The sequence below is a fragment of the Heteronotia binoei genome, chromosome 13 (assembly GCF_032191835.1).
Source record: "Heteronotia binoei isolate CCM8104 ecotype False Entrance Well chromosome 13, APGP_CSIRO_Hbin_v1, whole genome shotgun sequence".
Lineage (NCBI taxonomy): Eukaryota > Metazoa > Chordata > Lepidosauria > Squamata > Gekkonidae > Heteronotia > Heteronotia binoei.
In genome coordinates, this window is record NC_083235.1 from 62,029,366 (window position 1) to 62,987,714 (window position 958,349).

The window sequence follows — 958,349 nt, forward strand, 5'->3', positions numbered from 1 at the left end:
TTGTGGTTTCATTCCCTCACCCATACACATAAACACCCGCACCCCACTCCAGTTCTGCATTCTTTGTTGATTCCAGGGTAAGAGGAGAGCTCAGGACAGCCGTGTCAGTGCCACACACTACCCCTTCCCAAAGATGGGCACCATCTAAAGAGCATCCCCAGCAGACTGACTGGATGAAGAGTGTTTTGGTCTTTCCCTCCTCCTGAAACACGCAAAGCAGCTGCTTCTGTAAAAGGAGATCCATCAGTCACCTGCTTCCCCTGGGCACCTCTGCAGCCCCTAGACAGTAAACAGGGCACCAGAGAATTGGAATAAGACTCGCTACCTGTCTTTGCATTATTCTGGATTTTACAAGACAAAGGTACTCTCCACTTCTGTGCTCTGCATCAGAGAATTAAAGTGTCTTTCCAGACCAACTGCACTTTGTAATACAAGCTCAGATCAGAAGAGGCACATTACAAGGCCACAGACTAGCATTCAGCCAGAGTGGATAGGACATCTGCTGGCATCCACCGCACACTGTCTGCTTGTGGGCCTCATTTAATAACCAAGGCAACTGGGGGGTCCCTACTATGGTGACATGAGAGACGGTTTCTTCTCACAGATCAAGAGGAGATAAGAGGAACCCCAAGCCAGGGAGGAGGAAAAGGGTGCTGTTGCCACCAGCTGAGATGTTTTATTCAATCCAGATGGTCTCAGCACCACTTGTTTACTTTGTCAGGAGTGTGGAAGTACAAGTGAGTCTGATTCACAGAAAGGGCAGCAAGCTAACTACCCTAGGACAGAAAGCTAACCCCTTGCTTATTTACTGTAGTAGCTGGGTTGAGAGGTCTTTGGGGGTGGGGGTTGCTGAGCTTAGAGGGAAAAGTAACATTTCAAGTACAAGCAGAGAAATTAATTTGGGTGCAAAACCCAAGAATAAAAGGAAAGAGGACTGCTGAAATAAATCCAGCTTTATTGAGCCAACAGGGACCCAAACAAAAACCCACAAATGAGACAGCGATATGGCCTATATGGCCTAGGACCTGCTACCTTAGGGATCGTCTCTTCCCATATGCTCCCCAGAGAGTGCTGCGATCCGGCTCTCGAAATCTGCTTGTAATCCCCGGGCCAAAGGAGGCCTGCCTGAAATCCACCAGGGACAGGGCCTTCTCAATCACAGCCCCTTGCTGGTGGAACCAGCTACCAGAAGAGGTCAGGGCCCTGCGGGACTTTGGACAGTTCCACAGGGCCTGTAAGACAGTCCTCTTCCGGTTGGCTTATAACTGACCAGCATTGAAATATTCTGAAGGAAGACAATAAGATAGCAACTGACATTGACTGATACAATTGATATACTGGTTGTTTTAATTATGTAAATTATTATTGTATTTTAATTTTTTAAACCCTATTGTTAGAATTATGCTGTGAGCCGCCCTGAGCCTGCCTTGGTGGGATATAAATCAAATAAAATGAAATGATATGAAAACAAGGGTTTGGATCCTGCTGAACATTTCCAAGAGAAGGACCTTCTAACCTCCCACTTCCCCTACAGCACAAAATGTTGCTCCTGGAAGATAGGGTACCTCCAGGAAGGTGGAAGTCTGCCACAGAAGGGAGAATCTGCAAAACCATACCATGATCCTTCCATTCACAGAAATCCTTTGTAGAATCCCAAACCTGAAGTATCAGATAATTAGATACACTCCCTAGCCATTCCAAGGTAAGGTATTTGAGGCAGCATGTCCTAGGTCCAATCCTCCATGCTCTGCCACTGACGGTCAGGAACAGAACATAGGCATCTATTACAGGGAAGGGGATCTCCTTTTATAGTTCTAAAATTTAGCATTCAGAAATGCCATGGGCTGAAGTCCAGCAAGAAAACTGGGGCTCATCCACTCACCTAGGTCAGCTGCTCCAATCCAAAGGTCATCCTGCTAAATGGACTGGGCTTTTTCTATCTCGCTGTCAGACTCCGGGGAAAGTGTGGCTGCAGAGGATAAGCCAGTATGGTCAGCATTCAGAAATGAAGGGAAATCTTTGCCCTTACTCAGCTCCACTACCTCTGCACAGTCCTCCTAAGGCTTTCCTTGCAGAAAGCCAAGTCTTCTGAATACCACATTTAAGTCAATTGGCAGCTTCAGTAGTAGAAAGGTATTGGCTGCAGTCAATTTGCTAAGTTTTGTTGAGTCCCAACCTGCTTAACCCCTAATTAAACAGAGCAAGATAAGCCCCCTGAGTTTTTCCCCACCAACAGTGAACACGTAACAGCTTGTTTTCCCTTTGCTGCAAGTGCTGCCACTCAGTCGGGGAAAAGAGGTAGCGCCGTTCACTCCCATCATGTGACACCGAATAGCAAAATTGCTTCCAGAAATATTTTTCAGCTTGAATGGCCAACAAGTCTGACATCTGGCAGATCACATGAAACTGACAGGTAATAGCAGCTCAGTGCATATCCCTCTGATTACTATTTCTTTGAATTAGGAGGCATTTAAAGCTTCGTTGACCTTTAGGATCTGCTCGCTTCCGATTGTCCCAAATCTACCTTGTGGTTCTGCTCCTCTGCCAGTACCAGTTATTACTGCTAACAAAGCAAGAAAAAAAAAATCTGGAGTAGATACAAACTCTTAAAATAAGCCCCACCTGGCAATTTTACTTATGTTTTCATTTTGTCACTCTGATCCATTTAACATACTATTTCTTTACCCTATGTAGTGAACGAAATCAGCTGTTTTTTTAATTTAGATTATAGAATTTTCAGTTCAGAGAGCCAAAGAAAGATTAAAGTAGAAAGCACCAAAGCAAAATTACCTGAAGATGACAAAAGTAATGACTGTTGGGGAACTATATAACTGTAAGGCTGATGAAGACACTGAAACCGTTCAAGGTTTTTTATATCTTGGCTCAGTCATCAAAACAGAGACCGCAAGAAACCAAAGGGAAGGATAGCCATGAAAGGAGCTAAAAAAAATCTATTAATTGTAAGATTATGTTGGCAACCAAGATTAAAGTAATTCATAACATAATATTCTCCATTAATACGTATGGAGTGAAATTTGGACAATGAAGAAAGCTGACATGAAAAAAGTTGATTTATTGGAAATGTAGTGTTGGAGGAGTTTTACTGGTATTGTGGAGAGCCAAAAAGACAAATGAAGTGGGTTCCAGATCAAATCAAACCGGACCTCTCCCTAGAAGCTAAAATAACCAAACTGAGGCTATAATACTTGGTCACATTATGAGAAGACAATAATGGTAGAGAAAGTTGAAGGAAAAGAAAAGACCCAACATGAAGTGGGTTCACTCAATATAGGACACCACAGCCCTTAGGATTTGCAAGACCTGAGCAAGGCTGTTACTGATAGGACGTTTCAGAAGTTGTTAATTCATGGAATCACCATCAGTCAAAAATACCCGATGGCACTTAACACAAGAAAGAAACCAACATTTATAATTAACACAGGGAACCAATAAAAGGCAGCTGAAAATCCTATCCAGATATCAAGTATGCACATTCTTAAATGTCTCTATGCCAAGAGATTAATCTCTATCGCGTACGGAGTGAACTCACACTATAAAGCAGCCACTTCTACATAAAACTATAACCTTTCCCCAAGAGGCCCATTTAGGTGGGCAAACATTTCAAGTCCTTTATTAGTGTAAACAAGGAAACCGTTTGGGCCGCTCACTAGAACTGTCCCAATTCTCCCATGATTTGTCAGGCTTGAGCGACCCATGTGCAAAAATGGGAACGACAGTGCTATAGCTCCCAGGGTAGTATGGGTAAATGAACTGTGCTGGTACTTAACAGTTTTTCAACTGATGCCAATTGATAAACGTTGCAAAAGACTGCAAGGTCACCTGTCAAGGACAGGGCTACGAAATCTACTGCTTCAGGAGTAACTAAAGGCTCTTTGCAGCACAATCTATCTTTCCAGTTGCTGAACTGCAATCTAATTCAAAACCTGCCACTTTTGCAATTGTGGGGGTGTGCCTCCAGACTGGACAAAAGCATGCTACGATTCCGCTTGAGCTGTTATCTGGCATAGATTCCAGCTTCCTGAGAAGTTTAGCTAATTTATTTTAAAGCGCAAGTTCCTAGTGCATATGGTAGCGAGGATATATTTGAAGGTGCTTAGGGAATGCCTGGTGAAACCTCAGAAGCCAGAGGGATTGCTGAGTAAGATCTCAAGCAGACAGGGGCAGGGATCAGTGGCTCCCCGTGCCGCCTCCTCGCCCCTCCCCATAAATGACTAAAAGCAAAACTATGCAAACTAAGAAATCATGCAAGTTTATTTGACTCACGTGGTTTTAAAAGGCTGCAGAGTTTAGCTGATGCAAATGCAGCTCAGCTTACAATGAGAGTAGCCAACAGGAGAGGCATATTACAGTAGTGCTCTAAAGCCACCCTACCCCCAAGCACAACTCAAAGCACTGGTCGTGACCTATAAAGCCCTAAATAGCTTAGGCTTTACATACCTTACAGATCATCTTCTCCCTTGAAAATCAAGTACTTCCTTTTTATGCCACCCCATCAGTTACAGAACACAGTTCTTAGCAGCTGACCCACCGTTTATGGGACCCCTTATTCCTGAAGCTTACCTGAGGGTGCTTCAGAAATTACTTTGAAAAAAGCTCTGATCTAGATAGCCCAGGCAAGCTCAGTTTAATTAGATCCTGAAAGCTAAGATCAGACGCCAAGATAGACAAGGAGATTGACAATAGACTGGCAAAGGCAAACCGTGCATTTGGCTGACTGCATAAAAGAGTGTGGAGCAACAAGCATCTGAAAAAAGGCACAAAGATCAATGTTTACAAAGCGGTTGTGATAACAAGCCTCATCTACGGCTCCGAATCGTGGGTTCTATACCGTCATCACCTGCGACTCCTTGAGCGTTTTCATCAGCGCTGCCTTCGCACCATCCTCAACATCTACTGGAGTGACTTTGTGACCAACACTGAAGTCCTCAAGCAGGCGGAGGTTACAAGCATCGAGGCATTGCTGTTGAAGATGCAGCTGAGCTGGGCAGGGCATATCTCCAGGATGGAAAACCACCGCCTTCCCAAGATTGCCCTGTATGGCAAACTTTCCACCGGCCATCGAAATAGAGGGGCACCAAAGAAGAGGTTCAAGGACTCCTTGAAGAAATCCCTTGGTACCTGTCGCATTAACCATCACCAGTGGTCTGACCTAGCCTCAGATCGCAAAGCATGGAGGCACACCATCCACCAGGCTGTCTCTTCCTTTAAGAAAGCATGCATAGCTGGTCTTGAGGACAAAAGGAGATTGAGGAAAAATCGTACTGCTACAGCACCAACCCCAAATCAGATTTTTCCCTGCAGCCATTGTGGCCGGACCTGCCTGTCCCGCATTGGTCTTGTCAGCCACCAGCGAGCCTGCAGCAGACGTGGACCACTGCACCTTTCTTAAATCTTCGTTCGCGAAGTCAAGCCGAGAGAGAGAAAGCTAAGCAGGGCCAACTCTGGCAAGTACTTGGATGGGAAACATCCTTGCAATACCAGAGCCTGTAGGCAGAGGCAGGCTTTTTCAGCCACTTCTGAATATTCTCCATGCCCCCAGTAGGGGTCAGTAACCAGAGGTCGCCATGACTTCCACATACAAAAATACCAGAGAGATTACTTTGAAAGCTCAGTTTGGATAAAACTTTTAGCAGGGATAGGGATACCTTAAATCTCACATTAAATAAGTGTAAGACTGACAGTGTTCAAATATAAATGCAGACCAGTAATCCTACTTGATTTACTGTTTTGGGAAATTGTGGAGTTCTCAGTAACATGTACTTACAAAGCAAAGGGGAGGCTAAACCAACATCTAGCTACACCTGTAGTTGAATGACATGGAGATAAGGTGGGTATAGTGCCTTATATAGAGTCTTCAAACTGTGGGCCCAAACAGCACAGAAAGACTTGCATAGAAGCCATCATATCAAACAGTGTAGATCAAATCCTAAGGAGCTGCAGTCGATGTTCGGCAGAGAAAAGTAAGCATACATCAAGCCTGCAAATGCTAATGGTCTAGAAGGAGATCCTTTAGCATCCCATTCTTGTAGCCCCTAGCCCTGTTAGTTCCCTTTTCCTTTATACATTCCATTCTTAGTCCCATATGCCCTCCTCACTGGGCCGACATTAAAACAGTTTATTACAAACTGTGCTATTTCATTCAAACATGCTTATCTATATAAACCTAAGTTCAATCTGTACTCACAACATATAAAACCTGATAGTATTTTAGAAGGGAACAAGCCACAGCTGAGAGCAAGCTTAAATTCCAAACAGAAGTCCTCAAGTCCGTTGCAATTTTTCAGCATCCCATGTCTGGCGCTGGAAGGTCATCCTTCAACCAGTCAGGATTCAAATAAATATAGGCAAGATACAGAACTAGTATTAAAATCAAATTTATTTGGCCAATGAGTTCCATTCATTTTAGCATCATAGATGCTCAACTAAATTCCAATTCTGCCAACACACATCCCTCAGCTCATAGCATTCCTTGGTTCTGAAGACCCCCTTCCCAAAATCCCAGTAATCGAGTGTCCTTTTTTGTTGCATTCTGGCAGGTTCCTTTCCAAGTAAACACTTGGGAAACCCATTCACAAAGCAATTCTTAGAAAGCAAGTTTTGCGTGCTGTTCAGGGGCAACTAAAGTTAGATTTTTGCTTCAGGACAGTGAACAGCCCTCTTTCCTCAGCTGTTAAGTCTCCTGATCTTTGGAAGAGAAATACATCTTATTCAGCATAAATGGGAAGAGAGACCATACAGTGAGTTAAGAGGACTATGTGCCCCACTTACTCCACCTTCCACTGGCCTGACTATGGTCAGCCAAGTGGTTTCCTCTGAACTGAGACAGCCCAAATAATAAGGACAACTGAAACCATAACCAAGATCCTGCTGGGCAGACAGCAGCTTATGACATTTAGACAAAGTGTGACTAAGCTTTAAGGAGGCATTACTGGTGAGGCTCCAAAATGAGTTAGGCAATGGGATATTTTCAATCTGCTTCTACCCAGATCATAGAACACTTTAGGAGAAAGAAAATGTACATCACAGTGTGTGTTTAAAAAAAAACAACCCAAAAAAACAGACCCAGCAGGGCTGGCTGTCAAGTCAGATCCCTCTTCAAAAGCAAAAAAGTAAACTAGATCAGTTGACAGGTTAGGATGAAGGGTTACTTTAGACCATCTCCTGAACTCTCCAGCCAGCATTTGCCTTCTGGTTCAAGTTGTTGTCTGTACTTGCTTGACTGCATTAGAAGGCAGGCACAGTGCAGTGTCTGGGGGTATGCAGATTGGATTCCTTTTTACAGTTCATCTCTTTGAGCTGCAGCGTCTTCTTCTTCCCCTTCCACCTCTGGCTCCTCAATATCTTCTAGATCTTCCAGATCCTGAAGAAAGAAAAGCCAAATGTTTTGTCACCAGTAGTTTCTGCCACCTCAGTGCTAGAGCAAAGCAGGCCGTTTCCTTCCATTTCGATCCTGCCACAGCAACAGTTGTCACCATTATCTACACACCTGCCTCTTTGAGAACTGTTAGCCTGGCAGATTGAAACCCCCACTCCACAGGCCAGAAAAAAAGATTCCATGCTTTCTCAGAAGCCACTCAAAATGAAGAATGGAAACCAAAACCACACAGCACGCAAACATTTCCACATAACAGATCTTAAGCTTATTAGGCCAGCCAGCTTTCTATTTATCCTTCAGGACTCCAAGCACTTGAATTAAAATGGCAGGTGCAATACTGGTAGATACACATGAATGTATGTAGCACACACTCCAGGTGCATTTAAAATGTGTTATACGCATTTTAGTGAAACTTCGGGTTGTTTCTGCAAACAAGTGGGCCTGTGAGACATCTCAAGAGGTGTAACACTCCCTAGACGTTAACACCATCAGACGTGGCAACCTTAAATCAGATATCAAGAGGGGGAACTTCATTCATCAGTTACACAAGGCAGAAAGAAAGACCTCTCTTCTTGTGCCTGAGTCCCATATCTCTCACAGTTCCATATATTTTTATACCCTTACCTTCATCAGATTAATAAGAGTAGCTCCTAATGAACAGAATGGGCATCGTACGTTCATGGGACAGGTCACACTACTTGATTCTGCAGCAACCACAATTGTGTAAATCTCAAGCGAAACCCTGTCTATATCAAGAACTGCACTAATCCAGTCATGAGGTGATAAATGCAAGCTGAAGTGAGCGGAGATTCTTAGTGTCATCTGAGATTAAAGACTGTATTTTATATTGCAGATCTAACCGGCTGTTCACAGCAAATCTGTACTCAGATGCTAGCCAAGCTTTGTCTCCTTCAGCAGTGTTAGTCTTCAAGCAAGGTAGCCTAAGCAGCCAGCAAGATTCTCACGGCTCTAACCAGCACAGCTTCAGCTAATTATCTCCTGCCCATTGTTCACACCTTCTCAATTAGCTCTGAAAGTACCAAGTGAATGACCTAACCACCAGCATATGAAGAGAAACATGCATCCTCCCAGTGATTTCAACAACTGCTTATCTTGAAGCAATGACAGAACAGACCTTGAGCTTACAGAACAGTGTTATATCCCATCCTCAGCACTAACATATTTTGATCTGCAGGCATAATCATATCAAATGAGAGACACTGCAAACTGGCTACTACCTCCCTATTTGATTATTTCTCACAAGAGGGCATATAGCCATTCGAAAGAAACACAGGATCCTTTCATCTGTTCAGCAGACGATATTAAAAGCAAACATTCATTGTCTCCCAAACTGAAAACAGGCACTGGGGATGTGTGTCACACTAGCAAAAGCAAGGTATAGCTCTATTACCTCCTCTCCCTTGTTAGTGCAACTCACATCTCCTTCATCCAGTATCTGCTTCCATGAAATCCTGAGCCAAAGGTTTCCCAGATAGTATTCACTATCTGACTTCATTCCCCCTATTTCCTCCCAGTTATAATGCTAAGCATTCTACACAGGGGTTATGCCTTTTATCAAGATTTTTAAAATCATAGGTTCACCTAGTTCAGTATTGTCATCTCTACTAGGGCTATGTGTTTGGTATACACTGAATCAAATAAATACCTGAAAAATACTTTCAGTAATACTTTCAGTATTTTTCAAGTATTTATTCAGCCAAATACAGTTGATAATACCAGCTTTTATTTGGGCTCTGCTTGGAGAAGCCGAGTCATGCACTAGCATGGGCCAGACCTCTTTAAATCCCTTCTCCAAGCTGGCCCTTGCCATCACGTAACTCAACAAGTGAACGCATGCATTTAAAGGGACAGCATTCCTCTACATGCCTCTCCCCCTTCTTTGGAAACAGTGGAGGATGGCAGCACCCATGGTCCAATCTTTTCAAAACTTGAGGGGGGGCAGGATTGAGGAGAGTCACCAACAGCTATGCTGCAAATCTGGTGCATCTACCTCAAAAAACAGCCCCCCCCCCGAACCCCAAATACTCCCAGATCAATTCTCCACTATGGGGAATTGTCTCCATAGGCTATAATGGAGCCTAGAGTGTAATGGAATGATTTCTCAGCAAGGCATTTAAAGTTCAAATTCATTTAACGTCTAAATGCCCTTTAAAGTTCACTCACCCACCTCAATGCCTTTCGAGAAAACTCCAAAGGTATTTCTTTGTATACCCCTAATCTCTACCTAGAGGCAACTGCACAGTTGAATGAAACTGACCTTCCCTAAAGATCAGTTTAATTGGAGATGTCAGGAACTAAACCTAGGACACTCTGTATGCAAATCAGGTGTCCCATCACTTAATTATAGATGCTCCTAAATGACTGTCATGAGCAAGAACAAGTACAATTGGCTACCAACAGAGCCTAGAACACCCAGGAGCCCAGGACATCCAAAACAGTTCATGTTTAACTATAAGGGCTCATCAGACTAAAAATATGGGACAGGAAATCAAAGAGCTGAGTTTCTATATATCCCGAGAGACTAGGATCAGATAACTTGGGTCAGGAGGTCACAGTATCAACCAGCTGGCAGCAACTGTAACTGCTAGGTGGACAACCTACATATCTTCAACTCCAATGAGATACATTATTTAGCTGCTTCAAGTTGCTATATACAACCCAGCATCGACGCTGCAAGAAAATGCAAAAGTGCAACGGGATAGGTCACCAGCTACCAATGGAGCCCATAACCAATGGGAACTCACAGGCCTAACCCATTCCATGTTTAGCTGTCACTCCCGTCAGGGAATAATATCCTGAAACATAAACTGGAGGGCTCACCAGCAGAACCAATTCTACTAGGAACAGAAGCTAACAGCAACAGAACAGTGACACAGGCCAGAAGCAGCAGCCGCTACTCGAGTCAGGGAAAAAGGACATGCGCACCTGGTGATGGGCCCCGGAGGGTGAGCCAGCCCAGTGAAGGATCCCTCGAGAACTACAGATAGCTGGTCAAGGCTGAGGGGAATGCAAACAATCATGTTTCTCGAATGTTAGTCGCTATCTGACGACGGTGGGGCTCTGTAGTCCATTCAGAAGGCCTGGTTAGTCCACATGGAATCGCAGGCATTCAGCAACACCCCACCGTCACCACCCCTTGGATGCTATCAGCTGTGCTTTATTTACAAGTTGCTATGGAACCAGGACCACACAACATTCTCTGCTGTCACATAAGTAGCTCTGCAGGATGGAATTCTCCCTTCTTCACATCTGAACACTGCCCCAGAACCCATATACATGCTTAAGTCCCAAACAATCAAAGCCCAGTCTTGGATACTCACGTCTTCATCTACACCACCATCTTTCCCACCACTTTCCAGGAATTTCTTGAAACCTTCCAGCGTCCTCTCACCATTGTAATCTATGACCTATAAAAATGCAAAGGAGGAGACATTTACCACTCGAGGGAAAGCCGGGGGCTGGAGGAAGAATTCTCTTTCTGAACAGCCAAGCAAAAGGGATTGGAAAATTCACCTACACCCACAGGAGCTGAAGAAGAGTAGCCAGCCACTAGACTCCCATGATCGCTGCAAGGAGAGAATAGCCCACACATGAGTGCTGTCCTCTACTGAGCAACCTTCCTACATCAGCTGCACTGGCAAAACACCTAAGGCCTCTCTGCTCAAACTCAGCCCAACTCACACCCCTGAAAAAGTCCTTTGAAAGCACACTCAATTTCTTATCTTCCCTTCCAATGCAGGAGTGTAGGTCAACGTCAAGCCCACACTGCTTACCGTTCTTTCAGGACTCGCAGGGAAAAACTTGAGGGTTGGGAAGCTGTGGACTTTGACTGTCTCAACTTCATTTGCTGTAGAGTCCATCTTGGCTATGACAATATTCTCATGGTCCTTGTATGTCTCTCCCAGTTTATCCCATATGGGAGCCAGCTGCTTGCAGTGGCCACACCAGGGAGCATCTGCAAAACAGTTCAAAAACCCAGTTTAATGTTAATTCGGTAGAAAGGCTCCAACCCAAGTTCCATTTGCTGTCAAAATGAACATATGAAACAAGATATGCTCTCTAGACAACCAGATAGTGCATATGCCAAGTATGTATTGGGGACTGTGTACCTGGGGGAAAAAAAGGAAAAATAATATTTTTGGATTCAGGTTTCAGGAAAGGAATATTAGTATTCAGGTTTTTGCATTCAGGTTCCCCAATACCACTTGAGGATTTTCTGGAATTATTTAGGCACCATTCTTCCCCAGGGAGGTGTTTCTAGAAGAGCTGTTTTCCAATCAAATGACACCAACATTGCAGGGAACCTAGTGCTGCCTGTCTACATTAAGTTTCAAGAAAACTGGACCAGGAAGTCCTTCTTTGGGTCCATGAACAAGGTGCCCCCAGCCATCCTAGTGTGGCCTGGGAGGAAAACACAGCTCCAGAAAAGGGCCCCATCTCCACAAAGGAAAAAGGGAGCAAGAGCCACCTCCCCCAGGCCAGATGTCTGCCTCCTTCTTCCCTCCATCCCATTGGCCTGGAAATCTGTTAAGAGGGGGAAAAACAGGCCTGGGATCTAACTATCTGCAGAAGAAGAAGAAGAAGAAATCGGATTTATATCCCGCCCTCCACTCCGAAGAGTCTCATAGCGGCTCACAATCTCCTTTACCTTCCTCCCCCACAACAGACACCCTGTGAGGTGGGTGGGGCTGAGAGGGCTCTCACAGCAGCTGCCCTTTCAAGGACAGAGTCTCAGAGCGGCTCACAATCTCCTTTACCTTCCTCCCCCACAACAGACACCCTGTGAGGTGGGTGGGGCTGAGAGGGCTCTCACAGCAGCTGCCCTTTCAAGGACAGAGTCTCAGAGCGGCTCACAATCTCCTTTACCTTCCTCCCCCACAACAGACACCCTGTGAGGTGGGTGGGGCTGAGAGGGCTCTCACAGCAGCTGCCCTTTCAAGGACAGAGTCTCAGAGCGGCTCACAATCTCCTTTACCTTCCTCCCCCACAACAGACACCCTGTGAGGTGGGTAGGGCTGAGAGGGCTCTCACAGCAGCTGCTCTTTCAAGGACAGAGTCTCAGAGCGGCTCACAATCTCCTTTCCCTTCCTCCCCCACAACAGACACCCTGTGAGGTGGGTGGGGCTGGAGAGGGCTCTCACAGCAGCTGCCCTTTCAAGGACAACCTCTGCCAGAGCTATGGCTGACCCAAGGCCATGCCAGCAGGTGCAAGTGGAGGAGTGGGGAATCAAACCCGGTTCCCCCAGATAAGAGTCCGCACACTTAACCACTACACCAAACCGGCTCCCACTATACAAGATTCAGATTCAGATACTGGTACTCCAAAGAATTCCAAATACTGATCCAGATAACCAGAATAAGATACCCAGAATAAGGTCTTTTTCCTGTATATATTCAGACAGGTTAAATGAAAAACACATTCCTATGTACACCAACCCCTTTGCCTATCACCCAAGTACTTACAGAATTCAACAAAGACATTCTTGGTCTCATCAAATGCCACTTCCTCAAAATTCTTTCCAACCAGAACTTTGACAGGTTGTTTGTCCCAGTCCTCAGAAACCTCTTGGCTCATCAGGTGGGGCTAAAAAACACAGAACCATGAGAACCAACATGAAAGCAATAGCATGAACATATGAAGCTGCCTTATACTGAATCAGACCCTGGGTCCATCAAAGTCAGTATTGTCTTCTCAGACTGGCAGCGGCTCTCCAGGGTCTCAAGCTGAGGTTTTTCACGCCTATTTGCCTGGACCCTTTTTTGGAGATGCCGGGGATTGAACCTGGGACCTCCTGCTTACCAAGCAGATGCTCTGCCACTGAGCCACTGTCCCTTCCATGGAATGTGCCAACAAAAAAGCCCCCTCCACTACTGTCCAAAGACAGCCCAGAACAACTGACAAGCCACAGACTATAAAAAGGAAGACCAATATAGATTTCCTCCTTCAAGGTCAACCCCCCACCCCACTCAGTAACTTGGATGTGTCTGAACTGCTGTACAAAGGAAGCAGGTTTGGTATCTGTAAAGCTGCCAGCTTTACAGCTTCACGCTGTTAAGAGAATTCATAAGTTGTACAGGGAGCCAAAGAGATGGCCGCAAGTGACAGATCAGTTTTTTTCTGTTAATTGCATTGGTGAGATAAATGCTTTCAAGCATTTAAATGTTGCATCATCAGAATGGTGCTCCAAAATGCTCATTTGTTCTGAAGCTTTCTAGAAAACCATCATTCCAGGTAATGGCATTCCACAAGGTAGTCCTACTCAGGTATTCCTTAGGTATTCCTGTATCTGTTTGTTTCAACAGAAAACACGCAATCTTAACTTCTAACAGACAGAAGGAAGTTTTTAAAGCATTTTCAAATGTAGCTTGCTTATCCACAAGGAAGGCCTGCTTTTTCCCCACATCGGCCTTTCATAAAAAGATGGGATCATCTTACGTTCATGTGCAAATTAAGCCTCTTTCCCACTCTATCAGACTAGTGAGGTTTTGTATCAGCAAGGGCGACCTAAGCATTACTTGCACACATAGTATTGTCTGAAATGGCATTGCTCAAGTGAAGACTGGAATGCAAATTCCCACTTCTCCAAACCAATGAAGAACTAGCATATCACAAATGTTCTTGTCTACCCTTCTCCTGATGTCCTAATTCTCTGCATGCAGAGAATCTAAACATTCCCCGTGTTAAACATGTAAAAACCACCTCCCACAAAGTGACATGGTCTGACTGTACAAGGCTTACAGGCCATATGTATCTTCTAATGCCTAAAGCAGCTCAGAGCGATGCTGACCGAGAATATTATCACTTAAATATGTCTTTATTACAAACAAATTAAAAGTTGCATTTGTTTATTCACATGTGTTCGCATCTTTTATTAATAACGGACTCTTAACATCTATTCAGCAACGCTCATTTTAAATAGTTGGGAGTTTTGCTTTTTCTTCCCTATGTTCTTATCTGTCTCCCCATTCAGAAAGGTCATAATAAAAACCTCTGCATTGCATGGTGATTTTGTCAATGTACACCATCCAAGCAAGTAAAGCGAAGGCTGTGTCTGGTCTATCAAGGGGGACAGGAATGACAGAACAGTAAGGCAGAGCTCAGAAATCTCCCATTAAGGTTTGGGTGATTAGACATAGAAGCTGGCTCTGCACGGCAGCTTCCATTGCAAGATTAAAATGGAAGGTCCCCATGCACTTGTGCAAGGAAGGTGTCTCCTCCACTGTGCCAGTAAGACAAAAGTAGTTATTGGGCGTGCACGGATAGCTCTATTTATTGAGCTTACTTTATCAGCATATTAGGGCTATTTACATACTTGGCTATGTGCCCTGCAGGCTTTGCCCTTTGGGTTTCTCAGCATAAAGCTCTAAATGCTCTGTTGCAGGATGTGCTGCAAAGCCAACTTGAAAGGCTCCAAAGTCATGTGACAGCTCTCAAGTTCCATGCTAGACTTGCTGCTGGGATCACCTCGCACGGGTGCCAGCCCCAAAGCCATGTTCAACACCATTACCTTCACTTTGCCCTCCAGGAACTTGTTGCAGAAGTCCCTGATATTCGCTGGCGTCAGTTCATCTGATTCTGGCTTGTACTTGGTCATTTCTTCCTCCAGGGTAATGAGCCGTATAGCGGGGCATTCTTCCTTCTTGAGGCCAAAAAACTCCAGGATCCTCTGGTTGTCACTGTGGTCACTGTCTATGAAGATGAACAGGATCTTTGGAGAGGAAAGCCAAAGTAGGCAATTAAACCAATGCACACTGGCAGTAAAAAACTCCACTGAATCGCCCTCACAAATTGTACCTCCCCCCCCCCCCCCGCTTTCCTTGGTTTTTACACTGGTCAACAAGTTTACTGTTGCAAGCTCGTTACTTATGTAATTTCTAGAACTTTATGTGCATGTGTGCACACATGTGCGTTAAGGGCCGTCAAGTCACTTCCAATTTACAGCTGATTGAATTAATGACCTCTAAAATGTTCTGTTGCTCTGGTCCTGCAAACTGAGGGCTGCGGTTTCTTTTATTGAGTCAAACCATCTCATCTTGGGTCTTCCTCTTTCCTGCTGCCTTCAACTTTCCCTAGCATTATTTTCTTTTCTAGTGAGTCTTTGTCTTCTCATAATGCGACTAAAAGTACAATAGCCTCAGTTTAGTCATTTTAGCTTCCAGGAAAAGTTTAGGCTTAATCTGATCCAGAATACACTTGTCTTTTTTGGCCATCCACGGTGTGCATAAAACTCTCCTCCAGCACCATATTTCAAATGAATCAACTTTCTTCCTGTCAGCTTTCTTCATCGCCCAACTTTTACACTTAATGCACCTCATTTTTAAGACGGTGGACTCCAATAATAAAGTTATTTGCTCACTAAAGTAGCCCGTGCTATTTGAGAAACATCTAATTTATGCTAAAAACAGAAATGATAGCCATATGATTCTTACCCATGCTGCCCCTGACAATGTGCAAACAGATGGAGTGACAGAATTTCATAACACAAAGGCAGTGTTCACCATTTGGGTTGTTTCTCACCTTCCCTTTGAAGCTTTCAGCTGCTGTCTTGAAGTTGTCCAATTTCCCCTGGTAGTCTGTAACACTCTTGGGCAGGAACAAAAGGATGTGGGTCTTGATCTCTCCTCCAAAAATTTTTGGTGCAGTCTGGAAGAAATTCATAACTGTTAGGCACAAGGGCATTAACAAGGAAACTAAGGCTCTGCTTTTCTGCACAACCCTTCCACTTTGTCATTTCACTATATATACACTGCAAGTTGGCACCTAGCATTCGCCATTCCCAGGGAATTCCCAGCAGTTCCCAATACTGCGTCGCCATCCCAATCCCACCCTAATCATGCATGGTCTGCCTGTGGAGCTACCTCCATACCTGCTCAGTGAATTCAATAACCAAAGGCAGTTGGTTTGATTTGATGAAGTTCAGCAGGTTCTCTTTTGTTATCTCTCCATCAAAGTTGTTACGGCCTTCATCAAACTGATGGGAGGGAGACAAAGAAAGGCCATTTAAAGTGGGATGAAGTTAACATCCATAGATGTACAGTTCAGTCTCTGCCTATTTAATATGGTTAGTCCTAAGAAACAGTTTGGCACATGCTGCAATCCTGCAGCACTTGGCACAGGCTTCAGCCTGCCAAGAATATGAATGTATTTAGGTTTATAGTCCATATAGCCAGAAAGAGGAAAGTGTATGAGCAACATCTGCTAATGTCTCAAAAGTTTAGAAGTCTGCATAGTTTTTTTTAATATAGAAAGATGCAATTAAATGAAGTGGCCTAATTTGATTAAGCTATACAAAATTCATTTATTCTTGATGTAGAATTTTAAGAGGTTTATGGGACAAAATACACAGGGTTACAGAGATCCCAGCCCTTATACACATCAAAGACGCCCAATTCAAGATGACATTGCAGGCAAGGCTCAGAATTCTAAAGTTAAAATCCAGGGCAAATTCTAGAGCAAAGCTCTCATCTTACAAGCAAGTGAGATCCAAGGTTCCATGGGAGTAAACAGCAGCAACTAGAAGGCAGCTTGGCACGAACTACTAAGGCTACCCACACTTTCTCTCCCACTATATTCTGGAATAGCCTATAGCAACTTAATGGGCAGCTGCTGCCAAATCCCAAAGTCATACCTAGAGGGTAACTAGTTACACAAGTCCTTCCGGAAACATACAACTTACTTGATCAATGAAGCTATTAAAAAGGAGGCTCCGTCTAAGGTATCGATACACATCATGAAACCACTCAATAGCAGTTTCCTCAAAGGGCAACACTTCCCTGCAGGACTATTGTTAGTGACACAAGAACAGATGCTTGAGGGCATGTTGTGACACCAACGCCAGGAATAAGTTTCTAGAACAGCAACACTATTTCTGCCTGGGATTTTAGAGCCTTTCCTGGCACCTGACATTTTGAGGGTCGGGGGGGGGGGGGGAGAGGACAGGAGCATCAAGGTTAACCAGCATGAGAAACAAGCAAATGACCCTTCTGATCCTTAGCAACATGCTGTATAGATGGCAACTGTCCAGTCAAGTCAAATGTTGACCTACCTCTAGACAATCTGAAACTATTTGTACACCAAACCAAGAAACAAAAAAAGTATGCTATGCTGTTGCAATACAATGACTACGCAGTGTCAGCCGGAAGACCTTGGTTCAGATCTCTTGCCTGAACTCAACAGGTGGTCTTATGCAAGCCGCAGCTTTTAGAAGTAATCCCACATCAGTAACACAAGCTATGGAACTACCAAGAATAGTGTATATGAAAAACTATGAACAAGCCTGCCTTTGAGGTATTTACTAGATTGAACACTTAAGATTGAAACATGGAAGACAATTCAAAACTGTACAAGTTTCCAAGAATCTCTCTAGGTTAACTTTTATGCTTAATTTTATAAAATCTAAGAATGTTAGCTTTTATATGTTGTAAGCCGCCCTGAGCCACCTGGTGGGAAGGGCGGGATATAAATTACAAATAAACTAAACTAGGTCTTGTGTAACCTTATCCAGGACTGAATGCTTTCAACTCAGATGTTCAAAGATTTTGCTTTTCTTTACAATGTACCACTGATTTACACGCATTCTCTAGGTGTTCAAGATAACGTTGGTCTACAAAACGTATTCAAGTTGAACCTGCCCACTCTGGAGTCTGGCTTTAAGCGGAAACAGACACTTGCATATTGGTGTTACAGCCATGCATATTTTTAGTCCTATTATCACCTAGCCAACCCCTCCACAACAATCAGGAACTCAACAAAGTCCTCCAACTTAAATAACCTTAGATTAGCATATCATATTAGCACTAAATTATATGCCAACGTCCTACTTGGGTGGAGTAGAAAGCACACATAACTTATTGAATCCTTAGCATTTTGCTCCCAACCAGAACAAGAACAAAGTGGCAGTATCCAGAACAGAGTGCATCAAGGACACTGAAAACAAACCTTAAAAATCCCATATATGGGTTTTGCGATAGGATTCCTGCTTCTCAGGAAAAGTCTATTTTAGGCAACTAAGAGGAATATGTTAGTCTTTATCCTGCCTGGCAGCCTGTTAATTCGAGGACTCCAACAAGCCAGAACATGAGATTATAAGATTACTGGATGAGAATTTCTCTCAGTCATGAAAGAAAACTGAATTATTTTACACACCCAAGGTAATGACTGCCCTGAACGCAATTATAAAAATGTAGATGCCATATTTTTAAAAGAACAGTCTTTAGTTATCATGCTTTATTTGTTCACTTTCAGACAGGTCAAGTGATATTTATAGGACTATTGTGGCACTGATATGGAATTTAAGCAATAGAATGTAAGGCAGGTGAAGGACATCCAACAAGCTTCTTTATGACCAAAGTTCAACCTATTTTGGAGGCCCTTTGTAATAGCCCAAGTATGTAAAAAACTCATGGATCAGAAAACTTTGCAGCTCTTATCACACCAAAACAGACAAGAAAAAAATCCTGGGAAAATGCATGCACCTAAAACAGATGCTGACTTGCTTGTTTCTGAGTCTGTCAACCCAGCCAAACTTTATCTCTAAGATGGGGCTACAACTCTTGTTGAAAGAAGGTGAAAATCTTGTTAACAACTGATAGCGAGATTGGAAATAGATACTTCCAAAGTTACCTGTGGGAGTCTGCCACTCCCTGAAGAAAGTCCTCACAAGAATAGTTAGCTGGAGAAGTGTTCCGTTAAGGTTTTTAGGGTACAAATGATAAACTGACATTTACCACAGCAGGTTACTACCAATAGCCAAGATCTTTCCAATCCCCGTTCACTGTGTTACGGCCTTGGAGAGGTGAGGCAAGTGACAAGCAGCAGAGCTCTCTCACTGATGGTACTTCAAACTTTGGAATACCATCTCCCTTGTTGTTCATCTCATGTCTACTTTGCTTTCCTTCACAGGCCAGACCAGAACATTTTTTAACCCAGATATTTAACTATTCCATTTTTAAAGCTCTTTTGATGCTGCACTTTTAGTCCAAAGTTTGTTTTATGCCTCACTTTTATTAATAAACTATTATTTTTATTTGGTTAGTTTCCCTGAGCAAGTCTCTGACAGAGGGGGTTGTACACATTTGCTTAACAATTTACTGAATTACTGAGCCAACAGCCGGAACCACCTTTAAGACAAATCCACAAACTTCAAAAGAAGCATTGCCTCTTAAAGGCCATCTGCTCCAACCACAGAACAAGAGCTCCTCTACTCTTCTAGGAAAAGACTTCCAAGTATCTCCAACCATTTTAACAGCTTCCTTTCCATCCCTTAAAATCCAGGGCCCACACTTGTACCTTCAAACCAGAATGCTATAGAAGTAGTGAGAAACCAAACATGGGCAAAATTCTTGAGCCTGACTTTATCTCCTTCACAAGAAGTTATTGACATTCTTCAGACTTCAAAAAATGTTTTGCTTTATTTAGCATATAAGCCTTGCTAATAAAAGGCTAATCTATTCCACTTCCTCCATTCTGGTTCTGCCTCTTGAACAGGCCAGTCAACTATAACAACTTGCTGACTAGGTTACCAGGCAGCTTCTTCCAATTCTGCTTTCACAAGCCCTCTAGTCTAGTGCTTTGGTTTTCACCACTAAGCTTGGAAAGGGGAAACTTATTAAATGGTCATAATGTCAAAGGAGAGCAAAATGACAAAGACAGGCTCTGTCACCTAATCATCAGTGCTGTCAATATGGTACAGAAAGCACAAGGTATAGTAGGCATCCTCTCTAAATGGCTCAGTAACCATACTGGAAGCACTACTTTGCCAAGAAAGCTTACTGGAAGCAGCAAGTATGGCAACTACAGGCTGAAAATCTGTATGTTCGCAGAATACAGGAAAAAAAATATGCAAAAGATAGACTGGTGCCCAGACAATTTATCTTGGTCTACTGCATACAGAACTAGTCCAAACATCTTAAGTTCTATTTCTATGCAACAAATACCATGTTCTTTTTATAGCAATACTAATGTGTAAAGCTTTGACACAACGCCCCAAAATGCAGGGACAAAATACACAGGTAAACAGCAGTGTTAGTTTTTATAGACTGCTGCCAAAGACTTAAGAGACAATGTGAATTTTTCAGTCACTCACCTTCTTAAAAAGGGCAACTCCATCTTTGCTGCACTCGTATTTAGCAAAGACCTCACTGCTGGAAGAGATCCCAAAAGGAATGTCATCAATGGACTCTGCTGCCAACAAGAACTGTTTGGCAGCATCAGACTCTGCATCCTAATGAAGAAAAAGGAGTTTTTCAGTGCCACATAATACACTGTGCCTTAATTTGATGCATCTTCCATACTTAAAGACTGGAAAATAAAAGGCCAAGATAGAATAAGGAAAGAATACAGCAGATTCTAGCCAGAGCAGGTAGTGATCAAAAAGACAGGGTGAGCTCAGGCTCCCCAAAAACAAACAGGGCCTAAAGGGAAACAAACTCTACCTTGAAGAATCCAATCACGGCAACTTCACTGCCATCCACAAGCCCCTCAGCAGCAGCTACATCGGTCAGGGTGGTGGCAGCAGGGCCTGTGCGTTTCTTCAACCAGTTCACAATGTCATCTGCTTCCCTGCCAGCTGCACAAGAGGAAGAGAAAACGATGGCATTATGGCCTCTCCTCACTTTGATAAAATGTTTGAGCACAAGGGAACTGTGTCAGCACTGACAGTGAACTTGTCAGCACTGACAAGGGAACAAGTATACTGTTCACATTTTATAACCACCATTTTACCCCTTAAGACTCCCGAAATGTTTAGCAGCCACCAGAAGGCACTGTTGAGCACAAACCCATCCCTTCAAGACAGCAGTGTTTCCCAGGGGGAAATATGTTTAGACTTTGGTTATGTTATTAGCAATGTAGCCCTTCTGCCAAACAGTGGCATTCTGACACAAAACAATTCTACTGCCTGGGTGAAGGAAAAAGGAAGGAAGACTCACTCAGGCTCCCTTGCCCGAGCATTTGGATTTAAAAATAATAAAAGCACTTAAACATTATGCCTGTGTCTTTAATTCTCAATGTTCTCCTCTCTTATTCAATAGCTCTGAAGAAACACAGATGTCCTCAAAACCCATTTATTCCGTATAATCAGTACAAAAAATACTTAATCAGTAACTAAGCCGATGCCTGTTTTCAGGGACCCAAACTGTATGTTCCAGCAAGGAGGAGGAAGGGACACAATCATTAACCATGCGGAAACAGTATCTTTGCATCTAGGGAAACTTTCACATAGACAACTGAGCACAATTTTCTTCTTTACTGCCTGATACACAAGTGCAAGGAATGGAGAATAAACAAATCTGCCATGTACCCATCTTTGTCTTCCTTTTCTGCTCAGTTAAGGTAACTTGGTCTCCCAAGTTGAGAAAAATCATGGCCCAAAGAGACTAGAGACAGCCTTAACATTTAGCAGTTACCATTCCAATAACAAGGTGCTCATGATGCTATAATAAGTTTGTTACAGTTTGCACTCTTTGACATCATCCACAGTTTTCTATTGTTTTATGAAAGCCAGTTTGGTGTAGTGGTTAAGTGCATGGACTCTTATCTGGGAGAACCGGGTTTGATTCCCCACTCCTCCACTTGCACCTGCTGGAATGGCCTCGGGTTAATCATAGCTATAGCAGAGGTTGTCGCTGAAAGGGCAGCTGCTGTGAGAGCCTTCTCAGCTCCACCCACCTCACAGGGTGTTTGTTGTGGAGGGAGAAGATAAAGGAGATTGTAAGCCTCTCTGAGTCTCTGATTCAGAGAGAAGGGTGGGGTATAAATCTGCAATTCTTCTTATCATGTTTTTATCAGCATGTTTTTATTAGCAGCATGGTACCTTTTCAGTAGCAAGACCCTGCACTACCCTCCCCGCAATTAGGCACTTTCTGGGTCTCCATATGCAGGTCATTATGCCAGGTTTTAGCAACTGAATACAGCACCATTCCCACTGCTCACTTGCCCAAGTCAGCATCCTTTCACATTATCCAAGGTTCCCAATTGCAACTTAACCCAAAGATAGCTTCCAGCATAAGCACATAGCTTCTTCAGACAGCAGACTGGAAGAAGAGGGGCAACATTCCTTAAATCTAATCTCAAAAGTATCTAAACATTAGCTTTACTTCAGAGAAATGGTGGTGGTGATTTGGCCTTTCACTTCAAGTACCAAACCTTAGGGGCAGCAGTGGCTGGACTTTCCACAATTACACACTTGTGGTTCGCCATCCAGGCAAATCTGACACACTCTGCAAGCTGAAAATAGAGAAATTTATTTTCACAACCACACTGGATTTGTAGCAATGCAATCCTAAGAAGAGTTACACCCTTTAAAATCCACTCAAGTCAATTAACTTAGGAGGGTGTACCTAGGATTGCACTGTACACCATCAGCCACAGTAAAATTCATGAATATGTGAATTGGAAGCCTATCCTTTCTTCAAAAGCTAATCTCTACAATCTTTTATTTAGCCCCACCAGTAATAAGGTCATACAACATATTTGGTCATATAAAGCTATTACAGTTCTCATGTTATTAAAAGCTTTTCACAGGTTTAACATTATCCAAGTCTTTTTATTTATTATTTCAATTTATATTCTGCCTTCCCAGGGCCAGCTCACCCACTAGGCAAACTAGTGCTGAATTCGGTTCCCTCCTGGTGCCCAAGACAGTGGCTTAATTTGCCTCCCTCCCCTCCAACCCCGCCGCCAGCCGTGCTCCCGCCCGCCACCCCAGAAGCTCACCCTACCGCTGGCGCAGTCAGCTCTCCCTCCCGCCCCCCGAAGTTCGTCCTGCTGCCACCCACCCCGTCCCTGGAGATCGTCCTGCTGCTGCAGCCAGCTCCTGCCCGGCCTAGAGAAGTTCACCACGAGGATGTCCAGCATACCGGCTCCGAGGTCTGTGTGTACTTTGAAGAGACCTCTGGAGGAAATTTCTCCCCCCTCCAGAGGTCTCTTCAAAACATGTGCAGACCTCAGACCGGTATGGCTAGGCCTCCTCACCGCGAGGGGGAGGGGGGACCTGAGTAGCCCTGCGCCTGCCACCTACTCAAGGCAGATCACAATGAGGTTTAAAACATCAAATAAATACAACTAATTAAAAACATAGTTGTTGGTTTCCAGCTTTCACCACTGGGCCCATAACAATCTGGACCTAAGATGATCTTCCACTGAATGCCTTCATTGCCAATAAGCTTTATGGAGCTGCTGTTCTCTGCTTGCAAGAGAAAGCATGTTTAATGTACATGCAGTTCCTGCAGCTCTATTTAGATTCTGAAGACTGCACATTACAGACACGAAAATACACATTGTGAACTCATTATCCAACCATTTTCCAGTGAAGCATGGCTTCAGGATTTTTTTAATGCATAATTTTGTAGATGCACGCATTTATATTTCACAAGCCTTCTCATTTAGTCTTTATGCCACCATGCAAATATCCCATTTTGTCTTTATACCACCACACAAAATTTGATATTCCCATGGCGCAGACTCAACACATATTCAAGCTAAGTTCAATGCCATAAAGATCCAACCAATCACTACTCCAATTTTAGAAAGCAGAAATTAAATTTTCAATGTTCAATAGTGCCGCAGTCTAAGACTGCAATCCTTGTACACATTTACTTGAGATCAAGCCCCAGTAGACTTGCAGACCTGAACTGATGCAGAAACTCAATATAGTACTATATTGGTAAGATAACTGAGGAGGAAGAACGAGGTTTAAGTATAAACTACACTGAATATATAGTATGGGTTTTGCAAGAACCCCTTATACTACGCATATCCCAAGACAAGTGACAGTTTGCCCAACTGCTTATGGCGAAGCAGTTGAAAACACGAAAATTCCTTTTGTCATGTTCCAACTTCAAAGTTTTTCCTTTGCCTCTTCAGTGGGGACAATATCTAACTTTCCAAGCACCTGCTAAATACATAGCTATTACTTATACATATACATATATGTAAACAAGGGATGCACAATGATTAAGGTCAGGAACTTTTCCCAGTTAATCATTTTATATATTGTACTTTGCAGGCAAGGAGAGAGTGCCAATCTCAAATAGTAATGCCTCCATAAGTTTGCTAAAGCTATTAGACCACTACGACTCAATACAAATAGCAGACATCAATACAATCAGCAAACCAACCTGTGTAGCTCAAGGAAGCAGCTGCAACATGCAAACCAATATTGGTGATCAGTTTTCTCCGCATCACAGGAGACCCTGAGGTGAACATGTTTTCTATGCCACGTTACAATTTGTATTATGCATCTCTCAAGAAGAGATCAGGAATTAAGTATTGGAAAACCTTATAGGTAAGAAACCTAAAGTTCTCTATAGAAAGAAATGACCGCTCAGACTTGAAAGGGGCAACATTTGAGGCTTTCTGAACAGGATTAAGGAGCTAAAGTAAAAGTTATGAAAGACCTAAACACCAATACTTGACCAATACTTTTGTGGTTTCAACATTGAGGAATTTCATTTTGCACCGGAAGATACAGAGTGCATGGCTTGATAGCATACCTTTGACCTTCACATCTGTTCACAGGCTTTAGTCTTCCATTACCCGTGCTCTTTTATCTATCAACTCACCTGTGTACTCTTTGGGGGAAGATTTATCTCCATTCTTGAAAAATTTGATTGTAGGGTAGCCTCGAACCCCAAATTGCTGGGCAAGATCCGACTCTTCTGTAGCATCCACCTTTGCCAGTCTGATTTCAGAGCCCTCAGATTTCAGTTTTGCTGCTGCCTTTACATACTCTGGTGCCAGAGCTTTACAATGACCACACCAGGGTGCATCTGAAAAACGAGAGTATCGTCACTTTTCAGTCTACCACATTTTCAATCCACAAAGATGCAGCATCAAGTTCAAATACCTCAATGTAGAATGTTCAAGCAGAATGAAAACTACGGTTTTTACAGTCAAAGAAAATACCACCTTCTACCACACTACAGTGCAACACCCAAGCACATGCACATCGCTGAACATATTAACTCAGCCCTTCACTGGCACTCTAAGGAAGATGCACACCTGTACAGTAAAGAGCAAAGACAGTCAGTAGTGCCAGAAATCAGGCCTAGGAAAACATGGTTACTTGGCCAAATTTGTGTCCTTTTAGCATCAAAGAATCTGGAGAAGCACGATAAATACAGAGTTTAGCACACATGACTTATGAGATATCTGAGAACACTGCAAGATACTCTACAGCAGAAAGAATATTGGAATAAAAAACAGGTTACCTACTCTACTCCACCATATAAAAGAAACAGAAGCGTAGAACTTCGCAACAGCTTTTAGTTTTTGTTAAACTACGAAACAAGCATACTTTCCTAGCCACTATAAGTCAACTTTGCTCTGGATACATCCTGAAAACATATAAGGTCATTTTGATCTAATAAATATATATTTCACCTATCTTCCGCCATAGAACTCAAGCTGATTTCTATAGGGTCCCAAGGAGATTTTCCATGCTGACCAGTTCCATAAATACTTCACTTCAGCACAGTTGCTACAGTATGTGCCCTCTAACAATATCCAAAGCATACCATGCTTTGAACATACTCTGTCTACTGCAATACCCTACCAGTGGAGTGAATAAAGTCTTTCATCCACTACTGCTTTGACAACTTATTTGGCACCTGATATTGGTTCACATAGACCTGTATCAAGGAACGCCTCCTTTATACAGCTGCTCCCACATTTCAGTGGCACACCCTTTCCAGCAAAAGGTCCTGCATTTTTACAACACAAGCTGTATAGCACGTTACACCTGAAACGCTTTACTGTATCTTACACAGACAAGTTCATCTGACTCATATCGTCAGCAGCTTACTATGCCTACTTACACCCAACCCTACTGTTCATGCACAACAACCACCGGTGAAAATAAGAGAGTGAGATATAATACTAATTGCTTTGAACGCGCAAAAACAGCTTCTAGAATAATTATCGTAGAACCATTACATATATTTCACATTGCACCAAATGCAAAAAAAAAAAGCTGTGCAAGCCCCATTCCGAACAAATGCAAAGGGTAACAATCCCCATAAGCAATAGCTAACACGAGTGGCCCGCCCACGTGAACAACACAACTTCTGAAATGGCTACTTAAGGTGAGGGGAAATCTCAGGGACCCGGACAAGAGAGCCGAGTCGCCAGCCCCGCGGCCTCCCTCCTCGCCAACCCACTTCGAGCCCCCCTTCATCCACTCACAGAACTCCACCAGGATATGCGGGAACTGCTCCAGCGCCCGGTCGAAGTTGGCCCCCTTCAGCACCAGCACGCCCTCCTCGTCCTCAATCTCCTCATCGGCGCGGACTCGGCCCAGCAGCAGCAGCAAACAGAACAGCGGAGACCAGAGCACGACGGGCTTCATGGCGGCACAGAGAACAACAGCGGGATCGCAGGCGATGGGACCGGGCAAAGGGAAAGCACGGCGAAAGAGAACCCTATACGCCCGCCCCCGGTTTATAAACCCGCCTTCTCCCGCTCCGGCTTCCGCTTATTGGTTACGCCCGGCCCCCTTGCCCTCCTGTTCTTACTGTCCTGGCGCGGCCCTAAAGCTTTCATTGGTCAGCCGAAAGGTCACGTCATCTTTCCTGCCGTTTCCGAACAGGCCTGCGAAGTCTCTCACGTTCCGCCGCCTTCGATTGGCTAATCTAATCGTATCGCCGTCTTTGATTGGGTGAACGTCTCAAGTCTCAACCTCTGCGCGAGTGCTTCTGATTGGTAAAGCTTCTACGAAGGCCCCCCAGCCTCCCCTCCCTCGTCCGCTTCACCTCTCTCCTTTGGAACGTGGCATTTGCGAGACACGCCCGTCCTAGAGTGGCTCCTTGCGCGTGCGCGTTTGGAGGCCTTGCTCGTGTTTGATTCTGAGTGGGCAGCGGGGAAGGAATGATCCGGAAAAGCAAAGTGGTAAATTAGTAAGCACTTCCGAGCTTGTGGGGAAGAAAAAAGTTTTGTGCGTTGGGGATGCTTGAGAAATAGTATGTGGAAGGATACGTGCAAGTCGTTTGAGCGTGGGCGGAGAAGTAAACGCTCCTTGGATGTGTAGGTTTAAGCAGAGGAGGACTATTTGGGAGGAATCTTTTTTTTTTTTTACTCTGTTGCAATTACCGCAACTCCTTTTTAATATAGGTCTGCTGCATGGACCCTCCGCATACTGTTGTGAAAAAAAGACACGGTTAGCTTGCTAGGTAGCTCATATAAATCTCTGATTTAGTTTTCTAATATAGTACTTTTTGTTGCGTGGAAAGATCTCTGTTTTAAGGAAGAATTTTAAAAGTCTTACAGCACCTTAATGATTGTCAAGTTTGTACTGCCATCCTGATTTCAGTTGACTCATGCTGGAATAACTGTGCATAGGAATGTATTGGTAGTTTGGGAAAAGAGAACAAAATGCCTCTTCAGCAGAGCAATTCTAAGGGGGAAGGGGGGCTGAGAGCACTCAGGGAGCCAGCTGATCTTTCGTTCGGCATATGTCTGAGATGCACCAGCCTAAGGACAAGTTATGACGGTGGAGGTCTCCAGCACCACTCCATCACTCTGGGGCAGTGGTGGCTGCCTGTTGACACAGTGGAGGAGGTAGACCCCTGTCTCTCTCTCTCGGCTTGGCTTCGCGAACGAAGATTTAAGAAGGGTGCAGTAGTCCACGTCTGCTGCAGGCTCGCTGGTGGCTGACAAGACCAATGCGGGACAGGCAGGTCCGGCCACAGCGGCTGCAGGGAAAAGTCTGATTTAGGGTTGGTGCTGTAGCAGTGCGATTCTTCCTCAATCTCCTTTTGTCCTCAAGACCAGCTATGCGTGCGTTCTCAAAGGAAGAGACAGCCTGGTGGATGGTGTGCCTCCATGCTTTGCGATCTGAGGCTAGGTCAGACCACTGGTGATGGTTGATGTGACAGGTGCTAAGGGATTTCTTCAAGGAGTCCTTGTACCTCTTCTTTGGTGCCCCTCTATTTCGATGGCCGGTGGAGAGTTCGCCATACAGGGCAATCTTGGGAAGGCGGTGGTTTTCCATCCTAGAAATATGCCCTGCCCAGCGCAGCTGCGTCTTCAACAGCAGTGCCTCGATGCTTGTAACCTCCGCCCGCTTGAGGACTTCAGTGTTGGTCACAAAGTCACTCCAGTGGATGTTGAGGATGGTGCGAAGGCAGCGCTGATGAAAGCGCTCAACCCCTGTACTAGTGTGGTTATGGGTACTTTTGGGGACAAAGCCAACTATGACTCCCTGAGCCCTTTCAACATGGGAATGCCTCCTGCAGAGACTGAAAGTTATGCCAACAAACACCATGGTCTGGCTCATAGGCACCAATTGAACTGAAAACTCAATTCATCCCCCTGCCGCTACTGCCTTGCCACTTAGGCTCGGAGGAGCTCAGGATGCCAACTATAGGCTCAGCCAATCACCTCCTCTCCGTGGCAGCCTCAAGCAGCAGCTGCTGGTCTTGCTGTGGATGGATTGCCAGCAATTTATGAGCAACACAGGTCATGTGAGTGTAATATGGATGGTACCATCTTGTGCATCAATGGTGGTTTGTGATGAGGCTCCCACATGGGGCTGCATTTGCAGACCCATCAGGACAGTACACCCATGGCTAAGCCCAGCATGGCATATGTGGCTGGATATATCATAGCCATCTGCCAAACATAGCAAGGGCCTAGTGACACTCCCAGTGCTGACCTAACAACAGGTTCTCTTCCTCACCTCATAGGCTTCTGGGGGAAGGGGTCAGAGGGGGGTCTGGGTGAATGAGCCAGCTTGGTGTGGTGGTTAGAGAGAGACTAGGTCTGGAAGACTTCCATTCCTCAGTTTTTGTGGCCAAATGCACATCCTCAGCCTAGCCAACCTCACAGGGTTGTTGGGAGTTTGAAGCAAAGGAGAGGGGAATGATGTAAGCCACTGGGGGGGGGGGAAGGTTGGGAATGAATTGAGAGAATGATCGAGGTTCATAACCGTGTGTCTGCTTTAGGAAGGGGGTGGTCTCTGCCACCAGGGAGAAGACATCTGTGAAGATAACACTGAGGGGATGGGATCATGCCGCCTCCATACAATGCCTCCACTGAGCACCATGCCATGGTTCCTAAAGATCATGTCAGTGTTCAAGACCTGAACCCTGTGGGTCCTCAGGACAGTTGAACGCAAGCAGCCAGACTGTTATTTATTACAAAGGCATTTGTAAAGTTTATTATAAATTCAATCAATTAGGAGAGTTTCCTAAACAGTCAATACATTGCTCTGAAGTCATTCAGCCAGAAAGGCTAGCTCAACTGTCTGACACTTCTTAATACTTGCATTAGACAGCACAAACCTTAAGTTCCAAAATCACGGGCCAAAGTTCAATAATTCTTGCTAGCGATTGCAATTCAAACAGGTCATAGTTTAGGCCTTCAGTCCATCAGGATCTCAACTAGTTTTTCTTTCCTTAGCTGAATTATAGTTTTTGGCCCAGCAACAACCAATCAGAACATGTTCTCTGAAGAAGCTGCTAGAAGATTACCTCATCATCCCTGGCTCTCTTCCCCCATCCTATGGTCCGCAGGTTCTCATGAGAAGCTAGTCATGCCACCTTCATCTCTGGCCTTGAAGATGATAAAAACTGTACAGGCTGAGAGACCAGTTAGTAATACCTGCAGCATGAAGTAGGTCTGTTACTATCCACATTAATCCTTGAGAGGAGGCCAGGGATACCCGGTTCTGAGCAGAAAACACTGCAAATCCACTGACATCGTCTGTCAGAAGCTGCATAACTTATGCCCTTAGGAACTAGACTAGCACCACCATAGTCATGGTGGCTGGCTGCTACCGTGCAGGCATGGCACGGGATATGCCTAGGCTTCCCAACTCCCCCGCTCTGGCGGGGGACCCCCGGGTTTGCCGCTTCCTCCCCCGCTCTCAGAAAATCCCACAGCGGGGGGGGGGGGGGCGACGGCGCCAATTTTGGTGCCCCGCCGCTGCCGCAGAAACACCGGCGGCGCCGGCCCAGGCGCAGCTGCTGCCCGCCGCCGCCACGGCAGCAATACCGGCGCCGCCAGCCCAGGCGCAGCTGCCGCTCGCCGCCGCTGCAACACCGGCGCCGCCGGCGCAGCTGCCGCCCGCCGCCGCCTGCGGCCCGCTGCCGCCCGCTGCCGCAGCAACACCAGCGCCGCTGGCCCAGGCGCAGCTGCTGCCCGCCGCCGCCGCCGCAGCCTGAGCTACAGGCTGCCTGAGGAGAGCGGCGGCAGGTCTCCTCTCCCTCCGTCCCACCAGGCCCCGCCCCAGCGAAGGAACGTGCGGCGGCAGCAGCAGCAGCAGCGCGGAGCCTCGTTTCCCCCACACACACACACACACTAGGAAGCCCACTACCAAGCGGCCAGGCGGGAGGAGGCAGCGGCCGCTATTTCTGTCTTGGATGGATTCAACTTCAAAAAGTCATCATGTTGCTTGCTGCCTCAGGGAGTCTAGTCAGACTGTTTTCAAATACCGGTATGTACCAGGTCTCAGTAACAGCTGATAGGCATGAGCTGCATTTGTACCAGCTCTGCAAGCCTGCCCCTGCCAGTTCACAGAAATAGACGCTTGTATTTATTGCCTCTTTTTATAAACAACTTAAAGCAGTACAGATCAAGGGTGCTAGGGTCTTGAAAAACAAAAAGGCATCCCTGTCTATGTTCTGCTCTTCTCTGCCTCTAAAGCCGAGGCCCACCAACCCCAAGCTGCGGAGACGGCAGCAGCAGCAGCGCGGAGCCTCGTCTCTCTCTCCCCCCCTCCCCCACTTGGAAGCCCACTACCGAGCGGCCAGGCTGGAGGAGGCAGCAGCCGCTATTTCTAAAACAAAGCCCGTTGTCTTTCTGCAGGTTTAGGCAAATCCTGCATTTAGCTCTAAGGCTTTAGTGATTCCTGGCAGCAATGTAAGTGTTGGAAGAACAAGGTAAACATATCTCATTGCACAAACTTCCAGTATTGATTGCATTGTGGGCTCTAGAGAACTGTTAAATGTAGCGAAAAACAAAGGCTTCTGAAGGCTTCTCTACAAAGTGAATGAGATTAAAGAGACACCTGCTATAATTTATGTATGGGAATATTCAGAAAAGATTGTATGTTAAAACTGAAAATTTAATCTAATTTACTGCCATTCCTCATTAGAGTCAATTAGAAAAACTATCACACAGAACTCTTCATAGCATACTACTCTACCAAATATTCAATCATGTTGTATTCTTAACATTTACTGGTGAAAACTGAGCTGAAAAGAATGTCAAAGAACTGACAATAATATGGTTACCAGATGCCCTGCTTTTTCAGAGAACATGTCCTCGTTTTTTGTGTGTCTGTCTTTTGGAGGCTGTTTTTTTAAAAAAACTGGTGAAAATGTCCTCTTTGGGGGGTTGGAAGATTTGGAATATTTCTAGTTAGTAGCAGTTATCACAGTTTAAATAGTAGGGGTATTTAAAATAAGATTTGTTATAATGATCATTTGTTTAAAGTAAACAGATACAGAAATAGGTCCTCTTCTTTGGTTTTTGAAATATGGTAACCCTAGACAACAGGCAATCTGATACTCTGTTCTTTTCTGAAGACCCTATATCAGCATGAAAAGACTGAGGAAAAGCAAAGTGCTTGTTTTGCCCTAAGGAAGTGATACTTAACATATGGCCTTAGCTCTACTGAAATCAGTGTGATTTACTTCCAAGTGAATGCATATATGGATGTACATTTTGGAAGCAATGCAGTTGATTTGGAAGTACCCTCACACTATATATAGTCAGCTGTGAATAGTGCTAATTGGCTGGTAGCCCTGTGTCAAAAACTTTTTTTCCATCTATTTTGTGATTTTAAAAAATACAACAAATAAAAATTGAAATGAAAAAAGTATATATGGCACTTGTTTGTTTGGGGGGGGGGTGCAGAAAGGTAATATGCATGTGCTGGTGTTTGTTTTGTTAATATACACATCTGTTGTTGAAATTGTGAAACTGAGAAAAAGTCTGGCTTGAATCAAGGTTGAGAGGTCTTTTGCTAGCCTTCTTATATGTCAAGCTTCTGTGTAAATTTGTAAATAATTCAAGAGGCTGTAGTGTTGCAAACAACTGCTTTAAAAATAAGAGAAGCCATGTTGGATTAGGCTGATGGCCCATCCAGTCCAATACTAAGGTTGCCAGGTCTGAGTTGGGAAATACCTGGAGATTTTGGGGGTGGATCTGGGAGAGATTGGGGTTTGGGGAGGGAAGGGGCCTCACTCAGCATGGTACAATGCCACAGATTCCACCTTCCAAAGCAGACATTTTCCCAAGGGGAGCTGATCTCTGTCAGCTGGAGATCAGTTGCAAAAGCAAGAGATCTCCAGGCCCCACCTGAAGGCTGGCAACCTTAATTCTTTGTCACACAGTGGCCCAAATCCAGATTTGCTGGACTTGGCCAGGAAGGTTGGAGTCAGAGCAAAATTTAGTAGGTCAGGGACAGAGCTTGGAGGAATTTGCTGGGCCACCAAGCAGAATCTAGAACTCACTAACTTTTCAGATGATTGCAGAACAGGTTGTTTAGGAAAAGCCAAGGTTGCTGAGCCAATTCATAATTTATTAGTTGGCCACTGACAATGCAGCTGGGAACTATTTGAGGCAAACTGAATTAGGGTTGCTAATCCCCAGGTGGGGGCAGGGGATCCTCGGTTTGGAGGCCCTCCCCCCGCTTCAGGGTCGTCAGAAAGCAGGGGGAGGGGAGGAAAATGTCTTCTGGGAACTCTTATTATTCCCTATGGAGATTTATTCCCATAGAAATTCATGGAGAATTGATCTGCGGGTATCTGGGGCTCTGGGGGGAGGCCTGTTTTTTGGGGTAGAGGCACCAGATTTTCAGTACAGCATCTAGTGCCTCTCCTCAAAATACCCCCCAAGTTTCAAAAAGATTGGAGTAGGGGGTCCAATTCTATGAGCCCCCAAAGAAGGTGCCCCTATCCTTCATTATTTCCTATGGAAGGAAGGAATTGAAAAAGTGTGCCGTCCCTTTAAATGTGATGGCCAGAATTCCCTTTGGAGTTCAATTATGCTTGTCACAGCCTTGATCTTGGCTCCACCCCCAAAGTCTCCTGGCTCCACCCCCAAAGTCCCCAGATATTTTTTGAATTGGACTTGGCAACCCTAGATATGCCAGATATACATGTAACGGGCACAGAGAAGAGATAATAAGTGTAAACAATTATGCCAAACAGAAATGCAAGAAATACAGATTTTTGATGTTTCAGTGTAAAGCTCTAATGTATGTAAGAAGCACCCCTTAATTACAGAAGTAATTGATGAGCAAGTGAATTCGCTTGAGATTGGGTAGTTGGAAGTAAATGTAATTGTCAATAAGGCAAGTTGAAAAACAATTTGAGTGTATAGCTGAAAACCTTAATTCAAGGTACGTTTATTTAAATGCACCAGGAATAGGAAGCTAGCGAGAGAGTTCCATGGACCGTTCAGTGTAATAGAATTACTTAACAGGATAAAAAGATTGCTGAACTCTTGGTATTACTGCAGAAGACATTCAACAGATAACTGCACACGAACCACTTTTTTCAGGGAGAATGTTTGAAAATCGTCGCATAGTCAAAGAAAACGTAAAATAGAGGTCTAACTGACAAATTAAAAATTGACAGGCCCAGCAGGTCTGGATGGTATATATTCAAGAATTTTTAAATAACACAGACATGAAATCAATGGTCTTTTAATATAGATATTCTGTTTGTCACTAAAATTGGCCTTCATAGCAGAGAACATCATAATACCAATTTCTAATTTTATAAATCTGGAGAAAGCTAAGAAATACTAGACTCCTTAGAGTCCATCCTCCAAAACAGCCATTTTCTCCAGAGAAACTGATCTTTGTCATCTGGAGATCAGTTGTAATTCCAGATGATCTCCAGCCCTCACCTGGAGGTTTCCCTGGAGGAAACAGCTGTTTTGGAGGGTAGAGTATATGGCATTATACCTGTCTGAGGCCCCCCCCTCCTCAGGCTTCACCCCTCAGTTCTCCAGGAATTTGTTACCCCGGAAACAAATGGTTGCTTTGGAGGGTGAACTATGTGGCATTATACTACACTGAGGCCTCTTCCCTCGTCACACACTACACTCTTCAGATTTCAACACAAAATCTTCAGACGTTTCGCAACCTGAAGCAGGCAACCTGGCCCCAGTGAATTCTCTCTCAAAGGCCAAAATAGGTCTGGAAAGGGCCCTCCCCCTGACTTTTACTCACAGAAACTGAAGCCTGAAATGTTGTGGTTGCCTAGTAATGGCCTGAAATGTTGTGGTTGCCTAGTAATTTTAAAGCTACAGGCACTCCTTTTATCATTTTGGGGGGGTTAACTCTCACCACAATTGGGGTGTGGCTTAAAATGCAAATGAGTTCCTGCTGGGCTTTTCCCTATATATTCGCATTTAAGAATCCAAAGATTTGACCAACTTTGCTGTTAGTGTATAGAGATGGAGAATGTGGATAGAGAGAACTATTGTCCTATAATAAAAGTTCATCCTATGTAGAGTTACTCGTGTGCAAGTCTGCTGAAAACAGACTGTAGTGACTTCATAGAATTGCACTGGAGATCACATTGGTAGAAGTTTATTTTCATCTGTTGCTCCACAACAGCTTTTGCTTACATTCTACAGCCAGAATAAAGACAACTCAACAATCACATGTGTGACATGAATCAATAGTGTTGTGTGCTATTTTTCAGGTTCTTAAGCAATAAATATTATTCTGTAAGCAGCTAAACTCTTAATTTGCTTTTTTAAAAAACTGATGACATCCTTTGTATTTATAGACGCTAGATGACATCACTAATTCCGAACAGGGCTTTTTTGCAGAAAAAGCTCAGCAGGAACTCATTTGCATATTAGGTCACACCCCCTGATGTCACAACGGTTTTGTACATGGCTTTTCTTAGGGAAAAACCCAAAAGGAACTCATTTGCATATTAGACCACACCCCTTGACACCAAGCCAGCCAGAACTTTGTTTCTGTGCGATCCTGCTCAAAAAAAGCCCTGGTTCTAAATATGTCACAATCATGGATCCTATGCCTCTGTTGTTATCTGCACAGAGCCGGCTTGCCCACTAGGCAAACTAGGTGGTTCCTAGGGCGCCGGGAGGGTGGGGCACCAAATTGGGCTCCCCAACCCCCTCCCGGTGCCCCAGGCAAGCACCTAGTTTGCCTGTCTCCTCCGTCCCCCACCACCGCTCGTCCTTCGCTTCGCCTTCCCCGCCCCCCGTGGCTCCGTGCCCCCACGCCTTCTCCCTCTCCCCAGCACACCTCCTCTTCCTCCCTCCCTTTGGACCCTTCCCCACCCCGGTGTGTCAATTTCAACCCTGGAACTGACTCTAGCACTGTGTTCCGGCTCTCTAAAGCACCCCCTCCCCGGCAAACACTCAAATCGTGGATAAAACCGTGCCGGGGGGCAGGGCGTGCTCACCTTCTCTCAGAAACAGTGTCCTGAAAGGGCAACCCCCGCTGCCACTGACTCCTCTCCCAGGAAGTGGGAAAGGGAGGAGTCAGTGGCAGCAGGGGTTGTCCTTTCAGGACGCTGCTCCTGAGAGACTGTGAGTGTGCGCCGGCCCCACGGCGTGGTTTTATCTACGATTTGAGTGCGGCCGGGGAGGGGGGGCTTTAGAGACCCGGAATGTGGCGCTAGGGCCGGTTCTGGCGCTGAAATTGACACGCCGGGGTGGGGAAGGGTCTGAAGAGGGGGAGGGGGGCACGGAGCTGTGACGGGGAGGGGTGAGGCGCTTGGGGGGGCGCCAGGCAGCAAGTCTGCCTAGGATGTCATGGGGCATTGGGCCGCCCCTGTATCTGCAGTGGGAGGAGGAACTGTCAAAAATCCTCTCTCATGCACTTTTTTGCTGACAGAAGTATGCTTTCTCCTGTAGAAAACATGGTTAGGATCCAGATCAACCGCAGATCTTTTATTTTTGCACTGCGCATCTGCTGATAACAAACATATGTGTAGTTGGAAAAAAAAATCTGTATCTTCATAGTAAAAAAGAACACAGATGTTCGTCTGTGGGAATAGATTACAGTAATAAAGAGCCACAGTTTCACATAGACAGGGAAAAACAGCAGACTGTGTAGCACTGTAATAGCAGTTATATTTTAACAACAACAAAGCCCTTAAAGGGAAATGTTCATATCCAATTAGAAATACATTTCGTCTTGCTACGTAAAGAGTCTTATTACAAAGGTCGTCTTCTTCCATCACGCTGTAAATAAGCCCAATGGAAGAATCAAGTCAATTCAAGGGACCGGTTTTGGTTTCAAAAACCTTAATCAGCCAAGGCTTTAGCTTTACAGTTTAGTACATCATGGCTTCAAGCCACATAAAGAAAAGATAACTTGCTATTTGAAGCACCAGTCCTTCCGGTTTAGGACAAAAGTTCCATTATTTTCTGGCTGGTAATTGCTTCTTCTCAGAAAATAACGGATACGGGCTATGAGATTGCTGTCAACTCTGCAGCAGTGCCTTGCGGAATACTGACAACCATTCTGGAGTATGATGGAAGCAAATGTTTTGATTTCTAGAATATCTCAGCTGGATATGATAGATGCACTACAAGCTGTGTGTTTACCCTAATTTTCTAGTCTTGATTTTAGTGCTGTATTTAGAAATTGTATTGCTAAAATAGTCCGGTCTAGAAAGTTCAAGTCTAAATGAATGATCAAAAGTATTCTCACTGTAATTATGTAGGAAAATCTAGCATTGCTTTAGTATCAGGAAACCAGGTCCACATAGTCCCAACACTAGGAAAACCATGTTGCACTTACAAATAACTGCTGTTCATCAAGTAGTCACTGTGCAGGCGCACGTGGGAACTGTGCAGGTGCACAGGCCAGCCACTGGAAGATTTTCTAGCTAGCCTAGTAAAGAGCAGGAGTCCCTCCCAACTGGAGCCATTGGAGCCATTTTCCTGCCCAACAGTCATGTGCTTCAGAGAGGGGCTCCACACTCTCCCTCAGTTCTTTTGAGCTGTCCCTATGAGCCAGGGATAAAAAAAAAATATTACAATAGAAGAATAGCTCACAGTGGGGTAGGAATGGGATGTATGCTTGCACAATGACAACTTGATGAACAAGTCATTGTCCTGTGCAGTCCCACATGGGAAACTAGCAAGTGGACTTACCAGGTGATGGGGTGAGTGAGTCACTGGAAAACAGAATGCAAGACTGCTGTCCCCACTGATCTCTCCCTTATATTAATTGTATTGTATTGTCTACAGAATAGTGCTTAATGAAGGTGTTTGCAGATGGCCTTGCACTCCTCAAGTCAACAGAATGGGCGTTTTCCCACATAGCTTACCTCGGAGCGACGTCCCTCTTCACCGCGCAGCGTCTGCGCGGATTTCGCACCAACTGCTCCGCATAACCAGGAAGAGCCGCGGCTTTTGCATCGCAGATGTAAACTGGTTTTAGCGGTTTACATCTGCGACACAAAAGCTGCGGCTCTTCCTGGTTATGCGGAGCAGTTGGTGCGAAATCCACGCAGACACTGCGCGGTGAAGAGGGACATCGCTCCGAGGTAAGCTATGTGGGAAAACGCTCAATGCCTCATCAAAAAGCGGCAGACACTGATTGAGACCTTATCGAGTGTCCTTGTATGTGTATGGACACTGGATGGATGTCTGCTTGTAGGTTCTCTTGACAGTAGAGACGATTCACCTTGATATCATCAGGGTTGACACAGTCTTTCCCTTAGAAGGTCCAGCAAAACAGACGAATAATTGCGGGGTCTTCCTAAACTCATTTGGACTTTTTAAATGTATGTCCAAATCTCCATCTTCAGCCTCCCCTGCTGTCAGCTCAGCCTAGTGGTCAGTTACCTCAACATCCCATGATACTAACCAAAAAGCTTCTATTGGTGTGTTAGCATAGTGGTAATTTCCATTCTGGTTCTGTAAGAATCTGATTTTAAATTGTGTGATTTTAAAACCCTATTACTGCTTGAGAGTCCCTTGGACTGCAAGAAGATCAAATCAGTCAGTCCTAAGGGAAATCAACCCAGACTGTTCCCTGAAAGGTCAGATGCTGAAGCTCAAATACTTTGGCCACCAAATGAGAAGGGAGCACTCACTGGAGAAGATCCTGATGCTGGGAAAGACAGAAGGCAAAAGAAGAAGGGGACAGCAAAAGATGAGATGGCTGGACAGTGTTACTGATGTAACAAACACAACTTTTACCAGACTTTGGAGGATGGTGGAAGACAGGAGGGCCTGGTGTGACCTCGTCCATGGGGTCGCAAAGGATCGGACTCGACTGTGCAACTGAATAACAACAAATTATTGGTTTAACCTAATATTGGTTTCTGTCGCAGTACTATGTGACTTATAAGCTGCCCTGAGCCTGCTTTGTGGGGAGGGTGGGATATAAATAAAAGAAAATAAATAACTAAAACAGCAAGGAATGTTTCACATCTAATGTGTGTAGCTTCTTTTCTGCCTCAGAAGCTGTGTATGGGGAAAAGGTGGGAAGTGAGATATCCTAAGGTGAAATCTATAAACTACCTTATTTGGGAGGGGGGAGAATGTGGGGTCTTAGCACTACCCTATGGTCTTGAAATTTATAAATGGGTAATCAGCTCTAAGTGCTGTAATTTCCCCTACCCACCTTGCATATGTAATGGCTACTAGGAAGGAAACTTTGAAAAAGAGATGCTTCAGAGAGCAAGTGGCCAAAGGTTCAAATGGAGGTTCTCAACATTAATGACAAAGACCACTGCAGCACAATGTACGGGTAACTGAGACCCCTCAGATCCAAAATAGGGCATAAACCAACATCTTTTTTATTAACCAGGAAAAATCTGCAATAATAACCAAACACTGAAGCAAAGGGGCTTAAACTTTGTACTGCACCTTTTGCCGACAAAACTTTTAACTTGGTAATCAACTCTGGAAAAACATTAACTGCTTGAGTGGCTGCTACTGCTGGAGGTAACTGGGTGAACTCTTAAGTGGAGAGCTAGTTTGGTGTAGTGGTTAAGTGTGCGGACTCTATCTGGGAGAACCGGGTTTGATTCCCCACTCCTCCACTTGCACCTGCTAGCATGGCCTTGGGTCAGCCATAGCTCTGGCAGAGGTTGTCCTTGAAAGGGCAGCTGCTGTGAGGGCCCTCTCCAGCCCCACCCACCTCACAGGGTGTCTGTTGTGGGGGAGGAAGGGAAAGGAGATTGTGAGCCGCTCTGAGACTCTTCGGAGTGAAGGGCGGGATATAAATCCAATATCTTCTTCTTCTTCTAAGTGATAGCTGTTTTCAACAACGGACAATGCCTAGGAATTGGTGTAATGTTGTGCAAGTCTGGTAAGAACCTGGAAGAACCATCCTGCAAAGAGGGGTGAAGTGGATTGTCACCTGGTATTAGTTAGAAGGAAGGCTTGGAGGCCTGCATGTGGTCCTTCGAAGTCTGATGTTGAAAAGGACCAGACTTAGACCTTGAGTTAGACATTTGCTGGTTTTGTTAAGAAGGCTGAGAGCAGGACATTTTGAGGATACTGGTAGGTCTGCTGAGCCTGAGGGTGCCATTGGAAGCTCTGGTAGGATGGCTTTCTTATGATATTTAGGCCTGTACAGAGGGGTCTGGGGTTGAATTATTCCAAAGGAGCAAGATTTTTGTCAGTTTTTCTCAATTTGTTACAGAAACTTGTCAGTCTTAGACTAGAAGAGCCCTCAAAAGGTAAGTCCTCCACCTGAGTGTGCATTTCAGGGGGGAGAGCTGTTGATCTTTGCTAAACATGTATTCTCAGGATTATAGCTGAGACCATTGTGCACGCTGAAGCATCGGCTTCATGCTTGCCTGCGTTCAACTGTTGCTTGGACAGTCTAAGCACTTCTGTTTGGATGACTTTGGCTAAAGACTTCTTATAATCAGGAAGCAGGTCTAGATAAGGAGTGATTTTCTCCCACAGGAAAGGTTGGTATGCTGACATAATAGCTTGGTATTAGCTATTCTAAGGTTTAACTATAACTGTGCATAGATTTCGTGACTTAAGGCATCAATTTTTCTACCCTCTATCGGCTGGAGTGGAATGGGAACCAGCTCTCTGCTTGGCCTGCATCTCCTCTGCTATTAGAGGACAAAGCAGGATGAGTAAAAAGGGACAGGCCTCCTGCTAAACCCTATACATATTTCCTACTTTTCATGACATGGCAGGGATGGATGATGATATTTTCCTAAATAGCTTTTTGCCATTTCAAGAATTCCTTCCAGGAATGGAAAATCTACAGTCCCTGGAGAATCAAGGCAGAGCCAGCCCAGGATCTTGTCTCAGGGTTTATCAGCCAAAGACATGATCTGGATATCTAATTATGGTGCCCTCTGATGCAAAGGACATAAGTCCTCACTTGGTGACACCAGATCATGGTCCCAACAGTGTCATCAGGGGACAGTTCTGAAACCACCCCAGAACTGGCTGTAGACCTGCATTGTTCCTCATCTTCGGAACCATAAGTGATTGGTCCTGAATGGACCAATCCCTGGCATCTCCAAAAAAGGGTCCAGGCAAATAGGTATGAAAAACCTCAGCTTGAGACCCTGGAGAGCCACTGCCAGTCTGAGAAGACAATACTGACTTTGATGGACCAAAGGTCTGATTCAGTATAAGGCAGCTTCATATGTTCATGTTCAATGGGGGGTCTAGTTGTTCCATCATCTGATCCATCAATTCCATGTGCAGTTCTGACAGTTCTGACCATCCTGAATGGCACTGAGGAGGATGGCAGTAAAGATATTGTTTCCATGGTCCCAAATGAGCCCACTGAGAAGCTGGGGTGGGAGGTCTTGGGATGTGATCTGCCGGTGCCAGTTCAAACACCAAGAGGGACCATACTGGTGACAAGCAAAGGGAGATGGAGTGCACAGGGTAATTAGTCTGCTAACTTCAATAACGGTCTTTGGAACCAGTTCCTTCGGTTTCTTCAAATCTAATTTCTTCAGTTCCAGATGCTTGGCTGGTTCTGTGAAATCTGACTTAGGAGATTTATTTTTCAACTTTGACCTGTGTTTCTTCAGCGAGAGTTCCAAAGATTGCCTGGTTAGGGTATTCTCGGGTGTCCTGGGACACCTACAGTTTGGGTATGACCTTGGAACTGAGTGGGCCAAGAGCATTGACAGAAGGCAAGAAACATGGTCAGAAAATGGATTGGGAGCTGAGAAAACAGGCAGCTGTGCTTTTGCTGCCAATGCAGAGAGTTTTTTTCCCCATAAAGCAGCTTTTAGTCAGGAGGCATGGTTTGGCTTTGGGAGTATATGCTGGCAGATTTTAGATACCAATACTTTATGGTCTCAAACACAACAAATGGAGTGCTCAGCTGTTCTTGTCATCTTCATTGAACAAGAGGAACTTTTCTTGAATTACATCTTTTTTTGAGAGAGAGAGAGAAACAAGGAGCTGAGAAGCTAGCTTTTTTTTTCTTTTTCCCCATTTTTGTACACCCCACACTTCAGCAGTCTTCCTCCCTCACCCCCCACCCCACCCCAGTAGTTTGATAGTTCAGAAGAACTAAATTAGTGGGATGCCACAATGGGTTTTAGAGGGGGGGGTGTTTTTGGTTTTTGCTTAATTTAACTGTTTGAAATGTTTTACTTGGAATTTTGTTTGCGTATTGTTTTATCTGTTGTACATCACCCAAAGCCTGGCCTTGGCCAGGGTGGGCAATCAAGCAAGTCCAAATAGTGGTGGTGGCGGCGGTGGTACTTCTGCTCCTCCTCCTCCAGCGGCTGCAGAGAGAGAACTGAGTGTGGAGCACATGACCGTTGGTGGGAAAACAGTTGGGAAGGTCTCCTCCTGCTTTATTACTAGGCTAGCTAGGTATAATATAGTGGGTTCTATGCATCAATGAGGCAAGGTTGTAGTGATAACAAGCTCAATAGAGTACAGCATGGTAGGTGGCTGCACTAACAAGACTGGAGAACCAGCCAACGGGGCCAAAACTATATACAACTCTGGGTTCCCGGGCAAGCACGTTGTTGGATCATTCAAACCAGCCAGGGACCTGTGATTGGTTCAGAGCAGCAGGTATTTGGATCCTGCTGCCCATTGTTCCCAGTTCCCCAAGCTCCGTTCGTATGGCTCCAATGAGCCAGGCAGGAAACCCACTTAAGTTCTCATACATCCATAAGTCGACATACATAACACTAGGAAAATCTTCCAGTGGTTGGCCTGCACAGGTCCTTTGCGAGACTGCACAAATGACAACGAACTCCTTGGTTCAGCTTGCTGGGATAAAAGTACATGGTGAGAGCCCTCTCAGCCCCACCCACCTCACAGAGTGTCTGTTGTGGGGGAAGAAGATATAGGAGATTGTAAGCTGCTCTGAGTCTCTGATTCAGAACGAAGGGCGGGGTATAAATCTGCAATTCTTCAAATGGTTAGAGCACCCCTTTTATGATTCTGGTTCCCTCCCAGTTTTATGTGGAACTGCTACTTGATAGTCCTCAAGCGGGCGGAGGTTACAAGCATCGAGGCACTGCTATTGAAGACGCAGCTGCGCTGGGCAGGGCATATCTCCAGGATGGAAAACCACCGCCTTCCCAAGATTGCCCTGTATGGCGAACTTTCCACCGGCCATTGAAATAGAGGGGCACCAAAGAAGAGGTACAAGGACTCCTTGAAGAAATCCCTTGGCACCTGTCGCATCAACCATCACCAGTGGTCTGACCTAGCCTCAGATCGCAAAGCATGGAGGCAGACCATCCACCAGGCTGTCTCTTCCTTTGAGAATGCACGCATAGCTGGTCTTGAGGACAAAAGGAGATTGAGGAAGAATCGTACTGCTACAGCCCCAACCCCAAATCAGACTTTCCCCTGCAGCCACTGTGGCTGGACCTGCCTGTCCCGCATTGGTCTTGTCAGCCACCAGCGAGCCTGCAACAGACGTGGACTACTGCACCTTTCTTAAATCTTCGTTTGCGAAGTCAAGCCGAGAGAGAGACTTGATAGTACAGTTCTAACTAGTAGTGCATTACAACAGCACTGGCACGCCCAGAGGATCTTTTAACAGGCGTTGCAGACTACCTCTGCCTTCCTGAGTATGCATGTTTTAAGATGTAGCAAATCAAATGCCTACAACTAGATGATGGAAGGTCTTGATTATGTCATCAGATTTTAAGCAGCTTCCTCCATGTCATAACTCAGAGAAGTAAACTTAAATAGAGGAATACAGGCTACGTTAAGGTTGATTGTTGTGTCGCAAACAAGCACAAGAGAAACCAAAGAACCCAATTGTTTGAAAGAGTGGGTGTCGTTCAGACTGATTTTTGAAATGAAAATCTTTTTAAATGGAGTGGCCTAATTACACTTCAATTATTCCTGTTTGACTCTAAAGGGCAAGGAGCTAAATGAATTCTGTAGGAGGAAGGCCTGTTGGAAAGGCAGTTGAACTCTTCTGATACTCAGCTGTGTGATATCTCCCTTACGCTGCTGTCAACCCCCTCATAGATGTGGGTGTGTTTCCTGCAGACAAGCTGTTTCAGTTGTGCAAACAGCTCACTCTCTTTCTTCACCAGGGTGGGGGGGGGGGCTGCAAGAGGAGCCTGTTAGACTTGGTACTGCTGGGACACGTCATCACCAGGCATTCCATTTGCCAGGTGCCCTCATTTTCAGTGCCAGCCAAAGGCAATTCAGCTCAAAGTCCTACCTGCCTGTTGTCCGGGGAACAATGGGGCAACCTGCTGCCTTAATAGTGCTGCTGGCTCTGTTGTGTGTGGGGTGGTTTTTTTTTTTTCCCCTTTTGTGTGTGTGACAGGTCCAGCGAAAATGTGGACCAGCCCACGGTAATACAAATTATGTTAAGCCAGTGCCACAATACCAAAGAGGCTAACTTCTGAATAAAAGCAAGAGTGAGCAAGCAAACAACTTGGGAGCCGCCAGGAACTCCTAGATCTATACTAACTGATTCATTTTGGCTTCATCTGTTTTCCACCCTGGTTTAGCTATGTTTACTCTGAAGCGGGGGTCGTTTTGTAGAAAAATAGGTGTTGGAGCTCATCCAGGGATTGTTATGCAGCTGCACCTACTGTTCAATGGACAAGATGGGGAGGAGGGGGAACCATCAGAAAGGTTCAGGAGCTGTGCTCCTGCTGACTTCAAGGCCTGCTCTGAAGTAAGCCACACAAGCTTTAGTGAGACTTCCAAGTAAGTATGATTAGAATTACCAATTTTAGAGAATACACTGTACAGAGAGCCAGTTTGGTGTAGTGATTAAGTGTGCGGACTCTTATCGGGGAGAACCGGGTTTGATTCCCCACTCCTCTTGCTGGAATGGCCCTGGGTTAGCCATAGCTCTGGCAGAGGTTGTCCTTGAATGGGCAGCTGCTGTGAGAGTCCTCTCAGCCCCACCCACCTCACAGGGCATCTGTTGTGGGGGAGGAAGATAAAGGAGATTGTGAGCCGCTCTGAGATTCGGAGTGGAGGGCAGGATATAAATCCAATATCATCATCTTCTACAGTTCCAGAGCCTTCTTATATCGAACCCCTTTTTCCCTAGTGATAACGGTCCACCTAAGAATTAAGCTCAAGGCAAGTTGCTTTGTCACAGTGAGGTTGCTAATCATGGATCCTCTTCTTAGCCAGCTGAGCAAAGATGTTCAGGAAAAAGTACATTTCCTTCCCAGGATGGCAAACATCATCTTTTTCCTCCTCCTGCTTCTCAGTGCTTGTTTTCCTGATTGTGAAAATCCATACTACTTAACCAGACGGTGGCTTCCTTCTTTTTGGGTGGACGTGGCCCAACCTGTTAGGTTAGAGTCCAGAGCTGGGGAAAGCAGTCACTTGTCAAAAGGCCTGAGCTGGCTAGATGTCATTGGTTGAACTGCCTTGCCCCTTTGACCAGCCTGTGCTGCAGTGCAAGAGAGCAGGAGAAAGAGTTTTAATCCTGCAGTGCTCTTCTTCCACCTGGGAGCAAAGTAGTTTTCAGAAAGCAAACCTGAAACTGATAAGGTTTGCTTATCAGTATGTTATCAACAGTTTCTCAAATACCCCATCCCCCAACATTCAGCAGATGCAAGGAATAACCATTCCTTGGCTGGATGTATTATTATTTCCTCATGCAGATAACTGCAAGCCTTTTGATTTTAAATACTGTTAATGCAGCTTGGCTGTTGAATAGACTTCAAAGTGAGTAATACAAATCAATATATTTCTTAGCGGTTGCATTGGGCACGACACCACCTGCAAATGAAAACATTATGAATTCTATGTCTCATTAAGTATTTCCTCTTAGTACTATCCCAGCAGCAAAGTCAGCAAGAAGAGAACTTTGTTAAACCAGACAGCAGGGTGGAGGTGTTAGAGGGCTGGACTAGGACCCGAGAGACCTAGGTTCAAATCATAGACAGGAAGCTTGCTGGGAGACCCTGGGCCAGTCACTCAAGTTCAGCTTCAGCTACTTCACAGGGGTGTTGTGTAGATAACATGCAGGAGAAGAGAATGGTGTAAACTCCCCTATGTTCCTGAGAGGGAGGGTGGAGTAAAAGTATACTAAATAAATCCATTTCATTCTCAGACACTAGAGATCAAATGACCTCCAACAGCATTAGGGGGATGCAAAAAAATTGCAGCAAGCAGGATGAAACATAACATGTCAAGACATCAGCTGAGTAGTATGCAAAGCACATAATTGCAGAAGACTAAAAACAAAGACTATCCTTCCCCCCTCCCCTCACCAGGTCAGTTTGACCACTTTTTGATCCAGCTGGCTTGGGTTGTTTTATGGGCTTCCAATGCAGTTTGCTGCTGGCCTTGTCACTTTTTTTCTTGACAAGACTTGCAGTGTCTTTAAGAACACTTGTGTGATAGACCAAAATCCAACATGACCATGGGGGAGACAGGTAAACCAGTTGAACATCAGGCAGCTGTTTAGGGTACTGACCTCTTCTAAACAGATGATGTTCTTGCAAGCCAGTGAAATTTCAAACACAGAATGTTTTACAAAACTGGGCTGGGACTAGCGGTGGGCATGAAGAGAGGTCAATGTGCTTGGTTGCCAGTGAGGCCAGTGTGATAGGTTGCAAAGGCTTACATTCCAAGACTCAGCACTTCTAAGGTTTGGGATAAATTAACAAATCTGATACTGCTGCCTTTCTAGTTACTACTTCCCCAAAGCAGTCTTGCCAGGAGTAGAAACCAGCTTCTGTTTGGAGCACAATATCTGAAGAAGAAGAAGATATTGGATTTATATCCCGCCCTCCACTCCGAAGAGTCTCGGAGTGGCTCACAATCTCCTTTACCTTCCTCCCCCACAACAGACACCCTTGAGGTGGGTGGGGCTGGAGAGGGCTCTCACAGCAGCTGCCCTTTCAAGGACAACCTCTGCCAGAGCTATGGCTGACCCAAGGCCATGCTAGCAGATGCAAGTGGAGGAGTGGGGAATCAAACCCGGTTCTCCCAGATAAGAGTCCGCACACTTAACCACTACACCAAACTGGCAAGACTGCTTTGGGGAAGTAGTAACTAGAATAGTCTTAAAACCAGACAGGGTCACTAGATTATTTTTTTAGCATACTTTGTGTGCCTTTATGCACTTTTATTTGGGATTACAAAAGACACAGACTTAGTCTCTCCACATTACCATTGCCAATGGAAGATGGGGGTTTAGTTCTCCCAGTTTTAGGGTGATATGATGATGCCATAATTTTGGGGAATATCATTAAACAATACTGAGGTGCTTATCAGGCAGAGTGGAAGCTATCCGAGGATTCTGCTGTTCTATTTTCATTTAATGTGGCTTTATGGAAAAGCCCATACACTGCCCTGCAAAAGATCAAGCACCCATTTTTACAAGCCATTTTTAAGGTCTGGTTTTGTTACAGGAAATATCTTTCTCCTGGCACTTCTCTACTTACTACATTTCTGAGTCAGACGTGGTTTCAACCTGGTCTCCACAATAAAGTCTTCTCAAATTGAAGGGACAGCAAGCTATCTAGATTGATTGATGTCTGCTCTGAGGGTCATTTAAGGGAAAAGTTACTGAAAAAGGAGCACATGGTACATCTTCCATGTTTTGAATACTTGCAGCTGCAGTGTTGGCTATCAAAGTTCCCTGCCCATGCGGCTCTTACCTCTTTTGAAAAGTTGCTTCTCTGTGATGCCCAATCTGTAAAAGGAATGATTTCTAAAATATATATACTAATTAGTTTACTTAGCCCACAGAAAGAGCTATCCTACCAAAAAGCATGCCAGAGAGATCTTGGAATTTCCCTCTCCCATGAAATCTGGAGGAAAATCTGGTCTTCTCTCTTTTTAACTAATTCTTTAAACATCAGGTCACAGGCATTTAAAGTTTTGTCTTGCTGGTACCTAACACCTGCCCAGTTATCACATACACCTAAAGGCATTTTTACTTCATGTTGGAAGGGATGTGGAGAAAGAGGGGTTTATTTTCATATGTGGTGGACATGCCCGAAAATCTCCCTTTTTTGGTCTCATCACTGAAATTTATTTTATTACAGGTATCTGGATCCCACAGTCCCCTAAAATTTTCCTTCTCAATCTCTGGGAGGACTTTAGGATATCTGAGCAGAAAGAAGAGTTGATATCCTTGCCGCTAACTGTGGCAAAGTTTGCAAGAGCAACACATTGGAGGTTATATTCACCTCCTTCGTTGAGTAAGTGCTGGAAATATTTTATTTTGGATAAAATTTCTGACCATTTACCCTTCTTTTTAAGCGGTCCGCTTTTCTAGATTATTTTGCTTGTGGTATTTTTGGATAGGGTGCGTCTCATTCTAGTTTTATTGGTTTTTCATTAATAGGAACTGATTATTTTTTTATCTTATATTAACACGTAACTATCTGTTTGTAAACTGTCAATTTTGGCTTTGTATATTTGTTACCTTGTATATGATTTCTGAAATAAAATTATTCTTTGGGGGGTGGGGGCAGCAGCCTGATATGCAGAAAGAAAGCAGGTGAACTTTCCCTGTATGGAGCCTGATGTGAAAATCCCAGGAACTGCACTAACATCAGACTCACTGGTGTGAATGCAAGTAAATTGGCCATGGCAGACAGGGCTGGTGCATGGGAGTAGGCCAACTAGGCAGCTGCCTAGGACGCCACAGACCTAGGGGCGCCTGGCGTCCGGTGCCGCTAACTTCCCAACCTTGCAGAGGTTTGCAAAGCCTCCGCAAGGTTGGGAAGAAAGCAGGCGTGTTCAGAGCCCCGCCCCCATCGCCGAAGCTCCCCACCTCCCCCCAAAGCTTCAAAGCGGGAGAGGGTCGAGAATAGGGGGGCCCACACGCACCTTGCACGGCCTGATGTCATCGTGATGCGCAGAAATTTGTTGAAAGAAAGAAAAGAGGGGGGGGGCAGATTTTGGTCTGGGGTGCTGGAAAACTCAGCGCCGAGCCTGATGGCAGAGCACTGTTGGATTTTTACCCTGAGACAGCTGACCGTATGAACCATAGTGTTCTTCCACTCAGAAAACTCTTAGGCAATCTTCACAGAGACCTAAACGACACCACACTACTTGCCTGCCTGTTCTGCCATCTCTTGGAGAGCTCAGGAAATGCATTGGAATTAATCTCACACTGCTTATGTTAGTGGGATTAAAAAAATAACCACCATCCTAGCAAAAGCCAAATCTCCACTGAAGGACTGTATCCATCCTTTCTTCCCAAAACATCAGGGTTGCAAACTAGTCCCTTCCAGTACATTTTCCCTCACAATTCTGTGAAGTAGTTTGCGGTTGGCCTAAGGTAACCCTGTGTGGTCATGGCAGACTGTGGAATTTGAACTTTAGATATGTGCTAATTACAACGCAATTCTAAGCATGGTGACTCCAAAGTAAATCTTAATTCAATGGGTTTTATTTTCTAATAAGTGTGCTTTGAATTACATCCCTTGATCCCCTTTGTTCACAGAGCATTTCTATTGCATCGTCTTGTCCACTTCATGCTTCAGCATCTAATACAAATATTTTCTCCCTGCTATACGTAAGTCACAGCTGCCAGGGCATACTTTGGAATGATTGGACAAGACTTTTTACTGACATCCCTTTAGATCTACCTTGAATGCTTATTTCACCTCTTACAATGTCCTGCAGCATTTTCGCATGCAATCCAGGAACAATGGGCGTGGGACAAAGCAAAAAGGTTAGAAGCAGACAATGACATAGTTGGCCCTGCCAAGATGCAATATACAGAAATAGTCAACTTGCCAGATTTCTGCATTCCAAGTTAATGTAGAGAAATTTGCCTCTTCAGACCAATATACTTTCAGAATCAAAACTCAATGCCTACCAACCTGCCAAACTAATTACAGAAGTTTCTAGTCTAGATGATGCTGGTCAGATAAGCACTAAAGATGATACAAATTGGCACTTAGAAGTAAGCAACTGGTACCAGAAAAACACAGAAATGTAGGGTTGCCACCTTTCACTTCCAAGGGATTCCACTGTTTTTTTCTCTTGTATGTTGGTATGTGTTATATCAGCCTCCTTTTTTCTTTTTGGAAATATTTTAGTAATGCCTTTTAAAAATTGTGTTAGTCACCATTCTTCCAATTTCAGCTCTCATCCCCAGGTTTCCAGAAATTAAATCAAGCATCCGGTCCAAGGCACAAACATTTCATTGCATACACATGAACAAAAATTGCTGGTGCATTTCTTCTCGCCTTCCTTAGGTGACCCATCCAGATAGCGCATGCTGCTGAATGTCATTGAGTGGCAGTTGCTCTATCATAAGTAAAAACAGATCTAACATGAGTTTAGACATCTGGTTAAAAACTTCTTTACAGAATAAAACTAATATGTTACAATCAGCTTGCGAACACACCTTTCTTTAGAATCCAGAGCAAGACAGATTACTGCAGAAGAAATTAACAATGGGTGGTATCTTACCATAAACTGGATGCAGTTCCTCCAGCCAAAGGAATCCTCCTTCAGCTTAAATTGGAGGAAGGTTCATAGGCTGTCCTCTTCACGTTTGGTCTTGGATCCTCATACAGTGTCCTGCGTAACAGTCACATGTAACTTGCAGGTTTTCTTCAATTCCCATGCGTGCCGTGCCAAATTCAGGTTGTGACTGTGGCACATGTAAAGAAGGAACTCCAGCATCTCCTTCCCCATTTCCCTGACCTGAAGGGATCGGTGCGTGTGCTATTTGGCCTTTTGAGAAAATCCACATGGGTTTCCCCAATGGTCACCCAGCACATCCATCAGGACCACTGCATATTGGGAGAACAGCATTAGGAACAGTCCAAAACCATTTTCCCCCACATACAACACAGCTGCAATCCAAATGAGGCACCATATGCACAAGAACTGAGGATAACCTGCAAGTAACATATGACTGTTACACAGTGTAAGGATCCTGGGCCCAAGTCACTGCTCAGTGGACTGGTAGGATACAAACTGGGAAGGCAGCTTGGGACAGCTCAATCTCTTGGAAGCTAAGCACGGCCAGTACTTGGAAGGGAGAATATGCAGAGGAAGGCAATGGCCAACTACCTCTGTTTCTCACTTGCCTTGAAAGCCCTTTGCTGAGGGGGGGGAGGTCACCATTAAATCAGCTACAACTTGACAGCACTTTACACATATAGAGGATACAAGCCAGTGAATAAATGATCTCTTGTGATGGGCATGGAAGAGTTTGCCTCCACCCCACTGGTGGGTGGGAGGGAGGGAAGAATGGGATGCTAGGGGTGAAACAGTCGAACTGATGACCAATTGGGGAGATGGCTGAAGAGTGTGTTTTTGGGCCAGAGGGGTTAGGCAGTATCATGATTAGGCAAGGAATCCAGCAGGGACATAGATAAGTTAGTAGACGGGCAGGGTTTGTTCCTGTTCCCTGCTCAAAAACAAAAGAAAATGGGTATCTGCTCAGAGATTTCAAAATGGAAATCTGTACACGTTTCAAACCCAGCTCAATTATTTTGTTACACTAGCCATAACACATTCTCTTTCTCTCTGGTAAATAATAATAATCAGTCAAATAAGCTGCAGAAATGTCCTGGTCAATGACAAATCTGTCTTGAAAAGATTTGTCTGTGCAAAGATTATTTGCAATACAGAAAGAACATGGTTAACAATGTATCAAAAATAAAACTGTAGCACTATGCAAAATTAATTATAATGTAACATATCAATATATAACATCAATTATAATATCAGTTATAAAGATACATTTCCAGCAGTATAAAGCAGTCTCTCAATATAAAATGTCCATCAAGTGCTTAAATAAGCAAATGAGTCTTCAGAGTTTCTGTTAGCGATTTCAAAATATTTCCATACGTTCCAAACTTGGTAAACTTGAAGCCGAAGAGTTTAAAGCCAAAGGGACCAGTTTTGGTACTTCCAGGAATTGGCATTTGTTGGCATGTGGAAAAGTAAGAGCATTAGAAATATGTTGATTAGAGCAGAAGCTAGAATACCACTGTCGCGTTGGAATGAGAATTTAAAGGGACATTTCGCCTGCTGAGCTTGCTCTATATGTGAATTAGCGTGGCAAACTGATGAAATAATTTTGCCACATTTCAAGAAAAAATTAATGCCATGGACTACCTGCACAAGTAAAATAATTGTCTATTTAATATGTGAATGTTCCAAGCTGTATGTTGGTTCTTCAGTTAGGGCAGTCCGAACTAAAATTTGTGAGCACTGGTCTCGTCTTAGGACCCAAAAATTTGGTGCTCTACTCTGCCAGCGCTTTATCGAGGTTAGGCATTCGCATAAAGATTTTACTTTCCTGGTCTTGGAAAAATTTGACTCCCACCATCCGTTTATATGTTTAGATATACAAAGACACCTTTCGAGACATGAATGTTATTGGATACGCACCTTAAAGACAATAGTGCCGTTTGGTTTGAATCAGAATTTGGACCTGTTTTCTTGTAGTATACCTTTAAATTGGACTGGAGTATCTTATAGCTTTAACTCATCAACGCAGTATTATTTGTAGAATGAATTCATATGCTAGTTAGGACGAAGGAAACCAGCCAGAAAATTGTGACTTGTTCACCATGAACAACGTTGGACTGGTGCCCTGATCTATAAGCACTCTTTGATTAATGTGGGTGAGTGTATGACGTATGTCTTGGTGTAAGTGGGGGGCATTAATGCATATATTGGTTATTTCTTAGTCTTTTTTTTAACAGCAAACGGAACCATAATGCAATAAAGTGTGAAGGAACGCCTTTGGCTGAGGAAGGTAGTACCAAAACCGGTCCCTTTGGCTTTAAACTCTTCGGCTTCAAGTCCGCTGATTTTTTGGCTTCAAGTTTACCAAGTTTGGAATGTATGGAAATATTCTGAAATTGCTAACAGCAACTCTGAAAATGATGAAGAAAGAAGAAAAAGAAAGAAGAATAATTGCAGATTTATACCCCGCCTTTCTCCCTGAATCAGAGACTAAGAGCGGCTTACAATCGCCTATGTCTTCTCCTCCCACAACAGACACCATGTGAGGTGGGTGGGGCTGAGAGGGCTCTCACAGCAGCTGCCCTTTCAGGGACAAGTCCTGCGATAGTTATGGTTAATCCAAGGCCATTCCAACAGCTGCAAGTACAGGAGTGGGGAATCAAACCTGGTTCTCCCAGATAAGAGTCCGCACACTTAACCACTGCACCAAACTGGCTCTTAAGCACCTGATGGACATTTTATAGAGAGACTGCTTTATACTGTTGGAAACACTGTATCTTTATAATTGATGTATCTATATTGATTTGTTGCATTATAATTAATTTTGCATAGTGCTACACAGTTTTATTTTTGCGCAAAGATTATGCTGTCAGCTCGTAGCTGAATACCCTGGCACGGATGCCTGAACAGGTGTGGACGGTGAAGTGTAACACCTCAGTTCAGCCAGAGGGACTTCATTATACAAAAAGAAAAATGTTATAATAGAAAGGGGTGTTATGGCACTTCTAACCATATAGTAGTGTATGGTATTCAAGCTGTCATGAGTGTAGGATTATTACAAATGCACAAGAGAGTCCTGACTTGGATGTGGGAAATAACAGGGTTAGGTTAATACATTCAGAAGATACTGCTTTCTCTTTTCAACGAGCCCATGAGGTGGGCCATACACAGAGAGTAACATTTGGCAACAGACCCTCTACCTGCTTGGTTGGGCAAGCCATTGACACAAGGGGTGGGGTACAGAGGTAATGTCCTTGTTTTCCTTGGCAAAGCACACCATCAAATTCTGCAGCCACCATCAAATGATCCAAAATAGCAAACCGCTACATCCAGAATAAAATCAGGAAGAAAGATGGGAATTATGTTAGTAAGAACAAAATAAAGCAAAGCCAGACGTTATGACTCATAAAAGTTGTGCTGAAATAAATTGTTAGTCTTTAAATTGCCACTGGATTATGGTCTTAATCTGTGTATTTATAAATGCCATACAATTATAACTAAGCTGCAGTTGGCAGGACAGGAGGTATGGATTTTTTTTTTAAACCACGAGGGAAAATATTTGTCTCTAACATTTGCAACAGTTACATTACCCCAAAGTTTTCCACCTTTAAAATAACACGTTTTGGAAGATGCGAGGCCTGCTTCCACCCTGAAAAACATTCAGAGCTGTGGAATCTGAGCTCAAGCAAGAATAGTATTTCTGATCAGTGTTAGGCAGAAGGATGGTGCAACGAAGTACTGGCCTTATTCTTCTTCCAGGAGAGAGTGTAGCTGTTAACTCTTCAGCTTGAACAATAATGGATATATATGCACTTTGGATATGCATGCACTTTGGGTGATGCACTTTGGTGATGGATATATACGCACTTTGGGTGATGCACTTTGGTGATGGATATATACGCACTTTAGATATGAATGCACTTTGGGTAATGCACAACCCCCAACCCCCACCACATGCTGCCCTAAAACACCATTCCTAAGGAGAAAATACTGAGATCCACAATTAAGTCTTATCAGCCACACGGACAGATGGCTATTTAGACTGCAAATCCCCTTTCCTTAGTTTTCCATTTACATACCAGGTCTGCTCCCCCAAGCACACACTTGTGGCAGATCCCAAGTGGTAACAGCAATCAATAGCTGTAAAGCATTCAGATTCAAGAATCGGTTTGGACTGATTCATTAGAGGCAGCTTGCCAGCTGTCTCCAGCAGGATGCACTCACTAAGCTTTGTATGGCTAATTTTGTCCCCCCCCCCCTCCAAACTTCCCACAAAAATAGCTTTGTTCTTGCTGTTTGAAACCTGGGATTTCAAGGACCTTCAGCTCCCATGCTGGGTGGCACAGATCTGAAGGCTACAGACTCTGAATTGCCTGAGTTTAATGCAAACCAGAACTAAGCCAATTTGATTTACACAGGGCTTTTTTTGTGATAGTACTCCTCAATGCTGAATGCAGCACCTTTTTTCAGGGCTCTCCCAAATCCCGTTGGGATAACTAGTGCAAATCGGTGCGGCCTTATCTGTGAAAACTGGCACCTTTCTTAAAATACAAAAAAAAAAAAGCGCTGGAATTACAGATATCTTTTCTTATTGCATCTGCCTTGACACAGTTTGGGAGTATCTGTGTAAAGAAATGTTCTTCCATGTGGCTATCCCTAACTAGATGAGAAACCCCACATGAAGATTGACATTAGGCATGTGGCTTCTTTTTCATACATTTCTCAGAGATCTGTACACATGATGACCCTAGTCAGAAAACTGGAGATAACTCATTATCTCTCTAAATAGACATAAGAACATAAGAGAAGCCATGTTAGATCAGGCCAATGGCCCATCCAGTCCAACATTCTGTGTTACACAGCGGCCAAATATATATATATATATATACACACACACACACACACACACACACACATACATATACACACACACACTGTGGCTAATAGCCACTGATGGACCTCTGCTCCATATTTTTATCTAACCCCCTCTTGAAGGTGGCCATGCTTGTGGCCGCCACCACCTCCTGTGGCAGTGAATTCCACATGTTAATCACCCTTTGGGTGAAGAAGTACTTCCTTTTATCCGTTTTAACCTGTCTGCTCAGCAATTTCATCAAATGCCCACGAGTTCTTGTATTGTGAGAAAGGGAGAAAAGTACTTCTTTCTCTACTTTCTCCATCCCATGCATTATCTTGTAAACCTCTATCATGTCACCCCTCAGTCGGCGTTTCTCCAAGCTAAAGAGCCCTAAGCGTTTCAACCTTTCTTCATAGGGAAGGTGTTCCAGCCCTTTAATCATTCTAGTTGCCCTTTTCTGAACTTTCTCCAATGCTATAATATCCTTTTTGAGGTGCGGCGACCAGAACTGCACACAGTACTCCAAATGAGACCGCACCATCGATTTATACAGAGGCATTATGATACTGGCTGATTTGTTTTCAATTCTCTTCCTAATAATTCCCAGCATGGCGTTGGCCTTTTTTATTGCAAACGCACACTGTCTTGACATTTTCAGTGAATTATCTACCACGACCCCAAGATCTCTCTCATGGTCAGACTCTGCCAGTTCACACCCCATCAACTTGTATTTGTAGCTGGGATTCTTGGCCCCAATGTGCATTACTTTGCACATGGCCACATTGAACCGCATCTGCCACGTTGACGCCCACTCACCCAGCCTCAACAGATCCCTTTGGAGTTCCTCACAATCCTCTCTGGTTCTCACCACCCTGAACAATTTAGTGTCATCTGCAAATTTGGCCACTTCACTGCTCACTCCCAACTCTAAATCATTTATGAACAAGTTAAAGAGCACGGGACCCAGTACCGAGCCCTGCGGCACCCCACTGCTTACCGTCCTCCACTGCGAAGACTGCCCATTTATACTCACTCTCTGCTTCCTATTACTCAGCCAGTTTTTGATCCACAAGATCAAAATGAGCAGTTGCCTGGATTATACAATACAGAGAGAGCTGGATTAGAATCAAACACAATTGTGTGTTTATTTCATATTACGGGAGTACTTATAAGGTGGAAAGGTATACAGTTCTGAGGTAACATACATTTCTGAGAAGCATACAAATTACTAAAAACAAGAATACTCCACTTTATATAGTACTAGCTGACAATCACAATCTAACCTATAAGATATAGTTTTTGACAAGCCTGCTGAAGTTTGGAGATGGTATGATTCTGTTCTTCCTGCAAAGGATTTCTGAAGGCATCACATAACTAATGGGAGGTTAAGATTTGAACCACTGAATAGAAAAGAGAAACAGGCCAGCCAAGAAGACAATTTTTATAAATATTTGCATGATCAAAATTAGATCCCAAAGGACAATATAGGAGAAAAGGCTTGAACAAGGAATGTGTGGCTTTTAGATTTCAAATTAGTAATGATTCTGACATTATACGGAGTACAAATCTTTTTTAAAAGTCACTAAAATAGGCAGTATAAAATTTGGCAGAAAACAGTAAAGACCTGAAATGACCACTGATGAAGGTTAAGAGCAGAATGTGCCAAAGCAGGATTACAGCTGAACACCAAGAAGACAAAAGTAATAACTGTGGAATTACACAACTTTAAGGTTGACAATGAAGTTGAAATTGTTCAAGATTTTCTATTCTCTGGCTCCACCAAAAGAAGCCAAAAGGGAGACTGTAACAAAAAAATAAATAAATCAGAAGATTGAGACTGGAAAGGACACCATGAAGGAGCTAGAAAAAATTATTACGTGTAAGGATGTGCCGCTGGCAACCAAGGTACTTCATACCATAGTATTGGGTGTGAAAGTTGGACAGTGAAGAAAGCTGACATGAAGAAAGCTGATTCATCTGAAGTGTGGTGTTGGAGAAAAGTTTTACAGATACCGTCAAAAAAGAGAAATAAGTGGATTCTGGATCAAATAAAGTCTGAGCTCTCCGTAGAAGCTGAAATTAAACTGAGGCTAGCATACTTTGGTCACATTATGATTAGACAACCGTCCCTGGGAAAGACCATAATGCTAGGAAAAGCTGAAGGCAGCAGGACAAGAGGAAAACGTGAGATAAATTGCCGGAATAGATGAAGCCACAGCCCTCAGACCATTTCCAAAGCAATGAAACTCCCTGTAATGAAGTTTTAAAAACTGTGCATTATGTGAAATTTTTCACAGTATTTTTTCTCACAAGGCGAAAACCTGAAGTTTATTCCTGCTCACGCTGCATTTCTCCTTTTCCTCGCCCTGCATTTTCAGAATCCCCAGTTTTAGTGAGTTCCAAAAATGTGAGGTAAGAAGGAAAAAACTCTGGGTTTGTACCTGTTGAGGAAAAATCAACTGCAGGAAATTTCACATATTGTGCCGCTTTTAAAATGTCAATGAGGGGGATTTCACTACTGCAGAAATGGTCAGTTGGCAAGACTTGAGCAAGGCTGATAACAGCACAACACACACACACACACAAATAATAGTATATAAACAAAGAAATGACTGAGAGACCAGAGAAACTACCATCCATGGTTAGATCAACTTTTGATAAGACTTTCCAAGTGCAAGAGACTTGGAAAAGAACATCCAGGAATTACTGTGGGTCCCCAGAGATCAAAAATCACTATTTCTCCTGCAAGGATACTTGACTATCTAACAGAAAATGTTCAGAGGCCAAGATACACAATCCCTGTTTTGTGCCAAGGGCAGGCTTGAGAGAACAAGTCCAAACCTAGCTCATGTTGTTTCCAAGCCAGATTTCTACATACATGCCCACCAATTGCTATTGGACATTTCGCCTTTAAACCAGAAGGGCTAGCAGTCTATTACTTTAGAAACCATTTCACTGTAACTCACCATCTCATACCTCACATTTCTCTGTATTTTTCATACAGAGACTTGCAGATTCCCACTTCACCACCCTGTCTAGCCCCTTGTTTTTAGCACTGCAACTGTAACTAGTTTCTTGTACAGTTTATCAACTCTCCCAAGAAATGCCAGCTCTGCAACTCAATACCCATTTCCAGTGTGATGCAAATAGCCCTGTCACCCTGAAAAGGAGACCAAAGGTATCTCACAAAGGAGTCCATAAACCAGATTGTGCATTAATACTACCAAAGCAGCAGCTGCTTTCAGAAGCATCATTTCCCTCTGCCAAGGAGAAAAGCTACACACATTACTTTGACAGTCCCTAGTGACCATATAGGAGACAGCAAGGTGCTCATAGAATAGCTGGCATCAGTCACTATCTTCATTTCAGGAAAGATTCTAAAGCTGGCAAAGTGAGAGGCATTTCCTTAATGTGTACATTTACCACAGGTCTCCAAGAATGACAACGGTGCATGCTCTTATCAGTTTTTTCTGCTCTTAAAACTCATAACAGGGCTTGAGTATCAAAACAGGGTACTTCCACAGCTATTTAAACTTACACATAATACAAGGCACTTTAGCTACAGAAAACGTTCATCTGAAGGGGGGGGGGGTCGTGGCGACTGAGTTTCTGGTTGGTTGCATCCCTCCTACGCTCCTGCTATCCCTGAGGAAGATTAACTACTATTCCCAGATAACACAGCCAAGTATGGAAAGAACATCAAGTATGGGAAGGACCACAGCAAAAAAAGGTACTAAAAGCCCTCCCTATAGACCTCCTAGAAAGGGTAAAACTGAGTTAGAAGAATCTGATCATTCTGACTTGGAGACTTCTCTGTTAGAGGAAATGGCGGCGAGAGGGAATAACCCTCCTCAAAGCGAACAGACTGAGATACTGCACGCCCTAACGAAGATAAAGAATGAAATTAAGAATGATATAAGGTCTCTTAGGGGAGAGGTTGGAGAATTAACAAGGGAACTTGGACTTCTCAAACAGTCAGTCGAACCAATTAATAAGAAATTGGATGAATACACTGCAGCATTGAAAACAACTGATAAGAAAGCTGAAGCTGCATATCAGACGGCAGAAAAAACAGCCGAGGATTTGAAAAACTTTAAAGATTTTGAGTCTTGGGCCAAAAACAAGATCATACTTCAGGAGTTAAAACTGAGAAAAAGAAAGGCCAAGCTTCATGGAATATCTGTAAATTTTGGGAAGACGGAAAACCTTACTATAGCTTTAAATAGATGGCCAAGTCAGATTCTTCTCACAGAAGGAGAAGCGGAGTCTCCCCAAGAGACTGTTACTTCTGCTTTCCGATTAAACATTTCCAAAAAGGCTCCTGACGACATTTCCCCGGATATTGTTGTTGAATTTAAACAACTGCAGATGAATAAACTTTTTTTAAATTGCCAGAGAAAAACAGGGACTGTGCCTTGAAGACAAGTTTTTTTTATTTCCGGATATCCCAACTGAAGTCATTAACGCAAGGAAGAGACTGAGAGACATAAAGATTCTACGTGATAAAGGAATTCAGTATAGATGGTTACTTAGTGGTCAGTCAATATGGAAAATCAAACTTTTACGGCATCTGGCAAGGAACTAATTGACAGTGTAATGAAATAAAAGTCGGGAAGAGTTTGAACCGAGAAATTATATTTTCTTGAGGAGAGCAATTAATAGGAGTTGATGTATATAGTTAGTAGATATGATAAATGGGAATGGAAAATGGAATTGAATTGTTAAAGCCAATGGATTAGCAAGGAGGTGGTGAGTGTGCCCCCCCCCCAAGACCTCCAACTGTAGAGATTTTCTGCAGCACCCAGTTCTGGAGGTAACCCTATCCAGCTTTCCTTTGTAGGTATGAGAGAAGATAGCTAAAGTTTTAAAAATTAAGTGTGATAAGATGGAAGTTTGTGAAGAAGCAAAGAAGTGTTGGAAACAAAAGAATATAGTTATGAATAGAATAAGAATTAGGAAAAGTGGTACGGGGATCGGGTGAAATCGGGTAAAGAAAGGAAATAAGATAAAGAGGCAGAAGTTTATTTATTGTTAGTATTCAGTTTAATTTGTAGAAGACAACAAGCAAAAAACAAAAAGTATTTATATGAGATGCATAAATGTATAAACCTGTTGATATATGTACACTTAATAAAATATTAATTTATAATGATAAAAAAAAATGAGTGGAACTGGTCTACATTAAGTGAAATAGCTGGCTGGATTCAATCCAGGGCTTATTTATGAATTTGCATCAGAATGTTTTGCTATGTGACAAAGTGAAATTGTCAACAGCAAAAAGTTCATTTGAAGATACTGTAGGCCCCTCGTAAGCCACATAGTGTAACTACAGCCCATTCACTTGACTGTTTTGCTACCAGCACCTGTAGCTGCACGTGCTGTCCAGCAGTTGTTATTGCAGCACTTCCAGCCGCACACACTGTACAGCACAGTTCAAGAAAGCACGCACAGATCATGGTTCGTGAGAAGGCTTGCAAGTGGGTGGGAAGGTAAGCATGAACAGGGTCTGGTGGGCAGAGGGGGGAGACGACCCCCAAAGCTCAGAACCAGCCCTGCATTATACATACCTGCAAACGCAAGTTCCATAACTATCTCCTGAAGGTTCAAGCTCCAGATACAGCAAGCTGAGCTTCCACCAACTGCACTGTTTGCTTTCCCTCTGTGTGTATATATGCACTCTTTCTGTACATGTGATTTTTATTTCTCTCAGACATCTCTTTGGAAAAGAAAAGGAAAGTTTAACAGGAGTGTAACTAATTATGTAAACATAATATACACAGTATTCATAACCTCACTTTTTGGCATAGAAACTGTTTCCTTCCTAACCCTGATTACATTTTTTCCAAAGCCATCTCCAACAAGAGCTCAGGCTTCTGCACTAGAGATAGTGCTTTCCCTTTCCTCTACAGCAGGGGTGTCCAACGGCAGCTCTCCGGATGTTTTTTTGCCTACAACTCCCATCAGCCCCAGCCATTGGCCATAGTGGCTGGGGCTGATGGGAGTTGTAGGCAAAAGAACTGGAGAGCTACCATTGGCCACCCCCGCTCTACAGAGAAAATACAAACCCTGACTTGCCTGCTGTTCCACCCCACCCCCCATTCCATTAGCGCTCTCTCATCCTGCTTTAGGTTTTAAACTTACCCTTACTGTTCAGTTTAACCACCAGGCAGCATGGAAAGTTCATCTCCACCCTTTTATAAGGAACTGTAGATAACTTCTTGTGCTTACCACCTATCCCTTATGAGTCACTGGAAACAATACAGAACTGTTCATAAGTAAAGAGTCTGGAGAGGCAACTGTGCAAATGCATGACATAGCAGTCACCTCACAAGGAGTGTGTAATCTGCAGGCTACTCTCCTTGGCATTTTTTGGCAGGTCAGTCATGTTCTGACCACCATTTCTAACGCATCAGATGTCCTGCTTGTGAATATCCAAGACGATGGCTACATCACTCCTTCTGTACATCTTTTGTGTTTGGCAGTAATGGAGATCTGTTGTTGGTGAAGTCTCCGTGTCCAAATGGAGAACCTTGGACCCAAAGGTATAAGGATTTTTTCCAGAGGGTGCAAGAATTGTTTCTAGAGCACAAGGATTCTTGCCTATGCAGCACAGTTTCTGCCCTCCCCCCAGTAGACTGAAATGCCCCCGCCCCATCCTGTCCCTTGGGAGTCCCCTGCAGAGACAGCAGTCATGGTCCATCCCAGAGACTCTCAATACTCAGTACGGGTATACAAACAGACGTAAGACGGTTGGCAGTCACTGTTGCAAACAGGATGCTGAAAACTCCAGCAAGACTTTATTTCATTTGCAAGGCTGCCAGACTCACTTTGCTCAGAGTACTCAAGAAGCAGACACTCTTGGGTTTGCATGTCTCACCCACCAAATCCAGGAACTGGAACTTCTACTTGAACGTTTTTGGAGCAGCGACAAGAGCGAGGCCAGTGCACTGACATAGGATTTGTGAGACCCAGGTTCGAAGTCATGTCTACTGGATGACTTCAGGCCAATCATACCCATTCAACATACAGGCAACCCCAGAGGGCTGCTGTGAGTTCAAGACGGAGGGGAGAGCCATTTGTCACCTGAGCAATTTGGAAAAACGCCCAATAAAAACATTATAACTAGAGGAGCTTAAGTTGTTCCTTTCTATGCCATAATCCAATGTTTCTAGAAGCTTCACATACGGCGACTACTTCAATGAAGAACTACTTCTGTCAAGCACATGATAGCTGAAACATGCACAGGAAACATCCCTGGCAGAAGACAGAGTATGATAGAGCAACAAGGGGGGGGGGGGAGGGTGTTATCCAGTAGAGATTTTCTGTGAATCGGGAGAGGAAGTCATTGTTCCATGTATTGAAGCGTCCACTGGAATGTGCCAAACAGCCAAGACCAGGAGAAAAGAGCTTTTGCTAAATAAAGAAGGGGTGAGGGAACCCAGCGGAGGTAGCACTAGAAGACAGCAAGTGTAGAATGAAATCTGCAGTGTCCCCAATGCATCTTCTGTTTCACAGCGTATCTGTGTGCTAGCTCTGTCTTTACCAATAGTCATTTCACAAGGAGATCAAGCCCACGATCATTTTCAATATTTTATTTTGTCAGAAGGGGAAGCTGATGACTCCAAATCTGTTAAACCGTATCTAAGATTTACAAAATGCACCAAATCAAACAAAAATCTCCTCTAAGGAAAGGAGCAGGGAGGAGGATGAAAGGGCAGAGATATAGCTATGAAAGAACCACACACTTGGTCCCAGTTCTAGCACAACATTGGGACTCAAAGCAGCCCACTGAGCAAGACTGCCAAGCTGGAACACGCCTGCCCGGCAAGCAGAGATCTCAGACTCCGCACACCTCCTGCTTTTTCCACTGCCAGGTCACTGGAGTTTTGCTGGGGCTACTCAGGTATCATCAGAGAAAGGAATCTAATCAAGGCAATAATAAATACTGACAGGCCAGGCACACAATTTCAAAGGCAGAATACATAAGGCATTCACTGCTCTTGACCATTTGCTCATTGCAAGCTCTTTGTTCAGATCAGATGAGGAACAGCTGAGCTAGGCCAATCCATCTGCCACTCCTGAAATCCAAAGGCTGCCCTGGGGACTTCAGTGCTTTGCAACCAATTGGGGTGTGATAGAACTGACAAGGAGATGACGGTGGCACTACTACGAAGCCTATCTGCCCCGCTGGAAGCAAATGCTTCCCTGGCTTTGGGGAGCCTGTTAAGTGTAGCAGCCTGAACCCTGCTTAAGACCTTGGGAGAATTCAGCATCAGCAGGATTATGGTCTGGCAAGGAGATGCCAAACAGAAGGGAGGGGAATGTGTGTATGGACGGGATAGGAGCACATATAAAAAGTGTAACAAGGTCTGGGGGGGCCCCTCCCTGGGGGATGTATGTTACACACATTAAGGCATCATGGTTACATAAACCATCACAAATGGGAAGCCAGCCTATCCTCCCCGCCAAGGGAAGGGGGAAGGCAGGCCATGGACATGATTGAGCCTGGAAACAAATTGGGACAGCAGGCAGTTGCTGGCCTGCATGGAATCATGATTCCTCAGTACTTCACCTCTTGCCCAGAGACAGGATTGCCTCCGAATCCTCTCCCCCCAACAAGCAGGAACATTGCTTTCCTTTTAGAACCTGCCTGAAATATATTCCAATGGGTTAGAAGCAGCAGTGAAATAAGCCGAGGAGGCGGCCATGAAGCACGCCTGCCTCTGTGCTCAGGGACAGACAGGGTAGGTTTGGTCAATTTCTTTCAGTGATTCTCAAGGGGGGAAACGGGAGTTGACCCAAGAAGTCTTCCTGGTGAGCTAAAAGGGGAAGGGGATGGGTATCCAATGCCAGCACTTTGGTACAGGGTGGGGGTTTCTACTGTAGCCACTGTCTGAGCAATTCTTGGGATTTGGCATTAGAAGGACTAATCCTTCCACTCCTTCTTGATGGTCAGGTTCCACTCCCAGGACAGATGGTCCGTCTTGTCATCATCTGTAAATTTCGACTTGATGTTGTAGCTGCCCCGGGCCAACATACCCTTGGGGGCTTCCTCCATAGGGGTTAAGAACTCATACTCTTCAGCACGTGGCCCGTAACTCCCAACCATGTAATCAGTCTTGTCAACTGGAAGAAGACAAAAGCAGTGACAACTTGTGAACCGCCAAGAACAAAGACTATTGAAACAAATGAATACATCTCCTTCAAGAGAAACATTTGAGCCTCCTTAAACAGTCAGCCCTATCTATTTACTGTTCTGCCTTCTCTGCAGCTCGTATTCAAACACAAATTATGCTCTCACCACATTAGGTAGCCCCATCTGTGAAATCTGGCTTCAGTCTAAGGAGATAAACGCTCCTTTGCAAAGAGACTTTGCCACAGGGATGGCATTTCTTTGCCTGAAAGCAGCACAGGAGATAAGGGATGTACAATATAGGGCAGCTTCCTCCCTTTGCAAGCACTCACTTTTTACTCCTTTCCTGAATGTGTGCTGAATGTACTTTAATCCTGAAACGATCTCCTTGTTCACCTAAAAGAGACAAAAGAGATCAGCCAATATGAAACTGACAAGCAATGTTCCCTCTAAGACGCAGAGTCTTGTGAGAAAAAATTCTACTTTGTGAGCTACTGGCATTGAAGTTGTGAGCTACTGCATAAATTAGTGTGCTCCGGGGTCATCCTTCCTGAAGTAAGACAAAAATGTGTGAGCTAGAGGCTAAAAATTGGTGAGCTGCCTCACACTAACTCAACTTAGAGGGAACATTACTGACAAGCACCCTTCCCACAGCCAGAACAAGGTAAGGATCCCATCTCCCTGTATGTTTGCTTAACTACCACTGCATAAGTCTTACCTGAAAGGAGATTTTTATCCGATACTCCATACCCTCCTTTAGCACAAATGACTGCTTCTTGAAACTCTCCAAGTCACCTGGACAGCATGAAGGCAGGAATGAGTGAAACTGTCCCCAGTGAGCAAGACAGTCCCTTTAATATCAGCTTGATCTCTATTAATCAAACATTACTTTTCTACTTCCTATAGTAGTCTGAATGCTTGTCTAACATTACACCAAGGCCACAGAAAACATGAAAAGGGAGTTTAAAATTCTAGTCTCAGCACCACAGCTGACACAAGGGATCTTTCTAGCCCACAACAACCAAGAGCAACACTATGATGGCAGCACCATCTGATTATTTTCAACATGGAAGCCTACTAGAGGGGCTCAAATTGAAATGGATAGATAGGAGCAGTGAAATAACTGTCATATGGAAGAATCCTGGCCCTATAAATGGCTTATACACAAGCTTGCTCCATATGAAAAAAGATGAGCCTTAAATTATATCAATAGGAACTTTGCTGGGGTGGAATCTCTTCAGAAGCTTAGCTCTGAAGAATGCCCCTCCCATCTCATAATCCAACAAAGGGGTAGAACAGCTATATCTTAGCTGTTCTAAGGCAAGCATGGGTGCAAAATACTGAGGGCAGAGACTTCTCTGTTGAAGCAGCCTACTCTGCCTTCACAGGACAGATCTCCATTCTGAAGCAACCCACTCACCTTTGAGATCCAATTCCAATGGGCCAGGGGCACTGGCACAAACCAGAGTCAATTTTGTTACCACCACATTTGGAGTACTGGGATCTAGAACAGAAGAGAGAAAAGAACTAGATCAGGGGTGTCAAACATACAGCCCACGGGCTCATCCATCCATCCCACAAGCAACTTCCTTCTCCTACTTCCTTTTCCAGGGCTTCTGCAGCAGTTGTACCATAGATTGCTTCTCCCCCCAGCTCCCTCAGTGGCTCTTTGCCTCTTGCCTCCCTCCCCTCTGTCTCTCTTCCTCACACAGTTCCCTCAGTGGGGAGAGATACAAAGACAAGCCTCTCTCTCACACATGCTCACATTCAGCTTCTGCTTCCTTCTCTGAGACTGCTCCTCCTCTTTTAGGAAGGAGAGGGTAAGAGGGACAGAGAGGAATAGAAGTCTCATGACAGTTTTACGATTTAAGCCATGATTCATTTGAGATATGAGCTTTTGTGCACAAGCACACTTCTTCAGAGGGAGGATGGGTGGATTCTTCTGACAAAGAAAATTTACATTGAGGAAATGATTTTGGCCTAGTCTTTAAAAAAAAGAGAGAGACTGGATTTCTCTGTTCCTCTCTAGATTTTATTTTCTTTCAAAAAGACCTGATTAGAAATTAGAACATTTGGATTGGTCCGTTTATCTTGGAGACTGGAGTGATTTCAGATACCAAATGATAATAGCACACATTAGTAATGAGACAGGAAAACTAGCTCTCAGCTCGGTCCAGCAGGATTGCATTGTCTTGAGCTTAATTATCAACGGCAATTCAGCAGTCTCATTCTTATCTCTTTGACATTATTTTGTAAGTGCACTGCTGCTCTTAGGTCAACAACTTAATATTGTGGTTTCTAAGGTCAGATGTCCATTTATTCTTTGCATCCTCCTGGATGGAACGGACACCTACGTGCCCTGTCTCCTTACTAACGCTGGCATCTTCATGCCTACTACACCTCCACATATCACACCTAATCCAATCAAGCCTGCTATTATCATTCACCTGCTATTGCCATTCGACATATGAAATCATCTTTATAAAGTTTATATCTCCAGTACCTTGTGCTATGTTTTATAGAATGGCCTGGCCCAACAAAATGACATTTATGTCAGATCCACCCCTCATAACAAATGAGTCTGACACCTCAACACTAGATGGTATGCAGACCAGTCCTCTGTGCGCTCAACTGATCACTGCAGATACAAGCAGCTTCTTTAATTACTACAAGGCCTCTTTGTGATATACCAGGGGTGGCCAAACTTGCTTACCTTAAGAGTCACATGTCTGAGAGCTGCAAGATATGACCATCAGATGTTTTGAGAGCCGCAAGACAGGGAGGGAGGAAAGCAAATAGGAGAGAGGGAGGAGAGGTGGAAAGAAAGCAACTTTAACTTTAAATGCATTCTCCAAGCTGCCAGCTAGCTTGGCTTGGATAAGTGATTTAAAGAGAAAAAATGTCTTTTTCAAGCTAGCCAACAGAGCAATGAGGGCTTCAAGAGCCACATAATGTGTGTGAAAGAGTCACATGTGGCTCCTGAGCCACAGTTTGGCCACCCCTGTGATATACTATACCTGAAACGCTAGGAATCCTCTACTTTCATTTTAAAGATTTCAACCTTCTAGAAACAGATTTTGGAGAAACATGAAATTATCTCAAATTTAACTACCACTCTGTCTTACTGACCAGTGACAGTCCTGCCATTTCAGGTTCTTCCACAAAGACAAACCTCAAACTAAGATTCCTTTTGCTTTAACTCTAATTGCAAGCCTATTTGATATGTGCCACTTATTCAAACACACATAAGTGTATTGCTGTGCATTAGATATACTAAACTGCTAATCTCTCTCAGATGGTCCTTTTTAGGCTGGATCCACCCACATATCTTCAAGATCCTAATGCCCAACTCTGGCTAGCTACAGGGCCGGCATGTCCAACAGGCAGCCTTAGGCGCCAGCCCAGGGGGAGAGCACCGGTTTCTGCCCTCCCTCTCACCCTCACTTCCATGGCAAGAGAAATATGCAAGCCCAGTGGCATGGTGCACCTCCTGCGCCTCAGAGCACGCTGCCGCCGGGCTTGCATATTGATGCATATTGCCATCATTCCATCTCCTGGCTTCCGGAAGTCAGGAGGTGGAGCAACAGCAGCCCAGCAGCAGGCACGCATACTCTGAGACACAGAAGATGCACCACATTGCCAGGCTTGCAGTGGAGGGAAGGTGCGGGCCACAGGGCGGAGCCTTGCCTGGGGTGCCAGCCTTGCGCTGGCACTCACACATGGGCGCTGGCCAGCTAGATTGCTCACCTGTACCCAGATGGGAAAGAAGACCTGCCTCAAAGAGACACTGGGTAATCTGAAGGGAGGGGGTAATCTAAACAGCCCTGTTCTTTTACAGACAGATACACCCTGCAGGAACTCACCAGCAGCAATGGTTACATTTCCAAGGAGGGCCTCTTTGTACTTGCGCAAACTCTCATCATCTTTGTCTAGTTCTTGGATCTCCTGGATGCTCTTCTGGGCAGGGGGTTTGTAATTGACGGAGTGCTCATCCTCTTCATTTTCAGCTGCAATCTGGGCCAGCTGCTCAGGGGTAGGTTCTTGTTCAGCCATCTTTGCAAGTACAACGTATATCTAGAATGAAACACAAGGACATGAATTATCACCTGCAAGCGCTAGCAGGAGAAGCTTCCTTATTCAAATGTGAAGAGAGGTCTCAAGATACTGTTCTTCAGTGTTAAGAGATCAGCTTGGAAAAGGGTTCTTCCATGGGAAGACTGCAAATATTCCAAGCCTAATCATTCCCATGCTCATGAGCAACTGCCAGCACTTTGCCAGCTGTTGCTGAAACAAAGTTTTCTTTTGTGGACTGTCACCTAGCCCCCACTATCAAGTGCTAAAGAAATCCAACAGAGCGATATACCTGCTCCTCGCAGTTCTGCTCTCTATTACATGCTAACTTATACCACAACTTGTGCTCCACAATTCACAATGCAGGCAGGTCAGAGTTAGCAGCTGCCTAAGAGGGGTACGGGCACTTGGTACAGTGGATTGCCCTCTTGAACACCCAAGGCTAAACGAGACCAGCTAATACAGCTGCTATTATCAACTTTGCATACCCCCAACACGTCCACATGCTGCAAAGGACATATGAAGTCACTGTATTCAAGGAAATTCTCTGGGAAGCCTGGAAGAAATCTGAGGTTGTGTTCTCCAACAGCAGGCTTTCAAAGGCTTTAGAACTTCCTTGCTGTGGTGGTGGCAGAAGGGAAGCCCAGCGGTCTTGAGCTTTTTACAAGGATGCTGCGCAGAGAGATTGCTGCTCTCCCAAACTGCCTCCTCCCTTCATCGCTGCTACTTCTAAGAAGATCAGAATGAGGGCTAAATTGCTGCCAACACTAACAGATGCCAAAGAGACCTGAAGTATGGAATGCTTGAATTCTAGAAATCATACCCATAGAACAGGGGTCGTCAACCTACGGCCCGCGGGCCAGATGCGGCCCGCTGGGTTATGGCAAAATCAGACCAGAAGTGATGTTCGACCTAAATTTGCGTTAGCAACGCACACTTCCGGCACTGGGCTGAGGCGGCGGAGACAGAGTGTGAGGTGATACCGAGGTGAGGTGAGTTCCCAGGCCAGGGTGTGTGGTGTGGGGAAGGGAGAGAGATGCAGAAGACGGAGAACTGACAGCCTGCGGCCTTGTACAGTAACGGCAGTCCGGCCCTCCAACAGTCTGAGGGACAGTGAACTGGCCCCCTATTTAAAAAGTTTGAGGACCCCTGCCATAGAACATCAGCCAACTTACCAACTCCTGGATAAAGTACTAAGTCTTCCATTTATATAATGCAAGAGGAAACTAGATTAGAGGCATGCAATATTTTTTTAACCAGTTTTTTGTTTGGGTCTATTGGACCTGAAAATTTTTGGGGAATTCGAAAAAGTCCAGATCCCGATACTGGTGCAGTATTTGGATCCAGGATTTATTTTTTTAAAAAAAAATCCTGAATGTCTTCAGGTCCAATAGACACGAGAAGAAAAATACTAATTTCCAAAAAAAGCCAGCACAAAGCTGAGCCATCAGGGAACAATCTGCTCCCTGTGGGCACAGCCAATCCTGGCTGGGCTTGTTTCTTCTGCAGTCTGGTTTAAACTAGGCTGCAGGATAAGTTAAGTCCCAGAAGCTGCTGCGCTGCACAAAGCATATTGCACTGTGCAGCACAGAATATCCCGACTGGGCTCACTTCTCCTGCAGCCCGATACAACTTGGGTTTCAGGAGAAGCCAGTGCAAAGCCCAGCCTGCAGGAGCAATCTGTTTCCAGTGGCAGAGCAGATCCTGCAGCTGGCTTCTTCAGAGACCTGATTTAAACTGAGCTGCATGAGAAACCACCCCCAAGCCAAACCAGCAGGAAAAGTCTGCTCACCACCAACCCAGGCTGATCCTCAGGCTGTCTGCTGCCAGGGCTAGCTCACCCACTAGGCAAACTAGGAATTTGCCTAGGGCGCCAGGAGGAGGGCACCAAATTGGGCTCTCCCCTGTCCAGCATCCAAGACAAATGCCTAGTTTGTCCTTCCCCCCACCATGCCACCATCACCATGCTGCCGCATCCAGCCTCCCCCTGCAGCGCCGTGCTACACTCCTTCGCCCCGGTGCATTCAGAGCAGCACCGCTAGAATTGCCCCTACCCTTTTAGATGTGGCCTGGGCATCTCTGCGCTCCCTCTTGAGAGAACGCTCAACGAGGCTTTGCTCTCCCCTCACCACCGGAAGTGGCTTTGCTCCCCCCCTCATCACTCAAGAGAGAGCACGGAGATGCCCCGGCCACATCTAAACGGGTAGGGGTGATTCTAGCAGCGCTTCTCAGAACACGCCAGGGGGGTAGGCAGGCATCAGAGCATGGTGCCACATAAGGGAACGGAGGGGGCGGCCTAGCCTGGGGTGTGCACACGCCTAGGGCCCCCAAGGGCAGGGGGCGGCAGACAGTGAGTCTGTCAGGGGCGCCACATGCCCTTGGGCCGTCCCTGTCTGCTGCAGTTAAAGTGCAGTAGAAGCCTGACAAACAGAGGCTACAGCAATCTGCTCCAGACTCTCTGCTGTTTTTCAGATCTGCCTGTTAATTCCAGAATATATCCAGAGGCTTTTTTTTCCAGGAGTTTCCTGATGTATTCCTGAGACCCAGACACATTTGGGATGCTGAAATCTACCTGAAAACTAACAGTAAGGTATTTTGGGGTAGATTTCTGGCTCAGGTAGACCTGAATGCACACCCCTAAACTAGATCAAACAGGGAGAAACGCATATGACTAAAACTAAAGTAAAACCAGTTCCTTAGTATCAAAACATCACGGGATGGAAAGTAGCTAATTCCAGATTAATCCCAGTAAATATATTTGACCTCAGCAATTTGAAGTCTTGGAGACTTGTCTTATCACTTCACATTACACTGAGATTCCAGCACAGGCCTTTTCTACCACTTAGCGTTTTACGTCTTGTGCAGCCAACAGTCCTCTTGGGTCTAAAGCATGAGTACTTTTGTGCACCTCCCAACTCTAGACCCCTTTTCTGACACCATTACTGCATGGACCTGAAGACTACCAACCGTGTATATTGAGAGAGAGCACACCATCCGCCACAATCACCGTACTGCATGAACGGGAGCAAGGTGTGAATTTACAGTGGGTCCTGAGGTGCAACAAGCATGAACCAACAGGTTGTGTTCACATGTACATACATGGGATATATGCATGCTGCCCCTGTTCCCAATATGTTTGATTGGCAAGCTCCTGGTAACGTCTGTAAAGGATTTAGGAGTACTAGAAAACCAGAAGTTACTAATCCACAGAACTATATTTCTCAGGATGATCCAGACTCACCACACAGAACGTTATGGCTTTCCAAGTCAATGTGTTACACTGTGGTTGGGCTAGGATCTCAGAGATCCAAGTTTGAACATCCACTCCGCTGGGGAAGCTTGTTGATTAACAGCTTAGCCTTTATCACAGACTGGTTTGTCAAGATAAAATGGGAGCAGCGAATGATGTAAACCAATGTGGGTCCACATCTGAGAGAAAGGCAAGGTATAAATGATGTAAATAAACGGTCTGGGAAAGGAAAGGCCCCCTGTGCAAGCACCAGTCGTTTCCGACTCTGGGGTGACGTTGCTGTCACGTTTTCACAGCAGACTTTTTACGGGGTGGTTTGCCATTGCCTTCCCCAGTCATCTACATTTTCTCCCAGCAAACTGGGTACTCATTTTACCGACCTCAGAAGGATGGAATGGGTTATTTTTGTCTGACATAAATAAATGGTTCTACTGGTCAGCCTCCAAGGAAGCTTACAATAAAGAAAATAAAAATCCACATGTCAGCTCAGAAGTAACTTAAGCATCTGAACCTTACACTTTCCAGCAGTTTTAAACTGAGCAGAAGCTCATCGAGTAATCAAGTCCATTCATTTAAGAAAAAAAAATCTGTCTTTGTTGTCGTTCCCCCTGCTGGCTGAACCAGGCAGCAGACATAGGGTAACTTACAGTGCAACTGAAACAAACATCAAATATTGGGGAAACACCACAAGGATGTTTTAAAGAAAAGAATGCAGAGAATGTAACATGAGAGATTGGAAAGACTGGAATTTTATAACTTCAAATATTTATCAAGGCAGCTAAGGAGAAAGTAGGAGGAGGCAGAGAAACTGAACTCACAGACCAAAAGGAACTCTGCGACAGACTGCTGTTCAACTAGCGTAGCCAGCAGCAATTAATGATTAGACTCTTGTTTTTAATGATTAGACTCTTGTTTTTATTACCTATAGTGGTTGTGTTACGCCTGTTTCAAATCATGAAGAAAAACTGCTACGCATACATTAGACCGGGGATGGCCAAACTTGCTTAATGTAAGAGTCACATAGAACAGGGGTGGCCAACGGTAGCTCTCCAGATGTTTTTTGCCTACAACTCCCATCAGCCCCAGCCAGCATGGCCAATGGCTGGGGCTGATGGGAGTTTGTAGGCAAAAAAACATCTGGAGAGCTACCGTTGGCCACCCCTGACATAGAATAAACATCAGGTGCTGGAGGAAGGAAGGGAGATGGGGAGAGGCAGGAGGGAGAAAGTGGTGGAAAGAAAGCAACTTTAAATACATTCTCCAAGCCATTGACTGGCTTGAAGTGATTCAAAGAGGAACGCCTTCTCCGAGCTGACCGGTGGGGGCTTCAAGAGCCACAAAATATGTGTGGAAATATGTGGCTCCAGAGTCACAGTTTGACCACCCCTGCATTAGACTGAAGGAATGCAACACCACTCTTCTCACAGGTCCTTTAAGAATAAGATTAAACCATGTGGCTTTAACTTTAATTCCTGCATAACAAACAAACAAACAAAAAAAACCCCTACACATAGCTAAGAAATATGATCCTTTGACAAGAAGGAAAGCAGAAGCAACATAAGACGAAAAGCTGGCTTCCCTGGCAAATTGAAGCCTATGTATCTCCCAAATGAGGTAGCAGCAAGTGCCAGAAAATGAACACTATCACCCTTCGGAGGTGACAGTGGTCCTGAGTGTGTGCTTAATCTAGGAAGACCACACTCGCCTGCTTCCCCACATTTCAAACACTTGTTTTCGTAACCTGAGGAGGATAGAAGCAGTCACTCGATATAAGCAGAGCTCAGCATAAAAAGAAACTCTTTTCCAGGATGGATTTGATTTAAATCGAATCAAATCACTAGTCAGTAACACTTGATACATAAAGGCTAAGTCTTGCTGGCCTTAATTATTTACAACCCAGAGGGAGGTTTCATTTTAGTAAATAACTTTAGAGGTTAGTTTTCGTTATATAGGTAATTATGAAATCACTGCAAAGCGAAACTATCTTCGGTTTAACAGGTTAATCATTCATATTTGGACAACTTTTCCACTGTACTTTATTGGAAAGAAAAATAATCATTAACGATAACCATTTAAATTGTTTTATTTAACTAAGACAACAACATATAGGGTCTGCTTACACTTCCATGAGGATACATTCAAAGCTCAAGACTTCTGGAGTATTTTGCTCAAAAAGTTTCACTTCCATTTGTACTGCTTGCCCCTGCCGCACATTTAGCTCTTAACATCTCCTCATCCAGACCTATTCCACCCAAACAACCTTATAGTCACTGAACTTCTTGCAAATTAGCACTTAAGAGATAAGGGGTTGATTCTATGTGCACAGATTTGCAGGGGACCAATAGGACTGAGATTTCCTAACTCGATGTTTATTTTATAACATTTTTGCTGTGAAGAGACATGTTATCTCTGCAGGCACAAATTCAGTTTCGAGAACGGCAAAACCAAGCATCTGAGATAATATCTTTTAGACAGAAAAACTGCCCAACAATCTTACAGAAGCCTCTGGGAAAGCATGATATTGTGAATGGATTAGTGGGATTCATTTACCATTAAAAAAATTAAATATTGCATGATATATAACTAAAAACAAATCCTTATCTCATGATGAATAACCTTTGGACTGTATATCTTAAATAGAAAACTATCTTCAGGTAGATTTTTCCTCAAAAATCATTCTATTTTAAAAAATCCATTGATTTTTATCCACCCTGCTCTTTTCTAACCTCTTTAAAATCAAACTTTCTTAAAGGGACTGTTGCCATGGTTAATTTAGTTTTGTTGCATTTACACACAAGGCAAATCAAACTTATTTAGGGAGGGGTTCACTATGACAAAATAGGATAATTCATCCAGGCTTTTCATGAACCTAGGGGAGTATGCAAAAAAAAAAAAAATGAGTATTTTTCAGGTTCAGGAAACTAAACCTAAAAATATTGATATATACCAATATGCCCACATCCTAATAACAGTAGGATACTGTGACTTGGGAAATGTGGCATTGCTGAATTTATTCAGCTCCATACCTCCCCAAGTCGTGCAGCAAAACTGGCATGTATCAAGGAGAGAAAGGAAGGTAGTCTCTTTAAATACCTTCCCTTCACTCCATGATGCATGCTGCGGCTGCAGGGAGGAAAGGGAGGTATTTAAAGTTTAAATACCCTCCCTGAGTCACTGCAGCAGCAGGGAATGAAGGGAAGATAGGTTTAAAGCAAAGGTGTCAAATATATGGCCCACAGGATGAACAGGCCCATCCATTGCCCCTATCTGGCCCATACGCAACCTTCTTCCTGCTGGTGCTCTGCTCCCCAGCCTCAGCTCCTCTTTATTCTTCCCAGTCTGGTCACACCTCTCCTCTCCCCTGTCACTGCCTTTTCAGCTCAGCTTCCAACCCAAAGCATGGACAGCTGATTTGGCAAAGGTTAGGTGGGGAGGGGCCCAAGGGTAGGGAGGCAGGGGATAGCCCAGCCAATCCCCACTAGGAGGAGCACGCTGCTGAGGTCGAAAGGAAGGGACTGCATGCCAGGATCTTCACTCTTCTTTGCTCTCAAGGAAGCTCTTTGGACACCGAGAGCCCCCACTTTGAGGGCACCTGTCAGTCTCCACATGGGAAGCCAACTCATATCGCAGATGGCTGCTAGTTCAGGGTTGCTGCTGTATGCTCACTAGCTCCCACCCCCTTTGGAGCTTTCCACTCCAGCCTATTTGGGCAAGCTTTCTCACTTTGCTCTCTTGTCATTCGGCTTCAGGCTGAAAGTAGGAGTTGGCAACTACACCAGCCACTTTGGGGGTTCCCTTTTTGGGCTTTGCATCTTAGCTCATTCCCCTTCTCCACAAATTCCCACCCAGTTCAGACAAGCATGGTCGTGGGGAGCAGTCTCTCGTGCAGCATCTCAAGTTGGACCACATCCCAAGGGGTGGGGGGGGGGGGAGGAGAAGTGCCATCTCACTGAACAGCCTGAAGGATGCTGCCAAGCACCCAGTCAAGCGCAATATGAAGAGTTACTGCCACCTTCTTCCAAAGAGGCTGGGCTGAGGCTTTTTGCTTTGAGCCACCTGCCTTGCATTTGGAGGGGACAGATCTTGGGGAAGGGGAAAGTCCAAGAGGGAGAGCTAGAAGGGGGTGGGGGTGAACATTCCTTCAAAGACAAGGATCTCATAATGACAGTCTCTCTCCCCCCCCACACACACACACACCCCATCCTGACTCATTTCCTCCTTCTCCACATTTCCAAGGCCAGAAGTGCAGATTTTGGGGGGGGGGGAGGGGAGTCTAATGTATGGTAGCCAATCTCCAAAGTAGCCATTTCTTCCATGGTGATGCTCTGTATTCTTGAGGCTTGGTGGGCAACAGTGGGAGGGCTTCTGAAGTTCTGCAGCTGCTGGCGAACTTCCTAATGGCACCTGCGTTTTGGTTCCTGTGCGACACAGAGCGTTGGGCTGGATGAGCCGTTGGCCTGACCCAACATGATTTCTCTTATGTTCTAACCCAGTGTGCTGCAACAATGAGAAAAGGCAAACTCTTAAGTGAGGGATGATTAGGAAAGGGATTGAAAATGAACAACAGGTATTACAATGTCTCATCTGGAATACTGTGTAGACTCAGAGGAACTGATAGGCAACTGTGTAAGATAGAATGCTGGACTAGATGGACCACTGCTCTAATCCAGCAGGTCTCTATTTACAGTCTTTATGTTTAAAGCATGTTTGTGTTTAGAGTTAAAAAATAATATCGCTAATTGGGTTTGCCCGTGTCTGGCCTGACAATGTGACATTTATGTCATATCCAGCCCTTGTGAGTTTGACACCCCAGGGAAACCAATCAACTGACAGGAGGACCTGCAGGGCTGACTTGTTTCCCTGGAAAGAAGCCATTTCTGTGCTCCATTTAGCTTCCCCCCCACTCTGTAATGGGAGAGAAAAGGAGCCCTGAAATGGCTGCTAGGCATTTAAACGGTATGGCTGACAGGCAGCTCCACTTCTCAGGTGTTAGGTCTAAATGGCTGACTTAGCAGCTTGGTTTCAGTATAGCTGAAAGCACCTGAATAAAAGCCAAATGATATCAACATTTTTCAGTTCAGCTATATTGGTAGCCAAATATAGACCTCTGATCTATAACCCAAAACCCAATATATAACCCAAAAATACCAACAAGGTGTCTTCCAGGGATTTATTCAGCTTGGTTTCTGCCAAATACATACTCCTATGAACAAGTACTCCTACTCACTGCATCTGCAGCTGAGACATTAGTCACGCTAAGAAGCAGTAAGAAATTTACATGGTTTTTGCAGTAGCGTAAGTATTTCCCATTACAATGTAATGTGGACTAAAGAACATTGTAAAATACACACATACCCTTCACTGTCAGACTGGGTGAGCATGGAGGAGACGCAGCTTCCTCTACAGTACATGATGTCAGCTGCTTCTGAAACAGACTGGCTGTAAAGATGTGGTCAGGCAACACCTCAGCCCACCTCTAAGGCAAGACAACAAGAGAGCTTTGGCAGTAAGATGCCAAATGTTTCCCAGGGATGGGAAGGCCCTGGCAAACTGGTACACTTCCCAGTACATACCAGGCACATTATAAAAAGCACCAGCCCATTAACCCACAGCAACTTACCACTGGTCCTTCTTTACACCTTGCAGAAATTCTTCGTAGTATTGACTGAGTTGCCACCAGCTTAAAAATTATCAGAACAATATAATGGGAAAGGGGCATATAGTCCTCAGCTCTGCACAGAACAAGCAACAATTTGTCCTTAATTCAGAAGTATTTTCTAGTCTGTAAAATGGCACCCAGTCTTCAGGGCCCATGAAGGGGGAACTTTCAGCAAACAGTATTCTCCTCCTACCAAAGGGAGTACCCTGTTCTTGCAACTGGAAGGATTAACAAGATGCAGCCTAGCCCCACTCCATTAGAAAGCAGTGAAAGTCTCCTCAATCAAACAGGAAGTTGGCTCATTCTCCAAGGGTGTGGCCACATGCCTTGGACATTACACTTAAAAGCAACTGGCACAGCTCCACTGCTTTCTCCTCTGGATTAAGCTGCCTACCGGAATCCTGCCTGTTTCTTATTTCCTACTTCCTAAGGCTGGAGAAGAATCTTGAAAGTCCCTTGGACTGCAAGAAGATCAAATCAGTCAGTCCTAAGGGAAATCAACCCTGACTGTTCCCTAGAAGGTCAGATGCTAAAGTCGAAGCTCAAATACTCTGGCCACCAAATGAGAAGGGAGCACTCACTGGAGAAGATCCTGGTGCTGGTAAAGACAGAAGGCAAAAGAAGAAGGATCAGCAAAAGATGAGATGGGTGGACAGCGTTACTGATGTAACAAATACGAATTTGAGCAGACTTTGGAGGATGGTGGAAGACAGGAGGGCCTGGCGTGACTTGTCCATGGGGTCGCAAAGAGTCGGACTTGACGGTGCAACTGAACAACAAAAAAGGCAGCATTCTATTCTGGTGATTTAGGAAACATAGCTATTACACCACCATCTTGTGGCTCCAAACTGTATTGCTAGGCTCAGTGCTGCCTCACTTCCTCACCCTGCCCCCCTCCCAAGGAGCAAAATAGTACTCAGATCATCAGATGCATTGCCAGGAATGACTTCTGTGAAAAAACAGTTTTTTCTTTAGAGGTTTGTAATGAGCACATCCTTCACTCTGAGTTCTAAAATATTTTTATTCTCTTTGGGAAGAGAAGGGGCTGCGGTGCGGGGGGGTCATTAGATCAATTGCGGGGGCATGGCGTCGGAGCCTTCTAAGACGGACACCTAGAGTACTTGCTCTGATTCCCCCTTTTACCTCAGCTCATCTAACTCACACAAACCAGTATATCACCTCTAATAAACATGAGTAAAACATCAAGGACTTCTTTACAATAAAAACTCCAGAGACAACTCAGAACATGGACTTGAGGAGCGAAGACAAAATGGCGGCTGAGGGAACAACTGCTTTCTTGCCCACACCTGTTCCTAATGAGACGACCCTAGAAATGATGTTTAGCAATTTTGAAAAGAAAATAACAGATAACGTATCAGCAATAATCAAACCTCTGACAGATCAGTTTGCCTCATTTCAGATCGCATTCGAAAATGTAAGTAAAGCTACGGGTAGTGCAAGGGAAATCGGGCTGGCTTTACAGGAAGATGTAAAAACACTGAAGAATGAAAATATTACTCTTAAAGAGAAAGTACTCTCACTAGAATCCTCTTCACGCCATTCCAATTTGAAATTTAGGGGTTTTAAAGAGGACTTAAATAATAATCAAGGAAGCAACCTAAATCACATTGCTAACTCTGACCTTGATCGAACCTTATTCCGAACTTTATTCCGCATCAGTGCACACTCTGCTACAATGCCTCCTATTTTGAAAATTATTTATCTGAATGTCCGAGGCCTTAACAATGTTGTTAAGAGGAAACACATCTTATCAAACCTAAAAAAAACTTCAGACATAGCTCTATTACAAGAAACCCACCTACACTCTCCTGCACAACCAACTCTCAAATCTCTCTGAATTCAACATCAGTATCACGCAAATGGAGATTCCAAGTCATGAGGGCTCTCAATATTAATATCTAAAAACATCAGATTCCAACATCATTCATCAAAAATTGACCCCAAAGGCTGTTATATCTTCATTAAAGGCCTACTTGATGAAGAGCTAGTTACAATTGGTTCTATATACTCACCCAATGAAAATCAACTGTCATTTCTGGAGGAGACACTACACACTTTGAGAAACTTCCAAGAAGGCAACTGCTCAGCAATTTCATTGAATGCCCACGAGTTTTTGTATTGAGAGAAAGGAGAAAAGTGCCTCTTTCTCTACCTTCTGAATCCCATGCATAATCTTGTAAACCTCTATCATGTCACCCCGCAGTCAAATTGTACCGAAGATGTTTCAGCTTCAAATGTTTGGGACGCTCTCAAAGCAGTCCTTCGTGGACAAATCATATCTCAGACAACACAACTCAAACGTAAAAAAGAAGCCTTTTGCCTAGAGTTGAAGAAGAGAATTTCCTCTCTTGAAAAATCACACAAAGACACTGGATACCCGCTCAAGTACAAAGAACTCATTTCTGAACGGAAGCTACTAGAAACTATTGAAAGTTCTCATATTAAAAAGAATCTCCTTTTTGTCAAACAGAAATATTGGGTAAAGTCTCCAAAAATGTTAAGACTTCTCTCCTGGAAAGTAAATGAAAGGAAATTTTCAAGAGATGTGAAACTGCTCGAGAAACGGGAACTCTTCATCACAACTCCAGAAAAATCAATGACATTTTTACTCAATACTATCATAACCTCTATTCCTCTAAAAATCCTTCGACAGATGACATCACTGATTATCTGAACTCACACATTGACATCAAGAAAATTGAGGAGCAACACTGCTCAATTGTGGAACAACCAATTGAACCTCAAGAAGTCATTGCTATTAAAAATCTAAAAAACAACAAATCTGCTGGATCAGATGGTTTTCCATCAGTTTTATAAAAAATTTGCACATCTACTAGCTCTACCACCAAAGCTTGCAACGAAATACTCTTTGATGGCAAACTACCACCATCCTGGAACTCAACCTCGATAACTGTTCCACCTAAACAAGGCATAGATTTAGTAACTCATCCTCCTACAGACCTATCTCCCTTTTAAATCAAGACTACAAGATTTTCACGGCAGTAATTATCAAGAGGCTAAATTCTTTTGTAACACAATATATTCATCCTGACCAAGCAAGTTTTATGCCCGGAAGAGACTTAACAACCAATATACATAAAACCATAAATACTATTTCTAATACTAATTGCAAACGTTTGGAGGCACTTCTGCTGTCCTTAGATGTAGAGAAGGCCTTTGATTCTCCTGAAACGTCGTACCTTTTGAAGCTTCTCCATCACATGAATTTTAGTAAGAATTTCTAGAGAATTATCAAAACTATTTATTCCGCACCTTCAGCGCAAATCCACATAAATGGCCTAACATCAGAAAAATTTAAGCTGCATCGGGGAACCAGACAAGGCTGCCCACTATCTCCAGTCCTTTTCACTCTGGCCTTGGAACCGCTGGCATTGGCAATACTTAATGACTCTGAGATTCATGGAGTAGAACTTGGCTCCCGCACATCCAAAATTAGTTTATTTGCAGACGATATGCTGTTATATTTAACAAATCCTAAAACATCACTGAAGAATCTGGAAACTACTCTCAAACGTTTTAGCAATATCTCGCGCTTATGTATTAATCCAAATCTTCTATTCTACCTCTACAACTTACCTCAGATACTGAACTATATATTCGTCAACACTATAGATACCAATGGTCTTCAAAATCACTTACTTATCTAGGAGTTCAGATTCCTTGTAATCTCAACAATATTCTAAAATTCAACCACCTACACATCTCTCAAGAAATCCAACAAACCACAAACAAATGGAACAAACTTAATACATCTTTTCATGACAGACTGCAGCTTGTTAAATAATTCCTCTTTCCTAAATGGCTGTTCTTATTTCGTACACTTCCAGTACATTTACCTGCTAATCTACTTAAATCATGGCAAAAAAAACTAAATGAATTTTTATGGCAATGCAAAAAACCAAGAACTAGTTTTAAAATTCTTAAAAGGCAAACTTCTCGAGGAGGCTTAAACTTTCCAGACTTGGCTACAAACTACAAAGCTACAATAATAGCAATGATAATTAAACTTCTTCAGAAATCACAACAGGAAGATTGGACTACCTTGTTCTCAATGTATACAGCTCCAGCATCTATTAAAGAAATCATTTGGTCAACAGCAAAATCACGTCCTCCCTCTGTAAGGAATACCACATTCCTAAAACCTTTACTTGGAATATGGGACATTCTCAGGAAAAAATTACTTCCGACTATTTCCAGATTCTCATCATTTTTATTCCAAAACTGGTTTCCTCCAGGCAATGAAACAAAGGTTGCAGAAATCTGGAGACAAACTGGACTAACAAGACTAGTAGATACAGCTAATAATTCTGGATTATTACCTAAAAATATATTTGAAAGAAAACTGCAACGACAGATTCCTTGGTACTTTTATCTGCAGCTTCAACATACCTCTTCTACTCTCAACTTGAAAAAAGTAATGTCATCTCCTCATTCTGATTTTGAACTACTTCTTAAGCAATCGGACTATAATCACAAAGGCATAATTTCTAAAACTTATGCTATATTGATTTCTCTGGATAGTGTTCAACGTTTACCATGCCAGTCAAAATGGCAACATAACTGTGGATGTGGAATACCTCTCAGCGATGACCAATGGGACAAGATCTGGTCCTCTGATTTGTTCCGCACCAAACTAATCAGTTCAAATTTAATTATAACACAGTGGTACCTTATACCTAAAAGACTATCCTTAATATCATCTAACCACTCTCCATTATGCTGGAAAAACTGTGAAGTCGGTGATTTTGCCCACTGCTGGTGGAAGTGTCCTCATATTACTTCATTCTGGCATGAGATTTTACAAAAAAATCAAAATTATAACGGGATACGAAATTCCATTACTTCCTCAACTGATCTTCCTGGACATCTGGCAAGATCCAACAGTACCTTAATTTAGGTGAACACTAATAACTAACATGCTGATAGCAGCAAAACCCTAATTGCTTCAAAATGGAAATCACCTCAGGTTCCATCAATTTCCAGCTGGTTATCCAAGGTTTAGGACATATTAGAAAAAATTACAGATCATATCCAACATTCAAACTCAGACAATAACTCAAAATTCACAGAGAAATGGTTTCCTTGTATTCATTACAGCAAATGACATTCAACCACACAAACCAGAATATCTTGATCTTCTCTACTTATAAATTATTAATATTTTCCTTCAGTTGTGTTTTTTTTGTTTCTTTTCTATTCACTAACACTTTTTTATTTCTCTTTTTTTCTACCTTCCTTTTCTTTTACTGTGCTAGTCGTGGATTGCACCTAATTATAATTACCAGATAGTAAATTTTGGAAATGTAATAGTTCGCATAGAGAATATTTAGGCAGTTAAGAATTCATAGCAATGCATAATTAATAGTTTAATGATAATATGGGTTCAATTAGATTAACTGTATTTTGATACAGGAATTACTGTCTTAATCTTAATTTTGTTTTCATTTTGACCTCTCTCCTTGGATAGAAAATGGTCTACATTTCTAGATAACAGCTTTATAACTTAAAATCCTTACTCGATATTTTATTGTATGCATGTAAGTATTTATGCTTGTTTACAACCTGATTCCATAAATGTAATTGTATATGAATATTGATATTGATATTAACTTGTATATTTTTTAAAAAATTCAATAAAATATATAAAGAGGAAAGAGCAATTGCTTTCCAGACTTACCTCAGCCCACCTTCGTACAAATGCTAATAGGTCTAGAGTCTAGACAATGAGATAGTCAACCCGCCCTCCCTTAAAGCAAGGAACAGAGGCTTGGGGGTGTTAAATACTAGAGAGACTTTAGGACAGGGGTGTAAAGTGTGCAGCCCGAGGGCCAAATCAGGCCCCTGAAGAACTGGCTGTCACCTGCTTCATTCTGCCTCTCTCTTGCTTCCTTCTCCATCACACCTTGCTTTGCCAGGCTTGCTCAATTGCACAGGAGCTAGAGCAAAACCTCTATTTTCTCCATTGGCTGAGGCTCCTCTCTTGGAGAGGAAGGGGGAGGGAGAGCAGCTGAGTCAAATCTCTCTCCCTTCTATTGGTTGAGGCTCCTCTCCCTCCTGGTCCCTTAGAGAAGGAAGGAAAGAGTCAGAGCTTCCTTTGCCCAATTCCCTAGATCCCATGGGAGAAATACAAAGAAAGCATTTTTAAAACAAATGCATGCTAATGTTTTAAGGGTTTTTTTTTAAAACTTAGTCTGTGTTCTTTAAAAGTTTATACCTCTGCTACCTAACTTTAAATAGGTACATACATGGCCCAGCCTGACAAGGTCTCATTTATGTCAGATCTGGCCCTCATAACAAATGAGTTCCAACACCCCTGCTTTAGAATTTCCAGAAGAATCTCCAGGAAAAGCTCCTCTGACCTGGTTGGTGGGTGGGGAAAAGAGGATAAATTTCTAGAAGTCAGGATACAGGCTGAGACCAAGTCACACCGACAGACAGAGGTGAAGCAACAGGCAGAGAAACAAGGGCTGCATTGCTACACAATGCGTAAGACAACAGCAATCACAACCAATTGCTTCTCAAGATGTGCCATGGAACTCCAGCAGTACAATTGCAAGGGATCAGGATCCATAACTCCCAAGTCCGAGGCTAAGAGACTAAACTTCTAACTAACTAAAGACTGCTGGTGATAGATGCCAGAAAACTTGTGTTGACTGCTAAGATTTCCAAGACAGGCCAGTAGGGCAGAGGTCCATCAGTGGATATTAGCCACAGGGTATAGACAGAACTCTCTGTCTGGGGCAGTGATGCTCTGTATTCTTGGTGCTTGGGGGAGTAGGGGCCAACAGTGGAAGGGTCTCAAGTGTCCTAGCCCCACTAGTAGACCTCCTGATGGCACTTGGGTTTTTGGCCACTGTGTGACAGAGAGCTGGACTGGATGGGCCACTGGCCTGATTCAACATGGCTTCTCTAATGTTCAGTACCATAGCCTGGCCCCTCGGCATATGAGGAAGGGCTCAATCCTAGAAAGCAGAGCTACAGCTGCTTTGGTCTTTGCAATATATGCAGATCTACAGTGGCCATTCTGTAAGTAGAGAGCCCATTAGAAAGCTTTAACACAATGAATCAGCCTTTTGGAGGTGAAGCAAGCCATTGCGATCTTTGAAAAGAAGTAGGGAGCACCCTTCTGTTACACCCAAGCTGCATTTTCAGGAGTAGCTTTAAATCCAAAGGAAGCTTGTGTTCCAGCTGAAAGCTTACTCCAACCTCCTAAGCCTATTCGAAAGGTCTAGTTTATTAAGGGCCATCAGTATAAAGACCATCTGGAGAGAACAAAGGCCCTTTACCCCTCCCTCCTTTCCCAGGTGGCAGACATCAGTCACTCTTTCAGGCTCTGCTCACAATACCTGCAATGGAAGAAGAGAAACTGTGTGCCCTACCACAAATCACTTACAGGCAGGGGTGGCCAACGGTAGCTCTCCAGATGATTTTTGCCTAAAACTCCCATCAGCCCCAGCCAGCATGGCCAATGTCTGGGGCTGATGGGAGTTGTAGGCGAAAAACATCTGGAGAGCTACCGTTGGCCACCCCTGACAGGGAACCCCATAGTATGATAGCCTCTCTTCAAGAAACTAGCATTCTTGCAAGACAGAGGCCCCTGTATTTTAAGCATTCCAAAGCAACATAACAGATTAAGGGAAGAAGAGACTACCAAAATAATTACATGGCACTGTTCAGCACTTCCAGAAGTTTTGCAGCCAAAGTTAATTGATGTGCTTAGCCAGAGAAAGTAGTTATGGTAGAAAACAGCAACATTCTAGTATATGGCCAAGCAAAATTCATATCTAGAACAAGCCAAAGCTTATACAATCCGAGCAAATCTGAACCTATTAGATATGTCCCACTCAAGCATGAGCTTTGGCATCCTATAAATCACAGCTCACAACAAATATTTCAACCTACCTATAAGGAACACTTTGAAAGTTTGTAGGAAAGCAAGATTTCATGTGGATGTATAGTTTTTATAACCCACACCTAGATGGCCCAGGCAAGTCCAATCTTGTCAGTTTTCATAACTAAGCAGGGTCAGCCTTGCTTAGTGTCTGAATGGGAGACCACCAGGAGAGTCTAAGGTTGCTATACAAATGCAGGGAATGGCAAACCACTCGTGAATGTCTCTTGCCTTCAAAACCCCATGAAGGGTCACCATATCATATCGGTTGAGTCTTAATGGCACTTTACATCATCACATAAGCTCTTATGTCTAGTATTCCCTCTCACTACACAGTCCAACCTGCTTTGGCTCCTATGACCTGTACTATCCCACTGATTAATAATTCCAACTCTTCATCTTGAAGGCTAGGCAACAGTGCTGTATTTTTTGATTTGAGGCATGTTTCCTTGGCTCAGATTTGAAAGAAAACAATAACCATGCAAAATGTGACCATCAAGCAGGCTTGCTGCTCACTTCCATTAGTAATATTAGGGTGCATCTTCTGTAGTGGACTCCGCAGAGCCTATTAGTTTTATCTAGTATGCAAATGTTCCTCCCCAAAACCAGTCAGTTCTTCCTTAAAGTACATTAATCCCTCATCATCTAGAACAGAGGTGGCCAACGGTAGCTCTCCAGATGTTTTTTGCCCACAACTCCCATCAGCCCCAGTCAGCATGGCCAATGGCTGGAGCTGATGGGAGTTGCAAGCAAAAAACATCTAGAGAGCTACCGTTGGCCACCCCTGATCTAGAAGAAACACAATGATAGAGACATGCACAGTGAATTATGTAGCTCTACGTTTCTGTTTTGGTTGAACTGGAAAGCCTGCAAAGTCACCTAGCATTGTTTAGTACACTGTGGGGGGCGGGAGGGGGGGAGGTTCAGGAAGAGGAGATTATCTAGCGCTGCAGCTCCCAGGAATATTTTAGTACTAATTTCGAACTGGCATACAAATTCTCAAGGAACAGAAGTATACTTGGCCTAAATATAACACTAAAGGAAATCCTGTGAATGCTCCTTTACACATCCAGTCTAAGATCAGCTACTGAATATGGCTAACCCACTTTTGAATCTGAAGCTTCAAGCCAGCAACCATAGTACTCTAGGAAAAACGCCAATTAATAATGTACATGAACAGTATGCTTGCCCCTAAATGATTAACATACTTTCTACATCCTGTTCAATTCCCACTCGGCCTTGCAGTTAATAGTTCTAAATGCCATACAGCACAAAACCATAACTTTAGTCACCGAGTCAAAGAGATACAGGCCAGGCCATATAATATTTAATTTATTTAAATATCATCTTTCTCCCCATGGGGACCCAAAGCAGCTTACATCGTTTTCCTTTTCTCCGTTTTATCCTCACACCAACCCCATGAGGTAGATTAGGCTGAGTGTGACTGGCTCAAGGTCACCCAATCAAGCTTCCATGGCAGCGTAGGGATTTAAACTTGGGTCTCCCAGGTCATTTTAACCACTACACCACAATGGCTAACATTTGTGTGCCTTATCAGCATAAATCCAGCTCCTGAACGCATTATCATTCAAGGAGCTTGGCTAATTTTTCCATCCGCAGAACAAAACTCCTGCATCCCCCATGTCTTTTATGTCCACAAAACCTTGCTCCTGGGACATGCGGAACCTTGGGAGTGGGGGTCTGCAACAGGAAGGGAATCTGTGGAAGTTTAAAATTTTAGTCTGGGCTCAACTCATAGAAATTTACTGTATAGCACAGTTATAAAATCTTGTCCAAATATTTTTGCTGCTACATGGATCAAGCAGCTGATAAGCTGTACGTGCCCATTCTGTGTACACATAAAGATATATACCATGTAACACTCCAACACAGGACACTACTCTAGAAGAAACCTTAACATGTCAAACAGTCTTTCATTTAACATGATGAAAATTAAGGGCCTGCATTTTTCATGTAAGCAAGGACTGCTTTCTGCTGCATTGAGGAACCTTTCTTCCATTCTCTATTTTCAGACCCTTCCTGTTCTCCCAGGCAGTAAGTATGAAGGTATTCTGAGAAAGCAGCCCAACCCCCCCCCCAAAAGGGACAACATAAGGCTCTGCCACCAGGGACATTTGCAACTGAAGAAAGGCAAGAACAGCAGCCTCTCTCACATGAATGGTCCCCAAGGCTAAACCCACTAATTCACTTTGCCAGAAGGTTCCATCAGAACAAACTGGAGATCCCATTAGCCTCAGACATAATGCAGTGCGTCACATCCAGGGAAAACAGGATCAGTGAGGAGTTTGGACGTATCCCTGGAATATGTATCACTTTTAAAGCTTTCTGTCATATACACTGTCTTGTCCTACATGGTAGCAAATATTTTGCTGAGAATTACCAGTCTTCAGAATTAAAGCTCAGAGCTCCATAAGACGATCCGCAAAATAAAACAGCCTGGTATAGAATCCTTTCACATACTTTCCTGGCTAACATTCTTCAACTTCTGTCTACTGGCTATCTTTGCAATAATGCTACTGGTGGGAAGCCAGTAGCATCCAGATCCTTAAACTGACACAGAAAGTGACAGATTTTGATGTTTGGCCTGCATTTACCTGCAAGAACCAGCTGATGTAGTGGTTACGTGCACGGACTCTTATCTGGGAGAACTGGGTTTGATCCCCCACTCCTCCACATGTACCTGCTGTGACCTTGAGTCAATCACAAGTTCTCGCAGAGCTGTTCCTCTCAAGAGCAGTTTCTGGCAGAGCTCTCTCAGCTCCACCTACCTCACAAGGTGTCTGTTGAGGGGGGGGGGGGGGAGAAGGGAAAGGAGATTGTAAGCTACTCTGAGACTCCTTTGGGTATTGAAGGGCAGGGTATAAATACAATCTCCTCCTCTTCTGAATAATCGTCACTGTTATTGTGTGAATAGATAGTACAAACTAAGCTGCAGAGTATACAAACTCTCGCTATGGAAACAAATGTTGTCAAGGATAAATAAAGGAAGGCACTCCAGGAGCTTTAGCTTTTTCTAGAAATACTACAATGCCTATCTAGACCGCAATACACAGAGCAACTACGCCAGGAAACCACGGGAGTTGAAGGTTACTATTGGGACTGGCAGAGCTTTGATGGGTGAAGGAGATAGGAATGAGCTTGCAGGAGCATGGATGAACCAGACAGAGCTACAAGGCTAATAATGAGAACAATCAGTTTCCAGGTCAGTAAATTAACAGTTTGTGGCATAGCAGTAGCCAGGCTACTATAGCTAAGATCTACCATCCTGTGCGGGACTTATCTTTTAAGTACAGTTACTTTAATTCTCCCAGAGCTTCCAAGCAATACTTTTCTCCAAAGCATACGACACTCCCAGTCCCTAACCAGAGATGTTTTTTCAATGCAGCACCGCTACACCAAGGATCAAGCTTCTACCATGCAATTATTCTGTGTTGAGAAATTCACCCACTATCAAGACTTTTCAAGATGTCCATGGGTCCAAAGTGACAGCACTTTATTAACCAGAATATGCCGCAATGTTTCAGCTAATCAAGGATATTCATTGTGCCTTTTGATTCTAGGCACAATCCAAGTGTGAGTTTTGACCTTTAAAATCCTAAATGCTCTGAGAGCAGGATATCTGAAGAATCACTTTCTCCCATATGAAGCTGCCTGCTGAGCTAATAGTCACTGGAGGTGACCTCTCAGAGCACACCATTTTTGGCTTTTTCTATGGCTGTGCTCTCTAAGGAAGTCCTTCCATTTGTCACTATTTGTATTATCATTCCGTTACCAAATTTTATTCTGTTTTTCAAAGCTCTGGGTAATTAGCTTGATTCATATTGTGCTTTAAGTTTAAGGAGAGCCAGTTTGGTGTAGTGGTTAAGTGTGCGGACTCTTATCTGGGAGAACCGGGTTTGATTCCCCACTCCTCCACTTGCACCTGCTGGCATGGCCTTGGGTCAGCCATAGCTCTGGCAGAGGTTGTCCTTGAAAGGGCAGCTGCTGTGAGAGCCCTCTCCAGCCCCACCCACCTCACAGGGTGTCTGTTGTGGGGGAGGAAGGTAAAGGAGATTGTGAGCCGCTGAGACTCTTTGGAGTGGAGGGCAGGATATAAATCCAATATCTTCTTCTTCAATATCTTCTTAAGTTAACACAGTGTACTGGCTTAAGTTGCTGTTATCTCCTGAACTACCTTTTCTCCTGCCTGATAACAGTTTTTCAGTTTTTGTAAATCCATCCTGAAGGACAAGGCTGATACAAAGTTAAGACTTCCCAACCAAACCTTTGCTAGGCAATTAAGACCACAGGCAGTGACACACTAAACATGTAGATTGTTAAGGACGCATAAGGTTATCAGTACACCTAGAGCAAGAATCCAGACAGGATACTTAATTCATTTACGCTGTTTTCCGTTATTAGACAAAGAATGACAATTAAGGAACATTGTTTTAGAGCCCTTTGTTTGTGTAATGCGGGGGTCCCCAACCCGTGGGCCACGGACCAGTCTGTGGTCTGTTCGCAACTGGGCCATGAGGCAGAGGAGCCACACCGCCCCTTTTGCCTGCCCCGGACCCAGGTAGATGAAAGAGGCACCGCAGCCTTGAGGGGAGGCAGCCTTGGAGGCAGAGAAGCCCCGCTGCCCCTTCCACCTGTCTGGGACCCAGGCGGAGGAAAGAGGCAGCCTCAGAGCAAGGCCACACCACCACTTTCAGCCGCCTGGGTCCTGGGCAGGCAGAAAGGGCAGCGCTGCTGCAACCTTCATCTACCACTCATTTATAGACCCCTGTCCATCAACTAATCAGCAGGGGGGTTTAAATGGGAGGGGGAAGCAAATTGGCCACTTCTATGAGGCAGCAGAAGCAGCCCCAGTCCCCCCCCCCCATTTAAAGACCCCCATGGGGGGCCAGGGATGGGGCACAGGTAGGGGGGGACAGCCTGGTGTGGCAAGAGCTCCAGTGCCGCCCCCCCCCCCCAACTGGTCTGTGGAAAAATTGTCTTCCACAAAACCAGTCCCTGGTGCCAAAAGGTTTTGGAGCTACTGGTGTAATGCATAGGGGTTCCCCCTGTCACATACAAGTGTTAATTTCTGACCTATTTATATAGTTGCAGAAGCTGTATTTTTCTTACCTCCAGTTCTCCTTCTACTGAACACTAACTCTACCTTACAACCAATGTTCCCTCTAAGCTGCAGAGTCTTGTGAGCAAAAATTTTACTTTGTGAGCTACTGGCATTAAAGTTGTGAGCTGCTGCATAAATTAATGTGCTCTGGGGCCATCCTTCCTGAGCTAAGACAAAAATGTGTGAACTGGAGAATAAAAATCTGTGAACTAGCTCATGCTAACTCAACTTAGAGGGAACACTGCTTACAACCCTTTTAATTTAGGTAGAGAGCTGCAAACTTTTTCTACATAATTACTCATAGGACAAACCACATTTGCCCCCAGTCATCTTCCATGATGCCCCCAGTTTTTCCTGTTATTAATCTGATGACCAAAGAAAGTCTGAACATAGCAAAATCCTCACACAAAAAAGAAATATTCTCCCAACCTCTTGCATTCAGTGGCCTTCAACCATAAATATGGCCAAAATGTCAATATTCCAGGAAAGCAACATATATCTATAACATGCTGCACATCATACTTGCTAATTCCTTAATTTACATACAGTTTCTCTCTCTAATCAGCATCCAGGCAGTTTATACTGTAGGCCCATGCTATTCATGCTGCTCACTTCCCACCCTATAGCCCAACTCTATTATAGCTTTCTACACCTTCCGCTAGAACTATGGCCAACATACACCACAAAGAATACCATGACAGCCAGCTTGTAAGCAGCTGCCTAGATGCTCATAACAACACAGGTTAAAGACCCACAAGGAGGCTAAACAAGAGAGCAACACATTCTGAACATGCTCAGAGACTCTCTTAACCACAGAGAAAATACATGGCATTGAAATGCTGGAATCCCCAACCAACGACAAGAAATCAAGATACTCAAAACGATGGCTATACGAAGATTTCAGGTTTTCACGGCTGGTTACATCATTAGGGTTTGTAGAATCTTTCGGGCTCAAGTGCCGTGTTCTACTGGAGGAAGTTTTTCTTCCAGACGTTTCGTTCTCGGCTGCGGAGAACATCCTCAGTGGAGTTGCAGCCGGAGCAGGCACTCAGACCTTCTCGGCTGCTGTGCATTGAGTGAGACCAGCAGCTCTCCAGCAGCCCTGGCCTCACTCAATGCACAGCAGCCAAGAAGGTCAGAGCGCCTGCTCTGGCTGCAACTCCACTGAGGATGTTCTCCACAGCCGAGAACGAAACGTCTGGAAGAAAAACTTTCTCCAGTAGAAGAAAAAGAAGATATTGGATTTCTATCCCGCCCTCCACTCCGAAGAGTCTCAGAGCGGCTCACAATCTCCTTTACCTTCCTCCCCCACAACAGACACCCTGTGAGGTGGGTGGGGCTGGAGAGGGCTCTCACAGCAGCTGCCCTTTCAAGGACAACCTCTGCCAGAGCTATGGCTGACCCAAGGCCATGCTAGCAGGTGCAAGTGGAGGAGTGGGGAATCAAACCCGGTTCTCCCAGATAAGAGTCCGCACACTTAACCACTACACCAAACTGGCTCTCCCAGTTTAGAACATGGCACTTGAGCCCGAAAGATTCTGCAAACCCTAATGATGGCTATACAATTACTAGGAGTCAGTAACAGCACGTAATAAGACACAATCCTTAACGCCAGGCGTTAGGAGGTACAGGAGTGCAGCAGCGAGGGGGGGGGGGGGGGACGTTAGCGTCCATCATAGCGGAGACGGTAAGAGATAAAACTAAATAACGGTGGAGTAAGGAAGCAGCAGTATTGCCACCAGAACGTTAAGCGAGTAAGGTACACAGCTTCTCCGAACGGAAGGCCAGAAAGCAAGAAGATACTCCAGACAACGGAGGAAATAGAACCGAGGACGAATGCAGAGAAGGAAACGACACGGGGGGGAAGTGATATGGAAGACAAGGAGCCTTAAGGCACACCCGAGAGAGGGCGGCGGCCACTGAAGAACAAGGAAAGAGTAAGAGGAAAACCGATATATATAGAGAGAGAGAGAGAAAGGGCGCGCGCACACCCCGGAACCGCGGCCAGCCCCTGCCCAGAGAGGACCAAAGGAGCCCCTACCCAGCACCGGCTTCCGCCTCGCCTCACCGTTAGTACTGCTGCCGCCAACGGTGACAAACGCTGCTCGCCGCCGCCCAGATCCACCCCGCGCGCGCCCCCGCACTTCCGCGACACCCAGCTGCCGTCACTTCCCTCACGACTGCAGGGCATGGATGGATATAGATTTCCCCGCCTGTACGTCACTTCCGCTGAGCGGGCCGTTTTATTTCCAGTGCCTTGAGGTTTCCTTGCGAAGGGGGCGGAGGAAGATGGAAGCGAAAGAAGCGGGAATCGATCGCAAGCAGCGCTTTCCACGGCTGGAGTATCTCTGGTCGCTGAGTTAGCATGCGTCTTCTTTTTTACAGGACATGTCCTCGTTTTTCTGTGTCCATCCTCATTGGGGTTTTTTTTTTTTAAACAACTGATGAAAACGCACTCTTTTTGGGTTGGGCAGTTAGAAACATGCCTAGTGAATAGCAGTGAGTTATCCCAACTTAAACTGTAGGAATATTTAAAATGAGATGTGTCATAGTAATCACTTGTTTGAAGAAGATATTGGATTTATATCCTGCCCTCCACTCCGAAGAGTCTCAGAGCGGCTCACAATCTCCTTTACCTTCCTCCCCCACAACAGACACCCTGGGAGGTAGATGAAGATATTGGATTTATATCCCGCCCTCCACTCCGAAGAGTCTCAGAGCGGCTCACAATCTCCTTTTCCTTCCTCCCCCACAACAGACACCCTGGGAGGTAGATGAAGATATTGGAGTTATATCCCGCCCTCCACTCCGAAGAGTCTCAGAGCGGCTCACAATCTCCTTTCCCTTCCTTCCCCACAGCAGACACCCTGTGAGGTAGATGAAGATATTGGATTTATATCCCGCCCTCCACTCCGAAGAGTCTCAGAGCGGCTCACAATCTCCTTTCCCTTCCTTCCCCACAGCAGACACCCTGTGAGGTAGATGAAGATATTGGATTTATATCCCGCCCTCCACTCCGAAGAGTCTCAGAGCGGCTCACTATCTCCTTTCCCTTCCTCCCCCACAACAGACACCCTGGGAGGTAGATGAAGATATTGGATTTATATCCCGCCCTCCACTCCGAAGAGTCTCCGAGCGGCTCACAATCTCCTCTACCTTCCTCCCCCACAACAGACACCCTGTGAGGTGGGTGGGGCTGAGAGGGCTCTCATAGCAGCTGTCCTTTCAAGGACAGAGTCTCAGAGCGGCTCACAATCTCCTTTACCTTCCTCCCCCACAACAGACACCCTGTGAGGTGGGTGGGGCTGGAGAGGGCTCTCCCAGCAGCTGCCCTTTCAAGGACAACCTCTGCCAGAGCTATGGCTGACCCAAGGCCATACTAGCAGGTGCAAGTGGAGGAGTGGGGAATCAAACCAGGTTCTCCCAGATAAGAGTCCGCACACTTAACCACTACACCAAACTGGCTCTGGAAGTAGTTGGGAAACGTGCCTTTTCTTTTCTTTTCAAAATATGGTAATCCTGGAACGGGAATAGGGAAGTTTTCTTTCCTGCTCTTATAGGGTGGCTCAAGATCTCCGCTTCTTGAGCTGTTAAGGAATGTTATGCAAGCCTCTCCCTGCCATTCTTGTCAGTATTTGTGAAAACAGATTCGAATCATTGTTCAGCCCCTAAATTGGGTAGGGTTGCCAACCTCCAAATAGCACCTGTAAATCTATTACAGATCTCCAGGTGACAAAGATCATTTTCCTTGAAAATGGCCACTTTGGAAGGTGAGCTCAACATCGTCATACCCTGCTGAGGTCCCTCCCCTCCACAAACTCTGCCCTCCCCAGGTATTTCCCAACCCAGAGCTGGCAACTCTATAAATCATGCCTGTTGTAATACATGATTTTAGCTCATTTAAGGGATAACTATGCAGGATAGCAAATTAAAGCTTGGTTCAATACAGCCATTTCTATTTTTATCACTTTCTTTCACATTTTTATCACAGGTGGCCTGCTCAGAGTCCCTTTCTCCCATGTAATCCACATAGCAATTCTGTAATGTTGAAACCAACAGGACACATTAAGGACTAATACAGTTTTATCCCTGTTTAACCTTTTTTTGGAGATGTCAGATGGTATGATATAGCCCAATCTGAGAAGCTAAGCGGGGTTAGCACTTGGATGGGAAACTACTAAGGAAGACTTTGTAAAAGAAAGCAGCTGCAAAATACCTCTGCTTACTCACTTGCCTTGAAAACTCCATGGGGCTGTCATAAGTTTGGCTGCAACTTTACAGCATTTTACAAACACATGATTTGTGAAGTCCATTTTTTATGTAGGCATTTTATGCAAGGGCGGAAGGGTCAGAAGGCTATGAAATAGTGTGACATATAATTATGTGAATTTCAATTTATGTGAGCATTGTGCTTTCCAGGGAGATGTGATGGGACTCTTTGAACTCTCCCCAGACTGTGACTGAGTGGACTGAAAATCTAGATATTAGTATTTAGGGGAATTGCCCAATCAGTCTGCATACCCATTTATCAACTTGGTTACATATTTTATACTTCCTGTTATTGGGCCATATGATAAAACACATAAATGTCTCACTATATATGGTGTGGGGGGTGCTGGTATTTTTGTATGTGTGTGTGTCTGCACCTGGAAGTCATGGTGACTGACCCTTACTAGGAGCCTGGAAGATATTCAAAGAGGTGGCTGAATAAAGCCTGCCCGCCCTCCCGACTGCTAGTATTTTAAGGTCTCCTATTCAAGTTCTTGCCAGGGTTGACCCTGCTTACCTTCCATGATCTGATAAGATCGGGCTTGCCTGGGCTATCCAGGTCAGGGCAAATGTCCAACTATATGTAAAAGCAAAGCTGATCTCTTGGCTTATTGTAGGATCTGGTCTGTAAGTTTGTCTCCACTATGTGGCCCATTGTTGGTAAGAAGCTCTTATGTTAAGGGGTTGTTTTAAAGCAAAGAAAAGCTGGCCAACTAAGAAGTTCAAGAAATATCTGGAATGAGTAAATCACTGGTGCCTTGCATCAGTTTGAGCTTATAAACAGCCACCAGTGATAGTCTCCTTTCGGAGCCTCTCCTGTAAATTTTTGGAGTACAAACTCTGGCTCTGTCAAACCATTTCTTAGGCTGGGTTGAGTGACTGACCCAAGGTCAACCAGTGATTTGGCATCCCAGAATTTGAACCTGGGGATACTTAATCAAAATCAAATGACTGCACACTAGGATTCAGATCAATAAACATCCAGTATACTTCCCTGCACTATTCTGTGGTATTCAGTGGTATACTTCCTTGCACTATTCAGTATGTATATTTAGGTTTGCAGTCTTAAGCAAAAGTAGTTTTATCAGCATATAACCATGGCAAATAGAAAAAGACTGGGCTCAGTAAGACAATGAACAACATAAGAATCAAGTGGTCTATTGAACAGCAAGGAGTTCTTATAGGGAAGAAGCTCCACTCATCTCTGAATCAGCACACAACAACATTCCATAGTTCCTTCTTGAGGCCACTGAACACAGGCACAGAATTCAGTATTTAGATTGTGATCTGATTATTATACTAGGAGCTATACTATACAAACTAGGTAATAGCAACAGCCAATCATTTGCATTCTAGGATGTATGAACCTTCAATTAATTTACTATTTGTTAACCAAATCAATTATTTCCTCTCCTTATGCTTGATGCATTGTTACTTGATCAGTTTGCAGTTTCTACATTTTACATATTTTGTTAAGTTTCCGTTGTTCAACCATTGTTCCATTGTGTCTATTTTCAGTGAAAACTTTAAAGAGAAGAGAGAGCAGTTCAAGATATTCATACATCCATATATATAAAAAGGTGGGTACAGATATGTTCCATATTATCTGTTCCTTATTGGGGGGCAGGTTATAGTTTGGTGCCTTTTTCTTTCTCAGAAAACATAGTCCGGAACCGAGGGGAAACAATACATAGCACCCAGCAGGAACTAATGCTAATTCTCAAACACCCTGACAACTGTCCAAAACAAATGTTCCCCTATTGAAAGATTATCTTAAAAGCTAAATTACTACACATAAATTTCTGCACAATGAATATTTTTTTCCTTAAGACCTTAAGTATTTCCTTAAGCATTATCAGTGTAAGTGAAGATTCCAATCTTCTCAAACATTCCTTTCAGAGAGACTTTTAGTAAAGTTTTTATTTTGCTGGGTATGATATTTTTCTTCTCAATTTTTTAAATCTGGGCTGTTGATAAGCTTGATATTTTGATTTGATTTATTATGCTTTGACAGTACTTTCCTTATTAACCACACAAACTATGGCAGAAGAGACATTTTAAAAATATATTTAACAGACTCAGCTGCAGCAAACATAACAAATGGACATTTGTGTGATAATTGTGAAGAGCATTAATTTTAGAAATACTTATTTATGAAACTCTGGGTTACTAGTGATAAAGTACCTATTTATATCACTTGGTTACTAGTGATATAAAGTACCAAATAAATATATCTGGGAACTATACCTTACAGTGTCATATCTTCCACATAAGATCATAATTACAGGCCTTCAGTGGAATACTGCAAAGTTCTCACACAAATTTATCCATAGATATTTACAGTAGTTATTAATGTTTATAAAGAGTGATATGAAAGCAAACAGTCCATATCAAGTGACTGACATTCAGCAAGTATCTTATGTTTGTTCCACTGCTATATAAAGTTTATTACCAGAGACATTCTTCTACATAGGTCATTATACACAAGAAACTTTGGTATTTCACCACACCCACATTTTTGATGTACTGAAGCTTTCCTGTTCTCTCTGCCTTGACCGCTATTAAAAAGATAAGAGTGCCAAACACAACGGTTTACATCTCTAAAATGGAAAGTTTCTTCCTGTGTTAGAATTCATATAAGAGGGCTGGAGTCTTAGAATATGGGATATGCCCTTGGATGGGATTGGCACCATGTTTTTAACAACTCTGGATTTATCCCAACACAAGATTAAAAACTATTGCCAGATTCCTATGATGTACACATTTCCATCCTGATTTCACAAAAACCTGAACACAGTTTTACCCCCAATGTATTGGAAGTTGTGAGAACGGAGTGCACTGTAAAAAATGCCATCAAACATTTTTTTTTTTAAAAAAGAATTCAATATGGAATTGCGAGTTGAAAGACTAAATCTTTACTTGGCATGTTGGAGTCACTGAATTCACAGCAACTATTTTACAGTAAAAATACTGAGGTGGGACCAGCACTGAACTTTGGAATCAAGTGTTAAATACAAAAATGACTTTAACAAGAAATTCACTCCCTCTCCATAACAGAGGGTGGAGCTATTTTACTGCAGAACCCCACCACCACTTCCCTGCAAAAAGCAGTCACACTGGTTGGCTTTAGCACAGACAAAAAAAGAGAAGAGTAAGCACACAGGAGATGGGGAGATGTACAAGTTTACGAGCCCCTACTGGGACATAGTGGAGGAGAGAGACCTGAGAAAGCAGAATCCCTCCCCATGGGAAGGGCAACTCAGCACCAACTCTGTCACTAGGGGCCTGCAGGCAGATACCTGCTCCCCAACACATCTTGGCTCCTGCAGCCCCAAGGCTAGGCTCCAGCTGCAACAGGAAGCAGACATTTACAGCTCTAGACACATTTCTAATTTATTACTGCCAAGGTGAAAAAGCCACCAAGGCCCAACAGGCAACCAGTAAAATTTTTCCCAAAAATAACTCAGTACAAAACAGATCTGTTTCAGAATTTTTAAAAAAAGAAAGAAACCTTTACATGAGTTTAAAACCTATTCCAAAACATAAAAGTAAAACAAATTCCATCCTTGATATTAGTAGCCGCCATACATCCTTCCCCTCCCCCTGGGGAGCATGGAATGAGATGTCCGCAGTCCTTTCCATGCACAAGATGCACCAACTGGTTTAACTGGTATCCATCTAGAAGAAAATAAAAAGGCAGTTACTTGGCTGCCATTAGCTGCACAGCCCAACCAAAACCCTACCGTCACCATAGTTTTAAAAAAACTGATTTACAAAGTTGTTCAGTTTTGAACAGGAAGTTGTTCTTTAACCCAAGATAATATCCTTGCTATCGTTTCAAGGATCAGCATTTGATAGTAGTGACAGATTACTGGAATTCTCTGTTAGTTACAAATCATGCTATTAAAAAAAAATAGATCTCCTGGAGACCAACTCTTGTTTTGCCAGGAGTTTCATCACATTGATCAGCAGGATCTTATTCTTACATCTGATGGGTTATAACAATAATTCTCTATACATCCTCATTAAAAGCAGGTTTTATTTATTTATTTACATTAGACTTTTATCCCGCCCTCTCTGCAAGCGGACTCGGGACGGCTTACAACAGTCTTATAAAAACATGGCATTTACAAAAGTTTCCATTCAACACTACTTGACATTCTGTAGTAAGTTAGGGAACGGAAATTGAATATATGTATCAATGCTGTCTTTTTAATTCACGAAACAGGTTCTAATGCAGAGTCAGCAACTTGGTACTCGTTTTTAGGAAGCTGTTTTAGGCTTCAGTTCTAAACACTTTTGGGTGAGCAGGCTCAGGACTGCACCATTAAAGGTCACTGCAAAAAAATGTAGTTATACAGTTTTTCCACAATATCCCTAATCATTGTAGCAAGCAAGAATTTATTTCTGCCTTATAACAGACTAGGAAGGGTCACCCACTGTTACTTACCCTGGCATTATAAGCATCCAACTGTGCATCCAACTCTTCTGCAGAGAGTTGCTGCTTGGAACTCCTGCCAGCACCTCTGCCTCTCCCTCTGCTGCCACGGCTGCCTCGTCTGTTACCACCACCAAAACCACCTGAGCCACCACGGTTTCTGGTCATGCCTCCTCTGTTTACACTAAAATCAAAAGGAAAAATTCAATAAGCTATAGTATCAGTAACCCTGAAATCACTCTACAAGGAACTCACAATGATCACTGAGGTTCAAGGTCCCATACATCTTTTTACCTGGCAAGAACACAGCATTAGGAAGAGACACTGTCCCTCTACAGACACTAGAGAAGCATGGGAACTCTGCTGAGGTGTGAAGACTGTCAGAAAGCACCAATACTTTTACCCAAATCATTGACAAGAATAACAGTTGTTTTGTCACATGCCATATTCTGAGCTCTGCATGTCACCAGACAAAATCCAGCACTTTTGGGGCACAGGAGAACAGTCTAAACACATCAGTGGCAGCCATAAATTTTTATTCACCAGTCAAAATATATAGAAAAAAACCTGTTGAAATTTAAAAAAATGTTTTTAAAACCCACACGGATGTCAGATCAAGGGATTCTCACCTAGCTTTCAGCACTCTCTGAATCAGAGGTGGAAATATTATCACTCTTAACAAGGAAAGCTAAAGTTGGCCTTTGCTATACAACTGCAAACACCAAAAGTAAGTCTCCTACCTCTGTACTGGTCTCCTCTGTGTATCAATTTGTGACGTAACCAGCTGGATGTTCATAGGACGTCCTGAGAAAAACAAAAATTCATGTTTATAATCATGACTGAGTTTGACCACCTCTCAATCACAAATACCTTGATGAACAGCATGTACATACCATCCAGTGGGACTCCATTGTACTGCTTCATAGCTTTCAGAGCATCTGCCTTTCTCTCAAAATGTACATCTGCTGTACCTAGACTACGACCAGATCGGTCATAGTGCACTGCTGCCTTCTTCAACGTCCCGAACTCTGCAAAAAGCTCCTGCAACATTAAGAGAGATACATCATATAGCCTGAATGGTGTAAGAAGCACCATACAAACAGGTAAGTGGTTCTTTACACTGCAGCATCAAACCCAATGTGCCAATCTCATATGTTGCCTATAGCCCATTCTTCTACATAAACATACAAAACCCATATTTCAGCATTTACCAGGTACCGTCACTCAGAAAAAGAAACCTGTTTGTTAGGGGGCCAGATGATAAGAGATGGCTGAAAACTCTTCTACTTTGCCATGATCTATTGCTTTTTATTGTAGTTATGAAGTCAGCTCTCAAATCAGTATTCCTTCCTTTTCTGCTTACTTTGCCACCCAGGGTAAAAGTGGAATAAACTCTCTAAAACAACTGTCACTGCCTACCAGCATATACTTTCCTAAACTACCAGCCCTGCATGACACAGATGCAATGAAACTAAGGATAGCAGTGAAGTGAAAATGTGTAGCTACAGGCCTCAGTCCACAAATTTTACACACAGGCATTTATGCTACCATTCTACACACAGGCATTTATGCTACCATTCTACACACGGGCATTTATGCTACCATTCTACACACGGGCATTTATGCTACCATTCTACACACAGGCATTTATGCTACCATTCTACACACAGGCATTTATGCTACCATTCTACTGAGCAAAGTTTGAAGCGTTCCCTGATCTAAGAAGGCTTCCATCAACTTAAGTGACTCTTCCTCCAAAGGAGAAATTTCTTCCTGCCTAAGGAAGGACAAACAACAGAGCTGTTTTTTTAATTAAACATCCTCTCCATCGAAATTTTTTCTAAGGCAAAGTAGAAGTGGATGTTCTAGCTTTCTTCAAGTAGAATTGTCACCGCACCTAATTCACACACTGAGGAAGTGCCTTTAATTCTATACTGCTTTTAAAGGGATACATCTCCAGCAAAAGACCCAAGACACCATGAACTCAAAACAACTGCAAGACTCACTGAGAAGACCACGCTACTATATTCTCAGGAAAAACAAGATCCTCCTTAATGACAGGGTAATGTTTCCCTTTTAAGAAAATACTATGCTAATATAAGCATGACATAAAATCTAGATAAATACTACTGCATTTCTTTCTTCAAAGTTGCTGTAAGGCAGATATTTTGCAACTATCACGTAAGAGAAAGACTTTGGAGTAAAAACAATGCCGAAGAAGACAGCATCAGTAACTACGGCATCACAAAAGGTGTTTTACAGCAAATGTATCAAACAAGAACTTATCATGGGGGGAAAACAGAAGCATCCTCATATTTCAAAACCAATAATAAATGAATGGAACATTTATTTTGAATATTACTATACTCAGACATAATAGCCATACAAAGCCCCAGTTTCATCAATGTTCATATATCAGGTTACTTAAGAAATTTTTTTTTGGGGGGGAGGGGGAACCCAAAACACTAGTTTGCATAAAACAATCCCAAACTCAAAAGTAACCAGAAGAATAGGTGAATTATCCCGTACATTTTCTTTTAAATAAAACGATCAAGAACCAGCTCCTGCTTTATGTTTGAGATTTACAAGAACACTTTTATTCACAACGAAGAAAGCCTCTGTAGCTTACTACAGTAGTTAAAAACTGTTCTGCACCACAGCCCCCTCAATTATAAGCAAACGTTATCACTTACCTGTATGTCTGCATCTGACACACCAAAATCCAGATTAGAGACAAGGAGCTTCCCACCTGTCTCCACACCAGCGCCAGCACCAAATCCACTTTCAAACAGATCATGTTGCCATTTCTCGGGGAGCTGCTTCGGCTGTAAGCAAAACTAAAATCTCAGTACGCAGATTCCCAACGTCCCAAGTGAATCTTCACCATCGCTTCGCTGCCCTTCCTTTTGTTTTTCCTCGGCCGCCCACCCACATACATACTCCAAAGTACTTCGATGCAAAACAAGCTCTCTGAACCTCCTCCGACTCACAGTCGTACGTCCATGGAATACCATTCAAGGAGGGAAGGCCTGGCATCCTAAAAGCACAAGCCCGCATTCTTTCCCCAAAAGCTATATTTAAAAGTGAAGTCGCGGGAGCAAGTTCTTCCCCTACACAAAGAGTATAACTCGCCTCCCACGATAAACGCGCTCCACCCTGGCCCAGGAACTCACCCGACTGTAGGGTGCAGGCCTGTTCCTGCCGCCTCCCCGGGCGAGGGCGGCCCTGTTCCGCAGGGGGCCACCTCCTACCCGCCCGGCGCCACCTCGCCCGGCGCCACCGCGGCCAGAAGTCCCTCTTCCCCGGCCTCGACCGCCGCCAGCCCGGCCACCTCCACCACGCTGGCTTCGGTTCAGCTTGATAATATCGTCCAAAGACATATCCATTTTGTCGCCCATGATGGCGGCTCCCTCCGGCTCCAGGGGCCTACGCTTCCGGCCGCGCTGCACCGGGACCGGAAGCGGATAGGGAGGCTATAAAAAGAGCGCTCACGTGCAAAGATCGATTTTTTTTTTTTATAAAATAAAGGAGCGGTCGTCGCTGACGCGCAAGGCTTTACGGGGCTTGAGCGCGCGAGGCAGCCTGGGAAGACGGGGGTGGGGGGCGGGACTTCCTGTACGGAGGCGATGACGGGCAGAGGGAAAGAGGAAAAGACGGTTGAGTTTGGGCGCCAAGGTTGGAGCGGTTGAGAGGCCTGTAAGGGAGGGGACTAGGAGGTAGGGACGGGGAGGAGCCCGGTCCTTTTGTGGGGAGCGGTGTAAGTTCTACCGAGGCCGTATTCCTGGCTTCTTCCTTAGGAAGAGGCTTTTTAATACATGTAGTCGTATATATGCTTAAAACCTCTCCTTTTTTTCCATCGCCGTTTCTTATTGGTTCGCCCCTGCGTCGCATCTCGTCTTAGACATAGTTCGTGTATGCAGGAGAATGGAGTTACAAGAGCGGACGGAGCATTGTTCCAAAATGTGAACCTTCGCTTGCAGCATTTTTTGAACAATGTTGTGTTTAAAACTCCCTGCATAGAATAAGTGCACTAAGAGGAGTTAACATATACATTGTTTTCTCTGCTATACTAGTTTCCTAGTTGCATGGAATGTGTTTTTTGCTTTCACACGCTTTAACATTCAGGTTGTTATTTGCAATGTAAAGTGAGCTGCCTGGAGCAGGTCTCTAGAGGCGCAGCTATAAATTTTCTGTATAACAGAAAATTCCAGTCTGCAATAGCATTCTGTTTTATCTTAACCTCAGGTGTTAGTAAACCAGTCCTTAGCTTGTCAAGGCTTGGGTTGCATTTGCCTGGGTTTTTCTCATGCTCCTCTTCTGCTTTCCCTTTCTCTTGATTTTTCCTGCTGCCATTTAAACTTCAATTTGTCGTGTTTACATATGTTACTGCGAAGTGGTGCCCCTGCATAAATAACGGTGATCTAAATGTATGCAGCAACTATGTGTTAGAGATTGCAAGATGTGCTGTTGTGAGAGCCTTCTGCAGGGTAACCTTTTATCCTCCACTAGTTTGGGGCTTTATTGTAGGGTGATTGCTAGTAGCATTCTTGGAGCTCTATGTTTTATGGCCAAAGAAATTCCCATTCCTTTGATGGCTAGAAATGTTTATTAGGATTTGCGGGGGGGGGGGGGGGGGGGTTGGCAGTCCACTCAATGAATATGGTAGAAATGTTCATCTTGAGCTGAATTTGCTGCTTCTGTAAGTATTTTCTTTCTTCCCTACTTCTCCTTCCTTGTGAGAATACTGGAATTTAAGATACAGTGATAGCAATACTCCCTCTAAACTGAGAAGTCTTGTGAGCAAAAATTCTACTTTGTGAGTTACTGGCATTAAAGTTGTGAGCTACTGTATAATTTAGTTTGCTCTGGGGCCATTTTTCTGGAGTTGAGACAAAAATGAGTGAGCTGAAGGCTAAAAAACTGTAAGCTAGCTCACACTACCTTAGGTTAGAGGGAACACTGAGTGATAGCACATGTGACAATTTTCCTGAGTGAACTCCAAGCCTTCCCTCACTATTTACTTATCTATAAATGCAGACTCCTGCTTTTAGTATGTATCACATCATTCAGTAGCAAAGAAAATTGCTGTAAGTGGTAAGAAACCACAGTCAGCATTGGAAAATAATGTGGAGAACATGCAACTCAATTTCAAGTTTGAAGGATCCATTCACCTAAGTCCCATCTAGGTTTTTTCTTATTCCCTCAGATTCCATTTTGAGTTTAGTATGTAGTCTGGCTACAATGAAAGTGGAAATCAAGTGCTGGCATGGAGTCGCCTCTTGGCTCTGGGTTGCCAATGATGAGAATTGTGGAATTTGCCGGATGGCCTTCAACGGCTGCTGCCCAGACTGTGAGTAGTAGGTCTGTGTGCTCCCTGACATTCTTCTTTACATGTGCATGTGGTCTTCTCCCAACATTCCCTTAATTAAGCTTCTGTTTTGCAGGTAAGGTGCCTGGAGATGACTGCCCTCTGGTATGGGGCCAGTGTTCACACTGTTTTCATATGCATTGCATTCTGAAGTGGCTCAACTCCCAGCAAGTTCAGCAGCATTGCCCAATGTGCCGGCAGGAGTGGAAGTTCAAAGAGTGACCATGGCAGCATTTATTTTTTTTTCTCTTTTTTGGATTTCATTGATTGCTCACTTGTTGGGGACAGAGTTTCTGCCCAAATTTGGAACACGTACCATATTGAAGATGCCTTCTACCTTCTCAGTGTTATTGAAAGGAAAACTGAAGGAAGGTAGAAGAAATAGAACCACTGCTAAACGATTGACAACTAATGCTTTCCCCCTTGTGTAATTAGCACTTCCATCCTCTGTGGTTCTCTATGACCTTCTGCAATATTGCACCCTCTGATTTCCAGATTTGCACTGTGTATGATAGTTTGTGGGAAAAGCTATAGAAGGGGATAGATAATAGTATTTTTCAAAACCTAGACATCCCCAGCAATGCCTGAAATGTCCTAGGCATGGTTCCTCAAAGGAGTGTGCCTCAGTTGCACTAAAAGTTAAGAATCATTTGAAAGGTATATTCTCATTCAGTCCCCCAACCATTTGTGTTCTGGGTGATTGAGGCTAAACCTTCCCCTTCCATTTCCTGTATAATATGTGAGTGGTATTCTTGTTATCTCAATGCTTTGGTATGAACCTTTATTCTTAGAGTCCTGTTGCTGTGTTCTGCTCAGCCAGCATACAGCCTGTAGGCAACAATCCTGAAACCCAATTTGTTGATTTTAGTGAAATTTGGGTGTTACATGGTTTAGCACAGCAACCTTTCAGTGTAAATGTATTAGAGAAATAGCAGGGGGAAGAGGTTGAGGGAGGAGAGAACAACTGCAGGCTTGTGTCTGCATCTTGTTGCACACTTGGCTAGTTATACAATAATATGTTTGTTTCACAAAAGCAGTAATGCCAGATCGCTCATATTGCCAAGCAGTTGCCCACAGTGTAAATTAGCACATGGGGAGCTTCCAATAAATGAAATGATGTGATTAATTGTTTGTATTACCCCTACCTTTTTCATCCTCACTAGACTTCTATAAAAGTTACAGCCAGGAGCAAAATGTTCATAACAGTGACCCACATGCTCTTTAAATCCACAGTGAAATGGAAAGGTGTGACCTGTGAGGAAATGACCATTTTCCAATCCTATCTGTAAATTTTCTCCCTCCACCGAAAAGCAAAAGGGTTCCTGCCATAGTTTTGCTGTGCAGCCACCCAGCCCACAGACCAGCTGTTTTTGATGCCTCATCCTGGCTGTTGGGTGCCCAGTCCTTTCTGCTTCCCCCGCCTGCTATGTGTAATTGGAAGCCCTTCACAGCACCCAAATTAGAGGATGTTCTTAGTAACATTATAGTATGTGACCTTTCTGACACAGGATGGCAATGCTAACAAAGTTGAGCCTTTAAAAGGGGAAGTAGTACAGGTGAGCCAAGAAAGGCCAGAGTATTCTTAAAGCGCTCTTCAGCTTTGACATACAAGCACAATATTAACTGTTAAATCATGCCATAATCCTTGATTTCTTGTTTCCCAAATTTGATAGTAGGAGCATAAATGTGGCAAGGCTTCACTTTTACACTGAAAGAAATTTACTTTTAGGATATGAAGGAGTAAGACTTACATACCCTTGGGATAGCCTACTCCATGTGTTTGTGCATTAGTCATTGTTCTGGATAGGCATAACTGGAAGGAGACAAGTCCAGAGAAGTGAGTCAGGCAGAGATACAGTGAGTAACATCTCCAACATCCAACACTGAATTTCCATCCAATTGAAAGATGCTGCAGAATTACCGTATTTTTCGGACCATAAGACGCACTTCCCCCCCCCCCCAAAAAAAAGTGGGGGGGAAGTGTGTGCGTCTTATGGTCCGAAGGTACGTACCTTCGGGGGGCGAGGGGGCGATCTGCTGCCTCTTCCTCCAATCCAGCGCTTCCCCCGTGCCTGCTTGCCGGGCTCCATCTTCTTCAGGCAAGCGTGGGATCGCTCCACGTGGCCCCAGCGCTTCGCAAGCGCCGGCTGCAGAGGGGGCAGCGTGCTTCCTACTTCCCTGTGTGCCTGCCTTCAGCTGTGATGTTTAAAGCAAGCGCTGGGATCGCTCCCTCCCCCCTCCGATCCCAGCGCTTGCTTTAAACATCACAGCTGAAAGCAGGCACACAGGGAAGTAGGAAGCACGCTGCCCCCTCTGCAGCCGGCGCTTGCGAAGCGCTGGGGCCACGTGGAGCGATCCCACGCTTGCCTGAAGAAGATGGAGCCGGGCAAGCAGGCGCGGGGGAAGCACCGGATCGGAGGAAGAGGCAGCGGATCGCCCCCTAGGAGGAAGGTGCGTCTTATCCTCCGGTGCGTCTAATCGTCCGAAAAATGTGGCACTTTTCCCCATCGGGCTGGAAAGAGGCTAGAAGAGATGTGATGGGTGGTATCTTTGGATCACATAATCCTTTATTTATTCTCCTGGCTCTGGCTCACAGTTTGGGAATTACTGCTCTACCTACTTACAGGTCATAGTGGGGTAAATATATTAATCTGTTTTAGAAAAACAAAAGTCTTATTTCAAATGGGTAGCTGTGTTGGTTCAAATGGGTAGCTGCAGTGGAAGAGCAAAATTGAAGTCCATAAGCACCTTAACAAGATTTACAGAATATAAGCTTTTGAGAGTTAAAGCTCTCGTTGCCAGATACAATGAAAGGGACTTTTGACTCCTGAAAGTGGCCAATGTGTTTGTCTTTAAGATGATACAAAATCATGAGGCACATTAAAGAATAATAAATTTATTGAAGCTTAACCTTATACCAGCTACAGGCTACTTCATCACATTAAGTGAAGCCTCAGCTGAATTTTCTGTATATCACAAGAGTCCAAGAGAAGGTGAGATGTGAACAAGTCTTAAAATTGCAGGAGGTACAGTGTGTGAGCACTAGTTGCCACTTTTTATTGATCTATTAAAATTGGTCTTGGAGGATATGCTAAGCACAGCACCAAAAGTGTCAATCAGGGTTCTACCATCTGATACAAACATACTGATACATTCTAATTCAGTTTCTCCCTCGGAAGTTTCTTTGCTGAAGAACAATGACTCAGATCAGCACCAGCGTACTCTAAACACTCAGGGATCGGGCACTGCAAAAAAGCAAGTCTTCCTCACACAATTTAGTAATATCAGCCATTAATGCTGTTATCTGAAGCTCATCAAACTGCTCTATCTCTAATGTGATACTATCAAAATAATATATATGCCATCAAAATGCCTATTTGCTAAGTAGATAGGACAAACAGAACAATCTCTACAAAAAAAAGTCACATTCAACATCAAAAATGGCAGTATTTGGAAGTGTACAGCATATTTTGCTCTTCCAAAGCACTGTGGCTGATCTGAATTTTTTTTAAAACAATAATATAATAATAAATTTTATTTGTATCCCGCCCTCCCCGCCGAGGCGGCTCAGGGCGGCTAACAACATCTATACATGTACAACAAGGTAATAGATAAAACTTAGTTAACAGTAAAAACATCTAAACATTATAAAAACCCGTTAATAATTAAAAAAATTTAAAATTCACAGTTTGAGTTAAATTAATCTGGCAGCATAATAATATTCTGACGCTGGTGCCTGCCAGTTTAAGTATCTATATTGACGAGAATCTTGAGACACGGTTACTCTAGGTCCTAATTCAGCAGCCGGCATACGCTTGTTTAAAGAGAACCGTTTTGCAGGCCCTGCGAAATTGGTCGAGATTCCGCAGGGCCCGCACCTCCTCTGGGAGCTGATTCCATAAGACCGGGGCCGCAGCTGAAAAGGCCCGCACTCTGGTGTTTTGCAGTTTGACTTCTCTCGGTCCAGGGATAATCATTTTGTTTTTCCCAACTGATCTCAGTGCCCTCTGGGGTTCATATGGGGAGAGACGGTCCCTCAGGTAGGCTGGTCCTCGGCCATATAAGGCTTTAAAGTAATAACCAACACTTTGTACTGGACTCGGTATACAATATAAAAGCTATGAATGGCTATGTTGGGCCATGAAAAATCTAGAAACAAAAACTATGTAATACTGTTGAGACTGTTGAATTAAAATGTCCCATTATGTTTGACTGTATTACCAGGAACTTTATGAATCTGACACATCTTTTAGCCTGTACAAGTTTTGAATGGCTTGACATAAATAGTATTGGGTACCGTTACTGTTGTAAAGAGGCACCATGCTTTTCTTGTACATTTTTGTGTAGATATCACAAGATATACCTTCCCCGTGTTGACCTTTTAATCATTGTTTGCAAACTACTCTGCTGTCTGTGAAACTGCTGATTTAGGCTTCATTCTGTGTGTCTAATGAGGTAATAACAGTAGCTCACTAAAATAAGTTGCCACAAGACTCCTTTCCAGTTGTACTCTTTAGTGGATTTTCATGATGATTACGGAAGTGAGTTTTGCAGCATGTTTTGTATACCATTTTTTCCCCCTTTTCATCCACCTTCAAGGGTTCTGAGATACTCAAATGGCACAAGAGATTCAGAAAAACTTAATGTGATGTGTAATCTAATCAGCACTGCCTGTTATAGCCTCTCTTCCATTTGCGCTGAACAGCAACATAAATATCAATGGGAAAGTTCCATGATCCCAACAGAAGAGGTGTTTCCCATTCAGAGCAGGGAAAAGGGGCAGATTTGGAGGGTGGGATGGGGGGGAGAAAGGCACTTTTCTCACAGGGCTAGTAATGGGGATTGGCAGTAAAGGCTATTTTAATAAGATTAACAATCCCCTTGGCTGCTTTGAAGCAAAGAAGAAAACAGTTCAGTGACTAACAGATACACCTTTCTAAATTGATCACTTCTGCTTTGATCCTAAGCAAGTTCTTTCTTTGTGAGCACATAGTCTTGAAGAAGGATTGAACCTGAACATTAGTTTCCATTATTTTAATTGATCTACTAAAAGGTTTCAACTATGCTTCTTGGAGGGCATGCTAAGCACAGCACCAAAGGCTCAGTGCATTATGCGGTCTCCCATTTCACTGCAGATGTTGCTGGAGTGTGTTAATGTCTCATTCAGAACTGCAATATAAAGCTGACTACTTAATCAGTAAATTGGTTTCTCTGCTTCTGAACCAGAGTGGTCGCAACATTCATTCCATAGAGACAAGGACCTGGGATGCAGTACCCTGTGCAAAAATGTATATCAAATGTTAGCAGTTTTACTGTTTCTCCAAAAGTTTGGGTCTCTGCTCTGTAGAAATGGGCATAATTTCCTACTGAAGCCTGATGTTTTGTCTTGAGTCACCTGCCTGATGCTTGCTCCAAAAGCCCTGAAATCTAGTATATTAAGTTCTAGAACTTTTTTAAAAAGGTCCCCTGTGCAAGCATCAATTGTTTCCCACTCCCCAGTCATCTACACTTTCCCCGCAGCAAGCTGGGTACTTGTTTTACCAACCTCGGAAAGACAGAAGGCCGAGTCAATCTTGTGCTGGCTACCTGAACCCAGCTTCTTCTGAGATCGAACTCCGGTTGTGAGCAGAGCTTAGGACTGCAGTACTGCTGCTTTACCACTTAGCACCATGGGGCTAGAGCTATAGATACACATAATTAATTTGTGTATGATCATAAATAGGTTCAGCATTAAAACTTTAGGTTACAGTTCCAATTACACATGAAAATTAACAAGAATTCTGTACATGCAGGTCTTTGTGCAATAGCTTCACGTAGCACTATTTCAGGCCACATGCTACCTACCACATTGTGAAATATTCAGAAGCCTTTCTGCAGATGATCTGTCCTCCTATTCATAGATAAGAAGCCTGCACAAATGGAAAGAAGAAGAAGATATTGGATTTATATCCTGCCCTCCACTCCAAAGAGTCTCAGAGCAGCTCACAATCTCTTTTTACCTTCCTCCCCCACAACAGACACCCTGTGAGGTGGGTGGGGCTGAGAGGGCTCTCACAGCAGCTGCCCTTTCAAGGACAACCTCTGCCAGAGCTATGGCTGACCCAAGGCCATGCCAGCAGCTGCAAGTGGAGGAGCGGGGAATCAAACCCGGTTCTCCCAGATAAGAGTCCACACACTTAACCACTACACCAAACTGGCTCTCCAAGCAGCAAGAGATGGCAGGAAAAAATGCACGAGAATTTGAGAAGTAATCCATAGACTTTATTTGCTGCTGTGAGGACTGTATGTGCATAACTCTACCTCGTTAATTGCAAACAAGAATACAATGCTCTGTCCTTGACTGCCTGTTTCTTCAGCAAGAGACAGTTTTCTAGACTGGGAAACAGACAGGACAGGACCATAAGAGTTGCATGATCCTGAAAAGCTAAGAAACTAATAAAATCCAAGAAAAACAGCTTGAGGATTGCTTACCATCATTTTTTTTTTAAATTGAAGATAGATCTTTAATTTTTAGAATGCTATGGAGTCTTGCTGGGCAACCAGAATAGCCAATCTCAGCCTAACCTACTCCACAGGATTGCTGCTGTGAGCATAAAATGGGGTAGAGATGATGGTGTCAGGGCTGGATTAACAATTAGGCCAAGTAGGCACTGGCCTTTGGGCCCCCACACCTTTAGGGGCTCCGAGCATGCTCTTCCTGCTGGTTTTTCTTTTCCCCTGCTTGCAGCCCTCCCAGCCTGCACATAGCATAGCTTTAAGTGGGGATTGGATAAGCATATGGAGCAGAGGTCCATCAGTAGCCACAGCTTATTGTTGGAACTCTGGGGCAGTAATGCTCTGTATTCTTGGTGCTTGGGGGGGGGGGGGTACAGTGGGAGGGCTTCTAGTGTCCTGGCCCCACTGGTGGACCTCCTGATGGCACCCGGGTTTTTTTGGCCACTGTGATTTCAACTGCCTAGGGACCTCCATAGGGTTAATCTGGCACTGGATGGTGTAAACTATGAGCCCCATGCAGGGGGCGGGGAGGGAGAAGTAGGGTTAAAATGTCTTCATAAAGTTTCCTGGGTTAATTAACTTGTACAAGTTTCTATAGTTATGCATGTATGGTGGCAAGATTTGGGGATTCTTTTAACTTTGCTAGTTGTTACCAGGGTCCTCCTTAGATGTGGGCTTCTCTACCCCAACTCCTATCTTGGCTAAATTTGCTTTGGGCACCATTTTAGGATCTAACATTGCTGTGCTTTGCAGAAGGTGAGGTGAATGCCCTCCTCAGAATGTGCTAAGGAGCAGCCAAAACTTGGGTGGCAGACTGATTTACTGATGGGATTTGTACATACCTTTACCTTTTTACCCATTAACAAGTCAGGCACCCACATATCAATGTAATTCCATCCATGAGGGCAAGTCTTACTGAATGCAAAATCTAATTACTTTCAAACAACAAGGTGGGTTTGATTGCTTTTACTGACCTTGCCTTAATGTCTCCTCCCAACCTGCCTCAGGCATAGGTAAAGCCTCCACCCTCCCAGCCCTTTTGTCACCTTTCCAGTATGTCTCTCCTCCCCTCATTCAATCAGAGCCAGGAAATCTACATACTGTCACTCTGAATTCCTGGTCTTAACAATTATTTCTTTGATATTCTTTTGTGCCAGCTCCTAAATTGCTGTTCTGCCAGCCAAAACTGCAGTCTCGCCCCTCTGTTGGTTTAGAGTCTGCAAGGCCCACTCTTTTCTGGAACCAGCAAATCTATTTCCATGGGGCCTTTTGGAGGCTCTGGAAGCCCTACACTGAATCTGTGGATCATCAAACCAAAAGTGCTGAACTCATTTGTTATGAGAGTCAGATCTGACATAGATGAGACCTTGTTGGGCTGGGCCATGTGTGTCATAAAATGTAGTGCCAAGTAGCAAAGATGTAAACTTTATAAAGGACAAAGATTTTTTTAAAAACTTAAAACATGCTTAAGGCATTAGCACTCTTGCAGTATTTTGTTTATTTAACAATCTCTGATAACTGATACCTCCTGCTCTGAATTATTGCATCAAAATCCGGAAACAATGTCTGTTGTAGCAACCTTGAGTATGCTGTTCAGGTGTGAATCTCTTAAGTTGCAAACCTGCTTTTGATTTATTGACATTCATTACAGAAATCTCATGGTCAATACTCTGAGCCTAAGACCTAGGGGAAAACATGAAGTGGCTGGGCATTGTGAGCTTTTGTTCATAAAGTGCTTTGTATGCCAGTCAAGAACATGTGAAGCCACCATGGCACAGACTAAGGGCTATGTGTCTACAAAACTACAGTATTTCCCAGAGAAATAACGACAACTACTAGGCAGTGCAGTACTAGAGAGCCAGCCATGTATAGTGGTCAGTATCTGCCAACTATTTGGGAAATCTTAAGTTCAAACTCCTCAGTCAATCAAAGGAAATGTGCTTAGTGAACTTGGCCTGGACACACACACTCAGCCTAATCCACCTCACTGGTTTATTGTTATTCCTCATATAAATAGTTCACATACTTTCCTACTGAGAAACACTGGCTTATGAAGGTATGAATACAGTAATAAAGGGAAGGCAAAACTCAGTTGCATCCAGGAAAGTCCTGGAATAACAAGCCCAACAAAACACACACAAATGCTGTCTCTAGCAAGGCAAAAAGCTCATACCCTGAATAAAACTTTGTTGGTCCTAAAGATGCTTTCTATTTCTCCCTATGATGAAGGGAGCTGGGCAAAGTAAAGGGAGGAGCCTCAGCCAATGGAAGGAAGAGAGGTTTGGCTCTGCTGTGCAACTAAGAGCCTGGCAAAGCAAGCTCTCTTGCTCTATATCTCCTGTGCAATTGAAAGAGCCTGGCAAGGCAAGCTGAGATGAAGAAGAAAGCAAGAGAGGGAGAAGGAAGCAAATTGACAGTGAGTTGCTTGCAGACCTAATACGAACTCTGTGGGGGACAGATATGGCACGTCGGTTGCATATTTTACACCTCTGATCTAAAAAGACCATATACTCTATCCAGCTCAGCAGACTGAGAAGTAAAATCTTTCTCTGTTCACTCTTTTTCTTTTAAAATTTCTCCTTTCCCCTTCTTTAAATCCCTTTGTCTCCCACTTCTCTGACCATTCCCTGGCATAAACTCTGGCTTGGCTCTTTCACTTTCTCTCCTCTCATGTAACTCTTTGTACACAGGTCCTTCTGAACACAACAATTTCATTGTTCTTATGCTTAAGTATTTCCCTCAATACATTTTAAACCTTGCTTCGGGAAAAAAAAATGGTTATTTCATGGTTACAGGTAGCCTATTAGAAGCACATGGAACTTGCTTGCACACTGTCCAGGTAAAGACCAGTGGCACCTTTAAGCCCAATAATGAGCTTTTGTGTGCAAGCACCTTGAATAAAAATGTATTGGTCTTGAAGGTTGCACTGGAATAACTTTGTTATATTACTTCAGACCAACACAGCTGCCACCTTGCACTGTCCAGGTTGTTGTTCAGTCGCACAGTCGAGTCCGACTCTTTGCGGCACCATGGACAAGGTCACACCAGGCCCTCCTGTCTTTCACCATCCTCCAAAGTCTGCTCAAATTCATGTTAGTTATATTGGTAATGCTGTCCAGCCATCTCATCTTTTGCTGTCCCCTTCTTCTTTTGCCTTCTGTCTTTCCCAGCATCAGGATCTTCTCCAGTGAGTGCTCCCTTCTCATTTGGTGGCCAAAGTATTTGAGCTTCAGCTTCAGCATCTTACCTTCCAGGGAACAGTCTGGGTTGATTTCCCTTAGGACTGACTGATTGGATCTTCTTGCAGTCCAAGGGACTCTCAAGATTCTTCTCCAGGCACTGTCCAGGTAAAGATCCCTAAATCACATATTCTACTCCCCCTAATTGGCAAGTGTCTCAGTTTTCCAAGCTAGCCAGGCTGTGGAAGTGGAAAGACGTTTCCCTTTGGCAGTGACTGAACTTAACTCCTGAAGGGAAGTTAGAGAAATTACACCTGTATAAGCAGGGGTGGCCAAACTTGCTTAATATAAGAGCCACAAAGAATTAAGGTCAGATGTTTTAGAGCCACAAGGCATGAGCATCAGATGTTTGAGAGCCGCGAGGGAGGGAGGAAGGGAAGGCAAAAAGATGGGAGAGGGGGCAAGAAAGCAACTTAAATACCTTCTCCAAGCTGGCCAATGGGATGGGGGTGGGGCTTAGAGAGCCACAAAAATGTGTGAAAGAGCCACATGTGGCTCCCGAGCCATGGTTTGGCCACCCCTGCGTAGAAGAATATAGGTGAAAAGGAGCGCATGTGGTAACAGTTATTTAGAATGTTAAAGAAAAACTAATCCATATAAAGCAATGTTGCAAGAGTGGGCATCTCAACGAACAAACCCGAAATTGCCTATGAATAGGAGGGATAACAGGCTGGTAAAAGTTCTGCTTTAAACTACAGCAGGCCAGAATACAGACTCAGAGGAATAAAAGGGCAGTGGACTAATAAGGCCATTTCTCTCTTCAATGCCAAGTGATTGCCACGCAAGTGAGTTTCTGCTTATAGGGGCCACAAGAAACCGGGAGGAATTCGGACTCTACGGGTTCAACAGTTTTCGTGCCGTGAAGTTTCGCCGCAGCTGTTCTCCCTAGTTCTGGGACACCAAGCCTGGCATCTCCCCCGATTTGAAAACTGGGGGATAGGACGGCCCCAGAAACTGGGACAGGATGCGTCCCCAAACTACCGGCAGCTGCTGCGTCCGCCAAAGGGGACCCTGAGTGGCGTCTAGGAAGCGCCTCCGGTCGCCCCGCCCGGGGGACGTGCAGCGTCTGGGCTTCAAGCGGAGCCGTCTGTCGTCGTCGCTGCTGCTGCGCCTCCGCCGCCGGCTCCCGGGGGCTCCGAGAGGAGGCTGAGCCACCCCGCCCACGCGCTCGCCTCCCCGATATAAGGCGCCGCCGACGGCAGGTGCCCAGCTCGAAAGCGCGCTGCCGCCAGACCCACCATGCGGGGACCCCCCACCCTGGCGCTCGCCTGCCTGGCCCTGGCCGCGCTGCTCTGCCCGCCCGCCCACGCGTGGTACAAGCAAGCCGCCGGCCCCAGCTACTACTCGGTCGGCAGAGCCTCGGGGCTGCTGTCCGGCGTCCGCCGCTCGCCCTACATGCGCCGCTCCGACGACGCCGACAGCAGCGCCGACGGCGCGCTCGCCTCCTTGCTGATGGCAGAGCCGCGCCAGAGCCCCGGCGGGAGCCTGCGCAACATGGTGAGTGGCAGCGCCCCCTGGGAGGGCGGAGGGCTCCGGCCACCGAGGGGAGGGGAGGGGAGGGGAGGGAAAGGGGCGGGCGCTGCGAAGGAGAGCAGCCTCGAGGCTCCCTGCAGCCGGCCCCAGCGAGGGGAGGGGAGGGGAGGGGCGTCAGTGGCTGCGACGGTGCAAACGATCTCCGCAAGGCAATAGCCAGCTAGGTGCGGAGCCCGCTGCTGCCGCCACGTGCTCGATTGGGCCGGAGAGCTGATCTACCTTCTCCGTTCAAATGTGTCCAAACCGAGAAGGAAGACTGACTTTGTAAAAAAAAAAAACACTCTCAAGTGCGGGCGAGGGCAGCAGCAGCAGCAGCAGCCCCCTGCGGGTTGCGTAAAGGAGGTAAAGGAAGGTAAAGGAGATTGTGAGCCCGTCTGAGACTCTTTGGAGTGGAGAGCGGGATATAAATCCAATATCTTCTTCATCTTAGTAGTTAAGTGTGCGGACTTTTATCTGGGAGAACCGGGTTTGATTCCCCACTCCTCCACTTGCACCTGCTGGAATGGCCTTGGGTCAGCCATAGCTCTGGCAGAGGTTGTCCTTGAAAGGGCAGCTGCTGTGAGAGCCCTCTCCAGCCCCACCCACCTCACAGGGTGTCTGTTGTGGGGGAGGAAGGTAAAGGAGATTGTGAGCCGCTCTGAGACTCTTCGGAGTGGAGGGCGGGATATAAATCCAATTTCTTCTTCTTCTTCTTCTTCTTCTTCTTCTTCTTCTTCTTCTTCTTCTTCTTCTTCTTCTTCTTCTTCTTCTTCTTCTTCTTCTTCTTCTTCTTCTTCTTCTTCTTCTTCTTCCTCCTCCTCCTCCTCCTCCTCCTCCTCCTCCTCCTCCTCCTCCTCCTCCTCCGTGTCATACCCCCTTGACCTGCCTCTTTGGGAGACGCCTTGGTTTTCCTGAGCGTGCCAGGCTATTGTTGCAGGCTATCGTTGCAAAGGGCTGCTCTGGGCGCCAAGGTGGCGCAATAGCCGAGGAGACGACCTCCAGGGCGATCCTCAAGCGCCTTGCCGGAGAAGGGGCTTTCGGCGGGAGGGAGGGACTGACTTCGACGGTCTCGTAAGTGACTGGGGGGGGCGCTGCTGCCCTCCCGGCGCTCTCACTCGCGCTCTTCCTCCCCTCTCGCAGGCGGTGTGCGTGAAAGAAGTGGCCCCGGAGCTGCAGAGCTGCCAGCTTCTGCCCGGCGTCCCCAGCATCATCCAGTGCAAGGCCGATGTCACCGTCTCGCTGGACCCCGCGGACTGCAGCACCACCTGAGCAGGCGGCCCACATCGGGGCGCCAGGACTGGGCGAGGGAAGGGCGGCGGGCGGGCGGTGCGATGAATCTTTCTCCTGGCCTGGGGGCTGCTGGCGGGGCAAGGGACTCTTCCCGCTTTTCCCCCCTCTCCTTCTGCATCCAATAATAAATGCGCCTTAAACCGCTCTTGCTTCCCTCGGTCTCTTTATCAAACGCAGATAGATCCAAGCGGGCAGCCGGGTTGGTCTGAAGCAATAGAACAAAGCAGGAGGCAAGGGGCACCTTTAAGACCAACTAAGTCTTATTCAGAATGTAAGCTTTCGTATGCTCTTAAGCACACTTCCTCAGACAAAATGATGAAGTCTGCTTAAGAGCATACAAAGCTTACGTTCTGAATAAAACTTAGTTGGTCTTAAAGGTGCCCCTTGTCTCCTGCTTTGTGCTTTATCAAATGGTTTTGGGTGGGTTCCGTGGCATGAGAGGGGGAAACCCCGTCCAGCATTTAAAGAAAAAAAAATGCTTGGCGGTTGTGGAACCGTGGAAGAAAGGTAGGTCTCCTACAATACAAAACTCCAAAGAAAGCTGGTAGAACATTTTAAAAGGCAAGTGCAGGTTGGATGCCAACAACGCCTCAACTACACAGAAGTCCAGTAGCATCCTTAAAGCCCAGAACATCTATTCCGGAATAAATTTATGTGAATAACTTTTGTTACTCTTTGAGGTGTCCCTGGACTCCCTTTTTCTTTTGCAGCTGCAAACTAAGGCGTCTCCCTACAGGGAACCTCCAGCATAAGGTTTCGTGAGTCAGAGCTTACATCATCAGAGAGGGGGAAATTACAATTGCAAAAAAGAAGAAAAGATGGGTAGCCTGCCCCGTTAGTCCGTCTGTAGCAGCAGAAAAGGAGTAGGAGACCAGCAGCATCTCAAAAGCTAACAAAATTTGCAGCCAGGGATGAGCTTTCCTGCGTCACTGCTCACTTCTTCAGAGAGGACAGTTTGAGGCAAGGATTTCTCAAGAGCAGGTGAGAAGAACCACACCCAGCGGTTGATAGCTAAGTCGGGAGGGGGTTTCAGGTGGGTTCCACGATGTGAGAACCCACCTGAAACCCCATCACTCCCATCTAGCCCAGAAGGCAGCTGGATGAAACAGGATGGGCAGGTCCAATTAGAAAAGGGGGTTGGTCAGGGGAGCTGATTCTCGGAATGAATCCCTGATCAGCCTGGCAGGTCAATAACGGTGAAGTTCCCTGCGTCAGCAACAGAATGTCCTGGAAAATGAGCTCCGAATGCTGCTGTTTCCAATGCCAGATATGCCTCCAGTTTTTTGTGGTGCCGCTCCTTAAAGACTTCACTCCCTTGTGCCATAAACGGTGTCTCCGCACACTCCCTCAGCAATAAACCCACTGAACTCAGTGACACTTTCCTTCTGAGTCGCTGCGCTGCCCGAGGACTCTGGTATTTTGAAGCGGGCAGTTCCCCTCCTCCTCTCCTCTCAAAATCAACAGCTCTGTTCCCGTTAGCTGTGGGGGATGGACTCCCTTCTCCGAGGCCCGAATCAGTTGACCTTCCTTTCGCTCTCTAGAATTTGCAGAGCATCCGGATGCCTGGTGGGATTTGCATGATGCACACACACATCTCTCCTTACAGTGACCACCCATTTCAAATGCAGGGAAACCATAAAGCAGCACAGGACAGGTCAACTCTGCGCAGTAGTGTAAGGAGGCACAGGCCATTGGAGCTAGAGTTGCAGCCTTGCAGGTCTCCTTTCCATTTCTAAAACAATTCTTCCTGCCTGAGCATCTTCACTGAAGAGAAAGGAGTGCTTTTTGGTCTCTCTGCTCAGGGGCCAGACCAAGTGGGCATGGGAAGCTCACCTTCTTAGCAGCACTTAGCACCCTTATGGGCTTCTGTGCAAAAGCTGCTCCTACCCTGTTCTCAGCTGCTTCCTAAAGGCCAGAGGAGGTTCCTGCTGCTAAGAATGATACTAGCAGGAGAGCCAGTTTGGTGTAGTGGTGAAGTGTGCGGACTCTTATCTGGGAGAACCGGGTTTGATTCCCCACTCCTCCACTTGCACCTGCTAGCATGGCCTTGGGTCAGCCATAGCTCTGGCAGAGGTTGTCCTTGAAAGGGCAGCTGCTGTGAGAGCCCTCTCCAGCCCCACCCACCTCACAGGGTGTCTGTTGTGAGGGAGGAAGGTAAAGGAGATTGTGAGCCACTCTGAGACTCTTCGGAGTGGCGGGCGGGATATAAATCCAATATCTTCATCTACCTCACAGGGTGTCTGTTGTGGGGGAGGAAGGGAAAGGAGATTGTGAGCCGCTCTGAGACTCTTCGGAGTGGAGGGCAGGATATAAATCCAATATCTTCATCTACCTCACAGGGTGTCTGTTGTGGGGGAGGAAGGGAAAGGAGATTGTGAGCCGCTCTGAGACTCTTCGGAGTGGAGGGCGGGATATACGGTAAATCCAATATCTTCATCTACCTCACAGGGCGTCTGTTGTGGGGGAGGAAGGGAAAGGAGATTGTGAGCCGCTCTGAGACTCTTCGGAGTGGAGGGCGGGATATAAATCCAATATCTTCATCTACCTCACAGGGTGTCTGTTGTGGGGGAAGAAGGGAAAGGAGATTGTGAGCCGCTCTGAGACTCTTCGGAGTGGAGGGCGGGATATAAATCCAATATCATCTTCAGGAGTCAAGTGCACCTTTAAGACCAAGTTTTATTTAGAATGTAAGCTTTCGTGTGCTCTCTAAGCACACTTCATCAGACGAGGGGATCAGGTATTGAGGCTGGAATACATGCAGTTTGTTGATTAAGAGGGCAAACTAACTGATCACTTGGTCACATAAAACAGTGTGGCTTGGCCATTTGGTCTGGATAGCCATAAAAGGTAATAAAGTTCCTTGCCAAATGGTGCTTCTGCAAATCTAGGTAAATCACAAAAGGACATGTATTTCCTAGTTGTAGTCCACCCAATCTACAACTGTGATATACATGTCCTTTTGTGATTTACCTAGATTTGCAGAAGCACCATTTGGCAAGGAACTTTATTACCTTTTATGGCTATCCAGACCAAATGGCCAAGCCACACTGTTTTATGTGACCACGTGATCAGTTAGTTTGCCCTCTTAATCAACAAACTGCATGTATTCCAGCCACAATACTTGATCCCCTCATCTGATGAAGTGTGCTTAGAGAGCACATGAAAGCTTACATTCTAAATAAAGCTTGGTTGGCCTTAAAGGTGCCACTTGACTCCTGCTTTGTTCAACTGCTTCAGACCAACACAGCTGCCCACTTGGATCTAAGAATGATACTGCTTAGCTTCAGAGGAGCATGGCTGCCAACTGACGAGCGGGGAATGGGGGAGCCAGCCCAACCAGTTCCTATCCCTTTAACAGGGGCCTCCTCTGCAGCAATCAGCTGGTAAAGATTTTCAGGGGTCAGAGAGAAGTATCTTCTGCAAAAGCGTCTGGTTCAAAAGATGGCAACTCTACACATTGGGGAGGTCTACACTGGAGCCCTCTTATCTATCATATTTTTAATCTCACCAAGAAACTCTCTGCCTTCCCTACTTTGCCCTCACGACCAAGCATTTTTTTCTTTTAAATGCTGGACTTATATCATCCACGGGGTTTCCCCCTCTCACTCCATGGAACCCACCTTAAACTATTTGATGAAGAACAACCTCACAACCAACAACCAATGAGGCAGGCTGCAGCCAAGGCTGAGAGACAGTAACTGGCCCAAGGTCAGGTTGCCTTGCTCTTTCCCTTTCCCAGGCTAACCACTATGCAAGACCATCAGTTCCCTTAAAAGCCTTCCCAAACCATTCTCCACTCTCACAACAAACATTCCCCTGCTGTTTAGCTTGAGGGAGCTGATGCCAGGAGTCACTTTCATCCATGACAGATTTCTCTTTGCTCCGTTAAAATAGTGTTATGCTAATGGCCCTTCCCTGACCCCAACATCTGTTGGAAATGAAGGCATCCATCTTATACACTCTTACACAAAAATAAAATTATACAGCAGTCCAGTGTCACCTCTAACCAAACTTATTCCAGTATCTGCTTTTGTGAATCAGAGTTCACTTCGACAGATGCCCTGGGATGGACACCTCCATTTTGTGCTGAAATAAATGTTGCCAGAGATGCTTCTAGACTCCTGTATCTTTTTTGCTACAACAGACTAACACTGGATATTGGGTTTCCTACTAACCTTTCCATGAGGTGCTGTCCACCAGCTCTTCACCTATAAATATATCAGGGAAGGGATACAAGCTTTTAAATAAAAGACATCCCCTTTCTTTTCCATGCCAGAATCCATTCCATGGGAAAATGTTATTCCCACTGAACTAGACTCCCTGTCTTCTTCCAGATGCACTACTCCCTAAAGTTCAAGGTAGAGTGGAAGATGAATAGCCAGCTCTCCAGTTATTGTGTGTCCCTAGCTTTGGTTGACCATATTTCCCACCAGACATGTTGTTTAAAGTACAACTTTCAAAGTTCACCAATCCTCCACCCAGTAGATCTGAGTTTGGATCAAACGGTGGAAATGTATTTCATTAAAAACAAAACAAAAAACTACTTAAAATTGGGTGAGCAATAACAAAAGAGCGCTACAAAAAGAAATTAAATCAAAATGCAAAATACTCCCTGTTGGAACGCTAAGTAACTCCTCGATGAGCAGTACAAAACTCAAACCGCCACCCCACTGGCAGTTCTAGAGACAGTCACTGAAATATGACTATCTGAATTACTGAAAAAATAAATCAAGCTTGGCAAGAGAAGCACAAAAGTATTCCAAAAGTATGCACAGAACATATTCTGATATTAAACTATGCAAAATGAAGGTTAGCTCTCACTGGGCACAGAATCAGTGGCCATAAGCTAGCAAAAACTGGGGGAGACAAAAGAAAAAAAACTGGTCCTAGAAAGGTGTGGTGTATCTGCTGCCAGCAAGATAGCGGAGAGTTCCTCCCAAATATTTGCTTTTTTTCTCCAATGTTCTAAACTGGATAGTAGAGTATAAAAACATAGATGCCTCTGGTTATTCAACAAGGTCATTTCCAAAGGCAAGATCAAAGGAAAACCCAAGGTTACAGCTGATGATAGAGCTATTAAGGCACATACAATTAAATTAAATGGATATGGAATCTGCTTTAAATGTATCCTCCATTGGTTGATAGGAAGCTTGGGTCTTCTCGCCTGTCTGAATAACATTAGAATTTCTCATCCAAGATTTTTATTCTTGCAGGACACTACAGCATCACATCACCATGGGGCATGGGTTTTGTTTTACACATTATGCACACAGTCCAGTTATTCAGCAGTTCTCTGCAAGCACTGATTATTGTGTTTACACGACAGCTCCACACTGACTATGTGTATGTAGCAGCCATTTCCTGAATATTCTTATTAGAAATCGAAGATAATAAGCTGGAAAGATCAGATCTTGAATAGTCCATTTACCACCGTATAAAGTTCCAGTTCAGATCAGGGCAAAATGGAAGGAGAGATAGGGTTTCAATCTTTCAAAATCATTCTCCGGTGACTTGGTACATCAAAACTGGGGGCTCTGCATTATTATACTCCTTTGGAGAAAAAAATGGGCAAATGAGCATAATAATTTTAAATTGTGAAGGGGCTGTGGTATTTAAAATCCTTCTCTCTTTCCCATGCAGCCCCAATGTCAGGATTATACAATGTTGTAATCTGACTTTATAAGTCTAAGATAGTGATCTCTATAATGTCTAGTCTGACCTGCTTGATCCATTCCAGCTCCTCCTTCAGTCATGCCACCCACACTTCACATTAGTAAGTGTCCAGGGAAACATCTGTGTACACTTATAAGTAGATGTATGAAATGTGTTTTAAAAGCTGAGATTCAGCTCCTCCTTCAACCATTCAACCAGCTCCACCTGTTCAAAGGATGCCTAAGGTTAGATTAGAATCCTTGCAATGAAAGGAGAATGGCTTGATGATGTCCTGCTTCAGGGTTCTACTGCAACTTGTGGTAAGGTCTCTTCCCCCCTCCCTCACACACTCAGACAATCACACAATCGTATACAAAATGATGGCACCTCAAGAATTACAAGCACATATGGCAGATGTCCTCATTTAATCATCTCATCTGTGGAAATAAACAAACTAATTAGTGAGAGAGATAATTCCATCACCAAGCCCTAACTAATACTGTCAAGCAGAAACTCACTTTTCCTCAGAGACAGCGGCAACTGTAGCTTAATCATAAGTGACAGTGTCACTCAGTGGCGGACTGGCCAGGGTGTCTGCTTGCCCGATGGCGAGTGGGCCCTGTGGGCCTCTAATGAAGTGGGCCCTCTTAAACATTAGACAATATGTTTAAAATGTTAATGACCTTTTAGTAGCTTGAAAATATAACAGAAGTTCCAATATAAGAGAAGTTCTTTATCTCCTGGCAACCAATATTTTTAGACCCAGACCACCACTGGTGTTACTCCCAGAAGGGGCAACACCAGGAGTGGAATCCCTACAGCAAGACAGAAGTAATGAATTTAAAGTAATAAATACATTTAAAGTAATAATAAATAATAATAAATAGAAGGGCCAAAGAGCATTTTTCGGCCATCAGACAGAAAAGAGCCCCCCCCCCCCCTTTCCAGGTCCTTGGCCTAGTGCGGGAAAATATATTGAGGTTCTGTAGCACTCCTTACTGGGAAAACACAGAAGGTCATGGAAAGTGACTAATACAAGGATAGAAGTTATGGGATGTATCCTATAGACATTCTGCTTGTGGAAGCACATAATTCTCCTGCTTTCTCCTTTCCCCAGCAGTTCCTGGAAGAATACATTGCTAGAGGTTTGGGACTCTTGTAGACAAAAAGCCTCATGGGCAGTGTTCCCTCTAAGCTGAGTTAGCATGAGCTAGCTCACAGATTTTGAGCCTCCAGCTCACACATTTTGATCTTAGCTCAGGAAGGATGACCCCAGAGCACACTAATTTATGCAGTAGCTCACAACTTTAATACCAGGAACTCACAGCTTTAATGCCAGTAGCTCACAAAGTAGAATTTTTGCCCACAAGACTTTGCAGCTTAGAGGGAACATTGCTCAAGGGTTGGGGAGGTGGCTGCAGTGAAGAGAATGTTGCAAGATGGATCCTCCTCTCTCTTCCAACTGCAGAATGACTGTAGGATACAAACAGGGAAAGCAACAAAGACTAGTGAAATATAAAGCATGCCACACTTCTTTCAAAGGTATAATCTTCAACTTTATCTCAGTTCCTATTTTTAGCATCAATGTGTAATATGGAAACATTTTTTTTAAAAAAGCACTCACATGCCCTGTTTCCCTCATTCTCTCTGCATTTATCTCTTCTTTTTCTCCTCTCGCCTTCCCCCATTTCCTTACTTCTCTCCTTTCAATCAATCTCCTTTTCTTTAGTCCTTCTTTAAAATAAAAGTATTCTAACAAAAAATGGGAGTTGCAAAGCCTTGAGCTAGGCAGGCCTCATATTATTTTGAATTAGACAATAAGTTGATTGTTATACTAAAGAAAGTTGTGCTAGTTATTACTGCTGGCAAATATTTGTTTATTGCTGCACAAAACGGAAGGGACATGGAACATGCCTCAAGGGTTTGCAAGCCACAATGGATAGACAAGATTGGGCCGGTGCAGGATTGGAGCTGTTAGGGACTAATAACAAGTAGTTGTGGGTATAGCAGAACAGCCTCAGAAAAAGTATAAATGTTCAGTCTGTTTCACACTTCTTATATACATTTACTAATACAATGACTAAAAACAGGAAGTAAGATTTTCTAGCTAACAAACAAAATGAAAAAGAACAGAAATTTTTAAAACAGCAATACAAAAAGAGACTAGCAGAGCATTTTCTGTTAGTGGATCGCAATAAATCAGCAGAGAGCCTTTCTATGCTCACAACATGTGTTCTCCACATGGAAAACACATTATAATTGTTGCAGAACATTTGTTTTAAAGTTGTATATACAATATGGCCACATTTAGAAGTAATGTGCAGAAACACAGCTGGTTTGGCATACTTGCACATTTCCTCCTCCCCACACATGCAGAGCATGATTCATTATACCCAACTTCTAAGTTATCTATACCAGGCAAGAGCAAAATGCTCTTAGCGAAAAAAAGTTTGAGTCTTGTGTGGCACCTTTAATATCAACAAGATTTACTCTGGGTAACTTTGATGGTCTTAAAGATGCCACACAAGACTCAGTTTATAAACTTATACCCAAAATGAAATTTCATTGGTCTTAATGGTGCCACACAGGAGTCAAACTTTGTTCTGCTGCTTCAGATTAACACAGCTACCCATCTGAAAAGAATGCCATCCTCCCATCTGCTAGGTAACATTAACTCACAGGTAAATACACAAGAGCTCCGTGGTGCAGAGTGGTAAAGCAGTCGGAGCCCTCTGCTCATGGCCTGAGTTCGATCCCAGCGGAAGCTGCTCCAGGTTGACTCAGCCTTCCATCCTTCCGAGGTCGGTAAAATGAGTACCCAGCTTGCTGGGGGGAAAGTGTAGATGACTGGGGAAGGCAATGGCAAACCACCCCGTCAAAAGTCTGCTGTGAAAACGTTGTGAAAGCAACGTCACCCCAGAGTTGAAAACAACTGGTGCTTTCACAGGGGACTTCCTTTGCCTTTTTAAGTACAGAAACAAAAATAGGGAGCATAAAACATAGATTCTGATGTCTCTACACTCATGTGCAGAGAATGGGGAACAAGCAGGAGGAACTGAAAGTCCTAATACAGGAAGGGGACTATGACCTAATAGGCATTACTGAAACTTGATACTCACAATTGGAATACTAGGACTGAGGGGTACAACTTATTTTAAAGGGACAGGCAAACAAGGAAGGGTGAGGGATTTCCATTATATGCAAAGGAGGTATATAGTGAGAAAATATGTGAATGTGAGCATGGAAGTTCAGTTGAGAGTCTCTGGTAAAAATAAAAGGAGTAAGAAATAATAGTAATATTTTGGTGGGGGTCTGCTATAGACCACCAACCCAGGCAGACAACTTGGATGAAATACTCCTATAACAGATTACAGAGTCCTCAAAGAGATGGGACATGGTGGTCATGGGAGATGTCTATTACCTAGATATCTTTTGGAAGTCCAACTCTGCTAAAAATTAAAGGTCAAATAAATTCTTGACTTGACTCGCTGGCAACTTCCTTTTTGCAGAAAGTGGAGGGGAAACAAGGGGATCTGCTATCTTGGACGTGATTCTCGCCAACAGGGAAAAACCAGTTCCTGAGGCGAAGGTAGTGGGCACCCTGGGTAGTAGTGACCGTGTAATTTTGGAGTTTACAGCTTTGGGGAAGGGAAAAGCTCTACATAGTCAGACATATAGGCTGGACTTCAGGAAAGCAAATTTTGACAAAATTAAAACTATGCTGAGTAGAATCCCATGGCCAGAAATACTTGAGAAGGGTGTTCAAGAGGGGTTGGAGTTTCTTAAAAGTGAAATGAGGAAGGCACAATTACAAATAATTCATATGAAAGGGAAAATGGGAGGAGCCTAAAGAAGCCAAGGTGGCTCCATAAACAGCTGTCTAAAGACTTGAGAAATAAAAAAGACTAATTTAGGAAATGGAGGGAGAGTCTTATAACCAAGGATAAATATATACTGTTTTCGCACACAGCTTACCTCGCAGTCACAATCCTGTTCCCTCTGCAGCGTCCGGTCGGATTTCCCACCATCTGCGCCAGAGTTACAGGAAGTGCTGCAGCTTCTGCGTAGCAAACGTAAACTGGGTTTTAGTGGTTTACGTTTGCTACGCAAAAGCTGCGGCACTTCCTGTAACTCCGGCGCAGAGGGTGGGAAATCTGACCGGACGCTGCGGAGGGAACAGGATCGTGACTGCGAGGTAAGCTCTGTGCGAAAACGGTAATAAATAAATAAACAGTGCTTGTAGAGTGAGAGTTAAGAAAGCTAAAGCTCAGTATGAGCTTAGGTTAGCAAGAGATGCTAAAAACAACAAAAAGGGGTTCTTCTCTTATGTTCACAGTAAGGAAAAGAGCAGGTACATGGTAGGCCCCTTGCAGGGAGGGACAGGAAAGTGAAATTGTAACAGATGATGAAGAGAGGGCAGAGAGGCTCAGTACCTACTTTTATTCAGTCTTCTCTTGAGAGGGGAAAAGGTGTTCAACGTAGAAAAAAAATAACACATGAGCAGCCTAGGATCAGCATAGGGGTCATACATAAACACCTAGTTTCTTTAAATGAAACGAAGTCCTCAGGGCCAGATGAACTGAATCCAAAGGTACTAAAAGAACCTGTAGGTCTAATTTCTGAGCCTCTGACCATTATTTTTTTAGAATTCTTGGAGATCAGGTGAGATGTCATAAGACTGGAGGCAGGTAAATGTTGTCCCCATCTCCAAGAAGAGAGGAAAGGAGGATCCAGGTAACTACCAACCCATCAGCTTGACGTCTATACCTGGAAAAGTTTTAGAACAAATAATCAGTCAGTCCCTGAACATTTAGAAAAGATGGCTGTGATTACTAAGATTACTAAGGGCTATGATTACTAAGAGTTTCTCAAGAACAAGTCATGTCAGACTAACCATCCTTTTTTTGGAGAAAGTTACTACCTTGCTGGATCAGGGGATAGCTGTAGACATAGTTTATCTTGATTTCAGTAAGGCTTTTGATAACGTACCACATAATATTGTTAGTCAAATTGCCTTTTTGCATAAATTTGGGGAATTTTAGTTAGGTGGGCAAAATGGCAAAAATAGCAAGGGATCAATAACCTGTGTCTACCAGAGTCTGTATTTTCCAGGAGCCCCCTTAGTCAAGGATGAGAGATATATTTCCCTCCCTTGAGGGAAATTGTCAACCGGTCCCTATCTGAAGGGACCTTCCCACAGCCTCTTAGGCAGCAGTCCACCCCTTTCTAAAGAAACCATCACTGGACCTGCCCATATTGGCAAACTATCATTCAAACTTGCCTTTTTGGGGCAAGATCATTGAGAGGGCAGTTGCGGTGCAGTTACAGAGCTTTCTGGATGATGTTTCCGTGCTAAACCCTTTTCTTTCCTTTCCTTTTCTTTTTTAACAAGTTATATTAAGTTTTACAGGGAAAATTGGGGGGAGGATCAGGGATAGGGTACAGAAAATAAAAGAGTAGATTACAGTTGTTACTATATAAAAAAGAGACAAAGGAAAAAGTATAGTTCATTATACCTGCAAGTATTCAAGATCACTACATACGTAAATATTACCTTTAAATTCTATAAACATTTTATGACCTTTTGATATTATTATAAAATTTACAAACTATTTAATGGCAAATTCCAGATTTTTATCTATCATGTCTATGATCATACAAAACCAAATATCTTTGGTTTGATCATAGAAAACAAAAATATGTGTATCTTTAATCTACATAAAACAATCAAAGAGAGAAGGAAAAGAAGCAAAAGAAAAGTTCAGATTTTGGTCTTCAATACAAGCTTATTAACCAAGAAGTTTCAGTTTAGAGCAACAGCAACTGCATTTCTGTATCTATGTTACTGAGGAATCTCAAGGCTAATGAAAATAAAACAAGCTTCTTGTTAAACATAAAAGGATTCTAAGTTAGCTGGGTAGAGTTATAATGCACATGTCTTATTAGCAAATGTAGATAACTTTAGGCACCTACTTGAAAGGTTAGCTCTCTTTAATGAGCAAATAGGGTGTGTTTCCTAAAAAGAAAAAAAAGTGAGAAAATGAGAGAGAGAGGGGAAAAAAACATGGAATGCTGTTTTTACAGCACTTTAATGTCGAGCAGTTCTGTTACCGATAGCTATAGCTGATGCTGCACAAAATGGCAATCGCAACGGTCAGGCTTCAGGATAAACAAGGAGTCCCAGGGCTCCGTTGCTGCTGAAAGCCCTGAGTTTTGTCACATCCCATGCTTAGGGACTCCTCTTCTGGAGTCCCTTCAGGTATCCGGGTGTCTGGACCCTCTCAACCTGTGCGATTAGAGGGGGATCGCAGGCGCTGCAATTCCCCCTCAATGTTGCAGCTCTGAAGCTGGACCATGCTAAACCCTTTTCAATATGGCTTTCGCCAGGTCATGGGACGGAGACAGTTTTAGTGGCTCTCACTGATGACCTCCAGAGGCATCTGGATAGAGGTGGCTTGGCAGTACTGATGCTTTTATATCTATCGGCCGCATTTGACACGGTCAATCATCAGTTGCTGACCTGCCGCCTCACTGACGCTGGGATACAGGGGTTGGCCTTACAGTGGCTTTCCTCCATTTTTCAGGGTCAGGGACAAAGGGTGGCAATAGGGGAGGAACTGTCTTGCTGGCACCCACTTGTGTGTGGTGTGCCACCAGGGGCAGTTCTCTCCCCGATGTTATTTAACATCTATATGCGCCCCCTTGCCCAGATTGCCCAGAGGTTTGAGCTGGGATGTCATCAATATGCAGATGACACCCAGTTCTATCTGTTGATGGGTGGCCACTCCAACTCCTCCCTAGAAGACCTGACCATGGCGCTTTAAGCTGTAGCAGGGTGGCTCAGACTGAGTCGACTGAAATTGAATCTGACAAAGACAGAGGTCCTGTACCTAAGTCATGGAAGTCTAGGGACTGAGGTCTTATTACTGACCTTTGATGGGGTACCACATATACCAGCACCCAAAGTGAAAAGCCTAGGGGTGTTCCTGGATCCCTCCTTAAAAATCAAGGCCCAGGTGACAGCCACTGCCAGATCAGCCTTTTATCATCTTTGGTTGATAAGACAGCTGGTCCCCTACCTCGATAGTGATCCACGCTACAGTCACCTCAAGATTGGATAACTGCAATGCCCCCTATATGGGGCTGCCCTTGTCTCAAACCCGGAAACTTTAACTAGTACAGAATGCTGCAGCCAGGTTGCTATTGGGTCTTTGTTTACGGGAGCACATTCAACCTGGGCTGAAAGCACGGCACTGGTTGCCTGTTGCTTGCCGGGTTCATTTCAAGGTGCTGGTTCTCACCTTTAAGGCTCTATATGACCAGGGACCTGCATACCTTAGGGACCGCCTTTCCCCACATGTTCCCCGGAGAGCACTTTGGTCTGGATCACAAAATCTGCTCTCAATCCCCGGCCCTAAGGAGGCCAGACTCATGACAACTAGAGCCAGGGCCTTCTCTGTAGTGGCCCCACCCTGATGGAATGAGTTGCTGGAAGAAGTCAGGGCCCTGTAAGAGCTCATACAGTTCCGCAGGGGCTGTAAGATGGCACTCTTCCACCAGGCATTCGCAAACTAGATTGTGAGCCACTACAGTTCTCAGGAAAGAGCTGGATCACCTCTTGCAAGCTGCCCTATAGCAGCAACAGAAAGGACCTTTAAGATCTGCCTACAAAGAATACAAACTTTGAAATTAAGATCATAATACCAATGTTAACTTTTTCTTTGTTTTCAAACTGTTTTTATGGTTTTATGTTCATTATATGTTTTATACCCATGCACATGCATGACCATGTAAGCTGCCCTGAGCCCGCTTCGGCAGGGAGGGTGGGATATAAATGGAATAAAATAAATAAATAAAATAGTATTTATTTATTACAGAATTTCACACATGCAAGCATATCTCAAACACTCCACACCACACAAGCAATATAAAACTAGAAAATATAATGGGGAAAAGATAGAGATGGTTACATTAGCAGGAGTATTGCTGGTGGGTCACACATACCAATCCAAATGGGATACAGAGATTCAGCAGCGAGAGGGATGTGGTGGGGGGGAAATCCATGAGACACACAAATATATCCAGTGGGGTTTAACAAAGCAAGTTGAGTCAATGAAGTATAGTTGTTAGAATATTGGGACTAAAATGGAGACATCTGAAACATATTTTCGGTGATGGAGCTCACTGGAAGGGTTAGGGCTAGTTACACTTTTCCTTTTACATCTCACAGGTTTTTGCAAGGTTAGAAAAATGACAAACGCCATCCATGTACTTCTTGGAGGAAGGGCAGGATGTAAATGTGAGAAATTAATGGCAATTCTGGTCACCGCACCTCAAAAAGGATATCATAGCATTGGAAAAAGTGCAGAAAAGGGCAACTAGAATGATTAAAGGGCTGGAACACTTTCCCTATGAAGAAAGGTTAAAACGCTGGGGGCTCTTTAGCTTGGAGAAACGTCGACAACGTAAACACAAGCAAGAATAAGCAGCTGACATAAAATAAGAAAGTCTAGTGTTGTGTATGTAATTGGAATTGCATCTAGTATATGGAGTTCTTGCCTGGCTCATTGGAACCTGAAGGACTGAGCTTGGGGACATAGGAACAAAAGGCAGGAGTATCCAAATTCCTGCTGCCCTGCTCCAATCATGAGCCCTCTGCTGGTTTGAATGGTCCAATAGCATGTTAGCATGGGAACTTTGTGTGTATATATAGTTGGACCTGTTGGCTCAGTCTTTAGAGGCAGCACTGTACTATGTTGTATTCAATAAAAGTGCTATGTTCACTACCACCTCACCTCATCATTGCATAGAACCCACTGTATTATAGTGATGACGAAGGTAGGATACTGGTAAGTGAGGCCAGCAGCTACTGGCACCACACTGCGCACTGCTGCATCTACATCCAGCTCCGCGCACCACCCACCAACGCTGATGATGGCTACTATGGCAGGAACGATTCCAGAGTTTGACATGGCCAGTCCCAAGAGCTGGGAGACATGGCTGGAACAACTGGAGAACTACATCCACTACCATGGGGGTCAAGGGGGCCAAGAAGAAATCGCTGTTACTCAGCTCTTATGGTATGAACACCCTAGAGCTGGCGCAGGGTTTGATGGCACCCACCACCCTCAAGGACACCACCTTTGAGAACATCACCTCCACCCTGACAGCCCATTTCACACTGCATCCGATGGTCCTGGCCAGCCGCTTCAACTTTTCCAAGCGCCGCCAGTGTCCCAAGGAGTCCATGGAGGACTTCACTGTGGCCTTATGCTGAATGTTGCTCCATTGTGATTTCCCCTGGTTGGAGGAAGCCCTGAGAGACCGGTTTATCTTCAGGCTGCGGGATGAGAAGCTTTGGCGGAAACTACTCAGAAAGGACGACATGGATCTCTCCAAGGCGATTAAAGAGGCCACTGCCTACAAGAAGTCACGGAAGGAGCACATGACGACCGTGGCCCATCGAGTCGCCTCTTCATCTTTGGAATTGGATGATTCGGGACGCTCTCAAACTCCATCACACCACAGCGAAGTGCCAGCCGTCACATGCAACCAATCCAATCCAATCCAATCCAATCACACCTTTATTGGCATAACAAAAAAAGATATACAGAGACTTGTCAACCAAACAACAATCAGATATGTCTGTTCAAAGCATAAAAGGCTAAACTAAGATTAAGATCACAATACAACCTATTTAGAATAATTTTTAACAATTTCAGCCAAGAATTTGGCAACAGCTTTTGTGATATCGATTATGTTGTCATTTAATAGGAAACAGCAACCAATCCTATTTTCTTGAATGTAGGACAGTAAGGAAAGACTATCTAACAGAACCTTCCGGAGATTAGTATACAGTTGGCAGTTCAATAAAATATGGATGGAATCCGGCGAGCTTGACCCCCATAGACAATGTCTCTCGCTAAAGGGGACTTGAAGAAATTTCCCACAGAGAGCATTGAACACTGCGTCTGCCTAGGAGTGTGCCAGTTGTGGGGAACATCATGAGCACTGCTCCTGCCGTTTCCGGGGCTCCATCTGCCACCACTGCGGGAAGATTGGTCACCTCACTCGAGTCTGCTGCTCAAAATCAACTCCAACCCGAGAGAGTGCCACCTGAAGGAGGAGCGGAAAGAATGGCCGCCGCCACGAAGTCACCATTGTGGAAGATATCAATGCCATCACTGTTGGACAGGTATGCGACATCACTATACATCCCCTGATAAACACAAAACAACGGTGTTCATTGAGGGTGCTCCATGTAGAATGGAGATTGACTCTGGGGCCACCCACACCATTTTATCGGCCCAGACTCTTAGGAAACTGTGCCCGGGCGGGGGAGGGGGACCCAAGCTGTGCTAGTTCCCCGTAGTCATCCGGGACTTTCAGAAAAGGGCGATAGGCATCCTAGGGGCCGGAGTAGTCAAAGAATAATACAGGAAATTCTCGGGAAACCTTCCCTTGCTGGTAGCTGAAGAGAACCTGAGCAGCCTATTAGACTGGGCTTGGTTCGCACCCCTGGGGATCTGGGTAGAAGGAATCCACCACGCCCCCGCAAGTATGGATTTCCAGGACATATGTGGGGAGTTTCTGTCCATTTTCAATGACACTCTGGGAACATACATGGATCCCCCCATGTCACTACAGATCAACCCCAATGTGCAGCCCATACGGTTGAAGACCCGGCGGGTACCCTTTGCCTTAAACCCCAAAATCGAGGAGGAACTAGAGTGCCTCATGGCACAAGGGGTCCTCAAACCGGTTGCCTAGAACTCACTATATTATATCTAGCTTCCTTCATACACATATATAAGCAACAAAGCAACAGACTGGAGATGCAAAGAGATGGTTTTTCATCCCCGATGGTGATATCAGGCTAGGGTCCTCCTGATAGTTGGTTTCACTGGATCCCTGTGTGATATTTGTTCCTCCCGAATGCTACTTAAATTCTTAGGCCTCTTAATGCTCAATGCCCATAAAAAGGGAAATGCCACACATGAAAAGGGAAATTGCCTATCATTCTAATGGCTCTCCATGGCACTAAAGCAGTGCATGGCTTTGCCCTTCACCTAATAATGACCAGATGCTTCCTCCCAGAACCTTTTTGGCTAGACACTAGCCTCTCCTCAGATCTCAAGCAATCATTTTAACTAATCCAGCCACCACCAAGCACAATTTAATCCTTATCAATAGGCAAAAGACCTCATGGATGTTAACTAGGTGGGGCCTTTTAAGCCAGGGTCCTCCTGATTGGATAGTTGACTGGATTCCTGAATGAAAGGAATCCTGTGCCCCAGTGAGCGAGGCTAGGAAGCCTGGATTAAATTGTGGCAAAGTGCAGATTACTCCACAAGAGTGAAATGCGATCTACAGGACTGGCTAGCCCCTGTCAGAGCTGGAGTCTCTCTTGTAGACACAGCGAAGATTTAAATACTTCCCAATACGTTATCCTACACAACTGCAGATATATCTAAATTGGGTGACCCCATCACTTAGTTCCTCAATTTGGTGTTAGACATACAACATTCAATCAGTTCCCTTCTCATCACATGGGAGCAGCTTATTAAAAGAGATTTTTCCATGATTACCCAAGAGACCCAATCATTGCAGCATGTCTCCATTGCATTAGCCTGCACACAGGCACAAAACCTCAATTTGACTACGGCCATAGCACTCATAGGCCATTCCATGAATGGTCATATTGCCATGGAGATCAAACAACCAATGAAATCAAATTCAACTAAAGGAAAATTGGAATTAGAGGCTTGGTAGAAGCTTGTAAATGCATTGTATGACCTCAGTCAACATCAGCTACTTCTTTTCATTGTTACTGTTAATGCTAAAGAATAATTTCTCATTTAACCTGTCATTCCCCTTTGTCTGCAAATGAGCACTGGGGATGTTCTGTATTCCAGAGACTGGGCTAGAGCTACTTCATCCAATTGGCAACCTATTAACATAGAAGGCTGCAGGGGCAAAGAACAATTAGGGTTTCTCTGTGACAACAATGCTTTAGAAGAGCATCACTCTTGCCTAGTCCCCAGGGAAAAAAAGTTAGGTCAATGCACATATGATGTAGTTCAGGAATAAAAATCAGTACACATACAATGTGTCAGAACCAATTACAGCCCAGTGCTCCTCAGTTCAAAATGCATCCAGCCTGTGATTCCCATAATCAACAAATGCTTTTGCAATTTAACAACCATCAGCAGCTGCAACTTCCAGTTCACGGTCCTGGTTTGGACACGGTGAGAAATGTTTCTATCCCCCATACTCTACCACTCTGTGTCACCCGTATTCCTAGACATAGGTGTGGAATTAATCCATGACCTTTCACAAGCATAGGTGTGGAATTAATCCTCACCTCCTCAGACATCATCCTTCAGAGGGAACTTCAGTGAGTCAAGGAGGCTGGAGACCAAGCTGTCCTTACAGTCTCCCACAACAGAGCCCAAATTGCCAGCCTCTCTTCCGATACTGAGTCAGCAGACCACCACTCATGGTGGGAAACTGCTTGGGCGGTCCAAGCATGCCACTGAAATCCTCAATATCACACTTCAACCCACTGTAATAATCACTGCCTTCCAGATTCTGTTAGTTTTGCTTTTGCTGGCCTTTACCTGCTGGGTAAGGCATCAGATAAGGCAATTAGAAATCCTGACTGATCTGGCAAGATACAGTAATCCTGAACCCATTTAGGTTGCTTTGTTCACTTATTTCACAGTTTCTCTTTGAGATTTCCATTATTTAACGTTCTTGCAGGGGCAGGCCTTTTGTGTTTTCTTTTCAGTACTAGAAGGAAGGGCATAGCCCAGTTTAAAAAGGCAGAGGCAAAGCCACTGGTCAATGACCCGCCTCCACCAGGACCCCATGGACCCGAGGTAAAAAGCATCACAAGGGCTTGGTGTGTCATCCCTTCTGGTTCTGAGGAATCAACCTGCCCCTTGAAGGGACCAGCATCTCCCACAAGGTCCCCCATATTTTCTACTATCCTACAAGGCACAGTGACCAGCAGTAACGTGCCATTTATGCATCACTTGAAATACAAAACCCACCAGGACCATCTCTCTTTCTTTTAAGAAAATTTCATTTTTGGCCATTTTATATCATTTGGTTCATGTTCTGGACATGCCATGCCACCCTAATTTGCCTGTTGGCTGCCTGGCTGGAGGGCAAAGGATTGCTCTTGGGTTAGTATGGTGAGCATGGCTGGGCTAGCATACAGCAGACTGCACCTCCCCAACACTTCATTTCCTCCAGGTGACTGAGGGTATCCCCTGCTGCCATATTTGCTAATGCTGTCATTCATCTCCCAGATTGCTTTGTCCACGCTGGAAAATTCAGTTGTGAATAATGGCTATAGTGCAATTATACTGCAATAGCCAATGATATGTAGAAGTCCCCTGAGGAATGTTGCTAAGAGCTTTGTACTAACATGTAGTTTGGCTCTTTCCTCACAAGGGACCCTTAAAAGACTGACTACAGCATTAGTAACAGCAGGTATTCCCAGTTGGCACTGAATTCATCCCCAATGCTGGATGAGGTGTAGGCAATCAGAAGAAGCAGAAAGAAACAGAAATTCAACTTATGTGGGATTGACAAGGACTTCCCAAGTGTAATCACACCAGAGAGGAAGTGTCAGTTGCAGTAAAAATAGATTGGAGTTTTATGTCACCATAAAGACCAACCCTTTAACACACCTTGTTGGTCTTTAAGGTTCCACAAGATGTCTGTTTATCCTAACTGTTAATTTCTCCTTGAAAGAATGGACATGCGTGCTGGAAAGTTGAAAGACAGGAAGTTTCTGTTTCCGTCATATCAAAAGCCACCGATGGGTGACCCAAGAGGCAAGTGATACTTCTGTGTGCTGTTATATAGGAAGAAATAATCAAAAGGTCATAAATATGGCCTTTTCCTTTTGTTCTTATGCTACATCTACTAAAGAGTACTGTCAGATCATTTATATTAGTGGCATGTGAACATTAAACTACTTGAACTAGGTAATACTTACCAGTCCCGACTCCCAACTTAAAAACTGAACAGTAGAAGTGGTTAGAGTAGAAGGCCCCAACCATTTCACTTGTGGGATAGTGCATGAGGAAATGTCATTAAGGAACTCAGTGCTTAGGAAACATCAGCTAGTCATCTGCTACGAGAAGGGGCCCACGGAGTATACATTCATCTTCCTGTTGGTCCCTGAAGTATTGAAAAGCAGAATCCCACGCACAGCCAATTAACAGGGGACGAGCAGATTGGAGCAGAAAGAGAGTATTAACTTGTATAAGATATAGAATTATGTGTTCTGTTTGCTTGGAGCAAAATGACAGCCATGTTTGCACGGCACAGATTGAATGTAAAAGGTGACAAATCCTATAACAAGCCTTCCTCAGGATACGTGAATTCTGTCGCCCTCAGCGTATGCGGTCCTTTGAGATTTCTTCTTCCTTCAGACTTCCTGCATTTTGTCAAGTTCTATTTTATGTTTAAGCCTGCTTTTCAGCCGAAAGCGGTCTCCCAGAGGGGCTCGCAGCAATTAACATTTAATACAAACAATTAAAATGCAATATGCAAGCCTGCTGAAGGGTGCAGTATTTCAGTCAAAAAGTAAAACATGGGTCTTTCAGGTTATGCTACAACAGACAAGAGAGACACAAAGGAAACAGGAGTGATGGGGAAGGGTAGAGGAGGGAGTGGGAGATCTGTTAGGCAGCACCAGACCAAAGAGTTGAATTGTTAACAGGAACAATAAAATTATTCTTGGAAAAGAAAACGTTAGTCACCTTTCTGGATGGCTCTGTTTGGCCACACTACCAGCCTACTACCTCTGATTTGTGGCTGCTAGAAGCCTCAGTCCTTGGCCATTTTTAGCCTGTCACAATGCACTATTCTAAACCTATTGACTTCAATTAACGTAGGAGGATGTACATATGAACATATGAAGCTGCCTTCTACTGAATCAGACCCTTGGTCCATCAAAGTCAGTATTGTCTTCTCAGACTGGCAGCGGCTCTCCAGGGTCTCAAGCTGAGGATTTTCACGCCTCTTTGCCTGGACCCTTTTTGGAGATGCCAGGGATTGAACCTGGGACCTTCTGCTTACCAAGCAGATGCTCTACCACTGAGCCACCGTCCCTCCACTCTCTTTAGGATTGCACTGTGAAAGGCCTGGGGCTGGGGGTGCTAAAATGTACGTTTGAAGGCTCTCCCTTACTTTTTACCATCCTGTATGCAGCTTGCTGGGGGGAAAGTGTAGAGGACTGGGGAAGGCAATGGCAAACCACCCCGTAAAAAGTCTGCCGTGAAAACGTCGTGAGGCGATGTCACCCGAGTCAGAAACATCTGGTGCTTGCACAGGGAATACCTTTTTATCAATGTCATCCTTTTCTCACATTTGGCGGTGGGGGGGGGGGTTAGGGAAGACAGATAATGTACATCATCCTTTCAGAAACCAGCTGTGTTTGACCTCAGAATTTAATACAGCACTATGTCGAGATAATGTCCCCAACAATGAGAACAAAATAAAGCACTACTGTTGAACACACAAAGTATAACGCTCTTGCAGACCGGATCTCCCTATTGTTTGGTGCTTTGTAGACATTGTTAGTGGGAGTCTGGAAAAATATGTTGACAACCCTACCTTTCATTAACTCAAATTGAGTCAGTATTCCTCTCTGCTATTGACTTGCCACCTTTTAATCAACTCAGTGTGTAAAATGACTAAAACTTTTTCAAGCTCAGGTTGATATTATTTGAAGTCTGATCTTCATTTATTTGTAATATTTCAATATTTGCTACTGTGTACACCATAAATAAAATGTATTTTGATAATATTTATTTTTAAGGTAGCTTGACTCTTTGACTCTTAGCTTCCTCGTGGCTATATGTTGTTCTTCAGGGCAGTGACCCACCAGAAATTTCACTATAAAGTTAAAAGGCCAGTATGTTCTGGTACAAACTCCCTCATACTTGCATGTCCCCATAAAACCAATCTTGATGCACACTAAGAGAGAAATAAATTCTAATCATTGCTCACCTGCCACCAAACTACCCTAAGGAAGGTGACCATTAGGCTTCCCAATCCCCAGGTCCCAGCGGGGATTCCCCAGTTTTACAGGCTTCCCCACCCCCCGCCCCCAGCCAGCTGGCTCCTCCCCCACAGCCACCCTGTACCTCTAGATCTTGAGCAGGACCTGCAAACAGGTCCAGTTTTAAAATGTGTGTGTGCCTTTAAACTGGAGCAGGAAGTACTTCATGGGGAAGGGTTAGCAACAGCAGACCTGGTGAGAGTGCAGCCCCTCTGTTTTGCTTTCCTTTCAGACAAGTGAGTGTGTGTGTAAAAGAGCAGCGTAGCCCCTGTACTTTCTAGACCCCGTTGTGGAGGCACCAGAGACTCCTGCTTTATTCTACTGCTTCAGACCAACACGGCAGCTCACTTGCACCAGAGACAAGCATGTGTATGAGTGTGAGAGACTGTGAGAGAGAAAACGTGTGTATGAGTGTGAGAGAGAAAACGTGTGTATGAGTGTGTGAGAGAAAACGGGGGGAGGGAACTCTATTATTCCCTATGGAGACTTATTCTCATAGGAAATAATGGAAAATTGATCCGTGGGTATTTGGGGCTCGGGGGGGGGGTCTGTTTTTTTAGGCTGAGGCACCAGATTTGCAGCATAGCATCCAGTACCTCTCCCCAAAATACCCCCCAAGTTTCAAAAAGATTGGACCAGGCAGTCCAATTCTATGAGCCCCAAAAGAAGGTGCCCCTATCCTTCATTATTTCCTGTGGAGGGAAGGGATTTAAAAGATGTGTGGTCCCTTTAAATGTGATGACCAGAACTCCCTTGAAGTTCAATTATGCTTGTCACACCCTTGCTTCTGGCTCCGCCCCCAATGTCTCCCGGTTCCACCCCCAGAGTCTCCTGGCTCCACCCCCAAAGTCCCCAGATAATTCTTGAATTGGACTTGGCAACCCTAGTGACCGTACATCATTACTTAAATCCTGCTTGATCTTGTCCCTTTTATTGAAGATTGCTCGATGTTGCACAGCTGAGAACATGAGCCTGTCCAGCTACTGTTGTGTTGCTGAGGAACTTCAAACCTTCCTGAAACAGAAGATCAATTTCTTTGCAACTAGCAAAACTCTCAATATCCTAGAGAGACCAAATAGTTCATAAAGAAAAACATTTTTTTTTTTTTGGTTTTAGAGACCAGAGTAATGCACTGAAAGACCTTTTTCCCAGAAAAGGAAGAACAATTTGGCATTAACAGAACATATGTCAGCAAGTCACTTCTAATGCTTTACAACTCCATCATCCATTTGTGTTCAGCCCATCTCTGTGATACTGTCTGGCAAGCGTCCTACACCCTCCCACCCATCACTATTTTCTTTCGACTCAGCTGTATATAACCAGTCACATAATTCTATCATACCCTAAAGCAGTTACACTCAACCTTTTAGTCTTGGAATTAGTACATTCCAAATTAAAATTTTAAACAAATTGGTGGTTTATCCTAGGAGCCATTTATATGGCCATCAGTTGATTCAACCAAAAACATTTAATGCTGCTTTTCTGCTTTTCAGATGTGCACACTAGTAGCAGGAAGGAGACAGCATGCTGTAGCCTGATCGCATCAGATTATGGAAGCTATACTGGGACAGGAGATCACCAAAGAAAACTTGGGGGGGGGCAGCAATGGCAAACCACCTCTACTTCTCACTTGACTTGAAAGCCCATTTGTGAGACCATCATAAGTCAATTGTACACTACTTATGTACACTAATAATGAGAGTGAGGCTCAAAAATGCTTGTGTTTTGTTAGTGCAATATTGAAGCAGAGTTACACTCTTCTAAGATTGTTGAATTTCAAGGACTTAAAAGGGTGTAACTCTGCTTAGAATTACACTATGAATTGTCAATGTTGTTGCAAATGCTGTTCTCTCACCATTAAGTTTCTAGTCCTTATTAGCCCTGTTAATGCAGATCAGGTTTATCATGTTACTTCAGCTGTTGTGGCATCTTAATGGGGTTCAATCAGATTCTCTTTTCAAGATCTCTAGACCTCCCCGACGACCTACCTCTCACAAAACTGCAATTTTTATGGTTCCTGGGAAGCATGCCCATAGCTAGGTTTTTTAAAGTTGGGAACATTTAAATTTAAGATGGGGCACTGGCTAATCAAATTAAGAGTAAAATCTTCAAACATCATAGGGTAACTTTAATCCTTATTTGTTCTTCATCTCATCCTGCAATCTAATTAAAGGTGATTTAAGTTACCTGCCCCTGCCAGGCTCGACTCCCCTGTCCCTCCCTCTTTCCCTATGAAGAGTGCCCTTGCCCCCGTGCCTGTCCCCCCCACAACGAGGCTCTACTTTGAGGGTGACCAATATGCCACTGAGGGCCACCAGCTGGGAAGGCAGCACACAGACAGTGCAGCTACTGAGAGGCCAGCCAGTGGGTGAAGCAGCACACAGATGGAGTGGGGTGCTTTGGGGGTAGCCAGTGGGGCAGTGCATGGACACATAGATGCTGAGGGCAGGCTGATGAGGTGGCACATGGACATGTGGCTGCTTAGGAGCCAGCTGGCAGGCAAGGCAGCACAAGGTTAGAGTCCAGTAGAACCCTTAAGACTATCAAAGTTTTATTTAAGGTATGAGTTTTCATGTGCATGTAGAAGTGTGCCTGCAAATGAAAATTCATACCTTGAACAAAACTTGGTTGGTCCTAAAGGTGTAACCAGACTCCAACTTTGTACCTTTCCAAGGAAGTAATGGTGCTGTTTTGGCAGCAACCAGCAGCAATTACTAGGCTGATTCCCAGCCATGTACAACTTTATAAAGAACTGGAAATATTAACTTTTCCAGAAATGAAATAATGCTAAAATTGTTTTTAATTTTTTGATTGCTTTACATATACATAAAAAGAGGGAGGATTAAAAAAACAGGAGAACCAAGACACTACATGCAGAATATAAACATATGCTATGTAATCAAACATTGTTCAGTTTCTTGGGAGATGCAATGTGGAAAATATCCAAACAACATAGAGTAACTTTAATCTTTATTTGTTCTTCATCTCAGTCCCACCACTCTAAATTCAAACAATTGATTTTAAATAAATTTCAACAGAATCTCGGTGAAACAAAAAACTTTCCTCAAAGAAAATTCAGCTGTTCATCTGAACACCATTTCAGTGCAAAATTTTGAAATTTTTATGGAATAAGGCTGAGAAAATTAAATCAATGGAAAGGGGGGGGGCGGAGCATCGCTTAACATGGTGGACACATAATTGAAGAGCTCCAGTCTGGATCACCCCTAAGGCTGAAACTGCCCCAAAACAACTCGAAATCACAAAACAAATGCCGGGAAGGCAGAACGGAGGGAAAAGGAAAGCATCCCAGAAAGCTAAACATCCAGCATCTTCCTTTTTTCACCAGAAAAACGCAGCAAAGACTTCCGAAAAAGGTATGATCGAGGGACCCAAAATGGCGCCCAGGGAGAAGGGGAATCAAATGATGATCTAATAAACTCTTCCCCAATATGCCAAAAAGATCTGCAAGACTTTAAACAGGACTTTTATTCATATTTAAAAGCTACAACGGATGAGGCAATTCAGCCTGTTAAAACAAAGCTGAGCAACATTTCTAACGTCCTCCAAGATATCTCTGGTGATGTCCCAGAAAATCTGGACCAGGCGCTGCAAGCCATAGCAGGATGGCTCAGGCTGAGTGGGTTGAAGCTGAATCCAACGAAGACAGAGGTCCTGTGCCTGGGCTGTGGCGGTCTAGGAAGGGAAATTTCACTACCGGTCTTTGATGGTGCGCCACTGAAAACAGTGCACAGGGTCAAGAGCCTGAGGGTGCTACTGGAGCCTTTCTTGTCAATGGAGGCCCAGATAGCGGCCACTGCTAAATCCGCATTTTTTCATCTGAGATAGGTGAGGCAGTTGGCTCCCTTCCTGGAGCGCGGAGACCTGGCAACAATGATCCATGCAATGGTCACCTCGAGATTAGACTACTGTAATGCCTTCTACATGGGGCTGCCCCTGTGCCAAACCCAGAAACTGCAGCTAGTGCAGAATGCAGCGGCCAGACTGTTAATGGGACTCCCTAAGTGGGAGCACATACAGCCTGGGCTGCGGGAACTGCACTGGCTTCCAGTTGTGTACCGGATTCGTTACAAGGTGCTGGTTACTACCTTTAAAGCCCTATATGGCCGAGGACCTGTCTACCTTAGGGACTGTCTCTCCCCATATGTTCCCCAGAGAGTGCTTCAATCTAGCTCGCAAAACCTGCTGACAATCCCTGGGCCGAAGGAGATCAAATTGAAAACAACAGGAGAGAGGACCTTCTCGGTTACAGCACCCCGCTGGTGGAACCAGCTACCAGAAGAGGTACGGGCCTTGCGGGACCTAAACCAGTTCCGCCAGGCCTGTAAGACCGTCCTCTTCCAGCTGGCTTTTTAATGTGGAAGTATTATATCATCACTATGCAAGCTATGTGGTATTGGTAGCACCAAATTAATCTGTGTTTGAAATTGTTTTACTGATGTTTTAATGCTTAACTAATGTAATGATTTAAATCGGGGTATTTTGTTTGTTATTGTAATGCTGTATTTATGTTATATTATGTGAGCCACCCTGAGCCTGCTTCAGTGGGGAGGGCGGGATATAAATTAAAAATTATTATTATTATTATTATTATTATTATTATTATTATTATTATTATTATTATTATTATTATTATTATTATTATTATTATTATTATAAAATGGCGGAGCAGGCAGCTGATCTAGGAAAAATGGCTATGACTCAAATAAAATAGCTCCAAAAATCCTAGAGAAACATGCTTGATAGAATCAATGCATTAGAAAATGAATGGAGAGCTAATAATTTGAAGATAAGAGGGATTGAAGAGTCAATTGATTTGCAGGGTGACTTAGCAACCTACCTTTCAGTATAGCTGGCTAAAGCATTAGAAATGGAAGGTGGGGTGGCCACTGCCATTTTGAGGGCTACTAGAATCGGAGCCTTGACCACAGCACGACCAGGATGCCCAAGAGACATTCTGGTGCAATTTCTATATCCACACTCAAGAGACAAAATACTGCGAGAAGCACAGAGGAGAGGCTCATTGCAGCACAAAGGCAAGAGAATACAAATCTTCCTAGATCTACCACCCGAATTCCTGCAGAAACGAAGAGCATTGAATTTTTTTGCATCAAAATTATTCAAGGCCAATATTAGATTCCGATGGAGTGCATCATCACACATACATATTTTTAGAAATGGCGCGCTGTTGGAAGCTTCAGATACCACGTCGGGGCGAGCGCTGCTTACTGAATTGGGCATCAAACTGACTCTAGAGGAAGACGAAATACTGGCAACTAAAACACCTTAGAAAATGAAGGATTGCATCTACAATAATTGAGGCTGTACTGAATCTACATACCGAAGCATGCCACTAGGACAAAGCTCTGTCTTACCCTATAGAAATGGATCTCCCTCATGATTGGTAATAATAGCCAGCAAACATGATTGCACAACCATCTGAACTATAAGCAAAATGTCTCCTTCTTATTCTAATACGCTGCAGAAGTGGTTGATTATGATACAGAAGGTGTAAACGGGGGAGTGAAAGGTGAAGTATGAAAGGAAAGATTTGTAAAGGCTTATAAATAACGAGTGATAGTAAGGAAGCAAGAAAAAAGTTAAAATGAAGGAGTTGAAAGAATGGAAAGGTGGGGGAAAGCAAGTGGGTAGAAAAGACAAGGTATTAAGGAGTGTGTATATGGAAATGTTTGCATGAGAATAACATTGATAAAAGAAAGAATTGGGACTAACAGTATGGTGGTGATAAAAGTATGACGTGGAGAAAAGAGTGAGTAGAAATATATGTTGAGATAATATGGATAACAGGTATAGAAGTGTGAATGTGAGTGTGAGAATAATAAACTAACAGTAGAGCCTTCATAACAGATGTTTATATGGAGAAAGGAAGACCAAAGAAGCTATAAATTGAAATTTTGATTTGCCATGGGTAAAGCTCATAAGGTGACCACTTCTCTCATATTAGTGATAGAGGCTTTGAGTGAAGCAACTCTAATAAGCCTGATATGGAAATTTATATTTTTGATAACTCTGATATGGAAATTTATATTCGTTTTATAATTTAATAAGGCTTACTTTTTGATTTAAAACATAATAAACCATCCTCTCTGAGGGAACTTAGAGGTTCTGCTTAAACAAAACTGGTCTTTTTCTTTTCCCCATTTTTTCTTTAAATTCAGTTCATTAGTGATTTCAACATGGCCTTATCAGACTATAGACATACTACTATAATACTAATATATATAAATTGATACAGCAAATAATAAGTTACATAGTTAATGTTATAGTTCTAATAACAAAATGATAGTTGATAATTTTAAAGGAAATGGTTGTGGGAGTGAAGGAATTGATTTTGTCTGGTTCTTAAGTAATAGTTACCTTAAGCTCCTATAAAATTATTAAGATATTATAATTTAATAACAAAAGCTAAGTGGTCTGGCAAGTAGCTTCCATACTAGAAGATAAAGCAATACTTTAACTTACAATATTGAAAATTTAATATTTAACTGGAATACAGACAAAATAGAGAGCAGGAGAGAACTTTTTTTTTTTTAACATTTAAACATTTTATTGAGGCATAAAAGTAGCTTACAATCCATAACGCAAGAAGTAAGGAAATGGGGCGGTAAGATTTAACATTTAATGGGTCTTTGTCTTTTTTGGGAATCATAACTATTTTCGCCTGGGACCAGGAGGGAGGCATACAGCCGGAGTCCAGGTGAGGTACCAGGGAAAGATTGAATTTTTTATAAAATTCTGAAGGTAGTCCATCTCTACCTGGGGTTTTATTGATTTTGGAGGCCTTAATGGCGTCAACGACTTCAAGAGAAGAAATCGGAGAATCTAAAAAGGCTTGGTGTTCGTGGGAGAGTTGGGTAAGGATCTTCTGGTTTTGAAAAAAGTGGTCAATTAGGTGAGAAGGAGGATTGGACGAGGTATATAGCTGTTGGAAAAACTGATGGAAGGTGTCCAAGATTTTTTTGTTTGATGAGTGTATTTTGCCAGAGTTGTCTCTAAGACATTTAATCTGTCTCTCACCTAGTTCTTTCCTGAGTTTCCATGAAAGTAGTTTCAACGAACGGGGGTGGTTATACCAGTATTTTTGTTTCACGAATAGTAGATTTTTTCGAATATTAGATGTTTCCAATAAGTCTAGTTTCTGTCTTTCGAGAACAAGTTTTTGGTAAACCTTATTAGAGCAGGTTTGCTTGTGTTTTTGTTCCAAGTGTTTAATATTGTCTAAAATGAGTTGTTTCAGTTCTAATTTTCTTTTTTTGTAGGCCGAATGCAGGGAGATACACTTGCCTCGCAGAACAGCTTTCATTGCGTCCTACACAATTTCTTTGGAAACCCCACAATCCAGATTGTTTTTGAAATAAAGATTGATCTCTTGCTCTAATTGTGTACAAAATTCTTGGTTCAGAAGGAGTGATTTATTTAATGTCCAATTAAATGAAGGCCTGTCCTGAGAACCAACATGCAGTGTGCACTCCAACCAAGCGTGGTCGGAAAGTGTCCTAAGGCCAATATTGGTGTGAGAAACTTGGTTCAATAAGGAGGGAGAAATAAGAAAATAATCAATCATTGTAAAGGTATTGTGTAATGCCGAAAAGTAGGTGTAGTCCTTAACCCCCGGGTTATGCAATCTCCAAACGTCACATAGGTTAAAATTATGAAGGACAGATTGCATAGGTGCTGGGGGAGAAGTCGGGGGAGAGTGTGGCTTAAATTATCTGTCCCACTTGGGGTCTATGATTTGGTTGAAGTCCCCCCCTATAATGACTGCCCCTTCTTGGAAAAGGGCAAGTTTAGAAAGCGTGTCTTTTATAAAGGTAATTTGTGAGGAATTGGGAGCATATAGAGAAACCAGAGTGAAAGGAGAGTCATTAAGTGTACCTTTTATAAAGATATAACGTCCTTGGGGATCGACTTCTTGAGCTGACAAAACAAACCGGGTATTTTTTGAAAGTAGGATGGCGACTCCGCGTGATTTAGAAGAACCAGGAGCTACATACTGTATATGGAACCACTTAGATCGAAGTATGGTGGAGCTTGCCGACTTAATGTGGGTTTCTTGTAGGAAAAGAAGATCAGGTTGTAATTTGGTCAAAGCAGAAGAAAGGCTTTAATAATGTTGTTAAGGCCTCTGCAGTTGAGAGAGATTAACTTTAAGTCAGACATAATTTAGATACATTAAAGTAGAAAAAAAACATTGTTAAGATCCATATAACGCCTGTAGAACCCGGACTGGGGCTCTGTATAACAATGATGAGAAGAAGTAGAAGAAACAGGTAACAATGACCAGATTTCCCTTGTTCTCACAACACAGAATAAACAAAGAGAGAACATTGGGGTGGGAGTACCAGGGTTGGTGACCTGACTGCAAAAGTCTAGGTTCACAACAACAACCATATTTGTCTGAACCAAATTGAACAAACACAAACCACTTTTCAGTATAAATGTAAAAATTTCCAAAAACCCAAACACCGCTAAAGGGATCCACTGAGTTCGAGGGTCATGGCCAGAGTATACCAGAACATACCAGTGCTGGTCAAAAAGCACCGTCTGAAAAGGGCTATAAATAAACACCAGTAAAAGGTACCTTTTCCCCTTGAAAAAACAAATCAACAATATTAACAACATAAATCTTACTAAACTGTTCATTGTTTCCAACCAGGAAACAATGCAACTTTACTCAGTATATAAGAAATATACAATCTAATATGGAGGGAGCAAAAAGAAGGAACATCCCGGCTGTTCCCTTAACAATGTGACATAATAAGAGGAAAGAAAAACCCCGCTCCCTTAAACCAGAACAAGATGGCATGGGTAGTGCAAATACAACTGTTCAGTAGCAGGAGATGGAAGTAACAGGAGGTGAACTGAACGTCCATGAAGAAGTCAGCGTCGTCTTCTTGGCTTGAAAGAAAACGGTGGGTTGGTTGAACGAGATGAAGTAGCCCCACTTGAGTCAGAAGATGAAGGAGAGTCAATGTTTAGTTGTTTAAGAAGATCACAGCCGGAGGTGAAATCAGAAGCTGTTAGCCGAAGGCCCTGGTGAACAACCAGTATCTGAATAGGAGAAGCCCAGCGGAAGCGTATTTTGTGTTCAAATAGTGAATTTAGAATCGGCTTCATTTCTTTCCTATGCTGCAGGGTTTCTGGTGAAAGATCAGCTAGAACCAGGATCTTTTTGCCCTTGTAGAGTAGACCCTCTTCAGATCGGGCTCTCTGCAAAATCAGGGTTCTGGTCCTGGAGTCTGGAACCGTGGCAAGTATGTCTCTTGAAAAGTATTTTGACTTGGGCTGTAATGCCCCCAGACGGTAGGCAGAATCAATGAGAGGGGCGACTCCATCTTGGAGGTGGAGGGCTGAAGCAAGCCATGAGGCAATGAAGATTTTTACCTCCTGGTTCTCTTCCGCCTGTTCTGGCAGGCCTCTAAATTTCAGGTTAGCAGCCCTTAATCTGTTATCCAGGTAAAGCACCTTCTCATGGAGCCATAGGTCTGAGCTTTGCAGGGCTTGTACAGCCTCGTGGGCCACCGTAGTCATTTCCAGCGCTGAGTCTGCAGTTTGAGTGACTGCTGAAAGCGTTTCATTAATTTTTTTTAGTTCTAATTGCAAGGGGGTAATAGCTTTGCTGATCTTCTCCCCTATTGTGACCCCTATTGAGTCCTCCAAGCGTGAAATCGCCGCTTGAAATGTTTGGGTCGTTAATAAAGAGCCCTCTTCCTGAGCGGGGCCGGGGGAAGGGCTGGACGCTATTTCAGAGAGAGGTAAGGGCCCGGGGCTCGTTGGAAGAAAGTTTAGTACCTGCTGCGTCGGTGCGGCTTTCGTGGGAGTTTTCTTGGCTGCCTTGGTGTTCCCTGCAGTTCGTTTGCCCATGCCAGGTGAAAGAAATGGTTGGGAACGGGAGCGGGAGAAGCGGGAAGGGACTGTGAGCCGGGAGCCGCCGCTTCAAGCGTCCGCCATCTTCCGCGTCGCCGCGCGCCCCCCGAGAGAACTTTTTAAAAGTTGAATAAACTGTTAAAAGGGGGTAAGAGGAATGTTTTGTTTTATAAAGAGAAACCCCCTCAGGTAATAAACTCCAGGTTAAGGAGCAAGCCCAAGGTATTCTTGTTCTCACCCTGGGAAGGGTAAAAGCCTGGAAAAAAACCCTTAGTGGGTATAGTAGTTGTTATCGTTATAGTTGAATTGCTTTTTTTTTACTGTAATTGTTGGTATCGGTTACTTTATAAGTAGTGGCACTTCATACTGATGCAACATGACTCATGTGTACAATATATATAGTTGGAATTGTAGAGGATTGGGAAATCTGATAAAACGTAGAAGGGTCTTAGACACTATGGTTAAAGAGAAGGTAAACATCTTATGCTTGCAAGAAACACACCAAAAGAAAAATGGAAAGGACATATTCAAATCTTCGTGGTTTACACAATGTTACCAAGTCACAGGTTCATCAAAATCCAGAAGTGTGGCGATTTTAGTCCCATTTAAGTCACAACAGATCAAAGTAGATCCAAAAGGAAGATTTATTTTTGTGCAAGGGGACTTGGATGGAACCCCGGTCACCATAGCTTTGGTATATGCTCTGAATGCGGAACAACAGAACTTTATTGCACATACTTTACAACAACTAGAAGACTTTCATAAAGGATAAATTATTATGGGTGATGACTTAAACTATATTAGTGACCCAAAACTAGATAAAATCCACAAAACAGGATGTAGGAGCTCATCCAAGAATACTGAACTTGCATCTCTCTTAGCACAACATAATTTGATGGATGCTTGGCGATTTATTAATCCAGGTACTAGACAATATTCTTATTATTCTGCCAGGCACGACATCCACCTTGCTGACGGATTAAATATGTTCATCCAAACATCCACATCTGGCAATCGAGCGTCATCCAGGGTCATCCCGGCATGTCCCGGATCAATGCCACACTAATTTGATAGCGCAGAAAGTCTGGCGCTTTTTCACAGAAGCGGCATGCATTCAGGTTTTTCCTGTTTGGACAGCTCATACATGATACTGCCCCTTGGAATGTTTAGCGCCAGCCATCCGCCCCTCCCACTTTTTTTCCCAAAAGCCCCAGCAGACATGCGCATGGCCAGATCATCCGGGAATCTGAGGTGACGCTTCTGCTTCTCCCAGCAACACAAGATCAGAGAGGGGGGGATATTATCCCACTATTCAGAAGGGGGGGAAATTTTTTTTCAATGTGGAAGATTTCCAAATATCATTGTCACTGCCAATTTCCAGGAAAGCTGTTCCTGGCAGTCCCCTGGTTTGAATCAGCAACATTAATTTACGGAACTCCCCACCCACCCACCCCGTCTCTCTGAAGCAACGTTTGATTTCCCACCTCCCAATGGTTGGGTGCATGTTCAGTGAAACAACACCCCCCCCCCCCCAGGAATCACCATCTGATCGTGCAGGCTTCAAGAAAAGAGCGTGATAGCATTGGACGTCTGATCACTCAACAGGATGAGTCGCATTCTTGGATGCTCGTCTGATCGGCCCCACATCGAATCAATATTCAGCGGCTCAAATTTGAGCGCTACATGCCCGCTTTTAATGTGACGTCTGACCGCACCCCATGACAAATATTCGAATGAGCAGGCTATGAGACCTACAGTAAATCTGATACAAAGTGATAGGCACAAATCACACAATGGCTGTTGCAGGAAGCAGAGCCAATCACAAAATGTCAGGGAGTGAAGTTATGTGTAACTTTGATTGTAGCCCTTCAGCATTTCAGGCAGAAGCTCTGTTTGTGCTTTTTAAAATGAACAGATTGTTTAATATTTTCTTGCATACCCACAGGGCTTTTTTGTAGAAAAAGTCCAACAGGAACATATTTGCATATTAGGTCACACCCTTTGAAGCCAAGCCAGCTGGAACTGTGTTTCTGTGCGTTCCTGGCTCAAAAAAAGCCCTGTATACACACGTTACCCAATCCAGAGAAGGGGAAATTAGCTTTAAAAGGGTTCCAAAAAGGAATAACACAAGACTTTGAAAGTCTGTTATACCAGAGTGAATCTTGCTGGAGATACTCCACAATTATGAAGAAAGAGAGTGAGAATGAATGTAAACACCAATTAATAACTTTTATTGTATACAAAATAACATAAAAAGGAATAAAAATGTAAAGAACCTGCACTAAGCACCTGAGAACTGATTCCCTAAGCAATCACATTCCACACGTATCAACAAGAGTGTGCACTTACAAAAAAGGAGAAGGGAAGAAACTGAGAAGTTTTAGGGAAGGCATATACAACATTAAATCCAGGGTTTGAAGTCTGGAGAAGTCTAGGGGCAGAGATAGCAGGGGTATAAGGAGCAGCAAAACATCAAGGCAGTGTCAGCTATGTGCCTTGAAGTTTACTTTATTATTTGAAATGTTTATTTTCCCCTAACTAACCCTGCAATCCCTTGCCCTACTAACAACAGCAATACCGAAGAAATGTGAAGTGAGGACAGGACGGGTGATTAAGGTGCCAAAGGTCTTTGAAGTGCAAAACATCTAACTAGTTCTCAGGCGCCTGCCAGAGCCGGCAAGGCCACAGCAGGGGAGGAGAGACAGGCTGTGAATGTGGGGAGATAACAGATATGGGAACTGGTTACTTTCAACAGATGGGCCCCACTTTATTATGAGAAGTGATTTAAAACCCCTATGCTTTGATGTATATCCATAAATGCCTATGCATGTGCCTGCTTCGTTATTAGTATCCATGAACCTGCGTAGTGAATAGTATTGCTGTACTCAATAAATGGAAACTTAGTTTTAAAACAAAGACAAGTCTATTCCTTCTTGAAACTTCAATGCCCCTTCGCTGACAGGCAGGGGGGAAGGAACCTGTGAAGCAGTTGCAGGGATGGGCAGGTAGGGGGGAAACCTGGCCAACTTTTCACTAATCTCGTAGGCTTGCCAGTCCCCAAGTCTGGGCAGGGGGTCCCCCAGTTTCACAGGCTCCCCCCCATCAGAAGCCAGCCCCAACAGCTATGATGTACCTTTAAATCTCCACAGGTTTAGAAGCAGCTTGCAAACTGTGTCTTGTCAGGACACAAAAGCAGCATGGAGGTGGGGGTGAGCAGGCGGATCCACAGCTCTTCCCTAGGGTTGCCAGGGCCAACTCAAGAAATATCTGGGAACTTTGGGAGTGGAGCCAGGAGACTTCGGGAGTAGAGCCACAAGCAAGGATGACAAGCACAATTGAACTCCAAAAAGAGTTCTGGCTATCACATTTAAAAGGACCATGTGCCTTTTAAATGCCTTCTCTCCATTTGGAAATAATGAAGGATAGGGGCACCTTCTTTTGGGAATCATAGAATTGGATCCCCTGGTCCAATCTTTTTGAAACTTTCTTTGAGGAGAGGCACTGGATGCTACACTGAAAATTTGGTGCTGATACCTCAAAAAACAGCTCCCCTGAGTGCCAGATACCTATGGACCAATTCTCCATGATACCCTATGGGAACCGGTCTCCATAGGGTATAATGAAGTGCCCAGTAGGCACTTCCTCCCCCTCCCCCTTTCTGATAACCGTGAAGTGGGGGAGGGCCTCCAAACTGGGGGATCCCCTGCCCCCAGCTGGTGATTGGCAACCCTACTTTTGCCAGTGAAGCTGTGAGAAAGGAAGAAAAAGGGAAAGCCTGTAGTTACAGTTGGCCCCCAGGGTCCTGGTCCGCTACTTACCATATCCGACTTCCAAATCCTTGCTGCAGTTGAGATAGAGAAAGAAAGGGAGAAGGACAGGGGAGGCACTGCTCCTTCCTCTGCCTGCCCAGCTGCTGCTGCTGTGCTGTGGCTCAGCTTCCCTCCCTCCCTGCCTCCAGTCATGGCCAACTGGGCCATGGAGGAGGATGTGGGCTGAGCATCATTGGGGCTGCAGGCAGGCACTGCCCTGCTGCTCCTCTACTTCGCTCCCTGCAAAATTGTAAGCCAAACACTTCCTGCAGTGCCTCGGATGTGCAGTGTTAATTTTAGACATGTGAACTGAAGTGCTTGGAGAAACCCAGAGTCTAAATGTGCGCAAAGGAGGCATGAAGCCAGCTGCCATGCCACTCCTCCTTCTGCTCGCCCATCTGACTGCTGTGCTGTGGCTCAGCTTCCCTCCCTCCCTGCCACCATGACAGTCTTGCCACCTATGGGCAACCAGGCTGGCAACCTGGACAATAAGGGCTCTAAGCCCCCAAAGTCCTGTTGAAACCAATGCTTTACTTCCAAGTAGGTCAGGAGGAGAATAGCCTTGCCCTCCCTGTCCCCCCCCTTAGGGTTGCCAAGTCCAATTCAAGAAATATCTGGGGACTTTGGGGGTGGAGCCAGGAGACTTTGGGGGTGGAGCCAAGATCAAGGCTGTGACAAGCATAATTAAACTCTAAGGGAGTTCTGGCCATCCCATTTAAAGGGACGGCACACCTTTTCAATTCCTTCCTTCCATAGGAAATAATGAAGGATAGGGGCACCTTCTTTTGGGGCTCATAGAATTGGACCCCCTGGTCCAATCTTTTTGAAACTTGGGGGGTATTTTGGGGAGAGGCACTAGATGCTATACTGAAAATTTGGTGCCTCTACCCCAAAAAAACAGCCCCCCCAGAGCCCCAGATACCTGAGGATTAATTCTCCATGATTTTCTATGGGAATAAATCTCCATAGGGAATAATAGAGTTCCCAGCAGACATTTCCCTCCCCTCTCCCCGCTTTCTAACGACCCTGAAGCGGGGGGAGGGTCTCCAAACCGGGGGATCCTCTACCCCCCCCTTCTTTTTTTTGCACAGGAAAAGCATCTATGTGGGCTGAGCGCTCTGAAAGGTGCCCTTGACTCCCACCGACATCCCAGTTAAACTAGGGTTCTCTTGGCTGCCAGGAAGAAGGGAGGAAGCCAGCACCTTAAGCCCCAATGCTTCCTCATGGCCCCCTTAAATGAAAAAATCCTGGCTATGGCCTTGGGACAGTGTCCTCACACACAACTTTAGCCAGTGGGCTAGCTCAGGAATGCTCATTTGGTAGTACCTGTCAGATCTCAAGTGGCCAATCAGAAGCTCTGTTGGCCTCACTCCATAGGCATTACATTGGGGACCCCTAGGTTAAATCACTAGAAACTGTCTGAAGATGGAAAAAAAAAAGATATTAATCTAGTACAGTAATTTAACACCATCCTCAAGGGCAGGAGGATATAAGGCTAAGAAGTGGACTTGATCTGATGGAGCCGTGGTCGTTCTCTAAAAGCAAGCTATGACTGCCAGGCTTGAAACAGGAAGCAGCTTCAATTTGAAATTTATGAACATTCCCCCTAATTTAACTCCAGATTCATTACCCCTCTCTCTCATTCCCCAAGGGAGAAACAACCTGTCAGCAAACACCAGCACAGAAGGGAAGGGACCCAAAGGCAATTGGAAAGCAGAAAAATTTTGAAATGCAAAAGGGATTGGGATGAAAAACAGCAATAAGGATATATGAGTAACTTGCTCTGCCAGGCTCTGCTCATTGCATCTAATTGAGTAGAGCTGAAGTTCTGGATCCAGGCTGCGAAGCGGCAGGGAGGGCAGAAATTAAATAAGTCTGACATTTTTAATAACAAGTGCAAGCAGCTGGAAGCCAGCAGCAACATTTTCCTATGGAAATGCACAGCCTGCAGTATATTTGCCACTTTAGACTGAGCTGTTTGCTTTTGATGACAAGCCCTTTCCAAATCTCTCGCTTTGCAGAAGCAGCACAGCCCCAAGGAGTCTCAAATCGCAGAGAAATGAATTAAAAAAATTGTAACAAGACTAAGATTAAAAACAAAGAAAGCCCAGAAGGACTGAAGTTTCAGGGCACGTGCCATTTTGTCAACTTAAAGCAAGAGGCATAGAACCTGGCTGACAGCCAGTGAAAGAAGATAGCACCTTACTAGGCCTATAAGCACCTTACTAGGCCTGGAGAGCCAGTTTGGCGTAGTGGTTAAGTGTGCGGACTCTTATCTGGGAGAACCGGGTTTGATTCCCCACTCCTCCACTTGCCCCTGCTGGAATGGCCTTGGGTCAGCCACAGCTCTGGCAGAGGTTGTCCTTGAAAGGGCAACTGCTGTGAGAGCCCTCTCCAGCCCCACCCACCTCACAGGGTGTCTGTTGTGGGGGAGGAAGGTAAAGGAGATTGTGAGCCGCTCTGAGACTCTTCGGAGTGGAGGGCGGGATAGAAATCCAATATCATCATCATAAACTGGACTAGCAGGATTCTGTCCCATGCTGAGGAAATTTCTGCCCATGCCACTCAGATATGGTAGAGACAATCAAGTATGTTTTATTATACTGTTGATTTCATTAGAATATTCAAAATATTTATATTACTTCAATTTTATCCAATTTCCTAGGTAGAACCAATCATATTTCTCTCCTTCTTAGAACATAAGAGAAGTCATGTTGGATCAGGCCAATGGCCCATCCAGTCCAACACTCTGTGTCACACAGTGGCGAAAAAACCCCAAGTGCCATCAGTGGGGCCAGGACACTAGAAGCCCTCCCACTGTGCCCCCCCCCCCCCCACAAGCACCAAGAATACAGAGCATCACTGCCCCAGACAGAGAGTTCCAACGATAAGCTGTGACTAATAGCCACTGATGGACCTCTGCTCCATATGCTTATCCAATCCCCTCTTGAAGCTGTCTATGCTTGTAGTTGCCACCACCTCTTGTGGCAGTGAATTTCATGTGTTAATCACTCTTTGGGTGAAGAAGTACTTCCTTTTATCATTTCTAACCTGACTGCTCAGCAATTTAATTGAATGTCCAGGAGTTCTCTTATTGTGAGAAAGGGAGAAAAGTACTTGTTTCTCTACCTTCTCTATCCCATGCATAATTTTGTAAACCTCTATCAGTCGACGTATCTCCAAGCTAAAGAGCTCCAAGCATTTTAACCTTTCTTCATAGGGAAAGTGTTCCAACCTTTTATAATCATTCTAGCTGCCCTTTTCTCCACTTTTCTGCAATGCTATAATATCTTTTTTGAGGTGCGGTGACCAAAATTGTACGCAGTATTCCAAATGAGGCCACACCATCAATTTATACGGGGGCATTATGATACTAGCTGATTTGTTTTCAATTCCTTTCCTAATAATTCCCAGCATGGCGTTGGCCTTTTTTATTGCGATAGCACACTGTCTTCACATTTTCAGTGAGTTATCTACCATGACCCCAAGATCTCTCTCTTGGTCAGTCTCTGCCAGTTCATACCCCATCAACTTATATTTATAGTTAGGATTTTTGGCCCCAATGTGCATCACTTTGCACTTGGCCATGTTGAACCTCATTTGCCACATTGATGCCCACTCACCCAGCCTTGACAGATACTTTTGGAGTGCCTCATAATCCTCTCTGATTCTCACCACCCTGAACAATTTAGTGTCATCCGCAAACTTAGTCACTTCACTGCTTACTCCCATCTCCAAATTCTTAATGAACAAGTTAAAAAGCATCAGACCCAGTCCTGAGCCCTGTGGCACCCCACTGCTTACCATCCTCCACTGAGAAAATTGCCTATTTATACTAGGCTTCCCAACCCTCCCGCCCTGGCGGGGGACCCCAGGAATTCCAGCCTCTTCCCCCGCTCCCCAAAACAACGGAAGCGGGGGGAGGGGGGAAACGGCACCAAGGAGCGTGGCCCGGTGAGTGGCAGGGGCCACGCTCCAGCGGCGTTTGTCCTGGGCTGACCGCCCTCTGGCCGCTTTTGGCCTTGCTCCCTCGGTGAAGGAGAACCAGTTGTCTCCTTCGGGTCCTCTTCCGGCTTGGCTTCCGGTCCGCGGTGACCTCTTCCGGCTTGCCTTCAGGTCCGCGGCCTGGGGATGTCGCAGCGGGCCTTGAGGCGGTTGCGGGGGGAGCTACGCAGGCAGGCGCTGCCGGAGACCGAGGAGGAGGAAGAAGAGGAGGAGGAGGAGGAGCAGCAGCTCCCGGCGCGGTCTGGGCAGGCGCGGTCTGGAGCGAGCGGCAGGCGGAGGAAGCCCCAGCAAGAGGTGGCAGGGCGCGTCGCCAACCTCTTTGAGCTGGTGAGAGGCCCGGGAAGGCTCGGCATCGCTTGCGCTGCTTCCTTCCCTTCGGCGGCTCCCGCGGGGAGGAGGGGGCGTCTGGGCCAGGCTGGGCTCCGAGCTAGGGTTGCCAAGTCCAATTCAAATATCTGGGGACTTTGGGGGTGGAGCCAGGAGTTCAGTTATGCTTGTCACACCCTTGCTCCTGGCTCCGCCCCTAATGTCTCCTGGCTCCACCCCCAAAGTCCCCAGATATTTCTTGAATTGGACTTGGCAACCCTAATTTATACTCACTCTCTGTTTCCTATTAATTAGCCAGTTTTTGATCCACAAGAGGACTTGTCCTTTTACCCCATGACTCCTGAGCTTACTAAGGAGCCTTGGATGAGGAACTTTATCAAAAGCTTTCTGGAAGTCAAGGTAAACAATTTCTATTGAGTCCCCTTTGTCCACATGTTTGTTCACCCACTCAAAGAACTCTAACGGGTTAGTGAGACAAGATCTTCCCTTACAGAACCCATGCTGAGTCTTCCTCAAAAACTTTTGCTCATCAGTGTGCCTACTAATTCTCTCTTTGATAATGATTTCCACCAACCTTCCCAGTATTGAAGTCAGACTGACTGGCCTGTAATTTCCCAGATCTCCTCTGGAACCCTTTTTATAGATGGGGGTGACATTTGCTACCTTCCAGTCCTCAGGAATGGAGGCAGATTTCAATGAAAGATTACATATTTTTGTCAGGAGATCCACAATTTCACTTTTGAATTCTTTCAGAACTCTTGGATGTATGCCATCTGGACCTTGTGACTTATCAGTTTTTAATTTGTCTATTATGTATTGTTTTTGTAAATTGTTTGTTATATACATCCAATGATCTAAATTGGATTCTTGTATATTAGATTTATATCTTTGTTATTTATTTTCCCTTTGTTCCCCTTGTATTGGATTAGATTTAATAAAGTAATCTATTTGTGGGGGGGAAATTGTCTATCAGTTGTAGGACCTCCTCTCTCATCACCTCAATCTGACTCAGGTCTTTCAACACCCCTCTCAAAATTAGCAGTTCTGGAGTGGGCAAACAGTTCCACAGTGGAGGCAAAAAATCCATCCAGCTTCTCAGCCATTTCCCTATCCTCCTTCAGTAATCCCACTGCCTCCTTGGCTGGTTTCCTGCTTCTAATGTATTTGAAGAAATGTTTATTGTTGGTCTTTATGGTTTTTTGCAATATGCTCCTGTCATGATCTGTGCTGTGCTGTGAGAGAGAGGCCTAGTGGGCCTAGGGAGGCTGTGAGGCCTGTGTCTCAGTAGGAAGAGACAGCCTACAATCCCTAGAATGCTTGGCGCTGGTTTCAGACAATCAGTGTCCAAGTAGTCTTTGAGGAGAACAGTTTAAAAGCATTATCTGGAGACAAACTAGGCTTCCCAACCCTCCCGCCCTGGCGGGGGACCCCCGAATTTTCAGCCTCCGCCCCTGCTCTTAAAAAATCTGGGGGCAGGGGGAGAGAGAACATACCTGTAGGCATCATGTTGTTTTACAGCTTGGGATCCGTTTTTAAAATGTGTCCCTTTAGGGCTGCACAGGAAACAGGAACGGCCCTTCCCTTTCTTTTCCTGTGCAGCTTGCTTTCGTTTTCACAGCGAGCAAATTCTACTGGAAGAAGACCAAGTATGGTAAGTATTTGTGTGTGTGTGTGAGAGAGAGAGGGAGGGGGCAGGGAGGGGGATTCCCTGGTATGGAGCCCCCCCCCTTTAGAAAGTGTGGGGGGGAGGGAAATGTCTACTAGGCACTCTATTATTCCCTATGGAGAACGATTCCCATAGAGAATAATAGGGAATTGATCCATGGGTATTGGGGGCTCTGGGGGGGCTATTTTTTGAGGTAGAGGCACCAGATTTTTAGTATAGCAGCTAGTGCCAAAATACCCCCCAAGTTTCAAAAATATTGGACCAGAGGGTCCAATTCTATGAGCCCCAAAAGATGGTGCCCCTATTCTTAATTATTTCCTATGGAAGAAAGGCATTTAAAAAGACGTGCTGTCCCTTTAAATGTGATGGCCAGAACTCCCTTGGAGTTCAATTATGCTTGTCACATCCTTGTTCCTGGCTCCACCCCAATGTCTCCTGGCTCCACCCCCAAAGTCTCCTGGCTCCGTCCCCAAAGTCCCCAGATTTTTCTTTAATTGGACTAATTGAACAGACAAACACTGTTCTTTTCCTCCTGAGAGGTCAAGCAGGAAGGAAGGCTGCTGTTCAGGAGGAGGACCCTCACTCTGAGGGAGAGAGTGAGCAGGCCGAGGCCTGGGACCTAACAGACTAGGACAGTTAAGTTTAGTCGTGTTAGGGGCTTTATGTTTATTTTCCTTCAGCCACATTAAAAAGGTAAAGGTAGTCCCCTGTGCAAGCACCAGTTGTTTTCGACTCTGGGGTAGGGTTGCCAAGTCCAATTCAAGAAATATCTGGGGACTTTGGGGGTGGAGCCAGGAGATTTTGGGGGTGGAGCCGGGAATAAGAATGTGATAAGCATAATTGAACTCCAAGGGAGTTCTGGCCATCACATTTAAAGTGACAGCACACCTTTTCAAATGCCTTCCTTCCATAGGAAATAATGAAGGATAGGGGCACCTTCTTTTGGGGCTCATAGAATTGGACCCTCTGGTCCAATCGTTTTGAAACTTGGGGGGTACTTTGGGGAGAGGCACTAGATACTATACTGAAAATTTGGTGCCTCTACCTCAAACAACAGCTCCCCCAGAGCTCCCGAAACCTCCAGATTAATTCCCCATTATACTCTATGAGAATCGATCTCCACATAGGGAATAATGAAGTGCTCAGCAGACGTTTCCCTCCCTCTCCCCCACCCTCCCCCCATTTCTGGCAACTGAAGTGAGGGATTGGCCTCTCTACTCACAAGTTGTTGCCAACTTCTTCAAAGTAACACAGACACCCCATCCCAAGAGGAAGCCTTTCAATCGGAGACTGAAGCCTCCAGAGCTGGAAACGCACATGGCTCTCTGGGGGCGGGGCTTCCCCCCCGCCGGCCAGCTGATTGGGGGCAGGAAGTAGCCTGGGAAAGCGGAAGAACCCCCGCTGGGACCTGGGGATGGGCAAGCCTATTCTGGGGTGATGTTGTTTTCACAACATTTTCATGGTAGACTTTTTAGGGGGTGGTTTGCCGTTGGCTCCCCCAGTTATTTACACTTCCCCCCCCCCCCAGCAAGCTGGGTTCTCATTTTACCGACCTCGGAAGGATGGAAGGCTGTCAACCTGGAAATGGCCACCTGAACCAGCTTCCGCTGGGATCGAACTCAGGTCATGAGCAGAGGGCTCCGACTGCAGTACTGCAGCTTTACCACTTTAGTTCAAAGCAGCTTATCTGTTCACCCACCCTTTATTGATTTCCTGTTTTAAATAAACCATTTTGTTGTTGTTTGTTACTCTGCCGGGTCTACCTGAACCAGCTTCTGCTGGGATCAAACCCAGGTCGTGAGCAGAGGGCTCCGACTGCAGTATTGCAGTTTTACCACTATAGTTTAAAGCACCTTATCTGTTCACCTACCCTTTATTGATTTTCTGTTTTAAATAAACCATTTTGTTGTTGTTTGTTACTCTGCCTGGTTTACACAGCTATTTTCTTGGCCATAGGAAGGGATCGGGAAAGGACTCTGGGCCTTCCCAAGGGACCCTAATTCCAGAGTGGTGGCAGTGTCAGGTGGCACCCCCATCTGGGTCATGACAGCTCCTCATAGTCCCTTTTTGCCTGCCTGATCGCACTCTTGCATTTGATTTGCCACAGCCTGTGTTCCCTTGTATTAACTACACTTGGACTAGCTTTCCACTGCTTAAAGGAATCCTTTTTACCTTTCACAGCTTCCATTATTTTGTTTGTTAACCATGCAGGCTTTTTAAAATACCTGTTTGTGCCTTTCCTGACTTGTGATATATATATATTTATCTGAGCTTCTAGGATTGTAGTTTTAAATAGCCTCCAAGCTTCCCCAAGGATTTTTACCCTATTTACCTTTCCTTTCAGTTTTCTCTTCACATGCCTCCTCATCTCAGAGAATTTACCCCTTTTAAAGTTAAAAGTGGTTGTGTTGGTCTTTTGGAGCAACTACCTATTTATTCAAATGGTGAAATCAATAACATTATGGTCACTGCTTCCAAGCAGTGCAATCACTTTTACATCTCTCACCAGGTCTTGGGCATTAGCACCAAATTCAGGATCGCCCCTCTCGTGGTAGGTTCTGTGACCATCTGCTTCATAGCACAGTCATTGAGAGTATCTAGAAACTCAATCTCGTCCTCCCGACCAGAAATATGGGAATATCTTGAGTTATTGCAGGCCCTGGTCCCAGAGTCCATGTCCATATTGAAAGTGCAATATTGTGGGTGAGAAGTTCTTTAAGGTTAGGAGGCTGTCTATGAGCAAGAAAAGGTTTGCCTCCCGATGTCTGTGAGAGAGGAGTATCATTGTCCAATATAGGCTGAAGGTTATAATGATGCATAGATGCAGTTTGAGCTAAGAGCTGTATGACCACCAGTGATGTTCTATTGCTGTTTCATTTGGGCCTATCTTGCAGCACAACCCCTATTGGTTGAGTAATTAACACAGCAACAGTGCTGAATTTGATTAAAGAGTAAAGTTTTATTTAGGAACTAACATATTTGATAGGAAAGAGGAGAGACAGAGATAGGTTTCAAACTACATCTTTAGCGTGGGGGGAGTAGGGCTGCCGAGCCCCTGGTCTGGGCAGGGAATCCCCTGCCCTGGAGGTTCCCAACCCAGAGGCCCACATTGGGCTGGCGGGGGGAACCTCCCCCTGCATCGCCGGCATGATGATGTCACCCAAACGTGATGTCATCAAAATGGTGGTGCACACACACAGGGGCCGCTCTAGGCATTTCTGGGAAAACTCTATGGTTTTCCAGGACGCTCTAGCCATTTCAGAGGTAAATCTCTATGGTACAATAGGTACCATAGAGTTTTAACCTCCCAAATGTCTAGAGCATCTGGGGAAAACCATAGAGTTTTCCCAGTAACACCTAGAGCGCCCCCGTGAGTGTGCTGCCATTTTGATGACATCACTTCCGGGTGACGTCATTTCGTCACACACGCACAAATGTCTTCTGCCGGGGCTTGAAGAAGACTTGACAACCATAGGGGGGAGGGAGAGGGAGAGACTATAAGAAGGGGGAAATTGCCCTAAGAGTAGCAATCTGGAGACAGACAAGGAAGGACACTTAACAAGAGAGAGAAGGTGCTATCCTCACTATCTTATCTAATTGTATTCTTGCTACCCCCTTCAGGGTCTTCCAGTCTTCTTTGTACACCAGACATTGCCTTTTCCAACACTGTATGGTTGACTTTGCTTCCTGTGACAGCCATTATGTTGCTGTGCCCAACATGCTGTGTCAGAATTCCAAATGCGCTGGCAGGCTTAAAAAGGCTGGAGACTCCTGGTACAGAGTCTGAGAATGGAGAGCTTTATCCAGACACCCCTACAGTAAAGATGCCTACACCTGAGAAAAAAGGGTGTTCTGGGTTACCACCAGGTGTGTGTATTTTGGGCAGAAGATAGAAAGTGCCTGGTCAAGGTTCTTGTTGTGTGTCCAGATAGATCTGTTTCTGTATGTGTGTTGATAATCATCAGTTATAAGTAAAAGCTCAAGTGTGGTGGCAATTCTGAGGATTTTCATTTGTTGGATGTAGCCTGCACAGGATTGGCTCACACTGTCTCTGCTGTGCCATTGGCTAATTCTGCTGTCCCCGCCCACCGCTGGCCCATTCAGGAAAGAACCCCAGCAGAAGGCCACTGACCCTTGAGGGAGACAATTCTCTGCTGACAGGGAGCTTACTGATCAGTTCTGCTTCTCCTCAGGGCCTGTTGTAGGAAGTTCAGGTGGTAGGCTTCCCAATCCCCAGGTCCCAGCAGGGGATCCCTCAGTTTTACAGGCTTCCCCCCTCCCCCAACCAGCTGGCCAGCAGGGGGAAGCCACGCCCCCACAGCCACCAGTACCTCTAGATCTCCTGCAGGTTAAGAAATCTGCAAACAGGTCCCGCTTTAAAATGCCTCTTTGTGTGTGTGTGCCCCTTTAAAGTTGAGCAGGAAGCAGGAAGTACTTCATGGGGAAGGGTCAGAAGCAGAGCCTCCATTTGTTTTGCTTTCGTTTCACAGCAAGTAAGAGTGTGTGCGTGTGTGAGAGAGAGCGGCGTAGCCCCTGTAATTGTCAGATGTTGTTGTGGAGGAACCAGACCCAGTGAGAGAGAGAGAGAGTACTTTTCAGAAGTCTTTGTAGGGGAGGCAGTAATAGTTTGTGTCTGTCTCTGTGCTTGTTTTGCATTGTTTTCAGAGTCTTTGTATAGGAGCCTGTTTATGGGATAGAGGAAAACTCCACCTCTCTCTCTTTTGTTTGCCTGTGTTAGGCTGAAGAACAGCAGTTACTGTGAGTAAAGCCCCAGTGAGATCACAAAAATGTGAGCTTGCAAAGTTTCTCCTTTTCGTGTGTTTACACTTTCATTTACTAGAATTGCAGCTATTGGGGGATGAGGAAATTATGACTATTTAGGCAAACTGCACTGCTGTATTTTTATGCATTTATTTTGGAAATGGGAAAGTCTGGCTCCGCCCCAAAGTCTCCTGGTTCCACCCCCAAAGTCTCCTGGATCCACTCCCAAAGTCCCCAGATATTTTCTGAATTAGACTTGGCAGCGCTACCAGAGGGGGCTGGGGAAGAGTGAATGCCTTCACTTGGGTGGGTGGGATGACAGCAAGCCTGGGGGGCACTCACCCAGAGGCCTTTAGTCATATCTTTCCAGCTTGGTCAGAAATTCTTAAGGAGTCACTTTCCTCCTGGGGAACCACTGCTGCTAATCTCCAGGTGAGTAGCAAGAAAATAAAGCACAAAGCTTCCGTGATTACCAGCCTCAGACACTAAAGAAACAATAACAAAATTATCAAAAGCTTAGTGTATTCTATGTAACATAAAGCACAGACGCAACTTAAAAATTGGACACAGCTTTAAAAATTGGACTTGATTTCTGATGGCTACTTTGGGATGCTCTGTTTCCTAAATTATTGAGTTGTGTCTTTGCTTTATGTTACATAGAATACACTAAGCTTTAGATAATATTATTATTGTTTCTTTTGTGTCTGAGGCTGGTAATCACGGAAGCTTTGTGCTTTATTTTCTTGCTATCTACCACCGTAGTTCTCTTGTTGTGTTACCTGATTTCCAGGTGAGGGCTGTGGAAGCTGACTGGGTGATTTCAAACCAGCCTAACCTGCCTCACTGGGTTGTTGTTCACGCCAAAGGGGGAGAGGAGAGGAGAATGCTGTAAGCTGATGTAATGGCTGATGACTCCATCCTATTAAACGGTCAGTCAGAGATAGACTGTTGGTCTGAAAGATCTCACTACAGGCCTCTGAAGCAGAACTCATTGGGGCCACTCCTGCCTACGGCTGCCAGAATTTCCAGGGTGGTGGGAAATTGCTGGAAATTCTGTGGTGGAGTTTGAGGAGGACATAGGAGTCAGGGCTTGAGTAGGGTCTGCCGGACTCAGGTCCTTGCTGTGGAACCTGACTTATTGATTTTGGACCAGTCACCTCACAGGGTTGTGAGAGGAGAATGATGCAAGCTGCTTTGGTCCCACCCACCCCCCCTCCCCATGGAGAAAGACAGCCTATGTAGAGTCTGCAGGGAGGGGGAAGGAGATGGAAAGCTGAAGTCAGAGGGGCAGATAAAGGGAAGGAGGTAGGGTTGTCAACTCCAGGTTAGGAAATTCATGGATATTTCAGAGGTGGGGCCTGTGGAGTGTGAGACCTCAGACAGGTAAAATGCGATTTCCTCTTAGGGAACCACTGCAGATCACTCAGATTTACAAGTGCTGTCTAAATAGCAGAGATAAGCTCCCCTTGAGGTGGAGGGAAGTTAATGCCTTCACTTGGGTGGGAAGACAAGGGTGGTGAGCACTTGCCCAGAGCTTCCTTCTCTCTAGAGCCCGTTGTATTTTTTCTTCACAATGGGCCGTACTCCTAGTTCCTTCATAATTCTATATTGGAGGGTATTTCGGGGGGGGGGAGTTATATTTCTGAGTGGGTTCTTCTGAGGCTAGTCGTTTGTAGAAAGTGGAACTGGAGAGTTGTCTTTCAGTTTCCTGATACAATTTGATTTGTCCTTGATGACAACTGCTCCCCATTTGTTAGCTTCTTTAATAATGATCTCTGGATTGTTTCTGTTTATTGCATTTCTGTAGGCATGGATAAGGTTGCACTGTGAGAGATAATGTTCCTTGACCATGTCAGTTTGAACTTGGCAGCAAAAACATTCTATGTAGAGATCTAGTGTGGAAATCTCCCAAGTCCCACCTGGAAGTTGGCAACCTCGTTGCACCGTTAGGTTTACTATAGTTGATTTTCAATCAATTCTACGTAGGCCTTCTTTAACACAAGCTAACAGATACCACTTTTCATTAGATATCACTAGAGTTGAAGCTTTAAACATGCACCCAAACTAGCTGCGCATGAACCAGACAGCATTACGTGTGTGTTGTTGAAATAGGCTTATGTGCATCTGTCTCTGATACAGGAGGGCTCACTTCTACACACCAAGTTTACACTGCAACAGAATCAGGTGTCAGAACAGACTTTACTGCTTGAGACTCTGGGCAAAGGACTGCATTTGGCAAAGATCCCTACATTAATAACCCCTTACAATACAAAGGTTGGGTTAGAGCCACTCCTCCTCATGTACTCATTTTTATTTACATGGAGGTTTTTTTTTTCATAGAGAACATTAAAAATATGCCTGTAATCTAAAACTGCACATGAATTGTATCACATATGTAGCCCAAGCCAAAGAAGTAGGAGGATGTATTGTCTGATAATATACTGGTAATATAAATGTATACAATTCAAGTATTATGCTTCAGGTACAGGCGTGCTTCCTGACAATCCACGTAACTTTGGTGGGGTAGGGCGGGATATAAATCAAATAAAATGAAAACGAAATAACTTCTTAGATATACTTTAAGTGCCATCAAAGGGAGGACAATCTCAGTCCCACACAGTGAACACTTACTGTATTCTAATGGTGCATTCTCACTGTTTCAAACTTGCTGAAAATAACATTCAAAGCAAAACACCTGAGCCATTTATGGGACTCTCTAAACTAGGGTTGCCAGGTTGGTGTTGGAAAATAACTGGAGACTTTGGGAGAGGGCAGGGTTTGGGGAGGGGAGGGGCCTCAGCAGAGTATTCATGCCATAGAGCCCACCCTTCAAAGCAGCCATTTTCTCCAGGGGAGCTGATCTCTGCCAGCTGGAGATTAGTTGTAAAAGTGGATTCTCTCCAGGCCCTATCTGGAGGCTGGCAACCCTACAAGCATATAATACTTTCACATTAAATTTCTACCCAGCTTCTTCCAAATATTTGCCTTTTGAAAGAGTAACACTTTCTGAATATGTACAACTGGATACACTCCCCAAAGTCCTTCCCCCCTTAGCCACTAGGTCAAGCTAAGTCATTTTCCAAAAATGATTTAGGTAGTAAGATGGGGTTCATGGGGCTCCTGCTGGCAATTCACTCCTTTCTAAAGAAAGCAAGAAGAACCCAATCTGGGTCAATCTACATAAGATGCAGATGGCTACTCAATCCCCTTACCTTTTTCTTTCCCTCACTGAAGCAGGGCAGCAGGGGAGGGAACTTTGAATTTGGTACAAGCGGTGGTAAGGGTGAACCCTTTCCCTGCAACATTGTTTTTGAAAAACAAAACTGCCCCTCTTTTACCCCCCCCCCTTCCCGGAATGTAACAGTGGAAAAACAGCCAGTGAAGAAAGGGGTAATACAACTCTCTGCTGACCGATACTACTGCATATTCTTGTAGGAGATGTTACATGACTAGAGGGATTAGTGCAGAGATCCACCTCACAGATGTGGCAAAGAAATGCCACCAGATTTACCCCCCTCCCCACAAAAAAGGATGCAGAGGGACTAGCCTCCAGTTGGTGTATAATAAATACACACAGCTCTGTTTCCTAGGAACCTTCATCTTTATCAGCTGGTTAGACCAAAAGTCATTGTGGTCTCTTCTTAAACCTTCTCTGGTTAATAATAGTTACTGAGACACAAGTTATCAACATTTTATTAATTTTCACTGCTTAAAAGATATAAGATTGATAGAAAAAAAGCTTGCCAGAGAACAGAACAACTTGATCTTTACACTTAACCCCAATGTGCTCCCTACAACGTATGAGAAAAGGGGCTTCAGTCAAGTGACATCCAGCTTGGTAGTTAACAAAGCATTTCCATATTGCGGAAGAGTGTCAGGCACCCGCTGTATCAAGGCTGTAGTGAGATCTCCAGAACATTTATACCATACTTATTAACGCTGTGGCAATATATAGCATTATAGCCCCATCCTTCTGTTGCTTTGTTGACAACCTGATCAATAAACATGGCCTGAGTGCAGCAGAGGCAGGATGCAGTCTGTCAGTGGGGAAGCCCAGGGCTGTCTAAGCACCATCCATGGTAACAGACTGGAAACATACCAAATGCAAGGCAGTGGAAACAGCAGCGGACTGGCTTTAAACTGCTTTTTTCTCTTTGTGCCCAGTAAATGCCCAAGGGCATCTGGCCCAACTCAGTGCTTTAAGCAATGAGCCAGGCTGGGAAGGACAACTTCAAAGGTTACCAAATTATCTCTGACAGACAGAAATTTTAGGGATGCCTTAAAAGGTAAAGAGTAAAAAAGGTGAGCAGAGATGACCCCACTCCCCAGCTCTGATATGTCAGAAGGTAAAACCACACAGTGTTATGTTAATTGAATTTAAAAACTGTTATTGGGAAGACAATGTTAAAAATCTTCCCACAGGAAGTTGGTCTGGGCTAACTAGCAGCAGCACCCTGGATAGCCAAATGCAGTTGGTGCAATGGAAGCCAGGAGAATAGTGACCTCAGGCCTTATTGTGGCTGGCAGCAGTATCCTATCCTCCAGGAAAAATTTGCAGCTCCAGGAAGGGAGGATTCTGCTGCACTCCTCCCCATGCTAGCTCTCATGGTCTTCTTGGCTGGGTAGAGGTGTCTTCTGCTTGGCCTTCTCTCTTCTTTGCATGGCTTCCAGCACAGCCAGTTCCTTTGCTTCTTTCTTCTGGTTTCGGGCTTCAAATTCCAACCTGCAAAAACAAGAAGATCCATCAGACTCTATCATCTCCAGGAGTGAGGTTTTTTAAAAAATAAAATAAAATCTAACCCCAAGTTAGATTTAATTTCCTTGACATCTCTGAAATAGCTGAAATTAGTAAGAACCTAAGCTACTTCAACCCAAAGAAAGGGAAATGGTGCAAGACCAAGTGCAAGAAGGATCAGCCTCAACAAGTTTCCTCCTCCTCCTCCTCATTATTATTATTATTAGTAGCAGCAGCAGTATCTGCCCTCAGGGTGCTGTACATCATAATTAAACATAGGCACTTAAATACAAAAATTAGAAAATTACATGATTAAAACAGGTAAAGCAGTATAAATCCTCCAAATGATCAATGGTATACATATAACTTCGCTCCCTCCATAGGATGGATTGCTCCATAGGATGAGGATTGATAAAAGCCAGGTGGAGAACTGTTGCTGTCCTCAACCATAGGCCTGGTGGAACATCTCCATTTTACACACGCTGCAGTACTGAGCAAGGTGCCACAGGGACATATATTAGGTAGAGAGTTCCAACAGGCCCATCTTTTGGGCCGGGTATCATTAGTAAGTTTTGGCCTCCTGGGCATAAAGCTCTTTGAAGGCATACCAGGAACAGCAGTCCTGCAGGTGCATTGGTCCCAGACCATTAAGAGCTCTAAAGGTCAGAACCAAAACCTTGAAGTGGATCTGGTACTCATGAAGCCAGTGTAGCTGGTGAAGCACGGGTTTAATATATGCAATCATTGGGGTACCCGAGCCATAAGTATCCACGCTTCTGTGTTCTGGACAAATTGTAATGTCAAGATCAGCCTCAAGGGTAGCCCTACAAAGAGCGAGTTACAGTAATCCAGTACTGAGGTGACAGTTGCATGGATCACTGTAGCAAGGTCAGGGCTAGAGAGGTAAGGGGCCAGTTGCTTGACCTGGCGAAGCTGGAAGAATGCCAGCCTGGCAGCATGTGATACTTGAACCTCCGTTGATAAAGAGGAGCATGCCCAAGCTCTTGACAGTTGGAATCGGCATTAGCAGCATACCATTGAGCACTGGGAGTTGACATCCCAGCCTTGGGTCGCTCCCTCCCAGCCACAGGACCTCCATCTTTGATGGATTTAGTCTCAGCCAGCTCTGTCTTAACCATACAGCCACAGCCTCCAATCCCTCAGCCAAATTAGATGGGGCAGCAGCCAGCCATCAACAAGTACAGCTGGGTGTCATCAGCATACTGGTGACAACCCAGCCCCAAACTCCATACTGGCTGGGCAAGAGGGCACATACAGATGTTAATGAAGGAAAGAGGATTGCCTCCTAGGGGAATTCACACACCAGAGGGCGGTGGGGTTACACCCTCTCTCCTAACACCACTCTTTGTCTGTGACCCTGGAAAATTAAGTAAGCTGCTGGAAAGCTATGCCACAAACTCCTATGTCAGCAAGGTGGTGAGCCAACAGGTCATAGTCAACCATGTCGAATTCCGCCATCAGATCTAGCAACAACAGCAGCGCCAACCTGCCTCGACCCAGGTGTCTGTGGAGATCATCCATGAGGGTGACCAGCACTATCTCCATCCCATGGCCGGGGCAGAAGCTGGACTAAAATGGGTCTAGGGCCACCTCCAGGAAGCTCTGAAGCTGCTCAGCCACCACTCTCTCAGTTAACTTGCCCAAAAATGATTGATTCGAAACTGGGCTGTAATTAGCCAGATCCAAAGATGGCTCTTTCATGAGTGGTATTACCATGGCCTCTTTTAAGCCCCTTGGACAGACCCCAGAAGGGACAGGTTGATAATATCCATCAGGGGGCCCCATATACCATCACTGTCTGCCTTTACCAGACACATTGGACAAGGATTCAATAGGCATGTGGTTGGCCCAACAGCACTCAGGGTCCTTTCAACATCAGCCTGAGAGAGCTGGCTGAAGTTGTAGAACACTGAATCCAACGATGGGCAAAGGGCCTCAATGTATCAACAGTGACAGGTCACAGCAGAGTGACAAGACTTTATCCACAAAAAAACTCACAAATGTCTCACAGCTAAGGGCTAAATTTCTTATATTTTGGACTCTCCAAGAAAGGGAGAATAAGGACCGAATTTCCCTAAATTGCAGTTACTGCAAGTCCAGCCAACATGCCCAACTACTGAAAAGCAATTGCATAAACTCTTTTGTGCCCTTTACCGGTAAACCACATTCATTCCACCCAGGTTAACACAGAGGAAAAATGGTGGCTACTAGGATATAGCTCCAGTTTCCGCAATAAAAGCCCAAATTCAGTGCTGGTGAACATCTATCATTTATTCATACCTGCTTTATTTATTCTGGTTGCACTACTAGGGTATCTGTTGCTTTCACAGAATTCTGAATATGCTGGCACTCTCAGGAGTGGCAGAGGGCAAGGAAGCAGAAGTATTGTTGTGTTGGGCATAAATGCAAAAATCACTGGAGGGGGAGCTGTGCAGTACAGAATCCTAGTTCCGATACCTGTTTTTTGTAATTTATATGCTACTGTTGAGATATGTTCAGTTTTTTTCCTAATTATAGTTCCTTCCTTTTACCCTTGGTGAATAGTGCTTTATTGGTAATATAACCTGCTTAGTATGGAACACAAAAAAAGACAGGAAGGCAATTTGGGGAGTTTACGGCACATTAGGATGGAGATCCATACTAGTGTGTCAAAGGCAGCCAACCTGTTCTTAATTATTCGTTCCACTATCAGATCTGTGGTGAGGTCGTTGCCGCTGTCCACCAGCTGGAAGATACCGCGTCTCTTTGGTTCCTACAGAGAAGAGAATGAGCCTTATGAGGAATGCAGAAAAGGGTATTCTCAAGCAGTTAGCAAAAGGCATTTGCCAAAATGCATTGGAAAAGCCTGAAGACTGTATGTGCCATAGCTGCATAAAAAGATGGCAATGCAACCAGGGCCAGTGTGCCCATTAGGTGACCTTAGGCCATTACATAGGGTGCTGCCCTGGGGAGGATGGTGCTGAATTGGGTGCCCCCCATGTGGTCCGCAGTGGCTGCCACTGTGCTGAGGCAAAAGCTGGGGGGGGGGGCTGCAGGAGGGCACCCAGGAGCAGCTGCTGCCCTTCCCATGCCAGTGAAAAGGCCCATCGATCAGCAGGGCCTTTATATTGCATGCAGAAGAAGATGAAGAAGAAGATATTGGATTTATATCCCGCCCTCCACTCCGAAGAGTCTCAGAGCGGCTCACAATCTCCTTTACCTTCCTCCCCCACAACAGACACCCTGTGAGGTGGGTGGGGCTGGAGAGGGCTCTCGCAGCAGCTGCCCTTTCAAGGACAACTTCTGCCAGAGCTATGGCTGACCCAAGGCCATGCTAGCAGGTGCAAGTGGAGGAGTGGGGAATCAAACCCGGTTCTTCCAGATAAGAGTCCGCACACTTAACCACTACACCAAACAGAAAGGGCAGGGGCTGTTTCCTAAGCATTCCCCCTTCCTTGCTTGCTCTCCCTCTGCTGCCACCATGATGGCCTCTGACTCCTCTTTCTAAGTGGCCTGGGTGAAAGCTGGGAGGCCACCCCTCCCCCCCAGGCAGCAGGGAGTGGGGGGAGATAGTGAGTGAGGAAGGGGAAGAGCCCAGGAGAAGCTGCTGCCCTTCCCATGTGTGATATAAAGGCCCTGCTGATCGGCAGGCCCTATCACTGGAGCAGGAAGGGCAGCAGCTGCTCCTGGATGCCCTCCGGAGTGATTTAAATTGCCTGGGAGGGAGGGGGCAGTCCCCATCCTCCAAGCTTTTGCCCTGGCCCCTCAGAAGGAGGAGGCAGGGGCCGTTGTGGTGGCAAGGGGAGGAGCAAGTAAGGGGGTGAGGAAGGGTGGCAGGACAGGAAGTCAAAGGCGGGGTGGGGCTGTCAGTCTAGGGCTTGCACCGGCCCTGAATGCAACTATGGTTACAGTTCCTTTTCACAGCCATCACAACAAAAGCTCAGCATTTGGTCACAGAGGCAGAAGGTCAATGCTCAAAGTATAAAAAAGAAGATGCAGCCATGTATCTATATCATCTTTCTGCACACACATCCCTTCCAGAAGAAACCTGACTGGCTGTTCTGCACTGTGCTTTGGTCCAAGAATATCAATAGCTCAAAGAAAGAGTCCTAGCCTCTTACCTCATATGGGTCTGACCCATCCCTGTCTGGTACCACCTCAGTCATCCCGTGGCATACAAGATCAACCTGCAAAGGAAGCAAACATCGCCATCAAATTATAACTTGGCCATCAGACATAGGAAACGTAAGTGTAGTGCGGACCCATTATAAGTAAAGAGAAACATCTGCCAAACAGCCTTGAAAATATAACCAAAGCTACCATGGCAGAAACGGAAGATGTCAGAAGCCTCTCATTACTTTGCTAAAGCAAAAGCTTTCCCTTTGTTTAACAGGGATCTATATGTGGGCCATGGAGAGATCAAAGCATTTCTGTGTTAGAGGGAATACTGCAGAGCAATCACTGCCTGCAGTACACCATTCATTTTTTCTAGTTCCCATGCCACCCGGTAAAACTAATTTTACAGATTTTTCCAATGCACCAAGTAGTATTTGGAAAAAATCAAGGCCAGCACCTAGAATTGCTGTTAACATATGGAAACAGTTTTAAATCATTCCTTTTTACTTCAAGTTTGTGAAGATCTACTTAAGTGCACAGGTTCCCCCTCTTTATCCCAAAGAAAGAAACTGGTTACACCAAAAGGTTACCCATCTGCATGGCTCTCAAGCTATCAGTCCCCAATTAAGACTAGTGTTTAAAATGAAAGAAAGGAGAATATCACCTCCATTGTTCAATGCAATAACACTGCATCTTGCCTTATATCAAGCACAATCTAGTTTCCAATGTTTATACGTAAACATTTTTCTGTTGACAGGAGCTTTTTGAACACACACATAGCTATATAAATGGACACAGATTTTTCTGGAAAAAAATCACATCACAGACACATGCACTCAAAAGGAGACTCACCTTAAAATGATCCAGCAGATCAGCAGAGACTGCATAAGGTGCTCCAATCACCACCTCCGAAACATACTGGAGAAAGAGAAACAGAGGAGAGCTAACCATGACAGTAATATCCAATTACTGCATTTTGAATATAAGGGTATGGAAAAAATATCTGCAGCACTGGGAAGTTTCACTAGGTCACAGCAGCTACAGCAGCCTACCCCTTGACTGACACAGACCTTAGGACCATGCCAATAAGACTGCCATTTCAAAAAGGCAGATATTTGGAAATTCGTGTGACATCACTGTGATGTGGGCGTGTACAAGTCTCTTGTGCACCACACCAAGGAAAACACCCCTTGGAAAGCACCGGGCTGTAAAAATGCCCAGCCATGAATAGCTTATCCATTACATCCAAAGTAAGAACCGAATAGCTTATCCATTATACCCAAAGAAAGCACCTAGCCTCGAGGGCTATGACTGTAAATAGATTATTTTCTTTCTTCCGTATATATTAACTATGCATGAAGAACAAGGTCAAGAGATATCCGTATAAGGGTAAAATAAACAACGTCAGGGATAGGCAGATTGTGCGCCTTCTGCGTTGACTATGATTGGTTGGAGGGACAGATAGGGGGCGTAGCGTCGGGAGTCTTAAATTGAGCTGGACTGCAATCCAGACTTCAGAGACCGCACCCTGGGTGCCTTCTCTCCATGCCTGCAGACACGTATTCCAAATAAAACCCGCTTGTTGCTGACCACCTTGTCTTGGTGTTTTTGTGGTGAGACAAAAACAATCCATAACAATTGCAACCAACATCAATTATGGAACAGGGAAAAAAATCAAATAGTTTCTTGGAGATATTAGAGAATATCAGATTTGTTCAAAAATCAGTGGGGATCTCTAGCTATCATGGCTGGAGAGAAAAGTATGGATATACTTGGTCAATTTTTGATCTGTGTGGCATAAGGGGAGTTGCATTTAGCACAGCTCCTTCTACAGGAACTCCAGTCTACGTTTCTCTGCCCCAACACAAATTACCTATTAAGCCCCTGTGCATATAGTCTGTATTCTCCTTTGATTATTTTAATTTTTTAAATCCTTATTTTGATGCAGCAACAGGACAAAGAATATTGTTTAGAAGTTCAGTTTTGCAATATTTATTCCAGTACTACATTGTAATACATGGCTTTTTGTTTAGTGAAAAACTCTTATGTCGTCATGCATAAATTACTCAGCATAGCATCTGTAACATGTTGCACTAGGATTGCTTTAACCACCTCTGGCTGAGAGTGCCCAAAAACTAGACATGCAGAATGAGTAGAAAATATTATTCCTGGCACTCTTCTCCCTACCGTCAACTCGCAAACTGCAAAATTATTGAGTAACCCTGACAAATGCCCTCATCCAACTTCAACAAAGAAAACAATTCATGTGCAGAATTAGAAATGCATTATATTTTTTTCCTTCCCAGTCAGAATGCTGAGCATTTTGCTTGGTTTATGTTCTTAGGTCCCAGGACAAAATAAAGTCAATGCACCATAACGATGAACAATCATTAGGAGAAAATGGGGGTGGAAGAATTAGCCATAGTAGCCTTCTGCTTTTGACACCTTAACGACTTATGAATTTATTGTTGCATAAAATTTTCTGTAAGCCAGTGGATTCATCAGAAACATGAAGGCTATATTTAATGCCCATCAGAGCATTAAAGTGATGATTTCTTCCAACTGAAAGACTGTTTTTTCTCTGTGCGTGAAGCATTTAAATGCTAGAATAGATCTATTAGATCAGTTGGCCTCCTCTACTGTAGTATCCTACTGCGCTGATTTGCTGCACTATCCTGCTACACCATCTTACATTGTTCTGCCGGACTATTCGGTTGCATTGAATGTTGTAATTGGCTTTTTTATTATTATGCTGCTGTGATTTTATTGTGATTTTATTATTTATGTTGTGCTCCACCCTGAACCCCTACGGAAGAATGGGCGGAATATAAATAAATACATACATACATACATAATATAAAAGAATAAGTTGAGATAAGTGGATAGACAGTTGTGAGCTAGCTGAGGCACTCTGGCTGCAGGATCTTTCTCTTTCTGATGCAAGTAGCAAATCTGCTGTCCTGCAGGAGTGCCTCTTTGCCTCGCCAGCAGTCTGCTTGTGGATTTGGAAATGAAGCAAATAGTATGAGACATACTACCATAAGTCCCCAGTGCTTCCTCCTCTAGAGGGAAGCAGCCCAGGAAGTGCTGCCCTTGGAACACTAGCCAGGAAAGTAGGGAACATGAAACAGTATATTTTCATCACAACAGTCTGGGCCTTCACACAAGGACCTCTGGTGCTGAGCTGGAGAATTAATTCAGCAGGCAATCCTGCTATTGTACAGTTCACATCCTTCAGCACTTGCCATGTCCTTGTAGAGTCACCCACTAACATTCCAGTCAAGTCAAACCTAGCCGAGGCTGCATGCTCTATAACAGGGGTGGGGAACCTTTTTTTCTGCCAAGGGTCATTTGGATATTTAGAACATCATTCACAGGCCATACAAAATTATCAGCTTAAAAAACAGTGCTCTGTCGAGGGAGAACAATTCAGGCCAGCAAAATTAATGCAAATAATTGTTTTTCTATTTGAAGTCATGTGAGGACAGCCTAATTTGGCACACACACACACACACACACACACACACTGAACCACTGCCTTAGGCAAATGCCTAGTCCAAGGCTTTTTATGGTAGAAAAAGCCCAGCAGGAACTTATTAGCATATTAGATGCATCCCTTAATATTAGCATATTAGGTCACACACTCATTAGCATATTAAGTCATACCATCTGGGATAATCAAGTGCAAATTGAACTGGTGGTAACCGGGTAATAAAGAAAGTAAATAAAGAAAGGAGAAGAAAGGGAAATAAAGGGGAGAAGAAAGGGAAATAAAGAAATGTGGGGAAGAAAGGGAAAGAAAGAAATGGGGGGGGGGATAAAATAGGAATAAAGAGAACTAAAGAAAGGTGGGGACGAAATGGAAATAAAGAAATGGAGGGAAGAAAGAGTAATAAAGGAAAATAAAGAAGGGGGAAGAAAAAGTAATAAAGGGAAATAAAGAAATGGGGGAAAGAAAGGTAAATAAAGAAAGGGGAATTAAATAAATGAGGGGGAAACTTACCTGAACTGTGACAATGACTCTTCCAGACCCCGCAATAATCCTGGCCAGCCAACCAGCCCCCAGGGAGGCCGCTGCGCAGCTGGGCTGCATGCTCCCTGCCGCCAGCTGTCCCCCGGGGAGGCCGCTGCACAGTGCGGCTGCGCCTCACAATTCTCACCAGCCAGCCGGGCCCCAGGGAGGCTGCCATGTAGCTTGGCTTGGCCCAGAAATCTCCAAGGGACAGACCAAGTGGTCTCTAGGGCCGTAAACAGCCCTTGGGATGGACGTTCCCCACCCCTGCTCTATAAAGTAATGAGAACAAGTTCTCAAGAGGCAAATCAGGGCCACATACTCACCCTGCAAGCCAGAACACTGAGAGTTCGTTCATGCACGTTCATGATGGGATAATTCTTGCCTTTGTACAGATTCACCTCCTGTGGGTTAATGAACAGAAATCACCACCAGCACAAATAAGACATGACATTCCTAACAGGGCTCAGCTGGACAATACATGCAATTCGAGGTAGGTTGGAAATCCCCCAAACTGACTTGCAGTCACAGATAACATCATGGAACTATAATTCCCAAGCGCTCCAGGACCAAATGCAGCTTGGGGGCATGGGGAGGGGGTGAAAGGCAGTTCAGCCTTCCCTCCTGCACCAATTTTCCAAACCAAAACTACTGTAGGGGTCCTATTTGTCCATCCTCCTCTTGTACCGCATTCCTGAACAGAATCAGGTCCCAGAATGCTCGGGAACTTTAGTTCCTGGTTATTATGCAGGATTAGATAGCATGTATCACTAGTTTGGTCCTGCTGGTCTTAGAGGAGAAGGATGAGAAGTCAACTCCTGCCTTACCTGGGTCCTGTCACTATGGCACTGAGACATACCTGGTCAAAATGCAGCCCCACAATGATATACGGTCGCTCTGCCAACTTGTGCACTTTCTCCAGAAAATCCACATGACCAATGTCTTGAGGACACACGGGTTAAGGGAAAAAAATCCTGTGGCACAGTCAGAGGGATGAAAAGCAACACCAAACAGGAGAGCCGGTTTGGTGTAGTGGTTAAGTGTGCGGACTCTTATCTGGGAGAACCAGGTTTGATTCCCCACTCCTCCACTTGCACCTGCTGGGATGGCCTTGGGTCAGCCATAGCTCTGGCAGAGGTTGTCCTTGAAAGGGCAGCTGCTGTGAGAGCCCTCTCCAGCCCCACCCACCTCACAGGGTGTCTGTTGTGGGGGAGGAAGGTAAAGGAGATTGTGAGCCGCTCTGAGACTCTTCGGAGTGGAGGGCAAGATATAAATCCAATATCTTCATCTACCTCACAGGGTGTCTGTTGTGGGGGAGGGAGGTAAAGGAGATTGTGAGCCGCTCTGAGACTCTTCAGAGTGGAGGGCGGGATATAAATCCAATATCTTCATCTCCCTCACAGGGTGTCTGTTGTGGGGGAGGGAGGTAAAGGAGATTGTGAGCCGCTCTGAGACTCTTCGGAGTGGAGGGCGGGATATAAATCCAATATCATCATCATCATCACCATCATCATCATCATCATCATCATCTTTTGCTTGTCACACGCCACATGCTTTTCTTCTTGTGACTGTCTTAGCAACTGCTGTGATAATCTAACACACCTGAATATGAGTGTACATAAGTGTATGCTATGGGAGCAGTCAGATGGTTATGAAGCACACTCACTGAGCTGTTTACAGAGGTACAATTCCTTGCCCAGCAGAGAGCTCAAGGGAAGTAAGTACTGTCAGTGGGCAACAGAAGCCAGCTGGGCACAGCACTGATTGGATGCTGCCTGCAGCATCACAAACCAATATATAGTATTGGTCCACAACAGTTTTGCAGCTTTTCCCCCTGAAAAATAAACGAAGCTATGAATATGTGACTGAATATTTGTGCTGCGCTACATAAAGCCTGTGGGGAGAAGCAAGGCAGAAAACTGATATCAGCTTCTGAATCATTTATAAGTGTGCTTGTTAAATTCCTCATGGCCGAAGGGGAGAACAAGTTAGGCTAATAGACACGGCAATCTCTTGATTAAAAATACAGCTATATGTATCCTTTATCGCACATAGGTTCCCCTCAATAGTTTTTGTGGCACCAGTCCCAGTCTAATCAGAGGGAGTCATCCTAGCTGAAGACATCATATGGACTGACTAGGGCTAGGCAAAGTTAATTTCCCTGAGGTAGTTTAATTAGCAGGACAATGGGGAGTCTGGCATTTGCATCAGAACGTCATAAATCACTGGTTTTCATCTGACTTCCCTAGGCTAAACTATCCTAGTACAAAGTTCTTACCATATAAGGCCTTGAAGGAAAAATGAAATGGGGTATACTATGGGGCAGAAGAGCCCCGTGGCGCAGAGTGGTAAAGCTGCAGTACTGCAGTCGGAGCCCTCTGCTCACAACCTGAGTTCGATTCCAGCGGAAGCTAGTTCAGGTAGCCGGCTCCAGGTTGACTCAGCCTTCCATCCTTCCAAGGTCGGTAAAATGAGTACCCAGCTTGCTGGGGGGGGAAGCGTAGATGACTGGGGAAGGCAATGGCAAACGACCCCGTAAAAAGTCTGCCGTGAAAACGTGAAAGCAATGTCACCCCAGAGTCGAAAACGACTGGTGCTTGTGCAGGGGACTACCTTTGCCTTTATACTATGGGGCTCAGAATACGTTCTCTACTGCAGGGGAAATTCTCAGGAACAGGCCAAGGAACTGTATGAGATTAGTATTTCTAGAGAGAGCAACTAAAATTTACTTGTGTTTTCTCCACAAACAGAAGGCTCCTTGAGGTTCAGGATTCACGGACCTAATGTGCCTCAAATATGACCCCCCCCCCCCAGTTCAGTCCACCCCCAAGAAAGTAACAGATTCAGGATACGAAAGAGGTCAAAGGCACCAGCCACATAGATGATGGTGTCCCCTGGTTGTGGCTCCTTGCCTGATGCAAACTGGATGATCTTCTGGGATGTCTGCAGAAACTGAGAAACTCCAGTCCAGGGGCTGTGACCTTTAGGACCCTGGTGAATGAAGTACAAGTTAAATATTATTCAACTCAGGCCAAAAATATACATCTTGGATTCACTCCAACACTTGTTACTTCTCTTTTCCATCACTGATATTGGCATATTTATCAGCATTATTGATCCTGACTTTAAAACATCAAATATTGTTTCTAATCTACAGCACTGTCAATAGCTAACAGAATAATATTGAACATATGGAAAGCAAAATAAATATGCCATTTTATGAAGATAACTAGGTAAGACAGAGTATGAAGGAGATCATTATTAGCAAAGACCGCAACCATGTAGAGAGATTAATAGGAAACCTTCTGGAAGCTTCATTTGAGAACTATATAAATTTACATTTGTAGATCTGAGAAAAATATGGAACAATTTGACAAAAAGAATGGGCAAGAACTTGAGAAACACAATGGGAAAATACTGACTTACACAAATTCTTAGAATCGTAGAGTTGCAAGGGAGATCCAGGGTCATCTAGTCCAACATCCTGAACAATGCAGGAAATTGCTCTACATACTATGTTTTTCTTTGTGGTTCTCATTATAGTATATTAAATTGGTCAGTTATTTCTTTAATAAATTAATCCCATTTCAAAAATATGGACCAAGCACCTAATGAAAGTGTAGTTTTCTCTTCCAATGCCTCATTTGTTTAATTAATGTACTTACCATTTGGTATATTAACTACAGATTAATTCTATCATGTGATTAATTCCTTGTAAGACAATCATATTAAAGTTACTGAAGTTATTAAAAGACTATGTAAAGTATCTGAGAATGACTAGCACCAAAGAGGAAGTATGTGCCATATGATGCTACGCCCAGCAAGCTGACTGCCTCACTGACTGCTACATAAGAAGAGCCTTCCCCCAGGAAGGAGAGGCAGAGGGGACTGGTTGTCAGGTGCACCAGTAGAAAGGGGTCAGCCAACCCACCCTTTACCTTCCGTTAGGGGTTCTTCCTATGCTGCAGGAGGGTGCAAAGGGTACCACTGAAGACACCATCCTTAGTCCTGCCCTTGGAGCCAGCTGGAAGCCAGCCCACCCATTTCCTTTTCATCATTATGACCACTTGAGGAACCATCAAAATTGTACTCTTTCTCATATGAAGTTCAGCTTATTTGAAATAAGGTATTAAACTAAGTTCATCTCAATTGAGTAAATTAACTTTATGGAAAATGATAAATAATGAATTTTGGAGCCCTTAATATTATTCTGAGCTTAAGTGTGAAAAGAGTATTAATAACGAGAAACCTTGATTTTTGGGGGACGGAAATTATAATTTTATTACTCTTTACTTGAACTGTTACTGATACAGATTTAGACGGTTTGGTTTAAAAACTAATAATGTAGATATGTCAATATTTTGGAATTAATTATTATTACATGGTAATTATATATACTGATTGAACAGATGAGCATTTAAAACATTTGTTCGTGATATTAATTTAAAAGGAAAGGGTGTTAATGAACCAGAAGGGCAAGAGATCAGGATATTTAAAAGCTTGGCTAGGAAGAAGCATAATAAGAATACCTGATCTTGTTGGAGCTCAAGAACTTGGAAGGTAGTCAATGGAAAGAGAACAGAAGTTAGAGGAAAAAGTAACAGAAAGAAATAAAAGGATGGGGAAAAACAGAGAACAAATTACAGGATCTTATGGAGAAAATAACCCTACTGGATACTTAAGTAAATGAACAATAGAAAAGAACTGAGGAATTAAAGGGTGAGAATAAGCTACTATAAGGTAAATTAGATCAGCAAGTCAAATATCAGCAAGAAGTAAAATCAAATTATAAAAATAATATGTTCAGTTTAGAAGTTCAGAATGGATTTAGGAGACATAATCTGAAGTTTAATGTATTCATAGAACATGCGGAGAAATATGCTCTAGATGGTTACTTACAGATAATATTGTTGGACTATCATGGTTTGCCCAAGTAGGCACCTATTGGAATAGATGGGGCAGTTAGGATTGAGTGTAAAACAGCAAAGAAGTTTTAAAAGCCCAGGGATGTCTTGGTAGTTTTCTTTCATCATGTGAAAAATAAATAAATAAATAAAGGTTTACGTATACAAGGGAAACACAATGTTAGTTTTAATAATCTTCATCTTGGTACCTTGTCTAGAAGTCACAGTTTAACATGTTTGACTGAGCTGCTCCAATAGAAAGATACTAGGTAAATGGGGCACCCCATTTAGGCTTAACTTTTTTAAAAAATAAGGAGCAGATTATACGGGAAGTTCATAAATTTGTAAAGATGCTGAAGTATTCAAAGGAAGAAGAAAAAACAGGCTTTCACCAGAAGGTGATAGTATCTTGCAAAACTTTGGTTGTTGTTTTTTTACTATAGATTGGAGAGGGTCTCTTTAAGGTTCTTTTGGTAAATGTGTAGGAGCTTAATTACCTGAGCAAGAGAAGGAAGTATTCCATGCTGCATAAGAAAGAGGAGGTAGGTGTTTTATTCCTACAGGAAGCCCAATTTAAGAAAGATCATGAACACTATCTGAATCATATTGGGAAGCGGAGAGATTTTTAAAAATCTGTGCTGAGGATATATTGAAAGACAAATTAGGAAAGTATGTAATAATTAATTGTTTTAATAAATCATATACTGAACAAGTAAAATTGTATAAACCTCCATTTGGAGAAAGAGTTAAGTTTGTGAAGGGACATATTTTTATGATATGAGATTTTAATGGAGTGATAAAAGGCACGGATGCATTAACAGATAACATAAGACCTTTAGCCAAATCTGTCCTGAAAAGGTCAAGATCATGCTTTTTATTTAGTACCTAATAATTTCTACTCTAGAGTAGATTTTTCTTGGTTCTCCCCCCCCCCCCCCAATTATGATAAAAATTCAGAAGGTTAAGATTCAGTCTGAAACATATACAGACCATGGCCTAGTTATGCTATTTTGAAAGCAGGTAAACCTCCAAAGCTATAGATACTTGTATACTGGTTTTGACAAAAGGAAGAGACTAGACAAGGGATGTAGGATAGCTGGAATAAATGTTTTATTTTAGTTTTACCTTAGAGGTCAGCTGGACCATGGTAGGACATGCCACTGATTTAAAATATTAAAGAGTTCAAAAATACTGGCAACAGGAAACATATGTGAATTCTCACATTCATAAAGTAAAACTGGAGAGAAAGGCAACAAGGAACTCTCAAATGTTAGAGAACAGAATTTTTAAAACTGCAATTAGAAGTGAAAAGAGATACACAAGATCTAGAGATAACTGAACTACACAAGATGAACATTTTGAATCTGGAAATGGACCTTCCGAGGTGTTATCAAAGATTTTTGCTAGAGAAAATAAAAACAAAATGATTAAAATACCATATGAATCAATTTTGCTTATCCTAGTAAAATCATATTTCTCTTACTGAGAACATTTGTTGGATTTTGCACATGAGGGTTTTTTTTAATACTTATGATTCTTAAATTAATTCCATAACTAGTGAGAGATCCAGACACGACACAACCACCAAAGTGTGCATATATAAATAACAAGCAGACCCCATATATTTCCACACAAACACACTGCCTCAGCAAGTCTGTTCCATTGCTGCACGCAGAGGAGCAGAATGGAATGTTAGCTCCCTCATGTGACAGGACTGGGCATAGTTTATAAACTAGTTCAACCAACATCTCTTTGGTATGAGATTACAACCAAAGTGCCAAAAAAAGCCTTCCTCAAGGCCAGGGGAAGAACTACAGTACTGATAATGCAAGCAGCCCAGGCACAGTAATCTTCTCACATAATTCTCTCTATTAGATAGGATTGGCAGGTCCAATTCAAGAAATATCTGGGAACTTTGGGGGTGAAGTCAGGAGCAAGGGTATGACAAGCATGACTGAGCTCCAAAGTGAGTTCTGGCCATCCCATTTAAAGGGGCTACACACCTTTTAAATGCCTGCCCTCCATTTGGAAATGATGAAGGGTAGGAGAACCTTTTTGGGGGGTTCATAGATTTGTACCCCTGGTCCAATCTTTTTGAAACTTGCAGGGGGGGGGGTTTCTTTTGAAGAGAGGCACCCCCGTAAAAAAGTCTGCCGTGAAAATGTCGTGATTCGACATTACCCCCCAAGTCAGAAACAACTGGTGCTTGCACAGGGGACCGACCTTTACCTTTTAACTAAAAAACAGCCCCACCCCCACAAGCCCAAGATATCCACAGATCATTTTCCCCTTAAACCCTATGGGAATTGGTCTCCATAAGGTATAATGGAGTGCCCAGCAGACATTTCCCTCCCCTCCCACACCGCTTTCTGATAACCCTGACGCAGAGGGAGGGCCTCCAAACCAGGGGATCCCCTGCCCCAAACTGGGTATTGGTAACCCTACCATTATATTAAAAAAAAAAAAAGCCAGATATTGAAGGAACTCAAAGTACCTCTAGACTGCCTAAGCAACGTTCTAACCAAAGCCTGTAGTGAGACTAAAAACCAGCTGCAGTGAACCCCAAAGAAACTCCTTGGTCACTAAGCTGATTTTTGCCCATTTATAAGTGCTTCTCAATATGTAGCCAAAACTACAAAGACTCAGGAAACAAAGATGCAGCAGCAAACAAGCACTCCCCGTGCAAGTTAGCAAACAGTGCCAGATGAATCTGTGCCTGCTAAATTTAACAGGCTGAAGTCTAGAGCTTCCCTCTGTGCCTTTTTATTTGCTGCTGGATCAGGAGTCAATAAGGGTTCCGGGTCCTCCCTGGTCATTGGTGGGGTGTGGGTAGGGTTCCCAGCTCCAGACTGGGAAACTCCTGGCGATTTGGGGATGGAGCCTGGGGAGGATAGGGACCTCAGTGCAGTACAATACCATACAGTCCTCTCTCCAAAGCATTCATTTTCTTCAGGGGAACTAACCTCTGTAATCTGAAAATAAGCAGTAATTCTGGGAGATTCCCAGGTCCCACCTGCAGCCTGGCATCCCTAGCAAGCCAGTTTAACTTATCCTGCCTCTTCCCTTTCCAGATCTTTCATCTTCCCTGTTCACCTCCTCCAGGTCTGGCTGCACTGTAATTAAAGTCCTGCTCAAGACATCAGTTGGGGATGGGGAAACTAGGTGCTTCATCTCCAAGTTTACAGGCACGTAGGGGGGTGTCTCTATATTGCTAAGTGGTATGTCCACAAACCACCATGCTACAATGTCTTATATCTAGAAATTTTGTCTTTACTTCTCCCAAGAGAGCCAGTTTGGTGTAGTGGTTAAGTGTGCGGACTCTTATCTGGGAGAACCGGGTTTGATTCCCCACTCCTCCACTTGCACCTGCTGAGATGGCCTTGGGTCAGCCATAGCTCTGGCAGAGGTTGTCCTTGAAGGGGCAGCTGCTGTGAGAGTCCTCTCGGCCCCACCCATCTCACAGGGTGTCTGTTGTGGGGGGGAGAAGATATAGGAGATTGTAAGCCGCTCTGAGTCTCTCATTCAGAGAGAAGGGCAGGGTATAAATCTGCAATCCTTCTTCTTTCACAATAATTAGAGGCTATTTTGTGGTCACTCTGAAATTGCTGGTTAGGATTCTTATATTGTTATAAACAGACTGCAGAGCATATGGTATTACTCATTTATGAGCAGGTCATTTCCCCCTATCATTTTCAAAGGTAAGCTTAGTCTGGGTATCCCCAGGCAGAAAGAAGCAACCTGCATTGCAGGGACACTGTCTCAACTAGGCCTCAATTGTGACCATGGGCACTGTCCCTTACCTTCCCAAAGTTGTCTTTGTGTTTCCGATAATCCATATCTTCATCCTGTGAATTATAAAATGTGTTCATCAATGATGAATAATTCTTTCTGGATTCTTCTGGTTCAGGAAAGAAATATGATGAGCACTGCATCAGATCAGACACAGCTGCCATCACTCAAATTTATGCACAATGACATAAGCTCTCAACTGGAACTTGCACAGATGTTATGTAGGATATTGTTGGGGTTCATCTCCAAACACCAACAAGGTACAAACTTCCAAACCAGATGCTTTTGGTCCTCTCTCAAAGTATAGTCTTGGGGGATTAATCACACTGCCCATCTGAGAAACTGTTGCAACCTTGTACTGCTACACACATGCTATGGCAGTGCCATAGCTAGAATTTGGAAGGTCGGGGGGCATCTATATTTTTTTTTTGGGGGGGGGCTGATGCCCCGCCCAGTGCCCCAAACGACCTTCCCTCTAGTGGCTGCCTGCCTCACTCTCTTGCCACCGCCCTCCCCTCCCCCCAACCAACTTGCTTCTGGGCTGGGGGCAGAAGCAGCCCCCAGCCCCCGGGCAAGTTAAAGGGCCCGTGGATCAGCTGTTTCATGGACCCTTTAACTTGCCCGAGGGCTGGACACTGCTTCTGCTGCTGGCCCATGCGCTGTTTTAATGGCAGGGAATGGAGGGCTGCGGGGAATTCACCACCGCCCTCTCTTCCCCACCAGTAAAATAACGTGCGGGCCGGCAGCAAAAGCAGGACTCCACAGTTAAGGGCCCGAAAAAAAGAGTTGATCCACAGGCCCTTTAAGTAACGGGGGGGGGGGGGGCTAGGGGCTGCTTCTGCTGCCAGGAGTGGCTCTAGGGCAAATAGGCCCTAGGCAGGTGACCCCCCCGGCGTCCCCCGTCGCCATGCTCCGCTCGCCCCCACCCACCGCAACACTCCACTCGCTTGCCTCCCACTGCCCGCCACCGCGCCCTGCTTCTCCGCTTGCCGCTCCTCCTCCCCCCGCTCGCTGCAACTGCTGCTGGCCGCATGCCGTTTTAGTGGCAGGGAAGGGAGGGCTGTGGTGAGCTCATCCCTGCCCTCTCTTCCCCACTAACGCGTGGGCCGGCAGCAGAAGCAGCCCCCAGCCCCCGCACCAGTTAAAGGGCCCACGGCTCAGTTGATTGACAGGCCCTTTAACTCAGGCTGGAGGCTGCGACTGCTTATGCCCCCCGCCCCAGAAGCGACCTCTCCACTGTCCTGGAGCCATGGCAGAGGTCCCAGGGGCTGGTTGGGGCCCCAGAGTCAGGGGGCCTCTTCCAGAAGTCAGAGGGCTATGCCCCCACAGGCCCCCTCGTAGCTACGGGCCTGTGCTATGGCAGCCATCTCTCCTCTCTGTGGGACCCACTTAAACTCCTTTTCTAGTCTCCCAACATTGCCATCTGGTTATCCACACAAACAAGATTTCCCCTCTCTTTCTTACTCACCACTTCACCCACACAGTACACAGGGTCTAAACACTACTAGTAGTAGTCTGAATTAATTTCAAAGGCCACTTCATCGAACATATGCTTCGTTTTGTTTTTGGCATCAGCTACCTAGAAGGCTTCTGCCAAGCAGCACTAGTCCTGGCGCATATCCCAGAGATCAGCAGATTCCAGTCTCCTGGCTTTCCCCCTGACAGCTGGTGAAATTCAGAAACATCACTGCAACCTGCCAAGGAAGCAACCCTATACTAGAAGACCTGAATACCATAAGAAATTGACGGAGAAAAGAAGTCTCCGTCCCCCCTGTTCATGCCCCTCTTTTTGACTCACAATATTACTGTGGTGGGCCTTGGTCATGAGCAGCATACGGCCAACCAGATCTGTGGTGGACACTCCCTGAGTGCGTTTACATTCCCTGCAATAAGACAAGGTCAGAGTGAGACAGGAGCTCTGGGAACAGCCACTAAGAGTATCTACAGTGTCCTCAACTTTGGATCTCCTTACTGTAGGAGAGCCAGTTTGGTGTAGTGGTTAAGTGTGCGGACTCTTATCTGGGAGAACCGGGTTTGATTCCCCACTCCTCCACTTGCACCTGCTGGAATGGCCTTGGGTCAGCCATAGCTCTGGCAGAGGTCTTTGAAAGGGCAGCTGCTGTGAGAGCCCTCTCCAGCCCCACCCACCTCACAGGGTGTCTGTTGTGGGGGAGGGAGGTAAAGGAGATTGTGAGCCGCTCTGAGACTCTGTCCTTGAAAGGGCAGCTGCTGTGAGAGTCCTCTCAGCCCCACCCACCTCACAGGTGTCTGTTGTGGGGGAGGAAGATAAAGGAGATTGTGAGCCGCTCTGAGGCTCTGTCCTTGAAAGGGCAGCTGCTGTGAGAGCCCTCTCCAGCCCCACCCACCTCACAGGGTGTCTGTTGTGGGGGAGGAAGGGAAAGGAGATTGTGAGCCGCTCTGAGACTCTTCGGAGTGGAGGGCGGGATATAAATCCAATATCTTCATCTACCTCACAGGGTGTCTGTTGTGGGGGAGGAAGGTAAAGGAGATTGTGAGCCGCTCTGAGACTCTTCGGAGTGTAGGGCGGGATATAAATCCAATATCTTCTTCTTCTTCTTGTATTGGGAATATTCCTGAGACACATTATGGTTAATCAGAAGACAAGGACTTTGGAATAGTCATTTAAAAATCTGATGGTCATTCCATCACTGTAGCTCAGTGGGCTTGGTCCTGGTCAGCATTTGTACATCAGGATCATTCGGGAGCCACTGATTCATTCTCAATTGCCACAAATAAAATGTATAGTGCTCCAGTAACCCCTCACTATTCCAGTGACAAACCAAAGGGTGGGGGGGGCGGAATGCGGTCTGCCCCAAATACAGCTTAAGGAAGGCCTCTGAAGGGGTTAAGAACATAAGAACATAAGAGAAGCCATGTTGGATCAGGCCAACGGCCCATCCAGTCCAACACTCTGTGTCACACAGTGGCAAAAAATTTTATACATACACACACACTGTGGCTAATAGCCACTGATGGACCTCTCTGCTCCATATTTTTATCTAAACCCCTCTTGAAGGTGGCTATGCTTGTGGCCGCCGCCACCTCCTGTGGCAGTGAATTCCACATGTTAATCACCCTTTGGGTGAAGAAGTACTTCCTTTTATCCATTTTAACCTGGCTGCTCAGCAATTTCATCGAATGCCCACGAGTTCTTGTATTGTGAGAAAGGGAGAAAAGTACTTCTTTCTCTACCTCAAAGGGTTCCTCAAAGACAGCCTTCAGCTGAATGTCTTCCCCCGTATTTGTACTCTTAGATCTTTTCTAAATATTTCAATTCTGTATTTTAGAAAATGTGGAACTTTTGAAAGGAGCAAGTGACTTGTTACCAGTCTCAGTAAAGGAAACAAATGCTGTGAGTTAAAAGATTTTCTTCCTCTCTGCTTCTATCATAAAAAACAATGTTTATTGTTTTCTACTTTCTGTTAGCAGCAGACTGTACTACATAAAAGTGCCTCAGCCACCAGGGGCGCATGGAAGCCTGAGCATAGCAAAAAGCTCTAAAACAAAGTAAGAGTCAAGTTCACCTTTAAGAACAACAAAGTTTTATTCAGAACATAAGCTTGGACCACACGAAAGCTTACATTCCGAATAAAACTTTGTTGGCCTTAAAGGTGAACTTGACTCCTACTTCGTTCTACTGCTTCAGACCAACACAGCTGCTCCCAAAAAGCCGCCCTGAGCCATTTGTGGAAAGGGCGGGATATAAATCCCAAATAAATAAAAAATAAATAAAAATTAAGATTGACTAAGCTTCCCTGTCTTTCTCCAAGACTCAAGCAGACTTCCTTAGGGTTGCCGGGTTTTTGTTGGAAAATATCTGGAGACTTTGGGGGGTGAATCTGGGAGAGGGAGGGCAGGGTTTAGGGAGGGGAGGAGCCTCAGCATGGTACAATGCCATAAACACTTCAAAGCAGCCATCTTCTCCAGGGGAGCTGATCTCTGCCAGCTGGAGAGCAGTTGTAAAAGCAAGAGATCCCCAGGCCCCACCTGGAGGCTGGCAACCCTAACAAATTGCACTGATAGTTGCTACTGTAATTGCCACAGTGAGAACCAGGTGGCACCTGTAAGACTAATGAAGATGTAAGGTTTCTGTGCAGGGCCAGCCCTAGGGCCCACAGTGCTCCAGGCAGCCTTGCTACCTGCCACCCTCCCCCTGCCGCTGCCCACCCCATCCCCACTCTCCCTGCTGCCCCTTCACAGCTCAATGGCAGGGATTAGCGGCGGCAAAGGGGAAAACAGCAATGATCGGGGTGGGGAAGGAGGCAGGGAGAAGCGGCAGCAACGGGGAAAGAAGCAGCGATCGGGGAGGGGAGGGAGGCGGGGAGAAGCAGCGATCAGAGTGGGGAGGGAGGGGAGGGAGGCGGGGAGAAGTGGCAGCAAGGCAAAGGGGAAAGACAGCAGCAATTCGAGGAGGGACCAGGACCAGCGCCTTAGGCAAGTGTCTAGTTTGCCTAGTGGAAAAGCTGGCCCTGTTTCTGTGCATGTCTATTTCTTCAGAGAGGGAGGGAGGATTCTTCTGACAAGCTCAATTTACATTGAGATTGCCCTGTTCTGTTGTTGACTTTGAGACCTCCCCCTGATCTGGTACAGAGGCAAGTGATGGCAAACCACCTCAGAACGTCTCCTGCTCGATGAGGGTGTTAAAAAAATTATCTGCCCCAGGCAACAAATAGACTAGGTATGCCACTGCACTATTCTGACAAGGGCAGCATCAATTAACAAGGAGAGATTTACCGGTATCTCCCAGCATTCTTCACTTCTTCATAAGTGTCCTTGCCATCCACAGTGAGCGTGATGTCATCTAGGAAGATAAAGAACATTATATCCCTGCTAGCAAACTGAAAGGTTCTGGAAACTTCCATTGAGCCTGACCAGTGTTAGTATGTACAAATCACTGACTACAAAAAGCTCACGTACTTACTTCCATGAACACAGAAGTCACAGTTATATTTATCCAGAATTTCTAGCGTTGTAACATAGGGAGCTCCCGGCACAATCTCGTCTACCCACTTGATGGCTTTCACCATTTTGTATCTCTCTTCTTGTGTGAAGACAGGAGGACCTTTATGCTTGGAGATTTCCTCTGATGTTAAAAAGAGCAATATTTGTTAATATCAAGCCGGATGCCAAGACAAGCAAGAAGGGGTGGCTACCTTAATCCAATCTAGCTCCCAAATATTCAAGTGACATCTAGCCAGTAGCCAGACATTGTTGGAGACAGAGTGCTGACCAGACAGAACTTTTGATCTCATAAAGCAAGATAAAGGTGCTTCTGAAATAGGCCAAAGGGAAACCAGTTCCTTACCATCTGTATGGACTCCCACAATAAGATAATCCCCCATCGCCCGAGCTTGGCGCAGCTGGTTGGAGTGCCCATAATGCACCATATCATAGCTATAAAAATACAAAGGGGTTTGGTGTTAAGAGTTTGGCCTGGCACTGCTATCACAAGACTCTCTTTCTGCACCCTGCATAGAATGCTACAGTCCCATCTGGATTAGCTACCCACCCAGTACACCCTTGATATTGATCACTAAGGTGGTGTTCTCACAAGTAGTGAAGAATGGCTTTATTTCTAGAAAAACAAAAGTCCAATGGCACCCTAAAGACTACCAGTATATATGCTCACATGAGCTTTCATGAATCAGAACTCACTTTCTCAGATGGTTTCTAGTTACTACTATTTCTCTACTGAAAAACAGATCCGCTCTCTCTTCATCTCAAGTTTTATCCACTGCCACATTCTCTACACTATTTTGGGATGCTTGGTCTCCAAGACCAGAGCTTTTTTTGAGCAGGAATGCACAGGAACGCAGCTCTGTCTGGCTTGGTTCCAGGGGTGTGGTCTAATATGCAAATGAGTTCCTGCTGGGCTTTCTCTGGAAAAAAGCCTGGTGTGAAGCAATGGTGACATGAAGGGGTGTGGCCTAATATGCAAATGAATTCCTGCTGGGCTTTTCCTACAAAAATAGCCCTGTCCAAGACTAATAAAGAATTATAGCACAATGTAAAGTCACAAATGTTTACAGAAACTTCACTAAGGAAGGTAAAAATGAGAGCAGGGGTTAGTAAACTAAGTTTCAAATGAAAAGTGGTCCAGTTTGTAAGGACTAAGCATCCCCCCACCCCTGCTTATTCTTTGAAAATAATTCCCTCCCAGGGTTACAGTGCAGCAAAGAAGCAGCCATCAGACCATTACTTGATGTCATTTTGCTTTAGCTTGTCCCTGAAAAGCACATAAATCAAGAATTGTTGAAAAAGGGCACCGTTATATAATAATTTCATACCCATCATTTTGTAATATCAGAGTCCTTGAGCATGTTTTCTAAGTCCAAATGTCTCCCCACAACAATTTTCAGGGACAAAGACAAGCAGAATTCTCCCTTTGGCACTGAAAAAAATGTATGTGGTGAGGTGGGGAGGGGGGGGAAGAATGGCTCAAAAGTAGTACTGAGCTCAACCCCTCCCCTCCGGTTAGTGATCTGTTACCCCTCTGTTCCCATGCAGGGGAATAAAGCTTTTTGCCTCCATTCCTTCTTTCCTAGCCTTTTGTGGCTTCCCATGTGTGGTACTTTATTCTGAAAAGTTGACTGTAATATGATATACAGTGTGTGTGTGTACAGAACATTTACTACAATATTTTTTATTCATCTGCTGAAAAGCTTTTCGAGCTCAAAGCACACTGGCACTGCCTTCTTGGGACTGCATACAGAATAAAGCACTCATGTATTGTGGCTTCTGCTGCTATGTTTGCATTACAGTTGGTTGCAGCTTTCCTCCTGCTGATAAAGAATTAGGAGAGCAGAGAAAGAGATGTTAAATATTCTCCAGAAGAGGAAAGCACGCCACAAGATGCTATCTGCCAACGAAGGCAATTGAGATTATTAATGAAAACTTGCCTTGCCTGTTCTGTTCCACACCAGACTATGTGGATTACATACTTCTTCACTGCAAGACATTCCAGCCCCACTTCTTCTCATTAACCAAACTGCTAGGAGTGCCATGCAAGGCATGCAAGAAGTTTGCATCTGACAGAATTGCATATACGAACCGCATCTAAACGAAGCTGTAAGCGCAGGAGCCAAATGTTCCTAAGGCATTTGTGCTACCAAGCACTAATAAAACATTTATTAGATGCTGTCAACATTAGTTTAGCTTAATTACCAACTGAATGCGGGAGGGCACAGAGAACAGCATAAGAACAACCTAGTGTGGGGCTGCCTTGAGGGGGCTGAATTGCATCAAGACAATTTGGGATTGAAATCGCCACTCAGCCATGAGGCTTTCTGGGCAATTTCAGTACCACAACAGACTTGTTTTACAGAGAAATTTATTGAGAAACCAGGCTAACTTCTGAGTTTTTGGGAAGAAGAGCAGAATACACATTTGACAGACTAAAGAATGATTGTGTCACTGTTGTTTACAACATACCAGTTCCACCCCTCAGACATGTTGTTTACAACATACCAGTTCCACCCCTCTGGTGGCACGCTCCCTTAGGAATATCCAGTTGGAAACATTTAGGACACGAGTTGTCTCTGGCCTGTATATGCTGCTTTCACTTACTGAATTCAGAAAGTATATCAAATGGTTTTATTCTGGAGAGTATGTGGTGGAGCTGGCTGTGTTTTAACCATCTATAGCATTTTTCACTTTGTGGTTTTATGTACTGTTTTTAAATCGTTGCTAGACACTTATGACGTCTTTGTGTCCTTGCAGCTTTTGTTGATTTGTGAACTTGAGTCTGAGGAAGTTAGGCAGGGTATAAATATTTTAAATAAATAAATTACACCCAAGCAAAAGCATGCACCAACTATATCAAGGCAATAAATGACAGAACATATAGTACACATCTTATATTCTAACAACAAAGTTGGCCAATCCAATGACTGTGACTAGGCAAAACAGAAAGACCCAGGTGGGCTGCCGTGTTGGTCTGAAGCAGTAGAACAAAGTAGGAATCAAGTATCACCTTTAAGACCAACAAAGTTTTATTCAGAATGTAAGCTTTGGTATGTGTGCATACTTCTTCAGACAAGGGAATGGGGTACAGTGAGCAGAACTTACATATAGCTGGTGGGTAGTGGTTAAGAATATAAAGTGATAAAGTTAGGATCCAATGGCAAAATAGTGTAATAAACAAATTAAAAGACCATTTGGTATGGATAGTATTTGCAAGGGAAACAAATCTTTGTTTCTTTCTACAAACCTGAAAAGGGCCCCAGGTTTGCAAACAAATATGAAATCTGACCACCACCACCCCAATGTTGGGGGGGGGGGGATTTTAAAAAGGCAAGAAAGGAGAGCCTATAGCTTTAAGCAATGGAGTCCCTTAGTAGCTGTTGCTAGGCAACCACAGTATTCCAGGGTGGGCTGTGGTGAGGAAAGAGGAGGAGGAAGGGCCTTTTCCTGGCCTATTTTGGCCTTGAGGGAGAACTCAGCAAGGCTAGGCCTGCCCAGGGTACCAGCTCCAAGTTGAGAAATTTCTAAAGATTTTGTGGTGGAGTCTGAGGAGGGCCAGGTTTGGGGAGGGGAGAGGCCTCAGCTAGATATTATGCCATAGAGTCTACCCTCCAAAGGGAAAAGATCTCTGTGCCTAGAGTTGAACTGTAATTCTGGAAGATCTCTAGGTCTCACCTGGAGGTAGGAAACAACCTCTGGGTGACTTGATACCAACTGACTTGCATGACCCAACTAGGACTGGCTGCCTGCTACTGTTCAACAGCAATTTCCCTATGAAACCAGTATGGTGTAGCTGTTAGAGCTTCAGAGTAGGGTCTGGGAGACCCAGGTTCAGATCCCCATCTTGTTAACCTTGTGTGGATTGTTGTTGTGTGAATAAAAAGGAGGAGAAAAGAATAGTGTAAACTGCTTTGTGGGAAAAGGTGGAGTATAAATGAAGAAAATAAATAATATAGCTAGGGTTGCCAAGTCCCCTTGCCCATCTAGCAGGGGGATTTGGGGGGTGTTCTGGGGGTGGACAGGGACATTGCAGGATGTCCCCAATGTAATGGTATCACTCAGAAGTGACATCATGTCAGGGACATCGCACAGGAGACACTCTGGTTTTTGCAAAATCTCTGGTTAAATTGGTCTTAAACCATGGAGTTTGCTCAAAAACCAGAGTGGCTGTGCAATGTCATTGCATTGGAGACATTGCGCAGTGATGTCTCTGTTTAGGAGAGGGATTTTCCCAGTTGGCCAGAGGGTCCATGGCAGAAGGGAGCCTCTCAAAATTGGGGGATCCTTCACTGGGAGCTGGCAATCCTAAAAATAGCTGAAGATGGGACACAGATAAAAGGTAGGTTAGTGAGTGGCTGAGAAAAAGAGAATGAGGCAAGGGAAGGGAAGAGAAGAGAAGAGAAGAGAAGAGGATATGGGAGTTGCTTATGGGAGGGAAAGAGGAAATAATATGAGGTCAGGGATACAGAGGACAGTGAGGTGCCACCCCACAAGATTTTGAGGGTTCCTACCATGCAAGTAGGCCTGGCCTCATGGCCTGCACCACACAACTGGGCCACAGTTTTTCTAGGTAGAGGCTGCTGGGGCCAGAGGAAGATTAAAACAGAAGGACAGATAAAGGCTGTTGGGTGGGAATGAGATAGGGCTGCCAACTCCAGGTTAGGAAATCTCTAGAGATTTGGGGGACAGAGCCTGGGGAGGGTGCAGTTTGGGGAGGGAAGAGACCTCAGAGGGGTATAATGCCATAGGCTCTACCCTCAACACGGCCACTTCCTCCATGGGATTTAGAGTTGCCAAGCTCCAAGTGGGGGCTGGAGATTACCTGGAATTACAACTGCTTTCTAGATGACATCAGTTCCCCTGGAGAAAATGGCTGCTTTGGAGGGTGGACTGTATGGCATTATACTCTGCTGAGGTTGCTTCCCTCTCCAAACATCACCCTCCTGAGGTTCCACCCCTAAATCTCCAGGAATTTCCCAATCTACAGCTGGCAGCCCTAATGGTAGAACTGATCTCTGTAGTTGGGAAACCTGTTGTGATTTCATGACATCTCCAGGCCCTACCTGAAGGTTTAGCAATAAACAGAAATCACAGTGTCTAGGTTGAGCAAAATGGAAAAAACACTGTGCAATATACACTGAAAAATTATGCTTACATACAACAATTTAAGCCAATATGTTCAGAACTGTATATATTGATAATTCTATTGGCAATTATTCTCATATATATGTCTTCCATTACACACAACAATTGACCCAAATACACATTCATAAAGCTCAGTTCTCTGTCAGTGTAATTGTATGCAGTTCTTAAAGAGCCAGTCCTCCAATTTAGCTGATGCAAAGTATCACTCCGGCCAACACCCGTGTAACTCTCAATATTGATGGCTGATAAGCTGTCTTCTTTAGAAAGAAGCAGGCGATGAGCCAGAAATATCCAAAATTCTTTTCAACCAGCAATATGAAGCTTTAGAAACGAGAAAGCGGCAACGTGCGCCCTAGGTTTCAAGGCATGTTTCCATGGAGAAATTTTCCTCTGGCCACAATTTTGAACAGAACTATCAAAAGTGCCATCAAAAAATTACCATGGAATAGGAATCTAAAACATACATAAATTTAGAACCTATACAGCAAAGTGACTCACCCTGTGCTCACATCAAATTGTATACTTTAATACAATCTATTTATTTATTACAGTCTACGACTAGCACAGATCATTATATACATCACTAAGAATTTTATGGTCCATCAGTTAAATGGGATATAATACTTTATGACAGCACATTTGGTTAAATTTATGTATGGAGGACTGTCTCTTTAAGAACTGCATACGATTACACTGACAGAGGACTGAGCTTTGTGAATGATTTCTTCTTGGAGGTTAGCAACCCTATAAAGATACGGAAGCAGGAAAATGGGAGAGGTTTCAGGAAGAGGAAAGCGGAAATAGTGGGGGAGGGGGAAATAAGATGCCTCCCACAAGTCCTTGTGGGTTCCAACTTGTAGGTTTATTATATCAAAGTCCAGAAGAACACAAGACACAAGAGGGAACATTCTGTTCATGGTTCCTGACACCTTCTGCAGCTTCAAGCTGGGAACAGTAACTGTACAAGAGAAACTGAAACACAAAAGCTCACACAACCAACTTTCTTCATCAGTTAGCAAAGGAAGGAGGAACTAGAATGGCTGGGTCACTTGTACAAAGTTCTGAAATGCCAGAAAAGTGTGCCTTGATATCACTTCCTGTGGTGATTGTGCCTCTTGCATGCTCCCCTGCCCATTTACAATCCCAGTTGATGGGCTTTACTTGGGTCTACGAAACCCAACCTAGGGAAATAAGGTACACTCTAGGTCACATGGGATCCTGCATTACTCATAAACAGATGTCACAGTGCGGTCAACAAACACACATCTCATAACCAGGAGAATCCAGGGCACAGGATAATCGCCAGAATAGTTTCAGTGAAGAAACAAAGTTTATGACCCTCTCTAAACTCCAAAGTACTACATTGTATATAGATGAGAACACCCAGTTCCTTTAGGATAATTGGTTTATTAGGACATTTAAACTTTCCCACTTCAGGGCACAAGGCAATCAGCAGGAAAATGAGTTAATCACAGTAACAGATTATTCAACAACTGCCCAACTACCCACTACCAAGAACCTTGTGCAGGGATAAACAATCCACCCAGCCCTCAATGCTCCACTACCCTATTCACAGCACAGATTCAGTATCATTACACACAAACTCTAAGGATAGTACTAGCAAGAGGTGCTGCAAGATTGGAAGGAAGGAAGGAAGGAAGGAAGGAAGGAAGGAAGGAAGGAAGGAAGGAAGGAAGGAAGGAAGGAAGGAAGGAAGGAAGGAAGGAAGGAAGGAAGGAAGGAAGGAAGGAAGGAAGGAAGGCCCCGTACAAGAAGAAAACAGAATGGATGGAGCCACCTCTCTTATTAAGGCCAAAGGAGTTGTGGATTGGGCTGAACAAGCAGGAAACCCCCTCTCCAAGAAACCTACTTCTCCACAACACTCCCTCTGGAAGGCAGCCCCCGCTACGGAACTGGTTCCTAAGCACGGGCATCACCGGTGTACAACCTCAATCCTACTGCAGGGCACACACGGTAGCGCTCTTCCTTCCTTAAGAGCTGTGAGCTGCCTAGGCTGACCCTGGCAGACTTAACCGTCAGGAATGCACCTCCAACTCTGTCGGGGGTGAAAACGCAGATCTGCATCCAGGATACTCAGAGAGCCGAGAGGTCCCTACAGAAGGACTTGTGGGGCGGGGGGGGGGGGGGGAGAGCAAAGCCTGCAAGGCTCCTTGCCCAAAGTAATCCCCAGCAGGGCCATAGCCAGAATTCGGAAGGTGGAGGGGGGGGGCCCAAATGACTTTCCCTCTAAGTCATGGCTCCCTCCCAACCAAACAACCAACTTGATTCTGGGCTAGGTTGATTCAGGGCTTGATTCTGGGCTAGATTCAGCCCTTTAACTTGAGTGAGGGCTGGGGACTGCTTCTGCTGCCCTTTAATTTGCCCGAGGGCTGGGGACTGCTTCTTGCTACCGACCCACGCACTTGTTTTAGTGGCAGGGAATGTAGGGCGGTGGCAAGCTCACCACCAACCTCTCTTCCCCACCAGTAAAATAATGTGCGGCTGGCAGCAGAAGCAGGCCCAGTGCCAGTTAAGGGCTTGCAAAACAGCTGATCCATGGGCTCTTTAAGTAGGGGGGGGCCCCTAGGGGCTGCTTCTGCTGCCAGGAGCGGCTCTAGGGCGAATACACCCTAGGCAGGCAACCCACCACGGGCGCCCCCCAGCCGCAGCGCTCCGCTCCCTCACCCCCTGCTGCCACCCCCCTTCCCTCTTCTTGCCACCCTCCTCCCCCCACTTGCCATGACTGCTGCCAGCCGCGCTGTTTTAGTGGCAGGCAGCGGAGGGCTGCAGCAAGCTCACCACCGCCCTCTCTTCTCCACCAGTCAACTAACGTGCGGGCCGGCAGCAGAAGCAGGGCGAGTTAAGGACCTGCAAAAGAGCTGATCCGCAGGCCATATGAACATATGAAGCTGCCTTATACTGAATCAGACCTTTGGTCCATCAAAGTCAGTATTGTCTTCTCAGACTGGCAGCGGCTCTCCAGGGTCTCAAGCTGAGGCTTTTCACACCTATTTGCCTGGACCCTTTTTAGTTGGAGATTCTGGGGATTGAACCTGGGACCTTCTGCTTCCCAAGCAGATGCTCTAACACTGAGCCACCGTCCCTCCCCTGCTCTCCAGGGTCTCAAGCTGAGGTTTTTCACACCTATTTGCCTGGACCCTTTTTTTGGAGATGCCGGGGATTGAACCTGGGACCTTCTGCTTCCCAAGCAGATGCTCTACCACTGAGCCACCGTCCCTCCCCTACAAGGCCCTTCGTCACTCACTCACCATCCGTCGCACCAGACGCGCACAGGTCGGGAGGCGGCGGATGCGCCGCTGGAAGGTGACGAGGCCCCAACAGACCCGTTCCGCAGCATCTCTAACGAGCCACTGAGCGCCGGGCTCTTCGCCGCGGCCCCTGACCCCGGGGCTGTCATCCGTCAGGACCGTCCCCTCGTCACCTGATCAGTGACGCGCTGAAGCGCGCTCCGAGGCTGCCGCCTTCGGTGGGTCACGTGACAAAGGGAGGCCTTCCTGGTTCCTTCTGACGGTTGTTTTGCCTCCTTCGAGGGGCTTCCCCAGCCGGGGACGGAGCAGCCGAGGAACTCTGACCCAGGAGCAACGCAGTGTGCAGCGTGGCTGCTGCCATGGAGACAGACGCACGTTCTGCAGCAGCAGCAGCAGCCCTGGAGCATGAAGGAGCGGAGACCAAGCGCGGGCCGCTGTCATAGAAATGCAAGCCAGAATTTGGAAGATCGCGGAGCATTTACATTTTTGGTTGGGGGCACTGATGCCCCTACCCAGTGCCCCAAGCGACCTTCCTTCTAGTGGCTCCCTCCCTGCCTCTCTCTCTTGCCACCGCCTTTTCCTCCCCCCCCCAACCAACTTGCTTCTGGGCTGGGGGCAGCAGCAGCCCCGGGCGAGTTAAAGGACCCGTGGATCTGCTGTTTCATGGACCCTTTAACTTGGGCCGGGGCTAGAGACTGCTTCTGCTGCCAGCCCACACGCTGTTTTACTGGCAGGGAACGGAGGGCCGCTGCCCTCTCTTCCCCACCAGTAAAATAACACAGGGGCAGGCAGCAAAAGCAGGCCCCAGTGCCAGTTAAGGGCCCGCAAAACAGCTGATCCATGGGCCCTTTAAGTAGGGGGGGGCTACTTCTGCTGCTGCTCTAGGGCGAATAATAATAATAAACTTATTTATATCCTGCCCTCCCCGCCAAGGCAGGCTCAGGGCGGCTAACAAGACATGGTTAACAAGAATAGGCCCTAGGCAGCCACCCCCCCAGCTGTGGCGTTCCGCTCGCTGCCACCTGCCGCTGCAGCGCTCCCCCACTCGCTGCCTCCTCCCCCTGCTTGCTGTGACTGCTGCCAGCCTGCACGCTGTTTCAGTGGCAGGGAACGGAGGGCTGCAGCAAGCTCACCACTGCCCTCTCTTCCCCACCAGTAAAATAACGCAGGGGCCGGCAGCAGAAACAGGCCCCCGTGCGAGTTAAGGGCCCGAGAAACTGCTGATCCACGGGCCCTTTAAGTAGCGGGGACGTGTCGGGGGCTGCTGCTGCTGCCGCTGCCAGAAGTGGCTCTAGAGCGAATAGGCCCTAGGCAGGCGCCCCCTGCTGCTGCACTCCACTCGCCTCCACCTGCCACTACGCTCTGCTCGCTTGCCTCCTGCTGCCCCCCACTGCACTGCTTCCCCACTTGCCACTCCTCCTCCCCCCGCTCGCTGCAACTGCTGCCGGCCTACCCGCTGTTTTAGTGGCAGGGAAGGGAGGGCTGTGGCGAGCTCATTGCTGCCCTCTCTTCCCCACCAATAAAATAACGTGCGGGCCGGCAGCAGAAGCAGCCCCGAGCCCCTGCACCAGTTAAAGGGCCCGCGGCTCAGCTGATCGACAGGCCCTTTAACTCAGGCCGGAGGCTGGGACTGCTTATGCCCCCCGCCCCAGAAGCGACCTCTCCACTGTTCTGGAGCCGTGGCAGAGGCCCCAGAGTCAAGGGGCCTCTTCCAGAAGTCAGGGGGCTGTGCCCCACAGGCCCCCTCGTGGCTACAGGCCTGGGCTTCCCTCTACTTTTCACACTGCCAGGAATAGGCAGAGTGCAGCTGAAAACGACATTGGAAAAAGGCTTTGTGTCCCACCCTCCGTTACCCAATGGCGAACTGGGCAAAGCCTGCAAGGCTGCGACTCTAGGCCCGAAGACAACGGCTCTTGGCTGACATAGCAGCGTGTTGCTTACCAGGTGAAATCCCTGCGGAGCCACCTACTCCAAAGGTGGGTAGGGAGGAAGAGCACGCTTCACCCTGTGCTAGTTCTGTGCACAGTGCAGCCAGCAAGGAAGAGCACAGCTACCAGAGCTCTCCTGCTCGCTGAAGTGTGTGGCTGGCTAGCAAAAGGCAGCATGGCAAAAATCTCCCCACCTCCCTTCAGCCCATCATTAACGGGGGAGATTTCCCCCTCCCCAGATGCATTTGTCCTCCCAGTATTTTGCTGGTGGCAGGACCAGGCAAGGGGACTGCAATGCACTGCATACTTCTAGCTGCTACCAACTGCAGCATCTTCACTACTTGTCTTTCAGGGTGGGTAAGCAAAGTCAGTTTGCAGGGCCACTGGCTCACCAGGAATTTTCAATTGCCAACGCGCCCCCCCCCCCCACACACACACCTGACTGATGGAATTTGCACCCATCATCAGTCTTCTTTCCATGGAAACTTGAATCTCTGTTACTGAATCTGTCCATGTCATTGTGAGCAGGCAGCATTCTTGACCCATTGACAGTCTACAGGAATGTTTTGAAGGTAAAGTTTGCTTTGAGGAGCAGATAGAGAGCTGTGCCATATCTCTACACGGTACCATTCTCTACCTTCAAAGCTTTTGTTACCAACGTTAGCAACAGCATACAGAACCACAAGAATCCACAGCTCAGTACTACTCATCATGGCAATGCTATTCATCATTATCTCAGCACCACCAGCTATTGGTAGAACTAACTTTACACTTGTGTAATGGCACCAATTAAAGAAATATTTTTTTAGCTGGGAGTCTGGTTACCATAACTGAGCCTTCTAACGCACACCCAAACAAATCATTTTGAAAACATGGCCAAAAAGTTGTGCAAAGAATGTGCACACTACAGAATCTGTGGTCTATTCCACATGAAAACAAAAAACCTGCAACAAATCAACTAGATTTGTTCTAGTTGTTTCCTTCTTGGGGGAAAAAAAAATCACCAGAACAGTGGAATGATGCATCATCTGGACTTCCCATTAGAGATACAAGCTGAAACTTAAAACCTGGCAAAACAGAGGGTCTCTGCATAGTAGAAAGGTAGATCAGGGCCTTTAAACCTCTCTCTCACCTTGGATGGGGTTATACTTCTGTTCAAAAGCCAGGTTCACAACTTGGGAGTGCAGCTGACACAGAAGTCACATTAGCAAGCCAGGCAGCTTCTGTGACTCAGAGTGCATTTGGCCAGATCCAGTTGGTGTGCAACCATTTCTGGCTCAGTCAGATCCATGTCTTAGACTCAGGGCTTTTTTGGGAGCAGGAACTCCTTTGCATATTAGGCCACACCCCTAATGTAGCCAATCCTCCTACAGCTTACGGGGCTCTTAGTACAGGGCTCATGGAGGACTGGCTACATCAGGGGTGCATGGCCTAATATACACAGGAGTTCCTGCTACAAAAAAAGCCCTTGTTAGACTGGACTATCGCAACATCCTCTACTTGGAGCCAGGGCTATTTTTGAGCAGGAATGAACAGGAACGCAGCTCCGGCTGGCTTGGTGTCAGGATGTGGCCTAATAGGCAAATAAATTCCTGCTGGGCTTTTTCTACAAAAAAGCTGCGTGATACAATGGTAACATCAGGGGGTGTGGCCTAATATGCAAGTGAGTTCCTGCCTGGAACTATCCTTGCAGAGTGTTTGGAAGCTGCAAGCGGTGTAGAATTCTATTTCTAGACTGTTGGTCTACTAGGGCTAGCTATAGAAAGCATATGTCCCCAATATTACAGCAGTTATACTGGCTACCAGTCTGCTCCGGAGCCCAATTCAAAGTGTTGATTTTGTCCTTTAAAGCTCTGCACGGCTTAGGACCATGGTATCTGAGTTGTCATCTCCCACACATTCCTGCCTGGGAGTTAAGATTGCAGAGAGATGCCCTCCTGGCTGTCCCACTGAACCCAGAAGCTTGTTTGGTGGGCACACCCAAAAGGGGCTTTTCCATGGCAGTCCCACAGTTATGGCGCAACCCCTCCACAAGTTGTGCCTGGCACCTTCATTGCTGGTCTTCAGGAGACAGCTGAAGACAATTTTATTTTGGACTGCATTTGATTAAGCTTTTATTATTGGCAGTTCTAACTGGAGTTCTAAACTTATGGTTTTTTATTGGATTGATATTGGATTTCTATCCCGCCCTCCACTCCGAAGAGTCTCAGAGCGGCTCACAATCTCCTTTGCCTTCCTCCCCCACAACAGACACCCTGTGAGGTGGGTGGGGCTGGAGAGGGCTCTCACAGCAGCTGCCCTTTCAAGGACAACCTCTGCCAGAGCTATGGCTGACCCAAGGCCATCTCAGCAGGTGCAAGTGGAGGAGTGGGGAATCAAACCCGGTTCTCCCAGATAAGAGTCCGCACACTTAACCACTACACCAAACTGCTTTATTGTGTTTTTGTAATAATATATTTGTATTATAAGCTGACTTGAAAAAGGCAGCTAATAAATATTTTAAATAAATGTAAAAATAATGGTAATTATGCTACATTTTACTAGTGTGGAGCTACCACAAAACCCATCTAAATTAGCATTTTGTTTTCACAAAAGCAACTGGTGAAACTATTTTAGCCCAGTTGCAAAATATCCCCCTTCTGCAAGTATGTGTATATACACACACACAATAATTCTCATCTTGGTACAGATTCACATCGTCCACAATACAACCCTAATTGATATGCTTGCTTCAATTCCAATACAGCCAGACTCAGCAGGCAGAGATACTTAAAATGGGTGACGATTCAGCCTCTGCACGAAATGAAAAGCCAGTCTTCCAAGACACAGCCATGTATTGTTTTATTATTTCTGTAATTTAAGAATAGGCAGCCCTGAGTATCAAACGCCAACCTCCTCTTACACAGTAGGAACCAAGGTAGGCTTTGGCCTACATCCTGTTCATAAAGTGAAAAAATTATATAAAACACCTATGAAAATAGCAGCTGCTTTTCCAGTTAACCCAGCAATCCTGATAATATTGAGTGCAGAAGACGTTTCTTGTCCTGATGTTAGTAACTTCACAGTTGGACCCCTAACGTTAAAAAAAATCTAGTGTCCTTTTTGGGCAGGGCCATAATCAAGAGGCTTTTTTTCTCTTTGTGCCTTTTGCACAGCCCCTGCCAAACCAGCCGCCAGAAAAGGGAGCTGCGGGCACTTGCTGCTGCTCTCCAAGCTGCACTTCGTGAAGACTTGCAGGTGGGGTCAAAGGTTTCCGGCTGTGACTGCTGCTTTCTTCAGGTCGCAATGGAGTGGCCAAAGAGAAGATGGGATCCTTCGATCTATGGACAGAGAGAGAATATGCCATCTTTAATGTACAACACTGCCAGAGGATTTCACACTCGCTGCCTGAAGCCGAAGCATCAAGTTAAACAACAACAGTAACGACTGCGTTTAGAATCATCAGAAAAGCAGGCCTTGGCACAATTACATCACCAACACACCTTATGGGTCACATGTTCCAAAGGATTGCCTTTAATTACAGGCACATGACATTGTGTAAGCAAACACAGTAAGCCTAACCCCCCCCAAGGGGGTGCTGGAAAAAACTAATGATTGCCAAAGTGAAAAAGTCATCGATAAAGTTACAACCCTTACAAGCTCAAAATTCTGCCCACCTGTCATAGCAAGGGATGGGAAGTCCCAGCTCATCCATCAAAAGCGTCATCACATCATCACATTTCCCATGAAGCTTCAAGGCTGCTAGATCATCCTTTGGTGTCCACTGTGGACAGAACAAACGATACAGTCATGGAAGCAAACAAGTGACTTACCACTGTTACCAAGACAGAATAATTTGGGCTGTAAAAGGACTCATGACAAAGAAACAGCAACCCAGTTATGGTTTATCATTCATGAAAAACAAAGGAGTGCTCTTAATCATACACTAACATGACTCACTGTATAATTAGTTCCAACCAATGTTCCCTCTAAGCTGAGTTAGCATGAGCTAGCTCAAAGATTTTTAGCCTCCAGCTCACACATTTTTGTCTTAGCTTAGGAATAATGACCCCAGAGCACAATAATGTATGAGTAGCTCACAAGTGTAATGCCAGTAGCTCGCAAAGTAGAATTTTTGCTTGCAAGACTCTGCAGCTTAGAGGCAACATTGGTTCCAACCATGTATCAGATAATACATTAAGTAACCACTTAAGACTGTTTGGAGGAGGAGGAAAAAAAGTCCTTAAGCAACTTTACAATTTTGAAATTCAGACCACGTTTAAGCACAGGGATGGCCAAACTGTGGCTTGGGAGCCACGTGTGGCTCTTTCACACATATTGTGTGGCTCCTGAAGCCCCCATCACTGCACTGGCCAGCTTGGAGAATGCATTTAAAGTTAAAGTTGCTTTCTTTCCACCTCTACCTCCCTCCCTCATCTATTTGCCTGCCTGCCTGCCTTCCCTCCCAGGGTTGCCAATCCCCAGTTGGGGGTAGGGGATCCCCTGGTTTGAAGGTCCTCCCCTTGCTTCAAGGTGATCAGAAAGGGAAGAGGAATATCTGCATTATTCCATTATACCTGTGGAGACTGGTTCCCACAGGGCAGGGGTGGCCAACAGTAGTTCTCCAGATGTTTTTTGCCTACAACTCCCATCAGCCCCAGACATTAGCCATGCTGGCTGGGGCTGATGAGAGTTGAAGGCAAAAAAACATCTGGAGAACTATTGTTGGCCACCCCTGCCATAGGATATAATGGAGAATCAATCCATGGGTAGCTGGGGCAGCTGTTTTTGGGGGCAGAGGCACCACATTTTCAGCATAGCATCTGGTGCCTCTCCTCAAAGAACCCCCCCCCCCACACAAGTTTCAAAAAGATTGGATTTGGGGTCCAATTCTATGAGCCCTAAAAGAAGGTTCCCCTATCCTCCATTATTTCCAAATGAAGGGAAGGCATTTTAAAGACACATGGACCCTTTAAAGGTGCTGGCCAGAACTCCCTTTGGAGTTCAATTGTGCTTGCCACAACCATGCTTCCAAAGTCTCCTGGCTCCACCCCCAAAGTCCCCAGATATTTCTTGAGCTGGATCTGGCAACCCTACTCTCTTCCTTTCTGTCTTTCAGATCTCAAACAACTGATGTTCATGTCTCATGGCTCTCAAACATCTGACATTTATGAGGCTCTTATGTTAAGCAAGTTTGGCCACCCCTGATTTAGCAGGACTCCAATAAGATCATAGATATTAATACATATATATTCAAAAGTTATCAGCAGAGAAAACAACAACTAGCACCTCCTCAGGGTGGGGGTACCTGTGCAAAATAGTAGCAATCCTGCACAGGTCCCATTTACACTGTGGTAACAGGCATGCAAGCTTATGAATCATACAAACAAAGCAGAATCAGACCAACAGTCCATTTAGCCTAAGGCTGTTTAGTTTGAAAGCAGCTCTCCAAAGTCTCAGAGGAATTTTTTTTTCCACTTCTGCTGCCTGAGATTCCTTTATATTAAAACTTAAGTGCCAAGGGTTGATCTGAGGCCATTCTGTACACAAAATATTGCTGTACCACTGAGCTATGGCCCCTTCTGATAATCACATGAAGGTAACTAAAATCATATCGCATTTGAAAGCAGAACAAAGTGCTCTGCCCCTAAACTATATGGCTCAAACTCACCTGAAGATTTACAATGTAAAGCTTAGGGCGGCATCTGGGTGGCTTGCTCATGCACCATAAGTGCGGATACTTCTTCAAAACCTGTTGCAGTAAGGAAAATACAACCAAAACTTTCAACAGCGCTAGGAACAAGCAGGCTGTCAGTTACCTGAAAACAATTTTTAATAATCCTGTCAACTCCAGTGCCAGTTGCAGTGAACAGAAAGAGGGATGAGTACTGATCATCTAAGGGACAGGATATGGATATCATAGAGACTTCTGCAGGATTCCTCTGCGAACAGAATTCCTGTAGAATGCAAATGACCACATGCAAGACAGAAGCAAAAAACAGGTGGCCATCAGTGGTAGGCAAACCACTGTCTATAGATGGACCACTGCCTATTGGGATCTTTGCAAAGAACAGTGAAACAGATGAGGCCCTCAATCTGATTTAGCACAACTTCTCTTAAATCAAGCAGAAGTGCACACTCAGCATCACCACACACAGGTTATTTATGCTTTAATTGCCAAGAGGTCCTGAGAGAAGACCTTTTGATTCATAAATGTTTACATACGAGAATTCTGTTTTAAAAAGCAGACCATGCAAGATGGGTCAGTCCTCCCCTGGGCTAAGGTGAATGAAACAGTGCAGGACAAACATCAGGAATTGCCTCTTCTATAATTAAAGTCCTTCCTGGATGGGCAAAAATTCTGTTCAGCAAAAAAATTCGTCAGTGCCCATTCAAGCACTAAGTGAGCTCCCACAACCACTTAAACATTAAGAGAGCATAAAACCTCAATGAAATTAAAGGAGCACTCAGTTTGCTTCTCTACAATGGTCAAAGAACTACTCTTCCTACACAAGCAGGCCAATGCTCAATCCTTCCTCACATGAAGCTTCATTCACATGGAAGGCAAAGGCCAACCTGACAAGACAATTTATTTTGAAACCTTTTCAAAATCTTGAATTACACAAATTATGCAGCCATAAATCATTTTGTGGTTTGTGAGTCTCATATTGTTTACTGCTTTTATTCTAGCTATAAAGAAAACAAAAAAGGTCAAATAGATTCCTGACTTGTATTGCTGACTTTCTTTTCCAGAAAGTGAAGAAGGAAACAAGGGGATCTGCTGTCTTGGACTTGATTCTCATCAACAAGGAAGAATTGATTGATTAAGAGGCAATAGTGGGCACCCCAGGCAGTAGTGACCATGTGATTTTGGAATTTACAGTTTTAGGGAAGGGAAAAGCTATACATAGTCAGACTTATAGGTTGGACTTCAGCAAGGCAAACTCTGTCAAACTTAGAACCATGCTGGGTAAAATCCCATGGTCAGAAATACTTAGGAAGAAAGGGGTTCAAGAGCGGTGGGAGTTTCTTAAAAGCAAAACAGTGAAAGCGCAATTCCTATGAGAAGAAAAATGGAAGAAGTCTAAAGAAGCCAAAGTGGCTCCATAAACAGCTCTCTAAAGACTTAAGAAATAAAAAAGACTGCTTTAGGAATTGGAAGGAGGGCCTTAAAACCAAGGATGAATACAAAAAATTACCAGGGCTTGTAGAGAAAAAGTTAGGAAAGCTAAAGCTCAATATGAGCTTAGGATGACCAAAGATGCTAAAAACAACAAAAAAGGGTTCTTTTCTTATTTTCAGAACAAGAAAAACAGCAAGGACATGGTAGGCCCATTGCGAGGGCAAGAAAGTGAAACTGTAACAGGTAGTGAAGAGAGGGCGGAACTGCTCAATTCCTACTTTTCCTCAGTCTTCTCTTCTGAGGGAAACAGTACTCAACATGGCAAAAACAGCACATATAATGAGGGTATGGAGTTGCAACCTAGGATCAGCAGGGGTAGTACATAAATACCTAGTTTCTTTACATGAAACTAAGTCCTCAGGGCCAGATGAACTGCATCCAAGGGTACTAAAAGAGCTGGCAGATGTAATTTCTGAGCCTCTGGCTATTATTTTTGAGAATTCTTGGCGAACAGGAGAGGTGCTGGAAGACTGGAGGCAGGTGAATGTTGTCCCCATCTTCAAGAAGGGGAAAAAGGAGGATCCTTGTAACTACCAACCCATCAGCTTGACATCTATACCTGGAAAAGTTTTAGAACATATCATCAGTCAGTCCTGCAACATTTAGAAAGATTGGCTGCGAGTTACTAAGAGCCAGCATGGTTTTCTCAAGAACAAGTCATATCAGACTTATTTGATCTCTTTTTTTGAGAAAGTTACTACCTTGCTGGATCAGGGGCAATGTTCCCTCTAAGCTGCAGAGTCTTGTGAGCAAAAATTCTACTTTGTGAGCTACTGGCATTAAAGTTGTGAGCTACTGCATAAATTAGTGTGCTCTGGGGGTCATCCTTCCTAAACTAAGACAAAAATGTGTGAGCTGGAGGCTAAAAATTTGTGAGCTAGCCCATTCTACTTAGCTTAGAGGGAACACTGATCAAGGAAATGCTGTAGACATAGTTTATCTTGATTTCAGTAAGTCCTCTGATAAGGCTCCACATACTATCCTTGTGGACAAGTTGGTAAAATGTGGTTTGGATCCTGTTACCGTTAGGTGGATCTGTAACTGGTTGACAGATTGTACCCAAAAAGTGCTTGTGAATGGCTCCTCATCTTGGAGAGGAGTGACAAGTGGAGTGCCTTAAGGATCTGCCCTGGGACATGTTTTCTTCAACATTTTTATAAATGATTTGGATGAAGGGACAGAGGGAATGCTTATTAAATTTGCATATGATACTAAAGTGGAAAGGGTTGCAAAGACAGTAGAAGACAGAAAAAGGCTACAGGATGATCTTGACAGGTTGGAAAACTCGGCTAAAACCAATAAAACGAATTTTAATAGGGATAAATGTAAAGTTCTGCATTTAGGTAGGAAAAATCCAATGCATGGCTATAGGATGGGGGAGACTTGTCTTAGCAGTAAATGATCTAGGGGTCTTAGTGAACCATACCCTGAACTTGAGTCAACAGATGTGGTGGCTAAAAAAGGCAAATGCAGTTTTGGGCTGTATCAACAGAAGTATAGTATCCAGATCACATGATGTGATGGTATCGCTTTGCTCTGCTCTGGTAAGATCTCACCTGGAGTACTATGTTCAGTTTTAGGCACCACATTTTAAGAAGGATATAGACAAGCTGGAAAGGGTCCAGAGGAGGACAATGAAGATGGTGAGGGGTCTGGAGACCAAGTCCTATGAAGAAAGGCTGAAGGAGCTGGGCATGTTTAGCCTGGAGAGGAGGTGGCTGAGAGGTGATAGGATCACCATCTTCAAGTACTTGAAGGGCTATCATCTAGAGGATGGTGTGGAATTGTTTTCTGTGGCCCCAGATGGTAGAACCAGAACCAATGAGTTGAAATTAAATCAAAAGTTTCCGGCTCAACATTAGGAAGAACTTCCTGACTGTTAGAGCAGTTCCTCAGTGGAACAGGCTTCCTCAGGAGGTGGTGGGCTCTCCTTCCTTGGAGGTTTTTAAACAGAGGCTAGATGGCCATCTGACAGCAATGAGGATCCTGTGAATTTAGGGGAAAGTGTTTGTGAGTTTCCTGCATTGTGCAGGGGGTTGGACTAGATGACCCTGGAGGTCCCTTCCAACTCTATGATTCTATGAAATTGAGACAAGTGCTCTTTCTGAAAATTAGGTTTCCATTTGTTCTTTCCCCCAAGCCAGTGGGCTTACTTTCTTGACCTTAACCACCAGTTTTCAATATGGCCGTTTTCACAAATATTCATCTTGATTTATATACTCATTGACCTAGGAAACATTCTATCGGTATAATGCTTGAATATTCCATGTATTGGTGGGAGGGGGAGAATTAATACAGGTAGTTGTATACGTTTTTTTCTTTATAAAACCTTGAAAGCTGTAAACTGAAATCTCAAAGGAGCTGATCTCAACTGCTTTCAGAAATCCTCCTCCATTCTTAGATCACTCTAGAAATACTTCGCCCAAGCACATTACAGAAAACAGTGCAATGCCCACTGGTAACAACTTTGAACAAACAGGAGAACCACTAAAGATGTTTCCTCAACGGTTACCTTTAAGCTAGATCCCAAGCAAAGGATCACATCTGCTTTGCCTGCAGCCTCTATCGCTGCCTCCCAATTCAAGGGCTGCTGCAAGATGCCCTTCTCCCCAAAGTGTACAATGGTATCTCTCAGCTGCGCCCCACACTTCTGACACATCCTGCCAGTATGGTGCCTGTGCAGAGCTGTGCGTTCCGTCACATCAAACACTCGCACATATTCACGATTGGGTATGCAGGATGTGCAGACCTAGCAAAGGATAGAAACACAGATTCCTAGTTAGCACTCCAGAGATGCTATGATATGCTAAGACCCTGCTCTCTTGCACGTGCTCACCTCTATGTACATGTTTCCATGTAGTTCAGAAAGAGCTTCCTGAGGCAGACCACTACGCAGGTGGAGCCCGTCACAATTCTGTGACACCACATGATGCACCTTTAAAAAAAAAAAAAAAAGGCAGCAGAGCTACTAAGAAGAGTTCAAAAGCAAGAGACTCCTCTTCCCTTTCCATTATCAGCACTCAAGGTACAGGCTGCAAATTCTCGTGTGTCCTAGGCAACATTTCCCTTCCTTTCCCCACTGCTCTGCTATTGCCAAAACGGGTGGCACAGAGTACCTACACTCTAAATTCCTGCTGATTAGCTATCTAGAGCCCATGAAGCCAAAGTAATAGTCTGATCAGTTATAACTGGTCACATTTCTCTAGCAGAGATGAACATCATAGTCCTGATTGTATTTAAGGCACTGACACTAGCAAGGTTATAGACTGCATGGCCTTACATTCCCAAGATGAGGATGTTAACAAGCTGAGCAGAAAGGTAGACTCCCAATGCTTCCACAACTAGGGACTAGCTTCCTAACAGCTATGTCTTCTTTAGAGGGGTGCATCAAAGGGCAATGCAAGGAAGCAGCAGTTGATGCATAGCACATTTTGTGTAGGCCCAGCAACATGCACTGTGCATTCTGCGCAGTCTTTTGCATGAATGCTAGCACTGCCATCTTGTTTTAAAACGTTTAAACGTTTGGAATGTTTTAAATACTCTGTAATATATGGTTTTAATTTTTTTATATTGTATCGCATTAAATAGTTGTGAACCGCCCGAGCCCTGCACAAGGAGGGAAGGGGTGGTCAAAAAATCCAATTTAATAAATAAAATAAATACAGGTACCCAGAAAAAGCCATGTATGCCAAATGCCATACTCATGTCACACCTAGTATGCCACAACAGTGGCCTCCTATCATAGATGACTGGCTACCTTTTATCGAAGACAACTATTTACGTAACCTGCAACCCCATGCCTTGAGAGGGCTGATTGTGTATAGGAGGCTGAAAATGACTGCCAATCTGTAACGACTAAAAGCTAGCTTCCTATTCCCTACCAGTCTGTCTCTTTGATTCACTTCATTAGCAGTTACTCAAACCTGGCTGTATTAATCCTTACTTAAAACACCACAACAGGCTTCTTTGCATGAGGAAGTGGAGGCTTAGGCAGACTCCTCCAAGAACTGGGATCTCATTTCTCCTCCAAGTTATGACAGTTTCTTTGCAATGCTGCTGCCATTTTGCACCTTGAGACTTTCTATGGGAAATGTCACAGTAAGAGGGGGTTGCTGTATGTACAATGACTCCCATCCTCCGTGTGGACAAGTTTTCTCACCACCACAAATTCTCTTGGAACATAAATGCTTTTCATGGGAAAAACCAGCTATGCTCTTACAGTTGCCCTCTCCCTGAGGCACAGGAATACAGGATTGACAGAGAAGAGTTACCTTACCAGTTTGTGCTTGTACAAGCAGGCAATGCTCATATGGGTAAGCGTGGGCTCTGCCTCACTCAGGTCTGCAGTTCTGATAAACAGAAAGTACAATACATATTGTCAGCCAATCCCACACAGCCTGGTTTAGCCTCCTCCTCCTGTAACGCTGGGAAAGTCTCCCAGATATGAGGCGAGCCTTTACTGCCAGATTACCTGATACTCCTGCCCTTCTGCAACATTGTCCACACCCCATTTGGGCCTCGGTAGTCGGGGATTGAAGCTGCCTGGGTTACCAGGAGACACAAAAGAAAAAGGAAGTCAACTGAGCAGGTCTTCAAGGATGCATTAGCCTGGTCAATCAATATCTCTAGGCTGTCCACTTCCCATAGGCCTTCTCAGTCTCCTGCTTAGATGACTCTCCTCTATGACTCTCCTCAAAATTCTAACTCCTTCACAGTACAAGGACCTAACAACCAACTCACATTGCAAGCTGAATGCTGCCTGTGAAACTTACTCAGCATTTTCTTCTTCTGGCCCAGGAATAACCCCATAGTTGTTTCCTGGAACCCTGGATGTAAGCTAAGTAACATGTGAGCAGACTCACATGACAAACAGCTCAGGGCTACTTGTTTGGAAGGTTCCCCTAATGAGATAATGTCTTGCTTGGTAATGCTTTCTTGTTCGGACTCAGAGAACAATAAATTTCTGTGAACTGTTCAATTAGGTTAAGTCTAAGAAGAGTGCCTCATCACAATCATCTAAACAAATCACCTATTAGTTGTGTATCTTGTATACAACGAGGCTCTGTGAACAAATATCAAAAATGTCTTGTGTTTTATTGGCTTTTGACACCACTATTAACTGAACCCCCACCCCCATACAGATGCGCATGCCATTTCAGGACACCCCTCATATAACTGCTGAAGTAGACTCAAATATGCCATGAAACCTTATGCCACAATTAATTTTTTTATTATTTTATTTGATTTATATCCCGCCCTACCCCACCGAAGCGGGCTCAGGGCGGCTCACAGCATAAAAGTTCTAACAATAAAATTCAAAATTAAAATACAATAACATTAAAATACAAAAAATACAACAGCAATTTACATAATTAAAACATTAATATCAATACATCAATCCAGCAGTGTGCTATCTATAGACTTCCTTCAGTATTTTGGTGCCGGTCAGTTATAAGCCAACCAGAAGAGAACTGTCTTACAGGCCTTGCGGAACTGTCCAATATCCCGCAGGGCCCTGACCTCTTCCGGTAATCACAGCAAGGGGCTGTGATGGAGAAGGTCCTGTCCCTGGTTGACTTCAAGCGGGCCTCCTTTGGCCCGGGGATTACGAGCAGATTTTGAGAGCCAGATCGCAGTACTCTCTGGGGGACATATGGGAAGAGACGGTCCCTAAGGTAGGCAGGTCCTAGGCCATATAGGGCTTTAGAGGTAATAACCAGCACCTTGTACCGGACTCCGTATATTATTGGCAGCCAGTGCAGTCCCCGGAGGCCCGGCTGAATGTGCTCCTGTTTAGGGAGCCCTAATAACAGCCAAGCTGCGGCGTTCTGCACTAGCTGCAACTTCTGGGTTCGGCACAGGGGCAGCCCCATGTAGAGGGCATTACAGTAATCCAACCTTGAGGTGACCGTTGCATGGATCACTGTTGCCAGATCGTCCTGCTCCAGGAAGGGAGCCAACTGCCTCGCCCGCCTAAGATGAAAAAATGCAGACTTAGCAGTGGCTGCTACCTGGGCCTCCATAGTTAAGGCCGGCTCAAGTAGTACCCCCAAGCTCTTGACCCTGTGCGCCATTGTCAATGGCACACCGTCAAGAGCTGGAAGGGGAATTTCTCCTCCCAGGCCACAGCGACCCAAGCAAAGGACCTCTGTCTTCGCTGGATTTAGTTTCAACCTACTCAGCCTGAGCCATCTAGCCACAGCTTGTAATGCCCGGTCCAGGTTTTCTGGGACACAGTCAGGCTGGCTGTCCATGAATAGATAGAGCTGGGTGTCATCAGCGTACTGGTGGCAACCCAGCCCATACCTCCGGGCAATCTGGGCAAGGGGGCGCATGTAGATGTTAAACAACATTGGGGAAAGAACTGCTCCCGGAGGCACCGCACAATCAAGTGTGTGCCTCTGGGACAACTCACCCCCAATTGCCACCCTTTGTCCCCGACCATCAAGGAACGAGGAGAACCATTGTAAGGCCAACCCCTGAATCCCCGCGTCGGCGAGACGGCAAGTCAGCAGCTGGTGGTCGACCGTATTGAACGCTGCCGATAGGTCAAACAACACCAGCACCGCCGAGCCGCCTCAATCCAGATGCCGCTGGAGGTCGTCCATCAGCGTGACCAGCACTGTCTCCGTCCCGTGTCCCAGACGGAAACCGGACTGATGGGGGTCAAGAATGGAAGCATCCTCCAAAAAACTCTGCAACTGCAACGCCACTGATCATTCATGAGACACAAAACTCTTCTTTACCACTGACAAAGAAACTCTTTGATGGAGGGGAAAAGATGATGACTGGCTTTGCTTTCTCCTTCCATTATTTGGTTGTGTAAGTAATCTGCCCTGTTCTTCCACACCCACACTGCCACGGTTCATTAATTTTTTGCTTTGCCAAAGAGGTGTCTGATAACACCTTCCTGCTTTCTGAAAATATGGACAGGGTTGAACAAGGGTTTCATGCCTTTCCAATCTTCCCTTCCTGCAGGGAAAGCTTTCGGGTGAAGAGCCTACAACATTTCAAACAAGGGGGCGCGACGGAGATGGACTCCTGAAAACAGAGCTCCGTGCTTACCTCCGCTAAATTCACTCATCAAAGCACCCAGGTTTGCTTTTTTTAATTAGCATGGGAACAGCAAACGGTCAAAAATCCAGATTGAAAAGAAATCCAAAAGGTTCCGTTAAGGACTATTTCCCAAAGAAGCCCAAGATTAAGGCCTCAAGAGCGTCATATATCCCTGCAGGCAAGATGGCGGCAGGTGGTGGGAAAACTACAGCGGACGAGCTATCTTCATTTCGTTCCAAGGTAATGGAAGCTTTTCAAAAATTAGAACAAAACATGACTGACAAAATCTCTGCCATGATTCAGCCTTTATCTGCCCAAATTGTGGAGCTTAAAACCTCTTTAGAGATTCCACTTTTAATATGGCGAGTGTGTCGCCAGAGGATACACAATACTTTTATAAACGAGATGAATGGACTACTGATAAAATTATTGCGCTTGAAAACCAACTGAAAATAGGGAACGTTAAAATTCGTGGTCTCCCTGAGAATTCCACCTCTACCACTGACTTAAAAGTCCTTATATCCTCCTGGCTATCTAAAGCAATGGGTTTTTCTGAAACTAAACTTTGTGCTTTGGAGGCCGCTTACAGAATTGGTCCGGTGAGGAGACAGAAATAGTCGGTGCCTAGGGACATTCTAGTTCGCTTTTCGTCCAGTTCTATTAAAGCTAAACTTCTACAGAAAGCTCGGGCTGTAAATCCACTTATGCTGGGAGACTACAATGTGCAAATTTACAAGATTTGTTGTCCGAAACTTTACAAAGGTGGAAGACTCTGAAACCAATTATAGAAATTCTGAACAAGGAAAACATCAGGTATCGATGATTTGCTTTGTACAAGCTGCAAGTTACAGCGCAAGGTCAGTCGTTTCTGGCTGGGGATCTAGACTCAGGAATATGCATGTTACGAGACTTGAATCCTCCTATTCCCAATAGCCTTTTGGAAGCAGCCTCTCAAGTGCACATCTTCTGGCACTAGATAGCGCCGCGTGCCTATGAACCATCCTGATTGGCCTGAATCGCCTAGAAGTTAAGCAGTTGGAACTGTTGCTATGTTGAAAACTGTCTGCATTTTGTTTTGTTTTGTTTTCCAGACAATGGCTGAGCTGCTGTTATATAAGACTTGCCTAAATTTAATCCTGTTATGCCTTATTAACTCGCTGTTGGCTGTCTTACGTTGTATAGTATGCTTATGTGAGAACGCGGTCTTTTTGGATCATTATGCTACGAGTGAGGGGGGGAAGTTAATTTAAACTAATTTTGAACTATCTCTTTTCTTTGTTTTATCTAACTAGCTAAATGAAATTTTCTTGTATGAATGTGTACATTCGGTTAGAAAGGTGGCGGGATCAGGAATGTGTGGTTTAACTAGTATGTGTATTAAAAGTTTGATTGGGGTGGCTTGGTTGTGAGATTAGTGGGCCATGAATGCAAGGTGAGGCTTGGAATGTATGGAAATATATTTAATATTATTGTGTTTCAATGAACTTTCAATCTATGTTTTAATAACTGATGATAGGAAGTGAGTGTGTGAGACTGATTGTGCCTTGTTCTACATTGATTGCTTGGAATTTCATTTCCCTTATTATTTTATTTAGTTACATATCTCTGTAACTGTTTGGATGTAAGTCTGTTTGTGGAGTTTGTGTAGGTCTGTAAATGAATGTTGTTGTGTTAATGTCACAGGGGTTTGTCTATTGGCTTCCCCTTTTTCTTTTTTCCCTCTCATTTTTTTTTAAGTTAGGTAGTTTTAGGATGGGATATGGTATTCATTTTCTTTTTTGTTTTAGGGCAGACTTATAGTAAACCTGATGTTGGTAAGGTATTCCTGTGTTAAATTTTATTATGACTTATGATGTAATCTACTTACACTATAGTGTACTAAGTCTTATAATAGTTCTGAGAGTTTAGATGAAGTTACATAAACTATAACAGTCTGCCTATATATAATCCCAAGCAATTGCATTTTTGCTGGTAAGGGGAGTAGATCTTATTGTATGTGGCTTTTTAGTTATTTTTACCTTGACTTGTTCATGTTTAGTTAGCCGGTTACTATGAAAAGTTCTATATGCTAGGCACTGTTTTATTCCGCTTGCAAGTTTTAATAATGCTGGGTTGATATTGTTAATTATAATCATTTTGGTGGTGTGTGTGTGGGGGGAATTTAGTTTTTCAGTTTTATAGATTGCTTCATTCAATTGTTGCTATCATTTAAGTGGTGTCTCTAGTTGTGAGGCTTACCACTTCAAATTTACACTTCTACAAAAGTATTTGTTGTTTTCCTAGTTTTGGGTTAACAGAGTTGGTGGGTGTGCTAGTGACTAGTGACTGTAAATGCTAGATCACTTCAGTTGGTTATGGTTGGTTTTTGTTTTTGTTTTGGGAAGCGTAAATGTACAATGTTATTTTGCTTTTTGTTGGGGGTTGTTTAAACTCTTTGAAATGAAACCTGTCCATATGACTCCGAAGTATGATCTACAGAGTTTGTCTCTAGCTAACTTTTTGGCACTTTGTATAAACACTATGGAATGTAAGAATTCTGAGAATCTTGGTTTTTTCCCCCTTCAAATATGGCAGTGTCATCTGAAACTATTATCTTGAAATTGTAATGGGCTAAATAATTTAATTAAGAAAAAACTGTCGCCTCTGCTATTTCTCATCAGAAACCAGATATAATTTTTCTGCAGGAAACCCACCTTAAGGGTAATCAGCCTAAGGTCTTCAAATCAAAATTCTTTGCTTACCAATTTCAGGCTCATGAGTCCTCCAAAGCAAGAGGAGTGGCCATTTTGATAAGTAAATCAGTCCGTTTCACTTTGAAAAGTTCTTCAATTGACCCTAGTGGTCGGTATATTTTTATTAATGAGGTCTTTAATGGCAGTTCTTATACTCTGGCATCGGTGTATGCACCAAACGAAGGGCAAATTGCATTCATCGAAGATATGCTGTCAGAACTTCAAACTTCTCACACAGGCCCTATTATTTTGGGAGGGAATCTTAATTATGTTGTCAATCCTTCTCTCGGCCAGTCTCAAACAAGTTTTTACCTCTCTCGGCCAAAAAGGGTTCTCAACTAAAAGGTTTGAATTTTCATAAGGAATTAGCTCAAGTTTTTCGTTCTTTCAATTTGTTTGACATCTGGAGAATCAAGCATCCAACTGAAAGGGACTACACTTTCTTCTCTTCTCGCCATCAAACCTATTCCAGAATTGATTTCCTTTTAGTTTCGAATTCCATTTCTAATCTTTTTTCTAAAGTAGAAATTGGTCCAATGATTTGGTCCGATCATGCATGGATGGAAGGTTATATGACAGAGAATACTAATAGGGCATTTTCTTTCAATTGGAGAATGGATAGTAAACTTCTTTCTATGAAGTCGGTTACTGACTCTATTGAAAAAGACATTAAAGAATTTTTTCAGTTTAATTCGGAGTGTGGGGTCCCCCAACACGTAGTATGGGACTCTTTTAAGGCTGTCATTCATGGCAGATTTTTGGCTATTGCCTCTTCATATAAGAACGAAAAGGAACAAATTAGATCCGATCTGATTGCCAATATTACTATGTTGGAAGAAAAATTTAAGGAATTCGGTAGTAAAAAGTATACTCAAAACTCCTTATAGAAAGGAAAAAATTAGAATCCATTGAAGTCTTTCACAAGGCTCTTATTGCAACAGCTCAGATTGTGGGGAAGCTCACCTCCACTAATTACAGCGTGTGGGATCTCTGCATGGAGCATTACCTCAAACGTGAGGGTTTGTGGTTAGTGGTTGAGACACCTCCAGCCCAGCTCGGTGAGGAGGACACGGTAAAGGACAAAAAGGAGCTGATGAATATCATCCTGAGTGTGGGAGATGACCAGTTGATCCATCTGTCGGGTAAGAACACGGCTAAAGCTGCTTGGGACTGTTTAAAAGCAGTTTACATGCAAAGTACAGCCGGCTCCCTTATCGCAATTACTCGGTAGCTTTACAGAACAGTAATGAAGCCGGGGGAGTCCGTAAGGGCACACTTAAATGCCCTGGCACAATGTTGCTATGAATTAGAGCAGAGATGGAAGACAGTGCCAGACGAAGATAAAGTCTACTTAATCCTCAGCTCGCTGTCAGCTGAATATAACATGCTTGTAACGTCGCTTGAGACAGCTGAGACAAGCAAATTAACCTTGGAGTACATAACAGGCCGGCTGATTGCAGAGGAACAGCATCTGCAGGAGTCCGGTTATCTACCAGCTTGGCAGAGTTCGAGACTGGGGGAGACAGCGAAAGGAGATGCCAGCAAGGAATCGTCAACCAGGAATCGACTTGGAGAGGTGTCGAAAGTTGCCCTGAGGGTGAGAAAATGTTTTTGCTGTGGCTTGACAACACATCTTAAACGTGCTTGTCCAGAGTGGAAAACCAGGCGGAGGCAAGGAGGACAGTCTGCAGGTTCCATGGACTGCTCCAAGGCATCGCTTGTGGTGACTAAAAATGCTGCCGTTCTGGGAGTGTGGATTTTAGACTCTGGGGCTTCACAGATTTTTTGCAAAGACGAACATTTGCTACAAGATAAACAGCCATCTAACCGTCAACATGTCAGTTTAGCCGACAGCCGCAACTCTGAGGTATTTTGTCAGGGGTGTGTGACTTTTCCAGCACTGCAGCACACTTTCTCTGATATGCGGTGTGTACTGTCATTAGAGAACAATTTGTTAAGTGTGTCTCTTCTTGACAAGGCTGGATTTACGGTTATATTTACTGAAAAGACTTATAAAATAATTAAAGGAGATGAAGTGCTGGGAATTGCAAGACTGCAAGACAATGTTTATGTGTTTGAAAACACTGCTGAGACAGCTAAAATTGTGCTAAATGTTAACCCACATGATAACTGTGTTCATTTAATGCACCAAAGATTGGGGCATGCTAGCTTTTATACAATTAATAAGACACTATCTATTGTGGGGAAACAAGGTGTAAAGGATTGCAGTAAATACTTGGATTGTGAAGTGTGTAAATGTGCAAAATCACAGGCATTCCCTGTAGCTCGGTCTATTTCCAAAGAGCCACTCCAGTAACAGATATGCATTAATACTGACTGACGATTACTCAAGGTTTTTCTGGGTGTATGTCTTGAAACAAAAGTTATGCAATACTGTTAAATATTAGTACAAAAAGGTACAAAAGCAATTAGGAAGTCTGTGTGCTATCCAGACAGACATGGGAGGAGAATTTATGTCCTCAGCATTTAAACACTAGCTGCACAGCCAAGGAATTGATCATAGAGTGGCAAACGTAGCAACACCTCAGGAGAATGGAATTGCAGAATGCAGAGGTGGAGTGTTACAGACTATGATGCATGCTATGCTAAAGGATGCAGGGTTGCCTATAAGTTTCTGGGTAGAAGCCTGTATAAAAATAGACTTTGGACAAAACCCATTGATAACATCCCCTACAAGATGCTGTATAATCAAAACCCTACTCTGGATCATCTCAGAGTGTTTGGAACCAGGGCATGGGTAAACATTTCATTAAACCAGAGAAGAAAGGGGGGGAAATAGATCTAATAAACTTTTGTTTTTGGAGTATCAAACGGGCATGAAAGCCTACCGGTTTGCAAATGAGCACCAAAACATAAGTTTTAGGAGATCAGCAAATTTCTGGGAAAACCATGGGTGGAACAAGATTCATGCTAATGATTTGCCTGAGCAGGTGGCACTACCCGTAACAGTGGAGGAAGAAAGCCCTACTATAAAACAAGAAATAAGTTCACCTAGTGTATCTGAGAGTGTACAGAGTATGGAAAGACCTCGTAGGTCGACACGAAGTACAAAAGGTGTACCTGAGAGATATGGTTATGTAAATAACTCTGTAAACCATGTATTTATTAAGGAGCCGCAAAGCTATCTGGAAGTATTAGCTGTGGCTGAAACAGAGAGAGCTGCTTGGCAGCAGGCCATGCAGTGGAAGTACGACTCAGTAACTGATAAGAATGTGTTTTCTGTAACGTAAGCCAACAGAGAAAAAGGCTATAAGGTACAGGTGACTGTGCAAGGTCAAAACACTACCGAATGGAAAACTGCAAAGTAAAAAAGGATGGTAGATCCACAACTGGTTATATTGTATAATATTATGAAATCTGTAAAGCAAAACATGCTGACTGTGTGATACAAGGTGAATGAATGTATCAACTATTTGCTTGATCTGAAAATACAATATAAATATGTAAAACAGTATACAAGGTGAGATCCAATCTTCATTGCCTATGCCTTAGGAGGAGTGTTAGCATATGAAAATGCTCAGTAAGACATGAGGCAAGTGAAGCATGCTGATCTGACAGCTAGTGTCAAAATAGATGACATCAGCGTTATAGCAAGGCTCTGCCAAGTAACTGGTTTCAGCCAGGTTAATGAGGTAACAAGGTGATGAGTGCAGAATGACTCAGCACTGAAAGCTCATTGGTGCAGTGATTAAGTGCATGTGTATATATGTAATGCTGTGCTGTACATAACTACCCTTCTACTCTATATGATTGATTGGCGGAGCACTTTGATGGGAGTCTGTATATATGTAAATAAACCTATATATAGTTAAGTACACAGAGTGTTGTTGGACTGTGTCTTCCTATATCAACTCACCTACGTGGACTGGTGGTGACTTACGTGGACTGGTGGTGGTAGGACTAGATGGTCACAAATCTGCTCAAACGACACTATTCTACTCTTTATACTTCTCAGCATCCATCGTCAGACCTTATATCGTCTTTCTTAAGATTCCCACTCAAATCTTAAATCTATCTCCTCTATGATTAAATCCTTTTTGGACCAGCCATTTACAGCACTTGAAATGCTATTAAGTCTTTGAAATCCAATAAGTCCCCAGGCTGGAATGGTTTTATTCCAGAATTTTATAATTTTTTTAATGTTTTACTAGCTCCCATCTTGGCTGACTCCTGTAATCAATTTGTACAGTCTGGTTCTTTTCCGGACACTTGGTCACAGGCAAAAATTATAGTCCTTTCAAAGAAAGGTAAAGACTTGTTAGAACCTAGTTCTTATAGACCAATAGTGCTCCTTAATTGCGATTACAAGATTTTCACAGCAGCATTGGTGTCCAGGCTTAATACTTTCACAGGGAAATATATTCACCCCGACCAATCGGGATTTATCCTGCATCGTGAGCTGACGGACAATACTAGAAAGGCCCTTAATATCATTCAATATTGCAGGAAATTTAATATTGAGTCTTCTTTTATTTTATCCATAGATTTTGAAAAAGTCTTTGACTCAGTTGAAGTCCCTTACCTTATTACTTTATTGGAGAAAATGGAATTTGACCTGAACTTTATTAAGATTATCCGAGCTCTGTAAGATTCGCCTTCTGATATTATAAATATTAATCATTTGGATTCTGAAGAATTCCATCTTTCTAGAGGGACTAGGCAGGGTTGCCCCTTGTCTCCTCTGCTTTTTGCGATTGCAACTGATCCTCTTGCAAATGCTATTCGTAATACTACTACTACTGCAGGCATCCCTATTAAAAAGCAATGTATTAAATTGTCTTTGTTTGCTGATGACCTGACACTTTTAGTTACAAAACCCGATTCCTTCCTACCTGCTATCTTTGATTCACTATCCACATTTTCTTCTATTTCTGGCCTTCAAGCCAACCCATCCAAAACTATTCTTTATCCTATCACAATCTCAGATGCTCTTCAAAAGTTCATCTACTCTAAGTATCACTTCAAAAAAAATTGATAGGTTTTGGACATATCTGGGGATGAATATTCTTTTAAAACTGGGAGATATTTTTAAGGTTAACCATCATTTCTTGAATAAAGATATCCTCAACTTGCAAAAGAATAAGAATTCTTTATTCCCTAGAATGAAAAAATTCAGATGATTAAAACTTTTATTTTTCCTAAGTTTCTGTTTTTATTTCGAGCTATTCCTATTCTTATCCCTGAGGATTTATTTATAGGATGGAGGCACTCTTTTTCAAGGTATATTTGGAATAATGGTCTAGCTAGAATAGGGTATTCAACCCTCATTCGTTCTAAATCTTCAGGTGGGCTGGCTCTCCTGGACCTACATAAATTTTACGAGGCTGCTATTTTAGGTGGGCTTATTAGATATTATGATTCAGCCTTGAATCCGGATTGGAAGGTTCTGGAAGACTTTTATCTAGGTAACAAATCGTTTCATTCTACACTATGGGAATCTCCGAAGAACAGACCACCAAATATCTCATCCAATTTTTTCTTAAAGCTATTTTTCAGATATGGGACAAATATTGTCTTTGTTTGGCCCCTCCTTTGTCTCCGCTTTCTCATTTTTTGGATCTTTCATGGTTTCAACCTGGGTTTTTATACAAGTCTTTTCCAATTTGGAAACAATCCAACTTATGTCGTTTTGTGGACATTTTGTCAAAAGGCAATATGCTTGACAAGAAATCTTTGGAGAATAAAATTGGAGGGGGAAAAATTCCATGGTTTGAATACTTGCAAACTAATAACTTGGTGACATCACTTTCAAAGAAATATAACTTCAATCGTTCTCTTACTTTTTTTGAACATTTGTTATATTCACCTTCTTTAAAGCGGAAGGGACTGATTTAATTTATTTATAAAGGATTGCTAGATACAGATAGCATAGAACCATTATCTTATCAGGAAATTTGGTAACGGGATGACTCTATTAATTTTAAGGATGATATTTGGCAACAATCTGGTCCTCCCCTTCATATACATCAAACTCATTGAATATCCAATTGCAAACCCCAAAATTTTTGTTTGGTGGTACTTGACACCTAAGAGATTAAGTCATATTGGATCAAATCAATCCCCCAAATGTTGGAAAGACTGCGGAGAAGAGGGCACGTTTATCCACTGTTGGTGGTCATGCACGGTGGTGCAATCTTTTTGGTCGGTGATCGTGGAAAAAATCAAGAATAACTCGGGCTACAGTTTACCCAAGATTGGAACTCATATTGCTGGACTGCTGGAAGGGTATACCTATCATATCACTCAGCAAATCCCTGATATCCTTCTTACTTGCTGCTGCTAAAATGGTGCTGGCTCAGTTTTGGAAATCCCCTAATCCTCCTTCGGTAAAAGTCTGGTATGCAAAAATTTGGGAGGTTTATGCAATGGACAAGATAGCAGATAGCTTGTGTTGTATAAGTGATTCAGAGGGCAACAAATCTCCAATGTACAAGTGCCTTCCATTTCTTAAATTTTCTTTTGGTCATTTGGATCATGTGCGTTCATACATACCCTGTAGATAATACGATATTATCAACCTAATGTAATCTTGATGTGGTTAAAGTAGTTTATTCATTAATTCAGCTGCCAATTATGAGTTTGTTTTATATAGGGGGGTTGCTATCCCCCTTGTTTGTTTGTTTTTTGGGGGGGGTTGCGTATATTATTTTATAGTTTCTGCTTATTCATGAAGAATGGAGACACAGTTATTGATTGCCTTGTATATGCTTTTATTAAATTCAATAAAAAGTTTTTGAAAATTAAAAAAAACATTTCAAACAAGCAGAAACAAGATGTTTGGCACATCAATAGTACATTTTGTATGTCAGCTCAGTGACAGTTTCAGCTGGGACCACATAGGATGCTAACTGTTCCCTGGAAAGCAGCAGGAACAGTGGCATATGCCCAACAATCTACAAATCTTGCAAAGCAGGACTTTTCTACTTCCCCCTCCCACTATAGCCTGCTGAGCCCCCCCCCCCCCCCGCCCCCATTTTGTCCCAGGGAATAAACAGACGCTCTGGATGTGCATACCACTGGAACAACATAGTGGGCAAACAATGAAAAGGGAAACTGCCACTGCCTCTTCCACAGATTTAAATGCCCATGCCCATAAACCTTCAGAAATGGGCAGACAGATACCTCACTGAGACATGAAGTTGCATTTCATGTCCGCTACAATGACTTGGTACCATCTAGTGATTATTATCTTGAATAGGTCTAACAAAACCTCCTTCATGACTCACCCTCAATTTCTTCCAGAAGATACTAGACAATTAACCAGTGCACAGACATCACAGACATAATTCAAAATCCTTGTATTTACACTTGATCACTGTGCTTTCACATGAGATGCTGAAATCAGTACTTGAAAGCCATACACCTCCATTTCCAAAATGTATAGTTGCAAATTTGATGCCATTTCTTTCAGAGCAACTAATCTTTGTAGTGAGATCAGTTGTGATTCCAGGAGAATCCCCCCTCCCCCAAATCAAAGGCTAGCTAATAAACTTAAGCTCAATCCAGACAAGACTGAGAACAAAAAAAGCTGTTTTGAGTACTGAGGGTCAGCCGGTTCTGGAGGCTATTGCACTCCCCCTGAAGGAACAAGTTTGTAGCTTGGGGTGCTGCTGGATCCAGGTCTACCACTGGAAACTCCTCTGTGGCATACAGTGCCTTTCACTGGCTACAACTCTGTAAAAAAGTATGATCTAGCCATGGTGATCCATGCTCCGATTACATCCTGCTTACATTCTCAGGTGGTAAATTTAATGTACAGACTGGTGACAAGAGATATAAGCCACAACAGGATCTTGTGAAATATGACTGTGAAAGAGCTACCGAAGAGTCTTACCGTACTGATGCCAGCTCCTGTATAGATGATGAGGTGTTTAGCACCCCGCACAGCTAAAGAAAGCTTGCTCACTTTTTTCTTCAACTCTTCAGGTTCATCACAAACCTAAGAGCAGATGAACAAGAGATTAAAATGATTTCTGAGGCAGTGTATTTTACAGTTTCAAACCGCTGGCTAAGACCCCATTACCATACTGATAATTTTCTCAGATGACAAAAACAAACTACTGCCTAATTCTAGAAGGGTATCTGTGCTAATCCACTGCAGTTCTCCCTGCTTTGTCCTACCGGCTTTGTAAAAGAAGAAATATGATAAGAGGAATAGAAGGAAAGAACATAGGTAAGGTAAGAGGAATAGAAGGAAAGAACATAGTTTGCTGTATAAGAAGAAAGATGAATAGTTATTGACAAGAAGGATTTTTTAAAAAAACAAACAAACAGCTTAACTGGTATTAAAAGGACATACAAATGAACATTTAAAAAAAAACACAGATTTCTTCTAACTATAGGTTATTTCAGTCACAACATGAGCCTGATCTTGCAAAATTGCCAGTGTAGTGTAGTTGTTAGAGCATCAGACTTGGATCTGTGAGACCAGGGTGGATAAAAATCAATGATTTTTTTTTAAAAAAAATCAAAAAAATCAGATTTTTTAAATAAAATGCTTTTTGATTGGATTTTTTAAATAAAATGCTTTTTGAGGAAAATATATTATCATCCAAAGGTTATTCCATCATGAAATAGGGATTCGTATTTAATTCTGAAGCATAAGGCTGTATATTCATGCAATGTTTAATTTTTTTGGTAATAAATTCTATTAATCCATTCACAATGTCATGCTCTTCCAGAGGTTTCTGTAAGATTACTGGGCAGTTTCTCTGTCTACAGGATATTATCACAGAACACAGATGCTTGGTTTTGCAGTTCTCAAAACTGTAATTTGTGTCTGCAGAGATCACATGCCTCTTCTACACAGCAAAAATGTTATAACATGAACAGAGTTGAGAAAAAGACCTTAATCTCATTGCTCTACAAACCTATGTACACAGAATCAACCCCTTAAGTGCTAAGTTTCAAAAAAGTTCAATGAATAGAAAAAGACTGCTTGGAGTGGAATAGATCTGCACAGGAAGAAACTTAAGTGTGAGGAGGGAGGGGGCAAGTAGTAAAAATGAAGGTGAAACTTTGAGCAGAATACGCCACAAGACTTTGGATCTTTTGTGTGTATAACCCAAGGTTTATCACATTATTCTTTCCCTGGAGGAGAAAACCTATAATGGCAGCAGGCCGTAAAAGAGACCCAGTTTTGGAATATTTTAATGAAGTTCCTCTACCTATTGGTAAGGCACACATGCGTGCAAGATGCAAACACTGCAACAAAGAAATGCAAGGCCTGGTGGCCCGAATGAGGCAACATCATGAGAAGTGCTATGATGAAGATGACAACAGAAACATGTTTGAACAGGCAGGATCTTCAGGTTGGTAAACATTTTTATTTAATCATATTTCTTAAAGAGTGCCTTGAATTGTCATGTTTGAGCAAAATTATATTTCTTATTATTACTGCATGTTACTGTCATTCTGATACAGTTATGAAGAAAAGCAAATATTCATTTTTGGGCAGTGCTGCATGGCAATGAATACAATAAGCAGAAATTGTATAAATAATAAAATAACAGCATGGGGGTTTTTTTGTTTAGGGGAATTCATCATCAACACTAAGGAGTCCGGAAACAATCCACCTTCAAGATCACCATCCTCCTACTCTATAGTTTCAGAGTTATCTATCCAGGATAGTGTTTCAGTTGCACCATATACATCAACATCAGATACCCGCAGTACATCACCTAAAAGAAAGAAAAAACCCTTCCCTCCTGGAACCACCATAGGTAAGTTTTTGATAAAAACCAGCAGATTAGAAAAAGTTAATTGATGAAAAAAATTGCCCAGTTTGTTTATGCAACAAACTCTTCTTTCCGTCTGACTGAGAACCCACACTTCATTAATATGGTTCAGTCACTGAGACCAGGATACAGTCCACCCAGCAGAGCAGATGTTGCAGGGAAACTGCTGGATAAAGTGTATGATAGAGAAATGGAGCAATGTGCAACAGCTCTGGAGGGTAAAATTATTAACCTAAGTCTTGATGGGTGGAGTAACGTCCACAATGATCCAGTTGTATGTGCTTGTATAACAACAGAAGAAGGGGAAGTCTTCCTTGCACAAACAATTGATATGTCAGGAAATGCAGCGGAATACTTACAAGAAGTGGCAGCAAAAGCTATAACAACATGTGAACAAAAATTCAAATGTCTAGTAAGCTATTTGGTCACAGACAATGCTGCAAATGTATCCAAGATGAGAAAAAATCTAGAAGAGCAGGAAGGGAATACAAAGCTAATAACATATGGTTGCAGTGCTCATTTGCTGCACCTCCTAGCCAAAGACTTCAGTGTTCCAGAAATAAAGACTAATGTTGTTGATATTGCTAAATACTTCTGTAACAATCATTTTGCTGCAGCAGCTCCGAAAAGAATGGGCGGAACCAAGCTAATGCTCCCACAAGATGTTAGATGGAACTCTGTGGTGGACTGTTTTGGGCAGTATATCAAGAACTGGCCTATTCTGATGACAATTTGTGAACAAAATCAAGATAAACAGATGGCACTGTCACGGCCAAAATCCTCAACAATGGGCTTAAGAGAAATGCTGAGCATCCTGAAACCCATTTCTGAAGCTTTAAACAAAATACAGAAAAATAGTTGTTTTATTGCTGATGCTGTTGAAATTTGGAAGGAACTGAAAAACAGAACTACACATTGACAGAATTAAATTACAAGCATTACAAAAACAAATGGGACAAGCACTGTCTCCAGCTCATTTTCTAGCAAATACTGTCAATATCCGGTACCAGGGTGAAAACTTAAGTGCTGAGGAAGAGGAGTTAGCTATGACATGGGTATCCAGCAATCATCCATCTGTAATACCAACTTTAATAAACTTCAGAGCTAAGGTGGAACCATTCAAGAAATATGTTTGCTGAAGATATTTTAAAGAAAAGTGGAGGAAGTCACTTAAGCACTTGGATTTAGAGACTATTCAAATAATGATTTCACTTTTAACAGCAGTAGCTTCTTCTGCAGGCGTAGAAAGAATATTCTCCTCCTTTGGACTCATTCATTCTAAATTGAGAAATCGTTTGGGACCCGACAAAGCAGGAAAGCTTGTTTTTCTTTTCCAGATTATGAACAAAGAAGATGAAGACGACAAGTGAGCTAAAGAGGACAGTATTCAAGTTTTTCATGTGTAGGCTGGGCTAGCAGTTTATGTTTTTTAAAATATATATTTTTGTTTAACCACATCAGTTAACAAACATGGATGTTTAAGCAAACATATGCTATAATGTTATTGTTTTAGTTGAATAAAATGATTTAAATTATTATTATTAAGGTGATGATTATTTTTCTCCTTCCAATAAAGTACAGCAGAAAAGTTGTCCAAATATGAATGATTAATCTATTAAACTGGAGATAACTCACCTCACAATAATTTCATAATTACCTATCTATAATGGAGGACATCATTACCCTGATTTCGCAACTTTAAGCCCAAAAAGGCCCCCGGCCCTCACGCAGTCATCCCAGAGATATTGAAGTTCCACCCAGAATGGTGGGCTCCACCCCTGGCTGCCCTGTTTACTATGATAAATAGCACTGGAATAATGCCCAGGACATGGACCAATGCAATCATTGCCCCTATCCATAAAAAGGGCAACCCTTCATTACCTGAGAACTATCGGCCAATTAGCCTCCTATCAGTTGTCGGCAAGCTTTATGCCAAACACCTCCTAGTGAAACTAGAAAGCTGGCTGACAACAAACAACATACTAGGCCCAGAACAAATAGGGTTTCGCCATGGTAAATCCACCCTTGACCACTGTGTCGTTTTATCACACCTAGTTTCTAAATACAGTGGGAAATCTGGCAACAAACTCTTCGCTGCCTTTTTAGACCTCAAGGCAGCGTTTGACTCAGTTCCCAGAGAGTTGCTTTGGGTTAAGTTGGCCAGGAAGAACATGGATCCCAGATTGCTTACCTTGATTAAAAAACTGTATACACGTACCAGCTGTCAAGTTAAGTACAACCTTCAGGGAAATCTAACTTCGGAAATTCCAATTTGTAAGGGTGTGAAACAGGGCTGTATCCTTGCCCCAGCACTTTTTAATCTTTTTTTTAAATGATCTTGCCCCTGTTTTATATGCAATCGACGGGCATGCCCCTAAAATTGCTCACCGTCACGTTCCCATTCTTTTATATGCGGATGATGCCGTCTTACTGTCATGTTCCCAAATTGGATTGAGGCGTCTATTATACCAAGTTATGACCTATCTCAATAATAACGAGTTAACCCTGAATTATGGGAAAACAAAGATTTTAGTTTTCTCTAAATCTTGGAAGCAACAATTATGGTCAGTCCAAGGAAACCCTATTGAACAGGTCAAAACTACCAAATATCTGGGGATTAATTTTCCTACAATGGGAGCTGGGCAACCTATCGCAAGTGCGCTCTAACAGTGGCAAGAACTAGTGCCTTGGCTATTGCCCGTTTTTTTTATCTGAAAGGGAACCGTTATGTCCCTAAGAGCTTTCAGTGCGAAATCTAGCCCCCAACTCTTATATGGTGCCCCCATATCGCTCAGTGCCTTCGATTACACCACTGAAGGCCTACAATCCTTCTTTTTGAGGAAAATACTGGGATTACCCAACTGTGTTCCTTATGCTGCAATTTGCACGGAAACTGGACTGTTGCTGCTGGAAACTCGCGCCTGGCTTTTGACCTTTAAGTTTTGGCTGCGCCTTTTATTTAACTCTGATCAGAATTCTTTCACCTTTTTGATGCTGATGGACCATCATGCATCCAAATGGTTGACCCTGATCCAAAAGAAAATCACATCCATAGGAATTTCCTTGGATGCATTTTATCTATCCTCTGCTCCTGCGGTATTTCAATCCATCAAACGCAGACTACTAGATATCCAGTTGCAACGTCTAACTGAGGCAGCTTGGAAAACTTGCTCCCCAAGCTATCTGGGTTTATCCCAGACTCCTGGGCTTTTAGCTCCCTATTTCCTCTTTTTAACTGATCCTCACCAAAGAAGAGCACTTATGCCGGCTAGATTTAATGCATTACCATCGGCCATCCTCTCCAGAAGATACCACAGAATCCCCCGCAATCTTAGACGATGCCCTTGTAGCCAAGGAGTCATCGAAACGGTCCCTCATGTTCTTCTGGACTGCCCTTTCTATAGCAGTCCACGAGCAAGATACCTAGATGCTCTGCTCTCTGACCATCAAGGCCTTTCTGACAATGCCAAGGTTCGCTTTTTACTCCACGGGAAACACAACTTTGTCACTACTCACGTTGCTTGTTTTTTACAGGTTGTGATCCAAATCAGAGAGGCTTTTACTCATGCATAGCCCACAGCTATTTTATGCCATTTAACTTTTGCTGGTTTTTTTAAGGTTTTATTAAAAAAAAATGTGTTTCTAACAGTATTGAAAATCAATATTTTTATAAAACTGTAAAACTAATATAAACAGTTGTTATTCTAAAAATGAACTCTTCATCTAATTGTGAATATTAAGGTTATACCAGCAAAAATGAATCTTTATGTAGGAAACTATGATTTAAATCAAGTCTTATTGACTAGTGATTTAAATCAAATCCACCCTGTGTGAGACCCAGGCTCAAATCCCTACATTGCCACAGAAGCTCAATTGGTGACCTTGTACTAGTCAGTCACTCTCAGCTTTATATACCTCACAGTATTGCTGTGAGCATAAAGAAGAGGAAAGGGGAATGATGCTGCAAGGTGCTTTGGATCCCCATTGGGGAGAAAAGTAAGTAATAAGTACCTATGTAAATAAAAATCTGGGAGCTGGACTACACATTAGACTCACTAGGCAACACTGGCTAGCAGTACCTGTTAAGAATTCTGCAGATAAATGTGTGTGTTTTTTAAATAAAATACACACACACACACACGACTGGATTGTTTTGAGGCAGCAAATTACCCAGTCTACAGAGGAAAGCTATGGGGAAGCCATAAACTGGGCTTTCCTGCCTTCTCTACACAGATGCTTGCAGCATTCTGTTGATGCCCACACTCCCATACCGGCCCCTAAGGGTGCTTGGGGGTGCTTCTGGAGTCCTCTCTGACAATGGAGGCTCAGGTTGCATCTGCCTTTTCCATCTTCGGAGGGCTCGGAAGTTGGCCCCTTTCCTGGAACATGACAACTTGGCAATGGTGATCCACACTATGGTCACCTCAAGAATAGATCACTGCAATGCTCTCTACATGGGGCTACCCTTGATTCTGACTCGGAAGCTTCAGCTAGTGCAGAACACTGCAGCACAGCTGTTAACGCGGCTCCCTCAATGGGAGCACATTCAATCGGTACTGAAAGAGCTGCAATGGCTACCTATTGTGTTCCAAGTCCGTTTCAAGGTGTTGGTATTGATCTTTAAAGCCCTGTATGATCGGGAGCCTGCCTACCTGCCTTTCTCCGCATGTTCCCCAGAGAGCACTGCATTCAGGGACACAACATCTATTGTCTATCCCCAGACCAAGGGAGGCCAGACTGTGTTCTACATGGGCCAGGGCCTTCTCAGTGGCAGCACCAGAAATGTGGAACGCCCTCCCAGAGGCCATAAGGGCCCTGTGGGATCTCTCCCAATTCTGCAGGGTCTGCAAAACTGAACTATCTCGAAAGGCCTTTAACAACTAAACCGGGAAAGGAATGCCACCCTATACTGCTAAGGAATTACGATCACCACAGGATCAATGTTAGGAAGGAATATCCCGCCTATATTGTATATTGTATTTGAACAGCACCATAAACTGTTTTAAAATGTTTTAATTGTATTTTATTGCTTTTAATCTGTAATTACGGATGTTTCAACTGAACTGATTGTTAGCCACCTGGAGTCCGCTTGCGGAGAGGGCAGGATAAAAATTTAAAGTAATAAATAAATACATTTATCCAGAATACTATAAGAAGAGAACTGTGACTTAAATAAGCCGTGATCATATACTAAACAAAATTTTGAAAGATATTATTTGAACATATGAAGCTGCCTTCTACTGAATCAGACCCTTGGTCCATCAAAGTCAGTATTGTGTACTCAGACTGGCAGCGGCTCTCCAGGGTCTCAAGCTGAGGTTTTTCACACCTATTTGCCTGGACCCTTTTTCAGTTGGAGAGGCCAGAGACTGAACCTGGGACCTTCTGACCAAGCAGATGCTCTACCACTCAGCCACCTTTACTGAAAGACTATAAGATTTACTGAAAGACTATAAGATCTTCTGACCAAGCAGATGCTCTACCACTCAGCTACCTTTACTGAAAGACTATAAGATTTACTGAAAGACTATAAGATCTTCTGACCAAGCAGATGCTTTACCACTCAGCCACCTTTACTGAAAGACTATAAGATTTACTGAAAGACTATAAGATCTTCTGACCAAGCAGATGCTCTACCACTCAGCCACCTTTACTGAAAGACTATAAGATTTACTGAAAGACTATAAGATCTTCTGACCAAGCAGATGCTCTACCACTCAGCCACCTTTACTGAAAGACTATAAGATTTACTGAAAGACTATAAGATCTTCTGACCAAGCAGATGCTCTACCACTCAGCCACCTTTACTGAAAGACTATAAGATTTCTTTCTTTATACAGGGCTTATCACCCTGTTATCACCCATAACTCACAGTGCACGAAACAATACCCACAGCTTCTCTCTTTTAGTATATTAACAATTAACACCGTGCTTATAAAACGTAACTAGAAGTGCACTCGCCTCCTCCAGCCGGCGCCGCAGCCTCTCCCGCTTCTTTCGAAGCCGCTCCAGGTCGCGCACGATTTCCTGACAGCCAGACAAAAGCAAGGCCTCGTCGGGGCTCCGCTCAGCCACCGGCTTGTACAGGATCCGGGACACCTGCCGTCGAACAACAGAACAGGGAGGATGAGGGAGCCTGTGCTGGACGCAAGAAAAGCCTGCGGAGCCGCCCCTTCCCTACCTGTCTACGTCGCTCTCGCTGCTCTTCTTGGCGGAGGAACTCGGCGCGCGCCGCCGCTTTTCGTTCTGAGCGACTCAAACTCCGGCCAGCCGCCATAGCCTCCGTCGCTTCCGCGTACCTAGCAGCCCAGACGGTGCTCCCAGGGACTTCCGGCCGCCTGGAACACCAAGAGGTGATACTAGAGCGCCTTCCTCGCAGCCATTGAGATCTTGACTCCAGGGAGGGAGGATATGATTCCGGAACTTCCTGCTCTACCATAGAGCCTGCTTCCACTGTGGCTTCCAATGCAAAGTATAGGTAATGGCTTTACAATAGAGAGGGCAAAGGATAGAGCGGCACCCTTCAACCAACCGCCCCCTGTAGAATGGTCGTAGAAAATCACAATCAGAGCTTACTTGCGGGGCCCATAGCCAAAGAATAGGAACAGCAGTGGTTTTAGAATTGTACTTCTTGCCGCTTTCAAAAGTATGAAGCTGTCTGCAGTCAAATTTCTTAATAAATTTATTATTAATAAGCCTAGAAGTGCATTTGGTTGTACTTGCGCATGTTGTTGAAGACTTAACTTTTGTTGCAAGATGAGGCATTGGGTTCTTGTATGAGTTTATATAAAGCCAGATCTAGCAAAATAAATTGCTGTGAAGTTTTACAGAGGAGAACACACTGCCAGCCAGTTTGCTTCCACCACTGATGTTCAGGGCACAATTATATAAATGATAGCATCTGAGGAATTTCCACACTCCAGTTAAATTTTAATTCTTTAGAGTTAAAGATAAACCACTCTGCTTGTAAAAGCAATCAAAACCTTCTGAACAGGAAATCTGCTAAGTCAGTGCTTTACTTGCAGACATTTCCCAACAGGAGATGAAGAATATTAAAGGCAAAGTTAACGCTGAGATCAGAACTGAAAGTATCTAGGGGTAGATACTCTGAACAGACCTCTTTTATAAATTTGCTTTTTCATAGTTTAAGCTTCTACCCATGAATTGGACAATTTTATTAGCTTTTCTCAGAAGGGGGTGGGGCGTGCAGCAAAGCACTGAAGAACCATCACACTCCAAACACTATATACCAGAGAGAGGGAGAAACCGAGGGCGAGGGCTTGAGAGACACCTGGGGTGGGAAGAACAATATGTAAACTAGAAACCAATACAATTGGAAATGGGTTCGGGAAGATGGAAGGTGCAAAGGGTCCCAGGGCACAGAAAGATTCCCCATTTAAATTTCAACCCCTTCAATGTTCCAGAGCTAAACATGCCAGATACACACTACAAATTAATTAACATGTACCTTCCTGTTAGAAATTTGACTGCAGACAGCGTCATACTTTTGAAAGCGGCAAGTAGTACAATTCTAAAAGGGAGATTTGCAATAGGGAGACCGCTAATATTATACGAAATCTAACAGGGAAGTAAACAACTCATTAAAAGGAAGCAGCAATGGAAGCCCAGCCAACTCCAGGGAGCACTTAAAATGTGTTTAGAATATGACCATGACAGAATTAGTTTCAAGAGAGCCACCGTGGATTTCAGAACTGTTCATTTTGCTGAAGTGATATTTATATCCTAAAAAGGGAGCCCTACAAAGCACATTGACACAGAAGCTGCATTTAAAATACCAAAGTATGAAACTATCACAAGTATCATTATACTGTTTTCCCTGGGGCTGTAAGCAAACAGTCCAGGACTGTGAAACAGGCAGGTTCTTGTGGTCAGACAGCAAGAACAGAATTGCCATTGGTGAGCCCAGTGGTCCAGGCGACATAACTCCCCTTTGTGCAACTAATGGATCAAGAGACCTATAATCAGGTCTCATTTCGGGCAGGAACTCACAGGAGTGGAGCTCTGGAACCTCTAAATGTTATTGTGCTCTTACCCTTCCCCCATACCTGCTTCTGGGCTCCATTGTTCAAACCCCCTGTGAGAATTTTTTGTTCTTTTAAGATGAAGGATTAGGGGCAATGTAGTTCAAATATCATTTAAGTCACATGCCTAGTATAGCTTGTTTAATTGGCTAGAGCCGCTTTATTTCCTGTGACTAGATGCCTGGAAATACAATTTTTAAAAAGGGGGAGGGGAGGTTTTAAAATGTAACTAGGAGATGCATTGTGACTAGGAGATGCATGGGAACAATTCCATTTAAACGTGAGTCTGAGGAATGGACTCTTTTTGTAAGATGAACTGAGTTTTCAACAGCTGAAGGAATGCGAGTTTTTATCTTTGAACTTTGTTCAATGGAATAACACCAGTTTTATGAGTTCCTTTCTTGGACTACTGAGTTGGCCACTTACTGGCAATATAGAATTTATCCACTCTGGTCTTGAGCCAGAATAGTGGAAAGGAAAGACAAAGTGTGTCTTCTTCTAAGATTAAAAGCTGTATGAAGATTTGTGATATGTAGGAAATGAGAAAGAGAGTTTCCACACCTCTTACCTCTATGCAGCAAATCGCTACACTATGAACAAATGATCGCTCAGCTTCAATTTCCATCGGAACAGCTATTTTTTTCTTGCCACAAAGCCAAACCCCATTGGAGCTGCAAATAGCTTTGCGCAGCCCCGGCCTTCTTCAACCCCTTTCACAAGAGGAAATTGTGAAGAGGCACTGAAAGCAACAGCCTCCAGTTTAAAGGGGTGGGGGGAGAGATGCTCTTATTTTCCAGTCTCCCTCAGCACGTCAGCACAAAATGGGGAACTCATGTGAACAGCCTCTCCCTCCTTTTCACTAAGCGCATCATCTGTTAAAGAGCCCTTAGAACACCTCCAAGTAAATTTTAAACCCTTCCAAAAGTTAAAAAAGGGAAGATATTGCAAGGCCCCTCTAGTGGTCAAGTGAATACTTGCAAGCAGGGTGAATTTGCAAGGCCACTAGTGCAGAGAAAGCATTTGTCTCTTTAAATCACGTGTCCAAGACAAGCCAGCTGGCAGCTTGGGGAATACATTTAAAGTTAAAGTTGCTTTCTTTCTACCTCTCCCTCTGCATATATTTGCCTTCCTCCCTCCCCCCCTTCCTGTCTTGCGGCTCTCAAACCATCTTATGTTCATGTCTCGCAGCTCTCAGACATCTGGTATTTATTCTATGTGGCTTGTACATTGAGCAAGTTTGGCCACGCCTGCTCTAGTGGAAGTCTCCCAGAATCTCCAGTGCAGTCTCCCGGAATCTCCAGGATTACAGCCCAGGGCACGAGAGCTGTTTTTAGACCTTTTAGACCACTATCTTGACGCAAGTAGTGAATCATGGGGGATTTTTCAAGAACTAGACCACAGTGTACCTGATAAAATTGAGCAGATAGCAGTTGCTGCCTCGTGATGCAGCAGCTGGAATGGTCACAGAGCACATGCTTTGGTCACAAAGCCAAGAAAGGAAGCTTACTTCCCCTGTGTGAAAACATCTGATTGTTGAGCGGGGGGTGGGTGGGTTGTATGGGCAGCATGAAAGAGCTTGGGGCAAGTTACAGTCGGGCATCAGTGCAGCTGTCAGAATGACTGATGTGAAGAAAATGTACAACTTGTGGATGCACCTAATAAACTACTTCAGGAAGTGGGCACTGCAGGAGAGCCATATTGTCTCCCTCTTAGACCAGCTAAATATTCCTGAGGTAGTGGCAGAGGAACAGCACCTTCAGGAGGGGAACAAGGAGTGATACACACTCTATGACGGCGCTTGCAAAGATCTGGACCACCGCATCTGGGATGAGCAATCGAGATGCCTCAACCCAACCACTACACGGCATGCAGCTTTACAGCCTGCAACGGATAATCTTGGGGAAGAACAAGTCTTCAAGAGCGTCTTCTGTGGTGTCTTCATGGAGTGTTTCCCATCGCTCGCCAAAGGGATCTTCCTGCAGCCGCCATTCATCGAAGGCATCCTATCATCGTCACTTTTCCAAGGCATCTTCCTGCAGCAACCACTCATAGGTCTGGGTCAGCCATTATTACGTTGGAAGCAAGGGTTAGGGCCAGCCCCGCTTCAGCAGCCAAGAGACTAGAGTTGGCTGAGACGACTGTGAGGAGGGAGACGGTCAGAATGAATGCTGAAGTTGATCAGATGGAGGCCAGAATGGAGGCCAAAGTCACCTAACTGGGCCATGCTAGGGGCAGAAAAGGAAGATAGTAAAGCAAGGTTGGAAACAACTTTTAAGGGAAGTGGAGGCACTGGAAAAAGCTGCTCTGCCTACAGCCCTACAGAATGAGCTCTGGGATCCCAACTCAGGCCTAAACTAGAGGAGATGGGGAAACAGGACCTTTCTCAGTGAGTGATGAACTATGACCAGGAGCAGAACATGTATGTTCTCCCAAAACTCGCTCAGGCACATAGTCCCACAGCACCAGAGTTTATGGGGTTACTACAGGGGTCCAACCTTACTGCTCCAGGGTCCCATAAAACAGTAGCATGGAGACGACAGCACTAGAACCCGTGCAGCCACCCCCTTCAAGCCAGATGGTGTCTGTAGCCCCCTGCGGTCCCTGTTTATATGAACAGAGATCCTGCAGCAATAGCAAGCCAGGTGGCACCTGCAGTTCCTCCAGTGCCATTTGCAGCTCCTGGTTTGTGCACCAACGGCCCCGGAACAAGGGCATTCCCATTTCTGTCACCTTGGCAGCTGCACAGCATCTGGAACATCAAAAAGACTTGACCAGAAGTTTTGGACCATCCAGAGAATTACATGCTTTGGAAGATGACCTTCTTGGGAGCTCCAGGTTGTGCACAATCTCCTGACATCCAGACAAAAGTAAGGTCTTGTCAGGGCTCCACTCAGCCACCAGCTTGTACAGGATTTGGGACACCTGGCATCAAACAACAGAATAAGAGGATAGGGGACCTGTGCTGTGTGCAAGAACAGCCAGCAGAACCGCCCCTTCCCTACCTGTCTGTGTTGTTCTCGCTCTTCTTCTTGGTAGAGGAACTCAGCATGCACAGCCACTTTCTGTTCCGAGCAAGTCAAGCTCCTGCCAGCCATCATGGCCTCCATTGCTTGCAGGTCTCTAGCAGCCCAGCCAGTGGTTCCAGTTACGATTTCCAGCTGCCTGCAACTCTGAGAGGGAATAAATACTAGAGCGCCTTTCTCATTGCCATTCAACTTTTGACTCCTGGGAGGGAAGATATGATTCCAGAACTTCTGGCTGCACCATAGTGCCTGCTTCCACTGTGGCTTCCAATACAAAGTATATGTAATGGCTTCAGAATAGAGAGAGCAAAAGGAAGAGTGACACCACTCAACTCCCCACCCTCTGTAGGATGGCTGTAAAAAAGTCACGAACAATGCTGACTTGTGAGGTCCATCAGCCAGGGAGCAGGAGCAGCTTAGCAAGACTAGAAGAGTACTCAGCCGATGTACCACATGTTGTCTAACGTTTGTTGCACCGTGAGGTGTTGGGTCCTCAAATGAATTTACATAAAGCCAGCTCTAGCAAAACAAATTGCTATGAAGTTTTACAGAGGAAAACTGCAGCCAGTTTGCTTTCAACCACTGATGTTTCAACCACAAGAATACAAATGATAGCTGTAGATAAAAAAGAAAGGACTGGAACACAGGAAGTTGTTATACTATACTAAGGGGAGCCAGTTTGGTGTAGTGGTTAAGTGCGTGGACTCTTATCTGGGAGAACCGGGTTTGATTCCCTACTCCTCCACTTGCAGCTGCTGGAATGGCATTGGGTCAGCCATAGCTCTGGCAGAGGTTGTCCTTGAAAGGGCAGCTGCTGTGAGAGCCCTCTCCAGCCCCACCCACCTCACAGGGTGTCTGTTGTGGGGGAGGAAGGTAAAGGAGATTGTGAGCCGCTCTGAGACTCTTTGGAGTGGAGGGCGGGATATAAATCCAATATCTTCTTCTTCTTCTTCTTCTTCTTCTTCTAAGAACATTTTAACCTGTGTAGATCCAGGTGGGTAGCCATGTTGGTCTGAAGCAGTAGGAAAATGTAAGAGCTCAGTGACACCTTTAGCCCAACGAAGTTTTATTCAAGGTATGAGCTTTTGTTGTAAGGTTGCATACAAAAGCCCATACTTTGAGTTACACCTTGAATAAAACTTTATTGAACTTAAAGGTGGCACTGGACTCTAATCTTAACCTGTGCTTATTTTTGTGAAGGTGATCATCCTTATTGCTTCTTTCCTGAACTGCAGGTATCAGGATGCCTGCATCCATTAGAACAGTCCCTCGCCTTCCCACAAACCCCACACTGCTCTGTGGAGTTAAACTTTAATTCTCCCAACTTTCAAGTTAAAGGTAAGGATTTGGGCTTGTAAAAGCAATCAAAACCTTCTGAACAGGAAATCTACTAAGTCAGTGCTCTGCTTGCAGACATTCCCCAACAGATGAAAATTAAAGGCAAAGTCACCGCTGCTTGCAGAGGTCAGAATTGAAAGTGTCTAGGATCAAATTGCATTTTCATAGTTTAAGCTTCTACCCATGAATCAAACAATTTTATTAGCTGTTCTTAGAATGGGGTGGGGGATGCAGCAAAGCAAGGAAGGGCTGCTTCAAGGATTCTTGGAAGCAACTTTCTGGCTACTGTTGGAGACAAATGCTGGACCATACAAAGTTTTGGACTGCTGCACCAGGATTATTTTAATGTTCTTTAATTCATTACACTTGTATGGATTTTTTATTAAATTAGGGGGGGGGGGAAATGGTCTTTTTACATTGCTAATTAGTGCTTTAAAAGTGTGCGTATTTGAGTGGTGAGTTGGCCACATGTCTTAACCACTCAGAAGTCAGTCTTGTTACCTCAGAATTTATTCAGGCCAAAATCGCTTCTAGAACAAAGAACATGAATATATGTGTATGCAGAACAAGAAATTATGAAGCAGAAATATGGAACTTGGACAGCATATGCTTAATGTGTTCAGCTGTTGTGTACTTCCTTTTCAATGTACATTTTCAAAAATTCAAGATTACCTGGATTACCTTAATTATTTAAAAAAAATTAGGATAGACGGACGCGCTTTTCTGACAGTCTTCGTAGCTCCAGGATACTTCATTTTACCAGCATCTGCAAACAAGGTAGTGTCTGTAGTTTCTAATGCAAATTTGAGAGTATTAATCTCAACTCCAGAAGTATGGGACAAGATACTTACAACCCCATGCTGTGCACATTTACTTAAAAATAAGTCCCACAGCTTAGGATTGTTAGCCATAGACACCAAAGAAAAGTTATTTCAGATATGTCAATTTAAGATTAACTAATGAGCATATGAACCTTTAGGGACGCTTTATCCAAGTTGGATAGCCCACTAAATACCTCTGTGTCAATGAGATCAACAAACTCTTTTGTGGGCATCTAGCATATAACTCTTTCCTCCTAGTAATGCTCCACCACATTTCACATAACAGGCAGAATGCCAACAGATATGCTATGTAATTCTTCCTTTATACTTGTTAAATACAATATCTAGCACTTTTAGTGGTAAGGGGAGATCCCACTACAGAAGTTCGTTCATCTGAACTTCCCCCACCCATTTCCAATTGTATTGGTTTCTAGTTTACATATTGTTCTTCCCACCCCAGGTGTCTCTGAACTATGACAAAAGCAGTATTATATATATTGTGCTAAAACAGATCATCTGGGAAGCTCCCAGCACTCAGAACAGGAAGCCATTTTGTTTTTTCACAACAGGAAAGAAAGTTGCCCTTTACTGCATGCCAATAGTCAAATCCGAAGAACTTCAATCAGCGTGGGAAAACAAAGCTGCCAGCCCAAAGCTGGTCAGTAACAGGATAGGGATCAGCCTCTTTAAAGATGTTTATTGGTCATATACAAAATAAAGAATGTTTCATATCAACAAACATACACTATATACATAAATAAATTAACAACACCTCCACTGGGGCTGTGTCAACAAATTCCCCAACAGTTATCAGATATCTACAGATTTTCAACGGACAATAATTTAGCAATAAATACTGATTAATTAGTTGAGCTCCACTGTTGCACAACAGAGCTCCAGGACTTGACAATATGCTATTACATCCCTGGTACATAGAATTCATCTCCAGTTTTATTAGCTTCAGAGAGTCTTTTAAATCAAAATATTTTGTCTTCCCCTTTTAAGAAACATTTGAAAGCAGCAGTGAATTTATCATCAACATCTTGTAAGGACCACATTCTCAATACCTTGCAGCAGGATATAGGCCCTCGGTCTATTTCATGAAGTGCTCTGAATATCATCTCTCTTGTTTCTCTATAACATTCCGGTTTGGCAAAGGGTGTAATAAGCTCAGAGCGAGCAGCAGGTAAGGGTGAGGAAGCTTGGTTTCACACTCTTACCCAAGCCAGGAGGTAACTTACCTTCTTTGGGAATGAAGAGACTACTCATTCAATAGCTGCACAATTCCTCTCACTCACACAGGTAACAGCCACAAGCATCAAAAGGTCATATACATCAGCTAATTGGGGAAGGGCGTGGAGAAAATTCATCTTCCCTATTTGGAAGAACTTGTCAAAAGTTCACAGCTAGATTGCTATAAGATCTTCTCCTGGTCTCTCTACACAAGGAGGAGCGATACTGTGTTTATAGCCCTAGTCCCTCTTTGCTTTATCAGAGGAAGCAGCTATATTACCAAACAGGAAAGGAATATTCCTGTGAAATAGCATTTGTTCTTACTGAGAAAGACAGGCTTGAGATATCAGGCAAATGTGAGAAGGCATCTGTCAATAAATTCTTCCATCTTGCAGTGGGAGGGAAAGCAACATACCGCTAGCGCTTACATACAATTCAGACATGGTGTAAACCACCATCACTATACAGAGGTGCTGGTTTTGTTTGTAGGTGGTACAAAGAGATGCCACCCTGCGACTTCTCTGAAGTGTGCCAAATACACAAAGGACACAAAAACAAGGAATACCAGAAATGCAGTATCTTATTTGCGCATGTGCGCACACACGCATCCCAGACTGCGTACCCCAAACACTAACTGAACAGTCTCTGTGTCCAAATGTCAAGTAGCCTAACTCCTAGCCTGCAGTGTTCCTGTTGCTTTTTTTGGAGGAGAAGCAGTAATTATTTTATAATCCTAGAGATCACTTCTACACAGTTCATCACAACATAAACAAGCCCCCAACCTACCCCCCCACCCCCGGCACAAGTCAGCCACATGTGGGCGGAATTATACTTCACAGGTTTGCTCTGCAGCCAGGCTGAAAGAAAAGGTCCCTCACCTGTTGCATCAAACAAAATGCCCCATAAGGAGAGGAGAAATAAAATCACAACACTCTTCACAGCAGGAAAACCAAACAAAAGAAACAAGCACCTTGAAAACAAGAACTATCACACTCCAACGCTATATAGCAGAGAGAGAAACCGAGGGCGAGGGCTTGAGAGACACCTGGAGCAGGAAGAACACGGGATGAGCCCAGGAATACCAGAAGCCAATACAACTGGAAACGGGTGGGGGAAGATGGAAGGTGCAAAGGGTCCCAGGGCACAGGAAGATTCCCCATTTAAATTTCAACCCCTTCAACGTTCCACAGCTAAACATGCCAGATACACACTACAAGGTTAATGAACATGTACCTTCCTGCAAGAAACTTGACTGCAGACAGCTTCATACTTTTGAAAGCGGCAAGAAGTACAATTCTAAAGGGGAGATTTGCAATAGGGAGACCTCTAATATTATACGAAATCTAACAGGGAAGTAAACAACTCATTAAAAGGAAGCAGCAATGGAAGCCCAGCCAACTCCAGGGAGCACTTAAAATGTGTTTAGAATGATATGGCCATGACAACGTTAGTTTCAAGAGAGCCAACATGGATTTCAGAACTGTTCATTTTGCTGAAGTGATATTTATATCCTAGAAAGGGAGCCCTACAAAGCACATTGATACAGAAGCTGCATTTCAAATACCAAAGTAAGAAACTATCACAACCATCATTATACCGCTTTCCCTGGGGCTGTAAGCAAACACAGTACAGAGAAGTAGAAGACTGAAACAGGCAGGTTCTTGTGGTCAGACAGCAAGAACAGAATTGCCATCTGTGAGCCCAATGGTTCAGGTGACATAACTCCCCTTTGTGCAACTCATGGATCAGGAGACCTATAATTTAATTTTAGTGTCCATACCTTCCTTCTCGATTGGGTGATTGGAAAGCCCAGGTTATGTGCTATTGTGTTTTACAAGACTCACAAGTGTGCATAAATATTGCTTACTCAGATTACATCTGTTTGGTTTTCACAGAATTTGGATTTCTTTGGCAAGGACTAGAAGGTGGAGGGTGATGGAGGGAAGAATGTATGCACAGCTTAGGGATGAAGAGGAATGTGCGGATGAAGGCAGAGGGATAAGAAATAGTGGAAGGTAGGAAAGCTCTGGACGTAACTTCAGATGGACCAACACTTGTTTCTAAAGCTTTCAAACCAGAACTATCATCAGCCTCAGGTCTTCTCAGAATTTTTGCGTTCCCTTCTCCAACATTGCCCACAGCATCACTAATATACTCCACAAAGCTCAATCATTTTCAGAATCAGAAACCTATTGGTCTTTGCTGAGGAAGGTTTTGGGCTTGCCAAGAGCTGCTAGTGTAAGCCCCAGCACCAAATAGACCCCTTACTTGTTCCTTTTAAATGTACAATAAGTTAAGCAGGGATTGTGAATTCTGGAAGAATCTTCAGCCCTGGAAGCTTGTGTCCACACCAGAATTCCTTGCCCATTCCTTTCCCTTTCTTTGCAGCTTATTTCCAGGTTGCTCTTGGCACATTTGCAGTTCATAGTTCAGACAGCATCACAGAAGTACCCCCAGACTATCAAGGAATAGCAAAAGACTAGCTGGGATGTTTACAAGGAAATCAAGCAAGTGAAAGGAGCCTCAGCCTATCATTTCAAGCAGCGTGCAATAGTAAGAATTCATAGCAGAGGATTATGAGTACAGACAGACATATCTTGAGCTGGGAGCTCACAGTGGATCTGCTTTCACACCTCTTTTTTGTACTAACCTCCAAACTAAACGGAGCTCTAGAGTAACTAATTCTATTTTCAGCAGAATCCACATGTACAGACTGCTAAATGACTGGCCCTTGGAACGATCACAAATCATTGTCTCCCCACCACCGCTAACCACCTAGAAGAGCATGTTCAATTTGTTTTGTTTTTAAACAGCACCGAGAATAAATGTTTCAAGTTGACAGCAATGCTAGGTGCCTGAATTTTTTAAAAAAATCTAGAAATCTACACAAAACAGGAGTTGGTGGGAGAGAAGGGACAAAGTTCTTCTAGATTCAGAACCAGGTGCACAGGTCAATAAAGAAGTAAAGATGAGGAGGAGCAGAGCTTGTCCCACAACAGAAAAACCTGCAGTGCACTGATTCCTCTATGGGGCATTCATGCGCACTCAAAGAAAGCCAGCAGACATCAGAAGAGGACTCTGGCAGTGTATCCTTTTTCCTTCCCAGCCTCCATTCTAAGTATTACCCTGTCCAGGGATCCAGATTCTGACACTTGTGCACTGAGCGGGCATTAAGGACTCTGAGGAACTGTTTTTCATCCAAATGAGGTGAAATACTTCTGATGTAATCACTGGATACTGTGCTTGGACATCTGCTAAGAAAAGGTTCATCTCTCCATCTCATTTGAATCTGACACCCCTTCTTTACACATGTATTAAGCTTTTCCTCAATGATGTAGCCAAGAGGCCAAAGAGTCTGTTGACATGAAAGGTGGCATTTTTACAGTTCTAAAAAGCTATTGGGTTTTCTGCTGCCCAACAGAAGTCATACACATTTTCTAGATCTTATAGGTATGATCTAGATTCTACAGCTCAGGATTAGGCAACTGCCAGCCAGAAGACTGATGGCGAGCATGGTTCAACTGGCACTCAGAGAACATGTGTGTGAGAGGTTCTGAATACATTTTCTCTACCAGCACTTGAGATCTCACCAGCAATCACTCACCATGCTGGTTCTGAAGACAATTCTTTTGCTTACAGAGCCTCAGTTTTGACATGCCCACCTGTAGCAACTTCAATTAATACATACTGGCCCTGTTCACACAGCATGTTGAGTCCATGTTAAACTGACCCGGTTCTGTTCCGAATATCTTTGTTCCAGATATTATCCATCGGACTACCATACTGCAATTCAAATCACTCCACAGTGAAACCATCTTCTGCCGTCCACACGATGGCACCATGCAGTTCTTTTTTTTCCATTTCCTCCACCACTAGGCGCATAAGAGTATTATGCGCATGCGCACACTACGCGCATATGCGTGCATGCGCGTAGGTAAAACATTGTGTGGTTATGCGGTTATGTGCATATCGCTAAGTAGTAAAAAACAACGGTGGCCGTAAACCGGATGTCTGAGGCTCCTTTTGCTCTGAACATATGAACATATGAAGCTGCCTTATACTGAATCAGACCTTTGGTCCATCAAAGCCAGTATTGTCTTCTCAGACTGGCAGCGGCTCTCCAGGGTCTCAAGCTGAGGTTTTTCACACCTATTTGCCTGGACCCTTTTTTGGAGATGCCAGGGATTGAACCTGGGACCTTCTGCTTCCCAAGCAGATGCTCTACCACTGAGCCACTGTCCCTCTGGGACAGCCTTCAGACATCCGGAAGCTGGTTAATATCCTAGCAGAACTATCCAGATGGAGAAAACTACGAGGTGAAACCGGAGAACTCAAAAAGCACAGCAAAGGAGCAAGTAACAAAATAATCCAGTTTGGAGAAGGACTGGAGGGGGTGACAACGACTGAATACCGGGAGGCAGATGTTGCTGTCTGCTCAGCCACTTTTAATCCGGTAGGAAACAGCAGCAACAACTGATTAAACTGTGCATCTCAACAGGCCCATTGAGCAAAACATGTTCCCTCTCAATAAGGAGACCAACAACTGCTTCTATACAGCAACACAGAAGGCACAGCTTCTCTTCCCCAATCAAAAGAAATCAGCTGTTGAGTGGCAGCCAGGAGCAGTCACAGAGGCTTCACAGAACTCAGGGACTAGGCTTCCAGGGATACTCTCTGTATCCAGTTGACAGTACTGCAAAACTGACCTTTCCGGGTCACACTGGCCACCATAGACTCCTTAGCCTTTATAACACTTCCTGCTCGCTTTCCTAAGCATTTCCAAACATGCCAAAGGAGGGAAAGGGAAAAGAAATGACTAGTACCAGCTGCAAAAGAATCCTACCCTGAGTGTACCAACAGGAACAACGTATATAGGCCAACTCTAAGTTAGCGCCGCTTCTTAGGATACACTTCCCACCTTTATTAAGCAGAAGTAAAGTGGCCTATTCAGCCCCCACTTTCGTTGTTAACAGTGAGCGTGATTTTTGGAGAGATCCAGGATCATCAGGGAAGCAAACTTTGGGAGCTGAAACAGAAGTGAATGCAGTGCTGTCTGTCAAGCAGTTTGCATAACACCTTAGAAGAGCAGGCTGGCCTGGGGAGCCAATCCCTCAGTTTGGATAACCGTTCCACAAGGCAGAACCTTCAGAATGCCCATTAAAAAATGCCCAGCAAAATCTCTGCACTCAGCCCAGGAAAAGCAAGCACAAAATAATGCTCACAGGACAACCAAACAGCAAAGTTGGCCATTGGCACCATCACATCACAGCGCCACACAAGACCTCAGAACACAGACAACTCAACACAATGGGAGCACAAAAGAAGCAGGTGAGGAGTTCAAGAATAAGTCACTTTTGGTACAATTGCAAAAAAGATATCAAACAGGACTAGCCTCCCCCCCCCTCCCATTTATAAATAAAAGTCTGATAACTCTTTATAAAAACCAACCTCAGAGCCACAAAAGCTTAGTGAGAAACGTTTAAACTTTACTTTTTCTTTTTCAAACTAGCAACACCTCCGAGAATATGACAATCAAATATTCTCACCCTCTCGGGTGAAAAAAGGAGACTGTCAAATACAAGTCCAATGTTAGGTTTGCAAACTTAAGATTATTTCATAATTCTTTAAGTGAATGTTTCTCTCTTAAATAATGGGCTATTTAAACCACATAAACTGGTTGTGTAAACCATCACACTAGAGACACTTGATACTCTTCAAAACACACAAAACAACTAGTGATTTTGGTCTTGATCAGTGCAACACATTAGGCACAAAACTGGCCTGTAGTCACCATGGTACAGCCTGATAGTCAAGTTAATACAGTGCTCGTTCCTGTCTTCTTTCACTTTTCTGCAGCACAGACAGCACGAAATTGCCATTTTGCCGCTTCCCTCCCCTTTCAGGAGAAGTCCCAAGGAATCCCATCTTTAAACACAAGAGGCGCAACTAGATGTCAATATAAAAATGGTTACACAAACTACCCCCATAACAGTCACTGATACCAAGCAATTTACAAGCAGCCGATTGGACAGCTGACACACAACTCTGGAAGAATATAAATCATAAGAAGATACTGACAGCAGATCTTCTAACTTCCTATGACCTCTGCCCTCTCCCTTTTGGGTTATTCCACCCCAAGAATCTACTCTATGCTGCTGAGAATCCCTTTGGCTAGGATATCGAGGTCCTCCAGTTTCTGTTCCCAGAATACCCTGGGTGGAAGGGTTCTGCTCACACAGAAGGGTTGCATCACCATCAGTCACATCAACCAGAACAAAGCTAAAAACAAAGGGACCGCAGTGACAAAGCAGGCCAGCATGTGCCTGTGTGGCTGGGCCAACTGGGTGAAGGTTGTGCTTTGGGGATTCCGGATGAGCTTTGTGCCTATCTGCCCTGCACACACAAGCCCAGGCGGTGCTCGTTTCACTAAGACCGGGCGTCCGTTTTAGATTTCACTATTGTGATGACACTGGTGGTGGCAACCTTGCCAGGCACAAGGGGCCCCATGCTTGAAGCAAGTGGTCCCCGTGCAGGAGTGACAGGGCTCCGGGCCACGGTCCGGGCGAAGTTCTGAAGTGCCTCATACTTAGAGCGCAGGGCATCAAGTTCCATTTTCATGCTGGCATTCTCTGAGGCCAGTTTCTCCACCTCCTGCTGAAGTTCTGCCTTCTGCTTCTCCAGCTCCTCCTTCTGTGTTACCCTCTTGACACGGCAGCTGGCAGCATAGCCTCTGTTCTTCAGGGTCCGCCGACGTTGCTTGAGTTGGATTATCTCCTCTTTCGACAAGCCCCGCAGATGCTGGTTCAGCTCCCGCACGGACATGGTCACCAGCTCTTCATCTGTCAAGCTGGTCCCATTCTCACCTGGCTCCCTCTTCACCTGCAAGGATAGGAAGAAGCATACATATCACTGAAGCTCAGGGAATGCACATTCACAGCTAAGCTCCAGTTTCTGCCATTACCTTCAAGGCTTTGTTTCCTTTGTTGGGGGTCGTCATAACACGCAAGCCTTCACAGTCAAGATTCTGCAAGAGACAGAATGCAAGATCAGGAGTTACCGCCACACTCAAAGTCCTAGAGCGCTCATTCACAGATACCTACTAACATGGCCCATCAACCTGGCAGAAAAAGCGAGCTCTCTGCTGCAACTTGCTCCCATGTGCTCTACCCAACATAAGCCAAACCAAGAGACTTACGAGAGCTCCTGACCACCTCTGTCCTTGTCAGTCCCACAGTTCCCTATAAAACTCAAGAGGCAAATAGTATGGGAGGGCAGGAGGGGAGGATTAAGAACATGGGAGGAGTCACAGCAGAATGAAGCTATATTTAAAAATAGCCTGGCAGCCAGGGTCCCGTACGGCTGTGCCGAGCCAGTCATGCTGACTCAGCATACTAGCAGCCTTGCTAACAGAACACGCCTTAGAGTACAACCCAGCAGGAAAAGAGCAACAGCCTATGCCCCTTTCCATGTTGTGGTCCAAACTTATATGGTCTAGCAGGAACCACACAGACTTCAGAAAGATGTGGGGAGAAGGGGGGGGGGTCTCTCAATCTTCCCACCCCCACAAAAAAAACCCCACCATATGACAGAACCTGCTGTGTATGGGTTGACTTTCCCTGTCTCAGCTGTTCATCTGGAAAGCTAAACAACCAGGGAGGGGAGAAAAACGAGATAATGGTGGAGCACACACTGAAGCCAAGAGAATTTCTTGGCAACAGCATATAATGCAGACTGTGGAATTTGGCTGCTGAATGGAGAACTTGTTCCCCTGATCAGAATTAAGGTAATCTCATTTTTTTTTTCATCACTTGTCACTGTCATGATAGCAAGGGGCATAAAGATAAGCATATAATCAATAAGAAACAAAAGGTTTTCTGGATGTGTTTCCAAATAATTAGAATATCACTTATCCCTGTTTTGCTCTAACCTCCTTTTTATCTCTAGCCAACAAAAAATTGGATTCATAAACCCATCTACCAATTTTTTTAATGTAGAGCTATAAACGTCAAGCACATTTATGCAAAGTCACTCTATTAGCTTACTACTGTATTCATGTCACATTATTTTAAACTTCCCAAACATGTGGCATCACTAGGGAAATCTGTGCCAACTGTAGCCACTGTTTGGTTTAAGGTTCTCAATATTCTCAGTTATGGTTTCATAAATAAGCATGGAGATATAAGTTTATACTTAAGGATCAGGAATCAGAAGTCTAATTAAAAAACAAATAGGTTATGCTTCCACATTTCATAATTTCAAAATCCATTGTATAAGTCTAAGGGACACATTTTGCATTGCAATACCACAATTCACAAGGAACATTACCTCCCTGGGATAACAAGTACATTTTTGCTGCTGAGCATCTTTGTTAATTTACTATCATCTCCAAGATGTTATTGGAACTATTCCCCACTCCTAGTTTTGAACCAACAATGAGCAAGTGGCATTACAAAAAGGAACACATTCACCAGACAAAATCTGGCATTCACAATATGTTATGCAATGAAATGTCATGCTGTATCTAGAAATAATCAAGTTTCTCAGGCCTTGTATTTCCTGTAGCTAACTTGAACACTACAAAACTACCCACCCTTGTTCCATAACCAAAATAAAGCAACCTCCATTCCTAAAAACTAAGCCTCAAACTGTATGCAAGGCTAATTATCTTCTAAAGAAAATTTGGGATCCCAAGCAACAAATGAACTTAATTTTGTGAGCCACACATAATTTAAAATATCTCCCTTCCACCCTACACACTATAGGCATTAGTAAGTACTCTACCTTCAGCTGCGTCTCTGGAACAACTCAGAAAACAAAACTATCCCCTAGGTAAGAAGAAAATCTGCTGTTGTGACCTGGGCTGTTGGGGTAGTGGAGCCTCTATGTGCCTTCAGACAGCAGATCTCTTTCCATTCACCTCCCACCAAGCACATCAGCACTTACATGGCATAATAAATGCATCTCCCCCCACAGTCCATGTTCTTGTTTGTTAAATGCATAAAACATCAGTTCACATTTATAGCAGAGAATTAAGACAAGCTAGTGTCAGCAAAAGCCAAGAAACGGTCCCCCAGCAGCACCCCCAGAAGGGATGGCTTCAGCGCTTTCCAAGATCACTAATAGGCAAGCAACGACTCGGTTATTCCTAGAGCACTAAAAACCGCTGACAAGCAAACTGCATATGCCCAAAGGACATGGCCGTGGTCACTGATTAAAGGCTTACCTTACCGTAGCACTACAGGTTTCTACTGTCATACTAAGGAGACCCACCAACTTATTTTTTGTCTCTAGAACAGATACGAAGATTCTAACCAATTACTGATCTTAAAATGAAACCCTTGCTCTCCTGTCTATAACAGGGGTGGCCAAACTTGCTTAACGTTAGAGCCATATAGAATAATGTCAGATGTTTGAGGGCAGGCAGGCAGGCAGGCAAATAGATGGACAGAGTTGGAAAGAAAGCAACTTTAACTTTAAATGCATTCTCCAAGCTGCTGGTGGGCTTGGCTTAGAGAAGTGATTTAAAAGAGACAAATCCCTTCTTCAAGCAGGCCAATGAGGTGGTGGGGGCTTAGAGAGACACACAGTATGTGTGAAAGAATCACATGTGGCTCCCAAGCTGCAGTTTGGCTATCTCTGATCCACAACATGAATGGATAGCAGTCTTGGGAGTCACTGTTCTAGAAATCTGTGGTCAAAAACCATCACTGCTATACTCCTGAAGCAGCCCCACCATCCTCTCCAAACAGAAAACATGATGTAGGCCTCTCTCTCATACTGTAACAATGGTTAAATAAATGCTGGGATATATACATGAATATCAAGGCCTTTAGCTTTCATCTCCCCTGACCTTTCTCTGCCTAAAACACATATGCAGCCATGTGCCTACAAGGAACAGAAATGCAAATTAATTACTGACTGTCATTATCTCACAGAATAATCACCACACTGTTGTTTTCAATCCTCCTCCTCTAGTAGATTCTGTCCGCAATATATTACAGAAAGTCTCTGGCCACTTGCTTGCACTCGCAAGAAAGATCTGAATATTTCTGAAGAAATCGAGCTATAACCCAAATGGTCAGCTTTGTCCATTAACCCAGTGCACAAAAAAAGGATCTCTTAAATTTCACATCGCTCATGCGATATTCCATATGATGTTCCACAGAAATCAGAGGGAACATGCCAACTTTGGGGGACAATTAGGGTTGCTGACTCCTGGTTGGGAAATACCTAGAGATTTCCGGGGGGGGGGGGAATCAGGGTTTTGTGAGGGGAGGGATCTCTGCAGGGTCTGATGTCATAGAGTCCACCCTCCAAAGTACCGTAGGTATTTTCCCCAGGTGATCAAATCTCCATTGTCTGGAGATCACTTGTAATTCTGGAAGATCTCCAGGCCCCACCTGGAAGCTGGCAATAAATTGATAATATACATGTTTAGTGTCTAGCCTTCCCAGTAAAGATCTTCACAGGGATCTAACACAAGAATCTAATACAAACTCAGTTAAAAGCTTAAAGTGCACAGTTATTTGTTAACAATGAAGAAGAGAGGACCTGGTACAAAAATATGCTGCCCTAGAGGAACTCTCAGTGTTCCTTGTTCCTTCTCGCCACTTGGGAAATAACTGGGGAAGACTACTAGGAATGAAAGATGGGACAACACTCTAAGCCTGATATCTCAGAATATGAAGTTATCTGAACCCTCTCAAATATATGAAGGGTCAACAATCTTTATATGCTTAAACACATGTGGTGCATTTAATTTATCTCGAGGGTAAGTTATAAAGACTACATTAGCAGCAAAAACAGCAATTCTATGCATGCTCATTAGGAACAAGTAGCTGTTTTCATTAGCCGTTACTCCAAGGTAAAAATGTATGCTTTCCTGCTTAGGAGGGAAACTAGGAGATACCACAATAACAGAGCTTGCACTTTTTGTTCTCAAAGACCAGATTCATAAACTGGAATAGCACTGGGCCCTTCTACAGTCCTGACTTACTGATCACGGAAAAATGGACTTATTAACAGCCTGCAAAGAGGACAACCAGAGAGAACTGGCATCCAGGCAGAGACAAACTTGGTCTAACTCCCCAGACTGCTGATTTCTCAGCTTTTTGACAGCTTCCCGAAGAAAGATCACACTGGAAAGTGCCAAGTGCGATGGCTGCAAAGGGAAAAAGTGCAGTCTCGACACATTTTGCTAGGACTCAAAAGTCCTGCACTCAGCACAAGCACCGCCAATTCTTTGCTCACAACAGCACTGACAGCACAGCACATGATTCAACACAGGCCCCATTCTCAACATTCTTGATTCACAGAGCTCTGCCATCAAACTAGCGTAAACATGGTGACGTCACCCATTCCAGCATCAAAGTCAGCCTCGAGACAGCTCCATCACTGGGAGGCTCAGCTGTAAAGAATGAGAAAGAAGACCGACGTGACAATGAAGAGCTGGAGGACAGCCTGCAGTAGGAGGTTTTCCAGCAAGTATTGTGTAAAGCAGTTTCAGTCCTACACTGTACCTCTCTCCAGGTTCTAGAAACTGTCCACCTTCAACAGTTTACAAAAGCTCACCTACACTTAGCGTCTCAGCAGTCTTTCTATACATAATTGGATTCCTTTGTAAGAGAACTTAACCTGGCCAAGGGATTTGAAAACGGCTGTTTATCCTGTACAGTCTCCAGCAACAAGTGGTCACACAAAATAAGCTTGCTTCCTCAAAACAGCCATGATTGGCCCCTTGCAGAGTTTCCTCAATACGCTTACATTCAAAGTATGACTACACTGCTTTTATTATGAGCACGCCTTTTACTCAGCAGAACTGAGGAGAGAGGGATAGACAAATCAAGATTCTGAATTGACTTGACACATCCTTACAGCTATCCTCATGTCACGTAAAACTAGCTTCCCATTGTCCACATGTCTGGTCAGTTATTGCAATAATCAACTACACCCACTAGAACATACACTGTCCATGTTGCAGAGTCCAAGACATTAGACTGAGAAGCAAGACAACTACAACCCCTGCCTGGTACTATAAGACTAAGAGCAAACCAATTCCCAGGGCCACAGCTCATCCAATAGAGGAAGGATATAACACTGTTCCTCATATCCGAAGACGCCTACTTGCAAAAAGGGGGGGGGGGGAATGTTTTAAAACCAAAAATGAACATATGAAGCTGCCTCATACTGAATCAGACCCTTGGTCCATCAAAGTCAGTATCGTCTTCTCAGACTGGCAGCGGCTCTCCAGGGTCTCAAGCTGAGGTTTTTCACACCTCTTTGCCTGGACCCTTTTTTGGAGATGCCAGGGATTGAACCTGGGACCTTCTGCTTCCCAAGCAGATGCTCTACCACTGAGCCACCGTCGCTCCCCAAATGCTTACTAAATACCTTGCCTCTGTTCGTGTTGCTCTGACTTGTCTTCATTATTAGATCCATTATTTTTTCTAGAAAGAAGAAAAAAACCACACCAAAACCCCAGAGAATGGAATACTACATATGTGTCTGTTAGGGTTTGACCTAACCTTTCACAGATCACAGGGTCAGACAAGATGACTTCCTAGTTTCTACCAACTGTACTGCTTTTGTATCACAAGGAAAAGTCCATGCAAGCGTCAGTGTCAAAATATATTGGACCTAGGAAAGCTATCATTACACAAAGACCATATCAACCTTCAACAAGACAAGCTTTTGAACATCTAAGTCATACTAATTAGACTGCTCATCTCTTGACAGCTAAACTGCTATCAGACTGGTGGAGGGTAAGCTGCCCTTCAGAGTTTTTACTGTAGATGACAGCACGCTCCTGCTAGCTTTGCTGTGGGGACTTCCTACTAAGGACTCAGCAGAGGACAGCCTGCACTTGTTGCATATACGTGCTCCGCTGCTCAAATCAACAAGAGAGCTTCACAAGGCACACCAAATAGATCTGCATCTCTGTGCCCTTCAGTGTGACAGCATGCTAGAGCCCTTGAGATGTGCAGACAAGAACAAAACAAGCAATTTCCACAGAGCTCAGACTAACCATAAAGAAAGCTAAAATAGAAGGTGTACAAGTAAACAGAAGGAGAATATGCAACCAAAGCTCATGCACCCACTGCAAACAAACAACCCCCCCCAACCCCCACTGGAAAACTTTGTAAGGCTCTCCTGAAGTTCTGACAAGCATTCCCCTGCACACTTCTGTCCTCTCTTGTTGCTCATAGATATACGCTTTGTGACATATGCTTAACAAAGTTGCACATGTAATAGGATCATAAATACAGAAAAGAGGAAGAAAAGCTCTAGAGAACTCCATTCCTTATTGTCTCCTCTTTTCACTGTCAGAAAATGAGTCAGCAAATCATCCATCACAGATCATTTTACAAAGTGGCCTTTTAGCAGACCCCCCACCCCCCAGCCTCTTGGCATACCCCCGCTTCACTTTGTGCAACATACACCCAGTGGTGACCTCATGCTGATGAGTCAGCAGTGTCTAAGTTCTGCACACCAAACGCTGTGTTAGGAGAAGCAACGGGATGCTCAGGTTCCCTCACCCAGCACGCTCTCCCCCCACCCCCAACTTCTACCCCACATACACTCCGGTCCTTCCTTCCTTCCTCCCTGCCCCAGACACCTGATGAGTCAGCGCAGCCCGTCCTTTAACATTTCCAGACATGGCTGCACCTCTCAGGAGACACACAGAGACAAGCTACCAGCCCTCCACAGGTAAACGGGGGGCACGCCTGCCTTAGAGAACTCGAAAATAAGTGGGGAGGAACCCACACACTTTTGTCAGGCTTGTTACTTTAAAACAAATATCACCTAAATAAGGAGCCGCGGAGGTGAAGGAAATGCCGCGTGAAACAAGGTCGCCCACCCACACCCAGCACTCGAGCAAAACGGGGAAACCCAGCTGTCAACAGGAAAGAAAGAAAGAAAGATTAGAAGATAGACAGGCAGGTAGATAGATAGGTAGGTAGGTAGATAGAGCCCGCCACGCACCTCGACCCACCTAATGCACAAGGCGCTCGCCAGAAAACCTTAAGGGGAAAAAAGGGAGAGGGGGGAAACTTGCCGGTCTGCCGCCAACACGAGCCCACACCCCACCCGAGCGCATCCAAAGAGCAGAGCAGCTTTCCCCAGAACGAACAGGACAAGAGAAAGAGGCATTGCAACTACATAAACCCCCCAAATTACCGGGGGAAATCAGGCGGGGCAGAGCAGACTCCCCTCTAAAACGTCTCCGCGCCTCCCCCCCCTCCTCCCGTAACAGCCACCCCTCCTCTTCTTTCTTTCTCTGCCTCCTTCCCCCGTGCAGGGGGGGCGCTAGCTTCCCCGGCCCCAGCGCCAGAGGGGCAGCCCGGCCTCAGGCGCTCTCGCAGTCGCTCACCCTCCGCTCGGTGCCGCCGGGGGGGCCGGGGCGGGGAGGGGGGAGAGCGCCACGCACGGAGGGACCGAGAGTCCGGGGTCCGCCGCCGCCGCCGCCGCCGCTCACGGACGCGTCACGTGATGTTTGGGTCACGTGCCTCCATTCATGAAGCCGCTCGGCGCAACCGCCCCGAGCCTTAAAGGGGACACGTCCAGCCCGACCGAGAGGGGTTTTTTTTCCTCCCTAAAGTAAATAATTGTCGGAGGAGAAATAAGCGGGCGGGCGGGCGGGCGCGAGACTAGTTCCCAGTATGGGCTGCGCGGTGCAGTTTCACCGCGAGGCTGGTGTTTTGTCAACTCGTTGCTGAAATCCCCCTTCTCCACTTTGGATGCAAACTGGACATAACATATGAAGCTGCCTTATACTGAGTCAGACCTTCGGTCCATCAAAGTCAGTATTGTCTTCTCAGACTGGCGGCGGCTCTCCAGGGTCTCAAGCTGAGGATTTTCACACCTATTTGCCTGGACCCTTTTTTTGGAGATGCCAGGGATTGAACCTGGGACCTTCTGCTTCCCAAGCAGATGCTCTACCACTGAGCCACTGTTCCTCCCCTAAAAGCAATCCAAGGCATGAACATATGAACATATGAAGCTGCCTGATACTGAATCAGACCCTCGATCCATCAAAGTCAGTATTGTCTACTCAGACTGGCAGCGGCTCTCCAGGGTCTCAAGCTGAGTTTTTTTTCACACCTATTTGTCTGGACCCTTTTTTGGAGATGCCGGGGATTGAACCTGGGACCTTCTGCTTCCCAAGCAGATGCTCTACCACTGAGCCACCGTCCCTCCCCATGAACATATGAAGCTGCCTTATACTGAATCAGACCCTTTTTTGGAGATGCCGAGGATTGAACCTGGGACCTTCTGTTTCCCAAGCAGATGCTCTACCACTGAGCCACCATCCCTCCCCATGAACATATGAAGCTGCCTTATACTGAATCAGACCTTCGGTCCATCAAAGTCAGTATTGTCTTCTCAGACTGGCAGCGGCTCTCCAGGGTCTCAAGCTGAGGTTTTCACCTACTTGCCTGGACCCCTTTTTGGAGACGCCAGGGATTGAACCTGGGACCTTCTGCTTCCCAAGCAGATGCTCTACCACTGAGCCACTGTCCCTCCCCTCCATAAGTTTGTACCTATGGAATTTGGACCACAAAAAGAGCATAAAGGCGAGACTCCATCACCCAGTCTAAGAGAGACTCAACAGACGTGGTCGACATGAGGGGTAGGGTTCCCAGCCTCCAGGTGGGGCCTGGAGATCTCCAGCTGGCAAAGATCAGCTCCCTTGGAGAAGACAGAAAACTAGCACAGCAGGTTCTACCCTCTGCCCCGGTGCTTCGGTTGCTGTGCTGCTCGTCCCTTCCCTCCCCCCCCCCCCCCCCTATATTCTTCGGGTGCTTAAAACATCTAGATGTTTTGCACTTGCAGCTTCCCGTGGCTGTTTCCACGTTCATTCTCCTGTATGGAGGACACGAGGCACCAACTTTGATGACATTAAAGAGGTCTAATATGGTCTCTACATAGGAGTCCTTCTAGGAACCCTAGTTCAGCCGTTACAAATATAAAATTCTGTATACTAAAAGAATATAAACAAAGCCCATTTCAGGAGCAAGTGAATGCTCCCCTGTTGAGCAACTCATTCCGAGACAGAAGTTACTGTTATCGAGTGGAGGAGGGGCAAGGAGGTCACATTTCTGGTCTTCCCATTCTACCTCTGGGGCTATTGTTGCCAGTCTTCAAGTGGGGCTTGGAGATCTCTCCCTTAACAACTGATCTCCAGCTGGCAGAGATCAGCTTCCCTGGAGAAAATGGCTGCTTTAAAGGGTGGACTCTATGGCATTGTACCATACTGAGTAATGCACCCTCTAAGCCAGGGGTGACTAAACTACAGGAGCCATATGTTGCTCTTTCACACATATTGTGTTACTCTTAAAGCTCCCAATGCCCCATCAGATGGCTTGGGGAAGGCATTTCTCTCTTCATATCCCTTCTTCAAGCCAAACCAGCCAGCAGCTTGGATAATGCTTTTAAAGTTAAAGTTACTTTCTTTCCACCTCTCTCTCTTCCCTTCCTCAGTCTGTTTGCTTTCCTTCCTCTAAAAAGCTGATGTCTCAAACATCTGGCATTTATTCTCAAACACCTGACGTTTATTCTATGTGGCTCTTACATTAAGCAAGTTTGGCCACCCCTGCTCTAAGCTGTGAAGTCTTGTGAGCAAAAATTCTACTTCATGGGCTACTGGCATTACAGTTGTGAGCGAGCAATTTGACTGCTACATAAACTAGCTTGCTCTGGGGCTGTCCTTCCTGAGCTAAGATAAAAAAACTGTGAGCTAGCTCACAGTAACTCAGCTTAGAGGGAATACTGATACTGAGGCCCCTGCCCTCTCCTTGCTCCACCCCCAAAGTCTCCTGGTATTTTCCAACACAGACCTGGCAACCCTAAGAGCCACTTTGAGAGCAAACAGCTAAGCACCTTTGTATAGGGATATAGATGCAGGGCTGGTTCCAGGCCTTTTTTTTGGGGGGGGGGGATTGGGCTGAGTTCTCAGGGCTTCCCTATACCCCACTAAGCCCCCTTTGCCTACATACATGACCCTGCATGCCTGTGTGTCCTCTAGAGTTGCCAACCTCCAGGTGGGTCCTGGGAATCTCCTGCCTATACAACTCATCTCCAGACTACAGAGTCCAGTTCCCTTGGAGAAAATGGCTCCCTCCTCCCACCCCTCAAATCTCCACGTATTTCCCAGCCCACAGCTGCCATGCTCTTTCCTTGATGGTGCTGAGCAGTGTGTGAAGCTGGGAGTGCCATTGCCACGGTCACCAGATGCACCTCTGCTATGTTCACCACCCATATGCCCTTCCTCCGGCAGCAGTGGGCATAGGGCTGCCAAACTCCCAAGTGGGAGCTGCAGACTCCAGGGATGACAACTGATCCCTAAAGATCAGTTTCCTTTGAGCGAATGGCTGCTTTGAAGGGTGGATTCTCTAGCATTGTACCCTGATGATGCCTCTGCCCCAACATCTCCAGGTCTTTCCCATCCCAGACCTGGCAGCTCTATATGGGCAACACATCCATCTGTGATCATGAGTGATAAAGCACCCGCAAGCAGGCAGGGGAAGGGTGTGAACGTGGGTGTCAGAAAATGCATGGATGGGGAGTCAGCCTCACTGGGCCTTGCCAGAAACCCTCCTGGGCCCTGCTAGCTGCCCCACCTCAGAGTATGCTGATGCCAAACCGGAATATATGCCTTTTTGTCTGTAACAATAAATATGCCATCCAAATCTGCAGAGCTCAGAATACCTTCCTAAACACCTTTGTAGAATGACTGGCAGGTCTTTCCATGCGAATTAATACATGACTGCACAGTACCTGTACCACTACTTCATCACAAGGAGCAAGCCTGAGCCAGCACTTTCAGAAATGATTTGATATATAGCCAGGTAGCCGTGCTTACTAGGTCTTCCAAACCATTCAGCCCGTCACTGTTTCTCCCTCTGGTGGCACCGGCCTTAAGAACAGAGAGCTTATTCACCCAGCAATTCTGCAACTACCCCAGCTAACAGAGCCTTCTAGTTCCAGTCTCCCTGCTACTACCAAAATAATAATATTAGCTTGGAGCTGGAAGATGATTGTGCAGAAAGGCCCTCGTTGTCTTTCAATGCATCCTTGGACCATCAAAGGGATCTCCCCCCTCCCTGACCCAGATCCTCAACAGACAAATCCTGGCAGAAACCCACATCCCATATTCAGTTACATACAACGAGCCATGGGTTGGACTTCTAGCAAGTTCTGAGTTGCCTGGGCTAGATTAGGACTAGTTTTCTCTAGAAGTAATGTGTGCCATTTATTGACAGCACAGAATTAACAGGGGTACTCGGAACAGAAGCCCTGATGGCTGTTGGTTTCTCAGTGTTAAAACTAGAAATCCGTTGTCTGCTGCATCGGTCACTTGGAACCTGCTAGCTGTCCAAAGAATTGCACTGGTAGTTAGTTGCTGAATCACAGGCTAATTAGGCTGCTCAGAACATGAGAGGCTTACAGGACTGGAGCAGCAGAGGATGGCGAGCCTTAAGATTTCTTACCTTCTTTCATCTTCCTAAACAGCCAGACCCATACTTCAAAACATGTTTTTAATGCCCACTATGCAGTCCCCCTCCCCCTTAGGAATTCTTCCCCTCCACACGCTTCTTTCAGTCTTTGCTGTGTCTACACTTTCTCAAAACTGTGGAAATTGCAGGGAGCAGCGAGGTCTGGGCTGAAAATGCTGATGCAGGGAAGCAGCTATCACAGCTGTTTCTTGCTTAGGTGCCTGGGACAAGAATGCTGCAGCACGCTCCCAGCCCAGAGAGGCACTGCAGAAACCCCTGTGGCAAAGGACTAGGAGAAACAGGCCCCAGGCCCCCTTTCTTTCTCTGGAATTCAAATATGAAACATTTTCCCCCTTGAATGCCACAAGCTGTATATAACCATGCATGAAAACTTGGGTTTTTATCAGGGAAATCATTGGTGTGAATGTGCTGAAACACTCCCTTAGAAGTAGTAACTGCTAAACCAGGGAGCTTGTTTGTGTGAAGACTCTCCCTGTGTAATTCAGCTGATTTTGAGAGCTGTTTTTAGATATTCACTGTTGGCTGGTTACTAGGGTTGCCAGGTATGTGCTGGAAAATACCTAGAGGCTTTGGGTGTGGATCCAGGAGAAGGTGGGGTTTGGGGAGGGTAGATGCCTCAGCAAGGTACAATGCCATAGAGTCCACCCTTCAAAGCAGCCATTTTCTCCAGGGGAGCTGATCTCTGCCAGCTGGAGATCAGTTGTAAAAGTGGGAGATCTCCAGGCCGCACCTGGAGGCTGGCAATCTTATGTGATGACACCAGTGAAGCCACATTTTTTTAGGGTTAGTATGGCTAAAAAAAAATCTGAACCAAATTAAAGTTAGCTATTTTAGCTAACTATGCAGTCGGGAGCCTGCCATGGTTTCTGGAGTGTACCTCTGACTCTGCATGACAAAGACAGATTGGGAGCAATTGCTATTTAATTCTTTGTATAACTGAGCACTACACCATATGAGTTCTCTGAGGTGTAGGTCTCTTTTTCCAAGTGATTGCTATGAGAAGGGAAGACTGGATGACAGCCATGTGTATTCTGAATAATTTCCCAAAATTTTAAATTTCCCTAGTACCATTAGTCTGTATATGGTATGTTTTGTTGCAATGCGGGTGTTTCGCTATAGGATGCACATTGTACTATAAGTGTAGCTAGTCCCTGTAGTTGCGAAGGAAGTTGCGGTGCTTGCACAACAGTATTTGTATTTTGTTGACACATTCACCCCCCCCCCCCAAAAAGAGTTAAAAATATGTGACCGTGCCATGACATCAAACAGTCCGGCCAATTGGTAAGCTTCACAACCACAAAACCATTCAACACACTACAGATTGCAGATTGTAAGAATAAACAGGGAATCGCTATCATGCCCTGCTTGTGAATTTCCCAGTCATCCAGATGGTGACTGCTAAATGCAGAATGATGACCTAGATCAGGGGTTCCCAACCCCCAGTCCATGGACCGGTACAAGTTCGTGGCCTGTTAGCAACTGGGCCGTATGTTGTATAATTATTTCATTATATATTACAATGTAGTAATAATAATAAGACGACAACATTGGATTAATATCCTTCCCTGCACTCAGAATCTCAGAGTGACTCACAATCTCCTTTATCTTCCTCCCCCACAACAGATACTCTGAGGTGGATGGGGCTGAGAGAGCTCTCCCAGAAGCTGCCCTTTCAAGGACAGCTCTGCGAGAGTTATGGCTAACCCAGCTGCAAGTGGAGGAGTGGGGAATCAAACCCAGTTCTCCCATATAAGAGTCAGCACACTTAACTACACCAAAATAAAGTGCACAACTGTATCATCCTGAAACCATCACCCCCCCCCACCTGGTCTGTGGAAAAACTGTCTTCCACAAAATCGGACCCTGGTGCCAAAAAGGTTGGGGATAGGCTTTCCAATCCCCAGGTGGGATCCCATTTTTACAGGCTCCCCCCCCCCAGCCAGCTGGCAGGCGGGGGAAGCCCCGCCCCCACAGTTTGGTGTAGTGGTTAAGTGTGTGGACTCTTATCTGGGAGAACCGGGTTTGATTCCCCACTCCTCCACTTGCACCTGCTGGAATGGCCTTGGGTCAGCCATAGCCCTGGCAGAGGTTGTCCTTGAAAGGGCAGCTGCTGTGAGAGCCCTCTCCAGCCCCACCCACCTCACAGGGTGTCTGTTGTGGGGGAGGAAGGTAAAGGAGATTGTGAGCCGCTCTGAGACTCTTCGGAGTGGAGGGCGGGATATAAATCCAATATCTTCTTCTTCTTCACAGTCACCATGAAGTTTTAGAGCTCCTGCAGGTTTAGAAACCTGCAAACAGGTCTGTGTGCCTTTAAGGCTGAGCAGGAAACAGGAAGGGCTTCATGGGAAGGGTCAGTAACAGTTTTGTAGGGGAACGGCCCCTCCCTTACTTTGGCTTTCAGTTTTCAGAGCAAGTAAAGTTCTGCAGAAACAAGACCCAGTAAGTTTGTGTGTGTGTGTGAGAGAGGGAGGGGGCAGGGGATTGCCTGGTTTGGAGGCCCTCCCCGCACTTTAGAAAGCGTGGGGGGGAGGGAAATGTCTACTGGGCACTCTATTATTTCCTGTAGAGAATGATTCCCATAGGGAATATGGAGAATTGATCCGTGGGTATTGGGGGCTCGGGGGGGAGCTATTTTTTGAGGTAGAGGCACCAAATGTTTAGTATAGCATCTAGTGCCTCTGCCCAAAATATCCCCTAAGTTTCAAAACGATTGGACCAGGGGGTCCAATTCTATGAGCCCCAAAAGATGGTGCCCCTATCCTTCATTATTTCCTATGGAAGAAAGGCATTTAAAAAGGTGTGCTGTCCCTTTAAATGTGATGGCCAGAACTCCCTTGGAGTTCAATTATGCTTGTCACACCCTTGTTCTTGGGTCCATCCCAAAGTTTCCTGGCTCCACCCCCAAAGTCTCCTGGCTCCGCCCCCAAAGTCCCCAGATATTTCTTGAATTGGACTTGGCAACCCTAGTTGGGGACTGCTGACCTAGATGGTTCATTTGGTCCAAGGCAATTCTTGTGTTCTTATATATAGGCCATGAACTGTAACTGGGAGATTACTCAACAAAAATCTGCACAGCCGCATGTTTGCTTGAAACTAAATTCAGGGTCAAATAACATTACTCTTAACTTTATTAACTGTTCCCTCAACCAAAATAGTCTTGAGCAGCACCTAGAGATGTTCTCTACTTTCCAGCAGTTTTTCTGCTGGAAATCAAACCTGTCCACAAAGTTGCTTTTCTCTACATTAGAGGGTGGGGGGAGATATGGCTCCTCCATGGTGGTTTTTAGCACCCTGTAGCTGCTTTCTGTTTTTTTCTGGAAAAATCATAGTTTGACCTCAATTAAACATGCACACATTACACAACCGCAACCTGCTTAGGATGGCACCACTAGCTTCTAAATCAGCAAATGCTGATACTTTTGTTTTTAAGGTTTTGAATCTGCAGTGTTACTTTAACAGGGAGTGGAAAAGAAAATATTAAAATGGATTTTGTTCCAACAGAATGTCTGGTTTATTTATACTTATTAAAGTATACATTATCTTAGACTTCTTTCAGTATCTCAAGACATTACTTGTACTTAATTTTAATAATAATCCTTAGTATTAATAGGATTAATTAGTTAATTAAAAGGTAGACTATCAATCAAGTGGAAATTCTCTAACTGGCGATGCATAGCATTAGTTCTCATACACAGAGATTTGTTAAACATTTTAACGGTGAGCCATACCAACAATATACACAAGGAGCGCTATAACCAAATCAACGTGCCCAATTCTGACGTAATGTTTCCCTCTCCCTCTCTCCTGCACTTAATTAAAAGCAGACATCGAAGTGCCATGTCATGTTCCATGTGTGTGTGTATGTGAGTTTTTTTGAAATTAAATTATAGAGAACTATTGTGACTGGAGCAAGCAAACATGATATGTAATATCCTTATTTTTGAAGTGGAAAAGTACACATGAAGTGGACAGAGTAACTAAGTGGCAACTCCAAGCCTAGTGAATGTATTGCTTAAAGATAAATGTTCTGCCCCCAAGCTTAAGTCTGAAAACACAGTAAGGAGAAAGGGAAGGACAGAGAAAGTTTTATGTGTAAGTGCAAAGGCAAATTAGAGCAACCAAGCCCCTAGGTGCTCTCCTTCCTAGGGGCAATCATGAAAGTAGTAATGTGTGAAATGAAAATGCAACCAATACATTCAGCCCTTATGGATAGGTGCAATCACTGTCTTCCAGTTAAGTATCAGGCTGCAATCATACACACCAGGAACTCATTTGCATATTAGGCCACACCCTCCGACACATCATTGTTTTGCGCAGGGCTTTTTGCGTAGAAAAAGCTCAGCAGATACTCATTTGCATATTAGGCCACACCCTCTGCCTCCAAGCCAGCCAGAACTGCATTCCTGCTCAAAAAAAGCCCTGATACACACTAAATAATGCACTTTCCAACTGGATTTTACTACCTTGAGCTGGCAAAATCCAGTTGGAAAGTACACTGAAAGTAGATTGAAAGTGTATTTAGTGTGTGATCACAACCCCAGTTCAGCAAATCTACACTTTCACAAAGAAACTGCTTGAACTAACCACCTAGTAACAACTTTCCTTGCAGCATACTACTGAGCAGCTCTTCCAAATAGGATAAGATGATTGGGAAAGCATTACTTTGTCCTTTTTTTTTTTTCAGGAAAAGAACCCGACCTTTGCTCAGGAGTTGATTAATCTACCTTGTACATCTTTGAGAAGGCAGGCTTCAGCAAGTAGTGACTCCCTTGATCATGGAGGTAGGTGATTTCCTTATTTTTCATGTTTAGCTGAGTCATTGTGCTTTCTCTACATTCATTCTGTGATCACACACACTGCACATACCAGACTTACACCATAGCCTGAGCCACAGATGGACTAAGAGGCTCAGGCTATGGACTAAGAGACTCAGGCTTACTCAGCTCAGTAATTTATGGATTCAGTGAGCAAATAAGCAACAACGCTGGTGGTTCTTTTACTGGAGAGCTCCTATGTGTGGGATTTTCATTCTTCTTCTTGTACTTATTAAAATTCTATTACACACCATTACTATGCTGAAGGATGTTCAATAGTACATTTTTCTTTCTGCCACTCCTTTCTCAACATTGCTCAATTTTATTACATTACTCATTTTCTGTTACTGATGCAGCATTGGCTATATAGCCCATTGACCATTTTGTTCCCTCTTCCTGTTGTCTTACCGTTGATCATTTTTAATTATTAATAGTCCTTTGAAAAGTCAAGAAAATCCGTCTTCCACTATCTCAACCTTTCCTACTTCATAGTTAGAAACGTTATATTTGTTAAATGAGAAACTGGCATTGCACCCAGAAATCAACTTCCAGTATTTCTACAAGATTCTTACAGCCATTATACCCTCCTAAATCCTCTGGCTCCAGCAAACTTAGAAGGATGTTAACTCCCTGCTTCGGACTGCACCGTTTTGCCCATTTCACCATCAAATAATCAACTAATTTGACCAAATATCTTTATTTGGCTGATTAACTTGGAGCGAGCAACTATTTAGTATTAATTTTTACTTCATGGCTGAATAGCATATATTGTTAGTATATGAATTAACAGCAAACGGTCGCACCTCCTATCTTTGAACAAGTAAATACCATGGGGATGAGGCAAAGGTTTCATAAATTGTGTGGCTGTAACAAATAACAGATTTGAATATTGATTAAAAAGGACGTAATCGGTGCAATCACATGAGAGACTTGGCATGGCAGCATCCCAGCTCTGAAAAAGCTGGTTCTCTTTCATCCATGCTGCGGCATCCACAGCCTCCATCCTGATGCCGGGAGAGGCATGGGCCGCACATGTCGAGCCATTTATCTTATACCAGCTGGGGGATGTATAGGAGGAGTGGAGGCAACTGATACCACCAACTGCAGAATTAGAGTTTGTTTTTAGATTGTTATATTGTTTTGTTATAGGAATCTGATTTTAACTTTGTATTATTGATTGTTGTTACCCACTCAGAGCCCATTCGGGAAAGGGCGGGCTATAAATTGAATATAATAAATAAGTAAATGTGCAAGAGGAGCAATCAGACTACTCATATGCATGCAGGGTGGATGCACTGTGCGCCCTGGCCATTAAAACAGCCTGGAAAGGCACCCTACATACGTTTTAGAGGTTTGCTACCAGGAACCCCCTGGTATTTAATCCTGGTCCCAGCCCATCCTAGGACAAGGGAGGTACAGGCCGGACCCAGGGGACTGATGTGCATGTGATTGCACGTATTAAATCTGAATGGGAGGCATAGCTGGGTCAGGCCAAATCTCTCATGTGATTGCACCCAGTGTGGAAACACAGGGGGTGGTTAAAAGATGGATTAGGGGATTCTTTAGGAAAAACTCCACAATGCAGACATCATCAAATGAATTTTACGAAACAATTTGCCAACTGCATTCCGTAGAATTCTGACAGGTTACCAGGACCCACCCCATCAGCAGTAATAGCAGAAATGCTATACTGCACAAAGAACCATTATTTTGGGTGTACTAAAGACAGTCTGCAGTAAAGGTCATCAACAGACCTTGAGCAAGAACAAGGGTGACACTGGACACTCACCCATCCCACAGGCCACTTTTCATATACCTTAGTCTGAGCCCCAGAGTTCTCTCCTCTTCACATACTGTTTTCTCTCATAAAGCCTGTCCCCCCTCCCACCCCATTGGCTGCTGCACTCAGAAATGCACAAATACCAAGTGTCTTTCACCTTGCCTCTCCTTGTAGGTGGCTGACAATAAATTAAAATTCAAAGACTCTCAGGTTTCAAAATGTGAATATAAAAAATATATAACAAGGAAATACAAAAAAATAGAAGTCTGAGGAAAACTATACCAGAGTCTCAGGGAGACCAGAAGTAAACCTGATGTTCAAGCTCTGAAAGCTACATATCATTATGGAAAGGACAACAGAACATTTATGTATATTACCAATAATAAAATATGATGGTGGAAGGGACTCCCAAGTGAAAAAGGTATATTAAAAGATTCTCTGAGAATGACTGTTGAAGAGAATGAAGCTTCTGCTGGTATCAATTTCACAACTGATGCATCATACAAAAATATGATGCTTGACCACTGCTCCCCCGCACCCAAACAAAATTCCTTGCCTCAAAGCCCTTCCCACTGACCAGGTTTGATGGAACTTGAGCAGCATGAAGCTTAGCATGTTCTATTAAATTCGGCGGTCGGTAGTAAGTGTGGTTAAAATTGCAGCCTTACAGTTACTTAAGATACAGCATTTCTAAATTATGTAAGCCCTCCCCCCCTCTGGTGGAATATCCTATACAGGACATTTAGGACAGGGAAAGGTTTAGAATTCCTAATTATGATTAGGGTACATGGTTGTTTCAATTACTGGGATTTTAACAGTTGGCCTAAATGGTAAATTGTGTACACAATTCCTTCTCTATCGTGCTTTCCCTTTATAGTTGCAGGAAGACATGGTTATTATTTTATATAACAGAATTTAGGCCACATTTTATCAGGCAATTACAGTTCATAAAACAAACAAGAAACTGGATTAAAGTTGTTTAGAAGTCAAAACCTCCAGTACAGTGGGGAAATGTCACAGCCAAGGAATATGCATTTTCTGTGGTTCCCTCTTTGCTATGCAACAGTCTTCAAGAGCCGTTTAGCTTCAGATTTTTCAGGACACTATACAAAAGGCCACGAGGGCATGTGAACAGACCCCAAATCTGGGGGTTTTAATCCCATCTTCTTTGAGAGCTGTTCTTAGAAATGGAAGGGGGGGGGACTATTGGATGGAATGAGAGGAGCTGAATCTTTTCTTTGATGGCTATTATTATATCAGACAGGCTATTTTGGCCTATAGCAGTAGTCCCCAATGTGGTGCATTTGGCCCTCAGGCATGCACTGACGCCTTTCTGGGTTGCCAATACTTTCAGAAAGTGGGCTGGGACAGATGGGGCTTTTGGACAGCAGGGGTTCTGATTGGCTGCTGGAGATCTGGTTTCAATGTGGATATTTAAAAATTGCTTCGAAAGCAGCTGCCATTGCCACCGCAACACAACTGACTTTACTGTTTGATTGAAGGTAAACTGTGTATGTAAGAAAATATTTTAAACAGTATGTTCATTTTAAAAGGCGTTTAAAAATGCTTCTACTTGAAATGTTGAAGAGTTACTATTAGGTATGCATGACCTCAAATTCTGACAGTGGCTGGCTCCACCTCCCACAGCACCCAATGTTGCCCACAAGCTGAAAAAGGTTGAGGAGCCCTACCCTATAGAAAAGACAAAACAGAAGCCCAGTGGCACTTTAAAGACTAACATTTATTCCAGTATGAGCTTTCTTGAGTCATAAGAACATATGAGAAGCCATGTTAGATCAGGCCAATGGCCCATCCAGTCCAACATTCTGTGTCACACAGCGGCCAAATATATATGTATACACACACACACACACACACACACTGTGGCTAATAGCCACTGATGGACCTCTGCTCCATATTTTTATCTAACCCCCTCTTGAAGGTGGCTATGCTTGTGGCCGCCACCACCTCCTGTGGCAGTGAATTCCACGTGTTAATCACCCTTCGGGTGAAGAAGTACTTCCTTTTATCCGTTTTAACCTGTCTGCTCAGCAATTTCATCGAATGCCCACGAGTTCTTGTATTGTGAGAAAGGGAGAAAAGTACTTTTTTCTCTACTTTCTCCATCCCATGCATTATCTTGTAAACCTCTATCATGTCACCCCGCAGTCGACGTTTCTCCAAGCTAAAGAGCCCCAAGCGTTTCAACCTTTCTTCATAGGGAAAGTGTTCCAACCCTTTAATCATTCTAGTTGCCCTTTTCTGGACTTTCTCCAATGCTATAATATCCTTTTTGAGGTGCGGCAACCAGAACGGCACACAGTACTCCGAATGAGACTGCACCATCGATTTATACAGGGGCATTATGATACTGGCTGATTTGTTTTCAATTCCCTTCCTAATAATTCCCAGCATGCCGTTGGCCTTTTTTATTGCAAACGCACACTGTCTTGACATTTTCAGTGAGTTATCTACCACGACCCCAAGATCTCTCTCATGGTCAGTCTCTGCCAGTTCATATCTCACTCTTCAGATGCAATAGAAAGAAACGTGTGTACACACAGAGTTTTCTGCCATTACATTACATCTGAAGATGGCATCTCTGACTCACAAAGGCTTATACTGGAATAAATGTTGTTAATCTTTAAGCTGCCTCTGGTCTTCTGTTTTGTTACACTAACCTAGACTAATAAATCTGCTGAACTATAAACTATTGAAAATGATTGGAACTATTAGCTCAACTATTAAAGACTCATTGAATCTTATTTTGAAAACTGGTTTGGCTAGGCTTCCCAATCCCCAGGTCCCAGAGGGGGATCCCCCGGTTTTACAGGCTTCCCCCCTCCCCCAGCCAGCTGGCCGGCGGGGGAAGCCCCGCCCCCACAGCGATCATGCACCTCCATTAACGATTCCCATAGGGAATGATGGGGAATTGATCCGTGGGTTTCAGGGGCTCTGGGGGGGGGGGCTGTTTATTGAGATAGAGGCACCAAAATTTGTGTGTAGCATCTAGTACCTCTCCCCAAAATACCTTCCAAGTTTCAAAAAGATTGGACCAGGGGGTCCAATTCTATGAGCCCCAAAAGAAGGTGCCCCTATTCTTCATTATTTCCTATGGAAAGAAGGCATTTAAAAAGATGTGCTGTCCCTTTAAATGTGATGGCCAGAACTCCCTTGAAGTTCAATTATGCTTGTCACACCCTTGCTCTTGGCTCCACCCCAATGTCTCCTGGCTCCACCCCCAAAGTCCCCAGATAATTCTTGAATTGGACTTGGCAACCCTAGGTTTGGCCCCTGGTTCAGGTGAAAGAGGAAATGTAGATATTTTAGACAAGTATTAAAACTGCTACAAAAAACTCTTTTAAAAACATTTCTGCAATAATAATCAACTTTACATGAATATGAAAAACACCAGATATTTTGAAACCCAGGCCAATCCAACACAGAGTTTGGTATGCATAATGCCACTGATTTCAGGAGGACTAACTGCTCCTTAAAAGTTGGCAGGGATTCATTTCTTTTGAACTCATGAACCGATGTAAGTTGAGTCACTCTAACGTCTCAGTCCTTAATGCAATTTTATTTTAAGAATTATACAATAAGGCAGCGGTACCTGTGACTGGATCAAGTTCTATTGGATAGCGAATAGCAAAATTATGTTTCATGGATGCCCTGATCAGGTAGAATGGAAAAGTACTTTTATTTTATTTAAACATTTCTATTCTACCAAGCCACATGGTTTAAGGTTGCTTACAATACATAATTACAAAAATTACAAATGAACCACCAGTCTCCCACCATCAATAAATACAATGCCTGCAACTTACTCTCTATTAAAAGTTTTGGTAAATAAAATAAACCTTACGAAGCCTCCTAAAATGCTCCCTCTCCCCACAGCCCATTCCATGAAGTAGGAGAAACCACAGAAAACCATAATTAATAGGAGGTAGGCCACCTTTATTGACAAAAGACCCCAAAGACTGTAGTTTGCTCACAGGTACTGATGTCCTTGAGATATGAATACATGTCCATGAAAACGGCATGGTTTACAGCAGCTCCTGCTTAGCATCTGTTTTTTTAAAGTATTGCTGTGCTATCAATGTGATTTCCTCAAGCTATAAAAATCAGACCTACCTACTGCTCATCTTCAGTAATGAACCTGAAGTCAGCCCTAACCTGTACTGTAGACGTCACTGTGTTTCCATGTGCGAACAAGAGGAATCTCTTATCAGCTAACCCTCCCCTCCCCCATTGCCAATGGCAAGAAATACAACAAACATAGTACAGTCTTAGACTGTAGAATTTATTCTCCGAAGAGGAATGTCTTACACAGACAAAGAATTAATCTAGGAAATCCAGCAAGCGTCCCAGAAACAGCTTTACAGTAAAGCTGCTAAGGGTTAGATCCAACCAGCTTTTCTGCTAGTGAGAAAAGCAGGAGGGTCCCCTCTGACCACTCAAAAAAATCTGTGCTGTGGATCATAGGACGTGCGTGAACAAAAGCAAGATAGGAAGGGGGACGTAGTTAGGAGCAGCATTGGGTAAGATTAAGTGAAAAGGCTGCCTGGATCCAACCCTGTGCTCCTAAGTTGTTTTATCACAACAGAAAAGTGGCCTTGCAATTGGCTTCCATTAGTGACCTCAGACAATCTGGGTTATATTCTGAGTATCTTTGGTGTCAAAGCTATCCTGGTCAATGCAACCCAACCTCTGCCCTGCGTCCTATCCTACTTCTGTTGCGTAGGCACTCCTCCATCACAGATTACAGTAGCCTCCTACCTTCTGGGCCCTTGCCTTGCCTCCTCTCCCTGCTACGCTGCCCATCAGACTCCCTCTACAAAAGTTGCAAAAAGGGAGGTGGGAGAGGCAAGGACCAGGATGAAATGCAAGATTTCCTCTGAGGTGAAAGAAAAAAAGTTTCACCATTCAACCTCCAAACACCTTGAAATAAATTATAGACTGCAATGGGAATAGACTGAATTTCAGGTATTCCACATAAAGCTTTCCGGAGCTACAGTATCTGCAAACGCCTAGAGCAGATACATTTTTTTTCTCTGTTCCATGTAGAAAAGATAGCACCTCTGAGAATAAGGGAAGGGATAAGAAGTAGAAAAACGCACACTGAAGCCAATAAATGGAAGGAGGACGTATTAGAAGAGTTGGATTTATACCGTGCCCTTCACTTGAAGTCTCAGAGCAGTTTACAATCTCCTTCCCTTCCTCTCCCCGCAACAGACACCCCTGTGAGGTAGGCAGGGCTGAGAAAGTGCTCTGAGAGAACCGCTCGTGAGAAAACTGTGACTGACTCAAGATCACCCAGCTAGCCGCATGTGGAGGAGTGGGGATCAAACCTGATTCTCCAGATAAGAATCCGCCACTCTTAACCACTACACTAAACTGGCAGGACATGGGCAACAATCAGTTCATATGGAGTTTCTTTGTCACTCAGCCCTACACATGGGAAGCTCCAGCCCTATCTAGGGCAACAGCAGTTGTTCCAGTTCATTGACAAGAACCTAAATTTCCAAAGTTTAAGAGCAGCCCAGGGCCAGCAGTCACCCATAGGCTCTGAAGATTCCAGAGACAGGAAGGAGATGGGACTTTTGCTCAAGAAGGAAGTGATAAACACAGAAGTATACCTCAGGTAAATTCAACAGATACAAGGAACACATGAGGCAGGCAAGGTTCTGACATTAACAGCAAGAAACATGGAGTTATCTTTTGCTTGTCCTATTAGTACCTTAAGGATTTCATTCAAGCCTTCCTAGTGTAAGGAGGAGTCTGGTTCTGGTTGCTAAGCACTCAGGAAAAGGCACTCCACACCTGGCGAAATCTGTGCTGCCCATAAGGAGTATTTTAATTCAGCTATAGGGACTCAGTATGTGCTCTGGGCAACCTGAGTTAATTTTATGGTTTAGCTGCTAAATTTAATGGAACCCGATTTATTAGTGGTTGATTGATGCGGGATGAATAAAATTGGGGGATGAGTTAATCTGGGGGAATCAATCTGGGTATAATTTATTAACATTGAATTAATTAGCTATTAGAAATTGATTTATTGGCTGATTGAGTTAGGAGTACAAATTGGAAGTAAAGGGGTTTTAGAACTTAACTAGTTTAAGGGATAATTACTAGCTAATTGATTAATGGACTAGACTAAGGGTTTTAGTATTTATCAGCCATTTAAATTGGCAGGGTTGATAAAGTGATTGGGGGGGGGCCCTCTTAGTTAGCAAGGGCAGTGGTGACAGAGATAGAACTAGAATAGGATTGCTACAGGCCATCTGACATTGGTTGGAGGTGATTGCGGAGACCAGTGGGGGGGATGACCGGCCTGGGGATTCCAGTACTCCTGGGGAAGGGAAGATATGACGGTGGGAACAGACAGAAATGTAACGAAAGGCGGCAGAGCAATGTGGGTGCTTGGCCCCCTTCCAGTCTATGTCCCCTCCCAATGGTGACAGGGGGTGAGGACAGGTTGAACTACCCGCCTCCGTCACTGGTGTTATGCAATGCCAGGTCCATAAATAACAAGACCTCGATCCTTCGGGACTTCCTGTGTGAACAGGATATGGACCTGGCATGCGTGATTGAGACCTGGGTACGCGATGGGGAGACGTAGCCCTCTCCCAGGTAGCGCCCCCCCTAGGATATTCAGTCTTTCACCAGTCACGGACCAGTGGGCAGGGGGGGGAGGAGTGGCACTATTCATACAGAAGGCTTACTCCTTCCGGGCTCTACCGACGCCAGAGATCGACGGCATTGAATGTGCGGGTCTGAAGTGGGATGTGGGAGAGGGTTTGGCGATCTGGTTGGTGTACCGATCGCCTAACGCACCAGCCAGCGCCTTACCCTCCCTGATGGAGGCAGCAACAGGCTGGGCGTTGGAATGCCCAAGGCTTTTAATCCTGGGTGATTTCAACGTCCATGCCGATGACGCGAATTCCAGTCGGGCGACAGACCTAGTGTCTTCCATGGCTACGCTAGGATTCTCTCAATTTGTAGCTACACGCACACATCAGGCCGGGCACATGCTGGATTTGAGATTTGTGTCGGGGGTTACAGTGACCCGAATTACTGCTGATGCAGTGCCATGGTCGGACCACTAAATCCTGAAGGCCCGCATAGATGTGCCACCCCAAACCTGTTTAGGCGACGAGCGTATTTTAGCTCTCCCAAGGAACCTAATGGACCCAATACGGTTCCAGAAGAAACTGCGGGATCCCTGGCGACTCACTCGATGACATGGTTAAGTTATGGCAAAATCAGCTCGCTATGGCCATTGATGAGATCGCTCCTCTGCGCCCCCATGCAAAGATGGCACCATGGTACAACACGGATTTGCGGTCAATGAAACAGAGGCTCAGACGACTAGAGAGGCAATGGCGGTGGACTCACGACGAAGCAACCAGAACATCTTATAGAGAGTATATGAGATCCTATGAGATGGCAGTCAAGGCCACAAAGAAAGTTTACTTTGCGGCCAAGATTGCATCCACGAACTCACGCCTGGCACAATTATTTAGTATTATTCGGACTCCTACAACTCTGCCACAAGGCAGACCAAATCATAGAGAATTGGAAATAGGCTGTGAGGCTTTTGCAACATTTTTCACAAATAAAGTCTCGTTGCTCCTCCGCGACCTCCCTGCCACAATTGAAACAGTAAGTGAACTCGAGGCTCCGTGCCTGTTTTCGGGATCGGCTTTAGACAGCTTTACAGCACTCAGCTTTGAGGAAGTTGACAGAATCCTCGCAACTGTACGCCCAACAACATGCGATTTGTACCCTTGCCCATCCTGGCTGATTAAAGCATGCCGGATGGAGCTCCAATATCCTGTATGGGATATTGTAAATAGGTCCCTCTCAGATGGGCTTTTCCCAAAACCTCTCAAAGACGCGATAGTCCATCCCCTCTTGAAAAAACCAACATTAGACCCAGCCGAATTGGCACACTATCGGCCGGTCTCATATTTACCCTTTTTGGGTAAAATCACTGAGGGCAGTAGCGCTACAGCTGCAGAGCTTTCTGGAGGACACTTTCATCCTAGACCCACACCAGTCCGGCTTTCGCCCGGGCCATGGGACAGAGACGGTGCTGGTCGCCTTAGTGGATGATCTCCGGCGACAACTGGATCAAGGCGGGTCAGCAGTACTGTTGTTGTTGGACCTGTCGGCGGCGTTCGACATGGTCAACCATCAGTTGCTGGTTCACTGCCTCGCCAATGCAGGGATTCAGGGGTTGGCCTTACAATGGCCTTCCTCCTTTCTCTGTGATCGGGGACAAAGGGTGGCGATCGGGGGACGATCGTTCCAGAGGCATCTGCTTAACTGTGGGGTGCCTCAGGGGGCGGTGCTTTCCCCGATGCTGTTCAATATCTCTATGCGCCCCCTTGCTCAGATTGTCAGGAGATTTGGGCTGGGTTGCCATCAGTATGCAGATGACACTCAGCTTTATCTGCTGATGGATGGCCGGTCTGCCTCCGCCCCAGAAAAATTGGCTCAGGCTGAGTTGTCTGAAGCTGAATCCAATGAAGACAGAAGTCCTCTGTCTGAATCACGGTGGTCTGGGAAGGGAAATCCCTCTACCAGCCTTTGATGGGGCGCCACTGATATCGGCGCCTAAAGTCAAGAGCTTGGGGGTACTACTGAAGCCCACATTAGCTATGGAGGCCCAGATAGCAGCCACTGCGAGATCCACCTTTTTCCATCTTAGGCGGGCACGACAGTTGGCACCCTTCCTAGAGCACAGTGACTTAGCAACGGTGATTCATGCAACGGTCACCTCAAGACTAGACTACTGCAATGCCCTCCACATGAGGCTGCCCATGTCCTGAATTCGGAAGCTGCAGCTGGTGCAGAATGCTGCAGCCAGGCTGCTATTGGGTCTCTCTATTCGGGACCATGTACAGCCGGGGCTGTAATCTCACCTGGAAGCTAAAATCATCCAGCATTCTTTAATCCGGCTGCCAATAGTGTCCCGGATTTGCTACAAGGTGCTGGTTATTACCTTTAAAGCCCTATATGGCTGAGGACCTATCTACCTTAGGGACTATCTCTCCCCATATATTCCCCAGAGGGTACTTAGATCTGAATTACAAAACCTATTAGAAATCCCCGGGCCGAGGGAGGCAAGACTGAAGGCTACCAGAGAACGAGCCTTCTCTATTGTGGCCCCTCACTGGTGGAACCAACTCCCAGATGAGGCTAGAGCCTTGCGGGATCTTGCCCAATTCCGCAAGGCCTGCAAAACAACGTTATTCCGAATGGCCTTCAACCAAAGTACATAGTTGCTCAACATCATGGTGTGGAAGTTAGCACCAAAACTGCTGTTTTAAATTGTATTAATAATTTTAAATTGCAAATTGTTTAATTTTAACTGATATTATTGTAATTGTTTTTATTGTTCTATGGTTTATTGTCTCATTGTTCATATTTAATGTTGTTAGCCGCCCTGAGCCTGCTTCGGCGGGGATATAAATACGAAAAATAAATGAGAATACTGGAGGAAAATGTGAAATTCAACAGCTGAAACATTGAGCTTCTTTTATTTCACACAACCTTTGCAGCACTCACTGGTTATAGTTAACAATTGACTCATTAATTTGCTCTGTCACCATTTATAACTCCCTACTGTCCTATTAATTATTTTTATTCCCCTGCAAACCAACCTGAATCAGTTCCACAGGTGAGATGAAGCAGTTATCCATCTTTATTGGCATGAACTGGAACAACTTAAATGGATCACTCTTCTAGCCAGCCTAAGAGAGAGACTGGAGCTGTATTTCTGCCAACTCCTGTTGTGTAATCTCACAGGACATTCACTTCTGAACAAGAGCTTCTGTATCTCATCAACATGGATGAGAAGATGGAGGGAGGTGTAGAAAGCAAAACTGCAAAACTTTTCCTGGACCGTTGTGAGCAGCACAGTGGGCACTATTCGGCTGGATCCCAGATATTAAGTGATGAAGTTAGGCATAGCGGAAGTGTGTATGGAACAATAAAGATTATAAACAAGGCTCCAGAATGACCTACAGACTGGCCAGCAGCCATGCTGTGATGAGAGACAGGCAACAAGCATCAACCAATCCTTGCAGGTCTCAGCTCAGGCCCCAGTCTCTGATTCCTTAAATTAAGAATACTAGTTTTTGCCCCCCCCGCCTAATAGAGCATGGTGTAAAAGATAAGGGGATCAGTATGGGACCAGGAGATCTAGATTTACATCCTTATTTAGCCATGAAGTTTCTGAGGTGACCTACCCAGGCAATGTCCCTCTACCCTACCTCACAAATTTGCTGTGGGAACAAATGGGAGATAAAAAGAGGCATAACCACACGCATTGCTCCTTAGATTCCTGGAGAAAGGGCAGCATAAAAAAAAGCTGAACAACTCTACAGTAACTATTACAAAGAGAAGCACATGGTCACTCCCCATAGTGGGAAATGTTGCCTCTCCTCACCTGCAGAAATACTGGTCCCTACTAGCCTCTGATAACCTCACCTGGAAGCTAAAATCACTTTTCTGTAACCCTGAATCCAGGACAGGGCCACCCCAAATGGCTTGAACTACAGATTTCCTAGAAAGACAAAAGAAAGCATGGCCATGGATGGCTCAGTCTCCTCAGAACTTCTTGTTGCCAGGATTCTTTTTGTTGAACAGGTTGACTTTGTTGACCGCAGAAGACTCTAGTTTCACTTTATCCATTAAAGTCTTCTTAATGGCAGCTGGGGAGACCTTCTCCTGGTCAGCCATGCATTGCAGTTCCCTGTTGAAGCAAACACCTTGTTAGCAAATGAGACTAAGCCAAAACTGGGCTGCTTTCTCCTCAGCTTCCATATATTTGTGTACCTCGTTCTGATGCAAGATGCCTCCACAGCATTGATGAGAAGTGATCGGAAACCACCGCTCTCCAAGAAGTGCAGAGCGTAAATGGTAGCGCCCCCTGGAGAGCACACGTTGTCCTTCAGCTGTCCAGGATGCTGTTCAGAATCCAAGAGCATCTTGGCAGCTCCCTGCAGTTTCGGAAAGTGTAAAAAAAAAAAGCTCATGGGAAATTGTAACATCGTCTTACCCTGTCTTCAATACTTCCTTAACCAGTTAAGAGCCAGAGTCCTGTAGCACCTTAAAGCCTAACAAATTTTGTGGCAGAGTGTGAGCTTTCATGAGTCACTGCTCACCTCTTCAGACACCTGAAGAATATCAGAAGAAGGAAGCAGTGACTCACAACAGCTCATATACTCCATCAATTTTTTGTTAGTCTTTAAGGTGCTTCAGGGCTTTTGCTCTTTTCTGCTGATACAGACTAATATGGTTACCCATCTCGACTTAACTGGTTAAGGGCCTTTTTATGAAAATCACTCAAGGCAATTCCAGCCACAAAAGACAAAGACATCCAATGGTGCAAGAAGGATTGGAGGATTGCTGCACATCACACACTCTTACTTGCCCTTCCTGCCATACTTTCTTCTACTCTTGACACTGTGAGAAGGCCATTTAGATAATTAATCTGAAGGTGAAGAAAACTTTCACGATCTTCAAAACATGAAGATTATTTCAGATTAATATGCTGGAGGGACATTTTCAACCAAATATTGCCGATCAAGAGAATATATGAACATGCCTTGGACAAGAAACAGTGGCACACAGGTAAATATAGAACTGTGCAGACTATATAATACAATTGACAATACATATACAAATAGTCTTTACTGATGTCCGCACCTTCAATAAAAGGTAATGTGCATATAAATCACATACAATACTTCAATACTTCCTTAACCAGTTAAGAGCCAGAGTCCTGAAGCACCTTAAAGCCTAACAAATTTTGTGGCAGAGTATGAGCTTGGTGTAGTGGTTAAGTGTGCGGACTCTTATCTGGGAGAACCGGGTTTGATTCCCCACTCCTCCACTTGCACCTGCTAGCATGGCCTTGGGTCAGCCTAGCTCTGGCAGAGGTTGTCCTTGAAAGGGCAGCTGCTGTGAGGGCCCTCTCCAGCCCCACCCACCTCACAGGGTGTCTGTTGTGGGGGAGGAAGGTAAGAGAGATTGTGAGCAGCTCTGCGACTCTGTCCTTGAAAGGGCAGCTGCTGTGAGAGCCCTCTCCAGCCCCACCCACCTCACAGGGTGTCTGTTGTGGGGGAGGAAGGTAAAGGAGATTGTGAGCCGCTCTGAGACTCTTCAGAGTGGAGGGCGGGATATAAATCCAATATCTTCATCTACCTCACAGGGTGTCTGTTGTGGGGGAGGAAGGTAAAGGAGATTGTGAGCCACTCTGAGACTCTTCGGAGTGAAGGGCGGGATATAAATCCAATATCATCATCTTCTACAAATTGCAAGAGAGAGCAAAAAACCAATTCAGCATACAGTTCCCATTGCAAAGCATCATTGGAATAGATTTTTTTCCAATAATGTGTTTATTCTGATAACCTTTGGGTTTTCAGCATATGATATGAGATCAAGCTTTCAGCAAAATGAATCTTTATTCAAGCTAGCAAGCCTGTCCTCATCTGGAACCAGTTATTTGGATCACGTTCAGCTTTGCAAACCAACGGAGTCATTAAATGCTTGAACATATGGATGCTGATACACAAATACATGGAAGCGTTGGAATGGGAACTGTATGCTGAATTGGTTTTTTGCTCTCTTGGAATTTTGTATGTGATTAATTTATATGCTTATTACCTTCTATCGAATGTGTGGACACCACTAAAGACTACTTGTACGTTAATACTCTCAATTGTATTCTATTGTCTGTACAGTCCTATATTTACCTGTGTGCCGTTTATAGTACTGCGCCTCTCACTTTGCGGTTGTCAAAGAAGAAACAAACAAGATACTGACCAGCAAGGCTTGAGCTCCCAGTCGGACAGCTAACCTGCGAGGAAGACCCATCTTCACCCCTCCATCTGCCAGGGCATCTAGGGCCGTGAATGCCTGTGAAACCAAAGTAGTATCACAAGGAAATAAGACTGGAATCTCAAAAGGTGAGAGGTTCCCTATAAAGGTAACTATTAATTAGAAAAGCTGTTGCTAGGCCAGGATAGAAGAAGAAGATGAAGATATTGGATTTATATCCCGCCCTCCACTCCAAAGAGCCTCAGAGCGGCTCACAATCTCCTTTCCCTTCCTCCCCCACAACAGATACCCTGTGAGGTAGATGAAGATATTGGATTTATATCCCGCCCTCCACTCCGAAGAGTCTTAGAGTGGCTCACAGTCTCCTTTCCCTTCCTCCCCCACAACAGACACCCTGTGAGGTGGGTGGGGCTGGAGAGGGCTCTCACAGCAGCTGCCCTTTCAAGGACAACCTCTGCCAGAGCTATGGCTGACCCAAGGCCATTCCAGCAGGTGCAAGTGGAGGAGTGGGGAATCAAACCCGGTTCTCCCAGATAAGAGTCCGCACACTTAACCACTACACCAAAGGATAGGCACCCTAAGGAACAGAAAACTTATTTCCCCCAACAATAGCTGCATATATCTGCCTGAAAAATAAGCAGCTTCATCCTAAAGACTGCTTCCATCCAAAGGACAGTCATAACGTACTAAAGGAGAGCCTAAAACAGAGCCTCCCAAGCACCAGCTGCAAATGAATTTTACTTGTTGACCTGTTATGGACAAACCAGCCTGGAGATGAGCAGCTCTGAGGACATTCTGGAGACCAAAAGGGTACCTATGAAGTCCCAATGCATAACTACCGCAGTCTGATCCGTTTCCTGTGACAATTTAGCCCTTGCTAGCATGGTTTCTGTACTTCCACCAGTAAATCCCCCTGCTTAGAGAAAGAGCACATACATAAGCGGGTCCACTGCCACTGAGTCCAGTGACGGCATCAATAAGGTCTTCTTCCACCTCAGTGCAGTAGCCCACGCTGGCCATGAGTTGTTCTAAGAGCTTGCCATCTTCCACTTCGGCGTGCGTCCCTGTAGCGTAAACAGTGGCCCCTTCTCGTACAATCACTGGCGTGTTGGTCATGCATCTGATTACTTTTGGGGTGGGGCAGAAGGCAGAAAGTTTCTTGAGATGCAAAAGTGGGGGGAAACAAATTAACATTTTACATACAATTTACATTTAAAACGAACTCTTACACAGCAAGCTCCCAAAAGGCAGAGAAAATGCAAGGTGAGACAATTCTCCAGCACTGCAATTATTCAGTGTAGAATCTCCATCAAGTCAAATTTAGATGCATGAAAGTATGCCTTTATTGACTGCAGCTATTATGCAACAACCTGTTTGATTTTACTGTCATATGTCTAGTGTCTCCAGTGAGGCTTTGTTAACACAAACAAGGAACAGCCACAGAAAGAGAGAAGTCAACACATATCAATTTTCTGTAATATTCAACCTGTGAACACACTTTCTGGGAAGACCCAATACATGTCAAAATCATCCTCAGACTCTCATCACATAAAGCTTGCCCCCACCAATGACGTCTTTGTGGGCTGAGCCCTAGTAAATATTAGTCTGATTTTCATCAGGAAGCTGGAGATCAGATGCCAGCAGCTGAAGTGCTTTTTCTTTGGGACACCAGTATGAACAAACGAACACTAAGGGCGCAATCACATGGCAGATTTGATCCACCACAGCCACCCCCCACCCCCAGATTTAATGTGTGTGTTCACACACACATCTGCCCCCCCCCCCCCATGTACCACCTGTCCTTACTTCATCGTAGGATGGGCTGGGACCATTGTAAATAGCCACAGAAACTCCCGGTAGCAAACTGCTGAAGCACATGCATGGCGCGTTTCCTGGCCATCTGAACAGCCAGGGTGTAGCATGCATGCACGGGAGCAGTTTAAATACTCCTCTCAGCATGCGTGCAGCCCATGTCTGCTGCGGGAACATCTAATTGCTGCGGCACGCCTCAACCTGGGGTGGCTTTTTCAAAGCTGAGAGGCCTCCGTAGCTGAATCCCCATCTGATCACACCCTAAGGATTTACAGCTAGCTCAGTTCTGAGGATATGTTTTCCCCCCTGGACTATGTGCAACAGCCAGAAACCAAGCAGATAAAGCTGTAAATCTGATGAATGACTCTTAATGCTTCCAATACCATCCCATGACAAATGAATCCTATTGTCTGCGGAGTGGTATGCGAGAGTTCTACTTTTGAACTTAACTGGGAAATATGCTTCTTTAACCAATAGGGGGGAAAAGTCTGATGTCTAGAAATGCTATTTCTAGAGCCAGTTTGGTGTAGTGGTTAAGTGTGTGGACTCGTATCTGGGAGAACCGGGTTTGATTCCCCACTCCTTCACTTGCACCTGCTGGCATGGCCTTGGGTCAGCCATAGCTCTGGCAGAGGTTGTCCTTGAAAGGGCAGCTGCTGTGAGAGCCCTCTCCAGCCCCACGCACCTCACAGGGTGTCTGTTGTGGGGGAGGAAGGTAAAGGAGATTGTGAGCCGCTCTGAGACTCTTCGGAGTGAAGGGCGGGATATAAATCCAATATCATCTTCTTCTTCTTCTATTTCCAAATACAGCATATATTCTCTAAATTAGCTTTATTTCTATTAGGGAAAGAAATTGGTATCAACGATATCAGAAGTAGCACAGAAAGGGCTTGAGGGTGCCGCATTCAAAATGGGGTAGCCAGCCAGCACCAAGAATAGACTCCATCGATTTCAAGGCCATAACTGCAAACAACTTCAAACTTAATGGAGACCTTCTGTAAAGCTGAAATCTTGGACTCTGCACTATTTCACTTTCAGGAAACCATTCCCAGCATGCAAGAATTACTACAAACTTATTTGGCATTCCAGCCACTTGGCTGGAAAAATGAAGCTAATGAAATGACTTTTAGAATTTGTGATTGGTGGTGCTGTGATAGAGGGATGAGGGTTGGTTTTTGAAGAAAGATGAATTGAAGAGTGAGCATTGTCGAACTCTTCCCTCTGCAGTTCCTCTCAACTTAGCTCCACTAAAGGACATTACTTAGGTCTGGGGGGAAATTCTGCACTCCTCTCCCACATATCCTTTTTGCTCTACAACTGAACACACAAGCCCCCTCCTTTCTATATTTAAATAGATAGAACTGCTAGCACCCTTTCTCCTTGGACTCCCAAAGGCAGTCTGTTGGCTGCCTACCACCCACCCTCAATTTAATTTGAATGGATTTGTCAGGCCTTATAGATTCTCACCTTCTCAATCGAGCTGATAGTGACACCAGCAGCACATGAGACCACAATGTGCCGATCTTCTATGTCCGAGCCAATTTCATCCAGAATAAATGGAATAATAGGAGGTTTCACAGCCAAAAATAGGACATCGCTGTTTTTAACTGTCTCTTTGTTACTTATGGTGAAATTCACACCCATCTTCTAAGGAGGGAACACAAATATACAATTGAAAACAGGTGAAATGTTCCTTGAACTCTGTTTAAACAGCAGAGATAGGTGATTTCAGCTAAGAACTGAGTAAAATACTGTTTACTTGGTACTGGAGGGACGGTGGCTCAGTGGTAGAGCATCTGCTTGTTAAGCAGAAGGTCCCAGGTTCAATCCCTGGCATCTCCAAAAAAAGGGTCCAGGCAAGTAGGCATGAAAAGCCTCAGCTTGAGACCCTGGAGAGCCGCTGCCAGTCTGAGAAGACAATACTGACTTTGATGGACCAAGGGTCTGATTCAGTATAAGGCAGCTTCATATGTTCATGTTCATATGCAGAAACCAGGCAAGCTCAACACACAGCATATCAGTGGTCATCAAGATCACAGGGCTTTTTCTTTTAAATATTAAATGGGCACAACACGCAGGAGACAGGATTAGAGGTTAAATCCTCAGACAAGTTCAGCAACTCAAGATTTAGCTACTGGGTGACACCAATCAGCTTCCCAGTGTCTGCCTCAAAGTTAGAAACTAGGACCAACCCACACATTGCATACAGAACAAGGCACAAGCCAATAGAAGTTTTTAGCTTGAAAAACTGCTTTGGGAAGAGTCAGTTAACTGCTGATAAGATGTGGGTTGGAGAAGGATGTGTGTAAAATTTTCCTCCTGAGCACTCCCTCCCCATCCTCCTTACAGAAATCCTCCAGGACTGTTACTAAGTCACTTGGGCTAAGAAAGGAAACTGAAGGTGAAAAAAAAGATTACAAACTCCCCCCACCCATTGTTTCTAAGCTATCAGTACCTCACTCCCAAAGCATCATTAACACTAAAAGTGCTGCAATCATACATTTGCATTTAGCTCTAGTTTCTGTTTTTCTTGTTCTGTCTATATGCGGTGGATGAATGAATGTGCATGAACTAATACTCAAGGCTGCCTTATATAGAACAATACTACTGGTCTATCAAGGTCAGTACTGCCTTCTCTGACTGGCAGAGATCTTTTACATCACATCCTTTTAAGTGAGTATGTCAGGGACTGGACCTTAGACTTTATATATGCAAAGTAGATGCTATACCAATGAACCACAGCTCCTTCCCTTGTCAACAGCCATGTCCCACTTCAGTGAGAGTTTCAGCCCCCAAAACAGAGATAGTGAACTATGAAGACACCTGGTGCCTGGTGCAAATATAATAAGACATTTATCGAGTACCCAACGGATGGGTAAGAGACATTTTAGATTTTACAGGATCCAGAACCTACCCTCATCCCTGCCACTGTTGGAAGATCAGTGTCTGGTGAGCTTGCTGTGATCTTATGAGCAGCCAGGATCCCTGGAGGGGAAAGGAAATCTTCAGTTTTGGTTTGGAGCTTTCAACAGTCAGCCAAACTATTTGAGTATTATCACCTCTCTAATCTGTACTTTCCTTTCTCAGCACATCCTTTACACCAGATTGTTTGTGGAAACATTGATTGTGTTACCCTTCACCTTAAAAACCTAATTTAGGGAGGGGGGGGTGTCCCTCCATCTTTACAACTGAAAAATTGTTATATCACTATAAAAGGAAAACGTAACAATAAGCAAATGCCTGGAGAACATGCCATAAAACTTCATAAAAAGATCTCACAAGATCTTTATACTTCTCTGTGAAAAGACACAAACTGTATTTTGCAATGTTTGTGGGCTATCTGTAATCAGAGATTTGTTTAGCTGTATTGCTTCATTTCTTGTGAATCTTTCCATGAGGAGATAAATTGGACCCAAGGAGAAAAATGAACCCCTGTAAGCCCCTTTTTGGGCCTTTTCCCAACATCTTGTTGGCAGGTAAAGGTTACTACAACTTGACCATTTTAGTACATGATGATTAATATAAACACACACAATGCACACTTCCTACCTTTGCTTCTCAGTAATTAGCATTTTGCCAACAACGCATTTGCTTCATTCTGGAACAAGTTATTCTGGAGAGGGCGGTGATTTATAAAGAATACCAATATGGCTGGAATTTCATTACAAACCAATTTAGCACCAACTTTTAGCACAAATATGTACACTGTAACCCAAGTATAAGATTATCCCAAGGCTTGCATCTGACTATTGCAGAAAATTAGCAAATACAAGCGAAAAGAGCTCCTTTCAGCACTTCTCAATAATGTGGCATTCAGCACACTCCAAGATCACACTAGTTGACAGACATAAAGACACACACATGGTAGTAAACTACCAATACATTCTACATAACTAGCAACAGTGTTTTATTCATCCTCATCTCATCTTGCTCACTCCTAGTGCAAGTTTTAAATTTTTTTTAGACAAATACTCTTTCCTCTGCAAAAATCCCAGTGAAAATGAACTTTGCATTCAGTATTTAATATCAAAACCGTATTGCTGGACACTCTGGTCCCTCCCTACCTGCTGCAGTAAAACCCCTAGCCAGGGAGAAGGCAAGCTGTCCAGCACCGATGAATCCCACGCTCATGGTTTCAACAACTGGGGATAAAGAGAGTAAGAAAATAAATGAAAGTTTCACTGCTAAATTTCGATGTTATCACGGAGATTCCATGTGATCACCGCTCAGTCATCCATCCCTCTCCTGCCCCCTTTTGCTCTCTCTCTCCATTCTCTCTCCCATTCTTCCCAGATGGATGCTAAAGACCCAACCCCTCTTTTTTTGCTTCAGCAGCTTTTCCCCCCGATTTGATACCTTCCTTATTTTGCACACCCCTTTCGTGTCGACAGCCTCCCCTTAGGACCAAGATGCTCTCCGGAGCACAAACCTGGTGCCGCCCACGTGGCTTATTCGGCAGGAAAAAAAAAACCTGCCCAGCGTAGTGTTGCCTGGCCAAGCGACACAGAGTTAACGCAGCCAATCAGAATACTGGGAGATGCAGTCACGCTCTCATCTCGTTCAATCGGATACGAAGAAGGCGGAACTCGAGCGCTATGTCAACTAGCAATTGGCGCAACCTTTATTTGGGGTTGCATCATTCGATACCCAGACGGAGGCCGTGAGGGGTCTTGTCTGTCGCTTCTTTTTTTACCACGTGTCGCTAGCACAGCAGGTAATCTGCTGTATAACCCGGGCGTTTGCGACTGCTCATTTCATTGTGCGCCCCCTTTTGAGAGTTGTAGGCTTGGGGGAGCGGTGTGTGGACGTTCTTAAGTACCTGAAACGTTGGTAGTAGGAGCAGAAATTGCTATAAAGGTGCGGGGGCAATATGTAATTTTTACAATGAGGGGTGGTGAAGACTGGAGGCTATCAGAAGGTGCAGGTGTAGATACCACAGACCTTTATTGGCATTAATACAAGAATACAGTATACTTTAAAACCAACAGTGACACTATAGAATATAATAAAACCTTAAAAAACCAGCAAAAGTTACATGACATAAAATAGCAGTAGGCTATGCATGAGTAAAAGCCTCTCTGATTTGGATCGCAACCTGTAAAAAGCAAGCAACGTGAGTCGTGACAAAGTTGTGTTTCCCGTGGAGTAAAAAACGAACCTTGGCATTGTCAGAAAGGTCTTCATGGTCAGAAAGCAGTGCATCCAGATATCTTGCACATGGACTGCTATAAAAAGAGGGCAGTCCAAAAGAACATGAGGGACCGTTTCGATGACTCCTTGACAACAAGGGCATCGTCTAAGATTGCGGGGGATTCTGTGGTATCTTCCGAAAAGGATGGCCGATGGTAATGCATTAAATCTAGCCAGCATGAATGCTCTTCTTTGGTGAGGATCAGTTAAAAGGAGGAAATAGGGAGCTAAAAGCCCAGGAGGCTATCTAGAAACCAGATATAGAATATAACGGAGCTTTATGGCAGCTTGTCTTGATTCATTTTTATGCCTCCCATCCTCCAGCGAGCTCAAATTAATAACAACAATCCTGTGAGGGAGGAGAATAAAAGACAGATCTTCTAGGTTTTTGTTATTTAACAGACCCTGCCCCCCCCAACATCAAATTACATGTGAAAGCCAGGATTACAGACTGAGCAATAAAACACTCAGAGCACTTTGCTGCACATCAGTACTGCAAAACAGACCCAAGGCATGGAGCCCTATGAATTCATATAATTTCTTTCACTGATGCAAAACATAACCACCTTAACATGGTCAACAGGAAGGAAAACAAAACAAAAAAACCGGATTCATTGATCTGTGGAACCACCACGGTGTGCAAAAACATGGATCTGAGGCACAGATCAACGTGAATCATTATTTTTTGCATGAGGTCACCTAAAACTCATCAAATCATCATGTCTATGGCCAAAGACTGAACCAAAAACCCACAGATCCATTATTTTGTGGCACCACGATGGTCCAAAAACATTGATCCAAAGCACAGATGTAGAAGAAGATGAAGATATTGGATTTATATACCGTCCTCCACTTCGAAGAGTCTCAGAGTGGCTCACAATCTCCTTTACCTTCCTCCCCCACAACAGACACCCTGTGAGGTGGGTGGGGTTGAGAGGGCTCTCACAGCAGCTGCCCTTTCAAGGACAGAGTCTCAGAGCGGCTCACAATCTCCTTTACCTTCCTCCCCCACAACAGACGCCCTGTGAGGTGGGTGGGGCTGGAGAGGGCTCTCACAGCAGCTGCCCTTTCAAGGACAACCTCTGCCAGAGCTATGGCTGACCCAAGGCCATGCCAGCAGGTGCAAGTGGAGGAGTGGGGAATCAAACCCAGTTCTCCCAGATAAGAGACCTCACACTTAACCACTACACCAAACTGTATCCCCATGATTTTAAGAAGGAGCACCAAAAACTCACCATCAAATCACATATCCTGTCCGTGGCACAGAATGAAAAACAGAAATGATTCTCCCTTCCATGGCGCTTCTATGATGGAAAAAACATGGAGCCAAACCACAGGTTGTTACAGATCTGTATGGTTTCTATGTGGGTCCATCCCAAATTCACCATCAAATCACTTGTCACATCCATGGCTACTGACTATACCACAAAAAAAATTGTGGCATGACCATAGTGCAAACTAAGGTTGCCAACCTCCAGGTGGTGGCTGGAGAACTCTTGCTATTGCAACTGATCTGCAGCTGATAAAATAGTTCACTGGGAGAAAATGGCCACTTTGGAGGGTGGATTCTATGACATTATAGCCTGTTGAGGTCCCTCCCCTTCCCAAACCGCATCTTCTCCAGGCTTTATCCTAAATTTCCAGGATTTTTCCAAACCCAGAGCTGGCAAATCATGGATTTCTGTGTGTTTTTTTTAAATTAGGTCACCCCTTATTGCCTATCAAATCATCAGATTCATGACTACAGACAGCAGCACAAAAAACACAGATTATGAGTGATTTGATAGTGAGTTTCGGATAACTCACGTAAAAATCATGAGGATCCATGTTTGGGAGCTGTGGTAGTGCCACAAAGTTTGTATCTGAGGGTTTTGGGGTGGGTTTGTTTCAAGTCTGTGGCTGTGGACATTTTTGTGATGTAATGCTGAGTTTTGGGTAATTCCACATGGAAATCATAAGGGTCCATATTTTTATGCAATGGTGGCACCACAAGGCAGTGGATCTATGATCTGTGGCCATGGATATGATGAGTGACTTGGTGATCCTACAGAAAAAAAACATGTTTTTGCAATATAGCGGCACAAAATAGTGGATCTGTAATTTTATTGAAGATCCACAAAATAGTGGATCTGTAATTTTATTGAAGAGCCCCATGGCGAGTGGTAAAGCTGCAGTACTGCAGTCAGAGCCCTCTGCTCACGTCACGACCTGAGTTCGATCCCAGCAGAAGCTGGTTCAGGTAGCCGGCTCCAGGTTGACTCAGCCTTCATCCTTCCGAGGTCAGTAAAATGAGTACCCAGCTTGCTGGAGGGAAAGTATAGATGATTGGGGAAGGCAATGGCAAACCACTCTGTAAAAAGTCTGCCATAAAAACGTTGTGAAAGCAACGTCACCCCAGAGTCAGAAACGACTGGTGCTTGCACAGGGGACTGCCTTTACCTTTTTAATTTTTATTGTGCAGCCTTTAGACCAGGGGTGTCAAACTCATTTGTAACGAGGGCTGAATCTGACATAAATGTGACCTTATCAGGCCGGGCCATATTGGGCTAGGTCATGTCGGACCAGGTTATGTGCGTACCTATTTAAGATTAGATAGCAGAGACGTAAACTTTATAAAGGACACAGACAACCACAATTAAAGGTGTTTTTTAAAAACACCTTAAGATATGCTTAAAACGTTAGCACTCATTGGTCTGAAAAGTGCTTTCTTTGTAGCTCTCCCATGGGATCCAGGGAATTGGACAAAGGAAGCCCTGGCTCTTTCCTTCCTTCCCCAGGGGATGAGGAGGGAGCCAATGGAAGGAAAAGAGGCTTGGCTCAGTAGCTCTGCTGTGCAATTGAGAGAGCCTGGCAAAGTGAGCTATCCCTCCTCCCCTTCCTCCCCAAGGAGAATTAAGCAAAATTGCATGGAAAAGCAGGCAGGATCCAGCTAGTTTTAAAAAGTGTTTGTTGTATATACTATGTATATGACAGCTGATTCCGTATGTGACATTACAATTTTTTTTTTAATCAAGAAATGTCAGTAAGTCCAAAATGTATGTATTACAAAATTCTGAGGTAAATTTCCATATAATTCTAAAATATTCATAGATTAGTAAGTATATATGATATAACTGACATTTATTACACAAACAAGCGGAAGTCAGAGTCTATAAGCAGCAGCATTCTTTAATATGCGCTACCAAATGAGTTAACAGTCAAATCCTTCTGCTAATCCAGGGTTCCCTGGGATCCATTAAAAGAAGTGGGAGGAACACAGGAATTCAACAAATGAGGAGGTAGTTCCGTTTCCCCCACCTTTTAAGGCACAGCTGCAATCACTTTCGGAGTTAGATCCATCTGAAGTAGCCTTCCAGCTGTTGCTTCCTAGCATTCCACACGTATTTCTTTTGCCTTTTGTTTCATTTTATTGGTCTTGGAATCTGGAGTTTACAGTGAGAGGAATGTTTGTGATCTAAATGAAAGTATTGATGCAACTTTCTGACCATGGGAAGAAAACTGAAGAGGCACGGCAGATGTGAAGAAAGGCTACATTTATTCCCATTTTGGAAAGATTTTGCTATACTCAAAATTGTGATCCTCTTTTACCCTTTATGCTAAACATAGCTAGAAATCCACATAACTGCAGTCACGTCATTAATTGCAGAACTTTCTTGAATTTCCACACTGGGTTTTGATGGGTTTCTGGCACAATCATTCCCATGTTTTTAAAGGGGATTAGACATATTCAGAAGCAGAAACAGGGAAACTCAACAACACCAACACATGGAGGCAGGCAACACACGAGAAGGAAGGCCCTAAGCCTTTGTGGCCTCAAAGATTTCAGGTTTTCACGGCTGGCATCATCATTAGGGTTTGTAGAATCTTTCGGGCTCAAGTGCCGTGTTCTACTGGAGAAAGTTTTTCTTCCAGACGAGCTGAGAACGAAACGTCTGGAAGAAAAACTTTCTCCAGTAGAACACGGCACTTGAGCCCGAAAGATTCTACAAACCCTTTATGGCCTGTTTGTTGGTCTCCAAGGGCAACTGGCTTGTCACTGAGTGGTCAGGATACTGGTCTGAACCAGCAGTCTTCCTCTTCAGTTCTCACATATTGCTGAAGAGACATGGGATTACTGCTTAAAATTGCAGTGTTCTCTCCCTAATGCATAGTCACCATTGCTTCTTTAAACTACATCACCTCATGTGTTTTCCTGCCCTTTTCAGTAGCAGCTAATGATGTGAAACAAGAGCAGGAAAATACGTGGCATATTCATGTTATAAAGGAGAAGGACCAATGTTGTTTTCAACAGCAGTGCCTCTAGTAATGTCATGCTGTCCTCAGTGCCTAATGTTCTGACAAAGAACATGGAACCATGCACAATACTGCAGTGATACTATTAAAAAATGATGGTTCATCATGCATTCCATATGGAAAAACAACTCATGTCTTTTCTGGCTTTGGGAGGGGGGCGGAAATCAGAGTCACATTGCCTCCTTGCTTTCCCATTCCAAAGTCAGCTTCTGCGAAATGCCTCATTGTTCAAAAGATACTGCTTCCAGAATGCACAAAACTTCCACGGAGATGTCCTTTCAAAATAACCTGAAGACTGACCTCAAGCAGCAAATAAATCCAGTTCCTGTAAGTTTGCTGATTGAAATGTTTTTCTCTAAACCTAGGTTTTTAATTCCCCTTGCACGTTTGCTGCTGACTCAGATAATTTCGCTGCACCTTTTTCTGGTTGTTGGCAGCTCTCTCTAATCTCATCCTGTTTGACAAAGAGAGAGAGAGAGAGAGAGAGAGAGAGAGAGAGAGAGAGATGCCTCTGCCATGTAAAATTATCGCAGTTCTCTAATTGTACAAAATCTTCAGGACAAAATGGCCACAGTAAAAAAGGCATCCAAGCACAGAGAAACTGGCCTGTTGACAATGGTTATTTCAGCACCCAGTGGTGACAGCATTAGCAGCCTCTCAGACACTGTGCAGCTCACTGACTGCTGGACACCTGTCACTGATGAGCAGTTTTTCTGAACTTCAGCCAAGTACTGTTATAGCCACTGCAAAGTGAGAGAATCCCTTAAAGAGGCACAGCTCTTTTCTTTGGCTCTTTGTTTTTATTAAATTCTTCAGTCATTCTGTGATGGAGCATTTTACATTGCTTTTGCTGCTATTTGGGAATAATTCATCTAGCACATACGGATTACGTTCCAGAGCATATTATTTTAGTTTGTTTTTTATGGAACTGGCTAACTTTTGGATAGCTTGCTGAAGTTGTTCAGACACTGGTGCTGACTGTCAGAAGGAGGGGAAAAATACAAGGGGATTTTATTTATGTGTTTTAGATATTTGTATCTCTATTTTTTTCTCCCCATTGGGGACCTAAAGTGGTTTTCATCATTTTCTTCTCTTTCATGTTATCTTCACAACAACCCCGTGAGGTAGGCTAGGTTAAGACAGTGACTGGCCCATGGTCACCCAGTGAGCTTCCATGGCAGAGAGAGAATTCATACCTAGGGTTTCCACTATAAAAACAGACAATAGGTTACTATTTCTTTTGGTGCAGGAGGCAACATCATAAAAAATGTATTGCCTTCCCTCATCCCAAACTTAGTTTCAGAGGAGAGAGTAATTCACGTCTAAAGCTTTGTCTGCTGGGATCTAGAGTCTAGCTTCAAAAGCAGAAGGGAGTGGGGTGTAGAATTAAAATTACTTTACTCTATCCACTCATCCTCTAGCAACCGTCGAGCAGACTTTGGGATGGGAAAGGAGAGAGGCAATGTGCTTTGATTGTACAGTCCCTCATTTTCTGTCACCTCTGAATCCCAGCACACAGGTAGAGGGGAGGGGGGAGATGAAAATAGGTGTCCCACCAACCCCAAGGTATGGCTTGGGGAGAAAGCCAGCTCTTTGTTATCTCAGAAAACTCCAAGGTTGCAAAAGGGAGATGGTACATTTCCAATATTTTGTGCCCTTGCCCATCCAAGGAAACATTGCCCTATGCCTCCCCCCCTTCTTGGACGTATGAGCAGTGGCAAAAAGCCAAGTGATAAGGTTGTGCCAACCTCAAGGTGGAGCTGGGAAATCTCCTGAGATCACAGCTGATTTCCAGGCTAGAGATCAGTTCCCCTGGAGAAAATGGCAGATTTTAAAGGAGAACTCTATGCTGCCACATGCTTGCAAATAGGGTTGCCAAGTCCAATTCAAGAAATATCTGGGGACTTTGGGGGTGGAGCCAGGAGAAATTGGGGGTGGAGCCAAGAACAAGGGTGTGACAAGCAGAATCGAACTCCAAAGGGAGTTCCGGCCATCACATTTAAAAGGACTGCACGAATTTTTAAATGCCCTCCTTCCATAGGAAATAATGAAGGATTGGGGCACCATCTTTTGGGGCTCATAGACTTGGACCCCCTGGTCCAATCTTTTTGAAACTTGGGAGGTATTTTGGGGAGAGGCACTAGATGCTATACTGAAAATTTGGTGCCTCTATCTCAAAAAACAGCCCCCCCCAGAGCCCCCGATACCCACTGATCAATTCCCCATCATTCCCAATAGGAATCGTTCATGGAGGTGCATGATGGCTGTGGGGGCGAGGCTTCCCCCGCTGGCCAGCTGGCTGGGGGAGGGGGGAAGCCTGTAAAACCAGGGGATCCCCCTCTGGGACCTGGGGATTGGGAAGCCTACTTGCAAATCTACCTCCCTTTTCCAAGCACCACCCCATGATCTCCAGGAATTTTCCAGGCCAGAGTTGGCAGCTGTAGGTGAACTTCATCTGTATCTACAATGGGCCAACAGTGGCCCACCTATTATGGGAAGCTCTTCTGTGACCAGGCTTCTTTTTGTAGACCCAGCCGTGCCCTATGCATACTAGAATGAAGAAGATGCGGTACTGAATACAGGATACCTGGCATTGTGTGTGAATCTAGGGATGGGTAAGTAGAAGGAGCTTGGCTGTATTTGGACCAGTCAATGGGAGGAGCCTGATAGGTTTTTTGAGAGGCCATGTGGAAGACTGCCTTTTTTTGGTAACGGTCTAGTAGATTTTGGCCAGTCAGGGCATGAGCCTTGCTGAACCAGAGTTAAGGAGATATGTCTGTCTGTCTGTCAGTCAGAAAGAACTCCCCTGGCTTAAATACACTGTTTATTCAACAAAGTATCTGATATCAAATGGAGGGGGGGGGGGGAGAATACCAAATAGGCAAACACAATACCTGATGGTTAGCAATCCTAATTGGGAGGTGGGACTGAAGCACAGGAGGACAGTAAGGATAATACAAAGGGAGAATAAGAATAGTAGAAGTTATTTCATGAGAGGATGGCCAAGGAGCCACGTGCATGTTTTATTGACTTCAAAATTCAAAAATTTCATGTCTCCTGAGTCTCCCACCTTTTTGCCTTTTCTTTTTGTCAGGGATTAAAATTGTTGATAGAATACAGGAATGAAACAGTAACTATGTTAGATCTGGAGATAATAAAGTTCTTGGCAATTGAAGGAGAATAAAATACTTTGTGATACGCTGAAACCCCCTTCACCTCTAGGATGCTGCCTTTCTCACAACTATGGCTAGAATTCCCCCAGCTTTTAGCCTGGCAGAATGGGGATTGTCCAGCTATTCACAGTGCCATCCTAAGCAGAGTCACAGCCTTCTAAGTCTATTAAAGTCAATAGGCTTAGAAGGATGCCACTCAGTTTAGGATTGCACTGTTAGTGTGCCAGTGGAACAAAATAAGTAGGACGTATTAATTATTTAATACTGAATTGGAAAGTAGGTCACTAATGGTCATTAAAGTCTTTCTGTTGGGGGAATCATATTTTGACTGCCCTGACATTCTGCTTTCCACAGAAGGAAGAACTGTTAATTGCTGCCTGTCCTGCTTCGATAAACCGGTTGCAGTACGTGGGGGATTCTGGGAAAGATAGGCTCAAACTGGCATCCATAATTCATGTGAAATGTATTGCAGGATTTTGTTCTCTATGCAAAGCTGGCTCAACCAACAGCATGAGAGGTACAACACTGCTGCCTAGAGGGCTGATACCTATCACAGAGGATTCTGTGGAGCACCTCTCAGAAAACATGGTGCTTCATTGGTGCCCTTGGAAGCATTGTTGCCCCAATCCATATTTTGCAATGCTAATGCATGTCAGTTTGGTTGTTATGACATTAAAGAACAGCAGCAGAATGGTCAAACTCAATCCACAGGCAGGAGTAAAATGTGGCACAGAGAAATGGATGAATAGATCTGAAATAACAATCAATTTATAAAAAAAATATGCATAGATTATAGCCGTAACTCTGCCTCCATAGTAAAAGGTTTCCTCTGAAAACATTTGAGGCCTACTTCTGGAGCACAGCTATTCTGGCTCTTTAGGACTGTCTTGTTTCCACAGATATATGATTTTATGTGTAGCCATGGCTTATGTAGATCCACTTGCTGTGGCAGCAGAATGTCCACACAGCAGTTTTCCCTGAGCCTACTTTTCTTGGTTCTCTGCAATTACCGTTCTCACCACCAGTGCATTTTCCCAATATATGTAGTCAAATGTAATCACTGCAAAGGGCAGATCTGTCGCCACAATCTACAGACTCCCTGCTTTCTTTTGTTAAGGGAATCTTTAGCTTTTTTATTGCAAAGTTATAAAGGGAAAAATGCAGACTGGGAACAGTAGATTGTTGCAATAAATTGTTACAATGCAATACAATAGCAATCTAGCAATTCCTAATTTTTAAAGCCCCCCCAAGCCCCCTAATGGCTGGTAGGGATGGCAGCTTTTGGAATTGGGGGGGGGGATGGTGCTTATGTGGGCAGGACCTGCAAAAATTCACATCTTTTCATCCACATAGTATCCAAATGTGCTATGACTGTAATCTTTTCAAAAAGACTGTACCAAACTACAACAAAGCAGAGGAAAGCATAGAAGGAGGAAGGAAAGAAGAGAAAATCATGTGGATGTTCCCCCAAACAGAACAGAAACCGACTCTTTTAGATTGTTATTTATCTCCAACTCAGGCCATGAATTCAACAGGAGTTCACAGGAGCACAGCTCCTGAACTTTTCTGAGGGTTCCGCCTCCTCCTCCACACCTACCTTGTCCATTGAATAGTAGGTGCAGCTGCATAACAATCCCTGGATTAGGAGAGCAGGCAGCCAGCCAGCCACCAGGGGCTTTGCCACACCCCCAGCAGTCCTCATTCAACCCTGGAGAAGCCCACAACACCCTTTCTCCACTTCTTATGTGATTTTGTGCTGGCCTTTTGATTGGGGGGGGGGGCAGCCCAGGAGAGCCTCAAGATAGCGAGGCCTGTTTGGACTGGCTGGATCTCTAGCCAGCTCAAGCAGACCTTGCTCGCCCAGGGCTCTCCTTTGCTCACCCAGGGTTGCTTTTGGCTGGTGGGGGGCGGCATACGCTAATGAATTATGCTAATAAGCTCCACCGCCTGTTTTTCTACAAAACGACCCCTGCTCCAACTTACGTTATACAAGGCACAGGCATTTAAATACCAAAAGAAATATCACTGTACATTTTTTTGAACAAACAGAACTTTTTCCAGTGGTTAAAGCATAATTCATGTTTTCATGTTTATGAGGAGGACATACATAGTGGAGACGGGAGGGGAGTGCTGATCATCAAACTGATCCAGCAAAGAAGACAAATGCTGCCTGCATACCAGCACAGTGGTGGGGGTGGGTAGGTGTAACTGCTTTATAATTATAATAATAATAAAACTTTATTTATACCCCGCCCTCCCCGCCGAGGCAGGCTCAGGGCGGCTTACAAGGTATGGCAAAAGCCATGTTGAACAATAAAACAGTTATACAATTCAATACAATTTACCATTAAATTTTTACATAATCTAAAACAGTCTAAAATCAGTCTAAAATAGTCTCATCTCATTGCTATCTCAGTTATATTAATGTTAGTGATGGTGTGATGTTTATTTCAAGGTCCATCTTGAAAGGCTAGTCGGAAGAGGGCGGTTTTGCACGCCCTGCGGAATTGGCTAAGGTCCCGTAGGGCCCGCACCTCTTCCGGCAGCTGGTTCCACCATTGGGGTGCTTTTATAGAGAAAAGGCCTGTTCTCTAGTTATTTTTAGTTTGGCCTCCTTTGGCCCAGGTACTTTATATGTCTATTTACCTTCGATCTATTTAAGAAAATATTGAATATTCCTGTCAATTTGCCATTTTTATTTCTGAATTGGAATCAAATCACACACACACACACACACATGAGCTGTCTGCATAAACGCCTTGCTTGGTTTCTTCTTAGCTTTGAAAATGTCTTTGGTTGAAGAGACTCAAGCATAGATCCCCATAGTACAGGACATCATCAGGGCTTTTTGCACCAGAATTGCTTCTCAGTTGTCAACCAAGAATCAGCAAATCCAAGGCCAGGTCAGGCAACAGACACTTAGCTGAATTTATGGAAACATTATTCATGTCCTTTTTGCACTGGAAATACCAGGAGATTCCAGGCCGTGTTCTAAGTTATGAATTAATTTGCAAGTTGTTCAGTGCCAAGCTTGTTGAGAAATTAAACCATAACTATTGCCTAAATCCTGAAGGAAAAACAGCAACACCTTTTTTGTGTAGTAAGACCAAAAGACTAATGTGTAACCACAGGGGTTTTTTTTGGGCAAAGAGGTATGCCCAGATGCTTCTTGAAGGAGCACTGAGAAAATCAATCTGGAAATAACTATTTTGTGACTTCTATGTACATCAGCATTTCCTGACCCCATTTTCAATTACAGATCTGACAGTACACTTTGCTTCTCAGTCTCTGCCCAACACAAATCTCCCTATCACTCACAACCAAGTACATGCATAAGGAAACAGTTATTCCATAGTCTGGGAAGAGGAGGTTCTCATTCTTGAAATATTTCCCCCCTTCCTTCAGAATCTTGCAGGTTTACATAGAAATTTTCATTTTAAAACAAGTACAATAATTGATTTGGAATTTTGACTGATGCTGCTCCTGTTGTAGATGTGATTTTTTCCGTAGCTGCTGTAACTTTAGACTCCCCTGACAAATTTTTACATACAATTAAAAACCACCCTTAATATTAGGCCTGTAGTGCTGTTGTTGCAATAAGCCTGTGCATTTACTGGAATTATGAGGATTTTGCAGCTCTGCTGTATTCCCTGTCTGGATAAAGAGAAAATGAAGACATCTAGGAAAAAAAAGGCTTTGTTCCTTTGAGGATTATATGATCTTTTTTCTTACCTCCTACCTAACTATTCCAAGGAAGCCCCGTGGCGCAGAGTGGTAAAGCTGCAGTACTGCAGTTGGAGCCCTCTGCTCATGACCTGAGTTCGATCCCAGCGGAAGCTGGTTCAGGTAGTCAGCTCCAGGTTGACTCAGCCTTCCATCCTTCTGAGGTCAGTCAAATGAGCTTGCTGGGGGGGAAGTGTAGATGACTGGGGAAGGCAATGGCAAACCACCCCGTAAAAAGTCTGCCGTGAAAACGTTGCGAAAGCAACATCATCCCAGAGTCGAAAACAACTGGTGCTTGCACAGAGGACTACCTTTACCTTTTTTTTTTTACCCAACTATCCCACATTTTTCAGTGACTGGCCTCTTCTTCTTTCTTTTTTTTTTTTGAATAAACAATTTTTATTAGTAACATATGGTAGCAAAACTATATCTACAACTTATAAAAACTTAACGTAAAAGAAAAAACTTTCTACCCCATATCTTACTTTTCCCCCACCCCTCCCCCCGTTACTTGACCCCCGCCAGTGTTATTTACTTAAAGGAAACAAATATTAAAGGTACCCTTAAGTGTTAAAGAAAATTAAGAGACTATGATTTGGAACTTTTTAAGTTGGAGTGGAAGAAATTCAGAAGATACGTAGAAAAAGAGTGGAAAATAAAAGGACATTGGACAATCTTTGATAATGATTAAGGTTTTTAAAATAAGAATATAACCTTTGGGGTTTTTTTTAACAGTGACTGGCCTCTTCTCAACTACAATATTTTGATCACGTTTAATTCCTTAGTCGATTGTCAGCATTCCAAATCTGTTGCTGTGCTGCTCCGTGAGAGCTTTGTAGCGTTAGGACTGGCTGTCAGGGGTGTGAGACGAAGCGAATACGTTGTGAGTATGCTAAATCTGCGATGTAAAGCACCAGGTTCACATAAGTGAACACCGCAATCACTACCTGACTGTCCCAGGGGCACTTGCCTTTGGAACACTGATAAGGGCGGTGTGGAGAGCCATACTTCCGGTCAAAGCAGAACACTGGCCAGATCACTGCAGCACTCACATACATCAAGACAGCCACGAATGTATAAATGACCACAAAGCGTTCAAAGGGGCACTTTAGTGTGGCTGTCCTTCCTGTGACATTGAGGCTTACCACCACCACAGTCAGCACAAAGCAGAAGCTGTAAACAGCCACGCACCACTGCATGGCCACGTACCTATCGTATCGGCTGTCGTTCACCAGCGCTCCAAAAATGATGCAAGCGACAAAGGCCTGGACAATTTTCAGTAGGCCAGAAACTGTGGCCATGTAGCTTGTCACCTGTCCAGGTTTGGCCCTAGTCAGAAAGACCTCTGTGGTATATGCAAAAAATAAAAGCCCGGCAAAGACGCTAGCCGATATGCGGAAGTCTCTCTGCTCGCACCCGATGGGATGGCAGCTGAATTGGACAAAATTAAGCGGGTAGATGACAGCAGTTGTGATGGACATAAGAGTGGCCAGCATGGCAAAAGCAGCTGTGAAATTCCCCCAGGAGATGCTCAGGCAGTTGTGGAGGCGCGTGAACTCGCAAGTGATGATAAAGACAGTCACTGCAAAACAGAAACACCAGACGGTCATGCAGAAAGTGCCATAGGCTGCATTGAATCCCCCTTGGTGGGCCACGAGGCTGAATGTGGTGCATCCAAACACTGCTTGCAGCAGTCGGGCAACACCCACTCTAGAGGTCACTGCAGCCATGTTCAGGTACATTCCTCCCGAGTTCTCCATCCTCAAGTTCAGGTCCTCCAACGCTCCTGTTCAGGTTGTCTGTGGTCTGCCCGTTGTTAAATCCCTGCTTGATGCTGCATAATTATGCTTGAGTGGCAGGGTACATAAGCTTCATATCCCTCTACCAGTGTCCTTGCTGGCAGTTATTTATGCCGCTGAGCATGCAGTTCTAGCAGTTCTTTGAGACAGCCTTGCCTCTGCAGTAAGGGTATTGACCTGCTCTTCTTGTGTGCGGCAGTTATGACCCATCAGCTCTGCTGCGCCAGCGTCTGCGCACCGTCTACTGGTGCATCTCTTTCACTCTCTTCTCTCCCTTCAGTGATCACTTTTTCCAAATGGTTAACAGGACCTTTATTTTATTTCAGCTATGCAGCTGTAGCTCTACTACATTGCTGCGAGGAACCAGTATATAAATAGGAAGGAATATTAATAGACTGGAATGGAATGAACTGCAGTCTGTGCAAAGATGATGAGCTGGTTTCTGGTTTCCTTTATCAGTGCTGCTTCACACATTACTTTTTAACCTATTTGTCTGAAGCTCTTGGTGTCTTGAACTGCCTAAGATGGACTATAGTCTCAGGATAAAAGAGAATACAAGCATAGAAAGGTGAGAGAACAAAGAATCTGCCTTAAAATATATATAACATGTATATGGTGTTTATACCTCCAGTTTCTTGTCACTTTCAACAAGTACATGTGATGATGACGACGATGATGATGATATTGGATTTCTATCCCGCCCTCCACTCCGAAGAGTCTCAGAGCGGCTCACAATCTCCTTTACCTTCCTCCTCCACAACAGACACCCTGTGAGGTAGATGAAGACATTGGATTTATATCCCGCCCTCCACTCCGAAGAGTCTCAGAGCGGCTCACAATCTCCTTTACCTTCCTCCCCCACAACAGACACCCTGTGAGGTGGGTGGGGCTGGAGAGGGCTCTCACAGCAACTGCCCTTTCAAGGACAACCTCTGCCAGAGCTATGGCGGACCCAAGGCCATTCCAGCAGGTGCAAGTGGAGGAGTGAGGAATCAAACCCGGTTCTCCCAGATAAGAGTCCGCACACTAACCATTACACCAAACTGGCTCCAGTTTGTATGTCCAGATGTTGAACGTGGCCAACAACGTGGTACAGATGTGGTACAGCCGCCAGATTTCCTTCTCCAGGTCGCAACCCCCAACCATTGGTGTTGTTTGATAAGATAACAGGCAAAAAAATTGAACTGAAAATCTTTGCTGTGTTGGTGGCATGACATCACTTCTGGGCTAACCCAGAAGTGACATCATTGTATTGGCACGACATTGTACGGATCACCATAAATTCTATGTAAATCATAGAGTTTTTGGTAAATCCTAGAGTGTTGCGCTGATACAGTGAAGTCACTTCAGGTTTGCCCCAGAATGACTTCATGCCATCAATGTGACAGCACCCCTCCTATGTCCCAGCCCCCAGTCTCTTGCCAGGTCTCAGCCACTGGTTGGCGATCCTAGCATGTGCCGGGGGGACCACACTGCTTCCTCCAAGGGTTCTTGACAAGAAGAGGCCATTCAAAGGAATCGGTTTGTACCATTTTCGTCTGCATGAAAATCTGAGAAATGTCCAGGGATGGCCATAGTTATTTTGAGGCCTTGGGCAAAAGTCCAGGATGGGGCCTCAGAATCAGTAGTGCCGCTCTCCACTGCAGTACCCACTGGGGCCAAACAATGGTTATTTGTATGAGCCAAGGGAGAACCCCATATGAAGCAGGTGGAAGCCATCAGTAGAAACTGGCTGCCCAAGCCTCGGATGGAGTGGCCACAAGTGGCCGTTGCTGAGCCAGCTGCCTGTAGCCTGGGTGAGGCAAATGACAGTGGAGGGACCTGTTCTTTTCTGTCTTTTCCACCCTCCACTGCGGGTGTGGACAGTTCACACCCCATGGATCCTGGGGCAGCTGTCCCCGTTGCCTATTGGCTAAGATCATCCCTGGAAATGAGAAAAACTGGAAGATGTACTCCCGTACCTCTCTTTAGCCAGTAGCATCTATAGTTCTAGGTTAATGGTTGCTAGATGCTGGTTACTGTTGCTGTATCATATAAATACATTCACATGGTGGTTTACCTAGTAAAACTGAGCAAGAATTAAAACATCTTTTCTGAAGCTTTCACTAAAGTTTTTATTCTACTTTTTCCTTGCCCAGGGTGTTCTAGGATGTATCCTTATATGTCCTGCTTCCTGAGGATAAGGCATCATACATCTGATGAAGTGGACTCTGTAAATCGTTCACAAAGGCTTATAAATCAGTACTGTTGTGTATCAGGAGCTTCAAGCAAATATCCTTTGTTTGAAAGGATCCTGGCAGCTGCACTCAGATCGGCCACTCTTGCAGAGCCAGGGAACCTGTACAGACTAGTGCTCAGCAAATGAGGTTTGCACAATGTCTGATGTTCCTATTGGTTAGTTGTATTCTGGGGGCGTGTTTTCGTGGCGGGTTATGTGCATATAGTTGCGGCTTGCCTCACGTGTTCTCAGTTGGGTTTTCATTAAATAAAGAGCTATGCTGAAATCACTCTAGCGTCTGGTCCACTACTTTACAAGTACATTGTTTTCAAGGTAGCCATTTTGTCCTACTATGTTCCTGTCCTTCTGGATAGTACATGACCTGCATCCCAACTCTACCTGTTAGAGCACTACCTCCTTATTTATTTAGTTAGTTCATTTATACAATTACTTTCCTCCCAATGGGGACCCAAGACAGCTTATATCATTCTCTTCTCCTTTATCTTCACAGCAACCCTGTGAGGTATGTTAGACTGAGAGTTTGTGATTCTTCTAAGATCACCCAGAAAGTGATCTTAGGTGAGTTTTTGCTGTAAGATTGAGCAAAAACAGCAGAGCTGCTGACCCGCCTCGATCCAGGTATCTGCTGTGATAATCTGTGATGGCACTGGTTGAAAATGACCTTCATAGACACCTGGATCAATGACCTCCATAGACACCTGGATCAAGGTAAGTCAGCACTGCTGTTTTTTTCTCAACCTCACAGCAGCATTTGACACAGTCAGTTATGACCTAATGACCCATTGCCTTGCCGATGTGAGGACTCATGGGACAGCCTTAAAATGGTTTGGCTCATTTTTCCAAGGTCAGGGGCAGAGGACGGTAATTGGGGAGAGGTTTCAATGCATCACTCTTTGGTGTATGGAGTCCCCCACAAGAGGCAATCCTCTCCCCAACGTTATTTAATATCTATATGCATCCCCCTCATCAAGCTGATATGGAGCTTTGAGCTGGGGTGTCACCAGTACACTGATGACACCCGGATGGATGGATGGCTAAATGTCGCCCCAGACAATCTGGCCAGGGGTTGAAACTGTGATTGGTTGGTAGAAGCAGATTTGGCTGAAATTAAATCCATCAAAGATGGAGGTTTTGTGGCTGAGTTGAGGATATAAAGTTGGAGTGCCAACTTCCAGCCCTTGACTGTGAGCTATTAAAATCAAGGCCACTTGTGAAGAGCTTAGGAATTTTTCTGGATATCTCCCTTTCAATGGAGGCTCAGATCTCAAATATTGCCAGACTGGCATTTTTCCATCTGTGCCAGGTCCTGCAACTGGTTTCCTTCTAGGGTTGCCAGCCTCCAGGTGGGGTCTGGAAATCTCCCGCTTTTACAACTGAACTTCAGCTGGCAGAGATCAGCCCCCCTGGAGAAAATAGCTTCTTTGAAGGGTGGATTCTATGGCATTGTACCATGCTGAGGCCCCTCCCCTCCCTAAACCCCACCTTCTCCAAGCTCCATCCCCAAAGTCTCCAGGTATTTTCCAACACAGACCTGGCAACCCTATTCCCTTCCTGTCTTGCCCTGACTTAGCCATAGTGATCCATGCAATGGTCACCTCCGGACTAAACTACTGTAACTTGCTCTGTGCAGGGCTACCCTTGAGACTGACCTGGAAACTCCCAACTGGTCAAGAATGTGGTGGTGTGTGTGCTTACAAGCCCTCTATCTAGAGCCCACATACTTTGTTATTGCAGTACTTTACCATAGACCTTTATTGGCATTGATATAAGGGTACAGTATACTTTAAAAACCAACAATAACACTGTGGGATATAATAGAACCTTAAAAAAAACCCAGCAAAAGTTAAATGACATAAAATAGCTGTGGGCTATGCATGAGTAAAAGCCTCTCTGATTTGGATCGCAACCTGTAAAAAGCAAGCAACGTGAGTAATAACAAAATTGTGTTTCCCGTGGAGTAAAAAGCAAACCTTGGCATTGACAGAGAGACCTTGATGGTCAAAGAGCAGAGCATCTAGGTATCTTGCTCGTGGACTGCTATAGAAAGGGCAGTCCAGAAGAACATGAGAGACCGTTTCAATGACTCCTTGGCTACAAGGGCATCGTCTAAGATTGCGGGGGATTCTGTGGAATCTTCTGGAGAGGATGGCCGATGGTAGTGCATTAAATCTGGCCAGCATGAATGCTCTTCTTTGGTGAGATCAGTTAAAAAGAGGAAATAGGGAGCTAAAAACCCAGGAGTCTGGGATAAACCCAGATAGCTTGGGGAGCAAGTTTTCCGAGCTGCCTCAGTTAGACGTTGCAACTGGATATCTAGTAGTCTGCGTTTAATGGATTGAAATACCGCAGGAGCAGAGGATAGATAAAATGCATCCAAGGAAATTCCTATGGATGTAATTTTCTTTTGGATCAGGGTCAACCATTTGGATGCATGATGGTCCATCAGCATCAAAAAGGTGAAAGAATTCTGATCAGAATTAAATAAAAGGCACAGGACATGGACCAATGCAATCATTGTCCCTATTTATAAAAAGGGCAATCCTTCATTACCTGAGAACTATCAGCCGATTAGCCTCCTATCAGTTGTCGGCAAGCTTTATGCCAAACACCTCCTAGTGAAATTAGAAAGCTGGCTGACAACAAATAACATCCTAGGCCCAGAACAAATAGGGTTTCGCCATGGTAAATCCACCCTTGACCACTGTGTCATTTTATCACACCTAGTTTCCAAATACAGTGGGAAATCTGGCAACAAACTCTTTGCAACCTTTTTAGATCTCAAGGCGGCGTTTGACTCAGTTCCCAGAGAGTTGCTTTGGGTTAAGTTGGCCAGGATGAACATAGATCCCAGATTGCTTACCTTGATTAAAAAACTGTATACACGCACCACCTGTCAAGTTAAGTACAACCTCCAGGGTAGAGCCCACATATAACCTGTGCTCCACCAGTTGCACTGGCTCCAAGGTGAATACTGGATCAGATTCAAGGTTTGGTGTTACCTTTCAAAGCCCTATATGGTCTGGGACCAACATATCTTAGGGACCACCTGTCCTGGTATGTCCCCCAGAGAGCATTGCACTATAGAAATAACAATCTTCTGGTGGTCCTTGAAGTATTTGTCTTGCCTCAGCCAGAGCCCCAGCCTGATGGAACACCCTCCAGATGAGATCCGGGTGCTGCAAAATCTGATCCAGTTCCACAGGGCCTGCAAAACAGAATTGCTTTGCCAGGCATATGGTTGAGGCACTGAAGTTTCCATTCAAATTGGCCTCCCGCAGCCTCCTGCCTGCCATCTGTTACATCATTGTACTGACTTCCACTAACACAGTGGCACAACCTCACTTGGACAATCTATGCTTATCACTACCCTAAGTCACCATCTGATTTTACTCTCAATTTGTTGTGCTGTTAATGTTGATCTGTTTTTAATAATTAACATGATATTGTTTTTAACTTGTTACCTGCCCTGAGCTGTCAAATAAATAAATAAGTTTCCATGGCAGAGTAGGGATCCAAACCCAAGTCTCTCAGATCCTAATCTGACATAATAACTGCTGCATCATGCTTCTTGACTAGCTTGCATTTGGTGTAGGGTAGTGATTCAACCCAGCTGAATAATGGAAGGCTGAAGTGAACAACAATAATTACGGGTTTTGCTTTCAGTTATTTTCCTTTTTAAAAACTTGATTACTTTCTGCTATATTTGTTATTAAACCCATGTTTTAGTGATTCACTTTGACCATTTCCGCATCTGGCACTTGCATCTCATTCCCGGCTCATTGAAGAGTGTTGGAGCTGAATTGTGGATTCCACAGTAGTTCTTTCACCTCACCATTTGTCATATTTTGCTCCACATATTTTGAGTTCCACAGTTCTGTTGCTAATGAGCCTTCACTGGCTGCGGATAAACGCAGAGGCCGACAGTGGTGCAAGCTCTTTTGTGGAATCGGTCTTTGTTTTTAATTTCCATCACAATGGCAAACATATTTTGTCTTATAATTTCCGCATCTTGCAGGATGAACTTCTAAAAGACTGTATGTTCACCCCAGTGGCTCTTCCTGCCAAATTTCAGCCACATACAAGAAAGCTACCTAAGTTGCTTTTCTCCTAGTGGAGACCTAAAATGGCTTAAACAATTGTCCCATTTTATCCTGACAACAACCTTGTGAGGTAGAGTAAGCTGAGAGAGTATGAGTGGCCCAAAGTCACCCAGTGAGCCTCCATGGCACAAGCAGGGATTCAAACTTGGGTCTTCCAGGTACTAATCCAACACTCTTAACCACTACACCACTATGGCATTTGTCAGAGCAGGTACAAGTAATATAGAAATAAATTATATTACATCATATTTAGTAGGAACGAGGCAACTATGCAGAGATCAGAGTAGGATGGGGCAGGCAGAGCTGCCACCCAACCCATCTCCTTGTTCTGTAACATTCATGTGTGAGGTTTTCCTCCTTTCCCTAATAGTGACGCTCTCCATATTAAGCATAGATCCACCAATTTCCTTAATCCTAATCAAGGTGTGTTTTTGTCTGAATGGGACCATGCCAGCTGAGGTAGTTTACCTGTATGCTATTGACTTTGGATCACACTTTTAGAGAGAAAAGGGCCAATGTTCCCTGGCATCCCAGGATGGGGAATCAAATGTATTGTACTATTTGCCTCCATTCTCCCCCTACCTGACATGCACAAGCAAAATGGTTGCTCTTTTGGAGGGTCCGTGCCAGAGAACAAAATCACTCAAGGAAACAGGAGCTATTGCTTCTATAGAAAAGTTCTCCCAAGCCAGTGAACCAGCAATGTGATTTGTGAAAAGCCTTTGGAAAGAAAGACTATCAGTGCAGATCAGAGCAACTCTGCTGAAATATCCCTCCCAGTTACATATCTGAGCCATATTATTGTAGCACGCAAACTATGGCTTGTGTGCCCCTAAGCCCAATTCTCTAAGAGACACATGCAGGAGTCCTGGTAAATGGAATTTTTTAAAAAATTAATGTTTATTAATTAATAAGCATGGGAGAGTTCCTGAAGACAGAGTTAAGACCCTCAGAGTCAGAGTGATCGCCAGGGTTTACAATGCTTGACCTAAGGTTTTATACCAGGTATGACATAAGCAGAAAATTTCTCCCTCTGATCCTCATGAACTTTAAGCTAGATAGCCAGGGACCAGAATAACAGCTATACCTAACATTCTAAAATACTACCAACTGCTATTAGTTTTTTCCCCCAATTTGGATTAATTATAACAGCAGTTAATAAACAGAAAGTTTCTTTTTTAATGGGCGTGAATCAGTTACTGGTGGAATGCTCATCCCTAGTGAGAAGATGCGGTATATAGAGCGGGTGGAAGAAACAGCTGGGACTCTCTCTGTACCCTTCTATTCCACCCACCTTGCCACCAAATTTGGCAGGAATTTATCTGAAGTAATAAAATCATTTGGTGTTTCAAAGAGCCATACAAAGTATACAGGGCTGACTGCACACATTGCTGGTGTGGTTGTTGGTTAAAACACACTTGCAACAGATAGAAGAAGAAGAAGAAGAAGAAGAAGAAGAAGAAGAAGAAGAAGAAGAAGAAGAAGAAGAAGAAGAAGAAGAAGAAGAAGAAGAAGAAGAAGATATTGGATTTATATCCCGCCCTCCACTCCGAAGAGTCTCAGAGCGGCTCACAATCTCCTTTACCTTCCTCCCCCACAACAGACACCCTGTGAGGTGGGTGGGGCTGGAGAGGGCTCTCACAGCAGTTGCCCTTTCAAGGACAACCTCTGCCAAAGCTATGGCTGACCCAAGGCAATTCCAGCAGGTACAAGTGGAGGAGTGGGGAATCAAACCCGGTTCTCCCAGATAAGAGTCCGCACACTTAACCACTACACCAAACTGGGGTAATCTGTTTGTCTTCCCCACCATTATTAGCTATGGTTTTCCATTCATACCAGATGTGCGTTACATTCCTCACCCCCACCCCATCTTCATGCCATTGGCAAAATTCTCTTCCTATTCCTTTTAAAATTATCAAAGATTTCAGGTTTTCACGGCTGGTAACATCATTAGGGTTTGTAGAATCTTTCGGGATCAAGTGCCGTGTTCTACTGGAGAAAGTTTTCCTTCTAGACGTTTCGTTCTCAGCTGCTTTTGCAGCCAAGAAGGTCTGAGCGCCTGCTCCGGCTGCAACGCCACTGAGGATGTTCTCCGCAGCTGAGAACGAAACGTCTGGAAGGAAAACTTTCTCCAGTAGAACACGGCACTTGATCCCGAAAGATTCTACAAAACCTTTTAAAATTATTTTGACACATATGTAGGACTGCTTGAGAATAATGCAATTCTAAATCCCTTTTCATTTTAAAAAAGTGCATTCCCTCAACTGCCACTCTGAATGAAACCCTTGGTGCTAGTCCCGCCCCCCCACACTGGTGATAATTCCCATCCCAGGTGCATAGCTATGGCAGGGCCCACAGGGTCCTGGCCCCACCACTTCAACACCAAGGACAGGGTCCCAGCCCCACCACTTACCACCTCGACGTCTGCTGCAGCTGAGAGAGAGAGAGAGAGAGGAAGAAGGACAGGGACATCGGACATTTTGGCCTCCCTTCAGTGGCCATGGTGAGTTCTCGAGCCAAGGGGGAAAGGGTGGTCTCTCTCTCTCTCATCTTCTCCTCCCTCTGACACTTCCCTTGAACCCAAAGTCATGCACAGCTCACTGTTCCTTCTCCTGCCCACCATCCAGGCTCTCTCCCTGGGCTTCCCAGCTGCCAGCCCTGTTTCCAACCATGGGACTGGCACTACGGTGCCCCAAGGGGCAAGGCTCCATTGTCATCAGGGTGGCAGGGCCGCGGCAGCTTGGACTAAAATGTGTCGAATCGGTGATCATTGTGAGCGATGTCAGGAGATGCTGGCTTCGTCCACGGACGCTTTGCTGCCACTGGAGCATCTTCCCTGCAGGTTCCCTCCCTGTCTCCGGTTATAGCTGGCTGGGGGCACCTCCCAGCCGGGGCCACCAAACTGGCACCCCTTGAGCCCCTAAACAAAAAATCCTGGCTATGTGCCTCACCAAACTGACTGCAGCCCTGTCCCCTCCCCAGTCACCTGGTATTTGGTCTCCATATTATCGCATGACTGAACAAGTCATTGTTTCAGACTCCCTCCCCCAATCTCTCTGGTTTTGTTTTGCTGCACTTTGTCATTGCCCTGAACACCTCCCCCTCCATTTCCCTATATTTTAGGGTTGCCAATCCCCAGGTGGGGGCAGGGGATCTCCCGGTTTGGAGGCCCTCCCCCCGCTTCAGGGTCGTCAGAAAGCGGGGGGAGGGGAGGGAAATGTCTGCTGGGAACTCTGTTATTCCCTATAGAGATTTATTCCCATAGAAAATCATGGAGAATTGATCCGTGGGTATCTGGGGCTCTGGGGGGGGGTTGTTTTTTGGGGTAGAGGCACCACATTTTCAGTATAGCATCTAGTGCCTCTCCCCAAGATACCCCCCAAGTTTCAAAAAGATTGGACTAGGGGGTCCAATTCTATGAGCCCCAAAAGAAGGTGCCCCTATCCTTCATGATTTCCTATGGAAGGAAGGAAATGAAAAGGTGTGCTGTCCCTTTAAATGTGATGGCCAGAACTCCCTATGGAGTTCAATTATGCTTGTCACAGCCTTGATCTTGGCTCCACCCCTAATGTCTCCTGGCTCCACCCCCAAAGTCCCCAGATATTTCTTGAATTGGACTTGGCAACCCTACTATATTTGGGCTTTAGTTCAGTGCTGGTCTAGCCAAGACACTGGTGCCAGTCCCCCCCACACCCTCTGATTCCCTCTCCCTGAGTCTCCTTGGTTTTGTATTGTACTGTATCTAGTAAACTGTGCTATGACGTTGCCCTGACCCCCCCAATCAAAAACAAACACACACAAAACTCTTAGGCAGTCCATTCAGTAGGAAAATGCTGAGGAAGGGGATATTTCCTTCAGTTCAGATGCAAAGTATACCTTCCCTTTCAGACGCAAGCAAAACACTGCCCGAGCTATGTCAGGCTCAACAACATCTTTCTCCCCGCCCACCCCTCAGGTCTTTTAAAAATGGGGGGTTTTTTGCAGAAAGAATGGACTGATTATGACTTATGCAAGGAGAAGATGGTGCTATCATATGGAAATGGGGGCGGGAGTGCAAATCAAGCGGCTGAAATAGGGCAGATCATCTGTGTGGAATCTATCCAGGTGATAATGAAAACATTACTATCGAGATACATCAGGATGGGTAGCTGTGTTAAGTCTGTCTGTAGCAGTAGAAAAGAACAAGAGTTCAGTAGCACCTTAAAGACTAACAAAATTTATGGTAGGGTTATGAGCTTCCATTACTCACTGCTCCCTTCTTCAGATACTTCTTGGTATCTGAAGAAGGGAGCAGTGACTCATAAAAGCTCATATTCTACCACAGATTTTGTTAGTCTTCAAGGTCCTACCGGACTCTTGTTCTTTTCGACAATTCCTACTGTGTTTTTTCTCTTTTTCACATTGCTTCAATTTCAGATTGCTTCCATTTCTCTGGCCCTCTGCCTTCTTGTCACGTTAGTGGTGAGAATAATAGATAAGCAGGTTTCCAAGTCCCATTATTGTGTTGATGTTGTAGTGGGTAGGTTGATTATTTCTGTTATGTCGGTGACGCATAATGCTTGTTTTCAATGAAGTTCTACCCAGTACTGACTTAGAGCTCCTTCTTCCTCATTCACGAAACGAAACTCTAAAAGCTGTCGTTAGAGGGTGCTGCTGGTCAAGCCAAAGGGAAATGAATGATTTCGAGCATGTTCAGTGTGTTCCTCAGCCATATTCTTGATTATTCCATCTCTTGTGATCAGAATGGCCTTTGAGGGAATTTTAATGAACATTCCATCCTCTTTTCTTCAGTAACTTAAGATGTAACAGCAGCAGACTTTCTGTGTCAGGATTCCTTTGCAGCCAGATCTCTCCAAAGGGGGAGGGAGCGTTAAAAGCACAGTATGCATGGAAAGGGGAAGCTGAGCCCTTACTTGCCTGAGCTCCTCTGCTTCAAATCTCTCGTTAAAGGAACTTTTCTGTCAATGTTGCCAATGATCAGAAGGAATCCCCAGGAGAAAAACAGCTTTAAAATGAGGTTAAATAGTTTGAATCCATCATAATTAATTGCACCCTCTTTATTACTTTTGTAGGCTTGGATGACTTTTAAATGAGGTTAGAGGAAATGGATAGGAGTATTATAATATAGTGGGTTCTAGGCACGGCAGAGTCTCGGCGTAGTGATAACAAGCTCTTTATTAGGAATCACAATTACAGTACAAGACTGAGGATGGAGCCTGCAGGCCCAACTTATATACATCTCTAGGTTCCCGTGCTAGCACATTATTGGGTCATTCAAACTGGTGGGGGCTTGTGATTGGTCTAAGGCTGCAGGGATTTGGATCCTGCAGCCCTTTGTTCCCACATCCCCAAGCTCAGTCTGCCAGGCTCAAATGAGCCAGCGAGAATATCCAAGTCTTCTCTTGAGTCCACATACATAACAAGTGTGGATTTAATTAACTCAAGTCTAAGAAGCGTAGACTGAGGCTAGAAACTGAACAGTCCATGGACTGCCTGAGTCCTCACAGATCTAGCCCACAAATGTTTGTTGGATTCCTAACATTCATGTGCAATTTGTTAATAGTAAAATGTTGTCCTTCATGGCTACAGCAGTTATGTTTGAAAATATGACATTAAGATCCACCATTCACTAGTCACAATGAGGCAGCTGAAATCAGGTAGCAGCAGGCCCGTAGCTACAGGGGGCCCGGGGGGGCCTCCATTGGGATGGGGGGGGGGGGAGAGAAAGCACATGGGGAAGGACGGAGTGGCCTCACCTTTGAAGCCCAGTAGCCCAATCCAGCCAGAGACATGCTGGGAAGGGACTTGTTCACGGCGCTGTGGTTTTCACCCCACCCTCGTTTGTCTCAGCAATACCCTGCTCGGTCAGCCTCAAAGCTGCAGGATCCTGTCTGGCTGGAGAGGGCCGAGGGTGCCTGAAGCCAGAAAGCTGCTGCTCCCCACCCGCTCCCCTGCAGGAGAGGCCTCTCTTCACATTTCAGAGAACAAACAAACACCTTCCCAAGTTTCAACAGGTTTCTCCCCCACCATGCTTGTAATTTGCATCCTTCAGAGTGAGAGAATGAGTGGAAGAGAGCAAGTGAGGGGGAGAGCAAGAGAGTGAGTGCAGGGGAGACTGAGGAGGAGAGAGCAAGCGAGGTAGAGAGAGCAAGTGAGGGGGAGAGCGAGAGAGCAACAGCAAGAGAGAGAGAGCAAGGAAGAGAGAGAGAGAGAGCTGGGGCCAGGTGGGCCAGCTGGCCACTGGTGGGAAGAAGCAGCCAAGCACCTTGCCCCCCCTACCAAATTTTTTAGCTCTCACCCAAAATTTTCTGGCTATGGACCTGGGCAGCAGATTTTGAGGTATTATGAAAGGGCAGGAAATATATTTGGTTAAGATGTTTTCATCATCATTCTGGATATCGTTTGAATGTTCTGTCTCAGGCTCCAAACTTTCCTAGGCCATCTTTGTGTAATATTTCCAGTAATATATTTTCAAATCCAATAATTTCTGATTGTGAGAGGATGACTCATAATTCCGAAACTTTTGCGGTTACTCAGGCATACCAGAGGCTATATGTCATTGCATCTCGCTTCCTCGGACATTGAAGAGGGACATGTTGTACCTCCAAACATGTCAGGAATTGTTTTTTCAAAATGGAACATCCTTTATAGTCTCTCCAAATCCCTTCTAGGCTGTGCTGTACTCATTACTGGAGACCTCCTTACTACAAAAATTGTGAGGGAACATTCTGAGGACAAAGACAATACTTCATGGTTCCGATACCAGCAAGTTTCACCTCTTCAGCTTCCTTCCATCAGAAAGGGATGAACACATGAAGCTGCCTTATACTGAATCAGACCTTTGGTCCATCAAAGTCATTATTGTCTACTTAGACTGACAGCAGCTCTCCAGAATCTTGGACCGAAGTCTTTTACATCACCTCCTCCCTAGTCCTGGGACCTTCTGCATGCCAAGCAGATGCTCTGTCAATGAGCCATAGCCCTTCCTTGTTTAAGAGCAGCAGAAGCAGTCTTGTATCAGTCCTCAAAGGGCTGATTTGATAATCCCAATTGGAAGAGAAAATCAGAATAGAAATGTAAAAAATACAGGAATAATAGAAAGGCAGGTAGACATTTTGCAACATGATTCTAAGTATGTTTCAATGTAGATCCTAATTGGCACCATCTTGTTCTAAACCGGTTCCTGTAATTTGGCTTAAAAAGTGATATTACAGATGTAATACATTATGACATAAACATACTTTATTTAGTTAATCAGTCAAGGTAACTTTGCGGTGAACATCTATAGTTGTCTGGGTCTCTGTTTGTTTAGTATTTGTTGTAATATAATATGAAGAAGACCCTTGTGTGGGTCTTCACCATATGAACCATGAGAGTGAATTACCTCAGTAAAACCCTCCTATATTGACAACTCAGAAGGACGGGTGGTGGTGGGGAGGGCCATGACCTCTGTGCACTATTTGTTGACCTTCCAGGGCAGTTTATTGGCTGTTATATGAAAAAGTATACTGAACTAGATGGACCACTGGTCTGATCAAGAAAGGTTAGAGTTACCAACTCTGGGATGGGAAATATTTGGAGATTTTAGGAGTAGAACCTGAGGAGGGTGGAGTTTGGGGAGGGACTTCAATGGGATATAGTGCCAAGGATTCTACCTTCCAAAGTGGCCATTTTCTCCAGGTGAACTGATTTCTGTTGCCTGGATTTGTAATAGAGAGAAATCTCCAGCTACCACCTGGAGACTGTGCAAGCCAAAAGAGAAATGTGGAAAATTGGAGCCGGGGGGGGGGGGGGGGCGGGGAAGCCTCCATGTAAATCAGCCTCAAACCAATGTACAGATTTTTTTTATCAAGCATTAATAAATTATTTCAAACCAGACATATCACTTATTAGTGCATACAAACAAGAGCATCTGCACCTCCCAGTACCAAAAGTCTCTTTATGTTGCTATCAAAGCAATTTCTTCAGATATGAGAGGCAGGAGGAAGCATCCAAATAAGTATTCTTAAAAGAGTCCAGTACTCCAGTTGAAGAATTCTTGAGTCCAATGCAGCTTGGCAGTAATATCACGCGACGAGGCCATACTTATATCCTTGTTTCACATAAGCTTCGACAAGCTTCATACAATCCAATCCTCGCACTTCATATTCAGGGCAGTCCACTTCAGTGAAATGGAGCATGTGTATGGACTGCCCTGAATATGAAGTGAATATGCCCTGAATATGAAGTGCGAGGATTGGATTGTATGAGATTCGTCGAAGCTTATGTGAAACGAGGATATAAGTACGGCCTCGTCGCATGATATTACTGCCAAGCTGCATTGGACTCAAGAATTCTTCAATTGGAGCACTGGACTCTTTTAAGAATACTTATTTGGATGCTTCCTCCTGCCCCTCATACCTGAAGAAATTGCTTTGATAGCATCATAAAGAGACTTTTGGTACTGGGAGGTGCAGATGTTCTTGTTTGTATGCACTAATAGTGATATGTCCGGTATGAAATAATTTATTAGTGCTTAATAAAAAACTTAATTTGTACATTGGTTTGAGGCTGGTTTATGTGGAGGCATTTTGCCTTTTTTCTCCCCTGCACCACCTGGAGATTGGCAACCCCAATCAAGGCTCTTTTTTGGCCATATGTGAGGGACAGCAGGAACATTTGACATTTACATTTGAAGTAATGAATGGCTCTGCAGTAAACCTTGTCGACTTTTCTGTCTTCTATGCCCTACCATACTAATGCTATTCTTTTACAGTTTGAACCCAGGTCTTCCAGTCCAGGTCCATCCACTAGTCCATCACCACTGCAGGAAAACAGTGGGAGAATGTAAAATTTTAACATATCTCAAGGGACTTTAAAAAGGGGGGAGCGCAAAGTTTATTATGATCCCCTGTCTGTTTGTCCTCCTGGGGAAATCCCAATCACGTATTGTCCGTAACTTTTTGTAGGAGCATCTAAAGCCTTCATCAAAAGTGAGGGTGGTTATGTTTACTATTGCTTTGCAGGTGATTGTTGCTCTCTGCATGTAGGGTTGGCAGACTCCCAGTGGAAGCAGGGGTCCCCCACCAGAAGGCCCTGCTGCCCAGCCTCCTATCAGCTGGCAGGTTGCGGGACTTACCAGTAGAAAGAGGAAGGTCCAGGCCATGCACGTGAAGTGATGTCATCAGACCAACAGTATTCAGCTGATGCTCTGGTATTTGGACAAAAACTCTATGGTAGAACCCAGGGACCATTTTGTGGAAAAAGAGGTGGCAGGGCTCATTAGCATAACTCATTTACATGATATGCAAATGAGATGGCTCCTGCAGCCTGCCCTCCACCCCTCAACTCATACACACATGCATGCATCCACCCCCACCTCCCCTGACAGCGCTGGCCACAGCAGGCCTGGGGCTGCACTACTGAGGGGAAGACAGGTGCCCACAGCCTTCTGTCCACCCAGCTTGGAAGGCTTCTCTTGCCAGACAGTTTAAACTGCCTAGCAAGAGACACTAGCACCTGAAGTCTCCCTGTAGGACCAGCCTTTTTGCTGGCTCTGCTGCACTGTTCAGTTGAAACCAGGCAGCGCAGCAGAGTCTGTAGAACAGCTGATCCTGCAGGGAGAGCTCTCCCCACAGGCAGGCTGGCCAGGGAAGCTAAGGGCTGGCTGAGGAAGGGAAGAAAGATCAGGGACAGATCTCTCAATTCTATGAGCCCACAGAATAGAATTGTGAGATCGAGTCACAGCTGCAGCATGACCTTAGAGAATGGGTTTAAAATCCCTTTTCTGGGGTCATGCAGCAGTGGCGGCCCAGTCTTTCCATTCTATCCTATGTGGGCCCATAGGATGGAATGGAGAGATTGGGCCAGCAGTTATAGCTTCCGGAGCACCGCTTCTGAGACCTCTGGTCCCAGATGAGGCCTGGTAGAAGCCATTTTTACTGTAGATATTTTGCCCAAATACCAGAGTGTCACCTGGACATTGCAGTGTGATGACATCACTTTCTGTGCAACACTGACAATGTGACCTGGTTTTCCTCTATCTCCTGGTATGTCCCCCTCTAGAATTGGACCCCCTGGTCCAATCTTCTTGGGGGTTCTGGTGGGGAGGAGCCCCTGCAGCTGCCCTGAAAATTTGGGCCCTATCCCTCAAACCCTCTGCTCCCCAGAGTCATTTTTCTCACTGTTATTAAAGTGGAAAAAGTGACTGCTATTTCCCCACCATTGGGAGAAATGGTCCTTTTTGGGTGCCCCTAGAATTGGACCCCCTAGTCCAATCTCTCTGGGACTTGGGGGAGAGGCCCCTGCAGCTGCCCTGCAAATTTGGGGGCACTTCCTCAAACACCCTCCACTCCAGCTGGCTTTCATTATACCCTGTTTTGCCATTGACTTCAAAGGCCCATAGGGTATAATGGAGAGATAGGGCACCCCCTTGGCTGCCCTTAGAATTGGACCTTTGGTCCAATTTTGGGAGGACTTGGAGGTTCTGATGGGAAGAGGCCCCTGCAGTTACCCTGCAAATGTGGGGCCTCTACCTCAAACCCCTTCCTCTTCAGCCCCCCTAGATTTTACCTTGTTTTGCCATTGAATTCAATGGCTCATAGGGTATAATGGAGCTGTATATTCAGGAATAGCCGAATATCTCCCAAATCAGATTTGGGAGCCGAATCTGGTATTAAGGGATATTCAGCTATGCCAAATATCTTGCCCCCAAATATCCCTGAATCTGGATTTTACCAGATTTTTTTTTTTTTTTGCATACCCCTAATTTTTATATCTATCTGCAGAACAGGCCCTACTGCAGGCAGCTGCTTGAATATCACCCTGCAGCTACTCATTTTCAGCAAGCAGCTGGCCTGTTGTCAGAAGATGTGCACTCTGCCTTCTCTCCTGAAACTGTGGTCTAAGTGTTAGCCTCCTGCATTCCAAATGGGGTTGAAGATGAGGAGCTAGTAATGAGCACCTGAGCTTTGTTTGTTGTAGCAGGGCCCGGGAGTGCTGATGGCTTTGCCTTAGCTGATGGCTATGAGTTGACAACCCTGTTGTTCAAACTCTGCTGCCTCAAAGCTGATTCCCAGAAGCTCTCCTCCTGAGGAGTCCTCACTATTGTAATATTCTGGCTGAGGTTCTGGTTCTGGCTAACCCATGACAGATTAATGCAGGTCAGCATTCCACGGATTTTTGGCACGGACCATGGCAAGTTCTATCATATCCAGACACCATACTTGGTTAAGATCAACTGTGTTGCCTGTAGAGACCAAAACTAAGATCAAGGACTTACCTTTCAAGGGTTTGACACTTTTCTCTACCAGGACTGATGAGATAATAAAATAAGCAAACAGCTAAGTCATTGGAGGTGTCACAACTAGGCTCATTGCAATTCAAGCAGAGGCCATTTGCACGGCAGCCCTGGCATCCTTACCAGAGGCACTACCACTACACTAACCCTTCAGGGCCCCAATATACTACCTCTAAGCCGATTACCCCACAACAGTATTATCACAGGTGTGAGGGTTCCTATTGACGTAGGTCAATCCACCAACTGCACCTTTCCAGAAATGCAGCCCCGTCTCAAAAATCTTTCTGACTAGGAGTGGTCTCCATTCCTGTTAAGTTTGGAGACAGGCTAGCTCAGTTTTACACTGCCAGGGAGGCAGTTACTTCTGATGAGTGGGTTTTATCCATCGTTAGACAAGGTTATAGATTAGAATTTAAGTCAGTTCTTCCATGTTCCTTGACCCTGGGGGTGTATAGCCAGGCAGCACTGGACCAGTCCCAAGCTTTAATCACTCTAATTGACAAGGGTGTTATCGAGAAGGTGTCTGAGTCACAGAAACCTGTGGGTTTTTTTCTCCCCGATGTTCCTGGTTGATAAGAAGGGGGGGGGGGTGTTTTAGGCCCATACTGGAACTCAGAGGGCGTTTTCGCACTCACCTTCAAGTGGTGCGACCACCCTCCTCACGCTGGCGGATCTGCAGGGATTTCGCACCAGAAGCGCCGGCGCACCCAAAAGAGCCGGCGACTTCCGTCGCGAAACCAGCTCAAACGTTTTCCTGCTTCTTGGCGGTTTCCGTTTGAGCTGGTTTCGCGACGGAAGTCGCCGGCTCTTTTGGGTGCGCCGGCGCTTCTGGTGCGAAATCCCTGCAGATCCGCCGGCGTGAGGAGGGTGGTCGCACCACTTGAAGGTCAGTGCGAAAACGCCCAGATATTTTAATGTTTTTCTTCACATATCTAAGTTCTGCATGCTTTCCATTCCTTCAATTTTACAATTATTAAAGTTCAACCGTTGGTTTATCGTTATTGACTTACAAGATGCTTACTTTCATGTTTCCATCCACCCTCAACACCACAAATTCCTATGCTTTTCTTGTGGGATCCAGTTCAGTGTTTTGCCTTTTGGTTTGGCCATGATGTCCAGGGTATTTTCAAAGTGCTAGCCCCAGTGAGTGCCTGCCTACCTTCATTTGCAAGGTTACCATATATTTCCTTATTTAGATGACTGGCTGCTGGTGGCAGATTCCAGAGACCAATTATTGAGGCACTGCTTCCTAGCTTTGGAGACCTGCCAAATATTGGAACTCCTTGTACATTGGGAGAGGTTCAATTTAGTATCATTCCAGAGGGCTCAATGTATAGGGGCCATGTTGGTTTCCATAGCAAGAAAGGGTTTCTTGCCCCCCCCCCCAACAGAGTGCAAACCATTTCTGTTTTAGCTTCTTTCCTTTCCTTTTATGATATGGCTCTTTTGGGCACAGCCTTCAGTCTAATCCCACATAGGGAGGATCTCACTCCAGTCACAAAGGTTTTTTTTTTTAATTTTAAGCTGGGCTGCTGAAAGATAGGATGTCAATGACCTAGTGATACATGTGTCCTTATCTTATAGAAGAAAGGCTCTGATTAATATTTGTGAGCTCATTTTTCTCAAGTATCAAGGTAATCCATCTCTGTCTCTCTTCACTTAAATTGAGACATTTGATAACTAGATGAGCCAAGGTACCTTTTCCCCAATATTGCAGAAACACTAGTGTTCTGAAAAGGGAACTCCTGAAAATGACCATTCATTTTTGGAGTTAATACAGCATTCAGTCTAGCAGCCAAAAAAAATATCTAAATATCATGAATTTGAAATATGCTGGTAAGGTAGTTGAGGTTCAAGTCCATTGTAGGCAAGGGAACTTACCCTTCTTGCTTACTGATTTGTGCTTCTGAAATCTAGCATCAATAGCTGCCTTTTGATCCTTTTGAATGCAGTTTTCTCACTTCCCATCGAGAGTAGTAAAGCTGGACTGACCAATCTCTTCCATTTACTCTGGAAGGGATCTTCTCTTAGTCTAAAAAGGAGTTTAGATCTACAGTTAAAAAGAATCTTGAACCTGAATCTAAATGCATCCAGCCAAGCTAATGATTCTAAATTCAGGGCTTTTTTTGTAGCAGGAACTCTTTGGATATTAGGCCACACCCCCGCTGATGTAGCCAATCCTCCAAGAGCTTACAGGGCTCTTAGTACAGGATTTGTTGTAAGCTCCAGGAGGATTAGCTATACCAGTGGGGTGTGGCCTAATATGCAAAGGAGTTCCTGCTACAAAATAAGTCCTGATTCTAATGAAAGAATACAAATTCTTGGCAAATAGCTATCCTGGATACATACTTTGGTAATCTGGTTATTTTTTCTCAGGGATTTTAATACGAAGGAATCAGTAGTCTCAGATATACCTTCAACCCACACTCCAGCACCATAAGGTATAATTTCATTAATGTTACCCTAGATAATCCTTCTGGGGGGGGGGATCATGTAAAGGCATATAAATATTGTGTTTCTTATAAGAGATAGATCTGAACTGATTTTCCCAATATAGGTCTTGGAAGCATATCATTTCCAAATATCTAAATGTTGTTTGTTCAGTATTGGTATTTGCCATCCTCCAGTCATTTTTCTTTAGTTGGCATCCTCTTGTGAAGACAACTACATTTGATTACTCAGCATTTATAGTTAAACCTTTGTCAACACAGTGGGAGCTAAAACTAGCCAACATGCATTTCAAACCTATCAATGTGTGTGTGGGGGGGGCAGTGGGAGGGCTTCTAGTGTCCTGGCCCCACTGATGGACCTCCTGATGGCACCTGGGTTTTTTGGCCACTGTGTGACACAGAGTGTTGGACTGGATGGGCCATTGACATGGTCCAACATGGTTTCTCTTATGTTCTTATAATAACACAGTGTCATCAGCATAAATTAGAACTGAAAGATCTTGATCATTAAGGGTAGGTGCATGGTGAGCAGGTCCTGAATCCATTTTGATGATATAATTGTTATATAGAATAAATAAAAGGATAAAATGGGATAAAAGAGAACTTTGTTGAACACCTTTGAAGGTAGATAATGTTAGCTCCAAGGTAAGGCAAGTCCATTATTTTAGGTTATGCATACCTTAGGGTGAAGGGTGAGTAGCAGCACAATCTGACCAGGATTTTACGCTTCTCAGGGTCCTTGTCTAGACATGTAAGTGTGGCCTGCCAGTCTGGCATCCATCTTGTGTACATTCAATCCAAACTACCTGGCATATGAACTCCTGGGGTGTTAGAATTGAAGGGTGCTTGTTTCAATTCAAGGGTGCTTGTTTAGCAAAAAGGTATGGTCTGCCTGCTTACACTTACCATGTAGTCATTGGCTGAACTTTCTATAAAGTTTGTTTTCTAGTGGCTATTACATCAGCCAGGAGGGGAAATGAGTTAGCAGCTCTTCAAGTGGAAACCGCCCCCCCCCCCATTCCTGAAAATCTTTCCTGAGAGGGTAATCCTTCAACCCAGTTTTACATTTCTCCTTAGGGTAGTTTCCAGGTTCCATGTATCCCAGGATATTATTTTCCCCATCTTTTTTCCTACACCAAGCTCTGAAAATGAGCAATTGTTGAATTCCCTAGATGTTGGAACAGCTTTATTACTTTACCTTAAAAGAACCCTGGAGTTCCAGTGAGATAGGGTACTGTTTGCATGTTTCACTGGTCTTAATAGAAGGAAGAGGGCTTCATCTCAAACTTTGTCCTGGTGGATTGTCTCAACCAGGGCTTTTTTTGAGCAGAAATGCACAGGAACGCAGTTCCGGCTGACTTGGTGTCGGGGGTGTGGCCTAATATGCAAATGAGTTTCTGCTGGACTTATCCCACAAAAAAGACCCACACGAAACAATGGTGATGTCAGGGGGTGTGGCCTAATATGCAAATGAGTTCCTGCTGGGCTTTTTCTACAAAAAAGTCCTGGTCTCAAACAGTGTGCCCTCTTAGTTGAGTTAGTGTGAGCTAGGTCACAATTTTTTAGCCTCCAGCTCACACATTTTTGTCTCAGCTCAGGAAAAATGGTTCTAGAGCAAACTAATTTATGCAGTAGCTCATGACTTTATTGTCAGTAGCTCACAAAGTAGAATTTTTGCTCACAAGACACCACAGCTTAGACGGAACATTGATCTCAGCCATTAGGGAATGCTATGGTTTGGCCAGGTTGCTGTGCCCACTAAACATTAATGCCCATTTTACTAGAGCTGTAGCTTCTTTGGCAGCTTTCTTTGATGGAATACCATTGATGGAGATCTGCTGAGCTGCTACTTGGTCATCAGTAGACATGTTTCTAAGCCACTAAGCTTTGGATCTGCAGGTGAGGTGAGAAGCTTGTGTGGGGAAAGGCGATACTTCATTCACTATTCAAGTGAGGAGAGCATACCTCACCTCCTTGTGAGCAGCTTGCTAGAATCCTCATGTGGGACTGCACAGAAGATTGATGATGAAAACAAAGTTGCACTTAACTGTAACTATTGTATAACGATTATCTTCTGTGCAGGCACACATATCCTCCCTCTTAACCCATTGCATCCTCTAGCTTCAGCTATGGTAATAGTGAGGATGGGGGCATTGCTGTATGGGAACATGTGGTCCCTGAGCGGGAACAAGTTTCTGGCTCTGGTGCAGTGCCCCCTGGAGGCTTTTATTTATTTAGATTTTTATCCTGCCCTCTCCGCAGGCAGACTCAGGGCGGCTGTATCTCTAAGAACCTCTCCAGTGGCAGGCCTGAACATGCATAGTCTCCATGTTTGCCTGAATGTTGCTCAATGAAGATGTTTAATGAACAATCACTACAGGTAAGTGCAACTTCGTTATCTCTGGCCACTACCTGCAGGTATAGCAGCTCTGCCAGTGAGAAACAGTAGAAATAAGTGGAGAAGAAGTGATAAATAAAATAAAAAACCAATTGAAGTGGCAGGGGGAGGCTCAAGATATATGTGGAGAAACAAAGAAGGGAGATGAAGAGAGACCTGTACTATGAAGTTCATAGATAGAAGATGGTTGCTAAATGTGGAGTGGCTAGGTTGGAATGTAGACTTGTGGTGGTGCAGAGAGAATATAAAGCTTTAGAGTGGAGATATGTTGCGTCAACTGAGAAAAAGGTTTAGAGGGAGCTGTTATGGTGTAGAGAAGACAGAAAAAGCAACTGTCACTTTCTTACACCCGCCCTTCTGACGGCTCTCCAGTTTAGTAAGGGGAGAGTTCAGCTGCTTCTTCATGTTTGAATGACCATTCCTGCATCTTGTAAATCTGTCTATTCCGAGTATGCATTTTAGATAGCTGAAACAAACTAAACCCCCAGCCTTTAGACCTATATTATTGTCTTTTTCTTGTGCTAACAACTTCATCGCTCCATGGGCACTGCATCAATGGGCACTAGCTTCACATTACAGATCAGGAGTTTGTGGGAAGCCTGAATAAGAACCCCCCAGCAGAATTGCTTATTTATAGCAACCAACACTGGTATAAATCTTAGTTTTTGAACCAAGTTAAATTATATTTGTGGATAGTGACAATAAATTGTTTATTTGACAGTATGAGGATGCCTGGTAACCGCAAAAGTGCACGGGTCCCTTTCTGTTCCTGTAATTTGTATCAAATGTCCTTAAGGTCAGCAAGGATATGACTCAGTCAGCTAAGAGTTGATAGGGTATTTGGGATTAGAGTAATCAAGCCAGAGCCTAAAGCAGAGGATCTGGATGTGTTTGCCTGATGGTGAAGGAGTCTAGGACTGGGAACAGTCCTCAGAACTAGAGTCTGAATATTAATGAGTTTTAAGGCATTAGTGCAGCAGCTGAAAATTGAGAAAATGGCACCTGTGTGGAGCTGATTGTGAGAAAATGATGCTAATGTGAGCAGGGCCTTTGCAGCAGGTAAATGCACTCCATTCCTTCCACAATGTGTTTGTGTACTCGGACTGTATTCTAAGCAAAAAGAATAGAGAAACAGCAAACCAAGGATGTGGAAACCATGGAAAGTGGAAATTGGAGCACAATGTTATCTGGATGCTTTAAAAAAAAACCCCAAAACCTCCAGTCTGGAAGCCAAGCAAAGAAAAACCTCTACAGTATGTCACAGAAGTGAGTATACCCCCCCCCCCATTTTGTAAATATTTAAGTATATCTTTTCATGTGACAACACAGAAGAAATGACACTTGGCTACAGTGTAAAGTAGTGAGTCTACAACTTGTATAACAGTGTAAAGGTGCTGTCCCCTCCAAATTACGCAACACACAGCCATTAATGTCTAAACTGCTGGCAACAAGTGAGTACACCCCTAAGTGATAATGTCCAAATGGGGCCCAAAGTGTCAATATTTTGTGTGGCCACCATTATTTTCCAGCACTGCCTTAACCCTCTTGGGCATAGAGTTCACCAGAGCTTCACAGGTTGCCACTGGAGTCCTCTTCCACTCCTCCATGACGACATCACGTCGCTGGTGGATGTTAGAGACCTTGCGCACCTCCACCTTCCGTTTCAGGATGCCCCACAGATGCTCAATAGGGTTTAGGTCTGGAGACATGGTTGGCCAGTCCATCACCTTTACCCTCAGCTTCTTTAGCAAGGCAGTGGTCATTTTGGAGGTGTGTTTGGGGTCGTTATCATGTTGGAATACTGCTTTGCGGCCCAGTCTCCGAAGGGAGGGGATCGTGCTCTGCTTCAGTATATCACAGTACATGCGTTGTATCCAAGAATTTATGTCTTGACAACATAAAATGGCAACTTGTTTCAACCTAAGCAATCACTTTGTATATTCGCATGCCTTTTTCAGCACCTACCAACTTGCTGCTTCACGTTTGATAATGAGTAAATACCTTCACACTTGGATAGCAATTTACCTGTCTGAGGATAACCCCTTTTTGAACAAGGGGTGCAGAATGTGCATAGCTGAAGAGGATAGATAAAAGTTTCTCCCCGAGGCTGCGACCGGAATTGTTTTCCATTCTCAAGTAACAAGAAACAACAAACATACTGCAATGGAATCATGGGAATCTAATAATAATTATAGTAACAATGCCACTGCTGACCCTTGCCCTCTACCAAACATACATGATTAAAAGGAAAATCTTTTCCAAGGAGAAGTATTTACAACTTTATAATATCATATGAGCATGTCTTAGGGTCAGCCCTTATAAATAGCATTTACATATTAAAATAAATATTTTCACATTGCCAAAGTAGCACAAGGTGGTTTGTAATTATTTTTAAATGTTACAAAACAATATCATTAATCTTATATTTCTTGCTTATTTCTTCAAAAATTAAGTAATAAAAATCATTTTATAAAATAATACAAAAGTACCGGTATATGGAGTACAAGAAAAGTCCATTTCTAGCCTGTGTGCTTGGTTTTTACATTACGTCACATCGTGAGATGCTGACATCCAGGAAGTCATGTAATCATACCGTCATTTCTAATTGGATAAACAATCCAGCGCTTCCCCCTACCACATATTGTCCATTTATAGTGTGAAAGGTTCTTAAAAAGGGTAAAAAAAAGTATTAAGTCCTTTTAGTTCTAGAGACGGTTCTTGAGTGTGAATTTTCTATGTAGTTGTTGCGCCCATTAGGGAGTTAATATGGACAGAAGTTCTGCTTAGCTGAGAATGTCCCCTGAAGTAGAGGCAGTGTTTCAATCAAATGGTGTGAGAATCTGTTCCCTTTATCTTGATACGCAAACTGTACCAGAGGGCGCACGCGTGAGTTTGCTTGTTTGTCTCTGTAGCTGCTTGTATAGTGAAAACGGGCAAGGCAGGCAGAACGCTTGAGAGGAGCGAAAAGGCTCCTTCCCTTCAAGCAGTCACTCAGTCCTCCTTAATGGAAAACTCTCCTAGCTACCGCTGCTCAGCATCCCCAGAAGTTTACTTGGTTCCAGGCCCTGCTGCTGTGCCATCTTCTGCACATCAAAACCCATGTGCATGAGAAACTGGATCACATTCATCTCTTGCCCTGTGTATTGGTCTTGAATAGTAGGGCACGAGGGGTTACAGTGTGGCCACGGACAGCTGTCAATCAAGTGGATAGGGCAGCCTTTCAGTGGGGCTTTCCCATTCTTGTTACTGTCATGTAGGCTGCGGTCCCAGCAGTGCAAAGCACGGGGTAAAGAGGTCCCTTTCACTTGGATGTCTGTCCAATGACTGCAAAAACAAACCATACAAATTACGTCGGTGTACCGAGTGTCACAATACTCATTTTCACATCAATTGGCACATGACAGTTCATGTGACTATCTAAAAAAGTGACTGGAAGAACAGCTGCTCAGAACAGACCGTAGTCTTAGGAATGCTTTCCTGAAAGTAAAGCCCCTCTGAAGAAACTTGAACTTACTTCTGAGTAGACCCTGCTTAGGATCGCTCTCCTTATACCCCACAGAAGCTGTGGACTCGATTTGCATGCAGATGTGGCGACATCACAAAGGCCACATTCCAATATTGTGACAGAGCTTTATTCATGCCAAGCCTGCTGATGTGCTGGCACATCCCCCTTCCTCCCTCCACTCTGTCCATGGAACAGGATCAAAGGCTTCTGGGCTTGGGAAGGCATGACTCAAACTTCAGTTGGCTGCAACATCCTGACGCAAGGGCCTGTGCAAACTGAAAGTTGTTCCCTTCCCACAAGCCCGGATTCTCAATCTCCATTTATTCCCAGTTTAGAATCCTGGGTTGTGCATTGTAAAGAAACAGCAATTTGCCCAGACAGTTCCAGTTGTATGTCATGGCAAACTAGAGCTTTCTTCAAGGCTTTCCAAACAAGAAGTCCCCACCTGTGTGCCACACGTGATGGGAAGACAGAGAAATGATGAGAGCATATATGCACAACACAACAAACTGTGTTTGGGCCTGTCGCAGATAAACCTGTTTGTTATGACTTTTGCATCTGCAATTAAGGTGTCATAGCAGAATTGCTACTGAGCAATACTAGGAAGAAAAGGGGAACATGCATAGCAAAGAAGGCAAATATGTTTCAGGAACCTAGATGGTTCACTGTGCATAATGCTTCCCAGAGTTGAATCCTACAACAATAGGAGCCAGTTTTCACTGACTGTTAGAAGGCCGTTCTACAAACCTGGGCTTGGATTCGAAACCGAGTGAGCAGAGACCTGCTAGAGGAATTTCCCCATCTCCCCTGTTTTGCTACAGTCTTCTGTGCCCTCCAAAACTGTGCTCCTGCAGGCTACTGGACCCAAATGAACAGTGTGGGGAGCAAACTGGTAATCTGCAGGAGGGGCAATCAGCAAAAACTTCACTCCTGGAAAGCTGTTCTGTTAGAGGGGCTGCTGCTGTTGTCAGAACAGCACTATAGGACACGAATCCTGGTAAACCATTAATCTTCCTTAGTAAGACCTCCTGCAGTGTTCCAGGAAACATTTGTTAGGTGGGAGGCTGAGGGTCAACTTTCCATTGTGTTGTTATAAAGCTTCATTCTGAGAATGCACAAAGCAAGACCCAGACTACTTCTCTCCATTCTAGACACTTACGTGCGTGTGATGATCTCATGAGACAAACAAGCCGGAGCAAAGCTGGCACTGAAAAAGAAAAAAGGGGAAGGGGAATATGAAGCAGGTGTGACAGGGACACAGATATTGCTGCACTACCTTCCTAGCAACCCAAACTTTCGCTGTTCCTTGCAATATAGCTTGGGTGGCTCACTGTTTTTATGGGTATGTGTAAGTCTGAATTAGTAGGGTGGCAGCTGGTTTACACTTGGAGCTCACATCTGAGCTTCTCTGAGGTGTTGTGCTCAGTTGATTATGATATAAATGAGTTGCTAGAGGATTGATGACATTACTGCAGGAGGCTTCTTAGTGCTCTGTAAAGACCTCCATGAAGAAAGCTAGAAATGGTATAATAGCAGACAGGAATGTTAAGTCTTCCAGGCTTTATCCTTTACCATAGGAAATAAAAGCTCTAACTCAAGATTAACTGCTGAATTCTCAATAATCTTTCCCCTTAAATTGTGATACGGTATTTCTAAATGCAGTTTAGGTGTACACAAATATTTAAAATTGTTTCAACAATGTGCCTTGTTAGTCTTCTGATCTTAAATTGTAAAAACAGCAGGTTCCTATCCCACATCATTTAAAAACCAACTGTTTAAGGTATAAGGAAATTATAAGAGGCAAGACTAACGTCACATCCTTGAGAGTGTTCCTCAGTTCACGACCCAGATTCTGGATATAGAGCCACTGTCCTTCTTGCACTGGCTGGCCAGTAAGATGTACATTGTCTACGGTGAGCTGAGCTTCATCAAAGAGCCATTGCACCACAAAAACAGGAGCTACAGAATGAAAGAATTGGATGAAGATTTCATCATGATTAGGGGTGCAAAGTTTTATTGCCGGAATTAATTAAAGCTTTACGTGATGAATTGGCACAGTACATTTTATCAGTGAGGCTGAAAAGCTAAGGACGTGTTAATGCTGATACTCCACTATGAGAGAAAATTAAGATAAAATATTAAAGATTTATTTCTAAAAATGTTGTCGCTTTTATTATCTTTTACACTGATGTTTTAATTAGTAAGTTTGCTCATCTAGCCATCGGTTAAAAGGCATATGATTAACCAACTGAAAATTCTTAAACTAAGTGTCATCTCTATCCGTTATTAATTATTATAAGAAAGAATCTTCTGGAATGTCTTTCACGTCATTAAACAGAAAGCCTGCCTTTACACACTTACATCGGAGAGTGGGATAAATTTTATAGCCAAAGAAACAATTCCATTCCTCGCCCTCTTTAAACTGCATTTTGCAACGTTCTGGAATAATTCCATTCCAATATCTGAAATATAAAATTATAATAACAGTTAATTACAGAAATTTGTTCAATTGTAAATATCTAACTACAATCTACGGGACATTGGAACAGTTATCTTTAAATGTGTGAATTCCAAAAATTATGGACAGCAGAGGGCAGTAAAGTTGCTAGGTTGAGCAATTATATACATTAGCAAAAAGGAAAATCTCACTATATTAGCATGTCACATTTGTACATATGATGCCTCGTATGCTCTCGGCAGACTCTAAACATTTTCGGAGTCTAAACATTTCGTTCTTTTCCAAGTAGAACTTTATCAGCTAAATACAGTAGATATCCTACAATAACAAAGAGAAAGAAAGACTGGGGGTCTCAGACCAGTGCCCAACTTTCTAGGAAGGAGACCTTAGAATACTTTCAGTACCTAAGTCCTCTCCTGATGGCTTCTGTGGGGGCGCAGGTTATGCTATCAATGCAGTCTGTTCTGCGATATTGTTTATTATCCAAGAACCAGCCAGAGTCTGCCAGGCCACGGACCTGAATCCCAGGATACCCCATCTCTTCCAGCTGCTCTGCTACACGGTCCACATTTAGGAGCACCCCCGTTCCACCAGCACTGCAACAACAAGGTCAAGTCTTTCATTGAGATTAGTCACTTTACTGCAGAGGTATTCACTGTTGTGCACAATACAGTCATCATTATCCAGATCTCACAGTGCCATCCAAAGCAAAAGATATACCCTTCAAACCCCACTGACTTAAAAGGATGTAATTCCTCTTAGGATGGTACCATCAGTTGTCGAAACCCAATAAACTAAATTTTCAGGGCATTCTTATAGCGCCTATTTTAGCGCTACCATATGTAAATTATACCAATGTTTGTGGAAATTTTCCCATTGCTTATTCTTGCAGTGCCACAAGGAAATGTGGACACACAGGATTTCAGAATTCTGATGTCAAGTCATTTGACAAACCAGGGATTCAATTAAAAAAAAAAAAACTCTGGGATGATTTAATTAATTCAGACATTGTCTCTGCTCTGCCGATTCTAGTATTCAGTTTTCAAATAATGAAAGAGACGACTTGTAAGATCAGAAGGGCACAAAAAAATTCCCATGTGTGAAAGCTCTATTGTGAACATGCATTCACAGCACAGAATTCTCACAATCTGAAAGTAGTCCCCATTTACATAAACAGTAAGTGTAATCGTCAAAGTTTAGGCCACACCCAATGTTGCTGGATTTGGTACTGAATTTTAGCAGGTACCAATATTCTCCCATGGCTTCCCCCCCCCCCCCTCCTTACCAGGACATAGACAGCAGCTACACTCTCATAAGCATCAACGATGGCAGGAAAGGTGGAAATAGTTTGGGGGCTGAGAAAATGTTTCCGCTGCTGGGCAATCTCAGCAGGAGTATTTTCCCAGCCATGAGGATGACTGGAAAGGAGAAAACTGGTTGCTTTTTGTTTGTTCATCATTGGTTACAAAGCTGGGACAGCTTGCCCGCGGTCTCCCTGCCCTTGCCGAGGCTTTGCAAGTCTCGCAAGGTGGTGGTGGGGGGGTCCCAGCCCTCTCTTGCTTTAAAGCGGGAGAGAGCCAAGAATAGGGGGGGCCACGTGTTGCGCACGACCTGATGATGTCACTTCCGGTGACGTCACCAGGTGCGTGCGTGCATAGCATTTGCAAAAAATTAAAAACGGGGCAAGGGGCTGAGTTTGGCCTGGGGTGCTGGAAAGGCTAGCACCAGGCCTGGAGCCCAGAAGCAAGTATTGGGATGGGGGGGGGGTAAAGAAAGAAAGAGCACAAGAGGGGAGGGACGGTGGCTCAGTGGTAGAGCATCTGCTTGGGAAGCAGAAGGTCCCAGATTCAATCCCTGGCATCTGCAAAAAAGGGTCCAGGCAAATAGGTGTGAAAAAAACTCAGCTTGAGACCCTGGAGAGCCGCTGCCAGTCTGAGAAGACAATACTGACTTTGATGGACCAAGGGTCTGATTCAGTATAAGGCAGCTTCATATGTTCATGGGGAGGGATGGTGGCTCAGTGGTAGAGCATCTGCTTGGGAAGCAGAAGGTCCCAGGTTCAATCCCCGGCATCTCCAAAAAAGGGTCCAGGCAAATAGGTGTGAAAGACCTCAGCTTGAGACCCTGGAGAGCCGCTGCCAGTCTGAGAAGACAATACTGACTTTGATGGACCAAGGGTCTGATTCAGTATAAGGCAGCTTCATATGTTCATATGTCCACAATACAATTTAGAGGTTCTGGGGCTCTGCTCCTGTGAGCTCCAGCTCAAAATATGACCTGGATGTACTTAATCTTAAATAATCTTTACTGAATGAGCTAACACATTCTGCTTATAAGGGCCCAAGCCTCTCAGAGTTCCTCCTTTCAACCATAAATATCTATTAACACTTAGGAATGTCTTAGATATTATTTTGTTTTTTTAATTTTTTTAAATCAATGCAATAACATTCTGTACAAATTAAATCGTTCAAAAGAAAGGCACAGTTACAAAATTGGATATTACTTTGAGATGACTAAGTTCCTGATCTGGACAGTACTTTGTGATGTCTTTATCTGATTTTTTTCTCCTTCATACCCAACCATGTACCTGCTTCCTGCCAGCAGCAGCACCTTGGCATTTCCTAGGCCTTTTCCAACCAACTCCTTTACAACCTCTTGTATGATGAGAGATCCCATGAAGGCATATTCGTCTGGGGAAGGGAAAACAGTGTTCTCAGTAAAGACAGTTGCCTTCATCTCCTCTGAAGATCTGGGGTCAGTACTCACTGGAAAAACATACCCCTCCTTTATTCACAGTGTTACTGAAAGGAGACATATCGGTAGGGGAAAAAATACAAGCTTGGCAAATACTGCAGATGTGGCAGCACGTTTCAGATGTGATATCTTTTCTTATCCATGGTCCTAGCTCCAAAACCACACAGGTAGGTTTCATTTTAGATGGTTCTGCACATTTTACAGAGCGAAATGTAATGTTTCCCATCTCTGTAGATGGAGTAGCAAATCAACGTATGAATTGCGTAAACCTCTTCTTCAGTTCAGCCAAAAGGTTTCTCAACATTTTTTTTCCTGAGACATAGCGAGTGTCCCTCTGTAGTTTTTGTAATAATTTTAGTGGTGTACTGTGGTCCTCAAGCCCATGCACAAACATGAGTGTTCTTAAATCTTAAATCAGTTTGCAAATTCTGGCACTGTTTATTTTCTTCCTTACCAAATGTAAAAGTTAAACTCATGCTGGTAGCTGCAGGGACTGGAGGAAGTTTATCTAAATGAAACAGGGCTGCGTCAGATACTCAGGATGCTGCTATTCCCCTCTGGCTATTGCTGTGACATCCCTGTGTGATGGTGCTCTGAACCATGACAAAGCGTGGTTTGGAAGCGGATGTTTCCCCTAGAGGATATTTATTATTCCTTCCTGACCACTGGCAAGCGCTATTCCTTTATTTGCATAACTGTAGAGAAGCCAGGCCATATCCCATTAATGCATAATGTCTGTCTGGCACCGGGGGCCTGTCAGAAGCACTCACTTTTCTCGGTCTTGGCGGAGGCTCCACACCAGACATCACTTGAGCAATATGGGATGAAACTGCAAGAGACATGCAGAGTGGGTTAAGACTGGGGTCAAGCAAATTAAACCCTAAGGGGAACAGGAAGAAATCAATTTCATACCCACTCAGATCTGAGGTATCAGCTGGATATTCCCCAGAAACAAATCACTCAAGTAGCATTCATTTAGATTTACTGACCTATCCTGGTTATATTTATCAAGTCATTTCTCCTTTGTGTTATTTCATATACTTGTGTTCCACTGGTGCTTGTTATTGTAACTGCAGTCTGAAATAATCAGGGACATCTACCAAAGAGCTTCAGTTGGACACAGCTTCCTGTCCTACCATGGCAAACACTGGTGGATGGAGCTGCTGTGGAGAGCTTGAAGTGGTTCTAAACGCCAGTGACTCCATCTCTTTTCATAAAAACATAAGAACATAAGAGAAGCCATGTTGGATCAGGCCAATGGCCCATAAAGTCCAACACTCTGTGTCACACAGTGGCAAAAAATTTTATATACACACATACACTGTGGCTAATAGCCACTGATGGACCTGTGCTCCATATTTTTATCTAAACCCTTCTTGAAGGTGGCTATACTTGTGGTTGCCACCACCTCCTGTGGCAGTGAATTCCACATGTTAATCACCCTTTGGGTGAAGAAGTACTTCCTTTTATCTGTTTTAACCTGTCTGCTCCGCAATTTCATCGAATGCCCACGAGTTCTTGTATTGTGAGAAAGGGAGAAAAGTACTTCTTTCTCTACTTTCTCCATCCCATGCATTATCTTGTAAACCTCTATCATGTCACCCCGCAGTCGACGTTTCTCCAAGCTAAAGAGTCCCAAGCGTTTCAACCTTTCTTCATAGGGAAAGTGCTCCAGCCCTTTAATCATTCTAGTTGCCCTTCTCTGGACTTTCTCCAATGCTATAATATCCTTTTTGAGGTGCGGCGACCAGAACTGCACACAGTACTCCAAATGAGACCGCACCATCGATTTATACAGGGGCATTATGATACTGGCTGATTTGTTTTCAATTCCCTTCCTAATAATTCCCAGCATGGCGTTGGCCTTTTTTATTGCAGACGCACGCTGTCTTGACATTTTCAGTGAGTTATCTACCATGACCCCAAGATCTCTCTCTTGGTCAGTCTCTGCCAGTTCACACACCATCAACTTCATGATTCCATGTGAACTCTGATGAACTTTCTTCTCTAGTGACTGTCCCAAAAAAGAATGCATCTGAACTTGTCAGTGATCTACCCCACTTTTTTTTTTTTTACATACGTTTTTATGAACAGAAAGGACCATTGTGACCTTTTGATATAATGTTTTTCTTTCCATCTTAAGCAGCTCCTTAAGCATAAAAGGTTCACATGCACATTTGCCGGTCAGTCTCATATTCTTCCTTGAGATCTAAAGAGTGGGAACCAGTGTGTCGCCATCTTATGCCTCCTTCAGGCATCCATGATCAAAAACCCAGCAGAGCAGCCTCATTAGGCCATATGAGTGAACTACCTTTCCTCAAAATTAGAACCAATGCAACATTAGATGTATTATAGCACCAGTTGGTCACTTCTATTTATCAAACCTTTAGGGGAAAGTTAAGCCTTGACCAGCCCTACTTAACGAGACACGCTCTTTTTCTAGCCCCTTTCTGCACCCAGCTACAGTAGTTGCCTTTAGCACATCCTGTGGTCAGTGATTTCAAAAGAACAAGGATGTACTGTTTGGGAATATCTGTATGTATATATCATTTGTTCACGGTAAACTTACTTTGTATTAATTTCATTGGAAGCTCCATATAGCCCAGCATTCTGTCCCCTGGTACAGCAGGGGTTTTAACTCAGTTCTCCTAGGCCAGCACTCTAACCACTGTAACACATTGGCTCCTATCTATTGGTCTCAGAACTAGCTGCTTTGGTCTCTCCTGAACTTGGTGCCGTTCATCCTCATCTTTTCAAACCTCAAAAATGCTGCCTAAGAAAAACTGGTGGCACATGTGACAAATGCAGCAAGAAAATTATTTTCCATTAAATCCATTACTATTATCTGCAACTTCAGAGCATTCTTGTTTTAACAGTTACTTACTGTAAGTTGCAAGGCCTATTCCTGCTTATTTAATGTTTGAGCCAAACCCCTGTTTTCCATTTGGTTCCCTCTCCTATATCATGTTTACACTGCGCACCGGCACCCCTCCCAACTCCAACTATTCCCTTGCTTACACCATATTTGCATTCCACCAGTGTGGATTTTCTTCTGGTTGCGATGACAGAATGCCAGTTCCTGTAGATGGAGAATAAGAAAATATTAAGAGAGAGAGGGGAGAAATCCTAAGAACATTAAAGCAGTCTTCATCAATGTATGGAAACATTCAGCATGAACACAACAGGTGAAAAATGCTAAAAAGAAATACAATCTGTGAGAATAGAACCTTCAGTCTTTAGCCCGTATCTTACGTACATGGTTCAGAGCATTTTAAATAGTACAGTATTGTCCATTAAGTTAGTTCCAAATGTTATTGGGTGGTCACCTGGATACCACCCCGCAAAATCTGGTCGTGGGTCTGGAGGCCATAGAGCAGGATGAGGCTAAATCAAACAAAGATGAAGGTTCTGTGGCTGGGGAGGCCTCAGGACTGGGGCACAGACTTTTGGCTCTTGATGGAGTGCCACTGAAACTGGTGCAATCAGTCAGGAATCTGGGTGTGATCCTTGATGCTTCCTTGAATAGGAAGGCCCAGGTCACACATATTGCCTGGCTGGCGTTTTCCCACCAACATCAGGCCTGGCAACTGGCTCCTTTCCTTTCACATCCTGACCTTGCCATGGTAATCCATGTAATAGTCACCTCCAGATTAGACTATGTCACTCACTCTACGCTGGCCTGCCCTTGAGACTGACCTGGAAGTTCCAACTGATCCAGAATGTGACAGTGCGAGCCCTGACAGGAACATCACGGACAGCACATATACAACTTGTGCTGTGCCAGCTGCACTAGCTCCCAGCGGAGTACTAAATTCAAGGTTTTGGTGTTGACTTTAAGAAGAAGATGAGGAAGATATTGGATTTATATCCCGCCCTTCACTCCAAAGAGTCTCAGAGCGGCTCACAATCTCCTTTATCTCCCTCCCCCACAACAGACACCCTGTGAGGTAGATGAAGATATTGGATTTATATCCCGCCCTCCACTCCGAAGAGTCTCAGAGCGGCTCACAATCTCCTTTATCTCCCTCCCCCACAACAGACACCCTGTGAGGTAGATGAAGATATTGGATTTATATCCCACCCTCCACTCCGAAGAGTCTCAGAGTGGCTCACAATCTCCTTTCCCTTCCTCCCCCACAACAGACACCCTGTGAGGTAGATGAAGATATTGGATTTATATCCCGCCCTCCACTCCAAAGAGTCTCAGAGCGGCTCACAATCTCCTTTCCCTTCCTCCCCCACAACAGACACCCTGTGAGGTAGATGAAGATATTGGATTTATATCCCGCCCTCCACTCCGAAGAGGCTCAGAGCGGCTCACAATCTCCTTTATCTCCCTCCCCCACAACAGACACCCTGTGAGGTGGGGGGGGGGTTCTGAGAGGGCTCTCACAGCTGCTGCCCTTTCAAGGACAACCTCTGCCAGAGCTCTGGCTGACCCAAGGCCATGCCAGCAGGTGCAAGTGGAGGAGTGGGGAATCAAACCCGGTTCTCCCAGATAAGAGTCCGCACACTTAACCACTACACCAAACCGGCTCTTTAAGGCCTTGAGTGGTCAGGGACCAATGGATCTGTGGGACCATCTCCTCTCATACATCCCTAAGAGGGCATTACACTCCTCAGACAACACCCTACTGGTGATCCCTAGCCCCAAAGATGCCCAGCTGTTCTTGACCAGGGCCAGGGCTTTTTCAGTCCTGACCCCAACCTGGTGGGACTCTCTGCCAAACACCATCAGTGCCCTGCAGGATCTCAGGTAGTTCCGCAGGGCCTATAAGGCAGAGATGTTCCACCGGGCTTTTGGTTGAGGGCAGCAACGGTCTCTGTTCTGGCTGGCAGCCTCCTCCTCCTCCTCATTCTATTAGATCACCCATCTCTCTCTCACACACACCTGCAAGGTGATCACAGTCCAGAATGGGGAGAAAGCTGTAATCTGCACCACTTGATGTCCTTTAGATCGTTGTTTTAGAATTATTTTATCTCTATTTTGTAATTTTAATGTTCTACATACATTGCCCAAAGTCCCACAATAGCAGGGATTGGGCGATTCATAAATTCAATATAATAATAATTAATAATAATGCCATAAAGTCCACTCTCCAAAGCAGCCATTTTCTCTAGGAGAACTGATCTTGATCATCTGGAGATCAATTGTAATAGCAGGAGATATACATGCCATCTGGAGGGTTGCAACCCTCAGTGGCAGCCAGTTAAGGCCTTTGCCTGATCCAGGGCTGAAAGGGGCAGGCAGGTAGGGAAGGATCCTTGGAAGGGTTGTGATCCTTGGGGGTTGTGACAAACCCCACACACCCAGGCCTCTTTCCAATCAAAAGGGACAGAATGTTAGAGAGACCAAGTTCCACTGAGCAGTAAAGGAATAAGAAAGACATACCAACAAAGCATATGGGCGTTTTCCCACAGAGCTTACCTCGGAGCGACATCCCTCTTCACCGCGCAGCGTCTGCGCGGATTTCCCACCAACTGCTCCGCATAACCAGGAAGTGCCGGACCTTTTGCGTCGCAGATGTAAACCGCTAAAAACCAGTTTACGTTAGCGACGCAAAAGCCGCGGTTCTTCCTGGTTATGCAGAGCCGTTGGTGGGAAATCCATGCAGATGCTGCGCGGTGAAGAGGGACGTCGCTCTGAGGTAAGCTCTGGGGGAAAACGCCCATACTTTGCAATAAAGCTGCTTTTAATGGGGTGGATCCAAGCATCTTCTAAGGGCCTTCCTGAAACTCGTGGCTCTTTTTTCAATGGAAGAGCCCTTTAATTTGGAGGTAGACTCCTTAGATTGGAGGAAGGCTTCAAACTTGATCCAAAAGGAAAGGTGGGGTATAAATATTTTAATAAACAAATACATAAATGAAATTTGCTCAGTGGACTGGTGGGTTAAGGGATCCATTTCACTACTAGGAAGAATGTTTTGAACACTGCAATAAGGTTACCGTGTATATCATGGTGTAATAGTGCTAAGCAAGGACAGGGACCCCTCCAGCCTCCTTTTGAGTTTATTGGGTTATCACATGCCTTGAGCTGGCCTCTGGCAGAATTTGCCTGAATACCTTAAAGATCAACTCTATTTTTTGTCCTGTTGCAATCCCTGCAGTGAACATTAAGGATGGGCATGAACCTAAAAGTTCAAGTTCAGGACAGCCCCCAGACCAAAGCCTGAACCGAGCCAAAAATGTCCCAAACCAGCTGTGTCCCAAACCTCTCTTTCTCCCAGCTGTGGCAAGATTGTCCAGGAAGGGCAACCATTTAACCCATCCATTTCATGGTCCCCCCTCACTTCGAAGTGGAGGTGGGGAGGAAAACTGACAGATTTAATGGCTCACAGCCATTTAAACCTAACAGCTAACAGCCTGACCCGCTCCCCTGTTAAGTTTAAATGGCTATGTTAGAACAATCAGGACTTACACTGTGCAAAGAGTGAAAAAACAAACAAAACACTGTAATATCTTATTACAAGTGCAAATTAATTGAGCAATTCCAATGTTAAACAATTCATGAAGGATCACAATTTTTTTGGAAACATTCACAAAGTCCATCAAACATGGAGATAAATAATAAATTCTTCATAGAAATCATGCAGCTGTAGTGCGACAACAGACATATTTGGATCTTGGAAGACCATTTCAAATCAGAGATTCTTCCCCAAGGTTGCTTTATAATGAGGAGCCAATGCTCTTATCAATATTCAATGTGCAACAAGCTATTCATCTAGGCATGTAGGCTCATTATAAGGTGACCTTGAGGAAGAATCTCTGATTTGAAACAGTCTTCCAAGATCTGGATCCATCCATAGGCTGAAATGGCTATGAGCCATTTCACCAGACTGTTTTGCTTTCCCCCACGTTGAAGTGGAATGGGGAGCAAAACTGATGGTTAAATGGCTGCTTGCCATTTCAACCTAACAGCTGATGAGTTGACCTGCTCTGCAGTTAGGTTTAAATGTCTGGCAGCTATTTCAGCCTGAATGTTGGGCAGGTGTGCCTATCAGCTATTAGGCTGAGATGGCTAGCAGCCATTTAAACTTAAGAGGTCAGCTGTGGACTCGCACTGCTCAGTTGTTCAATTTAAATGGCCCACACCACTGAACCAGACAAAAGTCCAGTAAATGCCTGGGGAAGGTGCCATTGTTCCATATTTTTGCCCATGAACCGGTTTCTGTTCATACCTAGTGAGTATACAGGGGATGAGCTATCTTTGGGACCTGCTTTACAGCCCATATAACTGCAAAAGGCTGTCCAGATGCATAATCCCTGGTCCAATAAAGCCTGAGCCTCAATAGATTCAGGAGGCAATACAAGACCTTTTAAATTTTTATATAGTTCCTGTTTCTATGAAAAAAATCATATACCGTATCTGTTTTGAATAGTAGTATATAAATATTGTAAATAAATAATACGGTACAAAGTTCAAATAGAAAACTGGGGAAAATGAAAAAGAGAGACATTTGATGCAATTTTTTCCTCATTAGGTAAGTACCGAATGGCATAAGTCGGGGTGGCCAAACTGGGGCTCAAGAGCCACATCATGTGCTCCTTCAAACATATTGTGTGGCTCCTGAAGCCCCACCCCCTCAGCCAGCTTAGAGAAGGCATTTCTCTCTTTAAATCGCTTCTCCAAGCCAAGCCAGCTGGCAGCTTGGAAAATGCATTTAAAGATGCTTTCTTTTCACCTCCCCCTCCCTGCCCCCATCTATTTGCCTGCCTCCCTTCCTCCCTCCCTCCCTCAAACATCTGACATTCATTTCCTGTGGCTCTCAAACATCTGACGTTTATTCTATGTGGCTCTTATGTTAATCAAGTTTGGCCATCCCTGCCATAAGTAGTGATTTCTTTTATCCTAATGTCACATTAAATTTATTTTCTATTTTTTAATATTGTCATCAGAAACAAGTCAAGTTACATAAATTAACTACATAAATAGCTATCCCTGGTTCCCGTAGGTAGCCATAAGGGCGTATTCATTGTTATAGCAGATCCAGGTGAAAAAAGAACCTAATAAAAAAGTGAAAGACTGGCATACTTCCTCCCATATGTACTTCCTGTGCACATAGAAAACCAGGGGAAGCCTGCTGCACATCCATTCCTTTACAAAGTTGGGAACTGTAAGGTTGAGTCCAACGTTCTCTATAGGAGCATCACTGAATTACATCACTGCTCTCTGAGGCAAATACATCAGTCCGGGCTAGCCTGATCTCTTCAGATCTTGGAAGTTAAGTAGGGTCAGCCTTAGCCCGTATTTGGATGGGAGACCACAGAGGACTACCAGGATAGTGATGCGGAGCCCGGCAATGGCAAACCACCTCTAATGCCTTGAAAACCCCATGGAGTTGCTATTAATCAGCTGTGACTTGACAGCAAGGGGGGGAAAAGGGAATAGGAGGGTTTTCCAGATAAATAATACAACTCCAGATAGGTTTTTAAATATATCTATACACAAACATGTGTGTGTATATATATATATATATATATATACACACACACACACACACACATACACACACACACACACACAGCAAAAGCAACATATATTTAGAAATATAAATCCTACACTGATTGGATTAAAGAGTTTACCAGTTTTGGTCATGGGCCACTCCTTAGAGCTCATAAGTTTTCTCATCGTTTCATAGCGAGTGTTGCAGTTCTCTCTGTTGAAGCAGTACCAGCCTCCTGATGCAAAACAAACAAAACAGATAAACATTACAAATAACATTTTGTTTTGCAGAATGTAATTTGAGGGTTCTTGAAAAGTAATTTACTCATAAATAGGCTTTATTTTTATATTGTTTCTACATATTATGGCATGTTGCATGTTTAAACAAATAAGCATTTTGTGTAGCACAGAGCGATAACAGGATGCACCTTTTGACTGTGAACTTGGTACTATTGCTCAATCCAGTAAATTAAAATGCTGTATTTGATGTACACAACATGGAAATGACAGTGCGCTGTCATTTCCACGGAGGAGGCAGCTCCCTTGAACAGCTATCTCCCTTGAAAATACAATTAATTTAAGTGGGCTTTTCATTAGCATTTAATTTTTCAAAGAACAAATTAGATGCCTTCATGTTTTATATTTAGCCAGACAAGCTGATCCTAACATGCCCTGCTCAGCACAACAGTCAACTTCACTCTCTGCCACTGTTGTGCCCACAAAGATGAGCTTTGCACTCTGATGCTCCAATGCAATCAAGGACTTGGACTCAATGGGACTTACTTTCAAGTAATGGCCCAGTTCTGTTCTACTTGTGTGCGTCACCTTTTGTGAAAAGGCCCATTCAAGCCATTTCAATTAGGCATGGATGAGCTCAGCAATACAGATTCACCTAAGATGCCTGTCTTTGCCCATGGATGGGCATTGCTGGATTGGGATGTATGTGTGTAGACTGGTAGATCCATTCAATGACAGAAGACTGCTTCTATATTCAGCTGAATTTCTTAGAAACATCTTGAATCTGCATCTGAGATCCTTGGCAAGGTCAAAAACATGCAAAGCATTTGTTTATTTCAGTAATGTTGAGGAATCATCATCATAACTTTTGGCTACAGATTCTGTATGGTTGCTTTCACAATAATGTTGAGGCTGTAGTCCTTTTTCAAAAGAAATTCTATGACATTTCTTTTGAAAAATCATTTACAGCTAGGATGTAAAAGCCAGTTGACTGCTATCATATTATTCAGGGGAGAAGCCAACCGAGGGTGGGGGAACATACAATGAAGTAAAACTCTGTTTAGAACTTTATTTTGTGTACATAATGAAAACTGGGGAAGTCAATGCTACTGTGTACAAGCAAACCATACAAAGAAATAGGCTGAGAAGGTCGCTTTGATTAAAGCTGGTGAATAGTTAGCCTGCCAGTAAATACGCAGGAGGCAGCGGCATATGAAATAGTAAAAAGAGGGGAAGAATGGGGACCCTGCTTACAGAGAAAGCCTCTTAACATATACACACATACTGCAAGTCCTTTGAAGAGATCAACTAGAAAGCCCTTCCATCATCCTCTGACTTCTACAAAAAAAAGAGTCTAAACTCACTGAACTTTGCTTAAATAAATGAAAATAAATTTAAAGAAAACTCAAGCTCACCTTCCAGGAATAGAAGCCACCTTCTACTGCCTTTCGATTCTTTGAGGTAGTAGCTAAAATAAAAACAAATAGAAGGCAGCGTGAACTTAATTAGGGAGACTGGCTCACTCAACCACAAACTCTTTGATACACCAACTCATTATAATATCAAGAGGGTTACATAAAATCTTGGTTAAAGAACAAGAGAAAGAAAGAGGACGGCTGTCAGAAGAGCTCCAGAGGCTGATCAAAGGGCCTTCTCAGGGACTCTGAGCCAGCCTGGACTGCCTTTCATCTAGCTCCAAAATAAATGCATTAAACAAATTCCTAGCATTCCTAAGTATTTCCAGGCAGGAAAGAGTTATTCCACCTGTTACTGGCTGTGTTCTTAGTAATAGCCACATGGTGGAAGCAGAGCTTAAACACTAGACAGAATTTTCAGCACTTTTTCAAAGTTCTTCTAAGTATACTTACAAGAACGGAAAGGGGCCAAAATACTGCATTAAGAGTGAACAGCATGGTGAGCTCTCTCAAGCATCTCTCTTCAGCAAAAACACGCTTTAAGTGTGATTTGTTATCCATATTCATTCCAGATAAAGAGAATCAACGCAAATAAGACCGTTATAGTGAAGTTGCGGGTAATGAAAATTTCAGTGTACAATGGTGCTTTAATAACCAATTTATACAGTCCCAAGTGCCACGCTTTTTGGAAATAAAAGGGCTCCACTATGTCCCATGGACTGGGAGGGGCATTCCCTAAATAAGGGACAGCTGTCAATAAGCCTATGCAAGAGCTTTGTGGTACACTTCAACGAATCTGAAGAAGTGAGCTCTGATTTACAGAAGCTCATGCTGCAATATTGTGTGTTAGTCTTTGAGGTACTATTGAACTCCTGTGTACTTTTCCAGACGCAGACTAACCTAGTTATCTTACGTGCTTAGTAAATATAAGGATTCCTAATACAAAGCAAAGAGAAGCAACAAAACTAATCAAGGAAGAGTTACATCCAGTGTCGATCCTTCATCCCCCGCCCTTTTCTACAAAAGATGAATCACTTCATCTCCATCCATCTCCAGTGACTACTTTCAGAGCTTTGGACTGGGGGAGGGAGAGCATTGATAAACTAGGAGTGACAGAGAACCATCATCCGATTTTTTTTAAATTATTTTTTTCAGGGTAAGGAAAGGACGGAGAGGGACATCAACAAGTGACCAAGGGTATTCTGGTGCCCCTTTGCTCCCTAAGAGGCACAGGAGAGAGGCCAGTGGGCAAGTAGGTAGGTAGGTAGGTAGGTAGGTAGATAGATAGATAGATAGATGATTGATAGATAGATAGATAGATAGATAGATAGATAGATAGATAGATAGATAGATAGATGATAGATAGATGATAGATAGATATAGATAGATAGATAGATAGATAGATAGATAGATAGATAGATAGATAGATAGATAGATAGATAGATAGATAGATAGATAGATAGATAGATAGATAGATAAATTTATTGTCATTGTTCTCAAAAAAAGAAAGATGAGAGCAACGGTGGTGCCTCCGAAGAGGCCGGGATGCCCCAGGCGAGGCTCCCCGAGCAAGAGGAGGTGGTGGTGGTGGGGGGCGGGTAGGAGTCCGCACTCACCCTGCAGGGCTGCCGTCGTTGCAAGCGACCGAGCTGTTGAGCAGCAAGTGGAGCCTCAGCTCCTGGTGCAGGTTTTGCGCCGAGCAAGGATACAGCGACTGGGCCAGGCTTTTGATCTGAGCCATGAAACTGTCCATGTTGCCCTCGACGGCGGTAAAGTCCAGCGGGAAGCTCTCCACCGGCTGCCCGGCCGCCTCGCTCCTCTCGCGGGCCGCCTGCTGCTGCTGCTGCTGCTGCTGCTGCCCTCCCCGCCGCCGCCAGCTTTTCCTGCCCTCCCCGCCGCCGGGCCCCCAGTGCAGCAGCGCCAAGAGCAGCAGCGGCAGCAGCCTGTGCCCCGTGCCTCTGCCCATCGCGCCGCGGAGCCACCTGCCGGGAAGGAGGCCGAGGAAGGACGCGGCGCTCTGCCCCTGGCGGCGGGCGGCGCTTGGCGGGCTCTGCGCGGGGGGCTCCCAGCGGCCCAGGGCCTCGCGGCGGGGAGGGAAGCGGGAGCCGGTGCCTGACGGTGCCCGAGCGGCCGGGGCTGTGCGGCGGGGCTCGAGGGCGCTGGGCTTTTCTCGGCGCACCGACTCGCCGCCTCGTCCCAAACCACAAACATGACAAGAGGGGCACGGAGTGCACGGGCAGCCCGCCGGGGGCGCCGCCAGCCCGGGCGCCGCGTGGGGCGGCAGCAGCAGCCGGCCAGCCCCCGCCCTGCCCTGCCCTCCTGTCGGCGAGGCGGAGAAGGGGCGGGGACGAGGCGTGACTTTCAGTTGCTCGCTGCTCTCGCCTTCCTTCTCCCGTCTCCCCTCCAGGCTCGTCTGCAGAGGCGCCCGGTGGGAGCCGACAGCGCCCCCCCCCGCCTACAGCTCGCGGCGGTTGGGGGTTCCTCTCCGGGCCAGAGGGGGCTTGGAGGTAGGGTTGCCAAGTCCAAGCCAAGAAAGAGCTGGGGACTTTGGGGGGTGGAGCCAGGAGACTTTGGGGGTGGAGCCGGGAGACATTCGGGGTGGGGCCGAGATCAAGGCTGCGACGAGCGTCGTTGAACTCCGAAGGGAGTTCGGGCCGTCGCGTTGAAAGGGACGGGCGCACCTTTTCAATGCCTTCCTTCCATAGGAAATCGTGAAGGAGAGGGGCACCTTCGTTTTGGGGCTCATAGAATTGGACCCCCCTGGTCCAATCTTTTTGAAGCTTGGGAGGTATTTTGGGGAGAGGCGCTAGATGCTATGCTGAAAATTTGGTGCCCCTACCCCAAAAAACAGCCCCTCCAGAGCCCCAGATATCCGCGGATCAATTCTCCATGATTTTCTAGGGGAATAAAACTCTATAGGGAATAATAGAGTCCCCAGCAGACATTTCCCTCCCCCCCCCACCTTTCTGACGACCCTGAAGGGGGGGGGGCTCCAAACCGGGGGATCCCCTGCCCCCACCTGGGGATTGGCAACCCTACTTGGAGGTGGCCCCGCTCCGACGGGGCCCGTCACCCGCTCGCCTCTTTGGCGACGGGGCGGTGGAAGGAAGGGGGTGGGGTGGGGGGGCTCTTCGACAAAACCGGGGGTCGAGTGCTGCAGCCCCGCCCAGCGGGAGTTCGGCCTGCTCGGTTCCCCTTCGGGTTGGCATTCTCCCGCCCTCTTTGCCCGGCGTCCCCCTTCCCCGCTCGCGCCTCCCACGGCCACGTGCTGCGACCCGTCGAGTTTCCGCTTGGCGCTTCAACTGGCTTGAGAAGGATTGCGGAACGTTTGGAAGCAGCCCTGACCCCATAGCCGCCCCCCCCCCTTAAGGAGGGTTTGCGGCTGGGGAATAGGGTTGCCAGCCTCCAGGTGGCGGCTGGTAATCTCCCGCTATTACAACTCATCTGCAGGCGACGAGAGATCAGTTCGCCTGGAGAAAAGTCACGTTGGGGAGTGAACTCTGTGGCATTATTGAAGCCCCTTCCTTCCTCAAAACCTGCTGTCCTCAGGTCCCACTGCCAAAATCTCCACGTATTTACCAGCCCGGAGCTGGCAACCCTAATGGCCCTTCCAGTTCCTGCAACTTTCACAGTCCCTTCTAGTCTAAGAGCAGCACTGCTGGAAAAGGATAAGGGTTTATCTCGTCCAGGGGTGGCCAACGGTAGCTCTCCAGATGTTTTTTTTGCCAACTACTCCCATCAGCCCCAGCCAGCATGGCCAATGGCTAGGGCTGATGGGAGTTGTAGGCAAAAAACATCTGGAGAGCTACCGTTGGCCACCCCTGGTCTAGTCCAATATATCCCCCCCCCCCACTGTCAAATACCTGTGGAAAGCTCTTGGGGCTTCCTTGCAAGGGCTGCCCACTCCCATCCCAATTTAGCCCAAGAATGAAAAATCTGTTATTCAGGGGCTATGAAACATACTGAGGCATTTGCCTCTGAACATGGCATTTAGCTGCCAGTGACTGACTGCTGGATGCCCCCCCCCCCCCATTCACCTGGGATGTAAGACCGGATCCTAGAGCTCAGATAGAGTTAAGGCTCACTTGGGGTTCTGTCTCAGGTGCTGGATTTGTTGGATGCTTAAAATTCAGAAAGTCTTGCCCATCCGGGATACAAGAGGAGCTGTTGAGAGCCCTACTAATACTTTGGGAGGGGGGGTCGGGGGTCGGTATGCTGGCTCATTCAGAAATTCTTTAAATTACTTTCTAATTACTTTATTGTAAAATTAGAAAGGCTACTATTGACACATAGTTATACAGTAGGAGGACCTAGAGATGGATAATGAACTCTATTCAGATTAAGTTTGTTCTCATTAACTTCTTAGAGAACGATAAAATAACATAGATTTTTTTTTTTAAACTTAATTTTTAATTTATTGCATTTGTGGTGTGGATGCAAACCCTATATTGACTAGATTCTACATTTAATTTTTACTTATGTATTAAAGCATTTATATCCCACCTTTCCTCATGGTTCAAGGTGATTTACAATAATATTTAAAACATTTTCAGTTTAAAAGCAAAAATCAAATCCCAAATATCTCAGATTCTCCAATATGCTGGACAATTCAGACTTCCTCAAAAAGTTCTTTTAACAATGACTTTCTTCTGTCTTATTTGTGTTCACCACAGACACAGATAGCAGAGACATGCTTTAAATGGTCTTTTAGTAATACGCAACTGGGGAAAGTACCACAGGGGATTTCACATATATGGTATTTTGTGTTAGAACCATAACGTTGAAAAAAATCCCAGCCCCTGCTCTATGACAAGATACCTTGTCTGATTAAATATCTGTGAAAAAACAAGATATCACTGTTCCTATAGATCTCTTTGTAGTTTAAACTGGACATTGGGGGTATATTGCATTCTACTCTGGAAATAGGTCAGGAGGATTTTTTCCATCTAGATTTTGCTGATGAATGCCAGTTGTGCCACCAAACTTATCAAAATTCCTTGGATTTTCGCAGTTGCAGATGATATCATACCTTGTCAACATAGGAGGTCTTTGTTTGCATAGCACAGTCCACAACATTGATGGAGCTTATACTAGGTTTTTATGGCTTAGTGGTAGGGTTCAGAGTAGTCCTGCCATGGACAGAACTGCAAATTGGCTGCTGAATTCCATCTGTCTATGGTATCCAACTATCTCTAAACTAATGGTTGACTACATGTTAAATCTTAAGAACATAAGAACATAAGAGAAGCCATGTTGGATCAGGCCAACGGCCCATCAAGTCCAACACTCTGTGTCACACAGTGGCAAAAATTTTTATATACACACATACACTGTGGCTAATAGCCACTGATGGACCTCTGCTCCATATTTTTATCTAAACCCCTCTTGAAGGTGGCTATACTTGTGGCCGCCACCACCTCCTGTGGCAGTGAATTACACATGTTAATCACCCTTTGGGTGAAGAAGTACTTCCTTTTATCCGTTTTAACCTTTCTGCTCAGCAATTTCATCGAATGCCCACGAGTTCTCGTATTGTGAGAAAGGGAGAAAAGTACTTCTTTCTCTACTTTCTCCATCCCATGCATTATCTTGTAAACCTCTATCATGTCACCCCGCAGTCGCCGTTTCTCCAAACTAAAGAGTCCCAAGCGTTTCAACCTTTCTTCATAGGGAAAGTGCTCCAGCCCTTTAATCATTCTAGTTGCCCTTCTCTGGACTTTCTCCAATGCTATAATATCCTTTTTGAGGTGCGGCGACCAGAACTGCACACAGTACTCCAAATGAGACCGCACCATCGATTTATACAGGAGCATTATGATACTGGCTGATTTGTTTTCAATTCCCTTCCTAATAATTCCCAGCATGGCGTTGGCCTTTTTTATTGCAGACGCACACTGTCTTGACATTTTCAGTGAGTTATCTACCACGACCCCAAGATCTCTCTCTTGGTCAGTCTCTGCCAGTTCACACCCCATCAACTTGTATTTGTAGCTGGGATTCTTGGCCCCAATGTGCATTACTTTGCACTTGGCCACATTGAACCGCATCTGCCACGTTGACGCCCACTCACCCAGCCTCAACAGATCCCTTTGGAGTTCCTCACAATCCTCTCCGGTTCTCACCACCCTGAACAATTTAGTGTCATCCGCAAACTTGGCCACTTCACTGCTCACTCCCAACTCTAAATCATTTATGAACAAGTTAAAGAGCATGGGACCCAGTACCGAGCCCTGCGGCACCCCACTGCTTACCGTCCTCCACTGCGAAGACTGCCCATTTATACTGACTCTCTTCAACAAATGAGGGCCAGTGTGGTGTAGTGGTTAAGAGTGATGGACTGTAACCTGGAGAACTGGATTTGATTCTGCTCTCCTCCACATGAAGGCAGCTAGGGGTGACTTTGGGTCAGTCACAGCTCTCTCAGCCCCCCAAAAATAAGTCTTAACATTATAAAAGAGTTATAACTTAAGGCTGCCAGACAATTTTAAGATCTCCTGGCTTTACTACACATGATGCCATATGATGATTGTTGTTAGAGTGAATGTTCACATTTTGTCTGGCATCCATTCTATATGTTGTACTATATGTACACCCAACATAAGACTTCAAATTAGTATTTTCTCATCAAATCTTGCTTGGAAAAAAACGCTGTTAATTCTTTTTTACTTATCAATGGTTGCTAGAGAAATTAATGAACAACACCTAAACAGATGTCCTTTTCTAGGACAGTGACCTATGGAGAATGGCCAAAAGGGGTCTAGATGAAAGGAGATTATTTTTGGCAACGCTCTAGAGGTTGTTTGTACTACATTTCACTGTATTTACCATCTCTGTCAGCCTGCTCTGCACAACTGTCAGATCTGCAAACAGTAGGACCCATTCTTCCATCCCAGTCTGTATGAAACATATCACACATTGTAACAGTCAGCGTTGTATACTGGTTAGAGTGTCAAACTAGGATTAGGGAGATTTGTGTTCATACTGACATTAAACTCCCTGAATCATTTTAGGGCAGTCACTACTGTCTCTCAGCCTAATCGAATCAACAGGGTAAAGGGAGCAAGGGATGAATTATGCATGCTGACTTAGGCCAAACTACATGATACATGTTTTAACAAGTTGTGTCCCCAGGCAAACAATTCCTCTCGAGGACTATTTTCACTCAGGAAAATGGCACAGGAGGGAAAGTAGTATCCTCTTCTCATGCCACAGTCCCAAGCTGAATCAGGCCTTTGCAGACTTTTGAAATGACATTCTCTACAACTGCTGTGCGGCTGCAGGGAAAGCAAGTCAAGAAAGCAAAATCAATCTGACTCATTTAAAAATATAATATAGTTTGGTCCTTAGTGAAATCCTAAACAGGTCTTCTCAGAATCCTCCTCAGGTCTACTCAATGGTGCTTATCCCCAGGAAAGCATTCTTGTGGGTGCCTGAAGAGTTCTTTGGGGGAAAGGCAGGGTAAACATGTTAAATGGATAGACTAAATTTTTCTCTAGAAAGCCAATGAAACTCAGAGAGAGACCATTCTGTTAAGCAGAAAGTGCTAAGCCCGCAACTGTGTATTTACTGAAGGAATATGTCATCACCTGCGACTCCTTGAGCGCTTTCATCAGCGCTGCCTTCGCACCATCCTCAACATCCACTGGAGTGACTTTGTGACCAACACTGAAGTCCTCAAGAGGGCGGAGGTTACAAGCATCGAGGCACTGCTGTTGAAGACGCAGCTGCGCTGGGCAGGGCATATTTCTAGGATGGAAAACCACCGCCTTCTCAAGATTGCTCTGTATGGCTAACTTTCCACCGGCCATTGAAACAGAGGGGCACCAAAGAAGAGGTACAAGGACTCCTTGAAGAAATCCCTTGGCACCTGTCGCATCAACCATCACCAGTGGTCTGACCTAGCCTCAGATCGCAAAGCATGGAGGCACACCATCCACCAGGCTGTCTCTTCCTTTGAGAACGCACGCATAGCTGGTCTTGAGGACAAAAGGAGATTGAGGAAGAATCGCACTGCTACAGCACCAACCCCAGATCAGACTTTTCCCTGCGGCCACTGTGGCCAGATCTGCCTGTCCCCCATTGGTCTTGTCAGCCACCAGCGAGCCTGCAGCAGACGTGGACTACTGCACCCTTCTTAAATCTTCGTTCGCGAAGTCAAGCCGAGAGAGAGAGAGAGACGTCTCATTGACTCAGGCTCACTGACTCTGTAGGACTTTAGCATGCATAGGAATCTGATGCAGTTTCCCCATTGCCCTTATTTTTAAGCCGGAGATCATTATTTGCATTCTGGGGATTTTCAGAAGTTTGTGTTTTGTGCCACGAACCAAATCTTTGGAGCTTTGCTCCACATCTCAAGTGCCATAAGAGCCAGTGCCAACTATTGTTGTATCTTCCCTTCCTAGTTTTGGGCAAGCAACTCAAATAATCAGCAAAGCAGCCAAACTGGCAAGGTATTCTTAGAGTTCTCTCACATGGTTAGGTACAAATGATATTATTCAACAGCAGCCTACTTTTCTCATACTATGCTTCATAACCTCTGGGGTAAGCCCCCCCTCCCCCCCATTACAGCTTTTACTAGAACTCTTTACATTTGATTAAAGTTGATCACATTTGGGAATGTGCATTTTACTGGGGAACTTAATGTGGAGGAGTTTAAGGTGGTTCATAAACAAGCTAAGAATCTCAGAGGTGCTTTTGAGGAATCAGTGGAAGAAATGTGAATTGCTAAGGGTGTATTAACCTCTTCCTTGATTAATTCATCCCTCTTTGTAGAACTGTAATGAGCTCCAGGTTGTATTCCCTTCCCCCTTCTCTATGCCCTGATGCTTCTAATTTTATTCAACTATTTCAAATTAGAAGTGGTGCTGGATATGAAATATGACCTTTAACCTCTTTACAGCAGTTCTAATTATTATATGCCTTTAGAAATAGGAGGCATCATTTGAATCCTGCAACATGGATAATTCAGCTCAAGTTACTTCAAAGAGTCCTGTTCTAAGAGAAGTAATACAGTTCATAGAAGGATGTGCCACTTTCAGATGCATAATAGAAAACAGCTGTATGCCTCAGACAGAGAATGGAAGCCATAAATAAATAAATCCTAGACCTAACATGGATGAGGAAACAAGCCCTTGGGTGAGCTGGCTTTTTGAAATAAGGAAGTCAGTCAACTTGTACTTGAGTTTCTGAAAGAACCAACTAATTTTGGGTGGGTTTTTTTTTTACTGTATTATGTAATCACAAGACATCATTGTTGTGGTAGTGATCTCTCCCCCCTTTCCTCCTCATAATTACACTTCCTATAACTACATAAGAAGTACTCTGCTGTATCAGACCTGTGGTTCATTTAGTCCACCATCCAGTTTCACAGAATGGCTATAAGTTGCCCTGGAAGCTCAATGTGATATATAGGCCTCCTAGTTACATCCTAGTTATGGTTACCTGCTAGTTATGGATGAAAGGTGCTTAGTAATCAGTACTGTCACTGTCAGGTGTGAGGGGACTCAAAGGCACCAGTTTGGCAATTTTATTGCTCATGAAAACATGAAGCTGCCTTATGGAATGGACTTTTCAAAGAGAATTCAAGCTACATATTCTCATCAGATGGCAAAAGTGGTAATAAATGGGGGAACCAACAGAAGCTCTTGCACCCTTGCCCATGCAGCCATCCTGTGTTGCAGGCAGACAAATTAGTCAGCTGCCCAGAAGCCCTCTGAGCAGGGGTCATTTCATAGAAAAAGAGGTCCTGGAGCTCATTAGCACAACTCATTTGCGTAACTTACTGTATTTTTTGCACCATAAGACTCACTTTCCCCCCCAAAAAAAGTGGAGGGAAAAGTGTGTGCGTCTTAAGGAGCGAATACTGCAAAAAATTCACACAAATGCCTCTAAATTCACACAAACGACTCTAAAAACTAGGTGCGTCTTATAGTCAGGTGCGTCTTATGGAGCGAAAAATACGGTACTTTATTTATTTGATTTATATCCTGCCCTCCCCACCGAGGCATAACTCATTTGCATATGCCACACACCCCTGACATCACCAGAAGGTGTTCTAAATTATATCAGCTCAGCATCTACCTTAAAATGCTTCTTGAATTATAATGGTCATAATAAAACCTTACTCCCATCATACTTAAATTACTTTCTCCTATGTGGCTGCAGTGGCATGATGAAGATTTCCATCTGTCTGCTTTGTATGTTTTGGTTATTTTTCCCTTTTTTGTGGGGGGGAGACATTAGAAAGTTTGTCAAATCTCAGAGTTACGGTAAGCAAAATTCATACAGGGTGTTTGAACAATGGAGCCCAGAAGCAATTTTTTTTGGGGGGGAGGGGAGTAGGAAAGAAAGAGCTCGATCAAATTTAGAGGTTCCGGAGTTCTGCTCCTGTGACCTCCTGCCCAAAATGAGGCCTGCTCCAAAGAACTCAAGGCAAGCTGATGGGGAATGAGGCCCCTAACAATAAAGCTGGGAATGCTATGCTGCAAATTTGGTGCCTCTACATAAAAAAAACAGTCCCCCCGCCAAAGCCCCAGATACCTGCAGATCAATTCTTTATTATACCCTATATATTCTCCATAGGGAATAATGGAGTGCCCAGCAGACATACCCCTCACTTTCTGATGACCCTGAAGCGGGGGGGAGGGTCTCCAAACCAGGGGATCTCCTGCCCCCACCTAGTGATTGGCATCCCTAGGAGATTAATTGTAGTTCTGGGAGATCTCCAGGCCCCACCTAAGGGTTGGCAACTTCAGATGCCCAGCAACAGCTGGAGGCACCAAGTTGGCTGGCTGGAAAAGCTGGCAGTGGGGCTTGTGCCTAAAGATATACAGGTATGGTGGCTGAGGGGAAGAGGCCTTCTCTCTGGACAATGCCAGTTATCTGACAATTGAGAATTTTGAATAATCATGTGCCAGATAACTTCCCTTTCCAGCCAAGCCTATTTATACTTAAGCCTATTTATTCTCTCCTGTGTGATCCAGGGATCTGGGTAAAGGAACTGGGCTGTTTCCTTCCTTCCCCAGGGAACCAGAGGAGGGAGGAGTGTCAGCCAATAGAAGGAAGAAAAGCTTGACTCAGTAGCTCTGCTGTGCGATTGAGAGAGCCTGGCAAAGCAAACTATCCCACCCCATCTCCTCCCCAAGGGAGGAGCTTCAGTCACTGAAGAATAGAGGCTTTGCTCTGCAGCTCCTGTGCAACTTAGCAAGCTTGACAAAGCAAGCTGTGATACAGAAGGAAGCAAGAGAGAGAGAGAGAAGGAAGTAGATGACAGCTAGTTGTTCAGGGGCCTGATAGGATCTCTCCGGGGGCCTCATTTGGCCCCCGGGCCACATGTTTGACACCCCTGAGCTATACAGTTGCATGGTGCCAGATAGCAGCCTCTTGGCCTCCATTCTGCTTCATGATTTCCTCTGATATGGCTGTCTGGTTCCCTTAGAGCAACTGGGCCCAGCACAGCTCCAACACCGTGCAACAGAGCCTTTAATTTTCAAGTAGCTGCGTGATGACTGCCTTTATCTATAAATAATAATTAATTTAGATACCCTTCCTTTCAATAAAAGAAAGGAGAGATTGTGGGAAAGGTTGTAAGAAAAGGCATGGTCTTGTGGAGTCAATGGGAGCTCAGCTGCTGCACATTTGAGGATTCTGTTCTACTTTTTTGCTTATAATGTGGAAATAATGAGTACAAGAAGAGGCAAGGAAGGATGCAGTAGGGATGGGCATGAACTTGCACACTAAGTAAAATCCATGCCAAACTTTGGCCAGTCCAAGGAGTATAGTTCATTGGAGCACATGCTCCTCAAACATTGCTCAAACTTTGGGTGTGGTTTGGGGCAGTCCAGGAAACAGAAGCATTTCCCAGAAAACCCAGTGCTGACAGAGCAAACTCCTAGGAACTGTAAGGAATTATCTCCAGCAGGGCTTTTTCTGAACAGCAACAGAGTTCTGGCTGGCTTGGTGTCAGGGGGTGTAGCCTAATATACAAATGAGTTCCTGCTGGGCTTTTTCTACAAAAAAAAGCCCCGAATTCTCTTGTGACTTGTCATAGTTCTGGTGGACAACTATTTAATTTAAATGCATATTCTTCTATAAGCTCCATTGGTTGTCACATGAATGAACCTAGATATATGTAATGTTGGATTCCCTGGTGTAGGCTGATAACAGGATCTATCTTGTAATTACTGATGAACCTCACATAGGTAGGTATTAATTATGACAACTGTGCCACTTTTATCAGCTTCTTTAATGATAATATTATGTTCATTGGCAATGTCATCAAGAATTCTCTGCTCAGCTATGGGAAGATTAAAGTCCCTTCTATTTTTTAGTGTTCCGCTCTTTCTATATCTTTTAACATAATCATAACTGGACAGTACTATGTAAGCAAGCGGTCATTTCACCAAGGTGTAGCTCATCTGCGGTGTTTAGGGTTTTTTTACAAGAAGGACATCCAATTTGTCCCAGCCACCATTTGTGTTTTAATGCCAAAACAGTTTATCAGTTGTTATATGGGATCCCAGTTTGGGTTTGCGCCTTCAATTCCCAACTTGAACATATTCAGGCAGCATTTTTATGCCGTATTTTGGGGGTCCCCAACTGTGTTAGCTATGCTGCAATGTGCCTAGAGACTGGAACCCATTTGATCGAGACCAGGGCATGGCTACTAACCATAAAGTTTTGGCTACGCCTACACTTTAGGGCAGTCCCTGCTAGTTATAGCCGTATGATGCTAGCAGATTCCTTCGTTTCTAATTGGTATAGTCGGATCCAGAAGAAAATACATTCTATAGGTGTCTCCCTGGACAACCTCTGCACGCAAAGTGAAATGCAGGCATTCCGAATTCTGAAACAGATATTGAGAAACAGTCCCTTTGTTCCTCTGAACATAAAACTCGTTCCCCTTTAGCATTTGGTATCTTTCCAGATTATGGGCTGCCTGCTGCCTACCTTTCCCAGTTTACGTCACCCCAGTTACACCACTCCTTTATGTTAGCAAGACTCAATATTTTACCCTCAGCAGTACTGTCTGGGAGCTTTGTCAACATCCCTTATCAGGAAAGATTCTGCCCATGTAATGGAAAGCACCTCGAAACAGTCGCCCATGCCTTACTTCACTGTGATGTTTATGGGGAAGTGCGGGACTGTATATTCAAACCTATCCTGCCTAACCTTTATGGACTACCTGAGGCAAAGTTGGTTTTCTATCTGCTATCTGACTGATATTCCCATATCACAAACCTAGTTGCACAGTATCTTTTGGCTGCCATAACAATCAGAGAACAAAAGACTAGCTCCCCTTCTTGATGTTTGACTAGTTTTTATAACTGAAACTCTATGTAAATTTGCCATGCTGTACTTTTTATTTCTATGCCAATAAAGGCATTTGGATTGGATTGGATCTTTTAACACTAACATTCAAATACTTGTATGGAAGGATCATTCATGTTGAATACGAATTTAGACTTTGGTTTTAATGTTTTTACAGCTGTATTTTCTGTTACAGGAGCCCTGTGGTGCAGAGTGGCGAAGCTGCAGTACTGCAGTCCAAGCTCTGCTCACGCCCTGAGTTTGATCCCGGCAGAAGCTGGGTTCAGGTAGCCGGCTCATGGTTGGCTCAGCCTTCCCTCCTTCTGAGGTTGGTAAAATGAGTACCCAGCTTGCTGGGGGAAAAGTGTAAATGACTGGGGAAGGCAATAGCAAACCAACCTGTAAAAAGTCTGCCATGAAAATGTTGTGAAAGCAACATCACCCCAGAGTCGGAAACGACTGGTGCTTGCACAGGGGACTACCTTTGTTTTCTGTATCACAATACACATTATTTAATTGCAACAACCTGATCTTTCACAAAATGAGCGAACTGGGAACTCATAGGAAATTATTTACAGTTCTGTATTTTAGGACTGTAGATGAAACATTGTTGGAGATAATCTGCAGTTCCACAAATAGTTTCAGGATTGCAGATGATACATCATTGTCCACAACTATCACAAGTCATGTGGACTAATTATTTATCTGTGCAGCCCTATCAGGCTGTTGGGGACTGTGTAATTGTTATTAATTGACATTAGGATGCAATGTATGAAAGGTCTACATTGTGTACGGTTCTATTTGGTTTTGACCTAATATATAGGATGTGCATTTTTGTGCCTATTATACATGGAAAATGTTTATTGTTTTTTTAATACAATTTATAAGGGAGAGGTTATAACACAGCATAGTGTCTTTTCATATAGTCAGTTTCTAAGAGGCCATTTTGGTTTTGTTCATGATTTGGTTCATGGGTCTACCATGAACTGAACCACATTTTCCTGGTTCATGCCCATCCATAGGATGCAGTCTGGACTAGGAAGTTCTTTGGCAATGAGCTGACAAAACTGCTAAAGGAAGAAATAAATTTAATACTGAATTGGCATTGCTTCGGAGTTTTGCACAGAAGTAAACCCCTCAATATTTGGGTATCTTGGGAAAGGAACAGGATCTGCTAATATAAGCTATTTTCTTATATTTGCACTATTCTAGGTGCTAAAGCACTATTTAAAACCATGTAGGCACCAGACCCAGCTGATTAGACAGTATGGATCTATGGGTGAACCTAAAGGTGATAACTGGATCCTGGGATGGGTGGCAGTGCTAATGCTGGGCTGAGACCAGTAAAACCCTGATTCAAATCCCCACTCTGTCAAGAAGCTCACTGGGTGACCTCTGCTTAACATATCCCATAAATCATTGCAAAGATGGAGTGGAGGGATGCACTACCACGTACACATTATTCTGAACACCTTGGAGGAAGGGTGGGACAAAAATGTCATAAAGAAAAGTATATAAAATACTGATATTGCAGTCAGAATTATGATAGGTGCTCTTTAACTAGGTGGTAATGCACAACATGCTAGTATTACTAGAATAGAGGTGCTAGGGAGAGAAGGCTCTTGCATCCTAAGTTTTCTTTCTCTCCACCTTCCACATGGGCAATTTTACCAAAGATTACCACCTCAAAGAAGAGAATGCTGTACTATTGCCTCCACACTTGAAAGGAGACAGATGGAGTGCAATAGCAGAGCGTCAGTCAATCATTCAGTATTCCATAGTTAAGAAGGGAACATTTGCCCATCAATCTCTAATTTTGGTATATTACTTTCCTTCACTATGTTCCCCCCACCCCCGGAATTAAACCCAAACAAATGGTGACCATATAAACTAAGCCTGTTATTCCAGTTTTCGCAAAGCATGGAGGCACACCATCCACCAGGCTGTCTCTTCCTTTGAGAACGCACGCATAGCTGGTCTTGAGGACAAAAGGAGATTGAGGAAGAATCGCACTGCTACAGCAACAACCCCAAATCATACTTTTCCCTGCAGCCACTGTGGCCGGACCTGCCTGTCCCGCATTGGTCTTGTCAGCCACCAGCGAGCCTGCAGCAGACGTGGACTACTGCACCTTTCTTAAATCTTCGTTCGCGAAGTCAAGCCGAGAGAGAGATTCCAGTTTGGTCCTTGCATCTGTTAAACACCTTTATACTAATTTGCTGCTTACCCTCTCTTATATATACGGTAACATCCATTTCATTGAAGTGTGTGTGCACATGAAAACTTATACCCTGAATAAAACATTGTTGGTCTTAAAGGAGCCCCTGGACTTGAACTTTGTTCTGCTGCTTCAGACCAACACAGCCGCCCACCTGAATCTATCTAGCAGTCTGCTACCTGCAAAACCTTCTATATTTAATAGGGTGTTAATTCTGTCTAATAACATAACCAGTCCAACTATTTCCAATTTTTTTCTTTACTAATTCTGAGCTGTAAATACACCTATTAATCAATAAAGGTATTCTGAATAAAATATACAATAATTGTTGACACACTGCAAACCTCCAACAGCAATTATTTTAAAAGAGACAAACAAAAAGAACTCTGTCCCTCAGTACTCACATTCAGGAATCATACATACAATAACAGAGGTGGAAGGTACCTCCAGGGTCATCTTGTCCAACCCCCTGCACAATGCAGGAAATTCACAAGTACCTCCCCCCCCCCAACTCAGTAGTGACCCCCCCTCCTCCCTACCCAGAAGATGGCAAAAAAACAAAACAAAAAAAACCAACCCAAAAAACCCTCCAGGGTCCTGGCCAAAATGGCCAGGAGAAAAATTGCTGCTTGATCCCAATGTGGGAAGAGTTCTATTTCCCCATATAATCACATGTATTTCAAAGTGTGTTTATGTGTTGGATTGTGGCCACTATTTTGAACAGGATTCAGTTATCTCAAATCCAAGCATTCTGCTTTACCATGTTTGTAATTTTATATAGTGAGTTTTAGAACTTCTTCATTAAAGAAACTATAAATCTTTTTAACACTGAAAATTCAGGATGTTCAAGCCACAGTAGAGTTGACACAGTAGATTTATATAAAATAGCATTTTTAAAATGTAGGAAATATCCATACAGCTTCCCGTTTTCGTGATTCAAACATTTCCATACCATGGGCACATACACCTGTCAACAAATATAGGAAGCACCATATCTGTATGCAAATTAGTAAAAAAATAAAACATAGGAAGAAAAAACAACAGTACCTTCTACCATGGGCATTTTGTATAGGTAAACAGCAATGCAAATTCTAGCAGCTTTATAACATCAACAAATGTACTATCAGTTTTCCCCATTTCCTGAATATGGATGATGGTTATAATAATAATACTTTGCATTTATATAGAACTTTTTGACTGTTCAAAGTAGTTCATACGTATAATCCCAATTATCTTTACAGCAACACTGTAAGACAGGCCAGTGTGGAAGGCTAAGCACCATACTGAGTTTCTCCTGACGACTGATAGGGGATAAAGCAGTAAATTACCTTATCTTGCACCAGAAAAAGGAGACAGGTTGTATGGAAGATACTTGAGAGAAAGCTGAGGAAATGTGAGAAAGATGGGTAAAAGGAATAACTAGGAACGTGGTTTCTTTTCTCCCTGGCTGTCATACATTCTCTCAGTCACTCTGCAGATGCTATTATAACATGTCCAGATTACAGAGATCAGTTCCCCTGGAGGAAATGGATGATTTGGAGGGTGGACTCTATTGTACCCCACTAAGACCCCTCTCCTACCCAGGCTTCATCGCCATGAGTTTTCCAACCTGGATCTGACAATCCTATACCCCCATCCCCTACCAGTGGCCAGGGAGGACCTGGCAACCCTAACTGCTGTCTGCTTGCCAATCTGTCTCAGAAACGTTTAGTGTAACCTGAAATCTCTTTGCAACTAGCATGGGCAACCTAATTGCATTTGTGTACTAGTATCTCCTGTACTCCATTTTGTGTATACTGTTGCAAACTCTGAAGAAGACATTGTGGTTCAGTGGTAGCACGTCTGCTTTACATGCAGAATATCCCAGGTTAAATCCCCGGCATCTCCACTTAAAAGGCTCAGATAGAAGGAGATGTGAAGGCCATCATCTGGAGAGCCATTGCCAGTCAGAGTAGACCAGGGGTCCCCAACGTGGAGCCCATGAGCACCATGGAGTCCACTAGCATCTTTCCTGGGGCCTCCCAAGTGTTTTCAGAAAGTGGGTGGGGCTTTTGCCCAGTAAGGCTTCTCATTGACCACTGAAGTTTTTATTGGCTATGCAGATTTTTAAAAACATTGCTATGGCAGCAGCTATCTCAGCACAAGGATCTCCACTGTGTGACTGATGGTAAGTTGTGGCAGCCATTCTGTGGCTGGCTCCGCTTCCTGTGGGCTCCATAGGGTTGCCAATCCCCAGCTGAGGGCAGGGGATCCCCCGGTTTGGAGGCCTTCCCCCCATTTCAGGGTTATCAGAAATGGGGGGGGGGTTGTTGGAAATGTCTGCTGGGCACTTCATTATTCCCTTTGGAGACTGATCTCCACAGGGTATAATGGAGAATTAATCCATGGGTATCTGAGGCTCTGGAGGGGCAATTTTTAAAGGCAGAAGCACTGAATTTTCAGCATAGCATCCAGTGCCTCTCCTCAAACCCCTCCCCCCATTTCAAAAAGATTGGACCGGGGGTCCAATTCTATTAGCCCTAACGAAGGTGTCCCTATCCTCCATTATTCCTAATGAAAGGAAAGCATTTAAAAGGGAGTGCAGTCCCTTTAATAAAATGTGATGGGCAGAACTCTTTTCATCGTTCAATTGTGCTTGTCACAGCCTTGCTCCTGGTCCCACCCCAAAGGTCCCCAGATATTTCTTGAGTTGGACCTGGCAACTCAAGGCCAGCAGCCATTTTTTTGCTGTGTCCTCCATGCTGTATCAGAATTCTAAAGGTAGCTGCAGACTTGGGGAGCTTGGTGTAGACAATTTTGATGTTGACAGGCCACTAGTCTGACTTGGTATATGGCACTTTAACCTTCCAGGACATTCATTTGCCGACCTAAGAGTAGCAGTCTCATTACCAGTGCCGATTTCTGTACCCGTACTACGCTTTGCATATCACACCTAATCTAATAATGCCAGCTATTGTCATCCACCTGCTATTGTCATTTAGCATCTGAAATACTCCATTTTCTACTATATAGGACAGATGGACTCACATTCTAGTTGCATCTGAAGGTGTGAGCAGTGACCAGTCGATGTGTAGGAGTAAGCCAGGTAAGCTGCCACCTAGGGCACCACCTGGCCTACAGGGGTACAGCTAGAAGCCCCCTCCCCTGCTGCTCTTGCCTTCCTGAGCCTGTGAGAGCATCAGGGCGAGCTCTAAGGAGAGCACATGCTGCCCCACTGCTTTTGCCTTCCCAGGTCTGCACAACTGCAACAAACACCCCCTTTATTGGCATAGCAACCATATTAATGGAAAAGAAAACAATCCTGGCAATCATGGCCCTGTCTACTAATACATTACTTTCCTCATAGATGCAAGGTACAAGAATTTGGCCAGTTTCAATCACCATTTGGTTCCGAGAAGATACTAGGAAAATGGTTTTACATTCATCAGATTTCCATGCTGAAGCCTGCATTTGTTGACAAATCCGTTTTTGTGATTATGCCTATTTGCAATGGCCACGAGGAGGAATTAATTATCATACGGCAGAATGCGGTATAGCCAGGAGATCCTAAGATCTGGCCTGGCAGCCAGGAGGAAAGAAACCCAAATGAGAAAAGGTTAACTCTTCTGAAAGAGATTAAAAAAAGAAAAAAACGTATGCTCCCAGTCCGGTTTAATCTCCATGTCTTCTTGCAAGGTTGCCACCACCATCTCAGCTAGGGTTGCCAAGTCCAATTCAAGAAATATCTGGGGACTTTGGGGGTGGAGCCAGGAGACATTAGGGGTGGAGCCAAGATCAAGGCTGTGACGAGGATAATTGAACTCCAAAGGGAGTTCTGGCCATTACATTTAAAGCGACGGCACACCTTTTCAATTCCTTCCTTCCATAAGAAATAATGAAGGATAGGGGCACCTTCTTTTGGGGCTCATAGAATTGGACCCCCTGGTCCAATCTTTTTGAAACGTGGGGGGTATTTTGGGGAGAGGTACTAGATGCTATACTGAAAATTTGGTGCCTCTACCCCCCAAAACAGCCCCCCCAGAGCCCCAGATACCTACGGATCAATTCTCCATGATTTTCTATGGGAATAAATCTCCATAGGAAATAACAGAGTTCCCAGTAGACATTTCCCTCCGCTTTCTGACGACCCTGAAGCGGGGGGGGGGGGGGGGGAGGCCTCCAAACCGGGGGATCCCCTGCCCCCACCTGGGGATTGGCAACCCTAATCTCAGCAGGCAGAAATCCAGCGGGTGAACCCTTCCCGAGGTCTGGAACTACCCTGCGGGAAAAGCGGCACAAGAGCTTAGCTAGGAAAGAGTGGGGGACTGCTGCAGCAGCTGCGGACTTGAGATGTTTCTTTGCAGATGTGCGTGGGAAGTTTTTTTTCTCAGCGCGAACCGCTTTATCCCTACGGAAGATTGCAACGATGCCGACGCGAAAAGGTGCCTTCCTTGCTAAAGGGATGAGCCTCCCCTGAGCACAAGAGGAATCCTGGCGACACTTGCGCTGCGAGGCCAACGAGCGGAGAGAAAGCGTGAGGCGGGGCGGCTTCAGTTGTTAGCCGCGCCCCCTCGCCGTGGCCATTCGGCTCAGCTGTCGAAGCTACGAGAGCAGGCGGCGTCGGCAGCATTGGAAGGCCGGGCTGTTGGGCGGGGCGGGGGGGAGAGAAAGAGAAGATGTCGACGACTGGCGGCGCGGGGGCTTCCACTGTCTCGGTCTTGACGCCGAACGGGCGACGAGTGACGGTGCGAGTAGGCCCCAGCACCGCTCTGCTCCAGGTGGGTTTGGCTCAGGAGCGGGGGGGGAGACGAGGCTGATACACGCACTCTGATTGGCCCTGGGGCAGGAAGGGGGGGGAATGGACTCGTTCTGATTGGACTACAGGGCTGATAGCGGCGCGGGTTTTCTGTTGGGCCTAAGATGGGGGGGGGGGTAGCTTTGTGTTTTCAATCCTACAAGTTAGCTGAGAATAGCATCTGATCGTTTGTAGGAACGGAAGGACACGAATGCCCCACTGTTTAATACAATGGAGTGATTCTCCTAGGTTCAAAAGAGAAAAAAAAATGTATGCAACTTTGTTCATGAGCGAGCATTATAGACACCCAGTTTTCTGCCCCTGAGACAAATTGTTTCTCAATGCTCTAAAAACGGGCCCTTCTCTCTTGGCAGAGATGCTTCACTGGAAACAAAAATTAAATGCCTTCTGTGAGTGAGATACCTGGAAGAACTTTGGTTGTGATGTTGAACGTTCTTTATTTATCTTGAGGATCAGACCCTTGCAAAAACAATAATGCTTCTCTGTTTTTTGGGGTTGTTTTTTTTTTTTTTTGACAATCTGGTCTATGTGTTAAATTTCTGTCACAAGAGGTATTGCTGCTTTCATTTCTTAATCTGGTTGTTGTGACTGCTTTATCCAGTGGCCTGCACATTAAATTATTCACTTCATGTCCTAGATCAAGTCAAGCCTGAACTCTCCCTAGAAGCTAAAATGACCAAATTGAGGCTGTCATACTCTGGTCACTAGAAAAGACAATAATGCCAGGAAGACTGAAGGTAGCCAGAAAAGAGGAAGACTCAACATGAAATGAATTGATTCAGTGAAAGAGGCCAGGGCTTTCAGTTTGCAAGGCCTAAGCAAGGCTGTTAACGATAGCATGTTTTGGAGGTCATTCATTCATAAGAGTTGCCGTAAGTCAAAAGTGACTTGATGGCACTTTAATACACACATATAAATGCCGCCACAAATTTCATCCTGGGGATGATTCCGTGCCCATGATTGTATGTCTTGGATTTAAGCTAATTTGGAGGGTCTGCTTTCTAATGGCAGTGGTGCAAACCTTGTGGGGTTCTGCAAGGTATTACCTCAGAATAATTGTAACATTTGTGCTGATTTTCAAGCTTTAGTGTTCTGAAGTAACTTTCTCTATGTAACAATGATTGTTAGTACAGATTAGTATCCCTATTTAGCCCATAATCATGTGATAGGAGGAGGGGGGGAAGGGGGAATACTATAAACGGCTGAAGTTCTTTACAGTGAAAACCAACTGTGCATTCCAAATTAACTCACTGTGTATTCTGTATACAGGTTTTGGAAGAAGCTTGTAAGAAACAGAATTTCAGTCCCAATGAATATGACTTGAAGTGAGTTCTACTGTTTTTATTCATTTCTTGCTTGGTATACTGCTCTCATTTTGCTATTCATTCTAGTGCAGGGGTGGGGAACCTTTTTTCTGTCAAGGGCCATTTGGATATTTATAACATCATTTGCGGGCCATACAAAATTATCAACTTAAAAAACAGTGCTCTGCTGAGGGAGAACAATTCAGGCCAGCAAAATTAATGCAAATAATTGTTTTTCTATTTGAAGTCACGTGGGGAGAGCCTAATTCAGTGCACACACACCGGCCTGCTGTCCTAGGCAAATGCCTAGGTCCAGGCATATTAGACCACAACCCCTAATATTAGCATGTTAGGTCACACACTCATTAGCATATTAGGCCACACCGTCTGGGATAATCATGTGCAAATTGAGCTGGCTTCCATCCCCCACCCCTGCCAGCCCTCCCACTACTCCCAGCAGATCTTTAAAGGCACCCACATACCCCAACAGCGGTCCTTCACGCCCACGAGAGAGAGAGAGAGAGACTCGGCCCAGCTATCCCCAAGGGCCAGACCAAATGATCTCGAGGGCCGTAAACGGCCCTCGGGCCTGACGTTCCTCGCCCCTCTTCTAGTAGGATGCTCCTCACACATAATGTAACACACAGTGACAGCCTACAGCCATTCCCCTTTGGTGCTCTGATCCTGAGTTGAACATCTCTTGTGAATTGATGCAAGGAACTGTGATGGGTTCAGAAATTTGTTTTAATTTATCAGATTTGGTATCGTGGAAGCACAGTGTTCCTTCTTCCTCTGCTTCAAACATATCAGATAGTTAAGAGGCTGTTTCCATCAGTGACTAATAGCTAAGGACAGGGCGGGTTTTTTTTACAGAAAAAGCCCAGCAGGAACTCATTTGCATATAAGGCCACACTTCACTGATGCCAAGCCAGCCGGAACTGCATTCCTGTGCGTTCCTGCTTTTAAAAAGCCCTGGCTAAGGAGGTTATATCCATCATTGACTAACAGCTAAACTGATGGACTAGTGCAGTCTTGCTCCTAAGGTATTCAACTATTTGCAATTGCTGAAGTTCTGATTACATGTCAAATGATGGATGATTTTATGTTTACACAATTGTCCTTGTGTAAATGCTTCTTCTAAAACATTTGGTGTTTGGCTACTAAAGACTTCTGGGTTAGATGTGCAAGAACAATTTTAGCCCTTAACAGTAAAATCTTTCTAACCTAGAATAATAACATCAACAGCTGTGTGAGTATGTGGTCAGAAAATTAAAATGTTTTGGATTAGTTGGTTTGCTACAATGTTAGCTTTAATTATATGTTTCCAGTTGAGGGTCTTCCACTTGGAGTTGATTCTCTTTCCTTGCGGAGTTATAAGGGGAAAGGTTCATCACACGCCTTTTCCTTTATAATTCTGGATTGAAAAGGGATAGAAACTTTTAAAAGACTTGAAGAAGAAGCTGGTAATGAATAGACCACAGCAATAAATCATTGTTGTGCTGTAATGCTACAGCAATCCTGCAATTCCTTATTTTTTTTTAAAGTCTTGCAAATTGTTTATGGAGGGTGGGGGATGGCAGCTGCAGGAACTGAAGCAAGGAACATTGTGTGGATGTGAGCAGAACTAGCCATAAGGCCTGCCCATCTGTACAGTGCCCAAAGGTACTATGATTTTTCAAAAACAGTAATGAACCAGGTTTGAGAACTATCTCAGCAAAGCAAGAGAAAACACAGAAGCAGCATTAATAGAGGATGATGTCATATGAATGCTTCTAAAAATAGTGCTGCTGTAAGGAAGCCAGTGCGGAACAAAACTTCCATGTGGAAACAGCCTTAGTGCCTTTCCTACAGAGAGTTTTCTGGTAGAGCTAATAATCTGGTTGTTTGAAGTTTATTATTTATTTGCTTTATATACCACCCCTCTCCCCATAAGAGAATCACAGTGATTAACAAGGACTTCTAAATACAGTTCTGACAAATATAATGAAATATATATGTACAAATTAAAAAATTGTACACAAGAAGCCAGGCTATGCGCAACAAGATCCAGGGCTTTCTCGGTGGCAGCACCAGAACTTTGGAACACCCTCCCAGAAGCTATAAGGGCCCTGCGGGATTTGTCGGCGTTCCGCAGGGCCTCTAAGACCGAACTGTTTAGACAGGCTTTTCTGGTTGACTGAAAATGGGCTGCCACCGGACATCCTACAGAAGCTGGCGATCATAGTCAGAACCCAATACCGCCAGACTGGATTGAGACAGCGCAAATAGTTTTAAATTGATAAGTGAATTATGGTTTTATATGTTTTATGGAATTGATTGTTTTTATGATATTGTAAGCCGCCCTGAGTCCGCTTGCGGAGAGGGCGGGATATAAATGTAAAGTAATAAATAAATAAATAAAATTTACAATTAAACAACAGTCAGATGGTGTATAACATTCTGTAACCTTTCCTAGAGGGGGGAGACAAGGAGGCCAGACTTGATGGCGAACCGTCGCTTCCCTCAACCATAGGCAGTTGGGGCCAACACATTAGGGTGAGGTAAAAAATTCAAATGGTGCATACCCTCTGCCTCCAAATTAACGTTGGGCATATTGTACAAGTCTAAGGGAAATGAATGGAAGTTACCAAAAATGCTGTCCCGATCTTATTTAGATCCTCCTCCGTTCAGTGGAGTGCATGTAGAAGAATCTTCTGGCAGAGTGTGCCCTGTAGTTCAAATCCAGCTGTGTCTCACTCTACTGCAAGAATCATCCAGTCTTGTGGTAGGGCCAGCTATGACTTCAGCAAATATTGTATAATACTGACAAATTGCTACTACAGTATAACAACTTGTATTTTCAGCCTCAGATATCTTGCCTTGATGAAATCAATCTTTAAATCCCTCTACAGCATCCTTTTTTAAGGTGTGCAACCCCCCCCCCCCCCCGAGCCAGTTTGGTGCAGTGGTTAAGTGCACGGACTCTTACCTGGGAGAACTGGGTTTGATTCCCCACTCCTCCACTTGCAGCTGCTGGAATGGCCTTGGGTCAGCCATAGCTCTCGTAGGCGCTGTCCTTGAAAGGGCAGCTACTGTAAGAGCTCTTTCAGCCCCACCTACCTCACAGGGTGTCTGTTGTGGAGGAAGAAGATAAAGGAGATTGTAAGTCGCTCTGAGACTCTGATTCAGAGAGAAGGGCAGGGTATAAATCTACAGTTGTCTTCATCTGGATCAAGGTGGCTCAGCGGTGCTGATGTTGTTAGACCTGTCGGCTGCATTTGACACAGTCGACCATCGCCAATGCAGGGACTCGGGTTGACCTTGCAGTAGCTTTCTTCTTTCCTTTGTCGGGGACAAAGGGTGGCAATTGGGGGGGCAGTCATCTCAGAGGCACCCACTTAATTGCGGTGTGCCTCAAGGGCGGTGCTTTCCCTGATGTTGTTTAACATCTACATGTGCCCCCTCGCCCAGATTGCCCGGAGGTATGGGCTGGGTTGCCATAAGTATGCAGATGACACCCAGCTCTATCTAATGGCAGCTGTCCGGTCTGACTGTGTCCCAGAAAATTTGGACCTGGCGTGGCAAGCCATGGCAGTATGGCTCAGGCTGAGTTGTCTGAAACTGAACCCGGTGAAGACAGAGGTCCTTTGCCTGAGTCATGGTGGTCCTGGCAGATTCACTACAAGGCGCTCGTTGTTACCTTTAAAGCCCTATATGGTTGAGGATCTGCCTACCTTAGGGAACTTCTCTCCCCACATGTTCCCAGAGGGTACTTAGATCAGGAACACAACACCTATTATTGATCCCCAGGCTGAGGGAGACGAGACTGAAAAGAACTAGAGAAAGAGCCTTCTCCATCGTTGCTCCCCACTGGTGGAACCAACTGCCTGAGGAGGTCAGAGCCTTGCGGGACCTTGCCCGGTTCTGCAAGGCTTGCCCGGTTCTGCAAGGCTTGCCCGGTTCTGCAAAAGCCCTACCGACTTTTGACGGTGCGCCATTTACAACAGTGCCCAGGGGGTGCTACTGGAGTCTTCCCTGACAATGGAGGGCCAGATAGTAGCCACTGTCAAATCCGCCTTTTACCATCTTAGGCGGGTACGGCAGTTGGTTCTCTTCCTTGAGCACGGTGACCTGGCAACTGCGATCCATGTCACCTCAAGATTGGACTACTGTAATGCCCTCTACATGGGGCTGCCCCTGTCCTGAATCTGGAAACTGCAGCTGGTGCAGAACGCTGTAGCCAGGTTGCTACTGGGACTCTTTGTGCGGGAGCACATACAGCCTGGACTGTGGATGCTGCACTGGCTGCATACCAGATTCACTACAAGGCGCTCGTTGTTACCTTTAAAGCCCTATATGGCTGAGGATCTGCCTACCTTAGGGAACTTCTCTCCCCACATGTTCCCAGAGGGTACTTAGATCAGGAACACAACACCTATTATTGATCCTCAGGCTGAGGGAGACGAGACTGAAAACAACTAGAGAAAGAGCCTTCTCCATCGTTGCTCCCCACTGGTGGAACCAACTGCCTGAGGAGGTCAGAGCCTTGCGGGACCTTGCCCGGTTCTGCAAGGCTTGCAAGACAATATTATTCCAGTTAGCTTTTAACTGAATGACAACCACTGTCACAATATCAGACCCAATTGGATGCCCAAGAACACTGAATGGCATCCTAAATCATATGGAATTAGCATCAAATTGTTTAAACTGTTTTAAATTGTTTATTTTAATGTTTAATTTAACTGTTCTTATTGTTATTCTATTATGTTGTGAGCCTCCCTGAGCCTGCTTTGTTGGGGAGGGTGGGATATAAATCAAATAAACTAAACTGAAACCTAAACTTCTTCTTGAAATGGTAATCAGTAACTTATTGATGGTTGGCTGCCTCTGCTGTTTCTAGATACTAAATTAAATTAAAGGAAGCTGGAAAAAAAATTCTCAAGGTAAAGTTAATGAGCCTCAGTAATCATGTCCACATAATTGTTGTATGCTTTTGAATTTGTGTTGGGAAGAGAAGCAAACAAAACATTGTATTTATTGTGTGTTTCACAGAAACACCATAGCAGACAATGAAATTTTAGAAGTACTTTGATTAAGGATTTCAGCCTTCTGGTAGCTATGGCTATCACTGCAGTAACTCTAGGGATAGACGTGGATGCCCTCAGGGCCGAGCAGTTTTGGGGGAGGCAGCTCACTATGAAGGACCAGAGTTGCACCAAACATATCTGAATATGTGCTTTTGTTCATAAAAGCCACCCAGCTCTGCTGGTCAGTCAGAACCATCACCCTGGCGACTGGCTGGAGAAAGGTGAACTATAAATAAACTTAAATAAATTAGAGTATGGCTAATTGTCAAGGTCATGAGGGGAGGATCAGAAGCTCAGTTGCTAGAGATCCATCTGGAAGGAAAAGGGCAGGACTTTGACTTCTCCACGGGGCTATTTTGCCTGAACCAAGGAAGAGTTTCATGTTGACCTGCACAATTTGTCCCAGCCATGTGTCTGTGGGCCTTTATGTATTATTGTAATACCATGGGATAAATCCATGGAAAAAGCTGTTTCCATTCTACTATGGTTAGCCTATGCTATATTTAAAGGGGCTTTTACTTAGAATGTTTATTTAGTTGACATTTCTCCTTTATGAGAGCTGATCAGAAGTCCATGCCTTCTGGCTGGCCTTGGTATTCAGGCTGTATTTATGGTCACCATTTATCTTCCACCCCAGTCCTGTAGTTCTGTGGCATGCACAGTGGATATATGGAAGGAGCAGGTTTTTTACTCTTAGTATGTCGCCAAAACACTGCAGAGCCATAGTTGAGACTTCTCCAAATTCTAGAATTGGTTAAAAGGATAGGGTCTTACCTCTGCACTTTAGAGGCTGCCTTGCACTTCTTCTCCAACCAGGCCCTCTCGCCGTAGCTCCAGAACAGTTCCTAGATCTGGAGGAGAGGCATGGTTAATCATGTTGGTTTTGAGTGTTTCCAAAGTGCACTATGAAATGAGAGATGAGGAGGGTCATTACCTCACTAAATGCATTTGCAGACTCCTGGGAGAAGTGGAGTATGACTATTTAAATGCTGGGGAGGGTCGTCTTGGATCATTGTCAAAATTATGACTTCCATAAGCAGAGTTATGTTTTTTGTTCGTTCACTAACTTCATATGAAGTGAGATATATGCTGTTCCACTGAGTAAGGGACTCTCCTTGGATATACATTACACTGTCAAAACACTCATCTGTGTACTGCTGACTGACTGACTGATAGGTTCTAAGACAATCTTTCTCAGCTTAACTATTTCAGCTATGGCTGAGGCACAGTTTTTATTCTGACAGCTGAAAATAACAGCTTGGTATTCTAGAATCTGGTTTTTGCTTGAAAAAACTCATCAGAGTAAAAGGTCATTAGTGGTCTTTTGTATATTGCAGGTTTCAGAGGACTGTACTGGATCTTTCTCTGCAATGGAGATTTGCCAACCTGCCCAACAATGCCAGACTGGAGATGGTGCCAATTTCTCATAATAGATCAGGAGCTGAAACTATGGTTTGTTCTTTACACTTTATGTTTAAATCTAATATTCTATAAAAAATGCAACATCACCAAAGCGGAGGGGAGCAACTACCTACTTGTATTGTTTTACTTTTTTGTAGGTTGTTTCCAGAGATTGGCTTTCCATTATCTTTAAATCTGAAATCCACCAAGACTTTTGTAGTTATACCATACCAAACTTTTAATGGCATAACAGTCGTAAATAAAAATGCACAGAATATAAAAATTTAAACATTGGAGATAAAATCAAAATGAAGCCGAGCTTACAGATGCATTCATACATGGTCAGATTTAAATTTAAGGATGTCAACTTTTGTAGTTGCTACTTAAAGATAGAGATTCTTCCTCAGCAGATTTTCACATTCATTTTAGATAGGTACAGTTTATTTTAATAAACTGTTAATTAAGTCGTTTTGTTTCTTAAAACAATACAAACAAGCCTTTTAACCTCTTCCTCTACCACATCCTCTCTGCAGATTCTTAATGGCACTCTATGGCTGTTCCTTTCTTTTCCATCCCCCTTCTTTTATCAGCAATAAGTTGATTATATTAAATGAAAGAAACAAAGAAAAGAGGAGGAAAGTGGAGCTGGAGCGTATAATGGCATTAGGAAGAACTTTGTTTTTGAAGGATATTTCTCATACAGTTCAAAATATATTTCTCTTTTTTAAACATCTGAGATCCTGTTTCTTTTAGCAGACTCTTTCTGTATACTTTCTCTAGCTGGGTTGATCATGCCTTGCCATCATTTGTTCATGGAGAACTTCTTATTCGGCCATCATTAGGGTCATTTACTTCTAGTAATGCTTTGAGGAATAGCTACTTACAGTGAATGGATATTGCTTAAATTCTCAGAATGTAGCCTAAGTTGGTTGTTAAGGAGAGATTAATTCTCATGGCTACAGCTGATTTGCCAGAAAACTGTCACTTGAAGGCACTTCTGTAACAGTTGAGTTAGTGGCATTTGCAGCTTCTATCTTTATGAGAGATTAGTATAATCCTAACCATTGACTACTGCCTACATTGCTGGATTTATTTTCAGTCATTGAATGCTTATGTAATTTGCGGCAGGGGTGAGGATGCCTCAGAATATTTTCCTAGTATTCTGCTGCGATGATATCCTCTCTGCTTACTTGAGCAATCAGTCCTTGCAATCTCTAGACCTCTAAAATGGCAAAAGCAAAACTTTTAAATATCTGTAGACATGGTGAGCAACAGAATTTGTGATAACTTTTAAATCAGAGACGTCAAACTCATTTGTTACAAGGGATGGATCTGACATAAATGTCACTTTGTCAGGCTGGGCCACGTATGCAATAAAATGTAACACAAAGTACCGGGGAGGGACGGTGGCTCAGTGGTAGAGCATCTGCTTGGTAAGCAGAAGGTCCCAGGTTCAATCCCCGGCATCTCCAACTAAAAGGGTCCAGGCAAATAGATGTGAAAAGCCTCAGCTTGAGACCCTGGAGAGCCGTTGCCAGTCTGAGAAGACAATACTGACTTTGATGGATCAAGGGTCTGATTCAGTATAAGGCAGCTTCATATGTTCATATGAGATATAAACTTTAGAAAGATTATTTCAGATGCCGATTGGCAATAGCAGGTGTGACCGAATTAGGTGTGATATGCAAAGGGGTAGCAGGTGTGGAGATATCAGCACGGTTAATGAGACGGGAAGCCTAGGTCTCAGTTTGATACAGGAGGATTCAGTCCAGGAGCTTGTAAAGAATAAATGGAAACAAGTCTGAACAAGTGAGCAGTGACTCATGAAAACACATATTCTGCTACAGTTTTGTTAGTCTTTAAGGTGCTACTGGACTCTTGCTCTTTTTACTGCTATTAGAAAGCACAGCATTCAAAAACCAGTGGTGGAACATTTTAACTTTCCAAGAGTAGCAGCTCTCTTACAAAGGAATTTCAAAGGGAGATTAGAGAGACTGCTGAATTGCAACTGATAACGAAGCTCAAGGCGATGCATCCAACCTAGACTGAACTGAGACTGAGGTTTCTTCACTCATTACCAATGCCTGCTGTTGTCATTTGGCATCTGAAATCACTTTACTCTTCAAGATATAAGGACAGATGGACTCGCATTCCAGCTGTATCTGAAGAAGTGAGCAGTGACTCATGAAAGCTCATGCACTGCCACAAATTTTGTTAGTCATTCAAGAACTGCTGGACTCTTGCCCCCTTCCACTAATAAAGAATGCAAGCTGTGCTCTTAGGTTTCTTCCCCCTCCCCATCTGTTAAAACTGGAAAGGGGATATCTCCAAGTGCCATGGGACTCCATCTCTCTCTCTCTCTCTGACTCTTTTTCCCTCCCTCCCTTTCTGAAGAAGTGTGCTTGCACACAAAAGCTTATGCCTGGAATAAAACACCATTCATCTTCTTAAAAGTGCTACAAAACACACACACTCTCTCTCTCTCCTCCCCCTCCCGCCCTCCCTCTGAAGAAGTGTGCAGGCACACAAAAGTTTATACTTGGAATAAAATGTTGTCAATCTCCTTAAAAGTGCTATGGGACTCTCTCTCTCTCTCTCTGGCTCTTTCCTGAGGAGCCCTCAGCCAATTAAGGGAAGGGAGGCTTGACTTTCTTTTTCTTCTCTATGAAGCAGAAAATAGAGACTGGGCAAAAGCCAGCTCCAGTGCTGTATAGGAAGGAGGAACAGGAGGTAGGAAGCAGCAGACAGCCAGTCACTCTTGGGACTGATAGGAGCCCTTCAGAGGCCAGATGTGGCCTGCAGGCCATATGTTTGACACCCCTGCTTCTACTGTCTATAAAAAATGAGTTGCTGCGCTCAGACTTGTATGAAAGCCATGCAGACTTCTGTGCTCCTTAATTTTCAGTATATGAGTTTAGACTGCAGTTTCTCAGTGACAACAGAAAGAAGCTGTATGTTCTCAGAGGTACTTTTCTGTATTATATAATATTACTGCATATCTGTTTATTTAAAGAAGGTCAGTGGGCAAAGAGGGAAGGTTAAGATTAAGCACAATACAGCTGTTTGCAAGTCTGTTAGTCCTTCCCTTTTGGACAAAGTCTTACAATAAAAATGAATAAACCACCTTCTATTTGAGTTATCAGTTGAGCTTCACTCTTAAGTTCTTCTAAATTTTCAAAATAGCATGTTCTGAACATTTCTGTGTTATGTGAGGAATTGCCATAAAATCAGGATGGCCAGACTAATGTTATCAAAAGAAGAGGGAGAAGATTTAGATTGTCTGGTCTGAGGAAATACTGTATTGCATTTTTTAATAGTACAGTTCTGGGCTTTTTTTGTAGCAGGAACTCCTTTGCATATTAGGCCACACACCCCTGATGTAGCCATTCCTCCTGGAACTTACGGTAGGCCTTGTAAGAAGAGTCCTGTAAGTTCTTGGAGGATTGACTACATCAGGGGTGTGTGGCCTAATATGCAAAGGAGTTTCTGCTACAAAAAAAAGCCCTGATACAGTTCTGTAGATAGGGTATCAGATCTCCAGAAAGACATAAATCAGCTTATTAATATTGCTGTTAGATGCTTGGATTACACTTAGATTGTGCCCTATTTATGGAATACCCTTCTGAGGAATGTCTACCTGACTATCTTTGTCATCTTCTAGTAGGAGGAGTAGTCTACATATTTTATCGAAGATAGTTAAGACTGGGGTGTCAGATTCATTTGTTATGAGGGCTGGATCTGACATAAATGAGTCCTTCTCAGGCTGGGCCACGTGTGTCATAAAATGTAATGCCAGCTGGCAGAGATAAAAACTTTATAAAGGACACAAACACAATTAATTTTCTTTTTTAAAAAAAAGACATGCTTAAAAGGTTAGCACTCTTACAGCATTTTGTTTATCTCAGATAACTGACATGTCTTGCTCTGATTTATTGCATCAAAATCTGGAGACAATGTCTGTGCTTTAGCAATCTTGAGTATGCTGTTCAGGTGGTGTTCAGGCGCGTATCTGTAAGTTGCAAACCTACTTTTGGTTTACTGACATTCATTACAGAAATCTCATGGCCAGTGCTTGGAGCCTAAGGCTTAGAGGAAAATATGAAATGGCTGGGCATTGCAAGCTTTTTTACATAAGTTGCTTCATGTGCTGGTCAGCCAATTGAGAAAATAGAGGCTTTGCTCTGTAGCTTGATTGAGCAAGCCTGGCAAAGCAAGCTGTTATGCAGAAGCAGGGCTTTTTAAATAGCAGGAATGCACAGGAATGTAGTTCCAGCTGGCTTTGTGTCAGGGGGTGTGGCCTGATATGCAAATGAGTTCCTGCTGGGCTTTTTTTCCCCTATCAAAAAAGCCCTGCGTGAAACAATGGTGAAATCAGAGGGTGTGACCTAATATACAAATGAGTTCATGCTGGCCTTTTTCTAAAAAAAAAAAAAAAAGCCCTGTGCAGAAGGAAGCAAGAGAGGGAGAAGGAAGCAGACAACAGTGAGTTACTCGCAGGCCTGATAGGATCCCTGTGGGGGGACAGGTTCGGCCCCTGGGCCACATGTTTGACACCCCTGAGTTAAGACCTGTTGTTTTGTTTGATTTTAATTGTTCTTGACACTAGTTTTTATGATCTGATTTGTAGCTGCTGATTTGTTGGCAAAATATTTGGATTTTTGGGACAATAAAGCCGACAATGTAAATAGGATCCCACTTGTGTACAATGTTTCCAACATAAAGGTTGTGTATATTTAACTACGAGGAGCCCTGTGGTGCAGAGCGGTAAAGCTGTAGTACTGCAGTCCAAGCTCTCTGCTCACGACCTGAGTTTGATCCTGGTGGAAGCTGGGTTCAGGTAGCTGGCTCAAGGTTCACTCAGCCTTCCATCTTTACAAGGTCGGTAATGCGACATCACCCCAGAGTCGGAAACGACTGGTGCTTGCACAGGGGACTACCTTTTTTTAAAAAAAAAATCTTTAACTATATGAGAAAATTGTGAAGGAGTAAAATACCATAGTGATAAGATTTTAAATGTTTGGAACTTAAGTGTGGTTATAGTTGTGTTGTCATAAGTACTCCATATATCATCCCAATTTTCAGAGGTCAATTGAATTGCAGTCTTTTTGCCATTTTTTTCTGATACAAAACAGATTTTTCTTTGAGTTTTTCTATCATTTTTTTTTTACTAATTGTGGCATACTGAATTATTTGTCATTTGTTATTTCATTATGGAAAGTAGTTTCATATGTAAACATAGATAATTTAATTGAAAGTATTGATACTAAGGTATCTGTGTTCCTGTCTTGGTTTTTAATCATTGTTTTTCTATAAATCTCTTGTCTATTAAGTCTTTTAATTTATGCCAGCTTCTTGCCATTTTTTTTATTCTGTACTGTACTTGGGGGGGCACAGTGGAAGGACTTCTAGTCACCTCGAGATTAGACTACTGTAATGCCCTCTACATGGGGCTGCCCCTGTGCCGAACTTGGAAATTGCAGCTAGTGCAGAATGCGGTGGCCAGGCTGTTGGTGGGACTACCTCGGTGGGAACACGTGCAGCCTAGGCTGAGGGAGCTGCACTGGCTCCCAATTGTGTTCCGAGTTCGCTACAAAGTGCTGGTTATCACTTTTAAAGCCCTATATGGCCGAGGACCTGCCTACCTTAGGGACCGTCTCTCTCCATATGTTCCACAGAGAGCACTGAAATCTAGTTCCCAAAATCTCTTAAAAATCCCTGGACCAAGGGAGGCCAAACTGAAATCAACGAGGGAGCAGGCCTTCTCAATAATGGCTCCCCACTGGTGGAATCAGCTACCGGAGGAAGTGCGAGCCCTGCGGGACTTTAACCAGTTCCTCAGGGCTTGTAAAACTGTCCTCTTTCAACAAGCCTATAAGGTGGAACTCTGAAAGTGACATCTGGCCACCTTGATATATATACATCCTGTACTGTAGCACCTTTAATCTATTGTGGTTTTAAATTATTTATGTAACTGTCTTTTAACTGTATTTTATTAACTGCATTTTATTACATGAATTGTATTTATTGTAATCATGGTTCACACCATGTCTTGTGAGCCGCCCGGAGCCTGCCTCGGCGGGGAGGGCGGGATATAAATAAAAGCTTATTATTATTATTATTATTATGTCCTGGCCCCACTTGTGGACCTCCTGATGGCACTTGGGTTTTTTGGCCATTGTGTGACAGAGTGTTGGACTGGATGGGCCATTGGCCTGATACAACATGGCTTCTCTTATGTTCTTATGTCCAAGAGGGTATCAAACTTCGCCGAGAAAGTATGAAAATCTGGAAAATTCTGGAAAGAGTTTTTCTCTCATATGATCCCAAATGTTTAGTGTAGCTAAAAGAAAGTTATTGGATAGAACTTTAGGTGGTTTTTCTTTTGGCTTTTGCCAAATTATTTCTTTGATAGTATAGGGACAGGCAGGGCTGGCCCTCCCGCTAGGCTAAGGCGCCGGGAGGGTGGGTGTGCAAAATTGGGCTCCCCAACCCCCTCCCGGTGCCCCAGGCAAGCACCTAATTTGCCTTTCTCCCCAGCCCCCGGCCACTACCGCCGCCACCCGCCCCTCCATTCTCTTCCCTCCCTTTGCCTCCCTCCCCGCTGCATCTCCGTGCCCCCCCATGCCTCCCCACTGTGCCTCCTCCTTCTCCCTCCCTTTGGACCCTTTCCCACCCCCCACCCCCTGGTACCATTTTCAATGTCGGAAACTGCTCTAGCACCATGTTCCGGCTCTCTAACCCCCCCCCCCGGCCGAACACTGGAATTGCAAGTAAAACCACGCCGCGGGGCTGGGCTGCGCTCACCGTCTCTCAGCCTGAAACAGCGGCCTAAAAGGGTGACCCCGCTGCCACTGACTCCTCCCCTTCCAACTTCCTGGATGGGAGAGGAGGCAGCGGGGGGTCGTCCTTTCAGGATGCTATTCCAGGCTGAGAGACAGTGAGTGCAGCCCGGCCCCACAGCGCAGTTTTACCTGCAATTCCAGTGTTCTGCCGGGGGGGGGGCTTTAGAGAACCGGAACGCAGCGCTAGAGCCGATTCCGGCATTGAAATTGGCATGGTGGGTGGGAAAGGGTCCGAAGGGAGAGAGGAGGAGGAGGCATGGTGGGGCGGGTGCAGAGCTGCAGTGGGGAGGGGGGAGGTGCGGGGGGTGCCAGGCAGCAAGTCTTCCTGGGGTGCCATGGGGTGTCGGGCCGCCCCTGGGGACAGGTATATTCATTTAAGCCTATTATCTAGTCAGAACTATTTTCCTCCTTTAACTTTATGAGTATGTTAGCTAAATTAATAACCCTGAAAATGAATTCCTCCTCCTTGTGTTTTTCTATGTAAAGTTTGTGCCTTGATCCTAGTAGGTAGGGCTATTTTTGTAGGAAAAGGCCAGCAGGAACTCATTTGCATATTAGGCCACACATCCTGACATCACCATTGTTTCACATAGGGCTTTTTTGTTGAAAAAGCCCAGCATGAACTTGTTTGTATCTTAGGCCATACCCCCTGATGCCAAGACAGCCGGAACTGCATGTCTGCTCAAAAAAAGTCCTGCTAGAAGGCATTCTCTCTTTAAATCACCAGGGAAAAACAGGGACTGTGCCTTGAAAAGATAGGGTTTTTTTATTTCCTGATATTCCAGCTGAAGTAATTAATGCAGGGAAGCTGCAGGAGTTATTTCTGTTATTTTGAACAATTTTAATTCCCCAAATGTACTTTTTTAAAAAATCAGATTTTTCTGCAAACTTGTAACTTCTTTTAGGTTTGTAGAAGAATCCTCCTGTCTGACCCTACCTCCATTTGTGGATCTGTTGATCATATACTCTCTGGCAAGGTTTGGAATTAGATATGTGATACAGAAAGTATAATAACTTTTGTTGTGAAGTGGGAGCATGCATGGCTTAAGTATCCACTTTTAAAAGGATATTGGCCTTGGAACCTTAACATACCGTCTGTATAAAAAAATAATAAAATATATATCATTATGGACTACAGCTAAGTTTATTTGAAGCACAGAACTGTATATATTTATTAGCAATATATTTGTAACATTTTGATTCTTTTCTGAGACGTCTTATATCTAACACCTGTAATGGCACCTCTCTGTAGTGTTTTGAGATTATGTATGTTGTGCTGTCTCCTTGCCTTCCTTAGACTTTCCTACTTATTTCTGCTGCCACCAGAGGTTCTCTCCTTAGACTTCTTAGCTGAACCCAAAGAACTGGATGGCTTAATTATATTTTGTTGGAATGACAGAATGATCAGCGTATGGGGGGGGGGGGGGGGTGGCTCTTAGGTGAAAGGGTATCTTTTACTCTAAACAAAACAGTTGCTTTAGCTTAAACATAGAGTTCATTTAGAAGTAAAAAAGTGCAATTGTTTCAGTATGGTTTATAAGCATAATGGTTTCAGATAGGTACAGTTCTCCTTTCTCTAAAGTTCCTTAAATAGACCTGGCCACAAGGCTTATTTTCCTCACTTGCTACTCAGGGTAATGACTTCCACACAGATTTGTCTTGCTCCCACAGCACCTCAAGCACTTCATCCACTCAGGTCGTTCTTTTTTCCACACACACCAACCCTCTATAAACCATTCAGCTCTGTGCCCTAAAGTACAGCTGCTGTCCAATCATAACAGACTTCCATTACCTATTTAACTCCTCTCTTTCTTACTCTAGAAGCCTATATTTTAAATCACAGCAGCATACATATAAAAACCCACATTAAGAGCACAATCCTGAGTGGGGGCTGAAAGTGCTCTGGAAGTGAACTAACAGCTACGTGGGTGTAAATGCCAGTTGTGCCATTTTAAGTCGCTCCATGCCTGTGGAAATGGGAGATACGCCCATCTACAGATGCTCGGGCGGGTGCCCACTCCTGACTTCAGGCGGAGTGGCGCTGCTCCTAGCCAATGGCGCAACTGGGGTGTACGCAGCCATGCCTATGCAGGAGAGGGCAGAGTCAGGGGTGTGTCCAGGCATAGTTGGCTCCCTAAGAACTTAGGGCTCTGGCAGACCCCCTCCAAAAGGTGCAAAGTTACACCAACAAAAAGGCTGGCGCATCCCATAGGCATCCGTTGATCCTGAAAACACAGTCCCCCCCCCCCCGAAGTTGCACAAGCCCGCAAATTCCTTAGGGAGCCGTATAATTGTTTCACCAATCCCCTTGCACCCCGGGCTCAGCAAGCTCCCTCCCAGACACCAATCGTCGCTCCCCTCTCTTAGATAACCTTCTGCTCCAGCCTCGCACACTTCCACGCATACCATGGGTGGGAGAGTGGTCTGGGGCCAGAAGCATCACCGCAGCCTGCCTGAGCCCGCAGCCTGCCCAACCCCCAGGGGCTGTCGTGCTCATGGCACAGAGAAGAGGGGAGTGCGGGAGGGGGCAATGCAGTGGGTGCCTTGCACTCTGTGTTTTGCTGCCACCGGGGGAGGGGTTCCCTGCAAGCAGTGGGGGCATCAGGGAGGGACTCCAAGTCCGCGCCGGGGAGGGCTTCACTGTGGGACTTGGTGGCAGGCTGGGACTCTGACTGCTCGTTCCAATACACACATTTTGCCTGGCTTCTCTGAGTGCAGACTCCTGCACTATGTGTTTCCTGTTTGCTTATGGCTTGCTGTGAGGGCACATGACACCACTTGTCCGCCTACCATTGGCACAAGTCTCTGACAGTGCGTGGGCGCAGCTGCATGACTGGCCAATCCTGCAGCTCAGCACTTCCCCTTCCCTCCCCCGTCCCCACCTCAGCAGCGAGCCAGGCTTCTCTCTTGTGCGCGCACATACCCAGCCTCACTCCTTTCCCCTCTCCACATTGGTGGGACTTCTCTCCTTTGACTTGGCTGTATGTCTGTGATTGGCACAGTTCTCCGTCAGGGGGCAGGGAGGGACAGGCGATCAGCCTCTGTGGGGTTGCCTCTCCCCAGCGCAACTGTCATGTGCCACAGTGCCTGCACCAGGACTGGCCAATCTGGCGGCCCTGGGAGGCCCCTCCCCTCCTGCCACCTCGGCCATGCATCCGCACTCCAGTGGAGTTGCCATGGGGATAGCTACCAGTGGAGTTGCATGGGGATAGCTCCGCCATGCGGAGAGCTTCGCTTCCCCCCCCTGCCCTGGCGTAACTTAGCCCTTCGGGAGTCAACCAGCGGAACCCAGTTATACCTACATTGCAACAGCCAGCCACCACGTAAGTCAGGATTGAGCTGTCGATCACAGAAATAACATACACACAAAATATTTGCTTAGCAAAGCACTGCAGTGTTCACCTTATCATAATTAGGTACTTACCCTCCGTGGCCAGCATCAGCTCTCCTTATATTCACATATTCAACATTTGTTGTTGTTGATATTCAAACAGTGTTCAATATATCTTAATCTACTTATTGAATTTGCACCTTAAAGTTAGTCTCCAATTGCTTTGTAATATCTGCTAGAACAAACTTGGTTTGTTCGTTCTTTGAGAAATATCTTTGTATTGTTTTGACTAATTCTTCATCCTAATTTTTCAATTTTAAAACTTCTGCTTGATGTTACTTGAGTTTCCCTCAATTACTGGTTAAAGAGCTCTCGTCTGGGGCAAATGAAACTAGCATTGTCTGTTGCAGTTCACATTAAAGTAATTTGTTACATATTATCTTGGCTCTGTACATCAGAGAATAGTGACCAAAAGTCAGGGCTGGAATTTAAGTAGGAAATTGACTTAACTGTTGGCTCAGCAGGGGTGGGGGGGTGATGGTGGTGCAATTTAAAGCCCTGCCTAGCTTTGAACTGCTGCTTAAAAGTGTTGATTCAATTGGCAGTGTGGATTTCTGGGCAAAGAGTGATGTCATTTGTCGGCACTCTTATGCAGCCAAGGATAATTTGAAGGCTGCCCATGGGCAATGAAAGAAATTGGGAAAGCCATGTCAATAATGGGATGAATCATTCCTCAGAAAGAGGAATGATGTCCAAACTCATTAAAATGCATATAATGAACAAATCCAATCATAATCAAATTTGGACACTTGACACCAACTTGATCCACAAAATAGTCTTGTTTTGGGGAGGTTAGCCAAGTTAGCAAGCTGCATTCAAAATAACAAAGACTTGTAATAGTTTAAGTCCAGATGGGTGTTAGTCTGTAGTATGTGATGAAGGGAGCTCTGACTCATGATAGCTGATGCTGGAATAAATTCTGTTAATCTTAACAACTCCCTGGAAACCAGTTTTATTTTGTGACTAGGAGTAAGGCCCATTGTGAAGAAAAATACAATGGGCTCTAGAAGGAGGCTCTGGATGAGTGCCCCCCAGCTATCTTCCCACCCATCCAAGTGAAGGAATTCACTCCCCCCCACCTCAAAACCCCCAAGTCCCAAAAAGATTGGGCCAGGAGGTCCCTGTCTTTGGGCTCCCCAAAAGGCCCATTGTCACCAATGCTGGGGAAAGCCCAATTAGCCACTTCCTCCACTATAATTGCTGTGGGAAAAGTGGCACTGGCCGAAGGGGGGTTTGAAGGAGAGGCCCCAAAACTGCAGGGCAACTTCAGGGGACTCCCCAGCATGCAACCCCCCTGGCCCAAAAAGACTGCACCCATCTGTGGGCACCCCAAAACCAACACTGTTCCCAATGGTGAGAAAAAACCAATTAGAGCTACTTCCCCCACTGTAATTGTCGTGGGAAAAGCGGCTCTGGGGAGCAGGGGTTTTTGAGGAGAGCCCCCCAAACTGCTGTGCAGCTTCAGGGCACTGTCCCACACAAAACCCACAAGGCCAGAAAAAAAAATTGGACCAGGGGGTCCAATTCCTGGGGCACCCAAAGCCAAACCTAACTTCACACCAGAGAATCTCTATAGGACCCAAATGCACTACATCCTTCTATCTACTCTATGAACCCTGCTGGCAACGTCACTGTCACACAAAACACAATCTGCTCAAGGTCTGCTCTGCAGACCTGGCTGCAGCAAACCCAGATGCCAGCTCTCCAGCCCTGCCCCAAACAACACAGGGAGAGCTGGCCAAGCACAACAAGCATGCTGGTTCTGGGTCTCTCACCCAGATGCCAGCTTCCCTGCCACAGAACACACAATCTACAGATGCCAGCTCGCCAGCCCTGCCCCAAACAACACAACTCTCAAACAAGAGAAGTGGTGGACCACAGCTAGCTCCACATCATTCTGTATCTGACACAAAGCAAGAAGCATTTAGACTTACCTTGAGTGATGGATGGTTGGCTGGTCCAGGCTCTTTTGCGTTACCCAGGGTGCACCATGAGGAGGGGAGCTAGAGTTGCACCCCAAATGAGGAAGATCACTGGGAGGGCCTCCAATTGTGTGAGAGGAAGGGAACCATTCCTTCTCTCTCAGCTCAGCAGCAACACACCAGCTATCACTGTCTCATTAGAGGGACCTCAGCACTGGTATGGCTGCCGGCTGCCTGTCATCATCACTGGCATCCTCTTCCTTCTGCCCCTGAAAAAAAAAAACTGGGTTATCCTGGCTGGGCCTGTGGGTGCTGCAATGGCCCTTTCAGTATTATTAGGCATGTGTGGATGGGGACTGGGGAAATTTGGATTGCTTTGCAGATTTTAAACCAGCATTCACTTTTGGTTTGGGGATGGATGAGGGGTTGCGGGGTGCACTGCCAATCAATTTGTGAGTGAGTTTTTGGGCTGTCTTTGGACTCTAGTCTATGTTTATTGGGAGAGCGTTTTAGAACCACCTTCCAAGTGCGGGCCAAGAGAGGATGCAGGCACAAGTAGGTTCTCACTTCATTCACTCTCAAAGTCTACATTCGGGGAGCTGAACAGAGGCAAGTTGACCTTCAGGAAGACCAACGGCTCAACTGTCCAGGATTGCAGGCGACTGCGATGTGGGCAGACAATGTCGCCCATATGTGAAAAGACGCACTCGCTCTGCATGCTGGTCAGTGGGCAGGAGGGGAACGCCTTGGCCATGGAGGAGAGGGCCAGCCAGACCCCCTCCTTCGCGACCCAGTAGTCCAAAGGAAACGTTTCCTGTGACTTTTTGGGCTCCGAAAGATAGTCTCTCACCATCGCAGCACCCATCTCCACTCTCAGGGGCCTACCGCTCCCAGAGGGGCCAATGAGCCGCCTGATGAGTGTCATCTTGGCACTCTTCTTGGCGTGAGTCTGGTGGGAAACACTACCTAGCAGGGGAGGTTGGGGATGAACAGCAGTGGAAGTGGCAGATGAGCTGCTTCCACCCCCCGGCACTGGGCCTGCCCTAACTCTGCACCGCTTGACCTTCTGGGAGAGCTCGTCTTGCCTGCAATCGAGCTCATTGGCCTGCTTGGCGATCATGCCCTTAAGGTGCGGGTCTAACATGGTCGCCATCATTTAGACCTTATCCTGGGTGAAAGTCTGAAAGCAGGTCTCAAGTTCTTCTTGCAGCCTAACAACCAGGGCGCGGCCTTGAGCTGGCACTAGAAACGAGACCAGGTCCTCACGGGCCGTGTGGACCATGGGGACAACCAGTGAGATGCTTGCCATGTCAGATGAGAGCATTTCTGTGTGGGTCTTGAAGGGCCCAAGAACCTCCACAGTCTGAGAAATGACCACCCAGTCCTCTTGGGTGAGACAGTTCTCATCCCGAAAGACCCTCGTCTCAGAGACAAAGGCATCCCGGGCTGCTCTCTTCTCCACCATGCGCTCCAGCATGGCACAGGTGGAGTTCCAGCATGTGCTGATGTCACCAATCAGGTGGTGCCCTGGCACGACTGTCAGTGTCTGTTTCTCACGCAGCAGATACGAGTCCATATTGCTGCGTGAGAAGTGACCCATGATGTACCGACACTTCTGGAGCAGAAGTCGGTACTCATGGGTTGCGGCTAGATACCAATGATCCTGGCTTTTCGTCTGGCCCAATGCGTCCTTAACCACGAGGTGGAGAAGGTGGCCACGCAAGGAAGGTGTTTTAGGCCCCGACTCTGGACAGCCACCTTGATGTTGGAGCCATCGTCAGTCACCACAAAGCCCATGGCGACGTCCCCGCTGCCTACCCAGCCCTCTAACTGCCGTGAGAGGATGGCTCTGAGAGTGTCCGCCGTGTGTGGCGTGTTGACTGCTTTGGCATGCAGCAAGGCCCAGTGATAGCTGGCCTGGTGGCCCTGACCCTACCTGCCGCTACTGCCACCCCCATCCTGCAGCTCAGTGGGGTGCCACCAATGTGCCGTCAGGGAGAGATACCCCTTGAACGCATGTTGGGAGCTCCAGATATCTGAGGTGAAATGAACAGTCCCCCCGGCAGCACGGGACAAATGCTCCTTCACCACAGATCTGGTCGTCCTGAAAACAGATGGCACAATGGTCCTGCTAATGGTGGGTTCTAGCAGGAACTTTGTACCAGGGTGCGAGGTACTCAAGCAAGCCTAGCACCCCAGGATTCTTGACCACTGAAAATGGAAGCCCATGAGCAACTGACCTGGCAGGGTTCCAGGTGATCACCCTCCTGCCGTACCTGATTCCCCCTCTTGGCACACAGGTGCCACCCCCACCAAACATCTCAGGCAGAGATGGCTGGCATTCCTGCCTTGTCACGGAACTCTCCTGGAGAGCTCTGGAGGTAGTCGCGATGGGATGGACCTCCTGGCTGGGTGGTGTTGGCCGCTTGGGCACCCCAGCACCAGCCTGCTTCTCCCCCTTAAGAAGCACCGCCTGGTGGTGCTTCCGCAGGTGGTTCCGCATCCCCCCCGGAGTCAGGTGGGCAGGGTCCCGCCCAAGACTGACCTGGGCCCTGCACAGCTGGCACTGCGCATAGCATGGATCCTCCGTAAGTTGGAAATGCTTTCAGACTTCGGAGGTGTATGGATGCCCAAGCTGACCGGCAGCTTGGGTGTCCGGAGCCGCCACCTGTGAGGTGCTCGGGGCAGACACATCATGTCTCAGGGTGGCAGGAGGGGCTGGCCACCGGGGGGAAATGGACGGAAATGGAGGCACCTTGTGTGTCTCCATTTCTTCCCCCTCCACCCCATGCAGCCTCCCCTCCTGGCCATCCCCTGAAGGGATTGCTGGTGCCTGAAGGAACCGGAGAAGGGGGCTGGTCCCCCTCAACCAGCTTCTCCTCCAGCTCCTGTACAACACTCTGTACCCTCCTTGGGGTGATCGTTTTGGACAGAAAACTGTTCCCAAAGATTATCTCCAAGGAGGGCTGCTCTTGCTGCCCCTCCTCCAGCTGCTGAGGCTGAGCAACATCAGCTGTAGGAGAGACTGCCTGAGCAGCAGACCCCTGCTCAGTGCCAGCACCTAATGGCACTTCTGCTGGGGGCACCCCTGCAGCAGCCTTGATGAAGGGCCCAAGGTGGGGCCTTCTTCTTCATCACATTCCAGTCAGAGGTCAGAGTGCTGGAAGGCGACTGAGGAGTGGCCCTACGCATAGGTGGGGGGGAAACCTGGGTCCTCCCCCTCCCCTCCACCCCACTAGTCTTCTCCTTGGTCTTGCCCCCAGGACCCCTCTTCTGCTGCCTGTCACTCATGTCACTCTTGGACAGTCTTACACAACCTGAACTGAGAGTGGGTTTTTTTACAAACCTAACTCACTACACTGTACCCTGAACCAACAGGTGCCCTGACTTCTTTTTAAAAACCCTCCCACCAAAACTTTTGTTTGTTTTTTTGGTCCCTAACCTGTCCTTCTTTGAGTTGGGGTAGTAGTAGTCTGGTAAAGTTTAGGAGACTAGGTGATCCTGCCTCTACCTGGCTACAGTTTTTAAAAGGCTACCTTGAGATGAAGGCAATCCTTGTTATATCCTCCTAGTTAAAACTTCTCCTAACTAGATCCTGGGACAAACCGGATTTCCTTGCAAATTAGAAATCAGGTGTCCCCTATAACTAGAGAGAAGCTGTGGTTTACCCTATGGAAATCTAAAGATGCACCAGCTTTCAATGGCTGAAAGCAAGATGCATTGCAACCCTAGTCTCTTTAAAAGGGAGCCTGAGGTGGACTAGTAGTCACGCTGCCTTTTGTGAGAAACCTAAAATCTTTTTAAATTGCCCCTATCTGGCCTAGTTGAATTTTGAAAGAAGATAAAGCCCCAAACTGGATTAATTTTTTTTTTAATTTCAAAAAACACAATCCCTAAGAACACCCTTATTAGTGGGGCAGCCTATTAAGTGGCCCTAGCAAAACCGAAAGCACCCTCAGACTCCAAAAATAATTCTATAAAAACATGAAAGTGACCCACCCCACACAGCCCACGCTCCAACCAGAGGTAATTTTAAAAAACCAAAACGTGACAGAAAGAAACTTAATTTTTAACCACCCCCCCCAAACCAGAACCAGGAAAAGGGACAACAGGACAGGATGCAAAACCAACAACAACAGATCCAAATCACTGAGAAAAGGCCAACAAAAGTCCTCTCACTAAAGTAAGATATAGGCAAATTGGCAACCCCCCAACCATAGCAGAACCCTCTAACCCTAACCCCAAATAAGCTACCCAGTACCCACCCACCCAAATCTGGATAAGTAAAGGGACTCTGAGTCTTAAAAAGTCCTTTTACTAACTAAAATAAAAACAAGAACCCCAAGACTGTCTTATCTTAGATGTCTTCTCTTCTCCAGGCAGATCAGGCAAGGCTGAGAGAGAGCAGCAGCAGCTGAGACCAAGGGCCAGCACAGCACAATTTCTCTCACACACCAACACCAACACAGCAGCAATGGAATGGAGTCCAGTCAGGCAGACTCCTTAAAAAGGTTCTCTGGCCCTACACAGAACAGTTTCAAAAAATACCACTGTTCTGTGATTGACCAGAGAACACTGTTTACTTGGATACCCAAGTAAACAAAAGAACAACAATGTTGCTGATGGCTGGGGGATTAGCCCAGCCATCAGCTACACAACAGCCCTTGCAAATGCATGCTTTGGATTGGCTGCTGGGGCTTCTCTCCCCCTCCCCCTCCCTCCCTTATCCCAGGGAGGCTATGGGAGAGGCGGGAAAAGGCTTCCAAAGGCAGGAAAGGAGGCAAGCAGCTCCCCTGAAGCTGCAGAAGCTCCTTTCCTGCCTTTTCTATGGACTTCTGTATACTTCCGAATATTGATTGGAATACGACTCCTGTATAATGGCTTCCAATTGGATTTGGAAGTATACGGCGCCGTATACTTCCGAATCAGGGGTGATTCGGAGGTTTCTTTGATTCGGCCGAACTGAATGCACACCCCTGCTCCTATGCTCTCCTCAAACTCCACCACAGAATCTCCAGTGATTTCCCACCAACCTGAAAAGGTATCACTAAAGGCTTCTAGGCGAGTGCCTCCCCACCCTTCCTGTCTTCTCGCATACCCAAGTGAAGGCATTCACCCCCCCCCACACACACACACACCTCAAGGGGAGCTGATATCTGCCATCTGGACTACAGACAACAGATCTCTCTCCCCATCCTGGAGAAAATAACTGGTTTGGAGGGTGGATTGTATGGCATTATATTCCCCAGCAGCCTCTCCCTTTCCTGACAAAAGCAGCCTGGGCTGCCTGGCAACAGCCTATGGTTAGCACTTCCCAGGGGCAGCCATGAGCTCTAAGGATACACTCCCAGTGGGGCCTGGCCTCCCCGGTTATTTCTGTGGCCTTTGGAGTCTGCATGTGCTGGGAGGTCTTTCGTGAGGCTGCAGTAGCTCTGCAGCTCTTTCTGAGGCCAGTTGACAGAGAGGACATAGAGAAGAGTTGGAGATGCAGCTATCTCTGAGGTAAGACTGCTTTTGGCAGTTTGTTCAACATGCCTATGGTAGGTGAGGGCAGGGGAGTTAGCCAGTGAGAGGCCAGAGACAGTGACCGACATGTGGTGAACCAATAGTGTGTTCCCACAGTAACTGCCAGAACTAAGGTTGGTTGCAACAGCCACTTGGGTGAGAGGGAGGAGTGGACTTAACCAATGATAGATAGTTGACAGGTCAAAGGCTGATACCCCACAGTCTCACTGAGCCCCAACCAATCAGGAAGGTCAGATTCACCACCATGATAGGAGAATTATTATTATAGATGCTTTAAAGACTGATGAATTTATTGTATAAGTTTTAATGAGTGAAGGACCACTTTGTTAGTTAATTCTAAATGATTCTTTAAGAAATTAACAGTATTGTTTATCTTGAGTAATAATCTTTTAAAAACTGAATGAATTACTGATAACATTAAAATCCGTTATCTATTGCATTAAGCAAAAGAGAAGCAGAAAAGGATATTGGTGACAGTTTGTGCTTGCTGTGTCCCTTAAGGTGAGGGTGGAGTTTGGTCTTTAATGCCATCTTAAGTTTTGTAAGATCTTTCAAGGACAAACACACCAGTGGGGTGGGGGCTGTTATACTGAATTACTGAGAAGTTTGGGGAAAAGTGAGAATGGAAAGGCTTGGCAAGGTGGCAGAGAGATCCCTCTTCTTTTTCTACGTCTGGCAAAAGGAATCCGTGTTCTTAGATTGTATAGTGAGCCTTATAGACCCTTGAGCTTGTTTGGAGGTTCTAGCAGGGGAGTGCAGCTATCGTATACCCTTGACTGAAGAACGGTACACTCCTTCTATCTGGGATGGTCATCCTCTTCCACCGAGCACGCAGCTTCGGGAGGGACGCACATGGAGCGGTGAGGGAGGTAGGGGACACCCGCCTAGCCAGCCAGATCAGCCGAATCAACCCTGGCGATCAATGGGGTGACAGATGTCACAGCCAGATCGCCACCATTAAAGTTACCTCACTTGCACTGAGGTAACTTTAATGGTGGCTAGATTTCTCCAACAGGCCATGGAAATACGACAGAGAATGGTTCTGGAATTACCACATTTTATCTGTTTTGATTATTTAATTTGGCTAAACTCGACTCATATATATTTTACTTATTTTATGTATTTTAGCTCCTTATGTACTTTATAATCTAGGATTTTATATTATTTATATTGCTATTTTACTGCTAAATCTGCCAATAAAGACTTGCTATTTGCTATTTGCCTTATAGACCCTTTCCCCCCAATTAGCATGCTGCAGGCAGAGAGTGGGACCCCCACTCCTGCTACTTCAAGTTCCAGAGAAGGACCAGTAGAAAAAGTGCCCATGTCAGTGGTGGGCTGGTGAGCATGTTTGGTGGGGGGGGGGGGGGTGGTGGGGGGGGAGGGTTGGTTTTTTTGTTTGTTGAACATACGAACCTGCCTTCTACTGAATCAGACCCTGGGTCCATCAAAGTCAGTATTGTCTACTCAGACTAGCAGCGGCTCTCCAGGGTCTCAAGCTAAGGTTTTCACACCTATTCGCCTGGACCTTTTTTGGAGATGCCAGTGGGGATTGAACCTGGGACCTTCTGCTTCCCAAGCAGATGCTCTACCACTGAGCCACCGCCCCTCCCCTTATTGCTGCTTGCAGACAACTTATGGGAACCTTATATGGTTTTCAAGGCAAAAGACATTCAGAAGTGGTTTGCCTTTGCCAACCTCTGCGTAGCAATCCTAGATTTCATTGATGGTCTCCTGTCCAAGTACTGACCAGGACTGACTTTGCTTTGGAGTTCTGACAAGATAGAGCTAGCTTGGGCTTTTCAGGTCAGGGTGTGCTTGAATAACTAGTTTGTTTTTTTTTTTTTTTTAAAAAGAACTGATAATCAAGATTATTAGTTGATTTGTTGTTAAGGATTAGCAGTGCCTAATAGAATTAATTCCAGGCAATTAACAAAAAGGAATGAGAGTTTGTTTGAAGCATTTGTCTAATAGTAGTCTAAATAACCTCTCAAGCCGAATCTGCCATGAACAGGGAATGGTACCTTACCTGTAATGGTAAGACACAGGCGGAGAGCAGAAGTGAAAGGAGCAGTATCTCATTCTTGGCAACCTTGTGTTAGTACAGATCCCTTTAAATTTTGAATGCTTTGTTGTCTGCAACTCTGGCTGAACTCATTATCTGTTCTGGTATGCTTTGATGGACTCTGGCCAGGGTTGAGTACAGTTTGCATTTTTTTGCTTCTGAATTGGCAGATTGATGAAAATTGCCTTGTGTTTACTTCCTTCTAGCGGAAGGAAGGCGTCTTGGTATAGACCAATCTTGGAAGCAAAGCCGGGTTGGTACTTGGATGGGAGGCTGCTGGGGAAGGCTCTGCAGTAGCAAACCACTTCTGCTTCTCACTTGCCTTGAAAGCCCTTTGTTGGGGTAGTCATAACTCAGCAGTGACTTGATGGCACTTACTTACATATATTTCTCAAATATTTTAGGAAGAAAACACTGATTATTTAACACGGAGTGTTAGTAGTGCAGTAAGGAATGTGATGATTCTATTCAAGAGAGAGCATAGTAGGATTCCATTTTGGATTACTGATGGCTATGCATTGAGTATTGTGGTCAGCATCTGCTCCTATTAGGAGCTGAGCTCATTATTCTACTGCTGGGCAGTTAGAAATAAGCAAGTTGCAATGCTGTCCTAACCAGTCTTCTAAGTTAACTGAAGTTAGTGGGCTTAGTTAGTAGACTTAGAAGGATGTAACTCTGCTTAGGATGGCATGTTAAAAACCCTAGATAATCAGGAAGGGAGTGTTCTTTAGTTGCCATGACTGGTAAAATATGGAGAGTGGGGGGGGGGGATGCATGTTTGAAAGAACCAGACTACCAGATTCTGCAAGTGAGGTTTTAAAAAAGACTTTATAATTGATTTGGTTGTGTTACCTTAAAGCTGCGGTGCTAGGTGAAATTGTGTATATGAAATCCATTTTCACTTTTCATCAATTAACTTCCTTGGAAATGCAGACACTGATTTCCTGATAAAATTGTGGAATACTGAACCCAGGAAAGAGATGCTGTAAGATTTTGTTCATGAATATTCAGAACTGCGTGGAATAATGTAATTATTATTGGATTTGTATCCACAGTAGTGTTTGTTGACTTTCTGCCTTTAGAAATAGATGTATGGAAGGCAAGGAAAGCAGATTCCTTGTAGTCAAAGGAAGGATACTGTTACAAAGAACTAATACAGCAGTTTAATTCAATTATTAATAGTCTTGTTTTTGTAAACTTAGAAACTAATTGGTGTGGCTTTCCGTTTGCTGGATAAAAGCTTAACATTTCATATATAGTTTGGGATTTCTGTGGATCTTTTTTAAATTGCCTGACTATGGCTTTCGTGAAATGCATGGCTTTGAACTGTTGCCTAAAAACTGATGAAATTGGCAGTGTGGATTTATGGGCAAGAGTCTTTAATGTCAGCTGTTGGCATGCTTATGTAGCCAAGGATAATCTGAAGGCTGGTCTTGACTTGAGCAAAGAAGAAACTGGGAAAACCATGTCAATGATGAGACGAAACTACTTAGCACTGGCCCCTTATGGTTGGTGATTGGTAAGACACATTGCTTGCGAATGTGTTCCCAAATCCCAGCAGGTCACATCTTTTAGTGTGCTGCACAAGTGACAGCAAATATACCCTGCCAATGAAAGCAGTGGTGTGTTAGATCTTGTAGTGCCTAGGGTTGACTTAAAAAAAAAACCTCTTTAAAATACTGGAATATTTTGTTGTGTCTGTCTCCTTCTCCAGACCTTTGAATACTTAAGTGATGAGGACTATGTGAGGAATGAACTTAGTTGGGATAATAGTGCTGGTTCAGTTCTCCTGCAGTGCTGCCAGTTCTGGAAATTTTTTTAGTGTTTTCTCAAGGAATCTTAGTATTTACTCTCTAGAAAGAGGCTTTAGCCTTCCTTATTATGATAAATAGCTTAAATACGTAGGCCTCTGGTGACTCAGAATCAAAACCCAGGCTACAAATAAAAAATGAAGTAAGATACCCGTTTTCTCTGTGTAAGAGTTTCTTGTTTATTATTTTTGAATTTTATGGGAGTCAGTTGGCCAGTCATTCATGTTTTCTTACAGGCTTCCTGGTTTCTGTTGTTGGCGTGTAGATTGTCCTGAAATCTAGAACTTAGAAAACAAAATAGTGAGTTTGTTCTTCATAATAGAACTTTTCCTTACTGAAACAGCTACAAGAGCAGTAATACCTCCAAACTGCTGTTAGAAGAAAAAAGTAATTTCCTATGTCCCTCTAGAGTCATACTGCTATTCCATGTTTATTGAAAGATGCATTATTTCATCTCACAAAATTATATGGGGTAAGTTGACTTTGTGGTATATCCAAGTACTTTTAAGAGCTAGTGACAAGAAATGGAGTGTAGTCTAAGAAGGAAGGTAGATTTGTAGCTATCAGTTCTGTTCACAACTTGGTTGTTGATGGTTTATTCCAAAGGGCCTTTTGAATTTCCTTTTTTCCTTCCTCTTGTGCTAGACTCCCCTAGAGTCAGATAAATCTTTCCTATTTGGCGAGTGGTGGCTTCCTTTGTTTTTTGATGGCTTTCTTTGTTTCGGAACTACTTGGACAGATTTTGCCATCAGTCTTATAAGTAAAATGGTTGGCATCCATTATGATTACAAAAGCAGTAAGGCAAGCTAGATAGAGATTTACACATATTTTGGGCTCCCAAGTGTGAAATGTGTGTCCAGTCTTCATTGAGCCAATTTTTTGGACATTTTTTTTTATTAATGTACAAGGTATTCTTCAGCTCACTTGGGAGTGGTACTGAAAAACATGACTCAGTAAATTAATCAACAGAAAATATTCTATACATGGTACATGAGGACTGAATATATTTTAGGAGGTACACAATGGTGAGAGCACTTTAGGGCTAGTTAACACTTCTGCTTCTGGGCACAGTTCAGGCCTGTAGCTACGAGGGGGCCTGTGGGGTCACAGCCCCCTGACTGCTAGGCAGGGCCCCCTGACTTGGGGCCCCTAACCAACCTCCAGTGCCTCAGCTGCATCCTTCTCCATTCTGCCGTCATCATACACCGTTGCTTCTGCTTGCGTAGGGGACTTGATCATACACAGTTGCTTCTGCTTGTTTAGGGTCCGGAGGAAATCTCTGACCCCTCAGCAAGCAGAAACAAGGGAGCACTTTCGGAGCCCAGGACTAAAAGTTAAGCTCTGCCTTGCTTCTGCTTGCTTAGGGGCTGGAAGAAATCTCTGACCCCTTAGCAAGCAGAAACAACGGGGCACCAGGACTGAAAGTTAAGCTCCATGTTGCTTCTGCTTGCTTAGGGGCTGGAAGAAATCTCTGACCCCTCAGCAAGCAGAAACAGCAGGGCACTGAAAGTTAAGCTCCATGTTGCTTCTGCTTGCTTAGGGGCTGGAAGAAATCTTTGATCCCCCAACAAGCAGAAACAACGGGGTACTTTCAGCACCCAGTTCTGAAAGTTAAGCTCCACATTGGGCTAGAGGGCGCCTGCAAGAGGAGGCCGTTCTGGCCCTTAAGTGGGGTGGCGGGGGTAAGGGGCGGATGGCTCCATTGAAGGCAGGGCAGGGTAGGGTAGGCTGGTGCACACAAGTGGAGGTCCCGGCTGCAGTCCGGCGCTGGGGATCAGTGGAGAGGTGATGTTCGCTTGCATGGGTTTTCTGGCCTGGTCTCGCTGGCCACCCAAGCAAGGGTGGGAGCTGCGCTTGGGCAGCCTCCGCTCGCCCTCCAACAGGAAGAAATCCGAATTGGAGGTCTTGTAGCCCCAGAAGTCAGTTGTGACTTGGTGATGCCTTCCACCCCTGCCCCTTTGTCCCGCCAGGCTTGCCTAGCTGGATCATGCGGCACATATCTAAACCTTGCCTAGCTGGATACATGCGGCATGTATCTAAATCTCTGAGTGGCTCCCCACCAGAGCAGCTGGAAGAGGGATGGAAAGGGATCACCTTGGGGCAGCTGTGGGGAGGGGGGAGGCTATATGGCAGCGAGCTGGCAGCTTTCCTCCTCATCGGTGGTAGGAGAGAAGGCCATGGAGGTTGGGGCCACTATGTGCCCCCTGGAAAAAATCAGGGCCCCCTGAACTCCCTAAAATACCGGATAAAAATGAATTTTTACTCAAGGTTTTAGAAGCCGTCGAACTGGATATGTTAACGATGAGATTAAGGGAGGGTAACCTACAGGATTGTAAAAAAACATGGGATCCACTGTATCTATGGATAAATAGTATGGGAATTGATACGAGAAACCTGAAACGGTGTTTCGGATCTACCCCTCCAGCTCCAGAGGAAGGGGGGATAGGTGAAGGGTATTGATTGTATATTGTCTTTGTGTATATGTATGGTGAAGGTATTATTGTTTTTATGTGTCGTCAATAAAAGTATTTTTCACCTTTAAAATATATATATATATATATATATATATATATATATATATATATATATATATATATGAAACAGTTAAAAAAAAATCAGGGCCCCCCAATTCTTCAAATCCTGGCTATGGGACTGGCACAGTTTGTGCTGGTTCTTACCTTTAAGTCCCTAAATGGCTTGGAACCAGGGTACCTGAAGGCCAGTCTCTTCCCATACTATCCAGCCTGCTGGTTAAGACCTGCCTCCCAAGCCCTGTTCTCTGTGTTGCTGCTTTCAGCGGTGAGGTGGGTGGTGACTAGAGACAGAACATTTCCTGTGGTGGCATCTCACCTTTGGAAAGCCCTCCACCTTGAGGCTAGTCTGGCACCTATTTTACTTTCTTTTATGTACCAGGTCAAAACATATTGCTATACCCAGGCTTTTAATTAGGGGCTTTACCTTATCAGCTTTTAAATGGGCTGCTTATGTTTTTATGCGGCTTGTTTTTTCAATTACAAGTTGCCTTGAGCTGGATTCTGAAGAGGCATCATAAGAAGCATTCTAAATCAGGGAAAACTGTAGGAGGGAAATTAGCCCACTCAAGCCTCTGAGAACCAAGGTCGTACTGAAGAGGGAGATTTCCAAATTGTTCCTCCTACCTGTGGTTCCTAATGGGCCTTCAGCTTACTGTTAATATTTCACTGTTAGATAAATAATTAATTTCTGCAGAAAATGCTCAGTTTCTTACAGCCCAAACAATGAACACTGTTTTACTTTAAAGGCTTAACAAATATAACATGGCATAGGGTTTATTGGATCATAGTCTGCTCCTCAGATGCATGACGTTTTGGTCTTGGGGTGGATGCGTAACAATAAACATTCTTAGTACTTATGTGTGAACCTGTATCTATAAAGAAAATAGACACACATGATTACAAGAATGTTTGATTGGAAGTGAGGGAATGCTATTACAAAATGAGGCCAGATGGTTCAGAAATCTGAGTTATACGTTGCATTACTTTGCAGAGCAAAATTAAAATAAGATTTCAGCTAAAAGAGTAAAAAAGATCCGATCAGTGGGCTGCCAGTCTCATTCTTGTATCACTCTTTTTATAGAAGTGAAAACTTGTTATTGTATGTTTGTTTGGTCCAGTTAAGTTGTAAAAGATGAGTTGTCATTTTAACTGGCAAAATATGCTGATGGAAGTGCTAATGTGATGCCTTCTGATATGAAAGTATTTCTTCATATATGGGAAAGGCTTAAGTCTACATAAACCTCCATGAAGTTTCTTTCAGATTTTACTGTTCAACAACACTAAAATCTGTTTGTTTGTTTTTATAGCATGGCATGGGGGAGAGAGCAATATTTATATCATTAAGAATATCAGATACCTGAGATCAATGATACACATTCAGTGGCTCAGGACAAGCCACCCATGGCTCTTCTGAGAACTTGTCCTCAGTGGGGCATATACTGCATGTTTCAAAAAAGTGGGCAAGGCAAGTGCCCTGTAGGGCTTGTGCTTGGTAGGTGGTCTCCACTTTGAAACAGTCACCAACTAGAGATTTATAAAATTATGCATGGCATGGAAAGAGTGGATAGGGGGAGAAGCTTTTCTTCCTCTTCTTTAATATTAGAACCTGGGTTCATCCATTGAAGCTCAAGATTCAGGACAGGCCAAAAAAAGTATTTCTTCATACAGTGCACAGTTAATTTGTGAAACTCACTGCCACAGGATGTGTTCATGGCTACCAACATGGAAGGCTTTAAAAGGGGAGTGGACAAACTAATGAAGAACTGGGGTATCTGTGGCTACTAATCATGATGAATATCTGCTCTGTCCAGTCCAGTATGCCTGTTTAAATCAATTGCTGAGGAGCACTGGTAGGATGCTAATGCTGTTGCAGCCTTCCTGTTTTGTGGGCTTCCTAGAGGTAGCTGGTTGGCTGCTGTGTGAATAGAATGCTGGACTGGATGGGCCTGGGGTCTTCTTATGTGGCTTCTCTTATGTGATGCTCCCTGAAGCACAGGCCTCAAGCCTGGGATTGGAAGTAAATGTGGCTGTTTTGGTTAATGGTAAATGCAAAAGTGACACCAGTGGCCCAGGTTGATTATGTAGTGCTCCAGCAACAGCATGTAAACCAGGTTTGATCTCAGATGATAGGATTAATATCAGGGTGAAAGCCATGCAAACTTCCATATAGTAGGCCCAGCTGCAAGATAGTTCAGATTCTTAAAGCCTGAGGATGCTGGAGGGACAATACTGAAAATTGCAAGCAAGTTAAATGTGGCACAAAATCTTCAGCACAAAATCTTTGGCAGATGAGGTCAGGAACTGAAGCTCTGGACAGAACTAGGACTGAAGTGCAAAGCCAGAGTCAGAAGTGGAGGACAGGTTGGTTGGGGCACAAGAAAATAGACCTGGCGTGACAATCTAAAGATATCAAGAAGAAAGGGAAAGTGACCAATATGCTCCAGAAATGAGGTCAAGAAGAGACTGAAAATGGGAGTTTATAAGAGAGATGTGGAAGGGGGCTCCTGGGGCTCAGTTTCAGTTATTCCCAAAAAGGTTCTGAGCATGCTAAACCAGGAGGATTTCAAGATGAACTGAAATAGAAGCTAGCCTTGACTTGCACAGTAGAAATTTCAGATGTGAAACAAGGTCAAATACAAGAAGCTGTAACCCAGCTGGATATATTAAGGATTAAGGGGCATTTTGAAAGGAGTAGCCTTCTCATCAGTGAAGGAACACATATGGTTGGTTTGGAGATCCCTGTTCCTAACCAGGGGTGCAAGCCTAAGTAGATTTCCTTGGAAGTAAACAATCTGTCAATTGTGTGATCCTTGTTTAAACATATAGCTCTGCTCTAAAAACTGTGTGTTATAGTTCTGTTGCTAGTGAGGTAATGGAATGTTAACTTGGTCTGTATTTGTCCGTCGTTCATTTTTGGGTCTCTAGCTGTAACTGCTAAATGACTCTGCCAGTCTGAAGCAATAGTCATAATCTAGGACTGGTGGCCGGGATTCTGTTTGCCAGATGTGAATCTTGACAGCTGATGTGCCAGATGTGACCTTAAGCAACTCACTAAGTATCGTTCTAGCAATAGTTATGTGGACACCCTTATTCTTTTTTTAATTAACTGGGTTCTCTCTCTTAGGTACGGATTGCCCTGCAGCTGGATGATGGAGCAAGGCTCCAGGATACTTTTTGCTCCAGCCAGAACTTGTGGGAGATTCTTGGTCATTTTGAACAGACCAGGTGAGTTCAAAGGGAAAATAATTAGATAAATATTTTAAGAAAGTAGGTAATTAGAATGGCAGTGAATGAATAGAAGCTTCAATTTCAGTAAGGCCCCGTTTATTTATTTTTTGGGATAAAACTCACATGTTATTTAACCTTGCTGTTTTACTCTATAACTGTGTTGAACTGATTGGTAGTAAGTTAATAGTTAGTGCTCTGGATAAAACCAAGACTGGCCATCCTGCGAGCTCTGTTCTTAAGAACGTTGACTCATTCATAATCAATCTGCTCGTTTCTTTCGGAGAAGCTGATGGTAGTATCACTGTATTAAAAAAAACCAGGAAAAAACCCTCGTGCTGCAGCAGACTAAGCAGATGGCAGCCCAACATGAGTGCTGTTTTTGACTTGTACAGCTGCCATCTACATTTGAAAAGAATGGTACTGGTATGGGGCGTACAATGAGGAAGAAAATTCTCCCCTTCTTCCTACCTCTGTTAAGCAATAGTAAAAGAAAGTGACGTTACAGCCCTTGGGATCAAAGGACACGTTGTATATAAATGTGTGCAACTGTATTTTGGGAGCCCTTTGTATTAAATTCCGCTTCAGAATGGTGTAATTAATAGCATATGAGAAGACTTCACATGACCCTTACCTTACCTGTTGTTTTCCTGCTCCAGATCACCCCCACCCACAAGCTGTCTCCCTACCATATTGAGTTTAAAATGCAACCATGACCGAATGTATATTTTGAACTCTGTGTGGGGAGAAGGAGGTTGAATGTTTATAGCAGGGAAATGGCAGTTAAGGCAAATAATATTGCCTACACCGCTGCTTTTCAGCTTTCAACTTCATTCTTCCGCAGCAGCTTTTTAACATAAAAAGGGGTTGTCAAGTTACAGTTGCATGTACGTGTCACTTGGCCATTAGGTTCTAGGGCCTTTTCTCATTTTTACCGCACAGTTAATATATATTTACTTCACAGTTGTTTGACAAAGCCTGCATGTCTCACTCAGCATTACACTAATTGTGCTAGGAATGTAATACTTCTAGTTATTCTTTTTACCCTATGAAAGTGTGGTTCTTCCACCCTAGTGCTACTTGTTGCTGTCACAGTTCCTGTGTGGAAGATAGTTGTGCAAGCGCTGTGGTATGATTGGAACAGTGCAACTTGTGTCTTCTTTCTCCATCTACTTTGTGTCGCGCTCTTTGCAGGGTTTTGCACTCTTCTGTAGTGCAGCTCATCCCAAGACACCCCTTCATTAAAGAAAATACGGGCAAATCTCAGCAGAACTATGCCCATCCCTCCTACAGCAGTGTGAATGTTTTATTTACTTTTTAAAAAGTTCTTTGGTGATGATGGGTTCCCCTTCTTCTGTTCCAGAGTATGCATAAGCCAGGAGTATTTTGCATTCAATCTCTTCCATGCAGTTGGGATGTTGTTATTGAAAAGAGACTTGCAGGAAATTTGACTAGGAGAACCCTTTGTGCAGAAAAACACAAAGTAAGCTTTAGCCTCATAGTGTTGGTTGACTGGTCTTTTGCAAACTTTAGATCGTATGTTGTTCAAAGGGGAAGATCGGCCTTGTTGCTTTCCTTAGCCTTGCGCTACCTTGAAAGCAGCCTCTTTATTATGTGATGTCTGTGGATTAGCAAGCTTCTGTGACAGTTTGCCTCCCTCTTGCTGCAGTCCATATTTAATGTTTCCTTCTGTCTGAAGTGGATTCAAGAACAATGGTTGCTCTTTAAAAACAAATGTCAAGCTAATCATTTGGACTCCAAAAACAAATTTGTTACTTAACTTTGTTTCTTTTGGGGCTCAAAAGGCTAAGCTTCACACACTAGAGACATTTGCTATTGCAGACTGCTTAATTCCCTCTGTCCTTGTTAGCAGGATTTGTCTGACAATTGGGAAGGGACTGTCAGTTTAGTGCAGTTTTCATCATTCCTACTTTTTGAATCTAGCTTTGGGTTGTCTCTGTGATCAAACAGAACTGTTTGGCTCTTGTTCTGTTGAAGAGTCTTTTTCCCATAGTCCACGTGTGGCGTTGCTGGATTGTGTAATTGGCAGCTATTTCTTTCAGGCTCAGAAACCATTCCAATAACCATCTAAAGGAGTTATTGACTTGCTGTCATAGTAGGCCTTCCAAAAGGGTGGGTGGGTAGCTTGGACAGTTGTATAACAGCAAGCAGATGAACATTCTGTCTTTGCCAACCAGTAAATGCGCAGTTCCTGCGTTTTTCTTCCCCTGACACATTGCAGACATTAACCTCAAAAGTAATACTGTATTTGCAAGACTACATGATGGTATGACATGTGCAAAGATCTTACAAAAAGATCTATCTGTTATCTGTGTATTGGTTCCTGTGTTGCAGCACATACAACAAATCTGTGCAGAGTCATTCCAATCTAAGCCCTGTCTGCATAGGATTGTGCTGTTCGTCCCACACAATATTTGAAGAGTTAAACTACACTCTGAAAAATTCTCTTCCAAGTACAGATTGTTTCTGCATTCCCCGTGTTTAAGAGGACAGGTGTATGAAATGTTTATGTTTATTTTCATGTCCAAACTTTCTGTAGAAATTCTGTGGCCTTAGTTTGTTGGGGGTGGGGGTTGGTGTTATCCGAGTTGTTGGATTGGAACTCTTGATGTGCAGTTTGGCCATGAAAAACAACTGAGGGGAAGGATCTGATTGGGGATTGCAATAAAATAATTCACTCTTCAGACCCAGTTGTTCTAATTAGTGTGGGTTTAGTAATGTATTATACTCTTAAGAACATAAGAAAAGCCATGTTGGATCAGGCCAATGGCCCATCCAGTCCAACACTCTGTGTCACACAGTGGCCAAAAAATTACACACACACACACACACACACAGTGGCTAATAGCCACTGATGGACCTCTGCTCCACATTTTTATCTAACCCCCTCTTGAAGCTGGCTATGCTTGGAGCCTCCACCACCTCCTGTGGCAGTGAATTCCACATGTTAATCACCCTTTGGGTGAAGAAGTACTTCTTTTTACCCGTTTTAACCCGACTGCTCAGCAATTTCATTGAATGCCCACGAGTTCTTGTATTGTGAGAAAGGGAGAAAAGTACTTCTTTCTCTGCTTTCTCCATCCCGTGCATAATCTTGTAAACCTCTATCATGTCACCCCGCAGTCGACGTTTCTCCAAGCCTAAAGAGCCCCAAGTGTTTTAACCTTTCTTCATAGGGAAAGTGTTCCAACCCTTTAATCATTCTCGTTGCCCTTTTCTGGACTTTTCCCAATGGTATAATATCCTTTTTGAGGTGTGGTGACCAGAATTGTACACAGTATTCCAAATGAGACCGCACCATCGATTTATACAGGGGCATTATGATACTGGCGGATTTGTTTTCAGTTCCCTTCCTAATAATTCCCAGCATGGCGTTGGCCTTTTTTTATTTCCAGTGAGTTATCTACCACAACCCCAAGATCTCTCTCTTGGTCAGTCTCCGTCAGTTCACCCCCCATCAACTTGTATTGAAGCTGGGATTTTTGGCCCCAATGTGCATTACTTTGCACTTGGCCACATTGAACCTCATCTGCCATGTTGACGCCCACTCACCCAGCCTCCACAGATCCCTTTGGTGTGCCTTACAATCCTCTCTGGTTCTCACCACCCTGAACAATTTAGTGTCATCTGCAAACTTGGCCACTTCACTGCTTACTCCCAACTCCAAATCATTTGTGAATAAGTTAAAGAGCATGGGACCTAGTACTGAGCCCTGCGGCACCCCACTGCTTACCGTCCTCCACTGCGAAGACTGCCCATTTATACTCACTCTGTTTCCTATTAATTAGCCAGTTTTTGATCCACAAGAGGACCTATCCTTTTACTCCTTGACTCTCGAGCTTACTAAGGAGCCTTTGATGAGGAACTTTATCAAAAGCTTTCTGGAAGTCAAGGTAAACAACATCTTTTGGGTCTGCTTTGTCCACATGTTTGTTCACCCCCTCAAAGAAATGTAACAGGTTAGTGAGGCAAGATCTTCCCTTACAGAACCCATGCTGAGTCTTCCTCAATAACTCGTGTTCATCAGTGTGCCTACTCATTCTGTCCTTGATAATGGTTTCTACCAACTTTCCTGGTATTTAAGTAAGACTGACTGGCCTGTAATTTCCTGGATCTCCTCTGGAACCCTTTTTAAAGATGGGGGTGACATTTGGTACCTTCCAGTCCTCAGGAACAGAAGCAGATTTCAATGAAAGATTACATATTTTTGTCAGAAGATCCACAAGTTCAACTTTGAGTTCTTTCAGAACTCTTGGATGTATGCCATCCGGACCTGGTGACTTATTAGTTTTTAATTTGTCTATCAGTTGTAGGACCTCCTCTCTTGTCACCTCAATAAGACTCAGGTCTTTCAACACCCCTTCCAAAATAAGTGGTTCTGGAGCGGGCAAACACTTCTCATCTTCCACAGTGAAGACGAAGGCAAAAAAATGCATTCAGCTTCTTAGCCATTTCCCTATCCTCCTTCAGTAATCCGTTGACCCCTTGGTCATCCAAGGGCCCCACTGCCTCCCTGGCTGGTTTCCTGCTTCTAATATATTTTAAGAAATTTTTATGGTTGTTCTTTATGTTTTTTGCAATATGCTCCTCATAGTCCCTTTTTGCCTGCCTGATCACAGTCTTGCATTTGATTTGCCACAGCCTGTGCTCCCTTTTATTAATCTCACTTTGACTAGCTTTCCACCACTTAAAGGAGTCCTTCTTACCTTTTACAGCTTCCATTACTTTGTTTGTCAACCATGCAGGCCTTTTCTTATACCTGTTTGTGCCTTTCCTAACGTGGTATATATTTTATCTGAGTTTCTAGGATTGTAGTTTTAAATAGCCTCCAAGCTTCCCCAAGGATTTTGGTTGTATTTATCTTTCCTTTCAGTTTCATCTTCACATGCCTCCTCATCTCAGAGAATTTACCCCTTTTAAAGTTAAACGTGGTTGTGCTGGTCTTTTGGGGCAATTCTCTATTTATACAAACGGTGAAATCAATAACTTTATGGTCACTGCTCCCAAGCGGTGCAATCACTTTTACATCTCTCACCAAGTCTTGGGCATTACTTAGGACCAAATCCAGGATCGCCCCACCCCTGGTAGGTTCTGAGACCATCTGCTCCACAGCACAGTCATTGAGAGCATCTAGAAACTCAATCTCTTTCTCTCGACCAGAACACATATTGACGCAATCAATCTGCGGGTAGTTAAAATCACCTATTACGACAGTTTTTACGTTTAGCCGCTATCTTTAATTCTTCCATTGTATTATAATCGTCCTCTATCTTTTGATTTGGTGGGCAATAACAAACTCCCATAGTTGAATTTCCTTTTGGGCCCTCTATTTCAACCCAAAGCATTTCTAGAAGGGAATCTAATTCTCTGACCTCAGTCTTACTGGACTGTATACCCTCTCTGACATACACTCCACCTCCAACCCTTCCCTCCCTGTCCTTCCGATATAACTTATATCCAGGAATCACCGTGTCCCACTGATTCTCCTCATTCCACCAAGTTTCTGAAATTCCCACAGTGTCTATGTTTTCTCCCAACACTAAACATTCCAACTCACCAGTTTTACTTCGAACACTTCTAGCATTTGTATACCAACATCTATAATTTCCCAGGCAAGCTAGGCCCGCGACCTTCCTCCTGCCGCCTTGAGGCTTTGGCAAACAGTCCATACTGTTTATCACCATCTCAGTGGACAACTCTGATCCATTACCAGGTAGAAAAGTAACAGCTAACCCTTCATCTCTTTGAGATGAGTCCTCCCGAACCAGAGACATTTCATCTCCTGTCAGCTTTCTCCCAAGATTTAGTTTAAAAACCGCTCCGCCACCTTTTTGATTTTAAGCGCCAGCAGCCTGTTTCCATCTGGGGACAAGTGGAGACCGTCTCTTTTGTACAGCTCCCTCTTGTTCCAGAAAGCATCCCAGTGCCTAACAAACTTAAACCCTTCCTCCTTATACCATTGTCTCATCCACACATTGAGACTTCTAATTTGTGCCTGTCTCTCCAGCCCTGCACGTGGAACAAGTAGCACTTCTGATAAGGCTATCTTGGAGGTCCTGGCCTTAAGTCTCCCATCTAGCAGCCTAAATTTTTCCTCCAGGACCTCATGACTGCATTTCCCCACATCGTTGGTGCCAACATGCACCACGACCACTGGCTCCTCCCCAGCACTGTCTATCAGTCTATCTACTACATGCGTAATGTCCGCTACCTTCACACCAGGCAGGCAAGTCACCATACGGTCAGTACACAGTTTTGCCACCCAGCTGTTTACTTGCCTAAGGATCGAATCACCAACAACCAAGACCGCCCCGCTCTCTCCCTGCCCAGGGATGGTTCCTTGGCGTGAAAGGATTCCCGCTCACCAACTGAAGAAGAGGTCCCTTCTGAGGGCTCATTCCCCTCATCCTCAGCACGGTACCCTGTTCCCTCTCGACCCTCATGCTTCCTGGCAGTAACAGGGCTGCCACGTTCAGAGCGGGGCTCATCTGATATGTCCCCGAGAGTCTTCCCCGAGTGCCTAACTGACCGTCTCTGCTTCTCCAGGTCAGTCACCTCAGCCTCAAGGGTACGAACTCGTTCCCTGAGGACCAGGAGCCTCTTGCATCGAGAACACACCCAAGACTTCTGTCCTGTGGGCAGATAGTCATACATGTGACACTCAGTGCAAAACACTGGAAAGCCCCCACCCTTTAAATCCTGTTTGTTTATGTGGCTCCCCTTCTGGAGGGTCAACTTACCTTATTGGGAGCATAAGGAAATTAGGGATCTGGGTTCCTGGTCCTTACACAGCCCCCAGGCTAAGAGCCACAGGCCAAGAGCCCTTTAGCTCTCTGGCAAGGCTCAGCTTAATAATGCAAAGAGGATGAGGAATACAGCCACTCCTAATCAATCAGCAACAATCACCTTCAATCACCTTCACCTTCAGCCCACTCAAACTAAAAAGCAGTTCCCCAGCAACCACAAACTCAGAATTTTCAGCAGTCACACAAACTCAGAAGTTTTCAGCAACTTCCCCAGCTGCTTAGCCAAACCTCACCCTTATAGCACTTCTTCTCTGCTCTCTCTCAGAGCTTCTCTGCTCTCTCTCAGAACTCTCTGAAATGTCAAATCTCAAATGTCTCTTATTCCATTTGTTGTCTTCCTGTTCTGGAAGGCTTTATTTTTTACTGGAAGAAATTGATATGTAGCTCTAGAAAGCATTTGCTGAGATTATAAAACCCCTTAGCACATTTCTTCTGACTTCAAACTGGAGGCAGACTTTACCCTTAAAGCTTCTTACTAAGTTCCTGAGTAAGACTTACACATTCAGAGGAATCCATCTGAAAGAAAGCATGCTCAGAACTGTGACTCATGCAGAAAGGTAATGAAAAGCCTTAATTTTCAGGCAACTCTGTTGCATCTGGAGTAACTGAATGATCTGATCACATCCAATGCAGTTAAATCAGGCTTATCTGCCTCTTCTGTGGGTTGACTGAAGGGAGGTAGGGCTCAAGCAGTAAATTGCACAGAAATGAAGCAGGCTGCCTGCTAAATCGGTGGTATTACAAGGGCCTTGAATTATGTAATTAAGTATTCTCTTGTAACATGTTACCAGTTATTGTGCCTTACTGTGGAGTATGGAAATTTCTGCTTTTAAAAACTAGGAATGTACACAAACATCTTTTCAGGTCATTGATTTGTTTTGCATTTTAACTTGGTACTTATAGTTATCAACCTGTTCAGATTCTTTATTCCAATTTTTGTATTTGTTTCCATTAATTTCATGGGGCACATTTCCACTTGAAATGTTGTAAAACAACCTAATTGGGATGAAAATCTCAGGAATTGTACTTGTTAGTCAAGGGAACTTTCTTGCCAAATTTGAAGCAGATAAGAGAAATCCCATCTTTGTTTTATCGATAGTTAAAATCCTTGTTTGCCTGGTGGGCACATGGAAGTCTGAATTGGCATGAAAGAAAAAAGAAGAAAAGAAGGATAGATGAGGGCAAAACCTGGAACAGGCATGCGTGGTTTTCCTGTTGCTGCAGCTTCCAATACAGTGCAGTGGAAACCGAGCTTCCACATGGCAGGTTTCCTCATCGTTTCCTGGCCCTGGACCTGCTCCAGGACCATTCCCCCACCACATTCACCAGCAACTGGATAGTGTTGTATTGTTATAGCACTACAATGATATGAGTAATAGGCTCTCTGAATCCCTAGCTTTCATTATAAAAAAGTGCCTAACCCCCTTTCATAGCAGAGATTTGCTTCATAGCTCTGCAACGAAACAGACTATAAAATTAAAGGTGGGAATTCAGAGAATTTTATTATATCAGTATTACAATAGTCAGTTGCCAATTAACAGAAACAAAGATCCTCCCCACCCTGGGGGAGAATATGATCACTGCGGGGAAAATGTCTGCTGTGTGAGCAGTCACGGAACTGGAAAAATCTGAAATTTCCTGCTCATAAAGAGCCATCCAGGCTTTGCTGCAACCTTTTCCAAAACTTTGGACCAAAGCAGGTTTGAGGAGAAACAAGGGAAACCTCGATAGGTAACTGAATATACCATGATGCAGGAAAAAACCCTTCCCCAACAACATCAAACTTGGGGCAGATAACCTTTGTGGAAATGCTCTCAGGTTCCAATATGGGAAAAAAAATGTGGGTTTTGTTCCTTGAGTCTACATGCGTCATTGTTGTTTATAAACAGTCCATCTCATCCCCACCCACCCTGTTTTCTTTAAATGTGAACAGCAAATTTCTCTCTCTCCCCCTCTGTCACTGAGTCTAATAGCTCTTTGGAGGGGTGACTTCTATCAATGAGATTATATGGCTGCTTTTATGTGAAATTCAGAGATGCCATTGAGGATGTTGAGGGGGGGTGGTAAGGTTGCCAGATCCAGGTTGGGAAAATACTGGGAATTTGGAGGTGGGACTTGGGGAGGTCGGGGACCTCAGTTGGGTACAATGCCATAGAGTCCACCCTCCAGTGCATACATTTTCTCCAGGGGAACCGATCTCTGTAGACTGGATATGAGATGTAATTCCATGGGATTCCCCAGATTCTCATGGTGCGTGTGTTAGATAAGTCACACATCCTTCTTTATCGAAGATCCTCCACATCTCATCTGGTCATGCCTTGGCTTTCCTGGAGGAAGGGCATTTGTCTCCATGTTCCCTGTCTCTTCACTTGGCTCGCCAATAGTTTGCCTGCCTTCTAGAGAACACAAACAAAATGTTTGCTTTCCCCCTCTGTAGACATACTACCTTTTCCTTGGGTAGGGAAAGGGAGCTGTCTCTGCTTTTAACCATCCTCTACTGTTCTCTCCCCCCACCCCCAGTCTGCCATTATTTGCCTTCCAAGGAGTATAAGCAAAATGTTGCTTCCCTTCCCTGCAGGCGTGCTGTCTGTCACATGGGAAATGGTAACCTTTGCCTCTGGCCTCTCTACCTTCAGAATACTTGGGCCACAATATTGATAGGCAGGTATAGCAGTGAAGCAGAGGATGAAATAGGAAGCAAATAAAACCCTGGAATGCCTTTCCCCAAGCCAGTGAGGACAGTGAAATAATTGACAGGAAGTAAACATGCTGTGCATAGGAACAGCTAGGCATATTCTCTTCTTCAGCAGGAGCATATGCTATCTATTCCAATTGGAAGTTGGCCTTGTCAGATTATCTGCTGAGTCTCTTGTCTCCTCTTGCTGCTTCTCCTGCTTCCCTTCCCTCGTTATACAGCTGCGAAGAGCAGACAGCAAAGTACTAGATTAATTGCCAGTTCTGGATGTTTCTGAATATTACCAAATGTGATCCCCCCCCCCTAAATATACTGATATTAAAGTATAGAGGGGACTTGGTTCAAATTATGATGAATGAATTTCCCAAGTGTAGATCCCTTTTAGCACCTGGTGCAGTCTGCTATCTACTTTATCATATAAAAACTAGAATATTATAATTTATTAAATGACGTGGACTATCCTTTAATTCCTCTCATCTTAAAAGCCATTTTATGCTTGTAAGGTAGGGTTGCCAAGTCCCTCTGCTGCTATGGCGGGGGACTGTTTTCTTGTGTGCATGGTGTGATGATGTCACCTGGAAGTGACATCATCATACCAGGGACATCACACTAGGGACGCTCTAGGACTCACGACAAAGCTCTGTGGTACCATAGAGGTTTACCACGATTCCTAGAGCATCATGCCAGAGATGCTCTAGAATTTGTGATAAAACTCTATGGCAGGGGTGGCCAATGGTAGCTCTTCAGATTTTTTTTTTTTGCCTACAACTCCCATCAGCCCCAGCCATTGGCCATGCTGGCTGGGGCTGATGGGAGTTGTAGGCAAAAAACATCTGGAGAGCTACTGTTTGCCACCCCTGCTCTATGGTACCATAGAGTTTTATCGTGAGTCCTAGAGCATCCCTGTCGTGACGTCCCTGGCTAGTTTTTCATTCTATCTAACATTGATTTCTGGGTCCATGTGAAGAAATTTCATAGTGCTTTTTCCTATAAAGCAAAACTCCTGAACAGACATCAAATATGCTTTGTAGGGTTGAAATCTTTAATTAGGTTACTATAATTTTTGTTAGTGTTTCTTTTTGAACCTGGTTTGATTGGCTTCTGATCGCAAAGCGGTATACACAAATTTGTTCTGTTCATGCAACTGGCATTGCCTGCTGAACATATGAAGCTGCTTTTTACCAAGTCAAATCCCTTGCCCATCCAGTTCAGTATTGTCTTCTCTGACTGGCAGCAGCTCCCCAGGGTCTTAGGCAGAGAAGGGTCTTTCTTAGCACCAGCTACCTGAGATCCTTTAACAGGAAATGCCAGGAATTAAACCTGAGATCTTCTGCATGCAAGTGAGTACTCTGCTACTGAAACATTGACTCCTTGCTGTTGCTGTCTTACACAACTTTCATCTGAAAAGCCCCTTAAGTATATATTCCCTAAGGTGTGTGTATACATATCCATTCATCCATCTTTTTTTTTTTTATCAAAGGTTTCAGGTTTTCACGGCTGGCATCATCATTAGGGTTTGTAGAATCTTTCGGGCTCAAATGCCGTGTTCTACTGGAGAAAGTTTTTCTTCCAGACGTTTCGTTCTCAGCTGCGGAGAACATCCTCGGTGGCGTTGCAGCCGGAGCAGGCGCTCTGACCTTCTTGGCTGCTGTTTTTTTGTCATCTTTTTGGCATCTTTTTTTTGTCTGTCTGCAAAGTGATTTCATTTAAGTAATCCAAAATCATTTTGGAAGATTTATTGTAAGTTGTCTTGTTCTTTCATTCCCCTAGCATAGTCAGGAAATTTTTCTTTAAATTGAACCCCCTCCCCTTTCAGCTGTGGCCACTTAATTTGAGGGAATACTTTAAAAAAAATATTTTTTTTGGTTTTCTTTGACTGATTTTGCCTCCAGTAGAGCTTTGGTGTTACTAGCACTTTGAGAGATTGTACTGGCTGGCCAGTAACATGGCTGGACCTGGGTCACTACTGCTGCCCTTAATTGTGCTAACATATGGCCCTTAAAAACAGATGGGAATTAACTTAAAAATAAAGACTTGGTTCACCTATAGGAAGGGTCATAGTATAATGACAGAATGTATTTTTGATCTCTGGTGAGAGGTATTGAAAAGGATCTCCTGAATTGCTGGCAGGACTAGACTGATAAGCGTCCGCACCAGTATAACAGAGTTTGAGTCCCATGGTGCCTTTAAGACCAACAAAGTTTTATTTAAGGCATGAGCTTTCGTGTGCAAGCACACTTCTTCACATACACACACAAAAGATTGTACCTTGAATAAAACTTTGTTGGTCTTAAAGGCACCATGGGACTCAAACTCTGTTATACTGCTTCAGACCAACACGGCTACCCACCTGGATCTATCTTCACAGTAGTATAGTGCAGCTTCATATGTTGACCTGAGGAAAAACATCAGCTGCTGAGGTGAATAGATCCAAAAAAGTAATTTATTGATCCCCCCCCCCTTCCCCATTTTCTTTGTTAAAATACTTCTTCCCCTGTGCAGACAGTTGGCTTGACTTGGTTTAGATATAACAGTGCTAGTTGAACTGCTCTTTTGAAGATGAGAAACACTATAGAAGTGCTAATTACTGCTAACTTCAGACCATGAAACACAGCTGGGATTTCCTACCCTCTGGGGTGGGAAAGCAGCCATTTGGATTACTTTTCATTAAATTCTAGGAACACTAAAAAGCCATATGTAATCTGATGGAGAAATCTGAACGGATGATCTTCTGGCTATAGTTTCTTGTTGTGTAAGTTGATGTGTTTCTGTATTTTGCAACCTATATTATGCAGTGGCTACTTCAGTATTGATCCTGGTAGTCACTAGCCACTTTTGTAGTTGCTGGCTCTTCTTCATCATTCTTTGGCAGTCTGCTTTGGACGGATAGTTAGAATTATGTAGTTATTCTCAGAAGACAAGGGGGATAAGTATGGTAAACCCACTGGAATTTTCCCCCAGGTCCCTAGTGTCCATTTCTGCTAATTGGGTCTGAAGAAGGTCTGGAAGCTATTGTTAGCTGTTCCTCCTCCTCCTCAGCATGCTCTAGTCCTTACACAAGATGTTTACAGGCCCTGTCAGATCCCTACATGAGGCAATCTAATCTGCCTGCTGTTCCCCTTCTGAAGAACAGCACATCAAAGAAATGGCAGCCCGTTTGATGTGTCTGCTTGCCTCAGAGAATGAACATAATGGATTAACAGCAGCTGGAGGAGGGGCCTGCTGGTTTCCAACCACTGCACACAATTGCGTCTCTCTGGGATCTTTGTGTGCATCATCTTTGTCGAGTTGAGTGTGTCATCTTTGTAGAGGCTTGATCTGGAAGATGTAGTCTCGGATAACGCCTGGGATATCTAGCTTTAGAGTGCTGACCCTTTTTCCCTTTGTTTTAGCCTAGCTATCACATTTCAGCATAGTCTGTCTACGTCCATTGCATTTTATCTTGTGCTTGTGTTAAAAATGGGCATGTTGATTTCCATGGTTCCCCCCACGTCTGTCTTTATCCTCCTGTCATTGTGAGGGTGTTAAGACCTGCTAGAGAGTAAGTTAGGTTGATCGAGTATGATTAGCCCAAGGTCATCCAGTAAGCTTATAGCTGAGTGGGGATCTGAACCTCCTAGTCATAATGGGTTGGATCCAGACTAACATTTTCACAGGTGCAAGGATTTCCACCTTCTTCCCCTCCTGTGGATGCCCCCTTGAAATGCTGTTCCTGTGGGAGAAGCACTTGAGAAGCAGGGTTCCAGGGGCCATTTTGGGCTGCTGTAGAAGTGGGCAGGCAGGAAGAACATTCTTCATGGGTAGAATCCTCTGTGCCTGCAGAAACTCTAGTCTGGATCCAAGCCAATATGTTAGCATTGTCAGTTTTAATACTGGCAGTCAATCTTATTCTGTGTTGCTCTTGTTGCTTTTTGTGGGAGCTGTGTCTTGGGAATTCTCCAAATAATGAAGGAGAACCTCTACGCTGTGAAAACCAGCACTGTAAGGATAAATTCAAAGGAAGGGGGAGAGGTAATAGTAACAGAACTTCAAAGACAAAGGCTTTAGGCTAGGGAACATCAACCCACAGAATAAAATACTTGAAGGGAAAAAACAGAAGAGAATATTGGAAAAGATGCATATTGATCTGCTGTTCAGAAAATAAACTAAAGATCGGTTAGTTTTCTCGTTCTTTCCAGAACATCTCTGGGCTAATGATGGAACAACCAGCGATAACATGCTTAGCTCTAAGTGCTCCACTAGAAATAGTTTGCATCTCTTCTGAGCTCATAAGTATTTTCTTATAAAACATTAATTTGTATTGTAGGGCTGCCTTTGAGACGTTGCCATTTCCAAAATGTATTGTTCAGGGATTTGTCAGCTTACATTTCTGCAAGAGCATGGCTTCACTAATATACAAATGAAATACATATCATAAAATAAAAATATTTCTGAAGTAGCACTAAGTCCCAACATTAGTGACCAAAACCTTGCTGATCAGATAGGATTTTTTTTTTAAGTGAATGGATACGGACCAATAATTCTGACATAGGACTTCATTAGCGCTTTTCTTTATCAATATTGTATGATGAAGAAAAGGGACGGATAATGCCCAAAGAGCCGGGTGCTAGTTTGAAGAGAGAACTCCATGAAGAATGGGAACTCTTGTATATAAAAATCAGATTGATGGGGTATTTATAAGAGTTTTCAAAGCAGTATCTTATTTGCCATCAGTGTTTCATTTCTTCTTGACATTTTGCCTCCTAGAAAAATAAACTTCCAAGATTATAATCCATTGTTTACCACATGGCTGGATAAGAGGTGGATCTACAAATATGTGCTGTTCTATTAATTATTTTGATTGGTGGGCAAAAATATCTGAAGATCACACTCCCAGGCTTAAGTGGCTAATGGTCCCTTTTTTCAGTTAAAAGTTAACCATTAATTTTGTGTTGTTGGTGATTTAGCATAGAAAGCCTTTGGCTCTTTAATTTATGCATTTTGTTTTTCCTGGTTTTTTTATTTTAAAACTTGCAGCTTTATTTAATCTTAATGCATTACAACAATGCCAGAAATAAGAATGCAAAAATATAAGCAAAGAAAAACCAATAAATATTTATAAAACCACCACAACAAAAATAATTGAGCAAACATGGTATAGCCATCTTAAATGAGTAGAGGAAGAACATTAACAAGATTTATATAAAAGCCCGTAGCAAAATAATTATATAAACAAAACAACAAATAGAAATTAAAAATAATAGCAATAACAATAATAATGGAAGAAAAAAAAGGCAGGAGAATATAAATATATACACATATACATACACATATATAAACATATATACACACACATACACGCACATATATATAAACATATACATACACATTCATACATATACATGAGAAATCAAATAAAAATAAAAAAAGAATTAGTAATAATTAAAAACAAGTAAATAAGAGACCCTGCACCCGGTAGTGGAGATCCCTAAACCCAGGAAGGGAAAAGGATAAAAAGAAGGAAGAAAAGAACAAATAAATAATATATTTATTAAAGAGGTAACCAAGTGTGATAAACCCGATTTGATGCGAGAAGATCATGTCTAGACATAAAATCTAAAACTGCCGCCCAAATTTTAATAAATTTATAATGAGGACCATTGTGGCATGAATGAGCACGCTCTGTGACTATTAAAATTTTCTGCATAACAAATTGGTCCCAGATTTTGTCAAACCAGGCCTGCCGAGTTGGAGGTGAAGACAGTTTCCATGCTGATGTGATTGTGATATGAGCAGCAGCTAAAAGAATACGAATGAGATCTTTATGACGAGTGTTTAAAATCAAGTCGTCCCATAACTCCAAAAGTAAAAGTTCAGGAGACATTTGTAGGGATTGTGATGTAATCAAGTAAGTTTGTTTTGAAACATCTACCCAAAACTGTTGGATAAGGGGACATTCCCACCAGCAATGGAGATAAGTGCCCACAAAACCACAGTTTTTCCAACAATGCAGACTAAGGCTAGGATTTATCTGATTTACAATTCTAGGGAAATAATACCAGCGTGACATAATCTTAAAAAATTGCATTTTAATATTGAAAACTGAAGAAGAATTAATAGGGGAATTCCAAATTTTAAGGCATTATGTAAAAAGGAATATTCCTTTTAAAATCTTCATCCCAAGCCCTTTGATATCGTAATGGCGAAACATCCATGACTATGCATTTGTGTGATTGAGATCTCATCTTCTAGCCTAGACTTGGACACAACTGCTTTTGTTTAAGAGCAACATTCTGTCTTCTTGGGGTTGCCAATCTCCAGTTGGGGGCAGGGGATCCCCTGGTTTGGAGGCCTTCCCCCCGCTTCAGGGTCATCAGAAAGTAGAGGGAGAGGGAAATTGCTGCTGAGCACTCCATTACACCCTATGGAGATTGATTCCCATAGGGTATAATGGAGGATTGATCCGTGGGTATCTGGGGCTCCAGAGAGGGCTGTTTTTTGAGGTGGGGGCATCAAAATTTCAGCATAGCATCTGGTGCCTCTCCTCAAAACACCCCCCAAGTTTCAAAAGATTGGACCAGGGGGTCCAATTCTATGAGCCCCCAAAGAAGGTGCCCCTGTCCTTCATTATTTCCTATGGAAGGAAGGCATTTAAAAGGAGCACGGTCCCTTTAAATGTGATTGCTCGTACTCCTTTTGGAGTTCAATCATGCTTGTCATACCCTTGCCCATACTCCTTTTGGAATTCAATCATGCTTGTCATACCCTTGCTCCTGGCTCCACCCTCAAAGTCTCCTGGCTCCACTCCCAAAGTCCCCAGATATTTCTTGAGTTGGGCTTGGTAATACTATGTCTTTAGACCTGCCTCAGGTCTAAAACATCTCATAAATATTGAGTTGAGGATAAAGTCTTTCACTGGGATAAAATCTTGCATTTTTCCCTAGTTTCTTCATAGCTTTAACCTTTTCCCCAAGGATAGCTCCTATGCGCTGGAATGCACTTCAACCCTTCTCATTTCTTTGGTGTCTCCTTCCTCTCCTTCCTGTTTCTTTCTCCTGCCTTCAGTTTGCTCCTGTAGAAAGATGAAATGCATAGACCTAATTTTTTTCTTCCTCCTGTCGTCGTCTTCCTCCTTCTCCTCCTGATTTCTAGACTCCCCCTCCAACATTCAATAAATACATCATAACACTTCAATAAATACAGTTATACAAGCAATAATACTATCAACTATTTTAGATGGTGTTTAAACTATGTATGTCCTACTCCTTGTAAGGGTGGAGAGTTGATGGAGGCCAGGCTCAATGTTAAACCATTTCTGTCCTCAATCATAGGCCTGGTGGAACATTTCTGTCTTACAGGCCCTGTGGAACTGAGTTAGGTTCCACAGGGCATGGATGTCATCGGGCTGAGGGTTCCACTAGGCCAACACTAGGACCAAAAAGTGCCTGGCTCTGGTCGAGAACAGCCAGGTATCACCAGGAGGTTGTTCTCTGTTTTTCCCCTTTTGTTTTTCAAGAAAAATAAGTCAGAGTTATTATGCCCATAGTTCCTCTCTTCTTTGCAAATACCGAGATTAATGTGGGGGAACTTGTATGTCCAAAGCTGGACTGAGCAGCTCAATCATTTGAGTTTGAATATGGTTCCGTCATTCTGTTGCAGGTGTGGTAGAGAACATTCTGCTCTTTTCCTGATAAAATACTGAGTCCTGGCAATTTGGATACTGGACATTTGCACCTTTACCTGTTAGCCATTTTTCCTTGAGATGCAGCTGGTATATGGAATTGTCACAGAGTGGTATTCTGTGGTAACAGCAGTACTGAAGACACAATATGGAGAGAAAACAGGACTTGAGAAATTGAAGGAGAAAATTATTTGGAAGCGTGATAGAGATTCTAAGGAGAGGTTATTATGTTTGTAATTGGATTTATAACTTCAATAATAGAAGCATGTGATAAACAGATATTGTGTTATGTTATGTGGCCAGCATGTGGCATGGCTGCCCAAAGTGACCCAGGCAGTGGGGCTTGTGAACATTCCTGGAGATGAACAGGCTTGTGGGTCTGGTTGTGGCCTGTACCGTTACTCCCTCATTCAGTAAGCGAGATGTTCTATTGCTCCAAGACTAGTTTAAGTATCGGCCATAGCTTTTAAGTGCTGACATGTTTTTCTTGTGTGTATTTTGTCTTTTTTTTGTGAGCTGCCTTGTTGTTTTGGTGCCAGTTGGAAGTTGGGATGTAAAGTAAATAAATAAATAACTTGAGACTGCAAGTGCAACTTTTCTTTAGAAAGATGCTTTGTGGTCAGTGTAAGGGAAAAGCAGCTAATTGATAGACACATGTACTGGAGTACCATTATCTCATTCTTGGGACTACTGTGGCAGCTTCCACTATGCTATTCGAGTGGCTTTGTAACATAATCTTGCTTTTAACTTGCTGGAAGCAGAAAACAGAAGATGGATATTAATTGCATTTCTGCTTTGCTTTGCTGGGATATAGCACTGAGACTCTCTAAAGAGATGAGATTGCTTGTTCTCTTTTGTTTCAGTGAGGCTTTTAGTCTGGGTTTGCATATGGCCTTTAGAACATGACCTAGAGGCTGCTGCAAGCTGAGCCAGGTTGGGTCTAGTTTGTGTATTCTAATTATTGTTGTGCTTAAAATTATTTCCTTGCTGCTGCTTGATGTAGATGATCTACTATGATGATTTTTTTGAAGCAAAGTAATGGAAAATATGTGGTAGCTGGCTCAGGCTTAGAAAGAAAATAGTGATTAACATATTGAGCGTCAACAGTGATAGATGCAAGCTGGACTTGGAATGCCTTCAGCTAAGGAATATTTGTACTGGGCCAGGCTGTACTGGGGAAACTCACAGAATATATATTGGATTTGGGTTAATGGTCTGCTTTTTCAGTGGCCTTGAAGCCAGAACGGTGTTTTGTTTTTGTTTTGAAATAGTAATCTTTTGCTTTTCCCTTTTCAGACAATACGTCGAGCAATACTGTGAAAACTCCCCTGTCTGTATTTACATGCGAGATGAGGTAAGTCAACAAACCCTCTTCTCAGCCATCCCCCTTCCTCTGCCACTGAAAATAACAAGGTATACCCAGTGCAGATTTCCAACCTGGAAAATGTGTTTCTTCTCTGAGCTCACTGGAGAAGGGAAATGGAAGAGCTTTGGTCTCTTCAAAGCTTGATGTGTTTGTATGGGGGGAGGAAAACAAACCTCTGCTGGAACATAATCACTGGTCGCTCAGAACAAGCCTCTGAGCCTATAAAACATTCTCAATGACCTGTTTGTACGTTTTTTTTTTTCAAATTCTTTTAAAGCCCAAGAGTCACAAGAAAGGTTTCGTTTTAATAAATATTTGGTTTTTCTGTGTTTTGATCTCTGCTGCATTGATGTTTTTATTTAATTCTTTATATGTCAGTATTTTGGAGTTTGCCCCCAAATAAATGCCAGCTTTCCCTTGTAGTTCTTACTGTGCTTTACACAGATCACCCTGATGCTGAGACCACAAGATAGTGGGTAATGGCTCTGCATTTTTTTTGCTGGGGTGCTTTGGTTTCTATATAGGCTTCCCAACCCTCCCGCCCTGGCGGAGGACCCCAGGATTTCCAGCCTCTTCCCCCGCTCCCCCAAAAAACGGAAGCGGGGGGAGGGGGGAAACGGCACCAAGGAGCGCGGCAAGCCGCCCCATCTCGGAGGCAGGCCAGGAGCGTGGCGAGCCGCGAATCTGGGTCCTTCTAGGACCTGGACTCGCGGCTCGCCACGCTCCTGGCCTGCCTCCACCCTCCCCTTCTCTGATTTTACCTCAGAGGCGCAGCGGGCGATGGCGCTGCGCTGCTGCCGCCTCTTCTCGGCTTCATTTTAGCTGCTCCTCCGAGATGGGCTCAGCCTGAGATGGGGCGGCTTGCCACGCTCCTTGGCGCCGTTTCCCCCCTCCCCCTTAGCTCCACCCCAGTGTCTCCTGGCTCCACCTCCAAAGTCTCCTGGCTCCACCCCCAAAGTCCCCAGATATTTCTGAAATTGGACTTGGCAACCCTGTTTCTATAAGTGAAAAGTGAGAGAGCAGGGCACTTTCCAGGACTGTTTTAACCTTTGAGGGAGAACTCATAGGCAAGGCAGCAACCACTGGGTGACGTGGTACTACACAACTTGTATGATTGGTCCCGGCTGCTTGCTGCTGCTCAACAGCAGCTGCCCCATGCAAGCCAGTGTGGTGTCGTGGCTGTAGTTTCAAACTAGGATCTGGGAAGAAGGTCCATGTTCAGATCACCACTCTGCCATTGAAACGTATTAGGTGACCTTAAGCTAGTTACACATTCTCAGGCTAACTTACCTCACAGTGTTGTTGTGAAGATAAAATGAAGGAGAAAAGAATGATATAAACTGATTTGGGTCTTTGCTGTGGAGAAAGGTGGGGGTGTAAATGAAGTAAATAATCCATGTAGCTAAAGATGAGGGGCAAATGAAAGGTAGGTTGGTGGATGGGTTGGAACAAGAGAAGGTGAGAGTATGGGGGTTGTCAGGAGGGAGGAAAAAAGGAAATAGCATGAGGAAGGGGATATACAGGGGAAAATCACCAGCTTCACAGTTAAAGTATTTTCAAAAGCACAACAATTGGCAAGTATGTTAGAGTACACAAGGGTAAGATTCTAATTATTCCTTGGTGTCATTTTTGAGCATGGGGCCTCTTCAGAACTGATAAACAGTATCTGTTTCCATGTCTGTTGCAGGTGACTGGGCAAACTGCTCTGGAGAAGACAACTCTGAAGTCACTTGGTTTGACGGGGGGCAATGCCATCATCAGGTTGGGGGAAATTCCCTATTAGTGAACTCTTTCCCCCTCTTTATTTTTCATATTGGATAAGTAGTTTTGTTTCACTTTTGAGAAGGGTGGGGGGGGGGAGAAAAGCATTGAAGAAAATGTCTGTGGTTTTGAGACTCTGGGTAGGGACACAGAATTGGAGCATAACTTTCCTGCATTTGGGTCATAAGGCCAGGAGGGAGGAGTAACAGGATATACTGGAAGAAGAGGCAATGGGAAGCTTGATAGGTAATTTTGATTTGCCTCTGTTAACTGATGTGAGAATCTGGCATTTTGTGTTGGGAAAGAGGGTGGCGGTGTGGAGTTACTTTAAAAGTGAGTCCCAACAAATACAGTCATGTATATCCAGCCATCTTTGAATGTTGTGGCATGAGACCTTCCCCACCCCACCCTGGCTGTAGTTCACTGAGCTTCCTGAAATTTTGCTCTTCGGAGTCTGTAGATGCTAAGGAATGGCTTGAGAAGCAAAACAACTACTTTGGGGGTGGTGGTGGTGGTGTGTGGTTTGAATCTACAACTTCTTCTGCTAATAGAAATGCCATTTTGTTGATGGCACTGTTGAATGTGTCAGTAAGCTTTAAAAGTGGTTTACACTTCAGAAAGTTTGAGTACCACTGCTTGAGGTAAATTCCTTGTACTAAATGCTGTTCTGTATACCTTGAGATCAGCAGAATGCTTTAAGTGAATTAAATATTCACATTCTATTCTTTGCTGAGTGTGTTTAGTAAAGTTCAGTGCTTTCTATGTAGTGGCACCCACTTCAAAGTGTTTTTCATCTGACTTGTCCTTTCACTAATGGATATAAACCTTGATCCAGGTGAGCAGCTGTATTGGTCTGAAGCAATAGAATAAAGTTAAGAGTCCAGTGGCACCTTTAAAACCAACAAGGTTTTCTTCAAGGTAAAAGCTTTTGTGTGCACGCTGAGGAAGTGTTGTGTGCACACACTAGTTCATAACTTTAATAAAACATTGTTACTCTTAAAGGTGCCATTGGACTCTAACCTTGTTCTTCTGGATATAAACTTTGTTTTTTTGTCATGCTGATATGTGGTCCTTAATTTTTTTTTTTTTGGCTTGGAGCTGATTTTTGTTTTGACTTTTATTCACTTTTTTTTTTACTCTTGGGTTTTAGCTCTTAAGGTTATATTTTTCAGCTGTTTATAAACATGGATGGTCTTTTATGAGTTTTGTCTATTTTCTTTGTTGTAAATTGCTTCAGAAGTCCTTTGATCATATAAGTATTTGGAATAAATAAATACTTTCTCAGGCATGCTACTTAAATTCCTGACTAGATGTTTTAGCTTTTTTCTGTCACACACACTTTACTTCAGGATATCTCTCCTCAAAATATTTACTTGCATGTTGTTGCTCTTTTTTTGTGATCACTTTGAGAGTTGATACACATATTACCTGAAAAGATTGGTTTCTGCTTTCTGAGTTTTTTAGCTATATGTTTTCCTGTAATGTCTGAAGGAGACAGAAATAGTTTCTTCCCTGTGTGTATGTCTCCCATTCATACAGTTGTGCAGAAATGGTTTACACATTGGGAAATTATGGAAGACCTGTTTTTTCCTATGAAATAATCCTGGATTGTGGCCTGAGAAAATTTCTCTTTTGTAAACAGATGCTTGTCCTGTTTTCATGGACCAAGAATTAGGCTGAAACACTAATTTTAGTTAATCTTTAGTTAATATAAAGGGTAGCACCTGTTTTTTTTCACCAGTTGTGTGGAATACAATGTGTTCTGATTGTGTTGCTGTTTGTAAATCTTTGAAGGCATGACATAGGGTTTTTTTAAAATGAACTGTTTGAGTTAAGAGTGAAGTAAACATTTTCAGTGTCAGCAATGGGTTCATTCTCCCTTGTATGTCTTTTTGTAGGGTAATCTCAAAGAAATCTACTCTCTCTGGCCATTCAGAAGCTAGGAACCATGGATCTCCCACTAAAGAGCTAATCGCAAGGGCAGCTTCCAGGGAAGAACCAGAGGGTACGTCCCTATCATATAAAAGTACATTTCTAAGAAGCTTGATCTGTAGTGATGAGACCTTCTCCTCCAGAAGATGCATTGATAAACAGGGCTGCAATACAGGACAGCTCAGTCAAGCTTTTTTCCTTCAGAGCCTATAATTTCCTCATTTATTACTTTTATATAGGTAGTGAACAGCATCTGGGCAGTAATATCCCTGAACCTATGATGCCTCCAGTGTCAGATGTGCCATTATCAGACCTACCAACATCTCTGTCCAGTCCTGGCGGACCCTCCAAGCCAAAGAAGTCAAAGAACAGCCAAGAGAAACTAAAGGTGCAAACAGAGGTAACGGTTTGACTTGCTTACAGTATATAGGGTTAGAGTGATATTGCTTTTTGCCAGTACTTTCAGAGCGTTTTCCATTGCTACTTCATCTTCTCAAAATGGGCTCTTCTGACTGCTTTGGCTCAGCAAGAGTTGTTCCACTGTGAAACTGTTCCCAGCATGCAATATCCTGAGGAAGAGGGGCATTGGGCCTTGCTTAAGCTGTCCCCCAGAAATAGGAAATGGGGGAAGGTAAACCTTGTCCTTGATTCGCTTGGCTTTGCTTCCCTTTCCATCTGACATCTGCATCTAGTGGTATTTCTGAGGTCTCTGTTTCTGAGGTAAACAACTAAGCAAGATTTTTTAAAAAGTTATTAGTAAAAGAAAGACACCTGAGAATTCTAGACCAAGCTTACAGGAACAACAAGCACCAGTAGGTATAGCTCTTTGGTTGTACCCAGTATCTGTTCAGGGGTGTGATAGTCCATTCTAGTGCAAATCTCTTAGCAAATACTTTCCTAGCCAACAGCTAATACTTCCCTCGTCAAACAATGCATATTAATTAATACTCAGAAATGGCCTGTCCTTTGTGAACCATGGATTTTAATACCACCCCATTGTAACCCATTTTGAATGAACAACGCTTTTGTCTCTGAACCAGGTGAGACAGTCCACTGTGGATACTGCTTGTCTCGTTCTGTAGGAGAGAGGAGAGGCCACAGTTCTTAAGGATACAGCTAAAGTGTTAGCTCATTGTCACTGATTTTATTCCGCTCTGATTCTAGATTGAGGCCCACCCTAACTCTTCATGCATAGTTTTGTTTGTAGCTATGAAAACCTGTTTTTGTCTAGAGAAAAAGGTCTTTACCCTGCCAAATTATAGCTCAAGAGATGGCCCTGGAGCCTGCCTTCCCAGAGCTGATGGAGAACAGTCTTGGGAGCAGCTGCGGGTTCTGTTGGAGATTCCCCCCCCCCCACCTCCATGTTAAACAGCATGTGACTTTGCTGCTTTTAGACTTTTTGATCTTGGGTGCCTTTGCCTCTGATTGATTACGTTGCACTCCCTCCTCCATTCCCTCTCCTTGCTCTCATCAGCAGCTCCAGGATGGGGCTGGCCACATGGCATCTGCTTTTTGTCCCTTTTCAGTCCAGAGGGGGAAGAAAAAAACAAAACAAACAAATTATTTTTAAACATCAAAGGGCCCGTTTTTGCAAAAGAATCTTCCCATTAATGTTGTGCTTGTGTGTGGTTTTTTGGATTTGATGGAAGAGGCTGGATAAAATCTGTGCCAGCATCCCTCTACTTCTAGGCTGGGGATCGTTTACAGGCCAGCCATGTTTTGACTTTGATGTCAAAACATTAATTATTAGAAGGTAGCTTTACTCCAAATTCCCCTAGAAATCAGAGAATTGTGCAGTAGGGGAGAAGCTCGGCACCTCACTATAAAGTCACAGTGTGCTGTACCTACAGTCATTTGACACAATGATACTTAGGCTAGTAATAGGTAGCATTGAGTGGCATAGGCACAGTATGCCTCATGCCTATAATCTATAATCGTTTGATAACAGATCTCTCAGAGATTCATTTTGGGCATCAAAACAATAGAGGATGGAAGATGACTACTACTTTCACATTTATCCTATCCTTGTTTTTTTGGGGTTTTTTTGTCTTTTTTGCAATGAATGACAGAATAGGGGGACCATGGCCACAGCCTGCACATGTTGTCTCTTAGGTGGTTTTTGTCCTTCTCCAAAATCTGACATCTGTCACAGCTGGATGATACTGTAGTGAAAAATGCATCTCTATTAGCCCATCAGTTAAGGCTCCACATCCAAAGCTGATAGCTGACCTGGTAAATGACATTCTATTGTGAGTCTGCTAGAAAAGCTTGGTATGCAAGAGGTCCTGTTCCATTTGTCTCAGGTTTTTGGCAGCTATCCCTAGCCACACTAGAATTTGCCAGTATCCTGCGTTTGTTTAGTATTCTGTAGAAAGGAATGTGTTGTATTGTTTCTGTCCTCAAGTCAATTACTTGTTTCTAGACATAGTTCTTCTGGGATATGCTTCAATTATTCACCAGTCAGTGCTGTTGAGAGGAAAGTTGCAAGTTGACTGCTCTAAGTTTGGGAGTATGTCATATCAAGCCAGTTGCACAACTGAATGGAAAAGACCTTAACATTCCAGAATCTATCTAGACCTCATTTTGTGCTCTCCCTGGCAAGTGGCATTGGAATAATGGAGAACTCAGTGCTTATCCATCTTGTCTCTCAATGAAGATATAGTACAAAGCCAAGCCCAGCTAAATATGCAGTAGAATAATCTGAATTGAGTTTGCAGGAATATAGCACTTGCCTTTGGACTTTATATTTTACTATCTAATTTTGTCCTCCATAATGAACATTTATTTAAAAACTTTGATTTATATGTTTCTCTGTGTGTCTTCTTTGTCTCTCTGTGAGAAATTCAGCTGTAGAAGTAATGAGAATAGATGCTTTAGTACTTTGTTCTTAAAATAAAATGCAGAATTACTGATAGGGTATTAACTGAGGGCTGAGTTCTAGGTTCTTTCTTTCCATGATCATATAGAACTCCAGAAAATGGTGTAGGATTCATCTTTTCCTTCAGATTTTGCTTGAGGGGTAGTGACGTTATGGTGGAAAACAGAACAACATAGTCTAGAAGGTGTGCCAAGTGACCTTCCTCATAGAAAACATGGCTTAATGGCTGGCTTATTTTATCAGAATTGACTTCTACACGGCAGCTGAAAATCATTTGCCGGTACCATTAATAACCACTATGCCACTCTCTGTTGGAGGATGACATCCTGGATTTTATGATACAGGCTGCTCTCTTCTGGCAGTCTATTTGGAGGAGGAGTCCTAGGCTGTCAGTGCAAGACACTCATCCACCCTGTTCTGCTGCTGGTGCCAGTCTCTAAACAGCCAGAGTTAGGCGACAGGAGTCTTTGGAAGAGGATAGATTGGCAGCTCACGGGTACTCCTTGTGCTGTCTGCCCAGGGAAAGCTACAATCAGGCTCCTTCACCCTCTAGTTAGACCCAACTCTCTTCAGCTTTCTAAAAGTAGCTTAGGGTCCCACCCACGCAACCTCCCTCTTTTAACTTTCCAAATTACCCTTCAGTGCCCACAAATAGAGGAAATCTTGCCTTGTAATTTGTGTTGTCTCTACTGACAATTGAGAGAGACTCCTTCTATTCCCAGAGGGCTTGTTCAGGGCTAGATGGGGGCAGTTCTGGGGAGAAATGAGAATAAGGTAGGACAGTTGATGGCCAAGGATCGAGGGGGTGGGAAGGAAGACACAGACAGACAGGGATGTGCTAGAGACGTCAGGGTGTGAGGGATACAAGTTATATAAATAAGGAATATCCAAGTTTATGAAGTATAGGACCAAACCAGACAAATCATTGATGGTTGAGGCTGCAGGTTTTAAAGCAGCCTATTAACACTGCAGACTGCGTGATGTAGTCGCTTTTGAAGTTTGGATTCATAGCATGTCGACCAGCAGCCTTTACGTACAGCACCTAATCTAATCTCACATAGCTAATGCACTCTCACTGCTGTCATAAGAAAGTTTTATACATAAACGGAATGGAAACTTTGAGACATTGATTAAAATATAATCTAGTGTATAGCTCAATACAGACGGAATGCTCTTCTGCTATAAAATGTCTGTATTTGACTTCTGTCAGCACTGGATTTGCCTAAAGTGGACTTTTATTCTTGCCTGCAATTTCCACATGAGGACTTTCAAAAGCTTCCAGTCTCCGTGAATCTGTTTTGAGGTTTTTCATCACAGGTCCAAATATTTTCATGTCCATGTATCCGCTAGGCATCATTTCCAGTAGATATAGTGGGGAATGGCCAGTAGCTTGCAGGGCTGTTAAAGAAGAGATTCAGAAGTTCAGCAGGGTGAATTCTAGGTTATCTCAGTTATGCACGCTTGAGGGCAGGATCACTTGTTTAAAAGGCCTCCCCTCCAGTATCTTCTTGCTTGTTCAAAGGGTATCACAAATAAGAGTATGCTGTATGCTGGAAGTTTTTTTGTGTGACAGTGTTGTATATCTAAGGAGGTTTTTGTATGGCACATTCAGACATGAATTCTGAATTGGTACAATTCCATAAAGGCTGTGCCATATACTCTTGGGGGAAAAATAATAGTTCTTAAAGCATTGCACTAGGTCAAGGCAACAGTTCACATTTAGAACAAGCAGACCTATGTAGAATTAAATGAACAGATCTTTTTTGTGCAGAAATTTATGGGCATTGCACGTGCAGAGATCTGGTAATATATACTGTACTAGAGTGTTTTAGGTTGGGGGTTTTTTTGGTATTTTTATGTGCATGTATGTGTGCACCTGGAAGTCATGGTGACAGCTGGTGACTGACCCATACTTGGGGCATAGAGAATATTCAGGGAAGTGGCTGAATAAAGCATGTCCCGGCCTCCCAAATCTAGTATTCCAAGGAGGTCTCCCAGCCAAGTACTTGTCAGAGTCAACCCTGCTTAGCTTCTGAGATCTAAAAAGATTGGGTTTATCTGGGCAATGCTGTGCTAGTTTTGTGTTTCTTTGGACCCCGTTACTGTAGCTTGATTTGTGTTTTCTCTGCAGAGTTTGGAGCGGGAGGCCATTGTGTGCCATCCAGATCTCCAGAAGCCCTTGGACTCTGCCCTGCAAGAGCTTCCTGATGAATTCTTTGAAGTCACAGTAGATGATGTGAGAAAACGCTTAGCTCAGCTTAGAAGTGAGAGGTCAGTTCCTTTTTCATTAGTGTTTGTCACTACAAAGCTTTTAATGGTTTTGCTGATGTAAAGTGAATAACAGTATTAGTCTGTATTGGGGAGGGGCATGAACCGGAAATACGTGGTTCATGTCAGTTCGTGGTCGAACCATGAACTGAACCAGGAGGTTCATCTGCAAATCAAACAGATGTGTGGTTCGTGGCCATGAAAACCCCCTTGAAAGGGATCTCAATTCCTTTAAGCAGAGTTTGTAGAAAGCCTGAAAGCTGAGCAACAGGGAGCAGCCTGTTAAAGGGACTGCAGTAGACAGCCTCAAACAGCTGAGCGATGAGGAGCACCTCCCTGCCACTCAGCTGTTTCTGCAGCTTTCGCATGGAACAAAACAGGGGTTCAAAGGGACTCAAAGTCCATTTGAACCCCTGCTTTCTGTTCTTTCCAAGAACTGCCAGGAACTGCTTTAAAGTTCATTGAAGTTCATGATGGTAGACCTATCATGAACTTCGGTTTGTGAACCTTGTTTTGCAAATCGCAAACAGGGCAGAATTTGTTTCCACCTGAGCAAGCATGTTTGTCTGCCTAACACTGAATGCTGTCCTCTTAAGTGCTGAGGAATGTAGCTCAAGATGTGAAGTGGAAGCTGTGCAATTCCAAGCATGCTTACTTAAAAATATGGATGGACATGAACCAAAACTTGCGACAAGCCCGTTCGTGGTTCATGAGCCAGGGATTCAGGAGAATGTGTCTCCCTCCCATGATCCACCCATGAACCTTTATGAGGTTTGTGTGGGCTCTGAAGTCATTTAGATGCTGTCAGAGCCCACCACACCAACCTTTACAGGCCTTTGGAGCTCACTCTGGAAGCTTAGTCAAGGTGGGCTGCCTGATTTGAGTGAGTTCTGGAGGTATTTATAGGCTTTCGGAGCCCACTTACAGAGGCATGGCTTGTAAGTGGGCTCTAAAGGCGTATAAAGGCCTTTGGAGCTCATTTCTCAGAGCTCAGTCAGGCCAGTCCGACCTGGAGGTGGATTCTGAAGATAGTTAAATGCCTTCAGAGTTCACTTCCTGTCCTCAGATGGGTTCGTGTAATGGATAGATTTTTGTGGAAACTCGTGAAAAATCATGAACCTCTATGAACCTCCATTTTTCCAGTTTGTGCCCACCCCTACTTAAAAATAAGGTTCTCTGAGTTCAAGGAGATTTCCTCTCCCCGTATGCTTTCAGCAGGCTCTTCTGTAGATGCAAACCTGCAAATGGACAAAATGAAAAACTGCTGTCTCCACCGTAGCCTCCACCTTACAGAACAGCCTACCTGAGGAAGTACCGTATTTTTCGCACCATAAGACGCACTTCCCCCCCCAAAAAAGTGGGGGGGAAAGTGTGTGCATCTTATGGAGCGAAGGTACCGTACGTACCTTTCTCCGGGGGGGGGGGGGTGATCCGCTGCCTCCATCCCGGCACTTCCCCGGCTGTGGAAGGAGCGGCGTGCTTTCTCCCTGCCTGTTTGCATGGCTCCAGCTCTGACACTTACAGCAAGCGCCAGGATCGCTCCCTCCGCCCTCCGATCCCAGCGCTTGCTTTAAGCATCAGCGCTGAAGCCATGCAAACAGGCAGGGAGAAAGCACGCCGCCCCCTCCACAGCCGGCGCTCGCGAAGCGCTGGGTTTGCGGAGGGGGCGGGTGCTTCCTCTATGCCTGTCTGCCTGGCTTCAGCTGCTGCTTATAGCAAGCGCTGGGATCAGAGGGCAGAGGGAGCGATCCTGGCGCTTGCTGTAAGCATCAGCTGAAGCCAGGCAGACAGGCATGGAGGAAGCACCCGCCCCCTCCGCAAACCCAGCGCTTCGCGAGCGCCAGCTGTGGAGGGGGCGGCGTGCTTTCTCCGTGCCTGCGTGCCTGGCTGGGAGACAAGCAGCGAGATCGCTCCCTGCAAAGTGCTGGGTTTGTGGTGGGGGCGGAGAGAGCGATCTCGCCGCTTGTCTCCCAGCCAGGCACCTGCGTCTAATGGTCCGGAGTGTCCAATGGACCGAAAAATGCGGTAATTCCTATTGTACTGTTTATTGAATCTGCATCCTGTTGATTGTATTGACTCACTCTGTGTAATCTACCTTGAGCAAGTGAGAAAGGGAACTATGAATAACATAAATAAATAATAAAAATTACAGCCAAGTGGGCATAGGATTGCAGAACAGGAGGAAGAAGAAGAGATTGGATTTATATCCCACCCTTCACTCACCCTTCACTCAGAGCAGCTTACAATCTCCTTTCCCTTCCCCTCCCCACAACAGACACCCTGTGTAAGGTAGTGGAACTGAGAGAGCTCTTTTGAGAACTGCACTTGAAAGAGCAACTCTTTCAAGAACTGCGACTTACCCAAGACCACATAGCAGCTGCATGTGGTGGAGTAGGGAAATCAAACCTGGTTCTTCCAGAATAGAGTCTGCACACCAAACCAAACTGGCAGCCTTTGTCATGAGTTAAAAAGTTATATAAGCTATTTTTAAATTGAATGTATGGTATAGAAAATTGATGTTTTATGTTCTGTTTCTTAAGATTTATATCCTGTACCATTGGAACAGGATGCAGCAGTTATTTTCGCATGGAACAGAAAACAGGGGTTCAAAGGGACTCAAAGTCCATTTGAACCCTGCTTTCTGTTCTGTCCGAGAACTGCCAGGCTGTTCCCAAAGGCTGATAATTGCAATAAGAGGTTAATTTGCTGCCTCCTACAGGGCTGAAGGTTTGTTCCTTAGGCTGGGATTTTCCTAGGTGACTTTTAGGCCCATAAATTACATTGGTTTCCAGTAAACTACTGCATCTAGATCACAGGTTCCTTGCAAATTCTATCTGTATTGGCTGTTGTCTGATTAGATGGCTCTGTTATAAATATTGGAAAGAGAACTTTAAGACAGATGAATGGACAACAAAGCTCATAATTGCTTTGTTTATCTATTGGCAATCCAGTTCAGTTTGCTTTGATTATAGAGCATGTTAGGTAAGGTGCAGATCCAAAAAACAAATCCCTGCTCCTTCTAAATTAGAATTCTATTTCCTTTAATTTAATACATTGAATGTTGATATTAGTCACTTGAAAACCCTAATTTCCATGTCAACATGAGGAACTATGCCCCAGAATGCAATGGTGCAAGTAGTTAAATCAGTTTCTGATGAAGGACAATGTTCTACTGCTCTGAAGGCTTTTTAAGATAGATATAAACATATATACTATATGTACCAAAATAATGGAAATTTGTGTTTGTACCTAGAATATTTGACATGATAGGCTGCTATTAGATTTTACTGATCATGCTGGGATATTTTAAAAGAAAAATCAAATGTAAAGATTGTTTTTCAGACTTTCTACAAACTCTGCTTAAAGGAACTGAGATCCCTTTCAAGGGGGTTTGCATGCCAAGGGACCAAACAAGGCAAAATGCTAGAAAAGGTCTGCGATCAAATCTCTAACACACTTTTCCTGCTAAACAGCATCTGAATAGGGACCAGAATGGAAATGTAGGGGAGAGGAAACACTGTGATCTTCTTCGAGGTGTCTGGCAGTTCCACACTTGGATACTGCACTTCAGCAGAGTCCATCTTGGAGTTTTAAAAAGCTCTAATGCTTATCCCATATTCTTAATGAATTTTCCAGGAAGGGATTTGCTGGTATAGAATGTGATCTCTTCTGATGTTTCGACAAAAAGTTCCTCTCAAAGAGAAGGGGAAAACATACTCTTGTTTGATACTGATCCAAGCTTCTACCGGATTTGTCCTAATAATTTTAACTGTTTGGGCAAGATTAGCTGCCTAATAGTAGATTCTTAGATTGGGTATTGAAACCTTCTGCCCCTTCTTGATGGGTCTATACATCGTTGAACATTTTATCCTAGGCCTAGCGTTATTCCAAATAAATCGATTTAAGATTTGTTGCCATTTATTCAAAGTTTTTTCTGATACTTCTATTGGAATAGCCTGGAAAAAATATAAAAATTTAGGAAGAATAACACATTTGATACTCAGGATTCTTTCATACCAAGAAAGGTTGGTTCTGTTCCATTTAACTAATAATGGTTGAACTTCCTTTAGCAACTCATCATAGTTGAATTTCATTAAAGCCTTAATTTCCTTTGGGATATTTATTCCTAAATATGACCACTTCTTAGCCACCCATGAATAAGGGACTAGCAGCCCAATCCAGAGAACTGCCATGTAGCCGCGCTCGAGTGCAGAACTAGCATAGTAGGTGGCCACAGGCGGCTCCCAAAGGGGAAACGTTACGCCACACATGGAGGGGGAGTGTGAGCCCGATGAGCAAGAGAGAACCCGTCGCCATGGTGATTCCGCCCATGCGCACTCCATTGGCCTGCTGCCGAGGTGGAGGTGGGGAGGCACAGTCTCACATGGGATCATGGGATTGGTCAGCCCGTTGCATGTGACTGGTGGAAAGCCCACACCTGAGAGGCCGTCAATCCCCACACACTCTCCTGCTGTCAGAGACTCTGCCAATGGCAGACAGATGGGCAGAGGCGTGCGCAGACATACAAGAACCACAAAGTGCAGGAGTTCGCTGCTCTAAACAGTGGCTGGAATGTGTGTCTGAGAGTGGGCAGACCACCAAATCCAAAAGACACCCCCCACCACCACCCGGAACCCCCCCCCAGTGTTGCTCTGCCGCCGCCCCCCGCTATGTGCAAGGAACACCTCCCCTGAGGGCCGCAGAACTCAGAGTGCGAGCAGCTGGACATGCTTTCACTTTATCAGCCCTCCCCTTTGTGCCCTGCGCACAAAAGCCCTGTGGGGTCAGGTAATAATAATAATAATAATAATAATAATAAATTTATATCCCGCCCTCCCCGCCGAAGCAGACTCAGGGACGGTTTACATAACATAATATAAAATGCAAACATTACAATAATACAATAATAAAAGTACACTGGTTACATAACAATTATATTATAGTTCAATTATATGTATTATTACATTAAAACCATCTAATTAAAACCATCAAATTTAAAAACCAACAAATTAGTTCGGTGCTACAGTCTCGATGTTACTCATCTTACAATTTTACATGATGACGGTACAATAGGTTCCACATTAGGAAAAAGCCAGCTGAAAGAGGGTAGTCTCGCAGGCCCTGGGTAAGGCTCCGCAAGGCCCGCACCTCTTCTGGTAATTGGTTCCACCAGTGGAGAGCTGTGATTGAAAAGGCCCTTTCTCTTGTAACTTTCAGTTTGGCCTTCTTCGGCCCAGGGATTGTCAATAGATTTTGCGAACCAGATCTCAGTACCCTCTGGGGAACATATGGGGAGAGACGGTCCCTAAGGAAGGCAGGTCCTCAGCCATATAGGGCTTTAAAAGTAATAACCAGCACCTTGTAACGAATCCGGTACACAATCGGCAGCCAGTGCAGTTCCAGCAGCCTCAGCTGTATGTGCTCCCACTTAGGGAGCCCCAATAACAGTCTGGCTGTCGCGTTCTGCACTAGCTGCAGTTTCTGGGTTCGGCTCAGGGGCAGCCCCATATAGAGAGCATTACAGTAGTCTAACCTCGAGGTGATCATTGCATGGATCACTATTGCCAGGTCGTCGTGCTCCAGGAAGGGGACCCACTGCCTCGCCCACCTAAGATGAAAAAAAGCGGATTTAGCAGTGGCTGCTATCTGGGCCTCCATTGACAAGGAAGGCTACAGTAGAACCCCCAAGCTCATGACCTTGTGCACTGTTTTCAATGGCGCACCATCAAAAACTGGTAAGGGGATTTCCCTTCCCAGATCGCCACGGCTTAGGCAAAGGACCTCTGTCTTCGCTGGATTCAACTTCAACCTACTCAGACTGAGCTATCCTGCCATGGCTTGCAACGCTAGGTCCAGATTTTCTGGGATGCTGCCAGGTCAGCCGTCCATCAGTAGATAGAGCTGGGTGTCATCAGCATATTGGTGACAACCCAGCCCATACCTCCGGGCAATCTGGGCAAGGGGGCGCATGTAGATGTTAAACAACATCGGGGAGAGGACCACCCCCTGAGGCACCCCACAATTAAGTGGACGCCTCTGGGACAGTTCTCCCCCAATTGCCACCCTTTGTCCCCAACCATCAAGGAAAGAGGAAAGCCCCTGAATCCCCATGTCGGCGAGGTGACGGGTCAGTAACTGATGGTCGACCATATTGAATGCAGCTGATAGGTCTAAAAACATCAGCACCGCTGAATCGCCTCGATCCAGATGCCGCTGGAGATCATCCACCAGGGTGACCAGCAGTGTCTCCATCCCATGGCCAGGGCGAAAGCCGGACTGGTGGTGATCTAGGACAGAAGCGTCATCCAGAAAACTCTACAACTGTAACGCTACTGCCCTCTCAGTAATTTTGCCCCAAAAGGGCAAATTTGAGACGGGCCGGTAATGTGCCAATTCGGTCGGAACTGATGTAACCTTTTTTCAGGAGAGGACAGACCACAGCCTCTTTAAGAGGCGTTGGAAAAAGTTCCCCCGAGAGGGATCTTTTTATGATGTCCCGTATAGGACACCTAAGCTCCCTCTGGCAAGCTTTAATTAGCCAGGAGGAGCACGGGTCCAGATCACAAGTTGTTGGGCATACAGTAGAGAGGATTCTGTCAACTTCCTCCAAGCTGAGTGTGTTGAAGCGATCCATGCCTGGACCAGAAGACAGGCACGGGGCCTCAAGTTCACATACTGTATCCAATGTGGCAGGGACGTCGTGGCGAAGCAACGCCATCTTATCTGTAAAGAATTTCGCAAAAGCCTCGCAGCCTATCTCTAATTCCTTAGCATTTGGACTGCCTTGCGGCAATGTTGTAAGATTCCAAATCGTCCTAAACAATTGCACCGGGCACGAATTTGTCTCCCTCTCGCACCCAGGTCTCAGTCATGCAAACCAGGTCCACGTCCTGCTCAAGCAGAAACTCTTGGGGGACCGAGGTCTTATTATTTATGGAACTGGCATTGCATAACACCAATGTCAGAGGCGAGTAATTCAACCTTGCCCCACTACCTGCCACCGTCGGGATGGGACACAGACTGGAAGGTGGCTGAGCCCTACCTTGTCTCGGCCTCCTTCCCTTATATCGATGTCTGTTCCCACCGTCATACTTTCCCCTCCCCAGGAGTACTGGAATCCCCAGGCCTGTCATCTCCCATTGGTCTCTACTTCAGTCTCAACCAATGTAGAAAGCACAACTCACATCCTGCAATTAATTAACTCCCCAATCCTCTCTGTCCTTGCTAGTCAATTCCCTGAATTTACCAACCTGCCAATTCTAAAAGTTAATCAACCAAATTAAACCCAACCCACAATCTCCCTTATAAATTAATTAGATAAAATACTTAAATTAATTCTGCTGGCATTGTTAATTATAACCCCCCCCCAACAATAAAACATCCTTAATTGATTTGCCAAAAATATATTCTATCTAAAGCCAATCAATTCAACAATAAGTTTCTCTATAAATTAGTTAACTAAAACAATTCATCAGTTAGCAGTTAAAAATTCAATCATTATAAACTAGCAGCTCGAAGATAGTTGGAGGTAGTTGTTGTAGCAAAATAAAGTGCTGCTGTGCTTCTATAGAGCAGATGTTGTGCAAAATATCCTCAAAGTGTGGTTGTGTGAAAAGCAGGGTCCCCAGTTCTCTAAAGTGTGGTCATGCAGTGAGGTGCAGCAGTCGTGCAGCGAGGTGCAGAGCGAGGTCTTCAATTATTGTCCTTTTGAACGAAGGCTTTAGCCCATCGACCCCTCTGCGCAGCCTGGCAGACCCATCAGGTAGGCCATCAGGCTGGGCAGGCTAAGGGGCGGCACCCCCCCTTCCCTGTCCAGCCACATGGGGGCAGCATGGCGGCTCATAGCCTGCTCTCCCCCCAAGACCCAAGTCTGCCCACCCTCCCGGGCATTCCCTCGGAGAGGCCACTGACAGAGTGTGGGGGGGGGGGGTTGCCCATGGAACGTGCAGCAGATGCCAAGCAGGAGAGATAACAGAGGGCACAGATCAGACTTTATTTTTCCGGAACAGAGTGCCACAGTTTCCCTGGTGCACGCTGGGCAGTCTCGCCGTGGGTGCTGCTCCATTCAGAGCGGCGGACAGAAACAGCTGAGGGAGTGTGGGGGGGGGAGTGTTGAGCGACACACGCGGAAGCCTCTGTGTTGGATTCCCACCTGCGAAACAGAGACAGAGATCAAGAGCACCTGCAGTCTCCTTGCGAGAGCCAGGGGACTTCCCAGGCAAGCTAGGAAAACAAGCAAGGAATCAGATGAGGGAGCCAACATAAGAAACATGCAGGGCAGGGGCAGTCAGCGCATGGCAACCTTATTCAAAGATGGCACCGGGAGCCACAAAAGGAGTCAGAGCGCACACGTGCAGGCACAGCAACTTCCGGTGCTATGCCTGGCTCTAAGATGGCGCCTGTGCTGGGAGCCTACGAGTTGGGTTGCAGGCGCTGTGGGTGAGCACTTTTGGAAATTCTTTAATGTTAAGTTACGGGGCATCTAATTTGGCGCTTTCCCAGGGCTGGCGCCCTAGGCAAATGTCTAGTTTTTCTAGTGACAGGGCTGGCCCTGAAGGTAAGTAAGCTGTTTTTGTTTTTCTTCAGTGTTTGCTTTTGGGGGGGGGGGAGGGGGAAGCTAGTTAGCTTGTCATTTCCCTCACCACACAGTACTGAGGCTCTGATCCAAACCCGTTTTCCTGTGCTTGGTATTTAATAATCAAGATCACGTTGAGGTCGCAAGTCTTCCGGTATATTGTCTGGTTTGGTCCCTAGATGCAGATTACCATAGATTGGAAATGGGCACAATACTTCCATACGAAGACAAATTTGGGGAGGAGATTAGAATTCTGATATACATCAGGATAAATGATGATATTTCATAGTTTTGTTTCGGGTTCTTGATCTACTGGATACTTATAAGTGAAAAGACAGCATCAGTCATCTGGTAAGCACAGATATCATTGATGCTTTATGCATATTTGTATATTTTCATAGGATTTTCTCTTTAACGCCTTATACTTAAAATTTAAAAAATTGGGCTGTGTTGGACTGAAAATACTAAGGCAATAAAGAAATGCTGATCAAGGGTACTGTGCAGAGAGAACTAAACAGATGCATCAGTTGGACTTTCTGTTCTTTTCATGAGTTTACTGGTTACGGTAAATCCCTTTACTTCTCATGAATCTTTGTATTTGTGCACTCTGAGTTGGGTATCAAATTAATTGTTCCTCTGGCATTGTGGTGCAATGTAGGTGAAGCTGAATGGCGTTTTCTGTTTAAAATCGAGTTTTCCTTTGGGGACCCATTAGTTAGGTTCCATCCTGCTGTTTCCCAAGAGCAACTTGAAAACCACTGGGTTAAAATAAAAAAATAAAAAACCCTAGTAGTACAGGCCAAAGGACAGCTATGAAAGGAACTCCTAAAATATAAACTCCCAGATTGCACGATTTTGAGAGAGGCGCTTGTTACAACTTCTTTTCTACACCACAAGGGGGAAATGTGGCAAGGATGCATGTAAACCTGTTATCAGTGGACTTTTTCTCTCAACTAAGAAAAAATTGCACAATAGATGACTTCAGAAGTTAGATTATGTTGTGATGAAGCACAGGGCGGGTGCAAACCGGAAGTATTTGTTGAATTCCAGTCAGGGAAAAGGCATGATGTGAAGAAAAAAAATGTTGATTTTTTCCCCTTAAGAATATCCACAACCTGAAAGTGTTTAAATTTACAACCCAAATCACTTCAGCATTGATGTCTGCTAACTGCCATCTTTGATATCTCCATTACCCAGAATGCCACATGGTTCAGTCTTGAGGGAGCAGTAGCATATAAACAATCAAACATAAAACTTACATCAACTATTATTCCCTGTCACACTCTCCCCTTCAGAAAATATATATATATATATTTACACATGCCACAGCAGATAGTGGATCTGATAATAAAATGGCAAATAGTACAGTCATCTGTGCCATAGTTAAAGAAAGATGCTGGTAAGAAGCTGTTCCAAACTGATCATATCAGCAGCTGTGGGGCTTGTATTTCTCTAACCAGTTGATCCACATGCACGGGAACATTCAAGACCTCCCAAAGATGTAGAGGCACATTCATACAGGTATGAAATTTGCTATGCAGTAATAGATGTTTGGCTTCTGAGATCTGCTCAAGCAGCCATTACTTTTGCAATTCTCTTTTGGTGACATTTAGAAGTCTTCAGAGTACTGTGAGACTTTTGTAACAAAGCTGGAGCATGATCAAACCTGTGGATGTAGAACTTAAGGTGGTAGCAGGCTTATTGGTTTGTATAGAATGCTAATAGCTAACTGTATTGATCTGCTGGCAATGGCCTGCTAAATTTCCTCTCTTCCTAGGAAGCGTTTGGAAGAAGCTCCCTTGATGACACAGGCACAGCGAGATGCTCAAGTGAAGGAGAAGTTGGAGCGCTATCCAAAGGTAACTTTGTACTTTAAGGTCTCTTCTATTTTTGTTAAATATTAAAGAGAGGGGTCAGCTAGAAGATACATGTAGTCTTAGGAGTCTAGGCTTTTATTACAACTATGTTTCTTCTTGTATACATGTATCATTCAGTCTCACCAACCAAGCAAATGAATGGCAAATGGTTTTAGTGTGGCAGAGCACTTGTTGATTGAGGCTGGTTGTCTGTCTGGGATGTCACCTCCTTTGCTCCCCTATGCGATTCCAGCATAAACATAATAGTACTCTTGCTACATTTGTGGAATCCAGCAGGAATCTATAGTAGTAATAGCAATAATACTTAGTGTTTATATAGTACTTTTAGAGTGTTCAAAGCACTTCACATGCATTATCTTGTTGTAAGTCAGGTGAGTCAATATTGCTCCTCATGTTACAGATGTGATGGTGAGACTTAGAGAGGTTTGCCTAAGACCACCCACTGAATACATGGCAGAAGTTAAAATTAGAATGGAAATGTCCTGGTTTGTAACTCAGTTCAATTACTTATCTTTTGTAATTTCTTGTTTGCCATGTCCTGTTGGTATAGACTGAGACAACATTTTGGGAAGTCGTATTGTCTCAGTCTCAACTGCTGTTTCATAGAAAGGTGCAGATTCTTGAGAATGAGTTTGTCATGCTGAAAACCAGAGGGCTACCTGAATAAGTGCATGCTCTTTGTCTTCACCCAGGTGGTACTGAGAGTGTACTTCCCTGACCATCATATTCTGCAGGGCTTCTTCCACCCCAATGAAACAAGTAAGAGTATTTTGTCTTCCAGCTGCTGCCTTACCATAGTAAAGTATAGAGACACAGAGCAACAGTTCTTCCTTTTAGACCCTAGTGCTGTGTCTTGCCTCTAGGGTCTTTATTTGGGTGGTAGCTTAGAAGAATTCACTGCAGCTTGGGCACTATGAGCTATGTGGAGGAAGGCTGTGATTCTGCTTTAAACAGGATGTTTCTGACAACTGCTTGGTAGCTGACAGCAGCAGCATTAGTCATGCCCAGATGAAGCTGTTGAACAACAGGGTGTTGGTCCAGTATAGTGCCAGCCAGAGCCCCAAAAAAGGGTTGGAAGTACTGAAGAGAACTTAAATCAACCACTCTTCTTGAGTGTGCTGAGGCCAAAAGCAAAACCAGGCTTCCTGCACCTCTAAATAGCAAACTAGAACTTCCTGGTGCATGACAGGGCATCCACCCAACCGCACTTTCTGGTTCTGCCTTCAATCCAGGCCCTTCTTGAAAACTAATTGTCTGTTGCTCCCGATGAATACTTATTCCTCTTTAGGCCTGATATGTGTTATTGAGAACTCCTGGAGGGTGGCAGTTCTCTTGCACTTCAGCTGCTTCTACTAGGATTGCCTAGGGTAGATTTCAGGAACTTCTGCTTTCTTGGTGTAAGGTGATAATCACCCAGTCTATGCCCAGGATGCTGGGTTGGGGTAGGTCTCTCTCAGCTTGGCTTCGCGAACGAAGATTTAAGAAGGGTGCAATAGTCCACGTCTGCTGCAGGCTCGCTGGTGGCTGACAAGACCAATGTGGGACAGGCAGGTCCGGCCACAGTGGCTGCAGGGAAAAGTCTGATTTGGGGTTGGTCCTGTAGCAGTGTGATTCTTCCTCAATCTCCTTTTGTCCTCAAGACCAGCTATGCGTGCGTTCTCAAAGGAAGAGACAGCCTGGTGGATGGTGTGCCTCCATGCTTTGCGATCTGAGGCTAGGTCAGACCACTGGTGATGGTTGATGCGACAGGTGCCAAGGGATTTCTTCAAGGAGTCCTTGTACCTCTTCTTTGGTGCCCCTCTATTTCGATGGCCGGTGGAGAGTTCGCCATACAGGGCAATCTTGGGAAGGCGGTGGTTTTCCATCCTAGAAATATGCCCTGCCCAGCGCAGCTGCGTCTTCAGCAGCAGTGCCTCGATGCTGGTAACCTCCGCCCGCTTGAGGACTTCAGTGTTGGTCACAAAGTCACTCCAGGGGTAGGTAAAGATCTGACATCATGCCATTCAGATACTTGACTGCAAAGGGAGAAAGATGGATGGTTCAGAGATCTCTGATTAACTGCTTTGGAATCACTAGTCATTTGTGTTATTGTGTATGCCTTTTAAGGGGAAAGGCAGGTTATTTAAATGTAAAGAGGACTGGACTTAGTACTGTTTGTAGTGTTCAGTCTTTTGCTCTGTGTTTGTCTCTGTTTGACTCTAACCTCCATTTAGAAGTAAACATGCTTGCTGCATTAGCTTTCTCTGGTTCTGGTAGTATTAGTTGCTCGTGAAAGCCGGTGATAGTAAATGGAAGGCCACTTCAGTTACCTCATTTAGAGAAACAGTGAAGCACTCACAAGGGCAGAGAGATGTCTTAGACAGGGAATATAAGAGATGTCATTTGAAGAGGTGTCTTCATCAGTCCCTAGCCCAAAGACTGGTACATATTGTGTGGCCCTTGTGTGTGCTTGGGAAATGAAGCAGCAGTCTTCAGTAGGAGTCATAATTGAAGAATGGTTAAAGTTTGAGAGTTTTCTCTTGAACTGAAAAAAGAAACTTCTTCTATAGGCAGGAAGGTCAAGGATATTGCTGTTGGGAGCAAAGTCTCCTTTTGGGAGGTATCCTGTAATGGTGCTGTGCAATCAAGATTTCTGCTCTTGTTCTTTGCTCTCCAGGGGTCTTTTGGATAGTGGCTGTAGTGATGCTGTTTAGTACATAGTACTTAATGGTAGATACCTAGATACGTACCATTAAGTACATAGTAGATACATACCATTGATACATACCATAAATAGATATGTACCATTAAGTACATAGTGTACCCCTGATATACCCCCAGAAGAGCACTGTGCTCAGTAGATCAGAATCTATTGGTGGTCTCTGCCCCAAGAGAGATCTGGCAGTCCTCGACCAGAGCCAAGGCATTTTCTGTTCTGGCTCCAACCTGATAGAACTTTCTGCCAAAAAACATCCATGCCCTGTGAGACTTGATGCAGTTCCACAGGACCCGTAAGGCAGATGTTTGCCAGGCATTTGGCTGAGGACAGCTACAGTTCCATCTTCTTGGCACTCCTACTCCCTGCCTTGCCAGGAGACAATGGCACTACTGGGATTTTTAGCACCATCTCTTTTAGGCTGATTCCAGTGTTCTATTGGTTTTAATCTGTTCTTAATAATGCATTGTATGTTGTACACCACCCTGAGCCTTGTCTTTTCAGGGTAGGACAGTTGGAAATCAAATTTAATAAATAGATGACAAGTGACCCAAAGATAATTGCATTCAAAATGTCTCTTGTTCCATAAAGCCCTTTTTTTGTTGCTCTGTCTAATAGTTGGTGCTTTGAGGTGTTTTGTCAGAAGCCACCTTGCTGATCCAGAGATGTCATTTTATTTATGTAAGTTTTGATTTATTTTAACTTTTCAACTGATGTTTCAGGATAGCACCCTACTGTTCATTATTGAAAAATATGGTTTATTCACTACACAGAAGAAGGCATTAGGGACGTATAAGGAAAAAAAAATCATTTTTTTCCAGTTTCGGGTATATTGGACTCAAAAAGTATTGGTATCACCTGATATTCCTGAATCTCAATACCGGTATGGTATTCAGATTTGGTAAATAGTCAGGAATCCCAAATTTATCTGCGTCCATTATACCTTATGAGAACTGTTAAAGTCAATGGCAAATCTAGCCTGGGCATATTCAGTAGTCTCGGAGGGGAGTTGAGGTATAGGCAGCAAATTTGCAGCATAGCCTGTGCAGCATCTCCTCAAAAGAACCTACAAGTTTCAAAAAAATTGGATCAGATTGTCCCATTTTATGGGCCCCCAAAGAAGGTGCTTCCATCCTCCATTGTTTCCAATGAAGGAAAAATATCAAAAGAATACAAGCCCCAAAGAAAGTTCCAGAGAATCTCTGCTGTAGAAAATGAAAATGTGAAGTAGGCATTTTTGCAAGGCCAGCAGCAGAACCATTGCTGTCACCTTCTCCCTGGTGCCCCCTGGGGGGTCACGGTGTCGCTGTCACCTCTGCCAGTCACTAGCCACCCTTTTCCCCCTAGGCCAGAGGTCTCAGAACTGGAAGGAGGCAGAAGGGAGAATAAAATAATTAACAAGGGAGGAAAGGGTATTGTTGATCATGAAGGAATTAAAAGGGAATTTTATAAATACTACGCCAAACTATTTAAAAGTCAAAGCGTGGATGGAAAAAAAATTGATGCGTATCTACAGAAAATTAAGGTAAATCCCTTAACAGAAAACATGGAGGTGTTGAATAAACCAATTGAAAGAGGAGAAATAGAGGAGGCGATTAACTCAATGAAGTTAGGAAAAGCACCTGGTCCAGATGGCTTTATGGCAAAATTTTATAAAGTTCTTGCAGAGGCGTTATTACCAAAACATCAGAAACCGATGAACATTATAAGAACAGATGGGAAATTTCCCAATACATGGAAAGAAGCAGTAATTTGGTTGATACCTAAAGAAGACAGAGATGCTACAAATGTAAAAAACTATGGAACAATTTCATTACTTAACAATGACTATAAAATATATGCAAGAATTCTGGCAGAATGCCTTAAACAGCATTTGAGCAGTTTTATTAAAGAAGAACAAGCAGGATTTCTTCCCAGAAGACAAATTAGAGATAATATCAGAACAGTTATAGACGTTATTAAATATTATGAGAAACATCCTGAAAAAGAAGTAGCATTATTCTTTGCAGACGCAGAGAAAGCATTTGATAATGTGCATTGGGACTTTATGTTTGCAGTGATGGAGAAACTGAGATTGGGAGAAGATTTTATAAGAATGGTAAAGGCGATATATTCTGAACAACAAGCAAGGCTCTATATCAATGCAGATTTAACAGAAAAAATGATAATAAGTAAAGGAACAAGACAAGGTTGCCCTCTATCTCCACTGATATTTATAATGACTTTAGAGGTTTTGCTAATGCAAATTCAAGATGATAAAGAGATAGAGGGACTGAAAGTGAAAGGTTTTTGTTATAAATACAGAGCATTTGCAGATGATGTAATGTTTATTAATGAAAATCCCACTCATGTAACACCATTGTTGCTTCGTAAGATACAAGAATATGGAGAATTGGCAGGCTTTTATATAAACAAAGAAAAATCAAAAATTTTGTGCAAAAATATGTTAAAGAGCAGACAGGAAGAATTATAGAGGTTAGAGTGTGAAGTTACCTCTAAAGTAAAATATTTAGGTGTGGAAATAACAACAAAAAATATTGATTTGTACAAAAATAATTATGAGAAACTCTGGCATAAAATTGATGGAGATTTGATAAAATGGAATAAATTTAATTTGCCTATGCTGGGCAGAATTTCTGCAATCAAGATGAATGACTTACCGAGAATTATGTTCCTGTTTCAAACAATTCCAATAGTGAAAGATAACAAACAATTTAATAAATGGCAAAGAAAACGTTCAGAATTTGTATGGGCCGGGAAAAAACCAAGAATCAAAATGAAAATCCTGACAGATGTGAAAGGAAGAGGCGAATTTCAACTACCTAATTTAAAGCTGTATCATGATGCAGTATGCCTGGTGTGGATTAAGGAATGGATGACATTACTAAATAGAAAATTACTAGCATTAGAAGATCATGGAAATGTTTTTGGATGGCATGCTTATATGTACTATGGGAAAAATAAGATGGACGGCTTCTTCTCACATCATTATATAAGAAGTAATTTGTTAAATACTTGGTCAAAATATAAAAGATATGGAGATGAGAGAAGACCGCTTTGGATTGTGCCAACAGAAGTAATAAAATTGTATTCAGATATTAAAGAAGAGAACTGGCTATCATATAAACAGCTTTTAAAAATTCAAGGAGGAAAGGTGGAATTAAAATCGGCCGAGGAAATACAGTATAAATATAATTGGTTTCAGTTGCAGCAAATAAAGAGTTTGCTTGAACAGGACATTAAGAAATATGGAATAAGACAAGAACAAACAGAACTGGAGAGAATGCTGTTTGGGGAGAATGAAAAACTGATTTCAAAGACATGTAAGCTATTACTGAAATGGTCTACAGAGGATGAAGTAGTTAAAACACAAATGATAAAATGGGCGATAATTATAAATAAAGAAATACAGATGGAGTCTTGGGAACATTTATGGAAGAACTCTATGAAAATATCTACATGTTATAAAATTAAGGAAAATTGCTTTAAAATGTTATATAGGTGGTATATGACACCTAAGAAACTGGCAAAAATGAACAATCAGGTGTCAGATAGATGTTGGAAATGTAAAAAACAAGATCATTCTACCATATGTGGTGGACTTGTGAAATGGCAAAACGATTTTGGCAAATGATTCAGGAAGGCACCAGACATTTTTTTTGTTGGGATTACAAATGGAAACATTCTTAAAACAAGATAGAACGATAATTTGGTATATATGCTTTCAGCTGCACGGACATTATATGCGCAGATGTGGAAACAAGACAAAATACCAGAAATGTGGGAGTGGATTTTGAAAGTTATGCATTGGAGTGAAATGGACAAGCTTACAAGAATCTTAAAAGAACAAGATTTAGAGAAGTTTAAAAATGAGTGGGCAAAGTTCCAAAGTATGTTGAAAAACAATGGAATGTTAAAGAATTTTTGGCGATTTTTGACAATGGTTAATATCTAAAGAAACTTTATATGGATTATTGTAAAAAAAGTGAGATTATTGGAATATATCTTTTTCGTTCTTTTTGTCAATGACTTAAGAACTACTGTGAAGATGGATTATAACTATAACCTATGGGTTTTTTTGTTTTTCTTTTCTTTCTTTTTGATGGTTTTTCTATGAAGTAAGATTCTTTAGTAGATAAAATTTTACCTTTTTAACAAATTAAATAAAATACACTGCCGAAGGTCACCAAAAGGGGGGAGGGATGGAGAAAATGTAATGTATATGTATTAATTTTTAATAACAAATGATAATGTGTTATTACAATATATTACAATATAATAAATTGTTTTAAACCCAGAACTGGAAGGAGGCCAGGTTACGCCACCCATTTGCTCTCCTTCCTGGCTGTGCTTTCGGGCTTCCCCTCTCTCTTTCTCTATCTGCGGCCCTTCTCCAGCATCAGCCTCATTCCTCCCTGACCTCCCCATGTGACCTTTTATTGTGTTTTGGGTGCTCCCCCCCCCATCAGGGCCCTCCCCCCTTGGTTCCTCCCCTTCTCTTGAGGCCAGATGCCAAGGAGAGCAGCCTACTGGGGGTTCTTGCTTCCAGGGCTCTGGGAAGGTAAACGGTTATGTGAGTTGGTCAGGGCACGGCAGCATGAGCCGCCACGGCTCCAGGCACAGCTTCTTGCCGCCCTCCATGCCACTCTTCTTCCCTGTGGGCCGGGCTTCCTCCTTGCCCCTGCTCATCAGGGCAGTTCCACACCATTCTCTTCAGGCCTGGGGCCTTGCTCTGTGGAGCCCCAGGCTGGTGGGCTCATGTTGTCATTTTGGCCCCTGGCAGTGAGGTAAGCTGGAGCTCTTTGGTGGCAGTGCCGAATGCCACCACCCCCGGGCAGGCAGGGAGTTGTTCGGTGCTCATCGGAGTGGCTGGTTTTTGGGCTGACAGGCTCACTGGCCACGGGGGGAGCTGCCTGCCCGAGTCCCACTCCGGGCCGGATGGGACAATTGCAATGTGCCCAGCAGAACCAGTGCCACTGTGGCAGTGCCAAAAAACCCAATAGGACTAACCTATTGGAGAGCCAGTTTGGTGTAGTGGTTAAGTGTGCGGACTCTTATCTGGGAGAACCGGGTTTGATTCCCCACTCCTGCACTTGCACCTGCTGGCATGGCCTTGAGTCAGCCATAGCTCTGGCAGAGGTTGTCCTTGAAAGGGCAGCTGCTATGAGAGCCCTCTCAGCCTCACCCACCTCACAGGGTGTTTGTTGTGGGGGAGGAAGGTAAAGGAAATTGTGAGCCGCTCTGAGACTCTTCGGAGTGGAGGGCGGGATATAAATCCAATATCTTCTTCTTCTAACCTGAGAATCTCTTAAGTAGAAACTGGGGGGTGGGATTTCTGCAAGGACAGCAGAACCAGTGCAGTGTACTAGTGCCCAGCAGCACAACCAGGCCTTTTTTTTGTAGCAGGAACTCTTTTGCATATTAAGCCACACCTCCCTGATGTGGCCAATCATCCAGGAGCTTGCAGTAGGCCTTGTACTAAGAGCCCTGTAAGCTCTTGGAGGACTGGCTACATCAGGGGTTTGTGGCCTAATATGCAAAGGAGATTCTGCTACAAAAAAAGCCCTGAGCACAACCCAGTGCCAACCTGCTAGCGCTCGGCAACAGAATCCATGCCATTGTGGCAAATTCCAGCTCAACAGAACTGATGTCAAGCACAGAATCACAGAGTAGGGTGTGTGTATAAGGACAACAGAACCAGTGCAGTAGTGTCCAGCAGTACAATCCAGTGTCAACCTACTAGTGCCCAGCAACAGAACCCAGTGCAGAAAGCAACCAAAGCAGAAAGAAGACCTCCCCACCTATCACCAGGCCCAAAGAATAAGTAACAAAAAAAATTCCAAAGTGCGAACTAGAAGAAACTAAAACCTACCCAAAGAGAACAAAAAAAAGGCCTGAGGCCTTGGCCTCATCCGTTCCCCCCCCCCCCCAACCAACAGGCCCAAACAACAAGTGATTAAAAAAAATCCAAATTGCAAAGTGCAAACCATAAAATCAGAAGCAAGGACACAACCTATCACCCACCAAGCTCAAAGAACAGCTAACGGTAAAATAAGAATTTTAAAAATATATATATTATTCAGTCAAGCCAGTCACTGTCTTCAGTCCTCTCCAGGCAGGCAGGATCTGATCCAAAGTCCACAGCAGAAGTCAGGTTCAGAGCGGCAGCTGAAGCCAAAGCCACTCACACACTCTCCAGACCTCTCTCAGCAATGGAGTCTAGCTTAGCCAAACTGTTGCTTTTATGCTTTTTGCCCATGCACAGACACATTTCAAAAAAGAATAAATTTCTTTGATTGGCTAAAGAGCAGTGTTTACCCCTAACCTGAAATCTTATTTGCCAAATTGCCACTGCTCCCCTGCTCCCGTTAACTCAAATTTTAATTATGATTGCCGGTAAGGCCTTTTGGGTGTATGTATTTCTCCCCCACTTGCCCCGCCAGTTTTTTCCTGAACTAGCCTTGGGTTATTTTTCTTGTTCTCTTCCTAACCAGACTTTTGTGTTTCACTTTTAGTTATTGCACCTCCCAGATCCATCCTGAGTGATGACAGTTTGACCCTCTTCCAGGTAATGGTAATATTCCCCTGTCCTGTTTAATTGTCCTTATTAAAAACTTCGTGCTTTTTTTTCAGGATTTGAGTAATTATCAGTGTGGTTCTTTATTAAAACAAGAATAGATTAAATATACAGTTTCAGAACCTAAGTGGTCTTACCTCCCTTGTGCTGCAAAATATTGTGAAACCTACCTGTTGACGAGTGTAGGCGGTTTTTGACAAGTCTCTTTTTGTAAGACCAAGGCATGATCTTTGATGGGGAAATTTACACAACCAAATCCTACACTTCTGTGAAGAATTTGCAAGAGTGAGACAGGGAGGTGTGGGACATAATAGATTTAACTTTTAAAATGACAAATGATTGTGAGCTGCTTTGAGACTCTTTGGAGTGGAGGGCGGGATATAAATCCAATATCTTCATCTACCTCACAGGGTGTCTGTTGTTGGGGGGGGGGGGAAGGGAGAGGATATTGTGAGCCGCTCTGAGACTCTTCGGAGTGGAGGGCGGGATATAAATCCAATATCTTCTTCTTCAATTATATCTATGTTATAAAATTGGTTTGGCCTGATTCCTGTTTTCAGTATCAAGCAGGAGAGGCTGGTTGCAGCTCATTTTAGGGCTGAAAGATACAGTTTCTTGAACTCTTTCATAGTGAGTCAACCCAGCTATTCAACCCTGCAATCGAACTTGAGTGAACAAGACTATGTAGCACATTATACACACATGCTTGATTACTCAGAAGCCTCGCTATGTTCAGTGGTGCTTGCTCACAGGTGAGTAGGTGTAGTAGGAATGGGCACAGAATGTGAAAATGGTGGTTCATTTTGTTTTGTGGTTCATTGGGTTGCCTGAATTGGTGGTTTGGTTCATGTAGTGTTTTTCTCCCGCCCCCCAAATAATTCATGGTTTGTTGGTTTGTTTAGCTTGGGAAGGTGTAGAATGGCCCTTGAGTGGGCTAGAGATGCCAAACTTGTGGCAAACTCTTTAGCAGACTCTCTCCTACCTGCTTTCCAAGTTTGGTACAAATTGGATTTCAGGGGGCTGAGCTACATCCCCCCAAAGCAGGTGCCCCCAGTAAACTGCTCTCCTAGGAGTATGTCAATCTGGAGAAAGAAAGGGAAGCCCCCTTGCAGCTTCTGGTTGGTTTCACCCCCAAGGAAGCTTGGAAACTGACTAGAAATGGCAGCTCTACTCTCCCCAGCACTTGTTTAGTTTCCAGTGAAACTGACCAGAGGCCCAGGGGGCTGGGAGAGTGGAAATGCCATTTCTAGTCAGTTTCACTGGAGAATCATGCCAGCACCAGGCTGCCTGGAAAAATGAAGTAAACATGAACCAAATGATATGCTGCAAAGAAAAAAGGTGTGTTCATGTTCGGCAGGATCAAATGAACCATGAATCGGCCATTTTTAGCACAATTCATGGTTTGGTTTGTGCCCATCCTTAATGTGTAAGATTGCAGCCCTAGCCTCTTCAGCCTGGAAGCAAGCCAGTAAAAAAGAGGGAGGGAGGGGCTGCATGAGCCCATAGTATGTTTTAGTATTCCTGAAGGAAAAAGCAAAGATTAAAAGGATTCCTTTTAAAAGTGATACTTACTTACACTGTCCACTCAGATCCTTTATTACACTGCAGATAATGCCAATGAATTAGGCAAAAAGGGAACAATCTATTCAGAGAATTCATCCTTTAAGGAACCTTGAAGTAGTCTGCACTTTTGACATTAAATTAAATTGCCTGCACCTCCCTTCAGAAGCATCTTTCACGCGGTGGAGCTACCTTTGTAGCAGAACTGCAAAGTTCTGAATTGTTATAAGATCTAAAATGTGTCTCGTATAAACTGAATTCCTGTAGGCTTTGCTAAATATCAAGCAGCATTGTCTTGCTTGATGATGCTGAGATGGACCTCTCTTTAGAAAAAGAGGGTGGTTATTAAAGAAGGTATGAGCTGTCCTACCATACCAAGCTTGTGGGTCCATATCTGAGCTGCACCTTGGCTCCTGGCACCTTTTAATGCCATCCTAGAAGTTTGCTTGTGTTGATTATCAGTGCTGAAGATCACTGCAGTTACCTTCCCTTCTTCCCCTTTCCAATTTCCCTAAAGTTTTCCTCCTGATTATGGGACCGTGCAGACTTGTTGCCTCTTCTCACCCCCCCCCCCCGTTCTTTCTTTTGATCTTTATGCCCCTGGGGCCTCAGACAAGAGTACACACTCGCCTAGTTAACAGTCTGTCTCTCTTTCAGGAGGCTTGAAGAGTCTGTGCTTTTTGATTTTAAGAAGATGAACTGCATGCACAAAAGTGTTTCTAGCTGAACTAGCTGAGGTTCTGCTTTTTTTTTGCAAAATTGGGTGGAACTAAAAGGGCTAAGCCAACAAACTGGCTGGCTATAGCTGTCTTGCCCAAAGAACGCTGGGCAGCACCAGAGCTGTCATTTGCAGGGTATGATAAACTAATGGTCATTTGGAGATTGATGGGTCATACAGAGTGTAATGGGAACCGTTTGCATAGTGCATGTCAAAACCTCTTGGTCAGCATATTGAATTAGAAAAGGATTAGTGCTCCTCTGAAGGTTGTTTATAATAGAGCTTTCCAAATTCCATTTCTTCCTGACCAGGCCATATGGGTGAGACGCAAGTGCAGCTGCTGTCAGATTACTTGAATGTATAAAGAGCCAATAGCAAGATACCTTCATCCAGGCTTTAGGCCTGTCGCCTTCTTGATGCATGTGCCTTGTTGTAACCCCTCTGTCAAAGAAGCTTAGGTTCATCTTCTGTCTTCAGTGCAGCCCTACATTGGGACTGTGCTTATGCAGGCCTGCCTCAGACAGGATTTTTTATAACTTCAGTCAGTCACAGGGGAGCTGACGCAACTGAGTTTTTGTGTCCAAAAATGTCACATGCTCCAGGGGGGGAGCGCCCTCACTTTCAGTTCCTTTTCTGCCGCTGCCATAGTTAAGATCACTCTGCGCTTCCCGCTCATTTTTCTGACTGGAAGTTCTCCTCCTTAGCATTTTCCTGTGAGTTGTGTCCTATATTGGATTTTGAAGAGACTTCTTTTTTTAAGGTGGTGAGGTGGCTGTCGCCGACCTACCCCCCTTCCTGCTGTTTTTACTGGTCAACATCTCATGTTGGAATCTTCAATGGCCTCTAAAGCCCTGTTTAAGAAATTCTTACAATGTGCAGCCAAAATAATGCACAGCGATGAGCATGATCTGCGCCTAATGTGTTTGGGAGAGTCCCACAACATGACGTCCTATAAAATTTTCCAGGGTTTACCCCTAAAGCATCCTCCAACAGGGCTTTTCAACTAAAAGTGGCACTTTGAGAGAAGGCTCTCACCTCCCTTAAACTGTCCAAATCGAGTCAGAAATCAAATCCAGTGAAGACACTGTCCTTGGCTCAGTCAGCTCCTTTGTTCCCATTCTGGAGCCCTGTCCCACCCACCCTCCACCCCCAATCTGTACGTTCGGTTCCAGCAGCCAAACCTCATTCATAGCAAAAGAGGTCTGCATCTAAGGTCCCATCCTCGGCTCTGATGCATTCTGTCTCTCCCTTGCCTCCACATTCTGTTTTGGCTCCTAATTTGTCGAAACCCCATTTAAAGAAGGCAAGGAAAAGCAAACACAAGGAAAAGACAATCTCTTCCACCAAGCATCACAGGAAATCCTCTTCTCTGCCCATGGGATCCAATGTCATTTTTGTCCTTCCTTGTACCTCTTTACTGCACTTTTCCTTTCTTGATGTGCAGATATTGGAGGGTGAAGGGGAAAGAGCCATCCCTCCACGAGGACCCATTGTCTTTCAGGTTGGAACCATCAATACCGACTCCAAAATGCAGTCATGCCCTCCACAACAGCATCTTTACTCTATGTCCCCTGCCTATCTATTATAGTGGTCTGATTTTTATTCTTGGCATTCTCACCCTGGTCCGCCAGGTTATGGTCCCCATAGGGAGAATTTTGTTTGACAGGGATCTCAGCTTCCTATGATATGCTCAGTGTCTCCAGAGTCTGAGTGTGAAGAGAAGGAACTGTCGTCTCTGGTTTTAGTTCAGAGTCTAATCTTGAACTTTCGCATGGGGATGAATATTGATCTGATTGCCAAAGAGGAGGTGGTGTTGTCATATTATTTTGCCCTGAAGGCTCAAATGAGTATTCAAGCCCTCTCCTGTCTAGGCAACAAGTAGATTTATGCCCACCCACAGAGATTCATGGACTCAGTTGGGTTTCAGAATGCTCTTCAGGATCTGATGCCCTCCAGTGATTAATTAGATGAGCTGATAGAGGACTAAAACTCCCAACTTTCTGAAGCCATTGATGAAATCGTCCACCAATGTCCTCTTTGCTCCTGGTCTAGGTTGTCTCCCAGTATCCCTCAGAACTCGAGGGGATGAAACAGGAGCTGAGACAACTAGAGTGAGTTTTGTGAGGAACTCACGATGAAGCTGCAAGAGAATCTTATAGGATGTTTATGAATTCCTGTGAGATAGCGATGAAGGCTGAAAAGAATTCTACACAGCCTCTATCGCATCTGCTAGCTCCCACCCAACACAATTGTTTAGGGTAATTTGATTGTTAACTTCTCTCACAAAGAGAACTCAAAGTACTAGGAATCTGGCCATTAGCTGGGAGGCTTTTGCAAGCTTTTTTGCGGAGAAAGTCTTGTCACTACACCGTGACCTCCCCACCAATATTGAAACAGTAAATGAACTGGAGGCCTCTTGGACATCTTTGGATTTAGTCTTTGATTGCTTCAGCCAGCACTCTCAGGTCAATATTGACAGGATTCTGGGTACTGTTAGGCTGACCACATGCCTCTTAGACCTGTGTCCCTTGTGGCTGGTGAAAGCCAGCAGTGAGAGGACATGGGGCCCTCTGGTAGACATTATCAATCTGTCCCCAGACTTGGGGGTCTATCCAGAGGGACTGAATGTGGCTGTGGTTTTACCAGTCTTGAAAATGCCAACTTTGGATTCTCTGGATCTTTCTGATTACTGCCCAGTTTTGAATCTCTTGTTCCTGGGCAAGGTAATTGAGAGAGTGGTTGCTGAGCAGCTCCAGAGCTTCCTGGATGACACATTGGCTCTACATCCATTTCATTCTGGCTTTCACGGGATGGAAACAGCTTTGATCGCCCTCATGGATGAGCTCCACAGCTGGACTGAGATGGGTTGGCTCTGCTGGTGTTGCTGGATCTCACAGGAGTGTTCAATATGGTCGACCATGATCTCTTGACCCACCACCTCATCAACATTGGGGATAGTCCTGCAGTGGCTTACCTCATTTCTCCAAGGTCAGGGATAGAGGGTATTGCCTAGATATCCCTTAGTATCTGGGGTCCCTCAAGGGGCAGTTTTCTCCCCGATGTTATTTAATATCTAAATGCACCCCCTTGCCTAGCTGGTGCAGAGGTTTAGGCTGGGATGTCATCAATATCTGATGATACCCAGCTTTATCTGTTGAGGGGTGGCCAGCCAGATACCTCCCCAGAAAATCTGACAGAGAGGTTGGAGTCTATGGTGGGATGACTGAAACAGCTGTCTGAGACTGAGTCCTTCTAAGATGGAGGTTCTGTGGCTGGGATTGGAAGATTTCCTTTTGGGGTGCCAACTTCTGGCTCTTGATGGTGTGCCCTTGAGATCAGCACCCAGCATCAGGAGCCTCGGTGTGATCCTGGATGCCTTCTTGATAATGGAGGCCCAGGTCACAAATGTTGCCAGGCTGGTATTTTTTCAGCTGTGCCAGGTTAGGCAACTGGCTCCCTGCCTGTCCTGCCCCGATTTAGACACTGTAATTCATGCACAGTTGCCTCTAGGCTGGATTACTGTAACTCGCTCTGTGTGGGCCTACCCCTCAGGCTGACCCAGAAACTCCAACTGGTACAATGCAGTAGCGTGGGTCCTTACTGGGACATTGCGCACAACATTTCTCCATCCTGTGCTGCATGAGTTGCATTGGCTTCCAGTAGAGTACCATATCACATTCAAGGTCTCGATATTGACCTTTAAGACCCTTAATGGTCAGGGACCTACATACCTTTGGGAGTGCCTCTCATGGTGTACCCCCAGAAGGGCATTATGCTCAACAGATCAGAACTTGTGGGTGGTTCCTGGCCCTGTCTTTAGCACAAAGGGGGCTGGTACACCTAGCAGCCATTTCAGCACATCATGACTTGGTTGAAGATTCTTCTTTGTTTGCCCAACAAGCTGTCCCGATGCTTCCCTAAGGGTCTAGATAATTACTTTCCCAAGGCTCCTAACACAGTTCCACGGTAGTCTCTCTCCTTGGTCTTAGGAAGTCTCATGGGAGCCCCCTTTGAGTCTTTAGCCTCTTGCTCACTGGCCAGGCTATCTAGAAAGGTGGCATTTCTAATAGCAGTTATGCCTGCTAGGAGGATTAGTGAGTTGACAGCCCTTAGAACAAACCTGCTTTTACTGAAGATCTTTAATGAGAAGGTCATGTTGCACTCTAGCTTGGAGTTTTTGCCCAAGGTGGCGTCCAAGTTCTGCCTTGCTCAGAGGTGATTCTACCTTGTCTCCCCATCTCCTACTTAAAGGGCAGAGAAAGTCTTATGTTTCCTGGGGGTCAGAAAGACTCTATTATATTGTATTGACAGAATAAGGCCCTTCTGACACTGAACAAGAGCTTGTTTGAGAAGGCAAGTCAGCTTCTTCTTAGTCCATAGCTAGGTAGGGTTGTAGCAGCCATCAGGTCCTGTTACAAGGTCTTTAGCAAGCCCTATTCACTTGATGTTAAGACCCCCTCCACCAGGGCACAGGGGTCCTCAGCAGCTTTCTATTGCAAGGTGCCATTCATAGACATTTGTAAGGCTGCAACATGGGCTGCTGAGGACAAGTTTGTCAAACACTGTGTGCAGGCCCTGCAGTTGAGGAAGGATGCAGAGGTCAGCAAGGTGGTTCTCCAGTCATCGTTTCAGTGAGAATGTTACCCCTCCTCTTTCTTGGTGAGTAGCTCACTAAAATCCCATTGTGGAGCTGTACTGAAGTTGGAAGATGAAATCACTTACTTATACCTCAAGTTAATTGATGTCTTTTGTTTACCTCCCTCCTGCTCCACTCTTTAAGTTCTTACAGTTCTGTTGAGGATTCTGCAGCAGCCTGGCAAGAACTGAGGGTAATGGGGGGTGCCCCCCGAGCATGTGATGGCTTGCGTGCAAAATCCATGTGTTCTATTTCCTAATCCAGGGTCTTTATGAAAGAAAATAAATCCAGATAGGAACATTGAACTCCATTTAAGAAAAAACTTTTCAGAATAATCCAAAATAATTCCCTCTATGTAAATTGTGTAAAACGTCGACTGCGGGGTGACATGATAGAGGTTTACAAGATTATGCATGGGATGGAGAAGGTAGAGAAAGATGTACTTTTCACCCCCCATACCATACCAAACCTTTAATGGCATAATAGTTTCAGATAAAAATACACAGAATATAAAAATTTAAACATTGGAGATAAAATCAAAATAAAACCGAGCTTACAGATACATTCAAACATGGTCAGAATTAAATTTAAGGATGTCAGCCAGAAATTTTGCCACAGCCTCACTAACCACCCCCTCAGTATCACTCAATAAATAATAACAGGGTGGCAGAATAGACAAATCTGGAGAAAAAGAAAGCTTGCCAAATAAATCTTTACGGAGGTTATGGTAAAAAGAACAATCAAGCAATATATGCTGGATTGAGTCAGGGGTATTCGCTCCACAGGAGCAAAGTCTGTCGGCTAAAGGGACTCGCTGATATCTCCCTTGTAAAACTTTGGAGGGAAACGCGTTTAGTCTGGCCAACATAAATGCCCTGCGATGACTTGGAGTGGTTAGGTCTGATAGATAATTGGGCATTTTGCCACAAAAAGCATAAAGACCTAAGGAAGCTGGAGAGCAAGTATAAGGGAGAGTTGGCCGTAATTTCGTTTCCTCCAATTCCCACAGTCTCAGTTTAATACATCTGAAGATATATGACTCTTCAGAGTGTACTTTTCACCCTTTCTCACAATACAAGAACTTGTGGGCATTCAATGAAATTGCTGAGCAGTCGGGTTAGAACAGATAAAAGGAGGTACTTCTTCACCCAAAGGGTGATTAACATGTGAAATTCACTGCCACAGGTGGTGGCGGCTACAAGGATAGCCAGCTTCAAGAGGGGGTTACATAAAAATATGGAGCAGAGGTCCATCAGTGGCTATTAGCCACAGTGTGTATATATATGTATGTGTGTGTGTATGTGTATATATATATATATATATATATATATATATATATATATATATATATATATATATATATATATATATATATATATATATATATATATATATATATATATATATATATAAAAAATTTTGGCCACTGTGATACAGAGTGTTGGAGTGGATGGGCCATTGGCCTGATCCAACATGGCTTCTCTTATGTTCTTATGTGATTGTCAGAAGATCTGAGCACTGTGAGGGCCAGATCCTTACCACAGGCCACATGTTTGACACCCCTGTTTTACAGTATGGGCATGTTTTTACTATTGAAGGTTCTGGAGCTCAGGCATGTCGGTTGCATTTTTTTTCTGTCAAAGGGAGTCCTACTACATTTCAGCTCTTGTACGATGTGTTTGCAAATTCCTTTCCACTGCTGTGATACTCACATGTAACTTGAAGAAGGTTTTCTTGCAAGAAGATAACCTTGCTGCTGCTTTTTAATATTATTAATGTGGTTATATAAGAGTTCCAGAATAGAAAATATGCACACTTTAAAAGTATTTTTAAAGCCAAAAAAATGGATCAACTCAAAATTTATAAAATGACCCAGTGTGGCTTTCAGTCCTGGGGAGGTGATAGTTGTGAGTGCTGATGTTAGTTCCATGTCTCTTTCGTTTTACCTGTGTTTCTCCTCCATTTAAAAAGTGTGTTTATGTATCAAAGACATGTACAGCTCCCAGATAGGGGTGGGCATGAGCCGGAAAAATTCAATGAGCTCCGTTGTATTCCATGAACTTCTCCACTGTATGAACCAGTTCATGCTTCAGGAAGTTCATGGGGCTGCAGCCCCACTTGAAAGCATGCAGCTCCACTTCCAGTTGGGGGCATGGCTGTAACATGGCCCGGAAGAGGGTTCTGAAGGCATTTAAATGCTAGTTTGGTGTAGTGGTTAAGTGTGCAGACTCTTATCTGGGAGAACCGGGTTTGATTCCCCACTCCTCCACTTGCACCTGCTGGAATGGCCTTGGGTCAGCCATAGCTCTGGCAGAGGTTGTCCTTGAAAGGGCAGCTGCTGTGAGAGCCCTCTCCAGCCCCACCCACCTCACAGGGTGTCTGTTGTGGGGGAGGAAGGTGAAGGAGATAGTGAGCCACTCTGAGACTCTTCAGAGTGGAGGGCGGGATATAAATCCAATATCTTCATCTACCTCACAGGGTGTCTGTTGTGGGGGAGGAAGGTGAAGGAGATTGTGAGCCGCTCTGAGACTCTTCGGAGTGGAGGGCGGGATATAAATCCAATATCTTCATCTACCTCACAGGGTGTCTGTTGTGGGGGAGGAAGGTAAAGGAGATTGTGAGCCGCTCTGAGACTCTTCGGAGTGGAGGGCGGGATATAAATCCAATATCTTCTTCTTCTTCTTCTACTTGAGCCACAGCCCCACCTGAAAATGAGTTCCAAAAGTATTTAAAAGCCTTTAGAGCCCACCTCCAAGTCAGGCGACCCAACTTGAATAAGCTCCCAGAGTGAGCTCTGAAGGCTTATAAAGGCCATAAGAGCTTACTCTAAGAGTTCAGTGGGGCTGGCCCGACCTGAAGCATTTAAATGCTTTAGAAACTCACTTCTGCTTGGGTGGTCCTATTCAGAAGTAAGCTCTGAAGGCATTTAAATGAAGATCAAATGCACTTTTTTGTGTGGGTACGTTAAATTTACTCGGCAGTGAAAGGCTTTGGAAGCTACTTAGCACCTGAGTCTGGCCTCTGCTCAGATGTGTTTGCAGCCCCTCTGTGCTGAAACAGAAGGATCTGTGCCTTTGTTTTTGCGTCACAGTGTCAACTTGGTGGTGAGCAGCTAGTTCAGTGTCTCCCCCACCCACCCTTCAAAGCCACTTAAGATACTTTAATTAATAGCAGAAGTGCCAGTGGAAAGGTCCCTTGTGCCTTTGAACTGGGTGACTTTCCCACTCATTTGGAAAGCAGCTCCTCCCATCGGCCTTTGTTTTATGCCATCTTGCCCACAGCTGCCACCCAGCTTATTTTCTGAGATTCCCACACAATTTTCTGGATGGGAAGATGAGAAAATAAGATATTTTCTATGGAACCATGAGAAAGCTTAGGGGAAACAGGACAACTGGGATCCTGCTTAAAACTACTGATTTAAAATTCATATCTGAAAATGGACAGTTATCTGTGCCTCATCGTGAACCTAATTTCCTGATGAACGCTGCCTGTTTGTGATTTGCAAACCAAGGGTTTGTGCCCATCCCTCTCAACCCTCCACATGGTTTCAGAGTTTCATGGATTTCATATTGGGAAGTGGGAGGGGGAGATCAAGACAGATTGCTGAAATGGCTTGCATCCATTTCAGCCTGTTAGGCTATTAGGCTGAAATATATGCCAGCCGTTTCAGCAGTTCCTTTCATGCCCCTCCCCCTGCTTCCAAATATTCCTTTTAAATGGCTTTTGAATGCTGTGCAAGTGGTGAGTTCACCCTGAGGTGGTGAACTCACCACCTGAACTGCACTTGTGCATGGCTCACGAAAGCAATTTAGAGGGAACGTTCTCTTTTAATGGGTTTTGCAAGATCCCCCTCCCTTCCATTCTGCTGGCCTTGGAGAGCCGCTGCCAGCTGGAAGGAGGGAGGGAAGATCTTCCACGAAGGGAGATCTTCCCCCTCTTCCGGTGGTCTTGGGTAGCTGCCCCCAGCAGAAAGAAATCTTCCCCGAAATCTCACAAACCAAACCAGTTTGGTAAGTTGGGAGGTTTGTATTTTGTAGACTGCGACAAATCTCCATTTCCCTGGGTTCACGCCCATCCATAATCTGTACTGCTTTTCTTTGACTTGAGCCCAGAGGCCAAATCAGGTCTACAAAGCAATTTTAACTGAACATACAATGTTTTAATCTAGATGCAGTAAAATCTTTAACCAGAGTCTCAAAAGGAAAATTAAATCTACTTTGGGCCACCGAGAGACTGAGCACAGTTGGGAATTAGATGTATAAATGATGATGATTAATAATAATAATAATAATACTGCCCTCCCCTGAAAGGCTCAGGGCAGTGTACAACATCATCAAACATACAGCAGGTTAAAAGTACAATAGATAATAGATGGTAATAACAAATCAAATCAGTACACATCCTCCAGATAGTTGATGGCATATCTAAATGATACAGCTCTCTTTTGGGCTACACCTATAATGCCTTGGCCATGCCAAGTAGATGTGTGAAGCCCATATTGCTAGATAGCACTGGGTTTGTGACAGAGTCTGACGTCTGTAGTGAATGTTTCCTTCTCTCTCCCTCCCACCCCAGATTGCCACCTGGAGAATTAGGTGTGGGAGGAGTTAGGGGTATTCATCTACATGCATGAGACCTGGATAGAGAACATCCTCACCTCTAAACAGAAATATGGCAAAGTTGTCTCAGCAATGTAGTGAGATAATGGGATTATTTGCTGTTAAGTGGCTGGCCCTGAGCAACCTCTGTCTTCCTGTCCCAGTAGATTCTGTTCTTCTCTTTGTACTGTGAGTTTGTAGGCTGCATAGTGGAGCAGCCGCAAATAAATCACTCAAGCCTTGGCTACCATGTCAAGTGAGGTGATCAAGTAAAGAATGGACTTAAGAGTCAATAGGACTCCTGCCTGCAAGCAAAACTACCCATAAGTCCCCTGCTTCTATTTTAAGTAGTTAACAGAAGGAGTGGGAGCCTAGTTTGCTTGTAAGTGTGTGAAAACACTGAGAAATCTGTGTGGACAAAACCATAGGTGCTGAAAAATACAGTGCATTTATTACAAATGCCAGTGCTATCTGTAACACTACTAAAGAACTGGAAATGCACCCAAATTCACAGTTCTGCATTTGGGGGGAGGGGGGAGCGCCACCAAGAATGATGTGCAGACTCCACCCACTGTTCTTGGAATATACCCCAGGAAAAACAGCTGACACAGACCCTACCCAATATCTTCTGGAAGGAATAGGAATAAATCTATGTGCTGTTTAGAAGAAGCACCAAATAGAAGTGAACGATTCCTTCCTTATCCCATTTCAAATTCTTGCTCTTCCTTGTCTGAGATCATATTGCTATAACTTCCTAGGTTGCTGCTGCCTTTCCCCAGTTTATGTTGGCTGATTCTGGATGACATTTTGCTCCCCGCGACTGATATAAATCCTCATTCTTCTGCACTTTTTTTTTTTTGCTTGAAATCAGCGGAGGCTCCATGCTGCAATGGCTTCTGCTTGGATAGCCTTTCCCTCCCACCAGAGATCTTAGAGCTTGGCAGAGTCTGAAGGGGGCTTTCTTTTCTGGAGAGAAATGGGTGCGGAAGCTGCTCCAGCTTTCATGTCTCTGGCAACTTTGTTATTGTTGGATGCCCTTTTTATAGGCTGCTGTTACTAATCGGGCTGTTTTGCCTAAGCCCCTGTACTCCTGGGAGGAGGAGGTGTTTTTGTTATTGGACTTGTCTCAACACCAGAGAAAGGGGCAGTACTGAGACGGGAACACTGGTTTTTGCTACCCCTGAATTATTTGTCGAGCAGTAAATTCATGGACCTGGGTGTGTATTCTGCAGATCCTGCTTTGAAGGTTTAATGTCATTCATATGGGAATAGAGATTTCTCTTATTTTTGGGTGGGGCAGGGAGAACAAGACGCAGAGGAACACAGACCACTGTTTAATGTAGGGCATTTGAGAGAGGTAGGTTACAGTCTTCTAAGACACACATACATTAATTTAATTTCGATTAATGGAAGAACCAATCAGACTTATGGAAGCACCAGATATATAAGTGCTTAGGTAGATCAGCTGAAATGGGTGGGTATATAGCCAAAGTGCTGTGATCTTTTGAGAATGTCTGATGCTGGGTCTGTGGTACAGCTGCTTGCATGCACTCTTTCTCACAATTTCACATGACTTAGGCCTTCTGTAAACTAGGGAGACCAGTTCCAGGGAAGTGGGAAATGAGAGAATGTAGGTTGTGGCTGACTCTCACTGAAGCAGACTAGTTGCAGCATAACTGCTGTAGCTGTGGTGAGCAAATTCTTTGCTACAGCAACCAGCTCTACTTTGTATTGTTCAGCAGAGGTGTTTCAGGTGGTGGATGGCCTAGTGGACCATGATTATAGTTGCCAGTGTTGACATCCTACTTTGCAGTCTGTGGAACAGTGGTGAGATTGTGGAAGTGGAATTCTCCATGAATATATGAATTTGCCTTCTGTTCTAAAAAGTTGGGATTTTGTCAGCTCAAATTACGGCTACAGCTGAAGATAATGTACTAGCATTCAAAAAATCTCTCCAAGTCAGTCGTTCTCCAACTTTATCAGTCTGGAGATTCCCATTTGGATTTGATTTTTCTCATGGATCCTCAAGCCCTTCCAACTCCTTCCTCACCAGTGCCCACCATGTGCTGGACAGCTCCTTTTCAAAGTGTGCAGCAAGCTGTGTATATACCATGGAGGCGTCTGTCCCTTTACTGTCCTCAAAGTAATACAGTGAGACACACATTGGCTATGCTGTAAAAGTAAGTTGAAGTAAAATATTTGTATTGTCTCCATGTGGCCATCAAGATCAGGTCTCAGAGGACAGCTGATTCTGTAGGGCCGCTGCTCAAAAGGCCCTGACCCAACTTCTGAATGTACTAATTGATTAAGTGACCTCTAGCTAGAGGTCAGCTGAACAAGAGTCAAAGGGGTTGGGAAAAAAACTTTCAGAGCTGTTCACTGAAATAGAAAAAAAGACCAGCAAGTACAAAACCTGAATCTTAGTATTCAGTTGGGAACTGCCATTGACTGTTATGGTTTATGGATGCTGAGTAATATCTCTCTGTCTTGCTGTGAAAGATTTGCATGGGCAAATGGAGTGAAAGCCAATTTAATTTTATGTCTGAAGTATCTATGATGACTGTATTAGGCCTGTGCCTCCTTGGTGCTAGTCAGTTAATTAAGAGTTCCTTGGGGTGAACCACAAGAGCCTGACAAAGAGTCAGCCTGCTTTCTTGCTAGTGCTGTCATGAGATCTGGAAAAAACAGTTTCCCCCCTAGAAGTCTTGAAATGCTTCTCCCTCTCACCGCAGTTTTTCAAATATCTTTGGCCTCTGCTCAGTGTGATGGGTAGAGGTATCTTGGAAAGGATTTAAACAGGGGCCTCAGTCTGATCAAGGACTGGGTTTGCAGGACTATTGCTGACGCTTCTTACCCTTGCAAAATTGAAAAGGCATCTCGAGTAACCACTGTTAAACTTGATAGTCAAAAGGAAGTGGAGCGACTAACTGTGAGATCAAAGCTGGGAGAACAAATGCTGTCAACTTGTCTGAAGTGAACATCCTGCAATGTGTGTGTATTTACAGGAGGGTAGGCGATCCGACTGGCAGCAACTTGGGTTTTTTGGAAACCATAAAGACTTCAAGGCATTGCTTTGATATTTTGTTATTGCTGTTTGTGCTGGCCACATTATCCCCATGTCCCATGAATTATTTTAAAGTATTCTCGAGGGCAGAACTGATCAACTACAGGCTTCTCTACTGCACTGCTCAGCCAAGGGCTTCCTGCAGTTCCAGCTGTGTGTGCTTTTTCTTCCTAACCAGACCTTTCAGAATGCTTACCCCACACCCCCTTCCTGCACTCCATACCAGGCACACAAGCTAGCCTGAGAGAGGCCTGAGGCTTAGAGAAGGCCAAATCACAGATCTTTAGAGCTTGTACTGGGAAACACTGAGCAGAGGTAAGCATCACAGTGTCTGATGAAGGCGGACGACAGCTGTGGTCCCATCTTCAAAGGAACTGAAAAGGCCCCACATGCTTTCATCCCCCCCCAAATTTTCTAATTGGATTTTGATCAAGGGAGGGGGAATACAGCAGAGCTTGGTTTCTCTCTTTTTGCACTCTGTTGTAATTTCATGTTTTTTCTTGGACTATTTCTGACATTGTTTGGCATCTTTGGTATCCGTAAAGCTAATGTGGGCTTGATGCTGATAAGGACTGTCCAGAGTGTGCCAGCCTCCTGCTGGACTTGCAATACAAGGAAAGTAATCACATTTTTGGACTAAAAACTGCTGTTTCCAGATTGAATCTTTATTGATGTGCTTCTGTTGATATGAACATACGAAGCTGCCTTATACTGAATCAGACCCTCAGTCCATCGAAGTCAGTATTGTCTACTCAGACTAGCAGCAGCTCTCCAGCGTCTCAAGCTGAGGTTTTTCACACCTACTTGCCTGGACCCTTTTTAGTTGGAGATGCCAGGGATCGAACCTGGGACCTTCTGCTTACCAAGCAGATGCTCTACCACTGAGCCACCGTCCCTCCCCAAAAATATAAATCTTGAAAGAGAGCATGTGTGTGAGGGTGAGTAAGGAGGGGGTATATATATATATATATATATATATATATATATATATATATATATATATATATATATATATATATATATATTGTGATCACTGTGTTTGCTGTACATTTCCAGTCTATGAAATCTTAGTACATTTTAATCCTTCCCTTTCTCCAGGATGATCAGTGCGGCATACACTGTTCTCCCATTTTACCCTCACAATAAGCCAGTGAAGCAAGTTAGGCTATGAATGTGAGGCTAGCCCAAGAAGCTTACCCAGTTAAGCATCATAGCAGAGTGGGAATTTGAGTCAGGGTCTTCTCGACACTGAGAACATAAAAAGAGCCTTGCTGGATCAGACCAATGGTCCATCTAATCTAGCATCCAGTCTCACACCGCAGCCAACCAGTTCCTCTGTGGGGCCAACAACAGACCTTCCCCTGATATTGCCTCTTGGCTCTGGAATTGAGAGGATGAGTGCCTCTCCCAACATGGATTTCATCTTTATGGCTTCTGTTCTGTCATACATGGGGACTGCATGAGCACAGGCCCACCATGGAAAAGATTTCCAAGTTTTCTAATAGACAAGGAGCACCCTTCCTCCCTCTGGTGCTTTCCCACTCAGATGATCACATGACAAAGAGGAGGAGCATTACTCCCTCTTTTCTCTTTGGAGAGAGGACCTCCTCTGCTATTTCCCTCGGTAGGCTTGGGTCCAATATCTTTCCCACCTCTCCTCTAATGCCTGTCTCCCATTAGTTAGATTATGCATTTAAATGCTACCCTGGGACAGAGAAAAAAGACTGCTATTTTAAATGTTTAAGATGCATACCTGAAGAAGCCTATACTCAGGCCCAGATCAGATGGCTTATAGTCTAAACTTGTGATGGCTGGCTTGTCCTTTGACCTCTTTACTGTCCTTGCAAGACAGTCCCTCTGCCATGGTAGATGGATGCTTCCACTGGTAGAATTTCAACCGTCACCTTTGTTTGGGATTATGCTTTGGCATTTTGCAATATGCACAGCGATTCAGGTTGTCCAAGTGAGGCCATTGTAGTGCTTTTCCAGACTCTAGTGACAGACAATGGCTACTCCTTTCTAGGGAAACCAGGTTAGTGTTCCTTTGCCTGCAGCCAGTCCTTACTTTACTCGGAGTGTCAACTCTGTGTGGCTTCCGTTCTTGCTCTTTCTGGTGAGTTTACATATTTATATGTGAAACCATAGCAGAATGTACATTTTTGGTGTAAATTTTACCCTTCAGGAGATGCACAGACTTGTTTTCTTTCTTTCTGGGACAGACCTAACATGCACCATGCTTGTGGTGCTAGCTCTGCATTGTCTCAGAACACTTCCTTGGACTCAGAGCCTCTGGAAGTCATTGTTGTCTCAGATGGTATGGTTTGGGGACCCTGCTGTAGCCGTTCCTTACTTTCCCACATCACTATTTTCCCGAGAACACCAGATATACTTTCTTTTTGTCTTCTGTTTTACTGCAGACATTCAACAGTAATTGTGTTTTTTATCACCTAAGGGAAACCAACTCCCTGAGATCCTGACGTGAGGTCTGTTCTGTTTCTCCTTGTCCCACAATGGGATGTTCCAGGACCTGTCCTTTGAGTTTCCTTCCAGACAGGGACCCTACCATTAAGAGATACCCTTCTAATCCTCACCAAGACAATCTGTATTCTGGCATTTTTCTGGCTATATACTATACTATGCAGTTAAAAAAAATTATACCTCACCCTTCACTCGGTGTCTCAGAGCAGTTTACAATCTCCTTCCCTTCCTTTCCCCACAATAGACATCCTGTGAGGTAGGTGGAGCTGAGAGAGCTATGAGAGAACAGCTCTGAGAGGGCTGGGACTGACCCAAAGTCATCTGACTGGCCATGTGGAGGAGTGGGGAATCAAACCCAGTTCTCTCAGATTACTAACTGCTCCTAACTGCTACACCAAACTGGAACTGTAAACTACACCAAACCTACAGATTTATTTATATATTCAATTTATGAATATTGCTCTGTAAGCTACACAGAGTTCATATATGATATCTCTGGCCCATCCTTTCTTTGTCCACATCACACCTGTTTTCATTGCCTTCATTTTATACTGCAGATCTGCTTATCCTCAATCCTGCTGATGTTTTGTTACATTAATCTGCTCCCTGCCTGCTTCGCAGCAGTAGCCTTCCATTTTTTCTAAGTGGCAAGCATCCTTTCCTACACTATAAGATTTTGCACTTATAAGTGGTAAAGAGTCTGTATGGAAATTGAAACAGGGTTTCAACTCTGCTATTTTTCCTGTTGATTATGTTTTGGCCACTGGTTGTGACAAACACACTCTAACCTTCCTCTCCCTTGTTGGAATTCTGATGCTGCTGCAAATCAGGAGTACAGCCCCTTGTTTTATTTTTATACTCCCATGGTGCTTTGTTTACAATATGTTTTTTTTTTTTAGTTTGGAGCCATTCCAGCTGTAGACATTAAGGGTTCTAACCTATGCCATCTCCATTTGTGAAGTGACATAAGGTGACACCCTGGCAAGGATCTCCTGCCAAGGATTGTCTCTCAGTACTCATGTCTCGCATGGTCAGTGTCCTCACGCATCCCATTCTTGTGGATCGGCAAAGACTTTACACATTCTGTATTGTGTGACTGTTCAATGTTGCTTTATGTGTCAGGGCTCTCTTCAAATGGTTTTTTCTTTGCCATGTCCCTGCATGGTGACTGAAGGGAATAACGAGGTTGCACTTATCTGCAACCATTGTTCATCAAGCAGTCTTCTGTGCAGGCACACTTCCCTCCCTCCTGCCTGCTGTGAACTCTCTGAAGCCTTAGTGTCTTTGATGGGGGCAGGGAGAGAACTATTTATTTATTTATTACTTTACATTTATATCCCACCCTCTCCGCAAGCGGACTCAGGGCTATGGGAGTCAGGCCCGTAGCTATGAGGGGGAAGCCCCCAACATCTGTACAGGCTTCCTGACTTGTGGCCCCCAACCAGCCCCTGGGACCTCTGCTGCATTCTTGCGCGGGGGGGGGGGGCAGGCTGCAGAAATGGTCCCCAGCCTCCCACATGAGTTAAAAGGGTCACCCGCTTATCAGCTGATCGGTGGGCCCTTTAACTCAGGCAGGATGCCGGGACTGCTTCTGTCATTGTCCCTATGCATTATTTGAGTGGTGGGGAAGGGAGGGCAGTGGTGGCAAGAGCAGCATGGAGGGAAGAGAAAGATCTTCTCTTTCTTCTCTGCTGCTCTTGTCGCTGCTGCCCTCCCTTCCCCACCTCTCAAATAGCGCATGGGCTGGTGGCAGAGGCAGCCCCCATCCTCCCACACGAATTAAAAGGGCATGGGAAGGCCCGCCGATCCCCTTTAACTTGTGGGGGGATGCTGGGGGATGCTTCTGCTGTGGGCCTCGCACTCTGAGTGGCGGGGAAGGGAGGGCTACAGCCACAAGAGTGACAGGAAGGGAAGGGAAGGCCACACATGGTGCCAGCTGGCATGATGGTAGGTCAGAGTTGCCATGAGAGCATTTATGGGTTGGGGCTGCTGAGTGCCCCTCCCCCCCCCAAAAAAAAATTAAAGGCCCCCTGACCTTCCAAATCCTGGCTTACGGGTCTCTTGGGAGTAGTGCCTCTCCTCCTAGTCATGTGCAAGAAAGTGCCGGTGGGAGGGGGGGCTCCTAGTCTATCAGAAAACTTGGAAATCTTTTCCATGGTGGGCCTGCACTCATATAGTTCCTATGTGCATCTGCACAGAAGACCGCTCGATAAACAATGGTTACAGGTAAGTGCAACCTCATTATTCCCTTCAGTCGCAATGGCTAGTAGCCACAGATAGACCTATCCTCCATGAATCTATCTAATCCCCTTTTACAGCTCTTTATACCTGTGGCCATCACTACATCCTCTGGCAGTGAATTCCGCATTTTAATCACTCTCTGTCTGATGCTAGTAGGACACTACGCCACACGCTGGCTCTTTAAGTCTGTTCCTGTCTCTGGGATGCTCTTTTAGCACAGAGAATGTGGATTACTCTTTTTAAAAACGCTGTTAATTGTCGTATCCTGCACTGGGGCATCTCTACAGTGTGAGACCAAAGACGGTATCTTGGATCTGGAGTACCTAGCCAAGCCGCTTTTACTACCAATCGTATTAGTATGGAGCAGTTAAAGCATATCTGATCTTTTGGTTTGGTAACGTATTAGGAAATGTTGTTGATCACTATCCTTGGGTAAGGTTCTACTTTAAGACTCTATCTGAAAAAGGTAACAGACCGAAGTCCCCCTTTTCCAGCCGCCTTAGCTCCTTCTACGTTTGATCAGAGTCTTCTCAGTTTGGGAAGCTTTGTTCTTGGGTATTAAATGAGACGGGGCTGTTAGGCAATGTTCCTTTGACCACGGCTCTTGTGTTTATTTCTGTTCCGGAGATGCTCTTTGCCTTTTGTCAGAGAAGCTTTTGATCCACTGGCTTTCTGATTGAATTTTCCAAGCACTAGTTTCTGTGTTTGGTGAAGGGGTGGAGTGAGTGTTGTGCGGTATTTCATGCTGGTAGCTTGGATTTTGACATTCACGTGTGTGTCCTCTTTGAAGTGGTCGTTTTCTTATTAATCTTTAAACATCAAACTACCAGCGGACCTGTGGCACTCTAATCATTTCAGCTCATGTAACGGAAAGAATGCTTCCCCTTTTGGCAGCTGCAAGTTTCTCCCCCACCCCCCTCTGACAGCAGCCTCTGCCTGATCTGAAGGCCTCCAAACAAGCTTGGCAAACGAATTACCAGTGCAGAGAATCGCATGCTATTGTAGCAGGCTTTTGTTGCGGGAGTGTGTGCATAGTGAGTATTTAGGCGGAGGAATTATGAAGGAAAGGTAGCAAAAGTATAGGGGAGAGGCCAGCTTTCTACTTTGAGCAGGGAACAAAAAGGGTCCAGGCAGAAATACCTTTCTTCAGCTGGTTGCCCTTGTTTGTTTAGCTTGAAAGCATTTGTCTGAAATAAATGCTTACAGGGTTGCATTCAAGGCCAGTCTAGCATATCATGGACTTCCCTTTTACCTCCCATATTTACAGCTGTAAATATATGAGATGTGACTTCTGATGACACAAAATGAGTCTGTACAAGCTGTTTGTCATAAGACATGACTGAACACATCTGTACATCTAATTCTAGGAACTGCATTTAGAATTTCACACCTGAGGCTTGTGTGAAATCCCCTGGACCGAGGGTCACATCTGCCTGGAGATGTATCTTCTTTTATGTTAACAAAGATGAGCCCACACCCAAGAAATGAAGAAGTTCCTCTTCTATTGCTTAGCTTAGCTTCTAATAACTGAGCTTGAGTTTTAACATTCACCATGCAGCATAGCTCATTTATACTTTATTACCTTCATCACCTTTTATCCATGCTCTTGGGTAGGCTTTTCCAGCTAGGATCCTTCGCCAGATGCTGGAAACACCTATCTCAGGTTGCCAAATCCTTCCTGTGGGATTAATACCTGAGGTAGATAGGCCACCCAGGCCTGGAGTAGGTGATACTTAGGTAGGTGATACTTGCTGGCCCCCTACCTCTTTCATCCATTATACCATCCATCTCCAGGTCACACCTGGTTCCTGGTTCCCTATGTCCACTCCTGAGTAGGTCTTTTCTCCAAAGGAGACCTTTGCTCTAATGCTTGGTTTTATTCCATCAGGAACCACCCCTAAGTTCCTTCTTCTCTTTGCTCCTCCCTGCCCCTGGAGACTCAGAGGATGCCTCCTATCCCATTGTGGTGCTGCTGGCATGCTTAGGGCTTGGGTACCCAGGGGGGTAACAGGCAAATTAATGTATTTTGTTAAAGAAGTCATACTGTTCTCTCAGAATATCTGGACTAACATCACAAAGGGCACCTTTCTTCTATTGCTACAATATATTATTAGGAAATGACCAGTGCTGTTAAATTTTCAAGAGAAGTTATTTCAAGTGCTTCATCCATTGGGGTTTGGTGATGGACCGTAGCTCCTTTCAAGTAAATTTAGGTGAGAGGAATAATTACATTGCACCATTTTAAGGATTCACTGTTGAACTTTTTTCAGCAAATGTGCTTGAAGCACAGCAGTGCAGTGCTGGAATGAATGCCATTTCAGGCAACAGTCAGAGATACGCTTGCATGAGATATGTAGCTACAAATCAAACCAGTTAACACCAGTGTGGGACCTAGCCTGTGGAGTTCCTCAGTTGTATCCACATGCTTCTCAAATCACTTTGTAAAGCCTTTAGGACCGATCAATTTTAGCTTTAGGGCTGGCTGTCATCAATATACTGATCATACCCAGCTCTATATATCCTTATCCAGGTTTCTTTGTGGTGTGGTACTGGTCCTAAATCACTGCCTGGCTGCTATGATAAATTGGCTAAAGAGCAAACAAGCTGAAACTAAATCCTGGAAAACAGAGGTAATGGTGGTTGGGAAGGCAGAAATTTTGAAAGACAATGCGGCCCTCACTTTTGATGGAGTTCAGTTGGCCCTTGCTGATTGAGTTAAGAGCCTTGGAGTTATACTGGACCCAGTGTTATTGCTGGAGAAGCAAATTAATGCAGCTGCAAAAAAAAAAGTCTTTCTCCCAACTCAGCCTATCCTGAAAGATGGTCCCTTGCCTTGATCTATCTATCTGAACCCATACTGCATTAACATTAAGACTAGCCTACTGTAATGCACTGTGCATTTGTCTTCCCTTAAAATCAGTTGGGAACTCCAGTTGCTGCAGAACACTGTGGCTCGGCATGCAGTTATTAGGGGCTAGGTAGAGCACACATATTACTCCCATACTACATTGACTCCACTGACTGCGCTTTAGTTACTAGGCTCTATTTTCATCTAGCTATCTGGATCCATACTGCATTAACATTAAGACTAGCCTACTGTAATGCAATGTTGTAACCTGTCTTAAGGGATTTTTTCAAGATTTTCCCCCAGAGATGGATCTGCTACTGTCCCGTGAGAGCTGAGTTTTGCACTACAATATTCCCCACTTGAAACTGACAGCGTGGAGAATCCACATATAAGTGGAAGAAATTCTTGGGATACTTGAACTCCGTTGGTATCCCATTGTCCCACTTGAACCTTTCTTTGGTCTTTGAATTTCTACTCTCTCTGGAATATGCAGGTTTAAGCCACTCCTCTATCCAAGTTTACTTGGCTGCCATTTTGGTCCTTCATGTTCTAGTTGATGGTTTTTTACATTTTTGCTCATCCCGGCACTAAGAAGTTTCTAAAAGAACTCCTTTGCCTTTTCTCACCATCTCAGCAACCACCACCTGCTTGGGATCTCCCTGTGGTCCTGAATAGACTAATGTCAAGGCTCTTTGAGCCAATGGCTACCTGTGACTTACACTTATTGTCACAGAAAACTCTTTTCTTGGTAGCCATAACATCAACCAGAAGGATAGGCATACTTGCCATCAAGTGGTACCATAGAATCTGATTTATGCATGAATGCTGTACTTTTAATAATTTAATTATTTGTCCCGCCCAGCCCGGGCAGGGACGGCGCGGAGGAGACCCCCCGGCGCCTGCCAGCCGCTCCAAGCCCCCGGCATCGCCCCAAGAGCCCCCCCCACCTCTCCAAGCCCCTGTGGAGGCCCCACCCCTCACCTCGACTGACGGGGCGAAAGCAGCCACCCGAGCGACGCCTCCCAGACGGCGAGCCCGGCTTCGAGTCCGTGAGGTCTGGCCGGGGCAAGACGCCGGAGAGCAAGAGGGAGAGCCAGTCAGCTCGTCGCAGCACGAGACGCTCCCTTGCAGCACGCCGCTGAGGGCTGGGACGCCTGAGGCACGCCCAGTCAGCCCGGCCCCGACGCACCTCTCCTGGGCGTCTGGGGCTTTGAAGGGGGGAGGAGCCAGAGAGGGGCAGGTCCTGGGAGGGGGGAGGATGGGTCGGGAAGCATAAAAGGAGGGAGGGAGGAGGTCGCTGAGGAGAGCTGGCTGATGCGCAAAGAGGCTGCCTCGCGAGAGAGAGGGACAGGAGCCATAGCACAGCCAGGAGGGAACGGGGGCCTGCGGTGAAGTAACCCAGTGCCCACCCCCCTGTTTCTGAGACCTCCGGGGAACGCCCCAGAGTGCCCGGGTGGGGCAACGGCGACGGGGGACCGGGAGGGGCACCAAAGACCTGACATTATTATTATTCTTTGTATTATTTTTTCCTGTTTTTCCAAGAAACTGAAATTTTCTATCTGAATGAAAAGGATATTGTAACTAAGCCACACACTATGCCTTATTGTAAATAAGTTTGATATGTTTAATAAAATTGTTTAAAAGTAAAAAAAAAACCTCGGGATGAAGCTGTGAGAACACACTGTAGAGTGCAACTGAAGATCTATGAGGTGATGGTAAAAGTGGCAAAAAGATATTATTTTACTGTGTCCATTGCATCTGCTAGCTCACAACCAGCTCAATTCAAATTTGTTCAACAGGTTGACTATCCATTTGTTGTGTCCTGAAACTGATACTGATTTGGGTGTCGGCTGTGATTCATTTGTGAATTTTTTTGCGGATAATGTTTCTAAGCTCCACTTGGAGTTGGCTGCTAACTTGATAACGGTAGTGGGATGAGGGTCCACTTGCACTGTCTGGTTCTTTTTTTTTCCCTTGATGGAACCTGGCTGGCTCAGCAAGGTGATTATTTAGTTCTGAGATGATAGCACAGACCTGCCCCGTTTTTCCATAGTGACCAAGGCAGCCCATTTGATCTCTTGAGTATCCATCATGCATCTTTCACATACAACTAGGGGTGTGTGTTTGGTTTACCCAAACAAAAAAAAACCCCAACCCCCAAAATACCTTACTGTTGTTTTGGGGTTTTTCATTTTTGCTATTGATATAGCTGAATCTGAACAAAAGCCAACATTATTCAGCTTTTATTTGGGCACGGCTTGGAGAAGACATTTAAAGAGTTGATTTAAATGCCTTCTCCAAGCTGTGCTGTGGTGGCCATGGCAGCAGTGCAACTTGGTGAGTGAACTCAAATGCCTTTCCTCCCATGTTTAAAGCAATGGAAGATGGGGACACCATCTTTGGGGGCCCATAGAATTGGACCCTCTGGTCCAAACTTTTGGAAGCTTGGGAGAGGTTGAGGAGAGGCACCTATGCTGCAAATTTGGTGCCTCAATCTAACCCCCCCCCCCAAGAGCCCCAGATACCCCCAGATAGATTCTCCGTTATACCCTATGGGGACCATTCCCTATTGAGTGTAATAGAGCTGAAAAAGTCAGGTTTCCCAAATATTTCTCGAATCCACATACCAGTATTGGAATTTGGGAATATCAGGAAATACCAATATTTTTCTGTTTCATTATACCCAAACCTGAAAAATACTGGTTTGAGGGGGTTTTTTGCATGCCTTTACATACAACTTCTCCATTTTTTAATATTGAGAACCGGGTTCAATCTCCCAGGTTCACTGAGTGACCTTGGGCCAGTCATACACATGTGCTCATTCTTTCTCCTCCCTCCTATTGTGAGAATAAAATAGGGGTGTGTGTATGTTGGACTCAAACCAATAATACATTTAGTAAGCACTTCACAGGGCTTTATTATGTATGTATGGGTAAAGCTCCTGCCATCAAGGCCTTTCCTCCATAGGGAAGTTGTATGCCAGCCATCTGGCCAATAAACTTAAAGCCTGGATATTAGATCAACAAATTCTGGGATCAGAGCAGTTTGGTTTTTGCCAGGGTCAACTTTAGATCACTGTGTTGTCTTAAAATACCTCATAAATAAATATAGGAAAGGGAAGGGACCTAAGTTATATGCTGCCTTTCTGGACCTAAGGGGAACTTTTGACTCCATACCCAGGGATATTCTGTGGAAAAAATTAAGAGATACTTGCTGAGCACGCTGTAAAGCCAGCGTAGGAACTGCCGGCCTCAGAGCAGCTTTTCCCGCCGGTCACATGACCGGTAGGGGCAGGGGGGCATCTTGAAAGAGCCCCTGAAGCCCGTGCTTCCTTGTTTCACCATGTTGGTGAGTTGGGAGGGAGGGGGAGGTGCTGCACAGAGGAGGGCGGGGCCACCGGAGTGGAGATTGGGGTAGAGGGGGGGCCACCAGAGGGGGGACCCTCCATCCAAAAAATTTTCTTGTGGGCCCCCCATCTGGAATTTTCTGGCTACGGGCCTGATTTAACCCCTAAGATTTTAACCTCAATTGGAGTCAAGCAAGGTTGTATCTTGGCGCCTACATTGTTTAACCACTTTTTAAATGACCTGGCCCCTTTCATGAGTGGTGTTGATGGGCGTTGCCTAAAAATAGGTCAGAAGCATGTCCCGCTGCTCCAATACGCTGATGACACTATTACTTTCATTATCAGAAATTGGACTGAAAAGGATGCTAACATATCTCCTAATTTATTGTGATAGGAATAGACTTTCCATAAACTGATAAATCCAAAATTACTGGAAGCATACTGACTGGATTATACAAGGCAAATCCATTGAACAGGTCAAAAGCTTCAAATACCTGAACGTTAACTTTTACTACAATACTAGCTGGGCCACATGTACTAGGGAAATGGTGAAATCTTTAAATAGTACAGCTCTTGCAATTTCCTGGTTTTTTTTCTTTGCTAAAGGTAATCAGTACATACCTGTGGCCCTTAAAATATTTAACTATAAAATTTGCACCAAACTGTTATATGGTACTTCAGTCTGGATTTCTGCCTTTAATGAATCAATGGAACATGTCCAAGCTGTTTTTGAGGAAAATTTTAGAGTCCCAGCATGCGTATCTTACGCGGCCATATGTTTGGACTTGAACCAGAGATATTTAGTTACAAAGGCTTGGGTGATAACCATTCAATTAACCATTCAAAGATCCAGTTTGGTGTATTGATTAAGTGCGTGGACTCTTATCTGGGAGAACCGGGTTTGATTCCCCACTCCTCCACTTGCAGCTGCTAGAATGGCCTTGGGTCAGCCATAGCTCTCGTAGGAGTAGTCCTTGAAAGGGCAGCTGCTGTAAGAGCTCACTCAGCCCCACCTAACTCACAGGGTGTCTGTTGTAGGGGGGAAGGTAAAAGGAGATTGTGACTGCTCTGAGATTCAGAGTAAGGTGGGATATAAGTCCAATATCATCTTCCTCCTCTTCTTCTTCTTCAGTTTTGGCTACGCTTTCATTTTAGATGTGACCCCAATCATTTTATTATACATATGCTTTCTGAATCTCATCTATCTGAGTGGCTGGCCTATATTGGTGAAAAAAATCTAAATAACTGAATTTAACATCAGTTATTTGGTTTTGCTTTTTGAGAGCCAGGCAAAGACTTATCAATATTGTGTTGTTTTTTTAAAGCCTTTTCTGCAACCTTTAGAGGGTTGATCTAAAGATTGTAACATCTTTTCTTTAAGCCTCATATAAGTGCAAAATCATTGAATCTGTAGCAAAATTACTTTACTATGCTTCTAGGGGATGTTCCTTTTGTCCATAAATTAAGAACATAAGAGAAGCCATGTTGGATCAGACTAATGGCTCATCCAGTCCAACACTCTGTGTCACACAGTGGCCAGAAAAACCAAGTGCCATCAGGAGGTCCACCAGTAGGGCTAGGACACTAGAAGCCCTCCCACTGTGCCCCCCCCCAAGCACCAAGAATACAGAGCATCACTCCCCTAGACAGAGTTCCAACAATATGCTGTGGCTAATAGCCACTGATGTACCTCTGCTCCATATTCTTATCCAATCCACTCTTGAAACTGTCTATGCTTGTAGTCACCGCCACCTCCTGTGGCAGTGAATTCCATGTGTTAATCACCCTTTGGATGAAGAACTACTTCCTTTTATCAGTTCTAACCTGACTGCTCAGCAATTTCAATGAATGTCCATGAGTTCTCGTATTGTGAGAAAGGGAGAAAAGTACTTCTTTCTCTACCTTCTCTATCCCATGCATAATCTTATAAACTTCTATCATGTCACCTCTCAGTTGACATTTCTCCAAGCTAAAGAGCCGCAAGCGTTTTAACCTTTCTTCATAGGGAAAGTGTTCCAACCCTTTCATCATTCCAGTTGCCCTTTTTTGCACTTTCCCCAATGCTATAATATCTTTTTTGAGGTGCGGTGACCAGAATTGTACACAGTATTCCAGATGAGGCCACACCATCGATTTATACAGGGGCATTATGATACTGGCTGATTTGTTTTCAATTCCCTTCCTAATAATTCCCAGCATTGGGTTGGCCTTTTTTATTGCAATCGACATTTTCAGTGAGATTCTATTGCAAGCCATTTGGATTCATGCTGCTATACCAATAAAGATGATGTGATGTGATGTGTTTATATGTGTAGGGAGATATGTAAGTTCGTGCTGTGGAGAGTTTCCAGCTGTACCACTGAATTTCAGATAATACACATATATGTTTATTTAACTCTTTATAGGTTTGACTTTTATTTATAGATGAATAGTTTGTGCTCTCCAAAATGGGTTTGAACTGCACTCTACTGGGTTGGATTCTACTTGAACGCCAATAGCACAAGTTCCCCTATTATGCACCAGCTCTGTATTTTTGTGTACAGTGAAATCTAACTTCAGATTGTCTGTGGAGCTGTTTGCCCTCTAGTAGGCTTTGATTCTGTTGCTTTTTAATCTTTTTATCAGCTCCAGATGCTTTTAGCTTGTTAATTTAACAACAACAGTAGTTACAGCAGCAGAAGCAGTAGTAGTTGTTATATTTCATTTCTATACCACCTATACAAGCATAGACAGCTTCAAGAGTGGATTGGATAAGCATATGGAGCAGAGGTCCATCAGTGGCTATTAGCCACAGCATATTGTTGGAACTCTGTCTGGGGGAGTGATGCTCTGTATTCTTGGTGCTTGGGGGGCGGGAGGCACAGTGGGAGGGCTTCTAGCCCCACTGGTGGACCCCCTGATGGCACTTGGTTTTTCTGGCCACTGTGTGACACAGAGTGTTGGACTGGATGGGCCATTGGCCTGATCCAACATGGCTTCTCTTATGTGACACAGAGTGTTGGACTGGATGGGCCATTGGCCTGATCCAACATGGCTTCTCCGATGTCCTTATGTGACACAGAGTGTTGGACTGGATGGGCCATTGGCCTGATCCAACATGGCTTCTCTTATGTGACACAGAGTGTTGGACTGAATGGGCCACTGGCCTGATCCAACAAGGCTTCTCTTATGTTCTTCTGTGACACAGAGTGTTGGACTGGATGGGCCACTGGCCTGATCCAACAAGGCTTCTCTTATGTTCTTCTGTGACACAGAGTGTTGGACTGGATGGGCCACTGGCCTGATCCAACAAGGCTTCTCTTATGTTCTTATGTGACACAGAGTGTTGGACTGAATGGGCCACTGGCCTGATCCAACAAGGCTTCTCTTATGTTCTTCTGTGACACAGAGTGTTGGACTGGATGGGCCACTGGCCTGATCCAACAAGGCTTCTCTTATGTTCTTATGTGACACAGAGTGTTGGACTGAATGGGCCACTGGCCTGATCCAACAAGGCTTCTCTTATGTTCTTCTGTGACACAGAGTGTTGGACTGGATGGGCCACTGGCCTGATCCAACAAGGCTTCTCTTATGTTCTTCTGTGACACAGAGTGTTGGACTGGATGAGCCATTGGCCTGATCCAACAAGGCTTCTCTTATGTTATTATATTTCATTTCTATACCCACCTCTCTGGGAGGTTTACAAGTATAAAGCAATAATATAAACTGAATGAGAATGTGATCTAGAGGATGCAGTCTCCTGGAAAAGAGGAAGGAGCAGGCCAAGCAGTCAGATGCCAAAGGAATCCGTAGCACAGAGGCAGCAGTGAGTGACTCACAACTTGGAAACAGTTGTTGCCAACAGAGCAATAAGAAATAGCCCCAAATATGTTCATTTCCATTTGAATATTCTGCCCCTTGGAATAAGAAAGAAAGTAGTGCAATGTTGCTCTCAAACACTGTTTCATGTAATGCAGTCAAGAGTCAGTGCAGTGTAGTGGTTAGAGTGTCAGACTAGGGTCTGGGAGACCCATGTTCAATTATCCACTCTGCGGTAGAAGCTTGCTGGATGGCCTTTGGCAGTCAGACATACACTCAGCATAACCTACCTTGCAAGAAGATAAAACGGAGTAGTGGACAATGTTGTAAGCCGCTTTCAACCCCCATTGTGGAGAAAAGGTGGGTATAAATGAAGGAGATGCAGAAAGTGCATCTCGTTCTGTGACAAGGCAGGTGTTTGGGTCGAGGGGCTTTTCCTGGTACGTCCCTAAGCTGGCATCTGATATTGGAAAGGAAGTGTTGTGACCTGTCGGCATGAATTTTTCATACGTAGGCTAGAGGATTTATGGCCGTATTAGAAGAATGTACTTTTTCTTTCTTTGGCCCATGAAGTACCTTATAGATTCCAGTGAAATATATGTGAGAGATACAGAAAAAGCAAAGCAAACAAGCATTTTGGGAGTGAATATGCATCATATCTTGCTTGAAATAGAAGGACTGAGCTATGGATGAGCCACAGTGAGGGATGTTTTTATTGGGCAAACCTTAGGGAGGGGGGAAAGTGGGTAGCTCCTGGAGTGGGGGCAAAAAAATGAGCTGCGAAGAGGAGGTGCTTTTTGCGCTCATGAGCTGCTGTCTCATTCCTTTAAGTCTCTTCCAATTAAAAGAGCTTTGGACTGATGTCTTGCCAATGGTGGGAATTGGTTGTGGAGGAGGAGCTCAAAAGCTTAAGCTGGACTTATTTGTCAAGTTGTGAGGTAAAAATAGGGTAGCTGCTCTTATTGAGGCCTGCTGTGTGTATATTGCAGAATTTGTGTGTGCGTGTATGTGTGTGTGTCCCTCTCTGTGTTCTGAGTGTATCTGTCTCATTCTTGGACTGTATTCCTCTGCTCTCTGTCTCTCCCTGTTTCTTTGTGCCTCACTCACAGGCCCTGCCATGAATTTTCTCTGACCCCTTGGGGCCATTCCCACATGGAGCTTTGATGTGTATGCCCAGAGTTTGATTGACAAGGAGGTTTTAGTGGCAGCAACTGGAGAAACGAAGAGAAAAGGGCAGGGCTTTGAACTGAAGGGCTTTGAGCTCCGAGATGCTGTGCTTAGTTATCTCCTTCAGAATGTTAATTATTCGTCACAATAATTGGGCAGGAGAGGAAAAGAGAGAGAGGAGGTTATTAAAAAATTCCAACACTAACATGCTACAAAAACCTCATTTTCCAAATTTGTGGTTGGTGTGAAAAGGATGGTGTGTGAAGAGGTTGGGGGGGGCACACTTTTTGTTGTTGTTGTTATCGTTTCCCTAAATAGTAGGATCCCTTCAGATGAAGGGAGCGGAGACATCAAAGCTTTTGTAAGAGTTTTCTCTGGGGTTTCTTAACAGTGTCTGGTACTATTTAATTAAAAAGTTTACAGAGAGCCGCCTTTGTGACTGGCTTTTGGTGGAGCCTGCAACCTTGGGCCCCGCTGCTTGGGAAAGGAAATGTTTTAAAAGGCTTAATAAATATTATTCCTTACTGCTAGGATGTCAGGTTGGCGGTATGAAAGTCCAGATCATTACAAAAAAGGTGACTTGTGGTGCTGATTTGGGGTGTGGTCTCTCTTCTTCCTGGGAGCTGTATGTATGTATGTATTTATTTATTTGTTTGTTTGTTTGTTTGTTTTCCATTTATATCCCACCCATTCCAAACGGACTCAGGGTGGCTAACAATCCTATAAAAACCAACATCTCAATCTCAAATATAAAACAATAAGACAGTCAATTATAATTTAAAACAATGTAAAACAAAGTATTGGTGCTATACAGAGTATACAATTTATCTGTTGGTGGTCCATCTGGTGGAGTTGCCTAGTAGCATAAAAGCAGCAGCCTTCTCCCCTAGTTGTTATAGGCCTGTTTAAAAAGTTCAATTTTACAAACTCTGCGGAATTGGGAGAGATCCTGCAGAGCTCTTATGGCCTTGGGGAGCGTATTCCACAGCATTGGTGCTGCCACTGAAAAGGCCCTGGCCTGTGTAATGCCCAGTCTGGCCTCCCTTGGTCAGGGGATGGACAATAGATTTTTAGTTTCTGAACGCAGTGCTCTCTGGGGAACATATGGGGAAAGGCAGTCCCTTAGATAGACAGGTCCTCGGCCATATAGGGCTTTAAAGGTCAATACCAGCACTTTGAAACGGACTCGGAACACAATGGGCAACCAGTGCAGCTTTTTCAGCACTGGTTGAATGTGCTCCCATCTCAGGAGTCCCATTAACAACCATGCTGCAGCATTCTGCACTAGCTGTAGTCTCCGAGTCAGAGTCAAGGGCAGCCCCATGTAGAGGGCATTACAGTAGTCTATTCTCAAAGTGACCGTAGCATGGATCACCATTGCTAAGTCGCAGTGCTCCAGAAAAGGGGCCAACTGTCGTACCCGCCGCAGATGGAAAAGGCGGACTTGACAGTGGTTGCTACCTGGGCCTCCATAGACAAGGAGGACTCCAGGAGCACTCCCAGGCTCTTGACCTTCGGGGCTGAAATTAGTGGCACCCCATCAAAAGCTGGCAAGGGGATCTCCCTTCCTGGGCCACCGCGGCTCAGATAGAGAACCTCCGTTTTCGTCAGATTCTACTTCAGTCGACTCAGCCTGAGCCAAGATGTCACGGCTTGTAATGCCAGGTCTAAGTGGTCTGGGACGCAGCCAGATTGGCCACCCATTAATAGATAGAGCTGGGTGTCATCTGCATATTGGTGAGACCCCAGCCCATACCTCCTGACAATCTGGGAAAGGGGGCGCATGTAGATGTTAAATAACATCGGGGACAGAACTGCCCCTTGCTGCACACCACCTATGAGTGGGTGCCTCCGGGACACTTCTTCCCCTATCACCTCCCTTTGTCCCCGACCTTGGAGGAAAGAGGCCAGCCATTGCAAGGCAGACCCCTGAATCCCCACATCGGTGAGGCAGCTAGACAGTAGCTGATGGTCAACCGTATCAAATGCGGCTGACAGATCTAACAGCAACAGCACCACTGAGCCGCCTCGATCCAGATGTCGCAGGTAGTCATCCATGTATGCTACCAGCACTCTGTGTACCACAGCCCTCCTCCCCAAATTAGGAGCCCCATCCCATGTTTGATACAGTCATGTCACATACCAGTTTTATGTCTGTAGATCACTAAGGTTTATTCTTCTCCATTAACAAGGAATTTGCTGTTGAGCTGCATTATTCCCAGCATGCTGACCAGCATCAGCCATTTAAAGTAGCAACAAGGCTTATGGTGCAGAAGGATATAGGATGTTATAAGTTATAGTTAGACTTTAGTCCTTTTAAATTTATATGCTGCCTTTCTTCCTTGTGTAACTCAAAGTAACATATGTAGGATTCTCAAGAGGTTCCCCATCCCAACCACTGACCAGGCTCAAACCTGCTTAGCTTCAGCAAGGTGCACCCCTCAACTGTGCCCTGGAATGAAGTAAAAAGTTTTCTCTTGGAAAACATAATGAAATTTATTTATTTATTTGGTTTATATCCTGCCTTCCTAACTGAAGCAAGCTCAGAAATTGTCTGTTGTGAAACATGAAACATCCAACTCTGGGTGTAGCTCCTCTTACGCGGGGGGGGGGGGCATTTTCAGAGAAGTGGTGGAATGGAAGACAAATTCTTGATTCTTCTTATTACACCACTTTTCCTTTGTAACCCCTTTTCCCATCCACCTTTTCACTAGGCCAGGCTCCAAGACATGTTTGATGGGGAAAAGTGAATGGTAGGAGAGATTGGCATATAAAAGTGCCATAGGGGAACAGTCAAACGCATGTAGTCTACTAACCCTCTTTCTCCATAAATGAATATAAGAGTAGCCAAGCTGGATCAAACCAGTGGTCCATATAGTCCGGCATCTTGTTTTCAACAGCAGTCAGTTAGATCTCTCAGGGAAGCACAGAACCAGGGTCGACAAACAACTTCACTGACCTACTGGATGCTTCCCAGCATTTGCCATTGAATCCAAAGGGCCTCATTCAGCTGATAGCCAGTGACAGCGCTGTCTTTCATAAATCTATCAGTTCCCTGTTTAGATCCATATAAATCAGTGGTGATCACCACATTTGGTGGTAGTGAGTTTTGCAGGTTGTGTGAAGTAATACTTTTGTCTGTCTTGAAACTGTTGCTAGTGAGGTACATGAGGTGACCCAGAGTTCCAACACCGTGGGGAGTTTCCATCCTGTTTCTATGTACTTCATGTAGTTTTGTAGACCTCTGTCATGCAGTCCCCTCAGTCATCTTTTTTTTTTTCTAAACTGAAGAGCCCCTGCGGCTTTAGCCTTGTCTCATAGTGTGGGTGCTACAACTCTGTGATCATTTTAGTTGCTGTAATCTGACTTTTTACAGTTCTTCAATATTCTTTTTGAGATTCAGGGATTGGAACTATACACAGCGATACAAATGGGGCTAAAACTCTAACACTGTGTATGCAAAATTAGGACCTTTTTTGCTGTGATGTTGTGTCACTTAAATTTAATCTGCCATTTTATTGCCCATTCACCCAATTTTGACAGGTCCTTTAGGAACTCTTTGAAATCCCCTTGTTTTCACCGTCCTGAACAATTTGCTGTCATCCACAAATTTGCTACCTCACTGTTCAAGCCCCCTCCCCTTTCAGGTCACTTAGGAATAAAATAAATAGATCCAGTCCCAGCACAGATACCTGCTGGACCTCGGTGCTCATATCCCTCCGCTGTGGAGATGGTTCATTCCCCCCCCACCACCATCTTCTGTTTGCTTTTTTTTTTTTAACAAGTTGCCAGTCCGTTAGAAGAAATATCCTATTTTGTGATTAAGTTTACTCAGAAGCCTTTGATGAAATAGTTAACCAAATGCATGCAGACGTCTGAATGTCTGCTGCGTCACTCCAGTATGCAGTTTGGTTGACATTCTTAAAGAATCCTAAAATGTTGGAGAGGCCAGATTTCCCTTTTACAGAAGCCATGCTTGACTTATCTTCAGTTTGGCTAATTCTTTTGTATGTTTACAATTCTATCTTTAACATTTTCTACCAACTTACCTTGGACAGATGTTAAATGGCATGTTGTTGGACATCTCCCAGTGTTCTGGCAGAGGATGTTGTTAGTGAAAAGTTGCATGTTTATTCTCCATTAACAGGGAATTTGCTGTTGGGCTGCATTGTTCCCAGCATGCTGACCAGCATCAGCCATTTAAAGATCAACAATGTCATTTTTGAGTTCTTTATGTTTAGCAGCCAGACCCTTCATGCAGAAGGGCAGTTTGAAACCAGACACCCCTCTTTTATTTCATCCCCCAAATCATGGGTGTACTCTACAGCCTGGCCTGGAAGTGGAAACAAAATGGAACTGGAACAAGCAAGATGGACACTGGCCAGAGATAAGCCTAGGAAAACATTCTGAAAGGTGAACTAGGACAACTGACTTGGTAATAGCTTTCCTCCCTACCCTAAAAGAGATACTTAATCTCAACAACAGGTTTCCTGAGGACACCTCCCCTCACCTAGACTTCACCCCATCCACACCTGGTCTTCTTTTCCACCTTAATTAATGGGCTATTCATATAACTTGATAGCCTCTGTCACCTTGCATTCAGTGGTCATCAGAAAACTTTAACTCTTTCAATTCCCTCATCAAGGGAATATTAGCTCAACTCCAGCAAATTGTCAAAAGTTTCTTCGTTCATGCATGGGAGTGTCATTAAGCCTCTTCTGACACATTATTTAACCTGCAGAAAACCAATTGTATTGTTCTAGGGCAGGGGTGGCCAAACTTGCTTAACATAAGAGCACATAGAGTAAACATCAGATGTTTGAGAGCCACAAGACATGAATGTTGGATGTTTGAGAGCCGTAAGGAAGAAAAGGTGGACCTGGCTTGGAGAAGCAATTTTAAAGAGACAAGTGCCTTCTCCAAGCCAGCTGATGGGACGGTGGGGGCTTTGAGAGCCACACAATATCTGTGAAAGAGCCACACATGGTTCCCGAGCCACAGTTTGGCCACCCCTGTTCTAGGGGCACACACATCAGACTGCCCTAGGGACAGTTTTGCCTATAACTGGACACACTCTGCCCAGTGCAGCATGTGTGTACTCTCAGTTCTAAACACTATACTCCCCATGCAACTGTGCGCTTCCTTCTTCTCTCTGGGAAATGCAAGCCATTTCTCTCGCTGTCTTCCATGAACCTTGAACTCCAAGACTTGGTAAATATCACTTTCCCAAATCACTTTCCCTGCTACTTCCTTTTATTTTCCTCTTGGTCAGTGTGTGTGTGTCCCCTACATGTTTTGTATGTATGATTTGCTCTTTTCTTCTTTTATAATAAAACACCTTTCTAGTTGGAATTCAACCTGGTTTATTTTATTTATTTATTTATATTTGTATCCTGTCCTCCTTGCAAACAGGCTCAGGGCAGCTAACAGCATAGTAACATGATAAAATACAACAATCTATTATAAGACAATATTAATATAAAAATAATAAACATTAAGTAATTATTAAAACCAAATACATAAAATTAATTTCTTTGGTGCTATATCTGCTGATATGTAATGTATAAAATAAACAAATAGTCAACGTCTCATAGTTCTTCATGGTTTCTCGTAGTTTCCAGATATGCTGATGGCCTTGGTCAATGTCTCACAAAGTACAATGATAGTAATATAAATATACCCGGCTTCTAGGAGGTTGACAGCACTCTCCCCTTAGTTCTTAAAAGCATGTTGGAACAATGTTGTTTTACAAGCCTAACGGAACTGAACAAGATCTTGTAAGGCCCTGATATCATTTGGGAGGTTGTTCCATAACGCTGGTGCTGCCACTGAGAAGGCCGTGGTCCTGGTCAAACTTAGCTTAGTCTCCTCTGGCCCAGGGTCTGGACAAAAGATTTAGGGCCCCTGAATGCAGTGCTCTCTGGGGTATATGCAGGCAAAGGCAGTTCCACAGGTAGGCACATCCCAAGCCATTTAGGGCTTTAAAGGTTAGTACCGGCACCTTGAATTGGATCTGGTATGCTACAGGCAGCCAGTGCAGTGCTTTCAGCACAGGTTGGATGCTCATGTATAGCAACCTGGGTGCAGCATTCTGCACCAGCTGCAGCTTCTGGATCTGAGACAAGGGCGTTACAGTAGTCAGTTCTCGAGGTGACTGTTGCATGGATCACTGTCACTTAGTCATGGTGCTCGAGGAAGGAGGCCATCTGCTTTACTTGCCGAAGATGGGAAAAGGCAGATTTGGCAGTGACTGCTATCTGGGCCTCCATTGATAAGGAGGGTTCCAGTAGCACTCCCAGGCTCTTGACCTTTGGCGCCAGTACCAGTGGCACCCCACCAAAAGCTGGCAAAGGGATCTCCCTTCCCAGGCCGCCACAACTCAGGTAAAGGACCTCCATCTTCATCGGATTCAAGTTCAGTTGATTTTGAGAGTTCTTGAAGGGAACAATCCCCTTACACATTGGTGATCCCCTAGTTACCTCCTCTTATTACTTTTCTGTTGTGTCACACAAGAAGTACCATTGCCTGCAAGATCCGTCTAGAAGGAAGCCTACATTTTTTGTAGTTGTGTACTCTCGGTGCTAAACATGAAATGGCATGTTAAGAACAATAGGCGCTGGCATGAAGCAAATACCATTACAGGCTCATCTGCAACGTATTGTCCATTCTTCACCAATCTAAACAAGAGGTGTTTTGGCACGGTGTTAGTACAAGACATCCATTGACAGTTGTGTGATTATGCTCTAGCGTTGCCTACAAAAATGTAAATGTGGCATCAGTTTTAAAGGGCATGCACATTAAATTATAGGCTTTTTAAAAATCAAGCTCCCACTTGCATGTACTTCAGGTAAATGATTTACACATGCATAAATCCTTTAAAAGCCATTCAGTGTGGGAATTTTGTACTTTGATATCAATGTAAAATGTCTCACAAAAAGCAACCATTAGAAGGGTCATATGAAAGAAAACTATTTCAGGAGCCGCCCTGAGCCTGCCTCGGCGGGGAGGGCGGGGTATAAATAAAATTTATTATTATTATTACTACAAAATTACATTAAGGTTGAACTTGAAGGTCTTCGGGAAGGTCTCAGTAAAAGCAGATTGCGCTCTCATTGGAGGTTAGGTAGGCTACTCAAGTATTTGGCATCATCTCAGCATGCCAGATCTTCACACCTTTTCATTTTAATTTTCCTTAAATCCTGCTTTATATTTCAAGGGGATTTGTTTGCCAGTATGGAAATTTGATTTCTTGAAAAGCAGTGCATTGACAAGCAAATGCTGATAACTTTTTCTCATGTTGTGTTTAAAATATTTATATCTCAGTTTTTCATATAATTCAACTCAAGTTAAAAGAGCATCACCACTTCCCCTCAAATCAACAAGATTAAAACATCATAACCAAAAGAAACATCACAGCAATTCAGCCAAAAGCTAGCTTAAATTGCTCTGTTTTTCAGCTTTTTCTAAAAAGTGGCAAAGACATTAGTCCTCACTTGCTTAAGAAAGAGGCTGGTGGTGTGTGTGTATGAGAGCATTTGCTCAGTTCCCAAAGCTAACTAAAAGAGAGGCATTTCAGTGCTTCCTGTATTCATTCTAACTCAGGGATTTCTGTCTCTTTTGCTGCAGGCTAACCTCTTCCCTGCTGCTGTTGTACATTTTGGATCTGAAAAGCGTAGTGGTGAGTGGTTTCATCTCTTGTTCTTACCTATGAGAGTTTGCACAGCTTCTGCAATTGCATATAGAAAAACTGTCCCTGGCTTCAGCCAGTACTTATGATGGTTGACCCCAGATGAGCATGTTAGGTATAGTGAAGAAAATGTGGACTCTTGATTGTTTGGGACTTTCAGACTAGGCCACAAAGCCTTTTAGCTTAGCATCAGCCCAAAGTGGGAGTCTCTGCAATGTGGAAATTGCTAAGGGTGTAGTTGCTCTGTTCCATTCATTGGTGGACCAGCTCCATGTTGGCAAGTACCTGGAGATTTTGGGTATGGAGCCTGAGGAAGGTGGGGTTAGGGGAGGAGAAAGATTTCAATGGAATATAGTATAATAGAGTCCACCTTCCAAAGCAACCATTTTCTTTAGGTGAAATTATCCATATTACCTGGAGATCCATTTTAATCCCTGGAGATCTCTAGCCACCACCTAGAGATTCCAAGTAAGCCAATATTGAAACTCTCCATGTCAGAAATGATTACAAATATAAATGGAAAATTTATGTATATCAGTATGGTCTTCATACAAATTTATTCAAAGACACCAGTGCAACATTTCATCAACATCCAAATACTAGTGAATAAAAGAATACAGAGCTTAGACATACAATCTTTACAAATGCTGACGCATTCAATCTCCAAAAATAATTCAGGCAGTTCATGAAAACACAATCGTATTCCTCCCAATGGATTTTTTTTTACTACATGGTCCATTTCTTGCCTTCATCAGGGGAATATGAGTTCATAATTATTTTGTCTTATTGAGAATCCAGAAAAGCAGGATGAACTACTGATATATGGTTCTAATGGATAATTATTGAAGGAGCTTGACTTATTCTACCCAGAATTGGCTAGTGCTGAGAGAACACGGTGGGGCAATAAAGAGGAAGAGGAAGCCTACAAGTTCACTGGTAGAAGGGTTCTGCAACGTACCTTTTCAGGCTAATGTTTTAATTCTTTAAGCCCCCACCACCCTCCCGGGGCATACTGCTTTTCTATGTCACATAGGTTCAGATTGCCCCAGCCTGGACCACTGGAAAATGGAAGGTTTGTTTTATTTAGTGTGAATCTCCCTTCTCAATGGTCCTAGGCTGGGGCAGTCTCTTCCCACCCAGTGGTGGAGCTGGTTCTTCTGCGGCCTGGTTAAGGTATGCTGCTTGGGTCCCAGGGGCCCTAACTCTTTCAGCGGGAACCCTGCAGGTCTTCTGTTCAAACTGGAGAGCCAGTTTGCTGTAGTGGTTAAGTGTGCAGACTCTTATCTGGGAGAACCAGGTTTGATTCCCCACTCCTCCATTTGCTGGGAAGAGAAGCTCCACCCCTAGGAGATCAGAATTGTCAGTGACCCTGCCTGCTTCCAGGGAGGAGCTACTCCCCAGAGGTTCCAACTGCCCCACCCTAGGACCACCAAGAAAGGAGATTCACAGTAATACAAACCTTCCAGTCTCATCCGGCAACTTCCTATATTATATATTAAAGAGTACGGGTAAGAGATAGAGCTCTGTGGTGCCCCACAAAATAAATTCCATCCTGTTGATTCTGCACCTCTGGTGGAGACTCTCTGGGCGTTTTCGCACTGACCTTAATCGGCAGCGACGTCCCTCTTCACCGCGCAGGATCTGCGCAGATTATGCACCAATTGCTGCGGAGCACCTGGAAGAGCCGCAAAGTCCCGCAGCTTTTGCGGCGCAAATGGAAACCGCCAAAAACCAGTTTCCATTTGCGCCGCAAAAGCCGCGGGACTTTGCGGCTCTTCCGGGTGCTCCGCAGCAATTGGTGCGAAATCTGCGCGGTGAAGAGGGACGTCGCTGCCGATTAAGGTCAGTGTGAAAACACCCTCTGTGTCTGATCAGTCAGAAAAGAGTAAAACCACCAAATGGCTATGCCCTTAATACCGACTATATTCAAGCCAAGGGATAAGAATGAAAAGGTCAGCTATATCAAAGTCCTCTGAGTGGTCCAGCATAAGAACATAGAGAAACGATGTAAAGACATGCAAACTTTGATCAGTAGCATGAACAACTCTAGCAGCTAAATGGGTGGATAAAGCCCCCCCCCCCAACCATATTGGCCTGGCAGCAGCGCCTTTGGGATTATTTTTAATGACCAAAATATCAGCTCAAACACGAATACCTTTAATGGAAAAATATTGCTGTCTGCTTTCCAATAATCACTTACGTTTCTGAAAATGATGTCCTCCCACGCCAATTGATATGTATTTTTAGTTTTTTCTTTCTATGATTAGCTCCTATAGATATTAGTAGATGTATTAGATTAGTTTCGGTTGATATGATTTAAAAAAAAAAAGAACATGCAAACTTTGGAACTGCAAACATCATGAGATAAATATTAAGATTTCAAATTAATATTAGGTAAAAAGAAGATGGCACTTTATTTGTATTCCGTATCTACTTTTCTTTGAAACCAAGACTTATACCAAGTACTGTTAAATGTCAATGTGTGAATGTTTCACAGTTGCCTTCAGCATGGGTCACCCTCAAACTAAGAACAAGTATTTGTGTGCTGCCTACTTTTATTTTTATTTTATTTTAATTTTTTTATTAAAAACATACATAGCACACAACAAACAAAGGGAAATAAACATACAAATTTCTTATTCTAAACATAACATCTAATGGAGCAACCTCCTAAAACCTAAAACATATATATTACCTTATCAATTCAAAACCCAATTTCTTTGCCCATTCATACAATGGATTCCAGGTTTCCTTGCATTCCTCTACATTCCCTCCTCTCAACCTATTGGTTAACAAATCCATTTCAGCTGCTTCCAGCAGTTTCAACATGAATTCCTCCCTATTTGGTATTTGAGACGACTTCCAGTATTTGGCATACACTATTCTCGCTGCTGTAACAATATGAAGCAGTAACTTTTTCGCTGCTTTGGACATCGACATTCTACATACATTTAATAAATATAGTTCCGATACATGCGAAATTTGCATCTTTAATATCTTTTGAATCCAGAGAGAAATCTGCACCCAATATTTTTTAGCCAGTTCGCATTTCCACCACATGTGGTATAACGTTCCTTTGACTTTACCACATTTATCAGAAGTGTTTGGGAAAGCTCTAGAAAGCTTTTCGGGAGTATAATACCAACGGTGCTGCCTACTTTTATTGTTACCTTTTAAACACAGCAGAACTGACAGCTGTAGTGGAGTGGGCTTTTAAGGAAGTTTGTGTGTAGAAGAGGTCAGAGTAAGATTGTGCAGCAGGCTGGAGAGGACATTTAAAAACCCTTTCTTCCAGTGCAGTGTGCTAGGAAATGGCCGGTGATATAAAATGCTCAAGATAGAAATATACATGAACAGATGAGGCACCATCACTGCTTGTCCAGCAGTTTTCTTTTTTGATACTGCCTTTTCTTCTTTTAGACCATGGGAAAAGGGTTTGAGACAGACTTCTGGGTGCTCTGAAACCCACACTATCAGAATTTTAGATGAACGTTTCTCAGTTTTGGAGGGACTGAGTGGGCTTAGTCTGGCTTGGGTGGTCATTAGTCTTGTTTAAAAACAGAGAAGCATCCCCAGGCTTCATAACTTTGAAGCACTGTGATGCAGAAACAGCAGGAGGGTTTTTACCTCCTTTATAAAGGATAAACTTAGACTGGTGAGTATGTATGTTTTACAGATTGCTATCTCAGACTGGACCTGCTGGAATCTGTAGTCTCCCCATCAGAGGCTGACCTCTTAGTAGCTAGGTAAGTAGACATCGTGAGTAATGCTTTTTGAAGCAGAGAAGGGATTATTGCCTCACTGACTGAAGAGTCTGCCAGAAGTTGACAAAGCTTGCTTGTGTATGCGATCTCACAGCTTTATAAATCCTCTCTGAATGGAGAGAAGTCCCCACATTGCCAAAATCCAGAAGGGACTGGAAAGTATTGTTCTGATACATGGTGTCTAGACCAGGGGTCCTCAACCTACGGCCCGCGGGCCAGATGCGGCCCACTGAGGACGTTTATGCGGCCCGCCGGGTTATGGCAAAATCAGACCGGAAGTGACGTTTGACCTAAACTTGCGTTAGCAATGCACACTTCTGGCACTGGGCTGAGGCGGCGGAGACAGAGTGTGAGGTGATACCGAGGTGAGGTGAGTTCCCAGGCCAGGGTGTGTGGTGTGGGGAAGGGAGAGAGATGCAGAAGACGGAGAACTGACGGCCCGCGGCCTTGTACAGTAACAGCAGTCCGGCCCTACAACAGTCTGAGGGACAGTGAACTGGCCCCCTATTTAAAAAGGTTGAGGACCCCTGGTCTAGACCTTTGGGTTTTTCTACAGAAAACAGAGGCACAGCAGATTAAGAGCAATGTGAACATCTAACATTTACATTTTTTTTCTGCCAGATATTTGTCCAAACCGGTGTCTCATACTTCTCTATCAAGTTCAGAGCCTGTTTTTGGTCCCCCACCTGAGCCAGAAGAAGCTGATGAATGCATAGCTATGGAACACACAGCAACAACCCTTGAAGTGCCGCAGCCACCAGCACGGAGAACTGCATCTGGAAAAGTGCCAAAGTGGCTGAAACTGCCAGGTATCAACTGAAGTGTTAGATGCTTGCCTAGCAAGGACTTCCCTAGGAAAGAGGGAAACTGTGCTACAGTCTGATGCTGTATCTATGGGTTTTTTAATCAAGCATTCCAAGTATAGCAACAGTAGCCACTATATAGTAGACCCAGTGGGATCAGAGAAGAATTGTTTTCTGTACAGATTTTGTGGTTTGGCTTTCGTTCCTTTCTCTGAGGACTGGAAGTGGCCAAAGTGGAGATTAAATGTTGGAAAGATTAAATGGAGAATAAATGTGGAAAGATATGCCAGAAAATCAAGGGGGTGAGGGGTGGAAATCCACTGCAGAATGGGTTTTACTTTGGCACAGTATCTGATTATTTGGTAGGGGAGAGGAATTCATTATAACTGATTGGCTGGGAGCTTTTTGTTTTCTCCTTAATGGTGTTGTTTTTCCTTTTTCAGTATCTTGGTCTAGAATGGTATATATGTGCCTAGCATTGTGCCCATTGGTACCCAACAATAGTCTAAAGTATTGTCTGGATTTCAGTTTGAAAATACATAGTGTTGAGGAGATAAGTGGAAATCAGGCAGTGTGAAAGTCCCAATGTGACAGAGGATGTTAAGAATCTATACTTGTGTTTCAGGTGGGAAGAAATGAAAGACTTGTGATACCTTTCTTCAAAGAAATGCCTTGCCTAACTGGTTCCCTTGCCCCATCGTATTCCCATGAGCTGCATCTAAGAACATGCATAAAGATGTGACTGAACAAATTGATTTTTTTTTCAGAATAAAATTGCAGTACTCCATTTCCTGTTACCAGTTCTTCTGTTCTAAGAATGAGTGAAAGAAGCCTTGTCTGCAACACCATGTACTAGTTGTAGATTTGAGCAATTGGAGTGGAGTGGTAAGAAGAGGTTCTGGGCTTGCTGTGTTTTCCAATAACATGAAATGAACAAGTACAAAGACTGTGAAAATGATGTGTACTTGATGGAAGTTTCATGGCCATGGTGTTGGTTATATGGATGCATAAATCTGCTGGATGACCTGGTCACTCATCATGATGTGAGATACATTCAGTTGACATACAGTTTCCATGCTGAAAGTTTGGATCTGATAGTCCATTGGCTTCATGCCTTGTGGGTGCTGGCTGCTCTCATTTTTCAGTGTAAGACATTGCTATTGGCTAATTAATTTGTTAATATGGAGGAAAGTAAAATATAAAATTTTATCTAAGAGCCAAAAGGACAGAGGTGGGGGAGGTGTAGACAGGGATAGATTGATGTTTTTCAGACTTCATTGGTTCTTTTGGGGTATTTTGTCTCATAAAACTGCAACACTGCAATATTGCTCAAACAGTATAGGAAAGAGCAGCCAAAATTATGCAAACTCAGTGCTGTCCTTTCCCCATATCCCTCCCTTTTGGTTTTTGCTGGATTGTCTTTATATTCTGTGTTCTTGAAACTGCAGAATACTTCTGTGTTCTTGAAACTGTGTCCTCCCATCTTTCCAGCTCTTTGTCAAACAACTTCCAACTGATTTGGGAGCTATAACAGTCCTGGATGTAATTGGAGGTGTTCTGGGACACTTGCTCCACTGTAGTCTCCCAGTTTAAGTTCATTTTTAAAGTTTATTGTTCTTAGATTCTGGGTTGCTATTTGGACTAATTAATGTTTCTTCTATATTGTTGTCTACTTCATCCTTTTCCCTGTCTCTTTTTTATTCTTTCATTCTTCCCCAGCTTCTGGTTTTTCTCTTCAAGTTCCCAAACCCTTTTCCAGCTTTAGGAGAGTTATCCCCATGGTTTCCCCCTCCCCTTTTCTTTTTGCTAAGGCTGCTTCCAGGATCATGATCCTAGCCTCAGCATTACCTTGCCCTCAGCAGTGACCCTATTATACTTTCAGCAGCTGCACTACCTGTTGCTATGATGTCTCTGGCCCTTAAATTCATGTCTTTAGACTGTATTCTCCCCAGTATCCTATCCCAGCCCAGAAAGTAGGGCTGGCTCCAGATTTTTGTGAGCTATGGAACCTTTACACAGTTCCTTTCCAACAAACCCAGCCAGTGAACCGCTGATTTTCTTTTCTGTCACTGTCCATGAGCGAGTGAGCAGGTGGATATCAGCTTCTACTGCTGCTCCTCATTACCAATGCTTGTTCACTCATCTGCTCACATCACCATCTTCAAGTCCTTGAAGGGCTGTCCTATAGAGGATGGTGTGGAATTGTTTTTCTGTGGCCCCGGAAGATAGGACCAGAACCAATTGGTTGAAATTAAATCAAAAGAGTTTCCAGCTCAACATTAGGAAGAACTTCCTGACCGTTAGAGCGGTTCCTCAGTGGAACAGGCTTCCTCAGGAGGTGGTGGGCTCTCCTTCCTTGGAGATTTTTAAACAGAGGCTAGATAGCCATCTGACAGCAATGAAGATCCTGTGAATTTTGGGGGGAGGTGTTTGTGAGTTTCCTGCATTGTGCAGGGGATTGGACTAGATGACCCTAGAGGTCCCTTCCAACTCTATGATTCTATGAACACAGAAAGCCGTCTTAGACCAATGGTCTGACTCAGTATATTAAATTCAATATTTCCTACTATGACCAGAAGCAGCTCTCCAGGGTCTCAGCCTAGGTCTTTCATATCGCCTAGTACCTAATCGTTTTTAAATGGATTTGCCAAGGATTAAACCAGGGACTTTGTGCATGCCACATAGATGTTCTGCCACAGAGCCACAGCCCCTCCCCCTCCGATCTCAGTCCTTGATGGCAATGGCAGTGAAGAAGAGGAGCTGGAGCTGTCGTTGCCACTTGCTAGTGTCCCTCGATAGGGATTGGGCAGAGGGAGTGAATGGGCAGATGTCAGAATCACATAGTCACCACCATGGGAGCATGCCCCCCCCCATCAAATTCCAACTCTGTAGCCCCTGATAGCAGGTCTCCTGCAAGGTCATTAAGAGAGCATTAGTTTGCTCCTGTACCAACAAGAAAACATGTCCAGATCAGCTGTTGGGGAAACTGGGAGAGAGAAACACACCAGAGAGCTCACTGGAATTGTATTTTTAGACATACATGTATATCTAATGTTTAAACTGCTGACATTGGCTTTTGACAAATAAAATTATGCTTTTGTGTTCTTAGATTATAATTCTATAAAATATATTACCAAACACAGAATAATACATTCCTCTAACTGAGTATCTTTACAGTTCCAGTATACCGAAAAAGGGACCTACCTGTACAGATATTAAATCAATTTCTGGTTCTGTTCCAGAATAATACCTATACCATTAGTTGGTCTGTTTCTGCTTTTGAGAGTGCTTTCTTCAGTTATTTCATAAGTGGACCATTAATTTTGAATGCTTTGCAACCACAGCCTTTGCAATCTATAACATTTTTATGTGTGTCTGGGGCCAGCACCTGTGGCAAAGTTGGGGACTTCTCTGAGACTGCAGGAACTGAACAAGACCCACCCACCTTCCTCATACCTTGGACAACCACTGCTGACTCAACTAGAACTTCCAGGATTGAAATCCTGGGCAACAGGTAGCCGCAGCAACTGGACATGAACCTCACCACCTCTCTCTTAGGCCCCAGAACTTTGGGTGCAAGCTGATGGCATCTCCTGGTGCTGGGACAACAAAGCCGATGCTGAGGCAGAGTGAACCTCAAAGGCCATTGGACCAACCAATGAGCATGGAGGCAGCCAGCAGAAGCACAGTCTTGATGGCCTGGTGAGGCATGGCAGGGGCCCAGCTATGCAAGAACCTAGGAGGAGCCCAGCAGGCAGGGCATAGCTGGAGGCCTCCTGAGAACTGAGAAAGGGGGAGGAGAGCCAGCAAGGATGGAGCAGGAGAGTGGAGGAGTGGTGTTCCAGTCTCAGTCCCAGGGCACAGAGGCGGGGTGGGTGGGGTGGGGCTAAGGCTGATTGTCAAGGAGGAAACATTGCATGGTTATAGGATGGGGGAGACTTGTCTTAGCAGTAGTATGTGCGAAAAGGATCTAGGGGTCTTAGTGGACCATATGCTGAACATGAGTCAACAGTGTGATGTGGTGACTAAAAACACAAATGCAATTTTGGGCTGTATCAACAGAAGTATAGGGTCCAGATCACGTGAAGTGATGGTATTGCTTTACTATGCTCTGGTAAGACCTCACTTAGAGTATTGTGTTCAGTTTGGGCACCACATTTTAAGAAGGATATAGACAAGCTGGAATGGGTCCAGAGGAGAGTGACAAAGATGGTGAGGGGTCTGGCGACCAAGTCCTATGAGGAAAGGTTGAAGGAGCTGGGCATGTTTAGACTGGAGAGGAGGCGGCTAAGAGGTGATATGATCACCATTTTCAAGTACTTGAAGGGCTGTCAGAGGTTGGTGTGGAAATATTTTCTGTGGCCCCAGAAGGTAGGACCAGAACCAGTGGGTTGAAATTAAAAGAGTTTCCAGCTGAACATTAGGAAGAACTTCCTGACCGTTAGAGCGGTTCCTCAGTGGAACAGGCTTCCTAGGGAGGTGGTGGGCTCTCCTTCCTTGGAGGTTTTTAAACAGAGGCCAGATGGCCATCTGACAGCAATGAAGATCCTGTGAATTTAGAGGGAGGTGTTTGTGAGTTTCCTGCATTGTGCAGGGAGTTGGACTAGATGACCATGGAGGTCCCTTCCAACTCTATGATTAATGGTGGCTTCTCAACCAAACCAGGGAGGACAGAGGGAGCATTGTAGTGTGCCTAGACAAGGGCAACCCTCTTGGAAAGAGATGGTGGGTTGAGGTGATAAAAGTAGAAGAAGAGATTGGATTTTTATCTCACCCTTAACTTGAAGTCTCAGAGTAGCTTACAATCTCCTTCCCTTCCTCTCTCCACAATAGACACCCTGTGAGGAGGTGGGGCTTCCCCCTTTCTAAGGTTTGGGTGATGGGTGAGGGCCAGGGGGCAATGATGGCAAGGGAGGAACCTTACCGTGAAATTCACATATATTTTAAAAGTTGTACCTCAAGCTTGACACTGATATTAAGTGTGTGGATGGGGAGTAGAATATTCTTGCCACATATGTATAAAACCAACATCCTTTATGTTAATACTATCAACAATTCACTTAAGTGTGTTTACAGATCTTTTTTGTGTGAAACACTTTTATTTTTGCAACATACAATATTCAATTTCAATAAAACCTTAATAGACTCATTAGCTATCTCATACACAGCTATTTCCCCCCCTTTCTTCCCTCCTATATGAACGTATGAAGCTGCCTTCTACTGAATCAGACCCTCGGTCCATCAAAGTCAGTATTGTCTACTCAGACTGGCAGCGGCTCTCCAGGGTCTCAAGCTGAGGTTTTTCAAACCTATTTGCCTGGACCCCCTTTTTTTTTTAGTTGGAGATGCCGGGGATTGAACCTGGGACCTTCTGCTTCCCAAGCAGATGCTCAGCCACTGAGCCACCATCCCTCCCCTTGACTCCCGCCGGTGTCATTTGATTAAAATACTTATAAAAAGAAGGTAACCTTATCTCTTAAGAATCTTATAACATGAAAATAGAAAAGAAAAATATACAATTGTTATTCTTCAAGAAAATACATATTTCTAATATTACTAATACATAACCCTAACTTCATTATTATAATACACCTTCGTTCTTCGTTTTAATATTTTTAGCATGAGGGTTCTTTCTACCATATGTGGTGGACTTGTGAAAAAGCAAAATAATTTTGGCAGATGATTCAACAAGAGATTATACAAAATATTAGGATACGACTTTAAGAGACTTCCAGAGACTTTTTTATTGGGATTACAAATGGAAAAGTTTCCAAAGGAAGATAGAACTTTAATTTGGTACTTACTTTCGGCTGCAAGGACATTGTATACGCAGTTATGGAAGCAAGATAAAATACCAGAAAAATGGGGATTGAGTTGTTAAAGCTATGTCACGGAGTGAAATGGATAAACTTACAAGAATCTTAAAAGACTATGAGTTGGATGGATTTAAAATGGACTGGGGAAAATACAGAAGATATATAGAAAAAGAATGGAAAATAAAAGGACATTGGGCAATTTTTGATAACAATGAAGTGTTAAAAATATTAAAATGAAGTGTGTTTACAGATCTTGTTAAATCCTCGGGATAAAAAAATGTCTCTCTGATTTCATGGTGTGCTTCTCTCAGGATCACTAACAGAATAAACAAGTGGGGGCCCATGAGACTTGCAGAGGGGAATACCATTTGCCCCCCATACACACACTCCTTCCAAGCCTAGCATGGCTCCCGGGCTCTTTAGCAGCCGCTGGCCGATCCAATACGGAGCCCTGGGTTGTCTGGCAGCCGCTGCCAGGCCCAGTATAACCTCTAGGCTCTCCCTAGGCATTGCAGGCCCAGTGTGGAGTCCCAGGCTGCTGCTGCTGGGCCCAGCACAGCTTCTGGATTCTCTGCCACCAGGCCTGATGTAGCTCCTGGGCTGCATGGTTGATAATAGTTTGCCCAGTGTAGCTTCCAGGCTTCAGCAGCAGCATGCCCAGCACAGCTCCCAGGCTGTGCCACTGGTGGCACGCCAAGCATGGCTCCTGGGCTGCATGGCCACCACCAAGCCCAGCGCAGCTCCCAGGTTGTATGGGCACCGCCACTAGATCCAGCATAGAGTCCTGGGCTGCACAGCTGCCGCTGCTGGATCCAGCACTGAGCCCTGTGGACTGTTGTAGGTATGTGTTTTACTTTTCTGGGAATTTAAATCCCCTTATCTGTTTTTAAAAACATTTCTCCAAACTTGAAGATTTCCCCAAATTCGCGGAAAAATCTTTTAAGTCTCTATATGGCCCTGCTCTGTGGGTTTAGCTATCTTCAGACACGAGGCCCACAGGTGACTATTAAAATCCTGTATATATAAAAGCTTGGATTTATTGGTGCTTTCTGACTCTCCCATTGGCCCGGGATGCTCACCTCCTCACCCACTGGCCCATCAACTGCCACTCAACTATACTTACATCCCATTGGCTAGGTCCATTCTTCGTCCCTGCCTACTGCCATTCCAGTCATGTCTTCCCTGACTGGAAAAAAACCTATCTCTCTTCTGGTGGCGGCAAGGCTGGCAGGCAGCAGCAGTCATCCAGAGGAGGCCTGAGCCGCATGAAGAGGCTGCTGTTGCCTGGGTGGCCAATCTGGAGAAGCTGCCTTCGCGTCCTATTGGCGCATCCCTCCAAGTCCTTCATTGCCCCTTAGTGGCTGTTGCTAGGCACCCATAGAATTCAAAACTTGGTTCTGTCAGTAAAAGGGGCCTTTCCAGGTCTGTTTTGGCCTTTGAGGGAGCAGCGACCTCCCTGTGACATCCAGTGTGATGTAGCAGTTACCCAGGTTCTTGCTGTGGAAGCTAACTGGATGATGTTGGACCCATCACAGACTTTCAGCCTAACCTACCTGAGTTGTTCTGCAGATCAAAAGGGGGAGAAAAGCATGATGTCAGCTGCTTTGTTCCCCACTGCGGAGAAAGACTGTCCCTTTCCTAGGTAGAGGCTACATGGAGGGAGGGAGGAGATGGAAAGCTGAAGTCAAGGTAGACTGATGGCTGGCTGGGAAGGAGATAGGGCTGCCAACTCCAGGTTGGGAAATTCCTGGAAATTTGAGGGATGGAGCCTGAGAGTGGGGCTTGAGGAGGGGTGGGACCTCAGACAAGTACAAACCAGCCATTTCTTCCTAGGGAACCATTGTTGCCAATCTCCAGGTACGGTCTGGAGATCACTCAGAATTACAACTGCTCTCCAGATGGCAGAGAACAGCTCCCCTGGAGAAAATGGTGGACTCTGTGTCATTACACTCTGCCAAGGTTGCCCCCCCCCACCCCATGACAGCCAATGTGATGTAGCAGTTAGCACTTCAGAGCAGGTTTTGCCAGACCCAGGTTCTTGCTGTGGAAGCTGACTGGATGATTTCTGACCACTCACAGACTTTCAGTCTAATTTACCTCACAAGGTTATTGTGCAAATCAAAAGGGAGAGAGGACAGTGATGTAAGCAGTGATGTAAGCAGTGATGTAAGCTGCTTTGGTCTCCACAGCATCTGTGTGACCTTGTTCTTCCTTATCTCCATTCTGGGTCTGTTTCAGGGCTTTGAGCCACCACATTCAAGGGGACACTCACACGTTGCGGGGGGGGGGGGAAGCTGGCATCTGTTTCAGCTGCAGGCTGGGTGGGAAGACAGCAAGGGTCGGGTGAGTGAATGTCACGGGTGCGTGGAGTAGTGGACTGCCAAGGGTGTGGGAGTAGTTGAGAGGAAGGGGTGGGTGGGTGGGAAGACAGGGGGGGGAGTGAATGCCTTCACTTGGGTGTGAAGGAAGACAACGGGTGTGGGGGAGCATTTGCCCAGAGCCTCTTTCTAGAGCCCATTGTATTTTCCCCCACAACGGGCCTTATACTATAATGAACAGAACCATACATTCCCAATATTCTTCCATAATTCTAATCCTTGAACTGGACATTCAGTTACTTTTACATATATCTTCCTCTACAACATCAAAATCTATATGTTGTTAACAGTAATCTTTTGATCTTGTTCCAGTTTTTTAAATAGTTGTCAAATCTTTGATCGACATTCTTCTCTTGTAGTATCTGTACTGGGAAGTCAAATCTGCAAATATTCCTAGGGAAACTGACTGAATCTTCTCTACTGGAGAATGACCTTGCTTCACTGCCTTATTGGTTTCAATGTATGCAAAGAGCAGTAGATAGCATAGTGCACTTTCTTTTTATATGCACACACTATCATCAGGTCCTTCCAAAAAGGAGCACAGAAAAATGGACCTGTTGGAGCCTGTGACTAAAAGCAGGACTCTGTAACCCATCTGAGTGTCCTGAGACCTGTGGGTTTAAGACCACTGAGCTCTGTGTAAGTGCCATCAAATCACTTCTGATTTGATGGCAACCCTATGAATTAATTACCTCCAAAATGCCCTTGCTCAGGTCTTGCAAACTGAGGGCTATAACATCTTTTATTGATTCAATCCATCTCTTGTTGGGATTTCCTCTTTTCCTGCTGCCTTCAGCTTTTCTTAGCATCATTGTCTTCCACTGTCTCTTGTATTCTCATAATGTGACCAAAATATAACATCCTCAGTTTAGTCAAACCATGTAGTGAGATTATATATATATATAAAATAGTAACATGTATCCATCTACCAGTGGGTGCCGTTCTATTACGGTTTCTTGAAATGTACATGACTTTTGCAGATAATAAAGCAGGGAGGCCAAAGTTCTCCTCTTGTATACTGTGCCCGCCTGCCATTTCCTTTATCAGTTCATAGTAACCTACTCCCTATTCAGAGAGCTTGACATAGCCCATTTTTTTTCCTGCCTCCACTTTTCCCAACAAAGAAAACACAGCATTGTACCATCTGAATGAACTTCAAAGTGGCTGGAAGGGGCACCAAGGGTTCCTGGCACTTGTCATTGTCTCCCAGTCTGGCCAACATTTCCCTTCAGGTCTAATTACTTCCAAATGCATCCAGCTGCTTTGAAGAAAATCACAGGAATTGTGGAAGGGGAAAGGTAAAGGGAAGCTGCTGAGCAAAGCAAGCGGAAAGCAGTTAAAACACTAAGAGAATAGATCTTTAATGTCACCCAAAAATGAGCTACCAAAGGAGACTATAAGACAACAGCTGCCGAAGCCGAGATCATTGTCCACACAATGCTGCCATCTGGTAGTGGGAGGGGGTGGTTGCTACAAGAGTCAAGGTAGAATCTAAATCCCAGTTATGCTAGACCATGTCAAATTCTAATCTTACAATCCTCACCTAGCAGAATGAGATCTGTATATTTCTTTGATGAGTCTTGTAGGGTCTTAACACGCAAGTTATTTGCCCTAGTTTGGATGCTGTTGAGAATAAGTTTTCTTGCTCACAGCAGGATGGTGCTTTTTATGCATTCTTTTAGAAACCTGCTATACACCAGCCTCTTTTCAAAGAGCACAACAAAGTTGGGGGTAACTGCCATTATAAATACTATAATAATCTGCTGCAACAATGCTCTAGCGTCAAGCTTTCATTTAAAAAAATCAGTATGGCTCTACCCCCTTTCATTGTGCAGTCACAATGGGAAATGTGCAGCTTGCATTTTTTTTTTGTTATAGTTGCAGAGGGGCTTACCTTTTTCTTTAAAAAAAATGAAACTTGTGAACTAGTACATTGTTACTGTAGATCTTTGTAATGCTGTGATGATCTAGTATTACCAAATTTTGTTTTTTTTTTTTTTAAAAACGGGATGGTAACTGCAGCAAGCTGGGGAAGACAAAATGTGGGGGAACCCACCATTTGGAAGCACCATCACTGCTGTGCTGAATTGGCAGCTACAGTAACAATGGGGAAACCACAGGAAATCCTGTGTGGAAAACTCCATGTGTCTGTCTAGGAGCTTGGCAAAATGTCTTGTTACTCTGCATTCTATGCCAATAGTTTGCAGCGGTTTCCTTTGGATCTATTAGCATTGGCATTGAAGCTGCTCTTTGGTTTTTCCCTATGATCTGCTTTTTATGTATTTATACTGTAAAATTAGGTGCATAAGCAGCCACTGAAATGCAGTTCAGATGGCATATGCACACTGCTACTAGGAAAAGATTATATACATGAGTCTTTTATTGAAAGGGATGTGAATTTTGTTTTATGGCTTTATTTCTTATTTCAAGAGATGGAGGGAAGCTGGGCGGGGGTGAGTTCACATGATCTTTGCGGCAGCAAAGGCTGCCCACTAAAAATTCCAAACTCTGTCTGTCTCTGGATTTTGTTATTTTAAGCATAACATATTTGTTTGAAGCTGTTTCTTTAAAAATGAACACAACTCATAGCAGTGCTACAATCTGTGCATTGTAGCTGTTCTGCTGCATTAACATGTACACAGCCTTGTGAGAGACAATGGACTTGCTTTCAGTTGCTTGGCTTCACCTGGTGTGTCTTTTCCCAAGCCATGTCAGCATAGGTCCAAGACCTTTTTGTTCTCTTCATCCCATTGATCCTCATCCTCACACACAGTGAGTAATTCATTATTGTTTAAAGTTGCAGGTGACATCTATTTTCAGTACTTTGCCTTTTTTTCCTAACCAACCATTGCTTTAGTGCCTGTACACCTGCATTTGCAGTGGCTTGTTGGTTCTTCCAGAGGAAAAAGATGTATTATGCTTTAGGTAGCCGACTTTGAGCTCCTGGATAATGGGACCTATGTGCCAATAAGGAAGCTCGATTCTGCCTTTCTTCCAGGCTGGGGGTATTAATAGATCTTGTAACAGTTTCTGTTTAACCACACATGGGGGGAAGCCTGCTGAGTTCAGTGAGACTGCAGTAGATTCACAGAATCACTGCCAGATTCGCCAAATTAAAATCCTAATTGTTTTCAAATGAAAGTTTCACCTGACTTAACTTGTGTGCAGTGCAGCTGGTATGCTGTGCCAGGATGAGATAGCTGATAAACAGATGGCAACCTACCTCTCAGCAACCTGCCTTCGAGCTGCTAATTACCTCATTCACCCTGTTCTTATCTGACCAAGCTCTTTCCCTCTGTAATAGAGTACATGCACCAAATAGAGTACATGACCAAAACTCAGTGTGGCTTGTTCACTCACAGACAAACTATGCAATGTGATTTCTAACGAGGTGGATATGGGTTCCTGACTAATGAGAATGGCATTTGAAGTTTGTAGTGGCCTGATTCAGCTTAGAAGTGTGGTGTTAAGGGGAGGAGGATTTCTTCCCCCCCCCCCCATGCCATTTTCATGAGCTGAAACACAACACTGGGGGAGAGACAGGAACCCCTCCTCCCTCCACACCATCATCCCAAGCCAAATCAGCCCCTTGCAGCCCTTTCAAATGCTGTTCCCTGAAGCCGCTGTGGGGAAAGTGAGTCAGGTCTGGGGAATCTGGACTTAATTCGGAAATCATATTGTTTGGCCCTTGGAGGACAAGACTGGCACTAGCTGAACCGGCAGTGTTCCTCCTCTCACATTCAGTGAATGCAGAACATTTAGGTCTGTTCAACCTTTAAAGATAGCAGTACTCTGTTTCTCAGCACCAAGCTTGGAATGCCATTTGGATTTGCCAAAAAAAAAAAACAAAACCTGAATCGAAACACAGACACCTCATTTAAACTCAATGTGCAAGTATATTAAAACGGAAGCACCATATGCTTTTAATTCCAACGGTATGAGTAAATGGGTGCTTTAATCTGTATTTACTGTTCCATAGTACATTCCTAGTACCTGTACAACAGGGATCCTGTTAACTTTGTGCATGTGTGGAAATATGTAACCAGAGTTCTTTCATGCTGGTGGTTTTCTTCTTGTTTTATACAAAGCATCTGCCTGATCAGTATATTGTTCAAAAGTGATAGACAACATCAAGCTCTAACTGGAAGCCCAGGTAAACCAGTGTTTGGCATTTTTTATGCCTATGAATTAGGAGACACTTGGATGTACCAGTACAACAGGCATAGCTTCCAGGGCTACAATTATATGCATTTCTATAGATCAGACATCTTTTAAGTAGAAATAAGACTTTAGTACAGTAGCTGTGAAGGGCTGTCAGTACCTAGTTCTGTACCTATGCTGAGGCAAAGAGCTTTACCAGATGGCTGTTGTGACGCTTGTTGACTGCTGTCATCATTCTAACCTGGGTCCTGCAATTCTCATTACTACATGTGGCTTTAAAGTTCCAACCCTTATCCTGCATGACACATACTTACTTTGAAGTACATCCTATTAAATGCAGCAGGAGTTCCAAATGTGGGTCTGTGACGCAGCGGTATGCAGTACTGCGATCAGGATGGGTTGTCTCCCATGGGAAAGCATGATGCCATATTTGTCCAGTGCAGATGTAATCATAGAGCCCATCTTTTCCAACTAGGAGGCAGCCTCAGGAGCATGCTGCCTATCTTTTCAGAGCCAACTCCCAACTCTCCCCGTTCCCGTGTGTGCTATCATTTAGGGTTAACCCACAGCAATGCTACCCCCCTCCCCAGCCCCTAGTTTCAAATGTTAGTTTGTAGCAATATAATATCTCTATGTTGGAGAAGAGATGCTTCCGAGGTTACATGATAGCCACCTTCCAATAGCTAAAGAAGAAGAAGATATTGGATTTATATCCCGCCCTCCACTCCGAAGAGTCTCAGAGCGGCTCACAATCTCCTTTACCTTCCTCCCCCACAACAACCCTGTGAGGTGGGTGGGGCTGGAGAGGGCTCTCACAGCAGCTACCCTTTCAAGGCCAACCTCTGCCAGAGCTATGGCTGACCCAAAGCCATGCTAGCAGGTGCAAGTGGAGGAGTGGGGAATCAAACCCGGTTCTCCCAGATAAGAGTCCACACACTTAACCACTACACCAAAGTGATGCTATGTAGGGGATGGGGCGGATATGTTGTGTTGTGGATAGCAGGATTTAGATTATTTGATATAAAATACAGCAAATAATTTCCTAATGGCTCTGAGGTGCATTTGACACTGGAACAGTCTCCCTCATGAGGTGGTGGATTCTTCATCACTGGAGTTTTTAAAAGTATCAGGAATACTTGGATGGCCAAGGCTGGCCTGATCTCATCAGATCTCATTTGCTAAGCAGCGTCAACCTTGTTTAGTACTTGGATGGGAGGCCACCAAGGAAGTCCAGAGTCACTATGCAGAGGCAGGCAATGGCAAGCCATCTCAGAAGTCTCTTGCCTTAAAAACGGGATGAGAGGTTGCCATAAATTGGCATGGACTTGACAGTAGCTAACGCACAACTCTTGCATTGGCAGGGGGTTGGACTGGATGACTCTGGTGGCTCCTTCCAATGATGAGATTAAATAAAATAAAACATTAAGCCAGCACTGGAAGTCTATCCTTGACACAGTTACACCCTTCTAAGTTTGTTGAAGTCAGTGAGCTTAGAAAAGTACGGCTGTGCTTAGGATGGCACTGTGAACATAAGAGAAGCCATGTTGGATCAGGCCAATGGCCCATCCAGTCCAACACTCTGTGTCACACAGTGGCAAAAAATTTTATATATACACACACACTGTGGCTAATAGCCACTGATGGACCTCTGCTCCATATTTTTATCTAAACCACTCTTGAAGGTGGCTATGCTTGTGGCCGCCACCACCTCCTGTGGCAGTGAATTCCACATGCTAATCACCCTGTGGGTGAAGAAGTACTTCCTTTTATCCGTTTTAACCTGGCTGCTCAGCAATTTCATCGAATGCCCACGAGTTCTTGTATTGTGAGAAAGGGAGAAAAGTACTTCTTTCTCTACTTTCTCCATCTGTGAGGCTATCAAAGGAAGGAAGAGGAGGAAACAAGGCCTTTCTGAGGGGGGGGGGGCTGATTTTCTGGCAACCAGAACAACCTCTGCAATGAAAAATGACAGTATCCCAATCTCAAGAGCAACCACTACCATTCACTGCAACCATGCAGGAGCTAGCCTCTTAGGTATTTAACTGGCAAGCTCATATCAACTACCACTGGAGAGTATTGTCGCTTTCCTGGATTTGATGCGGCACGCAGTAGTGCAACGGGGCAGCTGCTTCTCCCTCACTGGGCCTCGACTTTATTTCTCAGTAGAACCAGACGCCCTGCCCTCCATGTGTAAGGTTTACTATTTCACAGTTTCTTCCCCCCCCCACCGCCCCCCTCCAGCCTCCCCTGCTGACAGAGAGGCTGGGTCTTGCGTGATGTGGGATCCTCACACATGCTGTTTGTTATTCTGCCCCTTTTTGAAAGTTTTCCTTTAGTCCTACAAAGAGGGGGTGGGGAGAGGCCAAACAACTCTTTGAAGCTACTTGACTTTCTATGATTAATTGCAACAAGAAGCCTGCATAAGGGAGGGAGACCATTTTTGATTTATTGAAGTTTCTTTGTGAGAACAAATTTATAGCAGAGGGAAGCAGCTTCTGAAAGGAATATCAAATGGTTAAAAGGTTCCAAGCACTCTTTGATGTCATGGCCCCAGTGGAATGCTGAAAAGGATTGAGGGACAGGCACTGTTTATTTATAAAATAAAGATCAGGTACCTGCCGTTGGCATAGACCTGGGGCTAGCTCCTGTTTAAGACCTCAGACAGCAGACAGGCCTGAAGTTGGCCTTTAAATGCTTGCTGAGGTGATGAGAGCCCATGGTGTGGGGAAGTCTTCCAGGCATACTCACTCTTTCCACACACCCCTAAAAGAAAGGCACCTGTTTTCCCCATCGGAAAAGAAAGTGGAGACTGCCTGGTTGTGAATGTGAAGAGGCAAGATGGGCCAGGTGCCCTTGGCTCCAGACCTTCTGTTGTGAAAACACGGAGAGACAGGCTCTAAAACCCTTTCATGCACCACTGTAAGATTACTGGACACCTAGGAAAATGATGGGAAAAGAGGAACAGCTTTTAAAGAGGGAAGAACTGCCAATACTCTATCACTCAACAATTAAAGTCCCTTTGCAATAGATTCTTTTTGGGGGGAGTCTATGATCCACTTCATCCAGCATCCAGGAGACATTTCCATGTGAAAAAGAATGCTTGCTTTGCATCATTTCTCTCTTCAGAAGTCCAGAAGCTGTGGAAATGGAGTATGGTTTTTAGTTCAACAAGGCACTCGAGTAATACATTTTCTTGACTTCCAGTTGTCCAGTAAGGATATTACAAACCAACCAAACATCCCCCAGAAGGAAGGGGATTAAGATAGCTTTGCCCACATCCTTAGCCTGTTAATTGAGGAATGTGAACTGTGCTTGACATACCAGCTGGGGCAGCACTTTTTCCACATGTTCCACATCCACCCTGGTCAGGTCCTCTGCCTGAGCCTGGCGTGCTCCTCGCGCTGCAGCCTCTGCAAGACAGAGACAGACATAGATGGGAAATGCAACTGGTAGGGAACAGAAAGGCTTTAGAAAGCACTGATGACTTTTGACTAACACAAAGGGCAGTTATTTACAAAAGTATTTATTTGCTTGTTGGAAAAAAGAAGTTTGCCATTCAGAATATTAATAGTGAAGCTTCAACGTTGGTAAGAACTCTGGATTCTCACCAGTTACTAATCCTCACTCATCATCCTATTTTTCTACCAGGAAGATGAACACCAGGCTAAGTATAATGCCTCTTTATATAGCGCAATCCTAAACAGACTCTTCTAAGACAACTGAAGTCAATAACCTTAGCAGGTGTAACTCTGCTTAGAATTGCACTGGTAACCACCTAGCATTACCAAGTTCAAAGTGAGTGTAAATAACATCTGAGCCTTGTAGAGTCTGGTAAAAATCATTGTGCAAATTCTGCACCAAGAAAAAAAAAAGCATCAGACTATAATATAAAGGCAGCACAAATATATATTTTTAGTATTGATAAGATTTGAATCTAATGTTCTTTTTGCAGGGACTGGGATGGAAAGGTGTATGTAAGCCAAAGGATGCATGGCTAAAAAGCAGACAGGAAAAATAGTTTTGGAAGGCTTGGAAGCTCGTGACTAGTCCTGATTTCAGCATTTAGCTGGTATGGGTTTTTTAATGACTGGAAAGGCTACAAAATATAAAAGAAAAATCCTACAGAGAGTCAAGTTCGCACTAAATGTCATGCCTCTACAAACTACAGATCACACATCTAATGAAGGCCACTGCACAGAACAAAATGTGTTCTCCCTCTGAGGTAGGAGGGCACCTTGGGGGTGATTCCTAACCTTCTTGCAGGGAGGTAGGAAATGAAGTTTGTTCTTCCTGTTCCATTAGGGGTCACCCACTTCTCAGTTCTTTTCCTGCCTCAGAAGGGAGAGCATCTAGATCAGGCTTCGCCTTCAACTCAATTGTACTTTTTCTTCTACACTTTTTCTCTCTCTCTTTTCACACCACCAATCTCCCCCTGGTTCCCTTTCAAGACGGCTAGCCTACTCAGCTTGTCAGGCATTTTTTCTTTGAGCGAGCTTCAAAAGCCGCAGCAAAAAAAAAAAAAGGGAACCCCTTTCGCTTAGGAGGTGCGTATGCCTCACAGCGGCGACGACAGCTTCCTTTCTGAGGGCAATCAGGAGCCATTCAGTCTCGTCGGGGGAGACAGCAGAGCCGGCAAGAACCATAGTTGGCTTGCACGGACTTCCACAGCGCCACCACTGCCGCCATTTTGTGCTTCCACGAAAAAGGGCACCAAATGCGGTAGGCTTCCTAACAGCGCTTTGGGACATGCCAGAACTTCGACTGCAAGTTCGGAGGATGCAAGGGAGTACAAAATGGCGTCCCAGCAAGGTAGTGAGCAATGCGACCTGGTTAGACAGTCCCTGGGGGGTGACGGCGAAAATAGCCCTGCTAATGCACTTTCCTTTGTGGCTTGCTCGCGAGGAGGCCGTTCTGAATCGACTGCTACCCCTACTCAAGTGGTTCTGCCTCCAGAGTTTTTTACACAGCTATCTGAGCAGATCTTAGAAGGTTTTTCAAAAACGCTGTGACAAAAGGGGTAGGAGAAGGCACAGGTCCTCCCGGTCCTCCTCTTCTTCTCCCTCATCCCCCTGTTCTAGACAGAGACGCTCTGGGGGATCCCGTTGGCCAACTAAGTCTGCGCAGAAGCAGACAGCTAGCCATGACAGCAGAGATTTCTCCATGGGGGCAGCAAGTTCGGGGGGGGGGGGAGGAACAAAGTGCCAGAGAAGGTGAATTCCTCTGATACTACATACTACTAGTATCCTAAGCGAAAGGGGTACCCAATTTTTTTCACGGCCCCAAAAAAGTCAGGAGACTGGCGCTCTATATTGGATCTAAAATACGTGAACAAATTTGTAGTATCAAAACATTTCAGAATGGAAACCCTCAGGACTATTGCTGAGGCCTTACAATCAAAGGAGCTGTTAACATCGATAGATCTCACAGAAGCTTACCTGCATGTACCAATTTTTCCGGGACACAGGAAGTTTCTATGTTTCTGTTACCAGTATCAACATTTTCAGTTTCAAGCTCTTCCATTCGGCCTAGCGTCGGCACCGAGAGTGTTCACAAAGATTTTAGTAACCCCGATTGTCATGCTCAGAGAGAAGGGCATTCAGATCTACCCTTATCTGGACGATAACCTGATCCTTCGATGGACGGAGCCAACTCAGACACCCAGACAGCAATCAACTGTCTCCAGTCTCTAGGATTCATGGTGAACATTCAGAAGAGTTCTCTAACTCCAAGTCACTGTTTGGAACATCTGGGAGTGATATTGGATACAGAATCGACTCGTCTCTACCTTCCAACTTCAAAGGTTATAAGGATCAGAGATGCATAGATTGCTGTGGTCAAGAACAAGTTTTCCAACCTGATGAATCTGGCCAAGCTACAGGGTCTTTTGATCTCCACCAACGACACAGTTCAGTGGGGATGGTTTCATGCGAGGAGACTACGGGAGTTTCTCTTACCCTATCAACCCAAAATATCTCAAAAAGTGGATATGTCTATCAGGGTTCCCCCTTGCTGTCAAATCCAGCCTGCTCTGGTGGACGAAGACTTCCAACCTGTCCAGGGGGGAAATCTTCTGGATTCCAGAATGCATTCAGATATTCACAAATGCAAGCTTGTTGGGCTGGGGAGCCACCCTACAGAACTCTCCCATACAGGGAAGATGGTCTCAAGAGGAGTCATGACTACCTATCAACATCCTAGAACTGCGAGCAGTATGGTTGGCGTTGCTCCACTTCTCCCGTGTTGCGCAAGACTCATGTACTAGTCAGGACAGACAATATTGCAACAAAAGCCTACATAAAGAAGCAGGGGGGATCCAGATCGAAGAATCTTCACAGGGAAGCTTGTCAGTTGTTCAAGTGGGCTCAAACATGTCTCTTATCGATCCGAGCGGAGCATGTGAAGGGAACGGACAACATCAGAGTAGAGTGGCTGAGCCTCCAGGAGATAAGGCAAGGAGAATGGTCTCTAAATTGCAAAGTGTTCTTCAGGTTTCGAGACATTTTGGCCAACCTCAAGTGGATCTCTTTGCTTCCAGCACAAACTATCAGCTGAAACGTTTCTTCACCCGCTACCTCTGCAAAACGGCAGAGGCAACGGATGCCCTAACAGCTCCGTGGCTGGAGGAACTACTTTATGCATTTCCTCCCATTCCACTCATACCCAGACTAATTCGGAGGATCAGGGAGATGAGAGCCGAGATAATCTTAATAGCTCCCTACTGGCCTCGTCGTCCCTGGTTCGCAGACCTAAGGGAACTGTCTCTAGAACCTCCCCTGACTCTGCCTGTGAGAGAGGATCTTCTACAGCAGGGTCCAATAGTTCATCCATATCCGGGGTGGTTATGTTTGACCGAGTTGTGGTTGAGAGGGACAGCCTACTACGATTAGGTTATTCTCAGTCCATGATAGCGTCTAGAAGGCCATCTACACAGAGGATATATAACGTTGCTTGGAAAGCGTTCGTTAGATGGGGACGAAGAAAGGGTGACAACTAGCTAAAACCAAAGCTGAAAGAAGTTCTGGCTTTTATTCAAGAAGGGTTATCTTTAGGGCTAAGTGCAACAACCTTAAGAAGGCAAGTGGCAGCCTTAACTTTGGTCATTCCTAGAGTAGACAAGGTTCCCCTGTCTAAACATCCTCACATCTCATGTTTTCTTAGGGGTGAGACGTTGCCTCAATCTCCTCAAGTCCAAGGATTTCCCACATGGCGCTTAAATACAGTCTTTCAGCGCTAACTAAGTCACCTTTTGAACTCATTACAGAATCGTCTATGGCACATCTCAGGATGAAAACCGTGTTTCTAGTGGCAATAATGTCAGCGCGACGGGTTTCAGAGCTCGGGGCCCTATCAGTCAAGTCAGAGTTTTGTGTATTCCATAAAGATAAGGTGGTGTTAAGGACAGATCCCACCTTCAGACCCAAGGTTTCATCATCTTTCCATCTGGAACAAGAAATCTACTTGCCTACTTTTTGTCCTCAATCATCCCATCTAAGGGGAAAAAATCTGGCATACCTTGGACGTGAGACGTGCCCTGAAGTGTTACATCCTTCATACAGAGAAAATACACAAAACAGACACACTTTATTAATTTTTCTCCACCTCATGTGGGAAAAAAGATGTCTACAGCTGCCATCGGTAAAACTATCAGACTTTGCATTGCCGAGGCCTACAAGATTCAAAATGTTCCTGTTCCTACAGGGATTACGTTTGGTGCGCAGTGCAGCTACCAGCGTGGCCCTGGTTAAGAGAGCATCGGTTGTGGATGTTTGCAGGGCTGCCACATAGTCGTCTGTTTCTACTTTCATAAGATACTATAAGATTAATGCTTACTCTTCAGCCGATACAGCCCTCGGCCGGCGCATACTGCAACAGGTGGTGGAGGAGGACAACATTTCCTCAATTGGGACACTGCTTTGGGATGTCCCACAAGGTGTCCTCCTACCTCAGAGGGAGAACGACCATTGGATACTTACCGTGAGGGGTCCTCCTCTGAGGACAGGAGGACACCTTGGCCCACCCAGGGTTGTTTTTCTCCTTCACCATACCCGTTTCTTTTGTTTAGAAAGTTCCAATAGATAGAGGGTTAAATAGTAGCAGGTTTTTTAGTCAGATACAGCCTCATATTGCAACACAACTAGGATATCACACTGTTCTTTATACTAGCTCTGATCCTAGTTTTCAGCTTTTCTCCATAAATATTGTCAAAGTTATTTCTTCCTGTTTTTCTCAATGTTACGGGGGGGTTAGTTGATTGTTACTAATAGTTGTATATTGAGGTATTAAGGAGTTATTGCTTACTGGAGCTCCAAATTGAGAAGTGGGTGACTCCTAATGGAACAGGAAGAACAAACTTCATTTCCTGCCTCCCTGCAAGAAGGTTAGGGATCACCCACAAGGTGTCCTCCTGTCCTCAGAGCAGAAGGACCCCTCGTGGTTAGTATCCAATGGTCGCTCTCTTGACAACTTACCTCGAACAAACACTTTGAGCAGTTCTGCCACCAGCAACAGAGCATCATCACTGACTGGAAGAGGAAAACACAGTCACCAGAAGACAGGTACCCAGCAGCGCCTCTCACCACAGCACAGTTGCCTGCCCCACCCAAGGAATCAGCAGGCAGCTACCATGGATGGATCTTGATGACCTCTGATATTCCAGAGCATGACTTCTCTCTGTTCAGAAGTTTGGCAAGACTTCTAGCAGGAATTGGCCTCTTTATTGAGACAGAAGGGAAAGCAATTACCTTGTGTTTTGTCATCTTTGAAGTGGCGCTGGAGCAGCTTGTTCACAGTCTCCTGCAAGGAAAGGGAACCAACCCAAGAAGCGTTAATGGAGAAAAAGTGAATCTCCTTGTCTTTCCATTTCAAAGAGACATAAAATAGGTAAAGCAATCTCTTTTATGAGATTCACTTCTGCTGGTGTAGGAATGCATCAAAAGAAATGGACCCAATAAAACATATTGCCTAACGCATTTTGCATCTCATTCACTAGGAGCAAGAAATAGCGGCAGCAACTCATGCCAGCCAGCCTTTCCATCCCCACAGTGATCACATCACTGCCCTGGCTCTCCTCTACCCCTCCTTTTTCTGATGCTGAGACCTGAACACTTGTGAATCAAGCAGCACGTCTCCTCCCCATCAACAATCTTATCTGCTGAAGGCTACTCGAAGAAATTCCAGAGGTCTGCCACAGCCAAAGAATCATGTGGCACCTTGAAGGCTAATAGATTTATTGTGGTGTAAGCTTCCATGAGACAGTGCTACCCCACCCCATCTTCTTCTTGCAGTTTGAATTTTTATGTGTTAAACGTACAGAGAGAATTGCCAACTGAATGTAGCACTTCATGCATCTAGAAAAGTGGGTTCTAGCTCACGAAAGCTAGAAAGGAGCCCTCTTTAATGCTCTGGGGGTTTTTACTCCTTGTTATAATAATGAACCAGAACAAAAATATCTGCAAAAAAATAAAGCGTGCCCTTAGTTCACATTCCCACTAATTAGAATCGGAAACTATGCTGGGAATTATTAGGAAGGGAACTGAAAACAAATCAGCCAGCATCATAATGCCCCTGTATAAATCGATGGTGCGGTCTCATTTGGAATACTGTGTACAGTTCTGTTCACTGCACCTCAAAAAGGATATTATAGCATTGGAAAAAGTGCAGAAAAGGGCAACTAGAATGATTAAAGGTCTGGAACACTTTCCCTATGAAGAAAGGTTAAAATGCTTGGGGCTCTTTAGCTTGGAGAAACGTCGACTGCGGGGTGACATGATAGAGGTTTACAAGATTATGCATGGGATGGAGAAAGTAGAGAAAGAAGTACTTTTCTCCCTTTCTCACAATGCAAGAACTCGTGGGCATTCGATTAAATTGCTGAGCAGTCGGGTTAGAACGGATAAAAGGAGGTACTTCTTCACCCAAAGGTGAAGGAGGTGGCGGCGGCTACAAGCATAGCCAGCTTCAAGAGGGGGTTAGATAAAAATATGGAGCAGAGGTCCATCAGTGGCTATTAGCCACAGTGTATATATATGTATGTGTGTGTGTATATATATATATATATATACATATAAATTTTTTGGCCACTGTGTGACACAGAGTGTTGGACTGGATGGGCCATTAGCCTGATCCAACTTGGCTTCTCTTATGTTCTTAACCCTTCAATTAAACAACTTTCTAGGTTCCCATTTCACAGGAAGGCACTGCCTATTCCCTTATGAAGCTCCCTGACTGCTACAGTCATCTTCTGAGGCCCTTATGCGGGTACCTTGCTTTCTGAGATTTTGGGGGGCTGGGTGCTAACCCAGCAGGTCTTCTTGGTTGTGGCACCAAAACTCTGGAACTCTCTCCTAAGAGAGTCTTGCCTGCTCCTTCCGTTACTATATTCTACCCAGGGGTAGAGACATTTTTGTTTTGTTTCGAGTTCCCTCAGTGACCCCTACTTCCTACCCTATGCTTTGTTATTTTTATGTTTCTTTATGTGGATTTTAGTTTGGTTTAATTATGTAATTTTGTTTAGTTTTAATGGTTTTTTAAGTTGCTTTTATTATGCATTTTTAATTTATTAGTTGTCTTGGTGGCCTTGATAACAGCAAAAAGACAGAGATAAGTTTTGTGAATAAATAAAAAATAATAATTCCTTTATTTCAAACTTGGACAATCCCAAGTGATGCTAATTATAGTTGCTTTGTAGAGAAGAGGATCTATTGATGTAGAAAATCTAGCACTAGTTTTGTAGATGGGTAAAAAAATAAAAATGTCACATACGTGAGAGAAGCAAAACGTTTTTTAAAAAGTAAAAGACTGGAGGAGAAAAACCAGTTCTCACAAATTATCAGCAACTGTCAAACTGAAAAGGATCAGAATGCATTTAACAATATAAGTTGAAACCATCACCCATTCCTGAAACACCAAAGGTGAGAGAAATGCCATTTATATTACTGAACAGATGAGCTAGAAAACTGTAGTATCAAACTAACAATCTAACAGTTGGCCAAAGAAGGTGGGATGTGTATTGTATAAATAATGATCAGCATAGTACCATTCCATTGAACAAAATTTGATGCCTTTATCAAGTCTAAGGAAATTTCCTCCAATTTTATTGGCTCTCCCTCTGAAGAACCACTGAAGTTGAAGGAAAGTTCTTTTAGATGAAGGCCTCAGACTTTGCTGAGTGGAATGGTAGGATACAGGCACATACATTTCGAGGAAAAATGCAGCTTTGTGTTGTATTACCACAAATGCTATAAGCAATACAAAAGCAAAAACAACATCACTTGGTTTTAGTACTCATTAGGCTTCAGCTAGTGTGGTGTTGTGGTAAAGAGTGTCGGACTAGTATCTGGAAGATCCAGGTTTGACTCTCCACTTGTGCCATAAAAGCTCACTGGGTGACCTTGGGGTAGTCACACTCTCACAGCCTAACCTACTTCGCAGGGTTGTTGTGAAGATAAAATGGGAGAAGAATGATGTAAGCCACTTTGGGTCCTCTTCAGGGAGAAAGGTGAGGTATAAATGAATTAAATAAAATTCAGCTAGTACATGGTTCAGTATCATTCTCCCCACTTTAAGCAGGATTTTTATCGTTTATCAACAAATCAGAGATTATTAAGAATAACAGAGATAACTGAAGGTTTGAAGCACATGGCATGAGAAAAGCTGAATGAGCTCAGCCCTTTTAGCTTAGAAGAGACATAAGGGATAGCAGATATCTAAGGGATTGTCAAGAGTAATCTAGACAGCTTACAACATGTTCCAAAACCAGCAAAATAAGTTGTTGGGAAAAGCGTCCTAAGAGCAGCTATCTAATAGAACAAGTTACCCAGTGAATCTATGGAGGCTTTTAAAACTGATTTGCATCAAGGGAATTGTACTTCTGGAAGAGGCTGAACTGGATGGCCTGAAATATCCTTTCCAACTCAAATAATTAAACCACACTGTAAATGTCATAAACCACTGCTCTTTCTTCCAACAGGTGTTTGAGAAGCTTTGCCCAGATGAAAAATATTAGCTTGGGTAGATCAACTGAACTAACAGAATCAAAAGATATCATCAGTGGTCTTGAAAGGACTGTACATAAATAGCTGTAATCAGGATGGTTGGTAGACAGCAAAGAGATCTGTAAAACAAAAAGGTTTTCCTGGAGGATCTCCAGTGGTACTAAAATAATAGGATTATTTTATTTAAAAGATTTAAACAAGAAGTTTTGAGCCCAACTCACTGCAGAGTTAAATGCATGCCTTTGAAATCAATGGGCTTGGAAGACATACCTTATTTTATACAAGATCTAGTTTGAAATGCATTCCCCTGTGATTCAGAAAATACAGCTTTTAAAATACACTCTTAGCACAGTGAGGCACTTGTATGGCTTTTATTCTGTGGACTAACTGGTAAGAGAAAAGTGCAAGATTAATTAGGCACTAGCGCTACCTGCTGCATATTTCTAGAAGTGCTCTGAAGAATGTTGCTAATTTGGCAGCTAAATTTCACTTGGGTTTGCTTCTGAAGAGTTCAGAGATCAGTTTTTAAAAATCTGTACGTAGGTCGTTTTAAATGTTTGACTAACCTATGGGGCATTTGGAAGATACCAAAACAAAACTTTATTTGAGCAGGATAGCAGAATAGCCAGAGGTCATGAGCTATTTAAGAAGCCTTGCTGTAAGTCGAGCCTCTTATTTTTCACAGTGGCCAGCCTAATGCTTCTGGGAAACTAACAAACAAGACAAGAGTCAACAGATAACTAACCCTGCTGTCCCACACACCCCAATTCCCATCCCAGTGACTTGTATCTAGAAACATGATAGCTCTGAACCTGAAGATTTGTTAGGTATTCTGTTGGCTTTTAAAACTGCCCAGGCTACAAACCATCCTCACACCTTGTGGCACTAAATGCCATAAATTAATTAGACAATGTTATTTTCACCTGTCCTGAATCATGGTCCTGGGAAAAACTGGAAAAATTCAAAACTCCTTCATCTTGTGTCTCCCTGGATTTCCCCCCAATTTTTCCAGTTAGGGAAACATTTTGGGGTGCACTGAAAAAATACTGTTATGAAATATTTTCTCTTTTGGAATAAATTAAATGCTTTTTATGGCAGATTTTATTCAATGGTGCAGTAGGAAAAAATTTTATGTAAGACAAACAATAGTAGATTATTCCTGTGTTTACATATTTTGAAGCCTACATTTATTTAAATGTAATTTGGTCCAAGTTAATGTGTATGATAATAGTACTCTATTGAATAGTGCAGTTATTTTAATAGTCACAAGTTTAATCCAATCGGGCAAGTAGCATATTTGAAGATAATGTCTATATTAGACTCTCTGTACAAATATATTTTTCTTTACTACAACATTTGTACTATTTTCAATGTTTATTCTTTTCCCTATCTCTCAGATGGCACAAAGTAAAACACACATAGTATAGCAGCAAAAGTTATAGCATAGGGGTGGCCAAACCTGCTTACCCTAAGAGCCACATAGAATAAATGTCAGATGTTTGAGAGCGGCAAGACATGAACATCAGATGTTTGAGAGCGCTGGAGGGAGGAAGGAAATAGCTGGGGAGGGGGGAGGGAGAAGTGGAAAGAAGATTTTGGATTTATATCCCGCCCTATACTCTGAATCTCAGAGTCTCAGAGCGGTCACAATCTCCTCTACCTCCCCCCCACCCACAACAAACACCCTGTGAGGTGGGTGGGGCTGAGAGAGCTCTCACAGCAGCTGCCCTTTCAATGACAACTCTACCAAAGCTATGGCTGACCCAAGGCCATTCCAGCAGCTGCAAGTGGAGGAGTGGGGAATCAAACCCGGTTCTCCCAGATAAGCGTCCGCACACTTATCCACTACACCAAACAACTTTAAACGCATTCTCCAAGCTGCTAGCTGACTTGACTTGGAGAAGTGACTTAAATTGACAAACCCCTTCTCCAAGTGACTCAGTAGGGGCTTCAAGAGCCAGACAATATGTGCGAAAGAGCCACATGTGGCTCCTGAGCCTCAGTTCGGTCACCCCTGTTACAGCAGCTTACAGCTTTCTTTAATATTGTGTATACTTGCAATGTTGCTCATAGAAAACTATGGCATTTGAACTTTTAAATTTCATAACTATTGTATCTGATTTTAGCTGGGGATGTTTTAACTATTATTGTAAGCCACCCTGAACCAAGATGAACAGTAGGATATGCTTTAATTCACAAATAAGAACTCTGGCAGAGAGTATAATTATCTATGCTGACTAAATTATAAATGATGTCTTTTATATTCCTAAAGAAGTAAACTATGCTTAGGTATGATAAGATTACATATATTTAAGTTTTCTTCCTTTAAAAATCCAATTTTTCCCTCCTGGTTTCAAAATTTCTGGAAATTGTACATAGTTGTGGATCTTACTGCCACTTGTTTTCATGGTATGATTCCAATCATGAAAGAGGGAGGAAAAAAATCCCTCTATTTCCCCAAACCATGCATAATTTTACAAAATTGGCCACACTTTCCCTAGATTTTTTTTTCTAAACTAAAAACCCCCACCCAAGAAGGGGTTTTCAATCCCTGATTTAGTTTGCCTTTTCTGAGCCTTTTCAAGTTCTCCGATAACCTTTCTGAAATGCAGCAAACCGAAGTGTACACAGTATTCCATTGTGGCTCTACCACAGAATTTTACAAAGGTATCATTAAGTGGGGGATCTTATTCTCAAATCCCCTTCCCATGTCCCTTTCACTGTATGCAGGGTTGGCTGCTGTTTTTTACTCCTTTGATGTAAATTATCCAGACTGCCTCCTTCATTAGTATCCTGCTTCTAATGAATTTAAATGTGGTAACTTTGTTAGCAGTATCCTTCTTAAGGTTTTGTTTGCTCATTAGTAGTTGTTTTTAATTTTTCTTGCTTATCATTGATTTGTGCTAGTTTTGCCCTAATTAGTGCCCATTTTTGTTTCCTTCACTTGGGCAAAACTTCCATTTTTTGGAAAGTCTTCTGGAATTTTATAGCTGCCTTGATTTAACCACGTTCTTGGTCTTGATTCTCCTTTTCCCAATCTGTGTTGTACGTTTGTCAGAGCTTCTATGATCATTGTGGAGCGCTCCTGACTCTTCTTTTCAACTAACCCCCTCACATTAAAATATCCTTTTTTTGAAATTAAGTATTAACATGGACAGCCTTCAGTGCAACCTCCTACTTACACATATGTTGAATTTAATAACAACCTAGTTCTATATCAGCTCTGCAGTACTTACATCTCAGACTAGATCCTGGCCACCAATCAGGATTAACAGTGACTTCAGTGGGTTTAAATAAGAGTAAATCTGCACAGGCTTGCAATGAAAGTCTAAGGCTACCTACCTCCTCTTTCATCACTCCCATGACCAACTGTTCACCAGCATCATCATCTATTGTGACCAATTCTGCACTAAGACCTTTAATCCTGATTCAGCCCTGTCCCCAAACTGACATTCTACACTGGAATCGTAGAAACCAAATCTATGAGTCTATGAATCTAGTGTAGAAAATTAGTTTGGAGACAGGGCTGAACCAGGATTAAAGATCTAGTGTGGAATTGGCCTGTATCTACGTTGGTCTTTCCATCTGGACTGGAGGATACATTTACCTAGTCAGTGTGAGGCTAGTTGAATTCATTAATTAAATGCAGTTAACTACGAGTTCTCAGCAATTACCAGCCTCCACATTTCAATGGCAAATAAAAACCTCTTATTGCAAATTGAGTTGTATTAGATAGGCAATGCTGGCAATTTATAAATCTTGACAGGACGAATAAAACAGACCCAAAAGCAGGGGGGGTGGTCTGAGGAATCCTAACAATTCAGATCTCTCTTTGCTGATTCTATTGGGACCCCTTGATTTATCCCCTGCTCTACAGACCCACAAGGAGCCCCACAGTCCCAATTTCTAAACACCTTCATCCCTTGTTGGGGAGGTGGGGGTGGGGGAGTGAAGCTTTTCCAGAGTCTTCTCTGATGCATCTTTTAAGTTAGCTTTAGTTCACAAAAACATCTGCTGGAAATATTTTTTTGTTGGCCTTTAAGGTGCCACTGGACTCGTTTTATTTTGCTGCTACAGACTAGCATAGCTCCCCAACTGGAATTTTGTCCCCAAAACTCTCCTACTGCATAACTCTCATCACCGACTCATATCTGACATATCGACTCATATCGAAAGCTTGTGCCCCCAAAATCTTGCTGGTTCTTCGGTTGGGAAGATGCTGCAGGACTCCGATGTCGCTCTCAAAACCCTTGTTATGCTATCGTCCTAACATGGAGTGAGATGGACAAATTAACCAAAACCTTAAGAGACTATGACCTAGATATATTCAAAAAGGAGTGGAAGAAATTTAAAGGATATATGGAGAAAGAGTGGAACGTAAAAAGATACTGGACAATTTTTTAGTATGAATGAGAAAAGAACAGTGTTGAACTTTGATGGGTTAAAGGTACCTTTATAATTGAACTCAATTTATAACTTCGGGGAAGTCAAGCAATAGAGGGAGGGAGGGTTGAAACATCACATGGGTTAGAGATAGAAAAGATATAACTAAATATTGTAACCATATGTTATTAATAAATTGTTAAAACACGACAATCTAAGGCAGGAACCTCATGGGACTGACTCAAACCTCCCGTTAGCAATAACCGGATAAGCCGATGAAATGCCTGCATTCAAGCACATTCTAGCTAGCTATCGCCTGCCATGATCAGCGCCCTCCCAAAGGTCCTAGTTTGACTGAAGACGGTCAAGCCTAAGAAGCCCGCGCCCCCCGCCCATGATGCCTCTCTCCTTTCACAGGTCCCGCCGGGCCGCCGACCTTTTTAAAGCCGCAGCTCCCGCCATCCCGCTTCTCCATTTCACAAGGGCTCCTCTCCCTTGTATGCCTTCCAATCCCCGACGAGCTCAACAGCCAAAGCCGCTCCGCAGTGCATGCTGGGAATTATAGTCTCTTGCCCACCACCTGCTTCTGTTTCCGGTCCTCTTCGCCAGGTACTCTGGGAGTTGTTGTCCTTTCCCGGTATACATTGTCTCAAGTCAATAGTCGGGGGCTGGGGGTAGGGCTCAGCAGGCTGTAAGGCTGGGACTGGGCCGTGTAAGTGAGGCGAGAGGAGCCAGCCGGCGTGCTCAGAGCCACTTGAGAACTGGTAAAGGGAGAGAGTTTATACCTTGAATAAAACTTTGCTATTTCAACTTCTTTGCCCACAGTATTTTAAACATTCTTCATTGCCGCGTTAGTGATCGATGTACCTGTGGGATGTAGGGTTGCCAAGTCCAATTCAAGAAATAACTGGGGACTTTGGGGGTTTGGGGGTGGAGCCAAGATCAAGGCTGTGACAAGCATCATTGAACTCCAAAGGGAGTTCTGGCCATCACATTTAAAGGGAGGGCACACCTTTTCAATTCCTTCCTTCCATAGGAAATAATGAAGGATAGGGGCACCTTCTTTTGGGGCTCATAGAATTGGACCCCCTGGTCCAATCTTTTTGAAACTTGGGGGGTACTTTGGGGAGAGGCACTAGATGTTATACTGAAAAGTTGGTGCCTCTACCCCCAAAAAACAGCCCCCCCCCAGATACCCGCGGATCAATTCTCCATGATTTTCTATGGGAATAAATCTCCATAGGGAATAATAGAGTTCCCAGCAGACATTTCCCTCCCCCCCCCCCTTCTGACATCCCTGAAGGGGGGGGAGTATCTCCAAACCGGGGGATCCCCTGCCCCCACCTGGGGATTGGCAACCCTAGTGGGATGTGTTGGCGACAGTAGTTCTCACTAAGCACCGATCTCTCGTGATCAGCATTTTCCAGTTCCTCTTAGGACATAAAGAGCGCGAGCCCCATTGCAGAAGCCCCATTGATTGCAACGGAAATGTTGGTAGGACTGGGTTGCTTTCATCAGTCCCAATTCATCATGATCTGATCGCGGTTAATCCCCTCCCCCCCCCCCCCCACACACACTATATTCGTACCATTGGGACCTGAAGAAAAGAATGTCTAATGGTCCAAGACGCCAAATGGTCTCTGAACTACAGCTCCCAGCATGCATTACTTTCTTCGGAGGGGGGAAGAGTTTAACTACAACTCCCATCACACACTGGTTTTCCTTAGTTACATAGGCTGGAGTTGGCAGTTGAAAGGTGAGGCTGTATTTCTAGCAACAAAGTCCAGAGGCTGTTCGGAAATGGGTCTCACTGTTGTTTTGGTGTTCTTGCAAGGGTGAAGTTGTCGTTTCTGGTGCCCTTTTTTGGGGTTTAGAGTCAGGGGGGTGGGGGGAGAGAGATTAGTGCAGAGTGCCGGGATAACCTCTGACAATTCCTGTCTACCAGGCTACCCACTGCCTTTCTTCCTGGCAAGAGCTACCTTAGCCCCTCATCTGTGCTGGGGGCGGGGGGCATGAGTGATACCGATGCCTGCTGCAGAGATGGATGACTTCCGAAGGTCCTACGCTAGGCTTTGCAAGGAGAGTGGTGCTGAGCCGCAGGAGAGCGTCCTGCAGCACTTGCAAGAAGCGACAGGGAGAAGCCGCATGGATTTTGCCACGCACAGCCTTTCCGTGGATACGTGCGGGGCCCTGGGCAAGCTCCTGGAGGATGAGCTCCAGTTCACCGAGATTGTGCTGAGCGACTGCATGCTGAGCGAAGAAGGTGGGGCTCTTGTGGGCAAGGCGATCCTTGGTTTTTGTCTTTTCCTGGGAGCAGCAAGCCAAAGTCTGTGGCCACTTATGCCTCTGGTTTACTTCCTCAATTTAGCTTCCCTTGGGCGTCATGCTTGGGATAAGTAAATAGGTTGCCTGAGTGGATTTCTCTAAACTTCTAAAATCGCACATCTTCACTGAGTTGGGCTGAAACATTTCACTGAAATCACCATGAAGCATATTAGGAATAAAAGGATAATCCATCGTGGATGAAAAAAAATGTTTCCTAGCGTTCCCCTGCCCTGGCTCTGTATTAGGCACAGTTCAGCGCTGTGAGATATAAAAAGAATTTGTGAAGTAGACATACAGAGAAATCTTATTTTGTTAAATTTACTTCATTTATACCTCACCATTCTCCCCATGGGGACCAAAAGCAGTTTACATCCTTCTTCTCTCCACCCTAGGAGGTAGGCTAGGCCAAGAGTGAACAACTGGCCCAGAGTCATCCAGAGGTTCCATAGCAGAAGGAGCATTTGAACCTGGGTCTCCCGGATCCTAGTCTGACACTAGATGACACTGTGATGTGGAAATGGGGTCGAAGAAGAAGCCTTAGTCCCGGAACAGTGTTTTTAGTGTTGAAAGCACTTTGCATACATTGCCACAGTAATCCTTACGACAGTCCTGCAGGGTAGACCAAAGACATTATCCCCATATTGAAAATGGGAAGATGGGATGCGAGTGTTTGTTTGTGACTTAAAGGAGACTTAAGCCTCAACTCCCCAGATCACAGCTCATTCTCTTCAGTAGTCTGCAGGTATTTGGGCTAAAGACTGTAACATGGTCAGTTCGTAGATCAAGAGCAATTAGTTTCTTGTCCTAGACCAGCCACAGTATTTTGTAAGGGGAAGGCCTGGCTATAAGAGGGCTTTCTTCGGCTGTGGAAGTGAATGAAACGAAGCATGAGGAGGTGCAGTGTAAGACCCAAGAGAAAATTGCTGGGAATTCTTGCAGATGCAAATGACAAGAAAGGACAAGGGTATGGTGGATGTTCAGAACGATGATAGATATGTGAGTGGCGTTTGGAATCCTCTTAACTCCATCCTGACAGATTAAGCCCCGGAGAAAATTAGATGAGAACCTTGCAAAATCTGCTCACTGCTCAAAACGTGCTGTCCCAATTTCTTAAGCAGAGTTTGAGCACACTCTGCAGTTCTGTGACCACACTATGTGAATGGGAAATTTAGCACTGGGTTTGAGAACCAGCTTTTAATATGAGTTTCTAGCTTCTAGACCTCATTTCCACATCACAGTGTCATCTAGTGTCAGACTAGGATCCGGGAGACCCAGGTTCAAATGCCCATTATAGCTCCTCAGAGGCTACAAGGAAGATGTCTAGTGAAATTTCAGAAACTGGAGTGGCAAGATGAAGAGGCCAGTCATTCCCTTGAGTGGAGGTGGGGGAATGACAACACTCCCTGAAATCCTAAGCAGAGTGGTACCCTTCTAAGACCTTGGGTGGCCTGTAAATGAGCTAGGCAGAGCTCAGGCTTCTGTAGTATCAGGGTGATTGGTAGCCAGTCATCCCCTTAAGGCCAGGGAAGAAGCTTGCTACAAGCAGTGCTGACATCACCATGCTGCCAGTTCAAATTGGTGCTGGTTGGGATGAGAGGCCAAATTTAAAATTAACTTACCCTTTCTTCTCCTCTGCAGGGGCTAAGTTACTACTTCATGGACTTTGCAGTAACACAGTTGTTAAATCCTTGGACCTGAAGGTGAGCCTGCTCAGCCGCAAGCATTAGGGCCTGGCTTTTTCTAAGGCCAAACCTTGGTCTTTGGCAACAGCTGGCAGGGTAAGAAGAGGACTACTGGCAAGAAAATATTTCCTGAGCTCTTTTCTTATCTGTTGTATGGTTCCAAGGGAAAATAATTTCCCACAGCTTTCAGGACATGTAAGACCTTTTTTATTTGTCCTTTGCATTCCTGTTAGAATTTGGAGAATTCTGCCTTTTTAAAAGTAGGTTTCTGGTTCTTGTCTCAGGAATGTTGTAAAATACAGAAAGTATCAGAACTAGGGGGGGGCAAGAAAAAATAATCCCAAGTGAATTGTTTTTACCACTTTATAGGTCATTGTTTCCTCAGAGGAATCGATTTTTAAAAACTTTCTATTCAAAGAATACGCAAAACAGTGCAAAACTGAATAGTTCAAAAATATTTTAAACACAAAAGCTAAACATAAACTGTAGTGCACACAGCAAGTGACTAAGTTCTGTTTGTTTCAGGGCAACAACCTGCGAACTGTGGGAGCTGAAGCTCTGGGAAAACTGCTCAGGCAAAACAAGTCTCTCAGGAGGTGAGCAGGAAGGAGAACAGACAAAAGAGCCGAGACTTTTTTTTTTGCATCAGTGGGGGTTGGAGGGTGGAGCGCAGCTAAACGAGAGTTGCATCATTTGTTGCTGTTTGCCAAGACGAAGAGGGATTCTTCATGTTTTGTGTGCTGAGGAAGGTTCTTGATTATTTATACGTTATGCTTGTATCCTACTTTGCTGCAGCAGCTGCTCCCATGGTAGCTCACTGGGAGGTTCTGCTCCTGCCACTGAGTACATCTGAAGAGAAAGTTGTTGCCTGTACTTGAGGGTGTAACAGAGTGGTGAGGGAGCCACGAGATCCTTGAGAGCAGTTTACCGGGGACCGAGCTATTGAGTGGAATGGTGCCGGCAGTGATGACAAATCTTACCAGTGCAGGTTGACTTGCCCATGAAGTAGCTGTGTACCTGCACGGTGCTGCAGGTGCCACTCTATCGCCACCTCCTGGTGCCCTTCAGTAAGGGCTTCACATCTCTTCGGTGGCAGGAGCTACAATCCTCTAAGCAACCTACCACGTGAGCTGCTGCTGCTGCTGCTTTTCAGATGCAACTTGGCTCCCAAAATGGGCTCAGGAATCAAAATGTGATGCAAATGGCAATTAAAATTAAATACAAAATGAACCTCGGAGAAGGGTTTCTCAGGCAAGCTGAATCCGAGCGAGATGGAGAGGTGCCCTACTGCTTCCTGTCCTCCCTCTGATGGAACTGAAGTTGGAAACCTGTGAGGGGGATTCTCAGCTAGGGCTGGGTCCAGACAAGACCCCCGGCTGCTTCCTTTCCTCTCTCCGACAATTCAGTCAAAGGTAGCTGGAAACTGGAGAGAAAAGACTCATCTGAAGGTGGATCCTGGCATAACAGAGAGGTGGTGCCAGGCCTCCTTCTGAATCATAAAGTCTCTTTCTAAGTAGCCTTTAATTCTGGTTCTCCTCTCCACCACCCCCAGCCTCACTTTAGAATGGAACAACTTGGGTATCTGGGAAGAAAGCTTTGCCTTCTTCTGTGAAGGTCTTGGAGCAAACAGTACTCTACAACGCCTGGATCTGCGCAATAATCAGATCAACCACCAGGGTGCAGGAGAGCTGTCCATGGCACTGAAAAACAATTCCAGTCTACAGGAACTTGGTAAGGGCTGGGGTAGATTGTATTGTTCATGCTGTGCATCTGCCGGGTGCCATAGAACAGCAGCATAAGACTGAGCAGGATGATGGGGCAGTTGTGATTTCTTTGCAGATAATAGTGTGTCACGCTGGAGAGATCCGAAAGGATACAAACTGACTCACCGTCAGTTGCACTAAGCAAATGTGAGCGAAGTACAGAAATGTGCAACTACAGATCAAAATTGAATGGCCAGCTTTTTTGGCTTGAGTTCTCTATTTAGAGAGAACTCAAGCCAAAAAAGGTGGAAAGGTAGTTTATCAGCTACCTTTCCACCTGAAGGTAGTCGATGAAGCTTGCAAGATATTCAAGCATAAAGCAGTTGCACGGTGAAATTTACATAAAACAATCTGAAAACCAGGGGGTAAACAACAGGCAGCATTTGTCTTCTAACCACTTTAAACACTGCTTGACTCAGCAGAGGTTATACCAGGTCAAGTGTGCGTAGGATTGCTTGAGCATCCTGTCTCCTCTCTAAAGTATCTCCATGAAATGCACTTTTTATCTTAACATCTCCAAAAAAAGAATCAGTCTCATTCCCAATGTCCAGAAGTCTAGAAAAGTAAAATCAAATGTATGATTTGGTGGTCAAGTGTAGTGTTTGTTTCTTGTGTAGATCTGCGTTGGAATAACATTGGGCTTCTAGGGGGGCGTGCGCTCCTGAATTGCTTGCATAGCAACCGGGTACTCCGACAACTTGAATTGGCTGGGAACAATATACCCAGTGACATCCTGAAGGCTGTAGGTGAGCAACCACGCCAACCCCATAAATGCTTAGTGTTCTAGATTCCAGGCTGTCCCATACTCACTTGTCATCTTCTTCTGAGTACATAAATAACTGTTGTGGCAGGAAGGGGAAAATGGTGCCTTTTCTTAGACCAAGGAATCCCTGAAAAGTACCCTGGTAACCAGGGACCGCCACTCAGGGCCTCCTGAGAACTTCTAGACTAGGGCTGTCAAACTCATTTGTTATGAAAGCTAGATCTGACATAAATGAGACCTTGTTGGGCCAGACCACGTGTGTCATAAGATGTAATGCCAGGTAGCAGAGATATAAACTTTATAAAGGACAAAAACACAATTTTTTAAAAAATTTTAAATAAAACATGCTTAAAACATTAGCACTCTTGCATTATTTTGCTTATTTAACAGTCTTGGATAACTGACACCTCTTGCTCTGAATTATTGCATCAAAATGTATGTGCTGTAGCAATCTTGAGTATGCTGTTCAGGTGTGTATCTATAAGCTGCAAACCTACTTTTGATTTATTGGCATTCATTACAGATATCTTATGCTCAGTGCTCTGAGCCTACAACCCAGGGTAAAACATGAAATGGCTGGATATTACAAGCTTTTTTACATAAGTTGTTTCATGTGCTGGTCAAGAACATAAGAAGGCATCCTGACACAGACTGAGGGCTATGTGTTTGTCTACAAAAGTATAGTTTTCCCCAGGGAAATAACTGCAACTCCTATGAGGCAGTGCAAGAACAGAGATGCAGCAATGTATAATGGTCAGTATCAGCCTAGTTATCTGGGAAGCCTAGGTTCAAAATCTACAAAGGAAATGTGCTAGATATTTGGTCTGGATACACACTCTTAGCCTAATTCATGTAAATCCCATCTCTGATGTCAGAGGCTATTTTTACCAGTCAGAGCCATATCCAATGTAGTCTCACCTCCATCGAGCACTTGGTAATGGCTCTGAACTTCCATGACAAGTAGATGGTCTTGGCCCAAACCAGATTGTCTTTTGCCCAAAAGGGATTAAGTCTTCCAGGAAAGTCCAGTGTGGAATGGAAGGGAATAGCCCATTCTCTTAGGGGTCCAAGATCTCAGGCACTCTAGATGGCACTCTGTCTTAAACCCTTAGCAAGTTTTATGATTTCTGTCACAGTAACTGTATGGGCAAGAGTTAGCCATTCAGTGTTGAGACAAAATAAAATTCAAAGCTGGGATCTTGCCCAAAAGTTCCCTCTCTTTTTGGTGCTTGGGGAACATGCTAATGTTAACTGTCAAGTTTCCCACGAGTGTCTCTGGCTTACCTGCTTATCTCTGCAGCCTCGTGAAGCTTAGGAAACTTGCTGAGGAAATTATTTCTTTTGCTTCTTTCTGGCCCAGATCAAGCTTTGGAACACAACCAAGAGCGTCAGAACATCCTCTGTAAAAGCCGTAATATGACACGTGTGCTCAGTAAAGAGGTGCTGAGCTTGAAGGAGGAGAAAGCGAAACAGGTTAGTTTAGCCTGATTTGCACTGGAGCTGGCAAGAGTTGTGGAGTATAAATCAATAAAAGCACTAGAGAGTGGTGGAGCTGCCCTGCCTTCTTCATCTAGGCAGACTTCAGGAACGGCAGCAGCATCACTCAGGTGTTCCTGGTAGTAGGATTGATTTACCATAGTGCTCGAGGGAATGTTGCATCCTTTGCCATTACTCAGTGGTCCTTCACAAGCTGCCGAGGAAGCGATCCTCACCTGTAGGATTGGTAGGAGGGCAGCTTTAACTAAAAACTGAACTACTTACAGCGAAGGAGACTACTTTGTTCTAGACGGACTGGATTAGTTTTTTTAAACTCTCCTGCCCCCAGTCTATTTAACTGAAAGACTCCTGCATCTTTCCAGACATGACAAGATGCTTTTGGAGCTTAACAATTGCTGCACGGCATCTTAGAGTTCATCCTTGTCCCTTCTGACTGATAAAACATTTTTTCCAAGAAATCAATCATTACATTGTTGTAGGAAGTGTGTGAGACGTGGACCGTGGAGACCCAAGTTGAAATCTCTGCTCAGCTGCTCTGTCTCCACCTAGCCTTCCTCAAAGGGTTATTGTGAAGGTAAAATGTGAAGGAGAGCCTTGTAACCCATAGCAGAAGAAAGGCAAGATACCTTTATTTACAAGATACCTTTGTAAATAAATATATTCTCCACATATACTGGAGTGCTGGTTTTCCCTGCTGGGGCTTGAAAAACTGCTATTATGGAGTTTGTCCTAGTACTGGGGAAATAGATTCAGCTTCCGATAGCTCAGATTCAGATTTCAGACTCCTGGTTTTAATTTTATGCCTGTGCTTCTCAGTTCCTGGATCTTATGGACACTATTGACAGACAGAGAGAGGAAATAACCCGCAGCAACAGGTGAGTGAATGATTGGCAGCATGCTCTCACCCACCCTGGACCTAAATAGTGGTGTCTGGAGACTGCCTTTCAATGCTTCTAGACATTGCTGTAAGTAGCAAAGAATGGACAACAGGAAACAACACAAAAATAACTCCTGTTGCAGAGGTTTAAAGCTACAGTTGCGTTTTAGTGACGTCTGCCATTGGTGCAGATCCTGCTTGCTCTTCTGGACTAATAGTGATTCAGAGCCTGATCAGCTGTAAACCATGATGTCTAGAAGTGCCTTTTGTCTTGAAAGGATTGTCCAGAAAGTGTGTCATACTTTTTTGAGGCCACTCTGAACCCTCCCTTTGTCCCATTTTAACCGGTGTTCTTTTTTTTGTCTCAAACTCCTCTCTTTCCTGCTCTTGATATGAGATATATTTATGGGTGGTCCCATCTCCACATATTGCCTCTGTTCTCCATGCAGGGTATCAGCGGCACGGGTTGGGCAGCTGCAGGAAGCCCTGACTGAACGGCATTCGATGCTGAACTCGCTAAAAGCAAAGTAAGGGGGAACAAGTCTCTGTGAGACAGGCTGGGCAAGCATTAGAGGCATGGGAGTGAGCAGAAATGGCATGCTCAGTAATTGTAATCTACATGCAAACACTGGGATATTCTTTGCTCTGGAATAAAGCATTCAGGTGTGAGATTGCGATAATGTAAACGAGTTTCAGAAGAAACTCGTCTCTTTGCTATAACTTACCACCGTGGTCGTGTGAACAAGATGCTAGGGCAACATGGGTGCCACAAACAGCAGAGGCAGCAGAAATGTTGGGGCACTTCTGGACAGGAAGCGTCTGTGACTCTTCCTTTGACATAGAATCAGACCCGTGCTCCTGCCTGCTGCGCCTGTGTTGCGTTCCTGCCTGCTCACTTTAGTAGGCCATAGGCAAAACCATACCAAGGCACCGAAGAGGCTCTATTGCACTCTTCAGTGCCTCAGTTATGTTGCACTCAGCATTCGCAATCTTGCATACTTGGCATTTAATGTGAGGTGCACTTACTGAAGAAAATCAAGCAGATGCAATAAGCGATCTCGAAATGCACCCAAATGCATAAAGAGGTGATGACTCAGGGATCTTCATACCAAAGTTTACATTGGCCAGAGTGAAACACGTGACATTTTGGGCTTTATAGGCTCCAAATGACTGAGGCAGCCTTGGCTCTGTCGGAGCAGAAGGTGCACAGTCTGGGTGAGTTGCAGAGTACGGCGAAGGAGGAGCAGGCAAGATTGGTGGAGAGTCACGCCAAGGAGTTGCAGCAGCTCAAGAAGGTAGGCTTGGTGGCCCCGATTGGGTAAAAAGGTGGGATGTACATGTCGCAAATGCATAGCTTGGGGTAGGCTGGGGTGATGATGCCGTTGAGCAGATCTGTGGAACTGCATGAGGTCTGGGAATGGAAGCTTTTGTTGGGAAAGGAGTTGGTTGAGCGGCGGCATGGAAGTGATGCAGCACCAATACGCAAGTCCTGGGGGAAGACTGGGGGAACATACAGAAAGGACATTGAAGAACTGATCTCTTCCACTGGCTGGGTTGGTAGGACTCTGCTGACCGAGAAGCAAAGCTTCAGCGTGACCTTTCAGCTGCCAATGAAAAAAATCTCCTGCTCAGGAATGAGGTAAGAAAGTGGCCAGAAACATCCCCCGCCCCCCCCCCCCCGGTGGTTCTTTTCCTTGAGACTCCCTTTGGGGACTCACCACCCCCTCAGGCCTCGTCCCAGCAAACTGGTGCCATATCCTAGCGGCCCGCTGTTCTGTACGGATACTCGGCTTGCCTCCACATCATGGGAGCGGCTTTCACCTAGGTGGATGAACTGGAAAGGAAGTGCAAAGGGCAGCAGGAGCAGCTGTTTCAGGTGAAGGAGGCCCTGACCCACACGACGGCAGAACTGAAGCTGAGGGCTGCGCAGGCGGAAGGTGAGCATGATTTGGGAGCTTGAGGAGTCAAAGGTAAGCCGGAGCCTAGATTGCCTTGGGAAAGGAGGGGATGTGCAAGCAGCTGGCGCCATATCGGTAGTCTTCACTGTTTATCCCCAGAGCGCTTGGAGATGGAGAAGAGGAGGTTTAAGCAGAGCCTTGAGGATGTAGAGTCCCTTCGGCTGAAGGAGGTAAGGAGAGACTAGTGGAACCTCAAGCAGCTCAGGGAGGAACGGACCATGCTGGGAAACTACAAATCAGTTCCTTTTTCAGGAATGTCGAACTGGTAGAAGCACAGCTGCCTTGGTCTATTTTGATGCCCCTCTCCCTCTGCCATCTTGTGATGGAATGGTTGTGTTTTCTCTGCTTTCTTAGTTGCAGCCTTTTTTCTTTGTTTTGGCATGAAGGAAGTGGTTGTCCCAAGGAAGGCCCTTAAAATAGCAAAACGCTTGAAGGGACGTATCTTTGGCATTTTGCTATTTCAAGGGCCTTCCTTGGGACGACCACTTGGCTCTTCTCTGCCTCCTGCACACTTTTACCGTTGCACCCATACAAGACCCTATTGCTGAAGGGGGTGGACTGTGTTCTTCCTTTAGATATTTACCAATTAGTCTGGAGTCCCTGAAACATTGTGGTCTGAGGCCGCTGCTTGCCCATCCTTCAAATCCAGACCCAATTCTTGCATCAGATCAACTCTGTTCAGTTGGTATTGTTCTGCTAAATCTTGGGCTTCCCCCCCGCCCTTTCTCTGCTCCAGAAGTGGTATTTGCTCTAAGCAGACCAGTGTCCTACCTTCATCTTTTGTTTGAGCCAAAGTGGCTCCCATTGAAGGGAGAGGCAGATTATAGCAGATTGTGTGGGGCTGATGCTGGTCTGGTCTCCTGACCTGAGCTGTTTGAATGCAGGTAGATCAAATGACACGTCACCTGGAGGCAACCGAACATTCCCTGCAGGAGAGAGTCCAAAGGCTGGAAACTATCCGCATAGGGCTTGAGGAGGTGAGTGAAGGAGAAGAGTGTGAATATGCTTTTTGCAGATTCCTGCTAAGCATCCAGTTCATGAGATGGGGCTTCTGCCGTTGGCTGCCTCACTTCCCCTTGGATCCAGTCATAATCAGAGATGTACCAAGGTTAGCAAATTACTACCTTTTCTGTGGAGGACCCACAGAAGCAAATCACAGGAGAACCTGCTGAGGTTATGTATTGAATCCTTTCAGAGGGACAGATAGCACCAATGGCTGAATGCTGTCACTCCACATAGGGTGAATTGTCATGCCCTTGGACTTTAAGACTCCATGACTTCTTTTTGTTCTACTGTCAACATACTGCTCTGCCTTAGCATTCCAGACATGAACTGCTTCCTGCCACAGCTGAACACTCCATTATTTCCCATCCTCCTTTCCTTTGAAATCCTCTAGAATGCTGCATCCAAATGCGGTCTGTTGAGTGAGAAATTTCTTATTCTCTTCTCTGCCACATTCCCTTTCTGAGGCCTGAAGTTGCTATGAGTTTATCTTCTTGTGCTGTAAACCAGGAACTTAGCCGAGTGAAGGCTGCTGCGGTTGTGGAACGGGGCCAAGTTGAGGAGGAGCTCATCAAAGCCAAAAACCAAGCCAGGTTGGAAGAGGTGAGTGTGGTTGGACAGCTCAAAGGGACTGGCTGCCTTGAATTGCATTACACTTTGCTGTAAGAAACACAGAGGTGCTGCCAGAAATGTGCAGCATTCTCTCCTGTTCCTTCCCCACTTACCACACTGCACCCCGACCGTATTGCATGCAGTATGTTTCCGTTGCACTCTTCCACCAAAGCGCTCATGGCGGTGTGCATGGTTCTCTTGTCCTTCTTTTTATTCTCAAACAACCATGTGGGCTGAAAGAGAGTGAGTGGCCTCACTGATCCTGCAGTAAGCAGAGCAAGGATCTGAATCCAGGCCTGTCCCCTGTCCCTGTCTGACCCTATAATTGCTGCACCACACTGGTTGTTCCTACCCTGACTAGTAGCAAGCAATTATTTGGAGGAGGGACAAGAAAACACAAAATCTAATGGCACTGGAATGTGAAGTTAGACATATTACATGTTATGGGGGAAAGAGGGGATAACTCAATATGGATCTGATGTTTTGCTTTCCTCTGCCCTCCTCCACATCCAAATTAGCAGATCAGTTAGAAATATAAAACTAAAATATATATATGTAAAACTAAAGATTACCCAGTATAAGATAAACAACATGAGATTACCACTGTGTTTTCTGTAGTATATAGTCCTGCCTCTGGCATATGGCAATATTTCTGTTGCAGAATCATGGATGTGTACTGCTGAAACAGAATTCTGTGTTATGTTAGCTATGTATCACATTTTTGTCACATCCTTCCTCCAAGAAGCATAATACAGTATGTTTCTTCTGTCCCCCATTTTGCTATGACATCAACTCTGTTCAATAGGTTAGGCTAAGAGAGAGAGATTGATTGATTCAAACAAGCTTCATGGCAGACTGGGACTTTGAATCTGACTCTCCCAGGTTGTAATCCAACATGTTAACCATTGCACTACACTTGTTAGTATGTGAAGACTATAACTGTAGCCCCTCAGCCTTTTAATGAAACGTGGCTGTTTCAGCCTGTTCTCAGACACATTGTTCCTTTAGATTTGTGAAGCTTGTTACATGCAAGTCCTTGTTCCAAGTATCATATTGCAGTGTGGTTTGCCGTTTCTCCCCCTTTTCCTCCCGTAAAAGTGGGCCTAAGAGTCGAACTGTGGTTTGAACTTAAAATGAAAAATTATGCCATAATCATTCTCAAATTTCTTGGCATCCAAGGGAGATATTGCATTATGGTGTGTTTTACATTTTCCTGGCTTTTTTGATAGTGGATATGCAAGTTGAGCTGCGGTTCAACCTTCAAGTAGAGAATTATGTCATAAGAATGTGCTCCAAATTTCACTGTTTTATCAGGGTGCTCAAGGGAAATATTGCATAGCCGTGTTTCTGGACCCCTTTGGGGGATCACACTCTAATTTTAACACGGAAAGTTCAAAATGCACAGAAGGCCTTTCTAGATTTCCATCATCAAGACAGATTTTGCACTATCCTCCTTTCGAAAATGGATGCACAGGCTGAGCTGGTAGTTGAACTTGAAACACAACACTGTTTGTATGCATGTATCAAATTTTACTCCAGTATCTCAATACTCAAGGGAGATTTATTCATTTTATTTATGTAAAATCGTATCTCACCTTTCTGGTAAGGCTGAAGACAAGAATTAAAATACTGAGGGTTTTTTTTTTGTTTACAATAAAAACAGATATAGTTATCTAAATAATCAAACTTTTAACGTTCACTGTCAGTCAGGAAAATTGATCTAATCAGCTGAATGTTTTCCAAATGTCCTCTGAAACAACAAAAGTATATGGGCTTTTCTAAAAGTGAATAGGGTAGAGGTTTTGACGCGTAGCCCTTGGTATGGCTGTTCCAGACTGATAGTGCGGCTACTGAAATCACCCAACAGAGACCGTTTTGACTAGCCACAAAGACAAGACAGTTTGCAGTGATTTCGGAGCAGAGGAAGCACAGGTTGTGGGCCTCACCTTATGAAGGGCTTTGAAGGTAATAGCCAGCTCTTTAAATTGAACTCTGCAGCAAAGCAGTCGTCGATGCACTGGTCTCAGCATGGATGCAATATGGTCATGTCACCATGCTTGTGACCTACAAATTGTGGATTGTGTAGGGAAAATTAACCCGCATGAGCTCATGCCATCTGCATTTGCACATCTGCACAGGCAACCAGCCATAGCATTTAAATGCAATTCTGTTTAGTGTACATGTGTTCCTAAAATACAGCCGTTATGAAAGACGTCTCGTTTCTAAAGCCAAACAGTAGGACTGTCCCCAAACCTTGCCTGGTGGTTCAAAGTTAGGAAAGGTGCCTCTCTCTCATAACACAAGGATGTCCTCTAGTGTGGTTTTAAAAAGGCCTCAAAGGTGCCTCGTCTTCCTGTCGCAAATGTTCATGATGCTCCTGTTTGTTTGAGAGAGGTTCAAGGATTGTGGGTTTGGGTTTTAATTTTCCTCTTTGCAATTCACAGCAACAGCGACTGGAGCACCTGGAGGAAAAGCTGCGTCTGATGGCGCAGTCCCGTGACGAGGCACAGAATTACTGCCTGCAGCAGAAACAAGCTGTGGCTGAGGCACTCGGAAAGGAGAGCCAGCTGAGCCTACACTTGGAAGGACTCAAGAGGCGGCTGGAAGAGCTTCAGCAGGTGAGTGGGGAGAGTGGCTTGAAAGGGTTGTGTGTGTGTGGGCAACGTGCATATTCCATAGCCAGTAAACTCAGCTTGGATTACAGCTTTTCAAAGGCATACAATATCTTCTTATTGCAGTATTCTAGGAAAAAGTGGGGTTGGGGTGTTGCAAGAGCAGTGTAGAAAAATTTAAACGCTCAGGACAAGACAGGCAGTTTCTCTGACTGGTGTCCTGGACCGTGCCTCAAATTCCCTGTATAATCATAAGAGTCAGCAACTTTTAAAACACATACAATGTGGCATTTTAAAAAAATTTGTTGGGTATTTTAAATCTTTAACCTTCCTCTAAGAAACTCAAGGGCAGTGCCCAGGGCGGTTTTTTTGTAGAAAAAGCCCAACAGGAACTCATTTGCATATTAGGTCACACCCCCTGCCATCGCCATTGTTTTCCATAGAGCTTTTTTGTAGAAAAAGCCCAGCAGGAACTCATTTGCATATTAGGTCACACACACCCCGCCATCGCCATTGTTTTCCACAGGGCTTTTTTGTAGAAAAAGCCCAGCAGGAACTCATTTGCATATTAGGTCACACACACCCTGCCATCGCCATTGTTTTCCACAGGGCTTTTTTGTAGAAAAAGCCCAGCAGGGATCAATTTGCATATTAGGCCACACACCCCGAGGCCAGGTCAGCCAGAGCTGCATTCCTGGTGTTCCTGCTAAAAAAACCAAAAAAGCCCTGGCAGTGCCTGTGGTTCTGCCTCTCATCCTTTTTATCCTGCCAACAGCTCTGTCATGTAGGTTAACCTGAGAGACAGTCATTGATTCAAGCAAAGATTTGAATCTGGTTATCCCCTACCTGAGTCCCGCACTCTAGCCGCCACATCATAACAACTGTTGGGACAGGGTTCCAGTTTTTGTGACATACAATACATGTCAAATTACATACTGCCTCAATGATGCTAATGATGCCTGGCCCCACTGACAGACCTCCTCATGGTGCCTGGGTTTTTTGGCCACTGTGTGACACAGAGTGTTGGACTGGATGGGCCATTGGCCTGATCCAACATAGCTTCTCTTATATTCTTCACGTGCACATAAACATGTCCCAGTGTTATGACTGCAGAAATCTGTTTCTACAGACTACGGAAATTTGTTTCTGTTTATCAACTTCCCAACATAATGGTCTGCCACACTTATATTTCATTGAGGTGTGCATAGCACATATAAAGCTGGAGGAAGTGCAGCAGAAATTAGGAGAATTAGGATTCCTTCCTTGGTGACAGGGTAGTATCTGTGGCAGGCGATGTGGCTGTGCTCAGACTGTAGGCGTCTTTGACTACTCTGCCCCATGTACTTGTATGGCAGGAGCTGAGCAGCAAGGAACAGGAGAAAGTAGCCGAGGTCAACAAGGTGCGAGTGGAGCTGCAGGAACAGATTGGACACCTGGAAGCAGAGAGGACGGTGCAGGAAGGCTTGCGAGAGAAAATTGCAGCCCTAGATCGGCAACTGAAAGGTGCTTGGTTAGAAAGGGTACACTTCTGCTTCTCAGAAGGATAGGAAATAAGAGTGTCACAATCTAGCAGGACCTTGAAGCTCATAGTTTTCTGCTGCTTACTTTTCCAAGTGCTTTTATTTGTTTATAGTTCCCCTTTCTCACTGAGATGGCATGCACGCACACAAAAACTTGTACCCAGAATACGATGCCACTGGACTCAGACTTGGTGGTTTACAGAGTCTGATACAGGGGTGGCCAGACTGTGACTCAGAAGCCATATGTGGCTCTTTTACACATATTGTATGGCTCTTAAAGCCTCTGGCATCCTATCAGCTGACTTGGAGAAGACAATCACTTCGCTAAGCCAGCCTGCCTGCCTGCCTGCCTGCCTGCCTGCCTTCCTTCCTTCCTTCCTTCCTTCCTTCCTTCCTTCCTTCCTTCCTTCCTTCCTTCCTTCCTCCCTCCCTCCCTCCCTCCCTCCCTCCCTCCCTCATCTTGTGGCTCTTAAACATCTGATGCTTATTCTATTACATTAAGCAAGTTTGGTCACCCCTAGTATAAGAAAATGCAGTCACTTAGCATGAGACATCCAATGAACAATGCAATAAGACTTGAATTTCAAAAATTAGAAACTGCAAAAAAAGGCATATCAGATATGATGTGTCATGATGCAAAAACTTGAATATACAAAAGTAGATAAAATGCTATGAGAGTAAGGTAATATGTACAACGAACAGTGGAACAGATTAAAATCATGTTCCCTTTATAAAAACGTCTTCCATACCACAGTATTATTCCTTTTATAGAAACGCCCTCCTGAACAATTCTGTTTTAAAGTTTGTGGAATTACAGAAGTGTGTGTGTGCGGGAGGGCTTCCTGAGCCATTTGGGCAGGCCATTCTACAGTGTGGGGTGTTAAATGACCCTGTCTTGATGCTGGGGAAATTAGCTATGAGACTGAGGAGGCCAGAAGGTTATAGGGATTACACACCCTTGTATACCAAGTTCAAGCTCAATAAGAAGACTCCAGAATTAAAAAGGCTTTAAGAACTTGGAAAATATGCTGTTTACAATCACACTTAAGTACATACACAATCAAAAACTAGGGAAATAAGAGGTGAAAATATAGACATTTGGGAGCAGTTATGAGGGTTATACTATCTTTCCAGATGTGCAAACATCCATGTAGAAGGGAGCGTGTACGGCCAGCATGTCATGCAAAGGAGGCCCAAATAACAGACTTTGGGGGTGTAATCTATGTAGGTGCCCTCAGATTGCACACTCAGGCATAGTTTGCCCTCAACTTTTATAGGATTTTGAAGCGTGGTCTCCCATTCTGGAATGCAGTGGGTTTAATTATTGTTGATGGGCTTTCTGGAGCAAATTGAATAGATTTCCAGGTTTAGACAAAAAGTATCAGGAAGAATCATTAATGATTTAATATTTGGATTAATTTACCTCTACTCTGAGGGAGGGGACGAGAAGGGTGGGTTTGGTGTACAGTGGATTTGTACATTAACATAGGTATCACGCAGAAAGGGTTCTGGAGACAGGAGAAAATTAACCAGGTGTTGCCATCCAGCTTTGAGAATGCAGATACTTTACCTGATGGAATTCATTGTTTCTGTCATTCCATTGCTTGGTGGGCTTGGGCTCGAGGATGCCGTTTGCAGCCCTAGACAGAAATCCATTGTGCACAGCCTTGGCTGGCTCTTTGGCACAGGCTGAGAGTGTTCTCACTTGGCTTGTCTTTTTGGGATCTCTGGTTCAAGTCAAGAGTGGGGACCCCTGCTTTTGGGTGATCCCACAAACTAGGCCACAGGGGAAAGCATGTGTATGGGCAACTGTCAGTCTTACCCATTTGCAGAATGGCACTTTCAGAAGGCTTTGCTCAGATGAGTGAAGCTGGTATGGTGGAACATGTCAGGAGAGGCGGTCTTGCCGATATAGGGTTCGAAGGCCATTAAGGGCTATATATATATATATATAGGGAATAACCAGTACCTGAACTGAACTTGGTAAATGATATGAGAAGGACTTACCTTACTTCAGTTATGACCCAAGCTTAGATCTGGTCTTTTGAAACTTTTGTCTCAAATTTCTATCCCCCAACTAGGTTGAGACCAAAGGAGGTAGGGATGGTTGGATACGGGTCTCAACCTTGGAAGAAATGAGAGGGCTGCTTGAAGGACCCCATGAGGCTGTGTGTGCCCTAAATGAAGATGAGCACTTAGAGGAAGGAAAAGCAGAAGTATTGGTGTGTGGGGAGCGGGATATAGTTTGATTCTAGATATGTGACAGCATGGTTCTAGAATGGGAATGGTGGTACTGGTGAGGACCTCTGCAGTTTGCCATATGTGGACAGATGTTTCATCCAGCCTACAGCGTTAGGAAGAGCTTTCACTCCTGTTTGCCTGTTATCCCATGTAGGAATTCTACAAGCAGCAGCATTAACTATCTGTCTGTCTATCTATCACAGCTTATATCCTGCCCTACCCCGTAAGTGGGTTCAGGGTGGCTCGAATCTTTGTTCTGTAAGAGGGGCTGACAGGAACATCCTGCAGGGAGGCAAGTGATTGGTCACAGTTGGGACCAAATTCTGACTTTTCCATATGAGTGAGTGGTTATCTTTTGCTGCTCTATAGAACTTACTTGCTCTGAAGAGTATTTTTTTCTTTCTGAACCAGAAAGCTTGAGTCTGCTAATGCTTTATTTCTCCTCATGTAGTGCTGTCCAGTAATCACCGGGAGGCGCTGTTGGACAAAGATAGTGAAATCTCAAGCCTGCTGGAGAAGCTGCGAGTTCGAGAGGCAGAGATCTCCAGGATGAGGGAAGAGGAAGCTCAAAGAGCCAGTGTCCTTCAGAATGCCATCATGACTTATGTTCAGGGCTCTCCCCTGAGTTCTTTTATCCCCAGGAAGTGAGCGATAAGTCTTGAAGGCTCTTGCCCCAGCTTCCATAAACAGGAGTCTCAGATTGAGGATCGTGGTCAGTTTGTGGGATATCCTAGATTCTGGCTTGTATCATTGAGAGCTCACAACATTGCATGGGACATTACCTGAGTTTGGGCTGTCATTCCAGGACTTGAAGTTGTTATAGGAACCATTTTCATGGCCTGTGGCCAAGCCTGGCTTTGTTGAACCCTACAAGCCGTGTTTTAAGACCCTAAGCCATAGCCGTTCATTCTGTGTTCTAATCTGTAGCCCATTAGGGAAAAGCCTGTTTGAATGAGGTAGGAACAATAATATCTTCCTCTGCATATTGGGTAGAACTCACACATTATCCCCTGTACTGTGATTATGCTATGATGGTGCCTAGAAAAACGACATTGGAGTAGTGACTGAAACCTCTGATGTCACAAATCACCCCATGCAGTACTTCCTGTGCCACTATTTCACTTCCACGGCAGTAATAGATGAAAAACATCAGAAAAAACCCTGATATGCACAACCTGCGTGATCATGAGGGGGGGCATGGTTGAGGAAGGTGCTGCTTGATATAAATCATCTGATTCATAGCCTTTTAAAAGAGCTATGAATTTATGCTCTGTGCCTGATCATAGCACTATTGCCTAAGCTTTCTGAAGTGTAAGTACAGAGAGCAAGCTTCTGGCACCAGCGTGTGATTTCTTTGGCCTTCATACTACAGATCAAGTATCCCAATAGGCACATAAAGGCTTCCTTTCCTGGTTTATCGTTACTGAGCGGTGTCATCCCTTTGCCCTTTACATGTGACAGAATTTTAACAGGTTAGAATGAGGGTTGAGGGTCTGGGTTGACTCCTAGGGTTTGCGATGTTCCTTCCTTCCTGCAGGAAATTAACTCAGGGATGGGCAAGCTTTCTGTAAAATTCTAACTGCAACTTTTAAATCAGGAGGAAAATCAAATGCTTATTTCTGCCTAACTTCAAGGGCCAGTTTGCATTTAGGCGCTCTGTTGCTCTGTATAATGTTCTTTGTATGTTTTGTCATGTATACATAGCTGCTTTACATTTCCATGTGATAATGATATATTTTAGTCAACTTCCATATGAATTAAGAACATAAATTGGCAAAATCTCTCTCTCTCTCTCTCTTTTTTTTTTTGCTGATTTTACGGGGAAACCCTTCAGCTTTTTTCTCCTCAGTACATTTCAGTTTCAAGGAATATTAATTTAAAAGAGAGTGGAATTTTAATATGTTGTCAAAGGCTTTCACGGATGGAGTCCATTGGCTGTTTTACTGTGGCATTTTAATTTTGGTAAATTAGAATAGAATTTTAATTTTTGTAAAATATTGTCCATGCTGCTAGGATTTAGGGAAATTATTTCTGAGCAATAGGGTATATTTGAAGCCACCTGGAGGGGAGGGGGTTTGAGGGAGAGCCCCCAAATTTGCAGGGGACTCTCTCCTACAAACCCCCCAAGTCCCAAAAAGATTGGTCCAAGGGGTCCCATTCCAGGGGCACCCAAAGAAGGTGCCCCTATCCCACCATTATATCCTATGGGCCATTGAAATCAATGGTAATGTAGGGCATAATTAGAGGCTACTGGGGGGCAGGGGGTTTGAGGGAGAGCCCCCAAATTTGGAGGGGACTCTCTCCTACAAACCCCCCAAGTCCCAAAAAGATTGGTCCAAGGGGTCCCATTCCAGGGGCACCCAAAGAGGGTGCCCCTATCCCACCATTATACCCTATGGGCCATTGAAATCAAGGCTACTGGGGGGCAGGGGGTTTGAGGGAGAGCCCCAAAAACGGTAGGGAACCCGCAGGGAACTCTCCCCTATAAAACCCACAAGTCCCAAAAAGATTGGGCCGGGGGTCCCTGTCTTTGGGCTCCCCAAAAGGCCCATTGCCACCAATGCTGGGGAAAGCCCAATTAGCCACTTCCTCCACTATAATTGCTGTGGGGAAAGTGGCTCTGGCCAGAGGGGGGTTTGAGGGAGAGGCCCCAAAACTGCAGGGCAGCTTCAGGGGACTCCCCAGCATGAAACCCCCCTGGCCCAAAAAGACTGCACCCATCAGCGGGCACCCCAAAAGGAACACTGCTCCCAATGGTGAGAAAAAACCAATTAGAGCCACTTCCCTCACTGTAATTGTCATGGGAAAAGTGGCCCCGGGGAGCAGGAGGTTTTGAGGAGAGCCCCCCAAACTGCTGTGCAGCTTCAGGGCACTGTCCACACAAAACCCACAAGGCCAAAAAAAAATTGGACCAGGGGGTCCAATTCCTGGGGCACCCAAAGCCAAACCTAACTTCACACCAGATAATCTCTATAGGACCCAAATGCACTACATCCCTCTATCTACTCTATGAACCCTGCAGGCCCGGAACCAATATAAACCCAGTTGCCAAAGTCACTGCCACACAAAACACAATCTGCTCAAGGTCTGCTCTGCAGACCTGGCTGCAGCAAACCCAGATGCCAGCTCTCCAGCCCTGCCCCAAACAACACGGGGAGAGCTGGCTAAGCACAACAAGCCTTCTGGTTCTGGGTCTCTCACCCAGGTGCCAGCTTCCCTGCCACAGAACACACAATCTACAGATGCCAGCTCTCCAGCCCTGCCCCAAACAACACGGGGAGGGCTGGCCAAGCACAACAAGCCTGCTGGTTCTGGGTCTCTCGCCCAGGTGCCAGCTTCCCCCCCAAAAAACCAGAACCAGGAAAAGGGACAACAGGAGAAGGCCAAGAAACTCAACTGTTAAAAAGTGGCCTTTTAAACAATGAAAATTAGGCCAAACAGCCCCGCCCCCAAGAACCAGAAGAGAAAAAGAACAACAGCAGCACAACACAGCAGCAACAAATCAAACATAGAATCCTTTTAAAACAGTAAAAAACTTAACTTTTAATCCTAATCCCAAGAAATCCAAGCCACCCAAATCAGGAAAAGTAAAAGGACACTGCACTTTTAAAAGTCCTCTCACTAAAGTAAGATATGGGCAAATTGGCAGAAACCCCCCCACCCTTGGCCCCCTCCCCCAGCAGAACCCCCGAACCCTAACCCCAAATAAGCTACCCACCACCCAAATCTGGATAAGTAAAGGGACTCTGAGTCTTAAAAAGTCCTTTTACCAACTAAAATATAAACAAGAACCCCAAGACCTTAGACGTCTTCTCTATTCCAGGCAAGTCTGGTAAGGCTGAGAGAGAGCAGCAGCAGCTGAGGCCAAGGGCCAGCACAGCACAATCTCTCTCTCACACCAACACAGCAGCAATGGAGGAGTCCAGCCAGGCAGACTCCTTAAAAAGGTTCTCTGGCCCTACAGAGAGCAGTTTCAAAAAATAGCACTGCTCTGTGATTGGCCAGACAACAGTGCTTACCCAAGTAAGCAAAAGATCAAAAGAACAACAATGTTGCTGATGGCTGGGGGATCAGCTACACAACAGCCCTGCAAAGCATGCATTTGTAATGCATTTTGCAAATGCATGCTTTGGATTGGCTGCTGGGGCTCCTCTTCCCCCTCCCTCCCTCTCTGATCCCAGGGAGGCTATGCGAGAGGCGGGAAAAGGCTGCGAGAGGCGGGAAAGGAGGCAAGCAGCTCCCCTGAGGCTGCAGAAGCCCCTTTCCCGCCTTTTGCATTGAATTCCGTATACTTCCGAATATATATACGGAAGTATATGGGGAGCCATACTCGGCTCCCGCATAATAGGTCCCAATTGGAATCGGCTGTATGCGATTCCGTATACAGCCGAATGTGGTGATTCGGCGGTTGATTCGGTTCGGCCGAACCGAATGCACACCCCTAATTGGGGTCACGGTGCTGGAGAAGGGGCAGGGGCTTTAACTTTTCCCCATTTGTAAATGTCCACCCCTGCTCTGGCATGGTTAATCTCAATTGGAGAAATGGTGCTACAGCAAGAATGACAGGGAAAAAAACCCTCCACGCTACAACACCCTTCCACAGCAGTTGATCTTTATGACCAAATTTGTCTGGGATATGTCAGACTCTTATGCAGTTTGACCGTAAGCTTAATTGTTTGTAAATAGCTAACTGGACAAACAAATATCTGAAATATACTGCACAATGCTAAACAAGAGTTATATCCTGCTAAGCCCATAGGACTTAGAAGGGTATAACTCTTCATAAAGTAACACCACTAGTAGCTTCCTAATCCAAGAGAGGTCTTCTCTGTGTGCTTTTCTTCCATAGTCCAACTAATGTTCCTGTTATTGTGCCCCTTAACAAAGAAATAACCTCCTCCCCAAAGCCTCAAAGTGTCAGCAATCTTTTTTATGTCAAACCGCCATCTTAAAAGTTTCTAAGACAGGATTCCTGCCTTGGTAGTGATTGGCCAAGGCGGTTTCAACTGGCACAGGCATTCTATGACATTTTATAGGGTTTTTTTTTTAATTGTCTTGTTATCCTTTTGATTTTTTTTTTTTAGGTTCAGTGCTGATACCTGATCAAGACTGCATGGATATTTTGCAGTGCATATGTTGTGCAAAAAGCTGGTAGGATGTAGCAGAATGATCAGAATCTGAGAGGGCTAGCTTCAGATCTCCCATCTTGGTGTCCTTGGACCACTCCCACTCATTTTCATCAGTCTCTCTTATATCGCAGGGCCGTTGTGAGGATAAAATGGGAAGAACTCTGAGCTCCTTGGAGAAAAAATGCATACCTGATGTGGGATCCTGCCCATAAGAATAGCAGCAAAGTAGACAGCATTACTGAGGGCATAGCAGGATTGTTTTGCAAAGACAATGTGGTGAGGAAAAGGGCAACACTCGGCCACGATTCCCTTTGCTCTTTTCAGAGCTTGCTTTAAGTGGTTCTGGAGGGAATTGGAGTGTAGTTCATTCATGCCTGTCTGGAATAATCAACACCTGACAGCCCGCTGGCCAGTGGCAAAGACACTTCCTCTTGCATGCACATACAGACAGTGCCCCAGGGCTCTCATTTTACCAGAGTATTAAAAATATCCAACCCAGCTGTTAATGAGACTTGACTGCTTCTATAGGAAGGCAGAGATTTGTTCTCTCCTGGGCTTGTCCTGCATTTTAGGGAGTTAATACTAAAGGGCATCAAATCAGCATCCAGCAGCAAATCAGCAGATTTGAGGCGTCTGTAATGTGTGTCGGGGAAGCCGGGAATTTTCATGCATGACACTTTGGGCCTCTCTTGCATTTTGCACTTGTGTGTGGTTGTACTGTATGATGGACAAAAGCCATTTTTAATCTAAGGTACCTTATACCCAATGTGTGCCTTTGAATTATTTATGTGGAAACTGCAAAAACTAGATCTATGAATCACATGGAAATTCCCTCAATATCAGTATGCTGGAAACTGAATGGAAGTGGCTAAGCAAACTTGTCCCTTAAAGCAAAGTGATTATATCAATAATTCCCTGGAGAAAGGAGCAATATTTCAGACTTCAGCAGAGAAAGATTTTCAAGCAGTTTTAAAAGCTCCACCTTTTATATATTAATGGGTTAAATTGCAAACAGCAATATGTTAAAATGTATGCTGTTCCTTTGAAGAAAATATAACAACTGTACCAATAGTATTAGTAAAGGTCAGAGAATCACTGTTCTCTTTCTAAAGCAAAGGGGCTGTAAAGCTCATTTAATTGTTTAGAATAGATAGCTGATATACAGAACCAGTGAATTGATACGAAATACACTGACAGAAACGCAGAGCGCTGAACTAACTGAAGCTTGAATTCAGTGACTGGAATTCTGGACATATTTCTGGAAATTATCTGGTCATCCTAGAAAACCTGCAGTTCTGTACATTCCTTCTTGCCAAGATGGGGAGGTGGAAATTTGTGTTCAGTTGGCCTCCTAGGTCAGGCCAAGATGTTTCTCTCCGTATGGCAGTGTGACATCTGCCTCAGCCACAGAATTGCTTGCCATTTAGATTTCTGTGTTGACTTGTAATCTCCATCCTTTTTGCATTGCAGAGTGGAAACTGTAACCCCATAGGTTAAGGAGCACGCACTGGAGGCTTCAGACCCGAATCTGGTCCCTCTAGCTACTAGCCAAGGCAACAAAGTATGTGTGGAGATACTGGTGTTGGCCATAACAATTGGGTTTACTGGCGGTCTGCTTTGAAGGATAGAGATGGGAGCTGACCTATCGCTTTACCGTCCTTTCCACAGATTGCTACCCACCCACCCTTGCGCCTTCTGGCACTGTGCAAAACTAATTGTAATGGCAAGAGTTACCTGAGCCGTGAGTAGTGTTATCACTTTCTCCCGATAGGAAGGGGTACTGAACTGTTAAGGACTGCCCGACAGGCAGAAACTCAATGGGTGAAGCATCCTCCTACTAAGAAAAGCTCTCTATATCTGGCAGAAACTCGATGGGTGACGCATCCTCCTGCTAAGAAAAGCTCTCTATATCTGGCAGAAACTCAATGGGTGAAGCATCCTCCTGCTAAGAAAAGCTCTATCTGTTAACAGACAGAAAAAGTGGTCATTGTGGCTCTATCACAGGCAGAGTTGTTGTGTCAACCCTCCGGGGAAGAGGAAACTCCACATGCCCAGATCCCTCATCCAAGAAGCTGACGCCTTGTTCCATTACCCTGCCCAGCTAAGCTTAAAGATGCCTCTCGAGGGCTGCTTCCCTTTCTCCTGCTGGTGGCAGCCCCGCAAGGCGCCCGAGCGCTAATTAGCTCGTTGCTAAGATACCGGTGGTTGGTTGCTCCTAAAAGCAAAGGGAGGCATCTGTTGGGTCCTAAAATGCGGGACGCTCCCAGCCTCCGTTGGTAACACTGGAGCCCCGTCGAGGCGGGAGCCGCTCTCTCTTGCGCTGCTTCCTTTCACACGACCCCTCTCCCGAGGGCTGGCGAGGAGGGGCTGCCCCACTCCACCCTCCCGCTCCTCCTCTCCCCCCAGCCCAGCCCCGCCCCGCCCGGCTCTGTCTCGCCGCGTCTCTCTCTTGCTCGCTCACTGCGGCTGCGGGCTGCATCCATCGCGGAGGAAGCCGAAGAAGGGAGCCGGGAGTCGCAGTCCCAGCCCGCTTCGCTCCCGGGGCAGATGCAGGCCATCAAGTGTGTGGTGGTGGGAGACGGGTGAGCGCCGCCAGGGACCGCGATCCGGGGCGGGGGGGACGAGAGGCTGGCGCTGGGCCAGGCGGACCATGTGCCGTCGTCGGCGCCAGGCCAGGGTGGGGTCGGCGAGAGGGCACGGCGCCGCGCTCCCCGTTTCGCTCCCTGGGTCCGGAGGCGCTTTCTGCACCGACGAGCTGGTGCAAAAACCGGCAGGCGTTTGGTTGCCTTTGAGTCCTCCGACGCACACACCCATTGTGGCCCCCGGCAAATCGACGCCGCCCCACCCCGCCCGAGGCGTTCCCGTTGCAATCCTTGCCCCTGGCAGGAGCCGCTCCCCCCCCCAAAAAAACAACACCATTTTCCGGTTCCCTCGCTCTGCCCCCTCCCATCTGCTGCAGTCTCCAGGGAGGGCCTTCGCCACCCTTGCCATGGAGCTGCCCCTCGGGAGTATTGTTATCTCCGCCATGTGTTTGGGTGCAGGCTGGGAAGAAGGCGAGCCTTTTATGCAACCAGCTGGCGTTTCAGACAGGGCGGGACCTTTTTTTTTGTAGCCTGTTCCCTAACTACTGGACCCAGAGCCGGCGGGCTTGTGGTGCGTGGTAGGTAGGCTTTGGAAAAACCTGTGCAGCCGAGAGCGCGGCCATTGTACTCAAAAGTAGGACGTTTCCTCCTGTGAGCGTGAAGGGGATGCATCCTTCTTTCTGTTCGAGAGTAGTCAACAAAAGAAAGGCAGGCTTGTAGATTTGGCGCCCGCCAGAAACTCAGGTTCTGATCAGGTCCAGATTGGGTAGCTATGTGAGTCTGTTCTAGCAATGGAATAAAATAGGAGGCCAGGGAGGGCGGGATACAAATAAAACATCATCATCATCATCATCATCATCATCATCATCATCATCATCATCATCATCATCATCATCATCATCATCATCATTATTATTATTATTATTATTATTATTATTATTATTATTCCTGTTAACGGCATTCATTCCAGTATAAGCATCCTTGAATCAGAACACATTAAACTCACTGATGAAGTCCTCCCAAACACTTATTCCTGCATACATGTTGTTAGCCTTTAAGGTTGCACCGGACTTCTGGTTTAAGTCCCGATCAAGCGTCCTACTGACTGGCTCACTCAACCGTCTGGTTCCATAGATTAGCCTGGGTGATGAAAGATTCGATTCTACCAAGAAGGCAAATGCTGTAAGGATATGTTGCAGTACTGACAGCAATAGACGGGAACAGAGGCTACAAGACTAAAGCAGGGATCGCTTTCCCGTCACACATTGTAGGACCAGAACATGTTTTTGCATCTGGGGTTACATCCGAAACAGTGAGTGGAAACTAGTAGTGGCCAGGCAGAGATAGCCTAGAGGAGGGGATGGAGATGACAACAAGCAGCTGGTGGCAGAAGATAAAGCCAGAGTAAATGTCTAATGGCCATTGGTGGAAGGCTGTCCTTCATGAATTTGTCTCACTTCCTTTCTATGGGGAAATTCTCAAGGACCCAAATGAGGGGTTCAATGGAGACGGTTTACTTCAGCAGAAAGTTATTACTTAGTTCAAACTACACAGAATGTCCAGACATTGAAAACAAGTTCTCTGAAGATCTAATGTACAAGCAAATGGCGGTCACTGTTACATCTTGTGGCAGCAGATTCTACACAATAACTTTTGTGGGAATATACTGCCTATCAATTTTACTGAGCAAACTCAAGTTCTTGTATTATAAAAGAGGGGGGAATCTATCCACCTATACCACACACAATCTTGATCTATACACAATTTTGTAAACCTTTGCCATATCCTGCCGTAGTCTTTTTTTCTAAACTAAAACACTTCAACCTCTTTGTATGTGTAAAAGTCACAGCTGATTTACAGCAACCCCAGCAAGGCAAGTGAGAAGCAGAGGTGGTTTGCCATGCCTTCTTTGCAGAGTCTTCCTTGATGGTCTCCCTTCCAAGTACTGACCCTGCTTAACTTCCAACATCTGAACATATCAGACCCTCAAAGGTCCATCAAAGTCAGTATTGTCTTCTCAGACTGGCAGCGGCTCTCCAGGGTCTCAAGCTGAGGTTTTTCACACCTCTTTGCCTGGACCCTTTTTTTGGAGATGCCGGGGATTGAACCTGGGACCTTCTGCTTCCCAAGCAGATGCTCTACCACTGAGCCACCATCCCTTACAAGATCAGGCTATACTATGCTGCCTTCCCTGTCTCCAACCCCTTTAGCTTTTCCTCAAAATGAAGAAACTCATACCCTTTGATGACTTCACATGCTCTTGGCTGCACTTTTCCCAGCTTTGTGATATCCTTTTGGAGATCGGATCAGAAATATACATCACTATATCTGATTCTGATCATGGCTCCAGAGTGCAGATCAATCTGCATGATGGAGCCATGTACGGATAGGGTCCCTGCATTACAATCCTGGTGGAACAGCTAGGTTTGCAGAAAGTCCCCAAAATTAAAAAGAGGTTTTTATTAAATCCAAATTCACAATGTAAAGGGGGGGGGGAATATCTCAGATCCTGGGATGCAACATCACTACTTCTGTTGACATTTTGTGGATCGCTTAGCAATCTCAAAAATAATGTTGAAGCTGCCCTGCTAGGAAAAGGGTAATTAAGGCAGTGGTGGCCAGGGAAGGGCAAAAGAGAGAAATACAGTGGAAGAAACATCGAAGGAAGGAGGAGGTGATGGAAGGTGAGGTGAAGAAAGGTATGGGTGAAGAGACAGAAAAAAGCAGAAGGAAGCAAGACCATCCAGGGGAGGCATAGAATTTTCCCTTGACAGTTCTCACAGGTCCCTGCCTGCAGTACATTAAAAGTGACTACACTGTAGGTATATATAAAGTCAATGTGATGTTGGCTGTGTTATCAGTCCTTCTCTTAACACACCCTAATAGGGAATTTAATTTGGTGTTATTTGCAAACTTGGCCATTTCACTGCTTGTGGTGGAACAGGTCCTTTCTGGCCTGCAGGCCCCATTCCACACTACCCACCAAGATTTTCCCCAACACCTAGAGAGGCATTTCTTTCTCTCTTGGAAAACCTACTGCTGCCATCTGACCTTTGCGGAGTGTCAGAACTCCCAGCTTCCAAGTTCTGAAACCTTGCTTCTGTGTCTCCCGCTGCCCAGTGCCTGGTCACCATGGGAACAGTTTACTGCCTTGTGCGCTGCCCCTGACAGGATAGCCACTTCCCAACTGCTAGCTATACTCGGGTGCTCTTTTTAAAATAGTGTATCCAAGATGGCTGGGGTCTATGATACAGAGTAACACTACCAGCATCAAAAGTTATGAAATATTTATTAAAAATAAAATGTTCACAAGCATACTTTTAGCACAGCACCAGATTGAGCAAGGGGTTCAAAAGAAATGGGTAAAATGGAAATCTTCTGTCCCTGTCTCTATAAATGCTCTCAGTTGTTAGACTATAGGACATGCTCCTCAGCTTAGAAAGTTACAAAACTCTAAAGAGTTACCTTTACCTTGAAGCTTTCTGTAGCTCTCCCATCCAGCACATGATCAAAGGCTGCTTCCTCCGGACCTCAGTTAAGAGTTCTGACTGCTCTGATGGACTCAGCACCATAAGAGAGCTTCCTTCACACTCCCCTGAGTTTTATCACCTCCCTTTTCCCCACCCACTGGCCAGGTCAGGCTGGATCAGAAAAGTTTTTCCTGAAGTTGCCAGAAATTTTCTTCCTGAAGTCCCTCTAGTATTTAGTTCCTCCAAATCTCTGTTCCCTGCTTGGGGAAGGGGGAGAGCTTGACCCACCCATTATCTCTTCCGCTAGATCTATTAGCATTTGAATGAAGGTGGGCTGAGGTATGTTAAAAAAGCAATTGAACTGACCTCCCCCTTTCCTGCCAGCTCTCTGCCCAGAGAGAAAAGAAAAACTTTTAAAATTCAGAGTAAAGGTTATGCTCATTTCCAACCTCCAAAGAAAAAATGCATTTCTTCACATTGACCATTCCTGATTCCAGGTCATTTAAGATCATGTACGAAGCATGACACTGAATCACTTCTCCACTCCAATAATGCAAATCCCAAATAACACCTTCAATAGGGGTGGAATGGTCACAGTGCTTCCTAACAGCGTCACTGGGACATATTGGGCATACAGAAAGGACACCAGCATACAACAGAAAGGTACAAAGCAGTACAATGAATACAAAGATGTTTGCATGATGACAAGTAATTCAGACCCTGAATTTATGCCACATTATTTATTAATTCACACTTTTAACATCTAGATTAACCTGCATCTGTTTTGGTAGTCTCACCAGCAAGCCTGTAGCCAGGATTTCTGGAGGGGTGGGGCTCAAAAAGAGTCAAGGGGCACCATTGGCAGAGTGGAGCTCAAGACACAGTGCCACATCACCAATGACCCAGCCAGCCTTCAGCCAAACTGCCCCCCGAACCTTCCTCTTCCTCCTTCCATCCCCTTCAGCCTTTGGACAGCACCCTGCTCTGCAAAGGCAACTCTGGCTTTTTCCAAAGCTCCACCAGCTCCCCCCCTGCCAGCTGGGCACCCCATACTCTGCAGCAGAAGCACAAGTGGCGGCAGGAGCAAGGGTAAGCTGCTGCAGGGCAAGCTGTGCAGCGACGGGAAGCTGCCGCCACAGCACAGCCTAGCCCCATGAGTCTGGCCAGCAAGCCCCGAATGGCAGTGGCAGGCTCCAAGAAGCTGCTACTCCTGCGCAGCCTAGCCCCAGGAACCCAGCAGCGGCTGCTGGAAGAAAGCTTCAGCCTGGCAATGGGTCGGGGGCCCTTGGCCGGAAGTCAGGTGCAGAGTGCTCCCCAAGCTACAGACCTGCTCGCCATTCATTTACTTGCTTCCTTCTCGTGATGAGACTGAATTAAGATTTGTGGAAACACATTTGCAGAGTGTATGTTCCCCTTGCAACAGAACACTGGAACAATTGATTAATAACTAGGTTTATGTGCAAACTAAGCAAATTATATTTTAGGGCTGCAGATTATGAAGGAACTCTAATACAACTCCCCCTAAATCGCTACGAAGAAGAAGAAGAAGATATTGGATTTATATCCCGCCCTCCACTCCGAAGAGTCTCAGAGCGGCTCACAATCTCCTTTCCCTTCCTCCCCCACAACAGACACCCTGTGAGGTGGGTGGGGCTGGAGAGGGCTCTCACAGCAGCTGCCCTTTCAAGGACAACCTCTGCCAGAGCTCTGGCTAACCCAAGGCCATTCCAGCAGGTGCAAGTGGAGGCATGGGGAATCAAACCCGGTTCTCCCAGATAAGAGTCCGCACACTTAACCACTACACCAAACTGGCTATGGGGCCTCTTAAAGTTGACACTGATCAAGGCCCCAGCGTGTCTTAATCCAGCCCTAAATTTATGATATTTGGCTAGACTAAGTACCTGACATGTATATACAACAACAACAATTACCTTTATTGGCATGATATCAAACATATATATATATATATATATATATATATATATATATATATATATATATATATATATATATATATATATATATATAGAAATGTATATAGAATGTAGAAATGTATATAGAAATTTTGGCTTGAAGCAGTGACTTGAAACTTGGAGTAACATAGACTCTCCAAGCCCTCCACCCCAGTCCTACAATATCTGTGCTTTTACGGCTCTGCTTTCCTTTTCCTAGGGCTGTGGGGAAGACCTGTCTGCTAATCAGCTACACGACCAATGCCTTTCCTGGAGAATATATCCCCACGGTGTGAGTATTTGGAGATCAACCATAGGTTCGAATACATATTTGTGAGTTAAGATGCATTCTAAACTGTGGTTTGTAAAACACAGATTTGGGGATTTTGATATTCTGGATGTTGGATAGATTGGACTCCCAAGGACCACTTCAACCGCGACAGAGATAGCACATGAAAGAAACTGTGTGTCTGCCCATGTGAAAATCATCACAAGTTATAACACATGCAGGAACATACATGGTTGTACACGCAGCAAAAAATAAGCACTTACATGGCCATCACTCAAGATTATCTACATGGGAACTGCATGAAATAATGCTGTGATATGAAATAGTCCTAACTATGTTATGTTATAGAACTTTTATAGATTGTATTCTAGGCCAACCACAGTTTTGCTGTGAATAGATCAGTTCACTCCCGTTACCTCTTTAAATGTGCTTTAACTGTTGTTTCTGCTCACACAGTTGGAATGGCCAACGTGTAGGGAAGAGAGTGAGTTTCAAATTTCATGTTTGTGTCTACCCTTGCGCATGCTGTTGTATAGTTTTATGGAATGGAATGCACAAATTAACAAAATATGTGTAAATTCTGAATAAATTAGGAAGGAGGAGACCCAATTTACTATATTTCAGCCTCTGCCTATACAAAAGTTGCTTGTGTTCAGGTTTAAATAAGAAAAGTGATTGAGAACTTTCAAGGTGCTTACTGATTAAGACAACAGAACTGGAGAGTGGGAATTATTAATAGTTAAAATCTAGAATGAAATTACCTTAAGAATATAACATGGAGGTGGGATGGAATGTTTGGGTTTCTGAAAGGAGCAATTTCCCACCAGGTTTGATAATTATTCTGCCAATGTCATGGTGGATGGAAAACCAGTAAATCTGGGGCTGTGGGATACAGCAGGACAAGAGGACTATGACAGACTGCGACCTCTTTCCTACCCACAGACAGTAAGTGCTGTTTTTTGAGCAATGTTTGATTGTATTCCCTTTCAGAGAAGGTCCCCCAAGTTCCTGTCCACAGAAGTAGGCAGCAGCTCTGTATATTTTGCTGTGTATTTTTCATTTCTGAAAAGAGAATGCCTGAATTAAGAGTATAAAAGAGCTCTGTTAGATCTAGTCTAGCATCTTGTTTCCCACAGCGGCTATCAGATGACCCTGGGAAGCCCATAACGCATGAAAGCCTTATTTCCCTCCTTTCCACTACTCCAGAAGTAGCTGATGCTTATGGCCTTTAAATGTGAAAGAAACATTTACCCATTTCCATTGTGCAGAAATACGTTCCATGACGGTGTTTAATTCCCCCTTTAAAGCCATCTATTTAAAGGCCATCACTACATTTTATGAGGAAATTATGAGCTGTGTGAACTACTTTATCCTCTCTGTTCTTCGGCCAGTCAATTTCTCATTGACCCCGAGTTCTAGTATTATGGAACAGAGATGTGGCCATCTTGCAACCTAAGCCTGTATCATATATTCTTTTTGTGGAATCCGGTACTTATGGTAGTAGTAAATGTTGGGATCTAAAGGGTGGAGAATGGTGAATGGGATTATTCTAGTGGGAGAAACCAATGATCTGCAATAGCATAAGTGGTTCCGTATACTATTACTTGTAGAGGCATACATCACCCTTATTTTACCCTTCCCATGTAATAAATACTCTTATCCCCGCAGGATGTTTTCCTGATCTGCTTCTCATTAGTGAGCCCAGCCTCTTTTGAAAATGTCCGAGCCAAGGTAACACATTTTCTCATCAGCATTAGAAAACTGTTGTGGTTATACATTGGCAGAGGGTGGCGATTCTGGTAGCCAGCATTATGCCTTCTGTACTCACTAAAGCATACATGTAATGCTTCTAGTATACGATGAAAGTAAGTGTGGTGCAAACAATATAGCAGCGTCAGTCCCTCCCTTTGAAGTCTTCTGACGCAGGTTAGATAAAGGGCCAGAAATGGCCACTATCCCAGATACCGCTCTCCCCCCCCAGTGACACCAAGCAAGAAAGTTTACTTTTGTCTCCAATTTTTAGTGGTATCCAGAGGTTCGACACCACTGCCCCAATACCCCAATCATCTTGGTGGGCACCAAGCTGGACCTGAGGGATGACAAGGACACCATTGAGAGACTACGTGACAAGAAACTGGCCCCCATCACCTACCCTCAAGGCCTAGCTATGGCCCGGGAGATTGGTGAGTTTTGTCAATAGGGCTACAGGAAGGGACAGAGAGATGTGAAGTGGAAACGATTTCCTCCTCCTTTACGAGGCATTGAAACAAAAAACCAGTGGTCCTGATTCTGATGGCACTAGAGCCAGTTTGGTGTAGTGGTTAAGTGTGCGGACTCTTATCTGGGAGAACCGGGTTTGATTCCCCACTCCTCCACTTGCACCTGCTGGAATGGCCTTGGGTCAGCCATAGCTCTGGCAGAGGTTGTCCTTGAAAGGGCAGCTGCTGTGAGAGCCCTCTCCAGCCCCACCCACCTCACAGGGTGTCTGTTGTGAGGGGAGAAGACATAGGAGATTGTAAGCCGCTCTGAGTCTCTGATTCAGGGAGAAGGGCGGGATATAAATCTGCAATTCTTCTTCTTCTTCACCGGAGGGTGAGGGAGAGAAATCACGTCTCCACACTAAATTGTGCTATCCCTTCCCTTTCTGTAGGTTCAGTGAAATATCTAGAATGCTCCGCCCTTACACAGCGAGGCCTCAAGACTGTCTTTGATGAAGCCATCCGTGCTGTGCTTTGTCCCCCACCTGTGAAGAAGCCTGGCAAGAAATGCACTGTGTTCTAAGGGCATATGAGTTCAGCACGTTAATGAGTGTCTTCTCCTTGTGCGTTCGAGGAGGGAGCATTCTCTGGGTGTTCCCGCAAAGGGAGAGGCGGGGCCCTTCATCATGTACGAAGTCAGTGTTTTTTAAATGTCTCTTTGATTTAACGTCTGTGTCAATGTAAAAAGGGCCGCATGGGAGAAAGAAGAGATTGATGCTGTCCCACCCCAGGGTGCAACAGTGGGAGGGGCATGCTCTCCATGACTCCATGCCAGGGGGTAGCGTGTGAATGGAAAGAGCAGCCCTTTATACTACTTCAGTTGGTGCTAAAGCACTGTGGTGGGGATGGAAAGACAAATGAGACACAGGTTGAAGGAACATCCATTAGTGCAAGACACTAGCTAAGCAGCTTTAGATGGCACGGAGCTGTCTTTACCTTCCAGGGCATCAGCTTGTGAGCTGCTCCGGAGCTGGTTTACTGACCATCAGCCCACCCAAATATGGGGAGGAGGAAAGTCGCTTTACCTTGCCCTGTCTGGGCAGGACCGGGCTGTGTGGCAGGAGCCTAAGATGAAAAAGGAAGCAGGCGGGAGGGTGATGGCCAATCCCTTCCTTTGGTCAGTTGCAATGGATTGGGGATGGAGCAGGGAGAGCTTTGGAGGAGTCAGGGTGGAAACAGGTCCAGTTTTTAATCATCGTGTAGAGTGATGAGCCAAACACTTCTTATTTTATACAATAAAACATTTCTCCATAAGTAAGGAGTCATGATTTGTTTAGGACCAGTAGGGGAAGGAAGGGGCATCTGTATTATGTACTCATTCCAGAGGTCCTGGTAGTGGATCAGTTTCTTTATAACTCCTTTAGGGTGGCTAGATAATCAACTGAGATCACAGTTCCGTAGGGAATGGAGCATACGCTGTGCTTTAACTGACAAGGAATCCCCCATCAACTGGCAGCACGACACCTGTCGTCATGTTGCTTTGGTCGCTCAGCAGGAAGAGGATGCTGTTCACCACATCAGCCACCTCTGTAAAGAGAGATGCACCAAGGGCAACTGAGAGCGATTCTAAAGACAATCATAGCAGCCTAATCCTCTTGACTTCAGACAGACAGAAACTCCCCCCTCGTCAAACAAAATTGCACTTCCCATTAGGGTTGCCAATTCCAATTTAAGAAATATATGGGGACTTTGGGGGTGGAGCCAGGAGACTTTGGGGGTGGAGCCAGGAGACATTAGGGGTGGAGCCAAGATCAAGGCTGTGACAAGCAGAATTGAACGCCAAAGGGAGTTCGGGCCATCACATTCAAAGGGATGGCACACCTTTTCAATGCCTTCCTTCCATAGGAAATAATGAAGGATAGGGGCACCTTATTTTGGGGCTCATAGAATTGGACCCCCTGGTCCAATCTTTTTGAAACTTGGGGGATATTTTGGGAAGAGGCACTAGATGCTGTACTGAAAATTTGGTGCCTCTACCTCAAAAAACAGCCCCCCCCCAGAGCCCCAGTTACCTGCGGATCAATTCTCCATGATTTTCTATGGGAATAAATCTCCATAGGAAATAATAGTGTACCCAGCAGACATTTCCCTCCCCTCCCCCTGCTTTCTGACGACCTTGAAGCGGGGGGGAGGGCCTCCAAACCAGGGGATCCCCTGCCCCCACCTGGGGATTGGCAACCCTACTTCCCATGCTCACTCACACTGACTCAGCACTTCTCCCCGTATCGGTTTTCATCTCTGGGAAAGCACAACCTCAGTGTAAGAGTCCCACACATTGCTGGCGCTGCACACACCAAGCACAACAACAGTCTTGCATTCCTCCCCAGCTCTGCAGAATATCATTTAAAGAGGACTGCTATGAAGGAGTTGAGTCCTTTCTTTTTACCAGGCACCTACAACTACACAAGCCCACCTCACTCATTCACAAACAGAAGCAACCTTGGGCTCCAACTGACCTGCAAACTTCCCCAATGGGATACGGCTTGTCATAGCTGCAGCCTTCTGGGGATCACTCCAATTGTGGCGTCCCATCTCAGTCAGGACAACAGTCGGGTTAACACTGTTTACCCGGATCTTGAAGCACAAACAAGGCAGGGGGCAGTGAATGCAGGTTTAGATCAAGTGAAGTGATGGTATCACATTACTCTGCTTTGGTTAGACCTCACCTAGAGTATTGTATTCAGTTTTGGGCACCACAATTTAAGGATATAGATAAGCTGGAATGTCCAGAGGAGGGCAGCGAAAATGGTGAGGCGTCTGGAGACCAGGTACTATGAGGAAAGGCTGAAGGAGCTGGGTATATAGACGATGGTATGGAGTTTTCTGTTGCCCCAGGAGGTCGGACCAGAACCAATGGGTTGAAATTAAATCAAATGAGTTTTCAACTAAACACCAGGAAGAACTTTCTGACAGTTAAAGTGGTTCCTCAATGGAATGGGGTTCCTTGGGAGGGGGTGGGCTCTCCTTCTTTGGAGGTTTTTAAACAGATGCTAGATGGCCATCTGACAGCAATACTGATTCTGTGAACTTAGGCAGATCATGAGGAGGGCAGGAAGGGTTGCATTGCACCAGTGCTTAGTTCTCGTGGCCCCCTCTTACATGCCCAAGGAAATGCTGTTTGCCACTCTGAGGTCTCCGGGCCAGTTTTGCCAGGAGTTTTTTCTTTTCTTTCTTGCCATCTTCTGGGCTTGGAGCAGGGGTCACTGGGTGTGTGTATGGGGCGGGGTGGAGAAGGTACTTGTGGATTTCCTGCATTGTGCAGGGGGTTGGACTAGATGACTGTGGAGATCCCTTCCAACTCTACAATTCTGTGATATGTTTTGGCGATTTCACTCGTCTCCTCCTACAGCTTGATTACAAACAGGATCGCAGTCCAACACTAATCTCTGCAGTGTTGGGGTTTTCACCCTCCACTTGGCCCATGAAGATGTCTGTGACTCAGAATCCCATTGTGCTGTCACCAGAGACAGATTCCCACTCAGTTTGCATCTTCAGCCTAGACACACATATATACCTTGTTTTAATATTACCCTGTCCTGACTGCCCATATCACTGACCAGGCATTGCAGGTCCCATGTATCTACCTTGCTCTTTCCATTAGGATTAAGTTCGTACCTTGTGAGGCCCCAGCTCCTGAGCCATTGTTTTGGTCAGCATGTCCAAGGCACTCTTGGTGGAACCTTCAGTAAACAGAAGATTTTAATGTATCAGGCCTCTGCCTTCTCCTTCCTTCCCCACACTTCATAACAGATTGCCTTGAATAAGCATAGCTTGAGTCTAGATTCTCACTGCAACTGATCTGAAAACCATTAGGAGTTATGAAGCTGCCTTATACTGAATCAGACCCTCGGTCCATCAAAGTCAGTATTGTCTTCTCAGACTGGCAGCGGCTCTCCAGGGTCTCAAGCTGAGGTTTTTCACGCCTACTTGCCTGGACCCTTTTTTGGAGATGCCAGGGATTGAACCTGGGACCTTCTGCTTCCCAAGCAGATGCTCTACCACTGAGCCACCGTCCCTCCCCGATTGAGATCCTATGTTTCCACCTGTGTTTCAGGTGGAAGGACAACACAGGACAGCTTGAGAGTTATACTCACAGTATACTGTGTGACAGAGCAAAGCCCTCTGTGAGGCCTGGCTTGAGACATTCACTATTGCACCTGGAGCTCCTCGAGCAATTAGCTTCCGAGCGACAATCTGAAATGTGTGATGTTGGAGAAGGGGATGGAACATTGTAGCTTGGGCTAGGATGGCAGCACTATGCCAGAATATATTTTAGCCCACAGAGGAAAACTGAAATAGAAGAATTAAAATGAGCACCAGACTTGAGTAAACAAGGAACAGCCTGGTCTCAATTATACATGCACACCAGTGTGGTGTAGTGGTCAAGAGTAGCAGACTCTTATCTGGAGAACTAGATTTGATTCCACACTCCATATGGAAGCAACAAAAGCAAGACAAAAAAAGGGGGTGGGGGGAGACTTCAGCCTAGGAGGACCAGGTAACTGAGAAGGTTGATACCAGGCCTAATAACAAAATAAATAATAATGTGTTTTTATATATTAAATGAGTAGAACTTTAATACATAGCAAATAGTAAACATTTTTGTTAAAACCAAATGTGTTTTGGCCAAATGGTCTTCCTCTGGATAGTTAAACACACACCATAAAGTACAATTAATCACACATCATTTCTGATCTGAGCCTAAAAGCACAATAAATAAGGACAATTTATTAACTGAAGAAGTTCCTCTTAATTTTTAGGATACACCAGGACCCTCAAAAGTCATTTTTAAATTGAAGATGTTCCTGGTCCAAAACTCTGTATACTCAAGGTCAGAGAGTAATTCATGACTTTATGGTGTATACATCCACATGCAAGAAGCAATTTAAAAATGAATTTTTAACAAAAAATTACACACACACAAGACAAGCCTTTATTGGCATATATAGAAATATAAAATAGAAGGTCGGGCAGGTTACAGATTAGGAGAATACAAAATCCATACAGAATAAAATTAGGATTACAAGATAAAAACAAAGTAGCAACATAGTAAAACCTGATACATAGTACTACTTATCAGGACAAGTAACCATAGCTCTATAAAGAAACTTTGCTACTAATTCAGTTATTTCCAAATCAGAATTAGCAAGCAAAAAAAAAGAACCTTAAAATCATCAGAGGTCTTTAAAATTTGGGCCAATATGGGATATAAAAGAAAATTACTATTTGCTATGTATTAAAATTTTGCTAATTTAATATATGCAAACCCATTATTATTTATTTAATTCCCCCCCTCCTCCACACGAAGCCTGCCGAGTGAACCTGGACCAGCCACAGTTCTCTCTAAACTCTCTCAGCCTCACCTACCTCACAAGGTGCCTGTTGTGGGGAGAGGAAGGGGACTGTTAATCACTTTCAGACTCCTTACAGTAGAGAAAAGCCTGGGGTATATAACCAATGCTTCTTCTTCACAACTATAAGTCTTCATAGAGGCTACAATACCAGCCTAATCACTTAACAAAATCACTCTCACTTGGTTGCCTACATCCTAGAAGAATGAAATCATATAAACACATGAAGCTGCCTTATACTGAATCAGACCCTTGGTCCATCAAAGTCAGTATTGTCTTCTCAGACTGGCAGCGGCTCTCCAGGGTCTCAAGCTGAGGTTTCTCACACCTATTTGCCTGGACCCTTTTTAGTTGGAGATGCCGGGGATTGAACCTGGGACCTTCTGCTTCCCAAGCGGATGCTCTACCACTGAGCCACCGTCCCTCCCCATGAACATATGAAGCTGCCTTATACTGAATCAGACCCTTGGTACATCAAAGTCAGTATTGTCTTCTCAGACTGGCAGCGGCTCTCCAGGGTCTCAAGCTGAGGTTTTTCACACCTATTTGCCTGGACCCTTTTTTTGGAGATGTCAGGGATTGAACCTGGGACCTTCTGCTTCCCAAGCAGATGCTCTACCACTGAGCCACCATCCCTCCTGCTTAGGTTTAACACTGCTCTCCTGATACCACTACCTCTTCTTACCTGGGAGATCTGCAGGGCAGCCCGAAGGTTGACATTGAAAGACCTGTATAAAATTAAAGTCAAATTAAATAGGCAAAGTAAAGAATGCCCAGACAGCAACAGTTTAGCAATGGCTTCTAGAGCCCAAATATACGGCACTGGTAATCTACAAACTCAGTCCCCACCTACCCCCAATTTTTCAAGCGTATCTGATGTGGTAATAAGCAAATATAACAAAATGAGTTTGCCTCTTCTGCTTTCATGCGAGGGTATCGTTTATACCTCTGTGAGCCACCTCTTTACTTTGACAGACTGAGCGAGATTAAAAATTAAACATCAATCTAGGATAAAGGTTTTATTCGCTTCTCTTCTCTTTCAAGACAAGCTGCAAAAGGTCTCAGGGGCGGGCTGTTAAAATCAACAAGCTATATCAGAGTCTGTCTGCCTACAATACAGAATTGGTCACATGCTGCCCCCCCCCCCCACAACTGGAAAGAAGTCCACACTTCAGTCCATGACTCCTTCAACACAGATGCTTTTCTGTCTACCAGCTGTTGCTCCTGGGAACGCAGAGACATTTGCAGGGGCAACAAACCATCATGCAAAAGTATTCTCTACCCCTTCCTTGCCTCAGGCCCTAAGAACCACCATTTCCTCATCTACACCACAGGGATTTTTAAAAAAAAATTGGAAATTGCTAGATCACTGTAGTGTTATAATGATCAATTGCCACAGCCTAACGTTAAGTCACTTCTGATTTAGGGCAACCTATGAATTAATGTTTTCCAAAACATCCTATCGTTAACAGCTTTGCTCAGGTCTTCCAAACTGAGGGCTCTGGCTTCCTTTAGGGAGTCAATCCACCTCTTTTCCTGCTGCACCCAGCCAGTAGGTCTTACTCCTTTTCACTGCAAAGCTGTAATGTGAAATGTGCAGCTTGTGCTTTAAAAAAAATAAAAACTGGGAACCAGCTAATCTTGGCAATAGGTTGTTCTGACATTCAAATGATCTAGCAATTCCCAAATTATGTTTAAAAATTGCCCCTCCCAGGCCTACTGGTGTGTGTGTAAGAGAAATGGTAGTCATGGTGGATTAAGGCAAAAAAGGGGGGGGGGGACTCCAGAGAGCCAGTTTGGTGCAGTGGTTAAGTGTGCGGACTCTTATCTGAGAGAACCGGGTTTGATTCCCCACTCCTTCACTTGCACCTGCTGGAATGGCCTTGGGTTAGCCATAGCTATCGCAAGAGTTGTCCTTGAAAGGGCAGCTGCTGTGAGAGCTCTCTCCAGCCCCATCCACCTCACAGGGTGTCTGTTGTGGGGGGAGAAGATAAAGGAGATTGGAAGCCGCTCTGAGTCTCTGATTCAGGGAGAAGGGCGGGGTATAAATCTGCAATTCTTCTTCTTCTTCTCCTTCTTCTTCAATATGTTTGGAACAAAAAAAAAATCATATCATCCTGCCACATAGAGTCCAAAGGACTGCAAAAGGATTTTACAAAAAGACTGTACAAAACCAGGTCTGAGAAACATCCCAAAAAAATGAGAGAAAATACTGAAGCAAGACGGTGTCATGTACATGTTCCCAAAGCCAGTGCTACTTCAAGAGAGCCAAGGAGCATTGAAATATTAGTAAGAAACAGCCTGTGTCATGGATTACCTGTCAAAGGCCTCCTTAGTCACCTCTAGGAATGGCTGCAGCAATGCTATCCCAGCATTATTCACCAGTAGATCAATATCGCCCACTTCGTTCAATGCTGCCTCTGTGGCCTCCCAGTCTCCCAAATCCACACACACTGTCTGAATTCCAGGGCACTGAGGGCAGAACAGAGAAATTCTAAGATGGGAGAGTAACAGAAAAATTGGGGTTGGCTGGTGCCAAGGTGGCCTTCCAACCCACACAGAACAGGAGAGTCAAACATGCAGCCTGGGGGCTGAATCAGGCCCCTGGAAGGCTCCTAATCAGGCCCCTGACCAACTGGTCATCTGCTTCCTTCTCCCTCTCTCGCTTCTTTCTGCATCACAGCTTGCTCTGCAAGCTTGCTCAGTCGCACAAGAGCTACAGAACAAAGTTTCTTTTTTCTCCATTGGCTGAGGCTCCTCCCTTGGGTAGGAAAGGGGGAGTCAGAGCTTGCTTTTGCAGGCTCTCTCAATTGCACAGCACAGTTACTGCGCCAAGTCTCTTTTCCTTCTATTGGCTGAGGCTCCTCCACCTCCTGGCCCCCTGGGGAAGGAAGGAAAGAGCCAAAGCTTCCTTTGCCCAGTTCCCTGGATCCCATGGGAAAGATACAAAGAAAGCACCTTGAAGACCAATGAGTGCTAATGTTTTAAGTTTTTCCCAACAAGATCTCATTTATGTCAGATCTGGCCTTCATAACAAATGAGTTTGACACCCCTAACACAGAAGTAGGCTGGAGACACAGTGACAGAGTGGTGATTGATGAGTCGAAGCTAGAGTTATGGGAGACAGTACTTTCAAACGACACTAAGTGTGTGCGTTGCAACTGTAATAAGAATGTAAGATCCACACTACCTGGAAGGTACATTTAATTTCATAATGATTCTCTACCATTTTGTTTCCTGCGGTAATATATACAAGGAAAGGAAAGGTCCCCTGCGCAAGCACCAGTCGTTTCAGACTCTAGGGTGACGTTGCTCTCACAATGTTTTCACAGCAGACTTTTTTACAGGGTGGTTTGCCATTGCCTTCCCCAGTCATCTACACTTTCCCCCCCCCCAGCAAGCTGGGTACTCATTTTACCGACCTTGGAAGGATGGAAGGCTGTGTCAATCTCGAGCCGGCTACCTGAAAACATTGAACTCAGGTCGTGAGCAGAGTTTAGGACGGCAGTACTGCAGCTTTAACACTCTGCTCCACGGGGCTCTTCTACAAGAGGATTAAGGGCCCTTTTCATGACATGTAAGGAAATCATCTTAAGAATTAGAAGAAACAACTGCACAATGTTCAACTTCAACAGTCACAGCAATTTTGTTGTGATACAGTCATAGCGACATTAAAAGCTGTCAGCTAAGCTTCCCCCCCCCCCAGCAGGGTTCCTTACTTCTTTTACTTGCATAACAGCAAATGAAAGTTATCACTACACCGTTCTGCTAGGAAAATATTCTAGCACTGAATTTTTGTTGGTTGTATATTTTAGGCGCAAGAACATGGCATTTTAAAAACGTTGGCCATCCTAACCACAAAACATAGCAGTAAAACAGATTGTGAAAGCTGAGCCTTTTACCTGAAAATGAAAGAAGAAAACTACTGCTGCTTAGTTGAGGCAGCCCTGTCTGATGCTAAAGAGACTTTAGTGAAGTCTGCAGCTATAGCTTATGAGACAGCTCAGGAAATCAGCTCAGGAAATCCAGCCTAGAAATAGCAGCTCTCCAGCAGCCCTGGCCTCACTCAATGCACAGCAGCCAAGAAGGTCAGAGCGCCTGCTCCAGCTGCAACGCCACTGAGGATGTTCTCCGCAGCCGAGAACGAAACCTCGGGAAGAAAAACTTTCTCCAGTAGAACATGGCACTTGAGCCCGAAAGATTCTACAAACCCTAATGATGTTACCAGCCGTGAAAACCTGAAAAGAAAGGAAGGTTTGGAAAATTCTTTTGAGATTTCAGGGTGGAATAGGGTTGCCAGGTCCAACTCAGGAAATATCTGGAGACTTTGAGGGTGGAGCCAGGAGACTTTGGGGGTGGAGCCAGGAACAAGATTGTTACCATTTGGTGTTCTGGCCATCACATTTAAAGAGACTCTGCTCCTTACAAATACCTTCCCTTCACCTTAAATAATGAAGGATAGGGGTACCTTCTTTTGGGTCTCATAGAACTGGACCTCCTGGTCCAATATTTTTGAAACTTGCGGGGGGGAGGGGAGGGCGGTTTGAGGAGAGCGCCTGCTCCGGCTGCAACGCCACTGAGGATGTTCTCCGCAGCCGAGAACGAAACGTCTGGAAGAAAAACTTTCTCCAGTAGAACACGGCACTTGAGCCCGAAAGATTCTACAAACCCTAACGATGTTACCAGCCGTGAAAACCTGAAATCTTTGATAAAGAAAGAAAGGTTTGGAAAATTCTTTTGAGATTTCAGGGTGGAATAGAGTTGCCAGGTCCAACTCAAGAAATATCTGGAGACTTTGAGGGTGGAGCCAGGAGACTTTGGGGGTGGAGCCAGGAGACTTTGGGGGTGGAGCCAGGAACAAGATTGTGACCATTTGGTGTTCTGGCCATCACATTTAAAGAGACTGCGCTCCTTATAAATACCTTCCCTTCACCTTAAATAATGAAGGATGGGGGTACCTTCTTTTGGGGCTCATAGAACTGGACCTCCTGGTCCAATATTTTTGAAACTTGGGGGGGGGGGTTGAGGAGAGCGCCTGCTCCAGCTGCAACGCCCCTGAGGATGTTCTCCGCAGCCGAGAACGAAACGTCTGGAAGGAAAACTTTCTCCAGTAGAACACGGCACTTGAGCCCGAAAGATTCTACAAACCCTAATCAGTAATTATTGCATGGAATTTACTAATCCTTTGGCTGGGGCCCTGGATTACACTATGATTCCACTCCGGGGCAAAGAGGCGGGAGGCCGGGTGTCTTGCAGGTGGCCAGAAAGGGGAAGGGGTGCCGGAAGGCTAGTGGCCGAAGGTCCAGTCGGGTGGGGGAGAGGCCTTGGCTGTACCTCTTCCTGCAGGCAGTCGAGGTCCGCCTGGGTCCGGCTCAGCGCCACCACCTGTGCCCCGGCCCGGCTCAAGGCTGCAGCCACAGCTCGGCCGATCCCTGCAAAGGCAAGAGGAAGGAAGCGCGTGAAGGGGGCGTCCAGGCCCTTCGTCCCACCGTGCAGAGCCCCGTCCAATACCTTTGCCCGCCCCGGTCACCAGAGCCCGGCGACCCACAAAACGCTCCATCCCGGCAGGCGGATTCTAAGACTCTATTCGCCTTCGGGGGTGGAAACGACACCGCGGCCAATCAGGCCAGCAGCTGCCCGCCCTTGCTGAAGAAACGCCCCCCTTTGGCCCCTCTCCGAATGGCCGCTTCCCTTCGCTTGATCGCGCATGGCGCAGACCGAGAAGCCACCCCGCGCTGAGCGACTCCCCTTGTTTTAACGCCGCCGGACCCGGAAAAGCATCTGATGCTACTGCCCAGCTTGCACCCAGCCTTCCTCATTCGTCCATCTCCTGTTGCCATAGGGTTGCCAAGTCCAATTCAAGAAATATCTGGGGACTTTGGGGGTGGAGCCAGGAAACTTTGGGGGTGGAGCCAGGAAACTTTGGGGGTGGAGCCAGGAAACTTTGGGAGTGGAGCCAGGAAACTTTGGGGGGTGGAGCCAAGATCAAGGCTGTGACAAGCATAACTGAACTCCAAAGGGAGTTCTGGCCATCACATTTAAAGGGAGGGCACACCTTTTCAATGCCTTCCTTCCATAGGAAATAATGAAGGATAGGGGCACCTTCTTTTGGGGCTCATAGAATTGGACCCCCTGGTCCAATCTTTTTAAAACTTGGGGGTTATTTTGGGGAGAGGCACTAGATGCTATACTGAAAATTTGCTGCCTCTACCCCAAAAAACAGCCCCTCCCCCCAGAGCCCCCAGATACCCACAGATCAATTCTCCATGATTTTCTATGGGACTAAATCTCCATAGGGAATAACAGAGTTCCCAGCAGACATTTCCCTTCCCTCCCCCCGCTTTCTGATGACTCTGAAGCGGGGGGAGGGTCTCCAACCCCGGGGATCCCCTGCCCCCACCTGGGGATTGGCAACCCTATGTTGCCATCGGATACCGCCCCCCCCCCCCGGACTAATCTCTGAATATATCCCGGCAAAAGGATATCCTGACAATTATTTTTGCAGCCTAGGCTTGCCACCTCCAGCTCGTGAAATCCCTGGAGATTTGGGGTGATGGAGGAGATTGGCTTCATACCCCACCCTTCGCTCGGAGTCTCAGAGCAGTTTACAATCTCCTTTCCCTTCCCCTCCCCACAACAGATATCTGTAAGGTTGGTGGGGCTGAGAGAGCTCTTTCAAGAACTGCTCTTGAGAGAACTGTTCTGCTGAAAGCTTGTGGCTGATCCAAGGTCACACCAGCAGCTGCATGTGGAGTGGGGAATCAAACATTTTCATTTCATTTTATTTGATTTACAGACATCTGTAAGGTAGGTGGGGCTGAGAGAGCTCTTTCAAGAACTGCTCTTGAGAGAACTGTTCTGCTGAAAGCTTGTGGCTGATCCAAGGTCACACCAGCAGCTGCATGTGGAGCGGGGAATCAAACCCTGTTCTCCAGATTAGAGTCTATGCATTTAACCGCTACTGTAGTGGCGCTACAACGAACTGGGTAGAGTTTGGTGAGATGAGAGAGCTAAGTGGGAATGTGATACCACAGAACCCATCCTCCAAAGCTGTTATTTTCTTCAGGGAAAGTGAGCTTTGTAACCTGGACATCACAGATCAGCTGTTATTCCAGGAGAACTAAAAGCCCCTCTTTGAGGCTGGAACTCTTATGCAGTTAGGTCTTAAGATGCGTTTCATTTTTAAAGATCCAGACCCTTCCTCCACCCCACAGAATTAGCATCTGTTTCATTAAAATCAGATCACATCACAGAGCCAGCATAGTGCAGTAAATAGGACTCGGATTGGGGATACTCAAGTTCCAATTCTTGTTCTGCTATGGAAGCCTGCTGGGTAACTTTGGGCCAGACATACAAACTCAGCCTAACCCACCTTAAAGGGATGTTGTGAATATAAAATGGCAGTGAAGACAATGACGTAAAATATTTTTGGTCCCTACTGGGGAGAAAGATGTATAAATTAATCATTAGTGATGTCTGCTGCCAGAGATGAAACTTAAATGCCTGAGCTGTACTGTTTGTCTTCCACCCTTCACCTTCCTCTTTCCCCCTTTCACCCCTCAAAGTAGAAGATGGAAGGTACCACTCAGTCTACTTTCTTACCAGTATACAGTACCAGCTTGTAACAGCTTACTTGATGATCCCATAAACATAATTCTCTTAACCCACCGTGGATGGGATGACCCAGCGTAATGGGGTTTCTTATCTGGTTTGGTATTTTTTTACTGGCGTGTATGATATTTTGCATGGCTGGAATGGAATAGGTTGGCTCTTCTACGATATTCCAGAACTTTCCAATAACATTCCATAACTTTCCTGTTCCTGTGGCAATACTTGTTACCTACAACAGTCAGTATGAACCTTCCTCTGACCCATACAGGCCAGTCTGCAATCCTCGGTCTCTCCCTCTCAGTGCTGAGTTGCAAGCAGCTGGTGCAGGGAGAACAGCTGGCGGAACAATGTGGCAGATACACAGATACGGCTGCTGCCATGAAGCAGCTTGTGGTGGCAAGCAAGGATCCATTAACCCACTCAGAAAGGTCCTTGCTCTCTGAAGCCTATACATTCCTAATATGAGATTGCAGTGCCTCTTGCCATCAGCTAAGGCACTCTGGAACAGAGTGCTGGAAAACAGAAAGAGCAAGCCTGAGCCTATTGTGAGATCATTGAGGAGGAGCTGGAAGTTGACCGCTGGGAGAGTCTTAAGACTGTTAGACAATGCCCTATTGGAACATAGCAGTGAGACAGATTATGAAAGCTGAGCCTTTTACCTGAAAATGAAAGAAGAAAACTACTGCTGCTTAGTTGAGGTAGCCCTGTCTGCTGCTAAAGAGACTTTAGTGAAGTCTGCAGCTATAGCCTATGAGACAGCTCAGGAAATCAGTAATTATTGCATGGAATTTACTAATCCTTTAGCTCGGACCCTGGATTACACTATGAGGCTGTCAACAACCCTCAACAGAGACAACTAGACACGCAAGGACTGCCTCCGCTAAAGCCATCGCTGCCCTGGAAAATTTCAGTCTAGAATACTACAAGGAACCCACAATTATTATGTAGCACCTAAGGGGCATTATGCAGGGCACCAGTGACCCACCAACCACAGCAGGAGGAGAGTAGCGGGGAAGAGTTTGAAGACTAACATTGTCCTGAGCCGGCAATTAACAACAGTGAACAGAACCATGGGACCCAGTGATGGGTAGTTGTGTGCATTCATCCCGGTACCACATCCATCCTCTCAGTGATTAAGATAGGTGCAGGTATCTTCTGTTTCTTAACGCCAAACCAGAAATAAAAGTCCCATTTCTCAAGCCCTTCAGCTCCACCTCTGTCGAGGTTTAGATCTTCCCGATCATCACCTGATGCTGGGGACTAGCAAGGCATGGACAGTGCTATAGGGGAGGGGAAAGCCAGTTTGGTGTAGTGGTTAAGTGTGCGGACTCTTATCTGGGAGAACCGGGTTTGATTCCCCACTCCTCCACTTGCACCTGCTGGCATGGCCTTGGGTCAGCCATAGCTCTGGCAGAGGTTGTCTTTGAAAGGGCAGCTGCTGTGAGAGCCCTCTCCAGCCCCACCCACCTCACAGGGTGTCTGTGGTGGGGGAGGAAGGTAACGGAGATTGTGAGCCGCTCTGAGACTCTTCGGAGTGGTATATAAATCCAATATCTTTTTCTTCTTCATCTTCTATCATGCCCTACCTGCTGATTGTCATGTGCCACCCATCTGGACCAGTCACTGTCAAAACACAGAATGCAGTCTAACTGCCCTGCCGGATGGTCAGTGTCAGCATGATAATTCTATGATTTAAATAGAGATTCAGCCCTTTTTCACTGGAAGATGTTATTGGGGGAAAGACAGGAAGTAATATTCTACAGCCTAAACCCACAAGAATGCGGTAAGGAACCATGTAATACGGTACTTAATACAAGATGCTTGAGTAGACCCTAAGAGTTTAATGATCTTTCTCAGAAAGTTTGGCAAGAAATTCCCTTGTGGCATTATAGGTCAAATTCAGCACGGACAGCGGATGCACGTTAGTTGGCAAAACAGACTCACTTCTAGAAAAGTTTAATATTCTCTGGGGAAGAACTAAGATAGTTGTTAAGGCAATAAGTATAAACAGATAAGAAACAGTTTATAGTTAACATAAAAATAGATGTTGCAGGAATGCACTGAAGGTGGCTGTGTTGGCAAATTGGGGCATATGAACGACATAATAGACTCAGCACCCTTATCATATAGCAAAAACTGGCGATCACCCATTACTGACTGTAGTACTTAGTTTATTTTTCCTGTGCCTTAAAATCATTCCCCGTCTTGTACCAATACCAATCAGACATCAAAACCTGCAACAGACTTAGTTCTTTATTGTCTTGTGCTGGGGTTTCAAAGGGCATCGTGTTAAGAAAAAGCTTATATTTAAGAAATTATACCCTGAAATTGCTAGGCTCATAAAATGTTACTGCAGTGCAGGATACATATGGCTGGCTTTCTCAAAGATGATAAGAAAAATATGTACTTCTAAAAATATTTATTTGCTGAAAGGAGGATGGGAACTTCATGGGGAATGCTCTTGCATTGTTAGGCAGCTGAGGCTGCAACAGTCTCATCATGTACAAACACAATTCAACAGTCCAAATCAGTTGCTTTAGGTCAGTGCTCTGCACTAACGAAAAGCAGGTACACGCTACAGCTTAGAATGCTACACTATGTGCCAAAGAAACCAGGTTCTGCATTGAAAATTAATCATGCAAATATGCCAAATTTGAGAATTTACTGAACTTCAATTTGGGGGGCTACGAATGGAGCAGTGGTGGTGAAAATGGAAGACGTACAGCAGAATAATGGAAAGGGCAGGAAACAGGACATGGCGGAGAACACTGCACAGCAGGAGCTCTCCCGCACCCCCAAGACACATCCTGCCTTCCTGAAACGTTTTGCACAGATGCACACTAACAATACATTTTCTTGCAATTGTGGGGTTTAAATTTGATATCAAAATCTACATTCCACTCTCATATCCACATGTATTATAAAAGGCCCATGGCAAATATTCTGTTCCCAGTGTTGTCTCTAAGTGCCAATTGTAGCAACGTAAGAGATGCATCAGCTGTGGTGGGAGCACTCGACATGCGGATTGTACTACATGCTGATGCCGCCACAGGGACCAAAAGGAGTTGGAGTTATACTGTCAAACATCAGCGGACCAGCAAACATAATCACAACTGTTCCCTTGGGGCTTGCAACATGTGAGCACATCTGGCAGTCATGCTCCTCAGAGGTGCATTATGTACATAAGGCACAAAAACTGGAACAAAAAAACCAAAACAAACTTTAAGGCAATTATTTTAAGAACAGTTTCATTCCTTCTCCTTTGTCCAGAAGAGTGTGTGTATGTGTGTTGCTTCTTCAGAAAGGAGACTGGAAATTACAGAAGCTTATACCCTACCAGCTGTCAATATTTACCACTTCCTAAAAACAGCTCTTCAGCACATTTACCTTAAGACAGCTGGCACGTCTCATACAAATACATCATATGTTCCAAATACATCCAACATGTTCCAAGCCTTTAAAATGGTTGTCTGCAGCTAATCATACGTGTATATATATATATATGCATATGATTAGCTGCAGACAACCATTTTAAAGGCTTGGGACATGTTAGCAGACTGATGCACTCCTTCTGCATAAACATCCTAATTTTGGTGGGTTAGATGTTATGGTGTCTTAAAGCATTATTCATAGATTCAGACTATGCCCCCTTAGACTTTAGTGTTTATCCTTAGAAAGCCAGGGGAGGTTCTATAAAAGGCTTGTTAAGCGACTGTCTCATCTCAGGACCATGTACTGTATTCCTTTGCTTTGTTCCAGAGTGCAGCTCCTTTTGGCTTTTGGTTGAATCCTGCCACAGTACTGAGAAGAAGGTATAACATTCCTTTCATATGAACACTCTCAGGTCGGGAACTCAGAAATGTCTTTTATGGTGTGGATTCCACCAATCATGGAAGGAGCAAAAATGCATTAAATAGGATCAATTAATATTGTCATCTCATACATCCAGCATATTGATTGTAGCGTGCATCAAACTATGGAGTCCAGTGACAGTCTAAAAAAGCAAGGATTGTATGGTGGTCCAGCCAACATAATGTGGATTTTGATGTCTTGAAATAGTGGTTAGTGCACAGAATGTTCAAGGCAAACATGCTTTAGGTGAAGGTCACAGCAGAAGACTTGTATATGGCACAGCTTGTGAAACAGACAATAAGCCAAGAGTGACATTTACAGTGGCATCCTTAAGCAGGTCTCCTCAGACTCAATGAAACTTACTCCTAGGAAAGTAGGATTGCATTATTAGTTTGAACGTACTCCAACATTTAACAACCTTAAAGATAGGAGGTTCTTTGCTTAGAGCACAAAAGCAAGATGTTTCTGGGAGAATGCCTTCTGCGTTTGCTAATCTGTTTTGTTTGATTAGTGGGAAGCCACATCTAGTACTTCCAGAGTGATCCTACAGTGATTTAGATGGGGGCGAAATCAGAAAAAAACCGCAGGTGAAACTTTCATGATTATGCTATTGCCCCAAATAGGAACTCTATTTTCATACCTGCAGTCTAAAAATGAAGTTTTGTACTTTGTACTCCAAGCATATTTATGACTATTAGCCCTCAACCGTATTGCTACAGTACCTGACTGTTGCATTCCTGAGGTTGTACAAATGCAGCAAAGTATAGATTCAGCTTTAGCTAACTGGACATCCATGAGATTGGGAAAAGAGCCTGTCAAATATGGGTTATTACACATAACCAGATATCTTCCAATAACCCGGAAATTGGCTTGGACCTTATCTTTGTACTTCTCTGGCAAAGCCACTCCTAGTTCTCATTCAGAGAAAGAGCCAACAGGAAACAAATGTGGCGGTTAGGTGAGATGTCACTTCACTGTTACCGTAGGGCACCAGGAAGTGTCCGGATAGAGTAGACAGTGGACAGTTTTGAATCTGAAAAGAGAAAGGCATGAAGTCACAGGATTCAAAGCAACTTGGCCTGAAAGAATTTACTGCTGTAGGAACACTGGTTATAATTTGCTAATATATTTGACAAAGTAAATGTCATTTCCTGCCCATTGCTTGGAGTTATCCTCCATAGCCAAGCAAGCAGGGCAAGAGATTTCATTCGGGAAATTTATGTACTCACCGAGTTGGATCTTGCTGTACGCTGAACATTTCTCCCACGCTCACAACGTTATGCTTGTTCTCAGGACCCCCGTAGCTTAAGGTAACCTGGGGAAAACACACATACAAGCATCCTCAGAAACTACACTTGCCGGAGCATAGTAACCAAATATGTTTTGCGGGGCGGATGATAAGATGCCTTGCGGTCTTTCCACAATGAGTAGCGGCAGTCATGTGAGAAGAAGTTATATAATATAATGCTGCGGTTGAAGTATTCTGCTGACCATTCCCAGGACTGGGACATTACAACATCCCTGGAGCAAGGTCAGCCAAGGAAACCCTGTAGCACTAGCAGCACTGGAGGGGTCACGGGGCTCAGATCTGCATAAGCCTCCACCCACTGGCACTGTCGCCATGGCCTGGCCCACAGCACTACAAGCACCACAGGGACTGCCTGGCTCAGCTTCCTTCTGACTGCCAGAGGCCCTCAGGACATTGGTCTGCTGGGAACTTTATCTGTAAATTCAATGGCCCCCATATTCCCACCCACTAAGGAGAATGCAAATATAGTTCAGGCCCAAATCTCAAGAAAACAGGTGCACCCATATTGATAACAGAATGAAGAACACCGTAACAAAACAGGTCAATAAAATTCCAGCCTCTGTACAGATCACATCATTTGTTGCAGATTAATTAGTGGAAACCCGTCAACTTAACCAGATTTCTGATGCGGTGAATTTCTCCATAGTTCCTTCTCTTCATTGAAAAGCTGCATTTAGGGTTTTCCAGCCATATCAGAAATCCAGCCTTTAAGAGGCCCCAATTTGATTTATAGTTAATCCCAGCAGTTGAAATTGACCTTGTATAATGGTTTAACTGTTTTATCTAACTTTTAACTTAATTTATGAATGTAACTTTTAACTATATTCTAACTGTTTTTATAGTAATGATTGTATTTTACTGTAATCATGGTATACACCATGTCCTGTGAGCCGCCCTGAGCCTGCCTTCGGCGGGGGAGGGCGGGATATAAAAATAAATTTATTATTATTATTGTAATTTGAACACATATGGCTGTTTACATCCACATCTTATTTAATCGTCAACTCTTCTATGATTTTCTATAATTTGTGGGGAGATATTTGTGAATGTTCTGCATTGTGGTTGGACCAGATGACCCTGGAGGTCCCTTCCAAATCTATGATTCTATTATTCTTTTTTATGGAAATCTATGGAGCAGAAACTTCTGGTTGTCCCATTTAAAGTAGGCAAAGTTTGCTCATACCTGTTTGAAAACTGCTTCACCACGTAGCCGCTGCAGGTTTTCCAGGTGTGAGTGGAACAAGGGGCTGTGGTGCAACTTCACTTCCAACAACCCTTCAATGATGTAGCCAACTGTGCAGTCATCAGGGAGGCGAATCCTCTCAGCAGTGCTGATGAAGCTCCCCAAGCTGCCACAAGACAGGAACTGAAGAGTAAAGTCTCCCTAGGTTCTTATGACGGATGAACATTCTCTAAGCTGTACATACCTAGCCCAGGGGCTCATTTTGAGGGCAAGACCTCTGCTGATACAGAACCCTGCTCCACCGGTGGCAAACCAGAACTTCACAGTGGCCTAGCAAGATAAATAAAAAGCTATTAGAAAAACGATGGACGGTTTAAACTCAGAAGGACATGTCAGGGTCTATCCCAGGAATATAAGTATTTGAATGCTTAGCTTTTGTAACTCAGCAGTCCTATCAGATTTGCCCATATGGTCCAGATTTCTGTTGAAATCCAACAAGAGGAGCAACTAAACCACTCATGGTCAACTTTTAAGTGTACATAAGGTCATTAAAGAGACTGCCATTCAAATCCAATTATATGCTGATTGCTGGTCTGATTCTTAATGCAACCTGCAGCTATGCCATTTGCTTAGAAATAATGCCCACTAAGCTGAAGAGAACAGCTTCCCATGTAAATGGGCTTGGGATTTCAGCCATACCACATACATTATTGCAGGGCAGAACAGTCAGCAAAGTCACTTTTGCCTGCAAATTAGCAGAACAACAGAGAATTGGTTCCATGCAACAATCTGTTCAACAAACCCGCTTGTTTCCTGTCCCATATTCCAGAACTTAATTATTTTCCCCTTTTGTCAGCTTATTCAAATAATTCTCTAAGACGGTTGCTATGCTATGTATTGTCAAACTGTGCATAAGTTACAAGACATACTTTCTAAGGGCCTCCCCACCTAAATAGTTAGTGAAAGTACATGATGCCACATGAATCAGAAGAAAGAGAAGACTAGCCTTGGTCCATGTTCCTGGCAACTGGTTGTCTGAAGGTTTGTATCAGATAAACTCTCTGCTTATTCCCACATCCTGTAGCAGAATTACAGAGCAGTGCAGCACCTATGTAGATCTGAAGGACAGAGTCTGAACACTGAGAAAGGGAATTGCTTTTTAAAGGCACCTCTATTGTGTGCTTTCCTAGCCCAGAACTGCAGTGGGAACTCTCAGGGATTTCTTTGGGCAGCTGTACCATTAATTGGCATGGCTCCACTGGCTTTACTATGAGACGCATATGGGGAGGGTAGTAATTCTGTACCTTCCTCATGAAGGGAGCAATATTACAGCATAATCTTTGAACATGTCACATTTACACAACAGAGATATGGTAGTGATGACTTAAAATCAGGTAGTGCCTATTTCCAGCCGAGTCATAGCTAACACAGCATTTCTGTCAATTGCCTTCTGTGTTTAGAGGTGAATGAAATGATGATGCCTGAAAAAGGATGCAACTAATACTGAGTGGAAGCAGTTGCATAAATCCATTTTGCACCTGATTTTTCAGTGAAGTATTTCCTAGTTTTGTGCTGTGGTGAGGCTCGGAAACCTGGTTCCAAATTCCAAAGAAGAGGACGGAACTCCATGCAGTAGGATTAAGAGGATATGGGGACAATGCAAGAATCTGATCTGTCTGAATTTTGAGAAAGCAATGACCCAAGCAAAGAACATGCTCACTGATCCATCGTTTCGGACATGATCTGCTGCTTCAATGGGATGATCTAGACTTGGTCTCCCAACATAGACATCTTGGCTGTGTGAAAAGGCAGACAGGAGATGCAAGAGATTGTGCAGGTTCACATAGTTGTCATCATCCACATGACAAAACCACCTGCAAGAAAAGTAGAAATTAAAAAAACCAAAATAAAAGTCACAAGCTCTCTCTCTGTTAAGCTATCTTGGAAAAGGGTCTTCACCTCTCAGAATCATAGCAAAGAGCATATGTGGTTCTTTGACTAAGAAGAGACAACTGGATTCTTTATTTGAAAGCCAGTATCATAATGCCCCTGTATAAATCAATGGTGCGGTCTCATTTGGAGTACTGTGTGCAGTTCTGGTCGCCGCACCTCAAAAAGGATATTATAGCATTGGAAAAAGTCCAGAACAGGGCAACTAGAATGATTAAAGGGCTGGAGCACTTTCCCTATGAAGAAAGGTTGAAACGCTTGGGACTCTTTAGCTTGGAGAAACGTCGACTGCGGGGTGACATGATAGAGGTTTACAAGATAATGCATGGTATGGAGAAAGTAGAGAAAGAAGTACTTTTCTCCCTTTCTCACAATACAAGAACTCGTGGACATTCGATGAAATAGCTGAGCAGACAGGTTAAAACGGATAAAAGGAAGTACTTCTTCACCCAAAGGGTGATTAACATGTAGAATTCACTGTCACAGGAGGTGGTGGCGGCCACAAGTATAGCCACCTTCAAGAGGGGTTTGGATAAAAATATGGAACACAGGTCCATCAGTGGCTATTAGCCACAGTGTGTGTGTATATATAAAATTTTTTGCCACTGTGTGACACAGAGTGTTGGCCTGATCCAACATGGCTTCTCTTATGTTCTTATTTGAACATATGCAAGGCGTGTGTGCATTGAAAGCTTATAACCAGAATAAAACTTCCTTGGTCTTAAAGATGCCACTGGACTCAAACTTTGTTCTGCTGCTTCAGACCAACACAGCTACCCATATGAATCTACCAACTGGAATAGTGTCCTCACTTACTTTTGCCCAGATTCAAGGAATTTATCATATTCCACAGACATCTTGCAGCAGAGTGCTTGGCGGGTGTGGACAGCTGAGCAGTTGGTGTTGATCATGTGATCCCCTATAGTAGAAAGATATTTTCAGTGAGGAGCCTGCATGGTTTGCAAGAGAAACTAAGAATATTAAGGGCAGCACTGCTGGATAAAACCAAAGGTTCATCTAACGCACAAGGTTTATTCTGGCTGGCTTCACCTAAACCAGAAGGTGACTGTAGATTTGCAAGTGACCCCAGGAGTCATCCATTTCAATTAAAGCAATAATACGGGATCTGTACAGCACATGCATACCACAACGTTTCATAAAAGAAAGAAATCCCAAGTGGCAGAACAAATACTTTAAACCCCTGGAGCCCCACTTAAAGGCTGTCATGCAAAAGGCTGGGAAAAGCCCCTGCTCAACACTTTGACCTACTAGTCAGGGCAGATAATAGAAGGGAGAGTAGATGGTTGGTCTGAATCAACCTAAGCAGTGTCTTGTGTTTTGAACTCATCTACCCATAAAACCCAGCTGTGCCTGTCAGAAATGTGGGAAGAAGCTCACCGGCTCTGTGACGCAGTTCTGGATCCTCCCAGTCTGTAAATATAAATGTCTGAGGGATACAAGAAAAATAAAGACTTAATTTCTGGATGATTTCTGAGTAACCCTAATGGATTTGCTTCAACTCCTTTTCCGCTGGCAGTAGAGAGGAGGAACAATCTTGCCTGATTTTCCTCCTTGCTACAGCCCCATCCCATGTTGTCTCTTGTTCCACACATGTCCCACTAGACTTGTCATGACTTTTTGGGAAGTCAATTGCATATCCATGTAGTCATGTGATCCTAGTAGAAGAAACAATATTTCCAAGCTGTGAATTCTCTAAAGGAACAAGAAATGTACCGGCAAAATAAAGTCTTAAACTCTGTACAGCTTGAAGTCTCTTTACCTTTTCTAAATTATAAGTTTTGAAGAGGAACACTAAAGTGCTGACAAAGCAAGCTTTAACTTTGTATAACTGCTGTTTGCCCCACTGGGGGACCTTATATGTAGCCTTCAATCTAAATAAGTTTCCCCAGCAGGGCAAATAATAATTTGCCAGGGCTTTTACAAGTTAAGAAATGATGGGGAATTAAGCCCCTTCTCCCTGTCCACCACAATCCCTGTCCAAATCCGGCCTGTGTATCTCTAGGAACTAAGCTCTGAAAATGGATGGCGCATGTTTAATCAACAGGATTCATGGCAATCATGTGGGGGGATACAAGGACTTTATGCGTAAATTGGCCAAACAGGTCAAGAGAAAGTCAAACTGTATAATACTGTAAAAAATAACAGAAGCTCACCTCTTCTCAACCCAGAAAATCACCCAACAAGACAAGGGATGATGCAAGAAAAATCTTTCTTTTTGTTTAGTTTGTCTTATGCCCCAGAAACTCAAATACCCCAGAAGCTCAAATACTTTGGCCACCAGATGAGAAGGGAGCACTCACTGGAGAAAATCCTGATGCTGGGAAAGACAGAAGGCAAAAGAAGAAGGGGACGGCAAAAGATGAGATGGCTGGACAGCGTTACTGATGTAACAAACACGAATTTGAGAAGACTTTGGAGGATGGTGGAAGACAGGAGGGCCTGGTGTGACTTTGTCCATGGGGTCGCAAAGAGTCGGACTCGACTGTGCGACTGAACAACAACAACATGCTCCAGAAAATAGGTCTGCTTTGTAGCAGCTAACAATCATGCTGATGGGTGGTAGGAAAGCCTACCAGGTATCAATATCTGGTCTGAGAACCAGATAGCCACTGAAGCTGGCTTAAAGGTGGACCTTTAACAGTCTGTCTGAATTCATAAAGTCATGGATACGGCTGCCATTTCCCCCCGTGTCACCAGGGGAAGCTTTGTAGCACCGATGTAAGCCTTCTCGGGTATCTGGTCTGGCATTGTGGGAAACATAATGCAGGACTAAATGGTCTGTTGGTATGGTCCAGCAAGGCTCATCTTTTGTTAATTCTGGAAAGACTGCAATCCTGTACATACATTTCTGGGCAGAAGTCCCACTGAACTTAGTGGATCTAACTATACATAGAATTGGATAGTAAGAGCCTTAAAACAATATTGTAGCTAACAGAAAAATGTAATTCTGTTGAATAAATGAACATTTTAACTCTCTGGGAAAAGTAGTCTTACCTGCCCCTGAGCCTTGGAAATCCATGTTTGAAAGAGTAAGTTCAACCTTGTCTTATGGTATTTTCGTGTTGTTTTCACAGCAATAAAGATATCCTTTAACTCCAACTTTTCCTTCGCAGAGACTCTGTCAGATCCCACATGATTCGCCCTAGTGTACCATGGATTAATTGGGCTCTCATGCATCTTGTTGTTAGCTTTCAGGCTGGATGTCCCAGCGTCTATGACATGAGGGCTCCATTCTTGTATCAGTTCCTCTTTCATAAACGGTACAATATTGTTAGTTTCATCATTCAGATTATCAACTGAACTCGACTCTGCCTGCTGTGACTGGACCTCACTCTTGTTAGAAGCGCTGAAAACGGAAGGTGGACGTGGCTGTGGATAACTTCTAGGTCTCCAATTAGCTTGGAATTTGGGGATTAATAAGAGGAGGACCGCACAAAAGATAACTGAGAGCAGGAAGCAGATCTTACTGAACCGAATGCAGGAACAGCTCATTCTTCAGCCCAAAGGGCCTTTGCCATGTTGTAAGATTGGGACATGTTTCCAAGTGAAGAGGAAGCCTCTGAGAAAAATAGAGACTGATCACAAACTTGGCACAGTAAAACAAATTTCCAGCTATATCGCATCCTCTTTACGGTTCTCAAACACCACAAAGGTCCACTGAACTTTCAATTTCTTTCCCTTGCCTGGTTAGTAACAGTACAAAGACTGCTGGCGCCTTTACAGGGTGTGGTCACAGACGCAACCTGCAACCTAATTAATAAATGCATTAATTACAACAAATGCAAACTTAGAAGTACACATTAACTAGTAGAGGAATTGAGTTCTTGAAGAGGCTGGCTCAAAACTAGGCAAACAGCAGCCCTGGGCACTCACACCTTCAGATCTTGTAAACCCCTTATTAGCATCCCTGCTCAGTTCAAAGGCAGCTCAGGCTCAACTAACTAAGCATGATTTTTTTTTTTAAAAAGGTCAGTATTCTAATGTTATAAAGCTGAACATGTTATATACATTAATAAGGGAGCACGAGTTTTTAAAAGCATCTTTAACTATGCTAAAATAGAAAGAGATGCAACTAAAGCAGAGCCCCCTAATTAAAATCAAGTTATTCAAAAATCCTCCTGTTGCCCTTAGGAGTGTCTCTTCTATGTCGTTTAACTCTATTTCAACAATCACAGTTACATTAAACCTGATTGTTTTGTCTAATCCCAAGCTCCACTCGCTTAACATCAATGTATTTAAGGCAACAGCATTCACAAAAAAAAGGACAACTGTGAAAGAACCTTTTGCAATGTAGTCACATAATTTTCACTTATTTATTAAAAACATTTATATTCTTCCTCTCCTTATGGCTCAAGGCAGTTTACAAGAATAAAACATTTTCAAGCAAATCAGAATAAAATAACAAACCTCAAATCCCCCCACCCCAAAAAAGATGCTTGCCATTCAAACCCCATTCCCTAGAGCAGGAGGTAGGATGGCACACTTAATTAGGCATGCCCTTATTCTGTACAGAATTGGACTATCCGTTTCACAGACATGGTCTGTCCTGGAACTCTAATAAAGTTGTTCTGAGTTTCCAAACAGAACAGAGGGCCATACATAAGAGTAACAAAATGAAAACTAAATTTCCACAATGCACCTAAAGTAATTCCAATAATTCCAAATGCAACTTCCCCCCAAACAGGAGGGAGAACAACAGAACTGTAGCCTGTCCCGGTTTATTTTCAGGCAATAAAAAAAATGTTGAGCATTTACAGGAGCTACCTAACCGCATCAATTTCATAAAATGACAACAACAGTATTTCTGTTTTGAGTCCAGTGGCACCTTCAAGATTGACAAAGTTTAAATCACAGTATAAGTTTTCATGTGCAAGCACACTTCGTTAGATGCAGGAAACAGAAAATATGCACACGAAAGCTTACTCCGTGAATAAAACAAAAGCAGAAGTCATAGCACCTTTAAGACCAACAAACTTTTACTCATAATGTAAGCTTTCGTGTGCATGCACACTTCTTCAGACCAGGAATGAGGTACGGTAAGCAGAGCTACATATAGCTGGTGGAGTTTAGAATGCAAAGTGGTACAAAGTTAAAATCCAATAGCAGAATAGTAAGATTAACAAATTCAGAAAACCTTTGATCTGGGTTGCATTACTGTGGGAAACCAATGAAACAATAACTTGTCAGAATGTGAGAATGTCTGTTAATTATTCTATTGCTAATAAGCCTGGGTCAAAATGAGGGCATTTTTTCCCCAGAAGTTTTTCCTGTCCAACTAATTTACCTTTTAACATGTAACATAAATATATACATCATTCTAGTTTACCATTAGAAAAATACATTAAAATATAGTTCCAGAAAGATTTGTTGTAGATCCTTCAGGTGAGAATCCGTCAGGAGGATCCTACTGACACAGAGACTGACCTGAAGGATCTACAACAAACCTTTTTGGAACTAAAGCACCCACCTGATGAAGTCAGGAAACAGATTAACAAAGCCAGAATGATACCTAGAGAAAACCTGTTACAAGACAGATTCAAAAAAGACAACAACAGAATACCACTAGTGGTCTCACACAAAATCTTGCCTCACTAACGTGTTACAGTTCTTTGAGGGGGTGAAAAAACATGTGGACAAAGGGGACCCAATAGATGTTGTTTACCTTGACTTCCAGAAAGCTTTTGACAAAATTCCTCATCAAAGGCTCCTTAGTAAGCTCGAGAGTCACGGAGTAAAAGGACAAGTCCTCTTGTGGATCAAAAACTGGCTAATTAATAGGAAACAGAGTGAGTATAAATGGGCAATCTTCGCAGTGGAAGACGGTAAGCAGTGGGGTGCCGCAGGGCTCAGAACTGGGTCCCATGCTCTTTAACTTGTTCATTAATGATCTGGAGTTGAGAGTAAACAGTGAAGTGGCTAAGTTTGCAGGTGACACTAAATTTTCAGGGTGGTGAGAACCAAAGAGGATTGTGAGGCACTCCAAAGGGATCTGTTGAGGCTGGGTGAGTGGGCATCAACGTGGCAGATGAGGTTCAATGTGGCCAAGTGCAAAGTAATGCACATTGGGGCCAAAAATCCCAGCTACAAATACAAGTTGATGGGGTGTGAACTGGCAGAGACTAACCAAGAGAGAGATCTTGGGGTCGTTGTAGATAACTCACTGAAAATGTCAAGACAGTGTGCGATTGCAATAAAAAAAGGCCAACGCCATGCTGGGAATTATTAGGAAGGGAATTGAAAACAAATCAGCCAGTATCATAATGCCCCTGTATAGATCGATAGTGTGATCTCATTTGGAATACTGTGTACAATTCTGGTCACCACACCTCAAAAAGGATATTATAGCATTGGAAAAAGTCCAGAAAGGGCAACTAGAATGATTAAAGGTTTGGAACACTTTCCCTATGAAATGCTTGGGGCTCTTTAGCTTGGAGAAAAATCAACTGCGGGGTGACATGATAGAGGTTTACAAGATTATGCATGGGATGGAGAAAGTAGAGAAAGAAGTACTTTTCTACCTTTCTCACAATACAAGAACTCATGTGCATTCAATGAAATTGCTGAGCAGTAGGGTTAGAACGGATAAAAGGAAGTACTTCTTCATCCAAAGGGTGATTAACATGTGGAATTCACTGCCACAGGACGTAGTGGCAGCCACAAGCATAGCCAGTTTCAAGAGGGGTTTAGATAAAAATATGGAGCAGAGGTCTCAGTGGCTATTAGCTACAGCATATTATTGGAACTGTCTGGGGCAGTGATGCTCTGTATTCTTGGTGCTTGGGGGGGGGGGCAAAGTGGAAGGGCTTCTAGCCTGACTTGTGAACCTTTTTTTTTTCGGCCACTGTGTGACACAGAGTATTGGACTGGATGGCCCACTGGCCTGATCCAACATGGCTTCTCTTATGTTCTTACAACTCTCAACTGAAAACAGTTCAATATATCATCAATGACATACAATCTCAGTCTATTGGACAGTGACAACTCTCTTTCAACAGCACTGGGGGGGTGGGGTAAACCTTTTATTGCACGCAGACAGCCCCCTAATCTCAAACAACTCCTCACCCACAACAATACAACATCTCACTTGAGCATGGACACTGGTACCAGAGCTTGCAATAAACCCAAGTGCCAACTTTGCTACCACATACAACCAGACCACACAATCACAGGACCTATCAACATTAACTACACCATCTCAGGCTCCTTCACTTGTTCATCTTCTAATATTATATGTGCCATTAAATGCCAACAATGCCCTTCGGTTCTCTACATAGGGCAAACGGCAAATCCCATGACAAAGGATAAATGGACACAAATCTGACTTCAGGAATCACAAAACTGAAAAACATGTGGAAGAAGACTTTAACCATCCAGAACATTCATTGGGTGACTGCAAAGATGCTGTTTTACTGCAAAGGAACTTCAAGAACAGAATGGAGAGGGAAACTGCTGAATTACAAATTATTATGAAACTTGGAACAAACACCTCCCCAGGACTGAACAGGAAAATTGGGGTTTTTTATCTCATTTCATATGCTAAACCCACTTTCACCAAATATGGCTATATATCCACAGTATTCCAGCGTATTTCTCTTTTAGGACAGTATATAAGAATAATGTTTTTTGAATAGACATACTCAAGCAAGGGATATTAGCTGTTTGTCTCATTACATATACTAAACCCATCTTCCACTATATTTTAATGTATTTTTTTTCTAATGGCAAACTAGAATGATGTATATATGTATGTTACATGTTAAAAAGTAAATTCTCTCTCTCTCTCAGCTTGACTTGGCGAACGAAGATTTAAGAAGGGTGCAGTAGTCCACGTCTGCTGCAGGCTCGCTGGTGGCTGACAAGACCAATGCGGGACAGGCAGATCCGGCCACAGTGCCTGCAGGGAAAAGTCTGATTTGGGGTTGGTGCTGTAGCAGTGCGATTCTTCCTCAATCTCCTTTTGTCCTCAAGACCAGCTATGCGTGTGTTCTCAAAGGAAGAGACAGCCTGGTGGATGGTGTGCCTCCATGCTTTGCGATCTGAGGCTAGGTCAGACCACTGGTGATGGTTGATGCGACAGGTGCCAAGGGATTTCTTCAAGGAGTCCTTGTACCTCTTAATTAGTTGGACAGGAAAAACTTCTGGGAAAGAAATGCCCTCATTTTGACCTAGGCTTATTAGCAATAGAATAATTAACAGACATTCTCACATTCTGACATGTTACTGTTTTATTGGTTTCCCACACTAACGCAACCCAGATCAAAGGTTTTCTGAGTTTGTTAATTTTTACTATTCTGCTATTGGATTTTAACTTTGTACCACTTTGCATTCTAAACTCCACCAGCTCTATGTAGCTCTGCTTACTGTACCTCATCCCTGGTCTGAAGAAGTGTGCATGCACACGAAAGCTTACATTATGAATAAAAGTACGTTGGTCTTAAAGGTGCTCCTTGACTTCTGCTTTGTTCTACTGCTTCAGACCAGCGCGGTTGCCCACCTGTGAATAAAACTTTGCCGGTGTTAAAAATGCCACTGGACCCAACCTTTGTCCTGCTGCTTCAGACCATCAGGGCTGTCCCACCTGAAAGTAGTTTTGTTGGTTTGTTTCCTGGGACACTTTAACCCCCCCACCGCCAAGGCCAGTCTAGGGACGCGAGACCAGGAGCAAAGTCTGGAAGTCTTCCCAACCCGGTTGGCCTGAGGACTCCTGCAACCCCGAGTGGTCACCATGGCAACAGGGCATGACACACACCTTAACACCCCCCTTCCGCCGCTGGACGAACGCTGCGGGGATCCTGGCCGGTATCTAATTGCCGCATCGCTAGGGAGACTTTCTCTTTCAAGGGGCGGCGAAAGAAACTGCAGTAGCCGCTGCTCGCCTCGCTTATCAGCGACTTCGTTTAGGCTCCGGAGCCATCGTCACACCCTCCTGCAAACGATGCCGCGGCTCCTTTAAGGGCTTCACCTGTAGGACGGACGTGATCCAATGAGCTCCTGCGAGCGACCTGGAAGTGGAAGTGGGTGGGGAGGGTTAGTGACCCGGAAGTGTAAGGTGCGGGGGTCAATATGCCGCTACCCGTCCAAGTCTTTAATTTACAGGTATCGAGGAAGTTTTGGGGGGGCTGGTTGGGTTTTTTTTTAATGGAGGGACGCGCGTGAGGCCGGTTAGGTGGTGGTCTGAGAGGGGTGGATCTGGTGGGCCCATTCCGGATACCTCCGAAGCTCGCGCTCCTTGAGTGAGCGAGCGCGTGTCAGTCGGGTTGGCTGGCTGACTAAATCTTTAGGCGTCGGGAAAGAAAAGCGAATATGTGGGCTGGAATGGAAGCTGGGCCCGTTGCCTGAGGCAGGGCAAAGACGTTCGGCTGCCACTGCAGTTAGAGAGCTTCCTTCTCTCTTGGGCAACGAAGAGGTCCTTCAGCCTGTCCTGCAGTCTCACGCTTTTGGTTCCTCGTCTCCTATCGTTGACTCTTGGATTCGAGCCCTTTTATTCGGTGGACGTTGTTACGGTGGTTCCTGGGGACGGTTGGCATCAGGGCTTGAACATACGTTTTTGGGTGGCCAACATAGTCACTTTGGTTTTTTTTTTTTTGTTATGTGTGCTTACAGTGAAATGTAATGTAAATTAGATAATGGCATAATATCTTTTTGTGTAGAATTCTGAAGGAAACAAATATTTTTTTCCCCCAGAAATTTTGTAATGTAGCATAAGTTGAAGAAGGGGTTTTGTTTTGGCTTTAGAAAAAGCAATCACTTCCTTTCCTACATGCACCATAGTAGGGCCTCAAATGTGACCGTAATATTTCTCACATGGGGAATTGTCTGATCACCTGACCATGACATGCTGCTTCTGTATTTGGATAGATTTTGTTCTTGTCATAATACAAAATAGGTGTTGTGTTGAAAGGCTGGAGTAATTGAAGAGTATTCTGTTACTTTTTTTTTTTTTAGCAAACTCATTGTTTTGTGATCCACCTGAATATCTGTTTCAAGAGAGTAGTCAGATCAAAATCAAAAGAGACATTATATATGAAATATGGAGCAGTTCTTCAATATCATATATAGAGTTGTTGTAGCATAGTACCTTCATAGAGAAAGAAATGAAAAACAGTGCCATTCTAAACAGAATTGCACCCTTCTAGCCTGTTGACCTCAGGGGGCTTAAAAGAGAGTCACTGCTTAGGATGGCACTCTAAAGCACTGTTTCCCAAGCTCAGACTAAGCATTACTCCTTGACTTTTCTATCTCAGACATATTTGGGTCTTTTACTTTGATGGCAATATAACTGTACAATGTGCTTTTGATCCCGTAGGGCAGGGGTGGCCAACGGTAGCTCTCCAGATGTTTTTTTCCTACAACTCCCATCAGCCCCAGCCATTGGCCATGCTGGCTGGGGCTGATGGGAGTTGTAGGCAAAAAAACATCTGGAGAGCTACCGTTGGCCACCCCTGCCTTAGGGTGTTTGAACAAAATATTTGTAGTATAACTTGGGAAGAAATGCGTGGGTCTGTTCTCTAACATGTGCTGCCATCTCCAGTGGGGCTCACCATTTCAGACTGTATTTGCCAGATTGAAATTCACAGCCTATATTTCCATATAACTATCCAAAGTGCTGTGATGGACTAGCACATGAATCTCTGGCAGCATCTGTGTGTGTGTCAGTCAAAGCTAAGATATAGTGTAAAGTACTGTTCATCTTGAGCGTTTCAGTTTCCTAGCTTTCACCTTTGTAAAGGTCCATGCACAAATTTTACTCCCTGCTCCATCTCCTAGAGATGCTCTGTAGTTACCCTTACACCATGAGAGAAACTGACTGCAGATGCTACCTAATAGAGAATTTTTTGGAATTGATCTAATCTGCTAATTGTAATTTATCAGATCTGATGATTGTAATTACTGGGTGTTGAATTCAAGCCTGTGATGTCTTGAAATTCTTTGACAGTTTCTTAAGCATGGAAGAAATACAGGCCTACAATGAAAGCATAAGATAGCCAGAGCATATTATTCTAGCCCCGGTGTGAGTGAGATTGTCTATGTCTGCCAAGGTATTAACTGCCTTTCTTTCCTTTAGCAGCCGGCGAGCTCTGTATCAGGGCGAGGGGGTGCAGAGAGTCAGGACAGGATGAGGGATAGTTCAGTTCCAAGCTCAGCTTCATCATCAGTGACAGATCTATTCTGCACCCCCCGCAGCAGTAGGTCAGACCTCTTCCTCCCAGGTACATCTGGAGACTTCAGCCTGAGTGCCAGCTTATCAGCCTGTACCCTGCTCTATGAGGTATCTCAAAGGAGAAAGCACTCTGGGATTATTGAGTGAGAATGGCTTAAATGGTATCAACCTTAAGGCATATTTCTCAGAAATGAATTCATCTGTTTCAAACAATAATGGATTTCATATGGTATGTCTGAATGCCATATTTAAATGTTTGTGGTACCCTAAGGGTGGACAGTGGGATTGGCAGACCAAGTCGGGGTGAGGGGGAAGGAATGAGTTATAATACAGGGTGGTCTGAGAAGTTAAAATGGCCCTAGAGCAGATCAAACAAAATGGCTCCTGTGTTGTGACAAGGTAGCACTACAGGGCCACTCACTTTAGCATTGTCACCAGTAGGTATTGGCTCATGCATTTCCCCCTCTTGCAAATTGGCAGCAGTGTGAGGAGAACCCATTGGTGAGCTTACACTGATCATCATTACCATTAAAGGTCCAGGACAAGTGTCCACTGAGGTACTGGCAGAGTTTCTGCAGCTTGCTCCTAGGCACTGACCTACCAGGAAATTACCTTATAAATTAAAACGTGTCTGCTGTAACATTTTGCAGATAATGAAAATGAATAGTTCTGTGTTTTAGCACCAGACTTGTTCACTAATAAGAAGGAAACTAAAATTCTATCTGAAAACCTTCCAAAATACTGTGTTCAGAAATCTTACATTTTACGGAGGGGTGGGTAATAGGTCTGTGGTTTGAATGCAGAGAATTCCAGGTTCAGTTCCTGCTGTCTCTTGTTAAATGGATTTCAGGTAGCAGAGTTGGGGTAGACCTTTGGGATAGTCCTTGGAGAACAGCTGCCACTGAAGGTCACCAGTAGTGGGCTAGATGGACCAACTAGTTCAACTTTATCTTGCATAAGTGTCTCTCTCCCCCTCCCTCCCTGCAATATGTGGTAAGGTGTCAGTGGGAAGGACAGAAGGGCCTGGTCTTGAGGGCAGTGTAGAGAGTATTAATGCATGGAAGGTTCAGACATTCTTTTCAGCATTATTAAATGACCAACCATCTTTCTGCTCCCTGCGTGTTTTAGTTTTCTCTTAAAATACAAGGGTACGCAAAAAAATTAAGTTGAGACTAAGGAACCTAAAAGGTTTAGCTCCGTTACTGCCCATATGTGTCTAATTTTACATGATTTGTTGCTTTAGCTAATAGGGTATAAAAAGAACAATTTTCCTGGAGCAATTTTATATTTCTGTCCTTCAAGAAAACCTTTTGATACTCTGACCTGGATAACACAGGCAAGCCCAATCTTGTCAGATCTCAGAAGCTAAGCAAAATTTATTCTGGTTAGTACTTGGATGGGAGACTTCCTTGAAATACTAAGTTGGGAGGATGGGGCAGGCTTTTTTCAGCCATCTCTCTGAATATCTTCCAGAATCCCAGTAAGGGGTCAGTCACCAGAAATTGCCATGACTTCCAGGTGCGGACATACAAATGCACACGCACAAAAAAAATTTAAAACCCTTTTGACATCCAGACCTGACCTTGTCAGATCTCTGAAACTAAGCAGGGCCGACTCTGGCAAGTACTTGGATGGGAGACCTCCTTGGAATACCAGCACTGGGAGGCAAGGGCAGACTTTATTCAGTCACCTCTCTGAATATCCTCCATGCTCCCAGTATGGGTCAGTCACCAGAAGTCGCCATGATTTTCAAGTGTGCACATGTGCACACACTGAAAACAAAGAAAGAACCCTTCTGACATCCAAAAGAGCTATTCAGCTCTTGTGTGTAGTGGAAGATTCTGGCTGATGTTTTGGGGTTTTAATATTACGGCATAAACTGCATGTTTATCTTTGTTGGTTTCTTCTTTTTAGTGAGCAGTCTTGAGAGTCTGTAGTTTTATATGGAGGTATGTGAAGAGGTGCTGAAGCACTTTTCTTTGTTTTTCCTCTCAAACTGGCTTCCCAAACTGCATTTCCTATAGAATTTCAGGTGCATAATACTCACTGTAGATATGCATCTGAAGCAGTAAAAGAAGGGAGTGCTTTTGAGTAGGAAACCAGCTGGAAGGTAAAAAGATCCCTCCAACTCAATTTAAAATTGCAATTTTCCCACTTTTAGTTTAAAGCAAAAGAATTGTCAGAATTCATTGCACACACTTAAATGTAATGTATAGTTTGCGCAAGACAGTGACCAAGCCTGCTGGGTCTCATTGATGCCCCGCATCAACTGAACTGGATTTTGCAGAAGGCATACATTTTCCTGCTCATCTGTATCATGACTCATTTGTAAATTATATCAAGATACTAACTTGAATTTGTGAGCCTACCAATTATAGTAAAGTGATAGTGTACATTTGTTTGTTTTCTATCCTTGCTTTCCCAAATAGCTTTGCTCTTTAAAGTTGCTTTTCTGTGTCATGATTGGAATGCAGGAGCATGCAGAGTTGTGTTTTGTGGAATTATGAAACAGCTTCCTCTGGACACATGACAAACCAAAGCATGCTTCTCTCTTAGACTGGACTTAGGGAGAAACAGTAAGGCTGTGAGTTTTTTTTTAACATACTGATTCTTGCTCTAAACACAAGGTTAAGTAGGCCTGGGTAAATTAAAAGAAGAAGGGAGACCTTTTTTGTTTCCTTATTCTACCTTTAAAAATAAATTCTCTTCCAAACATAAAAAGGTCTTCATTTATACTTGATCCCTTGGTTTAGGTGTGTCATTAGGTCATGACTATGAAAATCGATAATCTCAGATCTTATAGGTAAAAGAAGTTTTCAGGTGTTTGTAAAGACCTTTCTCATGCCTGAGATCTTGGAGTGCTGCAGCCAGTCAGGAAACATTAGTAACCTACATGGACTGTGGCTCAGTGGTAGAGCAACTGCTTGGCAATGTAGGCTCAGGTTCAATCCTTAGTATTTCCAGTTAAAGGATTAAGTAAAAGGTGATGAGAAATATCTCTACCTGTTGGACACCCATTTTACTAGACAGTACTGATCTTGATGGATCAGTGGCCTGATTCAGTATAAAGCAGCTTCATGAGTTCCTGGGCCAGTGGTCTAGCTCAGGAGAAGGCAGCTTGGTAAGTTATCATCAAATCTTCCATGCTTCACCCTGAAAAGCCACTAAGATTATTGCTAGAAAGAGATGTGGAAGAGCAATGCTTGAAATGGTAGCCAGGTCACATATGCTGATGCAGAGGGATCTTTCTCATATGATTGGGAAGGAGACTCTTAGGTTCTGTGTTACATACGTATGTTGCTGTTGCAGGGTGCGGTAGAGCCCATGCAGATCGATGTAGACCCACAAGAAGATCAGCAAAATGCACCTGACATCAACTACGTGGTGGAGAACCCAACTCTGGTATGTACTAGAAGGTAAAAACAGCAGTCAGGTTATAGTTTGGCTGTATAGAATTAGGGGTCGAAACAGACCGTATCTAACTTAGATAACGTTTTCCTCAAAAGCATTTGCCAAACATTCCAGTTTAACTCGTGTGTTACGTCTTGTTTGTAAATCTGCATTGTCTATCAGGGTTGTGAAAATATTTGTCAAGGATTGGTATAATACCACACAGGGAGCAAGTGTGGGATACTGCCAGAGAAATCGCGTTCCCAACTACCTAGTTCAAGGGTCCCCAACCTTTTTGAGCCTGCAGGTGAATTTGGAGTTCTGACATGGCATGTGGGTGTAGCAACAAAGTGGCTGCACAAAATGACCGCTGCAGTAGGCCGGACCAGCTACAAAATGTTATCCGCAGCTTAACCTCAAAAATGCAGCGTAGATCCTTGTGCTGTAGTGGCAGCTGTTGCCAAAGCAACATTTAAAAAAAACCCTGCATAGCCAATCAGAAGTCTTGCTGGGCAAAAGCCCTACCTGGTCCCATCCACTCGCTCAAAACTCGGTGGGCATCAGAAAAGGTGCTGATGGGTACCATGTTGCAGCAGTTCCTACATCACGTCTGGCTTCAGAGGTTTTTATCTATTGTCTGTCTATTACAGTTTTACTATACCTTTCTTCTAAGGAGCTCAGAATTGTGGATGTGATAATCTTCCTTCATTTTATCTTCATAACAATCCTTTGCAGTAGGTTAGGCTGAATGACTGGCCTAGGTGAGCACTATGGGGTGTGAACTGACAGAGACTGACCAAGAGAGAGATCTTGGGGTCGTGGTAGATAACTCACTGAAAATCTCAAGACAGTGTGCGTTTGCAATAAAAAAGGCCAACGCCATGCTGGGAATTATTAGGAAGGGAATTGAAGACAAATCAGCCAGTATCATAATGCCCCTGTATAAATCGATGCTGCGGTCTCATTTGGAGTACTGTGTGCAGTTCTGGTCGCCACACCTCAAAAAGGATATTATAGCATTGGAGAAAGTCCAGAAAAGGGCAACTAGAATGATTAAAGGGCTGGAACACTTTCCCTATGAAGAAAGGTTGAAACGCTTGGGACTCTTTAGCTTGGAGAAACGTCGACTGCGGGGTGACATGATAGAGGTTTACAAGATTATGCATGGGATGGAGAAAGTAGAGAAAGAAGTACTTTTCTCCCTTTCTCACAATACAAGAACTTGTGGGCATTCGATGAAATTGATGAGCAGACAGGTTAAAACGGTTAAAAGGAAGTACTTCTTCACCCAAAGGGTGATTAACATGTGGAGGTGGTGGCAGCCACAAGCATGGCCACCTTCAAGAGGGGGTTAGATAAAAATATGGAGCAGAGGTCCATCAGTGGCTATTAGCCACAGTGTGTGTGTGTGTGTGTGTATAAAAAATTTGCCACTGTGTGACACAGAGTGTTGGACTGGATGGGCCATTGGCCTGATCTAACATGGCTTCTCTTATGTTCTTATCACTGAATGGTAATTTGAATCTAAATCTTCCTGGTCTTAGTCCAGTAATCTGACTGCCTTTCTTCTAGTTCAGAGCTGAACATTTTTCAGCAGAAGCAGTACACAATTTTTCTCTCCTTTCCTTTATGACTGGGGATGGCCTTTTTACATTAACTAATCAAAACCAAACTAAAAATAACCTGTTATTTAATATTATAACTAATCTGAACTGAAAGAATAACAAAGACATATTTGAAAACATTCTGATCTGGCTATTGTTTGGTAGTGTCTTTAACAGCATATATGGACTCTCTACCCCTGCGTTTAAAATGTATGGGATGTACTGTCTTCCTACCTTAGATTGTCAAATGCCTCCCTGTGCCTATTCTGCACAAAGGAGTTTAACTGCCTATAAAATGGGTACCTGTTCTCCTACCCGCCTGAGATCTGTCAGGAAAGAATTGTGCGAGAAGAAAAAGTTAACAGATGAAAATGTGTTTCCTGTTGAAATCTACAGAAATAAATAATAAATAAAACGAGAACTTGGGAAAAAAAGAAAAATAATATTTTTGCATAACCCTATTCTTTGATAACAGTTTTTATCGTACCTTTTTACAAATACTGCTGTTTATATCATTTTTATAGCACTGCTGATTATTCATAGTGGTTCTCATTATCCTATATAAGCATGATAAAAAATCCTGTGATGATTGTGTGTTTTTTTCTTTATCCCCCCATATTGCAGAAAGGGGGCTGGGGCTGAGAGGTGATGGTTTGTCTAAGGCCAGTTAGTGATTTTATGACAGAGGTGAGATTTGAACTGGGGAAGGGCCTGAGTAGTTGGCTGTTGCCTTAGCCTCTACCGGTCAGGAAAAGCCATTGTGCCTGTGCTTAGAAAGAACATGTAGTGGGATTGCACCCCATCCAGTTTTCTAGCCCCATCCCTGTCTTCTGCCCTGCTCTGAGAATGTTGGGTCAGTTTCCTTGATTGGTCTTGGTACATGATGGCTCTGCAGTATTCCCTGTTGAAAATGTCTGGGGAAGTGACAGTAATTGAACATGTCCTAGTTGGTTTTCCAACTTGATCTTTTTAGCATCTTGAGTAACTGGCTGACCACACTATATAATGAGTTCCCTGCATAGCATTTCCTATTCTGAAATGAGAACATCTTCACAATGCCTGTACTTCGGGGTAGGGGAGGGCTGCAGTGCCAGGGCGTTTCTTGAAACCAAGGCGACCCACACTGCCTCTTTGATGAATCTGGGGGACCTATTTGGTTTTGTGATATAAGCCTTTCCCTCAGTAACAAGGTGTTCTTAGGGTACCAAGTGTAAGGGCTTTGAGTCAGTGAGGTAAGTTTTGTATTGAGCCTGAAGAGCAGAGATCACTGAAATGGGAGGTTTAATGAAGCAACAAAGAAGATTTGAGTATATACAGGTTATGTGGTGAATTCTCTTGATATTTGAGCTACTAGCACAAATTGTTGCTTCATCCTCCTGGGGTCTGCAGGATCTGGAGCAGTATGCAGCGAGCTACAGTGGCCTGATGAGGATTGAGCGGCTGCAGTTCATTGCTGACCACTGCCCACAGCTGCGCATGGAAGCCCTCAAGATGGCTCTGTCATTTGTCCAAAGAACATTCAATGTTGACGTTTATGAAGAAATTCATCGGAAACTTACTGAAGCCACAAGGTACTAACATGAAGAAGAAGCTCGAAATAACTTGTCTGAGATACGTAACTCTGAAGAGAAATCTCTAGTTATTGAGAATCTCCGTAATGGCCAAAACAAAAGGAGTTTTGTGACCTGCTTACTGAAGGAACTCTTTTGTGGGCTAGAGTCCATGTTGTCAGATGCATGAAGTCAAATCTCAGCAGAGTGATACAGGTAGCAGAGAGAATTATCAGCAATGGTTAGAAGGCTGTGAAGTGGAGGAGGTTCAGCTTGTGATTTTTCTGTATAAACCATAACTGTATTCAAGATAAGCACAGTGACCATTTTCAAGAGCACAGACTACTTAGTGTTAAGCCATTTAATTCTTGTTGTGGAGACTAAGGTGTTAGATCTGTCCAGCTCTTTCAAAGGGAGATTCCAATGAGAAGTTGTTGGATTAGAATTCATAATTAGGGGGAGGGACAGTGGCTCAGTGGTAGAGCATCTGCTTGGGAAGCAGAGGGTCCCAGGTTCAATCCCCGGCATCTCCAAAAAAGGGTCCAGGCAAATAGGTGTGAAAATCCTCAGCTTGAGACCCTGGAGAGCCGCTGCCAGTCTGAGAAGACAATACTGACTTTGATGGACCAAGTGTCTGATTCAGTATAAGGCAGCTTCATATGTTCATGGGGAGGGACAGTGGCTCAGTGGTAGAGCATCTGCTTGGGAAGCAGAAGGTCCCAGGTTCAATCCCTGGCATCTCCAAAAAAAGGGTCCAGGCAAATAGGTGTGAAAAACCTCAGCTTGAGACCCTGGAGAGCCGCTGCCAGTCTGAGAAGACAATACTGACTTTGATGGACCCAGGGTCTGATTCAGTATAAGGCAGCTTCATATGTTCATGGGGAGGGATGGTGGCTCAGTGGTAGAGCATCTGCTTGGGAAGCAGAAGGTCCCAGGTTCAATCCCCGGCATCTCCAAAAAAGGGTCCAAGCAAATAGGTGTGAAAATCCTCAGCTTGAGACCCTGGAGAGCCGCTGCCAGTCTGAGAAGACAATACTGACTTTGATGGACCGAGTGTCTGATTCAGTATAAGGCAGCTTCATATGTTCATAATCTTTTCATTGGAGTCTCCCTTTGAAGAATGGTGAACCTCAGATCTGCCTAAGAGAATCCTGGTAGATCAAAACATTTTGTTACAGATTTTTGAATGTTTTATGATCTTGAATTTGTGTTCTTTTTAGTTCTGCATAGAAGCATGACCAGTTTGTCCTATGTAGACAGCAGATAGATGTTGACAGATGATAATGCACATCACACTGGGGGGAGTGCAGTTTAATGATCCCCTGCAAGCGTGCCTGATGTTATTAGGTCCTGAAATAGTATTGCCTGAAGAGATATGAGGACAGAGTTAGTATCCGGGCTTGTTGGAGGGAGTCACCTCTGGGTTAATGTCTTTGGAAGGTAGTCCCTTGTTGGGGCTGGCTGTAAGCAAGTAAAATCGTGCTGCCCAAGGTCTGTGCAATGAGTTCTATGGATGGGACTTACTCTGAAATGAAAACATCCCCACAGTGTCTTGACTTGGGTTAGGGGAGCTAACAAAAATAAAGCTACAATACACAAACTGAAAATCTGAATACGACTCTTACTGTTTACCACTCTTCACCACTCTTACTGTTTGTTGTATGTAGATGATAGTTGACTGTGTTGCCCATACACATTTACTGCCTCTTTTTTGCAGAGAGCTCCAGAACACACCTGATGCTGTTCCGGATGGAGGAATGGAGCCCCCTCCTCTAGACACAGCTTGGGTTGAGGCAACACGCAAAAAAGCTCTTCTCAAGTTGGAAAAGCTGGATACAGATCTAAAGAACTATAAGGGGAATTCAATCAAGGAAAGCATCAGGTGATGTGCACTGAGATCAGTTAGACCAAAACAAAACAAAATATCCTGATTTGGCAATAGGGAATTTTACATCGGTTCCAGAATATTGTTTCATCCAAGAAGTGCCTTTGGGAGTCGCTTTGTGGGTGTACAGCTGAGGTGCGTCTTTCAAAAGTTTGCTGGCATCTAATCCATTGAAGTAGATAGTTCCAGGAACCTGACTCAAGTTCATCAGGTCATCTGTGTGTAAATGTTGCATGGATGGTCTGTTTAGATAGAAGACCTTTCATGTGACTGTTCTCTCAGAATCATCTGCTTTGTAGATGTGAAATGCCTGTCTGAACTGTTTCCCACCCACCTTCACCTCAGATTCTGCAGCCAGAATATATTGTGTTATGTAAACTTCCGTATTCATGATTTTCACAGAAGTAGCATTATTTCTTTGTGATAGGCTTCTGAATATGGGGATCCAGGGGACAGCCTTATAATGGTTTACCTCCTTTCTCCAGGTTGCGGACAGAGGGTGGTGGTAGGGTGGAGGGTTTCATATACTCATTGCTATGTGGAGTCTTCCAGGGGATATTCTCTCCCCGATGTCATTTAACATCTTTATGCACCCCTTTTCCAACTGACACCGAATCACGGACTCAGATATCCCCAGTATGCTGATGACACCCAGCTCTATCTGTTGATGAGCAGCCAGCCAGAGGCCAACTCAGAATATCTGGCTAGGGGTTTGGAGGCCTCGGTTAGTTGGTTAAAATATAGCAAGCTGAAACTAAATCCAGTGAAGATGGAGGTCTTGTAGTTGGGCCGGGTGCGGGGGGTGGTGGTGGCAGAGCAGGTTGCCAACTCTCCTCTCTTGCTGGAGTCCCGTTGATAGCTGGACCATCCATGAAGACTTTGGGAGTGATCCTGGATGCACCTTTTCAAGTGAGGCCCAGATCACAAAGGTGGTTAAGCTGGCATTTTGCCACCTTCAACAGGTTAAATACATGTTGTCTTCTGACCTAGCCATGGTGATCCATGCAGTGGTCACCTCCAGACAAGATTACTGTAACTCGCTCTACATAGGGCTTCCCTTGAGAACGATCCAGAAAATGCAGCTGGTCCAGAATGCAGCTGCGAGAGTGTTGACAGTAACATTCTTTAGAGTGCGTATCCAACCAGTGTTCTGTCAGCTGCAGTGGCTCTAGATTGAGGACCGGATCAAGTTCAAGGTTTTGGCGCTGACCTTCAAAGCCCTTAAGTGTCAGGGACGAGCACGCCTTCAGGACCACATATCCTGGTACGTCCCCCGTAGAGTGTTACGCTCAAGTGACCAAAATCTGCTGGTGGTCCCCAGCCCAAAGAGCGTCCTTCTTAGCCCTGGCTGCAGCATGGTGAAACACTCTTCCAGGAGAGATGAGGCCCCTGTGGGATCTGGTACAATTTGGCAGAACCTGCAAAACAGAGTTGTTCTGCTGGGCCTATGATTGAGGGCAGTACCAGGCCCCTGGCCAATAGGCTATGGCTAGTTTTTGGCCTCCATCATCCTTCCCTTTCCCTCTTGTTTCCCCCCTTCTTACCTTCTCAGATATTTGCTTACCGCCCCCTGTGCAAGTTTTTAATGCCATCTTGACTTTTTATAAAAATTGTTTTATTGGTTTGATTGTATTTATTGATTAGTTGTATGTTCTCTTTCAGTATTTTAAATTGTGTATGTAAATTGTGTATTTATAAGCGTCACCCATCCCAGGCTCAGGGAGAGTGGGATACAAATTTAATAAATAATAATATTTTGACAGGAAGTGAATGTGTAGATGCAAAAGTGGAGCTGTCTGTGAACAACAGATGGAGACTTTGTAGCACAAAAGCACCAAGGAACAGTTCCTAAATACCTTTAGTGAGTCATATGTCTCTCGAGATGGTTGCAGAATCCTAATACAGAGTTGTAGCATCGCAAGCATATTTTCTGTAACTTGTCAAAATCTGTGAAAATATTTATAACGTTAGAGTCCGTGAAACCCTGAAGAAAAGTGTTCTTTCCCTATAGCTTGTGGTTTGGCACCTAGATTTTCATTAGGGTTAAGCAAAGACTTTTTAAAGAAGTTATGTATCGATCCTTATTGATTTTTTTTTTTTTTTTTTGCTGCTGTGCCATGTCTCTTCTTTCTAGGAGAGGCCATGATGACTTGGGTGATCATTACCTTGACTGTGGAGACCTTAGCAATGCTCTCAAATGTTACTCACGAGCCCGTGATTATTGCACCAGCGCAAAGCATGTTATTAACATGTGCCTCAATGTTATCAAGGTATGGCATGTCAGTGGCCCTTTACAAAGGGGACACGCCAATGGAATTCTGTCTTTGTTCAGGACTCACATATAACCCATTAAAAAATCTCCCCTTTTCTTTCCCCTGTGCTCTTCGAAATATACCGACTGTTAACCCCTTCCTAGCCTTTGGTAATTGCTGGCTTGGGCTGCCCCCCCCCCCCCGAAGCCTTCCTGTTCACAGCTATACATGTTACAGGAACACAGAATGACCACTAACTGGTAACCTTTGTTCTTACCGTAAGTCCTCTTGCAGTATTGTAGTATTTCTGCTTGTTTCCTTGCAGGTCAGTGTTTACCTTCAGAATTGGTCCCATGTCCTGAGCTATGTGAGCAAGGCAGAGTCTACGCCAGAAATTGCAGAGGTAGTTTGCTTTTTTCAACATGAATATAACCAGAAATCCCATTTGACACTTCAGGCCCATGCTGTTATTTCATATGATACCCTAGCTTATTATGCTGAGGCTCTCACAGTCTCCTTGGTCTCTGCGGTCTAGCTCTGGATAAGTCTGTTTAGGTTGCCTTAAATAGCTCTGTTCTTCCTTGGATTGCGAGGAAGAGAGTATCAAGATAAATTAGTGATTGAATTTTGAGGTAGTGATCAGGTTCAGGAATATCCCTTGTGAAGTAGGACAGAGTCCCAATTTTCTTTTTGTCATGCTTGGCAATGTGTTCCGTATGTGTTCTCTATGTGAGCCCTGGGTGTATCCAGCTGCCTTTCCAGATACACTGCTTGGACTTTGCTGAAGGTCAAGGTGGTTGCAAAACAAAAGAGCCTCTTCAGTCAGGTTTAATGGAAATAATCAACTAAAATCCTTTTGCTTATTTGATGATTCTCTACCACTTCCTCTCTTTCCCCAAAAGCAACGAGGAGAACGTGACAGCCAGACACAGGCAATCCTCACAAAATTGAAGTGTGCTGCAGGTGAGTGAGATGTGTATTTTTGGATAGGGTGTTTGCCCTCCCCTGCAGTGTTGACTTGTTTCCCCCCCCTGCTGAAGATGAGAAGAGCATTTGACTGATTTGTGGGTGCCTGGCTTTGATTTCCTTGAAGTCTGTATTAGGCAGACTTGCTGTGTACACGTGTGCTACTTGCAGGGACAATAACACTCATTTCCTGCCCAAACAATTTCCTATAGAAAGAGATCCAAGAACAGCCTTTTGTATTTTAATTTCTTCTTCTGTAGAACTGAAAATATGTAATGGAAGGGGCTGCATAGTATAATGCAACTCATGTCCCTTAGTCCTCATGAACAAAAGATTTAACTTGGTTTGCTTTCTAGGCTTGGCTGAGCTAGCTGCTCGGAAATACAAGCAGGCAGCAAAGTGCTTCCTCTTAGCTTCGTTTGATCACTGTGACTTCCCTGAGGTAAGGACTAGGAGGAATTGTGAACAGGGGTTTGTTTGAAGGGAGATTCTAGTTGTGGCCTATTTCAAGTTGAGTGTGACGTAAAACAAATATATTCTCTCGTGAGGACTAGAACTTCCTCAGGTTTAGAATCTCAAAGTAAGGGGGTCAAGCTGTCTAGTTATGCCTTGCTTACAGCTGAAGCTCTTTATCAAAATATTATTCCTCAGAATTCTTCTCCCTTTCTCTAGCTGCTGTCTCCTAGCAATGTGGCTGTGTACGGTGGCCTGTGTGCACTAGCTACCTTCGACCGTCAGGAATTGCAACGCAATGTCATCTCCAGTAGGTGAGTGGTTCACCCACAAACCAGTTGAAGCAGAGTCCTTTGAAGTTTGAGCTGCTCTTAACCTTTTGCAGGCATTGGGCTCCCTGGAAGTCACAGATTGAAATGAGACCAAAATTTAGTGATAGAGTCATCAGCGAGTTGCTACATGTGGACCTTAATTTTCCTGACAGCTACGGGCCAACCCAGTGATATTGCCTGAAGATGAACAAAAATAGTATGATAATATCTTTTAAAATTAAAATAAGGGGAAATAGGGTCATTGTATTTTATTTATTTATTGAATTGAATTGAATTTTGGACCGCCCTTTCTGAAACCGGGCTCAGGACGGTTCACAACAACTATAATGACAATTTCAACAGAGTAAAATTAAATAGTAAAAATATTACAGTTCTCTAAAAAAAAGTGAGCTGGCGTCAAATCAGAGTGATGCCACCATCTGGCAGAAGTGGGGACAGCAGAGGTGGAAGTGGGAGTGCGAAGATGAAACCGTCACAGCCCTCAACTGAATACCTGGCGGAACATCTCTGCCTTACAGGCTCTGCGGAACAGTAATAAGTACTGCAGGGCCCGGATGGCATTTGGCAGAGAGGCTGGGGGCAGGGCAGAGAAAGCTCTGTTCCTAGTCAAGGACAACTGAATGCCCCTCAGGCCAGGGACCACCAGCAGATTTTGATTACCAGAGCACAAGGCTCTTTTTGAGATAAACTAGGAGAGGAGGTCCTGAAGGTGTATGGTCCCTGGCCATTAAGGGTCTTAAAGGTCAATACCAGGACCGTGAACCTGGTCCAGTACTCCACTGGAAGGCAGTGTAGCTCCCTTAGCACAGGGCAGATGTGAGCAATGTGTGGGGTCCCTGTAAAGACCCAGGCTGCCACATTCTGCACCAGCTGGAGTTTCTAGATCAGCCTCAAGGGCAGGCCAGTGTGGAGCGAATTGCAGTCTAGAGGTGACTGTTGCATGGTTTACAGTGGCAAGATCAGATAGATAGAAGGCCAGTTGCCTGACTTGGCAGAGTTGATAAAATCCCAACCTGGCAATATTGGAAATCTGGGCCTCCATTGTCAGAGAGGCATCCAGGATCATCCAGGATCACCCAGACTCCAGGCGGAAAGTACCAGTTTCAGTGGCCCACCATCCAGAGCTGTTTTGTGTAAGTAAGTGAGTAAAATTTTATTTGTATCCCGCCCTCCCCCGCTGAAGCAGGCTCAGGGCGGCTAACAGTATCCATAAATAAACAATACAATAAATAAAACATTAAAATTAACATTTTAAAAACAATCAATACTTAGTTAAACATTACTAAATTACTAAATCTGACAGTAACGTTATTGTTTGATGCTATCCCTGTCAGTTGAGATAATAATAGCAAGATCCCTAAGCTGGACCATTTTGGCGTTTTCCTTTGTTACACATTTATATGTCAGCAGTTCCCAGACGCCCGTTTGAAGAGGGTGGTGTTACAGGCCCTGTGGAACTGATCAAGGCTCCGCAGGGCCCGTACCTCCTCTGGGAGCTGATTCCAAAGGTATGGGGCCGCGGTAGAAAAGGCCCGTGCTCGGGTATTCTGAAGTTTAACTTCTTTTGGCCCAGGGATAGTCAATCTGTTTTTCCCTACTGACCTCAGTGCTCTCTGGGGCTCGTACGTGTCTGTTCCCTTTCTCTCTTGTCCCTTGTGTGTCACCTTCAAAAATGCCCTTTAGCTGTTTTCATTGTGACTGTAGCTTGTTCAGCAGCTGTGGAAGGGCAAGTGTGATACTGAGCATACAGGCAGGAAGGGAGAGATTAAAGCAGTTCCTCCCCTGTCCTGTACTCCTGATTTTAACCTGATCAAGGGCGGGGAATCCATGGTGGAGAGGGGCTGCTTTGCACGCAGAAGGCCCCAGATTCAGTGCCAGCCCACCTGCTACTTAAAGGCTCCTGAGTAGCAAATGTTCAAAAAGTCCCTTCTTGCAACATACTGAGCTAAAAGCCTTCCCTCAACAAGGAGCACATAGCTAGGATTCAGCCGGGTCTACTGGCTCTTGTGTCCATTCCCCATGGAGAGTGCCCATCTTCTTGCAACTCTCAGAGTAGGGGATAGTCTAGAGACTAGAAGAGGGTATGTAGGACAGGTGATTCTAGCCTTTTAACCACTATTGTCTCTGCAGTTCCTTTAAACTCTTCTTGGAGCTGGAGCCACAGGTTCGCGACATCATCTTCAAGTTCTATGAATCCAAATATGCCTCATGTCTCAAGATGCTGGATGAGATGAAGGTGGGTTCTAGAGACCTGAGCTCTCCAAGTGTATATAGAGAAGAGGCTAGAGCAGCATTTGTGTGGCTGTAGTTTAACCCTGCCATGCAAACGTAACATTTGTCAAAGGGACAGAAATGTATGGCTGAATGAGGAGGGCGTTCATGTATTTTGAAATCGCGGTGATTTTTGGTAGATGGCGGTAGCTCGTGGAAAGCTGCTGCATACATAAAGAGGCAAAAAACACTGTTGTGTGTTAAATGTTTAAAGGCACTGAGTGCCACAAGGATGGGAGTTGGACAGTTTTGTGCTGTTTTCTACTGGAAGGAAAGGGGACTCTGTTTGTATACGTGGCTTTCCTTGCGGGTTAAAATTGTATTTTCAGTCCTGTGAATGGGTTTCTCCTCTGCCTGTTTGCCTTCATCAAAAATTCCCTTTAGCCATTTCAGAAATTATGAGAATTTGAGGGAGGGAGAAACAGCCCCTCCCCCTTAATACTAGCATGCCTTAGCTCCCCATATTACTAAGTGCTCTACATGTTCTAAGCAAGCCTGAGCAGATGGTTTGGAAGGTTTAGCTGCTTCAAAATGTAGCACCACAGTTGCTTGGTGGCACAGAAATCCACGTTATGCTGATTTTAAAAGATCTTCATTGGCTAACAGTTTGCTTCAAAGCGCTGGTGAAAGCCCAACGTGGTCTTAGACCAGTACACCCCAAATTCCATCTGTCAGTTAAGATCTTCTTCATCAGCCTTGCTCTATGTAACCCCACTGGCAGGAGCAAGGAAGGTTTCTCTTTTGTGGTGCCAAGACTATGAAACTTCCTCCCCACAAAGACTTGCCCAGTGTTTTTTTTATTATTATTACTCTATAGAGTTTTAGCAGGTTGCACTTGTGCCCTAGTCCGAACGGATTGCTTGCAGTTTGGTTGGTCTGGTGTTCCGTCTGTGTGAGGGTTTTGTTTTTACCTGCTGTCTGCTAGATTTTTTTTAATGGCTGCTGTTTCATAATTGAAGACATTTTTATGCTTTGGTCTCTTAATTGGTTTACTGTTTTAGACTGCTGGTTTGTTGCTATACGCATTTGCAGGCATATGAAAAATTACATGTATTCTGTACAATTACATGGATTACACTCTCGTTCACTATAACATGTACGGGACTACTGTGTCACAAGGTATTGCTGGTGGGTTTGGGAGAGCATTCTGGGCGAGAGGGGAGGGGTATGGCTCAGTTGGTAGAGCATCTTCTTGGCATGTGGGAAGGTCCAGGGGTCAACCCCTGGCATCTCCAGTTAAAAGGACCAGGCAGTAGGTGATGTGGAAGACTTCAGCCTGAGACCCTGCTGAGACCAGTGCTGGGTCACTGTTAGTCTGAGTAGACAGTACTTGATGGACCAACAGTCTGAGGCAGTATAAGGCAGCTTCATGTGTTCAAGTCTTCTGAAGTAGCATTTTTTCAGTACTGTTCTCATTTCATTCAGGATAACCTGCTACTGGATATGTACCTGGCACCTCACGTGAGAACACTTTACACACAGATCCGAAACCGGGCCCTCATCCAGGTAACTTCTCAATAAGTTCAAGAGAAGGCATTCTCTGGACTTTCACTGAGTGCAGTGCAAAGAATAACTGATGGATGCTTCTTCCCCCCCCCCTACTTTCCTAGTATTTCAGCCCCTATGTGTCAGCAGACATGCACAAGATGGCAACTGCATTCAACACCACAGTGGCAGCTCTGGAAGATGAACTCACTCAGCTGATCCTGGAAGGACTGATTAACGCCAGAATAGACTCTCACAGCAAGGTGAGTGCCTGTATCTCCTGCTGAAAATTTATGGCTCGAGGGCTGACTGCTTGACCTGCCTTTTCTCCATGATGCTGTATGCTGCATTGAATATACACTGTGCTATATAAAAATAAAGGCTGCATCAGATGCCCAAGAAGCCTTGAGACTTAGATCTGCTGGAGCATTTCCACGGAGTGAAGGATTTCGGCTTTTGGAGGTTAATTGTATCACCTTCTCCCTTTTGCTGCTGTCCAAAACATTCCTTCAAAGTCATGCAGAGACACTTTGGTGAATTCATCCCAGACGTTTGAAAATCCAGTTATTGCACAGAAATATACATGGGAACTGGTCAGGAGTTTGGAAGTATGGCTCAGTTCTTTGCTCTGCATGGACAAGCATGTGTTTTTGGTGACAAAGACTGTTTTACCATCTACACCAGGCCCACCAGCTGTCTGCCTTGGGAGGACCTTGCCATTGTAATTCACTCAACAGTCACCTTGAGATTGGTTTACAGTAATGTGCTTCGTGCAGGTCTGCCCTTGAAGATGCTTCAGAAGTTGCAAGTGGTCCAGAATGCAGCTGCCAGTTGGCTGACAAAGTGTCCTGGTCAGCACATATAACACCTATCCTATGGCAGCTGCAATGGCTCCCAATTAGTTTCTGGTGCCAATTCAAAGTGTTGGCACTTACCTTTAAAGCCCTAAATGGCCTGGGGCCCTCAGACCTTTGGGACTGGGACTTAACTCTTCCAGCATAATCTTCTCCAGTTGTCTTCTCAATTTATTGACAGTCCCTTGTCTATAAACTGCCTGTCTTGTGTCTACATGTTAAGGGCCTTCTTAAGAGCCAGTTTGGTGCAGTGGTTAAATGTGCAGACTCTTATCTGGGAGAACCAGGTTTGATTCCCCACTCTTCCACTTGCAGCAGCTGGAATGGCCTTAGGTCAGCCATAGCTCTCATAGGAGTTATCCTTGAAAGGGCAGTTCTCTCAGCCCCATCTGCCTCACTGGGTGTCTCATGTAAGGGGGAGGTAAAGGAGATTGTGACCACTCAGATTCAGAGTATAGGGCAGGATATAAATCCAATATCATCATCTCCTCCTCCCCCTCCTCTTCCCCCTCCATCCTGTGGGATCAACTGCACAAAGAGATGCATGCCTTGTAGGACCTCCCTAGGTTCCACAGGGCTTGCAAGACTGCTCTTTTTCAGGTGGCCTTTGGGTGATTGTGATACACTAGGCAGCTGGCACACTTCAGCTGTGTCTTCTCCATCCGGGCATCCTACCCTACTTGATAGTGGAGAGATTTTAATGGGGATAGATTTTTAGCTATTTTATATTTCAAAGATAATTTATTCTTTTTTTATTTTTATTGGTGTAATTTTAATGCTGCCACCCTGAGTCCCATTTGGGAGAGGAAGCAGTATATAAATTTGATAAATAAAAAATAAATAAATTTTGATAGGAATCGGTGTAGTGCAAGAGAGGCTAGTGAGTGTGGCATTTTTAAGCAACGGGAAAGTAAAGGAAATTATGCAGGAAGCATAAGCTGTACTGGTTACTGAAGTAGCATTTTTCAGTGCTGCTGAAGTATTTTTGGTTTCTGAACTTTCAGCTGCCACTAGCCCTACTATTCCATTCCCTACTATTCCACTGGAAACATGTTTTCTCTTGTCCAAAGGGCCTCCACAGTGGTTCTTTCTTCCCTTTGTGACCTGTCTTCTAGCAAGCTCTTGGTACGTGAGCATCAGCTGATATGTGGCTGCTTTTCCAAATGACACTAAGAGTGCATTGAGAAGGTCAGCCTCTGGAGGTCTCCAGCAACTCTTTATTTTAATTTTTTTTTGGGGTAGATTTTATATGCACGAGATGTTGATCAGCGCAGCACCACCTTTGAAAAGTCTTTGCTGATGGGGAAGGAATTTCAGCGCCGCGCCAAAGCTATGATCCTGCGAGCAGCTGTCCTACGTAACCAGATCCATGTGAAGGTCAGCAAAGAGTCCTTGCCTGTGAATTGAGAACATGAGCTAGCTGCTTTTTAGATAAGCTGATAAAGAATTATTGCTAAGGGAAGTTGGCTTGTAGTGAATGTAAATAAGAGCATTATGGGCAAGTCAGTAGATGCCATGAGACTAAGCCACCCCCTACCCCTCCATGAGAGCCAGTTTGGTGTAGTGGTTAAGTGTGCGGACTCTTATCTGGGAGAACCGGGTTTGATTCCCCACTCCTCCACTTGCACCTGCTAGCGTGGCCTTGGGTCAGCCATAGCTCTGGCAGAGGTTGTCCTTGAAAGGGCAGCTGCAGTGAGAGCCCTCTCCAGCCCCACCCACCTCACAGGGTGGCTGTTGTGGGGGAGGAAGGTAAAGGAGATTGTGAGCCGCTCTGAGACTCTTCGGAGTGGAGGGCGGGATATAAATCCAATATCTTCTTCTTCTTCTTCATGTTGTGAATTGCATTACCTAATAGATAATTAAACAAGGTTAGGTTACTGCTTCTTTAAAAAAATAAATAAATCCATAGTCACTTCCATACAGCTTTATTTCAAACCACTTTGAGGGAGTCTTTTTGGAGAGCCGATGTGGTACAGTGCTTCAGAAGTTGAAATGTGACCGAGGAGACCTGGGTTCAAATCTGCACTCAGGCATACAGCTTACTGAGTGGTCCTGGGCCAGCAACTCAGCCTCCCCTACTTCAGAGGATGGTTGTAAAGACAATCTTGAAGACGGAGAGCCATGTACGCATTCCTGAGCCCCCTGGTGTACTGATAGTGTGATGTATGATAGTTTAAAAGGCAGCGTTACTAATATTGTAAACAACTGAATATCACATAAATAAAACAGTAGCCCCACAACAGCTGCAAGACAAGAGCTGGCAGTCTGCTAAAGAAGGAGTTACCTGTGCCTCTTTTGGACTGAAAGATATTTTGGGTTACAGTAGTTTACCGATTCCTTGAGTGATGTGTCAGCAGTGTTTTTCAGAGGATAAAATGAAGTCAAAATTCTTCTGATCTCTAATTCCTGCAGCTCATTGCTAGGAAATGTTAATCTCATCTCTGATTACTTTGGTGGGGTTGGGTAAACGTGGTTGCCCATCTGCTCCTCTAGCCTGGCTCTCTAGGGATTTCTTACATTTGTCTGCTGCCGTGGCAACTTGGCGGCTGCAGAGAGGGGTGTCATTCTAACATGTAGCTCACTAGGCCCCTGGCCTGTTTCTTTTTTACAGTCTCCTCCTAGAGAAGGAAGCCAAGGTGAACTCACTCCAGCAAACAGCCAGTCCCGAATGAGCACCAACATGTAAAGCTCTAGGAATCATCAAAAGACTCTCCCCTCCCCCACTGCACCTGGGAACATGCGCATCCAGCATCCGAGCCACCAATGATCCCCGGGTGCCTTTTCTGTCTCTCTGGGTATGGGAGGGCAGGACTGGGGCAAGGGGCATGTCTTAGGAGTCCGGTAATTCCTTTTAGAATTGAAACTTCCATTAGATGCCGCACTGCAAGAGTACATGAGCATGTGAATGTGCATCTCGTCCTTCCCCAGGGTATTTCACAAACAGAGGCTTATCTTGGGTTCTTGCACTTGCTAACATCTCTGTAGTTTCCATTCAGTAAACCACAGTGAGAATATGGAAGGTGTGTTCCTGAAGAACTTATTCACACCACGGTTGTCTCCTACCCTTATTCCAGCCCAAATAGAGTGCCTCTCAGGTAGCACCCACAGGAAATCTGATATCCTTTCCATCCAAGGCTTGTGTTTGCATTTACCCTGGGTCAGCTCCATTTCAGTCTGTTCTTCCCTTGGAAAAAAAGGAAAGCCTATGTTCTGGCTTGTTCTTGCATCCCTAGCCCTGTTCTGGCTATAGTTTTAATGTTTCTTTATTCAGATTTACTGCTGTAGTGTGTGGTGGCTTTCTAGCCTCTCTGGACAACATGACAGGGGTAAATGGCACAAAAGTACTCCACCTTTATCCATGCAAGATCCTCCACCTGTTTGCACTCCCAGTACAACTTCTTGTTTACAGAAGAGGGTTGTGGTTACAGGTCAGACATGGATTGTGTTATGTTAATGAAAGTAGTTAAAATGTTGAATATTCTGCAGTTTATTCATTAGTCCCAGGGACAAAAGTTACAGATTTGGATCTGTCCCTTGACAAACAGAACACTGTCAGTGATGTTTAGTTTACAAACAAAGTTCTCTTTTGTGCATTAAAAAGCATAATTGCAAAAATAACTGCAGCAATGAATAGCTCTGTTGGCTTCCTCTCTCCCCCCCCAACCCCCCCCCCCAAACAGGCAACAAAATTCTAGCACAGGAAACTGAGGGAACCAACTGCTGTATGAAATGCCCAATTTCAGAAATGGTTATAAAAGAAGGAATGGTTGCATTGCAGCCCTTTCAAATGGCCATGGCCTTATTGGGTTGGAGCCAGAAGCAGATACTTCAGTCCTTTCGGGCAGTCTTTGAGCAGCAGACAGCATAAAGGACTGGCATACTGGTAAAAAGTGTCACTTTTCTAAAAATAATAATAAGAGAACCAAAGCCACAGAACTGCTTCACTCAGGTTTTTGAGATGTTAGTACTGTTGGATACAAGAGGGGAAAGGAAGCATTGGGCCTTCCTCCCCTGCCCCCCCCCCCCAATAAATAATCCCTTGGGTTGTTCGTTTGCTTAAATGAAAACTGAGTTTATCAGAATCCAAGTGCTCCTTAACACAGAGAGCCCTGAATGAAGGCTGTCCAAGGTTCAGAGAAATAGGCTGCCTCAATCAAATAGCTGTAAACCAAACCAACCTTGCTGTTCACTGAAGTTCTGAACTCGAAAGCCCTGTTGCGTTTGGCAGAGCGCTGCCTTATTAGTAACTTATTCTCCGGAATCCACATGAAGGCAAGGAGACAAAAATACTTGCATCTTTGTGGAGTCACTTGCTTCCCTCTCTTTATCATATGAGCTTGGAGCAGATATTTTCTGATTTGCGTGCGAGAAGGAGCATGATCGTGCTCGGTATATAAACTTGTGGAGTACCACAGATCTAGAGTGGGGAGTGTTTGAGTGACCCATGATGCGTTTGTGCGGCTTACCTTGCAATCCTCCCTCTAAGCCGGTGGACTTCAGTGGATTTAGAAAGGCATAGCTGCTTAGGAGTGCACTGCGAGTGCATCATCCCTTCAACTGCTTAGGCTCATGAGGGAACAGCACATGTGGAGAGTGAAAGTAGGTAGGTAGGTAGTTTTATTTATATCCCGCCCTCCCCGCCGAAGCAGGCTCAGGGCGGCTGACAACATCATTCAATTATACAAAAACAACAAAACAACAAAGTTACATTTAACGTTAAAATTCTAATAAGTTTAAAATTGATTAATTAATTAGTAATAAAAGTGCTAGTGCTGTTTGTTCTTTATATGATGGCGGTAATCCTTAGCAATCACTTCCTTCATCAGCAATCACTTCCTTCATCAGCGAAAGCCAGTCGAAAGAGGAAAGTTTTGCAGGCCCTGCGGAATTGTTCAAGGTTCCGCAGGGCCCGCATTTCCTCTGGAAGTTGGTTCCATAGGTTCGGGGCTACAGAGGAGAAGGCCCGATTACGGGTGCATTGCAGCTTCACCTCTCTTGGTCCGGGGGTGGTCAGCAAGTTTTTTCCAGCTGACCTCAGTGCTCTCTGGGGTTCGTATGGGGAAAGACGGTCCCTAAGGTAGACAGGTCCTCGACCATATAGGGCTTTAAGTACCATGAAGCCCTCCATACAACTGAGTACCTTTTTTAATAGCATGCAGCCTGTTTGGAAAGTGTTTATGGAAACCGAGGGTTACAGCAAGCAGTATTAACTTTCAGAAACAGGAAGAGGTAAATGGGTTCAGGAACTATCCTTAATTTCTGTAAGATGCTGTATTGTGGTTGACAGCGCTTTAGATATGTATCCTTGTCATCCCAAGTGGACCCTTTTAGCAACAAATTTGTTAGCTTGCTTGGAAGGAAATGCACATTCTCTTGTATACGATAAGATAAAACTTGGTCTTCTGCAGGCTTCAGCCTAAGAGAAGAGGCTGCTTATCAGGAACAGACTAGATGTGACCACATTCTCACGGTTGCCGTGAGGACAAGGCTGTTATTTTAAAAGTCATTTTAAAGTGTCGTGAGGGTCTGATCAAGACTAGGCCTGTAACACACTGCCTCTTGTCCCCGCCCCCCAGTGCCCATCAAGGGGGGAGGATGCAACTGTTATCACTTTATAAAGCATATACAGGGCAGCAAGAGTGCCTCAGCCCACCACGTTGCGAGCCTGATCAAAATCAGGCCCTCACAGCATTTTAAAATTATTTTTACATGGCAGCATCTTTGCGGCAGGCACCAGGATCCCATCACATCTAGTTTGGCCCTCGGTTGAAGAAAACAGTGGGGAGAAGGTTTGCTGCCAATAATACAATGCTAGCTTTTGCGACCTCAGCAAAAAGCGACCTTTTTTATTGGATTCCTCAGCATCTCTCAGGCACTCGGCACTTTCTCCAGTTGACTTTGGAGATAGTTATTTCTTTCTAAATGTTTTGTCCCCTGTGTATGCAAACATCTCTGTAATTTTTCAAGTAGAGGCATTTTGACCTTGGTCATCTGGCTGTGGGATTTCTGCTTATAGGACTTTTGTTTATAAAAGCTCAGTCTGTACAAAGGCACCGAACCAGCTAGTCAGGGCCAACAGGTCTCCATTGACAGTGAATTTAAGAGAATAATAAGGAAGCTCTTAGAGCTAGTTCCAGGAACCTGGAACTCTTATTGTATGAGGAGGCACATAGAAGCAACAGCTATCAGAGAAAAGCTTTTGGTAGACCTTGGACAAAGAAGGTGCTTGTCAAACTGAACCAACCCAGAGCTTTCAGAACTGAATCTCATGTTGAAAATATTTTTTTAATTAGGGGGACACAGCTATTCTGCCTACTTGAATTGTATTAGCTTATTAGTTAGGAGCATGCCAAATGTCAGGTTCATTGGTGGCTGTGTTGAATTTCTTCTACTGTATTCTGAAATCATTGCCATCAATTAAGGAATTGAATCCTTTATTTGGGAAAAGAAATCTTGATAGATTATCACACCGTATGCTGAAAAAGGAAATGAGCGCGAGCTACTTCTTGTTGACCCATAAGCGTTTTTTGTCCTCTCCCTAAGTTCCTGCAATTATCATAGCTAAAGAAAAGCCTCTGTATTGTGTTTCAAATCAGAGCCAGGTTCCTTTGAAAGAGCACTAATAGCATGTTAGAGCCTGCACATTTCCTGCCTGTATTCTAAAAAAATTTGGTCTGTAGCACCACTTGAAATATGAGAATTCTTGCCCAGCTTATTTTCTACTGCCCACTAATGGGCAATAACCATTTAGAGGGATACAAATGTTCCTTTGAGTGACTGTTTCCATAGCTCTTTTTGGAAAGGACAAATGAGAATTAGGTAACTGGACCCAGCCATGTGGGTAGAAAGTTCCTATGCTTCTGACACCACGCTCATGCCTGCATTTGAAAGTTTTGAGCTTATAGGACAACTACAGTTTCTTGTGTGATACCTTAACCTCCCAGCTCAACACAACCTCAAAAGAAGTGTAATTTGAACATTTACAAGTGTTTAGGGTTAAGATGTCAGATCTTCCTGAAATTGTCATGTTTTTGACTTATTTGCTCCCCTGGCATTCAACCCACTCAACCCTCTTGCCCAAGCAGCTTACAATAAAATTATAAAGCAACAATAAATGTCCAGCTCCACCATTGTATTGAGATAAGGGAAAGTGCAGTTGGGCTGTGTATTACATTGGTATCGTGCTGATGGCATAAATGTGTACATTTGTGAATTTATATTGTTTCTTACACCACCAGTTTTCCTTTTCCTAAATGATTGAGAAGAAAAAAAAATCAGGCTGTTTACTGGGCTTTTGACCTGTGAACACAGTGGGACTTAATCCCAAATGAGTGTGCATTAGACTGTAGCCTGAAACAAATAACTGCATCCAATATCTTTTCTTGGTGTTCCGGGGAATAATGAGCCATTGTAATACAAGTTGTGTCACCTAGCTGATTTGTAAGGGGGCTGTGACATCTGTGTGGTAAATGACCACACAATTGTTGCTGTAACATAAAAGCATCTGTGAATAAATTGATAACATCACTGAAACTACCCCAGGATTGCCTGCCAGTGTTCTCACAAAACTCTGTACTTGAAAGCCACCTAAAGTAGTAGTTGTGGAACTCCTTCCCCAGCTACCACAATGGCTGGGCTGCTGCCTAAGTTTTTTGATGGCAGAAAATAATTCCACCAGCGCTGGGGGTGGGGAGCTGTTCTTTTGCTTATTCCCCCCCACACACACCTTTTCAGTCTGCCTTGAAATTGTGCTGTCAGAGGGCCATGAAACCAGTTTGGTGTAGTGGTTAAGTGTGCGGACTCTTATCTGGGAGAACCTGGTTTGATTCCCCACTCCTCCACTTGCACCTGCTAGCATGGCCTTGTGTCAGCCATAGCTCTGGCAGAGGTTATCCTTGAAAGGGCAGCTACTGTGAGAGCCCTCTCCAGCCCCACCCACCTCACAGGGTGTCTGTTGTGGGGGAGGGAGGTAAAGGAGATTGTGAGCCGCTCTGAGACTCTTCAGAGTGGAGGGCGGGATATAAATCCAATATCTTCATCTACCTTACAGGGTGTCTGTTGTGGGGGAGGAAGGTAAAGGAGATTGTGAGCCGCTCTGAGACTCTTCGGAGTGGAGGGCGGGATATAAATCCAATATCTTCATCTACCTCACAGGGTGTCTGTTGTGGGGGAGGAAGGTAAAGGAAATTGTGAGCCGCTCTGAGACTCTTCGGAGTGGAGGGCGGGATATAAATCCAATATCTTCATCTACCTCACAGGGTGTCTGTGGTGAGGGAGGAAGGTAAAGGAGATTGTGAGCCGCTCTGAGACTCTTCGGAGTGGAGGGCGGGATATAAATCCAAATCCAATGAAGCTTCAGGAACAGTGTGGGGTGAAAGGGGAGTCTGCGCTGTGTGGAGGAACCGAACATGGTGCACACACTCCCCACACTTCAATGGAAAAAGGTGAGAGTCAAGTCTGTTTCTTTATACATGGAGCATACTTCATTACAGCAAAGCTGATCCTCAATTTTTCCTGTTCAAATCATCAACAGCTGGGCCAAATGTAATAATAACAATAAGACTGCAGATTTATACCCTGCCCTTCTCTCTGAATCAGAGACTCAAGAGTGGCTTACAGTCTCCTATATCTTCTCCCCCCCCCCCACAACAGACACCCTGTGAGATGTGAGGACTCTCACAGCAGCTGCCCCCTCAAGGACAACGCCTGCGAGAGCTGTGGCTAACCCAAAGCCATTCCATGGCGAATGGATTCATTAATTGAGAAAAGTCCCCCGATGAGGACATACAACAGGGTCATTCTACTTCAATAATGTTTGTGCGTTTTTAAAGTTTGATAGAATGGAAGAGACCTGGGCAATTTTGGTGAAGATTTAGTCCGTTCTGTTCAAAATTCTATTATACACTATGCTGTAAAATGATGATGATGGGATTTGTACTTAAGCTGTAATGGTCTCTACTTAACATTTTAAAACAAGGCAACTGTATTATACAGATTTAATTTTCTGCACAGACAGCTCAAACCTGACATTGGCAGGATCCACCCGACATGACTCCAAACAGAAGGGGTGTAGGCAACTTGTTACTTTGGCTGAATGCCTGGCAAGTGGTAGATGGGGAGAAGCAAAGGTCCACGTAGCAAAAGGGTGAGCATTATCCTCAACTAGCCCAGAGGACATCGGGTATGATAATCAAGATGTACAGGGGTAGCTGAAGAAGGGAGGAAAACACCTGACCAATGTACCAAGAGGAGAAGGTGTGGATTCAGAGATTGCTGGAAGTTCTGGTGAGGATTTTTGCTCAAGCTAACTGGTCAGCAGCAACCCATGTGCTACGTTTGCTAAATTGGTGCTTAGGACTCAGGCAGGGAAAAGCCTGTCAGGGTGCTATGAAAGAAGTGAGATTCCTATGAGAAGAAAAAATGGGAGAAGCCTTAAGAAGCCAAGGTAGCTCCATAAAGAGCTTTCTAAAGACCTGATAAATAAAAAAGACTCATTTAGGAAATGGAAGAAGGGCCTTATAACCAAGGATGACTATAAACCAATCACCAGTGCTTGTACTGAAAGAGTTTGGAAAGCTAAAGCTCAGTATGAACTTAGGCTAGCCAGAGATGTTAAAAACAAGAAAAGTTATTTTCTTATGTTCAAAGTAAGGAGAAGCAAGGACATGGTAGGCCTGTTGCGAGGACTGGAACGTGAAATTGTAACAGGTGATGAGAGGGTCAAACTGCTCAATTCCTATTTTTCCTCAGTCTTCTCTTCTGAGGGAAACAGTACTCAACATGGCAAAAACAACATATAATGAGGGTATGGAGTTCCAACCTAGGATCAGCATAGGGGTAGCACATAAGCACCTAGTTTCTTTAAATGAAACAAAGTCCTCAGGGCCAAATTAACTGCATCTAAGGGTACTAAAAGAGCTTGTGGATGTAATTTCCAAGCCTGTGACCATTATTTTTTAGAATTTTTGGAGAACAGGTGAGGTGCCGGAAGACTGGAGGCAGGCAAATGTCCCCCATCTTCGAGAAGGGGGAAAAGGAGGATCCAGGTAACTACCAATCCGTCAGTTTGACATCTATATCTGGAAAAGTTTTAGAACAAATCAGTCAGCCAGTCCTGGCACATTTAGAAAGGATGGTTGTGATTACTAAGAGCCAGCATGGGTTTCTCAAGAACAAGTCTTGTCAGACTTATCTCTCTCTTTTTTTTTAGAAAGTTACTACCTTGCTGGATCAGGGGAATGCTGTAGACATAGACCAGTTTCGCACTAGAGTTTTAATCCTGGTTTAGCCCTGTCCCCAAACTGACATTCTACACTAGAATTGGAGAATCAGAGAAACCAACTCTGTGATTCTATGGTTCTATTATTTTAGTGTAGAATGTTAGCTTGAGGACAGAGCTAAACCAGGATTAAAGGTCTAATGTGAAATTGGTCATAGTTTATCTTGATTTCAGTAAGGCTTTTGATAAGGTTCCACATACATCCTTATTGACAAGTTGGTAAAATGTGGTTTGGATCCTGTTACCATTAGGTGGATCTATAACTGGTTGGCAGATTGCATCAAAAGAGTGTGAATGGTTCCTCATCCTCTTGGAGAAGAGTGACAAGTGGAGTGCCTCAAGGATCTGTCCTGGGACTTGTTTTGTTCAACATCTTTATAAATGATTTGGATGAAGGAATAGAGGGAATGCTTATTAAATTTGTAGATGATACTAAATTGGGAGGGGTAGCAAATACAGTAGAAGACAGAACCAGGATACAGGATGATCTTGACAGGCTGGAAAACTGGACTGAAACTAATAAAATGAATTTTAACAGGAATAAATATAAAGTTCTGCATTTAGGTAGGAAAAATCCAATACATGGGATGGGATGGGAGAGAGATGTCTTGGCAGTAGTATGTGCAAAAAGGATCTAGGTGTCTTAGTGGACCATACGCTGAACATGAGTCAACAACGTGATGCGGTGGCTAAAAGGCAAATGCAATTTTGGGCTGTATTAACAAAAGTATAGCGTCCAGATCACATGAGGTGATGGTATCATTTCACTCTGGTAAGACCTCACCTGGAGTATTGTGTTCAGTTTTGGACACCGCATTTTAAGGATGTAGACAAGCTGGAAGGGATCCAGAGTAGGGTGACAAAAATGGTGAGTCTGGAGACCAAGTCCTATGAAGAAAAGTTGAAGGGCATGTTTAGTCTGGAGACGAAGCAGCTGAGAGGTGAGGAATGCTTGAAGGGCTGTCATGTTGAGGATGGTGTGGAATTGTTTTCTGTGGCCCCAGAAGGTAGGACCAGAACCAACGGGTTGAAATTGAATCAGAAGTGTTTCTGGCTTAACATTAGGAAGAACTTCCTGACAGAGCAATTCCTCAGTGGAACAGGCTTCCTCGGGAGATGGTGGGCTCTCCTTCCTTGGAGGTTTTTAAACAGGTGTTAGATGGCCATCTGACAGCAATGCAGATCCTGTGAATTTAGGGGAAAGTATTTGTGAATTTCCTGTATTGTGCAGGGGGCTGGACTAGATGACCCTGAGAGTCCCTTCCAACTCTATTATTCTATGATTCTAGGTGACTGGTCAGTAAAATGAGTACCCAGCTTGCTGGGGGGAAAGTGTAGATGACTGGGGAAGGCAATGGCAAACCACCACGTAAAACGTCTGCCGTGAAAACGTTGTGAAAGCAACGTCACCCCAGAGTTGAAAACAACTGGTGCTTGCACAGGGGACTACCTTTGCCTTTTTACAGACTAAGGCCTAATCTATTGTCTTCCTGTACAAAACCAATTATAAATAGGATTTTTAAAAATTATCCTGCTCTTTTTGTATTAGAAGAACTCAAAGTAACCCAGGATCAAAATTAATTATCGTATTTTTGGACCATAAGACGCACTCCCCCCCAAAAAAAAAAGTGGGGGGGAAAGTGTGTGCGTCTTTTGGAGCGAAGGTACCTTCCTCCGGGGGGGGGCGATCCGTTGCCTCCGCCTCCGATCCTGGCGCGTCCCCCGCGCCTGCCTGCCTGGCTCCAGCCCTCCGATCCCAGCGCTTGCTTTAAGCATCAGAGCTGGAGCCAGGCAGACAGGCACGGAGAAAGCACGCCGCCCCCTCCACAGCCGGCGCTCGCAAAGCGCTGGGTTTGCAGTGGGGGCAGCGTGGAGCGATCCCAGCGCTTGCTGGAAGAAGCTGGAGCCAGGCAGGCAGGCGCGGGGGAAGCGCCGGGATCGGAGGCGGAGGCAGCGGATCACCCCCCAGGAGGAAGGTGCGTCCTATGGTCCGGAGCGCCTTATGGTCCGAAAAATACGGTATTTAAGAAATCTGTACAACAAATCCAGCAATAAAACCATACATAATTGTAATAAGTGGCTACTTTGCGACTTAAAAGCATTGGCAAAAAGGTTCAGTTGGCACCAAAAGGATGTTAATGTTCATACCAAATCTGCATGAGTAAGGAGGGAAGTTCTGCTATTGGGCCACCACTACAGATATGTCCTTCCATAACTTCTAAAGATTGCAGTACCTAGAGATGTGCCCCTGGCATAGATATCAACAGGCAAGTTCATATGGGAGTTAACTATCCTAAAGATAAGCAGGTTCCAGCCACGTAGGGTCATTCAGATCAATTCCAGCCCTTTGAATGATGCTCTAAAGCAAACCGGAAGCTAGCAAGGGAGTTTTGTTTTTTTCATCATTGGATTGTGAAAGAAGCGCTGGATGATTAGGTGATTATTAGATGGTGACTCGTCTCAAGATGACGGGGCAACAGCGATCCCATATGTAAGGTTTTCACAATCTATCAGATGGCAATATATAATGTTTATGTAAGGACATCCTGACATAAGGAAAATAAATTATTACTAGGACTCTATTGAACAAAGGCTTGTGCTCCAATAAAAGCTTGTTGTCATACATACACACACGTCTGCAGTAGACAGCTACCCTGTGGAAGTGTAATATGCTATTTCAGTATAATATCACCTGGTAGTCCTGAGTTTTACACATGAATCAGCCAGTACTAGTTAAGAGTGTCAGACTAGTATCTGAGAGATTCAAATCCTCACTTGTGCCATGGAGGTCTGCTAGGTGACCTTGGGCCAGTCATGTTCTCTTAGGCTTCACAACCCTCCTGCCCTGGCGGGGGACCCCAGGATTTCCAGCCTCTTCCCCTGCTCCCCAAATAAACGGAAGCGGGGGGAGGGGGGAAACGGCGCCAAGGAGCGTGGCGAGCCGCCCCATCTCGGAGCGCGCGACGCCGCTGCGTTGCTGCCGCCTCTTCTCTGCTTCACCATGGCTGCTCCTCCAAGATGGGCTCAGGCTGGGCCTATCTTGGAGGAGCAGCTGGGATGGGGCGGGGAGGGGGTGGCAGCGGCATCGCCCGCTCCGCCTTTGAGGTGGAGTCGGGGGGGGGGGCAGGCCAGGAGCGTGGCGGGCCCCGAGTCTGGGTCCTTCTAGGACCCGGGCTCGCGGCTCGCCGTGCTCCTGGCCTGCCTCCACCCTCCCCTCCCCTTCTCTGGTTTCGCCTTGGCTGCTCCGTGGCTGCTCCTCCGAGATGGGCTCAGGCTGGGCCCATCTTGGAGGAGCGGCTGCGGTGGGGCGGGGAAGAGGCAGCAGCAGCGCGGTGGTGTCACCCGCTCCGCCTCTGGGGTGGAATTGGAGAAGGGGAGGGTGGAGGGAAGGAGTTCAATTGTGTTTGTCACACCCTTGCTCCTAGCTCCACCCCAGTGTCTCCTGGCTCCACCCCCAAAGTCTCCTGGCTCCACCCCCAAAGTCCCCAGATATTTCTGGAATTGAACTTGGCAATCCTATGTTCTCTCAACCTAATGGACCTCACAGACCTGTTACGAGGACAAAATGGTGGAGAGGAGAACAATGTAAAGCACTTTGGGTCCCCACTGAGAAGAAAGGGGGACACAAATCAATAATATTTTAAAAATCTGTCCCTGGCACACTATCTCTAGGTTTGAGTCTTTTGTGGCATCCCTTGGCACAGCACTAGCTGAAGCAATCTTTCTGACCTCTCTCTCCCTTCCTGTTGGAGATTTCTGCCTGTGCTATCTAAGTTTGTGTTTCAGGTGGTGATGGGCTCCTGGGGATAGCATGAGAGATGAAGCAGGAGGGGAAAATCAATGAGAACTTGCTCTCCCCTTTTCTGCTGGCAGAAGTACTTTCTGCTGGAGGAAAACATTGCATAAGGATCCATACTGCAAATGACCTATAACAACTTACTAGTGCAACACCCCACAGTGAGACCAACCCTGGCCTTGGATGAGATAGTGTTTCAGCATGTAAAGGTATGAGAAATAGAATAATAAACCATCATCCCTAAGGTTGGAAGCAAATCTCAAAATGAATGTAGGTGCGGGTGTGTCTAGCATTTGCCAGCAGGTAGCTGAGCTTGTTTCATTGACACAGAAAGCATTTACTCATTCTTAATCATCCGTCATCTTTTTCTTGGGACATAACTCGTTGCTCTGATGAAAGCTCTGACTGCAAAATAGGTCTTGGGAATTCAGCAGTAAATGATGACTTGGATGCCTTGAGGATTTAGCAAATATTTAAAACATCACAACCCTACCAGGAAAAAGGCCCATTGTGAAGAAAAATACAATGGGCTCTAGAAAGAGACTCTGGGCAAGTGCCCCCCCCCACCTTGCTGTCTTCCCACTCACCCATTCACTCTCCCCGACTCAAGATGAGCTGATTTCTAACATCTGGAGAGCTACTGTAATTCTGAGTGATCTCCAGCCCTCACCTGGAGATTGGCAACAGTTGTTCCACAGGAGGAAATGGCTGATTTGGAGGGCGGAGTCTATGGCATTGTGTCTGTCTGAGGTCCCACCCTTCCACAAACTGTACCCTCTTCAGGCTCCACCCCTCAAATCTCCAGGAATTTCCCAACCTGGAGTTGGCAACTGCTGACACACTGGCTGCCATTGGGGGAGGGGGCTGCTACTGAACAGGAGCGAGTAGTCAGGCCTAGTTAAGTCATGTCAGTCAGGTGGCATCAAGTCACCCAAAGGTGCTGCCAGGTCTAGAGTAGGCAACCTCCAGGTGGAGCCTGAAGATCTGGAATCACAACTGAACTCCGGACAAAAGATCTCTCTCCCCCGTGAAAACAACTGCTTTGGCAGGTGGACTGGCATTATATTCAGCTGAGGGCAACATTGGTCACTTAGCAACAGCCTCTGGCTAGCAGCTTCCCCAGTGGGGAGGAGGAAGGGAGGGAATTACAGGAAAGAGGCAGCCATCATGGCCTTTAAGGAAATTCTTCATGAGGCTACAGCAGAGCGGCAGCCCTTTCTGAGGTGGGTTGATGGAAGGGACACAGAGAAGCATGTGATATGTGTCTGTCTCTGAGGTAAGACTGTTTTGGTGATTTGTTCAGTGTTGCCGGGCCTGCAGTAGGCAGGGTTATATACATATTTCCAACTGCAGTTCAAAGGATAAAGGTTGCTGGGAAAGGTTGCCAGCCCTCCCCGCCTTGGCCACTTGTGGGGGAAGTGGGGCTGGGCAGAAGGGAAAACAAGGTGTAGTTGAGACGGCAGCTGTAGGAAGTTACTTTTTTTTGCGCTACTCTCTCTGGGTTGAGCAGCAGATGGGATACGGTTGCCAACTAGAGTGGAAAAAACCCTTCAATAGAGTCTTGCTGTGTGGAACTAGCAGCAGAAGGCTTTCATGATATGGAGGTAAAGATCGTCGGGTAAATAATCGTCTATTAAACTGCAATTAAAGGGATAGAACATTTGTCTCCAGGCCTTGTGTCTTCCTAGATAAGATTGCCTGTGGGTTAGGAGTTCCTGGATGTTGGAGGCTATAGCTTGGGCAGGGTGGAGTTTGAGAAGAGGAAGGCCCTCTGTGATAATTCCATACAGCCTACCCACCAGAGCAGCCGTTTTCTTCAGTGGAACTGATCTCTTGTAGTCTGGAGATCAGTTGTAATTCCAACAGATCTCTAGGCTCTGGCTGGCAACTTGATATTTTAGCTTAGGTTAACAACCAAAGATTGAATCTTGGACCTCTTTCATCCAAAGTCTACTACTGTTCCACTGAGCTATGTATATCCACACAGGGTAGGCTTCCCAATCCCCAGGTCCCAGAGGGGGATCCCCCAGTTTTACAGGCTTCCCCCCTCCCCCAGCCAGCTGGCCGGCGGGGGAAGCCCCGCCCCCAGAGCCATCATCCACCTCCATGAACGATTCCCATTAGGAATGATGAGGAATTGATCTGTGGATATGGGGGCTCTGGGGGGCCTGTTTTTTGAGATAGAGACACCAAATTTCAGTATAGCATCTAGTGCCTCTCCCCAAAATACCTCCCAAGTTTCAAAAAGATTGGACCAGGGGGTCCAATTCTATGAGCCCCAAAAGAAGGTGCCCCTATCCTTCATTATTTCCTTTGGAAGGAAGGCATTTAAAAAGATGTGCAGTCCCTTTAAATGTGATGGCCAGAACTCCCTTGAAGTTCAATTATGCTTGTCGCACCCTTGCTCTTGGCTCCACCCCCAAAGTCTCCTGGCTCCACCCCCAAAGTCCCCAGATATTTCTTGAATTGGACTTGGCAACCCTCTCACAATTATATGTCCAATATAACATTGTGCACATATTGTTACTGTGGTCAATGTGAAACCATTAGTCTCATAACAGGCCACAAATCCTCCTTCTTAGAGTCCTGGGGCCTCTACATACAGGTTTTGTCTTAATTGCTGACTGGCTGGCTGTTCAGCTCCGTGTGGCCCTGACAAAACTGTGTGACAATTGACAAATTGTTGAGAGAAGACAAAAAACCCTTTCTTTTAGGAGGAACTGCTGGCATTAAGTTGCTGCTTTCTTTGCCTCTAAACTATGGTAATAGCTATGTTGAAGGAGGTGGGATGAGCTCTTGTGAATTTAAAGTGCAACATTGGTTCTTGGTGCTGATAAGCACCTTTCATAGATAAATGGCTGACATGGAGGTGGTGATGAGATTAATGAGAAGTAACAGTTGCAGCATATATTCCCTTGAACCTAGATGGGTCTCTGGCTACTCGTTCAAATAAACTGCCTAACTGGTTTCTAGGTAGAAGACTACTGGGCAACATTTTACTGCTTTGTAACTTGCTTCTGTTACTCTTGCTAATTTGTTCCCTGCAGCAGAGCAAAGTAGAGTTGCCAGCTCAGGAAGTTGTGCTGTATGTAAACTATTGAGAAATGTATGTGCCATGACTTCATTCAGTTTTGTCCTGGGGCAGCATTCCTCCCCACCCCTGACCATCACACGTTTATAGGCAGTGGCCCCACATAGAACACACAAACTTAAATTATTCCAAGAGAATATCTTGTCATTAGACTTCTGATGGTTGAAAACCTGTATTAATCGAGGCTCTACGTTAACTGCCATCTATATTCAGATGGCACCTGGAGATTTCCTGTGCTGTTACAACTGATCTCCAGACAACAGAGATGTTTCTCTTAGTGAAGCCAGCCTCCAGGTGGGACCTAGGGATCCTCTGGAATTACAGCTCATCTCCAAACTACATTCCCCGGGATAAAATGGATTATTTGGAGAGTGGCGTCTATGGCATTCTACCTCACTCAGGTTCCTGTCCTTCCCAGGCTCCATTCCCAAAACTTCAGGAGCCCTCTACTCTGACTTTAGGATGGGTAAGCAAAACCCAGGAAAAACTAAACCTTCAATGACTTTTCAGTCTATGGCAACCTATCTCTTCCCCTCCAGAAAACAACGGCGCAAACCCTCCAAGAGCAATGACTCAACCACCAAGATGATGGACAGTAGGCCCCTTGATCCCAAGGGGGGGGGGTGTCTCTCTCAAGTCAGGATTTTTTTTGCTTCTATTTCCCATCTTGAAGAAAACATAGGAGACTGTATTGCTAAGGCTGTAAGCCCTATTAAAGACGAACTAAAGAAAATGAATGAGACCCTATCCTTTGTTACTCAGACCGCAGACTCTTCATTTGAAATGGCCACCTCTGCTCACAAAAAAAAAAAAAAAAAATCCCTCCAGCAAGCTGAAGTTTGGTTGCGATACACACACACACACACACCTTGAAAGTAAACTGAGAGAATGGAACCTTAAATTCCATGGGATAAATGAACGAGCAGAGCAAAATCAAGAGGTTTGTTCCTTTTTGACGTTGTGGCTGGCTTCATCATTAGCCTTGGAAGATGGGGTTGCTCCTCTTATTGAGAACGCCTACCGTTTGGGAGCCCTGACTCCAAGATCAAAAGACTTTCCCAGCAACATTATTTCAACTTCCTGCTTCATGAGATGCAGGAATATATAGCAAAATCATTCTGGAAAGCTCATTCAATAAACTCTTAAAGGTGTGCCTGGATTCAATTTCTAATACCCTTAAAAAGTGTTCTGTAATCCTGTGTGGGTGCTATAAAACAAGAGCTTTGGTTAGGAAATGCTGCATGAAGCAAGAAGCACTAGACTACAACGATCTGCCTTGGACAAGTATGACAATCTCTTGACACACACACACAAAATCCTTGGGCAAGCTACAGTGTTCTTCCATGGCTGTCTCAAATGCAGGAAACAGAGGAGCTATTGCAAAGTAGGTGTGGGTGTGTCACATTGAACAACACACAATGTTGTTCCAGCTGGTCTTTCCCCCCAGCTTGGGAGCAAGAAACCAACATCTGTTTGTTCAAGTGTCCTATGTAGATGTCACATCAGACTTTGTTTGGACTGTCGCACAAGCATGGCTTCGATCTGAATAGTGCATGAAAGCCCAAGGAATTGAAGCTCACTGACATCATAAACAAATTGTGGTTTCTTCCTGTTTCTGAATACAACCAACCTCAGGCAGAAAGTAAGAGTCATCTGGTTAGCTCTCTCTTGGAAATGTTATCAGACACAGTGTACATGTTTGTGTTACTAGATCTAACAGTTTATGTTACTAGATCTGACATGGTTGATTTTGACCTTATGGCCCACCACCTTGCTGAGGTGAGGCTAAGAGGAGCTCCTTTGTAGTGACTTACCTCGTTTCCCCATGGATGGGAGCAGAGGATGGCGATTGAGGGGAGGCTTTCACCAAGCTACCCTCTGACGTGCAGCATTCCATAGGGGACATTCCTCTTCCCTATATTGTTTAACATCTATACGCACCCCCTCGCTCAACTGATCTGGAGGTTTGGGCTAGGTTGTTGCCAGTATGCTAATACCCAACTGTATCTGTTGATGGATGAGTGACTGGATACTGCCCCAGAGGTTCTGGCCAGGACATTAGAAGCTGTGGCTGGGTGATTGCAGCAGAGCTGCCTGAAACTGAATCGATCAAAGATGGAGGTCCTGTGCCTGAGTTGCGGAGAGGTGCATTTAGGGATCCAGGTCCCAATGCTCGATAGGGTATCACTGACTCCAACAGCGAGGAGTTTGGATGCCTCACTTGCTATGGAGGCCAAGGTCATGGCCATTGCCAGAACAGCTTTTTACCATCTTCGGCTGGTCAGGCAATTGGTTCCCTCTCTTTCTCCCTGTGACCTAGCCACAGCCAACCTTTCAATGGTCACCTCCAGGCTGGATTACTGCAACTTGCTCTATGCTGGGCTGCCCTTGTGGTGGTCTTGGGAACTCCAACAGGATCAAAACGCAGCAGTGCATGTCCTTACAGGGGCACCTCTAAGAGTGCATACCCGACCAATGCTCTGCCATTTGCATTGACTCCCGGTGAAGTACTGAATCCAGTTCAAGGTTATGGTATTGTCCTACAAAGTTCTGAGAGGTTGGGGACCTATATATCTACAGAACCGCTTCTCCTGCTATGTCCCTTGAAGAGCATTACACTCATCCAAACAACAGCTGCAAGTGGTCCCTTCTGAAGAACATCCATTTAGCCTCAACCAGAGCCTTTTCAGCTCTGGCCCCAGCCTGGTGGAACACTCTCCTGAGTGAGACCAGAACCCTGTGTGATCACCTTCTGTTCCACAGGACCTGTAAAATGGAGATGTTCCACCAGGCCTTTGGCTGAGGCAACAGGTGTCTCATTTATTCTGGCCTCCTCTGCTCTACCCCCTGACCTGGTATGTTTAGCGACTACTGGAGGTGATTCCCCACTGCTCTGTTTAATCTTGAGCAGTTTTATAGACTTATAGGAGAGCACTCCTAGGTTTGTGAGCCATCTTGCCGTATCTAATGCCTAAAAATTTCTAGAACTATGAAATATTGTTATTGTATTATCTGTGTTTTTAATTGCTGTGAGCTGCCCTGAACCCAGTGTGCGGGGATGTCGGAGCGGGAGTAGCAGAGTGAGGGAGATGACTTGCCCGACACAGGGCTTCAGGAAAGAAAATCAGGCAGACACGTGCAACTAGTGCCAAAAGGTGTATTAACATATATACACAACAAGTGCTCTCTTGTGCAGTCTATACAATATCACCTCCACGGACAAAGTGCTTCGCCTAACCACCATCTCACAGGGAGATACCTGTGTGATGCACACACAGATCATATATAGTCCAAGCAGCCAATCCTGGCCGTGCTGACTCAGCAGATTGCATCACTTGGCTTCTGCCGGCTCAAGCCGGTCTGCTGATCAGGTCACTGTGACCTAGCCTGGCAGCTAGATCACCAGCTGTCATACTGTAGCTGTCAGACTGGGTTTATGTAGATTCTTGCTCCAACACACCTCCTAATCTATTTAAACCCAGTGCACCAAAACACTTTACACAGTTTACATACATGTCCACCTGCAACATTACAGTTCATATTTACGTAGCTCGGAACCCTTTCCGGAATTCGTTCAGGAACTCATCATGATTGTAAAACACATCATCGTGTTCCTGTTCAGCCAGCTCTTTCAGACGCTTGGCTTCAGCCTCCTTCTCCCTTGCCTCGCACTCTGCCACCCAGGCTTTCCATTTCTTAGCCTTTTCTTTTAACATTTCCTCAAATCCGGGTGGGTCTGGATTGACAGTCAGAGTGACATAGGGACACTTGTACCTAGCGGGACGTTGGCCTTTGGTGGACCTGGCAGACACCCGTGGCCCTGTGCTTGGACCAGCTTTGTCTTCTTCGGGTTGCTCTGTTCCCACCTCCTGGGCTGGTTGCTCTGCCCCTGTAATTGGGTGTTGAACCTCCTGACTCTCACACTTTACCTCCAGTTCCTGCATTTGAGGCTCTGCCTCCTGACTCTGCTCGTCAGGCTCTGTGCCAGCATTCGGCTCACCTTCTCCAGCCCCACTGGGTGCCACCTCCTGGGCTGGAGTTCTGGGCTGCGCTCCAACATCGTTATCGCTACTTGGCAGCAGGACAAATTGTTTCTGCAAGGAGTGCAACCTTGGCCAGCTGCTTTCTTCATTGAACTGGGCACTCTTGCTAAGTGTTATCTTGCATTTGCTATTGCAGAAACGATAACACCTGGCCCTTGGCTTGTAGCCCAGAAAAATTAGGCTCTCTGCCCGGACATCCCCCTCCCCGCTACTCGTGGAGTGGATGCCAACCCGAGCCCGTGACCCAAAGACTTTTAAAGAACTCAAATCTGGGGTCTTGTTCAACAGTAACCTGTAAGGCACATTTTTCACAGTATTACACCAAACCCTATTTTGCAAAAAAACAGCTGCATGTATGGTTTCTGCCCAATAGGTCATTGGCAGTTGTGCATCCTCTAACATGCAATACATCACATTCTGCAATACAGCCCCATGCCCATTTTCTCGGGGCGTTGCCGGGTTCGTCAGACGGTGGGCGATGCCCTTGTTCTCCAGCCAACGTTTCATCTGGTTAGATAAGAATTCCCCCCCTCTGTCGGTTTGTACAGCTAGGAGATTAACCCCTAATTGTCTCTCCACTGCTTTGACCCACTTGGTGAATGTCTTATGCACCTCAGACTTATGCACCATGGTGAAAACCCACGCGTACCTCGTGTGGTCGTCGGTGGCCACCAAGCAGTATCTCCTCCCCGACAGACTCTTTGGCAATGGGCCAATAACGTCTAAATGGACTAGTTCCAGGGCTCGTGTGCTTTCCCTTGAGCTTTCTTTAGCAACAGCACACGCCTTGCTTTTGGTCTTCTTGCAGACCTGGCAATCCAAGTAACATTTGCAAGGATTTACTTTCAAACTAGGCACAAGCTCCAGGGTTTTCTTTAACGCCCTAAATCCGCAGTGCCCAAGTCTCCTATGGAGCAAATGTATACAATTATTGTGCACAGGCTCATTCGACACCTGAGCCACCTGGGCACAATCACTCTGGACCACATACAGTTTACCTTCCCTCTTTCCTGTCACAAGCAACTTTCCCCCACCTCCCAGGATTTTGCAGCAGGTTTTCTCAAATCTCACCTGGTATCCCTGGTCAAACAGTGTACTAACACTCAACAGGTTAGACTGCAGTGAGGGTACATACAACACATTTTGCAACATACAGTTCAGTGCAGGAAATTCCACATTGCCTGAGCAAACAGAATTGGCAGTGGTCCCATCAGCCAATCTCACATACTTATGCTCAGGACTGTCAATGTTTTTCAACAACTCCTTCTCGCAGCAGAGATGGCTCGTTGCCCCGGAGTCTAAAATCCAAGCAGACCCTGTGCTCTCTACTGCAGACGTGACCAGCCGGGTTGCTTCCTCACACGGGCTGGCGGTCCTCCGCTCTCGCCGCACACGCCCCCGCCTCTTCTCCCTCTCAGGGCAAGCTCGGAGCAGGTGCTGCGACGACCCGCATCCATAGCAGCGACGGACTGCAAACGCAGTCGGCTCCACTTCCTCCACCTTCGGACGCCTGCCAGCAGCAAAAGCTGGCTCGTTCTTGGCTGTCTTCCCGGACACACCGATAACAGCACGCTGCCCGGCCGACACCCCCGGACAGCTCACGGCCGCAATTCTCTCTTGGAAGTCAAGCAGGTGGGCACAGACGTATTCCATGGTCAGGGTCGCTACGTCCACCGTCTCCAGAGAAGTTATCAGGGGAGTGTACTCAGGTGGCAACGACGACAGCAAAATGTACACTCTGTCGTCTGGAGCTACAGTCTTGCCTCTTGCCTCCAGCTCAACGAAACAGTCCGTTAGCCGTTTGATGTGATCTTTCACACACCCTCCAGCCGGCATAACGGTGCGGAACATCCTCCTTGTCAAGGCCATGAGGGAACCAGCAGTGGTGCTAACATGCACCGCACTCAACGCGTCCCAGGCAGCCTTGGGAGTGTCCTTCCCTCGCACATAAACCAGCTGGTCATCTCCTATAGATAGCACTATGTTGGCCAGTGCCTTATCCGATAACACAGTCTCGGCAGGAGATAAGTCAGCAGGGGGGTTACTCTCGAACAGCCATTGCCCTTCACGCTTGAGGTAGTGTTGCATTCTCAGGCTCCACACCGCGTAGTTGGCTGAGGTGAGCTTCTCAACGGCTACTCCAAGCTGTTGCTGAGCCATCGTGCCGACTCCTCCTCACGGCTGGCTGCCGACGTCCCTCTGGCTCTCAAACAGAGAACGGTGGTGCTTCTGTGTCCTTCACCGGCGTTCCTCGCCTCCGGCTCTTTCCAAACTCACAGTCAGCTCAACTCTCAACTCTCTCCTCCGCGCAGCGGAAGCGTCCTGGGCCCATAACCCTGTCGGAGCGGGAGTAGCAGAGTGAGGGAGATGACTTGCCCGACACAGGGCTTCAGGAAAGAAAATCAGGCAGACACGTGCAACTAGTGCCAAAAGGTGTATTAACATATATACACAACAAGTGCTCTCTTGTGCAGTCTATACAATATCACCTCCACGGACAAAGTGCTTCGCCTAACCACCATCTCACAGGGAGATACCTGTGTGATGCACACACAGATCATATATAGTCCAAGCAGCCAATCCTGGCCGTGCTGACTCAGCAGATTGCATCACTTGGCTTCTGCCGGCTCAAGCCGGTCTGCTGATCAGGTCACTGTGACCTAGCCTGGCAGCTAGATCACCAGCTGTCATACTGTAGCTGTCAGACTGGGTTTATGTAGATTCTTGCTCCAACAGGGGAAAGGCGGGAAAAACATCTAACTATTAAATAAATAAATTTATAAAACACTAGAACAAAGTCGGAGTCAAGTATCACCTTTAAGACCAAAAAGGTTTTAAAGGTGCTACTTGTCTCCTGCTTTGTTCTACTGCTTCAGACCCAACACGGCTGCCCACCTGGATTTATAAAACACTGATAGTCAGAGGCTCAAAAAGAGTGAATAAATTCTTTGGCTCAAGCACAAATGGTTCAAGGAGTTTTGTCACACCAAATAAGGTACAATTTTACCCTCTTCTCCCAATGTCTGAACACCACAACAGTTTGGTGTAGTGGTTAAGTGTGCGGACTCTTATCTGGGAGAACCGGGTTTGATTCCCCACTCCTCCACTTGCACCTGCTGGAATGGCCTTGGGTCAGCCATAGCTCTGGCAGAGGTCTTTAAAAGGGCAGCTGCTGTGAGAGCCCTCTCCAGCCCCACCCACCTCACAGGGTGTCTGTTGTGGGGGAGGAAGGGAAAGGAGATTGTGAGCCGCTCTGAGACTCTTCGGAGTGGAGGGCGGGATATAAATCCAATATCATCATCTACCTCACAGGGTGTCTGTTGTGGGGGAGGAAGGGAAAGGAGATTGTGAGCCGCTCTGAGACTCTTCGGAGTGGAGGGCGGGATATAAATCCAATATCATCATCATCATCATCATCATCATCATCATCATCATCATCATCATCATCATCATCATCATCATCATCATCATCATCACAACATAGGTTCAAAGAAAATCTCTTGTTTTTTTAAGCCAGCAATCCACACCTGACTCATCAAATTATAGTGCTTATTTCCTTAATTTATACCTCACTTTTCTCCTCAGTGGGGACCCAAATAACCTTACAGCAATTTATACTATCAGTAATAGACTTTTTTCTCCACTGGTGGGAGAGCCCTGAAGGAGTTAATTAAATCTATCCCAATAGCAAAATATTGTGAATATACATGTTATTAAATATCAAACTCTAACACTACCATAATTTTAAAGGTCAACTTCTGTATACTAGAGCAACTAAAGCTACCATTTCATACTGAAATTCCAAATAATTGGAAAAGCCACTAGGGAAAAGGAGTTTTAAACTGCAGGCATCGGTATTACTAGATAGAATTTAATTTTGAATTCAAGGATATGACAGCATGTTTGTAATTAAAACAGATACATGTATTAAAGGTACAAACAATTCATCGCATTTCATAGACTTCTAATATCTAATACTGTTAGGATCAAAGTAAAATAATTCTGTTATGATGGAAAATTGTTTGCCTATATTTTCCACAAATATTATTTTTATGTTTTCATGCTGGGGGCAGGGGGGAACCTTAGCTAGGGCCTGACAAGCCTCCTTTCTGAAGCAGTTTTCCTTTTAACAGCTTTGTGCCCCCTCAAATGCATGAAATGGTTTAAAAACAGGGGTTACTAAGTCTCCCCATCCCTGCATAGCGCCTATGCTTTAACAGCCACAGGACAAGCAGAAATAATATTTTTAACAGGCAACCACAAGCACTATTGGAAAAAGCTTCACCAGATGAATTTCTGCTCACAAAGCAGTTCCAGAAACAAAACATGGCAACCTTATTGCCGTTAATGTGTGAATATTAGTCACTAGTTGGATGAACTATGGTTATTGACCCTTTCCTGTCTGCACGATTACTGTCATATTTCTGTATTCCTGCAGGCCCCTAATAAATAGGAAATAATTAAGAATGAACCTCCAGACTCGTTTGGGACTCTTCTGTCACTAAGCAATAACCAAGTTATAAAGTAGTAAGAACAAATAGGGGAAAGATACTCTGTAATCTTCAGGACTGGTTCCAGGTTATTTTTGTGTGTGTGGGGGGGAAACAGGTAGAGAATTCTGGTGCCCCCCTTTCCTGCTGGCCTCTCCCTCTTCCCCACCACTTCCCCATCTCTCCTACATCAGTTTCCTCACACGCCATCCCAGTTGCATGCATATACTTCTCCCTGATAGTTTTAAACAATACATCCCGAAGGATGGATGGATGGCAGGAGAGCTCACAAACAGGAGTGTGTGTGTGTGATTGAATACATGCCCGCAGCTGGTCCCATTGGCCACCCTAGGTCACAGCAGCTGCTACCCCACAGGGTATATGTATAATAATGGGAGGCAGCATTTCATACAGTCCAAAGCATACTTATTGGGAAATCCTGCATTACTGGTGAATGACCGAAGCCTGTAATCTTTCTCTACTGCTGTTTTACACACAGAAGTGTCAAGCCAAGACTAGCGTCCAAACCTGCTCCAATCTAGGGCTGATGTCCAGATCTAATACATATGACCCAAAGTCTGTGGACATCAGTCTGATTAGCCGCCCTGAGCCTGCCTAGGCGGGGAGGGCGGGATACAAATAAAATTTAATAATAATAATTTAATAATAATTTCAGGAGTGGTGGGGGGTGGGGCTCACCACATGCTTTTGTCTTACTGAAATCTATGGCGTCTAGAAGCACTGAGCGAGCATATTTCAGACATTATTCTTCGTTACACTTAAGAACAGCAATTATAATATCCAGATACAGAACTTCCAGTTAATACAAGTTTCCTGCCATTAATTTCAGCATCTGCATTTGCAGAACATATAGTGGCAGACTGACACATTTGAAAGAGGTTGCATAATCCCAAATTTGCTTTGTAGTTTGTGTGTATGCGCACACATTATGGAAATCTGATCAGACTGGAGTATTACCCCCTCATATCAGGTGTTGTTTTTTTGTTTTGCTTTTTAATGTGGGTGTAGCTGCCTTTTTGGTCTGCCTGTACCAAAAGTTAACAGTTGACTGACATACAGTACATCAATTCTAAATCAAATGCTTTTCAAAGGGTAAGCAAAAAACCCCACACACATCCCTTCCTCTTAGTGCCTATTTAGTAGAAACTAGCTGAATGCTTTCGATCTAGAAAGTTTTTCTCCTGTGTGGGGTTTCATACCGTTTTAAAACTCCTCTTTTTTCAAAGGTCGATAGAAAGATTTTAAAACTGAGTTAAAATTTCAAAAGAAATTTGCATCTGATATATCGAGTCTTGCTTTTGGAGGAAATATATTACTGTATTTTCTTTAAGTATCACTCATTGTTCAATCTTATTACTAAAATTATTTGTCGATCTTTTCTACTTTCTCACTTTCAGCATTATTATAATCTAAATCACTGCAGTGAATATACAGTTCCTTATCTCAGCATTCAAATTTGCTATTCTGGAAACCTCAAACTAACATAAGGAAAATAGTGATAGTAGTACCTACTAGGGAAGGGCATGGATTGCGAAAATGGTGGTTCTGTTCGGTTTGCTGAGTTGCTTGAATTGGTGGTTCATTTCACGTTTTTTTCAACTTCCTGAACAATCTGTGGTTTCTTGGTTCGTGAAGGCACAGGATGGCCCCCAGTGGGCTAGAGATGCCAAACTTGTGGCAAATTCTTCAGTGGACTCTACAAGTTCTCCAAGTTTAGTGCAAATTGAATTTTGGGGAGCCGAGCTACAGCCCCCCCAAAGCAGGCACTCCCAGTAAACTGTTGTCCTATGATATGTCAAGATTGGGAAAGAAAGGGAAGCTGCCTGGCAGCTTTCAGTCAGTTTCACCCCCAGGAAGTTTGGAAACGGACTAGATGCTGCAGCTCTGCTCTCCCAGCCCCTGCGCTTCTGTTCAGTTTCCAGTGAAACTGAGTAGAAGCCACAGGGGCAGGGAGAGCAGAGCTGCAGTCTCTAGTCAGTTTCACTGGAAATTGACTAGAAGCACAGGAGCTGGGGAATCATGCTGGTGCCAGGCTGTCTGGAAAAACAAAGCAAACACAAACCAAACAACATGCCCCCCCCAAAAAAAAGTTGGTTCATTTCATGCTTGGGTGCGGCAGGATCAGATGAACCAGTTCAGAACAAACCATGAATCAGCCATTTTTACCATGAATCGTGGTTAGGTTCATGCCAATCCCCAGTACCAACCTCTGAAGAATTACCTCCACTGTTGGAATCTGAGACAGTCCCCCCCCCCCCGCCCAATTATTTTCATTCTAAAGCAAGGCAAAGAAAAGGATACAATTCAGCTATGATCAAGGAAGCTCAAACTGTTTTAGTGAGAGATCTACTGTAATCAGTGGGACCAAAAATGGTTGACAGATGGGAGTGTACATAGATTCTCTCCAATTTTATTTTGAAGTGTCTTTCAGCTTTCACACATCAACATAGCATCTACACAGCACTTTCCCTCTGCTGCTGCCATTTCCCTTGAATTTCCTCCCACGCTCTTACCAAAGGGCTTTTTTGGGTTTAAAAAATTCCTGTTGTGGTATAGGGTTAGCATTACAAAGATCTATTGCCACAATCTACTATTTTCTCCGAATTTCCAGTTTTCATTTTAAACAAGTCTCTAATGGATAGAGACATTTTCTTTGTAAATGAAAGCTCAGAATTCAGGGAAAAAATAGATCAGGGATTCCCAATCTTGTTGAGCTTGTGGGCACCTTTGGAGTTGTAACACTGGATAGTGTGTGCACAACCACAATGTAGCTGCTGCAACCACAAAATATCAAAGAGTGTGGTCATGTGTGATAGTAAATCTTCAATAAGTTGGGTGCCTTTTAAAAGGAACTTATTGCTTAAATATATTTTCTTGCATACACACAACTCACTTTCAGTCATACAGTGAAGATCCTTGTGCTGCAGTGGTGGCTGCTGCTGAAGCGACTTCTTAAAAATCGACCTAGCCGATCAGATCTCCAATGGCCAATCAGAAGAGTCCTGCAGGTCAGAAGGCCCACCTTGTTCTGCCCACTTTTTGGGTGCCATGGCACCCATGGGCACCATGTTGGAGAACCCTTAAGTAGATCACGGCAATAGATTGTTAGAATGCAATTTAGCAATTATGGCATTTTTAAACCCCCCCCAAAAGCCCTCCAGCGGCAGGGATGAAATGATGCCTGAGGCAAGGAAAACAGCACTGGTGTCAGCAGGACTGTAAAAAATGCACACATTCTTATCCACCTGGTGTGGAAATACGCTTTGACGATGATGTTTCAGAACAAAGCTTATCAAGTTTGAGAAAGATCAAAGCAAAAGCAGGGTATGCCAAGCTGGAGCAAAACTTTCATGTGGAAGCATCCAAAATCTTTTAGAACTTTTATGCGTACATGACACAAAAACCGCCATTAAGCACACTGTGCAACTCTTTAAAATCAGGACTTGAAACGCATTTCAAAATCAGTGTGTGATGCGTGCGTATTATGAGCTTTTTTGCTACAACACTTGCGTAGCAATCTACCGTTTCCCAACACACACAAAACTTCAGTTGCTAAATTATAATCCTGATAAATTACGATCCAAGCACAGCTTTCACATTAATTCATATGCCGAAGTGCCCTTTATACAAAGATTCACTAAGCAGTTTTCAGTCATTAAGTTTTATAAAACCATTCAGTACGGATTTTCTTGGCCATTTTAACAACAATTAAATACCTTCCAATTCTTCCCTGCGTCACCATATGTTCCATTTTTTTTCCTTTCCAATATTCCAGAAAACTGCTCTTATATAAATCATTTATTTGCCAATTTTAAAATTGCACGTAACATTTAAAACAGGCAGGTCAAGGTTTTAATAGGTGTCTCCAATGGAGCATTTCAGGCCAGCACTTCTGACCTGGTCCTTCAAAGTCTTTCAAACACAGCATGAAAAGCTTTCATTGCATCTTTTTCTTTCCATTGCAGGATATTTCCCTGAGTTAGAAACTTTTCCTTAAATAAGACTTGTCTGCCAGTTAAGAATAGGTCCATGCAATCATTTAGACAACTGCTGTATTCTGGAAGAAGAAGAGATTACTTTGGCCCAGGGGAGGGAGTCAGAGGCCTAGGAGCAGATCCAGGAGAAGAAATTTCCAAGGCCTCATGCCACACCATCAATAGGTTCTTTGAGTAATCTAGTCTCCTTCATTTCTCCTTTCTGTGCTCTCATTTCAATATTTGGCAGATTAGACTGACTGCTTTTCCATAAAAGGGATTTTTCATATTTGGTTTTAAAAAGCAGACCATGTCCTGAAAGAGAAAAAAATGGGAAACAGATCTTGGTTAAAAATACCAGCCAAAACATGGCCATTTGAAAAAGGCATACTCCCCAGAGCAATTGAGGCATAAACTTCTTGGCATACGTGTGATGTAATTAGCATTAGAAAAAGAGCTGGAAAGGATACTGAAGTATCATTCTCCAAAATTCATATGTTTGCAGCTCTACTGAGTTCACAAGAAGGCTATTTCAGAAGAAATTGGGGCTTGATGGAAGAATTTATAATATATAACATTCTCCCTATTGTTTCAGGACCCAAGATATAACAGCAACGTAAACACAATTTGATAAAATAATAAAGAAATCTGCGTTGTCACCAATATGTGCCTGTAGGCAGTTTTGGGATTGTTTAGGGCAGGGGTGTCGAACTCATTTGTTATGAGGGCTGGATCCGACATAAATGTGACCTTGTCTGGCCAGGCCATGAGCGTCATAAAGTATAATGCCAGGTACCAGAGATACAAACTTTATAAAGGACACAAACAGACACAAATTATTTTTTAAATCAAACATGTTTAAAGCATTAGCACTCATTGGTCTGGCTTTCTTTCGGTCTCTCTTGTTCGATCCAGAGAACTGGGCAAGGGAAGCTCTGGCTGTTTCCTTCCTTCCCCAGGGGACCAGGAGGGGGGAGCCTCAGCCAACAGAAGGAAGAGAGGCTTGGCTTAGTAGCTCTGTTGTGCAATTGAGAGAGCCTGGCAAAGCAAGCTCTCCCTCCCCCCAAGGGAGGAGCCTCAGCCAATGGAGAAAATAGAGACTTTGCTCTGTAGCTCCTGTGCAATTGAGCAAGCCTATCAGGCTCCTGAGCAACTGGCTGTCATTCACTTCCTTCTCCCTCTCTCTCGCTTCCTTCTGCATCATAGCTTGCTTCGCCAAGCTCGCTCAATTGCACAACAGAGCTACTAAGCCAAGCCTCTCTTCCTTCTGTTGGCTGAGGCTCCCCCCTCCCGGTCCCCTGGGGAAGGAAGGAAACAGCCAGAGCTTTCCTTGCCCAGTTCTCTGGATCGAACAAGAGAGACAGAAAGAAAGCAAGGCCAACGAGTGCTAATGCTTTAAACATGTTTGATTTAAAAAATAATTTGTGTCTGTCTGTGTCCTTTATAAAGTTTATATCTCTGGAACCTGGCATTACATTTTATGACGCTCATGGCCTGGCCCGACAAGGTCACATTTATGTTGGATCCGGCCCTCATAACAAATGAGTTCGACACCCCTAGGTTAGGTGCTCAAAAAACCTAAGCATGGAACTTTGCAAGCAGGGTACTGACAACAGAACTTGCTGGGAAGAATAAAACTGTGGGAAGATGAAGGGAGAGACAGCACTTCAAGTATGTGGGTCATGAAGAGCTTTACAAGTGAGCACCAACCCCTTGAACTGGACCCAGAAACTAACTGGCAGCCAATGAAGAGACCTCAGAATAGGAGTCAGTCTTGATAGCTAGCCCCTGATAACAAACAGCCTGCAGCAATTTGTACCAGCTGCAACTTCCAGATCATTTTCAAGAGCAACCCCAGGCTAACCATGTTACAGTAATTTAGTCTTTATAGGTTACTGAAGTATGGATCAGCATGGCTAGATTAAACGGGAAGGCAGCTTCCTAACTAGATGTAGCTGGAGAAAAAAACCTGTTCTAATGAACAACCAAGTTTGGGGGAATGATATTCCATAAATAAATGCTTTGAAGCATGAAAGATGTGTGTTGCACTCATGAACTTCTAAGCTATCAAAAGAATGTGTACAATTTTTCAGTCGCAATACAAATTTGAATTAATAAATGAATATTAAGAGGCTGGCAACAGAAGAAACCCCTTTCCCTCAAAAAATCTTCTGCTAACCCAAAGACGTCAATACACCAACAGGTAACGTATTAGACTTATGCTAAAGCAGTCGGAATTTGAAACCTATACTTTTTATTTCTTGAATGACTGACGTTTTAAAATATGAAAGTACAAGTCTAATCAACTATGCCATATATGACATAAGAACATAACAGAAGTCATGTTGGATCAGGCCAATGGTCCACCCAGTCCAACACTGTCACATGGTGGCAAAAAAACAACGCCATCAGGAGGTCCATGAGTGGGGCCAGGACACTAGAAGCCCTCCCACAGTTGCCCCCCCACAACCACCAAGAATACAAAGCACCACTTGCCCCAGACAGTTCCATCTATACCTTGTGGCTAATAGCCACTAATGGACCTCTGCTCCATATGTTTATCTAATCCCCTCTTGAAGCCGTCTATGCCTGTAGCTGCCGCCATCTCCTGTGGCAGTGAATTCCATGTGTTAATCACTCTTTGGGTGAAGAAGTACCTCCTTTTATCCATTCCAACCTGACAGCTCAGCAATTTCATTGACTGCCCACGAGTTCTTGTATGTTGAGAAAAGGAGAAAAGTACTTCTTCTCTGCCTTCCCATGCATAATCTTGTAAACCTTTCTCCAAGCTAAAGAGCCCCAAGCGTTTTAACCTTTCTTCATAGGGAAATTTTCCAACCCTTTAATCATTTGAATTGCCCTTTTCAGCACTTTTTCCAGTGCTATAATGTCTTTTTGTAGTGTGGTCACCAGACATAATAAGGCCTTTCCTTGAAAAGTGTCCTACCACTAAGCTGAGCTACACTTACCTGGACAATCTGCAGTCTCTCTAAAAGCGTTTTTCTTACAGCATCCTCGGCACAGGTTAAATACACATTTATTGCCCTAGGAACAAAAATAACAAACTAATTAGCTAATTGTACATATTAATCCCACATTGCCAGTAAATGTATAGATAAGCTGATAAAGTCCTTTCTAGGTAAAAACTGATGAACTGGAATTGGAAACAAATCACAAATACTAGAGGTCTGCAGACAATTTTTTGAACATTTTTACCTCTTCCACAGGGTGTGTGTGTGTGTGGAGAATCACTCAAGATTCCACTTACTAGGGCTATGGCACCTCAGAGTTCCAACGGGAATTCACAGTAATTCCACCAACAGAAGGGCCCATGTCAACCGACATCATGTGGGATGACCAAAAGTTTCAGGAGTTTAAAAAAGTGACAGAAGCCTCGTTCAAGACAAGATTTGCAAATTTATTAAAGTGTGCAAAGTAAGCTTTGGGATATTTTAATGGGATGCTAGTACCATGTGGGTAATCCCTGTAAACCATGCTCAGGCCCCACTGAGACATTTAGAATCGGGATTGGTCATATAAGTCTAGAGGGTTACATAGTATTGTACTTTTCAGGCAATTCACTTCTCTGTCCCTTTCTAACGCCCCTCCAGACCTCTGTAATGATAATGAACGGTATTCAACTTTTAAACTTCCCATGTGCCATGCCAAATTGGTTATGTATTTCACTATTGTACGTAATGCATCAGTATACACATGAAAGAATTCTCTGAGCTGAACATGAAAATGTACAAAGAAATATGTGGAGTGTATTGCTGAAAGAGAAATTAGAGAAACAAAGTAAGAGTATATGCATGCATTCAGTATTAGTTTTATAAATAAGTATAGAGGGTCTAGCTCACGGATGCCAAACACGTGGCCCGGGGGGCTGAATCAGGCCCCCGGAGGGCTCCTATCAGGCCTGCAAGCTACTGGCTGTTGTCTGCTTCCTTCTCCCTCTCTTGCTTCCTTCCGCATAACAGCTTGCTTTGCAAGGCTTGCTCAATTGCACAGGAGCTACAGAGCAAAACCTCTATTTTCTCCATTGGCTGAGGCTTTACCATTCCAAAGTCTTTGAACAGACTGCAATAAAATACTCAAGAGTGCATGCAGGCACTTTAACATAACCTCTTTCCCCAAACAGTCTGCAGTAGAATAAATCAGAGTGCACAGAGGCAATTTCAGAGTGCGCACAGGCACACTCAGTCCTCTATTGTTTCAATGAGGTGTTAGGATCAAGAATAAGTTCATCCACATCACGCCAGTCCCCGTTAGCCGGTGTCAAATGTTAGGATCAAGAATAAGTTCATCCACATCACGCCAGTCCCCGTTAGCCGGTGTCAAATGTTATCAAGACTGATGGCTTTTAAGTGGAACCCAAAAATCCTGTTACTTCCTCACAAGGCTCTAGCTCCAGCATTATGATGAACTTATTCTTTATCCTAACACCTCACTGAAACAATAGAGGACTGAGTGTGCATGACTGTGAAGTGGAATAATTTGTTTGATGTGAGGATTTCATGTGGAGCCCCTTAAAAAGTGCCTGTGTGCACTCTTGGTGAAAGAATTCATTATAGACTATTCTCTAATGCTTTGGTTTACGAGTCACATGCAGACTCTTAACCTTTAAAAAGTGCCTGTTTGCATTCTGAAAGTGCCTCTGTGCACTCTGATTTATTCTACTGCAGACTGTTTGGATTCATTTAATTGCAGACTATTTGGAAAAAGAGGTTATGTTAAAGTGCCTGTGTGCACTCTTGTGTATTTTATTGCAGTCTGTTCAAAGGTAGAAGCTTTGGAATGGTAAAGTGCCTATGTGCACACTTGTATTTCTTTAGACTGTTTAGAAGCAGAAGCTACTTAGAAGTAGAGGCTACAGAGTTTTTCATTACCCCATTATTTTCTTGTAATAAATGTTTTGATATAATAGTGTTTATAGTTTCACTCTGACATTTTTTCTATTACAGCTTCTTTCAATTGTACAGCAGAGCTACTGAGCCAAACCTCTCTTCTTTCTACTGGCTGAGGCGCCTCCCCCTCCTGGTTCCCTGGGGCCCAGCTCCCTGGATCCCACGGGAGAGATACAAAGAAAGCACCTTTAAGACAAACAAGTGCTAATATTTTAAGCATGTTTTATTTTAGTTAAAAAAAAATCTTTGTGTTTATGGTCTGGTCTGACAAGGTCTCATTTATGTCAGATCCGGCCCTCATAACAAATGAATTCGACACATGAAGCGAGGACTATGCAAAAATGGAAGACAAGGGAGATCTCAAAGAAGTGTTAATCTGCAATGGAACACAACAGCTTAGAAGCCAAGCCCACGTGCCTCCAGTAGTGTCATTGTAGGTTATCCCTTGTTATTGCCAATGAGCTTTCCACAACAGCTTAGAAGCCAAGCACACATGCCTCTAGTAGTGTCATTGTAGATTATCCCTTGTTATTGCCAATGAGTTTTCATGACACCAGTGCAGTCCTTAAAGAGTTTGGGTGTGATCCTGGATACCTCCTTAAATAAGGTGGCCCAGGTCATGCACGTTGCCAAGCTGGCGTTCTTCCATCCATGTTAGGCTTGGCAACTGGCCCCTTTCTTGTCACACCCCAATCTAGCCATGGCTATCCATGCAATGGTTACCCCCAGGCTAGACTACTGTAACTTGTCTATGCTGGCCTGCCTTTAAAACTGACCCAGAAGCTCCAACTGGTCTGGAATGTGGCAGTACCAATCCTGACAAGGAACATCGTGGACAACACGTATACAACCTGTACTGCGCCAGCTACACTGGCATCCAGCGGAGTACTGGATCAAGTTCAAGGTTTTGATATTAACCTTTAAGGCTTTTGAGTGGTCAGACACTAATTTATCTGCAGGACCACCTCCTCTGGTATGTCCCCAGGAGAGCATTACACTCCCTGGAAAACAATCTGCTGGCAATTCCCGGCCCCAAGTATGTCTGGCTGTCCTCAACCAGGGCCAGGGCCTTTTCAGTCCTGGGCCTGACCTGGTGCAACTCTCTGCCGGACACCATCAGGGTCCTGCGGGACCTTATGCGATTCCGCAGGTCCTGCAAGGCAGAGGTGTTCCGCCAGGCCCTTGTTGAGGGCAGCAATGGTATCCATTCTGGCTGGCACCTCTCCCCCTCCCTGTGTTCTCCTTTCCCCTGGACTGTTTCTCCCCCCTCTCTACACCCATGAAGCGGTCACAGTCTGGAACTAAGGGATAATGCTGTTACCTCCAGGCTGCTTTGCCACTTGATTGCTGCAGAAACTTTGATGTACCTGTTTTTTAGTTTGCAATGTTTTTATTGGGTATATATTGCCCACAGCCCTGCAATATCAGGGATTGGGCGATTCAGAAGCTTAATGTGATAAATAAATTCATGGAGCTTGTGACGGAACCGGCCCGATTGTGCCTTCAGACCCGGTCCCGTCTGCTCCCTATTGAGTCGCCAACTCCTGGAGGGAGCTATTTCTCCTCCTGCCCCTTGGGCGCGCTGCCACCACCTGCTCAGTCCCGGGGTTCAGATTGAGAGGAACAGGACTCCCAATCCCCCTCTCCCGCTATGAGGCCCGGCCTCAAGGTCCTCTGCCACCCTGTACTTGGGTTTCACAGAGACCTCAGCACTTCTTTGGGGCACCCCTGGAGGATTGGCACCTTATCCAACTGCATGCCTTCCCCCTTCCCTGGGGCCCCCTTCTTAAAAACAGCGTGGTCTAAAGCGGTTTGGGGATCTATGTGGTACAGAGATTTACTGCCAGTATTTAAAACAGAAAAACATTTATTTAAAAGAGAAAAAGATAGGGAAAGAAAAACAAAACAAAAACAGTTGCCTTTAAAAAAGTAGCACAGCACAGCAAACAGCATGACAAAGGAAAGGTATTTATAAACGCTTTCTACTGTCCCTGGTCTACACTTGTCCTGTCTTGTGAATTACTTACTTGGTCTGCCTGCCTGGGGCCTCCCAGGCAGGAGCCTCCATGCTCACCACATGCTCGCTCGAGCCCCAGTTCCAATCTGGCCTCTCTTCCTGCCTAACACATGCAAAGAACACAAGCACTTCCTGCCTCTCTAGGAGACTTTCCCCCTAGAGTTGTTGGTTTGGCTCTGGAAGGGAGGGGGGGAGTGAGGGGAAGGCTACAAAGCCTGCTGAGGAATTTACTGATCCCTGCCAATGAAGCACCACCACTGACTAAAATGGCGTTTCTCCACACTTCCCCCTCCTTAAATTCTGAGCCGGAGGGGTTGCCTCCTACAGAGGTGACCCCGTAGCAGAATCCAAACAAACAAGGAGAAACCCGTTAACCGAAATATTACACAAACATTCAGGTATTTCTCCAATAATACACAAAGTCCAGCACCCTAGGTGCCCATGTCCCTTCTGGACAACAAGTCGCATTGCTGCATTCAGAAGGAATGTCCAGTCTTTAAGATGTACTCCTCCATCTCCCAGGACCACCTCTGGAGGTTGGTGCTCTCCCTTCGTTGCTGCTGTTGCTGGGGTGAGTGGTCCATCAAAGGAGGAAATTCCTGGCCCCACATCTGAGGTTGGAAACTGCCCAGTTCCCACAAAGTTGCTTCTTTATCCCTCATTGGTGGAATGTCCCCTCTGTCCACTCTGACCTCCCAGAAAACCACCTCTGGAGCTCCAAACAATTGCTGTCCCAGCTTCTTTTTGTCTCCTTCCTTCCTACCTATATGCAACACCATGGACCTCGCTGAGAATGGCTGTGGTATATTCACCTGCACCACTTTAACTGCCTTTCCCGTCTTCTCCATAGCCACCACATAAGTAGCCTCGTCTAGGTCATCCACAATCACATGGGGTCCCTCCCATTCCACTTTCCGTTCACCAGTATGAAGGGGCAGGAAAACCATCACCCTATCCCCTGTCTCAGCTTCTGAGAACTCCACTTTCTGGTCCCTTGCCACCTCACACAGTGGATCCAGCCTAGGGTCACTTTGAACCTCAGACAGGAACATTTCTGGCTCCCCCAGACCTCCTATCATCTGTTCCTTCAAGCCACCCCTAGTCCCACTGTTTCCAGAACACCCAGTCAACGTTTGATCTGGGTTCTCCGCCCCCTCAGTTGGTTTTTCAGTGTCAGCCAACTGAGCTCCTTCCTGCCTGGAAGGCTCCACAGCATCCTGCTGCCCTTGCAGAAATTGGCACCCCTCTTCCCATTGGGCACACCCTCCTGCAGGGCTTGAGACAGGCTGGTCCTCCCCCTCCCTGGTTGGTGGTGAGGTGGCTTCTCTAAAGTTGCCTTCCTCCCCCCACCTTCCCCTGAGGGTTTGGCTTGGGTTCTCAGTCCCCTCGGTTGGTTTTTCAGCACTACCCAACTGACCCCCTTCCTGCCTGGAAGGTCCCACAGCTTCCCAGGATTCCTGTCTGCCCTGCTTCAAGACGACCTGTTTTGAGAGCGTCTCGGACGATCCCACTTCCTGATCCACAGCTACTTGGTGAACCGGTTCCAACCTAAGGCCGCTCAGGACCCCCTTCTGGAACCGCTCCCGTTCCCCCAAGCCTTCAGCTATGTGCTCCTCTGAGCCCACATTAGCCTTGCTGCTCTCAGAACCTTCTGTGAAATCTCCACTCTCCACCTCGGTCTCTTCAGCATGCACATCCTTTATGCTAGACAGGTTCCTTTCCTTGCTAGGAACATCGACAGCCTCTTGCTGCACTTGGGGAAAGCTACACCCCCCCTTCCCCTTGGGAACACCCTACTCCAGGGCTTGAGATAGGCTGGTCCTCCCCCTCCTGGGTGACTGCCCTCTCTTCGTCCTCAGTAACCTGGGCTATTTCCCCCTCCCTGGTTGGTGGTGAGGTGGCTTCCCTAACATTGCCTTCCTCCTCCCACTTCCCCCTGAGGGTTTGGCTGCGGGTTACAGCATTGATAGAGTACTGGCCAACCAACAAATCCCGGCCCAATAACACTGGAACTGTTTGTTCCTTCATTACCCCACATTCAGAATAGGATTTACCTTCTTGTGGAGCCAAACCCCTGAACTGCTTTCGGGAGTGGTCTGGCCCCAGTTTAAATCTTTTAAATACAGTGGCTTTATAGCCTGCAAAAGTTATCCCCCCATCTTCCATAGGCATGCTGTGATAGATGGCTGAGAGTTCTCCAGTCAGGAGGCTACAGAGGTGAGACATATAGTCCTCCTCTGCAATCCCCCACTGTTTGGCTGCCCTCTCAAAGTTGGAGAGGTATGTGGAGGGGTCTTCTCCCTCTTGGTACACTGCAAAGTCCTTGGGGGTGACTTGGATCTCTTTGCTTAGTTCAGCTTCCATACGTAGCACCTCAAGCTCATGGCGACGTTGCTCTTCCTGCTCCCGTCGGTGGATCTCAGCTCTCTCTCTTTCCTCCTGTCTGCGGATCTCAGCTCTCTCTTTTTCCTCCTGTCTGCGGATCTCAGCTTGTCTCAGCTCCCTCTCAGCTTGTCTTTCCTCTCTCTCTCGTTCCTGGTGTCTGCGGATCTTGTCCCTCTCTGCTTGTCGTTCCTCTCTCTCAATACGCATTCTCTCCAGTTCCAACTGTAGCCGCAAGATTGCTTCTGACTGGGTGGGGGGCACTTTTGCAGGTGCCCCTGCATGCTGATAATGCTCCAACAGGAGGACTTGCATATCTACTACAGTCAGGTTGTCACACTCCAGCTCTTGCTTTGCGCACTCTTCCTGGAGCTGTGGCTTTGTCATCTTCAGGATTTCCAGTTTCTTAGCACGCTCCATCCTAACTAAACTGAACTTTCCCTACTCCAGTTGACCCGAAAAGAAAACAAAACCTCTGTTGCTTCCTCTGGGTGTTTGCACGTATCAAAAACCAAAAATGCCTGGCCAATCAAGTTCTCTGTTTGTTCTCATCCCACCGCTGCCGCCAAGTGTGACGGAACCGGCCCGATTGTGCCTTCAGACCCGGTCCCGTCTGCTCCCTATTGAGTCGCCAACTCCTGGAGGGAGCTATTTCTCCTCCTGCCCCTTGGGCGCGCTGCCACCACCTGCAAAATGGCGTTTCTCCACAGAGCTGTTTGCCAGAAAGGTGATTAATTTCTCGTACGAGTAAAATGATCATCAAAATCTTACAACGAAGACTCTTCTCTTATAAGGAATGAGAAATGTTCAAGCTGGATTCAATAAAGGAAGCCACGGCATTCAGTTTGCAAGACCTGAGCAAGCTGTTCATGACAGGACTTTTTGGAGGTCCATTCTTAAAAGCCATCAATTCCCCAGAAACAGCTTCTTGACAACCAAAATGATTGGGTTTTTTTTTAAAGGTGGAATGCACCCAGCTGCCCATGTTGTTCTGCCAAAGTTATTTTAGCAGCTCTCAACAAACCATTTTTGCCCCAACATCCTTCCAATAAAAGTATTTGGTAAAAACAAAACTTCCTTCTCAAGCTGACCAGTTTGCCTTTAAAACTGTTGTGTGATTAGTTCACTCCAGAAACACAGTCTCAGGAGTGGAACATTTATTAGACTTTAATACATGTTTTTACCAATGTTACTATTTGATATTGCTGGCCGCTGTCAGCTGATCTAAACTTAGGAGAAGGCCAGAAATAAATGCTGGCATAAATAAATTATCGTGTGCCTGAACCACTCTCTGATTTGGACTACAAACTCAGGAATGTTATGACTTTCTATGGACTTAGTTAGAGTCTTGTATATGAAGAAAAGGTATTGATTTAAGAATTCCCTACTTGGTTATAATCAACCAAAATCTACCCAGAATAGGAAAAATAATCTGATGACAAAAAAGTCAAATGGAGTAGGGGCTCTTCTCCCCATTGCCCCCTGCAAAAACACTCACTTAGGCCTCTTGCCCCAAAGCAAAAAGTAATAATTAAACCAGAAAGTCACTAAACTCAAGTGTCAAGTTCAAGTACAGAAAAACCCCAACACAATCAGTGCAGATACTGAAGTCTTCAAACTATTCTTATTTCCCAGCATTCTGGACAACAGATCAACAAAGTCCACACTAACAATGTCCAGCAGATGGCAGCTCACCATTACATTTGCCACTGCAAGTCATTATTAAAGATGCTTACGGATACAAATCTGAGACCTACGGAACAGTTCTACCACGGAACAAAAAGAGAAAAGGCTGAGTATCCATTTGGTCCAAACAGCAAACGTGTAAAGCGACGTTTGTAGTATTTAGCATTACATGTCGTTTCCTCGGTAGTGCACCAGAATACTGCAAAACAGTAAAAGGCATTTGACTAAAGGAGCTTTGACTTTTGAAACTTTAAATAATGTTGGTCTTCAACGAGCTGCTAGACTCAGATCCAGCTCCTATGTTCCCTCTAAGCTGAGTTAGCGTGAGCTAGCGCACAGATTCTTAGCCTCCAGCTCACACCTTTTTGTCTTCGCTCAGGGAAAAGGGCCCCAGAGCAAGCTAATTTATGCAGTAGCTTTAATGCCAGGAGCTCACAACTTTAATTCCAGCAGCTCACCAAGTAGAATTTTTGCTCACAAGACACTGCAGCTTAGAGGGAACACTGTCCAACTCTTATAAAAGAGTAAATTATTTAAGACAGGGGTACTGAACTCATTCGTTACGAGGGCCAGATCTAACATAATGGGACTTGTGAGGCTGGGTCATGCGTGTCATAAAATGTAGAGCCAGGTAGCGGAGATATAAACTTTATAAAGGACAAAAACAATTAAAGATATTATTTTTACTTAAAATACTAACATGCTTAAAACTCTTGCAATATTTTGCTTAAAATTGAAAGGTAGGGGAATAGTGGGATTTGGTAATACAATTTTAAAAATAAAACATCACCAAAAAACCCCAAGGATCACAGCAGAAACTTAAAATGTAAAATGCTTTGAGCTTATGACAACATAAAATGACTGGGCATTGCACGCTTCTCTCCACCCCCGGGTCTACTCAGATTGGCAATGGCCTTTCAGTGTAATATCCCTCTTTGGCTGTGGATTCCCAGGTTAGAGTACTCACTAGGCACCAGTTCTCAGGTCCATTCAGCAGAGACAAGCTGGGTTAAAGTATCAACCCTTTGTTTGCAAGGACACACAACTCCAGCAAGCAACAGCTCCTAACTGGCCACATAAACACTGAAAAGTGAAACTGAGCTCCATTCCATTAAAATATATTGCAGCACAGACAAAGCTGCAAGGAAAACACAGAATGGATCATCCATTAAGTTCTCTGTACCCAGCTAGGCTATTCCCAGAGTAGCCTATCTGGGCACAGAGACTGTAATGGAAAATCTATTCTGCATTTTCTCTGCAGCTTTGCAAGCCCAGAATAGCTTCCTGCTGAAGCTGGCAAAGACAAGACTGAAGGAGCTGGGAACTTTGGCAGCCTCAGAGCTTCAAATAGTGAGGACATTGGGGGGGGGGGGAAGAGCTGCAGGCCTGATTACAGCCTTGGGTAGGCCAGTCTTGGTCTATGGGGTCATACATTTGACACCCCTGACTTAAGGAGTTTCCAGCTGATGGCAGTACACTGACATTTAACAAATGGACATTAAGCGTTACCTTGCAGAGATGATGGAGGTGGGGAGAGAAGCATATCTCTAAAAGGAAAGGGGCTAGAGGCTTTTTTTTTTAACGGAAGCTGGTGATTCACAGAACATGATAGACAGATCATTAATATACTGTAAGGTTGTAATGATATGCCAACTGCCATTCTTAAATAAGAGCCCTCCAGTGGCTACTACCAGGGTACTGGGTAGGGAAAATGATGCCAATGATGGCAGGACCAGAAAGCTCTAGATTTTCCCATCCACATGGGTACCATCCCATCTCTGCTGTGATATTTCCCAAAACATTGTAGCCAAGTACGTTTGGGAAAGTTTGAAGGAAAAATGGGGAAATCCCTGGAAGTGAACAGAAGTACTGTGATGTTGTGGAGGAGAGGATAAAAGCCCATTTCCCAACAGCTCCCAAGCCAATGAAACAAACTGCTTGTAAATGACCAAAGAGACCCTTACCTTTGGATTTCCACACTGATCACATTTTGCATATTTAGCTGGAAAAGAGGGGAGGGGAGGAGATTTAGTTCCAGGGTATTATAGATTGCCCCTGATGCATGAATAGGAAAAGCGTTTTCTGTATCCTGGGACTTGGAAAACATTTTCTCCATCTTAAATTTCAGGAGCTCACTAATTTTCTTGAATTTTGTTTTAAACTTTTAAAGAAACAATCCTTCAATGTAAGTGACCCTTTCTCAGCAGAGGATCCATTTAAGGAAGAAGACTTCAAACTTTGCTAGTGGAGTGGTTGTCTTACGCCACTGCTACAACCTAATAAAAATAATGTAGTAATTTTCATGTAAAACTGTACAGAACAGGGTGTGCTGAAGGAAGGAGAGAGACATCCAAAGGCATATTACAAGTCAGCTTTCACTACAATTAATGTGAATGATACCTCGTCAAAAATCTCCAGTTTGGAAGACACAAAACTTCCCTCTCTTATAATCCCTACTCTGTGACTACTGTTTCTATACTACTTCTTAATTATTTAGTTCTACTTATTAGAATTTATGTTTCTCTTTATGTTGAATTTATGTTGAGGGGAGGGACGGTGGCTCAGTGGTAGAGCATCTGCTTGGGAAGCAGAAGGTCCCAGGTTCAATCCCTGGCATCTCCAAAAAAGGGTCCAGGCAAATAGGTGTGAAAATCCTCAGCTTGAGACCCTGGAGAGCCGCTGCCAATCTGAGAAGACAATACTGACTTTGATGGACCAAGGGTCTGATTCAGTATAAGGCAGCTTCATATGTTCATATGTTCTTTCCTCACAATGAATTGTACATTTCCTCCCACCCAGTCATCTGAAAGGAGCTCTGAGGCAGATAAGTGGCGAGAAAGCAACTGGTCCAAAGGAACCTAGTGAGCTTCATGGCTGAGAGTGACTGTGAACCTATGTCTCCTCAGTTATGGTTCACCTGTCTAGCCACTTGCACCACATTGGTTCAGGTCAATTCCACACTGGCTTTGTGGGAAATCATGATTTAATTAAACTATGGTTAGCGTGACTGTCTGAATGCAGGCAACTAATATCTAACCAGGATCTGAAGACAGAATCCAAAGTTGGTTTGCTAAACAGTCTTCACTATAGTTTTGCGTGACGTACAAACAGAACTTGTTCTCCTGCGATGCTCTTCCATACTACAGAGAGAAAGCAATGAAACAAACCAGAATCTTGAGTTACTGTCCATGAACTTATTCCTGATTTCACATATTTAGTGTTTAGATGACACACTCCTGCTTGTGAGAGAAGAGAGAATGCCTGTTCTGAGACAGCATCACCTGAAATGTTATTGATTTAAAAAACTTAAACTGTTGCCTGATTAGTTTTGGAGCCCCTAACTATTTCATCAAAAAGATCCCAGCAAACTAAACTATTTACTGGATCAATGTTGCATCTTACGTTTTAAGGACGGGTCAAAGGTTTTATTGGGATTTCTCAGTTTTTTCTTCTGCTTGTTCTTCGAGAGAGAATCTGAATTCCCATCGTCCTCATCCTCCAAGGCTCGCTTTCCCCGGTTGCTTCTTTCCATTCCATTTGTGCCATTTTCTTTGCATGTCTCCTTCGGCCTGTGAAGGTTGAACACATTTTTAAAAAACATATGAGACAACATTCTCTTTACCAACCCCATATAGACTCCTGCAGACTGAATAAGCACCATAGAAACAATAAAATAAAAAGTAGTCATACAAATACGCTTTTCACCTGTCTAGCCACTTGTATCACACTGGGTCCCACAGAATGTTCCCACAGAATGGCTAGCAGTTGGAGGCTCCCTGAAATGTGACAAGTCAGATGAGGGTTCAAGGACATTCTCACAAGGGATTAAGAAAAAAGTTAAGGACGGCCTCTCCCTATACAAGCCCAGGAGGGCCCTAAGAGCCTTCTCGCTAGGGCCTGCTTTCAATTCTCCCTCAAAGAGGAGATGAAGACAGTCTCTGCTTAGGCAACTATGTTTGGGGGAACAGCTCCATCCCTTTGGAAAGGGCTGCTGAATTATGTGAGGGCTGCTCCGTCCCTTTTGTGGTTTAGGAAAAATATATCTGACTGAATGTTAGTTTTATACTGCTCGCTTCTAGTACGGAGTGATTTTTAAAAAATTATATACTGTAAAGTGCACCGGTACATCAGAAAGTTTCCTTCCACAACCGAAATCTCGTCAGGAAGGAGGTTAAACTGAAAGTTTTGAGAGATTCTCTTCAATTCCCACCTGCATCCCATCATAAAGAAGTGTATTCAGCAACATTATTTGGTGCTCTAGTAAATACATATGGAGTGGACAATAAACCCTTTTCTTCATCTCTTAAGCACATCGTCAAGGTTACAAAGACACCAGGACTTCTGAAACATCATCACGGCTTGCAAGTAGAAATGTTCTTGCCTCTTGTGTCTCAGCTTGGAGCTCAACAATGCAATGGGATAGGAATGACCCTACAGGGTAGAACATGCACATGTCTCTTAGCCAAGAGGAGCAAATTGCTGGCAATGGGTGCCTACTGAAAGGGCAGGGAATCAAAGATTCCTTTCCCTTACAATTACCCCCACTCACTGCAATGTAAGGTGGATCGGGAAGGGTGCATCTCCGGCCTCCAGACACCCACCTGCTTGCTAAGCTGTTAGTCAGAGAAGGTGAATAAGCCAGGGGAGGCCAACGGTAGCTCTTCAGATGTTTTTTTGCCTACAACTCCAATCAGCCCCAGCCAACATGGCCAATGGCTGGGGCTGATGGGAGTTGTAGGCAAAAAAAACATCTGGAGAGCTACCGTTGGCCACCCCTGGAATAAGCAGTTTAATTCTCAGGGTGAAGACTCTAGACCACATACATTGCACAAGCTATCTTAAGGTTTAACAGCTCACCCGGGTCTCACATACGGCTGACAAATCCAGTGGGAGAAAGGCAGTCCTCCCTTGGCTATTTCTTCCTCCTTCAAATTGGCAATTTCTTCCTGTGAGGCCAATTGTAAACAATGAAGAATTCAGCTTTCCCAGAAACCATACACTACTACCTTAGCTAAAATGGCAATTAACACAATTCAACACATTTGAAACTACGTTAACGTGTTTAATGAACTAGCACATCTGAAACTAAAATAATCTGTTGAACAGATCTGTGAATATGGCATGTTCTGCCTTCAAGAAAGACATCCTCCTCCTGGGAATGGGACAGAAATACAGAAACAACATAAGCTGTAAACCTATCTAGATGGCAAAGTAATAGGCTCGCCCTGCCATCCCCAGTTGGCCTGTACCTGGCAATGCAACTTCAGCTCTTTGTTGACAGCCACAAGACCTTCCAGTGTCTTTACTTTTGCCAGCTCGTCACGCAGCTGCTGGTGAATTTGCAACCTGAAGGAAACCAACACAACGCATCTTATTCTACTCCACTTAAGAACACTCAAGATGCAGAGCAATACTAAGGAATTTACAGTTAGCTCATGGAACTTAATATCCTGCAAGTGGGGCAGAGATTTCCAGTTCTCCATGTGCTATAAAAAGCCCCAGTATCAAGGATAACTAACCATCTATGGCCAGGCTCATTGTTCCCTGTTCCCAGATCTCTCAACAACCTACAGGAGGGGGACAGGGTCACAAACCTTGGGGGGCGGGGCGCTCATAAACAGTAGAGTCACTCACGTGTGATGCCACAGCTTGAAGAGATGAGCCCTGACATAGGACAGTGGACAAGGATATTGTTGTACTATCTCCAGGTATTCCTCAGCCATCTCCCAGACTACAGGGTTTCTTCCCTCAAACAGAGCTGGATTGTGAAGATTGCCCTCTGGAGGGAAAAAAAAGAGAATATTTTCAGGTATGGGGCTTGACTGATAAAGTACATGAGATTCTAGTGCCATGTTTGTCTCATAATGGGACTGGAAAACAGAAATCTGCAGAGGAGAAATGGCAGGTAAGAAGGTGGTATTTATCCTCATACCTGTTCACCACCTCTCCTTCACAATTGTTCCCTGACCATTTTTAGCTCAGGGATTTGAAGCTAGCTGGTTGGGGGCAAGCCAGTAGAATAAGAGAATTTGACTAGGCCTATAGAGACCTGGGTTCAAACCCTCATTCAGCCATTAAGAACAACAGATAACCATGGACCAGTCACTCTCTATCAGCCTAACCTATCTCATAGGATTATTAGGGGGAAAAATGGAAGATGGAAGAACCATGTTTGCCCCCACCCCAGCAAAAACACATTGCTTTTCCTGCTATATCCATATCCTACTGTCCCTCAAAAGAACTCACAGCTACATTTTACCCTCATGATACCACACTGATATTAGTTAGGTCTATGGTCAGCTTCACACCTGAGCAGGAAATGTGTCCATTCTGAATGTCAGGTCTAAACAATATTTATATTATCTTCTTTGTTGATTCTGCAAAGCCATCAACTCTTGAACCAAGATAGCTTCCAGAACTGAGGTTTAAATTCCTACTACTAATACAAACGTACAGTTAAATTTCAAGTGCTTTCCTTCCTTCACTTTGAACTACAGCAGCAGTATACAGCAGCCTCGGTGGGGTAGGGCGGGATATAAATCGAATAAAATAAAAAATAAATAAAAAAATATACCTATAGACTGTTTTCTCAACTAGCAGTTCTATTTATAAAGGTTAAGACATAAAACAAAACATGTTATATCTATTCATTGTGCTATATCTGCAGCTCACTTCTGCTGGCCATCTCATTGGATTAACAGCAATTTCTTTCAATTATGCAGTCATACACATTGAACAGAATTAACAGAGAAATTTATGAACCTTCTGGTCTTCCAAAGAATCTGCTCAAGTCTACAGAGGCTGCCTGATAGGGTCTACTCTTTGTAACTTGTGAGGAAGACCAAGGAGTCAGTTCTGCAGGTAATCAGTAGGTATTTAGTGGGCTAGGTAAGAATCCAAGGGAATCCAATGTGAAGATCCAGGAAAAAAAAAACAACAGGGAAAGTTAAGGATTTCCCCCCTTGCGTTGTTACCCCCCGAGGACTTTTTATCAGTTTTTCCTACAGAGAAATTGGAAATTTTGAGGAATACTGATAAAAACTCCTGTGAAATATTTTATTTTTAGAATGAATGGTCTTAAACCATACATTTCTACACTTAGAAGGATCTTCGTGAGGGAAGCATGCTAAGGTTTCACCACTTTTCAGCTGTGTAGTGGTTTCACCACTTTTCAGCTGAGCAGACAGGTTAAAACGGATAAAAGGAAGTACTTCTTCACCCAAAGGGTGATTAACATGTGGAATTCACTGCCACAGGAGGTGGTGGCAGCCACAAGTATAGCCACCTTCAAGAAGGGTTTAGATAAAAATATGGAGCACAGGTCCATCAGTGGCTATTAGCCACAGTGTATGTGTGTATATAAAATTTTTTGCCACTGTGTGACACAGAGTGTTGGACTTGATGGGCCGTTGGCCTGATCCAACATGGCTTCTCTTATGTTCTTATGTTATGTTCTTATGTGTATACCTTCTATTGTTCTTTTGGTCTGGCTTGCGCTTGACCTTTTCACCTCTCCCACAAACCACTGCACATACATACCCAGAGATAGTTATAATTTTGTCTTGTCTTTATTACTTTGTTTCTTTCCCCTTTTAAAAAAAATCTTACTCAATTGCGGGATTTTAAGCCCTCCCCTCATTTTTTGCTGTTTTTAAATAAATATTAAAATGCGGTTATAAAAAAATGCATATATTTCAATTTCCCCCCAATTTTTTTTCCTGGGGGTGGGGGTGGGGAAGGGGGAACACCTTTCTCCCATCACTTCAAAATTTCTTGGAATTTTCCATCTCTAATTCCAAGCACATGTAAAAAAAAAAACAAATGACAGTACAACCAGTGTGACAGAACAGATTCAGGAGTCAGCCACCTGGAATGCACAGTGCAACAGACAGGAGGGTGTCCACCTCATGAAGGGAAAAACCCCTAGACAGCCATTTCATTTGCGCCTATGAGGGTGTTGCTCGAGCACCAGAACAATAGGGGCCGTTCAGATATGCCTCAGGGAGAGGTACCGGTAGTTCCAATCTGCCTCAGCGATACCACTGTGATGTCAATAAAAGAGCAGACAATCTGAAGGGTACTCTGCTTGGAAGGATGGTAGAGTCATTTAGCTCTAACTTTTGGAGAGGACAGTGTACCTGGCTGTTATGTCTGTCTCTGGTGATGAGCAGACCTTGTACCATTTAGCCTGACCTCTTGGGAAGGGGCAGGCTGGTGTGGGTAGAATCCTGTGGTGCGAAAGGATCCAACCTAGTGGTTTGTCAGTGAAAGCCTACTTGTACCTGCAAGCCTTTAACAGAATTCAAACCACACTCTGAACCCATAAGCAGCTTAAGTTTATGTGCCTCAGCCAGGTTTCTCCTGTGACTATCTGGAGATCTGTGCTATTGATCTGCTCCTTAAAGTTAACCTGTAAATAAATGTCTTCGTTGTTATACACATACAAACTCCTGCCTCAGTGATCACTGTGTTCATCTTGCTCAGTACAAAACTTACCTCAGGACAGCAAACCCAAAGCCTTTACACTTGCTGCTCTAAGAACATCTTGTAACTGAAGGGAAGGGTTACAATTCTAAACAAACTCGGTTTCCCAAAATCATAAGAGGCTGGGTGGGTCACCTCAGTTCTGAGAAAGGACCTGTCCTACAGGCTTAAAAGCAAGGAGGCTGTCAGTGCTGTGTTTCTTAATGCAACCAAGACATGCTTCCGGAGCAAATCCCATTTCCCTGGGTACCTGACTGCCACCTCTCTAGAGAAGTCAAGTCATATTCCCAGAACTATAGGTCTCCTTTTGCAAGTTGGGTGATACCATATTTGAAACAAGGCCACTTGTCAACTTTGAAACTTGGATTTTATCATGGATTCACTAAGATTCATAAATAGCATATTGGAAAAGGTCTCTTTCTACCTGCACTCATGACACCATGAGCTCCGGTCTTCTGAATACACCGTTCCACGTCACTTAGGTACTGGATGTTTCCATTTGCAAACACAGGAATATTTACAGCCTTTCTATCACAGAAAAAAGAATAGCAGAACTAATAAACACATAAATCAAAAACAGATCCAGAGCTTTTTTGGGGGGAGAAGGGGGGAACCTTTTATTTTTGCCATAAAAGGCCTGTTATGAACCCATTCACATGTTCCATGATGAAACAGGCCTGGAGTGTCTTGAGTTTGCAAGAAGGCACCAGACTGCATTTCCCTGAGATGGAGATCCCATGACAGTGAGTGAAACAGAAAATCTTTTCTTTTGTACACTTAGAAGCTCACTGATTCATAAATCAATTCACAAATCAATTCACAAAGCAGCAGAAGACCCTTATTTCTTATTTTTTTGATGCAAGGGCTAAAAGTACTGAGATAAATTTTGCGATTGCTAAGTGTGATCTTAGGATCCTTATCCCTGAGCAAAAGAGCCAGGATTTCCAGAGTATGGAGGGATGTTTGGTTGAATAAAGGCTTAATATAGCCATCCCTCATAATCTCAAAAAGTCTGCATTCTAGCAGAGCATGAAAGGATGTATCAATCCTGTTAAGGCCATAAGGGCAGATTCTATCAGTGTAGGGTCTATTCAAAAATCTCCCTTGCAAAACCACTGTAGGTATAATGTTCAGTCTTGCAAACAACAAAAGCTCTGCAATAACGTGGGATGGTAAGATAGTACATATAGGAGGATAAAGATTTTGGGTAAGAAAGACCAAAAAATAGGGATGTGCATACTCTGCAGGCTCTCAGGTTCAAACTAGCATGGTCAGTTTTGAGGATCACTTTTTGATCAGAGGAAACGCTTTGGTTTTGCCCATCCCAAAAATCTAATCAATCGGCATTCTAACTTTCATCAGTTTCTCATCCAGGGCTTTCATTCAGGTTGATCTGTAGGTATCCTGATTTAGATCAGCTAACAAACCATCTTCAGCAAAAAGCTGTTTTAATCTCAGTTTGAAGGCAAAAAGCCATTCTCTTGCTTCTAAAGATATCTGTCCAAATTCTGCTCATAATACAGTGTCTGACACACAGCAGGGAATATTCAATATTTTCCTTAAGAACTGGACTAGTCTAGTGGTTGGTCAATATTATCAGAGATAGCTTTAATCCCAATAGCTGAACCATAAAAAAGGATGGGAACCACTTTCAAATTAAAGGCTTGTTCTGCTCCAGGAATATAATCCCCCCCCTTATTGTGGAAAAATCTATTTATGGCACTTGCGCAAGGTTTTGCTCTATTAAGCACTGTTCTAAATTGAGGGGAACAGGAAATCAGCCTACCAAACTAGCATCTGGGTCATCAGTCAGTCTCCTGTCAACCTGGGGGAAAACCCTAATCTCTTCCCACCTTACACACAGCATGCTGTTTGTGCTCTGTGCTGCTGAGAACAAAGACACCTCAAAATCCTTCTTTGATAGGGAGTTTTAAACTCGCATCCCACCTTATTGGTCCAAAAAAAGGAGCTCCCTGATCCTAAGAAAAGCCCAGATATAGCAGTCCAAAAAGGCACAGACTTATGTCTCATTTTGCCATGTCCAGATGCCAAGCTAGATGGCAATCCTGATACATCTTTCGACTGGAGAGATATCTGCAGTTATATTGGACTTATTTATATATCCTTTTTTTTGTTTGATGTTCTTAACATGTCATACATCACCAAGAGTCCACACAAGTTTAAGTAATAATGATGATGGTGATTATGATGATATTGTTGTTGTTGTTGTTACCACCATCACCAACAGACCTGGAAAAAGTGTATTCTCTTTCTTTAATAAAAGCTTAATGCTTGGGTGTCAAAGTCATTTGATATGAGGGCCAGATCCGACAAAAATGAGACCTTGTTGGGCTGGGCCATGTCAGGCCAGGCTGCGTGTGTTCCTATTTAAGATTAGGTAGCAGAGATAGAAACCTTATAAAGGACACAGACAAACACAATTAATTAAAAAAAAAAACCTTAAACTTAAACATGCTTAAAACAGCACTTGTTGGTCTTAAAGGTGGTTTCTTTGTATTTCTCCCATGGGATCCAGGGAACTGAGCAAAGGAAGCTCTGGCTCTTTCCTTCCTTCCTCAAGGGACCAGGAGGGAGAGACACCTCAGCCAATAGAAGGAAGAAAGGCTTGGTTCAGTAGCTCTGCTGAGCAATGGAGAGATCCGCCCCCTCCTTTCCAAGAGAGGAGCCTCAGCCAATGGAGAAAATAGAGGTTTTGCTCTGGTTACTTGGGGTACAGTATGCCAACATAATAATAATGTATGACAAGATCAAAATCATGTTTTAGTGCAACAAATAGAACACTGACACACAAATTCCGCTGTTTACCCTAAATCTTCGGCTTTGGAGAAAGGACTCACCACCAAGCTCCAGCAGCTTACCTCACAGCCTGTATGTGCTCCCAGGAGGCCACGCCGGCTAGAGGTCCCTTCTGTTCTTTAGTGCGACCATGGACAGTCAGGAGCTAGGAGAAAGTTGTATTTGCTTTTCAATTGATGTGGGTCAAATATATCTAGGAAAACACTGTTTCTTTCCTTTGTATCTGTTACAATATGCGGCAAGATTCCTTGTAACAAATGTTTCCCCTCTCCTATGGATTCTGAATCAAGAGAAATTAAACTTCAGCTGCTGTGGCAGGGACATGAAATCTTTTGAATGTATGCTCTGTGCTTCCAGCACAGATTTGTCTAGATTAATCAAAAAAAATCATACACAGAACATAAGCAAGCAGCTTAATAAATAATAAAACATAGGTACAGAACTATAACTCCCTCTAACTGTACAAACAGAACAACAAAACTGTGCAGGCTTTATCCTGCACGCTTCCAATATATGTATGGTGGAGTCAAATCCAGGAATATTCTATAGGTCCATCAGTAGCTATTGGCCAAGATTACTAAAGGGAACTTCCAGAGGCAGTAAACCTCTGAGTACAAACCGAAGAGCCAGTTTGGTGTAGTGGTTAAGTGCGCGGACTCTTATCTGGGAGAACTGGGTTTGATTCCCCATTCTTCCACATACACCTGCTGATGCGACCTTGGGTCAGCCACAAGTTCTCTCAATGCTGTTCTGCTCAAGAGCAATTCTGGGAGAGCTCTCTCAGCCCTGCCTACCTCATAGGCAGTGTTCCCTCTAAGCTGAGTTAGTGTGAGCTAGCTCACAGATTTTTAGCCTCCAGCTCACACATTTTTGTCTTAGCTCAGGAAGGATGACCTCAGAGCACACTAATTTGTGCAGTAGCTCACAACTTTAATGCCAGTAGCTCACAAAGTAGAATTGTTGCTCACAAGACACTGTGACTTAGAGGGAACATTTCTCATAGGGTGTCTGTTGTGGGGAGGGGAAGAGAAAGGAGACTGTAAGCGACTCTGAGACGCCTTTCGCTAGTGAAGGGAGCAGTATAAATCCTTCTCTTCTTCTTCTACTAGTGCTAGGAGGCAGTATGTGGGGGCGGGGGGAGGCTTGGCTTCCATGTCTTCTTGGGTCACAAGGACAACTGGTGTGAAACAGGATACTGAAGTAGGTGGACCACTGTGTCCAGTGTTGCAGGGCACCTCTTGTGTTTTTCTTTGTCAAAAGTTACCGGCTTTTAAAATATTTTAATAGGGGAATACATTTTGTTTCCAGCTTATTTAAAGATGATGACAACTTAAGTCAAGAGCCTTAGTTTCTGATTCAACCTCTGCCAAAACACTGGGACAGGAAATGCTTATTTCTTTCTTTTCCCCGTACACAAGTTATTAAAACATCCTGTCTCACTGTGCCATTAAATTTAAGATTATTAAAACCCTGCATGTAATATAACAAAACAGAGAACAGCTGACTCCTTACTTGGCAACCAGCCCTCTCCAGCAACTGAGCATATTTCACAGTTTTGGCAATTTCGGGGAAAACACGGATTTTGCATGTGACAGGAACAGAGAGCTTTTCATTAGCCAACATAACTGGAAAACAAGAAAAAAGAAAATAACTGTGAAACTGGCTTCAGTCCAAAAATCATCTAAGAAAGCTTCAAATGATTAAAAGGATAGCACTCTTGTCTAGAGATGCATTACCTATACACCACACTCTCTACTATGCAGCAGGATAGTAAAGCAAAAACAGAAAATCTAAATAATCTTTCTTCAAGTAAAGAAAGCCATAGTCCTCAGTTTGCAAGAGCTGAGCAAGACTAATAATAGGCCATTTGGAGGTCATCTCACAGTCTGCCAGCTTCACCGTACTTGAAATACAGACTCATTGAAAACAGGAACACCTTCCCTGAATGGACCTCTAAACATCACTATAATCTTTTCAAGGGAAAAATGAAACCAACATACACAGCAGCTTTCAGCATGGGTGTTTGTGTGTGTCTGTGTGTACATATTTTACATCTATGTCCTGCTCCTGAACCAAGGAGCTCAGAATGATGTTTAAAACTCACACCCACCTTTGCCAAAGGTCCCCCAATAAGCATCATAAAAACAGGTTACTCACCTGTAATTGATGATCTTCGAGTGGTCATCTGTGCAGTCACACACATGGGGTTTTCCTATCAGGACGAACCCTACCTCGGAGATTTTAAAAAGCTAGCCTAGGCGTTATTTTTGGCGCGCACTCCCTCTCGCTCTGGGGAGCAGGCATCCACTGCGCATGCCTGTAGCGCGAGGGAGGCGCCCAACCCACTCAGTTTCTTTCCCCGCCGCTGACATAATAGGAGCGCGGATATATAAGACAAGTAGCCAGCAGCGGGGACGGCTGGGCGGGCGTGTGTGACTGCACAGATGACCACTCGAAGATCATCAATTACAGGTGAGTAACCTGTTTATCTTCTTCGTGGTCTCTGTGCAGTCCCACACATGGGTGACTGATAAGCTGACCTGCAAGGCGGTGGGTGCTGGCACTAGAGTTGGAGGAAGAAATAGTGCAAAGGTTAGTGCAACATAGTCAGCACATTATAGGCTATAAGGTAAGTAACTACTCACCAAGCCCGGACCAGCTTCTTAGTCAAAGATGGAGCGAAGAACTGCCTGTCCGAAGGATGCATCCCGCCTAGCACGAACGTCCAAAGCGTAGTGCATGGCGAAGGTCGAGGAGGAAGACCAAGCGGCAGCAGCGCAAATGTCCTCCATGGATACACCCCTGGCAAGGGCAGATGACGTTGACAAAGCTCTTGTAGAATGAGCTCTTATGGCAGATGGGACTGGTTGCTTCGCGAGTTTGTAGCACAGCTCTATAGCAGCAACCAACCATTTTGATAGTCTCTGTGTAGATATCTTTTTTCCCTTATGACGGCGGCCGTAGGCCACAAAAAGTCCGGAGTCTGTGCGGAACGATGCAGTTCTATCTATATAAAAGGCGAGTGCTCTTCTCACGTCTAGACAGTGTAGAGCTTCTTGGCCCTTATCCGTAGGCCGTTGGAAAAAAGCAGGTAAGGTAGTGGTTCTATGCAGATGGAATGCGGAGACCACCTTCGGTAAGAAAGCGGGATCTGGCCGTAACACCACCTTATCATGGTGAAACATGGTGTAAGGCGAGTCCGCTCTGAACGCGCAGAGATCACTTGCTCTTTTAGCAGAGGTGAGTGCAACTAAAAGTGCCGTTTTCCATGAGAGGAGGTGAAGTGGTATCGTAGCCATAGGTTCGAAAGGCGGTTTTACTAGTTGGCTAAGCACTAGTGACAAACTCCAGCTAGGATACATTTGCCGCAGTGGTGGGTGCAAATGTAAGATTCCCTTTAAGAAGGATTTCGCAGCAGGGTGTGAGAAAACAGTTCGACCCTGAACATGCGGGTGAAAAGCTGAGATTGCTGCCAGGTGCACCTTCAGAGAGGAGTACGTAAGGCCCTTTTCTGACAAATGCAGTGTATACGCTAAGATTTGAGGCATGGAAGCCGAGGAGGGGCTGAAATTATGCTTGGTAGCGTAGATGGAAAACCTTTTCCATTTCATGGAATATGACTTCCTTGTTGACGGTTTCCTTGCATTAAGGAGAACGTGTCTTACTCCTTCAGGAAAGTCTGAGAACATATCCTCCAGGCCGTTAGGCGAAGCCTGTTCGGGTCGTGGTGCAGAACCCTGCCGTTCTGCTGGGACAGGAGGTTGTGTGCCAGAGGGAAGTGATGGTAAGTGTTTTCTGACAGGAGGAGAAGGGTTGTGAACCATGGCTGGCGTGGCCACCATGGCGTCACTAGAATGCAATCTGTGTTGTCCAGTTGAATTTTCTGTATGCACCGTGTTATTAGCGGAAAGGGAGGGAAGAGGAAGTGTAGTGGACCGGTCCACGTTTGTATGAAGGCATCCCCTGCAGACTGTTGTGAGGGCGGACCTCTCATAAAAAAGATCGCACACTGTGCATTGTCTGGTGCAGCAAACGCATCTATTGACGGAGTTCCGAATTTCCGGAATACTGGCAGAAGGTATGACCGGTGGAGTGACCACTCGTGGTCGTTGATGGAATATCTGCTCAGTCTGTCCGCTTGAATATTCTGTACGCCAGGAAGATGTACCGCAGTGAGGTGGATCTGATGGGCAATACTCCAATGCCACAGGTGCATTGCTCTTTTGCAAAGGCGGGTGGATGCTGTCCCTCCTTGCCTGTTTATATAAAAAACCGTCGCCACATTGTCTGAGGCGATTTGTACGTGTAGGCCTTGAAGAGATGGAAGAAACGATTTTAACGCTCTGTGAACAGCTAGAAGCTCTAAGCAATTGATGTGGAGCGACTGTTCGTACGGTGTCCATTGCCCCTGGACCGTGAGTACGTCGAGATGAGCTCCCCAGCCCCATCTCGAGGCGTCTGTTGTAACCACTGCTGATGGGCTTGGCCGTAAAAAGGGCATTCCCGCAAGCAGGTGAGCTCGAACTGTCCACCATTCGAGCGAAGGGAGGATGTGGTTTGGAACAGTGAGGATCGTTCCTTGAGATTGGTGTTGGGGTCGAAACGCGCGGACGAACCAGATTTGTAGGGTTCGCATGCGTAGTCTTGCGTGTGTCAGAACTGCCGTCGTGGCTGCCATAAGTCCTAACATGCGCTGAATGTTGAAGGCCGCTTGTTTGGGTTGTTGCATTATTTGTGTGGCCAGCGTCTGAATGGAGGATATCCTGTCCACAGGAAGATACGCCTTGTGGTCCGTGGTGCACAAACGAGCCCCAATAAACTGAATGTCTTGAGTTGGGGTAAGGTGTGACTTTTGATGATTGACCTGGAGGCCCAGGTTTGCTAGGAGCGCAAGTGTGATGGAAATGTCCTTCATCAACTGCGTCCTTGAGGCTCCCACAAGGAGCCAATCGTCTATGTATGGGTAGGTTGCAACGCCGCGTTGTCTGAGGTATGCTGCAATAACCGCCATACATTTTGTGAATGTCCGTGGTGCCGTGGAAAGTCCGAAGGGCAGAGCTCGGAACTGGTAGTGGTTGTTGCCAACGGCGAAGCGCAGAAACTTTCTGTGGCATTGGTGTATTGTCAGGTGGAAGTATGCGTCCTGTAAATCTACCAGTGCCATCCAGGAGTTTCTGGGGATTAAGGGCAGAATCGATTGTAAGGTGATCATTCTGAATTTTCTGTGGCGGATGAATTTGTTTAGGGCTCTTAGATCCAGAATCGGGCGCTGTCCCCCATCCCTTTTCGGGACTAGAAAGTACCTGGAATAAAAACCTGTCCGATGATACTGGACTGGGACAGGCTCTATAGCCGCTTTGGCTGTTAAGGTGTCTATTTCTTCCTGAAGGGAAGGTGATGGGGGAGTGGAAACAAAATGATGTCTTTTTGGTGGTGCTTGAAACTCTATGGAGTAGCCCCTCAAAATAATGTTCAGAACCCATTTGTCCGTGGTTATTTGTTGCCAATTGTCGAGAAATGGAAGAAGTCTGGAGACGTGCTGAATTGGTAGAGGTAGAAAGTCAAAGAGACTGCTTTGATGAAGATGCAGCCTTTTTAGGTGGTTGTGGTCTCTGCTGTCTCTGGTTAAAGGATTGCTTTGGAGGAGGAGCCTTACGTTTCCAGTATTCAGATTGTCGAGGGGATCTGGAACGTTTGAAGGGCGTTGGTTTCCATGATCTGGGCTTATAGCTCTGTTGTTGTTGTTGCTGTTGGGCTACCCCCAATCTTTTCGCTCGTTTGCGGCTGTCGTCCACGGTGGACAGTATATCGTCCGTTGTGGCATTAAAGAGACCTTGTCCATCGAAGGGAAGGTCTTCTATTTTGAATTTTAGATCGGGCTGCAACGAAGAGGATCGAAGCCAAGCGTGTCGTCTTAGGGCAATTGAGGCGGCCATCGCCTTGGAAGTGCACCCCACAGAGTGACGGATGGTGTTTATCTGTTGCTTTGAAATCCTGTTGAGCTCCTGAAGCAGCTTGCAGGCTTGTTTCTGGGAGGGCTCAGGCAGGGCAGAGACGAGCGTATTCAGTTGGGAGGAGATATTGTGGGAATACGCGGCGAAGTATGCTAGGTAATTGTTGATTTTGGCAGTTGCCGTCGAGATTGAATACATTTTCCTTCCAAGAGTAGCTAACTTCCTGCCTTCCTTCTCAGGGGGTACCGGGTGGCGGGTCTGTTTAGTTTTAGAAGATGAATGCACTATCAGAGAATTCGGTGCTGGATGGCTAAATAAAAATTTCGAATCCGGTGCTTGGATCCTATAAAGGGATTCAATTCGTTTTGAAGTTGGGGGAATGGAGGCTGGGTTGTCCCAAGCTTCTTTGATGGCTTCTAGGTGTACCGGCAGCATCGGCAGAAAGGAACCAGCAGGTAAATCTGAGTGCACCAAGTCGTGTACCACGTCTGTCACCTTGGGTGCATCCGAAGTAAGAGTTACGTTAAGTGCAGAGGCCATATTGGCAATCAAGTCCAGGTATGTCTTTGCCCCTTCGGAAGGTGACAAATCCGCGGGCTTGGCGATATCCGAGGCGGGGGACCCAGGGGACATGGACTGTATCGAGTCCGATGATTGAGCGTCGGATTCAGCATCAGAGTCAGGTTCGGGTTCAGGTGGGTCCGGTCTGGTTGGAGTCGTGCTTTTGGGTTCCACTGGAATCGCACCTCTAGGTTTAGAAGTCGAAGTGGAAGGAGTCGGAGACGGCTGTTTCGGTAGTTGCTTGCTCCGTTGGACAGGAGTCGCTTCCTTGGATGGGTTCCTGTGATAATCGGTTCGGTACCGAGAATGGTGGTATCCGCAGCATGCATGGGATTCGATGGAAGGAGACCTTGAAGCATAATGGCGTCGCCTCGGGGACACGGATGGGGACCGAGATCTCGGGTTGTAGCGAAGGCGGTCCCTCCCTCTACTAGGGGATCTCTCCGGGAAACGCGTATGATGGTACCGATATCCCTCTATGCTGGGGGACCTGGCTGGGAACCGATGCGTATCGAAGTACCTGTAAGCGTCATGTTTGTACTGGATGGGATTCGACATATCGCGGAACGATCTAGGATTGATGTGGTGTCGAGTCCACTGTTGCGGGTCTCGAATCGGCTCCAGAGCAGGGTCTAGCATGGATCCTTGCGGGGAAGGGGATCGGGACGGAATAGGAATAACTTCTTCCGTCTGCTGGTGCGGCGACTCCGTAGCCGGGGTGGTCACTTCCTGGGTGTCGGATCCGGGAGTGGAGGGCTCGCATTGCGATTCGGGCTCGTTCTGTTGTTCGGAAGATTTCCTCGAGTCCCTCGGAATCTTCGGGTCCTTCGGGTCTGTCGGTTTCCGCGGGGCCTTCGGATCGGACGGTTTTCTCGAATCCTTCTGGCCCTTCGGGTCGGAATGCTTATGTTTCTTAGTGTGCTTCCCGCCCTTTGGTTTAGTCGCCGCGGCCGTTTGTTCTGACGTTCTCGCGCCGTCGCCGGCTTTCGCGGCATCGCCGGACTTATGCTTGCTGGGAACAATGGCCACTGAAGCTGCCGACCTTGCGCCGTCCCCTTGGGGAGTCAGTAGGGGGGGCGACTTACTTGCTGACGAAGATTGCGACATATCAGGCTGGAGCACAGACTCCATTAAGTGGCTTCTGAGTCTAGCGGCTCTGTTTTTGCGCGCCTGTTTGCAGAATTGAAGGCAATGCGCACAGGCGTCCACTTTATGGGATTCTCCCAAACAGAACAAGCAAAGCGAATGCCCGTCCGATGTAGGGATTTTCGCCCTACAGCGCGAGCACCTTTTGAAGGTTATTTTACTGTCCCTTCCTTCCATACGCCCGGGGGGGGGGGTGGGGGTGGGGGAAGGGAGGTCTGAGGAAAAGCGGGGAAGATATTTATCTAAATTTTTTTTTTTTTTTTTTGAAGATAAGAATATGAAGAAATAGCGAAGGATGAAATAAGAGGAAACTTGAAGAAACGGAGGCTAGATATCTGAGGTAAGTGAGGAGCGCAACGAGGTAGGACTATCCCGGGCGGCGGTTGGAAAGAAACTGAGTGGGTTGGGCGCCTCCCTCGCGCTACAGGCATGCGCAGTGGATGCCTGCTCCCCAGAGCGAGAGGGAGTGCGCGCCAAAAATAACGCCTAGGCTAGCTTTTTAAAATCTCCGAGGTAGGGTTCGTCCTGATAGGAAAACCCCATGTGTGGGACTGCACAGAGACCACGAAGAAGATCTGAATGGCATCTGCACATTTCAGCTCAACACTCTAGTGTCTGCATACAGGTTAGATAAGAGATGTGGGTCGATCAAACTGAAATTGCAACAGGGTGCTCTGAAGACTGTCTACCACAGTTCTGATTGCGAAATACTAACTCCTACAGTTGGATTAAGCACTAGGCTACATCCATGAATGTGACAACTTTCAAAAATCAATGTGATGATACGATCTCACTGGCACAAGGACAATAGTTACACTGTAGGCAACAGCACAACTGTTTTCAGAGTCACTGAACACACACAAGCAGTGCATGGCTCCTAATGGTAACAGCTAAGAAGAAGCCCATGTCTGTGTATTTCAGCACAGCAACAGATTTGCAACCAGCCAGAAGGTTGAAAAAAGGTGTGGGTGGCAATAGACCATGTTATCCTTCAGGGGAGAGCCAGTTTGGTGTAGTAGTTAAGTGTGCGGACTCTTATCTGGGAGAACCAGGTTTGATTCCCCACTCCTCCACTTGCACCTGCTGGTATGGCCTTGGCTCAGCCATAGCTCTGGCAGAAAGGACAGCTTGAAAGGACAGCTTCTGGGAGAGCCCTCTCCAGCCCCACCCACCTCACAGGGTGTCTGTTGTGGGGGAGGAAAGTAAAGGAGATTGTGAGCTGCTCTGAGACTCTTCGGAGTGGAGGGCGGGATATAAATCCAATATCATCATCATTATCATCATCAAATACTGTCTTCCCATATGCCTTTGCAAAAGCACTTCTATAGTGAGTTCCGTTTGTTTCCCATTTATTCTGAACCATTTCTTGCCCTTTTCTCACAAACTTACTCATTCTCTGAAGAAGGTCCCACTCCTCTTGCAGGAATGCTCCATAGTGACCTACCAGAAAAACAAACCAACATCAAATCATGGTCTGTTGAAGATTATAAATGTCCTGGTGAGTGCACATGCACACACATGGAACAAAAAATGAGACTCTTAAATGGAGGTGCAAAAAGGGGGGGGGGAGCATTCTACCACCGTATAGCCAAAATTCTGAACAGTTAAAACTTGTTAGAGCCAGAACAATGCAGCACAGAACTCTTCCTAAACACCTGTCCCTCTCATAACAGCTGAAGTGCCCGAAGTCCAACCAAGACCCAACAACGGTATCCTCACTTTTATGCTGCTTTGTTTCTAAATACTAGCATGAATCAGGACAATACGTACAGATTGAATGTAAGATAGCTTAACAGGATGGTCAATAAGACAGTGTTTTCACAACAAGCTTATACAGAGAAGTTTAATAGAATTATTAATGCAGATTTCCTATGCTTGATACTTAAGGAGTGATTCTGAGGCTGCTGGATAAATCAAGGTTACAATTCTACTTATATTCACTAGGGAATGATTGATGTTACGTTCAGTAGAACTTATTTTCAAGGAAACATATTTAGGGCTAAGTTGTTAAACGTCATTTATTAGTTTTGATTGTAATCTTAGGACAAAAGTTGACACATGCCCAATGCATGGGTGTAAGCCATATAGGCAGCGGCCTAGGGCGCCACATGGCCTATGGGGCACCGCTAGGCACTCCCTCCCTGCACACCAGCCAGTACAGCTCTGTCTCTTCCCCCCACCCGAGACCAAGGGGAGGAAAAAGGCAGCTCAGCCTCGCTCCTCCAGGAAAGGCAGCCCAAGAGCGAGGACGAGTCCCTGCGCCAGCTCTTTCCCCTGCCAGAGACTTGGGCAGAGGAAAGAGGCGGCTAGGCCTCAATCCTGGGCTGCCTCCTCTGCAGGAAAGCCAGCCTGAGAGTGAGGACAAGGCCCCGCACCAGCTCCTTCCCCTGACAGCGACTCGGGCGGAGGAAAGAGGCAGCTCGGCCTCGTTCCCAGGCTGCCTCCTCTGTAGGAAAGGCAGCTCGAGCGCGAGGAGGAGGAGGCCCTGTGCCCATTCCTTCCCCCGCCAGAAATTTGGGTGGAGGAAAGAGACCGTACAGCGCGACCCCCTCCCCACCATTTAAAGGCCCACGCTGATCAGATGATTGGTGGGGGTCTTTAAATGGGAGGGGGAGAGGCAGATTGGCTGTTTCTGCCTGGCAGAGAAGTGGCTCCACCTCCCCTTTAATGGGCAGGGATGTGTCCACATTCAAAGATGTCATCTATCCATTGTAGAAAAGGATTCAGGTGGGGCCTATTGCTTTTCACAAAAAAATGGAGTGTATAAGCATGGGAAGCTAAGCCATGCCAGTCTTTCCTTCACTGTGCTTTATAGTTTGAAACACTGATCTTGCTGGCATGGCTAATTTCTGGCATTGGAACTCTACTGGAAGAAAAACACTTCAAGCAACAGAATGCAATTCGACAAGGTAAAGGAACACGAGAAGGCAGGGTTTAGCTCCCACCATTCACAACCTCAATTTTCTGTAACAAAACAACTCCATCCTGATTTACACATATGCCCATCCCATCTAGTTTGGTTTTCAATGTCTACATGGATACAGAGTCCAGGTCACGCTTACCTCTCTTTGCAATCATCTGTGGGCACCCCAAATTCAAATCAATGGCATCACAGTAATCTTGAGCCAACAAGGCTGCCTGGACAAACACTTCTGGGTCGTTGGCACAAAACTGAAAAGAGTTACATAATTTTTTTTTTTTTAAACAGCAGTTGAAAATTACACATCTAGGTACTATATGCCAAGGGTCCCCAACCCCCGGGCCGGGACCAGTACCAGGCCATGGCCTGTTTGCAATGGGCTGTGCAGCCTTGCCGCTTCCCCTGCAACACCTCCGCCTCCCCCCGTTTTCACCACTTTAAGGCCGGGGGAGGGAAGAGGCAAGAGGAGAGTTGCTCGCTGCTGCTGCTGCTGCGGAAGTTTTTCCACCGATCAGCTGATCGGCTGGGGAGGTCGGCCTGAGAGGCACTTCACGGCCCCTTCCCCAGCCTTAAAATGGTGAAAACGGGGGGGGGGGGGAGGAGGAGGTGGCGAGGCTACGCGGGGGGACAGTGAAGGAGGGAGGAGGAAAACGGAGGGAGGATGAGGTGCTGCGGGGGGGGCAGCGAAGGAGGAAACGGGGGGAGGAGGAGGCACCACAGGGGGTGGGGGGAGGCCGAATTGGGTGCCCCCACCCTGCCAGCCCTAGAGCCGCAGTCGGCAGGCTGGCCCTGGGGCCGGTCCCTGGAGCCAAAAAGGTTGGGGACCACTGCCATATGCTATGAGTTTATAAAACAATAGGCCACAGTGCAATTAAAACCAGCATAGATTATGGTTGTCAGTAACTCCAAGAGGGGGGCACACACTAAATGGCTTTCTGCCCATTTAAGCACCAGATCTTAGTCAACTGGGCAAGGTTCCCCAAACCATTTATATCCTGCATTTTCCTATTCTACAACTATCACCTTCTCTTAAGGATAAAGAAAACCTAAATACGTGGCTTTGGAAAGGTGTGGTTTTCTGAGGCTCCACATGAACCAGCAGCTTTGTTACATTCATGTTGAGACTGGATTATAAACTAGCCAAATTTAATGGGCAGGGATGGTGGCGTGGATGTCCATATTCAAAGATGCCATCTATCCATTGTAGAAGAGGATTCAGGTTTTCACAGACTGGGTTTTTATCCAATTATGCCTTCATTCAGTTCAGTTTGTTTAAATTCAACAGTTTGTGAGAGTGGATATTCAGCAGAGCTCACTAGTGCGTCATCCGGGAACTCCCCCTCTTGTTTTTAAATTCTGTTACAGCTGTTTACTCTCAGAGTTGCAGAGTTCCAACTTGACAAGATAATATTCCTTATTCAGTAGCTTTTTATTTCATCTGTTTATAATCCACTCAATGTTAGAATAGTTTCCAAGTCTCCAAGTCTTTCAGAGTGAAGATAAAAATAGATTAATGTACCTTGCAAAGATTCTTCACGCCCCCGGCTCGTTATCATGCAGTTAAAGTCAGTTAAAGTCCGTCCGTCATTGAGTGTCTGGTTTTCGACCGGCTTAAGTCAAATTAATGACTATATTATCACAGCAGAGAATGGCTGACAAATCCTTATGCCGGACATCAAAATCTGAAGGAGAGAGTTCCCCCACTCTTCCAGATCAATATCAACAGCTTTAAGGAAAGAAATGTCATCTTGGTTTAACCCTTAACTAGGATTAATGGGCATAGACCCCCTCTCAGAGGTCTGTAATACCCTGAACTGTGAAAATAAAATCTCCCTTATCTAGGGAGCTGCAGCCTGTCTTCCAGCCAGACCGGAAGTTCCATTGTAGAAGAGGATTCAGGCGGGGCCTATTTTATACTAAAATAATTCTTCAGAGAAAAATAAGCAAGTTGGCTCTGTCAACTAGGTCCACAGGTTTAGTCCAAAAAGTTTAGTCCAAAAAAAGGAGGAGAAGAAAACTGTTTATGGAAAAATAGGATAAAATAAAACACTTCCTTTTGTGACAAGTCATGGGAAGGTGGCACTTCAAGAAGATACAAGTTTTCTTACACAGAGATGCAGAGACCAAAAAATGGCTGATCATAGAGTACAGTGCATATTTCTCCTTGCATAATTATCGAAAGCAGATTATGCACTCTGTGTATTATATATTGTTGCTGAGGTACACAATCCATGTAATATGTCCTTGCAGCCTGCAGTGGTTTATGTTTTCTTCATTCCCACAGCAGCTTTGAAAAAGTTCTCACATTCAATATACACAGCTTTGTGTAGCACAGAAAGTATATCTGAGACATTCTTCATGACCTCAGCTATTCTCTCAGCCCTTTTCTCACAAACAATCCTATTTCTTTTAGAAATTTCAACCTGGCCATGACATTTTTGTGGCATTCAGCAGACAGCCGCCCAAACCAGACTGCATCGTTAACAATGCTCCCAACCATTTTGCGATGACTGCAACGACAAGAACAAAGAGAACTCTGGAGGATGAAGCTAAGGATGCACACAAAGTTTGCACCTATGAACATACACCAAAGCAGCAATGTTGTTCAATTTTTTTTGGGGGGGGGGGCCTGATATAGAGACACTAGAAAGAATCATACAAAAATACTTCAAGGATCACCTCTACCATTCCTCTCGTTCTCAAAATGCTCTTGCTGCAAAATTCTGACCGACCCAGTTACAGGAAGGTATTAGGCTCCACTTGAATTAGCCTATATGTGGGATTTTGTTACACGTACCATGGATTTCGGGAACAATGAATTTGTGCTATGTGTTGTACCAGTATTATTATTTTGAAACAAAGTTCTCTACCTAAACATAATCACAACAGTAGATACTGCTGTGCTACCTATTTTACCACCAAGTGGTACCTATTTTACCGTATCACCTTTCAGGAAGAAGCATCCTTCACTCCAAAGAATATACTTCCAAAGAGGAAACATGTTGTTGTTATTACCTGCACAATCAAAGGTCTATCTTCAGGGCACACTTCACAATACAGATTTTCCTTACGATAATTGGCATCTCTGACAAAGACCTGAGCATGCAGCATAGGGGTATAACACAGCTGAGCTCCATGACGGCGGCTTAGCAGTCTCCATGCGAGTTCACTTTGATCTACCATGGGAGCAACCACATAGCGGGCACCTCTCAATGTATTTCTCCAAAACTCAAAGCCCTTAAGTTTAGGCATCTTCATCTTACTGGAAGAGAACAGAAACAGTCAATAAATGTTGTAATTGATTCCAGTATGTTATCACTTTTTTAAAAAGTCATATCAGACACATTGATGCCAAGTCAGCATTGTCAACTATTATTTTATCCATATAAGAGCTGTTAGGTACAAATAACAACTCTTGTAATTGCCATTTACATAGCTTTTAGTTTTACCTCAAAACAAAATAGATAAAACATTTAGATCTCCCTTTTCTTTAAAGAAAATGCTAAGAAAAAATGATCTTAGCACCATGTTTTGTGATCTATTTTTGACAATTATACTTAAAAACTATGGAATGTAATGCAGATAAAGTGTGTACAGGTCTCTACTAGGCTCTTCTATTAAATTATTACAGAAAGGAGAGTAGAGATTTCTGCAGAATTCTTATGGGATGATAGAAGATACTTAATCAGCTACCACAATGTTGAATAAGTGATGCCTCAGAATATACCATCGCTCATTTTTAAATTTTGAGCTGAGATAAGAAGAGGAATCAGATTTGCTTTGTTGTTCAAACAGTACCTCATTATTCTGCTGTCATGGCATGAATGTGTCATTTGCTCAGTCAAAACTTTTTTTAAAAAAATAAAGGCTACACAAATAGCGATGGGTAGCACTTCCATTTACACATAATTGCTTGAATGAATCTATATTGGAATATGGTATGCAACGGGGAAGTATGTCTGGAATTTAAGAAAACATATTTGTTGCATGAATCTGCTACAGAGCTGATGCAATTCGAGCAGGGGTGGCCAAACTGCAACTTGGGAGTCACATGTGGCTCTTTTACATATATTGTATGGCTCTTGCGTGTCACCTGTTGGCTTGAAGAAGGCATTTCTCTCTTTAGATCACATCTCAAAGCCAAGTCAGCCACAGCTGGAGAATGCATTAGTTGCTTTCTTTCCACCTCATCTCATCTATTTGCCTTCCTTCCAGCTCTCAAAACATCTGATGTTTATATCTTGTGGCTCTCAAACATCTGACATTTATTCTATGCAGCTCTGACATTAAGCAAGTTTGGCCACAGTGGGATTAGAGCAAATGGGATATTTGATTTGTTTACTTTTAAATCTGATACCACAATGTTGAATAAGTGATACCTCAGAATATACCATCGCTCATTTTTAAATTTTGAGCTGATATAAGAAGAGGAATGGGATATTTGATTTGTTTATTTTTTAATGAAATGTTTTGTGTAAGGGGCCTGAAGCAGGTACCTAAGGGGAGAAGTATACATTTAGCGGCTGTTGCTACTATACCGTTATTATTCTTAAACCAGGCAAGGAGGAAAGGATGCTTAGCGTAGAAAGCTGGTAACGTGTCCATTCTACATATAGCAAAATTAGGGTTGCATTAGTCAACAGCAACAGGCGAGAGGGGCCACGGGCGGCCATGGCTGGCTACGGGGCTGGGTTTCTTTTCCAACAAAAGGCGCCGTGGCTAGGCTTCCCAGGCTAGAACGAGCCCGTTCTTTTCTCTAAAGCCCAGTCTCACTAAGTGTGCCTGTGATGTTCCAATACGGCTACTTGACGCCAGTGACAGCCCTGCCCCAACCAGGCCAGAATGCGGGCTCCTCTTGCAGACAGGCCGCCCCGTCCCCTTTGCCCGAATCCCTCTTTATTTCCTCTCCCCGATGTACCTGAGTCTTACGCGGTGACTGTGGCCGTGCGAAGAGGCGCTGCTGAGCTCTAGACAGAAAGCCAAGCGGCACTTCCGCCATCACACTCCGGCCGCCAAGGGGAGCGTGTTACTTCAAACCCGGGCCCTCGGAAATCACGGCGCAGCTGAACAAGGCCGCGCGGAAATCTATCCTAGCGACCGCGCCGCACCTCGCGTGTTTTCTCGATCGCGAGAGAGGAAGGGCAATGGTGTGAACAAACCTGGACAACAAGGAAGTCGGCCATTTACATTAAGGGGGGGAATCATTCATATTGAGCTCCACCCACCCTCCCTCCCAGGGGATCCGGCTAGGAGAACTACGGGTGACTGGCACAGACCAAAGCAAGGTCCCTGCTCCTGTTCACCAGGCTGAGAGAGGAGGCTCAGTACTAGGGTTGCCAAGTCCAATTCAAGAAATATCTGGGGACTTTGGGGGTGGAGCCAGGAGACTTTGGGGGTGGAGCCAGGAGCAAGGCTGCGACGAGCATAATTGAACTCCAAAGGGAGTTCTGGCCGTCACATATAAAAGGGACTGCACACCTTTTAAATGCCTTCCTTCCATTGGAAATTATGAAGGATAGGGGCACCTTCTTTTAGGGCTCACAGAATTGGACCCCCTGGTCCAATCTTTTTGAAACTTGGGGGGTATTTTGGGGAGAGGCACTGGATGCTATGCTGCAATTTTGGTGCCTCTACTGCAAAATGCAGCCCCTTCAGAGCCCCAGAGCACATCAATTCTCCATTATTCCCTACGGGAATAAGTCTCCATAGGGAATAACAGAGTTCCCAGCAGACATTTCCCTCCAATCCCCCCGCTTTCTGATGACCCTGAAGCGGGGGGAGGGCCTCCAAACCAGGGGATCCCCTGCCCCCACCTGGGGATTGGCAACCCTACTCAGTACTCTTTTGCCAGCGGCACTCTTTACCACGGAAGCTGCCTTATACTGAATCAGACTTTAGTCCATCAAACTCACTTGCCTATTGTTATGTAGGTGGACTCAAGTGAGAACTCAATCGGGTGTTTCTGCAGGGCTCATTGGAACCAGACGACCAGAGCTTGGGGCTTGGGAACAATAGGCAGCAGGATCCAAATCCCTGCTGCCCTGCTCCAATCACACGCCCCCTGCTGGTTTGAATGGACCAATAGAATGCTAGCGTGGGAACCCTGGCTTGTATATAAGGTTGGTCCTGTTTGGCCCTTTCCCCAGTCATATACTTAGGCTTTACTATACTAGGCTTTTATATGCAGGGCATATTTCTAGGATGGAAAACCACCGCCTTCCCAAGATTGCTCTGTATGGCGAACTTTCCACCGGCCATCGAAATAGAGGGGCACCAAAGAAGAGGTACAAGGACTCCTTGAAGAAATCCCTTGGCACCTGTCACATCAACCATCACCAGTGGTCTGACCTAGCCTCAGATCGCAAAGCATGGAGGCACACCATCCACCAGGCTGTCTCTTCCTTTGAGAACGCACGCATAGCTGGTCTTGAGGACAAAAGGAGATTGAGGAAGAATCGCACTGCTACAGCACCAACCCCAGATCAGACTTTTCCCTGCAGCCACTGTGGCCGGATCTGCCTGTCCCGCATTGGTCTTGTCAGCCACCAGCGAGCCTGCAGCAGACGTGGACTACTGCACCCTTCTTAAATCTTCGTTCGCGAAGCCAAGCCGAGAGAGAGAGAGAGACTATGCTGTAATCAGTAAAGAGCTTATGATTCACTACCACCTCACCTCTTCCATGTATGGAATCCAGAGGCGTCACTAGCGTGGGTTGCACCCTGGGGTGTAACTGATTCAAGTCACACCCCCCATTGGGCATCACTCCTTTTGGAGGGCTGCGTCACCCCCTCCGCACACAACCCCGCCCACTTCACATGGCCCCTCCCTCATCCACCCTCTGGTCACATGACCAGCCCCCGTAATCCAAGATACCAGTTTTGCAGCATTTTAAGTTTCTCCCACTCACCCACACGCTTTTAGCTGAGCCGGCGGCAGCGCAGCCCCGGTTTCAGAATCCTGGCCAGCCCACACACAGCAGCAGCGTTCTAGTCCCAGGGCCAGCCCCTTCCTGTTGGGGGGGGTCATGGGTCAGTGCCTGGGGTCAATGAGAATGCTCTGGGGGAGGGCCGATGGCCCCCTTGGCCCCGCCCTAGTGACGCCGCTGATGGAATCCACTATATTGTAGTGGCGATGAAGGTGGGATCCTAGTGAGCGGCCCAGACCGACACCGCAACGCGCATCACTGCCTCAGTCCCAGTACCACGCCCCGCACCGCCGTGGAAGAGATGGCTGCTACACCAAGACCAATACCGGCCTTCGACTTGGCCAGGCCTGAAAGATAGGAAACGTGGTTAGAGCAGCTGGAGAACCACAGCGAATACAATGAGGTCGCGGGCCAGGAAGAAGGTGCTGTTCCTTAGCTCCTGCGGGATGGACGTCCTGGAGCTGGCACAAGGCCTCATGATTCCCATGACCCTCAAGGCGGCCACTTCGACAAGATCACCAGGGCCCTCACAACTCACTTCGCTCCACAGCTGACAGTCCTGGCGCACCGCCCTGAAACGCAAGATATAGGAGGAGCTCGACCTCCTGGTAGCCCAGGAAGTGTTGGAACCGGTTACTAATGCCTGCTGGGAGACACCCATCGTCACCCCAGTCAAGCTCGATGGCCGAGTCTGCCTCTGCACAGACTATAAGTGTACAATAAATAAGGCATTACAGAACCACACCTGGTGCCAGTTGTGAGCCACGTGTTGGCCTCCCTAGCGGGGCCCAAGATTTTAGGAAAATTGGACTTGGTCCAGGCATACAAACAGCTGCCGGTAGATGCCGCCATGACCAAGGCACAAACAAAAGTAATGCATAAAGGCGCCTTCAAGGTCAAGCGCCTCCAGTTCAGAATCAGTGTGACACCAGGTATCTTCCAAAACCAAATGGACTCTCTTTTAAAAGGTATCCCGGGGGTCCAACCATTTTTCAACGATGTGTTAATCACCGCCACCACGAAGGACAAGTTCGCCTCCCGCCTCCATACAGTTCTCCAAAGATTCGCACAGTGGGCCTAAAAGTGAAGAGGGAGAAATGTATGTTGGGGGTTCCAAAGATTGACTTCCTGGGATACTCTGTGGACGTGAATGGCATCCACCGCTCAAAGGAAAAGGGGGAAGCCATCTGTGATGCCCCGACTCCCACCCTCACCAATAAAGCGGAACTACAAGCTTTCTTAGGACTCCTCAACTTCTACCACGCCTTCCTTCCCCACAAGGCGACGGTAGCGGAACCCTTCCACCGCTTACTGGACAAACAGGCCCCATGGGTGTGGGGCCGCCAGCAGGCCGTCACTTTCCAGGCGGTGAAGGACCTCCTCACATCCAACAGCCTCCTGGCACATTCTGACGAGCAGCTGCTCATGGTCTTGGCGTGCGATGCATCTCCTTATGGGGTGGGGGTGGTATTAGTGCATGTGCTGCCAGACAGGTGTGAGGTTCCGGTGGCTTACTACTCAAGAACTTTGCAAAAACCTGAGCGCAACTATGCGCAAATAGATAAGGAGGGGTTGGCCATTGTTGCGGGTGTTAAGAAATGTCATGATTATTTGTACGGCTGACCTTTCACCATTCTCACATACCGTAAACCACTCCTAGGCCTATTTGCCCCCGACTGCCAGACACCGCAGATGCTGTCACCCCGAGTTTTAAGGTGATCCATTTTCTTAGCAGAGTACCAATATGATCTCCAATACCGGCCAGGGAAGGCTATGGATGCATTGAGTCGACTGCCACTTCCCTCCGCGGACCCAGATCCGGCACCGCTGCATCAGATAATGTTGGAGTCGCTTCCGGACCGCCCGGTTCACGCTAAAGACATCGCTAAATTTTTGCCAGGGACAAAATCCTCTCCTGGGTTCTCAACTGGGTGAAGGACTGGGTGTGGAGGGGATGGCCCACTCACAGGCTTTCAACCTAACCTACCTCACAGGATTTTGTACAGATCAAAAGGGGGAGAGAAGGATGTAAGCTGCTTTGATCCCCACTGTGGAGAAAGACTGTCCTTTTCCTAGGTAGAGGCTGCAGGGAGTGGGGGAGGAGATGAAAAGCTGAAGCCATATAAATTCCCCTACAGAAAATAGCTGCTTTCCCATTTTCTATGAGATGGTTTGTCATTTGCCATGTTCCCACCCTCAGCAGGGCACAGGGTGGGTCTGTGGGTGGGTGGAAGGTCTGGCAGCTGCTCTGCTGCTTGTAGTTTGGCAAGCATCCCTTTAAATCATTCCCTGGCTGAATCACAGACTTGAGCTGCAGCTTCTGCAGTGGATGGATTGCAAGGAATCTGGGAGCACTTCAACACAGGACAGGACAGGTGAGTGTGAGTTAGCTGGTTCCATCATGCACCTCAAGGGGGTGGGGTAATGGTGAAACACCTCCTCCCATGGGGCTGCCTTTGCAGAACCTGCCAGGACAAGATCCATGGTAAATATCAACAGGTTCCGATGTAAGTGAATAATAAGTGAAAAAACACCAGAATAACAATAACACTTTTAAACAATATAGTGTATATGCAACCTACATTTATCAAAATACATGCATAGCAGTAGTCATCATTAGTAATTTATAAACTACTCCTGATACTAAATTCACAAATGCTCATAATACAAACACAGCTGGAAAAAGAGTTCTTTTCACTCCCACACACTGTCTGCTGTTTGAAGATAATAAAGTACAGTTCCTCAGGGGCAATTGCCTTCCTGCTGTTCTCCCTTATGTTCAGCAACTTGGGTGGCGTTCTCAAATCTCCAGCACAGCTTGTCTCCGAGAGAGTAAGGGACCGCAGCCCGAGATTCCTCATGGTTTCAGACCTTCGTCAGCCTTTATCTCTCGTGTTTTAATCCTGGAGCCTCAGTACAACATTCTACAACTTGGATCAACGCAGGTTAATTGCTCTTTCTTTTTCCAACTGAATTAGCAAAAAGAATGTGACTGTTACTGAGAAGCGCTGCTTGATATAAACGGAGTACCCCAGTGCAGAGGGTCTCCTGTTCTTGGTGAACAAAATGGAGTCTAACCGAAAGGCAGGCCAAGACAACACTCCACCTAGAATAGGTAGAGTGGACCCAGTAGAGAGCCTGGTTTGGTTGGCGCCTGCAGTCTGTATCTCAGCACAATCTCACCCATTTCCCCTCAAGCGTCCCCGCCCAAACGGGATGCATAATGACATGGGTAAGTAGTACTCTCACTCTGATCTTCTGGAAGTGCCAAATGGCTCTTCCTCCAGTCTCTACATTGCTAAAATCCAATCTAATGCATAACTTGACTGATCCTGCCTTCAAGCCTTTGATCCCTTTCCGAGTGTCAGACAAAGCTTGGTAACAAACTATGCATTTCCTCTAAACTTATCATCCTAGCAGAATGTGCGAGGTTTCCCAACATAGCGATTCAAGAGACATCAAAAGATCCTTTTGTAACTACTGACCCCCATCCTCATAACCCTATAAAGTGTGGGTCAGAACCACACCTCAGTGTGCATTCTATAGGGCGCCATTTGCAGTCTGTACCACCTGTTACTCCTGTAATTGGGTCTATAGGATGCGTTACACTGGTCGTTCGAGCTTCTCTCCGTGTATTTTTCCTTTGGACGGATGTCTCCTCTTCTGGATCAGGTGAATATCACCTGCTTCAACAATCCATGAATTCCTCTATTGATAACCTCTATTTTTCTTAGATTCTTGTGTGTATGTGTTTATGCAACATATGTGTTTGTGCATATACATCCTTTTGAGATATATATATATATATATATATATATATATATATATATATATATATAAAGTAAACACTATAAAAGATACAAACGTGTGGTCTATTCTTGGCTGAAAACCTTAACTCCGTATTATTGAAAGCAAAGATCTTTGCTCCTAATTCGCTCTGCCAAATCTCTTAGCTAATTTCCCTATTAAAAATAAGAGACTTAAAAGCATTGCCGGTAACATGACAAGGCTGTCCAATATCACCATTACTATTTATTTGGTAATGGAAATATTGGCTATAAAAATTAGATGAGATACAAGGATTATTGGAATAAAAAAGATAGAGGAATATAAAATGAAAAGTTATGTGGATGATGATGTAAAATAGCATAATAAAACCCAAATATTTCCCTGAAATATACAATAGAACAAATGAATAGATTTGGAACTTATTCTAGCTATAAATTGAATAAAAAGAAGGCAAAGATAATTTCATTAGCAGCAACTAAAGCAGAAGAAAAAGAGTTAGGAAAAAAATAACAGAATGTGTTGTCACTAAAAAAAAATCAATAAAGTATCTGGGAATATATGTAGCAGGACAAAATGCCAATCTTTATAAACATAACTACCAGGACTTATTCTGTAGGAAAAGCCCAGCAGGAACTCATTTGCACATTATGCCACACCCCAATGTCACCATTGCTTGACACTAGACTTTTTTTGTAGAAAAAGCCCAGCATGTACTCATTTGCATATTAGACCATATCCCCTGATGCCAAGCCAGCTGGAACTGCATTTCTGTGTGTTCCTGCTTAAAAAAAGCCCTGATAACTAGCAAAGGATTTGGGCAAATATTAGTGAAGATCTACAAAGATGGGTAATGTTGAGAATTTCATGGTCAGGAAGAATTTCTGCCGTCAAAATGAATATATTACCAAAGTTGACTTTTTTATTTCAAGTGTTACCAGTTAATATAGATGAAAAAAAATTAAAAGATGGTAGAAAATGATAAATATTTTTGTATGAAGCAGAAAGAAGCCAAGTATAAGATTCAAAGTATTACAGGACAAAAAAGAGGAGGTCTAGCTATACCAAATATTCAATTGTATTGCCAGACAGCAGCACTAGTGGGTGTCAGACTGGATTAGGGTTGCAAAGTCCAATTCAAGAAATATCTGGGAACTTTAGGGGTGGAGCCAGGAGACACGGGGGTGGAGCCAGGAGCAAGGTTGCAGCAAGCCCAATTGCACTCTGAAGGGAGTTGTGGCCACCACATTAAAAGGTACTGCATGCCTTTTAAATGTCCTTCCTCCATTGGAAATAATGAAGGATAGGGGCACTTTCTTTTGGGGCTCACAGAATTGGACCCCCTAGTCCAATACTTTTGAAACTTGGAGGGTATTTTGGGGAAAGGCACTGGATGCTATGCTGAGAATTTGGTGCATCTACCTGAAAAAACAGGCCTTCCCCCAAACCCCAGATACCTGTGAATCAATTCTCCATTATCCCTTATGGGAATCGGTGTCCATAGGGAATAATGGAGTGCCCAGCAGACATTTCCCTCCCCTCCCCTGCTTTCTGATGACCCTGAAGTGGGGGGGAGGGCCTCCAATCTGGAGGATCCCCTGCCCCCACCTGGGGATTGGCAACTCTAGACTGAATTACAAACTTAAAGGAATGTTAAATTAGAGATAATTGATACTAAAGAAGGAATACATAATTATCTTTGGATCAAGAAATCACTAAAATAATTCAAATGCAAAATGGTAATTATATCTTGAGAGATAGCCTATTAAGAACATGGTTTCAGTGTAGAAATAGAATAAATCCTCCAACCTCACCATTGACATCCCCTGTTGATGTTTATTGCAACAATTGTACAAGAAAGAAAATTGATTATATAACATGACAATAATATGGACAAACAAAAATAAAACCTTGGCAAACAATTCAAGATGATGAAAAAAATTTCTGCGGTTATTATATAATCAAATGGTATTAATATTGAAAAAAAGAGTTGATGAAGATGGTTGGCTGAGAACGATAATGACTTGAACAATTAATCACTGGATTTTGAAGACATTTATTAGGAAACATTATACAATGTTATTACAATACAACATAGAAACTGAGAAAGTAAAAAACTGCGTGGATGCAAAATGTTGGAGAAAATATACATATGAGTCAGTGGGAAAATCTTTGGACTAAAGAAATTAAGTTTACTGAATGACAAATATTAAGGGAGAACTGGTCTAAAATGTTCTTTAGATGGCATATTTCCTCTAAAGATATAGCAAAGGCAAAGACTGTAACAAGAAGTGCTGGAAATGTCAGAATACAGATGCAGCATTTTATCGTATGTGGTGGACATGCAAGAAAGCAAGAAAATACTGGATAGAGATACATGAAGAAATGCAGAAGATATTAAAACTTAACTTTGATATGGAACTGAAAAGTATGCTATTTAATATCTTGCCAAGCAATATTACAAAAATACACAGTGAATTATTTAAGCATATGGTGACAGTGGTGAGAAGAATAATATTTGTAGCAAAATGGGCAGCAGTTAATTGCCCAGTCTTGAAGGAATGGAGGAATAATTTGAATGAATATGTGACAATGGCAAATTTAACATCTTTCATTTGCTAGACTGACCTCAGAAATTCAAGAAAAATTGAAAATTTTTTAAAACTATGTAGCAGAAAATCAAGAATAAAAATGTAATCAAAACAGAGAACGCTATAAATATTTGGGCAATAGTTTTTATAATTAAAATATTATCAGATATGAAGACAGATGGAAAAGCTAGAAAATATTTAAATATAAGTGAAATATTTAATATTAAAAGTAAATTTAAGCAAATTCAATATAACGTATGTAAACATATGAACATAAGAGAAGCCATGTTGGATCTGCCAATGGCCCATCCAGTCCAACACTCTGTGTCACACAGTGGCCCAAAAAATTATATATATATAAAATATGATTTTGTGTATAAATAAATATAGTTTGTTTTATGTTTGTATGTCTGTAAATTGAAATAAAATTTATATTTTAAAAACTGGTTACATGACAGGAAGCAAAGAGAAGGAATCAATGGGCAGTTATCACAATGGAGGGAAGTAAACAGTGAGGTACCTCAAGGATCAGCATTGGGGCCAGTAAAAATTAATTTATTCATCCATGATCTGGAAATAGTAGTGAGTAGTGTAGTGCAGATGACACAAAAGTATTCAGGATGATGAAAACCAAGGCTGACTGTGAAGAGCTCAGAGGACCTCCACAAACTAGGTTAGTGTGTAACAATGTGGCAAATGAAGTTCAGTGTTGCTAAGTGTAAGGCGATGCACATTGAGACAGGAAATCCCAGCTTTAACTATAGGCCAAAGGGGTTTGAACTTTCTGAGACTGCGAGGGGGAAAGATCTTGGGGTTGTAGTGGATAGCCCAATGAAAGTGTCAACCCAATGTGCTGCAGTGGCGGAAAAGGCAAACTGTGTCAGGAGTGGTTAGGAAAGGGATTGAAAATAACATGGCTGATATTACAATGCCTGTAGAGATCTATGGTGCAGCCTTATTTGGAATATTGTGTACAGTTGTGGTCACTGCATCTCAAAAAGGACATTGTTGAGCTGGAAAGAAGTACAGAGGGCAACTAAGATTATTTGGGGGTTGGAGCACCTTCTCCATGAGGAAAGGCTGAAGAATATGGGGCTTTTCAGTTTAGAAAAGAGATGACTAAAGGGGTACATGATAGAGGTTTGTAAAATTCTGAACGGGATAGAGAGAACTGACAAAGAGAAATTTTTCTCCCTCTCCCAAAATATCCAGCTGATGGGCAGAAGGTTCAAGACTGACAAAAGAAAATGCTACTTTACACAGAGTGATTAAAATGTGCAGTTTGCTGCAGGAGGATGTAGTGATGGCCTCAGGAATAAACAGCTTTAAAAGGGGTTTAGACAGATCCATGGAGGATAGGTCTGTCAATAACTACTAGCCATGATGCCTGAGGGGAACTTCCACATTCAGAGACACTAATCTTCTGAATTAGAGTTGCCAGCTCCCAGCAGGAGATCCCTCCATTTTGGGGACTCATCTCCACCATGGAGCAGCTGGCCACCTCTAAACAGGGATGTCTTTGTGTGATGTTCCTGACATAATGGCAGCATTTCCAGATGATGATGTCACGGATGTTGCATGATGTCCCCACCCACCCCCAGAACTCCCTCCCCACAAAACAGGCGAAGGGACCTGGCAACCCTACTCTGAATCCCATAACAAAGAAGCAACATCAGGGGAAGGCTTCGGCTTCTATACCCTGTTCCTCTCCTGGGGAATTGGTTGGCCACTATGTGAGACAGGATGCTGGACTAGATGGACTACTGGTCTGATCCAGCAGGGCTCTTCTCTGTTTTTAGTCTATATTCATATATAAAACTTATACTGGCTACAATATATATTAGGGTTCTCAGTTTTGGGGCCCCCGAACTGCGGGCATGGAGCTGGCTGGCAGGGGGATCCCTGCCCCCAAACAGTGCTGAGCCCGATGTGCCTAGCACAACGATGTCACCCAGAAGTAACATTATCATGCTGGGCACTTTGTGCAGGGGATGCTGTATGGAATCAGAGTTTTTTACCCAAATGCTAGAGCATCCCCTGCACTATGATGTCACTTCCAGGTGATGTCATTGTCACACGCACCACATCCCCCACCAGGACCCAGGTGAGACTTGGCAACCCTAATTCACATTCAGGGTCTCTTCCATGTTCAGTCCCACATTAACAGCACGAACCTGCAGCATAAACAGAGAGCCTCAAGTGATCTTTGTGATGAAGTGTGAAAATGGTTCAATTTTTGTGAGGAACTTGTTGCCGGGCCAGTTGAGGCTAGTATTTGGCATAGGTAGGAGTCTCTGAGCGGAGGGAGTAGAGAGTACAAAGTGATTAAAATAGATTTTCTGAAGAATAAAGATAGAATACATTCAGTCTGAAATATACCTATATATGCAAAACAAAAATTTTATGGGGGGTTAGCTGCTTAATGCACTTGTAAAATTCCAATAGTGGATTGGGAGCCAATTTGAAATACAGGCTCTATTTAACAGTTTATTTAAGAAGACACCATTCAGCATTTGGTAACAGTATAAATAGGACAAGGTAAAATTACTACTCCTGGGCTAATGACCTATTTGGGAATAATGTAAAAATGTCACCATTCTTTTACAGATACCTAATTATCAATGTCCTTTTCATATTCTGTTGTTAAACCAGAAGCCTGAATATTCCAGAAATTCTCACTAGGATAGTTCTCCAAATAAAATTGTACCTTTCATTGGATTCCTGCAAAAATATCTCCTCTAAAAACAACTTACAAGGGTGTCAAACTCATTTGTTACAAGGGCCAGATCTGACATAAATGGGACTTTGTGGACCATGCACATAATGAAATATAATGTAATGCTAGGTAGTGGAGATATAAACTTTATAAAGGATACAGAGAAGCACAATTAAAGATAGTATTTTTTGCTTAAAACACAAACATGTTTAAAACTCTTGCAGTTTTGTTTAAAATGGAAAGGTGGGGGAAATAGTGGGATTTGGCAATGCGAATTTTAAAAACAAAACATCAAGAAAAAGCACAAGGATCACAGCAGAAACTGAAAATTTAAACCAAAAATATAAAATGCTCTGGGCTCGGGAAAACATTAAATGGCTGGGCATTGCAAGCTTCTTCCCTTGCCCCCAGGTCTACTCAGATTGGCAATGGCCCTTCAGTGCAATATCCCCCTTTTGCTGTGGGTTTCCAGGTTAGAATACTCACTAGGCACCAGTTCTCATGTCCATTCAGCAGAGACAAGCTGGCTCAAAGCAGAGGCAAGCTGGCCTTTTATTTACAAGGTCAACAACTCTAGGAAGCAACAGCTTCTATTTGGCCATATAAATGCTGAAAAGTGAAACTGAGCTCTGCTCCATTAAAATACATTGCAGCAGAGACAAAGCTGCAAGGAAAACTTGGAATGAATTTTCCATTAAGGTCTCTGCGCCCAGACAGACTACTACTGGAGTAGTCTATCTGGACAACAGAGACCTTAGTGGAAAGTCCATTCCGCATTTTCTTTGCAGGTTTGCAAGTCCAGAATTGCTTCCTGGAGAGGAATAAGGAGCTGGGAACTTTGACAACCTCTGAGCTTCAAAGGGTGAGGATGGGATGCAGGAGAAAATAGTCCCATGGTCCTGACTAAAGTCCTAGGTGGGCCAGTTCTGGCCTGTGGGTCAGATATTTGATGCTCCTGAACTAATAACTGCAGTTGCAAGGTTAGAGTGGCAGTTACTGGATTTACAGAATCATGAGCCATCTGAGGGGTTGTGCATGCTCCCAGCCGTTCCCTTTTCATGCACAGATTTCAACTGTCTCTTCTACAGTTAGGTCTCACTGCCTTTAGTCATGAATATACTACCAAGCTGGTGGCACTGTGAACTAGGTTTTGAACCTTATGGAAGGTTTCTACTTGAACCCCAATTCAGAGATATGTGTTTAGTTTGTTTTGGTTGGGGCTCTTCCTTTCAGAAATGAGATGCCTGGCCAAAGCATAATCAAATGCCAGGCTTAACAGTGATTGTTGGTGAATGGGCCAATGAAAAAGACAGTATTCTATCCTGTGTGAACAACAACAAAACATTACTAAAGTGGAGTGAGAAAACTCACTGGCAGCTCATTGCATTACCCTATAGTTTGGAGTGTGTTGTTCTTAACCTTCCAGTCCAGTTGTATTGCACTGTTTAATTTCTTCATTTATACTCCACCTTTATATTGTTTTATTCTTATTATTTTAATTGCATGACTACACTGTGTAAGAGCTTATTGCATTGTTTTTCATTGTGTAATCACCTTTAATCTCCCTGAGGAAGGGAGATTAAAAATCATAATATATATTTTTATTTACTTGTAATGTTCTGCATCAACAATGTTCTTTTGTGGTAGACAGTTTGTGCCCCATTCTGCAGATGGGGGAAGAAAAAGCAGATAAATCAGTGACCTCTTAAACCACAAAGAAAGCCAGAACGTAGAGGAAGATTGAAAATTTCCATAGTGCAATCCTAAATAGAGTGACGCCTTCTGAGATTATCGACATCAATGAGTTCAAAAGTGTGTCACTCAGCTTCAGACTGCACTGCCAGTCATGTGGTTTAAGAATTTATTATACCAACTGGAAACCCCAAAGCAAGAAGCCACAACCCAAAGTACCTGCCAAAGCAACTATTTGCAGCCTCTGAACCACAGTATCTAGAAGAAGTTTGTTTCCGCCACAAAGAGAAAGAAAATGCAAATAGAAATATATTGAAGTAAGGGATGTAGAAATAATAGACAAAAGCCAACACCAAGTTTAAGTCGCATTTAATTAATCTAGGAGAGCCACAGAAGAAAGGACACTCCAGAGCTTTCCCCCAAATAAATGTAAAAATGAAAAACAGAAGAGAACTGATCTGGAAATGTTTTAATTTTACATTGCAAAATTTCACAAAAAGTTCCTTAACAGTTAAAACTAAAACCAGTCATCCAGCTGCTTGTCCACAAAGGATGGTCCAACCAACCAGCTCCCAGCAAGTATGGAATGTACTTGCTGTCTCTGTACCCCAATAGTGGCAACATCATCCAGCAGGGAAGCTGGATCATAAAGCCTTTGGGGGAGTAACAGCAATCCTCATACTTGATACTGATTGCTCCATATACTTCCTCTGCATCATTAGTGCAGCAAGGATACCCTGATTCCCCTACAAACGTATCTAACAAAGAGGAGGCAAGAAGAGGCTTACTGAACTCCCAAGCTGTTTTTGTTTAAATGTATAGGGGCTTTAGGCAGATCCTGATAAACCAGGGCTTGTGGATGGGTGAAGAGAAACAGTTCCGTTGGGAACATTAAATCAGGTTCTTGTCAACAAGAAGCCACAGGGATCCAAATCACAGTGAATCTTTCAAGTTGCAAATGTGGGCAAGCAGAAGCTACATTGAAAAGCAGACGGGCCAATGCAGAAACCTACACAAGCCTTGCATATGTACTCCCCACATAGGTGTGGGAAGTATGTAACATTTTTACTCCAGTCTTTGCTAAGAATTTCACACAATGTGAGTCACACAACTATCATCCCCTTCCGTCGGTGCCTGGCAGGCAACACAGCAGAAGCAAGCCCTCTGCAGAGACAAGTGATGCTTCTATTGGACTCTGCTTGCCGCCCCACGTGAGGACATGGCTCTAACGATGAATTTTGGTTTAAAAATGAAACAAAGAGAGAGGCAACTTCATCCGGCAGGAAAAAATACTCTGCAATGGGAGTATTTTTCCTATTTTTTAATCAAAGCTAAATGAAAATTGCGAGCCTCTAGTGAAGTAACAAAGCAATAAATATCTAGTATATTTCAAATTAAAAATAGTTACAAAAAAAGCGCCTCATTGGAATTAACCTTCCGATATTGCTACAGACTGACTCTTCACAGACAGAATAGTGTCTCCAAAATCAGTTGCAGCCTCCCTCCATGCTCACTAGGCTTGGTTAGTTTAATTTATCCTTTGGAATACTGCTAGACAACAATACAAGACAAGACAAAACACAGCACGAGTAAGGGAAAAAAAAGAGTCTGCTCGCTCCTAAAAGGGTGTTTTTTTCATGTAAATTGCTGCCATCAACGCAGGGTCCGTGCAACAATGCAACAGTAATGTCAATGCACTCGAGAGTGAGAGAGACAGAGGTGCACGGGTCAGTAGAACTCCCAAGACTTGATTGCAGAGCAGGTGGTATGGTGGATTACGGAAAGAGTTTCTTAACAGTATCAGAACGGTTAGCTTTCAATTCTCTCTGCCAATGACAGTAGAGTTTCTGAAGTGTCTAGCCCTCTCGAACACTGTCCTGAGGCTCTGCTAATGAACTGTGGATGATCCCAACAATTGACTCAACACCCTCTCCCTCCAGGCAGGTGCGGTGGTCCCCTTCAACAACATGGACAAATACTTTTCCATCACAGACCTACGGAAAGAGAGAGAGAGAGAGAGACGCAGAAGATTAATATAAATACAAAAAAATTTAGTTTCATATCCTTTCTGCTTTTCCAGCCAGTAGTCATGATCACCATAGAAGGAGATCTTAAAAGTCCTTTTAGCTTCTACTTCCTACTTTTCTTTCCAATACCTCTCCAAATCAACTCCAGCTGAAAACAATATATCAAAAACTAAGCCCGTAACTCCTCTTCTCCTTGCTCAAAACTAACACAATCGTTCCCATAATCTGGCAAACTAAATCTTGTATTGCTGCCGTTTCTCAACAGGCCCGGGGAAACACTCGCGGAACTGGGAGCGGCACGCAGCCTCTGTAGCTTTAAAGGGATGGCTGGTAGTGGGTGAAGAACTACATGAAAGCCACATTCATAAAACAAGATGATTGGACTTTTCGCTTTTTAATAAGGGTTCCTTCTTGGACTAACCTCTGAAAGCTTATAGTCTCCTCCGAGGCCTTCTCCATACTCGCTGTGGGTTTTTGCTTTCAGTAGCACCACATTGCCATGATACTTGCTGTCTGGTACATACTCATCTCCTGCTTTCAGTTTGCAGTAAAATGAAGCAGCAGCAAAGGTGAGTGCCTCACGGCTGATGTCTTTATAGCTCTGAGTTATCAGGTCCACGGTAGCGTTTACACGAGCTTCCAGATCAGGCAGGGGCAGAAGAACCTCTAGCAACTGCAAACGATATAAGGAGGAAAAAAAAGCTTCACTACAAGTTCTAGGGCTGTTCCTAAAGGGAAACTGTTCTGAGCAAAAGAACTGTCACCTTATTGTATTCCATGCCAGTGAACTGCTGAACAAAGGCACACAGCGCTTCGGTCTCCGTTTCAGCCTCATTTCCCGGGGTTAGCTTGGCTCTGTAGCTCTGAAGGAGAGGACGGACCATAAGATTACTCCCACTGATTAAATTTTAGACATAGGACAGAAGTATTAGCTCTACAACTGGGAGTACTAACCCCCCCCCAAAGAAAAAACAACCAATTACCAGGAAGGCAGAAAAAACTACTAATCCTACAGATGATTTGGGAAAAATGAGACTATTGCCTTGATTTGGCACAGAACACAAATCTGTAAATCAAGCACACTGCTCTTTGAATGAAAAATTATGCTGTAAAGTTTCAGTAAATTAGGCTTCAGGTGTACATGGTGGAAATTGGTTGTATAGCAAAGAAACATGCAACTCACACGTGCGCGTGCATGCATTTCAATCTAGCAGGTTGCATGCTGATCCTATACGGAAATGTTGACTTTCTGACATAGTTGGAGTCACCTTAAATCTGCCTTACCTGAGTGTGTGCTGCTACGTAAGAGTGAGAACCATCAAACAGGAAGAGGCTGTTGAGTGAATGGGAAGGATTCTGTTGGGCTTGGAGCTGACAACATATTTCAAAGGCTACACAGGCACCAAAGGAGTATCCAGAAATCCGATACGGGCCTTCTGGTTGCACTTGCTTTATACAGTCAATATAGTAAGATGCCAGACTTTGAATGCTGTCCAGAGGAGCACCTAGAGAGGACACAGAGACAGAAGGTTAGGGGAAATGCCTAGCTATGATGATCGTGACCAACAAATCTAGAATTCTGTGCTAAAATTCAAGTTCTGCTATCAAAATCTACGATGGAAAGGAAATAAATTAAATGTGTTTATAAATCTACAGTTGCAAAACAGCTTCTCTTTTCAAAAATCTGTAGAATTTGGATTTTTTTCTGTCAAGGTCAACAGATGGTAGCCGAGAGAGGACGTTGCATAATGCATACCCTGGAACAGAGGAATAGGTACTAGACATAGAGGAAGGAGGAGAATGTCTGTGTACATTGAGTTCAGATCATGGGTATGTCTGAATCATCATCAACAGCTTCCCACATTATTTAACAGTCCAACAAAATAAAGCATGCTAAATATCTGTGAATTTAAAAAATAATTAAATGAATCTCTGAATTTAAAACAAAATCTACACTGGATTTTTTTTCTAGCACCAGAATTCTTAGCTTGATAAATAACTACACAGTAGCTGCCATGAGAGTTTCTAAAGAAAGCAAGGCAGAAAGAACCTGCATTTTGTTGTGATATGCCTGTGCTTGCAATAAAGTTAGATAACATTGCATAAGAGTAAGGGACAATTCTGGAAATTATTTTGTACCATATAAAAAGGGTATTTCAAGTCTTCTAGTAGGTGTAGGTTTTAAAAATGTTTATTAAAAAAGACAAACATTTATAGTCAACAACCTGCAGGGAAAATGTCCAGACAATTTTAAAAGAGAAGTGGTGACCCTCTTCCTATAGCTCACATTGTTTGTATAAACAACATGACCAACACTTGAAAACAGCAAACAAGAATTCAAATAGCACTCTGAAAGGAAGGTTCATAACAAGCTATCATGGGCAGTGCTAGCCTCTCTCTTTGTTCTTATGTTTGTCTTTAACACCATGTTGTTGTTTTCTGTCCTGAACTAATGCTGGGGGGTGTGGGGGGGAAGGTTTGCCCTAAAAAGTCTTTTGCACTCCAGCAGCGAATTACTACCACACCTTTCCTTCACATTTAGATTCTTCCTCATATATGTATTTATGTACATGAATAAAATCTGCTTACCTCTAGAAACATGGAACACAACAGAAGACCTAACCGGTTCAGGCTATCCTGACAGTAACAGACTGTAGGTTATAATAATGCAATGAACAGAGAGAGCTACCTTTTGTGCACTGAAGGCCATAGCTGGGTATGCAGAGTTTGGAAGCAAGTGTGTTGAAAACTGTCAGAGATCCTTCTATGGGATGGATGAGGAAGAGAGGAGACTCTGCGCTCTGCACCTCATTGAGTTGCACAACAGTCGGTCCTTCTGGATTAACCAACAGGGTGTTCAAGTCCAATTGGGGATGCTCAGCCTGATTACTTTTTGTTTCATTTGTCAACGCTAAAACACAAAACCAATCATAAGGAAGAGCCAGTTAACACCTTTTTCTGGGTAGCAGAGCAAGTCAGCCCTGATCTGGGTAGTTCAAGCTAGCCTGATTTTGGAAGCTAAGCAAGGTCAACTCACCAAGGAATACCCGTGTCATGACATGGAAGCAGGCAATGGGAAACCAACTCCGAATGCCATTTGTCTTGAAAACCAGGGGGCTGCCCTAAATCAGCTGGACTTAATGGCCAAAAAAGCAAGCCAAAAGAAAACCACAAGCTAGTTTAGGGCTTGTCTTACTAAATTATACCTGAAAGCAATGACTTCTGGGCAAATAACCTTTGAAATCTGAGATAGAATTTATGTCACGGCCATGGGCATACGGTGATTGCTTAAGCTGGTGGTGCACCAGAAGTGAAAGAAAATTTTCTGACGCAAGTTGGTACAAAACAGGGCTGGGTGGGGGGGAGAAGACAGGACACATAGTTCGTTAGGAAAAAGACTTGGCTATCGCAAAAGAGGTTCGCGGGATGGGATTTGGAAGCAAAGCTTGGGAATGAGCATACAGAAAGAAACACGGCAGTAACATATATCCCCTGATTTCCAATTCGATTTGGGATATCCAGCAATCTCTGCCTGATGTCCTCATCTCCCTGATGAACGGGGCTGACTCAATTTCTAGCAGCATGAAGTGAGTAAAGAAAAAGTGAGGCACAGTATAGTAACTGGTGGTGCATGCTGTGAACATAATAAGGCAAGAGGGACCATCATGCGCTGTTGAGGCTACACCTATGCTCACAGTCTCTGTAAGAACAGACCCCCATGAAGCTCTGTACACAACCCAGTATCAAGTTCTGCTCCACCAGTTTCTCATCTGTAACAAGAACCTAGGATGCCTGCACACATCAGTCTCTATTTCTTTTGACAGATTCGCTCCACTAACGACAAACATTTTCTGTGCGCTACAAGCAAACCATTCTTCCGGGCCGGATCTAGGGGGGAGTAAAGGCGGCACTTGCCCCAGGTGCCACTGGAGGGGGGGCACCAAATTGGGTATGGAGTCCATTCTATTCTGTGGGCTCATAAGACAGAACGGGCCCATAAGGGGGTGTTGTTTTTTTTAATTCCCCCCACCCTCAAAACACATGTAGATCTAATCCTGCTGTTTTTACCCACAACAGAACTGAGCCAGTCAAGGAGATGAGCTCCAATTCCGCCAGCCATTGTCATCGCTCATTCTTCTGTGTCACGAATGCAGAATCCAAGCGGCTAGGAACACTTACCATCTGTGGCCCCAGGCTTGGAAGAAAGTTCCCGCAGTTTGTTAATGGTAAGCAGTCTAACTTCTCTCATTGCCATGACAATATCATAGTCCCTTTCCAGAGTTTGGCGTACTTCCACTCCCATTAAGGAATCCAAACCCAGATCAGCCAGAGAGGTGTCAGCATTCAGGCTACTAACATCACGAACACCTGCGGAAAAGAAATATCCAAATGTCACAAAATCCTTTGAGCAGTTTCTTCCTAACAGGTTTCCTTCCTTTGCTGTCAAGTAATATTTTAGGGCGAGACTCATCTTTACACATTTGGTTTAATCATCTTTAGTGTAATACTGCAGGCCACAGAAAAAAACTTTTTTATAATATTTGGCCAAATGTCTAAATACTTCCTGCGGTTTTTAAAATCTTGTGTATAAAGCATTTGTTTAATTGTTATAGCATGAATGTGAGCAGGCCCCGGTTTAAAAGGATGTATTAAGGCTCGGTGGAAAAGTCATAATTAATGTAAGTACAGATCCATATAATCCGAAAAGAAAGTGGGACAAGATATAGAAGGATCATAAAGACTATGCTGTACAACCTATTCCCCTGTGCAACTACTAATGCAGAGATAGTACCGTACCATCTTGCTCTGCAAAGCTTATTTCTAACAAAAAAAAGAACCAGCTGTCCCTAATCTGTGACAAGTTGAGAAAGTGAACTGGAAAAAGAACAAGCAAAAAAAAAAAAAAGTCATCCAGTCGCATTGAGTGAAAAAGTCATAAAGGGACGGTGGCTCAGTGGTAGAGCATCTGCTTGGGAAGCAGAAGGTCCCAGGTTCAATCCCTGGCATCTCCAAAAAAGGGTCCAGGCAAATAGGTGTGAAAATCCTCAGCTTGATACCCTGGAGAGCCGCTGCCAGTCTGAGAAGACAATACTGACTATGATGGACCCAGGGTCTGATTCAGTATAAGGCAGCTTCATATGTTCATGGGGAGGGATGGTGGCTCAATGGTAGAGCATCTGCTTGGGAAGCAGAAGGTCCCAGGTTCAATCCCTGGCATCTCCAAAAAAAGGTCCAGGCAAATAGGTGTGAAAAACCTCAGCTTGATACCCTGGAGAGCCGCTGCCAGTCTGAGAAGACAATACTGACTTTGATGGACCAAGGGTCTGATTCAGTAGAAGGCAGCTTCACATGTTCATATGTTCAACATAGATAGGGAACAAGCAAGAAGGTCAAGCAATTAATCGGTAAGTTAGAAGAAGCCAAGTGATAATATATCGTCAATTACAAGCTTTCACTTCTTGCACTATTGCAACAACTGTTCTCATTCCTTTTCCACATCCACATCTTTATTAAGCCTTTCCCTTTCTGATCTCCACTCCAGGAGTCCTAAGCCCATTCTTGTGGTAATCTTTAATGGCAGTGCGTTCACCTCCTTCTCCCCACCCTGATTCTGCCTTGACCAGTTTAGTGTCTGTTAACATTACCCATCTTCTTCTCTGTTTCAAAGACAGAAGGAGGGAAGAGAAAACTTCATTCCCCCCCGGACAATTCTGTGCACACCTATGACATCATGTTCACCCACATCTAATCCTGCTGGGTGTTTCTCACCCAGACTTCTCCACTTGCAATTTAGTATCCTCTTTCATACCAATTCCTGTTCCTGGCAGTTTCTCAAATATTTTATATTTCTCAGAAGTGATCTCCAATGAGTAAGATTTCCATGTCTACCTTTTATTACTATTATAACAAGAGCTGTAATTATGTCAGGGCATGAGATGCACCACAAAAAGCATAATGTAATTATGGAGTCACAGCAAAAAATAATTGAATAAACAAAGGAAGACAGTTTCAGGATTAAACCAGCGGTCCCTCTAGTCCAGCATCCCATTTCCCACAATGGCAACCAGGAGGCCCGCATGCAGGGGTACAGAGGTCAAAGCTTTCCCTGTTGTTATCCTCTGACAACCAGCGCTCAGAAGTATACTGCAGCGGGACATGGAAGCTGCAAACAGCCGTTATAGCCAATACCCACTGATGGACTAATTCTCTCTGGATTTGTTTATAGCTCTTTTAAAGCCATCTAAGTTAGAGGTCACTGCTACATCCTTCAGCAGCAAGTTCTACAAATAAACTATGCATTATGTGAAGAAGTACTTCCTCTTATCTGAAGAATGGTGGGTACAGCTGCACCCAAAGGTTAATATATTAGGTTTAAACAAACTTAGAAAAAAACAAGACCGATAGCTCGCTAGCTGTTTCTTGTTTGTTTTTCAAATATCTACTTTTAAAGAATGGGTACAAATCAGCACAATTTACGTGAACATGCACAAATTATCAATAGTTTTCCTCTTTGGAATGCATAGCATCCTTGCTAGTATTCCAGAGGCTTGACAAGTGGAAGTTGCCACAACAGAATGCACTTAGGGTCACTATCAACAGACTGTCACTATGTAGTGCAATAAACATGGTACAATAAATGCTCTCTGATCTGCACAGAGTAGCAGACATTCTGAACAGAATCCAGTGCAAATACATGGGGTAGCTGAGACTCTTTATTCACATCCGTTCAGAATAGCTGTTGACTCAAAATACTACGGATTCTCAATAAAGACTTAACATCACATCTTTAATGCATCTCGTTATCCCCAGAGATACTTGCCGAGAATGTGTGCAACAGCTTCCACAAGGTCCCTCTGGCTACCCCCGTCGCTTCTTGACAACACTTTCTCTGCCAGAACAAAACTAGACATAACAGGGTGAGGCTGATTGAGGAAGTGATCCAGAACTTCCAAACATGAGCTGATCCTCTGGGGCAGAGTTCCACCAACCACAGTATCATTACTGCCCATTGTCTCCAAGACGATACCAACATCACCAATAGCGCCCCACTGTATAGCCAAGCCTAGGAAAGGAAAGAATGCAAGAAGGCTGTTAATACAGTACATGTCAGTAGAAAGAGGGTTTCACTGGAAAGCAACAAGAACAAAACAGTACAAATTAATTACTGGTTACGAATCCAAAGATTTTGCGATGCCCGTAAGGCGTCAGGAAACATGATTAATCTAATGTAAATTTCTTCTCATTCATTTCTTTGAAAAACAGATTCCCGAAGGCCAGAAGGACTGCCCCATTACCTGGAAGCCCATCATGTTGTCGCTGCTCACAGATGCGCTCCATGGTAGAGTTGGCAAAACCGTAGTTGGTCTGCCCTGCATTTCCTCTTCCACAGCTTACTGAAGAGAAAGCTACAAAGTAGTCCAGATCTGGGCACTTTTGACGGGTTACCCTAGAGCAGAACAACACAGGGGGAAATAATTTGTTAACTTGTTTTGCTCGATGATGATGATGAAGGCAGGCATCATTCTGAAAACAGCAGCTTATATTCATGCTTCACATTGCACTTACTGGTCCAAATTAAGTGTGCCAGAATACTTGGGTTTGTTAACTTCCTGGAAAAGTTCTGGAGTCTGATTTTCCAACATGGCATCTTTCAAGACCTGTAGAAAACAATTTTCTCTCCATAAATTCCCACCTAGTCAGTTCAGAATATGTAACTTACTTCCATTTCAAACTGGACTATGGCCTAACAAATACAATCCTAAATAGTTATATTCTCTAAGTTCTCTAAGTCAATGAGATTTAGAAGATGTCACTGATTAAGCATGAAAATTAATAAAATAAATAGTCTCCTCAGAGCCCACCACAGACCACTTCCCTCCATCCTACAGATTGTTCATTGACCACAAGATCTAGGGTAGCACGTCATTCGACGGCTACCACTTCTGTGTGTTTAATAGATGGGCTGATAAGATATAACACAACAACCTGCTCCCCCCTCCCCTTTTAAAAATACTGCTGCCCAAGAATCATTTTAGGAACTGGGCAGAGTGGACAACAGCTTCCACTTTCTAGGCTTCTCCTGAACAAAGCTAATTCAGCAACCGCCAGTTAACTCAGGTCAATAGTGGAGGAAACAACCACAGCCAACTTTGGTCACTCACCATAGCCAAGTTGAAGATGCCCCCAACTGGTCCAAGCTGAGAAGCTTCTTGTATTAAGGCTTGTGCCCCCTGAAGAGTCACAACATCAGTGGTTGACACCAGAACTTGGACTCCAAAGTCCTTCCATTCTTGGACTCGTTTAGCCTGGTAACCTGCAAATAAAGAGAGTCTAAAATCAGACTGTGGATATACTTGTTATGATAAACTTTCTGCCCCCCCCCCTTTCCTTATTTTGTGATTTAGAAAAAAATCTAGAGATGTTCCAGGCATCTGTTCATTCTTTCATTATCTGGAGATGACAACAGCATTTAAACAAATATAGTAGGAATCTGATACCAAGTAGATTAAATTGACCCCTTTCTTCAGCAGAGCTGTGTCTGTAGGAAGAGGAGGGATTTCAATTCCTTGCCCGTCCTCACTCCAGCCCCTCCAGCCCACTCAGCTGTTGTTCCACATGGATCAGGAAGAGCTGCAGCCATGCAGAGGTAGGAGTGAAAGTTATACTTTCTGCCCATGGAGCGGTAAGACAGTGCTCACTGTACGTCTTCCTGGCTACTATCTACTCTGCCCCCTTCCTTAAAAATCCAGTCCTTTTACTGAATGGTGAATATGTGCCATTACTCCAACACCCAGACATCTGGTTAATTTTCTTTAGCAAATGCCAAACTTACATGCTTCACCATTCCATCATAAGTTTTCCATACGTTAATTGAGATAAAATTCAGGTTTTACTGAGAAAAAAAAAATTAAAAACCTGAGCCCACAATTCTGAGGCACAACAAAGGGGCACAATCTCATAACTACTCAGACTCATAACAAATCAGACAAGATGCTGGGAAATCTGCGAAAGGACCTGCCCAGCAATTTTTAAAAGTAAATTTTACTTACAAGGCTACACTTCAAGTTGCAGTGAGGGAGAAGATTCAGAGGTTTAATAATTCCCTCTGTGTAATTTTGCCAACTGAAACCCATTCCCACCCAGGTTATTATTAACATGGGGGGGGGGGAGAAGACTGGCACTGGTGGAGGTTGACAGCAGGTTGAAGGATGAGGTTAGAGTTGAGGGGGGGTGCTCCCAGTACTGTGATTTATCTTTTAGAAGTGATAAGCAGATTTGTTCAGATTCTTCCCCTTGTCTCTTACAGTTTGGTCCACAGTTTATATTCAGCTTACCAGTTCGAATGCCAGAACGAGACGTCAGCACTAACTTCTTTGCTCCTCTTTCAACTAGCCATTGCGCCAGTTCGAGCCCAAATCCTCCAAGGCCTCCTGTGATAATATATGATTTATTTGGTGGGCAAGATGTTCGAGAGATGGCTGGGAGCTGAGGTAGCTTAGTACTCTTTGCAGAAGATTCCTCTTCTTCTTCATTGACCTAAAAATAATAGTACAGATAACTCACCAAATAAGGTAGCACTTAACTCACACTCTGTGTTCATATAGCAGTGAGTTGTGTGTGAGTGTGTTAAGTGCTGTCAAGTCAACCCTATGCATCAATGTCCCTCAAAACATTTTATCCTTAACAACCTTGCTCGGGTCCCACAAACGGAGGGCTGTGACTTCCTTGCCATGCCAAAAACACTGTTTTGGGCCTTGTGGGCATGTTTCTTTCCCCCCTTCCTGTGATACATGCCTCCAGTTATGCATGTCACTTACCTATCACTCTAAGATTTTCTTTTGTGAAATACAGCTTTAATATTAAAAAAAACATGCACATAGTGTGGTTAAGTTACTTTGGGGGGCATCGTCCAGCTTTGCCACTGCTCAATGGGGGGTGGGGGAGGAAAAAGGGCATCATGTGATGCCACTTCTAGTCAAGTAACTGGTTACTCAGCTGGAAGTGATGTCATTGGGTTGCAGGACACAAGTTTGGTGAGTCTCTGCCACCCTTATCCCCCCTATCCTCCTGTGGTTGCCAGACGAGGGCTGGCAATCTTCAGTTCACAATGACATATTTTGGCCTTACTGAAACCAGTGCAATTTCACAAATTCAAGTTGCGGCTTTATGCAAGAAGCAAAAGGAAACAAATTATGTGGATCCAGCTAGTAAATGACTCATCTGGTCCACAATTACCTTTTTTTTTTGGTGCTGGACAAAAGCAGGGGTTTTTTTTATTTATTCCACTTACATTCTGCCTTTCTCAATAGGGACCAAAAGTGGCTTACATCATTCTCTTCTATTTAATCCTCACAACAACTCTGTGAGACAGGTTAGGCTGAGAGGATGGCCCTCAGGTAAAGCCAGGATGCTTCCATGGTGAACTGGGGCTCAAACTTGGTTCTCCCAGATACTAGTCTGATACCACTATGCCATACTTGAAAAGACAAGGCTAGATGTTAAGGCTTAACCTACATAGAGCAGCAATCGTTTCCAACAATACAGGGACATCTTGAGATTTTTAGCCCTATATATTCTGGGATTATATTAAAGTAGTGATGCTCATGCCTCTTGCAACTATTGTGCCTCAAACACAGCTTCTGGTGGTTTCTCCACTGATTTCCAGTGAAAACAATGCTGTGTGTTAGCTCCAGCTTTCAGCAGATTACATCCACACTAGCAGCAGTAACTTATATCGCTCCCTCATAAGAACATAAGAGAAGCCATGTTGGATCAGGCCAATGAGCCATCCAACACTCTGTGTCACACAGTGGCCAAAAAAAAACAAACCAGGTGCAATCAGGAGGTCCATCCAGGACACTAGAAGCCCTCACCCTGTTGCCCCTCCCAAGCACCAAGAATACAGAGAGCATCACTTGACCCAGACAGAGAGTTCTGACAATACACTGTGGCTAAGAGCCATTGATGGACCTCTGCTCCGTATGTTTATCCAATCCCCTCTTGAAATTGGCCATGCCTGTAGCAGCCACCACCTCCTGTGGCAGTGAATTTCATGTGTTAATCACCCTTTGGGTGAAGAAGCCATATATTCTTTCTAACCTGACTGCTCAGCAATTTCATTGAGTGCCCACAAGTTCTCATATTGTGAGAAAGGGAGAAAAGTACTTCTTTCTCTACCTTCTCTGACCCATGCATAATCTTGTAAACCTCTATCATGTCACCCCGCAGTCGACATTTCTCCAAGCTAAAGAGCCCCAAGCGCTTTAACCTTTCTTCATAGGGAAAGTGTTCCAACCCTTTAATCATTCTAGTTGCCCTTTTCTGGACTTTTTCCCAAAGCTATAATATCTTTTTTGAGGTGCGGTGACCAGAACTGCACACAGTACTCCAAATGAGGCTGCACCATCGATTTATACAGGGGCATTATGATACTGGCTGATTTGTTTTCAATTCTCTTCCTAATAATTGTTCCTAATAATTTGTTCTCCCTCCCTATTATTCTCCTGGAAAGGCAGGTAGAACTTTTACTGCTGATAATTGTTCCATGAAATTCATACACATAGCATGTTTGAATACTAAATACAATCTAAAGATCAGTCAGTCATACCTTAATCATGACTTTACCAATGTGTTTTCCTTGTGCCATATATCTGAAGGCAGCTTCTACCTCTTCTCTGTTGAAGACTGTAGTCCGCAGAGGTTTTACCACACCATCTTTTATGCCCTTTGTTAGCAAGTCTGACACAACTTCCCAGTCTTTGTTGCCTTCTTCAAAAATGGCGTCTAAAAGGATCCCGTGGAAAGCCACATTCTTCAGGAAAAGGGCCATTCCTAGAAGATGAAAAACAGTTAGGGAAATCCTGCACTCATTTGTGGTCTCTCTTTAGGGTTGCCTGGAGGGAAAAAAAGGCCCCTTTACTTACGTGATGGGCAGAAATGGTAAGGTGACGTTTTCATGGCATAGAGGTAAACAGCACCACAGGTAACTAACATCTCATTAAGCATCTGCTAAGAGGGCAGAAATTTCCCCCCCCCAGGCCACTGGCAACCCTTTCTCTCTTTGCCAGCAAAACTCTTTTATACTTTAAAAAAAATAATCACATGCCTGACAATTCACAATAACGAGACACTTGTCTAGTTGTCAAATAGTCAAAGGCTAATATTTTTAAGGAGAAATATCCACTGGACTTAACTGAAATGAGCAATGGCTGTCCTTTAAGGAGAGACCAGTTCTACAGAAACTCCACCCACACAGATCTGCAAAAACGGTGCTCGTTTCAAACATGATTTCATCATGTTGGAAACAGGACATTTAGGGAGAGCGAGCTGAATCTGGAACTGGTTCTGTGACCACTTGTACTGAGGCAGTTCTGTGTACTTAGGGGGAGTATAGCAGGTTAAGTGTTCACTGGGAAAGTATTCTGGTAGCTACTGGAAGACAGGGGGAATGAGGCAAAGGAGCTGTTATGGTCCAAGATGCAAGTAGACAGAGGTGTGTACTCAGTAATACAGCAATACAGGGTTGGCACATAGCTGCTGGCAGTGGGGGACTTGCAGGTCCTTCTAAGTCAGAGTTTGAATGCTAGGAGCACAACCAAACTGTGAATTTTCCCTATAGACATTTTCCTAAGCTAAAAATGGAAACAGAGCCAAGCAAGAATTAGAAATACCTGGGCCATTCCCATGTGGGCTATGGCAACTCAATAAAATACCACCAAAGGGGTCCAATTCAGATCAGGAACACAACATGGAGGTAGGAGCAGCTCCCGCTTCCCCCGCCCCATGTCGCCTTCCAGAACTGAAAATGCCACATGGGGCAATGTTTCCTCTAAGCTGCAGAGTCTTGTGAGCAAAAATTCTACTTTCTGAGCTACTGGCATTAAAGTTGTGAGCTACTGCAGGGGTGGCCAACGGTAGCTCTCCAGATGTTTTTGGCCAATGGCTGGGGCTGATGGGAGCTGTAGGCAAAAAACATCCGGAGAGCTATCGTTGGCCACCCCTGACTGCATAAATTATTGTGCTCTGGAGTCATCCTTCCTGAGCTAAGACAAAAATGTGTGAGCTGGAGACTAAAAATCTATTAGCTCACACTAATTCAGCTTAGAGGGAACACTGCCCAGGGGTATTATTTGTTCTGTCAAGATGCTGTTTGAGTCAGGAAAGTGGTGTGGGAAAGAGGCAGGAGCCCCTCCTCTCCCTGTGCCATGGTCCCGACCAGATTCAAACCCCTGAGGCACTTCTATTTCAGTTACCATAGGGAAGTTATAGCTGCCATGTTAGAAGTAATTTGGCTCTCAGATCATTTACGCATCTTCTCTCTCTCCGCCTCTCCTTCCCTACAGAAGGATTCTAGAAAGCTTGGTTCAAACTAGTTCAGAATGAAACAAATGACAGCGTTGTCAGCAACCTCCGCAAGTCAGCATTTTACAGCTTAGTAAATCTAATCTTCCGAAGAGCTACTGCAATGCAGTGGCAAAGAATGCAATGCTAAATGGAGTTATACCCTTCTAAGTCCACTGAAGTCAATGAGTTTAAAAGGGGATAGCACTGTTATCCCTAGGGTAACTTGGTTCGGTGGTCAGTGTGTACTGGGTCTGTGGGCGGTATGTTAGACATGTCTGTCTAGAATGAGTTAATTCTAGGTCGTGGAAGTTTTGTTTTATTCCGTAGTCGCCCCAGCTTAAAAGTGTCACTATTGTTTATGGTGTGGTCAATAGATGGGTTAGTTTGTTATTAGAGGTGTTATTTAAAGCTATTTAAAGTCTACAGTTCTGCTTAGGACTGCGCTGTAAAAGATGGACAGTTAGGAAATTCTCTGAATAAATATAGCTGCTGTCATGAAATCACCAAATGTCTTCAAGAAAGCTACTATCTTTTCTGCCTGAGGCCGTGCCACTACCACAATTAGAGATAAAAATATTGCCAGATCAACAAACAATATTTGGCATAATAAATATGGAAGCTCTATGAAAATTCTAAAGCATGATATGCAGATATCATGATCTGTGCCACTGTCATATTTCAGTCCATTAGGTAATTATCACCAATCATTTTGACGCTTGTTCCGCTCATTCAGCACAGAGGTACCCATAAGCTAGCTCTTCCATAGTTCACATACATTACTGCGATAACTTATTATTTACTGTCCATTTTTCCTTGCTGTTCTTACATTCTTAACTTCAAATAACAACAACATTGGGTTTGTTCCTTTACGGATTTCAACAGACTTAGCACAAATTGGTTTGGATCCCATGAATTTCTCACCTTCTTCCTCCCATTGCAGTCCAAAAAGCCCTCCCCCAAATGCAGCCCCTGCAGATCAGAGAGCCCTTGGACAACAGTTTGAGGGGGGGGGGTCAGTGCTGCCGAGGAGGAAAAATCAGTGAAAATCCATCCCTTTCTATCCACAGAACTTTTAAGCAGGATCCAAGGCATTGCCATCCTGTTTAGCTTTGAACAGTTGCAGGGCCTGCAAGACCACCTTGTTCCAAATGGCCTTCACCAGTTGAAACTGCTAAACTGCTAAGTAAACTTGCCGGCGATTATAGCACCAAACACATTAACGTCTTTTTTAGAATTTTAATGGATTTTTAATCAATTGTAGTTAAATGTTATTTATTATTATTATTGTACAATGTATGTTTTAAGTTCTTGTTGTTAGCCGCTCCGAGCCGCTTTGGCGGGGAGGGCGGGATACAAATAAAATGTGACTGACTGACTGAAAGAACAGGGGTTCTCATAACTCTAAAAAAAGCAAAGAATATGGGACCCATGTGTGATGTACAGAATATATCACCTTACCACTTATTAGACATACAGATTAAGCTTTTAGCTCTCTCTTCGTAAAGCATTTCCCCTCACAACTTTTCTAAACCCACCATGCAGTTTTGACATTTTGAACATTTTATAAGGACAAATCTGTATGCAGCTAACCAGGGCATTTTTTTGTAGAAAAAGCCCAGCAGGAACTCATATGCATATAAGGTCACACCCCCTGACATCACCATTGTTTCACACAGGGCTTCTTCTACAAAAACTGTTCTGCAGGAACTCATTTGCATATTAGGCCACAACCTCTGACACCCAACAAGCCGGAACTGCATTCCTGCTAAAAAAAAAAAGCCCTGCAGCTAACTATGAAATTAACTTAGAAAATTTAATTAGTGGTAAAGCTCTAAATGATCGTATGCACTACCACTGCAACTAAAGAAGCAAAGCTACTTACCGAGAGGCGTATTGTTGGACAGATCGTATTTGCCAATTTCCAAGAAGCGCCCATGTCGGGCAAGGCAACGCAGACTAGCCTGCAGCTTTTCTTCTGCCAGGGAGTTTAACACCAGATCAACACCTACAAGGAGAACCAACAACAGTCATTTAACATGTCCTGCCCTGAACTCACTGGAAGAGGGGCGGGATAAAAATACAGACAGACATTGTCATTCTGGTGCAAGACTTACATTGCCCTATCTTTCCAGTATTTAATTTGTATTTCTGTACACACTCCTAATTCTAACTCGAACCTTTAATTCAGTCTTCTTAACCTTTGCGGCCACTTTGCTTTTGCTGGGCTCTGCCCATTACACTCACCTGTACCACTGGTGACTCTCAGTACATGTTGCTCAAAGGAGGTATTTCGAGAACTGGCAAAGCTATTTGCATCAAGTTGTGGGAATCTGGTTTGGAGATAGTCACGTTTCTCCTTAGAGCCTGAAAAGAGAAAAGAAGCATTATACATTTGCAAAAAAAATTGTTCTTCCCTCCTCAGAGATATATATACTGAACAGGAATAACTGCTATGTAATTGAAGTAAAGCTCCAGTGACAGATATTTGAAAGCAACCAGGAGTAAAAGTGCTGGAAAGAGAGATCTATTCTTAGGCAACCTACAGCTGTACCTGGTTTTGTTTCTTCCTGCATTTGTGTCGGTAAAGATGCACTTTCCAATCTAGACCCTTAATGCCTCTTCATATCCCCCCTCCAACGTCTCAGAAGACTGTTGTTTCCCCCAAACAGTCTATGACTATACAATCAATTTAAACAAAAATTGCACAGAGACAGGTAGTGGTTGTTTTGTGACTAACACAAGAGTCAACCAATCAGTGCTATGCACAGAAAAACAGCTTTCTGATTGACTGACAAAAGGGCAGGTAGCTCTGTGATCAACAGAAGGGCCAGATGATCACGGTTGTGCACTGCTGCGCTGGAAGGGGAGGCAGCTTAATTACTGATACAAGAACAGGACAATCAGCCCTGTACAGATTGGAGCTCCTGGTCGAACTGGATAAAAGTACTCCCCAAATTTAAACTGGGAAGCTGTAACAAAAACAGTGAATACCATTTACAATGGGTTCGGTGTATTAATTATTTACATTTGTGTACATCATTCATTCCCTCCATTTTTATTTTTCCAAAATAAAACATTTATGCTCAAGATGCAATTAATTCTTTGCCAATGTTTCAGAAACAAACAGTGACTGTGGCACAGAGGTAGAAGTGGAATCTAGAGGAGTCCCCACTTATTGGGCCAAAAGCAGCAGCAGCAGCTCCAGGACAGGGCAGGACACTTCATAGGAAGGCAGCAGCAGCCTGAGGGGCCCAGGCAGGAGGTTCTCCCTCCCACCAGGTAGTGACTGAGCAAAGCAGCAGGGGCAGGAGGGTTGTCAGCTGGGAGCATGGAGGACAGCTAGGGACTCTGGCTAGTTCTGTACAAACCCAGGCAGGATGGAACAAGGCAAGAAAGGGGTTAGGAGAGGAATAAGGCTCAGGGAGCAGAGGGCCAGTGCTTGGCTTGGCCAGCATGAGTGGAGCCCAGGAATAAAAAGGGAGATGTCAAGATAGATGGGAATGAGAGGAAGGAAAGCTAGCTGGCTGGCTGGCTGAGAAGGGAGGAAGAGGAACCTTAAGAAGGATCTGGGGCCAGGAGCAAGATAAGACTACTAGACCTGGACAGGCCTGGTACAACTGCCCCAAAGCAGTGGCACAGCTCAGCCCCCCCCGGTGGTTTTGAAGGGGCAAATGGGGACGAGTGAAGGAAGCCCATGTAGGCTTTGCGCATTCCAATAAAGGGACACTTAAGGAGCACCACTGCATCTTGGGAGTCTCTGCTCCTCGTGGAGATCCTGCTACCCCTTCGTGGGGCCATGCTGTATCTAAACACAAAGTGCCTTGTTTTGAGCTTAGATTTTGTGTTAGGGTTATAAATACTGGCATAAAAGCAAAAAATAAAAATTGTTAGCCTTTGGACCCAGATAGCTAGAAAAAGGGCGTTGCTACTTACCAACGGTAGTGAAGACACGGCAGCCCATGCTAAGGGCAATAGAAATGGCTGCTTGGCCCACACCACCTGAGCCTGAATGAATTAGCACACTTTCACCCTTCTTCATGCCACCTCGAACCACCAAAGCATAGTAAGCAGTGGCATACACCACAGGTACAGAAGCTGCTTCTTCTAGAGTCCTGAGCAAAAGGAAAGAGGCTTTTCCAGTCAACTGTGGCTCTCTATTTTGCAGGCTCATATTCTCGATCACGTTCTATTCCATTTTGGGTAGTCACTTATAGTGCGATAACAGCGATAAGCAGTTTTTACACGTCTCACAGGGTGACAGCATTGTTTTATTCAGAATGTTCGACAACAGATATAGAAAAGCTATTTACTTGGAAAAAGATTAAGAAATCAATGCTAAAGAAAAAGCCCGGCAATTTCTTTTACCACTCCTCCTTGTTTCATATGACTGACAGGAAAAACTCTGTGACCCACTAGAGAATTGGGCGTTGGATACACAGGACTCCCTAGGCTATCAAAATAAATTTAAAAGCTTTTAAAAATGCATTTAAACTTGGCATTCAAATAAAAAACCAGTGAAAACATACATCTCTGGGGCAATACATACAATGGCTTTGAACAGCAGTGGTAAGTGTTCTTCACTGAGAGAACTTTTCTTAGATGGGAGACCACCATGGAAGTTCAGGGCTGCTATACAGGCAAGGCAATGGCAAACCACTTATCTTGCCTTGAAAATCCTAGTAATAGCCATAAGTTGGCTGCAACATCAACCTAATCTAGAAGTGTTCAGAGTAAATATAAAATCTTATCTTCAAACTCATTCTCCAAAAGGTAAATTAATATTTTAAACTGCTCAGACAACTGGAATCAGTGGACAATCGAGAAGCGAAGAACCAGTTCTATTATTATTCTGTTCAGCAATGTATCAACTGATATGTTCTCTTAGGGAGGTTATTCCAGTAAAATAATAACTACTGAGTGTAGAAAATTTTAAAAAAGAAAACCATAAGATCTCGAGGTGCGTGCCCTCGTATTGCAGCCAACTTATGGCTATTACTAGGATTTTTCAAGGCAAGATAAGTGGTTTGCCACCTTGCCTGTGTAGCAGCCCTGAACTTCCACGGTGGTCTCCCATCTAAGAATTAATAAGGGTCAACCTTGCTTAGCATCTGAGATCTGCCAAGACTGGGCTAGCCTGGGCAATCTCCAGGTCACAGCATTCTCAAAGTTCTTGCCGATTAATTTAAACACAACAGTTCTGCTTCAGAAAATTGCTTTGCTACTACCGGTACTGATGCATTATATTAAACTCCATTCTAAAGGCCCTCATATCATGCAGTTGCACAATCTACTTACACCTAGCCCCAGAGGACAGCGAGAGAATGCAAATTGACATACCAGTTTTGTGGCACATCCCAGAGGAACCTCTTGTCAGAGTCTACTATGGTAGCCAATCCTTTAGCAGGTAGCAGTCCCATCACTCTCTTTCCTTTAGGGTCCAATCCTGAGAATTCCATTCCCAACATGCATTGCTGTAATGTCCAGTTTCCTGAAAAAAAAAAAATTGCACGGCCCTGTGATAGGGTTGCCAGTTACTTACATTCTGCCTGCGCAGGGAGGGAGGGTTCCTTCCAGGAAGGGGCAGAAGCGATGTCATCACACTGGAAACGTTGCAGAGGGCACTCGTTTGCGGACAAAACTGTGGTAAATTTGGCCTCAAACTATAGAGTTCTGCCGTCAAACCAGAGTGTCCCTGCGCAACTTTGCCAACGTATCGTTGCTGCATGATGTCATCACGTTGGCAGCGATGTGGCTGTTTGGGGAGGCAGGGTTTTCCCCACCAGCCAGCAGACCAGCAATGAGAAGGAAAGCGTGAAATTGGGGGATACCCTGCTCCCACCTGGGGAAAACAGGGGGGGGAAAAAGCACAAAACCTTCGCACCAACCATCCTAAAAAACGAAATACCAGAACAAATTCTTATGAAACAATAACAAATTTCTTTAACCAAGACACATAATTATTACTGCATACAAACAAGAGGGCTGGGAGGAAACATCCAAAATAAGTGTTCTCATAAGAGTTCAATGTTTCCCAGAATTGCTGTTATTATAAATACGATTTTATAATGAGTGTTTTAATATGCAGCTCGTCGAAGCCTACGTGAAACGAGGATATAAGTATAGCCTCATTGCTTGATATTATTGCCAACCTGCATTGAATCAAGGAATTCTTCGACTGAAACACTAGTCTCTTATGAGAATACCTATTTTGGATGTTCCCTCCCGACCCTCTTGACTGAAGAAATTGCTTTGATAGCATTGTGAAGAGACTCTGGGAACCGGGGGGTACAGACTAGGCTTGCCAGTCCCCAGGTCCCAGCGGGGGTTCTTCCGCTTTCCCTGGCTTTTTCCCGCCCCCAGTCAGCTGGCCGGGGGGAAGCCCCGTCCACAGAGGACCATGTGCCTTTCTACCTCCAGAGGCTTCAGGCTCCGATTGAAAGGCTTCCTCTTGAGATGGTGTGTCTGTGTTACTTTGAAGAAGTTGGCAGTAACTCGTGAGTAGAGAGGCCAATCCCTCACTTCAGAGTCAGCGGAAATGGGGTGGGAGGGGGAGGGAGGGAAACGTCTGCTGAGGACTTCATTATTCCCTATGTGGAGATCGATTCTCATAGGGTATAATGGGGAATTGATCTGGAGGTTTCGGGGGCTCTGGGGGAGCTGTTTTTTGAGATAGAGGCACCAAATTTTCAGTATAGTATCTAGTGCCTCTTCCCAAAGTACCCCCCAAGTTTCAAAACGATTGGACCACGGGGTCCAATTTTATGAGCCCCAAAAGAAGGTGCCCCTATCCTTCATTATTTCCTAAGGAAGGAAGAGGTTCAGTATTTTAACCTATTCCTGAGGTTCAGTATTTTAACCTATTCTCTGTTTCTCAACCCATTGTTCTCCTTAACCTGTTTTTATATGCCATTAAAGGTTGATTGATTGATTGATTGACATTTAAAAGGGTGTGCTGTCCCTTCAAATGTGATGGCCAGAACTCCCTTGGAGTTCAATTATGCTTGTCACACCCTTGTTTCTGGCTCTGCCCCAATGTCTCCTGGCTCCACCCCCAAAGTCCCCAGATATTTCTTGAATTGGGCTTGGCAACCCTAGTACAGACGTTCTTGTTTGTTTGCACGAATAATTGTGTGTCTTGGTTAAATAAATTTGTTACTGATTCATAGGAATTTGTTCTGGTATTTTGTTTTTGAGGCTGGTTGGTGCAGAGACTTTGTGCTTTTTGTTCCCCTGTTCCACCCGGGGACTGGCAACTCTACCCTGTGAAGTTGCACCTATAAAGTGTTGCTGACCAATCATTCACTTAAAAACACACACACAATGTTCAGATTACTTTGTACGCCTAGGTCTTTGCATACGGATGCCTGCTCAAAAATAAGAAAGGACAATGTGTAACTGGGCATTCTCACTACAGAGGGGAATCGCATTTAATTTCTAAAAACTGCAGTGGACTAACGTCTTTGCCTCCCCCAAATCAATAGTATCAGTTATTTGTTTCTGGGTTAACCCCTCCATGACAAGACAAGAAGTAATTTATACTGAGGATAAAGAAAGCTTATTTTAGGGTTGGGCATTTGGCCAATAAAGAAATATTTGATCAACTTATCAGCCAGATATGATTAAATATTAGTCAATTATTTTTGAACTTATTAGTACAAAACAAAACAGTTATTCATATACATATACATATGAAGCTGCCTTATACTGAATCAGACCCTGGGTCCATCGAAGTCAGTATTGTCTTCTCAGACTGGCAGCGGCTTAGGATTTTAACGCCTACTTGCCTGGACCCTTTTTGGAGATGCCAGGGATTGAACCTGGGACCTTCTGCTTCCCAAGGAGATGCTCTACCACTGAGCCACCGTTCCTCCCCAAATGGGTTTGATTACCTAACTAATCTAGTTTTTAATTCGCATAAATGATATTATGAAAGAGTAAATTAAATTTCAGTCTTAAATCATTATTACAACTTTTAGCAATGCCAGGTAAGACTTCAGAAAGTGTGAAAGGTTCCGTGACACTGCATTTATTTGGCTTTTACACTGAAACATCAGGCTTGGCTATGTTTCAACACCAAAAATAAATGAAATTAAACCAGAAATAAAGTAACAGCAATTCCTAAAATCAAAAGGCAAATTTTAAAAGCAGCCCAGAGAGTAGGCCCCAGGCAGGGCTAGCCTTCCTGTTTGTACATGCCTGCAATTGCAACAGACCACCAGTAGGAGAGGTTTTGCATTGTTACTAAATTTGCCCGCTTATTGTAGTCTTGGCTTTGCTAACAGAAACAATGCTGTAATGAATTTTTTTAAAATTCACCTCCTCAAAGAACTCTAAAAGGTTAGTGAGACAAGATCTTCCCTTACAGAATCCATGCGGAGGTAAACAGCCACTTACAAAGAAACAGTAACTTCAGTTATTGGCCATTAACCTAAAATGAAGTTTTCCAGTAGGCTTGTCAGTCTCCAATTGGGGGGCAGGGGATCTCCCAGTTTTGCAGGCTACTGTCCACCAGCAGAAGGTAAAGCGAACAGCAGCATTGTACATTGTGCCTTTGTCACCTGGAATGTGATATGGACACATTAGGGGTGACATTCTGTTTGGGTTTTTTTGGGCAAAACTCTGTGGTTTCAGGGTGATTTTTACCACAGAGTTTTGCCAAAAATGAGAGCATCACCCCTATATGCCTATGTTACTTCTGGGTGAGGCATGGCATACAACATCACTTCTGATGATGTTTGCATGTCGGGGGGGCAATGCTTCTGGATCCCAGAATGTCCTTCTCACCCCTCCACCGGTGTCTCAAATGGCCCTGGCAACCCTGTTTCCTCATGTCCATAAGACTGCATTAAGTTACGTTAACACTATATGAAGCAAGACTTTTAATCCTGTTCTTTGAATTAAGAAATCATAACCAAGGTAAAGCGATTAGCTGTAGGGTACAGGAGTATAATAGTAGGAGGGCAGGAGGAACTCCCTCGTTTTAATCCTATGCTAGGCTCTTCACCCTTACAATGATGGTATATTTACCTCATTACAAGGAAGTGACTTAAGTTTATGTAACACACAAAAGTGCAAATGGAAACCAGTCTCAGGAGGTATCGGTCATATGAAAAAATTACGTTGCCTGATCCACATTTGGGCCTTTAGTCACATAGGTCCTGATGAATGAACTAAAAACTGACAGATCACCAGGCCCAGATGGCATATTTCCATGTTTCTGAAAAACCTCAAATGTGAACTTGTGGATCTTCTGACAAAAGTATGCAATCTATCGCTAAATTCCTGAGGACTGGAAGGTAGAGCTACTGTTATCCCCATCCTTTTAAAAGTTCCAGAGGAGATCCAGGAAATTACAGACTGGTCAGTCTAATGATACCAAGTAAGTTGGTGAAATCCATTAAAAAATAGAATTAGTAGGCACATTAATGAACAAAAGCTACTGAGGAAGAATCAACATGGATTCTGTAAGGGAAGATCTTGTCTCACTAACCTTTTAGAGTTCTTTGAGGTGAACAAGCATGTGGTCAATGATGACCCAATAGAAGTTTTTTATCTAGACTTTCAGAAAGCTTTTGATAAAGTTCCTCCTCAAAGGCTCCTAAGTAAACTCAGCAGTCATTGTGGATTAAAAACTGGTTAATTAACAGGAAATGGACAGTGAGTATAAATGGGCAGTTTGCACAGTGGCAGGTGGTAAGCAGTGGAGTATAGCCGTGATTGGTACTAGGTCCAGTGCTTTTTAATTGGATGCCTCCTCCCCAGAACGAGAGGGAGTGTGTGCCAAAATCAACGCTTAAGATTGCTTTGAATTCTCCGAGGTCGGGTTCGATCCAGACGGATAACCCATGTGTGGGACTGCACAGAGACCACGAAGAAGATCCAGGGAAGACTGTGAGGTGCTCCAGAGGGATCTGTTGAGGCTGGATGAGTGGGCATCAACAAGGAAAATGAAGTTCGACATGTGCAAGTGCAAACTAATGCACATTGGAGCAAAAAATCCCAACTATAAATACACGTTGATGGGGGTATGAACTGGCAGCAACTGACCAGGAGAGAGATCCAGGAGTCACGGTAAATAACTAATTGAAAATGATGATTCAGGGTACAACCACAGTAAAAAATGCAAATGATATGCTGGGGATTATTAGGAAGGGAATTGAAAACAAATCAGTCAGTATCACAATGCTTCTGTATACATTGATGGTGCACCTTCATTTTCAAATACTAGTCACTGCACCTCAAAAAATGTTATAGCACTGGAAAAGGTGCAAAAAAACCCCTGGAAGGTAAGATGCTGAAGCTCAAATACTTTGGTCACCAAATGAGAAGGGAACACTCACTGGAGAAGACCCTGATGCTGGGAAAGACAGAAGGCAAAAGAAGGGGATGGCTGGACAGCATTACTGATATAACGAACATGAATTTGAGCAGACTTCAGAGGATGGTGGAAGACAGGAGGGCCTGGCGTGACTTGGTCCATGGGGTCACAAAGAGTCGGACTTGGCTGTTTGACTAAGCAACAACAACAACATTAAGGGGATGGAACACTTTCCCAATGAAGAAAGGTTAAAGCGGTTAGGGCTCTTTAGCTTGCAAAAACAATGGCTGAGGGGGTGACATGATAGAGGTTTACAGAGAAGGTAGAGAATTACTTTCCTCCCTTTCTCGCAATACAAGAACTTGTGGGCACTCAATGAAACTGATGAGCAGTAAGTCTAGAACAGATAAAAGGAAGCACTTCTACACCCAAAGAGTAATTAACATGTGGAATTCACTGCCACGGAAAGTGGTGGCAGCTACAAGTGTAGACTACTTCAAGAGGGAGTTGGATAAACATATGGAGTAGTGGTCCATCAGTGGCTATTAGCCACAAAGTAAACATGGAACACACTATCTGGGGTGGTGATGCTCTGTATTCTTGGTGCCTGGAGGGCTACAATGGGAGGGTTTCTGGAGTTCTGGCCCCACTGGTGGACCTCCTGATGACACCTGGGTTTTGGCTACTGTATAACACAGAGTGTTGGACTGGATGGGTCATTGGCCTGATCCCATACAACTCCTCTTATTGGCCTGATCCCATACAACTCCTCTTATGTTCTGTCTAGCACTTTCTCTCCAAGGTCTCAGGCAGAAGTGATTACCAGCTCTGCTGCCAAGACCCTTTATTTGATCTTGGTGGGGATTAATTCTTGAATGGTTACTATGCAAATTATATAATAATAGCCACCAGTAAGGGACCGTTCCACAGCACTCATGGATTTTAAAAAAGCTCAGACTAAAAGGGAGATTACCAGCAATGTATTGTTCATACTATTTAAAATATTATGATGGTCTTATTTAAAATAAACTTATCAACTCACCTGGAATGGCATCTGGAGAGAGTTTTCCTGTGGCCAACATGATGTCACGGAAATTGAGAGATGCATAACAGACTCTGCAGAGCTGGACATCAGGGTTGGTTGTGTAGAAATGGCGAAGCGGGGAAGCAATCCAATGAAGTGAGGAAAGATCGCCACGTGTCAGTACATTTACAAATGCATATTCAGTAAGCTCTTGAGATTTAGCTACAAAAGAACAGGAGACCAAAATCATCATTCTGCCATTATATAAGTACAGCCATCTTTCATGTGAAAATGCATCTCTTGGACACTGAGAACGAGAAAACGAATGAAGGGATTGTCCTTTGAGTCAGCCATTTTTTTGCACATTCTGCCTACAATTCCCGTTCATGCTCCTTGGGTATGCTGGAAAGGAAATTTGCTATTACACAAAATCAACACAAGAGTATCCTAGTATTAAAAGATTATTTCCTTTGATAATTACTGGGAAGAGAGACTGGGTTATACAGCATAAAACAATTTATAACATAATTGCAATTCCCATGGAAAGAAATGTTGCCACAAACTGATTTTATTCATGATAGTCACCTTGCTTTAACAGGATGTGTTTGAAAGAGCCCCATTTTCCATCTCGAAAAATATTCATCACTAGGTCATCCTGCAAAATCTTCTGCATCTCCTTGGCAGAAGAACTGGTAGAAGGTTTAGGAGAAGAAGCATTCAAGTTTGAAATGAAGAGGCACCTAGCGAGTAAAAAAATATATTTAAATCAACTTCTTATTTATCAAAGATTTTAGGTTTTCACGGCTGGCATCATCATTAGGGTTTGTAGAATCTTTCGGGCTCAAGTGCCGTGTTCTACTGGAGAAAGTTTTTCTTCCAGACGTTTCGTTCTCGGCTGCGGAGAACATCCTCAGTGGCGTTGCAGCCGGAGCAGGCGCTCTGACCTTCTTGGCTGCTGTGCATTGAGTGAGGCCAGGGCTGCTGGAGAGCTGCTATTTCTAGGCTGGAGGGGGTGTGGTGAGAGGGCAATTCTACAAACCCTAACTTCTTATTTAACTTACAATTTTTGTACGTTGTTCATAAAAAGTGACAGAATAATGGTTCAGTCACTGAATGCTGAAGTTTCGTACCTGATCCTGTGGCCCCCGGGTTCTTGACGCAGACAATTCACCATGCCAACCACTCCTGATGTCCCACAGCTAGCAGCAGTTAGCCACACTGGCTGTTCTGAAGATTCGGCTAGCATTTCCTGCAAGAGAATTCGCAGCCTATTTGAAAACAGGAGCTTTTTTTAAAAAAGTGTTTTCCAGAATGCATAATATGAAGGAAGGTTTTGTTAAAAGCCTAGAGTGTTATCTTCTACCTGGAAACCCAGGAACAAGAGTGACAAACAACTTGCATCCAAATTGGAAGTCCTTACCTTCAAAGGTTCCACCCATTTGTAATCAGCGTCATCCACAGGCAAGTAAATAGGCTTTCTGGCAGGAGCTGGCCGGCGACATAAGAAGATGGCTGCGCCAAAAGAGGATCTTTTCCCAGCCACCAAATTCAAACCAACCTTGCTAAACAGATCCTCCCATTCTACCTATCAAGCCAAACAAAATGAGGATTATAAAATGGCAAGTGATTCTTGAACAAATATACATTTAAGTCATTAGTTCTAAAGGTTTCAGATCAGTCAGTTATTAAATACATTATGGCAACCCCTTGCCAGAACAGCAAAACATATTTTTGTTCAAACAGAACATTGCTAATTCATTGTTTTCTATTGCATGAAATATTTTTCAACCCCCCCTAAATATTCCAATACTGATCTGTGCTGTACCCTGCAAATAGTTTATTTTAAGTTAAAATACTCATTAAAAAACTCATCAATAATCTGAAAAAAAAATTAGAAGAGGAAAGTCTGCCTGAATTCATAAATTCCTGATATATTAATTTGCTTATAAAAGGAATGCTCGCTAGGGGAAACCCCCCCCCCCCCACCACCACAAATACACTCTGACCAAAGCAGGACCTATTCTAGAGCCAACCGGAGAAAAACAAAAGGGTTCACAGTTTTACCTGAGTCAAGAGACTTGGTTTCTTCTGAAGGTCTGGATTTGTGAGGAAACAGACTATTTCTCCCAGAGTTTCGCCTTTCAGAAGAGTGTGTAATAACACAAACCCGCCTTCTTTCACTGTGGCTGCCATGTTGGAGAGCACCTCTCCTGGATTCTTGAAAGTGTTCAGCAAGCAGCTGCACACCAGGAGATCAGCACTGATCAGAACTCCAGACGGAGGGTTTGAAGGGTCCCATTGGTCAATGGAAACGCCAGTTTCCTGCAGGTGGCCCTCATGTGATGTGAGGACTTCTGTGGTTGTATCAGTGGCAATGTAGTCTAGTTGTAGCATGGGTTGAGTATTTAAAATACTTGTAACTCTTTCATATAAGTGTCCATCTCCTGCCAGAGCCTGCAAACCCAGAGTACTGGTTAACAATATATATTTTTTGGGGGGGCGGAGGGGGAATAAAAGGAGATTTCAGAGCTCTGAAGAGTTGCCCTCCACAGCTTACCTCTACTATCTTCATCTTTCGACTTGTAAGGTTCTCCAGTGCTATGTCAACACAAGTCTTCAGCTGAGAAAAATCCAGCAAGCCATTGAGAAGGGGATCTTCTTGAAGATGCAGTTTCTCTCGAGTCACAACCTGTTCTAGCTCTGAATAGAGGTTTCCATTCAGTTCAAGGCGGCAGATTTCAGCAAGTATGTGTAGGAGACCCTTTGATCCGGGTTCTTTTTGCACAGGTGTCTTTACAGTCTCCAGCCCTGGAATAGCCAATTTGACCCCATGCTTTGCTATCTTCTTCTGCAAGTTCTGGATCAACACTGTAGGACAAAAAGGAGAAAGCATGAACACATATTTGAGAGACTCTTTAAAATCAACGAAGAAGAGACTTTGACAGTAACACTTGTGAGTGCAGCACATCATTGCTAGAAAACCTTCGCCAGGGACAAAGTTATTCTAAAAGGAAAGGTTTGTCTTTGACTGAATTCAGATCCCGGATCAAAAGATCTTGGCATCTTCCAAGAACCAATTATTTAATCTGATGATTAGAACCCGACCGCCCCATCTTGTGACCTGTTTTTTTTCTCTAGCACAAATGTTTTAATGATCTTCTAAGCATGGAAACAATCACTTGTCTGGTGTTTAACCAAGGTACATAACAAGCAACGAGGCCAAAATTGTTTTTCCCTCCTTCCACACAATTACTTGCCATGTGTCATGTCTGAGAAGGAGGAGATATTTACTTCTTGGGGCTTCTACAAACTACTTTGGCTTGAGAAATAACAAGATTTGTGTCATAAAAGAAAATGCTGTTCTAATAGTCCATATAAAGCTTTTACAGGTCACTTTCCTGAGACATAGATGTCAAGTCAGGCCAAGAGCAACAAGCCCTAACTAGAGGTGTGCAAACAAAGATGGGGTCCATTGGACCCAAAAAACATTGATATTCCTGAATATTCCCCAGATACCAATACTGGTTTTGTATTTGGGATGTTTGGGAAACCTGAATTTATTCGGCTCCATTATACCCTATGGGGACCGTCCCAATCGAGCATAATGGAGAAGAGATTTAAAGTTTAAAAACTTGCTGAGTTGACTTGTTGAGTCATGCTGCCACAGAGGAGTTACTGTGAGTCATCTCAACAAGCATTTAAACTTTAAATGCCTGACTTGTGGGTAGTGGGTTTGCTTGGTGAGTGCTTTGCTAGCACCCTTTTGCAGAAGGGAGAAGGCAAAAGCGGGGGGGAGCTTATTTACAATCCCTGGGTTTTAAAGAGGATGCCCAGGGGCACCTTTTGGATACTCAGCTGGGACTCCAACACACCGGGAAGGTGGGGTTTGACCCAGGGGAAATGATGCACAAGGAAAAAGGGGTATGGGGGATTTAATAGAGGTTGTGGGAGTCATGCTGGATGGCTGACCCACGGCAGCGGTGGAGAAAGGCCAGGAGGTGTGAGCAGTGAAAGAATGGGTCTCTAGCACCCTAGGAAGGTGCTTTGGCAGAAGGAAGACGGTGAAAAGGGGGGGCTTGGTTGCAGCAGCAGTGAAGGGGGTGTTGGGAAGTGAACCCCTGGATATTAGAGAGGGTAGCCAGGGGCATCTTTTGGGTACTCCAGGGGCGGCCAACAATAGCTCTCTAGATGTTTTTTTGCCTACAACTCCCATCAGCCCCAGCCAGCATGGTCAATGGCTGGGGCTGATGGGAGTTGTAGGCAGAAAAACATATGGAGAGCTGCCATTGGCCACCCATGGGATACTCAGTTGGGACTGTAGCACCCTGGGAAAACAGGGTTTGATCCAGGGGAAGGAAGTGATCTGTAAGAAGAAAGGGGTAAGAGGGGTTTGATGGTGGTTGTGGGGGTCGTGCCAGAGTCAGCTCAGCGGGGATTTAAAGTTTAAAAATTTTAGTATTGACTTTTAAAGCCTTACATGGCCTGGGACCGACATATCTACGGGACAGCATCTCCCCATATATGCCCTGGAAACCATTTTGGTCTGGCACAGAACACCTGCTGACCGTCCCTGGCCCGAAGGGTGTCCATCTCACCCGAACTAGGGCCAGGGCTTTTTCGGCCTTGACCCCAGCCTGGTGGAATCAGCTCCCCCTTGAGATCCGGGCCCTTACTGAACTGTTACCTTTTCATAGAGCCTGTAAAACGGAGCTATTCTGCCAGGCCTTTAGTTGAGGTAGTGGGCGTTCTACACTATCGGGCATTCTGCTCCATTGGCCAGCCCTATGCTGTAGTACCGCCTCTGTCATAATATTAAATTTACCTTTGCTGTGTCTGATTCTTAGAATGTAGAACTGATTCATAGTCCATACAACATGTGCCAACTGATTCTTAGGCTGTACAACATGTGCCAACTGAGCCGCCATCAAAAACTGTCTATGATTGAATTGTCTTTTATTTTATTCACATGTTTTAATTGTTATTTTATATTGTTTTATAATGTTGTTATCCACCCTGAGCCCTCCTTGGGATAGGGCGGACTATAAATGACCTAAAATAAATAAATAAATGCTTGCTGAGTTGACTCACAGTGGTGCCACTGACTATGCCTGAATAAAAGCTGAATAATATTGGCTTATATTTGGGCACAGCTATTTTGGTAGTGAATACAGATCTCTGATCTGTATTTGGCTGAATAAATACCCCCCAAATACCAATAAAGAGAGCCAGTTTGGTGTGAGAGCCAGTTTGGTGTAGTGGTTAAGTGTGCAGACTCTTATCTGGGAGAACCAGGTTTGATTCCCCACTCCTCCACTTGCACCTGCTAGCATGGCCTTGGGTCAGCCAGAGCTCTGGCAGAGGTTGTCCTTGAAAGGGCAGCTGCTGTGAGAGCCCTCTCAGCCCCACCCACCTCACAGGGTGTCTGTTGTGGGGGGAGAAGATATAGGAGATTGTAAGCCGCTCTGAGTCTCTGATTCAGAGAGAAGGGCGGGGTATAAATCTGCAGTCTTCTTCTTATTCAGCTCAGTATATACCAAGCTCACACCCCTAGTTTCATTCTGCACCTTTCCTGATAACAGCACTGCTTTAAGAAAATAAAGCTGTGGCAACCTGTGCTTTTGCTTCTAAAAGTCACTGGCCATTACTTACATCAAACAAAACAGGAGGCAGTTCTTCCACCTTGTGATCCCAATGCCAACTTTGTGCAGGGCGTGTCGTTCCCAGAAATCAATTAGAGGGAAACAAAGTTCTTCTTACCTTTGCAGTTTTCAAAGCTGGAGAGAAGCTGGGCGTCAGAGGACAAGCAGTCATCCTCAAAATAGGGCACAAAACAAAATTTCTCAAGTGTTGGAGGAGTCTGTTCCTGTTGTCGCCGAGGGGCAACGCTAGCATGAAGGCCAGAAACCTGAACAGCTCCGGCTGTGATGGTATTAAGGCAATGGTCAACAACAGCATCAAAAGCTACAAGGCAAGCAGAAAGCAAGCAGAAAAGTTTGGGTAAAGTCATGGAGACATAACAACGATAATTAAGTTCATTTACAGCCTGCCTTTCCCACTGGGCCTGAAGGTAGATTACAAAATATGAAATGAATTATATCAGACAGCAAAGACTGCCTATAAATAATGCAGGATTACAAGGACAGGAAAACAATGTAAACCTGCTAAGAGCTGTATGGCTCCCACAAATCTTCCATAACGCTTTAAAATCTAATGAACATATGAACAAACATATGAAGCTGCCTTATACTGAATCAGACCCTTGGTCCATCAAAGTCAGTATTATCTACTCAGACTGGCAGCGGCTCTCCAGGGTCTCGAGCTGAGGTTTTTCACGCCTATTTGCCTGGACCCCTTTTTTAGTTGGAGATGCCGGGGATTGAACCTGGGATCTTCCACTTACCAAGAGAATGCTCTACCACTGAGCCACCATCCCTCCCCAGCAGCAGTTTCAGATCTTGGCTTCCCTAAAGGAACTGGAATGTGTGAGAAAGTATTGGTGCCAATTACCTTCAATATCATCACTGTATTTGTGTACACGTTCTTTGTGTAGTGTTGGATCAATAAAAACGGAGCGGATCCTGGTTGGCAACCGCAGACTTCTTCCTGTTTCCCCCAAGATTATCAAATGAAGAAGAGTGTCAAGGAATGTTACCCAGTTCCCATTCCACAGCACCTTCCCGTAATTTCCTGGGGATGAAAAGAAAGCCCATTAGCAAAGTCTCAACATCAACCAACTCTGATACAAAGTAAACAAGGATATACAATTTGCTGTACAGTATTAATTGTACTGCCTTTGGTCCTATATTCCCAGCTTTCCAAGTTAGCTCAGAAAAAAATGTCTATAATGCTTCTCAATTTTACACATCTTCTCTCAACATGTCAGGCACACAGACATCCACATCCCAACACACCAACTGTATGCCACAAACAAACTTTGATTTTACAACCAACCCCTTTTAACAAGGAGGTCTCAAAGATGCATAGGAATAATTGCTATTTAAAATTAAATACCATCACTACTGGATTCTAGAAGTCCCTGGAATGTCAGCCCATAGTCATAACCACGCAGGCGAAGCTCTTTGTAAATGTCTCCCTTAGATAAGGTGATTTCTGAGCAGGTATCTTTCTGGTCAATTTGCTGGTTACGGAAGTTATTCAGAGCAGTTTCTTCCAAAAGGCAAATTTTTCCTTGTAGACGCAACACAAAAAGAACAAGAGCAGTCAATGGCTAGGAACATACACAGCACTGAATTACTCAGAACATATCTACAGGAAGCAACAGCTTACCACTGACAGCCAGATTTCCATTGCTGGATACTTCAAAACACTGGGAAGCAGGCATGAGTCTCACCTCTAGCTGTGCTGAACCTGCAAAGTAAACCAGAGATTCGTGGGATGGTAAGAGAACCTCAACCTTAGGTTTCACTTGTTTTCACACCTGTGAAAGCATCCCAACATACATAAAATAAGCTGCATAGATTGTTTACCTGTCATTCACATAGCTATTTTTGGCTTGCTGATGTGTTGTTCTTTTGTTACACTGTTTTGTCAAACACCTCGTATATAACCAGGAGAGGTTATAAACCTGCTGATCTGGCTTTCTGTTGAGGTATTCTGACAGAAGCGTCCAGTTGAGACCATTCAGGCTCAAGGAAATATCACGTTCTGAATAACGCAGACACTTCGTGTTGGATCCTAACTACTACCAGCAAATCTTTGCTATGTTTCCCTTACCTCAGCAGTCCCCTTCCAATCCCGAGAAACTAGATTTCTGGAAATTAGAATGGATTACTACTGGGAGAAAATGTAGTAATGATCCTCACTTTCCACTGGTGGTAGTTAGGGTTCAATGCATAATTCTGCTTAACTGGAATTCACATGCAGATTGTACTGAATAGGAATTGGAATGGTTAGGTCAGGGATCCTCAACATGGTGCCCATGGGTACCACAGTGCAAGCTGACACCTTTCTTGGCGCCTGCCCCAGCAATTTTAGAAAGTGGGCAGAGCTTCTGATTAGCCATTGGAGATCTGACTGGTTGTGAAGAGAAAGATCTATATTTATAGAGTTCATTCTAAAAGGTTGCCTGTTAAGCATAAACTTTGCCTGAAATGTCTGGGTGACTATCAGAGTTACGCATATCTCCACTCCCTGATATCATGCGGTTGGCACTACCTCCTTTGGCAGTCATTTTTTTTCACCGTCTCTGCTTCTTGTGGCAGCCATTTGAGGTTGCACCCACCACTTTGTGTCAGAACTCCAAAGGTGCCTGCAGGCTGAAAAGGCTAGAGACCCTCGGTTAACTCAGTACATTAAAAACATTTCCAGCCTTGCAGATTTACGTATACTACTTGTATGTATCTCATGAACTCCTTTGGTGAAATAATACAGTAAACTACGCTGATTAGGTCTTCCGAGGGTTGAAGGAATCATACCATGTACCGATCACAGCGTATATAAGAGGGAGTAACCTCTGCAAGCCTCACCTTTCTTAGGAAGTATTGTTGCCTGGTGGATTGTAACATCTTCAAACATGACAGGCATTTGTTCGATGCAAGTTCCCAAAGATCGAGCTAGAGTGCGCCAGGCTAGCACTAGGTATCCTGTGGCTGGATACAGAACTCTGCCATCGATACAGTGACCCACCAAGTAATGATCAGGGGATTCAGGATTCACATCTGTCAACAATTACAGAAGGGGGAGGGGGATGTGAAATAACTTTTTTCAAAACTTCTACATAAAAAAATCACTTTGAATAAGACTAAAAAGCAATATCCAGGACTTCCCAAAATCTAGAAGAAGATGATGAAGAAGATATTGGATTTATATCCCGCCCTCCACTCCGAAGAGTCTCAGAGCGGCTCACAATCTCCTTTACCTTCTTCCCCCACAACAGACACCCTGTGAGGTAGATGAAGATATTGGATTTATATCCCGCCCTCCACTCCGAAGAGTCTCAGAGCGGCTCACAATCTCCTTTACCTTCCTCCCCCACAACAGATATCCTGTGAGGTAGATGAAGATATTGGCTTTATATCCCACCCTCCACTCCGAAGAGTCTCAGAGCGGCTCACAATCTCCTTTCCCTTCCTCCCCCACAACAGACACCCTGTGAGGTAGATAAAGATATTGGATTTATATCCCGCCCTCCACTCCGAAGAGTCTCAGAGCGGCTCACAATCTCCTTTCCCTTCCTCCCCCACAACAGATACCCTGTGAGGTAGATGAAGATATTGGATTTATATCCCGCCCTCCACTCCGAAGAGTCTCAGAGCGGCTCACAATCTCCTTTACCTTCCTCCCCCACAACAGACACCCTGTGAGGTAGATGAAGATATTGGATTTATATCCCGCCCTCCACTCCAAAGAGTCTCAGAGCGGCTCACAATCTCCTTTCCCTTCCTACCCCACAACAGACACCCTGTGAGGTGGGTGGGGCTGAGAGGGCTCCCACAGCAGCTGCCCTTTCAAGGACAACCTCTGCCAGGGCTATGGCTGACCCAAGGCCATTCCAGCAGGTGCAAGTGGAGGCGTGGGGAATCAAACCCGATTCTCCCAGATAAGAGTCCGCACACTTAAGTACTACACCAAACTGGCTCTCCAGTTAAGCTTCACCCTATCCCTCTGCATTAAGCTTCACCCTATCCCTCTGCCGACCTAGGTTTTGGTGCAGAAATCTATCGAAGACAGCAACTCTCCTCTCCTCCCCTCTCCTGTTAGTTTTGCTCTCTGGCTAGAGCAGCACAAAGTGTATAAAGATTCATGTTTTCTCTGCAGCTATAAACACAACATATACATTTCAGATACATCTGTTTGTGGGAAAGGAAGGCATGAAAGTTCCAATACACACCAATGTTGTAGACAGTTGCTGCTCCAGATCCCCCAGTGCTTGTAGGGAAGTCATCAGCTTTTGGGACATCCCATGTCTGACTGTGGTCCCAAAGAATGTAAGGAGAGATAAGTGGAGTTCCCACGGGGGCGGGACATTCAACTGGTGGATACAGATTGTTTGCAAAGACATTTATTCTGAAGACAGAAAAAAGCAACAGATTTGTGATCATACTATACGTTCAGTGCCATGAATAGTTCATAGGAGGCGCTATAGTCAAGAGCCAGCAAAGGACTGAGGACACTCCCCAAATTTTGAAGTCTTAACCTCTGACCCTCAAAACCATATTGCCTCTTTATCCTTTCTATTCACATTTCAATGTGGGTCCTTTGAGGCACCACAAAGGCCTTCAAAGCATCAATCAGAGAGCTTGCTCATATAATATAAATTGTACAGCTGTACATCACATCATGCATCTGAAGCAACCACTTTTTAAAGTATGTGAATGGAAATAGCCCAGTCTTGTGTTATATGTTCAAAGAATATTACAGTTCTCCAGGCACTCACCAACAGTGTCTCTACACAGTTGTAATATGGGTAAAATCAAAATCAAAAGCATAATTCAGTCTGTTCAATCAAAAATTAAAGATGGGCAATTTTGTTTCCTCATTAAATTTTGCTAGGCTCCTTACCCCGTCAAATGGATTTTCCCAGCGTTCGTTAGAAAGAACTCAAGGTTGTTTTTATGGTCCCGCTTCATCAGTGGCAGAATGGTGCAAGTTGGTTTCAAAGCTCTCCTCAGGATTGCCTAGTCACGTGGGATTCAAAAGTTATCAGAACAAGTCAGCAAATTTCTTTGTACAAACCGGACTCTCAGCAAGGGTAGGATGCCAGAGGTTTCAACAACACGACAAGCAAAAAGTCATGCTATGAAACATAATCAGTTTCACACACTGTTAAAGGCATGAGAGCTCTACACTTGCCAGATTCACAAAAACACATCCCACCACAAAAAGGCAATGATCCAAGAGACTTTTCCCCTACATTTTTCATTGCTCGTCCACTAAACCACAAGCAAATCTATCTCTAATAATACCATTTCCTTGACCTGTTATCACCCCTGCATGATAAAAATCGCTTCTCCTATAACCTATTCATTTGCTTGAAAAAGGCTGGTGGGACCCTTTCCTAAAGGCTCTAGCAACCAAAATCTCCTCCCACCATATCCTGCTGGGCAGCAAGGCCAACCTGATAACGGCACCCATCAGCCTCTCTCACAATCCCAAAGGTGACCACAGGCTCAAGAAGGCTGGGGATGCCTGACCTAGGTAATGGATTCCAAACGTGAAATCTGGGAGGCAGACAGCCTTCTCAACTCAAGTTAAAGCTGGTTCTTCTTAAATGCATTATGAGAAACAACTTTTTTTGCCACTAATTCCCTGCCCTCCCCACCCCTGCCAATACCAGGCATTATTCTAAAGAAAGCAACAAAGCTACCTAACCCTATGAAAGCATTACAAGAGATTATCCTCCTTTCCCATAAAGAAGTGTCTCTTTGGCTCCTGTGCAACACTTGCTAAGTTCCTGAATCCCAGGAACTCCTATCAGAAAAAGCCAAGGAATACCAAAAAGAAGAAGAAAAAGGGTTCTGTAATCCTCAAGGAATCATTGCGAGAAAAACAGCAAAAAGATCCAGAATAAATGTTATATCCGGATATGCAAATTCATTCCACCTATAGACCATAAACAATAATATAAACTGAGTAAACCAATGCCGCTGCCATTATGCATTCCTCTGACAAGGGCAAACCTGTGATATTAGCATGTGCCTCTAATGTACTATTGATGGCCCAGAAGAAGGTGAAGGAAGAAAGAAAGGAGAGGGGAAGTTGCAGTAGGAAAAGCAAGCCCTAAGAGAACCTAAAGAAATAATCCACAGGTGTGCAGATTCCAAATTACCAGAAGGAAGCCTACGCGCATCTTCTTCACCTCAATCAGCTAGCCTGAGGCCCATGAAGCTGGTGGACAAGACGTTCTTCTGAGGTTTGCCTATATCAAGTACCTCCTTTGAACTGGATTCTCTGCTCCAACATGCGCAATAACATCGCCTATGTGGCGGCACTGCATGCACAGCAGCCTAGCTTGCATGAAGTGTTAGGCATGTGCAACGCTGCACAGGTTTCTCGTGCCCACTAACGTCATATTTAAACGGTGTCTGCGAGTTTAAAGAACAAACTAGAAGTTAATGCCAAAGGGATTCTCCAAACCTGAATTTTTAAAATGAGAAACAATTTTGAAACAGGGGTGTTTGGAGCAGAGGAGCCATGAACAGAAGAAAAGGATACTTAATACTTTCCCTGATGTTTTTTCACTCTGCTCACAGGGCCCTAGATGCATGTTTACATTGTCTAGGACAATAGGTAGTGTCTAGTATCCCACTAGGGATTTCTTCCTTTAACAAAGGCTAATGATTAAGTAGAGGAGGAGGAGGAGGAGGAGAAGGAGAAGGAGAAGGAGAAGAAGAATTGCAGATTTATACCCCGCCTTTCTCTCTGTATCAGAGACTCAGAGCGGCTTACAATCTCCTATATCTTCTCCCCCCACAACAGACACCCTGTGAGGTGGGTGAGGCTGAGAGGGCTCTCACAGCAGCTGCCATTTCAAGGACAACCTCTGCCAGAGCTATGGCTGACCCAAGGCCATTCCAGCAGCTGCAAGTGGAGGAGTGGGGAATCAAACCTGGTTCTCCCAGGTAAGAGTCCACGCACTTAACCACTACACCAAACTGGCTATAGCAAGAAGTGTATTATTGTGACCCTAGTATTAGGCATCATTGTGTCAGTATTCCAATTTTCCAAGTGTCCAAAAATAATATTTCTCCAGCTCCTGGACTAATGACAACTCCTACAGCAGTATATGTAATCTGAAGAATAGATATGTAGGTAAGTAGATAGATCTGAAGTAGCAATTCTTAGTGTCAGAGCTTAAGATTTTATTATTCTATTTCTGTTCTCTGTGCAACAGAAATAGCTTGGAGAAAAATACAGTAAGATTTTGCTCCATAGATGTCAAATGTGAGCAAGCGCCACTAAAATGCATGGTTTGGCCATACACACACAAAAAATAGAATTATTCCCAATATTAAAGAGAATCAAAGTCATTAAATAATATTTGGCTAGTGGTTTGCTTAGGGCATTATTTTGTCTTGCTTTGAAAAATTGCATTCGATAAAAAGATCACCAATCCACTTTCACAGTTAAATATGCCTTACTTCTAAGAAAGCTGCACTTTTAAGCTTCCCTGGTTCTAGATACACCTTCCTTTGCTAGGCTCAGTAAACAAGTCCTTAATTGGTATCATGTCTTCATGGAGATGGCTTACCGGAATCAAGTCACTTTAGCGTTTTCCTAAGAGCTAATGTAGAGGAATTTTCTGTTTATCACTTTCCAGACCATATGGAATTTTATTTCACTTCTTGAGGCCACAACTGATTTCAAGCCTACCTAGTCTATGCGAGGTGATGCAAGGTACATTCTTGTCTCTAACCAACTGAACGGTGACTTAAGTTTCAAGATATTTCTAATGGCTGCTTGCAAGGTTGTTATTAATCTCTTTGCCAAAATTAAGACGTCATGATAAAGCATAATTAAACTTGATTGGACACAAACCCAGTTTGCTGCTAATCTCGTGCACCCCGTTACTACATCTGCTGTGCTCTTCATCAATCTCACAGCATCTGAATCAACACAAGTTTGATCTAGTTCCAATTTACTGTTGCGGGCAACTTGGTACAGCGGGAATTTGTCCACTCTACTTAAGTCAGGGTTCAAAACCTTATTTTAATTCCAGTTTAGTTATGATAGCATGTACTAATGAAACCACCGCCCCCCCCCCCCCTCCAATTCACAATGTACCAGTATTCAGATATTATGGTAATCAGCATCCAGACCAAACAGAAGTTTTGAATCAATCTCTAAGCACAAAGAGAAGGAGCAATGACAAGCATAGCAAAAAGCAGCATTCATGCCCGACTAGGTTAAGTTGTAGCCTGAATGCAGCCATAGTGAGAAGAGACTTCAGTAGATTTATTTGAATCAATGGAGAGAGAAAGTTTTTTCACATAGCCCAATATTGCTCAGATATTTACAGAATGGACACTATTGTTGTCAGTGAGTCTCTAGAGAGGAAGCGTGTCGTTTTAAAATAAATTAGCCCATAGACACATATATTTAGCAATGAAATGGCTAATTATAGTCAGTGTTGTAAGTCCTTAAAGTATGGATCCACCAACCCACTACTTCCTGACAAACCACAGGAAATCTCCCAGACTTACCCACTGTTATTTGATGACACCTGATAAGATCAAGACCTAAGGTGTCACTGCTTCAGTTTCTCCTCCCTGCCACTCTCTTCCCACGTACTGTTTATTTGTTCACCTGGTTGTTGTTTCTCTATCAGTAGTCCTGCCCCAACTTATAAAAACTTCGGGACATGGTATATGCAGAACAATGGATGTATTTCAAGTACTAAGTGCATGAAGGAAAACTGCAGGGAGTACAGGGTTGAGATGTCTCGAGAAGAATCAACTCTATAAACATTCCAAAAACACAGTCTGTACAGTCCAAAAACACAGTCCATACAGTCTTAAGAAATTCCAGCTGAGGCTTGTTACATCTCTGTATGCCTTATTTGGCATTTCTTAAGACTGTATTCATTTGGAATTTCTGAAGACTGTGTTTTTGGACTGTACAGGCTGTTTTTGAATATTTACAGAGTTGATTCTTCTTGAGAGATTTTTCTGAATATATGCTGAATTTATTCTAATTGTACCCTCATTATTTGTCCACTGTTATACACCTCCTTTTTACACTCCAATTCTGTGGTTCTCTTGGGGGAATACAAGATTGACAGACATTCCACTATGGCAGCAGGCAAGTCTTAGTTGCCAGGCACTGCCCAACAAACCTAAGTCAGAGCATGGCAGGGCTTTGTTTGAGCAGGAATGCAGTTCCGGCTGGCTTGGCAACAGGGGGTGTGACCTAATATGCAAATGGATTCCTGGTGGGCTTTCTGCACAAAAAGCTGTGTGAAACAGTGGTGACATCAGGGGGTGTGGCCTAATATGCAAATGAGTTCCTGCTGGGCCTTTTCTACAAAAATAGCCCCGGAGCATGGTATTTAGGAGCACCAATGAAGAAAAGTGTTAAGTAGGAGAGAGGAAAGGGTAGTGCGGGGCCAATTTTCCATCTAAGCTGGGGAGCCTTGTGAGCAAAAATTTTTACTTCATGAGCTACTGGCATTAAAGTTGTGAGCTACTGCATAAATTAGTTTGCTCTGGGGCCATTTTTCCTGAGCTGAGACAAAGATGTGTGAGCCGGCGGCTAAAAAAACTGAGCTAGCTCATGCTAACTCAGCATAGAGGGAACATTGGTTGGGGCTAGAAGCGACAGCAAGTATCATCTTGATTTTCCACCCTCTAGCAATCAGCAGGGACCGTACCTGTAGTAGGGCATGTGGTGCAATCTCTACTACGACTGCATTGTCTGGGATGTGCTTCAGGCCTTCTTGGAACAAGACGGGGCTCACAAGGTTGTTTACATGGTACTCAGCAGAGGAGTTCTGAGCCAGTGCACTTGACCACTGAGATTCAGGGATGGAGGTGCTAATCCAGCGGGGTGAACGAGGTTTTGGATTTGGAATAACCTTAAAAGAAAAGTGGGGGTGGAGAAGAGAGACTTAGCAAACTGTAAGTCACAGAACTTCAGAGGAGCTTCCTTCCTTTATTAATCTGACAGTCCAAGATCTCCTGATGATGGTTATCTGAAGTATAAGGACCTTCAAGACTCCTGCACCTGACAGCAGGCACAATTGGACTTCAACCTGAAACACATGTGCTTGGATACCAAGTACACTGGCTTCAAGGGAACCAACTTCTATTTTTTTATTTTATTCAATTTGTATCCCACCCTACCCCACAAGCAAACAACAAGCAAATGTTAGCATTTTGAAAACTGCCAGGTCAGTTTGACTAGCGTTGCTTACAGAAAAGAGGTTTATCTGGTGTCCTTCCTACTGCCAGCTTAAGGAATGCTGGGCACAGTTTCCTCTTAACTTCGTTCACAAAAACAAAAGTTTCTGCTTTGGTTAGGAGCATTACCTTCTTCAAGGCACTAAGAAGCACTGGTGCAATGGATGCCATGTAGTATGAGTGGAAGGCAACTCCAGCACTGAGAACCTCTTTAGCAAACACACCTTCTGCTTTCAGTTTGGATACAAATTTAGACACTGCGTCCTAACAAAAATGAGAAAAAATTAGCATAAATTGGTGTTATAGTGGCATGGTGCAGTTCATTGATCTGGTCTGTCTGGGCTCCACTGCTTATGAAATAACCATCATTCCTCATATTTTTATCACGTACGGACAATATTACATTTCTATATGTAACCAATAACACTCATTATTTAAGCCTAATCAGTCAATACTAAAGTTTCTTTTATCACCGGGCTGCACTTGGATGACCAAGCAAACTGCCTTCATATTCTGTTTCTGAGTGTACAAACTACATTGTACCAGGTAGTATTGACGAAGTGCCATCATGAACAGCATATGCATAAAGGTAATAAGGGGCTGGAGCTCTTTGGTGTGCAGACCCTCAGAAGACATTAGCACTTCACCCTGGCAGCAGTGCAAGAAGGAAGGATTGCAATGCTCAGTAGTTCCACCTTGCCTGGAATCTGGACTTAGCAAGACCAGGCAGTGATGCTTCCTCTAGAGGCAGAAGCATTCAGACAGAACCATAAGAAGAGTTCAGCTGGATCAAACCAGTGGTCCATCTCTGTCTATTCCATCTATCCCAATGCATAATTTTATAAACCTCTATCATGTTTCCCCTTAGTCATCTCTTTTCTAAACTTAAAAGGCTCAGACTCTTCAGCCTTTCCTCATAGGAAAGGTGCTCCAGCTTAAAAGGCTCAGACTCTTCAGCCTTTCCTCATAGGAAAGGTGCTCCAGCTTAAAAGTCTCAGACTCTTCAGCCTTTCCTCATAGGAAAGGTGCTCCAGCTTAAAAGTCTCAGACTCTTCAGCCTTTCCTCATAGGAAAGGTGCTCCAGCTTAAAAGTCTCAGACTCTTCAGCCTTTCCTCATAGGAAAGGTGCTCCTGCTTAAAAGTCTCAGACTCTTCAGCCTTTCCTCATAGGAAAGGTGCTGCAACCCCTAATTCTTCCCAGGCATGGGGGTGTGTGTGTGTGTACATATGCACAAACACACGCTCTATTCTTTCTACTCTCTTCACAGACAAGGGCATGGGAATTACTGCACCAATGGAGGAGACTGAAACAGGGTTCAGCCTGGGAGAACAGAGTTTAGGGAGGGGAGGGACCTCAGTAGGGTACAATGCCATCCAGTCCAACTTCCAAAGTAGCCATTTTCTCCAGAAGAAGGAGAATAAATGTTTTAAATAAATAAGAAACAAATAAGTGATTTATGTAGTCTGGAGATAAGTTGTAATTCTGGGAGATGTCCAGTTTCTGCTTGGAGGCTGGCAACTCTATGAAGGTCATGTGCTACTTTTAGCCTTCATTTTTTCGGAAACTATCCATATTCAGACTGGTTTCTATGACAGACTAGAATCTCAGTCTGACATCCTTTATTGAGGCAGTATTTGTTGAGCTACCAAGATTTGACCCATATTAAATTATGGTGATGAGTTCACGCCAGCATGTAGCAGTAAAAGGAATGCTTCCCACTGTGTTCTCACCCGAGGCCCTGAAATGGTCACAGTGTCTTCAGAGTTATGACAAGCAGGCACCACTCCCGCAGGGCACCTGCGCTTGCATTCCTCCCATGTTAAACCTGCAGGAAACAGAGATGCAAGCTTTGGTATTGTTTCAAAGACACACAAAGCCTGTTTGACCAGAGGACAAAAAGAAACGTATGCCTCCTTCAAATCACTTTCAACTACTGCCCATCAGCAGTCTAATTTTTAAAAATGATGGTCCTTGTTCTCTATCATATTTCATCAGTGAAAATAAACTGACCCTACAAGTGCCGGAATAAATGCTACTCAGTTCCCACAATCCGGTGAATCACAACTAGACCTCTGCTCGTGGAACAGACTGTTGCTGCTTTCTCCTTCTCACTGAAGGCCACTGTCTCCCCACCCTCCCCAAGAATCTAGAGGACCTCATGATTAATGTGAGGATGTGGCACAGGGAGCTACAGTGGGAAACTGCTCTCAAACAAGTAGAAGTACCTTCCCACGGCTGGAAGGGCTGCGTGTGTTGGAACCAACACGTTATTACTGTTATTTGTAACAAGTGAAGTGCTTTATATCTCAGCCTTTCTCACAATATCTTAGTCACACTTATTTTCATTTCATTGATGGAGAAACAATTTGCACAAAGGTTAGAGAGAAAACTGATGGCCAAGTAATATTCAGAGTCTAATACTCTAGGCCCAGGTCTGTCACTTGTACCAATCAATGTCTCGGAAAAGCACTAGCATCATCAAAGTGCGCCGCTATCCATTTTATAGACTTCCCACACGTATTCAACTGTTTGTGTTCTTCAAATGTCTCCAATAAACTCCTGAGAGACCTTACACAATCACTCCGAAATGATAATGACTTATCATGTGTCAATATTTGCTATAATTCCAGTAGCAAAAAGAAGGACAAATCACTAAGTGGTACTTCTGGGTCACATAACAATCCATGGGCTCAGTGATTTGCTTGTGGGGAAAACAGAAACATACTACGGAAGTAGGTGTGTGCAGGGGCAGCCCTAAAGTGTCCAGCACCCTAGATGAGGGAGGGACGGTGGCTCAGTGGTAGAGCATCTGCTTGGGAAGCAGAAGGTCCCAGGTTCAATCCCTGGCATCGCCAAAAAAGGGTCCAGGCAAATAGGTGTGAAAAGCCTCAGCTTGAGACCCTGGAGAGCCGCTGCCAGTCTGAGAAGACAATACTGACTGATGGACCAAGGGTCTGATTCAGTATAAGGCAGCTTCATATGTTCATATATGTATGTATATATATGAAGCCCCACCCCACCACCCACCACTCTCCTCCGCAGCACCTACTCCACCGCCCACCCCCTTCCACAGGTTGGAAGGGAGGCAGAGTGACGCCAGCCTGCCGGCACACAGCCTCTCTGCGGCGCTTAGAGATGCCACCCCATCACCCTCACCTGGCTTTGTCCACAGCCTGGGAGGGGGGGGAACGGAAAGCTGCGGGTGGTGCCCCAGAGGGCGGCAGGAGCAATTCAGCACCCCTCCTGTCCAGCCTAATTTGCCTAGTGGCAGGGCTGACTCTGGGTGTGCATGGGTGAGTGCAATCTTTTAAAGGCTAGGAGAAGTGACCCACGTGTGACTGGGCCACAATGACCTTTCTGGTTGCTTTCAAGCATCACAAAATCGGACCGCAGAAAACAAGTTATTTCTTTCAGAGCTGATTAATCACCTGCCCCATTTCCTAAACTTTATCCAGTACCCAAACTTTCTTGACGCAACTTGGATTTCCCCCCTGAATTTTTACAAAGCTTTAAACTAATTTAGTCACTTTATACTTGCTCCCTTCCACGTCAGATAAATGGATGTGAATACTTTTGATTAAACATTGAGTAATAGGTAGTAAACAGGAACAAAGAGAGGGAGGGAGGAGAGAAGGACTCCTTGCTACTTACCAACAGCAGCCATGCCACCTGGTGGAAGTTTGGCCTCTTTGATGCACCGTCCTCTCCAGTAGGCTGCAAGAATGGCCTCTTCATGACTTAAGGAGTTATCTGCATAGCCACACGCAAGTTCTCCAACTGAGTGGCCAACAATCCCATCAGGTTGCAAACCCATAGCCTTTAATAGGTCAATCTGTGCTATCTGGAGAGCAGAAAATATGTTGTTGAGTTTACATTACGTGAAGCAACAGCTTGCACTATCCTGTTTTGGTTGGTGCCTTCACAGTGCAATTATTGGCACAACAGATGTTTCCTGAAGGAATACAAAACTTAACAGTGGGGCTTCTTAATAGTATAAATCCATCTCACTCTAACTCTGCTTTTTTCTAATACTTTATCACCTACTCTTATTCATACTTCTCCTGTCCATCAATTTCTCATTGAATGCCTGATGTTGAAATAGGAAGGTTCTCTATTATTCTTCCCAGCTCTGCATTTGGTTTGCAGTGACAGAAGCTATACCAAAGGCCCATCATACACATTCACATAAAACATTTTCCTATTAGTGTTCTGACGTAACGTCAAACTTTACTTTCCATGCCAACCAGCAGAACCAGGACATCTTAGAAAGTAATGTGAATTCATTAAAAGAACGCCTCTGTCTCCAGCCTCATCACTGATTCAACAAAACCTTTCAAACAGAGATTGGAATCAGTTTCCAGTGACCCTTGCATATGGAAATAATCACAGGGTACTAAATATAATCTGAGCACTGTGAGCCATGATTTAGATTATTATTTATTTGTTTAATTTATTTTAGAAGTTTTATATTCCATCCTAGCCCGCAAGCAAGCTCGGGACAGATTACAACAAAGTCAGGCAATTAAAATCAATAAAACATAACATAAAAACAATTATACCATCTGATGGCAGAGCAAGAGCAAATGAATTAGTGTTAATACTATTTTCAGCTAGATCACGATCAAGAGATGTCAGTAAACTTCAAATTACAGTGGGCTGTCAAAGATGGGGTATTACAATATACTTCAAAAGAGATATCACTCCTCATATGTCTCGATGTCAGTCAAAAAGGGGGGGGGGGATGTTTCATTCTTACCTGAATAGCAGCAAGCCCAACAAATGCATTAACGGTTTCATTAAAAGTGTTCTCATCAGCAGACAGGAGCAAGTCAGACACCTTCAGACCTGTGTCTTTCAGAGCTTCATCTGAACGCAAGATGGATTTGTGGAAGAGATCAAACTTCATCAAACTAAGGCCCATTCCTTTCCATTGTGTACCCATACCTATCAGATTCAACAAGCAGAGAAAACCTATTAGTGTCACTATCATGTGTAGAAGACAGGAGACAAATATTTGACTGGATTTGGAGTAGCATTCAAAATTCAGATCTAGGATTCATGGAACATCTTCAGCTACCGAGAATTATTACTTCACACTCTCGATGGTGTATGTGTGTTGTATCAAAGGGACTATAATGAAATTTTAACAACACAGACTCAAAATTACACGAAACAAAAAAGATTATGAGACTATTTAGCATGTCATCAAACCTAGCAAAACTAATAGATGTCTGAACTTAGATGTCAAGTCTCATACAGGAAACCAAGTCTCTGTTTCCAGTTTGGATGTAATCACCCAAACAGATATACCAACTAAGAGATATCTGAATTCAGATATAGGAAACCAAGTCTGTTTCCGATTTGGATGTAATTACCTGAGCAGATATACCACAGAGGTCTTCCTGTTGACTGAGCCATCTGAATCTCTTTCACATCACTCTCACTGCCAATCAAAGTGTAGCCCCTATAAGGCATAGATGACGCAGGTATTCCAGAGATATCATTGAGCATGCTCAGAAATGCAGTGTGCTGCTGCTGTTTCATGGTCTGTTCTATTAATCTTTCTACTGATTCTTCAGTCCTTCCACAAAATTGGACCAATTGTGGCACATTATACGTCTCCACAGGGTGACATTTCTTCTTGTTGGGTCTCAAGATGATATGGGCATTTGAACCACCAAAGCCAAAAGAATTGATTCCAACATAGCGACCTTTTACTGGAGTTGGCTTAGTAACTACTTCAATGCGGCCATCTTGTAAGGCAGGAATATCTGGATTTGGGGTGTTATAGTGAATGTTGGGTGCCCACAGTCCATGTTCTAAAGAAAGAACAACCTTAGGGGGGAAAGAACATAACGTTTAGAATGAGAATATTTTACTGACTGATGTCTTTTGCATGATTCTTGCAGCAATCACAAAGATTAGAAAATGGTTCAATTTTGAATAAAAGCAGAGGTCATCAGGATTCTGAAGAGGATTCCTCAAGCAATGGCCAAGCTTGACAATTTATTTTATTTATATGTGATATGGAATATGTTTCCTAACTATTCTGCTCTTCTTGTGTAATGTATTTCATCACTCAATCTGAAATTCCTTCACAAGAAATAAGTAGGTAGATATTATCTAAAGAGTATCTAAGATTAAGTAACCTGACTAGGGATTTGGTATAGGAATTCCATCCTAGCCCAATTTATAAAACCATGACTCTGACTCTGCTAACGTTTGCTGTGTCACCAGTTACAACAGCTGTTATAACACAGGATAGTTCAGGAACAAAACAAGGACATGTAGTGATCCAATCTGTAGCCTCTTCCCTTCTATTTATTTGCTGGTTATTCCTCCTAGTCTTGTAATTTCTGGTCCTTGTCTCTTTTAAAACACTGTGCTCTGCTCACATATTGCATATTGGAAAGAGCAAATGTTTTAACTATACAAGACCAATACTACAAGGCAGCAACTGCCTAGGACCTCCGCAAACCCCTCACTTGTCCTTGTTCAGTAGCCACTCCCTTCTTTATCTCTGTCTGGTCTACAGGGATTGGGCTGTCCCCTCTGGGAATACCTGGCCTCCTCTCTTCATTGGTATCATGCCAAAAGCTCTGATGGAGGCCCCTTTCTCTTCCTTTCTCCCTCATCCAAACAGAAGGCAGAAGTTGCTGCTATACTTACTTAAGAGGTGAAGGCTGCTAGGAGAAGCAGCAACTACCACTGCTTGGGGGGTGTGTGTGTGTGTGTGTGTGTGTGAGGGATCTGCAACTGCTGCTGTCTTGCACTGCTGATTGCTTGCTCACCTGTGTGAGCAGGCAAGCAAAAGGCATTGATAACTATTAGCTATGATGACTAAAGTGAACTTCTACATCTACAAACAGTAGATCTCCAAATACCAGTGCTAGGAGGAAACACTAGGGGATCCCTGGCCCCTATGCCTGTTTCTCGACCCTTCAGGAAGAAGAAGAAGATATTGGATTTATATCCCGCCCTCCACTCCGAAGAGTCTCAGAGCAGCTCCCAATCTCCTTTCCCTTCCTCCCCCACAACAGACACCCTGCGAGGTGGGTGGGGCTGGAGAGGGCTCTCACAGCAGCTGCCCTTTCAAGGACAACCTCTGCCAGAGCTATGGCTGACCCAAATCCATCCCAGCAGGTGCAAGTGGAGGAGTGGGGAATTAAACCCGGTTCTTCCAGATAAGAGTCCGCACACTTAACCACTACACCAAACTGGACAACTCGTTGGTCAGTTGGTCAGTGTGTGAAACAGCATACTGCAATACACCACTGTTCTTATCCAACAGGGCACCTCTTATGATCTTAAGCTGCCACAAAACCAGTGAGGCTGCTTCTGTGAAAAAGGGGCAGTCATTATTTTACATTGCAACAAGTGGAAGCGATATTGCAGAACTTCCGGTTTCACAAACTATCATCGCTATTTCAGCGCACAGTTTATCCAGAATACACTGGCAATTTGGATTTTTAAAAAATTACAGAACTTGGAAAGACACAGAGGCTTCAGCTTCGGGAACAACCTTCTCTGCATCTGCCCCAGCCTCACAGGCTCCGACATACTGCTTGCTGGGATGGAGCTACCGCTGCTTGTCTTACCCTGAAGAACTATAAAGCTAAGGAAAGACTGGGTTGATTAACATTTCTGATCTTCAAGACAACTGGCCTTTCAGTTATGTTGGCATCCCTCCCCTACTCTCGGTCTTCTCTCTCCTTCCATCTCTAGAGAGCAAGGAGCTCATGCCTGACCCCATGTGTTACTTTATTTAGCTATAATTCTGGGATCATAATTGCTTCCAAATCTTTCCCTCATCTCATAGCAGGGTCCTGGATGACGTAAGAGACATTTGCTCCTTCTTTACCTTTGCTAAAGCAGCAAGACCAGAGGCAGGTTCCGGATGACCCATGTTCGATTTAGTTGATCCAATCAGCAGTGGCTCTCGTTCTGACTGGCAAAAGACGCCGACGATGCCATTGACTTCTTGAGGATCCCCAACCTAACAGAGAAGATAGGAAACATTATGAGTTACTGGCTAGTTTTCAAAGTCACCTTTAGCAGGTTCGCACTGTCATATTCCTTCACCCAGTTGCATAGGTGGATACATGACTACGCAAAGGAAAACAAAAGTATGAAGCAGGTGAGGGGGGGCGGCAGCATGAAAAAATGCAGCTGCAATCAGCAAAACGGCTGAGAACTCTGTGAACGTGCAACCCATCTTTCCTCCACCCACGTACGCAATCGCAGTGAGGAAGCTGATGCAGTGAACTAAGTTGCAGTCCCCAGTTTCGCACACCTGTTGGGAGTGAATCATCGGGTGGGGGTGTGAGTTTGGGCTGAGGCAACCTGGCCTCTGACAAAAGATTCAAATGGGAAATCCAGCCTCCAAACTTAGCGGGAGGGATTGAAAAACTGGAGCCTCCAGGGCACAAGGAAGGAAAAGAGAGTCCCAAAACACAAAACATAAGGAGAAAACAAACCTTCGTGCCTGTGCCATGAGCTTCAATATATTCGACTTCCTCAGATGTAATCCCAGATTCTTGGTACAGAGAACTGACCAGCTGCTGCTGCATCCATCCAGAAGGGTATGTTACACCTGAGGCAAGAAAAAAAGCCCATCAAGTCTTTTGAGTTGTTGTAGCACATTTTGCTTCTACATGCAGATGCTGGATGATGCTCCTTTATAGATAAGGCACTTGTATACAGAATGGCTGTGTGCTGTAAAACAGGAGTCAGGAATCCCAAGCAAAATAAGAATACTGGCTTGTCTTACAAGGCTGTTGTAAAAAGTGTACTGAGATAAAGCTGTGAAGTGCTCTGCGTGCTCAGAAAGCATCACGTAAGTATTACCATTACTCTTGTGCAGCCACAGATTGGGTATGAAGTATCCAGCATTGTAAACAAACAAATAACACTAGCAGAGGAACTTTTGTTTCGTTGTTCACATGATCTCATATGCTCATTGAACAGCATCAGGAATTCAAAAAAAAAAAAAAATCACAAGCGCTGAGATACTCTTCTATGCTTCATACCGAAGGATTAGCATTCTTTCAGATTTCAGCCAGAGCATCTGAAGCGATCCCTGATTGCAGCTTAAATGGAAGCACTCACTTAAAGTGAAGACAGAAATAACATAAGAAGAGAGCCGACAGGTATCCCTCATCTGCAGGAAGAGTGGTTTTGCCAGTCAAATAATAGATACGAATGCCAGAAAAACTAAATATTGGCTCAGCTGTCAGTTTTGCTTCTCGCTCTGTGCTTCAGGCAGGCTGCCTGCCCATTCATTAAGAACATAAGAGAAGCCATGTTGAATCAGGCCAATGGCCCATCCAGTCCAACACTCTGTGTCACACAGTGGCCAAAAAAATTATATATATATATATATATACACACTGTATATATACACACACTGTGGCTAATAGCCACTGATGAACCTCTGCTCCATATTTTTATCTAACCCCCTCTTGAAGGTGGCTATGCTTGTGGCCCCCACCACCTCCTGTGGCAGTGAATTCCACATGTTAATCACCCTTTGGGTGAAGAAGTACTTCCTTTTATCCGTTTTAACCTGTCTGCTCAGCAATTTCATCGAATGCCCACGAGTTCTTGTATTGTGAGAAAGGGAGAAAAGTACCTCTTTCACTACTTTCTCCATCCCATGCATTATCTTGTAAACCTCTATCATGTCACCCTGTAGTCAACGTTTCTCCATGCTAAAGAGCCCCACGCGTTTTGACCTTTCTTCATAGGGAAAGTGTTCCAGCCCTTTAATCATTCTAGTTGCCCTTTGCTGGACTTTCTCCAATGCTATAATATCCATTCTTTTTTTAAAAAATTTCAAGAATACTGCATGAACATCTAGGTGTCTACTCTTTATTAATACATAAGGAAAACTATCTAAAAGTGCCCTTCTGTGTGACATCACTGCATTAGGAACATCCCCTCCAGCAACGCCCCCCAAGTTCCACTGCCAGGAACTAGGAAGGACCTGGCAACCCTATCTGCGGGAAATGGCAGCTTGGTTGAGAAATTCCTAGAGATTGGGGGGGGGGGGGGGGAGAGCAACCTGGAGAAGGTGGGGTTTGAGGAAAGAACGGACTTCAGTACAGTATTGTACCATAGACTCCACCCTGCAAAGCATCCCAGGGATTTGGGAAATAGTGTTGAGGAGATTTACTGGTGATATTATGTACCGGGGCTGATGCCAATCAGAGCTATGCCCAGTCAGGTCACATGCCAATTTTTAGTGCCAGTTTGTTCTGGGTGCTTGACTCTGGAGAAGACTAGGGTATAATTAAAGTGAAAGCAGACAAGTCCAACCTAGCCACACTCTGCTCTATACAAAATTTCTCTTCACCCAAGAGAAGCCTCATAATTTCAAAACCACCAAAGAGTTGAAAATTTCACCTTGCTCCTTAAATCCATCAGTATTACACCCCGAATTGACTATGGTAGAATAAATTCGTTTGGCCATTGACGTCTTGGTCAGGAAAACGACAACAGCAGCTTCTGAGCGGCAATATCCATCCCCTGTAGAAATTCAGAACCATAAAAAGAAGGTAGTCTTATTTAAATGTTTGGTCTTCCAGCCATACCTTCCCAATGATGTCAAGCAGACAACAATACAAACACCAAAATTAAACCAACTAATAAAATATATATTAAACTAAAACTTTAACCTGGCAAGGAGAACCTGTTTTATATAACTCCAAAAATCAAATGAGTACAGAAAAAAACAGGTTGCTTACCTGTAACTGATGATCTTCGAGTGGTCATCTGTGCAGTCACACACATGGGTCTTGCCGCAGGCAACGGATCCATACCTCGGAGCTCCAATAGCTCGTTTATAACGTCTTTTGGCGCGCTTTCCTCCCGCCCTGGGGAGCAGGCAGCGACTGCGCATGCCTGGAGCGGGGGGAGAGCGCCCATTCCACTCAGTTTCTTCCAGCCGCCACTGGCAATAAAACTAGAGAAACTAAAGCAAGAAGTACCAGAGGCCAGCAGCGGGGAAGGCTGGGTGGGCGTGTGTGACTGCACAGATGACCACTCGAAGATCATCAGTTACAGGTAAGCAACCTGTTTATCTTCTTCGTGGTCTCTGTGCAGTCCCACACATGGGTGACTAGCCAGCTAAGAGTTCTGGAGGAGGGTGCTGGAAAAGAAAAAGTTAGTCACATGACCCATACCAAAGACTGTATGATATAGGAGCATAAGCGGATGCACTCACCTCCATTTCAGTGAAAGATGGATCTGAGGACCGCTTGGCCAAAGGAGGCGTCACGTCTCGCACGAACGTCCAACGCGTAATGGGAGACGAACGTGGACGGAGAGGACCACGATGCAGCAGCACAGATGTCCTCCATGGAGACGCCGTGCAAAAAGGCCGAAGACGTCGAGACCGCTCTAGTGGAGTGCGCCTTCAGACCTTCGGGCAGAGGCTGCTTAGCCAGTTCGTAGCACAGCCTAATGGCACTCACTACCCATTTGGATAGTCTCTGGGTAGAGATCTTGTGCCCCCTGCAAGGGTTTCCGTATGCCACAAATAGATTAGGGTCCTTACGGAAAGGCCGTGTACGATGGAGGTAGAAGGATAATGCCCTTCTTGCATCCAAAGAGTGCAAGGCCCGCTGTCCATGGTCGGTTGGGTTGGGAAAAAAGGTCGGCAGAGAGGTTGCAGTCGATAAGTGGAACTGGGAGACAACTTTAGGAAGGAACGCCGGGTCCGGTCTCAGGACAACCTTTTCCTTGTGGAAAATGGTGTAAGGAGGATCGTGGCGGAAAGCGCATAGGTCACTTGCCCGTTTGCCAGAGGTAAGGGCAACGAGCAACGCTGTCTTCCATGAAAGAAGGTTGAGGTCTATGGTGGCCATGGGTTCGAATGGTGCTTTCATAAGCGAGGAAAGAACTAGGGATAAACTCCAAGTAGGGACAAGGGGTTTAACAGGAGGATTGAGGTGCAGCATGCCCTTGAGAAAGGACTTGGACAAGGGATGAGAAAAAACTGTCTTGCCCTCTACCGGATTGTGGAACGCAGAGATGGCGGACAGATGAACTTTGAGGGATGAGTAACAGAGTCCCGATTTCTGCAGTGAAAGCAAATAGTCCAGGACCATATTGAGAGGCGCTGATTCAGGAAGTAAATGGTTAGTAGCCGCGAAAGAGGAGAAACGTTTCCATTTCCGTTGGTACGAAAGCCTTGTGGAGGGCTTTCTGGCATTAAGAATAACGCGGGCTACCTCTGCGGAGAGGTGGGAGGTCGAATTCTCCAGGCCGTAAGGGCCAGAACCCGAGGGTTGTGGTGCAATATCTGACCGTTGGCTTGGGACAGGAGGTCGCTCGCGAGAGGGAAGCGACGGTAAGTGTGATGAGATAACTGGAGAAGTCTCGTGAACCATGGTTGCCGTGGCCACCAGGGGGCTACCAGGATGCAGTCCGTGCAGTCTCGTGTGATCTTCAGCAACACCCGAGTTAGTAGAGGGGTTGGTGGGAAGATATAGTAGAGAGGACCCGTCCATCTGTGTAGGAAGGCGTCGTTCCGCCTTCTGGAAAAGTAGCGTGGACATTTGGCATTGTCCCTTGAAGCAAAGGCATCCACCTTGGGTGTTCCGAAGCATCTGAAAATGGGTCGGAGGTAGGTCGGATTGAGGGACCATTCGTGGTCGTCCAGACGAAACCTGCTCAGAGAGTCGGCCAGAACATTGTCGACACCTGGGAGGTGAACAGCGGTCAGGTAGATGTTGTGCTCCAGGCACCATTCCCAGAGTAAAACGGCTATACGACAGAGCCGGAGCGACCTGGTTCCTCCCTGCTTGTTGATATAGTAGACAGTTGCCATGTTGTCCGTTGAAATCTGGATATGGCTCCCCTTGATCAGCGGGAGAAACGATAAGAGGGCCCTGTGCACGGCAATCAGTTCTAAGCAGTTGATGTGCATGGCCCTCTCGGAGGGGGTCCAAAGGCCTCTGACGGTCTTGTCCTCTAAGTGGGCTCCCCATCCCCACTTTGAGGCGTCCGTTGTCACAACAGCCACCGGGGGTGCCGGTAGAAATGGCATGCCCGCAAGGAGATTGCTGGGTACTGTCCACCACGTAAGGGATGAGAGTGCTCTCTGGGGGACCGTGAGTAGGACATTCTGCGGTTGCAACTGAGGATGGTAGGCTCTTACAAACCAAAGCTGTAGTGGTCGCATCCGTAGCTTGGCAAAGTGGATGACGGAAGTCGTGGCGGCCATGAGGCCCAGCAAGCGTTGTATAATGAATGCAGACTGGCAAGGCTGGTGCTGAATTGACTTGGCTAAGGTAATGATAGTGAGTGCTCGATCCCCTGGGAGGAAGGCACGGTGGAGAGAAGTGCGTAGGAGAGCCCCTATAAATTTGATGTCCTGGGTGGGCTCGAGATGGGATTTTGATGTGTTCACGCGAAGACCTAAGGAATCGAGAAGAGAGAGCGTTGTGCTGATGTTGGCCTGCAACCGACGCTGAGTTGGTGCTATGAGGAGCCAGTCGTCGATATACGGGAAGACTGTGATGTCTCGAAGTCTGAGAGCCGCTGCCACCACCGCCATGCACTTGGTGAATACCCTTGGCGCGGTGGAGAGGCCGAAGGGCAGGGAGACGTACTGGAAGTGGTCTCTCCCCATGGCGAATCGCAGGTACTTCCGGTGATGAGGTCGAATTGTCACATGGAAGTAAGCGTCCTGAAGATCTAGGGAAGCCATCCAGGAATCCCTGGGAATCAGAGGCAGGATGCCCTGTAAGGAGATCATTCTGAACTTCCTGTATTCGATGAATTTGTTCAGCTTCCGAAGATCTAGGATAGGGCGCTTCCCTCCATCCCGTTTGGGGACCAGGAAGTATCTTGAGTAGAATCCCGTCCCTCGGTGTTGAGGAGGAACGGGTTCTATGGCATTCTTCTGGAGTAAGTCCAGAATTTCCTGTTGAAGGAGTGCAGATGGAGGGGTGGCTATGAAGTGGTGGTGGTGTGGTGGCGAAACGAACTCTATTGCGTAACCTAGACGCACGATGGTAAGGACCCAAGAGTCGGTGGTGATGGAACTCCAACGAGGGTAAAAGGGGAATAGCCTGGTCTGCCTGTTGGGAGAGTCAAAGAGACTGTTTGCCTGTCTGGGACTGCTTCTTAGAGGGCTGAGCCCGTGGCCTCTGATGAAAAGGCTGTTTGGGAAGGGGTTTCCTTTTCCAAAACTCCTGAGATTTAGGTGATCTTTGACGACGCTGAAAAGATGACTTCCAGGGTCTCTGCCTATTAGAGGGCAGGGAGGTAGGTTGTGTGACGCCGAGGCGTTTGGCTCTCTTACGGCCGTCATCGACTGATGCGAGGACCTCGTCCGTGGACGCATGGAACAAACCCAGGCCATCGAAAGGAAGATCCTCTATACGTTGCTTGATATCTGGCTGAAGGTTGGTAGAACGGAGCCAGGCGTGCCGACGTAAGGCTACGGACGTTGCGAAGACTCGGGAGGAGCAGGAAACCGCATGGCGAATGGAGTTGATTTGCTGTTTGGAGACACGGGAGAGCTCAGAGACAAGAGCCGAGACCGCTTTTTGAGACGAGTCAGGCATGGATGTGATATGCGGGGTGATCTGGTTCGCCAGATTGAAGGTGTAAGCAGCAAAATAGGCGAGGTAATTGTTCAGCTTGGAATTAGTCGAGGAAAAGCTGTAGATCTTCTTAGCTAGAGTGTCCAGTTTCCGACCCTCGCGGTCAGGAGGAACAGGGTGGCGAGATTGTTTGTTCTTGGTGGCCGAATGAACAACAATAGAATTGGGTGCCGGGTGGGAGGCGAGGAATTTGCAGTCAGTTGCGTGCACCCTGTAAAGGGAATCTAGGCGTCGGGAAAGCGTAGGGATCGATGCCGGCTTGTCCCAGGCTTCTTGGAGGCCCTCAAGGTGTACAGGGAGCATAGGAAGCGTAGAGCTATCAGGGAAGTCTGAACGAACCAGGTCATGTACCACATCCGTGATCTTGGGTGAGTCAGAAGACGTAGGGATGTTTAGTGCGGAAGCCATAGTTGTTATGAGATTAAGGTAAGCCTTAGAACTGTCAGATGGTGAAAGCCTAGGAGGTTGGTCCGATGCGGGGGAGGCTGGGGCCTCCTCGGAGTCGGAGTGATCAGAAGTGTCTCTATCGGAAGTCGAGACGGGATGTTGTGGTGACTTGGGCTCGACAGGTGAAGGGTCCCGAGGGCGTTTGAGCGGCGAAGCAGGCGGTTTAGAAACCGATGCAGATGCTGTTCTCGGAGAAACTCGGTCCCGAGGAAGGACAGGAGGCTGCCGAACGTTGTGGGAACCGGGTGCAGTCTGGGAGTCGAGAGAGTCTCGGGTCCGAAGGGCTGCCGCATCATCTCGGGTGCGAGGAGTAGGCTCTTCTCGGGAAGAGTAGTAATGTTGGTAATCCCTATAGCAATCTGGAGACAGGCGCAAAGGAGATCGCTGATCGCGTGCTCGATAGTAGTCGCGGGGTCCGGGAGAATAATAATCCCTGAGTCTAGGCATATAGACATCTCTATGAAAAGAGTCCGGATCGAAGTCAGAGAGGTGCCTATAGCTGTGGCGCGATGGCGAACGCAGGTAGCGATGGTAACGTGCGTGGAGCCGAGGCGACGGAGACCGGGATGGGGAGCGGTCTCGTCGATAGTCGCGATAGTAGTCACCGTACCGGGACCGAGAGCGGTCGCGTCGGAAGTCATGGTAGTCATCCCGATGTGGAGAGTTGGGAGGATCTCGGATGGGAGACCTTGGACGGAGCGGAGGATCTCGGGTCGGAGACCTTGGACGAAGCGGGGACCGCGAGTGAGAGCGGGGCCGCGGAGATCGAGATCGGAGCCGATGCGAGGAGACCTGAGTAGAGGATTCGACGAGCAGTGGTGAAGTATTGTCCTTAAGCAATGGAGTCGTGAGATCCTTGAGCAACGGAGTTGTATCTTTCAGCACTGGCGTAGTGATGTCGAGGAAGGATTCAGGTCTGAGAGGTGGAGCCTCGGAGTCGAGGATATCGCTCGGAGGAAGGCTGTGCACCGAGGGCGATCTAGAGCCAATCGGGATAACTTCAAGAGAAGGTTGTGTGAGGCGGGGCATTTCCGAGATAACGTCGGAAGGAGCCGAAAGTTCGATAGGGAGGATCGGAGTCGATTGCGCTTGCGCAGAAGCCGCTTGTGCAGCCGAAGCGACCGATTGCGCAGTCGCCGAGGCCGTTTGCGCAGCCGCGGTACAGGCGGAAGTATTGGGATGCACGGAGGTAGAAGCCGACGAGTCATGCTTCTTAGGCGCCAAGGTGCTCGGACTGGAGGTTTTCGGAGCCGAGTATTCGCCCTGACGGGGTTGTTTAGGCGCCTTATGCCCCTCAGAGTGTTTAGAGGCCTTTTTGTCGGACTTATGTTTCCTAGGTACGGTAGGAAGGGCCGACGCTGCCGAATCTCCCGCTCTAAGTGGGGGAGGCGGCGGATCTGAGGTAGACATCCCGCGTAGAGAAGACTCAATGAGGAAACTACGAAGGCGAGCCGCTCTGTTCTTGCGCGCCTGCTTACCGAAGCAAGCGCAGTGGTGGCAGTTATCGGTCCTATGGGATTCCCCCAAGCAAAATAGGCAGAGCGAGTGACCGTCGGATGACGGGATTTTAGCAGCACACTGCCTACACCTTTTAAAGGTGATTTTCCCTTCCATCCGTTCCGGACAGGGGAAGGAGAGAAGGGAGAGACGGGGTTGGGGGGGGGGGGGGGTAGAAAGGAAAAAAGGCAAAAGCGCAGAAGTCGGGATCTACCTTTTTTTTTTTTTTTTTTTTATATATATATATGGGGACGAAGAAGATAGAAAGGAGAAAATAGAGAAATAGTACGATACCAAGAGACGAGCCAGAGGAGGAACGCAACGAGGTAGGTGTTGTCCGGGCGGCGGAAGGGAAGAAACTGAGTGGAATGGGCGCTCTCCCCCCGCTCCAGGCATGCGCAGTCGCTGCCTGCTCCCCAGGGCGGGAGGAAAGCGCGCCAAAAGACGTTATAAACGAGCTATTGGAGCTCCGAGGTATGGATCCGTTGCCTGCGGCAAGACCCATGTGTGGGACTGCACAGAGACCACGAAGAAGATCTTATCGTTAGAGGTTGATTTTAAAATAATTAAAAAATGTTTATTCTCAGGACTGCCTGATAATTTTTTGTTTAAAATTTCATGTCATTTTGCCATTGAGATGAATTCTAAATTCAGAGAATCATGCACACTCATTTTTGTATCTTCTTAGATTCCCTACTAATGGTCAAGTTTGTAAATTTATTGAGAAGGAAACAGAAGATTATAACAAGGTGCCTCCAAATCACCCATGGCCTCCAGCCTAGTTTGATCAAAATTTACTTTGGAAGTAAAACTATACAAGCAATGTAATTTAAATTAACTCACTGCTTTTAAAGAATAGCAATGTCTTCTCTCTCTTTTACAAAGATTAGTTATTAATCAAGGGTTGAATCCTAACCATTCTTTCTGCAGGCAGAAAACATTTCATATCCATATGAAGCTGCCTTATACTGAACCAGACCCTGAAGGTGGAAAAGGAGGGGGGGGGGTCTCCTGCTACAAACCTCTCACTTCCTATACCCCATGCTTTTCTCAAGAGTGCACAGATCCCTAAGGATGTGAAGGGCTAGGGAAGAGAGCAGAGTTAAGCTGGCAGAGGCAGGTGGGGAAGTGAGATTCAATGAGCATCACTTCATTAGTGCTAAAGTATAGAGTGTTGTTTGCTCTCCCTGAAGCATCAAAAGTTGCTTACCTGAAGCATCAAAAGACTTGCAAGCACCTTCAGGACTGAGCATGCCGAGCTTCATGAACTGCACGGAAGTGCTGGGCTTCAGTAAGAGGTTGACTCCGCCTACAAGGGCTGATTCACACTGTCCACTGCAAATGGCTTTGTAAGCATTGTCCAGAGCAACGAGGCCAGAAGAACACGCAGTGTCAATGGCCATACTTGGACCTTCGGGGACAACAACAAGCATCAGTTAAAAAAAAAAAAGCCATAAATTGCTCTGTCTTATTGGCTTTCTTAATGTTACCAGCAGAATATGCTCCATGTTTGTTGTCCAACGTATTACATTCAAGAAATGTGAGCATAATAATAATAATAATAAAATTTTATTTATACCCCGCCCTTCCCGCCAAGGCAGGCTCAGGGCGGCTTATAGGCATGGCAAAGCCATTGAACAATGAACATATGAACATATGAAGCTGCCTTATACTGAATCAGACCCTTGGTCCATCAAAGTCAGTATTGTCTTCTCAGACTGGCAGCGGCTCTCCAGGGTCTCAAGCTGAGGTTTTTCACACCTATTTGCCTGGACCCTTTTTTGGAGATGCCGGGGATTGAACCTGGGACCTTCTGCTTCCCAAGCAGATGCTCTACCACTGAGCCATCGTCCCTCCCCGGACAAATAAAATAACAATAAAACAGTTATACAATTCAATAAAATTACAATTTACTATTAAATTTTTACATAATCTAAAACAATCTAAAAAGCAGTCTAAAATATCTCTATTCGGTGTTATCTCAGTTATTAATATTTGTGATGGCGTGATGTTTATTTCAAGCTCCATCTTGAAAGGCTAGCCGGAAGAGGGCGGTTTTGCACGCCCTACGGAATTGACTAAGGTCCCGTAGGGCCCGCACCTCTTCCGGCAGCTGGTTCCACCACTGGGGTGCTTTTATAGAGAAGGCCTGTTCTCTAGTTATTTTTAGTTTGGCCTCCTTTGGCCCAGGTACTTCTAGGAGATTTTGTGAGCTAGATCGTAGTGCTCTCTGGGGAACATATGGGGAACAAGGCTGCTACACAATTAAGCTGGGTTCAGTGGGATCACAACATACTACCCACTCTTGCTAACAATCCAAAGTTTGTGAAGAATGTTTGCTCTCCATGCTAAGAGCTCCCACATTCTTTGCATTATCTTCCATTGGCTTCTATTTACTCATGTTGAAGTCTCATTAATGGAAGAGCTGCATTATTATTTTATAGAAAGCTTCCTTACGCTGAGTTGGAGCATTTTCCAGAAGCAACTCTAGGAGTTTCAGGCAGAGTAAGGTCTTTCCCAATATCCACTCTCTAAGATCCTTTAACTAGAAATGCCAGAGACTGAAATCTAGGTTCTTCTGCATGGAAAGGAGCCCCAGCCCCAAATGAGAGACTACAACCTGCTCTTACAGGAATTGTCAGTTCAGAGTACTACACAGTTATTTGCAAGTACTGGGCTATAGCCTCTGTACTTACCAGTGAAGTCAAAGAAGTAGGAAATTCTGTTGGCAAGCATAGCACGTTGGCAGCCGGTCATACTATATCCTAGTAAATGTTCAGGGTCTAAGCTAAATGCTTCACCAGCTTCTGACCCACTCACACCAATCCACACACCTGTATTGGTGCCCCTAAGGGCAGTTGGATTAAAACCTAAAAGAGGAGGAAAGGAATTTCAAAATAAGGAGCGTGAAGAACTAGCCATTGTTATGCTACAAAAAGTGTTTGGATCCAAACAATGCAAAATAAAAAAAAAAAATTCAATGATGCAATACAAAAAAAAAAGGCTGCAAAAATCTGGCTGTGATTTAAACATGAAAAGCAATACATGAAGGTTCTTAGAATAAAGTTAGAGTCCAGGGGCACCTTTAAGACCAATAAAGTTTTATCCAAGATATAAGCTTTCATGTGCAAAGATATCTAGGGAGGTCCCACAAGGCATGCATCTCTTTGGGCAGCTGGTTCCACAGGATAGGAGACACTACTGAGAAGGCAGGCAGTTCGTGGACCAGGGACCTTCAATAAATTCCGAGATGCAGATCCAAGAAGCTGGGAAGGATCATGCTGGGAGAGGCAAAGATATGAGGGTCCTAGACCATTTAGGGTTTTAAAGGTAAGTACCAACACTTTGAATTGGCACCAGAAACTAAGTGGGAGCCAGTGCAGCTGCCATAGGAAAGGTGTTACGTGTGCTGATCAGAGCAATCTGGCAGCTGCGTTCTAGACCATTTGCAGCTTCTGAAGCGTCTTCCCCCCCCCAGATTTAAAGTTTTAATTGAATTTTCTATCCACAAATACAGAAAATAAAAAAGAACAGCTTCTAAAGCATATTCAAAGGTAACCCTGCATAGACTGTGTTACAGTAGTCCAGTCTCAAGGTGACTGTTGAGTGAATTACCATGACAAGGTTCTCTTGAGACAGATAAGGAGACAGTTGGCAGGCCTGGCATACATGATAAAATGCTGTCTTTGTCACCGAGGATACATGTTTTTCCATAGAGAGCAAAGAACTGAGCCATACTCCCAAATTCCTGACCAAGTAGCCAGTTAGTAGACCCGGGGCCTTTGCATTACAGGGACAGTATGGCATAACAGTGTGGGACCTCTCTAGGTTTCACAGGGCATGCAGGGCTGCTCTACAACGGCAGCAATGGTCTCCTGAAGGCCCAGATTCCAGGCATCAGTGAGTTCATGCCGGTGATGTTTGGTGCAGGAAGACATCTGAAGGAGAAAGAATCTCAGATGAGACTCGCCACCCTCCGTCCTATCTTCCTGTTTGTGGTTGATGAAGGACTGAGTATCCTGGGGGAGGGGAGGGGTCAGCGGAGTGAGAGCCACCACTTCATCCTTGTCCACTCAGACTATGCTGATTACGAGAAGGAGGGCACGAAGGGTTGCATCAGTACTTAGTTCTCTCGGCCCTTTCTTACACACCCAGGAAAATCCTGAAGGTGTTTTTTTGCTATCTTCTGGGCTTGGGTCAGGTGTTACTTGGCTGTGTGTGGGGGGGGAGGTATTTGCGAGTTTCCTGCATTGTGCAGAGGGCCGGACTAGATAACCCTGGGGTCCCTTCCAACTCTGTGATTCTATGAGCTGCACATCATCATTCCTTGGGATGGGAAGGAGATTAGAAGGGGACCAAGCATGTTCATATCTCAGTCTCCTTCTAAACCTTACTCTCTGCCCACCACCATACCTCCCACCTCCCCATCTTAAGGATGACACACGTATCCTCCTCTCCATGGAATACTGAATTTGTCATTGATTTTGGCCCTGTGCCCGTACTTCCAAGAGTGCTGACAATCCTTTTTAAAGTGCTGCTTATATACCTATACATTTAAACAAATATATGGTGTCTGATTTTGTAAAGCTTTTTTTTTTCATTTTTAAGCTACAAAAGTATTGTGGAGAGAGTGTTTTGTAATGACACACCACCCAGCCAATCAGTGGTCTGCATAGTTCCTTTTACTTTAAATAGGCAAAGCTTGTTCCCCCCCCCCGCTCAGTCCTCAAGAGGAGGGTGATTCCATGACAGCAGCATAGCAGAAGTGCTTTCCACACAGTACAGAGATTCCTGTTTTGTTTACATCTATACCCAGGTCTTCCCCATGGTTCCTTACACACATGTTGCATTTTATCCCCCCAGTTTCCTTTCTAATCCTTACAAAACAGTCCAGAATGTTAGACTTCCAGTATCAAAACTGTAATATGTAAATGGTTTAAATGTTGGTGAATACAGTAAACAGAATTAAAGGCAAAATTCTGGCCTGTTTGCTTACCGCCATCCAAAATGGCTTCATAGGAGATTTCCAATAGCATCCGGAGCTGAGGGTCCATTGTGTGAGCTTGCTTTGGATGAACTCCAAAAAAAGAGGCATCGAATTTGCTGATGTCCTTGAGTTTCCCATTTCTCCTCGGTAATCCATAAACTCCTGAAATTAAAAAAAGAAAAAGAAACCTGTCACACCTTCGACGTTATATCATTAGGAATTGCACTGTGGTTGTGTGTATTTTTTTTGCATCAGTGCTAATAGTACATCTGGGCTGTCCAAGTTACTGTGAGAAAACAATGATGGACAAGAACTAGGATTGCTGGCCTCCAAGTGGAACCTGGGGATACAGATACCAGTTCCTCTGGAGAAAACTGATGCTTTGGAGGGTGGACTCTATGGCATTGTGCCCCACTAAAGATCCTGTCCTCCTCAGGCTCCACCCCCTGTATCTCCAGGAGTTTCCCAGCCTGGAGTTGAAAACCCTAACCCCCCATTCCCCACCAGTGACCAGGGGAGATGTGGCAACCCTAACAAGAACAAGCAAGGGATTTTGTTTTGTAGAAATAGCCCAGCAGGAACACATTTGCATATTAGGCCACACCCCCTGACATCACTATTGTTTCACACAGGGCTTTTTTTTTGTAGAAAAGACCCAGTGGGAATTCATTTTGTATATTAGGTCATACCCCCTTATGCCAAACCAGCTGAAACTGAATTCCTGTGCATTCCTGCTCAAAACCCGCCCCCCAAGAACAAGCATAGTTTCACAGAGTTGTGTACACCAAGTTACAAATGCAAAATAACCATTTCTGTAGCACCAAACGGCTAAAGCTACAACATTTCCTTTTTTTCAACAAAGGGAGCATAATATAGCTTATTCTCTGAGATGTTTTTGCTAATAATGTACACCAGAAATGGCATAACATATAGGGATTCAAATGCTTTACCAATCATTGGTGGGATTAGACTGCCCATAAAAATGGGATTTTAGGGTTACCAGCCTCCAGGATGCACTTGGTGATCTCTTAGAAATACAGCTGATCTCCAGGTATCAGTTCTCCTGGAACCAGGGATGCCAGTCCCCAGGTGGAGGTGGGGGATCCCCCGATTTTGCAGGTTTCTGCCCACCACTGAATAGTTGTCTGGTGGGGGAAGCCCTGCTCCCAACAGTGGCTACCCTTCTCCCTCCCCTTCTGCAAGATTTAAAGGGCCATCTAGCTAATCAGTGGGAGTATGCAACCCCCTGATCAGCTGGAGGGCCTTGGCTGCACTCCTGAATTCTAAGTGGTGAATTTGCCAGCTGCACTTCTGAATTCTAATTGGTGAATTTGCCACTTGGAGTTCAGGTGCCCTCCTGCTTCTTGCCAAAAGAATTTAAAGGGCCCTTTTAAATGCTTTTGGCAAGAAGTGGGGGCCATGAACGTCTACACTTCAAGTGGCAAACTTAAAGGGATCCCTTAAATGTTTTTGGCAAGAAGTGGGCGGGGCCCCTCATGAACTCCAAGTGGTGGATTTGCTGCTTGGAGTGCAGAGGGGCACCAGTTCCCTTCTGTGTGACATCACTGCATTAGGAACATCCCCTCCAGCAATGCCCCCCAAATTCCACTGCCAGGAACTAGGAAGGACCTGGCAACCCTATCTGTGGGAAATGGCAGCTTGGTTGAGAAATTCCTAGAGATGGGGGGGGGGGGCGGGAGAGCAACCTGGAGAAGGTGGGGTTTGAGGAAAGAACAGACTTCAGTACAGTATGATATCATAGACTCCACCCTGCAAAGCATCCATTTTCTTGAGAAGAACTAATCTCTGTAGTCTGGAGATCAACTGTAATTCCAGGAGATTTCCTGGTTCACCTGGAAGCCAGCAATCCTAGTGGGTACTTGGTAAAGATGGTGATAAATTGTTCTCCTTATTGACCCAGGCCAAAACAAGAAACTGCCAAAACTACCATAAAACTGCAACTAAAAATTTAGGTTAGAGTAAAGTTATCTACAGACTATCACTGGATGCCACTAAAAGTATGCATGTATTTGTCTAGATTAATTTTGGTGGCTGCAGCCCCTGAAGCAGAGAGATTGCATGGAGACGGTCATCATGACACTACTCCAACTGTATACATAAAAATACCCATCATAAAAGAAGAAATAGTATTAGGAACAATTTTCTCTTATGTCAAATTGTTTGATCTGGTGATTCCTGCAGTCTCTTCCAGGTTGTTGTTGTTGTTTTTTTTTTAAAAAGATTGAAACAAGAATCACTCAGCTTACCAGGTTTCCACCTCCGATCATCTTCCGTGACCATGTCCACTCCATTGATCAAGTTCTCCCAAAACTCTTGCAAGTTTTCTGATTCTGGCAGCTTCCCTGCTATGCCTGCAATCACTACATCCTCCATGTCTCCTCTCTAAATGGGAAGCGAAAGAAATGTTAAATAAAGATAACAAAAAAGTGAGTCAAACAAAAAAATTACATTCCAACATCTTAAAAAAGAAATCATGCATCACCAAGCATAGACTGGGGATTTAATTTCAAATACTTTGCATTCAGCATTTCAGAATCTTTTAAGAAGACCTCAGTGGTAATGTTTCATGACAACACTACAATAACAATGCTTTATGATCATTCATACAGCGATTGGGGGATTAGGATTTCAGTGCTCAAAAGTCATGACTGAGAAGATAAAAACAAGGAATCAGAGTTTCTGAAGAACTATGGGAACAATACATTTTGTTGCATTCATGCATCTTGATAAACTGTGATTTTTAGGGTTTGTAGAATCTTTCGGGATCAAGTGCCGTGTTCTACTGGAGAAAGTTTTCCTTCCAGACGTTTTGTTCTCAGCTGCGGAGAACATCCTCAGTGGCGTTGCAGCCGGAGCAGGCGCTCAGACCTTCTTGACTGCTGTGCATTGAGTGGGGCCAGGAAGGAAGGAAAACTTTCTCCAGTAGAACACGGCACTTGATCCCGAAAGATTCTACAAACCCTAATGATGTTACCAGCCGTGAAAACCTGAAATCTTTGATAAACTGTGGTTTGTTTAAACCAGATTTTTTGCTATCAATTCTGGTTATTCTATAGGTACATAACAAACCTGGCCGTGCGTAAACCCATTTGTTTTTCCTCCCTGCCAAGAGACACCGAGGCGGCAGACAGCCATTCTCCCTATATTGCTATCATTGTGGCCAGATGAGGGGTGATATTTGTCAAAATCTGAGACATCACACAACTACAGTTAGTACATACTTTCAAATCAGCTACTAACTGAAATCCAGTTCAATGTCAAGTTCCTGACTAACTAGGGTTTGATCAAACCACTCTTTAAACACTATGGTTTATTTATCGTAATGTCTGAACAGAATCCAAGGAAGATATGAGTTATGGTCCTTGATCCTACATAATAATTCTTGAAAGAATAAGAAAAGCTTCAATGAACAGTTTCATATTGAGAAAAAGAAATGGTGGTACATCTCTTCTAATGGCATAGCGGTTAAGTTTGACTAGGACCAGAGAAACGGAGGTTCACATCCCTACTCTAGCATGAAGCTCACTGGGAGCCCTTGGGCCAGTCATTTTCTCTCAACCTAATGTATCTCACAGGGTTGCTGTGAGGATAAAATGTGTAGGGGGGAGTATGAGGGAAGAAGGATGAGATAAGCATATATTGAATAAGCAAACGTGTCCATAACAGATAATATATAAACAACAGTTCAGTGATCTGAGAAAGACAGCATATATAGTAAAAATCATGTGCAGATTTACAGAAAATGCTGCACAAGACAACACTTAAGAAAGAGAACACTCATTATTGCAATGGAAACACACCAAACATAGATAACAGCTTCTTCACAACTTCCTGTCTATGCTACTGGTCCCAATCACCATACTTCTACTGCTCAGTATCAATACCCTTCCGTTTCTCCATCCTAGATTCCATCTCAATTCATGCCAAAAATATTCAAGTGATTTAAAGCCACATATAATTAAGCAAACAAAATGTGTTGCAAAGTCACATATTTTGCAATATTTGCTGTTTTGTGCAGAACCTGAATTTCCTTCTTGCAGATTCTGGATTTAAAACATCATAAATCAAATTCAGATTTTGAAATGAACAATATAAACATAGTTTGATGCCTGATTTGAGGAGGAAATCAGTTGTACTTGTTAGGATCCCCTCTTCAATTAGATCTTCAGTGGAAGCTTATAAACACTGACTGCATGCTAGATTTTAGAAATGAATATTCTCAGGAACGGGAGAATTTTAGCTGTGGATATGGAGATAAGGGAGTATCAACTTGTACTTTGAGGAGAAAGGAATTTTTCATGTTTTCGAAGTGAGGTGGCAATAATAATTAAAATGAGAATGCTATGCACTTTGAGATAGGGAGTACTGAACAGGAAACACAAAGTCCTTGTAACAAGATCTCTTCCATAAAGCCCAATTCAGCATATGAAGAAGATGAAGAAGAAGATATTGGATTTATATCCCGCCCTCCACTCCGAAGAGTCTCAGAGCGGCTCACAATCTCCTTTACCTTCCTCCCCCACAACAGACACCCTGTAAGGTAGATGAAGATATTGGTTTTATATCCCGCCCTCCACTCCGAAGAGTCTCAGAGCGGCTCACAATCTCCTTTACCTTCCTCCCCCACAACAGACACCCTGTGAGGTGGGTGGGGCTGGAGAGGGCTCTCACAGCAGCTGCCCTTTCAAGGACAACTTCTGCCAGAGCTATGGCTGACCCAAGGCCATGCTAGCAGGTGCAAGTGGAGGAGTGGGGAATCAAACCCGGTTCTCCCAGATAAGAGTCCGCACACTTAACCACTACACCAAACTGGCTCTCCTCTCATATGGTGAGATTTGGTACATTCAGCCAACTCTGGATTTTTCTGTATATTTCTAAGGCAGTGCAAGTCACCTGCCATTTATCAATAGAAAAACTCCCATGCTTTTTAAAGACCAGAACAATTCAGGGTAGGCAGCAGGAAGTATTTCTTGACTCAAAAAAATATTTCACGGAACCAATTGACAAACATGTAGTAATGGCCACAAATTAAGTTAGCTTGACTCCTGGCTATTGGTGGCACAGGAAGCAATGCACATTGCCTCTCGGACCAGACCCAACTCTTGATGCTTAGCTTAGCCCTAGCCAGTGGTGGTCACAGGGTTGCCAACTTGCCAGGTCTGACACAGGAAATATCTGGGGACTTTGAGGATGGAGACGGGAGCAAGGTTGTGACAAACACAATTCAACTCCAAAGGGAGTTCTAGCCATCACATTTAAAGGGACCAAAGATCTTTTAAATGCCTTCCCTTCATTAGCAATAATGGAAGATGGGGGCACCTTTTTGGGGGGCTCATAGAATTGGACTCCCTCATCCAATCTTTTTGAAACTTGAGGAGAGACGCCAGATGCTATGCTGACAATCTGGTGCCTTTGCCTCAAAAAACAGGGGCCCCCTCCAGCCCTACATAACCACAGATTAATTCTCCATTATGAAGTGCCCAGTGGACATTCAAACTCCCCTCACTTTTTGATAATTTTTTTAATAGACTCCACTCGTAAAAAACAATAGGCTATCAGCATATGTTAGATGCTATAAATGAGCTTTGTTTCTTCTCATACAGCTAATTCTTCAAATTTAGTTAACCCTCTCAAAAATTCTTCTTAGCAGTGCCGTAAGAAACCTTTAAAGTCTGAAATATGGAAATATTTCTGCCTCCTGTTTCCAGCACAACTTCAAAGGGCACAACAAATTATTCTGTCTTAGTGTGTAGGATCTGGAATGCCAAGAGCGTTCTTAGTGTTTAAAGTCTTTAGGGTTATAGTTATTTCTGATAACTGAAGGTAATGGAGAGAGAGGATGATGCTGTTTCCTAGCCAAATTGTGACCAGGTATGCAACAACGAATCAATAATGAAATTACAATGACTAAAATTTCTGTCTCTCATTTTTTTTAGTCAAATCCAGGTATCTAATGGAACGTGAACATGTATTTGCTCAGTATGGATTCTTATTTTAACAAAATGCAGTAGTAGCATGTGGTATGGCAAGGCACTGCTTAACCACTTTGCTTTGTCCTGCTTTCTCACCGAAATTCACTTTCCCCAGGCTGCTGTTATCCGCACTGTGAACTGATCATATCTTAGACTGAAGAATCCTGGAATGAGCGCTTGAAGCCACCAAACAATATGACAAGCCAACATTCACATAAACAATATTGCCAATAACTAGATTAATGGTTGCTATCGTATGCTACTTAAGATTTCCCCGTATATAGTATGAAAAGGGAGAAAAATTACTTGAATAAAAAATTTAATTGTTTAGGTTTTATTCAACTGTTAATTATTTTCGGTTTGTTTTAGGTTTTATTCAATTGTTTGTTATTATAAAAACAAAGATGACATAAAAGTGGCTGTTCGGGATCCATCTAGTCCAGTATCCCGCTTCACAGTGGCTAACCAGATGCCCTGAGAATGCCCACAAGCAGGGCACTGATTTAGGTCATCAAATACATCCAGTTCTATGGAATCCTTTGTTTCTAAGAGGTCAGCCTTTTCAGTGAATCTTTCTTTGAGAGAGAATGTAATCAAAATGGCAAGGCAATGACACCCATCACCAAACAGACTTTTCAAAATTTATAATACCATGAATAATTATTGGTTTGGCGGCAAAGATAATACTACCTTTTTCATATGTGCTGGGAGTACTTGTGAACTGTAAAATATTGGAAAGTAATAATAGCAAGCATTTCAATTGGCACAGGTATACCAGGGGTGGCCAAACTGTTACTCTTTCACGCTTATTGTGTGGCTCTTGAAGCCCCACTATCGGCTCAGTTGGCTTGGAGAATGCATTTAAAGTTAAAGTTGCTTTCTTTCCACCCCTCCCTCCCCATCTTCTTTCTCTTTCTTGCTCCCTCTACTTTTCTTTATTTTTCTCTCTCTCCATCTTCCTTCCTTCTTTCCTCTTCTCCCTCCCCCTCTAAAGTTAAATGTGTTCTCCAAGTCCCACCCCATTGCCACACTGGACAGCTAGCTTAGCTCAGACAAGGCATTTGTCTCTTTAAATCCCTTCTCAAAAACATGCTGGCTGGTGTGGGAGTGGGGAGGCATGGAGAGCATATTTAAGTTAAAGGTGCTTTTTTCCACCTCTCCCTCCCAGCCCATCTATTTGCTTTCTTTCCACATCTCTCTCTCCTCCCCTCCCCTCCCTCCCCCCATCTATTTGCTTTCTCTTTCTTTCTTTCAACCTCTTCCATTTTCTCATTTGTTTCCAATTGAGGAAGCCAGACAATGCTTGCCAAAATATATCACTTTCAAGAAAAATTTCAGAAAACAAATAGTTCTAGTTATCTAGTAGTTCAGTTTATTACAATCAAAGATCAGTTAAAAACTGAAATAAAGTTGTTGTGCCAGCAGCTCTTGTCTTATGCTCTCTACCTCTCTGTATGTGTGACAATATATAACGGCACAGTAAATTGGATGGGGGCACGCCTGGCCATGTTCACGTTTTATGGCTCTCAAACATCTGACATTTATTCTATGTGACTCTCTGGTTAAGCAAGTTTGGCCAACCCGGGCTATACAATCGCTTGAACACCAGAATTCCTGTTGTTAAACTTTGTTGTCTGTCCCATCTTCTCTTCAAGAATTGGTCCTATATACAATAACAACTGCTCATATTGTCTTTGTTGGACACTGGAAGAAAAAATCTCTTCTAAGTAAAAAAAAAACCCAACCCAGAGTGGCTAGATACGTTCTGCATGATTAAACTGACAGCTTATTTTAAAAGAAAGCCTTTTAAATAGTATTGATGTTTGGAGACAAATGCTGAATCAGATGGATAACTAAGTCTGGTTTACATGACATGTTCAAAAGCAGTGACTATTTATAATCTGCTTGTTTCACAGAAGTATGAGTTAAAATATGGTACTGATAGCAAGCTTAACTTGTTTAATTTTCTGTCGGATTTTTGTGTATGTGTGTGTGTAAAGAATTAAAAAAACAACAATACAGAAAACAATAAAAATAAGAAAAAGTTAATACAAAGCAAAAGTTCCACCCTTAGCCTAAGGGTGTGTTCATTTATTGTCACTTTTGACACAGTATTTTGCTTCCGTGAAATGCTCCTTACAGCAGTGCAGCTAAGCTTTAAAAAAGTATAACACCATATTGTTTTATTATAACTGCTAACAATCCTATCCACCATAAATGTATATTATTTTTAAAACCCAGTTACACCATAGATCATTCCCATATACAATTCTCCCAGCAGTGCCTTACAAAAAAATCTTCTAATTTTCTTGTCACCCATGCACAAATTGTTTTCAGACCACACAATAATGAGCAACGGTAATTTACAATGCAATCCTTACACCTTCTTTATTTCACCCTCGTAAGAACATAAGAAGAGCCATACTGGATCAGACCCAAAGGACCAGTATTTTGTACACACAATGACTGACCAGCAACCTAGGAAGTCCATAAACAGGAAGACTGCAACTGCATCAGCAGCATGTGAGTCCATTGAAGTAGATGGGATTTAAAAGGTATAATACAGCATTGTAAAACTTTGCGCTAGAGCTTGTGTTATCCCCCAGGTCAAACCAGGAAAAATTAGGAAATAGTATCCATAAAACTAGACACAATGCAATACTGAGTTTTGCACACTAATATTATTCTGTCTCCATGTGGACAGTTCTGCCTGGACACAATCTGCAGTGCCTCACCTCCTGTGAATGGACAACTGGAAAATTCATGTGGTGTTAGATAAATTGCACAGATTAAGGTGTACTGATTAAGAGCACATACAGAAACTTGTATGTGTACACACCCACTATTGCTGTATTTACTCTGTTCTCTTGAGTCAAATATTTAACAACTTCTTCCTAAGGCCTGCTGAATCATCAACTAAAGTTGTCAGACGGGGAGTACCAATCATTCGGTACAGCTAAACAGTGTTGGAGAGCACTGTCAAGTTGCAGCCAATTTATGGAGACCCCAAAGTGTTGTCAAGGCAGGAGATGTTTAGAGGTGGTTTGACGCTGCCTGTCTCTACGTATCAGATGGTCTTCTATCCAAGTACTAACCAGGGCAAACGCTGCTTGGCTTCTGAGTTCAGAGTTCAATACTGAGACTTCTTAGAAGCGCAGTTTTTAAAAAATCTGAACAATGCAAAACATTAAAAACAAGTTCCCTTTTCATTCATCTAAGATCAGAGTGTGACTTTCACACAAGAAGGAACCTTTAAATGTACCTAGTGCATCTCTTAGCTTGCAGGCAAGGATAGCTCTTTCTCAACTTACCTCTGCTCTTTTGCACTGGATAGTAAATCTCTTTGGATTTACTATGGTTATTACGTACAGGTGTTTTGCCTCAGTTTCGCTGGGCATGTCTGTCAGCTTTTCTTTTTCATACTGCATTGTTTTTCCACCATTCAGCAATCAGTCTATTTCCCATTCACTGTTTCCCCAGGTGTTCTCAGAGTGCTTTTATGCCTGTTTTACCCTTGCTTGATGTCAACCCAAAAGGAAATTCAAAAGCATACAGATTCTCTTGGATTTCCCCCCGCCCTTTTCCCGCCCCCATAGGCCACTTCTATGCCCATATCCAGGTCATTCCACCCACTCTGTAGCTTCCACCATTCATTGATGCGTCTCTCATTGTTTTACATTTATTTATTTATTTTACAAACAGCATGAGTCTAGGGATATGAGACTAACGCTAGTCTCAGATTACTGTAAAAAATTATTCCTGGCTGGGTTGCCCTCTCCTCCTCTCTGGTTTAAACTGGGCAGTGGGAGAAGGTAGCACAGAGGTGCATTTTCAGGGATCCATCAGTTTCCTCCGACACAGAGTGACCCTGGCTGGGCTGCCCTCACCTACAGCCCAGTTTAAACTGAGTGGTGGGAGGAGGCAACTCAAGAGCTGCACTAGCAGGGAGCCATTGGTTCCTTGCATACACGGCAAGCCTGGTTGCTATAGCAGGTAGGGTTGCCAATCCCCAGGTGGGGGCAGGGGATCCCCCGGTTTGGAGGCCCTCCCCCCGCTTCAGGGTCATCAGAAAGCGGGGGGAGGGGAGGGATATGTCCCTATAGAGATTTATTCCCATAGAAAATCATGGAGAATTGATCCGCGGGTATCTGGGGCTCGGGGGAGGAGCTGTTTTTTGAGTTAGAAGCACTACATTTTAAGCATAGCATCTAGTGCCTTTCCCCAAAATATCCCCCAAGTTTCAAAAAGATTGGACCAGGGGGTCCAATTCTATGAGCCCCAAAAGAAGGTGACCTTATCCTTCATTATTTCCTATGGAAGGAAGGCATTGAAAAGGTGTGCCGTCCCTTTAAATGTGATGGCCAGAACTCCCTTTGGAGTTCAACTATGCTTGTCACAGCCTTGATCTTGGCTCCACCCCAATGTCTCCTGGCTCCCCAAAGTCCCCAGATATTTCTTAAATTGGACTTGGCAACCCTAATAGCAGGGGACTCTTCACTGTCTGGATGGCTTACGACACTGGTTATATGGAAAGGTACACAGACATTCTGGAAAACAACCAACAAGGCTTTATAAAGCGGGCTCAGTGGCACTGCATATAGATGAGCTCTTCAATGAGCCCAACTGTCTGCTGATTCTCCATGGATTTCTGGATGAAAACACGCTGTTTCCCCACACCCATTTCTTGATCTCCCAGCTCATCAGTGCTGGAAAACCTTATCAGCTACAGATCTACCCCAAGAGGCGACACAGTATTTGCTGCCCAGGGTCGAGGAAGAATTACAAAATCACGCTGCTGCACTTTCTCCTAGAATACCTCTGAGTCCTGCCGCAGCCCCCTTCTTGGCAATATGGAAAATGAGGCTTTGCAGCTGCTTGCCAGTTGCAGAAAATGTCTGGTCAATTTCAACAGTGGGTTCTCCCCCTTTGCCTTCCTTCTTTCCTGTTCCCATGCGTTCGATAAACTAACGCTAAAATTAATGCGCAAAACCTGAACCACAAAAATTTAAATGGAAGGGGCTTGCTGGATGCTACTGAGCAGCAATTGCGTAATTTTTTTAAAAAAACTTTGCGTGCCACCCCCAACACATCATGTAACATTTCACCGCAATTTAGAAAAACCACATGAGGGGGGGGGACTGTAGAATGAATACACAGGAGAAAAAAGAATGCTGCGTGAGGTAGGAACAGAATCCAAAATGAAGCTCAGAAAATTTGCAGTAAGCTGTGTGTGCATAATAGGCCAACATATAAAAGCAATTTGATTCACATATGGGAAAATTTGTATATGAAATTTCTGTGTGATCTTTTGGTAGCACACTACTCTACAGAGTAGGCATCTGAGTTACTAGCAGTGACATCCTAAGCACAGTTACATCCTTCTAAGTCCAATTAAGTCAATGGATTTAGAAGGGTGTAACTCTGCCAAGGATGGTACTGCAGATATTCTGAATGGAGACACTGCCTCCCAAAGAGAGGAGAAATCATATCTGAACACCTGTATACGGTAAAACTACAAGGACAACTGGGAAGCCATGACAGATTCAATTTAAAAGAACATCAGGATAGCCAGGGATATGTCTGGGGGAGAGCTGTCCCAGAGGCACCCACTAGTGCATGGGGTGCCACAGGGTGCAGTTCTCTCCCCGATGTTATTTAACATCTACATGCACCCCCTTGCCCAGACAGCCCGGAGGTTTGGGCTCGGGTGTCACTAATATGCAGACGACACCCAGCTCTATCTGCTAATGGACGGCCGGCCTGGCTGTGTCCCGGAGAACCTGGACTTAGCATTGCAGGCCGTGGCAGGTTGGCTCAGGCTGAGTGGGTTGAAGTTGAATCCAACGAAGACAGAGGTCCTTTGCTTGGGCCGTGGTGCCCTTGGGGGGGGGGAAATCCCCCTTCTGGCTTTTGACGGTGTACCGCTAAAAGCGGCCCATAGAGTCAGGAGCTTGGAGGTTCTTCTGGAGCCTTCATTATCAATGGAGGCACAGATAGCGGTCACTGCCAAGTCTGCGTTTTTTCATCTTCGACGGGCGAAGCAGCTGGCCCCCTTCCTTGGGCACCAGGACCTAGCAACGGTGATCCATGTTACGGTCACCTCAAGATTGGACTACTGTAACGCCCTCTACATGGGGCTGCCCCTGTGCCGAACTCGGCAGCTGCAGCTGGTGCAGAACGCAGCGGCTAGGCTGCTGTTGGGGCTCCCAAGATGGGAGCACATACAGCCGGGGCTACGCAGACTGCACTGGCTGCCGGTGGCATACCGAGTTCGTTACAAGGTGCTGGTTATTACCTTTAAAGCCCTATATGGCCGAGGACCTGTCTACTTGAGGGACCGTCTTTCCCCGCATGAACCCCAGAGAGCGCTGAGGTCAGCTGGAAAGAACCAGCTGAATATCCCTGGGCCAAAGGAGGCCAGATTGAAGTCCACCCGGGATCGGGCCTTCTCTGTAGCGGCCCCCCTACTGTGGAACCAACTCCCGGAGGAGGTACAGGCCCTGCGATGCTTAGATCAATTCCGCAGGGCCTGTAAGACCCACCTCTTTAAAACAGCCCTCACATAAACCGAGCCAAGAAAGTCCTGTTGGATATGTTCTATGTTTTAATCACTGGATTTTATGAAAGATCTTAATTATAGCACCATAATCTTAAGTTTAATGTAATTTTAATGATTTTAAGGATGATTTTATATTGAAATTGTATATGAATTTATAATTGATCGCACATGGTTTTATTGTATACTGTATTCACATGTTGTGAGCCGCCCTGAGCCTGCTTGCGGGGAGGGCGGGATACAAATAAAAAGTAGTAGTAGTAGTTGTTGTTGTTGTTGTTGTTATTATTATTATTATTATTATCAGTTATATTTCTCAGAAAACAGATTTCTCAGAAAGTGAACTGGAAGCATCGCTGCTAACAATATTAATGCATATTTAATTGCCATTCTGAGAAACAGGTTTTACAGGCATTTGTAATGTTTCACTGCCAGACTACATGATGTTCAATCATATTATACTATTTGCCCCTAACAATTTTCTCCCAAAATGCAGCCATAGACAGAGCAAATGAAACCAGCAGAGCAGCACAGGAAGAAGGGAATTCCTAACCCCCTTTTCTCATGCCAGTGTCTGCTAAAAATTGCTGTCCATCTTTCTTGGTGCAGCTGTATTTCTCCCCTTGCCAGAGGGAGTTAATTTTGGGGGGGGGTGGGGGGCTTGCAAGATAGAAAGAATTTATCCTTCCCTGTTTTTTCCATTATCATGACAGTCTCTAGAAACCTCCTTCCTCAAAAATTGGGGGCAAATTACATGCAACCAAGCATCACATGAAGTTGGGCTCTCTAAAACCTGAAAAACGTGTTTGTCCAGCGGTGATAATGTGCCAAAAGAAATAAATGTGTACATCATAAAAAAATATAATGCTTGTCATTCCACTTTTACACTATTCCCTAGTCTTCAAACTTGGACAGAAGACTGCTCTTCTATCAAAAAGGTTTCATTAGTACAAACCTTCCTCAATCAGCGGTGGGGTCTATGGAGACCAGACTGCCTATCAAGATGCCTCAAATTAGCTGTTCCTTAAGCAGCTGGTTCTGTCATTGATCTGATTGTGACAAGTTGCTTCACATTATTAACACAGCATTAGACTTATTCATAGTAGCTTATAGAACAGTCCCTGCCCCATTGTCATGACTGTCCCATTACAACAGAATTGTGCAACAATTAGATTACAAAAATTTAGGGTGGAGCATTTAAGGCACAAATGAAAGCTGTTCAATTAGAAGTGGGCCACATCCAGGACAGTGAAGTCAGACAGTAGAGGGATAAATTCAGTCTCTTCACTTCAGTCTCTCACCTGTACGTTGTATTTACCTACCTTTAAGCAAACACAGGAAGTTAATACAACCTATCAAGAATGGAGAGTGAACATTAATTATATAGCTTGTATGAGCCTGCCCTGACAAAAGGCACCAAAGTAATTCTGAACATCCCAAGCAGAACACAGCATATTAACTAGGTGATCATAGATGAAGTTGGCAGAAGTTCCCACAGACAGAAATTCCCATAATCAGAGGAATTACTGCCAGCAGTTTCCACTGTAGTTTGATATACCAATTATGCTTGCCAAAGGGACTACAGATTCCAGGACTATTCAAACAGAGCAAAAGTGGTGTGTGAATTGCCCTCAGGTTTTTCTCAGATTATGCCATGATAAATACCTGGCCTTTACCTTTTTTGGGGGGGGGGGAGGAGGTTTCTTTGCAGAGGCAGATTATGACTTTCTCCTATTTATCTTTGTCCGTAAGATGAAATGCATTGGTATTAATTTAAGAATAGGTCTCGATAGCTTTTAATACTTTGAATGATCTTTTAGAATGGACTTCTCAGTGCAACAATTCATAGAATTCCCTCTAAAAGGATCGTATTTTGATCTGAAATTATCCAGCAGAGGCCTTGCTATTGCATGGCTTAATTACCACCTCACTGATTCACTAAGTGTTTTTGTAACTTGTTGCACTGTGCTAACTCACTTCATTTATCTTCCATAATAACCAGTCTTTCTTCACAGTGCTTTAGGTATTTGTTTCATCATAGGGCTTTTGCTAATTCTGTCCCATGTTAGGTAACTTGACAGTACAGTTGTCACCTGAAGAACTCCAAATTAAATTCCACATTGTGAGTCGGGACCGTAAGAAAAATGGTATATTATGTATATAGTTTCAGATGTTTCAGTAGCACCCTAAAGAACTGAAGGTTTTTAGGGTATAAACTTTCGACAGCCAAAGCTACTTTCACTTGTATCTGATGAAGGGAGTTTTTGACTTTCGAAAGCTTCTACCCTGGAAATCTTGTTGTGGTCTTTAAGATGCTACTGGACTTGAATCTTGCTGAAGTAATACGTGTTGCAAAACACTGATAGCACTTTATTAGAATATACTATCATTTTAATTAATTACAATTGCCTTTTGTTGTTATCATGAATCTCTTTCCCATTTCTGTAACAGATAAATAAAACAAGCATTCTTTTAAATAAGGAACAGGTAGCACATCTTGAGATGCTTTTTTCGTTCTTTTAATACTGCTCTGCTATTATTCTTCAAAAAATTTAAAACACAGTAAAATATCCCACGCGTCTTTCACATATTTAAATCTATTGGCCCTTTACTTTTGGTATTGCAGGTCACCCACTGGTTGTTTCTTTCCTTGACTTTAAAAAAAATTGCTTTGTATAAAAACTATGTTTTATTCCAACATGTTTTCTGTTTGTCTCTTTCTGCAGTTCTGTTCTATTCCTTTTGAGGAGGGACATCCAGAAAAAAAGATGCAGACAAATGTTAACAAAAGTGCCACCAATAATCAATTATTATTTCTTTCAAATAAATATTTTTCTACTTGCATTTTCATACTTAACTTTGAACATACATATGAACATATGAAGCTGCCTTATACTGAATCAGACCTTTGGTCCATCAAAGTCAGTATTGTCTTCTCAGACTGGCAGCGGCTCTCCAGGATCTCAAGCTGAGGTTTTTCACACCTATTTGCCTGGACCCTTTTTTGGAGATGCCAGGGATTGAACCTGGGACCTTCTGCTTCCCAAGCAGATGCTCTACCACTGAGCCACCATCCCTCCCCAACTTTGTTTTATTTTGAATATATTTGTTGTATGAATGTTAACTAGAAAGAGAAAACCATACATTACCTAATGTGTGGTATTAGGCTAAGGGGTCCTGTATTTTTTCTTTGTTAAAGAGACTAACAACTGCATGTAATCTTTCAAACTACAACCATAACATCACTTTGTATTTGCATTGCATGCTCCTGCTGGTGATACATACTTTCACAGATATCTAATTAAATTTAAGTACTATGACCTACAGTGAGAAGTCTCACTGATTTCATATAGATTATTTCAAGGTTAGTTAGCATTGCAATCCAAAATGTTGAAAATATACTTATTGGGAATAACCCAATTCATTCAGTAGGATTTACTTCTGGACTAGGCTTTTAGGCAGATTTTTTTTTTTAGTCTAAACAAGAGATGCTGGGCCAGCACATAAGTCCTTAGGAGACACCAGTGTGTACACCATCGAGTATCACTTTTAATGCAGTGGAAGTTTAAATTTAAAATTTAACTGATACCAGTATTGGTTTCTGTTTGATAACAAAACTTAATACAGAAGCTTGATGCATTAATAAAAAATTCAGTCCCACTGAGGTCAATAAAAGCTATGTGATATATAAATCGGATCTAACCATACATATATGAAAAGCTGCCTTACTCCATTGGTCCATCAAGCTCAGTATCATCTACCCAGACTGAATAGTAGCTCTTCAGGGCCTCAGGAAAAAGTCTTTCACATCACCTGCTACTTGGTTCTTCTAGATCAGGGGTCCTCAAACTACGGCCTGCGGGCCAGAGGCGGCCCACTGAGGACGTTTATGCAGCCCGCCGGGTTATGGCAAAATCAGACCGGAAGTGACGTTCGACCTAAACTCGCGTTAGCAACGCACACTTCCGGCACTGGGCTGAGGCGGCGGAGACAGAGTGTGAAGTGATACCGAGGTGAGGTGAGTTCCCAGGCCGGGGTGTGTGGTGTGGGGAAGGGACAGAGATGCAGAAGATGGAGAACTGACGGCCCGCGGCCTTGTACAGTAACGGCAGTCCGGCCCTCCAACAGTCTGAGGGACAGTGAACTGCCCCCCTATTTAAAAAGTTTGAGGACCCCTGTTCTAGATGGAAATGCTGAGGATTGAACATAGACTCTCCTGCAGGCAAAGCAAATGCTCTGCCACTGAGCCAAGGCCCATCGCTTAAAGAAGGGGAAGCTAAGGTAAGTGGTCTTTGAGAGAGAAGGAAAATCAGGCTTTATTCTCAGTGTCAAATTAGAAGAGATCCTGGAATATATATTCTTGGATCTATTTCCTTGAACTATTAAACAAATATTCAGTTTTCAGATTACAGGAGATTTAGACTATATGGCAAAAATGAAGATATTCTGGTTCTGATTTTCTTATGTTGGAAGGTTGCTTGAAAGGATGGATTTTTCTGTGATAAACATGTTAGAATCTTTTGGTAATCAGGCATTAGGTTAGAATAGGGGGGGCGTGGTACTATCCACTCTCCACCACTTAACAGTATTTGATAGCAAAATCTCAGTCATCCTGTTTGATACTTAAATTAATGCTCTCCCCAATGTTGTTTAACATCTACATGAGCCCTCTCGCCCAGTTAGTCAAGAGTTTCGGGCTAGGGTGTCATCAATATGTAGATGACATTCAGCTGTATCTGTTAATTGATGGCCAACTGAATACTGTCCCAAGACAGCCTGTGGTGGGATGGTTAAAACAGAGCCATCTGAAACTGAACCCATTGAAGACCTGTGGCTAGGTCAGGGAAGGAGGGCCAGGAATTAAACTCCTCACTTTTGATAGAGTATAGCTAATACCAGCTCCTTCTGTCAGGAGTTTGGGTGTGATCCTTGATGCCTCCCTCTCAGAGGCTCAGGTCACAAATACGGCTAGGAAAGCATTTTCCCACCTCTGCCAAGCCTGGCAATTGACCTGGCCACAGTGATCCATGCATTGGTCACTTCTAAATTAGACTACTGTAACCCCACCCCTGAACTTGCTGGGGCCCTCCTGAAAGCGCATGTGCAACCTGTGCTCTACCTGCTGCACTGGCTATAAATTGAGTACCAAATCAGATTCAAGGTTTTGGTACTTACCTTCAAAGCCTTTTTACGGTCTGGGACCATTGTATCTATGGAACCATCTCTCCCTATACACCCTCAGAGGGCATAACGTTCATCTGGTAATAACTTATTGTTAATTCCTGGTTCCAGAATGGTCCTCAAACAGGGTCAGGGCCTTTTTGGCCCTGGCTCCAACCTGGTGGAACTATCTGTCTAGTGAAACTTGAGCCCTGTGGAACTTAGCTCATTTCTACAGGGCCTGTAAACCCAAGATGTTCCACCAGGCATATGGCTGAGGACAGTGGCTGCTAGAAATTTCACCGGACCTCTCCACTGTCGGACTGTGAATCTCACTGAACTGGCTGCCTGCCCCGCTTAGTTATCCACCTCTGAATGCTTTCTGGGCTGCCATCTGATATATGATGGGTTCATTCTTAAGACTCAACTGTACAGTTTTGTTTCACCGGACCTCTCCACTGTTGGACTGTGAATCTCACTGAACTGGCTGCCTGCCCGGCTTAGTTATCCACCTCTGAATGCTTGCTGGGCTGCCATCTGATATATGATGGGTTCATTCTTAAGACTCAACTGTACAGTTTTGTTTTAAAATGTGCTGCTGATTTTATTGTATTTAATTGTTGGAAGCCCTGCCTGCTGGGGAAGGGAGCAGGATAAAAATCAAATAAATACTTTCTGCACAATCCTGCATAATTTAGCTCAGAGACCAATCCTACTGAATTCTGTGGGTCTCACTCCCAAGCAAGCATGCACAGTTTGTGTCTTTAGAGCCTCCATGGTGCATGAGTCTGTCACTTTTATAAAACAGTTAACAACTAAGCAAGCCAGGGCGTTTTATAATGCAGCGTGACATTTGATAACTGTTACTTTTAAAAGCTCAAATCATCATTGCATGACAAATGCAACCCCTACGATGGAGATGAGCGGAGTAAGGATACAGGAAGAGAGCAGCAGGGAGATAGGGAATACAGTGGTTGCCAGCCTGCATTAGACAGAATTCCTGCATTTAAAAAAAAAAAAATGCAGAATGTGGCTGTTCAGACGCAGAGGGTAAACTTCTAAACATCAGACATAAGTGCCTTGTCTTACTGGTAGCTACTCAGAAGCAGTGAAAGGATGCAACTGACAAACCTGAATTATCTGATGTCCTAATTTCCTAATGTGACAAAAGACATACTAGAGAAGGTATGTCATTAAGCTTTCATAATCTGATCTCCTTCTGTGTACTTGTGGTCACACCAAGTTTAAAAAAAAAACAAAACCCCAAACCCTAGCCATTAAAGAGAGGCAACAGCCCTCTTTTCTATTTGCTTAAGTGTACAAGTGTAACTGTCTTTCCTGCTTGATATCAAAATGGCTGGATGCAGAGCACTCACAGTGCAGCAAGGCTTAGCCTCCATCTCCCCTCTTGCCAGCTACTCCTCCCCTTTATTCCCCAGAAATTGCACCGTTCGCTGGCTCTCACACACATGAGAAAACAAGCAACACAGAGATCGATCTCCCCGCTTCCCCCCCAATGTTTTGTTAATTTTAAATATATTTTCGAAAGGAAAATTCATCTCAGCCGCAGCTGCGGTTCCTCGTCTCGTTTGTCATCAACACCCATGAAAATGGAGAAGAAAACCTGAACCACTACCGGGAGGCCCCAGGTCTAAACTATTTCCAACAGCAATTCAGCACACAGCGTCTCAAAGGTCTCCTCTGTAGATGTTTCACCTGGAAAAAGCACATCCCTCCCAGAAACACCTGAAAGTAATGCCGCCTCCCGATTGAACAGGAGCCCCTCTCTTATCCCGATTTTTCCCCCCCGAACAATCCCATTTGCACAAGGAGGCTGGGAAACACGAAGCGCAAAAAGGAACCGGCTGCCTTCCCTCCCCACGCCGGGCAGGGCAGGCAAGAAGCAAGAGACGGTCGCTTTGTGGGGTCATATGAGCCCACTGCAGATCCACAGTGAAAACACCAAGGGCGTCCATCCGCAGAGCCCCGTTACCGGCCTCCTTGGAGGCGCCCCGGGCCCTGCGTGCGCAGCTCCAGCCCGGCGGCTCAAGCTCAAAAGCGCGCCGCGGCTTTGTTTCAGACATTGCAAGCTCGTTACCTGCGTAGATCTTCAGGATGTAAGAGGAGGAGGAGGCGGCGGCGGCAGCAACAACCGAGTCCGTGCTGGGGAAGGCAGTTGCTGAGACTGGCGCGGGATGGATGGATGTCCGTGCAGTGCAAATGCTGCTGCTGCTGCTGGCGGCGGTTCCTCGGGGTTTCAGATGTGCACTGGGACTGCCCCCGCCGCTTGTGTGCTCAGCGCCCTTCTCACTGTCTCCCTCTAGCTCCCGGAGCCTATTTAAACAGCCACCACCTCCGGTGGCCACGCCACATGGGCTGACAGCTTTGCTCCTCGGCGCAGTCCAATGAGAGCCTGGGCTGGGCTCCCGGCGCAGAGTCTGGGGCGATGCCAACTCCTTTAGTCGCGCATGGGAGGCCCTGGCGGCTCACCGGCGGCAGGAAAGGGAGGCAAAGAGCAGCTCCGAGAGCACGCGCCGCCCCATACGCTAGCCGCCTGAAAGTCAGCCAGCCAGCCCGCCAGCCCATCGGGAGGAGGAGGTCAAACGGGATGGGCGTGGGCACCTCCTCTCCCCCACTCCATGATCAGCATCCCTGCAGCCCACCGTTTGGAGGTCGCCATGCCGCCCGCTGTGCTGGGGAAGTCGGTGTTGTGTTGCACTTTCGTCTAGGGTTGCCAATCCCCAGGTGGGGGCAGGGGATCCCCCGGTTTGGAGGCCTTCCCCCCCCCCTTCAGGGTCGTCAGAAAGCAGGGGGGAGGGGAAGGAAATGTCTGCTGGGAACTCTGTTACTCCCTATGGAGATTTATTCCCATAGAAAATCATGAAGAACTGATCCGCGGGTATCTGGGGCTCTGTGGGGGCTATTTTTTGGGATAGAGGCACCAAATTTTCCACGTAGCATCTAGTGCCTCTCCCCAAAATACCCACCAAGTTTCAAAAAGATTGCACCAGGGGGTCCAATTCTATGAGCCCCAAAAGAAGGTGCCCCTCTCCATTATTTCCTATGGAAGGAAGGAATTGAAAAGGTGTGCCGTCCCTTTCAATGTGACGGCCAGAACTCCCTTTGGAGTTCAATTATGCTTGTCACAGCCTTGATCTTGGCTCCACCCCCAAAGTCTCCTGGCTCCACCCCCAAAGTCCCCAGATATTTCTTGAATTGGACCTGGCAACCCTACTTTCGTCCCGAACCAAGCAGGAAGCCAGAGGAACGCACGCCGTGGCCACCCCATTCTCTCGCAACGAAATCCCTCGTGAGAGAGGAGGCGGATTGGAGCAGCGCCCGTTTCCTTGCTCGAGCCTCCCATGGGCCCTTTTGCAACAAAGCACCCCCCCCCCCCCACACACACACACCTCGTTCTCGCTGGGCCTTGCACGGTTCCCTGAGCTCGACGTCACTCAGCGCCACTCTTGGGCACGAGAAAACACAACAGCCCCCGCAGTGACCCCGCATAATCAATGGGACAAGGGAGGTGGCTCGTCCTTAAGTGCGCGTTGCTTCTCCGGCGCAGCTAAAGCGACCACCCGCCCTACTTAGGAATCCCTTTTTAAGTGCTTCAACGTAGGGAAGTGTGAACACCGCAACTGGAGGCTGGGCGTAATTGATTCCTCGCTGCTCTTCCGTGCGGGGAGTTAAGAATTAATTACAAGTAACTTGGGCGCGCTTTGCCGAGTAGGCCTCAAGAGATTTCGTCGTGGGCCTCCGGGCTCTCTGCCCTGGAGGAGTTACCGGTGTCCAGGGAGACGGCAAACGCCGCCTGTCTCGTAAAGCGACGACCGCCTTCTCCTCTTAAAAGCCGGCAAATGAAACTTGACAAAGGAGACACCACATTTTCCTCAGGCCCTTGTCATTGACACAAAAGGTCCAATCAGGAGAGCTGGGCGTGTGGGAGTGTACGTTGCTAAGCCAATCCCCGAGGCTTGTGTGGGTGTTGCTAGGAGATAGGGTGATGTGGTGACTGTATGAGGGGGCCGGCTCTGTTTAGGAAATGAAGCTGATGGTGATGCAAGAAGCGCCCATGAATTGTGGCTTATTTCAGGTCATTCACCTCAGGAGAATGTGAGCCAGCCGGGTTACTACAGTTCAATCAGCCAAGCAGATGCCTGTTGAGTGAAATGTGCTTTAGGGGACTATTTCTTACGAGACCTCAGTCTGCTGCCTTAGGAGGCATTTAAATAGACGTTAGTAGGGGCGCTCATGTCTTTGTCACAATTCAGCCTAGCATTCTTCCATGTGGCTTTTCTTTCTCCAGCCCTGGCTTGTTACTTCGGCAGGCTTCACAGCAATGCCGCTCCTACTAGTTACCCACGAGAACTTGTATCATCTTGTCCATCCAGAGCCATCAGCTGGCACAAAGACATTCCACTAGTTTTAGTCTGGCTTACCTCTGTGCGCTGGGTATTTACTCTGCCCTTATATCTCCTTTGTTACTTTCCCCAAATGCAGCTCTCTCGCTAACCAGACACAACAAAACAGCCTCCCACCCCTCTTCAAAATGCTTATAGCTTAAAGCAATAGGCAGCACTCTGTTCCACAACAAATAGGGCATGGACCTGTGGTGTTCTTGAATACTCAGCTCCCTTTGAGTAACAAAGCATTAAATACAGTTAAGAGGGGGGGGGGGGGAAAGGGTAATTTTTTTTTTGTCATAACAGCACAGTATCTTTCCATGGCCATTATTTCTTCCCTGGTATATCTATTGCGAATCTTGTAGAATTTCTCTTAAGGTTTAAATATGTTTTTAATTAATTAAGATTTGGAGTAAGCGATTTACTTGGCCATACTCTGCTAAAAGAAGAATAAGGAGGTTGGATTTATACCCCGCCCTTCGGTAACCAAAGGAGTCTCAGAGCAGCTTAAATCTCTTTCTCCCTCCCCCAACAGACACCCTGTGAGGTAGATGGAGCTGAGAGAACTCTCAGAGAACGGCTCTTGAGCAGAACAGCCCTGAGAGAACTTGTGGCTGACCCAAGGTCACATCAGCAGGTGTATGTGGAGGAGTGGGGAATCAAAACCTGGTTCTCCCAGATAAGAGCCTGCGCATTTAACCACTACTACACCATTGACTGCTGGAGCCCAAAAACTAGGCTCCAGCACAAGCCTCTTTTTCTGCGCTTTTTTGTGATTGATTCCTAGATGGGGCTCACAGGTTTGAAACATTCTTTAGATAAGAACCTACACCATAGCATCATAGGTGAAAAATGCAGATTTACCCAGGTTGTTTTATTTATTTAACGTTAAGTATACCACACTCTCTTCAGACCACTGGTGAGGGAAGATACTATAATGCAATTGGGGGGGGGGGAGGGGATTATACCTCAGCATTAGGAACTGCTTTATTTTTCAATGAAAAGGCACAAGTAGGAATACTATTCCAGCCATGAGGTCTTTCCCTCCACTGTATTATGTGAAGGACTTATATGTGGCAGGAAGGGAAATGTGGCCATTAATGATCCATAATGGCGGATCATGAAGACCATCTGAATGGCATTAGCATCCCTGTGATACTTTGCACCAGCAGAAGGGCCTGTGAATAGCAAGTGTGGCTATTTACTGCTGATTTAGTTGCTATAGTAGCCATTAAGACTGGATATGTTACTGTTATTCCAGGGGTGGCCAACGGTAGCTCTCCAGATGTTTTTTGCCTACTACTCCCATCAGCCCCAGCCATTGACCATGCTGGCTGGGGCTGATGGGAGTTGTAGGCAAAAAACATCTGGAGAACTACCGTTGGCCACCTCTGCGGTTATTCTACTTGTTTCACTTATATTTCAGGATATTTTGGGCTGGACTATTAAATGCTTCTGTAGGTACCTCTGTCCAAGCAGTCTAAGCCTTATTATACAATATACTCCCAGTACAGGAATTACAGAAAAAAACAATTCATTTTAAACAACGAGAAGAACAACACTCACATTGAGAAAAAAGGGAGAATAAGGTCTTTTTAACCAGCAGCAATCATATCAGCAGCATAATGGGAAGAAGCAAGACCCACATCTTGCAGTAACTCTCCAAGCACATAGCCACCAGGACATACTAAAGAAGGATATGTCATGGGGCATTTGGAATCTTCCACTTGTCCTGGTGACACAGCCAGTCACATACACCAGAACTGAAGCAAGTATAGAGGAAACTCTAACCCTGTGAGAGCAACATAAGTTTCGTGCACATGAGGTCCCAGGTTTTGACCTTGGGATGTGGTCACCTACCAGAAAGGGATGGAAGAGGGGGCCCCCCCACAGCTGACAGTGAAGTCTGGAATCAAATAACTGGGACAGATAATCTAATTGCCTGCCTCAGGCTACCACATACTTTACTTAGAAATTTTCCTGTCATAAGAACATAAGAGACGCCACGTTGGATCAGGCCAATGGCCCATCCAACACTCTGTGTCACACAGTGCCAAAAAACCCAGGTGCCATCAGGAGGTCCATCAGTGGGGCCAGGACACTAGAAGTCCTCATACTGTTGTCCCTCCCAAGCACCAAGAATACAGAGCATGATTTGCCCCAGACAGAGATTTCCAACAATATGCTATGGCTATTAGCCACTGATGGACCTCTGCTCCATATGTTTATCCAACCCCCTCTTGAAGCTGGCTATGTTTGTAGCCACCACCACCTCCTAAGGCAGTGAATTCCACGTGTTATTCACCCTTTGGGTGAAGATGTACTTCCTTTTAACCCAACTGCTCAGCAATTTCATTGAGTGCCCACAAGTTCTTGTATTGTGAGAAAGGGAGAAGAGTACTTCTTTCTTTACCTTCTCTATCCTGTGCATAATCTTGTCAAAGTGTTCACTTTTCAACACTTTATCAGTGTTAACACAGATCAGATTAAAATACAATACAAAGATTTACTCAAAATAATAGTATTCGGGGGAAATTAACAATTTACTTCCCAAGTAAAAATTTACCATAACTCCCTATAACAGGAGCGGCAAAACTGCAGCTCGGGAGCCACATGTGGCTCTTTCACACATATTGTGTAGTTCTCAAAGCCCCCACTGCCTCATCAGCCAGCTTGGAGAAGGCATTTCTTTAAGTTACTTCTCCGAGTCAAGCCAGCCAGCTGCTTGGAGAATGCATATAAAGTTAAATGTGCTTTCTTTCCACCTCTCCCTCCCCATCTATCTTCCTTCCTTCCTTGCAGCTCACAAACATCTGATGTTCATGTCTTGCGGCTCTCAAACATCTGGCGTTTATTTCATGTGGCTCTTACATTGTGAGTTTGGCCACTCCTGCCCTATAATATTTATTACAATTTATTACAGAGAAAAATGTAAAGGTATGTAATCAGCCTAATAAGAACAGTATTCAATTGTCAGCAATCAGTAGCACAAAAAAAATCAGATGGCACCTGTGAATCTGGTTTATCTACATAATCATACAAGGCTGGAACCAAACTCCCCATAAATGCCTTACAATTACCTACATTTGCTAATCTTTGATGGTCAGCTTACACACACACACACAAATATATCCGAAACTAAAACTAACTACTAAGCATCACAAAGGGTGGGATTACTACCCCACTTATTCTTCAAGACAGTCTTTGCTACGATTAACAAATAAATAGCAAGCTCTCTTGCACCTACAAGTGTGAACTTGTTAACATTGTTTAAGAAAAGCACCAGTGAGTCTGCTGTGACAGGACAGTCCACATTTTGAACATATGAAGCTGCCTTATACTGAATCAGACCTTTGGTCCATCAAAGTCAGTATTGTCTTCTCAGACTGGCAGCGGCTCTCCAGGGTCTCAAGCTGAGGCTTTTCACACCTATTTGTCTGGACCCCTTTTTGGAGATGCCGGGGATTGAACCTGGGACCTTCTGCTTCCCAAGCAGATGCTCTACCACTGAGCCACCATCCCCTAACTACTATTTTGAATCTTGTCAGAATTCCTAGCTGTCTTGTATTTTTTCACAGCTCCTCCAGAAATTAAATACCCTTCTGACTCCACCTTGATATTTGCAATGGGGGGGAGGGCTTGATGCCATGATGGAAAATCCCCACTCTGAGATAAGGGTTCCAATTATTCATTTATAGAACTTTTCTGCATCTTAAGTAGCATTTTATGGTAGAGTTGCAAGCAATCTTGTTCAGCTGGAACTTTGATGAAATTACATGTGACTTACCACCTAGCCTCTCCGACAACATCTCATGGCTCCTTATCCCCTGAATTTGTGCCATGGAAATCCAGTGCATTTCAGGGTCTTCTGCTTTGTGTTAAACACATTCAGTTTAGGCAGGAGGACACAGGCTAGCCTCCTGTGGACTGCTGATCTACATCAGGAGAGAAAGCCACTTAGCACTCTCCTGAAGCTGCATATCGCAGGGAAAGATTGGAATTGTGGGCACTGACCAAGCTGTTTTTCAAGGAAGCTTTTGTGCCATTGCTCATTTTCTGACTCTATGGTTTCCTCAAATCACTCTGAGAACCAGTGCCCTAAGAGTCTACATTGTATTTGAACAAAGCAGGCGTCAAGTTGCACTTTTAAGACCAACCAAGTTTTATTGAGAATGTAAGCTTTCGTGTGCTCTCTAAGCACACTTCATCAGACGAGGGGGGGTCAGGTATTGTGGGCTGAAATACATACAGTTTGTTGTTTAAGAGTGCAGACTGGCTGTGGTCACATGATACAACAGTTTGGCTTGGCCATTTGGTCTGGATAGCCGTAAAAGGCTTTTATGGCTATCCAGACCACATGGCCAAGCCAAACTGTTGTATCATGTGACCACAGCCAGTCTGCACTCTTAAACAACAAACTGCATGTATTTCAACCCACAATACCTGACCCCCTCTCGTCTGATGAAGTGTGCTTAGAGAGCACACGAAAGCTTATGTTCTCAATAAAACTTGATTGGTCTTAAAGGTGCCACTTAACTCCTGCTTTGTTCAGCTGCTTCAGACCAACACGGCTGCCCTCTTGGATCTATCTACATTGTATTGTTTCCTTTTTGTTCTTATTCTTAAACGATGAACAAGTGTCTATATTTGCGAAGCAGATCAGATTTATTAATTCCACATTACTACTGTTTAGAAAAATATTGTATGTGAAGCACAAGCATTCACACTCAAATAGTTTAAAAAATGGAACTGCGTTTCATGTGGGCAGCCTGAGGACAGGATGGTTTAGCAAAGGGCATGTTGTACCTGGTAATTTTTTCTACAGTGGGTTTGGCCATTGGCTCCATAACTTTCTGGGCTGGCTGTAAGGCTAGCTGGAGCAGGTCAGAGTGAGAACTCTCCTCCTCAGAATATGGGAGGTCTCCAAGAAACAGTCCAAATGGCTTATGGGGCTGGCGTGTGTGTTGAATAAACAGTCAGTCCAGTAAGAGCAAACCATATTCCCTGTGGTCATAAGCCATTCCTTCCTCCCTTTTGTCAGTAACATATGCTAAGTTTCTGCCTTATGCTCATACAGGGAAGTTGTTAATGCAACGAATTTGTGACCAGTTTGACATCCTGGCTCTTTATTTATCTCTTGTCCCCCGCCCCATTCTCACAGTTCCTTGCACACACTGCAAACTATAAATATTTGAGTTAGTGAAAAGCACCTTCCATGGGCGAAAGGGCATCTTCAGATGCAATTCTATGTCTTTACCAGCTCCAGCTGAAGGGAAAGGTAAATTAACATGCAATATCATGTCTGATAAAGTGTTCCAATATTCCCACTTGGTATCTTAATTAATGAAACATTTATTGCATCAGATGAAAAGTTCAATCCTTTACATTGTAATTTCGAATTCTGGTTGTCCACTGAGAGGTATGATGCTTTCGTGGTTGGTTATATGACGGTTTGTTTGGTTTTCGTTTTGGATGGGCATTAAACTTATTTCCTGTGATGGTCAAGGCAGCAGCTGGTGCTCTCTCTAAATACATGCTGGCTTTTTCTTCAGGTTTTTCAGCTCCATGGAGACCTTGGTATTCCTCTGCAATCAAAGGGAAGACAATTTTTACATCATGTTTGCCTGTAGTGTAGTGGTGCTGAATACTTCTAAAGATAAATCTTCAGTGTCATAGTACAATCTGTGATCTGATGGAACAAAAATAGTCTTTGCCTCACTTATTTTTCAAGGAAACTAAAAGGTGCAGGTTTTTGTTAAGTCATGTAACTCACTGAATAACAAACCTTTTATTAAGGGGACTCCCTTTGAGATTTGTCACTTCATTGTAAAAAAAGCAGAGAATTGCTTAGCATTGCATACTACAATCACCACAACACCTGTAGCAAATCCTAGTTCCAAGTCTCTTCTTTGCTTTGAACTCACTAGTTTATAGATGGCCTTGGGAAGCTTTGGCCATCTAATGCCAATAATTCTGAACTAGTTTGTTGTAAAGATTATTTTAACAGATTGTGTAAAGCTGTAAATAGCATATTATGTAAACTGCCATAAGCCCCATTTTGGGGGTAGGGCGGGGTATAAATTGAGTAGATGAAATGAAATGACATATACACTAAAGCATTATTTTATTCTTCATACAAACCACTCACTCTCAAAGTATTATTGCTTACAACATCTGCTTGGGAAGCTTTGGCCATCTAATGCCAATAATTCTGAACTAGTTTGTTGTAAAGATTATTTTAACAGATTGTGTAAAGTTGTAAATAACATATTATGTAAACTGCCATAAGCCCCATTTTGGAGGTAGGGCGGGGTATAAATTGAGTAGATGAAATGAAATGACATATACACTAAAGCATTATTTTATTCTTCATACAAACCACTCACTCTCAAAGTATTATTGCTTACAACATCTGCTTGGGAATCACTTTTTCATATATATCACATGAACAGATGAAGCTGCCTCATAATGAATCAGACCATTGGTTGGTCCATCAAGGTCAATACTGTCTACTCAGATGGGCAGCAGCTCTCCAGGGTCCCAGGTAGAGGTTTCCACATCACCTACTACCTGGTCCTTTCAATGGGAGATGCCAGGGATTGAATCTAGTACCTTCTACATGCCAAGCATGATGCTATACCACTGAACCACAGTCCCTACCCCTCTATTTAAGTTTTACTTATATGGCAGAAAACAAATAAGACCCTGAAATGAATTTTGGTTAATTTATTCGCACTTCAGAAGCTGTTTCATATATAATCAGCTTGAAGACTTAATGTACAATTTTTTAAAAAACAGAAATTTGAACCTTCACTAAACACTGGTTTTGAATGGATGGAAATTTTGATTCTACACACTGCATTTCCCAAAAGGATAAAACCTATGTGACAGCGTAACCCAGTCCAACTGTGACCACTGTTTCCATAATGAAAATCATCCCCTCCTCCATATAACAGCTTTAATTTTGACTCTAGGGATCGTCAAGTACAGAAAATCAAACTGAACTAAAGTTAATATTTATAAAACACTTGGAAAATGAAAAGCTTTGCATAACACAGATCAAAAATTGCAGTTCCTACTGTGCCTAGAGCCAGAAGAGAGTTTACATCTCTGTGCTGGTTAATATTCTACCCAGTCCTCTCAATTGTCTGGCTCTTTACCCACATAATGGAAAAAAGTGTTGAAATTTTGTGTCATAGGCAAGAGCAAAAGATAACATATAACCCAATAAGAGCATGATTTCAGACAAGCCTACTGGATTACAATAAAAGTGGCTCTTCAGTTTCAACATCCAGATTTAAATATTACAGCAGAACAGCTATTGCGGTTTTGACTATCCCCTATTTCTATGCCCTTTGACACTTTTTAATGTGCATCTAACTCCCTGAAGAACAGAATTTCTGCCTTAATCTTTTACTGAGCCCCAGGCTGCTTGGATAATTAGCTATTACTGCAAAATCATTTTTTAAAGTAAAATCTGCTGTTTGTCCAATAATATTCAATTTTTCCTATAATTTCTGCAAATGAGACTTTTTAAGACATCCTAGCTGAACTGAAAATTCCTGTCTAAAGTTTAATTTATGTGGGTTGTTAATCTTGAAGGTTCAGGGCAAACTACATTCTAGAAAACAAATTACAGTAATAAACATTTAACATCAAACATACAAAACAATGTCTCCTGTTGTTGTACCATGTTGCATTCTGGGCCACTGCCTATCAGCTATGTATGGCTCTGCTCAGCTATGTATGGCTTTGCTTACTGTGCTGGATTCCTCGTCTGATGAAGTGTGCTTAAGAGCACACGAAAGCTTATGTTCTAAATAAAAATTGGTTGGGCTTAAAGGTACAACTTGACTCCTGCTTTGTTCAACTACTTCAGACCAACACGCCTGCCCGCTTGGATCCTTCCTTTTGTTTCAAGAGTGTTTGAAAATGTACCTCTTCAATACTGTTGATCATAGCATTCTACTGGGTCAACTCTTAGCACTGGGATTAACAGGCACCATATTAAGGTGGTGTGAGTCCTATCCGAGAGACTGGTCTCAGAAAGTGATGCTAGGGACTCCTACTCTGCCCCATAGCTGTTGGCCTATGGAGTTCTGCAGGGTTTGATCTTATCCCCCATGCTGTTTAACACCTACATGATGCCACCGGGAGAAGTCAAACTGCTGACCCACACAGCCTTGGCCTTCCTGGTGCTAGTATCCAAGGCCAATTCTATCACCTTTTCAGCCTTGGCTCTCCAAGCCACCTCAACTCTGGAGGCCAGATAGGCTGGGGAGCAATCTCGGGCACACCAGCTGCCAGAACCTCCCCATCTGTTTACAAGACAAAACATCATCAACCCTGTTACTAACTCCTGGCACATGCTTAGCTATGAAAAGTATGCTAAAATGAAGGCACGACAGTGTAAAAGCCCATACCAGCGCCATCATCCTTGGTAAGCTGGATGTAAGGAAGTTAATCACCTGAACCACAGCTGAATTACCGCACCAAAAGTGTACAATATGATTAGCCATCTCCTTAAATGACAACCACACCGCAACTACAATGGGAAAAAAATCAATATCAGGTCCCTCATAATTCCTGCCTCAGTCCATTTATCCAGCCAATCTTCCACGCGCCACTGACTGTGAAAGTACACCCCAAAGCCCTGGGATCCAGCTGCGTCAGACATCTCCTGCAACTCTGTCTCCATTTGCATGTCATTCCTCGGGAAGAAAACCTCATTGAACTAACCCAGAAACTCCTCCCATACCTGTAAATCCTCCCTCGCGCTACTAGTAATGCTTACCTTATGATGTGGGAGCCAAAGCCCAATCACGGCATCACATAACCTTCTGAGGAACACCCTGCCAGGTGCCACCACCTTACTGACAAAGTTGAGGTGGCCCAACAACTGCTGCATTTCCACTAAAATAGCATTCTTCTTCCCTTTGAAGGACGAAATCTAAGCCTACAGGTCCTCAACATTTTCCACAGGCAACATAGAAGACTGCCGACATGTATCCAGTTCCACTCACAAAAAGGTCAATATGGTTCCCGGCTCCTTTGTTTTCTCATGGGCCAGTGGGACCCCCAGTTCCACAGCTAAACTAACAAAACCACCCAACGGCCTCAAACACTGCCCAGTGCCCCATGGACCTACAGACAAAAAATCATCTAGATAATGCACCATATTGGCCAACCCTATCCAGTAGCTTAGGGTCCACTTGAGGAAGGAACAAAAACATTCAAATGCCATACACCAAACAGAACATCCCATAGGCAGGGCCCTGTCCATATAAAAATGTCATTCAAATGCAAACCCCAACAACTTGAAGTCAAAAGGGTGAACAGGGAAAAGGCGGAATGCAGACTTGATGTTGCACTTAGCCATGTCCGCCCCCATGCCACAGCGCTGCATGGTGTACACAGCTTCACCAAACAACGTGCAACAGACTGAACACAAGTGCACAGGTATTGCATCATTCACCAAGGAGATACTTCCAAGGGGCCTTCTTAGGCATGACCACCAGAGGAAATACATGAACTCCTTTTCAGTCTTTGCCCCGACTACCTGCTCTAACCCCGTGACCAATCACAGATTGTCAGCCTGATAAGGCCTCCTTCCAACAAGAAAGCATGGTCATCCTGAGTAGGACAGCACCACAGCAAATGCTCAAGTTCCTTCAGCTTAACTGGGCTGGGTCCCTCTACTAGTTGGGTAGTTGGTGCCCCCACTGCCAGGCTGCTTACCCCCAGCTTGCTCCTTGGACCCCACATTCAGAGTTTTGTCCTGCCATATGCCATGTGAATGCATAAAACCCTCCCACAGGGGGCATTTGTGACAAAACCTGCACTCTGACCACACACCCCTTGGGAAGCTAAACTCCCAGCAAAGCAAGCACTGTTGAACAACCTACCCCACCTGGGCACACGTGTGTTCACTACCGGACGGCTTGTGAACAAGGTACCCACTATTGGACCGATCACCGCTAGTGGGCTTTGCCAGCAACATGACCTACGTCCACAATTGAAGGTGAATCTGATCCCAGTGTAAGGAGGGATTCACGGCTGCCTGCATACAGAATTCCTTATCATATTTATTTGTTCATTTAGGCAATTTCTATTCCACCTTTTCCCAGGGTGGATCACAACATTCTAAAAATAATATAAAACAACAGTTAAATCCAAATCAGTGTAACAAGACAATTTGATAGATCACGTATGTTATAAATAGCAGCTCAGTTGGGCAAGTTATATAAACTGAGAGACTAAAACAGTAGATAGAGTAAAATTCATATCACAAAGAGATAGTTCTATAGTAAAGGGCCAGCCGATGGAGCAGGATGCCTGCTGCTTCAACCAAAGGCCTGACAGAATAGCTCTGTCTTGCAGGCCCTATGGAAAGGTAACAATTCACTTAGGGCCCGGATCTCTAAAGGGAGCTGATTCCACCAGGCCAGAGCCAAGACTGAAAAAGCTCTGGCTCTGGTTGAGGCAAGTTGGACGTCCTTTGGGCCAGGGACAGTGAGCAGATGTTGTGTATTGGATCATAGAGATCTCTGGGGCACATATCGGGAGAGGCAGTCCCGTAGATTTTGAAGCACAGCAGGCCCACAAAATCGAAACACCTCCGATATACTATGTCCAAATATTGGAACAAAGATGATGCCTGCCATAGCAGGGACCAGACTACCACACCGGCATAAATCAAGAACCTGTGCAACCAATTGGCCCACATCCTCTTCAGCCTTTCCTTGTCCCTCTCCTCCATGTCCTCCTTATCTTACTTCTCAAGCTCCTTAAATAAGAGGTTGAAGACGTCCACATGCTCCCTTCTGCATAGCCTATCACACATCTCTGGGGAAAGATGATTCCCCCGAAGGCATCGCCTGATCCCTGAACAGCAAGGCCTTCACGGGGACCATGCCATATCCCATCTCTCATGAGCAGGGGTACCTCCAACCACCCCAGGGAGCCCCCTGCATCTGTGGGTGCGTGTGGCAACAATGAGACACTCCCCCAACCCACCTGAGGCACTAGCTGACCCGCCCCTCCATCCCCAACCACTGTGCAATACAGGCATGGGCATCTCTGTTATCATGTGGTTGTCAGGTGGCTGGGGATCCAGATGCAGCAGGCTGACCCCAGGGTCTGCAAGGCCACGCAGGCCCATTGAAGTATGGCTGGTCTTGCTTATCCTCCTCACTGGCTGGAACCTCCTCTGAAACCATCAAGTTCACCTCCAGCGGCTGCCCCTGCATTGCCTCTTCTTGGCTTGACCCATCCATATGATGCGCCATGACTGGGGAAGCTCCTCTAATCCCCAACACTTTGCCACACCTGCCCTCTAATGCAGACAAACAGTCTAACACCTTTCCTGAAATTTCTTATTGATGGCCTGCCTAGTCTGCTGACCCTCACAAGTCACTTTGGAAGCCCCCCCCCCCAATGTCACAATGCCACTAGCCTCTCCAAAATGTCCTGATAGCCTTGTACTTTCCCCCTCCTTATCCAAGGAAAGGGCAAGTACCATCCACTTCGGGGCAGCCCTCACTGCTCCTGTCTTTTCTTTGATCCCATGTCATGCAGTCTACAGCCCACAATAGGCCTGGGCCCCCGAAGGCTCACTGCCCTTAAGGCCTCAACTTCTGCCCTAACCCACCCCTGGGATGCCTGGCCTACCAGCCCCCCCTAGTGGGCCAAGTGAACCCATCAGGCCCCTCCAAGCCCCAATACATTAAAGGCCAAGCCCCCTTTACTGGCCCACCACGGAAGTCATGCCTACCACCTTGCTGAGGCCCAGGCCTGCCAAACCCTCCAAGCAAGGCCCTCCTTGTGTGCTATGGGAACCCACACCCTTGAACTGGCAGACTCCACATGTACCCAACTGCTGCTCAGCCCCAACAGAAAGGCCTTGATTGGCCCTGTGCACTCCTCCCTTCTGCAGAACTGCCCCCGTGCCCAAACCTCAGCCAAGACAAGCAGGACCCTTTCACCCATGGCCTGCTTGCCACCCTCTCTAGGTCATAGTGCAGGCCACTGCTGCCTCCGATTGCCACATGGGCCACCACATCACCAGCTAGCTGGGGCTCCCATGGCCTAGTTGTTTCATGCCAACCCGCAGAGATCTGACTTCCAGACGAGCATGCAACCAAAGAGGAAGTACAGGGCTGGAGCCATCCTTAAATCCCTTCCAACTCTGCCCCACATCACAACACCATGATGTTGAGCATCCCTGCACTGCTGCCTCCTCCTACCTCAGAGGGGGGCAAAATGGTTGCTGCCTGCAGCTACCTTTGTTTCCTTGGGTGGCAAGGAGCTGCATTTTGTTCAATTGGAAAAACGGACAATATTTTCTCGTTTGGAATGGGTAAAAGTTTTTACTTGTTCCGTATGTGTACCGTGAAGATCTTTGTGTAGGACAATCGACAACATTAGATGACGACGATTCCTGGGTTTCTTGTAATTATAACATAAGTTTCAAAGATCCATCTATTGTTTAAACATGAATAATTTTGTCCACAATTATTATGCCGCAAGCAGCAGTCCAGGGACGGTGTGCGGATATCCCATTCTCCCCATCCCTACTAGCAATCCCTGTAATCACTGTCGTGATAAGCCCTCACCCCCAGCCAGATGTTGCAAGAAGTGGGCTTGGAACAGAAGGCTTGCAGTATGTGTTTTTTCATCCAGTCCCCAGTCAGTTGGCTGGTGGTTGCAGTGACAGATGGAGCAGAAAGAGCATCAGACATGGTTTCTTCTCCAAACCTCCCTCTCCTAGCTACTGCTAGCCAGATAATTTTCGGTCAGCTAGCCTTTCTTCTCCAAGTCCAGATGCCTAGTCGTCTAGCTGACAGTAGCAGGAGGGTGGTGAAGTTTGGAGTAGAAAGCATGCCCTGTTGCTATTCTCAAGTCATCAACACTGTTTCCTTCTTTCTTCATTTCCTCACTGCTATTGCCACTGCTTTGTACATCTGCCTAACCACCCCTGCAGTAGTGGTGGACTGTGGTGCTTTCCTTGCCTGAGGCTGCCCATTTTTCCCCGGCCATTGCCCAGCTTCTTTACCCCTCTCAATGGCTACCCTACCAGTTGTGGTGGAGGCAGCCTTTTCCTCCTTCTCCCAGAGCTGCTGACGACTGCTTCCTCGAGCTCCGAGCTTCTTCCATCTCCTGATCACTGCCACCATTGTTTGCCTTCTCCTCTGCCTGCCCCATTTTACTTTTCAAAAATCCTATCTATACAAACCCCCATTATGTAGATTTGTTGATCAGCACAATCAGAATTAGATATAAAGTTTATGTATATAACACACTACTGAAGAGTTATATGTTTTCTGTGTTTTAAAATTACCGTGATAACCACGTATGTGAGCATATGACTGAACTATGACTGTATGAGTCTGTTTCTGCCCAAATAATACTTATTTTTTGTTTACAGCAGTATTTGGGCTTTCTGTTCTCAGCTTTTCTCTCCTATTTTTCACATGGCAAAACCAAGATATATATGGTAAGGGAACAATAGAGAGAGCAACTTACATAGAAAACTGGAATTTACATATATAAATTTCATAAATATGCGCTAACCAAGTTATAAACGATGTATTTTATGCTGTTAAAGCCATAATAATAAGTTTAGGCTACATAAGAATGTAAGTAATGCATATAATCTCCCCCCACCTTGGGGAAAAAATCAAGAAAAATGCTCCCCCCACCCCCACCCCGGCCATGGTTTCAAAATTGTTGGAAATTTTACATCTTTAGGCTCCAGAGTGTGATTAATGAAAAGCTCCCCCCCACCCCGGCCATGGTTTCAAAATTGTTGGAAATTTTACATATTTTGGCTCCAGAGTGTGATTAATGAAAAGCTCCTGAAGTAATTTTTCTTATAATCAATCTCCACATCTCATGCCAAAACAGAATACCTTTACTATATCTTCACTATTAAAAGCAGCAATTTTTGTTCCTACTGGACTTTGAACATCTGCAGCAGTGACGACCCTATTTTGTGGTGAAAGTTTCCAGTCCAAGATTAGGAAACCTGTGTCCTTGTAAAGCTGCCAGTCAAGAGCATGAAACATTAGGAAAGTTGCTGTGACATCTGCATGTGCAAACACAGTTCTTGCTTTATCAATAGGTTCTTGACCTGTAATATGTCTGCTATGCTTGAGATCATGAACAAATTCTAAAGACGTGACAAATGATTGCTACTAGCACACATGCAACCCCATACATCTCATGCATGTGCCAGTGTACATCAATGCTGTTAACCACTTGTCAATTCATGAAAAGAGTAATAACACATTTTCTATTTTCAAAACCCTTAGCAAATATAACCTAACAAATCATAGTCTGAGAGGTTATTAAGTTATCTGGTAAATTCATATTACATTTAACTTTGTCTGCAGAGGCAAAGTTAAAAAGAGAGGCAAATTTTTAATCTAATGCTGGAGAGAAAAATGGTTAGTTCATTAATCTACTCTGTTCCCAAGGAATAAAGGGAAGCTTGTTTTGGGCAAAACATTTTTAGCAAGGAACCTTATGAAGAGGGAAAATGGACTCAGATGTCAGTGTGGTGTAGTGGTTAGAGTGCTGGACTAGGGTCTGGGAGACTGAGGTTCAAATTGCCAATCTGTCATGGTAGGTCACTGAGTGACCTTGGACCAGTCACCATAATCTCCACCTAACCTACCTCACAGGGTCGTTGTGAGGATAAAACAGTGGAAGGGAGAAGAATGTAAGCCACTTGGGGTCTCCATGGCGTATAAATGGAGTAAATAAATCAAATAAGATGCCTGTGTTCTGATCATGGCTTTTATGTTGATGAGCCTCTATAAACCCCTGCAGAGGATGCTGGGGTTTCCTCTATGGTACAAAGTCAGTTGACATGCAGCAGTGGCCAGACCTGTTGGGCCTCACTGTTATTCCATACGAGCTACGAATGAACCACACAGCACATGCAGGTGGGGCTTTAGCTTGGGGAAATGATGACTGAAGGAGTGACATGAAAGAGGTTTACAAGATTATGCATGGGATAGAGAAGGCAGAGAAAGAAGCGCTTTTCTCCCTTTCTCACAATACGGGAGCTCATGGGCACTTAATGAAATTGCTGAGCAGTCAGGTTAGAATGCATAAAAGGAAGTACTTCTTCACCCAAAGAGTGCTTAACATGTGGAATTCACTGCCACAGAAGGTGGCAGGTCATTGTGAGGATAGTGGAGGGGAGAAGAATGCTTTAAAAAGAATATTTTATAGAGTGCAATCATCAGGATAAAAACCAGCCACACATAACCACAGTCATTCACTCAAACTCCACCCAGTATATGCTTAGCAGATTTCCCTCTCAGTGTCTAGATATAAAGAGCAATTCATTAATAGCATCCCACCCCAGATATTTCATTAGTTATTTTAACATAAAGAATTCCCTCACTCACTCAACTACACACTTATTCATTTCATTCAGTACACGCATTCTCATCCTACACTCCCTCCCTCACCTTATACCACATATAAACACCATCCTGCCAGTCACACCTTCTCACTTCCGCCCCCCTAACAGCCTCAGTTACCAATTCACCCACGCGCACATCTCTCACAAAACATCACTCACAAAATACTATTTTAATTAAACAGACTTCAGACCCAAAACAGTCAGGCAATCAAAAAATACCATACATAAAAAACTCCTTCATAGCACTCCACTATAGTTACTCCAGTAAGGAATATTACATCTTTCTTACTTATGCCCAAACATATCACTGGCACTCCTGCCACTATTATACTAAGATACCGATTAGGCACCATGTAACTAAATATTCAAAAAAATGAGTGCTGAGCCGCCGAACGCGCTGTTTCAAAGGGCGCCAAAGTACCGTCTCTCCTAAATCAAACATTAACGGAAATGGCGCCAAAAACAAATAAAGACTGCTGATGCTATTTTATAACAAAAGTACAATTTAAGTCAGTTATATTTCGTTTGATGCATTTTCTCCAGAGTCTTCCTCATTTGATAGGGCTTCTTCTTCAGCAGGAGACAGTTTTAGTGCTAAGGAGTTCATTAGTTCTTTCCCAGTTTCAACGTTGTAAGCTTTGGGCATCGCGCCATTTTTGAAAACTAAAATGTCCGACGACGGACTCCATCTAAAGCGTACATTTGCTGAGTGCAGCTTTGCAACAAAGGGCTTGAGTCTCCTTCGCTTCATCAGGGCTTCAGGGGGTAAATCAAGTAGAGCCAACACTTTTTTTCCTTTAAAGAGAAGTGCCCCATTCAGCCTCACCTCTCTCAGAATCATGTCTCTTGTTTTTGGGAAAACAAAACTCACTAAGATGTCTCGTGGTCTCCCGCGTTTTGCAGCCACCATTACACCAAGTCTATGGGCCTTTGCTATTGCGATGGAAGGCCCCTCCTCCATTTTTAAGGCCTTTGTCAGCCATTTATTTATGAAAATGGGTAGATCTGTGCCTTTTTCCTCCCCCTCCTCTATGCCTCGAAATTTGAGGTTAGCTGCTCTATAACGGTTTTCCAGCAGCGCAATTCTGTTTTCCAGCAAGGACTCATATTTTTTCATAGCTTTAATGTCCTCTTTGAGCCCCATGGCGGCCTCCGCTGATTGCTCAGCCAGTTTGGCTGTTACTGACAGCTCCTCCGAGAGTTCCTGCACACGGGACTGAATAGGTTTAAGAAAATTTTCCATCGATTCTGTGAAGAAACGATGGATATCAGCCTTCAGGCCATCTAGGTCCCTCTTACATAGAGGCGCTTCTTCGTCTTCCTGGCTCAATCTCGGGGAGGGAGGATTGCTAGCGGCCATGTTTGAAACCGATCTAGTACGGGGGAGACTAACCTTTTCAGAGTTATCTGCTTTAAAGAAGTCAGCAACCGATTTTCCACCTTTGGAAGATGATCTCTTTCTGTTTTTTGTTTGCTGTCCCATCAGGAGGACTTCAACTGTAAAGTCTGGTGTCGTTAATTATTAGACATAAGGGGGGAAGCTCAGGAGCCTCTTCAAAACGCGTCTGCCATGCACCAGCGACGCTCCGCCCCCCACGGGGAGAAGAATGTAAGCTGCTTTGGGTCTCCATGGAGGAGAAAGGTGGAATATACATGGAGTAAATAAGTCAAGTAAGATGCCTATGTTGATCTTGGCTTTTATGTTGAGCATAGACAGCTTCAAGAGGGAACTAGATAAATATATGGAGCAGAGGTCCATCAGTGGCTATTAGCCACAAGGTATAGATGGAGTTCTCTGGGGCAAGTGTATTCTTGGTGCTTGGTAGGGGCAACAGTGGGAGGGATTCTAGTGTCCTGGCCCCATAAGAACATAAGAGAAGCCATGTTGGATCAGGCCAACGGCCCATCCAGCCCAACACTCTGTGTCACACAGTGGCAAAAAAAAATTATATATACACACACACTGTGGCTAATAGCCACTGCTGGACCTGTGCTCCATAGTTTTATCTAAACCCCTCTTGAAGGTGGCTATACTTGTGGCCGCCACCACCTCCTGTGGCAGTGAATTCCACATGTTAATCACCCTTTGGGTGAAGAAGTACTTCCTTTTATCCGTTTTAACCTGTCTGCCCCACTGGTGGACCTCCTGATGGCACCTGTTTTTTTTGGCCACTGTGTGACACAGAGTGTTGGACTGGATGGGCCATTGGCCTGATCCAACATGGCTTCTCTTATGTTCTTAGATTATAGCAGGGGTGGCCAACGGTAGCTCTCCAGATGTTTTTTTGCCTACAACTTCCAGCAGCCCCAGCCATTTGCCATGCTGGCTGGGGCTGATGGGAGTTGTAGGCAAAAAACATCTGGAGAGCTACCGTTGGCCACCCCTGGATTATAGGAAAGGATAAATGGTGGTGGATGAACAGTCTTTTAGGAAAAAATTGTCTGCTGTTAGCGGGTGTCTTAATGAAAAACTTCAGGGAGCCCTGAACTACTGCAGGGGATACTACTGAACACAGGTAAGCAGTGAACAGTAGTATCTACACACAGTGATTAATGGCATATGTAATCCCCACTCAATTTCAAAGTAGTAACCAAGGAACAGAAACATGGTTGATGACTTCACAAGTAGGGAAGGGGCATTTCAAAGCATACTGGAAGCAATATGTAGTGAAACTGCTATAATACCTGATTCTGACAGCAAAATTAAATCATAACCTCTTTCCATATCATACTTACCTTGGTCATTGTTGCTCTGTGGGCTGAGAATGGAAGGGTCTGATCCCATCTCAAGAATCTGCCAAACATCTTGTAGGGAACTATGTGTACCAGGTGATGACAACTGGCCTTGCTGGGATTGGCTGGGACTTTCTTTTGTAAGCTGTTGGTCCTGAAGGGGTACTAAGATTTCATTCTTTTTAAGTCCCGCAGTATCACTTCTAACTGATTCTGACTGAACCTGTAAGAATGAGAGCATGACCTGAGTTCTATCCAACATTTCGCATCAAAGGCACCAGGAAATGGGCTGCAGAGGTGTTAAAAGCCAGGTGTTATAAGAAGAAGATATTGGATTTATATCCCGCCCTCCAGTCCAAATTTCAGAGTCTCAGAGCGGCTCACAATCTCCTTTACCTTCCTCCCCGCAACAGACACCCTGTGAGGTGGGTGGGGCTGAGAGGGCTCTCACAGCAGCTGCCCTTTCAAGGACAACCTCTGCCAGAGCTATGGCTGACCCAAGGCCATTCCAGCAAGTGCAAGTGGAGGAGTGGGGAATCAAACCTGGTGCTCCCAGATAAGAGTCCACACGCTTAACCACTACACCAAACTGGCTCTCAATACACCAAACTGGCTCTCAGGCCTGATTAAGAAGAAGAAGAAGATATTGGATTTATATCCCGCCCTCCACTCCGAAGAGTCTCAGAGCGGCTCACAATCTCCTTTACCTTCCTCCCACACAACAGACACCCTGTGAGGTGGGTGGGGCTGGAGAGGGCTCTCACAGCAGCTGCCCTTTCAAGGACAGAGTCTCAGAGCGGCCTACAATCTCCTTTCCCTTCCTCCCCCACAACAGACACCCTGTGAGGTGGGTGGGGCTGGAGAGGGCTCTCACAGCAGCTGCCCTTTCAAGGACACAGCTTCAGAGCAGCCTACAATCTCCTTTCCCTTCCTCCCCCACAACAGACACCCTGTGAGGTGGGTGGGGCTGGAGAGGGCTCTCACAGCAGCTGCCCTTTCAAGGACACAGCTTCAGAGCAGCCTACAATCTCCTTTCCCTTCCTCCCCCACAACAGACACCCTGTGAGGTGGGTGGGGCTGGAGAGGGCTCTCACAGCAGCTGCCCTTTCAAGGACAACCTCTGCCAGAGCTATGACTGACCCAAGGCCATTCCAGCAGGTGCAAGTGGAGGAGTGGAGAATCAAACCCGGTTCTTCTAGATAAGAGTCTGCACACTTAACCGCTACACCAAACTGGCTCTAGTATGTGCACTTGTGTGTAACATGATACAGAACCCCTAAGATACTTTGTCATGTCAAGTAATAAAAACAGTGGGAAGAAATTGAAGGCTAAAAGGGGTGGGGGAATCATGTGATTAGAAAATTACCACTTCTTATTTCTAATTTATAACAGTGCATGAAGAGTAAAACTGCTGGAAGCGTAAATTCAATACAACAGATATAACGGAAGTTACACTGTGCTATTGAGTAGCCTGCGGTTTAAGAATTTGAGAGTCATAATTAGTACAATAAATGGAAATTTCAATCCTAAGTATACTCGCTAAGGAATAAATCACACTGACGTGGAACTTACTCATAAGCAAGCATGCTGAGGATTTTGTTACAGAAATGCAGCTAAGGATATTCAAGACATTTGCCTGAGCAATGTCCTACCACGAAAAAGAGTTAGTCTAGACAAATATGTTTCATTTATTACAAAATGATATCTTCATTTTCTGGATACACACACACACTCTAAGATTTTGAAAAACTTAAAAAACAGAACAAATAATCATATTAAAACTCCTACCCCTGTCCTAATCAACACATTAGGAACATATGAAACTGCCTTATACTGAATCAGACTCTCGGTCCGTCAAAGTCAGTATTGTCTACTCAGACTGGCAGCAGCTCTCCAGGGTCTCAAGCTGAGGTTTTTCATACCTACTTGCCCTGGACCCTTTTTGGAGATGCCGGGGATTGAACCTGGGACCTTCTGCTTCCCAAGCAGATGCTCTACCACTGAGTCACTGTTCCTCCCCAACTGCCATTATTCTGAGAGGCTGCAATACTTCTATCGTTATACATTATTCCTGCTTACATTCAGTGAGTTTAAACACATGCAACTAACATAGTCTAGTATTATTTATGGTATCATAAATTCCCTTAAGCAAGAGTCCCGTGGCGCAGAGTGGTAAAGCTGCAGTACTGCAGTCTGAGCTCTCTGCTCATGACCTGAGTGTGTTCCCGGCGGAAGCTGGGTTCAGGTAGCTGACTCAAGGTTAACTCAGCTTTCCATCCTTCTGAGGTTGCTAAAATGAGTACCCAGCTTGTTGGGGGGAAAGTGTAGATGACTGGGGAAGGCAATGGCAAACCACCCTGTAAAAAGTCTGCTGTGAAAACATCGTGATGTGATGTCACCCCAGAGTCGGAAACGACTGGTGCTTGCACAGGGGACTACTTTTACCTTTTCTTGTTTTTCTTTTTAAAATTCCCTTAATGTAGAGGAGGGGTTGTGGCTCAGTAGTAGAACATCTACTTGGAATGCAGAAGGGTCCCAGGTTCAATCCCCAGCATCTCCAGCTAAAAATGACTAGTAGGTGATCTCAAAGACCTCTGCCTGATCCCCTGGAGAGCCACTGTCAGTATGAGCAGACAATACTGACCTAGTCTAGTGCTTGACATGTTCCAAAATGCCTAATCAAATAATTGTTTCAAATGCTACCATTCTTGGGCCACATTCACCTGTACTTCCCTTCAGCTACTACTTTGGCTTCTTTCTTTTTTTGGTAACAATATGTGTGATAATTAAGATCAATTTGAGTCTCCATTCATCCATTCTTTTCTTTTTCACCATCAAGTTCTAATCAAATGGCAGAGTTCATTTCGCTGACAAAATTCACTTTATATCAAAATAAAGAACAGAACAATTAATGTGTTCAACCCCTCTCTCAAAAAAGTGATCCTGTTTTCCTTGCAGTTCACAGTGAGTCTGCAGCGCACAAAAAAGCTCATGCCTTGAATAAAACTTTGTTGCTCTTAAGGGTGCAACTGAACTCAAACTTCGTTCTGCTGCTTCAGACCAACATGGCTACCCACCTGAACTGGTGTTCTAAATTGGTATTGCAGATGTTCTAAAGCTAAAAGGCGATGCTTAGTCTCTCTGGCTAGTTCCTTTGGATGGAGGGCACCAAGGAAAATATGCCCTTGAGTCTGCTTTGAGCTTCTGGCATCTTGAGATTCTGTACAGATGAGACAATAAATATGCTGGCATTTTGTATTTACATTTAACCCGAGGTAAAATTCTGCCTGCTACCAATGACTGCTCAAAACTAATTACACAGTATAATGTTAAATACCTGTGTAGGAATTGGTCCTAGAATATCTTTTGCAAACAATAACCTTTACCAAGCTACTCTATGCAAAGAAGCTGAGTCAGAAAACATAAACTCTAACATGAAATTCTCTTACAAGGAATCTATTTTGGCCTCAAGTTTGTTATGCAATAATGCCGTTTTACATTGTTTCTCATTCACGGGGTGGGGGAAAAACACAACAAATGCTTACTTCAGGAAGCCTTATAAATACTTGGAGTACATAAAAGACCTTTTTGCTGTTATGCAACATTCAGTTGCCACCTTGACCTCACAGCGCCAGTGCTAAAGGTTTCCATAGTCAAGGGCAAGACAAATACTTTGTTCATGTTGTGTCCCACCATCTTCAATGTTTGGAGCAATTGTGCTCTTAATCACTAGAACATTCTCAAATTAAAACTGGGGACCGCTTAATCTCAGCAAGGAGCCTCGAGCCAACACTTCAGTCTCCTAATGCTCTCTCCATCTTGAGAGGCTGAGTTCACTCTCAGCGTTTTATCCTCATATTAGAATCAAAATTCTTCTGCCCAGTAAGTTTACCTTCCTTTGATACTGCTCCAAGTTCTGCTCTCAGTCTGTTTACCAGCTCTAGCAGTTGTTGCTTTTCTTTGCTCAGACTGGAGATTTTTCTCACAGCTTCCTTCAGTTTTCCTCGCATCACTTGTGCATAGTTTCCTATAGGCCGGTGGGGCCCATCACCTGCGCCCCTGTCAAAGAACCATTGCTTGAGATGTACAGAGTCATCCTGAAGCCTCCCAGTCATTGCATTCTAGAAGAATAAAAGTATAACAGTATGTTTGATATGGTATGTATTTCATAGTCCTAAAACTAGGGAGACTCAGGATTAAATCACCAATATGCCACGAAATCACTGGTTGACCTTAGGTCAGTCACGCTCTCAGCCAAGTTTACCTCACAGGGTTGTTGAAAAGATAAAATGGAGAAAAGAAGAATCATGTACACAAAATTACTATTAATCTAGTCGTTCCCAAAGCAGAGGTACAGCACAAAAGGGTACTGTGAGGGGGGCAGAAATGTGATTTGGAAAAGTGAGTTGCCATTGCTGAAGCTATAGTGACCTTTGAGGAGAGGTCTCTGTGCCCCCAGTTGAGACAAATGGGGGAAGGGATGCAGGAGGTCCCCCAAATGAGGGGAGAGAAAGTGGGGTATTACTGGTATGCTACCATATCCAGATTCTGCTCCCTCTAAAACAGGGAATAGGCAATGAGTTTCACTCAAGGAACAGGGCTCTGACTGGCACTACATAAGTTAACAACAGAGGAAACTACAAGCACAGATCAACCCTTTTTTGCTACATGGGTAGCTGTGCAATTCAGAGTATGTGCAGAGTGCAGAAGAAACCCCCAGCAGCCAGGATAAAAAGAGCTAGGATAAAAAGAATAGGTGATTGGAATGGGGACTGAGATGGGTATTTTTTAATTGAGGGATAAAGTGATTCTTATGCAAATATTACTCAAAGGCAAACTCAAATGAAAGATTAAAACCAGTTCTTTACCTAGTTACATTTTTATCTCTAACCTGATTCTCTATAATTTCCCACCGGGATCCTCTTCCTTATCTCAGAGTTACAGTCTATGACTGAACTGAGCTGCACCTCACAAAATAGAAAAAAGAACACTAAAGAAAGGATGCTCGCGGTTTGTAAAACCTTTTCAAATACTACTGTTGGACTGGCTGAGATTACCTCCTGCTTGCTCTCTGTGCAGATATCTGTGCAGTGGGGGGCTGTTATATGATTTACCCCTTGAAGGATGTAAACAGTGAATGCCAATTATCTGTGCCAGGGTCTGGGGTAATCCGTGCCTCTGCTATGTTCTCTGATCAACTGGCTGTATCACTGGATTTTATAGTTTTAGCCAGATCCAGCTCAGGCTTCACAAGCACACAGAAAATTATTTCTTTGGGGGAGCCTTTGCCTAGATTATCTCTAAATCATCACTGATGTATCCACCACTCATTGCCCCTTGAGTGCTAGGAGGCAATGTTATTATGACCACTAGGCAAGGGGAAATAATGCCCATTTTGTTGGGATTACAAATGGAAAATTTTCCGAAACAAGACAGAACATTACTTTGGTACATGCTTTCGGCTGCACGGACATTATATGCGCAGTTGTGAAAGCAAAATAAATTACCAGAAAAATGGGACTAGATTATGAAAGTTATGCATTGGAGTGAAATGGACAAGCTTACTAGAACATTAAAAGAACTTGATATAGATAAGTATAACAAGGAATGGGAGAAATTTCAAAAGTATGTTGAAAAACAGTGGAAAGTGAAAGGGCATTTGATGATTTTTAACAATGGCTAATTTTTTTTTCTTAATGTAAAGTGTTAACTATAAGTAAAGTAGAATTATGGAAATATACAGTGTTTTTGCATATAAGGATTGGGTTTAATGGACTATAATTACGATAGATAACACTAAAAAGTAAGTATAGCAATATTATAAATGGACTATTAATCAAGATAGATAATAATAGTAATAAGTAATTTTGTTCTTATTTGTATTTTATTATAATCATATTTTTGTTTGTTATTATTTTTTTTAATAGGTTCTTAAAAGGTTAATATTACCTTTTATTCTTTTTATATTTTAAGTCGAATGCACCGGGAAAGTCACAAAAAGAGGGGAGGGAGATGAGAAATGTGATGCAATACTTTTGATGTTTATTTTTGGATGATAACTGATTAATGTTGCTGAATAATAAAAATTGTTTTACTCAAAAAGGGGAAATAATGCCCGTTGTTCTGGGAAGTGATTTTAAAAATATACAGGGGTTTTTTTTAGTGTAAGAGTGAAGTAGGGCTCCAGTCTTCATTCAGGAACAAAACTGCATCCAGGGAATCAAAAGTTTGGGAAAGTGATAGTCCTAGCTATAGGATAACAGCAACCTGGAAAACATTAGCCACCATGATCAGGTCTTAAATGAAATAAATGTCTAAGAAAGAGCTGAAAAGTTCATAACAGATGGTAAATTGAACTCCTGGAACTGTGTACATTACTAAGTTTGTATGAACTTACATAAGACCACACAGACAACTAAAACAATACTGGAAGCTAAGAGACAAAGATCACAGTGTATCTTCTAGTTGTGAAAGGATTAATGTGGGCAAACCAATTAAAGCTGTTTCCTAGCTAGACTGAAATAATACTAATTTGTCAGCAATACAGAAGGAGAAAGAGACTTCCATCACAGACGAGATTCCACCTCCCTGGTCATACAGGCTTGCAGCACTGGACTGTTCATAGATCTGTCATTATACCCAGATGTGCAATCAAACCCAGCGCTGGCCTTTCCAGTGCCCCAGGCCGAAAGTGGGCCCCCGCCCCCTTTGAAGCAGGGGGTGGGAGGGCCGCGCAGAGCGTCTTCAGCTCGGCGGCAGCGGCGGTGGGCTATGTGTGCTCCCCGCCAGTGCTCCGCGCAACCCTCCCACCCCCTGATTCAAAGGGAGCGTGCACAGCCCACCACCGCCCAGCCAAAGATGCTCTGCGTAGCCCTCCCACCCCACTTCAAAAAGAGCCAGCTGGCTCCCTTTGAAGTAGGGGGCAGGAGGGCCGCGCAGAGTGCTGGTGGGGAGCATCTTCGGCTGAGTGGCAGCGGGCTGTGCACGCTCCGCGCAGCCCTCCTGCCCCCTGCTTCAAGGGGGGCCAGCTGGCTCCCTTTGAAGCAAGGGACAGGAGGGCCGCAGAGTGCTGGCAGGGAGCGTCTTCGGATATGCGGAGGTGGTGGAGGTGGGCTGTGCGCGTTCCCCACCAGCTGGCTCCCTTTGAAGCAGGGGATGGGAGGGCTGCGCGGAGTGTCTTCGGATGGGTGGAGGTGGCGGCGGCCCCTGAAGAGCGCCCCCGAAGAGCCAGCGCCCTAGGCAGCTACCGAATGTTGCCTAGAGGACGCACCGGCTCTGTGTGCAATGCCTACCAATGCTTTTTATCAATTCCACCTGTGATTCTTTCTGGGCATCTCTCTTCACCAAGTAATTTCCCAGATGCAGGCAAAAATTCTACAAGAAGAGGTTGGAATCTACACCCAAAATCTCATGCCCAGTTCCTGATTCATGTGAAGATACCAGCACAGTAGTTAGTATCTAGAGATAATATGTGCCTGCCCGCCTGTGTATATTTTTGAGTTATGTTTTTTTGAGTTATATTATTAAGTTATTAAGTTATTTAATAATTATTTAATAATTATTTTATAATAATTATTATTATTTTATAATAATTATTATTATTTTATAATAATTATTATTATTTTATAATAATTATTATTATTTTATAACAATAATTATTATTTAATAATTATTTTATATTATTAAGTCATTAAGTTATTCTTGTATTTCAACTGTTTTATTATGTCTGTGATTCGCCCTGAGCCTGCATGGGAAAGGGTGGAATATAAATTAACCAAATAAATAAATATAAATAAATAATGACATTTCCACATTACTTCAGCCAAAGCTTTCACAGTGTCTTATTTCATTATTTCTCTTATTTCATTATTATAGCTTTTTTCTTGTTTTAAATTAAACCTCATTAAATTAAAACTAGTTTTATACAAATCCATCATTTGCCATTTTAAAATAAGCCATCTTATTCATTTCTTCTGCAAACCATTTTTTGGAGGGGGGCGGGGTTTACGACCCTGAAAAATCCTAGCTGCAAGATCCTGTGGTGAGGTCTTAAGGTCCTTCCTCATGTCTTCTAGCATAGTGCATCACAATTAGTACCATATATGTATAGTCCTGAAACACCCAACTTGCGGGTTTGTTCATATGATTTAAAATAATCTGGGTATAAAATCCCAAGAGTAGTAACCATGTAAACGCAGGAAATTCAGCAATACTTGTATCAAGACAATAAGAGAAAAAATGAAATGTAAAAATATATGTGAATTTATATCAAGCACCCATAGCCTTAATGTTTGTACATATGCTAGTGTAATAAGATGCACATAAAACACTTATACCCCCAAAAATCCTGTTGATCTTGAAGGTGCTACTGGACTTGAATCTAACTGTTCTAGGGTTGCCAAGTCCAATTCCAGAAATATCTGGGGACTTTGGGGGTGGAGCCAGGAGACTTTGGGGGTGGAGCCAGGAGACACTGGGGTGGAGCTAGGAGCAAGGGCGTGACAAGCACAATTGAACTCCAAAGGGAGTTCTGTCCATCAGAATTAAAGGGACCTCACAACTTTTTAAATGCCTTCCTTCCCTCCACCCTCCCCTTCTCTGATTTCTTTCCCCCCAGCAAGCTGGGGACACATTTTACTGACCTCAGAAGGATGGAAGGCTGAGTCAAACTGGAACCGGCTACCTGAACCAGCTTCCGCTGGGATTGAACTCAGGTTGTGAGTAGAGGGCTCCAGCTGCAGTACTGCAGCTTTACTGTGTGGTCCCCTTTAAATGTGATGGCCAGAACTCTTGTGCTTGCCACACCCTTGCTCCTGGCTCCGCCCCCAAAGTCTCCTGGCTCCACCCTCAAAGTTCCCAGATATTTCTTGAGTGGGACTGGTGTGGGAGGGGGAAGCCAGGTTCCTACTGCCCCCGTGATACAACTCCGTGTCCCAGCAGAACCGGCCAAACTCCTGCCGCCCAGCAGCTGCCGCTCACGCGATCGCCTCGAGCTGCCCTGAGCCGCTCTTCACAGCCCCGACATGCAGTCGCGCTGTAAAGGCCCGCGTCGCGTTGCTTGCCGCCTCGCGCTCAAGCCTACAGACGCTGAAACCGACAACGTGGCTCTCTGCGCTGCATGGGCGGGAGCCAGGGCTTTATAGCCCCAACTCCATGCCCCCTCCTACAACTCCCGGATGGCCGGGAAGCCAGCATCAGCCTCCCTCCTTCCGGGAGGGCAAAGCACGGCCCCCAGCCTATGACTGGCGTTGCCAGTGCGGCTGGGAAGGGAGGGAGTGGATGCGCCTGCCAAGTGCATGGGGGGGGGGGGAGGAGGCTCTTCTCCGTTTCACCGTAGCTGCTCCTCCGAGATGGGCTCAGGCTGAGCCCATTTCGGAGGAGCAGCTACGGTGAAGCGGAGAAGAGGCGGCAGCCGTGCTCCTTGGCACCATTTCCCCCTCCCCCCACTTCCATTTTTTGGGGGGGTGGGGGAAGAGGCTGGAAATCCTGGGGTCCCCGCCAGGGCGGGAGGGTTGGGAAGCCTAAGCTGTTCTACTACAGACCAACATGGCTACCCTCTGAAACAAAGTGAACATGGTATAGCTCTTGGAGAGCATTCAAAAGCTCTACTGGTGCAGAATATCATGGTATCCCCTTGATTGGGATAGAGACTGTGGAGAAACGCCATCTTGGTTAATGTTGGTGCTTGGTGGGAGGGGAACATGGAACTACTAGGCAGGCTGTGTGGCCTAGCCTTCCCTTCACTCCCCCCCCCCCTTCCGGAGTTAAACCATCAACTCTAGGGGGAAAGCCTCCTAGAGGGGCAGGAAGTTCTTTAGCCTTTCCCTCATTCCCTCCTCCCTTCTGGAGTTAAACCAGCAACTCTAGGGGGAAAGCCTCCTAGAGGGGCAGGAAGTTCTTTTTTTTTTTTATTTGAGTTAGGCGGGAAAAGGGCAGTTCGCAGCTGGCCCTCAAAGGGAGAGGTTGTGAGTCTGTGGGCTCCTGACTGTGGGAGAGGCCTACTCAAGAGGAGGAGGACCCCAGGCAGTCAGACTGAGTAAGTAATTCACAAGGTAGGGCAAGTTTACACCAGGGACGAGAGGATGCGTTTATATCTACCTTTATTTGTCCCTCTGGTTGCTGTTCAGGTGCTGTGCTAAACTTTTACATGTAACTGTTTTTGTTTTTTTCTTTCTCTTCTTATTAAACGTTTTTACTGTTTTGAATTCTGGCAGTCAAACTCTGTACCACATAGATCCACATCCGCTTTAGACCACGCTGCTTTATGAAGGGGGCCCCGGGGAAGGGGGAAGGCATGCAGTTGGATAAGGTGCCAATCCTCCAGGGGTTCCCCGAAGAAGTGCTGTGTTCTCTGTGATACCCAAGTACAAGGTGGCAGAGGACCTTGAGGCCTGGCCTCAGAGCTGCAGAGGGGGATTGGGAGTCCTGTTCCTCTCAATCTGAACCCCTAGACTGAGCAGGTGGTGGCAGCGAGCCCAAGTGGCCGGAGGACAAATAGCTCCCTCCAGGAGTTGGCGACTCAATATGGAGCTGACGGGACCAGGTCTGAAGGCAGAATCAGGCTGCTTCCGTCACAGAGACCAACACTATTTCAGTCTTTAGTATTGGTCTCTCATTGCCTTTCATGCACAAAATACACGGGTCTGGCTCTAACCTAGAAAACCCTAAGCTACTTGTGGCTAGTGGCTTACACAGTGAACTTCTAGGTCATCTGACAATGGGAGATCCCAATAACAGCACAAGTTACCAGCTTTGCACACCAAGAAGATGCAGAGAAGTGTTTTTCATAGCTTCTCTTTAAACTTCCTTTAAACTTCTCTTTAAACTTCAAGGGCTCAAAGTGATGCAAAGTCTTCACTGAGATGGTTAACTTGTGACTGTTCAAATTTGAAACAATATTTTGCATTTAGTGGCATTTAAATGAAAGCAGCCACTCTGAACAAGAATATTTCAACAGAAATGTCCAATGTGAAAAATACTGATCTGCGATCATAGTGAAGCTATGTTAATTTTACATTTTCCTCATACCTTGCATAGCTGCATATTTAGCTAACCCCCTTTCGTAGGATACAGATATATGCTGCTGATATATTTAAGTGTTCAAGATCTCTTTTGTAGCTCAGCCCGATTAAATTAAACTAAGGTTTGTATACTTTTAGGTAATCCTCTTTGATTAGAGTGGAATAACTGAATCTTTAACCCACGCACAGCCACACAGATAGAGTCACAATGCCCCCTAGTGGCAATTCCACGGTAGATATTACTTCTAATGCCTGCACTGCAGATTAGGATAGCTGAGGTCCCTCCCCAGTACATCAAGTTTTGTTTTGTTTTTTAAAAAGCAAAGAAGTTAATTACAATGTGTAGAAAATTAAGTTTGAAAAAATATACTGGCGTAATTTCTGAACACAACAAAATCTTGAGTTGTATCTTACTATCTTTACTTCTAGGGCATCTCCTAACCACTGCCCCCCCCCCCCCCCCAAAGGCTATGCTAAAGATTGCAGAATCCACAAAGAGACTGTAGTGAGGGAGATAATCAGGGCAGATTAAGTGGAAAGGCTGGTAGTATACAAGCTTCCTGTTCACAAACATTCATTGGCCTTTACAACAGTGTTATATTGTTGAATTTACTCATATGCCCATAAGTATCTCAGAGTTTCCCTACCACTTGCGTTCCTGCTAAATCCACGTGTGGAGCTTTGGCTTCATGCATTTTCAAAGAAGCTCCAGTAATTTCATCTGGAAAAGAAAGGAGCAAAAGAGAGAGAGAGATCACTGTGAGCTAGTGTTTTGTGTTCTTCTTAAAACTCTGTTTTCTTCTTAAAACAGGGTCATTAAAATATAGGTCAATCACTGTAAAAAGATTGGGTAGTCTACATAAGACAATGTTAAAAATTGACTTAATGTAACCAGATTTGGATGGAGTTGCACTCCCCTTACAGGAACAGATGCTCTTGGACCCAGGCCTACAGCTATGGCCAGGAATGCCTGTAGCTAGCTGTAGCCTTCCCTAGGCAGAAAGAATCTGGCTACCGTGGTACATGCCTTGCCCTGGCTACGTCTTGATTAGATTATTACAATGCACTTTACATGGGGCTGGCCTTTAAAATTTCAACCGGTGCAAAACTTCAGTTCCGTTGGTGCAAAATTTATCCAGAACCTTCAACTGGTACAAAATGCTGCAATCCATCTACACGAGCTCCCAATCTGTTTCTGGGCACCATTCAAGGTGCTGTTGTTGACCTCTGAAGCCCTGTAAGACTTGGGACCAGCATATCTGAAGGACTGCCTGCTCTCTTACAAATCTACCCAGCTACTATAGTTATCTTCTGAGGTCCTGCTTTGGGTGCCCTGACTTCTGAGATTAGGCTCTGAATCTCTGCAGCAGTAAGGAATGTTTGGTTAGCTCTCTCTCCAGGACACTGATAGATCCAGATGGTTTCTAGAGGACTCTGGGGAATGTTCTAGTCAATTTCTAGAATACATAGATAGCTTGGGTGGTTTTACAATCATGTAGAGATATCCTCTTCTAATGACTAGAGCAGGGGTGTCAAACATGTGGCCCGGGGACTGAATTAGGCCCCCAGACGGCTCCTATCAGGCCCCTGAGTAACTTGCTGTGATCTGCTTCTTTCTCCCTCTCTCTTGCTTTCTTCTGCATAACAGCTTGCTTTGCCAGGCTTGCTCAATCATATAGGATCTACAGAGCAAAACCTCTATTTTCTCCATTGACTGAGGCTCCTCCCTTGAGGAGGAAGGGGAGGAGGAGAGCTTGCTTTGCTAGGCTCTCTCAAGCACACAGCAGAGCTACTGAGCCAAGACTTTCTCCCTTCTATTAACTGAGACTCCACTTCCTCTTGGTCCTGGAGGGGAATAAAGGAAAAAGCCAGAACTTCCTTTGCCCAGTTCCCTGGATCCCATGGAAGAGAGACAAAGAAAGCGCCTTTAAGACCAATGAGTGCAAATTTTTAAGCATGTTTTAAGTCAAAAAAGTTAATTGTGTTTGTCTGTGTTCTTTGTAAAGTTTCTATCTCTGCTACCTGGCATTACATTTTGTGACACACATGGCCCAGCCCAACAAGATCTCATTCATGTCAGATCTGGCCCTCATAACAAATGAGTTAGACACCCCTGGACTAGAGCTAAAGCAGCTCCCAAATATATCAAGAAGCCTTAGAATCAAATGGTAGAAAACTTAGGATGAATATAATAACCATGTACAGGGTGAACCCAACTGAAGATCTATTCTGTGGCAAGATGGCAGTGAAGACATGGTATTGCTTCATAATAATGGTGCCTGCTCACTGCCAACCTGCAATGATTTTTTAAGTGAACAGGTTCTTGAATGTATAGAAGCAAAGTGATAATATTGAATTCACAGTTGTTCACTATGATATGTTAGATAAATTTGCTTGTATCTGCTCTAACAGACTCTGGCCTGAATACAGTGTAAAAAACATCCATCTGTTCTCCCCACACACACACCATTAATTTTCAGTTAGAAGATACTGGAACGAAATACAGTTTTTTGAGCACTGATTGCAATATATTCACTGCAGCAAATTCCTATTAACAACAGGCTGCTACATTCTGGACTTACTGAAATGTCCAGACTCCAAGCTTTATAAAGGCAGCCCAATATATGACTCATTATATTAGAGAAACCTGAACATGAATAAAGCATGAATAATTTTTCTTAGAAGAGCAGACCGCATTCTGACTGAAGTAGGTTGAAGGTTCTCTGGGCTATAAATCCTACTTATGCATTCAAATTAAAGTTGGGCTAGATCTTGAAAGCAGGTAATTTTTGCCAATTCCTTCCTCCTATGGCAGACACATTACTCTTTCAGGCTGTCCCTAGGATCCAGTGTGTTTGTGTGGGGGGTCACTTTTGACCTGCAACAGGAGAAGAGAAACAAGACAGCTCCACAGACAGTAGTCCCTTCTGTCTTAGGAAATACAACATGGGATCCAACCCAAATCAAGAGGGTTATACTCCTCTGTCTCACCCTGGCAACCGTCATTCACCAAAGCAGACTGTAAGCCATACTGAAATGGGTACATAATGTGCTTCATAGAGGAACCTTGGCCACCATCTTTACCCCCTTGGGCACCTTGCACAGAAAGGGGATATTAGACAAGGCAAGGCAAGGCAAAACATGTTATTTTTAGCTGAATTTTAAGTGAACAGTTAGAAATGTAATTAAGATAAATAAGGTACAGGGAGGGTTTCTTAAGAGTAGCCTCAAGAGGTTCATAGTCTCCTGGACCTAGCCAATCAGCACCAGTTATATGTCATCAGCCAAGATGAGTGAAGTTCCAGCAAAATATCGTTATAATCTTAATTTATTTATTGCTGACAAGTCACAGCTGGTTTACAGTGCCACTAGATTTTTGTTTTATTTTGCTACAACCAATTAACAAGGCTGCCCTTTTACAAAGATCAAGCAATACATTTAGGAGGTAGAGGTATCTGAACTACCACCTTCTCCTGTATTAGCTTGCCCATCAGCTGAGATTATGATCACGAGATAAGGTCCCTCCACCTTTAGAAGTTAAGAGCACTGGATGTAGATAAAACCATTTCAAAGGCTGTACATCAGCTTAAGAGCTCCCTCCTCAGGAATGTTTGTGTAGCATGCAAGGCAAAACATGTTATTTTTAGCTGAATTTTAAGTGAATAAGTCCCACCTCACATCCACCAAACTAGTGTTGCAGTTCTTATGTTAGTTTTACTACTTATTGGTGTTTGGTTTCATTGCACCTGCTTTTTACTGCAATTAATAACTACTTTAGATTGTGTTTTTTAAATTTTATCTCAGTTGCCTTGAATGTCCTTGTTATGGCAGAAAAGTAGCACAAATATGTTTAACATAAATAAATAAAACAGGAGAAGCTTCCACATTGTAAAGAGAATTTACATGCGGTTTTGTGTTTTTCTCCTCATAAAAGTACTTTCCTTATAGTAAAGTTATCATGCTTTAAGCAAATTTGAGGTCATGTTTCTCTTACCACTGTTTCTTTTGGAAATGTCTTCAAAGAAAGTTTGAGTATTTTTATTACAATGGGATACATTCAAAGAAGTTGCAAAGAATTTACTGGGAATTTCAGATGCATTTTCAAGTTGCTTGTTCATTGCCCGGTATTTATTCTTCCATTTTCTGACCTCTTCCTCCAAAGACTGAACATAATCTAAAAAGATAAACACAACTATGTCTGATTATGTTGCACTAGTAAAGGTGGCTTTGAAAGGCTGATCATTGGTGCAAATAAAAATAATTTTCTCCATAATTTATTGTTGTGCAAAATATGTTCCATTACCAAAACGCAGCTGTTTCCAGATAGCTGTTTCCTATGCCATGACTTTCTTACAGCAGTACTGTTTTCAAGGGTATCCACATGATGCCATCCTCTATTTGTCTTGCTTCTATATTTTCCCTTTGCTTTGCCCCAATCCTTCCCAAACCTGGCATGATACAAACCTTCTGATAGGATCAAAGTGCCTTTGGATGCCAGGTGGATGGGAAATAGAACACTTCCGCAGGTCTCATTCACATTTGTTCAGTTTTTCTCACTTTAGCCCTCACAGCTGTCATTTCCACCTACTTCTACCAGAAGAATGTTCCAAGATATATATATATATATATATATATATATGAAGGAAATTGCTAGACTGTTGTATAGCAATATTACTGTAATGATCTACTCCCACAATCTACTTGTTCCTAGCTTTCATTTTTAAACAAGTATCTAGCCCTTTGCATTGCAGAGTTCTAAGGGGAATGGTGTGATCTACAGCCCCCCCCAACAACTTCACAACAAAAAGGTCAGTAATTTTTATATATATAAAAACACCTGTATTGGAGTGGAGGAAAGGGTAGCTGCAATGAAAGTAGGGTTCCCAAGTCCAATCCCAGAAATATCTGGGGACTTTGGAGTGGAGCCAGGAGACTTTGGGGGTGGAGACAGGAGACACTGGGGTGGAGCTAGGGGGGAGGGGGGGGAAACGGCGCCGGGGAGCGTGGCGAGCCGCCCAGTCTCATAGCGGGCGACAGCGCTGCGCAGCTGCCGCCTCTTCTCCGCTCGCCATGGCTGCTCCTCCGAGATGGGCTCAGTCTGAGCCCATCTCGGAGGAGCAGCTGCGGTGGGGCGAGGGGGGGGGCGGCAGCGGCACGGCGGCCTCGTCTGCTCCGCTCCGCCTCTGGGGTGGAATCGGAGGGGGGGTGGAGGCGGGCCGGGGGCGTGGCGAGCCGCGAGAAGGGCCTGGATTCGCGGCTCACCATGCTCCTGGCCTGCCTCCGCCCTTCCCTTCTCTGGTTTTGCCTGCGCTGCTGCCGCCTCTTGGCTGCTCCTCCGAGATGGGCTCAGCCTGGGCCCATCCCAGAGGAGCAGCTGTGGTGGGTGGGGAGGGGGCGGCAGCGGCGCGGCAGCCTCGCTCGCTCCGGGATGGGGCGGCTCGCCATGCTCCCTGGCGCCATTTCCCCCCTCCCCCCGCTTCCATTTTTTGGGGAGCAGGGGAAGAGGGTGGGAATCCTGGGGTCCCCCGCCAGGGCGGGAGGGTTGGGAAGCCTAAATGAAAGTGTGGGGGAAACTGCTGCTCCACTGCCACTGCAAATGCCCATGTATTTATGACAGCAATGAGAGCTATTCAAAGAATTGCCTCCGTGCAGAATCAGCTTCCCTTCCTATTTTTGCCAAAGTCAAACCTTCCTTATAGGTTTTCAAAGATAAGAGTGTCTTCTATTAGGGATTCATTTGAAGGGTTAGATATTCTGCTTTGTACTAGATTATTCCACAGATAATTCTCAACTCTAAGAAGTCGTAACTATTATTTTTAAAAGGTATACTGCATTTTTCATTTCAGCAGAGAAGGAAAAAAATGCCTAACGAGCATCTGCATAAATTAAACTCAAATACATAAAATGTTACAAATACATACAATAAAGGAAAAATGGGAACAATATCAAGGTCTTGCAGGGGTGTTGAACTCATTTGTTACAAGGGCTGGATCTGACATAAATGGGACTTTGTGGGGTCAAGCCATGTGTATCATAAAATGTAATACCAGGGAGTGGAGATATAAAATTTATAAAGGATTCAGACAGGGCTTTTTTTTTGTAGCAGGAACTCCTTTGCATGTTAGGCTACATCTCCCTGATGCAGCCAATCCTCCAAGAGCTTACAGGGTTCTTCTTACAGGGCCTACTATTAGCTCTTGGAAGATTAGTTACATCATGGGGGGGTGTAGCCTAATATGCAAAGGAGTTCCTGCTACAAAAAAGTCCCGGATACCTAAAAACACAAGTAAAGATATTATTTTTTACTTAAAATACAAAATATGTTTAAAACTCTTGCAGTTTTGTTTGAAATGGAAAGGTGGGGGAATACTGGGATTCGGCGATGCAATTTTGAAAATAAAACATCAAGAAAAAGCACAAGGATCACAGCAGAAACTAAAAATATAAACCAAAAATATAAAATGCTCTGGGCTTAGGAAAACATGAAGCGGCTGGGATTTGCAAACTTCTCCCCCTGCCCCCTGTACAAAGTCACCTTTCTCCCAGAAACCGATGCATCATAAAAAATATTTTTAAAATTCTCAGTTCCAAAAAAATAGCAAATTATAGAAGTCTAAGCAGTTGCCCTTGAAAGCCAGAGTGTTTTTAAAAACTCTTCTATAAGCCAAAATTCCTCCTAAAAAGTTCAGTCTTGCATCTCCTCCCAAACTGCAGAGATGTGATTCATCTAACGTCCTCAGGAAGACTGTTCACAGCATCAGAGCAAATATTTTAAAAGGCTGCAAATAGCCAGTCATTGCTTGCACCCTCACAAGGACTGGAACCACCAGAAAGTGAACGGAGCTGCAGCATGGGCTCATAATGGCACATATTGCTGCCAAGGATGTTGGGAGGGAATGGCCATAGAAGATAAAAGTTATCCGATATCCAACAGGCTAATTGGTATACGTAATATAACTGCTTCTACAAAAACTGAAAGCCTGAACTGAAACTGAAATGACCTAACTGTTAATTATGGTATTTACAGTACAATCCTGTGCAAGCTTGCTTCAGGCTAAGCCTAATGGATGCAGACTGAAGTAACTCTGCGTAGGGCTGCATTGCGAATCTCTTAAAGAAACAAATAAATACAGAAAGAAATATTCTGCTGTACGTGCTGTCTGAGTAACACATTTATTTTGTCTATACTGATCTTGCCTTCCAGAGAAGAAGAAGAAGAAGATATTGGATTTATATCCCGCCCTCCACTCCGAAGAGTCTCAGAGCGGCTCACAATCTCCTTTACCTTCCTCCCCCACAACAGACACCCTGTGAGGCGGGTGGGGCTGGAGAGGGCTCTCCCAGCAGCTGCCCTTTCAAGGACAACTCCTACCAACTATGGCTGACCCAAGGCCATTCCAGCAGGTGCAAGTGGAGGAGAGGGGAATCAAACCCGGTTCTCCCAGATAAGAGCCCGCACACTTAACCACTACACCATACTGGCTCTGAGAAGCTCCCATCTGTCCAGCTCTAGCCACATGTTCTCTATCACGAGATCAAGATTATTTTCTGCTATGGCTCAAAAGATTTCGTACATATATGACCACACACACACACACACACATGATTTTTAAAAACTAAGAACATCATCAATTGTTTGAATATCATTCTTGTAGCTATTAAGAAGAGACGTATGTATTATAAGAGAAATGTGAAATCAGCATATAAAGGTTGCTGAAAAATAAACTTAACCAGCTCACTTTATTACCAGGAGTGAATGAAACTGCAGCAGTATCAGCAGTCCTATTTGTATCCTGTGCTTTCATTTTGATGTGGTCTGAAGAAGATTCTTCATGATTAAGGGTCTCCATTTCTCTCCTCATTTCTGCAATCACTGCCCGCAAATTATTGTTCTGTTCCTGTAACCTTTGAATCTCAGGAGAAAGGAAACTTGCTTCAGTGGCTCCAACATTATCCTTAAGTGTAACCTAACATTTAAAAGACAAGCATTACATCTCAAATAAACCAAACCAAACCACAGGACTCAAATATGTATGTACAGGAATAGGGATTCTGTCGACGCAAAACAATTGATCTAACGTTTTTTAAAATATAATTTTAATGATATGTCACAAACCTTGCAGAAAATTGTAGAAACTTGAGAGCTGAAAGAGTGCTCTGGTATACCTTTTGGCCAGATGTGAGGCAATATGTGTAATTTAACTTGATTGTGCTTCATGATAGTGAAGCAGAGAAATAACGAGGTCCGCACACATCACTGTGTTGAAACAAAATTTTACTTTGATATCAAGGCAGAACTTAGCCGGCCATAAGCCTCCAAACTGACTAAGTTAAAGTTATTCTCATTCAGACCGTTTTTATTCACACCCCAAAAACAAGCAGGCAGGCCTTTTTGAAGGCATGCTTTTATTCATTATTATAGGGGTATTCATTAATTATTCAGGGGTCCCCCTTCAATAGCAGCCTCACCAGGTCACCCTAGGAGACTGATTATGATAGTAAGTGTATGACTGAGAGAAAACAGCCAGAATAGCCAGCAATGAGTACAAAGAATTTTTTTACTCAACCACATGGGGTTGTTTTGTTGAAATATGTATCTAAAAATGGAAAACACACATTCAGCCTCAAATGCATATTAATCAACCCAGCAGCTCCTAACTGTGGAGGGGTATGTTGAGGGGGGGGGGGGGGAAATGATCAGAACATGTTTCCAGATCAAAAGGCAAATAAACAACTGATACATTTTTCATAGTGTATTTATAGAACCATAGAGTTCGATGGGACCCCCAGGGTCTAGTCCAATCCTCTGCACAATGCAGGAAATTCACAAATACCTCCCCCTAAGTTTACAGAATCAGCATTGTTGTCAGATGGCCATCTAGCTTTTTAAAAACCTCCAAGGAAGGAGAGCCCACCACCTCCCAAGGAAGCCTGTTCCATTGAGGAACCGCTCTAACTGCCAGGAAGTTCTTCCTAATGTTGAGCCGGAAACTCTTCTGATTTAATTTCAACCCGTATCATACCCAGCAGCTCCTTCAACCTTTCTTCATAGGACTTGGTCTCCAGACCCCCACCATCTTTGTCGCCCTCCTCTGGATCCACTGCAGCTTGTCTATATCCTTCTTAAAATGTGGTGCCAAAAACTGAACACAATACTCCAGGTGAGGTCTTACCAGAGCAGAGTAAGGTGATACCATCACTTCAGGTGAATGTTAATCCCTATACCATGTTTTAGAGGATTATTTATTATTTCAATCTATATTCATAGTCTGAGACCAACATATTTTTGAAACTACCTCTCCTGGCATAGCCCCCAAGGAGCACTACATTCCTTAAATAACAACACACTGATGGTCCTGGGGCCAAAGAATGTCTGCCTGGCCTCAACAAGAGCCAGAGACTTTTTTGCAGAAGCTCCAGTTTGGTGGAACACATTTCCAAATGAGATCTGGGCCCAGTGGGACCTGGTTCACTTTCATGGGGCCTATAAAAAGGAGTTGCACCATGCAGCAAAAGAATTCTTTTATACAGCTCTGTCTGCCTCTTCCTCCCTTTTCTCCTTCCCTTAGGACAGTGATAGTACTATTTATATGCCATCTGATTAACTGTAAATATTTAAACTGGTTAAATTTAGTTTTAATTGTATTTTAACTGTCTATTGTATGTCGTTATCCACTCTTAAGCCCCACACTAGTGGGGGAGAGCAGAATAGAAACTGAATGAATAAATAAATAGATAAAAGTTGGGATAACAGCTAGCATGGAAATGCAGCCAATTGGGGAATGTGCACTCAGTGATACAGTACACTTTTTACATGTATAAAGCCCTGGGTTCAATTGCTGGCATTTCCACTTAAATACAATCTCAGGAAAACTGGGACAGATTTAGGAAGTTGCTGCCAGTTCAAAAAGTCACTTCTAGATTTTATGAACCAATGACCTTGTGCTATAAGGCAACATCATATATTCAATGTCTGAAAAGTTATTTATTGAAAATGGAATGTCTCATTATAAAATCAAGAGATGTATAGTTTATGCTGAGAAACTACAATTAAAGTAAATAGGGAATCCAATTAACTGATTCTCATTAAAACACTCCAAATTATCTTTTTCTGGGTCTAACAAACTTCCACTCATCCATTATGAGGAATACCCACATGATACCAACCATAAATTGCCATCCATCAGGTTACTGTATGTTAATGAAAAGTGTGTATTAATTAAATATAATTTGTTGTGATACATTTGTACGTATTAATCAAAGTATATTTCCAATTTAAACCAGAATAATATTTTTAATCTTCAGAGGTAGCAGATAATTTTCTTAACTGGCTTATGGTATAAAAAGTGGATCATTTTTAACTGGTTTATAACATTCTCTCTCTATAAATTTTTCTGTGATCTGTTCTAAAAAAAGTATTCAATCTTACCCACTTCCAGAAGAGAGTTCCCAGGAAGATACTCCCAGGCAACCACTAGAGTGCAACACAACATATTTTTACTTTCGACGTGCACAATAAATCTCTTACAACACATCTTCGCCACTGTGTATGAAGACAGTCATTATGATCAAAAGTAGAGTCACTACCAAACCACAAGAGGAATGACCACAAATGGTCTGTCCAGACTAAAAAACGTTTTAATGTTTTTCACTGATTCACATAATAAGGGGAATAATTTAAATCTGAAAAGGGTTTGGTTTTACAGATGGCACTAGTGTTGACAACACAGAGCTGCACTGATGACTGAAATGGACTTTGGTTCTTCTGAGTTGTATTTAGCCAGCCAGAAGTGCTGGGAAGTGAGCAAACCTACCAGAGGAACAACCAAGCAAAGTGTATCTCAGAAAAAAAGAATAATTCTGTCTTCATAAGCACGGCCAGCACTACCATTAGACCAACTAGGCACTCGCAATGATAATCAAATAGAGCAATGATAAATCAAAGAGGTAGGGTTAACACTTGGATTCAGCCTCCTCTTTCTACTTGTCATGGATTCTGGAAAGCCAGTGGAAGAAAGTTGCTATTTTATACTGGTTACCTTAAGTTGTCAACTCCAGATTAATAGGTTGCTGGAGATTTGAGGGTGGAATCAGGAAACAGCATGTAAGTATTTGAACATTAAAGGGTGATGTGCGTACTGGGCGACACGATAATGGATTATTGGTTAGGAACCTCTGGTCTTTTCTGAAATTACTGACAGTAATTTTCATGGAGTGGCATTTGAGTTCTAGTTTATGCAGAAGTAGAAAATATTTCCAGGTATTTCGTTACATGGGTCTTTTCCGGGCCCGTGGCCAGAAAATTTTGTGTGGAGGGGCCCAGGAGCTGAAAAATTTGGTGGGGGGCCACGGGGCTTGGCTGCTTTTTTCCTCCAGCGGACAGCCCCAGCTCTCCCTTGCACTCTTTCTCTGGCTGTTGCTTTCTCTCTCTCTGCCGCTGTCTCACTGTCCCCCTCTCTTGCGCTGCCGTCATCTCTCTCTCTCACACTGTCCCCATCTCTTGCGCTGTTGTTCTCTCACTGTCCCCCTGTCTGTGCCGCTGCCGTTCTCTCTCTCTGTCCCCATCTCTTGCACTGCCGTTCTCTCTCTCTCTTGCTCTCTCACTGTCCCATCTTTCATGCTGTTCTCGGTTTGGTGTAGTGGTTAAGTGTGCGGACTCTTATCTGGGAGAACCAGGTTTGATTCCCTACTCCTCCACTTGCACCTGCTAGCATGGCCTTGGGTCAGCCATAGCTCTAGCAGAGGTTGTCCTTGAAAGGGCAGCTGCCGTGAGAGCCCTCTCCAGCCCCACCCACCTCACAGGGTGACTGTTGTGGGGGAGGAAGGTAAAGGAGATTGTGAGCCGCTCTGAGACTCTTTGGAGTGGAGGGCGGGATATAAATCCAATATCTTCTTCTTCTTCTTCTTCTTTCTCTACCACTGTCTCACTGTCCCCATCTCTCACACTGCAGTTCTCTTTCTCTCTTTCACTGTCCCCCTGTCTTTTGCGCTGCCATTCTCTCTCTTTCACACTCTGCCACTGTCTCACTGTCCCCCGTCTCTCGTGCTGCCATTCTCTCTCTCTTTCACTGCCCCCTGTCTTTTGTGCTGCTATTCTCTCTCTCACTCTACTGCTGTCTCACTGTCCCCATCTCTTGCGCTGCCGTTCTCTCTCTCTCTCTCTCTCACTGTCCCCGTCTTTTGTGCTCTCTCTCGCTCTGCTGCTGTCTCACTGCCCCCCATCTCACTGCTGTTCTCTCTATCTGCCGCTCTCCCACTCTCCCCCTCACTGGTCCTGGAGGCCCTCCAATGGAGGGGCCCTACATCGGGAAGCGTTAATAGAGTGGCCTTCCCCCCCCCCGGGTTCCCCCCGTAGCTACAGGCCTCGTCTCATTAGCTCGTTGTTCTGCTTGCACTTTTCAATGCCTTCCCTAATTCACGGATGCCCTCAATCATAGTGGCTCAATCATAACGGTGCTTTGTATTCCAAACATGCCTATGCCATCCAAGTGGGAGCTTTACAATAACTGATGGTTCTGTTTTAGTCTCTGTTTAGAATTTTTCCTTCCCGTGGCTGCATTGTGAGTTGACACTTTAACTGAGCTGTCCATCATGACTGCAGAACACTATCAATAGTGGTGCCACCATTTGGTGTCACCTGCAGAGCTGGCTCACCCCTGATTCTGGATACTGTATGAACAAATTAAACAGCACCATTCCCAGTTTCAGTCCCCAGCTCCTCCCCATTTTCCTCTGCTTTATTTTATTTACTTCTTGTGTATCCCTCTTTTCTACCCAATGCGGACCCAAAATGGCTTATGGCATTCTTCCCTCTTCCATTCCAGAGCTATCTGAAGCAATATTGATTCATTGACACACTAAGAATTTAGATAGATCGTGAGAGGGAGCACAAGAAGGGGTGAGCCAGTGTTTGGCTTTCTTGGCCCTTTCTTATATGTCCAGGTAACACCAATTGCCACTCTGGGGTCAGGAAGGAATTTTCATCCAGGACAGACTGGCCCAAGGATCCTGGAGGGTTTTTGCCTTCCTTTGGGCATAGAGCAGGGGGAAGCTGGGGGGAGATGGTAGTTGTGAATTTCCTGCCTTGAGGGTTGGACTAGATGACCCTTGAGGCACCTTCTAAGCTCTGTTTCTATTTTAACTTCCCTGCTTGGCAGGAAAAGGAGCGGAATACAAATCTAATAAATTGATCTGATCTTCACCAGCAGCAAAGCCTGGAGTGAAGGGTCACATGACATGGGTTGACATACTATAACCTCATCATTGTTCACCCCATGATTGGCTAGTTTCACTCCCGTGCGGCATGCTCCACCTTAAACCCAACTGTCTCCTGATCTTGCTTGGCTTGGACTAAGTGGGTTTGCGCTAACTACAGTCCTGGCTTATCCCTGGACTGATCTTAAACTTATTCAGAAAATATGGTCATTTTTAAAGGAAGCTATGGCTGATACAAAAACCCCAGCCCTCTGGAGTTCAGTTCTGCAAATGAAAGGCAGAAAGAGCTAAGAAGCAAGCAAAGCAAGAGGGTTTCTTCTGGGGAAAAAAAATTGAAAATCGGTTAGCAGTGTGGGTGTGTGCAAATAGTTAGCCTTGCCTAGGGTACAAAAAAGCCTGGCACTGGCCCTGTTCATAAGGGATATACCTATAACCTCAGTAATAACTTGCACTGTATAGATATTATAGCTATGCTAGAAGTCTAGACAAGACACAGATGGCTTCCAAGTTTCCAGATTCACTCCAGATTGCAGGGAACACCATTACCAAAGGGTCAGCATACAAGGTCAAGAATAATAATTTATCCAATGTGCTCATCACTGACCTCTTAAAGAATAAAGCCTGGCACCAGCACAGTTAAATACTGAAACATTCAAGCCTGGGATTAAGCTTGAAATGAAATTTGAAAGATGGCAAGAGTGGGGCTAGGCCATCCATGCTCTTTCAAGTACCTGTACTTATGTAACTATCTCCTGCCAGTGTCTGCACCTGCATCTCACATGGAACCCACAGCTACTGTGTAAGCCTTTAATGAAAAACTCTTCTACTGCTAAATACTTGGAGTATTGGAGAAGCTTGGAGAAGGTATTTGTCTCTTTAAATCATTTCTTCAAGCCAACCCAGGCAGCAGTTTGGAGAATGCATTTAAAGGTAACGTTGCTTTCTTTCCACCTTTCCCTCCCCTTATCTCCATTTTCCTTCTTTCCTTCGTCTCAATCTCTCAAGTTCATGCCTTGTAGCACTCAGACATCTGATGTTTATTCTGTATAGCTATTATGTTAAGCAACTTTGGCCACCCCTGCTGTATATCATCATAGATAATTGTTGCGGGGGTGGGGGGAGGAATTAATTAAGAATGGTGCTTTGGGAAATAAAAGATATGCTATAGTCAGTATTAAGATTCCAGAATTCCTCTGCTTCTTGACCTTATTTTTAACCTTTGTATCTTCGCAACCTATCTCCCAGCAGGGAGTAATCACATAAACAATCAATGGAATGTGTATGCAGATACATCCCTTTGAAATCAAGACCCCAGACCCTAAAGATAACATTTTACAGCTTAGAGCCCCTGCAATAAAGCGGAATAGCCTTCCTGTTCCTTCCTAAGGTGTATGTTATCCTGTTATCTGTATGTGAGGGGAGGGACGGTGGCTCAGTGGTAGAGCATCTGCGTGGGAAGCAGAAGGTCCCAGGTTCAATCCCTGGCATCTCCAAAAAAGGGTCCAGGCAAATAGGTGTGAAAAACCTCAGCTTGAGACCCTGGAGAGCCGCTGCCAGTCTGAGAAGACAATACTGACTTTGATGGACCAAGGGTCTGATTCAGTATAAGGCAGCTTCATATGTTCATATCATGGTTCCTGGGAGTGTAAATCAATCCTGTATCCTGCTACATTAGTACATCAATAACATCTCAAAACATTTGACCATGGAAACATCTCCTTCACAAAGAATGTATTGTGAGAGGTGCCAAACGTCATTAAGTCATAATCGAATGGTGTGACTTGTCTGATCTTTGCCTATAAAAACTGTACAAAATTTCTGTTAGACGTCCCACTCTGAGCTGGCCAGCAGAGAGCTCATTGCTCGCTGACAGCAACTAGTAGCACCTCAAGAATTTCTTGATCTTATGTTTGTATGTCTTTGCTTATTTCAGGGTTTGTTACTTTTCTGTGTTATTGGGGAACTTAGATAAGTATTAAGTGAAGTAATTGTTTTACTTAGGACCAGTGCCAGCCCTGGCTGCTGGTCCAAAGTGTACTAGCTGATATTATATAAGGTTGTATTTAGGAATAAACTGGTACTGTGTTAAGATAGCCTTGAATAGTTTCAGCCAGCACCATTCTTGAAATAGCCTTTGGTGAGTAGGGCTAAAACAGTATGAACCCCTTATATACTGCACCATCTCCTTTCCTGGTTGGAAAGCACCCACCAGAGCAATAAAGTTTCGTTCCACAATAATAAAACCTTAACGGAATTGGCAAATCTGGTTTTCCCATAGGCTATGGTGTGCCCTGCATCAGTGATTGGCCCACCAAACAATCAAATCCAACTGCTTAGCACTGGCTGACTACACTCTCCCCCGCCTGCTGTTGCCTGGCCATGTTCACACAAACTGCTAAATGCCTGCCTCACCTCACGAAGATGGCGTACAGGGAACCCGTCCATCCACAGCGCTTGCCCATGGTGAAGGTGCTCTCCCAGCAGCTTCCTCAACCTCCAAAAGGGCTCATCCTCAGCCAGCAGAATGGGGGGAGAGAAAAGCTGCACAGGGGCACTTTACCCCCTCCTGTCTGCCAGCCACAGCTTTCCTCGGCCAGCAGAAAGGAGGAGGCATTTTACACCCATATTTAACCCTCTGGTTTTGCTTCCCACCTCTTCAATGTGGGAGGAGCCATTTAAATCTCTGCTTTCTGCTCCCCACCACTTATGCAGGAAGCAGAAAGCAGGGGTTTAAATGCCCTGCTGCTGCAAGCCACAGAGCTGCTGCTGCCAGTACTCTCCTGCACCCTCCCAAGGCCACTGAAAGGGCCCAGGAGTACCCCCTCCATTGCTCTCTCACAGTCTCATAAAAGGCCCGGAAAACACCCCCAACGCTGTCCCTCTCCCACAGCCTCCAGAGGCTGATGCTCTGGGGACCTTCCCGCAGCCTCTGCAAGGTCGTGGGAGCTGCTGGCACCCCTGGGACCCTACTGTGGCCTCCCAAGACCTCCGCAAGGCCCACAAATCTACCGCCACCCCTAGAACCGTCCCAAGGCCTCAGCAAGGCCATGAGAGCCAGCATCACCCTGCAGCCCTCCCTGGGCATTGTGCAGGACTCAGGAGACCATGAATGCTAGTGGTGCTGGGCCCATGCGGAAGCCTAGGCAGGCTGCAGCAAGGACCCAGCGGCAGCGGCAGCTCCCAAGTAACCGAGGGCATGTATGGGAAAGGCTGGTAGGGGGACACTGAGGGTGAGAGAATTATTGCCAAGTGATGGGAGCAGGCGGAAGGAAATACCAAGCCATGGGTGGGAAGATGGTGAGGTGGGGAGGGGGCTGGATGCCAATGGTAGGGGGTAGGAAGACAGCAAAGGGAGGGGGGAGAATGATTGCCAAGACTAGGAGGGGCTGGGGGCTACTGCCAGCGGTTGAGGGGTGAGAAGGCAGCATGGAGGGAGGGAATGAATGCAAAGGGTCGGGAAGGGAACAAGCACGGGGGTGGGGGGTGTTATGCTAAGGGTTGGGGGGGGGCGGTATGGAGACAGCAAGATGGGAGGGACAATTACCAAGCCTGGGACGAGGGTAGGAAGATGGTGAGGGTGGGAGGGTTAATGCCAAGTGATGGGAGCAGGTGGGGGGAAAGCCAGGTTAGGGGGGGATGCATGTCAAGGGATGGGTGGGAAGATGGCAAGGGGGGCAGGTTGAATGCCAAGGTTAGGGGGTTGGAAACACAAGAGTATGGGGGGGCGGTTTACTGAAAGCCAGTGCTTGGGGTGGGTGGGAAGACAGCTAGGGTGGGTGTGTTGAAACCAGGTCTTGGGGGGAGCATGGGAAAACAGTCCTATATCTTTCCCTGCCCTTCCATCCCCAGCCCAGGTCAGGGCACTTGCCCAGAGCCTCTCTCTAGAGCCCATTATAGTTCTTCTCACTTGCTGGGGTACACTTTTGTTGGGGGGGGGGGGGAAGGCACCTGGCACTCACTCTGAGCCTCTTTCTAGAGCCTGTTGTATTTCTTGCCAGAATGGGCCTCATTCCTAGTATGGATAAACTTATACAGACATTGTATACTATTCTGTAGAGGGATGGGAATTCATTTTTTTCCTGGGCAATTCCTTTTTTAAAAACCCAAGCATTTCTTAGTTTCTCTTCAGTCTATGAACATATGAACATATGAAGCTGCCTTATACCGAATCAGGCCCTTGGTCCATCAAAGTCAGTATTGTCTTCTCAGACTGGCAGTGGCTCTCCAGGGTCTCAAGCTGAGCTTTTTCACACCTATTTGCCTGGACCCTTTTTTGGAGATGCCAGGGATTGAACCTGGGACCTTCTGCTTCCCAAGCAGATGTTCTACCACTGAGCCACTGTCCCTCCCCGAGTTTCTTTATGACATTTGTTGCAACCATGCTAAAAGTTTCAACTAACTACATTAATTAAAAATAACTGCATTAGTAGTAGTAATCATTATCTTAAAAGGGAGCCTCTGCAGATACTTTTCATACTACTTTCTATTTCTGGTTGTACATAAACTGCACTAGACCCAGTTATCCACGTCCGCACCACAGTCTTCCAGGGTGGAAGGTACAAATAATACAAAGCTACTCTCTTCAGCTTGTGACATGAAATATAGAACCCTCCAAAGTTAGCCACAATACCACACTGATGCAAGTTCAAAAGTAGGAGTTGCAGGAAGTAAGCCAGAGAGGAAGACTGCAATGACCGGTCTTCCCAATCATCCTCCCAGAAGTAACATAAATGACATGAATGCATGGGAAAAAAGGAAAGGTCCCCTGTGCAAGCACCAGTCGTTTCCGATTCTGGGGTGATGTTGCTTTCACTTTTACGGGGTGGTTTGCCATTGCCTTCCCCATCTATACTTTCCCCCCAGCAAGCTGGGTACTCATTTCACCGACCTCGGAAGGATGGAAGGCTGAGTCAACCTCAAGCCAGCTACCTGAAAACCCAGCTTCCACCGGGGATTGAACTCAGGTCGTGAGCAGAGCTTAGGACTGCAGTACTGCAGCTTTAACACTCTGCGCCACGGGATTCTTATATGAATACATGAATACAACTGCACTTGTAATAGTTTTCTCTAGTTACACAAAGCAATGTATATAAAAAGAAACCCCTGTTTTTCTAATTCATCCTTGTCCAGGGAAAGAGATTATAAAACATTTGTGCACCCTAGACTACAAGGGCAGTCATGTTTCTCTACAAGCTCATCTGTGGTTCAGCATATGGATAATTCATGCTATCTCTACTCTTTTTAGTGTGGCAGATTAGGACAAAGTTAGGGAGGAAGATCTCATATCTGAGGAATATGTGAGTTAATCTTGGTCAACTGCAAAAAGCCACCATGTCCCAATGGAACACAACCACGACCTTTCTGATAGAGAGGGCTCCTATTTGGGAGACCCTAAAAGCTGAAGTCATCAGGACCAGGAAGAAGGTCTGTAACATCATTGCCTTCAAAGAACCACATGAAGCAGTTCAAATGGATCACAAGAAAGGGCCATCCTCTTAGGAAAGACATCAGCTCTAACTCGGGCATCTCCCTTTACCCTTGGAGGGTACAGTACTGCCTAAGTAGGAACTAGATGATGAAGGTTGGAACCTATAGAAAGGTTTGTAGTGATTCCTGGAAAAATCTGTTGTAGACCTGGGGGTTCCTAGAAGGTCCAAATGCTCTAGAGACCAGAGAGGGAAAGCTCAGATGTCTGGATCCTCTCCTGGAGATCCTACAATATGAGAATAGGGGGACCTTCTTCTTTTGTTTAGTCTCAATTAGAATATCTCCTAGCTGGTCCCCCAAGATCATGTAATCTTTGAAGGGGTAAGATGACACTATGGTCTTGTCTGAAGCTTCCATCAACCAGTTGCCCAGCTAGAGGCTATGCTTGGCAACCATGGTAGCGCCAATGGTTCTTGCCAAACAGCACAGCAACCAAGATAGTATCAGATACAAAAACCATGACCTTTATTGCCCTTAGAAGGTAGGAGGTGAAATGGGGGGGGGGGGCATCAGACACCTTTCTCTGTATTTTGCACAGCCAAAAGAATGATGTACAGGCTGAAAAGGCAGTAAGCCACTGAAGCCTAGATAAAGAGGGCACTGATCTGACAGGCTCGGCACTGGGCTGTGTCACTCACATGGACTGCAGCCTCTTAAAGTGCCCCTCCCCCCTCCACGAGGAGTTCTGATCTGGACACCATATTAGCCACAGGAGTATCCACACCAGGATATGCAGGAATTGGTCTGTTGAAGTTGGGCAGGCATGACACTTCTTAGCCTGAGACACCTGAAACCTGGAATGAGTAGGCTGATTTTATTCATTTCTCAGTACATGGCCAGGTACCTTAAGGAAGGGCAAGATTGAGTCTGCTGCTAGAGCTGGCCATAACCTCCTAAACCCTCTTCAAATCAGAAACTCCTTCCTCAGTTTGGTGTAGTGGAGAGCCAGTTTGGTGTAGTGGTTAAGTGTGCGGACTCTTATCTGGAAGAACCGGGTTTGATTCCCCACTCCTCCACTTGCACCTGCTGGAATGGCCTTGGATCAGCCATAGCTCTGGCAGAGGTTGTCCTTGAAAGGGCAGCTGCTGGGAGAGCCCTCTCCAGCCCCACCCACCTCACAGGGTGTCTGTTGTGGGGGAGGAAGGTAAAGGAGATTGTGAGCCGCTCTGAGAATCTTCAGGGTGGAGGGCGGGATATAAATCCAATATCTTCTTCATCTTCTTCTTCTTCTTCTTCTTCTTCCTCCTGATGTGGAAGTTCCACCACAGGAGTAGAAAGCTTCTGGAACTTTAGAGCAGAAGCAAAAGATGAAGGAAGATCTCAGTGGCAAAAAGGCTCTTGGGCTTTGGAGGAGTGGCGTGACTCTCGTTACTGATCTGACCTTCCTCCTTTTTGGTCAGGTCAGGACTACTATTGGAGAGAACAGGGGAATTATCTAAATTTGTTTAATGATCTACATGCGAGTGATGTGTAGGTCTACTCATAAGTAACATGTAACAATCAGCATTTGCTTTCTTGTAGGCTAGATGAGGACCTTGAGAGGGTCCTGTCCCCATATGACTCCAGAGGGTAGCTTCTTGCACCACAATACTTCAGGATTGCCTCCGGGGGTGGGGTGGGGGGTGGGGAGAGTGCTGATGCTTGTGGCTGCTACGATCCTTTCTGCCCATAGCCCCTTCCATAAAAGATTCCAACCACTGCTGGAAGCCCTCTGGCATCCCTGGAGGGAGTAGGTCAGAGTACTTCTGCTCCAGTTTCAGTGCTATCTTGCTCAACCCTAGTCCAGGGGAGAAAGGTGTGGCTACATTCTCGCAAGAAGAAAGCATGCTCCTTCTCTGGCACTCACCACCATCTTGTCCCTTACCCATTCACTCACAGAGGAAGAAGGGGAATGATTTGGGAAGAGTTCAATGTCCTGATATAGGGCCTTTGGAGCTCTGCTGAGCACATAATACCTCCTGAGGCCCAGAGGATGAAAGATCCTGCTGATGGCTTCATTACCTAGGTCCCCTGCCATTTCCATGCAGTACTGCAAAGCCGCAAATTCCCTAGGCTCTCTTGAGACAAAGTGTGTTACCTTACTGGCTTTGTGAGATATGGGAAGGACAAATGTTATGAATCTAGATGCTGGACATCAAAGAGAGCTCTAAAAATGAAAGCACAGCTCTCTCCAAATGCTGCCTTCTCCATAGGCAGGAAAAGAAGACTATAGGGGAGATAGGGGAACCCCTTCCCTCTGGGACAACGGAGCTGGACTACACATCCAGGTCTCCTAATCCTTCCAAGGGAGAACGAGCTGAAGAGGCATGTTGACTTATTTAGCCATTACAACAGTCAGAAAAGCCCTGATGAACTGCCATCTGTCAAATAACAGGACCCAAGTCTACTTAAAAGTGGGATATGCCATTTGTACTTGCCCAGCAGGTAGACTTCCCCCCCTCCCCGCCTCAAAAAAAAAAAGTGAGTTGCGCTAAGTAGTTTACAGATATTCCATTTGGAATACTGGATATATTAAACAAAGCATACAAAATATATACAGAAAAAATAATGTTCATTCTTCTATAATTTATGTACTTTCCTTATGTCCAAGAAAGGAAAGGAAAGGTCCCCTGTGCAAGCACCAGTTGTTTCCGACTCTGGGGTGACGTTGCTTTCACAACGTTTTCACGGCAGACTTTTTATGGGGTGGTTTGCCATTGCCTTCCCCAGTCATCTACACTTTCCCCCCAGCAAGCTGGGGACTCATTTTACCGACCTTGGAAGGATGGAAAGCTGAGTCAACCTCAAGCCGGCTACCTGAAAACCCAGCTTCCACCGGGGATCGAACTCAGGTCGTGAGCAGAGCTTAGGACTGCAGTACTGCAGCTTTAACACTCTGCACCACGGGGCTCTGTCATATGTCCAGGAGACTTGTGCAATTTTACTGGACTGACTGGAGCACTTTATTGTCCAAGACAGATATGCTTTATCTACTTCCCAACTTCCACAAAAATTTAAACACTGAGCAACCATTCAACCAACATGACAAGAAGAGAAATCACAGCACAAGCAAAGAACTATCATCCTGGAAGCATTTATCAGGCTAGAAAGGCCACCAGCGCTTCAGATCACCGCTATGGAATCAAAGCTGAGCAATTTAGGCATGATAAAACAGAAAGTTCCTATCAAAAGAAACACAAATTAAATTCACCCAAAAGCTCTGTCAAATCAAATCAAAAGAAACACAAATGAAAATTCATCCGTAAGTGTTGTCTTTTTATTGCCTGCCTATGGATTGGGTTAACAAATAGTTTAAAATATACTGAAGGGAGAGAACCTTTCACACTCAAGGTTGTCTCAATTATCTAGTGGCATCAGGGCTTCAGTACCCACAAATCCAGTACTCAAAGGAATCATAAATGTCTAATCCATAACGTCTTACAAAAAACTCTTTAGCTCTCATACATTACACAGATCCATGTATGGGGCCCTACTCCAAGAACAATATTCCATGAACAGCAGTGAGCTATAGTGGGATGAGGAAGACAGAATGTTTCCATTCCTCTCATATGCATGTTGTTAGATCTGAAGACTGCTCCTGCATGTGTTTTGTTAGAGGCATATGTGCTACATGCACGTTACAAAACTACATCCAGTTGTGGTTTTTAAATGCCCATATATACAATAAAAATACATAAATGTATATATCATGTGACAAACTACATGCAGGCTATATACCGTTTCCTATATGGAAATGATTTTCATGTAGGAATTTTGTCACATATGAAGCTGTCGTCAGGTGCAATATATCCTAGAAACAGTTTAGTCAAAAGGTGAGTTGTCCTAGGATTAATTCAAATCAATAAATAGCATAAGAAATTCTAACCTGTTTTGTTCCTCCTGGCAAGAGACCATATTTCTTAAGTACCTCAACAGCTTGGTCTCTCTCAAGGGTTACAGAAGACAGGGCCATTTCCACTTCATGCAACTTCTGTTCCTTCTTTTGAAGCTCAGCAGTAACCTACAAAAGAGAATTACGATAACATGAGTCTTGTGCTAAAGAACGTATCGCCTTTGTTGCTACGTTGAGTTGTCAAGTTCTCAACTATCATGCAGGATTTCTTTCAAGAGTAAGTTCCTGGAGCTTCTGGTTCCTTTGAAAGCCTTCTTCCCCTACAATAATTAATCTTCCTTCCTGTCTTAATACTTAACTTGTCTCAGCCTAGATAATAACAGTCTGCATCCTTCGACAAGAAATACTAAGTGCAGCACAACTTTTAAAAGAAAAAAAGATCAAACACATTGTTTTAGATCAGTAAGCAACATACTGCAATGTATGCAAGACACAATCTGGCTATGGTTTACTAATTACCATTACGTGTTGTCATAAAAATATTTTATTCACCTATTTTATTTATATGCTGCTTTTCTTTCTTGTCAGGCTGGGGGCAGGGACCTTGGATTGCAAGACACAGTGTGAGTTATTTGGTTGGGCAAGTGAGCTGTGAGATGGGATGCCCTTCTACCCACAGTACAGTGCTGCTTACATCATTACCAGCATCCAAGTGTGCTAGTTATACAACTTAGTGAAAACAACTTGGGGGATTGCACAAGCATTGACTTGGTGCCAGGGCTGGATTTTTTGAGTGGGGGCAAAACCATAAAATGGCGCCTCCCCTCAAAACATTTTAAAAACCCCGGTGGGGAGGGAAGCCCGGGGGCTGCCTTTGGGGAGACTTGCTGGGGGATAGATATCTGGCTGCAAAGCCTTAGGGATGGCCAATGGGCTTGACTACAACTATAAGAGCACTGTCAGGAACCAGGTGGCAGGTGCCTCTCCCTCCCCATTTAAACACCCCGTTGGGTGTTTTGTGGGGAGGCGGCAAAGGCAGGTGATCTGTCTCCCCCTCCCCATTTAAACAGCCAGAGGGAGGCAGATCAGGGATGTGGGGCTGGTTTCCCCGCCTTGCAGAGAGGAGGTGAAAGGAGCCGATTTGCCTCCCTCCAGCTGGTGGGGTCTTTTAATGGGGAGGGAAACAGACTGGCTCCTTTCACCACCTCTCTGCCTTGCAGCCAATCTGCAGGGTTGCTGGCTTGCTCCATTCACCCGCCCTTCCAGGAGCGCCCGATTCAGCTGTAACCAATAAAGTTGTGGCCAATTTATTCCAAGCCAGGTTGTGCATGTGTTATTCAAACCTGGGTTGTAAAATGGGGTTAATGGAGTAAGGTAACCTCCCCTTTTGCCTTTCAGCACCCTCCCCCACACCCACTCCTTGGTGCTGTAGCCACAAGCAATCCTCCTTAGAAGAATCAGCTGCTCCTAGGTTTATTTAGTTTATTAAAATATTTACACCCCTCATTTCTCATAGTTCTAGGCAGGGCACAAATTCCAATTTAAAACATGCAAAATACAATAAACCCCCCACTCACCCCCTAGATTAAGGCCCAGTGGTGCTGTTTACCCAAACTGCAACCAAACTGCTTCTTTGCATTCATTGGATCAGCATTAGAAATGCACATTTTGTTTAATAAAATAAATGTTTAAGCGATCAACACTTTACATCACTTAAAGGTTTAAATGTTAATGAGCTCAAAATCTAACTGACATACATATTCTTACATATTATTAGCTCCGCTGTGGATTTTTGTTAAGAAAATTAACATGGTAATACACACTGGTGTCAGCCTTGTGTGTAGACGATTCAAAGGAAGGCTAATATTAACAAATACACAGATGATGTTAGAATGCACAGTAACCCTTTCTCAGCTCTCCAAGACTTGGAAAACGCTAATATGTTTCTCTCTCTCTCTCGGCTTGGCTTCGCGAACGAAGATTTAAGAAGGGTGCAATAGTCCACGTTTACAGCTAATATGTTTACAGCAATATAGTCCACGTTTACAGCTAATATGTTTACAGCAATATATAACTAGCAAAAAAATCTTTATTGTTAATTCACATAAACACTTAATGTTTTTACCTCCCTAGTCAATAGAGACACTATATATTTCAGAAAGTGTGTTCAAAGTATGCCAGGATAAGATGATACACCTTACATATTTGTTAGAATGGCCAGTTCAAAAACATCAGATCACCCATAATGAAAAAATGCCTATGGCAATCCTTTGTGCTAAGCTGCAATGAATGTGATGCAACACTGACCTGGTCCCTAGCTGTCAACAAGCTTTGTATTAGCGCCTCTGATTTCTGATATTGATCTCTTTCAGCATTCTCAGAATGCCTCCGCCAGTCCAGCTCTATTTGCACTTTAGCTCTTTCCAAAGCATCTTCTCTCTCTGATGCTAGTAAAAGCTGCTGTTTATACCTAAGACAGGGAGAAATGAAGTGTGTATTTTTAGCTTCTCAGTTAAGATCAATAAATTCAATATAGTGAATGCTTCATTGTGAGTTTTTTCTTTAAGCTTTTACAACTGAGATGTGTAGTCTATAGGATAAAGAACTTCAGTCCACCAGTATTCAGGCAGTGCATTATGAGTGGAATATTAACCACATTTTTAAAAAATCTAGATATATGAAAATCCAAAAGGTATCATTACACACGTGCAGTTGAGAAAGAATCTTCCAACAGGTGAAGAGTATGTTTGTTGCATTGCTTCAAATAGGGTTGACATTATTTTGAAAATACACTGTTTATTTATTTACTACATTTATATCTTGCCTTTCTATACAAACAAAGCCACACAAGGATGGTTGTAAATGGTTTGTATGACTTCAAATAATTTGGTGGTTTATTATTGCAGGTATTTTGTCAGATATGTAGACATTTACAAAACAATGTGAAAATTTACTTTAATAGAGAAGTGGACCAACAAAATATTAGACCAGAGCAGACACATCCAACAGCCAGAGACTGGGGTGGAAAATCTTCCATTTCCAAAACTGATATTTCATGAAATTAACAACAGTGAATGGATGTTATTGCTGATACAATATTTGCAAAGTCTGATAGTTTCAGGTTTGTAATTAAGGTTTTTCAGGGGATTAGCCCTAGGAATAATGAGAGAATATCTGTTCTAGTGATTTATAACCCAGGGAATGGAGGAATAAAAAAACAATTTAAAAAAATTAAAACATAAAAATGTTATGGGTTTATCTGTTGCATGCAGGTAAAACAAAAAACGTGTCTCCTCTAGATGGTGGATACTGTAATCTGATGAGGATACCGTAATCTGATACTGTAACCTGTAATCTGATGAGGAACTAGCAGGAATGCTACAGAGTGTGGATCTGAAATTGAGGGTGCTTCCACTCAAGTGATGGTTCTCTCATTGCTGGAGCATCCCCATGGTAGTTTTCCCAGCACTTTCCCTCTCTCTGACTCCCCTCCTTGGTCATCATTCTCCTGTCTACCACTGCCATCTCCCTAAACCCATTTTTATGTAAAGACAGGATACTGTGATATTGAAATTGTAGACGACAAATGGGATAAACTTAGATCATGCAAAATGGTCCTGATAAAATCAAGGTTTAGCAATCACTCAAAGCTATTTACCTTTCAATATCTTGTAGTAAACTAGTCACTTGTGCTCTCAGTTTCATCTCTTCTTCTTGTAGTACTTGAATCCGAAGGTCTTTTGAAATCGACTCCCTGAGGATCTGAGCTACCTGAGAATCCCAGCTTGACTGCAGCACCGCTAGCTGTTGTTCGAGTCTATACAAAATAGTACATGAGCGCACTTGATAAAATTTGTGGAGTATCTACTTAGAATAAAATAAAAAACAAAAAATGATATATTCAGAAGTTCAGCCTTATGCAAATGACCTGAGGGGCATGCAAAGCATTTAGAAAATCAGAAACTTAAATAAATGGAACTGATAGTTACATATTATTGCAATGACAGCAAATGACAGTGCTTTGGGATTCCAGAAAACTGAAAAATGAGAAAAAGATCAAAGTGATTCTCATCCAGGGACCTTTGATGTAAATTACAATTGTTTCTACAAGATAAACATTCTGTAGCTTTTATCGCATTCATAGAGGCATTTGCCATGGACATGGAGTATCCATGCAACAGGTTTCCCTGCACTTAGAATAAACTAAAGTTCCAGTTTTTTGATATCCAATTATAAGGAAAGGAGTGTTTAATGGTGTGGATTTTTGAATCAGACATGTTTATTGGGTATATATCTGATTTTATTTGGCTAAAGGTTAGCCCTGAGATTGTACTAAAGTGCTGTAACACAGATTTCTTTTAAGGAATCTAGAAGGTTAGTTAAACATAAGAAAACATCATCAGAGTACAGCACTATTTTGTGTGTAGTGGAGCCTATGTCTATTCCTTTTATTAAGGGATTTGCCCGAATAGCCTCAGCTAATGGCTCAATAGTTAGAGCAAAAAGGAGTGGGGACGGAGGACAGCCCTTCCTCGTTCCTCTTTGTAGAGTTATCAATTCTGAAAAATGACCATTTTTGAGCAGTTTGGCCGAGGGGTTATTATATAGGGCCTGAATTGCATTATTAAACTTAGTGCCAAATCCCATACCTTTTAATACTGTTTTTTAAAATGGGACTTCCATGCTATCGAATGCCTTAGTGGCGTCAAGTGAGAGTAGTAATGCTTCAATATGATTGGTTTTACAGTGTGAGATTATATTCAGCAGGCGGCGTGTGTTGTCAACAATGTTCTTTTTGTATATAAAGCCAGTTTGATCTGGCTTTATATATTCAGGTAAAATAGTTTTTAATCTGTTTGCAAGGATTTTGATAAAGATTTTGTTATCGACGTTCAGCAGTGAGACTGGTCGATATGAGGAAGGTCCTGACGATCTTTATTTGGTTTGGGATTGTAATAATATTGGCTTCCTACCAAGTTTTGGCCATGTGTCCAGATGCTAAAATATGTTTACACAGGATTGCTAAAGGGCTGCCAGATCTGCTTTAAAAATTTTATAATATTCAGGGCGAAGACCGTCTCTGCCAGGTGAGGTGTTTGGTTTCAATTGTTGTATGGTTTCAAGAACTTCTGTTGTTGTAATGTTTTTTTCTAGCATTCGTATTTGAGAGGGATTCAGCTGGGGTAACCCTGCTCTTTTTCTGAAAGAAAAAAAAATCAAGATCATCCATCCAAACGGGGGCTATACGTTTAAGAATTACAAAATAAATTTCTCTTTACTTTATAAAAAGGCTAATCTGTGGAACTCATTGCCACAAGATGCTCTAACAATCATAAGGATAAAAGTGTATTTTTTTTAAAGAATTAAATGAAGACATGGAGACATCACCTACTAGCTACAATCATCAGACTAGCTACCATAAGGAATTAACAACAGGGGATGATGGATATCACTGTTACTCTTATATGGACTCCATGTATTAAAGGCTTTGGGTTTAAGAGTACACTTCCTCAGTGCAGAAATTACGATCTCAAACATTAGCTTCCCTAATTGGCTCTAGAAGAATCCATTATGGAGACCATATTTTCCCCTTACAGTGCTGATGCCTTCCACTTGAGCTGCGGTCTCCTTTCAGCACGTTCTTGGTCTAGGGAACAGGATTTGGTTTCCCTTAAATCTATATATAGCTGCAGGACACTTTGCTTACAGCATGGCTTACAGAATAGACTGGCAACTTCCAATGGTTTAGTGGGGGGATCTAGGGCAGGTTCTTCACTACCGCTATACAGATTTCTCTATGAATAAAATAAAAATAATATACTCTAGCTTTAAACAATATATGAAGTGGCAAACCCAGGGCGGTAGCCAGGTTTTAAAGTTTGGTGGGCGCAGAGATACATATTTTGTTTAAGACCAGGGTGCCGCCAATAACCACCAACATGCTTGGATCAGAACCAAGGCATCCTGCTGCCTTGCAGGCAGCTCTCTTCTCTCCCTTCCACCCCAGTTCCCGGATTGAGCAATTGCCCTGTTGTTTTCCCAAATCCAGAGGGGATTCACGCCAGGGACTCAGAATGCTTGTCACCCTATGAACGTCTAGAAGTCTGGGCCGGGAGGCAGCACCATCACCCCACTCTGCCCCTAGCTCGTGATATGGGGCATCAGGGGAGGTGGGCAGGCCAGCTGGCCGGCGTGGGGTGACTGGGGCAAGCTGGGCTGGGTATTGGTGAGGCAAGCCCCAGAGAAGGCAGGTGAGGGATAATGGCAGTTGCTGTGGCAAATGTGAGCACAGTGCCATTGGTGGGTATCTACTTTGCCTTTAAATGGGAGGCACTCCTGGGGCCCTCTGAGTGGCTGTGTGTCCCCAAGCACCACTGTGCATGCCTCTTGCCTCCTCTACAGCCAGGTAGGTTGTTGCTCAGAAGGATGGCCACCCCATGCAAGGCAGTCACCATGCAAGGCAGGGAGCAAGGGAGTGCCATCTTGGTCTGGCTGGCTAGCGAGTGGCTTGGAGGTGGTGACAGCGTGGTGGGAGCGAGTCAAGGTGGTATGTGGTGGGGCCGGAGTCCTGGCCTCTGGGTTTCAGCGGTGGGGCCAGGACACTGTAGGCCCCACCATGGCTACAGGCCTAGGCAAACCAGATACTGAAGCACATAATTCTACTCTTTTAGGAACCAAGAACAGCAGTCTCAGACAGCATCCAATGAAGATTTAGGAGCAACTATGTTGTTTAGTACTTATTTATATACCAGTTTTAACTGACAAAATGATTTACATTCTTAATTATTCTTGTCCTTTGATATACATCACACATTCCTATTTACAATTAAGGAGATGAGCTTGTCCAAAATCAATCAACTGGGATAAAATTGCCATTGCTAGAGTAGTATTTTGTTATACTGAATCCATTTTTAGAATTCTAGTATTCTTTTGGACTTTTCAGTATCTGATGGCAATTAATTCCACGGAGCAAGTGCACTGCATGGAAAAGAACTCAAGACTTTTTTATAGCTGCTGTAGGGTATTCTTGTTTTTTATTCCCTATTCCTTATACAATACATGAAGGTAAACATAAGGTAAATGTGAGAGCAATTGCTTTGCACATTGCAGTTTCCCATTATGCTCAAAGTAGGTTCCTCCTGTAGATTAAAATGGGAAGTAATTATGCAGGCCAATAGCCCGTGCTAATTATCTGGAGCAAATATTACGTGACCCAAGAATTACTTGAGTTGTTCTGCCATAGCGCTGACATTCTGGAACCTGACACCGCTCAGTTTTAGAAATGAAACTGTGGGTCAATCTTGTCAACTTTTTTGCCAGAAGAACACAGAGAATGCAACTCTACTAATTCTGAACTTTATGCAGTTTTTGATATTGTAAACCATGTCATTCTTCTGGAACAGCTATCTGGAATGGGGGGGGCGGGAATATCATGATCCTACACTTCCACTCCTGTTTGGATTCCTAAAGGAGATGGAGGGAGGATTTCGGCTTCACCCCACAGCATTAATACCATGGATTGCCACAGTATTCAATTTTCTCTTCCATGTCATCTACACAAACCATTGGATTTGAAGTGAGAAGTAGCCAGAATGCTGATTATACTCAGTTGCATTTCTTCTTTTCATTTACACAAGATGTGGTGGAGAATGTCCTGAATCAGTATGGGATGGATGAGAACTAATAAACCTGTAGCTTAATCTCACAGAAGAAGTATTATTGGTAAACTATAGAAACAATATTCATCTTATTCTGGATAAGGAGTCATTCCCCCTTACAGATAGGTCATAGTATGGGAGTGCTTTTAGATCCACTTTTACTCATGATGACATCTGAGGTTCAAAGTGTCCTTTTTACCATGTAAAGTTGATAATGCTAAAATATCCTGGGAATATGCAACCTTGCAACAGTTATCTACACCTTGGTAACACCCAGGTTGGATTCAAGCATTGTGTTGTCTTGCTTTGTAAACATGATTTTATTTTATTTTGTACACTGAGAGCTGCCAAGGCCCATCAGAAGGGTGGGATAAAGGAAACTGAAACAAATAAAAATTGGAACAAATAAATATGCTACCTATAAAAAAGGCACAACAGCTTGATGGTTTAACTGGTTTTTGTTTAAAGGCTCAAATACTGCCACTGTTGAAACATAGTTACTGGTTTCCAGTTTGTTTCAGAGTCTAATTTGAAGCACTGATTTTGAGCTATGAAACACCAAATGACCTGGAATAGGTACATGGACAGTTTTATCCTTTTTTAAAACCATCTTCTATAAACCTTCTCCAGGTGCTTCCTCCTTTGGAAATTCAACAAGTTTCTACTGGAGATAGTAACACCCCCCCCACATGTGGACTGCTTACCCAAAGGCTGTTTATTGGTTTCTTTTAGCTACCTAAGGAAGGCTATTTTATTTACTGAGATCTTTGCTAGACTGCAGCTGTGCATAGTAATGAACTCATAAACTGCTGCACTTGAGAGTGGATTCTTTTGCTGTTTTAAAGATTTTCTTGTATAGATTTTCAGATATTATAAAAGACATCTTATGTAAATATAGAAAGGCTACCAAAACTCCACCTAGATTCAAGACATAAATGTGTACATAGAGCAATGGTTTTGAAATTGTTTTCCTAAATACACTTTATAAAAGTGTATTTAGGACTATTACATGGACAGTATCTTCAGTGGAAAAAACCCAATAACTCAACTTTGTTTCAAGTTTCTTACATCTAAGGTGTAGTTATATATGGTAAATGATTAACTCATTGTTTTCCAGGATTATTTTTTACAGTGAACTTTACCTAGCACTTATAAAAAATACAGTTCAACTCCTTACCTACTCATTATTACATTATAGTAGTCACCTTCACAGTACATTTTAAAATGTTTGTTTTACAGCCCAAGTAGGATTCTGTTCAATGTGCATCCTGTACTTCTCATAACTGGACCATTTACATACTATTGTTTCCTATGTTTAAGCTTTTCCTGGTTCCATTCAGGAACTCTCTGTCAATTCAAAAAGCAGCAAAAGCTGCAATCCTGAGGAGATTTTCATGGCAGTAAAACCCACTGGATGAGACCTACTTCTGAGTAGACTTGCTCTTTCAGAGAGATTTCTGTTAAGATGTCTGAAAATGTAACTACATTGTATTTTTCTGTCACAGTTCTCCATATACATGGAGTCGTTGACAATTCAAAGGTACTTGTGAAGAATGCTTTAAAAAATACAGTGTTTTCTGCCACATCATATGGGTTTCAAAAAGTTTTCCAAAGCCTCTGTGAAAAACCGATGTATATCGGATTTCAAGACATCTATGTCCCTTTTACATAAAGGGGCTTCTTGATCTTCAAGTTCCTGCCCCGGTCCCGGGGAAGGAGGGTTACTGGCGGCCATATTAGATGCCGATCTGGTTAGAGGGGGACTCACTGTTTCTGCAGTTTCTGGCCTGAAGAAGTCGGCAACAGATTTTCTTCCTTTAGAAGTCGAATTCTTTTTGCTTTTAGTTTGCAGTCCCATCAGAAGGGTTTTAGCGACGAAGTCTGGTGAGTTTAAACGTCCGATTTACAGGGGGTGGTTCAGGAGCTACTTCAGAACACGTCCGCCATGTTCCAGCGACGCTCCGCCCCCCCGTTTTCTGCCACATCAGTTTGCCTGTGTGTGCTGCATATATTCCTCATTTTAAGTACCTAATATACAGATGCTACTAAATATAATCCATTAATTAGCAGTTGATACTAATTCTTCAGTATGCTTTTTGCCTGCTATACCTGGGCTTCTTAAATCCAACTTCTTTCCAAGGAATTTCAGCAGACTGCGTTGCTGCCTTTTTCAATGCCCATCCATGCACTTCCCATGTGTGACCAGAAAGCACTTGTGTGGTTTATGGAAGGTAGTATTTCTTTCTGCCACCACTGGGTTCCACATCAACATGGAGGGCTACTGATGGAGTTGAGAAATCCACTACAGAAAGCACGAGGATGCATGCAGGGATTCTGATCCACATTCTAAGTGTAAATTCACTGCCCAGCAATCTACAAAGCTAACTCTGGAACCATTTTTCATTTTCAAAGGAACAGTGACATGTTATTGTCCAGCACACTGATTGGTTTCGACAAGAGTTTAGTTACAGTTAGTACCTTCTCAAAACCAAACTTGCTTAGATGTCATCTAGCCTTTCCAAGTTACTACTAGTAAAGTTTCTGAACATATCGCACTAGCTTGGATTTCTGCCCACATTTTCCTCCCCCCTTGCACTGCAGCCTAAAATGCCCCTGCCAAATGCTTTCTCTGGGGGACACTGAACGCCAAAGAAAAGCATTTGCACATGTCATTTCAAACTGCACAGTAAGAGGGGAGAAGGAAAAAAGACACACTTCACAAGTGGAAACCTTTCTAACCCTCTGATGGATCTGAGGTTCACCGTTTCCTTTGTAATGTTTAAAAGAATCAAGTTTCTGTGATTAACACCATGATCCTATTTACTTGGAAGTATAATTATATATATATATATATATATATATATATATATATATATATATATATATTTTGCATTTCCAAATATACTGTCATAAGTCATTTACAGTTATTCTGGTCTAAGATCACCAAAATTAATAGGCAGACTCAAGTAACTACGGAGGACTGCACTGTTAGAATGGGCTACTCAAGCCACACCACACCAAAGAGAAAGTTGGTTTTGGAAACCACACAAGGAAGAATTCTTATGAATGCCTCTTTTCAGACTGGACTCGAAAGAAACTAATGTAGATATCTATAGATTGGCCTCTAGCAATAAATGTAAATTCCTGCATTCAAAAGAATTATCATTGGAAGCATAAATGTGTGCACAAAAACTGTACACTAGGGCAGGTATGTTTAGGTTTGAGGTACAGGACATGTAACTCTACATAGTTGCATTTATAGAGGGGCATTTGTAGAGGGACATCAATCAAACTAGAATCATACAATCAAAGAGTTGGAAGGATCATCTAGACCAACCCCCTGCACAATGCAGGAAACTCACAAATACCTCCCCCCACACACATCCCCACTGACACCTGCTCCACACCCAGAAGATGGCAAAAAAACAAAACAAAACCCTCCAGGATTCCTGGGCAAACTAGCCTGGAGAAAAATTGCTGCCTGACCCACAAAGTGGTGAACAGCATTCCCTGGGCATGTAAGAAGGGGCCATGAGAACTAAGCAATGATGCAACCCTTACTGCCCTTCCTCTCATGATCTGCCCAATTCACAGAATCAGCATTGCTGTCAAATGGCCACCTAGCCTCTGTTTTAAAAAAGGAGAGTCAATCACATCCCCTGTTTCACTGAAGAACCACTCTGTCAGGAAGTTCTTCCTAATTTTTAATAGAAAGCTATTCTGATTTAATTTCAACCCATTGCTTCTGGTCTGACCTTCTGGGGTAAAAGAAAAAACTCTGTACCGTCCTCTATATGACAGCCCTTCAAGTACTCGAAGATAGTGATCTGTGAGCCGCCCTGAGCCTTCCTTTGGCGGAGAGGGAGGGATATAAATAAATAAATCATGCCACCTCTCAGTCATCTCCTCTCCAGGCTAAACATACCCAGCTCCTTCAACGTTTCCTCATAGGATTTGGTTTCCAGACTCCTCACCATCTTCATTGCCCTCCTCTGGACATGCTCCAGCTTGTCTAAAACTGTGGTGCCCAAAACTGAACACAATGCTCTAAGTGAGCTCTAACTAGAGCAGAATAAAGTAATAGCATCACTTTGCGTGATCTGGACACTATACTTCTGTTGATACAGCCCAAAACTATATTTGCCTTTTTAGATACTGCATCACACTGCTGACTCATGGGGGGGAAGACTTGGGAATATGTATCTTTTTGACTGATGTACGTTATGAAGAATTCAGTTTTAACGTATACAGAAAAATGAAAGAGATGGCACAGTTCAAATATTGCTGGTGTCATAAGCTACTGAAGAACTCACACCACTTCTGTATTAGCATAGGAGCATCTTTTGGCCTTGATGTACAGTATTGATACCAAATTATTTCCAGCTAATATTGAGACACTGATCATTAATGGCAGCCCTAACTTGCTATTACAATGGAGCATGACTGCAAGAGACATCTGAGCTTACTTCTTTGATATGTCTTGGAGATTAAACTTGAGGACACTCATAAACTCTTAAGTTCTGAGAATAGCCTGAGCTTGTGGCCTTTAGTGAAGAGGGATTAACTGAAAATATATATCATGTGCAGTTACAGTGTCTCTTTAGAACTTTAGATCAAATTACTAAGAATTCAAAGTACTTAGTATAGTACAGGTTTTCTATAAAGAATACACTTCCTAAAAGTAGTATATATTTTTTTTTCAGTTGAGCAGCCCTGTTTGTCTGTTGAGGAGTGCCTCATAAGAATATTGTGGCTGTTTAGTACTGAGTGACAGAGGGCTGTACCGTCTTATCTCCAGGGAAAAGCCTCTTTCATATGCTATTCAAACAAAGGTCAAATGTAAATTTAGATGTATTAGTCAATCTGTAATTTAGTCTTTTCGCTGGCTGTATATTTTGGAAATATATAGTTGGATACTTGGGTACTGTTTCTTTCCTATTAATTAAAACAGATAAAAACTGTACCCTTGTTCTTCATTTACATATTCATTTTCTAAGGCCTTGAGAAATAAAAAAAGACTCATTTAGCAAATGGAAGGAGAGCCTTATAACCAGAGATGAATATAAACAAATAACCAGTGCCTTTTGAGAGAAAGTTAGGAAAGCTAAAGCTCAGTATGAGTTTAGGCTAGTGAGAAATACTAAACAAACAACAAAAAAAGTTATTTTCTTATGTTCAAAGTAAGAAAAAGTGCAAGGACATGTTAGGCCCCTTTCGTGGACAGGAAAGTGAAATAGTAACAGGTGATGAAGAGAGGACAGAACTGCTCGATTCCTATTCTTCCTCGGTCTTCTCTTGTGAGGGAAAAGGTGCTCAACATGGCAAAAATGGAACACATGATGAGGGAAGGGTGCTGCAACCTAGGATTAGCATTGGGGTAGTACATAAACTTTAAATGAAATGAGGTCCTTGGAGCCAGATGAACTGCATCCAAGGGTACTAAAAGAACTTGCAGATGTAATTTCTGAGCCTCCCGTCGTTATTTTTTAGAATTCTTGTCCTCATCTCCAAGAAGGAGATATAGCATTGGAGAAAGTTCAGAAAAGGGCAACTAGAATGATTAAAGGGCTGGAACACCTTCCCTATGAAGAAAGGTTGAAACGCTTAGGGCTCTTTAGCTTGGAGAAACGTCGACTGAGGGGTGACATGATAGAGGTTTACAAGATAATGCATGGGATGGAGAAAGTAGAGAAAGAAGTACTTTTCTCCCTTTCTCACAATACAAGAAGTCTTGGGCATTCGATGAAATTGCTGAGCAGCCAGGTTAAAACGGATAAAAGGAAAGTACTTCTTCACCCAAAGGGTGATTAACATGTGGAATTCACTGCCACAGGAGATGGTGGCGGCCACAAGCATGGCCACCTTCAAGAGGGGGTTAGATAAAAATATGGAGCAGAGGTCCATCAGTGGCTATTAGCCACAGTGTGTGTGTGTGTGTGTGTGTATATATTTGGCCGCTGTGTGACACAGAATGTTGGACTGGATGGGCCATTGGCCTGATCTAACATGGCTTCTCTTATGTTCTTAAGGAGGAAAAGGAGGATCCAGGCGACTGCCAACCTGTCAGCTTGACATCTATACCCTGAAAAGTTTTAGAACAAATCATCAGTCAGTCAGTTCTTGAGCATTTAGAAAGGATGGCTGTGATTACTAAGAGCCCGCATGGGTTTCTCAAGAACAAGTCATATCGGACTAACCTTATCTCTTTTTTTGAGAAACTGACTACCTTGCTGAATCAGGGGAATGCTATAGACATAGTATATATTTAATCCAATAAGGCTTTTGATAAGGTTCCACATGATATTCTTGTTGATAAGTTGGTAAAATGTGGTTTGAATCCCATTACTGTTAGGTGGATCTCTAACTGGTTGATCGCGCTCAAAGAGAGCTTGTTTATGGTTTCTCATCCTCTTGGAGAGGAGTGACGTGGAGTGTCTCAACACTGTTCTGGGACCTGTTCTGTTTAATATGTTTATAAATTATTTGGATGAAGGAATAGAGGGAACAGTTATTAAATTTGCAGATGATACTAAATTGGGAGGGGTAGCAGATACAGTAGAAGACGAGTCAGGATACAGGATGATCTTTACAGGCTGGAAAACTGGGCTAAAACAAATAAAATGAATTTTAACTGGGATAAACGTCAAGTTCTGCATTTAGGTAATGCATAATTAGAGGACGGGGGAGATTTGTTTTGGCAGTAGTATTTGTGAAAGGGATCTAGGGGTCTTAGCAGACCATACACTGTGCTTTCCTGAGCATTTCTCCTGAGTGACTCGATGAAGGCCCTGGTGAGCTCACCAGGGCCATAAAAAGAGTTTCTCCTTGGTGACCTTTCCCAAGCTCTGTGAGATGCCCAGCTCCTTGGTTTGTAAGAAAACTGGGCAACATAAAGAAGACTAAAAGACAACTAGAGTGATGTTGACAGAAGACTCGGGATGAATCAGACCAAGCACATTATAAAGCAAGCCTATGAGGTGGTGGTTATGGCAGCAAAGAAGACATTCTTTTCTGTCATTGTCAGATCAACAGCATCTCATCCAGTTCAATTGTTAAAAGTGGTTGGTGACTTGAAAACCCAAGATTACCCATCAGGCTTCATGTGGAAGAATGGGGAATCAAATCTTGTTCTCCAGATGAGACTCCCACACTTCTCCACTACAGCATGCTAGCAAAGTTGAGTGCAGATCTGGTAGTGTCTGAAATGCCTGCTTCTCCTTTTGTTATGGATAAGTTCAGATTGAGTCTGCCTATAGATGCTGACAGGATCCTTGGATGTGTGTTCTGGACCCATGCCCATCTTCTGAGAAACTTCAGCACCCCTCTAATACAAAATATTAATTTTCCAACATAGAAACTGGGAAATAAAAGACTGCTCTAGCCAAGTACATTAACTGCAACATGTCATATGAAGACATTTAATGCAGAATACTCTATTTAGGCCCCCAGATTGCAAATCCTGCCATTTTACAGTGCAGTCCTAAATAGAGTTACATTCTTTAAGTCCACTGACTTCAATAGACTTAGAAAGGTACAACTCTACGAATCTTTGGCAATCAAATTTATTTCATACTCCATTATTAAATCTAAGATTACAAAATTTCAAAATCTATTCACGTTGGTACCTGACACCTCAGCAGATTTTCCATGCCAAGAAACTAAAAGATCCCAATTGTTGGAAAGGATGTGATTTGGTAGGCTCCTTTATACACTGTTGGTGGGAATGTCCAACAGTTTTAAGTTTTTGGAGTAAAATCATACCAACTATTGAATTAATTATTAATCACAAGATTCCTTTCTCCCCAGAATCAATTCTATTAAATTTATGGAGAAGGGAAGAGATGCCAAGACATAAAGCAGACTTGACATCTCTCCTTATATTAGCAGCTAAAATTTTAATAGCGCATCACTGGAAGTCAAAGGTAATGCCTACAAAAAGACAATGGTTCCTGAAGGTCTGGGACATAATAGCAATGGATAAGATAGCAAACACAATTTGGCAATCAGAAGTTTTAGAAAGCGGAAAAGACAATAACACGTTTGTGGAAAAATGGTATCATTTCTTTAAGTTTGTACAAGAACAACAAAATGTTTCATGTCAACTGCCAGAAAAATATATAGACTTTGTATTCTATTAAGTCTCTCTACATAATATTGTAATCATAACGGGATGGCTAAAGTTATAGATATTGTAATAGTTGTATGTGTTGGATTGTTATTGTTATATTAATATTAATAAATTTATTTAAAATTGAAAAAGAAAAAGAAAAGAAAGGTACAACTCTGCTTGGGACTGTACCATTTGCTGACATATTATCAGCACTTGAAAACAGATATTTAAACATGAACATTAATGCATATGAATAAATAACATCCTTGCATGCTATATAATTATACTAACTACTGCACAGTAAAATCAGGTAAGGAACCAATCTAACAAAGATCAAGACACACTTACTTTTCAACAGCAGCCTCTTTCTCTTTCAGGCAATCTCTACACCTCTGTTCAGCCTGACGTAGTTCTATTTCCAAAGTTTCCTTGCTTATTTGCAGTTCTTGGATTTGATTCTCCCATTTATGCATTTGTTCAGCGTGGGCCTCTTTCATTGAACTGAGTTGTGTATTCTTTTCCCTGGCCAAATGATCTACTGCTGCATATCTTTTTTAAAAATTAGACAAACAGGCATGTAATTTAAATTAAATTAAATTTGAATCTCATCCAACTGGAAACCCTTAGATGCAAGCTGGCTGAACTGAAGGCCTTCCTTCCTTAACGCTGTTAAGCCAGCACTGATTATGGACAAGGAATGGGGAAGCATCCTTCACCAACAGCAACAACAGCAAGTTGTACTTATTTCAAGTGTTTAAATGGATTATCAAACTGAGACTTGCAATAGGATTTATAAAGGGGGAAAAAAACTCTGCTATTTAATATCACAAATTATTTCAGAATGAATTAAACATTTTAAAAACAAACACCTACGATATATTATTTTCCTATTCCCTGTCTCTACAAAACACTGCGTAGAGTGAAAGATGTTAGCAATGTGCATTTTATAAGCTAATGACATTTGACTGCTTTGGTAATCATCGTTCAGTTGAGTTTCATAATCTTCTCCCCCTATGTGATTAGTTTAACTATTAGATTCTCAAACAATGGGAAATATAGGGAGGGACAGTGGCTCAGTGGTAGAGCATCTGCTTGGGAAGCAGAAGGTCCCAGGTTCAATCCCTGGCATCTCCAAAAAAGGGTCCAGGCAAATAGGTGTGGAAAACCTCAGCTTGAGACCCTGGAGAGCCGCTGCCAGTCTGAGAAGACAATACTGACTTTGATGGACCATGGGTCTGATTCAGTAGAAGGCAGCTTCATATGTTCATAGCTGCCCAGTACATTTTTCTAGGGCATATCCCCCAGGTTAGATTGGCCTGATTCAGATGTGGACTATGTATATGGGGAAAGGGCGCTCAAGACATTTTCCCAAACTTTATTGGTCTCGGGGAAGCTATTCTTCCCATTAGGAAACCTTATGTTAACATCCTCCAGGGAATATTTCAGGTACGGGGGAAAGGGGGAAAATATACTTAAGCACCCTCTTCCCAATGTACCATGATTATGATGCAAAATGAGCCCCCCTTGTGCCTGGGAGACATGAATGCTGATGGGATCTGCACTGGTGGTAACTGACCAGGACGGAGATCTTGGAGTTGTCATAGAGAACTGCAATAAAAAAGGCAAATGCTATATTGGGGATTATTAAGAAGGGGATTGAAAACAAATCAGCCACCATTATAATGCCAACTTGATCTGTGGACATAGCTAAGAAAAATGTACCATATACTTAGGCCCTGAAGGAGCCCTGATAGGATCAAGGGCAGGCTAGCACTGGAATTATCTAACTGCAAGTTGGAAAATGTATTTTTTTTTTACTTTTTTCATAAATGTTTATGATCTGTAATCTGAATAAAACAACCACTTTAACAGCCTCCTGTGGACCCAACAGAACATTACTCGATAGGGCTGCCAGGTCTGACTCAAGAAATATCTGGGGACTTTGGGGGTGGAGCCAGAAGACTTTGGGGGTGGAGCCAGGAGCAATGTTGTGACAAGCACAATTGAACTCCAAAGGGAAATTTGGCCATCACATTTAAAGGGACCACATGCCTTTTAAATGCCTTCCCTCCATTTAGAAATGATGGAGGATGGGGCACCTTCTTTTGGGGCTCACAGAATTGAATCCCCTGGTCCAATCTTTTTGAAACTTGGGCTGTGTTTTGAGGAGAGGTACTGGATGTTATGCTGAAATTTTGGTGCCTCTACCACAAAAAACAGTCCCCTCAGGGCTCCAGATACCCACAGATCAATTCTCCATTACAGCCTATGGGAACCAGTCTTCATAGAGAATAATAGAGTGCCCAGCAGACATTTACCTTCCCCGCCACTTCTGATGACCGTCAAGTGGGGGGAGGACCTCCAAACCAGGGGATCTCCTGGCAACCCTATTACTCAAATATGAATCTCATACAATATTACAAACAACATTTGAAACAATTCTTCTTTAAGACTTTTTTTTTTTGCCTAAACTGCATTTATACCAAATATACACCACCCATGCAGAGCTAGTCTCGTGGTTACTGGCTCATTGTCAATATGTTTATAAGTGGACTCAGGGGGAAAGGAACATGAATTAGAGGTAGCTGCTTGTCACTTTGGAAACAGTGCAAAGTAATGCTTGCACAAAAAAAAAAAGAAGAAGCTAAAATGTAGAAAGCCCCAGACCTAAAAAAGAAGACAATATTTAATTAAATACAGGGTGTCCAATGGCAATGAATAGGACCTATTCATATTCATTTATGGACACACTAAGTTCTATACAAAAAACAAATTAAGTCACATGTACTAGATGTGTATATTCCCACACACTAAGACACCATCATAATTTGAAGGCAGAAATCTTTCAGCTACATCAAAACACCTATATGGTTATGTGTAGAAAAGGCCTGCAAATTACTGCTTTTTATTATATTGCCAAGGAATACAGTACACTTAAAATATAATGTCATCTCTTTAAAGTACTCACTTTCTCTCAGATAGTTCTTTCTCTTTTTTCCAGCTCAACTGTACTGAATCAAGTCTCCTTTCTAAATCTTGTATCCTAAATTGGTAGGTATTGGAGGAAAATGTAAATATTATGCGCAAATGGATGATGCTTAGAATGAGGATAAAATCTGAAGAAAAATAATATTCAAGGAACAATTTTAAAAGATAGGATGAAATCAGAAAGCAATTTAAATTTGCCCTGCTAGAGAATAAATGTTCCCAGAAAGAAGACAACAAAAGGATCATATAAACAGGAGTCTGAAACATGGTGCCTACCAATACCTTTCCTGGCACCCAACTGTTTTTAGAAAGCAAGTGCACTTCTCATTGGCTGTGCAGATATTTTAAAAGTTGCTTCAACAGCAGCTGCCACCAAAGCACAAGGAACTTTACTGTGTGACTGAATGTCAGCAGTGTATATGGAAAATAATATTTTTAAACAATACGTTCATTTTAAAAGACATCCTGTTAAACAGAGCTGCTTCTTGAAATGTTAAAGAACCGCTATTAGACTTATGTATCATCTCCCTTTGTCACATTTTGTGGACAGACCTGCATCTGCAGTCACCATTTTGTGGTTGACTCTACCTCCTACAGCAGCCATTTTGTGGTTGCACTCGCCACCCCAGTCCACCCCATTTTGTGGTTGCACTCACCAGTGGGTGGTGGCAACTCCTAATTTTTGTGTGATTTAGCATGGATTTGCAAAGCAAGAGCAATGAGGAACCAATTGAATAGGGATCCACTAAATCTGATTAAGGTGACTATTCTTAAAATGTATGATCCATACATTTTTTAAAGTCTAAAAGGTGGAACTGTTTTTTTTTTTTCAAAATTATTTTCTTTAAGAAACAACACTGCACCCCTTAAATTGCCATGCTAAGTAAACCTGTGGGTAGGGTTGCCAGATCCCTCAAGGCAGCAGGCAGGGGATAGGGGTGGGCTTACTGGGAGCAGGGAGTTTCATTGCATGTTTCAGCAACAAGTCCACATGACTTCAATGTGACACAGAAGTGATGTAGGCACATCACAAAGATGCTCTGGTTTGGGGTCAAATAATCTATGGTAGAATTAGTTTCTACCATAGTGGTTTTGCCCAAAAACCAGAGCATTGCCTTCATAGCCCCAATGTGCCTACATCACTTCCAGGTCATGCAAGCATGTGGCTGAAATGTCAAGCTAGCTCCTCCTTTTTTTAGGGAAAGTTTGCTCCCACGGGCCAGCTGATTGGCAGTGGAGAGGTGGGGCCCGGCAGTTGGGGACCCTGCCCCCACTTGGGGGGTCTGGCATCCCTATCTGTGGGTACCAAGGTCAGGGCCAAAAAAGGGGTTTTCCAAAGGATTGCAAAGAATGTTACATAATACATCTCTGAAAAGATGTGCACCATTCCAGTAAAAGAGAACACAATTTAGAAATGTACTGCTACACTGAGTTAACCCCATCCTCAATCTTCTGTTCTCGTTGCCTACCTTGCCCTATCCAGCCCTTGCTGTCTTGCTTCATTTATTTTGGCAAAGAAAGTGATCATATTTGCAGAGAAGCCTTTTTAAAAAAAAACTTGGTTCATGCATAACTGCTTTCTTGGGGTTGGGTACTGTCCCTTGCACAATTTTGTTGATCTGCAGCATCAATGTGTACAATTGTACTTTGCTATAATAGAAATGTACAATCGTGCATGTCTCTGCAAAAACTGAGAATGCATGAAAAGTCATAACATCGTGCATGTCTCTGCAAAAACTGAGAATGCATGAAAAGTCATAACAGACTAAAGAAAGCCACACTGACAGCATGTTGGGAGTAGTGTTTTGATACTAGATAACAAAAAACCCCACTATTATGTAAACTAAAAGTTCATATCTAATTTGAGAGAGATTAAAGGAGCATAACAACAAGCACACTGGCAATACAGACACTGGAAAAGAGCACTGTGTAACTTTGAGGTGCATTTGGCTGCACTGTAAAAACTGTGAAGTGAGCCACTGTTATACCAAATGTGACTCTAAAAGAGAACAACACCCACATTTTGCTTTTGCAGACATGAAAAAAGGCAATTTAACAACAAATTAGTGGGAAGAAAAACGAGGTGAGCTAAAAAGAAACTTCTCTTAACCCTCAAAGGAACAATACAGTACTGAGCATCTTTTACAGCCGCAAGATCCTTTATTTCCCAATCCTTGCATCTGACTTCTTTTTCCAGCTCTAAATTTGTTGCCTCTGCCACTTTCATTGATTCTGCTGCTTTCATCCCAGCATCTTTCAAAGCTTCCAATTCCTTGGTCAACAACTTAACCTTTCAAAGAAAAACAATAACAAAAGCACACATACTATTTATTCCTTCGCCGTCCCAAGCATGATAAGAGGCTAACAATCAAAGTAAATTACTAAGCAAATTTATTTTCTGAACCCAAACAAAGAACACAAATGTATAAAGAGATTTAAAATACAGTTAAAATTCAATTTTGGAATTGTATCTGAATTGAGAAGCAGTTTGTTTGCAACCAGGGAATAATCATTTGAAGTGGGTTTGCACCCCACGCCTTCTGCTAACAATGGCTTGGCGTGATGCCTGAATTGGTAAACCATAGCTGTGGTTGCGGCCTGGTCTCCAAAAGCTACTAAACTTAGAGACTGCAGTGTTGAGAAAAAAGAGAATATAAAAAGACAAGCAATTTTAGACCAAATAAAAGAGCCTGTGTGGTATAGTGTCTGGAAGAGAGTATGGGATTAAAATCTGGGAGACCAGAGATCAAATCTGCACTTTGCCATAATGCTCACTGGGTGACCTTGGGCTAGTCACTTTCTCTCAGCATACACTAACTCAAAGGATTGTCGTGAAGATATTGTGAGAGAAGGGAGATCCATGTATGCTGCCTTAAGCTCCTCGGAGGAAATGTGGGATAAAAATGAGAGAAAGAAAGCCCAGCCAACTGGCCATGCCTCAGTTCTAAACTACAGTTTGATATGATGTTTGAATGCCCCTATGAACTGATTTTTACTGACCCACAGCATGAAGCAATAAACTGAATGAATGTACTCATCTCAAGCATCTGTACTTCCTTCAGAACTCTTTAACAATACTTAAAAGGATGATCTGAAGGCTTAATGAAGATCTCTCTCATTAAACCATTTTTAGACTTTGCCCAGCACACCATCTAGGAATTTGCCATCTCCTTACCTCTTTGTAAGGAGTCAATACAAATGTTAGTGCTAAGAGGTCAAAAGAGAAAACAGCAAATAGAGCAGATACTTTCTGCATCTTGGGGTGGGCTTGGGAGGTAGAGTTGGATATTCTGTATATGCTCAATCGTTTAAATAAACAATTAATAAAAGATTTCAGGTTTTCACGGCTGGTAACATCATTAGGGTTTGTAGAATCTTTCGGGATCAAGTGCCGTGTTCTACCGGAGAAAGTTTTCCTTCCAGACGTTTCGTTCTCAGCTGCGGAGAACATCCTCAGTGGCGTTGCAGCCGGAGCAGGAGCTCAGACCTTCTTGGCTGCTGTGCATTGAGTGGGGCCAGGGCTGCTGGAGAGCTGCTATTTGTAGGCTGGAGGGGGTGTGATGAAAGGGCAATTGGTTTGTGGATGTGCCCATTGTTTGGTGGGGCTTCCTGGAAGGGTAGTGATAAGGAAACTGGCTGTTGACAGTGTCTCTTGTGTTCGGTGAGACGGGTGTTGATACTGCGTTGGGTAGTGCCAATGTAGACTGCACCACAGGAGCAGGGTATTTTGTAGACTCCAGGGGTTGAAAGTGGATCTCTCATATCTTTGGCCGAGCGCAGCATGTGGCGGATGTGTTGTGTAGGCTTGAAGACTGTGTCAACATTATGGCGTTTGAGAATTTTGCCAATGCGGTCGGTGACAGATTTTATGTAGGGCAGGAAGGCTGTACCCACATTTGTGTGTGGCTCGGGATTTGGTGTGGATGGTCTCCTGGGATGGAGGGCTCTTCTAATTTCTTGTTGGGAGTATCCATTGGCCTGCAGTGACTGTTTGAGGTCCGCCACATGCTGCGCTCGGCCAAAGATATGAGAGATCCACTTTCAACCCCTGGAGTCTACAAAATACCCTGCTCCTGTGGTGCAGTCTACATTGGCACTACCCAACGCAGTATCAACACCCGTCTCACCGAACACAAGAGACACTGTCGCTTGTTTCAGCCAGAAAAATCAGCTGTAGCTGAACATGCATTTCAAGAAGGAGACCACGTCATCCACTTTGAAAGAACTGAAGTCCTTTCTACGGTCTCACATTATCATACCCGCCTGAACAGAGAAGCTATTGAGATTTACAAACACCAGCACAATTTTAACAGAAAGGAAGAAGGCATTTTCATCCACCAATCTTGGTACCCAGCTCTGCAAAACACCCTACAGACTATAAATTGCAGAAAGTCTCAGAACAACCAGCAAATTCCACAGAACAATCAGCACAGTCAACAACCATCTTCCTTATCTTCAAACCCCTTCCAACCTTCCCAGCAATTAACACAGGACAATGGTCACATTCAACAGCCAGTTTCCTTATCACTACCCTTCCAGGAAGCCCCACCAAACAATGGGCACATCCACAAACCAATTGCCCTTTCATCACACCCCCTCCAGCCTACAAATAGCAGCTCTCCAGCAGCCCTGGCCCCACTCAATGCACAGCAGCCAAGAAGGTCTGAGCGCCTGCTCCGGCTGCAACGCCACTGAGGATGTTCTCCGCAGCTGAGAACAAAACGTCTGGAAGGAAAACTTTCTCCAGTAGAACACGGCACTTGATCCCGAAAGATTCTACAAACCCTAATTAATAAAAGCATCTCCCCAACTGAGAATCAACCCATTCATTCCATCACCCTTAAACATTTTCACGCTGGAAGTGACGATCAAAATAACTTGTATCCTACAAGATTTGCAAGTAAAGCAGAGTGGAAGTACCATTATGGGTAGGCTTATCATTTCCAACCAACCCTGTCTGGACTGGAGCTCATTTGTTTCTAATGACTGGAGATTGCATGCAGGAAAGTAAAGCCATCTCTGAAATCCAGTCTCTGAAATGCCATTTCTGAAGTAGTCAGCTTTACATCACCTAATGGGAAGAACGGTTAGGACTGGGGATGGGCATGAACCAGGAAGAATGTTTACGAACCAAAGCTGTTTGTGCCCCTGAAAGCCCTGTTGAAAGGGACCACAATTCCTTTAAATGGGATTTGCAGAAAGCCTGAAAAACAGCCATTCAGCAGTTCTGGGCTGTCTTGTGCAATCCCTTTAAAGTTTAAAGGCACTACAAAACAATGTGAAAAACAGCTGTGTGGCAGGGAAGCAGACTGCAGGACCATTTGCTTTCTGCTTCCCATGAAAAGCTGTGGGGAGCTAAAAGGAGGGTTTAAATGGCAGAGAGCCATTTAAACCCTCCTTTCTACTCCTGGGGAAGGAGCAGAAACCAGCAGTGGTTTAAATGGCTCCCAGCCATTTAACCCCTGCTTTCCGCTCCTGTGAAAAGCTGCTGGAAGCTGAAAGCAGGGCTTAAATGGTTTGGAACCATTTAAACCAAACAGCTGAGTGGTGGGGAACTCCCAGTCATTCCGCTGTTTCTTATGAGGAGCAGAAAGCCATGAACCATCAAAAGCCACTATAAATTTTAGCAACATTTGTGGTTTATGAACTCGAGTTTGCAAACCCTGAAAAGGCCAAAATTCATGATGAACTTTGGCTCATCAGTGGGTTCGTGCCCTTCCCCAGTTAGAACTCATGGAAATATAGAGGATTCTTTACATAACATAGAACAAACATACCAGGAGTAATCGTGAATGTACCAATTTTTTTTTGCATTGCTATATTCCTAGCACATCTTGAAACTGCATTTACCTTAAGCTCATAAGACAGAACTAAATTACTCATTTCATCTGCTTTCAGTCGAAATTCATGTTCTCTTTTTTTCATTTCTGCATCAAATTCCACTAAAAGTTCCTGAAATCAAAAACATGGAATTGTATATAATTGTTCAAGCCTATATTCATAACACAGTTTAAAGGTGGATTTTAAAACCCACAGAATAGAAGCAAAGGAATATTGAAAACATTATGAGTATCGTGGCATCCTTTTTCACAGCAAAAATATTTTACACACATGAGAGACATAGCCATTTGTATAATCTGAATGATTTTTTCATTTATATTAATCAATACATTTCAGTGCAATCCCAAGCAGGTCTACTCAGAGACCTCCTCAAGTCTATTAAATGGGACTTATTCTCAGGAAAGTGTTCTTATAATTCCACTGTTATTCAATTAAAATGTTAGTTGATTACAGAAAGGAGAATAATTTTGTTGAGACCATTAGTTGAGGAAATAGTTACCTTTGTGGCTGGTTATTAATTTCATAAAGGTAGCCATGTTAGTCTGTTCTGGCAAAACTAGCAGAAATCAAATTTAAGAATAACCAAGTTCATTCCAGCATAAGATTTTATGACTCAGCTCAGCCCTGACTCACAAGAGCTCAGTCCTGACTCACAAGAGTTTATACTAAAATTACGGTAACTAAAAAGTGTTGTGACCTCGGTCTGTTCTGACATGTTACAGTAAGAAAATTAAAAAGAAATCTTAAAGAGATGGGCTTTAGTTTGAGGGGTAGACTTTGTTTATTAAATTATTTTCTCAATCAATCAATCAATCAACCTTTAATGACATGTAAAAACAGGTTAAAAGAACAATGGGTTAAAAAACAGAAAATAGGTTAAAATACTGGACATCAGGATTAAAATACATTTACATAAGATCACAGTTAAATGGGACAACAAGACTGTTCCTTGTCTTGACGAATCATTTTGGCCCAGTACAGAAATAAGGCACTGTTTACAGTTATGTCAGGAATAACATCCTTCAAAAGAAACTGGACCTTATCTGAATCAGCCAGACCCATCTTATTTAAAAGAATAGGATCCAAAAATTATTTTGTAGTTCCTTCAATAACTCAAAAGGCGCCTACATTTTTAACAGGCAGATAGATGATTGATCAACTAAAAATTGTTTAATAAGTTGACAATTATTTTTAAATAGCCACGTGCAAAGCTGGAAGGTAAAGGACCTTGAAATCAGAGAAGTAGTAACTGCTGGCAAAGACCAGTGTGTTTATTAGCCTTCATGACTGTCTAAAGCTGCTACTGATTTATAGCACTGACCTTCCTGAAATTTCAAGGTTGGCAAATTTAGCACAGCGTTTTGGCTAAACCCTGTGAAAAGAATCTTACACCATCTCATTTTACTAGACACAATCCTACCATTTCTTCCCAGAGGGACAATGACAGAGCAGGAAGAAAACCAAGTAATAAATCCTATAAGTAATAAATTTTAGAACACGTCATTTTTTTACTTTTAGAGTGAGAAATAAAAAAATATAAAGTGAAGAGATTTCAGGGGGAGTATAAAGTTTAGCTATAAAATTCTGTAAAATGTGACTGTTTTTTCTATAAGAAAAGATGTCAGTCTATCCTGCTTAACTGGTTTAGTTATTCCATACCTGGCGTTGCAAAGCAAGTTCACCTTCTATTTCCTGAAGTTTTCTCTCAAGTTGTTGTTTCATATTCTCATATTCCTTGTGATGGTGACTCATATCAGAGTCTTTTGAGCTATGAAACCAAACAATTAAAAATACACAAAATATAAATATTTCAATAATTACCTTTCAAATAAAAATCCAGTAAAATCCCATTTACTTTAGCTGCAGAATAATGGTTTAAAACTGATTACCCTGCAACAAAAAGTCTGCCCTATTTCAAAGAACAATTTTTTTAAAAAATAACCATGTTTGGTAAGTACTTTCAGTTCCAGCAAACATGACTTTGTGGGATAAACTACTATATGCAAGGTATATAGGTTGCAAGGTATTTTACGTCTTATTTTATTTGTATTTACTTTATTTAAAGTCTTATTTGTGTTTACTCTCTCCTGAATTAGAGTCATCCCACACTAACTGCAGCTAGGCTCTGATAGTACAATTCATTCATCTAAAACAACAATACAGCACAAGTAGCAATCTGAGTCATCTGCCTATACTATAAGCAATTACAAGTTCGGTATAAACATGTATCAGATAAGCAGAGCAGATCAGATTGTCTCGGAACCAATATTGACTTCTGCCATAATTTAACACAGAGGATAGGTTGCAAGGTATTTTACATCTTATTTTATTTGTATTTAGTTCTTTTACACCCTATGTTTTCCATCAGGGCTCCAGACAAAGTAGCACAGAAGCACACAGTGTCACAAAATTCCTCAGCCAAGCAGACCATCATGGCCTGAATCCTGCTCAGATCCTCTAGCTCAGATTCACAGCAGAAGGCAGATCCTGATAGGTGTTTCGTGTGTTATTAGTTGGCAAGTACACAGATATGTAATGTTCAGAGAAAACAAGCTCGTAGGGTTGCCAGTCCTCAATTGGGCCGGAGGCAGAGGATCCCCTGGTCTGGAGGCTCCCTCTCCCCCACTTTATGGTTATCATAAAGCATGGGGGTGGGGGTTGAATGTCCATTGGGCGCTCCATTATACCCTATGAAGACGGATCCCCATAGGGTATAAAGGAGAATCAATCCATGGGTATCTGGGGTTCTGGGGGCCCTGTTTTTTTGAGGTAGAAGCACCAAATTTTCAGTATAGCATCTAATGCCTCTTCTTTAATTAAAAACAACAACAATCAAGTTTCAGAAAGATTGGACCAGAAGTCCATTTCTATGACCCCAAATAAAGGTGCCCCAATCCTCCATTATTTCCAATGAAGGGAAGGCATTTAAAGGGAGTGAGGTCCCTTTCAATATGATAGCCAAAACTCCCTTTGGAGATCAATTGAGTTTGTCACAACCTTGTTCCACCCCCAAAGTCTCCTGGATCCACCTCCAAAGTCCCCAGACATTACCTGGCAACCCTATTGTAAACTGTAAGGCCAAAATGCTATAAAATACAAAGGGTAGCATTCACTTGATTAAATCTCAAGTACAGACAATATAAAAACTGAATTATATATTCACAATGGCCCACCTTTTGCTCAACAATTAATGGCCATTGTTCCCCCCCCCCCCCCCATCAGATTCTAAAGTATCAGTCTCTGCTTGGAACTTTGCATCTTTTTTATGTATCAGGTATGGGCACAAACCAGCTCAATTTGGGGCAGCCCCTGAACTGAATGAAGCCCAAAATGCCCTGAAATGAACAGGCCAGTTTGGATCCACCTTTCTCCCCATGGCTGGAAGAAAGGAGGGGAATCGCCTAGGAAGGGTTAAATGGCTGGCAGCTCCCCCCCCCATTTCAAATTGGGGCAGGGGGAGAGAAACTGGCAGGTTTAAATGGCTCACAGCCAATGTTCCCTCTAAGCTGCAGAGTCTTGTGAGCAAAAATTCTACTTTGTGAGCTACTGGCATTAAAGTTGTGAGCTGGTGGCATTAAAACACCCCTGATGTGATGTAATAACTGAATAAGAGCACTTTAAAGACGCCAGCAGGGTTTGTAATTTTTAATGTGATTTCTAATGAAACTGATGTTATATATATGTATTTTTTAATGTTGTACATTGCCCTGAACCTGGCGCTAGCCGGAATAGGGCGATTCATCAAATGTAAATAATAATAATAAATGTTGTGAGCTACTGCACAAATTATTGTGCTCTGGGGCCAATTTTCCTGAGCTAAGACAAAAACATGTGAGCTGGAGGCTAAAAATCTGTGAACTAGCTCACACTAACTCAGCTTAGAGGGAACACAGCTCACAGCCATTTAAACCTAAGAGTAGATGGGCAGACCCACTCCACAGTTAGGTTTTAATGGCTCACAGCCATTTCAGCCTTAGAGCAGGGTGGGTGCATCCATCAGTGGCTAGGCTGAAATGGCTGGCAGCCATTTCACCAGTCCATTTTGCTTCTCCCCACTTCAAAGTAGAAGGAAGTGAAAGCGATCAGTTAAATGACTCACAGCTATTTCAGCCTAACAGCAGGGTGGGTGCTTGGAAGTGAAACCATCCAGTGAAGTGACTTGCAGCTTTGAAGTGTGCGTGGGGGGGGGAACTGATGGGCTTAACAGCGCACAGCCATTTAAACCAGCCCTGCTACAAGGTTTAAATGGCTGACAGCTATGTCAGCCAAACAACAAGATGAGTGCACCCATAAGCTGTTAGGCTGAAATGGATATGAGCCATTTCACTGGTCCATTTTGCAGCAATTTCACCGGTCCATTTCACTTTCCCCCACTTCAAACTGGGTGCACCCTTCAAATGATAGGCTAAAATGTCTACAAGCCATTTCACTGGTCCATTTTGCCCTGTTTGGAAGCGGGGGAAAGCCAAACCAACCAGTGAAATGGCTTGCAACCATTTTACTAGTCTGTTTCACTCCCCCCGCCCTTGTTTCAAAGTGAAACCAAACAGTGAACAGCTCACAGCTATTTAAATCTAATGTATCAGATGTGGACCCACACTGCTTAGCTTTTAGGTTAAAACGGACTGAACAGCGAAACCAAACTGGACAAATGTCCAGTAAATGTTCAGGGAAGGTGCCTTCCCTGAACATCAGCTTTGGGGCTGTATTATATATGCACAGATCAGATCTATCTTACCAAAGAAGCCGCTCCAAATCTAACTGGTGTTCTTTAAGCTTTTGTTGATATTGGTGCTGCAAAGCTTCTTGTTTTTTGGTCTCCTGAGTAAGTGCCTGTTGCAGCTTATCCAACTGAATTCTAAGGTCACTAACTTCTGCCTCTTTACCATTTTCAGCTATTTTCAACTGGGTCAACAAGCTTTCATAGCGTTCCAGTTCTCTGTCTCTCTCTTCTAGGACTTTAAGATTATAGGTGAAATCTTCCTTTAATCTGTTGAATTTCCTATGTATTTCTCGAAGTTGTCTTTCGGTTTCCTGCAATGCTGTTTTCAGAAAATGTATCTGATAAGTGTGCAGTTCTTTCAGTTCTTGCTCTTTACAGATGAGAAGTTCATTTAAATCTCTTTGTGTGTTTAACATTGCTGAACCTGAGAAGGATAAAAAGTGTTAATTACAAAATGAACTATTACTTCAATCTATCATTTTTCTTAATGCAATGCCATTATCATATACTCCGCTCTCAGTGCCCTCACTAGCAGAAGCAAGGTGAAAGGTGACTAGAGACAGAGCTTTCTTTGTGGTGACTTCCCTCCCTCCCTGAAGTTCCTTTGGTCCTAGTTTTCTGGCTTTTAAATTTAAGTGAAAATATTTCTCTTTACCTATGTGACACAAGAGGCTTTTTAGAGGAGGAAGAGCAGGGTTCAAAGGTGTATCTTTCATTCAGTCCTAACAAGTACAAGACTGGCTTTGCAAATGCAGCTATAATCTAGCTGTTTCATCTCATAACTTCCTAAATTACTTGTCCTACTCACATAAAGAGCCAGTTTGGTGTAGTGGTTAAGTGTGTGGACTCTTATCTGGGAGAACCGGGTTTGATTCCCCACTCCCCCACTTGCACCTGCTAGAATGGCCTTGGGTCAGCCATAGCTCTGGCAGAGGTTGTCCTTGAAAGGGCAGCTGCTGTGAGAGCCCTCTCCAGCCCCACCCACCTCACAGGGTGTCTGTTGTGGGGGAGAAAGGGAAAGGAGATTGTGAGCCGCTCTGAGACTCTTCGGAGTGGAGAGCGGGGTATAAATCCAATATATTCATCTTCATCTCATTCTACAGATTATCCTTCAATAACCTTAGTATCTTGTGTCATATGCAAAGCCTAGCTATTTCGGTATAATAATATTAAGATACAGTAATAACATTTCTGATTTTCACTCTGTCTTTTTATTTACAACTGACACCTTAACACTATCAAAAACATCTAATTATATTAATAATAATTAAAAAAATAATTTGCAAGATTAAAATTTTAATTTGCAAAAGTATTTTTAATTTGCAAAAGTTTAAAGCTAATTTCCACTAAGAAACGAACAGTGGTTTGGGAGTGAAAGCCTTGCATGGAAGGGGGGACAGCTCCTCCTTCCGATCTGACCATGCTGAACTTTTCATCATACTATAGCTCCGCTGTACACAGATTAAGCAGGAGTCAAACTGAACCTGTGGCTGTTAAATCTAGTTCAACTAGTAGTCTTTACAACCATTAAAGCTTTCCATACAGCATGATATTTCTCTGTATGATGACAGTGTTTCTTATCTGTTTAAACCATGGGGAACGGTAACATTTATCAGACAAAGCATTTCTTTCTAATCCAATGAGAGCCCTTTAACCTTTTCTTTTCTTTTTTTGTCCAAAAACTTTTTATTGAATTTAATAAACATACAAATAAAGCAATCAATGACTGTATCTGCAGTCATTCTTTGTTTATAAGCATAGCATACCAGCAGGAAATATATATATATACACAAAATACAAACAAAACAACAAAACACAATATATATATATATATATATATATATATATATATATATATATATATATACACACACACACACACACATATATATATTCACACAGACATACATAATTGGCAGCTGAATTAAAAAATAAGTTCTCTGTCCATAAATTAATTACATCAAATTGATAATGTCATAATATCTACCAGGTATACATGTACGCATTTGATCTACAGGACCAAAAGAAAATTTAAGAAATGGAAGTCACTTGTACATCAGAGATTCGTTACCTTCTGAATTGTTTATATTGTATAAACTATCTGCTATCTTGTCCATAGCATAGACCTCCCAGATTTTAGCATACCAGGCTTTAACTGGAGGAATATTGGGAGATTTCCAAAATTGGGCTAACACCATTTCAGCAGCAGCTAGTAAAAGGGATATCAGGGATTTATTGAGAGAAGTAATAGGAATACCTTTCCAACAGTCAAGCAAAATGAGTTCCAATCTTAAGGGTAAACTATAGCCCATGATATCCTTGATTTTTGCCACAATTACTGCCCAAAACAACTGCACCCTCAGGCAAGACCACCAGCAGTGTATAAATGTGCCCACCTCTCCACAATTTTTCCAACATTTGGAGGATTGATTTATCGCAATATAGCTTAATCTCTGAGGTGTTAAATACCACCGAAACAAATTTTTTGAGTTTGTAATTGTATATTCAATGATTTTGAAACGAACGAAGGAGATGACCAGATTTGTTGCCAAACATCCTCCTGAAAATTAATTGAACTATTCCTTTGCCAAATTTCTTGATAGGATAACAAGTCAACAGCATCAATGTCTAGCAAACCCTTATAAATAAATGAAATCAGAACCTTCCGCTTTAAAATAACCTTTTCAAATTGGGAGGTTTTCCAGCCAGTTTGGTGTAGTGGTTAAGTGTGCAGACTCTTATCTAGGAGAACCAGGTTTGATTCCCCACTCCTCCACCTGCACCTGCTGAGATGGCCTTGGGTTAGCCATAGCTCTCATAGGAGTTGTCCCTGAAAGGGCAGCTGCTGTGAGAACCCTCTCAGCCCCACCCACCTCACAGGGTGTCTGTTGTGGGGGAGGAAGGTAAAGGAGACTGTAAGCCGCTCTGAGTCTCTGAGATTCAGAGATAGGGTGGGGTATAAATCTGCAGTCTTCTTCTTCTTCATCAGATAGCCAGACAGTATCTCCAGTGAGACTACATCTGTTTATGTATGTTTTTAGACCAGGTCCAAAGCTTCAAGGCACTTCCAGAAGCTCAAAAGGTTTTGCTTTCTGCTTAATGCTACATGCATTAGCTCATTGCTATGAAGGAAAAAAGTAACTGTCCATATTCATTTTTTTTAAAAACCGCATTCTCTGCAGTAAAAATAAAAGCATACTACTTTCATACAGCTCTCATAAACCCAGTAGGAATATTAGCTGAAAGAATTACTGCTTTTCAACAAAGAGACAAAAATATCAGCTTGTGTGCTAGGAGACTGCAGCAGCCCTACAACAGAAACAAGGAAAGAGACAGAGAACTACGCAAGATCCATGCTAACAGCACTAATCATAATGTAGGACAGAAACCATTTGTGTATCCAAGTATCACAAGTAGGATCTTTTACTTGCACAGGATTGACAGCAAGGCTGCTTTCATGTGCCATTTTGAAAGCTGAGCTTCTCCCCATGGTGGTTACAAATGAGTGTCCAGAAGGATGCTCCACCAGCAACTACCCCACAGTCCTCCCTTTAATCCAAAGAAAACCAATCCCTATTTATCTCAAATTTAAATTGAGAAGGTACCAGAAATACCATGAGCTGTGCTGAAAATGAGTACAATGTTATCTGGACATAATCCTGGGGCTTCTTGCATTCCAACTAAGGAAAAAAAACCCTGTTGGAAAGCAGCCTAAGAGAGATCTGTTAGAGAAATCTGCATCACTGCACATCTCTCTCTCACTGGATTATGGCAAATTTCCAAAAATACAGTACTTCCAAAACAGCAGTATGTGTTGTCAACTGTCAGGCTAGATCACACAAAAGCATCTTGTTCATGTTAAATTTACTGCTAACAAGAAATAATGGAAATATTAATAAGATGATGATATTGGATTTATATCCCACCCTTCACTCTGAATCTCAGAGTTTCAGAGCGGTCACAATCTCCTTTACCTTCCTCCCCCACAACAGACACCTTGTGAGAAAGATGGGGCTGAGAGAGCTCTCACAGAAGCTGTCCTTTCAAGGACAACTCCTGCGATAGCTATGGCTGACCCAAGGCCATTCCAGCACCTGCATGTGGAGGAGTGGGGAATCAAACCCGGTTCTTCCAGATAAGAGTCCACACACTTAACCACTACACCAAACTGGCTCTCAATAATGGATAGCATGCTGTAATATTAACATTAAAACTAATCAACAGAAATACAGAATATAGTATCTCAATGGATACTAAATTCAGCTTCTCTGTTGGCTAGTTTTATTGCATAAGCATATAGAAATATGTTAAAAAATTGCTCCTTTACACTTGAGTAGGCAGAGCTAAGGATATACTGGTATTAGTTTATTAAATCACAACACAACATAAACAGAAGTTCAATTAAAAGTAGAAACTTTTTTTCCTGCCAGACTTCCTGTGCATTTAACATCTAGACGATAGGCAGAAATATACAAATGAAACTCTTTCCAAATATGATCCTCTTTCTCATTTATGTGTTCTGTTTAATTCTTCCAAATTTTTATGTGTGTATGAATGTTAAAGCTCTATTTTAATGTTTTGATTGTTCACTGCCCTGGGGACCTAGAAATTAGTTGGAAAAGTGCATAAAAATGTTCTAAAACAAATTATGTTTCACATTTATTACCTGCCGAGCCCATAAATAAATAAATAAAAACAGTTTTACTTGCTCGTTTTTATCTGGTTAGAAATTCCACGGATGAACTACTTTCTTTTGTGTTCAGAGTACCGGATCTTACTGAAGGTATCAGTCCCCATTCCAGCGACAAAGTGTTTCAGCTCCGGTGACAAAAGGTACTTTCGCCCTTGCTGAATAATGCACTTTCACCTGACTTTTAAGGCACTTTAGCGATCATTTGCAAGTGGATTTTTTCATTTCACAATAAAATTTAGTGGTGGATTGAAAGTGCATTATTCAGTGTGTGTGAAAGAGCCATAGTGTCTGGAACAAGGGAATAAACAATCAAGTTTAACAGATGAACAAGGGGATGGTAAGTGGCATACATACGCATACACCCCTAAAATGCTATAAAGATAGGCTAATTGAAAAGGGTTAAAACATTGAGGGCAACCTTTAGGTGCCAACATTTTGTAACCTCCCAGTGTTGTAGATGCTCAAACCACTTACGTGTAGCTAATTTTAGTTCTGTTCTAATACTCTGGTCTTGTTCTAATTTTAGTTCAGTCGTAGCTGCTCAAACGACTCAGGTACTTTGTAGAAAAAGTCCAGCAGGAGCTCATTTGCATATCAGGCCACACCCCCTGGTGCCAAGCCAGCCAGAACTGTGTTCCTGTGCATTCCTGCTCAAAAAATGCCCTAGGTGTAGCAAATTTTAGGCTCAGACATTGCTGCACTACAGGAAGGGTTAAACAGAGGGTCAAATAAAGGACAGGGATTAAAATTAAGGTTACAAAACTAGTTTACACTTTAATATCACTTTTAAATTTTATTACACCTATAAATTAAAGTACTAATACAAAAGGCTAGGGTAGTGAGATCAAAGATAAGGCTACATCTTAGGTAGGTTTTTGCAATAGAAAAGGGGAAACAAATAACAAATTAAACTGCAGCTAGGATTTAAATACAGCTAGGGCTTAAAAATCAGAGGATCCAATTTTACCCTAAATCTAAAATTTTAAGTTAATTCTCACATTCTTTAAAGAAGGGTTTATTTCCCTACAAGAAAACAAGCAGATACCCCCTGCAACTGCTGAGGCTATTCAGCTAGAGTTCCTTTAACTCCAAGCCTAGAAGTGCTAACAACATATGAAATTAAATTAACATTTGAAGTAAAAGGTAGCTTGGGAAAGACAGAAGCTCTTGTCTGAGCAGCTTCCTTTCAGCAATTCCTATTGTTAAACAACCAAAGGCTGACTCACTCATCCTCATTTATTGGTTAGCTTCCAAACAGTGTGATTGGCTGCACTGAACTCTGGATCTTTGGCCTAAGCTATTTCTTTAGGATTCCTACAAGCAGGCCTCAGCTCTGTGAGGTAGCAGGCCCCATTCCAGTGTCAAAGTGTCTGAAATAAGCCAAAGTCCCACCGCATCTATAGCCACTGAGTTACTGAGTGCTCTCCCCTCTTTTCTTCTCCTCTCTTCCCCTTGCTTTTTATCACATGACAAAGTCTCTCCAAGCCCCTCTGATGCTGTATAGTGAGTAAAGCCACTTGCCAGCCCGCTTCCTGCCTACATACAAGCCAGTCTGCCCCCTCTGCCTACCTGCACCACAAGTTGCACCACAAGGGAGCCTCATCTCACTCAGAAAGCCCAGCCAGAGTGCAGCCTCTCACCTTGCCACTGGCAATGCCCCCATGAGGAATGGTGGGTCACTGCCACCAAGTGCCCTTGACCCAAGAGGCTCTGCTCACTGTCCCTGGCCATCGCCAGCAACTCCTGGGGACTGGACTACCTGTGGGGAAGATCTGCCTGCCTACCATGGCATAGCTCACACACAGTGGCAGCACTTCCTCACCTGAGGCCCATTTGTTCCTCTTCCTCCTGCTCAGCTAGCCACCCTACCAAACTATGTCATCCCTGTGCTGGGCCAAAAATTGCTGCATTAAACGCTGAAAATTGGTGTGGCAGTGCAACTAACCTAGCATAATTTGGTGGGAACACTGGCTGGGACTAGGCACAGCTGCTTTCTGGCGCTGAACTGGAAGGTGCCAGAGGGGAATGTACTCAGGGCAACAGGAGCAACAGGGAGCAACAGGGAGTTGGGATGTGGAAAGGGAAGATGCTTTCTCACCAGTCTCTGAACTATTGCTGCCAGAGTCCTCTCCAAAGACTTTCAGCAACTGCAACATCCGGACATTGCTAAAATCTGTTTCCTCTTGGGAAAGCCTCAAGGATAGAGCAGGGGAAGAAGGCTCCAAGACCCCTGGTGAACCCTGGTAGGGCAGGATTCAGGGGGTGGGGCAGCAGGTTTGGTTTGGTGCCTGGGGAACGGGGCCTTCTCCCCCCACCCATAATGACCACCTCTTCCACCCATTTCAACCCTCATGGTGTTCACAAGCAGTCAGGAGGGGTGGGTACAAATGAAGCACCCCCCAGCAAAGCTCTGTGCTTAGCTGGAGCAGAGAGGCTGTGTGGCTCAGATCCCTGAATCCATTCCATACCCAAACCACAGCAACAAAGCGTAGATCACAAGCAAGAGGGGTGGGGGTATATAAATGTAGGTCCTCTGGAGAGGCACCCAGTAGTTAAGTCGTAATGCTCAGCATGAGCACAGAGACTGGGTGGAACAAACTGCATCCAGTTTCCAAAAACTCCCCCACTACTCAGCTTTCCTCTGTGATGATGATTATCTGGTTTTCTTAATCATCAATATATCCAATTATCAACATGGCCAAATCTGTGGATATTTAAATTTGGAGTCTGGAGCCATGATCAGTCAAGACAGATCTTTCTACAAAACTGAAATATGCCTCAGATTTGCAGAAAAAAATAAAAATAAAATTAAAGTGTGGTTAAAAACCCTCAAAATAACAAAAGCAGAACCTGCAGGTTTAAGAAATTAATACTCTCAGTTGCTGTTGTCAGTCAACTGTACTGCCAGCCTTCAAACCTTCAAGCCTTCAAACTGCCAGCCTTCAAACCAGCAATGACCCCTCTAAGCTGAGTTAGCAATGCATGAGCTAGCTCACAGATTTTTAGCCTCCAGCTCACACATTTTTATCTTAGCTCTGGAAGGACGACCCCAGAGCACACTAATTTATGCAGTAGCTCACAACTTTAATGCCAGTAGCTCACAAAGTAGAATTTTCGCTCACAAGACTTTGTAGCTTAGAGGGAACATTGGTTGTGAGGATAAAATGACAGGAGAGGGACTTAAGCTGGTTTGGGTTCACACTGTGAAGAGCTGCACGGTATAAATTAAGTGATCAAATCAATAAATATAGCTCAAGATTGGGCAAATAAATGGCATGTTGGTTGGTGGATGAGAAGGAAGCAGGGTTAGGATATGGGGGTAGCCAGGAGAAGGGAAAGAAGAAATCATACGGAGGAGGGAATACAGAGAAAATGAGGTGACCACTGAAAGTCTTTGCTCATTCCCTACCACCACCACAACTGAACCTGGCTATCACATAACTCAGAGTTCTCCCAGGGAAAGGCTGCCAAGATGAGGTTAAAAAGAGGAAAATGAAGACGGAGAGGGGGAAATGTTGGCAGGCAAGAAGGTAGCAGGAAAGGTGGAGAAGCTATGGCTGGTTTCAGGGAAGGGAATGAGGAAATAGTATGGGAGGAGAAAATGAGATGCCCCCCACATGTCCTTGCAGGTCCCCCACTTGTATAAGTAAAACAGAGAAAGGAAACCGAAGGCAGTTTTTTCCAAAGGTGAAGAGACGAAGCGAAATTCCCAGCAGCACAACCAGTTCATAATCATAAATAATAATACAAATCATATGTGAGCTCCAGCGCAAGGAAGGACTGGGAAATGACTGGCGCCCTTACTGAACTCAAACGGACCGCCTCAAATTCCCGCCGCCTTACACTGTATTCTGTTATGCTTAAAGTGAAACTGGCTTTACTGCAGGAGATACTTCAACGCAAGGAACAGTTATATTTTATAAAACAGATGCGAATAAAAGGCCCCATGAAAACCTTCCGTCCTACAAACCCAGCAGATTGTTCTTTCCTACTAACGATTCCGTCTGGGCAGCTGTGCCGATCCCATTTCTATGGAAACGGCGGCAATTGGTGCAACATGAAAATACTTCCCGGGACCACGTGCCTTGAGTCTTTAGTGCCGTCTCAGTTTCTTCTACGGCTCAGTTCCTTACTTACGGTTCCGGGCCGGTCAGTTTCCATAATCAACCTCCGCCGTAGCAGGGACAGCTACTGCAGACTCTATATTCCCCAGCCCGGTCCGAACTCCCGCCCGTCTGATAACACTAATTATCTCCAGGACCTGGTCTTCTACTAAGTTACAGCATGATATAAAACATTCTGTCATTGCCACAAATCATATATGAGCATATGAAGCTGCCTTATACTGAATCAGACCCTCGGTCCATCAAAGTCAATATTGTCTACTCAGACTGGCAGCAGCTCTCCAGGGTCTCAAGCTGAGGTTTTTCACACCTATTTGTCTGGACCCTTTTTATTTGGAGATGCCGGGAACTGAACCTGGGACCTTCTGCTTACTAAGCAGATGCTCTACCACTGAGCCACCATCCCTCCCCATAAACATATGAAGCTGCCTTCTACTAAATCAGACCCTCGGTCCATCAAAGTCAATATTGTCTACTCAGACTGGCTGAGGCTCTCCAGGGTCTCAAGCTGAGGTTTATTCACACCTATTTGTCTGGACCCTTTTTATTTGGAGATGCCGGGGACTGAACCTGGGACCTTCTGCTTCCCAAGCAGATGCTCTACCACTGAGCCACCATCCCTCCCCTCCAAATCGTTGCCATCAGCATTACCAACGTTTTAAAATTATATTTATTTCATTTATCACATCTTTCTCCACATCCTCTCCTCGCCTTCATTTTATCCTCACAACAACCCTGTGAGGTAAGTTCGTTTGAGAGAGTGTGACTAGCTCAAAGACACCCAGCAAGCCTCCATGGCACAACAGGATTTCCTAACCAAGGTTTCCCAGCTAGTCTAACACTTCAGTTACTCTATTTTCTGTTGTCTGTATGCCCTTTCAGCCCTGCATCCACCTCCATAGTCATTTCTGCGAAGTGACATGTTCAGTTATTCTCATATTTTGTTTCATGTATTTCTACAGAATCTCTCCACAAGCTTGTATCCTTTTCTTCCTCCTCCTCTAAACTGCCTTTTGTGGGCTACACATATTCTCCATCAACTCCATCTATTTCTCTGCCTTGACCTTAGTAGTTGCATTTTATGAATTCATAATATTTATATCCAGTCATTCAGAACGTTGTCCTAATAAAAGCTCACATCAGTCAAAGGACAGTCTGTAGCTTCCAGGCTTCCATACTAAAAATAAAAGGCATCTAAAGGACAGGAAAAGGCAGGGGACATAGACAGAAGTGAATCTGGCAATGAAAGCAGTTAGGGCTGAGCTGATGTTCTTTAAACCTCAAACAACTCCTCACCCACAACAATACAGCATCTCATCTGAGCATGGACACCAGTACCAGAGCTTGCAATAAACCCAAGTGCCAACTTTGCTGCTACATACACCCAGACAACACAATCACTGACCCTAACAACATTAACTATACCATCTCAGGCTCATTCACTTGTTCATCTTCCAACATTATATATGCCATTAAATGCCAACAATGCCCTTCAGTTCTCTATCTAGGGCAAACAGGACAAACCCTACACTAAAGGATAAATGGACACAAATCTGACATTAGGAATCACAGAACTGAGAAATCTGTGGGAGAACACTTTAACCTTCCAAAGCATTCAATGGGTGACCTCAAGGTAGCTGTTTTACTGCAAAGGAACTTCAAGAACAGAATGGAGAGAGAAACTGCTGAATTACAAATTATTATGAAACTTGGAACAAACACCTCTCCAGGACTGAACAGGGATATTGGTTTTTTATCTCATTACAGATGCTAAACCCACTCTCGGTGAGTATAGCTATACATCCACAGTATTCCAATGTATTTCTCTTTTAGAATTGTGTATCAGTATTATTATTTGCATTGACATACTCAAAATAAGGATATTGGCTGTATATCTTATTACATATGCTTTACCCGTTTTCGCTATATTTTATTGTATTCCATTTTCCTATGGCAAACCAGAATTATGTTTACATGTTAAAAAGAAAATTAGGTGGACAAGAACATCACTATCCAATATAATTCTCTTTTAGCTATATTGACACACTCAAACAGGAACATTCGTTGCTTATCCCATTACATATATTGAACCCATCTCCCATTGTCATTGACAGACAATCTCACATTCTGACATACTACTGTTTTGTTGCTTTCGCATGCTCATGCTACTCAGATCAAAGGTTTGCTCAGTTTGTTAATTTTACTGCATACTGCTGTTTTGTTGCTTTCGCATGCTCATGCTACTCAGATAAAAGGCTTGCCCAGTTTGTTAATTTTACTGTTCTGTCATTGTACCATTCTACATTCTAAACCAGGGCCTACCAGATAATTTTACTTCACTGTCATTAAATCTGTACCATGTTGCATTCTGGGCCACTGTCTACCAGCCATGTATGGCTCTGCTCAGCTATGTATGGCTTTGCTCACGGCGCTGGATTCCTTGTCTGATGAAGTGTGCTTAAGAGCACACGAAAGCTTACGTTCTAAATAAAAATTGGTGGGTCTTAAAGGTGCAACTTGACTCCTGCTTTGTTCAGCTGCTTCAGACCAACACGGCTGCCCACTTGGTTCTTTAACGGAGGGAGGGGTACAGTGGCTCCTGTAGCAGAGAAAAGAGCATCCTTCCTCTTTTGTACACAACTATCACACAACCGCAGCAGGCTATCTCTCTGAACCCTTAATGCATTTCTAATCAGTCATTATTCACCCCAAACCTTGCCTCCATAAAAAAAAACACTCACCAACTGCTATCATTGCAGAACCATTAACCAATGTTCCTGCCAGCTCCCCACCACTAACCACTTCCCATTTCTGCCTTACTAAGTAGACAAACATTCTTGACCTACATCAGCTCCATTGTAGCTCCATTGTAGCTCCATTAATTGTTCACATACTTGCATTCCTAAATAACCACTTTAGTTATTATCAATCAAGCTGCCATCTTCTCTATAAATGATATATGGACATGTACACCCTCGTATTTTAAATCTCCCCCTGTCCCCCACATTAACTGGTTCTGCCATATGTGTTGGTTTCATATATATTTTGGCAGCATGACTGATGTTAGCAGCATCTATGCTTGTTTTTTTGTATGACTGAAAATATTTTTGGAATCCCCGGGGGGGGGGGAGGAAGCCACATGGGGATGGCAATTTGAAGCTAAGAGATCATTGAAGGACAAACTGCTAACTACTCCATCCCTCCTCCCCCACGGCTTTTCCACTCTGAATAGCACCCTGCCAATTATTAAAGAAAAACAGACCCTAACATATATTCCTAACATGTGGAATTCACTGCCACAGGAGGTAGTGACGGCCACAAGTATAGCCACCTTCAAGAGGGGTTTAGATAAAAATATGGAGCAGAGGTCCATCAATGGCTATTAGCCACAGTGTGTGTGTATATATAAAATTTTTTGCCACTGTGTGACACAGAGTGTTGGACTGGATGGGCCGTTGGCCTGATCCAACATGGCTTCTCTTATGTTCTTATGTTCTTATAATCTTTAATGTACCTTCATACACAAGCCCTGTTCATATTTACTTTTAAAGGGGCCCTTCCAGAAATATGGCATAGGTATATGAATTTTTAGTATTCCATCATACCTATACCATATCATATCTGTGTTAATGGATGATTTGTGCATTTTTCCCCAGGGTGGAGGTTTTTTACATATATTATCCATGTATATTGCAGCTTTACACATCACACTGTAGGCATCTTGGAAGTGCGTGGGTGTTCATGATGAAGATTTGCAGAAGAATAAAGTACATGGCTCTCCTCATCAAACAGAAATCAAAAAGTGACAGCTGCCCCTCCCCCACAATTTCCTCATTAAAAAAGAAATCAAAAAGGGGACAACTGCCCCAGACCACACTTTCCTCATTAAACAGAATATATATACATACATTTATACATTCACAGTAAAAAATATATTTTAGAATCCTTGTACATTCAATGCCAAGAGCATTTTTTCCCTGTTCTTATGGTCTGTGATTTAAAATAGCTTTTCCATCAAATGTATGTATGGGCTAATTGTGAGAGAAAAGTATTTGACCTGCAAGGTCAATGCTCTAGGTCAAGGGGTTTTATGGCTGTGAAATGTATATCATACCTAGGGAGGTATTCACCCTGTGAGAGACGGCAAGAATTTTAGCAAATTATTTAATGCTGACACAGTTTAGACCCCCCCCCCTTTTTTGTTTTTGTTTTTTGCTGAGACTGAAATGTAAGAACAATCTTCTCAACTAGGATAGGCATTAGAGGACCACACTAGGATCCGGAACCATCAAGTTCAAATCCTGACTCTGCCACGCAAGATTGCTGGTGACTTTGAGCCTATCACGCTCTCTTGCCTTAGCCTACCTCACAAGGTTGCTGTTGCGAAGATAAAATGGAAAAGGAGAAAAACAATTGATAAGCTGCTTGGTATCATGATTAGGGAGGGAAACAGGATGTAAAAACTAAGCACTACACCACAATGGTTTCAATGAAATGTGGAGGCTGGACAGTTGTAAGAGACCGCAGAGGCTACTGTTACACGGCTAACCCTACTGACGTCCAAGCTCTGACAAAATTGGGCTAGTCGGTTATATTCAGGCTTCCCATGAAACATTTACATGCGGATAATTAGAGAAATAAGAGCCCCAGTGGTGCAGAGTGGTAAAGCCGCAGCACAGCGGTTCTAACCTCTGCTAACGACCTGAGTTTCACGGTTAAAACAATTTTATTTGGTAACAAATTATATGTCCTGCATCATTAATAACTTCTTTTAACTATCCCACATATTATTTTCTAGCCATCCCTCCCCCATTACTTGACCCCCGCCGGTGTTATTTACTTAAAATACTAATGTTTAAAGGTACCCTTAACTAATAAAAAATGAAAATTAACATTCTTCTTTTTTTTCTAAGACTTCATCATTATCAAAAATTGTTCAATGTCCTTTTATTTTCCACTCCATCTTAAAAACTTCTAAATCATAACCTCTTAAAATTCTTGTTAACTCGTTCATTTCACACAATGTCATAACTTTTACAATCCAACCCCATTTCTCTGGTATTTTTTCATGCTTCCACAACTACGCATATAATGTCCTAGCGGCTGAAAGCATGCACCAAATTATAGTTCTATTTTCTTTTGGAAATTTTTCCATTTGTAATCCCAACAGAAAAGTCTCTGCGACTTTCTTAAATTCATATCCCAAGATCCTAGAAATTTCTTGTTGAATCATCCGCCAATACTTTTTCGCTCTTTCACAAGTCCACCGCATACGGTAGAAAGAACCTTCATGTTTTTTACATTTCCAACATCTGTCCGGCATCTTATTATTCATCTTTTGCCAATTTTCTTAGGAGTCATATACCACCTGTACATCATCTTAAAACAATTTTCTTTAATACTCTGACACGTTGAGAGTTTCATAAAGTTCTTCCACAAATATCCCCAAGTTTCCATATATATTTCTTTATTTACATTAATTGCCCACTTAATCATTTGAGATGTCACTACTTCATTTTAAAAGTAACATATAGATTTTTGAAATTAATTTTTCATTGTCTCCAAGCAGAACTTTTCCCATTTCTGTTTGTTCTCATCTTATTCCTTCAGTTTTAACATCGCTTTCCACCAAACTTTTTATTTGTTGCGTTTGAAACCAATCATATTTATTATTCAACTCTTCGGCAGTTTTCAATTCTATTTTACAGCTTTGTATTTTTAGTTTATACGACACCCTTTTTCCCTCTCCCATCTCCGCCGTTATCCTTATTACTTCCGCAGGCACTGAGGATAGAGAAATGTTACGACCGTTCCTTTGTCATAGATTGCTATTTGATCATGTTTTGCGCGCTTCGGTTTTAATACAAAGGCACGCAAATCGGGGCCCTCGGCGGTAGTTTCTAAAGCATCCGCGCAATTCGATGTTTTGATTACGCGTGTCTTAGACGGTCGTTGTATATAATCGAATAAAATATAATACGCGATCGCGATGTATAACGTTAGACAACCTTGTTACTCTGACTTTTGACAACCCCGAGATAGGCCCCCTTCTGCGAATTCGGCTCAGCGGCCCGTCACCAATAGGGGAGTCGCCCATTGTTCAAACGCTCCAGCGGGTGCGGGGGGGTCGGCGCAGGATTCTCTTTAAATACGGGAAACCCGAGCGCCGTTCTGACGGCTCCATACCACCATGGAGAAATTTTCTAACATGGAGGGACCCCTAGGCATCAAGCCTCACAAACATTCAGGAAAAGGCAACGGTGATGAGATAGAAGCGGAGAACACCGCCCCCGAGAAGACCCCTCTAGAATCTGTACCCGAAAACATGGAAGAGGAGAGTTTGGAGAACCAGGAAGCAGAAACAGATGCACAGGTAAGTTGTGAGAAAAGAGGAAAGCTGGGAGGATTGCGATGGCGGGTCATGTAGCGTTATGCCCTTTCTTTTTTTTTTTTTTTTTTTTAAATTAGGCGGCGGAGGGATCAGAGACCAAAGTCGCTGATTTAGAGGATTTGATCATGTGTGGGATGCTAACCCTGGTGTTGCTCAAATCTTTAAGAAAGCGTGGTTCTAATCTCAAGAACTCAACACAGGTGGAGAATAATGAATCCCCTTTGAGGGAGAGTTCCACAAAGAAGGCTTGGGAAAAGTCAGAGCTCACTGAGAATGGCGTCTCTATCAAGGAGTCAGAACGTGGAGGGAAGGCACAAGAAAATATGGAGATTGTGGAGGAAACGGTCTATTTGAAAGCGCTCTATCCGAATGTAAGGCCTAAAAAACCCCCAAGGTGTATGGAATTGGGGGGTGGGGGGCACGCTCATGAGACCGGATACTAATTTTTGTTGTTGTTGTTGTTCTTCAAACTTTTAGGTAGAGAATGTGGCAGCGGTCAACTCAGGGAGGCCGGACGCCTGTCACTGCCCATACTGCGGGGGTCTAGCACACTTTCAAGATTCAGATGAGGAAGATTCCCTAGCAGATGCCGAGCACGATACCGCCGGTGATTCCGGAGCGGACATGGAGGATACCTCTGGAGATTCTGAAGCAGACACGAAGGATGAAGCTGTGGAAAAGGCGAGGGAACCCCCGGTTGATGAAGCGCAAACACCGGAGTCTCCAAAGGAGGTTGATTCCCTCATGGAGGAAGAAGAAGAGGTTGCAAAGCAGGAAAAACATACAGATTAGAATCGAGAATGTCCCAACCACATGTAGATGAGAAAACACACACGTCTGTTTGTATATAAGACCCGTATCCTGAAGCGGATAGTAAGAACTGTATTTTTTCAGTAGGGTGGGGGAAATAGCACGCTTGTTTTTGTTTTCTCACATTGATAAAGCGGATGTATCGTTGCTACACCTTCTGTACATACACACGTGTCTAATCCTTGTGAATCGCAACACGACAAAGATGTACGCCGTGTATTTCTTACCCTGCCCCCCCCCCTTGCAGGATTTCCCGGCAATCCCCCCTTCCCTCCTATTCGACACCAAAGTGGAAGACGCCTCATTCGCGGGGAACTGTAGACACGTGGGTCGGGATGCAGATTGTTGTTAATTAAAAAAGCTACGCTTTGTATATTCTCGCTTTAATAAAATGCTTTTCTATTAGATATGACGGTATGAAACACGTGGTGTGCTCGACTGAAATAAGCTTAGAATTCCCTCCATAAAAATCCAAACACACATCGTTACGTCGATTGCACCGCAAGGTCATCTAGCGTATTTTAGCATAACGTCTCAGTTCTCTAGAATGGAACTAACAAAACATACAAACTTAGGACCTGAACAATCTTTGTTTCCATTTGTTTGGTTTTTTGACGTTGCCAAGGTGGGTTGTGCTTCATTTAAACATTCAGGCCTAGACACCGATTTAAGCAACGTTATTAAAATTGTAAAAATATAGAGCGGACTCATCACGGGTACTTGTTCATAGTTTCATAGCGCTTGTTCATAGTTTCGAGTTCACGATGTACTTTTATCTCACAGCCATGAGGAAAGCTAATCCTGCTAGGACAAATCCGGCGGTCGCTATGATAGTGTTGCTTTTGGTATCGCACCGGCTGATTGAATCAGAACCGTGTTTGTTGAAGTAGCGGTAGAACCCTTCCCAGCCACCATGCGCCTCCAGCCACTCGCGCTTCTCCACAGACAGATAGATGACCAATGCTTCTGTCAGGCCGCCGATCTCCTCGTGGGCCCCCCGCTCAGCCAGAGCTGTTGCCAAGGTGCCGGTGAACACAAACAGCGCCACTACTCGACCCCAGTTAAGCCCGCCATCAGATGCCATCTGCGCCGCCACACGTCTCAAATGGACGTCTGCCCTACCAGGCTCCGGCAAGATTGCTGTGGAGCAAATGGAGTGAAAGAATGTCTTCTCACGGCTCTCCAGCTTGTCAGCCACTCTCCGCAGGGTCTTGGCCGTGTGGCTGTGAGACAGCACCGAACCACTCAGGTTGCGTCGCAAGTAGCCATCCACCAGTCGCCTTGTCTCGGCTGTCAGATCGCTCAGCATAGCGACTCTTCGATGACTGCCGATGAATACGTCGGCCTGCTCCAACCGTGCCCCAGTACCGCCGGTTCTATACAGATACGGTTTTACAACCTACTTTCCCCCAATCGGTAGGTTTCTTACAAACCGAGAAGCCGACAAATTAAGCATCTGTAATAGATACGGTCATAGAAATGTAGAGGAAGTACCGTCCGAAAGAACACGGGTAAAAGAATGATGGGATTACCTACGTGTATAGACAAGGAACATACCCCCCCCCTTTCCCTAACATGATCCGGCGGCGGACTATAACGCTGTTGCTCGTGTGTTACTTTGTAATATGTTTATTGCACCCCAACCTGATTCCGGCCTCCCCCCATTCTCACCTTTTCCCATTATGCTCACCCTCGGCACTTTTGATTCGTAGCCATCTTTATACAATATTACACCCGCTTTCCTATATAAAATCAGATAGACTCCCTCCGTTTCTTACCCCACCTGCCCCAGCTAATTTTAATCCGCCCAAGCAAACGCCGAAGAAACCTATCCTCCCACAATTGCGATCCGCAGCCTTTACACCGTCACTCCTACCCTGTTCAATAGGTCATATTTACAGGGGAGTGTTTCACCGTAAAGTGAAAATAAAGGAAAAAAGCTTATATGTAATAACAGGGTGTGTCCGATTATTCAGTGTATTTTTATACTTTGTTTCTTTGTTGCCCAAAGTGTTTTACAAAAAGCCATTAGCCAAAAATTGGCATGATTATACATTATTAAAACAAACCAGGAGAAGGACTTTCTGTGTTGGTGGTATCGGATGAGAGAAGAGACGGCCCCCTCCTTCAGCCGGGGCATAAGAACGGAACCGCTACAGAAAAAGACTTGCTCCGGCTTTTAAAGAACTTTTAAAGAGCTGTTCAGGATTATGTGGGGAAGAGCGTGCACGGTGTTGTTTTTTAAAGTAAGGAACCCGTGAAAACACGCTGTCGGTATTAGGACTTGTGTTTAAATAGCTCTCGGTCTATTTTAAGTTTTCTCGGTGCAGAGCCGTTATTTTCATCGTTATTGGTAAAACCATACGTCTATCGGCGTATCGGCGTCAATCTCCCTCTTACTGATCAAAAGCGACCTCCCTAAATGCAGCGTGATCTTTTTTAATATCGAATATTTTTTAGTATCAAAATTTGCACAAACTCAACGGCTTCTAAATACATTTTTATTTTTATACATGTGAATGTATAAAATGTACATTTATTACAGAAAGTTTTTAAAATTTATTTACAAAAGGGGGAAAAGAAAGGTATTCACAGATGTGCCATTCTGAAATGTATTATGCAGAAATTTCTCAACAAGTGTCACATAGGGTCGGTGGCATTTCTGAAACAACGTTCTCAATTGTTCACAGGGGGTCGGGGATGTTTGTACGCCTTCCACCAGGTTGGCCAACGTTATGACATGATTCTTGTTAATACCACAACAATCAAGAAAACACGCAATAACCGTGATCACATACAACACGGGGCCCATATTCAGATTGCGACAAACATATCTTAAGTTCTCATCGTAAAAAGCAGAGGACCACGTCAAACATACATGAGAATTCTGTCCGGGTCTATCTAAAATGCATCCGTCACACATAGAATAAGAGAGATCGTTGGAGCAATAATTGAGAACAGAATAAGCGGTGGCAGTTATCAGTTTGTACATCGCAGAACGTGACTTTTGCTTGTCCACAGGTGGAACGTCTTCATCGGACACTCCCACGTATTTTTGCAGGACGGTATGAATCGACGTCTGAACACCGGACAAGTCCACGAGACAAATTTTCTAAAAATCACAAACACACAAAATGAGAAAAGGAGCCTAAACAGAAACAACACAACCTTTTACACATCTTTCCCATGTTGTTCTACCCACCTTAAATGTATCTTGTTGTGACGGATTCACGGAGTCACAACTCTCACCATCCTGGAAACATCTACTCCGCTTCGGTGTACAGATTTCTGCCCCATCTTTCATTTTCTCGGGGGAAGCAAAAAGGCGTTTAGCAAGAACCGGCTGTACATTCTCCTTGTCAGAATCGGTGCTAGGTTTTTGAATCCTCGCTGTAGTTTTCCTCCTCACGGGTGCTCCAGGGACCACAGGATTAAAAACAGACAGGGGTGTATTCGCCATGGTGGTACGGAGCCGTCAGAACGGCGCTCGGGTTTCCCGTATTTAAAGAGAATCCTGCGCCGACCCCCCCCCCCCGCACCCGCTGGCGCGTTTGAACAACGGCGACTCCCCTATTGGTGGCGGGCCGCTGAGCCGAATTCGCAGAAGGGGGCCTATCTCGGGGTTTTCAAAAGTCAGAGTAACAAGGTTGTCTAACGTTATACATCGCGATCGCGTATTATATTTTATTCGATTATATACAACGACCGTCTAAGACACGCGTAATCAAAACATCGAATTGCGCGGATGCTTTAGAAACTACCGCCGAGGGCCCCGATTTGCGTGCCTTTGTATTAAAACCGAAGCGCGCAAAACATGATCAAATAGCAATCTATGACAAAGGAACGGTCGTAACATTTCTCTATCCTCAGTGCCTGCGGAAGTAATAAGGATAACGGCGGAGATGGGAGAGGGAAAAAGGGTGTCGTATAAACTAAAAATACAAAGCTGTAAAATAGAATTGAAAACTGCCGAAGAGTTGAATAATAAATATGATTGTTTCAAACGCAACAAATAAAAAGTTTGGTGGAAAGCGATGTTAAAACTGAAGGAATGAGATGAGAACAAACAGAAATGGGAAAAGTTCTGCTTGGAGACAATGAAAAATTAATTTCAAAAATCTATATGTTACTTTTAAAATGAAGTAGTGACATCTCAAATGATTAAGTGGGCAATTAATGTAAATAAAGAAATATATATGGAAACTTGGGGATATTTGTGGAAGAACTTTATGAAACTCTCAACGTATCATAGTATTAAAGAAAATTGTTTTAAAATGATATATAGACGGTATATGACTCCTAAGAAAATTGGCAAAGATGAATAATAAGATGCCGGACAGTTGTTGGAAATGTAAAAAACATGGAGTTTCTTTCTACCGTATGCGGTGGACTTGTGAAAGGGCAAAAAAGTACTGGCCGATGATTCAACAAGAAATTTCTAGGATCTTGGGATATGAATTTAAGAAAGTCGCAGAGACTTTTCTGTTGGGATTACAAATGGAAAAAAATTTCAAAAGAAGATAGAACTATAATTTGGTGCATGCTTTCAGATGCTAGGACATTATATGCGTAGTTGTGGATGCAAGAAAAAATACCAGAGAAATGGGGTTGGATTGTAAAAGTTATGACATTGTGTGAAATGAACGAGTTAACAAGAATTTTAAGAGGTTATGATTTAGAAGTTTTTAAGATGGAGTGGAAAATAAAAGGACATTGAACAATTTTTGATAATGATGAAGTCTTAGAAAAAAAAGAAGAATGTTAATTTTCATTTTTTATTAGTTAAGGGTACCTTTAAACATTAGTATTTTAAGTAAATAACACCGGCGGGGGTCAAGTAATGGGGGAGGGATGGCTAGAAAATAATATGTGGGATAGTTAAAAGAAGTTATTAATGATGCAGGACATATAATTTGTTACCAAATAAAATTGTTTTAACCGTGAAACTCAGGTCGTTAGCAGAGGTTAGAACCGCTGTGCTGCGGCTTTACCACTCTGCACCACTGGGGCTCTTATTTCTCTAATTATCCGCATGTAAATGTTTCATGGGAAGCCTGAATATAACCGACTAGCCCAATTTTGTCAGAGCTTGGACGTCAGTAGGGTTAGCCGTGTAACAGTAGCCTCTGCGGTCTCTTACAACTGTCCAGCCTCCACATTTCATTGAAACCATTGTGGTGTAGTGCTTAGTTTTTACATCCTGTTTCCCTCCCTAATCATGATACCAAGCAGCTTATCAATTGTTTTTCTCCTTTTCCATTTTATCTTCGCAACAGCAACCTTGTGAGGTAGGCTAAGGCAAGAGAGCGTGATAGGCTCAAAGTCACCAGCAATCTTGCGTGGCGGAGTCAGGATTTGAACTTGATGGTTCCAGATCCTAGTGTGGTCCTCTAATGCCTATCCTAGTTGAGAAGATTGTTCTTACATTTCAGTCTCAGCAAAAAACAAAAACAAAAAAGGGGGGGGGGGGCTACAGTAAAGTAAGTAAAACACTCCACTGGCTCTAGCGGGTTAAGTGCTAAACAAGAACCTAGGAGACTTGGGTTCAAATGCAACTCACTGGGTGATATTGGCAAAAGATGAATAATAAGATGCCAGACAGATGTTGGAAATGTAAAAAAAAACATGAAGGTTCTTTCTACCGTATGTGGTGGACTTGTGAAAGAGCAAAAAAAAGCATCGGCGGATGATTCAACAAGAAATTTCTAGGATCTCGGGATATGAATTTAAGAAAGTTGCAGAGACTTTTCTGTTGGGATTACAAATGGAAAAATTTCCAAAAGAAAATAGAACTATAATTTGGTACTTGCTTTCAGATGCTAGGACATTATATGCGTAGTTGTGGATGCAAGAAAAAATACCAGAGAAATGGGGTTGGATTGTAAAAGTTATGACATGTAGTGAAATGAACGAATTAACATGAACCTTAAGAGACTATGATTTAGAAGTAATTAAGATGGAGTGGAAAAAGTTAGGACGTTGTATGCGCGGTTGTGGAAGCAAGAAAAAATACCAGAGAAATGGGATTGGATTTTAAAAGTTATGACACCTGGGGTGAAATGGGCAAGTTAACATGAACCTTAAGAGACTATGCTTTAGAAGTAATTAAGATGGAGTGGAAAAAGTTAGGACGTTGTATGCGCGGTTGTGGAAGCAAGAAAAAATACCAGAGAAATGGGATTGGATTTTAAAAGTTATGACACCTGGGGTGAAATGGGCAAGTTAACATGAACCTTAAGAGACTATGCTTTAGAAGTAATTAAGATGGAGTGGAAAAAGTTAGGACGTTGTATGCGCGGTTGTGGAAGCAAGAAAAAATACCAGAGAGATGGGGTTGGATTGTAAAAGTTATGACACTGGGGTGAAATGGGCAAGTTAACATGAACCTTAAGAGACTATGCTTTAGAAGTATTTAAGATGCAGTGGAAAAAGTTCAGGAGATACGTAGAAAAAGAGTGGAAAATAAAAGGGCATTGAACAATTTTTGATAATGACTAAGTACAAGAGGGAGGAGGATATTAATTTTGGTTCTTATTAATTAAGGGTACCTTTAATATTAAGATTTTAAGTATATAACACCTGCGGGTGTCAAGTAACAGGGGGGGGGGAGTGGGTAGAAAGTAATATATGGGATAGATAAAAAGTAATTATTAATGATGTAAGAAATTGAAATTTATTGCCATATGTTACTAATAAGACTGTTTGAAACAAAAACATTTTTCCACCCTCGGATCACAATCGTGCCAGGTTTTTTTGTTTTGGTTTTTTTAATCTTAAGAACATAAGAACATAAGAGAAGCCATGTTGGATCAGGCCAACGGCCCATCAAGTCCAACACTCTGTGTCACACAGTGGCAAAAAAATTTATATACACACATACACTGTGGCTAATAGCCACCGATGGACCCGTGCTCCATATTTCTATCTAAACCCCTCTTGAAGGTGGCCATACTTGTGGCCGCCACCACCTCCTGTGGCAGTGAATTCCACCTACTCTTCACCTACATGGCTTCTGCAAAGGGAAGTCCTGCCTCACCAACCTTTTAGAGTTCATTGAGAAAGACTCGCCAGAGATTCCTGAGTAAACTTAGCAGTCATGGGATAAGAGGATGGGTTCTCTTTCTGATTAAAAAACTGGTTCAATGACTGGTAGTAAAGAGTGGGGATCTGTGGACAATTCTCACAATGTAGGGAAGTATGCTACGGGGTCCGATAAGGATTGGTACGGGGGCAAGACTATTTCATTTATTCATAAATGATTAGGAACTAGGGGTGAGGTGCTGGTAAGTGTAAGGTGATGGCATAGTGGGTCAAAAAAATCCCCACTTCACGTATAAGCTAATAGGGATAGAACTTGCTGTGACTGAGAGGGGGGAAAATCCCAAGTGTGTTGTGGATAGTTTGGTGAAAGTGTCAACCCTGTGTACTGCAGCGGTGAAAAAGGCAAAGTCTGTGGTAGGTATTCTTGGGAACGGGATTGAGAATAAAACAGCCTATATTGTAACGCCCCCATATAGATCTATATCGCAGCCTTGTTTGGAATAGTGTGTACAATTCTGGTCACCGTATCTCCAAAAGGACATTGCAGAGCTAGAAAAAGTACAGAGAAGGGCGGCAAAGTTGATTGGGGGGGGGGGGTTGGGGGGGGGAGCACCTTCTCTATGAGGAAAGGCTGATGAGTGACTTTTCAGTTTAGAAAAGCGATGGCTATGTTAGGGGAGGGGGAGGGTGTGGGGTCAAGATAGAGGTTTATAAAATTATGCAAGGGGTGGAGAGAGTTGACAAACAGAACTTTTTCCCCCTTTCAAAATACTAGAACTCAATACAACGAGGCTGATAGCATATTCAGGGTGGACAAAAGGAAATACTATTTTACACAGAGAGTGATTAAAATGTGGAATTCGCTCCTCTCTCTGCACCCTTGGTTCATCAAGGAGATCAGTTCCTAGGCTGCCCGTGACCCACAACCCCCTCTTCTCCCTAAAGCAGCAACGATAAGCTCTTCTTTTTCTTATAGAATCCTAGGCAACCTCCTACTGCCGGGGCCCTGTTCGTTGCTCAAGTAACCCCCAGACAGCTCCTTGGAGTGCTAACAGGTGGAGGATGCTGACGATGGAAAAAAGTTGTATTGTGTGCCAAGATATTAAGTGAGCTGCATGGCTCAGAAAAAAGTCCCAGATCTTCTGATGTTAAGAGTTCCATCAAAAGCAAATGAATGCCTACTTGAATACAATTAAAGGCTCAGATCCTGATCTTGGTGGAACCATATCAAAAATCACCAAAGTTGGCAGTAAATATTTGTGTTGTCAACAATACTTGGGGAACATGGGGTGAATGCACATTTAACAGGGCATGTAGAACTAAAATCATTTAAAACACTGCTTACTGTTGCTTGTTTTTATTTAAAATTTTATTTTATCTACATATTGGACACAGTCAGAGTATATCCACAAAAAAACCAATGGGGCATTCTGTAACCTGTGTGTTTCTATACATGTCAGAAAATCCTATCTTTGTTTATATTTAAAATAACCTAAATTGTATATCTCTGTCCTGCTTTTGCATTTTTCTTAAGTCTACATTTTTCTGCACTTCACAGCCATAAAACCCCTTGACCTCTTAGGACCATTTTTGGGGGTCAAACACTATTCTCACAATTAGCCCATACATAAATTTGATGGAAAAGCTATTTTAAATCACAGACCATAAGAACAGGAAATTTATTGCGTGAGAACCTAATTTCATCTGTTTATTTTGTCCAGGTCTAAACTGTGTCAGCATTAAATAATTTGCTAAGATTCTTGCTCTCTCTCACAGGGTGAATATCCTCCCACGTCTGCGAGATATACATTTCAGCACTTGACCTTTTAAGGTCAAATACTTTTGTCTCACTCTGAGAACAGGCACTGAAGATGATAGAAAAATGTTAGGATTTAATGTGTAAGAAAATGCTATATGTTTACAATTAATGTATTAGAATAGGCATCTAAAATGCTGTTAGGTGGCTAGGTAAATGTTAGGATTTAATGTGTAAGAAAATGCTGGGATGGTTACAATTAATGTATTAGAAGGGGCAGCAAAAAAGTACAATCCCACTACGTCAGGCATTCATTTACTGATCAGGAGGTGGGGGCTGGTGTGGGGGAGGGGCAGCTGTTTAATGAGGAAATTGTGGGGGAGGGGCAGCTGTCACTTTTTGATTTCTGTTTGATGAGGAGAGCCATGTACTTTATTCTTCTATTTGCTTTAGCTCAGGGGTCACCAACCCTTGGGCCGTGGACCAGTACTGGTCCGTGGTCAGTATAATTATTTCATTATATATTACAATGCAGTAATAAGAAGATGATGGCATTGGATTTATATCCCACCCACCACTCTGAATTTCAGAGTCTCAGAGTGGCTTACAATCTCCTTTACCTTCCACCCCCACAGCAGACACCCTGTGAGGTGGGTGGGACTCTCCTCAGAAGCTGCCCTTTCAAGGACAACTCCTACGAGAGCTATGGCTGATCCAAGGCCATTCCAGCAGCTGCAAGTGCAGGAGTAGGAAATCAAACCCAGTTCTCCCAGGTAAGAGTCCACATACTTAACCACCCCACCAAACTAACAGAAATAAAGTGCACAATTGTATCATCCCGAAACCATCGCCCCCTCCCCCGGTCCATGGAAAAATTGTCTTCCACAAAACTGGTCCTTGGTGCCAAAAAGGTTGTGGACCACTGCTTTAGCTGAATGCATGAACAAGACCATTGATTTGCGGCATTCCCTGACATATGGTACTGCTTTGCACGCTATGCTACTGAGTTTTGGAGTCCTGCAGTTGTAAATAGGTACCACTACTAGTTGCCATTCTTTCACAGTCACAAAATGCCATACAGGAATCTAATGTAACCAATACAGACTCAGAGATGCAGCCCCAGTAACTCCTTTGAAAGTGCCAAAGAGTTGGGTGACCCGTAGCAGCATACCTAATCAATGTTGTTTTCCAAAAATGCTGGAAGTATCATGTACCTCAGGGGTGGCCAACGGTAGCTCTCCAGATGTTTTTTGCCTACAACTCCCATCAGCCCTAGCCATTGGCCATGCTGCCTGGGGCTGATGGGAGTTGTAGGCAAAAAACATCTGGAAAGCTACCGTTGGCCACCCCAGATGTACCTGATAGCTACCTTGATAACTGCCCCAATTTTGTCTTTGTTAAAAATAATATTATTTCTCTCCTGTTGATCTTTATGACCACTGCCTTAATTCATAGATATTCAAAATAACTAAAATATGTTCTCTTAATTGTGGACTGTGAAAAGCTCTAAAATCTCTCCAAGATTGATGAATGAGTCAGAGAATAACAAATGAAATTCAATGGAGATAAATGTGAAGTAATTAATTTGGGGTAATTAATCTTGACTTCACTTACACACTGATGCGTCTCATGAACTGATGATGACTAATCAGGAAAGAGATCTTGGGGTGCAGTCAGACGTACCATTAGTGGCGACACAGCTCCGTCTCACTGACGGATTAAATATGTTCGTCCAGACATCCACATCTGGCAATCGAGCGTCATCCAGGGTCATCCCGGCTTGCTGCGAATCAATGCCGCATTAATTTGATAGCCCAGAAAAGCCCTTTTTCAAAAAAGCGGCACAAGATCGGTTTTTTCTTGTTTGGACAGCTCACGCGCGATACTGCCCCTTGGAATGTTTACCACCCCTCCCACTTTTTTTTTTTTTAAAGCCCCAGCAGACATGCGTATTGCCAGATCATCCGGGAATCTGAGGTGACACTTCTGCTTCTTCAATCAACACAGGATCGGGGGGGGGGGGGGGACGGTATCCCACTATTCAGAACAGGAAAAAAAATATTTGTTTTCAATGTGGAGGGTTTCCAGATATCATTGTCACTGCCAATTTCTAGGAAAGTAATTCCTGGCAGTTCCCTGGTTTGAATTGGCAACGTTAATTCCAGAAATTTTCCCCCCTTCCCAACCCCCTGCCTCTGAAGCAATGTTTGATTTCCCACCTCCAAACAGTTGGGCACATGTTCAATGGACGCCCCCCCCCTCCCAGAAATCACCATCTGATCACGCATGCGCCAAGAAAAGAGCGTGATAGTATTGGATGTCTGATCGCTCAACTACAGAATGAGTCGCATTCTTGGATGCTCGTCTGATCAGCCCTGCATCGAATCAATATTCAGCAGTTCAAATTTGAGCGCTACACACCCGCTTTTAATGTGACGTGTGACTGCAGCCTTGGGATCCAAGCAGATATCAAATCATAAACTCAATGAAAACAAAATGTGTGGTAGGTTTGGAAAAGGTAAATTCCACACTAGAATTTTTAGGAATGGGATAGAGGATAAAACTGCCAGCACAGCATTATAATAAGTGTACACTAATCCATGGTAAAAACCACTTTTGGTATCCTATGCACTGTTCTAGTCCCTTCCATCTTGAAAAAAGGCATTTTAGAAAAAAATGTACAAAAATAATTGACCAGATTATGAAGCCCTGGAGCACCTGTAAGAAAAGGCTACATAATTGCAGGGGGGGGGGGATTATTTAGAAAAGGGATGACTAAAAGGGCTGTAATCAAGGTTCATTAAATTATGAATGATTTTGAAAAAGCAGATAGAAATAACTTTTTCTCTCCCATAGTACAAGACTGCAGATTAAATTAAATGACAGATTCCAATTAAATTAATGAGCAGTGCATTCAGAACAGACATTCAGGACAGACAAAATAAAGTACTTTTTCAAATAACATATAATTAAGTTATGGGATTTGCTGTCATAATATATGATCGATCAAGATGGGTAGCCATGTTTGTCTGTAGCAGTAGAAAAGAGTAAGAGTTGAATAGCACCTTAAAGACTAACAAAATTTGTGGCAGAGCATGAGCTTTTGTGAGTCACTGCTCACTGTTCAGATAACATATGATGACAGCCACTAGCCTATATGTCTGTATACAAATTCATGGAGGGTAGTTTGTCTGGGGGGGGGGGGGTCAGTCTACTCAAACTCCGGAGACGCTAAAAGTGGATAAGTGAAAGGATTTAGAAAGTACATTCCCCCCCCCATTCCTCATCAGCATCCACGATGGTTAAAAGGAGCCCCCATATACAGAGGTACAATGTCTTGAATACCATTTGAGGTTTGATGGAGCTGGGAACAAGAGTGGGGGAGGGTTGCCACATTTCTGCCTTGCTTATGGGCTCCTTGGTGGCATCCAGCTGCCCACTGTGGAAAACTAGATAGATCTGATCTAGCAGGGCTCTCCTGATTTTCTCACGTATCACGGGGCTTATAGGTGTAGTCAGAAAGGGACCATTCACTGTGGATCATCCCACCTACTTAGATTTTTTGAAAATCAGGCATTTTAATTTGTGGCATGACTGCCCTTCAAACTCTGCTACCTGCTTTGTCCAGGTCTGTCCACCCACAGTTCCTCCTGACTAAGGATCAATTTTTCACCTTTCGCAAGGGACTCTTCAAAACCTGCATGCCTCTTTAGCTACCATGGCTATGCTTACAGGACTTTTTTTTTGCAGCAGGAACTCCTTTGCATATTAGGCCACACACCCCTGATGTAGCCAATCCTCCAAGATCTTACAGGGCTTTTAGTACAGGGCCTATGGTAAGCTGCAGGAGGATTGGCTACATAAGAACATAAGAGAAGCCATGTTGGATCAGGCCAATGGCCCATCCAGTCCAACACTCTGCCGCCACCACCTCCTGTGGCAGTGAATCCCACGTGTTAATCACCCTTTGGGTGAAGAAGTACTTCCTTTTATCCATTTTAACCTGTCTGCTCAGCAATTTCATTGAATGCCCACAAGTTCTTGTATTGTGAGAAAGGGAGAAAAGGACTTCTTTCTCTACTTTCTCCATCCCATGCATAATCTTGTAAACCTCTATCATGTCACCCCGCAGTCGACGTTTCTCCAAGCTAAAGAGCCCCAAGCGTTTTAACCTTTCTTCATAGGGAAAGTGTTCCAAACCTTTAATCATTCTAGTTGCCCTTTTCTGGACTTTTTCCAATGCTATAATATCCTTTTTGAGGTGCGGTGACCAGAATTGCACACAGTACTCCAAATGAGACCGCACCATCGATTTATACAGGGGCATTATGATACTGGCTGATTTGTTTTTAATTCCCTTCCTAATAATTCCCAGCATGGCGTTGGCCTTTTTTATTGCAATCGCACACTGTCTTGACATTTTCAGTGAGTTATCTACCATGATCCCAAGATCTCTCTCTTGGTCAATCTCTGAGGCTCACTCACCCAGTCTCAACAGATCCCTTTGGAGTGCCTCACAATCCTCTCTGGTTCTCACCACCCTGAACAATTTAGTGTCATCTGCAAACTTGGCCACTTCACTGCTTACTCCCAACTCCAGATGATTAATGAACAAGTTAAAGAGCATGGGACCCAGTACTGAGCCCTGTGGCACCCCACTGCTTACCATCTTCCACTGCAAAGACTGCCCATTTATACTCACTCTCTGCTTCCTATTAATTAGCCAGTTTTTGATCCACAAGAGGACCTGTCCTTTTACTCCATGACTCTCGAGCTTACTAAGGAGCCTTTGATGAGGAACTTTATCAAAAGCTTTCTGGAAGTCAAGGTAAACAACATCTATTGTCCACATGCTTGTTCACCCCTTCAAAGAACTGTAACAGGTTAGTGAGGCAAGATCTTCCTGTACAGAACCCATGCTGAGTCTTCCTCAATAACTTGTGTTAATCAGTGTGCTTACTCATTCTGTCCTTGATAATGGTTTCTACCAACTTTCCCGGTATTGAAGTCAGACTGACTGGCCTGTAATTTCCCGGATCTCCTCTGGAACCCTTTTTAAAGATCGGGGTGACATTTGCTACCTTCCAGTCCTCAGAAACAGAGGCAGATTTCAATGAAAGATTGCATATTTTGTCAGGAGATCCACAAGTTCAACCTTGAGTTCTTTCAGAACTCTTGGATGTATGCCATCTGGACCTGGTGACTTAATTAGTTTTTAATTCGTCAATCAGTTGTAGGACCTCCTCTCTTGTCACCTCAATCTGACTCAGGTCTTTCAACACTCCTTTCAAAATTAGTGGTTCCGGAGTGGGCAAACACTTCTCGTCTTCCACAGTGAAGACGGAGGCAAAAAATGCATTCAGCTTCTCAGCCATTTCCCTATCCTCCTTCAGTAATCCTTTGACCCCTTGGTCATCCAAGGGCCCCACTGCCTCCCTGGCTGGTTTCCTGCTTCTAATATATTTGAAGAAATTTTTATTGCTGGTCTTTATGTTTTTTGCAATATGCTCCTCATAGTCCCTTTTTGCCTGCCTGATCACAGTCTTGCATTTGATTTGCCACAGCCTGTGTTCCCTTTTATTAATCTCACTTGGACTAGCTTTCCACCGCTTAAAGGAGTCCTTCTTACCTTTTACAGCTTCCATTACTTTGTTTGTTAACCATGCAGGCCTTCTCAGGCTACCTCAGGGGTGCGTGGCCTAATATGCAAACGAGTTCCTGCTACAAAAAAAGCCCTGGCTATGAACATGATAGAATGTTTAAGGGACATTAAGGGAATGTTTAAGGGACATTTGAAAGCCAACTTAAACTGGATTCTTCCTGGCCAAGGGACACAGTGGCCAAATCCCCTAAACCAGGGGTGTCAGACATGCGGCCCTGGGGCCAAATCAGGCTGCCGTCTGCTTCCTTCCAACTGGCTGCTGTCTGCTTCCTTCACCTTCTCTCTTGCTTTCTTCTGCATCTCAGCTTGCTTTGCCAGGCTTGCTCAATCACACAGGAGCTACAGAGCAAGGCCTCTATTTTCTCAATTGGGTGAGGCTCCTGTCTGGGGGAGGAAGAGCAGGGGATAGCTTGCTTTGCCAGGCTCTCTCAATCACACAGTAGAGGTATTGAACCAAGCCTCTCTTCCTTCTATTGACTGAGTCTCCTCCTGCTCCTGGTCCCCTGAGGAAGGAAGGAAAAAGCCAGAGCTTCCTCTGCCCAGTTCCCTGTATCACACAGGAGAGTTACAAAGAAAACACCATTAAGACCAACAAGTGGCAATGTTTTAAGCATATTTTATTTTATGGTTTAAAAAAAAAATTAATTGTCTTTGTCCTCTATAAAATTATGTCTCTGCTACCTGGCATTACATTTTATGACACACATGGCCTGACCTGACAAGGTCTCATTTATGTCAGATCTGGCACTCGTAACAAATGAGTTTGACACCCCTGCCCTAAACCATGGCATGCCCTGATTGGATTTGCCAGGGTGATCCTGCTCTTCACTTGAAGAACCTTCCCAACACTCTATTATTGAGACTGGCACTGCTTTTTCCCTGGCCAACACCATTTTCAGACAGCTCCCTCAGTGCTCCCCCACGGACTCCACCACTACCGCTGTCCGCTTCCATTCCTCGAACCCTCTCCAACAGATCACACACACACACAAAAGCTGAGAGGCCTGAGTGATATCACTGAAGCCTCTTGGGCACAATGTCATTTCTTCTTAAGCGTGTCCTCATGCTTTCTCAGAAAACATCGCAGTGAAAAAAGTGTTTAGGAAACCAGAGCAAACCAGGAACAAGGAAGCACTAATAATAAAGTAGTGCAGGGTGGAGGAAATGGAATCCAAACATTTTTATCCCTAACAAGGTAGAAAATGTAGGTTTGCGGGATGTTCTAACTTCTGTGGACCACTGACATGTTTCATGCTGTGGGTCTACGTGAGGCTAAAGAGGCAGTAGGTTGGTTTTAATGCCTCACCATTGTAGTCACTGTATGACATGACTGTCTGGAAACAATGTGACTCGTTTCCTGAAGTGGTTGCTCACTGTTTATTTAGTACAAACCTAACGGTCATTTGCTAGAAAGGAAATCATCTGACAAGTGCTAATACAATGGCAGAGATGTTGAAGTTGTTTGGCAGGGTGGCTGCAGGGTTGCCAACTCCAGGTGGTGGATGGAGATCTCCTGGGTTTACACCTGAGTTCTAGGAGACAGAGATAAGTTCACCTGGAGAAAATACCCACTTTTGGAAGGTGGATCCAATGGCATTATACCCTGCTGAAGTCCCTCCCCTAATCCCTTACTCCTCACACTCCACCCCCAAATCTCTAGGTATTTCTCAACCCAGAGCTGGAAACTCTAGGTGAGGGTCAGTGCTATCAAGAGCACTTATTACATGATTAGTTGTTGTTATATATAACCTAGGCATTTGTGCCTTTACATTATTTTGTTAAACAAGTGATGAACAAATCCATGCATCCACAACCAGGTCCTGTGAATAGCCCCTTGGGAAATGCCTGATTCTGGCAAGATGCACCTTGACTGAGAAGTCACTGTTTGCGTTATTGCATATTTATGTAGCTATTTGGGCTAATGTGGAAGATACTACTTTAGTGGAAGGTAATAGACCAGAGAGTGTTCAGGTTCTTTCAGGCTATATTGTTTCTATGAGTCTAGCAATTTGTATGACAAATATTATTGTTGTTGTTCAGTTGCACAGTCGACCCCATGGACAAACTCACACCAGGCTCTCCTGTCTTCCACCATCCTCCGAAGTCTGCTCAAATTCATGTTACTTACATCAGTAATGCTGTCCAGCCATCTCATCTTTTGCCGTCCCCTTCTTCTTTGGCCTTCTGTCTTTCCCAGCATCAGGGTCTTCTCCAGTGAGTGCTCCCTTCTCATTTGGTGGCCAAGGTATTTGAGCTTCAGCTTCAGCATCTGACCTTCCAGGGAACAGTCAGGATTGATTTCCCTTAGGACTGACTGATTTGATCTTCTTGCAGTCCAAGGGACTCTCATGGTTCTTCTCCAGCATCACAGCTCAAAAGCATCTATTCTTCTGCACTCGGCCTTCCTTATGGTCCAACTCTTACAGCCATACATTACTACTAGAAATACCATTGCTTTGACTATACGGACTTTTGTTGGCAGGGTGATGTCTCTACTTTTTATTATACTGCCTAGGTTCGCCATAGCTGTCCTCCCAAGGAGCAAACGTCTTTTAATTTCATGGCTGCAGTCACCATCTGCAGTGAACTTGGATCTCAGAAATGTGAAGTACGGGGGGCGTGGCATCGGAGCCTTCTAAGATGGACGCCTAGAGTACTTGCTCTGCTTCCCCCTTTTACATTAACTCATCTAACTCACACAAACCAGTATATCACCTCTAATAAACATGAGTAAAACATCAACTGGGCAGTCCACAACAACCCCTGCAAATAATAAGGGGATCAAGGACTTCTTTACAATAAAAACTCCAGCGACGACTCAGAACATGGACCTGAGGAGTGAAGACGAAATGGAGGCTGAGGGAACTACTGCTTTCTTGCCCACCCCCATTCCTAATGAGACACCCCTAGAAATGATATTTAGCAATTTTGAAAAGAAAATAACAGATAACATGTCAGCAATAATCAAACCTCTGACAGATCAGTTTGCCTCATTTCAAATCGCGCTCAAAAATGTAAGTAAAGCTGCAGGTAGTGCAAGGGAAATCGGGCTGGCTTTACAGGAAGGTGTAAAAACACTGAAGGCTGAAAACGTTGCTCTTAAAGAGAAAGTACTCTCACTAGAATCCTTTTCACGCCATTCCAATTTGAAATTTAGGGATTTTGAAGAGGATTTAAATAATAATCACGTTCTCCCAAGCTTTATTGCAGAATGGCTAGCGAATGTATAAGATCTGGAAGACGAAATCGCTCCTTACATTTCTGCCGCCTATCGCCTCAGTTCCCCCTCACGAGCAGCAATCAGAGTCCCAAGAGACATATTAGCAACCGTTCCAGATCAGAGGATCAGACAAAAAATACTTGAGTTAGCAAGGAGTCGGGGTGGCCTTCCTTTAAAAAATGACTCTATTCATGTATACCCAGATTTACCACAGGACGTATTGAACTGGAGACACGAGATGAAACCCATCACAGAAACCTACGTGCAGCTAAAATTCGCTATAAATGACTTCACAACAACAAGATGCAAATCACCTTTAAGGACAGACTGTACCATGCTGAGAGTTTAGAAGCTGGTTATGCACTACTTAACTCTATTCATGTTCCAGTACCAATGGATTCCTCCAAGCCTTCACACAAACAGAAAATGCCAGTATCACTAATGAAAGACGCCAAACTGAACATTAAATAAATGCATTAATCTAATACTTATGACTGATACTTTACAACAGACATATATGTTTCAAATTTTAAAGATAACATTTCATATAGGCTGGTTTGTGCCTAATAATACATGTTTTGTTTAAGCTTGGTTGATGAGTTGGAGGGAGGGGGGGAGGGAGATCTCTCTTAGCCTTCTTTTTTGTTTACAGTCTTTTAGTATTGGAGAATTCTCCATTAATTGTATCCAGTTTCCCAGGGTGCGATTAAGTGAGACTGTTTAACTATTTAGATACTAGATTAAGCCATTTTACCTGTTTTAAGTGTTAAAAGGGGGGGGGGGCATTACCCTTCTTTGGGATTGGAATATAAACTGGCCTTTTCCAATCCTGTGGCCACTGTTGCTTTTTTCAAATTTGCTGACATAATGTGTGTATCACTTTAACAGCATCGTCTTTTAGGACTTTGAATAGCTCAATTGGGATACAGTCATCTCCGCTCGCTTTGTTGTTAGTAATGCTTTCTAAGGTCCATTTGACTTCACACTCCAGGATGTCTGGTTTGACTTCACACTCCAGGATGTCTGGTTTGAGGTCAGCGATTTCACCTTCATGGTTGTCAAGGACATTGAGATCCTTCTTGAATAATTCTTCTGTGTATTCTTGCCACCTCTTCCTGATCTCTTCTGCTTCTGTTAGGTCTCTACCATTTTTGTCCTTTATCATGGCCATCTTTGCACGAAACGTCCCCTTGATTTCTCCAATTTTCTTGAAGAGATCTCTTGTCCTTCCCATTCTATTATTTTCCTCTATTGCTTTACATTGTTCCTTCAGGAAGGCCTCCTTGCTGTTCTCCGGAAATCTGCATTCAGTTGGGTGAATCTTTCCTTTTCACCTTTGCCTTTCGCTTTCCTTCTTTCTTCAGCTATTTGTAAAGCCTCATCAGACAGCCACTTTGCTTTCTTGCATTTCTTTTTCTTTGGGATGGTGCTGATTGTTGCCTTCTGTACAATGTTACGAACCTCTGTCCATAGTTCTTCAGGCACTCTGTCTATCAACTCTAGTTTCTTAAACCTATTCTTCACCTCCACTGTATATAACAATAACAATAATAATAATAAACTTTTATTTATATCCCGCCCTCCCCGCCAAGGCAGGCTCAGGGATGTGATCAAGGTCAAACTTGGCCTAATGGCTTCAGTTTGCAATGAGTAGCTCTTGCAATGAGTAGCTCTTGATCTGAGCCGCAGTCAGCTCCAGGTCTTGTTTTTGCTGACTGTAAGGAGCTTCTCCATCTCTGACTGCAGAGTATATAATCAATTTGATTTCTGTGTTGCCCATCAGGTGATGACCATGTGTAGAGTCACATTTTAGGTTGTTCGAAGAGGGTGTTTGCTATGACCAGCTTGTTCTCTTGGCAAAATTCTATTAGCCTTTGCCTGGCTTCATTTTGTTCTCCAAGGCCAAACTTGTCAGTTGTTGTCGTTATCTTTTGACCTCCTACTTTGGCACTCCAGTCCCCTGTGATGAGGAGGACATCTTTTTTTTGGTGTTAATTCTAGAAGGTGTTGTAGATCTTCATAGAACTGGTCCACTTCACCCATTTCTGCGTCATTGGTTGGGGCATAGACTTGGATTACTGTGATATTGAATTGTTTGCCTTGGATACGCACTGAGACCATTCTGTCATTTGTGAGATTGTATCCCATTACTGCCTTCCTCACTCTCTTGTTAACTATAAACGCCACACCATTTCTTCTACAGGACTCTTGCCCAGAATAATAGATGTAGTGATCCTCTGAGTTAAATTCACCCATTTCTGTCCATTTTAGTTCACTGATTCCCAAGATGTCGATGTTCAGTCTTGCCATCTCTTGTTTGACCACATCTAGCTTACCTTGATTCATAGATCTTACCTTACATTCCACGTTCCAGTGCAGTATTGTTCTTTACAGCATCAGACTGTTCTTTCATCATCAGACACATCCACAGCTGAGTGTCCTTTCGGCTTTGGCCCAGCCACTTCATTCTTTCTGTGGTTACTTGTACCTGCCCTCCGCTCTTCCCCAGTAGCATATTGGGCACCTTCCTACCTGAGGGGCTCATCTTCCAGTGCCATATCTTTTAGCCTTTTGTTACTGTCCATGGGGTTTTCTTAGCAAGGATACTGGATTGGGTTGCCATTTCCTTCTCCAGTGGATCACATTTTGTCTGGGATCTCAGCTGTGGTCTGTCCATCTTGGGTGGCCCTGCATGGCATAGCCCACAGCCTCACTGAACCGCACAAGCCCTCTCACCACATCAAGGCAGCAATCCATGAGAGAGACAAATATTATTACATCTTTTCTAATAACTTTTCAGTAAAAATAAAAGACCTGCAGCTCAAGAGGGCTACGGCTGAGTGACATTGGTGACTTCTAGGACTCCAATATTGCACTAAACTACAAGAAGAAAACTCCACCTAGCTGACAAAGTTATCAAAGATGGTAGCCCTGAACAGGAGTAGTGCCTGAGCAGCATGTACCACTGTGTGTTTGTAGTTTCAACTAAGTCCTTGTGGGATGAGAACCCAGAGTCAACAATACCCAAAATAAGCATGACTGCTTCCCTAGACTATTTAACCCTTAGTCCTGTCTGGGATCCTTCCTTGCTAGTTCAACTGCTTTGCCCTAGACCTCTCATAAACAATGTGTGTGTGCGCACATGGGTTTGTGTACATGAACGTCACTGGTTTTCTGTTTTGGCTATTGGACCCAAGCCCTACTTCTGCCCTGTGCATATCCCTAATATGTTATCATTATTCAGACAAATACTTGAGGGGAGGCAGCCTAGATGTGGTAGAGTGATTTACATGCATTTGTACAGTGGTCCACCCATTCAGATCCAAAGCACAGGTTGAGAGCGATTGGAGTTTTTTAATATAGTGGGCAAGGGAAGGTAAATCTTACCTTTTCCCCTGCTTTGCATCATTGCAGTCTGTTGCTCGCAGCTTTTTCCTACCAGCTCAATGCCAATATGAAAAATTAGCAAGTCTTATCAACAATCCTGTGGTATAAACATTTGCTTTGCAAAAAAGGACAAGCTTTACTGTAGTTTGCAGAGATCATGTCATTGATCTATTTCTTATGCCTCTGTGTTGTATTGTAAGAGTCTGTTGCATTAGAGTGAAATGTTGCATTCCCCAGAATCTCATTTTGAGGTCTTTCTTTGTTAACCAGAATGGCTAAACAGTTGTTTCTTTGCTTTGCTTTGTGCTAGCAGTTCTTTTACATAAATTCCAGTCTTTTGAAAGCCTTCTGAACTGCATGATGTGCCTGCCTGGCCGTTCCAAATAGCAGAAGGCTAGAAAGGCATCCTTGCTGAGTACAAATTGTCCACAAAGAAAGGCTCATTAGATATGTTAGTGTGATTTATTATATTTTCAGTTTAATGTTCTCTTTTTTTTCACCATGCGTGTATTTCTGCTGAGGGACTATGGATGAGAAAAATCAACATCAACGTGCTCCTGTTAGGCTATTCTGTGGTTCCAAAGAGCTCCTGTTGCTCCTTCTAGTAAATTATATTTGTGCAGTTGATTGGCTGCAACCTTAAGAGGGTCAAAGCCCAGTGAAGCAGTGAGTCAGTGGGAGTGTCTTGCTATATATGCATCAGAGAGTGCTGCATCACTTATGACATCACTCCTCTGCCATCTCCATCTCCAAAAAGTACATGTAATCTTTCTGCTCCTGTCATTAAAAATGGACACAGTCTTCCAGAAACAGTGTCCATAACGAGGTACCACTGAGGAGACATATTCAGGATTCTAAGACATCTTGTCTGGTTCCCCGATGCAGCTTAATTTTTTTCTAATGTTAAGCCATTTAAGGTGCGGAATAAATAGTTTTGATAATTCTTCTACATTGCTTCAGCCTTGTAGACAGTAGGGATATGGTTGTTGGAGTGTCAGAACTCTGGGAAGGTCCAGGTTCGAATCCCCACTCAGCTATGAAGTTAATTGGCTGACCTTGGCCAGGTCACTATCAGCCTAACCCACATCACAGGGTTGTTGTAAAGAAAGGGAGGACCATGTACACTGCACTGGGCAGGGAAGGATGAAAATCTGGGTATGTTTTAAACATCTTCACACTATTTGCCCATGAAACATGCAATCAATCCCTTTCCTATGAGAAACTTCTGGTACCCAAGATGTAAAGCTATACCAGGAATGCAAATGGCATATTGTCCACTGCCTTGCAACAAGGCAGAGTGTTCCATCCAGTAGACCACAGAGCAATTCACAACCTAAGATGGTAGTATGTTCTGAACACACGGCATATGCGCTATGGCAAAAGGTACACATGAGGCCAGTAACTGAAGATTCACATACAAGAGCTGAGCCTAATACTGCTGGTTTAAACATACCTTCTAGCTAGGAATGAAAACTGATGTATTAGGGTTTGTAGAATCTTTCAGGCTCAAGTGCCGTGTTCTACTGGAGAAAGTTTTTCTTCTAGACGTTTCGTTCTCGGCTACGGAGAACATCCTCAGTGGCGTTGCAGCCGGAGCAGGCGCTCTGACCTTCTTAGCTGCTGTGCATTGAGTGCACAGCAGCCAAGCCAAGCCTAGAGGCCAAATCACTCAATGCACAGCAGCCAAGAAGGTCCGAGCGCCTGCTCCGGCTGCAACGCCGCTGAGGATGTTCTCCGTAGCCGAGAACGAAACGTCTGGAAGAAAAACTTTGTCCAGTAGAACATGGCACTTGAGCTCGAAAGATTCTACAAACCCTAATGATGTTACCAGCCGTGAAAACCTGAAATCTTTGATAAAACTGATGTACTTTCCAATCTATTGCCCTTGGCATTATCAGATTTCTTCTAACAAAGGCTTCTAGGATTTCAGAATCTTTTTCATTCTGACTCCCTAATCAACAACAATTTTAACAAAATCTTAAAACTGGACACATTCCCGGTAGCAGAAGATGACATAATTTTCATCCATCTATCATGAAAAGAGCAACAGACATCTTTAACTTCTACCACTAGATTGTGCATAGACCCCCCATCTATAATATATCGAGGTCGTGGCAGAAAAGCCTCTGATACAGATTGACTGAGCTAGTGTGATACTGTGGAATTTTCATAAGTATTCCAGAAGCTCAGGGAAGTTTTCAGCAGCAGAATGTATGTACTGATTAGAGCAGAAGTGTCAAACATCTGGCCTAGAGGCCAAATCAGGCCCCCTGAGGGTTCCTATCAGGCCCCCTGAGCAACTGGCTGTCATCTGCTTCCTTCTCCCTCTCTCTTGCTTCCTGCTATGTAACAGCCTGTTTTGCAAGGCTTGCTCAATCGCACAGGAGCTACAGAGCAAAATCTCTATTTTCTCCATTAACTGAGGCTCCTCCCCTTAAGCACCTTTAAGACCAATGAGTGCTAATGTTTTAAGGGGGGGGGTTTGGAAACAAAATCTTCGTGTTTTTCTTTGTCCTTTATAAAGTTTATATCTCTGCTATCTAATCTTAAATAGCTACACATATGGCCCAGCCCAACATGGCCCGGCCCAACAAGGTCTCATTCATGTCAGATCTGGCCCTCATAACAAATTAGTTCAACACCTCTGGATTAGAGAATAAAAAGTTGGCAAGTTGTCTGTGCTTAAAACTTCATTATGTTCATACTGGTGTGCTCCTGTCAAAAGATGAGCAGCCTCACTTTGCATTAGTTGAAATTTCCAAGATGTCTTCCAAGATGCAGCCCCAGCATGAGCATCTATAGATGCCTTCCCTTCTTTAAGTTATGCCAGTGTATAAAAGCCTTAAGCTGTTATTAGTCCGCTATATGGCATACTAGAAGTTGAAGAGGAGCCTTGAAGATTTACGATTGACTTTTTCTTTCCTTGCTGACTTACAGTTGTCACTGGCAGGTGACAGTTTGTCCCTTGTTATACAAAACAACAACAACAAGAAGAGATTTGGAATGTCAGAGAGGTTTACAATCTCCTTTTCCCTCCTTTCCCCACAACAGACACCCTATGAGGTAGGTGGAGCTGAGAGAGCTCTTTAGAGAACTGCTCTTGAAAAAGCAGCTCTTTAAAGAATTGTGACTGACCCAAAGTCACAGCAGCAGCTGCATGTAGAGGAGTGGAGAATCAAACGCAGTTCTCCCAGATTAGAGTCTGTGCATTTAACCACTGCACCAAACTGGCTCTCAATAGCAGTGTTGTAAATTGTCAATTAAGTTTTAAAAGTGTACGCATGCTCATGGAATGGAAAATGTCGGTTAAATACTCAGAATAAGTTTGTAGTATGCTTGTGATAGATCAAAATTATGTACAGAAAATGGTCTTATGTCAGGGAAGAAGCCACGTTCTTCACAACACAGTGCTCATTAGTAGGTACAGGAAATATGCTGAGAAAGGATTTGCCCGCATGTGAAGTGTTTTGAAATTACATCAATGCAGCGTTTATGAGGCTACACTAGGCTTGTTTACTATGATTGCCAAGGTTACTGCATTACATCTTCAGATTTCTAGCGTGCCCTGATATATTCTGCCTGATATATTCTGAGTTAAACAGCTCAGGACATATGTGAAGAACAAGAAACTTTTCTTGTTATTCCTTATCCAAATTTCTCCAGCTTCAATGTTTTGCTCCTATCATTATGGAAATAAGGCGTAAGTAAGCTGGTTTGCTGTCTGCATGGCACTTTTCTTTTGCCTAGTGAAGAACTCTGTTCTGTTCTAAAGTGTGCATATTTTTACACTAACAGAGGCTAGTTCAAACCATTTCATGTATTTTCTGTTACTCGCTTCCCATCAGTTGAGATGTGTGGTAATTGTGTGTGGGCAGGGACTTGCATAGCAGCCATAGGGCAGCATAGATCGGTTGCTTCAAGGCCAGAGTGCCAAGCGGAAACAAAATTGGGCATTCGTTTTAGACTGCCTACCACCTAGCTGCCATCTTGCACAATGCTCACTGGTTTTAATTACCGCACAATGAATCCTGGGAATGATACGTGAACGCCTGTGACTCTGGAGACAGGATAGGTAAACAAGGTAGAGAATGAACAAAGGGTCTTTCACATGTACATAACCTTTTATTTTTTCGGTCACCTGTAGCTCCTTATTGGGTCTGATTCTGAAATTATTTCCACTGCCTAAGGAGGAGGGGATGTTTGCCCAAACCACTGTTACCATCCAAGTCCTTTGTGTTCTGGAGCTGGGAGCCTGTATTCTGATGACTTCCCTGCCTAGGGACCTATTCTGCTTCCAGTCCTGGCTTGTTGTACATCTTTTTTCTGCCTTGCTTGCAAAGTTCTGAGGCTGCAAAGTTCTGAGGTTTCAGCCACTGTGATCCAGTTCTGCAGCTCATGATCATTTTGGGAATTATCCTAAGCAAGTCTACTGAGAAGTGGGTCCCGTTTTGGCCAATGAAAATACTCTTAGGACTTTGGCCATTGACTCTGGTCCTGACCCTAGAGCAGGGCCGGATCTAGGGGGGGCAGAGGGGGGGTGCTTGCCCTGGGCACCACCGGAGGGGGGGCAAATTGGGTATGGAGTCCATTCTATTTGATGGGCCCATAAGGGGGCACCATTTTTCAATTTTGCCCCCCCCCCAAAAAAACATGTAGATCCGGTCCTGCCCTAGACTGCTCTCAGGCTGCAGTTCTTGAGGTTCCCCCCCTCCTCTGAACCCGACTCAATCCCACAGCCTGCCATCTGTTCCTGACCGTAGCAGCTGATCCAAATCCTTGCCCAATCGATTTCCCTGGCTCATCTGCATGGTGGGCTCCGTACAGTCCCACGTGGCTTTTCAGTGCCAATCCCATCCCGGCGCTAGCGCTAGCTGTTTTGATCCGTTTCTGCGCCCGGTGGCTTCCCAGGTCCTGACTCTGCCCAGCTTGCAGAAGCGGCCCCTGCTCCGATCTCCCGCCGCCTCCCGGAATCGCCCACGTCTCCTAGCTGCGAGTCTGCCTGATTCTGCTCTGAATTAACTCTGGGCGGCGCTAGGACCCGTCTAGCCCCCGGCTTGGCTCTCCCCGGCTTGGCTCGCTCTGACGTTAGCTGGAGATGGGCTGGCATCACCGCTCTTGAGCTACAGGCGCTAAATCGCCCCTACGCTGGAGCCGGCACAGAACCCCACTGGGCCCGGCCTCTGACTCATCTCAGCCGTCGTCGCCGCCGCCGGGACCAGCGGCTCGGAACTTGCAGGTACCAAAGCCAAGCGGTCCAACGCTGCTGCGGGGTCTTCGCGCAGGTGGCCCCGGCCGGCCTCACGCGACCGACCCCGAGACTTGGGAGCCGCGGGCTGCCGGCACTTTCAAGCTTCGGGGTAAACTCCAGCGGAGCCTGGGATCCGGATGCAGGCTGCGCGCGAGTGCGTCGCCCAAACCCCTTCTGGCGCGCAAAGCGCTCGCCGCCATTCCCCGGGGAGTGAGCTTAAAGGGAAGGGACGGCACGGTGGGGGACACCCGGGGCAAAACCTCGGGGCTGCACCTGCCTATCCCCCGCCCCCCCTATTGCCCCCTAGCAGCGCTCTGGCAAGGGCGTTCTGCGAGAGATGCTGCTGAGCATCAGGAGAATGCAACAGGGGGGTGGCGGGGAGTGGATGCAGAATGTCTCCCAGCCTCGCCCAGACTGGCTGAGCCCCACGCTGGATCGGACGGGCGTCGGCGTCCTCCCCCTCCTCCTGCACCCGCCGAGCGCCTGGACCTGACCCTAGCGGCGGTGCCGCCGCGCTCCCTGCTCGCTCTGGGCGTCACGATCGCTGGCGCTTCTCCTCGCTGGTTTTAGCGCACGCGCCCCTGGGTTAGCGGAGCTGGGACCCGAGGACGGCCTGGCGCGCCTCGCGCGCTCTTCTGGCTCTAGGCGATCGATCTGTGTGTTTGTCTGTGGCGAGGACCTAGCCTCCTTCAATCGCAGCAAGGGCGAGGAGGCCGGGAGCTTTCTGGCTGCGGTGAGATCACCGCTCTGAAAGTGTTCTGCCTCTGAAAACCTGCAAAAAGCGAGGCCTCTGCTTGAACCTCTCGCTCAGGGGGTTTCAGTCATGCTAAGCGGCATGGAGAGCGCCTTTCACGTCTTGGGCCCATGCCCATCCATGCCCATCCACTTGTTTCTTTACTCAAACTGGGATTGAAACCCTTGGCATGCTCCAAAAGGTGAAGGAGGTGCAGGGAACAGAAGGCAGAACAAATGTCATCCGTGGATTGCGCTGTCAAAGGGGAAATGAGGATAGGACTGCCTAGGACCGTTTCATTCTTAGACACATGTGTCAGGGCTGGCCCAAAACTATTCAAAAGTCACCCTGATTTGGAAACCTGTGAATGAGCTGTGGTGATTCAGTAGTGGAACATGCTTGCTCAGGAAGGGGTAGTCTCACATCCTCTGAAACCCAAGACTAGAAGGCAGCATGAGGGGGAAAGCCTTGGCTTCTGTGCCCTGCTTGTTGGTCATTCAGGGCAACTGGTTGGACTTGGACACTATAGGAAACAGAATGCTGTACTAGATGGACCACTGGTCTGATCCAACACAGCTTTTTGTATATTATTGTTTTCAGTTTCAGCCCTGACACTGAAAAATGTTCAAGGGAACAATCCTAGTTCAGGTTAAATTTTGGCTATAATATCCTCCCGCACTCTCACCTCTCTCAGTTGTTGCTAATATTCTCTCTAGGTTCTTGGAAATTTAACAATGATCAGCAATCGTTTTGCCCTCTCCCATTCTCCATCTCAACTATGCAAACCATTTAGTTCAATTTTAAGTGATCCGAGGCATCCTTCCTGGTTTGCCTCTGTGCTCAGTATGTGCCTGATTCAATCCCCTCCAGCCAAGGCTCAGATTCTAATGACTAATGTCATTAATATCAATTTTTTTTGACAGCCCTAGGACATTTGGTTGGATTTGAAATACCTTCCTGGATATTGACCTTGTAACCAAATGTTCTAAATATCCTTGGCTGCGTTTCCTGTTTGTCTACTTCCTGATTTGGCCTTTTTAAAAAGAAGAAAATACTGGTCACCAAAAAGGATGGTTTTGAGTCTGCCTGTTTCTCTCTTTGTCTTCTTTAAAAATTAATCCCATTTTGTCTGGGGCTAGAGCTGCTTGCGTGTTTCAGAACACTTGGTGTCTCCACGAATAGGGCCCAAAGCAGCTATCAAGGAATATCGTCTGGCATCTGCTGTCTTCCTTCTTATTACATTTGATGTCCATTATTCCTCCAGTGTACCTATGATTATTGCTTTTTAGCTGAATTTCCACAATGATTCCCACCTCTGTTTTGGTATGCTAGTTATCCTGGAAATCCCACTAAATTCTGTGGGATTTACTTGCACCTAAGAGGGTATATAGGAACTATGCTGGAGTGGCAGGGGAGCTGTTGGAAAATCTCACATCGAGCAGACTTTAAGTAATGGATTCTCCTATAAGGCTGGCACCATAATTAGACTGTTCTCATTCAGAGGATATGAAGCAAGGTGCATGCTGGGTTTGGGCTGCTAGTATGGCTCCCCAGGTCCTCTGTGCCTTGACATAGTCTATTCTCGCTGAAGGGTAAATTCTCAAGATGGACAGTTGCTGACCTTGTGACCCAGTCTGAAGTGAAGCTCTACTCTGAGAACTGACTGTAAAATGATAGCCTCACTTGACAGCTCTTTTTCCTTGCGTATTCAGTTCTCCTCATGACTTGGTTTCTGTTCAAGCCAACATTTGTGCTCGTGTAGCGCTTGAGCTTCACCAACCGTGCTGTACAGCAGGTTAAGAGTGATCACTGGCATGTGGATAGTACTCATCTGCGTGAATATTTGTACGACGTTTCATTCTTCAGTGACCTTCAGTCACCTGCAGCACCGGGGATTGAATTGTAAATCTCCACTGCAAGACAGCATGACTTTTTATAACATCAAGTACGGGGCCCTAACTCTTGCACAGAGACAAGCTCTACTTTGTTTGGGGGATGTTTTAGGTAAGTCTTACTCATGCAAAGCTAGCAATTGGAGGTGTTTGGTAGTAGCTAATCTAGTGGCATTCCTGCAGACTGTGCAGTCACTGCTGACAGGCCTGCTTGTAAACCTGTCGCAAGCTGTCCTTGACTGTGAGTGTGTCCATATATGTGTGTCCACGGGAGCAGAAATGCCTGCCGGCAGTTATGCATGGATCCAAAAAGGAGGACGCAGCCAGGCTTTCTGTTTGAAAGGGAAAAAAAACAAACCCTGAGGTTGTAGTCCTCACAGTTAGGCAGCCTCACAACAATAGAACACACACGCATGTTCCAAGATGGTACAGGGAGGGGATAGGCAATCTTTTTGCCCTGAGTCCCAAAAACATAGAGTGTCGACATGTGAAAACGTTAATGTGCTGGGTTGTTCTTGGCCAGACACACTGGGAGCAAGCTGCGTCCCAGCGGCACTGATGGTGTCTCAGGGGCTTGCCTCGGATCCGATTGATAGCTGTGTGAGTCTGGGAGGTGATGACAAACGTAAGCCAAGTCAGTTTCCCTGCCTTCTCTCTCGCTGCTGGTCTCAGCAGCTGCTTCTCTCTTGCTGCCGCCGCCAGTACCCAGGACTTTGTGACTGTGCAGTCACTGCTGACAGCCATGGACAGGCATGCCTGTAAACCTGTAGCAAGTCTGTGAGTGTGTGCATATATGTGTGTCCACGGGAGCAGAAATGCCTGCCGGCAGTTATGCATGAATCCAAAAGGGAGGGCGCAGCCAGGCTTTCTGTTTGAAAGGGAATAAACAAAAGAGCCTGGTCTTTGGCCTATGTCCCATTGGTCCTTTACCCCAGTATAGGTTTATTATGGTTCTTCTTGAATTGGATCAATGAAGGGCATCGTTCTGTTTAATACTCCCACTTTCCTTTGAGAATTCAGAAATGATAACAGCAGGAGAGGGCTACTGGTTGAAGTCCTGAAGCACTAAAAAAAAAAAACCGGTTGGGTTGGTCTGTTTTCCTTTAGTTGAGGCCTGAACAGTTATACCACAATAGTGGTGGGCAAAACTTCATTGTCCCCATCTATGCAACCTAGGGTTGCCAATCCCCAGGTGGGGGCAGGGGATCCCCTGTTTGGAGGCCCTCCCCCCGCTTCAGGGTCGTCAGAAAGCGGGGGGAGGGGAGGGAAATGTCTGCTGGGAACTCTTTTATTCCCTAGGGAGATTTATTCCCATAGAAAATAATAGAGAATTGATCCACGGGTATCTGGGGCTCTGGGGGGGGGGCTGTTTTTTGAGGTAGAGGCACCAAATTTTCAGTATAGCATCTATTGCCTCTCCCCAAAATACCCCCCAAGTTTCAAAAAGATTGGACCAGGGGGTCCAATTCTATGAGCCCAAAAAGAAGGTGCCCATATCCATTATTTCACATGGAAGGAAGGCATTGAAAAGGTGTGCCGTCCCTTTAAATGTGATGGCCAGAACTCCCTTTGGAGTTCAATTATGCTTGTCACAGCCTTGAGCTTGGCTCCACCCCCAAAGTCTCCTGGCCCCACCCCCAAAGTCCCCAGATATTTCTTGAATTGGACTTGGCAACCCTAATGCAACCCCTATTCACAGATGTATTTTTAAAAAAATGTAAATCAATTTATAATATCCCAAAGGACTACCCACCCACCCCTTCATTAAATTAATTCTTGCCTTGGCAAACAAAAGTCAGGTTTAATAGCTCTTACTTTGCTTCTAGAAGATATGTCGACTTGAACTTTAACAAGTCTCTAAGGAAGGGAATTTAGAATGTAGAGGCAAGACAATCTCTGAGAATTTATGTACTTTTCAAATTTATGTACTGAAAGTCTGGATCTGGATATGGGTCCACCAAGAAAACCTCCGTGGCCCGATTCCAATATCAAGCCTTAGAGAATTTCTCCTCTGTCCTTTCTCCCAAGGCCCAGTTGCCTTGCGATTATAGAGATCTAGCCTTCTGCAACATGTGACACAGCTTGCTTGTTTTTTGAATCACCTGTAAGAGAGCCAGTTTGGTGTAGTGGTTAAGTGTGCGGACTCTTATATGGGAGAATCGGGTTATATTCCCCACTCCTCCACTTGCACCTGCTGGGATGGCCTAGCAGAAGTTAGAAATAGCTCTAGCAGAAGTTGTCCTTGAAAGGTCGGCTGCTGTGAGAGTCCTCTCAGCCCCACCCACCTCACAGGGGTGTCTGTTGTGAGGGAGGAAGATAAAGGAAATTGTGAGTCGCTCTGAGATTTGGAGTGGAGGGCGGGATATAAATCCAATATCTTCTTCTAATTTATCCTTTTGAAACAAATTCCTTGTCCCCCAGGAACTTTTGGCACACAATACTTTTGTTTTCCTTGCACTCAGTTTGTGAAACATTCTTGTTAAAATTAGCCATTTCTTATGGACGGAATCAGTAAGAAATTTGTAGTTCAAATCTCAGCTAAGCTATGTGAGTTCCTAGGTTGCCCCTATTAGGCCCCTATAGTGCATACAACAAAAGCAGCAACAACAATAATACAGGTTAACAAAGGTTTCAAAGGTTAACAACCTTAGTGTTACCCTAAGTACAGTTATTTACTTTAAAGATCATCTATTTCAATTGATTTAGAAGAATGTAACTACATTTTCTTTTTTATTCTTATAATTATTATTAGATTTGTCAGTATTAAAAAATTACTGTGGTACACAATTTGGACCAACCCAATCATATTCTACAATAAGAAAAATGCTATTTGCCATTTTAGAATGACCAAGTGTTTTCTCACCCTCCCTTCCCTTCTGCTCTCTCCTTGTGCCTAGCCAAATGATAGATACCACCTCTGTTTTGTCAAGTGGATGGGCGTTGCTTGCTGTACTCCGCAAGTTATAGAGCACTGTCCTTTGCAGTTTGCCTGTGTCAGTGATACCAAATGAATGTAGCACTTGTGAAAGTCCCCTGTGCTTTGGCTACTCCAAAATAAATGTCATAGTAAAGGTCAGAGAAAAGAGGAGACTGTAGTGAGTTGATGGAATGTGTTGTCAGATGGAACCCATAAAGTACATGAGCAGAGATGGGGAGATGACAGGTAAATTGTAGTTCTGCAGTTGGAGAAGAGCAGTTATGAATATGAGATTGGTTATGTGTTATTTTCTTTTGTAATCAGAAATAAATCCCATAAAATACATTTATGTGAATGACAGTCTTTTGTATGTTATGACTTCTAAACTATGTCTTGTTCAATAAAGTCAATAACATGCAAAAACTCAGCAGTTCTCTTATGTTTTTAATACTAACCAAGTCTTACTTTTGCAACTTCAGTCAGACTTCAGATTACATATAATCTTTCTATTAATGTCAGCAAATTATGACTGTTTCATTTACTGGCAAGTAGTGAGTTGCAGCTTATCATTCTGATTTTCCTCTGGAGGATGGCATCTTCTAAGCAGCGTGGTGGACTACAACCCAATATTTCCACTGTGGTTAATAAATTCCAGCCTAACACATAATGCCACATCTGAAGTACTCAGTCTTAATAGCCAGCCAAGGGTATTGAAAACAAGCTATAATTAATTATCAGTTTAATTTCAAGTTTAATTTTCCTCCAGACGGTCTGAGAAGAACCCCAATCATAATTCTATTGCTAACATCTTCAACATTTATCATGTTTATCCTTGCTCAGTTAAGAAAAGATTAAATACCAAAAGGGAATCTTTTAATAGTGTTACTTTATACTTACACAGAAAGAGAGTGCAGATAATTTTGTCAATATTTTTTTTTACAGAACAGCATTGGAGACGGATATACACAGCATTATTTTGTATTTGATTTTATGTAAAACTATAATATGGTACATTTGACAGTGCAAAGCTTTCAATTTTTTGCTATTTAATAGTAAAGTGTCGATGGGTGTAATTTCTCATCTTAATTATATAAGAATCAGATATATAGTGCAATCCTTTACAGAGTTACACCTAAACCCACTGAAGTCAAGGATGTTCTTCTGTTTAGGATCACAATAATATAGTATCTTCATTCTGCTGCTTAGATTGTCATATTTTGGTAATGCAAGCAGGTTGCACCATGTATCACATCTTTAAGCCATGTAACTTTTTTATTTTTGCCATTTGTAAGTAATACCACATATTTAAAAATAGCATTCACTTTTAAAAACATATTCCGGGGAGAGTGAACATGCATGGGGATAATGTATTGTGGCAACACTCCACAGCTATTTTTTTAAAGGGTGTGTTTTAATGGCTTGTTTTTAAAGGATGTATTTTAATAGTTGTTTTATTATCTTAACTGTAAACTACTTCAGGCAGGTCTAGCCCATCCCATTCTTTACTTGCATCTGTATTTAGCTACTGAATATTGAACATCAAACATGCTATATAATAATAAAAATAATAGAGAAAATTACTTTTATTATAAAGTTTTTATACAATTAATAAAGCAACTAGTGCATTTTAAAAAAGTTCTCACAAATTCATCAATGATATTTTGTGTTGGGGTTTAGATATACGATTAGCAGAGTAACATGGAGAGAACCACAAAATAACAGCCAGCCACAAGGTTTAGCTTAAGAATAAAAGTAGTCTATTTTACTTATGAGGAAAGGGATGACTGGGATTTCTAGAAAACAAAGAGAGGATTCAATATCCTTTCTAGCTTCTAAGCTACATCTCGACTCTCTCGAGTCTTAACTTCAACTGCATGGAGATCTAAGGGCTTAACACAAAGGGCAATAAAAGCTATCATATGTTCTCCCCTAGACCACCACCCAAATATATGGATTAGCCTATTAGGGCTCTCCCTCAATGGTCACTATGCATATTGACACTTAGCCTCTGGCGGGAAGTACGTGCAAACATTCTCATTGACTCTACCAATCTCACTGGCTAAACATCAGCATGCATATACAAACAATTAACTTATGACAACAGGAAGTGAAATTGCATCAAAACCCCAACATTTTGCCAAGCTTTTAGTGTTCATAAAGGAATTACCATTAATAAGTTTTTCTCCAAAAATTAGAGCCTTGGTTAAAATGTTAATATTTAAGGTATAATTTTTACCTGATTAAACTGCCACAGTGACAGTTTATGTACTCTAATATTGATCAATGGTGAAATTTTCATTTAAAACAGGTTGCCAGTATCAGAGGGCAAACGGATTTTCAGACTGATTTCCAGCTTAAAGATGTGAAATAAAAGTTTTATAGCACAATCTTATGTAGAGCTACTTTGCTCTAAGCGTATTAACTAAAGCTACTTGAATTGTTGGAGTAACTATGCATATGACAACAATTCTAACAATCTTCCTGGGTATTAATCTTCAAAAGATAGCTTAATATCCCATAGCCAGACACTCTTCTGCATCCTGTAATATGGATAGATACTTTTTGAATAGATTATTTAGGATTAGCAATATAATTGCCAAAAAGACTCTTTCAGAAACACGACATCTTTTTTCTGTTCTGGTAATCCTTTCACAGGATCTAATGGTTCTGTGCAAACTGTGAATAACACCATAGACAATGACCTATATGTGATGAAGTGGGCTCTAGTCCACAGCAGCTTGTATTAAATATAAAACTTTTTATTAATTAAGTTGCCACAATACTAAAAGCACAACTATCCCTTAAAATATAAATGTGGCCCCTTACATTTTCTGGCTCTTCACTGCAGATTTATTGTTTCTGGTTTAACCAGAAATTGCTTTAATAATTGTTTTAAATCCACTCCAACTTGCACACTAAAAATTGCCACTCCACTCAATCAAAAACATTTTTTCAACATCAAGGAATGAAAAGCATTTTATTCATTCTGATCATTCATTCCTTTTGATCATTCATTCCTTCTGACCATTCTTTTTGATCATACTTATTAATTAGCTTCCAAACTATTCCTATCTCCATACCAGATTCAATTTTGAAATTGTTGTGAAATAGTGATAATGAACAAGTTCATTTGAAATCAAGAACCAACTTAACAACGGTAAAATATATAGGAGAGTCAGGTTTAGGAGTCCTTAATGTAAGGCTTTATTATGATGCCATTAGAATAAGAAATCTAGCATTTCATTTAAAATGAGGCAGTTACAACAGACAATGTGCTAATTAAAAATCCCACCTGTAAAAATATTAAAATAAACCATAAACTGTGAAGTAAAAGATAAACTAGGAAATTTGAAAACAGCAACCAAAAAGGTCAATGATTACCTAAATGTCTGCTGCAGGAAAAGTTGGAAATCTACAATAATACATATACTTACAGTTAAAATATTTTCTTTTTATACCCCAGTTCTTTTTGTCACCAAACATGCCACCAATTCAGTTTTGAAATCTTACTTAAATCTGATGTCACAGATGGAAAGATTCTGTTTTCGTCAAGTGATAAGAGACCATTTGAACAGGAATTCAGATTTACAAATGCAACCCAAATCAGTTGGAAAAACCCTGAGAAAACAACTACTACAATAAAATTGATTAGGACTATTGGTGTAGTGGTTAAGTGTGCGGACTCTTATCTGTGAGAACCGGGTTTGATTTCCCACTCCTCCACTTGCAGCTGCTGGAATGGCCTAGGGTCAGTCATAGCTCTCGTAGGAGTTGTTCTTGAAAGGGACAGCTGCTGTAAGAGCTCTCTCAGCCCCACCCACCTCACAGGGTGTCTGTTGTGCGGAGAGGAAGGTAAAGGAGATTGTGGCTACTCTGAGACACAGGATATAGGGTGGGATATGAATCCAATATCATCAACAACAACAACAACAAAATTTTATTTGTATCCCGCCCTCCCCGCCGGAGCAGGCTCAGGGCGGCTAACAGCATAATTCAAACCTTAATTATACAGAAATAAGTAAAATTACATTTAAACATTTTGAACATTTTAATTAAAATTCTGATTAAGTTTTAAAAGTTAATTAATAAAAGTGCTAATGCTATGTTTGCTTTTTATGATGGCGGTTTTTCTTAGCAGTTTCCTTTTCATCAGCGAAAGCTAGTCGGAAGAGGAAGGTCTTGCAGGCCCTATGGAACTGTTCAAGATCCCGCAGGGCCCGCATTTCCTCTGGAAGTTGGTTCCATAGGCTCGGGGCTATAGAGGAGAAGGCCCGGTTACAGGTACTTTGCAATTTCACCTCTCTCAGTCCGGGGATAGTCAACAAGTTTTTCCCAGCTGACCTCAGTGCTCTCTGGGGTTCATATGGGGAGAGACGGTCCCTAAGGTAGACAGGTCCTCGACCATATAGGGCTTTAAAGGTAATGACCAGCACTTTGTAATGAACCCGGAATATAACTGGCAGCCAGTGCAGCTCGCGCAGTCCAGGCTGTATGTGCTCCCACTTAGGAAGCCCCAACAGCAGTCTAGCTGCTGCATTCTGCACCAGCTGCAGCCTCCGGGTTCGGTACAGAGGCAGCCCCATGTAGAGGGCACTACAGTAATCCAGTCTCAAGGTGACCGTTGCATGAATCACCATTGCCAGATCTTGGCGCTCTAGGAAGGGAGCCAGCTGCTTTGCCTGTCTTAGATGGAAAAAGGCTGACTTGGCAGTGGCTGCAATCTGGGCCTCCATTGATAATGAAGGCTCCAGTAAAACTCCCAGGCTTTCAGCGGCGCCCCGTCGAAGACTGGGAGAGGTATTTCCCCTCCCTGAGCGCCCTGACCTAGACAAAGGACTTCTGTCTTCGCTGGATTCAATTTCAGCCCGCTCCTCCTCAACCAAGTTGCCATATCCTGCAGGGCCCGGTCTAAATTCTCTGGGATGCAGTCAGGCCGACCGTCCATTAGCAGATGTGCCGTCCATCATCATCATCATCATCATCTTCTTCTTCTCCTTCTCCTTCTCCTTCTTCTTCTTCTTCTTCTTCCAATGTCATTTGTTGCCCTGACCTGGACAGCCCAGCCCAGCTTCAGATCTCAGAAACTTAGCAGAGTCAGCCGTAACTACTATTATGGAAGACCTCCAAATAATACCAGGGTCATGACATGGAGGCAAGCAATGGCAAACCACATCTGAATGTCTCTTGCCTTGAAAACCCTACTGGGTCACCATAGGTCAGTTGTGACTTGACAGCAAAAAAAAATAAAGTCAGCTCTAATATTATGAATCTGTCATTCAAAACATTAATGAGGTGGCATTTGACACCTTTAAAAAGTTAAATAATATATTAAAACAATTCAGACAAATATCAGCAGGGCTGGGAAAGTGCAGGCACCCTGTCTTGTCTAGTGAGTATGCCCAATAATTCAGCAATTTTGGGAGAATATCTTTAAGGATATTACTACAGTAACTCAGCAATGAATTATAAAAGATTCCGGACTAGCATCTTTGAGTATCTTTCCTACAGAGATACATGACTCCTTGTACAAACATCTTTTACCCCTTAAACTAATGGAAGCCAGAAACACATTCTGAAAAATCCAACATGCCCTTAAAAATAAAAAACTGGAGTTGCTATGTTAGTCTGGAATATGTTCGTTATGGAAAAACTGACTAGGCAAATAAAGCTTAGTAGCCAAATATGGAAAGTTTCCCAACCATATAATTTTAATTTCTTAGTTGTATATAGGCTTGCCAATCCCCAGGTCCCAGCAGGGGTTCTTCCGCTTTCCCAGACTCCTTCCCGCCCCCAGTCAGCCGGCCGGCGGGGGGAAGCCCCGCCCCCAGAGGACCATGTGCCTTTGCACCTCCGGAGGCTTCAGTCTCTGATTGAAAGGCTTCCTCTTGGGATGGGGTGTCTGTGTTACTTTGAAGAAGTTGGCAGCAACTCGTGAGTAGAGAGGCCAATCCCCTTCAAAGTTGCCAGAAACGGGGTGGGGGGGAGGGAAAGGGGAGGGAAATGTCTGCTGAGCACTTCATTATTCTCTATGTGGAGATCGATTCTCATAGGGTATAATGGGGAATTGATCTGGAGGTTTCGGGGGCTCTGGGGAGCTGTTTTTTGAGGCAGAGACACCAAATTTTCAGTATAGTATCTAGTTCCTCTCCCCAAAGTAGTCCCCAAGTTTCAAAACGATTGGACTAGGGGGTCCAATTCTATGAGCCCCAAAAGAAGATGCCTCTATCATTACTTCCTATGGAAGGAAGACATTTAAAAAGGTGTGCTGTCCCTTTAAATATGATGGCCAGAACTCTCCTGGAGTTCAATTATGCTTGTCACACCCTTGTTCCTGGCTCCGCCCCAATGTCTCCTGGCTCCACCCCCAAAGTCCCCAGATATTTCTTGAATTGGACTTGGCAACCCTAGTTGTATACATTGCTCCTCTAATATCCACACACAACCCACCTAGTGTCATGAGATTATATTCCCTAAATGAATGTACAATATAGAATTCTATACACAGCTAAAATTAGCTAAAAGGGCTTAAATAACTTTAAACTTTAAATAACTTTAGAATACTTATAATTATCAGAGTGGACAAGAGAGGCATCTGCAGTCAACCCTGGGCTGGAACCAGACAATACCCCCCCCCCCCAAATATCTGCTCTCCAACTACCTTAGCTTTTGCCCCTCTCAATTTGGTTCTCCTTCCTCACATGGGAAAAGATACATCTGTTTCCCTTGCTTAGGAGCAGACAGGCCATTTACTTTGCTTTAGGTTGCCAACTGTAGGTAGGGAAATACCTAGGGTTGCCAATCCTCAGGTGGGGGCAGGGGATCCCCCAGTTTGGAGGCCCTCCCCCCGCTTCAGAGTTGTCAGAAAGCGGGAGGAGGGGAGGGAAATGTCTGCTGGGAACTCTGTTATTCCCTATGGAGATTTATTCCCATAGAAAATCATGGAGAATTGATCTGCGGGTATCGGGGCTCTAGAGGGGCTATTTTTTGAGGTAGAGGCACCAAATTTTCAGTACAGCATCTAGTGCCTCTCCCCAAAATATCTCCCAAGTTTCAAAACGATTGGACCAGGGGGTCCAATTCTATGAGCCCCAAAAGAAGGTGCCCCTATCCATCATTATTTCCTATGGAAGGAAGGCATTGAAAAGGTGTGCCGTCCTTTTAAATGCGATGGCCAGAACTCCCTTCAGAATTCAATTATGCTTGTCACAGCCTTGATCTTGGCTCCACCCCTAATGTCTACTGACTCCACCCCCAAAGTCTCCTGGCTCCACCCCCAAAGTCCCCAGATATTTCTTAAATTGGACTTGGCAACCCTAGAAATACCTGGAGATTTTAGGGGCAGGGTTTGGGAGGGCAGGGTTTAGGAAGGAGAGGGACTTCAGTGGGGTATAATGCCATAGAGTTCATCTTCCAGAGTGGCCATTTTCTCCAGTGGAACTGATTACTGTTGCCTGCAGATCAGTTGCAATAGCAGGAGATCTCCAACTGCCACTCTAACTTTACAGGGGTGCTGCATGGTGGAGCTGGCAAGGAGGAGCAGACAGCACTTTTCTTCACCTTGCTAGCCCAGGCACGGCACAGCTAGCAAGGAGAAGATGAGACATGGCAGCACCTGGTTTGCACTGCATGGAGGAACACAGACATGGTGGTGCTTTAGTTCACCTGGTAAGGAGAACATGGGCACAGCAGTGCCTGATTTTGCCCTGTGAGGAGGAGCAAGGACACATTAGCACCAATGTGGCCAGCAAGGAAGAATACTGGCATAGTTGCCTCTTTTCTCTTTGGCTGGGTATATAGCCTCCATCACTCAAAGGGAGTGTGTGTGACAGAAGGGTTTGTACCCTTTTGCCAGGGCTGTTTTGGTTTTGTAATTTCCCCTCCTGTGGCCATCCTTGAACAAAAAGGCATTTTATAAAACAGTTTTGAATGAAAAAAAAGGTTAAAACCTTTCATTACAAGCAGGGGTCATTTTGTAGAAAAATAGGTGTTGGAGCTCATCCAGAGATTGTTATGCAGCTGCACCTATTATTCAGCGGAGAAGGTGGGAAGGAGGAGGTGGAACTCTCAGAAAGGTTCAGGAGCTGCACTCCTGTGAGCTCCCACTGAATCTGAGACCTGATCACAAGCCTTTCGCAGAAGACTATTTCCTATAAGGTTATGTTTTGTGACGTCCTGCCTTGCAGAGGCTGCCAAGCTATTTGGCCTAGAAGTTAGTCTGAAGAAGACAGAAGTTCTCCACCAGCCTGCACCCCAGGAAGATTATCACCCTCCCTGCATCATCACTGTGGGTGAATCAGTTCTGAAGACAGTCCATCAATTCAGCTACCTGGGGTGCATCATCTCCTCAGATGCCAAGATGAACAAGGAGATTGACAACAGGCTGGCAAAGGCAAACTGTGCATTTGGCCGACTGCACAAAAGAGAGTGGAGCAACAAGTATCTGAAAAAAAGGCACAAAGATCAATGTTTACAAAGCGGTTGTGATGACAACCCTCATCTACGGCTCCGAATTGTGGGTTTTATACCATCATCACCTGCGACACCTTGAGCGCTTTCATCAGCGCTGCCTTTGCACCATCCTCAACATCCACTGGAGTGACTTTGTGACCAACACTGAAGTCCTCAAGTGGGCGGAGGTTACAAGCATCGAGGCACTGCTGTTGAAGACGCAGCTGCGCTGGGCAGGGCATATTTCTAGGATGGAAAACCACCGCCTTCCCAAGATTGCCCTGTATGGCGAACTCTCCACTGGCCATCAAAATAGAGGGGCACCAAAGAAGAGGTACAAGGACTCCTTGAAGAAATCCCTTGGCACCTGTCGCATCAACCATCACCAGTGGTCTGACCTAGCCTCAGATCGCAAAGCATGGAGGCACATTATCCACCAGGCTGTCTCTTCCTTTGAGAACGCATGCATAGCTGGTCTTGAGGACAAAAGGAGATTGAGGAAGAATCGCACTGCTACAGCACCAACCCCAAATCAGACTTTTCCCTGCAGCCACTGTGGCCGGACCTGCCTGTCCCGCATTGGTCTTGTCAGCCACCAGCGAGCCTGCAGCAGATGTGGACTACTGCACCCTTCTTAAATCTTCGTTCGCGAAGCCAAGCTGAGAGAGAGAGATTTTGTGAAAGAACACAATGGATAAACTTCAGTTATATGTATGGTTTATTCCTAAATAACAAATAAGTGATTCCCCTTTGCCTTCTTGTTATATCTTCTAATGTTAATACTGTTCTGTTTGTATTATTTAATATTTCTATATTAAATCATGATTTAACATAGCCCTCTCTGCTTCTTACCAATAGGGTAAAATGAAATAGAGAGGGAAGTTAGTTAGTATGGTGATATAAAATTTGATGCTGGTGTTTGCGGTGCTCTCTAAGTTAACCTGAGCAAAACTCACAAAGTCTATCAATAGTGCCAACAAATTATGGTGAAATCTGTTGAAAGTGAAATGAAATACTAGGAGATGCTGAGGAAAAACAACAGTAACAATAGGAATAGTATACCTTAGGAGCAGAGATGTTGTCTGTCCACAGATTAGTTTCACCAAATAGACCCTGAACATTAGTGGCACTGTTTTTGCATGTAATAACTAAAACAATAAATTTTTGCTTGATTTTGTTTAACAACAAGCACTAAAAACACAGCTTTAGTCTTTGTGTTCTGGCTTCGTGCTACACAGGTATGAAGCGCTTCAGTTAACTAATCCACTTTGTTTAAAATAATTGTACATGCCACAAGTTCTTTTCTTACACACATGCAACACAAGGCAAAGACTACTCAGACTAGGGTAGATTCACTTTAGTGATTGGAATCAGTGGCCCTGAGCCATTTTGTTAGATTGATGGGTCCAACAGTGAGCCAGCCGGTTAAACACACCCAAAGAAACACCCACAACTGAGTCAATATTAAGCAAATGCCTCTTCTCTCCTAATTGTTCCTACCTTGGTTTCTAAGACAACACTCTAGGGAGTAGAAACTCACCTTTTGGAGGGGAGGCTGCATTTCCTCCCTTTGATAGGTAAAGTTACCATAGATATGCATGGCTGCTTTCTATGTGGGGAAGAGTGGATGAGGATGTGGGAGTCTGAATGACTGCAAAGGAAGCTGCTTGTCTGGAGCAATACATGTAGCCATTTGACTAAATGCACTCTCTTGTCTCAGATCATGCATTGTGCAAATACCAGGCAAAGTAAGTTTGTTACCAGGCTTTTGCAATGTTACTTTTTCCAATTTAGTTGGGCAAGTCTTGTTGACAGAAATGTTTTCTTCTTAAAGTCATATATCACTGGTTGCCTGGGACAATTGTGCCATCATTACAACAAGGAACAAGCTCTACATGTTCGCTAGAACATTGTTTGAAACATGGGATGCAAATGGCAGTTTGGGATCTGTTCTCCTATGCATTCTGTGGAATCATGGGAAATGGAACTATGGGAGGGATGTTGATTGTGTTTAACAAGAGTGTCACCCTACAAAGCCTTCTAGAAATTTGATCCAAGGCAATCACCTCTAGCAAACTGCAGGGACTTTAGAAATTTATCCTGGTTGAAGGATTGAAAAATTTATTTTGTTTAAAAGATGGAGCTCAGATCATAAACTGCAGTGAGGCTGGTTGTATTCACATTGTAGAAATATAATAAAAAATGCCTTAATGATAAACTAAAACGGTTCAGCCTTTCCACATGTACACAACTGCACCTATTTTCAAGCCAAATATTTGCTGCGATATCTTTGCTGGAAACATGATTGAAATATATTTCACTTCCAAGGGGGTTTGTCTGTTTAGAGGTTTGACTCTAAGGACTGTATTGGTTGATGGTAAAAAGAGAATAAAGGATTTTCGGCTTTCCATCAGTTGCAGGTCCCCAATGGCACTGGAAATGTAAAGGTGTGTTTGTGTGTAGGTTATTATTTGTCTTTTGTGCCATTTAACACGACCCAAGGCTAGTAAGACCTCGCACCCAAAATCCCCTAGCCTACTGGTACTAAGCGGCAGACTTCCAAAGACCCCAACCAGTCTGGATGTAGACAAGAGCGAGATTAAAGACTAACAAAATTAGGGTATGAGTTTTCATGATGAGTCACTGCTCACTTCTTCAGTCGGGATGTGTTATATATGTGCATTAATTCACCTCGCTAGTTCTGACCGTGCGTTATTTCTGCTTGCGAGTTTTGCTCAATCTGCACCATCTCTATCAGGACACGGATTCTTCCCGTGTGCGGCTGAGCCTACACGTCCTTTCTTCTTTGTCCGTAGTTAAGAGTAACGGTTGTTGCTGTTGTCAGATCTGGATCAGCGAGTCCCTCTAAGTTTGTTCGTTTAAAGGGATGTATGGTGTCTAAGTTAGGATCCCTAGAAAAACAGAAACGCTATTGATTTATTATTTTTAAGAAACGCACTCTGTAGTATTCTTGCTTAGCTTTTCTGCAAAAAAAAAAAGGGGGGGGGGTTTAAGTAAATTTAGCAGATTTATTTGTAACATTACGGTCTCCGTTACGGGCTCACAATGCAAAGGCGTATATTCTAGGGTAGTTACGGTACCAATACCTCCCTCCCGCCCTCCTTCGCCTGTCACGTCTTCCACGTATGTGTGCGGAAAGGCGTCCCCTAATTGCTCCACCCCTTGTGTTCTGTCCGCGTGGTCGGAGCTTAGCTCAGGCTGTTGGGCGCGCTGGAGTTGCAGTGCTGTGAAGCGATGGAAGGAAGGGTGTTCCCTGTCCCGCGTCTGACCCTGCGTCGGAAGACACATTGGCAGGACCCAAGATCGTGGTCTGCAGGTCCCTACTCTCGGCCGCGTGACTTGCGTCTTGGTAGATAGTGTTTACAGAGGAAGACTCCTTGGTTGTTAGCCTCCACTGAAATAAAAGGTTTTCTTTCTGCTAGATCATGCATAGGTTCAGGCTGGCTGTCTCCAGCGAAGTTTTCCCATTAAGATTGCAATACTAAAGACGCTCTGCTGGGAGTAAGCCCCGTTGAATAACATGGCATTTACTTCTGAGCCCGCTTGTTGAGGATTGAGTTCAAAGTCAGGGCGAGAAACCCTGTCTTGTTTCCGTTAGCCTCTCTGATGCTGCAATAATGCTCTGCGGTTCAGTCTTTTAAAAGCAAATAAGGGCTCTCTCAGACCAGGATTCCTTCCGTGAAAGAAGGGTGCCGAGAAGTCTCACCTATACCCTGTTTCTTAACTGCAGATGAATGCAGTTAACAGCTGAAGAGAAGTATCTACGTCAACTGAGGTATGGGCTAGAGGCTCATATTACTGGTTTTCACAATATTTATATAAATTTTAAAACATTTGTAGGTTGCCTGTGCACACAAATAGGGCCCCAAAGGTAACAAGCATTAAAACATTTAAAGAGCAATTAAAATAAGGTATATATAGAATATTTAATCTATTCAATAAAAACATAAAAGACATAGAAACAGGCATAACATTACAACCAATAGGCGTTAGTAGAGTACACCAAACAGTATAAGTTTTCGCCTGCTGTCAGAAGACAAGGATAAGAGAAAGATGAATTTCCCTTGGGAGGGAGTTCCAAAGTTTTGGTGCCACAATCAAGAAGGCCTTTTCTTGGGTTTTTACTCATTTAACCTAAGATGGTGGAGGTACCTGTAGCAAGGCCTCATAATATGATCAGATTGGATGGGTAGGTTCTAATGGGAGAAGACCAGGGCTTTTTGTGAGCAGGAATGAACAGGAACGCAGTTCCGGCTGGCTTGCTGTCATGGTGTGGCCTAATATGCAAATGAGTTTCTACTGGGCTTTTCCTACGAAAAAGCACAGTGCAAAACAATGGTGACAAATACCCATTTCTGCACATTAACCCTCTATTAAAAGGCTGCTAGAAACTCTACCTCTGTTGCTGCTGTATGATGTTACAGACTCTTGCTTGGTTTTACATGACCATGCATGGGAGAGAAGAAGAAGAAGAAGATATTGGATTTATATCCCGCCCTCCACTCCGAAGAGCCTCAGAGCGGCTCACAATCTCCTTTACCTTCCTCCCCCACAACAGACACCCTGTGAGGTGGGTGGGGCTGGAGAGGGCTCTCACAGCAGCTGCCCTTTCAAGGACAACCTCTGCCAGAGCTATGGCTGACCCAAGGCCATGCTAGCAGGTGCAAGTGGAGGAGTGGGGAATCAAACCCGGTTCTCCCAGATAAGAGTCCGCACACTTAACCACTACACCAAACCAGCTCTCCACAAGGTAAATTTCTCCACAGAAGGTTAATTTAATATGATTGCATGTTTTAGAGATGAAAGTGGACAGGAACAGATAGGTAAAGGATAAAGTACTGGCAAAGCACAGGAATTCTGGAAGAGCATTTCACCTCATTATTGTAGAGAATATTTGGTGTTTCATTGATAGGGAGCAAATGAAAAAATGGTGCCTTAAGATTAAGGACTGTATGAAAGGAAAAGTTGTAAAGGGAAAAATCTGGGAGGAATCAAGAATGCAGAAGGGCGTACTTAAATGGGGACATTTTTAAATAGGAGATGGATAACCAAATAGAAAAGAGCAGAAAGGTGAACGGCAGGTTATAGTACAGAGAATCCAGCACAGACTTGCTGTTGTCTGTAGCCCAAACAGTCCACATAAGCAGGACATCAGTGATCATTACAATTTAAAGAGCAGAATCAACTAACAGGAGATGAAGCTAGGGAGTCAGTTTCACAGAAGGGGGGAGGGGGTTTGAGAATCTCCTGCCTTGTGCCTGCTAGCCTCACCCCTGAAAACCAGGGCACTTAGAGCAGCTCCTCCCCTGATGACCTAAGATGTATGGTAGGGTTGTCACTCTCCAGGTGGTGACTGGAGATCTACTATTACAACTGATCTCCAAGTGTCAGAGTTTAGTTCACCTGGAGAAAACGGCCACTTTGGAAGGTATATGGCATTATACCCCTCTGAAGTTCCTCAGCTCTCCAAACCCCGGCCTCCTCAGGCTCTATCTCTACAAAAATCTCCAGGTATTTCCCAACCTGGAGCTGGCAACCCTAATAGATAGTTGTGCTTCCCAGGTGCTCACAGGCCTGATTTGAATTGAGGTGATAATGTGCAATGAGAGTCTTTTGATCTCTTCCCATTTTTCTCTCCTGAAAAGGCCGTGGTGAATTACCCCATAGGGGGAAAGTGGCCATTTTCTCCAGGTGAACTGAACTCTCTCACTTGGAGATCAGTTGTAATAGCAGATCTCCAGCCACCACCTGGAGATTGACAACCCTACCATATATCTTAGGTCATCAAGGGAGGAGCTGCTCTAAGTGTGCTAGTCTTCAGGGGTGAGGCTAGCTGGTACAGGGCAAGAGCTTCTCAAGTACTGATGGACTACATGTTAAATGTCCCCAGCAGGGCAAATAGCTGTCCCCTGTGGTCATTTCAAGTCAGGAAGATGACACTGGGAAGGCCTACCCCCCACCACTCAATATAGGATGGCAGAGACAAAAGATCTTTCCCAAGTCTTCATGAGGGAGGACAAGATGATGCAATATGATGTGAAGGAAGCATTTTAGTTGAGTCAGCTTGGTATCAGGTTTCATGGTTACAATAGACAATAGGCCATGTTTTGAAAGTGAAAGGTGGTAAAGGGGAAAGAAACCCTGTAATCAAACAACGATTTACATGGTAACATCTGTTCTATACATGCTATATGTGTGAACAGTTAGCATATGGACTTTGTTAGTGTGCAGTACAATGACTTTAGGGTAGGAATGAAAAGCAGACATGGTACACGTATGCCTAGAAAGCCGCAAGTTTTTATGGGCTATAATGGCCCTTCTTGTCCAATACAATCCCTGGTTTAGAGAAATGGAGAGGGTACTTTCAATAAGAGTGAGTACTGAACCTTTATCTTTACTAGAACTCTGATGGAATTGATTAGATCAGTCTTTCATGCAGTATAGCAAAATGCATTGATCTTTCAGTTTTGCCTACCTTTATTATTGTAACAGCAAATATGGGGGGAACTATGTATGCTAGTCGAGCCTACGTGGCACTCTCAGTTTCCTTTTTTAAATCATTGGGGCCAACTATAGTGATTTTAGCAATTAATACTCGACTGTGCGACTGAACAAAAAAGGATGTTGATTTTCAAAAATGCTGTCCAAAGCGTGTGGGGTGTTTTTCCCCCTGCTCTTTGATTTAGTTCTGATGTTTCCTCACCAGCGTGCATGCAACATATCAATATTAACTGTTTCAAAACATTGCCATGCATTTTTTGTTGTTCAGTCGCACAGTTGAGTCTGATTCTTTGCGACCCCATGGACCAAGTCACGCCAGGCCCTCCTGTCTTCCACCATCCTCCAAAGTCTGCTCAAATTTGTGTTAGTTACATCAGTAACGCTGTCCAGCCATCTCATCTTTTGCTGTCCCCTTCTTTGGCCGTCTGTCTTTCCAAGCATCAGGATCTTCTTCAGTGAGTGCTTCCTTCTAATTTGGTGGCCAAAGTATTTGAGCTTCAGCTTCAGCATCTGACCTTCCAGGGAACAGTCAGGGTTGATTTCCCTTAGGACTGACTGATTTGATCTTCTTGCAGTCCAAGGGACTCTCAAGATTCTTCTCCAGCACCACAGCTCAAAAGCTGTTCTTCTGCACTCGACCTTCCTTATGGTCCAACTCTCATAGCCATACATTACTACTGGGATTACCATTTGACTATAAAGACTTTTGTTGGCAGGATGATGTCTCTACTTTTTATATACTGCCCAGGTTCGCCATAGCCGTCCTCCCAAGAAGCAAACGTCTTTTAATTTCATGGCTGCAGTCACCATCTGCAGTGATCTTGGATCTCAGAAATGTGAAGTCTGTCACTACTTCCATGTCTTCCCCTTCTATTTGCCAAGCAGTGATGGGGCCAGATGCCATGATCTTAGCTTTTAAGATGTTGAGTTTCAAGCCAACTTTTGCACTCCCCTCTTTCACCCTCAACAAGAGGTTCTTTAGGTCCTCTCCACTTTCTGCCATTAGAGTGGTATCATCTGCATATCTGAGGTTGTTGATGTTTTTTCCAGCAATCTTAATTCCAGTTTGTGCTTCATCCAGGCCGGCATTCCGCATGATGTACTCTGCATATAAATTAAATAAGCAGAGTGACAGTATACATCCTTATCAAACTCCTTTTCCTATTCTAAACCAATCAGGTGTTCCGTATCCCGTTCTGACAGTTGCTTCTTGATCCTTATACAGATTTCTAAGGAGACATGTGAGGTGGTCTGGTACTCCCATCTCTTTAAGGACTTGCCACAGTTTGTTGTGATCCAAACAATCAAAGGCTTTAGCATAGTCAATGAAGCAGAAATAGACATTTTTCTGATACTCCCATGCTTTCTCCATAATCCAGCGAATGTTGGCAATTTGATCTCTAGTTCCTTTACTTCTCCAAAACCCAGCTTGAACTTCTGGTAGTTCCCGATTTCATACTGCTGAAGCCTAGCTTGTAGGATCTTTAACATGACCTTGCTGACAAGTGAAATGAGTGCAATGGTACGATAGTTTGAACATTCCTTGGCATTACCCTTCTTTGGGATTGAAATATAAACTGGCCTTTTCCAATCCTGTGGCCACTGTTGCGTGTTCCAGATTTGTTGACATAATGTGTGCATCCCTTTAACAGCATCGTCTTTTAGGACTTTGAACAGCTCAACTGGGATACAGTCATCTCCGCTCGCTTTGTTGTTAGTAATGCTTTCTAAAGCCCATTTGACTTTGCACTCCAGCTCAAGATCAGTGATATCACCGTCATGGTTGTCAAGGACATTGAGATCCTTCTTGTATAATTCTTCTGTGTATTCTTGCCACCTCTTCCTAATCTCTTCTGCTTCTGTTAGGTCCCTACCGTTTTTGTCCTTTATCATGGCCATCTTTGCATGAAATGTCCCCTTGATTTCTCCAATTTTCTTGAAGAGATCTCTTGTCCTTCCCATTCTGTTATTTTCCTCTATTGCTTTGCATTGTTCCTTCAGGAAGGCCTCCTTATCTCTCCTTCTTGTTCTCTGGAAATCTGCATTCAGTTGGGTGTATCTTTCTTTTTTAGCTTTGCTTTTCATTTTCCTTCTTTCTTCAGCTATTTGTAAAGCCTCATCAGACAGCCACTTTGCTTTCTTGCATTTCTTTTTCTTTGGGATGGTGCTGATTGCTGCTTTTGTACAATGTCACAAGCCTCCGTCCATAGTTCTTCAGGCACTCTATCAACTCTAATTCCTTAAACCTATTCTTCACCTCCACTATATATTCATAAGGGATGTGATCAAGGTCAAACCTGAATGGCCTAATGGCTTCCCCAGTTTTCTTCAGTTTAAGCCTGAATTTACTTTGGCAAGATTTAATGTGCTTCCTTCAGCATTATTGTTTGGAAGATAGCAGAATTTTCCCTTTATTCGTAAGTTTTGCCCTGTTCTGATAATCTGGTTGAGTCATTGTGGCACGTGTTATTTCATTGTAGATTTTCTAGAACTGGTATTGGGCAATAATAAATTGTCGTTAGATCAGATGAAGCAAAAATATTGATGAGAGTCAACCAAAAAATTATGGTCTCTGTTGCCACATTTTTGTTTTCTGCTATGAAAATACAAGCTGAATTATGTGAAAATGTTGTTTTAACATTTTGATTTGTGGTTATGGATCTGGATGAATATTGTAACTGGGATTTTTGAGGGTTATTAATTACTGATTATTTTTGTTTGGATGGCTTGTAGGCCACAATAAAGATTACTACTACTATGTATGCTAGTCCAATCTCCTTGGAGGAAGAACAGGACAAAAATATAATAAAATAAATGAACAAACAAAATCTTTTTCGTTCTATTTGGCTTACAGTATTATCTAGGATATATGAGTAATATAATGATCAGTTGTCAGACAGTTTAATTGGCAGGTAGACCATATGTGTGAGAAAGCAAGTAGTTTAATTCTTTCTGGGAAAACAGATCTCCTTACAGATCTCTGAGCTTCCCTAGTCTAAAGCAATTTTTCTTAACAAAAGCAGGAGCTCAAAAGGTATTACTACTTCCATTGTTCAGCTTTTTGTGACAGAAAAAGCTGATTCAAAATGTGCTCTTTTTCTAGATAAAAGGTCACATTACTATTTAACAGTAAGTACTGATTCATTTAACAATCAAACGGCCTACTTGGAAATGGAAATTTGACTGACAAGAACATACATTGCATTGGGTTGTGGAGGGGAGAATCTCAGGCAACCTTTACTGTGAATTCAGTAGGGAGGATGCAAGTGGGAAATGTGTACAGGAAATGATGCAATGATGTGTCAGTGCTGGTAAAGATGATTTCTTTGCACATTGGGTGAGAACCTGCAGGATGTGGGGAAAGAAATGTCTTAGGTTTCTTGTTGCAGTCACAATGTGTAATTTGACAAGCCTTGTCTTGCAATAACGTCAGTCTCAGGCACTATTAAAGGCATGGTCACCTTTAAAACCCTTTCACTTTTCTGGGAGAAAGTGCTATTGGGCTGAGACTGAAAGAGCTACCTCAGGCATGCCCATGAGTTTCTACTTGCGACCAAGATTGCATCTGCAATTTCGCGCCCGGCACAATTGTTCAATACAATTCGGACCCTTACAACGTTGCCACAAGGCAAGTCAAATTCTAAGGAATTGGAGATCGGCTGTGAGGCCTTTGCGAATTTTTTTGCAGATAAGATCTTGTCGCTCCACCACGACCTTCCCGCCACATTGGAGACAGTATGTGAAGTCGAGGCCCCATGCCTGTCTTCTGGTTTTGTCCTGGATTGCTTCAGTACTCTCAGCCTAGAGGAAGTTGACAGGATCCTCTCTACTGCATGCCCTACAACTTGTGATCTGGACCCTTGCCCCTCCTGGCTTATTGAAGCTTGCCAGAGGGAGCTCAGATATCCTATACAGGATATCGTGAATAGATCCCTTATGGAAGGGCGTTTTCCAACACCTCTTAAAGAGGCTGTGGTCTGCCCTCTCTTGAAAAAATCAACACTAGACCCGGCTGAATTGGCACACTACCGGCCGGTCTTGAATTTACCCTACTTTGGTAAAATTATTGAGAGGGCAGTGGTGCTGCAGTTACAGAGCTTTCTGGAGGACGCTTCCGTTTTAGATCCCCACCAGTCCAGCTTTCACCCAGGCCATGGGATGGAGACAGTGCTGGTCGCCCTGGTAGATGACCTCCAGAGGCACCTGGATCGAGGTGGCTCGGCAGTACTGATGTTGTTAGACCTATCGGCAGGGTTCGATACAGTCGACCATCAGTTGCTGACCCGCCGTCTCGCCGATGTGGGGATTCAGGGGTTGGCCTTACAATGGCTTTCCTCTTTCCTTGATGGTCGGGGACAAAGGGTGGCAATTGGGGGTGAACTGTCCTGGAGACACGCACTTGACTGCGGAGTGCCTCAGGGGGCAGTGCTCTCCCCAATGTTGTTTAACATCTACATGCTCCCCCTTGCCCAGATTGTCCAGAGATATGGGCTGGGTTGTCACCAGTATGCTGATGACACTCAGCTCTATCTGCTGATGGATGGACAGCCTGGCTGTGTCCCAGAAAATCTGGACCTGGCACTGCAAGCCATGGCTGGATGGTTTAGGCTGAGTAGACTGAAGCTAAATCCAGCGAAGACAGAGGTCCTTTGCCTGGGTTGCGGGAGTCCAGGAAGGGAAATTCCCCTACCAGCCTTTGACGGTGCGCCATTAACAATGGCGCGCAAGGTCAGGAGCTTGGGGGTACTACTGGAGCCTGTCTTGACAATGGAGGCCCAGATAGCAGCCACTGCTAAGTCTGCATTTTTTCATCTTAGGCGGGCAAGGCAGTTGGTTCCCTTCCTGGAGCATGGAGACCTGGCAACAGTGATCCATGCAACGGTCACCTCAAGGCTGGACTACTGTAATGGCCTCTACATGGGGCTGCCGCTGTCCTGAACCCGGAAGTTGCAGCTAGTGCAGAACGCTGCGGCTCAGCTGTTATTAGGGCTTCCCCAGGCGGGAGCACATTCAGCCGGGACTACGGGAACTGCACTGGCTGCCAATAGTATACCGGGTTCATTACAAGGTGCTGGTTATTACCTTTAAAGCCCTGTATGGCCTAGGACCTATCTACCTTGTTCCCCAGAGAGTACTTAGATCTGGATCACAAAATCTGCTAATAATCCCCGCGCTGAAGGAGGCCCGACTGAAATCGACCAGAGATAGGGCTTTTTCAATTACAGGCCCCTGCTGGTGGAACCAGTTACCAGATGAAGTGAGGGCCTTGTGGAACCTTGGACAGTTCCGCAAGGCCTGCAAGACTGTCCTCTTCCGGTTAGCATACAACTGACTGGCATTTAAAAACTTCAGAGGAAGCCCGTCACCATCAGATTAACACCAAATTAATAGACTGTTTCTGTTTCTTTGTCTTAACTGTCTTAATTGTTTTAACTACTGTAAATTATTGAATATGTATTTTAATATTTATTACGGTAATGTTATTGTTCTATGCTTTTATGTTGTAAGCCGCCCTGAGCCCGCCTCGGTGGAGAGGGCGGGATATAAATCAAATAAATAAATAAATGTACTTGCCTCATGCTATTCAATGCCCCTGCTTTGAACAGCAGACTCCTTTGCCTTATCACAAACTACTTTCAAGTGGTCTCCTCATTTTCAAAAGTGGTTTGGACATGGGAGGGTAGAGGTGTGCACAAGGCTGCCCTTGGGTGTGTGGAATGAGTTGCACAATGTTTTGGATCCTATCCTCTATATTTTATAGAGCGTGTTACTTTGATGCTTGTTTCTTGTTCTCTCTTTATGTGGCTTGGGCTAGCCTGTGTATTTATTGTAACTCAATTTTCCAGCAAACATAAAGGGATGATGAAGGAAAAGCATTTGGATGCTTTCCTTCTGTAAGAGGTTTATTTCTGGAGTTTGAATGTTAAATTCTTTACTTCCAAGCTGTGGAGTGCTGGTCCTGTTACAAAAAGAACTCCGAATGATCAGCTATTCAGCCCTCAGTTGTGTAGACACTATTGGCTCCAAATTTGTATTTATACCCATGACACTTATCATACTAACAAGGAACAAAATAGTCTTTATAATAGCGAAGTGGTGCCACCATGTGGATCAAAACATCCACAGTTTGGCCCACCAAGGCTATGATACAGGGTTTTTAAAAATGAACAACAACAAAAGCTAAAAAGCTCCCCAAATCTGGGGTGGGAGGAACCAACAGGAGCCAGGGAATCTCTGTTTGGAATAAGTCAGTTAAAGGGATGACTGTGTAAACTATCAGGGTAATATTGACAGGAGCATTATAAAACTTGGGAGAGTGAAGGTAGCCGAGGGCCATGTATGATGTTTGTGGAGTTGAGGTAACTGAGGGCCATGTATGTTGCCTATGGAGCTGAGGAAGGCAAGGGTTACAGGAGAGGGGGACACATTATAGGTGTCTGTATTCCAATGCTAGAAGTCTCTGAGCCAAAATCAGGGAGCTGGAGTGCTTGGTGTTTAATGACATTTTAGATATAGTAGGTATCTCAGAAACAGGGTGGAATGGGGAAAAATTGTGGGGTACAGATTCATGGGTATAAGCTCTATTGGCAGGACAGAGAGGGATGGGTTGGGGGAGGTGTTGCATTCTACATCAGAGAGGTCATAGAATCAAATGTTAGAAAACATCAGGGGGATTTAGTCCCCAATAGAAGTAATATGAGTAGAAATACTGGATCCTAAGGGTTATTTAAAAGTGGGGATGTACCAAACCTTTGAAGCTGATCTTGAGACGAAGAAGGAAATAAGGAAAATGACTAAAGCAGGTAATGTTACTATACTGGGAAATTTCAACTATTCTCACATTTACTGGGAAAACTTGTGCTCGTCATGCTGTAGAAATGAGATTCCTAGACATCATAAAGGACTGCGTTGGAACAGTTGGTCACAGAACCAGCCCAAGAGGTAGTGATCTTGGACTTGGTTCTGAGCAGGTCTGAAGACCTGGTGAGAGATGTAGAGGTTCCACTTGGGAACTGTGTCTAAAATGCTATTAAGTTCAGCATTCAAGTCAATGGAAAGTTACCCCTAAAGTCAAAAACTTTAACATTTTTGTATATAATCACTGTTCCTCCCCTGTATTATATTTTAGGAAGCTGATAACCTCTCACAATGGGAGCTGTGGTAATTGATGATGGTCCTTCTGGAGTTAAAGCCCCCGATGGCGGCTGGGGCTGGGCTGTTCTCTTTGGATGCTTTATCATCACTGGATTCTCCTACGCTTTCCCTAAGGCCATGAGTGTCTTCTTTAAGGAGCTTATCCGTGAATTTGGTGTTGGATACAGTGACACAGCATGGATCTCCTCCATTCTGTTGGCTATGCTTTATGGAACAGGTAATTTTAACTAACTAAATAAATAATGGCGGTAAAGAGCTCAAAGAAACATTTAATTCTAAAATAACTGTAGATGATTTTAGATTAAAAAGTAACTTAAGCAAAGATTGAAGAAAATGACCCAAGGAGACGATATGTAGCACATTCTTATCAAAGAGAAGTTAAAACACATGGCTTTTCAAGCAGACTTTTCTTCAGTTTGTACCAAGCAGCAGCACTGGGAAAAGAGTACAAGGCCTGGGGAGTTATTTCCTCAGGGTCTTAAGCAAGCATATTAAAAAAAACTCCTCCATCCTATAATCAAACCAATACATCTTATACTGTCCCACCAGAAACAGTAGATTTCCCACCACACGGTTTTATTCAAAGTTATTTTGAATTGACACAAATCTATTTGAGCTGGATACACAGACATTTTGGCAAAAGCTGACACTACCACACATACAATAGATAGATCCAAGTGGGCAGCCAGGCTGATCTGAAGCAGTTGAACAAAGCAGGAGTCAAGTTGCACTTTTAAGACCAACTAAGTTTTATTCTGAACGTAAGCTTTCGTGTGCTAAATACACACTTCTTCAGATGATTTTGTGATTTACCTAGACTTGCAGAAACACCACTTGGCAGGAAACTTTTATTACCTTTTATGGCTATCCAGACCAAATGACCTTCTAAATTGCCACACTGTTCCACCATGTGATCCCAGCCAGTTTACCCTCTTAAATCAACAAACTGCATGTATTTTAGCCCACTATGCCTGATCCCCTCTTCTGAAGAAGTGTGTTTTTAGCACATGAAAGCTTATGTTCTGAAGCTTATGGTCCCCTGCTTTCAAGTCCCATCTCTCTGCTGCTGATCAGATGGCCAGTAGAGACTTACCACCAAATAAAGGGAGGAACACCTGATGTTTTAGCAACATGTCTAAACATGGGCAAAACCCAGCGTGTCACCCCGATGTGCCTACATCACTTCTGGTCACATTGGAAGTCACGTGGGTACGTTGCTAAAACACTGGGTGAGATTCTCTGCTCATGGTATGCCCACTCTATGTTCCACTAGCTGCACGGAGGGACCTGGTAACCCTAGCTATAAGTATTTGAGCTGCTGCCCTAATGGGCCGAGTGGCTTTGATTGTTAACAGCATGCCAAGAGGCTGAGAACTACAAAAGGAACAGGGGAGCAGCCCAGTTAGATTCAGGGCAAGGAAAAGGTAAAAAGCTGCCTAACCTGATAGGCATGGCTTCAGGGACACAAAAAGAGTTGCTGAACAGAGATGTTGCAGTAGCAGAATCCAGGTGTCTACTGAAGAGCTTTGTCACTGGCGCCTTGTGCTACACTTTATAATCTGGGCTTTAGCACTTGTCTGCTATGTTCTCTGTTCATTGGGTATTAAGAGTAGTTGAGAAAGATTCAGAGAGCAATATGGCAGGTGGCAACAGAAGTACATCTAGCTTTCAGGGCTGAGAAGGGTCAACGAATGCCACTTTGTAGACATGTCGCTCAATGTCCTCTTTATGTGATGATTTTTCTTCCTCACCCTTTCTAATACTGGGATCTGAAAGGAGGTCCTCGAATTGATACAGGAGGTCTGGGGACATTGCCTCCTCCTGAGAAGCTCTTCAGATTTAGGCTATGGGAGGTCAGGGAATGATGACAACTGCCTGAGCAGTTTATTCAGTGGATCCAGTTTATTTATGTTATCCCTGAACTGAGAGGAGTTACCAGTGGAATAATCTCATCAGGGTTTTTTAGTGGGAAGAAAGGAGCAATAACATTCTGTTATATGCAGATGATGTTTTAATCTTTTTCCCTGAGAAAAAAACATGCCTCTGTGCCAAAACTCGTTGTTTATACAACAGTATTGGAATTAATTAGAGTGTAGTAATATTTCCCAAATTGACCTTTCATTGGAAACTACAGGACTGACTTACCTGGGGATCAAGATCACACCAATTGTCTCTCAAATAGAACAGACCAATACGGAATGAATAATTCTAGTTAAAAATAGATCTAGATAGATGGAAAGCACTAACCATGTATGGGGTATAGTTAACATTTTAATAAAAACAAATGTGTACTCTCATCACACCTGCGTAATCAGTGGTCTTCTGTTATCAGCTTCCTGAAAGTATTCCAGCAGATCAGTTATTCTTTCCGGGAATGAGGCACTACCTTTTCCTCTCTCCATGAATTTCAGCTTCCAGTGACAGAAGGGAATTAAGCTACATTACTTACTTAGCTATCGTTAGGCCTTCTTAATAACATCAGCACTAGAATGGAAATGGCTACCTGATTAATCCACATGAACTCGTAATGAAGATTCTTATTTAATTCCAGTGGAAGGCTGAATGTTTCCCTGCTGCATTTACCACTGTACTTCCATAAGCAGGTTGCCCAACAGTCATTGTGACCAGACAGACCTGGTATACACTCAATAGACCAAAAAGAAAAGATTTACACACACATGCAACTTGTTCAGTTTGGCCTAACTCCTGATTAAAAATTGTTAACAGTGCCTTGGCCAATAGGAAATTATCAATATTAAATCAACTGACATACACCAAGGCAGAGGTTCATTCTTGCCAAATGCTCTGGGATAAATATGATCTCTCAGATTACACAGTGGCAATATATACAGCACAAATACTGAGGGGTTTTTTTTGTGGGGGGGAGGGGGGGAAGGCTAACCTGGCAGCATATAGTTTCATAACATTACTGCTTCAAATGCCTAATGCCACTTTTATTTATAAATAACTTCCTTTATTTTATAAAACTGTTATATATGTCTTTCAGAGACAGTAGAATCTAGAACAACAAATATTACCTAGTCACTGGAAATGGATGTTTGCGTCAGTAAAAACACTGGCTTTTGATTCGAGACTGAAATTTCTATACTAGGTATACTGGAGCCCCCACAGGTTATGCGGGGCGGGGGGAGGAATCCTAAATCAGTTTTCTCTGTGTTGGAGGTGTGGGCACCCAGAAAAGTCACTGGTTCATATGATCTGGGACTACTTCAGAACTGACTCTTTTGCAGGAAAATGTACTTCAATGAATGTCTTTCTGCAAATAACTTCTAATGTAATGTGTCTTCTGTTGGGCTATATCCCAGCAGTATGGAACCTGCCATGTGGTTATGAAAAATGGATCCCAGAAATAACACTGTTGGAAACAGACTGGAAGGATACTTGTCCATCAATGCAACTGTGGAATGAAGAATCACATACACCTAAGTACAATTTAAGGCACAGACTTATTAGTCCATCTGCACACTTTAGATAGAAACATTGTTTGCGACTATCACAGAAAATACCAGATCTCTTGAAATATAAGCTATAGTGAAATGATAGATAAAAAGCACCATGACACAGAGTGGTAAAACTGCAGTACTGCAGTCCGAGATCTCTACTCACGACCTGAGTTCGATCCCGGCAGAAGCTGGGTTCAGGTAGTTGGCTCAAGGTTGACTCAGCCTTCCCTCCTTCTGAGGTCGGTAAAATGAGTACCCAACTTGCAGGGGGGAAAGTGTAGATGACTGGGAAGGCAATGGCAAACCACCCTGTAAAAAAAGTCTGCTGTGAAAACGTCGTGATGCGACATCACCTCAGAGTCAGAAATGACTGGTGCTTGCACGGGGGACTACTTTTACCTTAAACAGCCCACATCAGAATATTTACATCTCCTTCACTTTATACCTCTAAAACCCCAGTCATAAAAAGCAGCCCAAATAGGAAAGATTTCACCGGTATTTGGCTACTAACTGTGGGAGGAAACCAAGAATGCCTCTGTACATTACTTGCTGTTTGAACTTGGATCACAGATGGTATAGTTAAAAAGGTGCTCTTGGGTGGTTTTAAATTTCATGAGGGAAATGTAGAATATGTTTCCTGAGATATGTAGAGACCCTACCACTAAACAGTTTATTAGGTCAGAGCCAATACTTTGAATTGTGCTCTGGAAATAACAGATTGCCACTGCAGATGCTGGAGTACTGATGTAAGGTGTCTTTGGCAACCTCCAATGAACTGCTTCAAGGAAGCATCAGCTGAAATTACTGAACAGTTCTCACAGTTCTCATGCAAAGGCATGAATGCTAAGCAGGAAAAAGTGGACATGAATGCTGCTCATGCTTTCAGGAGCAGCTGTGGATTTGCAGGATTCCCTAAGGCAGCAAAGCTAAGGAATCAGGAGAGGTGGAAAACAACTTATTATGGTTGTCTTTCTTCACATCACAAGACCTACCAACCACTATTACCTCAGTCTTTTCTGAGTTCAGTCAACTCAGTGGCAGCCAGGCCCACAACATGGACAGAGAAGCTGTAAGCACTAATCGGTCAAGTACTATCACTGCAGAACTTGGGCCAGCTGAAAGAAAGAGGCAGCGTTGTTACGGTCTCTTAACACCAAATCTCAGCTTGACTGAATATGTGTGAAATATGGCATGAGTCAGAATTTAACATATATCCATGATCAGTGTTCCCTCTTACTGTGGAGTTTTGGGAGCAAAAATTCCGCTTCATGAGCTACTGGCATGAAAGTTGCGAGCTGCTGCATAAATTAGTTTGCTCTGAGCTGGAGGCTAAAAAAACTGTGAGCTAGCTCACACTAACTCATCTTAGAGGAAATGCTGCCTGTGATGGTTTTATGCAGGTGCAGAGACAAATGTAAGACGGTCTCTTTTTCTGTCAGGTCCCCTGTGTAGTGTGTGTGTGAACCGGTTTGGTTGCCGTCCTGTTATGCTGGTTGGAGGCCTCTTTGCTTCAGCGGGGATGATAACTGCATCCTTCTGCACCAGCATCATCCAGGTCTATGTTACAGCTGGAGTCATTACTGGTAAGTAGCAGTGGCAGACTTTGAAAGACTCACTTAGCTACACTACACATCGCAACACAGTGTTTAGCAAGTGGGCCAATGTTCCCTCAAGAGGAAAAGCCCATGGCATAGTCTCCTCCTTGATGTGCTAGCTTTGTGTATGCAAGGAGATCTCCAGGCAAGGCAACACTGAACCTCCATTTGCATTATGAAGTACTATAGCCTTTGGACAGGTATAACACACGTTCCTAGTGTTCTTTGTGTCTCCTGCTTTTCCTGATTCCCCATCCCTTCTCCCAGCTGACTGGCTGCAGTCAAACATTTGTTTCCATTCTTTCTCCTTCTGCCAGGTAAGTGAAACCCCCTCAGTGTTGCAGCTCAGTCACAATCGCCTGTGTAAAGAAATGCATGTTCTCCTGGAAGGGTGGCAAGGACCATTTTGCATTTTGATAGTCTTTTTTCTTTTTCTGGGCAGAGAACAGGCTTACCTCAGCCCACCTTCATACAAATAGTAATAGCTCTAGCCAGTGGTATGGCTAAGTTTCCTCATTCTCTCTCCCTCCTCCCTTCTTCAGGCAAGGAACAGAGCTGGGGTTGTTAAATTCTAGAGAGGCTTGAAGAAGGAACTTTATGGAGATTATAGGAAAAGCTTCCTTGACCTGGGCTGACTGGGGTCAAGTGGGAGGGGAAACAGATGTAATAAAACCTCCTTGCTACAGGAAGGAGCTCTTTTCCTTGGGTGCTGTGTCCCTGAGCGCACACAAACCTCTCTTCTGGGAAGGCATCCTTTGAGCATGTGCTTACCTCAAGAGCTGGAGCAAGCTTCAAGGTAATGGTTACTTTGTAGAGATATGGAACTCCTAAGCTAAAGACCTTGTCCTAATAGAGCATGTATAGAGAAAGGGGTAGAGGATTTGTGTTTTACCTATTTCTTTTAATCCCTTGTTCAATTCAGTTTCAGTTTTATCATTATTACAGTCAGTGACCAGCTCCAACTGGCAAAAATATTATCAGGGATACAGATATTCAAGTTAAGTTCAAGTTAAAATAAAAATAGAAAATTTAGCAAAAAAAATTTAAAATTACATAGTAGAAAAAGAATGATATAAAATATAAGATATAAAATATTAGATAATCATATTCAAAATTTGAACCTGGAATCTAAAAATCAAGAACTATACAGTAGACCTTGTGATGAAATCTAAGTCAAGGCTCAAAAGGGCAGGACTGAAATTTATTGTACACTTTGATCGCCTGTGCACAGAATCTAGCAGTTTGGTAATAACTGAGATTTCATCAGGTAATAATTTATTTAAGCATATCTGGTCCGCCCCTGCCACAGAACCGTCAATAAGGGAAAGAATTGTCTTATCTCAAATTTGTTTATAGAGAGGGCAGCAGAAAAATACATGTCCCGTTGTTTTCACCTCGACTAGAAGGCATGGTGTTATCTTATAACTTCCTTCAAAAATCATGGATGGCATGGCATCACATCTGGCCAATATAAAAGCCCTCCTGTAAGGGGGGAAATCTAAAGTTTTAAGATACTGTGCCATTGCCATGATGTGTTTCGTCTTCTTAGGCCATGAAGCCAGAAGGTTTCATTAAGTCTTGCTGGCGTTCCATGTCACAAATCCTTTAACTAACTGTGAATTTGGCCTGATCAATGGTCTGCAACAAAATGATGCCAGGTGAAAGGCCCATTCTTTCAACCCTGTGAAGCCAGCTTGGTTGCTAAGAATCTTGTGTTATGAGGGAAAGAAGTCCTTTTGCATTAATATGTATCTTAAGCCATTGGGAAGCGGATGCCAACAGAATCGTCACCTCTGTCTTCATTTGACCTGTTTCTAGACTGAGAGAAGAGTTAGGAACAGTTGGAGGGGCCTGTAAAATGGCACAAAGGAATTTAGATTGTATCTTTTCAAATAAATTCAAGCTTGTGGCCAAAATACCAGTAAGAGTGTCATAGAGAAGTTGGGCTATTACTTTAGACTGAGACAGCTTCAAAGCAACAGGTACATAAAGGCTCCCCTTAGAACGAAAAAAATCTTAATATTGCATACATAGTTCTCTTGGCACTCTCTGCTTCCAGCTTACAATGTTCATTAGTAGATCTGATCTCCTGGAATACTACCTCTAGATAGATGAATTTATTGACCAACTTGATTTTATTTCCCTTCATTGACCATACTTTTTGGGTGGGGCATCACCAAATACCATAGCTTTGGTCTTATCATAACTGATGGTAAGATGTTTCCTGTAGTGTAATTCGGAAGGTGAGGTCCTTCTTCACAAACAGCCATTGTTGCAAGGCTTCATCTTGCAGACTACACACCAACCTGTCACAGAGCATTTGTTCCAAATTAATAAAATTGCAATGTTGTGCCAGCTGTCTCAGCCCCATGACATATGAAGCTATGCCCTTGGTAGGACCCGGGCTCCATATGTAGAATGCATGCCACCATGCTATTTCAGAAGGTTTTGGAGCAAAATGTTTTTCCAGTGCAGCCACAATGTCTTTATAAGAAATGGTTGCCAACTTTGTGGATGGCAGGAGAGCTCAACCCTTTATCTCTCTGGATTCACAAGGGTCCATGAAAGTTTGGTTAAGCTAGTTGACTCTAGAGTGTCAAGGTTAACTAAGATAGTCTCAGGAAGCTAGGCTCTGATTCTCTATTTAGAATCTGATAGTATATAAACATTCCAAAATGCAACAGTAATGTGAAACCAAAGATTTCAGGTTTTCACGGCTGGTAACATCATTAGGGTTTGTAGAATCTTTCGGGCTCAAGTGCCGTGTTCTAGAACACGGCACTTGAGCCCGAAAGATACTACAAACCCCAGTAATGTGAAACGTTCTAAATCTGCCTGGGAAACAGAACCAAAGTTTCAAGTGTAGAGTCTGATTAATATAGAAATTGAAATAGCACTGGGTTAGTGTAGGCAGACAACTGAGACTCAATCCAGCCCTGTTTCCGCAACGCCAGTTTCCAGTTGGGGGCAGGGGATCCCCTGGTTTGGAGGCCCTCCCTCTCCTTCAGGGTTATCAGAAAGCAGGTGCAGGAGAAGAATGTCTGCTAAGCACTCCATTATACCCTGTGGAGGCTGGTTCCCCATAGGGTATAATGGAGAATCAATCCGTGGGTATCTGGGGCTGGGGGGGGGGCTGTATTTTGAAGTAGATGCACCAAATTTACAGCATGGCATCTGGTCCCTCTCCTCAAGAAAAATGCCAAGTTTCAAAAAGATTGGACCAGGGAATCCAATTCTATGAACCCCAAAAGAAGGATAAAAGCAAATACTTCTTCACCCAAAGGGTGATTAACAAATGGAATTCACTGCCACAGGAGTGGCAGTGGCTACAAGCATAGCAAGCTTCAAGAGGGGATTGGATAAACAGATGGAGCAGAGGTCCATCAGTGGCTGTTAGCCATAGCGTATTATTGGAACTCTCTGTCTGGGGCAAGTGATGCTCTGTATTCTTGGTGCTTAGAAGGGGCAACAGTGTGAGGGCTTCTAGTGTTCACTGATGGACCTCCTGATGGCATCTGGGTTTTTTGGCCACTGTGTGAATAACCCTATGAATAACCACATCCTGAATATTTTTTATCTTGGGGACAGGAAATCTGTATCCTGTGTATCCTGTGCTTTCTGGAAATCTCGTCCACCCCTGCTATCAATGCTGAATTTTGTTTGTTTAAAATGGCATTTGTTCTTTTCCAGGTTTGGGTCTCGCACTCAACTTTCAGCCTTCACTAATCATGCTAAATCGTTACTTTGACAAACGTCGCCCTTTGGCCAATGGGCTGGCTGCAGCTGGAAGCCCTGTTTTACTTTGTGCTCTTTCACCATTGGGGCAGGTACTGCAACATGAATATGGATGGAGAGGGGGATTTCTTATCCTGGGTGGGATACTTTTGAACTGCTGTGTTTGTGGAGCTCTGATGAGACCTCTGGAACCTCCTAAGAAAACTGAAGATTCCAAAGCCGTCTCCGAGAAAAAAATCAAGAAAAAACTACTGGATTTCAGTGTTTTTAAAGATCGAGGCTTCCTAATCTACACAGTGGCTGCCTCCATTATGGTACTGGGCTTGTTTGTTCCACCAGTTTTTGTGGTGAGCTATGCTAAGGATCTGAAATATGAAGACACCAAAGCAGCTTTTCTTTTGACCATCCTTGGATTCATTGATATCTTTGCTCGACCAATTTGTGGAATAGTGGCTGGCTTGGAATGGGTTAGGCCCCGCTGTGTCTACTTCTTTAGTTTTGCTATGATATTTAATGGCGTCACTGATCTAATAGGATCAATGTCCTACAATTATGCTGGGCTAGTGGTCTTCTGCATTTTCTTTGGCATTTCATATGGAATGGTTGGCGCTCTTCAGTTTGAAGTACTCATGGCTATTGTTGGTACACAGAAGTTTTCCAGTGCTATTGGCTTGGTTCTTCTGGTTGAGGCAATGGCTGTTCTAATTGGACCACCTTCAGCAGGTAAATTTTATTTCAGTTAATTAACTCATTGCTCTTTAAGTTTTATGGGATGTTTTGTTGAATAGGATGGAAGAAGAGACAGTCACTGTAGGAAGCATAGTGTGAAGTGTTGAATGTCAGTTTTCTTTTTGATGCCTCCCACTCATGTAGTGTTCCAGTTGGTACACTGTCCTCCATTGCACTTTTTCTTTTTCGGGGAGGGACGGTGACTCAGTGGTAGAGCATCTGCTTGGGAAGCAGAAGGTTCCAGGTTCAATCCCTGGCATCTCCAAAAAAGGGTCCAGGCAAATAGGTGTGAAAAACCTCAGCTTGAGACCCTGGAGAGCCGCTGCCAGTCTGAGAAGACAACACTGACTTTGATGGACCAAAGGTCTGATTCAGTATAAGGCAGCTTCATATGTTCATATGTTTTAGGGGAGGGACGGTGGCTCAGTGGTAGAGCATCTGCTTGGGAAGCAGAAGGTCCCAGGTTCAATCCCTGGCATCTCCAAAAAAGGGTCCAGGCAAATAGGCGTGAAAAACCTCAGCTGGAGACCCTGGAGAGCTGCTGCCAGTCTGAGAAGACAATACTGACTTTGATGGACCAAAGGTCTGATTCAGTATAAGGCAGCTTCATATGTTCATGTTCTAGTTCCAGGTCTGGTGGACTGGGAAATAGTAGAGGCTGATTCCTGGGCACAAATGGGAAGATTAAGAAAAGTCAGCAGGAATACTTACATGATATGATGTCCAGTGAGTGATTGTTCAAATTTAAGGCTGTTACTCTAAGGAGCTCTGGGTAGCATACAGAGTTCCTCCCTCCATCATTTCATGCTCCTAAAAACCTTTTGAGGTAGGTCAGGTCAAGTCAGTCACCCAAGTAGTACCCTCATGTTATTTACAGAGTGTCACAAGTGGAAAGAAATCTCAGCAACAGAATTCTCACAGATAATCTGAATTTCTGGTTCAGGTAGATTTGTCAGACTTTCTGAGAGGTTAGGTTCTGCTTTCTGCTAAAGTACTTCTCAGAGGAAATTTAAAAATGTAAAAATGCACAAGGGAACATACTGGTCCTGTTACCATTTTTATCCTTATTTTTTTTTTAAATTTAAATGTGAAGCCTTTTGCTTAGGGCGTGTAATGTAGGTCTCTGACAGGCGTCTTGGGAGAGTTATTCACTTGAAGTTTGGCATCTACGGTAATTTTTTTAAAATTTATCTTTAAAATGGTAGTGTCTGTTGAAGATATAAGAAGAAGATATTGGATTTATATCCCGCCCTCCACTCCAAAGAGTCTCAGAGCGGCTCACAATCTCCTTTACCTTCCTCTCCCACAACAGACACCCTGTGAGGTAGATGAAGATATTGGATTTATATCCCGCCCTCCACTCTGAAGAGTCTCAGAGCGGCTCACAATCTCCTTTACCTCCCTCCCCCACAACAGACACCCTGTGAGGTGGGTGGGGCTGGAGAGGGCTCTCACAGCAGCTGCCCTTTCAAGGACAGAGTCTCAGAGCGGCTCACAATCTCCTTTACCTTCCTCCCCCACAACAGACACCCTGTGAGGTAGATGAAGATATTGGATTTATATCCCGCCCTCCATTCCGAAGAGTCTCAGAGCGGCTCACAATCTCCTCTACCTCCCTCCCCCACAACAGACACCCTGTGAGGTGGGTGGGGCTGAGAGGGCTCTCACAGCAGTTGCCCTTTCAAGGACAACCTCTGCCAGAGCTATGGCTGACCCAAGGCCATTCCAGCAGGTGCAAGTGGAGGAGTGGGGAATCCAACCCGGTTCTCCCAGATAAGAGTCCGCACACTTTAACCACTACACCAAACTGGCTCTCTAATGCACAATTAGAGAAAGTATTTGATTCAATGTGTTGCTATTTTTTCATTATAATATTAGCAGTTTTTAAAATTGCCTATGAATTTTCTTTTCTAGGTAAAATCTTGGATGTGACCCATAAATATATGTATGTTTTTATTATTGCTGGTACCGAAGTCGTTACCTCATCTCTCGTGCTGGCTGTAGGAAATGCTTGTTGCATTAAGAAAAAACCAGCGCATTCACAAGAAAAGGAGGCAGCGGAAAGAGAGGAGTTAAACAAACTGCCTGAAGACTCCAAGGTGGACTCTATTGAGGTGGAACAGTTTTTGAAAAAGGAACCTGAAAAAAATGGGGAAGTTGTCACTAATCCAGAAACGTGTGTGTGAGTGTGACAAGGATGAATGGCATATATTTAGGAAATCCAAGTAACTTTAACACTCTTATTTTAGAAATAGGGCTAGCTTAGGGCTGGGCCATCTGTTTGCCAAACTGGAGGCCAACTTCTTCACTCTTTGGAAGCTGATTAAAAATAAAAAAAATCCCTCCCACTTAAAACAGGATTGATCTTCAAGTTAAGCTGCTTGGGTATAACTACTGTTGTAAACTAAACAAATGGCCTCCTAAACACACATAGAGGACCCCCCCCCCCATAGGCATCACCAGAAAAACTCTCACTTGGATGAAAATGTATTTTAACTAGAGAGGAATTATACATAAAGTTTCCTGTAACACAGTTGAAATAGCTGTCTGTTTTTGTGTGTGTGGAGCACCTTAATGACTATGTCTGCTTTAGAAGGACTGGCTTAGCAAGAAAAAATCTCAGGGACTTGGTAGTCTCCAGTAGGTTTTTAAGGCATACTTTCCCAAATATTTTTAGTTCTTTTGGCTCAGCCCTAATCTAATTTTGATAACATGTACAATTTTAAATGACTTTCAGTTTGTCAATGTATTTTTATGAATTTTTGTTTTACTTGTTTTTACTGGAAATATGATATATGTACCAAGAAAGGCACTGAGATTCTTCCTGGGAAACCTCATAGTTGCTGTTCCCAAATAGTGTGAAAAACAAAAGGAAATTTGTTTATAATCCTAAAAGGCCTGCTGAACAAGCTGTCCTATAAACTATCTATTGACCTTTGGGTTTAAATGCAACCTCTTCTGAGCATACCTTATTTTGGACAGAGTTCGGTACAGATAATTTGAACAGATGGATTCAAAGAACCTCCCCATCCCCCCCCCCCCAATTGATGGACATTAATTTCTAGAATGCAATTAAATTGGAGGGGAACCACCCATGCCTTGTATAGACAGGTATAAAAAGCTATTATAAAAAGGTGCTAGTGAATTCATTTTTATAAGGCAAAATATTATAAAATAATGCTCTCCCATAATTGAAATATCATGAGGAACTTACAGAGTTACAAATACAAACACAGACAGCTTCAAGAGGGGAATGCATAAGCATATGGAGCGGAGGTCCATCAGTGGCTATTAGCCACAGCTTATTGTTGGAACTCTCTGCCTGGGGCAGTGATGCTCTGTATTCTTGTGCTTGGAGGGGGGGCAGAGTGGAAGGGCTCCTAGCCCCACTGGTGGACCTCTTGATGGCACTTGGTTTTTTTGTCCACTGTGTGACACAGAATATTGGACTGGATGGGCCATTGGCCTGATCCAACATGGTTTCTTTTACGTTCTTATGTTCAGAGTTGTTAGCCCTGTTACTGAATGGGATAGGTTAAAGGAAGAATTACAGGAGTTTAGAGGACTCTTTGTCTTCTGCCACCCTACAGTCTTCTGAAAAGAAAAAACAACAACTCCTTTGCTACACCCCCCCTCCCCACCTTGTAATAGCTGGTGAAGCAATGTTTAGATGACACAAGACAATATTTGGAAGCAAAAGTGTAGTTGACCCTGCTATGATACACTCAGTGGCAGGAATGCCACGGATTCACTTGAACATTCTGAATAAGAAGAGTCCTAGGATTCATAGCTTCATGTAATACAAATTAATTGTACTTGAATGAATTTTTATCAGCTTTTTCTAAAGCCAGGATTGTAAATGGATCGGCACATCTGCTTCTTCAAACAGTCTTGAAAAGGAAAGCTGGTAATTCTGAGGGCTTGCTTATATGATCAGACATTTTCAGAGATGGATGTGTCACAGCTGTGAGCCCTACTCAAATAAAACTTGTCCAATAAAGACATTTATGGAGCTTATATATAACTTCAGTCTCTAACAGGAATAATTCACAATGACTTTTGTATGTGTAGAAGACTGTTCTGTATGCCAGATATATGTACTCTACTATGGTTCAGATGAAGGATAGCCAACTTGCATCCCAAGGACAGTATCAGGTCTGACACCTGTTTGCTCTACTGCTCCTGTGCCCCACAGGCTCAGCAAGCAGGAAAGGATAATATGAGGGCAGAAATGTGATGGTGTCTTCTGTTCTTGCACCAAGCGTTCATAAGAGTCACCAGACTTTGTGCAGAATGGAGAAGGGTAATGGTGCACTCCAGTTTTCATTGACGCTTGTTAGAAAGGGAAGACAAGGCAATTCTGCCATCATGTCATCCTCCCCTATACTCCAAGCTGGCAATGGTGTCCCATTCATATGAGGTTTAAGCGCACAAGTGGGATGTGCGTGTACGTACATGCACGTGTATTGTCTGGCCCCAGCCCCGCAAACAAATCCTCCATAGTCATTGTGCACAGTCATTTTAACCCACTCTTTCCACCCACCCAAAATAAATATACTTGTTCCAAGAGCAGCTGTCAAAGACAGTAGCTTTCTTCCTAAAATTGTAGTTCTATACTATTAAGGCACAAAGTGGACCGTTTAAGTGGAGATAAGTAAAGACGCTTCACCTTTTACAGAGAATTTACAAAAATTAATTAAATTGGTTTTTAAATTTCTCTCCTCCATGGAAACAAACAACACTTCAGGCTGGATCATGCTTACAGATTTTAATGATGGGTGATTGTAGACATTCTTCTCTGCTTCACTGTCAGAATGTTATGGCTCTCCTACATGAAAAGCGCTCCCATGCAGGAAATATTGGGACTCCCCCTATAGATGGTCATTTGTAACCTCGGCAGATATTTATCTGCGGTGAGCATATAAACATTGCATATTTTGGGAACCCAGTGCCTAAACTAGCTCCTAGATTTATCACATGGAATATATTTGCTTCTGAGACTGATCTACACACAGGTCCCATGCTGTTTTTCCATGGAGGCACCTTCTGTGTAAGGATTCTGTAATGTGTGAATTTTCTCTGATTTTTTTTAGTATATTTCAGTTCACATTTTTTTTAGTTTCTTCAGGTTATTCGTACAGAGATTGAGAAATTCTAAATGCTTTAGTATATGTATTAACTAAAACCCCAAACCAAAATATTAAAAAAATATATATATGAAAAACTGCAAGGTTTCTCGTGAGCATCTTTCAAACCATTCCACTGAATGTTAAACTGAAGGAGGAGTATGCTTATTATTTATTTTGAGAATAATGTACTTGACAGGGCTCGTGGCCAAAACCAGGCATAAAATTTCACCACAGAAGTTGCGTCAAGCTTAAACGTAAGACTACGGAATGGTTTTCTGGAGGCTGATTGTTAATACGTAGGGCTAAGGTACCCTGCATTACAAGAAGTAAATAGTTAAACTGAGTAGAAAAATGAGGTGCCTGTTTGATGGCCTAGTGTACTGATTCCAGTCTGGTAGGCTGCAGAAATTGCAAGTGACTGTCTTTAGGGGAAGTCCCAATATTTTTTGACAATGAAGCACAGAAGAATATCTGCAGCTCCCATCAAAATCTGTAGGCATGATCTAGCCAAAAGTGCTGTTCATTTCAATGCGTGAAAGAAATGTAAAAACTAGTTTTGTGAGAGAGGCTTTTTCAGCTGCTTTTGAGAAAAGATCAGCTAAGGATTCCAGAGAAGTCAAAGTGAGTGATTGTCAGCTGGGTCCTCAACAAAGACAGAATATAATTAGTACATTGTTTTACTTAGTGGTTGATAACCAGTGGTTTAGAGAGAACTGAATGGTGGATCTCCACACTTAATTGAACAGAAATTGTCTTTAAAGGCATGTGCCTGACTTTTCAGTATTTTCTAATTTGCTGCTTTCCTAAAAATACACTTGTCAGTTGTTTGTCTGAAAGCCCAGTGCACTAGTAGCACAGACGTCAATCTTGGTCCTCTTTCAGCTGAAGCTGTTTTGCCTAACAGCCTATGCCTGTTGATTTGGTTTTAAGGCTATTAGACCACATATACTGCATTACACTGACTCCTGTGAGTAACCATAGAGCATATCAAGGCAATACATCTACGTCTGAATGATGTAAAGAAGAAAGTCACATGCCCCAACTTCATCAAATGTTGTACTCGAAGATATCGATATAAAATTGTCTTCTCAGACTTGGAGAGCAATATGCTGTTATGATTTTATTTCTGAGATGTGCCAGAAGTAGCAAAGATACTTTTAAAAACCCTCTGCTTGCACAACCTTCTGCATCACCACCTATAAATTTAGAAAACAAGAGAAAGGGGAACAGTTGAAGAGAGAAAGGAGGTAGGAAATGGAAATCTGGATCAATAGACAAGCTATTTATACTTTCTAAAATGGGATATCAAAGATTTCAGGTTTTTACGGCTGGCATCATCATTAGGGTTTGTAGAATCTTTCGGGCTCAAGTGCCGTGTTCTACTGGAGAAAGTTTTTCTTCCAGATGTTTCGTTCTCAGCTGCGGAGAACATCCTCAGTGGCGTTGCAGCAGGAGCAGGCGCTCTGACCTTCTTGGCTGCTGTGCATTGAGTGACTCAATGCACAGCAGCCAAGAAGGTCAGAACGCCTGCTTCGGCTGCAACGCCACTGAGGATGTTCTCTGCAGCTGAGTGACTCAATGCACAGCAGCCAAGAAGGTCAGAACGCCTGCTCCAGCTGCAACGCCACTGAGGATGTTTTCCGCAGCTGAGAACGAAACGTCTGGGAGAAAAACTTTCTCCAGTAGAACATGGCACTTGAGCTGAAAGATTCTACAAACCCTAATAAAATGGGATAGATCCTAAAAATTGCAAAGTGGACTCTGCTAAGAGAACAGGGTTTTCTCACCCTCTCCAGCCCTTTACTATCCCAAGTGTCCTCTGCAGAGTATTTCCTGAGTCTCTGGGGACCCTCTGAAATGCTGGAGGAAGTTGTATGGGGGGCTGCAGGGAAGGGGGCAGTTTTGAGGCATTGGAGATCCTGCTTGCATGAGCAGAAGTTCCTTCCATTGGCACAAGGGGCTTACTGGACCCTATGTCACATTCAAAACAGTTGTGAATACCAGAAAATCGTGAGTCCTTTTATCTCCTTCATTCAAGGCTTCTGTTATGTTATAGGAAGAATACAAACTTAAGCAGCTTGTGAAGCAAAAGGTCTCAAAAATCATATGGGGGGACAATAGGTATCTTTTATTGGGACAATTTCTGGGAATGCATGCAGTACATGCATATTAATTTCAATGTTCTTATGGAAGAAGGATACTTACATGTTTTCCTCAAAAAAAAATCGCGACATTCTCTCTTTTACTGACTTTGCACCACTTTTCCTGGGCCAACCCTCTGTATGAGGAGTTGCCAAAAATCTATGCATAATAAACAAGAAACAATATTTTTCCTATCTTCATAATTGCAAATATGACAGGATCCCTACCTCTTAGTACACAAGATCATTTTTTTTTAATTTTTATATGATTACTTGCCTTCTACCAAGTGACAATTGATTATTCTATATTTGATTATTCTCTCATTCCTTTACACAAATTTTTATAAAGACTCTATATAGTATGTGTGAGTGCAAAACGCTTGTGATACGACATGTACGCAAATGAACTGCAGCAGCTGGCACACATGCCTCCTTGATTCAGAAAGGTGTCTGTGCCCAGTTATGTACATTAAAGCTCTTGTGTGGGCTAAGGTCTTCATTAATTTTAGATGATGCAGACAATCTTCATGTATAAAAGAAACTGCACAGATCAGCGTGCCTTGCTGAAGTGAATAGGGAGAACATTTTGAGCAAGGGGAACTCTCTGTGGCCACTGATGTTCCCATGTACAGATTGCTGGATCTGGACATCTCAAGTTGCTGTAGCAGGCAGGGAGCCAATATGGATGCTCTGCTGTCATCCTACATAAAGCAAAATGGCTGAATTGTTTTTATTCTCTTTTTAAAAAATGCATTAGATACAAATCTATATTTTTATTCATTTGGAGCATGATCAAAAGCAGCTGAACCAAATAGATATTTAAGTGATGCGGCAGACCTTTAAGGAGTGACCAATAACCTAGTTTCCCCCCCCCCCCTCAATACACAATTGCTGCTAACTCACTGTCTAGGACAGGTAAAAATAAGGGGGTGTAGCAGATGTAAGACCGATCAGTTCTGAATTCACAGACCCCCTCTTCCTTTATATAGAGAGTCTATGAAATTATTTTCTTAGTTTACCACAAGAAACCACCTTCAATCACGGTCACCGTGTTACGTGTTTGCTAATGCTGTAGCGTGACGACAGTCGGGTGGTGGTGGTGAAAGTTTTCCGGGAAAACAAAGCTTTTATATGCTATAGTATATCGATAGTTATGTGCAGAATGTACCTGTTTCAGCTCTGTCTGTGTGTGTGTGTGTGTGTGAATATGTGCCAGTTGAGCGCATGCCTGAGGCAAGTGAAGTTCATGTAAATGCCTGTGTTCATGTAAATGCACTTTAATGTAAAAATGTGTGAGTGCAGATGTCATCTGGATTTATGCTTTTTCTAGTGGACTGCTGAAACCATAGTGAATAAAGTTATTTATTCTGTTGTCGCTACTGTTACACCAGGAATGATGGCAGATAAAATTCGTTCTTTTGCTCCAACCATACAGTCTGGGGGTTAGGGTTGCCAGCCTCCAGGTGGGGCCTGGAGATCTCCCGCTTTGGCAATTGATCTCCAGCTTGCAGAGATCAGCTCTCCTGGAGAAAATGGCTGCTTTGAAGGGTGGACTCTATGGCATTGTACTATGCTGAGGCTGTCGATGCGCTTAGAGACCAAGAGGGTGATTCTTAGCGACGCAAGAATGAAGGCTGTACACAGCAGCTGTAAAACCACTATATACATTTATTTACACACCAATCACTCTTCTCACTGACAATATGCTCCGCTGCACTCCAACTCCATTAACCCACACACACCATAGTTACTCTGTACATTTATACATTGGACAGCCAATCAGCAACTTGCTGTGTCATGCTGACTGTGCTGGCTGATGCAATACCTCTGGCACCCAGCCACCTGTTGTCATCTAGATCATCTAGCCTCCAGATCTACTTTCACTTCTACAGCACATGCTATAAGCTGTCACTTCTCATATATACAAGTGACAGAGGCCCCTCCCCTCCCCAAACCCCCCCCTCTCCTAGATCCATCCTCAAAGTCTCCAGGTATTTTTCAACACAGACCTGGCAACACTGCTGGGGGTTGGGCAGAGTTTAATTTGTACTAGGCCCATTTCTAGGGTTGCCAATCCCCAGGTGGGGGCAGGGGATCCCCCGATTTGGAGGCCTTCCCCCCGTTTCAGGGTCATCAGAAAGCAGGGGGAAGGGAGGGAAATGTCTGCTGGGACTTTGTTATTCCCTATGGAGATTTATTCCCATAGAAAATCATGGAGACTTGATCTGCGGGTATCCGGGGCTCTGGGGGGGGCTGTTTTTTGGGGTAGATGCACCAAATTTTCAGTAGAGCATCTAGTGCCTCTCCCCAAAACACCCCCCAAGTTTCAAAAAGATTGGAACAGGGGGTCCAATTCTATGAGCCCCAAAAGAAGGTGCCCCTATCCTTCATTGTTTCCTATAGAAGGAATTGAAAAGGTGTGCCGTCCCTTTAAATGTGATGGCCAGAACTCCCTTTGGAGTTCAATTATGCTTGTCAAAGCCTTGATCTTGGCACCACCCCTAATGTCTCCTGGCTCCACCCCCAAAGTCCCCAGATATTTCTTGAATTATTATTATTATTATTGGACTTGGCAACCCTACCCATTTCTGGCATATGCTTTCCGTGCTAGGACTCAACATGAAATATATGAAGTAAAAAGAAATGAAAGTACCTCTGAGCAGGTGCAGAATCCATGACCCTACTGAATAGAAAGTCCAAAATTAGAAAGTGAAGATGAGCCTTGGTATTTTTATTTCTAGAAACTATACACTGGACTAGTGAGCACATTTTTGCTTTGATGCAGTGATAGATTGTGGTGTTACACTGGAATGACAGAAAAATAAAGGATGCTAGGAAATTAACAGGTAGTCTTAAGGACTAGTGTTATACCTTCTTTGTGCCCCAGACTTCAAGGTAATGCATTTCTCCTTCTCATGTTTCACAACTTAAGGACCAGATACAAAGCTGAGGAATTAAAGATGCAATTTGTGTGATCCTGACTAAACCTTCCTGTCCAAAGGGTGGAGCAACCACACATTTTTATACTTGCCAAATTTAGCAAACTACCAAGGCTTTGTAACTTTCAGGATAACTACAAAATGGACTTTGCTGGATACTCAGTACAGCTGAAGAGCTATAATTGCCATGGGCCATGGTACATTGTACGTGGCTAGCATTCCAGCTGCAGAGGTGTGCTTCTTGTCTCATGGAACATGCAAAACAGATTCGCAGGAAATATCTTAACCTGACTTGACAAGGATCACTCTGTCCTGATCCCTTCAACTAGTCTTACAGATTTCCCTTTGCACTGAGCTGCTGTTTTATTCTCAGCAGCTTTTAGCAATGCCACAGCAAAAGTGGAGTCTTTTACTGAGATTAGCATCAAAATTCTGGAAAGAAGTCTACATGGCAGAGGGCAAAAGTGTTTTTCAAAAAGAACAACACATAGTTGCAAACATCCTGGTTTTTGGCTACTTGATACCACTGGACTGTCTCTAAGCTTGATTCTACCAGCATGAAAGTGAAATGTTTTCTCAGATCTGAAATAAACATCAGGGCTCCAGGATACATATAAGTTTGTGCCTAATGAGGACACCCCATCCCACAGGAGAAGCATTTCTGGTCTATGCATACTTTTGCCTGTACCACTATTTTCCATAGCCGATGTGCAAAGCATAGATAACACACAAGTCAAATACAGGGGCACACTGGTTTTGAACAATGCAGATTCATGCAGTTAAAAAAATCCATGCACTAGTTTAAAAAGAGCAGGCTGAGACTGAATCCATCACAGATGGAGGTTCTGTGACTGGGGGAGGAGCCTCAGGACTGGAGTGCAGGCTTCCAGCACTTGATGGGGCACCATGGACACCAGCTCCATCTATCAAGAGTCTGGGTGTGACCTTGGATGCCTCCTTATCGATGAAGGCCCAAGTCATGCACATAGGCAAGCTGGCATTTTTCATCTCTGCGAAGCTCAGCAACGGGCTCCTTTCTCATCATGCACCGACCTAGCCACTGGTCACCTCCAGACTCAACTACTGTGACTTATTCTACACCGGCCTTCCTTTGAAACTGGCTCAGAAACTCCAGCTGGTCCAGAATGCAGCGGCACGAGTCCTGAGGGAAATGCCACAAACAGCACATATTCAACCAGAGCTGCACCAGATACACTGATTTCTGGTGGAGTACTGAGTCAGGTTCAAGGTTGTGGTATTGACCAGCATATCTGCAGGACCATCTCCTCTGGTATGTCCCCAGGAGAGCCTTGCACTCTACCACTTGCTGGTGATCCCTGGCCCTAAGGAGGTCCGGCTGTTCTCAGCCAGGGCCAGGGCTTTTTTAGTCCTGACCCTGGCCAGGTAGAACTCTGCCAAATGACACCATGGCCCCGTGGGATATTATAGCATTGGAGAAAGGATATTATAGCATTGGAGAAAGTCCAGAGAAGGGCAACTAGAATGATTAAAGGGCTGGAGCACTTTCCCTATGAAGAAAGGTTGAAACGCTTGGGACTCTTTAGCTTGGAGAAACGTCGACTGCGGGGTGACGTGATAGAGGTTTACAAGATAATGCATGGTATGGAGAAAGTAGAGAAAGAAGTCCTTTTCTCCCTTTCTCACAATACAAGAACTCGTGGGCATTCGATGAAATTGCTGAGCAGACAGGTTAAAACGGATAAAAGGAAGTACTCCTGCCACAGGAGGTGGTGGCGGCCACAAGTATAGCCACCTTCAAGAGGGGTTTAGATAAAAATATGGAGCAGAGGTCCATCAGTGGCTATTAGCCACAGTGCGTGTGTGTATATAAAAATTTTTGCCACTGTGTGACACAGAGTGTTGGACTGCATGGGCCGTTGGCCTGATCCAACATGGCTTCTCTTATGTTCTTATGTGGGATTTTATGCAATTCCACAGAACCTGTAATTCAGCAATGTTCCACCAGGCTTTTGGCTGAGAGCAGCAACAGTTTCTATTGGCTGGCACCCTCCTTTTTCTACATCCCTGGATTTTATGTCTTAAATTCTCTCTCTCTCTCCCCCAGAAGACAGCCTGGTGGTCCAGAATGGGAATAGCATACTCATAGGATGTCATCTGGGACCTTTTTTTTACTCTTTTAATTTTGGTTCTTAATTCCTATTAAAATGTATATGTATACATTTGTGTATACTTTTAAAAAAGTTATTTTTGAATTTTTAAAAAAAGTATTGTTTTTATAGCATTATGCCCTTGCGTATCACCCAGAGCCCAGTGTAAGCTGAGACAGGGATGATGACGACGATGATGACAGAAAAATGGTTATACAGCAAGTGCCATGTTAGATCAGGCCAATGACGCATTTAGTCTGTTACAGGTTCCACTAGTATGGCAAGAACTCCAGCAACCCTCCTACTGTGCCCGTCCCCCCAGCAAACACCAGGAAGACAGAGCATCACTGTCCCAGACAGAGTGTTTGTGGCTAATAGCCACTGATGGACCTCCACTCCATATATGTTTATCCAAAGCCCTCTTGAAGCTGCCTATGCTTGTAGCCACCACCACTTCTTGTGGCGGAGAATTCTCTGTGTTAATTACTTTTGGGTGAAGTAGTGCTTCCTTTTATCTGTTCAAAGCCAACTGCTCATTAGTTTCATTGAGTGCCCCCTAGTTCTTGTCTTGTGAGAAAGGGAGAGAAGTACTTCCTTCTCTGCCTTCTCTCATGCATGATTTTGTAAACCCTATCATGTCACCCCTTAATCGTCATCTCTCCAAGCTAAAGAGCCCTAACCTCTTTGACTTTTCTTCATAGGGAAGGCGTTCCATTGCCTTAATCATTTTAATTGTCCTTTTCTGCACCTTTTTCCATGCTAGAATATTTTATTTTAGATGCAGTGACCAGAACTGTACACAGTAGTTCAAACGAGGCTGCCCCATAGATTTATACAGGGGCACTAAGATACTGGCTGATTTGTTTTCAGTCCCCTTCCTAATAATCCCCAGCATAGCATTGGCTTTACTATGGTCACACACTGAGTCAACATCTTTAGTCAGTTATCTACAACAACTCCAGGTTCTCTCTCCTGGTAAGTTACAGCCAGTTGAACCTTTTCAACATATATTTACAGTTAGGATTTTTGGCACCAATGTGCATTGCTTTGCACTTGCCCACGTTGAACTTCATTTGCCATACTGGCACTCAAAATCCCTCTGGAACGCCTCATGGTCCTCCTTGGCTCTCACTGCCCTTAACAACCTAGTGTCATTGGCAAATGTAGCCACTTCACTCCATTGCAAGCCAGCTTCCCACCCAAAAGATGGTCACATGGTCCAATGGAGGGGCACCCACTCCCCTGAGTTCTGCCTGAGCTGCCATGAGTAAAAGAAGAAAAGTCCTCAGAGAACCCACAGCAGAGCAGGTGGGGGATGTGTACCTGCACAGAAGACACTCAATGAACAGTGGTTACAGGTAAGAGCAACCCTGTTTTCACCTTCAGTCTTCTGTGCAGTCCCCCACTGGGTTGTTACTAAGCTAAAACTCAGGAGGCAGGATGAGGTTCTCACCTTTAACAGTTACTGAAACAGAGAGTGCAGGATGGCTTTGCCAACCTCCGACTCCCTTCTTGCCTGCAGATCCAGCATGTAGTGCTTTGCAAACATCTCTGAGGAGGACCAAGTGACCAAACTGCAGATCTCAAGCAGTGGGGGCATCTTGTAGCATAGCAGCAGAGGAAGCCTGTGGACTGGTGGAATGAGTGCAAATGTGTAAAGGGGAAGGCAATCCTGCTTGCCTGTAACATCTCTAGATTGCTGAGATGATCCACCTAGATAGTGTCTGGGAGGTAACTAGTTTCCCCTTATTGCATACAGTATAAGAAATACAAAGATTCTCTCTCGGCTTGACTTCGCGAACGAAGATTTAAGAAGGGTGCAGTAGTCCACGTCTGCTGCAGGCTCGCTGGTGGCTGACATGACCAATGCGGGACAGGCAGATCCGGCCACAGTGGCTGCAGGGAAAAGTCTGATTTGGGGTTGGTGCTGTAGCAGTGTGATTCTTCCTCAATCTCCTTTTGTCCTCAAGACTAGCTATGCGTGCGTTCTCAAAGGAAGAGACAGCCTGGTGGATGGTATGCCTCCATGCTTTGCGATCTGAGGCTAGGTCAGACCACTGGTGATGGTTGATGCGACAGGTGCCAAGGGATTTCTTCAAGGAGTCCTTGTACCTCTTCTTTGGTGCCCCTCTATTTTGATGGCCGGTGGAGAGTTCACCATACAGGGCAATCTTGGGAAGGCGGTGGTTTTCCATCCTAGAAATATGCCCTGCCCAGCGCAGCTGCGTCTTCAACAGCAGTGCCTTGATGCTTGTAACCTCTGCCCTCTTGAGGACTTCAGTGTTGGTCAGAAAGTCACTCCAGTGGATGTTGAGGATGGTGCGAAGGCAGCGCTGATGAAAGCGCTCAAGGAGTCGCAGGTGATGAAGGTATAAAACCCACGATTCGGAGCCGTAGATGAGGGTTGTCATCACAACCGCTTTGTAAACATTGATCTTTGTGCCTTTTTTCAGATGCTTGTTGCTCCACACTCTTTTGTGCAGTCGGCCAAATGCACGGTTTGCCTTTGCCAGCCTGTTGTCAATCTCCTTGTCGATCTTGGCATCCGAGGAGATAATGCACCCCAGGTAGCTGAACTGCTGGACTGTCTTCAGAACTGATTCACCCACAGTGATGCAGGGAGGGTGATAATCTTCCTGGGGTGCAGGCTGGTGATTAACACACCTAGATTAACACACCTAAATTATCAGGTTCTCTTGAAATAAAAAGCAGTGCCCTTTTAATATCTAAAGTATGAAGCATGTGTTCAGCAGGAGAGGAGGATCTGGGGGAAGACAAAGGCAACACTATGTCCTGCAACATATGGAATGTAGAAACCACCTTGAACAGAAAATTTCATTTTGCTTGTTATCCAACAGAATTTTCCACTTAATTCTGGGTTTCTTACCCTGCCATATGAAAGATCTGAACTGTTTATTCATTTTAGCAAAAAACGGCTTCTTAACAGCGAAACACACCGTTTGTAACAGAAATAGAATCTTTGGTAAAATACACATCTTAATCAGTGCTGCCCTCCCCATAAATGATAGTCCTAAATTATTCCACTTTTTGAGCAGTATTTCCGTTTCTTTTAACAACGGTATAAAATTATTGTCATAGATGGTACTACATCTATTTGTGAGGCGTACACCTAAGTATTTTATTTTATGTTCTAATTTGCAGCCCATCTTCCTTTCTAATTCCAAAGATGCGGAACCAGGCATGTTTTTTGTTAAAATTTTTGACTTCTGTTTATTAACTTTTAAGCCTGCCACCTCACCATATTTAATTAATTCTGTTAAAGCTTCCTCAGCTGAATCAAGAGGGTCCTGCAAAATCAGAACCATATCATCTGCGTACGTCAACATCTTGTACGCCTCTCCTTTTACTTTAATGCCTTTGATTTTATCATTCATCCGAATCGAATTGCTCAGGACTTCCAAAGAGAAAATGAATAGCAGAGGGGATAGCGGGCAACCCTGTCTTGTACCCTTCTCGAGTGTTATTTCATCTGTTAGCTCTCCGTTCACCACAATCCTAGCCAATTGTTTGTCATAGATCGCTTGAATATTTCTAAAAAAATCTCCTCCACAATTAAGTTTCTTAAAGATTTCAAATAAAAAATTCCAGTCAAGATTGTCGAACGCTTTTTCAGCATCGATGAAAATAAAAGCAGCCTGCTTATCCCTACATAAATCCAAATATTCCATAATGTTAGCAAGAATACGAATATTATTACGTAAGTATCTGGATGGCAAAAATCCCGTTTGGTCTGGGTGGATTGTGGTGTGTAAGATCTTTTTAAGCCTGTTAGCCAAAATTAAAGAATAAAGTTTATAATCTACATTCAACAAAGATATTGGACGGTAGTATTTAATGTCATCCAATTGTCCTTTCTCTTTTGGTATAAGTGTCACATTACTGTATCTCCAGGAGTCCGGTATTTTTGCCGAACACCAGACCTCCTGTATTAAACTTTTAAATTGATTAATTATCAGGTCTTTAAAAGTAATATAATATTCTGCCGGAATACCATCCGGGCCAGCCGCTTTATTCTTCTTTAACTTAGACCAGGCTTCCTCTAATTCAAACATAGTAATTGGCTCATCTAAAGTTTTTATTTTAGCCCTCCCGGACCTGGAAATATATCACCTAGCCTGCACGATTTTATGGCTTAAAGATTGGGTTCTCTTAGAGAACAGGCGGATATTAGCAATAGAAGGCTTCGATCTCCAGGCCGGTTGGCACGCTAACCTTTGGTATGTGGGGAAGCCACAGACTTATTTTAAAAACCACTTGATTAGAAAGTCCCTTTTGGAAGGCTGGATTAAAATCAAAAATAAGATTTATAGGGGGAAGACCCCTAGATGGTTATCGCCGGAGGAAGCAGTAGTTCAGCCTAGCTTATGGAAAGTCACAAAACCAATTAGATATACTGATCTTTTGGATGATATGGATAAATTAAAAAATAATGAGGAGTTGGCCAACCAGGGAGTGAAAATTGACTGGTGGTTAATGATGCAGATTACCGCGAAATTTAACAGAGATAAAATCTCAGGATTTACTAGACCGAACTATGATTTCGATAAACTGTTATTATCAGGCTCATATAAATTAATTAAAAGGGTATACAATTATGTTTTACATATGGAGTTAGAAGAGGAAGCAGTTAAGACCACAATGATAAAGTGGGCGCAGAATCTGGAGAAAAACATCATGTTAGACCAATGGGACATTCTATGGAAAAACAATTATAAAATAATCAAACCGGTTAGCTATAGAGAGAATTTCTTTAAAATGTTTCATAGGTGGTACTTCACTCCGTCCCGGTTGAGTAAAATGAAGACGGAAATGTCACCAAAATGTTGGAAATGTGAATCTAAAATAGGCACTTTTTTCCACTGTTGGTGGACATGTGAACTAGCAAAAAAATATTGGGTTATGGTTTATAATTTATTAAAAGAGATCTTAAAGGAAAACATACAACTAAAAGCTGAGATAATGCTTTTATCTTTAGTCCGGGATAATTTACCAAGAGAAGACGAATACATCACAGTTTACATTCTAACGGCCGCCAGAATCCTCTATGCCAAGGTTTGGAGACAAAAAATTATTCCCCAAAGGGATGAACTAATACAAAAAATTGTGAATATTGCGGAGATGGATATTCTCTCTAACATGATCAGAGGTTTATCAAAAAAAGAGGCAATTGACAAATGGAAAAAATTTCATGATTGGCTTGATTTATTAAAATGAATGAGGAAAGAGTGTAATAAGAAGATTGAAATGTTGAAATGGTTACTAAGATAATGTATGTTGGAATTATCTATGTCTGTATACGCCACAAGCAACTTCAATTTGTGTAATGTATTTAGATAAAGTATTTCGTGTTCTAAATAAAATCTTAAAAAATTAAAAAAAAAAAAAAAAAAAAAAAGAACAGAAAATTTCAGGCTGAGTCTTATACATTCTGCAAAAAAATAATAATTCAAAAATGGGAGGTTGATGTGTGGCCAGTTCACTAACTCTCCAGACTGAAACTATGGCTACCAGAAAGCAGACCTTAATTGATAAAAGGTCGAAAGGGCAAGTGTCTAAAGGCTCAATGGGCTCCAACATCAATTGTGAAAGAACCAGCAATAGGAACCACTGCGGAACCAGTGGAGGTTGTGCGGGGGGGCATATTCTACAACCCCTTCGGAAACTGCTCAGAGAGTCTCTTTGGGGGAAAAAAACAGTCTGGGCCTCCATCAGGGAATGAAAGGCAGAAATAGTTGCCAGATGAACCTTCACAGATGAGTATGTCAACCCTTGGGTCTTGAGAGTTAACAAATATTATAAAATTACTGAGAAAGAACACAAAACAAGAGAATGTACCCATAGCTCGAATTGTTTCCACTTACTTCCATAGGACCTACTGGTAGATGCTTTGTGGGAATTAAACAGGACCTCCTGAATATGTGGGGATAAAGTCATTCACTCATCAGTCTCCAAGTTGTGAGGTGGCAGTGAGGAATATTGTGTTGAAGCAACTGCCTTATCTTCAGCAGATCTGGGACCTTTGGCAGATGGATATATATCTCATTAGACCCCTTGAGAAGAGGGGCAAACCATGCCTATCATAGCCAGAAAGGTGGTATGAGAACAGCCTCCAAATGGCCCTTGAGCAACTTCACTACTACTCATGTCAAGACAAAGGAGGAAACAGGTAAAAGAGGGTGCCACTCCAAATGAATTGGAAGGTGTCCCTTATGGACAGGGAGTCATTGCCTGCTATGGAACAGAACCACTGGGTCTTGGTATTGTGACATGTGGTGCACAGGTCTACCATGGGGTACCCCCAGAGGTTGAATATGGACTGAATGTACTTTTGAGTGAGTGCTCATTTGTAATTGGAAGCATGCACTCTGCTGAGGGCATCGGCTAATGTGTTATGTCCTCCTGCAATATGGATGGTTTGGAGGTAGGCACCATATTCTAAGGCCCAAAGCCAAATCTGACACCTCTGCACTGAGTAGTGTGGGACCAGCGCCTCCATGCCGGGTCAAGCAGAACATGGCAGAAACATTGCTAATCTTAATGAGGACCAATTTCCCCTGGACAATATCTGAGGAAGAGTTAAGAATATTGTGACAGAACACCCCTGCTCTGCCCTGTTCCACTCTGCCCTCTTGGGTTTTCCCCACACCTGTGGTGCGTTTACACTAAACTAAATAATGCGTTTTACATCCTGAGTTTTACTGTGTTAGAATAGCAAAAATGCATTATTTAGTGTAGTGTGATTGTACCACTGGAGGGACTTTTCTCTCTCCCTGTTCACCCACCACCACCACCACCTGACTTTTGTAGGAATTGCCCACAGGGAAATCAAGATTCCCAGCTCCCCTTCCAAGTTCTGAGGCCTTGCCTCTGTGTCTCCCACTACCCAGCACCTGGTTACCATGGGGACCGCTTACTACCTTGTGTGCCACTGAGGGAGTAACCTCTTGCCAACTGACTGCCCTCCTCTTCCTCCTGGCACTCCTCTTAAAATAGAATATGCAAGATGTTGTAGGAGAGCCAGTTTGGTGTAGTGGTTAAGTGTGCGGACTCTTATCTGGGAGAACCGGGTTTGATTCCCCACTCCTCCACTTGCACCTGTTGGCATGGCCTTGGGTCAGCCATAGCTCTGGCAGAGGTTGTCCTTGAAAGGGCAGCTGCTGTGAGAGCCCTCTCAGCCCCACCCACCTCACAGGGTGTCTGTTTTGGGGGAGGAAGGTAATTGTGAGCCGCTCTGAGACTCTGTCCTTGAAAGGGCAGCTGCTGTGAGAGCCCTCTCCAGCCCCACCCACCTCACAGGGTGTCTGTTGTGGGGGAGGAAGGGAAAGGAGATTGTGAGCTGCTCTGAGACTCTTCGGAGTGAAGGGCGGGATATAAATCCAATATCTTCTTCTTCTAGGTCTATGTGGCACAGAGAACCACTACAGGATCAAAAGTTATAAAGTATTTATTAAAAAGAAAGTGTTCACAAGCATACTTTAGCATGGCATCAGACTGAGCAAGGGATTCAAAATAAAAGGGTAAAATGCAACTCCTCTGTCCCTCCCTCTATATATGCCCTATCACAGGGGTGTCACATGTGCTCTGGGGGTTGAATCAGGCCCCCAGAGGGCTCCTATCAGGCCCCTGAGCAACTGGCTGTCATCTGCTTCCTTCTCCCTATATCTTGCTTCCTTCTGCATAACAGCTTGTTTTGCAAGGCTTGCACAATTGCACAGGACCTACAGGGCAAAACCTCTATTTTCTCCCTTGGCTGAGGCTTCTCCCTTGGGGAGGAAGGGGGGGGGAGAGACAGGGCCTGTTTTTCCAGTCACATAGCAGAGCTACTGAGCCAAGCCTCTCTTCCTTCTATTGGCTGAGGCTTCCCCCCCCCCCCAGTCCCCTGGGGAAGGAAGGAGACCAGAAAACAAGTTTTCATCTCATGACCACCAGGACAACACCTTGATAACCTGCCTAGGTACAGAGAATTGATGGTGGAAATAATACCAATTGGGTCTGAACTAGGGTTGCCAATCCCCAGGTGGGGGCAGGGGATCCCCCAGTTTGGAGGCCCTCCCCCTGCTTCAGGGTCATCAGAAAGCGGGGGGAGGGGAGGGAAATGTCTGCTGGGAACTCTATTATTCCCAATAGAGACTTATTCCCATAGGAAATAAAAAAGAATTGATCCGCAGGTATCTGGGACTCTGGGAGGGCTGTTTTTTGGGGTAGAGGCACCAAATTTTCAGTATAGCATCTAGTGTCTCTCCCCAATATTCCCCCCAAGTTTCAAAAAGATTGGACCAGGGGGTCCAATTCTATGAGCCCCAAAAGAAGGTGCCCCTATTCTTCATTACTTCCTATGGAAGGAAGGCATTGAAAAGGTGTGCTGTCCCTTTAAATGTGATGGCCAGAACTCCCTTTGGAGTTCAATTATGCTTGTCACAGCCTTGATCTTGGCTCCACCCTTAATCTCCTGGCTCCACCCCAAAGTCCCCAGATATTTCTTGAATTGGACTTGGCAACCCTAGAAATGACTGAGAGATGATATGATCACCATCTTCAAGTAGAGCAGGGGTGGCCAATGGTAGCTCTCCAGAAGTTTTTTGCCTACAACTCCCATCAGCCCCAGCCATTGGCCATGCCGGCTGGGGCTGATGCGAGTTGTAGGCAAAAAAACATCTGGAGAGCTACCGTTGGCCACCCCTGAAGTAGAGGGTGGTGCAGAGATGTTTTCTGTTGCCCCAGAAGTTCAGACCAGAACCAATGGTTTGAAATTAAATTGAAAGAGTTTTTGACTAAACATGAGGAAGAACTTCCTGACAGAGCAGTTCCTCAGCGGAACAGGCTTCCTTGGGAGGTGGCAGGCTTTCCTTCTTTGGAGGTTTATAAACAGGCTAGATGGCCATCTGACAGCAATGCTGATTCTGTGAACTTAGGCAGATCACGAGGAGGGCAGGAAGAGCCTAATCCACCTCACTGGCTTGTTGTTATTCCTCATCTAAATAGTTCACATTGCTTTCCTACTGGAAAAGATTGGATCATGAGGGCATAAATACAGTGAGAGAGGAGGGGAACCCAGCTGCACCCAGGAGAGACCTGGCATAATGAGTCCCAACACACACCCTCCTCTCTGTAGCAAGGCAAAAAGCTAATACCTTGAATAAAACATTGCTGGTCTTAAAGGTGGTTTGTATCTCTCCCATGTGATTGAGGGTACTGGGGAGAGCAGGAACTCTTTTTCTCTCTCTCTCCCCAGGGGACGAGGGGGAGGAGCCTCAGCCAATGGAGAGCAGAGAGGTTTGGCTCAGTAGCTCTGCTGTGTAACTGAGAGAGCCTGGCAAATAAAGCTCTCAGTCTTTCCCTCCCTCTCCCTCTCTTCCTCCCCAAGGGGGGAGGAGCATCAGTCAATGGAGGGAAGAGAGGCTTTGCTTTGTAGATCCTGGCAAAGCCAATTGTTACACAGAAGCGGTGGTCATTTTGCAGAAAAATAGGTGGTGGAGCTCATCCAGGGATTGTTATGCAGCTGCACATACTATTCAATGGACAAAGAGGTGGGACTCTCAGGAGGTGGAACTCTCAGAAAGGTTCAGGAGCTGTGCTCCTGTGAGCTCCCACTGAATCTGAGGCCTGCACAGAAGGAAGCAGGAGAAAGCGATAAGGAAGCAGAAGAGAGCCAGTTGCTTGCAGACTGGAACTGTCCGAGGGGTTGCAAGTTTGACACCCTCTATTAGAACTTCCATCATAGTGTAAAAACATGTGGATTTAGAAAAGGCTTAAAAATGGTGCTGATAGACACTATCTGTTTATTTCACAGCAAGACCCCAAATATGTTCATGGAAGACGGTTAATCAGTGCAATCCAAAGCAGAGTTATAGGCTTCTAAGTTCACTTATGTCAATGTCCCTGGAAAGCAATCATTCTCCTTAGACTTGCATTGAAATACGCTCCTCATGCTTCCTACCACATTACAAAATATAGAATTGGAAAATCATTCTAAAAACAGTTTTCCTGCATTATTAAACATCCTATAAGCAACAAACCACAAGTGAGAGGTTCAAATATGCTTTTCAGTTTTGCATATGACAACGCCTTTTATTAGAGCTACTTATCAGAACATTATGATACTGGAATTCTTGAAAAGCCCGAAGCCTTATTAATTCAAACCTAAGATGACAAATGCATCTAGTACGCTGTTGACGTCTCTGTACTGTAACCATCACAGCTTCATCTCTCCCTCTCTCAAAGAGCTCGTACAAGACACTGCAAGTTGCAAGACAAATCACCTTCTGTAAGTACATTCCATTTAAGGGAAAATGTTGAGTTGGATTCAAAGGACCTTAAAGGCTCCTTCCTGCTGCAGCCCATTGCCCTCCCTAACATGCTACTCCTCTGTGTTGGAGAACCTCAGGAATAACATGGGGTGTGACTGGTGAAAATCCCATCTGACCACAGAATAGGGTTGCCAATCCACAGGTGGGGGCAGGGGATCCCCCGGTTTGGAGGCCCTCCCCCCGCTTCAGGGTCATCAGAAAGCGGGGGGAGGGGAGAGAAACGTCTGCTGGGAACTCTGTTATTCCCTATGGAGATGTATTCCCATAGAAAATCATGGAGAATTGATCCACGAGTATCTGGGGCTCTGGGGGGGGGGCTGTTATTTGGGGTAGAGGCACCAAATTTTCAGTATAGTATCTAGTGCCTCTCCCCAAAATACCCCCCAAGTTTCAAAAAGATTGGACCAGGGGGCCCGATTCTATGAGCCCCAAAAGAAGGTGCCCCTATCCTTCATTATTTCCTATGGAAGGAAGGCATTGAAAAGGTGTGCCGTCCCTTTAAATGTGACAGCCAGAACTCCCTTTGGAGTTCAATTATGCTTGTCACAGCCTTGATCTTGGCTCCACCCCCAAAGTCTCCTGGCTCCACCCCCAAAGTCCCCAGATATTTCTTGAATTGGACTTGGCAACCCTACCACAGAAGTGCCTTTTAACTCACAGAAAACAACACTGCATACAATCCAGTAGACACAGCGAGGTCAAAAGTTTAATTGTCAGACATGTTTAATGACAAAAAGGTCTGTTTCTGCACCAACAGTCCAGAAATGCATTTCTGTTACAGGATTAAGATCCTTAGGATTACTATACTTCAGAACTAGGTTAAATCTAGATTTTTTTTTGGTTGTTTTTATTACGAGCAGCTGACCATATGGTAGAGTACTATTAGGACAAAGTAACAGGCAGCCTTTGCTGTGTGATGGTTGAATACTGAATGAGTGTGAATTAGATGAACAAGGACAGATGGTGATATCTTCTGTTCCACCTAAATTAAGGAAAACACAAATACATCAACTTTTTTTCCAAGCTGAAATAACTGACAACTCCAGAAATCTCTGTCAAAGGGTTTTACATTTTTATTTTGTGTACAGACTGAAGAAACATTCTTGCTTAACTGTAAGAAATATATCCAGAATTACATTTTTTACTAGCTTGTTTTCTGTCCTGGTGACACATATTCATATAGCGCACTTCACAGGATGTGGTCCAGTACACTCGATCAGTTTTGAGCATGTTAATTGGTTTGAGTTGCTTCTGTCTTAATACCAAAACAGCATCCTCTGTTTGGTAAGACTTGAGTCCAGTAGGATGCTAGAGACTATCAAGATATTTAGAGTATGAGCTTTTGAGAGCCAAAGTTCCAAATCTCTGATACTGGACTTGAATCTAGCTGCTCTACTACAGAGTAACAGTTACCTTTTGAAACTGTATTTGAACATAAGAACATAAGAGAAGCCATGTTGGATCAGGCCAACGGCCCATCAAGTCCAACACTCTGTGTCACACAGTGGCAAAAAATTTTATATACACACATACACTGTGGCTAATAGCCACTGATGGACCTGTGCTCCATATATTTATCTAAACCCTTCTTGAAGGTGGCTATACTTGTGGCCACCACCACCTCCTGTGGCAGTGAATTCCACATGTTAATCACCCTTTGGGTGAAGAAGTACTTCCTTTTATCCGTTTTAACCTTTCTGCTCAGCAATTTCATCGAATGCCCACGAGTTCTTGTATTGTGAGAAAGGGAGAAAAGTACTTCTTTCTCTACTTTCTCCATCCCATGCATCCCATGCATTATCTTGTAAACCTCTATCATGTCACCCCGCAGTCGACGTTTCTCCAAGCTAAAGAGTCCCAAGCGTTTCAACCTTTCTTCATAGGGAAAGTGCTCCAGCCCTTTAATCATTCTAGTTGCCCTTCTCTGGACTTTCTCCAATGCTATAATATCCTTTTTGAGGTGCGGCGACCAGAACTGCACACAGTACTCCAAATGAGACCGCACCATCGATTTATACAGGGGCATTATGATACTGGCTGATTTGTTTTCAATTCCCTTCCTAATAATTCCCAGCATGGCGTTGGCCTTTTTTATTGCAGACGCACACTGTCTTGACATTTTCAGTGAGTTATCTACCACGACCCCAAGATGTCTCTCTTGGTCAATCTCTGCCAGTTCACACCCCATTTGGCGAGCACCTTGAGCCAGAATGTCCTTTGTTATGAAAGAAGAGCAGAGTTTGCCTTTTGGGCAGACTCAGACAGGGCTAAAGCTAGTCTTTTGACCTAAATGAAGGCCAAGCAAGCAGCAACACCTGTCTGGAGGGCAGAAGGGACACCTAATTATCATACAATTAGACTGGAGTCCAATAGCACCTTAGAGGCTGTCAGGTTTCTCACGGTTGGTTTGCATAGTTAGGCTTTAGGCGCTTGCTTCCTAACTAAAAGAACTAATTTCTCCTCAGATCCAAATGAACTGTGTTCATTAATATTTAACACCAACTTGACAAGAATAACAGAAAATGAACTGGCCTTTTTTTCTTGGCATGTCGTTTAAGTTCATTTTTGGTTTGCTTGGTTTTGGTTTGTTTTTCCAAACAGCTTAGCATGATTCCCCCCAGCCGCTTCTGGTCATGTACACTCCCCTCAGAGCTTCCTGGGAGTGTAACTGGCTCCCCTCAGAGCTTCCTGGGAGTGTAACTGGCTGGAATCAGCAGCTCCACTTTCCCCAGCCCCCTGCACTTCTGGTCAGGAAAGTTTATTAGGGTACCTGTTTCGGGGGGCTGTACGTTGCCCCACCCAAATCCAATCCATACAAAATTTGGACAGCAGGTAGAGAAGAGTCCGCTGAGGATATTGCTGCAAGTTTGGAATCTCTAGCCCACTCCTGAGCCCAACAAACCACGAATTGGTTCAGGATTATTTTTTAAAAAATGAAACTAAATAAACCACCAAATCAGAGGACCAAACACTTCACAAAACGAAATGAACCACCATTTTTTCATCCTTAATCTAGATTTTCACTCTGTTCCTGTCTTCTGAAGTTCTTCAGAGCTCTTCCTCTGTTTCCTTCCGGCTGACCAAGCCAGCTCTACTTATACATTAAAAGGGACTGAAAATCTAACTTTTATTTGGTCCTATCAAAGTTTGCTAAAGGGGTCAATAGGATTGCTACAGTTTCCCTGCTATCTGATTGGTTCCTGTCTAACCAGACTAGGGGACCAATACAACAGCTCTTTCCCCTCCTTCTTCTCTAATTGGTTAGCTTTATAAACCCTGATTTGCATGATTGTTTAGCTAATACATACACAGACCTTAAATTCACTCTAATATATGTACTTTTCTACTTACAATATAAAAATATACATGGGTCTGACTCTTGTTGTGTCCGACAAAGTGAGCTTTGACTCTCAAAAACTTACATCCTGAAACTAGTTGGTCTCTAAGGTGCTGCTAGACTTGAATCTAACTGTTCTACTGCAAACCAACACAGCTACTATCTGAAACGATCCTCATTGTCATAGCAGCACTTGAACAACCTAGCTTCCAAAATTAATTGAGATTTAAAAATGCCAACTGATGTTCTTTTAACACACACACACACACACACATATATATATTTATATTTTAAAATAAAATATTTTACCTTCAAAAATTCTTGATGACACATTTGAAGGTCTATTATATGTAATATTCAGAGCCTCCTCAGCATAACAACATTTCCAAGATAGTTATTCTGTGCCAAAAGAGTGGTAAATCTGTCAACAATCTGCAGAGGATCCTATGAAAACTACAAGGAGTCCAGTGAGACCTTAAGGACTAGCATAAACTCATGAACTACAAAGAGTCCAGTGAGACCTTAAGGACTAGCATAAACTCATGAAGGAATACATTTTAAAGTGCTAGTGGATTCCTGCTTAGTTTTGCTATAATAGACCTACCACAGGAACTTCTCTAGAATTACTTGCAGCAGAAATTATCTGAGCAGGGGAGAGTGCCTTTTATACATTAATAGATATGAGGTTTGAACGCCTGTGTGCTCAGACACACCAACCCTTCTGATCAGCAGTATCTTCAAAAGAATATTCTATATTTCCCTAGCCTTAGCAAGTGCCATCTTATATTATCTAAAGAATGAGATATTCATTAGTGAACAGGAGAACACTGCATCTTACTAAAGTATTGGCTTGTGTTTGCTTTTCATCCATAATATAAAGCCCTGATGAGTCAAATTCAGGTTCCTCAAGGTAGAAATTACATGTACTATTTTGCTTCACATTGATACAATCCTAAACAAGTTTCACTATTACTTGACCCTGTAATTATCTAAATGTTTTATACTAGCTCAAGGATATTTGTAATGATACACTTGTTAGTCACGTTTGAGTGTTTGCGTATTCTGAAGCACAACACATTGTACAATATCCATTTGCTTAAACTATAGTATGCTTTACCGTTAATGTTTTGCATAGAAAAGGAGTCTGGCACTGAAGTTACAGTATGATAACAGAGTACATTAGCGGAGAAAATGGCAGATGAATATGCAGAGTAATATCATCTTCAGCTTGTAGGATAACAGGGAATGGAGAGGTGGAGATCTCCATTTCATTCCCCTTAAGTTAATACATTAACAAACAGCTTCAGAAAATTTAACAACCTCGGAGAACAAAACAAATGCACAGTTTAAAATAACATTAAAAAAGACCCAATGATAATTGAAGAGCTTGTTTTCTTCTTGGATATTGAAGGGACATGACTGCTACAATTGCATCTTGATTATCATTAAGGTGGTAAACTCATGTCTCAGCTGTACCACCTTAGACTGCACTCACTCAATACACAGAATTCCCTTCACAAAGAAAGTTAGTTTGGCAGGAAGACGGGCCAGGCTAGAATTTTGCAGTGTGACAAGACAGTGCTCTGTGTGAAGGGAATTTTGTACAGAGGAGCATTCAGTCACAGACACCCCAACCTGCTGTCTAAAGCAGTAGTCCATTGTTCTCTTCAGAGCAATGTATGGCGTGCAAACGCTGAAATACATTCCCAGAACTATAAACTTTGTCTGAAACCTACAAAGCTTGTCAGTTGCCACAAAAAGCCACATGTATTATTAGCATGTCCACATAATCTTCCCCTCAGATCTAATCAATATTAAGCTCTAGGCTGACTTTTCAATAAACGGCTGTGGATGCATCAAGGGTGAGGTAAAGAAGAATAGGGAACTATTAGTCAATTCTAGTAGCTAAATTCCTCAACAGTATCAGGATCAATATCAGGAATCTGAAATAGAGAACAGTTCTCCAACTGCAGCATTGGGAAATTCTCCATCCAGAATCCCTTGTGACCACAAAGAATTACCTGTTTTCATAACGAGTTCACAAACAGTTTCATGGTGCAATAGAAAGGATCATAAAGGAAGACGGACAATTGATGGGATCCCCTTACTCCCCTGCCCCATTGCTTTCATATTCTGTGTCTTTCATATGTTGAAAAAGACTAAACACAGTTCTGTAAAAAATGTTTGACTTTCCTTAAGCTTTCAGATAAGCTTTTCCATTGCCTAGCACTTAAAGCTAACATTCCTAAGAACCTACTGCTGGGATAAAGGAAGAGCAAAAGGCAAGCCATTAATTCTGAAAGAACTCAAAGTTGAACTTGTGGATCTTCTGACAAAAATATGTAATCTTTTATTGACATCTGCCTCCGTTCCTGAGGACTGGAAGGTAGCAAATGTCACCCCCATCTTTAAAAAGGGTTCCAGAGGAGATCCGGGCAACTACAGGCCAGTCAGTCTGACTTCAATACTGGGAAAGTTGGTAGAAACTATTATCAAGGACAGAATGAGTAGGCACATTGATGAACACGAGTTATTGAGGAAGACTCAGCGTGGGTTCCGTAAGGGAAGATCTTGCCTCACTAACCTGTTACATTTTTTTGAGGGGGTGAACAAACATGTGGACAAAGGAGACCCGATATTGTTTACCTTGACTTCCAAAAAGCTTTTGATAAAGTTCCTCATCAAAGTCTCCTTAGTAAGCTCGAGAGTCATGAAGTAAAAGGACAGGTCCTCTTGTGGATCAAAAACTGGCTAATGAATAGGAAGCAGAGAGTGAGTATAAATGGGCAGTCTTTGCAGTGGCGGACGGTAAGCAGTGGAGTGCCGCAGGGCTCGGTACTGGGTCCCATGTTCTTTAACTTGTTCATAAATGATTTGGAGTTGAGAGTAAGCAGTGAAGTGGCCAAGTTTGCGGATGACACTAAATTGTTCAGGGTGGTGAGAACCAGAGAGGATTGTGAGGCACTCCAAAGGGATCTGTTGAGGCTGGGTGAGTGGGCATCAACGTGGCAGATAAGGTTTAATGTGGCCAAGTGCAAAGTAATGCACATTGGGGCCAAGAATCCCAGCTACAAATACAAGTTGATGGGGTGTGAACTGGCAGAGACTGACCAAGAGAGAGATCTTGGGGTCATGGTAGATAACTCACTGAAAATGTCAAGACAGTGTGCAATTGCAATAAAAAAGACCAACGCCATGCTGGGCATTATTAGGAAGGGAATTGAAAATAAATCAGCCAATATCATAATGCTCCTGTATAAATCGATGGTGCGGTCTCATTTGGAATACTGTGTGCAATTCTGGTCACCACACCTCAAAAAGAATATTATAGCATTGGAAAAAGTGCAGAAAAGGGCAACTAGAATGATTACAGGTTTGGAACACTTTCCCTATGAAGAAAGGTTAAAACGCTTGGGGCTCTTTAGCTTGGAGAAACATCGACTGCAGGGTGACATAATAGAGGTTTACAAGATAATGCATGGGATGGAGAAAGAAGAGAAAGAAGTCCTTTTCTCCCTTTCTCACAATACAAGAACTCGTGGGCATTCAATGAAATTGCTGAGCAGTCGGGTTAGAACGGATAAAAGGAGGTACTTCTTCACCCAAAGGGTGATTAACATGTGGAATTCACTGCCACAGGAGGTGGTGGCGGCTACAGGCATAGCCAGCTTCAAGAGGGGGTTAGATAAAAATATGGAGCAGAGGTCCATCAGTGGCTATTAGCCACAGTGGGTGTCTGTCTGTCTGTCTGTCTATCTATCTATCTGTGTATATAAATTATTGGCCACTGTGTGACACAGTGTTGGACTGGATGGGCCATTGGCCTGATCCAACATGGCTTCTCTTATGTTCTTAATTCCTGAACTGTGCTCTGGGGCACAAAACAGAACTGAGAGAAAAGAGCATTCTTCTCTTAGATGTTCCTAAGGATACTAGTCAGGAAACTGCATATCTGAGGCAGAAAAGGACAGAGTACATAAAATAAATCTATATCCTATGTCTCATGTAAACATGAGAAAGAGCTTCCTGCAAACATGAAAAGGGTCCTAGATATGCAGAAAAATGAGAAATCTTAAAAAAAAAACATTGGGGGGGGGGTTTAAAACCCTAACATGATAAAAGGTGCACCTGTAGAGGCTGCTGGGTGGGGAGAGAAGAAAGCAGGAAAAGAGGTTATGAGGGCTTTCAGGGAGTGGGTGAGGAGGAAATGAAATGCCTCCTGCAAATCCCTTGGGGTTCCTGCTTGTTATTATCTATTGGGCAAGGTTATTTTTGGAGTAATACAGTCATTTCCTGCGAAGTGGGATATGTGCAAAAGAGCGATGCTGACTTCACAGTTGAAAGAACAAAAGTTCACCACCATTTTGAAAAATATACCAAGTACGTCTCATTTCTAGTAATCTGTGGGCAGAAATCACTCGCAGTCAAGAGAATATTGACAGTGGCTATAAAGCCCATATCTAGAGGTTCACAAGCCAGATTGAAGAACGCTCAAAAACTGCACCTGCTTCAGAGCAGGACTGATAAGAATCAATGATTGGGGTTTTTTTAATAGCCCAAAGGTCAGGGCTTTTTTTTGTGCAGGAACGCAGTTCCGCCTGGCTTGGCATCAGGGTGTGCGGCCTAATATGCGAATGAGTTCCTGCTGGGCTTTTTCTACAAAAAAGCCATGTGAAAAGATGGCGGTCAGGATGTGTGGCCTAGTATGTGCTGCCAAAGGTTATTCTTCATGAAATGATTGGTTTTTCATTATGTCGCACGAGGCTGTATATTCATGCAGTGTTTAAATTTTTTGGTAAATTAATTCCATTCATCCATTCACAATGTCATCTCTTCCAGAGGTTTCTGTAAGGTTATTGGGCAATTTTTCTATCTAGAAGATACCACGGATGTTTGTTTTTACAGTTATCAAAACTGAAGTTGTGTCTGCAGAGATCACATGCCTTTTCACAGCAAAATTTTATAAAATATTAATCAGAGTTAAGAAACCTCAGTCCTGGAGAGCCGGTTTGGTGTAGTGGTTAAGTGTGCGGACTCTTATCTGGGAGAACCGGGTTTGATTCCCCACTCCTCCACTTGCACCTGCTGGAATGGCCTTGGGTCAGCCATAGCTCTGGCAGAGGTTGTCCTTGAAAGGGCAGCTGCAGTGAGAGCCCTCTCAAGCCCCACCCACCTCACAGGGTGACTGTTGTGGGGGAGGAAGGTAAAGGAGATTGTGAGCCGCTCTGAGACTCTTCGGAGTGGAGGGCGGGATATAATTCCAATTTCTTCTTCTATTGGTCCTCTGAAAACCTATGCACACAGAATCAACCCCTTATCTCTTAAGTACTAAGTTTCAAGAAGTTCAATTAATAGAAGATTGTTTGGGTGGAACAGGTCTGGATAATGAGTTTTTAAGAGCTAAGTGTAAGGAAGGAGGGGCAAGTAGTACAAATGACAGTGAAACTTTCTGAGCAGAATACTTCTCACAGAAGCGTAAGCAAATGCATGAATACATATGCTATAAAACATTGTTTTAGTTAGATAAAACAATGAAAATGGTTATTGTTAATGTTTATTTTCATCCTTCCAATTAAGTACAGAAAAGTTGTTCAAATATGAATAATTAACCTATTAAACTGGAGATCACCTTGCAGTGATTTCATAATTATCTATATAACTAAAACTGACCTGAAAATTTATTATACAAAATGAAACCTTCATCCGGGTAGTAAATATTAAGGCCAGCAAGATTTAGCCTTTATGTAGAAAACCAAGATTTAAATCAAATTCACTCTGCTTTGGGGTAATGAATATTACAACTTCCAATCTTTTCCTTCCAGACCATCTTTCAGTTTACAGAAAACTGGCAGATCAGGAAAATTCTGTACTGTTGGATGAGTGAAAGCAAGTCTTGAATAGTCCAATTATGCTAGAAAGTCTCCAAGATTGAGAGCAGCACTGAACTGAGTGTCTAATAATTCTTCACTAGAAATCAGCTTAATCCTTTCAAATCTAAGATGGCTGATATGTGATCCCCCCCCCCAATGGCAAATGCAAGAGAAATTGCTGTGAAGCAGTGGTCTTGGTGGCATGTATAAAAATTCCCAGGAGTGACCTCATGTGTCCGGCATTGACTTCAACTGACTACAAATGCTGACAGCCTTCCTTCCATTTGTTGTGCAGAAGTGAAGGTAGAAGGAAGAGCAGTTGGGTTCTTTCCAGATCATGACTGGTGCTCTCCTTAGATTCAGAAGCACGTGTGTTACCTCTGCTTGTAGTCTTCTGCCGTAGATGTCCTGACAGCAGAAAGCACAGAGAGTAAAAGAAAAAAGAAAGAAAGCATTTCTGCCATGACTGTGCTGTGTTGTTTCTGAAGGAGGAATAAGATGTCCTGGAATTTGTTCCCTAATTTTCTTCCCTGGACCTTTTCAAAAGAATGGGAAAAACCGTGTCCTTACTGCTCACCCATCTTGTTTCCAAAGTGGGGCACACACAGAGCAGAACCTCTAAAGTTGCTTTTAACTAACAGGGAAGTTCATAAAGGAGGTGGCCCTACAAATAACCTGATCCCATGCCATTATGCCTTCATATGTATTAAAAGGCACAACACTGCAGAGAAGCCAGAATACACAAATGTAACAACATCTTCCACTTGCAAAATCTGCTCTTTAACATATGCAACCATATCTAGGATGGGTTGAACCTGCAATCCACGAGTGGTCATTACTGACCAATGGTATCTTATGTCTTACCTGGATTGAATTTATATATTGGCTATCATCCAGTCCAATATTAAACACCAATACAGAACATGCATTAAGTCAGCATTCTCTTGGGTCATATGCAGCTCATTTATACAAGTCACTCAGACATCTATGTCTGGTTTCAGTGCCAGTTGCTACACTTTCACGTCATAGTACAGAATTAAATTTACTGAGATTACCGCCAAGCGGTAAT

The 958,349-nt window shown here is 44.1% G+C and overlaps 23 protein-coding genes, 1 non-coding gene and 1 pseudogene across 32 annotated transcripts; 9 read left to right on the plus strand and 16 right to left on the minus strand.

Annotated features, from left to right (window-relative positions):
* Positions 1-6,379: 6,379 nt before the first annotated feature.
* P4HB (prolyl 4-hydroxylase subunit beta) lies at positions 6,380-26,899 on the minus strand. The gene is made up of 11 exons (XM_060252001.1): positions 26,601-26,899; positions 24,980-25,186; positions 20,852-20,985; positions 20,503-20,640; positions 16,285-16,389; positions 15,936-16,061; positions 14,926-15,126; positions 12,881-13,001; positions 11,191-11,372; positions 10,738-10,824; positions 6,380-7,381 (listed from the first exon to the last, which is right to left on the minus strand). The coding sequence occupies exons 1-11, from the start codon at positions 26,761-26,763 to the stop codon at positions 7,298-7,300; spliced, it is 1,548 nt and encodes a 515-aa protein (XP_060107984.1). The 5' UTR covers positions 26,764-26,899; the 3' UTR covers positions 6,380-7,297.
* A 35,770-nt stretch (positions 26,900-62,669) lies between these two features.
* On the minus strand, positions 62,670-92,473 carry ARHGDIA (Rho GDP dissociation inhibitor alpha). Its single transcript, XM_060252004.1, has 6 exons — positions 92,302-92,473; positions 68,089-68,299; positions 65,646-65,729; positions 64,944-65,020; positions 64,558-64,621; positions 62,670-64,218 (listed from the first exon to the last, which is right to left on the minus strand). Exons 1-6 carry the CDS (start codon positions 92,449-92,451, stop codon positions 64,019-64,021), a joined length of 786 nt encoding a protein of 261 aa, XP_060107987.1. The 5' UTR covers positions 92,452-92,473; the 3' UTR covers positions 62,670-64,018.
* Positions 92,474-97,904: 5,431 nt separating this feature from the next.
* Positions 97,905-102,457, minus strand: ALYREF (Aly/REF export factor). The gene is made up of 6 exons (XM_060253382.1): positions 102,141-102,457; positions 101,661-101,792; positions 99,861-100,008; positions 99,708-99,771; positions 98,980-99,151; positions 97,905-98,207 (listed from the first exon to the last, which is right to left on the minus strand). The coding sequence occupies exons 1-6, from the start codon at positions 102,363-102,365 to the stop codon at positions 98,193-98,195; spliced, it is 756 nt and encodes a 251-aa protein (XP_060109365.1). The 5' UTR covers positions 102,366-102,457; the 3' UTR covers positions 97,905-98,192.
* Positions 102,458-102,479: 22 nt separating this feature from the next.
* ANAPC11 (anaphase promoting complex subunit 11) lies at positions 102,480-105,461 on the plus strand. 2 transcript variants are annotated; one of them, XM_060253384.1, is made up of 3 exons: positions 102,480-102,544; positions 104,174-104,317; positions 104,412-105,461. In XM_060253384.1, exons 2-3 carry the CDS (start codon positions 104,209-104,211, stop codon positions 104,555-104,557), a joined length of 255 nt encoding a protein of 84 aa, XP_060109367.1. In that variant the 5' UTR covers positions 102,480-102,544; positions 104,174-104,208; the 3' UTR covers positions 104,558-105,461. The 2 variants fall into 2 exon arrangements, with proteins under 2 accessions (XP_060109367.1, XP_060109366.1); XM_060253383.1 differs by having other exon boundaries at positions 102,523-102,642.
* Positions 105,462-115,228: 9,767 nt separating this feature from the next.
* Positions 115,229-116,852, plus strand: NPB (neuropeptide B). The gene is made up of 2 exons (XM_060252810.1): positions 115,229-115,566; positions 116,722-116,852. The coding sequence occupies exons 1-2, from the start codon at positions 115,309-115,311 to the stop codon at positions 116,848-116,850; spliced, it is 387 nt and encodes a 128-aa protein (XP_060108793.1). The 5' UTR covers positions 115,229-115,308; the 3' UTR covers positions 116,851-116,852.
* Positions 116,853-166,758: 49,906 nt separating this feature from the next.
* PCYT2 (phosphate cytidylyltransferase 2, ethanolamine) lies at positions 166,759-198,271 on the minus strand. Of its 2 annotated transcripts, XM_060252434.1 has the most exons (14): positions 198,035-198,158; positions 189,964-190,052; positions 189,580-189,741; positions 189,393-189,459; positions 186,436-186,520; positions 184,649-184,693; positions 180,844-180,885; positions 178,797-178,935; positions 176,804-176,886; positions 176,271-176,348; positions 172,785-172,850; positions 171,938-172,003; positions 170,501-170,589; positions 166,759-167,804 (listed from the first exon to the last, which is right to left on the minus strand). In XM_060252434.1, exons 1-14 carry the CDS (start codon positions 198,121-198,123, stop codon positions 167,678-167,680), a joined length of 1,227 nt encoding a protein of 408 aa, XP_060108417.1. In that variant the 5' UTR covers positions 198,124-198,158; the 3' UTR covers positions 166,759-167,677. The 2 variants fall into 2 exon arrangements, with proteins under 2 accessions (XP_060108417.1, XP_060108416.1); XM_060252433.1 differs by lacking the exon at positions 180,844-180,885 and having other exon boundaries at positions 198,035-198,271.
* Positions 198,272-202,778: 4,507 nt separating this feature from the next.
* SIRT7 (sirtuin 7) lies at positions 202,779-233,103 on the minus strand. Its single transcript, XM_060252657.1, has 10 exons — positions 232,852-233,103; positions 232,632-232,769; positions 224,768-224,872; positions 211,596-211,666; positions 211,401-211,473; positions 209,961-210,059; positions 209,637-209,873; positions 205,613-205,693; positions 203,619-203,725; positions 202,779-203,282 (listed from the first exon to the last, which is right to left on the minus strand). Exons 1-10 carry the CDS (start codon positions 232,945-232,947, stop codon positions 203,081-203,083), a joined length of 1,209 nt encoding a protein of 402 aa, XP_060108640.1. The 5' UTR covers positions 232,948-233,103; the 3' UTR covers positions 202,779-203,080.
* A 13,489-nt stretch (positions 233,104-246,592) lies between these two features.
* MAFG (MAF bZIP transcription factor G) lies at positions 246,593-255,587 on the minus strand. 2 transcript variants are annotated; one of them, XM_060252728.1, is made up of 3 exons: positions 255,499-255,587; positions 248,089-248,151; positions 246,593-248,006 (listed from the first exon to the last, which is right to left on the minus strand). In XM_060252728.1, the coding sequence occupies exons 2-3, from the start codon at positions 248,122-248,124 to the stop codon at positions 247,554-247,556; spliced, it is 489 nt and encodes a 162-aa protein (XP_060108711.1). In that variant the 5' UTR covers positions 248,125-248,151; positions 255,499-255,587; the 3' UTR covers positions 246,593-247,553. The 2 variants fall into 2 exon arrangements, with proteins under 2 accessions (XP_060108711.1, XP_060108712.1); XM_060252729.1 differs by having other exon boundaries at positions 248,089-248,142; positions 255,491-255,587.
* Positions 255,588-275,754: 20,167 nt separating this feature from the next.
* On the minus strand, positions 275,755-285,367 carry PYCR1 (pyrroline-5-carboxylate reductase 1). 2 transcript variants are annotated; one of them, XM_060252869.1, is made up of 8 exons: positions 285,263-285,367; positions 284,971-285,048; positions 283,821-283,891; positions 282,374-282,553; positions 280,031-280,252; positions 279,080-279,172; positions 277,088-277,251; positions 275,755-277,004 (listed from the first exon to the last, which is right to left on the minus strand). In XM_060252869.1, exons 2-8 carry the CDS (start codon positions 285,035-285,037, stop codon positions 276,860-276,862), a joined length of 942 nt encoding a protein of 313 aa, XP_060108852.1. In that variant the 5' UTR covers positions 285,038-285,048; positions 285,263-285,367; the 3' UTR covers positions 275,755-276,859. The 2 variants fall into 2 exon arrangements, with proteins under 2 accessions (XP_060108852.1, XP_060108853.1); XM_060252870.1 differs by having other exon boundaries at positions 285,336-285,360.
* Positions 282,682-282,748, plus strand: TRNAN-GUU (transfer RNA asparagine (anticodon GUU)). Its single transcript has one exon. It is a non-coding gene; the product is annotated as a tRNA-Asn (tRNA).
* Positions 285,368-298,101: 12,734 nt separating the features above from the next.
* MYADML2 (myeloid associated differentiation marker like 2) lies at positions 298,102-299,461 on the minus strand. The gene has a single exon (XM_060252545.1). It carries the CDS (start codon positions 299,043-299,045, stop codon positions 298,140-298,142), a length of 906 nt encoding a protein of 301 aa, XP_060108528.1. The 5' UTR covers positions 299,046-299,461; the 3' UTR covers positions 298,102-298,139.
* A 24,252-nt stretch (positions 299,462-323,713) lies between these two features.
* On the minus strand, positions 323,714-342,327 carry NOTUM (notum, palmitoleoyl-protein carboxylesterase). The gene is made up of 11 exons (XM_060252883.1): positions 341,978-342,327; positions 340,362-340,414; positions 338,850-338,945; positions 333,285-333,345; positions 331,037-331,095; positions 330,100-330,202; positions 327,917-328,108; positions 327,416-327,516; positions 326,866-327,013; positions 326,214-326,261; positions 323,714-324,873 (listed from the first exon to the last, which is right to left on the minus strand). Exons 1-11 carry the CDS (start codon positions 342,325-342,327, stop codon positions 324,567-324,569), a joined length of 1,518 nt encoding a protein of 505 aa, XP_060108866.1. The 3' UTR covers positions 323,714-324,566.
* An 18,122-nt stretch (positions 342,328-360,449) lies between these two features.
* On the plus strand, positions 360,450-486,375 carry ASPSCR1 (ASPSCR1 tether for SLC2A4, UBX domain containing). 2 transcript variants are annotated; one of them, XM_060252404.1, is made up of 17 exons: positions 360,450-360,644; positions 361,952-362,007; positions 368,390-368,504; positions 395,669-395,769; positions 414,248-414,305; positions 416,005-416,078; positions 417,977-418,083; positions 418,250-418,410; positions 423,020-423,159; positions 433,509-433,590; positions 434,301-434,367; positions 436,922-436,984; positions 442,819-442,871; positions 480,961-481,012; positions 484,698-484,767; positions 485,407-485,594; positions 486,214-486,375. In XM_060252404.1, exons 1-17 carry the CDS (start codon positions 360,543-360,545, stop codon positions 486,225-486,227), a joined length of 1,503 nt encoding a protein of 500 aa, XP_060108387.1. In that variant the 5' UTR covers positions 360,450-360,542; the 3' UTR covers positions 486,228-486,375. The 2 variants fall into 2 exon arrangements, with proteins under 2 accessions (XP_060108387.1, XP_060108388.1); XM_060252405.1 differs by having other exon boundaries at positions 360,512-360,644; positions 418,250-418,398.
* A 13,989-nt stretch (positions 486,376-500,364) lies between these two features.
* CENPX (centromere protein X) lies at positions 500,365-514,907 on the minus strand. The gene is made up of 5 exons (XM_060252406.1): positions 514,756-514,907; positions 506,685-506,736; positions 506,412-506,465; positions 501,265-501,353; positions 500,365-501,080 (listed from the first exon to the last, which is right to left on the minus strand). Exons 1-5 carry the CDS (start codon positions 514,792-514,794, stop codon positions 501,066-501,068), a joined length of 249 nt encoding a protein of 82 aa, XP_060108389.1. The 5' UTR covers positions 514,795-514,907; the 3' UTR covers positions 500,365-501,065.
* A 1,362-nt stretch (positions 514,908-516,269) lies between these two features.
* On the plus strand, positions 516,270-534,954 carry LRRC45 (leucine rich repeat containing 45). The gene is made up of 17 exons (XM_060252718.1): positions 516,270-516,582; positions 518,283-518,344; positions 518,852-518,922; positions 519,879-520,057; positions 520,707-520,835; positions 522,213-522,325; positions 523,166-523,224; positions 523,676-523,753; positions 524,386-524,521; positions 524,788-524,865; positions 525,052-525,163; positions 525,284-525,354; positions 526,069-526,161; positions 526,697-526,789; positions 529,243-529,416; positions 530,766-530,913; positions 533,623-534,954. The coding sequence occupies exons 1-17, from the start codon at positions 516,345-516,347 to the stop codon at positions 533,817-533,819; spliced, it is 2,031 nt and encodes a 676-aa protein (XP_060108701.1). The 5' UTR covers positions 516,270-516,344; the 3' UTR covers positions 533,820-534,954.
* Positions 534,955-540,732: 5,778 nt separating this feature from the next.
* Positions 540,733-550,109, plus strand: RAC3 (Rac family small GTPase 3). Of its 2 annotated transcripts, XM_060251970.1 has the most exons (6): positions 540,733-540,882; positions 546,525-546,596; positions 547,421-547,538; positions 548,262-548,324; positions 548,617-548,776; positions 549,244-550,109. In XM_060251970.1, the coding sequence occupies exons 1-6, from the start codon at positions 540,848-540,850 to the stop codon at positions 549,372-549,374; spliced, it is 579 nt and encodes a 192-aa protein (XP_060107953.1). In that variant the 5' UTR covers positions 540,733-540,847; the 3' UTR covers positions 549,375-550,109. The 2 variants fall into 2 exon arrangements, with proteins under 2 accessions (XP_060107953.1, XP_060107954.1); XM_060251971.1 differs by lacking the exon at positions 548,262-548,324 and having other exon boundaries at positions 549,244-549,530.
* DCXR (dicarbonyl and L-xylulose reductase) lies at positions 550,016-559,901 on the minus strand. Its single transcript, XM_060251969.1, has 8 exons — positions 559,714-559,901; positions 559,537-559,634; positions 556,520-556,674; positions 554,888-554,930; positions 552,946-553,045; positions 552,467-552,531; positions 551,308-551,425; positions 550,016-550,378 (listed from the first exon to the last, which is right to left on the minus strand). The coding sequence occupies exons 1-8, from the start codon at positions 559,760-559,762 to the stop codon at positions 550,275-550,277; spliced, it is 732 nt and encodes a 243-aa protein (XP_060107952.1). The 5' UTR covers positions 559,763-559,901; the 3' UTR covers positions 550,016-550,274.
* Positions 559,902-562,053: 2,152 nt separating this feature from the next.
* Positions 562,054-562,821, plus strand: LOC132581063 (14-3-3 protein gamma-like; annotated as a pseudogene).
* A 1,396-nt stretch (positions 562,822-564,217) lies between these two features.
* RFNG (RFNG O-fucosylpeptide 3-beta-N-acetylglucosaminyltransferase) lies at positions 564,218-579,103 on the minus strand. The gene is made up of 9 exons (XM_060253531.1): positions 578,878-579,103; positions 573,123-573,687; positions 571,506-571,554; positions 570,924-571,026; positions 569,878-570,031; positions 568,402-568,487; positions 568,158-568,323; positions 566,895-566,980; positions 564,218-566,698 (listed from the first exon to the last, which is right to left on the minus strand). Exons 2-9 carry the CDS (start codon positions 573,618-573,620, stop codon positions 566,632-566,634), a joined length of 1,209 nt encoding a protein of 402 aa, XP_060109514.1. The 5' UTR covers positions 573,621-573,687; positions 578,878-579,103; the 3' UTR covers positions 564,218-566,631.
* A 3-nt stretch (positions 579,104-579,106) lies between these two features.
* GPS1 (G protein pathway suppressor 1) lies at positions 579,107-601,946 on the plus strand. 2 transcript variants are annotated; one of them, XM_060253529.1, is made up of 15 exons: positions 579,139-579,224; positions 581,194-581,397; positions 584,599-584,691; positions 587,673-587,854; positions 589,551-589,715; positions 591,853-591,988; positions 592,296-592,373; positions 592,873-592,933; positions 593,293-593,378; positions 593,609-593,703; positions 595,852-595,957; positions 597,418-597,498; positions 597,603-597,740; positions 599,574-599,708; positions 600,943-601,946. In XM_060253529.1, the coding sequence occupies exons 1-15, from the start codon at positions 579,192-579,194 to the stop codon at positions 601,015-601,017; spliced, it is 1,668 nt and encodes a 555-aa protein (XP_060109512.1). In that variant the 5' UTR covers positions 579,139-579,191; the 3' UTR covers positions 601,018-601,946. The 2 variants fall into 2 exon arrangements, with proteins under 2 accessions (XP_060109513.1, XP_060109512.1); XM_060253530.1 differs by lacking the exon at positions 581,194-581,397 and having other exon boundaries at positions 579,107-579,224.
* Positions 601,947-627,834: 25,888 nt separating this feature from the next.
* On the minus strand, positions 627,835-665,995 carry DUS1L (dihydrouridine synthase 1 like). Its single transcript, XM_060252621.1, has 14 exons — positions 665,818-665,995; positions 663,915-664,161; positions 661,042-661,150; positions 659,369-659,419; positions 651,831-651,943; positions 650,381-650,463; positions 647,926-648,029; positions 644,652-644,796; positions 644,267-644,363; positions 643,875-643,963; positions 642,420-642,586; positions 640,982-641,019; positions 630,995-631,070; positions 627,835-628,340 (listed from the first exon to the last, which is right to left on the minus strand). The coding sequence occupies exons 2-14, from the start codon at positions 664,155-664,157 to the stop codon at positions 628,192-628,194; spliced, it is 1,464 nt and encodes a 487-aa protein (XP_060108604.1). The 5' UTR covers positions 664,158-664,161; positions 665,818-665,995; the 3' UTR covers positions 627,835-628,191.
* A 12,969-nt stretch (positions 665,996-678,964) lies between these two features.
* Positions 678,965-762,745, minus strand: FASN (fatty acid synthase). Its single transcript, XM_060253032.1, has 43 exons — positions 762,534-762,745; positions 744,994-745,129; positions 742,736-742,888; positions 740,436-740,609; positions 738,950-739,150; positions 731,585-731,707; positions 729,658-729,773; positions 729,042-729,176; positions 726,556-727,015; positions 725,937-726,124; positions 724,832-725,021; positions 722,911-723,005; positions 721,309-721,443; positions 720,651-720,854; positions 715,844-715,959; positions 715,173-715,348; positions 713,809-714,000; positions 712,610-712,690; positions 712,334-712,510; positions 711,830-712,009; positions 711,080-711,283; positions 707,880-708,190; positions 707,387-707,776; positions 706,743-706,907; positions 706,453-706,571; positions 705,908-706,062; positions 705,341-705,544; positions 699,318-699,468; positions 697,914-698,092; positions 696,225-696,344; positions 695,863-695,985; positions 692,245-692,468; positions 689,972-690,173; positions 688,799-688,950; positions 688,203-688,294; positions 687,932-688,083; positions 687,457-687,699; positions 684,816-685,004; positions 683,326-683,547; positions 681,921-682,141; positions 681,401-681,499; positions 681,058-681,309; positions 678,965-680,603 (listed from the first exon to the last, which is right to left on the minus strand). The coding sequence occupies exons 2-43, from the start codon at positions 745,118-745,120 to the stop codon at positions 680,466-680,468; spliced, it is 7,530 nt and encodes a 2,509-aa protein (XP_060109015.1). The 5' UTR covers positions 745,121-745,129; positions 762,534-762,745; the 3' UTR covers positions 678,965-680,465.
* A 7,432-nt stretch (positions 762,746-770,177) lies between these two features.
* CCDC57 (coiled-coil domain containing 57) lies at positions 770,178-857,519 on the minus strand. Of its 2 annotated transcripts, none has more exons than XM_060253057.1 (17): positions 857,444-857,519; positions 845,901-846,309; positions 842,822-842,930; positions 841,172-841,273; positions 837,454-837,611; positions 835,302-835,376; positions 832,682-832,882; positions 820,224-820,382; positions 818,873-819,035; positions 816,599-816,733; positions 801,779-801,998; positions 798,026-798,205; positions 794,679-794,752; positions 786,903-787,131; positions 786,088-786,230; positions 783,014-783,233; positions 770,178-770,426 (listed from the first exon to the last, which is right to left on the minus strand). In XM_060253057.1, exons 1-17 carry the CDS (start codon positions 857,454-857,456, stop codon positions 770,215-770,217), a joined length of 2,802 nt encoding a protein of 933 aa, XP_060109040.1. In that variant the 5' UTR covers positions 857,457-857,519; the 3' UTR covers positions 770,178-770,214. The 2 variants fall into 2 exon arrangements, with proteins under 2 accessions (XP_060109040.1, XP_060109042.1); XM_060253059.1 differs by lacking the exon at positions 857,444-857,519 and adding an exon at positions 854,549-854,667.
* Positions 857,520-862,675: 5,156 nt separating this feature from the next.
* On the minus strand, positions 862,676-863,212 carry LOC132580995 (anti-apoptotic protein NR13-like). The gene has a single exon (XM_060252000.1). It carries the CDS (start codon positions 863,210-863,212, stop codon positions 862,676-862,678), a length of 537 nt encoding a protein of 178 aa, XP_060107983.1.
* A 52,650-nt stretch (positions 863,213-915,862) lies between these two features.
* Positions 915,863-928,318, plus strand: SLC16A3 (solute carrier family 16 member 3). Its single transcript, XM_060253055.1, has 4 exons — positions 915,863-916,101; positions 920,788-920,931; positions 924,634-925,401; positions 927,322-928,318. Exons 1-4 carry the CDS (start codon positions 915,879-915,881, stop codon positions 927,591-927,593), a joined length of 1,407 nt encoding a protein of 468 aa, XP_060109038.1. The 5' UTR covers positions 915,863-915,878; the 3' UTR covers positions 927,594-928,318.
* The last annotated feature ends 30,031 nt before the right edge of the window (positions 928,319-958,349 follow it).

What these genes read in the sequence shown, in the direction of transcription:
- MYADML2 (XM_060252545.1), bottom strand. Translation starts at nt 299,045, where the DNA reads ATGGAGAACTCGGGAGGAATGTACCTGAACATGGCTGCAGTGACCTCT.
- LRRC45 (XM_060252718.1), top strand. Translation starts at nt 516,345, where the DNA reads ATGCCTGCTGCAGAGATGGATGACTTCCGAAGGTCCTACGCTAGGCTT. An exon ending in CAAAACAAGTCTCTCAGGAG is followed by an intron (nt 518,923 to 519,878) that starts GTGAGCAGGAAG and finishes CACCACCCCCAG; the next exon opens with CCTCACTTTAGAATGGAACA. An exon ending in TGACATCCTGAAGGCTGTAG is followed by an intron (nt 520,836 to 522,212) that starts GTGAGCAACCAC and finishes TTTCTGGCCCAG; the next exon opens with ATCAAGCTTTGGAACACAAC.
- NPB (XM_060252810.1), top strand. Translation starts at nt 115,309, where the DNA reads ATGCGGGGACCCCCCACCCTGGCGCTCGCCTGCCTGGCCCTGGCCGCG. An exon ending in GCGGGAGCCTGCGCAACATG is followed by an intron (nt 115,567 to 116,721) that starts GTGAGTGGCAGC and finishes CCCCTCTCGCAG; the next exon opens with GCGGTGTGCGTGAAAGAAGT.
- P4HB (XM_060252001.1), bottom strand. Translation starts at nt 26,763, where the DNA reads ATGAAGCCCGTCGTGCTCTGGTCTCCGCTGTTCTGTTTGCTGCTGCTG. An exon ending in GAGTTGCCCTTTTTAAGAAG is followed by an intron (nt 16,390 to 20,502) that starts GTGAGTGACTGA and finishes CCCTCCCATCAG; the next exon opens with TTTGATGAAGGCCGTAACAA. An exon ending in ATGGTGGTGTAGATGAAGAC is followed by an intron (nt 7,382 to 10,737) that starts GTGAGTATCCAA and finishes TTCTTTCTTCAG; the next exon opens with GATCTGGAAGATCTAGAAGA.
- SLC16A3 (XM_060253055.1), top strand. Translation starts at nt 915,879, where the DNA reads ATGGGAGCTGTGGTAATTGATGATGGTCCTTCTGGAGTTAAAGCCCCC. An exon ending in TACAGCTGGAGTCATTACTG is followed by an intron (nt 920,932 to 924,633) that starts GTAAGTAGCAGT and finishes GTTCTTTTCCAG; the next exon opens with GTTTGGGTCTCGCACTCAAC. An exon ending in AATTGGACCACCTTCAGCAG is followed by an intron (nt 925,402 to 927,321) that starts GTAAATTTTATT and finishes TTTCTTTTCTAG; the next exon opens with GTAAAATCTTGGATGTGACC.
- LOC132580995 (XM_060252000.1), bottom strand. Translation starts at nt 863,212, where the DNA reads ATGCTGAGCGATCTGACAGCCGAGACAAGGCGACTGGTGGATGGCTAC.
- DUS1L (XM_060252621.1), bottom strand. Translation starts at nt 664,157, where the DNA reads ATGAAGATGCCTAAACTTAAGGGCTTTGAGTTTTGGAGAAATACATTG. An exon ending in ATAGACCTTTGATTGTGCAG is followed by an intron (nt 661,151 to 663,914) that starts GTAATAACAACA and finishes AACTCTTTTCAG; the next exon opens with TTTTGTGCCAACGACCCAGA. An exon ending in GGACCTTCTTCAGAGAATGA is followed by an intron (nt 651,944 to 659,368) that starts GTAAGTTTGTGA and finishes CTTGTTTTCCAG; the next exon opens with TTATGTTGGCTAATGAAAAG.
- ARHGDIA (XM_060252004.1), bottom strand. Translation starts at nt 92,451, where the DNA reads ATGCCCTGCAGTCGTGAGGGAAGTGACGGCAGCTGGGTGTCGCGGAAG. An exon ending in AAATGTAACCATTGCTGCTG is followed by an intron (nt 65,730 to 68,088) that starts GTGAGTTCCTGC and finishes CTTCTGTTCTAG; the next exon opens with ATCCCAGTACTCCAAATGTG. An exon ending in ATTCAGGAAAGGAGTAAAAA is followed by an intron (nt 64,219 to 64,557) that starts GTGAGTGCTTGC and finishes GTCTTCTTCCAG; the next exon opens with TTGACAAGACTGATTACATG.
- GPS1 (XM_060253529.1), top strand. Translation starts at nt 579,192, where the DNA reads ATGCCGCTACCCGTCCAAGTCTTTAATTTACAG. An exon ending in TGTGCCTCAATGTTATCAAG is followed by an intron (nt 591,989 to 592,295) that starts GTATGGCATGTC and finishes GTTTCCTTGCAG; the next exon opens with GTCAGTGTTTACCTTCAGAA. An exon ending in GAAACCGGGCCCTCATCCAG is followed by an intron (nt 597,499 to 597,602) that starts GTAACTTCTCAA and finishes CTACTTTCCTAG; the next exon opens with TATTTCAGCCCCTATGTGTC.
- MAFG (XM_060252728.1), bottom strand. Translation starts at nt 248,124, where the DNA reads ATGACGACCCCCAACAAAGGAAACAAAGCCTTGAAG. An exon ending in AAGGAAACAAAGCCTTGAAG is followed by an intron (nt 248,007 to 248,088) that starts GTAATGGCAGAA and finishes CTATCCTTGCAG; the next exon opens with GTGAAGAGGGAGCCAGGTGA.
- PYCR1 (XM_060252869.1), bottom strand. Translation starts at nt 285,037, where the DNA reads ATGAGCGTGGGATTCATCGGTGCTGGACAGCTTGCCTTCTCCCTGGCT. An exon ending in CAACAGTGGCAGGGATGAGG is followed by an intron (nt 282,554 to 283,820) that starts GTAGGTTCTGGA and finishes TTCCCTCCTTAG; the next exon opens with AAGATGGGTGTGAATTTCAC. An exon ending in GTGGCAGTGGACCCGCTTAT is followed by an intron (nt 279,173 to 280,030) that starts GTATGTGCTCTT and finishes TTGGTTTCACAG; the next exon opens with GCATTCACGGCCCTAGATGC.
- CCDC57 (XM_060253057.1), bottom strand. An exon ending in TTCTGTCTTATGAGCTTAAG is followed by an intron (nt 837,612 to 841,171) that starts GTAAATGCAGTT and finishes TTTCTTTGAAAG; the next exon opens with GTTAAGTTGTTGACCAAGGA. An exon ending in TGCAGTTTCATTCACTCCTG is followed by an intron (nt 798,206 to 801,778) that starts GTAATAAAGTGA and finishes TTATCTTTTTAG; the next exon opens with ATTATGTTCAGTCTTTGGAG.
- SIRT7 (XM_060252657.1), bottom strand. Translation starts at nt 232,947, where the DNA reads ATGGCGGCTGGCCGGAGTTTGAGTCGCTCAGAACGAAAAGCGGCGGCG. An exon ending in GCTTGGGATCTAGCTTAAAG is followed by an intron (nt 205,694 to 209,636) that starts GTAACCGTTGAG and finishes TTACTGCAACAG; the next exon opens with GTTTTGAAGAAGTATCCGCA. An exon ending in TTTACATTGTAAATCTTCAG is followed by an intron (nt 203,726 to 205,612) that starts GTGAGTTTGAGC and finishes TTCTGTCCACAG; the next exon opens with TGGACACCAAAGGATGATCT.
- RAC3 (XM_060251970.1), top strand. Translation starts at nt 540,848, where the DNA reads ATGCAGGCCATCAAGTGTGTGGTGGTGGGAGACGG. An exon ending in TGTGTGGTGGTGGGAGACGG is followed by an intron (nt 540,883 to 546,524) that starts GTGAGCGCCGCC and finishes TCCTTTTCCTAG; the next exon opens with GGCTGTGGGGAAGACCTGTC. An exon ending in AGCTATGGCCCGGGAGATTG is followed by an intron (nt 548,777 to 549,243) that starts GTGAGTTTTGTC and finishes CCCTTTCTGTAG; the next exon opens with GTTCAGTGAAATATCTAGAA.
- RFNG (XM_060253531.1), bottom strand. Translation starts at nt 573,620, where the DNA reads ATGAGCTGTTCCTGCATTCGGTTCAGTAAGATCTGCTTCCTGCTCTCA. An exon ending in TTCCTTGAATCTGGGCAAAA is followed by an intron (nt 570,032 to 570,923) that starts GTAAGTGAGGAC and finishes CTTTTCTTGCAG; the next exon opens with GTGGTTTTGTCATGTGGATG. An exon ending in ATGTCCGAAACGATGGATCA is followed by an intron (nt 568,488 to 569,877) that starts GTGAGCATGTTC and finishes TTATCTTGCTAG; the next exon opens with GCCACTGTGAAGTTCTGGTT.
- NOTUM (XM_060252883.1), bottom strand. Translation starts at nt 342,327, where the DNA reads ATGGGCAGAGGCACGGGGCACAGGCTGCTGCCGCTGCTGCTCTTGGCG. An exon ending in GTGGCCCATGACCAAAACTG is followed by an intron (nt 333,346 to 338,849) that starts GTAAACTCTTTA and finishes CTCCATCTACAG; the next exon opens with GAACTGGCATTCTGTCATCG. An exon ending in CTCCGCCAAGACCGAGAAAA is followed by an intron (nt 330,203 to 331,036) that starts GTGAGTGCTTCT and finishes TCCCTTCCCCAG; the next exon opens with ACGAATATGCCTTCATGGGA.
- CENPX (XM_060252406.1), bottom strand. Translation starts at nt 514,794, where the DNA reads ATGGAGAAGCGGGATGGCGGGAGCTGCGGCTTTAAAAAG. An exon ending in CAAAGATGACAAAACACAAG is followed by an intron (nt 506,466 to 506,684) that starts GTAATTGCTTTC and finishes TTCCTCTTCCAG; the next exon opens with TCAGTGATGATGCTCTGTTG. An exon ending in GCTCAAAGTGTTTGTTCGAG is followed by an intron (nt 501,354 to 506,411) that starts GTAAGTTGTCAA and finishes TCTGTCTTGCAG; the next exon opens with AGGCTGCAGCGCGAGGAGCA.
- ANAPC11 (XM_060253383.1), top strand. Translation starts at nt 102,594, where the DNA reads ATGACGGGCAGAGGGAAAGAGGAAAAGACGGTTGAGTTTGGGCGCCAA. An exon ending in GGTTGAGTTTGGGCGCCAAG is followed by an intron (nt 102,643 to 104,173) that starts GTTGGAGCGGTT and finishes TTATTCCCTCAG; the next exon opens with ATTCCATTTTGAGTTTAGTA. An exon ending in CAACGGCTGCTGCCCAGACT is followed by an intron (nt 104,318 to 104,411) that starts GTGAGTAGTAGG and finishes TCTGTTTTGCAG; the next exon opens with GTAAGGTGCCTGGAGATGAC.
- ASPSCR1 (XM_060252404.1), top strand. Translation starts at nt 360,543, where the DNA reads ATGTCGACGACTGGCGGCGCGGGGGCTTCCACTGTCTCGGTCTTGACG. An exon ending in GGTCATTTTGAACAGACCAG is followed by an intron (nt 395,770 to 414,247) that starts GTGAGTTCAAAG and finishes TTCCCTTTTCAG; the next exon opens with ACAATACGTCGAGCAATACT. An exon ending in GCTCAGCTTAGAAGTGAGAG is followed by an intron (nt 423,160 to 433,508) that starts GTCAGTTCCTTT and finishes CTCTCTTCCTAG; the next exon opens with GAAGCGTTTGGAAGAAGCTC.
- ALYREF (XM_060253382.1), bottom strand. Translation starts at nt 102,365, where the DNA reads ATGGGCGACAAAATGGATATGTCTTTGGACGATATTATCAAGCTGAAC. An exon ending in CAATGGAGTCCCACTGGATG is followed by an intron (nt 99,772 to 99,860) that starts GTATGTACATGC and finishes TGTTTTTCTCAG; the next exon opens with GACGTCCTATGAACATCCAG. An exon ending in CAGAGGAGACCAGTACAGAG is followed by an intron (nt 99,152 to 99,707) that starts GTAGGAGACTTA and finishes TTTTGATTTTAG; the next exon opens with TGTAAACAGAGGAGGCATGA.
- PCYT2 (XM_060252433.1), bottom strand. Translation starts at nt 198,183, where the DNA reads ATGACAGCCCCGGGGTCAGGGGCCGCGGCGAAGAGCCCGGCGCTCAGT. An exon ending in CGCGTCTGGTGCGACGGATG is followed by an intron (nt 190,053 to 198,034) that starts GTGAGTGAGTGA and finishes GTATTTTTATAG; the next exon opens with CTATGATATGGTGCATTATG. An exon ending in ATGGGTCAGACCCATATGAG is followed by an intron (nt 170,590 to 171,937) that starts GTAAGAGGCTAG and finishes TCTTCTCTGTAG; the next exon opens with GAACCAAAGAGACGCGGTAT.
- FASN (XM_060253032.1), bottom strand. Translation starts at nt 745,120, where the DNA reads ATGGAGGATGTAGTGATTGCAGGCATAGCAGGGAAGCTGCCAGAATCA. An exon ending in TGGAAATCTGGCTGTCAGTG is followed by an intron (nt 712,511 to 712,609) that starts GTAAGCTGTTGC and finishes TGCGTCTACAAG; the next exon opens with GAAAAATTTGCCTTTTGGAA. An exon ending in TCGTTCTGGCATTCGAACTG is followed by an intron (nt 688,951 to 689,971) that starts GTAAGCTGAATA and finishes CTTTATTTGCAG; the next exon opens with GTTACCAGGCTAAACGAGTC.
- DCXR (XM_060251969.1), bottom strand. Translation starts at nt 559,762, where the DNA reads ATGGAGCGTTTTGTGGGTCGCCGGGCTCTGGTGACCGGGGCGGGCAAA. An exon ending in CTGCCCTGCAGATCTCCCAG is followed by an intron (nt 553,046 to 554,887) that starts GTAAGAAGAGGT and finishes CACACATTTCAG; the next exon opens with ATTGTCGCTCGGAAGCTAAT. An exon ending in CCCATTGGGGAAGTTTGCAG is followed by an intron (nt 550,379 to 551,307) that starts GTCAGTTGGAGC and finishes CTCTCTTTACAG; the next exon opens with AGGTGGCTGATGTGGTGAAC.